The sequence below is a fragment of the Homo sapiens genome, chromosome 18, assembly GCF_000001405.40.
Source record: "Homo sapiens chromosome 18, GRCh38.p14 Primary Assembly".
NCBI lineage: Eukaryota > Metazoa > Chordata > Mammalia > Primates > Hominidae > Homo > Homo sapiens.
This window is the reverse complement of record NC_000018.10, coordinates 12,931,009-14,066,193: the sequence shown is the minus strand read 5'-3', so window position 1 is coordinate 14,066,193 and position 1,135,185 is coordinate 12,931,009. Positions and strand designations below refer to the sequence as shown.

Here is a 1,135,185-nt window from a genome sequence, read left to right as displayed (position 1 = left end):
GCGAACTTCCTCCTTTAGCTTGGAGAAGTTTGATCGTCTGAAGCCTTCTTCTCTCAACTCATGAAAGTCATTCTCCATCCAGCTTTGCTCCATTGCTGGTGAGGAGCTGTGTTCTTTTGGAGGAGGAGAGGTGCTCTGATTTTTAGAATTTTCAGTTTTGCTGCTCTGTTTTTTCCCCATCTTTGTGGTTTTTATCTACCTTTGGTCTTTGATGATGGTGGCATACAGATGGGGTTTTGGTGTGGATGTCCTTTCTGTTTGTTAGTTTTCCTTCTAACAGTCAGGACCCTCAGCTGCAGGTCTGTTGGAGTTTGCTGGAGGTCCACTCCAGATCCTGTTTGCCTGGGTATCAGCAGCAGAGGCTGCAGAACAGCGAATATTGCTGAACAGCAAATGTTGCTGTTTGATCGTTCCTCTGGAAGTTTTATCTCAGAGGGGTACGCGGCCGTGTGAGGTGTCAGTCTGCCCCTACTGGGGGATGCCTCCCAGTTAGGCTACTTGGGGTCAGGGACCCACTTGAGGAGGCAGTCTGTCCGTTCTCAGATCTCAAACTCCGTGCTGGGAGAACCACTATTCTCTTCAAAGCTGTTAGACAGGGACATTTAAGTCTGCAGAGTTTCTGCTGCCTTTTGTTTGGCTATGCCCTTCCCCCAGAGGTGGAGTCTACAGAGGCAGACACGGCTCCTTGAGCTGCGGTGGGCTCCACCCAGTTCGAGCTTCCCTGCTGCTTTGTTTACCTACTCAAGGCTCAGCAATGGCGGGCGCCCCTTCCCCAGCCTTGCTGCCACCTTGCAGTTTCGAACTCAAACTGCTGTGCTAGTAATGAGCAAGGCCCTGTGGGCATGGGACCCTCCGAGCCAGGTGCGGGATATAATCTCCTGGTGTGCTGTTTGCTAAGACCATTGGAAAAGCATAGTATTTGGGTGGGAGTGACCCGGTTTTCCAGGTTCCGTCTGTCACAGCTTTGCTTGGCTAGGAAAGGGAATTCCCTGACCCCTTGCACTTCCTGGGTGAGGCAATGCCTCGCCCTGCTTTGGCTCACGCTCAGTGCGCTGCACCCACTGTTCTGCACCCACTGTCTTGACAAGCCCCAGTGAGATGAACCCGGTACCTCAGTTGCAAATGCAGAAATCTCCCGTCTTCTACATCTCTCACACTGGGAGCTGTAGACTGGAGTTGTTCCTATTCGGCCATCTTGGAACCGCCCTATAATTCTTTATAGAGTCTATTTCCCTACGCACTTGGATATAGCTTCTGGCACTGAACTGTGTTGTATTTTGAGTTAACAATTATTTTTACCATCAGATATTATATCCAATCTCTGCTTAGTTCATAATTATATCCAATTTCTGTTTAGTCCATGATGAAAACACCCCATTTTTATTGTTTTGTTTCCAGCTTTTTTCTTTTCTATTAAAGTGTCCAACATGGATTCCAGCTTACAAATACTTTAAATTATTCAGTCTTTCTTATGTTTTGTTTTTTAAAGTTTTTTTATATGGAGTCACTTTAGCATCATTATAACTTTTGTCTTTTATCATTTCTTTGCATGTGGTGACTATTTTTCTAAAATTTGAGTTGAGTGTTGACCTACTTTTCCAAATACTCCCCTTTCTGTAAAAAATATGTATTTATTAGGCAAGTGTCCCTCTAGGGAAATTTTTTACTGGATTGTAGAATGTTTAAAATGTGGTAACATAGTGATTTCTTATATTTAAATGTCTTTGAGTTTCCAATGCCACTATCTTTTTGCTACAAGTTTTATTTGGTAATTAACTGGCTTTAAAGACAATTTTAATATAACTTCTTATTTTATTGAAACAAAGCTAGAAAACACAGCATTTATCATATTGCTCATTGTTTTCATTTGTGTGTGTGTGTGTGTATGTGTAGTCTTCCTTTATTGGTTACACATTTGCTATTTATAATTTAGTTTAAAATTTTATGAATTTTCAAATTGTTGTGTGCAGAGATCTCTATTTAAAGAAAGGTGACAGTTTGTCTTTATGGTGGAGGCTGCAGTGCAGTAAAACTTTGTAAGTTATGCATACTGTATAGCCAAAAGCACAGAAAGAAATTTTGTCTGAAAATCTGGAAGGATTTATATGTCTCCATGGGGTGGGGTGGGGGGAAACCTCTATCAAATACAAAGAAGTCCAAACTTCCACCCAGCAAATTACTGTTTCCTTCACTCTCTAAAAGTCCAAAAGTTTATGTCTCTAAATACTCTTTCCACAGAGAAGGCACACACACATTTTCCTCATGTCTGAGTAGACACAGAATCCAACCTCTCTCAAAATACTAAAACAATCATCAGACAAATGCAAGCAGATATGCACAGATACTTCCAGTTTGTCAGCTTAACTAATTTATCTGTGTAGTAGGAGCGGGTCTCATCTGTGCCTGGATGATTATTTAATAAGGCAGAGTAGAATTGCCAAATGTGTTTGGAAGCCATTGGGAGAACCATGAGTTTGTATTTAGATAAGGGTCAATATCTCAGTCCTGTGCTGTGACAGATGCAGCCATCGAAGAGTCAGGTATTTAGGGTCATTCATGATGGGGGTCTTGATTCATAAATCAACTGAAAGCTCAACAGGACTTGAGAATATTTCCCTTAGTAAGTATAAATTTAAAGTTGTAAGTGTGAATTAAACAAACCAGAAAAATTGAAAAAGGCATTGGCTGATGTTTGGGAAGTGAAGTCAATGTGCCAAAGGATCCTGTGGGGTAGGAGAACCTGGGCATGGGGAGGAATTGTGTGAGAAACTGGAAGGAGAGAAAGCACAGTGAAAAGGGGTACTAGTCAGGTAAAACCTGGCTCAGGTGCGTCCTCTCAAGATGAAAATGTTTGAGGATTTGAGTTTGTGAGATAGGCTGAGCTAAGTTTAAATTCAAACTTTTATGACAAATAAATTTGTCATATCGCTAAGCTTTTTGAAGCTCAGATCACAGCATTTGCTGAATGGGTAAAAAAACCATAAAGGGCAGGGTTACTGTTAGGATTAAATAAGTGAAAATATGTAACCATAAGCTCAGAGTCATGTTTAATACATCTTTATTTGACTCCTAATTGTAGACTTCAGGTTCCAAAGGGTGAGTTAATCTTACTTCTATTCTTAACATATTATTATATACCTGTCAATACATTTAATTATTAACCATGTTTTAGGTGGGGACTGTATAGATTAAAATCACTTCACATATATAAATCATGAAGTGTGTAATGTTGAGTAATACAGGGTAAAAATTTCCAGCTGCTGCTCCACTAAAATATCAGATGGACCAACTAGTTTTTCCCCAACCCCTTCACTGTATATTTTGTCTTTGGGCCTTAAGGGAACTGTGGGACATAACACAATTATGGGAATTGTGGGAGTCTATGAGTGTGTGTTGTCTGTGTTTTATGTGTTCAGTGGGTGTTTGTCTGTGTGGGGAATGTGTGTGAAACAAGTATTTTTTAGACTTTAGCATGAGCACCACCACTGTTGTCCTGTTACTAGTTCAATACTCAACACCTCTGAAGATATATTGAGTCCAGAAAGACACAGGCCCCACCCAGGTAAACAGAGCTCCACTCAGCTCTGTCCTTCCTATTATGTAAATATGAATGAGCATCCAAGGGCCACTTGATATTTGAGAACTTCCTCTAGTGTAACAGATGGAGAAGAAATGATTATAGAAGACAAAGCATCTATTAAGAATATATATGTATATATACACGTTTGTGCATACATGTTATGTGTGTGTATATATGTGAATATGAGTATATGCATGTGTATTAACTGTCAGTGATAAAGGTAGACACTAAAGTGGTAAGTACAGTTTTAATCAATAATATACTACTGTAATAGGGAAAAGGGCCTGTCATAAAGTGAATTCAACTTTGATTTGTGCAATGGTGCCTAGGTGTTTTAAAGGGAGAAAGTGACAGTAAGCAAGGGGATAAGTGGGGATTCGGTAGAGTCAGGGAAGTGAAAACTTACAAAGGGTTGGTAAGTGTAAGTGAGAGTAGGCGGCTGTGCCTGCTAGCTGGCCATTATGGAAGTTAGAATTCTGTTCTCCCACAGAGACTGAAAGACAGAGGCCTTTTGCTTCCTCATGATTTCATGTCAAAGGAATGATTTTCAGAGACTTGAGAAAGATACTCCTGATGTGTAGGAGACACATGTACATCTCAGAAAAGGGAATAAGAGGGTCTCACAATTGTTTATCTTTTTTCGATAAACCCTGTAAGAAAGGGAAGTCAGGGGCCTATAGTCAGTTGTTGCCAAGACAAAAAAAAAGAATGAATTCTTTGGGCAGCCTTGAGCTTTCTGAGACAAGCACTATAGAAACTACAAAGCAACTAGCTAATGACTTCACGATATGATCAAAACTTCACATATCAATATTAACCTGAATGCAAATGGTCTAAACACCACACTTAAAAGTCACAGAGTGGCAATTTGGATAAAAAAACAAGACCCATCTGTCTGTTGTCTTCAAAAGACCCATCTCATAGCAGCACTCATAAGCTCCAAGTAAGGGGTTGGAGAAAGATCTACCATGTAAATGGAAAAAAAAAGCAGAAGTCACTGTTCTTATGTCTGATCAAACATACATTAAACCAACAACAGTAAAAAAGAACAAAGAGGCCGGGCGCAGTGGCTCACACCTGTAATCCCAGCACTTTGGGAGGCTGAGGTGGGCAAATCATGAGGTCAGGATTTCGAGACTATCCTGGCTAATATGGTGAAACCCCGTCTCTATGAAAAATACAAAAATTAGCCGGGCATGGTGGCGGGTACCTATAATCCCAGCTACTCGGGAGGCTGAGGCAGGAGAATGGCATGAACCCAGGAGGCAGAGCTTGCAGTGAGCCGAGATCACGCCACTGCACTCCAGCCTGGGTGACAGAGTGAGACTACATCTCTTAAAAAAAAAAAAAAAAAAAAAAAAAAAAAAAGGGCATTATATAACAAAGTGTTCTATTCAACAAGAAGACATAACTATCCTAAATTTATTCACACCCAACATTGGAGCACCCAGATTCATAAAGCAAGCACTTCTAGGACCTATGAAAGGACACAGACAGCCACACAATAATAGTGGGGGCCTTAAAACCCCACTATCAGCATTAGACACAAATTCTGGACTAACACAAATTCTGGACTTAAACTCAATTCTAACAAATTCTGGACTTAAATTCTAACAAAATTCTCAATTCTAACAAATTCTGGACTTAAATTCTAACAAAACAAATTCTTCAATTCTAACCAATTCTGGACTTAAACTCAATTCTAAGAAAACTAACACAAATTCTTGACTTAAACTCAACAGTTGACCAATTGGACCTAACAGACATCTACAGAACACTCCATTCATCAACTCTAGATTATGCATTATTCTTATCTACATACAGAACATATGCCAATATTGATTACATGCTTGGCCATAAAGCAAGTCTCAATAAATTTTAAAAAATCAAAATCTTATTAACCATATTCTTGGACCACAGTGCAATAAAAATACAAATCAATACCAAAGATCCTCAAAAACCATTATGAACAGTTCATGCACACAAAGTAGAAAATCTATAGGAAATGGGTAAATTTCTGGAAACACAATCTCCCAAGATTGAATAAAGAAATTGAAACTCTGAACAGACCAGTGTCAAGTTCTGAAATTGAATCAGTAATTAAAAGTCTACCAACCCCGAAAAGCCCCAGACCAGATGGATTCACAGTCAAATTCCACAAGATGTAACAAGAAGAGCTGGTACCAATTATACTGAAACTCTCCCAAAGAATTAAGGAGGGACTCCTCCTGAGCTCATTCTGCAAAGCCGGCATCACCCTGATACCAAAACCTGGCAAAGACACAATGAAAAAAAGAACACAGGTGAATATCCCTGATGAATATAATGCAAAAGTCCTCAACAAAATACTAGCAAACCATATCCAACAGCATGTCAAAAAGTTAATTTATCATGATCAGGTAGGCTTCATTCGTGGGATGCCAGGTTGTTTCAATATATGCAAATCAACAGATGTGATTTAGCACATAAACAGACCTAAAAACACCACATGATAATCTCAATAGATGTGGAAAAAAAGCTTTTGATAAAATCCAACACTACTTCATGATATAAACCCTTAAGAAACTAGGCATTGAAGGAACATACCTCAAAATAATGAGAGCTATCGATGACAAACCCACAGCTAACATCATAGTGAATGGGCAAAAGCTGGAAACAGTCTTCATGAGAACTGGAACAAGACAAGGTTGTCTACTCTCACCACTCCTATTCAACATAGTACTGGGAATCCTAGCCAGAACAATCAGTCAAGAGAAAGAAATAAAAGGCATCCACATAGGAAAATAAGTCAGACTATCTCTCTTTGCGAATGTTACGATTATACAAAATGAAAGCCCTAAAAACTCTGCCTGGGACTGATAAAAGACTTCAATAAAGTATCAGGATATAAAATCGATGTAAAAAAATTAGTAATATTTCTATATGCAAATAACATTCAAGCTAAGATCCAAGTCAAGAATGCAATCCCATTTACAACAGCCACACAAAAATACCTAGCAAAATAAGCAGGGGGGTAAAGGATCTCTATGAGGAGAACTACAAACATTGCTGAAAGAAATCAGAGATGAAACAAACAAATGGAAAAACATTCCATGCCCCTGGATTTGAAGAATCGATATCGTAAAAATGGTCATACCGCCCAAAGCAATCTACAGATTCAATGTATTCCTTTCAGACTGCTAATGGTATTTTTCACAAAACTAGAAAAAACTTCTAAAATTCATATGCAGCCAAAAAAGAAGTCAATTGACCAAAGCAATCCTAAGCAAAAAGAACAAAGCCAAAGGCATCATGTTACCCTACAAACTGTACTACCAGGCTACAGTATCCAAAAACAGACACATGGTACTGATACAAAAACAGACACATAGACCACTGGAACAGAATAGAGAACCCAGAAACAAAGCTGCACACCTGTAGCTATCTGATCTTTGACAAAGTTGACAAAAGTAAGCAATGGGAAAAGGATTCCCTATTCAATAAATGACACTGACACAGCTGGCTAGCCATATGCAAAAGAAGGAAACTGGACCCCTTCCTTTCACCATATTCAAAAATTAAGATGGATTAAAGATTTAAATGTAAGATCTCAAACTATAAGAATCCTAGAAGAAAACCTAGGAAACACCCATTCTGGAAATTGGCCTTGGGAAAAATTTTATGACTAAGTCCCCAAAAGCAATTGCAACAAAAATAAAAATTGACAACTGGGGCCCAGTTAAACTAAAGAGCTCCTGCACAGCAAAAGAAACTATCAACAGAGCAATCAGACAACCTGAAGAATGGGAGAAAATATTCACTAACTATGCATCTGACAAAGGCCTAATACCCAGAATCTATAAGGAACCTAAACAAACGAGCAAGCAGAAAACAAATAACCCATTGCCATTAAAAAAATGGGTAAAAGACATGACAGACACTTTTCAAAAGAAGACATACAAGCAGCCAACAAACGTGAAAAAATGCTCCACATCACTAATCAGAGAAATGCAAATCAAGACCACAATGAAAGCCATCTCAAACCAGTCAGAATGGCTACTATCAAAAAGTCAAAAAAAAAAAAAAAAAAAGATCCTGGTAAGGCAGTGGAGAAAAGGGAATGTTTATACATTGTTGGTGGGAGTGTAAATTAGTTCATCTACTGTGAAAATCAGTTTGGAGATTTCTAAAAGAATCTGTAACAGAAGTATATTTTCACCGAACAATCCCATTACTGGGCTTGTATCCCAAAGAAAACAAATTGTTCTACCAAAAAGACACATGCACTTGCATGTTCATTGCAGCAGTATTCACAACAACAAAGAATAGAATCAACCTCAGTGCTCATCAGTGGTGGACTGGATAAAGAAAATGTGATACATAAGCACCATGCAATACTACACACCACAGAAGAGAACAAAATCATGTCCTCTGCAGCAGCACGGATGCAGCTGGTGGCCATTATCCTAAGTGAGTTAATGCAAGAACAGAAAACCAAATGCCACATTTTCTCATTTATAAGTGAGAGCTAAACATTGGGTACTCATGGAAATAAAGAAGGCAGCAGTAGAAACCAATGACAACTAGAGGTGGGAGGGAGGCAGCAAGGGTTGAAAAACTAACTATTGGGTACTGTGCTCAGTACCTGGATGATGAGATCATTCTTAAAAATATTTGTTATTATATTTGAATATAAATATTAATTAATTTAACTTTCTAAGCATACCCTTCCACTTTATCCCAAAATATATTTATTAACTTTTAAAATATGAATATATACTGAGGTCAAAAAATGATGCTCTAACTTGTGATTTATAACGGTTGGGAATATAATTTAAAAAATTGATAAAGTCTTGATTGAAAACTGCTTGTATTTTTAAAGTGTAACTATTTAGAGAATAAAATAGGAATTGTTCAATTATTAATTTATGAATATTTACAGAGCATTATACTGAGAAATGTAGTTGGATGATGCTTCAATTTGAATAAAAGATTAGGCTCTCAAGTACAGCATTTCTTTCACTGCTAATGAGAAAGAATCCAAACTCTCTGTGAAAGGAAAGAAAGTCACACATTTCTTGACATGTTGCAGGATCTCCTATATTCTTTATATTTGAAGGAGTTTACCGTGAAGAAGCTGACTGCTATGAACAGCATGTGAAGGTGGAGGAATTCCAGCCCAGTGAGGAGCTCCCCTGAACCAACTGGCCTCAGTGACCCTCAGAAGGAGTCAAGGTGGGTATACGCAGCCTGGCAGCCCATGAGGCCCAAGGGGAGGGGAGGGAGCAGCACGGATTTAAGACCCACGTCCACTCCTGAGAAGAGAGCAGCAGGATTTGGTGCTTCTCCTCCAAGCAGGTTTAGAAAAGCCCCTTGTGATGGGCTCTGCCCAGTAACCATGGGTCCAGCTGCCACAAACCCCAAGGGACACCCCAACATTCTGCCTGGAACCCTCCTAGTAGCTGGCATTCTGGATTGGTCAATTTTATGGTCACAGACAGGGGAAATTTGTGAATGAAATATACTTATCTCATGACCTCTTCTACAGACTCCACCATTTTTGGCATCTCCTCCTTTGCCTCTTATTGCTTGGAGAGTTTGGATCTCTCTTTCAATTCTCGAAACAGAGAATTGAATTCCTCCATCAGCATCAAGTTGGTGCTCCTCATTTTTTTTTTAAGTATCCTAAGTCTGGGTATATTTAAAGACTCTATCTACCCTGACATTCTCTAAAGATAATTCAATCTCTGCAAACTCCTTACTGGTAGCACTAAGCTTGTTAGTGAGTTGGCATTTCTTTTCAATCTGTGAATTTAGTGTTTCCACAGTTGTTTCCACGCTTTACACAAAGTTGACCCCTAACAGACTGAACAAGCCTCAATAAAACCATGAGACCCACCAATAACCCGATGAGAGGCAAACACACCAGTGTCTCCACCTGGAGTTTGTGGACAGTGAGTTGTGGACTGAGATCATGTGGCAGGAGCTCCACCACCACCTTGCCCAGCTTCTGAAGGGTCAGTCCAGGGCCCAGGTCCACAGAGGATCTCAGACTCTCCATGGCACTGCAGCCACCACAGAGCTCTGCCCAGTAACCGTGGGTCCAGCTGCCACAACAAACCCCAAGGTACACCCCAACATTCTGCCTCGAACCCTACTAGTAGCTAGCATTCTGGATTGGTCAATTTTATGGTCACTGGCAGGGGAAATTTGTGAATGAAATATACTTATCTCCATTACAATTTGATGATCATTCTCCTTTCCATCTTATTGTTTTATCTTAACACAAAATTAAACTATAGTGAAATGTGCAGATGTTATCTGTCAATGACTTTACAGATTTTTATAACTTTATATTCCTTACAGTATCCAACAGCCCTATTAATATATGGATCATATCAGCACAGAAAATCCCCTCTGACATTTCAGACAGGCCCACCCACTCTACCATACACAGCCCTGTTTTGATTTTTATTTTATACATCATTTTTGACAGTTCTTCAACTTCATAAAAATTACAAAAATCACATTGTACACCTTCATGTGCGCCTCTTTTACTTGAAAGTGACTATTCCACAGATTTTCAATCAGTGGGTGTTTGTACATGCTAGGCGGGCTGTGGAAGGAAGTCAAATGGTCTACAAATGAGTTATTTTGATAGTCTCAGGTTACACATCCAGGTCTTACAGTCCTCCAGCTCAGAAGATTGTTTTCTTTACAATGTAATGGAGAAACATTCTTCTTAGTATGTTTATTTTTTATTTGGTGACTTACAAAAATTGATTTTCTGTAAAACAAGAGAGGCTTAAATGACATTAGGTCCCCTACTCCATTCTCTTTATAAACTGATTTTCATTTACTTGCTGTATCAGTTCTCAAGATAGATATTATTATACTATCTAGTCATTTTAGACTAAAACTTTACTAATTTATATTCAAACTCCTGTATATTAGGGATGGGATAGATTTTAACTATAAATTTTTATTCAGCATGTTTAATTTTTTCTTTTACATTCTTAAAATACTGATACTTATTTGAAAAGTGCCTTCTAGTAGTATAGGTAATTAAAAATACATGTAAATACATAAATTAGTTTTAAATTTTTCAGTAAAACCTTGTTTTTTTAATGGAAAGAAAATATGTCTTAGAAATAAAGTTTAATCTTACATTCCTACAAAATATATAACAGTGTTTTCCAAAGTTCTCCTTGACAGAGAAAGAGAGAGAGAGAAAGCAACCAAAGAGTAAATTGGAATTCATCAAAATTAGAAAACTAAGCTTTGTGGAAGTCCCCTTTAAAGGGATAAAGTAACATACTACAGACGTAAGGAAGTATTGGCCAGCTGCATATCTGACAAAGGGTAGTATCCAGAACATGTGAAAAACACTCCGAATGCCACAGTGGGGAAAAACTCAATTACATTAGGTAACAGATGTGAAGTGACATTTCCCTGAGGAGGAGATGGAGATGGCAAGTATCCACATGAAAATATGTTAGCTATTTCTCGGAGATGCAAATTGAAATCATACTGCAATATTATGGCAAATTTACCAGAATGCTTTAAGCAAAATACGGAAAATGTACCAAATACTGGTGAGCATGTGGAGAAACTGGATCACTCATATTGCTGGTGGTAATTTATTTAAAATGATATAGCCACTATGGGAAAAAAGTGTGGCAGCTTTTTTTTTTTAATATGGCAGTGAATTTCCTGTAATCAAAAACAACCATGACAAATTCATTAAATATCAAAAGCTACATTTTACTAAAAACAATCTGTCTTTTTAAATGTTGAATCATACACTGTATATAATACATGCTTCTTTCCCTCTTGGACTTCACTATCCATTTGAGTCCTTCAGCTAGCGTCAAGCACTTAGCCTCTGCTGTCTCTGACTTGGAGTAATCCCAGGCTTTGAAATCTCAAAGGTATTCACAATCTCCTCCCAGTCAGGGTACCTCACAGCTAGAATTCCTCGATTCCTAACTTGGGTGTTTTGGTGAATTTCCTCACTTTCTTCATTAATATTAACAGGCTCTATTATTTGCAGTCGGTCTTGGTCAGGTTTTACTCTTGCAAAACCATCCTGTATAATGAAGGAAACATGAAAGATGTTTTCCACTGTTTGGGGGAAAGATTGTGGATCAACCACAAAGGCAAAGAAGGACGCTGGGTAGCATCTCGAATATACAACTGCAACAATCCCAAGATTCTTTCTACTTCTTTCTTTGTTGTTTCTTGATGAGATTCTTCCCTTCTTTTTAACTGGGCAGGCATTATCGTCTCCTTTTGTATCATAGGAAGTTTTCTTGGACTAATGATTTGGGACTTTGGCACAAGGAACTCTCCTTGTGTTGAATCCAACAGAGAGTGGAGTGTATGGGCTTGATTAAAGGTGTTTTCTGCTCTTTTGCCTGATATTTTCCAGGAGTCATAGACTATGAATTCAAATCAGAGCTATCTTCATCACGGATGAGTTCTTCAGCTTCTGGCAGATTTACACCCATACATGTCAGTAAAGTTTCAACACAACATGTCCAACAAGTTCAGATCTGAGCACAGCTGCTTTGCTTTCCCTTTGCCCAGATCCGAAGCCAAAACAAGAATCTGGGCATCTAGGACTGCTTGTCTTGCTCGGGACACTCTCTTAGACAGAGTGAGAGCCTCTTCAGCACCTCAGTGCTCACAACCTCCATGCAGCAGGTGTCCTGATGGGTTGATTGGACTCAATGCTGATGCCCCTGCCTCACTGTGAGCCTCTGCTCACACTCAGCTCTGCCTCCAGCGTTGTCCACATGCCTCAGCCCATTGTGGTCACACACACAGTTCACCAGGGAGTTACTTCTCCACCAAGGCCATGGGATTGATGAAAAAGTCTTTCACATTCCTTCTCGGCTAAACCATTACTAGTGGAGAATGAAATAAATTAGTTTAAATGTTGGGAAAGAGATTATTTGCTGATTCATTCCTGGCCTGCCACACATCTAACAGAGTGTGAACACACGTAACTGGCATGCCACCAACGTTCTGGCCCATAGTACAGCAGTCAGATACCAAAGTGAGGAAGAAATTATGGTCCTGTGTTGGGGGTGAACCCAGTAAATCCCTGTAGTTAAGAAACTACATGTTCAACTCAGAGAAGACAAACTTACAGAAAATATTTGACAAGCTCTCGGAATCTGTACCAAGGTTGATGGGTGAAGATTTTTTCCTGCTAAAGCAATCTGTAAATGCTGGGAGATGGGACTGCTTCTTCGAATATACAGATACCACCACAAACTACAACAAACATCAAGAATCAGGGGAAGATGACCCAATCAAAAAGAATGAAGTGAATCTTTAGTAACTGATTCTTTAAAAATGGAGTTAATGAATTACCTTACCAAAAGCAATTTTTAAAAATCTTAAAGAAGCTCGGTGAGTTACAAAGAACATAGATAAACAGCTAAAAATTTCAGAGAAATGATATTTTTTTTAAAAAAAATTATAAAATAGAAATAAACTAAAATTATAGAGCTAAAATATAATAACTGAAATAAAAAAATTCAAGAGAGGGGTTAAACAGCAGACATGATCAAGCAGATCCTCAAGCTTTTATTCTGGCTTTAAGCTAATAAATTTTCTGAACTGGAGAAGAAATTATTTAGCTTTTTGGAAGTTTTCTCATTTAATATTAATAAGTTTTTTTAAAATACACTCTTGTTTTCTAAAAAATAATTTATAATCAACTTATAGCTTCTTTTAAGTGAAAAGTTACCCTTTTGCTGTAATGGTGTTAACTTTCAGGCATACTCCAAAATGCAGCTTGACGCATTCAAGTGGAGCTCACATAGGAAAGCAGAACAGAGATGCTCAACTGAAGCCTGTGCAAACAGCAAAACCAAAACATTCTATAAATGCACAAAGATGAACATGGCATGTCAGAGACATTTAGGGAGCTTTGGGCTCCTTCATATAGAAATGGTTAGTCTGAAAAGAGCTAAGGAGAAACCAGTCTTAGAAATCACTATGTTAAAAACAAACATATGAAAGTAAAGTAGCCCATTCCTTTATTCTTTCTCTTAAATATTATATTGTGATTTTAAAGAATATAATGAGCCAACTGGACTTTCGTTAGCAGCTACCTTCTGTAGATCTATCATCCCACAATTTCCAACAAATAAGAGGACTGTGTAATATATTGAATAATTTTAAAGTAATAACAAAATAATATTTTGAGATGTTAACTGACTTTGCTTTGTTCAAGTTTCCTTGTGTTTGTTGCCTCCATACTCTCAACAGCTGGGCAGTAGTGATAGATTTCTGCATGTCTTACTCTAGCCAGGAATAAATAGCTACACCCTTCAACTTAGTTCTTGAAAACTTACTAAACAGATAATTTACTGAAAGCAAAAACACTTTTTATTTGTAACTGTAGTTATTGTAATAGAGAAAGTCATTTCGATTCTAAAATTCAGAGCTTACAGACCTGAAACATGTATTTTATTAAAAACAACAAAAACCAAAAAGCAGAATATGGGAGATACGAGGTGATGATATGAGAGTTGTTTTCCCACCATAGAGCCAGGCAAGAGACAGAAACATTTCCTGGACTTCAACAATGAGTTTGAAGAAGGTTGTAAAACAGGGCCAGAAATTAAGACATCGACTTGGATCTCTGTGCTTCTTTCATCTCCATGTCAGCCACCTGCCAACTGCATGGTTTAAACCTCCATTAGGGGTAGGAAGAAGAAAGCAGAAAATGCTGATGTCTAAATTCTCATCTGGCTCTTTTGAAATACACCCTCCCCAAATGAGGTGATTACAAATAGTGATTCATTTTCTGTGATAATAAAAAATAATCTGAAAAGTAGTCAGAAATGGAAAAAAATATTTAAGGATGCTATAAATTGTGATATATCTATACAAGAGTGCCAGGTCAAAAGAACATCTAGAATAGTGATGTAAGGAGCTCTGTGGATCCCCTTTCTAGTAAAACAATAACCGGTAATAATTATAAAAATAATATTTTAATATCTGGATGCCTAAGGTCATACAGCAAATGGAGAAATGTTTATTCAAGGAAATCTACTAAGTCATGGTAAGAACAGCAACAGTCAATAACATTCGAGCCATAATTTGCTCCCTATGACTTCCCCAGCTCAAATTGATGGACATTCTATTCCAGGCATATGTTGCCAAGAAGATGCAGCTCTCTTTTACCCCAGATCCCAATCTAAGGTTATGGTATTCCCCTAGGGGGAATAGGCCACCACTATTTCCCCCTTCCCCTTAGCTCCAAGTTGCAGGAGCCCCATTCAAGGCAAGACCAGTAGAGTTGCTGGGGGTTCCCTTTCTCCACCGAGCTCCCACTTAAAGAGAAGAAGTCCTATACCAGACATGATAGGCCAAGAATACTGGAGCCTAATCACACTTCCCCCACATTCTGTGTATGCCAGATGTTCCACTACAGGAGAAGAAAGACAATACCAGCAGCTACTACCATGACCTGTACCCTACACACAGAACAGGGGCCATTATATGAGAAGTACTCTGCTGTCCTTGCACCCACACTGTGAAGCAGTGACATCTGTTTTCTCCCCATGGTGGGGAGAGAAAGGTCATAGGAATAAAGAACTCCATAGTTCTCTCTAAGAGGACTCACGTTACATGAGACAGAGTATGGGAAAGTTCAGATCTAAGGGCATTGTCAAAAAAAAGGAAGAAAATTTAGTGATAAGCAACTAAAAGTGGTCTTGAAGCTCTGTAGTAACAATAACAGCAAAGATATGAGACAGTTATAAGTTTAACGGAAATAAGAAAGAAAAAAATAGCTTAGTGGAGTCCACCTGCAGATGGGAAGAAGCCTCAAAGTCTGGCCTCAAAGATTATCCCTGTGAACAAGCCCAGCTTTAATTCCATCAAACTACAGACTAATTTACATCCCATGATGTTGTCAAAAATAAAAAAGCAATTAGTAGATGCTAGAAATTAGTAGATGCTAACATCTGTGTCTGATTCCCGTACAGTACTGATACCAGTACAGCAGAGCAGCCAGTAGCTGAACAGGGAGTTCAGAGAAAGAAATAGTCAAATAGAGCCTGGACGAAAACACTGTCATGCCAGTGGGGTGGGGGAGTCAGAATGAGTGTGTGCATGCCCATGCTTGTACCCTCTGAAAAGCAGCATCAGAGGCTGCACACTTGGGGAAAATTGTCTTCACTAAAGTAGTTCAGCCAAGTCACTAAAAACCAAACAAACAAATTAGCAAACAATAATGACTACTTTGGGGGTGGGGTGATAATATCAGAGTTGCTAAAATATATTGTCATAATATCCAGTTTTCAACTGAAAATTATAAGTTAATAGACCAACAAAGAAGAAGATTTAAATATGTTCAGGGGTTTAAAAAGCTGGCAAGAAAAACTGCCTTTGAGAGAGCACAGATGTTGGACTTAGCAAACAAAGACTTCAAGCAGCTGTTGTGTAATTGCATATTCTGCTTTCTTTTGTTGAGTGAATTTAAAATAATTGTATAAAATTACATATCTGTATATATATTGTACTGTAAAATTACAGTACTGTAATTGTACTGTGGGGCCCATAACCTACAGAAATGAAATATATTTTGACAAAGGTGAATGGGAGCAAAGTTTATTGCCATATGAAAATGACACCATATGGTAACTTGAATCCACAGTAATAGACAAAGATAAGCAGAAACGCTAAATAAGAAGGTTAATATTACCAACTCAATAAACATGTATCTTTTTCCCCATTTTGTTCTATCAGATTCTTTAAAACAGTAGTCCCCAACCCGTAGGCCACAGACCAGTACCAGTCCATGGCTTGTTAGGAACCAGGCTGCACAGAAGTAGGTGAGTTGGGGGTAAGCGAACATTACTGCTTGAGCTCTGCCTCCTGTCACTTCAGCATCAGCATTAGATTCTTATAGAAGCATGAGCCCTATTGTGAACTGCACATTCAAGGGATCTAGTTTGCGTGCTCGTTATGAGTCTCCTTATGAACCTGATGATCTGAGGCGTGACAGTTTCATCCTGAAACCACACCCCTGACCCTCACCATCTGTGGAAAAATTTGTCTTCCATGAAACCAGTCCCTGGTGCCAAAATGGTTGGGGACCACTGCTTTAAAATACATAAACTTATATAAGATGATAATTAGAGCAATGTAGTGTGTGTGTGATATATATTGATGTAATATGTAGAGTAATAAGATTACAAAGCATGGGAGAAAGGGATAAGCTATAAAGCAGTAGAATTTCGATATCACACTCGAGTTAAGCTAGTCTAAATTTGAAGCATATCTGATAAGATGCATATAATATAAGCATAGAACAAACACTAAGAAAATAACTAAAACTATGATGGAACAATAATTTGATGAATTAAAATGTTATACTAGAAAATATTCACAATGCAAAAGACAATAGTAATGGTGGAAGAGAAGAACAAAAGAGATATCAGACATAGAAAGTAAAATACCTGTACATCAGATATTATCAATCATAACATTAAATGTGAACGAATTAAACAATCCAATACAAAGACAGAGGTTGTCAAGGTGAGTGAAAAATAAAACAAATGTTGTCTACAGGAGAAACCTTTTCAATTCAAAGATACAAATAGATTGAAATTAAAAGAATGAAAATACATATACTGCAAAAACAGCACTGTAACAAAGCTTGATTGGATATGCTAGTAGCAAGCAAACCACAAAATACAAAGTGTTACCAGAGATAGAGACATTTTATGATGATAAAAGATCAATTCATCATGAAGACATAGTAATTATACACATATATGCACCTAAGAGCAAAGCTTTAATATACATAGATCAAACACAAATAGACTTGGAAAGAGAAATAGAAGATTCAAAAATAATTGGTGAATCATCAATAGCAAAGACATGGAATCAACGTAAATGCCCATCAGTAACAGCTTGGTTAAAGAAAATCTGGTACATATACACCATGGAATACTATGCAGCCATAAAAAAGAATGGGATCACGTCTTTTGCAGGAACATAGATGGAGCTGGAGGATATTATCCTTACCAAACTAATGCAGGAATACAAAACCAAATGCTACATGTTCTCATAAGTGGGAGCTAAATGATAAAAGTTTATGAATGCAAAGATGGAAACAACAGACACTGGGGTCTACTTGAGAGGAGAGGGTGGGAGGAACAGAAAAGATAACTATTGGGCACTGGGGTTAATACCTAGGTGATAAAATAATATAAAAGAACCTAAAATGAAAGTTAAAAAAAGGAAAAAATAATTATCAAAAAATTGACAAATCAAATACCCCACTTTGAGAAATAGATAGGACAATTAGGCAGAATATCAATAAGGATTTTGAAGACTTTAAAAAACACTATAAGCCAGTTATAACTAACATATCTGTAGAACACCCCACCTGACATTAGCAGAATATACATTTTTCTCAAGCACATATGGAACATTGTCCAGGGTAGAAAATAAGTTAGACTCAAAAACAAGCCTCAATACAATTAAAAAGGTTAAAATATCACAAAATATATCATCTGACCACAATGTAATACAATTAGAAATTAAAAACAGGAAGAAATTTGGCAAGTTCACAAATTTGTGGAAATCAAACAACACACCCTCAATAAATAATTGTAGAAAGAAAAAATCACATAAGAAATTAGGAAATCGTTTGAGACAAAAAAAAAAGTAAAAAAACCAATATACCAAGAAGGACTGCTGAAAGAAATCAGAGACAGCAAAAGCAAATGAAAAAACATTCCGTGCTCATGGAAAGAATCAATATTGTTAAAATGCCCATACCACACAAAGCAATCTGCAGATTCAATGCTGTTTCTATTAAACTACCAATAGCTTCTTCATGGAACTAGAAAAAAACTATTCTTAAATTTATATGGAAAAAAACAGCCCAAATCACCAAGGCAATCCTATAAGAACAAAGCTGGAGGCATCACAATACCCAACTTCAAACTATATGACAAGCCTACAGCAATTAAAACAGTATGGTACTTAATATGGTTTGGCTGTGTCCCACCCAAATTTCATCTTGAAATTCCATGTGTTGTGGGAGGAACCTGGTGGGAGGCAATTGAGTCATGGGGGCAGGTCTTTCACATGCTGTTCTTGTGATAGTGAATATGTCTCATGAGATCTGATGGTTCTATAAGGCGGAGTTTCCCTGCACAAGCTCTCTTCTTTTTTCTGCCACCATATGAGATGTGCCTTAAGGCCACACCTATAATCACCTGATTTTGGACAAAATCAACAATAACAAAAAATAAGGAAAGGACTTCCTATTCAATAAATAGTGCTAGGATAACTGGCTAGTCATATGCAGAAGATTGAAACTGGACTCCTTCCTTTCACCATATACAAAAATTAACCAAGATGGATTAAAGACTTAAATGTAAGACCTAAAACAAGAAAAACCTTAGAAGAAAACCTAGGAAATACCATTCTGGATATTGGCTGTGGCAAAGAGTGTATGATTAAGTCTCCAAAAACAATTGCAACAAAAACAAAATTTAACAAGTGACACCTAATTAAACTAAAGAGCTTCTGCACAGAAAAAAAAAAAACATCAAAAGAGTAAACAGACAAACTACACAATGGGAGGAAATATTTGCAAACTATTCATCTGACAAAGGTCTAATATCGAGAATTTATAAGAACCTTAAACAAGTCAGCAAACAAAACAAATAGCCCCATTCAAAAATGGGCAAAGGACATGAACAGACACTTCTCAAAAGAAGACATACATGTAGCCAACAGATATATGAAAATATGCTCCACATAACTAATCATTAGATAAATGGACATCATAACCACAATGAGATGCCACATCACACCAGTCAGAATAGCTATTATTAAAAAGTCAAAAAGCAACAGGTGCTAGCAAGGTTTCAAGGAAAAGGGAAGACTTAGACACTGCTGGTGGAAATGTAAATTACCTCAGTCATTGTGGAAAGCAGTGTGGAAAGTTCTTAGAGCACTTAAAACATCACTACCATTCAACCCAGCCATCCCATCCCTTATTGGGTATACACCCAAAAGAAAGTAATCATTCTGCCAAAAAGACAATGCACTCATATGTTTATCTCAGCCCTATTCACAATAGCAAAGACATGGAATCAACCAAGATGCCCACAAATGGTGGATAAAGAAAATGTGGACAATATACACCATGGAATACTACGCAGCCATAAAAATGAATGAAATAATGTCCTTTGCAGCAGCACGGATGCTGCAGGAGGTCATTATCCTAAGTGAACCAATGAAGGAACAGAAAGCCAAGCACCACATGTTCTCACTTATAAGTGAGAGCTAAACATTGAATACACATGGACACAAATATGGGAACAGACACTGACAACTCCTTGGGTGGGGAAGCTGGGAGGGGAATATGCATTGGAAGGCTACCTGTCGGGCACTATGCTCACTACCTTGATGACAGAATTATTCATACACCAAGCCTCAGAAACATGCAATTTACCCATGTAACAAATCTGCACATGTATCCTTTGAACCTAAAATAAAAGTAGAAAAAAAGTTTAAAAAATTATGGCCTGCAACTAAAGCAGTGCTTAGAGGGTAATTTATAATTTTAAACATCAATATTAAAACAGAGGAACCACGTCAAATCAATAATCTAAACTTTTACATTAAGATGTTGTGAAACGAGAAGCAAACTAAACCAAAAGCAAGCAAGAGAGGAGAATAATAATAAATATTAACATGGAGACAAAATAGATAAAAGAAAAATATACCAAAAAATCAATAAACTAAAAGTTGGTTCTTTGAAAAGATCAACAAAATTGACAAAATTTAATCTAGATTGTCAAAAAAATAAAAACATGAAGACTGAAATTTCTGAAATCAGGAATGGAAGGGGAGATATCACTCAACCTTATGGAAATTAAACAAAGTAATAATATAAACGGTAGTATGCCAACTCATTTGATAATTTAGACTAAATAAGCAAATTAATTTCTAAGAAAGAAACCACCCAAGCTGTCAAAACCAACATCAGAAATAATATAACATCTGAATGGATAGATAAGAGAGTGTATTAGTAATCAGAAAACTTCCCCCACACACAAAAAGCCCAGGCCAAATTGGCTGTACTGATGAATTTTGCCAGACATTTAATAAAAAAAACTAATAACAATTCTTATAAACTCTTTTAATAAATAGAAGAGGATAACAAACTTTCCAACACACCTTATTAAGCCAATATTACCCAGATACCAAAACTGAGCAAATACAAGACAAAAAAATAAAAGTACAGATCAAGATCTCTGTTGAATAAGGTCACAAAAATCCTCAATGAAAAAGTCAAGTCATGCAACATATTAAAACATACACATAATGACCACATGCAATTTATCCCAGGAACCTGAGTTGTACCCAAAAGTGTGGAAAACTGAGCAATTTCACTGCTATTTTAGTGACATTCTGAGCCATATAAGTGACATACTCACAGGTGCTGAAGATTAGTGTGTGTACATCTTTGAAGGGCCATTATTCTGTCTACCACATTACTGTAGCTATTATTTGCTTTGTTTTTTGTTGGTTTAGTTCTAGATTGTTATTAAATTTTTATTTTTACCTCTTAACTATGACACTATATTAATTCCGTTGACCTTGATATTGCATCCAGAGTTACTCCTTGATATGTGTTTACTAGTTGGCTAAAATTAGCTGAGGTGTGCTTAAAAAATAGAATGGGAGGCCGGGCATGGTGGCTCACGCCTGTAATCCCAGCACTTTGGGAGGCTGAGGCAGATGGATAACGAGGTCAGGAGATCGAGACCATCCTGGCTAACACGGTGAAACCCCGTCTCTACTAAAAATACAAAAAATTAGCCAGACGTGGTGGCAGGTCCCAGCTACTTGGGAGGCTGAGGCAGGAGAATGGCATGAACCCGGGAGGTGGAACTTGCAGTGAGCCAAGAGTGTGCCACTGCACTCCAGCCTGGGTGACAGAGTGAGACTCCGTCTCAAAAAAAAAAAAAAAAATAGAATGGGACAGACTACTCAGTTTTACTCACTTTCTTTTGGTTGCTCTCCAGCTTCCTGTGATGCCAATACCTTGCAGTAAGTCAGTTAATTTAGTGGTAATTGGACTGAAATGCTCAGAAACATTTTAGATGACAAACAACTGCTAGATAGTCAGAAATCTAGAATTCCCTATTAGATAATAGCTAGAAAGTGAGACCCTTGTATCCACAGACACAACACTTGAAAACCACACATAGGTGACAACCTTTTGAGCAGAATTTTCACATAAATATATTTTGGATAACTGCAAGGAAGCAGTGGTGCATGAAGAGGCCATCTCACTTTTAGGCACAATACTTAGACTCAACCACAAGCTCTTTGGCTTTAGATCTATTTGATGATATCAGTGCTAAAATTTCATCATGTGATTTCAGATTACTCTTCTTTAGTGGTGCTAAAACCATACTATCCTATTCAATCAGCCCATTGGATTATGTTGTTTGAGAACAGATCACTGGGTGGCTCCATACAACTATTTTCTGACTATTCTTGCAAGAGCCTTAACCACAAACTGGATTGATATATGCCTTCAGGACAGTCCCTAATATCACCCATCCCATTTTGGCTCATAATTTTTTCTTTTTAGAAAAAGAGATTTTTAGGTGAATTTAATTTAAGAATGATAAATCTGAGCTTTCATTCGAATTCAAAAACTAACTATTTAACTTCTATTCCCAAGGCTTTTTATTTCCATTTCACATGAGGCACAAAAGTAGGGAGAATACTACATGCCATAATCCAGAAAATACCAGAAAAACTAGACAATTGTACTAAGACTGTAGAACTGCTTATTGAGAGGTTCTTGGAATTAGACAAGTGGTGGTTCAAAATAGACCCTCTTGAGGTTCCAAGATGGCCAAATAGGAACAGCTCCAGTCTACAGCTCCCAGCATAAGTGACACAGTAGATGGGTGATTTCTGCATTTCCAACTGAGGTACTGGGTTCATCTCACTGGGGCTTGTCGGACAGTGGGTGCAGCCCATGGAGTGTGAGCTGAAGCAGGGTGGGGCATCACCTCACCTGGGAAGTGCAAGGGGCCAGGGAATTCCTTTTCCTAGCCAAGGGAAGCCATGACAGAAAGTACCTGGAAAATCGGGACACTCCCACCCTAATACTGCACTTTTCCAATGATCTTAGCAAATGGCACACCAGGAGATTATATCCTGCGCCTGGCTTGGAGGGTCCCATGCCCAAGGAGCCTCGCTCACTGCTAGCACAGCAGTCTGAGATCAAACCGCAAGGCGGCAGTGAGGCTGGGGGAGGGGCATCCGCTATTGCTGAGGCTTGAGTAGGTAAAAAAAGCAGCAGGGAAGCTCCAACTGGGTGGAGCCCACCACAGCTGAAGGAGGCCTGCCTGCCTCTGTAGACTCCACCTCTGGGGGCAGGGCATAGCTGAACAAAAGGCAGCAGAAACTTCTGCAGACTTAAACATCCCTGTCTGACAGCTTTGAAGAGAGTAGTATTTCTCCCAGCACGGAGTTTGAGATCTGAGAACGGACAGACTGCCTCTTCAAGTGGGTCCCTGACCCCCAAGTAGCCTAACTGGGAGACACCCCCTAGTAGGGGCCGACTGACACCTCATACAGCTGGGTGCCCCTCTGAGACAAGGCTTCCAGAGGAAAGATCAGGCAGCAACATTTGCCATTCTGCAATATTTGCTGTTCTGCAGCTGGCAATACTGAGGCAAACAGGGTCTGGAGTGGACCTCCAGCAAACTCCAACAGACCGGCAGCTGAGGGCCCTGACTGTTAGAAAGAAAACTAACAAACAGAAAGGACATCCACATCAAAACCCCATCTGTACATCACCATCATCAAAAACCAAACGTAGATAAAACCAAAAAGATGGGGAGAAACCAGAGCAGAAAAGCTGAAAATTCTAAAAATCAGAGTGCCTCTTCTCCTCCAAAGGAATGCAGCTCCTCACCAGCAAAGGAACAAAGCTGGATGGAGAATGACTTTGACTAGTTGAGAGAAGAAGGCTTCAGATGATCAGTAATAAAAAAACTTCTCCAAGCTAAAGGAGGATGTTCGAACCCATTGCAGAGAAGCTAAAAACCTTGAAAAAAGAAGAGATGAATGGCTAACTAGAATAAACAGCATAGAGAAGACCTTAAATGACCTTATGGAGCTGAAAACCATGGCCCAAGAACTACCTGACGAATGCACAAGCTTCAGTAGCCGAATCGATCAAGTGAAAGAAAGCGTATCAGTGATTGAAGATCAAATGAGTGAAATGAAGTGAGAAGAGAAGTTTAGAGAAAAAAGAGTAAAAAGAAATGAACAAAGCCTCCAAGAAATATGGGACTATGTGAAAAGACCAAATCTACGTCTCATTGATGTACCTGAAAGTGACAGCGAGAATGGAGCCGAGTTGGAAAACACGCTGCAGGATATTATCCAGGAGAACTTCCCCAACCTAGCAAGGCAGGCCAACATTCAAATTCAGGAAATAACAGAGAACACCACAAAGATACTCTACAAGAAGAGCAACTCTGAGACACATAATTGTCAGATTCACCAAAGTTGAAATGAAGGAAAAAATGTTAAGGGCACCCAGAGAGAAAGGTCGGGTTACCCACAAAGGGAAGCTGATCAGACTAACAGCAGATCTATCAGCAGAAACTCTACAAGCCAGAAGAGAGTGGGGACCAATATTCAACATTCTTAAAGAAAAGAATTTTCAACCCAGAATTTCATTTCCAGCCAAACTAAGCTTCATAAGTGAAGAAGAAGTAAAATCCTTTACAGACAAGCAAATGCTGAGAGATTTTTGTCACCACCAGGCCTGCCTTACAAGAGCTCCTGAAGGAAGCACTAAACATGGAAAGGAACAACTGGTAACAGCCACTGCAAAAACATGCCAAATTGTAAAGACCATCAATGCTAGGAAGAAACTGCATTACCCAACGAGCAAAATAACCAGCTAACATCACAATGACAGGATCAAATTCACACATAACAATATTAACTTAAATGGAAATGGGCTAAATGCTCCAATTAAAAGACACAGACTGGCGAATTGGATAGAGTCTAGACCTATCAGTGTGCTGTATTCAGACACATCTCACGTGCAGAGACACACATAGGCTCAAAATAAGGGGATAGAGGAAGATCTACCAAGCAAATGGAAAACAACAAAAAACCAGGGGTTGCAATCCTAGTCTCTGATAAAACAGACTTTAAACCAACAATGATCAAAAGAGACAAAGAAGGCCATTACATAATGGTAAAGGGATCAATTCAACAGGAAGAGTTAACTATCCTAAATATATATGCACCCAATACAGGAGCACCCAGATTCATAAGGCAAGTCCTTAGAGACCTACAAAGAGACTTAGACTCCCACACAAGAATAATGGGAGACTTTAACAACCCACTGTCAACATTAGACAGATCAATGAGACAGAAAGTTAACAAGGATATCCAGGAATTGAACTCAGCTCTGCACCAAGCAGACCTAATAGACATCTACAGAACTCTCCGCCCCAAATCAACAGAATATACATTCTTCTCAGCACCACATCACACTTATTCCAAAATTGACCACATAGTTGGAAGTAAAGCACTCCTCAACAAATGTAAAAGAACAGAAATTATAACAAACTGTCTCTCAGAACACAGTGCAATCAAGCTAGGACTCAGGATTAAGAAACTCACTCAAAACCGCTTAAGTATATGGAAACTGAACAACCTGCTCCTGAATGACTACTGGGTACATAATGAAATGAAGGCAGAAATAAAGATGTTCTTTGAAACCAATGAAAACAAATACACAACATACCAGAATCTCTGGGACACATTTAAAGCAGTGTGTAGAGGGAAATTTATAGCACTAAATGCCCACAAGAGATAGCAGCAAAGATCTAAAATTGACACCCTAACATCACAATTAAAAGAACTAGAGAAGCAAGAGCAAACACATTCAAAAGCTAGCAGAGGCAAGAAATAACTAAGATCAGAGCAGAACTGAAGGAGATAGAGACACAAAAAACCCTTCAAAAAAATCAATAAATCCAGGAGCTGGTTTTTTGAAAAGATCAACAAAATTGATAGACCACTAGCAAGACTAGTAAGAAAAGAGAGAAGAATCAAATAGATGCAATAAAAAATGATAAAAGGGATATCATCACTGATCCCACAGAAATATAAAGTACCATCAGAAAATACTATAAACACCTCTACGCAAATAAGCTAGAAAATCTCGAAGAAATGGATAAATTCCTGGACAGATACACCTTCCCAAGACTAAACCAGGAAGAAGTTGAATCCCTGAATAGATCAATAACAGGCTTTGAAGTTGAGGCAATAATTAATAGCCTACCAACCAGAAAAAGTCCAGGACCAGATGGATTCACAGCCGAATTCTACCAGAGGTACAAGGAGGAGTTGGTACCATTCTTTCTGAAACTATTCCAATCAATAGAAAAAGAGGGAATCCTCCCTAACTCATTTTATGAGGCCAGCATCATCTTGATACCAAAGCCTGGCAGAGACACAACAAAAAAAGAGAATTTTAGACCAATATCCCTGATGAACATTGATGCAAAAATCCTCAATAAAATACTAGCAAACTGAATCCAGCAGCATATCAAAAAGCTTATCCACCACGATCAAGTTGCCTTCATACCTGGGATGCAAGGCTGGTTCAACATACACAGATCAATAAACGTAATCCATCATATAAACAGAACCAAAGACAAAAGCCACATGATTATCTCAGCAGATGCAGAAAAGGCCTTCAACAAAATTCAACAGCCCTTCATGCTAAAAAATCTTAATAAACTAGGTATTGATGGGACGTGTCTCAAAATAATAAGAGCTATTTATGACAAACCCACAGCCAATATCAGAGTGAATGGGCAAAAACTGGAAGCATTCCCTTTGAAAACTGGCACAAGACAGGGATGCCCTCTGTCACCACTCCTATTCAACATAGTGTTAGAAGTTCTGGCCAGGGCAATCAGGCAGGAGAAATAAATAAAGGGTATTCAATTAGGAAAAGAGGAAGTCAAATTGTCCCTGTTTGCAGATGACATGATTGTATATTTAGAAAACCCCATCGTCTCAGCCCAAAATCTCCTTAAGCTGATAAGCAACTTCAGCAAAGTCTCAGGATACAAAATCAATGTGCAAAAATCACAAGCATTCCTATACACCAATAACAGACAAACAGAGAGCCAAATCATGAGTGAACTCCCATTCACAATTGCTTCGAAGAGAATAAAATACCTAGGAATCCAACTTACAAGGGATGTGAGGGACCTCTTCAAGGAGAACTACAAACCACTGCTCAATGAAATAAAAGAGGATACAAACAAATGGAAGAACATTCCATGCTCATGGATAGGAAGAATCAATATCGTGAAAATGGCCATACTGCCCAAGGTAATTTATAGATTCAATGCCATCCCCATCAAGCTACAAATTACTTTCTTCACAGAATTGGGAAAAATTACTTTAAAGTTCACATGGAACCAAAAAAGAGCCCAAATTGCCAAGACAATCCTAAGCCAAAAGAACAAAGCTGGAGGCATCACGCTACCTGACTTCAAACTGTACTACAAGGCTACAGTAACCACAACAGCCTGATACTGGTACCAAAACAGAGATATAGACCAATGGAATGGAACAGAGCCCTCAGAAATAATACCACATATCTACAACCATCTGATCTTTGACAAACCTGACAGAAACAAGAAATGGGGAAAGGATTCCCTATTTAGTAAATGGTGCTGGAAAACTGGCTAGCCATACGTAGAAAGCTGAAACTGGATCCCTTCCTTACACCTTATGCAAAAATTAATTCAAGATGGATTAAAGACTTAAATGTTAGACCTAAAACCATAAAAACCCTAGAAGAAAACCTAGGCAATACCATTCAGGACATAGGCATGGGCAAGGACTTCATGACTAAAACACCAAAAGCAATGGCAACAAAAGCCAAAATTGACAAATGGGATCTAATTGAACTAAAGAGCTTCTGCACAGCAAAAGAAACTACCATCAGAGTGAACAGGCAACCTACAGAATGGGAGAAAGTTTTTGCAATCTCTCCATCTGACAAAGGGCTAATATCCAGAATCTACAAAGAACTTAAACAAATTTACAAGAAAAATCAACAACCCCATCAAAAAGTGGGCAAAGGATATGAACAGACACTTCTCAAGACATTTATGCAGCCAACAGACACATGAAAAAATGCTCGTCATCACTGGCCATCAGAGAAATGCAAATCAAAACCACAATGAGATACCATCTCACACCAGTTAGAAAGGCAATCATTAAAAAGTCAGGAAACAACAGGTGCTGGAGAGGATGTGGAGAAATAGGAACACTTTTACACTGTTGGCGGGACTGTAAACTATTTCAACCATTGTGGAAGACAGTGTGGCGATTCCTTAAGGATCTAGAACTAGAAATACCATTTGACCCAGCCATCCCATTACTGGATGTATACCCAAAGGATTATAAATCATGCTGCTATAAAGACACATGCACACGTATGTTTATTGCAGCACCATTCACAACAGCAAAGACTTGGAACCAACCCAAATGTCCATCAATGATAGACTGGATTAAGAAAATGTGGCACATATACACCACGGAATACTATGCAGCCATAAAAAAGGATGAGTTCATGTCCTTTGTGGGGACATGGATGAAGCTGGAAACCATCATTCTGAGCAAACTATCACAAGGATAGAAAACCAAACACCGCGTGTTCTCACTCATAAGTGGGAATTGAACAGTGAGAACACTTGGACACAGGACGGGGAACACACACACCAGGGCCTGCCGTGGGGTTGGGGGAGTGGGGAGGGATAGCATTAGGAGATATACCTAATGTAAATGACGTGTTAATGGGTGCAGCACACCAACATGGCACATGTAGACATATGTAACAAACCTGCACGTTGTGCACATGTACCCTAGAACTTAAAAGTATAATAAAAAAAAAAGACCTTCTTTATATAGTATACTGGTCTCTCAGGAGAATATATAGGGAAAGAATATTGTACTTAAATCTGACAGCTCTCTCTTACATCTCTAATATTACCAAAAAGATTTGAAAAAATATATGATTTGTGAACTTAGGCATTTTAGCTGATGTCCCCATATACAGTTTTGCTGGCCATTTGGATGGGGAATTTGATCTGTCCTCAGGTTTAATTTCAGTACTCATTTGCTTGATTAGAAGCGGACTATAGTTCTGGTAATAATAATTCAAATTAGTGTTTGTGTTGCAGAGCTTAAATGTGTAATCTCCAGAATCTCAAATGTTATTTCATAGCTGCAGTCCCATCAAACAAAATGATAAAAGAAATTCTCTTCCAACAAAAATAGAAGAAAATAGAAAACTTAAGCTTCAAGAAATTGAAATTATCAGAAACTTTACACATGACTGTAACATATCAAGCAGTTATTAAGTGATTATCTGGGTACATGATGGCTTTATCATGTACCCAGATAACAGGCTGTTTTTCAGATAAGGCTAATGAATAAGGAAAATAAAGGACTGAAAGCAGATACCAAAATAACTTTCTGTCCCTGTGTTAAATAACGCTGTGTCTGGGCATACATCTTGTGGCTATATTAAACAATACTGAGAATAAACATAATAAACGTAGGTACTCCAGGAAATCAGACTGTGAACAAATGAGGATAGCTCATGTACCAAAGACTGACAGCTGATTTGCCGTGCCTCACTTCAAGACCCTCACTTCTCTGCAGGCTCCAATCCAAAGTCAGTACATCATAAATTCTGACAAGTCCCAACCAGTTCGGCTCCTTGCAAGACCCACCTTAAAATTTCTCTTTTCAAATCCTAACATTATATGACTATCTTCCTCCTCCCTGAGTTACCCCTTACCTCTGTCAAGATTGCATTTTCGCTTACTGCAGTGTGTCTAATAAATTTAGCTTTGCTAAAGTAACTGGTTATTCTTGTCTTTTGGGGAGTTGACAGTTCCCACATCCCTTAAATTTTTATATCCTATTAGACAATAAGTTTCTGAGATAGCTGGCCACTGTGTTCTCATTTTATATATCAGAAAGTACCAAAAAAATTATTGCATTTGCATTCAGAAAAACCTGTTGAACTAAAATATGGCTTTATACTTTTGCCAATGGCTCTGTTGGAAGTAGAAAAGTATTTTCTCATGCTTAAGGGACTAGAAAATTAATATTTTATTTCATTGCTTTCAAACTAATGTGAAAATTATCTAACATGGAAAAATGAAACTCAGGAGATCATTTCAGTCCAGAGGAAAAAAAAAGTTCACTGGGGTTTAAGAAGATATATTTTTTAGATCCAATAAGGAAAAACAGAGGGAATATTAGGAGTTTGTACTAACTTAGTCATGATACGATGAGTAATCTCTTCTTAAAAGGGGACTAAAGATATCCAGGAAAGCATTTATTCATTCAGTAAATGTTTTTAATAACTACTACAGGGTGAGTATAATTTTGGAATTAGTGTATGATGGTGAATAAAACAACATGTTCCCTAACTGCATGGGAAGTGGTGAGAAGGCAATCTCTTAAAAAATGAACGTATACATCAGTATAAAATTACAACGTGTGGTAAGTACCTTGAAGTAAAAGAGTGTAGTGAAAGAGGTTCAAAACTGACTTGGATACCAGGAGACTAAGAAGCTTTCTAGAAGGCCAGGCACAAGATTAATGGGATGTAAGATTTTGTTTTGTTTTTTTCCTACCTTGACTTGAAAAAGTAGGCTAAGTTTTCAAGCAAGATGGGAATGTACAATTTTCCCAAGAATAGAGGAGAAGAATGGAAGCAAAAGTGAATGTTCAGTTATCTTAGATAATGGGAAATAATAGAAGTGTTTTCCCAATATTGACTGCAGTGATGCCGCAGATTTAGGGAGAAATGATTGAGACCAGGTAAAATCGTCACCTCTAGAAATTCTGTTTTCTTACAGTATTTCCAAAAGCTTTAGATAAAGTTATTCTGAAAGAAATTGGAATTAGAGCCTATTACAAAACCCTAAGAGAAACCAAAGTTATTAGTATAACAATCTACTTATCAATTTAACTACACAGTAAGTGCATTTTTCATTACCTACAATGCATAAGATAGAATCTGTTCTGCATTAACGAAGTTACACATCTTAACTCCATTTTAGCATGAACACACACGTATTTTCCCAATTACTTTAAAACAGTTTAAATATTTTTTAAATATAGATCTTATATGCATACTAAATTGGATGTGCTTTGTATGACTTTTAGTAAATCCCACAATTCCATTTACGGAAGAGGAAAGCTAAGCAATTGTGTAAATAAGTTTTGAAGTTAGGGTTTTTTGAATGCAGCATCTGTAATGATGTTTCTTGGCCACTTGTGTTCCCAGAGGGACTGTGAAGTTCATATTTCTCAATAACTACTAAGTATGGCAGAATGGGATATTAACAGAGGGGGTGCACTTCACACCAGTAGCCTTGGTAAGGGAGGGGATGCGAGGTCTGTCTGTGCATGCTGGCAAAACAGTGAGGGAGTGGCCCTGGATGAGTACATCCCAGCAAAGCGGCATGGGGGAGTCTACATTGTGGGGAGGGTGCCGGTGTGCTGGTTGCTTGCTCAGGTTGGGCTGTGCTGGAGATCTCTGACAATCGGGGGCAGTGTGCTGGTGAAGGAGCTATGTTGTAGCAACTGAGGCTGCACGGCCAATGGCCATGGCCAGGCTGGGGCCCTGGGAGAGGCCAGCAGATGACAGGCACTCAGATCAGACTGGCCTCATCTCATGGGCAAGACCACCCTGCTCTATTTTGGTCTGACAGTTCCTCTAAAGCTAAAATCTCCTAGGTGAGCATGGTGAGCCCTGGGGGATAGGGGTCCCTGGCTGTGCTCCACTGCAGAAGTTCTTGGACCAAGCTCTCTGGGCTCTGCACAAGCTAGAGTCCTGCCCCTACCACCTCTCTAAGCAGGTCTCCTTGCCAGCTCAAATGTCCATGAGGGTCATGGGGTCTCCTGCTGCCAGGATTCCAGAGATCTGTGGCAAGAGCTGATCACTCCTTACCTGTTCAACTCGCCCCTTCCCCAGGAGTTGTTGGAGGCCAGGAACAAATCCCAGTGTGTGGTAGCTCTTAGCAGGGTTCCCAGCTTCTTCCCCCTTCAGCCCAGCATCTGTGTCCTCCCTCCATACACTCTCAATGCCTTCCCTCCAAAGATCTGCTCGGACAGCACCAGTCTTCCTGATGCCTCAGTCCCTCAGTGGAAGATATTCCTCTTGGCTGCATCTAGTCGGCCATCTTGCTGCAACTCCAGTCGTACCTTTTTTTAATCAAGAGATTTTCCTCTAAATTCCACTTACCACATAAAATATGCTCATTTTAATGTTTAGTCCCAGTGTCCCAGACAATTCCAATTTATACTTTCATTATTTTAAGAAAATATAATTTATATCTGAACTACACTGTATTTTATGTAGCCAGCTAAACTTACATCAAGTCAAAATTCAAATATCTATGTTGCCTGGAAACACAGTTTAAAGAGTAATATGTGTATTTCATAAGATAGGAATAATTCTACAACAGAATAGTCATGGTAGAAGACAATGTTTTTAATAGTTTGTAGCTCAGAGAGGACATCATCATTTGTAAAACATTAATAACATCTCCAAATAATCTTTTATGTTTTTTAAGGAAAACACAGTATTCAGTCAATTTTATAAGATTTTATTGGAAACCTACTAGATCCAGCATTCAAAATATCCAAATATCTTCTCAAAGATATTCTCACATCTCTGAGAAGAAAGAGCGTTGAAACCTTAGACACAAGTTATGTTTTCAAACATTATTTCCGACTTTACCAGCTTGGGGTAAAAATGATATTTTAAATATATAACATGCAAATTTTAAAAACTTGATCCCCATTAAACATATGTCCAGAAAGTCTTTCCAGCCTTGCCCTGATCTCCCTCTCTAATAATGAGGACAAAACCCCAAGGTGCGCTCATCAAATCAAGGGGCCTGTCCTGCTCACCTGGGCCTTGAACCAAATTTGGGGAGGTGCCATGCTTCAGAGCTTCCCTCCTGCCGTCAGGATGCCTGGGGGCCGAGCAATTGTATGCCATTCCAGCTCTTGAGGGGATCAAGGACTCACCAAGGCCACTAGAGTAGCTGAAGTTCCTTCAGGGTAAACGTGAAGGAAAGCCCCCTTCTGCCAGCACAGGCCAGGCTCCAGGGCACAGCTGGCTCGACACACAGCTTGCAGTTCAGCAAGGCCTAGTTGGAATGCTATAGCCAAAAAGCTGCTGGAACTTTAAATCATCCTGAGCACCTAGAACAAACAATTCCTTCCCACAGAACTAAGATGGGGACATGATTGGACTCTAAATGCCAGAACTGTTTCAGAAGCAAGGGGTCTGTTGGCCCAGATGATCCAGGGTTATAATCTACCTCCACATACCTTCCCATAAATGGTCAAATTTGAAGCCCTCCAATCTGATCCTGCCAAGGCAACATTCCTAAATCCTTTCCCTTGCCCTCTGAGCCCACAAACTTGCCCCAGACCCAAAATCAGGAAGACAGATTTGAGCCTGCTACTGTCTCCTTGCTGGCAGGTTTGGCAAGAAAGCCTTTCTTTTCTCAAAAGCCAGTGCCACATAGCTTCAGCATCTGTGTGCATTGGGAAGTGAGCCCATTTGCTCAATAACGTAACTAATCAAATTGTGTGTTGTGTGCTCCCAGTCTTGTATGGAAAATGTAATGCTGCTGTAACTTCTCTGTCTCTGCCTATATATAAGTGAAACCTTTACTGTATAAGTGAAACCTTTACTACCTCACTATGGAAATATTGACCCCATTTCCAGGTGACCCCATATTGACCCCATTCCCAGGTGACCATCCTCAAGCTTTGTGCTCAAATAAACTTTACACTTACTTAGATTTTCTGAATCTCATTATTTATGGTTGGCATTCTGGTGACCATAAAGGGACCCAAAGTGCACCCCCAGTGATCCCCATTGCTTTGCCAATGGCTGGAACCCTGATAGTAGCATAAGACACTTTCATTTACCCATTGTCACAAGAGTTAATGGGGATTTTTGGTGAGGCCCCCTTCAGTCTGAGTCCTCCTAGGCTTGGTTGAGGATTTAGGCTTTATTCAAGCCACACACATTCGTAACTTCACAGGGTTGGGATTGAAGCTCTGCTGCAAGACAGGAGTTTCATTTGTTGTTTTCTAGTGACTGCTAATCACAAATTTGTGATTTTCACATTTCTTTGAGGTTAAGGTTTTATTTGGAATTATTTGTTAGAGTTTTCACAACCTTTTCTCTCATTCAAAATTTTGATCAGCAGAAAAACAATTTCTCTCTGAAAAGAGGCAGTGTGAATCTTTGTGGCTTAAGTGAAACATTTGTTATGTTTAAGCTGGCCAGATTATGAAGTTTGGTTCAATTAACAAATCTAAACTTTCTTTTTGAATGACTGAAATTATAAAAGGCTCCAGGAGGACAAGAAAAGCCCTGAAGATAAGAAATCCTGCTTCTCTTGGCTGAAAGGTGCCTCAGGTGACTACAGTCTTGCAGGAGTGTCAGAACTTAACATTCGTGGTGTAAAAAGGTCTCACAGGGAATTCCTTAAGAAGACCATGCAGGGAACCTTGCTTATCTCTGGACACGTGTAAGCATTAATCACCTAGTACGTGAAGTGTCCAGGGTCCTTGGGATCACCCAGACACATAGATGGAAGACAAGACTCAAGGGTGACACCTTGAGGAACAAGTTCCACAAAAAGCATACCCAATCCAAAATATTTCCCGCTAGGTTTCTGGTCATTCAGGAAGAAAAATATAAATTATGGGCAATCATACGTCTAAAATCAAGTCTTTCTTCTTAAGGAGATCCACTCTTAGAAACACTGGATTTATGTTTAATACTTACACTGCCTTTTCTCATAAATATTTAGAAAAATGGTTTCGCATAACTATTGATGACCCCCAAGTACAATGGCCAAAATGGGGTACCTTTGAAATACCTAAATGGGTTTATCTGTGCACTAAATTAGAAAAAGCCAGATCTAAAATAAAATAACTGGGAAAATTACCTAGAAGTTTCTAAATGATGTTCTGATAAATCATTTCTTTACAAAAGGTAAACAAAAGGTTGTCCAAAACACTTTCTGAATTGAAAAAGACGCCAAAAAATCGTTTATGGCTCGGAGGTCACAAGATTTGTAACTTCCCCAATCGCGTCCATAGATAACATTACAGTGTCAAAACCTAAGATTGGCCTTTGTGGTATTTTTCAGACTTTTGCATTCTGGTGACTGACTGACTCTGCCTAGTCTCATGACTCATGTCGCATACCAAGGAACTAATAATTCAACTGGTCCTGTGACCCCCACCCAGGAACTGACTCAATGCAAGAAGACAGCTTTTGACCCCCTGTGATTTCATCCCCGATCCAACCAATTAGCATTCCCCATTCCCTAGCCCCCTGCCCACCAAACTATCCTTGAAAAACCCTAACCTGTGAGCTTTCAAGGAGACATTTGAGAATTAGCTCTTGTCCTTTGGCTTGGCCGGCGCTGCAATTATGAAACTCTTTCTTTGCTGCAAAAGCCTGCTCTTCTCAGTGCATTGGCTTTTCTGGGCAGCAGGCAAGATGAACTCATTGGACGATTACAGTGCTTTTACTTACCTCACTTTTCACCTGTTTCAATTCTTAGACTATGGTGGCACAAAGCCAGAGACTTTGTATTTTGTTCCCTGATGTAGCCCCAATGCCTCTAAATCCTGCTTGATATCTAATAGGCACTCAATCAATATTTCTGAATCAATGACTGGAGAAACAGCATGTCGATCATCTCTACCCCAGCCTAAGGCTCAGCTTTGCCTCCTGCTTTGTGGCCTGTCTCTCCGGGCCCCAGCCTTTCCTGATCTATTTATTAAGCACCAGTTCTTGAACATGCCTAATCCCATTCCAGCATATGTTGTACTGCCTTTTGTTCAAACCCACCTGCCCCCAATAAAAACAGGCTGCCTGTTAGCTTCCCCTTCTCTTGTCTGCTTGCCCCTTCCCATGGAGAGTCCTCTACCTGCCCTTGATAATCACCACTGCCCCATGGGTGTTTCTAGGCATCAGCTCCTGAACACCTCAGCCCACCCCATTCCTAATCAACTTTCCCCAGAGGCAGGAACAGTAACACCGATAAAGTGACTCTGGAACAATTTCATACACTATCACTCACCCAAAAGAGCCTTATGTGCTGGAAAAAAAAAAATGTACTCTATTTTGAGCCCATAGTTTCAGGAAATATATATTTGGGGAAAAAATTTTTTTTCTATCTATGCTATCACCAATACTGCAATACTTCACCTCAGAGACCAGATGTCAATGGGAGTCAGGGAGATTCCCCACACAGACAACTTCTTCAATACCAGCTGGGTGTCCCACAATTCAGTATGGTTCTGACACTAGCAAGAGTTAGCCCAGAGAACTTACAGGTTGAGGGCTGAGTCCCACAAGACTGCCTCCCACCGTTGTTTATCTAGGAATGTCAATTTCTCCCTCACTTTTGAGGTACAGTTTTAGCAGATATAACAGGATTCTTCGTTTACAGTATATTTTTCTTTTAGCACCATTTAGGCCCACTGTCTTGTGGTCTCCAAAGTTTCTGATGAGAAATCTGCTAATAATCTTACTGAGAATCCCTGATATTTAATTAGTTGCTTCTCACTTGCTGCTTTCAAGACTCTCTGTCTTTGGCATTCAAAAGTTTAATTATAATATATCTTGGTGTGGGTTTCTTTGAGTTCATCTTACTTGGAGTTTGTTGAGCTTCTTGGATGTTCATATTTATGTCTTTCATCAAATTTGGCAGATTTCTACTCTTATTTCTTCAAATATTCTCTTTACTCCTTCCCTTCTCTCTTCCCCTTCTGAGACTCCCACAGTGCAGATTTGTTCCACTTGATGGCATCTCACAAGTCTCTTAGGTTCTGTTCCTTTTTCTTTTTAATGTTCTTCAGACTCAATAATTTCAGCAGTCCTATCTTCAAGTTTGCCAATTGTTTTTTCGGCCTGCTCAAACTCGCCTTTGAATCCCTCTAGGGAATGTTTTATTTCAGTAATTGTACTTTTCAGCTCCAGAATTTCCTTTTGGTTTCTCTGTAGGTTTGCTGTCTCTTTATTGATATTTCCATTTGTTCATATATCGTTTTCTTAATTTCTTCATATCATCCTTTCTCTAAGGAAATTCTTTTCAAGTATGTATTTAGTATATCTGCCACCAACTCTTTTTCAGGAATAGTTTCTGTTGATTCATTTTTTTCTTCTTTGATAGGGACATACATTCTTATTTATTTGTATCCTTGTGATTTTTTTTTTTTTTTTTTTGGTTAAAATTGGACATTTGAATCTAGTAATATGGTAACTCTGGAAATCAGATTTTTCCTCTCTCTCACAATTTGCTAGTGTTGTTATTGGTTTTTTTTGTTTTTGATTTTTTGATTATTATGAACTGGCCCTGTGCCAAGGATAATCCTGGGGTGTAAACTTAGGTCTTCTCAAGTCTTTTTTCAGCCTATGCCTTTCCCTGGACATGCACAGTCACTTTCTAATTTTCCCCATATTTGAAAGTGTTTTTGAATGTCCTAGTCTTTAATGCTTGTCTCTGAAAAGGAAAAAAAGTGGAAAAATTAAGGAGGACTGAGATAAAAAGGATGTCAACTCTTTAGATCCCCTGGAAATTACTTCAGCCAGAGAAAGGGGGACTTGCATCAATGAAGGAAAGTAGAACAACATGGCCACTACATCACTGTACCTTTGTGATCACATGTAGCAATCAGTGATCAGAGCACAGATCCCTTATATTTAGATGACAGCATTCTTTTTTCCCACCTTGGCTCCCTCAAGATGTATGTAAGCTGTTCCAGGAAAAAAATGCACAGCTGCCTGCCATGGGGCTGAGGGTGGGGTATGTATAGCTGTTACTGTGCTAAAGGATACAATTGACTGAAATCAGCTAGAGTTTGTGTTCCAAGCCTTCTCCCGCAAATTACAAGCCTTCAAGAAACTCAAGAGTTCCAAAATAGTTACATCAGACAGATTCTGCCAGTGTAATTGTTGTCTAAGTTGGGAGAGAGATTCCTGGAGCTTCCTATCCTGCCATTTTCCCAGAATCTTCTGATCTCTTTATTTTAGAAGAGAATTTTGACAAGAAAAATTTATATTTCTTGAATGAGTTAAAGAGTTGGGGATCATATTGAAAACTCTATTTTCTCAGGGCACTATTTGAAGAAAAAGCTTGGGGAAAGCAAGCCAAGGAGTTTCCTAATCCATGTAATTTGATTCTAAGTTATATGTAAATGTAACTTTGAAAGTAGCATGGCAGAGACCAGAAGTATATTTTTCTAATGTGCATAAGTGGTTCAAAGAGCAGCCAACCAAGATAATGTACCATTGTCACAGGTAAAGCAGAGGGATGCAAAAGAAAGTGGGCACAGACAAGTGGAAGACTTATCCTTAGAAATAAGAAGAGAAATTCATTCTCCATAAATTAGAGGAAGAAGGAAAATACCTTGATCTATTTTAGAATAAAAGTATACCCAACCCACAGATATTTATATGTGGGTGTATGTACATATATGAGTAAAATTCATAGAAAGGACTAAGAAGGTACACATCAAACTGTTGACAGTTTCCTTCTGAGAAGAGGACCAAAGGTGAAGTTCAAGATTGAATAAGGGAGAATAGGTGAAATGTCATTCAGATGCAAAAAATAATAACAATAATCAAAAACTGTAGCTTACATGACATAAAAATTTATTTTTTCTCTTACATAAAATTACAGATAGACTGTTTGAATCTGTTGTGGTAAACTCAATGGTAAGGGAACTCATAGTCTTTTAATCTTGTTGCTCAGCATGTGAAATCTCCATTCTCAATTTTACCTTGTGGTCCAGAATGACTACTTCAATTCCAGTCACCACATATACATGCTAGACAACAGAAAGGAGAAATAGGGAGGGAAAGACATCTCCCCTCCCATTCTGATAACTTCCTAGGGGTTGCACACACCACTTCCATTTAAATCCCCTGGCCAGAATTTAGTCACCAGCTATAAGGAAAGCTTGGGGAAAAAGTCTCTGAGTGGCTACATGACTAACATAAATTTGGGGATTCAATTACTGAGGAAGAAGGGGGAAAAGATATTCTCTCCCAGTGGGGGGAACATATTTTACTATGTTCTTACTTATTTTGTGAAATCTTTACAAATACGTATTCACATATTAGTTTTATAATAAAAGTAAATAAACATAGAAATTTGGGTGAAGGAAATGAGAATTGAAAGGAATCAAACCTGACCTTTATTTTCTCATTGATAAGGTGAGGTTGATAATGAAAGAATGTGTGTGAGTTGAGGAGTTTGGTGAGTAGGAGACAAGTATGGAGCAGCTTTATGGGGACTGTGCAGGAGAAGTTTTGATGCACTTGTAGGACATTAGTGTTCCATGAGATGCATCAAAGCTGCCTCTGCTAAAACTGAAAATGGGTGGTCTCTTCTCCATTTACAGAAAAACATCCAGTTGTTATTTATAACTTTTGCAACTCCAAGTTTCTCCAATAAGTGAAGCCATGGGTACCAGCTGCAACTTGCCCATTGGCAAGCATGGGAAGATAAGAAAACAATAGAAGAAGCAAAGCACAGACTCCTCCAAAATAACTAATTGTTCTTAGTTGATATCTTTCCTTTTTTATGGAACATCTGACTGTGGATGCTAAATTAGATTGCATTTGTTATAATATGTTGTTATAAACTTCAAGTAAAATTGCTTCCAAGTTATTTGATAGAATTAAATATTTCAAAGTTTCCTAATATCAGGCAAAGAGCATGGCATTTGAGGGAGAGTGTGATGGTGCTGGAGTGCTGAAGACTGTCAACTAGGCAGAACATGAATACTTCCAAAAGAGGATTGAGCTGACCATCTGAGGCTGGAAAGTGCAAACGTGTGAACAACTCAGTCAAGACTTAGATATTCCCAGAAAAACTCAGTGCAATCAAGGAAAGGAACAAGAGACATTGTGTCGTGAGTGAGAGAGACAAGCAGCTGTTGTTGAAGCCACTGCATTGAGCTGTTTGTTATGCAGTTGCTGAATAATACAGACCTCCTGCAGCCCAGCAGGACTCCCTCCCCACTTTCCCCTGGCATAAGTGTGCGATTGGATGAGTAAGACAAATGTGGCAGAAGATAAACAAGGGTGGAGGTGGTTATGAAATGTTCATTAAACTGTGGTGAAAATTGAACATGAGTTTCAGCCTGGAATGAGAAGCATGAGAAACCAGGAGGGGACCCGCAGTCTGGGAAATAGGGGCAGTATAGGAAATGCTAGGTCCCACGCACACACATTCAGAAATACCATGGCACTGGGTGCAATGTAGAAAACATGAGGCAGGGTGAGGGGGTACTATATGGTATTTGACAAGAAGACCAAGAAGTGCCCAATCCGTCTTGGCCCTGTCCTTTGCAGGAGGTTTCCCAGGGAGATCTAGGAATCAGGAGACAATGGAAAATGGGGAAATTAAGTGGCATTTTATTATTAACCAACCTTGTAACTGAAACCTCACTTCCGAGAACTCTGGTGGTTGGACTAAAGCACGGGGCTTAAACCCAAGCTTTAAGAGAATCTCCCTACCTCCACCTACAAACACACCTCTAGGTAAAAAGCCCTGAGAATATACAAATGCAAAGTGCAAAAGCCACAGGGAGCAGCTGGCTCTATACAGGCCCAAGAAAGAGAACAAAAGAGGAGAGCCCTGGGATGTCACCTGTGTGTCCTTGTAAGACCCTTACCATAGGACTATTATTGCCCTAGCACTGTGAGACCAGTGCTATCTAATGAGTATTCTGTCTCTTGGGGAGAAGAGTTTGAGAACATGCCTTCCCCTAAAGGCCCATTGTCCTCTTGAATTCTGTCAACCAGTGAACTTATTAGCCAAGCCTATGTTTACCTCCCTTGTGGGTGTTCCCTTTAGGGTAGGAAATGCTGATGTCCAGGGAAGGCCTGACCCTGCCTCCTAACTGCTGGTTCCTCATCCAGCCCAGCACTCTCTGGGAGCCAGCCAGGGCCAATGAGGCCAAGCACAGGTGTTGTTATTTAGGGTCATTCCAGGCCACTTCCTCCATGCCACTCCCCTTTGAAGTTATGCCCAGCTACATTTAACTAAATCACCACAAAGGCCCCTCCCATTATTCAGTTCTCCCAGAGTAATTAAATATTCACAGAGCCATTAAAATCCCAATAACAAAAATCCCTCCCACTGTTGCCACAGGAAAACAGAGTCTGCTAATTAAAATTCTTAAAAACAGAGATTGGTATCCAGAATATCTTAAAGTAAAATTAAGTTTTTAAATGCTAATTTTTATTATTAGTCTATATTAATCTCATTTTGTCATCATTTCATTCAAGCCTCTTTTTGGCATCTTCCCTGGAAGTATCTGCCTAAGATGCCTTTCACAGGAACAAGTGCCTTCATCCCAAAGTTAGATTAAGCCAGTCCTCAGTATAATCTGTTCACTACCCTCCCAAATTCTAAAGCGACATCAGCCTCATAGGCTTGAAATATAAGGACAGGAGCTTTCCAGATAGCACAGCAGTTTATAAAGGGGTTCCCCTCACCTCCTACTCTTGTCCTCCAATTTTTGTGCCCATAACTATCTTACCACAAGGTAACTGCCATCAACCTTAAATCAGTGTAGACTTAGAATTCATGAGAAAGAAGAAGAGTGAAAAGAAAACAGTTTTCTGTGCACCTGTATAAGAATGTCAGATGCCCAGAATCCCCAACTCTGGACGTCAATGCAATGGAGCTGTCTCCCTTCCTAAGGTGTATTGTTCCTGGAGCTGGCACCTGGAACCTTTCTAAGTTCCTGTAGAATTTAGCTATGTGCTCTGCTGGCGCTCCTGGAACTCATTTCTCCCTTTAGTGCCCACTGAATGTATTGAAGGCATATGTGTTTCACTCTGCCTCTAAGCCCTGTGTTGTCATTGCAGATGGACTGATGTGCAATGCAGATGCAGATGCAATGTCATTGCAGATGCAGACTGGGCTGATTGTGAACCTGTGTCTAGATCGGAGCTTCCATGCCTCTTGTAAGTAGGGCTGTCCACATTTACAAAATGCATCTCTCCAAGTAACTGTCCCTCTCTTGGTCTCTTCCCTTGACTTCTTTAATTGTTACAGGATACTTAAACATCTCAGCCTGAGCCAGTGGCTGCCCTGAAATGTTTGCAGCTCTGAACTGTGGCAGTCCCCTGACTCTGCCCTTCCTTGACTCACATCCCTTTTAGCTTATTATAAAGTTTCCCGATTCTGTGCCTTCAGAACACAGGGAGGATCCACCCTGTGCTCATTTGTACTCTTCACCAAACCCTCGCCATCTCCCTGCTTTTTCATTTTCCATGTCTCAAGCAACTTTCTGAACAGCAAGAAGCAATCTTCATTTCTGCCACCTCTTATTCTATAGCAAGGGGTTGTGCCCTCACTGGTCATTCTGAATCTTCACCTATGATTTGATCACATGGGAGTTGCTAAAAAAACAAAACAAAACAAAACAAAAACACTGATGCTCCAGCCATGCCCCAGATAAATGGAATCAGAATCTCTGCAGAAAGGGATCCAGTAGTCAAGGGTAGTTTTTTAAGTTCTTCTCCCGACTCCAGATTGAAGAAGTCAGAGAAATCTGGTATGAAAAGTGTATCTTTTGGTCAAACAGGCTTTGTCTACCTCACTTCTAAGAGTAGCAGCCTTTCACCCTGTGACTCTCCTGTAATGGTCTCTCTGGATTGCCCGGCAATTCACCTATTAGAACTCCTGTTTACTCAAGGAGTAACCTCCTCTTTGGAAAAAGTCAGTTTCCAGCTCAAATATAGAATCTAATTAGTAGGCACCAATGGGATGTGAGTGTATGTCTATGGGAGGCTTCTTGAAAACGTGTCCTTGTCCTAAAGAAAGAGATACTGAGAGGATAGCCCCTCCTCTGTCTCTGGACACAGCCATTGCAGGCAGCCCTGCTGGAAGTTTGGCAGCTGTCTTCGCCACCAGGAACCTGCTGTAGGTCAAGCAAACACATTGGCAGGATGGAAAGAATCGAGTCCATGAGGAGACTGTGGATCTAATGGACTAGGCAATTCTGGAACTATCCTGCCTCTAGACTGCTCAGGGAAACCTAGAGGCACTTTTGAAAGCAGGACAAAGAAAACAGGAGAAAGCGAAGCATCCCTCGGAAGATGCTTTTGCCAGGGGACATTAAGAACCAGCAGTGATCAGCTTTGTCAAGCTCCTTGCTCTCTAAGCCTCCAGTGGCAACCAGATGTGTAACAAATTAGATTTTCAATCACGTCCCCAGTCTATGCTATTTCAGATTATGTCTTTATCATTTTCTCACTCCCACCTTCAAAATCTATTGAAGGCAGCATGTGCAGCAGTGCCCTGGGTATAAAAGTCATCTTGTCCAGCCAGAAGGTTCTAAACTCTGAATAGGGCTACTGGCCATTCTCTTTAAATCAAAACTACCTTTACCCAGACCGGAAAAATAAAATCAAACACTACATTTTCATCAATTTAGAAATTAGTCCATTTCATTTGCTTTCCAGAATTCTCTTTGTGTTTAAATCATCTTCATCAAGCTTCTTGCTCTGTAAGCCTGAGTAGCACCCAGATGCATAACAATTTGGATTTTCAATCATCCTCATTTACTACCAGGGAAACAGGTTAAAAAATCAAGACATTCAATAGGGTAATTTTACAATGCTGCATTATTTTAGTTAAAATAATTATCATGGTTTTTAACAAACTAAAAATGAAGATTTCCACTTTATACATACATTTATTTGTAAAGCTATAAGGCTTGCCTTCTGGGACCGTGAAAATATATTAGGCATGTTCACATGTATATAATCAGCTTTGGAGACATTTCAAACTGTAAAGACACTGTTGAGAACTTCTTGATTATGCTTCTGTTAGAACTAGCAGTTTCCCCACAGCAAAGCATGACAGTTGCACAGACTGGAAAAGTTAGAAAATGCCTGATTATTATTTTTAAGTCATTCTTCCTGGTAAAGCATGATTTTAGAGACATTGCTTTTGATTTCTTCCTAGAAACAGAATTTTGGCATGCCACTCTGAAACACAAACATAAGTCAAAAATGAAGTATTTCATTATCACTCAATGTTTTGGGTCACAGTCATCAAATACGCCCTTATTAGCATTGGGAAATTACTAGTGTATGTTGTGAATTTGTTTAATGCAAACTTATGAATCCACATTAAAATACATTCATTTAGAAATATTTAGAGAAGAAAACCTCTCAAATGATTAGGGAAAATATTTAAAGAGGAAAATATTTGGAAAAACTCTGTTTTATGTTTGTTCCCCCCAGTTTTGGCAATTGTTATCTTGCTTTTGCTATTATTCTGGAGCTCAAGGGTTTAATATGTTTGTCAGAATGCTTTTATTCTATCTAGAGAGAGTTAAATGATTAATGTTTTGTTTCTTCTCACATAAAATAGTGATGGCTTTGCTTGCCTTCATTTCATTGTGACAATCATTTAATTATTTAAAAGAGAGGAGAATGCTATTTCTAAGTAGATACTATTAGAAGCTTGATTCAACAGTTCTTATTAACAGAGTCAAATGTAGGCACACAGTAATTCCTCTGGTTAACCAACTGCCACCTATGTGCCTGGTACACAGTGAGTGCTCAGTAAGTGTTAGTCTCTTTTTGGTGTGCATCCTTTCAGGTCTGAATCTAAAATAATTTAGATGTTGATGAACATAAAGACAGTCAATAAAGGTTTTATAACAAGTTTCTAAAATATTCATGAGTATCATTCACATCAGTACTATGTATACTAATCATGAGAGTCATGCAATACATGCTATTAAATAATATAATGAAACTATTATTCAACTTATTTTTGTAATAGCATAAATTACTTACGACAATACTCCAAGCTTTTGGGCCAGAATGAAAACCTCATGTTACTTGCTCCCCCAGAGCTCTTTGACAAACTGCTGAAATTTTTGTTTTGTGCAATCCAAAGAAAACTAAGGGAGTTCCTTTTTTAATGTTGTGAAATTGTTTTCAGTCAGTCCTTCATTTTCTTTACAAACTCAAAGGCACAATAGCACAGAAGTTTATTTTTCAACCAAATCACTGCCTGTAATACTGGTGGAAAACGAGAAACAAAGCATATGGGCAACAATAAGGGATTGGTTAATAAATGGTAAAACATGAGATGCTATGCAGCCATAGAATGATGGTGAACAATGGAAAAATGGGTCCAATATATAGATAGAGTTTCATATAAAAATAGAATAAATGGAGAGATAGCTTCAGTGTTTATCTCTGGTTGATAAATTTATGAGTTTTCTTTTTTGTTTGTTCGTTTATTTTCCTTCTCTAATTTTTGTATGACAGCCGTATTTTGTGTTAGAAAAGTGGCATTTTAACATATCTCTATGATTTTTATTATTGTAAATTTTTATTAATTATTTCTAAGAAAGTGCAAAATGTTATGCAAATTTTATCATGACATACAATTTAGGCAGGAAACAGTGAAAATGTAACTTGTTGCAAGGTGTACTTATCAGCATGCTTGCTGAGGAGTTCATATTCTGTTATTATTCTGAATACCCACTAAAGCTTCCTTTTCTCTGATATTAAGTCAGAACTCGGAAGGTGAGATGACCAGGCTGATGTAAGCGAAAGAAGCCAAGGACACGGAGCAGGCCACCCTGATCTGTAACCACATGATATTTGAGGCGCATTTATTCTCATGCTATCCTGTAAGAATTCAATAAAGATGAAACTGCAAGAAATACTTTTTTTCTGTTTTCAGCTTCTTAATACAATGCAAGATTTTTGGAATCATTAAGAGAGGAATGAGATGACCTTGTGAAAATGTCTGAAAGGATTAATTAAAACTAGGCTACGATTGCCATTTCCATATTGAGTAAATTTAAGTAATACGAACATTAACAAATATATTGAAGGACTTGTTTCATACCCCTCATGGCTTTTGAAAAGCATTTTTCACCCAGTCCTGCAGTAATTTATACCGTGAACCACTTTATCCTCAGCATCAAGCAGGTTCTTGGCACCCAGCAGGTACTCCAATGTTTTAGGAAGACAGGCAGGAAGGGAGAGAAATATCTCTAAAGATTAGGAAGTCTGTACTACACCCAGGGGATCGGTGGTTCCTACAGTTGAGGGGGCAGCATGGTTGCACACCCAAGTTTTCAGGGCTTCTTGGAAATGTTATAGGATGAGCCAGAGCTAGAAAGCCATATGCACGATAATAAAGAAAACCTTAGGGTTCCTTTGAGATTCTTTATAAAAGTGAAATAAATGGGAAACACAAATTCAAACACTTAGTAAGAAGGCAAGACAAACCGCACCCCCCCTCCCCACCATGGAAGCTCCTCTTCTGTACAAGGTCAGGCATCTATCACCGTCTTTAAAAGTCTAGAGATGCAAATGCCCCAACACCTGCCTTCTGTGTACTTGGACCCCAAGGATGACGGAGATAACTGAAGATGTATTTAAGTTACTAGGTTCAAGAAGATTTAAGTTTAAAATAATGAGGAATATAGTAAAATCCAAGATGGCTATTCCCAAAATACTTGACATTTCTTAGTATTTCCTTAAATTTCAGAAGAAAAAGTAGAAGACTAGAACTAAATAACCTATCCTTTTACTGTGACTGTTAGACAGAATGGTCTTTTTTCCTCCCGTCACTTAAACCCCCACTCTCCCCTCCCTGCCCTGTGCTCACCATCTTGGTTCCCCTCCTTCACTTCAACTTGCCGGATTTCAGCCAGGGACTTTCATGGGTGACCATATTAAAATCTTAACTTTGATTTAGGTAAAATCCTGAGGTTGGTCACTTTTCTCTTCTTACCCTTCCACTCAAGGAAGCCCTGTCCAATATCCTCCTCTCAGCAAGCTTTCTGGTTGGTGTAGACCACATAATGGACACCGTTACACGTGCTTACCACAGATTTGAGTAAAATTTAAAATATGTTGATCAGAAATTTTAAGTGACACAAAAAATTTTAAAAAGTACTCATTATGATTTCATCTCAGCAAAATGAGTGGTGTTATTGTAATGGTTCACTAAGGCATTTATATCCAGGTAAATGATCAGATTCCAAACCCAATTGATTCCTTTCTCATTCTTGATTTCTGCTAAATTATAAAGTCCTAATTCAAACTACAAATAATCAGAAATAGCATCAAGTACTCTCTGGTTGTGTCAGATTGTTGTAGACATTCCAATAAAACTTGGACCCAGAAATCTCAGATTTCTCACCGGAAGGCAATTTGTTTTTCAGATGATAACTCCATGACTATCTCATCCTCAAAGGCTCTACATTCCAAATATGAAGATAGAAGCTTCTGTATGTGCTTTTTAAATATACTGAGAGTGCAGAATTATTTTTTGCTAAGGCATGAGAAAAAATCATCTTGCTATGCACAGTCAAGACATGGAAAGGGTCCTTCTCTCTTCAGTTCAGCTTTCTTAAGAAATTGTGGCATCTAAACCTCACCAATAAATATGACTGTTTAGCTGTGAAATGCTGTTTGAGGTCCTATATAAACCTCTGAGATGTGTCATTCAAATCACAGCAGTGTCTTTACTGGCCTTATCAGGGTCTTCAAACAATACATCTCATCTCCCATTTCAAAAACACGTTTGAGCACATTTCCCCTGAGCAGCCGAAGCACTTCACGGAAGAAAGGTCAGGTCAGGTACTTGCTGCCCCTTTTCTCTCATGGCAGGCTGAGCAGTCATTCACTGAGTGGCTGCGGTTTGATCATAGTTGCTATTTTTATTATTCCCTCCCACATTTAGTCAAGAGCAGAAGGCATCGTGTCCTGTCAGCTCCTCTCTGTGGATAGGGTGGTGAGCTGACTGGCATTCTGGTGGGACCTCATATTCATCTTCCAACACCCTCCCTGCCCTGCACTTCACATGCCACTAATACAGGGGCAAAAGTAAGTTGTGACACACTGCTTATTGGGGAATAAGATAATAGGAACACCCCGAATCACAGTAACTATTCAAGGAAGATATTTGGGGGCAGGAAGGCCTTTGATGCCTCTCAAACTCTCCCACATAAACTCAGCCTCCATGACCCATGAAGTTGATCCTCTGCAACTTCCAAATAGAGGTGCTGAGAGCTGAGTCACTCCCACCTTGATGCACCTGGCTACCCATTGTGGAGACAATGCTGGGAACCTTTTGGTTATTTTTTTAAAAAAAATTCTTCTTATAAAATTGTTGTAGTTGAAAAGAATAGATAAAATACAAACTGTATGTATGAAAACTAAGTAACATATTTTTTTTTTTTTTGAGACGGAGTCTCGCTCTGTTGCCCAGGCTGAAGTGCAGTGGTGTGATCTCGGCTCACTGCAAGCTCCACCTCCCGGGTTCACGCCATTCTCCTGCCTCAGCCTCCCAAGTAGCTGGGACAACAGGCACCCGCCACCACGCCCGGCTAATTTTTTGCATTTTTAGTAGAGATGGGGTTTCACTGTGTTAACCAGGATGGTCTCGATATCCTGACCTCGTGATCCGCCCACCTCAGCCTCCCAAAGTGCTGGGATTACAGGCGTGAGCCACTGCGCCCAGCCAAAACTAAGTAACAATTTTATAAAAACAACATATATACATACACACAAGCATATGTTTGTTTCTTTAAAAAAGACTAAGAAAAGAATAACAAAATGTTAATAATGGCTGTCTCTGCAGATAATTTTTTAAAATTTTCTCCTTTATATATTTTTTGTAAGTTCCAAAGTATCTGCAATAAACTTGTATACCTTTGTCTAAGGTATAAGAAAAGAAATAAGAGACAAGTACACCGAAATGAAAACTAATAAGCCACAATGGGAAACACACCCGCGAGTGTGAGAGTCACTGGTGTGCAGTCAGGTAAAGCTGCCTGGTTGTGCCTAATCACATTTATGTTCAATGCTCATTATTCCATATAAAGTCTTTACGAGATTATGTCTTTTTTTTTTTTTTTTTTTTTTGAGACAGGACCTCACTCTGTCACCCAGGCTCAGAGGTACAATCACAGCTAACTGCAAACTCCTGGGCTCAGGTGATCCTCCCACCTCAGCCTCCCAAGTAGCTGGGACCACAGACACGTGCCACCATGCCTGGCTAATAAAAAAAAAAAATTTGTAGAGAGGGGGTCTCACCATGTTCCCCAGGATGGTCTTGAACTCCTAGGATCAAGTGATCCTCCCACCTCAGCTTCCCAAAGTGCTGACATTACAGGCATGAGCCAGTGTTCTCAGCACCCATTAATTAGTAGCAACAATTTAAGACATTTTATTTCCTTTCTCCAGAATAAATCATGATGATACTCTTTCCTAGATCATTAGAACTAAACTCTTCAGCATGCATATTAATTATACATAAAACTCTGCAGTTGAAAACAGAAGCAATTGTGAATTCATGGGAGAGCAATAGGAGTTGAGGGTGATTGGTGATGCCTGCACGTGCTTTAAATGCAGGCGTGGACATCAGTATTCTTAGGAATTTCCAAACAAGCCCCTGGCAGTAATCTCTGTGCACAGGGAAAGGGAATTCTGAATGCCAGTAGGGGACAGAAAGCAACACACACCACACAGCCTTCATCTGAAGGTAGTGCTGTGGTTTGATGTGCCCTCTCCAAAATTTAGGTGTTGCCAATGTGAGAGTATTGAGTGGCAGGGCCTTTAAGAGGTGATTAGGTATGAGGGCCGCTTCCCTCGTGAAGGGGTTTAATCTCTCATAATACAAGAGGCTTCACACAGTGTTTGGCTGCCTTGCCCTGCCACCTTCCACTGTGTGAGGATGCAGCAAGAAGGCCCTCACTAGATCAAATGCCGGCTTCTTGATTTTGGACTTCCCATCCTCAAGAGTGGTGAGGAACAAATTTTTGTTCTTTATAAATTAACTGGTCTCAGGTATTCTGTGATAGCATCATAAAGGGACTAAGGTAGAATCCATAGAAATTGTCTACGGTACTTGAATCAAGGTCTGGAACTGTATCTCCAGAATTCCATCTTTTTTATCTTCCCAAAGATTTAATTACAATACTAATGGTTAAAAGTTACTATGTTCTGTGCGCAATGGTAAACATCTTACTAACTACAGGAAGGGCCATATCCAAAGAAGTGATAAAAAGAAAAGCAGAAAAACAGAAGCCCACACAAGGGTTAATCTCCAAATATAGCCTTCTTACTTTGGTAGAATAGGATCAAACCCATTAAAAGTTTACAAAATATAGTTCTTTGTCAATCATGCAATTAGACAAATATCCTGGTAAATGTGGTAATTCAGAAATGAGTAATGAATAAAGCTTGTCCACTGTCAGGCAGGGGACTTTCTGGCTGTGATATTTGCCCCAGTTTTTATGTCCTAAATGTTGTAAAAGTAGGCACAATCAGCCTTTTATTTTTCATGAATGTATTATCTGAGGCAGTTCTGAAATTTCCCCCAATTACAAGGTTGTTTTCCAAAGGCCATCACTCCAGTTGTGTGTTTCAGGTTAGGAAAAAATACTCTCAACCAACAACCTATCAGGCATAGTAGAATGTGACCCCAAAAGACTTGTAGGGTGGTGTTCATTTACTTTTGGAATTGATCATGGGATTGATCGGTTTTACACACTTAAAACAACCTAATCTGGCAGCACACAAAAGTGGATCTATTTATTGGTAGAAGGCTGACATTAAATTAAGCCCATAAAACTGGTATATAAAACCTGTGACTGAGAGACATTAGGTATTTCCTGGAACAGATGGGATATACTTTTGTAGGGTAACATGTGCATCTTTTGAGCCTGGAGACTTCTTCCCACGTTGTAAAAGACCAGCATCCAATGGTTTCCTTTACAGTATAAACAGACATGACAGCCCATCACTATGGCAACAAACACTGAAATTATAGCATGTGCTGAAAAAGGAGCTCTGGTCACAAGATTTATTGTTTAAATATAGAAATAAACAGAATAATGATGGAAGTATGGTTTTATTTTTCAATTTTTGTTTGGTTTTAGTTTTGTGGCTTTAATTATTGAGAAAACTTTAGTAGAATTAATCTTTGTAAATTAGGCAGATTATCTTCTCATTACTTGATCGTTACGGCAAGAGCAAAGTGGAGATCTTGCACTACTCCGTGAAATAAATTTTATGGAACACTTAGTAGTCACTTCCTTACAGAAGAAGACACGTTCAACCAGTATGACCAAAAGTAGCAGCTATAGCCAGCAATGGCATTATTTGAGGCTCTCAAGGCCAGCAATAAGTAAAAGGAGCTTTCCATTCTGGTCCGGAATATGAGGATATGATTGCTTCTTCTAAACATCTGGCTGTTGTGCACGTGTGGAGCTAATCTAAGCATGCCTCTCCTTCTGTTGAATGGGCCAGAGATCACAAATTTCTGAGCTTTTATGGATGGAAGCAGGAACTGCTGTCTGAAGTGACAGAGATACATCAAATGTGGCTTCAAGATCAACCAGGAAAAGCTCTCAGCTCTCCTGGAAGATTATACTATACTGACTGGGGACTGTGCACTAAATTATAAGGTAACAAACTTTGGTTCAGTTACTTTATTTGCCATTGAGTCACCAAGTTTAAATCTTTGAATTCTGAAGGATAATTTCTGAAATGTGGTTAGGCACAATTCTGTAATGACTAAATGCTATTCCAGCTGCTGACTGACTTTCAGGTTTTCTATGAATAAAGGTTTAGCAAAGATCTTGAGAAGCAATGGAGTGTAAATGTTGGCTTCCTGGGGAACCACGGCAAGGCCACAGGCAGCAGATGGAGAAATCAGCACCAGCATGAGCTCTAAGCTTCCCTTTGGCAATGTGGCCAGCCCTCACCCATGGTTCATTCTGGGCAGGTGTTCCACTGGTGGGCAACTGAACATTCACACTGGCACAACTGGAACAGTACTCAACTTTGAGAGAGAGAACAACATCAGAGGCAGGAAAGAAGAAAGGCTAGGGGAACCAGCCAGAAAAAAGAATGAAAAACAAGATGGAGAAGAATAAAGACCAAGATAGACTTCTTATTGCCTGAGATTCATCCTAAGGAGGTGAAGAAAACCCATTTATGTGTCCAGTCATCGAGAAATCTTTCATGAAGGGAGGAGTCAATTGATGTGGCAAACTTCATTGTCTTTTTGTCAGAAATGCCACAGCCACCTCAGCCTTCAGCAACCACCACCCTGATCAATCAGTAGCCATCAACACTGAGGCAAGACCCTTCACCAGCAAAATAAACCAGACTCGATTAAGGCTCTGATGATCATTAGTATTTTTTTAGCAATAAAGTATGTTTAAATTAAGGTATATATATTTTTAGACATAATGCTGTAGCACCCTTAATAGGCTACAGTACAGTGCAAACATAACTTTTATATGGACTCGGAAACCAAAAAATTGTTGTGACCCACTGTATTGCAATATTTGCTTTATTGCAGTGGTCTGGAACTGAACTCACAGTGTCTCTGAGATATGCCTGTGTAAGACATTCCGAAAAAGGTGAAACTATCGAAAGAGTAACAAGATCAGTGGTTGCCAAGGGATAGATGGAAGGAAGGGATGACTAAGTGGAGCGCAAAGGATTTTTAGTGCAGTGAAACTACTCTGTATGCTGTTAAAATGGTAGACAACACTTTATACATTTGTCCAATCCACAGAATGTACAGCATCAAGAGTGAAGCTGAATGTGCACTAAGGTGACTCTGGGTGATAATGATGTGTCAACGTAGGCTTATCAATTGTAACAATGTACCTCTCTGGTAGGGGATGTTGATAGTGGGGGAGGCGTGCATATCTGGGGTTAGGGAGTATAAGGAAAATCTCTCTACATTCCACACAATTTTGTGCTGAACCTACAACTGCTCTAAAAACTAAAGTCTAATAAAAATGTTGTTTTCTTGAGTTCATTAAAGTTTTCCTACATTTTTTGCAAAGTCTAATAAAACCCCGGCCCATGCATACCCCTCATGGGAGACACGGTCACAGCCTACTGCCCTGCATTGTTAGGGTAACAGCTGGAGTTAATATTCCTGAAATGGTCACTCACAATGTATGTCAAGAATCAGAATCGAATAATCAAACCACAGAGAAGGGTTCAAACCCAAAGCCACGTCGCACAGAGGTGTTAATTCAGCTGAAAGAGGCGGTGCACATTCTGGCCCTGGTTTCTGCAACCTATTCATCTCTGACATATTCTATTTTCAGAGTGGCTAAAAGGAGCCATCTGGGAGCAAACTTTTCAAATACTGGATCTACTGCAGCATCTTCCCACCCCTTCATATGCCATCTCACATTTGGGGATATGGGAACTTAAAACTTCATATGTCGTGCTATGTAATAAATTCTAGCAGGCACTGCCTAGCTCATAATGTGAATCCAGCATAAGAAAAAGGACAAATAGAGGACTTCCTTTCCAAGATAAAAAAGGTAAGGGAAGCAGAAGTTGATTCCACTGATATAGTAATCCTCCAATGTGGATTGTACAGGGACCAAGAAATAGAGACCAGTGGAGCAGAGCAGAGGGGCCAGGAACAGACACAGTCTCCTATGGAAATGCAAGATAGTAATCCTGGGGAAAGAGCTGATTTCTCAACAAACAGTTACCTTTTAAACAATTGGATTTCAATATTTTCAAACATGAATATATCTTACCTCTCATAATGCATAAATATGAATGCCACATAAATTAAAGATTGAAGGTGAAGGACAAAAACTATGAAATCTTTAGAAGCATACATAGCAGAATGTTCTTATGATAACAAGGGAATACAAACATTAAAAAGTCATATAAAGTAAACATCATAAAGGAAAAGATTAATTAATATGATTACATTAAACTCAGTAACTCCTGTTCAAAAGCCATCTTAAAAAGAAGAAAAAGAAAAGCTACAAAGTGGGAGATGATACGTGCAACCAGCATAAAGAACTTTCACAAATTAAAATTTTTTAAAAAATAAAGATAGCAAAAAAAACCTAATAGGCATTTTATGAAGATGAAATATGCATGTCCAATGAACATTTAAAAAGATGTTCAACCTCATTAGTAATAAGTGAAACATAAATCAAAACAACAATGAAATACTATCTCACAATTCACAGTTTGGCAAACAATAATGACAATAAAATTTTGGCTCAGATGTGGGATAATGAAAATTGCCATTCCCCGTTAATGGGAATATCAACTGTTTCTCTCTCATACATAGTACAGCTAGATATGTACATACACTATGTTTCATTAATTCTTATCCAAGGCATAGAACAAATACATGTGAACTATTTCCATAAGAGTAAAGTGCCAGAAACAATTCCAATAACCATTAACAAGAGAACAGATAGATTTTGGTATATTTAAAGCCTGGACACAAAACCCTGCTGAAATAAATAGATGATTCAAACAAATGAAAAAGCTTTCCATGTGCATGGATTGGAAGGATCAATATTGTTAAAATGACCATACTGCCCAAAGCAATCTACAGATGAAATGCTCTTTCTATCAAACTACCAACATCATTTTCCACAGAATTAGAAAAAAAATTCTGCTGAGTTCTGTAAGAACCATAGGTCTTGCTCTCCCTCTCCCTCTCCTTCTCCCCATGGTCTCCCTCTCCCCATGGTCTCCCTCTCCCTCTCTTTCCACGGTCTCCCTCTCATGCCAAGCCGAAGCTGGACTATACTGCTGCCATCTCGGCTCACTGCAACCTCCCTGCCTGATTCTCCTGCCTCAGCCTGCTGAGTGCCTGCAATTGCAGGCACGCGCCGCCACGCCTGACTGGTTTTCGTATTTTTTTGGTGGAGACGGGGTTTCGCTGTGTTGGCCGGGCTGGTCTCCAGCTCCTAACCACGAGTGATCCGCCAGCCTCGGCCTCCCGAGGTGCCGGGATTGCAGACGGAGTCTGGTTCACTCAGTGCTCAATGGCGCCCAGGCTGGAGTGCAGTGGCGTGATCTCGGCTCGCTACAACCTCCACCTCCCAGCCGCCTGCCTTGGCCTCCCGAAGTGCCGAGATTGCAGCCTCTGCCCGGCCACCACCGCATCTGGGAAGTGAGGAGCGTCTCTGCCTGGCCGCCCATCGTCTGGGATGTGAGGAGCCCCTCTGCCTGGCTGCCCAGTCTGGAAAGTGAGGAGCGTCTCCGCCCGGCCGCCATCCCATCTGGGAAGTGAGGAGCGCCTCTTCCCAGCCGCCATCACATCTAGGAAGTGAGGAGCGTCTCTGCCTGGCCGCCCATCGTCTGGGATGTGGGGAGCGCCTCTGCCCCGCCGCCCTGTCTGGGATGTGAGGAGCGCCTCTGCCCGGCCGCCACCCCGTCTGGGAGGTGAGGAGCGTCTCTGCCCGGCTGCCCCGTCTGAGAAGTGAGGAGACCCTCAGCCCGGCAGCCGCCCCATCTGAGAAGTGAGGAGCCGCTCCGCCCGGCAGCCACCCCGTCTGGGAAGTGAGGAGAGTCTCCGCCCGGCAGCCACCCCGTCCGGGAGGGAGTTGGGGGGGGTCAGCCCCCCGCCAGGCCAGCTGCCCCGTCTGGGAGGGAGGTGGGGGCGTCAGCCCCCCACCCGGCCAGCCGCCCCGTCCAGGAGGTGAGGGGCGCCTCTGCCCGGCCGCCCCTACTGGGAAGTGAGGAGCCCCTCTGCCCGGCCAGTCGCCCCGTCCGGGAGGGAGGTTGGGGGGTCAGTCCCCCCCCCGGCCAGCCACCCCGTCCTGGAGGGAGGTGGGGGGGTCAGCCCCCCACCCAGCCAGCCGCCCCGTCCGGGAGGGAGGTGGGGGGGTCAGCCACCCACCCGGCCAGCTGCCCCATCCAGGAGGTGAGGGGCGCCTCTGTCCAGCCGCCCCTACTGGGAGGTGAGGAGCCCCTCTGCCCGGCCAGCCGCCCCGTCTGGGAGGGAGGTGGGGGGGTCAGCCCCCCGCCTGGCCAGCCGCCTCATCCGGGAGGTGAGGGGTGCCTCTGCCCGGCCGCCCCTACTGGGAAGTGAGGAGCCCCTCTGCCCGGCCACCACCCCGTCTGGGGGGTGTGCCCATCAGCTCATTGAGAACGGGCCAGGATGACAATGGCGGCTTTGTGGAATAGAAAGGGGGGAAAGGTGGGGAAAAGATTGAGAAATCGGATGGTTGCCGCGTCTGTGTAGAAAGAAGTAGACATGGGAGACTTTTCATTTTGTTCTGTACTAAGAAAAATTCTTCTGCCTTGGGATCCTGTTGATCTGTGACCTTACCCCCAACCCTGTGCTCTCTGAAACATGTGCTGTGTCCACTCAGAGTTAAATGGATTAAGGGCGGTGCAAGATGTGCTTTGTTAAACAGATGCTTGAAGGCAGCATGCTCCTTAAGAGTCATCACCACTCCCTAATCTCAAGTACCCAGGGACACAAACGCTGCGGAAGGCCGCAGGGTCCTCTGCCTAGGAAAACCAGAGACCTTTGTTCACTTGTTTATCTGCTGACCTTCCCTCCACTATTGTCCTATGACCCTGCCAAATCCCCCTCTATGAAAAACACCCAAGAATGATCAATAAAAAGAAAAAAAAAAAAAAAGAAAAAAAATTCTAAAATTCATATGGAACCAAAAAGGAGTGCAAATAGCCAAAGCAATCCTAAGCAAAAAGAACAAAGCTGGAGGCATCACATCACCCAACTTCAAAACATACTATAAGGCTATTGTAACCAAAACAGCATGGTACTTGTACAAAAACAGACACATAGACCAATGGAGCAGAATAAAGAACCCAAACAAAAAGCCACACACCCACAACCATCTGATCTTTGACAAACTTGACAAAAATAAGCAATGGGAAATGGACTTACTGTTCAATAAATGGTGCTGGGATAACCAGCTAGCCATATACAGAAGAAGAAACTGTACCCCTCCCTTTCACCATATACAAAAATTAACTCAACATGGCTTAAAGATTTAAATGTAAGACCTCAAAGTATAAAAATCATAGAAGAAAATCTAGGAAATACACTTCTTGATATCTGGCTTGGCAAAGAATTTATGACCAAATCCTCCAAAGCTGTTGCAACAGAAACAAAAATTGACAAGTAGGACCTAACTAAATTAAAGAGCTTCTGCACAGCTAAAGAAACTATCAACAGAGTAAACAGACAACCTACAGAAGGGGAGAAAATATTCACAAACTATGCATCTAACAAAGGTCTAACATCCAGAATCTATAAGGAACTTAAAACAATTCAACAAGCATAAAACAAATAATTCCATTAAAAAGTGGGCAAAAGGCTGGATGAAGTGGCTCATACCTATAATCCCAGCACTTTGGGAGGCAGAGGCAGGAGGATTGCTTGAGCGCAGGAGTTTGAGAGCAACCTGGGCATCATAGCAAGACCCTGTTTCTGCAATTTTTATTAATCCAATAGGCATCGTGGTGCATGCCTGTAGTCTCCACTATTTGGGAGGCTGTGGCAGGAGGATTTCTTGAGCCTTGGAGGTCGAGGCTGCAATGAGCCGTGATCACACCACTGCACTCCAGCCTGCATGACAGACTGAGACCCTATCTCAAAAAATAAATGAATAAATAAGTGGGCAAAGGACATGAGCAGACATTTTTTAAAAGACATAAAAGCAGCCAACAAACATGAAAAATGCTCAACATCACTAATCATTAGAGAAATGCAAATGAAAACCACAATGAGGTACTATCTCATACCAGTCAGAATGGCTATTATTAAAAAGTCTAAAAATAACAGATGCTGGCGAGGCTACAGAGAAAAGGGAAGGCATATACACTGCTGGTGGGAATGCAAACTAGTTTAGCTACTGTGGACATCAATGTGGAGATTTTTAAAAGAACTTAAAACAGAACTACCATTAGACCCAGCAATCCCATTACTGTGTATATGCCCAAAGAAAAATAAATTATTTCACCAAAAAGATGCATACACTCGTGTGTTCACTGCAGCACTATTCGCAATAGCAAAGATATGGAACTAACCAAGGTGCCCATCAATGGTGGATTGCATAAGGAAAATGTGGTACATATACACCATGGAATAAAAAGCCATATAAAAGAACAAAATCATGTCCTTTGCAGCAACATGGATGCAGCGGGAGACCATTATCCTAAGTGAAGCAACACAGGAACAGAAAACCAAACAACACATGTTCTCACTTAGAAGTGGGAGCCAAACTCTGGCTAAACATGGACACAAAGATGGGAACAATAGACACGGGGGACTATTGGGTGGGAAGAGAGGCAGGAGGGACAAGGGCTGAAAAACTGCCTATTGGGTAGGATGCTTACTACTTGGGTGATGAGAACTTTCATACCCCAAACCTCAGTGTCACAGAATATTCTCATGTGACAAACCTGCATATGTACCCTCTGAATCTAAAGTAAAAGTTGATATTATTTAATAAACAAATAAAACATGGACCACTAACTATCAATGAAAACAAACTACATGCATTAACATGGATGATCTAGGAAACCAATACTGAACACAAAATAAAACTCATCACAAAAACATAATAACTATATGATTCTAATAGAAAGGGACAAAAGGGGAAGAGCCAATATATTGCCTAGGAATTCATATGCATTTGAAAAACTCTAATAAAAATCAAGGGAATGTCATAGCATGAAGATATACAGATGAATTATTATGTTCTATTTCTGAGGCTGGCTGGTGAGAACGTGAGTGTTTGTTTTATTATTATTCTTTTAACAATATATTTATATTACCTGTGTACTTTTCTATGCATAAAAATCATGCCAAATATCAAAATAAATTTCAGATGAATTTTAACTTAAAATTTGATGCCATAAATTTCAAGAAGAAATAAAAAATACATAATATTTTGAATGAGGAAGACCTTTATAAGCTCATCCTAAGGGTCAAAATACATAGAAAAACCCTAATAGAGTTTACTACATAAAATTGTTTAACACTATGTGTCAAAAAATAAAAGGAGAACTATAAACTCAGAATGCCATTTGTAGCATACTTGACAGAAGTCTGATATTCTTAACAAATAGCTCCTACAAATCTGTAATAAAATGAACATTCCAGCCAAAAAAAAAAGGCAGGCTGCATAGCTGCAAATTTTCCTGTAAAGAAATACAAATTGTTACTAGAAAATAGAAAAAAGTCCACCTTTCTACAAATGAAGAGTGAGATATCATTTTCTCTCCCATTAAGAGACAAGGACCTCTTAGGATATATTGGATATTAATCCAACACATTTAACGCTGGCCGTAGCTTTCATCCACCCAAGCTGTATCCACTCTAAAATCCTTTCTACTGGCCCTTTGGCGACCCAGATCAAAAAGCGTCAAATGTGGATTTTGTTTGAACTAGTAATTTCAATTCTAATTTCTGGGAATTCATCACAAATATATAATTAGGAAGATACACCGATTTCTTTTTTGTAGAGACAGGGTCTTCATATGTTGCTAGGCTGGTCTTGAACTCCTGGACTCCAGCAATCCTCCTGTCTCGGCCTCCTGAGGTGCTGGTATTACAGGTATAAGCCACCATGCCTGGCCAGTTACAACACTTTAACTATAAGAATGTTTACTCTGGGTTCCAAGATGGCCGAACAGGAACAGCTCCAGTCTACAGCTCCCAGGGTGAGCGACACAGAAGATGGGTGATTTCTGCATTTCCAACTGAGTTAATGGGTTCATCTCACTGGGGCTAGTCGGACAGTGGGTGCAGGACAGTGGGTGCAGCACACCGAGTGTGAGCCAAAGAAGGGAGAGGCATCGCCTCACCCAGGAAGCGCAAGGGGTCAGGGAATTCCCTTTCCTAGCCAAGCAAAGCTGTTACAGATGGCACCTGGAAAATCGGGTCACTCCCACCCTAATACTGCACTTTTCCAATGGTCTTAGCAAACAGCACAACAGGAGATTATATCCCATGCTTGGCTTGGAGGGTACCACGCCCACAGAGCCTCACTCATTGCTAACACAGCAGTCTGAGATCGAACTGCAAGGTGGCAGTGAGGCTGGGGGAGGGGTGCCCACCATTGCTGAGGCTTGAGTAGGTAAACAAAGGGGCAGGGAAGCTCGAACTGGGTGGAGCCCACCGCAGCTCAAGGAGGCCTGCCTGCCTCTGTAGACTCCACCTCTGGGGGCAGGGAATAGCCCAACAAAAGGCAGCAGAAACCTCTGCAGACTTAAATGTCCCTGTCTGACAGCTTTGAAGAGAGTAGTGGTTCTCCCAGCATGCAGCTGGAGATCTGAGAATGGACAGACTGCCTCCTCAAGTGGGTCCCTGATCTCCGAGTAGCCTAACTGGGAGACACCCCCCATAGGGGCAGACTAACACATCACACGGCCGGGTACCCCTCTGAGATGAAACTTCCAGAGGAATGATCGGGCAGCAACATTTGCTGTTCAGCAATATTCGCTGTTCTGCAGCCTCCACAGCTGATACCCAGACAAACAGGGTCTGGAGTGGACCTCCAGCAAACTCCAACAGACCTGCAGCTGAGGGTCCTGACTGTTAGAAGGAAAACTAACAAACAGAAAGGACATCCACACCAAAACCCCATCTATATGTCACCATCATCAAAGACGAAAGGTAGATAAAACCACAAAGATGGGGAAAAAACAGAGCAGAAAAACTGAAAATTCTAAAAATCCGAGCACCTCTCCTCCTCCAAAGGAACGCAGCTCCTCACCAGCAATGGAACAAAGCTGGACGGAGAATGACTTTGAAGAGTTGAGAGAAGAAGGCTTCAGACAACCAAACTTCTCCGAGATAAAGGAGGAAATTCAAACCCATCGAAAAGAAGTTAAAAACCTTGAAAAAAGATTAGACAAATGGCTAACTAGAATAACCAATGTAGAGAAGTCCTTAAATGACCTGATGAAGCTGAAAACCATGGCACGAGAACTACGTGACGAATGCACAAGCTTCAGTAGCTGATTCGATCAACTGGAAGAAAGGGTATCAGTGATTGAAGATCAAATGAATGAAGCGAAGCAAGAAGAGAAGTTTAGAGAAAAAAGAATAAAAAGAAACGAACAAAGCCTCCAAGAAATATGGGACTGTGTGAAAAGACCAAATCTACGTCTGATTGGTGTACCTGAAAGTGACAGGGAGAATGGAACCAAGTTGGAAAATACTCTGCAGGATATTACCCAGGAGAGCTTCCCCAACCTAGCAAGGCAGGCCAACATTCAAATTCAGGAAATACAGAGAACACCACAAAGATACTCCTCGAGAAGAGCAACTCCAAGACACATAATTGTCAGATTCACCAAAGTTGAAATTAAGGAAAAAGTGTTAAGGGCAGCCAGAGAGAAAGGTCGGGTTACCCACAAAGGGAAGCCCATCGGACTAACAGCTGATCTCTCGGCAGAAACTCTACAAGCCAGGAGGAGTGGGGGCCAATATTCAATATTCTTAAAGAAAAGAATTTTCAACCCAGAATTTCATATCCAGCCAAACTAAGCTTCATAAGTGAAGGAGAAATAAAATACTTTACAGACAAGCAAATGCTGAGACATTTTGTCACCAGCAGGCCTGCCCTACAAGAGCTCCTGAAGGAAGCACTAAACATGGAAAGGAACAACCAGTACCAGCCACTGCAAAAAACATCCCAAATTGTAAAGACCATCGAGGCTAGGAAGAAACTGCATCAACTAATGGGCAAAATCACCAGCTAACATCATAATGACAGGATCAAATTCACACATAACAATATTAACCTCAAATGTAAATGGGCTAAATGCTCCAATTAAAAGACACAGACTGGCAAATTGGATAGAGTCAAGACCCATCAGTATTCAGGAAACCCATCTCACGTGCAAGAGACACACATAGGCTCAAAACAAAGGGATGGAGGAAGATCTACCAAGCAAATGGAAAACAAAAAAAGGCAGGGGTTGCAATCCTAGTCTCTGATAAAACAGACTTCAAACCAACAAAGATCAAAAGAGACAAAGAAGGCCATTACATGATGGTAAAGGGATCAATTCAATAAGAAGAGCTAACTATCCTAAATATATATGCACCCAATACAGGAGTAAGCAGATTCATAAACCAAGTCCTTAGAGACCTACAAAGAGACTTAGACTCCCACACAATAATAATGGGAGACTTTAACACCCCACTGTCAACATTAGACAGATCAATGAGACAGAAAGTTAACAAGGATATCCAGGAATTGAACTCAACTCAGCTTTGCACCAAGTGGACCTAATAGACATCTACAGAACTCTCCACCCCAAATCAACAGAATATACGTTCTTCTCAGCACCACATCACACTTATTCCAAAATTGACCACATAGTTGGAAGTAAAGCACTCCTCAGCAAATGTAAAAGAACAGAAAGTATAACAAACTGTCTCTCAGACCACAGTGCAATCAAACTAGAACTCAGGATTAAGAAACTCACTCAAAACCACTCAACTACATGGAAACTGAACAACCTGCTCCTGAATGACTACTGGGTACATAATGAAATGAAGGCAGAAATAAAGATGTTCTTTGAAACCAACGAGAACAAAGACACAACATACCAGAATCTGGGACACATTTAAAGCAGTGTGTAGAGGGAAATTTATAGCACTAAATGCCCACAAGAGAAAGCAGGAAAGATCTAAAATTGACACCCTAACATCACAATTAAAAGAACTAGAGAAGCAAGAGCAAACACATTCAAAAGCTAGCAGAAGGCAAGAAATAACTAAGATCAGAGCAGAACTGAAGGAGATAGAGACACAAAAAACCCTTCAAAAAATCAATGAATCCAGGAGCTGGTTGTTTGAAAAGATCAACAAAATTGATAGACCACTAGCAAGACTAATAAAGAAGAAAAGAGAAGAATCAAATAGACACAATAAAAAATGATAAAGGGGATATCACCACCAATCCCACAGAAATACAAACTACCATCAGAGAATATTACAAACACCTCTACGCAAATAAACTAGAAAATCTAGAAGAAATGGATAAATTCCTGGACACATACACCCTCCCAAGACTAAACCAGGAGGAAGTTGAAACTCTGAATAGACCAATAACAGGCTCTGAAATTGAGGCAAAAATTAATAGCTTACCAACCAAAAAAAGTCCAGGACCAGATGGATTCACAGCCGAATTCTACCAGAGGTACAAGGAGGAGCTGGTACCATTCTTTCTGAAACCATTCCAATCAATAGAAAAAGAGGGAATCCTCCCTAACTCATTTTATGAGGCCAGCATCATCCTAATACCAAAGCCTGGCAGAGACACAACAAAAAAAGAGAATTTTAGACCAATATCCCTGATGAACATCGATGCAGAAATCCTCAATAAAATACTGGCCAACTGAATCCAGCAGCACATCAAAAACTTATCCACCATGATCAAGTGGGCTTCATCCCTGGGATGCAAGGATGGTTCAACATATGCAAATCAATAAGCATAATCCAGCATAAAAACAGAACCAAAGACAAAAACCACATGATTATCTCAATAGATGCAGAAAAGGTCTCTGACAAAATTCAACAGCCCTTCATGCTAAAAACTCTTAATAAACTAGATATTGATGGGACGTGTCTCAAAATAATAAGAGCTATTTATGACAAACCCACAGCCAATATCATAGTGAATGGGCAAAAACTGGAAGCATTCCCTTTGAAAACTGGCACAAGACAAGGATGCCCTCTCTCACCACTCCTATTCAACATAGTGTTGGAAGTTCTGGCCAGGGCAATTAGGCAGGAGAAAGAAATAAAGGGTATTCAATTAGGAAAGAGGAAATCAAATTGTCCCTGTTTGCAGATGACATGATTGCATATCTAGAAAACCCCATCGTCTCAGCCCAAAATCTCCTTAACCTGATAAGCAACTTCAGCAAAGTCTCAGGATACGAAATCAATGTACAAAAATCACAAGCATTCTTATACACCAATAACAGACAAACAGCTAAAGCATGTAAATCATGAGTGAACTCCCATTCTCAATTGCTTCAAAGGGAATAAAATACCTAGGAATACAACTTACAAGGGACGTGAAGGACCTCTTCAGGGAAAACTACAAACCACTGCTCAACAAAATAAAAGAGGATACAAACAAATGGAGCGCCACTGCACTCCAGCCTAGGTGACAGAGTTAGACTCCGTCTCAAAAAAAACAAGAGAAACTTTCCAATTGCCTCATGGAGATTTATGGGAAATTGTTTTTTTAAATTTTACTAATAATTTTTTAATTTTATAATGAAAATTATTTTAAAAATGGAAAGTAAAATTATTTTTTAAAAAAGAATAGCAGTGGAAGAAGAAAAGGCATTTTCAGGACTTCGTAATCTTATCTATCTGGCATCTTCACATGAAATAAGTTATTTTATACTAAGAATTCTCCATGGTAAAGTTGATCTGTCAGTATTTTTCTGAACATTTTGAATTTTAAACACCATACACTTCCTTATAAGCCAATTTAACTTATAGGAGTACCCTTTATATCTCATGGAAAAAATTTTCTTTGGTTACTTGAACAGATCTGGATATTCTAATACTTTAAAAATGAGAAGCAGAGTAACCACCCAATTAGATATGAGCGCTGGAAAGCCATTTCTGAACATGGAATTTGTTGGTTATTCATTTGTATGTGGCCCTCATTATCTGAATGATACAAGACACTCCCATCACGTGCATGCCCTCTGTTGAGAGCTGCGCCACTATCACTGACCCCTCTCCTAAGCTAGTGGAGTTTGCAAACTGCCACCAGGTACAGATGGCCTAGCATGGGCTGTCAGAGCCCACAGAGCCAAGCAGGGTGACAAGGGTGTCTGTGCAGCCCAGTGTAAGCCAGAGCCATCAGAATTTGGTGTTGGCAGTGGCCCAGGGCTGGTGTCAGAGCCCTTCAAGGAGCAAAGAGAAGCCATGTGGAAGGTGCAGGCCTGGACTGGAATGCCAAAGCCAGGTGAGGTGAGGCAGAGGGCACGTGTCACAGCTCAGGTGTGGTGAGGAGACACCCACAAGGGAATAGGCACAATGACCACCCAGTACCAATGAGCACACCTAACATCCAGGCCTTGGTTTCTAAATCTCATTTTCAACTGAATAAACTGGGCTCCTTGGAGGAAACAGCTGATTCCAGAGCCTAGGAAGGGAGAATTCAAGGTGAGTCTGGGACACTGAGTGATGCAAGCAACTAAGTGTTTAAACTAATAATTATTACAATAATAATAATAGTGGGGACACATCAAAAGGATACAGACGTCAGCTTAAAATGACCCCTCACTTCTAGGGGGTTCTCTGGAAAATTCATGATCTAAATTTAATTTTTGAAAGCACTTCATACAACACCAGCCTATTTTGTAGGGTTATTTTGGATCCCTGTCTTAAAATCTTCAGAAGTGACAAGTTCATAATCGCTAAGGAAAGTCCTGTGAGGGCGGGGAACTCTGTCTCACTGTCAGAGCCTCAACCCAGAGGGAGTCACGCCCAGACTAAGCCTCTGTATTCCTTTGGGCATTTATGAATGGCGTGCAGTGGGAGAGGATCTTGTCTGATGAGGGCTCCTCCTCATCGGACCTGGTCTGGGAGCAAAAACCAACCAGAATATACTGACTCGCACAGCCAGGCTACCAACAGAACAGGGGTGGTTCTAGCTGACCCCAGGGTGCTGCACACCTCGTGTTGTGTCTTGTTGCTGCTTCTGTCTTCTGTCTGCCTTTTGCTTCATTTTCTTAGGTCAGTTGTACACATTCAGCTAAAGCCATAGTCACAGATAGCTGAAAGTATAGGTGTCAGTTTGGAGGGTGGACGGCTCTTTTTCACTAGTAAATTAGAGAAATCCCAGGAAAGATTGGGATTGGCTCAGCGGGGCCAATCTGAGTCAATCACTATGGTTGGGGCATAGGATAATCTGTTTGGTCCAAGTGGGTCCTGATCCAACTCCATGGCCAGGAGGCTTAGGTAGCATATTTGAAAGTACCCACTGGAAACTACATGATTTGTGGAACTATATGATTTATGGGAAAACTTCAGACCCCACAAAAAGCAATGCTAACCAAAACAGACAAAAGAATGAGTAGAAACTTTGTTCCCATTAACAGTCTTGCAACTTTGCCATATCATTAAAATACTGATTTTAGAGGATGTGTGTTTTCACAGAAGGATAGGAGCAGTCTTAAGAGTTTTCTAATAAAAAATCTAGGTATTTTTCCACTACAGTTAGTATTAAAGTATCTTTCAATAAAAATGATTTTTTTCAAATAAACATCAAATTCATTTATTGTTTGACACCAAAAAATTTGATTTAGTTCAAAGAATACCACAAGGCCAGGTACACAGTACTGTAAATCTTGAATGTTTAGTATGTCCCTGATTCTAGCCAGTTTTGAAAGGAATTATTAGGTGTATGTTTGGATAAATCAGAATTGCTCTTCAATAACTTACACTCTGTTCAATTTATTAATAATTAACTAGATCTTTCGGGGAAGTTCATTTTCTGATATATTCATGGAGGAGGAAATTAAGCCTTATTCCAATTAAAGGACCTTGAGAAATTATTTATTATTTCAGCTGGTCTCATATAAAACCAGTGGCATCTGCTCTTACATCAAAGACATCTTCAAAAAAAAGAGAAACTATTAGCCGAAGATTGCCTTTTATGAAGTGAAAAATCTTTGTTCACCTGCTACTTGGGATTTGGGTAAAGGGATTCAAAGAAAAATCTCCAAGGACACTGTTCCTCGGGATTTTAAAATGACTTTGGGTTTAATGAGAGGAAAGAGCAAGCATTGCCAGCTTCACTTTTTTTCAAGTGTCATTGATTCTTTGTACAGCTTTTTATTTTAAAAAATAAGTAACGATATCTATTTCTGCCTTATTGTCAATGGTGCAATTAGTTTATGAGCATGCAATTACTTTTCTCTTCACAGGCTTTGATTCTGCTGTAATAGTCTCCATGTTGAATCTTTCCCTGCATGAATTCATCCTGCATGTTTCTGCAGATCCTTCTCCTTGTCACACCATACTACAAATTATCCCTTGGCTCATAAAACCTGAGCAGTTCCCTAAATTCCTTAGCTAGACACATGATTGTCCACAGCAGAGCCCTTACTTGTCTCTCTCTATATCCCATTAGTCACCTGCCCTCTGCTCCATTCAAACGTATCAACCTAAAGTCCAGAAGGAGCGCCGTGTGACGGGAAGACACCAGCCTTGTGGCCAGTTGAATCTGGGCTTGACTTCCTGCATGGCATTTCCTAGCTTTATGTCCTTGAACTACCCTCAGCAACGCTCTTGGTATCAGTACCTTCTCTCTGGTCTGAGTTTCTGCCAATAATCTTATTACTCTGTTTCCAGATTTTGCCACAATCCCAAGCCCTCTGCTCAACATTCTTGCCCACTGCCCCTGAGCTATTCTCACATGCCCTGATCACCATCTTCACTGACACCTCCAAGGATTTTTCCTCTCCTTTTACAAGGCCAAGTCAACCCAGCCAAATCAGTTACGCTCACTGGATGGATCCTTCACGTTGTCCTCACAAAGACAGGTCTGAAGACTCCCAGACCCTGCGAATAGGCTTTCTCTAGTTCCTTCCCAGTGGCTGACTGAATCATGTCCCCGTCAGGGGTTAAAGCTCTGGATTGCATGGGTGTGGCCAGGAGAAACCATGGGATGCACACTAAAAATTCCCATCTTGGAGATACTCCTCCGCCCTGGGATCACAGCATACACAACAGAGCTCAGCTCCAGCCGAACCTGAGCTAGACAATCTGCCTTGACAGGCCCCACGCCCACTGCCGGGTGTGTGTCTCAGCCAACCTGGGAATTCCTGCACAGCCCAGGAGTCTCCTGTTTCATTGCCATCACACACACATACGGGTCTGGTTTAGGGCAAAGTCCAGTGTTGGGGTGAATGATCCCTCCAGCGTCTCCATTACCCCCGTGCCTCTCAAAGGCCTCTAAAGTACTTGATCTTACTTCATCCCGCTCCAATTTTTACTCATGCTCTCTAAGCCCTGGAGGGTCTGAGATACACAAATATGTGCACCTAACACATGGGATTTCTAACCGATGATAACTGTATTAGTCCGTTTTCATGCTGCCGATAAAGACATACCCGAGACTGGGAAGAAAGAGGTTTAATTGGACTTACAGTTCCACATGGCTGGGGAGGCCTCAGAATCATGGCGGGAGGCGAACGGTACTTCTTATGTGGCGGCGCAAGAGAGAATGAGGATGAAGCAAAAGCAGAAACCCCTGATAAACCCATTAGATCTCGTGAGACTTATTCACTATCACGAGAATAGCATGGGAAAGACATGATGTAGAGGAATTCGATGAGAAAGGAAAGGCAGAGAGTGAAGCATGAATGTGGCCCAGCATCTCAGGCCAGCTGAATTCCAGGCTACTGCAAACAAAAGACTGTGCTAGTCACCGGGCATATAGTGGTGAAAAAAAATAATGTCTCTGGTTTCATGAAGCTTATATTCTATTAGATGGAGACGACAAATAAATATATAAGTAAAAGATACAGTAAATAGGATGGGGCGCGTGTAATGTAGGGAATGAAACAGGGTGTGGGAGCTGGGCATGCGGCTGATATGTGTGCTGCCTTGTGTTGGATGGCCACGGAGGGCTTCCAGTGTCTTCCTGTTTCACATCAACTAAAAGCTATGGTTTTAAAATGCCTTAAACAACCTGATACGGTTGACCACCCCCTACCTCTCTAAGCTAATTTCCTACCACCCTGTTTTCAACTGTTCAGCTGCAGTTACCTCGCTGTCCTTCAGTCACACCCGCATTCTCCCTCCTTTGCACCTTTGTACTTTCCTTCCCACTATCTGGAAAGCTCCTTCCCCCATAGCCATGTGGCCCATCTCCTCACTTATTTTAGGTCTCTGAGCAGATGCCAGCTCACTTCCGAAGCCCTCCATGGCCATCCAACACAAGGCAGCATACACATCAGCCGCATGCCCAGCTTCCACACCCTGCTTCATTCTCTACATGACATGCACCCCATCCTATTTACTGTATCTTTTACTTATATATTTATTTGTCGTCTCCATCTAATAGAATATAAGCTTCATGAAACCAGAGACATTACTTTTTTTCACCACTATATCCCCGGTGACTAGCACAGTCTTTTGTTTGTAGTAGCCTGGAATTCAGCTGGCCTGAGATGCTGGGCCACATTCATGTTCCACTCTCTGCCTTTTCCTTTCTCATCGAATTCCTCCACATCACAGCCTTGATCTAGTGACGAGAAAATGCATAACCCACTCTGGGGGTCCTCAAATCAGAGAATGCCTTATTTTTGCATAATATATTTAATAATTATAAAGTCTAAATAAAACAGGCTGGGCACGGTGGCTCACACCTGTAATCCCAGCACTTTGGGAGGCCAAGGTGGGTGGATCACCTGAGGTCAGGAGTTTGAGACCAGCCTGGCCAACATGGTGAAATCCTGTCTCTACTAAAAATACAAAAAAATTAGCTGGGTGTGGTGGCCAGGTGCCTGTAATCCGAGCTACTTGAAAGGCTGAAGCCGGAGAATTGCTTGAACCTGGGAAGTGGAGGTTGCAGTGAGCCAAGATCGCACCATTGCACTTCAGCCTGGGCAACAGAGCAAGACTCCGTCTCAAAATAAATAAAATAAAATAAAATAAAATAAAATCAACTCTAGTCTGTTTCCAAGTATATTAGGTGCAATATGAATTCCCTTGAAGGCTGGAACTTTCTTCCTACCATTACTTGGGAGAGTCCTAGTGAAACAGACCAAAGGCTTGGCCTAGGAAAGAGTCCAGGCCAGGCATGGAAATGGCAAACGTGGCTGCTTGCTTGATTGCATTCCAAAGTGAAAGTTCTTTGTTTGTTTGTTTGTTTTTATTGCTTGGTGCTACTCAGATTGCTTCTCACTTCTATTATGGATAATATAAATGTAGCCATATGTAAAAACATGTAAGTTAACTATGTCATCTCTGCAACTTTGGTCATATACAACATTTTGGGTTGAATGTGTATAAAATAAAGATTTTCAATACTCTCGTTCAGTTTTCTATCGTGGGGAAATGAAATGAGAATGTTCATAAATTCAGCATTTACTGACTACAGGTTCTTACTGTCTATAAAAAATTGTACTACACAATGGCTCTAAACTTCATCTCTGCCTTGGTCCATCTTTAAGTCACTCCTCATCTCAGTCTCTCTTCTTATTCTTTCCCCAATCCATCTCATTTTTTCTTCTTGGTCTTGGATGGCAGATGAGAGTCTCTTATGCACTATCTGACCAGATTTCTGATATGAGGATCCTAAAGTTGGTCAGGTCAGTGTCAGGTTCGGAGGTGGGTTGTTGGGAGATCACTAAGCCACTTAACATAAAACTGAATGTGCTTGGAAGATCCTCTTCCTTGGCTCTGTCTTGAGGTTGCTGCAATAACAAGATATAGTTAAGAAACTTCAAAGAGAATAAATATGAAAATGGAAAGCTCCAGCTATCCCCTTCGCCTCTATGATCAGCTGATTTGTGACCATCGAAGAGACAGGTCTGTCTGCCCTGGCAATAGTTTGAACAATTACCCTCACTATACAACTCAGGTGAGACCACAACCATTATTACAATCTGTTCTGGCAATGATGGTCAAAGGTCAAAGGAAATACATGTCTCTGTGTGCCAGGAGCAGCTCAAACAGGTTCCAGGCTCTGCTGGCCCTGTTGAGCTAGGCAGGCTCAAAGCAAATGTAGAAATGTGTTTTGATTCCATAAGTTACCAGCACAGTTTACTTCTGTCTGGAGTCCTGTCCATCAAGGGGGTTTCCTTTGGAAAGTCTTGAATTTTGAAGAGAGTTGTGCCCAGACACATTTCTACACATTGTCCCTGCTCTCCCTCCAGATTCAGCTGAGGAAATCCCTCTTCCATTCTCTCCAAATCATGTTTCTGGAATTTTCTGCAAAGAAAATCAATCTATATTTGGAACAATGCAAACCACCAGAGACTGCTAGAGTGTCAAAATTAGTAGTGAGGTAGAAATGCTAGTAAGTGTTTCCACTGTAAGATCTGGCATATAATACACATTGTGAGTGCTCGGTGATTTTGTCATTGAGAGCAATGCATTTCTTCCTTTTTCTGAACAACCAAGGATGGATCACACTAGGAAGCAGGTGTTGGCACCTGTCTTCACTAGTACTTGCCACATACTCCATTTATCCTTAGCTTCCCAGGCTCTCAGCACTTCCTGAGCCTGGCTGAAAGTGATGGCTTACGACAGTTGGTGAGAAATATTTCGCTACTGGATATTTTGACAAGAGTCTTTGGGATGATGGCCACTATCAGAGCTGCGTGTCAAAACTTCCTTTCAAACACACCCAAAGGACCCAGTTTGCCATTTATTTGAGGCTCAAGGCTTTACATTTTTGAGCTTATGATAGGTGATATTGTGAAACCATAGAAAAGAAAAAAGAAAACACATGACAGTAAATTCTGAGTCCCGTGCATGATTTTTAAGTTGAAATCTTAAGTCTGATAATGGATCTCCTGTGTTCTAGCAATAGTGAACTAAAATAAACGATGAAATATTTCAACCTTTACTATGATTTTACTCCAAGAAAAAAAAGTACACATGAACATTGTGCAGATAGACTTCAGATCCTCTTCCCACAGCTTGACCATCAGTCAGACAGTCCTACTTGGACAGACTGGGATTTCTGACCTTGTGCATAAGGTCTCAGATCTGTTCATTTAAGCCTAGCAGAAGTTGCCTTGATTATCTGTTATCTGGCCTTCTATCCCAGAGTTTCATGAAATTATTTTCCGTACTGAATTTAAAAAGTCACGTTGATAATGATCTGGTGGAATTTACATCGTTAGTGACACTGTCGTTATTCTGTCCTTAGAGAAAGGGAAGGAAGCCTAAAAATATGAAGACTTAGTGTGATCACCTAAAACCTCCCAGACAATGGCCTATTTTCCATCTGATAGTGTAATATGTAATATGTTTGTAATAATAATATGTAATAAAAAGTTCATGATGTACACTGTTGAATACATATTCCATTGGGGAGTGATAGGCTTTGCCTTATTGAACATTTTTAAAGTACCTAAAAATAAACCATAGCTTTTAGCCGGTACATAATTGAATTTAAAATACTTCATTTCAATAGTATACATTCATGGGGATTATATTGTAACCATTATTTAAACAAGTTCTAAGACACCATATCTGGAAACATCTTATCATATTTGGCATCATTAATTACAGTCAAAAGTTAAAAATACTGAAGAGTTTAAAATATCCCTTGATTCAGTGTGTTTCATGGCTTTACCTTTGACTTTTTCAGGGTTCTCACAAAGTTGGGTCTGACCATTTCTGCTAGTTTTTCAATGTTTCTGTGGAGGGCACAGCAGGCCATCTACTGTGTCACTTTGCTGGTGTTCTTCTTCTTATCTTTCCTTCTGTTTTTAAGTTGACTTCCTTTGTTCAGCATTCAATTGGTTACTGTAACCAGCGATTGTTTTCCACCATTCAGACAAAGCTGGTTCTGCAGTTTCTTCTTTGGCAGTGTTTCTGTGGGAGAATGGGAGATTGACACTGCCTCCTCTGTGACTTTGTTGACGTCATTCTCTTGAAGCACAATTCTTAAGCAGATGACAGTGTCTCTCTGCCCAGTCCTCCCATGCCTGTGTGATCTTGCAGATGGCTACCCAACAGGCTCGTAAAAGCTCAACCTCCAAGCCTCGTGTCAGAGATCATACAGAGAGACTGAAAGAGTCTGGGAGGGCTGCTTCCCTGGAAGAGCCACAGTACCATCACCCAGTAGCTACTGCATGGGCTGACTGCCTGACCACACGCAACCCGTAACCCCAACACTGGCTGCCCACTTCCTATGGCTTATTGGGTCTTTAATTAATTCCTCTGTTGTGCTGTACTGTGACGTGTTTGGAAACTATGTTTTGTGTTACGATAAGCCACTACCACAAGCCAACATAAAGAATTTTTGAAAATCAGATAGCTGTGTAACCATAAATTTTTTAAAAATCAGATAGCTTTGTAACTAAATAAGATCTCAAGATCTTATTACAATGATTAATTCTCCAGCATATCCCACCCAAGGGGTATCACTCTAGGATTAAGAACATCATTCTATGAGAAAATACAGTCATCACTCAGTAACTGTAGTGGTTTGGTTCCAGGATCTCCAGCAGACAACAAAATCCACAGATGCTCCAGTCCCTCATACAAAATGGCATAGTATTTGCATATAACTTATGCATATCTTCCCATATGCCTTAAATTATCTCTAGATTATAATACTTTAATGCAAATGCTATGCAAGTAGTCGTATGCTATATTGTTTAGGGAATAATGACAAGGAAAAGACATATGTATGTACATGTACAGTACAGACACAACTCTGCTTTTTTATCTGAATCCATGCATGTGGAACCCATGTACACAGAGGGCCAACTGTAATGGTCTGGGAAAAGCATGCTTCACTTCAGGGATGGGTGGTAATGTTGCTGTTGTCTTATCAGTTGAAAGCAAATCTTCCCTCGTAGTTGTTGGGTAGAGGCCAGCTTGCCAACTGAAACAAACAGCAGAGAAGGCCGGGAGTGCTTCATGGCTCTGCATAAGGAATCACAAATTTGTGGGATGAACATATTGACAATGAGGGTTTTCTAAATATGGATTTTAATTGGTGTCATGTCTTGAATTTATAGAAGCACATATTCCAGTGAGCTCTAAGCACAACTCCAGTACTCTTTTCCTTCCTTCTCAAGGCACCTCTGTGAAGCAGGCCAAGGCCAAGCATGGTCGTGCTTTGACTGATGGATAGAGGCAGTGAGCGTGAGCAACCAGGCAGTGGGGAGCAGACGAAACCAGCATGGACGGCCCTTCCCTGCTCTGTGTAACTGGTGCTCTTCTGTCTCACCACAAGGTTTGGCAGGAGGTGGTTTTCTCAGGCAATGACCCAATGCCCCAGGAAATACACGAGGACCCAGCTCAGTAGTACCTTGAGGAAGCACATTTAAGTGTCTGGTATACCCAAAAGAAGATATACACACTCTTTATTAAGGGCATACTCTGTGCCAAACATTGTGTTAAGCAGCAGTTTATAGACACGAGTCGACTTAATCTTTTGGAAAACCTGAAGATGGGGATACTCTAATTATCTTCATGTTACGCATGAGGAAACTACCACTTGGATGGAACAAACAAATATTCAAGATCACATGGCTGGTAAGTGGTAAACTGGGATAACATAGACAGGCAGGCCATTTGATCCTGTCGTTCAAGTGAGCTGGGCAGCCTCTTACCAGGTGTCTATGAAGTCTCAGCAGCAGCAGGGCTGACATTTGAGCCTTTATGAGCAGGTGAAAACACTGGTACTCACAGGGAAGAGCTTAGATTGCCACACACTTGATGGAATAACCATGTTTAACTTAATGCAGCCCACGAAACTGTATATAAGAATTGCATGTGCCTTTGAGTCCATCACCAAGGATAGAACTTATATAGAATATACTTAGACCTCAAAAAGCATGTATTCAGCCATTGGTAGTTTTATGTAGCTCTATCAAATGTATGATTAATAGACAGATTAGGTGTTTCCTCTAAAAGTAAAATTAGTAATTTTTATAATAAAATACATTTATAAATAAGTGTAATCATTAATGGTTGTTTTATTTATTTTTTATTGACAAAAATTATATATATTTATGGTAAAACATGATGTTTTGAAATATTTATACATTGTGGAATGGTTAAAGAGAGCTAATTAACATATGCATTACCTCACATGTTTATCTCTCTTTTATTGTGATAAGGCACTTAAAAATCTAATCTCTTAGTAATTTTCAAGTATACAACACATTGTTATTAATTATGGTCCTCAAGTTGAATTTATTTCTCCTGTCTAACTGAACTTTGTACCCTTTGACCAGCCTCTCCCTTGTCCTCCTCACCCTCTACCCTCTGTTCCTGGTAAGCACTGTTCTGCTTTCTGCTGCTATGAAACTTTGTAGATTCCACATATAAGTGAGGCCATTACAGTACTTGTCTTTCTGTGCCTGGATTATTTTACTTAACGTAATGTCTTCCAGGTTAATTCATGTTGTCACAAATGAAAAGATTTCCTTTTTTAAGGCTGAGTAGTATTCCATTTTGTATATACAACACATTATTTTTATCCATTTATCAGTGGTGGACACTTCATAACCATTTATCAGCGATAGACTGATTTCATAACTTAGCTGTTATGAATAATGATGGGATGACCATGGGAATGCAGATATTTCTTTGACATACTGAAATATGTTTCAGTATGTTTCTTTTGTTCATTTGGATAAATACCCAGTATGGGATTGCTGGATCATATAATAGTTCTATTTTCAATATTTTGAGGACTCTCCATACTGTTTTCCATAATGTCTGTACTAATCATATTCCCAGCAAAAGTATACAAAGGTTCCCTTTTCTCCACACCTTCATCAACAGTAATGGGTGTGAGGTGATATTTTATTGTGGTTTTAATTTGCATTTCACTGATGATTAGTGGTGTTGAGCATTTTTTCATACACCTGTTGCCATTTGTATGTCTTCTTCTGAGAAATGTCTACTCAGGTCTGTATTAGTCCATTTCCGCATTGCAATGAAGAAATACCTGAAACTGGGTAATTTATAAAGAAAAGAGATTTAATTGGCTCATGGTTCCACAGGCTGTACAGGAAGCATGGTGCTGGCATCTGCTCCACTTCTGGGGAGGCCTCAGGAAACTTTCAATCACGGCAGGAGGCAAAGGGGGAGCAAGGCATCTTACATGGCAGGAGCAGGAGCAAGAGGGGAAGGGAGGTGCTACACACTTTTAAACAACCAGATCTCACAAGAACTCACTATCACAAGATCAGCACAAGTGGATGGTGCTAAGCCATTCTTGAGAAATCCACCTTCATGATCCAGTCGCCTCCCACCAGGCCCCACCTTCAACATTGAGGATTATAATTTGACATGAGATTTGGGCAGGGACACAGATCCAAACCACATCAAGGTCTTTTGTCCATTTTTAAATTTGATTGTTTTCATACTATGGACTTGTTTCAGTTCCTTATATATTTTGGATTTGGGCCCCTTATCAGATGTATGGCTTGCAAATATTATCTCCCATTCCATTGGTTGTCTCTTCACTCTTTTGGTTGTTTCCTCTGCTATGCAGATGCTTTTTACTTTCATGTAATCTCACTTCTCTATTTTTGCTTTTGTTGCCTGTGCGTTTGCAGTCATATCCAAAAATTATTTTCCAAATAAAAAGTGTCATGGGGCATTCCCCGTTTTCTTCTAGTATTCTTATATTTTCAGGTCTTCCATTTAAGATCATTTTGAGTTGATTTTTGTGTGTGGTATAAGATAAGGGTCCTTTTTTGTTTGTTTGTTTGTTTTTGCATGTACCTATCCAATTGTCTCAACACAATTTATTGAAGAGAATATACTTTACCCATTGTGTATTCCTAGCACCTTTGTCAAAGATTAGTTGACTATATATGCATGGGTTTATTTCTGGGATCTCTATTCTGTTCCATTTTGTCCATGTGTGTGTTTTTAGGTCAGTGCCATAGGTCAAAGCGATGGCTTTGTAATATAATTTCAAATCAGGAAGTGCGATGCCTTCAGCTTTGCTCTTCTTGCTCGACTACTTTATCTATTCAGGCTTTTTCTGGTTCCATACAAATTTTAGGACTTTTTTTTCTATTTCTGGGTAAAATGTCATCAAAATTTTGATAGGGAATGCATTAAATCTGTAGATCACTTTGGGTAGTATGAACATTTTAACAATATTAAATTTAACAATATTCTAATCTGTGAACTTGCTATATCTTTTCATTTATTTGTGTCTTCTTTAGCTTATTTTATCAATGACTTGTTCTCAAAGTCCTTCACCTCTTTTGTTTATTTCTAAGTATTTTATTATTTTTGGTGCTGTTGTAAATGAAGTTGTTTCCTTACTTTCCATTTTGGATAGTTCATGCTAGCATATAGAAATGCAATATTTAAAGAAGAATTCCTAGCAATCCTTCTCAAATGCTTCAAAAAAACTGAAAAAAACTTCCAAATTCATATAATGAGACCAGCATTACCCCCAATAGGATACCTGATTTGCATTTCTATGCCCCATTCACTGGGAGGAAGATATGCAACCCTGGGCTCAATGCCAGGGACTTTATGGAGCCAGGGCCCAGGCTATGAAAGTAGAAGGCTTAGTCATTGCTTTAAAAGAACAAGATTTTTCTGATTGAGTAGATATAAATTTCTTTCACCTTCTTTATATTTAATTTATAATATTTTACTATTCCTGAGATGACTTATAAATTGAAATACCCTTGAGACAAACGTGGTAGGGTGTCATAATTTTTCCTTAATTTCTAAATATATTGTAATTTCACATTTCTGTAATTTCTCATCCAACTTTCTGTTTTTTACTTCTGAATGTCTTGTGTCATATGTACATAATGAGGCTTGTAAACTGTACTCTTTAGGATGTGTGTAGATTTTGCTTTTAATTAATGAAAAATTATTTTTTAAATATTTTAGGGTCATTGAATGGGAATAGCTATTATTTTATATAAACATTTAAAAATAGCAAAACTGGATTTTAAGTTTGTCAATAGCCTAATTAACTCTTAATGTATTTTAATGTGAAATATGTGAGTTAATATCTTCTTTTCTATTTTGTGTGGAAATTCTGAAGTTCCTGATGACTGGATTTTGGCAAGACTAGATCTCAACTTTATATGCTGCAGGTGTTTCTCAAAGTTTATCTCCATAGGCAGCCTTCTCATTTTTCTGGAATACCAGTCTCTCCAATTTTTAAGGGCTAAATATAAATATAAAATGTTTGGGCTCAAACGGATTTAAAATTTGAAACATAAATTTATCTTAGGTAAGGCGGCAGAAACAACCTGGTGTTCACATAGAGGAGATGGGGAAGACAGACCTGCCCACTTCTCCCCAGGTCTCCATGGCTAAGTTCACTTCCCCTGAGCTCGGCTCAGCCTACTGTCACCTGCAGGGAACAGGGCACAGAGGAAGGAGCCGAGCTGTTCACCATTTGAAAGTCAAGAGGTCCTCATATTTGAATGCTTGTCTTCAGTCCTTCCCCTCCTTACACAGGTGTTAAGTGATATAGCTCTGCCTGTGTAAACCACCAACCTCCCATCACCTTCTCCATCAAAACTTCTTTCTGTCCACACTCTAGTGCTCTGAGATAAATTCGCTCAATAAAATAGTCTTTGTGCTCATCATTCCTGCCAAACAGACAAATGCAGCTGCCATTTGTCCCCCCAAAACACTTGAATCTACAGGCTTTTCACCACCAATCAACAACTGATGACCGTGTGATGAAGCCTGATGCTGCTGCATGCCACGGATCCCAGCGTCTCACTGATAAGGAGCTCAGCGCTGTGCTCAAGCCCAAGGTGTGAGCAGACGAATCCCCTAATCCTAACTTTGAGGATCTGTCTCCTAGAAACACTCTTGGTGCTGATTTATCAGCTAGAGTGAGTTAGAGGAGAGAAACCAAACCAGCTAGCTTTTTATAGAGAATTTAATATAAGGAATTATTAACTAGGTGTGAAGTTGTTAACTAGGGATTTAAAAGACAAAAATAAAACACTAATGTATCATGGAGGTAGCAACTGAAAGAAGCAGCTACCATTCCTAGGACCATTAGGACTGTTACAACTTAAAAGCTTGGTGAAGGGACTCCATGGAGCTGAAACCCAGACCTCCGAGAAGGTGGTCATGGTCAGTTTGTGCTGGTGTCTCTCAGGAAGCTGATTCTGTGAAGGTAGAAAAACTGCCACCTAGATTCAACTGATGTTGCATAGAAACAGGAAGGAGCAACAGGAAGGACAACAGACAGGAAGGAGCAAGTCTCCTATTTCTCCTCCATCCTCATGGTCTTTCTCTACATCCCTTTTGGTAAGGCCTCATAGAGGGCCAGCTGGTAGAGCAGAAATGTGATTTGAAGAGTCCAGGCCCAGCATCACAAATCAGAGTACAGTAGGTTTGAAAGTGGAAAGACATAGGTTAATTGTCACCTGCATCAGCTCAATCACACACCATAAGGTGTGGCTTTTCATGGTATGGACTCCATAGCTCCTATGTCTAAGCTCTACCCACAGCCTCACAAATGCTTCAAGCCCAAGTGTGCAAATACCAATCATGTGGTCTGGCCATACAAGGACAGACCTGCAGAGGAGGCCTGAGCAAACTGTAGAAGCTAATTGGGTCACTGGGTGGAGAATTCCAAGGTTTTGGGTACAGGGAATGAGGTCTAGATATAGGCATGGCCTCCAAGGGAACATCTTTTGTTCCCACAGACTTTTGACCCCATAAAGGAACAACTGGAAAAGGTGATCTTAGCAAGAGCAAGGGAAGAAAAGATAGATAATAGTGATGTTAATTCAAATAGCGATAAGGGGAGGAGAAATAGATTGGGGAACACTGATGAATTCTGTTTGGAACAGTTGAAAGGCAGCCTAGTGTACTATTTGAGAACACCAACTCTGCAGCCTGGGTACATAGCCAGCTTCTCCATTTGTTAGCTATGCATTTTTTTTAACTTTTATTTTAGGCTCAGGGGTAAATGTGCAGGGTTTTTATATTGGTCAATTGCATGTCACGGGAGTTGGTGTACAGATTATTTCACCATTCAGGTAATAAGCATAGTACCCAACAGGTATTTTTTTATCCTCTCTCTCCTCCCACCTTCAACCATTAAGTAGGCTCCAAAGTCTGTTGTTCCCTTCTTTGTGTCCACATGTACTCAATGTTTAGCTCACACTTGTAAATGAGAACATACTGTATTTGATTTTCTGTTCCTGTGTTAGGTCGCTTAGGATAATTGCCTTCGGCTCCATCCATGTTGCTGCAAAGGACATCACCTCGTTCTTTCTTATGGCTGCATAGCATTAAATGGTATATATGTAATACTATGCAGCCATAGTAAAGAAGTAGGTACAACATTTTCTTTACCCGGTCTATCATTGATGGGCATGTAGGTTGATTCCATGTCTTTGCTATTGTGAATAGTGCTACATTGAACATACACATGTATGTGTCTTTATGATAGAAAAATTTATATTCCTTTGGGTACATACCCAAAAATGGGATTGCTGGGTTGAATGGTAATTCTGCTTCAAGTTATTTAAGAAATCACCAAACTGCTTTCCACAATGGTTGAACTAATGTACATTCCCACCAGCAGTGTATATGCCTTCCTTTTTCTCTGCAACCTTGCCAGCATCTGTTATTTTTTGACTTTTTAGTAATAGCCATTCTGACTAATGCGAGATGGTATCTCACTGTGGTTTTGATTTGCATTTCTCTGATGATTAGTGATCTTGAGCATTTTTTTCATATGCGTGTTGACCATGTGTGTCTTCTTTTGAAAAGTGTCTGTTCATGTTGTTTGCCCACTTTTTAATGGGGTTATTTGTCTTTCATTTGTTGATTTGTTTAAGTCCCTTATAGATTCTGGATGTTAGGCCTTTATTGGATGAATAGCTTGCAAATATTTTCTCCCATTCGGTAGATTGTCTGTTTACCCTGTTGATAGTTTCTTTTGCTGTGCAAAAGCTCTTTTGTTTAATTAGGTCCCATTTCACAATTTTTGCTTTTGTTGCAATTGCATTTGGTGTTTTTGTCATGAAATCTTGGCCAGATCCTATGACCAGAATGGTATTGCCAGGTGTCTTCCAGGGTCTTTATAGTTTTGGGTTTTACGTGTTTACCTCTTTAATCTATCTTGAGTTGATTTTTGTATATGGTGTAAGGAAGGAGTCCAATTTCAGTCTTCTGCATGTGGCCAACCAGTTGTCCCAGCACCATTTATTGAATAGAGAGTCCTTTCTCCATTGCTTGTTTTTGTCAACTTTGTCAAAGATTAGATGATTTCAGGTGTGTGGCATTATTTCTGGGCTCTCTGTTCCATTCCATTGGTCTATGTGTCTGTTTTTGTACCAGTACCATGGTGTTTTGGTTACTGTAGCCCTGTAGTGTAGTTTTAAGACAGGTAGCATGATGCCTCCTGCTTTGTTCTTTTTGCTTAGGATTGTCTTGGTTACTTAGGCTCTTTTTTGGTTCCACATAAATTTTAGATGGTTTTGTGCTGATTCTGTGAAAAATGTTATTGGTAGCTTGATATGAATAGTATTGCATCTGTAAATTGCATTTAGCAGTATGGCCATTTTAATGATATTGATTCGTCCTATCCATGAATGTGGAATGCTTTTCCATTTGTTTGTGTCACCTCTGATTTCTCTCAGCAGTGTTTTTTAATTCTTGTTGAAGAAATCTTCCGCTTTCCAGGTTAGCAGTATTCCTAGGTATTGTATTCTTTTTGTGGCTATTGTGAATGAGATTGCATTCTTGGTTTGGCTCTCAGCTTGGATGTTGTTGGTGTATAGGAGTGCTACTGATTTTTGTATATTCAGTTTGTATTCTAAAACTTTGCTGAAGTTTTTATCAGATCAAGGAGTTTTGAGCACAGACTATGGGGTTTTCTATGTATAGAATCATACCGTCTGCAAACAGATTATATGATTGACTTCCTCTCTTCCTATTTGGATACCATTTATTTTTTTTCTTGAGCCATGTATTTTAAGGAAAATTATTTAACCTCTCTATGCTTCAGTTTCCTCATCCATAAAATAAAGATAGTAACAGAATCTACATCATAGGGTCATTATGGAGATTAAATAAGTTATAACATATAAAGTCATAGGACAATGCAATTATTCATAGTCTTTGAGGTGTCTGTAGAATATCCAGTAGGCAATAAGATGTGTGAGTCTAAATTTAAAGGAGAGGTCTGAGCTGGAGATGCAGACTTGAGAAATACATTGTTGATACCATGAGAGAGGAAGAGAGAACTCCCAAGAAGTCTTAGGAAGAAGACAAAAATGCCACTGATAGAGCTCTTAAAGGCTAAAATATCCAGGGTACCAGAGAAAGGGAAGTATATGAAGGGGGCAGCAAAATACCTGCTCCCACAACGCACACACTAACACACCTATCTCACATAGGGTGACATAGATGGACTGCACAGCCTCATCCTCCTGCTCAGACTCACAATAACCCATCAGAGAAAGACTTCTTAGGATCACACTTGCAAAATTCAATGCAAAGGTGCAATCTTCAGGCAGTGCCTCTGTAACACAACAGCCCATGAAACTGAAGTGGCAGCACAAATGGGACTGACTTGTCTATACTTGCCACTTCCACTTGCTCCCCAACCACATACTCTTCAAGCTCTCACAGTCTAGCTTCCACCCTCTGCACTCCCTTCAACCCCACTGGGCAAGTCACCAAGATCTTCTTGACACATAAAGCAGACATCTTGTCACAGTTGATGCTGTTGACTTCTCTCTGAAGTTCCAGTTCTTGGAACACTTGCTGCTCTGTGTCTTCTAAATTTGAGACACAACTCTTCTGATTCCCTTCCAAAGCCCATCTTAGCATCTGCACAGGCTCTATTTCCTTGGTATTTCAGCCAAGTTTCTCTTCCGTCAACACCAGTGATGTTATTAATGAGCACAATGGGTGTTAGAATGGTCTTTTGTTGTTGATATTAGTAATGCCCAAGACATGTGAATTGGATAGAAATATGGCACAGGCACCCACTGCCCCCTTATATGAACAGAGTATAACATTTAGTGATTTTTAATATCCTGTATACTTTGGAATCATGTCCTGGGCTCAGATTACATAGGTTCTGAGTCCCAGTCACTTGCCTGAGGAAGCTATTAACTAATTCTATCTAGAGTGTTAGCTGAAGCATGCCACTGAAATCCTGTAGCGTCAGCCTTAAATAAACCATCAGGGTTCAGCTGAGGACAGAGCTGAGATTTTATCAAACATACAGAACAGGTTGTGACGAGTTTTATGTCTGCTTGCTTGTGGGTCTACATATACCAGAATTTGCTCTGAAATTTACCTTCATTGTAACATAATGCCTGAGTGTGAGGTTAAAGGTATGTATACTAGACAAGCTAGGCTTGCCATATAATTTTCATCCAGACCAGGATGCTTTGGAGGGTGAAAGAAGTTTACTCCTGGTAAACTAGAGTCACATATTTCTAATACAAGACTGTGCCCATACATCAAAATAAATCATCAAAGGATTAACACTGGAAACACCTTCATGAAGATGGTACTTTTAAGGGAAAGTAAAACAGTCAGAAAACCACAAAATCATTAATGTAGTCCCTCAAAAAAAAAACAAACAAACAAACCCAAAATGCCATGTCAGACTAATACCTTTCTCATCACCACCCAAATCTCTGCTCTCACTCCCACTTCCCATGAGCTAAGTGGTGGGGAAACAGTGCCTATAGAATTCAAGGAATGCAGTGTCATGTGTGGGACAGCACAGCCACAAGGGACAATGGTGACATTGACCTGGAGAAAGTGTTGATCAATTCTGAGTGCCAAGGACCCGCATTGAGCCTCAGAAAGGCCACAGTTCTTGATGAATCAGAACAGAAAATAATCCATACTTTTCTTTAAACTCTTCATGTGGAGATAACAAAATGAGTACAGCTTCAATGATATCTAGAACTGGTCATCCAAAGAGCTCTCTGTTGCGCTTCTATCAATTTGACATTGATTCTTTACTATCACGGATCGACTATTAGTCAAGAAGATCAGATTTTATTTCTCCAATTATCTTTTGTTGTAATGGAGGACAAACTAACATGTCGTCTGCTTTTGCTTTTTTGCATTCCCCACAGTGCCTAAAATATAATAAGTACTCAAGAATATTTTTAAATTAACCAATTAATTGATAGATAATTCTCAGTCAGGAAGCATAAGGACTTTTGCCAGCCTCAAGCTATCCTGGCGTCAGAGGAAAAGTCCTCATGTGAGGAGGTCCTAACAGCTACTCCATGGTACACACCAGCCACTTGAGGATCTGTCAATTAAAGGGGAGAAGGTACTTTTCCTTTAACACTTCAGCCAAAGAGTTCACACAGCTCTTCCCTTGATTTTCATAGCATGGCAAGATAAGCTTGAGGCTTGGAAAAAGACTATCAAGACCCAAAAAGCCAATGGCAAACGGACAGTTGAAATCATTGGCAATTAAATACTTGGGTCGCCTTCTCGCAACTTCCTCTTTGAGGCTCTGACTGTGATGCTCACAGCGTTTCTCCAGTTTGGCTGCAGCCTGGCTGAAGCTGTTTGTAATTCCCACCACCAGAGGGTCTCAGGCTTGGCAAGGCTCCTAGAAGTTCAGAGCAGAGTGAGATTCAGAGATAGCAGTCCCCTCTCACATGGAAGCCTAAGGACCTGCCCCAGGTCTGTTGCTGAGCAGATCTTCCCCATTTAGAGGACTCCCCATCTCCTCCCTTCCAATAAGGCCACAGGCCTGCACTGTGCCTTCAACAGGACAATGAAATGTGGATACAACCTAATGTGCCCAAGATCTCTACAATGCCACACTGTGTGGCAGACAGTTCTCTTTATTGCCAGGAAACCTGGTTGTGCCCCCAAACTGCCAGCTTACTGTTTGATGGTGCTATTAAGAAACATAATGAGGTATGGTTATGTATAATATGATCTCACTACAGCCAACATTTCTTCCCTAAGGGAGATCATAAAAAAGGTCAAAAAAAAAAAAAAGAAAAAAGAAAGAAGGTGGAGGAGCCAAGATGGCCGAATAGGAACAGCTCCGGTCTACAGCTCCCAGCGTGAGCGACGCAGAAGACGGGTGATTTCTGCATTTCCATCTGAGGTACCGGGTTCATCTCACTAGGGAGTGCCAGACAGTGGGCGCAGGCCAGTGTGTGCGCGCACCGTGCGCGAGCCGAAGCAGGGCGAGGCATTGCCTCACCTGGGAAGCGCAAGGGGTCAGGGAGTTCCCTTTCCGAGTCAAAGAAAGGGGTGACGGACGCACCTGGAAAATCGGGTCACTCCCACCCGAATATTGCGCTTTTCAGACCGGCTTAAATAACGGCGCACCACGAGACTATATCCCACACCTGGCTCAGAGGGTCCTACGCCCACGGAATCTCGCTGATTGCTAGCACAGCAGTCTGAGATCAAACTGCAAGGCGGCAACGAGGCTGGGGGAGGGGCGCCCGCCATTGCCCAGGCTTGCTTAGGTAAACAAAGCAGCCGGGAAGCTCGGACTGGGTGGAGCCCACCACAACTCAAGGAGGCCTGCCTGCCTCTGTAGGCTCCACCTCTGGGGGCAGGGCACAGACAAACAAAAAGACAGCAGTAACCTCTGCAGACTTAAGTGTCCCTGTCTGACAGCTTTGAAGAGAGCAGTGGTTCTCCCAGCACGCAGCTGGAGATCTGAGAACGGGCAGACTGCCTCCTCAAGTGGGTCCCTGACCTCTGACCCCCGAGCAGCCTAACTGGGAGGCACCCCCCCAGCAGGGGCACACTGACACCTCACACGGCAGGGTATTCCAACAGACCTGCAGCTGAGGGTCCTGTCTGTTAGAAGGAAAACTAACAACCAGAAAGGACATCTACACCGAAAACCCATCTGTACATCACCATCATCAAAGACCAAAAGTAGATAAAACCACAAAGATGGGGAAAAAACAGAACAGAAAAACTGGAAACTCTAAAACGCAGAGCGCCTCTCCTCCTCCAAAGGAACGCAGTTCCTCACCAGCAACGGAACAAAGCTGGATGGAGAATGATTTTGACGAGCTGAGAGAAGAAGGCTTCAGACGATCAAATTACTCTGAGCTACGGGAGGACATTCAAACCAAAGGCAAAGAAGTTGAAAACTTTGAAAAAAATTTAGAAGAATGTATAACTAGAATAATCAATACAGAGAAGTGCTTAAAGGAGCTGATGGAGCTGAAAACCAAGGCTCGAGAACTACGTGAAGAATGCAGAAGCCTCAGGAGCCGATGCGATCAACTGGAAGAAAGGGTATCAGCAATGGAAGATGAAATGAATGAAATGAAGTGAGAAGGGAAGTTTAGAGAAAAAAGAATAAAAAGAAATGAGCAAAGCCTCCAAGAAATATGGGACTATGTGAAAAGACCAAATCTACGTCTAATTGGTGTACCTGAAAGTGATGCGGAGAATGGAACCAAGTTGGAAAACACTCTGCAGGATATTATCCAGGAGAACTTCCCCAATCTAGCAAGGCAGGCCAACGTTCAGATTCAGGAAATACAGAGAACGCCACAAAGATACTCCTCGAGAAGAGCAACTCCAAGACACATAATTGTCAGATTCACCAAAGTTGAAATGAAGGAAAAAATGTTAAGGGCAGCCAGAGAGAAAGGTCAGGTTACCCTCAAAGGAAAGCCCATCAGACTAACAGCGGATCTCTCGGCAGAAACCCTACAAGCCAGAAGAGAGTGGGGGCCAATATTCAACATTCTTAAAGAAAAGAATTTTCAACCCAGAATTTCATATCCAGCCAAACTAAGCTTCATAAGTGAAGGAGAAATAAAATACTTTATAGACAAGCAAATGCTGAGAGATTTTGTCACCACCAGGCCTGCCCTAAAAGAGCTCCTGAAGGAAGCGCTAAACATGGAAAGGAACAACCGGTACCAGCCGCTGCAAAATCATGCCAAAATGTAAAGACCATCGAGACTAGGAAGAAACTGCATCAACTAATGAGCAAAATCACCAGCTAACATCATAATGACAGGATCAAATTCACACATAACAATATTAACTTTAAATATAAATGGACTAAATTCTGCAATTAAAAGACACAGACTGGCAAGTTGGATAAAGAGTCAAGACCCATCAGTGTGCTGTATTCAGGAAACCCATCTCACGTGCAGAGACACACATAGGCTCAAAATAAAAGGATGGAGGAAGATCTACCAAGCCAATGGAAAACAAAAAAAGGCAGGGGTTGCAATCCTAGTCTCTGATAAAACAGACTTTAAACCAACAAAGATCAAAAGAGACAAAGAAGGCCATTACATAATGGTAAAGGGATCAATTCAACAAGAGGAGCTAACTATCCTAAATATTTATGCACCCAATACAGGAGCACCCAGATTCATAAAGCAAGTCCTGAGTGACCTACAAAGAGACTTAGACTCCCACACATTAATAATGGGAGACTTTAACACCCCACTGTCAACATTAGACAGATCAACGAGACAGAAAGTCAACAAGGATACCCAGGAATTGAACTCAGCTCTGCACCAAGCAGACCTAATAGACATCTACAGAACTCTCCACCCCAAATCAACAGAATATACATTTTTTTCAGCACCACACCACACCTATTCCAAAATTGAACACATAGTTGGAAGTAAAGCTCTCCTCAGCAAATGTAAAAGAAAAGAAATTATAACAAACTATCTCTCAGACCACAGTGCAATCAAACTAGAACTCAGGATTAAGAATCTCACTCAAAGCCACTCAACTACATGGAAACTGAACAACCTGCTCCTGAATGACTACTGGGTACATAACGAAATGAAGGCAGAAATAAAGATGTTCTTTGAAACCAACGAGAACAAAGACACCACATACCAGAATCTCTGGGATGCATTCAAAGCAGTGTGTAGAGGGAAATTTATAGCACTAAACGCCTACAAGAGAAAGCAGGAAAGATCCAAAATTGACACCCTAACATCACAATTAAAAGAACTAGAAAAGCAAGAGCAAACACATTCAAAAGCTGGCAGAAGGCAAGAAATAACTAAAATCAGAGCAGAACTGAAGGAAATAGAGACACAAAAAACCCTTCAAAAAATCAATGAATCCAGGAGCTGGTTTTTTGAAAGGATCAACAAAATTGATAGACCGCTAGCAAGACTAATAAAGAAAAAAAGAGAGAAGAATCAAATAGACACAATAAAAAATGATAAAGGGGATATCACCACCGATCCCACAGAAATACAAACTACCATCAGAGAATACTACAAACACCTCTACGCAAATAAACTACAAAATCTAGAAGAAATGGATACATTCCTCGACACATACACTCTCCCAAGACTAAACCAGGAAGAAGTTGAATCTGTGAATAAACCAATAACAGGCTCTGAAATTGTGGCAATAATCAATAGTTTACCAACCAAAAAGAGTCCAGGACCAGATGGATTCACAGCCGAATTCTACCAGAGGTACAAGGAGGAACTGGTACCATTCCTTCTGAAACTATTCCAATCAATAGAAAAAGAGGGAATCCTCCCTAACTCATTTTATGAGGCCAGCATCATTCTGATACCAAAGCCGGGCAGAGACACAACCAAAAAAGAGAATTTTAGACCAATATCCTTGATGAACATTGATGCAAAAATCCTCAATAAAATACTGGCAAACCGAATCCAGCAGCACATCAAAAAGCTTATCCACCATGATCAAGTGGGCTTCATCCCTGGGATGCAAGGCTGGTTCAATATACGCAAATCAATAAATGTAATCCAGCATATAAACAGAGCCAAAGACAAAAACCACATGATTATCTCAATAGATGCAGAAAAAGCCTTTGACAAAATTCAACAACCCTTCATGCTAAAAACTCTCAATAAATTAGGTATTGATGGGACGTATTTCAGAATAATAAGAGCTATCTATGACAAACCCACAGCCAATATCATACTGAATGGGCAAAAACTGGAAGCATTCCCTTTGAAAACTGGCACAAGACAGGGATGCCCTCTCTCACCGCTCCTATTCAACATAGTGTTGGAAGTTCTGGCCAGGGCAGTCAGGCAGGAGAAGGAAATAAAGGGTATTCAATTAGGAAAAGAGGAAGTCAAATTGTCCCTGTTTGCAGACGACATGATTGTTTATCTAGAAAACCCCATTGTCTCAGCCCAAAATCTCCTCAAGCTGATAAGCAACTTCAGCAAAGTCTCAGGATACAAAATCAATGTACAAAAATCACAAGCATTCTTATACACCAACAACAGACAAACAGAGAGCCAAATCATGAGTGAACTCCCATTCACAATTGCTTCAAAGAGAATAAAATACCTAGGAATCCAACTTACAAGGGATGTGAAGGACCTCTTCAAGGAGAACTACAAACCACTGCTCAAGGAAATAAAAGAGGACACAAACAAATGGAAGAACATTCCATGCTCATGGGTAGGAAGAATCAATATCGTGAAAATGGCCATACTGCCCAAGGTAATTTACAGATTCAATGCCATCCCCATCAAGCTACCAATGACTTTCTTCACAGAATTGGAAAAAACTACTTTAAAGTTCATATGGAACCAAAAAAGAGCCCGCATCGCCAAGTCAATCCTAAGCCAAAAGAACAAAGCTGGAGGCATCACACTACCTGACTTCAAACTATACTACAAGGCTACAGTAACCAAAACAGCATGGTACTGGTACCAAAACAGAGATATAGATCAATGGAACAGAACAGAGCCCTCAGAAATAATGCCGCATATCTACAACTATCTGATCTTTGACAAACCTGACAAAAACAAGCAATGGGGAAAGGATTCCCTATATAATAAATGGTGCTGGGAAAACTGGCTAGCCATATGTAGAAAGCTGAAACTGGATCCCTTCCTTACACCTTATACAAAAATCAATTCAAGATGGATTAAAGATTTAAACGTTAGACCTAAAACCATAAAAACCCTAGAAGAAAACCTAGGCATTACCATTCAGGACATAGGCGTGGGCAAGGACTTCATGTCCAAAACACCAAAAGCAATGGCAACAAAAGCCAAAATTGACAAATGGGATCTAATTAAACTAAAGAGCTTCTGCACAGCAAAAGAAACTACCATCAGAGTGAACAGGCAACCTACAACATGGGAGAAAATTTTCGCAACCTACTCATCTGACAAAGGGCTAATATCCAGAATCTACAATGAACACAAACAAATTTACAAGAAAAAAACAAACAACCCCATCAAAAAGTGGGCGAAGGACATGAAGAGACACTTCTCAAAAGAAGACATTTATGCAGCCAAAAAACACATGAAGAAATGCTCATCATCACTGGCCATCAGAGAAATGCAAATCAAAACCACTATGAGATATCATCTCACACCAGTTAGAATGGCAATCATTAAAAAGTCAGGAAACAACAGGTGCTGGAGAGGATGTGGAGAAATAGGAACACTTTTACACTGTTGGTGGGACTGTAAACTAGTTCAACCATTGTGGAAGTCAGTGTGGCGATTCCTCAGGGATCTAGAACTAGAAATACCATTTGACCCAGCCATCCCATTACTGGGTATATACCCAAAGGACTATAAATCATGCTGCTATAAAGACACATGCACACGTATGTTTATTGCGGCACTATTCACAATAGCAAAGACTTGGAACCAACCCAAATGTCCAACAATGATAGACTGGATTAAGAAAATGTGGCACATATACACCATGGAATACTATGCAGCCATAAAAAATGATGAGTTCATGTCCTTTGTAGGGACATGGATGAAATTGGAAACCATCATTCTCAGTAAACTATCACAAGAACAAAAAACCAAACACCGCATATTCTCACTCATAGGTGGGAATTGAACAATGAGATCACATGGACACAGGAAGGGGAATATCACACTCTGGGGACTGTGGTGGGGTCGGGGGAGGGGGGAGGGATAGCATTGGGAGATATACCTAATGCTAGATGACACGTTAGTGGGTGCAGCGCACCAGCATGGCACATGTATACATATGTAACTAACCTGCACAATGTGCACATGTACCCTAAAACTTAGAGTATAATAAAAAAAAAAACATTAAAAATAAAAAATAAAAAAAATAAAAAAAAGAAAGAAAACTTGTTAACAGAGACCCTGTTTCAGGTAAAAATTTCTGTATCCACTTCTCCAAAGTGGGAGGGGAGGTTGATTTCCTAGCAGAAATCTAAAAGAAGAAGGAGCCGGAGGATGATGACAAAGAAGACCAGAAGGAGGAGGAGGAGGAGGAGGAAATGTCAACATACATAGGGCCAGAACAATTGTGATGCCGTGGGAATGGTGTTACTTGTTGTTTTAGGCAGAGAATAAATGGGCATAAAACTATACATTGGCTGCTCCCCTAAATATCTTGATGTTCTGAAACCTCTAAAATGTTGGTTCTTGCATAATAAAGCCACTTGTGATCCTGCCAAGATTTTCTGTTACAATATTGAAGTGCCATAAGTGCAAAAATCCATCAAAGAGGTGGTAAGAAAATAACAGAGAATTTCAGAGAAAATATCAAGAAGTTGTGCAGCAGAGGAAAGGGATCTCCAATGGGAAGAATCCGATGGCTTCTTTCACCTAAGTCACCTGATACTTCATATAAGGTCAAATATTTTGTGACGTGGAGAAGTGGCTGGGGATTAGCCAACCTGACCAGCCATCATTGAGTCATTGCTGCTTTATGTCAATCATATTTGCTAATGTAAACTTTGATAAGGTTTTGTATTAGTCTTCTAGGGATGCCACAGCAAAATCCTACAGACTGGGCAGCTTAAACAATAGAATTAGTTCTCACAGTTCTGGAGTCTGGAAGCCCAAGACCAAGTTGATCACAGTGTTGGTTCCTCCTGAGGCCTCTCTCCTTGGTTTGCAGATGACCATCCTCTTGCTGTCTCCTCATGTGTCCATCCCCTGGCCTCTGTTTTTTGTCTCCTAATCTCTTCTTCTTATAAGGACATGAGTCATATTGGATCAGGGCACATCCATATGACCTCTCTTTAAAGGCCCTATCTCCAAATACAAACATATTCTGAGGTACCCAGGGTTAGGACTTCGACATATGAACTTCAGAGGGAGAGACACAACTCAACCCCTGGCAGGTTTCCTCCACCACATTTTAATGTTATAAGAAATAATGGTGGGGGCGGGGGAAAGTGAGGAAGAAAATGGGTAAAATATGCAGACCAGGTGGGATGCAAGATCCAGAGAAACCAGGGAAATTAATGTACAGAGTGAATGTGAATATCACAAACTAGATGAAATATTTATCCAGAGACAGTATACCATCTAAAAATGGAAGAGATTATTTCAAATTAGAAGACACTTAACAATGATGGTGGCCTCCAAGATGGCCCATAGGGCCCCCTCCTGGCTTCCACACCACACCCTGGGTCAGCTGCTCCCATAGTGTTGCAAGGCTGGTCAGGGTCCAGGGAATGTCACTTGGAGATTAGGTTATGAAGTCCTGTGGCTTCCGTCTTAGTTGCTCCCTGTTGACTCTCTTTCTCTCTCTCTCTCTGTCTCTTTCCCTCTTCTTCCCCTCTCATGTCTCTTGCTCTGGGCAAAGCATACTGCCCCTTTAGGAGCAGCCTGTGGAGAGGTTTGTGAGAGGAGGAGGTATGTGAAGAGCCTGGAGGTAGATGCTTCAGCCCCAGCTGAGCCTTCAGCTGACCACGGTCCCCACTGAGAGCTGACCATGACCTTTAAGGGACCCTGAGCCAGAACCCCTCAGCTGAGCAGCTCCTCCATTCCCAACCCTCAGAAATGTTGTCAATTGTAAGCAGCCAACTTTTGGAGTAATTTGTTATGCAGTGAGAGAAAACTAATACAACAATCTAAGCTCAACTTGTATTTTATGGATGAAAATATACTTTACTCAATGCACATGCATAATTATATATTCCTCTGTTTATTCATCCCCATTAAAGTATTTTCACTAGACACAGTCCTAAAAAAGCAAGAAAAATATGATTTTAATTTACAGCATAAAATATTTTTTAAAAGGTTTTATTTTTTAACAGTAAGGAAATGTTGAAACAGGAACAGAATTCTAGGAGGATTTTGGTGATTTGCCTGGGATGTTAACTAACGTTCTCCTTCCTGGCTTTACGAGTATTTGAAATTCTGTTATTTATATTTTGTCACAGCATCTCTGTGCTGCTAACTTTAGCTCATAAAATATTATATTTAATTCTCCAACTTCCTTCTTCATACCCTCTGGTTTGTATAAATATTTAACTGAACTCCAGTTTAGATAAGGCAAAATTTCATTACTAGTCTTCATATGAAACATTGTTATCAAATCCCTCACTGACATTTTCTTTTTAATTAAAAAGGTATTTTCAAGACTAAAGTCACATTGCCCAGTTTTGAGCTACAAACCCTCCAGGCATTCTCACAGTGGCTGTCAGCACCATTTTCTAACAAAATGCTGCAAGTTCTGAGACAGCAAGTGAAATAATTTAGCAACCATGAAGACTAAGAAATATCATCAACAAAATGTGTTTACTATGGAAGTGGAGATGTCACATGGTCTGGCCATCTGGAGCCTTTGTTCCCAAGTTTCTCATATCCCCGAGTCCCCAAGCCATACAGTCCTGTCAAGATGTCAGCAAGGCTGGCTCCTTCTGAGGGCTCTAGAGAGAATCCAGGTCGCTCTCCTGCCTCCCAGTGGCTGCCAACAATCCGTGAGTTCCCAGGCTTGAGGATGAACCACTCCACCTCTTTCTCCTGTCTTCACACATCTCTGTCTCCTGTGTCCTCCCTTCTGTCTGCCTCATCTCCCTCTGGATGGCTCTTGTAAGATTTAGGACCCACGCAGGTAACAGGATGATCTCATCTTGAGATCTTTAACTTAGTTACATCTGCAAAGACCCTTTTTTCAATTCATAGCTTCCAGGGATTTGGAGAACTTTAGGAGAAGGGGGCACAATGAAACCTACCACAGAATCTATTTTTCTTCTAAATCCTCAACCCAAATACAAGTGAGCAAGTGCTAGTAGCATTACCTAATTGCTTGCACAATTTTATTTTTCCAATAAGTCCATGGGATCTGTTAGAATTATTTATCTACATTTTACAGATTAAAATGCTGAAGACAAAGTTTACATGATGTATATGACCAAGATCTCACTACTTAAAAGAGAATGAGATATGAATCATTTGCAACAGAGTCCCTGACTTCTTAGCTGCCCAGTTGTAAAGAATTATCAGAATCCAGAGTTGCTTTTGTCGGTCACTGTGAGAGATGATGAAGGCTGCACTGTGCCAAGGAACAGTCTGGTCACCGTAGAAACTTCCTACAGGTCCCCCTTTAGTGCCTCCAATGCCACCCATCATGCAGTCCAGAAGATCATTTTTCAAAAATCTGAAGACAGCTATTATTTCTTTAATGTCTTCATGTCTTCACCTTACTCTCCAGGTTTTATGAACCTCTCCTGATGGCATCTGGTCCTATATTCGTTATGACAGTAGACATTCCTTTTGGGCTGTATCTGCCATGAGGGAGCCTGTAGGACTTGGTGAAGACACTGTCGACTTGGGAACCTTGAAAAGCCTCAGGACTGAACAGTACACACCAGCATCATGGAAGGAGGTGATTTATAGCCCATGATAATTCATGGGAATGTTATCAGGAGAGAAGGGGAGCAGGAATCTACAAATGTGAGCTCTGTCCTCTCTTAGAAGTGTTTGTTTTTGGGAAGTCCACAAAATGACTCGACTCTCCCCTTTGTAGGTCCTTGATATGCTAATATTAAAGATGAGGAAAAAGAAAACCCACCTTTGATGTCCAGAAGCTAATCTAATCTGATCACCACAATGCAGAAATAGAGAAACTCCAGAAGGACATGGCCTGATGGACGAGCTGCGGGCCATACATGTGTACATTGTCATGAAACCACGGCAGCATGAAGGATCACCACAACGCAGAAATACAGAAACTCCAGAAGGACACGGCCTGAGGGAGGAGCCATGGGCTGAATGGCAGGAGGGGAATGGGAAGTGGAAAGGAGCGGGGCACAAAGATAAAACCACTTTAGATACAAAGACGAAATGACAGGGATCCCAAGGAAGATAAAACTCGCTAGAGAGAAAAGTAAAATATCTAGAAAAATACAAAGGAGAAAAGTGAGACAATGAAAAAGAAATAAAGAAATACATTAACAAGATTAGAAAGAAAAACGTAGAAGACGAAGGAGATCCCACAACAATTCAAGAATATTTTTCTGAAATAAAGATTTGACTCTACATGTCAGAGTATTTATGCCAAGTGTGGCCTCTTGCTGTGAACTAGAACATTGAGCCAAATACATAAACTCTATACAGGTGTGTGAATTTTTCAACACTCGTGGAACTATGCACTTACAAATTGATGAAGTTCATTATGTGTAAACTACACATAAATAAGGTTTAACAAGCCCTGCAAGTGATTTATGTATGAGGGCAGGTAAGATGAACAGAGCCCTCACTCCACAAGCAGCTGGCATAGCCGCTTTCACAAGAGGCCTGGGCTCGGTCAAAGCTCCCGGCAGTGCTCACTAGCTTCCCAGAGATGGGCTGTGCGGGAGACAGTGCAGTTCATTCCAGACCCCCAGGATGCCAGTCGGCCAACGCCAACCATGAACTTGAATGTAGTTGGGGGGAATTAGGGGGTCAGTTTTAGCTTCCTGCACTCACTACAACTGGGCGGAGGCGGGATCCACCCAGGCACCACCCTGCTCTCCCAAAGAAGGGCCCTTGAAACAATGCTACCAGCTTGGAAATTTAGAAATTTGAAATGGGCTCCTACCTCAAGGGCGGTTTTTCCCCTTTGAGCATCCTCACAACCTCGTTTTCTATGCCCCTTAGGCCCACACGTCGGGCACCCAAGTGTGGTGGAGCTCGGGTCCGTCCTGTGCAGGTTCCTCGCCAGCCTCCCTGGTCAACAGCTGTTGGGAGAGCAGCACCGCTGCTCACAATGGACGTTTTTCAGGTTTTTGAAACCTGCTCCTTAGTCCTCATTCTCGTTTCAGTTGGGGAGCTCCTGGACAGGAGCTGCCCACGTTCCTGACACCCACATCCTAAGGACACAATTATCTCTGCTGTGCCTCCTCAGCTTTGGACTGTCCCAGGCCTTGGGCACCTGTTCCCGCACTGTGGGTTTTACTGCAGTCTTGAGGCTCTGCCTTTTGTTTGTTTGCTTATTTATTTATTTATTTTGAGACGGAGTCTCGCTCTGTCCCCCAGGCTGGAGTGCAGTGGCGCGATCTCGGCTCACTGCAAGCTCCGCCTCCCGGGTTCAGGCCATTCTCCTGCCTCAGCCTCCCGAGTAGCTGGGACTACAGGCGCCCGCCACCATGCCCAGCTAATTTTTTGTATTTTTAGTAGAAGTGGGGTTTCACCATGTTAGCCAGGATGGTCTCGATTTCTTGACCTTGTGATCCGCCCGCCTTGGCCTCCCAAAGTGCTGGGATTACAGGCGTGAGCCACCGCGCCAGGCCGAGGCTCTGCCTTTTCTTCCCTGCTGCTTTAACTCCACTCCTTCAAAAAAGTCTCACTCTGAGTTTCTCTTAGTTTTACACCTGCCTCAAGTTAGCCCACTTTCTACCGCAGGCAGCTGTTTCCTGCACCACGTGTTACTCTCCTTCTCCTTTGCTTTATCTTCCTGATGCAAATGTATATATATTTTTTAATGCATTCCTCAGGATTTTGTGTTGGGTGGGAGGGCAGATCTCCCCCTGTAAGAAATACGAAGTCAAGAGGTTCTAGGTCTTCCAAACGTATCCACTGTTGAAACAAATCTTGTCTCAATTTATTTTTGTATAAAAAGGTGCTCATGCCTTTTTATTTTTTAATACAATGAGCCACCCATCTATGGGTGAGTCCACAATTTAGTTATTTCTTTAAAGCACAAAGTTATCATCAGAGCTTTTATGATCAACAAATTTGGAGCCAAGTGAAGACAAGACAATAAAGTGGGGAATGGGGGGTCGCTCTGAAGCCCTTGTGGACAAGATACATGCTCGCAGGAGGTGAGTCTGGCGTTCACACATGAGTCCTACATGCAATTAGCAGAATGAGAGGCTGCTGCTTTAGCGTGGCCAGTCCTGTCAGAGTCTGCCACTGCTCTACCATAAAGGTAGAGCTAAACCCACAGATACCAGTGATTCCTGGGCAGTGTTGGGTGCAACTGCTTAGTACATATGAAGAATAAAAATGTAAAAACTTTCTGGAATTGATTTTGTACTAATTATCACTTTTTATAAAGCAGATTTATGCTCATGTACCATACGATTCACCCATTTAAAGTGCACAGATTAATGGGTTAATATATTTGTGAAACCATCACCATAGTCAGTTTTGGAACACTTTCATCACCTCACAAAGCCTTTTAGCCATCACCCTCCTCTGCTCTAAACTCTGCACCCCCCAACCTAGGCAGCCACTCATCTATCTCTCTTTCTATAGATTTCCCCTATCCTGGACTTTCATGTGAATGAAGTCACACAATATGTGGACTTTTGTGATTGGTTTCTTTCGCTTAGCATAAAGTTTACAAGGTTCATCCATTTTTTAGCATCTTCATTCCTTTGTTTGGCTGAATAATATTAATGGTGTAGAAACACCATATTTTGTTTATCCATCTGTTAATGAACATTTGGGTTGGTTCTACCTTTTGGGCTATTATGGATAATACTCCTATAAACATTCATGTACAAGTTCTTGTGTGGATAGATGTTTTCATTTCTTTTAGATTCCGTGTGTGTGTGTGTCCTGAAAGTTTATCTATCTCCCCCGACCTCTGCCCCAAATTCAGATATTGAAATCCTAATCCCAAAGATGATGATATTAGGAGCTGGGGCCTGTGGCAGGTGATTAGGTTGTGAGGGCAGAGCACTCATTAATGGGATTCATGTCCTTATAAAAGAGGTCCCAGAGAGGACTCTTGTCCCTTCCACCATGTGATGCCACAGTGAGGAAATGACTGTCTAGAGGGAAGTGGGCCCTCACTAGACACAGAATCGGGTGATGCCTTGATCTTGGACTTCCCAGCCTCCAGAACTGTGAGAAGTAAATTTTTGTTGTTTATAAGCCTCCCAGTCTGTGGTGTTTCATTATAGCAGTCTGAAGGGACTAAGGTATATGGTAATTCTATGTTTAATGATGTGAGGAACTGCTAGATGTTCTCCAAAGCAGCTGCACCCATTATATCCCTCCAGCAGGGTATGAGGATTCTGATTTCTCCCCATCCTCACCAACATTTGTTGTTATCTGACCTTTTTTTTCTAGTCACCATAGTTAATGTGAAGAAGTATTTCATGGAGGTTTTGATTTGTATTTCCCCTGATAATGATGTCAAACATTCTTTTATGTACTTATTGGCCACTCGTATATCTTCCTTGGAGAAATCTATTCAAATCCCTTGCCCATTTTTTAATTAGGTTGGTTATAATGGATTTGTAAGAGTTCTTTATATATCCTGAATATTAAATCTTTATCAGATATATGATTTGCAAATATTTTCTCTGTGTTTTATCCTTTGCTTTTTTAATTGTGTCCCTTGATGCACAAGAGTTTTTAATTTTGATTAAGTCCAATTTATCTACTTTTGCTTTTGTTTTTCATGCATAGCCTGTCATATTAAAGAAGTCTTTGTCAAAACCAAGGCCATGAAGATTTTCCACCTACGTTTTCCTCTAAAAGCTTTATAGTTTTAGTTCTTCATATTGATCTTTGGTCTATTTTTAGTAAATTTTGTATATGGTGTGAGGTATGGGTCCAACTTCATTTTTTGCATGTGCTTATCAAGTTGTCCTAGCACCACTTGTTGAAGAGACAATTCATTCCCCATTGAATGGTTTTGGCAGCCATTCAAAGGTTGTTAAATAGACACATAGGTTTATTTTTGGACTCTCAAATCTATTCATTGACCTATGTATCTATCCTTATGCCAGAACCACCTTGTCTTGATTACCATTGCCTTGCAGGAGGTTTTGAAATTGACAAGTGTGAGTCCTCCTACTTTGTACTGCTTTATCAGGATTGTTTCAGTTCCTCTGGGTCCCTTGCAATTGTATATTAACTTTAGAATCAGCTTGTCAATTTCTACAAGGAAGTCAGCTAGGATTCTGATAGGGAATTCATTGATTCTGTGGGTTAATTTGGAGAGTATTGTCATCTTAACAATGTTAAGTTATCAGATCTGTATATATTTTTTGTTTTGTTAAAACTTTTTAAATTTCTTTCAACAATGTTCCATAGCTTTTAGAGTATACATTTGCATTTCTTTTGTTACATTTATTCCTAAGTACTTTATTCTTTTTAATGATATTATGAATGGAATTGTTTTCTTAATTTTCTTTTTTTTTTTTTTTGAGATGGAGTCTCGCAACTTCCTCCAGGCTGGAGTGCAGTGGTGCGATCTTGGCTCACTGCAAGCTCCTCCTCCCAGGCTTACGCCATTCTCCTGCCTCAGCATCCCGAGTAGCTGGGACTACAGGCGCCTGCCACCATGCCTGGCTAATTTTTTTTTTGTATTTTTAGTAGAGACGGGGGGTTTCACCATGTTAGCCAGGATTGTCTCAATCTCCTGACCTCGTGATCGCCCGCCTCGGCTTCCCAAAGTTCTGGGATTACAGGCATGAGCCACGTGCCTGGCCTCTTAATTTTCTTTTTTCTTTTTTTTCTTTTTTTTTCTTTTGAGACGGAGTCTCGCTCTGTCACCCAGGCTGGAGTGCAATGGCACAATCTTGGCTCACTTCAACTTCCTCCTGCCGGGTTCAAGTGATTCTCCTGCCTCAGCCCCCCAAAGTGTCTGGGATTACAGGCGCCCACCACCAGGCCTGGCTAATTTTTGTATTTTTAGTAGAGGCAGTATTTCACCATGTTGGTCAGGCTGGTCTTGATCTCCCGACCTTGTGATCCACCTGCCTCAGTCTTCCAAAGTGCTTGGATTACAGGCGTGAGCCACCACACCTGGCCAATTTCATTTTTTCAATTGTCCATTGTAAATTTATGAAATACAACTGAGTTTTGTGCATTGATTTTGTATCCTACAACCTTGCTGAACTCATTTATTAGTTGTAATAATTCTTTGGTGAATTCATTAGAATTTCCTTAAAACAGTAATATGTCACCTGTGAATAGAGATAGTTTTACTTCTTCCTTTCCAATCTGGATATCTTTTATTTCCTTTTTCTTGCCTAATTGCTCTGGCTAGAACCTGCTGTAGAGTGTTGAATGAAAGTAGTGAGAGTATACATTTTTGTCTTGTTCTGATCTCAGTGAGAAGCACCCTCCTTTCACTATTAAGTAAGTATGATGTTAGCAGTGGGTTTGTTTGTAGATGCCATTTATCAGGTTGAGGAAGTTCTATTCTTAGTTTTTGAGTGTTTTTTATCATGCAAAATGGTTTGGTTTTGTCAAATGCTTTTTCTGCAACTATTGAGATAATCATACAAATGTTTTATTTTGTTATATGATGTATAATAAAATATATTGTAAAATAAAATATATAACTAATTGATTTGGGGATGTTAAACTAAACTAATGTTCCTGGGATAAATCCCACTTGGTCATGATGTATAGTTTTATTCCTATATTGCTGTATTAGTTTTTTGGTTTTGTTTTCATTTTTCTGGCTTTATTGAGGTATAATTGACAAATGAAAATTGCATATATTTAGGGTGTACAGTGAGATACTTTTATATATGTATACATTTTTAAATGATTACCACAACCAAACTAATTACTGTGTGTATCAGCTCATAGTTACTTGCGTGTGTGTATAACAACACTTGATATCTACTCTCTTAGCAGATTTCAAGTATACAATATGCTGTTAACTATAGTCACAGTGCTGTCCATTGATCTCCAGCACTTACTCATCTTATAGCTGATGGTTTGTACTGTTTGACCAATATCCCCTTTTCCCCATCCCCCAGCCCCTGGTAACCATCATTTTACTCTCCATTAACATGAGTTTGACTTTTTAAAAAATTTTACATGTAAGGGAGATCATGCATTATTTCTCTATCTGGCTTATTTCACTTAGCATAATGCCCTTAAGGTTCATCCATTTTGTTGTAAATGGCAGGATTTCCTTCTTTTTAAAGGCTGAATAATATTTCATTGTGTACATATACCATATTTTCTTTATCCATTTATCTATGGAAGGATATTTGGGTTGTTTCTGTATCTTGGCTACCGTGAATAACACTGCAATGAATGTGAGAGTACAGATATCTCTTTGAGATAGTGATTTTATATATTTTGGACATATACTCAGAAGTAAGGTTTCTGAATTACATATGATATGGTTAGGCTTCGTGTCCCCACTCAAATCTCATCTTGACTTTTAATCCCCATAATCCCCACTTGTCAAGGGAGAGACCATGTAGAGGTAATTGAATCATGGGGGCAGTTTCCCCCATGCTGTTCTAAGGATGGTGAGTGAGTTCTCAGGGGAACTGATGGTTTTATAAGGGGCTCTTCTCCCTTCACTTGGCCCTTCTCCTTCCTGTCACCTTGTGAAGAAGGTGCTTTGCTGCTCCTTCACCTTCCACCACGATTGTAAGTTTCCTGAGGCCTCCTCAGACATGCTGTACTGTGAATCAATTAAACCCCTTTCCTTTATAAATTACCCAGTCTCAGGCATTTTTTTCTAGCAGTATGAAAATGAACTAATATGATATTTCTATTTGTTATTTTTTGAAGAACTTCCATTCTCTTTTCCATAATGGCTGTACCAACTTACATGCCCACTGATAGTATACAACGGTTCCCTTTTCTCTACATCCTCATCAACACTTGTTATCTTTTGATATTTTATTATAGCCATCCTAATAGGTATGAGATAATATCTCATTGTGGTCTTGATTTGCATTTCTCTGATGATTAGTGATGCTGAACATCTATTCATATACCTGTTGGTCATTTGTATGTCTTCTTTGGAAAGAATGTCTATTTGGGTCTTTTGCCCATTTTTTAATTGGGTTACTTGTGTTTTTTTGTTATTGAGTTGTATAAGTTTCTTATAGAATTGGAGATTAAAACCTTATACATATGGGGTACATATTTTGGATATTAACTTTTTAGTTTAGAAATTTTTGACCCTTTTCTGTAGTTACCTTTTCATTTTGTTGTTTCCTTTGCTGTGCGGAAAACAAAATGTCCTCACTTTCATTTCTGATTCTACTAATTTGAGTGTTCTCTCTTCTTTCTTCATCAACCAGCTAAAAGTTTGTCAATTTTGTTTTGACAGGATTTTAGTTTGATTAGCTTTCTCTACTCTTTTCTAAATTCTGTTTTATTTATTTCTACTCCGATCTTTATTTCTTTTCTTGTTATTTGTTTAGGTTTGGTTTACTCTTCTTTTTCCAGTGTTTTCAGGTGGGAGATTAGCTTACGCCTTTGAGATTTTTCTTTTTTTCTTGATATAAGCATTCAGGGCTATAAATTTCCCTTTACATTCTTTTGTTGTTAGGTAGAATGTTCTATAGATGCCTTTTAGGTTTGGTTGGTTTGCAGTACTGTCTAACTGTTACATCTTTATTTAGTTGTTCAATCAGGTATCGAAAATTGAGTATTATGGGCTGAATTGTATTCCTCTAAAACTCATATTTTGAAGTTCTAACTCCAATGTAGCTATATTTAGAGACAGAATCCTTAAGGAGGTAACTAAGGGTACGTTACAATGGAGTAGTGGAGCCCTAATCCACTGTGACTGGTATCCTTAAGAGAAGAGAGGGAGATATCAGGGATGTGCACCTACAGACAAAGTGAGGTCCCACAGAGAAGGCAGCCATCTGCTAGCCAATGAGAAAAAGCCTCTGGAAAAACCAACCCTGTTAACACCTTGATCTTGGAATTCCAGCCTCCAGAACCATGAGAAAATAAAATTCTGTGGTTTAAGACACTCAGTGCAGTGTTTTATTATGGTAGCCCTAGCGATGTGATCCATGTGATATTGAAGGCACCAACTGTTATTGTTGAATTGTCTATTTCCCCTTCAATTCAATTAAAATGCAAATTCAAATGCAAAGTGATAGTGACTTGGCTTTGAATACATCCCATTAATATATAGATTTTGTTCTAGCAGTAGTTAGCTACATAAAATAGTACTTTCGATTTATTATCCTTGAAAGTAAAAATTAGAGATCATGTTTTAAGTAAATTAAAATAACTTAAAAATTTAAAAATAAACATTACATTTTCACAGTAAATAAAAAGGCATCATGCTACCTGACTTCAGTCTATACTACAAGTCTACAGTAAACAGCATGGTACTGGTACCAAAAAAGATATATAAACAAATGGAACAGAACAGAGGCCTCAGAAATAATGCCACACATTTACAACCATCTGATCTTTGACAAACCTGACAAAAACAAGCAATACGGAAAGGATTCCCTATTTAATAAATGGTGTTGGGAAACCTGGCTAGCCATATGCAGAAAACTGAAACTGGATCCCTTCCTTACACCTTATGCAAAAATTAACTCAAGATGGATTAAAAACTTAAATGTAAGACCTAAAACAATAAAAACCCTAGAAGAAAACCTAGGCAATACCTTTTAGAACATAGGCATGGGCAAAGACTTCATGACTAAAACACCAAAGTCAATGGCAACAAAAGCCAAAATTGACAAATGGGATCAAATTAAACTAAAGAGCTTCTGCACAGCAAAAGCAGCTATCATCAGAGTGAACAGGCAACCTACAGAATGGGAGAAAATTTTTGCAATCTATCCATCTGACACAGGGCTAATATCCAGTATCTAGACGGAACTTAAACAAATTTACACGAAAAAAAACAAACAACCCCATCAAAAAGTGGATGAAAGATATGAATGGACACTTCTCAAAAGAAAACATTTATGCAGCCAACAAAGATACGAAAAAAAGCTCGTCATCGCTGGTCATTACAGAAATGCAAATCAAAACCACAGTGAGATACCATCTCACGCCAGTTAGAATGGCGATCATTAAAAAGTCAGGAAACAACAGATGCTGGAGAGGATGTGGAGAAATAGAAAAGCTTTTACACTGTTGGTCGGAGCATAAATTAGTTCAATCAACCATTGTGGAAGACAATGTGGTGATTCCTCAAGGATCTAGAACCAGAAATACCATTTGACCCAACAATCCCATTACTGGGCATATACTCAAAGGATTATAAATCATTCTACTATAAAGGCACATGCACACATATGTTTATTGCAGCAATATTCACAATAGCAAAGACTTGGAACCAACTCAAATGCCCATCAGTGATAGACTGGATAAAGGAAATGTGGCACATATACACCATGGAATACTATGCAGCCATAAAAAAGGATGAGTTCAAGTCCTTTGCAGGGACATGGATAAAGCTAGAAACCATCATTCCCAGCAAACTAACACAGGAACAGAAAACCAAACACTGCATGTTCTCACTTATAAGCGGGAGTCAAACAATGAGAACACATGGACACAGGGAGGGGAACATCAGACACCAGGGCTTGTCAGGATGTGGGGGGCTAGAGGAGGGATAGCATTAGGACAAATACCTAATGTAGATGATGGGTTGATGGGTGCAGCAAACCACCATGGCACGTGTATACCTATGTAACAAACCTGCATGTTCTGCACATGTATCCCAAAACTTAAAGTATAATAATAAAACAAAAAGTAAGGATGCACCAGCTGTTAAGCCACCAGAGTTTTTGGATGATAAAATCAAGAAGAAAAAACCATAAGGAAAATTCTGGAATTCTGGCTAATCTGGCTTGTAAAGTTCCAGCAGATAAAAGTTGAGGAAAAAAAGACGTGACCATGTCTGTAAACTGATTGCGTGCATATGTTCAAAATGAATGCAGTTTTATGATACAAAGCTGAGGTTTTATAGAGCTACAGTTGGTGACCTCAAAGAGACAGCTGGGAAGATGAATAAGCATTATAATTACAAAATTATATGAGATAAATAATAATGTAATATCATCATATTCAATAACAAACCACTATGCAATCTAAACATGGCATAAACGAGCTTCTAAAAATGCCTCATATTGGAAACTACTAAAATAATTTTCTACAAAACAATCAAGAAGATAAAACTTCACAGACATACATATGCATGCACACAACATACATCATACACAAAAATACACACAGGAGCAAAGATTAATGAGCAACCACATATAGCCTTTTCACTGCTTACAAGAGACACTTTAAAAATTCCTTAATGTAGCCATATATAATTTTGAAAGCAGAGATATTTCTGTCAGTCCAGAGGTTTTGCACAACAAGAAGGCCTTTTGGTCAAAACTCAAATAAGCATCTTAATGGTTTTTACTATTTAAAAGCTGTTTAAAAAAAATTTTAGCCACAGGAATAAATATCACAATGTTTACCAGGTAGTTTCTGAAAGGTTATATTTGATTGTAGCTGTTATGTCAAAGTAATAACAGAAAATTTTAATGTGTAAAAAACTATTCCAAATGTCTAGGATAGTGCTGATTTAACTAATGCGTATTGATATAATATTCTTAAGGATTAAAAACCCAAAAACTATTATGAAGTCATCAGAATCATAAAAAACAAGTATTTTGTTAATTTAAGCAAATAGTTGACAGTTACTATGTAAATTTTAAAGTAATTTTTCAACCACATTCAGTTCAATATATGACTTTGATTCTTACATAAATATTTTATATAAAGATCCTTGCCTGTAAAAGTTCAATGTCTTAAAAAACTTTTGGTTTGTAAATAAAAATTCTACTGCCTCTAGAGAAAAATATATGTGTCTATGAAATGTCTTTGTGACTTTTGGACCTTTTCAACAACTATATCTTCAGTTTGTGGATGAGTTGATTCAACCAACATAGAAAATAAAGTCCTTTATTAAAGGCAACAAAAATGCTTTTTGACACTAATGTTGCTAATTGTTTCACCATCCCATTTTGCTTATAGAACCTAATGGTGTAAGTGTTAAGCTATAGGTTGTAACAATAAAAGATAGACACTTTAATGCCAATCTCAAAGCACTCTGCTAAGCAAAAGGTCAGGTCTTTAAATTTCCTAAGAAGCCACCAGTCCCATCCTTACAACAACAAAAAGCTGAACATAAGAATCAAAAGAATCACGCCTCTAATCCCAGCACTTTGAGAGACCGAGGCAGGCGGATCACGAGGTCAGGAGATTGAGACCATCCTGGCTAACACAGCCCCGTCTCTCCTAAAAATACAAAAAAAATTATCTGGGCGTGGTGGCGGGCGCCTGTAGTCCCAGCTACTGGGGAGGCTGAGGCAGGAGAATGGCGTGAACCCAGGAGGGAGAGCTTGCAGTGAGCCGAGATCGTGCCACTGCACCCCAGCCTGGGCGAAAGAGCGAGACTCCGTCTCAAACAAACAAACAAACAAACAAAAAAGAAAATACTAGAAATCAAAACACTGTAACAGAAATGAAGCCTGCCTTTGATAAGCTCATTAGTAGACTATTTGGCTGAGGAAAGAATCAGTACACATGAAGATAGACCAATAGAAACTTCCCAAACTTAAATGTAGAGAGAAAAAAATAATAAAAAACAAAGCTAGGACAGAATATCCAAGAACTGTAGGACAATCTCAAAACGTATAACAGGTGTAACTGGAATATTAGAAGAAGGGAACATAGCAGCAGAAATATTTTAATAATAGCTGTGAACTTTCTAAAATTATTGCAGAAAACCAGAGACAATGGGAAAATCTTGAAAGAAGCTGGAGAAAATACTTTACCTACAGAGGAACAAGCATAAGAATCACAGCACACTCCTCATCAGAAACCATGTAAGCAAGAAAAGAATGAAGTTAAATATTTAAAGTGTTGGAAAAAAATTTTCCACAAACTTGGAATTCTATATTCAGCAAAATTATTCAACACAAGTGAAGGATCCTAGGTATGTGCCCAAAAGAATTGAAAACAAGTACTCAATGAAATACCTATGCATTCATGTTCATAGCAGCACTGTCCAAGTAGCCAAAAGTGGGAAATAGCCTAAATGTCCATCAATGGATGAATGGATAAAAGAATTGTAGTGTATACATATGATAGAATTTTATTTAGCCATAAAAAGGAATAAACTCTTTTTTGTAGGATAGTTTTGTTGCATATAAAATTCTTGGTTGAAATGTTTTTTTCATTTACCAATTTGAATATGGTTTACCAATGTTTTGGGACTCTGTTATTCCTACTATACACTATTATACATGGTTGAATATGAATAAGCTGACAGAATTTATGCTAACTGAAAGCAACCAAACACAAAAGGTCACAAGTCTTGATTTCAGCCCTGGCTAGGGGATTTCTTCTTTGGATATTCTATCTCAACCTTAGAAGTAGTGGCTGCTCCTTATATTACTTTACTTCTTACTCATCAATACCCTGTTACTCCAATCCTTTGTGATAGTTAATAACTCTTAATATTAAACTTTCTCTTCTCAAATTACTGTATAGATTCTGTCTCATGATTTGACCCTAGGTGATACACCTATTAATATTATTTGTAATGAGAAGTCAACAATTTAATGTACCTTTTTCGCCTCTTAAGTGATATGTCATTTTTCTCTCAGTGCATTTAGTATCTCTTTTTTTTATCTGTTATCTTTATCTTTTTATCTTTCAGCAATTTGACTAAAGGTTGTAATTTTTCTTTTGTTCATTTAAAAAAATTCCTTAATATGGAAATGCTACATAAAGACCTTCATGCCTAAGAGAACAGGTCTGCTAAAAACAATTTATTTGTTTTTGGTTATCTGAAAATGCCTTTCTTTTGCCCCTCCTTTTTTTGTGGGATAGTTTTGTTGGATATAAAATTCTTAGTCAAAAGATTTTTTTTCATGTACTAATTTGAATATGACTTTCCAATGTTTTGGGACTCTATTAATATTATTTCTAATGAGAAGTCAGCAATTTAATGTATCTTTTTTGTCTCTTATGTGATGTGTCATGATTTTCTCAGTGCATTTAGTATCTCTTTTTATCTTTTATCTTTATCCTTTTTCAGCAATTTGACTAAAAGTTGTAATTTTTCTCTTGTTTATTTCACTTGAGATTTGTTGAACTTCTTGGAATTGTAACTCAAAATTTTTTGCCAAACTTAAGACATTTTTAGCCACTATTTCTCCACATATTTTTTATCCTATTTTCTCTGCCCCCTTCCTTTTGGATCATCAATTACATGGATGTTGGGATGACTGACATTGTCCCACAGGTCTCTGAGGCTCTATCCACTTTTCTCACTGTTCTTTAGATTGGGTAATTTCTATTAATATAGCTTCATGTTATGAGCTTTTTCTTCTGCCATACCAAATCTACTTTGAGGTCATTTTAGTAAATTTGTCATTTATTTTACTTTTTAGCTCTAGATTTTCTATTTAATTTCATGTCATAGTTCCTGTACCACTCTGGATGTTCCATATTTGTTCACTTACTATTAGTATATTTCCCTTTAATCCATTGAACATATTTCTCCTTAACTTTTTTGGATATTTATAATAGCTATGTTGAAAGCTTTATCTACTACCTCCAACTTTTGCACTCAATTAGGGTTGGTTATTAGTGGGTGCTTTTTTCACCTCTGTAATTGTTACACTTTTCTCATTCATTAAAAACCTAGTAATTCTAGTTGAAAATTGGATATTGTATATAATTTGTTGTAGAGGCTCTCAATTCTTAATAGTCTCTAATAAGTCCAGTTATATCAGCACTGTTTATTTATTTATTGAATAGGAAGTTCTTTCCCCATCACTCATTTTTGTCCACTTTGTTGAAGAGCAGATTATTATTGGCGTGTACCTTTCTTTCTGAGTCCTCTATTCTGTTCCATTGGTATATGTGTCTGTTTTTGTACCACTACCATGCTGTTTTGGTTACTGTAGCCTTGTAGAATAGTTTGATGTTAGGTAACATGATGCCTCGGGGGCTTTGTCCTTTTTGCTTAGGATTGCTTTGGCTACTTGGGCTCTTCTTTTGGTTCCATATAAATTTTAGAATTTTATTTTTAAATTTGTGAAAAGCATCATTGGTAGTTTGACAGGAATAGCATTGAATCTGTAAATTGCTTTAGGTAGTATGGCCATTTTAACTATATTGATTCTCCCTATCCGTGAGCATGGAATGTTTTTCCATTTGTCTGTGTTATCTCTGATTTCCTTCAACAGTGTTTTGTAATTCTTATTGTAGAGATCTTTCACCTCCCAGGTTAGCTGTATTCCTAGGTTTTTTTGTTCTTTTTGTGGCTATTGTGAATGGTATTGCATTCTTGATTTGGCTCTCAGCTTCGATGCTGTTAACGTACAGAAATGCTACTGAATTTTTGCATTGATTTTGTTTTGATTTTGTATCCTGAAACTTTAATTGTTTATCAGATCTGGGAGCTTTTGGGCAGAGATTATGAGGTTTTCTAGATATAGAATTACATCATCTGGAAACAGAGATAATTTGACTTCCTCTTTTCCTATTTGGATGCCTTTTTTTTTCTTTCTCTTGCCTGATTGCTCTGGCTAGGACTTCCAGAACTGTGATGAATAGAAGTGGTGAGAATGGGCATCTTTGTCTTGTTCCAGTTCTTAATGGGAACACTTCCAGCTTTACCCATTTAATATGATGTTGGCTGTGGGTTTGTCATAGATGGCTCTTATTATTTTGAGGTATGTTGTTTCAATGCTTAGTTTGTTGAGGGTTTTTAACAGGAAAGGATGTTGAATTTTATTGAAAGCCTTTCTTAGCATCTATTGAGATAATTATGTGGTTTTTAAATTTTAGTTATGCTTGTGTAATGAATCACATTTACTGATTTGTGTACATTGAACCAACTTTGCATCCCAGGGGTAAAGCCTACTTGACTGTGGTGGATTAGCTTTTTGATGTGCTGCTGAATTTTGTTTGCTAGTATTTTGTTGAGAACTTTTGCATCTATGTTCATCAAAGGTATTGGCCTGATGTTTTGTTTTGTTTTGTTTTGTTTTGTTTTGTTTTGTTTTGTTGTGTCTCTGCCAGGTTTTGCTATCAGAATGATGCTGGCCTCATTAATGAGTTAAGGAGGAGTGCCTCCTCCTCAATTTTTTGAAATAGTTTCAGTAGGAATGTTACCAGCTCTTCTTTATATATCTGGTAGAATTTGCCGTGAATCTATCTGGTCCAGTACTTTTTCTGGTTGGTAGGCTTTTTATTACTTAATTATAGAACTTGTTATTGGTCTGTTCAGGATTTCAATTTCTTCCTGGTTTAACCTTGGGAGGTTGTATACTTCCAGGAATTTATACATTTCTTGTAGGTTTCTAGTTCATGAGCATAGAGGTATTTATACCAATCTCTGAGGGTGCTTTGAATTTCTGTGGGGCCAGTGGCAATGTCACCCTTGTCATTTGTGATTATGTTTGGATCTTCTCTCTTTTTTTCTTTATTAATCCAGATAGTGGTCTATCAATATTATTTATTCTTAAAAAAAACTTTTGGTTTGTTGATCTTTTACATAGACTGTCACATCTTAATTTCTTTCAGTTCAGCTCTGATTTTAGTTATTTCTTGTCTTCTGCTAGCTTTGGGGTTGGTTTGCTGTTGTTTTTCTGGTTCCTGTAAGTCTAATGTTAGGTATTTAATTTTAGATGTTCCAACTTTTTGACGTGGAAATTTAGTTAATGCTATAAACTTTCCTTTTAATACTGCTTTGGCTGTGTCCCAGATATTGTGCTTTGTTGTATATTTGTTTTCATTAGTTTCAAAACATTTCTTGATTTCTGCCTTAATCTCATAGTCTACCCAAAAGTCATTCAGGAGCAGGAGGTTTAATTTCCATGTAATTGTATAGTTTTGTGCAATCTTCTTAGTATTGATTTATTTTATTTTATTGTGGTTGGTATAATTTTTTTTAATTTGCTGAAAATTGATTGCTGATTGTGTGGTGGATTTTAGAGTATGTGCCACGTGCAGATGAGAAGAATATATATTCTGTTGTCTTGGGTGGAGAGTTCTGTACATGTCTGTTAGGTCCATTTGGTCAAGTGTCAAGTTCAGGTCTTAAATATCTTTTTTCTGCCTCAATGTTCTACTTCTTTTCTGCCTCAATGATCTAGTACTGTTATCTGCTTCAATGATCTAATACTGTCAGTGGAATGTTGAAGTCTCCCATTATTGTGCAGTTATCTAAGTCTCTTTGTAAGTCTCTAAAAACTTGTTTTATGTATCTGGGTGCTCCTGTGTTACATGCACATATATTTAGGATAGTTAAGTCTACTTGTTGAATTGAATCCTTTATCATTATGTAATGCTCTTCTTTGTGTTTTTGGATTATTGTTGGTTTAAAGTTGTTTTGCTTTTTTATGTTTTCTGTTTGCTTGACAGATTTTCCTCCATCACTTTACTTTGAACCTATGGGTGTCATTTCATGTGAGCTGGGTCTCTTGAAGACAGCATACCACTGGGTCTTGCTTCTTTATCTAACTCGCCACTCTGTGCCTTTTAATGGGCATTTAGCCCATTTACATTTACAGTTAATATTGATATGTGTGGATTTGATCCTGTCATTGTGGTGTTAGCTGCTTATTATGCAAATTTGATTGTGTAGTTGCTTTATGGTGTCAATGGTCTATGCACTTATGTGTGTCTTTGTGGTGACTGATCTTTCATTTCCATATTTAGCACTTTGTTAAGGGTCTCTTGTAAGGCAGGTCTGGGGGGTAATGAATTCTCTTAGCATTTCCTTGCCTGAGAAAGATCTTATTTCTTCTTCAGTTACAAAGCTTAGCTTGACCAGGTGTGAAATTCTTGGTTGGAATTTCTTTTTTTTAAGAATGCTAAATATAGGCCTCTAATCTCATCTGGCGTGTAGGGTTTCTGCTAAAAAGTCTACAACCCTGGCTTTGCTCTCTGGCCTCTCAAGGTTAGTACCAGCTTCATTGGAGGGGCCAAGGTGTTCCCAGTCCACTGACAACAACACTCTGATAGGGGGGTGCCAGCCAAGCACTTCATCAGGGCATTGGCAGTGGGATCCATGCTCACTCATGCATGTCAGCAGCAGCACAATTGGCTGTCTATAGGTTTTTATCCTCTTCTATATAGGCTGTATAAAGGTTGAGAAAGACATCTAAAGTTGCTTACTTTACATGTCTTTAGCTTATGCTTCAGTCTGAAATCTCCCAGGTTTGATGAGCCAGGAGTTTTCTTCTCAGGGATCTACATAGCAGGAATATTATCACTGTGTAGTTTAAAAATGTGTAATTTAAAAATCAGCCAGGAGTTTCCTCTCAGGGATCTACAATGCAGGAATATTATCACTCCCACACTTCAAATAAAAAAAAAAATGAGAAAAATAACAAGTTTGTGGTGTTCCTTGAATCCATCATTCTGCTTCCTGGTTGAACTCTGACTCATAAAAAAAGATTCTCAAATTCAGGGACTGCAGGCTGTAGAGATATTATCCCTGTTTCTGCCTGGATAATTCTGCAGAAACAGTATAGAATCCCATGCTGAGAAAGGAAATTGTAGCTTTAAAGACTGTGACTGCCAGAGTACTCAAAGAGGCCAAATACAATGGCCTGGCAATAGCCACTGAGTACCCTCCAAAAAAAAAAAAAGAAAAAGAAAAAGAAGAAGATGAAGAAGCAGTAGCAGCTGTTAACCTACTACTAAGTTCTTGTTGAAAGTAATTTACTGACCTATAGTGGTCTTTGACTTTATCCTAATTTTCAAGGTTGCTACAACATAGGTTGTAGCTATTTCAAACTGATCAGCTGACTCTGCTCACAAAATTTTAGCCCTCTAAACTAAACTGTGTCACATTTTTGGATTTCAGGGTCATGTACACAGGCCAGTGGTATACCTTTGTCACAGAATCTACCCAACAATGTTCCAATAATCAAAGTATTTGATGGGCATTTTATCTTTCTTACTACGCTCAGGCTACTGGCATATATCATCAAGAGGTGAAATTGACTTTTAAAAAGTCATTGGCAAATTATTTCTGACTCTCCCACACCTTCTCTTAATACACTAAATTAAGGTAGTTTGATGAATACTGACATCAGTAGAATGAGTTCATCTCCTCTTGGCTACTTCCTGCATAATGATCACAACAAAAGTGGTGGGAATTTATATAGATAATACCGAAAACTTGAGATTCCATCCTGAATGTTTATAGACATGATTTTTTTTCTTTCTTCTAATAGCAACCCCATGCCAGTCTAGTTGGCAGCCCAGACAAGAGGTCTAGGGAATTCAAACATAATTTTGGTTCAGTTATGTAGATTCTATTGCTGGTTTGATAAAGCCTTGGTTCATGTGGATGACATCCAACTGGTTGGTTACATTGCTGAGTCCTCCTAAGGTGTTCCAGGTGGGCTGAGATGAGAGACATAATGAGTCTTTATGTATTTTGTAAAAAATATCCTTGTCTGTCTCATACTTGATCCTTTCAGGAAAATACTCTGGGTATAAGCAGGAGGTAATTAGGAAAAATGTGAAGTTGTTGCTACTGGGAAGGGCAAACCAATTTTGTGACAGTGGAAGAACAACAATCCTGGCATCCAAGAAGAAAACACTTAAGACCCTTGGAGAAGTGAAGATGGAGTTATAATTAATGATCTCTTAGTCCTCCAGATTCAGCACTAAAGCTTGGTGAAACAATTATGTGGCCTGCCTGAATCAAACAGTAGTTGCAGCTGGCAATCTGATTCACTGCTGTTTCTCTCATTCTAAGAACACACTATGAAAAGAGAAAAATTCATGGTGACGTGGTCAATCCTGAACTACTCTGGTGTGTCTGATGCCACCAATTCAGCTCCCAAATGTAGATACCCTCATACCTGTACAAACACATAGACCAGCACAACCGTGTTTCAGTATAACTGATACAAATTCATATGCTTATCCTGATGCTCAAGTGGTCTTGGTTATGCCATGTATAGTGGTCAAAGCTGCATTGCCCATGTGGCTTAATCAAACCATGTGTCATGATGACCCAAATCAAGTTTAACAACTTTATTGAACAGAGGCCAAAATGCTAAAGGCCCAAAGGGTAGATGGCAAACAGAGCCAGTCCTCTATTGGTCTCTTCTGCTCCTACATGTCTTACAAGGCCAAGAATGCCCGGGCTTGCTCACATTTCACCCAGGCCATATGTCAGGGCTGGGATTGCAGTCAGAAGCCTTGAGAAATAATATCATGTCTCCCTTTCAGACAAAGAGCAGACTTGCTTACTTCTAACGAAAAAAGAGATTTATTCCTCAGGCTCAGAGTTTCCCAGCTGTAGCACATTAGCACACACAATTGTGCGATCCCACAACACAAGACAGAAAAAATAGGGTGGAAGAAATATTAGGAAAAAATATTGGCTGAGCATTTTCTGAAGTTAATCAGAGACATTAAACGACAGTCACAGGAATCTCAGAAAATAGCAAACAACATAAATACCAGGAAAATACAGCCCAGTGATGGACAGCAGGCATATTCAAACTGCTGATAGCAAAAGTGAGAAAACATTTTGGAGGCAACCAAAGAAAGAAACACACTACATGCAGAAGAACAAAAATAAGAATGTAAGCAGATTTCTCTTCAGAAACCATCCAAGTTTAAAGGCAATGGAATAACATCTTTTAAGCACTGAAAAGGAAAAAAAAAACCTGTCAACCCAGAATTCTATGACCAGCAAAAATACCTTTCAAATATTAAGAAAAATAAGGACTTTCTCAAACAAACAATAATCTGGGGAATTTATCACGAGCATATATACTTCATAAGAAATGTTAAAGATAAGATATTTCAATATTAATGCATCTCAGAGAATACGGAGGCCCAAGGAGAGAGAGATGAGATAATGGCCAGCCAGTGGAGTAATCAGCACACATAATATTTGTTAGTTAAGTTCACCATCTTAGATGGGAGTGGGTCGTGGTACCCCCAATAGTAATATCAAAGGTCACTAATCACAGATCACCATAGCTGATACAATAGTCAAGAAAAGATTTGAAATATTGCAATAATTACCACAATGTGACACAGAAATACAAAGTGAGCACATGCTGTTGAAAAATGGAGTTGGTAGATTTGCTCAAAGCAGGGTTGCAACAACTTGCAATTCGTAAAAAATGCAATATTTATGAAGTGCAATAAAACAAAGTGCAATAAAATGAGGTATGCCTGTATTTAAAAAGATTAAAGGTCTCAAATCAGCAATCTATGCTTCCACCTTTAAGGTAGCAGAGAATAAAGAGAAATTAAATTTACAGCAAGCAGAAAAAAAATAGAAAAGATTAGAAATCAATGAAAGTGAAATTTATTTTTGGTTTTTTGAAAGAAAAAAATCAATAAAATCGATACACTCTAACCACAAAGAGAAAAATGAATGTCACAAATTAACCAATATCAGGAAGGAGAGAATGTCATCACTACGGCCCCCTTAGACAGAAAAAGGATTATAAATATATTCTAGAAAAAATTCTATACTCACAAATCTAGCCAATGCAATAGTACAAAAATGTCCATGATTCAGAACAACTATTTTGAAGACATAAGCAAAAACTCAGTTAAGGAAAAATAGATAAACTGAATAGTCCTAAATCTATTAAATACTTTAAATTCGTAGTTGAAAATCTTCCCCCAAAACTGTTGCTCATGAATTCTACAAAACATTTACAGAAGAAATAATACCAATTCTATTATACAGTCTAGAGGAGGGAACACTAACTTACTGTATGATGCCAACATTATATTAATACCAAAACCATACAACAATATTGCCATAGAAAAAAAATTACAAACTAATATCCTTCATAACAAAGACACAAAAATCCTCAACAAAGTATTTAGCAAACTGAATCCAGCAATACACATAAAAGATAATACATTGGCCAGGCGCGGTGGCTCATGCCTATAATCCCAGCACTTTGGGAGGCTGAGGCGGGCAGATCACGAGGTCAGGAGTTCGAGACCAGCCTGAACAACATGGCGAAACTCCATCTCTACTAAAAGTACAAAAATTAGCCAGGCGTGGTGGCATGCACCTGTAATCCCAGCTACTCAGGAAGCTGAGGCAGGAGAACCCGGAGGCAGATGTTGCAGTAAGCTGAGATCGCAGGCACTGCACTCCAGCCTGGGGGACTGAGCAAAACTGTCTCAAAAAAAAAAAAGGTTATACATCATAACCAACTGAGGTTTATTCTAGGAGGGCAAGGCAGTTTAAACTTTTGAAAAGCAATCAATGTAACTCACCATACTAACAGACAAAAAAGAAAAACATATGATCATCTCAACTGATACAGAAAACACATGTAACAAAATTCAACATCTATTTATGATAAAACCTCTCAGCAAACTAGGAAAAATGAAAGCATTCTTAACCTGAAAAAGGACATTTACATACCCCCTATAGCTATCATCATAAATTCTCTAAGATTCAATATTAACTGGAATTTCTAGTCAATGTAATAATGCAAAACACATATATATACATACACACATACATACATACATAAATGTCAGACAGATTGGAAATAAATAAATGAAACTGTTTTAAAGTTGATGTAATTATCGCTGTAAAAATTTCAAAGAATATACAAATTACTACCAAATTAGTGAGTTTAGTAAGTTCACAGAACACCAAATCAATATTAAAAAATCAAATAAATTTCTCTATACTGTCAATAAAGAATTGGAATTAAAATTCTAAAAGTAATACCATTTTAAATAGCACTCCCAAAATAAAATACTAAATATTTAAGTATAAATCTAACAAAACATATGCAGGATCTGTATCTGCAAACTATAAAACATTGGTGTAAAAAACCACAAAAGACTTAAGTAAATGGAGGGATGTGCTATGTTCATGGAATGGAAGACTCAATATTGTTAAGAGGTTAAATTTCACAGTTTGATTTATAAATTCTATGAAATCTCAGTCAAAATCCCAACAGTTTTGTAATATCTACAAGTTGATTTTAAAATGTATAAGGAAAGGCAAAAGACCTAAAATAGTCAAAACAATATTGAAATAAAACAAAAATAGGCTGAAGATGCACACTACTCAATTTTAAGGCTATATTATATTATATACTGTACTATAACACTACAACAATCAAGACAATATGCTTTTGGCAAAAGATTAGACACATAGTCCAATGGAACTAAAAAGAGAGCCAGAAGTTGATTCACACAGGTATGATCAACTGATTCTTTATAAAAGAGTGAGGGGAGCTCAGTAGAGTAAGGATAGTCTTTTTAACAAATAGTGCTGGAAAAATCATCATCCATATGCTATCAATAAATAAATTTCACACATACCTCACAACTTATACAAAAATTAGCTCAAAATGGATCATTGACCCAAATATAAAACATAAAACCATAAACTTTTGGAGGAAAACAGGAGAAAATATGATTCACATTGAGTTTGGCAAAGAAATTTAGAACACCAAAAACATAATCCATAAACGGAAAAACTGATGGCTTGTCAAGTGAAAAGACAAGTCATAGACTGGCAGAAAATATTTACAGATCACATGTGTAATTTGTATCTAAAATATATAAAGAAATCGCCAAACTCAACTCAAGAAAGGAAACAAGTTTTTTTTTTAATTGGCAAAAGATCTTAACATATACTTCATTACAGAAGATATACAGTTGTCAAAGAAGCATGTGGAAAGATACTCAACATTCTTAGTCACTACAAGATGCAAATTAAAACTGTGATGAGATACCACTACATTCCTAATATAAGGGCTGAAATAATAAAAACTGACAATACCAAGTGCTGATGAGGATTCCAGGCAACTGGGATGTTCACACTTTGCCGATAGGAATGCAAAATGGTACACCACTTGGAAATACTGTTGACTGTTTCCCATAGACTGAAACGTACACTTTCCATACCACTTAGCAATCCCACTGTTAGATATTTACACAACTGAAATGAAAAATTCTGTTCTCACAAAGACCTACATACACACATATACAAATGTTTATAGCAGTTTTATTAATAATTGTTAAAAACTGAAACTACTCGAATGCCTTTCAACAGTTAAATGAATAAGCAGTGTTCCATTTGTTTGATAGAGTACTGAGTAATAAAAAGGAATACGCTTTTGATGCACATAATGGAATGAGTGAAACTATATTGTGCAAAGTGAAGGAAGTCAGAACCACATGTATGATTCCTTTCACATGACATTCAGGAAATGGCAAAAGGACAGGACAGAACCCAGGTTCCTGACTGTCCAAGTTAGAGAAGAGGAAGGGGGCACTGCACAGGGGCAGCACGCGGCACTTCTGTGGGGTGACAGCACTGTTCTGTTGGGAGTATGTTGGTAGACATAAGAGTTTTCACATCAACCCCACATGAAAAGTGCGTGTCAAACCCCACTTTTCGTGAAAGTTGCGGATCAAACTAGTCCTAAAGGATGAACAGAACTTGAAGAACTGATGAAGAAGGAAAATATTTCAGGGGGGAAAAAAAGTACTGTGCAAATTCTAGGAGAAATGAACAGAATAAAATAGAGGATTTGTGTAGGGAAGTGATAGGATTGGAAATATTGGAACATAAAGATCTTAAAGCTCAATATAGATTCTAGATTTCACCCAGTGGAGAAACGTTTTAATAAACGTTTTATAGCAAAAGAAATGTATGCATGTATATGGATGATCTAAGATGGATTGGGTTAGTGTATGCATGTAGGACTCGACAGATATTAATAAATACATATTTTGATTAAAATTTAATCAATGAAGCTGGGCATGGTGGCTCACACCTGTAATCCCAGCACTTTGGGAGGCAAAGGTGTGCAGATCACTTGAGGTCAGAAGTTCGAGACCAGCCTGGCCAACATGATAAGACCCTGTCTCTACTAAAAATACAAAAATTAGCCAGCCGTGGTGGCTCACGCCTGTAATCCCAGTCACTTGGGAGGCTGAGGCAGAAGAATCGCTTGAACCTGGGAGGCAGAGATTGCAGTAAGACAAGATTGCACCACTGCACTCCAGACTGGGTGACAGAGCGAGACTTGGTCTCAAAAAAAAAAAAAAAAATTAATCAGTGAGCTTCATTCCCCACATACCAACCAGGAATATAGTTTTAAGTGCTCTCTCTCTCTCTCTCATAAAATTCCTTATTATAAGGAATTAGTTCCCTTTCACATTGATAGCAAACCCAATACATTTTTTCTTATCTTCTGCCCATCTATAACCAAAGTTAAATAGGCCAAGCTTTCTTTTCAACTCTTTTTATTTGGCCCTGTACTTTTGATTTAGTTTTGTTTTGTTTTATAAAAATTACACATAGAATAGTAGTTGCTCTGAAAATATAATGAAACAATTTCCAGAAAGGATGTGGTGAAATAATTCTGTTCATTCAGATCATCATGAACAAGGTTCACCTTTATTTTTTTTCTTCTGGTTGTTAAGATTGTAAGGTAATTTCTAAGAAGGTTCGCAAGGCCCTCGCCAAGAATTTAACGTTGGCTAAGATCTGGATCTGGCAGTTTTATGAAGAGTTGATGCCAGCACCATGCCAGAGCAGTGTGACTACTGGAAACAGGACCAGATCCACGAGATAAAATGATTATCATCTGCAAAGAAAGTGTGGCTGTTAACGACCAATTTATTAATCCATTCCTTCACCAAAATACATGTGATGAAGAAATAAAGCAGAGTAATGAGTGAGTTATTTGCAGGTGGGGATGGTTTGGGGTTGATTCTTTTAGGTAGGATGTCAGGGAAGCCATATCTGAGGTAACACTGAAGCCAAGATCTGAATGAAAAGGCATCGGACACTTGAAAATCAGAAGGAAGCATGTTCCAGGCAAGTGGAATCAGTGCCAAGTCTTGAGACAGGAATGAGCTGGACGAGTCAATGTATGGATGGAAGGACAATGAGAATAGAAAGGAGTGGCCAGGTGCAGTGGCTCACGCCTGTAATCCCAACACTTTGGGAGGCTGAGGCAGGTGGATCATGAGGTCAAGAGATCAAGAGCATCCTGGCCAACATGGTGAAACCCCATCTCTACTAAAAATACAAAAAATTAGCACGCTGGTGCACCCCTGTAGTCCCAGCTACTTGGGAGGCTGAGACAGGAGAATTGCTTGAATCTGGGAGGTGGAGGTTGCAGTGAGCCAAGATTGCACCACTGCACTCCAGCCTGGTAATGGAGTGAGGCTCTGTCGAAAGAAAGAAAGAAACGGAGGAAAGGGAAGAAAGAAAAGAAGAAAGAAAGAAAGAAAGAGAGAGAGAGAGAGGGAGGGAGGGAGGGAGGGAGAGGGAAAGAAAGATAGAGAGGAAAGAAAGAAAAAGAGAGAGAGAAGAAAGAAGAAAGAAAGAGAAAAAAGAAAGAAAGAAAAAGAAAGAAGAAAGAAAGAAGAAAGAGAAAGAAAGAAAGAAAGAAAGAAAGAAAGAAAGAAAGAAAGAAAGAAAGAAAGAACAAACAAACAGAGAGAAAGGCAACTGGAGATGAGGTCGGTGAGGAGACAGAGGCAGATTATGGGAACCTGATAAGCTGTGGCTAGGAATTTGGATTTTGTTCTATTTTCTTCAACAGAGGAATTTGATCACAGGAGTAAATTGAACTTGTTTACAAGAAATCAATAATATTTCTTACAGAAAATCAATAATATTAATTACTAAATTAAATGACTACTTAGCACCCAGGAAAGGAAGGCATAGAATAATAGAAAATTATCCATGCAGGAAAAAAACCACAGTGAATCAAAAGACCTGAAGGCTTACCTCAATTTCTTCACGTACTAGCTGTTAATTTCAGTGAGCTTTGGCAAATCGTGTGTTTTTGGTACCTCTGGTTCCTCATCTGTTAAGATTATTTCTAAAACCCAAGTCTTTAAATCTTTCTTAAAATGTATTTAGTTTTGGGTATTATATTCAAATGAATCAATAATAATAAATATTATGTATTAATAATATTTATTAATAACATTAATAATAAATATTAATAAATAATATTAATATTATTTGTATTATATTTTTATTAGAAATAGTAATGTTTTAATTCCATCTTGGCCTTATCCACCCAGTCCTCTCCCAATGTGACCAATTCTACCTTATATATACTGCCTTAGTTCATTTGAACTGCTATAAAAAAATACCTTAGACTGGGTAATTTACAAACAGCATAAATGTCTTGCTCACGGTTCTGGAGGCTGGGAAGTCCAAGATCAAGGCACCAGCATATCTGGTGTCTGGAGAGGGCTCTCTCTGCTTCATAGATAGCCCCTTCTAGCTGCATCCTAATATGGTGGAAGGGGTGAACAGACTTCCTTGGATCTCATTTATAAGGGCACTAATCCTATTAATAAGGGCTCTACCTTCATGGCCTAGCCACCTCCCAAGGCCCTACTTCTTTTTTTTTCTTTTTTTTTGAGACAGAGTCTCACTCTGTCACCCAGGCTGGGGTACAGTGGCGCGATCTCGGCTCACTGCAAGCTCTGCCTTCCGGGTTCACGCCATTCTCCTGCCTCAGCCTCCTGAGTAGCTGGGACTACAGGCAGGCTACAGCTGGGACTACCACGCCCGGCTAATTTTTTGTATTTTTAGTAGAGACAGGGTTTCACCATGTTAGCCAGGATGGTCTCGATCTCCTGACCTCGTGATCTGCCCTCCTCGGCCTCCCGAAGTGCTGGAATTACAGGCACGAGCCATCGTGCCCTGCCGGCCCCACTTCTTAATACCCTCACGTTGGGGATTAAGTTTCAACATATGACTTTTTCAGACACATAAATAGACCACAGCACATGTTTTCAGACTTTCTTATGCAAATGTAAGCTTTATAAAAAATAAATGACTATCCCCCTTTTATAGGCAGAAGATGGCATTTCTTACACACGCTTCCTCACTTTTATTTTCCTCGTGTGCAGATCTTTGTATTACATATCTTTCTGCATTAACTCTCACCCCTTCTCATGACTGGCTTGTCACCACTGCAGGGGTGCACCCTGATTTATTCAAGTAGCCTGTCAATGGGCACTTGTGTTGTTTCTAATCCTTTGCTGTTATGAACAATTCTGCAATGGATAACCTGAACCCACTCCATCTCATACGTGTGAAAGCGTATCTGAGAAAATCTCTAGAAGTGGAAGAACTAGTTCAATGAGCCCTACATTTGTTCAAAGCATACACACATGCCCCTACTGAAAGTTGCCAAGATTAGTTCTGTTCCTTGCAATCAAACCATCACTGGATGAAACAGTTTACTTAACCTAATGTAGCGCTAATTCTTGACTCTTATTCTGCACTTAGATAACTAAAACATCCAAGTCTTTTCACATGAACTGCTGTGAAACTGACTGTGGATAGACTTGTTTTTAAGTTTGGTTATTCACCCATTCATTCAACAGCATTGTGTTAAGCAACTATGATGTGTGAATGTACTTATGGTTTTAGTATTTATTTGCCTGTGAGCCGTTGCTTCTTGCTGCTGACAAGGACATTGTCTCTATTAATCTTCCTTTTCTATTTATGTACAGCAGTGGAATGAAAAACAAGCAGGTCACCAAATACCAAGTTCATAAGCAGTGATGGTAAAATTGAAGTGCGTAAGCTCTGAGCCTGGGCAACAGGGTTGATGCTGCCATCAAGTGCATAAGGTTCACCATTTCTATTTTGGGTGTGCCACATATGTTAGTTTTGGTAGTTATAACCAAATTTCCTTCAAGACAGTTGTACCAATTGAGTCTCACACCAGCCATTTATGAGGATGTCTCTTTCACCAGAGCATCGCAAAAAGAGGACGGATTACTGAACTTTTTGATTTTGTCAATCTCGAAGGCGCAAAATGCCTTCTCCATGTAGTTTTAATATTCCTTTCTCACATCATAAATAAAGTGCAACATTTTTATTTGTTTAAGAACCATTCATATTTCCTTTTCTGATACATGTTTCAATTATATGTTTATTTCTAGTTTCTCTGGCCCAACAGCAAACAACTGCAATTATTTCAAAATGCGTATTTCTAATTTTTTATTATTTTAATTTTTGGACTTTTGAATAAGTAACCTCTTGTTCAAAATTCAAAAGATGGAGAATGACACACAATGGTCTCCTTCACAGACTATCCTCCAACTACTCACTTACCTTCCCCAGAGGCAGTGTTACCTGGCTAATAATCCGAACGGTATGTTATAATTTATTATTTTTTATTCAATTGGCCTTTATCGAGAACCCAAGTGATCGCTACATGTACTTTTTAAAAATTGTGGTAAAATACACATAGCATAAAATTTCCCATCATAATCATTTTTAAGTCTGCAGTTGAGTAGCATTAAGCATATTGTATTGATACTATTGCAATCCATCTTCAGAACTTTATCTATTCACAAACTGAAACTCTGTCTTCATTAAACATCAACTCCCTATCACCCCCATCCCAAAACCCCAGCCCTGGCAACCACGAACCAGCTTCCTGTCTCTCTGAATTTGACCATTCTGGGCACCTCATATAAGTGGAATCATACAATATTTGTTCTTTTGTAACTAGCTTATTTCACTGAGCATAATGTCTTCAAGATTCATCCATGTGGCAGCATGTGTCCGAAGTTCCTTCCTTTTTAAGGCTGAATCATATTCCATTGTATGAATACACCATTGTTGAGAGAGGGGTGCTGAAATTTCAAATTATAATTATGGATTTGTCTATTGCTCCTTTTAAGTCCATGAGTTTTTGCTTTACATATTTTACATTTTTGTTGTTTGATGCATACACACTTAGAATTGTTATATCTTCTTGCTGGATTGATTCTTTTATCATTATATAATGCTCCTCTATGTCTCTGATAATTTTTTTCTCTGATGTCTACTTTATCTCTCTTCCCATCCCTTCCTTCTGGACTCACCCTCACTCCAGTGCCCCAGTGCTAGAAAAGAGGAGGTTATTTGCCTCATGAACATGAAGATGTGGATGCTGCATGATCAGAAGTCTGCCTTGTCCACTTGGGTATTCACTGAAAGACAACTTGGTTAACATAATGAACCTTTATGAGGAGAAATTTAAAGCAGAAAAGCAGAGAAGGGAAGAATATTCACAGCAAGTAGAGCAGATACTTTTAGAGGAAAGACCTTTTCTATTGCCCCATAATCACATTTCTTAAGATGTTTGATCTTAGTAAAATAAAGTCCATTTATTGGAAAATACACCTCAAATGCAGAGTAAACCATCAGGACACAGTCAAGAAGTGAGAACTACTTATGAAACAATAGTTTAGCATTATGCTTTAAGCTAATGTCTATAGATATAATCTGTTCCTCCATAAAATCTGTGTTAGTCTTAACAAATAATAGTGATAATGTTTTAAAAACCCTAACAAAGTTTCTCTGAGGTAGTTTACTTGAAGAGTATGGTAATAGAACTCATTGACCATCACTTACTCTGCTGTTCCAGTTTGTGCATAATCTCTGGTCTTTCTTTCAGATTCTTGGCCTTCCTTCCCAGTTGTCAATTTTGACAAATCACATTTGGTTCATTAAGCTAAGATCTTAAGACCACGTAAATACTAATATAATTAACTGATTTGGCCAGGCTCGGTGGCTCACGTCTGTAATCCCAGCACTTTGGGAGGCCGAGGCAGGTGGATCACCTGAGGTCAGGAGTTCGAGACCAGCCTGGCCAATATGGTGAAACCATGTCTCTACTAAAATTACAAAACAAAACAAAACAAAACAAAAATTAGCTGAGTGTGGCGGCAGGCACCTGGAGTCCCAGCTACTCGGGAGGCTAAGGCAGGGAATCACTTGAACCCAGCAGGCAGAAGTTGCAGTGAGCCGAGATCACATCACTTCATAGCAAGACTCCATCTCAAAATTTAAAAAAAATTAACTGATTTCTCCCCCTTGGTGCTCTTGCAGCAGATAACACAAAGTTTAATTTTGCTAAATAACTAAAGAAATAGTGTTCTTTATCCAAAGCTGGAGTCTGAGCTGGGAACCTTGCTGGAACACTCTGCAGACATTGAGCAACGCTCGTCCATGGGCCCTTTGGCTCTAGGATCGGCTGAGGGCACCATGCTGAACCCCTCTGGGAGAGTAGTGCCTTGTGTGTGTCAGTCGAGGCCTAGGCTGGGACTGACTTCTTTTCCACGCCTACATCACAATTGGCATTATGTAAAATGATTATGAGTTCTGTCTCCTCGTGAGCCTCAGGCCTGGCTGAGGCCAGAAGTGTGGAGCGCCAGCGTGACAGCTGCTCCCTCAAACCTGTCGTCCGCCTTTCACCTCTGTGCTTACTCATTACGAATTTCTTTTTATCTGAAAGTAATTCCGCATATATTTTTAAGTTTTAGAATAATTTAAAGCATGAAAAGAAAGTTGTAACAACCAACACTAAACCCCAAGATCACACACACACTCCTAATTTTTCTGGTTGGAATGTCCTGAAATAAATTCCTATAGTGAGTCGATTTACTGTCCTTAGCCAAGTTTATGCCAGTGCCTAGCCAGAAACCCAAGACCTCCCTGAGACAGCACAGCCCGTGAGAAGCCCTGGATGAGAAGCTGGGGGCTTCGGGAGATGCGTTCGACCCCGCGCAAGCTCAATGCACAATGTTAGGTGAGCAATTACCTCTCTCCACACCCACCATCCCTTCAGCAAAATGAGGGTGGGACTCAGGGGTGAGTAAAATCCATTCCTGCACTAAAAGTTTGTGACTCTAGAATAAAAATAAAATCTTGAATTAAAATTCCTTAAAAAGGCCGGGCGCGGTGGCTCATGCCTGTAATCCCAGCACTTTGGGAGGCCAAAGCAGGCGGATCACGAGGTCAGGAGATCAAGACCTTCCTGGCTAACACGGTGAAACCCTGTCTCTACTAAAAATACAAAAAAATTATCCAGGTGTGGTCGTGGGCGCCTGTAGTCCCAGCTACTCGGGAGGCTGAAGCAGGAGAATGGCGTGAACCCGGGAGGCAGAGCTTGCAGTGAGCCGAGATCGCGCCACTGCACTCCAGCCTGGGTGACAGAGCGAGACTCCGTCTCAAAAAAAATAAATAAATAAAAATAAAATAACATGAAATAAAACTCCTTAAAAAGTAAGATCAGAAAGTTCTCAAATCAACCATTGTATCAAATGTCTGTACCACAGGATGGCACCACAATGGTAGATCTCGTACAAACTATTTCTAAGGTGTCACATTTAAGCTGTTCCTCTTCCACCATCCAGCTGGACACATACAAACTCAGGGAAGGGAGTGCCGATGAAAGGCTCCTGCTCTGTTTATTGGCTGCTTCCCAGCTCTCGGACATTGCTGCTTTTCCTTTGTCTTTCTTCTTCCCGCGGGTCTCGGGCTCACTGCTGTTTGCATTCACGATGCTCAGCTGAACTATATAGAAATAAAGAAAACAACAGACAGAAAAGAATTAAGGCAAACGACGATGAAATCATGTACACTCAGCGGCCGGGTACCCACAGCAGGAAGGTACGGATTTTACCCACAATATCCACATCTATTCACAGTCACGCCAGGAAGGGACGCTGACACTAGGCATAGATATGTTTTGCAGCTGTGCGTTATCCCTGAACATGCCCTCTGCAGCCATCCCTCTCCTCAAGGCCAGGGACGCACCTAAAAATTAACTATTCAAATATAGTTAAATAATTCAGGCCTGGCACAATGGCTCAAGCCTGTAATCCCAGCACTTTGGGAGACCTAGGTGGGCAGACTGCCTGAGGTCAAGAGTTCAAGACCAGCCTGGCCAACAGGATGAAACCCTGTCTCTACTGAAAATACAGAAATTAGCCAGGCTTGGTGGCAGTCACCTGTAATTCCAGCTACTCGAGGCTGAGGCACGAGAATCGCTTGAACCCAGGAGGTGGAGTTTGCAGTGAGCCGCGATCGTGCCACTGCACTCCAGCCTGGGCGACAGAGTGAGAGTGTCTCAAAAATAATAATAATAACAATAATAATAATAATAATTCAGCAATCTACTATTCCATCTTAAATATTGGTTGTCTGTGGAGAATTTAGTTAAGTATTTTTCAAAATATACCTAAATAGTCACTGATTGTCAGTAAGACTAGAAATCACATGCTTAAAGAATTACAAGGCCGGGCACAGTGGCTCACACCTGTAATCCCAGCACTTTGGGAGGCCAAAGCGGGTGGATCACGAGGTCAGGAGATTGAGACCATCCTGGCTAACATGGTGAAACCCCATCTCTACTAAAAATACAAAAAATTAGCTGGGAGAGGTGGCAGGTGTCTGTAGTCCCAGCTACTCAGGAGGCTGAGGCAGAAGAATGGCTTGAACCTGGGGGGCGGAGCCTACAGTGAGCCGAGATCGTGCCACTGCACTCCAGCCTGGGCAGCAGAGTGAGACTCTGTCTCAAAAAGAATCACAAAATATTTTTTTCCTTCACAAAAGACAGACTGGATTCAAAACATTTGTGATGATAATCAGAGCCTTTGAAGTTTGTTGTTTGTTTGTTTGTTTGTTTTCAGGTAACCACAGCCTTTTTTCCTGATCCTGGCATGGCCAGGGAAACAATTTATTCTATTAAGAAATAGATTATTGCCAGGTATTTAAGAGACGAGCTTTACTTAAAGAAATTGATCCATACTCTTAACTCAGAATCTATGGCTTGTTTTGAGGTAACTAAAGATAAGATCATTAAGGATATTCAATGAGTGCCACACCTTATGTCACCTTCAAGATGTTATCATCTCTAAGCAATGACCTGTGCCACATGCAAGTCCTTGATAACTCATGAATACCAAGGTTTAAGGCAGTATTCATGGTTCAGCTTTTTTTTTCTCATACAGAAGTGATATAAAGAATAGAGAAGACTGTGCTCAGATTTAAAGGGGAAAATGTTTTTACAAGGAAGAACTGTATGATTGAAGCTCAAGGAAATTGAGCATCTCACTTGCTTGGCAGGCCCCTGTCAAGAGCTCACACCTTAGCTCTTTCCTTGCTTGTTTCCCAGGGTTGAAATGGAGCCCTTGCCAGCCTACCTGTGTGGTGAAAACAGTGTCAGCATTATATGGAAAGCGTCTGCTGCCCAGTGTGGCTCTGGGCCCTCAAGCTGGGCGGGAGCTGTGGAGGAGCACGGGGGCCCTAGTACGCACCTGCTGTTCTGATGGGAGTGGAAGAACTGCTCTCTCCATAAGCAAATGTGGCCCCATGCTGCATGAACAGCTGCAGGGCTGCAGTGAGGGCCTTCTCCATTCTTCCCTCAAGAACATAGGAAAACAAAATTAGAGTATCAATCCAGAATGCCCAATATCAATCTCACAGCAGTGTTTTAAAGACAGCGAAGAGGAAACCAAAAGGAGGAAGTTATCAGATAACTAATGTATTACATTTTTCCATTACAGGAAATGGGTCTCTGCCGTGAATGGATTCTTCAAGTGCACTGCACAATGCACTGGAAAAAAGAGAAATTCTCATAAAAGCCATGAGCATCAAAATGAGATCAGGCTTCTCAACAGCCATGGTGGGCAGGAGAGAAGAAGAGCAATACCTCCCATTTCAGATGGAAAATTACTTTTCACCTAGAATTTTCTATCCAACAAATATAAGTCAAATATGAGAATACAAGAAAGATATTTTCAGAAATGAAAAGTAAAAAAAAAAAAAATGTAGTCTTCACGCACACTTTCTCAGACAATTACTGAAAGTTCTGTTCCATCAAAGCAAGAGAGTATGTGAAGGGGAAAAAATGGGATCCAGGAATGAAGGGATCCAACTCCAGAGACCAAGAAAGGAGCTATGCAGACAGCAGGGAAAGGAAGTCCCAGGAGAGCAGCTGCCCTGCAGCCTGAAGACGACTGGAGGTGGTAGAGGAGAGGACAGGGCACCCACGACCAACTGCACTATGATGCATTTCACAGAACGCTTGAGGGTATGGGCCACTTAAACAGAACCCAAGAATCCAAGACAAATTCTAAAATGAGGAATTTATCAATTCCTAGAAAAAAATGGTAAAAAGAAAGGAAATGTAATAACAACACACAAAATGATTCAGCAGCCAATATTCAACCTACTTACAAGAATCAAAACACTGAATATGAATGTAACCGGAAGAGGCCAGCTACCTACACCAGGAGGGTGGAGGAGAGCAAGGACGGGTGGCAGACAAGGCTGCTCATCTGTCCTAAAAGGAAACTAGCAGGTAATCGCTAAAAAGAATGAACGAAGACAGAGGACTATGTGCCTACCATTTTGCTACGTAGAGGTAAATAACAAGAAACAGCTTAAAAAATGGTTACTGTTGAGGACTGATGCTTTTCTTAAGGAACTTATTAAACCTTGGGCACAGGCAATGTCAATAAACTAAAAATTCATTTAAAAAACCAACACATAACATATAGCTTAGAGACATGCAAGTCCATGGTTAAGCCTCGTTCTCAGCCTAAAACAGTAGCTCTCATCACTTGCTATGCATAGAATCACCCTAGAGCTCTCAGAAAGGATTGATTGCTGCTGCTTCTCATCTAGTAGGTAGTCCAGGCAGGGCCCAGGCATCTGGCGATTTCTAATGTGACTCCAAGGGCGAGAACCACTGCTTAGGTGGTTTACAGAAGAGGCCCAGTAGTTCTGTGGATTCCTGAAGTCTGTGTGCAAAATTGCAAATGTGAGTGTATTTTTCTGGAGCCTTGGAAGGTCCATGCTTTCATCACAATTTCAAAGGAGTTACGGCCTTTTCTCTCACCCATCCTGGGCACTAAAGAGTAAGACTCACCACCTAACACAGGTAGAGCTGCCTTAAGGGAAAAACGCAGCTTACATTTCATCAATTTAACTTCTCTTTGAAACATGCTTCAGGGACATGCAAGCTTATCAGATGGGGTAGCACTGGCTCCCATGGCTCTTGGGCCTCATTTCTGCCTGCAGAGTGATAATCTACCCTCAGAAAACAACTATGATTCTTTGTCCCCATGAGGCTGCTGGCGAGAGCTCCTGTCTGGCCTCTGTGCAGCAGCCCAGCAAGGGGCCGTGCCCCGTGGGATATGCCAGTGCATTCTCCAGCACAGGGCTACATACTCGCAAAGCCTAAATTTTCACTAGGAGTCATACAACAAAACCCTTCCAAAAGCCATCTGCGTGGTGGCCCTTCCCTGAGCTGCTGGGCAGAGGCCGGACAAGAGCCTTCACCACAGTGCCCTTGGAAGACCCAGCAGCCACAAGCAGCAGCTTGAATGGGACGCAGCCTTTTCCCCAGCCTATGGGTCATCATACAACCTCTCACTTTGTTTGAATTTGCAAAAAAGCGAAGTAAGCATTTAAGCTCTTTATTTGATGGATTCCGCCCCTCCTCCCAGTTGATTTTAATAATTTGAATTGGGGGAAAAATCATGGAAGGAATAAGAATGTATCAGGAACCCCTCCATTGACAGCATCATGCCATTGTCTCATTCTTCCAACCACGCTACAAGGTAGCAAGAAAAGCCATACTAGTGTTAAGGTTGGAAATCAAGGCCAAGAGAGCTACCTCTGGGTCACTAGCTTAGAGGAAGAGACAGAACCTGAACACTCTCCTTGGCATGGGGCAGAAGCTCTGTTACTTTCTCACACCTCCAGATCTTTGGCCTTATGTCCATCAGCGCCCCCAGCCAAAACCCACATGGATCTGAGAGATGGCTTTGCAGTTTGCTCTTCATATCAGAAAGAAGCATCCAGTTACACTATAATTTTGTTCCTTTCACAGTCATGTCGGAAATGTGTCTTTCATCACAGTTTTTCCTATTGTTCCCTGTGTTCTGGCTTTAAGACCAATGCTACAGACAGAAATGTTCAAAAGAGGCTTCATCAGGAAGCACCTGAGGACAGAATGTGAAATGACTTATTTTGTCCTCTCCTACCCAAGGAGACTGCTGAATTTAGGAGGAAAATCTCTTAGGAATTGTGTAATTAAAAATATATAGATGATTACTCTGTCAGACCATGAGAAGATAATTCACTGTTAATAAAGAATGCAGGGCCAGGTGTGGTGGCTCACCGCTGCACTCAAGCCTGGGTGACAGAGCAAGACCATGTCTCAAAAAAAAAAAAAAAAAGTAGAAGAAAATGGTATGCTGTTTCCTTGGGAGGAAAATGAAGTGGAGAGTTTTCTGACATTCAGTTAGTTCACAAACATTCATGGAGAATGTTCTGGGTCCAGGGTGCAGAGACGCATGGCCTAGCTCTGTCGTTGGGTCAGTCTCCAACCTTGGGGGAGGATGACATGCAAATCAACAACGTGACAAGTGGGTGCAGAGAAGCCACAGTACAGGGGAGGTGAGATAAAGGCACAGTCAGTCCTGCTGAGAAGGTCAAAGGAAGCTTCCCAGATGCTGTGATACTTGGGCTGGGCCTTGAAGGACACACAGGAATTTTCCAGTAGACAGATGTTTATAATCCAGTACAAAGAAGACAGTCAATTACTCAGGGAGTTAAGCAAATCCATACGCGTGCTCCCGGCCTCTTCTTCGTGCCATGCGTTGTAGCCAGCAGTGGCAAGACAGCAGTAAACATCTCTGACCTACAAAAATGGTAATGTCACATGGTTCAGTCTAACACATTCTACCAATGTGCAGCATCAAGCCTCTCAAACACTTCAGAAATATGTTCTGGATGATTAATAATTCTCTGGTGAATCTGTGATTTGTCTTAAGTCATAACTTATACTAAGGAGAGGAAAGGGAGAGGAAAGGAATAGTCAGCTCCTTCCTGCGCCCCTGCAGGGTGCTGAACTGGCGAAGCTGGTATTACTGCTGTTGCCATTTTACAGATGAAGGAATGGAGGGCCAGGAAGTGTAGGTGTCTTCCGTACAATCACATAGTCCTACTGGGTGTTTGTGAAGACAGAGTGATGCCTGGGATGGAGACTGCAATTTGGGTGGCTGGGAGTGGGGTAAAGATAAGCTGCCAACGGCTTCCCCAAATACTCAGTAGGCCCAAAGTGATAGCTAGTGTGCTGGTTATCTAGCGCTGTATAACAAATGACCCCAACATTGAGCAGATTAAAGCAAGCACTCGTTGTCTCCGGGGGTCTCAGGTCAGGAGTCTGGGTGCAGCTTAGCTGCATGACTCTGGCTCGGGTCCCTCGCAGGCTGCCATCAGGCCAGCCAAGGCTGTGGTTGTTTCAAGGTTCAGCTTGAGGGGATCTGGTTTCAGGCTGACTCACAAGGCTGTTGGCAGCACTCAAACCCTGTCACCCATGGGCTGAAGTTGTGTGTTCCTTGGGATGTGGCCTCTTCCCAGAGTGACTCAAAACATGGCAGCTGCTTCCTTCACACCAAGTGTGTGAGAGAGGACGGGGAAGGGGAGACCCCAGGATGGAGGCCACACTCTTCGTTACACCCTCATCTCAGAAGCAATATCCCACCAGTTTTGTCATATTCCATCTATCAGAAGTGAGTCACCATGTCCTGCCCACACTGCAGAGAAGAGGGTTACCCAGAGTATAATGGCAGCCTGCCGGGGTCCCATCTCAGAGGCTGCCGACCAGAAGAGGATGAAGTAGGGCTGGTTTTGTTCAGACACTTTGTTTTAAAACATATCCCCTATAGGATCTATTGCCCCAGGGCAGGAGTTGTAACAGGACCGCATGTGCATTCAGCTAAGCAAAAGTCACCTCTCCTCTGGGTAAAGAGCCCTGGGGAGGGGAGGGGCCCACTGACTAAAGTCCAAGGGTGTTTTGAGAGAAAAGGGATCAAGTCCAATCCCTGGCCTTGAGATCCTGAATTATGAAATAGACTGACCCAAGAGCCTACGGTGGTGACAAGGCAGTGTGGGCTGGTGGCCTGAGCTCACCCCCAGGAACTGAGGACAGGTAGGAACTGCCGGATTGGGCAGTGTGTGCCTGAGGGTGGGGGACCCTGGGGAACTCAACTAGCCTGGCATGGTGGCATCCTCAGAGGGACAATGGCTTAGCATGCAGCTGTGAATGAAAATAAGTAAAGCCTTAGGGAAGCAAGTGTGGGGCACCACAGAAGCCAGTGCAGGGTCTCATCTCAGAAGACCATCGGTGCTGATGGCAGCTCCCAGTGAGTGTGCAGGACCTACCTTCAACAGCAACCCCATATGGCAAGGAGAGCACAGCCATGGCACAAGAACCCATCTGTATTTCCAGTCCTCTCTGCACCTGCCATTTGGAGTGAGTAAGCACTGGGGATCTTAGACAATTGGAAACCAGAATGAACATAGCTAAGAAGAGCAGATAGAAGATAAATCTGTGTTTCTACCCCAAGTGCACTGGTTAATTTCACTTTCAGAGTTTTAGAAGGCTCAGCCAGGACTCAAATCCAAATCCACCTGTCTGTGTAGATATATTCACAGAATTTCCAAATAAGAAATCTAGGATTGTCCTGAACCACCAGTCCCAACCTACAAAGACCAGGAAAAGAGGCGGAAAAACCAGAACAGGTAAAAGATTCAGAGATAATTATATCCACCCAGCATGTGCTTCCTCTTGGATGAAGGTCTTCCATCTCACCACCATGGACATGAATCTCCAGGGAAGCATGAAACACACACAGAGAGACAGAGAGAGAGATTCCTAACCGGCACTCCCAGAGATTCTGGCTCAGTTGCTGCAGGGAGAGGAAGGAGTAGTTGGAATTTTTTTTTTTCTTTTTTGAGACGGAGTCTCGCTCTGTCGCCCAGGCTAGAGTGCAGTGGCACGATCTTGGCTCACTGCAACATCCACCTCCCGAGTTCAAGCAATTCTACCTCAGCCTCCTGTGTAGCTGGGATTACAGGTGCATGCCATCACACCCAGCTAATTTTTATATTTTTAGTAAAGACGGGGTTTCACCATATTGGTCAGGCTGGTCTCAAACTCCTGACCTTGTGATCTGCCCGCCTCGGCCTCCCAAAGTGTTGGGATTACAGGCGTGAGCCACCGCACCCAGCCTGGAAATTTTTAAATGATCCCTACTTTATTCGAATCAGAATCCAAGTCTGAGAGCTGCTGCTCTAGGGGACACCACCGGCAGTGACAGGCAGCTCCACGCACCTCCACTCCCGCCTGTGTCCTCAGTATCATAGAGAATGAAAGAATCGATTCCTGAAGTTCCTGTGTATGCACAGTGAGGGAAAGGGCTGGCAGGTGTGTGAAGAGTATTCAGCACAGTGCCTTCCACATCCTCAGCCCTCAAAGGGCGTCAGCCCAGTCCCTGCCTGCCAATGTTTCCCTGACAGTGTAGACACACACACAGGCCACAGGTATCCTACTGGTCACTGTGTTTTCAGGATGCTGTTGTCCAGAAAGCTTTTTGTATGGCTGTCTAGACTAATCAGATAAACCAAATACCTGTCAGCTCTGCTTTGCGACTGCTGTGTGGCTGCCCATTACTGTAGATGCCTTGAGTGTGTGTTCATGGAGTGGCCACGCATGCAAAGGGGGTCTTCCAGAGGAGTAGGCAGGACCTGACACACACACACACTACAAAGAGAATGTTCCGCTTCATTTACATGTCCAAGAAAGTGGGAGGGGGCACCCTACTGCCAATGCAAGCCTCATAACAATTACCCAAGATGACATCTACCACTCTCCCCTCACTCCTGAGCCTTTCCTCAGGCAATAAGCAAACATTCCTGTCTGCTCTCTGACACCCCCGACCCCCACCTCCCCAGGAGCTGCCTGTAGCTGTGGCTTGCAGTTCCCAAAGTGATGAGCACATAAGCCCAGCTTGCAGGCAGGGAGCGTCACAGCTGAAGAGTGCCAAGGGAGTCATCTGTATGGACTAGCGAACCCCTTTCCACTGGCCATGATGCCACTGTGGATTCTGCGTTGTGTGATGCCACGACTTTTTAGTGACTTACAGAATGTACAGGGAGAGTCACAGCATGCTGAGAGACCCCCTTTTATCCTCTGGGATATAACTCTGTTCCAAGCTGCCTAAACATTCTCAGCCTAAACATGGATTCTACTGACAACTAGCATCTGGAACGATGACAGTGGCTTATCTGTTTGGAGACAGCTTTTCATACTAGACAGCACAGGTGTTGTCTTGCTGATCTCATCACAGTCAAGATCTCAGCCCAGGGTGATGATGCCTGCCCTGGCCCCAGAGTGAGGGAAAGTGGGGAAGAGGGAGGAAAGGAAGACAGAAAATTCTTACAACCATGTACCCGTCCTGTAAGGAAGACCCAAATCCAGAGAAATCCCAATGAGGGACCGCCAGATGATGAGAAGGCAGCCTGACATGTGACTTACCAGAAGCTGCCTCTGATGTTTGAGCCCTGGAGGCCAGGCAGGACTGGCACAGACAGGTACACCCTCTCCAGGAAGGGGTTCACTTGGAGCAGATAAAACCATTGGCCACAGGTTTCTGTGGCACTGTCAGTCACATTACAAGCTCATTCAGTGTGGTCTCAAATCCCAGCCCCAGACCCAACGTTGCCCTACACTGACTCTGACTTCTGTTCATCAACCAAGACTTAGTCCACTTGGCCCCCAGGACCCCTGCTGGTGGCTATGGCAACCAGGCCTGCTACAACACCCATCTGGAAACCAACCTTTAACCTCCTGCTTAGAAACAATGCCCTTCTTTTCCAATCATAATGTACTTAAGCCCTGCTGGGGCCAGGTCCCACCCCACTTGAGCCCAGTGAGCAGTACTTTCTGCCCCAGTTTGTAAAGGCTCATCCTCACTGCCTGCAAGGCTGAGGCATGATACACTAGACCCTAAATTAGTTACAATTCCAGGTGGGGGTGAGGCATGCTGCCACCCGCTCCAGTTCATTTTAAAGCCAGTTACAATTGCTGTCTTTACAGAGAGCTTGTCATTACAGAAGGACTTCAGCCCTAAGACAAGGCACAGAAAAGCCCAGGGAAGCTGCAGCTGTCCTGGATTCTGGCCTCATGCCAAAATAGCCACCTGGACCTCACTAGAGGCCCAAAGGGGCCACGAACATCAGCCCAAGCTTTCACCAAGTGGTCTCTTCAAAGGAGAAACAATGAATAAGTAGAAAATTAGGTCAGATTAGAAGAGGGATGACATATTCTACCTAAGCATACCCATGATGCCACAACATCATGGATCCTTCCCATATGTTATACATATGGATATGGCTGGAAGTGAAAAACCAATATCCCCACATGATGTTACATCCATGCTATATATGGATAGATATCCCCATCCTTCCCAATAGTTCAACACTTAATTGATTCAGCCTGGCTTCAGAATCAACTGTGAATGTAACCAAAATGAATAGATTTTGATTGCTAAGATTCTGTTTTTCCACTAGATCACATGCAATTGAAATAAGAAAAGTGCTCTTTCAATGCTTAGGTGCAGAACTAGTTCTGGATCAACCCAACCAGCCTCTTCCACTGTCTGGGTTTGTGATTTATTCTCAAAAAGGACCTCATACTTTGCCCTTTTTTTCTTTCAAATGATTACACTTTTTCATAGTTTTCAAAGACTTTGCCTTTAAATAGATCTCAATTCTCAAATGAACCCAATTCAGATTTTATAATTATATATTCAACATTTAAGATCTCCAAAATAATTCCGTTCCAAAAACATACTCAAACTCCCTTTACCTGCCTCCATTCTCTAGTTGTTTTTAATCCATTTTTTCTTGCAATCCCCTTTTTGTTGTCAGCGTTTTCCATTTTAAATTCATCATTGAGACTTTCTAGCAGCAAGTTAAGTTCTCAGAGAAAAAAATTACTTCTGGTATAGATTATCAATTGCTGCATAACAAATCATCCCCAAATTTAGTGGATTGAAACAAAAAAAAGAGTCATTTCTTTGCTCACGATTTTGCAATGTGGGCAGGCGTGGTGGGGACTTGCCTGTGCTTTTTGGACTTCTGTTGTCAGAGTAGCTCAGCTGGGCCTGTGGTGGCACTTCCATGATAGCTCACTTATGTGGCCAGCAGGTGCTGCTGGCTGAGGGTGGGGAGCTCAGCGGGGCTGCTGACTAGGTGCCACACTTTTCCTTCATGTTGTCCCCTTCATGTAGCTGTTAGAGCTTCCTCCTAGCATGACAGCTTCCTCCAGAGGGAATAAGCTGCCACTGCAGGTATTCATTCAATATTAACTCAAAAGTTCCCACACCCACTTCTTTCATATTGGTATTAGCTGAAGTAGTCATAGACCCATCCCATAATCAAGCAGAAGAGACATGAGCTCCTGAGGAGAGAACCGTCATGAACATACAGAGCAGAATGGAATTTCTTGAGGTTATGTTTGAACACAGTCTCCCCTCTGGCCAGAACAATCCATGTTCTCCCCCTGCAAAAAATACACGAACCTCTCCAAAGACCCCAAAACTCTTTATCTCATGAAAGCATCAACTCAGATTCCAGGATATTGTCATCCAAATCACAAGATAACTCTCCTCCAGTGGGGTTCCTTGGGTGCAACTTCTTGGGTGGCTTATCTCAGTTTGAAGATCTGTGAATCATGGGCCTCACATACACCCAGCCTGGGACAAGCATCAGATCATTGCTGTAGTTCCTCCCATCTCAAAGCAGGGGGAGGGAGGAGGCATGTAGTCGTGGGCCCAGGGCACTTGTCAAATCCATGGACACGTCACCAGTTTCTTGATTAGTGGCTCCAGTTCCACTAGCTGGGAGTGGTTCCCAGTGATTTTTGACTCCATGCTCTGAATCACCCTTCTTTTCCCATAAGAAATGGCCCAAGTATATAGCGAAGAAATTTCTCAGCCTGCTTCCTTTCATAGGAACATAAGGGCCCACATTCTTTTTATTATCTTTGTCTTTGTCCCTTTCAATCAAAGATGACATGCTTCCTTTAAAACTTTTGTGAGTTTCTTATGTATCAAATTAGACAAAAGTCACAACCACACCCCATTAAACAAAAATGATAACCACATTTCTTTCCAGGATGGGTATTTCTACCTTAAGTCCCATGTGAGACTGATATGGGAGAATGCCCCTGAGATTCTTAGAAGCCTAATTGCCTAGCTGGCAGGTGTACACAGCACACCCTTAGTATTATTGGCATAATTTTTTTCTAGCTTAAAGGCACCACCTTAAGGCTACCTTACTCCAAGACCATGTTATGCTGAAGGTGCTCTTTTTCTTTTGCCTAAGGCCATATATTACTTTCAGAGTGTCATGCTATCTGGAGAGTCTGGTGTATTAGTCCGTCTTCCCACTGCTATGAAGACATACCTGAGACTGGGTAATCTGTAAAGAAAAGTGGTTTAATGGACTCACAGTTCGGCATTGCTGGGGAGGCAATTTTATTGGATTACAAACTATACCAATAAACTAAATTTTATTGGATTATGTACTAACGTGATTTTTAAAAAATATATTATGGATATGTGAAACGTATACTTTCTATCCTTGAGATACAAAGTTTATACATACATGTACATTTTTGCACAAGCGTACCATGTATACCCACATGAAAAGCACAGATACTCAAGTTTATTTTTCACATCACTCAATTCCTTGTGTTTTGCTTAGCGGAACTGTTCACAAGATGAGTATTAAATCTCCCACTATGTTTCCGTCATTTTTAAGTTTTCTTTGCGGTTCTAATAGATTTTCCATTATTTATTCAGCTAGTATTTTGTGTTGCCTATACATATTTTTGGATATTATATTATCTTCATCGTTCCTTCTGTAATGACGACATCCATCTTTTTCCTCTTAATACCATTCACACGTTTCATATTGACTGATATTGTCACGGCCATTTTTATGTGCATTTACATGGTATCTGTGTTTCAAGCACTTTATTTTCCACTTTTACTTAACATTCCTTCTTTATTTTATTTTTATTTTATTTTATTTTATTTTATTTTTAAGTTCCGGGGTCCATGTGCAGGATGTGCAAGTTTGTTACACAGGTAAACATGTGCCATGGTGGTTTGCTGCACCCATCAACCCGTCACCCAGGTATTAAGCCCGGCATGCACTAGCTCTTTTCCTAGTTCTCGCCCCCACTGCGCTCCCCCAACAGGCTCCAGTGTGTGTTGTTCTCCTCCCTGTGTCCATGTGTTCTCATTGTTCAGCTCCCACTTACAAGTGAGAACATAGCTTTCCTTTTAGATGAGGTTTGTTTGGTTTTGTTTTTTTTTTTTGGTTTTTGTTTTTGTTTTGAGACAGTCTTGCTCTTCGCCCAGGCTAAAGTGCAGTGGCCCACTCTCGGCTCACTGCAACTTCTGCCTCCCAGGTTCAAGCAATTCTCTGCCTCAACCTCCCGAGTAGCTGGGATTACAGGCGCCCACCACCATGCCCGGCTAATTTTTGTATTTTTAGTAGAGACAGGGTTTCACCATCTTGGCCAGCGTGGTCTTGAACTCCTGAACTCATGATCCACCTGCCTCAGCCTCCCAAAGTGGTGGGATTACAGGCATGAGCCACCCACCGCACCTGGCCAAGGTTTGTTTTTTAACCCAAATTGCTGTCCCTGCTTCTGCCAGAAGACTTCAGAGTGTCCCATGGAGTGTACTGACTATGGCACTTATTTGACTGCCTCCCTGTTTAGATGTACTATTCATTTAATTTATTGTTGCCTCTTTTTCTGTTTTCTTACATGTGTTAATTTGATCAAATTACTTGTCCTTTTCTTTCTTTTTTTTTTTGAGATGGAGTCTTCCTCTGTCACCCAGACTGGAGTGCAGTGGTGCAACATCGGCTCACTGCAACCTCTGCCTCCTGGGTTCAAGTGATTCTCCTGCCTCAGCCACCTGAGTAGCTGGGACTACAAGTGCCTACCACCATGTCTGGCTAATTTTTGTATTTTTAGTAGAGACGAGTTTTCACCATGTTGGCCAGGATGGTCTCAATCTCCTGACCTTGTGATCTACCTTCCATGGCCTCCCAAAGTGCTGGGATTACAGGTGTGAGCCACTGCACCTGGCCATCCTTCTCATTTTTAACCTTATCTTAATTTGGAAATTCTTCTGTAATTCTTAATTCTACTCATGGTTCCTTCTCTTTCTCAACATTTATTCTTCTACTATAAAGATCTCAATAGCTCCTCTTTGAAGATCCTCTGTTGCCCATGGTTTTCCCTTTCCTCAGTAAGAAGAGCATTTAAACGCCTTTATTACTTATCTTTTCCCCTAAACATTTGGGTTTGGCTGATATAGTTTCCTCTTTTTAATTCCAGACTATTATTAAGTTTTGCCATGCTGGTGACTACCATATTACACCCTGGCCTAACCACACACAACAATACAGCTCAGCCCATAGAAAGCTACTGAGGAAGCTACATATCCACAGATCTCACAGAGACTCCAATTGCACACCATGTGCGCATGCATATACACACATGTACATGCATCCATATACCACAGTCTGGTTCTCCACAACCTGATTTTGGATCTTGTTCAGGTGCATGATCCAAGTTCCCAAGGCAGGTTCTGTTGTAGTTTAATGTCCCCACACTGTAAAATCTACTTCAGAACTGCCAGCTGCCAGCTACCAGTGGTCCTCAGTTCAGATTCTTCTCTCTGCAGCCCCATAGAGTTTATTACCTGGGAACTTCCTATGAGCAACCTTATTACATAACCTAAAATCCAATTTTTTTAGGACACAAGTAATGATATCAAATCCCAAACATCCTGATGGGGCATGCCACCATATCTATTGTATCTTGGAAGGAACATGGCATTTATTTTAGATCTTAGGCACTATTATCCACGGTGACCTGAGGTTGTTCAATAATTGTGTACATATATTAAAAAACATGTACACAAGCAGGAAAGATGTGAGCATCAATGAACCAACCACAGAAGCAGCAGAAGTTGGAATTCAGTGACAACTGGGGTGCAGAGCCCCTAACAAATGGGGGGTATCCCACCAGCATCTTTTCTCACCTGAAGTCACTATGCAAGGCATTGAATCATAATTTTTTACTTGCTTGGTAAAGTCAAATAAAAATTCAGCCAACAGCTGTGTGTGGATTCCTCTGAGTTTCCATCCAAGAGTGGAACTCTGTCTGTGGGTGGCTGAGCAGCTCTGCATTTCTGTTGTAAGTCTCTGGAGTCCTCTTGGCTCCATTGGCACATGGGGGCCTCGCTGGCTGATCCAAGGAGCAGCATGTGCTCAGAGAGGGGAAGGGACAGTGCAGCTCAAGCCTGAGGTGAGTATTGTCCTAGAGGGGAAAATGTGCATACCAACTTTCTATGAGCATTCAGCAAAGTAGGCTATTTTGACAAATGTGCATTACATGCTTTGCACAGACACATAGCATAGTGACAATGTGACATACACTGATGTCTTAAGGAACAAGAAAAATGTTAAAGCTGCTACCCAAGGAGAAATGAAACCAGTTACCAGATAACTTAAACAAAAACACCTGCAAGGGAGAGAGGGCAAAATGAGGGAGGCCCAGGTGCCTGCCCCTGAGGAGCTCACGTGCTAGCAGAGAAAACGCTGCAGGAAGCCATCACACTACCATGAGGTGAGCACAAGGGGAGTCCCAGGAGAGAGCAGCAGAGCAATCCCCTCCCTCTGGAAGGGAGCCGGGTGGAGTCACGGGAGCTGATGGAGGCTGCGGATGGATGGGAGATGCCACACAGCTTGGAAGACAGTGTTTCAGGCCAGCCACAGGGCACAAACAGTGTTTACATTACGGAGTATAGCTTGGATGGGATAGACCAGCAGTCTTCAAACATTTGTGCTCAGGTCCCCGCCAAAAGGATGTAGGAAATCTCCCTCCTCAATGAGTACACTTCCCAGGTGACTTCCAGCACTTTTCATTATAGGCTTAAGTAACTGCAAAGGATGTCATTCTCAGCATACTGTAAATGTTTCTTTTAAGCTGTTACATCACTTATTACATTCAATGGAGTCTAAATACTATACAATTTGATATCTACACCATGATCCATTTTTAAAATACAATGTCTTCCAAAAGTCATAAATCTTAGATTATTTTTGTTTTTTCCTTGAACTTACTGGGAGTAACTTTCTTTTGTTTAGGAAAGCACTTTATTGGGCCTCTTGCTTAAGCAGAGATGCGCAGACCTAGAAGAGATGGAACATTGAGACAGGCAGTTTAATTGCTGTGCAACAGAGATTCTCAGACTCCCGGGCCTCGGAAGCCCCTGGAGGGCGGTCCCCCACCCACACCCCAGTTCTGACCGCCGGTCTGCTGCTGTCCTATGCATGTGCAGGCGATCCTCCAGCTGCTTGTCTGCTGACCACACTGTGAAAATCACTGCTCCAGAAAATCAAGTAAAGAGGTATTTTTCTTGGACAGGTGTCTTTGTTTAAAAGAATGTTCTGTTTTCCTCTGGCCCAATGAGAATAAAAGGGAGACACCAAGGATCCTAGCTGCAGAGGATATAACAGAAAAGACTCTGCTCTGGAGACCCAGGTTCCTCTCAAGGTGGGGTCAGGGAGGAGAAGGAAAGAGAAAGCACCTTGTGGATAAAAAGGACTGGTCCTAAAGTGGAAAGTCGTAGAGCAGTGACTGTTCTGTGAATTGTTAAATTGCCAGCACCCAAACTTTTAGCGGATGTTGAGTGAGCCTGCAGTGCAGTGTGGCCATGAGCCGGTCTCTGTGCCTGGAGACTGTCATTACCTCCCTGAGTCCTCTGTGCTAGGAGACTAAAGGGAAGGCTCACGTGCACGCCAGCAAAGAGGCATGGGAACAGCCTCCAGCCTCAGGGACCAGGCATGGTCCAGGGCAAAGACAAGATGCCAGGGGCAGCAGCTCCCACACTCCGAGGCTGGCAGCAGCCACCAGACACTGGTTATGAAATTGTAGCAGCACCTGGGGGAAGGAGCTAAACTCCCACAGCATCACAGAAAGCAAACTCGAGTTATTTCATTTCTATGTCAAAGGGAACACGAGGGAAATGCGGGACACGAACAAACCATGTCTGGTATGAGACAGCCTCCCAGGGTGACGCTGAGAGTGTCGTTTCACCTCCCGGGGGTCTCAGTTTCCTTCTCTGCACATCAAAGTGTTTAAACCCATGGACCTCTAGGTGCCTTCTAGTTCTAAGAGCCTGGGATTTGCTACAGGTTTTTGATTAAAAGAAATCACAATCGGTCCTGTGCATATGGACGGAAACAAAGCTAAATGCTTTCCTTCTCCTTTTCCAGGGAGGCTCTAAAACCAAAAGGAATTGGCGGAATGGTCAGTCCCAAACTGGAGAATTTACTCTCAGTTCTTTTTGTTTCTAAAGGTTTTGGAAACTTATTCTTTTTCCATTTAAATGATCACAAATAGCTGTACTATCTCCCCGATGGAGACAGGCAGTGCAAGGGAAGCATCTTAGACGACTTGGCCAAGTGTGAAAGGAGCATTCTGGGGTTCTGGGCTGTTGAAGTTTGAAAACCCTACTCTACACATATCTTCCAAGAGCACAAAGCACCCTCTCCCCAGCTATAAACTACCGCAGCGCTGCCATGAGGTTAAGCCTGGTGGATTGCACGGGCATTCCTGTCGCAGAGCCATTCTGTTCCTGCGTAACCACAGCCACTGCTCAGTGACACAGGGGCCCAGTCCCTGGGAAACCTGGGCCCTGCATAAGCACTAATCGGAGCCTGGGACCACAGCTGAGACCCCAAACATGGTGCTGGGGGGCCCAGGCTGATGGCACCTGCCAGGTGGCAAACACACTGCCATCTCTGCAAACTCCTCTCTGAGCCAGCTTTTATGGACTGTGTGCATCTGTGCTGTCAAAGAAAACATTTCAACAAATTGTGTTTAAAGACCTAATTGGCTTTTATTAATGATTCATGAGTTGGGTGGCACCCCATCTATGAAAGGGGCATTGATAGCTGGGCAGAGGAGGTAGGCTTTATAGGCAGAAGAGGCTGAAGAAGCAGAAAGAGGGAACAAAAAGCAGATGGGTTGTTTCAGAATTACTTTCCTTATAGAGTCACTGACTTAGGTTGACTGGGCCCCTTAGGACTGGTTGCTCTGAATCTCCCAGTTTTTTGGGGGAAACAGGCCCATTTCTAGGCTCACTTTGGTTATATGGCACCTGGCACAAGTGACTCCATTCTAGTTTCGTCTGATCTGTTGTGGCCAGGTGCAGAAGCTCAGTCCAAACAATGGCCTCCACACATTGTATTTAATAGTGCAGAAATCTACCATTTGCCTCTCCAGATCCCCTGTCCAGCCTCTCCCTCCAGCTCTGTGGCCCAAGAGGCTGAGCACAAGGGATATATCAGTAACTTCCTTGCCCCGGCTTCTGGTTGGATTAAACCCAAGAGTCAAACAGGAGAGAGGGGAGACAGGGTATTTTCCCAGCTCTCCCCTGCAGGTCACCACAGGCTGGATACATGCCTCAGACCCAGGGCAGCTGAGAGGCATGGCTGTGCCCAGATTCCGTGCTCTGCGGTATGGCTTGCTCTACTCTGCTTACATCTTTGTAAATGACCCTTTTATTAAACTTGTCTCAAATAATCCAGTCTGAGTGAACCATCCATTGCAGGACATTGACTGTCTCTGTGTCTAACCAAAGCTCCAATCTGGGAGGGATGTGGGAATACTAGAAAAGTTCGGGAAGAGAAAACAATAAGTGATTATTGGGATGAAAATATAGAAGTCAGAAGAACTAAGGGTTACTTGAAGCAGAGAAGGCAGAGAGAAAGTGCTTGCTGTTGTGCAGACAGCAGGCACAGGCAAGCAGAGGCAGCCTCAGCCTTTTATCCCCTCAGAGCAGCTGCTGGGCAGGAAGGCAAGTCAGCCTTTCTGGGGACAGTTTCTTCATTGGTGAGGCAAGGAGGGCTATACAGAGATAGAAGATTTCCAGTGTGGCTTTCAGCTCTCCCCAGGCTCTGACATTGACTCCGTGACCTGGTCTCACCCACTCTTTGTTTTATAGCTTCTCCAGCCCCAGTGGTGGTGATCTGCACACAGTGGGGCTAAGGCACAAACCCTATTTCATAAATAGCCACCACCTACCTCCCTAAATTAATAAACTAATAAACACAATTCTTAAAACAGCCTTCAGGTTTAGGTTGTGGCTGGTGTCACCACCTCTCCTTCGATGAGTAACTTGCACTCTCAAAGTCGCCCCCTGCTCTGCCCCTACCCAGCAGTCAGGGAACTCCTGCGATTACAAGACAACAATGAAACAACTAAAGCAGTCATCACCAAGCATTTATATGTGCTAGGCACTGCCTTTACTCTCTCTGTCCACATTGACAAAGCACTTACCTACTTTTAATATACTCCTCTAGTTAAAAATTCAGTTCTTTTATATGGTATACAAGATATTTTTATGATCCAAATTGTGCTGGCTTAACTCCTGCCATGTCCTCAGCACTCCCCACCCTCTATCCTTGTATTTAGTTTAACGGTCTCCTGTGTAGCACTCACTATATGCCAGGTGTTGTTCTAAATGCTTTACAAGTTAACTCATTTAAACAGCACTAACTAGTAATGTACTGGTTAGGATAGGGCAAACTAAGTTTGCAGTAACAAACTGATCCTAAAGTTATCAATAGCTTACCACACAAAGGTTTATTTTTCATGATGTGTGCAATGTGGATCCAAGAGGGCTCTGCTCCACGTTGTTGCTCAGGGACCCAGCCTGAGAGAAGCCCCCGTAGTTTTATCACATGAAACACATGGCCTCCAAGGTACCCACACAAGGAAAAACAAAAGTGACAGGTGAGTCACACAGGCACTTCACCAGCTCAGCTTGGAGTTGACACTCCACACACAGTCCATTAAGGCCAGAACTAGTCACATGATCATTCGTAACCCAACTATAAGAAAAACTGAGAAATGTGAACCAGGCGCGGTGGCTCACACCTGTAATCCCAGCACTTTGGGAGGCCGAGGAAGGCGGATCACGAGGTCAGGAGATTGAGACCATCCTGGCTAACACGGTGAAACCCCATCTCTACTAAAAACACAAAAAATTAGCCTGGCGTGGTGGTAGGCACCTGTAGTCCCAGCTACTCGGGAGGCTGAGGCAGGAGAATGGCGTGAACCCGGGAGGCAGAGCTTGCAGTGAGCCGAGATCAAGGCACTGCGCTCCAGCCTGGGCAACAGAGCAAGACTCCATCTCAAAGAAAAAAGAAAGAAAAACTGAGAAATTTGGAGGATCACATGTGATGTTTGGTGAGCACAGTGTCTCTGCCACAGCTAGGAGGTATTAATATTCTTTTAGTGAGAAGGAAACTAAAAAGCAAAGGCCTGGAAAGGTGAGGTAACTGGTTCAAAATCAGCTGCAGATCCAAAATCCACACCCGGGCAGTCTGGCTCCACAGTCCATACTGTGAACCACCAAGACTGGCATGTCCTTTCCCTCACCCTTCCCCGTTCACTCTCCACTCCTCCTAGATCCTGCCACACGCACTTTCATAATTGCTTTCCTGCACCTCCTGCGATCCTCTTCCCAACCATATCTGCTTAGCAAAATTCGATTTACCCCTCACAATGCAACTTAAACAACATAGGAAGACATCCTTACACTCACCTAAAGGAGGAATAGGTACTTTTACATCAGAGTTCCCCAAATATTTTAGATAGACTTTGGATCTAGCCCTTATCACTTGTGTGGCACACTTACACCTATGTGGTCCTTCTTCCCAACTAGATACTCAACTCTTCTAGGTCAGAGGCTGTGTCATACACACCTGCATCCCCAGCACCTGCATGGTGCCCGGCGCGTGGTACATACTCATCGAATGAGAGCTGAATAAGTGAGGAAATGAATGGATAAATCTTCATTATCCTTTATGCAATGCATGAGATTGGTGTGAGGATGAAGAGGCAAATGTATTTGGAAATTAACAGAGGGCTGACAGGAAGTCAGGAACAGGGGCCAAGTGCAGTGGCTCACACCTGTGATCTCAGCACTTTGAGAAGTCAAGGCGGCAGATCACTTGAGTTCAGGAGTTCAAGACCAGCCTGGGCAACATGGCAAAACCCTATCACTACAGAAAATACAGTAATTAGCTGGGCATGGTGGCACATCCATGTAGTCCCAGCTACTCGGGAGGCTGAGGCAGGAGGATTGGTGGAGCCTGAGAGGTCGACGCAGTAGTGAGCCAAGTTTGCACTGCTGCATTCCAGCCTGGGTGACACAGTGAGACTGTGTCTCAAAAAGCAAAAGAAGATACTTCCGTTTCCGGCACCTCTTCTTTCTTGCCGTGCCGATAGCGCTCACGCAAGCATGGTTAACGTCCCTAAAACCCACCAGACTTTCTGTAAGAAGTGTGGCAAGCACCAACCCCACAAAGTGACACAGTACAAGAAGGGCAAGGATTCTCTGTATGCCCAGGGAAAGTGGCGTTATAACAGGAAGCAGAGTGGCTATGGTGGGCAGACTAAGCCGATTTTCCAGAAAAAGGCTAAAACTACAAAGAATACTGTGCTAAGGCTTGAGTGCGTTGAGCCCAACTGCAGATCCAAGAGAATGCTGGCTATTAAAAGATGCAAGCATTTTGAACTGGGAGGAGATAAGAAGAGAAAGGGCCAAGTGATCCCGTTCTAAGTGTCATCTTTTATTATGAAGACAATAAAAATCTCAAGGAGAGTCTTACTGAGCACCAGCTCTGTGCCAATCGTTACTGTGGGGCTTTTTGTGCAAGTGGAGGTGTTCTACAAATGGATTTCAAAATATTTCCTTGAAGACTGAAAAGTGGGCCCAAATGGGAAATGTAGACTGGAAATGTGCTTCCTTTGGCTTTATGGGTGGGAGGTACATTTGAGTCCTTGGCTGGTCCTCTTTAGGCTGGGTGGCATGGCTTTAGTGAGCCCTGTCAGTCATGCTCATATGTCAAATACACTCTCCTAATTCACTGGGGTAGCTCAGATATTGGAGCAGTTACACAATTGTTTATATATCAGACTAAAATAAGATTGCCTCGTACTTCCGTGAGAAAATATGCAATCAAGAGGCAGGCCCTCATCTTCCCTCCACCAGGCTATGGCCTCCCTACAGCTGTGCCTGCTGTCTCGCCATTCTGGCCAAGGTCACCCTCTCCTCTAGTGCTCAGGATCCGCCCCCTGCCTGCTCAGGAATGTGTGTCCATCTCCGCTGCACTGTGACCTGTTGACCGAGCCCACGCTTTCTGCTGGATACTCTCATCCACAAACAAGTTACCTACCCACGAGGTCTTTTCCAAAAAGGCAGGCCCCACTCACTCCCTATCCACTCCCCCTCCACACCTTCTCACATCAAAATACTCCCTATGCACTCCCCCTCCACACCTTCTCACATCAAAACTTCTGAAAGCCCTCGCCATGTCTTCATCTCACTTCTATGTAGAATAATTAAAAAGTCGAATCCTTAGGAAGAGAGGAGAAGGGTGGCTGCCAGGGCCTGGGGTGGGGTCCTGGGGCAATGCTGGTCAAAGGCCATGAAGTTTCAGGGTTACAGGAGGAGTAAGTTCTGCAGGCCCGAGGTACAGCATGGTGACTGTAGCTAATCATGTGTTGTATGCTTGAAATGTGCAAAGAGAAGGGCAGGGGATGGTGGCTCACGCCTGTAATCCCAGCACTTTGGGAGGCCGAGGTGGGTGGATTGCCTAAGCTCAGGAGTTCGAGATCAGCCTGGGAAACACAGTGAAACCCCATCTCTACTAAAACATAAAAACTTAGCCGGGCATGGCGGCGTGCGCCTGTAGTCCCAGCTACTTGAGAGGCTGAGGCAGGAGAATTGCTTATACCTGGGAGGCAGAGGTTGCAGTGAGCCAAGATGGTGCCACTGCACTCCAGCCTGGGCAACAGAGGGAGAGCCCATCTCAAACACAAAACAAAACAAAACAAAAGAAAAAGAAAAAGAAAAGGAAATGTGCAAAGAGAGCAGATCTGAAGTGTTCTCACCACACACACAGAAAGGCAACTGCAGGCCGATGGGTATGTTCAGTAGATTGGCTGCAGTCAGCAGTCCACTGTGAGTATACACACAAAACATCATATACACCTTAAATATATACAATATTTATTTAAAATTTAAATGTAAATGTTTCATAAGAGCTTGTCCATGCTTGCTGTCTCCTCTCCTCACTTCCCATTTCCTCCTCAAGCAGCTCCCACCAGGCACCCACCTCTACCACTGTCCCGTCTCCCCTCTGGCCCCTACAACCCGTGGAGAGGATCCTTTAAAGCCTGAATCAGGTCATGTCATCCTAGTCCTGACTCCTCATCGTTCTTACAGGAAAGTCTTAAGTGCTATCATGGCCTCTGTAGAGCCACTGAACTTCTCAGATCCCCATCTATAAATGGGGTCTGTAAGGTGACTTCACACATGTGCTGAGAAGATTAAATGTCGAGATATGTACAGCACTGAGAACATTCATCATGGCTGGCACATAGGAAACCCACTGTGGATTCTTACCATTGCTTCCACTGCAGATTTCAGCAAAGACATTTGTGAGTTACCTTCCAACCCCAGCATTTTCTATGTCAGAATGGGGCAGTCCTGCAAACACAAAAGACAGATCCCCGGCCCTGTCTCTTCTTCCTGTCCCCTTCTGTTTCCCCATTGCATCTCCTTTCCCCTTGCTCTGCCTCCCAAGCCTCCCCCACCCTCTCACTCTTTCTCTCTCTCTGCCTCTTTAGCTTTTCCATGAGAGGGACAAGCACTGGGGAGGAAGTTGTATTTGTGAAAGTGACCGAGTTGTATACGATTGTGTGAGAAGAGAAGAAAGGGTGCATACAGAAGCCCTTTGAATGCTCCCTAAAATTCCCCTTTTCCATCGTATCTCTTGGGATGAGAGAGAGACTGGGCTGGTGACGGAATGGTGGCGCAGTTGTAACATGGTCATCAGAGTTCATCTACCAGCATCTCCACTTACAAGTTTGCTTTCCAATGATCACCAGCTGAATGGGTTTCCCTACAGCAAAGATATTTCTTTTAAAATACCACTATTTCAAGAGTGTTTGGACAGGGTTATAACAAAAACCATAGGTATTGGCATATGGTTTTAGATTTCCCTGAGCACTGTTACAAACCTAGTCTGAATTCTCACAACAGCCCGCTTTACACCAGGCAATGGAGTCCTAGAGGCCTGGCACTCAGAACTCTGACCGCGTGTCTTCTGGTTCTAAACTCTGTCATTTCTACTCTGCTCCTTCCAAGAGATTTTTGCCCCCTTTTCTCTAAAAATTGGAGAGAGATGAGCCCCCAAAATGGAAGAACTAAAATAGCAATAGCTACTCTCTTTGCAGGGCTTAGCCAAACCCCTAGGCAACCTTCCCCCTGCTGGAAGTCTCTCCCTGTCCCTCCCAATCAGAGTGGCCCAGGTCCCACCCAGGGGACTGGCCGAGGCTCGCCTCCTCCAGACAGTGTTCCCATTGTCTGCAGCCTGCCTGATGTCCCACTCCCCAGGGCTGGCCACCGGTTTTCCCAATCAGCTAATCAGATCCACAGATCTCTGACAAAGGGCCTCTGCTTCTGCAAGTACAAGGGCTAAGGACGAGTTGTCTCTACTTTTCCAGATAATACAGTAGCTTTCTGGAGGCAATGCCTTGCTTTTCTCTGTTATCTCAACTACATGACTGAAGAGGGAAAGAGGCCTGTGGAACGCCGGGTTTCAGCTGCAGGGCATGTTGCGGAGGCACACACCTACTCAGAAACAGTCGAAGTCTGGGATGATCCTGGGTCCATGAGTTCCTGGGGACAACACGCTTTGCCTCAGTGACAGGCCAGGAAAAGCCACTTTATAAAATTGTGTTTACCCGCCTGGCAAATTCAACTCAGGTCTCTCTCTTTGGTCTTTTCCAGACCACCCACGTGTGAACACTTTTTAGCTTGGGGCGGAAGCTCACATTTCAGAAACAGCCACTGGTTTGGCCCCAGCCCCAAAAACCCAGGACCATCTGGAAACTTGGCCCAATTCCACACTTCAACATTCCTGTTGCTGTGACTGACACCAACAGTAGCCCTTCCCTGCAGGCCCCGGCAGGCAGAAAACACACAGCATTGCACCCTAAAATGGAAGAATTTTGCTTTGAATGATGGCTCTTATCTATGGCGGTTTCTGTGAAGTTTTTGGACGGAGAAGCATTGGCAGAACACAGGGTTTTTTTCTTGTCTGGACCCATGCGTCATATGTGCACTTGAGCACACAGTTCCCTCACTCTCATTGTTTAGTCTTGTGAAATAGGGATAATGGGGCTATTCCCTTCTTCTTAATGAAACTAATGAGCCAAATATTTGCAAGATATATCAAGAAGTTTGCTAGAAGTTTTAAAACAAATTCTTCCAAAACCATTTTCTCAAAAACCTGATTTATTTAATTCCTTAGTTCTTTTTGGAAATAAATGCAACTCTAAAGTGGCATTTAAAAAGAGCAAGATGACAATTCCATAATCTGCTAGAAACATTGTCATAAACATTGGAAGTAACCTTGACTAGCTGAGCTCATGGAAATTATGTCTTCATCTGCCTGTGTCTTTCCATTTCTCTAACTTCACATTACCAGAAATGCACAGTTCATGTGGGATGACATTTATTCAAGGTAATGATAACAATCTAGCTGTATCTCCGGTGATGCATGTGTTCCGGCCCTTCCCGGCCCAAGGTCCACTTGCTTGCTTTTCTCTCCGAGCTCATTCCTTCTCATTCATTTTGCCCAGAAAGTTCCTGCTTCAGAGCTGAAGGTAAGTACATTTTCCACTAATTCCTCAGCTTGCTAAGTGCTTTTGGACCATGAATAGAGCAGCTAGGAACAAATCTGAGAAGAGGTACTATTCAGAATTCCTCCAAATAGCTCATCTTTTTAATTATGGGCTTTCATCCTTCCTAAGGGAGTTTATTATTTTTCTAATTAAACTACTACAATGAAGGCTATTACCTTTTTGTCTAGCTAAAACAATCTTCCCTATTAATGAATTTATTGGCTTCTCTAGTACTCTTCAAATTGTCATTGAGCTCTATTCAAGGACTACAGCCAGTTTTTTCCTAATAGAATTAGGGGTGAAACAAATCATGCTTCTATTATCACTTCTGGAGTTAGCCCCTTCACCTGATCAGCTTGTCTAGGTGTAAGAGTGCGGGGGTTTTAGCGCCACAAAGACGTGGGCATGCGGCAGCTTCCTGAACCTCAGGCATTGGTGTCTAAGCAACTCCACCATCCACACGTGTGACGTTACAGTTCTGGGAGATGCACGCACACTTTCTGTGCCTTTCTCAACCACTAGCTCAGTCAGCCTCCACCTTCCTAGGCAGCAACACGGGGTGCAGGATAAACAATAACTAAAAGCATACTGATTATCACATACTCCTGCAAAGTGTTTGCACCCAGAAAGCATGCAGTCACTGCCATCATGAGGGGCTCACACCTTCCTTTGGCTGGCTCTGTCGGGGGGCACATGTTACCTAGAAAAGAGGCCCAGGCATTCGATTAAACAGCTCTTCTTCATATTTCAGTTTGTCTAAGCTGCCTTCAGATAACTGTCCCCATTCTTCACTTACACACACACACTCATACACACACATATACACACATACACGTGCACACTTGTAAACATACATACATACATGCATGCAAAAAGTCCAAAAGGGATAGGAATGGGAAAGGGGTACAAAGGGGTCCAGAGAGTACAGCCTTGAGCAGATCAGAAGGAGGAGTGCTCCTCACATGCCCTCCCCACCCCATCCCCGGAGTGGGAGTGAAGCGGTGGTCACAGGCTCTGCTCACACATTCATGCCTAGATCAAGCTGTACCGAACCCTTATGTGCTGGGCCTTGTTGCAAGCCTAAGTCAGAGTGGAGCCTCCTGGAGCCCCGGCGCTGAGGACAGCGCACACTGAGACAACACTTCACACTAGCTCCCAGACAGGACACACACCCACAAAGAGCTGTGGGAGCAGGGAGACGGGAGCCCTCACCCTGCCTTTGGGACACCGCTTAGGCCGCGGCAGGGGTGGAGGAGGGCATGAACCAGGGTAATGGGGTAGATAAGCTCCAAAGCCATCCTGACTTCTCAGTGGATCCTGAATCTCTGGCAGAGGAGGTTTTTGCTCAGCAGCAAATTGCCCTCTCACTGCCTCAGAGCAACTTAAGACATCTTAAAAAAAAAAAAAAATCCTATTCTTTACCTTGTTAATGATCCCAGGTATGTTTCCTATGGAATCCTTAGTGTCTAATACATTTTAATGAGAGCTTTCTTGTCTGTGTAAGCCACATTCCTTGCCTTCATTAGGCAAATATAATTGCTGTGGGCCAGGTTGTCTGCAGGGCTCAGCCTCAGACATGGTCAGGGCAGGTCTTATCCTAAGGAACTCAGATCCATCTGCAGGGTTTTCATGTGAATAATGCCGTTGTAGAAATAAGAACAAACAGCTACAGGTGCATAGACGGGCAGCAATCCTGGGCTCCCTTGGGATGCGGGGGCAGTGGAAGAGAGTCTGTACTTGGGCAAGGACACAGTGCTGAGTGTGAGAAGTGAGGAAGGACGTGTCCAGGCCCAGGGAGAGAGAACGTGTGAACAGACAGGCAAGCGCTGGTGCAGACCCACCCAGTGGGCCTTAAAGTGTGGTGGAGTCCTAAAGTCTTAACTTCTCTGTTCTCTGACTATGAGCCGCCAGGGTACAAAATTTGGAAGATGGTTTTAAAGTAAGTTCTCAACTCAAAATATGCGTGTGCCAAGCGCTGTGCTAGCAGCATGGGTAACGCACAGAGCCTGACTTGGTGGGAGAACAACATGTGCAAACTACAGAGACTAATCAACCTAGTAGGTGTCCCAGCATCAAAACCTGGGGGCAGCAAGCGTTTGTGTGAGCAGCACAGCCGTGGCAGGGAAAGGTCCGAGTGGGTCACACTGGCAGGAAGGCACCGTGGAGGAAGCCTGCCATGAGCAGTGAAGCTCAGAGGACGGGAGATGTGAGCGGGTGGAAGGTGGTGGTCCAGGTGAGGCTGTGCAGGGAGCTGAGCATCACACTGATTTCCAACCAGAACACTCCAGCCTGGGCTTCATGCCTCCCTAGCTGTGAGCTCCTGCAAAAGCTTCCATTCTCGGGACTTTCCTTCGCTCGTCCTAAGATGTGATCACATTGTCATTCATGCCTAATTTCCAGTCTTGTGTATATTAAAAAAGAAATTATACTGTAAGCAGCAGTTCTCTGTGAAGTGTCGGAAAAGCTGTAAACCTGCCCAGCGGCCTGCAAGATGATCACACCGAGAGATGCTTCTGCCTGTGCCCGGCATGGGGAAAAAGAATAAAGCCACCCCCAAAATAAGGCTCCCTTGAAGGCCTCTCATAATTGAGCCTATGCGGAATTCAAAACAAGATGTGCGCTGGATTCAGATGAGCCATTGCCTACCATAGCGAGCTCTGCTGGCTGCAGCCAGTCTTCACAGTGATAAGCGTAACTTATAACTCTGTAAGATCAACATCAGTAAGTTCAAGGAAAACTGACTTCAGCTGGAGACAGTGACTGGGCCCTAGCAAAGCAGTTGGGATGGTCCGGGAGCAGAAAACAACGTAGAAATTCATCTGTCCTTGAATTTTTCCTATTTCAACAGAGTATTGATTAATTGATTAATAATAATCTACAAGTTTTATTATGGTGCTATGTTGTTATTTTGTTTTATTTAGCACCAAAACAGCCTCAGAGTCCTGAGCCCCTCAGTTCCCAGCTCCTCCCACAGCTCTTGGCCCAACCTGACCCGGTCCTCCTACCCATACCTGTTTCAGAGCTAGGCTTGTCCTGCTTCCAAACACTCAGCCTCTCAGGCTCTTTGGAATAACCAAGCGAGCACAGACCTTGGAATGAGGCAGATTCGCAGCTGGGTGACCTTAAGCAAGTAACCCAACCTCCCTGAGCCTCCGTTTTCTTATCTATAATATAGGCAGGGGAGCAGGAAATAGGAACACCTACCCTTTATGTGTAACTGGAGCATTAAGAGAGAATACCTTTCACTCTGCCCTGTCTCCAACCTTTAACATTGCAAGAGAAACCATGGCAAAATCAAATTGCCCTTAAAGTGCAGAATTGTAAGGATGTGCTGAGGTATCCTGGAATCTGCTGTTTTACCTGGTTGAGTATTAAGTAAAATTGCTGAACATGCATTGTGGGCCCAACACAGTACAGAATGAATTACCTAAAGCACTCGTAAGTGAAGCCAATTCTTTTCCATGCCATCCACACCATGGAGCAGTTCTGACCCCAATTTGCAAGTGACCAAAGGCTCACCTGTCCTCTTTCTCAGCTGTGCATGTCTTACCTCCTCAGCTAGATGTTCATAGGCAGTACGGTGTTTCCTGTATCTTTTGGATTTCCAATGACATATAACCTAAAATTGGATCCTAGAGGTGCTAAAAACTGCCAATTCTTTAAGTGATTACTTGGATTAAAGCCCCCAAAAGATCTTAAATCTTTCTTCCTCCTGCCCTCCTCATATGCCCCAATCTCCTTTTTCCCAGTTAACATCCCCCAGACCCTAGGATGGAGACCCTGTCATAGATGGCGCAAAGCCAGTGACTCCAGAGCAAGGTCCAGAAGCCAAAGCTACCCGCTGCACTCATGGTGGCCCTGGGGTCTGATTGGGCTGGACTCGGCCACTTTTTAAAGGTGGGGCGAATAGGAGCTAGGTAAGGCAGAGAAGTCTTCCAGGCACTCGTCCAAAGATACCCAGCAAATTTTAAAGCCTTCATCTGGGAGAAAAAGCAGATCTTTACTGACATCCTTTTATTTCATGGCATTTGTTTGGCTAACTAAACCAGTTATAAACTAGTTTATGCTTTTTCAAAAGAGGAAATTTTGAGCCATTTCAGAGATGAGAATGAAAATGGGACTGTGCAGGGAAGAATTTAGTACTAGTTTTTAAGGTAAAACAAGGACTTGATGGAGTTTCTTTATCTAATAAAAAGGGAGCTCCAGGAGAGGCTGCAGGCTGCCTGGGTTGCTCCCTGACACTCCGGCCCCTGCTCTCGGCTGCCCGGCCCTCAGCTCCTCTCCTGTCCCTGTGTCCTTTGGCCCCTAGTCCCTGCTACTGTTACTGGCCTCCTTGCTCTAGCAATCACCGCAGCTCTGGGGTTTTGCTGCTTCGCACTCTCACCTAAGGCAACTGCACCTGCCTGTGTTCCCTGCTGAGCCACGCTGACTGCTTTTTATAAATCATAAATCATGGGATTAAGTGAGCCAATGTCAACCTGGTCTCAGGTGTAAAAGATAAGAATTCAAAAAGGAAGCATTTTCTGGGGATGATGCTTTCACCCATGATGGGGTGGTGACTGGTGTTGGTTTTGTAGGAGAGACACTGGGACACAGGGGCATCTGCCAGCTCCCCCACTGTGGTTGGCATGATTTGGGGCAAACACTGTTGTGATGAGAAGTAGATGGATTGAGAGATTCCAAGCTGCCTCTCTATCCTCCAGATGCCTGGTGCCCTGAAGGGAGCCCTAGTGCTGAGTGTAACTGGAGCAGCCTCAGCCCAGCCAGGACTAGACCAGGGACCAGCAGCCCCTGGTCAGGGAACCTTCTGGCAGCAGCTGTCTCTCCTCCAGGCAGGCTGCAGGAAGCTGTACAAGCTCCCCCTCAGGCACTTTGTAGTATATGTTTTAAATACCAAAATCAGAAAACTTGCAAAACAGCAAGAAACACACTTTTTTAATCTTCTCCACTTGATCAACAGAGTCAACACAATCCCTGTCAAAAGTCCAGAAAGCTATTTTGAAGATGTCAATAAACTTATTCCAGAATTTCTGTGGAAAAGCAGATGAGCTTGAAGAGCCAACAAAACAGTGAAAAAGAACAACAAAGTCAGAGGACTGTCACTCCTTACTTCACAGTAAGTCTGAGTAACTCTCAGACTTACTCTAAAGCCAGTAATCAAGACAGTGTGTTCTTAGCAAAAGAACAGACAAATAGATCAATGAAACAGTAAGGACCACACAAATACAGGCCCACACAAATATAGCCAGGTGATTTCAACAAAGGCACAAAAGCAATTCAATGGGAAAAGGGTAGACTTTTCAACAAACAGTGCTGGAACAATTGGACGTTCATATGAGGAAAAAATTATTTTAAACATAGATCTTATTCCTTACAGAAAAAACTTAACGCCAAATGATCATAGACCTAAATGAAAATTACAAAACTTACAACTTCTAAAAGAAAACATAGAAGAAAATCTCCATGACACTGGATTTGGTGTTTTTAGATATAACATGAAAAGCATCATCCATGAAAGAAAAAATAAATAATAGACTTTATTAAAATTTAAATGGCACCCCAGTAGCAACAAGTACATTGAGCACTCTGATCTTGGTTTCTAATACCATTCTGCACTGGAAGAAATCAGGGATCCCTGGGGGAAGTGGCTTATTCTATGACTATGTCAGGAAATAACAAGTTGAGCCTGGAACATCTTGCAGTGCCAGAGAGTAAATAAGTGTTCCAGAAAGCCACAGCGATGCAGGTCTGGCACAGGACACAGGTGCCAACTGAGAGAGCTCCCAGTGGCCAAAGTTGGAACAATTTAAGCAATAAAACAAATCAAATAGCATTGGATTATAATCTAAAGTATAAAATAGTTGTCCATGCATTCATACTGATAGAAACATAGGATTGAATAAATAAATAAATAGGGAAGGATAGGCTAATCTCCCATGCAGAAGAACTCCAAATGGATTATGTAGACACTCCACCCTCAAGGAGGTGGGGCAGAACTCTCTGCTCTGTATGTGAGGGCTATGCATTCTGACTTCCTTCCAAAGAATCCATTATGGAAACAGTGTGCAGGAAACACTAACTGCAGTGGGGAAACCCGGCAAGCATGAACTCAGCCAGGTGACCATGGTTAGCACCAGTCATGAGTCACCTTGATAGCGTGTCCCTTGATGTGATGTAATGAGAATGATAGTTTACATCTTGTGGTCTTCCTCCCGCAAGGTCCATAACCCCAGTCTAATCATGAGAAAAATGTCACACAATTGTGGCAATTCTACAAAATGTTTGAGCAGTACTCCTTAAAAATTTCAAGGTCATCAAAAGCAAGGGAAGTCTGAGAAAATGTCACAACCAAGAGAAGCCTAAGGAGACATGATGGCTAAAGGTAATAATACCATGTCCTGGATGAGACCCAGAGACACAAAAGGACATTAGGTTAAAATTAAGGACATTTGAATAAAGCATGGACTTTAGTTAATAACAGTGTGTCAATATTGGTCCACTAGTTGCGATAAATGCACCATACTCAGGTAAGATGTTAACATGATGTAAGATGCTAAACTGGGTGTGAGGTTTGTGGGGACTCTACTATCTTTGCAACTTTTCCATAAATTTAAAACTGTTCTAAAATAAAACGTTTATTTAAAAAATAGCTCATAGCTCTACCACCCAGTGATAACCACCATTAAAATTTGATGTCATGGATTTTTCTATGCCTTTGCTTGAAATACACACACACACACACACACACACACACACACACACAAGAAGCTCCTGCACCGTTGAACTGCAATTTTATAAACTGGTATATGTATGTAGTTTTAATAGCTGTATGTAGTTTCAGGGTACATGTGATAATTTGATACATTCATATAATTTGTAAAGACCAAAACAGTGTACTTAGGATATCTATCACCCTAAAGTCTCTTCTTTATGCTAGAACCATTGAAATTCTTCTCTTCTAGCCATTTTGGAATGTACAATAGATTATTGTAAACTATAGTCACCCTACTGATTTATTAAACACTAGCTCTTATTTCTTCTATCAAACCATGTATTTGTACCCATTAGTCAATTTCTCTTCATCTCCCTCTCCCCTCTACCCTTCCTGGGCTCTTGTAACCACCACTATCTGTCTTCATGAGATTTACTTTTTTAGCTCCCACATGTGAGTGAGAACAAGGGACATTTGTCTTTCTGTGCTTGCTTTATTTCACTTAACATAATGGCCTCCAGTTCCACTCATGTTTCTGCAAATGACAAGATTTCATTCTTTATGGTTGAATAATATTTCATTATGTTTATATACCACATTTTATTCATTCATTCACTGATGGACACTTAGGTCGAGTCCATATTTTGGCTTTCGTGAATAATGCTGCAATAAACATGGTAGTACAGATATCTCTTTGATGTGCTGATCTCTTTTCTTTTCAATATATACCCAGTAGTGGGATTGCTGGATCATATGGCAGCTCTATTTTTAGTGTTTTGAGTCACCTCCAAACTGTTCTCCACAGTGGCTATAGTAGTTGACCTTCCCACCAACAGTGTACGGGGGTTCCTCTTTCTCCACATCCTCACCAGCATCCGATATCGCCCGTTTTTGGATATAAGCCATTTTAACTGGGGTGAGATTATATCTCATTGTAGCTTTGATTTTCATTTCTCTGATGATTAGTGATGCTTTGAAATTTTTCATATACCTGTTTGGCCATTTGTATGTCTTATTTTGAGCAAAGTCTGTGCAGATATTTTGCCCATTTTTAAATTGGATTATTTGTTGGTTTTCTTTTGCTGCTAAGTTGTTTGAGCTCCTTATGTAATCTGGTTATTAATCTCTTGCTGGATGGAGAGTTTGCAAATATTTTCTCCCATTCTGTGAGTTGTCTCTTCACTTTGTTGATTGTTTTCCTTGCTGTGCAGAAGCTTTCTATCTTGGTATGGTTCCACCTGCCTGATTTTGCTTTTGTTGCTTATGCTTTTGAGATCTTACTCCAAAAATCTTTGCAGAGACCAGTGTCTTGAAGCATTTCCACAATGTTTTCTTCAAGTAGTTTCATAGTTTCGGGTCTTAGATTTAAGTCTTTAATCCATCTTGATTTGATTTTTGTGTCTGGTGAGAGATAGAGGCCTAGTTTCATTCCTCTGCATATGGATATCCAGTTTTCCCAGCACCATTTACTGAAAAAACTGTCCTTTCCCCATTGTATGTTCTTGGCACCTTTGTCGAAGGTGAGTCGACTGCAAATGCATGGATTTATAGCTGGGTTATTTATTCTCTTCCATTTATCTGTGTAACTGTTTTTATGCTGATGCCGTGCTGATGTTGTTACTACGTGTTTGTAGTAAATTTGGAAGTCAGGTACTGTGATTCCTCCAACTTTGCTCTTTTTGCTCCAGACTGCTTTAGCTATTCAGGGTCTTTTGCAATTCCACATAAATTTTAGATTTTTTTCTATCTTTACAAAGAATGTCATTGGTATTTTGATTGGAATTGCATTGAATCTGTAAATTGCTTTGGGTAGTATGGAAATTTTAACAATATTAATTATTCCAACCCATGAGCATAGAATATTGTTCTGTTTTATGGTGTCCTCTTCAACTTCTTTCATCAGTGTTTTATAGTTTTCATAGAGATCTTTCACTTCTTTGGTTGATTTCAAAGTATTTAATTTTATTTGAGGCTATTGTAAATGGGATTACTTTTTCATTTCTTTTTTAGATTGTTCACTGTTGTTGTATATAAGTGTTACTAATTTTTGTATGTTGATTTTGTATTCTGCAACTTTACTGAATTTGTTTGTCAGCTCTCACAGTTTTCTGGTGGAGTCTAAGTTTTTCTAAGTATAACATCATGTCATCTGCAAACAAGGCTAATTTGACTTCTTCTTTTCTTTTTTTTTCTTTATTTCTTCTAAGAAACAAAAATGGGATACATGTGCAGAACGTGCAGGTTTGTTACATAGGTATACATGTACCATGGTGGCTTGCTGCACCTATTGACCCGTCCTCTAAGTTCCCTCCCCTCACCTCCCACCCCCCAACAGGCCCTGGTGTGTGTTGTTCACCTCTCTGTGCCCATGTGTTCTCATTGTTCAACTCCCACTTATGAGTGAGAACATGCAGTGTTTGGTTTTCTGTTCCTGTGTTAATTTGCTGAGGATGATGGCTTCCAGCTTTATCCATGTCCCTGCAAAGGACACGATCTGATTCCTTTTTATGGCTGCATAGTATTCCATGATGTATGTGTACCATATTTTCTTTATCCAGTCTATCATTGATGGACATTTGGGTTGGTACCATGTCTTTGCTATTGTAAATAGTGCTGCAATAAACATACGTGTGCATGTGTCTTTATAGTAGAATGATTTATATATTTTTTTCTTTTTTCTTTTTTGAGATGGGGTCTTACTCTGTCACCAGGGTGGAGTGCAATGGCACAATCTCAGCTCACTGCAACCTCCGCCTCTAAGATCTGGAACAAGACAAGGATTCAAGCAATTCTCCTGCCTCAGCTCTCTGAGTAGCTGGGACTACAGGTGTGCGTCATCATGCCCAGCTAATTTTTGTATTTTTAGTAGAGACGGGGTTTCACCATGTTGGCCAGGATGGTCTCGATCTCTTGGCATCGTGATCCACCCACCTCGGCCTTCCAAAGTGCTGGGATTACAGGCGTGAACCATCGCACCTGGCCAGAATAATTTATATTTCTTTGGGTATATACCCAGTAATGGGATTGCTGGGTCAAATGGTATTTCCAGTTCTAGATCCTTGAGGAATCACCATACTGTCTTTCACAATGGTTGAACTAATTTACACTCCCACCAACAGTGTAAAAGTGTTCCTATTTCTCCACAGCCTTGCCAGCATCTATTGTTTCCTGACTTTTTAATAATCGCCATTCTGACTGGCATGAGATGGTATCTCGTTGTGGTTTTGATTTGCATTTCTCTGATGATCAGTGATCTTGAGCTTTTTTTTTTTTTAGAGGGAGTCTCGCTCTGTTGCCAAGCTGGAGTGTAGTGGCACGATCACGGCTCAGTGCAACCTCTGCCTCCCGGATTCAAGCGATTCTTCTGCCTCAGCCACCTGAGTAGCTGGAACTACAGGCACACGCCACGAAGCCCAGCTAATTTTTGTATTTTTAGTAGAGACGGGGTTTCACCATGTTGGCCAGGATGGTAGCTTTTTTTCATTTGTTTGTTGGCCGCATAAATGTCTTCTTTTGAGAAGTGTCTGTTCATATACTTTGCCCACTTTTGGTGGGGTTGTTTTTTTCTTGTAAATGTGTTTAAGTTCCTTGTAAATTCTGGATATTAGATCTTTGTCAGATAGATAGATTGCAAAAAATTTATCCTATTCTGTAGGTTGCCTGTTCACACTGATGATAGTTTCTTTTGCTGTGCAGAAGCTCTTTAGTGTAATTAGATCCCATTTGTCAACTGTGGCTTTTGTTGCAATTGCTTTTGGCATTTTTGTCATGAAGTCATTGCCCATGCCTGTGTCCTGAATGGTATTGCCTAGGTTTTCTTCTAGTGTTTTTAAGGTTTTGGGTTTTACATTTAAGTATTTAATTCGTCTTGTATAAGGTATAAGGAAGGGGCCCGGTTTCAGTTTTTTTGCATATGGCTAGCCACTTTTCTCCCAGCACCATTTAATGGATAGGAGATCCTTTCCCCTTGCTTGTTTTTGTCGGGTTTGTCAAAGATCAGATGGTTGTAGATGTGTGGTGTTATTTCTGAGGTCTCTGTTCTGCTCCATTGGTCTATAAGTCTGTTTTGGTACCAGTACCATGGTACCGTTTTGGTTACTGTTTTGGTTACTGTACCTGTTTTGGTTACTGTAGCCTTGTAGTATAGTTTGAAATCAGGTAGCATGATACTTCCAGCTTTTTTCCTTTTTTTTCTCCTGTCTAATTGCTCTTGCCAGGACTTCCAGGATTATATTGAACGAAAGTGGTAAAAGTGGGCATCGTTGTCTTGTTCTAGATCTTAGAGGAAAGGCTTTCCATTTCTCCCCATTCAGTATGATGCTAGCTGTGAATTTGCCACATATGGCCTTTATTATGACTTTTTTTTTTTTTTTTTTTGAGACGGGGTCTTGCTCTGTCACCCAGGCTGGAGTGCAGTGGTGCTATCTCAGCTCACTGCAAACTCTGCCTCCCGGGTTCACGCCATTCTCCTGCCTCAGCCTCCGGAGTAGCTGGGACTAGAGGTGCCCACCACCTCGCCTGCCTAAGTTTTTTTTTTTTGTATTTTTAGTAGAGAAGGGATTTCACCATGTTAGCCAGGATGGTCTTGATCTCCTGACCTTGTGATCTGCCCATCTCTTCCTCCCAGACTGCTGGGATTACAGGCATGAGCCACCGTGCCTGGCCTATTATGATTTTTAAAACATTTTGAGTGGGTTTATTTCGTTGGAAGAAGAAACAGGGTGACTCAAAATACAAGCAGACATCTGTGGAAATGAAAAAAAAAATCTACAATTCTTAAAAACCTAAACTCTCTTTTAAGGATGTTATCATATAGAGATCTAAGAAACAGCACAGCTTTAAACATACCTCTAATAGAGATATTAAAACTGCATTTTCATCCTCCTGTTTTTTGTTGTTTTTTAAATTTTTCCTTTAAGGCTGCATTTTTTTATTTTAAAAAATGTACAATTAAGTTATTATTCACTATAGTCACCCTGTTGTACTATCAAATAGTAGATATTATTAATTATTTCTAACTATTTGTGTACCATTAACCATCCCCACCTCCCTCCAGAACCACCCCACACATACACTAACTTTCCAGCCTCTGGCAACCATCTTTCTACTCTCTATGCCCATGAGTTCAATTGTTTTGATTTTTAGATCCCATAAATAAGTGAGAACATGTGATGTTTGTCTTTCTGTTCCTGGCTTATTTCGCTTCCATCCATGTTGTTGCAAATGACAGGATCTCATTATTTTTATGGCTGTAAAGTACTCCATTTTGTATATGTACCATATTTTCTTTATCCATTCATCTGTTGATGAACACTTAGGTTGCTTCCAAATCTTAGCTATTGTAAACAGTGCTGCAACAACATAGGAGTGGAGATACCTCTTCAATATGCTGATTTCCTTCCCTTTGGGTATATATCCAACAGTAGGATTTCTGGATCATATGGTAACTCTATTTTTAATTTTTCAAGGAATCTCCAAACTGTTCTCCATAATGGTCATACTGATTTTCATTCTCACCAACAGTGTATGAGGGTTCCCTTTTCTCCACATCCTTACCAGCATTTGTTATTGCCTGTCTTTTGGATATAAACCATTTTAACTGGGGTAAGATGATATCTCATTGTAGTTTTGCATTGCATTACTCTAATGATCAATGATGTTGAGCACCTTTTCATATGCCTGTTTGCCATGTGTATGTCCTCTTTAGAGATACATCTATTCAAATCTTCTGCCCATTTTAAAAATCAGATTATTAGACTTTATCCTGTAGAGTTGTTTGAGCTCCTTATATATTCTGGTTATTAATCCCTTGTCAGATAGGTAGTTTGCAAATATTTTCTCTCATTCTATGGGCTGTCTCTTCACTTTGTGGGTTGTTTCCTTTGCTGTGCAGAAGATTTTTAACTTGATGTGGTCCCATTTGTCCATTTTTGTTTGGGTACCTGTGCTTGTCGGGTATTACTCAAGAAATTTTTGCCCAGACCAATGTCCTGGAGATTTCCCCCAATGTTTTATTGTATTAGTTTCATAGTTTGAGGTCTTATATTTAAGTCTTTAATCCATTTTTATTTGATTTTTGTGTATGGCATGAGATGGGGTCTAGTTTTGTTCTTCTGCATATGAATATCCAGTTTTACGAGCACCGTTTATTAAAGAGATTGTCTATCCCCCATTGCATGTTCTTGGCACCTTTGTCAAAAATGAGTTCACCATAGGTGTCCGGATCTGTTTCTGGGTTCTGTATTCTGTTTCATTGGTCTATGTGTCTGTTTTTATACCAGTACCATGCCTGTTTTGGTTACTACAGCTCTCTAGTATAATGTGAAGTCAGGTAATGTGATTCCTGCAGTTCTGTTATTTTTGCTTAGGGTAGCTTTGACTATTCTGAGTCTCTTGTGGTTCCATATAAATTTTAGGATTTTCTTTCTATTTTTGTGAAGATCATCCTTAATATTTTGATAGGGATTGCATGGCTGTGGGTATGTTGTGTATAGCTTTTATTATGTTGAGGTATGTTCCTTCTCTACCCAGTTTTTTTGATGGTTTTATTATAAAGAGATGTTGGATTTTACCAAACGCTTTTTCAGCATCATTGAAATTATCATATGGTTTTTGTCCTTCATTCCTTGATATGATATATCACATTGTATTTTGCATTGGTTGCATATGTTAAGCCATCCTTGCATCCTAGGGAAAAAATCCCACTTGGTCATGATGAATGATCTTTCCAATATATTGTTGAATTTGGTTTGCCAGTATTTGGCAGTGGGGCAGTCGGTGGGGGGGATGGATTTCTTCGTCAGAGATATTGGCCTATAGTTTTCTTTTTTTGATGTGTCTTTGTCTGTTTTTGGTGTCAGGGTAATACTGGTATTGTAGAATGAGTTTGGAAGTGTTCCTTCCTCCTCTATTTTTCAAAACAGTTTGAGTAGGATTGGTACTAGTTCTTCTTTAAATGTTCAGTAGAATTCAGCAGTGAAGCCATTAGGTCACAGGCTTTTCTTTACTGGGAGACTTTTTATTATGGCTTCAATCTTGCTATTTGTTATTGGTCTGTTCAGGTTTTGGATTTCTTCCTGGTTCAATCTTGTTAGGTTATATGTATCTGGGAATTTGTCAATTTCTTCTAGATGTTCCAATTTACAGGCATATAGTTACTCATAGTAGCCACTAATGATTTTTTGTGCATCAGTTGTAACGTCTCTTTTTTCATTTCCTATTTTATTTATTTATATCTTCTCTCTTTTTTTCTTAGTCTGGCTAAAGATTTGTCAGTTTTGTTTAACTTTTCAAAAAATCAACTATTTCTTTCTTTGATCCTTTGTATTGTTTTCTTCATTTCAATTTCATTTATTTCTGCTCTAATCTTTATTATTTCTTTTCTCTTACTACTTTTTGGTTTGGTTTGCTCTTGCTTTTCTAGTTTTTTTGAGATGCATCATTAAATTGTTTATTTGGAACATTCCCTCTTTTTTGATGTAGGCACTTATAGCTATAAATTTCCCTCTTAGTAGTGCTTTTGCTGTACCCCATAGGTTTGGGTATGTTGTATTTGCATTATCATTTGTTTCAATAAAATTTTTCAATTTATTTAATTTCTTCATTCACTGGTCATTCAGGAGCATATTGTTTAATTTCAATGTATTTGTATAGTTTCCATAATTCCTCCTGTTATTAACTTCTAGTTTTATTCCATTGTGGTCAGAGAAGATACTTGACATTATTTCAATTTTTTTGAATGTTTTAAGACTTGTTTTGTGACCTAACATATGGTCTGTCCTTGAGAATGATCCATGTGCTGAGAAAACGAATGTATATTCTGTAGCTATTGGATGAAATGTTTTGTAAATATCTATTAGGTTCATTTGGTATATACTGCAGGTTAAATCTGATGTTTCTTTGTTGATTTTCTGCCTTGAAGATCTGTCCAGTGCTGAAAGTGGTGTGTTGAAGTCTCCAGCTATTATTGTATTGGGGCCTGTCTCTCTCTTTAGTGCTAATAAATTTGCTTTATATAGCTAGGTGCTACAGTCTCAGGTGCATATATTTAAAATTGTTATATCCTCTTGCTAAATTGACACCTTTGTCATTATGTAGTGACCTTCTTTGTCTCTTACAGTTTTGTCTTGAAATTTATTTTGTCTGATGTAAGTATAGTTATTCCCGCTCTTTTTTGGTTTCCATTGGCATGGAATATCTTTTTCCCTCCCTTTATTTTCAGTCCATGTGTGTCTTTATAGGTGAAGTGTGTTTCTTGTAGGCAGCAGATCAATGGGTCATGTTTTTCATCCATTCAGCCATTCTGTGTCTTCTAATTGGAGAGTTTAGTCCATTTACATTCAATATTATTATTGATAAGTAAGGACTTACTCCTGCCATTTTGTTATTTGCTTTCTGGTGTTCTCTTCCTTCTTTTTTTCCTTCTTGTCTTCTTTTAGTAAAAGTGATGATTTTCTGCTGATATGATTTAGTTCCCTGCTTTTGGTTTTTTGTGTATCCATTGTATGTTTTTTGGTTTGAGGTTACCAAGAGGCTTGCAAATACTATCTTATAACCCATTATTTTAATCTGATAACAACTTAACATTGTTTGCATAAACAAACAAGCAAAACAAAAACTAACAAAAACTCGACACCTTAACTTCATCCCCCACTTTTTAACTTTCTGTTGTTTCTATACATATTTTTGTACTGTCCATATCTTGAAAATTTGTTGTAGTTATTATATTTTATTGATTGCTTAGTCTCTGTACTTAGGATAAGAGTAGTTCATACAGCACAGTTACAGTGTTATGATATTCTGTGCTTTTCTGTGTACTTAATGTTATTAGTGAGTTTTGTACCTTCAGGTGATTACTTATTGCTCATTAACATCCTTTTCTTTCTGATTGAAGTACTCCCTTTAGCATTTCTTGTAGAACAGTTCTAGTGTTGATGAACTCTCTTAGCTTTTGTTTGTCTGGGAAGGTTGTTATTTCTTCTTCATGTTTGAAGGGTATATTCACTGGATATACTATTCTCAGGTAAAAGTTTTTCCCTTCAGCACTTTAAATATACCATGCCACTCTCTCCTGGCCTGTAAAATTTCTGCTGAAAAGTTTGAGCCAGGTGTATTGAAACTCCACTGTTGTTTCTTTTCTCTTGCTGCTTTTAGGATCCTCTCTTTATCCTTGATCTATGAGAGTATGATTATTAAATGCCTTGAGGTAGTCTTATTTGGGTTAAATATGCTTGATGTTCTATAACCTTTTACTTCCATATTGGTATCTTTCTCTAGGTTTGGGGAGTTCTCTGTTATTATCCCTTCAAATAAATTTTCTACCCTTATCTCTTTCTCTATCTCCTCTTTAAGACCAATAACTCTTAGATTTGCTCTTTTGAGGCTATTTTCTACATCCTATAGGCATGCTTCATTTTTTTTATTCTTTTTTCTTTTGTCTCTTCTGACTGTGTATTTTCAAATAGGCTGTATTCATGCTCATTAATTCTTTCTTCTGCTTCATCAATTCTGCTATTAAAAGACTCTGACGCCTTCATCAGTATGCCACTTGCATTTTTTCAGCTCCAGAATTTCTGCGTGATTCTTTTTATTTCAATCTCTTTATTAAATTTATCTGATAGGATTCTGAATTCCTTCTCTGTTGTCTTGAATTTCTTTGAGTTTCTTCAATACAGGTGTTTTGAATTCTCTGTCTGAAAGGTCATATATCTCTTTTTCTCCAGAATTGGTGCCTTATTTAGTTATTTGGCAAGGTCATATTTTCCTGGATGATGGCAATGCTAGTTGATGTTCATCAGTGTCTAGTACTGAAGAGTCAGGTATTTACTGTAGTCTTCACTGGCTGGGCTTGTTTGTACCAGTCCTTGGGAAGGCTTTCCAGATATTTAAAAGAACTTGGGAGTTGTGATCTAAGCCTTACCTGCTTTAGGGGGCACTCCAAGCCCAGTAACACTGTGGTTCTTGCAGACTCATAGAGGTACCACCTTGATGGCCTTGGACAAGATCCAGGAGAATTATCTGGATTACCAAGTAGAGACTCTTGTTCTCGTCCCTTACTTTCTCCCAAACATACAGAGTCTCTCTCTCTCTTCTGAGCCACCTAAATCTGGGGGTGGAGTGACGCAAGCACCTCGTCACTACCACTGTGACTGGGCTGGGTCAGACCCAAAGCCAGCACAGCACTCAGTCTCACCCCAGGCCTGCTGTAACCACTCCCTGGCTACCGCCTGTGTTCACTCAAGGCCCTGGGGCTCTACAATCCGCAGGTGGAAAAGCCAGCCAGGCCTGTGTCTTTCCTTTCAGGGCAGGAAGTTCCCCCAGGTCCTGGTTAGGTTCAGAGGTGCTATCCAGGTGTCAGGGACTAGAGTGACAAACCTTAGAAGTCTACCTAGTGTTCTATTGTCTGTGGCTGAGCTGACACTCAAACCACAAGACACAGTCTTTCCCACTCACCCGTCTCTTTCCGAAAGGCAGAGGAGCCTTACCCTGTAACCAACATCACCAAAGGCCACAGGGAACACTGCCAGCCTACCACCGATGTTTCCTTGTTTGCAAGCGCTCTTCAGTCAGGTTGTGGTGAATGCTGCCTGCTCTGGGAATCACCCTTCAGGGCAGTGGGCTCACCTCTGGCCCAGGGCTGGTCCAGAAATGCTGTCCATTTGTCAATCCCTAGAATCGGGGACCCCAAGAGCCTGCTTGGTACTCTATTCCACAGTGGCTATGCTGGTACCTAAGGTGCAAGACAAAGTCCCCTGTACTTTTCCCTCAGCTTTTCTCAAGCAGAAGGAATCTCACCCCATAGCTACCACAGCTGGGAATGTGCTGGGTCTCACCTGAAGCCAGCAAGTCTCAGGCTCACCCAAGGCCTTCAGCGTAGTACCTGGGTATTGCTGGTTGTTGCTCAGGGCCTAAAGGCTCTTCAGGTAGCAGGTGATGAATGCTGCCAGAACTGGTTCCTTCCCTTCAAGGCAGCAAGTTCCCTTCTGGCCCAGGGTGTGTCTAGAAATGTTGTCCAGGATTTAGGGCCTGGAATGGAAGCCTCACAACTCTGACCAGTGCCCTATCTTGCTGTGGTTGAGCTGATATCCAAGATGCAAGACAAAGTCCTCCCTACTCTTCCTTCTCTTCTCCTCTCCTCAAGCAGAAGGAAGGGGTGTCTTTTGGAGCCATGAGCTGTGCAGCTTAGAGTTAGAGGAGAGGTGATGCCAGCACTCCCTTAGCCACCCCAGCTGGTATCTCAGTAGGTTGTGCGCCCCCCAAGTCCGCTGTCTCTGGGCCTAGTTCAGCGTTAGGACTCGCCTAAGAGTTACAGTCCTTGTGGTCTAGACTGCCTTTTCAAGTTTACTTAGAGACTGACAGCACTGTAGCTTTCTGTGGCAAGGTTTGCGGGAACTCAAGTTCCGACCATTGGGGTCAGCGATTCCCCCTGGCTAGGGCTGGTCTAAAGACTTGCTCCGTGGCTGGGTGTCAGCCGAGTGTAGTCTGGTTATCTTTTCTATTCTAATAAGACACCACTGAGTTCAATGTTTCACAATTGCTGTGCTCTCCCTCCCCCAGCATCCAGAGATGCTCTCCACACCACGCTACCACTGGGGGGTTTGGGGGGGTGGTGTCTGCAATTTGAGACTGTTTTCTCTACCACTTCAGTGCTTCTTTCAGCAATATGAAGTTAAAACCAGGTACCATGAGGGCTCGCCTGATTTTTGGCTCTTATGAAGGTGTTTTTCCTATGTAGATAGTTGTTGAATTGGTGTCCTTGCAGGGGGACAATCAGTGGAGCCTTCTATTCTGGCATTCTGTTCTGTCTCTGCCTTTATTATTTCAAGGTATGTTGAGCTGTGATTTTAATTGTCATGTAGCATTCTATTGTATGGACTTGCGGAGTATATTTAACTAATCTTTAATCACCAGTTTATTATGTTGTTTTTAGTTTTTCACTACTTGATATAACAGGTCAGTGAATATCATTGTATATGCATCTTTGTAAACATCATTGATTATTTGTTCAAGGCCACTGAGTCATAAATCAGTCATGTTTTTAGGTCTTAAAGGCAGAGAGTGTGTTCCTTGCTCCAGATATTTAGTGATAACACATTTCATAGCTACAAGGTCTAAAGTAATATTAGATACCTATATTTAATAAAAATTGCTACCTGGATTTTGAATAATTTATATTTATTTAAATGTAAATAAATCATAGATGCTTATTTTATTTCTAACTGTTTTTTATCTTCTTTTCTTCAATTTTCCTTTCTCTGAACTGTCATTGTTCACATTAGGTTCCAATCTTAAAAGAAAACTATTTGCTTAATCATTGTACTTCTATATTCTTTCTCCAACTTTTACCCAAAGCACAGAATAGTTACCTCTCACACTTTTCAGCCAATTCTCTTATATTTTTCCTGGTTGAGAAAGCTTTGTGCCAGGGTCAGGGAGGGAATGGCTGCTTCTAGGTGTCACATCACCTTTCTTAACTCCCTGTGCTACTTTTTTGATTTGCACCAAATGGAACCCCAGAAATCTGACATTAGTAAAAATTTTCATCCCTTTACATTGAGAATCTTGGCCTTATACTTTTTAATCATGATATATACTAACTCTTATTTATTAGAACAACATCGTGCTTTTTATCCTGTGTGCCTCATAGATTTCACATTTTGACATAGACCTTATGTAACCAATATGAGTTGCTCCACAAAGTAGTGGTAAAATAGTCATATCTCTTAATATTCGAATTAAATATTCAAATACCAATCTAATATGTGAGAAAAAAAGAGCCAGTATCTTCCTCTGGGCTGCCTCTGTCCCCCTGAATCTTCTAAAACCTAGAGACTTATGGAGTCCAAATCTGAGCAAGACCAGTCTGGTATCTGATCTACTACTGTCCTTGCTTCTCGCTGCCTCATGGTGTTGCTGTTGCGGATGGCTCCTCCACCTTCTCACAGAATTTGCTAGTGCCAGTGGTATTTCAGCTCCTAGTCCCCTGCACTTTCAGTCCCACATGCAGCCTTCCCAGGGTGCTAACCACCCCTGGAGCTCCGGGCCAAAACCAGGTCTGACGTCACCTCCCCACCCTTCCTGGAGGTAGACTGTATCCACTCCCCTTCCTGAGAGTAAATATTCTCAAAAGTTGAGCTTTTTTTTCTTTTTCGACATTCAGAAACTAAGAGGTCTGATTTCAGCTGCTTTCTACAGGCAGAGGGTCCTTGCCTGCCCCTTCCTGCTGAATAAAAACCTCTCCTGACTCTCTTGCACGAAGGTCCCATCATTTCCTGCCCTCACCACCTGGAGACTTCTGACCCTGCAAGTACTGCTCTTGTAAATAAAGCTGTTTTCAGGGACTCTGCAGAACTTGACACTTCCCCCTGTCTAGGAGGAGAGTGAAGGCTGTCCATTTTTCTGGTACTACTTTGAAAGAAGAGGAAGGCAACATTTTGATCTCTAGAAGAAACACTTATTTTCCCATAAAATTTTAACTCAAGTATTATCCACTGAAATGTAAGCTCTGATATATGATGAAATTAAACCACTAACTCTGTTTCTTGTATGCTTTATATCTCCCCCAAACATATTTGTTTAGAAGCACAGGCTGTGAATCATTCAGATTACCCTGGGTTGTTCAAGTTGCTGATTGTCACATCCCAAGGCATCCATAAATTATTACCGTGCACCTCAGTTACCCGGGAAGATACAAAGAAGAGGGTGTCAAATTTGCCAACCTTTCAGGGCACTGCCCGGCTGCTCAGGAGACAAGACATCTACACTTAAAGCAGACTTTTCCCAAGAGCAGAGAGTGTCGCCTGCCACACGCAAGCCAAGAACAAAACACGCTGTGGTGTTGTGATGGCACAGACAGGTCGCGTGGGTTGATATGGAGCCAGAGACCTTCAAAACATTTGATCTTGTTTGGGCTTAAACAAATATATGATTTAGACAGAGGAAAGATTCGAAAAGTTCAGAGGGAGAGCAGTACTAAAAAATGTGACAGGCAAAAATGAGCAAGGCATCTTAGAGACAATAAGAGGCCTGGGCCAGCTGGAATGCGTGTTCTACACAGGAGAATGCTAGAAAATACAGTGAGAAAACAGCATGGAAACAGATTGTACAGAGCTGTAAGTGCCAAGTTTTATTTTAATAGAATTTTATACTTTAGGCAATGAAAACTAATTGAAGAATAATTTCCTTTATTGAACCCACACTGTGTTCCAGGATCTGGGCTGGTAATTTACATACGTTATCGCATAGAATCCAGACCACAGCCTGTAAAATCTATGCACTGAGTGTTGTTATCTTCATTTATTTACATGTACGTGAAGACAACCATAGTTAGGGAGGTCTACCTCTTTGATGCTGCTTCTGGATTTCAATGATTACTTCTCTTAGACCAAAGCAAAAATTAACTTCCACGAAAAGCTCTCATATGTTTGGGATAAATTGGATATGAGACTCTCTAGTAATACCCAAAAGATCGCCTGTCTCACAGCTATGTTGTGGGAAGAAATAGAAAAGAAAATTAAAGAACAAAAGGTCACCTGTCACTAATCAAACTTTAGTTTGATATTGATACATCCTCTCTCTCTCTCACACACACATGCACGCACACACACACACACACACACACAAACACACATGCTTCTATTTCTCATTTCTCTTCCAAAACTATTGAAAAATTTCCAGGAAATATCAGAATCTTTTTAAGGAGAAAGATGAGTGAGCAGAGGTGAGACACAGAGATTTATTATCACTCAAATATAAACTTCCAGAAGCCAGTGCCTCCTCATGAAGAGGTGTTGGGATCCAATGTAATATTGCTTAGGCCATCCCTCTGGTGAACAACCTCAAATCTATTCTTAGAACAGATTCAGCTCCTTTCCATAACAGAGTATCACTCCTGTGCAATACAGTTAAATGCAATCACAGAGCTGAATATCTGCAGACTCAGCCTCTCCACGTCAGTGATTCATCTTCACCCTCTGCATTGTACTATATAATTTGAGAAAAATCCATATCCATTGAGTGCTGTCTACAACTTCAAAATCTTCTCTTTTGTTATTGATTTCAGTCGAGCTTCCCTCTAGCCAGCAAGCAACACAAACCCCAAAGTAACTAACAGTGACTGGGCAGGCACAGGCGACAGCTGGGCCGGCTGAGATCTCCATTACCTCAAGAGGGAAGTGAAAGCTTGGTGATTAATATAAAGACTTTTTTTCATGTGGAGGGTAAGACAAGCAAAAAATAAATCCCTTAGTGAAAGAATTCTTAGCAGCACAACCTGATGAGCTTGGGCACCTTCAAGACCCTTCTACTTCACAGCTTGTATGAATACTCATAAGCACTCAAAGCAAGCACATCAACCAGCTTCAAAGCAGAAGATCTGCACTTCAGATGAGTCTAAAAAACCAAAAGGCACAGTGGTAAAAAATTACTCTCTGACTTTCACTATCAATACTCATACTCTTCCATATTAGCCATCTCGCCACCCCACGCCACAGTGGATAACAAGACAAATGCTTGATTCAGGACTACTTGTGAATCATGCAGACATATAAACTTCCGGATGTCGTTCAGAATTCAACCAAATAAGAAATTGGGTGGAAGCCATCACAAAGAATTTCACAGCAATCAATCGTATGCATGTCTAAAAAGAGGATATTCAGTGGGGGCTCCTGAAGGAGAAAATAGTTCACTGCACATGAACTGAAGATTGAGATCTGTTATGAAAAGGCACCAAAACAAGCACAAGAATCTTTGCAAATTGTTCATTTGGGGCAAGGCATAGTGACTCACGCCTGTAATCCCAGCACACTGGGAAGCTGAGGCGAGACAATCACTTGAGCCCGGGAGGTTGAGGCTGCAGTGAGCCATGACCACACCACTGTATTCCAGCCTGGGCAACAGATGTGTGTGTGTGGTGTGTGTGTGTGTGTGTGTGTGTGTGTGTGTGTGTGTGTGTAACAGATTATGTCTATCTCCATCTCTATTTCTGTATCTCTCTTTCAAAATAAGGTTAATAGCTCTCTTTTTTTCTTTATTGTCATGGTTAATTTTATCTCAACTTGACTGAACCATGGGGTGTCAAGACATTTGGCCAAATATTATTCTGACCCTGTCTGAAGAAAAAAAAAAGTTCATTTATTGTCACTTTTATTACAAGTCCTTCAAATTGTTCTACGCTGTTCAAGCCAAGCATCTAGGAGTGAAGGGGTGCCCTGGCAGAAAAGGAAGGCACATGAGCCAAGGTGAGCTGGGCTCATCCGCCACCCATGCTCCAACCACCACCAGACCCTGCCCAGAGGCCTGTGCTGAACAGGGATGGGTGCCGGTGGGGAGGGACGGGTAGGCCCTCAAGGGAAAGGGGCAGCCAGTCCTACAGGCTTATTGAGGGCTCACATCTTCCCACCCGCCCCCCACCATACTTCATCCTCTGTTTTCTAAGTTTGAGTCAAAGCCAGTAATCTCTAGCAAAAGTCACAATAACTCTTCCCCTTTCAGAGGGTGGCTTTCAACATTCAGACCACCTTCATTCTGACTTGCCACCAGAGGAATATGCAACATCCTTAAAAGCTGCCACAGGGGCTCTGAACCATCAGCGAGAGGGAGTCATCCATTCCCTAGCCCCCAGCACGACCCTGCATGATGGTGAAGGGCCCCTGAATTGACCCCAGACTCTGGTCCTCTCAGGACACAGGCCACCACTGGCCCTTTTAAATTATGCAAAACCCTGCCTGGCCCTGTGTGTTTGTTTGTACTTGACTACTGCATCCTGTTTCCCATTTTTTATCTCTTCTTTATTAGATCATCTTTAGCTTATTTTGCTGCTTAGTTTTTCCAGTCTTTTTCTTCTCTGTTTGAATTCAGGACCAAGAAATAGAAGCACTAATCAGTAATAAAGACAGGTCATGCACAAAGAGAAAATGCCACTCCCTCCCTCTGTCAAATGTTGAGGTGGGATGGGTCAGATGTGTTCCTGGGCACTGAAACAAGTAAGAGGCCAAGACCCGAAGGGCCAAAATGCTGTGAGCCTGCAGGAATGGCAGTGTGATTGCCCCAACTGGAATGTCAAAGCCACCAAAAGGAGGGCTCACAGACTCCACAGCAAGAATATAGACCAAAGTAAGATGCTGAAACAGTCCCCAGATGTGTATTGGCAATAATCCAAAAGCCTGACAGCACTTTGCACTGAAGAGGCTAGGGAAGGGGCAGGCACTCAGGCATTGCTGGTGAGGATGTCAACCAGGATAGCCCCTATGGAAGGCAGCCTGACAACATCTATCACAACCACCCATGCATACACATTTGCCCTCAACAATTCCATTTTTGTAAAATTATCCTCCTCATGTAGGTTCACACAAAACTATATACGTAGATGATTATGCATTATAGCATTATTTACACAGCAAAATATTGGAAACCAAATAACTATCAATACAGAATAGATTAAATAACTTGGGATACATCCATACAATGGAATACCATGCAGTGGAAGAAGGAAAGAAAGAAGAGGGAGGAGGAAGTGATCCATCTACTTTTTGGAAAGCCTCCAAGATAAGAGCAAGGTACAGACATGATATACAATATACTCTCTTTGAATACACAGGAAGCGGAGGCATGCTGGCCGTGGACGTGAGCCACTCAGCTTTCCTGCCATTAGAAAAGAGTTGACAGCCCAGTTTTCCAAATCCCTCCCCCACCAATATTCATGGGCAGCTTTGGCTTGAAGCCTCCCCATGGCCAGATGAAATGTTCTCAGAACTGTGCTGCAGTCTGAGACCCGCCCTACTCAATCCTCTTCCTCCTTGTGTGCCCAGGAGTCATGCCTGCCTCCAGTCTGCAGGCTCCTCTTCATCCTTGACAGGCATTGCTAATCCCATCATCTCAGCAATTGCTTCCCAGAAACCCTAACGACTGAGAGAAGACATGGATATTCATGTTTGCTGGTGTATGCATAAAGAAATTCCAGAAGGAGACCGGACTTCTGAAGGTGGCGATGGGACCGTTGGATAAAGCATGGGGAGGGAGCCTTTGTACTATTCATACATATCCACACATACAGACACACAGACATAAGTGTATTGGGCCGTACAACTTATGCAACGAGTGACATAAAAATCTTAAATGCATCTAGTGAAAACAAAGAAAAAAGGCAGCACAGAAGCTGGGACGCGGAGAGGAGCTCCTGATTCACTCAGAGCTGGTCCCAGAACCTCACCCCGACACGTGCAGATCAGCCCCAGCCGCGTGACAGCTCCCACCACCAGAACCCAGAGCTCAGGAGCACAGTCCTACACTGGCTCTCTCTAAAGCCTGGATTACAGGACTGCCCTCTAGAAAAGCCTGAAAGCCCCTGGTAAACAGTACTCAGCCACTCAGTCCTCCTTCCCCAGCTCTTCTCCAGAAGAGCAATCCGAGAAAACACCCAGCAGCGCAGAGGAAAGCGGCACAGTGTTGCTAACTTATCTTCAGCAAGATCCACGGAACCCCAAAAACACAGCCCATGGGCCCCAGGACGCCTGCAGCCCTGCTGCTCAAAGGCTTTCTGTAGCATTAACTCCCTTCCTAAACCACAAGTGGTGTCTACAGGTCTTGCTGTTCTCTAAATTTCAGAGAGATTTTTCTCTAAATGAAATTTAGAGAACAGAAAGATTTAAAACCATCCTGATTTGGTCAGATACAGAGGTTTAAGATTGTTAAGTTATTTTGTGTTCATTTTTTTACTAAAGCCATTAAAACTTCCTTATCAAATGAATATTCATGGAAGCGCTAAGATTAATCATTTTTGGAGCCAAACAGATCTTGATTTAAATCCCAGCTGTGCAACACAAAGCCTGTGGGACTTTAGACCGGTCTCTTGGTCTCTGGGCCTCAACTCCTCAGGGGTGAGTCAGATCAGGGGTGAGTCAGAGAGAATAGGACTCCCTTGTATTGTCAACAAGAGGATTAAAATGAGACCCACCATGCACAGCACAGGACACAAGACCAGCTGGCACATAACAAGAATTTAACACATAATAGAGCCTTCTCCTTACCCTTGGAGCCTTTAAAAAATATAAAAACTATATATATTTTTTTTGGTCAAAGATGATGATCAATATAAAAATCTCACTTTAGGCCCATGCTCCCTGGACTTTCCAAAGAGCATCTAACAGAGTGAGCCACATTTGGGGCCACATTTGAGTTATCCGGGGCCATGTTCTTGTGCCCTGTGATGCTGTTAACTCGATGATTTGTGCGCCCCTCCCAGCCAAAAAACAAAAGTCGGTTTTGCTTTTCCTTGCAGTCCCTTGAACAGTTATAACTACCCCAATTGTCTGCTCTGCCTGCCAAGACCTACGCCTTCAGGCAAACGAATCAACCAAGTTTCTTTCTGGGTACAGATTATAAAGCTATGAAAAACTTGTCTCTTTTCTCCTTTCTCATCCACCACCCCATCTCTGCCTCCTGGGGAGCACTGCAGAGTTAGAGCCTTCTAAGACCTTGTTTACTGCAAGCTCAAGGTGATGGAGCTTGGTCTTCGGGCCAGGAGTTAACTCCAGAGGTTCCAATAACATAAGAAAGAATGAGATTTAAAGATCACTCTGCCAGGTGGGATGGTTCATATCTGTAATCCCCAGTGCCTTGGGAAGCTAAAGTGGGAGGATGCCTTGAGCCCAGGAGCTTGAGACAGGTTTCAATAGGGTATGGACAGAGGAAAGCAGCATGGAATTGAAGGGTGGACATTTATTGCCCAGCAAACCACAAACCCTGGAAGGAGGTGGAAGGGCTCTAGACCTGTGTTGTTTGCAGTGAAGAAATCAAGACACAAAAAAGCAAATGGGAGAGGACAGCAGACGGCTTTGAATGGATGAGAGCCAGACATATGGCAGGTGCAGACCCCTATCCAAGTTCTTTAAGCCAAAGACATTGTTGAAATATTTGGATCATTGACGCCACCTCACAGCAGGTCCTTGTGAAGTTTAAATGGAGTGAGTTTTGCTTCTTCTAATTGTCATTTAGTGTGTTCTACAGGCAATCTCTAAGCAGGAACAACAGGAGCATAGCAATGCAGCAGAATTTACAAATCCTACTTGGCACTGAGAAAGGCCAAGTCGAGAGGAAAGTGACTGCTGTCAATTTTATTGCAGTTTGTGTTGGAGTAGGGGGTGCTGTGTCTGGTCTCTTGCATCTGTTGTTATTACCCTTGCCACTTGTGAAAGGAGTGTGACATGGTGGTCACAAGGCGGGCTCTGCTGTATCCTCTCCAGACTGTGGCTTTGGGCGTTTGCCCAACCTTTCTGGGGTAGCTTCCTCTGGGGGTTGAGTGAGTGAATGCATCTGGAGAATTAGGTGGTGCCCATGGCATGCTGAGCACTCATAAAGGCCACCAATTCGTGTCACTGGCCCTTCAACCAAGAATGGGGCCACACACCACCTGCAGCCCCCACCACCAGCTTGGCAGCATCCACAAACGTGCAGTAGCAATGCTTGATTGGTGGCCTTTTGAAGGGACCCCATGGGCACACTGTGTATCTGTCCAAATTCAGGGCTCCCCATGGATTTATAGGATTGGCAGCTGCAGGTCAGCAATGCACAGCAACTGAAGCTGGGCTCCCAAACCACCTGTTTCTAAAAAAATATTACAACCACTTTCAACATGTCTTTTTTTTTTTATGAATTTTACCATCAAATGCATCTGAAATTGGAAATATATACTAATTCTGATTACATTTAATGGACTCATGAGATGGGAGTATCTGTCCCAGCAGAGTCTCCATACATGGCCCATGCTGGCCACAGGTGTTGGCCCCTGTATTAACCAGGATTCTGAAGAGGAAAATAAACAGCAGGAGATGGGTAGAGACATAAAAGATTTACTATAAGGAATTGGCACACACAGTTATGGGGCTGCGCAGTCCCAAGCTCTACACTCAGCAAGCTGGAGACCCAGGAGAGTAGATGATGTGTTCTGGTCTGAAAGCCAGCAGACGTGAGACCTAAGAGGAGCTCACACTTCTGTGCTAGTCCGAAGGCAGGAAGAGACCAGTGTCTCCATCAGGCAGTCAGGCAGGAGGAGCCCCCCAGGTCGTCGAGGAGCTGGTCTGTTATCCTCAGGCTTTCTGCTGATTGGACAAGGCCCTCCCCCATCCCAGAGGGCCTCTGTTTTACTCAGTAACCTGTTCAAATGTGCATCTCACCCAGAAACACCCTCAGACACACCTAGAACACTGTCTCACCACATACCTGGCACCCTGAAACTCAGTCAGGCTGAAACATGAACACCAACCACCACAGGCCCCCTCCCATCACCGATGCTTCCCCAGCAGGTGGGGCACAGCACACAGGACCCCTCCCATCCCTGAGGCTTCCCCAGCAGGTGGGACACAGCACACAGGCTTCCCCTGCCATCCCCGAGGCTTCCCCAGCAGGTGGGACACAGCACACAGGCTTCCCCTGCCATCCCTGAGGCTTTCCCAGCAGGTGGGACACAGCACACAGGCCCCCTCCCATCCCTGAGGCTTCCCCAGCAGGTGGGACACAGCACACAGGCTTCCCCTCCCATCCCCGAGGCTTCCCCAGCAGGTGGGACACAGCACACAGGCTTCCCCTCCCATCCCCGAGGCTTCCCCAGCAGGTGGGACACAGCACACAGGCTTCCCCGGGCCTGGGCAGGAGGCACGAAGGTGACTCATCCCTGTCTGCCCAGGACTGAGGTGGTTCCTGAGATGCAGAACTTCTGGCTTTTAAACCCTGTCCATGTTTCAGGCAAACAAGGTAAATTGGCCATTCCAGGCAGAACCCTCACAGCAGCTACGCCCTGTCAACCCCTTCCTTCCGCATCCACCGGACCCACAAACCTCCTTCTGAACACTTGACCTCTGACCCAATCCTTTCCAAGGTAATTAGTTCCTTTCCAGACAAGTCCCTAGAGTGAGGCCGTGATGGGCTCCCCGTGGACTTCAGATCATAGGCTGTGCTCCCAAATTTGTCCTCCCTAGGAAGTGTCTTCCTCGCCACGTGGTGCTGGCTTTCCCCACTGGTGCACTGCCGCAGTCCGCCTTCACCCCAGAGACACAGAAAATAAGAAGTCTCCAGAAATGCCAGTCCCAGGAGCTCCACCTTTGAAACAGAAGTGCTGACGCTCATTGTATAGTCATCTTTGGGAATGATACATCAGCACCTTTACCGTTATCCCACAGGCTGTGGGGTCAGGCAGTGACCCAGGGAGACGAGCAGTGAGAAGGAATGGACTAAACATCTCCCGAGTCCACCGAGCCCAGCCACCGCCTCCCAGTCAGAGAAGGCAGCTGTGGGCTCTCCTGCTCCCACATGGACCTTTCCTTGCTTTACCTCTTTTTTCATCAAGGGCACCGCTGCTGTTCATCTGTTCATCCCACACTCACGTGTGTTCACGAGAAGGATGGGAGGGAAAGTGGGGCGGCAAAGAATAATCTTTGCTATCATCTCTCGGCTCAAAATTCCACTAAAGCTTTTTCTCACAAAGTGCTTAAGATGAGGGCCCAGTATATTATTTTACCTAAATTACAACACTTTATATATATTTTTATAAATGTAAGGGGTACAAAAGTGCCATTTTGTTACATGGATATACCGTGTAGTGGTGAAGCCTGGGCTTTTAGTGTATCTGTCATCAGAATAACATACGTGTTACCCATAGGGTAATTTCTCATCACCCGCCCCCTCCCACCCTTCCGAGTCTCCAATGTCCATTCCACACTCTATATCCACGTGTATGCATTATTTAGCTCCCACATATAAGTGAGAACATGTAGTATTTGACTTCCTCTTTCTGAGTTATTTCACTTTGATAATGGCCTCCACTTCCATCCATGTTGCTGCAAAAGACATGACCTTATTCTTTTTGATAGCTGGGGAGTACTCCATTGTGTATATGTACCACATTTTCTTTATCCATTCACCCATTGATGAACACTTTAGTTGATTCCATATCTTTGCTATTGTCACTAGTGCTGCAATAAACATACATGTGCAGGCTCCTTCTAATATACTGATTTCTTTATATTTTATGGAGGGAATAGAGTTTCTTTAAGCGAGTGTGGCTGGTTTTTATTTTCTAGTGTACTTTGCAACTAATATTTCTGTATACTCCCTTTTAGGTGATTGGGAGATTTTAACTTAGATCTCCAGCAAGTGCTACAAGGAAGAAAAGATCCTGAAGAATCAATCAAGTTTTCCGTGAAGTCAAGTCCAAGTAACATCCCCGCCTTAACCACAAGCAGGAGAAATGAAGCACATTATCAACTCGTATGAAAACATCAACAACACAGCAAGAAATAATTCCGACTGTCCTCGTGTGGTTTTGCCGGAGGAGATATTTTTCACAATTTCCATTGTTGGAGTTTTGGAGAATCTGATCGTCCTGCTGGCTGTGTTCAAGAATAAGAATCTCCAGGCACCCATGTACTTTTTCATCTGTAGCTTGGCCATATCTGATATGCTGGGCAGCCTATATAAGATCTTGGAAAATATCCTGATCATATTGAGAAACATGGGCTATCTCAAGCCACGTGGCAGTTTTGAAACCACAGCCGATGACATCATCGACTCCCTGTTTGTCCTCTCCCTGCTTGGCTCCATCTTCAGCCTGTCTGTGATTGCTGCGGACCGCTACATCACCATCTTCCACGCACTGCGGTACCACAGCATCGTGACCATGCGCCGCACTGTGGTGGTGCTTACGGTCATCTGGACGTTCTGCACGGGGACTGGCATCACCATGGTGATCTTCTCCCATCATGTGCCCACAGTGATCACCTTCACGTCGCTGTTCCCGCTGATGCTGGTCTTCATCCTGTGCCTCTATGTGCACATGTTCCTGCTGGCTCGATCCCACACCAGGAAGATCTCCACCCTCCCCAGAGCCAACATGAAAGGGGCCATCACACTGACCATCCTGCTCGGGGTCTTCATCTTCTGCTGGGCCCCCTTTGTGCTTCATGTCCTCTTGATGACATTCTGCCCAAGTAACCCCTACTGCGCCTGCTACATGTCTCTCTTCCAGGTGAACGGCATGTTGATCATGTGCAATGCCGTCATTGACCCCTTCATATATGCCTTCCGGAGCCCAGAGCTCAGGGACGCATTCAAAAAGATGATCTTCTGCAGCAGGTACTGGTAGAATGGCTGATCCCTGGTTTTAGAATCCATGGGAATAACGTTGCCAAGTGCCAGAATAGTGTAACATTCCAACAAATGCCAGTGCTCCTCACTGGCCTTCCTTCCCTAATGGATGCAAGGATGATCCCACCAGCTAGTGTTTCTAATAGCTAGGTTCTATGTGAACAGTCTTATTGTAGGGGCAACCTCTTAACTTTGTGACTGGACAGATAAAACGATGTAGTAAAAGAAGGATAGAATACAAAGTATTAGGTAGGTACAAAAGTAATTAAGGTTTTTGCCATTACTTTCAATGACCAAAAATTGCAATTACTTTTGCACCAATCTAGTAAAACAGCAATAAAAATTCAAGGGCTTTGGGCTAAGGCAAAGACTTGCTTTCCTGTGGACATCTAACAAGCCAGTTCTGAGGTGGCCTTTCCAGGTGGAGGCCATTGCAGCCAATTTCCAGAAGTTAAGTACCTGGACATGCGACTCCAGGCAGAAGATGTAGGGTCTCTGTAAGCCAATAATAAATTGGAAGGAATGCATTGCTGCAGCTGAATTTGTCTGTCTCCCACAGCCATGTGGAATCTCCACCCTCCTCTTTCTCCCTGTTAGTCTGATGTATTGATGCCACCTCAGTTTCAGAAAGTAGGCTGAGTATAAACTATAAATGTCAAATAACGAGCTTCGAGTTTCCAATGATAAATGGACCTTCTCTGTTAGTCTTCTTTGCTCACTCAGTATCCCACTGGCCTTAAAACCCTTTCCTGTTACATTTCCTCATGCTTTATGAGCATACATTTCAAAGGAAGAAATGAAAATTTAATCCATTTAGTTCCCATGTGGGAATACATAAAGGCCAGATGAAAATTGTCACTATTTGAAGAAGCTGTAACCAAACTATGTGTGTTACAATGTAGAAGTACAAGAAAAGAGCCCCAACATGTATTTTAAGAAATAAAGAGAGAGAGACAGAGACAGACAGAGAGAGAGAGAGAGAGAGAGAGAGAGAGTGTGTGTGTGTGTGTGTGTGTGTGTGTGTGTGTGTGTGTGTGTGTGTGTGTATTTTCCCCATGCTTTTGGACTATGGGGAAAACCAAAACCAAAGCAAGACATCAAGCAATGGTGCTGTTATTATAGCCCCAAGTCAAAGACCTGAGGGAGGCAAACACCACCTCATTCTGCAGATGAATGTGAAAGCAGACCCAGTCACTGGGAAATGTCATCCTCCCATCAGCCAAGATGCCAGCAATGGAAGAGTGGCAACCCCAGTAGGAATAAAAGAAACATAATTTGCAAGTTCATTCATTTTTAATAGCTAAAAATCAGCTTAAAGGAGAAGCACATCCTGATTGTAAGTCCCCACTAAGTTGGAGGGTGACTTGAATGGGGTGAAAGGTGAAAGGGACAGAGGAGAGCAGTGGGGCTTCAGAGGCCACCAGGCTCAGGATCTGCAGGATGGATGGTATCTTCCAGAACAGGCAATGCTTTGCCCTCAGGAGAATTTCCCAGAGCTGCTGAGGGGAGAAGACAGCCACACACAGGACAGACCATTTGGTGATGGGTTTGATATTAGAAGTGGCAGGGACAGGAACTTCAGAAGCAAAGGAGGCAAGGCAGCTGGAGTCAAGTGAGGACAGTGGCAGGCGTGCTTTCACATGGCCTGTCCCACAGATGGAGGTGAAAGGTGCACCTTCTTGTCCTCTGTTCTGTAGAAATCCTTCCCTGTTTGATCCTTCCCCTGCCAAATGAACTATGTTACTCTAATACTAACCTGTATTAATTAATATATGAGATATATATAAGTTAATTTTTCATGAAATCTAAAGCACAACCCTAGAACTAATTTTTAAAAGTGTTATTTCTACCATTGAAAAAGTAATGTATAACATATTTTATGTGATTAAAGTGCGTATTCTCAATAAGAGGTAACCTTTTTTTGATGCTGCAATGCTCTGTGATACCACAGAGGTAAGCAATGCCACTTAACCTGTATCATAAATAGTCCCAAACTGCTCTTCCTATAAAATTCTGCCTTTGTCAACAGCTTTGCTGTCTCCTAATCACTCTCAAGCTCTCTGCTGTGCATGTGACTGTTGTCAGAAGGAAAATCACCAAGAAACTTCACCTCTCACTGCCTTTGATTTGTTGCAGTTAATCTAAGAAACAAAATGAAGATGGCTAGTCTAATGGTGGATGAAACAAAAATGAAGTCTGAGTGCTAATTCAGAGAACTTGCAATTCCAGACATTTTCAATTCTAGGTCTTCTGCTATATTCCAATCAGAACAGAAGCTTCAGGGCTCATAGTTACTGAGAAAACTCACGTTTTTCTACCTCTAACTTCATATAGAATTCCAAATGAAAGCACCACCAAACTGCACATATTTGTGTGAGGAAGATCAACAAGCTTCAGACTTTTCCCATGAGGACTTAATTCTTTTATCAAATTACCCAATTTTTAAACTGCTGTGTGGATACTGTGAGTGTTCAGCTTTATCGATGACCTAGCCTTGGACCAGATAGCTGAAAATGTTCAGGATGTGTACTCAAGCTGATAGTAATTCTGAGCCCTGTCTAATAAAAAAGGAAGGATGTTTCCTCTTCCTCTCCTCATTTTCCCACCAGGTCATGGACAGACAAGAGAAGTTCAGCAAACACCGCAGCTGCCCCTGCAGCCACACATGTGTTGAGCTATGGTGAGAAGAGCATGGGTTAGGAGTCCCTGAGAAGCACGAGCAAACCAGTCAGTGAATTCTGAAACGTGGTCAGAGTTGCTGATGTTTATGTGGCTGTAGCAAGATATCTAGTAATAATAATACAAATAATAACAGCAATAATAATAGTACCTATCTATTACGGAGCAGTTGCTACAAGCCAGGTATTGTTCAAAGAGCTCTACATGCATTAATCCTCACGACTACCCTAAGGGCAGGTGTATTATTGGCCTCATGTTTTTAGGTGAAAAAGCTGAAGTTCAGAGATAGTAACTTCTGCGGCAGGCAGACTCTAAGGTGGTGTTCAGAACCCCTCCCCCTGAAGTATGGATAGGACCGTGACTTGCTTCTAACCCATGGAATGTGGCAAATGTGATGTGAGGTTGCTCTCATGATTACAGTCCATTATCTAAAACCCTGTCTTGGCCAGGCATGGGAGCTCACATTTGTAATCTCAGTGCTTTGGGAGGCCAAGGTGGGAGGATTGCTTGAGCCTAGGAGTTCAAGACCAGACTGGGCAACATAGGGAGACCTCATCTCTACAAAAAATAAAAAATAAGTTAGCTGGTTATGGTGGCATGTGCTCTAGACTACTCAGAGACCCTGTTACTAAAAGAAAAAAAAACATAATCTTGCTAGCAGACATGTTAGAGAGCCTCTGCTTTCTGACTTGATGAAATAAGTGAATATGCTGGGTAACCCCACATGGCAAAGAACTGCTGGGGCCTGTAGGAACTGCTGGGGGTCTCTGGGAACTGCTGGGACCTCTATGAACTGCTGGGGGCCTCTAGGAACTGCTGGGGGCCTCTAGGAACTGCTGGGGCCTCTAGGGACTGCAGGAGACCTCTAGGTACTACAGAAGTGATGCAGGATTTTTCTCAACCACTTTGTCGAATTTGCAATGGGGGTTCCACATTTACTCGGCCCACAGCGCTCAACCCCCTGTGGAAGGGAGCACGTGATTAAGTGAGTGCAGGATCCAGCCAGCTGCTTTGGGTGCCAGCAGGAGCAAGCTCTATGCAGACCCTGCGGTAGTGCCCAGGTGGGGGTGCCTGTGATCCCCAAAGTCCCTGAGGGCATGTTATAATGCTCTCTTAGCTCCACTCTCCGTGGACAGCAGTGTGTTATCAGTTCAGTGGGCCCCTTGCCTCACTGTGTGGGGTGGCTGCCCTCTGCCAGTGAGGGCAAAGGACCAGTGTGACAGCCTTTCTTTGGGTACCCACACTTGGGGGGTCCCGATCTCTTGGCTGGCATCCAAGAAGAATGGGGTTGCCCAGACACTTGAAGGATGGTGAAGACAGAGAGTTTTATTAAGCGATGGAAATGGCTCTCAGTGGACAGGGAAGCTGGAGAAGGGATGGGACAGGCAGGTTATCTTCCCCTGAAGTCCAGCAGTCCCTCTGAAGTCAAGTCACCTCTCTCCAGTCAAGCTTCTCTCTCTCTACCTACTGAGTCTGCAGTGGCAAAGGGTGAGGGGCAAGGCAGGTAGTTTTGGAAAAGGCAACATTCAATTGGTAAAAAGACATTATTCAGAAAGAACCAATTGGGAAAGAGCAGCCAAATGGGGATACAAGTTCTCACTTTGGGTCCTGGGTTTCAGGCTTTTTGGCTCAAAGGTGGGATTTTGCCAGAGACCCACCCCTGTCTGCCTAGAATTTCTCTGCCTCCTGCCTCTATCAGAAGTGCCTCTAGGAACTGCAGGGGGACCTCTTGGAACTGCAGGGCAGTCGGGGGGCCTCTAGGGACTGCAGAGGGGCCTCTAGGAACTGCTGGGTCCTCCAGGAACTGCAGAGGGGCCCCTAGGGACTGCAGAGACCTCTAGGAACTGCAGAGGGGCCTCTAGGGACTGTAGGAGGCCTCTGGGGACTGCAGAGGGGTTCTAGGAATTGCAGAGGGGCCTCTAGGGACTGTAGGGGTCTCTATGAACTGCAGGGGCCTCTAGGACATGTGCAGGGCCCCTAAAAGCTGAGGGGGACCTCTGGGAGCTGCAAGGGGATCTCTATTTCCTGTGCAAGAATGCGAAGTTCTCAATCCTGCAGATCCTGGGCCTCAAATGAGAATGGAGTCCAGTCCACACCTCGATTTTAATCCTGAGATCCAGCAGAGGATCCAGCGAAGCCATGTCCAGTTTTATGACCCACTAAACTGAGATAATAAATGTGTGTTGTTTTAAGCAGCTAAGCTTTGGAACTGTGTTATGCAACAAGGAGACTAATAAACTTACCCAACTCAGGTTAGTGAGCGCCCGAGTCCGTAGTCCGCTCCAAGTCACTGTCTGGCCCAGAGCTCATGCCCTGGGATGCTGATGCCCTGGGATGCTGGGAAGCTCCACATGCAAACAAAGGGCCATGTCTGGGGTAGCGCCCATTTGCTCAGCTTTGTTCCAGGCCTGGGCAGGCAGCCCAAGAACACCTGAAGCCATTGTCCCTTCTCCGTCACTGCTTCTCCCTCCCTGCACACTCAGCTCTAAGATTGGATGGTAATCTAGAGATAATTCACCATTGTCCCTACTCAACAACCAGAGCCCTGGCTGGGAGATTTTGCCTGGAGGGAGAAGAAACCCATTAAACAAATATCTCCTAATTTTTGTCCCAAAGAAACTGATTGCATCTTCAACAGAGTGCAGAGAAATCCAAGTACTCTCAAGAACAGCGAAGTTTCGAAGTCACTGAAAAATGTTTTAAAATAATAAATATATTAAGAAGAAGAACAATGGAAGTTGTAGCAAAAGGTAACTGGGAGAATGACAACTTCCCGCAGCCCTGTAGGCTGAGAGAGCCCAGGGTAGAGGCAGGGCCAGCCTTCCTGAAGTTTGGAATTACTCTCAGTCATTGACCTTGGGAAAAATCCTTCAAAGGAGGAGAATGTGAGTAGATTCCCCTCTGGAGCAATTTATGCCCCAGGGCATTGTTGAGAACAATAGAGAAATCAGTCAGCAATTACTGGTGCTTAAGAGCTGAGTGTACTCAGGGACCGAGACATTCAGACAGCCCTGTCAAAACCACTGTCATCCCAGAGTGACAGTGGGCAAACCCAAGTCTGTACCCCCTGAGAACATTAGAGACAGAACACTCCTGGGTGGGATGGAGGAAGAGACTGCTCTAAAATAATCCAGACACAGTGCAGTGGTTTACATCTGTAATCCCAGCACTTTAGGAGGCAGAGATGGGAGAATCCCTTGAGGCCAGCAGTTCGAGACCAATATAGGCAGCATAGTGAGACCCGCCCCCCATCTTTACAAAAAAACTAAATTAGCTGGGTGTGGTGGCACGTGCCTGTAGTCCTAGCTACTCAGGAGGCTGAGGCAGGAGGATCACTTGGGCCTATGAATTTAAGGCTACGATGAACTGTGGTCAAGCCACTACACTCCAGCCTGGGTGACAGAGTAAGACCCTGTCTCAAAAAAAAAAAAAAAAAATTTCAGACAGACACTAAACAAATAAACAAATAGCAATAACAAGCTCCCGAAAGGGAGAGGCATAGGGCCAGTACTCAGAGTTGCTACAATTTATTATCTAAAATATCTAGTTCAAAAGCATGTATTATCTAAAGCACCTAGTTCCCAGCAAAACATTATAAGACATGCTAAAAAAACAGGAATGACCCACAGCATGGGGGTCAGGGAGCTGCAACACAGACTGCCTGTGAGAGCAACCAGATGTCAGATTTAACAGACAAAGATGTTAAAACAGCTATTGTAATGTAAAGAAGTCAAGTATAAAAACAATATCCCATCAAATAGAGAGTATCAATAAAGAGATAGAAATCATAGAAAAGTACCAAGTGTAATTTCCAGAAATTAAAGTACAGTCACTGGACAATTAAAAGAGAATGCAGGAGCAGTACCACAGAAACGGTGGCATGAAAAAGACAAATAACCACATTAAAAAATGGACCGAGCATCTGAAATGTCATGCTCCAAAAAAGATACACAAATGAGCACTTGAAAAGATGCTCAGCATCATCAGACTCAGGGAAATGGAACCAAAACCACAATGAGAGTCCACTTTGCCCTGACGAGGTTGGCCAGAACCAGAACATCAGACAATAGCAAATGCTGGGGAGAAGGTGGGAAAATCAGAACCCTCATACACGGCTGGTGGAAATGGAAAATGTTGAAGTCTCTTTGGAAAACTGACTGGTGGTTCCTGAGATGGTTACAGAGCCACTGTGTGACCCAACAATGCCTCTCCAGAATTGAAACATACGTCTACATAAAAATGTGTACATAAATGTTTACAGCAACATTATTTATAATGGCCAAAAGGTGGAAACAATCCAAATGTTACCAGATAGATAGTCTTGAGGGTGAGTTGTCCAGGTTCTTGTCGTGTTGAACAAAGAATTGAACAAAATGCACAAAGCAATGAAAGAATGAAACAACAAAAGCCCAGACTATTGAAGTGAAAGTGTTCTCCACAGGGTGGGAGCGGCTGGAGCAAGTGGCACAAGAGCCCCAATTGCGATGCTCTTTAGGGTTTTTATTAAGCTAAAAGAGTTTGGTAACAGAGGTCTCCAGTTGGTTACACCCTATGTAAATGAAGGATTTGCCCGAGGCCAGTTAGAAGCTGAAGCAAAGAGGCTGAAGTGAGTTGGCATCTTATGCAAATGAAGGATTAGCCCACAGCCAATCAGAGGTACTTCCCAATTGTGGCAGTGGAGGGGAAGGGTCTGTAGGAGGAATGGCCTATGGTCCCTTGTCTCTTGGGTATGAAGAGGTGGGATTTCCTTTTGAGCCAGTTCCAGGAAGTCAGCGTGAATTGGCCTTAGGTTCCCTATCTCCAGACCCTGTTCTCCTGCCTCACAAATGCCCATCACCTCACAAATGGAAAAGCACAATGTAGTATATCCATACAATGAAATAATATTCGGCTGTGGAAAGAAGTGCTGACACACTCTGCAACGTGGGTGAACTTTTGAAAACATTTTGCTAAGTCAAAGAATCCAGGCACAAAAGACCGTGTATTATGCAATTCCATTTACTTGAAATATCCAGAATCGGCAAATCTATAGAGACAGAAAGTAGATTAGTAGTTGCATAGGGGTAGGGTTTGGGGAATGGAGAAATAGGCAATGATAGCTAAAGGACAGAGGATATCTTTTTCAGGGGGTAAAAATGTTCTAAAATTCACTGTGGTAATGGATGCACATATCTGTAAATATACTAAAAACCATTGAATGTACACCTTAAATGGGTGAATTGTATGGTGTGTGAAAAAATAAAGCTGTTTTTTAAAGACCTTACAAAGAGACTACTTATGTTCAGTTTGTGATTCTTTTCTTTAAACAGGCCAGCATACAGTATGTGTGTGTGATCCCTAGTGGTGGAAGAAAGTTAATTTGCTCCTATGTTAAGACTCTTCTCCCAAACAAAGCTCGCATAGGTTTTTCTGTGAGGCCCAATTTCCAATGGTATCGGCTCCACTAAGCATGAGTTCTCTGCAGAGCATCTTGCCTTCCAAATACTAAAACATGGAAAAATGCCACTGAATCATTCTGTCTCTGGGATACAGAAGTAGCAAGAAAACTTTAATAAATGAAGTGCACTTTTTACAATTATCATGGAAGAGTCCTGAGCAAGTTCCATTAGGGTCACAGGATGAAGATGCAATATGGGGGTTGCTGGGGGGATCTTCCAAGTAGAGAAGTGGCAGAACCTGCAACAGCTCTCAAACCCTCATTGCCCAACAGCTCAGGCCTGACAAAGATGGTCTGCCCACACGTGGCCAGCATTCTGCTGGGAGAAGGGCTGGTCCTCACCATGCTCTACATAGTTACAGGATTGCAGGCAGAAAAATCTCTGTAGCAACGGAAGTTCCCTTGCACAGAGGCATCCTTGTGATCGGGGGCGTATTCTGAGCTCAGCGCTGTTGTCTGTCGGCTCCTGGGCTAAAGCAACAAGGTTCCCCACAGGGTTACCACGAGCAGGGAAGAAATGGCTAGATCTGTCTCCCATCACAGAGGAAACTCTGGGAACAAATATTCTTTCTTCAAGGTTCAAGTTAACCATCTCTCTTAGGAGAAGACATGGATGTTGCCTGGGCCTTTCTTTTCAAATTGTTGAACAGTTACTCTCTCAGTGCAGGTTAAAAAGGCAGCTCAAGAGCACAGTGTGGACAAGTGTCCAAGTGTTGACAGTTGATTAGTGCAGGGCCCTGGCATCAGCTTCCGCAGCCCCACCCCTGGGGTCTTGCTGGACCACGTGTGGGCTGAGAAGGTCTCTCCCGTTGGGGCTGTGGGCCCCCTGGCCAGTCAGCATGGAGTCTCTTTCCTCCTGGACTCCGTCCTGGTGGCCACCTGACCTTCTAAGAAGGGGAGAGGGAGTTGGGCATGAGAAATGCAGCTCCTCTTGTTTGGAGACAGGCCCAGCACGTCTTGTACTGCACTGCTTCTTAGGAGAAGAAAGAAGTACAGAGTAGGCTGTCAGGGTTTGGCTGCCAGCCGCCTGAGACCCTTGGGCGAAGGCTCAGCACCTCGGTTTCCTCACACATGAAATGGAGATAACCATAGAACCTTCCTCTTTTGTTTACTTTGAGGATTAATCCTTTTAGAGCCCTTGGCAAACATCGCACACTCAGTAAGTGTTGACATCCTCAAATAAGGGCCCAAATTGAACACACTGTATGGGTGAAAACATTTTTCATCCTGTTGGCAAACAATCTCAAAGCTTCACCTCCATCTCCGAGACCCAAGTGTCACTACCCACTCACCATCTGCAGAACCTCCTCCACAAGGAGGAATACAGCCAGGGGTCCTGGCTATCTTGCTTTTGCCGTCGAGTTTAAGAGTGTGACTCTCAGCATTCAGACTACTTTCAAGACAAATGTCATGTGCAGTTTGTTTGTTTTAATTTTATTTTTTAATAGTAACATATCACATGATATTTTAAAAAGCACTGTGGAGTCTTTCTCACTGCTGTTCCCATCACCAACTTGCCAACCTTCCCACCTCCCACGGGTAATGATATTTATTTGTTGCTTGTGTGTCCTTCCAGATTCTGTATGCATATATAAGAAAATGTAGATTATATATATATATTCTTGTCGTACCCTTTTTTACACAAATAACATTTTTTCACCTTGTTTTTTTCACTTCTCAACATATCTTGGAGACCTTTCTGCATTAGTATATAGAGAACTTTCTCATTCTTTTGTACAGCAGCATACTACCCTCTCGTGGAGATGTGCCATAAGTTATTTAACCTCAGAGAGGTGAACTGGGTCGGTAACACCAGAATTCCACCATAGTTATATCTATACATTATTTCTAATCTATATATGTGCAAATATTTATTCTGCATTTATAATTAATTACTCCTGCCTCTTGCCGTATTCTGTAAAGGAAGACTGCCAGACCTAATAGGGTACTTCCTACATGGCTGGCACTAGTCTAAGCCCTGTCATATAGAAATTCATTTGATCATTCTAACAACCCTAGACATGGTACTGTCTCCATTTAGAGATGAGGATATGAAGGCAGAGAGAAGTTAAGTAACTTGTCTAAGTCATTTAACTGCCAAGTGGCAGACCTAGGATTTGGAGCTAGGCAGTCTAGCTGCAAGTCTATGTTCTTTTTTTAATTTGTATTTTAAAAATTTTTTGTAGAGACAGGGTCTCACTATGTTGCCAAGGCTGGTCTTGAATTCCTGGCCTCAAGGGATCCTCCCACTTTGGTCTCCCAAAGTGCTGGGATTATGGGTGGAAGCTACTGTGCCAGACCAGAGTCCATGTTCTTAATTACTATGTATATATCTCACCTCTATATGTCAAAACTATTAACAGACTCAATAGAGTCCATCTTATTTTGATGGATTGTTTTCTTTTAACCTAATCTTCTTGATTTTACATAATCCTGAATCAGAAAATCCATTAATTCTCCGGTCCAGGTGGACCCAAAAAACATTTGCAGTCACACTTGCAAAAAAAAATTAATTGGAAGACCATTAGACTGAGGCAGACCCAGGGTTTTAGGTTCCTCTGTAAGCAAACCGAAGCCCAACATAAGGAGTAAAATGAAACTAGAGACTTTGGCAACTGGAAACCACCAACTGACCTCTAACTAGGGGCTGTCACTACCTAGTCAAAGCTGTGTTCCTTGTATTTCTTCCACAAACACCTCTCACCGTCTCTCTCTCCACCCTGCAGTGGAGTGATACCCACTTACCACCCAGTACTGTGTGATTCGTGAATCGATGTCTGCTCAGATAAACTATAAAATCCAATATGCCTAAGTGTATCTTTTAACACCATCACGATATCTAGATTGGCAGACAAGGCAAGTGCAAGCCTGGAAGGCAGCATGAGCAAGGTCTTTCCTACATAAGAGAGATGCTCTGCACACAGTCACTTATTACAATGTCTGCTTTCTTAAACGTTTAATGACAGAAAAATATTCATAATATCTTAAGTGACAAAAGAATCAATAATATAAATACATTTGTATGAAAAATATCTTCCTGTACTCAAACCTGTAAGCATCCATGCCCACACTGGCACCCACTTTCATTCCCATGCCTCTCCCCTTGCTCATCTCCAGACCTATGTCTATATCTGTTTATATCACAGAAACCAGCTAGGTGCTTGCCTAACCAGCTCCCTTTCCTTCCTGGGCACACTGTATTTTCCAGGCTCCCTTGTGGTTGGATGCAGCCATGTGTCCAGTATGGCCAGGAAAAGGTGGTCAGAATACCTATATACTTAGCTCTCTAAACCTCTATTCCCTTCTCAGCTGCCAATGCTGAGGAACCAGAGTGAAATTCCACACCCGGGGTGCGATGGAGCCACCCGAAGGCAGGAGGCTGGGTCCTGAATGGCTGCATGGAGGAGAGGCCCCTCCTCCCCTTTCCAGCCCTCCACACTGGACTGCAGCAGGGGACAGAAATCACGCTTTGTTATGTGACGTCCCCAGGACCTAGGGGCTGTTTGTTAATTAATTGGGCTGTCTTAACTAATAGGCCTAGAATAGGAACACAACAAAATGCTAGTAGCATATATCTGCATTGTGGGATTATGAAAGCTTTTATTTTATTTTGTATTTTAATGTTTCTTTCTAAATTTACCACAATAAATTAGTGTTCATTTTTGTAATAAAAGCACCTGTTAATGTTATTAAAACGGTTTTACTTTCTAATCAAAACTTACTTTCTTCATTTGATTGTGTTTGTTCTTAAAATTTCGTCTTAAAATTCAGAGGAAACTCAGTGTCTCATTCTTACATCTGTGTTCTCCCCAGTTGTCTGCCAGAGACTAACCCTTTACTGAAATGATGAGCGGGGAGGGAATGGGACCTGAGGCGGGCTGAGCAGGAAATCCCCGCTCCACAGGCCATGCTGCGCTGTGCAGTGGCGGTGCAGGGGGGCAGCTTCGGTCTGGGCATCACCGAGCCCACATGCAGCAGGCCCGGCACAAGCTGCACCAGATGCATCCGGGGTGCAGATCCGTGCTGCGCGCCTTCCCTCTGTCACCGTGGCCCTTTTTTCTTGGTTGGATTGCACATGGGTTCTAAAGTACACAGCTTGCTTCCTTAGTGAAAGATGAGTTTTGCAAATTGGCAGATATTCTTTCGGTTGTGACTCCCCACGGGAGGTAGGTTCCCGTCCCGTGTTCCCTGAGGATCCGGCACACCCACACCTCTCGCTGTCTGGAGGAGAGTGCTCCATGGAGCTCTGAGACGAAGTCCTGAGGATTCTCCTGGAAAGAAAAGTCACCCCAAGATGCTCCTTGGGCTTGAAGGATAGTGGAAGGAAGGAGAAGGGAGAAGTGAAGATGCTGTGACTATAGACAGGTGTCTGTCGCTTAGGTAGTCCCTGACACACCCTCTCCATAGCTGTGCCCTGGCCACAAGGCGAGGAGTGAAACAAAAGGGCAAACAAAAACCTTTCTTCCCTCTCACTCCCTCCTCTTCCTTTTCCTCTCCCTTTTCCTCTCCATGGAACACCGACCGATTCCTTTAGAGGAAAGCAGCGGGACCCAGGTGGCGCCTCCCTCAGGATTCCGCTCTGGGGAGAGGAGGTGACTGCAGGCTGTGCCCAGATGGTCATCAGCCGGCGTGGTGCCCAGACTTCGGTGGGGACCGGCAGCAGAACCACTCCCAGCAGCGCGGGCATGTCCTGCAGAGGAGCCTGAGGGAAACACAGATGCCAGCACCAGGCCCTGAGAGTCCAGCAGGCCCTGGGGCCACTCTGAGCAGCTGAGGGTACGAGCTAACTGTACCCAAAGAGCCCACAGCCAGCCAGGGAAGTTCTATTCTCTGGTTATTATGGTGATTTAAAGACTTCTGGATTGGCTTGATCTGGAAAACACAGTTTAAGTGTTTGAACATTCTCAGCCGCCAGTGGCCCACAGATGTTTAACCAGCTGTGAATTTCCTATTTTGGGGGCTGAATTAAGTTGCTAGTGGCAAGCTATTTCTGCAAGCTCTCTGCTTTTCTTCTGACTCCTTTTACGTTTTCTTATAATATAAGGCAAAAAGAGTTGAGAATAGAGAGACAGAAGTTCCATAATGCTGATTTATGTTAGGCAATTTGTTACTGGCTCAATCCTAGGCTTTGAAAATAAAAGAAATAGAAAACACTGATTAAAATGAAGGTTTCAAATCACCTGTGCCTTTCTTTCATTCATACTATCCCTGACATTTTTTAAGTGGTAGAAATGTTTCTTATATGTGGAAATTCAATAAATAAGTCAGATAAAGGAGGAGACTTCTGGCTGAAATGGCACAGGTCCTGGCTCCCGGGGCTGCCCTGGCTCTGGGAGCCCCCTTCCCTCACATTCCCAGGGCTGACTGGACACAGTTTTAAAACATAACATAGAAGGTTGGCGATTGAACATGCTCCCTTGAGTATACAGGAGGAAAAATAAAACAATAACAAAAACGTGATCAGGGGAAACCTGGTCTCCTTGGGGCCCAAAGGCTGCAATGAAGAGAGCATGGCTAGAAGGAAAGTCCTGAGTTCAAAACCCCATTCACTGCCTGCTGGGCCAGAGACCTCACACTTGCAGCAAAACACCTCGAGCTTCAGTTTGTCACCTGTAAAATAAATGCCGTTTTCTTATGCTGTAAAACAGTTGCTCATCTATGATTGTAGGGGTTAAATAAAATAAAATAAAATATGAAAGAACCCAACACATAGAAAATTCTCAACTAATAGAAATTTTGACAAGGATTTCAGATACAACTATTCATCAGCAAACCATTTGTTCAAATCCAGTCATTTCAGCCTTTGTATTTAGGATGCTGCTGGCATTAACAGATAAAAAGCCTGTGTTCCAGTGAAAGGCTGTAGGTAAACCCCTGGGATTCCATCTCGAGGATATGTGTCCCCATCAATCTGGTGTGCGGAGTAGGTGGGATGAGCCATCTCCCTTGGGAAGCAGAGCAGCCCAGGGCAGGGAATGGAGGGGCATGTTCTGGAGACATCTGCTGTGGGCCTCACACAGAGTCTAGGCATAAATGCAACATCTGTCCAGGAGAGTCACCGGAGTGGCAAAGCCTTCTAAACAAAAAAGTACTGAAAACAGCATGCCTCCCTGATAACCTCTGCTGAAAATGTCAACCAGAAACTTGTTTCAAATCAGCGATGGTGGTAATAACAACTTTTGGAAGGAATGCCAAGAGATTGCATCACCAGATGTGGCTTGCCCTTGTCTGGTAGCAACACTTATAGGTTTGAAAGGGAGGCCTTGAGACCCAGACAGAGGCTGACAGGAAGGGGGCTGCCACTTTCCAGCAGGCGAGGGGAGGCTTAGCCTGCATGTCCAGCAGCCTTGTGCCCACTGAGTGCAGGGAAACCTCAAGGGAAGCACATGTCCCTCTGCAGTCACTCTGTAGGGCCATGCCAGGAGACCACAGCTGATTCCCAGTGACAGGAGAATGAGCACTGCCAGTAACTGAGTAGGGGACAGACTCAGACACCAGCCTCCTCTGTGGCCCTGACCATCAAAGTCACAGGGACAAGGAGTGGCAGAGACAGAGGCAGCGACTACGACCATGACCAGGACACCCGTTGGTGCCAATTGACAGGTGTAGGCAGACACTCCTCTTCCCTGATCCCTTGATATCCCCTGGCATCTAGGTGCCACCTGGGAAGAAGTGGTGGTGAGGGGCAGGGCTCAGCCACTGGACCAAGTTTATAGCTGACATGACAGAGACATCGACAAATTGACAAAATCTTTCTGCAAAGAACCAGATTAAAATTTTACCTCGGACATAACAAGCATGCAATCCGAAATTAAGTTGTAGTTTTCAAAAAATTACAATTCTATACATCTGAGTAGCATGAAAGCCTGTAACTGAAATATTAGATCCGTGTAGCAGCCTGCAAATTATTGGGCTCAACACAGTGAACTGCCTAGAAAAGTCCAAAACAGAGTAATCGGGTGAGATAACTTGGAAGAGGATTTCTACATTAACTCTCCGCCCTCGGGAGACTGCACCGCAAAGAAGAAAAAGGCGGCGGGTGACAGGGGTGCTTGGTTGAGCAGTGACCACGATCAAACTCAGGGGCGTGGATTCCAGCGAGCTCCGTGTCATTGAACAAAATCGCCGCCGCCTCAGTCCTGTGTGGAGCTCCATGGTCTTACAGGTTTTGGCTTCTTAATTGAACAACGCTCAATGCCAATCCTGGGCCAGCAACATAACATTTCTCTCCCCAACCCTGTTTCTATGGAAGAGGAAGAGGCAGGCGCTAGAGCAGCCCTGCGTGGCGGGCGGGCGGGCGGATGGGCGGGAGGGGGGCGACTGGCCTCGGGGCTCTGGTCCTCTCATCCCCATCGTGGGACTTCGCAGCGTTCAGTTGCCGTCTGCTCTCCAGCTGAAAACTGATGCTAGTCATCCCGAACTCATGGGAGTGTTTGGAGGAAGTTCCCAGGGCCTGGCTGCCAGCACATAGGTGCAGGGCGGTTTTAAAATCCGCGTCTCAGCGAGGCCGGGGCAGTTCAGGTGAAGGAAGAGCTGATGGGCCGGGTGCCCTGCGCTCGCTCTCTCTGTTATGCGTCCTGCGGCGATGCCTGGTCAGAGCGCCGCATGGAGAAGTCCCTTTGGGAATATGAGAGTGTCCCAGTGTTCCGGGGTGGCGCGGGGCTGCCTGGCATGGCATGCCGCCGGCCCTGGCCGCCCTTCTGGTTCCCCCTCACACTCCACCGCTGCGCTCCTTACCCTGATGGGTTCGGTTGTCTTTTGGATGCATCTCCTTGCGCTTGTTTTCAAAGCTGCCCCTTTCTCCGCCCATCGGGCGGGTGACTGTGTCTCAGCTGCAGAGCGCAGAGCCCACACGGTCTCCGAGGTCCACGCTGAGCATCCTGGACTCCAGCTGATCGCACACAGACTCCGAGGCCCACGCTGAGCATCCTGGACTCCGCTCCGTGCTGCATTCTTGCTTGTGCGGTTGCCCGGGCCTCTGAGAGGGCCCATTGATTCACTGTGGTTTGATGGAAATGAAGAGTCTCCTTTCCTGTTAGGAAGGCAGGCAGGAGGAACGTGGCCAGCTCAGTCCTTCATCGCTGTCTGCGTCTCTGCTATGGCACCTGTCACTCCCCAGCGGGAGGTAGTAATTATCAAATAGAATAAAAATGTTGCCCGAGAAAATATTGCATTGCTTTGTACTTACGGTCTTGGTTTACAATCACCTTTGCATTTTGACCTAAACACCCCATTATTTACATGAACCAATAATCTATTTGCTCTACCAAGATTCTCATAGCTTCGAAAATTATAATTTACTATTTCGCTGCTACAAGAGGTAATCCAGCACAAACTTACTTGAAAGTACATTTTTAAAATGAAGTTTTTTGCTGGGTGCATAAAATTGATTTAGTTCACAGCCACACTTAAGACTGGTAGTGAAAATAAACTGACAGGAAATTAATTTCTGTCTCTACTGATCATGCTGCTTGACATTCAGTAATTAAATCCCACTGTTAACATAATCTCAAAGGACTGCTCCTTCCTCTCTTACCTAAACAGTCATGTTATTTCTGGTCCATCTGTTGCAGCAAAAAGTAAACAAAAAAACAGGTAGTGGAGAAGGTGGAAATGCCAGAATACAATATAGAAGATATAATTGCTTCTCTTTGTAAGAAGAACGCATTTTCTAAATTAAGCTGAAATGAATCATAGTCATGGGATCTCTGAATACGAAGTTTGAAGGGCTCTTCATTGGCCCCCTCCTCACTCTCATTGGATGTCTGATTCTTCAGCCTATTTCTGAATGTTTCTTAAAACATGCATGAGGAACTATCAGACTTAACATACGAAAGTGAGACAATGTCCTCAGTTTTTCATGACTGAAAATTCTGGTTTTCTTTACCAAATATCTGCTCAAAATTGGTCTCTGTCTCTCCTTTTTTTTATTTTTTTATTTTTTTTTTTTTTTTAAAGACAGAGTCTCACTCTGTCACCCAGGCTGGAGTACAGTGGTGCAATCATAGTTCCCTGCAGCCTCAGACTCCAGGGCTCAATCAATCCTCCCACATCGGCCTCCCAAAGCTCTGGTATTACAGGCTTGAGCCACTGTGCCCAGCTTAAATTTGGTCCTTTTGACCTTCAGTGACCATGACACTCTAGGTTTTCAACTAAAACACTTAGGTTTATAGAATCACAGGGATATTAGGGACCTTAGAGATTATTAACGAAAAATTCTTAATTTCTAAATAAGCAAGTCTGTTACGTAAACCACCAAAGATTCCATAATGTGTAACTTAAAGGCAGATAACTTCCTTGCCTCTATCCTGAGGCCTGGCTTTTCCTGAGGATGTCTCTCGCTAATTCAGGGAGGAAGAAACTCAAGTGAAGCAGGGGATGCCAAGTAGAGGGCTCTTGGTGTGTTCTGGTTGAGAGTTAGTGATGTCTTGGACCAGATGGTGGTGGTGGCGCACAGAGAAGTGGACATATTCAAAAGAAAGGGCAGAGTCAGTAGCAATTGGTGCCTGGTGGGTTATGTGGGGGTGGGGGGGAGTGGTGAGGAAGAGAGAAGAGTCCTGGATAATTAGAAAGATGGTGGGGCAGGGATTGTTTCACAGACAGAGGAACAGAGGAGGAAGAGCAAGCCTGGGAAGTCTATGGATTCATTGAAGCCGACTATATTTGTGGGACTTCAGGGAGAATGCCCATTCCACACCCGTATATTCAAGAATGAATCCAGTGGAAAAGCTTGGGTTGGAGATAAGTAGTTTGATGTCTTCAGATATAGGTAGAAATTAAATCAAAGACTTGATGAGATCATGCAAGGGGACTATATAGAGTGAAAAGACAGTCTGAGAACTTAGCCTCAGAAGGGACACAGCATTGCTTCTGCCATATTCTACAGGTTGGAATAGATACAAGCCAAGATGCAAAGGGAGGAACCATTCTTCAGTAAAAACATTAGGTGCAAAGTTTTAATTTCTTTCTCCAAATTAAAGAGAATTTTGCTAATTTCTCTATGCACAATTATTTAATGGTATATGATTTTGAGTACCCTTAAAAATATAAAATATGAATCCACCAGTCAGCTAGTGTTTCCCTGAATATGTACACAAACATGTCTAAGTTGAACACAGTTATGATTATAAATTCTGCAACTTACAACTTTTCTATAAGGCAACTTCAGAAAATATTCCTATATTTATGGTCAATTTTCAAGATTAGTTTATTTCTGCTCTTGAGTCACTAGATACTTGTTAGAAAATTGATTTTCCTTTTACCACTCCCCCACAGGAAATGAGTTCTCAAAAGGCATTTTTTTTTCTTTTTTGAGACGGAGTCTCGCTCTGTCGCCCAGGCTGGAGTGCAGTGGCACGATCTCAGCTCACTGCAAGCTCCACCTCCCGGGTTCACGCCTTTCTCCTGCCTCAGCCTCCTGAGTAGCTGGGACTACAGGCGCCCACCACCACACCTATCTAATTTTTTTTTGGTATTTTTAGTAGAGACGGAGTTTCACCTTGTCAGCCAGGATGGTCCTGATCTCCTGACCTCGTGATCCACCCTCCTTGGCCTCCCAATCAAAAGGCATTTTTTAAAATTATTCAGATTTGTTGGCCAGGCACGGTGGCTCACGCCTGTAATCCCAGCACTTTGGGAGGCCGAGGCGGGCGGATCACGCGGTCAGGAGATCGAGACCATCCTGGCTGACACGGTGAAACCCCGTCTCTACTAAAAATACAAAAAATTAGCCAGGCGAGGTGGCGGGCGCCTGTAGTCCCAGCTACGCGGGAGGCTGAAGCAGGAGAATGGCGTGACCCGGGGGGCGGAGCTTGTAGTGAGCCGAGATAGTGCCTCTGCACTCCAGCCTGGGCGACAGAGCGAGACTCCATCTCAAAAAAAAAAAAAAAAAAAAGAAATTATTCAGATTTGTTGATGATGAGTGGCTGGAGCTCCACTTAAGGGAAATTACCAAATCTCTGAGCCTTTAAGTCCTGTTTCTTTGCTGGTTGAAAGTGACTCTGGTGATGAAAATAAATAAAATGTATACCAAAGTTGAGCAAGAGCAAGTCCCCAGCCTTCTCCAAGAACCAAATACTGCCATGACTGCCAAAAGTGCTGGGATGGAGATTCATCCTGATGGCCCTCCATACTTGATCATCTCCGCGGGGCTCAGTAGCCTGGAGGCAGGCGTGTGAACAGCATGAAAGCTTGAAGTCAGAAAGAAGAATGGAAAGGCAGAAAAGAGGGCACATAGACTGACAAGGCTTTAGTGGTAACGCCAAGAAGCAGAAGGTCAGGCACGATGAGGTTGCCTGCATTTAGGAACAACTGTGCCATCTGTAGAGAAAGTGTGTGTTCTTGGCACCCAGTGCCCACACAGTAAAATCTTCAGTGTGTTTTTGCAGATGAGCACCATCATTCTCATGAGAGATCTTGGGAAAAAAATGCTGTATTTGTATAAAGTTGGCAAATCTACATAAGAGTCCCAGGCCCTCTTAGAAGTGTTGACCTCCCTAGGAAATAGGTGACTGTGTTCCCAGCTTGATCTCAGATGCATCATTCAAACCATACAGCATGAACATTTCTTCAGAAAATTCTTAAGTGAGAATGCTTTCCTTATATATTCTTACTTTTATTTTACCATGAGGAATTTAGCCTTTTTAAAAAGTTAGCAACTATGGTTAAATGTTTCCAAGAGATTTAATTCTTTCCTAAGTCTTGCTAAGATGTAAATATGATCAGTAGGGATATGGCTAGGTTAGAAGTTGGGATTGGTGACTGGTTTGAGAACCACTGGGAAATTCTGAGCAATAGCCGTTCAGATTCTAGCGGTCAGGGTTGAGAAAGTAAGTGTTACTTTGATTATAAAAATTCAGTAGAAGTAAACTTTTGCTTTCACAGTATCTTTTCACACAGGTTACTTGAAATGGAAAATTGGGAGGAGTCTATGCTTAAAAATGGTATTTATATTTTTAAAGCCAAGAAACTAAATAAACATTTTGGTTTTGCCATTACAATATTACATTAAGTTTCAACGAACTCTTTAGAAAATTATTTTCCAATAAGATTTATGTTCTTATAAATTCCAGTCTTAATTTCTCCAGCTTTGGGGCATCATCTTTCTTTGGGTATTTAATAAGACAGCACTAATCTCCCACCCCACATCCTGTGGGAAATCCAACACATTACAAACTTTCTAAGGGTTTTTGGAGAATTCCCATTCTTGTGGCCACTGCCGCCCTGAACCCTGGCTTTCCTGGATGCTCCACCTTCCTCCCCAGTACCCTTCCTGGACTTGCTTTTGTACCTGTGGTCACTGCCTCTTACTCCATTCACCAAAGCTGTGAGTGCAAGTCTGTTCCAGATTACTTGGGCCAAATGAGAAGTTTGACACCACAGTATAGAACAAGAAACTATTTAAAATTGAGTATTTGGGATCTCTATTTTCCTTGTCTATCTTTGTCATAAAAGGATATTTCTCATTGATCCACTTTCTTCTATGAATATAGTTTGCTACAATTTCCTAAATTCCACTCTCACCCTCCCAAGTCTGAAGCTTTCCCTTAACTGCCTTTGCCCTGGTCTAACCCCCACACCGCTCCACCCACCCCATGCCCCAGGTTGCCACTTGAAGCGTCAAAACAGTTGTGAATTTTATTGCGCAGATCATATCAGCAATCTTTTGCTCAACCTCTTTTTTTGACTAGCTCGAGTTCTGTTTTATTTTAAACGAAATCAAAAACAAAAAGAATAATATGGACAATGTAATGATCTTCTAAATAAACTTGCTTTCTATCCTGTATGGAAAAACTATTTCCCACACAAAGAACCAGCAGAGAGTATTTGAGGATTGCTGGCAAGATGGCCAAACAGCGCTGGTCTGCAGCTCCCAGTGAGATTGATGCAGAAGGTGGGTGGGTGATTTCTGCATTTCCAACTGAGGTACCTGGTTCAGCTCACTGGGACAAGTTGGACAATGGGTGCAGCACACCAACGGCGAGCCAACAGACGGGCATCACCTCACAAGGGGTCAGAGAATTTTCTCCCCTACTCAAGGGAAGCCTTGAGGCACTGAGCCTGAGGAACTCTGGCTCAGATACTGTGCTTGTCCCACGGTCTTCACAACCTGCAAACCAGGAGATTCCCTCTGGTGCCTACCCCATCAAGGCCCTGGGTTGCAAGCACAAAACTGGGTGGCCATTTGGAAAGACACTGAACTAGCTGCAGTTCTTTTTTTCCATACGCCAGTGGCGCCTGGAACCCCAGCGAGACAGAACCATTCACTCCCCTGGAAAGGGGTGCTGAAGCCAGGGAGCCAAGTGGTAGCTCAGTGGGTCCCACCCCCACAGAGCCCAGCAAACTAAGATCCACGGGCTTGAAATTCTCACTGCCAGCACAGCAGCAGTCTGAGATTGACCCCGGATGTTTGAGCTTGTTGGAGGGAGGGGTCTCTGCCATTGCTGAGGCTTGAGTAGGCGATTTTACGCTCACAGTGTAAACAAAGCCACTGGGAAGTTTGAACTGGGTGGAGCTCACTGCAGCTCAGCAAGGCTGCTGTGGACAGACTGCCAGATTTCTCTTCTATGGGCAGGGCATCTCTGAAAAAAAGGCAGCAGCCCCAGTCAGGAACTTATAGATAAAACCACCATCTCCCTGGGAAAGAGCACCTGGGGAAAGGGGTGGCTGTGGGTGCAGCTTCAGGAGACATAAGAGTCCCTGCCTGACAGCTCTGAAGAGAGCAGCAGATTTCCCAACACAGCATTCGAGCTCTGCTAAGGGTGAGACTGCCTCCTCAAGTGGGTCCCTGACCCCCGTGTATCCTGACTTGGAGACACCTCCCAGTAGGGGCCGACAGACACCTCATACAGGAGAGCTCTGGCTGGCATCTGGCAGGTGACCCTCTGGGACAAAGCTTCCAGAGGAAAGATCAGGCAGCAGTCTTTGCTGTTCTGCAGCCTCTGCTGGTGATACCCAGGCAAACAGAGTCGGGAGTGGACCTCCAGCAAACTCCAGAAGACCAGCAGACAGGGGCCTATCAGAAGGAAAACTAACGAGCAGAAAGGAATAGCACATCCGCTCAAAGATCCCATCTGAAGGTCACCAACATCAAAGACCAAAGGTAGATAAATCCACAAAGATGGGGAGAAACCAACGCAAAAAGACTAAAATTTCCAAAAACCAGAACGCCTCTTCTCCTACAAAGGATCACAACTCCTCGCCAGCAAGGGAACAAAACTGGACGGAGAATGAGTTTGACGAATTGACAGAACTAGACTTCAGAAGGTGGGTAATAACAAACTCCTCCAAGCTAAAAGAGCATATTCTAACCCAATGCAAGGAAGCTAAGAACCTTGAAAAAAGGTTAGACTAATTGCTAACTAGAAACCACGTAGAGAAGAACATAAATGACCTGATGGAGCTGAAAAAAACAGCACAAGAACTTCGTGAAGCATACACAAGTATCAATAATGGAATTGATCAATTGATCAAGTGATTGAAGATTAACTTAATGAAATAAAGAGAAGACAAGATTAGAGAAAAAAGAATAAAAAGGAACAAACAAACCTCCAAGAAATATGGGACTATGTGAAAAGACCAAATTTACATCTGATTGGTGTACCTGAAAGTGAAGGGGAGAATGGAATCAACTTGGAAAACACTCTTCAAGATATTATCCAGGAGAACATCCCCAACTTAGTAAGACAGGCCAACATTCAAATTCAGGAAATACAGAGAACATCACAAAGATACTCCTTGAGAAGAGCAATGCGAAGACATATAATCATCAGATTCACCAAGGTTGAAATGAAGGAAAAAATGTTAAGGGCAGCCTGAGAGAAAGGTCGGGTTACCCACAAAGGGAAACCCATCAGACTAACAGTGGATCTCTCTGCAGAAACACTACAATCCAGAAGAGAGTGGGGGCCAATATTCAACATTCTTAAAAAAAAGAATTTTCAACCCAGAATTTCATATCCAGCCAGACTAAGCTTCATAAGTGAAGGAGAAATAAAATTCTGTACAGACAAGCAAATGCTGAGAGATTTTGTTACCACCAGGCCAGCCTTACAAGAGCTCCTGAAGGAAGCACTAAACATGGAAAGGAACAACCATTACCAGCCACTGCAAAAACATACTGAATTGTAAAGAACATTGGCACTATGAAGAAATTGCATCAACTAATGGACAAAACAATGAGTTAGCATCGAAATGACAGGATCAAATGCACATGTAACAATATTAACCTTAAATGTAAGTGGGCTAAATGCCCCAATTAAAAGACACAGACTGGCAAATTGGATAAAGAGTCAACACCCATCAGTGTACTGTATTCAGGAGACCCATCTCACAAGCAAAGACACACATAGGCTCAAAATAAAGGGATGGAGGAATATTTACGAAGCAAATGGAAAGAAAAAAAAAAAAGCAGGTGTTGCAATCCTAATCTCTGATAAAACAGACTTTAAACCAACAAAGATCAAAAGAGACAGAGAAGGACATAATGGTAAAGGGATCAATGAAACAAGAAGAGCTAACTATTCTAAATATATAAGCACCCAATACAGGAGCACTCAGATTCATAAAGCAAATTCTTAGAGACCTTCAAAGAGACTTAGACTCCCACACAATAATAATGGAAGACTTTAACACCCCATTGTGAATATTAGACAGATCAACAAGACAGAAAATTAACAAAGATATTCAGGACTTGAACGCAGCTCTGGACCAAGCGGACGTAATAGACATCTACAGAACTCTCCACCCCAAATCAACAGAATATACATTCTTCTCAGCACCTCATTGCACTTATTCTAAAATTGACCACGTAATTGGAAGTAAAACACTCCTCAACAAATGCAAAAGAACGGAAATGATAACAAACAGTCTCTCAGACCACAGTGCAATCAAATTAGAACTCAGGACTAAGAAACTCACTCAAAACTGCACAACTACATGGAAACTGAACAACCTGCTCCGGAAAGACTACTGGGTAAATAACAAAATTAAGGCAGAAATAAAGATGTTCTTTGAAACCAATGAAAATGAAGACACTATGTACCAGAATCTCTGGGACACATTTAAAGCAGTGCGTAGAGGGAAATTTATAGCACTAAATGCCCACAAGAGAAAGCAGGAAAGATCTAAAATTGACACCCTAACATCAAAATAGAAAGAACTAGAGAAGCAACAGCAAACAAATTCAAAAGCTAGCAGAAGACAAGAAATAACTAAGATCAGAGCAGAAGTGAAGGAAATAGAGACACAAAAAACCTTCAAAAAAATCAATGAATCTAGGAGATGATTTTTTGAAAAGAAAACAAAATAGACCACAAGCCAGACTAATAAAGAAGAAAAGAGAGAAGAATCAAATAGATGCAATAAAAAATGATGTAGGGGATATCACCACTAATGCCACAGAAATACAAACTACCATCAGCGAATACTATAAACACATCTACGCAAATAAACTAGAAAATCTAGACGAAATGGATAAATTCCTGGACACATACACCCTCCCAAGTCTAAACCAGGAAGAAGTTGAATCTCTGAATAGACCAATAACAAGCTCTGAAATTGAGCCAGTAATTAATAGTCTACCAACCAAAAAAGTCCAGGGCCAGACGGATTCACAACCGAATTCTACCAGAGGTACAAAGAGGAGCTGGTACCATTCCTTCTGAAACTATTTCAAACAATAGAAAAAGAGGGAATCCTCCCTAACTCATTTTATGAGGGCAGCATCATCTTCATACCAAAACCTGGCAGAGACACAACAAAAAAAGAAATTTTCAGGCCAAAATCCCTGATGAACATTGATGCAAAAATTCTCAATAAAATACTGGCAAACCGAATCCAGCAGCACATCAAAAAGCTTATCCACCACGATCAAGTTGGCTTTATCCCTGGGATGCAAAGTTGGTTCAACATATGCAAATCAATAAACTTAATCCATCCATAAACATAACAAATGACAAAAACCACTTGGTTATCTCAACAGATGCAGAAAAGGCGTTTGGCAAAATTCAACAGCCCTTCATGCTAAAAACTCTCAATAAACTAGGTATCGAGGGAATGTATCTCAAACTATTAAGAGCTATTTATGACAAACCCACAGCCAATATCATACTGAATGGGCAAAAACTGGAAGCATTCCCTTTGAAAACCAGCAGAAAACAAGGATGCCCTCTCTCACCACTCCTATTCAACATAGTATTGGAAGTTTTGGCCAGGGCAATCAGGCAAGAGAAAGAAATAAAGGGTATTCAAATAGGAAGAGAGGACGTCAAATTGTCTCTGTTTGCAGATGACGTGATTGTATATTTAGAAAACCCCTTCATCTCAACCCCAAATCTCCTTAAGCTGATAAGCAACTTCAGCAAAGTCTCAGGATACAAAATCAATGTGCAAAAGTCACAGGCATTCCTATACACCAATAACAACAAACAGAGAGCCAAATCATGAGTGAACTCCCATTCACAATTAGCATAAAATAACCAGGAATACAACTTACAAGGGATGTGAAGGAACTCTTCAAAAAGAACTGCAAACCGCTGCTCAAAAAAATAAGAGAGGACACAAACAAATGGAAAAATATTCCATGCTCATGGATAGAAAGAATCAGTATCGTGAAAATGGCCATACTGCCCAAAGTAATTTAGAGATTCAATGCTATACCCATCAAGCTACCACTGACTTTCTTCACAGAATTGGAAAAAACTACTTTAAAGTTCATGTGGAACCAAAAAAGAAGCCATATAGCCAAGACAATCCTGGGCAAGAAGAACAAAGCTGGAGGCATCACACTACCTGACTTCAAACTATACTACAAAGCTACAGTAACCAAAGCAGCATGGTACTGGTACCAAAACAGATATATAGACCAATGGAACAGAATAGAGACCTCAGAAATAGCACCACACATCTACAACCATCTGATCTTTTACAAACCTGACACAAACAAGCAACGGGGAAAAGATTCCCTATTTAATAAATGATGTTGGGAAAACTGGCTATCCATAAGCAGAAAACCGAAACTGGACCCCTTCCTTACACCTGATAGAAAAATCAACTCAAGATGGATCAAAGACTTAAACATAAGACCCAGGACCATAAAAATCCTGGAAGAAAACCTGGCCAATACCATTCAGGACACAGGCATGGGCAAAGACTTAATGTCTAAAACACCAAAAGCAATGGCAACAAAAGCCAAAATTGACAAATCGGATCTAATTAAACTAAAGAGCGTCTGCACAGCAAAAGAAACTACCATCAGAGTGAACAGGCAACCTACAGAATGGGAGAAAAGTTTTGCAATCTATCCACTTGACAAAAGGCTAATATCCAGAATCGACAAAGAACTTAAACAAATTTACAAGAAAAAAACAGACAAACCCATCAAAAAGTGGGCAAAGTATATGAACAGACATTTCTCTTAAATAAATTTATGCAGCCAACAGACATATGAAAAAAATGCTTATCATCACTGGTCATTAGAGAAACGCAAATCAAAACCACAGTGAGATACCATCTCATGCCAGTTAGAATGGCAATCATTAAAATCTCAGGAAACAACACATGCTGGAGAGGATGTGGAGAAATAGGGTTGCTTCTACACTGTTGGTGGGAGTGTAAGTTAGTTAGTTCAACCATTGTGGAAGACAGTGTGGTGATTCCTCAAGGATCTAGAACTAGAAATACCATTTGACCCAGCAATTCCATTACTGGATATATACCCAAAAGATTATAAATCATTCTACTATAAAGACACATGCACATGTATGTTTACTGCAGCACTATTCACAATAGCAAAGACTTGGAACCAACCCAAATGTCCACCAATGATAGACTGGATAAAGAAAATGTGGCACATATACACCATGGAATACTATGCAGCCATAAAAAAGGATGAGTTCCTGTCCTTTGCAGAAACATGGATGAAGCTGGAAACCATCATCCTCAGCAAACTATCACAATAACAGAAAACCAAACACCACATATTCTCACTCATAAGTGGGAGCTGAACGATGAGAACACATGGACATAGGGAGGGGAACATCACACATCAGGGCCTGTTGGGGGGTGGGGGGCTAGGGGAGGGATAACATTAGGAGAAACACCTAATGTAGGTGATGGGTTGATGGGTGCCACAAACCACCATGGCACAAGTATAACTATGTAACAAAACTGCAGGTTCTGCACATGTGCCCCAGAACTTAAAGTATAATAATAAAAAATAAAAACAGGAACCAGCAGAAGCTTTAAAAACAGTTTTACTTTAACCTGTCCAGGTAGAGCTCCTTGGGAGGGCTCAGCTGCTAGGACTGGGATCTCTGTAGGTAGAAGGGAAAACAGAAAATGTATTTTCTGCCTATCCAGAGAAAACCTCAGGAATGTTTATTTTAATTTTTTCTTCATCCTTATACCTTTTTAAAATATGAAATGTGACAAAGGCAACCACATATAATCATATAATCAGATTCTCTCATATCTCTTTCGTCTTTAACAATCTATTATTGTATTCTTTGAATCGGATTCGATTTTTTAAAAGCTCTTTGTGTCAAATTTTTCATTATACTAGCATGATAGTGAAGGCCATATTTTTCTTGATTTTGCTTTGAAGTTAGCTAATACTACAACAATAATACTGAGAAAAATCAACACTATAATGGCAAAAAGAAGCCTGATCCGCAATGCTCAGGAGTTGTAGCCAAGGGCGTCTTACTGGTTTCACCTCTACTGAAAACTGTAAACACTACAGAGATTAGATGACTTTCAGAAGTACCACTGAATGAGTGTTCCACCCAATTCAATTACTGGCTTCATTTCCCGAGGGAAATGCAGATTTTTTTTTTTTCCACCAAAGTGAGATTTTACAGAAGTCCTCAGCTTTAATCCTATCAATTACTCAAGAGGAATGTTGATGTCTCCAAGTATAATTCTGCATGTTTGTTTTCTTTCTTAAAGTTTTTCTTATTTTTAATGATTATGGGTACATAATAGTTGTATATATCTATAGGGTGCATGTCATGTTTTGATCATTGTGTAATGATCAAATCAGGGTAATTAGGACATCCATCACCTCAAGCATTGATCATTTCTTTGTGTTAGGAGCATTCCATTTCCACTCTTTTAGTTATTTTTAAATATACAAGAAATTATTAACTATAGTTTCCCTACTGTGCTACTGAATACTAGATCTTGTTCTTTCTAACTGTATTTTTGTACCTATTAACCATCTCTACTTTATGCCCTCCAGTACCCTTCTCAGCCTCTGATAACCATCATCCTACTCTCTATCTCCATGAGTTCAATTTTTTTAAGCTGCCACAAATGAGTGAGAACATGCAATGTTTGTCTTTCTGTGCCAGTTCTATCCATGTTGCTGCAAATTACAGGATTTCATTCTTTTTCATGGCTGGATAATATTCCATTGTGCATATGTACCACATTTTATTCATCCATTCACCTACTGATGGATGGACGCTTAGGTTGATTCCATATCTTGGCTATTGTGAATAGTCCTGCAGTAAACATTAGACCGCAGATATCTCTTGGATATACTGATCTCCCTTCTTTTGGATCTATACCCAGCAGTGGGATTGCTGGATCATATGGTAGCACTATTTTTAGTTTTTTGAGGAACCTCCATATTGCTTTCCATAGTGCCCGTCCTAATTTACATACCCACCAACAATTAATTTTGCATTTTTCTATTTATCCGTCCAGTTCTGTCAGATTTTGCTTCTGGATTTTGAAAGTCTGTTGTTAGGTGTGTACACACTTAGAATTACTGTGTCTTCCTGATGACTTGACCCTTTCATCATTGTGTAATGTTCCTCTCTATCCTTTGTGTCTTCCTGACGACTTGACCCTTTCATCATTGTGTAATGTTCCTCTCTATCCTTGGTAATATTCCTTGTTTTGATGTCTACTTTTTAACATTAATATAGCCACTCCAATTACTGATTAGTGTTTCATAGAGTTTCTTTTTTATCATTTTAGTTTTAACTTATCTATGTCTTGATATTTAATCATATATTTGAGGCTTGCTTCTCTAATTTGACATTGGATTATTTAGATTATTCACATTTAAATATTTACGTAACAAGTAAATATTAATATGTTTGAATTAGAATCTACTATGTTGCTAGTTATTTTCTATTTGTTCCATCTGTTCTTTTCCCCTTCCCTTTCTGCTTCGTTTCAAATAAGTATCTTTATTTCATTTTTTGTAAATATTGCCATTAATTATACCTTTTAAATTCTTTCCTGTGTTTATCCTAAGGTTTGTAGTATGCATCTTAGCTTTCACAATATCTCTTCAAATACTTTACCACTTCATACAGAGTGTGGGTTCCTTCCCAGGCTTTGGGCTGTTTCTGTCATATATTCACTTGCACATGTAATAAGCCCCACACTGTTATGATCATCAATTATTAGTCATTGGTCATTTTATTAATATTTTAATTTTATGTAGTTACCTTTTTGTTTGACTTTTCATTATAATTTTTTATCTTGAAAGATAACAACACACAAGACAATGAAAAAAAGTGCAGAGGGGCCGGGCGCGGTGGCTCACACCTATAATCCTAGCACTTTGAGAGACCGAGGTGGGCGGATTGCCTCAGTTTAGGAGTTTGAGACCAGCCTGGGCAACATGGCAAAACCCTGTCTCTACTAAAAATACAAAAAATTAGTTGGGCGTGATGGTGGTGTGCACCTGTAGTCCCAGCTACTAAGAAGGCTGAGGCACAAGAATCACTTGAATCCAGGAGATGGAGGTTGCAGTGAGCTGAGATCGTGCCACAGCACTCCAGCCTGGGTGACAGAGCAAGACTCTGTCTCAAAAAAAAAAAAAAAAAAATGTAAAAAAAAATGTAAAAAAAGAAGTGCAGGGGGTGTCCATGCACCTTCACCCAGCTTACTCCAGTACTCCAGTGATAATACCTTATATAACCATAGTCTATGTGCAAAACCAGGAAATTGACATCAGCATGATACTGTTAACTCAGGCATGACCTTCTTCAGATTTCACTAGTTTTTATGTACTTGTAAAATTTTATCATTAAATTTTATCACAAGTATAGATTTGTATAATCATAAACACAATCAGAATCCAAAGCCATTCCCTCACTACAAACGAACTCCTTGTTTCACCCCTTAATACGCTCTCCCAAACCCTAAAATCTGGCAACCGCTAATCTGTTCTGTGCCACAGTGATTGTGTCATTTTAGGAATATACTGTATCAGTGAGTTATATGGTGTGTAATCCTTTGGGATTTCCTTTTCTCACTCTGCACAGTGCTCTTCAGATTCATTCAAATCGTTGCATGAATCAATCATTTACTCTTTTCATTGCTGCCTTGTATTCCAGTGTGTACATGTGTCACTTTTTTAAGTCTACCTACCCATCGAAGGACCCTTGTGTTGTTTCCAACATTTGTAGTAACAAATAAAGTTGCTATGAACATTCATGTCCTGGATTTTGTGTGAACTTACTTTTTGTTATATGGTAAGTATATACTTAATTTTATAAGGAATTGGAAAACTATTTCTGGCATTTTACACACCCACCAGAAAGGCAGAAGAGATTCGGCTGCTCTCCAACCTTGTTCTCAGTTGGCATTTTCAGTTTTTATGATTTTAGTTATTCTAATAGGTGTGTCCTGGTATCTCATTATAGCTCTAACTTGCATTTCACCAATGGCTAACATTGTTAACATCGTTCATGTCTCTATTTTCCACTCATCTCTTTAGTGAAATTGTTCAATCAACTGCCCATTTTCTAACTGGCAAATATATATTAAGGCAACTGAAGTCAAGAAAACATATATTTTATATTTGTCCTCAGTTTCACTATTTCCAGTCTTCATTTTCTTTTCATACACACAGCTTTCCATCTTGCATCTTACTCCTTCCTGAACATTTTTTTTTTTACCATTTCAGTTAGCATGTTAGGTGTCAATGGATTCTTGCAAGTTTTGTTTGCTGAAAATGTTTTTATTTTACCTTCAGTTTAGGGTGGTATTTTTCACTTGGTATGGAGCTCTTGGCTGACAGTGTTTTGGTTTTAGTAATTTAAAGCTGACACTCAATTGTCTTGTGGTGTATTTTCTGACCAAAAAAAAAAGAAAAGAAAAAATCTTGTATAATCCATTTATTTGTTCATAGCTATGTAGTGTTTATTTTTTTTCCTTTGGCTGCTTCAAATATATTATTTTTGTCTCTGGTTTTCTTTGATGTGTTACTTTGATGTATCTAAGTGTTTTCTTCATTTTTTTTTTTTTTTTGGTGCCTTTTAGCAATTTTGGATAATTCTTGGCCACTCCTCAACATATTTCTTATGCCTTCTTTTCCTTCTGGAACTCTTATTACACTTATGTTGGACTTTTTGTTTCTGTTTCACAGCTGTTGGATGCTCTGTTCTATTTTTTCTGCACATTTTTCTCTTAGGTTTTTAGTTTGGACAATTTCTATTTGATTTATATTCAAATTCAGTGAATTTTTCTTCAATTGTTTCCAGTCTGCTGGTAAACTTGCTGAAGGGATTCTTCACTTCTGATTGTATGTATTTTATTTCTAACATTTCCATTTGACTCAGGGTTTTCTCTATGCTAAATTTTCTCAAGTGTTTATCCATGTTGTCTCTGTTTAACATGTTTTGACATGTTTATCATGTTATTTTAAACTTCCAGTTCTATTGTTCCAACTTCTTGGTCATCTTTGTGTCTGGTTTTGTTGTTTGCTTTACCTCTTGACATGGGTTGCTTGATCTGTTTACCTTGTGGTGTATTTTATGAGTTTTGATTGAGTAATGGATAGCAGGTGTAGAACAGTGAAGACTGATGTAAATAGTACCTATATACAGAAATGGGTGTGCATCTACTTTCATGGGGCCTTTATTGTGGAAAATTGATTCAACCTATTGAGTAATTGGGCTAGATTTAGGTTTGTTCTTACTATTATCACCTTCGGTGTGACACCACACTGAAGGACTGAAGAACCACAGACGTCAGCATCCTGCAGCATTTCGTTCCTATTAGTTTGCGCTGAACATTGGCCCTGGAGTGCTGGAGGGCTTTGCTCAGTCTTCCTGTTCAATTCCCAAGTTTCTGCCATCCTGCATGCCTATGCCATGGAAGGTGTGTCTCTTCACTGTCTTACCTCCTCTACAGCAGAAGACCAGCACTCAGTGCCAGGCTTGAGGTGGGGGCTGCAGGGAGTGGTTCTCCTGGCCAAGGCTCAGCCTGTGAGTTTGAGCCTTAGAGGTGGGCTTTCTCTTCCCTCTCCTGCCTGTGGCAACCAAACTCTGCCTTGCATTTGTGACAGCTGTGGTGTGAGAGTGAGTCTCCTTCCCCTCCTTCAGGAGCAGCTGGCCTCTGATTTGTACTCCTGCAGGACCCTGGTCTGAAGAGGATTTCCTGCCGCCTCCCCGACTGAGGCAGGTGACTTTTGTTTCTATCCCCATGAGAATTAGTGGGCCTTTGCCTGGGGACTGTTGGTTGGGGAGTATCCTTCCGGTCTTTACCCCAGTGGCTTAAGAATTTTGCTTCTCCTAAGAGAAGAGTCCAGGGAAGTGGGCTGTGCCTCTCGCCTCACCCCAAGGGGGTTTGCTCCAGCCTTCCATCTGCCACCAGTGTTTCTCATGAGATCCTGGTAGAATCCAGGACAAAGCTTGGGAGTGAGTTATTCTAAATAGTTATACTGACCCATACTTCGCCTTTAAGATTTTGTTGAACTTCTACCTAGCTGCTTCTTTGTATTTTTTATTAACAGCTTTATACAAAAACTGCACATATTTAATGTATATAATTTGATGAGTTTGGACATACGCATACACCCATGAAATCATCACCACACTCAAGGTAATAAACATATTTATCACCTCCAAGTGTTTCTTTGTGCCCCTTTGTGGGGTTTGTTGTTGTTGTTGTTGTTGAGACCAGGTCTCACTGTGTCACCCAAGCTGGAGTGCAGTGGCACAATCTCGGTTCACTGTAGCCTCGACCTCCCACCTGAGCCTCCCTAGTAGTTGGGACCACAAACACACCCCACCATGCCTGGCTAATTTTTGTATTCTTTTGCACAGACAGGGTTTCACCATGTTTCTCAGGCTGGTCGCTAATGGGCTCAAGGGATCTGCCCATCTCAGCCTCCCAAAATGCTGGGATTACAGGCGTGAGCCATCGCGCTGGGCCTGTGATTTTTGTTGTTGTTTGTTTAATGTGTTTGCTTCTTACCACTCATATGGAAGCCACCTCTTCCTTTCCTGTGCTCTGCCAAAAGAAAGAGACTTCTTACCATTCTGTGTGAGTCAGTTCACTTGTTTGACTTGTGACTTCGGTTTTCTGATAGACTCAAACAAAAATGTATAATTGTCTATGTTATCTTTTTTTCTCTTGATATTAGAGTGATATTCTCTTTTGGTTTTCTATATCTAAAGTTAAAACTGAGCTCTTCAGTTTTTAATTGGATTGTTTGTCTTTTTATTTTTGGTTTGTAGGTATTTTTAAAATAATTTCAATCTTTAGATTTAGAGGATACATGCACAGGTTTGTTGCACAGGTAAATTGTGTGATGCTGAGGTTTGGAGTATGAATAATCCCATCACCTGAGCCTTGTACCCACTGGTTAGTTTTTCAGCCCACACTCTCTCTCTCTCTCCCCTCCCACCTCTAGTAACCCCAGTGTTTATTGTTACCATCTTTGTTTAGCTCCCACTTCTCAGTAAGAACATGAAGTATTTGGTTTTCTGTTCCTGTGTTTCACTTAGGATAATGGCCTCCAGCTGCATCCATGTTACCGCAAACGACATGATTTTGTTCTTTTCATGGCTGCATGGTATTCCATGGTGTATATTACCATGTCTCCTTTGTCCAGTCTACCATTGATGGGCATCTAGGTCCATTCCATGTCTTTGCTCTTATGAACGGTCATGCAATGAACATTCGAGCGCATATGTCTTTTTGATAGAATAATTTATTTTGCAAAATAGGCTTTTAAGAAAAAAGTTAAACTCATTTATATCATGCTAGTGTGAGGGATGTTGAGAACTGAAATTTTCAATTGACCTGAGCAAGACCTACGCCCTAACTACTTTTCCCCGCCCCTCTTGCTAAATCCAAATTGGCCAACCAATGGCCGCTCATCCACTGCCCTTGTCTTGTTGTTCCCACCTATGGTCTCTGGACTAAAACAACCTCAGTTTCCCCAAACTTTATAAGAACATAAACAGTAAACAATTCTCAGAACAAAACTGAACTCGGACTACCTTCAATCTAGCCCATAAAATCTTCAGGCTCCTTGGTCCTGGCAGCTGTTGTCAGGTTGTAGTATTTTAATAAAGGCTTAAGCCAACAGCTTTCAGCCTCTTCTTTGTTGCGTTTTCTCCTTCTGCACAATGAGGAGCACTGGATGCTGCTCCAGCCCAGGCATGGGAGCAGGAGCACTGGGCTTCCTAGAAGTCTTGTCCTGCTGTGCCCCAGAAGGGAAGGGGAGCAAACGCAGGATTGCTCAGCCTTTTATGAGTCACCGATCAAATTTCAGAATCTGAAGATACCTATCTACCCTTCCCCCAATATATGCACACACACACACACACACACACTTTTCATGCACTTCTTGAATATGAACCTCCTTCATGATTTCCCGTTGATAATCACCCTGATTTGGAGATGTAATTAACACACAGGGAAATAAAGATACAATAGACCCAAGAAGAAGGTGTTTTGTTTTGTTTGTTTTGTTTGAGACGGAGTCTTGCTCTGTCACCCAGGCTGGAATGTAGTGGTGCAATCTCGGCTCACTGCAATCTCTGCCTCTCACGTTCAAGCAGTTCTCCTGCCTCAGCCTCCAGAGTAGCCGGCATTACAGGTGCATGGCACCACGCCCAGCTAATTTTTGTATTTTTAGTAGGGATGGGGTTTCACTATGTTTGCCTGGCTGGTCTTGAACTCGTGACCTGAAGTGATCTGCCTACCTTGGCCTCCCAAAGTGCTGGGATTACAGGCCTGAGCCACTGTGCCCAGCCAGGAGAAGGTTTTTGAAGACCCATGAGTGTATCACATTAAGAGGCTAACAGTGATTACTTTTTGAGAATTAGCTCTTGACTGGCCTTCAGTCTGAGTAGTTACTGAAACTACTGCATAGTCCCAAGATTTCTGAAATTGGTTGAGTATCCTAGCAAATGTCCCTATTTGTTCTTCTTTGGATTTTGGCATTTCAAGTTGCTTTACAAATGTGTAATCTATATTACCTAAGAGGGATCACCCACTCAGCCCTTCCTCCGTTATTGTTTGGAATGGGTTTGATGGACAAATTCATGGGCAGATCACCTGGCAAGGCCCTGAGAAAGTCTGTGAGATGGGGCGAGTCTTTTTCTTGGGGAAAGTGATGGTTTAGGAAAGGTAATCAGCAAGCAGGAGGTGTAGAAAAGACAGAAATGGCAAGAAAGACCCTAGAAAAAAAAGAAATGGCAAGAAAGACCCTAGAAAAGACAGAAATGGCAAGGAAGACTAGGCAAAGACCCTAGCCACAGAGGGCGTGGAGAGGGCCGAAGGGAAAGCTGCAGATCGCCCCTGTCTTTCACGGCCCTGCACAGTCCCTACCTGACTTTCAGGAAATGAAATGCAACCAGCTGAGGTGTTCCTAGTTCTTGGGGTGATGAATAATTTGGATTGCAACCTGAATGTCTGGGTATTGGTTTATGTGACTTTGATCTTATTTAAACCTGGTTTACCTTGCGTTCTCTAATACTTCACTTTGGGAGAAGTGGAGAGATGCTGCCTCAGCACTGTTGGGTAACGGAAGAAGTCCTTGGTCCCCACCTGCCTTTACCGACCCTTGCACTGGGAAGGGTCTTTTCATTACTTCTTAGTGCAGGTAAGAATTTTGGCTCCTCCCTTGGCGTCTGCTGATGGTGCCCTGGCCAGCATGGGTGGGGGTGTCTTGTTGCTCCTCACATAGTCCCCACTGTCCTCACCATATAAGGCGGGGGTGCCTCATTACCTCTGCACTGTGGTGAACGTCCTGGCTGGAGTCTAGGCATCCTCTGACATCACTCAAGGGGAAAGAGGAGTGACCCCTTGCTGGTGCTGGGTGGGAGTGGTGGTCCAGGTTGCCTTTGTTGTCTCCACTGACACAATTGAGGGAGTGAGGAGGGAGGCTCTTTATCACCAGGTGGGGTGGAAATTTCTGGCTCCCTAGTGAGTCTGCTGGTGGTGGTGTGGGTGGAATCATGTTTTTTTTCTGTTGTGTTTTTGCTGAAATAAACAGGCTAACATCTAAAATTTTCCTTCTTGCTAGGCTGTCCCCTTTCCTGGTCCTTTGGTTAGGAAGAACAGGCTTTTGGATGGGAGGGTGGCTGTGTGACCATTGGAATTTTCTAGTTACTGGCTTCTTTAGCTCAAGTCTGGGAATTTTAAGGCAGGGAGCTCCTCTCTGTGGCCTGCCTTGGGTCCTGAGGTCTCTAGTTGGCTTTCTTTCTTTCCATCTTGCGCAGTCTTCACCTGCTTGAGTCATATGTAATCTCTAGGGGTTGTGGTTGTACTTAGCAGGAGGAATAAGAACAAGAACACGTCACGGTGGCTCGCGCCTGTAATCCCAGCACTTTGGGAGGCCAAGGTGGGCGGATCACCTGAGGTCAGGAGTGCAAGACCAGCCTGGCCAGCATGGTGAAACCTCGTCTCTACTAAAAAAAATACAAAAATCAGCCAGACGTGGTGGCCTGGGCCTGTAATTCCAGCTACCCGGGAGGCTGAGGCAGAAGAATCGCTGGAACCTGGGAAACGGAGGCTGCAGTGAGCTAAGATCGTGCCATTGCACTCCAGCCTGGGCGACAGAGCAAGACTCTGTCTCAAAAAAAAAAAAACAAAACAAAAACAAAAAACAAAAAACAATAAAGAAAGAAAAAGAACACTATTCTATCTTCCCAGGATGGGAAGTATATGACCTATTAATTTACATGACATCACACTTTTATCTTGTCATACACTTTTTCTTAGAGCTTATTTTTTCTAATAGCAGTTCAACTACTCCATCTTTCTTAGGCTCGCTGTTTACACGCTACATATTTTTCCATTAATTTTCTTTTTTTTTTTTTTTTTAGGGATGGAGCTTCATGCTTGTCACCCAGGCTAGAGTGCAATGGCGCAATCTCAGCTCGCTACAACCTCTGCCTCCCAGGTTCAAGTGATTCTCCTACCTCAGCCTCCTAAGTAGCTGGGATTACAGGCGCACGCCACCACGCCCAGCTAATTTTTGTATTTTTAGTAGAGACGGGGTTTCACCATGTTGGCCAGGCTGGTCTCAATCTCTTGACCTCATGATCCCCCTGCCTCAGCCTCCCAAAGTGCTGGGATTACAGGCGTGAGCCACTGCGTCCCACCCATTCATTTTCTTTTAACCTCCATGTGTCTATAAATTGAGATTCTCTTCTCAACTACGCATAGTTGTGTTTTACTTTTTTATCCATTCTGATCACTTCTGCCTTTTAATTGGTGTGGTTAGACCATTAATATTTAATATAATTATTGATATGCTTATATTCAATATTACCATTTTATTATTTTTCTATTTTATAATTCCTCTTCTTTCTTCCATGGGTCACCCTTTTGCACTTTCTTGTGGATTATTATTTTTTTAAGATGCTCTTTTACTTATAATTTTCCATTTTTAGCTCTCTTTGCATTATTTTTTCAGTGTTTGACTTAGGAGTTCAATATACATCCTTAGCTTCTCATAATCTACTTAGAATTAGTGTAGCAACATTTTACATAAAATGCAGCAGTCTTGCAACTGCAGGGGTCCATCTACCACCCCACTCTTTCATGCTAAGGTTATCCTATGTATTATATCCAAAAATATTATTAGTCTCACAAGAAAATGTTATATGGATTTTTCTCTAAACAGTTGTGTATTTTATTTTATTTTTATTTATTTATTTATTTATTTATTTATTTATTTTTCAGACAGAGTCTTGCTCTGTCGCCCAGGCTGGAGTGTGATGGCGTGATCTTGGCTCACTGCAAGCTCCACCTCCTGGGTTCACACCATTCTCCTGCCTCAGCCTCCCCAATAGCTGGGACCACAGGCGTCCGCCACCACGCTTGGCTAATTTTTTATATTTTTAGTAGAGATGGGGTTTCACCATGTCAGCCAGGATGGTCTTGATCTCCTGACCTCGTGATCCACCCGCCTCGGCCTCCCAAAGTGCTGGGATTACAGGCGTGAGCCACTGCGCCCTGCCAGCAGTTGTGTATTTTAAATAAATTAAGGGAGTACTGTTTTTTACATTTACGAATTCAAACACTCTTCCTTCATTCCTGAAGATCTGAATTTTCCTCTGATATAATTTCCCTTCAACTTGAGGAACATCTTCTAGTAGTTCTTATAGGTGCAGTTCTCCTGTGGAGAAATTCTCTTTATTTTCTTTTATTCGGTAATGAATTTGTTTTTCCTTCTTCTTTAACAGATATTTTCACTGGCTCTGGAACTCTGCCTTGACAGATTTTTCTTTCAGAAATTTCAAGATGTTGTTGAACTGTCAACAATAGAGAATTTTGACTCCTCCCTTGACCTCTGCTGTCCACTGGCCAGCATGGGTGGGGGTGTCTTGTTGCTCCTCACGTGGTCCCTACTGTCCTCACCATACAACTGAGGTCGCCTCGTTACCCCTGCACTGTGGTGAACGTCCTGGCTGGAGTCTAGGCATCCTCTGACATCCCTCAAGGGGAAAGGAGAGTGACCTCTTGCTGGTGCTGGGTAGGAGTGGTGGTCCAGGTTGCCTTTGTTGTCTTCACTGACACAACTTGGGGTGTGAGGAGGGGGGCTCTTTATCACCAGGCAGGGTGGAAATTTCTGGCTCTCCAGTCAGTCTATGCTGGTAGACTTTGCAGTTTTTCCATTGTTCCTGATGGCAAGTGTACAGTCATTTGAATCAGCGTTGCCCTTTGTGTAATGCATTCTTTTATTCTGTTTCCTTTCAAGATTTTTCTCTTGATATTTGCTTTCCAGCAGTCTGACTGTGAGGCACCTAGCCTCTTCATGTTTCTTGTTGGAGTGCACTTAGCTTCTTGAATCTGTAAATTGATAGCTTTTTCCAAATTTGCAAAGTTTTTGTCCAGTATTCATTTCTTTTGGTCTTCTTTACTCTATCTTTCCTCTTCTTCTGGGACTTGGATTACTGTGTTAGACCTTGGGGTGTCCTTTAACCGATTTCTGAAGTTTTATTCACTTTTTTCTAAGCATTTTTTTCTTTGTCGTCCCAGATTTCTAATGATTAGCTTCAAGTTTACTGACTTTTCCTCTGTCATCTCCATTCCCTATTGAGTCCATCTAGTGGATTTTTTATTTTGGATATTGAATTTTTCATTTCTGAAATTTGCATTTTTCATTTTTATAGTTTTGATTTCTCTAGTGATATTTTCTATCTTTTCATTCATTATGCACATATTTTCCCTCGTGTCATGGAGCTAATAGTTATTATAATGCCTTTCTTGATGGTTATAACATCTGAGTCATCTCAGGGTTGACCTCTGTTGATTGAATTTTCCCTTGAATGAGGATAATTTTTTTCTTTTTTGAGTAAACAGAGTCTTGCTCTGTCGCCCAAGCTGGAGTGCAATGGCACAATCTCAGCTCACTGCAACCTCCACTTCTCAGGCTCAAGAGATTCTCCTGCCTCAGCATCCCAAATAGCTAGGATTACATGCACATGCCACCACACCCAGCTAATTTTGTATTTTTAGTAAAAATGGGGTTTCACCATGTTGGCCAGGCTGGTCTTGAACTCCTGACCTCAGGTGATCCACCTGCCTCAGGGGATAAATTTTTCTCCTTCTTCGTATCTTGATTAACTAAAGATTTGGTCCTGGACAGAATGAACATTATATTGTAGACACTCTGAATTCTGTTATATGTCTCTAAAAAATTGTGATAATTTTGTTTAGCATGCAGCTAACATTCCTAGATTCAAACTGTAAGCTCTTTGCCACCTGTCGTGCTATCAGTGCAAATCTCCAGTTAGTTTTGTAAACCTTGTATGCAAGCTACATTGAATCTGCCTTCTACAGGCTTGGTTCAGCATTCAGCCAGAGACTTGGGCAGAGTTTGCTTAGAAAATCTGGGTCTCCTCTTTTCTGTTTCATTCCCTCTGTGACACTTACCTCATTTTTTGACAGATGTGGTCACCCTGGTTGCTCAAGCAAGAAAGACGGTGGCCTTTAGATGAGAATTTTAATCTCCCTGCATTGCACTGTCTCAGAGATGGCTTCTCGCTCTCATACCAAAGCCACAGAAACAGAGACTCACTGTGCCAGCCCCTTCCTCCAAGACACAATTCCTCTCCAAACTCTGCCTGCTTTTGTTCCCTTCTCAGAGATCTGGGTATTTTAAAAATTGTGTCCAGAGTTTATAATTATCTGGCGGAGGGCTGGTCTTTTAGAAGCAGACTAGAAATATAACTCGAGGGTTTGTTTCAAATATTTTTATGACCCTTTCAGAAGATCTTTTGTAATAAATTTGGTCACAACTTGAGATTAGGAATTGTTGGCTTAACCTCTCAGATCCCTGTTTAATTGTCTGAAATGTTATAAATAATAACAATATGTAACTATCCTGTCATCTGTTGATTATTTACTAGTCAACAGATGTGTTGGATTTTATGCCAAGTGCTTTAAATGCATTACCTTATCAAATCCTCACTATGTCACTTACTGAGGCATAGCTAACCTGTACATTGGTGGAATCACTAACCCACTGTGGTCCAGTGGCTCTGCTCACTTGTCATCTGCCACTGGAATAAGCTGTGGTCCTCCCAGATTCATATACTGAAATCATAAGTCCTAAGCTGATGGTATTAAGAGGTGGGGCCTTTGACAGCTGATTAGGTCATGAGGGTGGAGCCCTCATGAATGGGATTAGTGCTCTTAATAAAAGAGGCTCAAGAGGGACACCTCTCCCTTTCCACACTGTGAGGACACAGCAAGAAGTCACCGTCTATGAACCAGGAAGCAGTCCCCACCAGACACCAAACCTGGAAGCACCTGATCCTGGACTTCCCCGCCCCCAGAACTGTGAGAAATAAATTTCTGTTGTTTGTAAGCCACCCAATCAATGGCATTTTGTTACAGCAACCCAAACAAAGACTAATAATAATAATAATAATTGATACTGACATTTATTAAGCATTCTCCATGTTCCCAGCTTGGTGCTGAGAGTTATCTCATTTATCTCTCACAACAGCACTATGAGGGAGGTAATATAAGTAACCCTGGCTGGGTGCAGTGGTTCATGCCTGTAATCCCAACACTTTGGGAGACCGAGGTGGGCAAATCACGAGGTCAGGAGATCAAGACCATCCTGGCTAACATGGTGAACCCCGTCTCTACTAAAAATACAAAACATTAGCCAGGCATGGTGGCGGGCGCCTGTAGTCCCAGCTACTCGGGAGGCTGAAGCAGGAGAGTGGCGTGAACCCGGGAGGCGGAGCTTGAAATGAGCCGAGATCACGCCACTGCACTCTAGCTTGGGCGACAGAGCGAGACTCCGTCTCAAAAAATAAATAAATACAGTAAGTATTCCTGAGTAACTGGTGGGATTATGGGATCTTATCAAAGTTAAGTATTTTGTCCAAGGCCATAAAAATAGTAGGCATGGAGCTGGATTTGAACCCCGTGACTTCAATTCTGAGTCACTGCATCATCACCTCTCATAACAGTACTTTTCTGGGTTCTGTCCCTATCTCTAAAAGGAAGTTCTTGCTTCCTCCTAGACATATTCCATCAAGTTATTTGGTTAACATTTTAGATTTATTGGTATGAGGACAATTTTTCATGTGTCCCAACTCTCTCTGATTGAATATCATCAAAGAGGTAGACTGCTACAAGGAAACAAAGAGTTGTAGCACTCTTCAGCAGGGGCTGGGAGGGGCCACCACTAAAGTCTATATAACATCACATCCTTGTTCAAAAATTCCCACACTGCTGAAACCTCTAGAAAATTGACAGGGGTACATAAAATGAAGCATGTTAATAGCTTGTAAGCTCTTAGACTTTGTTACCTCAAAGTGTAGTATAATTTCTACCAATATAACACTTTCTTAATGAGTTAAATTAGGTAAATGTATTCATAATGCAAACAAAAAGTCCCCTGCTTTTCTAGAGGCAGTTCTTAGTTTTTTTTTGTTTTTTTTTTGTTTGAGACAGAGTCTCGCTCAGTCACCCAGGCTGGAGTGCAGTGGCGCAATCTCGACTCACTACAATCTTCACCTCCCAGATTCAAGCAATTCTCCTGCCTCAGCCTCCCCAGTAGCTGGGACTACAGGCACGTGCCACCACGCCCAGCTAATTTTTTATTTTTTGTATTTTTAGTAGAAACGGGGTTTCACCGTGTTAGCCAGGATGATCTCGATCTCCTGACGTCGTGATTCACCCGCCTCAGCCTCCCAAAGTGCTGGGATTGCAGGCGTGAGCCACCGCACCCGGCCAGTTCTTAATCTTTTGTGGTTGATCTTCCTGCTCCCTGATCTCCCTATCTTGGCAGAATTCTGCGGAACATGGTCAAAGTCTGACGTTGAGATACTAGGGAATGTGAAGAAAGATGAACTTTCATTGTACGAGGGTATATGCATACCTAGAGGCTCTTCAAGACTTGCTAACAAACTATCAAATTTTTCAATTATACTACAGACTATATGCATCAGTAAAGGAGTATCTATATGGGTTTGCAGACAGAAACAACTAGATCATTCTCTCTGCAATTCTGCATAAATAATATTTAGATCTTACATACTCAGCACATGCTGGCAAAGTATATAACAGCTGTGGTTGTTTGCTACTTCTTTAATGATGATAATGTCAAAAGGAGATCAGCACTCTTGAGCATAAGAGGCTCTAGCCGCAAACTGTGGCATGTGTAGCAAATACGGATCTGCACAAAGTATATGAAACCCCTCTCACTAAATACAGGTAAAGCAGTACCCATGTAAGTAGTACATGAAGACTTCTTTTTCCTCTATTTCAAAAGGTATATTTAGGGAAACCATATATCTTAAGTTTTAACTTTTTGGCTGCTGTTCCCATTTCTCTTGAAATTCATTAAAGGTCATTTATAAAATATATATTAGATTATATCAGTATTAATAATTTTAAATATATGAAAGTATAATTCAGAATAAGTATTTGGTCAAAAAACATAGCTTTATAACTCTGGCCATAAATAATACATATCAACCTTTATTTGTAGTTCGCAAAGACAGCTTAATATTTAAATATCTATTAATGTAATATATCACATTAACAAATTAAAGGAGAAAAATGATCAGCTGATAGATGCTGGAAAAGCATTAAATAAAATTTAATATTCATTTATAATTTATTTATATGCCATCAGGAGGCCACTCGTGGTGGTTCTCACCTGTAATCCCAGCACTTTGGGAGGCCAAGTCAGGCTGATTTCTTGAGCCCAGGAGTTTGAGACCAGCCTGGGCAGCATGGCAAAAACCCATTTCTACAAAAAGTACAAAAATTAGCCAGACATGGCGTCAAGCCTGTAGTCCCAGCTGTTTGAGAGGCTGAGCGGGGAGATTGCTTGAGCCTGGGAGGTGGAGGTTGCAGTGAGCCATAATCGCCTCACTGTACTCCAGCCTGGGTGACAAAGCAAAACTGTCTCAAAAACAAAAAATAAAAAATAAGTAGATATAGACAAATGTTACAATTTGATAAAGCTGTGTGGTATTTATATGAGTTTTGTTGACTCCAAACTGTGTAGAGTTGAAATGTTTAATTAATACAAGGATTTTTTAAAAAAGAAGCCAACACGAGATGGTCCCATCTCAGCCTCCCAAGTAGCTGGGACTACAGACGCGACACCATGTCCAGCTAATTTTTGTACTTTTCGTAGAAATGGGGTTTTGCTATGTTGCCCAGGCTGATCTCAATGCACAAAAAGGTAGAATTAAATCTTTCCATGGTCAGAAAGATTCAATTCTACCTTTTTTTTTTTCATTTCTGCCTAAAGAAAATATCATTTGCAGAATTTCAATTTATCCACACCCAGAGAGGGAAGCTAACTGAATCTGAATACATAGGGGAGAGAAGATGAAATGGTTTATTTGCTCAAGGGATGAAAGCTAGTTCACTATTAACCATGGCCCAAAACTAATTAGGCAGCAACTAGGATATTGTTGGAATAAAACAATATTCCAAAGTCAAATAGAGACATTTACTCTTTCGAATTATCCATGCCACCATACTTTCCCTTTGAGGTACTTGGTAAGAAACCACTAAACCACAAAATACTATTTGGTCATAGGTTTCAGAGATTCAAAGAAGGAGGGCGCTTGGTAGGAACACTGGGCAGAGTTTATTTGCTTCAAAAGGGAATGTATCATTAGCATCTTAGCGACAAAATTGTTATTTAGCAAAAAGATAGGAAATAACATGAGGAGTAGAATTAGAAATCTGTGCAGTTGAGGTAGAGGCCTCTGAATTTTAAAGACTATCCTTTGAACAGTTGCAAACAGAAAGAAGACACAATCTCTGTGCATAATGTGTCAGCTGTGATGCAGAGGAGTGCCCATTTGATGGGTCCCATGATGAGAAGTCTGGCTGGATGAGAACCATGGCACAGGAAGAAGGTGAGGTGGGACCAGAGCTATGGAATCCCAGACCCTCCTGGCCAAGATTCTCACCAACATGCTGACGCAGAGGGGCTGATGAGTAGCCACAAAATCTTATGAGACATGTATCTGAATATTATCTGTAATGTGTCATTTCTGTTATATTAATACTAAATATTAAAAGTATTGAAGGAATAAATGAAGAAGGCACAAGTGTCTGAACATGCTGGATTCATTAGAATGGATAAGATGGGTGTATTTTTACACAATGCTTGAACAGGTCCATTTTATCTGGAATATTCCACAATTTTTACACACTCATTCTTCTTTTAGGTATGTTTGCTTAGATCGATATGCATACAAACACTAAGTTACTGAATTAATACATAGGTCCTTCCAGAGCCCTCAAATTTAGCTTCACCACATCCAGAGTATTCTGTGAAGAGAGGAATAAGTGAGGCTTTTGTCAAATGAATTTAATTAGACTATATTAGTGGAACCCCTTTGAGGTTCAGTTCAGACCATTTTAATCAAAAGGAATAAAATAAAAATTACCTGCTTCTAAAATTGTGCCTTCCAGCTGTTCTTTTTTTTTTTTTAAAGGCCAGAACTGAACACATTCTCAATTAGTCACCTAGCTCACCCACCAGACCCCTGGGTGGTCTGTGGTTCTCAGTCTAGTTGGCTTGAGCCTGGTGCCAGGGACACAAAAGTGAGGTATTTTCTCCATGAGAGAAGACTTTTGCTTGGTTTTGGGGTGCTGCCCTAAAAATCCAGGCGACGTGTCCCCAGCATTCCTTTGGTTGGTGGGAGTGCATCCATCCTTTCTACTGTGAAGGGCGGCGTGTAAGGCAGACAAACCTGGACACCCACAGGAGCGGTGCCTCCTGTAAACTGCTTTTCCCCGGCAGCGTCCTTCACATCCTTGGCATGTACCGAAGCCTTGGCCATTCCTCTCACTGTGGGGGAAGGCTGGTGCCCCGCCAGCTATGCCATGGGTGCCACTGCACCTTTTGTTCTGCCACCTCGGGCACTGTTCCGTCCATGCACATGGTGTGGGAGAGGCTGTGTCATTCTTGCCTTGTAAACCTGAGTCTGGAGGCTAGAGCACCCTCAGGAAGAGCCTTTCTTGCCCTTTTTCTTATCATTTTGAAGAGCCTGTTGCCTTTCTATGTACACAGACTCTACAATGGAGCCAAATATAAGAGGTCTGTGATCCTGTAGCCTGAATCAGAAGACATAGCTGGCTTCTCATGTCGCCATCGATTTGTATTGGATCTCTCTCTTTCTCAGTGTCTCATATTAAGTATCATGGTAATTGTACCTAAGAATATTAGGAAAAGATCTATCATGGCCTTCAGGACTGGAGGAACCTCAACAATCTACAGACCAGCTGGCTCCTAGCTGCTCTCCGTGAAACTGACCATTCCGCAGAGAGAGTTGATGAGTCCAGGCTCCTCCTGCCCAGGTTCTTGGCACATCCCTGGCCCCTGGAGCTCCTAGGACTCCACCTGAAGTTTGAAAACCACCAGGCCTAGTCAAACTCTCCCCTTTACAGCAAGTGCAGCTGAAATGAGGGAATTTCCAAAACATATGCAGTTACTTCATATCACAAGAATTGCGGCCGGGCGCAGTGACTCACACCTGTAAACCCAGCACTTTGGGAGGCTGAGGTGAGCAGATCACCTGAGGTCAGGAGTTCAAGACCAGCCTGGCCAACATGGCAAAACCCCATTTCTACTAAAAATACAAGAATTAGCCAAGCATGGTGTCACATGCCTATAATCCCAGCTACTTGGGAGGCTGAGGCAGGAGAATTGCTTGAACCCGGGAGGCGGAGGTTGCAGTGAGCCAAGATCGTGCCACTGCACTCCAGGCTGGGCGACAAAGTGAGACTCTGTCTCAAAAAAAAAAAAAAAAAAAAATTGCAAGAACCCAGGTCTCCTGCTCCAGGGCTCAGTATGTGTTCTACTGCCCCACAGTTCTTCCTACAAAATGAGGAAAGGCTTATTTATCTAATTTGTGAGGGCAACTATATATTCTTTATTATGAAGGAATTCACTTTGACAACAATTATGAAGCCCAGACTGAGTTACTAGCACGAGTTCTAGGGGTAGCTACATCCCACTCTGAACTTTCCGGTTATAATCCTTGCCTTCTTTCTCGGCCTTCACAGAAAACCCAGACTCAAGCCCCGCCCTCCTTTTCCTGGAAAATGCCAAAGCCAACTGCGTAAGAGGTTTTTTTCTCCCAGGAAGAACCTTGTCTTCCTAGAAAACAATCTCCACCTCCCCACACTTTGCTGTATGAGGCAGAGAACAGCCCCAAACATGGACAGGCCTCGGTGGAAAGGGTGCGTTGTTGCTGTTGTGAATGGGATGACACGGCCTCCTGGCCTAGCGGCCCAGGTCCCTCGCGGCAGGGGCTGGATTTCCCACCCAGAGCGGAGCTCATGGCCTGCAGCACCGCAGAGACGGTTCCTGGGAGGAGCGGGGCCAGGGAGTTCCTGGGAACGTGCTGTTTTCATTACTGATATTCCCGAGGGCTTCTCTTTGGGGTTGAAGGAGTAGGAGGAACTGTGCCTTCTTAAGAATGTGAGAGGGCCGGGCGCGGTGGCTCACGCCTGTAATACCAGCACTTTGGGAGGCCGAGGCGGGCGGATCACGAGGTCAGGAGATCGAGACCATCCTGGCTAACACGGTGAAACCCCGTCTTTACTAAAAATACAACAACAAAAAATTAGCCGGGTGTGGTGGCGGGCGCCAACAGTCCCAGCTACTCGGGAGGCTGAGGCAGGAGAATGGTGTGAATCCGGGAGGCGGAGCTTGCCAGTGAGCCGAGATCGTGCCACTGCTCTCCAGCCTGGGTGACAGAGCGAGACTCCCTCTCAAAAAAAAAAAAAAAGAACGTGAGAGAAAGAGGACACTGAGGTGAGGGGAAGACGGGAAGACAAAGCGCGGCGTCTGCCCGTGTCCGGAGCCCTGCGCTGAGTTCTCACTGAGAGCAGGACTGGAGGGCGGATCCTAGGAGCACTGTTTCCATGGCTCCCTAGAAAGAGGCCAGGCACAAGAAGGGCAGGACAGAGCCCAGGGCGGGGAGTCTGCCCGCTTCCGTAGCAGCCCCAGGCACGCGGCTCTGGAAGCTTGTCCACAGATCTAGCTGTCGCTCCTCGCCCTGCAGTCGCTCCTCGTGCAGCCTTATCCTGTGACTGCGGGCACTGCCCGTGCTGTGCCCTTCTCTTGCGCAACTGCCTGTCTGATATCTACACAGAATTTCCCCATCTCCGGAGACGCCCTGCCTGCGGCTCTAGTCAGAAATCAGGCTGTCTTGATTTCTTTCTACCCCTTACTTTCCACATTCTACCCCCAGACTGGACACCTCCAGTCTCTGCCCCCTTCACAGCCACCCAGGCCAGCATCCCTCTTGCCCAAGGAACCGAAACACTATCTGGATGCCTCCTGACACCGGCTGAACTCTCACAGCCACCCCAGAGCCAGAGATGTTTCTTTTTTTTTTTTTTTTAATTATACTCTAAGTTTTAGGGTACATGTGCACAACATGCAGGTTAGTTACATATGTATACATGTGCCATGCTGGTGCGCTGCACCCACTAACGTGTCATCTAGCATTAGGTATATCTCCCAATGCTATCCCTCCCCCCTCCCCCGACCCCACCACAGTCCCCAGAGTGTGATATTCCCCTTCCTGTGTCCATGTGATCTCATTGTTCAATTCCCACCTATGAGTGAGAATATGCGGTGTTTGGTTTTTTGTTCTTGCCATAGTTTACTGAGAATGATGGTTTCCAATTTCATCCATGTCCCTACAAAGGACATGAACTCATCATTTTTTATGGCTGCATAGTATTCCATGGTGTATTATGTGCCACATTTTCTTAATCCAGTCTATCATTGTTGGACATTTGGGTTGGTTCCAAGTCTTTGCTATTGTGAATAGTGCCGCAATAAACATACGTGTGCATGTGTCTTTATAGCAGCATGATTTATATAAACTCTTGTCGTGTTATTCACTTCCTGGTGGAAAACCCCTTGATAAGCTCCTATTACCCTTAGGAGGAAATAGAACCTCTTTAAAATGGGGACTGTGCATCTACTACCCATCTGTCTCGGTTTCAGCCCCATGGACTCTCCTTTCGTCTCCGCATTCTTTCTTCTGGTGTCCAAACTCTTCCATCATGAATCTTTATCAGTAGATAATTTTCTGTGTATTTTTACCAGTCATATATTTTGAGTACGTATTTACCAATTATATACACATCTTATTGCTGATTTTATTTTTAAATCAGTAAAGCATAGCTATTTAGATAATATTTCCTTCTGTAACTCCAGGGATTCATCTTGCACAGCCGTGGGCCGGGTGCTCACTTTGTGGGGACTTCTGCTGTGGCCACGTGCAGTCCCTCCAGACCAGGAGTCCCCATCCCCCCAGCCACAGACCAGACCAATTAGGAACCAAGCCGCACAGCAGGAGGTGAGCAGAGGCAAGCAAGCATTACTGCGTGAGCCCTGCCTCCTGTCAGATCAGCCTCCTCAACATTAGATTCTCATAGGAGCGTGAACCCTACTGTGAACTGCACATGTGAGGGATCTAGGTTATGTGTTCCTTATGAGAATCAAATGCCTGATGATCCATCACCATCTCCCATCACCCCCAGATAGGACCATCTAGTTGCAGGAAAACAAGCTCAGGGCTCCCACTGATTCTACATTATGGTGAGTTGTATAATTATTTCATTACATATTACAATGTAATAATAATAGAAATAAAGTGCACAATGAACGTAATGCACTTGAATCATCCCAAAACCATCCCACCTCCCAACCCCAGTCCTGTCCATGGAAAAATTGTCTTTCACAAAACAGGTTCCCGGTTCCCAAAAGACTGGGGACTGCTGCTCTAGACCTCTGCACCCACTCTTTCTCCTGCCCGGGGTCTTTCCTCACCCTCACCTGGGTGACTCCTACTCACAGAGGAATTTGGATGTTTATTAAGCCGACAGGCAGTAAAAAGCCAGTACTTAGAGGAAACAAGCCAATATGGGCTCAGTAATTAGAGCTCTATTCGTGGTTTTCAGGCAGGTGTTAGATTTGCTAGTACCAAATGCCAAAACATACAGTTACAAATCTCTGACTGTGACTTCAGTCCTAATCTCGGAATCTGTGTTTTCTCGGAAGTATAGCAGCGTGAGAAATCAGTGAGACATCCGCTCATTTGCCATTTGTTAACCCAAGGCTAAATGAAGTAGAAGGAGCCTGTGTTCCCAAACCTTACTCAACATTCATAAGGCTTAATTAAACTGACATTCAGACAGGGGTCAGAAAACGCAGGATTAATATTTGGATTGCTTCCAGTCTTTTGCTGTTACAGTCTGTGCTGTATGAGCAACCATTTACATATGTAGTTTCACCTCTGTGCTACTACATTTGTAGGATGAATTCCCATAAGTGAAATGCTGGGTCCAACGGCATGTGCATTGATCAATTTTATGGCTACAGATGTTGCCATATTTTGCATTTTAGTAATTGTACCAACTTACACTTCTCCCAGCAACAGAGAAGTGGGCCAAGCTCCCTACAGCCTCATCAGCAGTGTGTTAACAAACCTTTGGATTGTTGACTTCTGATAGCTGAAAATGGTATCACAAAGTAATCTGGACTTGCATCTTTCTATAAGAAATGTCGTGGATCCGTGCTTGGTATAAAATTAAACTCACCAGAAACTTGAAACAAAAAAACAAAAACAAATGTCGTAAATCTTTTCATATGCTTGAGAATTATTTGCATCAAATGCCTATGGACTGTTTCTTCAAATCATTTATTTAAATAACAAATAACTCTTCCAGTTCCACTTCTTTGCTCCAGTTTAACGCAGGCATGGACCCTTTCAGGGAAGAAGCTGCATCTTACTTCCTGCTATGCTCCTAATATCAGTACTCAATAATTACTTGCTGAATAAATAAACGATTGTGGGCCCTGGAAGACAGTGTCATCCCAAAAAACTGGCATTAATGCAGAAACTTCAAAAAACTACTGAGAGGATATTTTGACGATGTTCTAGCCATCTGTAAGGAGTATTGCACCCAGGGCCATCAAGGAAAGACTTGGAAAGATGCCTCAGCCACAGTGCCTCCAGCTGCAGCCCCTGCATAGTGGGTTTTATGAAGGACCCTCCTCCTATCACTCATGTCTGGTGGGGAGGAGCTGGGGAGACAATCCCAGAAGAAGGGGTTGGAGTAAGCACAGCACCAGCCTCCCCCACATGCTGAGGAGGAACCACTATTTAGAGGCCATGCCATCTAATGTAGCAATCCTGAACAGCTAGCCATGAGGGAGCCACACTATCAGCTTCTGGAGGAAGCTGGATCTAGACCAGAATTTTTACAGCCACCCCTGGCATCTGCTCTTACCAGTCACTTTTATCTGGAACCTCAGCTGCCTGTCACCTCTCATCCCGTCTCTACCCTGCCCCTCCAACACACACGTGTGCACACAAACATGCACACGCACACACACACACACACGGCAGGGGATGGAAGGCTATGCAGTCAGAGTCCTGATGAAGGAATCAAACTGGGCCCATGCAGACAGCAGCAGGAACCCAAAGAGAGCATAGAAATCCATGGACTCAACAAAGAAATGGGGCAACTTCTGAAACCCCTAAATTTGAATTAAAAGACAACTACAAATTAGGAGTAGAAGCTTAGACAAGTTCTTTAATCTCTATAAGCATCAGTCTCCTTAGGGAGGCATTAGGCATAGTAATATTTATCAATTTTTGTTTTGGTTTTTTGTTTGTTTTTGTTTTGAGACAGTCTCGCTCTTGTTGCCCAGGCTGGAGTACAATGGCATGATCTCAGCTCACTGCAACCTCCATCTCCCGTGTTCAAGCATTTCTCCTGCCTCAGCCTCCCAGGTAGCTAGGACTATAGGCGCCCACCACCACGCCTGGCTAATTTTTTGTATTTTTAGTAGAGACGGTGTTTCACAATGTTGGCCAGACTGGTCTCAAACTCCTGACCACAGGTGATCCACCCGCCTCAGCCTCCCAAAGTGCTGGGATTACAGGCATGAGCCACTGCACCTGGCCATATTTATCTATTTTTAATATGGTTAGAGGATTAAATGAGATAATGCTTTCAAAACCTTGCAATTTGCACTCAAAAAATTTTTTGAATAGCTTTTTTTTTTTTTTCCCGGGACAGGGTCTTGTTCCATCACCAAAGCTGGAGCAGCCTCGACTTCTCAGGCTCAGGTGATCCTCCCACTTCAGCCTCCCAAGTACCTGAGATTACAGGCACACGCCTCCATGCCCAGTAATTATTTTATTTTTTGTAGAGGTGAGGGTCCCACTGTGTTGCCCAAGCTGGTCTCGAACTCCTGGCCTCAAGCGATCTGCCCGCCTCTGCCTCCCAGAGTGCCAAGTTTACAGGAGTGAGCCACCATGCCCGGACTTAAGCAGTTTTTAAGCACTGAGGCCTTGGAAAGAATTCTCACCTGGGGTTGTTTTAACTCATTAACTGGCTGGTCAGAGGGTTAGTGGAAGACACAAAAATTTTGAGGTAAGTTTACCACCACCTGCTGGCAAAAAAGAGTTTGACCATTAACTTTAAAGGGACCAGTCTGCGCCGAACAGATGAGTGGACGTCTCCTGACAGGGACTCTGAGATGTGGCGCTGCCTACCTGTGTTCTCTGTTCTGGGTTATGATCTCCATTTGAAGTCACCGATTGCTTTGCTCTCTCTAGTTATGTATGGTCCAGGACAAGAAGAAAGACTGATCAAGGAGCCAGGGTGAGGCACGACTCCTTCCCCTTGTTGACATTGGCAAAGGCTCCCGTCCCGGGCATGACTGTGCTTCTAAATAGAGCCAGCTTAGAGCTAGGCCTGGGTCCTGGGTGGTCTCCTGCTTTTCTGCTTTGCCTACAGGATGGATCTTGCTAGCCCCAACCATCTTCTAAAAATGTACTGAAAGGATTCCTCACTCCTCATTGCAGATTATACCTCTACCTCCACTCCTTTCTGAAAATCCACAGAAATGACAGTAAAAAGTTTATATAAAGGAAAACTAATTTATAAAAGTTCTGAGAACAGAAGAGGAGACAACAGAGGACTAAACTTGGGAAGAATTTTAGAAGCTGGAGTGCGGGTGGGGTGGATTGACAGAAAAACAGACTAAAGGAAGCCCCAGCCCAAGGCACACAAGAGAGAACCAGGGAGGGAGCCGTCAGGGTCAGCAGTTGAGAGCCAGGATGGAAGGATATGAAACAATTGAGGGGACCCACAGAAGGAGCACATGCAGAACTGTGGCATGGCCGTTCCACACCGATCTCCCCAGGGTGCCCTCAGAGTGAATGCAAAATCATACCCCCAAAGCACCCAGGAGGATGCCTAGGGGGAGCTGCATTCCCAGCATGAAGAACCGATCCCCATAGTAAATTCTCTCTCATTTTAGCTCAGACAGGCTAATAGAACAGGCTATTCTATTAGCAGACAGGGTGCAGCTAGACACCCTTCACGTAACCTCTGCCACCAGATGGGCTCCACACACCACCACAGAGCTGCACAACCAGCTGTTTTCATCCAGCAGAGCTGCACGGACCCATGCAAGTACTAAATCAATCAAGCCCACTCCTTCGTGGACAATCCAGGTTCACCCAGCAGCTGAGGGAAATGAGCCTTACCCATGAGAAGGAGCATGATAAACAGGACAATTGACTTTGGAGGAAACAAATGATTCAAGTCAGATGACAGAGTTTTAAAAAATCTAATGACAGTCTTCAGAAAAAATAGACAAGATATGGGTCTATGAATGCAGGAACAGCTTGCTATAAAAAGAAGGCAAGGAAAGGATAAATAGAAAGTCACAGAAATTAAAAATATAGTTACCAAATTAAAATTCAATAGAAGAGGTGGGGGAAAAGACAAAGTTGAAGAAGTCTTTCAGAACACATAAAAAAAAGACAAGAGAGGAAGCAGGTAGTACGAGAAAGATTCAGGGACATGGAAGATGGATGCCGATGGACCCATGTTTGACTAATACGAGTCATGAAAAGAGAAAAAGAGAAATGGAAAAAGAAAAAAAATTAATCAAAGAAATAAGAGGAGATGATTTCCCAGGATGATGAAGAACACCTGTGATGAAAAGCTGCCATTCCTGACTGCCTCTCCTGTTCTAACCTGTAATTCAGCTATTATGGCTGGAGCTCCAGCAGCCCTTTTGGGCCATGAATTGACCTTAAACAATGATAGAAGCCAGGCATGGTGGTACACATAGTCCCAGCTACTCAGGAGGCTGAGGCAAGAGGACCACTTGAGTTCAAGACTAGCCTGGGCAACACAGCAAGACCTCATCTCTTTTTTTAAAAAAAGATAGAAGTCTGGATTCTTTATTGTGCCTTTGAGCTCCATTCTAGCCTTGAAATCCTTACCTCCCAACTTCTTCTCTGTAAAAGAGAAATAAACTTTCATCTTGGCCACGTCACTGGATTTCTGCAGGTTTTCTGTTACGTGTAACAAACCAGCTTCTAACTCTGTGCTGTCCAATATGGTAGTCATTAGCCACATGCAGTTATTTAAATATAAATTAACTAAAATTAAATTAAATTAAAATTCAAGGACTGGGTGCGGTGGCTCATGCCTGTAATCCCAGCACTTTGGGAGGCCATGGTGGGCAGATCACGAGGTCAGGAGATCGAGACCATCCTGGCTAACACAGTGAAACCCCATCTCTATTAAAAATAGAAAAAAAAAATTAGCCAGGCATGGTGGCGGGCACCTGTAGTCCCGGCTACTTGGGAGGCTGAGGCAGGAGAATGGCGTGAACCCAGGAGGTGGAGCTTGCAGTGAGCCAAGATAGCACCACTGCACTCCAGCCTGGGCGACAGAGTGAGACTTTGTCTCAAAAAGAAAAAAAAAAAAATTCAGGTCCTCAGTCACACTGGCCACATTTTAAAAGCTCAACTGCCACATGTAGCTAGTGGCTACTATAGTGGACAAAGCAGAGACAAAACATTCCCATCATCGTGGAAGGTTCTGTTGGACAGCACTGCCCTGACACAAATCCCTTCTCACAAAGATGCTTGTGTTCTGGCAAAGGACATAAAAACAATCTACTCTCCGGAGTACCCAGCAGAATGTGTGCCATTGTGAGGTATAATTATGGAGGTCAAAAGGGCCTCCTAGAAGAAAGGCATCTGGGATGAACGTTAAGATTCATATGGGTATAGACGGTGTGCCCTGAAGATTGTGCAGCTTCAACACAATCTGGAAGCAGAAAAACACAAGACATGCTCAGAGTCATCTAATTTTATTGATGTGTAGGATCTGGAAATCTGTCATGTCTTGAAATAACTAATGTCCTATAAACTCACTGATGGCAGAGATTCTCTAATGGCCACTGCTTCTAGCCCCACTGTGAGCACATGCTAGGTGATATCCCTAAAATGCTTGCTCACTAAGACACAGACTTTTGCACAGTATATAAGGTCAAGTGTGCAATTTTATTTTATTTGTAGGTGTTATATCATTTTGGTCTGAGACATGGCCATCCTACAGGCAATAAATATTGTCAAGGAGACTTCACCACAAGTCACCAACGAATGTGCCTTCTCATTTTGCAGTAGCTGCTAACGAATTGGCAGAAAGACCAAAACCATTCTGGATATCAGAATGACCAGTTCAAACAGGTGGTCTGCTCCTTCCATTTTATTAACCATTTCCTTGAACACACGTTTTTACATCAAACAAATTTCCTACAGAAGCAGATATTTAACATACCATATCATACAATATTTGACAGTTATATATATTCTTTTTGGGGGAGACACTTTGTGTTGGGTGCTAAGGGTTGGCTCATTTATGTACAGATATTTACCAAGTCACTACACACATGTATTCCTTCCAAATGAAGACACATCTAAATACTAGGGTTATTTCTGCACTATTTATAAAGATTAAAAGGCATTTGAGCATTTCCATAAAGACCTTTTTATGAAAGGTCAGATCTTGTAGCAACTCATGAAGCACCAGAGCAGAAAATTAGCCTAAAGAGAATTGGGTTCCTAGACGGGGCCAGTGTCAACCACAGGGTTGAAGTTTCTGCCCATAGGATTGGAACTCATTTAGTACTCAGGTCTAGCAGGCAGAAGAGTCAATACACATTTGTTTTGCAACAATAACAAGCATTCCTGGTGCACCTGCTCCATGCCTGAAGCTGCTGTAGGACATGGGGCCACCGAGATGCGTGGGGCAGAAGAGAGGCCAGCTTTCACAGAAGCCAGGCTCCTGAGACACATCCCACGGGAACAATGCACTGTGGTTCCCCATGGTGGTTACACGGGACCACTTACTGCCCATTCGTGGATACACACATGAATTTTCAGCAAAAAGGAACAGGAAACATTTGAAAAGATAGCTGCCCCTTCAAAACTCAGTTGCCAACAGCCTGCTAATTTGCCAGTTTTCAAATGATTTGGATGTCTTATGCACACTCCTGTTCATGCCAGCACCGTTTCTTTCCTGGACTCTGCATTTCCAGGGGCAGGGGTCAAGTGCATAAGTTATTGATATGGCTACACCCAGGAAGCCCCTCTGTCCTGGCAGGCCTCAACAGGAAGGGTCCCTCTTCTGCACTAGCAGCTCACTGTTGTGTGACCCAATGGTCCTCTGCTTTATATACATTTTTTTCATTGGGTGCAGTCTAGATGTGAATGTCCAATACAAAGCAGAAAATAGGAATCATACCAAAAGTTATTACAAGAGTGGACTGTGAGAGCTGCAAGGACTCCAGCCCTTTGCTTCAGAGAAGGACCACACAAGCCTCCTGGTGTCCAGGCCACTGCTCTGACCATTGGCCCCCGTGTCCTTCCTTAGTATTTACCCCATCTAGTCATTTCTTTTTCTTTTTCTTTTTCTTTCTTTTTTTTTTTGAGACAGAGTCTTGAATGGTTGCCCAGGCTGGAGTGCAATGGTGCAATCTTGGCTCACTGCAACCTCTGGCTCACACCTCTAATCCGAGCATTTCTTTAAAATAAAAAGCAAACCCTATAGTGCTTTACAAATTTACAAGAAGCTCACACAATTTTGCAGTTCTCATGGCCATCGTGTACAGTCAGCACAGATGTGGAACCTGAAATAAGATGATTCACGCCACACAGCAGTGAAAGGCAGAATTAGCACCTGAACTCGGGTTTCTCTGCTCCAGTCTAGGTTGGGAGAAGATGGGGCTCCCTGGGCTATAGGTTGGGCCCTGACCTTTGTTGGCTGCTGAAATGAGATTGACATGCCTCCAAGTACACAGGCCAGAGTTCAGACTCCAACACAGATCCGGTGTGAGCCACTCAAAGCAAGCCTGGCTGTGGACGTGTGCTACTTGCAGCACTGGGCACCTTGAACTCCTTGAGCCCCTGTAATGCCCCCAGTCATCCTTTTGGAAACCCCAGATTGAGCCCAAATAAGACAGTAAGAAAGAGTCACAGAGTCTTCCACAGCACATGAGGCAGGGTTTCTAGCATAAGGTTTTATGTCTGGGTAAGCGCAACACCATGATTGACAGAAGTACAATTATTCAGACAATTATGAACAAAAGCCATGAATCAAAAGTTCAGGCAAGGGGAGCAAAGAAGACATTTCAGAACAAATGAACAGATTGCTTCTGATGGAAAGAATCTGGCCACTCTTTTCTTCCCTGAAAAGCATGCATAGCTCAGAGTGCAGCCAGCAGAGTGTGGACCTGCTTCTGGGGAGAAGAAGCAATCCCACCTGGCGTCGATATCACGGTTTTCTTCGCGTCACAATACGTGTTTCATCATGTCTGGCTTGCACTGAGGGTGCTGTGCATTCCCCGAGCACATGCCTGCTAGGTGGAGGGTGGATGGGGCCCCCAGAAATGGGTGGGAGCAGTAGAAACCATAGGACACAAAAGGACAGTAAGAAATTGTCATGACTGTCCCCAGAGTGGATAAGCAACCCTTGCATGTTGGACATAATCACCAGGAACTGAACAGAGAGAGCCTCTTAGGCCCATGTCTGAGCTGGTAAAGAGAAAAATGGGATGCTAGCACTCCCGCCTACCCCTTGGCTGTCGCTTTGTCATAGGTGAGCAAACAAAGGAGAACAGAGCCACAGAGAGGAGCACTTTGTGCTTAATCCCTTCTGGGAAAGCTGCAGGCGATCCTGAAACCACGGCAGCAAATAATCTCCTTAAAGGTCTTCCGCATCTCTTGGCTGCGGAAGGCATATATGAGAGGGTCCATCACGGAATTACACATGATGAGTATGAGGTACATATTGAAGTGAGACATGAAGCGAGAGCAGTAGAGGTTCTGAGGGCAAGAAAGCATTAAAGTGAGATGAAGGAAGAACGGGGCCCAGCACACGGTAAACACGCCCAGCAGCATGGTGACGGTGACCGCGCCCTGCATGCTGGTCCTCTGCCGCGCAGAGCTGGCCCCGGGCAGAGCCGCGATCCGCTTGACGTGAGTCCGCGCCAGGAGGAACATGTGTATGTACAGAGACACCAGGAGGAACAGCATAGCGAAGAACATGGAGATGAGGCACAGGATGACGTAGGTGGATTCTGAGTACAGGATGAAGACAATGCCGCAGCCCGTGCAGAAAGCCCAGATGCCGGCGATGATGGCCCCTGAGCGCCTCGCCGTCATGATGTGGTGGTAGCGCAGGGCGTAGAAGATGGTGACGTACCTATCCACTGCAATGGCCAGTAAGCTGCACATGGATGCCACCACGGAAATGCAGATCATGGAGTCAAACACATTGTCAATGTGGCGCACAAAGGCGTCTGCTATCACTAGGTGCTTGTTGTTGAGTAGGTAGATGGTGATGGTCTCCCAGGCACTGGACATGCTCACCAGCATGTCCGCCACTGCCAGGCTGCACACGAAGAAGTACATGGGGGAGTGCAGGTTTTTGTTCTTCACTATGGCCCCTATGACCAAGATGTTCTCCAAGAGGCTGATGACACCCAGAGTGAGAAACACCTCCACAGCAATGCCCATGTCTTCACATGGTGAAGACTTGTTTTTGACATTGGGTCCTGAAAGGTTGCCCTCTGTGGCATTCAGGTTGAGATCCAAGAAATGCAGGTGAAATGAGGAATTCATTGCTGGAGAAATACACCTCTTGTCTTGGCAGCAAATTTACTGTAAAACATGTTTTAAATTCACAATCCAAAGAGGTTAGCAGCCTACCAAAGAAAGACAGCAGCTAGCCTAGAACCAACACAGCCTAAGAAAGGGGATGAATGACACAGTGCATCAGAGGACTGGGCTCGGCTCACTCAGTCCTTTTTTTTTTTTTTTTTTAAGAGACAGGGTCTCCCTATGTTGCCCAGTCTGGTCTCAAACTCCTGGCCACAAGCGATCTTCTCTCTCAGCCTCCCAAAGTGCTGGTACTACAGGGGTGAGCCACGTGCCCGGCAGCTGGCTTGCACATTCTGACCTGCGTTCCTGAGACCTGGAAGAGTGCCCCTGGACACGCAGATTAGAATCTTCACCAGCCTCTTCTGCTCTCCTTGCTTTCAGCTCCCAGCCTTTCACATGCATCTTACTAGAGAGACACTCACCTCCAAGTGCCCAGGACAGTTTCACTTTTTATGGCTTCTCTCCTGGGCTCAAGTTCACTATCATAAGTGTCCCCAACTCATAACCTACAAAATCCCAGCCAGTCTCCCAATGTTCACATTCCTAAGGCTACTGCACGACATTCTCCTCAAGGGAGCTCCGATTTAAGACTGCCCAGACCCGTATTCCCTTAAGACAGACAGACAGGTGCATCCCTAACACTTGTCCTGACACTTCTTAGACCCATCAGGATTCAGCCTCCACAGCTGTAAGTAAGGCTATAACCAGAATGGTCTGTTACCCTGAGCAAAGTCACATGTTAAAAGCTACTGTCTTAAGTTTGTAAGTGTAGGCTGCACATACGTGTTAAAATTGAGGAAAACAGTGCTGCTTTTCCCTCAATACCTATTTTTCCCTCGCTTCTGCATTATGTGGAATTCCATGAGGTCTGCTTGATAGTTTATTAGGTCCGCGTGAGCACAGTATTTAAAAAAAAAAACAGCAATTTAAATGTACCACACTCCTTTGTTGCAAAATTTCTCTCTTATGATTCATTTTCAAAAATCCCTTTGCCCTCCAAACTCAGATCACATCTGGAGAGAATTTCTGTCATCACTGTCATCATTAATATTTGTAATCACTTTGGGAGGGAGGGAGGGGGTGAGGGACAACAAATTACTTAATAGGTACAATGTACACTATAGGGGTGATGGCTACACTAAAAGCCCAGTCTCCACCACTATGCAATACATCCATATAACAAAACAGCACCTGTACCCCCTAAATCTATAAAAATAAAAAAGGAAAAAATTGGTAATCTAAGCATTTATTGAACTACAATCATTTGTTACAGCTGAGTTCCAGCTCAGATATATCGGTAAATTATGCAATTATACTAAACATCATATCGAGCTGTGTTAAAAACTCACGGGGCAAGCTAGCTGCCGCCCCGCTCACTTCCACATGCAGCGGAAGCGCGATTTTGCATTTATTCTCAGGATCTCAAGGAGATAGAAAGTTGTGGCTATTTACCGGTGCTCCTCCTCGCGGGCCGCGGCGCTCAGCCCGGGCCCCCGGCGTCCCCGGGATCCGACGGCCGTGCGGCGCTCAGAGCCAGCCCCGGACGGGCCTCTCCCCCAGCTAGGCGGCTGCGGCTCTGCGGGGCTTTAAGCCTCCTGCCTGCCCGCGCCGGGCCCGCCTCCGCACCGCCGGCTGTCGCTCCGGGCGGCCTCCGCTGCCACCTAGTGGCCCAGCACGGCACAGCGGCCAGAGAACCGCGTCAGCCCCGAGCGAAAATCCCCCCGAACACACTCTTGAATGGTTGGATGGTTGCTTGGTTGGTTGGTTGGTCGGTCGGGTCGGTGGGTCGGTCGGTCGGTCGGTCGGTCGGTTGAATGGTTGGTTGGGTGAGTGGTTGCTTGGTTGGGTAGTTGGTTGGTTGAGTGGGTGGGTGGGTGGTTGCTTGTTTGGTGATTGGTTGGTTGGGTGAGCAGGTGGTTGCTTGCTTGGTTGGTTGGGTGGTTACGGGTTAGTTAGTTGGGTAGGTGGGTGGTTGCCTGATTGGTTGATTGGTTGATTGGTTAGGTGAGTGGATGGTTACTTGGTTGCTTGGCTGGTTGGGTGGGGGGTTCGTTGATTGGGTAGGTGGGTGGTTCCTTGGTTGGTTGATTGGTTGGTTGGGTAGGTGGGTGGTTGCTTGGTTGGTTGATTGGTTGGTTGGGTAGGTGGGTGGTTGCTTGGTTGAGTGAGTAGATGGTTACTTGGTTGCTTGCTCGCTTGCTCGCTTGCTTGGGTGGGTGGGGGGTAGTTGGTTGGGTAGGTGGGTGGTTGCTTGGTTCGTTGATTGGTTGCTTGGGTGGGTGGGTGGTTGGTTGGGTGAGTGGATGGTTGCTTGGTTGGTTGATTGGGTAAGTGGGGGTTGGTTGGGTAGGTGGGTGGTTGCTTGGTTGGTTGGTTGGGTCAGTGGGTGGGTGGGTGGTGGGTGGTTGCTTGGTTGGTTGGTTGGGTCAGTGGGTGGGTGGGTGGGTCGTTGGGTGGGTGGTTGCTTGGTTGGTTGGTTGGGTCAGTGGGTGGGTGGATGGGTGGTTGGGAGGGTGGTTGGTTGGTTGGTTGGTTGGCTGGGTCAGTGGGTGGATGGATGGGTGGTTGGGTGAGTGGTTGCTAGGTTGGTTGGGTCAGTGGGTGGGTGGATGGGTGGTTGGGTGGGTGGTTGCTTGGTTTGGTTGGTTGGGTCAGTGGGTTGGGTGGATGGGTGGTTGTGTGGGTGGTTGGTTGGTTGGTTGGTTGGGTCGGTGGGTGGATGGATAGGTGGTTGGGTGGGGGAGTGGTTGGTTGGGTCAGTGGGTGGGTGGATGGGTGGTTGGGTGGGTAGCTGCTTGGTTGTTTTTCTGGCTGGTTGCACTTTTTGTTTCTTTTCTCTTCCTCTTGAGCACTGATTAAAATGCTCCCGAGCTCAAAGAGGGCTTGTCACCCCGTTTCTCCTGGACAGTGGTCTCTGGGATGTCCTGATGATTGTTCTTTGGGAAGGAGGCCCAGTGCCTGGGAGCCCTCATCTGTGGCCCTACCACGCCCCTCTTTGCCCAAGGCTCTCACCCCTCCTCCAGGACTACACATGCCATGCCAGGCTTTATCAACCACACAGGCTTTCCTTACTCCAGCAAAAAAGAACAAAGGATGTCCTCTCACCAAATATCCTGGCCTTTCGCAATAGTTTCTGGACCCCACTCCTTCTCTGACACCTAAAACTGACCTTCAACCCCCAAAAGAATCATTATACTCACAATAAGCAGAAGTGCCACTGCCCTGCAAGCCAGGGCAGGATGCACGGGGCCATATCACTACCAGAGCTTTCCTTGGGCTTTGCAGATGATCACAACCTTCCAGTATTTCAAGTGTGGGGACCACAGTCTGGCTGGCCTCACGCCACTGGAGTCCCAAGCCGTGCTGGGAGCCACAGGGTGGAATTCTAGAAGGAGGTTCTGAATGTTGAGAATACATATTGGGAATGTGGTGTGAGGGAGGGAACCCATTTCCGTGTGTTGAAAACATCAGCAGGGTCAAGCACTCCCACATATAGTCCTCACATCCAAGATCAGATCAGAGAGGGCTCTGCAAAAGGTCCTGGTGTCCCAGGAAAGTGCTCAAAATGGAGGGCTCTGTGCAAGATGAGCAGCTGGACCACAGCAGGCGGCCTCCCACAGTGGTGAGGGCGGCTGGCCCAGGGGCCCTATGTGCAGGGGTGACCCTGAGTGCTGCACAGGAATTACCTTCCTCAACCTTTACGAAACCCTAGAAGTGGGTTTCTCCTCTCGCAATGGAAGGAGCCGGTGCTGGGAGAGGTGACTTAGCAAGCTCCAGCTTCCAGCGCTAGAGAGCTGAGCCCCGACTGACTCAGAGCCCAAGCACTTTCCCCGGCAGGACGCAGCCTCCCTGAGAGCCCTGGTGCCACCGGGCATTATTCTTTTAAAATGCTGCTGGATTTGATGTGCAGTGTTCCTGTCTTCATACTGTCTTTATCAGATTTTGGTATATAAGTTACCCTAACTTTGTTTAATAAACTGGGGAAATATTTTGATTATTTTTATATTCTGAAACACCTTAGGTGATGTAGGAATTCTCGGTTTCTTGCAGGAAAATAATTGAATTAAGGTTAATAGAGTTAAGAGAATAGAGACTAAGCTCTTCAACTGTTCCTGTCATTGGAAACTTTCTCCCAAACAGCAGCCTAATGACAATGCTGAACACACACGATGACATGAGCCACCCAGGAAGGAATGTTCCTTTCCCTGTCAAAGACCAGCATAACATGCAACAACCCAGGTGTTTTATTTCTTGAACAATGACAACAGAGAGGATTCTCAATTCGAGTGCACAGAGACAACCCGTGGAGTCATATCTGTGAAGGCTTGCAAGGGTCAAATCTAGCTGGACACTGGATGTCTCGGCCTGGGTTCTCTGAGTCACAGGCTCTGAAGAGTTCACCATGCAGGATGCTGTGGGGAAGCCTCCTGGGGGCAGGCCTGCGGAGGGAGGGATGGGAGGGGAGGGAGAGAAGAGAGCTGCCAGGCAGCTCCAACAACCTCAGCCCTCACGCCCCACCCAGCTCAGTCACCAGAAGCAAGCTGCTTCCGGGAAGGTGTGAGGCCAAACCGGAGGGGCTGACAGCTGGGGGAGGCAGCAGACCACCCCTACAGTTGGGCAGCAGGTCCTCCCCTGAGGTGTCTGGCACAGCTCTGTGTCTGTCGCTCTCATGGCGCCAGAAAACTCTTATCAAATGTCATCTCTGTGCTCAACACCACCAAGGGGCTGGACGAAGGCACTAAAAGACCTGCTGCAAGGCAAAGCTCACCCAAGTGAGTGCTGAGAAAGCAAGATAATCACAAGTGCTGGGTTATGACAATTTTTAAACTCCAAGGATTACAAAATACTTTCATATATTAACTTACGTAGTCCTTAAAGCAACCCTGGAAGGTATTAACATTATTACCATATTCATAGACACAGACTCTGAGGCTCATGGAGTTTCTGACACTATTTGGCTGGTCAGTGGTGCCACCAGCTGTTGATCCAAATCTTCTCAATCCCAAGCCCACATTTATGTAGATGCACTTGCCCATGTCACACATGAACATTGGGCAATGCGATCCTAGATATGCACGAGTTTCCCACCTTACTTAGAGAAAAGGAAAGGAACATTTGCTGGGAGCCTGCAGTGTCCAATACTGTGGTCTGCATGTCCGTATTCTCAGTGAATTCTCCCAGCAGCCCTATAAAGTCGACATTCTTCCCAGCATCTTACAGATGGGGAAGCTGAAGCTCTGAGTAGTCATGTGACTTCTCAGTTGGTGATGAAAGCAGGATCAGGATCTGAATCCAGACTTCCAGGTGGTATCTGTGCTTAATCACAGTCTAAGGACTCAAGTCCTGTGCCTCAGTCCCATTGCCACAGAGGAGGAAACTCAGGTGCCCTGGGATCCCAAAGGCAGGCAGAGAGGAACAGGGAGAGAGCATGAAGCGAAGGGAAGAGAGTTGGACATGCAGAGAGGCCCGTGATGGGTACAGAATGGGCCAAAGCAGGAGATGGAAGCTGAGGGCTGAAGGGTGAAATGCGGTCACCAGGTGGGAGGAGGCTGGGGAACATCCAGCTAGGGCGCTAAGGCGGGAGGGGTGGGTTTCTTTGAGGGAGAGAGAGAGTGCCAGTGACTGGAGAAAGAGCTTGTGAGGGCACCCAAGGCTTTGCAGGTTCTACGAAGGTACTGAGGCTAAGGCAAGGGGAAGCCTTGCCAGGGCTTAAGCAGCAGCACAACACTTTTAGATTTGTAGCGTTACAGCAGCCCAGCCACGGCGAGGAGATGGCACTGGAGGAGTTCAGGTGGGAAGAAGGTTGTGCATCAGTGGCAGAACCTCACGAGATGAACAGGCCCCTGGGCTGAATCCCTTTCTCCACCCCCTGCCTGGGGATGCTGCCAATTCATGCTCAGGCCCAGCTCTTGGCAGCTGCAGCAAAATTACCAAGTAATCCTGACTCTGAGGTGTCAAGGCCGAAAACAAAAACCGGCCCTGAACAAGCAGGCTACACACAGTGTTGGCACAGTGGGACCCTTCCACACCAACCCTCAATATTCCCTCTCAAGCCAGAAAACGAGGACTTGGGGTTTGGTGTGGGATTTGGGGGAATTTTCAAATTTCTATTTTGGTTTTTCATTTCTATTTAATGTTTGTTTTATTTTGACTGCTAGAAAGACGTAATCTCTGCAATGCCATGTAGGTCAAGATTCTGAAAGTCCCTGGGGAAGGTTATGTTTGAAACTGTACACACCTCTCATCTTTGAACAGGACCCAGTAAGCATCCTTTGCATTTAGTTTAAAGCTAAGGATGTTAGGGGCCGGGCACGGTGGCTCACGCCTGTAATCCCAGCACTTTGGGAGGCCGAGACGGGCAGATCACGAGGTCAGGAGATCGAGACCATCCTGGCTAACATGGTGAAACCCCGTCTCTACTAAAAATACAAAAATTAGCCGGGCATGGTGGCGGGCGCCTGTAGTCCCAGCTACGCGGGAGGCTGAGGCAGGATAATGGCGTGAACCCGGGAGGCGGAGCTTGCAGTGAGCCGAGATCATGCCACTGCACTCCAGCCTGGGCGACAGAGCGAGACTCCGTCTCAAAAAAAAAAAAAAAAAAAAAAAAGAGAAAAAGCTAAGGATGTTAGACTGAAGACCGAATAGACAGTCCTTTCCTTCCAGAAGCACATAGCTCCTGATAAGCAACGGAACTCACTGTGCTCCTGCTGAAGGGTGTGGAATCGTTCACTGGGGAGATACTCAGAGATGCCTTAGTCCAGCACCCAGGTAATCACTGGGAAGTTAGCCACAAGATCTGGAGAGGAAGTCTCTTTTCCGGTATTTCAATCTTGCAGTTCTTGTAGTTACTTAGCCAATTTTTGTTAAGAAGACTCTTCAATACTAATTGTTACTTCAGGCTTCTGAAAAACTTCTTGATGCTCCTTCTACCCAAAATTATTTCCATCTCTCCTCTCCTTTGCCCTCTAACCTCCCGTTCATCCTTTAGGCCCAGGCCCGTAGCTCCTGCTGGGACTCTTCTGTGGACACCCCTACACCTGCCTGAGTGGCAGCCCCCTTCACTTCCCCACCCCAGCTCCGATCTCATTGCAGGGTAATTATCTGCCTGTCTCAACTCCTGCCTCGGGGCACTGTGAATTCTGCTGGGCAGAGGACTCCCAGTGGTGGCCCCAGTGACCAACCAGCATTGGGCTGACCCCTCCCAGCCATGTGGACCCAGTGTGGCCTGCACAGTCCTTTAGCTACAAGGATTCATTTGAGGGTCAGCCCATGACCCAATCCAGGCAAACGAGATTAAACGAGATTAAAGCAGACTTCTAGGAACTTCTGAGAAGGAATGTTCTCCTTCTTCAGTGGCAGCTACCACAGAGGTGCACTGTCTCCCCGACTATGAGTGATTTAAAGCCTAACAGAGCCCTGGTTGTTGCTGACCACCTGCTTTCCACCCCGGGACAGCCAAGCCTTGGGTTGTGCCAGCGTCATGCAGGACCAGCCTCGAGGTGGGAGCAGAAGCAGGACCTGGTGCTGCTGACCCCACCGGTCCAGCCCTTCACAAGCCTGAGTTTTTCTGGACTCTTCAGTTCCCTGAGTTAATACATTCCCTTTATCATTTAAACAAGTTGGATTTGGTTTTCTTATTCTTGCCACCAAGAAAATCCTAGTCCTCAAATCCCACTGCACACTTACTTTTCTCTGGAGTATTCTATTGTATCACAGCCTAGCAGAGCATCAAATTCTTACACACAGTTGTCGCCATCTTAACAGTACAGTGTTCATCTTTCAAGTTGAACAGCTCTCGCCTCCTTCTCATTGTACAGTGTGACTGTGTATTAAGAATGCCCATTTGAGTTGGTTAAGAACATTCAGATCCACTTTTCTTTCTGTCATTACACAGTCCTTCCCTAGATTGATCAACACATTCTATTCAGGATATCAGTCTTCCTTGTTACAAAATTCCAGACTGCAAAAAATAACGTAAGAAGACACTGGGAAAAATACTTGTGATATGTATGACTGAGCACCATTCTCTCTTTCCAGACCACTTAGAAATCAGTCCTCAAGAAACAAGGAAGACACTGCAGCAGGGAAATGAGCAAGAGGTGTCTGCAGTCTCCTCTACTTATTCCCTAGCTTCTAGGGCCCCAAAGCAGCCACCCCAACCCCAGCCGGCATGACCTGCTGTCTGCAAGAACCACAACCAAACCATTGCTAGTGTAGGGGTCAGCTGTGGCCTCAGCAATGCTGAATAATAAACTACCCTAAAGTATAGGGGCTTAAAATGAAAATGACCTACTCTCATGCTCAATTCAACTGCAACTCAGCAAGGCTATGCCAGACCTTAAGCTCTAAGACCCAGACTGAAGGCGGTTTGAAGTCTGCTTAGGCTCTGGCCCAGTGGCTAGGAGGTGCAGTCCCTACCTCACTGGGGCTCAAAGATGAGGGGACAGTGGCGGCCTGGGGCATATTCTCCTGCCAGACCATGAGAGCTAGGCACCATACTTGAGGCCTATGATTGGGACCATTTCATCTACTAAAGCAGGTTGCATGGCCAAGCCCAACCTCCATGGGCGGTGAAGCACTCCACCCAGAGTGGGGAGGGAAACATGGAGTAAACACTTCCCAAGCAGTAATCCAGACCATCACAGCTAGTCTCTGTGTCCAAATGCTCAATAGCTCATCTGACTGGCCCAGCTCGTGAGTCACCGATCAGGCATAGGCCAATCACCTTGGCCAGGTCGGGTGTTCACGTAGTTCCACACTCAGTCCAGGGACCCACTTCTTCCTTCTTCCTCCAGGATAGAGGAGCATGCAGCACCCAGAAAGGGGGCAGGCATGAGGCCACCACCAGAAGGTTCCTTCCTCAGTTTTCATCACTGGCATCTGGACAAGAGAGAAGAGTTCTGACCTTTGAAAGCCACACACTGAAGTCCCAGTGCATGTGACAAGAGTAGATATGACTCTGGTATAACCCATTTATTTCAAGAAGACAATTAAGAGAACAATTAAAAAAATCATGTTTAAAAATGTGTTTTATTTCAAAGAAACGAGTGATTTGAGGAATAAATATAAAACAAATTAAATAGAATTACACATCCAGTTTTCTTTCTTCCCTGGATAGCTTCTTTAGGTATGGAGAGGAGGTAAATGAGAGAAAGAAATATCAGTCAATCAAGATATATTTTTCAAAAGTATCCACAGTGGGTAGTAAAAGTCTGCAATGTAATGACAATCACAATGAGCGTTCACTCACTGTCTGCTAATAGAAATGAGGTATATGTCAGTGATGGAGAATATATTTCTTCAGTCTCCACAGCAGATTGTTGATATTAAGGTTTTACTGTTGCAATTTGCTCTTATTTATTTTATATTTTTAGAAACTCTGTATTTATTAATTTGGAAAGCTTGAGCCATGAGCTCTTTCGTAGGACAGAATGCAACTGAGGGCAGTAGCCCAAGGCATTCCAGGTCCATTCTGTGGACCACACCTTCTGAGCTAATGTAGGTTAGCTTTTAGACTCCTGCCATCATGCACCGTTTACTAAATACTGTGCTGAATCTAAATTTGTTTAAGTAGAAACTAAGGAAGAATTTTCATGGTCCTGCCATTTACTTCTTGAATTTCCTCATTTCCACACATATCAAAGACACACATAAAACAGATACTGGTCTTGGCCAGGCGTGGTGGCTCATGCCTGTAATCCCAGCAATTTGGGAGGCCAAGGTGGGTGGATCACCTGAGGTCAGTATTTTGAGACCAGCCTGGCCAACATGGTGAACACCCGTCTCTACTAAAAATACAAAAATTAGCCGGGTGTGGCAGTGCACACCTGTAGTCTCAGCTACTTGGCAGGCTGAAGCAGGAGAATCACTTGAACCTGGGAGGCAGAGGTTGCAATGAGCCAAGATAGTGCCACTGCACTCCAGCCTGGGCGACAGAGTGCGACTCCATCTCCAAAAAAAAAAAAGATACTGGTCTTTCAAAACTCACATAGCCACTGAAATCCACAAATGTGAAGAGGCTCTGCCAGGTACGATGCTAATCATCATAGTTAATTGTTTTTTTGCAATGAACATCTTTAGGATGATAGCTTTATCTTTCATTTGGACTATTTCCTTAGATAAACTCTTAGCAGGGGGTAATAGGGTCTGCCTAAACTCTAGCAGTAATGTAAATATCAATTGCGTGCCTTAAAAACTAACATTGTTAGTTTTCCATGAATGCTTCTTCATCCTCTCAAGTTTCTAGTTGCGTGTGGATGAATTACAGGGAAAAAAGAAGCATTTACTCAAAAATACCTCTACACAAATCAAGCAGTGTCTCATTTAAAATCTGCTTAATTCTTGTCCAAATTATGCTACTATCAAAGTCAACATGTTTTCTATTAATAAGAGTGAAGTTCAATTTAAAAAATACTCAATAACAGGCTGGGCATGGTGCCTTATGCCTGTAATTCCAGCACTTTGGGAGGCTGAAACCAGAGGATCCCTTGAAGCCAGGAGTTCAAGACCAGCCTGGGCAACAAAGCAAGACCCCATCTCTACAAAAATAGAATAAAATAATTAGCCAGGTGAGGTGGCATGCACCTGTAGCCCCAGCTACTCAGGAGGCTGAGGCGGGAGGATTGCACGAGCCCAGGAGTTTGAGGCAGCAGTGAGCTACGGGCACACCACTGCATTCCAGCCTGAGTGACACAGATAGACCCTGCCTCTGAAAAAAAAAAAAAAAAGTTTTTTTTAAAGGTACTCAATAACAGACTGAATGTAAATCCACTCCCAGAAACTAAGGCAAGCAATTGATATTTACATTACTGCTACAGTTTAAGCAGACCCTATTACCCCCTGCTGAGACTTTATCTAAGGAAGTAGTCCAAATGAAGGATAAAGCTATCATGATGAAGACAGTCATCGCAGAATTATTCATAATTTCAAAAAAAGTAACAATAGGATAATGACAAATTAAATAATTATGTCTACTGAGAGGACTATTACCCAGTCATTAAAAATTATGAAACTCAAGGCCAGGCACAGTGGCTCACGCCTGTAATCCCAGCACTTTGGGAGGCTGAGGCAGGTGGATTACCTGAGGTCAGGAGTTCAGACCAGTGTGGGCAATGTGGTGAAACCCCATCTCTACTGAAAATACAAAAATTAGCCTGGCATGGTGGCGCGCACCTGTAATCCCAGCTACTTGGCAGGCTGAGGCACAAGAATCACTTGAACCCGGGAAGCAGAAGTTGCAGTGAGCCGAGATTGCACCATTGCACTCCAGCCTGGGTGACAGAGCAAGACTCCATCTCGGAAAAAAAAAAAGAAAATCATTAATCAGCTTTAAAATGTTTACAATATAATAAGATGCAAATGTACATTATGATTGTAATCATGTTAGAATATTTATGCATTTGGACAAAGGCCAGTGGGAAATAAAAATGAAAATGGATTAGGGCATTGTTTTTCCCTGTTTTCCCAAACTTTGAATTTATTAATTTTATGATGCCTGACCTGGAGCATAATGAAGTTTGACATCAGACAGTGCAAAGTTCCAAGGTGACCCTAGTCCCTTTAAGATTGGACAAGGCATACAGAATGCTTAGTGGTGCACCCATCTGATGGAAAATTGCACACATGGTTTTTAAAATTTTTACATATCAGCAGGGAATGATATTGGCGGCCTATGGCTAAATGTATGATCCCAATTTTGTTTATGTAGATAGATGATTGATGGAAAACAACAGATAGGACTTTTATAATCAAAGCAAACAGACCACAGATAACCAAAATTGTTACCTCTGGTTGGTACAATTATTGATGAATTTTATTTTCTTCTGCATACTTTTCTCTGGTTTCCGATCTTCTACAATAAATATATTTTATATTTGTAATGGTAAGCTATAAACATTATTTTTAAAAGAAAAAAGCTGCATCTCTCAGCAATGTGTCAGTATGGATAACCTTGCAAAACTCTTTGGCCCACCCCAATGGGCCTGACTCCTATCCTACTCAAATCTGCTAGCTTTTGCTTTGCTCACTGGGTTCTCCTCCAGAAATTCGAGCCCCTGCTGACACAGTCAATCCCTCTAGAATCTAGCGCCGTTTAACTCCAACTTTGTTGCAATCAACACGCATTTGCCTCTGCTTCAACTCTTACCACCTTCAATTTTAGCTGGTATCAACTCAAGCAGGGATTTTCTCCCTGGCTTCCTACATTGCCTTAATTGATTCCTGGGCAGACCCAGCCCAGAGAGTTGTGACTCATGTGGCTCTTTGCTGCCCTCTCCTGATCATAGATGGCACTACCTCAGCTGCCCCATGAAAGTCTATTGTACCAACATCCAATATTCAGAAGAAACATTACAACATTAGGCTCTGGTAATTAAGGAGGGCAGCTGTAGAATTCATATGCTGAAAACTTTTATTCTATCTTAACCAAGATAGAAATAACAGAACAAAAGCCTGCTGCATATCTGTCAATGTGTGGGTCTCATTAGCCATAACAAAATTATTATTCATCACAGCTTCAGACTGGTATATTTGGAACTTTTGGGATTACTGATGTTGCAATTTTCAGCAGCTCATGATTGTTCTTAGGCTTAAATTTCACAGATGGATCAGATACTGCAGTGTCTACCTTTGCACAGGAATGTGAGAATTTTGAAAGGCCAACCAACAAATTGCCAAAAACAAAGCTCATGTTGACACTTTCCAAATAAACCTCTTGGCTGAACCAAGTGTAGACATTCACAAAGACCCAGGGACACATCCTGATATGAGATGATGCTTTGCTACATGTCTCAGATATTAAAGGACAATGCCTGCTACAAACGATGCACACATCAGAGCAGGTGTTCTTGCATTCAGGGTCGGCAGAACAACATAAGTACACACGCCCCCAAAACAGATCAGCTCAGATCTAACAGTACCTGCTTCAACTCCACAGGCTGAACACTTGAAAGCTGTTTGTAAGGGTGTGAAGAACACATTCCACGCTAAGGGCAGCCATGGAGATCTTCCTTCTTCACAGGTTTCGTCTTGCCCAGCCTTTTCAGTGATGTTCATAAAAGGCTGTGAGAACGAGATGGAAATCAAGTGCACTGATGCTATTAGCTTTGGGATAGGAATCTTCCACAGCAAAGTCTCGGTCTGCTCTTATGGGGGGTTTTATGGGTTCCCTGTGTTTTCCTTCCAGCTTCTAGGTTGTGTTCAGGGATCCATTCCCCCTACCACCGCCCACCTCCGAGAAAGCCAACGCACCTCCGACCCCCACCAGCCCACCCACAAGGTTTTGCTGATTCTGATCAATACAAAAGGAGCCTGCTGAGGGGTTTCTGGGGATGGTTCCTTCCAGAGCTATATGATGACAGTCCTCTTCTTCCTTCGGGAGTCACCAAGTGTGCACGAACTCCAGGGACTACAAAGCCATCCTCTTCCAGCATGAAGATGGGCCATCATGGCGTGTAGCCGAGCAGAGGGCTGGAAGTAACCTAGGAATTTGATTCACCTCTGAACCAACCAGCTCTGAGGGCCTTTCTACCACTGGCCCCCTCGTGGCTTAGGGGAGAATTAATTCTTATTCTTACACTTGTCTCAGTCTGGTTCCTTGTGCTGCTGTGGGATTCATTCTAAGCAGTACAGTCCTCTCCCCAAGCTGCTGATGCCCCCATGTCCTTCAAAACGAATGTGATTTCAGTGTTGAGACAGTGCAAAATGTGCTATGAATGAGCAAAGTTCCCCACAAAGAGGCACCACTTGGAATCACAGCAGGGCTGTGGGGAAGCCCATGGGAAGAGCAGACCCACACCCCTGCAGGTCAGCACCCACAGCATAAAATAGAGGAAGCCAATCCTGCCCAGTGCTTTCAAGTGCCCACTCACCCACAAAGTTAGAACAGTATCCATTGCAGATATCTTGAGGCAGTGGTCATTAAGAATCCCAGAAATCTGCTCCAACATCTGGAATCTCCTGGAGTGGCTGAAATACAAGACCACTCTAGAGGAGGAGCTGTCTGAGTGCACTGCTCAGCATGGCTCATGGCACTCCCAGGTCCAATCCCATTAGGACAGTACCTGTGCTGGTCATTTTCAGCATAGATTGCTAGTTGCTGCAGCTTCTAACAACAGCTTTCCTTTTCCTTCATCCTGTTAAATAACTTGAAGAAAGGAACTTTTCTGAGCTAGCACCTTTGTAGCCCAATATTTTCAAGCAAAGGCTGAAAAGATAGTGCAGGCTGTTTTTTGTTTTGTTTTTTTTTTTTGAATATACACTGAATCAAAATTTTGAAACACAATGTTGAACAAGGTGCCATATCAAATTTTCCATCCCTGAATACCTCACTCAACCAGAGCCAGTTTACACGGCACTTTGGTGTGAGTTAGGGAAAGGGGTCCCCTCGGGGCAGACAGCCCCGCTGGCATGTGGTTTGGTGATGAGACCCTGACTCACCTCTTCCTGCAGGAGAACATCGCTCCCAAACCGCCCAGGCACACAGCTTGGGAGGCAGAGCATCGAGACTGGCTCCTGTTTACTCTCTCAACTGTGGCCCTGGCACAGCAAAATACATGCCATAGACGTTCTCTAAGAAACCTTTTGTTTACAAGGAATTGCCTGAAGTCATATCAAGTTACTGGATGTTTAGCATAAGGATTCAAATGCCTGGAACCAGGAAAAGCAAAACAATTGACCTTAGGTCCCTTTGGGGCTGCTGGCTGAAATGGATGGGAAACCTGTCGTCCAAATAACAGCTGATGAAGACGTGGCAATTTTCGTAGGTGGGGAACATGGTACCCAACACAGTTTCATAGAGTTATTTTTATCCAAGAGACTGGAGATGGTTCATTTCCTTTAGAAGAGCTCAGCTGGAATGGTCACCAAGCTTTGTCAATACAAATGGAAGCTACTTTTACTGATCATCCATCAGGCATTTTTGGAATGCCCAGATGTCTGAGACAATTATTAACAAATTCTAGACCCTGGACCAATGCCACCTGTCCTTGATCACTAATCATTAGTGGATATTACAGAGTTGAACCTAGATAGATTCCTGCTACTGCAGTTGAGGTCCGAAGGCCCGGGTGGTCCCAGACCTGGGTTACAGACAGCCTGTGTGTCAATGCCTTGCTCATCAAGGATGTCTTCGCACTGTGGATGCACATCCTCTAAAACTAGCAGACACATATTTACTTATCTATAGTCAACACCCCTTGAAAGGGACTCGCCAGAGCCATGAGAGCTTATGGGGCTCTCTTACCACTGCTGAACTGGGCCCCTAATATACCTACACCCATTCATGTATCTTCATGAAAGAGGGTTTTTCTGCTTAACAGAATGTCGTTAAGTAAGTGTGGAGGGTGTTCTGTATGCAAAAGGTTGCTGTGATTTGATGTGAGCGACTTCGCTTCTCTTCCGTTACTATAGCTGAGAACTAAAGCAAGTTTTTTCAGGTGCTAAAGGATGAGGAGGGATATGATACTTTAAAATGTTTTGTAAAATAGCTTTGTAATATAAACCAAAAATACAATTCTAAGCCCCCCAACTAACTGAATGGACTCCTGTCTCTGCCCAGGAACTTCCAAAGAAACCTGAAAAACTGGTTCAGGCCACGATGGGAAGGTGGGGCCGGACATGCTCATTATACCCTCCTGCCTGTGGAGTGCAGGCACCACTGACCAGCATTAACATTAAAACAGAGGTCTTAAGACTGACAGAACACACTCCTCATAGCAATAAGATACCAAATCCAACCTGACCCTAGTGCAGCATCACATGACAGATAGCAGGTCCTGAAGGGAATCAAAGTATTTTTCCCAAAAATCTATTTCTTTGATGTATTTTACAATGGCCCTGCACAGTTGTGACTTGTGGGGAAAATTTGCATTATTCAGAGAATCTCCTTCCCTTACTAGGTCTTTTCCAGAGAGCCTGGCACCTTTTAAAGGTCTGAAAGGAAACATTTGCCATCTATTATCTGTAGGGGCAGCCACCCATGAGACTTCATCTGCATAATAAGAACCTTGGTCTCACAACGCCTTATCTTAACCCAGACACTCCTCTCTATTGACTCCAGGTCTTTAGATAGTAACTTAATTCTTCTAACGAACTGCCAATCAGAAAATGTTTGAATCCAGCTAAGACCTGTAAGCCCCCACTTCGAGTTGTCCTGCCATCTGGGCCAAACCAATGTATACCCCACATGTATTAACTGATGTCTTATGTCTCCATAAAACATATGAAACCAAACTATAACTCAATCACCCTGGGCACATGTTCTCAGGATCTCCAGAGGCTGTGTCATAAGCCACAGTCCTCACATAGGGCTCAGAATAAATCTCTTCAAATACTTTACAGAGTTCAGTTTTTTTCATCGAGAGCAATCAAAGGATGTCTAAGTATAAAGAGTGTTTAAGTGTTTTACAGCTGCCCTGGGGAAGCTCTGCACTTCTCTCTGGGGAGACCTGGAAGTCTGCACTGATACCTGACCAAGATAAGGATAGGTGAGCTAATTGGTGATTTGTATGCTGTTTAAAGTTCATGATTTGCCTGGCAGCACCTGGGCCAGGTTACTAACCAGATGGCTTGCACATGGCATAACCGGTTAGCCAGACTGGCTTGGCTATGTGACAAAAGGGTGTGAACCCAAAAGTATCTGAGACAGGTCTTAATCAATTTAGAAAGTTTATTTTGCCAAGGTTAAGGACATGCTCATGACACAGCCTCAGGAGGTCCTGACGACATGTGCCCAAGGTGGTTGGGGCACAGCTTGGTTTTACATTTTAGAGAGACATGAGACATGAATCAATAAGTGTAAGATGTACATTGGTTTAGGGCAACTCAAAGCAAGGGCTTCCAGGTCTCAGGTGAGCAGAGGGATGACCTTGAGTTCTGTTCTTTGTCCTGCACCTGTGAAGATAAGCTACCAATTTACATTGCCAGGGTGAAATTCAATAGAACTGTTTTAGGGCAAAGATCGTGAGGCCCACAGTGAATTTCCTCGTGGGCCAATTGTGAGAGAGGCATGTAGCTTTATCTTTGTATCTATCTTATTTAGGAATAAAATGGGCGGCAGGCTTGCCTGACACGGTTCTCAGCTTGACTTTTCCTTTTGGCTTAGTGATTTTGGGGTCCTGAGATTTATTTTCCTTTCACAAGGGCGTGAAAGACTCTGCTGGAAACTTTTGGAATTCTCCTGAAACCAACATTCCTCCCACCACTGGTGGGGCTTCCCAGTCCAGAGAAGGCATGCGTTCTCCGTGAATAAGAAAGGGCCCTGGGAGCTCACCTGGAGGGCTCTGCCCAATTCTCATCACCCTTTTTCCCCTGCTGTGCCAGCTCCAGAGCCTTCAGAGCAAGCCACATGTGAGTGTACTCTGTGCAGTCTTATGAGTCCTCTCCTATATTTTTTAAGAGACTACTTTTTAAGCAGTTTGGGTTTACAAAAAAATTGTGCATCAAATCCAGAGTTTCCATAGGCCCCTTTCCTCCCAACATAGTTTCCTCTATTATTAATATTTTGCAGCATTACTATAGTTGAGAACTGCAGTAAGCGTTTTTGTTTTGTTTTGTTTTCAGACAGGGTCTCACTCTGTCACCCAGGCTGGAGTGCAGTGGCACAACCTCAGCTCACTGCAACCTCCGCCTCCCAGGTTCAAGTGATTCTCCTGCCTCAGTTTCCCGAGTAGCTGGGATTACAGGTGCCCACAACCACGCCCAGCTAATTTTTGTATTTTTAGTAGAGATGGTGTTTTGCCATGTTGGCCAGGCTGGTCTTGAACTCCTGGGCTCAAGTGATCTGCTCACCTTGGCCTACCAAAGTGCTGGGATTACAGGCATGAGCCACTGCACCCGGCCTGTAGTGAGCTTTTTTAGGTGATGAAGCTTTTTTAGGGAGTGATATAATAGCCAGAACATTTAGTGTAGACATTTGTTAGAATTAATGAACCAATATTGATATGTAATTTAGTGTGGCTGAAGTCCACAGTTTACATTAGGGTTCACTCTGTTGCACACTCTCTGGGCTCTGACAAATGTACAGTGACAGTGTACAGTGACAAATGTACAGTGACAAATGTATGTGCACCATCACAGCAGCACACAGAACGGTTTCACTGCCCTAAAAATGCTCTGTGCTCTGCTTTATCCATCCATCCCAAATCTCACTGATCCAACCAACACTGACTTGGGATCTAACAACCACTGACCTTTTTATGTTCTCTATAGTTTCGCCTCTTCCAGGATGTCAGAGAGTTGGAATCATACAGCATGAAGTTTCTTTCATGTCTTTCCATGTCTTGATAGCTCATTTCTTTTTATCACTGACTAATATTCCATTGTATAGATATGCTAGTAATTTTATCCTTTCACCTACTGAAAAATATCTTAGCTGCTTTTGGATTTTGCCAACTATGAAAAATGCTGCTATAAACATTCATGTCCAGATAATATCACTGGATATAGGATTTTAGGTTAGTGAGTTTTGGCTCTCAACACATTAAGACATATATTTCATTCCACCATTTTCTAGCGTTCATGGTTTCTGAAGATAATTCTGATGTAATTCTTATCCCTGCCCCTCTATAGGTAAGTGTTTTTCCCCTCTGGCTTCCTTCATGATTTTCTCAAGTTTGAATATAATATACTGAGGATTGGGCCGGGCACCCGGTGGCTCACGCCTGTAATCCCAGCATTTTGGGAGGCCAAGGTGGATGGATCACCTGAGATGGGGAGTTCGAGACCAGCCTGGCCAACATGGTGAGACCCCATCTTTACTAAATACAAAAATTAGCCAGGTGTGGTGGTGTGTGTCTGTAATCCCAGCTACTTGGGAGGCTGAAGAAGAATTTCTTGAACCCAGGAGGCGGAGGTTGCAGTGAGCTGAGACTATGCCATTGCACTCCAGCCTGGGCAACAAGAGTGAAACTCTGCCTCAAAAAAAAAAATAAATAAAATACAATTATACATATATATATATAATTTTATATATATATGTATATGACTAAGCTCTAATTTTTTTGTCTTACCCAAATTCCTTTCTAAGGGGTCTGTGGAGTCATGCCTTACAAACCATAAATTCTCACCAGATGGGTTTTATTTAACCCTGTATATCGTGACTTACTTTCCAATCTGACTCTGGCATAACAAGGAAGAAAATCAAAATGTTTTACCTCAAAATATATTTCCTTGCCATACCTTGAAATTGCCCTGCAAAGTCTCTTGTGGGGAAAATCCACATTCTATAGAGAATCCTGTTTCCCTTTTGTTTTCCTTCCTTCCCAGATCCAGGAGATAATCAACTAAGAGCCAGGCACCCTTTTAAGTCAGATAAGAAACAATTTACAACCTGCTCTCTCTAAAGTCTGCTGGCTAAGAGCTTCCTCAGCACAATAAAACTTGGTCTCCACAATCCTTCATCTTTCACCTGAACATTCCTTTCTATCGATCCCAGGTCTTCAGACAAATTCAACCAATCGTCAACCAGAAAATGTTTAAATTTACCCATAGCCTGGAAGTCCCTGCTTTGAGTTGTCCCACCTCTCTGAACCAAACCAATGTATTTCTTAAATGTATTTGATTGATGTCTTACGCCTTCCTAAAATATACAAAACCAAGCTGCGCCCTAACCACCTTGGACACATGTTCTCAGGACCTCCTGAGGGCTGTGTCACGGGCCATGGTCACTCATATTTGGCTCAGAATAAATCTCTTCAAATATTTTAGAGTTTCACTCTTTTTGTCAACAAAACCGAGGTGTGGATTTTTTTGTGATTGATCCTGCCTGGTGTTCTCTGAGCTTCATGGATCAGTGTTTTGGTGCCTGTCATTAATTTTGGAAAATTCTCAGCCATTATTACTTCAAATTTTTCTTCTGCTCATTTCTCTTTTTCTTTTCCTTTCAGTGTTTCTGTTGTCCATATGTTACACCTTTAATAATTGTCTCACAGTTCTTGGATATTCCATTCAATTTTTTTTAATTCTATGTTTTCTCTTTGCTTTGCAGTGTGGGAACTGTCTGTTGACATATCAAGTCACTGATTCTTTTCTTGGCCATGTCCAGTCTGACCACGAGCCCATCAAAGGCATTCTTCATTTCTGTCACAGTGTTTTTTTGACTTCTGCCATTTCCCTTTTTTTTAACTTTTATTTTAGATTCTGGGTGTACATGTGCAGGTTTGTTACATGGGTATATTGCACTCAGATAGTGAGTATAGTACTCACCAGGTGGTTTTCAACCCACGCCCTCTTGCTGCCTCCCCTTCTAGTGGTCTGCGGTGTCGAGTGTTCCATGTTTACGTCTGTGGGTGCTCAATGTTTAGCTCTCACTTATAAGTGAGAACATGCAGTTTTTGGTTTTCTGTTCCTGCATTAATTTGCTAAGGATTAAGCAGTTTAGAGATTTCTCAAAGAACTTAAAACAGAGCTACCATTTGACCCAGCAACCCCATTTCTAGGCATATACCCAAAGAAAAATAGATCATTATACCAAAAAGACACATACATGCAAATGTTCATCACCATGCTATTCACAATAACAAATACATGGAATCAACCTAGGTGCCTATCCACAGTGGATTGAATAAAGGGAATATGTTACATGTACACCATGGAATACTATGCAGCCATAAAAAAGAATGAAATCATACCTTTGCAGCAACATGGATGGAGCTTTTGATTGTTTTTGTAGTTTCCACCTCTCTAATTAAATTACTCAGCTGTCCTCCTGTCCCCCACTTTTTCCAGTAAAGCCCTTAGCATGTTAATCACAGTTATTTAAAATCTTCATCTCTCGATCCCATGACTTCACCCTATACTCTTTGACCAATCAATAATTCCTATACCTTGGCCCACTACTCTTCCAAACCCCTTAAAATCCCTAGCCTCAAACTCCTTGGGGAGCTAGATTTGAGGGTTCCTCCTACCTCCTCATTCAGTTTCCTTACAATGAAACCCATTCCTCTGCTGCAACCCAGTGTCTGGCATATTGACCGGCCATGCATCCGAGAACAAGACTGTTATGGTTACATTTCTTCCCATTTCTGGCTCCAGCTGCAGCTTCTGCTCAAGGCTAGCTGTGATTCTTGGTATCTGCCAGTCTCTCCAGTTTGCAGTGTGGCCATTTGCCCTGTAACTTCAATTCTCTGAAGGACCCAAGAAGAGTTGTTGATCTTGTTTGTTCAGCTTTTTTCTTGTGACAATGGGAGTGACAATGTGCATGCTTGTACTCACTGGACTGGAAACCGGATGCTAATCCTTTCAGTTTCCCATTCTGTGCAATCTCGACAAAAACAATGTCTCGCTGCAAGTCTATCAATGCTTGAATATCTTTCCTGCTTGCCAACACCTCCGAGAGAAGGGCCCAGACATTTTTCCAAACTTGATTTTTCCTCTCTTTCCATGCATGTGCTCAGATAGGAGACAAGCAGTTAGATGAAAGCTCAGCAACCAGGCCCTTCCCAGCCACAAGTCCTCACCGCTCCTGCTCAGCCAAACACAAGAAAAGAATTCTTAGAGCTGGGCACAGTGGTTCACACCCGCAGTCAGCACATTGGGGGCCAAAGTGGGAGGATCGCTTGAGCCCAGGAGTTCAAGACCATCCTGGACAACACAGCGAGACACCATCTCTATTAAAAAAATTAAAATATTAAAGAAAGCAAAAAAGAGAAAGAAATGAATTCATGAGATACTTAATAGTCGCTTCTGCCATCCTGTGAGTCCTTTCTCCAAAGTCCAGTGTTTGAGAAAATTAGGCATAAATAGGTCCTATTTCAGCTGCCAACTGAAAGAAGTTAAATTTTCCTCTTCTTTAGGATCTAAACCCTGGAGACACCACCTGGGCATTTCTTTTTTGACCCCTTCTAACCTCAGAGAAATCTGGTTTGGGATGCAGGAAGGGAAATGAAAAAAAAATTATATATGTATAAACAATCCTTAGAAATATGGACATGGTAGCTGGGCATGGTGGTACACACTGTGGTCCCAGCTATTTGGCAGGCTGTGGTGGGAAGAATGCTTAAGCCCAGAAGGTGGAGCCTGCAGTGAGCTATGATCATGCCTGTGAATAGCCACTGCACTCCATCTGGGACAACATAGTGAGACCTTGTGTTTAAAAATATGTATGATATACATGTACCTACATGTGGATGTGATGGAGAAAGTGGGCAGGGGACAACAACTAAGGGAGAAGGGGTAGAGGTCTGGAGAGTGAGCGTGAGCTGGTAGCAATGTGATGAGAGTGGACCTCCTAACCTTTCCTTCCCTGGAGGATGGGGTTCTACCCTTCTCTGCATCACTGCATCTGCGCTCTACCCCTCCACCTGATTCCTTGCCCTGCATTGGTGCTACCCCTCCACCTGATTCCTTGCTCAGGGTTTTACTCTAACAGTGGAGAGTGCGGACCTCGATCCAGTTTTTGAAGAACAATCTGATGTAAATGAGAAGAGGAGGAATCCCCACCTGGGGATTTTGAGACCAGCCTGACCAACATGGTGAAACCCCGTCTCTACTAAAAATACAAAAAATTAGCCTGGCGTAGTGGTGCACACCTGTTATCCCAGCTACTTGGGAGGCTGAGGCAGGAGAATTGCTGGAAACCGGGAGGCGGAGGTTCCAGTGAGCCGAGATTGCGCCACTGCACTCCAGCCTGGGCAACAAAGAGTGAAACTCCGTCTCAATAAATAAATAAAGGAGCAGATGCTCCTTCTCCTTCCAGGGGAGAGTAGCTCACGATGCAGGATGGCCAATGGGTTCTCTCTACAGGGCTTTTAATCTCTACTGAAGGCTACAAGGACTTGGAGGCCTAGGAGACCTAGGATCCAGTTTCCAACCATCTGTGTACAGCCAAGAGAGGAGTGGACATCAAGGCAGCTGGACTCTAAGTGGCTGGGAGAGTTTGAGCTCGAGTGTTGTAAGACCATGTTGCATACACACATCCTGAGCAGGCCATGGAGGTCCAGGACTCCTCGTGATGCATTTATCATCCCAAGAAGATGAGCTCTGCAGAAGCATCTCCTGAAGTGCAGTCTATACACCACCTGCATAAGAGTTACCTAAGGGGCTTGTGACAAATACATATGCCAGAGCACCCACAGGCTAGCCCAGAACCTCAGAAGGAAGAGGCCTAGGAATGTCAGCTTTTAATGATCTGTTCTTAGGTACACTACAGTGTGAGAATATATATTGAGTACCTGCTAGATGCCAGCTAAGTATCTTCTAATATATAAAAGGAAGGTATGATTATCCCCATTTTTAGATGGAGAAGCTGAGGTTTGGTGGGATTCAGTAATGCCCAAGGTCACATGGCTAGAAAGTGGTGGTCCCAGGATTCTACAAAACCCGCTCCAAAGCGGCATGTGAAAAAACAAGCAATTTTTAATAAAGAAAAATTCAAATGAGATGCACTGGGAATCTAAACTTTGGACCTAGCTTTTCTCCTTCAATTCTTTTCAGTTTCTGCTACTCTGAACAACCTATTTTTGTTTTATTTTATTTATTTATTTTTTTTATTTATTTATTTATTTATTTATTTATTTATTTATTTATTGAGACGGAGTTTCACTCTTTGTTGCCCAGGCTGGAGTGCAGTGGCGCAATCTCGGCTCACTGGAACCTCCGCCTCCCGGTTTCCAGCAATTCTCCTGCCTCAGCCTCCCAAGTAGCTGGGATAACAGGTGTGCACCACTACACCAGGCTAATTTTTTGTATTTTTAGTAGAGACGGGGTTTCACCATGTTGGTCAGGCTGGTCTCAAACTCCTGACCTCAGGTGATCTGCCCACCTTGGCCTCTCAAAAGGTTGGGATTACAGGCTTGAGCCACTGCGCTTGGCCTGAACAATCTCTTTTTAAATGGAATGTCACATATCTCGAAGAAGTTAAGGGCAGCAACCTCCATGTATATAAATAGTTCTTGTCTGGTGGATGGAAGTTAAAATGGCATGCCCTTCTCCAGTTGAACTTGTAAGTCTTCTGTGGAGTAAAAGACTATGGCTACATCAGTTCAATAATGTAGCATCTTGACATGAATTTCTATTTTCAGAAAATAGAGATTAAGGAGAGGCTATTTCCAGAGTGAATAAGAATGGAGTAATATTTAGAAAATGTTTCCTAATATTAAAACCTCCTCATCTTGGGAATAATTTCAGAATACCTGTTTCATAGACGTTCTACAAGAAGTCGCAGGTAGCCATGAGTTAAGACACTTTCTATAACTGCCTTTCTCCATGAATGTGTCGATTTCAGCGCTCACTGGGCTCCCGTGCACAGCTAGGGGCTGGGTTTCCCGAGGGGCGCAAACGTCAGGGAGACCTGCTTTGTCCTCAGGCCGTTTACAGCGAAACGAAGCAGAAAGAGAGAAGCCCAGAATGAAAATCACATAACCCAGAATGTAGCAAAAGAGAAGTAAGAATGACTACAGGATTCGGAGAGGGAAACCAGCCCACGTCTAACGTACTGGGCAAAATCTCAGCATAAGGCGGGGTTCTGCTCAAAAGGCGCAACTGAAGAGGCAGGGACTATCCAGAGCGGAGGCGGAGCGCGCTGAGGCCGCAGAAACCGGCCTCAGCGGGAAGCATTCCCGTCCCGACACCTGCGGGCCCGGGGGCGCTAGCGCTCCACCAGAACCAAGGCTGCACCAGCGCAGGGAGTGGCCACGGGCAGCACCCAGCCTCTCTCCGGCTGCCTCCGCATCGCCTGCCGGGGCCTCCAGCGGGGACCCAGCTGGAAGGGGCTCCAGGCGACGCCTCCCGGTATCTGAACTGGACAGAGCAGAGAGTACTGCATCTAGCCCAGCCGTGGCCCGCCCTGCATGGCCAGCGAAGGTGAAGGCTGCGCAAAAAACTGCACAAAACCAGGCAACACCAGAACCTGCCCCCAGAGAGGAGGTTTGCAGACTGAGTAGGAAATAGCTAGTTAAAGAAAATAGAAAGGTGACTCTCAGACTAAGTAAACAGCATGACTGAAGGCAGGGAAGTGCGAGGCTCCTGTTCCTAGATGGTGAGGAGTGACTTTAGGGAGGGAGAGCCCACCAATCCTTAGGAACCTGCAATCTGACCCACTGTGCACACAGGCAATCAGTACACAGGGCCAGGACTAGGGCCAGGCAAATGAGAAACTCACCCCAGGCACAAAATGTAAGAGAATGCCCAAAACCTCCATAATCGAGATAAATAATACTGTAATCCAATATTTTTTAAAAATCAAAATTAATGTAAAAAGTTCATGATGAACATAATATCAAAATTTGAAATGAAGACAGTATCAACATTACTGATTTTTCCTGTGTAATGTGCATGTTAGCATGGCAAAGTGACTGCAGTGCGGCGGGCCGACTGGGAGAGTTGCACCCAGAGTGGACACCAACTCTAAGCTGCTTTCATAGCGTACATCTGCACTGCCAGCAGAGTAGCTGGCAGCTGCATGTGGTCATTTAGCACCTGAAATGCAGCAATTGAGACGCTAAATTCTTAATTTTATTTCACCTTAATTAACTTAAATTTTAACATTGATACTCAATTCAGTGATTGGAAAACGTATGTATGGTTGGAACAACTTGAGTATGTGAATTCATTTTTTACAATTGTAGATGTTATGAAATCTAAATAAAGATCGAGCATTTTCTTTGAGAATTTAGCATTCAAATTGTATGTGCTGTAAAACACACACTGGATTTTAAAGCCTTGGAATGAATAAAAGAATGTGACATATCTCAATAATAATTCTTATATTGAATACATGTTAAAAGTATACTATTTTTGGATATATTGGGATAAATAAAATACATTCCTAAATTCACCTGACTCTTCTTATTTTTTTTTTAATTAAAAAAAAAAGAGATGAGGTCTCAGTATGTTGCCAGGCTGGTGTGAAACTCCTGAACTCAAGTGATCTTCCCACCTCAGCATCCGAAAGTGCTGGGATTACAGGCATGAGCCACCGCGCCTGGCCTCTTTTTACTTTTTAAAGGTGGCTGCTAGAAAATGTTCAATGGTGAATGTGGCTTGCGTTCTATTTCTATTTGCACCTCTGGGCTCGGTGAATGAGTGCGGCCTGGATGAGACAATGGTGGAGGGGATGCCAAGTGGGGCAGATGCAAAACAGTGAAGCAGCGTTGTGAGACCATGACGGCCTTAGGTCGGGGCTCCCTAGACGCAGAGCCTGGGATGGGGTTGCTCAGGTGAGTGCCTGAAGAGGGAGGTTCTCATCAGAACTCCCTGTGGGAGTGAGAGGAGCAGGCGAGCATGCAAGGCAGCTCAGCACCCCTGTGGTTTGGGAGAAGTCTAGCCTCCATCCGCTTCAGGGAAGACCTGGAGCAGGTCTGCTGCACCACAGAGGTTGTGCTGTGCGAGGCGAGCAGCCTGGGCTGCAGTGCCTTCCACATGGGTCAGTTATGGCTGCAGACCACTGCAGGGTGAGGGAAAATGCAGTCTCCTAGGCGTGGTCCCCGAAGGCAGCTCCCTGGGGGATGGGTGCAGTAGCCATTAAAGGCGGCACAGGGGTCTCCTACAGTGACCAGTTGGGTGTGGGCTCAGTGAAGGAATGATACTCTGTATTCTGCCCTGGCAACTGGGAAGATCCTGGCTCCACTCACCTGAAGAGGAATTGCAGGAAGAAGAGCAGGTTCAGCATAAAAGAGAAGGGCTGCGATTGACCATGTGAAGTTGAAGTTGCCTGAAAGCCAGAACGTGGGGATGTCTGGAAGGCCGTGGACATAGAGGTCTCAGCAGAGACGAAAGATGGAAAGAAAGAGTCATCAGCAGGGCAGTGTCCCCTGAAGCCAAAGGTATGAACAACGGGAACTCTGGAAGAGCCACCGAGAAACAGAGCAGAGGACCAGGCCAGCACCTCCAGGAGCCTGGCAGCCACTGTGTGTGAAGAAGGCAGGTGAGAGAACAGAGGAGGACGAGAAGGTGCCCCGCAGAAGCCAAGGGAGGAGGGAAGCTCCCACAGACAGATGCCCCTGAAAAGCTCAAGCAAGGCGCAGCAGAGAAGCCGCTTGCGGTTTGGAGGCGAGGAGCTTCTGCATCACTGCAGCGGCTGCCCTTCCTCTCTTCCTTTTTAATTTTAGTTTTTGTGGGTACATGGTAGGTGTATACATTTATAGGGTACATGAGATGTTTTGATACAGGCATGCAACATGAAATAAGCACAGTTTGTAGAATGGGGAATCCATCACCTCAAGCATTTATCTTTGAGCTACAAACAATACAATTACACTCTTTAAGGTTTTTTGCTTGTTTGTTTGTTTGTTTTGAGACGAAGTCTCGCTCTGTCTCCCAGGCTGGAGTGCAGTGGCATAATCTCAGCTCACTGCAACCTCCACCTCCCAGGTTCTGCCTCAGCCTCCCGAGTAGCTGGCATTACAGGCATGCGCCACCAGGCTTGGCTAATTTTTGTAATTTTAGTAGAGACAGGGTTTCACCACATTGGCCAGGCTGGTCTCGAACTCATGACCTCAGGTGATCCACTTGCCTCGACCTCCCAAAATGTTGGGATTACAGGTTTGAGCCACCATGCCCGGCCTCTTTATTTTAAAATGTACAGTTTTTATTGACTACAGTCACCCTATTGTGCTATCAATGGTAGGTCTTAATCATTCCCTTCCTCTCTTCTTCATTAGCAGAACTCCAGTTTTATTCATGCAGCACAGCTCTTTCCAAAAGTCTTAGTGATAAAGGAAAAGAGAGGATTGAATGAGGGTGAGAGGGCAGTGGTGGCCAAGGTCTGTGGCTGCAGGTGGGGAGGGTGAGAAGTTGTTGGTTTCGGGTTCATTGCTTTGATCAAGAAGGGTTCTGATAGCAGAAAAAGCCAGTAAGGGGGGAAAAATTAGAGGGGGGAGAAAGACTGACAACCTTACCTAGTAGAACCTATTTGGATAAGTTCAGGTGGGTTTTCTACCAAGCTGATGCAGACAGCTCTTTCCCTGAGAATGACACCCCACGCTGCCCACAAGTGAAGCCTCCTTTGTCGCCAAGAGCCCCCTTACAGATGCAATGTCCATAATGCTGAAGAATACCTCTTTTTTTTTTTCTTTTTTTTTACTCCTTACTGCTCCTGTCTAATTCCGGGGCTCCTTGGTGAATTCTCAATGAACTTGGAAGTCCTGGGCTCATGTTCAGATTCACTCTTCTCACAGCTTCATTTCCTGGATACTGAGACCCTGAGCAATTCAACCTGGGCCCAAGAGGATTTATGTCCTGTGACTGGAAAACAATAGGTCCCTGGCCTCTGGCCATTGTCTGGTTTTCTGACAAACCCCCTCTTTCCCTTGTGGGGAAATAGCTTCCCTGTACCACCCTGGCCCCTGACCCTTAGAAAAAAAATGCCATCTGCTCATCTTGGTAATATTAAAACATATTTACATAGCTTCAAGGAACTAGATCTTCAAAACACATAGAGCCTCTCTAGTTAACTGGACTGTGTCCAAGTAACTGATATAAGTATTCCCCCATTCCTCACCTGTTGGACAATGTAATGCTTTAAATATGTTGAGTATTTCCTGCCTCCAAAGATCCAATAAGCTGCACGTTGCCAGGAGAATTCCATTAAGATTCGCAAGAACTTGGGCGAGAGAGATACATGGGTAATTGGTATTTATTTTCATTTTGACTAGATGTATGAAATATTTCTCTCTCCTATGGTAGATAAAAATTCCCTAGAATCTTGAAAAATCATGTGTGCAAGGAAGCTTCTCTGTTCAAACATTCCAAAATCTTTTAAAATTCAAAACATAAATGGATTGACTTATGTAGCATAGAAAACTCCGTGGAAATGGCAGGAAGTTTGACTTAGAAAAACACTTTTTTCTCTCAGAATTCGCCATTTTCTGCCACCAGTCTCGGTTTGTGCAGTCAGCAGCCAAGGAGAAAACGAGTCAGGGAGGTGGTACTGTGCATGCAGTTGTCACCAACACAACACAAATTAAGAGGAAAACGTATACCACGGCGTCTTAGGGGAGCAGCTGAAGGGTGGTGGCCAGGCCCACAGACACTCTGCGGGAGCTTGCAGCAGCACCCTCTACCGGCCCTGGAGGACCCCGGGGGGTCTCAGCCCCGCAGGCACGTCAGAGTGCAGGGGCCTCCACTTGTCCTTGCAAGGTGCCTCACGGGGCTCCCACACCGCAGCCAGGCTTGCACAACCGTCTCTGTTGCACCCTACTTGTTTCTTTCACATGGCCCGGGGCCTTTCTGCCTTCCTTCCTGGGAATGGCTGCAACTCCCCACCTGGTTTTCACTGATCCCACTTCCATACCCTCATGGGGGCACCCTGAGCCCCTCCAGAAGCCAAGCAGAGCAAAACCAGTCACCCTCACTGTGGCAAGTAGCACACCAGTTTGGGGGATCAAGGGACAGAAGAGGTGATTCGAGAAAAAGCAGTGGCTCTCGACTTGGGGAGAAGGTCATACCCCGTTGAAGAATTTAAAGAAAACAAAAAAATCCATTCAATTAGGAAAAGAGGAAGTCAAATTGTCCTTGTTTCCAGATGGCATGATTGTATGTTTAGAAAACCCCATCATCTCAGTCCAAAATCTCCTTAAGCTGATAAGCAACTTCAGTAAAGTCTCAGGATACAAAATCAATGTGCAAAAATCACAAGCATTCCTATACACCAATATCAGACAAACAGAGAGCCAAATCATGAGTGAACTCCCATTCACAATTGCTTCAAAGAGAATAAAATACCTAGGAATCCAACTTACAAGGGATGTGAAGCACTTCTTCAAGGAGAACTACAAACCACTGCTTAACGAAATAAAAGAGGACACAAACAAATGGAAGAACATTCCATGCTCATGGATAGGAAAAATCAATATCGTGAAAATGGCCATACTGCCCAAGGTAATGTATAGATTCAATGCCATCCCCATCAAGCTACCAATGACTTTCTTCACAGAATTGGAAAAAACTACTTTAAAGTTCATATTGAACCAAAAAAGAGCCCGCATTGCCAAGACAATCCTAAGCCAAAAGAACAAAGCTGGAGGCATCATGCTACCTGACTTCAAACTATGCTGCAAGGCTACAGTAACCAAAACAGCATGGTACTGGTACTAAAACAAAGATATAGCCCAATGGAACAGAACAGAGCCCTCAGAAATAATACCACACATCTACAACTACCTGATCTTTGACAAACATGACAAAAACAAGAAATGGGGAAAGGATTCCCTATTTAATAAATGGTGCTGGGAAAACTGGGTAGCCATATGTAGAAAGCTGAAACTGGATCTCTTCTTTACACCTTATACAAAAATTAATTCAAGATGGATTAAAGACTTAAATGTTAGACCTAAAACCATAAAAACCCTAGAAGAAAACCTAGGCAATACCATTCAGGACATAGGCATGGGCAAGGACTTCATGTCTAAAACACCAAAAGCAATGGCAACAAAAGCCAAAATTGACAAATGGGATCTAATTAAACTAAAGAGCTTCTGCACAGCAAAAGAAACTACCATCAGAGTGAACAGGCAACCTACAGAATGGGAGAAAATTTCTGCAATCTACTCATCTGACAAAGGGCTAATATCCAGAATCTACAAAGAACTCAAACAAACTTATAAGAAAAAAAACAAACAACCCCATCAAAAAGTGGGCAAAGGATATGAACAGACACTTCTCAAAAGAAGACATTTATGCAGCCAACAGACAAATGAAAAAATGCTCACCATCACTGGTCATCAGAGAAAGGCAAATCAAAACCACAATGAGATACCATCTCACACCAGTTAGAATGGCGATCATTAAAAAGTCAGGAAACAACAGGTGCTGGAGAGGATGTGGAGAAATAGGAACACTTTTACACTGTTGGTGGGACTGGAAACTAGTTCAACCATTGTGGAAAACAGTGCAGCGATTCCTCAAGGATCTACAACTAGAAATACCGTTTGACCCAGCCATCCCATTACTGGGTATATATCCAAAGGATTATAAATCATGCTGCTATAAAGACACATGCACACGTATGTTTATTGCGGCACTATTCACAATAGCGAAGACTTGAAACCAACCCAAATGTCCATCTATGATAGACTGGATTAAGAAAATGTGGCACATATACACCACGGAATACTATGCAGCCATAAAAAAGGATGAATTCATGTCCTTTGTAGGGACATGGATGAAGCTGGAAACCATCATTCTCAGCAAACTATCACAAGGACAAAAACCCAAACACCGCATGTTCTCACTCAAAGGTGGGAATTGAACAATGAGAACACTTGGACACAGGAAGGGGAACATCACACACTGGGGCCTGTTGTGGGGTGGGGGGAGGGGGGAGGGATAGCATTAGGAGATATACCTAATGCAAATGACGAGTTAATGGGTGCAGCACACCAACATGGCACATGTATACATATGTAACAAACCTGCATGTTGTGCACATGTACCCTAGAACTTAAAGTACAATATATATATATAAAAAAAAAAGAAAGCCATAAAAAAAAAAGAAAGGAAAACAAAAAATCTGAACATTTCTCCCTGGGGAAAAATAGCACATGATGCACTAAGCAAGTGTGTGCTGGCCACCTGGGCAGGGTTCTAGGCAATCAGGATACAGCAGTAAAATAAACAAGGTCCCATTGTCACAAAATTCCCACTAGCAGGGAGACCATTAGCGATGCCACATGGATAAACCTCAGAAGAAGCAGAAACGGGAGCAAGAGGAGCAGGTGGACGGGGAGGTAAGGGGCTGTGAGGAAATCTTGATGAAGAGAGTGGGCCAGGGCCCTGCAGATGGCAGCCTATTCACAAGAAACTCTGCTTGCAATAGGATGAGGGTCCCTGCCCAGGGGAACTTTCTTTCCGGACCCACGGCTTACGGACCTCTCTTTTAGCAACGATCTCAAACATTTCCTTGTAGTTTATCTGTCCAGAGAGCTCTTATTCTTATTAATTTGTCAAGTATTTATTAAATGCCAAATAAAAATGCCAGGCACCGGACACACCCTAAATAAAGCACACCTCTCCCCAGCTCTGTCAAGGAACACAAATCTGATGAGAAAGACTACAAATAAACAAAAACAAAAACAACAAACTGCCGACAAAAAGAGTCAAACTCCATAAAATATTTGAAGAGATTTATTCTGAGCCAAATATGAGTGACCATGGGCCATGACACGGCCCTCAGGAGGTCCTGAGAACATGTGCCCAAGGTGGTCAAGGCGCAGCTCAGTCTTATACATTTTAGGGAGTCATGAGATATCAATCAAATACATTTGAGGTACACATTGGTTGGGTCCAGAAAGGCGGGACAACTCAATGTGGCGGGGGGACTTCCAGATTATAGGTAGAGTTAAAATTTTTCTAATTGGCAATTGGTTATCAATAGAAAGGAATGTCTGGGTTGCAATAAAGAGGTTTTGAAGAGCAAAGTTTTATCATGCAGATGAAACCTCCTGGTAGCAGGCTTCAGAAAAAATAGATTTTGTAAATGTTTCTTATCATACTTAAGGTCTGTGTTGATGTTCAATGCTGATCGCCTTTTCCTGAAATCCAAAAGGGAGGAGGGTAGCATGAGGCATGTCAGACCCCCACTTCCTGCCATGGCCTGCACCAGCCTTTCAGGTTAAATTTTAGTGTCCTGGTCAACGAGGGAGTACATTTAGATGGTTGCAGGGGGCCTTCAAATTTTATTTTTGGTCTACATTCAGTAGATCAAAAAATGCACTTGAAATTTAACATTCATCATGATGAAAACTTTTAGAAAACAAGAAATAGAAAATAACCTCCTTATTCTCATAAAGGATGTTTTACAAAAACCCTGAAGTGGCTGTCTCGTGTAATGGTGAAAGGCAGAATGCAACCTTATCAAATGCTTTCTTATCAACACTTCTACGCAGCATTGTACTGTGCACCCTACACAGAATAAGGTAATAAAAAGAAATAAAAATTAGAAAAAATAAAGATGGTACTATTCACACATCGTATGATTAGGTATGTGGAAAAGCCAACAAATCTACAGGTGAATTTTTAGAATTAATAAGTGAGTTTAGTAAGCTTGCTGGATGAAAGGTCAAAATACAAACAATAGATGTATTTCTATGTATCAGCAACAAGTAGAAAATAAAAGTTTTTAAAAGATAACTATTGACAATGATTCCACTACACACACACCAAAAGAGTTAAAATGAAAAAGACTGACAATGCCAAGTGTCGACAAAGAAGTAATGCAACAAGAACTTCTATACAGCTCCAGTGAGTGTGCAAATTTGTCCAGTCACCGAAGTGGAATATACAATACCCAACAGTCAGGCAGTTTCATTGCTAGGAGTGCACCAAACAGAATGCACTCCTGTGGGCTGGGCGGGGTGGTTCATGCCTATAATCTCAGCACTTTGGGAGGCCGAGGCGGGCAGATCGCCTGATGTCAGGAGTTCGACACCAGCCTGGCCAACATTGCAAAACCCCGTCTCTAATGAAAATAACAAAATTAGCCAGGTGTGGTGGTACACACCTGTGATCCCACCCACTCGGGAGGCTGAGGCAGGAGAATCACTTGAACCCGAGAGGCGGAGGTGGCAGTGAGCTGAGATCATGCCTCTGCACTCCGGCCTGGGTGACAGAGCAAGACTCCATCTCAAAAAAAAAAGAAAGAAAGAAAGAAAAAAGAATGCACGCTGTGCATATATACAGCAAATATATAAGAATGATCATGGCAGCATTACTTGTAATAACTGTAATAACTAAGAAAATGGAAATACAGTAGTCCCTTGGTATCCCTGGGGGATTAGTTCCAGGACCTCTGAGGATACCAAAATCTGCAGATGCTCAAGTCTCACATAAAATCACATAGTACTTGCATATAACCCATGCACATTTTCCCGTATACTTTAAATCATCTCTAGATTACTTATAATACCCAATAAAAAGTAAATGCCACGTACATAGTTGTTATAATGTATTTTTTAAATTTGTATTTTTGTATTGTTATTTTTCCAAATATTTTCCATCCTTGGTTGGTTGAATTTGCAGAACCTGTGGATATGGAGGGCCCACTGTAACCCAAATATCAATCAACAGTAGAATAGATAAAAATTGTGATATTCATTCAATGGCACGTTATATCACAGAAAATGAATAAAATGTAGGTACGCATAACAATATGGATGAATCTCACAACCATAATATTGGACAAAAGAAACCGGACTTAAAAGATTACACGCCATATGGTTCTATTTATCCGAAGTTAATAACCAGGGAAAACTAAGTTATGGCATTAGAAGTCAGAGTAGAGTAACTTTTGGCAGAAAGAGAATAGTGGTTGTGGGAGTGCATGAGGGAGGCTTCTGGTGTTCTGTTTCTTGACGAGGGTGATTACATGGGTGTGTTCTCTGCTTGGTGATTCACTGAGTTACACTTACAACACTTCAATGCATTCGATGGACTGTGACGCAATGGAATCTCACACCCGTTCATTTAGCTTTAAACATCCCTCCCCTCACAGTCATGGTATGGCGGCAGCAGCTTGAGGGCTGCTTGAAATGCTGTCAGAAACCAGCAACCTAGCATAAGCTTTTTGTTTGGCTGGGCGTGATGGCTCATGCTTGTAATCCTGGTGCTTTAGGAGGCTGAGGCAGGAGTATCACTTGAGCCCTGGCAGTCGAGGCGGCAGTGAGCTGGTTTGCTTTTTGGAGTTACACAAATGTTCTAAAATTGAACCTGGTGAAGATTCCACAAGTCTGTATGCGCAGATTAAACTAAAACCCATTGAATTTTATACTTTAAATGGGTGAATTATATGATATATGCATTATATTTCAATAAAGCTGTTATAAGGAAAAAGAGAATTGCAGTGGCTATACTTGTACCAGACAAAACAGACTTTAAGACAAATATTGTTACTAAAGACAAAGAAGACATCTTACAATAGTAAAGGTGTCAATCTATTGGAACGACATAACTATAAACACTTACACGCTAACTACAGAGCCCCCAAATACATGAAGCAAAACTCACAGAAATAAAGGGAGAAATACACAATTCAACAATAATCGTTCGAGGCACCAGGCGTGGTGGCTCATGCCTGTAATCCCAGCACTTTGGGAGGCCAAGGTGGGTGGATCACTTGAGCCCAGGAGTTCAAGACCAGCCCGGGCAATGTGGTGTAACCCCATTTCTTTTCTTTTCTTTTTTTTTTTTTTTTTTTTTTGAGATGGAATCTTGCTCTGTCGCCCAGGCTGGAGTGCAGTGGCACGGTCTTGGCTCACTGCAAGCTCCGCCTCCCGGGTTCACGCCATTCTCCTGCCTCAGCCTCCTGAGTAGCTGGGACTACAGGCACCCACCACAATGCCTGGCTAATATTTTTTGTATTTTTAGTAGAAACGGGGTGTAACCCCATTTCTACTAAAAATACAAAAAATTAACTGGGCTTGGTGGTGCACACCTGTAGTCCCAGCTACTCGGGAAGCTGAGGTGGGATGATCGCTTGAGCCCAGGAGGTTGAGGCTGCAGTGAGCCATGATCACACCACTGCACTCCAGCCTGAGGGACAGAGTGAGACCTTGTCTCAAAAAAAAAAAAAAAAAAAGTTGGAGGCTTCCATACCCCAATTTCAATAATGGATAGATCAACTAGGAAGAAAATTAACAGGGAAGTAGAAGACTTGAACACGATCAACTGACTAGACCTAACACACCTATTCAGAACACTTCACACAATAATAGCAGAATGCACAGCTTTTTAAGTGCACATGGAATATTTTCCAGAAAGATCATATGTTATGCCATAAAACAAGTCTTAATAAACTTAAAAGGATTTTAATCATGCCAAGTATATGGCCCAACTACAATGGAATAAAATTAGATATTGATCACAGAAGAAATTTTGGGAAATTTATAGATATGTGAAAATTAAACAATACACTCTTCAGTAGCCAATGGATAAAAGGATGAATCAAAATGGATATTAGAAAATACTTTTAGATGAATAAAAACAAAAACACTGCATACAAAAATTTATGGGATACAGTAAAAGCAGTAATTAGGATAAGAAAAGTTATAACTGAAAATGCCTATATTAGAAAAGAAAGATTTGGGAATCAAAAACCTAACTTTATACCTTAAGGAATTAGAGAAATAGCAAACAAAACCAAAATAAGCAGAAAGAAATAATGAAGTAATAATAAGGGCGAGAGTGCCAAGAAATGAACTAGAGACTAGACAAACAACAGAGAATATCAATGAAAGCAAAAGTTGGTTCTTTAAAAAGAGCAATGAAATTGGCAAACCTTTAGTTAGACTGACCAAGGGAAAAAAAACAAAACCTAACTTTATACCTTAAGGAATTAGAGAAACAGCAAACAAAACCAAAATAAGCAGAAGGAAATAATGAAGTAGTAATAAGGGCTAGAGTGACAAGAAATGAACTAGAGACTAGACAAACAGAGAAAATCAACGAAAGCAAAAGTTGGTTCTTTAAAAAGAGCAATGAAATTGGCAAACCTTTAGGTAGATTGACCAAGGGAAAAAGAAAAAAGACAAGTTACTAAAATTAGTATGAAAGGGAGGGACATCACTACCAACCTTGCAGAAATAAAAATGAAGCATAAGGGAATACTATGAACAACACATGACAAAATATTAGATAGCCTTGATGAAATGGACAAATTCCTGCAAAGACACAAATTACTGAGATTGACACAAGAAGAAATAGAAATAGGAAATCTGAATAACCTGTAATGAGTGAAGATATTTAAATAGTAATCAAAAAACTTCCCACCCCAGCTTAGATCATTTCATTGATAAATTATACCAAATGGCTTAAGAAGAATTAACATCTGTCCTTCACAAACTCTTCAAAAAAATAAGAAAGGAGGGAACACTTCCCACGTTATTCTATGAAGCTAATATTTCCCTGATAGTCAAAGACATCACAAGAAAAACATAAGAGATGGACCAATATCTCTTATGAATAAAGACATAAAAAGTCCTCAACATGATACCAGCAAACCAAGTCCAGCAGCATATTAAAAAAATTATACATCATGACTAAGTGGGATTTATCCCAGGAATGCAAGGGTGGTTCAAAATATGAAAACCAATCAATGCAATATTCCACATTAATAGAACAAGGAAAAAAATCAAATGATCATCTCAATCAATGCAGAAAACCTATTTGACAAAATCCAACACCCTTTCATGATCAAAAGCACTCAACAAACTAGAAAGACAAGTGAACATCCCCAGCCTCACTAATGACATCTATGAAAACAGCCACCATCATATTTAATGATGAGACTGAATGCTTTCCCCCAAAGCTCAGGAAAAAGACAAGCATGTTCACCCTTGCCATTTCTATTCAAAACTGCTCTGGAGGTTCCAGCCAGGACAATTAGACGAGTAAAAGAAATAAAAGGTATCCAGATAAGAAAAGAAGAGGTGAGACTATCTCTGTTTACACATAACATAATCTTGTATACAGAAAATCTTAAGAAATCCACTAAAAAGCTATTAGAACTAAAAAAATAAGTCCAGCAAAAGTGCAGGTACAAAATAATATACAAAAGTCAATTGTATTTCTGTATCCTAGCAATGAATAATTGAAAATTTAAGAAAACAATTACACTTACAATAGCAACAAAAAGAATAAAACACTTAGGAATAAATTTAACAAATAGTCTAACACTTGTACACTAATGACTACAAAATATTGTTGAAAGAAATTAAAGATCTAAATAAATGGAAAGATATCCCACATGCATGCATAAGAACACACAATATTACCAATGTGGCAATCCTCTCCAAATGGACCTACAGACTCAGCACAAGTCCAATAAAAATCTCCTCCAGTTACAGTGGCCACATAGTGTATGATCCCAATTATATAAAATGTCCAGAATAGGCAAATTCATAAAGACAGAAAGTACATTAATGGTGGCCGGGTGCTAGGAGAGGGGAAAAAAGGGACTTACTGCTTATGGGTGCAGGGTTCCTTTTTGGGGTGCTTAAAATGTTTTAAAATTAGTGGTTATGGTTGCACAACTCTGTGAATATACTAAGAAAACACTGTATTATAAACTTTAAAAGGGTGAATTTTTATTATGTGGAGTATATCTCAAATAACTGTTGTTAAAAAGAATCAAGATGTGAAAAGTTTTTGATTTTATATTAGCTACAACTATAAAAGGGAGAATGAAATAAACATTGAGAATCCACTATATGTTTTTAACTTGGCCTATACATAGAGATGATGATGATAGATAGATAGATAGATAGATAGATAGATAGATAGATAGATAGATAGACAGACAGATACATACATACATACATACATACACCCATATATGCATACACACATAATCATTTACTCCTTACACCAGTCCTATGAAGTAGGTATAACTGTGGGCTCTGGATCGGTTGGTTTGTATAAAAAAGGTGTGATTGCAGGGGAGTCATTTGCTTTTTAGGAACGAGCTAATCCTAGGAGGGGCAGTTTCTCCAGCATCAAGGCCTCAAATGCCAGATTATCATGAATGCAGAAGATAACAAAATATAGTTAATACAATGGGATAATAATTCTCTCTTGTTTAAGCTACTTGTAGTTGTTTTCCATTCCTTGTAGCTTGAAGCATAACAACCAATACGCTAATACAGTTGTCTCTGTGTATTCATGGGGAATTGGTTCCAGGACTCCCCACGGATACCAAAAGCCATGGATGCTCAAGTGCCTGATGTAAAATGGTACAGTATTTGCATATAACCTATGCACATCCTCCTGTATACTGTAAATCATCTCTAGATTTCTTATAATACCTAATACAATGTAAATGCTTTACAAATATTTGCTATATTCTATTATTTAGGGCATAATGACAAGAAAAAAAAGTCTGTACAAGTTCAGTATAGATGCAACCATCATTTTTCCCCAAATATTTTTGATCCACAATTGGTTGACTCTACAGATGCAGAACCTATGGATATGAAGGGCTGACTATATAGCTGTTTTCAGAGGCTAATTCATAGCCTTAAAGGAGGTAATATTTATACACAATATATTAAAATCACTGAATTGAGCATTCATTTCAAAAGGCTAGAAAAAAACTAAACAACTTTGAAAAAGTATGGGTAAGGAATTGATTCTAAAAAGCAAGTAAAGACATGGAATTAACCTAGGTGGCTGTCAATGGTGGATTGGATAAAGAAAATATGGTATATACCATTTGACCCAGCCATCCCATTACTGGGTATATACCCAAAGGATTATAAATCATGCTGCCATAAAGACACATGCACACGAATGTTTATTGTGGCACTATTCACAATAGCAAAGACTTGGAACCAAGCCAAATGTCCAACAATGATAGACTGGATTAAGAAAATGTGGCACATATACACCATGGAATACTATGGAACCATAAAAAATGATGAGTTCATGTCCTTTGTAGGGACATGGATGAAGCTGGAAACCATCATTCTCAGCAAACTATTGCAAGGACAAAAAACCAAACACCTCATGTTCTCACTCATAGGTGGGAATTGAACAATGAGAACACATGGACATAGGAAGGGGAACATCACACACTGGGGACTGTTGTGGGGTGGGGGGAGGGGGGAGGGATAGCATTAGGAGATACACCTAATGCTAAATGACGAGTTAATGGGTTCAGCACACCAACATGGCACATGTATACATATGTAACAAACCTGCACGTTGTGCACATGTACCCTAAAACTTAAAGTACAATAATTAAAAAAAAAGAAAATATGGTATATATACACTGTGGAATACTATGCAGCCATAAAAAATGAAATCTTGTCCTTTGCAACAACATGGATGCAACTGGGAGCCATTACCCTAAGAGAATTAATGCAGAAACAGAAAACCAAATATTGCATGTTCTCGCTTATAAGTGGGACCTAAACCTTGGGTACACACAGACATAAAGATGGGAACAGTAGAGACTGAGGATTCCAAAAGTAGGGAGGGAGGGAGGGCCAGGGCAAGGACTGAAAAACTACCTATTTGGTACAACGTTCACTATCCGGGTGAGTCCTATGATTGCCTCAGTTTTATTGCTTAGAGAGTTCCCAGGATATGGCACAGAGCTGGGAACACAGGCAGCCTCCTTGAGTTGAGGAGCAGAGTTGGAAGTTCAGGGAGGCAGGCTGCTAGTTGGGCTAGCCAGCTAGCCAGGAGTCAGGCAGAGCTGGGAGTCAGAGTGGCTGGAGCACTTCCAGGCACCCCACCAGAGAGGAGACTGCTGCACGGAGAGAGAACTGTGGGGGTTTTTTTGTTATTGTTTTTATTTGTGTATTGATTTTTATTATTGTAGGCTGTCTCTGTGCCAAGGATTAGCTTGAGGTGTAAACTTAAAGATTTCTTAGGTATTTTCTGAGTCTGTGCCTTTCCCTGGGCATGTGAGATTACTCCTGGTGCTTCCTACTCCATTGTCTTCACAGAATCCTCTCTGTTGCATATTCTTCTTTGACTTTTCTCCTCTTGCTCTTCTTTAATAGTAGTTTGCAACTCCTGTTATCTGCAAAATATTCCCCTTCACCTTTTTCAATTACTTGCAGTTGTCACCCTCCTCACCCCCACCCAGCTCCAGACAACCATTAATGTACTCTTTCCTCTATAGCAGGAGTCTGCAAACTACTGTCATGGGCCAAATCCAGTCTGTGGCCTGTTTTTATGAATATAATTGATGCTTGAACAATGTAGGGGTTAGGGACATCAACTCCATGCACAGTCAAAAATCCACATATAACTTGACTCCATAACTACTAATAACCTACTGTTGACTGGAAGCCTTACTAATAAAATAAATAGTTGATTAACATACACTTTGCACGTTATATGTATTATCTATTATATTCTTAAATAAAGTAAGCTAGAGAAAACATTATAAAGAAAATCATGAAGAAGAGAAAGTATATTTACTATTCATAATAGTATGGACTATCACAAATAAGTGGAAGTGGACTATCATAAAAGTCTTTATCCTTGTCATCTTCATATTGAGTAGGCTGAGGAGGAGGAAGTGGAGGGGTTGATCTTGCTGTCTCAGGAGTAGCAGAGGTGAAAGAAAATTCATGTATAAGTAGACCCACACAGCTCAAACTTGTGTTGTTCAAGGATCAACTGTAGTTTTACGGAGACACAGTTCTGCCCATTCATTTACATATATGTTGTGGCTGCTTTCTCCTGAAAAATGCAGAATTGAATAGTTGTAAGAGAGCTTTGTTTTATGGCCAACAGAACCTAAAATATTTACTGTATTGCCCTTTATGCCAAATGTTTGTTGATATCTGCTCTGTAGACTTGTCTTTCTGGACATTTCCTGTACATAGAATCATATAATATGTAATGTTTCAAATCCAACTTTTTTCATTTAGCATGTTTTTGAGGTTCACCCGTGGATAACAAGTTAGCTCCTTCTTATTATTTAATGATATTCCATTATAAGGATATATCATATTTTGTTTATCTATTCACCACGTGATGGACATGTGCATTTAGCTGTCGTGAATAATGCTTTTAGCTGTTATGATTCCTAAACAAGTCTTTGTGTGGACATATGTTCTCATTTTCTTTGGGTAGATATCCAGGAGTGGAATTGCTGGGTCATATGGTAAATTTATGTTTAACATTTTAAGAAAATGTTAAACTGCTTTCCAAAGTGGTGGCTGTGCCATTCTACATTCCCATCAGCAGTGTATGACAGCTCCTTTTTATTTTTCTTCTTCTTTTTTCTTTTTTGAGACGAAGTCTTGCCCTATCACCTGTCACCCGGGCTGGAGTGCAATGGTGCGATCTGGGATCACTGCAACCTCTGCCTCCGGGGTTCAAATGATTCTCCTGCCTCAGCCTCCCGAGTAGCTGGGATTACAGATGCCCGCCACCATGCTCAGCTATTTTTTGTATTTTTAGTAGAGACAGGATTTCACCATGTTGGCCAGGCTGGTCTCGACCTCCTGACCTCGTGGTCCTCCAGCCTCAGCCTCCCAAAGTGCAGGGATTACAGGCTTGACCACTGCACTCAGCCAAGAGCTCCTTTTTCTCTATATCTTCCCCAATACTTAGTACTGTCTATTTTGATTATGCCATTCTAACGGGTGAAAAGTGTTATTGTGTTGTGTTTTAATTTGAATCTCTGAATGATTAATGATGTTGACTATCTTTTCCTGTGCTTTTTGCCATTCATATCTTTTGTGAAATGTCTATTCAAATATTTTGGCTATTTGTAAACAAGACTGTTTGCCTTATTATTGAGTTGTAAAAGTTCTTTGTATATTCTGAATAGAAGACTTTTGTCATAAATATTATTTGCACATATTTTTTACCGTTATGTAGATTGTCTATTTATTTTCTTAATGACATTGTCTGATGCACAAAGTTTTAAATTTTGACAAAGTCCAATTTGTCAATTTTTTTGTAATGTATTCTTTTAGTGTCATATCCAAAATACCTTTGATTGACCCAAGGTCATGAAGATTTTTCTCTATGTTTTCTTCTAAAGATCCTATGGTTTCAGTTCCTAAACTAGGTTTTAAATCCATTTGGAATTAATTTTTGCATATAGTGTGAGGTAAGATTTAAAACTGTTTCATCATTATTTGTCAAAAAGACTATTCTTTCCCCATATGTGTTGGCACCTTTCTTGAAAATCAATGGACCTAAATATAAGGGTTTATTTTTGTACTCTACATTTCATTCTATTGATCTGGATGTCTATCTTTATTCCAATACCACACTCATTGTCTTATTTGGAATTATAGTAATTTTTTAAATCAAGAAGTATAAGTTCTTTCACTTTGTTCCTTTTATGAATTGTTTTGACTATGCTGGGTCATTTGCATTAATTTATAGAGTTTCAGATCTGGTTGTTAATTTCTGCAAAAAAAAAAAAAAAGCCTGCTGGAGTTTCTATGCGTATTATGTTGAATCCATAGATTAATTTGAGGAGAGCTGACATCTTAACAATACTGAGCATTCCAATCCACGAACATGAAATATCCCTCCACTTATTTAGATCTTTAATTCCCTCAGCAATACTTTTTATAGTTTCAGTGTACAAGCCTTACACTTTGTTACATTTATTCCTGCATTATTATTATTGTCGATTACATTTTTTCTCAGTTTCATCTTTAATTTGTTCATTGCTAAGACATAGAAATACAAATACTTTTGCATATTGATTTTGTATCATGTAACTTTGCTGAACTCACAGTTTTGTGAATTTCCAAGGATTATCTATACATATCTGATTTTCTTGCTTGATTACACTGGCTAAAACCTGCAGTACCATGTTAAATAGGAGTGATGAGATTGAGCATCCTTGCCTCGTTTCTTATTTTCTTTTATCTTTAGTTATAATGTTAGCTGTAGGTTTTTGTAGATGCTTTTATCAGATTAAAGAGGCTCCCTTCTATTCCAGTTTTACTGAGTGTCATCATGAAGGGATGTTGGATTTTGTAAAAATGCTTCATCTATTGAGATGATTATGTGGTTTTATCTTTCATTCTATTAGTACAGTGCAATATATTACTTTTCAGATATTAAGTCACCTTTGCACTATGGAATAAATTCCACTTGATCATGGTGTACAATTCTTTGTATATGCTGCCGCATTCTGCTTGTTAGTGATTTGTTGAGGATCTGTGCATCTACATTTGTAAGAAATATTTGTCCGTAGGTTTTTAAAAAATAATGCCCTTTTTTTGCCTCTGATATGCAAATACTATCTTCATAGAATGAGATGGGAATTGTTCCCTTCTCCTTTCTATTCTGGAAGAGTTTATAAAGGGTTAGTATTATTTCTCTAAATGTGAGAGAAATCACCAGTGAAACCATCTGGGCCTGGGCTTTTTTGGTGAGATTTTAAGGCACTGATTACCTTTTTTTACTAGTCAGATTTTCTCATTCTTCTTGAGTCATTTTTAGTATTTTGAGTGTATTTTTATCTTTGGAGAAATTAGTCTATTCCATCTAAGTTGTCCAATTTGTTGACCTAAATATGTTCATGTTATTCCACTATAGTCCCTTAATTTTTATAAATTTGATAGTGAAGTCCTCTCATTTCTCATTTTACTAATTTGTCTTTTTTTCTTGATCAGTCTAGCTAAAGATCTGTCAGTTTTGTTGAATTTTTTAAAAAACTAATTTTTAATTTCACCAACTTTCTCTATTGCTTCTCTGTTATCTATTTCATTGATTTTTCACTCTAATCTTTATTATTTGCTTCTTTCTTCTTGTCTTGAGTTTAGTTTTTTTTCCCAGTTACTGAGTGAAAGCTTAGTTTATTGATGTGACATCCGTATTTTCTAATATGTATTTGTAGCTATAAATTTCCCTCTAAGTACTGCTATCATTGCATCCCATGTGTCTTGATGTGTTTTTTCCATTCCACTTAATATATTTTGTGATTTCTCTCTTGGTCCATGAAAATAAAAGTGTATTAATTTCCAAATATTTGTGGATTTCCCAAATTTTCTTCTTTTATAAATTTCTGTTGTGGTAGAAAAATATTGTATATGATTTTAATACTTTAAAATTTATTGACATTTGAATTTCTTTGATAGTGATGTTGAGCATTTGTTCATATACCTGGTGGCCAGTTGTATGTCTTCTTTTGAGAAATGTCTATGCGTATCCTTTGCCCACTTTTTTTTTGAGATGGAGTCTTGCTCTGTTGCCAGGCTGGAGTTCAGTGACATGATCTGAGGTCACTGCAACCTCTGCCTCCTGGGTTCAAGCGATTCTCCTGCCTCAGCCTCCTGAGTAGCTGGGACTACAGGTGCCCGCCACCAAGCCCGGCTAATTTTTTGTATTTTTAGTACAGATGGGGCTTCACCATGTTAGCCAGAATGGTCTCGATCTCCTGACCTCGTGATCCACCCGCCTCAGCCTCCCAAAGTGCTGGGATTACAGGCATAAGCCACCGCACCCGGCCCCTCTGCCCACTTTTTAATGGAATTCCTGTTGAGTTTCTTGTATATTCTGGATATTAGTATTCTGTTGAATGAACAGTTTGCAAATATTTTCTCCCATTCAACAAATTGTCTCTTACTCTGTTATTTCTTTTTGTGTGCAGAAGCTTTTTAGTTTAATTAAGTCCCATTTGTCTATTTTTGTTTTTGTTGCCTGTGCTTTTGAGGTCTTAGTCATAAATTCTTTGCGTAGACCAATGTCCAAAAGAGTTTTTCCTAGGTTTTAGTATTTTTAAAGTTCCAGTTATTACATTTAAGTTTTTAATCCATCTTGAGCTGACTTTTGTATATGATGAGAGATAAGGGTCCAGCGCCATTCTTCTGCAACTGGCTCTCCAATTTTCTCAGCACCGTATTGAAGAGGGTGCCCTTTCCCCAATGTAAGTTCTTGTTGGCTTTGTTGAAGATGAGTTGGCTGTAAATATGTGGCTTTATTTCTCAGTTCTCCATTCTGATCCATTGGTCAATGTATCTATTTTTATACCAATATCCTGCTGCTTTGGTTACCAAAAACATAGAATGGATGATTACATTCATATCTCATAAACCCCTTGTGGCTTTCCATTGACTTCAGAAAAATATCCAGACTTTTTCCACCACCTACAGGGTCTTACATTACCTGGTCCCTGCCTATCTCTATGCATCCATTATATAACACTCATCACTTTACTCAATTAACTCAAATAACTTACTCTCATTTTCTGAAATTGCAGTCTTATTCTTGACTTAAGCTTTTGCATTTGCTATTCTCCTAGACTGGGGCATTCTTGCCTTATATGATTATTCGGGTCTGAGCTCAAATGCTACCTCTTGAGATCTTCTCCAACAATCAAACCTATTTTCTTTCTTTCTTCCCTCCCTCCCTCCCTCCCTTCCTTCCTTCCTTTCTCTCTTTCTTTCTTTCTTTTTTTCTTTTTCCCAAGATGGAGTCTTGCTCTGTTGCCCACAGCTGGAGTGCAGTGGTGCAATCTTGGCTCACTGCAACCTCCACCTCCCCAGTTCAAGCAATTCTCCTGCCTCAGACTCCTGAGTACCTGGGATTACAGATGCGCACCACCACGCCCAGCTAATTTTTGTATTTTTAGTAGAGACAGGGTTTCACCATGTTGGCCAGGCTGATCTCAAACTTCTGACCTCGTCATCCACCTGCCTGAGCCTCCCAAAGTGCTGGGATTACAGGCATGAGCCACCGCGCCCAGCTTCAAACCTGTTTTCTACTCCGCCTCCACTAAGTCTTTTTTATCAAATCATTCTGATGACTTTCTTTATGCATTGTCACTATCTAAATTTACCAGTGGTCATTCTGTACCCTGGCCCACCTGCTGGGCTTGCCAGATAATAGCTGTTTTCATGAGTCCACGGAAGAAATTTATTGTTTTCATCATTCGTCTACTCAGGGTGGCACTCTCAATTTCTGATGGTTATTTTATTACTGCCCTCTCTATTTTATGTACTGTCTCCTTCTGAAACTGCTCTGGTGTAGACTCTGGAGCTATTTCTATTTACGCCACCCCAACCTCCAACTACTTCAATGGAAACTGTAGTTTATATAGTATTCTGTCTCCTAGTTAAGCTGTATGTGTGAGCTATGGGTAATTTTTATTTACTCTTCTTGTTAGCCTATGTGGGGGATTTTTTTGTTTGTTTTTTGTTTTGTTCTTTTTTTTTTTTTTTTTTTTTTTTTTGAGACAGATTCTCACTCTGTCGCCCAGGCTGGAGTGCAATGGTGCAATCTTGGCTCACTGCAACCTCTGCCCCCCGGGTTCCAGCGATTCTCCTGCCTCAGCCTCCCAAGTAGCTGGGATTACAGGCACCCGCCACCATGCCTGGCTAATTTTTGTATTTTTAGTAGAGACAGGGTTTCACCATCTTGGCCAGGCTGGTCTTGAGCTCCTGACCTTGTGATCCACCAGCCTCAGCCTCCCAAAATGCTGGGATTACAGGAGTGACCCACTGCACCTGGCCACCTGTGTGTTTTTTAGAACATATGTGGACAGATTGAAATTGCCATTAATTCTACAGGTTATGCCATTAACTTTAAAAATATATGTTAAGTTAATGGCATAACCTGTAAAATATATTTTAAAAATTAAAAGTTAAATATATTTTAATATATATTTTGTACCCAAACCAAAAACTGTATCATTTCAAATGATATTTAACAAATTATACTAATATTTTCATGATTTAAAATAAAGGCATTTGACTTAGTAAATGAAAAAAACTAGAAAAAAATATCCTTCTATATATGAAAGACATTATAAACAACATTTATAGGACTTTAATATGTTGATCTAAATTAAACATACATAACTTAAAATTATATTCTATCATATAAGAAATTTGAAAGACTATATACAGTCATCCCTTAGTAAACATGGGAGATTGGTTCTAGGACTTCTCAAGTATACCAAAATCCCTGCATACTCAAGTCCCGGAGTTAACTCTGTAGAACCTGTGTACATGAAAAGTCAGCCCTTTGTATATGTGGGTTTCACATCTCGTGAATACTGTATTTTCAATCCATGTTTGGTTGAAAAAAATCTGCAGAAAAGTGGATCCTCACAGTTCAAACCTGTGTTGTTCAAAATATTTCTGTTTAAGTTTTCTAAAAAAGAAAAATCTGGAAAAGTTCTAATACCATTCAGCCAATACAGTGTAAAATTAATTATCTGTCATGTACAGTAAAATTCCAGAATGAAGACTTAATGTAAATAACAATAATTATTCTTGGAATGCCTCTTTGATAAATCATGAGTAGTTCACCAAGAGATCTCAATATCTGGTGCTAAATTTAAATCCATGTTCATCCATCTGATGCTTTAAGTGTTCACTTTCAAATGCTCCCTAGTAAAGGTGCAAGACTGTATAATTTCTAAAGGTTTCTTGGAGTTCAGATGACCATAAATACATAGTCAATACACACAATATAGTGAGGTTAGGAAATTTGGGTTTGTATTCTCACAAGTCTGGATGGAAGTTCAGCATCAACACTCATTCATTGAGTTTGGGCCATTTAGCTCCATTCAACTTTGTTTTCTTCATCAGCATCATTAAAAAAATAATAATAGGCTGGGCATGGTGGCTCACACCTGTAATCCCAGCACTTTGGGAGGCTGAGGCGGGTGGATCATGAAGTCAGGAGATCGAGACCATCCTGGCTAGCACGGTGAAACCCCATCTCTACTAAAAATACAAAAAAAGAAAAAAAAAATTAGCCAGGCGTGGTGGCGGGCACCTGTAGTCCCAGCTACTCAGGAGGCTGAGGCAGGAGAATGGCGTGAACCCGAGAGGCGGAGCTTGCAGTGAGCCAAGATCACGCCACTGCACTCTAGCCTGGGGGACAGAGCAAGACTCCGTCTCAAAAAGAAAAAGAAAAAATAATAATAATTATAATACAGCATTTATTTTGTATTAATGCTGGCAAGAGTTAAAAGATGATGTAATTAATGGTATCTGCTTTAAAATATTAGCTATCACTATTATCATCACATAATGGAAAAGGCCTGACACAGTGGCTTATGGTTGTAATCCCAGTGCTTTCAACTGCTGAGGTGGGAGCATAGCTTGAGGCCAGAAGTTTGCAACATGCCTGGACAACATAGCAAGACCCCTGTCTATACAAAAAATTTTTTGAATTAGCTAGGTGTGATGGCATGTGCCTGTAGTCCTAGCTATTTGGGAGGCTAAGGCAAGAGGATTGCTTGAGCTGAGAAATTCAAGACTGCAGTGATCTATGACCGTACCACTGTGCTCCAGCCTAGGCGACAGAGCAAGACCTTATCTCTTAAAAAAAAAAAAAATAGTGAAAACATTTACCATGTGATTAAAAGTGATATATTCGCTTTTGTGAGAAGAGCAATGTATTTGCATATAGTGGTAACTTCATTTTATTACCAGTTTAGGAGAAGTAATACATGCCAAAAAGAAAGAAAGAAAAAAATCTTGGGAAAAAACTCTTAAAAATTCTATTCAATTTACTGGTATGATTGGATTGCCATTGCTGGAAAAATTAATAGTTATAAATAATATGAAAAGTTGTCTGGAGAAAAGCTGCCAGGCATGGTGGCTCACACCTGTAATCCCAGCACTTTGGGAGGCTGAGGTGGGCAGATCACCTGAGGTCGGAAGTTCAATACCAGCCTGGCCATGGTGAATCCTCGTCTCTACTAAAAATACAAAAAATTAGCCAGGCGCGGTGGTGCGTGCCTGTAATTCCAGCTACTCAGGAGGCTGAGGCAGGAGAATCACTTGAACCTGGGAGGCAGAGGGTGCAGTGAGCTGAGATCATGTCATTGCACTCCAGCCTGGGCAACAAGAGTGAAACTCCGTCTTGAAGAAAAAAAAGAGTTACAAGCCAGGCTGTGACATTTCTGCCTTTACAATTCTTTCTGCAGGCTTATTACCTCCTGACATCTAACCTTTATGTAAGTGGCCAATTGCTCTTTGCTGACTACTCCCCGAGTGTTTGCTTTTACAAAGTAAATTGTATCCCACTGATAAGGGTGGTAGGAAATCTACCTTTAAATCTGAGAAGCCATGGTTGATAAGGGAAAGTGATATAGTTTGGATATTTGCCCTACCCAAATCTCATGTTGAATTGTAATCCCCAGTGTTGGAGATGGGGCCTGATGAGTGGTGACTGGATCATAAGAGCAGATCCCTCATGAATGGCTTGGGCCATCCCTTTGGTGATAAGTGAGCTCTCGTTTCTAAGTTCACATAAGATCTGGTAGTTTAAAAGTGTGGGGCACCTCCCCACCACTATCTCTCTCTTGCTCTTGCTTTTGCCATATGATGTGCCAACTCGCACTTTGCCTTCTGCCATGATTGAAAGCTCCCTGAGGTTTCCCCAGAAGCTGAGCAGATACCATTGCCATGATTTCTGTACAGTCTGCATAACTGTGAGCCAATTAAACCTCTTTTAAAATAAATTGCCCAGTCTCAGGTATTTATAGCAATTCAAGAAAGGCCTAACATAAAAAATTGGTACCAAGGAGTGGGGCATTGCTATAAGATACCTTAAAATGTGGAAGTGACTCTGGAACTAGGTACAGGGCAGAAGTTGGAAGAGTTTGGAGGGCTCAGGAAGGTGAGGGAAAGTTTTCAACTTCTTAGAGACTGGTAAAATGGTTGTGACCAAAATGCTGATAGTGATATGAACAGTGAACTCCAGGCTGACAAGGTCTCATATGGAAATGGGAAATTTACTGGGAACTGGAGAAAAGGTCGTGCATGTTAGGCCTTAGCGAAGAACCTGCCTGCACTGCATTCATGCCTTAAGGATCTGTGGAAGTTTGAACTTCAAAATGACGATTTAGGGTATCCATTGGAAGGAATTTCTCAGAGAGAGAGAGCAATTTCTGAGAGAGAGGAATTCAAGCAGATTGTGGAGCAACGACTTGCTAGAGAAATTTGCATTACTAAAAGGGAGTAAAGTGCTAATAGCCAAGAAAATAAGGAAAAGGCCTTAATGGCATTTCAGAGACCTTGGCAGCAGCACCCCCCATCACAAACCCTGAGGCCTAGGAGGGCTGAATGGTTTCATGGGCCAGAGCCAGGTCATTGCTGTACTGTGAAATCTCAGGACACTGCTACCTGCATCCAGGCGACTGCAGCTCCAGTAAGGGCTTAAAGGGGCCAGTTCAGGCTGCCACTTTGGAGAATGCAAGCCATAAGCCTTTATGGCTTTCATGTGGTGTTAAGCCTGCGGGTGCACAGAATGTGAGAGTGAATGAGGCTTGGCAGCCTCCACCTAGATTTCAGAGGATGTATCAAAAAGCCTAGGTGTCCGGGCAGAAGCCTGCTGCAAGGGCAGAACTATCACAGAGAACCTCTACTAGGGCAGTGACAAGGGAAAATGTGGGATTAGAGTCCCACACTGAGATTCCACTGGGTACTGCCTAATGGAGCTGTCAGAAGGGGGCCACCACCCTCCAGACCCAAGAATCATAGATGCACCAGCAATTTGCACTCTGTGCCTGGAAAAGTCACAGGCACTCAACTCCTGACTGTGAGAGCAGCTGGGAGAGTTGCACCCTGCAAAGCCACAGGGACAGAGCTGTCCAAGGCCTGTGGAACCGGTGTGGTTTGGTCTGTGTCCCCACCCAAACCTCGTCTTGAATTGTAATCCCAACATGTCAAGGGAGGGACCTGGTGGGAGGTGACTGGGTCATGGGGGTAGTTTCCCCCTTGCTGTTCTCATCATAGTAAGTGAGTTCTCACAAGATCTGATGGCTTAAAAGTGTTTGGCAGTTCCCCCTTACGCTGTCTCTCTTGCCACTAAGTAAGATATACCTTGCTTTCCCTTCACCTTCTGCCATGATTGTAAGTTTCCTGAGGTCTCTCCGGCCATGCAGAACTGTGAGTCAATTAAAGCTCTTTTGTTTATAAATCACCCAGTCTTAGGTAGTAGGTTTATAGCAGTGTAAGAAATGGACTAATACAGGAGCCCACCTCTTGCACCAGTGTGCCCTGGATGTAGGATATGGAGTCAAAGGAGATGACTTTGGAGCTTTGTGATTTAATGACTGCCCTGCTTGGTTTCAGACTTGTGTGGGGCTTGTAGCCCCATTTCTTTTGGCCAGATCTTCCCTTTTAGAACAGGAATGTTTATGCAATGCCTATACTCCCATTGTAAATAGCTTGTTTTTTATTTTACAGGCTCACTGTTGGAAGGAACTTGCTTTGTCCAAGATGAGACGTTGAACTTTGGAATTTTCAGTTAATGCTGCAGTAAGTTAAGACTTGGGGGGACTATTGGGAAGGCATAATTTTATTTTGCAATGTGAGAAGGACATGATGTTTGGGAGAGGTCAGGTGCAGAATGACAGTTTGGATATTTGTTCCTGCCCTAATCTCACGTTGAGTTGTAATCCCCAATGCTGGAGATGGAGCCTGGTGGGAGGTGTTTAGATTACGGAGGCTGATTCCTCATTACTAGTTTGGGTCATCCCCTTGGTGATAAGTGAGCTCTCCCTCTGATTTCACATGAGATGCAATTGTTTAAAAATGTGGGTCACTTCTCCCTTCACCAACTCTTTCTCATTTGCTCCTGCTGTCATTATGTGATGTGCCTGCTCCCACTTCACCCTCTACCATGATTTAAAGTTCCCTGAGGCTTCCTGAGAAGCCAAGAAGACACCATTGCCATGCTTACCATACAGCTTGAAGAACTGTGAGCCAATTAAAACTCTGTTCTTTATCAATTACCCAGTCTTGAGTATTTTTTTATAGCCATACAAGAATGGCCTTATAAAGAAAGTATGTCTAAATTTCCTAAGTACCTATGGATTTGTGCCTCAAGAGGCTGCTTCAGTCCTGCTTGTTCATGTGTTGTTAGGAAGCTTAGAATGCCTCATTTAAGTGGTTACATTTAAGGTGAAAAGAGGAATAAATTACTCTTAGTTGTCTGGTTAAAACTGCAGAGGCAGTTGAATGATGCGTTTGGTGGGTGGCAGCAAATGCATATCAAGATTGCCCTGTCTATAAGCTGATTCTAAAATCATGAAGGAAATGCAAAGAACCAAGAAACAGATATGGAGGCCTTACACAATATACTATCAAGATTGATTATAAAAACATAATAATTAAGACAGTATGCTACTGGTGTAAGAAGAAACAAGCTGATCAGTGAACATAATGGAGTCCAGAAATATACTCACACATATATGATCACCTTACACATGACAAAGGTAAAACTGGTATAGCAAGGAAGGGATGATTTTTCTCAACAAATGGTGCTGGTCTGTTCTGATGTTGCTTGGAGAAAAAAAATGATGCTGGGCCAACTGGAAATTCATAAGGAAAAACTTTTAGCTTAAACCCTACCTCACACTATCAACAAAAATCAATTCAGTAAGATTTCATATTTAAATATTTAAAACAAGAGTTTAGAAGAAAACATAGAGGGCTAGGCACGGTGGTCACGCCTGTAATCCCAGCATTTTGGGAGGCCGAGGTGGGCGGATCACAAAGTCAGGAGATCGAGACCATCCTGGCTAACACGGGGAAACCCCATCTCTACTAAAAATCCAAAAAATTACTGGGTGTGGTGGCATGCGCCTGTAGTCCCAGTTACTCGGGAGGCTGAGGCAGGAGAATCGCTTGAACCTGGGAAGTGGAGGTTGCAGTGAGCCAAGATCATGTCACTGCACTCCAGCGTGGGTGACAGAGCGAGACACTGTCTAAAAATAGTAATAATAAAAAAAATGAAAAAAAAGAAGAAAATACAGAACATTTCATGACCTTGGAGCAGACAAACATTTAAGCAAAATATGCTTACTATAAAGAACATCGGTAAATGTACTACCTTAAAATTAAGAGCTTTTTTCCTTAAACATATTCTCACAACACAATATATTCAACAAAGGAACTGTACACAGAACACAAAAATATATTTTAAAAAATTAACATGTCAGTATAAAAAAGACAAGCAACCCTCAGCCTCCTAAAGTGAGCAAGAGTTTGAACAGCTATTTCACACCAGGACAAAAACCAATAATCACCTGAAAAGTGCACAACCTCATTAATAATCAGTGAAATGAAAACTAATGCCATAAGGTACCACTACATGCCTACCAGAATAACATGAAAGACTGACACCACTAAGTTTGCTGAAGATGTTGGACAATTGGAACTTTGGAAAGTTGTTTGGCAGTATTCATTAAAAATGAACATGATGTATGTACTATGACCCTGCAATTCCATTCTTAATCTATCTAATGTTGCTATAAAAGAATATCTGAGGCTAGGTAATTTGTAAAGAAAAGAGGTTTATTTGGCTCATGGTTCTGCAGTCTGTACAAGATGCATGGTACCAACATTTGCTCATTTTTTTATTCCAACTTTTATTTTAGGTTCAGGGCATACATGTACAGGTTATATGGGTAAATTCCAGGTCATGGGGTTTGGTGTACAGATTATTTTGTGAACCAGGTAATAAGCATAGTACCTGATAGGTAGGTTTGTTTGTTTTTTGATTTAAGAGTGGAGGTTTAGTAGGTGAAAGAAAAAGAAAAGAGAACAGCTCTCTCTCTTGCAAGAGAGAGGGGAGCCGGAATGGGACTTCCCTGATAGATAGGTTTTTTGAGCCTCCTCCCACTCCCAACCTTAAAGTAGGCCTTGGTATGTACTGTTCCTTTCTTTGTATTCATGTGTATTCAATGTTTAACTCCTGCTTAGAAGTGAGAACATGTTTTCTGTTCCTGTGTTAATTTGCTTAAGATAATGGCCTCCACCTCTATTCATGTTGCTGCAAAGCACGTGATTTCATTCTTTGTTATAACGGCATAGTATTCCATCGTGTATATGTACTACATTTTTCTTATCCAGTCCACCATTGATGGGCATTTAGGTTATTCCAAGTCTTTGCTATTATGGATAGTGTTATGATAAACATGCGCATGCATGTGTTTTTATGGTGAAACAATTTATATTTCTTTGGGCATATATCCAGTAATGGGATTGCTAGGTCAAATGGTAGTTCTTTGAGAAATCTCAAAACTGGTTTCCACAGTGGCTGGACTGATTTACATTCCCACCAACAGTGTATAAGTGCCCCCTTTTATCTGCAGCTTCATAACATCTTTTTTCTTTTTTAACTTTTTAACAAAAGTCATTCTGACTAGTGTGAAAATGATATATCATTGTGGTTTTGATTTGCATTTCTCTGATAACTGGTAATGATGAGCATTTTTTTATGTTTGCTGGCTTCTTGTATGTCTTCTTTTAAGAAGTGTCTGTTCGTGTCTTTTGCCCATTTTTTAATGGGGTTGTTTGGTTTTTGCCTGTTAATTGGTGTAAGTTCCTTATAGGCTCTGGATAATAGACTTTTGTTGGGTGCATATTTTGCAAATATTTTCTCTCATTCTGTAGGTTGTCTGTTCACTCTGTTGATAGTTTCATTCACTGCGCAGAAAGTTTTTTGTGTAGTTACCATTTGTCTTTTTTTTTTTTTTGTAATTGCTTTTGGCATCTTCATCATGAAATCTTTGCCAGGGCCTATGTCCAAAATGGTATTTCCCAGGTTTTCTTCTAGGGTTTTTGTAGGTTTGGGTTTCACATTGAAGACTTTAATCCATCTTCAGTGGATTTTTGCATATGGTGTGAGGAAGTGGTCTAGTTTCAATCTCCTGCATATGGCTAGCCAGTTATCCCAGCACTATTTATTGAATAGGGAGTCCTGTCCACATTGCTTGTTTTTGTTAAATTTGTTGAAGATCAGGTAGTTGTAGATGTGCAACTTTGCTTCTGGGTCCTCTGTTTTGTTCTATTGCTCTACGTGTCTGTTTTTGTACCAGCACCATGGTGTTTTGGTCACTGTAGCCTTCTAGTATAAAGTTGGGTAATGTGATGCCTCTAGCTTTGTTCTCTTTATGATTGCCTTGGCTGTTCAGGCTTTTTTGGTTCCATATGAATTTTAGAATACTTTTTTTTCTAATTCTGTAAAAAATGTCATTGGTCATTTGATAGGAATAGCACTGAACCTGTAAATTGCTTTGGGCAGTATGGCCCTTTTAACAGTGTTGATTTTTCCTCTCCATGAGCAAGGAATGTTTCTCCATTTGTGTTTTCTCTGATTTCTTTCAGCAGTGGTTTGTACTTCTCATTGTAGCTACCTTTCACCTTCCTGGTTAGCTGTATTTCCTAGGTATTTTAATTTTTTGTAGCTATTGTGAATGGGGTTATGTTACTGATTTAGCTCTCAGTGTGGATGTTGTTGGTGCACAGAAATGCTACTGATTTTTGTACATTGACTTTGTAAACTAAAACTTTGCTGAAGTTGCTTATCAGATCAAGCAACTTTTGGGCAAAGACTATGGGCTTTTCTAGGTATAAAATCACATCATCTGAAAACAGAGATAGTTTGACTTCCTTTTATATTTGGATCCCTTTTATTGCTTTCTCTTGCCTTATTTCTCTGGCTAGGACTTCCAGTACTATGTTGAATAAGGGTGGTGAGAGTGGACATCCTTGTCTTGTTCTGGTTCACTAGGGGAATGCTTCCAGCTTCTCCCTGTTCAGTGTGATGTTGGCTGTGGGTTTGTCATAGATGGCTCTATTATTTTGAGGTATGCTCCTTCAGTGCCTAGTCTGTTGAGGGTTTTTAACATGAAGGTATGATGAATTTTATTGGAAGCCTCTTCTGCACCTATGGAGATGATCATAAGATTTTTGTTTTCATTTCTGTTTATGTGATAAATCACATTTATTGATTTGTGTTCATTGAACCAACTTTGCATCCCAGGGATAAAGCCTCCATTTTTGTGGTGGATTAGGATTAGCTTTTTGATGTGCTGCTGGATTTGGTTTGCTAGTATTTTGTTCGGTATTTTTGCATCTATAGTCATCAAGGATATTGGCCTAAAGTTTTTGTTGTTGTGTCTCTGCCAGGCTTTGGTACTGGAATGATGCTAGCCTCATAGAATGAATTAGGGAGGAGTCCCTCCTCCTCAATTTTTCTTGGAATAGCTTCAGTAGTAATGGTACCAGCCCTTCTTTTTTATTTTTATTTTTTTTTGAGACAGAGTCTCGCTCTGTCGCCCAGGCTGGAGTGCAGTGGCGTGATCTCAGCTCACTGTAAGCTCCGCCTCCCGGGTTCACGCCATTCTCCTGCCTCAGCCTCCTGAGTAGCTGGGACTACAGGCGCCCGCCACCATGCTGGCTAATTTTTTGTATGCACCTGCCACCACGCCCGGCTAATTTTTTTATTTTTAGTACAGACAGGGTTTCACCGTGTTAGTCAGGATGGTCTTGATCTCCTGGCCTCGTGATCTGCCCGCCTCAGACTCCCAAAGTGCTGGATTACAGGTGTGAGCCACCGCCCGCCACTCAGCCCTTCTTTATCTGTCTGGTTGAATTCATCTATGAATCCACCTGGCCCTGGACTTTCTGGTTGGCAGCCTTTTTATTACTGATTCAATTTTGTAACTTGTTATTGATCTGTTCAGGGTTTCAATTTCTTCCTGGTTCAATTTTGAAGGGTTGTGTGTTTCCAGGAATTTATCCATTTCTTGTAGGTTTTTTAGTTTTTGTACATAGAGGTGTTTGTAACAGTCTCTGAGGATTTTTTGTATTTCTGTGGGGTCAGCGGTAATGTCCTCTTTGTCATCTATGTGTTTATTTGGATCTTCTCTTTTTCTTTATTAGTCTAGCTGGCAGTCTATCAGTCTTATTTATTCTTTCAGGGAACCAACTTCTGGTTGCATTGATCTCTTGTATGGTTTTTCACATCTCAATTTCATTTGGTTCAGCTCTGACTTTGGTTATTTCTCGTCTTTTGCTAGCTTTGGGGTTGGTTTGGCCTTGTTTCTTTAGGTCCTCTAGGTATGATGTGAGGCTGTTCATTTGAGATCTTCCTAACTTTTTAATATGGGTGTTTAGCACTGTAAACTTTCCTCTTAACACTCTTTGCTGTGTCCCAGATTCTGCTACGTTGTATCTTTATCATTCATTTCAAATAATTTCTTGATTTCTGCCTTAATTTCATAGTTTCCCCAAAAGTCATTCAGGAACAGGTTAATTTCCATGTAATTGTATAGTTTTGGGTGATTTTCTTAATATTGATTTCTATTTATATTGCACTGTGGCCTCAGAGTGTAATTGATATGTTTTTGCTCTCATGTTTTTTTCTTTCTGAGAATTGTTTTATGGCCAATGTATAGTCAATTTCAGAGTATGTGCCATGTTCAAATGAGAAGAATGTATATTCTGTTGTTGTGTGGAGTGTTCTGTAGTTGTCTGTTAGGTCCATTTGCTCAAGTGTTGAGTTCAGGTCTTGGAATATCTTTGTTAGTTTTCAGCCTCAAAGATCTGTTTAATACTGTTAATGTGGTGTTGAAGTCTCCCACTTTTATTGTGTGGTTATCTAAGTCTCTTTGAAGGTCTCTAAGAACTTGTTTTATGAATCTGGTTGTTCCAGTGTTAGGTGCATATTTAAGATAGTTAACTCTTCTTGTTGATGTGAACCCTTAATCATTGTGTAATGCCCTGGTCTCTTCATGTTTGTTGGTTTAAAGTCTGTTTTGTCTGAAATTAGAATAGCAACCCCTGTTCTTTTTTAAATTGCTTCATACATTTTCCTCCATCCCTTTACTTTGAGCCTATGGGTGTCATTTGCATATGAGGTGGATCTCTTGAAGACAGCATACAATTGGGTCTTGCTTCTTTATCCAACTTGACACTCTGCGTCTTTTAAGTGGAGTGTTTAGCCCATTTATGTTCAAGGTTACTATTGATATGTGCAGATTTGATCCTGTCATCATGCTGGTAGCTGGTTGTTATGCAGACTTGTGTGGTTGCTTTATAGTGTCAATGGGCTATGTACTTCAGTGTGTTTATGTGGTGGCTGTTAACAATATTTTATTTCCATATTTAGTACTCTTTTAAGGACCTCTTGTAAGGCAGGTCTGGTGGTAATGAATTTTAACATTTGTTTGTCTGAAAATAATCTTCCTTCACTTATGAAGCTTAGTTTGGCTGGATATGAAATTCTTGGTTGGAATTTCTTGTCTTTGAGAATGCTAAATATAAGGCCCTAATCTCTTCTGACTTGTAGGGTTTCCGCTGAAAGGTCCATTGTTAGTCAGATGGAGTTTCTTTTGTAGGTGACCTGCCCCTTCTCTCTAGTTGCCTTTAATATTTTTTCATCTTGACATTGGAGAATCTGATGACTATGTGTCTTGGGGATGGTTGTCTTCTATAGTACCTTGCAGGGGTTCTCTGCATTTCCTGAATTTGAATGTTGACCTCACTAGTGAGGCTGGGGAAATTTCTGTAGATGAGATCCTCAAATATGCTTTCCAAGTTACTTGCTTACTCTCTTGTCTCTTTCAGGGATGCCAGTGAGCCATAGGTTTGAGTCATAGGTCTTTTAATATAATCCCATATTTCTCAGAGGTTTTGTTCATTCTTTTATATTCTTTGTTCTCTATTTTTGTTTAAGTTTCAAACAACTGGTCTTCAAGCTCTGAGATTCTTTCCTCAGTTTATCTATTCTGCTATTAATAAATCTGATCATTTTATGAAATTCTTGCAGTGAGTTTTTCAGCTCTAGCAAATCTGTTTGGTTCTTTCTTAAAATGGTTATTTTGTCTTTCAGGTCTCATATTGTTTTATTGGATTCCTTCAATTCCTTGGATTGGGTTTTGACTTTCTCTTGAATCCCAATGATTTTTGTTCCTATCTAAATTCTGAATTCTGTATCTGTCACTTCAGCCATTTGAGCCTGGTTAAGAAGCATTGCTGGGTTACTAGTGTGGTTGTTTGGAAGTAGGGAGACATTCTGGCTTTTTGAGTTGCCAGAATTCTTGTGCTGGTTCTTTCTCACCTGTGTGTGCTGGTGCTCCTTTAATCTTTTGAAGTTGCTGGTTTTTTTTGATAGGGTATTTTGCTTTTATCTTTTTTTCTTTTTTTTTTTTTTTTTTTTTTTGAGATGGAGTCTTGCTCTGTTGCCCAGGCTGGAGTGCAGTGGCGTGATCTCAGCTCACTGCAACCTCCACCTCCCAGGTTCAAGAGATTCTCCTGCCTCAGCCTCCTGAGTAGCTAGGATTACAGGCATGCGTCACCATGCCCAGCTAACTTTTGTGTTTTTAGTAGAGATGGGGTTTCACCATGTTGGTCAGGCTGGTCTCGAACTCCTGATCTTGTGATCCGCCCACCTTGGCCTCCCAAAGTGCTGGGATTATAGGTGTAAGCCACTGTGCCCAGCCTGCTTTTATCTTCTTTGATGCCCTTGAGGGTTTGACTGTGGTGTAACTGGCAGTGCAGTGGGGTGTGCGTGTGTCAGCAGAGGTCAGGTACTGGTGGGAGCAGGATAGTGAGACCACCCATGGATGCCGGCAAATGGTGCAGGGAGGTTGTGGTGGGAGGAGGCTGTGGGTGTGTGGGTGCCCACCGGTAGAGGCCAGTCTGCTGGAGCTCTCTAGCAGTTAGGTATGGTTGGCCTGTAAAGGAGCTTTGTTGGCCGCCACTGGGGAGCACCCTGATTGGGCATCTGTGGCTGCACTGCAAATGGGCATGGCCAGGAAGGGACCCCCAGAGAGGTCAGCAGATTAGAGGAGCAGGGGCACTCAGGTAGACTGGCCTTGTCCCAAGGGCAAGACCACCCTGCTCTGTCCAGGTCTGACAGTTGACAAAGCCAAAGTCACCCAGAGGAGTGTGGTGAGCCCTAGGGGATGGGTGTCCTTGGTTGCACTCTGCTGTAGCCATTCCCGTGCCAAACCCTCTGGGTTCTGCAAAGGCTGGAGTCCTTTCCCCGCCACTGCTCCGAACAACTCTCCGTCAGCTTAAATGTCCGTAGGGGTTGTGGGGTTTCCTGCAGTTAGGATTCTGGAGGTCCATGGTGAGAGTGGGTCACTCGCCTATTTAACTCACCCCTTACCCAGGAGCCACTGGGGACCAGGAACAAATCCTAGTGCTCACCTGCCCTGGGCAGGGTTCCCAGCTTCCTTCCCCTTGAGCCCAGTGTCTGTATTTTCCCTCTGTCCACTCTCAACACCTTCCTTCCAAAGGTCTGCTCAGAGTGTGCCAGTTTTCTTGATGGTCTGGTCTCTTGGTGAGAGATGCTCTTCCTGGCCCCATCTAGTCAGCCATCTTAGCTCCCTCCCCAACTCTCTTAGATTTCTCCAAGCATTATTGTACTGATCTTCAATGTTCTGGTATTCCTGTTTCCACTTCCTGGTTCTGGAGTGTACTGGTATCTTCCCTACACATCTCCCAACACTTGCAGGTAACAGGGTGACAGAGCAAAGGCAAAGGAGCAGTAGAGAGTAACCGAGCAGTGGACATGTAGGCATAGAAGACAAAGGCCCAGTGAGATCCTGCAACATTTGCTTCTGATGAGGGCCTCAGGCTGCCTCCACTCATGGTGGAAGGCAAAGGAGAGCTGGTTGTAGAGATCACATGGCGAGAGAAAGCAAAAAATGGGGGAAGTGCCAGGCTCTTTTAAACAACCAGGTGTCATTGTTGTTAATCGGCAACAACAATTAACTTGTCCTTGGGAACTAACTGAGCAAGAACTCACACTCCCACCACCGCAAGGCATTAATCTATCCATCAGGGACCCGCCCCCCGACCCAAACACCTCCCATTAGGCCCTACCTCCAACACTGGGGATCAAATTTCAACATAAGATCTAGAAGGACAAACATTCAAATTGTAGCACATTCCTAAGCAGAAGTATGTACCTATGTGCACCAAAATTCATGTACTAGAATATCTGGATCAGTACTAGTTTCCAAATGGTAAATGAACCAAACAGCTGTCAGATAAACAGTATGTGGTTTATTCACACAATGAAATATTATACAACCATGAGAATGAAAATCCATGTACAAATACATGCAACAAAAATCTCACAAACATAATATTGGTGAAAAGAAACCAGATACGAAGAATGCATAATTCCATTTATATATCTCCCCAAACCAGACAGAACTAATCTATGCGCTTAGAACTCAGGATAGTGGTTTCCCTTGGAGAGGTAGTTAACTGGAAGGGAATCTGACGGGGGGCTTCTGGGGTGCCGATTGTATGCACGTGCTCCACTTGTGAAAAATCATTGATGTGTTTCTATAGTTACACTTTAATAAAAAGTTAAACAAAATGATTTGCCTCTGTCTGGATACTCGACTCAAAACTGAAAAAAATGTCTCCTTTGCTCTCAGCCTCTCACTTTGGCTACACTCTCGTACTGGCATTCTCAGCTCCTGCCACTTGCAAATGGTGAGGGTGGGAAGAGAATCCCTCTCCCTGCCATGCAGGCTAAACTAGATTTGCTACAGGTTGGGCTGCTAAAGAAGGTGGTCTACCAAACTGAAATTCAAGTCTTATCTCTGCTTCCTGCCAGTGCACTCAAGTGCTGTCTTGCTCTCTCTAACCCCCTCTTTCAACAAAGCCCCTTACTCAGAAATAAACACTCCTCTCAGGGAACATCTAAGTAAGTATCAACGTTTTGAACCAAAAGAATGGAGCTCTAATAGTTAACATCTCAAGCTGCAGGTGGTGGATGGGTGAGGAGTCATCTGGGCTGACACCCGTGGAGGTATATAACAAGCACTTGGAGGGCAGGCCCAGCTTGAGGAGGGGGTGTGAAAATCCTGGCTCTCCTTTGGGCAAGTCTGTATCCTCTATGACTCAGTTTCCTCATCATTAAAATGGGAATAACGGTGCTGAGATGTTATAACAATCAAAATGAGTTACCACAGGTGAAGAATTTAGCAAAGTGACTGACTTAGGTAGGAGGCTAATAAACATTAGCTGTCAGCTCAGCTTTGTCCAAGGTATGTTGCCCCCAAAAAAGCACAACCCAGGAGAAGTCCAGGGAGCAGGGGACTTTAGGGCTTGCTCAAGTCTCCACAGCCAAACTGGAGAGTACCCTTGGATGTCCTGTGCTTCCTCAATATCGTGGTGAGGTGCAGGCACTAAGGAGTGGGGTGACTTTAGGCCTACATGGGAGCAGAGGACAAACTGAGCAGCACGAGAGGGAGGGAAGAACTGACAGTGCCCTGGGATCCAGTCCTGTATGCATCTGCTAAATATCATTACACAAGTGTAGTAGCCTTTGCACTGGTTGCCTTCAAAGAATTAGGAATGTTGTTCTGTCAGAGGGCGGGGAATGAAAACACTTGTCAAGTGTGCAGTGTTTGATATAGCAGCAACTAGGGAGGTTCTAACATCACACACTTGTACTTCCTATTTGACCAACAGGCCATCAAGTACCACAGGCATTTTGGTACAACTTCTATTATTAGGGCCTGGTCCCTGGATTTGGCCTCTATTTTGCAGACCCTAGAGACCCTCTGTGGTGACTGGCTTGAGATAACCCAAATGCACAAGGCCTGAGGTAGACAACAGAAAGTCAGTTTTTCAACAAAAAACAATGTTTGGTAGCTAGAATATTCACACTGGCATTTTCACCCTGCAGGCAGACCTATACAAGTAGCCAAACCTTCATTACAAAGATACTTGAAGAGTACTTGAATACAAATCAAAATGACATAATGGCACTAAGCTAAAAAACAGGCTGAAAAAGAAATTCCCAAAGAGAGTTAACAAAACTGGATACCTGGCCATCTCATGGCTGAGCAAGCTTTGTCTTCTTTTCTATGATCCTGACCAATATACTCCCAACTCTGCTCTGATCCTCTATTAACATGTGAAGTCAGAGAGCGGTCATGCTCCCTCAATTTCCAAGTGTGGATGGGGGAGCAGGCTGGGAAACTCACTGTGCTGGCAATCTACCTTTCAGTCATTTCAAGATTGCATTAACATAAGTGAGAGTCTCCACCCAATGTTTTCTCCAGCTGAAGGCCAATTTCTTTGGAGAGTCACCCTGGACCCAGAGAACCTGGCTGGGTACTGAAGGCACAGCAGGGCCAAGCCTGATGGTGCAGTGACTCTGCAGAGTCACTCTCACAGAATTGCAATACTTTCCACAGGTTAGAACACGGCTCCCACAGAAGTGGTTAAAAACTGCCAGCTCCTCTCCCTGAACACAAGCCACTAGTGCTTTCTCAAGTATATTCTAGGCCCAAAGAATTCAACATCAGCATTCTTGGTTAAATCACAATCCAGCCATGTTCCCAGATCAATCATCGCAATCCCCAGTTCCGTCATTCCCACCAATAGCTGGTTAGGTCTTCATTTCCAATTCCATTCTCAGAGGATAAACTGCATGGCAGGTCTGGGAGTGCCCCACTTCACTGAGCTTGCAGCAACAGGTGCTCTTCCTGGCCCGACGGTGGAAAGCCATGCCTCCCTCATAATAGTTACCGTAAGTCCTGAATAGAATACCGAACATTTAGACGACAAGGTGTGTCAAGGAAGAGTCCTACTAGCTCCCTTCCACCTTGGTGATCGGAGAGGATAGGCAGGGGAAGCCTTTTCTAGTCCTCTTCCTAACAGTTCTTAAGTCAATATCCAGAAACTTAATTGTAACAAGGAGACACAGGGGCTTGGGGCCGGGGGGAGGGGGGTGTAGGGTGGTGGAGGAAGAACTGATAAGGCAAGAGACAGGCAAAGCTCAAGGAGGAAGGTGGTGCCTGAACACAGCGCCTGCAGGTGTGGCTCCAGTAAGCCTCCCTGACACCAACAACAGTGGGCTCAGTCCCCAGAGCATCTTCTCAGATCTAATCTTGCTCTCTGCTCCTTTCTGTTCACTGAAGGCCTTAGTAACTCTACCTTTCTGTTCTCCCTGCTTTGTATTACCACTGGCTACTCCATCGTTTGGAGGATTCTTCTCTCCCCCAAGTTACCCATGGCGTGGAAGAGGTTTCAGGCTAAAAGTACATGTATTATTATTACCTGTTAATTAAGACCAGTAAATGTGAACAGAGGAAATAATGATGATGTTTTTCCTGTACCTACAAAGCTATCAATATACTTCCTGGCACTGCCCTAGAATGAAAACGAACCTGCATATGTGACAGGAAGACTTCCTTTCCCCACCTCACTGACACCATTTACAAACCTTTCCTAGCTAATACAGCCACCAGAGTCAGATGCAGTATTACTTATTTCCAAAATGACTTAAGGCAAAAAGACTTATTTTTGTAAACTGGTAACACTTTGTGGAGATTCACAGGCTGCAGAAGGAACTGAAATGAGGAAATCCATATTTTCTTGCTAAAAAGTTTGCAACTCTAACACCATGAACAGTTAATAGATGCACACTAATGAAGACACTATGTTTTTAAAACAAGTATTGTGAATTACAGAAAGTAATGTTTTTGTAAATCATGGCTTAATAATTTAAAAAAGAATACTCAATTGCTCTGCTTCATTCTTGAAGTTTTTCACTACATCTACATCTAAAAACTGGTAAGTTTTCCAAATGGTGGTGTAAAGCAAGGACAACAGTTCACATAAGTACCAGTTTTGGAAAAGCAGTCAGTTACACAAGTGACAACTTTAACAATGGCTCCTACGGTGCAAAGTGCTGAGGTTGTAACAGAGGAACAAGTATTGCTTATTTCTGAAGTGGGTACATGGCATCAGATGGTGAGAATATTCCTACTGCAGTTCCATGTATAAATTTGGAAAAAATGTGCAACATGTCTACATGGGAGGGATTTTCACTAAATTTTGAGAAAAATAACTATGGCACCATTTGTTCAATGAAGAAAGGTAAATGTGTCTAATCACAATCTTGATAACTGGAAACATTAATTACTATGGTAGCAATTTCTGAAAAGAAAGCCCCAAAATTCCAAAATTCTATGCTGCCACTTAAAATGTTCTAACCAGCTCCTGAATTGCAGCATGTTAATGATTATTTCAAAATGCAATAAATTGCTAAAATTTTAGCTAAGTAACTTTTATGAGCATCTGAAATTGAGTTTTAAACTTATAACTTCAGCAATACATATTGAACACTTACATTCAACTGTACAGACCATTAAATGTTGAAAAATGCTATATAACAAAACCATAGAAATGAGCACACTATGAAAATGCTCTCTGACCAATTCTATAACTGCAATAAATTGAATACTGTAAACACACACAGGACAAATCTGAACACTGTGGAAAGAGTTTAGTTGCTTTATCAAGTCATATTATATTTTTATGAGCTAAGATCATAGAGGCAAATGGAATTCTTAGAACATTACCTAAAAATAGATTTTTAAAGACAGAGGTCCCAACTCATTCTTATATACACATGCAAAAGTTCATCTGTCACAGACAGCAAATGTTGAATTTCTACATTGGAGTTTCTGGCAGCATCCTGCACATTTAGAATTAAAATCAACAGACAGAGAAATATCAAATATATCGAGATGAGTTGTTCAAATTTGTGCAGGACAGAACACGGCCCCTCTGGGACTACTGCCTATGTGCTCACTGCTGTTTCTCAAAGGCAAACACCAAGTAAATACCTAAAGAAGAAATAAATAAGAGTTCAGTTTCTCATATGATTACAATAAATAAAACAATCTGTCTTGTTCATAATTTGGTGAAAATTCTTAGGCTCTCAAGCAGCTTCTGAAGAGGAAAATCCCCATTAATTCTAAGAGTTCCTCTATTATTTGAATCATTTTTAGGCAGACATGGGATGGTACTTGCTTACTTTAAAACAATTATCTACTTACTATAATACTCAGTGATATTGCAGCCCATGGGAAAACCAGTTCAACAGCTCTAAAAATCAGTTTAAGGTAAGAAAAATAAAAGTATAACTAAATTAGAAGTATAACAAATTAAAATTATAATAAAATTAAATTTTAAATAAGTATAACAAAGAAAACTAGAATTAAAAATATTAAAGATATTTTAGAAAACTAGAATTAAAGGAACATACATAACATGACATGTTAACAATTCACCCAATTATCCAATTATTGTGTTGTAGGGCCTTGTGAAGAAAGTAAGCCAAAAGCTCTACGACAATCAATACTTCAGAGATATTATTTCTATTTCTACATGTATTAGCCCCAAGAGCTCTCTCCCTGAAATAAGGTTTCCTGCTTTGACTCAAAGACAGCTAAATGAATTTAGGATTCCTTGTTCTGAATCAAGTTGAAACCTATTAAAGGCATACCTAGCTTTATTTAGCTTTACAAATTGGTGTTTTTTACAAATTGTAGGTATGTGGCAATACCATATCAAGCAAGTCTACTGGCACCATTTTTCCAACAGCACATGCTCGCTTCGGGTTTTTATGTCACATTACGGTAATTCTTGCATTATTTCAAACTTTTCCATTATTATTTGTCATGATGATCTGTAATCAGTGATCTTTGCTGTTATTACTGTAATTGTTTTGAGGTGCCACAAACTTTATCGAGGTGCCTTTATAAGATGGAGAACTCATAAATGTCATGTGTGCTCTGACTGCTCCACTAATCAGCTGTTCCCTCATCTCTCTCCCTCCCTCTCCTTGGCCTCTCTGTTCCTGGAGATACAACAATATTGAAATAAGGCCAGTTAATAATCCTACAATGGTCTCCACATGTTCAAGTGAAAGGAAGACTTGCACATCTCTCACTTTAAATCAGAAGCTAGAAATGACTAAGCTTAGTGAACAAGGCATGTAAAAAGCTAAAATAGGCAAAAAGCTAGGCTTGAAATCAGCCGTTATGAATGCAAAGGAAAAGTTCTTAAAATAAAAGTCTACTCCAATGAACACACTGGAATAAGAAAGCAAACAGCCTTACTGCTGATTTTCAGAAAAAGTCTGAGTGGTCTGCAAAGATCAACCAGCCACAACATTCCCTTTATCCAAAGCCTAATTCAGAGGCCCTAACTCTCTCTCTTCAATTCTATGAAGGATGAGAGAGGTGAGGAAACTGCACAAGAAAAGTCTGAAACTAGAAGTTGGTTCAGGACGTTTAAGGAAAGCAGCCACCTTCATAATGTAAAAGTGCAAGATGATGCAGCAAGTGCTGATGTAGAAGCTGCATCAAGTTATGCAGAAGATCTAGCTAAGATCATTGATGAAGGTGGCTACACTAAATAAGATCTTCAATGAAGACGAGACAGTCTTCTATTAGAAGATGCCATCTAGGACTTTCATAGCTAGAGAGAAGTCAATACCTAGTTTCAAAGCTTCAAAAGACAGGGCGACTCTCCTGTTAGGGACTAATGCTGCTAGTGACTTTAAGGTGAAGCCAATGCTCATTTATCCTTCCAAAAATCCCGAGGCCCTTAAGAATTATGTAAAATCTGCTCTGCTCATGCTCTATAAATGGAACAAAGCCTGGATGACAGCATATCTGTTCACATCACGGTTTACTGAGTATTTTAGGCCCACTGTTGAGACCTACTGCTCAGAAAAATAAAATTCTTTTCAAAATATTACCGCTCATTGGCAATATACCTGGTCACCCAGGAGGTCTGATGAAGATGTACAAGGAGATCAATGTTATTTTCATGGCTGCTAATACAACATCCATTCTGCAGCCCATTGATCAAGGGGTACTTTTCATTTTTAAGTCTTATTATTTAAGAAATACATTTTGTAAGGCTATAGCTGCCATAGATAGTGATTCCTCTGATGGATCTGGATGAAGTAAATAAAAAACCTGATGGAAATGATTCCCCATTCTAGATATCATTAAGAATGTTCATGCTTCATGGGATGAGGTCAAAATATCAACATGAACGCAAGTTTAGAAGAACTGGATTCCAACCCTCATGCATGACTTCAAGGGGTTCAACACATCAGTGGAGGAAGTAGCTGCAGACGGGATGGCAACAACAAGAGAACCAGAATTAGAAGTGGAGCCTGCAGATGTGACTGAATTGCTGCAATCTCATGATCAAACTTGAACAAATGAAGAGCTGCTTCTTATGGATGAGCTTGAGATAGAATCTACTTCTGGTAAACACATTGGGAACATTGTTGAAATGACAAGGATTTCGAATATTAATATTACAAAAACTTAGTTGATAAAGACCAGTAGGGTTTCAGAGGAGTGACTCCAATTTAGAAATAAGTTCTACAGTGGGTAAAACGCTATCAAACAGCACTGCATGCTACAGAGAAATCTTCTGTGAAAGAATGGTCAATCAATGAGGCAAACTTCATTGTCTTAACTGCCACAGCCACACCAATCTTCGGCAACCACCATCCATCAAGAGTATTTCCGCCATGGAGGAAAGACCCTTCACCAAGCAGAAAAGATTCAGATTCACTGAAGGTTCAGATGATCATCAGCATTTTTTTACCAATGAAGTATTTTTAAATTAAGGTATGTACATGGTTTTCAGACACAACACTACTACACACTTAACAGACTACAGTAAACATAACTTTTATATGCACTGGGAAACCAAAAAATCTGAGTGACTTGCTTTATTGTGGTGGTCTAGAACTGAACTTGCAGTATCTCCAAGGTATGCCTGTATATCTTCTAATAAAATACCAATAGATTTTAGGGCAAGAAAATACCTGCAAAGGTGACAAATCCTGCAAACATCACAAGGATGTTTGGGGCATGTGCTAGGATACTCAACAGTGAGTCAAGATCAAGTCCATCTAAGCTGGAGGCCTCACTCCTTGAGATGACTTCTTTTGAAGGGAGGGTAGATGAACACAGCTAACTGCCTGATGGCCTCCCAAGACTCCAGCTTCTTGCTCTTCCAACCCAACTTGTACAGGAACACCATAGCAGTTTTTCCAAAATACTACTTTGGTCACCTTATTTACCGGTTTCCAATTTCTTTTAGTTGAAATGAAATGTGGCTAGTAGCACAGCGATAGGACAGAAAACAGGCAGGGTGTTCATCAATTCTGTGGTTCTTGCCAGAAGGTAAGGAGACAAAGCAGTCCCCAGCACTTGCAACACATCAGCGTGCACAGCATGTCAGCACTCACAGCTGGCCAGTATCACTCATGCTGTCCCCCACTCTGTGTGACCTTTGTGCAGCCCAGCCCTGCCAAATCCCACCCCCCACACACCCATAGCAATTGCAAACAACCCCTCAGTCCTGTCCTGTCCTCATTTAGGGTCATTTGAAACCACTAACATGCTAGAGTCTGATTTTCAATACATAATAGCAACTTTCTTTCTAACTTGAAACTCCTAAAAAGTCCCACTTATTGTATAAAATGCCTTCTATGCAGGCATTTCAATTGGGATTTAAAAAAATCAAATCGTGAACCACTTCCACTTCCAGAAATAAATCAATAGCAATTCTCTCCTTTCTCATTTAAAGCCATCTTCTAGAGGAGCAGCAGCTCTGGTGATAGCTTAATGATCAGACCAGTAGAAGTCTAAAATGTAGCCTGGGCCTTTTAGACTCGTGATGGCATGCAAAATACGCTCAACCCACGAAGCCCTCTAGCTTAGAACAGAGCAATTCATCAAACAGCCAAACAATCCTGGGGTGCTACACCCGAGGTGCAATTTGGCCACTGCTCTCTTCGCATGTCCAGCCCATCTCTTCCAATTGTCTGGGGCCATCTAATTTTTCATTTGTACATGATGACTAAAGTCCACACTTAATAATATAAAAATACAGTTCTAAGCCACAGCCAGTACCGCCATCATGATGACTCGTGATCAAAATTTACACTCTACTTTGGGACCAGCAGGATGTCTAAGACAGGCAACCAGTCTCCACTGCAGGGAAAAAGTAATAAAATCCATAGTTTATGCACATGCTCACCAGTGTGTCAAGCATGATCGTATGTGTATAACATCCTCCAGTCCGATTTCTAGTAATAGTACCAATGTTCAAAGACAAATAGCCTCAAAATACTGGTCTTGCTTGACTCCTTTCCTCTTCTTCTCTATCCAACTCAGGAAGTCTTACTAGATTTTCCTTTTGCCAGGCTTCCATGAAACCATAGTTAAAATGACAGATCACTTAGGTAAGCTAACCACAGGTTAGCTCTGTGATCTTAGCTAAGTTGTTAGTCTTCTCATCTGTGAAAGGAGATATAATACTCTACTCATAAAGTCATTGTGAGGATTAAATGAGTTACAACATGTGAGTTATTACAAGGATTAAAAACGTTACACGCACCTGCACATGTTCAACACTCAGTAATATCAATATTACTACATCCCAGATGTCATTAGTTTAGTTTTCATTAAGCTCTCTTTCACCTTTGTGCCCCACTACAGTATCATTAGCACTTAAAAATTTGCCTAGTAGTGTTTATTTGTGCCTGTTCCTTCCATTACAGTGTAGACTTCTAGAAGGTAGAGATTTAACATCTTTATTTTACTTTACCTTTCACAGAACTTCACGTAAATCAATAATGTTTATCAAATGGATTGTCCTTAATGACCACTTGTGCCTCAACATCACCAACAACCATGTAAGGGGATTCCTACAGTAACAATGAGGCTCTGCAACCTGACTTCCTCAACACCCACTGCTGAAGAACCACAGGCCTTCACAGATTTGCTGTGCTTCTGGCTTCTCTTCTGAACACAGGAACCTCACTTCAGAATATCTTTGCACCACATTTGTCCCCTATCATGCACACCTCTAACACATCCTGCTCATGGATGTTTCATTGAATGTTCTAGTATTATTATGCCTTCACTGTCACATCAGAGTGGCCAAATAAAAAAAAGACATGCAAGTATTCTATAAGCCAAAAATTCCAGTAGAAATCTGAGGTAAACACTTCAAATGGAGATGGCTACTTAGTAACAAATAGGCAATGAGAATGTTTACACATGCTCACTCAAGTTTATGCTGAGGAAGACCCTGTGTACAGTGTATCTTCTCTTGGCACTACACAGCTGTGCAAGAAAGGAGGATTAGACATATGTAGAGATATACGTATTTGTGTGTGTGTGTAAACACAAACACAACCTAAAATGTCAGAAAAACTCAAAGTTTTCAGATTTTTTTTTGAGAGTCTCGCTGTGTTGCCCAGACTGGAGTGCAGTGATGTAATCACAGCTCACTGCAGCCTTGACTTCTCAGGCTCAAGGAATCCTCCCACCTCAGCCTCCTGAGTAGCTGGACTACAGGCACATGCCACCATGACTGGCTAATTTTTTTGTATTTTTGGTAGAGACAAGCATTTGCCATGTTGCCCAGACCGGTCTCAACTCCTGGGCTCGAGGAATCTGTCTGTCTCGGCATCCCAAAATACTGAGAGTACTGGTGTGAGCCACAGTGCCCAGCCTTTTTTCAGGTTTTAATGATCACTTTGAAACAGGACTTTTGAAATTATCAGTTAATCTATGCTGATGATATACTCACTTGTAGCTTCCCATTCTGATTTACTTAAGGTTCCCTAAAATTACAAAAGAGAAAAAGAAAATTTTAGATTCAATATGGAAGTAAACATATGCTTATTTCTAAATAATGGGCAGAGATGGCCAAAAGACCCTAACTTCACTGTAAATACACATTCGATTCACTGTTAATCATATTGTGACCTGAGCATATAAAAGAAATCGGTGAGATTCACTTTGAAAGTCATCTTCTCAGACTTTTATCCTCCTGCCAAATTCTCAAATTCTCATCCAAAGGGTGAATGTGTGTGAAGAGGGCATTGTGTGTGTGTGTGTGTGTGTGTGTGTGTGTGTGTAACTGGAAAATGCATCTATCTTGTATTATTTTTTTTTTCTTTTTTTGAGACAGAGCCTTGCTCTGTCGCCCAGACTGGAGGGCAGTGGCGTGATCTTGGCTCACTGCAAGCTCTGCCTCCTGGGTTCATGCCATTCTCCTGCCTCAGCCTGCCGAGTAGCTGGGACTACAGGTGCCCGCCACCACGCCTAGCTAACTTTTTGCGTTTTTAGTAAAGACGAGGTTTCACCGTGTCAGCCAGGATGGTCTCAATCTCCTGACGTTGTGATCCGCCCGCCTCAGCCTCCCAAAGTGCTGGGATTACAGGCGTTGAGCCATTGCGCCCGGCCTATCTTGTATTCTTTCTTTTTTTTGAGACAGAGTCTGGCTCTGTCGCCCAGGCTGGAGTGCAGTGCTGCGATCTCGGCTCACTGCAAGCTCCGCCTCCCGGGTTCACCCCATTCTCCTGCCTCAGCCTCACAAGTAGCTGGGACTATAGGGGCCCGTCACCACGTCCAGCTAATTTTTGTATTTTTAGTAGAGGCAGGGTTTCACTGTTAGCCAGTATGGTCTCGATTTCCTGACCTCATGATCCACCTGCCTCGGCCTCCCAAAGTGCTGGGATTACAGGCGTGAGCCACTGTACCCGGCCCTATCTTGTATTCTTAATTTGGAAAATGAAAAAATAAAAAAGGCCTATCTTGAAATATCAAACAGCACTGGTGGAAAAAATACAATTTTTGTGTTTTTTCAAAGGAATAACAAAATAAAGTACATATCACACAAAGGAAATAAATTATATTTATGTAGCTATCAAAATATTAAAGATATGTGTTGCTTTGCACACACCATTAACTATAATAACAAGATCTAGTGGCAGTTCTAGTGATGTCATTTTTCCAGATGTGATAAATGAAAACAATATTCTAAGATATTAGCAAAAATGTGCTATGAAAATATCTGTAACTTCTACTGATGACAAAGTCACAGCAGCAGCTAATACCACTGTGGTACTATTGTAGTAATCATTCTTAAAATGTAAACTTTTACGCAGAAATTAGTATAGGTGAAGATGTAATTTTTTCCCATTTAAATTCCTGGACTGCTGCATTCTATGTATGAAATGCTGTGGTTCATTGGTGCCTACATTAGCAGGGAACTTGCACACCAACCCTGTAATTTTTTCACTGTCCTCATTGCCTTAGATATAGCACTCCATTCTCAGTCCATTGAAATAAATTTTATTCCATATTCTGTGGTTATAACAAGTCAACATCACTTAGTGGAAACAACTGATTTGTAAGTCAGTGAGCCTAAGTATTGTAAACAAGTGAAATCATTTCCTATGTCTCCATATAAGCATGTTCTTTTTTTCATTCTCTATAAAATACTTTCATAAATTAAAACTTACCAAAGGTAACCTTACTTGACTGTTCTTCATGTACTTTGCTGCATGTTCATAGTCATCCACCTTCTCAGAGACAAGTTTAGAACTCTCATTTGCAGGATATGGCTGGGGAAAGAAATGAAAGTCCTAGTTACAATAACGGAAATTTACAATTCAGAATTAAACATGCTAAATCACTGAAATAACATAATTAGGAGAATAATCCGTAAGTACTACTTCAGGAATACAAACTATACATACTTTTGAAATACAGAAAAAAATTAAAAAAAAGGAAGAATCCTCTCTTAAACCAATTTTTTTTAAATATTATACTAGGGTATATTATTCCAGGGTACATGTGCAAATCGTTCAGGTTTATTACATAGGTATACATGTGCCATGTTGGTTTGCTGCACCCATCAACTCATCATTTACATTAGGTATTTCTCCTAATGCTATACCTCCCCCAGGCCCCCACCCCATGACAGGCCCCCCGGTGTGTGATGTTCCCCTTCCTGTGTCCATGTGTTCTCATTGCTCAACTCCCACCTATGAGTGAGAACATGTGGTGGTTGGTTTTCTGTCCTTGTGTTAGTTTGCTTAGAATGATGGTTTTCAGCTTCATCCACGTCCCTACAAAGGACATGAACTCATCCTTTTATATGGCTGCATAGTATTCCATGGTGTATATGTGCCACATTTTCTTAATCTAGTCTATCATTGATGGACATCTGGGTTGGTTTCATGTCTCTGCTACTGTGAATCAGTGCTGCAATAAACATACGTGTGCATGTGTCTTTGTAGCAGCATGATTTATAATCCTTTGGGTATACACCCAGTAATGGGATTGCTGGGTCAAATGGTATTTCTAGTTCTAGATCCTTGAGGAATCGCCACATTGTCTTCCACAATGGTTGAACTAGTTTACAGTCCCACCAACAGTGTAAAAGCGTTCCTATTTCTCCACATCCTCTCCAGCATCTGTTGTTTCCTGAATTTTTAATGATCGCCATTCTAACTGGCGTGAGATGGTATCTCATTGTGGTTTTGATTTGCATTTCTCTGATGACCAGTGATGATGAGCATTTCCTCTGTGTCTGTTGGCTGCATAAATGTCGTGTTTTGAGAAGTGTCTGTTCATATCCTTTGCCCACTTTTTGATGGGGTTGTTTTTTTCTTGTAAACTTGTTTAAGTTCTTTGTAGATTATGGATATTAGCCCTCTATCAGATGGGTAGACGGCAAAAATTTTCTCCCATTCTGTAGGTTGCCTGTTCACTCTGATGATAGTTTCTTTTGCTGTGCATAAGTACATCTAATTTAGTTTAATTAGATCCCATTTGTCAGTTTTGGCTTTTGTTGCAATTGCTTTTGGTGTTTTAGTCATGAAGTCTTTGCCCATGCCTATGTCCTGAATGGTATTGCCTAGGTTTTCTTCTAGGGTTTTTATGGTTTTATGTCTTACATTTAAGTCTTTAATCCATCTTGAGTTAATTTTTATATAAAGTGTAAGGAAGGGATCCAGTTTCAGCTTTCTACATATGGCTAGCCAGTTTTCCCAGCACCATTTATTAAATAGGGAATCCTTTCTCCATTGCTTGTTTTTGTCAGGTTTGTCAAAGATCAGATGTAAACTAGCATCTTTTTTTTTTGAGACAGAGTCTTGCTCTGTCTCCCAGGCTGTATTGCAGTGGCAGGATCTCCATTCACTGCAACCTTGGCCTCCCGAGCTCAAGTGATCCTCCACCTCAACCTCCTGGGTAGCTGGGACTACACGCACAAGCCACTATGCTGGCTAATTTTTAAAAATTTTTTTGTAGGGACAAGGTTTCAGTATGTTGCCCAGGCTGGTCTTAAATTTCTGGTCTCAAAGAATTCTCCTACCTCAGCCTCCCAAAGCGCTGAGATCACAGGTGTGAACCACCACATCCAGCCTTATGGTCAACTTTTATCATAATCTTAGGATATTCACAGCTGAAAGAAGCTACATAATTTAATCACCACCAAGAACCATTTAGCAGCAAACACTTGCACCTTCTCTACTGTTAGCCAAAGGCTTTATATATAAATACAAAGCTTAAAGATGTCATAAAAAGAGCTAAATATTAAAATGATGGCAATTTAATAGCCATGAAAAGCATAAATAGCAATTACAAATAATACAAATGAAAAAGTCAAGACAACATAGAACGCTGTTTAATAATCCAGCCTCCAAAATACAGACATTTCCCATATTTACCTAAGACTCTGGAAAAGGGTCAGAAAAACATGCTGTGTTTTTAAGGGTATGCTGGCCAAATGTTTATCCAAGTTACTTCAAGTGCCATTTTTAATTCATTTTAAGTGATATCCCTTTATAGTATCTGCATTTTGCCTTTTAATACATGTAAATCAGGCCTGGCTCGGTAGCTCATGCTGTAACCCCAGCACTTTGGGAGACCGAGGAAGGCAGATCACTTGAGCTCAGGGGTTCGAGACTAGCCTGGGCAACATTTCAACATCCTGTCTCTACGTAAAATACAAAAAGTAGCCAGGTGTGGTGGCACGTGCCTGTAGTCCCAGCTACTCAGAAGGGGGAGGTGAAAGGATCACTTAGGCCGGGTTTAGGTGAGGCTGGGGGAGAAGGGTCGGGGGGAAGGGGTTGCAGTGTGCCAAGATGCCAAGATGGTGTCAGTGCACTCCAGCTTGGATGACAGAGCGAGACTCTGTCTCCCCAACTCTCTCACCAAAAAACAAACCAGATACATGCAAATCAAAACATAATAAATTACATAAAACATTTAATAGAACCATCTACTCTACAAAGTTTATGTTTTTAATAATTCATTTATAATTCTTTATAATTCTTTGTCTTATTGCAACAAACCAGCTAGAAAGGAGGCACTTTAAACGTACAACTCCCTAATAAACTTTTAAGAAAATGATCTATGAATATCTGCTTTGCAATCTTCTTTGTCTCTTTTCTTTATAAACATCCTGCAGCAAGTTTAGGCATTAGAAATTAACCTATTTATTTGCTGTTTTAGAAGTACTCAGCTATTTGAGACTGCTGTATCATTAGCATAAACCACTTTACTTTGTATCACATCCCAACAAAGGGCTCTAAGAAAGAACAGATTACCAATCAGTTTTTTTTGAACTTTAATTCCACATATTGTAGTTTTACCATATCACAAAGCTTCAGAACTTCGTTTTTGAATGCCTGTCAAACTATTTTGTTGTAAACTTGTTCTTCAACTTATCCTCCATGTGATTATCTGCTTATCACTGGACACCCAGTTTCTCTTCTCTACTGATCATTTTGAAAGACCAACCAATACATGATTATAAAGCTGTAAAACATCGTTATTTTTTAAAATTGATTTTATTTTTTGAGATGGAGTTTCAGTTTCGTCACCCAGGCTGGAGTGCAGTGGCGTGATCTTCGCTCACTGCAACCTCCACCTCCCGGGTTCAAGTGATTCTCCTGCCTCAGCCTCCTGAGTAGCTGGGATTACAAGTATGCACCACCACACCTGGCTAATTTTGTATTTTTAGTAGAGACGGGGTTTTACCATGTTGGCCAGGCTGCTCTACAACTCCTGACCTCAGGTTATCTGCCCGCCTTGGCCTCCCAAAGTGCTGGGGTTACAGGCATGAGCCACCATGCCGGGACCAAAACTTATTAAAACATATATATCTTAGTGTCTCCTCTAAAAGGAGTTACTTTTCCAGAACTGTCCCTAGAATATGTTTGCTGGTGAAAAAAAGAAAACAGGTGTCAGGACCTACAGTTCCATGGCCTACATCTTTTCATTCTTTCTTCTCTCTGTTCCAACGCTCCAGGAAAGCAGAAAAGTTGTACTGGTTCTAGTGCTGAACCCAGATAAAAGCTGGATGCTTCAGGAAAAGACTTTTTGGGACAAATATCAAGAAACAGATCCATTTAAACCTCTGACCTGGTCGAAAGCAGTGGCATCCGACTGCTCTTTCCACCTCTGGTCTGGTCTCAAAGTCCCTCCAAACCATCCCCCATTATGCCACCCAAGTAGTGTCCTAACTCTTATCTGGTCATGTCCTTTCCTGCTCCAAGTCCTTTACACGCCCACCAGAGTGACTTGGTCAAGAAGTAGGAAAACCAAAGGATTTTTCAAACTACATGCTATTACTGCTTCTGTCCCCAGACAGCCATGGTAACAGGTCATATCCCCAAGTGCAGTACTGGGAGAGAAGGAAGACTGCTGAAGAACTGTGAAGGCCATTAGCACTACTTCCTCAAACATCTCCTGTGCACTCTGGTTTCTCTGCCTGTCCTCTACCAATCTTCTTCCTTCCCAAAAGGCCCTTTATATACTCACTGCACTTGGAATGCTTCAATACTGCAGTTCCCATCATGGACTGCATTATTCACTGAAATAACATGCCATAAAATTCTTGTTATCCCATACCCTACCATACCTAAGTAGATTTTGACATACATTACACAAGTGAATTCACTACCCATATGCTAAGAGAAAGGCTAAATAATTGACCACTATCATGCAAAGCACCATCAAATAAAGGCAATATGCTAAAGATATGCTGTATATGTGGGACAGGGGGACTTATCCACACATAGTTTTGCTAGTTTTCTCCTCTTCCTTAAGACAAACAAAACAAGCATCCATTCCTAATATAAAGCCAATAAAAACATTCTTAGATCTAAAGTATAGGAAATATAACTAATGAGGAATATGAAATTTTACTGATTATGTCTCTTAAAAGACAATTTAGAATTTATAAAAAGTCCTCCCACTCAACATTGTGGGAGTGGCTGGGTGCAGGTGCAACTTCAACAGGAGACTTCTGTTTGAGTATCATCTACAAAAACTGAAGAAAATCTAAAGGTTAGTATGCCTTGAGCAAGTCATTATCCTCTGAGCCTCAGGCTGCCCACTAAAAAAATGTGAAAACTGGCCAGGTGCAGTGGCTCACACCTGTAATCCCAGTACTTTGGGAGGCCAAGGCGGGAGGATTGCTTGATGAGGCCAGGAGTTTGAGACCAGCCTGCGCAACACAGCAAAACTTCATCAGCACAAAAAGTTTAAAACTGAGACAGGTGTGGTGACACACGCTTGTAGTCAGTTACTCAGGAGGCTCAGGTGGGAGGATCACCTTCCAGAAGGTGAAGGCCTCAGTGAGCTGTGATCACATCACTGCACTCCAGCCTGGGCAACAGAGCGAGATCCTGTCATTAACAACAAAAAAAAAAAAATAGGAAAAAAATTAGTGAAAAGTTACCATTCTGCCTACTTCATGGAGGTAATTATAAGGATAAAGAAGTCAGAGTATGCTTAAAGTACTTAAACTGAATAAACTCTCTAAGGAAGTTTAATGTCCATTTGATGAATATGATTCTACTGATCAATAATAAAAATGCTCACTGAATATTTTAGGTCTGTCCAACCAAACATTGTCTGGTAAGGAGAAAAAGGAAAAACAATCAATGGCTGTGTAATTGAAGCTTATATAGATACCTTCACTGCTGCATTAGGACAGGAGAGGTCTCAGCAACAACACAGTCTAAAAGACTGGAACCCTGCTAAAGAATTACCATGCAATAAAATTATGTATGGTTTGAGCTTGTCTGGACACTGGCCAGGAAGGTTCTAAATTACTGTCGTAACCAAAAGGCACTGTTGTAAAGAACTGGTTCTCAACTTGGGGCAATTTTGTCCACCAGGGGACATTTGGCAATGTCTGGAGAGAGTTTTCTGGTTATCGTAACTGGGGACAAGAGTGTTACTGGAAGGCATCTAGTGCGTAGAAGCCAGGAATGCTACTGAATATCCTACAATGCACAGCATCCCACAGCAAGGCATTATCCAGAACAAAATGTCAACAGTCCTGAGGCTGAGAAATCCTATTTTAAAGCAGTACTATCCTAGAAAACAGAATTTGGTAACACCAGTACTCATTCTTTCATCAAGTATTTACTGAGCACTCACCATGCAGTTTCTGTATCAAGCTCCGTCCTAGGTGCTGAAGAGCGTAATACACATAACTATTTCATGTTCAGATGGCCTTGCAAGGATCTCAAGAACAGCCAAACAAGTTCACCATGACTGAAATTTGTACATCTTTTCTAAATACTCACCTCCAAGGCCTGCATTCGTTTTAAGAGCATTTTATTTTCATTGTTCTTAATCTTTTCTTCGTAGAATTCCAGAAATGTTTTTTTGTAGACTAGTTTCATATTGTACTTCTTTGCCATTCTGTCCAAAAAAGAATACTTAATGAAAAAGCTTCCACATGTTTGTAATTCCTCAACTTACTTTTGTACAGCAATGACATCTTCTGGACTTAACTAAAAAAGCTACCACTCCCTTGATAAATTCACAATACAGTAATACAAAATGAATCAAGAGTAACATATCACACCTAAAAGAAACATGCATTCTAAATCTCAGGGGTTTCAGAGGGCTCTATTAGTATAACATAAAGGTCAGGAAGTAAATGAGAGTCTCCGGAGCTGTGAGATGCGGAAAAAGTGTAGGAAACTCTTTTCTACTGATTCCATTTCACTTTACTTGATCTCTCACAGCTGCACTGCAAACAGCTGCCAACTTCCTTCTTAAAGATTCACTTTCATCTCGACTTCTCTGGCAAGATACACTATTAATTTTTCCCCTACATCATGAACTGCTTCTTTGCAGGTTTTTTTTTTTTCCTTTTCACTTACAGGTTTTTTTTTACCCAACTTCTAAACTTCAAGGTTCTGTAGAGTACAGTCCAGAGCCCTACTCACTTCCACCCCCCAGCTATCGGTAGTTCAGCTGTCTCTCATCACTCATGGATTCTACTGCTTATTAGAAATCTTCACCTGCATGTGTCACTGGCACTCTCTAACGTCCCACATCTAAGGCTGAACATCACTGCTCTTTTACTGCCAATCTTTGCCATTTCAGTAAATCCACCTAGTGATCCATGCCATCTCCCCTTCTCTTTTACCCACTGTGCTCAATACACATCACTAAGTCCTTTCTATTTTACCTAGAAAACATCAATTTCAAATAGGTCCACTTCTTACCTCCTGCATTTGGCACCATCCTGCTGCTTCAGTCACCATCACCACTCAGTGGCACCAGTCCATAAACTCACTTTGCTTGTCCCCTGCTTCCATTCTTACTCTCCCTCAATGAATTTTCCAATCGCAGCCAGATTAAGCTTTCAGAAATGCGGACCTGAGTCATGTCACTACCCCCTTAACACCCTCCACTGGGCTCCAGTGCACTTAGGATACAGAACATGGTCTCGAAGACATTCATCTGTAAAGGAATGCTGCCTCATTTTGGGACAGCCCCCGATATAAATCAGGATGGGCCTTCTTTCAACATCTTGGACTAGCCTAGCTTTCCCACTGCTGGGCCCTCACACACGCTGTCCTCTTGTCAGGAGCATTCTTCCCTCCAGTCCTCAGCTGCCCACCTACTTTTCCATCCTTTAGATCCTGACTCAAACATCGATTCTTTACAGGCACCTTCCTTAAATCTTAATTATATTAGGTCTCTCCGTTAGACTCTCAGGTAGTTTTTTTCCTCACTGCATTTGCCAAGTTTATAATCATGTATCTGTAGACAACAAGAGGGAGCCTGGAGATGACTTCAGGCAGCAGTTAAAGGAAGAGTGGAAGGAAGGGGAGAAACCCTGAAAATTAGGTGGGAAGGCTCGTGTACAGGGTGGCATTTGAGGGGATAGGGTAAGGGCAAACACTGGAGGGCCACTGAGGTTTCTATGTAAGAGGTATACGTAAGGCAGGATTCTGTTACTTCAATTAATCCTCCTTGGAAAGGCAACATGAGCAAAATTAAGTCTTTTATTCCAGGCAGTTCATTTTCTTTTGTAAATCTCTAAAATAAGCCTTTAGAAATGAAACCAAGTTTTTTATTCCAGGCAGTTCATTTTCTTTTGTAAATCTCTAAAATAAGCCTTTAGAAATGAAACCAAGTTTTTTATTCCAGGCAGTTCATTTTCGTTTGTAAATCTCTAAAATAACCCTTTAGAAATGAAACCAAGTTTTACACCTAAAAAAATCATGATTCAAAGAATTGAGGCCCAATTTGAATAAGTTTTGCCACACAAAAAGCTTATTTCTGTTAAATTTCTTAATGAAATGGCAAAAAGGCATCTCAAAACCCCCACACATTTTCAGATTCTATTTCATCCAATACTGTTTCAATAAATAATCTTTTAAAAAATTAGATATTAAACTGATGACTTAGGTTTACCATCATTAGGCAATTTAAGTCAAAAAAAAAAAAAAAAAAAAAAAAAAGAAGACCGCTAGGTCTTGTTTAGCATTTAAAACAAATCTTTTGTTTTATTATCTTTTTGATTATACTAAAATCACCAAACTGTTAACTAAAATCTCAAGCTAACATATTAAACATACTCAATAACATTCCACAATTAAGTTCTTTTTTAAATAAAGTTGAAGAGCAGTAACATTTCCCCAGTTTATTAGTTTTAAAAATTAAAAGGAAAATGTAATTGATATTTTTAAATTTTGTAAATGGTTTATATTTATAAAATTATGCACAGTATTTTCCTCATGTTCAGTCACAATGCTACTTGGCTTTCTTATATTATTGAATAAGCTATTATAGAACTCCTGAAAATACTGTAACCCTAATTTTACAGACTGACTGAGTTACAATTAAAATAAGCACCAAGCAGAAGTAAGCAGACAATATACCTCTTCTTTTTCTCAGTTAATATTCAAAACAAAAGATTTTTGTTTCTAAAAAGTAGAAAATCAAGTTCAATCAATCATGACATGGCCTACATTTAAGCTGACTTTTATACTCTCCCCACCGGGGAAACTCTGGAAACCAAGGTGTATCACAAGGCCTTGAAGCCTTACCTGGTAAGGCCCAGTTACCCCCAGCTTTTCCTGTGTCTACAGTTTGCCAGGACTCCTAGGAATTCAGGCACATGGGAGAATACATTCCTGAATCAGGATTTTATCATCAACATTGCCTGTGAGACATAGGCAATTTCAAAGTTATAGTGAAATGCAAACAACTTTTAATACTCATCTCTGTCAAAAGGAGGATCTTTGATTTATTTATTTATTTATTTATTTATTTATTTATTTATTTATTTTTTTTTTGAGACGGAGTTTCGCTCTGTCGCCCAGGCTGGAGCGCAGTGGCGCGATCTCGACTCACTGCAAGCTCCGCCTCCCGGGTTCATGCCATTCTCCTGCCTCAGCCTCCCGAGTAGCTGGGACTACAGGCGCGCGCCACCATGCCCAGCTAATTTTTGTATTTTTAGTAGAGACGGGGTTTCACCGTGTCAGCCAGGATGGTCTCGATCTCCTGACCTCATGATCCGCCCGTCTCGGCCTCCCAAAGTGCTGGGATTACAGGCGTGAGCCACCGCGCCCGGCCGGATCTTTGATTTATGAAGACTCATTGTTTATCATCAAAGTTACCAGTAGTCACTAAAAAAAAAAAAAAAACTTTTGCTATTTGCAGTGTCAGGCATTTTGTGCCACAAGCTGAAGGCAACTGGTTCCCTTTTTCACCCACAGGATTAAAAAATTCCAGGAATGAGAGAAAACTAAGTTAGGCTATTATGAGACCTATGGCAATAATCCCCTAGATGTGAAGCTAGTCTTGTTTTGTTTTTTTTTTTTAAAAACACAAAAACAAAAAAACAAGATTATACTTTTTCTTTAGCCCTCATTTAAAATAAAGAGTAAAATAAATATTGCTTTTCCCCGCTTTTCTTTCCCTTAAGACAAAAAGAAAAGAGTGAACAGATTAATGACTTCTTACTCATTTAGCAATGGAAAATAGACCAAGAATTCAGGAACATCCACAACACCTTCCAAGTTGAAGTCATATTTGCAGCCAAATAAAGGATAATCTCCTTTCTTCTGAAATTTCACAGTATATATTTCATTTCCAAATGATTCTGTTTCTGAAGCTTCAAGGCGTCTTCTATCAAGGTTATCCCCCAACCAAAATAAAAAGATTAAAATTGTGATTAGTGTAGACTTATTTTGATCAGATTATGCATGTGAAAAACTACATGATGCACACTTGATTAGCCTTTTAATTATATCTGGGCTACCTTTTTTTTTTTTTTTTAAAGTGACAAGGTCTTAATCTGTCATTCAGGCTGGAGTGTGGTGGTGTGATCATAGCTCACTACAGCCACCAACTCCTGGGCTCAAGTGATCCTCCTGCCTCAGCCTCCTGAGCAAGGACTACAGGGGCGTGCCACCATGCTGGCTAATTTGTAAATTTTTTGTAAAGACAAGGTCTCACTATGTTGTCCAGGCTGGTCTCAAACTCCTGGCCTCAAGCAATCCTCCTGCCTTGGCCTCCCAAAGTGCTAGGATTATAGGCATGAGCCACTGCACTCTCCTGATTTGAGCTACTTTTAAGAAGCAATATACTAAAAGATCACCAACAGTCACACCAATAAAATTAAGCTGGAAGTAGGTATCACTCTCATGACAGCTGGTTCATCTCTGTGCCTGTGTATCTGACCTGCAGTTTGTCTATCACTATAACTTCAGTCTCTAACTTACACACAAAGATGAACTGTTAAAAGTTCACCTGTAAATTTGTCTATTGAATTTAAATTTTGAATGTCTACTCAAATATCTTATGAAAGTGTTCAACACTTATAAGATTAAAATAGCGTATTTTAATAAAATCTACCTCTGATAAACATTTGCTACTTAATACTGAATATTTTATAAACCACAATATATTTAGAAGTACTTACATCAATTCAAAGCTATTGGGAGTAGTACCAATAAAATAGCCCCCAGGGCTAAGTCTCTCACACGCATTTCTCAGCATCATGTCAGCCTGCTCATAAGACTCAAATGAGTAATGACAGACAAACTGACAACTGCAGATGTCAAAACACATTTGTGGGTCACGAAATTTGTCAATCAGAAGTTCCTGAAACAAATTAAAATGAGTTAAGATTGTGAGGTAACTACAACAAAGATTAAAAACTTTTTAGTAAATTAACTTCTAGAATGTAAGGTTCTTCCTTTCCCTCACAATCTTTCCCTTGTACAATAAAGGACACACAGAAATCATGCATGTATTCTAGTTTAACAGAATAATTTGATTCCCACTTTCACAGTATTTAAAAACTGAGGAATTCTGAAATCATGTTTAAAATATATTAGTCAATTATGACATTTCAACTTGATCCTTTCATCACTTTACTTGACAGCTAAAATAAAATGACATTCAACAATAACTTGAGTTAAAAAACATCTGGCGTTTGGCATTTTTTAAAAAATGCAAAAATGTTTTAAAGGTATTACAACTTTCTGGCAGTATACTCCCACTTATCTTTTTCACTTTCAAATTTCAAACAAAATGTGTATGATTAAAGGTATCTATAACAGTTCAGTGAGTCAATAAGTCAATGAAGAACAAAAAGTTCATGGTGAGACTTTCACCCTTGAAGCAGTTCTTTTTAAGAAATTCAGAAACAGGTGGAAGGTAGGAAAAAACCAAACAGGCTCTGATATGTTGGGAAACTAATAAATTACAAGGTGAACAAAACATAGTATAAGTTCAGTTCTATTTCAAAATACTGGAAAATAAATGATGTCCATACCGAAAAGCAACAGCTAATTTCAATTCAAATTATTAAAAGCAAAAAATTACAAGTATTCAGTGAGTCATTCAAGGGAATTTATCATAATAGAATTTCCAGTCAAAAGTGAAAATGCATATTCCAAGATTTTTAAAGTTTCAAAACACATTTTAAAAAATGAGTAGCCGGGCACCATGGCTCATGCCTGTAATCCCAGCACTATGGGAGGCAGGCAGATCACCTGGGCTCAGGAGTTTGAGGCCAGCCTTGGCAACATGGCAAAACCCCATCTTTACAAAATATATAAAAATTAGCTGGGTGTGGTGGCATGTGCCTGTAGTCCCAGCTACTCAGGAGGCTGGGAGGCAGGAGAATCACTTGAGCCTGGGAGGCAGAGGTTGCAGTAAGCTGAGATCGTGCCACTGTGCTCCAGCCTAGGTGACAGAGTAAGACCCTGTCTCAAAAAATAAGAGTAAATTTTTTTAAAAAAGTAAAAATTGAGTTGATTTTTAAAACAAATTATTTACCCAAACTAAAAATGTAAAAAATAAATTGACCAAAGAAAGAAACTGTACCTTTGAGCTGTCAGCAGTTATAAATTCTGCACTGAAAATATATTCACTATCACGACGATTTTTCATGTCCTCATACCGCTGCTGACACTGTTTGACAGAAACATCGGCAATATCTGGAAGGATGGAAGGGTATTAGTAAGTATCAACACAGAATGCCAGAAATCTAGACATTGATCTCAACTGACAAACTCTGGCATAAAAGTCAGCCTTAGTACCAGTGAAAAGGTTTTATTTCCTTTAAAAGAAAAGAAAAGGGCTTTGTTCCGACGCAAATACCCTATCAGTTTTCAAGAGGAACTAAAAGCGTCTCAATAGGTACGGACGCTATAAAAGTTCTATCATGATTTTTAAATGCTTATTCAAAGTAAAAAGGAGAAAGTTTTATTCCAATCTGAATTATAAAACCTAACACTATCAATAAGCCCAGTTTTGGAAATACCAAGGGTATATTTTTATAATAAAATGTTATTAGCCCTTTTCTTTTTTTCTTTTTTGAGACAGAGTCTTGCTGTATTGCCCAGGCTGGAGTGCAGTGGTGCAATCTTCACTCACTGCAACCTCTGCCTCCAGGGTTCAAGTGATTCTCATACCTCAGCCTCCCGAGTAGCTAGGATTATAGGTTGTGTGCCACCATGCCCAGCTAATTTTTTGTATTTTTGGTAGAGGATGGGGTTTCACCACATTGGCCAGGCTGGTCTCTAACTTCTGGCCTCAAGTGATCCACCCTCCTTTGCTTCCCAAAGTGCTGGGGATTATAGGCATGAACCACTGTGCCCAGCCTGCCCTTTTCCCTGTTTAAAGATTCACACTGATAATGCAAAGGCAATGGGATCTTATCACAAATACAAAGTAGCAGCACTAAATGGTACTGGCAGTACTTCATGTATTCTTCACCACTATACAATATGCAGGGGGAGAAAAACAGTTTCATTTAAGAATACCCTTTATAAAATAGTGAAAATTAATTTTATTAAACCTGGGCTTTTGAATACACACTTTTTAAAATGTTGTGTGATGAAATGGGAAGTAACAAAACATTTCTGCTACCTAACAAAGTATGATGGTCATCTTCAAGAACAGTACTGATATGACTGTTCTGAGTTTTGAGCTGTACTGGCCACTTTTTTTCTGAGAAAATTATTTTGACTTGAATGACTGACAAACTACGGTTATGCAGACTTCAGTACCTGGCACATATTTTCTTGAAAATGAACAAAGTGAACCTGTCACTTAAAGTTCCCCAACCCTTGGGCGACAAACCAGTACAGGTCCACGGCCTGTTAGGAACCAGGCTGCACAGCAGGAGGTGAGTGGCAGGCAAGCTAGGTTGCATACTCCTTATGAGAATCTAACACCTGATGATCTGAGGTAGAATTCCATCCCCCCGCTTCTGTGGAAAAACAGTCTTCCATGAAACCGGCCCCTGGTGCCAAAAAGGTTAGGGATCGCTAATTTAAAGGGAGACAAGGGACAGTGTATTTGTTGCCAAAAATAAAATTGACTTTCAAATAAGAATTACAACCCTGAAAAACTCGTATTGATCACTGTGGGCTGGACTTCTTCCCAATACTTTTCTGATTGGCAGTGATATTAAACACGTGATTTTTTGATTCTCAACAATTAGATCTGCATAACTTTAGTGAACAGTATTTTCCAAGTACTATAAAATCATGCAGGAAGTGCAAGACAGATTAATGGATTTTAATGTTACACGGTATAAAAAGTTCATCACTAAGGTTTCAGATTCCATATTGTAACTACTCTTTAAGAAACTACCACTTACTGAGTTTTGATGTAGTAACAGAGGAATATCTACAATTATCAAAAAAGGCTATTAAAATACTTCTTTATTTTACAACTACTTATCAACCAAAATAAAATCACAACATATTGGATGCAGAAACAGGTGTGAGAATCCAGTTGTCTCCTGCAATTTCAAACTCTAAAGGGATTTACAAAAATGTAAAAGCCAGCCTTGTTACTTTTAATGAACTAAAAAATATTTTCAAAATTCTCAGCTTTAATTTCCAATATAGTAAATATCAGTAGCTACTTACCATAATTACATACAAAAAAGCTTTCTGGGGTCCTCAATAATTTTTAAGTATACAGGGCTCATAAAACCAAAAAATCTGAGAACTGCTAATTTGGGCAGTACTTCAGTAGTGGGGGTATGTATCTCTTTTAACTCACCACATCAGAAAGACGCTGACGTCTGCTTGTCCCACTTCAGTGTTAAGACTAACCACCGGGCTAAGGTGATTGATTGATTGATTCATTGCGTTACTATCGACTTTTCCCTTAATGGCTTCCGTAGCAAAAAAAAAAAATTATTGCCTAGATCTATTATTTCATAAAGAATGAAAAAAATTATGATTTTCTAATTCTATAATTCCTCTTTATCTGATTGAAAAAAAAAAGGAACTGCCCTTTTCAACCATCTGATTACAAATGTTTGATTTCCTCCCCTTAATTTATAAGTTTCAGAATAGTTTCTTAGCAACCTTCAAGGGTGAACAATGTGTTTTTCTGATTTGATGTGTCCAACTGCTATTTTTTTTTTAATGTTAAAATTGCCCTATTTTTGCCAATGGAAACCTTTTCAAGTCTGCCCTTTAGACATGACTCCGACCATCTTTGATAGCTTCCTTCCTTTTGGGAAGGAAACGTTATCCCAGGCTTATTAATCTTACTATGAAACTATCAGGAAAGTCTTGTAACTAATTTTTTTTTTTTCGAGACGGAGTCTTGCTCTGTCACTCAGGCTGGTGTGCAGTGGTGCGATCTTGTCTTACTATAACCTTCACCTCCCAGGTAAAAGTGATTCTCCTGCCTCAGCTTCCTGAGTAGCTGAGATTACAGGTGTGCACCACCATGCCCAGCTAATTTTCTGTATTTTTAGTAGAGACAGGGTTTCACAATGTTGGCCAGGCCGGTCTCAAACTCCTGACCTCAAGTGATCCACCCACCTCAGCCTTCCAAAATGTTGGATTACAGGCATGAGCCACCGCGTCAGGCCGTAATTAATTTAAAAAAAACCCATCTCATGCATAGTCCCAGATATCTTGCAATTTGAGACAATCCTTCTTATTTTCCATTTATCTGACTACAAATTATTCTTTCCCATATCATTATTTATCTTACCAGTACAAACTAGCTTGTTAATTCTTCCTTTTTTCCATTTCAGCAAATCTCCACCTTTACCACATCCCAGGTCCAAAACAGTGATATCACGTTTTTTCTTCTGTCGTACCTTTTCCAAAAATTCTCCTAAAAGAGAGAAATCAGTCACAATAAACTACCTCTTCTTCAATTTTACTGAAGTATAAACTGTTACCTCTAATAACCTACTATCTTTTGCCCAATATGTAACATAAACTATTACACATCCATTTATGTAATTTGTAACTTCTGATAAGTAACTAAAAATATGACTAAGAGTTGATTAATCTGATCCTCTATCATTAAAGAGTACGTGTCTGGTGTTTTGGAAAATAAAGGCAGCATTTTGAATGTTAACTTTCAAAAATGAATTTTAAATAGCAGATATTTAAAATTCTAATATAAGACAACACAACACTTGTTCAGGATGAGAGAAAAAGCTAAGTAAGGATTAGAAAAACTAATTATTCATATTTTTTTTTGTAGCTTTCTCTTTCCATAGCTAGGTGTTTAACAGTAGACACGTAAGTAAATCAAAGTTGTTATGGAATGATAAAAGAGCCTGATTATCAAAGATGTCAGGCTTACCACCAAGAGAAATATAAAAACTAGAAAAAAAAAAAGCACTATGTCTTTTAGTTTTAGCATCATCAGTATTTGGTAGACCCCAGTCTACTAAATGACATTAACAGCCAACAGATAAAATCAGTAGGCAACCAAACATCAATAGGCAAATTGTTCAAACGTCGATTAAAAGCATATTAATATTCTCAGGCAAGTTAAGTATTCAACAGTTCTAAAACTTGATACAATACTGAATCCTAGATACATTCTCCTTGTCTTTATCACTGAGCTGGACACTTTCAGGTGTGTATTATTTTGATGGCTAAAAATATCCTGTACAAGTACTTTCACCTTCTGCAGGAACTTAAAGTAACTTCAACAGAAGCACAAATGTTCCATAATATTTAACTTTCTGCCATGAATCTTAATAGCATAAAAATACTGAAAGAGCGAAAAACAATTATAAAATCTCTGCATTTATATACAGTAAGACTAACGAGAGAGGAAATCATCAAGAAACAATTTCAAAAAAGCCTTTATCACATTCAAGAACTATACTCAACTGTTTACTTACCAAGCTACAAGCACCAAGAAAAAAGAGAAAATGAGTGACAAAGAATGAGTGTTGAGAAAGGAAACAGCCAGAGAGAAAGCTTGGCACAGATCACACTGATTGTATTAGGATGTTAAACACAGGTGCAAAGCACACATCAAGAGAGCTGCTAGAACAGCTGAAAAAGGAAAGAATACCCTGTATATGCCAAGAGACAATTTTGCCAACTCTGACTTCAGTCCTTTAAAAAAAAATACCTCTTTTCTGATTATAGAAATAATACATGTAACAATGTGGAAAATATGGACTCGAAAAAGTTATTCAATAAAAAAATACATGAATAAATAAGTATTCATAAAAAATCCAATAAGTTATCTGCATCATTGAGGGTAATGAAGGAAGAGAAAGGCTGAAAAGAAATTAGGACTGGGGTAGAGAGAGAACCTTGTGAGTAGAGACTGAAAATGCCATTACGTTAATCTTAAAAAAAAAAAAAAAAAGTGAACACTCATTTAGCCTAAGCTGACACATGGCAGAGTCAAATAAATATTTTTGTAACAGAACATGAATGTTAAAAACAAGTGATATACAAAATGTTAAAATGTGTTCAAAGTAAGCCTAGTTAGTTCCTACTGCTAATACTTATCAGATTAGGTAATTTATCTTTGAAAATTAGTAAATTATCATCAAAACTAGTAGGAAGTACCCATAATTAGCACTTTATTCTTTCTAGCATAATTAAGAAAGCATTCTCACTTCTTCTTTGACTGGCTTTAAAAAAATCTTTATTATGAAAAATTTTAAAACAAACCACTTTTTAAAGTTCTCTAAATTTATCTAAGAGTCTACTTAATGCACTAAATATACAGAGCAATAATTATATTCTTTTTTTTACCCTATCTTACGGTGCCGACAAGAATTGTATTCTGAATCATATTTTCTCTGTTCACTTTCATTTTAATTTCAAAGGTGAGTTTCCATAGATAAAATGTTGGCTCAAAAAAGTTGAATGTTTTTATCTATCCTCAATGTAATACACATGATCTTTATCAACTAATTGAAGGCCTAAACAAATCAAGACACTGCCTATTTCTTGACTTAATGAAACCTGAATGTTTAACCAACAATATGCAGTTGCTCCAAAACTATTAGAGTAAAATAGAATCATTACTTAATAGTACTAGGTAACCTTAATTCTGTGCATTAAAAAAAATATTGCCTTCTGAAAACCTGATTAACATAATAATTAAACACTCATTAAAATCTTACACAGTCAACCAAAAGTAAATATTAGAAGAATTTGTCTTCAAGACCTAGTCTTGGCTCTAGCTTTATAAAGTCAAGGTTTGATAATTAAATGAATAGGAATTAAAGACTCAGTAGCTTGGTGTTGGATCATACCAATGAGAACACTTTTCATCCAATTATTAAAGTTTCTTAGGTAAAAAATACGACTTTGACTACGCTTCTCCAAACCAACTTCCTGAAGTTCATTGTAATGGGCAGCCACTGTTGAGCTGTGTCCTTCTTCCAGATTCTGAAAATAAAAGAGAATAGAAAAAAATCAAGGATCAGAACATGGTAAAAATAAGCCTCAGAACATTTGACCTGTGAATGGATAAAATGCTATTAGAATTGGTAAACTTCACTAAACAATGGCAATTAACCACAGAAGTCTCACTAATTATCATTAGACCTAAGATTTGTTTTCTGTGTCCCTGTGTATCAGTCCATTTTAATGTTGCTGCTAAAGACGTACCGGAGACTGGGTAATTTATAAACAAAAAGAGGTTCAATGGACTCACAGTTCCTCGTGGCGGGGGAGGCCTCACAATCATGGTGGAAGGTGAAAGGCAGGTCTTACATGGCGGCAGGCAAGAGACAATGAGAGCCAAGTAAAAGGGGAAACCCCTTATAAAACCATCAGATCTCGTGAGACTTATTCACTACCATGAGAAAAGTATGGGGAACTGCGCCCATGATTCAATTATCTCACATCAGGTCCCTCCCACACATGTGGGAATTATGAGAGCTATAATTCAAGATGAGATCTGGGTAGGGACACACCCAAACCATATCACCTTATTTTGAAAAACATCTCTAGGTTTAAAATTTTCATTGTGATATTTCATCTGCATTAATTTTAGTGTCAATGTCTTAATAAACCCAGTACTCTTCCAGAGTTCTGATTTATTCAGTTCAATAAATGACAGTCAATGTTTGGTGTTTCTACAAAGGAATAAATTAGGAATAAGCTATAATTACATTATTATTATAAAGCTGTTGTGAAAATTAAATAAGATAATGTATATAAAGAGATTAGGCCTGGGTGAGGTGGCTCATACCTATAATCCCAGCACTGTGGGAGGCCCAGGTGGGAGGATCACTTGAAGTCAGGAGTTTGAGACCAGCCTGGCCAACATGGTGAAACCCTATCTCTACTAAAAATACAAAAATTAGCTGGGCATGGTGGTGCACACCTGTAATTCCAGCTACTCAGGAGGCTGAGGCAGGAGAATCGCTTGAACCCAGGAGGTGGAGGTTGCAGTGAGCCGAGATCGGGCCACCGCACTCCAGCATGGGCAACAGAGCGAGACTCTCAAAAAAAAAGAGAGATTAGAATTCAGTAGGCTATGTGCAGCGTTAGTGATTTCTATTATAATAATGCTATTATATATGTTACATGTAACCCAACAGTTTTCAATTTGTGCTTCCTGAGGCCCTAGAAATCCTGTAAAAATGCCATGATAGGTAAAGGGCTTCGGATCCTCCTACCTCCCTTTTCAGCCAAAGTGCTGAATCTCACTGATGTGCTGAAAGGCCTTTCAAACAAATCCTTGACCTATTTTACGTAACAGGTTTAAGTGTAAGATTTTCAGTTGAAAAAGGGGTTCTGGGGCTAGTAAAAGTTTGAAAACTATGTTTAAAATACAAGCTCCCAGCCAGGCGCAGTGGCTCATGCCTGTAATCCCAGCACTTTGGGAGGCTGAGGTGGGCAGATCACAAGGTCAGGAATTCAAGACCAGCCTGGCCAATATGGTGAAATCCCATCTGTACTAAAAAACACAAAAATTAGCCAGGCATGGTGGTGGGCACCTGTAGTCCCAGCTACTCGGGAGGCTGAGGCAGGAGAATCGCTTGAACCCGGGAGGTGGAGGTCCCGGGAGGTGGAGGTTGCAGTGAGCCGAGTTTACACCACTGCACTCTAGCCTAGGAGACAGAGTGAGACTCTGTCTCCAAAAAAAAAAAAAAAAAAAAGGGGGGGCTCCCCTCTGTTACAAGAATTCACATTCCATTGATGACAAAAGCCTCACTATCAGTCACTTTCCTCATAAGGGCCAATGGCAGAATTTTATTTACTCATTAAAGTAATCTTTTCCTCTAACTCCAGATTCTGCCTCAAATTCCTTTCTAATGTGGTACTTCCAGATGAAAACAACTTGCCCTATAATATCTTTGCTAAATATTAGGCATTTGCATTCACTTAACTAAAACAGTATGTAAAATACATTAATAAGAAGCTGAAAACTGTTTAAGGAATTACATTAATAAAGGGATGTAAAGCTAGGTATAATTTTAAAAGTTATCCCTTTAAGTGATAACCTCTGACAAAAAAACTAGAGCTGAACACCTAATAAAAAAGAAAAATAGGTAAATCATTTGGATCTCATACTCTAGTCTTTTTAAAAACGCCGGAGGACTGCTTATGCCCAGGAGGTTGTGGCTGCAGTGAGCTTTGATTACACCATCACACTCCAGCCTGGGCGACAGTGCAAGACTCTGTCTCGGAAAAAAAAGTTTCTAGTTAAATATTCTAAAATAAGATAAACATTATCTCATTAGAAAATAAAAACAAACAAAAACTAAAAAATCTATCTCATTAGCAGGAGATGTTTCACCTTAACAGAAATCATAAGAGTTAAAAGCCTACTTTGTCTTAGGACCATATCTATTAAAAATAGAACATTCTTAAGCTATTATGTAAAAACCAGTATGAATCCACGGGTGTTCCACATTTCAAACTTACATATTCTATTATGAATAAATGAAAATACACTGAACATACTTTCTGCTTTTCAGGAACATCCTCAAGTGCTATTTTTCTCTTATTTTGAGTGCCATCTCCAGTAGAAGATTTATCTTTTGGAACATCCTCAGTTTCTCTTTTTCTTTTCTTTGAATTGCCTTCAGCATCACCACAATCTTTTTCCTCTGGGACAATTTCAGGATCAAGTTTTCTCTTCTTGGATGGAGTGTCTTTCCCACAACTAGAACTTTCCTTTACAAGATCATCTTCAAACTCTTTTCTCTTTCTTGCTATGTCTACTTGCCTACAGACAGAAGTCTTTTCAGAAAGCCCAGTCCCAGAAGCTGTTGTGTTTTCATTAATATTGAATGAAGACTCTGTTTCAGAATTCACTGACGCTTTTGCCTGTTCAAGAGACATCTTTTCATATTCTTCTGCTTTTGCAGAATTTGCCATTTATGATTACTTGAATTGATGGTAAAACTTCATGAACCAACACTAGAATAGGAAAAAAATTGGTATTACTTGTAAACACTAAGACTTTAAAACAATTTTTTTTTTTTTTGAGACGGAGTTTCACTCTTGTCGCCCAGGCTGGAGTGCAATGGCATGATCTCGGCTCACTGCAAGCTCCGCCTCTGGGGTTCAAGTGATTCTCCCGCCTCAGCCTCCCCAGTAGCTGGGATTACAGGCACCTGCCACCACGCCTGGCTAATTTTTTGTATGTTTAGCTGAGACGCGATTTCCCCACGTTGGGCAGGCTGGTCTCTAACTCCTGACCCCAGGTGATCCGCCTGCCTTGGCCTCCCAAAGTGCTGGGATTACAGGCGTAAGCCACTGCGCCTGGCCTAAAATAATTTTAACTAGAATTTGATCAACTAGGAGTTTAAAAAAATCTCATTGTAGAGAGCATATTAAAAAATGTTAACTGATACTATGTATGAATTTCTGAATATGGCAGTACTAATTATAATCCCCCCAAAATTCTATAATCTTATTCATAAAAGTCACTGTTGGCATTAAAGCTGACAAATGAAGTGGCGATACACATGCACTAGTTCCATTTTGGTTCTGATCCTTACTCTATAACCCTGGTTCCCAAACTGCATGGTTGGCACCATAACAAACAGGCACCACAGAACCTAATGTGGAAGATATCACAGAAACTACCAGCTTTAAGTACAGCACAGTTCCAGCTGAATAGATTACACTACATACCTTTCAATGACTTTGTGAAGCTGAGATTTTGGTATCACAGAAAATCAAGGTGAAACAGGAAATGAGGTTGGTGGTGCCTATCTGATTTCGAGGCTTGAAGTTGTACAGTACCCAATAGGTTCACACATCCTGTTAGTAAGGGATTGTGATTAATCAAGAATAAAACAGAAACATTACCTTTCCCCCCAATTTATGTGTGTTAATTTTTTAAACAGACATAAAGTTGTTAGACCATAAATACTTTTAAATTCTTTGGGGTAAACTACTTAATAAATGGAACTGTTATATTTCTTTTGGCCTATGGACACTAAGGGCATCAAGAACAGAAAAAGTTTGGGATTCTACAGCAAGAATTCTGAAATCGTATTTCATAATGGGTGTTCCAATTAGGTAGAAAGTGAAGAGAGTAGAAATGGCTTTAGACAAGTTTCAGGACTCAGCCTGCAGTTTGATGACCATTAAGTCTCTTTCAAATATGTTTTTAGACCTACATTAAGATGGGAAAGCGAGAGAAATAACTGAACTATCTATTGGGCAAGAATTATGGTGGTTCATTTATTAAGCCATTCAACAAATTTAGTGACCTCCTACTATGGAGAAGCTCAATGTAAATCATGTTTTCAAGATGTTTATAGCTTATATACCACTATTAAAATGTTAAGCTTTCGCTGGGCACAGTGGCTCACACCTGTAATCCCACCACTTTGGGGGAACGAGGTGGGCAGACTGCTTGAGCTCTGGAGTTCGAGACCAGGTTGGGCAACATGGCAAAATCCCGTCTCTACAAAAAATAGCTGGGCATGGTGGCACATGCCTTAGTCCCAGTTACTCAGCAGGCTGAAGTAGGAGGATCACCTGAGCCCAGGAGGTCCAGGCTGCAGTGAGCCATGATTGTGCCACTGTACTCCAGCCTAGACAACAAAGTGAGACCCCACTTAAAAAAAAAAAGCTTTTTCATGAAGGAAGTGTTTGTGCTTAAAAAAAAAAGTAAATAAATAAAAAGCCTTTTGGATAATGAAAAAGAATAAGAAATCAAGTTGCTTAAAGGAATGGGTAACAAGTCACTCACTATGAATGGGTAAGGGTTTCAATGGTTATTAGTTTTCATGACCCACCATTTGAGGTAACAAAATACCAAGAAGTACCAAATAGAACTGAATCAGAGAACAACAACAACAAATCAGAAAAGTGATTTTCAGAACAAATACTTAAAATGATTATCTAGAAAAACTGGATACCAACTTATCAAATTCCTATTTCTCCTCCTCTGCCATTGATTTCCTAATGGAAATTGGCTTTAAATTCAAATAAAGAAATGTGACTTATCTTTAGCTATATTTATTACCTAAAATTAATATTGAGATTTAAGCATGAATTTTACTTATGTCACTTTCATGATATCACAGATGTGACATAATAAAAACATAATTAGGTCAGAAGAAATGACACAGCATTCCAGATGACCACAAAAATAAGTAAGAACGTTTAAAACCAAGCATCATGTTTACAGCCAACTTGTTCTCAACAAAGGTGCCAAGAACGTACATAGTGAAAAGACAGTCTCTTCAAAAAACGGTGCTGGGAAATCTAGACCACTCTCTCTCACCATATGCAAAAATCAAATCAAAATGGACTGAAAAATTTAATACCCAAAAGTATGAAACTACTTGAAGAAAACATTGTGGAAATGCTTCAAGACACTGGTCTGGGCAAAGATTTTTGTGGTAAGACCTCAAAAGCACAGGCAACAAAAGCAAAAACAGACAAATGGGATTACATCAAGCTAAAAAACTTCTGCACAGCAAAGGAAACAAGAGTGAAGAGATAACCTAGAGAATGGGAGAAAATATCTGCAAAACCATTCATCTGACGGGATTCACAACCGGAATACAGAAGAAACTCAACTCAATAGCAAAAAAAAAGAAGCAATCCTACTACAAATGGGCAAAAGATCTGAATAGACATTTCTTAAAAGACACACAAATGGCCAACAGGTATATACGTAAAAAATGCTCAATATCAGTAATATCAGGGAAATGCAAGTCAAAACCACAATGAGATACCATCTCATCTCGGTTAAAACGGCTTTTATCAAAAAGATTTTTAAAAAATGGATGCTGAGGCCGTCACGGTGGCTCACACCTGTAATCCCAGCACTTTGGGAGGTGGAGGTGGGCAGATCACTTGAGGTCAGGAGTTCTAGACCAGCCTGGCCAACATAGTGAAACCCCGTCTCTACCAAAAACACAAAAATCAGCCGGGCATGGTGATGTGCGCCTGTAATCCCAGCTACTCGGGAGGCTGAGGCATGAGAATCGCTTGAACCCGGGAGGTGGAGGTTGCAGTGAGCTGAGATCAAGCCACTGCACTCCGGCCTGGGCGACAGAGCAAGGCTCCGTCACACACACACACACACACACACACAAAAAAAAAAAAAAAAAAAAAAAAAAAAAAAGATGCTGATGAGGATGCAGGATGCAGAAAAGGGGGAACACTTGTACACTGTTAGGGAGAACGTAAATTAGCACAGCCACTAATTTACATACTGGGAAAAGTATGATGGAGGTTCTTCAAAAAACAAAAAATAGAACTAGTGCTATTGAGATGAGTTTCTTCTATATTCTGGTTGTTAATCCCCTGTCCGATGAACAGTTTTGCAAATCTGGGTACAGATCCAAAAGAAGGGAAATCAGTATATCTAAGAAATATCTGCAGTCTCAAGTTTATTCACAATAGTCAAGATATGGAATCAACCTAAGCGTTCATCAACAGATGAATAAAGATAATGTAGCATATATACACAATGGAATATTAGTCATTAAAAAGAATGAAATCCTGTCATTTGCAACAACATGGATGAAACCGGATGTCATTATGTTAACTGAAATAAGCCAGGCACATGAAGACAATATCATGTTGTTACTCATGTGGGAGCTAAAAATGTGGACCTGATGGAGGTAAAGAGTGGATTGGTGGTTACCACAGACTGGGAAGGGTAGCAGGAAGAGGAGCGGGATGAAGAAGAGAAATTGGTTAATGGGTACAAAAAACCCCAGAAGAAATAAAATCTAGTGCCTGATAGTACAGTGGGGTGGACACAGTTAACAATAACTTATTGTGTAGTTCAAAATAGCTAAAAGAAAAATTGGAATGTTCCCAACATAAAGATAAATGTTTGAGATGACAAATATCCCAATTGCCCTGATTTAGTCGTTACACATTGTATGCATGTATCAAAGTATCACCTGCACCTGCAAATATGTGCAACTTCTATGTATCAATTTAACAAATTGGGGGAAAAAAAACCCAAACCAAACTCAAAGTGGAATAATGAAAACACTCCATAGGGAAGAGAGCTGTCCCTCAGAATCTTCAAGAAACCTTCGAAAGGTGGTCGACTGACATGGAGATGGACACGCGATAAATAACCACACGAACATTTCGACCCGGCTTTCCAGTCACACCTCCGAAGCAAGCTATGTCTCTGCGTCATTTCAGCTCCTCAGGGTACGAGCGAGCAGGCCGCCAGGGCCGCCGGGATAAAGCCCAAGCGGGATAAGCTCTAAGTCCCGACCCGCCCGCTTGACCCTCTACCACGGGGCCCGAGAGGACGCACAGAGGCGAGAAGGGACTTCTCCAGCCAAGTTCACCCCCTCCGTCATTAGCGCGGCCTGTTACTCAACCTCTGGTTCAGGTTTCCGAAGCGCCGCTGAAGACAAACCTGCGGACCCCACGCCCCTCCCCAGCACGGCCCTGGGGCGCGAGCTGGAGCAGCTCTTCGAGCTGCTTCTCCCACCCGGGCTCGCCCAGTCTGGAGGAGGAACAGCGCCCGCCCACCCCAAGGAGTTCCCATTTTCCTTGGGACTGAGGACACAAGGCAATAGACCCACGCGTTGGGTAGTGAAGCACAGGGCTAATGCGAAGTGAGCCCATGTCAGGGGTGGGAGTGCCAGTTCCACCCCTCCACGGCGGCCGAGGGACAAACACAAAGAAAGGAAGGGCCGGAGTTCCAGCCGTCACACTCACCAGCACAGCCAAACGCGATTCTGTTTGCGGAAACGGCGGCCCGCGCCACGCGTGTCTGCTTACGTCACTTCCGGAGGTGCGAGAGTCACGTGGAGACGGTCAGGCGAGAGTGCCGCGACGCACGTCCTCCGCGCCGGAACTACGAGTCCCGACGTGCCGCGCGCGGCATGCAGAAGCTTCACTGAGCGGGCACTGGAGGTCGCGAGCACGTTGCTAGTGGGCGCGGCTGGCGGGGCCGGGGGCGGCAGGGGGCTAGCGTCCGGCTGAGCCCGGCGGGTTCCTGCACGCGGACCCACGCTTTGTCGGGCTGCTCTGCTGAGTGACACCGCCGTGGCATCCGAGGAGCTGTGGTCCAGCCTGCGCGGCGGGAAGCGGCGGCGGCGGCTCCAGCGTCCTAAGAGGTAGCATGGGCCCAGGCCTCTGTGGGGCAGCGGGAGGGGTCTAGAGGGCACCTTCAACCCTGGGCGTGTGTCCGGGAGCTGACTCGCGGCGCGAACCCGGCAACTGCTCCGCGTGCGCCGCTCTTCGGGCTGTGGCAGTGTACGACTGCCAGACGGGTCGTCCACACTCGCCGACCCCACAGACCCCGGCGGCCGAGAGAGGTCCCCCCGCCCTTCCGGGTCGAGCCAGTGTCCTGGCAAATCTTGCTTTGGGACTGTTTTTCAGCCTCCTTTGCTGTAACCCTTCACCGTGTTCTCCCCCCTTCTTCCGAAGCCAGTTGAAGAGGGGCCCGGAAGCGCCCGCGTTCGGAATGGTTTTTAAAATTAGCAATTTCTTATTAGGGACTGGCAGACTGGTCCTTACCGCCGTGTTTGGGAAGCCACAAGAGGCCATTCTTACCTGTTAGATTCTGAGAAAAGGGACCGCCTATACCTCTTCTTGACAAATACCTAAGGATGCATTAGTCTGCGTTGGCTGAACTTGGCATGGTGTGGTTTGGGGGAGACAACACACTTTTTTTGGCCATCACCCCAGATTTCTACTGGGGAGTGAAAGCGCCTACTGTACTGAAACTCGAAAGCTCCATAGTTGAGGACTTTCAACCTGAGATCAGGGTCAAAACTACCTGTGGATAGATTATTGAAGCGTGTGCATATTAACGTCGTGCGTCAAGTCCCCACCTTCCAAGGTTGTAAAACTGATCAGATTTACAATCCGTCTTGAATTACTCTTTACCAAAATTGATCCATTTAAAACAGCTTTGAAAATGTGCTTTACCAGCCTTCCTTCTTGTCAGTAGGCACAGGTATATTAATGAATAGACCTGGCTTTGGGGAAGGCAGCATTTGCAGCGTTGTGCTTTCCAATCTAATCACTTCTAAATTGTGGGCATTAGCCCATTTGAGGTTACAAACTTTGAACCAAGAATGAGGCCTATTTTTCACAAATAAGGATGACCCATCAATTTCTGATGACTGCTTGTATTTGTTATTATATGAAATGAGGTAAGTTGAGAATTAATCTCATTACATGAATATTGACAACTGCAAAAGTGTAGGTCTTACAGATCGAATGCATTATAGGCATATACAAGCATTAGAACCAGGCAATTACATTCCCTGTTCCTGATGCTTAAGTTTCTTGAGATAATTGCTGTTGTAATTTTACAGAAAATGAGTGTAATTTTGACTTTTAAAAACATGTTTTAATGTTTTTAAACACCGGGTGCAGTGGCTCACTTCTGTAATCCCAGCCGTTGGGAGGCCGAGGCGGTTGGATCACGAGGTCAGGAGTTTGAGACCAGCCTGGCCAACATGGTGAAACCCCGTCTCTACTAAAAATACAAAAATTAGCCAGGCGTGGTGGCGCGTGCCTGTAATCCCAGCTACTCAGGAGGCTGAGGCAGGAGAATCGCTTAAACCCGGAAGGCGGAGGTTGCAGTGAGCCGAGATTGCGCCGTTGCACTCTAGCCTGGGCGACAGAGCGAGACTGTCTCAAAAAAAACTAAACAAAACAAAAAAAGTTATTAGATTAAAAGCCTCTTAACTATGTGTTTATGAAAACTCCACGATGATGGGATATATAGAGATTACATTTTTCAGTTTTTATAAAACTTAACTAGAAGTTGTGTAAATTCATTTGAGAATAGAGGGGAAGGATTCTTGAAAGCAGTTAATGTAAGTAAATGAGCCAGATAAAAATGATTTTAAAGTTACCATTGGTGTTATTTTTCCCTCATTATTGCCTGAGTAATCTCTGGTTTTCTGGACATTAAAATAATAATAGCTAATACTCGAGTACCTTTTAGGTGCCAAGGTTAGTGCTTTATTCATTTGCACTCGTTTAATTCTAACCGAACCCAGTGGTATAGTTATGAGTGTTTGTTTTACAGATGAGGGTTAAGTAACTTGGCCAAGATCATGCAGCTTGTTAAGTAGTGGGATCAAGATTTGGACCCAGGCAGTCTGGCTGATTGACCAGACTCTGCTAATAATGAAACAGTGCTGGCTAGAAGATCATACTCAGAACTGGACGTTGCCTAGCAAATAGTAGATTTTTCAGAAAGTGTTTTGATACTTCTTAATGCCTGGGTTATGATGTCCCGAGAGAAAATAGTTAGATAAGGATGTTATCTTGCTGGAATGTGAGCTCCACCAAGACAAGGAAAGGACCTGCAGGATTTATTTCAACCCATTTGTAAGAAAGTGAGAGTACTTCTCTCAGAGGTATAATTTTAAAGTGTGATTTCTGTTGTAGAGTTGAAGATCATATTTTTGAAACATAGAGATTGTTTTAAAAATGTAGAAACAATGTTATAGTTTCCTAAGATAGTGTTCTGTGAAGAGAGGTGGTTCATGGAAGCTTTGTTCCTCCAAATAGTTTTGGATGAAGGACTTTTCCTCTGTTCCACTCAGGAAAGTGTTCCTACTGAAATTTCATTGTCTTTCTGGAACAAATAAAATATTATTGTTTAAAAGGTTTTTCCTTCAGTTGAAAATAAGATTTTGTTGAGTAATACTGTGTGTGATGATTAGTTTTATTATGTCAGCTTAGCTAGGCTATAATACCTAGTTATTTAATCAGATACTAGTTTGGTTGATGCTATGATGGTATTCTGAAGACGTGGTTAACATCTATAATCAGTTGACCTAAACTAAAGGATATTACCCTAAATAATGTGGGTGGACCTCATTCAATCAATTGAAGGCTAAAAAAGCCAAAACTGAAGTGTCCTGAAGAAGACAGTATTTTCCTCAAGACTGCAGCATCAATTCCTGCCTAAGTTTCCTGTCTGTAGATCTACCCTACACATTTTGAAGTTGCTATCCCCTACAGTTGTGTGAGCCAGTTCCTTAAAATACCAATATCTCTGTATCTGTCTATATGTAGATGAAGATATTTATGTTTTTATCTACATCTATATATTTTTTCCTATCAGTTCTGTATCTCTGTAGAGCCCTGACTGATTCAAATTTGGGTGCTGAGAGTGCTTCTAGTGAGCAGAATCTTAAGGATGAGTTTTCTGAATTGATTATAGTGTTTCTGGAATTGGTTTTCCAAACTGATCAGATTCAAAGGCAGTAATGAGTATTCCCTGTAGAAAAGAGGGCACTGATAGTCCCTGGTGTGATATGGCAACAAAGATATGCAAAAGATCACTATTAGATACTCCCACTCATGCTTATAGACAAGATTCAGAATGATCAGGTATTTGATACCTTAGAACATTTTAATCGAATTAATGAGTACAATAAGATAGGCTGGTTGCTTTTAACTGTACTGGGTAAAGTGAGAAAAGAAAAGGATGATCCCAGCTACTCAGGAGGCTGAGGCAGGAGAATCGCTTGAACCCAGGAGGCGGAGGTTGCAGTGAGCCGAGATTGCACCACTGCACTCCAACCTGAGTGACAGAGTGAGACTGTCTCAAAAAAAAAAAAAAGAAAGGAAAGAAAAGGGGAGCTTAAGGCTTCAAATTCCCGATTGAAGCTCCACATAAGTGACCTGAAAAGTTTCTGTGTCTGCCCTAAAGAAACCCGTATCTCTTGTAGCTACAGAGCTGAGGTTGGTGAAAACCAAATCCAGAGTCTTATCCTGTAGGTGGCTGAATTACAGTGCTAACTGAATTCCCTTCTCACCTTGGTCTGCTATTAAAATGAGGGCATTGATTGGGAAGGAATGGGATCTGCACATTTGGAATAGGGCCATATGGGAACATCCTGATGAAGCTGGGGATGTTAAACTCCTAAATTTGACTCACTCTTTTTTGCCAGTAGAAGCAGTTCTTCCACCTCTGAGGAGGTTAACTCTGCTTTGCCTGAAGAACCTGTAATGACCTCCCTTGAGGTAGTTACCTTGCAAGACATTGCCGGTTTTCCTCAGGAATCCGTGAAGAGCTCTGGGGTTGCTTTTCTCTTCAGGTCAGAGATTGCAGTGGGAGCTGTTGCCACTGACTGGGGGTCCTTAGCTGCAGCAGGGATGGTTGGATCTAGGATGGCAGGGGCTATGTGATCACCAAAGAGTAAGTAGGTGTGTTGCCATCATGGGGGACAGCGGAGTCAAAGCAACAATCTGAACAGCCTGACTTGGGGGTCCTAATTGGGTAGGTGGTCATGGTGTCCCTAGAAGAGAACTCGTTGGGCAGTCTACTGAATTCTGACTTGATCTCTATAAGCAGAAGAGTTCTAGGTCAAGTGAATGGAAGCTTTACTTTAATTACCAAAGAAAGAGTCATGGTCCCTCAATCAGTTCCCAGATTTGAGTCATTTTACAGACTCAGAACCCCCTGACTGAGGGGAGGCTGGATCCTTTTGAGGAAGGACCCCATTGCGCTGCTAAGAATTTATACCGTTAATTTTTTTCTCAGGTTTCCCAAAGGGACCTATGGCTTATCAGGGTAAGTGTGCACTGGAGAAGAGGAAATAATTAGACTTCTCACAGATTACTGAACTCTTAAGTCTGAACTGACACTAATTCCAGGACACTCAAAGTGTCATTTTGGCCCGCCATTCAGAGTAGGGACTTGTTGAGGTTAGGTGGTCAATGGAAGTTTAACCCAGGTTCTCCTCACAGTGGGTCCCCATATTCATCCTATGGTTACTTTGCCAGTTCCAGGATGCATAACTGGTATAGACATACTCAGCAACTGGCAGAATCCCCACACTGGTTCCCCGACTTGTGGAGTGAGGGCGATCGTGGTAGGAAAGGCCAAGTAGAAGCCACTAGAGCTGCCTCTTCCTGGAATAATAGTAAGCCAAAAGCAATACCGCATTCCAGGAGGAATTGCAGAGATGAGTGCACTTAAGGATGCAGGGGTGATGATTCCTGACATATTCGCATTCAACCCTCCTGTTTGGCCTGTGCAGAAAACAGATTGATCTTGGAAAATGACAGTGGATTATCATAAACTTAACTGAGTAGTGACTAATTGCAGCTGCTGTTCCAGATGTCATTTCATTACTTGAGAACCTATCCCCTAGTAACTGGCATGCAGTTATTGATCTGCTGAGTGCTTTGTCTTAGTATCTGTTAGTAAAGATCACCAAAAGCAGTTTTCTTTCAACTAACAAAGCCAAAAATACACCTTCACTGTCCTACCTCGGGAATGTCAACTTTCCAACACTATGTCATAACAAGATCTCTGTGATCTTGTTATGAGTTGAATTGTGTCTTCTAAAAATTTATGTATTGGATTCCTAGCCCTTAGTACCTCAGGGTATGACCTTATTTGGGAATAGGGTAGTTAAAAATGTAATTAGATAAGATGAGGTCATACTGGAGTAGGCTGGGCCCCTAATCCAACACAACTGGTGTCCTTATAAACAGGAGGAATTTGAACACAGACATTCACACAGGGAGAATGCCATATGAAACTGAAGTAGAGGAACACCAAGAAATGTCACACATTTCCAGCAAACCATCAGGAGCAAGGGGGTAGGCATGAAACAGATTCTTCTTCACCCCCTTTGAAGGAACAAACCCTACTGACACCTTGATCTTGGACTTCTAACCCCAGAGCTGGAGACAGTACATTTCTGTTTTGTAAGCTCCTCAGTTTGTGGTTCTCTATTACAGCAGCTGTAGCAAACAAATAGAGACCCTGATTGTGCTTCCCTTCCACAAAACATCATACTGGCCCATCACATTGATGACATTATGCTGATTGGACCTGGTGGGCAAGAAGAAACAACTACTCTAGACTTACTGGTATGACATTTGCATGTCAGAGGGTGGGAAATCCAACAAATATTCAGGGGCCTTCCACCTGTGAAATTTCTAGGGGTCCACTGGAGTAGTGTAGGGCATGTTCCCACCTATAACAAAAAGAGAAGCAAGGTTTAGTGGGCCTCTTTGGATTTTGGAGATGACAAATTCCTCATTTGGGTGTGCTACTTCAGGTTGTTTACTGAGTGACCTAAAATACTGCTAGTTTTGAGTGGATCCCAGAACAAAAGGCGCCTCTACAACAGGTACAGGCTGCTGTGCAAACTGCTCTGCCACTCAGGCCATATGACCCAGCAGATCTTCTGGTGCTTGAAATGTCAGTGGCAGATTGAAATGCTGTTAGGAACCTTTTGCAGGCCCTATAGGAGATACAGTGTAGAACCTTAGGATTTTGGAGCAAAGCCTTTCCATCCTTTGCAGGTAACTGCTCTTTTAAGAAACAGCTTTTGGGCTTGCTACTGGGCTTAATAGAAACTCTACGCTTAACCGTGGGCCACCAAGTTATGCAACCTGACTAGAAAAATGACTAGAATATTTCAGCAGTTAAGAGCACAAGCAGATGGCATGTGTTCAAATCCTGGTTATGTTATATTTACTAAGCATGTCATCCTTGAGTAAGTGGCCAAACTTTGTGTTTTGATTTCCTCATGGAGCGATTTTATAGAATAAATGAGATGATACAGTGCTTAGCACAGAACCTGCTAATTTTTAGCTTCTCTTAACACAACTGAAACTGCTACTGCAATGTCTTGTGAAGTCATTAGTCCATGCCTTTAAATGTGATTGTAGAATTTTTTTGCCTTGGTACAGCAGAAAAAATAGAGTGATTTTTTTTTTTTTTAATTCATGTAAACCAGAGCAGAAGTTTGAAATAGTGAACAGTCTTGTAGGCATTATGTGCTTTCAGGTTCTGAGTTTATTACTTCTGAGAATTAACCATAGTAGCAGTGGTCTATGACCTCTGTGGGTGAAAGGGTGGCTGGGCTTTAAGCATGTGCAGCAGTGGGCAAAGAATGGAGGTGAGGGAAGAGGCATCAGACATTAGGAAGGGATCCTCCCGGAGAAGTGGAGGTGGGTGGTTAGATTTTGTGGGTGCCAATGGCAAGATGAGTCCTATTAGAAAGTCTCATTGATAAGAAAAAATTGTTTTCAAGGCAGACTTAAAAATTAGGGCTTCCCCATTTTTACTTACTTCTTCTACATTGCCTTTGTAACTTCTTGGACGTGATAAATTGAATTAAACGTGGTATTTTATTTGGATTTCTTGATTTTTAATGTAAGCATGAATTATAGTAACTCTTCCTTGCTATCTGAAATACTGCAATTCTTGTTCTAGTTAAGCTGCATTGTAATTTGACTCATTTCTTAAAATTAGAGGAATTAGATAAACAGTGATGGGTTTGCAATGTAGTGTTTGCCAAATGAATGTCATATATAATGTTAAGAAAAATTTTATTTGTGTGGCACACTTTATAAAATAAAGCAGACCTATGTCAAGTTCTAAATGCAAATTTTTATTTTACTTTTCTTGCCATCTTCATCACTGTAAATGCAAGTTTTTAAAAAGATATTTTAAAATTGGACCCAGAATACAAGAGCTCTTTATTGCAACAATGGCTTCTGGTACTCTGATGATCAAATGACATTTTCTGAAATATGCTTGATACAGTAAACACTGACAAAACTAGTTAACCCCACAGAGAAGGTTACTAGTATTTTTCACCAAAGCCAAGCTGAAACAGGTTCTATTGCGATTTACTTGGTGTAAAATATATGTATAATTTCTCATATGTCTTTTTTTGGTTTAACAAACATAGTCCTTATTCATCAAGTAAATTCCTATTGCTAAGCATGTTTTAGTTAACTAGTAACAATAAATTTATGTTAAAACTGATTTTCATGATAGAAGATAGAAATGAAATTTATATAGTTTGGCTCTCAATCCTTTATTTTCAGGGAAAAGACACAATTTATACATATGAGCAATTTGTGAAGATGTGGGAAATTCACTAGATTAGCAGTTCTTTTTTCTTTTTTTTTTGGCCTTTAATCAGCTATGTGATCAGGAACAAGTTATGAACTATTACATGTCCTTGCATTCTTTATCTGTAAACATAAAGGATGATACTAAGGGGCCTCTCAGTTTCCTTCCAACTCTTAACATTCTGTAGTTCTAATGCAGACAACTATGACTAAACCTAAGGTTGCTGCTTTTATACAGTTGTACTCAGGTTCTGTGTGGCCTTCCATTTTTGTAGTCCCTGTAACAAAGACTTTGAGAAGGTAAAAATAATCCTTACTCATGCAGTGGGAAGGTTTCTTAAGGAGAGTAGGCTTGTATTTTCTGTTGCTGTGTAACAAATTACCCCCACATTTAGCAACTTAAAACAACACAGGTTTATTGTCTCACAGTTTTTCTGGGTCAGGAGTATGGGCACATCTTAGCTGGTTTGCTGCTTAGCATCTCAAAGTGTCAAGCAGGCTGCATTCTCATCTGGAGGTTCAACTGTGGAAGAATCTGTTTGCAAACTCATTGAGGTTGTAGGCAGAGTTCATCTTTTGTGCCTATATGAGTGAGGGCGCTGTCTTCTTCCTGTTGACTGGTGGCTTCCCTCAGGGACTAGAGGCTGTTCCCCGTATGCGGCCCTGTCCGTAGGCAGTTCATCATACGGTACCTTGTTTCCTTGAGGCCAGCAGAAAACTCTGTCTCCAGTCTGCTAAGATGAAGTCCTTTCCATCTTTTCTACCATTTAGTCTACTATACCATAAGTCTTTTCTCGAGCCTGTTAGACTGCTTTTTAAACCTGACATTCTGGTGCATTGGGCCCTTGCAGTTTTCATGCAAGTTGATTAACCTTTATGTTACCAAATGACTCACTGGAGTATGCTTTTTGCTCTCTAATCCATAATTCAAAATGTATCTTCCTCTTATTCACTTCTCTGTACTTTATTTTTTTGGCAGACTTTTGATAGTAGATTTCTAAACATTCTGTATTTTTCCTTTCTTTTCACAGTCTGTCATGCAGCTGACCAACGTAAGTCCAAAGTGCTTTAGAATTCGAGTAATTCTGCAAACCCTGCTTTGTAGTTAGCGGTGCAGTGGTGAAGTTCAAAACTTAGACTTGGGCTGGGCACAGTGGGTCACACCTGTAATCCCAGCACTTTGGGAGGCTAGGGTGGGAAGATCACTTGAGCCCAGGAGTTCGAGACTAGCCTGGGCAACAGAGTGACACTCTGTCTCTAAAAAACAAACAAAGAACTTAGACTTGAATGTAGGTGACAGGTGGCACTAATCTCGGGCACTAATCTCTAGTTCAAAATGATCCTTTATCAGTTCAAGTATGAAAGACTTCATATAGTAAACATTGCTTGGGGGGATTAACATATAATGTAAGAAAGGGCAGATGGTATTTCCTGCATTCTGGAGAGCCTTAAGAGGATTGGATGCTCTCTATCCACCCCAGCCTTGCTTCATCAGTAAGCTGCTTTCAGCTGCAAGTAACAGAAACTGGATTCAAGTTGGCATTAACAATAAAGAGGGACATAGTAACAAGAAGTCCGCAAACAGAGCACACTCCAGTGCCTCAGTTCAGAGCTCCCGCTCTGCCTTGTCCATGTCAGCTTTGTCCTTAGGCGGGCTCCCTGTGTTAGTCCATTCTCACACTGCTGTAAAAATACTACCTGAGACTGGGTAATTTATAAACAAAAGAGGTTTAATTGACTCACAGTTCAGCATGGCTGGAGAGGCCTCAGGAAACTTCCAATCATAGTGGAAGGCAAAGGGGAAGCAGGCACCTTCTTCACAAGGCAGCAACAGGAGGCAGGGAGAGGGCACAGGGGAGAGTACCATTTTTAAAACCATCAGATCTCGTGAGAACTCCCTATCATGAGATCAGCAAGGGGGAAACTGCCCCCTGATCCAATTACTCCCACCAGGTCCATCGCTTAACACGTGGGGATTACAATTTGAGATGAGATTTGAGTGGGGACACAGAGCCAAACTATGTCCCTTTAAGGTTACAGAGTGGCTGCTGGAACCCCCAGAATCCATATGTTTCCTTGCTCACCCCCAGTTTAGGAGAGAGAATTAGGTCCCCAAACCATGGAATGTAAGTTCTCAAAATCCTTAGACTCCCCTAAGTCACATGCCCATCCCTGGACCAATAACAGTCAGCCAGCCACACAATGCTATGAGCCCTGTCCTTTTGATCGGGATCCATCATTGGAGCTGGGGGCTCTGGTAGACAGCTACCTGAGCAGAACAGGGCCTCTGAAGAGGGAAGAGGGGAGAGGATGCTTAGTAGGCAGCCAACACTTTCCATTACCTTATCTAACCAGTAATTTAGTTAACACTGTTTTATCTATTGTTCTTTTTTGTAACTAGACAATCTTAAAGTGGAAGTCTTTCTGTATACTATGAAGCCATGTTGTCTAATACAGTAGCCATCAGCCACTTGTTACTATTGTATTGTAACTTAAAGTAATTAAAATTAAAATAGAAAAATTAGTACTTAAGTCACACTAGTTACACTTCGGGTGTTGAGTAGGCAGCTGTGTGTAGTGGCTACCTTATTGAACAGCACAGATATAGAACATTTTCATCATTTCAGAAAAATCTGTTGAACAGAGCTGCTCTAAATTGTTTCAGGTAAAGTTTTTGTGTAAGCATTGAGCCACAGTAGAAACAAGGATAGCACCTACTTTACTAGGTTTTCATCTTATGTTGGGGATTATAGGATCTGAAATTTAGCCGAAATGGGAAATAGGAATTCATTCATGTTGAGGTGATTGAATATAATGTTTGATACTACTTAGGACTTAAAAATATCAGAGCTGTTTTTAAAAATATACTTTTTTCCATTAAGAAAGTACAAATTATTTTTTGTTGTGTAATAACTCTGTGCAAGTTTGGTGATATCTTGAAGTTCAGAATATGGAAAATGTTGTAATGTGAACAACTTTATGTGGTGGTAACATACCCATGATAATGAATCTCACAGTATAATGAAAGTGACTGCCCAGTTTGTCATTCTAGTAGAGTATGCTAAACTTTTCAGGGAATGTAGACGAATATGTATTAGTGCAATCACAGATGTGCTTGATATAATCCTGTCTCCACTATTCTGAGGCCGTATCTGTCAAACCAGAATTAGGGCTAAAGAATTATTATATTAAGTATCTTAAAAATAGTTATGTCCCCCTGTAGTCTCAGCTAGTGGGAAGGTGGGAGGATCACTTGAGCCCAGGAGTTCTGGGCTGTAGTGTGCAGTGCTGATCAGGCGTCTGCACTAAGTTCGGTATCAATATGGTGACCTCCCTGGAGCAGAGGACCACCAGAGTGCCTAAAGAGAGGTGAACTAGCCCAGTCTAGAAACTGAGCAGGTCAAAACTTTCATCTGATCAGTAGTGGGATCACACGTGTGAATAGCCACTGTACTCCCAGCTTGGGCAAAATAGCAAGACCCTGTCTCTGAAAAAATAAATAAATATTTATGTATAAGATTATATATATATGTACATTATATAACTAGGTTATTGGACATGTGCATATATATATATATCCAGTAACCAATATATCTTCACTAACCTAGTAATACTACTCCTAGGAATTTCTTGAAGAACTTAAAATATGGACAAAAATGTTATACATGAGGACGCTATTCATAGTGCATTAAAACTGGGGACAATCTAAGCTTCTAAGAGTAAGAGAATAACCAAATCAATTATGGGGTGTTAAATCCCCCAAGATAATGAATTATTTCTTATCCAGCTGTTCAGACTCATATTTTTGTAGCTCTTTAATGGTGTATGCATAAGGTGATGGTAAAGAATGCAAAATTACATGTAATACAGAAAGCAGTAATCCAGGATCTAAATTAAGTTCCTGTAGTTCTCAACTGGCTCCTGTGTACAAAATCCAAGGTCAAAGAAGACTGAATAGCCAGATAATTGTTTTGAGCAGATTTCTCTATAAAGTAAAATACAGTTTCAGAAGCAACTGAGTTCACTTTATGCATCTTGCTGTATATTAACCTGCTTTTATCATATCACTTTCTTGCTCAAAACTTCAGTTACTCCTTAGGAATTAAAAAATCCTCTAGAATTCCAGCCTCATTTCTCATTACCCTGAAAAGGCCCATCTTTACATATTGACACTCTGTGCCTTTCCAAGTACCATTTCCACTTTAACCTAGAATGACTTTCCATCTTCTTTTCCAATGCTCTGAAGTTTTTCTTTCGAAGGTATCCTGCAGCCTTCAACTGACCACTGTAGTTCAGTTAGCCTTTTCTTTATTCCCCTAATACATAGTATGTTTATAAACTTGTAACTCATGTCTGACATGTCTCCTATCTTGGAATATTTAATTACCCGTTTATAACTAGATTGTAAACTACTTAAAGACAGTGAAAACACATATTATACTAATTTGTTCTAGGTGCCAAAAGGGTTACAGTTCTGTGTAATGTCCACCCTTTGGTAGGGGGTCAGTGAAAAGCTCCACTGTTAAGTTCTTTTGTAACTGTTTTACGTTAGTAGATTTTAGGTACTCTGAAGATATAGAAGAAAATCCCCTGGTTCGTACCCCTGGAGGAGTTATAATTTAGTTGAGAAAACTAAGAGTTAAATTTCCGGGAGTAATGTTGGGCAACTGGGAGATGCTTAGTAAATATTTCAGGCCAGGAGCTGTGTGGTATGCTACCTGAGAGGCAGAGGCAGGAGGATCGCTTGAGTCAGGTGTCAGAGGTTTTGATGAGCTATGATTGTGCCACTGCACTACAGCCTAAGTGACAGAGCAAGACCCTGTCTCTAAACGTGTGTGTGTGTGTGTGTGTGTGTGTGTTTTATAGTGACATACTTCCCCGCTACTAATCACGGAAGCAGTGGAAGATGGAATGACTGTAGAGGAATCATTGTCCTTTCACTGTGATGATAGGAAAGAGGTGGAGCTGCTTCCTCTGTCCTCAGACATCGTTTGATGGTCTGTGCTCACTCACCAGGCATTACCTTCAGAAACTGCAAATATATTTTTGTTAATTCACATGTTTAAATGTATTCAGGATTATTTATGTATGTGTACACATGGGGTGATTTTAGTATTGGTGTGAATTTTACCTAGTTTAAGAAGTACTCTGAAGGTTGAGAGATTTTAAATCAGTAGTAAGGAAGAGGAGGACTAAGAATAGAAGAAATATATCATGCTAACTTGGACAAAAGGCCATAAAGGATGAGAGTGGCAGAACATAAAATCTTATCTCAGGTATGGAAATTGTAAGTTATGTTGTTAAGTTATGTTGAATTTGTGTATCAACATACAAACATACATTCTAGACTTAGGCAAGAACAGCAAAAGTTAATTTATGCTTTAAGGAGAAGGTAATGGTTTTAACATCAAAAAAGTTAAATTTTTTATTGGTAAAAAAAGTTGTGCTGTAAGGAAAGAGGCCTTCTTATAGATGTATAGTTCAAACTTGTAAGTAGAGATAAGAGTATCTCCAAGTCATCCCTTCAGGATCTGAGCATCTTAGCTGTTAACATCTCCGGGGTTTGTAACAACGAAAGATAGAGCTGGGCTGGAGGAAAGCCAGGGCGGCAAATGAGCTACTTCAGTAGGTGACCTGTCTGTTCCAAGTCCACAAGCACTATCTGTCCTTTTTCAGGTTAGCACACTGCTATCAGTCTTTGTATACTGCAGCTTTCATGTTTTGAAGTACTTAGTTTTGAGTCCTTCTATCGATGGAATTTCTCAGGAAGGATATGTGGTGTCTGAGTCCGTTCAGGCTGCTGTAGCAAAATACTGTAAACTGGGTGGCTCATAAACAGTGGAAATTTATTTTTCATGGTTCTGGAGGCAGGAAAGTCTAAGAGCAAGGTACTGGCAGATAAAGGTGTTTGGTGTGGGCCCACTTGCTGGCTCACAGACAGCCCTCTTTTCACTGTAACCTCGCATGATAGAGGGTCCATGAGCTCTCTTGAGTCTCTTTTTATAAGGTCGCTATTCTCATTCAGGAATGCTCTGCCCTCATGACCTAATCACCTCCCCGAAAGCCCTACCTCCTAATGTCATAATTTGGAGGTTAGGACTTCCTATGTGGAGGGACACAAATATTCAGATCATAGCATGTGTGCAGGATTTAGGAGCTTTTAAATATTTGAAAATGTCTTTAACATGACTGTCAAATTGAATTTTCTTACAATTTTTAGGTCACATGCTTTTCTCTTTAAGTTCTGCATTAATTGCTCTGTTGTTTTCTGGTTCGTAATAAAGCTGAAAAGTCTAAGGCCAGCATGATAGTTAGGTCTATGAAGACAAGCTGTTTTTCCCTGTGTCTTAATAGTATATTTTTCTTATAATTTAAACAAGTTCATGTAAGGAATTTAATTTGCCTTAAACATATTGAACCTGTTGATTTTGCAGTCTGGGGTCTTTTCACCATTATTTTTCTAATTGTAGTTTTAGAAACCTAAGATCTCTTTTGAATCTGTGTATTTGTGAACTTTTTTTTGTCATTTTCATCTTCTTGACCAATTTCTCTTTATTCTTACACAGCTTCTCTAGTTTGCACAGTACTCTCCACAGTACCGATTTTAGGAGACTTGATAAATTGCTGAGTACAAGGGAATAGGAAGATCCTTGGCTGAATTTGATACAGCTTTTTGTCTTGGACAACTTGGGCTCCAAAGGAGGCACATATTTGGGGAGTGGGAGGAAGAGGTAGTCATTGAGTACCATGTAGGATCTTTTGTGTCCCAGATACAAAAGATGTTGAGCAATCCAGGTGGATGCTGAGAGTCAGAAAAAAATCTGGACAGGAAACATAAATTGGGGTTCATCACCTAATGGATATAAAAGTTATTGCCCAGATAAAATGTATAGAGCCTGCATTCAGATTTAAGAGAAAAAGGAGTCTATTACCAAGACCAGGAAGGAAGCTCCATGATAAGAAAAGCAGAAGAAAGGAGCTGGAGTTATAGAAAGGAAAGTCTGAAAGACTTTGAACAAGTAGGATGCAAGTAGTGAGGGTAATTATGTGTAACAGAATGAAAGGCCCAAAAGGTATCAATAGAAGCTCCTTGCTGATTTTAATAGGAGCATTTTGGTATGGGAGGTAGTGAAAAAGAGAAGGCTGGTTTTTTTGTTTTGTTTATTTTGTTTTTTGATTGGGGGGGTTGTTTTTTGTTTGTTTTTGTTTTATTTTTGAGATTGAGCCTGTCTGTTCCCCAGGCCGGAGTGCAGTGGCACAATCCTGGCTCACTGCAACTTCTGCCTCCTGGGTTCAAGGGATTCTCCTGCCTCAGCCTCCCAAGAAGCTGGGATTACAGGCACCCACCACGATGCCCGGCTAATTTTTGTATTTTTAGTAGAGACAGGGTTTCATCATGTTGGTAGACTGGTCTCGAACTCCTGACCTCAGGTGATCTGCCTGCCTTGGCCTCCCAAAGTGTTGAGATTACAGGCGTGAGCCTCCGTGCCAGGCCAAGGCTGTTGTTTTAAGACACTTCGCTGGTAACAGGAAGAAGAAAAATTGGGCAAACATCACATAAAGACCTACTTTCTTGATGGCATATCTATACAACAATGAAGGAAAGAAGCCAGTAGTGTAATTGCCCAGTGGGTTCTTCCTGCCCACTGCATGGAAAACAGTTTCCTGAGACTGTGCTATTTGAGTACACAAAGAGTTTTATTAATGTCATGCTGGCCATACAGGAGATAGAGTTATTACTCAAATCATTCTCCCTGAAGGCTCAGAGGTTAGGGTTTTTCAAGGATAGTTTGGTGGGCAGAAGACTAGGGGATGGGTGCTGCTGATTGCTTTGAGGATGAAATCATAGGGTGTGGAAAACGGTCTTTGTGTGCCCAGCCTGTCTCTGGATGGGGGCAGTAGGACTGGTTGAGTCATGAGTCACAAGTCCAGGTGGAGTCAGTATAAAAAATATTTAGGAAGACCAATCTTAGGTTGTACAATAATGATGTTATCCATAGAAACCATTAGGGAAGTCACACATCTTGTGACCGCTGGCCCCGTGACTGCTGAACCCCATGACTCATGAAGTAAGGGATTATAGAAACTATGCCTACATTTAGGCCGGGCACGGTAGCTCATGCCTGTAATCCCGGCACTCTGAGAGGCTGAGGTGAGCAGATCACCTGAGCTCAGGAGTTCAAGACCAGCCTGGGCAACATGGTGAAACCCTGTCTCTACAAAAAATACAAAAATTAGCTGGGCACGATGGCACACATCTGTAGTCCCAGCTACTCGAGAGGCTGAGGCAGGAGAGTTGCTTGAACATGGGAGGTGGAGGTTGCAGTGAGCTGAGATCACACCATTGTACTCCAGCCTGGGCAACAGAGTGAGACCTTGTTTCAAAAAAAAAAGAAAAAAGAAACTATGCCAACATTTAATCAGAATTTAGGCCCTTCCCATAATTCTAATCTTGTGGCCTTTCATTAGTTTTACAAAGGCAATTTCAGTACCCAAACAAGGAGGACATCAGTTTTAGGGAGGGATATTATCTTGGCTTCAAAGTTAAACTGTCAACTAAATTCCTCCCCTGGTTAGCTTGCTCTACACCCAGGAACAAGTGAGGACAGCTAGCTAGTAAGGCTAGCAGCAAGATGGAGTCAGCCATGCTAGATTTCTCTCACTGACATAATCTTTGCACAGGCACTTTTGATGGAGTGAGCAGTTGAAGGGACAGGAAAGAGAATGGCAGTAGAAAAATACAAGGAAAATGGGGTCAATAACTTGGGTTCACTTTCAAAGGGAGGAGGGAATAGTTTCATCTAATTATTTATTCCCTCAACAAACATTTATTGAGTGCCTCCTGTGTGCCAGCAAGCCTTAGTTTTAGGCACCTGGGATGCAATGAAAAAAACAGTGAAAAAGCTCTACTCTTGGGGGACCATAAGTAGTAAACATAATAAATAAGTAAATTGTATAAGAAGTTAGAAGATAAGTGGTGTAGGAAAAATGAAACCAATAGAGCAAGGTAAGGAAGACTGGGATATTGGGGCCAGAAATGAGTGGTGCTATAGTTTTAAATAAGATGGTCAAGGTAGGCTTTACAGAGCAGGTGGCAATTGAACAAAGGCTTCCAGGAGGCGAAGCAGTTGGCCATGTAGGTATCTGGAGAATGACTTGTTCCAAGGAGAGGGAACTGCAAAAAGTCTTAAAGCAGGCACCTTTTCAGCCTATGGGCAGAGCTGCAAGCCCAGTGTGGCTGGAGCAGAGTGAGCAAGAACACTGAGAGAGATGCCGTCATGGGTAGGGGTGTGTGGAGGGGGTACAGATTACTTAGGACCTGGTCTTACAGTTTAAGGACTTCGGCTGTTACTCAAAGAAAAATGGGAAAGTTTTAAAAAGAGGAGAGTCATGATCTGACCTAGATGCCATATATATGGTCAGCTTATATATGAGGCTTGAAGAGATTTGGAAAGGTATGGAATAGTTTCTGAGCAGAATGTGAGAGGAATCTGATCAGAAATTGTCATGGACTGTCACGGAGCAGACAGAGCCAGTCTGAGATATGATGATGTACTATCATGTATGCTGGCATTATTTTACTCTGTTGTTTTGTTAGCAGTGATTAGTTATTGAGATGTGGCTGTGGAAGAAACAGATAATAGGACTGGATTTGCTGAAGGGCAAGGTGGTAATTCAAGTAATGTGCTGTAGAATCTAGGCTGGTTAAAGATTTCAGCGTGAAACCAGGAGAAACTGTTAGATTTGAACTAGGAAAAGGACAGGGTCAGGCAAGGCGCTAGTACTAGGCTCTGGAGAAAAGAAGGGAATGGAGGCTGGTAGCTAAAAGTGAGATAGTGTAGTTTTCAGAATTTCACTTGTGGAGCAGTATCAGATGATTTCAAGGCCAAGGGCATGACCAGTGAAATGAATTGCTGAAGAAGCTAGGTATAGTATAATATGAAATATATTTGGTCTTTTTCCCCCATGCTTGTCTCAGAGCTGCTAAAACCATTGGGAATTTCCTGAGTGATAGGAGTACGTTTTATTAATAACAATCCCCGTAACAGGTTATGCTAATAAGCTAACTTAGGGTAGGGCTTCTGTAGCTTCAGAATGGGGCGACTCACTAGAAATACAGAGGATTAGAGTGGTGGAACTTTGAGACTCACCCCACCATCCTCCAGGAAAGGCTAGGGCTGGAGATTAGTCTCTACAAAAACTCTTGAACAACAGACTTGATAAACTTCTATGTTGCTAAGCACATGGAGGTGCCGAAAGGGTGGCACACCCAGAGAGGGCATGGACATCCAGACACCCCCCTAATACCTTACCCTCTGCATCTCTTCCATCTGGCTGTTCATCTGTATCCTCTGCAATATTTTTTATAATAATCCAGTAAATCCTTCTTAGCAAATTAATCAAACCCAGCGTTAAAGGACTACCAGGTTCTATTGCCCATTGCAAGGCGACAAGCAATATGCAGAAACAATGGGAACCGCAGCAGAGAAAGAGTTCAATAACTGTAGGGCAGCAAAATGAGAAGATGAAACCTTGTTAAAAGAAAAACTTCAGCTGAATTAAATGTAAAGGAGTTTAACTGAGCAATGAACTATTCGCAAATTGGGCAGCCCCCAGAATCCCAGCAGATTCAGAGAGACTCCTGCGCAGCCATGTGGTGGAAGAAGATTTATAGACAAAAAAAAAAAGGGAAATGATGTACAGGAATCGGAAGTGAGATATAGAAACAGCTGGATTGGTTACAGGTCGGCGTTTGCCTTATTTGAACACTGAGCACTTAGCAGTCTATGAGTGGTTGAAGTATGGCCACTGGGATTGGCCAAGACTCAGCTGTTGTTACAGGCGCACACTCCTAAGTTAGGTTTTCAATCTTGTCTGCCTATTAAGTTAGGTTACAGTTCATCCACAAGGACTCAAATGTAGAAGTACAGAGTCTTTCTCAGGCCATGTTTAGTTTGCTTTAACAGTTCCCCTCTTTTGGTCATTCTTTCAATTTTGAGAGATTGACCAAAACTTTAGTCCTTGATGTCACTATTACCATCATAAATATACTTACTTGGTTTTGAAAACCACTGGGAAACAGTAGAACTGAGTTTTGCAAAGGCAGGAACAAGGACTGAGTAGAGGGTACCTCCTTATGCCAGAATGTCCTGTTTATAGGAGAAAAACAAAACCTGGTCTGTTCTGGTCTAGGATCTATGTGTTTCCTTAAAGTTTTAGTTTGATTATGTCAGATTTAACAGGAGTGGCTCCACTTTTGTTTGGTTTGGTCTGTTGGGGCCTAGTGCATGAGCTCAGTCCAAAACAATGGCCTCCTATAATTTAAAAAATTCCCCCTTCTGTTCTGGTTCTCACTTAGGTGAGAGTGTGACCAAAACTTAGGGCCTTAGTGCCACTCTCAGTTACCATTATTTTGGGTTTCGAGATTCAGCATGTCATTTATAGGTTATGGTGTCCTCATGGCTGCACATTTCTTTCAGCTCTTGTCATTCCAGTTGAAGAGAGACCATGTGACGTTTTAGAGATGGCTACATGAAAACATTTAAAACCTCTGAGAGAATACAGCACACCAGGGAGACTGTTATCATGACTGTCGGGAGGATAGTACCAAGAGTTTGGAGTATGCTTCTTACCCAGGGTCCCAGTAAATCAAACGACCTAAAATCAAATAGATCAAAGAATGAGCTAAATGAAGAGTCTACTGGCTTAACTAAGTGGTTTTTTCTGTTAATCCCCTACAACGGAATTTTTATAATCTACATTTGACGTATTTCTTCATAGGCCACAAGTGCCAGCAGCTGCACAGATACTTTTCTGTTTAGCCAATTCTGTTTTTTAGCATAACCTTCACAAGAGAATTTAAAGTCTGTTGTGCAACAATAGCCTTTACAGTAGAAACTGCTATAAAGCCTATCATGAAGGACACATTTTAAATCATTCCCTCTTTTATTCCAAACCGTGAAAAAAGGACCTAACAAACATTGCCCTTCTAGAAGAGTGAAGGCCTCCTGGCAATGTTCTCTTTAACCTATGTGGGTTAAGAGGAGTGAATCAATGTGCTGTTTCTGACTGATTATGAGGCAACATATGTACCATTAAAGTTTCTTACCTACATTGGGGCTTCGTGTTTTATCTATGAAGGTATAAGGTTATCCATATATAAGGCTGGCTGCAAAATCATTTTCAAATAAAAGTATACCCCATAAGTTCACACAACAGACGACCCCCCCCCATTTTCATTTCTGTTGTTCATAGAGGCATAAACAAGGGAAAAGTATTTAAAGATAAGAGTCTCATGGTAGTAGAACTCTTCATCTGTGATCTTGGGAAAAGCTGTTCACATCAAGGATGCCATCTTTTTCTGGGGAGAAATTTCCCTGGTTAGCTTTACCTTGAGGGTTCCAGTGGGTGTACAGTTCCAAGATTGTGGAGGGACCCTTCTCTATTGTGAGATTATGAAGCCAAAATACAAGGTCCTGAAGTTTTGCTGCAGTATGGATAGCAAGGACAATCTTTCTCTGATGTCCTCAGAATATTCAGTCTTTGGGTTCTAGATTGTGAAAGGGTTGATTTTCCTCAGTGAACCATAAAAATACACTGTGGCATAATAACTTAGTGTTATAACATCAGTCCTCTTGCATGGGAAAGCTTTTATACAACCAGAAAACATGCATTGAAAATGACAATTGAATGAAATCCCTCTACAAATGTTTAAATGACCCATCAGGTAGCCAAATATACCTGAAGCTTTCATGGTCTTCTCAGGCACGTGGGTTTGACAAACTAAACATTGGTTATGAAATTATTTTAGCAGGCTGGGCACAGTGTCTCATGCCTGTAATCCTGGCACTTCGAGAAGCTGAGGTGGGAGGATCACCTGAGGTCAGGAGTTCGAAACCATCCTGGCCAACATGGTGAAACCCTGTCTCTACTAAAAAGACAAAAATTAGCTGGGCATGGTGGCACACGCCTGTAGTCCCAGCCACTCGGGAGGCTGAGGCAGGAGAATTGCTTGAACCCGGAAGGCAGAGGTTGCAGTGGGCCGAGATCATGCCACTGCACTCCAGCCTGGGTGACAGAGTGAGACTCTGTCTTAAAAAGAAAAAAAAATTATTTTAGCAATGTATAAGGTACCACACCAATATATTTAATTTGAATTATTTTATATTTTCCGTGATGAGTCATGGAAAGCATAACTTTTAGTAACAAAAGCTGTAAGGACTCAGGAAGGACAAGGTGGCTATCCTGGTTCTCCATGTGTCCATGCTTAATTAACGTTAGACTTATGTCCTCTTGAATGCCAGTTGTTTTTCCAAATTAGGTACATAGCACTGATAACTGATGGGTTATCATAGGCAATTTGACTTAGACTATGGAGTTCATTTAAATTGTATATTTAAACAATTTCAGTACCAGCTGATTTAACGTGAAAATCTGGCAAAGTATTTTCTTGGTGTTCAATTAATTTCTGTCTACTTGGGTTAGCAGTTTTATGAACCAGTCAGTCTTTTTATTAAAGTTCCAGGAATTCTTACCCAGATTAAATGATATGATTCTAAGGTTATTAGAAACCTGTATTCAAGAGTGCTTTTTAGGGTCCTTTCCATCCTTTCATGAATCTCCTAAAAGACACCATATTCTAGGATTTTACATGCTTATGAAGTTTTTAGAAACCGCATTAAGCAATTAACTGGAAATGACTTTAAATAGTTATAGTTAAAGACACAGATGACAAGGAAATGTGGTTATTTCCATGGTCTATAACAACATAATAACTGTAATTATGGATAGCATATACACAGACATATTAATTTTAGAAATCCAATACAATTTTGGAATATATATTAACATTCACTAAAATATAACTTGAAAGAGTTAAACATAATTTTTTATTTTGACAATTCTTCACATGTAACTTAACATGTCAAATAATCCTGTGCTTACCTCTCTTTTGGATGCTTCAGGGGCCCTCTGTAGTATCCCAAAGTTAGAAGTTAGAAAAGACAATTTTGAAGCTGAAATTTGATTTTCGGAAGCCTATCAAATATGTTAAAGGTTTAAAACACTACATTATACTTAACCAGTTTGACCATGAGGTGAGATTTTTATAAACCTTATATAACCCTTTGCAATTTTTGTGAAAGAGTAGATCAGTTCTTTAAGAAAACCCTATTGTGCTTTTATTTCAAGGTTTAATTTATGGAATGCTGAATAACACCCCTTTAAGTTTAGTCAATATGTTCACAAACAGAATTTCTTTTTGCAAGATTAGTTTTTATAAACCTTATGCAACTTAAACCTTTAGTTTTATGTTATCTAATTAAAAAACCCCTTCACCCTCTAGGCAAAAACTTACACTCCCATGCCTTCTTATAATCTTTTATCAAAAACACATTTCACTTTCCTCACACGCCTTGCATGTAAAACTATTTTTTTTAGTAGTTTTAATTACATGTTATTATGATAACTCTTAGCAGCTTTTACTTTTGGTGCATAAATTTCTTTCACAACTTAGACCATCTATGGCATGCTTGGACTTTGACTTGTCCTAAACATGCCTCTTTTTAAACAACTAGTTATTTTACTTTGGGAAAAGAATTTACCATACAAGATTGTTTCTCCTATAAAATCTCTTTTTTAAAAGTCAAAGAAGTGGTTTATGACCTTAAAGCATTTAGGAAACCTAATATCTGACCTGCACAATTTAGACCAAATGTTTTTATTTTACCAATAACCTTCCAAGCTGTTTTTATTTCCCAAAGATCACTAAAGTTATGTGAACTAAAAGATACTACAGTTTTTATTTTTCTTTCAAAATGTTTAAGTGCTTGTTTTTCTTTAAGCCAATTAATTAGAGCTTTTTTACGTAAACGCTATACACACAACACATATATAACTACACAGACAGATGGAAAAAAATTAAGTAGTTGTAAGATTTTTTTATTTCCTAGTTTCTAAGTTTCTTAATTGGATTACTGGCTTTAGGGTGGAGTCTTTGGAAGAACTGGCTAGGGAAACATGCAGTTTCTAGTGCCTAACAAGCAGGCACAGCTGGAAGGCAAAAACAGATCCCCAAAATTAAGGGTCCCATTTTTATGGGTCCCCTGAAAGAGGGAGATACTATTGGAAAAGACAGTGCAATGCTTTTACTGTGCATTTAATTGTATGGCATCCCAAAACCAATCAGCCCATTTGTAATTAGCCCACCCCCTATAGGAGTCTTATCTTTCAGTGGGGTTGGGGACATCTCCATACTTCCTAGGTTTCCCAAAGCATGCTTCTCTGATCCAAATGTGCAGAGCTCAGTGTTTCCCCATAGCTGGCACTAGACATCCCTAAAAGTGTATTTCCTACCTAATTATTACATACCAAAGCTCTTTCATAATGTGAAGTAATTGCTGATACCCCCAAAAGTAAAAAATGTTAGATATTGCAATGCAAAACAGTACAGAGCCTTAGATGTTGAAAGAAATCTATCCACTTCCAATTCCTGGGATTTAATGAGGAAAACAGAAGTTTTTCCCAAAATGGGGTCTCTGGTGCCTCCTGTTTTTCCCAAGGGGTCCCATGCTGTTAGAGCTTGAATATCTGCTTGTAATTAAGCTGACTTTTAACCACAGTGGTCTTTTTTTTAAAAAAGTCCTTTTAAATTTCCTATTACCCAACGTTAGCCAGGCCAAATGGCTGATATTGTTGGCATTTAAACTTTATCAAAAGTAACCTCACAGGTGCTCTTAGAAAGGAGAATTCCGCAGTTCCTGGAGGGGAAGAGAATCAACAAATGGTAACAGTTATGAAGATATCAAACAGGAAAGAACTCATTCCCTAAGCCAGGTATTGGACCCGGATCACCACTATGAAAGAGAAAACATGAGCTACTGAGCTACAGCACTGGGCAGCCTCCATTGCCCTTTCCAGAAGGAGTCTAGAGTAGTTAATTTTGAGCTTGCAAAGGCTTTTAACTACTCAGGATGATTTTTAGAGCTACCCGTGACATGAACCTTAAAATTCCTGTTCCCTGGAAGGCAGAGACCAAGAGTAAGTGTAGCCATGTGGTCACAGGATCAAGCTCCGAAGGAAATAAAACACGATGGAGACCTCGTACAGTTTTTTTGTTTGTGTGAGGGACCTGCAGCAAAGTTCGTTACTGACCAGCTTGCTGGGCCGTCTTGAGCAGCGGGCTTATGGGGTTTCAAGCCCGTGTTCTGTTCTAAGTTAGCTGTCTTTATGACAGAAGGATACAGGAAGACATAGCAAGCATACCAAATTGGCTGCAGCTTAAGACTAGCCTCATAAATCCTTTTTCCCATTACTCAAAACTTTACAAGAGATAGTGATTTTTACCATTCATTCAACCAGTTTGCACAGGGAGAGAGAGGTAGAAGTCTGACTGGTAAGAAAGCCTTACCCTTTTGCTGGCATGCCAGGCTTCTGAGTTCCCTTCCTCTGAGTGGCCCTGTGACCTGGCTGGCTGCACCACAGCCTTGGGGGCCAAGCCGCCACACAAAGCAAAATCATCTTTTTCTGTTTTGTGGAACCACGGGTAAAAGTCTCTTAATTTTGCAAGTTGCTGCCCAACCAGCTGCATGGGGGCGCCAAATTATCGAACTGGCAAGGTTCAAATTTGCCCCTGATTGGGCCCTGTCATCTTTAACCCATTTTTTATCCAAGAGAGACTTTACTGACAGGAGGGCCTCTAACCCAGTTCCATCCTTTACTCAAGTAAAATGTACCCCATAACTTATCCAAAGTCAGCCAATTGGTACTGCAGTCTATTTCCTTTGGATCTGGATAATAACTAAGCTAAAAGGTTAGTAGATTTAATTTCTGAGAGACCTCATTTTTAAATGCACTTCAGTGCATTGTGGTTTATTCAGAACATTCTACTGTAAGTTAGCTTTAGTAAGATTTTGCCATTCTGTAAGACTTTGCTGCTTTCTCTGCCTAATGTATAAGCTGGAAGGAACTTAGATTTCCAGAAATTGAGGATCCTATTTTGCCTAAAATGTTGGCTATAGTCTCAGGTTCCCTTGATTAACTTAGCCAATGATTTTTTTTTGCCCCTACTTAAACACACAAGAAAAATGAAACAAAGGGGTAGAACACAAAAATCCTTGCAAATTTTTAAAAGCCAAATTTTACAACCCCTGCAATATTACCATTTACTATCAGTTTCTTTCTGACCCAGTCAGATGTAAGAGGCCTCTAACTGGATCCAAACCAGTTAATTACCAGATCTAATCTGATCCTGAACCCAGTTCGATTTCTGTTGCGATTTCCAAACCCAGTTTGGACCAGAAATTTGCTCAGAGAAACTCAAGAGCTCAAAACACAAATCTGTAGAGCTCCGAAATCTGAGAGAACTTACCATGATCCCCAGCTGCTCTGAGGGATCAAAGGACACAAGTGGGTCCAGCAGGTACCTTGCTTGTTCATTCGGAGCTCCTGGAGATCATTAGAAGCTCTATTTCAGATCCCACTTCTGACACCATCTGTTAAAAACTTAGGCTGGATTACATTTAAAGGAGTTTAATTGAGCAATGAATGATTTGCAAATCAGGCAGCCCCCAGGCTCAAAGCAGATTCAGAGAGACTCCCATGTAGCCACGTGGTGGGAGATTTATAGACAAAAAAAGGGAAATGATATACGGAAATCAGAAGCAACGTATAGAAACAGCTGGATTGGCTATAGGTTGGCATTTGCCTTATTCGAACACTTAGCAGTCTATGAGTGGTTGAAGTATGGCTGGCCACTGGAATTGGTCAAGACTCAGCTATTGTACAGGTGCATACTCCTAAGTTTGGTTTTCAGTCTTGTCTGCCTCTTAAGCTAGGTTACAGTTCACAAGGACTCAAATATAGAAGTATGGAGTCCTTCTTAGGCCATATTTAGTTTGCTTTAAGAACTTCAAATCTGCCTTCCCGAGAGGTTTGGAGATGAAGATTTTAAGGATTCTGGACAAGTGATGGGCTAAAGTGTGGGGATTGCTGATTAATCGAGAAGTGAGAGGTAAAGTCTGGTGACAGGGAGATGAAGAAACTACATTCCTTTGCTGAGTTAGTTCCTTGGTGGGGGTCTTCAGACAGTTTGGTGTCAGCTGTTTTGCTGGAATTCAGGATCTGGAAAACACCTTAACCAATTCTTAGGTTAAAAGGTCCGGTGTCAGAGATTCTGTCTATAGGAACAGCAGGGAGTAGGTGGTTCAGCATGCTATGTGACTCTCAGCAGCTATAGGGAAGTGGGCCAGAGTGCACCAGTGCATGCATCCTGGTCAGGTCCTAACTATAATTCTGCCTAAAATCTGGCTTGTAAATCTTATTAGTTTCTCCAATGGAAGGGTTATCAAATTAATTGAACCCAAGGTGGGAACTTGAATGTATAGCCTGTTGAGAAGTATGGGTAACAACTTACTACTTGTGATTTGCATCTGAAGTGGGGAGTAGGAGTAGTCTTGTGGGACTGAGCCCTTGATCTGTGGATTCTGACTCTTAACTCAAATAAGACAGTGTTAGAATTAAATTGAATTATAGGGTACCCAGTTGGTGTCCTCTAGAGTATTGCTTGATGTGTGGAGAAAACTCCTTCACATTTAGTTGTAGAAGTATTCTACATTGAGTGTGAGAGTAGAGAGAGAAAAAGAGTTTTTTTACCCATAGTGTAGGATTTTGCATGGTCACCCAAATTAAATAATGGCAAAAGTTTAGATGAAGGAAGAATATGAGCTTGGTTTGACCAGGTCATAGATGAGAAGATGAAGAAGGGAGCTAGAACTAATAATTATTGGTAAAGCATAGTAAGTGCTAGACACTTAACCAGCTCATTTATCTCATAAATACCACGCGATAAAAGGATAACTTAATTTTACTGATAAGGAGAAGGCTAAGAAAATGTTAGCACTCAGGTCTTTCTGATGGCAAAGCCTCCATTCTTCCTGCAACCTGTCAGAAGTGAAAAGGAAAGGATGCAAGGGAACTGTGGATTCTGGGTTTATGTCACCATTACAGATAATAACCATGGCTTAGATCCTCTGAAAAGATACAAAGATATAAATATTTTGTATAAATGAGTAGATTTATCTAGTGATTTTGGAAAAATCATTGATTTTTTTTTAAGTGGTACACTTGACATTTAAGACTGCTCTGGAAATTAATGAATTATTAATGAACTTCCATAGGAATTCACTAGGGGGGGCATAATTTAATCTTTTCTGAAAATTAAGAATTTGGCAGTGGCTTCATCCTTAATTCAGCTTGTTTATGTGGTTCAAATGTGGTATTAGAAAGCCCCCAAAGCAGAATAGGCTGAAGGAGATGGATTATATAGTAGAAATTAAATTGGAGCCATCAGTGCATTAGGGAGTAGGAAAGTAAGAACCCAGAAAGTACTGTCAACAGACTTTCACACCTTTTTACTTTCTCTAAGCAGCAAACTGAATTTGATTTAAAACAGCAGCCAAAGTATGATTAAGAAAGAGATTGAGGCCAGGCGGTGGCTCACGCCTGTAATCCCAGCACTTTGGGAGGCTGAAGTGGGATTGCGTGAGGTCAGGAGTTTGAGACCAGCCTGGGCAACATAGCGAGTCCCTGTTGTTAGGATTTGAAGGGAAGACGAGAGTTAAAGACACACACACAGAGAAAGAGGGCGGCTCTACAGCAACTGCAGGCATTTATGTCCAGCATAAACCTGAGAGGTTGGGGACCAGTTTAATGCCAGTGCTCACTGCCGCTTACAGGCTGGAGTACTTATAGGTATCGGGGGGAGGGGTCTGGGCGGTATGCCTTGCTGCCCCGGAGGATATCGATAAGATGTTTCTGTGGTCTGGCGGTTTGGCCAAGGATGTTCCTTGTGCCCTTTGCCCAGCAAGATATGATAGGGATGTTCCTTCAGTTGGGCCTTTACCTGACATGGTATGATAAAAATGTTCCTGTGCCTTTTGGTCAGGTGGCTAGGCAGGGTGTTTCTCATGGCCTGAACCCCTGCGGAATGTTTCACTCTGACCAAGGTCTGCAAAATGGCGGGGGGGCTTACAAAAGCAGTTTGGACTAACCTGTCTCTGCAGTAAATAAAAAGAGGTGGAAAGGAATGAATCTTAGGATATTTGGATATTCTTACTCTGAATTAATTCTTGATTTTAGGATCTTGATCTTAGGATCCTCGGATATTCTCAGGATCCTAGGATATTTAGATATTCTTAATCTGAATTAATTCTTATTTTTTTTTTTTTTTTTTTTTGAGATGGAGTCTCACTCTGTCACCCAGGCTGGAGTGCAGTGGTGTGATCTCGGCTCAGTGCAACCTCCGCCCCCTGGGTTCAAGCAATTCTTCCGCCTCAGCCTCCCGAGTAGCTAGGATTGCAGCACCCGCCACCATGCCCAGCTAATTTTTGTATTTTTAGTAAGGACAGGGTTTTACCATGTTGGGCAGGCTGGTCTCGAACTCCTGACCTCAGGTGAGCCACCTGCCTCAGCCTCCCAAAGTGCTGGGATTACAGGCGTGAGCCACCACGCCCGGCCAGTTCTTAATTCTTAAGCTGGAATTACAGATGTGAGCCACTGTACCTGACCAAAAACTGTTTTGGTGTTGTGTGAGAGTATAGAAAGTGTGTTTTCCCAGAATAACCTTTTTAAGCTGGCTTCTTTGACTTGGCAATATGCATTTAAGGTTCCTCTATGTGTTTTCATGGCTTAATAGCACATTACTGAATAATGTTCTGTTTGTATGAAGGTGCCACAATTTGTTTATCCATTCACTTATTGAAGGACATCTTGGTTGCTTCTAAGTTTTGGCAATTATGAATAAAGCTGCTTTAAACATCTATGTACAGTTTTTTGGGGGCATAAGTTTTCAGTTCAGGTGGGTGAATAGAACTTAACTGTTGGAATTTTTTTTTTTTTTTTTTTTTGAGACAGAGTCTCACTCTGTCTCCCAGGCTGCAACATCCACCTCCCAGGTTCAAGTGATTCTTGTGCCTCAGCCTCTCCAGTAGCTGGGATTACAGGTGTGTGCCAGCATGCCTGGCCAATTGTTGGATTGTATGGTAAGAGTATGTTTATCTTTTTAAGAACCTGTTAAACTCTCTTCCAAAGTGGCTGCACCATTTTGCATTCCCACCAACAATAAGTGAGAGTTCCTGTTGCTTCACATCCTCACCAGCATTTGGTGGTGTTAATGTTTTTGGATTTTAGGCATTGTAATAAGTTTGTAGTAGTGTCTTAGTGTTTTTAATTTGCAATTTTCTAATGATGCGGCATTGAACATCTTTTTCTGTGTTTTTTGCCATCTGTAGATCTTAATGAGGGCTCTGTTCAGATCTTTTTCCCATTTTGTAAATGGGTTGTTTTCTTATTGTTGAGTTTTAAGAGTTCTTTGTATACAGTCACACGTTGCTTAACAGAGATGTGGTCTGAGAAATGCATAGTTAGGCAATTTTGTCATTGTGAGAACATCATAGGGTATACTTACCCAAACCTAGATGGTACAGCCTATTGTTCCTAGGCCACAAACCTGTACAGCGCATTACTGTACTGAATACTGTAAGCAATTGTAACATGTAAATATTTTTCTGTCTAAACATACCTAAATGGGGAAAAGTTACAGTAAAAATGCAGTATAAAAAATGATACACCTATACCAGAGTACTTACCATGAATTGGAGCTTGCAGTACTGGAAGTTGCTCTGGGTGAGTCAGTGAGTGAATGTGAAGGCCTAGGACATAACTGTATACTACTGTGGACTTTGTAAATACTGTACACTTAGACTACACTGAGTTTATTTTTAAAAATTTATTTAGTAATAAATTGACTTTAGCTTACCTTTATTTTTATGCTTATAAGCTTTTGCCTATTAATATTTTCATTTTTATTTTATTTTTTAAACTTTTTGTTAAAAATGAAGGCACAAACACACATTAGCCTGGGCCTACCCAGGGGCAGGATCATCAGTATCACTGTCTTCTACCTCCACCATCATCACCACAAACACGTGAATATGATGTCATTAAGCAATAGGAATTTTTCTGCTCTTTTATCTTATGGCACCGTCTTTCATGCTGTCCATCACTGGCTGAAACTGAAGCTCTGTGATACATGACTGTATTGGATACAAGTCCTTTATCATATAAATGTTTTACAATATTTTCTGCTTAGTGACTTGTCTTTTCATTTTCCTAGCAGTATGTGTTGCAGAGTTGTAGATGTTTTTTTAGTGAAGTCCAACTTACCAATTTTTTCATTCATAGATCCTGCTTTTTGGTGAAGTCTAATAATGTGAGTCTGCTAATGAATGTCAATCCTTGTTCTTCTCCAGTATTTTGTTGGCTATTCTGGGTATTTTGGCTTTCCATATAAACTTCAGAATCAGGTTGTTGATACAAGAAACAGTTTGCTAGGATTTTGATTCGGATATTATTGTTGAATCTGTAGATCATACTGACAAAAACTGCTATCTTAACAATAATGAGTCTATCTATGAATGTAGACTATCTCTCCATTTATTTAGACCTTTGATTTCTTTCAGAGTTTTGAGGTTTTCCTTATATAGGTCTCATACATATGTTGTTTATACTACCTATTTTGGGAGAGTATATTATTATATAAATGGTATTTTTTAACTTCAAATTCTTATGTATCATTGCTAGTATCTATAAAGACAGTTAACTTTTATATATTTGATCTTATAAAATCACTGTACTTGCATATTAGTTCCAGGAGTCTTTTTATATATATATACTTTAAGTTCTAGGGTACATGTGCACAACGTGCCGGTTTGTTACATATGTATACATGTGCCATGTTGGTGTGCTGCACCCATTAACTCGTCATTTACATTAGGTATATCTCCTAATGCTATCCTTCCCCCTCCCCCCACCCACCGCAGGCCCTGGTGTGTGATGTTCCCTACCCTGTGTCCAAGTGTTCTCATTGTTCAGTTCCCACCTATGAGTGAGAACATGTGATGTTTGGTTTTCTGTCCTTGCAATAGTTTACTCAGAATGATGGTTTCCAGCTTCATCCATGTCCCTACAAAGGACGTTAACTCATCCTTTTTTATGGCTGCATAGTATTCCATGGTGTATATGTGCCACATTTTCTTAATCCAGTCTATCGTTGATGGACATTTGGGTTGGTCCCAAGTCTTTGCTATTGTGAATAGCGCCACAATAAACATACGTGTGCATGTGTCTTTATAGCAGCATGATTTATAATCCTTTGGGTATATGCCCAGTAATGGGATGGCTGGGTCAAATGGTATTTATAGTCCTAGATCCTTGAGGAATCGCCACACTGTCTTCCACAATGGTTGAACTAGTTTACAGTCCCACCAACAGTGTCAAAGTGTTCCTATTTCTCCACATCCTCTCCAGCATCTGTTGTTTCCTGACTTTTTAATGATCGCCATTCTAACTGGCGTGAGATGGTATCTCATTGTGGTTTTGATTTGCATTTCTCTGATGGCCAGTGATGATGAGCATTTTTTCATGTGTCTGTTGGCTGCATAAATGTCTTCTTTTTAGAAGTGTCTTTTCATATCCTTTGCCCACTTTTTGATGGGGTTGATTTTTTCTTGTAAGTTTGTTTAAGTTCTTTGTAGAATCTGGATATTAGCCCTTTGTCAGATGGGTAGATTATAAAAGTTTTCTCCCATTCTGTAGGTTGCCTGCTCACTCTGATGGTAGTTTCTTTTGCTGTGCAGAAGCTCTTTAGTTTAATTAGATCCCATTTATCAATTTTGGCTTTTGTTGCCATTGCTTTTGGTGTTTTAGTGATGAAGTCCTTGCCCATGCCTATGTCCTGAATGGCATTGCCTAGGTTTTCTTCTAGGGTTTTTATGGTTTTAGGTCTAACATTTAAGTCTGTAATCCATCTTGAATTAATTTTCATATAAGGTGTAAGGAAGGGATCCAGTTTCAGCTTTCTACATATGGCTAGCCAGTTTTCCCAGCACCATTTATTAAATAGGGAATCCTTTCCCCATTTCTAGTTTTTGTCAGGTTTGTCAAAGATCAGGTGGTTGTAGATATGTGGTATTATTTCCAAGGGCTCTATTCTGTTCCATTGGTCAATATCTCTGTTTTGGTACCAGTACCATGCTGTTTTGGTTACTGTAGCCTTGTAGTATAGTTTGAAGTCAGGTAGCATGATGCCTCTAGCTTTGTTCTTTTGGCTTAGGATTGTCTTAGCAATGCGGACTCTTTTTTGGTTCCATATGAACTTTAAAGTAGTTTTTTCCAATTCTGTGAAGAAAGTCATTGGTAGCTTGATGGCATTGAATCTATAAATTACCTTGGGCAGTATGGCCATTTTCACAACGATTCTTCCTATCCGTAAGCATGGAATGTTCCTCCATTTGTTTGTGTCCTCTTTTATTTCGTTAAGCAGTGGTTTGTAGTTCTCCTTGAAGAGGTCCTTCACATCCCTTGTAAGTTGGATTCCTAGGTATTTTATTCTCTTTGAAGCAATTGTGAATGGAAGTTCACTCATGATTTGGCATTCTGTTTGTCTGTTATTGGTGTATAGGAATGCTTGTGATTTTTGCACATTGATTTTGTATCCTGCAGAAGTTGCTTATCAGGTTTAAGGAGATTTTGGGCTGAGACGATGGGGTTTTCTAAATCTACAATCATGTCATCTGCAAACAGGGAGAATTTAACTTCCTCTTTTCCTAATTGAATACCCTTTATTTATTTCTCTTGCCTGACTGCCCTGGCCAGAACTTCCAACACTATGCTGAATAGGAGTGGTGAGAGAGGGCATCCCTGTCTTGCGCCACTTTTCAAAGGGAATGCTTCCAGTTTTTGCTCATTCAGTAGATATTGTCATAAATAGCTCTTATTATTTTGAGATACAGCCCATCAATACCTAGTTCATTGAGAGTTTTTAGCATGAAGGGCTGTTGAATTTTGTCAAAGGCCTTTTCTGCATCTATTGAGATAATCATGTGGTTTTTGTCTTTGGTTCTGTTTATATGATGGATTATGTTTATTGATTTGCGTATGTTGAACCAGCCTTGCATCCCAGGTATGAAGCCAACTTGATCCTGGTGGATGAGCTTTTTGATGTGCTGCTGGATTTGGTTTGCCAGTATTTTATTGAGGACTTTTCCATCGATGTTCATCAGGGATATTGGTCTAAAATTCTCTTTTTTGGTTGTGTCTGTGCCAGGCTTTGGTATCAGGATGATGTTGGCCTCATAAAATGAGTTAGGGAGGATTCCCTCTTTTTCTGTTGATTGGAATAGTTTCAGAAGGAATGGTACCAGCTCCTCTTTGTACCTCTGGTAGAATTTGGCTGTGAATCTGTCTGGTCCTGGACTTTTTTTGGTTGGTGGGCTATTATTGCCTCAATTTCAGAGCCTGTTATTGGTCTATTCAGGGATTCAGTGTCTTCCTGGTTTAGTCTTGGGAGGGTGTATGTGTCGAGGAATTTATCCATTTCTTCTAGATTTTCTAGTTTATTTGTGTAGAGGTGTTTATAGTATTCTCCGATGGTAGTTTGTATTTCTGTGGGATCAGTGGTGATATCCCCTTTATCATTTTTTATTGTGTCTATTTGATGCTTCTCTCTTTTCTTCTTTATTAGTCTTGCTAGCAGTCTATCAATTTTGCTGATCTTTCCAAAAAACCAGCTCCTGGATTCATTGATTTTTTTGAAGGGTTTTTTGTGTCTCTATCTCCTTCAGTTCTGCTCTGATCTTAGTTATTTCTTGCCTTCTGCTAGCTTTTGAATGTGTTTGCTCTTGCTTCTCTAGTTCTTTTAATTGTGATGTTAGGGTGTCAATTTTAGATCTTTCCTGCTTTCTCTTGTGGGCATTTAGTGTATAAATTTCCCTCTACACACTGATTTAACTGTGTCCCAGAGATTCTGGTATGTTGTGTCTTTGTTCTCATTGGTTTCAAAGAACATCTTTATTTCTGCCTTCATTTGGTTATGTATCCAGTAGTCATTCAGGAGCAAGTTGTCCGTGTAGTTGAGCAGTTTTGAGTGAGTTTCTTAATCCTGAGTTCTAGTTTGATTGCACTGTGGTCTGAGAGACAGTTTGTTATAATTTCTGTTCTTTTACATTTGCTGAGGAGTGCTTTACTTCCAACTATGTGGTCAGTTTTGGAATAAGTGTGATGTGGTGCTGAGAAGAATGTATATTCTGTTGATTTGGGGTGGAGAGTTCTGTAGATGTCTATTAGGTCCATTGGGTGGGTGCAGAGCTGAGTTCAAGTCCTGGATATCCTTGTTAACTTTCTGTCTCATTGATCTGTCTAATGTTGACAGTGGGGTGTTAAAATCTCCCATTATTATTGTGTAGGAGTCTAAGTCTCTTTGTAGGTCTCTAAGGACTTGCTTTATGAATCTGAGTGCTCCTGTATTGGGTGCATATATATTTAGGAGAGTTAGCTCTTCTTGTTGAATTGATCCCTTTACCATTATGTAATGCCCTTCTTTGTCTCTTTTGATCTTTGTTGGTTTAAAGTCAATCAGAGACTAGGATTGCAACCCCTGCCTTTTTTTTTGTTTTCCATTTGCTTAGTATATCTTCCTCCATCCCTTTATTTTGAGTCTGTGTGTGTCTCTGCATGTGAGATGGGTCTCCTGAATACAGCACACTGATGGGTCTTGACTCTTTATCCAATTTGCCAGTCTGTGTTTTTTAACTGGAGCATTTAGTTCATTTACATTTAAGGTTAATATTGTTATGTGTGAATTTGATCCTGTTATTATGATGTTAGCTGGTTATTTTGCTCATTAGTTGATGCAGTTTCTTCCTAGCCTCGATGGTCTTTATAATTTGGCATGTTTTTGCAGTGGCTGGTACTGGTTGTTCCTTTCCATGTTTAGTGCCTCCTTCAGGAGCTCTTGTAAGGCAGGCCTGGTGGTGACAAAATCTCTCAGCATTTGCTTGTCTGTAAAGTATTTTATTTCTCCTTCACTTATGAAGCTTAGTTTGGCTGGATATGAAATTCTGGGTTGAAAATTCTTTTAAGAATGTTGAATATTGACCCCCACTCTCTTCTGGCTTGTAGAGTTTCTGCTGAGAGATCAGCTGTTAGTCTGATGGGCTTCCCTTTGTGGGTAACCCAGTCTTTCTCTCTGGCTGCCCTTAACGTTTTTTCCTTCATTTCAACTTTGGCGAATCTGACAATTATGTGTCTCAGAGTTGCTCTTCTTGTGGAGTATCTTTGTGGCGTTCTCTGTATTTCCTGAATTTGAATGTTGGCTTGCCTTGCTAGGCTGGGGAAGTTCTCCTCGATAATATCCTGAAGAATGTTTTCCCACTTGGTTTCATTCTCCCCATCACTTTCAGGTACACCAATCAGACGTAGATTTGGTCTTTTCACATAGTTCCATATTTCTTGGAGGATTTCTTCATGTCTTTGTATTCTTTTTTCTCTAAACTTCTCTTCTTGCTTCATTTCATTCATTTGATCTTCAATCACTGATACCCTTTCTTCCACTTGATCAAATTGGTTACTGAAGCTTTTGCACACGTCACGTAGTTCTCGTGCTATGGTTTTCAGCTCCATCGGGTCATTTAAGGACTTCTCTTCACTGTTTATTCTAGTTAGCCATTTGTCTAATCTTTTTTCAAGGTTTTTAGCTTCTTTGCGATGGGTTCGAACATCTTCCTTTAGCTTGGAGAAGTTTGTTATTACCGATCGTCTGAAGCCTTCTTCTCAACTTGTCAAAGTCATTCTCCGTCCAGCTTTGTCCTGTTGCTGGTGAGGAGCTGTGTTCCCTTGGAGGAGAAGAGGTGCTCTGATGAGTATTTTCAGCTTTTCTGCTCTGGTTTCTCCCCTTCTTTGTTGTTTTATCTACCTTTGGTCTTGATGATGGTGATGTACAGATGGGGTTTTGGTGTGGATGTCCTTTCTGTTTGTTAGTTTTCCTTCTAACAGTCAGAACCCTTAGCTGCAGGTCTGTTGGAGTTTGCTGGAGGTCCACTCCAGACCCTATTTGCCTGGGTATCACCAGCAGAGGCTGCAGAACAGCAAATATTGCAGAATGGCAGATGTTGCTGCCTGATCCTGCCTCTGGAAGCTTTGTCTCAGAGGGGCAGCCGTCTGTATGAGGTGTCAGTCGGCCCCTACTGGGAGGTGTCTCCCAGTTAGGCTACTCGGGGGTCAGGGACCCACTTGAGAAGGCAGACTGTCCATTCTCAGATCTCAAACTCCGTGCTGGGAGAACCACTACTCTCTTCAAAGCTGTCAGATGGGGATGTTTCAGTCTGCAGAAGTTTCTGCTGCCTTTTGTTCGGCTATGCCTTGACCTCAGAGGTGGTGTCTACAGAGGCAGGCAGGCCTTCTTGAGCTGCAATGGACTCCACCCAGTTCGAGCTTCCCTGCTGCTTTCTTTTCCTACTCAAGCCTCAGCAATGGCGGATGCCCCTCCCCCAGCCTCACTGCCACCTTGCAGTTTGATCTCAGACTGCTGTGCTAGCAGTGAGCGAGGCTCCGTGGGGGTGCAACCCTCTGAGCCAGGCACGGGATATAATCTGGTGTGCTGTTTGCTAAGGCCGTTGGAAAAGCGCAGTATTAGGGTGGGAGAGTCCCGATTTTCCACGTACCGTCTGTCACGGCTTCCCTTTGCTAGGAAAGGGAATTCCCTGACCCATTGCACTTCCCAGGTGAGGTGATGCCCTGCCCTGTTCCGTGGGCTGCACCCACTGTCTGACAAGCCCCAGTGAGATGAACCCGGTACCTCAGTTGGAAATGCAGAAATCACCCGTCTTCTGCGTCACTCATGCTGGGAGCTGCAGACTGGAGCTGTTCCTATTTGGCCGTCTTGGAACCACAGCCAATTAATTACTTCTAGGAGTCTTTTAATAGATTCTTTTGGATATTCTACAAAAACAATCATATCATATGCAATAAAAAGTTTTACATCTTCCTTTCCAATCGGTATACTTTTTAAATTTTTTTTCTTGCCTTGTTGCACTAGCTGGGAATTGCAGTATGATGTTGAATCACGGTGGCAGTAGAGGTTGTCTGTCATCTTTGCCTTGTTCCCAGCCACGGGGGCGAGCGTCCAGCCTCCCACCATTAAGTATGGATGAGTTTAGCAATAGGTTTGTTGTACATGTTCTTTATCAGGTTGAAGAAGTTCCCCTCCAAGTTTGCTGAGAAATTTGTTTTTAATCATGAATAGGTGTTGGGAATAGGTGTTAGATTTTGTCAGGCTTTTGCTGCCCCACCAATTCATATGATCATATGATTTCTTTAGCCTGTTGATATGGTGGGTTACATTGATTGTGATAACCAAAATGAGTGACTGAGGTAGGTGTCACAGTCAGTGGAGGCTTATTGGGCCATCTCGAAGGCGTGCCCAGAAAAAACACAAGTTACAGACACATCTGTGGCTGATTTTTTGGTTCTCAGGAGGTTTAGTGACAGGAATACTTGCATATTTGTGAGGTTTTAGTTAGTGCCCAGTAGATGTACGTTTTACACAAGATAAGGTGAACCTCTGAAGGAAAAGGGGACAGAGGAAGCAGATGCCTCAGGGAGGGATGAAGGAAGTGATGCAGGATATTTTCTTGACCCCTTCACAGGACTCGCGACAGGGGTGCCCTGTTTACTTGGCCTGCCCCGCTCAACCCCTCACGGGAGGGAGCATGTGAGCAAATGAGCATGGGAACTGGCCAGCCACTTTGGTGCCAGCAGGAGCAAACTCTGCTCACTCAGGTCTGCTGTGCTCCACCCATCACAGGAGAAAGCACGCAGGCAAGTGAGTGCAGGAACCGGCTGCTTTAGCACCAGCTGGAGCGAACTCCGTGCAGGCCATGTGGTAGCATCTAGGTGGGGGTGCCTGCAACCCCAAGGCCCTAGAGGCCATGATACAGTGCTGCCTTAGCTCCGCCATCTACAGACAGCAGCGTTATCCGCTCAGTGGACCCTTTGGCTCGTCACGTGGGGTGGCTGCTCTCCGCCAGTGAGGGCAAAGAGCCAGAGTGACAACCTTTTTGGGCACCCACACTTGGCACCTCCTGAATTCTTGTCCAGTGCCCAAGAGGAATGAGGTCATGCAGACGATTGAAGGATAATGAATATGGAGAATTTTATTGAGTGATGAAAGCTGCTTTCAGTGGGGAGAGGAGCTGGAAAGGGGCTGAGAAGGGCAGCCTGAAATTAATTGCCTCTCTGCCTCATGCAGCCATCGTCTCTGAAGTCAAGGTGCCTCTCTTGATGTCCAGCTGTTTTTTCCTGACGTCCAGCCACTTCTCCCCTCTGTCAGCTGAGTCTGAGTCTTTGTAGGCACAGGATGGGGCCGAGCTGTAGGTAGTTTTGGAAAAGACAACATTCGATTGGTAAAAAGACATTCAGAAAGAACCAATTGGGAGAGAGCGGGCACACACGTTTGGAAGTTCTCACTTTGGGCTGTGGGTTTCAGGCTTCCTGCTCAAAGGTGGGGTTTTGCCAGGGACCTGTCCCTGTCTGCCTAGAATTTCTCTGCCTCCTGTCCCTATCATTGTATCAGAATAATTAATCTCATCTTGTCTTTGTTCTGTACATGGGAAGATAAGCTAGTAATCGACATTATCAGTGTGGAGTCTTTTGGAGAGCCGGTTTCTGTTTATCTCCTAGGGAAGAAAGCCTAATGGAGGTTAATGAGATGGGGTATATTGAAGGGTTTGTTACTGGTGGGAGGTATCCAAAAGTTACCAGTGGCCAATTCATGCGGGTCTGCAGCAATCTCATTTCTTGCCTCCTCAGAAGAAAGAATTTGACTGATGGGCGTAAGGAAGAAAAAGAGACCGAGGCAAGTTTCAGAGAAGTAGTGGAAGATTTTTCAAAAAAGCTGTAGAACAAGAAAGAAAGTATGCTTGGGAAAGACCCAAGCGGGCATGTGAAGGGTAAGTGCAGTGTTTAACCATGATCCTAGGACTTTATAGGCTGACCCACTTCCAGTGTCTTGCACACTTTTCCCATGATTCTCCTTAGGGTGGGCTACCTGCATGTACAGTGCCCTCCTTACACTTGGGAAGTGAGCACGAGCAGTGTGTTTAGGAAGTTGTATGCACGTCCATCTGAGGCTTTTTTCCCTTTTCTTGTGGAGTGCCCCTGGAAGGTCATACTCTGCCATTTTGTCTCTTAATGCATGTGCCCGGCTCACTCGTCCAATACCTGAGATTTTGTTGGAAGCCCTTTTTGCTTCTCCCTGGTGCCTTCATTCAATTAACACTTTAGTGTAACAGGTGTGGGCCATCAGGAAATGGCCTCTCTCTGGCCCCTGCTGCCAATTTATCACTTTTAGAAAGGTAGTGTGATAATTGCTGAACCATCACCTGACATCTCTAGTGGGTGGGAAAGAGCCCTCTCCTGCCCCCGCCATACCTGTCTAACTACTGGTAACAGGCGTGTGACCTGAACTCAGCTTCCAAGGTTTCACCAGGGTCCCCTTGGCCAAGAGAGGTCCATTCAGTCATTTGGGAGATTACAATTTCATTTTTATTCCCAGCTGATTCTTAAATATACCTTTAAGTTGATTCTTAGATATACCTTTGCATATCTGGATTAAATCCCACTGGGTCTGGGTGTATGATAGTTTTTAGACATTGCTGGATTTGACTTGCTAATATTTTGTTGAGGATTTTTACTTTCTATGTTGATAAGAAGTATTAGTCTGTAGTTTTCCTTTCTTGGATTATATGTAGCTGGTTTTGGTATTAGGGCCACTTTTGGCCTCATGGAATGAGTTAGTCTTCTCTGCCTCTGTTTTCTGAATTGTATTATTTTTTCCTTAAATGTTTGGTAGAATTCACTAATCAACCTCAGCCTGGGATCTTTTTTTGTTTGTTTGTTTTTGGAAAGGATATTAATTTTTGATTCCATTTCTTTAATGAATAATGAATATAGGGTTAGTAAAGTCTTTTATTTCTCCTTGTGTGGGTTTTGGCAGTTTGTCTTTTTGAGGACTTGGTCCATTTCATCTAAGTTTGATAATTTGTGGGTGTCAACCTGAAACAAGCTGAAGCAAAATTATTGTAAGTAAAGAGTTTATTTGGGCAAAGCCTAAGGATTGCAACCCAGGAGCATAGAGTCAAGTTGCCCTGAATATACACACTTACTAGCAGCAGTTATAAGTAAGTGGATTTTTAAAGGCAAAATTGTGGGGGACAGGGAATGAACTAATAAAGAGTTGTTTGTCAGGAATTCTCACTGGTTTACAGACGTAGCATTGAGTTATTGGCTATACGTTAAGCTATAGATTGTGAATTATAGCATTATTAGGTTAATTCATAGTTACTTATGGCAATAACAAGCAGTTTCAAGAGGTGAATACACAGCTCAGAGGAGGTGGGTTGGTGAGGGGAGGTGGGGCGTGATTTCGGTCTCATTTTAATGTCTCTTTGGGCCTGATGGTTAAAAAGACTTGAATTCCTCAGATAAGATCTTTTCTCACAGGCATAGAGTTAAAGTTATTCATAGTATTCCTTTATTGCTTTTTTAATATCCGTGGGATCAGTTGTTATGACTCCTCTTTTATTTCTAATATTGGTCATTTGTTTTCTCTCTTAGTTTATCTTGGCTAGAGATTTATGAATTTTATTCATTTTTTCCCCAAAGAACTAGGTTTTGGTTTTGTTGATATTTTTTGTTTTCTTTTCCTCATGTTCGTTGCTTTCTGCTCTGATTTTTATTGATTCTTTCTGCTTGCTCCTCTTTTCTAGTTTCTTAAGGAGGTAACTTAGCTTATTGAGTTTAGATCTTACTTCTTTTCTAATATGTGCATTCCTCCTGTAAACTGTTGATAAAAGAGTCAAACTCTGTGAAATGTTTAAGGAGGTTTATTTTGAACCAAATGAGTGACCAGGGTCTGAGGCAGTCTCAAGAAGTTCTGAGAACAAGTGCCTAAGGTAGTTGGGTTACAGCTTGGCTTTAAACGTTTTAGGGAGGCATAAGACATCAGTCAGTATATGTAGGGTATACACAGACATTGGTTCCACCTAGAAAAGCAGGACAATTCAAAGTGGGGGCATATGGGTCATAACTGGATTAAAAGATTTTCTGATTGGCAATTGGTTGGAAGAGTTATTATCTAAAGACCTGGAATCAATAGAAAAGAGTGTCTGAATTAAGATAAGGGGTTGTGGATACCAAGGTTCTTAATACATAGATGAAGTCTCAAAGGTGGCCGTCCTTAGAGACAATAGATGGCAAATGTTTCCTATTCGGACCTTTAAAAGGTGCTAGACTCTCAGTTAACCGCTTCAGGATTGAGAGGACCTGGAAGCAGGGATCTGATTATGTTAATAGAGTCTTTACAAATACAGTTTTTCTCCACCAAAAAAAAAAAAAAATGGCTTTGCAGGGTCATTTCAAAATATGGCAGAGAAACGTGTTTTGGGGTAAGATATTTTGATTTCCTTCTCTATCTGTCATGTGATGTTATGCCAGAGTCAAGTTGGAAAGTAGCCATTTATATAGGGTTAAATAAAACCCCTCTGATGGAATTTCATGGTTTGCAGGGTGTGACTCCCCAGACCCCTTAGATAGGAATTTGGACAAGAGGAAAAAGGTCAAAGTTTAGTCCTCAAAGCACTGCTTTGCTGCATCCCACAGATTTTGTTAAGTTGTATTTTTTTCAATTACTTCAAAATATTTTTAAATTTCTTTTTAGAAGTTTGAAGATTTTTTTTTAGAAGTATGTTGTTTAAATTCCACATAATTGGGAGTGGGGGGAGTTCCCGGCTATCTTTATGTTAATGGTTTCTAGTATCTCTTTTAGTTTGAGAACATAACTTTGCATGATTTTCATTTTTTAGAATTTGTTACAGTATATTTAATGGCCCAGCATGGGGTCTGCTTGTTGAATGTTCCATGTGAACTTGAGTGGAATGTGTATTCTGCTGTTGTTGAATGGAGTATTCTATAAATGTCAGTTAGATCAAATTGATTAACATTGTTGTTTAGTTTAACTCTATCCTTACAGACATTCTGCCTGCTGGGTTTATCAAGGTTGTTGACCGGAGTGTTGACGTCTCTAAGAGTGAATTTCTTTCCTCCTTTCTGTTCTGTAGTTTTCACCTCATTTATTTTGATCCTCTCGTTAGGTATATACGTGTTTAGGATTGTTATGTCTTCTTTTCATTCTTGTTATTATACAGTGCCCCTCTTTAACTCTTATAATCAAAGAATGTTTGCAGTCTGCTTTGTCTGAAATTAATCTCCAGTATCACTTTTTTTTTTCTTTTTTTGAGACGAGTCTCACTCTGTTGCCCAGGCTGGAGTGCAGTGGCGCGACCTCGGGTCACTGCAGCCTCCACCTCTGGGGTTCAAATGATTCTCCTGCCTCAGCCTCCCAAATAGCTGGGATTACAGGCGTGCACCACCATGCCCGGCTAATTTTTTTTTATATTTTTAGGAGAGATGGGGTTTCACCATGTTGGCCAGACTGGTCTCGAACTCCTCACCAGGTGATGTGCCTGCCTCGGCATCCCAAAGTACTGAGATTACAGGCGTGAGCCACCGCTCCCAGCCCAGTATCACTTTTTAAAAGACTTCTTGGGAGCCTATTTATTTTGCAAGATTTGCAGTTTCCCTTATCAACTCATTTGTACTGTTGTTGGATTATCTGTGAGAGTCTGTTAGGAGCTGATGTTAATTATTCATTTGGGAGGGATGAGTCAGGGGATTAATTTTTGTAGGTGGATAATTACTAATGAATGTTTTTATATGATGACAGTTTTTGTTTTGCCAGTCAACTTTGTACACCAGATAAAGAATATTCGTGTAAGATGGAGTATCTGTATTTATTGCAGTGCTCATTTATAGGGGTGCTAATTCAGATCTCACTGTCTGTTACTTAGGATATAGTTAAAGTGTCTGTTCTCAACATGTTAGTAGTAAGGTAGAGCTGGCATTGGGAGTGGGAAGGCATGTGTGGTACCACCTGATGTTGAAGGAAGGGGACTGATTGACTATATGGTAATGGCTACTATAATTACATTTACCACTGGGAGAACCTTTGTCTAGAGAGGCTAAGTAATTATCTGGAAGTCTCTATAATTCTTAAAAAAAAAAAAAAAAAAGGCTTGCAGTCTTGCTGTATTGTCCAGGCTGGAGTGGAGTAGCTGTTCACAAATGCATTACAGCCTCAAATACCTGGGCTCAAGTGTCCTCCCATCTCAGCCTCCCGAGTAGCTGGAACCACAAGCCGAAGCCACTGTGTCTCGCCATCTTGTAAATCTTTGTTCTATGCTGATGCCAGATCAAATAGTGAGACATCACTCTACACTTTTTTTCTCTCCACCATTGATATGGGGGTGGGGAAGAAAATAAATACCAGGCAATTCTTCTCGCCATTCAATAACGTAAGTGATTTATAACTTGATAACTTAGTCCGAAGGCATTATAGTGTAAATAATACTAATATCAACAATTCATCAGATTTTAACATTTGTAATCATAAATAACATTTATGATGCTCATTAGTTTACAAAAGTGTCTTTACATCAGAAATTTTATGTAATTCCTGGTGACAATCCTGTAAAGTCATCTTCATTTTAGTAGTGGACATGGGCTTGGTTCCTGAAAGGGAATTATGTGGAATTATATCCCCAAAGCATCAGAACCCAGATCTTATTTTTTCCCCCACTATACTACACTGCTTCTATAGAACAAGAGGCCTCAAAACATTATTCCCCATGGTGTCAGCTGGACTAGTTTACCATATCATATTTAAATGGTGTGTTTTATGAGATTTTTATTATTTTATTTTATTTTTGAAACGGAGTCTTGCTCTGTCCCCCAGGCTGGAGTACAGTGGCATGATCTCAACTCACTGCAATCTCCACCTCCTGGGTTCAAGCAATTCTCATGCCTCAGCCTCCCGAGTAGCTGGAATTACAGGCACACACCACCATTCCCGGCTAATTTTTGTATTTTTAGTAGAGACAGGGTTTTGCCATGTTGGCCAGGCTGGTCTCGAACTCCTGACCTCAAGCGATCCGCCTGCCTCAGACTCCCAAAATTCTGGGATTACAGGCGTGGGCCACCTCACCTGGCTTATTTTATTTTATTTTTCTGAGCTGGAGTCTTGCTGTGTCACCCAGGTTGGAGGGCAGTGGCCCGATCTCAGATCACTGCACCCTCCGCTTCCCGGGTTTAAGTGATTCTTCTGCCTCAGCCTCCTGAGTAGCTGGAATTACAGGTGCCCACCACCACACCTGGCTAATTTTTGTATTTTTAGTGGAGATGGGGTTTTGCCATGTTGGCCAGGCTGGTCTCGGAACTCCTGATCTCAGGTGATCCACCCGCCTTGGCCTCCCAAAGTGCTGGGGTTACAGGTATGAGTAACCACACCTGGCCTTTATGAGATTTTAAAATTACACTGTGCTTAAACTCTATACCCTAACATCAGTTTTTGTGGATTATGTAGCAGTGTCTGTCTTTTTACTTCCTAATGGTTAATGATTGATTTTCAAATGAATTGATTTAAAATGGAAACCTAAGTATTACCTAATTTTTTTGAAAAATTGTCTTTGTAGAAGCTGAAACCTATCAACACTCTTCAAAATGCAATGGAATGTACCACGGACTGTATCTCGACTGGCACGCAGGACATGCTTGGAACCACATAATGCTGGTCTCTTTGGACACTGTCAAAATGTAAAGGGACCTTTACTTTTATACAATGCTGAATCCAAAGTGGTTTTGGTACAAGGCCCTCAAAAACAATGGTTGCATTTATCTGCTGCCCAGTGTGTTGCAAAGGAAAGGAGGCCATTGGATGCTCATCCACCCCAACCAGGAGTCCTTCGCCATAAGCAAGGGAAGCAACATGTTTCATTCAGGAGGGTTTTTTCATCCAGTGCCACAGCTCAGGGAACTCCGGAAAAAAAGGAAGAGCCTGATCCTTTGCAAGACAAATCTATTAGTCTTTATCAACGATTCAAGAAGACATTTAGACAGTATGGAAAAGTTCTGATTCCAGTGCATCTAATAACTTCTGGTGTTTGGTTTGGAACATTTTATTATGCAGCCTTGAAGTAAGTTTTTGCTTAGTTGAATGTCTTTCCCTGTCTTACCAGAATATTAATCTTTTTAATTGTACTAATGATAGCTTTAGATTTTTAAATGCTTTAATGTTTTTCATCAATAGAGGATAACTGTTTTTTCACATTTTAATAATAATAGCTAACATTTGCTTACTGTTTGGAGCAAGCATCTGGTGCAGTTTTTAACTGTTTCATCTTATTTAATCCTCCCAGCAACCATATAAAGCAAGTTACACAGTTACACCCATTTTATGAATGAGAAAACAGATTAGGCAAGGAGAAGTAAAAATAGTTCAGCTTTTCCCAAAATAACTCAGTTGCTAAGAAGTGGTGCCTGGACTAAAAACCCAATTAGGTGCGTCTGATCTCAAAGCATACACTCTCCTATATGCAGATCTCATCCTGGCATTCAGGAAAGCACAGACATAAAATAATCAAATTTCAGAAATTTGGCAGCACCATGACTCCATAATTATATATTTCTTAGAATGTTCATAAATGTGAAAAGATGTCTATTTTGCCATATGTATGGTTTTGGTGGGAAATTTGCAAGATTTTGCCAAAGTCCGGCTAATTTGTTTGCATTGATATTACCCAAGTCCAGTAAGTGTCAAGGAAAGGTCTTTTGTTCTGATCAGAAATTAATCTAGTAGGTCTAGCCTCCCAGTGTTTTGAAACATACAATTTAAAGTGCATCTCTCTTGTTAATACTATGCCTTCCCCTTAAGGTAAGTTATTTGCTTCACACTGCTTTAGGCTTAGGAGGACCAGTGATTTCCCATTTCTGCCACTAGTCGGCCGAGTGCCCATTCCTCAGTGTCCGGGCCTGGTGTGCGTGAAGGACTTAGACACTTCAGTAAACTCTCCTAATTGGTTGAGAATTATTTTATACTTTCCAGAGTTGAGTGGTTTTCAGTGCTTGATTATATTTAATGGCTTGATATCAAGACATTAACAAAATATGGTTAGTGTTGTACGTAAAGCTCACTCTTTAGAAGCAGCCTATTGCAGACTAAGCTATAAGTAGCTCTTCCAGGATGATGGAATAGAAACTACCTATTTTTGGGAACACAGGACCACATAGATTTCTTGACAAAATTTCTAAAAGGATTTTTTTTCACCTTGTGTAATTGATGCTGTTCTGTTTCACTTTGTATCTTTACATTATGTTCCTCTTATTTAATTATATCCTTCTTCATTGCATATCCTTTTCTTTAAGAATTGTATCTTTCCTTGCAGAAGATTCTTTAGGTGTATATTTTATGGAATTGTTTCTTGGTTTATTAATGACATTTTTGGACATGATTAATATTTATAGAAGTCTTCAAAACTGCCCTTGGTTTTTTGACAGAAAATAAAGTTACCATTTTGATCAAAAGTTATTGTAGGCATTCAGTCCTGCTATGTAATGAATGGATTTCTACATATTAAATTTTCTTTTTTGAGTCATGGAGGATTTTTGTGATTCAGTCTGTGAAAGATGACATGAAAAATACATATGTGTTTCTTTTGCCCTCGTCAGGTTGCCCATGTATGATAAGGCAAGGCATTCGGCCTCCTGGCTGGCCTTAGAGGGAGAAATTCAAGCTTTTAATTAATTGAATATGAGATTCTCATTTAGGCTATTAAGAATAATATTTTTGTTCCTTTTACTTTTCCTTATTCTCTGGTAAAAGTTCTGTAACTGAAAAAGTAGACCCAGAATAATCTAGTGATCTTAATAATGCTTAAGATTTCTTCAGTGCTGTGGGCATCTGAAGCAGCTGTGGGTGATGCTCTGTCATCCCCTGTAAAATGCAACTTTCTTAGTTTTATTTTCCTCCCTCTTTTTTGCAGAATGCTTATATGTAAACATGGTGATACAACTGTCTACTTTAAAATAATACCCTTCCCCATTACACCTTGCTTTGGGGCTATTTGTTAGCATAGGAATCGGGTTGCTAGACCACCACTACTGCCCCGCCACGACCACTGGGTCAATTCTGTCATAGCATCACGTAGAGAATTTATAATGGGCAGGATGGGTTGCTTTCCAGAACAGTCCTCCTTGGGGTTTTTATTAGATCCTTCAAAATTTGAAAGTCAATTTATTCTATATGAAGATCTTAATCACAAGTAATGCTTAAAAAAATCAAATTCATGAATGAAAGAAAAAGGAATTCGAATATTTTCACTGTAGGATGATTGTATTTAAAAGTTGAAGTTGATTATACTAAATACAGATTGTCAATTCACCTGACAAGAGGCTAGTTATATTTTAGTGTTGTTCGTTTGTTTGTTTTAACTGGAAAAAGTTCTGTGTTATTTGCTTGTTGCCTACTTACTATTAAAAGAAAGGGAGAAAAATAGTTTGTAGCTGGAAAGATGGGCATTTGACATCATGCCTCATTACTGACCAGTGTTTGTCTTGGTTACCCTGATAGCTCGCATTACTGCCTTTCTAGGCATCGTAGAGCAAAATGTCATTCTATATTTAGAATGACAGAGTGATGAAGTTCTCAGGTTTTTGAAATACTTTATTTCAGGGAGTTCTAAATTGTGCATGCTAATAGATTTTATTTTAAACTGAGCTTTGTTGCCGCTCCTATCTGGCAAAGCCTTGCAGAGATCTGGTGTCTTATGTCCAGAAGTGCTTTAGTTTGATCAAGTGTGGCTCAGCAATGATGATGTGGTCCCTGCATTTAGATGCCTTGTGTTTGAGACCTCAAGTTCCTAAAGTTACAGATCCACTGTGAGGCAAAACCCTGATTGATTTCTACTGCACTTTATCCAGACAGTGAATGTGCTTTTGTCCTTGTGTGTTTCTTCATCTGTGGAAACAGTTGTAAAGCTGGCAGTTTGAGAAGCACAGATTCCTGGCTGGCTGTGGGCACTTCAGAGTAGAAAGTGACAAACAGTAGATGTTTCTGTTTGAATCAGACCCTCATTAATACTTCATGTTCAGTAATTCCAGAGGAAATGAAAGTTATTTTTAAGAAAAGTCATCAACAGTTTAGAAATAAGTGGGGCCGGGCACAGTGGCTCACGCCTGTAATCCCAGCACTTTGGGAGGCTGAGGCAGGCGGATCGTCTGAGGTCAGGAGTTCGAGACCAGCCTAACCAACATGGAGAAACCCCATCTCTACTAAAAATACAAAAATTAGCCAGGCATGGTGGTGCATTACACTACAGAATTGCAGAGCCTGTAATCCCAGCTACTTGGGAGGCTGAGGCAGGAGAATCGCTTGAACCCAGGAGGCAGAGGTTGCCATGAGCCGAGATCTCACCATTGCACTCCAGCCTGGAGCGAAACTCCATCTAAAAAAAAAAAAATATTGGAACTAGATGCTTGCTTCTTTATCTGACAAAGGATGCAGGCCAGTGACAATACAGCTTGTGCTTGGAGTCTCAGTCCATTGTTTGTATGATCTTTTATTTTTTAATTTTTTATAGAGACAAGTCTTGACACCACGCCTGGCCTAAACCTTATCTTAATGAGATTTAGTTGTTATCTAGAAAGAGATTTGAAAAAGAATTGAAACTGAAGATAGAAGATAGAAGAAATGAGATTGGACTCGTAGTTTATTTTTTAATTCATCTCTTTAAACTTCCCTTAAGTTGTTCTGGTTTCCTCTGACTTTTGATGATAAGTAATTTTAATAGTCCTTTCTTGAGGATGATCAGCCATATCTACCGAGGGTGCTCCCTGACTGCTTAGTATTATGGTGAAGTCACAGAGTAGGACATCTTTTCCCTAATTAATATTAAAAATTAAGAGTTTACCGCTACCGTTATCATAATAGATCTAGGCAATGCTCTTTCTTAATGACATAGGGAAAGCTGCTTTTACAGTGGAGGTCTACCGACCCTGCCTTCACCAAGAGGCAAACTCAGTAATACTAATAAGGGAGGAGACCACCCCTCGTATTGTCTTATGCCCAATTTCTGCCTCCAAAGAAAGAAGTAAAAACTAAAAGGCAGAAATGAAGTCCACAAGCAGACAGCCCGGCGCCACACCCTGGGCCTGGTAGTTAAAGATCGAACCTAATCTGTTATCTGTAAATTACAGACATTGTATGGAAAAGCACTGTGAAAATCCCTGTTCTGTTCTGTTGTGTTGTGTTCTGTTCTGTTCTGATTACTGGTGCATGCAGCCCCCAGTCACGTACCCCCTGCTTACTCAGTCGATCACGACCCTCTCACGCGGACCCCCTTAGAGTTGTAAGCCCTTAAGCGGGACAGGGGCCGGGCGTGATGGCTCACGCCTGTAATCCCAGCACTTTGGGAGGCCGAGGTGGGCGGATCACAAGGTCAGGAGATCCAGACCATCCTGGCTAACATGGTGAAACCCTGTCTCTACTAAAAACACAAAAAATTAGCCGGGCGTGGTGGCGGGCACCTGTAGTCCCAGCTACTCGGGAGGCTGAGGCAGGAGAATGGCGTGAACTCGGGAGGTGGAACTTGCAGTAAGCCGAGATTGCGCCACTGCACTCCAGCCTGGGCGACAGAGCGAGACTCTGTCTCAAAAAGAAAAAAAAAAAAAAAAATAGAGGGACAGGAATTGCTCACTCAGGGAGCTCAGTTTTTTGAGACATGAGTCTTGCCGATGCTCCCAGCCAAATAGAGCCCTTCCTTCTTTAACTCAGTGTCTGCGGGGTTTTGTCTGCAGCTCGTCCTGCTGCACTAAGGATGGACAGACTGGCTTTATGTGTCCCTTGTTGTGATGTGCTGAGGTGGACAGTGTCCATTCTGTCGTTTTCCTGTGCGAAAGTACTTAACGTGAATCTCCTCTTGAGGAAACAATCAGACAAACCCAAGTTGAGAGATGTCCTTCCAAGTAGCCAGCCTGCATGCTGCCCTCCTCCACCATAGAATGCTGAGAAGCACTTCTAGAGAAAAGCAGACTAGAGAGACAGGAAAAATAGCCATAAAGGACATACTGGGACAATTTAGGAAACTGTAATCTAGATTATATATTAACTGTAGACTATTGTGTATGTTATAAATGTGATGCTTATGTAGGTGAATGTCTTCGTTCTGATTTAGGGGCGAAGGGTCACAGTGTCCAAAGAGAGCAAGAGCCATCATGGCAAAATGTTAATAATCAGGAAACGAAATAAAGAAGCCAGGGCTCAGGAATGTTAATAATCAGGAAACTGGAAATAAAGAGGTCAGGGGCTCAGGACTGTTAATAATCAGGAAACTGGAAATAAAGAAGCCAGGGCTCAGGAGTGTTAATAATCAGGAAACTGGAAATAAAGAGGTCAGGGGCTCAGGAATGTTAATAATCAGGAAACTGGAAATAAAGAAGCCAGGGCTCAGGAATGTTAATAATCAGGAAACTGGAAATAAAGAAGCCAGGGCTCAGGAATGTTAATAATCAGGAAACTGGAAATAAAGAAGCCGGGGCTCAGGAATGTTAATAATCAGGAAACTGGAAATGAAGTCGGGGCTCAGGAATGTTAATAATCAGGAAACTGGAAATAAAGAGGTCAGGGGCTCAGGAATGTTAATAATCAGGAAACTGGAAATAAAGAAGTCACCACGGCTCAGGAATGTTAATAATCAGGAAACTGGAAATAAAGAGGTCAGCGGCTCAGGAATGTTAATAATCAGGAAACTGGAAATAAAGAAGTTACCACGGCTCAGGAATGTTAATAATCAGGAAACTGGAAATAAAGAGGTCGGGCTCAGGAATGTTAATAATCAGGAAACTGGAAATAAAGAAGCCAGGGCTCAGGAATGTTAATAATCAGGAAACTGGAAATAAAGAAGCCTGGGCTCAGGAATGTTAATAATCAGGAAACTGGAAATAATGAAGCCAGGGCTCAGGAATGTTAATAATCAGGAAACTGGAAATAAAGAAGCCAGGGCTCAGGAATGTTAATAATCAGGAAACTGGAAATGAAGTCGGGGCTCAGGAATGTTAATAATCAGGAAACTGGAAATAAAGAAGCCAGGGCTCAGGAATGTTAATAATCAGGAAACTGGAAATAAAGAGGCCAGGGCTCAGAAATGTTAATAATCAGGAAACTGGAAATGAAGTCGGGGCTCAGGAATGTTAATAATCAGGAAACTGGAAATAAAGAGGCCAGGGCTCAGGAATGTTAATAATCAGGAAGCTGGAAATGAAGTCGGGGCTCAGGAATGTTAATAATCAGGAAACTGGAAATAAAGAAGCCAGGGCTCAGGAATGTTAATAATCAGGAAACTGGAAATGAAGTCGGGGCTCAGGAATGTTAATAATCAGGAAACTGGAAATAAAGAAGCCAGGGCTCAGGAATGTTAATAATCAGGAAACTGGAAATGAAGTCGGGTCTCAGGAATGTTAATAATCAGGAAACTGGAAATAATGAAGTCGGGGCTCAGGAATGTTAATAATCAGGAAACAGGAAATAAAGAAGCCAGGGCTCAGGAATGTTAATAATCAGGAAACAGGAAATAAAGAAGCTGGGGCTCAGGAATGTTAATAATCAGGAAACTGGAAATAAAGAAGTCACGGCTCAGGAATGTTAATAATCAGGAAACTGGAAATAATGAAGTTGGGGCTCAGGAATGTTAATAATCAGGAAACAGGAAATAAAGAAGCCAGGGCTCAGGAATGTTAATAATCAGGAAACAGGAAATAAAGAAGCCAGGGCTCAGGAATGTTAATAATCAGGAAACTGGAAATAAGTCACGGCTCAGGAATGTTAATAATCAGGAAACTGGAAATAAAGAAGTCGGGGCTCAGGAATGTTAATAATCAGGAAACTGGAAATCAAGAAGCCAGGGCTCAGGAATGTTAATAATCAGGAAACTGGAAATGAAGTCGGGGCTCAGGAATGTTAATAATCAGAAAACTGGAAATAAAGTCGGGGCTCAGGAATGTTAATAATCAGGAAACTGGAAATCAAGAAGCTAGGGCTCAGGAATGTTAATAATCAGGAAACTGGAAATGAAGTCGGGGCTCAGGAATGTTAATAATCAGGAAACTGGAAATCAAGAAGCTAGGGCTCAGGAATGTTAATAATCAGGAAACTGGAAATAAAGTCGGGGCTCAGGAATGTTAATAATCAGGAAACAGGAAATAAAGAAGCCAGGGCTCAGGAATGTTAATAATCAGAAAACTGGAAATAAAGTCGGGGCTCAGGAATGTTAATAATCAGGAAACTGGAAATCAAGAAGCTAGGGCTCAGGAATGTTAATAATCAGGAAACTGGAAATAAAGTCGGGGCTCAGGAATGTTAATAATCAGGAAACTGGAAATCAAGAAGCTAGGGCTCAGGAATGTTAATAATCAGAAAACTGGAAATAAAGTCGGGGCTCAGGAATGTTAATAATCAGGAAACTGGAAATCAAGAAGCTAGGGCTCAGGAATGTTAATAATCAGGAAACTGGAAATAAAGTCGGGGCTCAGGAATGTTAATAATCAGGAAACAGGAAATAAAGAAGCCAGGGCTCAGGAATGTTAATAATCAGGAAACTGGAAATAAAGAAGCCTGGGCTCAGGAATGTTAATAATCAGGAAACTGGAAATAAAGAAGCCAGGGCTCAGGAATTATAATAATCAGGAAACTGGAAATAAAGAAGCCAGGGCTCAGGAATGTTAATAATCAGGAAACTGGAAATGAAGTCGGGGCTCAGGAATGTTAATAGTCAGGAAACTGGAAATAAAGAAGTCGGGGCTCAGGAATGTTAATAATCAGGAAACTGGAAATAAAGAAGCCAGGGCTCAGGAATGTTAATAATCAGAAACTGGAAATAAAGAAGCCAGGGCTCAGGAATGTTAATAATCAGGAAACCGGAAATAAAGAAGCCAGGGCTCAGGAATGTTAATAATCAGGAAACTGGAAATGAAGTCGGGGCTCAGGAATGTTAATAATCAGGGAACTGGAAATAAGTCGGGGCTCAGGAATGTTAATAATCAGGAAACTGGAAATAAGTCACGGCTCAGGAATGTTAATAATCAGGAAACTGGAAATAAAGAAGTCGGGTCTCAGGAATGTTAATAATCAGGAAACTGGAAATAAGTCACGGCTCAGGAATGTTAATAATCAGGAAACTGGAAATAAAGAAGTCGGGGCTCAGGAATGTTAATAATCAGGAAACTGGAAATCAAGAAGCCGGGGCTTAGGAATGTTAATAATCAGGAAATTGGAAATAAAGAAGTCGGGGTTCAGGAATGTTAATAATCAGGAAACTGGAAATGAAGTCGGGGCTCAGGAATGTTAATAATCAGGAAACTGGAAATGAAGTCGGGGCTCAGGAATGTTAATAATCAGGAAACTGGAAATGAAGTCGGGGTTCAGGAATGTTAATAATCAGGAAACTGGAAATAAAGAAGTCGGGGCTCAGGAATGTTAATAATCAGGAAACTGGAAATGAAGTCGGGGCTCAGGAATGTTAATAATCAGGAAACTGGAAATAAAGAAGTCGGGGCTCAGGAATGTTAATAATCAGGAAACTGGAAATAGGTCAGGGGCTCAGGAAGGTTAATAAGGAAACTGGAAATAAGTCATGGCTCAAGACTTAATAATCAGAAAATTGGAAATAAAGAAGTCGGGGCTCAGGAATGTAACTGGAAATAAGCCAGGGCTCAGGAATGTTAATAATCAGGAAACTGGAAATAAAAGAAGTCGGGTCTCAGGAATGTTAATAATCAGGAAGCTGGAAACGGAGAAGTTGCGGCTCAAGTTGGAGACTTTCTCTGCCTTCTCTCCTGTCTCCAGAAATTTGTCGCGGTATATGTTAATTGCTCCTTCACCTGCCTTAAGTCTTTTAATAGAATAGAAGCATCCTTTTAGAGTAATTGAAGTTTTCATCAAACCCATAGTGTCGTTTATTCTTTGCATAATAACAGACTAAAGTGATGTTAAAATATCTCTTGCTTTTACAGTGCAATTTTACACATAAAATTACATGTAATTGGCTGGGCACTGTGGCTCATGCCTGTAATTCCAGCACTTTGGAAGGCTGCGGCGGGCAGATCATGAGGTCAGGAGATGGACACCATCCTGGCCTACATGATGAAGCCCCATGTCTACTAAAAATACAAAAATTAGCTAGGCGTGGTGGTTGCGTGTCTGTAATCCCAGCTACTCAGGAGGCTGAGGCAGGAGAATCGCTTGAACCAGGGAGTCAGAGGTTGCAGTGAGCCAAGATTGCGCCACTGCACTCCAGCCTGGCAACAGAACAAGATTCTGTCTCAAAACAGAACAGAACAAACTAACAAACCATGTAATTTTAAAGGTAAAAATTTTAGGTCTTAAAATGTGAGTTGGAGCATTCTAAGGAAGTGGTATTTGGTTGAGGAAACTAAGACCAGGCAAATGATTCTGATCCTTTTCTCATAGTTTATTTAAAGCTGTTAATTTTATTCTAATAACTGCCTCTATTTTTCTAAACATACTAGGATGCCCACATGAAGCAAATAGAAGTTGTAGGCGATAAGATACCGTGTGATGTGATGTTTGTGTGCATGTTGCATATTGTACATCAAGTAAGATGTTCTCTTAGAGTGAAGGTAAAGTGCTTGATAATGTAGAATCAACTTTTAAGCAAAATTTAATAAAATTATAGTGTGGTTTTGGTATTTTCAGATAATTTTTGAAAATATCATTAAAAGTTTGTACATATGAAAATTACTTTTTTTTTTTTGTAGAGGAGTGAATGTCGTTCCTTTTCTAGAACTCATTGGGTTACCTGACAGTGTGGTAAGCATCCTGAAAAACTCCCAGAGTGGAAATGCCCTCACAGCATATGCCTTGTTTAAGGTGGGTACTGTAACAAACCCATTGCTCCTCAGAACTCACTGGTGGTGACCTGCTCACTTTCCCATGAGATTCCATGTTAGCTTCCAATTGTATTTCGTAACTTGAAACGCTGTATTTCATCTCTGATATGTCTGGTGAATAATGTAAGATAATTTTTTTTTTTTTTTTTTTGGAGATGGAGTTTCGCTCTTGTTTGCCAGGCTGGAGTGCAGTGATGCCATCTCGGCTCACTGCAACCTCCGCCTCCCAGGTTAAAGTGATTCTCCTACCTCAGCCTCCCGAGTAGCTGGGAGATAACAAGATAACAAAATAAAGTGGAAGTAAAAATGTGGTTTTAGGAAGAAATGCCTTAAAAATTGGTAGATCATTCATAACTTCCTGTGGTCAAATAATTGTTAGACTTATGTGATTTTCCATGGTAGTAGTCATCTGTTTGACATTGCTCCCGTTGATAAATGGAGATATAATTATTTTAAGTATAATTATATTTGTTTTTTCTTATTCAGTGATCTGCATGCCACCTGATTTGTTAGCAAAATTTAGCATTTATTTTACTGTTTTTTGTTTTGTTTTGTGTGTGGTTTTAAGGAGCAGAGAGTTTAATAGGCAAGAAGGGGCAAGAAGGAAGGGAGAAGGAAGAAGCTCCCCTGTACAGAGACAGAAGGGGGGGGCCTCCAAAGCCAAAAGAGGAGATCCCCCTATTTTACTGTTTTTAATAATTCATCTTTTCTTAGCAAGTAAAATAGGTTTAATCCAAATTGTCTTATATGATAAACCCTTTTCTGTTAGATTTTAACCTAACATATGTTTCATTTTAAAAGTTGATAATCTTTGTAACTATTCTCCGGATTCAGACAACTTTTTTGAGACGGAGTTTCACTCTTGTTTCCCAGGCTGGAGTACAATGGCGCGATCTCGGCTCACCGCAACCTCTGCCTCCCGGGTTCAAGCAATTCTCCTGCTTTAGCCTCCCAAGTAGCTGGGATTACAGGCATGTGCCACCATGCCTGGCTAATTTTGTATTTTTTTAGTAGAGACGGGGTTTCTCCATGTTGGTCAGGCTGGTCTCAAACTTCTGACCTCAGGTGATCTGCCCGCCCTCGGCCTCTCAAAGTGCTGGGATTACAGATGAGACCCACTGCAGCCGGCCTGACAGCATCATCTTGATAGCTTCTATGCCTATGGGTCTTTATTTTGGAAGGGAAGACTCACTGTAAATTGTGGAGTTTAGCCATATTAATCTCATTTTCTAAACTGACAAATATTTATGAGGGTCTGTGAAACTTCTACCTAAGGAAGTTGAAAACACAGAAACTAGATGTTTTATTTTACTTCTGTTGTATAAGAATATCTAAGAATTACAGTTTTACAGCATTACTCAAAAGTAGCATTGTTTCATTCTGTCATCCTCATTAGCATCCTCTGAAATCTTGGTAGATTTCCTCTTTTATTATAATTTTGATGAGAGGGCTAACATTTAATTTTTGAGTTTTTCTACATTAAAGTGTATTAAATTTAAAAATTATCAAGTTTCTAATTATGGTGGGTATAATTTTAACCCGAGTAAGTCAAACTATCATGCTGATGTAAACCTTCCCTAATTTAATTGCTCCTTATCCCACTCCCATAGCATGACAGTTGATAGCACAGTGTGTGCTAGGTGTTAAGTGTTTGTTTTATTTGATTAGGAGCTCCCAGGAACTCAGAATCATGTCTTCTTTCTTGTTTTTTTTCACTGCACCTGGTATTATGTTCTGTAGGTGAATAAAATGCTCAGCACGTGTTTGTGGAGTTGGGATTGAAAATGAGGCTGTAGGCGTCATGGTAGGGAGATGAGTGCCAGTGGTGTTTCTTCCCCCTCACTATTCCTCTGTGAAGTAGGAGATATGGAGGGGATTCTCCTTTGTATTATCTGTAACCCCCAGTTTCTCAAATAGAGCAACAGACACAGATTTATTGCTTCAACAAGACAAAGTCCCCAAATGAAGTATGGCATGTATGGTCTGGTGGCAGTTGGCTACGGGATATATTCACTGACTGCCTCATAATCTCTTTGAAATACACCCAGAGTTTTAGTCATCCTCTGCTGTGTGCTAGGTACCATTCTAGGTACTGGGAATAAACGAATCAAAGAAGACAGTGCAAAATACCTGCCTCATAGGGCTGATAGTGTAGTGAGTGGTAGTGGGTTGGGGAGACAAGGTAAAGTTAGAAATGCATGCACACACAAAGTGTGTGTACGTAGATGATGGTAACTGCTAAGAAAGGAAACCAGGGATGGGGGTATGGATTTGTTTTTCAATGGGAGATGGCACACCTTGCTGAGAAGGTGAGAGAGTTGCTCCTCCAAGAGGGAGGAGCATTCCAAACAGAGAAAATCCGAAAGACAAAGTTCTGAGGCTGCAGGATCCTGGGAGTATTTGAGGGATGCAGGGAAGCTAGTGTGACCGGAATCAGTGAACAGGGCAGAGAATGGCGTGTCATCAGATCAGGACAGCCTTGTTGGCCCTTAAAAGGACTTTGCTTTTTACCCTGAGGACATGGAAAGCCACTGGACAATTTTAAGCATCCTGCCTCTGTTCCATCAAAATCACTTTGGCTGCTCTAGTAACAGACCATGGCGGGATCAGGGGAGAAGCCAAGGGACCTGGTGTGAGGTGAGGTGATTACAGTATTTTAGTTGAGAGGCAATAGTGGCCAGAACCCAGGTGGTAGCAGGAAGTAGTTGGATTCTCGATACGTTTTAAAGACGTGGTTGCTGGGGTTTTCTGATGGTTTGGATATAAATTATGGAAAAGAAAGAGGGGTTGAAGCTTTCTTGTAAGTTTTTGGCCCGGACAACTGGAAGAATAGAATTGCCATTTTCTGAGATGAGTAAGACTTTGAGAGAAGCAGGTTTGAAGTAGGACAGTCGAAGATCCGAAGGTCAGTTTTGAACATGCAGTCATGTGCCACCCAACAGCATTTCGGTTAACCATGGACTACAGACAGTGATGGTCCCATAGGTCCCATGTTTTTATGAATGTCATATTTTTACTGTAACTTTTCTACATTTAGATAGTTTAGGTATACAAATACTTACTGTGGTCTTATAATTGCCTACTGTGTTCGGCACAGTAGTGTGCTGTACAGGTTTGTAGCCTAGGAGCAATAGGCTATACCTTGTGGCCTGAGTGTGCAGAGGGCTACACCATCTAGGTTTGTGTAAGTACACTCTGTGAAGTTTCACACAACAATAAAATCACCTAATGACACATTTCTCAGACCGTATCCCCATTAAGTGACTCACCTGCATTAAGTTTGAGATCTTATTAGATATGCAAATGGAGGTGGTTGTATATACTGGAATTCAGGGGAAAAGTTCAGTCTGGAGATTAAAGTTAAGAATCATCCATGTATAGTTGGCACTAAAGACCAGAGAGTGAGATAGGTAGAGAAAATAAGAGGTCCAGGGATCGAATGTTGTCACACCACGTTCAGAGGTGGGTGAAAGGGGAGGAATTGGCAAAAATGAGAAGCCGCCATGAACTAGAAGGAAGCCCAGCAAGTTGAGGGCCTGGAGCCAAGTGAAGGGAAGGTGAAAGCTGTGTGGGATGGTTCCAGTGGTTCAGGGGCTGGTTCCAAATTGACAACTGGATTTAGTTTTGTAGAGGTCACTGTGACTTTGAAAGCAGTTTTGGTGAAGAGGTATGGGTGAAAGCTTGCTTAACGTGAGTTTAGGAGAGAAATTAGAGATAGAGCAGACAGCTCTTTCAAAGTTTTGTTATACAACACACCTATGCATTTTGTTTTGTTTCGTTTGAGACAGGATCTTGCTGTTTCCCAGGCTGGAGTGCAGTCGTGCAATCACAGCTCCCTGCAGCCTCGAACTCCTAGACTCGAGCAGTCCTCCTGCATCAGCCTCCCAAGTAGCTGGGACTACAGGCACATGCCACTTACTCCCGGCTAAGTATTTTTCTTTTCTTTTTCTTCTTTCTTTTTCTTTGTGTTTTAAGAGATGGCAGGGTCTCATTATGTTGCCCAGACTAGTCTTGAACTTCTGAGCTCAAGCAGCCCTCCCGACTGAGCCTCCCAAAGTGCTGGGATTATAGGCGTGAGCCATTGTACCTGCCAACACCTATGTTTTTTGTTTTGTTTTGTTTTGAGAGGTAGCTTCACTCTTGTCGCCCAGGCTGGAGCGCAATGGTACAATCTCGGTTCGCTGCAACCTCTGCCACCGGGTTCAAGCGATTCTCCTGCCTCAGCTTCTCAAATATCTGGGATTACAGGTGCCTGCCACCACGCCCGGCTAATTTTTGTACTTTTATTAGAGACTGGGTTTCACCATGTTGGCCAGGCTGGTCTTGAACTCCTGAACTCAGGTGACCCACCCACCTAAGCCTCCCAAAGTGCTGGGATTACAGGCATGAGCCACTGCACCCAACCTGATTTTTGACTTAGAATATGATGCAGCCTTTTTACTTGTATGGTTCTCTTTGACCAGTCATCCATCTGCTATTTAGTATTGGTCCTAAAAGTTCCAATTAACGTTAAACCTGTGCATGTCTGCAGCAGGTGTGCCATTTTACTACTTTTGGCCTTGTGTAAATTAGTGGCTAGGATTTGAGACTCAGGGTAGATTGTGATGAGAAGGTAGCATAGGTTTAGAAAAGTCAAAGGAAAGGGATTTGGAAGTGAAGCTAACCTAAATCCCAACAGAGAGTGGTTTCATGCTCTGCCTCTCACCATTTGAAGACATTCAGTTCTAGTTTAGCTCCAGATAGAAAGCATTTGGCAGGATGGCAGGGCTTTTAAGGAATAGAAACATGTGTTCCTCTGTTATTTTTACTGGTACTGAGTCCTCTTTCTGATTTCCAGGTTGACCTGTCCCCCAAGTTTACTAGCATGCGATTAGGGACATCAGTGCTATGATTCTGTTATCTGGGTCAGGATTGTGTAGAGGACAAACATTCATAAAATGAGTTTACAGAAGAAATATCTCTTGTTAGGAGGGAAAACCATATAGGATATTACTACATTAGCTTTGTGAAACAATGAGGCAATTTATTCTGATGGGTTATTACCAAGAATTTTAATTTTAACTTGTTTTTGCTTAAGATGACAGTAATAACCAGGTTTTGATTTGCCTCTGTTTGCTTTTTGCTTAAGATTGCAACACCTGCTCGGTATACCGTGACTTTGGGAGGAACATCTGTCACTGTGAAGTATCTGCGCAGTCATGGCTACATGTCCACGCCGCCACCCGTCAAGGAGTATCTGCAGGACAGGATGGAAGAGACAAAGGAGCTTATCACAGAGAAAATGGAAGAAACAAAAGATAGACTCACTGAAAAGTTACAAGAAACCAAAGAAAAAGTTTCCTTTAAGAAAAAAGTGGAATAAGGTGCCTTATATAGCAGTATAGAAAATTCCTGCACTTTAACCCTTTGGAAACTATGGGCAAAGATACATGTGTCTGATTATTTTTTTGGTTAGTTGCCGAAATATACTAGTTCTCTGAGGGTTAAAGAAGTAAAATACCTTTTTAAAGTTAAATATCACTAGAAAAATCAGTGTTATTACAAGGGAAGAAATGAACCCAGTTTAAGAATTTGCCATCAGTAGCAGTATTAAGCAGTGGTTAATGTCTTAGAAGTCAGACTTCTTTTTCAAGGTCTTCAGAACCACACTTGATTTCTGTTTTGTTGCAGCTGTAATTGACACATACTAGGCAGCTGACTCCTTGAATATCCAGTGTGACCCATAAAATAGTCTGTTAATACCGGATCTTAATTTTTATGTTATTCATTAAGATTTTAACTATATTCAGTACGTAATTTGGAGACAAACTAGCATCATCAAAACTGCCTGTAAATAAGGTGTTTAGTCTTTCTATAAAAACAGAATAGAGCAGTTACCTACCAGTTAAAATATCTTATATGAAGAAAATAGAATAAAGATCCAGTCATATATGTAAATAAGATGTACTGATTGTACGTAAATGAAAAATGGACCCTTTAAAAATTATTTTTACCTGAAGCTTGTCATAATTTTTTTAAAGCAAATATATATATGGTGATGGTACTTTTCAAAGTGTGTATTAGTGGTGATCACCTCAAACATAAACCTCTGTTGTGAATCATTTGTGTCCTTTTCAACTGTCTTTCAGAGGAAAGGTAAAAAATCATTAAACCTTAAATTCATTGTTAAAATCAAATATTTGTCAGCAGTAACTCAAGCTCATGGTTCTCAAGCAGAAAAAGGTTTGGGAGACTAAAAATGGAGTCAGGTTTTCATGGAGACTGCTAACTCCTTGGGGTAGACATGGGCCTTGCCTCAGCAAACCAGTGCAATTTCCCAATGTCTTAGTTTCAGAATTCATGCTGATTTCATTATGGAGTAAAGTTTTAAATTGTGGCTGCTGCTTTTTGTCTTACATTGAAGGGAAATATCCTTGTTTGAGCATTCTACTTGATTTTTTTTTTTTTTTTTTTTTTTTTTGAGACGGAGCCTCCCTCTCTCTCTCCCAGACTGGAGTGCAATGGTACAATCTCGGCTCACTGCATCCTCTGCCTCCCAGGTTCAAGTGATCCTCCCGCCTCAGCTTTCCAAGTAGCTGGGAGTATAAGCGTGTGCCACCACACTCAGCTAATTTTTGTATTTTTAGTGGAGGTGGAGTTTCACCATGTTAGCCAGGCTAGTCTCCAACTCCTGACCTCAGCCTCCCGAGTAGCTGGGACTACAGGCGCCCACCACCACGCCCAGCTAATTTTTTTGTATTTTTAGTAGAGATGGGGTTTCACCATCTTAACAAAGCTATCATTAAATCATTTGCTTGTAATGAAATTCAGCCGTTGTCAGCTGTGAGCGTTGCGGGGCTGGTGGGGTGTGTTTGAGTATGTAAGTGTCTATTTCCTGTGCTCTAACAGTGACTATTTCAGTTCTAACCCTTCAATTGCTAATTGGATGAGGGAATGGCCTCTTAGATTGTCCTTGTTTTGACTTATCTGCTAAGGCGAGAGAATGTCTGGGTTTGCCACACAGTCCCGCAGGGACCCCTGCTCTTTGCCAGGATTTTTATATCAAGTACTTAGTTTGGCCAAATTTAGAGTATAGTTTAAAGGGGAAAAAAAGTTTGTATTTGATGAGTCTAATTACTATATTAGAATGCTTTTTAAATGAATATGCTGTGATTGGAATCTCTTCTTGGGGGCCGGGGAGAGTGCTGAGAGATGCAGCTGTGTCTCTGCTCTCTGCAGTCTTGGGCAGGCAGCACCGCTGTCTCCTGATACAGAGGGTTGAATGCACTGCTTCACATTGATGCCACATTTTCAAATCTAAACATGATTAACATGTTTTTTAAGTATTTATCAAATAATTCACATTTTTGCAGGTTTAAGTGCTGTTTTTTAAGATATTAAACATGTTCCTTGTTTCTTTTTTCTTTTTAACCACTGGAGACTATGTGAAAATCTTGTGTTATATGGAATTTTTCTAAAACAATTTCCTTTTACTTTTCATGTTGCATATTTTCCAGTGGGGATAAATTGGAGGTTCTTATTACTAATAATCCTGAAACTAAAATTTGCTTTTCCTGCATAGACATCTTTTGTTAGTCCATTTGAGTTTTGTTGCCATCCAGTTTCATGATCATGTTGTGTTAGTCTAATAGACAATGAGTTACTGCTTGAATGATATGAAATTCTCTAGTAAAAAATGCTCTGAAGATGTGAGAAGCTCTGTTGTATTACTTGGCACCAGGAATGTTACAAAAATGTTGTTGCTAGCATATTGCTAACCTAGTCCTTAAGTTTCAGGGATTCCTGTAATATGTTGAGTTTGGAGTATTAATAGCAGGCTAACAGAATACAGTACCAATATGCCAAGTTAAATAATTGAGAATATATACAGTATAGTTTGCTATGTATAATAGACCTCATTTCATTTACAGTACACCTCACACTTGGGATTAATTCACCTATAACCTCTGTGAACTGCGAGTGCTCGGCAGAAGCAGCCCTGTGTCTTACATGTCTACATTTATATTTATATTTATATTTATTTTTTTGAGACAGAGTCTCACTCTGTCACCCAGGCTAGAGTGCAGTGGCATGATCATAGCTCACTTGCGTCTTGAACTCCTGGCTCAAGTGATCCTCCCACCTCAGCCTGCTGAGTAGCTGGGACTACAGGTGCACACCACCATGCCTGGCTAAAGGCATGTCTGCATTTATGCGAGGTGTGTTGACCGGGTGGGGAGGGAGCTAGGACTGAGATTCGCCTGTGTAAAATGCACAAAAAGGGTTTGCTAAGCAAATTGATATTTGAAATGAAAGATGGATTAGGTGAGAGACTTAGTTTATTCAGGAATAAGAGCAAAACCAACCACATCAAAAAATGTATTTCACTGAGACAGCCTTTTGTACATACAGCAGGGTGCTGTTTACAGATTTCAAGAAAGGAGAAAAAGAATGCTTATACTGAGATTACCTACCTCCCAGTAGTGAAAATAATAAATTTATCCCTTGAAATATAATCGTGTGTTTATTTGTCACAGAATCTACACTTACTTACAAATGCTTTATGCTCAGGATGAAATGGAGATACTGGCTCTCTTGTTTCAGTGATCTTAGATGATAATTCCAGGAATTTTAAAGATATATATATATATATATATTTTTTTTTTTTTTTTTTTTTTTTTTTTTGAGACAGAGTCTCGCTCTGTCGCCCAGGCTGGAGTGCAGTGATAACGATCTCGGCTCACTGCAAGCTCCACCTCCCAGGTTCACGCCATTCTCCTGCCTCAGCCTCCCGAGTAGCTGGGACTACAGGCACCCGCGACCATGCCCGGCTAATTTTTTGTGTTTTTAGTAGAGACGGTTTCACCGTGTTAGCCAGGATGGTCTCGATCTCCTGACCTCGTGATCCGCCCGCCTCGGCCTCCCAAAGTGCTGGGATTACAGGCATGAGCCACCGCGCCTGGCCTTAAAGATCTTAATAGTATGCGCAGAAAGATGTTTGAAGAAAAGAAGGAAATTGTATATTTGACACACTGAGCTTCTTTCTGTGTTCTTAGTGTTGGGTTTGGGTCATTCAGGATTTCTTAACCAATTCAGACATGAATCAGGCTGCTGTAGAAGATAGTAATTACAATGGAATGGACAGAAGATGATTTTTAGCCAATGAGGCAAAAAAAGTCATCTTTCCTGCTTTTTCTGAAATGATATGTTGAGAAGATGTTTTTGTGAGATACACATTTCTGAATTAAAGGATTCCTTCTGAAAATATAACTTGTTAGGTAATGTGGACATATTTTTTCTGTTGGCCAAAGTTCATTTTTTGAAATGGGGGCCTTCATTTATTTTTTATTTTCAAAATTGAGTTTCTATAAGGCCTAAAATAAAATAGATTAAATGTCACCAAAGTTGTTTGTACCTGTTTAAATATCTTTTTTGCAAGCCACTTACATTTTTTGGTACTGAAAGCTCACTACTCAATTGTCCTTATGAGCATGGAGGTGTCTCAGTGTGTCTGATCATACTGGCCCAGATGCCTGAGTGGCACATGTGCACTCAGAGAAGTGGGAGCCTCTTTGCTGCCTGCCTTGGAATTCAACCACCTGAGCCAGAAATCTATAGAACCAGAGGTGGGGAATTTTACCTATTCATTTTGCAGATGTTAACATTGTTCTCTTTTGGATCATTTGTATGTTATGTAGTATTAAGTTAGTACTAAATGAGATTGCAGAACGTACTGCATCATGTTCCCTGAGGACAATGGGAGTCAAGACCTCATTCTTCCTTTCTGGACTTGAATGGTCTGGGGGACCACACCTCCTTCCCAGAATTCATCTGCAATCATGAATTTTGGCCTGACCTTCTGGTTCTTGAAACATCTTTCCCCTGCATTTGGCGCTTGTAACTTGTCTTTGAGAAATGCTGAGTCAGGCCAATTGATGATATTTTCCCTCTAGAATTTTTCCTTTGTGACTTTTGTGTCAAGTTTGTTCATTTTAAGTAGTCAAAACAAGCTTTTAATTGTCTTGCTTCTTCAGGGTTAGGCTTTGAAAATCAAGCTGTATTCTTCTTTATGCATCATTGACAGTCACCAACAATAATAATTACAGATCATAATTATCTTGTGGCAATTATGATAAGAATTATTTTCTTAGTAGAAAGAATGCATCCTGATTTCAGAAACCTCCAGGGCAGTGTATAACATGAAGCCTGTTCTTTGTTCCGGTGACTTGATTGGACAGTCATAGTGGAGAGATGCACAGGCCGCCAGAGGCATTCTCAGAGTATCAAGTCTCTACAGATGAAGGGCGCTTGTGGAGAAGCATGTTTCAGTGCGTTTTCTCTGGGACAACATGCCCCATAAGAAAAGTTGAATACAATTAAACACGTCCTGCCTGCAGCCAAAGCAGATTTTCACTGTCCTTGAAAGTGAGGATTGAACACAACCTCCCTTCCCTCTCCCTCCCTCTGTCCAGCTTCTTCTCTTTTGGATTTTGAACAATGTAAATGTTAGAAAAACTTTGAAGTGAGAAAGAAAAAGACAAATTTGCCCTGAGCATGTCAGGTACACGTTCTGCTTGACGCTTCTGTGTGGGCCTCCCTGTTGCAGTCTCTAGGGGAGGATAGGCACACTGTCTCCAGAAAGAGGACAGTGAACTTCCAGCTGCATTTGACTGATACTAGGCCATTTTTAGTTCTTAGAGAAACAACATTAAAACCTAAACTTCATCCTTTTTATTTTGATAAAACGAACTTCCCCTCATTTTTTAATCAAATACATGGCAAAGGTCAGCCTTATCCTCTATTTTGATAGTTCCGTAAAGGCTATTCTAAGCATGTGATAAGAAATGATGGCAATTCTGGATCTTCTGTTATACCAATTAGATGTTTAACTCTAAAACCTGTGATTTTTTTTTTTAATGAACACATGGCATTTTCTCATACACGTGTATTTCAGCCTTACCGTCTGTGCTCCTCTTTGTACAAGATTTGTGACTTTATAATGGCTGAAGCATATTTTGACTAGTGTGTATTTTATTCCATTTGAGTCAGTATTTTCTTTGGACACTTAATATGGTGACTTAATTAGTGCAGTTGCTTTGCTTCTCTAAGAATAGTGGCGACTCTGGTTCTCTTATGATAAGGGTGCCAAAAGTCCTCACGTGCTCAGCTGCAGCCTGGAGCTGGAATTACAGGGCTTTGTTGCCATAGTGTTGCATCAACATGCACTTCTTATCCTCTCATTATTCAAGAAGATGCAGGATACAGTGGGTCGCAGTTTGCATTCCTCACTTCTTTTGGTCCCGAAATAAAAGTCTCATATTCCAACAAAAAGTTGAGAATATTATTGAACAAATATGTCCACAAAACCTAATGCAATTTTTGTTGAGAAACATTCATTAATTGCATTTCAAACACATTTTAGATTAATAGTTTTTTGCAACATAAACCCTACGCCTATAGAACCAATGAATTTGACATTTCATGGGTCACATTAGAACCAATATTTTTAGTTGAAGAAAGAAATACAAAAGAATTGGATTTAAAATTGGGATCTCAACTTCCAGTTTAGTGCTTTCCTTTGGTGCCAATTATTCAGGTAAGAGGCCAGGCTTTGGGGCTTCTGAAATCCCTTGTATTTTTGGAGACAGAAGCTCAAGTCAATTTATTATAAATATTCCTTTCCTTCCTCCTCTGCTGGTGCTTTCATCTTCTTTGCCTTTCAGCTTCTTTTAGATCTCTTTTCATCTTTTTGTCCTTAAAGTGATAGGATGGGACGATAGTCACTTCTGTGACCTCAGTTTCTGACTGCAGGAAGGAAACGTGTATTTATTAAAATTTCTCATGCTCCAGCTTCATTTTCTCCTTCACCTGGGATGGACTATGAGATGGGAGACTTATGTGAGCCAGTTCAGTGATGTCTGTCACTTTCTGGGTGGGCTTGGTGTTGGCAAAGCCATTAGGTAGCTATTTCCATATATAAATTACATATATATATATATATATATATATATATATATATATATTTTTTTTTTTTTTTTTTTTTTGAGATGGAGTCTTGCTCTGTCGCCCAGGCTGGAGTGTAGTGGTGCGATCTCAGCTCACTGCAACCTCCGCCTCCCAGGTTCAAGCAGTTCTCTGCCTCAGCCTCCCAAGTAGCTGGGATTACAGGTGCCTGCCATCGTGCCTGGCTAATTTTTGTATTTTTAGTAAAGACGGGGTTTCACCATCTTGGTCAGGCTGGTCTTGAACTCCTGACCTCGTGATCCACCCGCCTCAGCCTCCCAAAGTGCTGGGATTACAGGTGTGAGCCACTGCACCCAGCCCCTTTCTTTTTTTTTTTAATTATTTATTTTTTTAGAGACAGGATCTGGCTCTCTTGCCCAGGCCGGAGCACAGTGGCAGGATCGTAACTCACTGCAACCTCAAATTCCTGGGCTCAAACAGTCCTCCCACCCCAGCCTCCCAAGTAGCTAGGATTACAGGTGCACACCACCAAGCACAGCTAATTTCAGTTTTGTTGTTTGTTTCTTTGCTCGCTTTTTGTAGAGCCGGGGGGGTCTCACTAGGTTGCCCAGGCTGGTCTTGAACTCCTGGCCTCAAGCAATCCTCCCACCTTGGCCTCCCTAAGATTACAGGTGTGAACCCCTGTGCTCGGCCACTATTTTGAAACATCCAAATCCGTACTAGAAGGCAAGTAATGGCAACAGTTATTAAATCTAGTTTCTTTGCGTCTAAGTTTAAATATTTCACACATCCAAGGAGGATTTGACCTCAGGAAATTCCCCATTGCCCCGTTGGTACAAACTGAGTTTGCTGTTTCCTGCTTTGCTGCTGTGAGGAGGGTCAGACAGTGGTCATAGCTTCTGATCCTGTACTTGTGGCATACTTGGAGCCAGCTCAGATTGGAATTTTCCATTTAATTGCTACCAATCACTGGAACATCTGAAGTGATCAGAAGCTGCCATTTGTGGAAAATTTTAGTGTTGAGTAGTTCAGATTAAGAACTGTTAGTTTTCACCAAAATATAGAGGTTGGCCTCTGAATTCCATGAAAATTACCAACCTTAAAACCTGTACTGTATTATATGCTTAAAAATGTGGTAAGAGGGTAGCTCTCATGTTAAGTATTTTTACCACAATAAAATGCAAATCAAACAAAAACCCTGGCCCCTCATACACTGTGTGGGCAGTTCTGCACTGCAGTGCCTGCTACACAGCCAGTCTGTGCCCTCCGCAGTGTCTGTGAGCGGTGTTTGGTGTCTCATGCACCTGATGGGCTTAGAATTGCTGTGTGGCATTTGCCTTTGTCACTCATGGTGGTTAAACAGCAAGTGTGGTGAGAACCCTGTAGAAGCGGTGGCCCCTCCATCAGGCTGCTGAGGACCCAGCAGGTTGAGGCACCCTGCCTCTCCCATCGCCGGTTCTCCTTGGCTGGAACCCTTGCAGAGGGAGACCAGCAGATGGTGAAAGAAGTATCAGAGCAAGAGACAGGAGGAAAGTGTTCTGGGGTTTACAGTGGCGTTGTCAGTAAGGCACAAGGCTAAGTGCTTGCACATATCATTCCTGAAGGAGGTGGGTCGGCCAGTGTCAGCAGAGGGAACGCAGAAGGAGAAGGCCCGTCAACAGGAGAGGCTGCCCGAGGACCCTGGGTGCATCCAGGGCTGCTTCAGGACTGAGCTAGGCAAGTGGAGAGAATGGTGAGTGACAGTGTCCAGATCCACGTGTGCTTTCCCTGAATCCTTCAGACAAGGAAAGCCAGAGGAAAGGAGGAAGGGCAGGAGAGGGTGTGGGGGAAGCAAGGCAAGAAGCCAAATGATTTTGAACCATTTATTCTCCCTAGGTCCTTCTGGGTTTTCACATTTTGTTACAAAGGCTATAATAAACACCGCCCCCACTGCAGAGTGCTTCATTAAAACAACTGTATAACTAAAGTAATGAAGTAGAAGAAACAGATGTAATTTATTTATTTTTAATTTTATTTTTTTGAGATGGAGGTTTTTTTTTTTTTTTTTTTTTTTTTTTTTTTGCAGTTGCAAGATTTAATAGAGTGAAAACAGAGCTCCCATACAAACAGAGGGGACCCAAAGCGGGTAGCCATTGCCGGCTTGAATGCCTGGGTTTATATCCTGATCATTGTCCCTCCCTCGTGCTCTCAGGCGATAGATGATTGGCTATTTCTTTACCTCCTGTTTTAGCCTAATTAGCATTTTAGTGAGCTGTCTTTACTCCCTGATTGGTCGGGTGTGAGCTAAGTTGCAAGCCCCGTGTTTAAAGGTGGATGCCGTCACCTTCCCAGCTAGGCTTAGGGATTTTCTTAGTCAGCCTAGGAAATCCAGCTAGTCCTGTCTCTCAGTCCCCACTCTCAACAGGAAAACCCAAGTGCTGTTGGGGAGGTTGGCCAATGACCACTCTAACTGCTTCCTGCTGAATTGGGGCATAGTAGGGGTCGTGCAGTTGAGAGTTCCTCAGGAGGGGTGCCTTTGATGTCATCAACATCGGAGCATGGGCTAGCAGGCCGGTCCAGGGGTCCACAGTGAATCTTAGTCATGGACTGCATCTGGGGCTCCATTTGAAGAACTATTTGTAGTTTTACAGCTTCGATTCTGGAAGAGACAAACTTAACAAGGAGGTTAAAGATACAGGGATTGAAATGTATAGCCTGCAGTGCAGGGGATTATGTTTTTGGCACACTTCACAGGCCCTGACTATCTGCTTGATATTTTTGAAAAAGCTTGGTCCAGTAAATAATAATTTGGCCATCTGATGGGTGTTATCAATGCCTAAGTGAAAGGTTTGGTGAAGGGTTTTAAGTAATTTCCATTGGTTAGCTGCAGGCAAAAGTATTTTTCCTTCGGTGGCTAGCCATCCTGAGGGGAGGAAACTATGTCCTCGTGAGGTTCCCCATTCTATTTCTCCTGCTGAGTACTGGGGCTTGGTTTCCCAGAGGGGATTACCCCATACTAGAGGTCCTTCTATAAGCATTTCTAATGGAGGGTCCTGCCTTGCGGCTCTTTTGGCTTCAATATCCGCTTGGTGGTTCCCTTCTATTTCTCTTTCCTTTCCCTTCTGATGACCCCAGCAGTGTAAGACTGCCACCTCTTTAGGTTTCTGTACAGCCAATAATAATCTCCTAATGGCTTTCTGATGATTGATAGGTGTTCCCTCAGAAGTTAGGAATGCCCTTTTTGAGATGGAGTTTCACTCTTGTTGCCCAGGCTGGAGTGCAATGGCACCATCTCGGCTCACTGCAAACTCTGCCTCCCGGGTTCAAGTGATGCTTCTGCCTCAGCCTCCCGAGTAGCTGGGCTTACAGGCGCCCGCCACCATGCCTGGCTAATTTTTGTATTTTTTGTAGAGACAGGGTTTCACCATGTTGGCCAGGCTGATCTCAAACTCATGGAAAGGAAGTTCTGGGCCCAGTGACTTGGTCTTTGCCTTGTCACTCGGTGCTCTAAGCCCCTGTGGTACTCATTGCTGGGCATAAAATCAGCACCTGTTTATTTCACTGGGATGTTTTTTTGTTTGTTGGTTGGTTGGTTTTGAGATGGAGTCTCCTCTGTTGCCCAGGCTGGAGTGCAATGGCATGATCTCGGCTCACTGCAACCTCCATTTCCCGGGTTCAAGCGATTCTCGTGCCTCAGCCTCCTGAGTAGTTGGGATTACAGGTACCTGCCATCATGCCCGGCTAAGTTTTATATTTTTGTAGAGATGGGGTTTCACCATGTTGGCCAGGGTGGTCTCAAACTCCTGACCTCAGGTGATCTGCCCCCCTCGGCCTCCCAGAGTGCTGTGATTATTTCATTGAGATTTTAAGCTGCAGCCATTTAGTGTGGAGGGCATTCCAAAGGCGAAGGGCATTTACAAATCTGTTGTATTCAGGCAAAAAATTTTTAAATTAAATCTCGAACATGAAAGTTGTTTGTTTTGTTTTGTTTTTTTGAAACGGAGTCTTGCTCTGTCACTGAGGCTGGAGTGCAGTGGCATGATCTCAGCTCACTGCAAGCTCCACCTCCCGGGTTCAAGTGATTCTCCTGCCTCAGCCTCCCAAGTAGCTGGGACTACAGGCGCGTGCCACCACATCCGGCTAACTTTTTGTATTTTTAGTAGAGACGGGGCTTCACCGTGTTAGCCAGGATGGTCTCGATCTCCTAACCTCGTGATCCGCCAGCCTTGGCCTCCCAAAGTGCTGGGATTACAGGCGTGAGCCGCCACGCCCAGCCTAGAACAAGAAAGTTTTAGCGATAACAGCCATGGTTCACGAGGAGCCCCACATGTCAGGCCCTACGGCGTGCACATTCCTTGGGTCTTCACAACTGTCCTGCCAGGTAAGTATCGCTGTTGCTGTTCTATAGATGAGACTTTAAAACCTGTCAGGGACATTAATTAATTTGAGATGAAGCTAATATTCGGACCACCCAGGTCTATTAAGATTCAAAGCCTGTGCTGCCCTTTAACTGTAAGCGGGAAATATTCAAGGAGCCAGATCACCTGGGAATCCCATGCCAAATACAGCGCCTCACCTACTGCCCTGAAGCCCTGGCCCCCGGGCCCGCGTGGAGTGGCCCCCGGGCCTGCGTGGAGTGGCTTGCTCTAGGTGCTGGTGTAGGTTGCCAGAACGTTTTGTGCTTATAGATGACTGGTAACAGTGGAGACAAATACAACTCTGTAAATGAAAATGGCTTCGTAAGCAGGGAAAGTGATATAAGAGCCGCTATATACAGCTGCAGTTTTTTTTTTAGAATAATAAAAAAAAATGTATGTGCTTACTAGTAAGTCCTTTAGAAAGTATTTTTAGTCACCACTCTGCTATGTTCAAAAACTGAGCTTTTGCACTTCTGATTTTTTTAGCATGAAAGGGTAAAGTTGGGTGAATGAGGTTTGCATTATTAAGGCAAAAGCTAGAGTCTTGACAGAAACATGACATTAAGACTTTTGGGAAGCTGTTTTAAAATGTGTGTTTGAATTAGAATCCATTCAAACAAAACATCAAGGCAGTGTAGTGAAGGAAATCTAATTAGAATGTTCTCAGCAACAGACTCATATGCTGTGCACATGTCATCATGGGAGAGCAGAATAGGGGCTTTATTCCATGGCCCACTCTGGGTGGGTCTCTGGAAGGTTCCAAGGGATTATTTCAAGCATGCCTTTCTGGCAGTCCCCCTGGCCGTGGGGAGAGGGCAACCAGGTGAGTGTGTGGCCAGGTGGATTCTGCTCAGCTGTTGACACTTCTGTTTGCAAAACAAATGACTAAAATAAGTGGGTGAAAGAAAGCCAGGAATTGCTTAGCTTCAGAAGTTGGAGGGGTTTGGGAACAGTCAGGTGGCACTGAAGTACAATGGAGAACCCAAATTCACGAGCTTTGGAGCATTAAGGAGGCCCAGGGCAGGGTGGTGTCGAGACCATCGTCAAGGAGGGGGTTCAGACAGAAGGCAGTGGTGTGGGCATTGGACATAGCGCTTGCCCTCTCTCCCTGCCATCATCCCCTCCAACCCCGCCCGTTCTGTCTGTCGCTTGGTTTGCACTGTCTCCGAGGCATCTGAGCCGAGTGCTTCTTGGCTCCCACGCTTCAGCTCCAGCCAGAGCGGGCGGTTCCTTTGTGCACCAGCAGTTTCCAAGCACTTCCAAGCCTTTGTTTTTCTGTCTCAGGTATTTTGCTGAAGCCTTCTGAGCTTGCTCAGTCCACAGCCAGGGTGGCTGGGAAGATGAACCTGTAAGGGCACTCCTCAGCAGTGGGCAGATGAGATGTCCCAGCCTCCTGTCCTTCAGAGGCACAGCCTGCATGGTTTCTCGAGTGTGGCTGAACCCCTTGGCCCGTAGTGGGAACCAGCTCAGCATACCTTTTGTATTTTCTCTCTCCTCTCTCATTTGCCTGTTTCCTCTGCTAACAGTTCCCACATCCTTGGCTCTGAGACAGCTTCTAAAGTGACAGCTGGTACAGCCTCCCAGGGACAGTGGGGGAGAGAGGAGCCCTGTGTCTCCGTTGTGAGAAGCCAGTCCCAGGTTTTACTGGATTTGCTGCTTATGGTCTGCATAAGCAGGGATCCCAAGCCTGGATTCCCCTCATTCCTTCTGTGCAGAGCTGTCTGCAGGAACAAAGTTTGCATAGTTGTTAGCGTTAGCAAATTTGGGGGGTATCTTTAATATTTCTCTAATGGTTTGCTAAATTCAGAGATTACAGAATTTATTCCAGAGTGTGGTGTGGTTAATTAGTGACTATTTGCTGTTTGACAGGAAAGAAACTTTCCTATTGCTCTATTCCTTCTTATAGCTCTCTTCAAATCCCCTTTCCAAAATAATCTTAAAGAAAGAATTTAATTCAGAATCGAAAATGGATGTACCATTAGAATTTAGGGCCCATACCAGAATTTGGGGCCCATACCATTTTGAATGGTATTTTCAAAATTTCAGTTTCCATTTGCTAATTATAAGTACATAGAAATGCAAAAATAAATTGCATATCCTGCAACCATGCTAAATCCACTTTAGTAGTTTGGTAGATCGTGTGGGGTTTTATGCACACACAGTCATCATCTGTGAACCCATATTCTTATTTAGAGCATAGAGATAATACTATTCTAGTCTCTCGGTGTAGGAAATTTAGAGCCTCTCTGTTGTTACATTATCACTGACTGGAGACCTCCAATGCCAAGGAGTTTAAAACACACACTGAGGGGGTCTGTTCCATTGTGGAATAGTTGTCATTGTTAGGAATCTTGTTCATATTTTGGGCTGAGCATTTCGGTTTTGTGTGACAGCCACCCAAAGACTTTTTGAGGCATCTAGAAAGTCCTCCCTGGGCGCCTCAGGTGGGGTGAGCAGTTTCTCTGGGGACTCCTTGCATGAGGGGACCTGATGACTGTCTGAATGACCTGTGTAGAACCCAGCATTGGGAAACGAATCATGATCTGACCAGAATTGCTTCTAGTAGAATATGAAGTAGTGATTTTTTTGAAAAGTCAGAGTGACTACAAGCTGAGTGGGAAGTTTAGCTAGGGAGCCACAGGAAGTATTTCTTTGAGACAGGTCTTAAAACACACAGCATTTTCCCCATGCATGTGCCTTGTTGCTGAAAGACAAAGAAAAACAAAACAAAAACCCAAGGGACAAATGTATGCCGCTGATTATTTTTAATGATTTTGTGCTATGGTTTGACCACAGCATTAAGAACAAGCAGAAAAATCTGATTTCATAACTAACAAACAGCACTTAGAGCAACATCTTTCTTTAAAAGTATTGCAATTACAGACCTTAGGTCTAAGAACTACACCATTGCTCAGGTAAAAGAGGCAGATACGTGACAGGTGGAAATCTTTTTCTGTATATAACTGGGAATTATGTTGAAAAGTAAGCACGAATGTTTGTTAAAAAAGACTTTAATGACTTTTGATTATCATAGCTCACAAACAACTATTGAAAAGTTCAAATACAGTTGTACTTTTTTAGTAGATTGCTTTATAATAAAAATTAAACGAACTAAATGCTGTGAATAGTATTGTACATATTTTAAAATAGCCTTAAACTAGACAAGTATACAATTAGCATGATTTTTGAAAGCTATGAAATGAAAAATAGCAACATACCAACAAGCACATTAAAATGAACCAGTATCATTAACAGTAAAGTTTAAGCCTCAATTCGTCCTGTAGAAAGGAAGCAATGATGTGGTAACAAATTTTAGTACCTCTGAGTCTAGAACATTCTCATGCTCAACAGTTCTCCCACAAGGTTGAACCTGGGGGGTGGGAGCTTTGTTTCTGACAACAGTGAGCCTCAGTTCTTAATGATGAATCCCAAGGGGTGCACCCTACAGTATACGATGGAAACAACACGTGGGTCTAGACACGCAGGATCCACAACAACAAAAGTGTCAACTTTTTACGGCCCTTTCAAACAGATACTAAAAGGGCTGACTTTTTTAATCCATTCAGCATTAAGGGTTGCATTGTAGAGTCAATTTCAGTTTAAAGATAATCTGTCATTTGTTTCCTGGATGTTAGGGGTATGATTATAGAATCTGACATTTTCAAAGTCAGAACATACACCATGGAGCAAATAAAAACTTTGGAATTTATTAGACTCTACTCTGGTGGCAGAATAAGCTGATAATATGGGTCAGATGGGCAAAATTCCACGAACTGCTCTTATGGACAACACTCGAAAGGATGCCCACACCCAAGATTCAACCGTGGTTTTAGTGAACATGGTGTTATAAACTTTTCTTGTTCTTTTGTTTTAAAATTAGGGTATTTGAAGATAAATGCAGAGGTCACAATCAGACACTAAAAACTAAGCCGGAAGAGAGATGTAACAATATACAATCCAAAACGTAATTTCTAACTGATGGCAAAACCGAGTTTGCTTTTTGGGTCCGTATTATGATGGGACATGAATGGGAATGGATGAGAGGTCCTTCACTTGGCTGGCTGACAGCCAAGTCTCTTCTAGTGCTAACCCATAACTAAACACATTTTCTAAGAACAGGGTCTTCTTGTAAGTGTATTTGTTTTTCCTGAGGTATTCTTTCCCTACAATCTCTACTGTTACTTCATTGGCTCCACAGCTTCAGTTTGTAAAAGAAAAAGGCACAGAGAGACTTGGACACAGACGGTCACAGATGCCTCTGGAGCTGAACAAAGTCTTCTGCTGCAGGCTGATTTACTTATTCCTCTGACACAGTTTCTGCAACAACAAAAATGTGCACTTTTCACTGTTGCCTGACACCTTCGTGATGCTACAGCAGGAGATAGATGCAGGAGATTATAAAGCAAGTTGAAAAACAACATTTTTCTGACTCAAATATAACTAACACTGGTCCAGCTGAGCATTACTAAAATGATTAAAATAAGAAGCGTCTAGTGGCAACCAAAAAGCTGTGGGATTTTTTAAAAAGTATTTTCTTTAAAGTGTTTTCACAGCAAAGATGCAACTTTCCATTGCTATATATACGCTGGTCATAAACTGTTGCTTGTTTGTTCACACTTCTTTCTCTTGTGTTATAATATTGATATTTAATAGGAAAATAAACTACATAGACTTTAATCTGTATGCATCCATTTGCAAATTTCCTTACAAAAGAGGACAAAGCACATAGGCATTCACAAATTCTATGCCATTTCTGTTAAAATTGGTATCATCTATACATTATATTACAGTATTAACAACTTTTTGTTCTACCCATTGGGTAGGATATGTGCATAATATATTCAACTTATATACAGCACCTTACAAATAAAAACATAAGAAAAGACAGACAACTGAAAAAAGCACCATTTTAAGTGAGGCACAACAAAGGTGGGAGCATCAAGTGCAGGAGGGGGCGGCTTGGTTCCTATATCTGCTGAACTCAGAACATGAGGCACCTTAGTTGCTGAAAAACTGACATGCAGATCTCTGACATGATAGGGGTATATCTACATATATATAATGTGCACGGATAGTGTATATATAATCTCTATAGCTCTAACCCTCTCCCGCATTACACAAAAACAAGGACACGCAGAGGGAAGAAAGAAAAGGATGAAGGAAGACATTGCTTTCTTAGCAAGACATTCCTACACTCAGACAGCAGCTTCCTAATGCATCCAGTTCGAGAAGCAGCAGCAGCAGCAGCAGCAGCAAATGACTGTCTGACCCTGGCAGTAACATAAACTTGAACTCTGCAAAGGACACAGCGTGCCGGGTAATAAAGAATGCTGAAATATTGGTTCCTAAAAAATGTAGACCACTGCAAGGCTAAGAGTGCTTTCCATTGTCTGTTCACATCTCTGTGATCTGTAGCGGTGCTGGCAGCTGGCGGTGGTGGAAATGGCGAACGGTAAGCCACGCAGCTGCTGAGAACTAGCATTTAGGATCTGGGCTGGAAGCAACATTTTTAAATTTGTGACTTTCCTCGCACCAAGAAGGGGAAGTTCTCCCTTTGCCCACCTGTCATTCAATTGTCCTTTCACCTCAGTAGGCCAAGCACGCGGCATTCTTGGTCAGTGTGAGCAGGAGAGCAAAGGGCAGGCTGTGGAGCATGTTCGTGGCATGAAGGCTTGGCTCCAAGCACTGGCTTTAATCACTTAAGCAAGCAACACAAAAGTTAACAGAAACCAAGTATCTTTCCCAGTTTTTTCTTTCATACACTGCCGAGCTTTGGAAAATTTTTAAAAAATGAATGGTACACAAAGTTAATGTTGCCATTCTAAGTAGCAAAATTCAATAAACAAGCAGTGCAGCAAGCCCCCGAGATGGGGGCGCATCCAGTCATGGCTGCATGGGGGGCCGGGCTCCCTGCGCCCACAGCAGAATGTCTCTGAGCCTGCCAGTGACCAACGCCATGAGCCGGTCCTTTGAGGGAGGGCTTCGGACTGGGTGCCGGGTGTCTCTCTACTAGCAATCAGTATCTGGCCTGAGGACATATTTGAAGTGCTCTGCACCAGAGCCTTCCTAAAAAGAAGAGCCGCTGGATGGAAGATAGAGGATGGCCCCTGTCAGAGAAGGGAACTGTTGGTTCAGAGAGGAAGGCAGGGATTTGGATGGATTCTTCTAGGTCAGAGAAGATTTCTAAAAGTGCTTCCTTTTGAGCCTTTCTCATTCTTATGAAGATGAAATAAAGGTGAAAGAGATCAAACGGAGATACGCAGAAGTTCAAGAAGTCCTCGCCTGGGTACAAAATTCCTCTGCTGGTGTCAGGAGGCCTCCCCCATTTACTGTTGGCCCCTATTTCCTGCCTCATAAGTTTGAGCCAAAATTAGTGAATGGAAATGCAGTCCTCACGATAAATCTTTTAAAAATTCGCTTCTGCTCTCTTGGGATTTCTTGTGGCTTGGGTGTGTGTCCATGTGTTTATGTGGTGGGGAGGGTGAGGACATGCTTGTCAAGCTTCTGTATTAGTAAATTTTGGACACTAAAAATAGAAGAACTATTGAAATACATAATTTGCTTCATGAAATCTCTTTTCCATTAAGGATTGCGTCAGTATTTAAAGAGAATGCTAGAGTTTCTGAAAAAGCAAACGTATGCTGGAAGATTGTGTTCTTATAGATGGGATTCAAGATGCCTTGGGTCTCCTACACCGGGAACAAGGGACAAAAGTCAGCGGTATGCCCAGGAGTGTTCATTCCCACCAAATGTTCTTCCTAACAATGCAATCCACACTTTGCTGGAATAATCTAAGATTATAAACCTATCATTGATTGCCTAAATCACTCGTTACTAAACTGGACCCATGGGTTCTATAAGCTAAAAAAAGGGTTCTTGAAAGAACAATAGGCCCCACTGTGTAAGTTGTATCTTCCCAGTCGCTACTCTTTCAACGCCACACTAGCCATGAGGCGACACGGTATGAACAGGTCAGCCACAACCTTCAAAAGAGCTACTGATCTAAATCACCTTTTCCTTCTGCTGAAGGGAAATTGACCATCAATTCATGTTATGACCTTGGCTTTTAAACTAATTCATTACAGAGCCCCAGCCTCGAAGACCTTTCAAAGTCATGGTTTGATATGTATGAGTCTTTAAATAACTATTTAACAAAGGCAGTTCTCTAGGGTGGTTGAATGGGAGGAGCCTCTTTCTTGAAAGATGATTAAAGGTATCTGAATTATGTAATTATCTCGCCAATACTGTGGACATGTGCAACACATTCATATACTCACAGTTACTAAGGAATTCACAAGTCTCTGCTCTGAGCCCCTTCTTGAGGCAGGTAGAGAAGTAAGGACTGTGAAGCCATTTGAGAGCTAGAGCTGTGGGGTGCATCTCCTGCTTCACCAAAACTGCAGGTGAGAACTGAAATGATGGAATCACTCACCTCGCCTCCGCATCTGTGGGCACACCTGACCAAGAATCCACTGCAAGTCCCTGCCAGCAGGGCCCGATGGGAACACGGGCTCCTCATCTTTGCCTGACAGAGGAAGAGAGGCTAATCTGGAGAGCCAGTGAACCTTCAGGGTGTCTCCAGGGTTGGGGAGGGTCCTTCTGGCCCCAAGCCAATCTCTGCCCTGAGAGCTGGTGTCTCTCCAGCAGAGGCCTTCCAACTGTCACTGGAACAAGACTGAATCCAGTCTCAGAACCTCCACTGTGACTCTCAACTGTATATACTTCCACACAGGTTGTAAGCATGAGCTGACAACTGGTGCCTGTGTTTTTCCTCTCTCCTTTTAAGAGTTGGACTAGTTCTGTGGATGTTACTGTGTGCAAAGGATGAATGTAATGGAAATTCCAATCCTCAAAACAAACAAACAAAAACCAGTGACCTATCTACAGAGGTAAGAAGCAGAAGGGAACAGACTAGGATCAGACAACTCTTGGGGTTTGGAACAGTCTCTCCAGTTACAGCACAGAGCCACCGCACCGACGGATCACCTTCGAGACCCACAGACAGACACAAACACACACACGCGGATTTGGCTTTAAGGCTGCATAGGTGGGAGTCATGGAATCATCATTCCAGCTCATCTTGTTATGTGAAGAGGCCACAGAGGCCCACCCTCCACATGGCAGAGTGTACTGCAGATAAGCCCTTCTCCACGCGCAGTGTCTGCTAAACGTGTTGGCTGCTGCTCTTATAAAAGCCAGTGCTTACATCTGCAGAAGAAAGTTATTTTTTTCATTGTATATAAGAATGAATATTTGTAAATATCAGGAATATTAAAACTAACAATATTTAAAATTAGTTTTCTAGTTGCATTTTAACTGCATGTTGTGCTTTTTACCCGGTGCTCTTCAGTCACTTGCCCCCTCCACTGTTCTCTGACTGTCCAGTTCTTGCCTTCAGTACAAAAGCTGGCCTGGGGAAGGGTTTGGTAGAATCCTGCGGGAATTTGGGTAGGTTTTGAGCACTGCATTCCTTTAAGAATGCTATGCTAATACTAGTGACATACAATAACCCACAATGGCTTATTACCACGATCAGCAACATGGCATTCTTCCGTCATTATTTCTAGGGGCTTCCAAAGCATAAGAAACCACCACCCACACCACTCCCACACGAAGTTCTGTGTAGGCTGGATGTGGGGTGGCTGCTGGGAGCCTCCTGTGAACTGAGCAGCCCTGCAGAACTGAACTAAGCTGTCGAGGAAAGGGGGAGAGGCAATGGGAATATACTGAGGAGTCACATATTTCAACAGTATGCAGAATAACCACCTTGCATTTTAAACAATTTATTGCATAAAATAAGGTATGTATTTGAATATATTTCATGCTATAGTGAAAAAAATCTAAATTACTGAAGAAATTGCACTGCTGGAGGATGAGGGCAGCACTGCATGATACTGGATCCATAAATGCATGTGTTCATTTTCTCATAAACTATGCAGCCTAAGAGTAGCAGAGTAACTCAAAATAACAAGTCAGAAATGCTGGAACTTAATCTTCCCTATCTTATCTTCCATCCAAAAGTCTCCAAAAGCTTCAGCGATGCACTGCTATTTGATGCAAACTCCTGCAACAATAATGACTTTTTTGATTTACGTAAGTTGGTAAAATGTTAGGCTACGTCCCCAAATATCTTTTCTTGGATGCTTCTGGGGACCACTCCAGGATATTCCTTGGGCCTGATTACAATCCACAGGTGAAAAGACAACATACAGAACTTCACGTAAAACAGTTCCCTTGTAAATATTTTCAACATTAAGATAGTGCAACTTTTAAAACACATCATCACAACACAAAGGAGCTCCTTGCACTCATCTAACTTCTCCACTTTATACCTTGGCACACAACACAGGAATTTTGATTCATATTTTTAAAACAAAATAAAAGTTCCACACCTTAGGAGAAAAAGCGAACTGGCTGGTTCTTCCCCACAATAATATATAATAATGCTTCCTTCTTTATTCAGTTAATTATAAAACATGCCATTCTGGCCTCATTTATCTGCAAAGTCTCCTTTCACAATTAAATACATCAAATACCTCTGTGGGTTTTATTTCATGGTATCTTCAAAGCATCCCGTTCTCTGTTTTCCCCTGCCCACACCCCCATCCCAACCCCTGTCCCCAAATAAACACTGTTTGCGGTCAGACCAGATGGAAGTTTGTATCATTTCAGTCTAGTTTGCATGCAATTCCCCTAAAAGGAATCAGAAACAAAGACCGTGTTTGCTCATTTGGTTTTACTTATTTGTACCATGTGAAACTGAACAACACTGTGCGCAGGAGGGGCCCAGCGGCCGCTTCCCTTCTTGGTTTCTTTCTCCAGCTGAAGTGCACGTTGGAAGGAATCAGACCAGGTTCCCAGGCTTCCTATCTTTGCCTTTGATGGGTACTATTGTGCTCTCTGCATTGTTCTGCTGAAACTGCAGTCTGCTGCCCCTGTGTGCGTTGCTGCGCTGGTGATGGAGGAAAGAGGCGCCTGGGTGGTGGCCCATCACCTCGCTGTATGTGGGGGGTGGCCCCTCCATCCTCCCGTTACTGCTGCAGGTGCTTGCACTGATGCCCGAGTTGCTGCTGGGTGGGCATGGACCCCCGCTATACATAGCAATGTCTATTAAATCACTGTCAAATATGGTTCGGTTGGGTGGGGCCCTCACGGACTCTCGGTTGAGTTCCATCTGCTGTTCAGGGTCCCGGAGCTGCAGGGTGCAGGGCCCCTGGTAAGGAGGTGGCTCTTCACCGTCGGACAGGGAGATGGTGGGAGGAAGATCAATCTCGTGCTGCACATAGGGGTAGGTGGGCTGGAAGCGGCTGAAGCGATCCCTCTGGATGAAGGACGGCGCTGTGAACCTGTCCCTGGACCGCGGGGCATGCATGATCTGGAAGGAAAAGAGGAGAGGCTTGAAGACAGTTTGAGCGCAATGATGACCATAAATGTGTCAGAATCAAGGAAAGTTACGCTTGGTGTGTGTTCCTACCAGTTTGAACACCATCTCCCAGGAAAAAAAAAAAGAAAACAGGAAAATCCAATTCCAGAAAAAAAAGTGTACTTTTCTGATTCCTTATGACAGACCACTCACCTTGCCAAATCCCAGCGCATCCAGGAGGGCTGAGCAATGGAGAGCTGTGGGTAATGGAAAGCTTGGGCTCCTGGGAGTTTCTGTGCGTGCTACGTGTGCATTTTCCCCTTGGAAACAGAACACACTAGGAACTCCAAGAGTCACAGGGCGAAGAGCACTGCGGCCTGCACTTGGATCTGGTCACCAGTGACATCGTCCAGTCCTCGGCTTCTCTATAACTTACGAGGACAGGACAGGGCTGCCTGCTTTCTCAGGTCCCTGCCAGCTCTAGAACTTAGAACCTATGGTTCAGAAAAGTAAGGAGGGGCTCCGAGTTTTTATTTTTATTTAATTTTTTATCTTAATTTTTTTTTTTTTTGAGACAGGGTCTGGCTCTGTCACCTAGGCTGGAGTGCAGTGGCGCCATCTTGGCTTATTGCAACCTTAACCTTCTGGGCTCAAGTGATTCTCCCACCTCAACCTCCTGAGTAGCTGAGACTACAGGTGCACACCACCATGCCTAGCTTTTTTTTTTTTTTTTTTTTTGAGATGGGGTTTTGTCATGTTGCATAGGCTTGTCTTGAACTCCTGAGCTTAAGTGACCCACCCACCTCAGCTTCCTAAAGTGCTAGGATTACAGTCATGAGCTACTGCGCCGGCCAGAACTCTGAGTAAGCAGAAGTTATAACTTCACACAGTGGTACGTGGAGCAGATACAAAGCATTGGGTCGATTTATTAATTACTTAGAGAAGATCATTGCCAATTACTTTTTAACAAATTCCCCCCAAAATGACTGTTTTTTCTTTGTGGCTCCTAGACTTTTCCAGTTATCTGGAATCTGAATAAAAGTTTCCTGTAGTTATTTTTAGTCACTGACATGAAAAATATTTTTTACTCAAATAAATATGATTATAATAATTTATTTTTTCAAAATGAATCCAGGTAGTACATTTCTTACAAAATCTTCTCATTTGTTCTACCATCCCAGTTTCTTCTAGGAGACGGCTCTTTTATATACGTACATACACACACACACGCATATATGCATAGATGTGTATGTGTGTATACATATATGTGTATATACATGCATTTAATATACACACATATCTACACACGTACATACAGATATTGATTTCTCTCACACCAATATTTTTAACTTAAAGGCAAAAACATGTTATTTTAAAATCCACATTATTACACTTGGAGATGTGGGAATGAATCATGCTATGATATTTATAAACCATGCCCACTTGCCAAGGCACATTAGTAGAAGCTTACGGGATCATGTAAAGATAAGTGATTCTCAAATTGTTTTTGATAAGGAGCTTTAGACTAGCAGGAATAATCCCTGGAAGATTCTAGGGGAAGTCCCCTCCCGCTTTTGACCAAAGTTCTAGGCAATGCCTTCCTCCAAAAGTGTCAGCCCACGTGGTGAGGCCCCTCCCCTTCCACCCCACGTGGCAGGGACACGCCCCCTTCATCCCCACCCACCCCCCCCGCCCCCCGCAGCCATCACCTCCTGGGGCCCCTTACCTCCGAGGCGCCCAGCCGCGGTGCGGCGCTGTCTGAAGGCCACAGGCACCCTTCCTGGCGGAGGGGAAGGGGAGGAGAGTGGGGGGAACAAGAAACAGAGGAAAATCATTAGCCCCGCCGCACCTAAAAACATGAAGCACAACTTCTGGAAACGGGGATCTGCATAAAACGTGGAGCGAGGCCGGGCGCCATGGCTCAAGCCTGTAATCCCAGCACTTTGGGAGGCAGAGGCGGATGGATCACGAGGTCAGGAGTTCGAGACCAGCCTGGCCAACATGGTGAAACCCCGTCTCTACTAAAAATACAAACATTAGTTGGGCGTGGTGGCGGGTGCCTGTAATCCCAGCTACTCGGGAGGGTGAGGCAGGAGAATCGCTTAAACCTGGGACGCGGAGGTTGCAGTGAGCCGAGATCTTGCCACTGCACTCCAGCCTGGGCGACAGAGTGAGACTCCGTATCAAAAAAACAGAAGAAAAAAAAAAAACAAAAAATAGATAAACAAACAAACAAACAAACAAAAAACGTGGAGCGAGAAAGAGCCCGTCCCTTTTCAGACCTCTTGTCTACATGGAGGGCTGTGAACAAAAGGAAACATGGAAAAGTTGAACTCCTGGCCAGATTAGATTTGAAGTGGAATATGGCTCACTCTCTACACCTGTGTGCTTGAAATACATTCAAGATGACTGTCCAACCGCATTCAGTGGCCGCCCGATGAGGGCAGGCTGGGTTGAGGAAGCCCTGGCAGAGGTGGCCCGGGGCCCGCCCGTGCCCTGCCCGGCCTCCAGCAGAGGCGCAAGTCCGCGCTCGCAGGTGGACGGCCCTTTCCGAGCCTGGGCTCAGGATCCTCCAGCGAGTGTCTTCTCCAGTCCACCTATTCACAGGGCAGATGCAACTTCACATCTGGTGAGTTAGCATCCTTTTTCAAAAACGTTTGGCCAGATTGACAAGGTGACAGGCCAGCCACAGGCCTCAGTAAAGGTTCTTTCCAAGGCCCCACGCGTGCTGGGAAAAAAAGTACGCGTGGTACCCTTTTCAGCCCAGAGTGTGGCTGTCAGCAGGGTCCGCGGGGCTGTCGGCCGTCACGGGAGAGCGCGAACTCAGCGTGTAGGGGCCCGCGTTTGGGGAATTCTCGGAAACGGGCGGGCTGGGCCATCACTGAGCCTCCGACGGCCCCGGCGCCAGCAGCGAGGGACGGCGCGGAAGAAACACCGAGCCCCGCGTTTGTCCAACACGGCCCTTTCCTAAGATACTCGGGGACATCCTGGAATCAGTGGCAAACGTATACGGCGGTCCAGCTGCTCGGAGACGAAGGGTGGGCTCAGGGACCGCCTGTGACGGGAGGGAAGGGCCCGGCCTGGCAGGCACAGACGAGGGCGGGGGTCCGGCGCCAGCGGGGCGGAAGCGGGAAGGGGGCGGAGGCCCTCCCACCGCCCAGGGCCCAGGCTGGGCCCGCAGGGGCGCTCCTCGCTCCGGGAGCCCAGTCAGCCGTAGCCAGGAACGCCGCCAGGTCCATCTGCGGGGCACTCAGAGGGGCTGAGCGGTTCCTGAAAACGTAGTGACTGTCCCCAGTGGCCTTATTTCCCGAAAAACCAGCAAACCCGGCCAAGTGCCCACAGGAGCCGCCGTCCAGTCCGGCTGCGCCCCCGAGGCCCGGCCCTCGGCTGACCCAGCGCCCCGCTCCCCTTGCCGCACCCCACGCCGACTGGCGGCCCCGCCAGCCCGGACAGGAAACCGCCAGAGGCGCGCCTGCTGCTCCTCTGGGCCGCCGCCTCTCTCCCTCACCCCAGTCCTCGGGCCCCGCATTTCCCTCGCCCGCCACAGGCCCCGGCCTCCCTCCTGTTCTGCAGCACTGAGTGTCTGGGCAGAGGCCGCTGCCCTAGGCGGCACCTGCTGTGGCTTGCCTGAATGCAAGGACTATCTTAACCTATCTAATCAATCGATGGATCCATCTATCTCTGTCTAATCTGTTTCTCTCTATTCATTCATCCATCTAATCTATCCATCTATCCTTCTAATCTATCTCTATCCATTTGTCTCTGCCTATCCAACTTATCCATTCATCAAGCAATCTAGGCTATCTATCTAAATATCTGTATCTCTCTCTCTCTCTATTTACCTATCCATCCATCTAATCCATCTATTGAGATGGGGATCTCGCTATGCTGCCCAAGCTGATCTTGAACTCCTGGGCTCAAGTGATCCTGCCTCAGCCTGCTAAAGTGCTGAAATCACCATGCCCAGCTAAAGGACTCTCCTCCTCTCTGGGAAATTCACAGCACCCACAACTAAGAATTGTTGCTGTTGACATCTCATCAGACTTGTCTCATCTTTTCCTCTATATGTGTACTTTAAAAAACTACACACGTAATACATGTATACATTCTCCCTTGTACCACACACAACCAAAGCCATTTTAGAGTCCCAAATCCACCCGTATGCTGGTGCTGCACCTCTGCACTGTGTGTTTTTAATAATGCATTTCCCAGACCTACATGCGTGACACACATTGTTTAATTTGTTAAATAAGTAACTAAATTCTTTCTTAAGGCCTGTGAACCCAGGTGCCCCTCTTCTCCGTTCCCTCTCTCATTGGCCTTATCCGGCCTGTCGGCAGGTCTTCTAACGCATCCCACAGAGAGTTCCTGAGGCCAGGAAAGGGGTGCAGAGGGTAACGCAGGGCATGCCTGCAGCCCTGGGGTCTCCTCCCCGCCACACCACCTTCCTCAGCCTTGCTGCCCGGGCCAAGCCAGCCCTGGACCTTTCCCAGGCCAGCCCACCAGTGTAGGTCCCATCTGCTCCTGTTGCTCAAAACAAGGGCACAATTGTTACCTATTCATTTTGCTTGCTGGGGTGGAAAAAGGTGTTCTGCCCTGAGGTTCTCAAAGCCTGAGAACCAAGCCTGGAGCAGGAGAGTTGGCCACTGGTAGAGAGGAGTTCAGGCCATTCCTGCCTTGGGACATCTGCCAGACGGGATGGCCTGGAGATGGGAACTTTTCCTGCCTGGCTTTTGTTTTTTGCAGGAATGTAACAGCAAAATTAAAAATCTAAAATGGGAGGAAATGCATCTACAGTCCCATCATCCTAATACTTGAACGGATTTCATTTTTTTTTTTTTTTTTTGAGATGGAATCTCGCTCTGTTGCCCAGGCTGGAGTGCAGGGGCGGGATCTCGGCTCACTGCAAGCTCCGCCTCCCGGGTTCACGCCATTCTCCCGCCTCAGCCTACCGAGTAGATGGGACTACAGGCGCCCGCCACCACACCCAGCTAATTTTGTTTTTTTTGTACTGTTAGTAGAGACGCGGTTTCACCATATTAGCCAGGATCCTCTCGATCTCCTGACCTTGTGATTCACCCGCCTCGGCCTCCCAAAGTGCTGGGATTACAGGCGTGAGCCACCGCACCTTGCCAGTTTCTTTCTTTAAGTGCTTTTCTAATGCTTGTTCATTTGCATATATTAAATTTATACAGTTGTAACCATAATGTGGCCAGAGTTGTGTATTCTCTTCTTCACAGAGTATAACATAAGCACTTTCCTCTATCACCACCAGTTTTTTCCAGCTTTATTGAGGTATAATAATATAACAAAAATTATGACTACATAATAATTTATTTAACTATTTACTGACAATTGCCCCCTGCCCCAATTTATTTACTTTTATAGGAAACTTTTTTTCCCAGGCCTTTCACCCACACAGTACATGGGGACATTATAACTACAACATGCTGTGGTGGAAGAGCTTGAGGCCAAAACCCGAGAAGGCTGGCATTCCAGCTCTGTGCCCCAGGCTGCTACCCAGAAAACCCAGATGGGAAGACTGACCGGAGTTCTAGAAAGGCTGAATCCCAACCACCCCGTACCATTAGCTGATGCTCGCTCCACAGCCTTCTCTGGTCATTCCACCAAGGCTGTCACACGCTGATTGTTGGCAAGGTCACCGTCCTTAGCCCTTAAACCTCTCATGCTGCTGATGAAGCCTGCTGGCTCCTGCTCCATCTCTGTCAAACGAGGGTGTGACTCTGTGACTGGTGTCCTCCAAGGGGCTTGTGCCAACTGAGAGAGTGCAGATAGCTGAGTACAAAGATGTGTCTCCCTTGTCTAGGTTGGGGGTCTCTTCACTCACCCCACATGCTATGGAGAACATTTTCAGGGAGAAGGGGGCTCACTACACAGCTGGCTGCCGCTCAGATGGCAGCATTCCCGCATACTCATTATGGGGCCAATTTTAATCAACAATGAAGGCACTGATGTTCTTGGCTAATGCTTACATTGTTGTATCACTCAAAATAAGCTGTGAAATAAGATAATACTTAAAGTAGTTCACAGAATTTTAAGCAATAGGAACAAAACTTTGTTAATAACTTCATACAGGCTGAAATGCATTCCCTGTCTTGTAGGCTATTTCCTTGTAATAACAACCAAAAGGGAGGCAGCCATTCACCCAGCTGTTCATTAATGACCTCACTATACATGTACGGAATACTTCCTTGCAGCGGGTCTCAGTCCTCTTCCATTGCAACATGTGAGCAGATGTGCACATGTCCAACAGATACTGGTGCTGCATGTCCCCAAGGGCTGGGAGACAGGGGCTCTGCACAGTTCCCAGGGCTCATGGAGTCACTCTAAACCCAAGAAACTCAAGAAAGCATCCTGGAATGCCAGTGGGTTAGAGGGACATTACTCTAGGGATCACTTTGAATGAATTCTAGTTTACTTTTTAAGTTACGTTACTCTCAAATCACTCATGTTTGACCATTATAAGGACCAGTTCCTTGAGACCCACATCGCACTGAGCAGGACTTATCAGGGGCTGTTATACCTGCCCCAGGATGCTTACGAGAGGGCACCTGCTCTGGGGGCACACAGGTCTGGCAGCAGCTTTCAGAGGCCTCTTGTATGTGCACTGCCTTGCAAGCATGTTTTTATTCTCTTATTTTCTCCCTGGAACAAAGGCAGTAACAAAAAAGGTAACAAGAATTATCTGATGACAATTTAATATTATACAGATGGAGGCTACCACTATCAGCATAGGTATACATCTGTAAGGGTAAGAAGTCTCTGAGGTAGGTAGCCATTGCATAGGCTAGAATTCTGGCCATGCTTTTCATTTTTAAATTTAAAACATTTTCATTTATTATTTTTTAAGAGACAAAGTCTATGTTGCCCAGGCTGGAGAGCAGCACATTTTCATAAATGTGCTCATAGCATTGAACTCCTGGCCTCAAACACATCCTCCCACCTCAGCCTCCCGGATAGCTGGGACTACAGGTGTGTGCCACCGAGCTCAGCTTCTGCCACTTTCCAAACTGTGATCTCAGGCAGCTCATTTAGTTTCTCCCAGCCTCAGTTCCCTTATTTGTAAAAAGAGGTTGTCATGAGGCTCAAATACCATTTATGAGAATTCCTTAGCATAGTGCCTTAAATAAGCTTCAGCAAACAGGTAGCTCTTCTCATCACAGGTAATGGTTACTTGCTGTTGTTATGCACAGTTAAAGGGGGATAAATTTCCATTACCTCTCTCTCTCTTTTTTTTTTTTTTTTTGTTGTTGAGACGGAGTCTTGCTCTGTTGCCCAGGCTGGAGTGCAGTGGCATGATCTTGGCTCACTGCAACCTCCGCCTCCCGGGTTCAAGCGATTCTCCTGCCTCAGCCTCCTGAGTAGCTGGGACTACAGGCATGTGCCACCATGCCTGGCTAATTTTTGTATTTTTAGTAGAGACGGGGTTTCACCATGTTGGCCAGGTTTGTCTCGAACTCCTGACCTCAAGTGATCCACCCGCCTCGGCCTCCCAAAGTGCTAGGATTACAGGCCTGAGCCACCACGCCCAGCCTAATTTCCATTATCTCTTTTAAGATATTCCTTTAAAGACAACAAGTTCATTGACATTTCCTTATTTTTTTAAACAGTATTCCAAAGGTGGTGTTTTGAATGGAAAGGCTGAGGAATGGGGGCAGCTTAAGCAATGTTGTGTTAATTCCAGATTTCTTCAGGAGCTTTCTCTTAAGGTTGGGCGCTGCATTAACCAAGAGTCTCCTTACAGGCAAGTTCTTCTCTGGCTCTGGCTACTTGGTTTCAGAAGAACCCCAGGTGCTACACAGACCAATGGCCCGCCACTGCATAAAGACTATCTGCGCTATTAAAACATTAGCCCAGCATGGCAGTCAGCTTCCCACCGAGGCAGTCACCATGACTACAAACCTCAGCAGAGATTATCTGCACCATGCACTGTTTTCTTGATGTCATGAGGTCACATAGGGAGGCAGTGGATGGGGTAAAAAACAACAACAACAACAAAAACAAAACAAAAAAAACTTTAGGCCAGGCACGGTGGCTCATGCCTGTAATCCCAGAACTTTGCAAGGCCAAGGTGAGTGGATCACCTGAGGTCAGGAGTTCAAGACCAGTCTGGCCAACATGGTGAAACTCTGACTCTATTGAAAATACAAAAATTAGTCGGGTGTAGTGGTGGGTGCCTGTAATCCCAGCTACTTGGGAGGCTGAGGCAGGAGAATCACTTAAACCCAGGAGGCAGGGGTTGCAGTGAGCCGAGGTCATGCCACTGTACTTCAGCCTGGGCGACAAGAGCGAGACTCCATCTCGAAAAAAAAAAAAATTGCTGGGTGCGGTGGTTTACGCTTGTGATCCCAGCATTTTGGCAGGCCAAGGCAGGCAAATCACCTGAGGTCAGGAGTTCAAGACCAGCCTGGCCAACATGGTGAAAAACCGTCTCTACTAAAAATACAAAAAAAATTTAGCTGGGCACGGTGGTGCACGCCTACAATCCCAGCTACTCAGGAGGCTGAGGCAGGAGAATTGTTTGAACCTGGGAGGCCGAGGTTGTAGTGAGCAGAGATCGCGCCGCTGCACTCCAGCCTGGGCGACAGAGCAAGATTCCATCTCAAAACAAAAACAAAAACAAAAACAAAAACAACTTTATAACATTCAACTTTGTGAAAAGTCTTTATTTTCCTTTGGGCTTTTTTTTTTTTTCTAAAATGAAATCTGTATTGTGAATGAATACAGTGGACCGTTGAACAACATGTGTTTAAACCTGGCTGTTCCACTAAAACGCAGATTTTTTTCAACCCAATGTGTATTCATGAGATGGAAAAGCCTCTCATACGGAGGGGCCGACCTTTTTTGTCCATGGGTTCAGCAGGACAGACTGCGGGACTTGAGCATGCTGGGACTGTGGTGTTATTTGGAGGTCCTAGAACCAATCCCCTGAGGGTACCAAGGGACAGCTGGGCCTTGCTGTTTGTCATTCTCCTGTGAGTGTAGTCACTGTCAGACAATCACTCCTGTTTGAACATCTCTGAGTAGGATGAGAACATTTTTCTTTGGGGTCTATAAGGCTGTGGGCAGGGTTTTGACAGCAGTAAACACGCCAAAGGCAGAGGCTTTCCTGAGACAGTCCCTAGCCGATATCCACAGAAGGCACAATCACACACACACACACACACACACACACACACACACACAGCATAGCTGTCTTCTCTGCTGCGTACACTTGGAACTCTAACGTTAGTCTAGAGCTCTGGCCTCTCTGGCTTGGCCCTGGAAGTTGCCCCCAAGGGCAGCTCCGGAGAGCATGGCTGCCCAGACCCAGGGACCACCCTGAGGGGCTGGCTGGTCAAATGACTCTACTGAATCCAGACTTATTATTCCTATATCTATGGAAAAGGGACGCAGAACGGTTCCAAATCTTGCAGGCTTGAGGACAGACATTTTCAGACTCCTTTACACTTGAGCAATCTGTTTCACATTTTCTTCCTTCTGAATGGTCAGTGAACAGCCACACTAACAGGAAAACTCCCCACAAATTCAATCTGCTTGACACCAAAACATTTGCATTAAAGAGAAAAAATATCACCGGATCTTCCAAATGATTGTCTTTATGGTGCTGAAAATCAAGATGTGCAATTTGCAGATCTGGAGCACAGTGACTGAATTTTTTTCCTTTTACATCAGACCATTTGGCACTTTTTTGGGGGGAGATGGGAAATACTCCAATGTTATGGTATTTGGAGGTGGAATCTTTGCTAGGTAATTAGGTAATGAGGGTGGAGTCCTCATGAATGGGACCAGTACCCTTATAAGAAGAGGCTGGAGGCTAGCAAGCTCTTTCCACAAGAGAAGGTGGCAGTTTGCCACCGGGAAGAGTGGCCTCATCCGAACCCAACCGTGCTGGCACTGTGGTCTCTCATGTCTGACCTCCAGAATGAGAAATCAGTGTTTGCTGTTTATAAGCCACCCGGTCTACGGTACTTTGTTCTAGCAGTCAAACTAAGGCTGAATTTCAAAGTTTTAGCTCTTATGTTTATATTTTTGTCCATTTGAGTTAATTTTTGAATATGTTATAAGGGTCCAATGTCACTCTTCTGCATGTGGCTATCCAGATCCCCCATCACCACTCTGAAAAGGCTGTCCTTTCCCCATTGAATGGCCTTGGCATCCTTTCTGAAAATTACTTGACCATATATTTGAGGGTTTATCTCTGGACTCTCTGTTCTATTCCACTGGTCTATATATTTGTCTATATCCCAGCACCACACTACAAAACTTACTACAGCTTTGTAGTAAGTCTTGAAATCAGGAATTGTGAGACCTTTAACTTTTCAAATCTTTTTTTTTTTTTTTGAGATTATTGTGGATATTTAGGGTCCCTTGAGATAATATATAAACGTTAGGATGGATTATTTTTCCTATTTCTGCAAAAAGCCTCATTGGGATTTCAAAAGCGATTACACTGAAGTCTGTACACTGCTTTTAGTAGTACTAACATCTTAAAAATAGTTAAGTCTTCCAATTCATGAATACAAGATATCTTTCCATTTATTTGTATTTTCTTCCATTTCTTTCAGCAATGCTTTCTATTGCTCAGTGCACAAGTCTTTCACCTCCTTGGGTAAGTATATTTCTAAGTATTCTCTTTTTTTGATGCTATTGAAAATGGAATTTTCTTAATTTCCTTACCGAATTGTTCATTGTACATGAAAATAAATGCAATTGATTTTTGCATGTTGATTCTGTATCCTGCTAACTTTGCCAAATTCATTAGTTCTGACACTTTTTGGGTTATTTTTAAAATAGAATCTTTAGAGTTTTTACACATAAGGTCATGTCATCTTCTAACAGATACTTTTACTTCTTCCTTTCCACTTGGAATGTCTTTTATTTCTTTTTCTTGCCTAATTGCTCTGGCTAGAATGTCTAATTAATACTATGTTGAACAGAAGTAGTGAAAGCAGGCATCCTTGTCTTGTTCCCGGTCTTACAGGAAAAGCTTTCAGTCTTTTACCATTAAGTATGATGTAAGCTGTGGGCTTTTCATAGATAGCCTTTATGATGTTGAAGTAGCTTCCTTCCATCCTACTTTGTTGAGGGTTTCTATCATGAAAGTATGTTGAATTTCATCAAACACTGATGGCAGTGGTGGCCCATCTGGAGCAGCTGCTGTGAAGATGCTGGCTGCAGCAGGGGAGGCATGGCCAGGGCTGTGTGCTCCACGGAGCCGGTGAGAGCCAGGAACAGGTGGGAGCCCTGCCCTCTTCTGAGTTGGTAGGGCAGGAGCCCTGCCCTCCTGGGTGCAGCTGCAGTCACAAAGCTGCAGCTGCGGACCCAGGGCATCCCTGTGCTCTCAGGGTCCTAGCGAAGTCCCCTGCCCCTGCAGGCTCAGAAGTGCCTGCTCCTGCTACCTGGCTTCTCCCCGCTCCTGCTGCCTGCTCCAATTTTGGAGCAAAGCTGAGGCTGAGCCTGGGCACTGTCACAATTTGGCCAGGTGTGTCACAATTTGGCCAGGTGTGTCACAATTTGGGGCAGCGCTGATATGCCAGCCCCCTGCCACCTCAGCCCCCTCCGGACTTTGGGTGCTGACGAGCATCAGTGGGAGGCTGAGGCAGGGGTGGGCTGAGGGTGGGTTGGTGTGGGCCTGCAGGTGCCCCTTGACACCAACAGCCTGGGCACCGTGTACATGACTGATGGCAGCAGGAGGCAGACAGGCTCCTGGGCAAAAAGGGGCAGGTCCCTGCTGAAGCCCCACCTTCAAGCCAGGAATGGCCTAAAGCATGGGGGCCAAGCTGTCAGTTCTGAGTGGAGTCCACAGACCAGAGTAAGAACTTAGGATGCTTTTTCTGGGCCTGCCTGTGGCCGTCCATGGACCAATCAGCATGCACTTCCTCCCTTTTGAGCTCATTAAAAATCCTGGATTCAGTTTGACTTGAACAGACATCGGATCAACCTGCCTGTGGATAGGAGCTACTCACTGCAGGTCTCCTCTCCACTGACGGCTAGACACTTATTGGCATGACCTGCCTGAGGAAAGGAGCTACCCATTGACAGACAGACATTGGGATGACCTGTCTGGGGAAAGGAGCTACCCTCTATGGGTCTCCTCTCTGCTCTGAGCTGGACAGACGTCAGGATGACCTGCCTACAGAAAGGAGCTACCCATTGACAGACAGACATTGGGATGACCTGTCTGGGGAAAGGAGCTACCCACTGTGGGTCTCCTCTCTGATCTGAGCTGGACAGACAGACATCAGGATGACCTGCCTACAGAAAGGAGCTATCCAGTCTGGGTCTCCTGAGAGCTGTTCTGTTGCTCAATGAAGCTTCTCTCCAACTTCTCACCCACCAGTTGTCCATGTACCTCATTCTTCTTGGATGTGGGACAAGAACTTGTGACTGGCCGAATGGTGGGACTAAAAGAGCTGTAACATAAACAGGGCTGAAACATGCCCCTCCACTCACCACACTGTGGGGGACAAGAAGGAAAGAAGAGCTGTGACCCTTAGGGCAGCCCAGACCTAGGGTTCTCCTGGCCAGGGCTGTGACACCATCTTTGGGACTCTGCAGTTCCTGGTGTCTCCAAGCTTCCGGGTACCATCACATTCCCCTCATCCAGACGCAAGTGCCTGCAGTGGATGCTGCATGCAGTGTATCTGGTCCAGCTGCAGCCTTGCACAGAGCAAGCACCTGTGCCAGTACCTGGAGCTGCCTGCCCTGCTGCAGCAACCAGCGCACCTGGCTGTGCACAGTGGCTGGACCTTGCACTCACTTGCTCACACACCCCTCACCATTCTGTGCCTGGCTTGCCCTTGGCAGGTGTGGGATCTGGGCCAGTAACGTGAGCTGAGCGCAGCCTGCCAGGGGAAGTGGGCAGGATGAGCCCAGTGGGCATGAGCAATACTCAGGCAGAAGGCACCACCAGCCACAAAGGTTTCTGACTGGCGAAGTGACACCCTAAGGATCCTGTGACAATACTATTTCTGCATCAACTGAGATGATTGTGGGACAAGAACTTGGGACCTGCTGAATGAAGTTTGGGACCCCCAACTTCATTCTGTTAATGTAGTGTATGACACTGACTGAATTTCATGTATGGAACCATCCTTGCCTTCTGGGAATAAATCCCCCACTTGTTGATGATGTATAATCCTTTTACTTTTTTAAATTTAATTTTTATTTAGTATTATTATTATTTTTGAGACAGAGTCTCGCTCTGTCTTCCAGGCTGGAGTACAGTGGCACGATCTCAGGTCACTGCAACCTCCGCCTCCCGGGGTCAAGTGATTCTCCTGCCTCAGCCTCCCGAGTAGTTGGGATTGCAGGTGCGTGCCCCCATGCCTGGTTAATTTTCGTATTTTTAGTAGTGACAGGTTTCACCATGTTGGCCAGGCTGGTCTCGAACTCCTGACCTCAAGTAATCTGCCTCCCTTAGCCTCCCAAAGTGCTGGGATTACAGGTGTGAGTCACTGTGCGCAGCCAGTATAACCCTTTTAATATACTGCTGAATTTAGTTTGCTAGTATTTTGTTGAGGACTTTTGCATCAATATTTATAAGAAATATTAGTCTATGGTTATCTTTTTCTGCTGTGTCTTTGTCTGGCTTTGGTATCAGGAATGCTGGCCTCATCTCATAATGAGTTAGGAAGTGTTCCCACCTCTTGAAATTTCTAGAAGTTTAAGAAGGATTGATGTCAATTCTTTAAATGTTTGGTAGAATTCACCACTGAAGCCATGTGGTCCAGGTTGGAGATTTTAGACCATTGGTTCAATCTCCTTACTAGCTATAGATCTATTAAGATTTTCTATTTCTTCATGATTCAGTCTTGGTAGGCTGTTTCTAATATCTTTTCATTTCATCTAGGTTATCCAATTGGTTTGCATACAATTGTTCGTAGCACTATTTTATAATCCTTTTCATTTCTGTATTTATTGGATCATTTTTCTTCCAACCAGTACATCTCATATTATTAAAGGACAGTCGTCTGCAGCCATGACTTACTGAGGGTTCCCTTGTGCTGCACCATGGGCTGTCGCCTGCTGCCATGCGTCCACGTGTGCAAGGCCACACCACGCCCGAACCCTGCTGGGCTTATGCTCTCAGCTACACTCTCCTTTCCACACACACACAGAGGACCCCAGGAATGATCAGATGTGGGGACTGGAAACAACCAGGGAGAGCACTGAACACAGTGTTTTCCACCATGTGCTTTGCAGCCTCTTAGAGAGCTGGAAAATCCATTTAAGTGGGTCACAGCCAGCATTCCAAAAACTGAAACAGAACAGAAATGATCTGAGCACACTGTAAGTATTGTTTTGTAAAACCTCTGCCTTAATTGCATTATAGGAGGCTTTTGTGTTGTGATATAAAATGTATTTCTTACTGTTCTTCATGGCAAGATACAGATTGAAGGCCTCCGAATGAAGCCAGTTATCCCTCATTTTAGATGGGGGGAAACTGAGGACAGAGGGCATATTCCTCTCTAGGCACCTCGGTCAGTCTGCGGTAAAGCAAGACTACTGCTGGGTATTCTGATTCTACCCAAGGGCTAACCTCCCAGTGAATGAATGTATTTTATGGCCTCAAATAGTTGGAAATCTATTTTTCCCCTGTTCCACAGTGAGAATTTCAAAGAAGAGGTGAAATTGATCTTTGGATATTCAGCAACACCTTTGCCTTCTGATAAAATCAATTTTCCCTGTTTTCTCCCTTTTTTCATGCAGCCTCTCCACCATCCTGATATTTTATCACTACCGTCCTTTCCACTCTAGATGGCAGTCACAGCCTGGATGTGAGGCCAGTACCCCTGGCTGTCAGAGACTGCACCTCCCCCTTTCTTCCTCCTGGGGAATCCATCATCAGACTTCTCAGATTCAAGATCCCCCAACTCTGCTCAATCTAGGGCACGTCCCTTAAGAGAAAAGACAAATCATCTAGGAAGGTCTGCTGGAAGAAAAGGAAGGGAATCCTTTCTATTTCTGGGACAATGCAATGGGCTAGCGGGGAAAAGCAATATGAGGTGCCTCTCCCAGCTTGGTGCTGGGGTTAGTGAGCAATCGGACTTCAAGAGGAATCAGCCTGGGAATGAGAAAGTTCCAGGCAGCAGGAAAATGTGGAACCACACAAGATCCAGGCAGGCATCATCCTGATTTCAGCACCAGTTGCCTCGTCTCACATGTGAGAAGAAGTCAGAGCTCAGAGGGGATTTTCTGTGACCTTCACCCAAGGTCACAGAGCTGCTGGGGCTTTGCCAAGAGCCAGACCCCAGCCTGGTGAGCCTCCCCAACAGGGGCCACCCAGAGTTATGATCATTAAGATAATTTTTAATCTTCTTCTCTTTTTTTTTTTCAGAACAAACCACACCAACTTTCAAGGACTAAGCAAAAAATAAACCAACAGATTTTACTATTAGATTATTAATGCTAATACCTTATATATTTAAAAGATTACTATAAATTTGTTGATAAAAATGTTCATACATTTTATTTAAAATTATTATTTTAGCCACCATAGAAACCATGTTCAAATGAATTACTCTGGGAGTCTATAGATGCCCAGAACATTACTGCCTTTAGCATCAGTTTACATGATCAGAGGATGTTTTGTAATTGCAAAGGTAATACATGAATACATTCTTACCATAAAAGTTTTACTGCACAGATCAGTGTTCCTTTGTCCTTACTTCCTTCCCAGGCACAGCTGTCAGTTTGCTGTGGGTCCTTCCTGACCTTTCTCTACAGATCAGTTTGTAACTCGGACGTCAGTCTCACTAATTGAGTCGTGCTTGCCTTTGCACCAAAATTGTATCATTTGGTTTGATCACCCATATAATGAACAAGACTTAACTCTAAATGGATTTTGGCTGGTACCAAAAATCAAATCTATCCCCAAGAGCAAAACTATTTGCTCTTTGCAAAGGAAGATTTGCCATTGTGGAGAAGCTTTTAAAAAATTTCCCTTGATTAAAAAAACAAACAAACAAATAAAAACAACCCAGTCAGGTGCAGTGGCTCAGGCCTGTAATCCTAGCACTTTGGGAGGCTGAAGTGGGAAGATCGTTTGAGGCAAGGAGTTCAAGACCAGCCTGGGCAACACAGTGAGATCTTGTCTCTACAAAAAATTTAAAAATTAGCCAGGCATGGTTGCGCGTGCCTATAGTCACAGCTACGCAGGAGGCTGAGGCAGGGGGATCAGTTGAGCCTAAATGTTCGAGGCTGCAGTGAGTTATGATCATGCCACTATACTCCAGCCTGCGCAACAAAGTGAGATCTTGTCACTTAAAAATAACCCCAAAACCTGAAGGTAATTCCCAAACATTCTGAGCAGTGCCAACATCAGTAGAAGGACTATTTGAGACACTGTCACTTTAAAGATAAGCATTGACTCTTCCAAAGCTCTGCCCACTGTGGTTCAGGTGGGAATCTGCGTGCAGCTGGGGTCCAGCATCCTTATGCAGTTTCTGCCGGGCCGCTTGGCCTCCTGTTTCCCTTAATTGAAGGGAGATGTTCTCATTTTGAGGTGATGTGAAATTGTCTATCCTCTAATGCTTCAATTAGACATAGCAAAGGGCAAAACCTTTCAAATGACCACCTGGGCAGCCTGATAATTGGAAGTCCTTGCTCACTCAGACAGACATGCTGCGGCCAACCCGCCGGACCCTAAGCTCTTGGAAATGCAGTTTCCGTGAAATGCAGTAACGGAGAGCTGTCACTGGACAACCGACAAACACACACATCTGGTCTGTGGTGCAGCAGGGTCTGCCTTGCCTGCAGGGAAACGGTCCCCTGCGGTTCATCCCCACAATGATGCCAGAGGAAGCCTGTGGCTCTTTTCTTTAGTCTGGAGTGTCAGAGGCAGACCGAGTACAACTGCATCAGTAAGCCCTTTAGTCCACTCCTTCAAGCCTTACTGAAAATCATTCCTTTCCATCGTTTTCCACATGCTTTTCTAAACGTATGAGGTGGGCAGGAGTGAGAGCAGCAGGGCACAGCGAGCCAGCGCTCCAGCCGCAGTGGGAATGAACAGTGTGGCGCTGAAACCCCTGCTCCCTGTGCCCTCCGAGGGATCCCAGGACACTGCCTGTGGGTTTCTCAAACACCCCTGAGCCTGGGGCCCACCTCAGAGCCTCTATCTGCAGGGGAGGGTAGAGGGACACTGCCCAGGTAGAGAAAGGCACTCGTCACATATGGCACACCCAGAGGTCCCCTCACTGTGAGTTCTGAGCCCCAGCACAGCGGGCTCCTGGCTGTCAGACACCTGCCCAGGACCGTCTGCCCTCTGGCCACCGCTGCTCCCAAGGCCAGCAGAGAGGCTGCTGGTGCAGGGCCGAGCCTCAGAGAGCGGGGAGCCCATGGCCACCTCTGTCCCTCTGGCTATAAGCTTTAGTCACAGAGGAGGGCCTTGCCTGGGGAGATGACTGGACAGCAGTGGCCACGAGTGACCATGTCAGGCTGGGCACAGGACACGCACAGCACTGTTGACCCAGACACGTGTCTCAACTCCTAACCAGGCAGGAACAGTATTTACTTCCACAAGGACCTTCTCACCCATTTTTCTGGGAACCAGTGGCCCTCTCAGTCTATCTTGGTCTTCAGCCTTGCAATAGAAGCCTGAGTGCAGAAGAAAATTTTCTCTGAAAAACAACCCCCACGTGCAAACCCACAGATGGCAATGCTGCTGCCCGGCACTGAAGGGTCCCCAGCGAGAGACAGGTGACAGCCCGGGCAGCACAGGCCCACTCCATGGCAGCCACCTCACAGCCCCAGCCTCAGGGTGTGGCCCCATAGGCTGCTTTTTCAAGAGAAGATGGAAACTCCAATTTTCATGTGAAATCTCACAATTTTTATTTTTTATTTTTTTATTTTTGAGATGGCGTCTCCCTCTGTCGGCCAGGCTGGAGTGCAATGGCGTGATCTCAGCTCACTGCAACCTCTGCCTCCAGATTCTCTTGCTTCAGCCTCCCAAGTAGCTGGGATTACAGGCACGTGCCACCACACCTGGCTAACTTTTGTATTTTTGAGTAGAGACAAGGTTTCACCATGTTGGCTGGGCTGGTCTCAAACTCCTGACCTCAAGTGATCTGCCCACCTCGGCCTCCCAAAGTGCTGAGATTATAGGCGTGAGCCACCGCACCCAGCCCCAATTTTTAAAAGCTAGATCAACTTAGGTTCGAACACCCTGTGGGGCAAACCAGGTACACAGCCATGCTCTAGGCTAACTCTGTGGCTTCTGCAGAGAGGGACTTGTGGGGAGAGCTCACCCCATGTCAGGGCACTGTGGATCTGAGGAGCATGAGTTTCTGCATCAAGAGGGCTGACAGCCACCAAGTGCTTGTCCTCCTCCGCAACAGCCAGGGCCCCTCCCAGTGTCAACCCCAGGGAGCTGGAGGAGCCCAGCTGTGCTGGGTGGGGCCTGGCTGCTCCTCCTGGCTATGAAGAATGGGCACCTGGATTTTCACAATCGATTTAATCCCTGTAGGAGTTGATAATGAAGAGATGTGTGATGTGATTCCTTTTGTTAATTTTTTAAATTGAAATTGCTGTTTCTATAGGTCAAAATGGCTGAATGTTAACAATTTCATATGCTTCAATCTGGGTAAAGGTCCCTGTCCCTCTCCTGCCTCTCCCTCCATCCGCTGATGGCCAGACCCTTCTGCCTGCATGCCATCCCCTACCCCTGGGCTGTCCACACAGGCCAGGCTGGACCCTCTGGGCCAGGCTGCTGGCAGTCAGAAAAGGTCACCTGGGCTCCCTCAGCTCCAGCAAGAAATGTTCCAGCAACTTGTTCAAATAGCTCTCCGGGCTGTGTCTAGAATATTCATGCCCCTTTACTGCTTTCCCATTACTGAATGGTCTAAGATAATGAAAAGAAATCTAGACAGTCTCAATGCTCAGAAGTCACACAAACCAGGCTCCAAAGAAACCAAGCTCAGGCTACCTCAGCAAGAATGCACAAGGATGCAGATCCGGACCCGCCGCTGCTATCTGCTATGATGTAAGCATTTGCTTTGTCTGTGATGTAATTCACACCTGAGTTGCTAGTTTTCATTTTCATCCAGAAATCACTACTTCCACCACATTCAGGCCCAGTAACATCCATTCCTTGGGCCCCCCTGGGACACACAGTGTCTACCGCATGGCGACAAAGGTTGACTGGCTTTGGGACACCCATCACGTTCATGCAGCATGCACTGTCCCAGGCCAAGGGACATGGGAGGAAGGTGCCAGTGTCAGGAGGATGCTGGTAGAGGGGAGGAGGTTGCTGGTGGAGGGAGGAGGGCTCTGGTGGGGGGAGGAGGGCTCTGGCGGGGGGAGGAGGGCGCCGGCTGAGGGGAGGAGGGTGCTGGCGGGGGGAGGAGGGTGGTGGCAGGGGGAGGAGGGCTCTGGTGGGGGGAGGAGGGTGCTGGCAGGGGGAGGAGGCCTCTGGCGGGGGGAGGAGGGCGCCGGCTGCGGCTCCTCACCTGCACCTGCACAGGAGCACACCCTATGGGACAGGGACCAGAACTGGCTGAGCTGGGCACTCCCTCAGGAAGGGGCCAGAGAAGGCAGCGGGGCAGTCACCACTTCTCAGAACGGGACTCTCCGCAAGAAGCAGAGAAGCCAGGGCCACAGTGATGCTGTCTGGTTAAGCTTGGTCTGGCCCTTCCTTGTGGTCAAAGTGGAAAACCTGTAGAGGAGGCGAGGGGCCGCTCATAGCAGGGCGGGAAGCTTCCTCAGCCAAGTAAGGCTGCTGGCCTGCTCATCCTCCTCCTCCAAACCAAAACTCACTCCCATCCTATTGCCCCAAGCTATGTTTCCACCTCCACTCTCCAGGCTTCCAGCAGAAAGACGTAACAGTAAGTTTAATCAGAGTGTGAAGCCTAATCACCTAGAAGTTGGTTAATTCAATGCCCAGCACTTCTCACACCAGGTTTAAATAGAACATCATTTTCTAATGTGCTCATGGAGCCCTGGGGTGGGTCTCTACAAACAGGCCCTCACAGGAGGCTCCCCAACAATGCACAGGCTCCTAATGAGGCTGCGCTCCACAGAGGGGACAGGAGGAGCATCCAACCCCAGCTGCTGACTGGAGGGTGCTGAGCCGCCGCCAGGGCCTGGACTCCCAGGGCCTCGGGTGCTGCAGGAGAAAGGCCTCGGACATTGGTGCTGAGAAAGGAAGAGGTGCTTAGGGGCTTGCAGGGGCCCTGATAACTGGAAAGAAGCCATGAGGATGGCAGCATCTGCCCAGACACACTCATCCTCCCCAGCCGCCTTGCCCTGGAGCACAGGCCTGCACAGCAGCACAGGGAGCCCAGGAGACAGAGGACTGCCAGGCTCTGCCAGGGGGCACAGGGCCCTCCCTGCCATGCTGACCAGCCAGCCGTGCCTTCCCAGCCCCTTCCAAGCCCCTTGGGAGGGGGCTTCCTGACACAGGTGGTCACCTAGGGATGGGGAAGGCGGGGAACTTGGAACTGCCCTCGCCAACTGCACATGGGCCAGGCCAGGCATGGGGACGGAGGAGACACAGGTCCTCATACCTGCCCCAAACACCTCCTACAGCTCCCACGCCTGACACTCCCCCATCCCAAAGGCACAATCGGCCAGCCAGACCCCTAGCCTCCCCTAGGAAGATGGAGAGAATGGCAGCGGGGTCTTGGCCTCCGCCAGGGGACTGCAGGTGCTGCTGGTGGCGGAGGCGGGGCATGGCCACTGTTTCCCCCTCCTACTCAGTGCCTGGCTCCTGCGGAGTGTCCACTGAATGGCTGGATGAGCAGAGGAGGCAGGAGTCACTGGGGAAACTGTTCCCAAGGCAGAGTCCCAGACCAGACCCCAAACTCGTACTGCTGGGAAGAGCTCTCCGCTCTGTGGATGCCTCAGAGCCAGCCTAGAGAGACCCCCTCATGGTAACAGGCAGCCTCTTTTACAGTGAAGTGCCCCTGGGTCCGGCAGTGCTCAGCACCTGGTGGGTCCGGCAGTGCTCAGCACCTGGTGGGGCCGGCTCCTCCGCCTCAGCACCGCTCACATCCACTCAGATGAGTCTTTGTTGCGGGACTGCCTGTGCACTGTAGGACGCACTGTACAGATGAGTCTTTGTTGCAGGGCCGCCCGCGTACTGTAGGACACATTGTAGGATTCCCCCTTATGATGCCAGACACTGCAAATGTCCCCTAGACATTTGGCAGAATCAGCCCTGATCGAGACTCCTGAGCTGAGTGTAAATGAATCAGATCGCTCCCCTAATACTGTATACGGGGAACAGGCATTTCTTAAAAGAAGTTAGAAGTAGGGAATTAGGAGGCAGGAAGCCTGGCTGCGTGGGGGCATTCCTGGGTGGAGAGGACCTGGGTTAGGGGACCCTCAGGGCAGAGAGAGGGAAATGGATAGCATGGCCACACCCATAGTATTAGCAAGGCCTGAGTCTGTGTCCAGGAGAGAATGGAGGTTTCTTCCTCATCAGCTGCCACTCTTTTCTCTTTTGGGGAACCATCAACTGGGCTAATACACCAGATCGGGAAGTGGAGCAAGGGCCTGGGCCGAGCTGCCTCTGGTCATCGTGCTGGAATGCATCTTGTGTTTTATGAAACATCACACAGAGTCCTTTGCTAAGCTACGCTGAAGCCGTAGGAGGAACAGCCACACCTCGAGGAGGGACAGCTCCCAGTTCCAGGTTACTCAGAAAAAAAGGAGAAATAGCTCGGTGCAGCCGGATCTCTGCAAGCCCCAGCTCAGCTCCAGAACGGAGCTCTCAGGGGGAACACTGTATGTGCACATTAACAAAACGAGGCCCAGACAGGGATGTGGACCACTGTGTGGACACAATTCACTGGCTGCCGAATGTCTTCACCTGCCACGCAGTGTGCAGCCCTGAAGGGACCTCTGAACATCGCTCTGTCACCTTCCTGATTTCAGGGAAGGGAGGCTCTGCAGGTGGGGCAGCCAGCGCTTCCCGGGAAAGGGCATCACACAAATCTGCCGCCACATGACACAGAAGACACTTTTTTGACACTTTTTGCTTTTCTGCTGGGCCTCTTGGTTGGTAAGGGTGTGGCCAGTGTGCTGGTGTTCAGGACACAAGGTGCTATGAACAGGGACAGCAAGCGGGGCTGGGTCTGCACCAGGAACAGAGCAAGGAGCTGCCTGACCCACACTAGGGAGAGAGAAGCCAACACCAGGGCAAGTCTGGGAGGAAGACTGGGGAGCGCCCAGGCAGGGGACAGAAAACTCCCTGTGTGCCTGCGCACAGAGACCCCAAGCGTTCTGGAGCTCCTGGAGAGAAGGCCAAGGAAGGCTGTGCTTGTTTCCACCAAGTCCAGGGGTGGCGTTCACAGCCCGTAATACATTAAGGCAAAGCAGCGATGTCTGAGCCTTCTGCGGTTCTGAAACTGCTGCTGTGATGAGATTTTCTCCCTGTCCTCTCTCAAAACACAGGTGAATCCCATACACTGTGTGTTTAGAACTTCAGAAGAATTAGTCCTCCCTCTGTCCAACAATCTACAGGCATCAGGATGCCAAAGTGTTCAGTGCGTCTGGATGGCGCAGCTCTGTGGACACCAGACAAAGGACCCCAGGATGCTGTGGAGGCTCGAGGAAAGTAACACAACAGGGCCAGAGGGGCTTGTGGACTGAACTGGGCATCCAGAGAGAGGACAGAAGGGGCAAGAGAGGATGCAGGGGGCAAGAGGAGGAAACGGCTGTCAAGGGTGCACGTCTTCCCCTGGCATCCCATCTCCTCCCCGAGGCTGCCCCGTCTAGCCCTCACCATGGTCTGAAGATAGCACTCGGTAGCACCCACCCCTTCCTTCTCCCCACTACCTGCAGGAGCTGCAGAGCAGACAGCAAACCTCAGCTCTGCCCATATGGATGGCTGCACCAATGATCCTAGTGAAGTGTGAGCCTGCACTCCTGAGAGGGGTCCCAGGGCCAGCGGCCACCCCAGGAAACCCACCTGGACAGCTGCACCCCATACCCTGGACAGGCTCTGTAAGTCAGGGTGGGAGCCGGAACTGCACAGCCCTGTTCCTGAAGAGGGATGCTCCGTAAGGACCGGCTCCTGTGCTCAGCATACCGCAGGGCTCCACACTGTGGAGACTCGGCCTCGCTGCCCATCACGGAAGCCAAGGATTTATACGCTCGCTGAACTCACCGCTCCTAACCCTCTGGCTGGAAGCCATCAAAACCACAGCCTGTAAAACAGGCTTGGGACAGCAGCCCCTGGTCTCTCAAGTTTGATCATAGTGCAGTTTGGCTTGAGGGTCCACCGCCGACAACCCCACCCTCCACAACCCCACCCTCCACAACCCACCGCCGACAACCCTACCGCCGACAAGCCCACCGCTGACAAGCCCACCGCCAACAACCCCACCGCCGATCCCCAGGAAGCTCCCGAGGCCTTAAGCTCCAGGCGTCCTCCAGCTCATGGCACCCATGTGCTGCCGGCACGTTTAGTGACGATGAGCGCGTGATTTGTCCCCGCAGCACCTCCAGGACCCAGCTCAGGACAGGATTTTACAACACAATGAATCTCACAAGTGCACTGCCAAGCCAGAGGAGCCAGGCACGAGGGACCACCCAGGGCCGGTCCCGTTCGTGCACAGCTCAGAAGCTGGCAAAGCCACGTCGGGCAGCAAAGATCCAGGGGAGACCTGGGAGGGGTCACGCAGGCTTCTGGGGGGACTGCTGTGTCTGTATGTTCACTGGGTGCTGGTCACACTGGTGTGTTCAGTTTGTGGGGACTCACTAAGTGGAACACTTACGAGGTGCGCTTCGCCCCGTTTGTTACATGTCAACTGAAAGCACTCCCGGCCTCTGAACCCTGATGGGCTCCTAAGCCTCTTGCAGCTGCCTGACTCTGGAGCCGGGGCGGCCAGGGTACTCACCTGCGGCAGCCCGTCCTCCCGCCTCCGGCTCTGGTTCGGGCGGTTGATGAAGGACCGCGTGGAGACTTTGTAGTGGTTCAGCAGGCAGACGATGACCACCACCATCACCGTGACCACCACGACGATGATGATGATTTGGGCGAACTCCAGCTCCGCTGCCATGGAAGAGGAGAGTGGTTAGCCACCTGGCCCCTCCAGTCCCCACCCATTCTCCAGGCACTGTCACCACCCCAGCCATCAGGCCCTGAAGGCCTCTCACACACGTCTGTTCCTCAGAGGCCAGCAGGACACAGAAACGACTGTCCCACTTTAGGGAAGGAGACACCACGGCACAGTCGGGAGGCTGTGCAAACCAGCTGCGGGGAGCGGGAAGCCTCTGCCATCCCCCACCACAGGGAGCTGAGAACGTCTCCACAAACTGAAGCTATTTCTCCAATGTCACCGCTCTAGAAAAGTTAAACCCGTCTTTATGGTTGAGTGGAGTTTCTCAAAGCAATTCCCCTAGGGACCCATACTTGAAAGGAAAAATCAACTTCAGCCCCTTGCCTCCAAGGCTGTGGCTCTGCAGGTGAGTTAGGAAACATCCACATTGTTTCCAGGCCTTCAGGCACAGCACTTTAGGAGTGGTCAGGTCTCCCCTGGGTTTCTGACACCACCACCCCAAAGATTCCTTAAATGCCATTGACACACACTTCACATGTGAGTCCAGCAACACAGAGTGACTTCCAGTCACAGCACATTGGGCCGGCAGCTGGAAGCAGGTGAGCCAGACCCCCGTTTTGGGAGAGGAAGCAGGTCGAGGGCTCACGGGCGGCCTGGAGCCACTTTCTGCTCCCCTCTTCCAGCCCATGGCTCTGCTGCCTGCTTCACTCCTTGTCCCCCGTGCTGGAAGGAAGTGACTGACCGTGCAGTGATGTAAATTCAGAGCAAGGGGCTCGGGGATGCTAAGAGGAAGACAGTGCAGGAATCTGGGGGAGGCAGGAGTAAGAAGAGAGAAGCCATCAACTGTGCTGCCCTGGGCTCACAGCACACATGCACACACATGCATGCACGTACATGTGCCGCAGCAGGGCTCAGGCCCCGGCCAGTGGGGAGGCATATCTGTCAAGTGTATCCGCTCATACGTGGGGCGATGCAGGCAGAGATCAGGTGGTGCCTCCCCAGTGGCTACGACTGTGTGCGTCTGCTGCCCACACCCTGGGAACCGAGGGTGAGGCTGGACGAGGGGTTCTCTGGATCCCCACATGTCCTACCCTTCAGCACGGCCCTCCACTTCCACCCTCAGACCCCCACACCCTAGGGACTGAGGGTGGGAGTGGAGGGCAGTGGGACACTGGGGCCTATAGGAGAGGCGCTGGTGTCTTGAGAATGAAGAGCAGACTGTGTAGGAGGCTGGTGGCTGAGCTGTGCAGAGAGCAGGTGGACCTGCCAAGGGCCCCCTGCCCCCGCAGGCAGGGAGAGGCCAGGCTGGTGGGAACATCACTGTTCCCTGTGGACACGGACAAAGCCATGCTCAGAGGCTCAGAGGCCATGCCCTGAGCAGCTCCCGAAGCTGGCAGTCAGTGAGGCCTGCCGGCCCCGCCCCAGCCAAGGGGGTGCTGTTGCTCTTGGGTTCCCCGTGGCCTGTCCGCTAAGTGGCAGGGACTCTAGGGGCCTGGTGCCCGGCCCAGCCTTGGGGTTTGAGTGTCTACTTCCTATGGGGAGGAAATGTCCATTGGAGCTGCCACACTTATATGTGCCACCCCCGCCCCCCCCCGGCCCCACCCCCCCACCCACACACACACAAAAACGCTCCCCAGGGCTTATCAACAATTTTCATGTTGGGGGCTTCCTGGAAAAGACTGAAATTGCTCTGAGTCTTCGAGCAGGGGCTTGGGCCCTTTGCAATTGGGTTCCAATAGAAAAGTGGCCTTATTTCTGCTCACAGGCCATGGGAAGTATGACACGCTTGTTTACCTAGGAACACAGTCTTCGACTCTGCCCCTGCACATAACCTTCCTGTGTCTGGGACACTCTGGCCTTGACCCTGTGTTTCTCAGGACCCTACCCCCACACACCATGTGACGTCTCCCAGGCTGAGTCCGGAGCCCCTACTTTGCCCCTCTTGACACGGGAGGCAGCTAAGTGGCTTAACTGGTACAAGGTGAATTGATGAGCGACTCAGCACCCCCAGGCTGAGAGAAGGGGCTGGGATGTGTGGCCCCGGTGGGCTCTGCCCAGCTGCATGGGTGTGTTCTCTGTGAGGACAGCCACTGCCAACAGGATAAGGCTGCACTGGCTGCAGAGTGCCCGAGTGCGCCTCCAGCAGCCCTGAGGGTCTGTGCAGGGGTCAGCCACCAGCCCAGGGATAAGCATGAAAGGAAGCAGAGAGACTCCGCTCAGGACAAAGGCAGTGAACACAGTGGTGAGGGCTGAACCCCGAAGTCGAAGACTGTGTTCCTAGGTAAACAAGCATGTCATACTTCCCATGGCCTGTGAGCAGAAATAAGGTCACATTTCTATTGTGACCTGAATAATGCCTTCTTTTACCAATGCTTGTTTTTATTTTGTGGTTAAATAGCGGAGTATTCACAAATTAAAGCATGCCCTAGGATTTCCAAATGTTTTCTTTACAAGAGAACTTCACTGCTTTATGGACATGGATATAGAGGAAAATCATGGTGACAGGGAAGGATCAGCACAAAGTCCTGCAATGAATCAACTCTTCCCTTGGAGGACACCTTTCTAGGTCATCTGTTCTTGACTATGGAAAGCTATGCAGACAAGCATTTGCAGCAAAGCAAATCAAATTATGTTTTCACAAGTCTCTGGGCATTTTTTACATATTTGTGTTTCATTTGAAAAGGATTTTTATTATAAAAATAATGAAAACTTCTTGAAAATTTAAATCATATAGAAGGAAACAGTGCAGTGTAAAGTCTCCCATCCCAACCCACAGCGCCCCTGACTCCACCAAGCCCCACTCCGTCCCGGGGGAAAGCCCAGGCCTCCGTTGCATGTGTGTGTGTTTGCTACAAAATAAAGCCTTTCCTTTTTTCAGTTATTGGAATCGATGTGCAAATATCTTGTTTGTGTCTTTTCACTTAATACATCACAGACCTCTTTAAACAAGAACACACGTGCACTGGCCTGTCTGTTACAGAGTACAAACATACTGGCATTTGCCTTCTCCAGCTGGTGGCTGTTCAGGTGGCTTGCTTTTTTTCTTTTTTCTCTTATGACCACAAAATTGCATGTGTATATGTGCAAGTGTGTGGCTGGCACACGTTTGTCAGTATACTTGTAGGAAAGACTCCTAAAAGTGACATTTCTGGACCCAGGGCATAATCACTTTTCATCCTCATGGCTACTGAGAACCTGCCTTTTGTAAAGGCTGCATTCGTTTAGGCTGTCCCAGGAAGAAGGCATGTTCCCCATGCCCTCATTCACCCTGGAGACTCGCCCTTTTAACTGGTGACAATCTGATGGCAAAAATATGTATCTCATTTTAATTTGTATTTCTCCAATTACTGGTAATTTCAGATCTTTCCCTATGGTTATGGTAATTTGTGTTTCTCTTTTTCATAATCATATTGGTGTATTTATAGTTTTCTCATTTATTTCTTATGTATTTATATGAAATCTTTACATATTATGGTTACACATCTTTGTCTGTTACATGTTGCAACTATTTCCCCTAGCCAGTCATTTCTTGAAACTTCACCATGAGTTTCTCTATAGATGCTATAAACTTTTATGCCATCAAATACTCTCTTTTTCCTTTATGGCCTCTAAACATCCTGTTTGATTGGGAAGGTCCTCTTTAATATTCTAAACATATTTTTTTCCTAAGATTTTTGGAGTTTGAATTTTATGTTAGATCTTTATTTGCTCTGGATTTTATTCCTCTTTTGGTCTGACACAGCACATGGAACATGTGATATTGACTGAAAGGTGTGCATCTTCTGAGCTAATATATCTGATTTTAAAATTCAGGCAAGGATAAGAAAGATCTCAGTTGTATGAAACAGTGCATGGAATTACTCTCTGTAAAACTAAACTCCAGGCCAGGCGTGCCTGGAATCTCAGCACTTTGGGAGACCAAGACGGGGGAATTGTTTAAGACCAGGAGTTCAAGATCAGCCTGGGCAATATAGCGAGACCCTGTCTCTTAAAAAAAAAAAAAAAGTAAAGGCCCCACCATCTTTCTTTTTAAGGGGACTGCTTTCTTATAAACCTGCCACACACAGGTACCGCCCTGCCCTGCTGGGACACCTGCACCATGCTGTTGCCCTGAGGCTCCAAATATGAGTCATGCCCAGCCGTGGCAGGTGCATCTACAGCACATGGATGAGCGTCGGCCCTGGGGGTTCACGGGCACCCTAGTGGCATGGTGCCTGGGGCAGGTCAAGTTCATGGGCATGCTCAGAGGCTGTGGGAGCAGGAACACTGTCCTCAGGAGCCTGCAAACCGAATCGAGTGGCCCCGTGGGGTGCCCTGGGGTGGCGGCAGCCTGATGAGGCCTGAGCCATGAAGGCACTCAGCCCTGGGCACAGGAGGCAGCTCTTCCTGCAGGCAACAAAGACCCAGGGATACCTGGGTCCCAGAGACCACCATCCTCACAGCCTGGTCATCTCACTGCAGCAGCTTGGTCCCTGGCTGCAGGTGACGGTGGCCGGTGGGTGCTCCCGAAGCCCTCCCCTGAGGGCGTCAGGGTCTGGTGCGGGGCCCACACACGCGGCAGAGCCTTGCTCTGGGGACTCTGGGCAAAACCCATCAGTGGAAACAGACCTCCTTCTCGTCTTTAAGTCACAGGAGCCAGAACACTAGCAACAGAAAAGATGAGCATTGTACTCTCTTCAGGGCCACAAAGCCTCCCCAGGCAGGGCCCAGGAGATCCTCAAAGTGAAAACTGCAGTCAACAGGTTCTTGGAAACGTGTGTGAGGATTCCCAGACCCTGAGCCCTGCATTGAGATGCCCTCTCCCTCCATGACCCCCTTTCAAGCTCACGAGGGGGTGTGTGGCAACCCCCCCCCCCCCACCTGTCCTCCCACACCCTCTCAGTCATTTTAAACAGGAGAATTCCACTAAACACCCACAGCCTGTTTTCACGTGGCAGGGCAGGGAGGTGGCTGTGGTGCGTGGAGCCCAGCATCCACAGAAAGGAAAGACACCTGGGGTTTGGGTTTCGTTTTTAGGGGTTGGGGAGGAGTGGGCTGGAAAGGGGAGGCTAAGAAGAAAATGAATTCTGGAAGAACTGTTAAAACAGAAAGTTTAGAAAAATAAAACCCGCAGGAATAGTAGCATTCTTAGAAAATTAATAGGATGCTTTGGGGCTTCCAAGATGCTACACGCCTAACACGGATTCTGAACACAGACCACTGGTTGAGTTTCCTTGTTCAACAGTAACAGATGTCCACAGAAGAGTGCTAGAAAGCAGGGCACGCAAGGAAAGAAGTTGAGGCCAAAGTCAAACGTTCACATCCCCCTTCTACGGCGCTGTAGTTCATGATGCTGTAACAGATGAGTCACTGCAATGGAAATACCGGATACTTTTTAATACATCTAGTCTAAAACTTACAGGAAGGCATCCTAGCACCTTCTTTTATTATTGTACAGCAGTGACAGTGACGACAGTGATGATGGCATCTCTCTATTTTTATGGAAACATCTCCAGGAAATCCCAAGCTGCACAGTGGAGAATTACAGGAACAGAAGAAGTGGTGTGAAGTCTGTCGGTCTCTTCCCTGGTTCAATGAGGAGCTGAACTGAATCATACTAGAGGCATGAGTGTCTGCGCTATTTTTAAAGAGCTCTGGGGAAGTGTGGTTGTCCCACCTTAGGCTCCTAATATAACACTCATTTCTATTTGTGGGATGGTTAACACCATCTTCCATTTGGTCTTTCCTCCACTAATATATTATCCTTCACTGAAGTCTTATTTCTACAGTTTAATTCTTTTTAAGCTCCAGATGTGTTATGTATGCCCTCAAAGACCCTATCATGGGTCAGGGGGCAAGGTCTGGGCCCCTCATGCGTTCCTCTCTTTCCCCAGGCCAAGTAAACACCTTGGCAGGAATCCAGAAAACGATCCACGCAGAACATTGCAATGTCACAGAAATGGCCGCCCACTGGCCACGAAGCCCTGGCCCCACCCTGCGAGGTCACTTCCTACCCTACCAACAGCAGCACCCCACCTCACTCCCCTACGTGCTGGCCTTTCCTGGAGCACCAAACCCAGGGCTGGCTGACCGCAGAGCCTTACCTCCAGGCAGCCCCTTCCCCTGCACGCCTCCTGCCCCACCGCTGGGACAGACACCCACCCTCCCACATGTTGGCTGGGCCTGCTTGGCTACTGCACAGTGAACTTGTCGCATTTCCTTCCTGTCTCTGTCCTCCTCAGCAGAGACGGGTGTGGTGATGAGATGACAGTCTTAGGGGTGTCTTACTCTTTATTTATGGCTCTGTGACACTTTTAAAGTGCTGAATGTTCCTAAAGGCTGGTAAATTCTTTCCAAGATCCTCCAGAGACCGGGCGGCGGTGGTGGCAGGAAGACGGGTGGGGGCAGGAGTTGGAATCTACTTAGACTATAATTGCCTCAAGTTTGTGAACTGTTAGTATAAAAATACTCTTGGAGATTTTAATGGTTGAATGAAGATTCACACTCATTAAACACCATGGTTGAGGGGGAAAATTCAGCCTGTGTTACAAGAATGACTTCACAGCTTGAAGTACAGAAGCAAAACAATAAGAGCTATCATCATACTGATTACATTATATATTTTGAATTTTATTTTCCTTGGAGGTGGGTTGGCTACTCTACTGTATAGTACAACAAGTAGAACGAAAGGGAAAAAAGCTACCCTACAGAAATACCCAGTTTTTGGCGTCACCTGCTGGCTTTATCTTCCTTTAAAAGCTCTTTCCTAAGCCCCGATGATGGGTTCACTACCTTTGGGGACTTCCTGTGCAGCTCTGAACCCTGTTGCAGCACTTATCACTGTCTTGGTGGTATCCATTCTCTGGTCTTCTTCCTCTACAGAGTGAGCCCTGGGTCAACGCCTTGTTCATCCACAGTGTCTCAGCAGGTAGTGTGTGCCTGGCACAAAGTTGGCATTCCCCATTTAGAAGCTGGTGGAGAAGCCCTAAGAACGAAGGGACCCCAACGGCCTGACCTGCTTCAACAGCATCCAGCACAGACACGTATTCTCCCAAACACTTCCTGATGACTTCAGTGGTGCTGGAGTTTTGCTAAAGGTTTTCATATTTTGCAACAATTATTCAAAAATTACTACTCTAAGAGGGTGTGATCTGTCACTGAGAAAAGAGCCTCCTGGTTACTCTGAGCTGCCTGTTTATAGCCATGTATTTATGTACAACATTTGCATGACAATAAAATGAGGAAACGGTCCCTATGATCTGTAGGTGGAGAGATGAACGTGGAGGGCAGGTGTGACCCAGGCGCGGCTACCTGATACCGGCCCAAGGCCAGGTGCCTTGGACGGCACGGGCAGGCGGGCAGCAGCCCGTGATGACTGGACGGACTAGGGAATCCCTCGAATGCAGACTCCACGAGCCCGTCCAGCTGGAGTGGCATCTCCTCACTTTATGAAAGCCCAAGCCTTCATCCACTACAATTACTTCTCACCACGCATTTTAGAATCTAGAGTTTCATGATCTCTTCAGAAAGAAATTTACCTAAATATGTTCTGATCAAAGATGACTGACAGGATTTTCTAAAAAATCAGCAGAGGAGTAAGAGCAATTATAAACCTTTTAAAAGTCTATCCCTCTGCCATGCTATAAATGGAAAAAAATACATACATAAGCCATAATTCCCCCTATAGGATTCATTTAAAATCCACCCTCACCTCCACCTCCACATTATTAATTTAGGAAAGTGCATCAGAAAAAAAACACAGCTGCACATGGAATGGAACCTTCATTTCCACAGGGGAGAGTGGTGGCTTCTGAGGCTCTCATCCCACAGCCAGTCTGTCTGTCTCTCACTTTCTTTGGCTCTCTATCTCTCAGAGTCACAGTTCTCCTTCCTAATAGCTCCTGTCACTACATGGATGACCTAAGAAAGTGTTCAATGAACCAGCCACATCCTGAGAAATACCTTTTCTTTAAAATGCAGTTTTCAGCTCATGAGGGTGAAGAAAAAGGAATTATTAACAAGTAGCAGAATTTCCAGGGGAGGTCTCAGCCTTATATACAGACATTTGAAAAAAACAAAACTCCAAAGCAACAAACTGTGTACTCATGCATAACACCTCCAACAGGAACAAACTAATTCCAGGCTTGAAAGAAGATGAAAAAGCCTGACATGCATCTTCCTAAAGGGAGTCCCACCCGGAAATGTTCTGAGTTGACAGACCCCTCTTAGGTAGAAAGAAACTTCTTGAGAAAGAGCTTCTCCTCTTCTCAGCTCTGTCCTCAGACCAAACTCCAAGAAGAACCACAGCAAACCCGAAAGAGCATGCATCATCCATAGCAGTTCTTGGGAAATGTACCTTTTTTTAAGAACAGGTCTTTGAACTGAGCCTCCTTCAGTGTGCTGTTGTTCAGGTGGTCACTGGACATAATCAGGTCCTCTGCAAGTGGGAGTCCAACTGTGACGCAGCCCCCCCACGTTCAAAGCATCCCTTCAGCTTCCGGCAATCTCCTCTCCAGGCAGCTCAGAGCTGCAGTTATAGCTGGCATGGGGTGTGGGAGAGTGTGTGAGCGTGGAGGGGGGGGGGGTGTGTTTCTGTCTGCCTCGTTCACTCTCTCTCTACTGTATCAGCAGGGCCCACCCCAGGTGCTAGACTCAAATGCTGTGGCTCCGACCGCAGACTGTGGCTACCAATTATCAACTGCCATCAACAGAAACCAGGAGCTCTGCGGCAGGAAGCCGGCCGTGTCACCGAGCAGAGAATAAGTCCGGGGTCTCCGATCCTGAGACCAGCTGTACACCCAGGGCACTACTGTTTACAGCAACGTCTATCAGTGAGCAGTCTGCACTTCTCAGGTTTGGCCTCACACCTGGACGTGTCACACACACAGGCAAGCAGAACGCAGCTAGACGGCTCATCTTGTCACACTGCGTTCAGTAATCTTTTCAACAGGCAAATATCAAACCAGTCCAGACAGAAAGGAGGAAATCTGCAAGTCTCACACAATACTCCTTCCCTTGATCTCTGCTGGAAGCTTTCAGTGTGGAAGGACCGGAGAGGGCGCTTACCAAGGCAGGACACGCGACAGGCGGGACGCTCACGTTAGGCTCGCGTGCTTCTCCCCTGCAGATCCGCTCCCAGAGCGTGCTCGCCCGGCTGGGAGCACCCACAGCGTCCCTCAGGCTGCGAGCCAGGCTGCGGGCTGTCCTCTTCTGGTGCTCCCTCTCCACATCCTCTAACTGATGGGAGCAGCTCCCAGCGGCTCTTGCCACCGAGCTCTGTACTGGCAAGGCGTGAGGTCCTAACCGCAGCAGGAAACACTGCGCGCTCCTTTCCCCCCGGCTCGCTCTTCCCTCTTGGCTCTCCCATTCATTCCCTCTCCCTCTGCCTCACATCATTATTCCCCATGTATGGTAGCACAAAAACACCACAGAGACTCCTTCAAAGTCAGGATGCTCAATGTTCCTAGGCAGTTTTAGTTTATAAGGATCAGAAATTAGAGAACAGAATCCCAGGCAATTCAAACATGAAAGCAGAGACATGTCTCAGGAGGGCGCTTTCTCCTGGTTCATTTTGTTCAAGCACAGTCTCTTTTCCCCGAGGTCTAAACAGTTTGTTTCATCTGAGTGTAAAACATCTCCCGTGCATTCGGATGCCCCCAGGCTGTGTGAAGAAAATTCAGGGCAGGCTGCGAGTCTGTCGCAGTTTTCAGAGAAAATCACGGGGTGGCCGTGGTGGAAAGGGCAGCCTGCCATGGTAACGCTGCAAATAACCCCCACCACAAGCACTGCCGGGAGCCCAGAATAGCCTTTGTTTTTCCTTATTTAGGGTAAATAGGAATGACATGTGGGCCATAACAATAGTTTTGGCTGTAGGAGGAGTTGTCAAAGCAAAACTAAACTCTGTTGGTTACTACCAGCGTTAGAAGCCAGGACAGTGACGTTAGCGGCCAGCCCTGCTGTCAGCCCAGCACGTCACCTGGGGCATGACAGCAGGGACTGGGCCCTGATGTCACCGCAGGGTCCTCCAGGTGGCTAGAAGACATCACTTTCTCATGTTCTCATTTTTGGGGGCAGGGGCAGAAAAGCAACAGAAGAACCACCCAGAAGAGTTTCCAGAAGCTTCACGTGGATAAAAGGAAACCAGAGAATTTCAGCAAGGAAAGTGACCATTTATTAATATACAGCCGCGAGGGAAATCCGGATGGTATGATTCTTCCTGAGCAATTTCCGAATTAAAAATGGAACTCCCCTCCCTGTGCCAGACTTTCCCTGACTTCTCAGAGTCACCCTGCTGGGTGAATGAAGAGGGAGTCACCCTCAGAAAGAGGCAGCTTCAGAAAGAATTAGAAGCTGCAGCCACTTCAAGCCGCCCCTCCCTGGCTACCAGCGCCCCTTGTCCCTGGAGCCCCGAGGCTCCTTGCCACCTGGGCCAGCACTTCCTGGTCAGGCTCAGTCACATGATAGGCTTGCCCTCAAGCCAGGGCCTTAGTGAGGAGCGCTGTAGGCCACTGTACCTGTCTGTTTCTTAAAATTAGGGCTTTGTGGGGCAGGCACGGTGGCTCAAGCCTGTAATCCTAGCACTTTCGGAGGCCGAGGTGGGCGGATCACCTGAGGTCAGGAGTTCAAGACCAGCCTGGTCAACATGGCGAAACCCGTCTCTACTAAAAATACAAAAATTAGCCAGGTGTGGTGGCACACGCCTGTGATCCCAGCTACTCAGGAGGCTGAGGCAGGAGAATTGCTTGCAACTGGGAGGTAGAAGTTGCCATGAGCCAAGATAGGGCCACTTCACTCCAGCCTGGGCGACAGAGTGAGACTCCGTCTCAAAAAAAAAAAAAAAAAAAAAAAAAAAAAAAAAAAAAAAATTAGGGCTTTGGTGAACTTCATGGAACTGGAAAAGTTCTTCTCTCCTTTGCTAATGAACATATTTGCATTTTGAAATGGTTATAAATAGCCCGCTCTGGGATTTAACATGGTGTAAAATGAATATTTCATATATAAAAAAAGAAAATCAACATTTTTTTCTTTCATTTAACGGCCATCAGCTATTCCCCAGTGTCTCAACACACTTACTGTGTTTGGCTAGCTTCCCTGTCACTGGGCATCTTGGCCATGGGAGCCAATCTTTTTCTTTTCTTTTTTCTTTTTTTGGATGCAGTCTTGCTGTGTCGCCCAGGCTAGAGTGCAGTGGCGAAATTTCTGATTACTGCAACCTCTGTCTCCCCGGTTCAAGTGATTCTCCCACCTCAGCTTCCCGAGTAGCTGGGATTACAGGCGTGCGCCAACATGCCGGGCTAATTTTTGTAATTTTTGTATTTTTAGTAGAGATGGGGTTTCACCATGTTGGCCAGGCTGTCCTGGAACTCCTGACTTCAAGCGACCCACCAGCTTCGGCTTCTCAGAGTTCTGGGATTACAGGTGTGAGCCACCACGCCCGGCCATGGAGCCGATCTTAATTAAGCTCCTTGCCCACTCAGTTTAATGTTCTCACAGTTCAACCTGTTTAAAAACCACTTTCAAAACTTTTGACTTTATGAATACAAGTTTACTTTGAAAACATTGCCCACACCTAACACACACACACACACACACACACACACGCACACACACACGCATAATGAGCGCTCCTGTGGGTGTCTGGGGACATGGTGTAGAGTCTGTCTTGGGATGTGTGGCTTAAACACAGGCACAGGGCCTCTCCCAGCGCCTCTGAGGGGCTGTCTGGGCGGATGTACTAGATAGTGCTCTTGAGTTTTGTTTTTATTCCTTTTAAGCACCACTTGAAGATGGTGCTTCAGAAAGGAAGTTCCGAGGTCAAGTCGTGACTCAGGGTTCATGCCCTGATACACAGCTCACCCTGGCTGCATGACAGCACGTCCATCACTGGGAATTTTAGCTGAGAGCTGCCAATATTTCTTTTCCCTTCATTCAGAGAAAATGGCAGCACACATAGCAGAAGGGCATGGGAGAGGGAAGTCTGTGGAACACACAAATATGAAAGTGTAAAAACATTTGCATTCGGCACTCTCTCCTCCCTCATCATCTTTACATCGCATCTTTCACGTAAGTACTCTGATGGCTATCACGTCTAATATGAGTTTTGTGCAGTCACCAACGCATCTCAGAGCTTAGGAGGCATCTGTGTGTGCAGCAGGGGCCTTGAAAATGGAGCAAGGCAGGGACACCAAAGACTTTCACAAGAGTTGTTGGTAGCAACAAGGACTTGAGATTCTAACGATATCTCTTCAAGGTTTCCTCTATAAAGGTCTTCAGTTCATTAATCCATCTGACAAATATTTACCTGAGCGTTTACAGTCCTTAGGAGGAAACGCACTGGACCTTCAGTGAAGTCCTACAGATAAGCGTTTCTGTGTGGCTGAGCTCGTCTCAGGTTCCATCTGCAGGTAGTTGCTTATTTAAGGAACCAAACGGGCTTTAAGGATCGGCTACCAGTTGAGACCTGCATAGGAGAAGCTAAGGTGGCTGGAACCTTGCTGTCCTGAATGGCCAAAAAGAGGCAGCCTAAGCCAGGGATTTGATTGGAGGTGATCAGCTGAGATTTCAGCTCTCATCCAGCCACTCCAAGTATGGTAAGTTAGTAGCTCAGCGGCTACTCAGAGCTCATTAGCTTCAGAAAAAAATTTCTGAGTGGTAAAGGGAGGCTCTGCTCGCCCAGAATCTGTAACTGTCATCTCTAAGCCCAGTTAGCATCTCACCCAGCCCAGGTCCCAGCCCCAGCTCTCACCCCCAGGGCTTCTCGGTATGCCCCGCTGCCTCCCCCTCCAGTTGCCTCCCCCTCCACAGCCTGCCCCACCGCGGGTGCTTCACTCACAACAGAAATTCTCGCAGATAAAGATCACTTGAAGAATTAGAAATAGTGATCGCCGTTCTAACTGGCGTGAGATGGTATCTCATTGTGGTTTTGATTTGCATTTCTCTAATGATGAGTGATGATGAGCTTTTTTTTTTTTTCATATGTTTGTTGGCTGCATAAATGTCTTCTTTTGAGAAGTGTCTGTTCATATTCTTCATCCACTTTTTGATGGGGTTGTTTTTTCTTTTACACTGTTGGTGGGAGTGTAAATTAGTTCAACCACTGTGGAAGACAGTGTGGCAATTCCTCAAGGATCTAGAACCAAAAATACCATTTGGCCCAGCAGTCCCATTACTGGGTATATACCCAAAGGATTATAAATCATTCTACTATAAAGACACATGCACACGTATGTTTATTGCAACATTATTTACAATAGCAAAGACTTGGAAAGAACCCGAACACCCATCAGTGATAGACCAGGTAAAGAAAATGTGGCACATATACACCATGGAATACTATGCAGCCATAAAAAAGAATGAGTTCATGTCCTTTGCACAGACATGGATGAAGCTGGAAACCATCATCCTCAGCAAACTAACACAGGAACAGAAAACCAAACACCACATGTTCTCACTCATAAGTGGGAGTTGAACAATGAGAACACATGGACACAAGGAGGGGAACATCACACAGTGGGGCCTGTTGGGGGCTGGGGGAGGCAAGGGGAGGAAGGGCAATAGGACAAATAACTAATGCATACAGGGCTTAAAACCTAGATAATGGGTTGAGAGGTGCAGCAAACCACTATGACACATGTATACCTATGTAACAAACCTGCACATACAGCACATGTATCCCAGAACTTAAAGTAAAATAAAATAATAAGAAAAAAAGAATTAGAAATACCTTTTCAATGGTTCTGCAGCATAAAGTTAGCATTTGTAAACATTCATAAAGGTTTACTGCTATATGCAAAGCACTTTCAAGCACTATATATCTCTTATATTCATGCCAACCCTGTGAGGCACATTTTTCTTGTTACCACTTTACAGATGGGGAAACTGAGGCTCAGAGAGGGTGAGTCTTTTGTCCAAGGGCAAACTGCTGGTGAGAGGCCAGCTAGGAGTTGGAGCCGGGATAGTCTGACTCTGACACTCCCATCCGGCCACCCACTCATTGTTTTGCTCAGTGGTAGCAAGCTCAGAATTAATTAGCCAACAGTCAACAAATGTAGCAACCACTGAAACTAACCAAAGGATGCCAGTGGACTGATGATGACTTACTTTGATTTTTTTAGCCTGATTACCCGATTTTTTGGGGCACTAAGAGGATGTGTTTACTTGCAAATCCATGTAAAAGATTCTACATCTCCACATGTTGCCATGAGGCTCTTGGAGCCATTTTATGTGTCTCGTCTGCCTGTTAATGCAGCTCTTGTTAAGAATCGATGGCTCTGCCCATTACAAATTCCCATTCTTTGAGGTTTACGACTATGCTATAAAATTTTGCTCTGAGATGAAATTTTCCACATAAAAATTAATCCCTGGAATTTGGCCTTTAGAAACAGTACATTTTAAGTCAGTTTGTTATGCTTAAAGTCATGAATGAGGATTTTAAAAGAACACAAACTTTATGTTCCCACAGACTCAAAACATGGAAATAGTTTGATATTTGTGGACATTAGTCTATAACATGGAATAATCTTCTAGCGTATCCTTGGAACTTAGAAAAACGCAGCACAGAGACAGCTTTATGTAGAAACGCAAATGCTCTGCGTGTGCTCCCACCAGCCCTGTCGTCTGGTAGGAATGTTAACAAATATAAAAGTGTGTGACCCCATGGAGCTAGCAAGCCAATAATGCGGATTACAAATGTATTAAATAAATTAGTTCAGATTAAACAGCTTTAAAATAGCTTCCTAATATGCAAAAAGACTCCCTGAATTAGCAGATTTGAGTTTATGTTACACATTATCTATGCTACTAAGCGGAAAAAAGGAATTACTTATGAGTCCACATTTATGGTGGTATAGATTTTCATAATGGCTAAGCTACCTCCTAAGTGGGTTTGTGCCTGAAATTGCAGCTACCCTTCCAAGCCCCAGAAGAAAATGGGAGGCAGTATAAAGTTTTTATAGAGGCCAGTTAGAACCAACGTTGGGTTCCAACCCTGCCACCTGTGTTAGGTTGAGCTGGGTGCGTTTCCTCATCTATAAAATGAGGCTGAGAATACTTACTTCACAGGGTGGTCAGGAGGATGAAATAACGCATCCAACCCTCGCTCCTCAGAGTGTGGTCCAGAGACCACCAGCAGCAGCATCCCCTGGGAGCTTATGAGAAATGCGATCTTGAGCCCCGCCCAGACCTGGGGAACTGGAGCCTGCATGTTAACCAGATGCCCAGGAGAGTGATGTGCATGTCACCATTTCAGAAGCCCTGCTCTACTCCAGACTCCTCACCTGGATGAAATGAGCAAGCCGGGGGCTTGGAGAAATCGTGGTGCCAGCATACCACCACGAGGACATGTGAGGGCTCTTGTTTTTGCTAATTGTCATTCAACAATGATTTTAAAGAACAGTACTCAACCTCAACACAAACAGAGTTTGTGTGCACATGTAGGTAGAGCAGTAACACTGTCCTCCTGGGCATGGCAGGTGCTTCCTGCTGTCCTCCGCTCTGTGCTGATGGGTCATGATTGATCTACCTGCACCTTTCAGGAGAACCAGCAGGGGTTAACAGTGTCGTTAAGGTCCCCAAGAATGGCAAAGCTAGCTGGCTTATGTTAACAGAGACCCTGGGCTGGACACAGTGGCTCACACCTGTAACCCCAACACTTTGGGAGGCCAAGATAGGAGGACTGCTTGAGGCCAGGAGTTTGAGACAAGCCTGGGCAACACAGTGAGACCACATCTTCAAAAAAAATTTAAAAATTAGCCAGGTGTGGTGGCATAGGCCTGTCATCCCAGTTACTCCGGAGGCTGAAGCAGGAGGATCACTTGAGCCCAGGAGGTCGAGAGTGCAGTGAGCTGTGATTGTGCCAATGCACCCCAGCTTGCACAACAGAATGAGACCCTGTCTCATTAAAACAGAGGCTCTAGTGTTGAGACACTATTTCTAGAATATTTGGCATCCTTCTTAAAAACTCAAGAAGTCTTTCAGGATTTCTGGACACCATATGTTAAGAGAACACTCTAATTCTGCGCTCTGGACAAACTCAAGTGCCAGGAGCAGACTTCTTGTAAAGACAGAATGATGAAGACGCCAAGCCTCCGTCCCTATGAGCCTGGCCCCGCTTTCTCTCTGTCCCCGCCTCGGCCTTCCTGTTCCTTGAGAGAGCCAGATGCCAGGAAGGGTCCTGGCCCTTGAGCATTCTGGAAGCAGCACCTACTCCTGCCACATGTGTCCTGCCTGCCTGGTGGCTGCTGGCACGCCCCCAAATGTTTCTTTATCAACAAGGCATACTGAGAGTGCCTTCAGAAAACTGCCAGTACATCTTCTGGGTGGGAGGGTGTTGAAGGGGGATAGAAATCTGCATATTATCAGGTGAAACATGTTTTTCCTATAGAAAAACACACTGGATATTTTACTGTTTAAAATGCTTGATGTAGTTACTCAGGAAAATATTTTATTTTGCTTTTTAAATATATCACAATTTTCACTTTCATCCCCAAAATGGAAGGCTGAATAACTTTCGTAATTCATCTTATTTCTGGGTACACCACAGAAAATGAGGCTCGAGATGTTTATTAACTCAGGAGTTAGATACTGCTATTCTAGTTCTCAGTTTTTAACCCCATAAAAATTGTAACTGCCCCTTGAGAGACTGAAACCCCAGTTTCATTAGCTCCTTAATCCAGGCAAATGTCACGCATTCTTGCACACACGCAGTATATGGCACACATAGGTGGTGCTCATGATGGTCCAGGTTGTTGCCAAGTGACCGCACCCCTGGGGCCGTTATTCCCATAGCTGTTAGGGCAGCAGGCCTGCACCCGTCCTAAGCGGCACATACTGTCATCTCTGTAGCTCCTCTCTGTCTTGCTTATAAACTGCAGGATGTGTCCAGGTGGCTCCAAGACCTTTAGCTTGGCCAAATCATTCATTTCTTCAAAAGTTGTGATAAAGTCAAGGCACATTCCAGGGTTTTAGTTTTATACTGGAGCATATACTAAGCCATATATCAGAGAAAGTATGGCCCAAAAATCCAAGCTAGTCCAAAGTCAACCTTGACATCAGACCTATATAACTATACTCCGTTTTCATCTTCAGCATTTAAGACTAGCCTGACACACAGATGCTGTGAAGACAAGAATTCATGGCTCTCCAGTGCTCGAGTGTTTTAGAAAATTCCAGCCTGAGGTTGAGTCTCTTTGATGTCAGCTCCAGGGCTGCAGGCAGCAAATGCTAAGCACTTACTATGTGCCGGCCACCACGATGCACTGCAGGAGACAAAGAGAGCCAGGAACCGCCCTTGTCCCTGCTGTCCCTGCTTCACATCTCTAGCAAGAGCTAGCGGGGTCGTGAGGCCTGTGAAACTTGGCGTGGCACCCAGCAGCGTGCTCAGCGTGGAGTGGGTGAAGGCACCAGTGACGGATGTGCTGCAGGAGCACACAGGAGGGGTGCCTAACCTAAATACTGACAACAACTAACACTGAGATGGCGCTTCCTGTGGGCCAGGCAGTGCTCCAGGGCACTCTAACTCATTCAAGTAGGCCATTTAATAATTACAACTATCATGAGATGAATTCTAGTTATTATCCCAATCTCACAGGTGAGAGAATAGAGGCACAGAAAGGTTAAGTAATTTGCCCAAAGTCACACAGCAGTAACTGGCAATGCCAGGACCTGAACTAGGAAGACTGACTCCAGAGCCTGTTCCTCACCACTGCATCAGTCCAACTCTAAATGTGGCCGATCCGAGGACCACCCTTCAGAAGGCTCCTGATCAACAAGTCCCATTTAAAAGGCTCGAGGAATGAATTTTACTTCTCTGAGACCAGGGAAGCTAGGAAGCTCTGGAAGTGCATAGAGACCATTTAAGTGGACCATCAGGAAAGAACTTCTTCACTCCTCAGGGAAGATGGTCCTAGAAACAAACTGTACCACCAGGCAATTTTCCTTTATGTTAAAGTAAACCTGTGTTCTGGAAATTTAAGGTTATTGTCTTTTATCCTTTTCCTTATCTTGGGCCCTAAAAAGACGAAGTTTCTGCTTCTGTAATAGAGTATAAAAAGGTACTTTAAAAACTTAAATATTTATAAAAATCAGAGTTTTCTAGAATAAAAGCTCCCTCAACACTTTTCTTTTTCACTGTTTTAAATTTGTTATGTCCATAGCCTTTCTTTTCTTTCTGACTGAAAACATATAGCGATGTCCTCCCATTAAATGTCCTCTCCAATAGGATTCCTTGGAACCTGTTCCAATGCTGAAAGCCATGATGTGCCTGGAGGGATTGCTTAGTTCAATATTTTACTTATTTGTGACTTGAAAAAGTACTGAAATGACAAATTTTTATTTGTTTTTTAATTTCTAGTTTTTCTTCTTTTTATTTTTTAAATAAAAAATTAGGCCGGGCACAGTGGCTCACACCTGTAATCTTAACACTTTGGGAGGCCAAGGTGGGCAGATCACTTAAGGTCAGAAGTTCGAGACCAGCCTGGCCAATATGTTGAAACCCAGACTCTACTAAAAATACAAAAATTAGTTAGAAATTCCTTGAACCCGGGAGGCGGAGGTTGCAATGAGCTGAGATTGTGCCACTCCACTCCAGCCTGGGTGACAGAGTGAGACTCCATCTCAAAAAAAAAAAAAAAAAAAAAAATTAAATGCCATGGTTTAAGAATGATGTCTGATAAAATTCCCCCCATCCCACCACCAATGATGATTCCCAAAGCAACCAATATACTGCTTTGGGAAGGATGTGGATTTGCAGTCAGATATCCTGGGTTGAAATTCTAACCCCTACTAAACTGTCTGATACGATCAAGTTCTTTTTTACTTTTAGTATCAGGTTCGGGGGTACATGTGCAGGTTTGATACAAGGTTATACTGCATGCTGCTGGGGCTTGTGCTTCTATTGATCTTGTCTCCAAGACAGTGAGCATAATACCCGATAGGAAGTTTTTCAGCCCTTTCCCACCTCTCTCCTTCCTTCCTTTTGGAGTCCCCAGTTTCTATTGTTCCCATTTCTATGTCCATGAGTATCCAGTGCTTAGCTTCCATGTATAAGTGAGAAAATACTTATATTTACTTTTTCTGTTTCTGCATTAATTCACTTAGAATAATGGCCTCCGGCTGCATCCATGTTTCTGCAAAGGACATGATTTCATTCTTTTTCACAGCTGTGTAGTACTTCATGGTGCATATGTACCACATTTTCTTCATCCACTACGGATGGACATCTAGGTTGATTCCATGTCTTTGCTATTGTGAACAAGTGCTACAATAAATATACAGGTGCAAGTGTCTTTTTGGTAGACTGATTTATTTTCCTTTGGGCATATATCCAGTAGTGGGATTGCTGGGTGGAATGGTAGTTCTATTTTCAGTTCTTTGAGAAATCTCCAAACTGCATTCTATAGTGGCTGAACTAACTTGCATTTCCACCAAGAGTGTGTAAGTGTTCCCTTTTCTTTTCCTTTTTTTTTCTTTTTTTTTTTTTCAGACAGAGTCTCACTCTGTCGCCCAGGCTGGAGTGCCGTGGCGCAATCTTGGCTCACTGCAAGCTCCGCCTCCCGGGTTCATGCCATTCTCCTGCCTCAGCCTCCCGAGTAGCTGGGACTACAGGCGCCCGCCACCATGCCCGGAAGTGTTCCCTTTTCTCTGCAGCCTCGTCAATATCTGTTATTTTTTGTCTTTTTAATAATAGCTGTTTTGACTGCTGTGAGGTGGTCACTGTGGTTTTGATTTGCATTTCTCTTATGGTTAGTGATGTTGAGCATTTTTTCCTATGTTTGTTGGTCACTTGTAAGTCTTCTTTTGAGAAGTGTTTGTTCATGTCCTTTGCCCAGTTTTTAGTGGGGTTATTTGTTTTATTCTCATTGATTTGTTTACATTCCTCATAGATTTTGGATAAATGATCATTGTTAAATGCATTATAACATCAGATTTCTGCGTTTAAAATATTTCTACAGGGCTGACAAATGGAAACATGACAAACTTAGCTGTGAATGTGAGGCCCCTGGTTAACCAGAGATAATGGAGATGGATCGACTGGACTTTATGATGACACCTTGCCACCATGAAATGGACAGAAGCCAAAGGGTTAGGAGAACAGGTGCCCATCCTCCCTAAAGGCCTGATAGTGCCTTTTATGCAGATAAGGAGAAACATGGTCTTGTTTTGATTAAAAATGACCTTAATTAAGTCTGTTATTCTCAACATAGTAAATACCCACAGCAGGAAAGCAAATACAGTAAAATAGAGTGTTAATAATAAAAATGTAGAGTCCTCATAGAAGGAATGCTACTCTGGCAGAAACCCATCTAATTTTGGTTATACAAATAAAAGTAATTTTAAAAAAATTTACAAGCTTAGAAATGGTAATACTGCAAATACCTTTACAATTTTGTTTCCTATAATATACCTTACAGAAAAATTTTCCAAACCAGTCTATCACCATTCATCCTCTGAGAGGCAGAAATCCTGGCAAAGGTTGGCTGCAGGGTGGCAATTTGGTCACACATGGTCTTCTTGGTGATTTTTAGCTCAAACAGACAAAACAGCAAATGGCGAACCTTGATCAGACTCCAGCTGAATGCCCTGGAAGTCTTAGGCTACAGATTCTGTCTGCTGTCATTATGCCTGGAACATTTTGGCTTTAGTGACTCTTGATGCAGTTGGATGCTGGTCAGGAGACCCAGGGTCTAGTGCCACCTGTCCTGCTAGCTGAAAGTGACATCTTGAGTCACACAGCTGTGCAGTCCTCACATGTCTCATTTCATTGCTAGGACCAAATCAATGTCTTGCACACTTCAGTCCAAGTCCTTCAAGTCCCACCCTAAGGATTCTTAAAATACCTGCACTCCACATGTTCTATTATTTATTTAATATTGATTTTAAACTGGACTTCAATTAATTCATTTTTTAAAAAATTTAACTTCTAAGTAACAATATCCAAAAAATCACAGGCCTGATATGCTAGATATTTTAAATAAAACATTTGAGGCAAGCATATTATTAAAAATTGTATAATAAAATTACAGGTATAGTGGTATGTGCCTATAGTTTCAGCTACCTGGGAGGCTAAGGCAAGAGGATTGCTTCATTTGCTCAGGAGTTTGAGACCAGACTGGTCAATATAGTGAGACCCTGTCTCTATTTTTAAAAGATATATAATAAAATCCAAAACAATCTTTAATGTTATTTATAGAATATAAAGATAATTTTCTTTCTTTTGCTCATTTAAAAGAAAGGTTTGCTGTATAATTTAGTTTCAATCAATTAGTAAGAAAAACATGACTTGTCCACATATATATTGTGTTTGAAACTTTAACACAGTTAAAATATAATATAGGAGACTCACGGCCGGGTGCGGTGGCTCATGCCTGTAATCCCAGCACTATGGGAGGCCAAGACAGGCGGATCACGAGGTCAGGAGATCGAGACCATCCTGGCTAACAGGGTGAAACCCCATCTCTACTAAAAATACAAAAAAATTAGCCGGGTGTGGTGGCGGGCGCCTGTAGTCCCAGCCACTCAGGAGGCTGAGGCAGGAAAATGGCGTGAACCCAGGAGGTGGAGCTTGCAGTGAGCCGTGATCACGCCACTACACTCCATCCTGGGTGACTGAGTGAGACTCTGTCTCAAAAAAAAAAAAAAAAAAAAAATTGGAGACTCAAAGAATAGTGAGCTGAGAAGTTCCACAGACTCACTTGCCAGGAAAACAACCATAATTGCTGAAATTATGTAAAAGAGTAACCATTTTGAGTCTCTGAAAATTGTCCAAGGGAATTTCAGCAGATTAATAAATATCTTGTTTCAAGAAAATCTATTAAAATCTCTTACTTCCATTGTAAGAACAGTGACAGTCTGTGGCACTTGAGCCACAACCCACTCCTTCCCTCTCCCTTCCCCAGTTCAGCACAGGGAAGATCTACACTGAGTGGGTGTGGCAAAAAAACAAGAGTTTCCTCTCTCCCCACTTCCCAACAAAGCCTATGGCATCTCCAGTGAAAGGCAAGCACAGCACGTCCCTGTTGCAGAGGTTAAATTACAGGTGAATGCAGTCAAGAGGCCATAGGCTTCCTATTACCACTTGGCCTTCCTTGTTCTACCCCTTCCTCACCCCCACTCTTAGGGCAGAAGATCTATCCGAGGAATGGCAGGCTAATGATAGCATGGTCCCAACTGCTTCTAGCCCAGTTCATTCACAGGGTGGAAATTCCATGTAAGGAGAGGCAAGCTAAAAAGACCAGCGGCTACTACCTCTACCCAGTGTCCTGCCCATCCTGCCCATAAAGTTGAGGAGGGCTCACTCAGAGAAGTGAGCTAATGTCCCCACTCCAGCTGTGGAGCATCAACTCAGAGATTTTGCCCAGAGTGTACAGGCAGGCCATAAGAACAAAGAGTTCCAAAGCTCTGCTACCGAAAACTTACTTTATTTAGAACAGTATGTGAGGAAGCTCAAGTGTAAGGGTGCTTTCAAAAACTGTAGAAATTTTGGTAGTAAGAAATTGAGAGGAGGCTAGTAGCTCTTTGAGAGTGACAAGCTTAACTCTAGGTCAGCAATTTTACAGAGAATCAGAGAAAGAGACAGTTAAGAAGAACCTTTCTGGGGTCAGAACAAACCTCAAAGGCTAGATCAAAAATGACCCCTGCAAAGGGGCCTGAATTTAGTTGGATCAGACTCTGTAGTGATTTATGCCCCAGGCATAGAGGAAAACAATAAAGCAATTAGCCAGCAATTAGTGGAAACTAACAGCTGGGTGTGATACCAACTAAGGCAGACAGCTTGACAGAAATATGAAGCAAAGAAACAAAGAGAGCTCTGCTAAAATCACTGCCATCCCAGGGTGACTGTGCCATATCCAAGGCTGTGCCCTCTGAGGAGTGACATCAGAGGCTTCACATTGCAAGGAAAACAGACTTTAATAAAATAGTCCAACGAAGCTACTAAATAAATGAGAAAACAACAAGAAGTTCTGGGGAGGAGGAGAAAATCCGTCTCTAGAGGAGTCAATACAATATATTATCAAAATGTCCAGTTTTCAGTAACAAAAAATGAGACAAGCAAAGGAAAGTGTGACACATAAACAGGAAATAAAGCAGGCAATAGAAACTACCTGTGGGAGGGCCCAGATATCCAGCTTAACAAAAACTTCACAATAGCCATTACAAGTATGTTCAAAGAAATCAAGGAAACAATGATTAAAGAAGCAAAGCAAGGTAAAATGGCATTGTTGCATCAAACAGAGAATATCAATAAAGAAATAGAATTATCTGTGAAAAAACCAAATGGAATGCCTGGTATTGAAAATACAATAACCAAAATAAAAAATTCACTAGAGCTTAACAGTAGATCAATAAAGAAATAGAATTATCTGTGAAAAAACCAAATGGAATGCCTGGTGTTGAAAATACAATAACCAAAATAAAAAATTCACTAGAGCTTAACAGTAGATCTAAACTGACATAAGAGAGATTTAGCAAACTTATAGATTGATAAAGACTGTGCACTCTGAGTAACAGAAAAATGATTGAAGAGAAACAAGTAGAGCCTTAGATAAAAAACACAAGACATCATTAATCACACCAACATACACATTAGGAGTACCACAGGAAAGGAGAGAGAGAGAGAGAGAGAGAGAAATGAGCAGAAACAAAAATCCAAAGAATAATGGCTGAAAATGTACTAAAGTTATTGAAAAAGTTAATCTATACACTCAGGAATTACAACAAACTCCAAATAGGATAAATTCAAAGAGACCAAAAAACAGGCACATCATGGTAAAAATGCTGACAGCCAAACCAAGGAAAATAGTAACAGACAAATGACTCATCATTTATAAGATAACCCTATTAAGATTAACAACTGACTTCTCATCAGAAACAATGAAAGCCAGAAGACAATGGGATGACATATTTGATATGCTGAAATTTATTTAAAAAGACTGTGAACCAAGAATTTTATATCCAGCAAAACTATCTCTCAGAAGTTAAGACTAAATAAAGACCTTCCTAGGTAAACAAAAACTGAAAGACTGTTGCTAGTAGACTCACTTAAGAAATACAAAAGGAATTTCTTTAGGTTGAAAGCAAGTAACCCCAGACAGTAATTTGAATCTGCATGAACAAAGAGCTCCAGGAAAGATAACTGCATAATGATAAAAGATAGTGTAAATGTACATTTCTTCTTCCTTCTTCTCTTAATTAACTTAAAAGGCAATTGTTTAAAACAAATATATGCATAAGTAATTGTGCCACTGGCCCAATAACATGTAGAAATGTAATTTATTTCATGATGACAACACAGAGGAGGTGAGTGGGAGCAAAGCTGTACTAGGCAAAGAGAATGGTACCAGATGGTAACTCAAATCCACAGGAACAAATGAAGAGAACTAGAAAAGGTAAATTAGAAGGCTAATACAAGACATGCTATAAATAGATGCTTGTTCTCATCTCTTCTTTCAAATTATTTAAAAGACATAAAATGACACAAAGTAACAATTATAACAATGTATTGTTAGGTTTGTAACATAGAGAGCTAATGTGTATAACAAGGAGAGCATAAAAAAAGAGAAAACAGCTATATTGGAGTAAAATTATGTATATATCTCACACTAGAATTTAGTGGAAATCTTAAGTAGATTCTGACAAGTTATGTGTGTTAAGCTTGAGAGCAACCATTAAGAAAATAACTTAAAGCAGTATAGGAGGAATAGAGGAAGAAAAAAAGATGAGACATATAGGAAACAAAAAGTAAGGTGGTAAATGCCAATCAAACTACATCAATAAGATTACATAAGAGTGAAATGAACAAAAGGCAGAGACTGTCAGAATGGATGAGAGAACAAGATTTAACTATATGCTATGTATAGAAAATAATTTAGAATCAAAGATAGCAATAGGTTGAAAGTAAAAAACATGGAAAAAGATATACAAACAACAGTCATAAGAAAACTGGTGCGACCATACTAATACCAGACAAAACAGACTTCAGAACAAAAAAAAGTTACAAGGGATAATAAAAAACATTTACTAATGACAAAGAGTTCATTCCATCAGAAAGAATGAACAGTTACACACATATATACATCCAACAATAAACTTCCAAAATACATGAAGCAAAAACTGACAGAATTGAAAGGAAAAACAGACAACTTAAGAATAATAGCTGGATACCATAATACTCCACATTCAATAATAGATAAAACAACAAGGCAGAGGATCGACAAGGAAATAGAAGACTTAAACACAGTAGAAGCCAAATAAACCTAACAGATGGACCTCTATAGAACACTCTAGTCTACAACAGTAGAACATGGCATTCTGAAGGATAGACCATATGCCAGGCCATGAAACAAAATAATTGAAATCACCCAATATATACCCTATGATTAAAATACAATAACACTAGAAATCATAACAGAAAGAAAATGGGGAATTCAAAAATTGACAAATATGTAAGCAATAAACAACATACACATTTAAAAAAAACATGGATTCGGCTGGGTGTGGTGGCTGACACCTGTAATCTCAGCACTTTAGGGGGCCAAGGTGGGAGGTTGGCTTAAGCCTAGGAGTTCAAGACCAGTCTGGGCAATATAGTGAGACCTCATCTCAAAAACAAAACAAAACACCCTCAAACAAAAAAAGAACAACCCATGGGTCAAAGATGGAATAACAAGGAAATTTCTCCCCCAAAAGGAAATCTAGAAAACACTCTGAGATGAAGGCAAATAAAAGCAAAACATACCAAAACTTATGGGATACAGCTACAGGAATACTCTGAAGGAAATTTATAGCTGTAAAAGCCTACATTAAGAAAGATATCAAATTAATAACCTAATCTTCTATAATAAGACACTGGACCAAAAGGAATAAATTAAAACAAAATCAAGAAAAAAAGAAGGAAATAACAAAGATTACAGTAACAAAACAGAGAATAGAAAAATAGAGAAAATCAACATAATTTGGTTCTTGAACAAGACAGAAAAAATTAAGAAATCTTTAGTAGACTGACATAGGAAAAAAAGAAAAGACTACTAAAATCAGGAATGAAAGGGGCAACATTATTATCAGCCTTACAATGATAAAAGTGACTATAATGTAATATTATGAGCAACTGTATGCCAACAGATTAGATAACTTGTACGAAATGAAAAAAAATTCTAGAAAGGCACAAATGACCAAAACTAAATCAAGAAGAAATAACAAATCTCAATAGACCTGAAACAAGTAAAGAGATTGAATTAGTAACTTTAAAACTTCCCAGGAAATAAAAGCCCAGACCAAGATGGCTTTACAGGTAAATTTTACCAGATATTTAAAGAAGAGTTAATACTAATTCTCCACCAATCCCTCCAGACAACTTCTTTTTGGAGAAGAGAACACTTCCCCACTCATTCTAGTATGACTATGATTATCATTTTCAAATGCTTCTTACTAGTATTTCTTCCTGTTTCTTTTTTTTTTTTTTTTTTTTTTTTGAGATGGAATCTTGCTCTGTCACCCAGGCTGGAGCATAGTGGCATGATCTCAGCTCACTGCAACCTCCACCTTCCGGGTTCAAGCGACTCTTGTGCCTCAGCCACCCAAGTAACTGGGACTACAGGCATGCACCTCCATGCCCTGCTAATTTTTATATTTTTAGTAGGGATGGCTTTCACCATGCTGGCCTTAAGTGATCCGTCCGCCTTGGCCTCCAAAGTGCTGGGATTTCAGGCAAGCGTTACCACACCCGACCCCTCACTAGTATTTCAGCATTAATGTTCCCTCTTTAACCAGTGCTTATTATGAGTATACACAAACAACATTGCCTGACATAAGAACAAGTTGAACCCACAGTGGAATCCCTACAGTGGCAGACAGTGGCAGCTGAGAGTGACAGACCAACGGAGGGAAAAGCCACAAGCCATCTCCTGTAAGCTCCACTGCCATCACCTGAGCTCATGGCACACACCTGCTCTACCTCTAAGCGAGGTGCTGCTCTTCACATCACCACTCTGGAGACACCAGCCCCACCAACCCCACCAGCACGCTGAGCTCTCCGGGACCCCAAGACACATGTGTATAAAATGCAGTTGCATGTGTGTGTGTGTGTATGAATATATGCAAATATTACATGAGGATAGTGAGGGAAAATCAGGATATAAGAAAGCTTTGGAGGAAAAGAAAATTTTAAAAATGCTGCTCAGCTGGGTGTGGTGATGTGCACTTGTACTCCCAGGTACTCTGGAGTCTGAGGTGGGAGGATTGCTTGAGCCCAGGAGGTCAAGGCTGTAGTGTGCTATGATCACACTTGTACATAGCTACTTCACTCCAGCCTGGAAAACACAGACAGACCCTGTCTCTAAAATAAGTCAACAAACAAATAAAGAGGGAGGAGGGTAGGAAGGAGAGCTGTTATAAAGGACGCTTATATGTAGTCCCAACTACTTAGGAGGCTGAGGCAGGATTGTGTAAGTTCAGGAGTTCAAGGCCAGCCTGCGCCATATAGCAAGCCCCTATCTCATAGCTAGCTAGCTAGATAGACAGATATATAAATAGGATGGATGGATGGATGGATGGACGGACGGACGGACGGACAGACAGATAGATAGATAAAGTAAATAAACAAAATAGAAAATAGGCTGCCCAATGTTCACATCCTGATAAGCCACAGGTCAAACACTCCTAGGTTCAGACTGAAGTTCTCTTCAGAGTCTCCTCTGTAACTAACACTGTGGAAAGCATCGCGAGGAAAGGACAGGAAGACAAATCCATGCCCAGGTCAGCTTGCAAAAAGCTAACAATCTTGCTGGAGAAACAAGACTGTTTTTGTTTTTTGTTTTTTGTTTTTTAAGACGCAGTCTCCCTCTGTTGCCGAGGCTAGAGTGTAATGGCACGATCTTGGCTCACTGCAGCCTCTGCCTTCTGGATTCAAGTAATTCTTCTGCCTCAGCCTCCTCGGTAGCTGGGATTACAGGCACACACCACCATGTCCGGCTAATTTATGTACTTTTAGTAGAGTCAGGGTTTTACCATGTTGGCCAGGCTGGTCTCGAATGCATGACCTCAAGTGATCTGCCTGCCTCGGCCTCCCAAAGTGCTTACAGGCGTGAGCCACTGTGCCCAGCCAAGACTGGATTTTTTAAAAAAGCAATTAAAAATATAAAACAATATTATTTTGCAAATAGTACTTTGTAAATTTAAGAATACACTTTCTAGAACCTCATTTGACACAATCAGGTTTCAAAAGTGAGAATCAGATACTAAATGCTTAAGAATTGCTTGAAACTGAATTGCTCCACAAAGTTTTGGTCTCTTTCCACTCCCTTTCCAACTGGGAACTACAATTTATAGAAGGAATTACAAATTCCTTCTAAAATATTTCTAGGTTATCTACAAATTATATTTTTTTATCTTGGGTTTCCAAGAGTTAAATGAAACATTAAAAACTTAAGGGAGCACAACATTGATTATCCCTCCTTGGATAAATCATACCTACAACTTTTATTGTGAAAGGTTTGTCCTTAAAAGGGTTAAAAGCCTGGTTGACCACATAGAACCAGGCTTATCAAATTTAAAATAATATTTCCTATACACTCTACCAATAATAATCATTCTTTGGCCTACACAGATCTTTTCATGTGGCTACATAAGACAAGTCATTCACTTTCCTAATCGTAATGCTACCTCCTTTTTCTGGCCTTCAGAGGGAAGACAGGAAGGAAGTTGGACAGTATTTTCTAAAGCATGGGTTGCAATCTATTAGGACAGTCGACTTAGCAGACTGCAACCAGTTTTAAAAGAAAGAACAGAATAGGAAATATCTGAGTGAGTACAGTAAAGATAGGTATTGTGAGACATTTTTGTTGTCATTACAATACGTGTGTATTTATATTGGGTTATGATGCAAGATGCATTTCTCACTGTGGGTCAGGGTTTAAAAAGTTTGAAAGCCACTGGTTGAAAAAGTAACCAGCTATTCAAATATATCATTCCTTCCTATTCAACAAGGTAAAACCACCTTCTTCCACAAAACTCAATTCTGTATTGGGAACAAACCAGCAATACACTAGTGAAGATCTTTCAAGGTCGAAGGTTATAATTCAGAAGGTGACACATGTGCACCTTTGGCTCTGTCTGAGGACCCAGGGTGATGTCCTTGTGGTTGAATGAGCTGAGCTGGAACCCGACACCCTGTCTGTAAATTACGTGACTGAATGTCACATAATCTTCCTTAGCCTCAGTTTCCTCATCTATAAAATGTTATAATTACCCCCAAATGCCCTAACGATGTTATAACAATCAAATCAAACAATCCATGTGCATGTGGCATACAATTAAAAAGTGTGCATTATTTTTTATTGGCCTCACGTACAAGTGACCGCTTAGTTCTACACTGGCTCCATGCCTCACAATCCTGGAATTCCACTGCATATATTGTTCAGAGCAGTGATTCTTAACTGGCTGCAGATTGCATCCAATCTGCGGTATTTTATTTTACCAATACCAATACCTAGGTTTCATTTCAGGCTAACTAAATCAGAAGGAGGTAGACCTAGTATCTGTTAACTTTAAAACTCCCCAGATGATTTTAGTAGGCAAGGTTAAGAATCACTATTTTAGACTGGGTTACTACTGATTGTTTTCTTTATTTTTAACATTCTGTCGCGGTCTTCCTCTCTCGAGAATAAACAGGCAGACACACACACACAGAGACACACACACACACACAGACACACACACACACATACACACACATCTCTTTGGAATACATCCCTTCATGTTGCAGCTGACTTCAGGAAGAAAGAAAAATCAAATGTAGACTTAATCTCTTCATTCCTATTCTAACTACCTGGTGATATTAAATATGAAACTCAAAAAATCTTTGAAAGCAAACCAGTTTCTACAATAACAGTCTTCAATTTAGACCAATCATTACTTTTGACATTCTTAAGGAATCCCCAAGAGTTTTTATTTATATGGCTTTATTTTAAGAGAGAGAAGACACAGAATTCTACAGCAAGCAAACTGAGCACAAGATTTGGGCTCTGTCTTTCTGCTTTCAGAGACTGTAATTGTTCAAGGACAATAAAACAGCCTCAAAACTCCCTGATCAAAAGCCACTAAAACCCACACATGATACTGGGTTAAGATCTCCTGCTCCTTTTAATTCATACTTCAAGAAAAATCTGAAGACAAAGAGTAGCAGGAACTCCAGGGAGAACACAAGCACCAGCCTCAAGGGCACCAACTCATGCCACTGCTTCCTCCATTCCATCTGATGATAATGAGACCTCTGAATTAGAAATAATAAATTGGTCTTTCAAATTACTTTTGCACATAAGATGCTTTACAAATGTAAAGCCCCAAACCAGACTCAATCTCCAGTGCAATTGATCAGTAAGCTTTCCTGAGCTTTTAATGCATTTCCAGGTCCAGCAGGTACAGAATGAATCAGTCAAGGGCAGGGAGCTCCTTGGGTCTCGAGGCTAATCACGCACAAGAAACAAGATGTAGCCTTGTCAGCCAGAACTTGGTTTTGGGTTAAATTGTTTGCAGAGATCAGAAATGCTGTAGATTTGAAGAGGAAAAGACACCAGTGAGGACTGTGTTGGACAGAGGAGGGGTTGCAGCAGAGCTGGCCTTCGGGAGCTGCAGGGCCGTGTACATTCTGAACAGTCACAGGCACACAAGAAGTGGCATGCTCACATGCGCCATGTTTCTGATTTGGGGCCATTTGATTTTCTGCTACGTATGAGTGGGCTCTCCGTGTGCAGGCGCACACACACAACACGTGCACATACACGCACACGCACACACACACACTTACCCCCCACATACACATACCAACACACGCACATACACCCCTATCTCCCCCACACTCCATATGCACACACATATATACACACCTATCCCCCTCACATGCACACACTTATACCCACACACCCTCCCATACACAAACCCTTACCCACATCTCCTTCCCCCGTACTCCATATACGCACATGCGTACCCACACCCACGCACACCCACACATGCACACCCACGCACATGCAGTCACACACATGCACACTCACACCCACACATGCACACCCACACACATGCAGTCACACACATGCACACTCACACACATGCACACCCATACACATGCACAGCCACACACGTGCACACCCCCACACACGCAGCCACACACATGCACACCCACTCGCACACCCAATGCCTGCCTTGTCTTTCCCCACTGGCTTTTGTGACTCAGATTGCAGGGCAGGCCCAGCACCCCCGGATCAGAGACCCCGTCTGCCTGTCACTCCTTGGGCCCCTCCATTCCCTCCCTGCATTCACCTCTCCTGGGCGTCATAACCTCTCAACACCTCTTTCCCTTTCCTCCCAAACCCTCTTCTCCCTTCTCTGAGCTGCTTCTCTCCTTTAGACTTTCCTTTCTTTCTGACTTCACCATCTGAAGAGTGTCAGGCCCTACCAAGCAAACTGGGCCATGCCTAAGGGGACACTGGGGGAAAGGGCCATGCCTGAGGGACCCAGCCTGGGGGAAAGGTGGGAGTCCAAGGCCACAGGGCTGCAGGTCTCATCCAGGGCTGACTCCTGTGTAAGAGGACACAGTGGCAGGCCACAGCCATCCCAGGAACACACCAGCAAGGCTCCCCAAAAAGCCACGGTGATGGGAGCGGAAACCCTGGTCAAGAAATAAGAAGCAACTCCTGCAGTCTCTCCCTGGGTCTCCACGGAGGATTTGCAAACGAAAATGAACAGCTGAAGCCTTCCTAGGTAAAACTCAGTGTGCCATGGGGCCCCATGTACACAGACCAAGAGCCCACACAGAAAAGGCAGCTTGCAGTGGCATCCAACCATCATTTCACCTGCCTTCTCCCATCACAGTTTGGGGACAGAAACCAACCACAGAAGAAAAAAGATGGCAAGCTGGGCATGCTGGCTCATTTCTGTAATTCCAGCACTTCAGGAGGCTGAGATGGGTGGATCACTTGAGGCCAGGAGTTCGAGACCAGCCTGGCCAACACAGCAAAACCTCATCCCTACTGAAAATAAACAAATAAAAATAGCTGGGCATGGTGGTGCAACCCTGCAGTCCCAGCTACTCGGGAGGCTGAGGCAGGAGAATCATTTGAGCCTGGGAGGCGGAGGTTACAATGAACCAAGATAGCGCCACTGCACTCCAGCCTGGGCGACAGAGCGAGACTCTGTCTCAAAAAAAAAAAAAGAAAAAAAGAAAAAAAAAAGAAAAGGAAAAAGATGGCAGAGTGCTAGATGATTCCGCAGAGCTTTCTGAGTGAGCACACAGCTGAACGGGTGCATCATGAAATGTAAATTTTGCTGGACTGTAGGATTAGGGAAGCCACTTTCTCTGAAACAAGGTCAAGATAGTTTCAAGAAACTAGCGGTGACATGAGTGGATTGTGTCGACAGCACAAGAACAATTCAATCCTAAGAACACAGAGGCCAAAAAGTGTTTTCAGAAATGGAAGCTGCGTACAAAAACACCCGGCGAGTAGCAGAGGGAGAAAAGGAACTTGCTGTCCCTTCGCTTGGTGAGGTAACAACCAGAGACCCTAAAAAAAATAACATGCTAAGGGCAAGGGAGGAAACTGAAATTTAAAAAATAATGAATCGTTTTGATCACATATTTTAAAATACATTCCTTAATGAAGCCCCATCTGTAAATTTATTTGTAATATTTCACTGAAAAAAGATAAAATTCCAAACATTTTCAGAAAATGAAGAAATCAATAGATTCATTTCCCAGCCTTCAAATTTGTTATGTTATGTATAAATCTCTGTGTAAAAAAGTATCACTCCCACTGGTCCATTCAGAATAGAGAGGTTCAAGATGAAATTATTGAAAAGGAGAAGGAGAAGAAAGCCCCTCCCAAGCAGGTGCTAGAGAAGCCACAGGCCCCTTACCCACGCACAGTGAGACCACTTAGAGCATACATGTCACCAGCTTTCAGCTTCAAGCCAAAATAATTCTGTCTTTTCACAGTATTTTCACAAAGCTTCTCAATGGGACAGGAGGACAAAGAAATTATTCTTCTGAGAATGGTTTTTTTTTCCCGATATGAATAATCTCAGCACCACATCCTCTACAGGAACCAAGAAAATGGTGCGACTCATACAAAAAGGCTTTCTGGATTCCAGATGCAGGGTGTTCCAGAAGTCTAAAATAAAGAAATTGTTGGCAATGTAGAGAAACAGCCATCCAATTTATATGAAAGAGATTCAAGATCAGCTACCGGCTATTACTACATAAACTTATTTGAGGACTAACTTTTCAAGATTGAAAGTGACCTCCCCCCTTTTTGTAGACATTCTAAAGCTAAGGAAATAAACAAAGGATTGGATACCAGTAAGCAGGATTATGAATGAGCAAAGGCTCAATCATAAACAACAGTCCTGAAGATTGGAGAAAAATAGCCCCACTGGGACAGTGGCCCAGAAGGGATCAGAGGACCCATAAGTCTATGCAAGGCCCAGCCATCCAAGAGAGAGGTTAGTCTGCAAAACCTACTATCATGTGTCTATTGGAGGTGGGAAAGAGGTCTGCCTTATAAGGAAAAGCAAGTAATTGAAATTGTCTAAGCCTGTATGTCTTGAAGATTCCACCCTATGAAACGAAGTGTGGACGTTGGAATAAGCAGGTCTTCCACTCAGCGGGCATGCAGGCTGAGGGTGACTGGGGTCCTTTCTGTGAGGGAATCTGACAGGTCGACTGTTCTCGGTAAAGACCAAGGCAGGGTGTTTCTGGGATTCCCTGCTTCTAGCACAGTACCTGGCATCTGGTAAGGGCTCAATATTTACAAACTAAATGAGAGTGAGACTGTCTAACATGGAGAGAGTTCTGGAATGCAATGCCTAGGGCAGGGGTTCTCAAAGTGTGGTTGCTAGAACAGCAGCATCAGCATCACCTGGGAACCTGTTAGAAATGCAAATTTTCAGGTCCACCCAGATCTACTGGGAGCTCTGGGCATGAGGCCAGCAGTCTGGGTTTTACAGAGCCATCTAGGAGATTCTGATGTATGTTAGAGTTTGAGAACCCTCTGACCCAAGGAAGCGGTGGTGTTTCAAGAGTGGAAACCTCCAAAAAGAAAATGAATAAACATATAATATTTTCATATTGCCAGCTTCCTAGGCAATCTGATTTCTCTGGGTCTCTGACTCCCATGACTTGGAACTCCCAACCCCTTTTTTCTTTGCAAGTAGATACAGTGTGATGTTACAGGGGTGCATACACATACTGATCCCCCCTATTTTTTTTTCCTTTTTTTTTTTTTTTTAGATTCAGAGTCTCACTCTGTCACCCAGGCTGGCTGCGACCTCTGCCTCCCAGGGTCAAGGGTTTCTCCCAACTCAGCCTCCTGATATGTGGGATTACAGGTGTGCGCCACCATGCCTGGCTAATTTTTGTATTTTTGTAGAGACGGGATTTTGCCATGTTGGCCAGGCTGGGGTCTCAAACTTCTGACCTTAAGTGATCTGCCTACCTTGGCCTCTCAACGATTCCCCCCTGATTTTTAAGGTATCCAGATTGTTTTGAGATTGACTTGCCTTAAAGTCAGAGATCCTTGTATATATGGATGTGTGTCTGTTTCAGGGCTCCTAGGCTCTTCTCACAATGGCACAGCGACTGTCATAATCTGACTTCACTTGGTTGGCAGGGGAAAGGTAAAATGGTAGCTGTGACTCAGAGCCCTCAGAGCCCTTCTCAGTTTCTATTCTTTTTTTTTTTTTTTGAGACAGAGTCTTGCTCTGTCACCCAGGCTGAAGTGCAGTGGCACGACCTCAACTCACTGCAACCTCCGCCTCCCGGGTTCAAGCAGTTCTCTCTCCTCAGCCTCCCAGTAGCTGGGATTACAGACGCCTGCCACCACGCCCGGCTAATTTTTGTATTTTTAGTAGAGACGGGGTTTTGCCATGTTGGCCAGGCTGGTCTAGAACTCCTGACCTCAAGTGAGCTGCCTGCCTTGTCCTCCCAAAATGCTGGGTTACAGGTGTGAGCCACCATGCCCCGCCCTCAGTTTCTATTCTTTACTAGGTATTTTTTCAACATCTAGGTTGCAGTAATTTTAGCCTCAAGGAGTCTGCCATATCTTCAACTTTCATTCACTCCAGTGCTTCAGCTGTGTGACATTAGCTAGCTTGTGCATCACGAAATATTTTTGATCTGTTTCTTTAAGGGAGAAAGTAGGGGAAATCTGAAGGTTTGATGGACAAGTTCATTTAAGAGGAAGTAAGTTTGCAGATATTAGCTAACTTTCAGTTCTCCTATTTAATTTGCTCCCCTGGCTTGGTTCAATATTGAAATATATATATTCTTTCCAACACAGAGCTTATTATTCTGTAATATATTACCAGGAATCAGCAATCTCCACACAACGCCAGTTTGTGTTCAGTAAGAGGTATTTTGGTTGATGTAGCAATTGTGCTTACATTTGGAGAAAATCTGGAAAAGCAGTTGTCTGTATCAGTAAAATTCATCACTAAAATTAAATGCTTTAATTTTCCTAATGGGCTTGAAAGGGGGAGTGGGAAACCAAATGTGCTTTGAAAAGATAATCTCCTGGAAGAGGAAGTCTGTATGAAGGCTTAATCAAATCTGGGGCAGAAGTTATGTTGCCAAAATTACTAATCATCAGAATGACCCTGCTTGCTCATTAGTGCATTAATAAGTGTGGCCACCCTTCACCTGAGCAGGCTGCTAATCTCCACGGTCAGGCATAATCCATTTCTTCTCCTCTCTCTTCACCTCAATATTAATGGCTTAGCAAAGACCCCTTTAAAAAAACAGAACCCAGAAGGCACTGTTATTTATCACCGAAGATAAATTCATGCAGCTTACAGTATTCATGCCAGAATAAAGAGAGCCAGTAACAGATTTGTTCCTGATGCATTAGAAATGAGCCCCAGTGACAAACTCCTGCTCTCTCCCCAGCAAAGCTGATGTATTGACTAGACAGGTAGATATGAGCTACTCAGGCTGTCTGGGTGCTATGGAAATCATGTCGAGTGCATTTGACCATCGGCAATGGGGCCAGACACGCATGAGGCTCATTCTTATTCCAGCCAGGGAAAAGGCCTCGTCTGCATTTGCCTTTTGCTGAAAGGCTGCCATATTTGTCAGCTCAGACGCGTGTAAGATAAGCTCTGTCCTCGTTATCTAATATTTCACCAGGCAGTGGAACCGAAGGATAAGGACACCCTAATTGCCTACGTGGGCAGCAAAGCTTGAGTGCTGTCAGGCCCAGCACGAAGCCTGGAGCCTGGACAAGAGGAAGTTTACCGCAGAAGTTAATCACTTCATTTGGAAGGAAAGCCCTGAAGGATTTGGACAATTATGGTTTATCCTGGTTCTACAGTGTATCAGGAGACAGATCCAAAGTTCTCACTGCAGAATAATCTTCAGACAACTTGCCTTTCTTCCCCACAGCACACTCTTAACTTAAATTTACCCTAGGATTAAGCACAATAAGAAGTGGTAATATGGAATTATTTGTGCACAGTTAACAAGAAATGAGTATGAGAAAAGACAGGTTTTGTAGCCATCCCTCCACCGAGCCATCCTATGATTCCTCCATTGGCTAAGTCTTCCTGGGCGCCAGGTGCAGTGCTAGTCACCGAGGGGAACAACACGGATGAGCTCCTGTTCTCAGACAAGCTGGAAGTGTCTGGGAAGGAAGAGGAGACAGATAGCAGATAGCTACAAACCAGCTGGGCAGGGCTATCACAGAATCATCACAGCTCAGCTCAGGAGAGGAGAGGAAGCGCCAAGCAGTGGGAAGAAGAGAGAGTGGAAGAAGGCTTCCTGTAGGAGGTGGCCACTCATCTGAGTCTTAAGGGATAAGTAATAATTAGTCAGATGACAGAAAGAGGGGACAAGATTCCAGGGGGAAAGACTGTCATGAAGCAGAGGTTAAGAGATGACAGAGCACAGTGTGTCTGGGACAACCCTAAGCAATTGGAGTCCAGGGCATTATGACGATGAAGAGACCAAGGCAGGCAGAGGCAGACGCCGGTCACAGGCTTTCCCCTGTGGCCCCAGAGCACTGAAGGGTGATGGGAGGCAACGTGGCTTCGGGTGGGCCGGGCTCACCTGCACTCTCAGCAAGATGGGTGTGGGAGATGGGCTAAGGGCGGTGGTGGTCCTCAAGGGAAGCCAGGCTGAGGCTGCGGAGATGGGAAGGGCACGGCAGGCCTGTAGGCAGCTGGGGGAGCAGGGCGAGGTGACCCCGCTCTGTGAGTGGCAGAAAGTGCTCGCAGGTTCCATTCTCTTCCCTCTGAGCCTGACATTCATTAAGCCCTGCCATGCCAGAACTGTGAAAGGCAAAGCGAGAGACACAACAATAAGACTCCGCCAGCAGTGGGGAGCCGCAGCGCCCTGGCTCGGTGACTCAAGCAGGCTTCGGCGCGGCCGGGCCCCCCAACACTACTTGTCAGTGAATGAAAGAGTGAAAACCACACCCTGGTCAAGCCACCGAGCCTCTTTTACTCTAACTTCATATCTTTTGGCAAATATCAATCTTTCTTAAAATTTAATTTATCAGTTGAACGTGGTGATATTATGTTCCTCTAAATATCTCAGCGGCCAAACTCGTTTCTTTCTTTTTGGAACTCTAATAACACTTATTTTTTACAACTCATTTAAAGTTCCCAATCCCATGCATTCTAGTACTACTAACTAGATCTTAGGCATCTCAAAGTTGGTGCCGTGACCACCACGTCCCTCCCCTAGGTCTCGGTAACAAAAGTCAGTCACCACACACGTGGCCATCAGGAGGCCGCCCCAGTCTGTCAGCCATCCTCTCTCCACCTCACCTTGTCATCTGCAGATTTAGACTACAAATATTGCCCTAACAATTTCACAGTGTTTTAGAAAAAAATGAGAGAATATAAAAGAAATACTAAAATATTAAATTACATGTATTTATATATAATTTTGTACTAATATTACAAAAGCTTCTAATTTTTTGGATAGCATCTAGTCCACTGTGGCTAGTAAATAAATTTTAAAATAAGAGCTATAATTCACAGTCTTATGGTGCGGGTGAAATAATCAAAAAGACCCAGAGACCAAAAAGAGCTCTTCAGCATGGAAACCTATTAAGGTTTGATTCAGATGAGTATACAAGCAAGACGCGGTGGCTCACCCCTATAATCCCAGCACACTGGGAAGCTGAGGTGGGAAGATCACTTGAGGCCAGAGTTGGAGACAAGCCTGGGCAACATAGCAAGACCCCATCTCTACAAAATGTAAAATTTAAAAATTAGCCAGCACAGCGGCATGCACCTATAGTCCTAGCTACTTGGGAGGCTGAGGCAGGAAGTTTGCTTGCGCCTGGGAGGTCGAGGCTGCAGTGAGCTATTCTCGTGCAACTGTACTCTAGCCTGGGTGACAGAGTGAGACCTCGTCTCTAGAAAAGTAAATTAAAAATAAATAAATAAGTGCAGAGATGAAGTGGAGCCACATGGGAGGCGAGCCACCCAGGAGCAGAGCTCGTGGCAAGGCTGAGGAGGGTGTGGGCCTCCTGCCATGCTGCATCTCTCCTGGGCCCAGTGGGGACAGGTATTGATGCCCATGTGTTGTCAAATGCCTCCTCCCATCGCTCAAAGGAACCCAAGTGGACAGAGCAGAGGAGCTGCAAACACTGCCCTCGGCTGGGGGCCTTAGCGGGCAAGCCTGGGAGGGAACTGCATCTGCCTGGAAAAGGCAGGCTGCTCTCAAAGCCAAATCCCACTCCAGGCGGTTTAGATGCAGTTCTTTGATTGATGGCGCAGCTACCATGCTGCGGCCTGGGATGCCCACTTATGGTCCAGCACAGTGCACACAGAACTGATATACACATTCATCTTTCTCCTTCACTCCCCAGTCACCTCTTGCCCTTTTAGGCCATTCAAAGGCAAAGAAAACTGGCCATTGCTGAGTGCTTCTGTGTCAGGCCCTGTGCCGACTGCTTTAGGTTTTTTTGTTTTTTCCCTCATTTTTGGCATAAATCACTATGCCCATTTTAGTAGAAAATATTGATGCTGGGTGGGGTAATGTCACTTGATTACAGATGCATGAGAGCTAGGGGCTGACTCCAATCTGGATTTATAATGCCCCCAAGGCCATGCTCCTTTCACAGCCCCTCAGTGTGGAATAAATCACAGAAAGATACATGCATGTTTGTAACGGATGGGCGGGGGTGGACCGTCAAATGCTGCAGTCCAGTCCCTGCCACCCCTTACCACACACATGCACACATGAACATACATGCACACACATACGTGTGTGCATAGCTCTGCACATGAGTGTACAGTGCACACACACACACAAGCTCATGCATCCATACGCACAAGGTGCTGGTAAGCATGGCTGCTCAGCTCAGGATTCTCAGATCCAGCAGTGCAGAAAGTCCTCAGCTTTGTCTGTATACATGCCCACCAAGACAGGCTTGCAATTTGTATTTTTAACCACTGGTAAGGGTCTAGGAGCCAATAGAAACCACAGAACTAAAATTACCAGGTTCAAATTGCTGGACAAACTTTAGACAAGGATGAATAGAAAATGAATGGTAGACAAAACAGAAGCTAATGCTAAGATGCAATTTTATAGCTGGATGATCTCTAGTTTCTTTTTATAACTGCATGAGTCCCTTTTTCATGTTCCCAGAAAGAAGGCTCCAAAGAACTTAGGAGATTCTACCCAGGGAAAACAGAATGCAGCAGCTCGGCTGTTTGAATATGCTAGACTGTCTCCAGACAGTTCAGTAGAGACAGAAAATGAGAGACAGGCCTGTACATAGACTGCAGGATAAGAAAAAAACAACTAGCAGAAATGTATTAGGGGTTGAGCATACCTAATCTGAAAATCTAACATCTGAGATGCTCTAAAGTCCCGAACTTTTTGAGAGCCGACATGACACAACAAGTGGAATAGTCCACCACTGACCTCCTGAGCCAGTCACATCAAAATGCAGCTCAAGCTTTGTTTCATGCACAAAATTATTACGCACTGCATAAAATTACCTTCAGGCCATGTGTATAACATATATATGAAACATAAATAAATTTTGTGTTCAGGCTTGGGCCCCATCCCCGAGATATCTCATTCTGTATATGCAAATATTCCAAAATCTGCAAAAGATGCAAAATCCAAAACACTTCTGGTCCCAAGCATTTTGGATACAGGACACTCAACCTGTATACAGAACACAAACCAGGTATCCACCAACCAGCAACCTGGCAATTATTCAATTGCAAAACCAGACGCTGAAGAGGTTATTTTTAAAAGGGCAAGCTTCTAATAGTTAAGCGATGCTGCTTTTCTCTTTGCCAGAGGCTTGATTAGAAAGGGAGCCGTAGTTCAAAGACAGCTTGACAGTTTCATAAGCCAGGAAAATGCAGATTCCTAGACCTGTGGCTATTAAGAAGTCTGGAGCCCTGCCTCTGGACAAGGGCACGGCCAAGTCACCTGGGAAAGGAAGTGACTGCTGGCCAGTCCCCCGAGAAGTCTGGGGACCAGGATGGCCACCCTGTGCCTCTGTCAGCAGTGGCCACCGTGCCATCGCCTGCACATTCCAGCAGAGTCCTGCAGATGGCTGAGGTGGGACGTTCTCATTGCCATTCAAACTGATCCCAAGAACATCCTCCCAGCAGCAGCCGACACTCATCAAGCATCAGGAGAACCAAGCAGCCTGATGCATCCCTGGCCCTCTGGGGCCCATCCTCTGGCTGCAGAGACAGTGCTGCCACCTGACAGGCACAGAGAGCCCAGGGAGTGATTCAGAAAAGCCAAAGGATTTGAGATGACGAAAAGGTCACAAGCCAAGAAAGCCAAGGTGGGGTCACAAGCCAAGGTGGGGTGACCACAGCTGTGCCTAGACCCAGGCAGCCTCTCCAGAGCAGCAGGGAAGGCCAGGAGCTGGTGCTTCATCCTGTCCTGTTCAGGGAAAAGCCACTGAAGGCTTTGAGCAGGGAGTGTGCACAGTATGCACGAGGCACAGAATAAAACACAGGAAGTGGGAGCAAGAAGAGCAGCCTGGAGCCCTGAAAGTCATCCTGAGGAGAAGTGTCAGTGGAAATGAGAAATTGATGAGCACAGACCATGAGAAAAGCATCACGTTAATAATGCAGACTCATTTATGGCTGACATGCAGTGAACTAGAGGAAGGAAGGAAGGCAGTGTGACTAGGGGCCCTAGAAGGGAGACTCAGGGGCCCTGGCTCTCACAGCATCGGACAGCAGCCCTGCTGAGAAGGGACACTGTAGAGGGGCAAGTCTATGGCCCCCAGACAACGCATGACAGACTGCGTTTCAAAAGTTCAGATAGAAGTCGGCTACTCAGAACTGGGCACTAGTTTTTCCACAGGAAAAAGAATACCGCAAATGGCAGGGTGGTGTCCAGGATAACTTGCAACAGTCTCTTTAATGCATACATTCTTGTGATAGGCAAAGGTGGCATTTCAATGCTATTTACATAGAATCTTTGGTGACTTTGCCTGGGAAGCTAAGTCCAGTGATATGTCTCCACCAGTTGAAACCTGAAATTCACTATGATCCCAGGAAGACTTTAACTACATTGGCCTTTCCCATCCATGCCAATCACCAGCCAAGATAATGCCCTTCAGCTACTACATGGGGATAAGGAATTCTCTCCCCTTACTGGTCATCCATGAAGAAAGAGATCCCCTGGCTAAGTGGAGACTGGAGAGCTTTGGCTCAGAAGGTAGGAGGAAGTCACTTCCTAGTAAAAAGGGACAGGCCCACTTACACATTTTCCATGTGTCACAGATGACTACATATAAAAATCAGAGACTGACAACTTGATCATTATTTGATAATAACTACATATAAACAAATGACTGTAATTCAATAATCACTTCTTTTGTAGATATTTTTAGATATTTCCCACATTCATAAATCAGCACTATCATTTTAAACAAATAGCATTATATTTTTTTTATTTTTATTTTTTGAGATGGAGTCTTGCTCTGCCACCCAGGCTGGAGTACAGTGGTGCGATCTCGGCTCACTGCAAGCTCCGCCTCCCAGCTTCAAGCAATTCTCCTGCCTCAGCCTCCAGAGTAGCTGGGACTACAGGCACGTGCCATCACGTCTGACTAATTTTTTGTATTTTTAGTAGAGACGGGGTTTCACCGTGTTAGTCAGGATGGTCTCGATCTCCTGACCTCGTGATCTGCCCACCTCAGCCTCTCAAAGTGCTGGGATTATAGGCGTGAGCCACTGCGCCCGGCCAAATAGCATTATATTATTAACTCAGCGATTTGTGGTCTACCATGATCTCTGACAAAAAAAAAAAAAAAAAAAAAAAAAAAAGACCCGGACAACTTTTAAATGGGTCACTGTACTTTCATGGTTTTTATTTTGATCTCTTGTATGTATCCTGAGTTTCAGGTTGTTTTTCATCCTAGCAAAAAACAAAAGTTGCTCCAAGCTAAATATATTATGGTTCGCTAAGAAGCCAGCACCAGCATCTTATTCAGCTGTGTGCACGATCTGCAGGGCATGCCACAGGCTCTATAAGATCGCCACTGTCACTTCTCCCAGGTGGGCACGCCTTCTTCCGCTGAAGGTTAATACTTCTATGTGTTTCTTCTTTCCTGTCCTCTAGCTTATTCTCTGGCACCTAGCACCATGCTTGGCAAACACTGCTTGGAGGAGGACAGTTACAAAGAAGGTGGTTCCGATGACAATGATGATGTGCTGGCCAGGGAGGGCACAGGTGGAAGTGGGAGACCATCCCCATCTCCTGAGACAAGGAGGGACCCAGATTAGTCAATCTAGTTTTAGGGAAAATTTCAAGGTGTTCCAGGGGAATATAAATAACAGTTAAAATTAGAAAATAAAGTAGTAAGGTGGTAATTCATCAGACAGATGATGCCACCAATTATTTAATGGGGAAAAAGCACTTACTGAGTTTGTAGCAGGTGCTTTTAGCTGAGACCCACGGATGAGCTTCAGGGGTCTGCAAACCCCGTAACTACACATGAGACTTGGTATATTTGCATTGCTTTGGGATGAAAGTCTTTGGCCTGCTTCAGATTCTCAAAGGTTAAGAACCACTGGTTTTTAGAGATGGATTCTCCCTCCCCTGCTTGCCCCACCAAAAAGAAGTAGGAGGCACTGACCTCCCTTCCTCACAGCCACTCTCAGCCTCATTTGGGTGTGGAAAGTAAGCACAGCCTCTTTTTAAACATAATAATCAGAGCTGAGTTTTAGATATAGCACGAGAAAAGCCCATTCATGATTCCAGAGTAAGGAAACATTACAGGACAAAGCTGTGTGGTGTTTCCAGTGCCTTTTTCACCTGGAAAGCAAGAGTCCATTTTCAGGCAACCTGATTTTGTTTTCTTAAGAGGTACGCCTCACATGGCCAAACTACATTAGAATTTGCCTACAGCAAATCAATTTGCAACCGATAATGTAGCCGGTACTTTTCCTTATTAAGGTTCCATTTATTCATTAAAGAGGACTGTGCAATGCTAGAGACGCCGCACACAGAGCTCCCCTCTCCCTTCGCTTTTGCGTTTCCCCTCACTATCACCAAGAATGACTTCCCGTTTTAGTTTTCTGAGAATAAGAACATCCCCATTTCTTAAGTTTTCTCTGAGGACTTTTCTCAGTGGTTGCTCTTTTTTCTAATTACAATAGACTGAGTCATAACTCACTCTGCCCACATTTCTAACATCACCACAGTAAAAAGCTGTCCTCGGCTGAGCAAAGGCATGTTCCCCAGCAGCCAGCAAACCCATCTCAACACAGCCGCGCTTGGAGACTCAGGACTGCCGCTGCAGGGTCCTCAATCCTCCATTCTCTCAGTTCTCAAAAGCTGCTGAACATGTCCTTTGTTGTCCATTACACAACCCCTGAAATATTAGCCTAATTTCCCAAAGTAATCAAATTTCTTTCCAGTCCATGTAGGCATGGAACAGCATGCCCAGGAGTTGACTTTCCCATTATGGACTCTGTTTGTGTGACTATGACATCTGCTTCAAATCACATGGACTGAAACTTGCAGAAATACAAAACTAGCCTCATGCAAATTCGGATACTTAAAAAAAAAATGCTAAACCGCAAATAAAAACAAAAATATCACCAGGAAATTAAACCCTGTGGACTTCACTTTTTAAGTGTTGGGTCAAGACACCTGATCATATTTTCAAAAACTTATGCTAAGGATTCCTTTCCACAGACAACGACATGTTGTTTTGCTTAATGTTGTAACTTCTTTCAAAGCCAGGTCCTCCCGTCTGCTCAGCTGGCAGTTTCTCTGAGCGGAGCTCATGGGCACCCCAGGCCCTCCTGAGATGGCCACACTGTCGCCATCTCTATCCTAACACTCTACCTTCCACAGCCTCCGGACATCCCCCTGCTACAGCTGGGAAGGATGACTGCACTTACCATGACTATCTGTGGTCCCACCCAACAAATCTGAAGGTTCTGAGCTCAGAGAGCCCAGCAGAGCCCATGAACAGAGAGACAATCCACATTCTGTGAAGTGCAAAGAGAACCAGGGGTTGACTGAACTGACCCCGGACAGCACCCACCCTCCAGCTCCTAAGCTTATTTAATTAAATGGTAAATCCCAATCAAAGTGTTGAAAGCCAGAAAAGTCACAATGTGAGCTGGCAAGAATTACATGGCTTTAAGCTAGGCAAGAAACTGGAAGAGGAATCCACTTTATTTCTTTCTTTCTTTCTTTCTTTTTTTTTTTTTTTTTTTGAGACAGAGTCTCGCTCTGTCCCCCAGGCTGGAGTGCAGTGGCACAATCTCGGCTCACTGCAAGCTCCACCTCCCAGGTTCACGCTATTCTCCTGCCTCAGCCTCCCAAGTAGCTGGGACTACAGGCGCCCGCCACCATGCCCAGCTAATTTTTTGTATTTTTAGTAGAGACAGGTTTCCCCGTGTTACCCAGGATGGTCTGGATCTCCTGACCTCGTGATCCACCCGTCTTGGCCTCCCAAAGTGCTGGGATTACAGGCGTGAGCCACTGCGCCCGGCTGGAATCCACTTTCTTGATGTTTGTAATAACTTTTATGAGACAAAATATCCTCCCCAAAGACTTGCTTCATAAAAACTTCTGCACAGCAAAAGGAACAGTCAGCAGAGTAAACAGACAACCCACAGAGTGGGAGAAAATCTTCACAATCTATACATCTGACAAAGGACTAATATCTATAATCTACAAGGAACTCAAACAAATTAGCAAGAAAAAATAACAAACAATCCCATCAAAAACTGGGCTGAGGACATGAGTAGACAATTCTCAGAAGAAGATATACAAATGGCCAACAAATATAGGAAAAAATGCTCAACATCACTAATGATCTGGGAAATGCAAATCAAAACTACAATGCAATACCACGTTACTCCGCAAGAATGGCCTTAATCCAAAAATCAAAAAATAACAGATGTTGGCGTGGATGCGGTGAAAAAGGAACACGTTTACACAGCTGGTGGGAATGTAAACTAGTACAACCACTATGGAAAACAATGTGGAGATTCTTTAAAGAACTAAAAGTAGAAAGAACTACCATTTGATCCAGTAATCCCACTACTGGGTATCTACCCAGAGGAAAATAAGTCATTATACGAAAAAGATACTTGCACACGCATGTTTATAGCAGCACAATTCACAGCTGCAAAGATATGGAACCAGCCCAAATGCCCATCAATCAATGAGTGGATAAAGAAATTGTGGTATATATACACCATGGAATACTACTCAGCCATAAAAAAGAACAAATTAATGGCATTTGCAGCAACCTGGATGGAGACTATTATTCTAAGTGAAGTAACTCAGGAATGGAAAACCAAACATCATATGTTCTCACTCACAAGTGGGAGCTAAGCTATGAGGATGCAAAGGCATAAGAATAACACAATGGACTTTGGGGACTCAGGGGAAAGGGTGGGAGGTAAGTGAGGGATAAAAGACTACATATTGGGTACAGTGAAGGCTGCTCGGGTGATGGGTGCACCAGAATCTCACAAATCACCACTAAATAACTTTCTCATGTAACTAAATACCATCTGTTCCCCAAAAACCTACAGAAATAAAAATTAAAATAAAAAACAAACAAACCCTTTTCCTTTGTATTTCTGGAAGGTTTTTTAGGTTTTTGTTTGTTCATTTGTTTTTAATCAGTGACTCAGCTAGGGATGGAAAAAAAGTTAGATGACATATCCTGTCCTCCTTCCCAAACAGCCTGTGCTGTAAGGAGGAGACGTATGGGGGCAAGAGACAAAAAGGGAGGGGTGTCCCAGATAGATATTCCCATCAGAAAGGCTAGTTTCAAGCTCTGATTTATTTTCCTTTTGGCTACAGCTTGGAACATGGTAGAACCAGGTTGAAAAGAAGCAGGAAGCTCTTTGTTTCCAACACTTCACAATAATTTGTAAGATGGTCCTGAAAATACCCTCCACAGTGGGGCACCACTCCTAAATTGAGGCATTTCGGAGGGCCAACTGAGAGAGGTAGAGTGTGAAGTGCTCACACTCAATGCCAGGGCTCCATGAGCGTCAAAGCCGGGGGCTCTCAGGCAGCGAGGAAAGTTAACCCTGAGACAGAGGTGCCAGGGAGACACATCGGCCATGGTCCTGCCGCACATCGAGGCTTCTGGAGTCCTTCTTAAATAGCAGGTGCTAGGGGTACAAAGACGAACAGGACATAGTTCCTGCTCCCAAGGAGCTGCTGCCATGGTGAGGAAGATGTCCAGGTGGATGAACTACCACATGACAGGGATCTAAATAGGGGTCTGGACGGCACACTGTGAACAGAGAGCGGTTGCTCTCCTAGGCCCAGGGACAGCATGGGAAGAGTGCTGCCATGGCCGGCTTCCTCAGGAGCTGTAGCCCAGCCACATTCTGCTTTTTCCCTAAAAGGCTTTCTAATACCCACACACAAAAGCAAACCATGGGTAATAATAGCAGACGGCAGAACATCCACTATTAAATTTGATAATAGTGAGATGGGCTTTTGCAAATCTGGTCATCCTACCACTTTCTCAACCATCAAAGAAGAGCAGTGAGCAAGTGGAACGACCAAGAGTTAGAGCCTTCCCCACAGTGGTCAATATATCCATACACCTCAGTGTCTTCACCAACAGCCAAGGCTTCTGTATCCATCGCTATGCATGAAGCCCACAAGCCTCACTCTGGTGAGAGATACCAGCCTGGAAAAAATGCAGCTGTCTTTCATGAGGTTCCTGACCAGGAAATGCGGAGATGGGAACAGGAGAAGGAGCGCGTCACCCACGGAATGTCTGGCTTCTAATCCCTCTCCAGGATCTGTGTCTGTGGTCTCGGCTTCACCACCTGAGAAGGGTCTACAGATCTGAACTTAACCTGACACCAGTCTCTTTACCCAGATTGTTCTCTGAGTTTGTTCCTTTGATTACAATTCTACCAAAAGACTGTCACTGCCCCCAAATCTGACAGCAAATGAATTCTAGTCCAATGCTTGTTGGCTTATGCAAGGTGTGTGTTTTGTCAGCCTATTCCTGTCACCTATAATGTGAGCCCAGCATGCTCCTAGATTTCTAAACAAATTTTAAGAAAAAACTGTACAGGAGAATCAAGGAGAACAAACCTTCTCTTTAAAGGAGAGCAGCCAGTGGCTCACACCTGTAATCCCAGCACTTTGGGAGGCCGAGGTGGGCAGATCACCTGAGGCCAGGAGTTCGAGACCAGCCTGGCCTACAAGGCAAAACTTCATCTCTACTAAAAATACAAAAATTAGTGGGGCGTGGTGATGGGTACCTGTAATCCCAGCACTTTGGGAGGCCGAGGTGGGCAGAACACCTGAGGCCAGGAGTTCGAGACCACCCTGGCCTACAAGGCAAAACTTCATCTCTACTAAAAATACAAAAATTAGTGGGGCGTGGTGGTGGGTACCTGTAATCCCAGCTACTTAAGAGGCTGAGGCAAAAGAATCGCTTCAACCCGGGAGGCGGAGGCTGCAGTGAGCCAAGATCATGCCACTGCACTTCAGCCTGGGCAACAGAGCGAGACTCCGTCTCAAAAAAATAAAATAAAATAAAAATAAAAATAAAATAAAATAAAGGAGAACAAACCTTTCAGAGCAGTAACTCCTTCCCAAATGAACACTGCAGCTTTCCAACATCTAATAACATCCACACAGCACAGGAGGGCACACCTCCAGCCCCACAGAGCAGGCATGCAGAGCCATCAAGCACATCCTGGCCTCACTGGCGTCTGTGGCAGTCTCGCCTGCGCCACTCTGTGCCCTCTGCGCTGCTGCTATCGGGAAGGGACAGGGCATGTGCTTTAGCCACAGCTCTTGCCACGGGTATGCACTGCTAACAAATTCCTACTCTGTGAGGAACCCCCGTAAAAATGATCACTTTTGGATGAAAGAGGGGTCAACAAGCTACCTCCAAAACACCTGCTGGTTGCTAGAATTCGGAAGCCCCAATTTAACTAAAAAATGGTGATCTCTGGGAATTGAGAATGTTACTCAGAAGCATGATGGGAATTGTAAGACAACTAGAAGCAAATCTCCTCTCCTCCCGCTGACTCTTCCCTTCCCTGCTTTCCTTCTGCGGTTTCTTACTCAATGTGCATTGAAGCCAAATAAAAGATTCAGGAACCCTCTTGACAAGGACTGAAGGATCCCTAAATCTTCTAAGGCAAACACAAAAATCAGTAAAAAGGCCAAGGGATTCTCTTTATCTGCTAAACCAGAGCCTCCTTCCACTCCCAGCCCAGGCTGTAAGCACATCACAGGCACTCCGATCACTGACCCTGGAGCAGGGAAGCTGAGGACATTCACATTCACAGTGATCACAGAAGGACAGCCGGCTGCAAAGGGGGCCAGGGGTGGCTCAGCAGCAGGCCTGTTTCTTTTGTTACTTGAAAACCATCAACGAAAGCACTATAAACTTAAACCCATTTCACTACCCCCAATGTAGTACATGCTCACTTAAGGCTGCCGATAGGTTCATGTAAACTGCAACTGTAAACGAAATGACATACAGCAAGTCCTCGGGTAACGCTGTTTCCTTCAACTTTGTTTTTGTGATTGATTTTGTCACATGTCATTTCATTTAAAATTACAGTTTCTAATCATATATTGACAATGTTAAGGGGGGGACTTACTGTACAGTTAAAATGCTGGCTGGTCCAAAGAATGAATCCTGAACACTCTTCACTTAGGTTAACAATGATTAATTAATAATAGTTTATAGGCCCGGTGCGGTAGCTCACGCCTGTAATCCTAGCACTTTGGGAGGCTGAGGCGGGTGGATCACGAGGTCAGGAGATCCAGACCATCCTGGTTAACACGGTGAAACCTCGTCTCTACTAAAAACACAAAAAATTAGCCAGGCATAGTGGCGGGCGCCTGTAGTCCCAGCTACTTGGGAGGCTGAGGCGGGAGAATGACGTGAACCCGGGAGGCGGAGCTTGCAGTGAGCTGAGATCATACCACTGCACTCCAGCCTGGGCAACAGAGCGAGAATCCATCTCAAAATAAATAAATAAATAAAAAGTTTATGAATAATTGCTCTATATCATTTTTCAGAATCCAAAGCAACACTGGCCTATGCATTGTATCAGGCAAACTACCCAACGCCATCATGCGTGAGCTTAAAGAACATGTTTTCTCTGACCCTGCTGGGGATGAGCCCAGGTCTTCCTCTTATGGGGTTACCAGAGGCAGTAGTGTGGCATGGAAGAGTGCTTGCTTCTTAGTAATATCCAGGGGCTGTGGACGGAGATGGCAGAAACAGGGTGACGGGCTGTGACCAACTTCACATGCTTTATATAAGGTTCTTGGAGGCACTGGAAGCTACAGGGGATTGGCAGCTGTGCTGAACTTAGTGGCTCCCAGCTTCTGACCACAGTGGCTGAGTCAGAGCTTCAGTGATCATAGACAGCGTACTTACACATTTGCAAATGGAAACATCTGCTTTTCTAATTTTTGATGAGAATCTGCCTGGCCAGGCATATGGGAGTGTGAGGAAAGTGGACACATTCACAAACTCCACACTTAGAAAGGGCATGCCAGGCGTGGTGGCTCATGCCTGTAATCCCAGCACTTCAGGAGGCTGAGGCGGGAGGATCGCTTGAGGCCAGGAGTTTGAGGCCAGCCTGGGCAACATAGCAAGACCCCATCTCCACAAAAACACTTAAAAATTAGCCAGGTATGGTGGTATGCGCCTGTAGTCCCAGCTACTCAAGAAGCTGAGGCAAGAAGATTATTTGAGCCTAGGAGTTTGAGGCTGCAGTGATCTGTGATCATGCCACTGCACTCCAGGCTGGGTGACAGAGTGAGACCTTGACTCTACAAAAAGAAAAGAAAATGAAATAAATGAAAGGGAAGGAAGGAAGGAAAAGAAAAAGACGAAAAAGAGAAAAGAAATGAAAAGGGCAGCCAGAGGGCTGCGCCTTCTGTCACCAAGGTGGAGCTCGCCCTGGCACAGGAGACTATGAGGCTCCAGAGTGAGGCTCTTGCTGGATCTCCCAATTAACTGGGACTCCTCATTTCCCTCTCCAGGTACAAAATCAAGAGCATGCCCTTTCCATGCAGCGGGAGCCGTGACTATCAGCGGCATCTCCCCATTGATTAGGTATCTCATTAAGGAGGTCCCCGGCTGAGACCATGCTGCTTCCAGCTGCCAGATTTCTGCTTTGTGTGGAATGGGCAGGAGGCGCCTGGAAGCCTCGGGTGCCATGGATGCCCCAGTGCTCGCTGGAGTCTCTGCCACTCCTCTGGCCCTGATAACTGCCTGTGTGGACCGGCGTCTGGGCTCCCGCCTGCTGGTTGTCTAGGCAACGAGCTGCAGGACAAGGTCACGGAGACCCGAGCCAGGTAGTGGCATCTTGAGAAAACCACTACCCACAGAAGGGCTGACCTGCGCACAGACCAGGCCCCCCACATGCTCCGGTGCAGACCGTCCCAGACGAGTCACGTCTGTCCTTCTTCCTTGCCTGACTCACAAGTGTTAGGGAGCAAGTGAAAACGTCACCTTCTATCACTACCTTTTATCTTTGCTTTGCTTAGATCAAAAATGTCCTTCAAAGGCCTAATGATTTTGTCAAAAAGAAGAAAAACCACCTGCAAAATAAAATACAACCCCTTCCCCCAAAACACTTTCTAAGCCCAGCAGCTTAATTTTGATGGGGATCAGCTGTCTTGCTTCCCCATGCATACTTTTAAAACAAAAAACTAAATATAAATAACTTCTTATTCTTCCAAGCGCAATTTATTTTTTATTTTTCATGTATTTATTTTTTGAGACAGAGTCTCACTTTGTCACCCAGGCTGCAGTGCGGTGGCACGATATTGGCTCACTGCAACCTCTGCCTTCCGGGTTCAAGCGATTCTCCTGCCTCAGCCTCCCAAGTAGCTGGGATTACCGGCACCTGCCACCAAGCCTGGCTAAATTTTGTGTTTTTAGTAGAGACAGGGGTTTCACCATGTTGGTCAGTCTGGTCTCGAACTCCTGACCTCAAGTGATCTGCCCAACTTGGCCTCCCAAAGTGCTGGGATTACAGGTTTGAGCCACTGTGCCCAGCCCCAAGGGAAATTTAAGTTGTTGGTACAATCATTCGTTTCTATCAAAAGGGAAATTAGCCCAAAGTAAGGCTAATCATTAGTGCTACAGATTTTTTGAGAATATTTTTTTCCTTGAAAGACACATAAAAGCAATTCATTTTAAAGTAAAGTGAAGATAAGCAACATCCGACTTATGAATCAGTTTGGTGCCCAAAATTCATTTCTAATTGGCTTATCCTGCAACTGAAAAAAAGTTTTTCTATAGAGACAAGAGTACAGAGAGTGTTTTATTCCCCAGATAGCGCAGGGCTAGTATGGAGCTAATAGTTCAGAGTCTGAGCCCCTGAGCCTGCAGGATGGGGCGGCCCTGGGAGGCCCAAGCGTGGGAAAGAAGTTTCTGAGGCCACGTGTGGGGAAGGCCCCAGGAGTGGGGAGGAGGGCAAAGGGCGCTTCTCTAGTGTCTGCTATGAAAGTATGACATCATCTAAAACAAGCATCTCAGTATTGGATTAGTGTCACAACTTCTCTTAGCTTCTTATAATCATTTTTTTTTTCAAATGATGTAGTTGCTCGTGTAATCCACTAATATCAACTCATTCATAAAATGTTTATTCATGGGGTGCCTACAAACATCACATTGGGTAGAGGGTGCAGGTGAGAGGAGCCAACATCCTTCATGACCAAGGGATTGGTGAAGGTGGGGTATGAGGGTCTTTCCCTGAGCCCTTCAAGATGACCATGCTGACTAGATGTGAACACACTTCCTGGATAGACGCACGCTTGGCTATGTTATAAATTTAAATAACTTGATAAGGTAAGAGACAGGAAGACCTGAAACCTACACTCAGCAGGCCTCTAACCACGGGGTCTGTCTACTGTGATACAGAGACCCTAAATTATAACGAAGGCCACAGGTCCTGATGTGGGGCGTGAAGTGCACTCGTTTTTATTCTGCCTTCCCTTTCTTCCTTAGCAAGACTGGAACCTTGTCCAGTTCCTCCTGCAGCTGGTGTGGCCTTACGGTGAGGTTCTGGCCAGGAGACAGTGGCAGAAGCGGTGTGTGGGACTTCTGGGAAGGGTCTTTAAAGGAAGGAGGCATGTATCATTTTGGACTTCAGTTCTTCTTCCATGGTCCAGACTGCAGTGTGAGTGTCCTGGCTGGAGTTCCAGCAGCCATTCTAGACCATGAAACAACCTCAGAGCTGGACACTAAGTGCTGGGAGAGTGGGGCCGAAAGAGATAACCTGGATCCTCGAGGACTTAGTGGGGCCCCTATACCAGCCCCATGCTGCCTTCTGCAAACTTGTTTTTTTCTTTTTTTTTTTTTTGTAAACGGAGTCTCACTCTGTCACCCAGGCTGGAGTGCAGTGGCATGATCTTGGCTCACTGCAACCTCCACCTCCCAGGTTCAAGTGATTCTCCTGCCTCAGCCTCCTGAGTAGCTGGGACTGCAGGCACACATCACCACACCTGTCTAATATTTGTGTTTTTAGTAGAGACAGGTTTCGCCATGTTGGCTAGGCTGGTCTCGAACTCCTGACCTCAGGTGATCCCCCCACCCCCCACCTCCTCGGCCTCCCAAAGTGCTGGGATTACAGGTGTGAGCCACAGTGCCCGGCCAAACTTGTTTCTAATGTGAGGCAATAACTGCTTGTGGGTTGAAGGCACGATGACCAGATGTCTGTGACTCACAATTCCTAACAGTGACACCCACTATAACAAAAAATCCACAGCGTTAATACTTTCATTATTTCCAATAAGCCAAGACATGTCCAAACTAGAGTTTATAGGGTAGAGTTTAAATGATGACACCATTATCACTGTGTCACTCTATTTTTAAAATAAGCAAATATTCTATTTTTTTTTTTTTAACAAAAAAAGTTCTCATAGCTCAATTTTCAAAAGGGAACTTTCTCTATTTTACCAACGTCACAATTATGACCTGTCAGATGAATGGAAACCAGCAGGGGAAGTTCATTTGCATTCAGGGGAAAGAGAAAAGCAGTTTAGAGAGAACTCTTGGTTTTGTGCTAATAGTCTCAGATCTTCAGAGAAGTTCAGTGCTGAGAAAATGTTTTTAAGAGCCTCAAACAGCTTGAGGGTGTTTAATTTTACTTAGGCAGCTGGGTCTTCTGCAAAAGCGTAACTCCTGGGGGGCTGCAGCGGCGGGGGGTGGTGACAGTGCGTTTGCAGGCAGGCCCTACGGCAGCAGGCCTCAGGAACTGAAGCCGAGCAGCATTAGCTATAAAGAGCTCCCAGGTCAACAAGCCCCTCATCTCTGCCTTCAGTCCAGCTACTCCAGGAATCTGAAGCAATCCAGACACTGTTAGATTAGGAAGACGCAAGGTACTTGTGTTTCTTCCCTACGTGTGTGTATTTGTCTTTCTTAGCAGCGCCCCTGGACTCTTAGGGTACCCACAAAAGCACATGCACGTCATAGTTAAACTAGTGAAGCTGGGAGGCAGGGGGAAATGATTAATATTGACCAAGGCAAACCAGAGCAACCCACGATGAGGATGAGGTCAGTGACACGGGAACAAGTCTGCGTGCACTGGCAGGGCTGCTTCCCCCCTGGGCCAGGCGCGGCTTGGTTCTAGGCTCTTTCACACACGCTGTGTGACTCCAGGCCAGGCTGCACCAGGCTGGGCTTCGCTTCCCCATCAGCTCAGCAGGACCCTCTCCTCACAGGGACACTGAGTCCATTGAATTTCTAGCACAGTATTCAGCACAAAGCAGAAGTTCAACAAGTCTAAATGATTTTCCACTTTCCATGCTACTCTAATACCCTTTGGGCAGATGTTTGTAAGTAAACCTATACATATTTAAATCCTCTCTTTTTGGGGGACTGTGGGGAGAACCCATGTGTCAAGGATAAAGACATAAAGCCATAGTATAGCACCACATCAATTATTTCCACTGGGCCAAGAGACACCTGCTGTCATTTAATATAAGGCATACTCTTGGCTGGGCGCAGCGTCTCGTGCCTGTAATCCCACCGCTTTGGGAGGCCAAGGCGGGTGGATCATGAGGTCAAGAGATCGAGACCATCTTGGCCAACATGGTGAAACCCCGTCTCTACTAAAAATACAAAGATCAGCCGGGCGTGGTGGCAGGCGCCTGTAGTCCCAGCTACTCGAGAGGCTGAGGCAGGAGAATCACTTGAACCCAGGAGGTGGAGGTTGCAATGAGCTAAGATTGCGCCACTGCACTCCAGCCTGGCAACAGAGCGAGACTCTGTCTCAAAAAAAAAAAAAAGTCTAAGGCATGCTCTTTATTGAAAATATAAGAAAACTCATGCCCGTTGTGCTGAACAGAGATGGGTGTTGGCTTCTCCTCCAGGACAGACTGACCTTCCAGAGACAGGAACAGGAGCCAAGGGATAGCTTACTGTCCTGGCTCAGTGCCCTTTCCCCTACTATCTCCCCAGCACTGACGGGGGTCTCATTGGCTGCCCGTTAGTCTTGTCATCAAGTCCCACCAAGCGGATGTAACTGTAACCATGTTAGACACCTGCCCTCTCTACCAGACACCACAGCCCCAGGAGCAGGGGCTGGGAGGGAGCATTTCTGTGTCCCCACTATGAGATGATGCGGGTCCCAGAGAAAATTCATGGCCCAGGCTTGTTGGACTGAACGAATGGACGAATGGCGTGCCTTGGAGCAGCAGCTCGGCTTGTGTTTAATGCCACATGGGACATCATCGTCACAGTCTTCAGAGCCACGTTTGATCAACGCTGATGGAATTCTTCCTTTGAATATCAACACAAACTCCTTAAGGCCCCGTCCAAAATGTGCGACCCCGCAAGCATGGAGGAGCTCTGTCCTAGAGGCTACAAAACACAAATCCCAATTCCCCTCCACACACAAAGTGAGGTGCAGGTACAGAGCTCTGCCACCATTGAGCACACCCATCTCCTTCCCATGGCAGAGAAAGGTTATGCTCACGGCATGAGCCACAATAGAACCCTTTTGTCTGTCTGCTTGTTGACAGGGGCACGAGAAAGGAGAAAAGAATGGGCATTTCAGTACAGCTGGGCTGGCTCGTTCCACAGCCCAAGACAAGCGCCAGGACGGTCCAGCTGTGAGGGCGGCTCATGCCAATGTCACAACCCTGCGATGACAAGGGGCTGTTATCCCCGCCACCCTGGCTGTGTGGCTGAGGACCGCAGCGCCCCTTTGTCCTGCTGCCTGGAGGTCTGCCCGGGCTGCTCGCAGGCCAGCACGGCCGGGCCCTGGCCCAGCTTGGCGCTGGCAACGGCTGTTCGCTTCTGTGGTTCAGGCCCTCACAGCACAAAGGCCCGTCACAGGGGCTGTCTGGGATCAGGGAAGATGGTCTCTTCAGCTGTGGCCTTCATCCCACTCCTGGACACCCCTGGCCAACCCTCTACTGTGGACAACTGGTCGACCTAAAAGCCAATGTATTATGATTTTACAAAACCCCTCTGAGGATACTTGATGTTTTATGGGGAGATATAATCCTAGAAAACCTAGTTGTTTGGTGTATGGCTTTGTTTTACATTGCTGTTTTGGGTTCAAATCATGACGGCATGAGATTTAATTACCTTTATTTTCCAGACAAGGGCATACAGGGTGAAATACATACTCCGTGTTCTAAAATTGTAAGGTAAGCATAATTGACATGCATGGGGCAACTCTGACTATAAATTCCTGCTGGCTGAGCCTCACTTTTAATGTCTGTTTTTTTCTTTTCTTTGGGGAGGCAGGAGGTATGGACAGAAAGCACTCGTTCTTCAGAGAAGGCAGGAGATTCCAATCTAAATCATGCCTAAAGAGCAAGGCACACCTGGACTTGAATGACCCCCGACCAGCCACAGGGAAATCATCACGGGAGGGCTGGAGCACTGCCAAGGCAATGAAGGGAAATGGTTTCCAGACTCACGGCCCCGCCAGGAGGAAGGGGGGCGGCAGCGCAGAGGCGGGGTCGTGGGTCTGCGCACCCTCACCTGCCGCACTCGCCACGACTCAGACCCCACAAAGGCTTGGGCTTTTTTGTGAGTTTTTTTTTTTTTTTTTTTTTTTTTTAGAAAATGGGAACACAAAAATGAACTTTTTCCATTCTCAAAAACAGAAAAACCAAGGAGAGCAGGTGAGGCGAGGAAAGGTTCTCAGAGCACTAAGTATGCAGGTCTTAGCAGAGGGGAAAGACAAGCAAGCCCCACCCTGAGGCCTGGCCACCTGGCAAAGGCGAGCGCTGGGGATGGCTTCAGTATACGCGCTGGCAAGGAAAATTGCCAGAGATGTGCAATTTACCTTTAGATACAACAACATAGGCTTGCTTCTGACAAGGACTACTTGAATAGCAGCCATCCTCCAAACCAGAATACTGCTCCATTTAGGAGGGAAAAAGGAAAGTAAAATTTCTATAATTATCAGCAAAAAGCATCAAAAGGGAGAGAATCTGGGAGTTTGAAAATGGCCTATGCCGGAGCCTGTCGACTCACGCCTATAATACCAACAATTTGGGAGGCCAGGAGTTCAAGACTAGCCTGGGCAACAAAGTGAGACCCCCATCTTTACAAAAAAACCACAATTATCCAGGTGTGGTGGTGCATACCTGTGGTCCCAGCTCTTTGGGAGGCTGGGTTGGGAGGACCACTTGAGCTCAGGAGGTTGAGGCTGCAGTGAGCTATAATTATACCATCACACTCCAGTTTAGGTGAGAGAGAGAGAGAGAGACTCTCTTAAAAAATGTAAATAATAGCAAAATAAAAATAATTTTTTAAAAAGAAAATGGCCCAGCTCTAACCTAGCTGTGGGGGTTTAAACCATAGCTCAAGAATCACTGAGGGGCCTTTAGAGGCCATCTGTTTAAAGATCCTTGAGAACAGGGGTCGGTCTTGTGGCTTCTACATCTCCCGTGGGGCCAGGCATTTGCCAGGCACTTAAGTGTTTATTGATGTATGAGAAGGACGGAGCCTCCCGTTTATCAGCACTCCTAGCTGCCATCCTCCAGTCCTGCTGACGCATTAATGTCGTGACCATTGAGGCATTCAGTAAGGAAGCTCTGTGCCCTGTATGTTTTCTGTTGTGCTGAAAGGAGTCACATGGCAAAGCTGCAGAACATGTCCATTCTGCTCCCTAGACTCACCCTCCGCAAATGAAGACTATCCCCCTTTCACTTCCTTCCTTGTGCTACTCTATCCGGAAAATCGCTGTTGTGTAAACAGATCTGGGGAGTCAGGACATGCAATATCCACCTTCTCAGTGGCCCAAGCTCCAACCTCCTTCCAAGGGGCATCCACAGGCATGGCTGGATGGATTTTCATCTGAAGTGTCTGGAATCCTACCATCCATCCACAATTAAACTGGGTCTAACTGTCAGCCTAAAAAACGCTCTATGGATTCTGGGTTAAAGATTAATTGGGGGTTGTGAACATGCTCATGTTCTCTACAGGCATAATTAGTTATCCCTAAAACAAAGATGCCTGTCATCTCCAAAGATAAAAATAAGTTTTACTAAAAAATATAGAGTGACAAGAAATAGTAAAGCTTCAGGTGTATCTTTGGTAAACCATCAGGTCTGTCCCTAAATCATCAGAAATGGGAAATGAGGGGTTAAGTTTCTTTCCTCTTCTAACAAAGAACTCTATTTGTTACACTAGACCAGGCGACAACCGTCTCTATATAGAGGGTGGCAGTTGGTTCAAGCTCTACCTTCCTTTCTCAGTTGGATCTATTTAAAGCCTGCAGCAGAGGAAACTTGGCAGCTGAATGTTTCCAAAAGTTAGTATACCACTTCCCTACTTCAGATCACACAGGAGGGCACAGCCCGGGAAGCAGAGATTCCTTGGGTGGGAGGGGTAGGCGCCAGCCCAGAGCTCACATAGCCCCCAGGTTCATCAATGTCCCATCGACAGCCTTCACTGGATATTTTTTTAAATCTCACATGTTGCATCTAAAAAAGTGGAACTCACGGAAGCAGAGGGTAGAATGGGGGTTTCCAGGGGCTGGGCCATTAGGGACGATGGGGAGATGTTAGTCAAAGGGTACGAACTTTCAGTTATAAGATGAACAAGTTCTGAGGCTCTGACGGACCGCGTGGGTGGTGAACATGTGAGCCTGACTGTCATCATCAGTCCACAATGTATATACATGTATCAAATAATCACATTGTATACACAGGATAGAGACAATCTTTGTCAATTAAATATATTAAAATTTAAAAAATGTAAACAAATTCATTGATAACAAATTTCAAAGTAATGGACCTAGTTAAGGGAGTGGAGAAACGAGGCAGGCTGAGGTCTCACTGATGTAGGTTGGCAGAGCTGGCTGAGAGTTTCAAAGCCTCAAGGTGGCCAGTCTGGGTCACCGGGATCAAGGATGGTGATTCCATGACAGTCCCTCTACCAAACACAGCTGCACTGTCATTTACCCTCACAGCAAGCCACATCTACCTATAAAAGCAGGTGTGATGATCACCTTTCACAGATGAGGAAATGGAAACTCAGAGACATCAAGCAACTTGTCCAAGGACACATTATCTTAAAAACACTGAGTCAGGACCACGATTTGGGCCTGGATCTATAGGACCAGGAAGTTCTCACTCTACCATGCCAGAGAGGAGAGGGATGCCTCCAACACCAGGTGGTCAAGTAAAATTAATTAGCTAATAATTGTTATTGGATATGCTAGACTTTGTACTTTTTCTTTTGTACTGTTGCTCATTGTTGAACATGTTTGGTTTTTCTTTTAGGTTTTCTCTAATATAAAGAAAACAGTGGTTATTTATAATCATTACTGGAGGGTTTGACAATCAGGAAAACATTAGGTTCAGCTTCTCCGAAATCGATTTGAGATTCACAGCAAGTCCTCATTACACTGCACCACTAGCATAAATTATTGTATATTTTAATGCTCCATATCCCACAACATCCAAGAGATGTTGGTATCAATCCTACACTGAGTCAAGACACGCTTCGGCATACATGTCATCACGTCCGTCTTTGCACAGGTGTCATCACGTCCGTCTTTGCCTTCTCCCAACATGTTTCTTGAACGATAATCAGGACACCACTCCCGATGATGAAGTACACTTCCAACAAATGACTGCTCATCAAGGTCTCAGCTGCAGTGTTTAATCACGCAGCAGAAACCATTTATTTTCTCATATACTTCTCTTTCTTGAAATATCTCTTAATTATCTCATTTACTCCTATATAAAAATGGTGCTCAAAAATTTAATTACAAGGGCAAGATCTTAAGGAGTTGCAAGGTGTGTGTCTATTTCTCGAAGAGACATTTTCAAAAGCCCCAAATTCTATGACTGAGGAAAAATAACTGGATGATGCCCCAGAAAAGAGTAAGGGGTGATAAGTTAACGGAAGCCCATTTCCAAAACTAATTACCTATATATTGTTTCCTAAAAATAAATTCACCCACTCATTTCATGTCACGCTCTTAACGCCTTTCAACCTTTCAAACGTGGAACCTGAAGAATAGCTCCAGTGTGGGCCCTGAATATCTGCAGGATGTTCCCTGAGACAGTAAGATCTGGTAACTGGGGAGCTTTACATACCTGTAAGGCCAAGTGACACATCATAAGCCAATTCACAGGGGAAGAAACAAACCCAGAGCTCTTGGGAGACCTTCCTAAGGTCACACAGATGTGTCTCCATAAAAATCAGAACGAGGCTCCTGGTTTTCCTTTATTTCACACAGGCTTGAAGTTGTTTTGTGCCAAGAGAGCCACAGTGTTAGGCACCTGCTAGCTCCCAGGTCACCTGCAAGCCCTTCCAAGAGTCATTTCAACCGCAGGTCTGCACTCTGTTCTCTACTTTCTTCTCAGCCACAGCAACAACTACAGCTTCATGGACACTTGATGTTGGAATTGAGATTGGAGTTTTCTTTAATTATTATTCTCAACTTAAAAAGCTGACGCTGAAAAGGGAAGCTTGAGCTCAGCAGATCCTTTCACAGAGAGGCTGAGAAGACAAACTCTCTGATTTCTGGTCTTCTCAGAAAAGATTAAAGTCAAAAATCATGGATGAGGAGACACAAATCTGTCTCCAAAATCTTGCCACTTTGGCGTTATGAAGGTCTTTAAGTCAGTCACTCAGAGCCCTACCAGGTCATCTGAAGGGCAAATCCATAGGAGCCCATGGGAAGAGACATCAGCCCCCGTCATCCCCACTGGCACAGAGCCTCAGGTACGATGCAGGTCCCTTCAAGGACCAACCAAGGACAGCAGCACAGTCTGCAGGGGAAAGACCCGAATCCCCTTGGGCTCTGAGATTGGGCCATTACCTACAGCTTCCAAACACCTGCTCAGAAGTCAGAGAAAAGGTGAGCAGCCGGACAGACTCCTTGTGACATGGGCTGTGCACATTCGTCCTTCAGCAGTCTCACCTGGGGTGTTTTGAGGATGGGGTTGGCTCAGGCCAACAGACCCAAAAGCAGGGGGACACCCTCTAGGGCTTCAATTCCCTGAAAATAATTCCATGGTTTCTATATTTGCTCTGAACAATGTAAATCAAAAAAAGAAAAAAATAAAAGCATGACAGGAACTAGAGTTCCACTTTTTCTGCTACCAATTAATCCAAAAGCTAAAAAGTACCCATATAATACTCAAAAGCTATCAGAGCAAAGGCCCTGGATTAGGGACTCCTTGTTGCTAGGTAGTAACGCCCAACCCTGTTGATTATGCAACGGCAGACCAACATCTTGGTTTGAAGATAGGCACTTCTTGGTCAGGGGCAGCAAAGTGCTGTCTGGATACAAGCAGAGGCTGTGTACCAGCTGTGCTGTCTTTGAACTGGAAGAGGCATCAGAGATCTCCCGCCAACTCCTCCATGGGCAACTGAGTCCAGGAGAGGGGCAGTGATTTAGCGAATGTCCTGGAAAAGTCATTTGCAGAGCTGCTGTCTGAACCCAGTTTTCTGACTCTCAGGGAGTGTGATGTTGGTCTCTAGACAGAAGAAATAACAAATAGCTTACATGTATATATATACATATATAAAATGTACATACATACATATGTACACAGATATACTTGCATTTCTATATGTATATATACATGTAAGCTATTTGTCATATATATGTGTACATGTGTATATGTACATACATACACATATATATGATACATACCCATATAAATTCACACACCTACTTAGAAATTTCAATTCTAGACAAATAGAGACTAATAATCCTGTTGCATTTTTTTAGCATATTGGGCCTTATATGTAACTAACAAATTATACAAATAACTTGGCTGAAGTGTCCAGACCTTTTCCATGAATGCCATTTCAAGGCAGGTTCCCTCTTCCAGGTCTCTGGGATTTATCTCATTTGTTTGTTTGTTGGTGAGGGGCTGAGTCACAGAAGCAGCTTCAGAAACCCCACAAGGAAGCAGCCATGCAGATGCTGTGCTGATCACCCACTAAAGTGTCCCTTTGTCACTAATCAGTCAAAAATTATTTATTGAGGAAAAATGAAAGTAGGGACTCCCTCTTTCCTTAAAGAGACAGTGACACCTTTACAGATACCAAAGATCAGTGGTGATCCATCGAGACTCCCTGCTTACTTTTATCTAATGCTGGTCTTGCAGCCAGTGGGGTACTACATTCTGGGGTGCTGCCGGTGGCACGTCTAGTGACAGTAACAGTACTTCAGTGCCTGCGAGTCGCATTAGCTGGGGAGCTGGTGTGCTTCCCACTTCTGTGATTGCCCTAGTGCACAGGGTGGCCCCCGATGACTTGCTCTTGTAGAGGGGCAGGGGGAGGGCTGGGTGGGAGAATTCAAGGTTATGTAATGCTTACTGTTGATCACCTATTAACAGAAAGCAATGGTGGCAGAGGTTCTCTTTGGGTGTTCATATTTTATATTTTTCTTACTGTTTTATATTTTTCATACTTTTTAAAATTTTTCTTAGTTACACTGGCTAATAGCAAAATTATTTTGCATTTCTGAGTAAACAGTAACTCCTATGGAAGATTACCCAGAAACACATGAAGTCCTCGTGGGACTCGTTCAGCTAGCTGATAAACATTTACGACTGAGCCATACATGTGCCGATCCTACTAGGAATAAAAATTTGCTACCCATATCCCAGCAAGTGCTGCCAATTCTTCGGGTTACAGCTACATAGATATAGCTCTTCCTCTATTACTGCTTTAATGCTTTATGAGTAAGCTGGGATGTCTGTAGCCAGGTGGGTCTAGAACAATGTTTTCCAGGAATGCTCTTCACCACGTGGCCTGGGCAACCTGCCCCTGCTGGCCAGAGAAGTCGGGTACGAATAGGGGAACTGAGGTAGGCAAGTGGTGCTTCTGCATGCCCCTGTGGCCTGGGCGGATCCCCAGGGATGTGTCTTCAGAACCCATCATGTCTTGTTTTCTTCTGCCAGAGTGACACCTACTGGGAACTATGGAGGAATGCAGCCCACTCCTCCGATACAGTCCCACTCAATATTCACCCTGGTCTATTTTTGCACAAGGGTAAGAATTTCAACCAGCTTGGATAAACACACAAGTTGTGTGACATGAAGATAAATTTGGCAATGGTTGCTTAGAAACTGACAACAGTGCAATCAATAGGCAGTTTCCCAGAGCGCCCTACTCCAACACCTTTTAAAGTGCCAATCAAAGTTTGCAAAACCATTCATTATATTTCAATATGTGGAATTTTTTTGTACCTTGAAAAAATGATTAGATTTTGTTCCTGTTTAACAACTTACTTCTAATTCAAATTCAAAGTGAAAATAATGAGATTGGGCATCAAGAATTTGGACATACTGGTGTCTGGTATCGAGGTTCTTCAGCTACTCAATGCACGTGATGATGGTGATGATCATGATGGTAACAACAGACAATAACACATATATTACAATGCCACATACTAAGTGTTTTACAATTCTTAGCTCACTTCTTAACAATTTCTCGTCTCCCTATAAAAAGCTTTGTCTAGGCCGGCTGTGGTGGCTCACGCCTGTAATCACAGTACTTTGGGAGGCCAAGGTAGGCAGATCATGAGGTCAGGAGATCGAGACCATTCTGGCTAACACGGTGAAACCCCATCTCTACTAAAAATATAAAAAATTAGCCGGGTGTGGTAGCGCATGCCTGTAGTCCCAGCTACTTGGGAGGCTGAGGCAGGAGAATGGCGTGAACCTGGGAGGCGGAGCTTGCAGTGAGCCAAGACCGCATCACTGCGCCCCAGCTTGGGCGAAAGAGCGAGACTCAATCTCAAAAAAAAAAGGCTTTGTCTAAAGAAACCATCCTTAGGCACTAGTGTTTGAGAAGGTCAAGTTTAGGTTAGGATCATGTTCAAAGTGAAGACAAAGTCTAGTTTTTTGCTTATTTTCTTTTGAGACAGGATCTCACTCTGTCACCCAGGCTGGAGCACAGTGTTGTGATCATAGCTCACTGTAAGCTTGAACTCCTGGGCTCAAGTGATCCTCCTGGCTCAGCCTCCTGGGCAGCTAGGACTATGGGCATGTGCCATGATGCCTGACTAATTTTTTTTTTTTAATTTTGTAAAGATAGGGTTTGCGGTGTTGGCTAGGCTGGTCTCAAACTCCTGGGCTCAAGTGATCCTCCTGCCTTGGCATCCCAAAGTGTTGGGATTACAGGTGTGTGCCACTGAGCCTGGCCGTGCTTATTATCTCCTTAAGCCAGATGAAAGTGCTGTAACGTCCAAGCTTGGTTTTCATCACCATGCATTGCTAATATCTATTAATCACCCTTTATAAAGCATTAATCACCCTTTAAAGGGTGGTTCTCTTTAGACGGGGGAAAAGAGCAACTTGACAGTGAGGAAACCTAATACACCTCAGTCAGGTGATCAAGGTCACCATCAGCAGTTATAAATCACGTTTAAACTACATACCCTTGATATGATGCACAAGGACAAGGACAACCAGTGACAACCACTCCCCATCATGGCCTTTTCCAAACATATTCCCGTGTATCCCATTAGCAAGTCTTTGTTTACCCATGGACACTCCCTTTCCCTCAAATACATCATCCTCAAAAGACCAGGCTTAAGTACTCCCTGTTCTGTGAAGCTTTCCTTGTTCTCTAAGGCAGAAGTTATTTCTCTCTCCTTGGTCTATGTGGTTATTTGATCTGGGCTCATGATTTTTCTTTATAAAAGCCTCTCTGGATTCGGGCATAGCCAAGCACCAAGCCTCACTCTCCCTGTGCACCCACCTTAAACCTCACCCATGAATTTCACACAATTAAAGAGACTTAGATATACTGCAGGTAATCATGTGTCTTCACTGGATGGTAAGGCTCTTGAAAGCAGAGTTTATAGCAATCCAATTTCTGTCAACTCAGAAGTACTTGTTCCAGCAAGGCCCTAGGGCCTCCTGATAACATGTAGAAATGACAATGACCAGTCACAAGAAGGTAAGCTCTGTTCACCAAAAAAAGTTCCCCACTCTCCTAGAAACAACAATGCAATAGACTCAGAAATTCCAAGTACTTAATACATAGCTTAACTGAAATCAAGTTTCCAGACACGATGAACTCTAGAAAATAACATACACTGAAGCTGTAGAAGATGAGTTTTATTTATCCAATTTATGAGTTCACAAATCATAAATCTCAGTGACTCCGAGTAGTTTGGGCAGGAATGCATTCCAAAACTACCATCTGGGTCATGCTAGATGGAGAATAAATCTAATGCTTACCACAGATTCACATTCTCTCTATAATAAGCTGCAAGGAAGACACCAATGAAGCTATTAAAAATAAGGTAAGAATAATTCACACAAACTGCTTTCCCGCCTTCTTAGAAAATAATACAACTCCCAAACAAGCTCTAAGTAATAATCCAAGAAGTCCCAATTATTCCTCATCTATACCTTAATTATTATATACTTTATAAACTTCTTTCCATCTGCAGTTCTGTGTCTTTGACTAATTACAGTGAGTTTCTCTGAGACACACCTGGCTTTACTTAATGAGATAGACCATGTAATTTTTCAACTCAAAAACCAACTGATCACATTGCTTTGCACCCTAGGGTAGCAACTGCTATATGCCTTATAGGGCTAAATAACAAATAATAGACACTTATAGTTTGCATTTTCTAGCCCATTTTACAATGAAAACAGTGATCTGAAAATCAACAATTTATCTAATATTGAATTCCATAGGTAAGAGAACATAAGCTCTTTAATCAAAAGTAAACCAGCTGAATCATTTCTACAAAGAGAAAAAGAAGAGTAAGAGATGAGGGGAAGGAGGGAGAAGGTAGGCTGTGACTCATTTTACTTCTGTGTTATTTGCAATCAGACTTAAAATGTATCCCCAACTACTGCAGAAAGATAGTGCTGAGGTTAAATGGTTCCACTGAATGACATTCTTTCCTCTTGCTGATTATCTTTTTAAAAAGTTAACTAAAGTCTATAGTTTATTTCTATTTTCTGCGTTTTCACCTAATGTCCCTTTTCCGTCCCAGGATCCCACCCAGGATGTCTCATCACCTTTAGTCACTGTGTCTCCTTAGGCTCCTCTTGGCTGTGACAGTGTCTTTGACTCTGTTTTTGATGATCTTGACAAGTTTGAGGAATAACAATCAGGTATTTTGCAGAATTCTCCTTGACTGGGATTTGTCTGCTGTTTTCGCTCATGATTAGACTAACTTTAAGGGTTTGGGAGAGGAGGGCCACAGGGTAGAGTGTCACTTCCGGCACATTATAGCACTGTAACGCCAACGTCAGTGTTGGCGTGATCACCTGGAGTGTTTGTCAGGTTTCTCTACCATACAGCTGCTCTTTCCTCCTTTCATGCTGTACATGTGGAAGGGCATCACAATGCACAGTCCGCATGTCAGGAGCCAGGGTTAGGCTCCCTCTTTGAGGGCAGAGTGTCTACATAAATTACAGATTACCATTTGAAAACGTGAGAGTGGAAATATCATTAAAATCTTATTTTTAATGGTCAAAGGTATTAAAATAATTTCTGCTATAATGTTCCTGAATATTAGTATTCCCTAAATAAAATATTATTAAAGGGCAATAGGTTATTGTAGCAAAAAATTGTGAAGATCTGTTTGAGAATGTCTTTGGACCCCGAGTCTTAGGTGTGTAGGTATTCATACGGAGAGCCAGGGGTAGATGCTGATGCCGTCTACACATGCAACACACAACCCTTACACATGAGACCTGACTACATAAAGGTGAAAAAAAATATTAACAGAAAAGGCTCCATTTAAAGCTACATTTTAAGGTAAATGCTTAAAATAGCACTACCAAAATATACAACTAGTTTGTTTCATTTGACTCCCTTGACACCTAGAAAAACACGTAAAAACAACTAGTCAGTTACCTTCTGAGTTTCATACATTGCTATGGGCTAACTTTGGACTTTGGCCATAACTTAAAATATTTTTATATTGAAAATTATATTTTTAGTTGAAACAACTGAACTTTAGCAAACAAGGTGAATATAAAAACATTTTTAATGCTTGTACTTCTTATGAAGTATTCCTTGATCTGTTGGCTCAATAACTATTTGCAGAGTGCCTACTGTGTATCAGGAACCAGGGAAGCAGAGAAAGTACGATCATTCCATTATCTATTCAAACACAAAGCAGACAAAAGTGGGATCATGTGATTAAATGCTATGTGACTAGAATAATTAGAAGAAATAAAACATACTGAGAGTTAAAAATGGGCTACACAGAGACACTCAGAGAGCCTTGGATGGGGAGGTCACTCACTAATTAACTGCACAGATGAGAATTTCAGGGAAATCGGTTCCACCTGACAAAAGGGGCAGTTGGTTGACATTACTCTCCTAGGTCATAGACACGCTCGCAAGGCCAATCCAGATTGCTTCATGTATGAACAGTAAAGGGGGGAACATGTAGAAAACACACAGCACAACATAGGGTGCCAGGGCAAGGCGAATGTTTCCATGCGAAGGACAGACGCGGTTATCAGCAGTAGAAATGGAGGTTAGCCAGGAAGCCCGCATCAGGAAAGAACTAGAAAATAAAGGTGTCAGAAAACTAAAGATTAATTAAGTTCCACAGCTATTAATGGGAATCACTCCCTGTTCTCGGCACAGCTCAGGGAACATCATGTTTCACCTTCTGATAAGGAAAAAGTGATTTCAAATCACGCAAATAATTATCTTAGAAGAAACACATCCTTTTAATTTAGGATTTTTCTAACTCTGTAATTTAATTTATTTCTGTGTTAAGAGGCGGTTTACAGACATATTTTAAGAACACCATTCTTCAAAATCTCGTCTCACATCTTCAGACGTTTTTCTGTCACTATAACCAGTGTCTAGACACCCAAATTAAGTACTGTAAACCCAGCCACAACCAAAATGATCCTTCTGCTGGAGATGATGTGTACACAAGGTCACAAACACGCAAGCATACAAATATTTTCAACATGTACCAAACAGGAGACCTTTATTTGTAGACAAAAATATTGATGTTGCTAAGTGATACTGAACAAATCACAAGCTATAAGTCTTTATTATTTATTTCCATCTATTTCCCACTCATAAACACTTTTAACTCTGTTCCATGTCTGTACATATTTAGTCTCAACTAGAATGTCACATTTACTAAAAATATAAAATAACAAAATACTAACCTCTTATCATTTTTCAGATCCTTCCTTAAAAATACGCAGAGGATGAGTAAAGTCTTAAATGAGCAACATCATAAAGGAAGTAAATGAACCAGATACAATGATTATTGGTTAATTTCAACCTAACCAATAATAACTCTAGGAACTTTTTTGGGCAGCAAACTCTGACTTTTTCTTAACAAGAGAGAAATAAAGCCAGGCAAAGGAGATCCCTAGGCAATCCCAAACTGAAGCTCGGTAAAGAACCGTGCACACCCACTTACTCAGGTGGCCCATGAAGAGGGAGACGGACAGATTCTAGGTTCTATCACTTTCCCTGTACTGTCTAGAACAGCATCATCTAAAGTCGGGATACAACACGGAAGAAAGAGTGAAGAGTCACAGTCCTCTAGGAACTACCTCAGCCGTCAGCCTCTCCCCGTCGTTAGGAAGTGGAGGGAGGAGGGTGAGCCCTGGCCATCTATCAAAGGCACAATCAAACTGCACCAGCAACCAGAGAGGAGGCCAGGGGGAAGGATCGTGACTGGCTGGGCAGAAGCTGAACCCTCAGGAGCTAAGGGAACCTTAAAGGCATTTTCAAAGATGCATAAGCCCAGGTCTAGAGATAGTGCACTGTCCTTCCAGGTCCAGCTAAGGCAGAGGAGATCGGGAGGCATAAAACGTAAGTGCCTTGAAAGAAGTGACATGCAGGCATGCCTTCCAGCAGCCCTGGGATTCGATGACATCAGTAGCAATCTGTCTGCACTGCCCCAGCAAGTAGGAAGCACGGTGTCGTGGAAAGGGCTGGTGGACAGTTTAAAGGATGCAGATGCTCAACCTGGCTGGCCGCTGGGAGCTGCAGGCCTAGGTGGTCACTGCACCCCACTGTGCCTCACATTGTTCACACTACTGATATGGTCTGGATGTCTGTCTCCTCCAAATCTCATGTGAAATGAGATCCTCTGTGTTGGAAGTGGGGCCTAGTGGGGGGTGTCTGGGTCATGCAGTGGGTCCCTCGTGGCTTGGTGCCCTCCCTGCAGTAATGAGCTCACAGGATATCTGGTTATTAAAGCTACTGGAACCTCCCTGTCACCCTCTTGCTCCCCATCCTGCCATGTGACACACTGGCTCCCCTTTGCCTTATGCCATGAGTGGAAGCTTCCTGAGGCCTCCCCAGAAACAGATGCTGGCACCATACTTCTTGTACAGCCTGCAGAACCATGAGCCCAATAAACCTCTTTTCTTTATAAATTACCCAACCTCAGGTATTCCTTTGTAGCAGTGCAAAAAGAACGAACACCTGCTCACTTGATAGGCCCATATTCATGGCAGGTCAGGGTCTTCTCAGCCCATGTCTGCAACTGGTTTCCCCCAAATTCCCTCTGTTTCTCTCCCTGGCAGAGGACCCTCCTCTGTCCCTGTTGGCCGCCCTCCTACCCCACCATGGCACACTCTGTGATGCCATCCTGTCTGCTCAGTAACTCCCCCCAGTTCTACGGAGTTTTGGCTACTCTTCATCTATCCTGTCTTTTCTCTCTTTCTGCAAACCAGAGCTCTCAGAGTACCTCCTTGCTCTCAGCTTTATCACACGTGCCCTGGGACAGCCGAGGCCTCGGCAGCCTGGCAGGATTCACTCTTTGCTCTGTGTCAACAAGCAGTTCTGGCCCACAAGCATGGGCCAAATGAGCCTGTGCACAGACTAAAAACAAAACAGATCCTCGGTAGGACACACAACAGGAGCACTTAATCAAGATGTCTCTACAAGGTGGCCCTGATAGGAAGGTCAGCACAGCTGTCCCAGGGTTGTGGGGGACCCTCGCTGCTGCTCTGTCGGAAAGGCCCCCACATTGCTGAGGGTGGGAAGAAAGAGGGTTGCTGTTGGCACCCGATGACACTATTTTGCTCGTGGCCGTTGGAGGTGAAGTCAAACAGTGGGTCCTGAGGCGAGTTAGGAAGTGGCACTGGCCGTAGGGGTGTAATTTAGAGATGCATAGAAAATTGCTGGGGAGGCACACGGAAGATAAGAAGGGCCCAGTGCTCTGCTATCCCCCAGAGGCAGAGGTCAAGCCCCTGGGCTGGGTGATGAGAATGAGCACAGAGGGGGCATGACTGGAGGGTGGTGTGGCCAGCCATCTCTGCCCACGGTGACAGCATCTGTACTCATAGGAGGGGGCCCAAGGGAGGCAAAGAATGGGACATCCCAAACAGAAGTCGGCCCTGCCTGCTCGCAGAGGAAGGGACTTGGAGCCAGGTTCTGGACACCACTCACAGCGGGACTCGGACTTGGAGTCTCGCTCTTCCCAGGCTCTCTCCACCGCCCCTAGATCTGGATGGCCGGAGGGCTGTCAGCCAGGCCCCTCTCATCTTCCTCGGCTTACGTTTTGGCAGGGGCCAGCTCCCAAGGCTGCCATTTCCTAAACCCACTGTGGAAGGCTGCTCGGCGGGACTCATCGTCTTGATGGCATCAACATCGCCAGCACTCATGCCTTGAGCCTTCCTCCTGGCCGTCCTCAGGGACGCCTTCTCATTCTCACAGCATGTGTTTATGATGTAAGCCGTCCAGACACCCTCTAGCCCCTCGAGCTTTGACTTATTCCGAGCCCTCTGCAGCTCCCAGTATTACGTCTCTCCACAGACCCATGACAGGTTCAAGAATTTTGTTTTCATCCATCATAATTTGCGTAACACCAACCAGTTGAAGGTTTTTTTCCTATGCTAGCTTTCCCTCCACAGAAATGAAACAATTCTGTGAATGAAACCATTTGCCTATTACATGTGAAGTGTGTGTCTGTCAGCTCAGGGCTCTGTGTTTTTATATTCCTCATGAAGCTGCCCCTTATTCTCCCTCCAAGACCACTATAACATTTTGGTGGAACCCTTTTCCATGATAGAACTTACATTGTCATGTTGTGGTAATCTGTTTTCAAGTCTTATGTTAAGTAGATAGTAAGCCCATTGCCCCCTTGTAGACAGCAACTGTGTCTGCTTTCTTCCTGTGTGGGCACGTGGCCAATGCTCCAAGAAAGAAAAACGTTGCTGGATTAAAATATGCTAGTCGGATGATGGCAGCAGTTCAGAAGAATCCACGAGGCAGAATTATCATCTCCATTATACAGAAGAAATGCAGCTCAGAGAAATGAAGACTCTTGCCCAAGTTTCCCTGGCTTCTAAAGCGGTGGTGCCTGAATTTGAACCTAGTTCTGTTTGATGGCAAAATTGCCTTCTTGACCTGTCTGCTGCTGGCTTCCCCAGAAAAAACAAGGAAGCAAGACAACCAAATGCCAGAAGCTTTAAAATTGGACAGACTAAAATAAGGCTGCCCCAGCTGCATAGGGTGCTGCTGGTCTACGGCACACATGGTCCAGCCAGGGCTAATTTTAACTCTTTGTCTGTTCTCTAAGTTTCCTCCCTCTTCCAGCAGAACCCACTGTCCTCTGCTCTTGGTAGCCACGGCCTTTCTATGTTTCACGCTCACAGCTCAGACACTCAGATTCAGTTCCCTTTTTCAGACAATGTTAAAACACAATTATAGATCTGTTCTCCCATTAAAATGCCTCCGTGAATAAAATAAACTGAACAGAACCGTCTGGTCTTCCTGGGCCCTTTCCCAGAAGCACCTGATGGACATCCCCAGTACCTTCCATGGGCAGCACCCCAGCTGGGGACCATGGCAGCTCCACTATCCAGCGTGATTCCTCATCCTTGCACAATCTCACTGTTTCTGAGAAATGAAGACAGCTGTTTTCATTATGGTTTTAGCCTAAACAAAACTCCAACTTCTTATTAAGAATGTTTAATAAAATCAACAGGGCATTTAAACTGCCAGCAGGGAGCTTGGCAAATTACATGCTGGCATGGTGCCTCCCTCTGTGTCTGGATGCAAATATTTCTCATCTTTACACAGCTTTTCTGAAACATCATAATGCCATCTCAACCAGCCCACCCCCACACCACATGCAACTATGACTTTGTGAGGCACACACCAGCATCCATTTGTGACAAAAGCGAAATGCAACTCCCTGTAGAATCAGCTAGGCTAAGTAGCTGTTTGCTTTTGGGGAGCTGAATATTCAAGAAGTTGCTTTAGGACTCATGAAATAATTAATAGATTCCCCATCTTGAGATGGTAAAATGAAAAAAGTATTCCTTGCATTATCCCATCTCATATTTATTAGGTACAAATGATGGCAGCAATGGCCTGTCTAGAATGGCCGCTGCCATGATGCTGGCTGCAGCAGGGGAGGCATGGGTGGGGCCGTGTGCTCCCTGGAGCAGGCAGGAGCCAGGAACAGGTGGGAGCCCTAACCCTTTCCAAGTTGGTGGGGCAGGAGCCCCACTCTCCCAGGCATAGCTGCAGCCCCCCAGCCACAGCTGTGGACATGGGCATCCCTGCACCCCTGGACTCTTGGAGGCCCAGAAACCACCCCGTGCCCCAGCAGGCTTGGAAGTGCCTGCTCCCACTGCCTGGCCTCTCCCCACTCCCAGCACCCACTCCAATTTTGAAGCAAACTTGTGGCTGAGCCCAGGCACTATTACGACCTGACCAGGTGTGCACATACTTGGAGTGGCACTGACATCCCAGCCCCTTGCCCTTGGCCCCTTCTGGACTTTGGGTGCCAACAAGCAGGGGAAGGAGGCCAAGGGGGTGCTGAAAGTGGCTCAGCCTGGGCTTGCAGGCACCCCTTGGCACCAACAGCCTGGGCGCCATGAATGCCATGAACAGCAGCAGGAGGCAGACAGGCTCCTGGGTGGAAAGGGGCAGGTCCCTGGTGACTAACCCCACCTTCTGGCCAGAGTGAGAACTTACGGTGCTTTTTCCAGGCCTGCCAATGGCTGCCTATGGACCAATCAGCATCTACTTCCTCCCTTCTGAAGCCCATAAAACCCCCCAGACTCAGCCAGACTCAGGCAGATGACAAGATGACCTGCCTGCAGAGAGGAGCCACCCACTCTGGGTCTCCTCTCTGCTGAGAGCTGCATTTGTCAGAATGACCTGCCTGTGGATAGGAGCTACCCACCTCGGGACTCATGAGAACTATACTGTCACTCAATAAAGCACCTCTTTGACTTGCTCACCCTCCAGTTGTCTGGGTACCTCGTTCTTCTGGATGCAGGACAAGAACTCAGGACCTACTGAATGGTGGGACTGAAAGAGCTGTAACACAAACAGGCCTGAAACACACCCTCCTGCTTGCCATGTTGTGGGTGACAAGAAGGAGAGAAGAGAGAATGAGAGAAAAGCTGCAGCCCTTTGGGGAGCCCAGACATAGGAGGAGCTCCCTGAGCCAGGGCTGTGACACCCTCTTTGGGGCTCTGCACTTCCTAGCATTTCCAAACTTCTGGGCACCACCATCTTCCCCGGTGTCCACAGTGGAAGCCGCTTGTGGTATGCCTGGTCCAGCCACAGCAAGGAGCTGCCCACCCCATTGCAGACAGCATGCCTGGCCATGTACAGTGGCCACACTCCACGCTCACTCACTCATGCACCCCTCGCCACTCTGCACCTGGCTCGCCCTTGACAGGTGTGGGATCTGGGCCAGGACTGAAAGCCAAGTGCAGCCTGCCAGGTCGAGTGGGCAGAACGAGCCCAGTGGGCCTGAGCAAAACTCAGTCAAAGGTGCCACCGGCTACAAGGTTTCCAGCGGGTGAAGCAACACCCTAAGGATCCTGTGACACTGATACAGCAGACGCACAAAGTTAGACACTGGTGGATCATCTAACAAGTTTAAGACATTGTTTTTACTCTCAAGTAGCTTGTGCAGAAAGTTAATTTTTCAAATAGTTTTAGCTTTCAAAGAAGCCCAGAATCTGTGACTGTAACTTTAAAATCACTGGACCCTAATGGATGCTACTCGAGTAAATGACGAAGTGGTACATTTTCTTCCTTCCTACCTCAAAGGATGACTTAATGGAAATAAAGTCAGTAACAGAAAGCAGGTTAACAAAGGAAGACAGATGCACAATTCTCACTGGCACAAGAGCTCTACTTGTCAACATCGGGGCCCACTGCAATCTTATCTAGCATCAATAAATTTCAAGATGGCAAAAATTACAACAGCTGCGCAGTGTCACCTCACCAGCCAAAATGTCAAATGTTCTCATCTCAAGTGTTGTAAATGAAAAAGAAGGGGACTCCTCTGTCAAGGGAGATCAGTGAAACCCCCTCTCCAAGCCAACTGGCTTTCTGTGTGGCTATTTCATAACCTAACAGAGACACTGCCTTTCTGTGCCGCTTCATCATCTGGCAAGCCCCTCACTGATGTCAGCGACAGAATCCTCAGAGATCACCGCTTTCTCTAAGCTGAGAAAGTGGGGATGGCGGATGGGGGAACCACGTGCCCGACAGCATCAGGCCTAATGAGCTTGCATGAAGTTCCCTGCACACACGGACTACTTTTGTGCCAGGGTACTGAGTAATTCCACCAGTGTTATTCAGTGACATCACATGGCAGTAGTGTGTGGTATTTAAAAAAAAAACCACCCAGGCTGGGTAACATAGCAAGACCCTGTCTCTACAAAAAATGCAAAAATTAGCCAGGCATGGTGGTGCACACCTGTAGTCCCAGGTACTCAGGAGGCTGAGGCAGGAGAATCGCTTGAGCCTGGGAATTTGAGGCTGCTATGAGCTATGATTGCACCACTGCACTCCAGCCTGGGCAACAGGGCAAGACTCTGTCAGGCAAGCAAGAGGGGAGGGGGGAGGGGAGGCCATCTTCAATCTTTTATTGTTGAGCCACTTCAGTTAGACAAATTACTCCCGAGCAGCAGTTAGTGGTGGAGTTGGCCTGCTGGTTCCCCGGCAGAGCTGCTTCACTGAACTCCCCTCCCTTACCCCTTGACCTTCCACTTGATGAGTGACAGCCATTGGGTCCAGGCTGAATGCACCCATCTCTCCATCTGTGAACATAAACCCAGTCCCCTGCCTCAACTGTTGTTGACTTTTACCACCCACTCCCCACCAAGCAGGGGCTAAACCATCTGCCCTAATCCCGAACAGCCTCAGGCTCTCACTTCACAGGTAGGGAACTTAGGTCCAGAGGGGGAAGGTAATGGGCCTGTGATCCCACAGTTATGAACACTGCATCCCGACCCTATCCTTCACTGCTGCTGCTAAGAAACTCCCTCTTGGCTTAGGATTGAGGACAGCTCTGTGACTATGACTTCCCAAATGAAGCCCACTGACTCTCACCTGTTGGGTCCTTCCCAGCCTCCATCCTGCCCCATTGGCTTTCCCTGACTTTTGAGCTGTGGTTACATGTTCCACCCCTGGAAGGCTCCACCCCACTGTGACCTGTGCACAGCAGGCACTGAGTATGCTTGGTGTCATAAATTAGCTTGCTTGGCTCCATAACATCTCCTGTCTCTTTCCTGCCCCGCCAGTTTCCCACCCTCCTCAGTTCCCGCAGCTTGTTTGCAGCTAAGAAACCGCACTGCTCATGGCCGGCTGCTAGAAGAAGGTGTGTGTGTGGAAGAGTAACCAGAGCTACTGCTGGCCTCAGCACAGGACTCCATAAAGGAGAAAGCCATTAGTGGATCCCAGCAGGACAAGACAAGATGACACAGGATGATTCTCTCGCTGGTCAATGGAGGGCCATTGAATTGGTCTTAATCTGCAAACTTCATATTTGATCATTTTCATGTTTTCCCACACTTTAACTAAGGGCTCACCATACATTTTGGTGTTGCCAAAAGGATTCGTTGATATATAACTTGGACATAAAGATCAGAGTCCCCGAGGAGTCCCCTTTGCTTCCCTAGAGTTCTCCAGTTCCAGGCGTCTGCCCTGAACGTGCGCAGCTCAATGATGTGGTCAAAGAGGCTGGGGCTCGGGGAGCAAGATCAAAAACACGCAGCCCTTCAGAGTCCTGGAGCCATCTTCCCAGGTACTCCATCAGCAGCATCCCAGAGATCCCCTGCAATCAGCTGGGCCATCAAGAGGAGGCCACTAACACCACCCCACTCTCTCAGCTGAGGACCTTCTGGGGAGCACCACTGGATAAGGCTAGATTGCGTGGCCGTTAAAACTTTGGGACTGACTTCACACAGTGGATGTTTACATTCTAAGAAAGTTTAATGTATGTTTTCTCTAATAATACTTTCAATTATAAAAGTAATACTTGTTCATTTTAGAAAATTTGGAAAATAAAAGGAGCACATTAAAAAAAAAAAAAAAAAAAAAAGACAAACCATCACCTGCCATGACGTCTAACCTTCTGATGTGCTCCAGGGAGTTGGACCCTTTTTCCTGGCGGCAGCTGAAACGGTTGGACCTAGCCTCTCCTTGGTCTGTGCAAAATCACTATTATAAAGATGGCTTCTGTCTGTCCTCTGAAAGGTGACGGGTGTGTTCGGACTTTAGCTTCACTGTCAACAGGTTGCAGTTAGGTCTACCTGTAAGTTGTCCTCCATTCTAGCCTACTTAAGAGAAAACAGCACAGCTTCGCGAGAGCTCTGTCTCCCACACGAACTCCGCTTTCCCATCCACCATGCAGGCTGCCATCCACAGCAGTCACTGTACCAGGAGCCACTCAAGGTGAGCCAGTCCTGGGCCGACTGATGGGTTGATTTCACAATTTTCTGTCTCCTGAAAACACATCTTTGTACCCATCTTTGTTTTCTTTCTGGGTCTGTAACTGTATTAAGCTCAGGGCTCAATTCCTTCCAGCTTCAAATATTTTCCCTGCCCAGGAGGTGGGGAGGAAAGCACAGCGTCTGCTATTTATGGTGTCAAAGAAGGTTTGTTTATCCTATTAACATAATCAACAGTTGTGCCTCCATGGCACCCTAGACAAGTCCCTGGCCCACTGCAGCACTCTGACGGGGAAATCACACTCCAGGAAAACAGCCCGGAGGCAGAGCAGTGCCTCAGGCAATCAACACGTTTTTCACTAAAGTTTCCCAATCTCATTTCTGAAGGTATTTCTGAAAAGCAGCGTGGCTTCATAGCAGGCCCAGCGATGGAAACCACAATGCCAAGGCTGAAAGCCCAGAAGTGCGGCCTCAGCTTCACGGTGCCTCACCCTGTGTGCACACTGTGTGCATGCATGTGCACGTCCACACGTATGCACGTATGTGGGCCTGCACGTTCGGGGCAGGCCTCGTCCTGGTATCCCCGGGTACATACTCCATGCCAGAGTCTGTGCTGGTTTCCCTCACAGACATCTCTTTGGCTAATCCTCCCAGCAGCCCTGTTGGAGGTAGGGCTCAACAGGTAGCCCCGTTGGCGGTCGTTTTTCCTTATTGGAGAAACTGTGGCTCAGAAAGTTTCACTGACTTTCCCAAGGGCACAGAGGAGATAAAGGGCAGAATCTGGATCAGAGCTAGAGTCTGGCTGACTCCACAGGCCAGCCAAACCCCAAGTCACCAACAAACTCCAGGTGACTCCACCAATCTACCTCTGAGACCTAATGTAAGGCAGACAAAGAAAGTGAAGGTACAAAGATAATCTACAAATGCTTTTAATAGATGAGATGTTAATTTTAACAATAATGCAATCATGTAAATTCTCTCCAGTTGAGAAAGGTATTATTCTTCAATTCAGCTTGTTAAACCTCCTTCAGGATTCTAAAACCTTTTAGACTCTTAAATTGCAGCCTTCCATGTCCCTTGTCCTGCCTCCAGCACACTCTTCAGTAAACAAAAGTCAACAGCACCAGGGCAAAACTAAAGGAAGTGCTGGATGGTCTCAGAATTCAGGATGACAGTACCCGGGAGGCTCGCATGTGTGGGTGCATGCCGTGGCAGGAGAAGGCTGCAGATATAGGATGAAGATGATTTTAGGAACAGGAGCTCAAGACCTCTAGTTCCAGCCCCTTTTAGATCCCGTGGTTGTCCCAGGCCCTAAAGGGCACAAAAAGCTGACTGCTCATTTGTGGGCTTGTTATCCACACCAGATGGCTTTCAGGGGTGGATTTAGATTTAATTGGCCGGACTGAATCAGAAGAACCATGTTAAAGAAATCCTTAGGAAACTTACATGGGTGATCCCTAAATTACCTTCCGAAGAGCCATGCATGCGTCCTCTGGCTGCTCCAGGTGTAAAAAATGCCTGTAAAAAGATGGGACTATGGGCCATATTTACCACGTTTATCCAGAGAGTTGATTCTCCTTAATACCAGGAAACTAGGCAACAGCTGGAAAGGAAAATATCAGAAGGACTTGGAGGGGACACAAGCAGGCAAGGTACCTCTGTCCCTCGGTGCTGCTCACACACGAGTGGCCCCTTCTCTTTGTAAATACAGACACCCAGCAGATCTGTGCTCGAAACAGCCCTCCATGGAAGGGGAGCAAACTACAGGAAAGGGTTTATTTAAAAACACCAAGGACCCAAAAGAAAAACCAGAATGAAGTAAGTGCAGAGGAAAGTGTTCTGAGTGTGTGGAGCACCCACCTCCGCCCGCCCCGCCTCCTTATCTTCTCCCTGGATTCCTGAGGGCTGCCTGGAAGAGGATGAATGTCCACACCTCCCTGGAGGAGCCCACGGTAGGGGACGGGAGGCTGACACATAGAGAGGGCGACACAGTGCACCCAGGACTGTGACAGAAATCCATGCAAAGTGCTGAGGAGAAGCCAGCAGGTTCTGCCTGGAAGGTCGGGGATGGCTTACCAGGGAGGGGACAATCATGAGTCCTAGGCAGGAAAGGTCCTCTGGAGAGAGGAAATGGCACACGCGCAAGCACGGAGGCATGAGGGGCCAGGGTCCTGGAGGACACTGGGCCGGGACAGATCAGACTCCAGGCAAGGAGGGAGATGGCGCCAGACTGTGATCATAAGCTTCACGATGATGCAACAGCCAAATATTTACTGTCTCACAGTGGAGATTAAACAGCCTCTCCATAAAACACACCGGCTTGTTCTCTGCATTGACAGAACTTTTTAAACCATGAACTGATTCCCCAACATAAACTACACAACAGCCAGCTTTATGAAGAGAGCTGCATTGCTGTTATATAAGTAGAACTTGAGTAGAGAGTGACCTTTTTCCTTTTTTAGAATCAGGGTCTTACTCTGTTGCCAGGGCTGGAGTGCGGTGGCATGATCACAGCTCACTGCAACCTTCAACTCCTGGGCTCAAGGGATCCTCCCACCCCAGCCTCCCCAGTAGCTGGGACCATAGACATGTACCACCACACCCCACTAATTTTTTTGGGCTATATTTGTAGAGACAACATCTCACTATGTTGTCCAGGCTGGTCTCGAACTTCTGGCCTTAAGCTATCCTCCTGGCTTTAAGCTATCCTCCTGGCTTGGTCTCCCAAAGTGCTGGGATCACAAGTGTGAGCCACCACGCCTGGCGGTCTTTTTCATATATTACTCTCAGTGTGCTAAACTCCTCACACCAGGGAAGGTCCAAAGGTCATCCACACCTTCCTGATTTAGAGAGCATTTCTGAACACTGTGATTCAGAAGGGTGTCCGGAGGCATCTCAGAGGCAGTAAGTATTTTAATTATTAGTAGAAACGTGCAGAGTGCAGAACACCAGAACCAACAGTCTTTCTATGAGAAAGACCAGTTCTAGTCTCCACATGCTCATGTCTCACAAAGGAAGCTGGGACTCCCACCACCTGAGGAGACCACTCTTCACACTGTTCTTCCAGTAATCTCGGTACACACACCCAAGTGTGCACACCCTTTTGCATATATGAGCAAATGCTTCTCACTGATTGTTTTCCACTGAACAGTATAGAGTGAATTTCCTTCTGTAATTTCTTTAACCAAGTCCCTATTGTTGGCACTGGTTAATGTCAGTCCAAGTTTTCAGTATTATAATAAGCAACTTAAAGTGGACCACGCATTTCACTGCTGCAATGAGTGTCCTTGAATAGTTATTGTTGTCATTGGTCTAAACTGCTGAGGAGATTGGTCTGCACATTTTACATTTTGTTGCGTTTTCCTCCAATGTCTTCCAAAATGGCAGCACCAATTTATACCCCGGTGAGAGTGCCTTGCGGGGTCGGGCTGGCTTTGGAGGTGTGTGTGGGCCTCTGAGGGTTGCCACAGCTCTGCAGACTCTGTCTTGGAAACTAGAATGCAGCAGCCCCCAGGGGCCTCAACACTCAAGGTTTCCACCTCCACCTCCACTCAGGGACCGCTGGCAGTGCCTGCAGGAAGGGGCAGGGCTGGCTCTGCTCAGTGCCCACATGAAGGTGCCCACAGGCTCCAAAGAACCCCAGCAAGCAGGCAAGTTGCCCAGCAAGCCCAGAAGTGAGACAGGAAGAAAAACACGGTCGAGACACCCAGAACCTTCCATCTTATAACTGTTATCAGCAGACACTGATTCTCTGGGCATTTCACACCAGATCTTGCTTCTGACACGCTGTAACTAACATGCGTGGAATTTCCCTCAAATTACCTTTCCTACTGCTCATTATAATCGGAAGCAATTTATAATGTTCCTGTGAATTGCCTTGGACAGATTATTTTCCAGCCAGCAGATGTTGAAGCAGACTAATAAATAACCACTGACGAACCCCCACGGAACTCTCTGAAAAGGCTGTAAATATATTTAACAACCCCCAGCATAAACACATCTCCAGCTCTCCACCAGGATTGAATACCTTTCAGAAACTATTATGGATGTACCTGAAGAAGAAGAAGAAAAAAAGGTTATATAGGATGCATTTGGAATGCCCATTTCTTCCAGAAAAAAAATATGAGTCCCAGCATTTCCTGTTTCCTTGGCTTGCCCTTAACAACTGCAGACATCTGCAAACATTAGTGCCCTTACAAATATTGAGTCCCTGTGTTTATTCAATGGCCATTTAATTTCAGATGCAAATGTACTCTGCCTTACAGACTAAACAAAGAATTACGGGGATCTCAATTTCTTGGCCCATATCTTTTGCTAGTTTTTTTAAAACTTGTATTTTTTAAAAAAGACAAACACAGATAAATTGGGAAGATTTGGCATGAAAACAAACCAAACAAAATATTCTGTTTTACTCAACCTCCCTGGCATCTGGCTGCGTAACTTCTGACTGTGGACTTTCCTCATTTCCCTGTTCTTGGGCCAGAAGGAGCTTTGGCATGCGGGTGACCCTGGCTCCATCGGCCCCAACCCTGGGGGTGTCAGGGCCTACAGGACTTTGCCTGTGGGCTGACAGTGGTCTTCAAGGACCCAGGTGGCCATAGCCAGCCCAAGGCATAGCAATGTGGCCCCATGTCAGGACATTTGTCTGCCAGCACCTGTTTCTCCCTTCCAGTGTTGACATTGGTTACACTTCTTTTTTATGCACTATGGGTTTCTTTTTTGAAAGAAGAATTATAATTAGACAGTGAATTCTTTACCTGTTGAATGTGCTTAACCCAGGATGCAATTGAGCAAATATGAAAATATCAATCCTTACATTAGTCCCATTAATTTCAGATGTCATGTCTTTCCTCCCACCAAGACACAGTGATCATGATACCTACTTCATTTGCTTCTCCCATTTGGGCAAATAAGAAAGCACAAATATCACAACAGTGATAAATACTAAATAGGTGCATGGAGTCAGATAGCCACCTTGAAAGAGGAGGAAAGGGGGTGGAAAATAATCTATGTTTATCCACAAAAACATAAAAGGGCTTTCTGTAGTGAAGGATACTAAGTCAAGAAGAGCTTGCATCTGTTTTTCCTATTGGCAAAAGAGAAATACTAGCTTTTTCGTGCTCTGGTTCCTCCCTTGAACAGCTCTTTTTCTATGCAAATATAACAAAAGGAAATTGAGCTACGTTTAGGGACTGAGCAATTACCTGAATAACCTCTTCCTTCAGCTAGCTGGTGTTCAAACAAGCACACAGTTGCTCCCTGACGTGGGTCCTTGCGCTCACACAGTCACATGCTCCCCACCCATTTCCTGGACCCCATGTCTCCCCAGAGGTCTCGAAATAAAGCATTGCAGGGAAGGCATAAAGATGATTTCCTAACAAGCTTTTATCACTCAAACAAGCCTATAAAAGCAATCACTCTACTCTGAGAAAAAGAGTACTTGGCAGAAACTACTTCTCTGTTTTTTCTTTGTAACGAGGGGAGGGGAATTAAAGCCAAAATCAAAAGTTACACCAAAGGAAACTGAATTTCTCATTAAGAGCCAAGGAGGTACAAAAACACTAACCCTAATTTCCCTCCTAGGGACAAATAAGAGAAAGATTACTCATCATTTCTTCAAAGACATCATTAAGCAGATAAACTCTAGAGCCATAAGCCCTAACCAGAGCCTGACTTCCCTGAGGAAGGCTTATTCCCAGTAAGAGTCATAAGGCCAGGCACAGTGGCTCATGCCTGTCATCCCAGCACTTTGGGAGGCCAAGGTGGGCAGATCACTTGAGGTCAGGAGTTCGAGACCAACTCAGTCAACGTGGTGAAACCCTGTCTGTACTCCAGAATACAAAAATTATCTTGGAATACTGGCATACACCTGTAGTCCCAGCTAATGGGGAGGCTGAGGTGGGAGAATCGCTTGAACCCAGGAGGCGGAAGTTGCAGTGAGCTGAGATTGTGCCACTGCACTCCAGCCTGGGCAAGACTGAGACCTTGTCTCAAAAAAAAAAAAAATCATAGACATCAAAATTTTAAATGAGACTCTTCACATCCAAGAAATATGTGAATGGAAAGCTGCATTTTTTTCTCTCATTTATACTCTACTATCCCATTCTTTAAAATGGGTGAAAAAAATATGGGGTAACCTGGAAAATATTTTGAATTGAATCACAGTAAAAATAAAACAATTAAAAATTTGTGAGATACAGCTAAATTGGTGCTTACAGGAATGTCTACACCTTCAAGTGCTTGTGTTATAAAAGAAGACATAAAATCAATTCTCTAAATTCTCACCTTAAGAAATCAGAAAAAGAAAAACAAACTCCAAAGTAAGTAAATGGAAAGAGATAATAAAGATAAGAACACAATTCAATAAAAAGTAGAAAAGTAATAGAGAAAAATGAATGAAGAGAAAAGCTGGGTATTTGACAAGATCAACAAATCTGATAAGTTCTCTAGCTAGACTGGCAAGAAGAAAACAGGGAAGACATAAATTACCAAGATCAAGAACAAAAGAGGAAATACCACTACAGATCCTACAAATATTAAAAGGCTAATAAACAATATTATAAATAATTTTGTGCCAATAGATTTAACAAGTTAGATGAAAATGGACAAATTTCTTGAAAGATATAAATTATGATAATGAATATAAGAAAGAACAGAAAAACTGAAGAGCCCCGTATCAGTTAAATAATCTAAATAATAATTAAATATCTCCCTTTTTCTCTTTCTTTCTCACACACACACATACACACACACACAAATTCCAGGCCCAGGTGGTTTCTCTGATGAATCCTATTAAATACAGTTATGTGCCTCATAACAATGTATTGGTCAATGATGGACCACATTTATAATGGTGGTTGGAGCAGCAGGCTATACTGTACGGCAGGGGTCCCCAACCTCTGGGCTGCAGACGAGTACCGGTTCATGGACTGTTAGGAACTGGGCCGCACAGCAGGAGGTGAGCGGTGGGTGAGGGAGCATTATCTCCTGAGCTCTGCCTCCTGTCAGATCAGCAGCAGCATTAGATTCTCACAGGTGTGTGAGCCCCATTATGAACTGTGCAGGTGAGGGATCTAGGTTGCATGCTCCTTATGAGAATCTAACTAATGCCTGATGACGATTATCTGAGGTAGAACAGTTTCATCCTGAAACTATCCTCCTGCACACCCTCAGTCCATGGAAAAACTTGTCTTCCATGAAACCGGTCCCTGGTGTCAAAAAGGTTGGGGACTGCTGCCATATACCCTAGGTGTGCAGTCAGCTATACCATCTAGGTTTATGTAAGTACACCTACCCCCTTCTGTAAGCAATGCATGACTGTATTTAAAAAGGAAATAATACCACCTTATGCAAATTATTTCAGAAAATAGAGGAAACAGGACAATTTCTCTATTCATTTTATGAACCAATACTACTCTGATACCAAACCAGATAAACATATCATAAGAAAGAGAAGACAACAGACCAATATCTCTAATGAAGCCAGATGCAAAAGTCCTTAGCAAAATTTTAGCAAACAGAATCTAACAATATATAAAAGGAATAATACATCATGGCCAAATGGGATTTATCCCAAACATGTAAGGTTGGTTTAATATCTGAAAACTTAATCAATACAATTTATTATAATTACAGAATATTTGAAAAAAACATATAATCATTTCAATAGATGCAGAAAAAGTATTTGACAAATTTCAACATTTACTTATTGTAAAAACTACCAGCAAAGTAGGAACAGAAGGAGACTTCCTCAATCTGATTAAAAGTACCTACAAAAAACATACAGCTCATATTACTACTCAGTCATAAAAAGCTCTTGCTTTTTATCTTACATGAGGAACAGAGTAAGCATGTCCTATTTTTTTAAATGCTTTTATTCAAGTTTGTACTGAAGGTTCTGAACAGTGCAGTAAAGTAAAAAAAAAAAGACATTAAAGGCATACAGGCTGGGAAAAAAAGATGTAAAACAGCGTCTCTGTTCAAAAGATATGACTTTATGCCAAGAAAAGTCTAGAGAATACACAAACGAGCTACTAGAACAAATAAAGGAGTTTAGCAAAGTCACAGAATACAGGGTTTATGTACACAAATCAACTGTATTTCTTTAAACCAGCAGTGACTTAAAATGAAAATTTTAAAATACTTTCATTTACAAGAGCATAAACAATTCTTAGGAATAAATTTAATGAAAGGTGTGTATGGCCTGTACACTGAAAATTATAAAAGGAAAATCAAAGACCTTAGTGTATGGAGAGATATACCATGTTAATGAATTGCGAGATTCACTATTATTAAGATGGAAATTCTTCCTAAATTAATCTTTCAATTCAGTGCAGCTGCAATTAAAATCCTAGCATACTTCTTCGAATAGGTGACAAACTAAATTGAAAATTTCTATGTAAAGGAAAAGACCTAAAGCCAAAATAGTCTTGAAAAGGGATAAGGTTGGAGAACTTAACCTGATTCAAGAGTTCCTATTAATCTACAGTAATCAAGAGACAATGATATTGGTATACAGATAGACCTACAGATCAATGGAACAGAATAGAGACTCCAAAAAGACACTCAATGTTATACGGTCCTTTATTGTTTAATGAAGGTACTAGGGTAATTCAATGGGGGAAAAGATGGCCTTTTCACCAAATGGAGCTGAAACAATTGTATCTTTATTTCAAAAAGTGAACTTGACTCTTAACTCATACCATATCCACAAATTAACTTGATAGGATCATAGAACTAAACATAAAAGCTGAAACTGTTAAACTTATAGAAGAAAACATGGGAGAAAATCTTTGTGACATTAGGTTGGGCAAAGATTTCTTAAACAGGACATGAAATCCACAATTTATATAAGAAAAATTATGAAATGGACCTCATACAAATAAAAAGCTCTTCATCTTTGAAAACAGCTAAGAAAAACAAAAAACAAACCACAGACTAGGAGAAAATATTTGCGGAAAATATATATCTAACAAAAAGTTTGTATTCAAAACATATATAGTTTTCTTACAAATCAATAGACAACCCAATAAAAAATGTGCAAAAGATTTAAAACAACATATCACAAAAGTAAAGACACAGATAAGCAAGAGGGACATAAAGAGATGCTCAACATCACTAGTCATGAGGGAAATGCATATTCAAACAACAGTAAGATGCACTACACAACCACCAGAATGACTAAAGGTAAAAGGACTGATAATATCAAGTGTTGATGAGAATGTGGCTCAATCAGAACCCCCATTCATTGCTGGCTGGAATACAAAATGTTAAAGCCACTTTGAAAACCAGTATAGCGTTACCCATTAAATTAAACACATATAACCCGGCCAGTCAACTCTCAGGTATTTAACAAAGAAAAATGAAAATATATGCCCACACAAAGACTTCTATGTGAATATTCACAGAAATATTATTTCTAATAGCCCCAAACTGGAAACAATGAACAGTTCCGTCAATGGATGAGTGGATGAACAGAGTAGGGTACATCCACACCATAGAACACTACTCAGCAGTACAACAGAATGAACCATGGAAACACACCATTATATGGATGAGTCTCAAAAACATAACCCTAAATGAAAGAAGCAAAACTGCAAGGATGACATAATGCATGTTTCTACTGTACTATATTCCAGAAGAGAAAAAAGTAGAGTGACAGCAGGTCCGAGGTGGCCTGGAGCCTGGGGTCGGGACTGGGGACTGGGTATCAAGGAACATGAGCCAACTTTTCAGGGAGATAAGACTGTTCTGTGACTGTGGTGTAGATTATGCAACTGTATGTCGTTACCAAAATTCATCGAACTCTTCACCAAAAGTGAGTAACTTTCACAGTATGTGAATTCTACCTCAGCAAAGCATACAAAAAGATGTCCCACAATAGATAGCAAATATCAAACATGAGTATAAGAAAGTACAGGGCACACCAGACAAATGCAGCCTCTCTCTCTTCTATGTGTTTATTTTGACTTTCTTTTTTTTTTTCTTTTTAGCAACAGGGTCTCTTCAAGAAAGATTATAAAGCCTTTTCGTCCTCTTTCTTAAAGCTTTCCTGTTGCAAGGTATGTTCCTTCAAACTGCAAAGGAATTTAAGAAAAACAACTCATTCAGTTAGGTTAAAAATGTAAATTAACATTCGTGTTTATGGGGGAAACACAGGGTGATTTAACAACAGGTCCCATTAAAAGTTTAGCCAGTTTTCTGAAAATAACATTTGACACATGCAGAGCATCTCCAAGAAGGCCAAATACCAAACGTACTCAGGCTGTGCAGTGAGCTCATTAGCCTTTAATTTAAAAAGTGTTGATATATTCATATGCAGGCCACATTAAAGAAAAAAAGTGAGAGTTACAGGGAAGTGCAGATAGGCACTGCCTTGAACCAATCGCCTATGAAACCTAAACAAGGTGGCAAAGTACAAAACCACCAGGAGTTTTTGTGGCAGAAGTGAGAAGGATATGGCTGGTTCCAACAATTCATAGGAAGCATCAGAAGGCAGGCAGCGTGGAGTGCCAGAAGACACACCTGGAGATTATTCCTGGGGGCTTAATGGGAAGGCAAGAGCTTCACGACCCTCTCAAGTTAAAATGCAATCTTAAAACTGCATTTTACATTGATGCATTTCATGGCATCATTCTATTTCACCTTTTGTCAAGTAGGAGAGCTGGGCAAGTCTCCCCGGTCCTTTACTGTTCAGTGAAAGGCACATCAGAGTCAAGAGAGAAACTTAAAAGTCCCTTTAATTCCCAGAGCAGAACCTTATTCACCTATTGAAGTAAGCCATTAAACTCAATTCAAAAATACCCATCTCATCCCTCCTTCTAACTATATACATAATGTGATATGTTTTAAAAGGCCTAAATGTAATTCAGATACATGGACTACTGCTTCATGGTAAGATTCAGTACATAATCACTTCCAAAACATCCATGGTAATGGGCAACTGGAGTACCGTTTGTAAGTACAATTTATATTTAAATCAAATCCACATGTTTAAACCAAATTCTTGCCAGGCACACTGAAAAATGTTACGGTTAATGCAAAGAATATGAAAAAAATTGGGATCATAAGCTAAGTGTAAATGCTTAATTCTATTTTGACTTTCTTCAAAATTAAGCCCTTTCTCCTTAAAATGCTCTAGTCCAAAGATCTGCTCATTGCAATGTTATTTTCTTTATCTTCCCTTTCTGGTTCTTCAAAGTGGTCATGAGGAGTTAAAAAGTAAATGTTTGACAGTAGTTGGGGACCAGAAATACATCAAAGTGACTGGGGTTTCAAGATGAAAAATCCATTGCAGCAACAAAAACATCTCTTTGTGGAGATACACAAGTTTATTCAGACAGAAGCCCTGTGACTTGAGCCCATCACTAGATGGTTGCTGTGAGGGGCAGGGACCTTGTCTATTGGTCGCTGGCTTATCCCTTAGCCCTGACACACAGTAGGTGCTCAGAAATTTGATGTATTAGTTAATGAAAAACAATGGGTAAATTAACTGGTATCTAACCCGAAGCAAGAAAACACTGGCACACTATTTCCAGCCAAACGAGGCTCATTTCCCGAGTGTTGTTTTGCTTCTCATTCAGAAAACCCGACATTGCTACTCCAAGCTCCTGACCAAGGGCTCCTTCCACGGCCCCTGCCCAGGACAGGGCCCCTGACCCTCAGCTTGGGAGCCTGGAGGACGGAAGGCGCAGGGCCAGGCATGCCATCACACCCCAGGAACACAAAGGAGCAAAGAAGGCTTCCACCCTGGGCACCAGGACTGCAAACTATTTCACAAGCGCCACTGCTATTAAACCTGATTACACAGATGAACATGCCTCTGTCCTGCCAAGTCCGATGAAGGTGGATTCATCTCCCTGTTTATAAAACCAGACAAGATGATGAGCATCAAAAGGCTGGGGCTGAGACGAGACTGGTTACTGAGGTCATCTAGCTGCCCAGTTGTTTAATTCCTTAGACAAATGTCAATGCCCTCAATCAAAAGCTATCCCACTCCTCCGCCTCCCTCCCACTTTAGGAAAATGTGGAAGACAGGGACCCACTGTTCCAGCATTGCTCTTCTCCCAACTACGCGGTCGCTTGTATCTGGGCCTGACCTGTTTGGAAATAAACTCAGATCACCAAATCCTAGTAACTAGCACATCTACTTTATAAGCATCAGTTTAATGCCACAGGTCATCCAGGCCGAATACTACCACCGAAGTTTCAGCCGCAATCTTGAATGTATAGTCACGTATTTCTCAGAGGGAGGAATAATACATACTCCAGAAGTCGGCTGCTTCGCTGCCCCTCCCAATCGCTCTTACCCTCTGAAGGCAATTGCAGGAGCCGTCCACCGCATGCACGGCGGGGTGCATCCCTCCGGGTGACTTTAACAGCCCGGCAGCTGCCTCTGCAGCTCTGAGGCTGCATCGGCTGTCCCCAGCCCTGCTCCCATCTCTCACTGCCCATCACCCTGCATGGACCAGGGTTCCTACTCTTTATCCTCCAAAGTAACATGACCACCAGGCAGGGGACCACACTCTGCCTACATTGGGGGTGGTGGGGGGTCAGTGTGAAAATCACACTCCACACAGCACAAACAGCCACTGGCATGGGAAGCTCTGTCTCCAGAGGGCCAGGCCGCCCCCCAGCAGGGCCACCAGCCACCCTGCATCCTCAGCGCAGCCTCCTGCATATGGCCGCTCCCGCCCTCAGAGGACCCTCACCCCCTCCACTGTCTCTGAGGCCAGCACAACCCCAGAGTTCTCTAAGGAGAAAGATGCAGCGCTTTCTCTCCATCTCCATTTCCTACTAAAGGAGGCCCATCAGGGTTCCAGCCCAAAGAGCAGATCTCTGAGCACCAGGAATTGTGCCTTCCTCCTACCTCAGACCAGAGCCAGACAACCTCTCCCCATGACATTGTTATCACAAAGTGTGATTTCTTTAAAAAAAAAAAAAAAAAAAAGATGGAGTCTTGCTCTGTCACCTAAGCTAGCGTGCAGTGGTGCGGTCATATCTCACTGGAGCCTTGAACTCCTGGCCTAAAGTGATCCTCTTGCCTTGGCCTCCTGAGTAGCTGGGAGGCTACCTATTTTTTTTTTTTTTTTTAGATATGGGGTCTCACTATGTTGCCCAGGCTGGTCTCAAACTCCTGGGGTCAAGCAGTCCTCCTGCATTTGCCTCCCAAAGTGCTGAGATTATAGATGTGATTCTATAATCACACAGTGCGCACGGCCAAAGTGTGATTATTAAGCCGTAAGACTGATTCCACAAGTAGGACAGTCACACATCTGTCTCCGTACTTAACAGACTTTGTATTAAAGGAACATCAAGCATGTGACTTAATCTTGAGTTGGAACTGGTGCCACCCAGTGCCCATGTGACCTTTGTGGACCCTTGGCTGCCTCCAGGACTGGGCTGGTCCTGAGCCCAAGGCAGGCCCCAGGGTTAAGGAATAGCAACTTCTAGTTTTGTAGAGTGCAGGAACAGCCAGCAAGCGGACCAGCCTGCAGGTGGCACAGTGTGGTCAGCAGATGAAACGAAGGAGAACCACTGTGTTAAGAGGCAGCTTAACTTTACTCTAAATCCAGACTTTTGGTTTGGAAGTGTTTAGAATATAGTCCTTCCAAATGAAGTTTCGCTGCCCAGGACCACCCCCCACCCCACCCCCAGCCCACACCACCATGACCCTGGGACATCTGCGGGGGCTGCTCACCAAATGCTATGGTTCTCATGCCCCCATCCCCTTCCTCCTGGCTCGAGGGCAGGCTTCCAGGCAGCAGGAGCCACAGCTCTCACTCTGGGGGTCCACCCTGGGCCCTGGCAGGGTCCCTGCATGTCACACACGTCACCAAGCTGTAACAAAGAACCCATGTTTTATCGTGCCAGGGCACGAGAGCACTCACTCAGTGGGCAGAGAGTCCAGGGTGCCTCGCTGAGCCAGCGGACCCCACCCTGCCGCCTCTCTCTGCTGGGAGACAGATTATCCTTGGGTCAATTTGCTTTCACTGCAGATATTGCTGGAAATCATTTCATTTTGGCCAGGATGTTTTTGGACTCCTACTAGAAGGACACGCTGCCCAAGAACACGCAGCACTGCTAGAATCATGCTGCTCCCTATCTAAAGCCTCGGAATGCTCCAGAAACAGACTGATGACCCCATCATCTCCTCTAAGACTGTCCATTAACAGCTGTGGCATTCAGTGGGAGCAAAAAGGAGGAGGCCATCTTTTAGAATCCAATGTTGTTTTTCTTCTGGGGGAGGAAGACGAACATGTGTTCCTTCCTCTTCTTACTTTTAAAAGTCTGCAGCTGTACACTACATTTCCACATCACTTTATTGAGGTTTATGGTTTTTACAGCAGCAGGTCGGTGACTCCACAAATCATCCATCAAGGAGTCTGGAGACACATGGCTGGAAGCACAGGTAGGGGGCAAATTTAATTCTTTTGACTCAAATGTGAATTTTATGATCGGGCAGTGTTTTTTTTCCTTTAACTTGGCCTCTAAGGACACATATTTGAGGATGAAACTCACCCTGAAATACCACCTAGTCACCTCAAATTATCTGAGATATTTCAAAAGAGAAAGCTTCCGACTACAGAGATAAACACATCATTTTTCATGAAAGCAAACATTATCTGAGGATGACAGTGCTTCAAAACGGAACCTCTTCCACCTCGGTGGGATGGTGCCATGGAAGTCTCTAAAGCAGTAACAGCGTAACAAGAGGACACACTCTGTGGACAGCCTATGTGGATGAAACACAAGTTTAAGGACATCAGAACGCTGTCTTCTGTGCACACATTATTTAAATGTCCTGCCAACATTCAGAGAAAGGATAGGATCGCTATTGATCCAAAAGTTATATTTTCTTTTCAGTGTTTTTCACACTGGAGGGGTTAGCAGCTCAACCTTTGTTTCTTGCCATGTCCACATGACTATGAAAACCACACTTCACAAAGTCACTTGATAGATCCCATCCTAAAGGCATGTATTATTTACTTGGGTCTAGTTCTGTGAGCTCTGTGGCATTCCAGCTTCCTACAGGGCTTTCTAAAAGTCTTGCACCGCGACAGCCTGCCTTTGAGGTTGCCAAGGTCTCCATATGCATTTTTTCATTTTCTACTTGTGGATGACCTCCTTTTAACAGGCATCAGTGTTCCAGGTAGCTTACAGTCATCACCACCATTTGTATCATCAAAGGCCATCTTCGGAGAATACCTTTCCCTTTGGAATGTGGGAGGAATACATCAAAGAGAGAACCTGAATCTCCCAAGTAGCTAGTTCTGAAAGGTCACCACTATGGTACATGGGCCTTTGGCCAGTGCCGGGCAACTGGGGGCCCAGGACTGCCAAATGAGGGGGTGGCTGGGGGCAAGCTCTGGTTTGCTCAGAGCCAGAATCAGACAGTGAGCTCCTTAACCAGGTTCTCCCTACACATCTTTAATCTCTGTACTTTCTAAGCAAGGGTTTCAAGTAGATGCTGCTATTTCGACTTCCCATCATTCTGACATCAGTTGGGCCAGTGTCTCTGGCCTCCTGTGATCCAAAGCATTGGGAAGCTAGAACCACGGCCGAGGATCTAAGCTCTCGCTACCCAAAGCGTGGGCCACAGACCAACAGCAGGGGCATCACTGGGAGCTTGTGAGAGAGGCAGATGCCCAGGCCTCACTCCCAACATCAGAATCAGAATCTGCATCTTCCTGGAACCCCCTGGGAGTCATGTATCCTACAGTTGGGGGAACGCTGCTATGCAGGAGCCAGTGGGGTGTGCAATGGGAACCACGGGTGTTACTGCAGAATCTAACTCTGCAACAAGCTAGTTGTAGAAGAGCAAACTATTCTTTTTGAAAGTGGCATAAATTTGCAAACTTACGTAAATTATACTAACCTTGTTGAGAGGTTGAAAACAGATGATAATAACAGCGCTCAACTCTGGGCTGGGCGTGGTGGCTCATGCCTGTAATCTCAGCACTTTGGAAGGTGAAGGTGGGTGGATCACCCGAGGTCAGGAGTTTGAGACCAGCCCGGCTAACATGGCAAAACCCCATCTCTATTACAGATACGAAAATTAGCCAGGCGTGGTGGTGCACATCTGTAATCCCAGCTACTCAGGAGGCTGAGGCAGAAGAATTGCTTGAACCTGTGAAGCGGAGGTTGCAGTGAGCCAAGATGGCACCACTGCACTACAGCCTGGGCGACAGAGCAAGACTCCATCTCAAAATAATAATAGTAATAATGGTGCTCAATTCTGCTGTGAGGACTAACAGGGTAACGCAGGTAAGGCGTCTCCAGCTCAGTGCTGGCAGAGGAAGACTACTGGCAGATGTGGGCTAGGAGTCACTGTGTTTTCCCCCATATACTTTTAGACTCAGGTGGGGAAGAGCCCCCACTCTCAGGGATCTGCTACCAGGCTGCTGTAGGAAAGCCCAGGTAGGTTGTCCAGGGCAGCATATCAGGCAGTGAAGTGTGAGGCCAGGTGCAGAAGCCACAACTTTGGGTAGAAAGGCAGACGACAGTCACTAGGAAGCCAGGAGGGAGTGTCCCAGCCTCCTACATGGAGGGCAGGAGCCGACAGAGAAATGGAGGCAGCTGGCCCAGGACGTCAAGCCAGGCTAAAGCAGGAGGCAAGCTTTGAGAATGGGTGTCCATGGCGAGGGAAGCAGGGGGTGCTGCAGGAGTGGCAGCCCGGGGTCTCCAGCCCCAGACCTGATGGGCTGCCTCTGTGAAGGCCATGGTGGCCTCCTGGGACTCAGGCAGGTCCCCAGGTCCTTCTCATTCCTTTCACCCACCAATTTAGACCATGTAGGACTGCTTGGGCCATTCTACTTCCCCTCCTTTGCTCTCACACTCTGCCTCGTTTCTCCCTCCAGCGGAGCTCTCTCTTCTGCCTCTTCCAAGTAGCCATGCATGTGGCCGAGTCCTAACAAATTTCCTAGAGGGGCCGGTGAGCAGAACAAGGTGAGAAGCCAGAAAGCCCGCGGGTGAGGGACTGCAGGCTGGGGAGAGGCTCACATTGGGTCAGCCTGGAGCTAGGTCTTTGGCGAGGATTGAGAAGAGGTGGGAAGAACAAGGTCTTCTGGAAAAGCTGTGTGTGCAACAGGCTCCCTCGGCCCAGGCCAGCACCATAAGGGCCCGGTCTCCAGAAGGCCAGCAAACCCAAGTGTCAGCCTGGAGGCCCGCCTCCTATACAAGGCACAGTTCATGCTTCATTCAAGGACAAGGGCATATGCCAAGCGACAACCCTGTCAGCAATATTAAGACATCTTCCCATGCACGACTCTCTAAGGCTGATCTGTGACGGTTGTCATGAAGTGTCTGTAGAACTGGTATTTTCTGAGCACCATTAAATTCACTTATTTGGCTTCTCTGCCTCACAGCCTTCTCCAATGAGCTGAGTAAAAGCACGAAACTTAATGGTGTCTTACAGGGAACCTGCACCAGGACATGAGGTTCCAGCCCAGTCAGCATCACTGCCCAACGTTCTCTGCCAAGGGCAGCTGCAAATGACAGGGGTGCTTTTCATCCTGCAGCACAAACATAACAGTCCCATGCATTCTATACACCCATCCAGATCATCTATATTCATGAGACAGACAGTAACCAGAAAAGGGGCCAGGACACCACTCAGGGAAGGAAGTGAGGGAAGGAGGAAGGGAGGAAGAGAAGGGGAAGAGAGGAGGAGAGGAGGGGAGGACTTTGGACCAGCACTCAGAAGCCTTAGTTCACACCGTGTCTGCTGTTTCTCAGCCTTACATCCCTAAGCAAATCTCCTGTCCTCTTTGAGGCCCAGCTCACCCACATATAAATGGAAAAACACCTTCGAGGATGCGATAAAGATGAAACGATGACACATGGCAAGTGCTTTCTACATTATAGAGTACATCATTGTAGAACTGACATTTTATTTTTGCTCTGACTAGGATCAAATCACACCAAAAATAACCTCACAAGAGTAACACAGAAATGGTAGTTAATGCTCAAGCAAGACAATGGAGAAAATGTTGCCCATTATTTAAAAAGTATGGCTCAATCACAAGTGATCTCATGATACAGAAAATGCAAAAATGTGAGAGACTTTTTAATTGCTTTTTTATACTTCTGGCTTTGTTTTTGGAGCTAACTTCATTTCCCCTCTTACAGACACATCTCTTTTTCTCTTCTCACACATTTAAAGCTGTTCAGAGTGCATTATATGTTTTCCAATATTATAAAAATCCCTTCCACACACTTTATGACATGCCCCAGCTTATCCGGGGATATTTTTCCCACCACATGCAGTGCAAGGAGTCACTCCAGGCTCATTGACAAGAGGAGGGCCTAGTAGGCTCCTGCGGAAATCCTGAAGGCTTGGGAGATGCTGTCCACCTAACTTGCGATGGGAAATGAAAATGCACAGAGGATATATCCCATATCCATCCTATGGGAGTGTTTGCTTATAACAGTGCCATAAAATTCCCACAGGAAATTAGCTCCCTTCCCCCCAAAATAAAATATAATAAAATTCCCAAATCGCGACTGAGTCCATGAGATTTCAAGCATGATTAATACCTAAAAAGTATTCTGAAATAGAAAAAGCTGCTCTAAATCTGCATGCAGAGAGAAACCTCACATAGACACACAGGAGGGCGCAAGATATCCTTTGGAGAAGAGTGATAAAGGGGGTGGTGAGGCCCCGCTGGGGTACATGGCCCAGAGTACAGGTGGGAGAAGAACCGTTCCTCCTGGTCATTCCGCCCCCTAGAGTGGGCACAGCACGTCTCATAGTCTGCTAAGTAAGGGCTTTAGTTTTCCACTTACAGGTGCCACTCTCCCTGGGACCCAGGCGCAGGCAAGCGGGAGTTCTGGTTCCCACCCAGCTCTGCTCTCCTGCTCATGTTCTGCTTCCAGGGCCTCCTCAAGCCCAGTGAGGCTGGGCCTTTTGTGGGTCACCCCGGCAGATGCCAAGACCTTCCCAGACACAACACAGATTTGAAACAGGATTTCAGCCCCCTGAAGCACGCCCATCAACTTCCAGTGACATTGGTCAGATTTCTGCAAAACGAATGACGTTTATGGGAATGCCCACGTTTTCCTGCAGATCCCGACTGGTAGTTCTCCAGGTGTCCAGGATGGCCAGGATCTGGAAGCAGCTCTGTGGTCTGAAAGGCAGAGGTTGACTTTAGCGTGTTTAAATGTGAGATTTGCAGAATGGACTCAGGGCGTGGGGATGATGCTCACTGTGTGCCAGGTGCTGGTCTATGCTCTTCGTTCTCCCAGAAAAACAGAGAGCTTAAGGTCAGTGTCTCTATTTTACAAATAGGGACACCCAAGCTCTTGGACATTAAGTCATTTGCTGAAGGTCAAAATAATCAGATGTGGGACAGTCAGGGCTCAACACACAGGTCTGCCAGCTCCCACGCCACTCCCACTTCATCACAAAGCACCGTATCCAGATGAATTTAGTCCTTGCACCTAGACCTGAGTACGCGTGTGTCTGTGCCTGCCCGCAAGCACGCACACATCCATGCAAAGGCGCACGCACACTCCCAAACCAATTGCAGGGATTGTAATTAAGCTCTTCTAACACTCAGGCACAGTGAAGATATAAGCAGCTTTAACTAGGGCAGCCTTAATTTAGAACTGGGGCGAGATGGAGAGTGACACACGCCAACTTAGTTGGCATTTTAATTCTTTTTAAGATCAAGAAGATCAAGTCACTCTTAAAGCTTCAGAAGCTCAGGATAAAATCGTAGGCTTAGTTCTGATGTGGAGAAAAACGCAAGGCTTCCATTCTGGGGACCCTGCATGAAGCCACATCTCCTTTGCAGGGAGCTGAAATACGCACAGTTCATTCCATATGATCTGGTTGTCTCGGCTTTTGCTGGAATGAGCAGGTTTTGGAGCAAAGATAGGTGAAAGTGATGTTTAGTGAGCTATTCATAATAAATGGTTATTGTTTGAAGCCACTGAGCTTGGAAGTGGTTTGTTACACGGCGTTACTGAGGCACTACCTGATACAGACAGTAACTTTCCTTCTTAGTAATAAGGTGACCAGGTAACTTAGGGCCTTCCTTCAAACTCTGTTCCCAGATAACAGACTAACCACTCTGCTTAAATTTTTTTTCAAAGCCCCAGGTGAAGATATTTGATCTACTCAACTAACTTCATTTTATTAAGCATAAAAAACCTGCATTTTTCTTTAGAAAAAATTAAACAGGTGTAACAGAATGTGTAATTTTAAGTTTCAAAGGAAGCATCAAGATACAGTCAATATAACACATCAAAGTGAGGGTGCTGATCACGTGTGTTTTTTCAAAGTAAAGTGTAAAATAAAAACCAACCCAAGACCCTTTGGTTCTTCTCTATCATGCAGCAGGGCCCGGTCCTGATTCAGAAGGGGCTTCCCTGGTGCTCTGAGGCTCCTCTCAGTTACAAGGGAAGTCGGGGGTCCCGACCTGGAAGACCGAGGTGCTGACAGCTAAAGATGCCTTTGTGAAGAGAAGCTCTTCTGAGGCATCTGTGCCGAGGATCACGCTAGGACCCCTCTCCAGGGACAGAGTGAATGGTCCCCCTCCTGTGTCCAGGCCAAGGCAGAGAGAGGTTCACCAGCCAAGAAGCTCCTAACAAGGCAGGGAGGCTCATGGACTGTGGCCTGATCCTCACCCAGGAATGCTAGAGACCCAGAGAGATGGGCTGTCTCCTGCTGCAAAGGGTGGGGCTGGGACCACCTTAACCTTAGAGTCAGCCACAGCAAAAGGTTCGTGTCACCAGGGAGAGCCCACTGGGGTCGGTCCAAATCCTTCCCAAATGGCCCACCTGGAAAGGCAAAGGGGTCCCCATAGAAAAGGTCTGTGGCAGACATCATCCAGATACCAGGGGGAGTGGCCAGGGAGGCAACTGCATGGTACACAGCAAGGAAATGGGGAGACGCTCTGGCCAGTGGCTCTGAAGAGCCCAGGAGACTACGTTCCACCACAGCCCAGCAGACTTCAACAATCCAGAAGCTCAGAACAATACTGAGCCGTCAGCCTGGGTCAGGCTCTCCTGAGGCTGGGATCAAGGCGGGCTGCACTCTCATCCCAGGCCTGGGGTCCTCTTCAGCATTCGCCTGTACCGTCAGCAGAATTCAGTCCCTTGCTATTGCAGGGCTGGGGTCACTGTTTCCTTGCCATGTGGCCCACTCCCCTCCCAACAGTGTGGCTCATTTCTTCATGGCCAGCAGGAGGGTGTCTGAGACTGCTGCATGTCCCCCCTAAAGACTCACCTGATTAGACCAGGCCCACCCAGGACAATCTCCATTCTCATGAATTGATCGGGGATGTCAATTACATCTACCAAATCCCTTCACCTAGGTCACTGAATTTGCCCTAATGTGAGGATACCCATCTGACCCCACCCAGGAAAGGAGACCACCCAGGGTGTGCACATCTTGGGGTGGGGGTCTTGGGGATGGTCTCAGAGTCTGCCTCGCACACAGTGGGGGCACCAAGAGGAGACTGCTGTGGACACTGGGACCTCCACGGGCACAGGCTATCTAGAATGTTGCCGGGGGCACAGCGTTCCTGCTCCTGGGCAGCTGGATCTGGGCTAAAGGACAGAGCCGGGAAGGTGGGGATGTGAGGCTGGAATGACAGGTGGGAGCATCCACTCTCAGCACCTCGTAAATGCATCAAACGCACCTTTACAAACTTCGTACATACATTTAAGATAACACTATCAAATATTTGCAAAAAGCTGACAATGAATTTCTGACTAAAATCCCCCCCCAAGCCCCAAAACACCCTAGGATTTACTGCTGGGTTTTTAAGTGTTAGGTTCATTTAAAAGAGTAGAAAACACATTCGGCTTAGATAAAAAAGACAGAGCTAAACATTCCAGATATGGCTTTTGTGTCTGATGCCATATCATTCTAGTCCTTTTTTTGTAGCATGTAAGCTTCTACCTGGATGACACAGGACAAAGACTGTTGAGGATTTCAAGCAGGTGCCATGTTCCAGGACATGAAGCCCAGCAAGTCAGTCACATCTCTGAAAACAGATCACATTTGCAGTTTAAACAAACAAACAACCCCTTAGGACCACTCAGTGCAGATACGAGATATGCAGACTAGCCCTTCCAAGGACCTGCAGGGGAAAGATATGTAAAAGGCATGCTCTTAAGCAACATTATACGATGAGGGTACAGTGCAATGCTACACAAATATTAAAAAAACAAAAAACAAAAAAAGGTCTGTTGTAGGAGATTTTCTAGAATCATGTATAATGTTCCACTTTCAAGGGTCTGCCTGGATAGCAGGAGGAGAGGTCCTTTGGTTCTAGAAAACAGCAAGGCTACAGGCTAATAGAGAATTATGCAGCTTGTCCAGAGAGCAAGAAGTCAGCCTGGCCAGCCACTGCTAAAAAGCAAGGCAATGGAATGCCACAGCATTTATCACCTTAAACAAAAGAAACAGATGGGAAATATTTTCCAGTTTTCAAAATACTGCTTTAGGGGAAAAAAATGATAAAAACAAACATGTTCAACAAGTAGCATTTGTTAACTAAGAGCTTCACGTGAATTACTTCACCATAACCCTGCAAAGTAAGCACTAGTGTCCTTAGCCCACCTGCAGACAGGAGACCAGGGCACTGCATGTTCAGCCACTTGCCATGGAGACAAAACCAAGTCTTGGAGCTGATTACTCACCAGCCTTAGAGAAAACAGAGACGGCTACTAGATTTCAAATTACAGTGCCAGTAATGTCTATTACTCTTTGTATAATTTCCTTATTTTTCCATATATCTCATTCTCATCTTACAAGAGTGCCCATATTTAAGATAATTTTTGTATGCCAAAACAGAGCAGGTCACCAACATGGCTGAGAGAAAGCTCAGATGACTCCTCGTCACGTGCTCATGGAACAGACCCCGTGACAACTTCAGTTTCCAAATCAAATGCAGCAACTGCTCCCTTCTTCCTCCTCACGCCACTCATATCACAAAAGAGAGCAATGACAGAGGATGACTGTCATCTTGTGGGTTTGTACCACCTCCCAAGTTATTCCACTGGCAATCCATCCAGCACAGGTACTCAGAGAGGACATTAATAAGGCAATCTGTCATACTTTCAACTCTCCTGGTTTGTTTTGCTCTATCCCATCTCTAATGAGAGCAAGTGCAAAAGCTCCTAATGACTCCAGATCTTCCACAACAGGCTGATTTTTACACCTGTAGCAAATCACAAAATAGTCTAATCATGTAAATATGCTTAACAAGAAGGTAATTAATCTTCTCAACCAAATTTTGCAAACAAATATTCATGGTTAAGACACAGAACAATTCCCAAGTGTTCAGGTCCTCATAGCTTGCAAAGCCAGGCTGCACGAGTGCCAGCGATCAAGAGTCGGTTGGGTCAGCCTCTCCCAAACTGCCCTTCATGGGACATATGTGTTCTGCAAGCTGCTAATGGGTCTTTTTCTAAAAACAAAAAGGACTCCAAGGCTACAACAGTAGGGAGACTGACTCATTAAGCAAAGTCTAACGGGCTTTCTGACTCTGCAAGGCATTCACTAGGCTACCTCCAATGGCGAGTCTTCAGGAAGACGAATTCCAGTGGCCTGTCCAAGAGGTGCCGAGGGTGGGGATGTATTCTCCAACAGCAACATCCCTTGCATTCTCTGACAAAGACTTTCCTGTCCTGTCTTCTTAATCTCAAGTGAATGTGAGGGCTTTTTTTTTTTCAGACAGTCTCGCTCTGATGCCCAGGCTGAAGTGCAGTGGCACAATCAGGGCTCACTGCAGCCCCTAACTCTCAGGCTCAGGTGATCCTCCTGCCTCAGCCTCCTGAGTAGGTAGGACCACAGACACCTGCCACCATGCCCAGCTAATTTTTTAATTTTTAGTAGAGACGAGGTCTCCCTATGTTGCCCAGGCTTGTCTTGAACTCCTGGGCTCAAGAGACCCTCCCATCTTGGCCTCCCAAAGTGCTGGAATGATAGGTGTGAGACACTGTTCCCAGCCTGCGGGTATTTTTAAGTTGTTCCCTCTGAGTCTCCCATCCTAAAGAACAGCTGCCCCGAGCACTTCCTATGTGGACATTCCAGGCAGCTGGGCCGTGTACACGATGTCCTCCCGCTCTGTCTGAATATGTCACTTCCTTTGTCAAGAGACATCTATTAATATCTCAGCAAACAGAGCACTAAAGATATGTAAAGTACAATTTAGGAAGAATCACCCTAGAGTCTAGGGTGATGGTTATTCTATACCCCACTGCTACTATTCAAGGTTCTCCCTCCTCTCGATCAGAGGATGCCAACAGGGCCAACTTTCAGGGGAAGCTGAAGACAGGCTTTAGCAGACTTGGGAAGCTGCCTCCAACTAAACGGTGAAAATTCGACTCATCCCCATGAATTCTTCTGAAGAATTACCAGCAACATTTCATTGCCCAATCCCCTAACAAGTGTGTGATAAAAAAGAACTGGCAAATTATAGGGTCTATAGAGGATTCTTATGGTTGAGAAAATTCCTTGTTCTCAAGGGCACACACAGGTCTACCCTCTTTTTCATGTGTATTCATTACCTAAATGCACCTGTAGCTAGTGCATATTTTACGTAGCAAATTCCAAGTATGTTTTAAACTTTAAGCTTTTGTACTTAACAGCATAGACTTGAGGCAACAGGACTTAGTTATAAAATATCCTCAGAAAATTTGAAGCTCATGAAAATGAAAAATCAATATGAGCTGGTAAACCAGCACTTTTTGGGTATTTACCTGAGATAACATGAGGTATGGTGGAAAATTTCATTTCCACTTTTTTGTTTTTTAGAGACACAGTCTCCTTCTGTCACCCAGGCTGGAAGTGCAGTGGTGTGACTTCGGCTCACTGCAACCTCCACCTCCTGGGTTTAAGCAATTCTCCTGCCTTGGCCTCCCGAGTAGCTGAGACTACAGGTGCATGCCACCACACCCTGATAATTTTTTTGCATTTTTTTAATAGGGCCGGGGTTTCACCATGTTGCCCAGGCTGGTCTCGAACTCCTGAGCTTAGGCAATCTGCCCGCCTCGGCCTTCCAAAATGCTAGGATTACAGGCATGAGTCACTGCGCCTGGCCCATTTCTGCTAACCTTTGGAAGTTGTCAAGTCTTTTTAGAAAAGGTAAGCATCCCCTTGAGGAAATCAATGAAAGAAGGGAAACCCAAGGCAGACAGGGAAAGAGCTGACCCCAGCTCCCCGGCTCCCTCCGGAACACCAGGGAGAGCCACGTAGGTTGATGCCACATGTTTCTGGAACTAGAAGGATGGTGAGTGAGTTTCATGTCTGGCAACAGTGAGTGAGATCCCCAGAGGAACCGTCTGCTGGAAACAACTAAAGTGCTGGATAAAGTAATCTTTAAAATGACAGTAAGAAAAAGTAAGCAATACTTGGAGCCCATGAGCTAAGGAAAGCAGGAACTTAGAGAGTTCATTCAGCACTCAAGGTTTCCACTTCGAAAGTATTTGCCAAAGCAATGAATTTGAGCTTCCATTTTAATGCACTCTTGCAGCTAGCAGACGGGAGACAAAGCCTAGGGCATTTCCACTGCGGGGCTCCCACAACGAACACTGCTGCTGAAGAAAGCTGAGTCTTCACAAAATTATATCCTCCGTAGAATGGTGAACTAGGAATAAATTCATCCCCGAGACCCTTCCTACCCTAGCGGCCTGCAAGGAAAATGACTAGTCTTGAAAGGATGGGAACAACTATCTCCACCCATGAGAATGTGTAACCATAAGTCTGCCCATAAGGAGGTTTATAAACTAAAATCATACTCTCTGGGTGAGTCAAAAACACCGAAGCCAGTAATAGAAAATAGTCAAAGCTGGGGATGTTTCCAAGACATCTGGTGGGTATAAATTCATGGACCCCCTGGAGAAACCCACCTTCAACCTAGGCCAAGAGTTTCCATAGATGTACTTCTAAGAATTATAAGCTCACTTTTAAAAAACGAAAATCACAAAACAAACAAGAAACAAAGCACCATGAGTGAGATCCAGCATAAACACGGGAAGTTTAATGAGACTTGCAAAGACTTCAGATGTGGGAAATACCAGATAGAGTGGGTAAAATTAAGTATGTTTAATAGCTTAAAAAGAAAAGAAGACATTGGGAACTTTGTATAAGGAGAAAGACGACTTTTTAAAATGACAATCCCATTTGAAAAGAACAGATACAGCTTCTGGAATGAAGAATATAATACAAGAAACACAAACCTACTGGATGGGTCTAGTAACACGAGACACAGCTGAGGAGTGAACTAATGACTGTAGGAAGTTACCCAGGATGTAAAAGCAGAAAGATGGGAAATACAGAAGAGAGAGAAGGAGTGCAGAGGACAGAGTGGGAAGCTCTAACCCACAACTCATCACAAGAGGAGGATAATGAGACCAAGACGGAGGCAATGTTTGAGGAGATCTTGAAAATCTGCGAGTTTTCCAGAACTGCTGAAAGACACCAATCCACAGACTAGGAATCTCACAAAATAACAAACAGGACAAAAAGAAAAGAAAAGAAAGTCATGGCCGGGCGCGGTGGCTCACGCCTATAATCCCAGCACTTTGGGAGGCCGAGGCGGGCAGATCACAAGGTCAGGAGATCGAGACCATCCTAACACAGCGAAACCCCATCTCTACCAAAAATATAAAAAATTAGCCAGGCGTGGTGGCGGGCGCCTGTAGTCCCAGCTACTAGGGAGGCTGAGGCAGGAGAATGGCATGAGCCCGGGAGGCAGAGCTTGCAGTGAGCTGAGATCGCACCACTGCACTCCAGCCTGGGCGACAGAGCGAGACTCCATCTCAAAAACAAACAAAAAAAAAGAAAGTCATGTCCAGACATATTATAAGAACAGTATGTCATATAAAGACCTAGAGGTAGCTAGAGCGAAATATTCTCCCACCTGTGGGGCTTCAACAACTGCAAACTGCACTCCTTCCAGGAACCCCACGTGTGCCTCCAGGACCACACTGCTTGTGTGGAAGCCAGGCATCCACGGGCCGCCCTCCCTGAACACAGTGACTGACTGCATCTTACAGATGGCCACCAGAGACATTCAGACATCTAAGGAAGCCTCACCAGCAGACTTCATAACCCATGGGCAACCAGGAAGCTCTTTCCAAAACGGAGCTACCTCTGGTTCCTCGGGACCTTGTGGAGGGAAAACCACATCATTACTCATGTGTATCGTGCAGGCAGTTGTCCCACATGGGGAGTCATCCAGTTAGAGAAAGAAGATGTGTCTGTGTAAGGGAAGTGGAAGATGACAGGAACATTCTTCTGCTGGAACTGGGTAGTGGGGACATAAGCATCCACTGGAATTGATGATTCTTAATACCTCACACATAGGTTATACATATTTGCTTATATCAACTCAATATTTAATAAGCCATTTTTAAAAGAGATGCCAGGCCAGGTGCAGTGGCTCACATCTGTAATCCTGGCACTTTGGGAGGCCAAGGCGGGAGGATCGCTTGAGTCCAGGAGTTCAAGGCCAACCTAGGCAACACAGCCAGACTCTGTCTCTGCAGAAAAATCAAACAATTAGCCGGGTGTGGCAGCATGTGCCTGTAGTCCCAGATATTCGAGAAGCTGAGGCGGAAAGATCACTTGAGGTTAGGAGTTCGAGGCTGCAGTGATCTAGGATTGTGCCACTGCACTCCAGCCTGGGGAACAGAGCAAGACCCTGTCTCAAAATAAATAAAGGAACAAAATGAAATGAAGGGATGCCAGCTGCCTAAGGAACACAGGCTGATATAAGGCCACTCTCCTTCAAAGAAGGTGCCGTCAGGAAGCATCGTGAAAGGCTTCTTCTCCAAATGAATCGCCATTATCCAGGGTAACAAACCTAAACACCTTTATATGACCTTATACAGAATTTATAAAACTTTTTAGGATTGAAATACACTGATGCTCTCAGACACTGATCCCTGAATCAAAAATAGTGTCCACTTGAAGTGCCGCTCTGTTGGTTTTTAGAAATAAACGAAATTTCAAATGCCACCCTAGCAATAAAGAGCCACACGATGTACACACATTTGTGAAGGAGGGCGCTACCAGAGTCCTCAGGTCTCTCCACAGCACACCCTCCCCGACGGCCTCAGAGGCACAGGTGTCCCCTGGATCTGTACTGTGCCACCAAGGTGACATCTGAACAAATACAGGTGTGTGTTGGCTGCACAGGGCTAGAACTTCCTGTAAGGCACGAGGGCTCCTCTAGGACACCCGGAAGAGATCGTTCATGGCTTCACTGCTGCTGTAAAGGTTCAACCTCATTCGAAGTTTGTTACTGTCACTTGTATTTGCAACACCCTCACTTTTTCTACATTCAATTTTGGGTGTAGGGAAGAGGGGGATATGTAAATAAAACCTTGATATGGTCCAAAGACCTACAGTTCTTTTTTCTTACACATGGACACTTTTAGGAACCAAAACATTTCAGCTTAGGCCGAGTGCAATGGCTCAGGCCTGTAATCCCAGTGCTTTGGGAGGCCAAGGTGGGTGGATCACTTGAGGCCAGGAGTTCAAGACCAGTCTGAGCAACATGGTAAGGTCCCGTCTCTACAAAAAAAAATTTTTAATTAGCCAAGCATGGTGGCATGTGCCTGTAGTCGCAGCTACTTGGGAAGCTGAGGTGGGAGGATCCCTTGAGCCCAGGAATTCAAAGCTGCAGTCAGCTATAATTGTGGCACTCCAGGTTGCACTCCAGCCTGGGCGACAAAGAAAGACACTGACTCAAAACAAAATGAAACGAAACAAAACAAAAAATTTCAGGTTGCTTAAGAAATTCCCCATAAAATGCAAATAAATACCTCAAGCAGTAGTGATCGTAATATAATTTAGAAATGTTTCAGCTCTCCAAATCTTGTGTCATTGTCTGACTTATTTATTAGGTCCTTAAAAAGGTAAAATAAAGAACCATTGTTAAATGATGAAACATAAACGTGAATTTGTAAGTCTACTGAGATTCCTTCAAGAGGCTGGCAAAACAGCAGGAACCTTTCACCAGTGCTATACATCTGATCAGTCACTTGCATTACATGACAATTTAGCATTTGCTCATCTGTGTTGGTGTCTATGTGCTGTAGTTTTAGTTTTTGTTTTTTAAGACAACTGTCCTATAACCATAAGCCATCTAGGACAACCTGGCTTCAAAGTTACATTCAAAGTGACATGCAAGAACCACCACCACTCCTTGTTTGTCTCCTGTTCTTTGCTCCACATTTGGAAGCTTTTCAAAAAGCAAAGTCAGAAATACTCATCCTTCCTTCCCTCATGCCTACAGGCAGCTCACCAAGGATTTTGGTTTCTTTAAAACCAATGTAATAACAGAGGCAGGCAGAAGAAAGAATGCACGCCAGTGTTGTGCACAAGGAAGGCCTATTCGGGAGACGAACAGAACCCAAGCCTATCGAGACCATATGCTCCACCGCTTACATTTGTCTTCTCTAAAGGCTGACCCTTTAACAGTTATGTAATTCAGTTACTTCACAACCATTTAAATATAGCAAAATGTCCACAAAGAAAAAAAGTTGCCCACCCACCTAAATACCTTCCATGCTTTGCCCACAGTGGTAATGTGGGGGTGGGGGTGGGCAAACATGCCTTTCAGTGAAAGCATGGAGAGATGTTACAGTCCAGGGCTTGAAAGAGCCTCTGTCAATGGCTTGCTCACCTACAAATAGTGTAGGGTGGGTTTGAGCAGAGACGTTGAACCTACAACTCTCACCTGTGCACCAGGATGTTTGCAGAGGCTGGGCAGCAACACCAGCCTGGGTTTCACCAGGGCTTCTGCATGAGCTTAGCTCATCAAGCTGCATTGCATTAAGCCTGTGATCCTGGGATTAGCTCAGAGACACAGCTGTCCAAGGTGGAAGTTACAAGACCAAGCGAACCCACGGCTTCTTTAAATAAATATACACATAGACACAAATATGGAATTTAAATAGTCTTAAGACAGTGTTAACAAGTAGTCCCCAGAGAGGGCTACCACGGCCTATGATGTCAGCCTTTCCCATTACCTCGTCTGTCTCTATTTGGCCCTAGAATCCTGGCTCACCTGTCAGCGAGGCCCACCTGACTCGGATATCCATGGTCAATTATACGAGAATGGGTTATTTAACTCTTAGCTTTATAAATGGAGGAAGGAAGCTTTATAAATGGAATCGATATCTGTTGTATATTTATTATATGCTAGACACTGTGCTAGGTGATTTATTTGTATTCATCTAATTCCCACAGTAATTATGTGAAATTGGTTTATTATCTCATTGTAGAGAGGAGGAAACTGAGGTTTAAAGAAACGGTTTACTCTTCCAAGGTCACAGTTCACAGAGAGAGTCAGGATACAACCCAGGACTTCAGCCCTCCACGAGTTATTATGGATTCTTTGAAAATGGGTGGGCCCCTATTATGGAATGAGACCTATATACAGTTTACTAGAAGTTAGTACAAGAGTTAACATATACGACAAAGTACACATGAAATACAACAACAATAATCTCCAATCTCTCCAACTTCCTGGCAAGAGGCAAAAGTCTGTTGGGACTGTATGGATCATGCTTTCTCCAGCACCCCAGTTCCCTGAATTGATCCACAATGGTGAGCTATGGCCCTTCTAGCTGAAAAAGCCTATATTACTTTCTGCTGAAAATTCTCAGGATGTCTATCTGAATTTCTCCAAGTTCTGACTTTGAATCAGAGTCTTCATCAACAAGATCTCTAAATACTTTTAAATGTTTCAAGCTTAAAAAGACAGGCTAAGTGTGCCAGGGTAGGACCCACCTTATACACTTTTACCTTGGCCTGACAGGTGTTCCATGAGTAACCTCTAACACGCTCTCATGAAATCAAAGCCCAACATAGGTCCAAGGCTTGGGGCCCTGGTGATTTGAACATAGCAAGAAAATTCAGCATAAGCTCTGAAAGCTCACAATAAACGGAGACTGATGAAGACGATGAAGGTGGAAGCCTGTGAGGACCTGTCCGCTCCTAAATATCTGAGGATCCAGCTCCCCACGGGATCCCCAAGAAGAAGATCTGAAGCTCCTGAAGTTTGCATTTTCCCTAACAAAAGAAGGGAAAAACACATGTAATTTAATAACTTCTTAACTATATAAGTATGGCCAAAAAATGTCCATGGAGACACAAAGTTGCCCACCCACAAAAACATCTTGTGTTTAGCCCACAGTGGTTAACACGGAAAATGTGACTTGCTTACTGATCTCTAAATGTGTTCTGAAGCAGCAGACAGCTCAGATTACAGAAACCGTTACTAGGCTGTCTGTAAGCCTGGAGACAGGAAGGGTGCAGAGTGTATTACAGTGAGGGCTGGCCAGGCTCTGTCACCTGTCAGGGCAGCTCTGTGACCCCGGGGCAAGTGCCACCCAGAACAAAGCAAACTGCAATGTAGGGCAGGCTGGATGACATGATCATCAGACTGTGCACACTTATGGAGCTTATGTAATGTGCAAGACCCTGTTCTGGTGCTGGCCCTCTGGGCAGTTTAGACCCTTATTCGTTTAAAGGAACTGCTGCTGAGCAACTAGCATCTGTGGCCAAACTTCATCCACTGCACTATCATTTGATAATTCAGAGACAATCTCCGAAGTCCAAAAGGCAGTGAGAGAAGACAGGATAGGGTAACGTATAAAATAAGCCAAAAAAATTTACTTTTCAGTGCAAGTGATCTCCACTGCCAAATTTATTTTCAAGCAAAATGTGAAATCCCAACATATTACAGCCAACTGGAATTTGACCAGTAATACCCAGGACAGTATCGGAACCTAGTTATCCCAAAAATATGGGTGTAAATTTTAAAGTTAAACATAAATGCAGTTAGAGTTAGAGGAGGGAGGAGGCAGAATACCTGGAAAAATCAATCTCTAATTTTCTCAAATTAAATGCAGTAGTCATTAGTTCTCTAAAGCTCAAGGAAGAATTGATCAAGTCCATTTAACCTAGGAACTGTGAACTACATAAAATTACTCAATGAATCTAAGGAAGTAAGAATCCAGAATGTGAACATCAAGAGCAGCAAAACTATTAGGAACATAATATATGTCCAAAAGCATTAAGGTTTGAAAAGAACTCAACACCCACATTGTAAGCACACAACCTTTTCCACTCCAGAAGCTCATGGCGAGCACCTCACAAAACCACAAGGGATGTTCCTGTTTTGAGATTATTTTCTTACAAAGTTGTCCCCAAAGGAAAGGAGGCCACAGATGACTGAGTGGCTATAGTTATGTAGGGTTTTAGGAAGATCATTCCTGTATCATGACTCTGGTGGAGGTTTATTTCAGTCAGGTACTTCATGCCACAGCAGATGTGTGGCTGAGGGGTTAAAATAATGGCATAGCTAAAATATGGCCACATTTTCTTACTCAGCCTATATCTACCCTGTAGGCCCAGCATGAGACACAACCATGAAAAGGAACAGGAAGGAAATTACATTTAAAAACAAAACACGATATTTTGCCTTCCAACCTGATTTAGATAAACGGAGCAACGCAAGCGCTCCTTGTTAGAAACTTAATTTCTATGCATAAAGAAATGTCGACTACATACATCAGCTGTCATGGTACATACATCCCAGATGTTGTACATCTTTCTGGTCCCCAGAACATGCCCCATGCCAGTGACGCTAAAAATACATTTCTTGTGTGTTTCCTCATACAGTCTGATTTGGGGGCATTAAGCTGAGCAAACAGAGAGGAGGCCAAGGTCTTCTCTTTGTTTTAGGTCTGGGGATTTTTATTCCTGAGAGCCAACGTTTCTTGGCCCAGCACGCCCGAGGGAGAACCAATGCTGGGGCTGTTCCGGCACCTGTACCCATGTCCCCGCCTTTCCTACTGAGGGGCCAGAAACAATCACTGTCTTTCTCATCCCCGTCCATTCAAGTCAGTCCTTGAGGGAAATTTCTACCTATCAGAAAACGATTACAGAATTCATGTCATATATTTCCTTTCTTTACCCATAATTTTCAAAGAATATGCCCATTTTCTATTAATAGTACACTGATAACCTGTGTGACTATTTATTTATTTTGAGACGGAGTCTCACTCTGTCACCCAGGCTGGAGTGCAGTGGCACGATCTCGGCTCACTACAACCTCCTCCTCCCGGCTTTGAGCAATTCTCCTGCCTCAGCCTCCTCAGTAGCTGGGATTACAGGTGTGCGAGACCATGCCCGGCTAATTTTTGTATTTTTAGTAGAGATGGCTGGTCTTGAACGCCTGACCTCATGATCCGCCCGCCTCAGCCTCCCAAAGTGCTGGGATTACAGGAGTGAGCCACTGTGCCCGGCCCTGTGTGATTTCTTTTTGAGCACATTTTGCCTTCCCTTTTCAGAAACAGGATCTAAAGCTCAGTGGACAGAGGCCTTCTGAGCAGGTCCAGTTTTCTCCTCTTCCTTCTGCAGGCTGCACTTGGGCCGCTCCTCACAGATCCTGTGTGTGAGGACATGAGTTCCATGACTTCTATGGGTGAACTAATCCAGGCTTGAAGAATGTTGCTCCCAGAAATCACTGCCGTTTTCCTAACTTACATGTATTAGCTTTTCTTTGGAAGATCTGAATTTAATTCCATTTTTTTCCAAGCAGATAAAAAGATCACTGGAGCACCATCTCCACTATCTTCCTGTTTTGTTTTGTGTTGAAGTTTCCCTCTCACTCCTCACCCCAGCCACATTAATCCTCTCCATGCTTTCAGCCGTATCTCCCTCTGCCCCAGGTAGTGCCTCTCTGCTTCCATACTCTGCCGTGGAGACAGACAGTCCATCACCAGCCCTGGCTGGGAAACTTAACAGGTGTTGACACTGTCATTCTGCACCAGAAAGGCCAACCCAACTGACTTTGCCTTTCCTCATATTTTTAAAGATGATTTTTTTATTTCAATACTTTTGGGGTATAAGTGGTTTTAATCACTTGGGTGGGTTCTATAGTCATGAATTCTGGATTTTAGTGCACCCATCACACAAGCAGTGTACACTGTACCCAATATGTAGTCTTTTACCCCTCGCCCCCTCCCAACATTCCCCCCAACTCTCCAAAGTCCATTATATCAAAGATGATTTCTAATAATTATTTATGCCTCTCTTTGGAACTCTCTCTAAAGGACTCCTGCATCATAGAACCAAATAGTTTTAGAGCTAGAAGAGACTTTGTGAAGGTTATTCAGCCTTGTACAGAAGAGAAACTGAGGCCCCAGGAGGCTGCATGACATGCAGAAAGTCTCCAAGCTGACTCCTGGGATTTAGCTAAAATCATAGGTCCCCATTCCCACAAAAACATATTACCTCTTCCATTCTAGATCTAACCACGGAGAGGCTATCCCCACTTTACGCAGTTCAGATACAAAAACATCTCAGTTCCCATGATTTAGTTAAATAACACCTGCCTCTGAACAATACGGTTCACATTTCAGTTACTACAACACAGACATACTCGGAGATGCTGCAGATTCAGTTCCAGGCCGCCAAAATAAAGTGAATATTGCAACAAAGTGAGTCACACAGATATTTCGGCTTCCCAGTGCATATAAAAGTTAGGTTTCCACCATACTGTAGTCTCTCTAGCGTGTGACAGCATTACGTCTAAAAAAGGTACATACCTTAAATCAAAGACACTTCATTGCTAAAAAGTGCTAATGATCACCTGAGCCTTCATTGTGTTGTAATCTTTTTGCTGGTGGAGGGTCTTGCCTCAATGTTGACGGCTGCTGAATGATCACAGTGGTGGTTGCTGAAGGCTGGGGTAGCTGTGGCAATTTCTTAAAATAAGAAAACAATGAAGAGTGCCTCATTGATTGACTCTTCCTTTGACAAAAGATTTCTCTGTACATGCAATGCTATTTGATAGCATTTGATCCACAGCAGAACTTCTTTCAAAATTGAAGTCAATCCTCTCAAGCTCTACCAATGCTTTAACAACTAAGTTTATGAAATATTCTAATCCTTTGTTGTCATTTCAACAATATTCACAGCATTTTCACCAGGAGTAGATTTTATCTCAGGAAACCACTTACTTTGCTTATCCATAAGAAGCAACTCCTTATCCACTCAAGTTTGATCATGAGGTTGCAGCAATTCAGTCACATCTTCAGGCTCCACTTCTAATTTTAGTTCTCTTGCTATTTCTACCTTATTTGCAGTTAGTTCCTCACTGAAGTCTTAAATCCCTCAGAGTCATCCAGGAGGGGTGGAACCCAATTCTTCCAAATACCTGTTGTGTTTTTGTTGCTGTCTTTGAGACAGGGTTTTGCTTTGTTGTCAAGGCTGGAGTGCAGTGGCATGATCATGGCTGACTCCAGTCTCGACCTCCTAGGCATAATTGATCTTCCCACTTCAGCCTCCTGAGCAGCTGGCACCATAGGTGCACACCATGATGCCTGGCTGTTTTTGTTTTTGTTTTAAATTTTGTGTACAGATGATGTCTCCCTGTGTTGCCAAAGGCTAGTCTTGAACTCCTGGGCTCAGGTGATCCTCCAGCCTCAGCTTCCTAAAGTGCTGGAATTACAGGCATGAGCCACTGTGCCTGGCCGATGCTGATATTTTGACCTTTTCTCATGAGTCATGAATGTTCTTAATGGCATCTAGAATGAGGAATCCTTTTCAGAAGGTTTTCAATTTACTTTGCCCAGATCCATCAGAAGGATCACTATTTATAGCAGCTATACCCTTAGGAAATTTATTTCTTAAAGAATAAGACTTAAAAGTAAAAATTGCTCCTCAATCCATGGGCTACAGAGTGGATGTTGTGTTAGCAGGCATGAAAATAACATTAACCTCTCTGTAGGTCTCTATCAGAGCTCTTGGTGACCAGGTGCATTATTAATGAGCAGTAATACTTTGAAAGGAATCTTTTTTTTTCCTGAGCAGTAGGTCTCAACAGTGGGCTAAAAATACATCTATGGATCTATTTTAGATCTGCTGTCATCCAGTTTTGTTGTTCTATTTCTAGAGCACAGGCAGCATAGATTTAGCATGATTCTTTAGGACCCTAGGATTTTTGGAATGGGAAATGAGCATTGGCTGCAATTTAAAGTCTCCAGCTGCATTAGCCCCTAGTGAGAAATTTAGCCTGTCCTTTGAAGCTTTGAGGCCAGGCATTGACCTCTCCAGCTATGAAAACCCTACATGGCATCTCCTTCCAATAGAGGGTTATTCCACCTACACTGAAAATCTGTTATTTAGTGCAGCCACCTTCATCAGTGATCTTAGCTAGAGCTTCTGGATAACCTGCTGCAGCTTCTACCCCAGCACTTGCTGCTTTACCCTGCACTTTGATGGTATGTAGATGTTTTCTTTCATTGAACCTCATGAACCTACCTCTGCTAGCTTCCAACTTTTCTCCTGCAGCTTCCTCACCTCTCTCAGCCTTCATAGAATTGAAGTGAGTTAGGATCTTGCTCTGGATTAGGCTTTGTCTTAAGGGAATGTTGTGGCTGGTTTGACCTTCTATCCAGACCACTTAAACTTTCTTCATGTCAACAATGAGGCTGTTTTGCTTTCTTATCATTTGTGTGTTCACTGGAGTAGCACTTTTAATTTCCTTCAAGAACTTTTCCTTTGCATTCATAACTTGGCTAACTGTTTGGCATGAGAGGCCTAGCTTTCAGACTACCAGGCTTTCAACCTGCCTTCCTCACTAAGTTTAATCATCTTGAACTTTTGACTTAAAGTGAGAGATGTGCAACTCTTCCTTCCACTTGAACACATAGAGGCCACGGTAGGGTTATTATTTGTCCTAATTTCAATATTCTTGTGTCTTGGAGAATTAGAGGGGCCCAAGGAAAGGAAGAGAAGTGACGGAACAGCTAGTGGAGCAGTCAGAACACACACAACACTAAGTTCACTGTCTTATATGGGTATGGTTTGTGGTGCCCCAAAACAACTACAATAGTAACATCAAAGATCACTGTATCACATATGCATGCATGTTTATAGCAGCACAATTCACAATTGCAAAGATATGGAGCCAACCTAAGTGCTCACTGACCAATGAGGGGATAAAGAAAATGTGGTAGATATACACACCATGGAATACTACTCAATCATACAAAGGAATGAAATAATGTCTTTTGCAGCAACTTGGATGGAGGCTATTGTTCCAAGTGGAGTATCTCAGGAATGAAAAACTAAGTATCATATGTTCTCACTTATAAGTGGGAGCTAAGCTATGAAGATGCAAAGGCATAAGAATGATATAATGGACTATGGGGACTTCGCGGGGAAGTTGGGAGGAGGGTAAGAGATAAAAGACTAAATATCGGGTACAGCATACACTGCTCGGGTGATGGGTGCACCCAAATTTCAGAAATCACCACTAAAGAACTTATCCATGTAACCAAAACCACCTGTTCCCCAAAAAACCTATTGAAATAAACATTTTAAAAATTAAAATTAAAAAGAATTTTAAAAAAGATCACTGTCACAGATCACCATAACATATAATAAGAAGTTGAAAATATCACAAGAATTGCCAAAATGTGGCACAGATACATGAAATGCACCCATGCTACTGAGAAGATGGCACTGAGAGACTTGCTCCATGTGAGGTTGCCATACACTTTCAACTTGTAAAAAACACGGTATCTGTGAAGCACAGTAAAGCGAGGTACTCCTGTATAGAGTCACTGTCAGCGCCGAAACTGCAGACTTCACAGCTAGCACTTCTGCCATGCAGATCACCATGCAAATGACAGATGAGTGCCATGGTCAGTGACCAAGCAGGTCACTTCTCTCAAAGTCTGTTGGCAACTGGTTACCATGCCAATTTAAAGTCACCAGCTGCATTAGCCCCTAATGAGAAATTTAGCCTGTCCTTTGAAGCTGTGAGGCCAGGCATTGACCTCTCCAGCTATGAAAATCCTACATGGCATCTTCTTCCAATAGAGGGCTATTCCATCTACAGTGAAAATCTGTTGTTTAGTGCAGCCACCTTCATCAGTGATCTTAGCTAGAGCTTCTGGATAACCTGCTGTTTTTCATGTACAGAATGCAAAGTATGTAGCTGTGTTGGTCCCTGTCACCCAGGGGTAAATGTATGTGATGTTTATAAAAACGGGTCATCAAAAGAGGAAAACCACCAACAAAGTTAAAAGTGCAGCAAAGAAATAAAAAGTCCTGCTGGAAGTGAAATTCAAGCCTACCGTAAACGGAGTTATAAAAGAAACAGCTGGGGTGGGGGGAGGGGGAGGGATGGCATTAGGAGATATACCTAATGTAAATGACGAGTTAATGGGTGCGGCACACCAACATGGCACATGTACACATATGTAACAAAACTGCACGTTATGCACATGTACCCTAGAACTTAAAGTATAATAATAAAAAAAAAAAAGAGGAAACAGCTGCTCGCAGGTTGGTGGCCAGGCTGCAGTGAGACTCCTGTCACGCCCAGGGGAAGGTGAGCTTAGGAGGAAAGTGGCTATAAGGAACGGGACAAAGACGGCCTGGAGGAAGCAATGCCAGGAAACAAGTTCACATTAAAGAAACTCTTGGAGATACTTTACAACGCTGAGAGCACACAGGAGAACAAGTGGGAAGTGGATCCACACTGAGGAGGGAGTGTGACAGCTCGTGCAGTGCAGGAAGGCTGCTCTGCTCACCCCACACTGCGGGTGACAGGATGAGAGGAGGTGGCACCGCTCAGACCACTAGGGATCAGTCTCACCAAGAAACAGCATGCTTCCATTCTCAAGGTTGCTAGTGTTTTGTTTTTGTTTTTGTTTTTGTTTTTTTGAGACAGAGTCTTGCTCTGTCGCCCAGACTGGAATGCAGTGGTGCGATCTCGGCTCACTGCAAGCTCCGCCTCCCAGGTTCATGCCATTCTCCTCCCTCAGCCTCCCGAGTAGCTGCGACTACAGGTGCCCACCACCACGCCCGGGTAATATTTTGTATTTTTAGTAGAGATGAGTTTCACCGTGCTAGCCAGGATGGTCTCAATCTCCTGACCTTGTGATCCGCCCGCCTCGGCCTCCCAAAGTGCTGGGATTACAGGCGTGAGCCACCGTGCCTGGCAAGGTCACTAGTGTTTTAAATTATTAGTATGCTAAGTAAATACCAGTTCTACTATCACTTGCCATTTCCCTATGCATTTACAATTGATGGTAGAAAAGTTTTTAATGCTGTGACCAAAAATATGCTTAAAGGTCAGGGCAGCAATTATAATTTTTCCTGCTATTAACATCACTTTGCATGGTTTCAATTCACAGGGCCATTTTTATGGTCCCACATTACTGTGCAAAGTGAGAGTCGTGAGCATTAGATACGCAGTATCATCTCCAGCATCCAAGTACAAAGTTCTTCTGCTTAGTTCTGTTCCTATTGGGACTAGCCTGAAGATCTCCTTTTCTCTGCTGGGAGAATCTAACTGAGGCTTCGCTTGTGGGTAACCAGCTCCTACTGCCTAGGGGAATTAAGAGACATTTTTATATTTCCTTATTCAGAAGGAATCACCATCTCTTAGAGCCCCCACAGCATGCCAGGGACAATGCTGGCACATCGTCTGGTGTGGGGACAATGGATGGCAACCCCTGAGATCCCCATCCCCGTCCCCATCCTCATGGCAGTGCTGGATTCCAGGTCTCCAGACTCAAGCCACCCTCTCCATCCACCCCTCGTCGGTGCATGTGTCCTCTAGTGGGAAGGTGAAGCTTCTTACTAAGGGTGGATATTCCCAAATCAGAATCCATCACAAACAGCAAGGACAATAGTGGGGCATGTCTGTGGGAATGGCGGCACAGGGTTATCAACCAACAGCTGGCAGTATAAGCCACACCCATGCCTCTCTCGGAAGAGAAAGTGTGTATTCTAAAAATACAGAATGGCCAAGTGGGGTGGTTCTTTCATGCCTGTAATCCCAGCACTTTGGGTAGCCGAAGCAGGCAGATCACCTGAGGTGAGGAGTTTGGGTCCAGCCTGGCCAACATAGTGAAACCCCATCTCTACTAAAAGTACAAAAATTAGCCAGGCGTGATAGCGCATGCCTGTAATCCCAGCTACTCGGGAGGCTGAGGCAGGAGAATCGCTTGAACCCCCGACGCAGAGGTTGCAGTGAGCTGAGATCGTGCCACTGCACTCCAGCCTGGGTGACAGAGTGAGACTCTGTCTCAAAAACACAAAATAAAATAAAAATAAAAATATAGAATGAATGCAATATTCTAGATGGCTTAGTTCTCTCTGAGTTTGCAACTGTTCATCTGCAGACCGTGGACACTTGTCTTAAAAGCCATGGTCTTCATCTGGAGAATGCCACTGTGAATGCCACACCTGTGAACCGGAGCAACCCATTAGTAATGCTTTAGGTTGATAAAAGCAGGGAACTGTCTTGTTTGAATTTGGATCTGGTGTCCAAGTCTCTGTTTTTGAGAGGGGGTGTAGCATGGGGGTCAGCGAACGGACTCTGGGGCCAGATTGCCCAGCTCAGTTCTTGGCTCCACTGCTTACCACTTGTGTGATTCAAGGCGAGATATGTGACCTGCGTGAGCCTCTCTCCCTCAGCTCTAGGGTGGAGACGGTAATTATGCTAACTTTATAGAGCTGTGAGGAGGACTACATGAGTTCATTTCTACAAAGCGCCTGGCATGTATTATGTACTATATGAGCCTTGCCTATCATTAGTAATGTTATTAAAAAAATAAATCTTTAAATATAGTATATCCATGTTACCTAAAATCTGGAAAATGAACAAATCATTTTACTCTATCATAACTAGTCTCATAATTATTTCTTTTGAGTCATTTTTAAATAATTATTTTTTACTTAGTTTTTTTTTTTAAAACAAGAGCCAGTCTTTCCTTTCTCATCTCCTGCCAGATGTACAGCCTATGAGGCCTGCCCAAAATAAAACCAAACTCACTTCAGAAAGGGGCTCCACATCCACGCACACATGCCTGGGCTGCCTGCTTCCCCTCTGGCACATCCCGCCCCTGTGATAATTTCATCTCACATGGGGCTGCTTTCCACTGGATCCACAGGTCTCCTGCACAGCAAGGAAGCCCCCTTCTGGTCCTCTCTCCTCTTTCCCCTTCAGATCTGTTTCCCCTACTTGATAATTAAAATAGAAAAATACAGAAGATTTTTTTCAAAGTCTCCATTCTCGTTTAGAGTCTTTAGGGTAATTTTACTTAGGAGAAGGGACCCTCATACACATGGCCGTTTGTTCAAGCACCTGGTGGCAGGGACCACGCTGCCGGCTGGGAACAATGGCAGGTTGCCTGCTATCTGTAGAAAAGGATTTTCAAAGGCTGCGCAGAATTGAGATGCTGCTGAAGCAGAAAGTGCTGCACTTTTCAATGCTGCCATTTCCAACAGTTAGTACCTAGGGCCATCCTCCATGTAACTGAGGAAAAAACCCTGGAGGAAAGCTTAAAACGTTAAATGCCCCTAGTATCCATCTCCACTTTCAGTTGTACATACTTTAAACGTTTTATCACACAACATCGGTTGATGGTGGCCATAGATAAACCACAAGAGACAGAATTCATGCAGTCGAAACTTGGAATTCCATGTAATACCATCAGCCTCTCAGGTTCATGTTAATACAAGCACATATACCTGACTGATGCCACAAAGTCTGCTCTCTCTTGCCCTTCCTTCTCAAGCCTTTCCTCCCCTAAATTCTTTCTGCTACAGCAGATAGCCGCTGTGTGCACTGACCTCCAACAACTGGGATCCCAGCCTGTGGCTGCCAGCCAGACTGCTTCAGGAGTGACCAGACGGGTGAAGTTCCCCACCAGCTGTGCTCTGAGGATGGCTCAGGAGAAGTCAAAATTCACCCCGAAGCACTGAGAAGACCTGTTTCATAGACAGATCACGTCCATGGGTGTGGCCCGTACAGTCCTCCCAGTGGGGTTCCTGTTTGGTGTCACTTCAGGCAGCCGTGGCCCAAGCTAGCTGAGAGTGGGTGAGAAGCAGAGCTACACGGCTTGTTCCTTTGCCACCGGCTGGATGCTCCTTTATCTTTTCCCCTACTTACTTTTTTCTTCGATAAAGAGTCGACAAATAATTAAGAATTTACTAGACAGTCATATTGTACACTTACGAGCTCAGCACACAATTAAAATGTTTTAAATGACTTAGTGCCTTGTACGAACTTCATACACAAAAGTTTGGTAGTATGCATACCAATATTTGGTATTCAGCTATGGGTGTGTGAAAGAATTAGTACATCTTAAACCCAAATAAAAGCATTTTAGAAAAGAGGCATCACAAAAGGCATCTGGACACAGTCCCAAGAGCTGGTGAATCGGTCAGGACCAGCACAGAGGCTAGTGGGACAGAATTTTAAAAGATGTGGCACCAGCTGATAAAACCTAAAGCACTAAGTAGTAAGAGTATCAAAACTGACAGGACACGTAACTTTAAGTCAGGAGCTAAAGAAAACACAGGAGAGCTGACAATCAGAGCAGCTGAAATGGTTTTCCGTACCTCATTGCAAAAACTTTCACAATGAGTATTTGCTACTCTGGTGACGGTTCAAAGCCTTCCGCGAATTTGCAGCGTTACACAAGATGTCACTTTCTCCCCTCAATTTGCCTACGGCACCTACCCGGACTTCTCAGCTGTGTAGGCACCAATTTCAAAGAGGTCTGAAGCCAGTGGAGTAAAAGCATTTTAAGTGTGATGTTTTCTTAGGTTGAACATATCAAACACACATTTCTAGTACAATTCCAAATGTTTCAAAATATTATTTTAGTTGTTAAGAATCTTGAAATGAAAGCTCTGTTATTACAGAATGCCCCTGTTTTTATCATGCATTAAACCAAACCAACCCCCACCCCATTCCCTGGCTCTCAGAGAGAGGGACATGCGTGTGTGAGCGAGTGTCAGGCGTCCTGTGCACACACAGGCACGTCATGTTTCTCCTCTCACTCCGGACCCCTTGGGTTTCTATGGATTATTAATAATACCCACCCACCTGGCTGGCAGACTTTTCACAACACACCCTACAAGATTCTGCAAAAAAAAAAAGCAACACAATTTGAAAATACACAATGCCAACCTCCGGAGGAGGGAAAGAGAAAGAAAGGAATTAAGGGTGAGACCCAGACAGACAGACAGACAGACAGGCTCAAGGAAACTGTGTTCCCTGGGGTCTGGGCCATGCAGCCGTCGGCAGGTACTCAGCTCTTCTCGGCGCAGACTTGCTTAGCATGGCAATCGGCTGTCTGCCCAGGAGGATGAGGTAATGTCTAGGTTTAATGCCAAAATCTCTCTCACTGGCAGGACACATCGGGTAAATATTTCTACTGCAGGAGACCACATTCATTTGATGCTACTGCCAGTTTTATTATTGTTATTATGCTCATTAATATTAATACTCAGCCACTGTACCTATTTAAGATTGAAGAGGAGAAAGGCAAGGTTTTGCTGAAATCATGATAGCAGGTGCAGGGGGAAGAAAGTAGCCCCTACTCCACCCCCCGGCCTCAATCTCCCGCTAACAACAGTTACAGCACCAGCCTTCTGCAATCCCTTCCATCATCCTCAGCTGCACAGAGACCCCCTGCAACTTCCTCTCCAGGTGGCTGTAAATCTGGGACCTAGCAGTGACAATGGGTTTGGGGCGGGTGGGCATGAGGGGCTTGAAGGCTCCTTGAAGCGACCTTCCTAGTTATAATATTTGAAAATGTAGAATAATTTATGGGTCAGATTGCCAATGGTTCCTTCTCCTTTCTAAAAACCAATTCTGAATTTGCTTCACCATATTTTTGATGATGTGTTTTATGGCCTCACAAACTCCCAGCTGGTTCCCTCGATGATCTCGTCTCTGTGGTTACTGTCAACAATCCACATTCGTGTTGTGGCATATCATCTTACAGAAGCATTTAAAGCAGCTCAGGGCTTCTTTCCTCTGATGTAGATTTTCTCCATTGTTACTCAACGAGGCTCTGACATCAGCCTCCTTTCAGTTCAAAAGACAGGACGTTTTTCTGGGAGTCAGGAACTGAATGCAGAACTTCCCGCGGGCTTCACAAAGGACCGCCGAAAGGGACAGTCACACACTGCCATGGATGTGGTCTCCTCTCTGAGGAGCTGGGAATAACGCTGCCCTCCCACAGGCGCTGCTCCCAGGAGGGGCGGGAAAGCATGATGCCAAAGGGCAGTTTCAAAACTGGGCCCCGGGGAGCAGCAGCGTTAGGTGTGGACAACATGAAAAAGCACCTAAGACCCAGTGCTGTCCTGCAATGAGACAGAGACGCGGCCACTGTCCCGCACAGCCCCACGGGCAGAGGAGGCGCTCCAGAGGAGGGACTTTGAGAGACGACGCAATGTGCCTGCTGTGGGAAGTCACAAGACAGCTGCTATTCCCGGGCCGTCAGGGCCAGGCCAGCCTGGCTAGCTGCTGAGAGGGTCTGCACAGTGACTCCATGAGGTTAGCAAAATATATATATTTTTAAAGCCTAGCAACCTTTCCTAAACATTTTTTTTTAATCACCAAAACATCACATTGTAAGGAGTTTCAGATTATTCCCAACATTTCCCAATGTCAAGTCTTGGACAACATGTCTGCACCAAACATGTGCTTCTAAATAGAAAACCGAAAGTCCCTGTCAATCAGGAAGGTAACACTCTGGAGAGGAGGAGGAAAGGAAGTGAGACAGTGCTGGTGTCTTTTGTCATTAGGACAGTGGAGATGCGGCTGCTTGACCCAAGCAGCATACTGGAAGGACAGCTGAGAGCAAAAACGGAAAGGGAGCGTGGAGGTTTTCACAGCAGGACGTGTGTGGGCAGAAGGATTCTCCAGTGTCCACAGCAGGATACGTGTGTGGAGATGGATTCTCCAGTGTCCACGGCTGGACGTGTGTGGCAAAAAGGATTCTCCAGTGTCCACGGCGGGACATGTGTGGAGATGGATTCTCCGGTGTCCATGGCAGGACGTGTGCGGCGAGAAGGATTCTCCAGTATCCACAGCGGGACGTGTGTGAGTAGAAGGATTCTCCAGTGTCCACGGCAGGATGTGTGTGGCGAGAAGGATTCTCCAGTGTCCACGGTGGGAAGTGTGTGGCGAGAAGGATTCTCCAGTGTCCACGGCGGGACGTGTGTGGCAAGAAGGATTCTCCAGTATCCACGGCGGGACGTGTGTGAGTAGAAGGATTCTCCAGTGTCCACGGCAGGACGTGTGTGGCGAGAAGGATTCTCCAGTGTCCATGGTGGGAAGTGTGTGGCGAGAAGGATTCTCCAGTGTCCACGGCAGGACGTGTGTGGCAAGGATTCTCCAGTATCCATGGCGGGACGTGTGTGAGTAGAAGGATTCTCCAGTGTCCACGAAAGGACGTGTGTGGCGAGAAGGATTCTCCAGTGTCCACGGTGGGAAGTGTGTGGCGAGAAGGATTCTCCAGTATCCACAGCGGGATGTGTGTGAGTAGAAGGATTCTCCAGTGTCCACGGCGCGACGTGTGTGTGAGTAGAAGGATTCTCCAGAGTCCACGGCGGGACGTGTGTGGTGAGAAGGATTCTCCAGTGTCCACGGCGGGATGTGTATGGCGAGAAGGATTCTCCGGTGTCCACGGCAGGACGTGTGTGGCAAGAAGGATTCTCCAGTGTCCACGGCGGGACGTGTGTGGAGATGGATTCTCCAGTGTCCACAGCAGGACATGTATGGCGAGAAGGATTCTCCGGTGTCCACGGTGGGACGTGTGTGGCGAGAAGGATTCTCCAGTGTCCACGGCGGGACGTGTGTGGCGAGAAGGATTCTCCAGTGTCTACGGCTGGGGACATGTGTGGGGAGGATTCTCCAGTGTCCACGGCGGGACGTGTGTGGGGAGAAGGATTCTCCAGTGTCCACGGCGGGATGTGTGTGGGCAGAAGGATTCTCCAGTGTCCACAGTGGGACACGTGTGGCAAGAAGGATTCTCCAGTGTCCACAGCAGGACGTGTGTGGGGAAAAGGATTCTCCAGTGTCCACAGTGGGACACGTGTGGCAAGAAGGATTCTCCAGTGTCCACAGCAGGACGTGTGTGGGGAGAAGGATTCTCCAGTGTCCACAGTGGGACGTGTGTGGCGAGAAGGATTCTCCAGTGTCCACAGTGGGACACGTGTGTCAAGAAGGATTCTCCAGTGTCCACGGCGGGACGTGTGTGTGGAAAAGGATTCTCCAGTGTCCACGGCGGGATGTGTGTGGCGAGAAGGATTCTCCAGTGTCTATGGCTGGGGACGTATGTGGGGAGGATTCTCCAGTGTCCACGGCGGGATGTGTGTGGGGAGAAGGATTCTCCAGTGTCCACGGCAGGACGTGTGTGGGCAGAAGGATTCTCCAGTGTCCACAGTGGGACGTGTGTGTGGAAAAGGATTCTCCAGTGTCCACGGCAGGACGTGTGTGTGGAGAAGGATTCTCCAGTGTCCACGGCAGGACGTGTGTGTGGAGAAGGATTCTCCAGTGTCCACAGAGGGACGTGTGTGGCGAGAAGGATTCTCCAGTGTCCATGGCAGGACTTGTGTGGGCAGAAGGATTCTCCAGTGTCCACAGCAGGACGTGTATGGCGAGAAGGATTCTCCAGTGTCCATGGCGGGACGTGTGTGGAGAAGGATTCTCCAGTGTCCACGGCAGGACTTGTGTGGGCAGAAGGATTCTCCAGTGTCCACAGCAGGACGTGTATGGCGAGAAGGATTCTCCAGTGTCCATGGCGGGACGTGTGTGGGCAGAAGGATTCTCCAGTGTCCACAGTGGGACACGTGTGGCAAGAGGGATTCTCCAGTGTCCACGGCGGGACGTGTGTGGGAAGAAGGATTCTCTGGTGTCGTTTTCGCTGGCTCCTCACTCCCAGCTAACAAAGTGTTTCTTCCCATTGTAGCTTTGGCTTTCAGAAGTCAGCCTTCTTTCCTCCCCAAAGGGAGGGCTTTCCTCACATAAAAGAAAATTAAGGCTCCCCCATATGTGTTTTGACCTGGTATTATGGCATGAAAGCCACTTGCACCTTCTTACAAAGTCTTAGTGAACTACTTCTGAAAAATGGTAATAATTAAAAAGGGTTAAAAATACACAGTAGTCAGCCTTTTAAAAACATTACAAGACTGACACAGCAGGCATGTGAAAAAAGAAGGAAAAAAAAAAAACACTACAAGAGCCACCCTTTTGCCAGGCCCAGTGGCTCAGGCCTATAATCCCAGCACTTTGGGAGGCCGAGGCAGGAGGATCACTTGAGGCCAGGAGTTCATGACCAGCCTGGGCAACATAGTGAGACCTTGTCTCTACAAAAAAAACAAACAAATTAGCTAGGCATGGTGGCATGTCCCGGTAGTCCCAGCTATTCCGGAGGCTGAGGCAGGAGGATTGCTTGAGCCCAGGAAGTCAAGACTGCAGGGAGCTGTGATCACTGCACTCCAGCCTGGGTGAGAGAGTGAGACCCCATCTCTAAAAAATAAAAAGAACCCTTCTTTAAGTTGAAATAAAAGGAAGCTAAATAAAATGCTCTGTAACTAAGCAGTCTCCACTTTATTTAGACTAGAGAATGCTCATTATGAGTCAGGCAGCAGGCTGGATGGAAATTACTAATTAATTGAACATTATGGCTTAAAACACAGTAATTCATCTTACTTACTGCTTTTCTTGAATACATGCGCATTTCTTAGGTTTTGTTAAGCTAATGAAAGGTCATGTTTAAAGGTTATTAATGGGGAAGTTCTCATTCTGAGGTTGCTTGGCTTCACCTGTCTTCAAGTCCACTGGGGTGCCCAGGTTCGGGCTGGCTGCCTTGAGATTTGCTGGACAAATAGACGTGTGGGCATGACATTTTATACTATGTGGTTTTAATTCTGGTTTGCATTAATGCAGTGGTTTTGTGGTAACTGCCACAAACCTTGAAATCACACCCTTTCCCTCCCACCTCCCAATCCCTTTATTAACCTCGAGTATGGGGGACTTTGACTCTGATACCAGAACCAAGAGTCAGATTTCTGTGGTGTCCTCCTCTCGGAAAACATCAAATGACGTGACCCAGTTCGGTGCTGATGCTTGAGTCTCCCTAATTCGAAACACTAAATTTAACTGGGTACTTTAAAGGCTGAATTTCGATCTCCTCCGTTCTTCCTCTCCACAGGGGACATGGCTCAACTTCCACACGAAAGATTTAGGTCAGATGAAAAGATGGTATTAAAAATCTTCAACAAAAGATTTGTTAAGCATTAGACTGTGCTATTGCCTGTAGAAACCTCATCCCCTGAAAATCTTTTAATAGAATCAAGAAGAGACTGGGGTCATCTAATCCACCCCCTGACTTCAGGCCAGACCCCACTAAAATTGTTCTGGGCAAGTAAGGCCGCCACATTTTTAAGGTGGATGTTTTGTGTTTCCAGAGGAACAGACTCCACCATCTTCCTGAACAACGCACACGATTTCCTGACAGTCTCCACGACTCAGGATTTATTTCCTTATGATTAACCTAATCTCCAAAGCCACCACAGCACTCACTTCCTCCTGTGCCCTCACTGGTACCCATGGCAAACAGCTGGTACCTGTCCCCTGCATACTCACCTTCCCTGTTCCTCTATACGCAGCCAAATCTCCTCGAGGCAGAGAAGGGAGGCCAGGCGGGTGGTGGGAGCGCCAGAAGAACCTGCAGTGTATTACAGGGTTTAGAAGGGGCCTGGGGAGCTGGGGAGGATGAAAAATCCGTGGGAAGAAACTCCACAAGGGCCCGGCAGCTGGAGGCCGAGGCGACCCGACTGAGCTAGAAGGTGATGGAGGTCTTCGCGCTCTCTGAACACTGCGCAGTGGCAGTGCTGGTGACGTTGCCGTATGATCCAGGCAGAGAAACAATCCTCCGAGTTTCAGTCGCCATCTCAGTACAAAATTAGTAACTCGACTTCCAAAAGACAGGGCTGGGCCCTACGACCTTTGAAGTCTTCTCTTGTTCTAGAATTTGTGAGTCTATTAATCTATTCCTGAGCCATCTTCACCACTCTAAAGGTTATTGACCCAATTCTTCAAGGCAGCTGAGGGAAGATTTCAGAATCCTCAGTGTATTTCTTCCCATTTTACTAAGCCACAGTATTAGTGACACCATCTTATACTTCAGGAATGGGGGAAATATGCCTTGGTATTTCCTCTAAAAGATAACTAAGTGGGATCCCGCAAGGGACAGCACCAAAGCTGCTTCTTAGGCTGGTGAATAGAAAACATTTGTTGACTGAAGGCAGGCTCAGAGAAACAGACGAGATACATTTACAATCTCAATTGTTTGTAGCATTTTAAGCCCTGAGATTCGTCAACTAAAGAAGGAAAGTGATTTGGGTTCTGTTCCTTTCTCAGAGCCCTCCCCGCACCGTATTCGCCTCGCTGGCCCTGGAACTGAAACCACCTCCCCACGCAGGGAGCGAGGCCATGAGACAAAATGATTCCTGATTGTAATTTATGATGAAACTGTAGATTTACTGGTGTACACTGGAATTTTAATAGTCTTTCCTCTGAATCCTGCTGCATAGCCCTTCTGAATAGTCCCATATATGTATATTCAGAGGTCATTTTCTCAGACAATGATTCACTCACTGTGAAAACTTGGCAGACTGGAAATCTCTCCTTGATGCCAAATGAGACCTTAAGGGCCACCCTAACTGCCAAGCTGGGAGGCGGGTCTCAGGGTTGAAGGCAAACGGGGTTCGCTTGTGCCTTAAGCTGAATATGAGCCCGTTCGGTTCCCTCTCACTAGTGTAACAACAGGAAAAAGCGGCCTTGAAGGACCACACATATAGGAAGAGAGGGTGAATTACAAATGACCATTGTTGAAGACTTCGTGAACAATCATTTAGTAATTCATTGATAAAGCCTTCATCCTGGGAGGCGCTAGGGGCACCCAAACTTCCTTAATTCCCACTGTGTCATTTATTCAATGTGTATGTGTATATATACACTGAATATACATATTTTTAATAATATATTATATTATTAAATATGTCTGTCTCCAGGCTGGAGTGCAGTGGTGCAATCATTTCTCACTGCAGCCTTAGTCTCCTGGGGCTCAAGGGATCCTCCCACCTCAGCTTTCCAAACTGCAGCAATTACAGGTGTGCACCACCATGCCCAGCCTCAATGTATATTTTCTATAAAACAGGCAAATGCGAAGATGTCTTATGAGGGCAGATATATCTGACTTGTTTTATGAAACTCAGAGGTAGGCTTGAGACAAGGGCTTTAGAGTTTCGGTGGCACATTGCAGTGTGAACTCATCAGGAAAAAGCCTCTAGACTCCAGTTCCTCAGTTCTCCACCTGAGACTGCTGGAAATGAATATGTTTCCTGAAGCTGTTTTATTTTTTGCTTAACTGATGTCCCTTGAAGCAGAAGTTGAATGAAGATTTTATTTCCTCTCTCGGTGAATATATGCTTTTGTGTCAGACAAGCTAGACAGCAGGTTGGGATACAGTGAATGTCAATATTTAATTGCACCTTCCTTTTCCACCTGTCAACCATGATGCCTCCTCTCAGCAGAGCCATCACCACCGCCCTGCTCCTTCTCCCCAAACTCATGTCGAGGTCATGTTGGCTGTCAGCTGTGCTCCGAGCCCAGGAAGGAGGAGGCACTGTGGGATGGCCAGGAAGGCGGCCTCCACACCATAAGGCAGGATTGCGGCACCGCGTCACCATGCCTGGACCACACGCCTCCATGCTGGGCCCTGCCAGGGATTCTCAGAAGCGGGGACCCCCTGGGTGGCCCCGCACACAGATGGGAGGAAGCAGAGGGCCCACGGGCTGAGTGAGGTCCTGGACAAGGACCACGGGGCTGGAGGCAGGGACGGCACGGCTGGGCTTTGACCGCCTCCCTCTGCTGTTCTGTGCCCCTCTTCCCAGCCACGGATGAAGTAAAGAGGCCATGTCCAACTCTGAGCCCCAGATGGGAGGAAAAAAATCATTTCATCTCCACCCCTCTTGGTTCCTTGCTTAAAGAAGAAAAGCTCTTATGTGACCAGTCAGGCACGGTGTCCTATGCCTTAATGAAACGATGCCATTCAAATATTGGAAAATATTTCCAAAGCATATAAAGCGATGACCAGCTAAGAACAGCATTCTTCTCAGAACCTTAGCAACACCAAAGCCGGAAGCCTCAGGGGTGCACAGTGCAAAAGAGGAAACATGATTTGTTTTTCCATAAAATATTTCTAGTGATCATTGCTTCCACAACCTACTTTTTTGAAGGTAAATTTTCTCTCAATTTTTCTAGCCCTAAAAGCTGACTCCATGATTTAACAAGTCCCTTCATGACCATGTTTTACATAGAACTGTCATGCAAAAAAATAGAAAAAGAAAGACAGACTCACTCGACTAAAAAGGAGAACCAGGGTGTCAGCCTGGCCTTGGGGTGAGGACATACACTTTCCCAGTATGAGCAGACTTGTGGAAATGGCATTTAAATGCTTGAAAACAATGTAACTTCTTGGCTGTAGGCAATATGTCAAGGTGTTTAGAAGATAAAGGATTGTGTTTTGATCCTCTCCTTTTTTTTTAAGACAAGATCTTTCTCTCACCCAAGCTGCAGTACAGTGGTGCAATCACAGCTCGCTGCAGCCTCAATCTCCTGGTTTCAAGTGATCCTCCTGCCTCAGCCTCCCAAACTGCTGGGATTACAGGCACACACAACCATGCCCAGCTACTGTTATTTTTATTTTTGTGAAGACAGGGTCTTGCTATGCTGCCCAGGCTGGTAGCACAGCGATCCTCCCACCTCAGCCTCCCAAAGTGCTAGGATTACAGGTGTGAGCCACTGCACCCAGCCCGTTCTCCTCTATTTGCCACACTCATTTTCAAGGGAAAGGCAGGAAGAGTGGAGCTGTGGGGATGGAGAAAATGAGGAAGGGGGGTATGGCATGACCTGGTGCTCCCAGGGCACCCCACTGCCCAGGTGACTCAGGAGTTTCCAGGAGAGCTCCATCTTCTGAGCAGCTACCATTTCTCTGGAGGGATCTAAGGCCCTGGGACACCTGCTGGAGGGCCGCCCCAGTCAGTGGAGATCCCACTCCTGAGTAGGGTCTGACAATGCCCATTGGCCATCCTGTGGCCTTTTTGATGAGGCCAGGCGTTCTACGGGGCTGGAGAAGAAGGTGTTTGCCAAGGAGCTGCTACTCCCCAGCTGGACTGCAGGAAGAGTGAACGCACAGGAGCAGGCAGATTCAGACCCGGGGGGGAAGGGAGGACCAACTCCATCTGTTAATACTGCAGCCACTCCACCGGATTACAGCAATGCTGGGCTGTGAAAGGACGTCCCTTCCGGCAGAGGCAACTCGGAACCAGAAGAAACTTTACAAAGATGAGATCCCATCAACAGCCCGGGAATAGGGGAGAAATCCAGGATTCACCTTTCCGTGCACTGGGGTGGATGAGTCCTGTGGCAGGCCACTCGCATCCTTCCTCTGTGCCCCTCAGGCCTGATGGTGTCCTGGCCATTCTGGGGACAAGAGCGTGGCCTGTTTCTAGCTAGACTTGCCCGAATCGGTCTTGTCTTGGTGTCTTGGGTCTTGGTGGCATGGATCTTAGAGAATGACAAGTTGCATTTTCAGTGGGGGGCAAAAACTCTATGAAGGTAGCATAAACCATGCTACTGTATTCATTATACCCAAGAAAAACAGGATTTCAGTGCTAGGAACAATAAAGTCAGCCTCATAGTCATCCATCAATTGAATGATGGAAGCGCCTCTACTTTTCCTCGCACCAATTCATGCAAGCCTCCCGGTGGTGTTCTGCAAATTTCATTATCAGACAGCACCAACGTGCAAAGCTTTGGCCTGACGTGGTGCAGACCCAAACACTGTCACCTGATGGGAAAAGTACCAGGGTGAGAAACAGAAGATCTGTTTTCCTGGCCTCTAGTTCTGGGTCTTGTTCTTTGTAAAATGGGTGTAAAAGTCCCTGCCGGGCCACTTGACATTAACTTTATGACTGCTCATATACAAACGTCCTTGCTCCACACAAATGCTTCTTTTTTTGCTATAAAATCAAACGTTAGCATCTTCAATATAGCTTACTAAATCCCAATCACCAACACTACATATAATCTTTAAAGGAAACAGACAGAAACTAGATTCACTGGCGCCAGCTATTAATTATTTCAAACATATAAAGTATCTCAAAAAGAAATAAGTCAAACTTATTCTCACTCAGTTTCAAGTATGTCTATCTTAGGGCGTCTTTCCAAAAATCTCTGTCGTTAAGCTGGACACACACACACAGGTGCCGGCCCATGGCCCGAGCATGACGGATGCACTCGGTGACAAGCCCATGACTGACAGCCGCCATCTGATAGTGGAGGAGCAGCCGGCTAGCTGTGGGTTCCAGAGGTGATCAGCCACAGATGGAAAAGGGAGGTCTTGGGATGCTTTCATCGTCCCAGCTACCCTGCAGGTGGACATTTAAAGTAAATCATTAACAAATCCCTGTGGCAGAAATACAGTGCACCTCAGCTCACCATCAGCTGCAAGGGACTCTGCCTGGTGTCCCACAGGCTGAGTAAGGGTCTGCGGCCTTTCCCATGAGGGTGGGTCTAGATGGTAGAGAGCAGCCCCCACTACCATGAAGAGGAGCAGAGACGACTTGGCCACCCACTGTGTCCAACTAAATCCCTATGGCAGCCCAGTGATTCACTCTGAGGTTAATTTCCAACATCTGAGAGGTTCAGGCTGGAGATACAGAATATCGTCCAGAGACAGAGGCCCAGATCTAAAGGGGACAGGGGGTGCAGAAGCTTTAGCTGGACTCTCCCTGCCATGCCAATGAGCCAAGGATGTGCAAAAATGCACATCCTGCCATCTCCCTGACAAGCCTGGCCCTCCTCCAGAATGGGCCATGCTGCATGCTTTTAATATTCCATTTACTCCTTTCTGGAACACATCATTTTAAAAAACTTCCCCTGGAAACGTCTATAAACCACAGATGAGGTAAGGTTGAAGAGAGTTTGGGGCTATCATTTTATTGAGGTAAAAAAATATATACATATAGAAAAGTAAACATAACTTACAGTTTTCATAAACTGAAACACCCACGTATATTTTTTGGCTTGGACTGTGATATTTTGAAATAAAAACCTCACAAAAGGATACATAAACTGAAAAAATGTTCCATTTCAATGTAATTTTCTTGCTACCACTTCATAATATAGGTTGGGTATCCCTTATCCAAAATGCCTGGAGTCAGAAGTGTTTCGAATTTTGAACTTTTTTGGATCTTGAAAACTTGCATTATACTTACCAGTTATTCTATTATACATCCACCTTCCTAATCCAAAAATCTGAATCTAAAATGCTCCAATGGACATTTCCTTTGAGCATCATATTGTCACTTAAAATGTTTCTGACTTTTGAGCATTTAAAATTTTAGGTTATTGTTATCCGATTGGGGTACTCACGCTGTGGCTGTTGACAGAGTTATAAACATAGCTGAAGGGAATATAATAAGCAGACCACAGTGGATCACAGGAAGCCATTTGGGTCCGAGAGCTTTCACGGCAGCAGGGCAGATGGAGTGCCCAAAACAGGAGCCTCCTAGTCTCTGAAGAGCAAGCCTGGTTTTCATGCTACCTTCACGGTGGTTTAGGAAAAGCACACACTCCGTTTGGCCATGTCTCTTCCAAGTGGGGAAAACCTAAATTTTATTCCCTTTTATCATGAGTTATTTACAGAAGAAAAAGAGATATATGCAACTTTCATTCATCTTTTAGCCATTTTCTTTCATCCCTGGCACAAATCTCCTCCCTCCTTCTTCTAACCCATGTCCCTTTAAGTCACTCGTGTTAAAAGCAGCAAACAGATGCTGGGGATAATTTAATGCAGCAAAGGTCTTCCTTCCACACCTAGGAATGTAACTGTGCCCCACACACTGGGAAAGGGCTGCTGCTGTGTCACGATTCTGTGACAGGAATAATACAGGTGGTCACAGAAGAATACACATTCCAGGCAACAGTTTCATATAACTGGAGGCTATAGGGTGACTAGGCCCTGACCCTGAAAAACAGGGTGTGGACCAAGCTGGCTAAGACTGACCGGACCCAGTGCAGAGCTGGATTTGAGCTAGGTCTCACCTCGGACCTCATTATCTGCTCACTGACGCACTCAATCACACACCACCAACACCATGACAGTTCCAGGACACCCTTATTTGGTGTAAGAATGGGTGACACTGGGCCAGGCACGGTGGCTCATGCCTGTTATCCCAGCACTTTGGGAGGCCGAGGTGGGAGGATCACCTGAGGTCAGGAGTTCGAGACCAGCCTGACCAACATGGAGAAACACTGTCTCTACTAAAATACAAAATCAGCCAGGTGTGGTGGTGTGTGCCTATAATCCCAGCTACTTGGGAGGCTGAGGCAGGAGAATTGCTTGAACCTGGGAGGCAGAGTTTGTGGTGAGCCAAGATCGAACCATTGCACTCCAGCCTGGGCAACAAGAGTGAAACTCCAACTCAAAAAAAAAAAAAAGAAAGAAAGAATGGGTAGCACCACAATTCCAATAAATCTCCACCTTTTTCCAGGAATTTTCATGAATATTCCACCCCTCGGTTAAAGAAACCCATAAAGATAGCAGCCCCAAACCCCATTCTGTGGCTCTCTTGAGTCTGCCCCCACACTTTCTTTTTGCAAGAGTGTACTCTTCACTCTGCAATAAATCTTTGTACTTTCACTGTTTTCTGACTCATCCTTGAAATCCTTCTCACAACAGTGTCAAGAGCCTGGATGCTGGCTAGGGTCAGGGTCCCACTAGTGTTTAGGGACCTCCCTGGCCCCTGTATCAATTCCACCCCAGTTTGTGCGAGGACACTTGGCCGCTCCCCGCGCTCTGGGGAGTCTGGTCTGGGGAGTCGATTTCTCCAACTGTGCACCTGCTGGCATGATGGGCACCTGGGTGTGTGTGCCCCACGTGAGCGTGCATGTGCAGGGTGCGTCTTGCAGAGCAGGAGGCTCAGGAACTAAGATCCAGACAGATCAACAGATTCTAGGTGATGGGAAACAAGAACTAGTCTGTTACAACTAAAAACGCCTGGAGGCAAACGACAAGTCAGTGTCTCCCAGGCCTGGCTTTCTTAGTGCACAGGGCTGCCTGGGGCACAGGCAGGGCTCCACAATGACTGTCGCTGGCTGGTTACAAGAAATAGGGGGTTTGCCACATCCCTGAAGTCAGTGTAGATCTCACAGCATTGATGCATTTCAGAAACGCACCTGGAAGGGTGCAGAAGTGTGAGATAGCTTGTATGCCGCCACCTCATCTCAGGACCTGTTTCTATCTTGCTCTCTCCTCTCCAAGGCAGTGGGATGCGAGGGCCCAGAGGGGCCCACAGAGGGGGTCTGCACTCTGTTCCCCTGACAGGCCCTGCCCTGGCCCTGTAACACTCATGACCAGAGCATGGCTCTAGGGAACAGGACCAGAGGGCAAACCCAACACAGAAGCGATGACAAGCGATGGGAGATGGCAAGGCAGAGCGGAAAGGGGGCCAAGGCTGTCCCTGGAAGTCCCTGCCAGTCTAGGGACAGGAAGGAGCTTGGAGAGGTGCTGAACTCAAGGGCCAGATGGCTGCTTTTCCATGAGGGAGCCAGGGTCACTCTCTAAGAGCCCAGGCAGCTCACTGAAAGCCTTGTCCTTCCCATCCCTCTCACCTGGACTGCAATTCAAATTCCTCGCCCAGGGCCCTGAGACCCTGACCAGGCCCCTGCCCTCTCCCATCTCCCCCTTGCTCTCAGTGCTCCTGCCCACCTCCTGCCTATGTGTCCATGAAATGCCCAGCAGCACTCCCCCCTCCCCAGATCCAGCACTCCACTCCAAGGCAGGTTCTCCAGGACGCCACCCTGGCCTTGGCACAGCCATGGCTCTCCAGGGCCCCCTTCATTTCTCTCCACAGCTCCAGACACCCAACATGACATTACAGTTTTCCTGTTTGTTTTCGATCTCTGTGAAGGCAAGGGTTTTACTTATTTAGTGTGGAATTGCCGATGCTGAAGATACTGCAGGAGTTTAGTCATACTTATTGGATGAATGAAAGAAGAAACAAGTTAGCTAGCTAATGCACACAGAAGGCCTGCGGCTGTAAGAACCCTGGCCATGAGGTGGAGCACAGAGAAGTTCTCGGCCTTGGTAGCCACAGAAAGAAATGACGCCGATGCCACAAACACGTCTTTCTGAAGGTGTCAGCATCTCCATCAGGGCAGAGAAGCCTTTGTTCTTCTTTGAGCAGCCCTTCCTGGTCTGGCCACATGGCCCTGCCGGGACAGATGCCCTTCATGCTCCTTTCTGACTGCATCCCCGACCCAACAGCAAGGGCCAGAGAGTCCTTCAGCCCAATGCCCACCTGTAAGTGTAGCACACCAGGGACAGGGGGCTAACCTGGCCCACTGCTCTTCCCCAGCACAGCAGGCAGGTGCCTTTTGCTACACTTCCTGGAGAGGCAGCAAGGTCCTTGATGTTTTCTGAACTGGATCATGGTTGGGGAATAAAAAAGAAATGATCACTCTCATCAAAGTTTCATGTAAGGAAAAAAGACCCCTATTTAAAACTATTATAAAACTTCAAATGCCTGAGAAGCATATGAAAAGGTGCTCAGGTTCATTAAACATCAAGGAAATGCAAAGTAAAGCCACAATATCATACTACCACCCACCCAGCAGAAATGAGAAGACAGCAAGCGTTGGGGTGCGTGTGGGACCGGCAGGGGTCTGCGGACGTGCCAGCGGGAGTGGAAATGGGAAACCGTTGACCCTGGTGATTCCACCCCGACACTTCCAACAAAATGCAGCTCAAGGGGGCTCTGCGGGGCTGCTTGAGTTCTGGGGCTTTTTTTGTTTGTTGAGGTGAAATTTGCATTAATACACAACCATTTTAAAGTGAATCCTTCAGTGGTATTTCACACAAGTGTTTCCAGTGTATAAAAAAATCAGTGAGCTTTTGATACATGCACTTTTCTGAATGTATATATCAAGTCAACAAAGATTTTAATAAACAGAGTGATGAAGTGATGAAATGTAAAATGCACTCTTTCCTCAAGCGCACTTCTTACAAGCAGCTTTGCTTTGTAAACAGAGAGGAGGTGTACGCACTGGCACTCCTTCCGCTGACTCTGCTGCTCCGCGTTCTCCCTGGTGGAGCAGGCCCTGGTGGCTTCTGCTACATATCACCAGATTCCCTTCTGATGATGATTTATGCACTATCTATACATGTGACAAAACTCATTGGTAACCTTTCCAGATGGCTTTAAATTGTAACTTGCTATTTGTTTGTATGCTTAGCCAAGCTGCTACATTCCCAACTCTTTGGAGAAAGGAAACTGTTTTACTTCAGTAAGGGGGAAAGTCACAAACCAAAAATAAATATGTAGTAAAATAATCTTGACACAAGAAAATCACCTCCAATGTGACATATCCCAGGGAACTACGTCTGCAGTAACGTCCTCATTATGTGGGTTCCGCAGCCCAACATGATTAATGTTTGAAGAGCAGAGAACGGGGTTAAAATCCAGTTTCTAGAATCCTCAGTTCTTGATATTTCCAGATGGTGGATGCACCCCACAACCATGAGCAATTATCAGTAACCCAGAGCTACTTCAGCAGAGGCAGCTTCTGAATAAAGCTAAACCAGAAGAGAAGGGAAAAGTCCCGCTTTAAAGCAGTTAATGAATAAAGCTTTACCCTTTTGCATTTTTAACCACAGCTGATGCTTCCTATTCCTATTTTTTGTAGTGATAATACTTATTTATCCTGGCATCTTTCTTAGGGACAAGGTCTTGCTCTGTCGCCCAGGCTGGAGTGTGGTGGCGTGATCATGGCTCACTGAAGCTTCAAACTCCTGGGCTCAAGCGATCCTCTTGCCTCAGCCTCTGAAGTCGCTGGGATTCCAGGCGTGAGCCACCGCTCCTAGGCCTGGGTTCTTGATACATAAATTCTATCACACAGATGGCACTATGTGACATATAGGGATAATTATTAAGTTACTAAAACTGAAGCACCCAGCAGAGAGAACACAGCAAGTGGGCAGGTGATCCCAGGCCACGCCCCGGGCCCAGCAGGGCACATCTCTGTTCTACAAGTGGGTTCAGAGCAGCAGGGGCAGCAGCCACAAGCAGCATGAGGATGGTCACTACTGTCATGCCGTACCATGGAACTGATGCCCTATACATGTCCCTGGCCTGCAGACATGGAGAGCAGACAGGGTCATCATGCCCAACAGGAAGCAGGCGGAGGCCCAGGAGCCACGAGGGCACGTGGCCAAGTTTCCCAGCCTGGTGGCTGAGGCCGAGCCCCTCACTCAGGCCTTCCTGGCTCCCAACTCCGTGTTTCTACCACCAACTACACTCCTACCAGAGGCTTTGTGGGGTCAGTGGAAAAGGGGCAGCTCCAAGCAGTAATAGTTATGCCAGCACTGTGCCAGCCAGACACCTGGAGAGCAAAGCACAGGCCCACAAAGCAGGTCCTCCCCACGAGGAGCTCAGGTCCACCGAGGGAAGGCAGGAGCTCCGACACTCTCCACTCACATCCCTGGATGCCCAATACTTAGCGAAGTCCTAGTAAACAACAGGTATTCAGCAAATATTGGTCAGTAAATACGCTGCAGAATATTTCTCCAAATAGGGAGACGGTGTCGTGATAGAGCTCATCCACTGGGTGACGTGCCTGTCTACAAGTCTCAGAAGAGCTGCAGAAATACAAATTATATTCTAATGTTTTAGAGTGATCGTCTACCATGTTAAATACATCTAATAATATGACTGCATCCAAGGGTGGGCTTAAGCAAGCTAGTATAACCACCAGGGATATTTAAATCTACCCCCAAATATCCAAATCGATTCACATTTACTGACACCCATTTGAAAAATCAAGGAAGATACTGGCACTGGGTCAGATATGTGCATTAGTGCCTGTCTCTCCAGGTGGGGGCAGGGGGAGTCAGATCTTTTTAATTCCTACAGAAGAAAATTTCTGTAAGAATACAGATAGTGAGATAGAAAGTGATTCGTTGGTCTTGTTTTTTGAGACAGGGTTTCACTGTCACCCAGGCTGGAGTGCAGTGGTGTGATCATGGCTCACTGCAGCCATGACCTCACTGCAGCCTCGATGCTCCAGCAACAGAGGCTCCCACTTCAGCCTCCCAAGTAGCTCGGAGTAGCTGGCACACCACCGAACCCAGCTAATTTTTTTATTTTTTTACTTTTTGTAGAGACAGGGTCTCCCCATATGTTACTCAGGATGGTCTCAAACTCCTGGGCTTAAGTGACCCGTCTGCCTCAGGCGCAAGCCACTGCACCCAGCCTAGAAAGTATTTTAACATTTTCTAAAGGCAACATAAAAAGCACAGCTTAGAACTTGTTCTCTAAAACTAATCCAAAAATACGTGCCTGGCCTGCTCTGTGTTTTCGTCTTCCTTGCCACTGGATCTCCTGCTCCTCTCAGCCTACAGACCCCAGCATCACCCAGCGAATGCAGAGGAAGGAGCCACACTTCTGAGGAGGGGAAGGAAAACGAAGGTGAGTCTTACCATCAACTCCCTGGGTGGGCTTCGGCCCCTGGGTTCACCTCATTGCTGTCACACAGGGATGGCAAGGGGCTTTTGCTCCTTCCCTGGATGGAGGGAAAGAGAACATAGACATCTCACGGGCCAAGTCAGAAAGGGACAGACCAGGGTTAAGCTAAGCAGGGGGCCCAGGGGTCTTGAGCTGTGAAGCAGATGGCAGGAGACAGAGCAAGTGAGCTGAATGTGGGGCCTGCTACTGAGAGGAGAGAGACCTTCATAGGACCAGGAAGGAGGGGCTCAGAACAGACGGAGCGCTAGTGAGTACTGCTGGGTAAGACCTGGGAAGACCTGCCCACAACACCTTCCTGTCTGAGCTGCTTGGGAAAGGGTCTCATTTCTCTGAGTCCCACTTTTCTGATCTGCAAAGTGGAGATAACGTCTACCCTCACAGAGATGGGGAAGATTAAATGATACAACACGCACAGTATCTGGCGTTTGGTAAGCATCCGGCAAACACATCCTAGCTTGCCGACTAGGGGCCAGAAGCCTGGAAGAGAGGCACAGCACCCACATGCCTCAGCCCCACTCAGGATAGATGTGACCAACCCCAGGGCTCCCACCCACCATGCTGGCTGAAGGCTCAGGGTTCTTAGCACAGCAGACAGGCAGCCACACTGCTGCGTGATGCCTGACATGACCCCCGGGTCCAGGGGTCTGTCCAGGCAGGGGCAGCACAAGTGTTTCACAAAGGTTTCCACAGCAAAGATCGAGGACTAGACTTGGAGATGGGAGCTTCAAGGAAGAGAACTCAGTTCTCAGCACACCAGTTAAAGCTGAGAGCCCAAGAACACAGTGAGAAACTCAGTAACTACAGAGCCGTGTTGTGGCAGGTCTGGCTAGATGCTGAGCCAAAAGGACTGGGGCTCAATATATTCTCTCTGTGGAGAGATGGGTTTGAGACCAGGGATAAAACCTGTCCTGAAAACATGCGCTCAGAAAACAACACCCCAAGATATGGTGCTCTGGCATGCTGACTGCTTTGAACAATGGAGATTGAAAGGCCTCAGAAATAAGCTCAGAACCAAGGCCTCTCTCCACCTTGCTTCCTTGCCCTCTTTCCCTTCTGAAGCATGGGGGTGGGCTCTCTCTGAAGGTCCCTCATCTGACCTAGGGAAGTTCCTCTGGAAGGAATGCATTTGTCTTAGACTCCCCTCCCTAGGATTTATATTAATCACAGAAAATTAACTCTTAACATAGGAGAGAAAACTCAAAGTCTCCATGCCCAGGACAGACTTCACCTATTCTTTCAACTAAAGGGCTGTTACCTGAGAGACTTAATCTGCATAATTAGACAACCTTTGTTCACAGTGCACTTCCACCCCTCACCTTCCCATAACTTGTCACTACCTCCCCCAGGGCCCATAGGAACTTAGTCCCAGTCCATTGTCTGCTCTTGAGTCCACTCATCTCCTCATTGAGGGGTCCCTCTCCACACAGACTGATGGGGCTCAGAGAGGCGGCCCCTGCAGTCCCCATGGGACAGCTCTGACCCGGCCCTCTCAGGCATGCTGTGCTCCTTCCCATGCAATTGGCCTCAATTTTCACTTTTGTTTCTGAGTGGTGATGGGGGGAACTGAAATACTCAAATGCTTGTAAATAAATCACCCTGTCTCATTGCTCAGCTGAGTGTTTTTTGCCAATACAGAGCTTCCGTGTGCTCACGCTCATGGGAGTCAGCTGTGGGGAAGGTGGGACGGTGGGGTTTGCACAGAATAAGCACATGGCGTGGTCTGCAGGGCCTCCTTTTTATGCAGCTGCCTGCGCTCCTGTCCTGTCCCTGGCAGAGGAAGTGTGTGCAGAAGGATCTGAAAGTCGGGGGTGAGGTGGGCAGCGGGTTCAGAGGCAACCGTCCCCAGGGGTGTGAGTTTGGCACTGGTTCTCCACCTGATATGCCCCCAGGCACTGCCCTTCTCTGCAGGCCCCCAGCCCTCACTACAGGCCAGGCTTCCCCACTGGGTCTCCTTCCTGGAAGGCAGCGTTGGCCTTCCTGTCCCTGCTTGCCTCCCCACTGTCCACCTCGGCCACAGAGACGCTCACTCTCCCTCCTCAGTCTGGAGAGCTCCTCACTGCCCCTGCAGGCCCTCCAGTCCTGTCACTTCAGTCACTCTGTCTCCCCCAGCCCCACTCCAGCCCTGCTCCGCCCTCTGCCCTCCTGCCCTGTGAGCCTTCTGCCTTCCCCCTCCTGCCCAGCAAACTCCACTCACCTCTCACGCTCTGTCATTTCCTCCAGGAGATCTTTTCTAAGTTGAAGCCTTCTGTCCAAGACACTCCCATAATGATGAATCTAACCATCCTCCCTTCCTAGAGGGGCTCATGGAGAACAGAACATGGCTGCCCTGCCTGGATCCCTTCAGAGCCTCAGGCCCAGCTCAGGACCCTGCCTAAGAGCAGGCACTTGATAAACGCCTGTTGAATGAATGAATACATGAGCCATGGTGTCCAGCGAGAGAACACTGCTGCCCCAGAAGAGGTGCGTGCGGTGGGGAGGGGGTGGAGACTGGGGGACAGGAACAGTGACAACAGGGGCCCAGTCTTGGGTGGTGGTCACAGCTCGAGGGCCACCAGAAGTCTTCCCAGCAGACGGGGCCATGCACAACCGTGTCACAGCACATGCCTCAGAAATCATGTTGCTGACAGCAGTCAGCGTCAAGCCACAGTCAGCGTCTACACGTGCCCCCGCTTCTCAGGCTTTGAACCTGAATCACCCCTTCTGTCCAGAGGAAGCCATCCACAAAGTTGGAGCATCAAGGTGAGAGCTGAGGCACAGGAGAGGGAAGTGTCTGCCTCAAGACTCTGTCCTCTTCCAGACACGTGTCCTGTCCCCGCTTCCCCAGCTAGGCAACCTCTCAAAGCAGGGTGTTCACTCTCAACAGGGCAGAAGAATTTGCCCATCTTCTGATAGGGCAGAAGATGACGGGAGGACAGCCACACATGTTCCAAACTGCTCTCAGCTTCCAGGTCAGGCTCAGCCATTGTGCAGCCCACACTGGCGTGTCTGTCTGTCTGGCATGCATGTCTGCCCCACCCCATGTCCGTCCCTAGGACATGTGCATCCACAGCTCCCACACCAGAGTTCCCAGGAAGACAACGATCAGGCCAGAATGCTGGACTTTTGCTTAGGTCAATGTTATATGTTTCTTAGATGCTGACACACTAGTCAAGGCTCTGGCTGACACGGCTGACAGCCAGGACGTGGGTTTTCACTGGGAGTCATGGGTGTCTGTGAGGCTGGATGACCTTCCACTTCCTACTCCAGGTCACTTATTTCTAACATTTGTCATCATGACCCAAATCTAACTTTAAAAGCATTCTTCCACTTAATGAAGCTCCAGTCAGAATTTATGACTTAATTTTTAGAGAAGTTTTAGGTTCACAGCAAAATTGGAGAGGAACATGCAGAGATTTCTCACGTGCTCTCTGCCTCCCACCCCCAACACACGCACAGCCTCCCACATGATCACATCCCACACAGAGTGGCGCATCATTACGCTTGATGGACGGACACCACCACTCCTTCATCACCCAGAGTCTGTGGCCTTCGTTAGGGTTCACTCTTGTACATTCTCACAGGTCTGGACAAATGTATTTTGCCATGGATCTACTGCTACAGTACCATACAGAATAGGCTCACGGCCCTAAAAATCCTTTGTGCTCCTCCTAATCGTCCCTCCCTCCCCGCTACCCTGGCAATGATCTTCTTACTATCTCTACAGTTTTGCCTATTCCAGAATGTCACACAGTTGGACTCACACTGTACGTAGCTTTCAGACTGGCTTCTTTCACTTAGTCACAGGTATTTAAGTTTCCTCCATGTCTTTTCATAGCTTGAAAAGAAAAAGCACATTTCTTTTTAGTGCTGAATATACTTCATTGTCTGGATGTACCACAGTTTAGTTATCCATTCTCCTACTGAAGGACATCTGGGTTGCTTCCAAGATTTAGCCATGATGAATAAAGCTGCTATAAACTTCCATGTGAAGGTTTCTGTGTGGACATAATGTTTCAATTCCTCTGTGTAAATACCGAGGAGCACAATTGTTGGATCATATGGTAAGATTATGCTGAGTTTTGAAAGACACCGTCAAACTGTTTCCAATGTGGCTGCCCCCCGCCATAGATGAGAGTTCCGGTGGCTCCACATCCTCCCCAGCACTTGGTGTTGTCAGTATTCTGGATTGGGGCCATTCTAAGAGGTATACAGTGGGATCTCATTATTTAATTTGCATTTCCCTGATAACATATGGTGTGGAGCATCTTTTCATATGCTTATTTTCCATCTGCATATTTTCTTTGGTGAGGTGTCTATTAAAATTTTTGGCCAATTTTTTAATCAGGTTTTTTTCTTTTTTCTTACTGTTGAGTTTTAAGAGTTCTTCGTATAGTTTGGTCCATTATCAGATTGTCTCTGTAAATATTTTCCTCTAGTCTGTGGCTTTTCTTTTCTTTTCTTTTCTTTCTTTTTTTAGATGGAGTCTCACTCTGTTGCCCAGGCTGGAGTGCCATGGTGCGATCTCAGCTTGCTGCAGCCTCCGCCTCCCGGGTTCAAGCGATTCTCCTGCCTCAGCCTCCCAAGTAGCTGGGATTACAGGCACCCACCACCATGTCCAGCTAATTTTTGTATTTTTAGTAGAGATGGGGTTATGCCATGTTGGCCAGGCTGGTCTCCAACCCCTGACAACAGGTGATTCGCCTGTCTTGGCCTCCCAAAGTGCTGGGATTACAGATGTCGGCCACTGCACCCAGCCCTCTTTTCAATGACTTAAAAGTGTCTTTCACAGGGCAGAAATGTTTAATTTTAATGAAGTGCAGCTTCTCAATTATTTTTTTCATGCCCCATGCCTTTTGTATTATATCTAAAACATCACCATCAAACCTGAGGTCATCTAGATTTTCTCCTATGTTATCTTCTAGGAGTTTTAAGTTTTATGTCTCATATTTAAGCCTGTGATCTATTTTGAATTAATTTTTGTGAAAAGTGTAAGGTCTATGTTTAGATTCAATTTTTTGTGTGTGCATGTGGAGAGCCAGCTGTTTCAGTACCATTTGTTGAAAAGATAATCTTGCCTCCACCGTATTACCTTTACTTCTTTGTCAAGATTCATAGGCCATATTTTTATGTGGATCTGCTTCTGGGCTGTCTGCTCTGTCAACTGATCCATCTGTCTGTTCTTTTGCCAACCTATCTTGATGCCTGTAGCTTTATGGTAAGTCTTTAAGGCAGGCAGCGTCATTTCTCCTCCTTTGCTCTTGCCCTTCAGTACTGTGTTGGCTACTCCAGGCAGTCTCCCTTTCCATATAAACTTTAGAATCAGTTTTTCCGTATCCAAAAAACAACTCACTGGGATTTTTATGAGGAGTGCATTGAATCCATTTATGAATTTGGGAAGAACCGGCATCTTGACTATATTAAGTCTTCCTATCCATGAACTTGGAATATTTCTCCATTGACTTCTTTGACTTCTTTAATCAGTTTTGTCGTTTTCCTCATATAAATCTCATGCATATTTTGTTAGATTTACCTAAGTATTTAATTTCTTGCATGCTATTATAAATGGTTTTGTGCTTTAAATTTCAAATTCCACTTGTTTATTGTTGATATATAGGAAAAAAGCAATGTGAAGCCAAGCAAGGATTTTAGGCAAAGAACAGACACAGCTGAATTTTGTTTTCAAACTAGAACCCAGTTGATGTTCAGAATGGATTAAAGGAGAATAGGTGCTTGGGACAACGGGAAAATACCAACTGTTAATCCTGACCTTCTAGGGCAGCACACCAACACTTGGATGTGTATATTCATCACCTGGCGATTCCGTTACAGTAGAAGATATGCTACAGCAGGCCTGGGTGGAATCCAAGAGTCAGCATGTCCAACAAGCCCCAGGTGATGCCAATGCTGCAGGCTCTCAGACAACCCCGAGTCAAGAGGGTCTGGGGGAAAGCAGATGGGGCTCTGAGCTCAGGCAGAGACCGTGAGGAGGGGAGGATGGACTATGTTCCAGAGAAAATACACTGTCTTGCCACTCTTGTCTTTCTCCCTCACTGTATCAGAAGTAGGTCCGAAGCAGGAAGGAGGGGGACGAAGGAGTCAGTGGGAGCAGATGAGTAAAAAGCACCTGCCTTTGGTATCCTTCGTTGATCTGAGATGCATTATCCGAGCCCGGGACCACGGAAAAGCCGCCAGTTTCCCCTAACCAGTGAGATGTGCCTGCTGGATTTTTCCTGCAGCTCTGGCCCTTGACTACATCGACTTGAGGGATGCCCTTGACTGCCTGTCAGCAGGGCCTGCATCAGACGCCTCTTCTGCACCCCCTTTCTCCTTCCAAAATGCGAACATGGCTCATCAAAAGGAGCGAGAGGTGCGGGGTCACTTAAGCACTTAGATATCCCCTGGGCTCACTTCTTTGCTCTCCAAACTGTAGTTTTCTCAGCTATGAAAAGAGGGGCTTGGTCTAGAAAACACCTCTAATTGCCTTTCCATAATCCCATGACCTGAGCTCTCCCCTCAGCCTTTGAAAGCCTCCTCTTTGTTTCCAAAGATCAACATCCAAGCCATGCTGCCTGCACAGAGTCAGGTTTTCTCCGCTTGGGCTTCTGCCAGTACTGAAGAGAAATGCATGACAAGTATCCCGCCTGATAGAGGCAGGTGGGAGGGCTCTTCTAGAAGCATTCTGCTACTGTTTCTCATGGGTCATGGAGGCAGCTGGGTGGCCACAGAGGACCTGCTGCTGGATGCTTTCTCGGGTGAGCGTGCATTTCCCACCTCATGGACCTCCTTCCTTGTTCTTCTGACCATGGTTCCATCAACAAACGCCCATGCCCAGGAAGGTCGGGGCCCCAGCTTTTTTTAGGCCAAGGAGCAGAAGTCTAACACCACAGCTGTCTTGCTAGAAGATAAAGTGAGGCCTAAAAGAAGGACCCCTCTGGGGAAAATTAGGGCCCAATCCTCCTGGTATTCCTTGTTTCATTCTTTACCACAGAAAAATTCCACCAAAATTACTAATATTCATTACCATGAGTTCAGTCTCCTACAAAGCCTAGTCCATTGTGAGGTCAAATTCAAACATGTTTGTATAAACGGATCTTAGTGAGTTTTCTTGAGACATCAAAAAGGATAAGAAAAATATAATTAGAGAACTTTTTCAGATAAAAGGCATAGTCCATTCCAATTTAAATATTATCCATGTCACTCCATTCCTTTGTCCAAAAATATAAGCTGAAGCAAATATCTGCTGGAGACCACATCTAGGGGCAGGAACAGTCCTCACCAGGCACCAAGCAGGTCCCACAGTGAGTGAAGTGGGCTGTGAGCAAACAACATCATGGGCCTCAAGATCCTGCAGAGGCTCTTGGCCTCTGTGTGGAGGAGACAGAGAGGGCCTAGGGACAGGGGACACGTGGCCCACCTGCTACTGCATCTTCCCATTTTTTGCAAGAAATATGACTGGATTTTTTTTTTTTTTGAGACAGGTTCTTGCTCTGTTGCCCAGGCTGGAGTACAGTGGTGTAATCATAGCTCACTGCCGCCTAGATCTCCTGGGCTCAAGGGATCCTCCCACCTCAGCCTCCTGAGCAGCTGGAACTACAGGTGCACACCACCATGCCAGGCTAATTCTTAACTTTTTTTAGAGGTGGGGTCTTGCTACATTGCCCAGGCTGGTCTCAAACTCCTGGACTCAAGCGATCCTCCTGCCTCAGCCTCCCAAAGTGCTGGGATTACAGATGTGGGCCACCGGCCCAGGCTGGGTTTTCAACATGAAGTCTCCTAATTCAGTCTTAATGTTGGCAATTTACTTCTAATTTTTAAACACTGAGGACTTCATTTTTAAAACAGTGAGGTGTACACACCAAGTTAAACATGCGTCTGGACCAGATGTGACCCCTGAACGTGACTTTGCCACCTCTCACCCACAAAGCAGAGCCCCTTCCATAAGGAAGCCACAGGCACTTAAGGCATCCATGTGCCAACATACCGAGTTTTAAATCTGTTACAGATTTACAGACCCTTCAGTCTGGTCCCCCCGGATTAATCCAAACTATATCTCAGATTCCCCTGACAAACACCCCATTCTAATGAGGCTGACCTCCCGTTCCCCTGACAAACACCCTGTTCCAATGAGGCCGATCTCCTGGGCACCTGTGATCAGACCATTTCCATTTCCTCCTCCATCCCTTTGCTCAAATTCTTTCGTTCCTCTGCAATGTCCTTTCTTCTTCCTTAGAGTCAGAAGCACAGTCATACCCCACCTTTCTACACCATTGTCCTTGACTCCTTTGATGACTGTGTCTTTTATTATTTGCACCACACAGTTTAGCATGGAGTCATGCACGGCTGCTTATTGTGAGCTAGCTGTTTCATATGTACTCCTGATGAGGCTGTGAATTCTGGAGGGAAGAGGCCAGGTCTTGTTGGCTGTTCACAAGATTTCTTGTGTTTTAGGGTAATGGGAGTCCGTGTGCACCATAAGCTACAAAGACACCCAGGACATTGGCCACAAAACACACTGCATTAATTGATACAAAACAGAACAGCCAGGCAGGGCCCAGTGGCTCATGCCGGTAATCCCAGCACTTTAGGAGGCTGAGGCAGGAGGACTGCTTAAGACCAGCCTGGCCAACACAGCAAGAACCTGTCTTTACAAAAAAAAAAAAAAAAAAATCAGCGGGGTGTGGTGGCGAGCACCAGAGTCCCAGCTACTCTGGAGGCTGAGCCACAAGGATTCCTGGAGCCTAGGAGATCAAAGCTGCAGTGAACCAGCCTTGAGCTCCTGGGCTCCAGGGATCCTGTTGTCTCCGGGCCACAGAGTGAGACATCTCTTAAAACAAAACAAAAAACAGAGCCACCACTGTGAATCTGGCATTCCTCATACTGGGAGAAAGAATTGTTTAACCTAAGTGAAAAAGATCTAGTGAGGAAAGTGCCAAGCACAGACTGAAAACAGCAAACTTAACGTTTGCACCCTTGAGGCTCCTGTCTGCTCCACTTCCCTCTGGAGTCACGTCAACACTGGATGTGACTAAGGCTTCTTTGGGTGCTTCCCAGCAATCAAGAGGAGCCACCCCAGACCCAGGGCAAGCACCCTCAGGCCCCAAACTGTGGCTCCTGGGAGCCCATGGCATTTGTCTATGACCCATAAACCATCTTAACCCCAGATAAGCAGGACTCAGCTCATGCTAAACCATGAGGAATCCTCCACCAACCCCAGCACCTGTAGCCCCTGGGCCGCACATTTCCTGGGTCAGCCTGAGTCCTCTCTAACTGCCACCCAAAAATCCCGAGTCAGACATAGCCATCCTAACCTCGGGAGACAAAGACCTTTTGTTGTTTGTTGTTGTTGTCTTTGAGACAAGGTGCCAGGTAGGTGTGGGGTAGAATCAACTCTACTTCTGGAGTCTCCAGACACTCTCATGATCTGCACCTGTGGCCCCTCTCCCTCTGGCCAGGCACTGGCTTCACTTCCATCCCAGTTCCTCTGCTCCCCTGCAGACCATCCTCTGGGTCCAGGAGGAAGGGAGCAAGACCCACCTGGCCCCGAAGTCCTCACTGGGGTATCAGGACTGCTGCACTGGCCACACCATCACTTTCTGTCCTGCATGGAGGGAGCAATGGCTTGGATCTGCACCCAGTGGGCTGGAAGCCGCTTCCCAATGTTGCTTCCATTTGAATCTGACACGTGTCTAACTCCTGAGGTTGGGATGGATATGTCTGACTCAGGGTTTTTGCAGGCTGACCTAGGAAATGTGCAGCCCAAGGGCTGCAGGGGCTGGGCTGGTTGAGGATTCCTCACGGCTTAGCGGCTGTATTAGTCTGTTCTTACACTGCTATCAAAAATACCTGAAACTGGGTAATTTATATTAAAAAAGAGGTTTAACTGGCTCACAGTTCTGCAGGGGCCTGTACAGGAAGCATAGTGGCTTCTGCCTCTGGGGAAGCCTCAGGAAGCTTCCAATCATGGCGAAGGCAAAGGGGGAGCAAGCACATCTTAATGGCTAATGCAGGAGAGAAAGAGCACGAGGCGGGTTCTGCACACTTTCAAACAACCGAACCTCATGAGAACTCACTACCACGACAACAGCACCAAACAGATGGTGCTAAGTCATTCACAAGAAACCACCCCCATGGTCCAACCACCTCCTACCAGACTCCACTTTCAATGCTGAGGATTACAATTCAGCAACAGATCTGGTGGGACACAGAGCCAAACCACATCAGCAAGAGCATGGGTCCTATTTGTCTGGGGTTAAGGTGGTTCCTGGATCAGAGACAAATGCCACAGGCTCTCAGGAACTTCACTTTGGGGCCTGAGGTTGCGTCTCTCAAAAAGAAAGTGTTTGAATTTGGATCTGGTGTATAAGCCCCGCCCCTGTATAATATGTATATTATAAATATATATAAAATGTAAACGTTATATATATATATATATATATATATATATATATATATATATATGAGATGGGATCTTACTGTGCTGCCCAGACTGGAGTGTAGTGACACGATCATAGCTCACTGCAGCCTCCAACTGGGCTCAAGCAAGCCTCCCACCTCAGCCTCCTGAGTAGCTGGGACTACTGCAGATGCATCACTACACCCAGCTAATTTTTACTTTTTGTAGAGACTCAAACTCCTGGCCTTAAGCTATCATCCTGCCTCAGCTTCCCAAAGTGCTGGGATTACAGGCATGAGCCACAGTGCCCAGCCCCCACTAGGTTTTTGAATCTGTCTGGCTGTGATATGATTTTCATGCAGAAACACCTAGACTATGGGATAAATGCCTACAATAAACAACTAGAGAAGCTGGAGATGGGATGAAGAATCCAGGCCACGTGCTCTTTCTTACCCTTGTGGGATTTTTGCCTGGGCAAGAAGAAGACACATTTTTAATGTCTCTGTTTTGAAATGAACATAACTCACCTGATGTATGATCTTTAGGTTATAATTAGGTTTGCTTTTTCTGTGAACTATATTCTGCCTTCAAATGCTTCAATCCATCTGATGTGCTGGCAGGCGGGGGCGGGGGGTTCTCAGTGTATTCCCATAAAGTATTTTCATTTCAGTTGAGAAGATTAATTAATGTTGACTTCTACAAACAAATGCTGTTCAGAGAATGATAATGACATACTGAGATGATGAGTAAAGAATTAACACTATCTTCTAACGTTTGCAAAAGACAGACATAAACACTACCACAAAATGTTCTCTACACATTACTCAAGAAAAAGAGGTACGTGTTTGCTCAGATGTGCTCGCTGTTAACTATGAAACCTGTCCCTTTCTACCCAGTGAAAACAAACAAGGAGTATGTTTGTGAAGCAAGATTATTCATGAGAATAGAACATTCTGCAGTGTATTAACCAGGGACCTCTGTGATGTGTAAATGAAATCATTTTATTGCACTTGACCTTAAACTGTCTCTCCGTAACCTTTCTGCCAACATTAAGGCCAAGTAGGTGCAAATTAAGGTAAGAAGACAGAGTGGATGGGAGTGGGTGGGTGAACAGGACAGAGGAGGCCGCCAGGTGGATTTCTCATTGGCGGAGAGGACGCCCAAACCCTCAGACCTGGCACCCAGCCTGGACAGGGTCGGGATCCTGCAGGCTCCACGGAGCAGCCCCTTTGTTTGTATTCTAATGTGTTTTGCAGCACAGAACAGAAGCTGCACTGTTATGCTGGAGCATTTCATGAACCTCAAGTCTTTTATCTGAAATCAAAGCTTAAATGACTTCTTTTATCTGCTGGCTCGTGGGCCAGCCCCGTCCAGTGGCTGAATGAAAAGGAGGAAGGCCAGTGCTGTCCCATTTGCAGGCTTCAATGAGCTCGACAGCCCTGGGATCTCAGAGAGCAGAGAGCTGATCTGGTTGCAGGGACTTCAAAGACAACAGGCGCAGGAGCCCACACTGCCTCAGACTGGCCATGGCCAAGCCCCGGCTGGATGGCACAATGCGAGGCCTTCCCTGACGGCCAGGCCCGTCCACCCTCGGTCTGGGGAGGGGGTTGGCTGGGAGGTGGGCAGCGTCTTCCAGTGGTGAAGATGAAGTCACCCAAACGAAACCCTTCTGCCTACAATTAAGAGTGCAGTTTCTCTGCACAGAAGGTGGAAATCGTGTTTTTATGACCAGAGCTTCCTTCTTCCCATGACTTCCCCTTATAAGATTGTGTCTTCTCTGGGAACAATTAGATATTAATTATGCGGTAAATGCTTTTTATAGTGCCAAAGATTCTATATATGCCTGAAAGAAAATAAAATAAAACAAACAACACTGTTCTTCAAGAAAAATGGAGTCTCACCGGTGAGCAATTCTTATGAAACAGGAGAATTTGGCTTGGCAGAAGCCACGGGGCCATCCCAGGTACCACTGTGAGCTGCTCCATCCTGCCTCCGGCACCTCCTCTTCACCCGGCACCTCCTTGTGCCATCCCGAGGCCGTCATCCCTCCACCCTCCCCAGCTCCACGGAGCCCTCCAGTGCTCCAGGCCACTGACTCTCCGAGTGGGTCCCTGAACCAGCAGCATCAGCATTACTCTCTGCAAACTTGTCAGAAATGCAAATTCTCAGAACACCCCAGACCTTCTGAATCTCAGGACAGTGACCGGATGTACAAGAGTTGGAGAACCAGTGCCTGGGCCTTTTCTTCCCCTCTTCTCTCCATTACGAAAGAAAAACAATGCTACATCCCTTCCAGTGGGGAGCCCATGCGCACTGTGACACGCTGTGCTGTGTGCATTCCACCGCCACTTCTGCTCAGTGTCCCGACACAGCAGACAGTGAGAGCAGCAGGACAGGGCAAAGGTACAGCCAGTGCTCACGCTGCTGTGATCTACACACAGCCTCAGCCAGACCCAGCGCATGGGTCTAACTCTCAGGTATCTATTCAGACATGGTCTCACGGAGGGCCAGGCAGCCTTGGGGCCCAATCACAAGCCAGTTAGAAAGGCCACGGAGTACAACAATCACTGGTTAATGATGTCATAACACTTTGAGTGCTGCCTACTAATTATGACATCATTAACAATCTCCAGCACTTTGCAAAGAGATCCCCAAGTTTGCTCTTTCACCCACAGTAAAGACACTCCCACACTTTGTCTACAAACGAGCTTCTTTTCACCAGGGCAGCCTGGGCGTGGAGAGGTGAATGCAGCTGCAGTGGCCGGTGGAGAGGGAGAGGGCGGTTACCAGGGCCACAAAGACCCCTGCTAGGCATTGCGTCCTAACAGGGGTCTTTGTGGGCACTCTGCTTGCCCAAGACACTGGGGAGAAGTGGAAGTTGAGAGCAGGGCAGCGCATGGGGAGTGAGGTCAGTGCTGTGTGTGGCTGAGGAGGGTGGCTGGGATCTGGGGAAGCAGAACTGACCCCAGCAGACACCCTTGCACCCTCATCCAGGCCCATACCAGAGCAGGAAGGCGGGAGTGCCATGACCAGAGGGTCAGCGATCCACTTCCCGCAACACATCCCAGCATGTGCCTCTGACTGACAGTGACTGACTCACTAACTCAATCAACAAACATGCCTAGAGCTCATACTAGATGCCAGACAGGGGCAGGGTGACTTCCTACACATCTCACAGGGCTCAGGGCTCCAGGACATTGGCTATTTTGCTGTGGCAGACATGAATTACGTGCCACAAGGATGGTGGCCAAGTGCTGGGTTGGTGAGGTGCCGGCGGAAGGATGAGAATCCACATCTCAACCTGACAGTATGATTTTCTAACCATCCTTATACACACTTCCAAAGTGCTGAAAACTTTATTTCCTCATGAAACACAACCATTCATGAGAGATTAAACTTGCAGGTGAGAAAATACGCAGGAAACACTTATTTCTCTATGAAAATATGAGTCTGAAGAAAGTCAAGAGACTCTACAAACATTTCTGCAGCCCTCTATTGGAGATTTGCAAAGGTCTGCATGTGCACCCCTTTGGATGTCAAGGGCTTACTGAATACCATTTCCACACGGTCTATCGCTATGTCAAAGGGCAACTGCTCCACCATCATTTCTGATCCACAGACCTGTTAGATGTTAGTCTGGAGAAGGAGAAATAAAACTCAATGTTGTTAATTGCACTCCAAATAGTCCCACGATTTTTTCTAACTTTTTATTGTAGTAAAATATATATAACAAATGTTGCCACTTTAATCATTATTAGATTTATTTTTAGAGATGGAGTCTCACTATGTTGCCCAGGCCAGCCTCCAAATCCCTGGCTCAAAGAATCCTCCCTCTTCAGCCTCCCAGTAACTGAGACACAATTCAGTGGTGTTACTAACATTTGCACTGTTGTGCAACTGTCACCACCATCCATTTCCAAATCTCTTCCCTGAACACAAAACTCTGTAACCATCAAGCAGTAAAGTCTCAATTCTTCCCTCCTCCAAGCTCCTGGTAACCTCTAATCCACTTCCTGTCTCTCTGACCTTGTGTATGCTAGATATTTCATATAAGCAGTATCATATATTTGTCATATCTTATATTTTAGTCACTGGCTTATTCCACTTAGCATAATGTTTTCCAAGGTTCATCCAAACTTCATTCCTTTTTATGGCTGAGTAATATTTCATCACGTGTATATACCACATTTTTTATCTCTTCATCAGTTGATAGACTTGTAAGTTATTTCCACTCTCTGGCCATTGTGAATAATGCTGTAATGAACAGTGGGTACAAATATCTGTTCCGGTCCTTGTTTTCAATTATTTTGGTTGTACACCTGGGAGTGGAATTGTTGCATCATATGGTAATTGTATGTTTAACTTGTAGAGAAACCATCAAACTGTTTTCCATAGTAGCTGCATCGTTGTAAACTCCTATCAGTAATAAAAAGGGGTTCCAATTTCTCCACATCTTTGCCAATGCTTGTTATTTTCTGATTTTTAAAATCATAACCCCTCTGGTAGGTGTGAAGTGGTATCTCATTGTGGTTTTGATTTTCCTTTCTCAAATAACTAAGAATACTTGGTATGTTTTCATTTGTTTATTGGTCATTGCATATCTTCTTTGGATAAATGTCTATTTAAGCCCTTTGCCCATTTTTGTGTTTGGTTATTTGTCCTTTTGTTGTTGAGTCTTTTAGTAGTTCTTTTTTTATTATTATTATACTTTAAGTTTTAGGGTACATGTGCACAATGTGCAGGTTAGTTACATATGTATACACGTGCCATGTTGGTGTGCTGCACCCATTAACTCGTCATTTAACATTAGGTATATCTCCTAATGCTATCCCTCCCCCCTCCCCCCACCCCACAACAGGCCCCGGTGTGTGATGTTCCCCTTCCTGTGTCCATGTCTTCTCATTATTCAATTCCCACCTATGAGTGAGAACATGCAGTGTTTGGTTTTTTGTCCTTGCAATAGTTTGCTGAGAATGATGGTTTCCAGCTTCATCCATGTCCCTACAAAGGACATGAACTCATCATTTTTTATGGCTGTATAGTATTCCATGGTGTATATGTGCCACATTTTCTTAATCCAGTCTATCGTTGTTGGACATTTGGGTTGGTTCTAAGTCTTTGCTATTGTGAATAGTGCCGCAATAAACATACATGTGCATGTGTCTTTATAGCAGCATGATTTATATTCCTTTGGGTATACACCCAGTAATGGGATTGCTGGGTCAAATGGTATTTCTAGTTCTAGATCCTTGAGGAATCGCCACACTGACTTCCACAATGGTTGAACTAGTTTACAGTCCCACCAACAGTGTAAAAGTGTTCCTATTTCTCCACATCCTCTCCAGCACCTGTTGTTTCCTGACTTTTTAATGATCGCCATTCTGACTGGTGTGGGATGGTATCTCATTGGGGTTTTGATTTGCAGTCCTTTATATATTCTGAATAATAAGCCTTCATCAGATAAATGACTTGCAAATATTTTCTCCCATTTTGTAGGATGTCTTTTTACTCTCTTAATAATGTCTTTGGATGCACACAAGTCTTTCATTTTGATAAAGTCAAATTTATCTGTTTTTTTTTCTTTTGTTGTTCATACTTTGGGTGTTATAGCTAAGAATCCACTGCCATATCCAACATCATGAAAACTTACCCCTATGTTTTCTCCTACGAATTTTATGCTCTTGGCTCTTAAATGTAAGTCGTTGATACATTTCAAGCTAATTTTTGTACCTGATATGAGATAGGGTCCAACTCCCTTCTTTTGATGCAGGAACCCAGTTGCCCCAGCATCATTTGTTGAAAAGACTATTCTTTCCCATTAAATGGACTTGGAGCCCTTATCAAAAATCATCCAATCATCCAGCCATAGCTGTGTGGATGTCCGGACTCTCAGTTCTCTTCATAGGTCTATGCATCTATCCTGAAGTCCACGCCACACCGTGTTGATTACAGTACTTTTGTAAATTTTGAAACTGGGAAGTGTGAGTCCTCTGACTTTGTTCTTTCTCAAGAGTGTGTTGGCTGTAAGGTGTGCCTTGAAATTCTATATGAATCTTAAGATCAGCTTTTGCAAAAGTGAAAGGCTGTTAGAATTTTGATAGGGATTGTATTGCATCTGTAGATGGCTTTAGGTAGTATTTATGTGTTAGCTATACTAAGTCTTCTTACCCATGAATATGGAACGTCTTTCCATTTAATTAGGTATTCTTTAATTTCTTTCAGCAATATTTTGTATTGTTTTCAGTGTACAAATCTTTCTTCCTGGGTTAAATTTACTTCTAGGTATTTTATTCTTTTAGAGCTAATTTAAATGAAATGACTTTGTTAATTTCCTTTTCAGATTGTTCATGGCACATGTATAGAAACACACTTGATTTTTGCATGTTGATGTTGTTCCCAGCAATTCTGCTGAATTCATCTATTTGTTCTAGTAGCTTTCTTGTGGCATCTCGGAGATACTCTATACATAAGATCATGTCATTTTTGAACAGGGATAGTTTTCATTCTTTTCTTTGCAATTGGATGCCTTTTATTTCTTTTTCTTGTCTAGTTGCTCTGGCTAGAACCTGGAGTACAATGTTGAACAGCATTGGTAAAAGTGGGTATCCTCTCTTGTTCCTTGTCTTAGGGTTTAAAGCTTTCACCACTGAGTATGGTATTAGTAGGTTTTTCATAAATACCCTGCTATAGACTGAATGTTTGTGCCCCACTACAACTCACATGTTGAAACCTAATTACCAATGTGAGGATATTAGGAAGTGGAGCCTTCAGGAGGTGATTAGGTCATGAGGGCGGAGCCCTCATAAATGGGATTAGTGTCCTTATAAAAGAGATCCCAGAGAGCTGGCTGGCCCCTTCCACCATGTGAAGATATAACAAGAATGTTCCATCTATGAACCAGGAAACAGGCCCCCACCAGACACAGAATCTGGTGGTGCCCCGATCTCAGACTTCCGACCTCCAGAACAATGAGAAATAAACCTCTGTTGTTTACAGGCCACCTCGTATATGGTATTTTGTTAGAGGCACCCAGCTGGACGAGGACATGCCTTTTATCTTGTTGAAGAAGTTCCTTCTATTTCTAGGTTTTTGTGTGTTTTTATAATCAAAGAAGGTTAAGAGTTTGTCAAATGCCTTTTCTGTGTCTATTGAGAAGATCTCATTTTTTTTCTTTCATTCTATAAATGTGGTATATTATATTGTTTGATTTTCCTTTTTTTTTTTTTTTTGGTGAAACAAGGTCTCACTCTGTGACCCAGGCTGGAGTGCACTGGCATGATCACAGCTCACTGCAGCCTCAACCTCTTAGGCTCAGGTGATCCTCCCACCTCAGCCTCCCAAGTAGCTGGGACCAAAGGGACCCGCCACCACCCCCAGCTAATTTTGTATTTTTTGTAGAAACAGGCTTTTGCCATGTTGCCCAGGTTAGTCTTGAACTCCTGGGTTCAAATGATCTGCCCACCTCAGCCTCCCAAAGTGCTGGGATTACAGGCCTGAGCCACCGTGCCCAGGCCTGATTTTCTTATGTTGAACAATTCCATTATCCCTGAAAGAGACAACTAATTGCAAACTATGTGTTACTATATGAAAATTATGCTCGGAGCACCATTTTAAAGATTACTTCATTATTTCATTCAAGATATATTTATTTTGCACCCAGGCATTATTTTGAGCACCGAAGGCACAGCCTGGACTAAACAGTTATCTCTGCCCTCCTGGAGTAACACTCTGAGAGGAGAGACAGATAGTAAGTGAGACAGGTAAAATATATAGTTAGTGATAAGGAAAATAATATGGCAAAAAAGGGGGAGAGAGTATGAAGAGGCTGAGATTCTAGACAAGAGAGGCCTAACTTACAGCATTACGGTTTATACACATGTCCACAACTCAGCATTGCTTTCAAAATAGGAACACTTTATTAGTAAAGAGGAAGAAATTGCCTAAACAGACTCAGTGTCTTTCCCATAACAATCATCTGCCAAGCCGCAGGCCTAACCAGGAAATCCCATTTCCTTTTGGCGTTGTGTCCTCCACCAACAGATACAACCCTGATGCCAAATGTTGTATGGTTTGTAGGTGTTGTGAGCCAATGAGGGCATGCCCAGGGCCAAAGGCTGCCCTTTGGAATGAGGGCAAGGTCGTAGACTCCATCAAACAACAAATGCATCCTCCTCCAAAATCAAATGCTCAACACATGCAGCCTTTCGTATGCCCATCTCCCCTTTACTCATTTTCATGGCTGAAAATCATCAGGATGGGCATTTGTCCATAACTCCTACAGGTTAATTTCCTGACATGATATGAGCCTTTAAGAAGTTATAAAGGGTTACATCATCTTTTCATTTCTGACACCAATATACTAACAGAACTTGAACACAGCCATCTGACCTTCAGAATCAATGAAACACGCAGCCTGAGAATAAAGAGAGGGCGTGCTGTTTGGTAACCTGACTTCAACACCTAAGCAACCACTAAGTGTGCCTGAGCCGATGCACAGAAATAAAAGGAAAATAAAGTCAGATTTTAAAAGCCAGATGTTATGCAGGTTAAACACAACCTCATTTAAATTCCGAAATCACAAGATACTTACTAACAGCGATGGAGCCGTGAACAGAGCACTCCCTGGAGAGGCCCCCATTTAGCTCTGCGGCCTCGCGCCATCGTTTCCGGTGGGCAGCACCCCTCTTGGCTCGCTCCCTTCCTCCCGGCTCCTGCCACAGCAGACAGGAAGCACTGTGTGAGCAACAGGAAACCTGCACTTCCTTGTCTTGTGCACCGGCCAACCAATTAGCATGTCACCATGAGGGGCAGATGCACATGAATATGGAGCACGGAGCCTCATTTTTCTGTTCAGTCTGTCAAGCCATGAATTCACTCATCCCATTTTGTCCTAAAACCTTGGGGTGGGGGTGGGGGTGGGGGCTGAAGGGAAGGAGGGTTTCAAAAGCCCCATCTACAGCGATGTGAAAAAAAAAAAAAAAAAAGTCAGGCTCTGTCAGCCCTAAAGGGCATTTCTAAGAGCAATGGCACCATCTTTCCACATTCAGGTGCACTTCCCTGTGGAAGGTTCTAGACACACGGTGGCCCCTCAAATTATTCCCTGTGGCAGACAGTGGTATTGTCACATCTGCTATCCACTTGTGTAAAGAAAAAGGAAGACCTGATCTAAGAGTTTTGAGGCTGAAAGATATAGCAGGTATAACCAGATATTTAATATGAAAAACCCAAGTATCTAAATGAGATTATTAGTTGACATAAGCTCCGATAAAGGTACAGAAATGAAAATATGCAATGCCTAATTCTACTGATCAGATTAGAGCAATTTCTATAGAAAATTACTATTCTTTGCTCACAACACAGTTTAAAGCAATGTAAACACATCCCTATTGCTACTGTGCCCAAATACTTCTCTGCTGAGCTATTAGCCATCGTTTCATTTTATAAAAACCATAATAGAAAATGTGGCCAAACAGATAGATGGAGTGTTCCCAGCAATATGGAGAAACAGTTGTGTTTATGCAGAGATTAGTCTTTCAAATTGAGAGATCTCCAAAGCTCCATTTGTACTTGAAAGGCTTGTCTTTTTGTTACCCAGTAAATAGCTCATTCATATTCTACAAAGAAAACCCTCTAAATTGGGAGAAATAGCCATATTTAACATTAGGTAGGGAAATGGGGCTGAAAGCGAGAAAAGAAGTCTATTTCCCCCAGTTTCTTGGACTAGATTAAAGCTTTCCTTTATAATTTAAAACAGCCTCTGTTTTCTCCACATATAAGAGGCAGAAATTTCATGAAAGGCTGAGAAGTACTATCCATTAATGCAGAAATTATGCCAAAGAACAAGTTAAGAAACACATTTTTAAAAAGCAATCTTGGGTCCTTTTCTCTTATTCTGCAGTACATGTTTCTTAGCTGCTGCAGCTCCCTAAAGGCGGGGGTGGCTGTCAAGCTGGCCTGAAGTGTGGGTGACACACAGGTCCTCATGCAGGGCTCTTTCTGTGAAGCCCCAAGGTGCTATACGCTGTTGGGTGACTGCCCTGTCACCTGCCGTTAGTTACTCAGAATTAGAAATAAGTATCAGAATCGTGTGAATGAGGTGAACACTAGATGATGTAAATTAAAGCCATCCAAAGGCGTGATGTATTCCTTGCCATCTCAAAAAAATGACAATTTGGGAGATGAGAATATGTGTTAACAACTGTTTTTAAGCCTGTTTGAGCACAAAAATAACAGAATGGAGCTATAGTGTTAACTTAGGGCAACGAAGGGAATGCAGAGAAGGCATCCTGTTCCCTTCGTCAGGCAGGTGCCCTGGGATGCCGGTGGGTTTGCTCTTCTGAACCCCAGGCTCAGGGGGCTGCACACCTCCAGGGAGGCGGGTGGGCAGGCAGCATGGCCTCCAAAAGAGGTACAGGAAGGGAATAGAGAAAAGGAGAACTGGGGGACAGGGAGGGAGCCTGGCAGCTGGTTGTCACCCATCCCATAAGGCCAACCTTTAGGAGTCCAGGGGGGACATGGCCACACCCAGGAAGAGCTCCCATTCCCTAGGTGCACACACACATCACGTGTGATTCTAGAAACCCGGTGTGGCATCTTCAGGGGTCACCAATTGTTTCGTGGAGATTCTTGGTCTCGGGCCCCCCAGCGGGACCACAGGTAGGAAAATGCTCTGCTTGCCCTGTAAGCCATCCCTGGCTGCTGCCCCTGGCAGTCGGGATCTGCCTTCAGCTTGCCCTAGAGAGCCCTGCAAAGGCCACCACAGCATGGCCACAGGTGTGTGAGGCTTCCAGGAACATCTCCGCGTGAGAGTATACTATCCTCACCGAGTCTAGGCCACGAGCTGCCCCCCACTGGAAAGGCTGAACCTCTCTGGCTACATTGTTGTAGAAAAGCTCCCAGGCGGGGCTCTGCTCAGGCTCTCTGCATTTCTGGGAGACATCCTTGCTGTCCCTGCTCCGCCCGTGACAGCCACCATGACTGAGCCCACACTGGCCTCCTGGACTCCCACCTTCCGCATTGATATACGCCTTTCTTGGGCGCTCTTCAAGGCTTGGCATAGAAGAATTTGTATCAGTTAAGGGAAGAAGATAAATGCTAATTCTGTAGCTCCCAGATTTCTTTTTTGGAATCATTAAAATCCAAAAAAATTAGTTCCAACTGCTTATTGAACAGTGCCTGTCTCACAGCCCTATGTAGAAGTCACCTCTCTTAGACCAAAGTTGGTATCTCATCCTGAAAACCAGCCCCCTACCTGGCTGTGTGGTCTGGAGAGTCACATTACCATGCACCCTGGCTTGACACCTGGATGCATCCCTGGCCCGTCCCCCTGTGGCCCCCAGTCTAGCGGTCAGCCTGCTCGTCTCAGCTCAGAGTAACTGCATGGACCCCTTGCTTCCCGGCCTTACTCCCACGGCCCTAGTCAGAACTGTTGCACACCTGGCCCCTGGTAACAGTGTTCTTTCTGTCCAGTGTAACCACAGTTGACAACACCACCTGCTTTTTTGAGGCCAGTGAAGAAGTCCACAAGTGCCTGCCTTGGTTCTGCTGTGCTTGCAGCTGTCACGGGATCTGAAGCCAGCCCACTGCTTTCACAGAATGAAGCTCCAGCTCATCCACCCAGGCAAGCAGTGACCCCATGAGGCAGGAGAATAGGATCTGGAGGAAGGGAACCTAAGGCCGATTCACACCGACTTCCTAGAACTAAATCAAAAGGAAAACCCCAACTTTCCATGCCCAAGTAACACAAGGACCAGAGGCTACTCCCTTGCAACCCTGCCCCCTCCCACTTTTTCTGTGTGGCAGATGAAAAATTGAAAGTACCTCTGACTGGACCCCTCCCACAACCAATCAGGCTGGTCAGGGGCCAAGTCTTGCATAGGAGTATAACTTTGTAACTTCACTTTAGCCTCTGATTGGTCACTTTCTGCAACCAATCAGACATTTGCATAGGGTGTAACTTTGTAACTTTGCTTCAGCCTCTGATTGGCCCCTTCCTGCAACCAATCAGACTGATCAAAGGCCACTAGTTAATTTACATAGGGTGTACACCAAGTAACCAATGGGAAACCGCTAGAGAGTCTTTAAAGCGGAGAAAATTCTGTAACCGGGCTCAGGAGCCGCTTGCTAGGGCATGCTACCACCCTGTGGAGTGTACTTTCGTTTTCAATAAATCTCTGCTTTTGTTGCTTTATTCTTTCCTTGCTTTGTTTGTGTGTTTTGTCTGATTATTTGTTCAAGATGCCAAGGACCAGGACACCCTCAACCAGTAACACACACTCTCCTTCTTCAATGACGTTTGTGTTCCTAGAATCCATTTTCCTCAGTCAGGTACGTGTCCCCATCCCCACGTCTTCCTCGCTCTTCTTGACCTTTGTTTACTATGTCCTCCTACTTCCCCCTGGTTCCCCCAGACTCTCAAAACCCATGCAGTCCCCAAGGCTATCGGTCCTCCTCAGGCCCTGGCCACGAAGACCCCTGCCTACCGATCTTCTGTACTAGCCCAGCACGCGTGGACACATTCATCTGCACGACAGACATCATGGGGCACCTTCTGTGAGCAGGCGCTGGGGAGACAAGGCCAGCCCGCCTCAGTTCCCACGGTACTCAAGAGACAGCAAGCCAGGCCACCCCAGCATGGTGAGGTGGGCACTGTGTTCACCAACAATAAAGGCGGACAAAGGTTGGTGCAGTGGGGGCTGCAGAAGGGCCCCGGCCATGCAGACGGCAGCATGGCAGGCTGTTCCAGGCACACAGAGGGCGGCATGGCAGGCAGTTCCAGGCAGAGCTGCCTACTACACCCCAGTGGGCTGATTCATTTGGTGTTGGAAGAAAAGGGGAGAACAATTTTATTTTTATTTTGCTCTTCAGCAAAATCTATAATTTTGTGTTTATCTTAGGAAGTTTATAATAGTATATGTATATAATATTAAAATAATTAAATACACATATAATAGGGATTATCCCCAAAATATTTTACCAAAGAGAGACACATGTTCCAAAAACTCAGGAGGTATGAACTGTCTGCCTTAAATACCCTCATCACTAATTGTCCTTTTTTGGTCTCTCTCAACAGCACTACCTTCTCATCAGATATGAAGAATTTTCTTTTTCTTTACTCAGCACCAAATCTCTTAGAAAATACAAAACAGACACATGGCTTCGTCAGATGACATGGGTCCACTCTAATGGACTGCTCTAAAACTATCAGTTAAGGACGGGTGCATGGCTCATGCCTGTAATCCCAGCACTTTGGGAGGCTGAGGCAGGAGGACTGCTTGTGCCCGGAGTTCCAGCTCAGCCTGGGCAAAACGGTGAGACCCCATCTCTACAAAAAACACAAAAATTAGCCAGGCATGGTGGCGTGTGCCTGTAGTTCCAGCTACTCAGGAGGCTGAGACAGAAGGATCCCTTGAGCCCAGAAGTTCAAAGATGCAGTGAATTGTGATAGCGCCACTGCACTCAAGCCTAGGCAAGAGAGTGAGGCCCTGTCTCTTAAAAAAAACAAAATAAAAGCTATGAATTTAGGAAAATAATGTTCATTAACTACTAGTTTCAAACATGTCCCTATTCTTATAATATACTGTATCCTTGCAAAGCACCTCTCCTTTGTGTTCCTCTTCAAAAGGAAGCTGGAGAAACTGCAGTGAAATGACAATGACCATGGCGTGACGACGTGGGGGCAGTGGCCCTGGCTCCAGCTCAGTCACTGGCTGTGGAACATTAACCATGTGACAGGGCTGGAGCCAGGGTATGACCTTGAGCGGAAACTTAGGGTATGCTTACCTTGAGTTTATGCACCTCTAACGATGAGACTAGGCTACGATTCATATACTTGCTGCTGATGTAAATATCCTGCACGTGCTCCTTAAAGCGCAAGCACTGCCTGAGAAAATGTAGACCTGGAAGGGTTTTCTTCTTTTTATTTAAGCAATATCTTTCTATAGACAAAGCCATATGTATCTCTTCCCTATTGCTGCTATAACAAGCTATACAAACTCAGTGGCTTAAAACACCGAATTTGACCGGGTGCGGTGGCTCACAGCTGTAATCCCAGCACTTTGGGAGGCTGAGGTGGGCAGATTACCTGAGGCCAGGAGTTTGAGACCAGCCTGGCCAACATGGTGAAACCCCATCTCTACAAAAAATACAAAAATGAGCCGGGCGTGGTTGCGGGCACCTATAATTCCAGCTACTTGGGAGACTGAGGCAAGAGAATGGCTTGAATCCAGGAGGTGGAGGTTGCAGTGAGCTGAGATCACACACTGCACTCCAGCCTGGGCGACAGAGTAAGACTCCATCTCAGGAAAACAAAAACAAAAAGAAAAAAAAAACACCAAATGTTATTTTTTAATTTTTCTTTCTTTTTCAGACTAAGTCTCAGTCTGTTACCAGGCTGGAGTGCAGTGGCACAATCATAGCTCACTGTAACCTCAAGCTCCTAGGCTCAAGTGATCCTCCTGCCTCAGCCTCCGGAGTAGCTGGCACCACAAGCATAACCTACCATGCCTGGCTTTTTTTTTTTTTTTTTTTTTTTTTTTTTTTTGGTGTAGAGATGGAGTCTCACTATGTTGCCCAAGCTGGTTTCGAACTCCTGGCCTCAAATGATTCTCCCACCTCGGCCTTCCAAAACCAAAGTGCTGAGATTACAGGCGTGAGCCACCACACCTGGCCTTAAAACACAAATTTGTTACTTTACAGTTCTACAGGTTGGGAATCCAAAACTAATTTCACTGGGTGAAAATCAAGGAGGTGGCAGAGCTGTGTTCCTTCCCAGAGCTCTAGGGGAGAATATTTGTTTGCCTTTTCCATCTTCTAGAAGCTGCCCACATTCCTTGGCTTGAGGCCCCTTCATCATCTGGAAAGCCAGCAATGGCAAGTCAAGTCCTTTTCACATGGCATGGCTCTGATCTCTCTTTGGTGGTCACCTCTGGTTCTGAGCACAGCTGGGAAAGAGTCTCTGTTTTTAGAGGACTCATGTCTCCAGGCCTGCCTGGATGGTCCAGGATAATTTCTGCAACTCAAGGTCCTTAGCCTTAGTCATATCTGTAAAGTCCCTTTTGCTAGTAAGGTAACATATTCACAGGTTCCAGGGATTAAGAAGTGGACACCTTTTGTTGGGGGGCATTATTCTGCCTACCACATCTTTCATGCAATTAGACAAAACAAACAAAACAAAGCAGTGAATGTTTCAAAATAGGCGCAGAGTTGCTCACATGAATAAATAATGCATAATTTTCACCTGGGCACATGCTTCAACCTGGCCCTGGCTCACAAGTCTGGTCAGGCAGGACACCCAGGATGGTGCTTGTGGAAAGATTTACGCACAGAAGACTCATTCCCCTTCCTCAGCCACAGAAGCAAAGTCAGGTGTGTACCACACCTGCTAACACATAGTGCTTCTAAAGCAGCGCGCCGCTCTACTTCTTAGTTGCTAAATTTGTTTTGCGTGAATGGCATTTTGAATCCTCATCACGCAGAGTCAGCAGAGTGGTGTAGACCCCTCCACGGCTCCTGCTCAGCATCAGCAGCAGGCTCCTCATCCGTGCTTCCCCATGCCCAGGCCCTGCGCGTTCTGCAGGCTGTAGTCTTGGTCCAGTTAGGAGACTTGCCTTTACCACACTTTTCAGCAAGAAATGAATTGGCCTACCGAACTCACCATTAGGAAAAGCAAAGAAGTCATGAGAACACGTATGAATGACCACCACCATGGTGCTGGGATACATCATTTTCCAAGACCATTCATGGACCTGTTCACTCCATAGGCAAACACTGATTAAGTATTTGCCACATCCCTGGGGCAGTGAAGGACAGGAAACTCCCTGAGCATGGTCCTGCCTTCATGGAGCTTACCACCACAAAGAGCAAGTCAGACCAGCACTGAAATAAGCACACTGCACAGGGGAGCGGGGGCCCAGGTAGCGAGGCAGGGGGAGCCGCCTTCACAGCAGAGGGCCCTGGGATGCTTGGGGAGGGCCTGTGAACCACGGGGAGAAGTGGTGGTGCCGTGATGTGGATCTATCTACAGGCTTTCCTCCACGGCACCTGGCTTGTGTACCCCACAGCCCTGTTACAGTCTTCTGTTAGAAGGTCGGGTGCGTCAGGCCTCAGGAAACAGAACTTCCCCAACCTTCTCCTGTCCTTTCTGTCCGCCTTTCAGCTGCCAGGCAAAACATCTCTCTCCTCCAGCCTTTCCTGTTGCTCATACGATCCTCCTCAGAGAAGGCCCCATCCCCACCAGCGGGGAAGAAAGCTGACATCAAGAAGCGCCCATAAAAATCCAAGAGGACAGGGTTCAGGGAGCTTCTGGATGGCGGAACATGCAGAGGCTCTTGGAGGGGGGTGCCCAGGGAGGGCACAGGACTCCACATCTTCCCCATGCCCTGCCCCACGCAGCCCTTCATCTGTGTCCTTTGCAATATCCTTGGAGCAAACTGGTAAATGTAAACATGTGTTTCCCTGAGTTCTGTGAGCACCCCCCAGCAAATTAATCAAACATAGCAAGGGGGTTGTGAGAACCCCAACCTGAAGCCAGTCGGTCAGAAATTCCTGAGGCCTGGACTTGCAACTGGAGTCTGAGGGGCAGCCTTGGGGACTGACCCCCCGGCCTGTGGAGCTGACACTACAGCAGGTGTCCACTGCTGGGCTGTGGGGAAGCCCCACACACTAGGCCACAGAAGTGTTCTTCTATGTGGATGACTGTTCTCTGCTCTCACACCAGAGGAAAAACACAGGGTGAGGGTTTTCCCCAGGCAGACAGAAATCCTGGGAGCTGAGAAAGGAGGTGAAGGAGGAGTGGAAGGAATTTTGGATAGCACTGTAAGCCACAGAATCTAGAAAAAACCACATATCCCAAGAAAAATGGGTGGCATTGTTCTGCTGACCTATGATTTACTGAGCCTGAAGCTGGGGCTCAAACCCGCACTGATAGCATACATTGGTTCATGTCTGCAAATATAATAGTTTCCCATTTCTATTTATATAAAATACCCTTTTAAAAAGCAAACTTATTATGAATACATGTGTATCTGATGGATTTGTGTGTATATGTGCATGCACATGGACCCTGCACTGGACATTCAGGGACCAAAAATAAACAAAACACAGACCCTCCCTTGGAGGGATTTACTCATAATCTAGTAAGAGAGAAGTCATTAAACACATAATTAAAATCCAACATGATGTGGGTTAGAGGAATCCAGGGGCAATACAGGAGCATCATAGAAAGAGAAAGAAAGGAAAGGCAACTGGCCACTGAGGCGTGGAGAGGGCCTGGATAGCGTGACGCACGCCCTTCACCAGAGCTGCCCAGGGAAACCCTGGCAAGGTGCACAGGGAGCAGGAGGGAAGGCGAGAGAGGGCACCCCGGTCAGGAAGGGGCACCCCCGTGTAGATGTGGCACGCTCAGGAAGGCAGGCAGACGGCGGGGGGACCATGCTAACACTCAGGCTCCCACTTTCAGGCAAAACGTGTACATGCTCCTCGTTCCCCACCACAGCCAGTCATTTTGGTAATTATTTATTCACACCTCAAACCACAGCACCTGACACCTGGAACTCTGCCCTGTTTCCTGCCTAGGAGTCCGTGACAAGATGTCCCTTAGTTCTTGGAAGATGTGTTCCTGCCACAGCAGTGACACATTCACTTCTCCTCCATATGCTGGGAGCCAAGCAAGGACACGTTTCCTAACAATGCAGACAGCGCGGGACATGGCGGGCGCTCCTGCCAGAAGTCCCGGCAGGACTTCTACATGGAATTCAGGGCAACCAGACTTCGGAAGCTGGGGCTCTGAGTAAAACAGACTAATAAACAGGCTTGTATTTTAAATGTTTGCTTTCTTCATAATCTTAAAAATATACAACTGCAATTTATCATCCATTTATCTTAGCACCACCAAGAGTTGCTCAATTGTATGTTAGATCACCAGAAATGGCACCCGGTGTGGGGCTGAATGCAGCTGAAGGGGAGGTTGCCAAGCCCCCGGATATCTTCCCTGGGGCTGTGTGGAAGGAGGAAGCCAGATGCACAGCTCTGCCCCAGCCACGGGGAGGACATGACTTGGCCCCCTCTCCACCTTCTGCCTGTATCTCAAGTGATCCGGCCCAGCTCATCAGAGGGAATGACGACCCACCCTCAGAGCCGTCCAGGCTGTGGGGGGATGCTGAGCTGCTCCTAGTGTCTCCTCTACCTGCTCAGCAGGAGCAGGTGCCCCTGCAGCCTCCAGCCTCTTCTCACCATGGCTACCCAAGGGCATCTCATGACCTTTACGGGCCTCATAGATGTCACATCAAACCCAGGAAAAAGCACCACATCCCACTTGAGACAATGAATTGCAGGTGACTATTTGACAAGCCATCACGTTTTGTCAACATTTAATTAAATGTGTGCATTTTAATTTGGCAGTTTTCGCTGCCTATCTTGGAAGCAGAATTTTTTTCAGGTCTGCAATATTTGCATAAGCCCCCAAAAAGCCTGGAAACCCCAGGCCTCCTGCCTAAGTGCCCACTGGGTAAAATGACCTGTCTGCCAGCCCAGCCTGAGGAACATCCCTGGTCCTGGTGCCAGGACACCTGGTGCCTCTCCCAGGCAGCACCTATGCCCCCTCCCCAGCCCCCAGCTCCTGCACATACAGGTGTCCAGCATCCACCAGCTTCGCCTCCCTTGGAGGGACACCCTTTGGACTGCCTAGCTCAGTGACATGTTTGCAGGGTTGTGATCATCCACTCAACAAACGCGGACTGAGCACCCACCAGGGCGCATGCCCTGCTCCCGCCGCAGGTGATCCAGCACTGTGCGCAGCCAAGTGGGATGCCTGATGAATGAACACATCAGGACCAAGGCTGCTGCTGAGGGCTTGGAGTGGTCTGATCTCCAAAGGCAACATGACATCCCACACATCCCCATTCATCAGGGACTGTCACAGCAACACAGTGCCTCTCTGCCCTCCAGCACCTTCTGGACCAGGCCAGCCCCTTTCCCAGCTCATCTGTGCCTGTGCCCAGACCTGTGGCTCAGGTGGATGGCCATCCCGGGCCAGGCATGTCCTGCTGCTACCCTCTCTGCAGAGACAGGCATCCTTCAGCGTGGACAAAGCCACCCACCTGTAAGCAGATAGCCTCTGGCTGCCTTGTCTACTCACTGAGTGTATGTTTCATCCGATGGATTTCCCCAAAGTAAGAGCACGAAAATAAGGAGTGAGGTGCCTGGCTAGTAATAAGGGCAAAGATGATGAAGAGAATGGAGTCATTTCCCAGGCCGACCCAGGAAGCAAATGGAAGACAGCACTGCAAGCCAGACACTCAAAATTCCATATTATTCACAACTTAATATAATGCACTTAAATCATCCCTTTAAATGTGGTATACTGGAATTCTTTCACAAATTTAGACAATGCATTTGGAACCCCTTTCTAGTGCTCAGAAACTCCAACTAGATAAACATTAACCACAAACAGGATAAAATCCAATTTATTTTCATCAAACGACTGCACCCTGTTATCATTGCTAACATTCCCTCCACGTGAACACTGAGTCTGCTTGCGCATCTAACAGTCAGACAAAAAGGGGTCTTATATCATCGCAGAGCCAGAAAGACAGCACACCTTATAAAGGAGGCAGGATGCCCCTTTTGGAGAACACCCCGGCAATAAACAAAACCACCATGAGAAGCTGGGTGTGCACGGCGCAGCCTCCGGCTCTGTCCCCGCAGTCGGCGGCAGCGCCGGAATGAACATCTGCAGTGTGAACACGGCGCCCATTAGCTCCCGCAGCCTGTTAGCATATTTTAATGCTGTGATCACAGCTTTCTATTTCCATCAAGGCGCCACGAGGTGCTAGACTCTGGATCACACATTGCGTCATTATTGTCCCCACTGAACAGATTACACAGCAGTACTGGGGACGGGGCTGGGAGGTAATGAGGGGCAACAGAGGGAAGGGCAGGTGGAGCACCGGGCGCCCTGCAGAGGATGGGTGGGCACTGCTCAGAGCTGGGGCTCTCATCTCAGCGGGGGCTCAAAGACATCGCATGCCCTGATCAACGTCTCTCTCAGACACCTGAAAATAATAACACTATTTACAAAGAAACACCTCTCTTGGCTAAATGTTCCATCTAATATTTATCTCATTAAAGTTAATAACAGAGGTCAAGTCACCATTTCAGAATGCTTTTTTTTTGCGTCACAAGTGACTCCAGGGATCAAACCTGCCTTCCTTGCCGGCAGCTGCGAAAAACCAGGCTTGAGGTGTTAATAAACCAAGGTCACTACGGAGTAGCGGAGCTGCTGACTCTTGATTTTAACTCATTCCTGTGATACAAAAAGTGCACAAATCCATTGTCATGTATGACACAAACAAGTTTCAGGGCTGGGCCTCCAAGAAAAACATCATGAAGGGTCCTGCTCCTTTCGAACCTCACACCCCAAGTTCACACACAGCAGGACACCAGTTCACGGGCCTCCTCATTTCCAAAACGCGAGCACGTGCACGCAACCACAGGCACACCAGGAGCAATGCAAAACAAAGTCCACCATCATCTGTTTTCAAAGGGCAAGATACCGGGGTCCTGCTTCTTTTAAAACGATGACTGTCCCTGTGATTCCTGCATTTCATTTGCACATGATGCAAATCCCGTGACCTCACGCTCGCTCATGTGCACCCCTGCGGTGCTCCCCATGCTGAGCAGAGCACAAGCCCATCTCTGTGCCCTTTCTCTCCCTGGTCATTTGCACTTGGAAAGCAGCATTCCATGTAGCATCCCCCGTGGTCCCCCTCACTTGCCCCAGGACGTTGCCTCTGGCCTTCCTGGAGGTTCTCGCTGGGGGTCACCCCTCAGGCTGAGGCTGGACTCATTGCCACTGACCTCCTTAATCCTAAGGAGGGGTCCGATGAGTTCTTATCACATATGGTTGTTCTAACAATTAAATGAGATGACTCAAGTAAAGCACTTAGCAATTAGTAAACACGCGACCTGGTGGAATTGTGGAGAGAAGTTCATACACGCAGAAAGCTCTTTTGAACACTGCAGAGCATGACCAAGATGCTGACTGTCAGGACTGCAGATCCCTCCTATGTCGGTATTTTTCCAACTCCCCAGCCCCAGGCTGACTCATAGCAGCAGCTCTGCCCAGGAGCAAGGACTCCCGCCTTCCTCCTTTCCAGCTTCAGAAGAGTCTCCTCCTGTGCACTGGAGTTCTTCCGTCCACATCTCCACTCTCTAGGCTCGATCCTACCCTCGCAGAGACTTGCTCACAGGGGTCCTCCTCTCTCTCTAGTGCACCCACCACCTTTGCTGAGCTATCCCTCTGCCAGGAGATAGCCCCAGACTCCTCCTCGCCCCCCTCCACGGCACCCAGTCTGCACCCGCTGCATCCTCCAAGCGCTGCAAGGAGGGTGGCCAGGAGCCGCCGCTGCCACCGTGAACCCCAAAACTGGGGACACCACACTGGGACCCTGCTGTGCCGGGCACACTCTGACTTCCCTCCCTATTCATCTCCTGCTGTGGCTTTCATGTGGATTCCTCCAAACCCTTTTTTACATAATCCCAAAGGCACAGCTACTGGGGACCTGCCCCTCTGACAGCCTTCCTAGCTAGGCCCAGTCCCTACTCTCAGGGGCACACGCCACGTTCACCATAGGCTGCCTACTCTGCAAGGGAGGGTCCTTCCGGGTGATTTCCTCCTGCCACCCTGACACTGCCTAACCTGACAAGTTGGTGTGAGGACAGGGTCTAGTGGAAGGAGAACTGTCCTAAGAAATGGGAAGCACTGCTAGGCTCTGAAAGTTTTTGTACTCTCTCCCCACCCCCAAAGTCATATGTTGAAATCCTAACCCCTGAGTGACAAGCTTAGGAGGTGAGACCTTTGGGAGGCATTCAGTCATGAAGGCAGAGCCCTCAGGATTGGGATTCATGCCCATGGGAAAGAGACCTCAGAGTGCTTCCTTCCCCTTCTGCCATGTAAGCACATAGCCAGAAGGCACGGTCTGTGAGCCTGGATGCAAGCCCTCGCCAGACACTGAGTCCGGCAGCACCTTGATCCTGGACTTCCCAGCCTCCAGACATGTAAGATGCACATTTTGATTGTTTATAAGCCATCCCATCTGTATTAGGCCATCTCTTGCATTGCTATAAAGGAATATCTGAGATTGGGTAATTTATAAAGAAAAGAGGCTTAATTGGCTCTGGGTTCTGCAGGCTACATAAGGAGGCATAGTGTTGACATCTGCTTCCAGGGAGCCTCAGGGAGCTTCCACTCATCATGCAAGGTAAAAGGGGACTGGTATCTCACACTGGGAAGCAGAAGCAAGGAGTGAGGGGGGAGGTGCCGTACACCTGAACAACCAGACCTTGTGAGAACTCACTCACTACCTCAAGGACAGCACCAAGCCACAAGGAATCCGTCCCCATGACCCAAACACCTCCCGCCTGGCCCCACCTCCAGCACTGGGGCTTACATCTCAACATGAGATTTGGAGGGGACAAATAGCCAAACCATATCACAGTCTATGGTATTTGGTAATAGTAGCCCAGACAGACTAGAAACATACATATTAGGACTTCTGCCAAAGACTATTTTTGTGACCTTGAAGTGGTCACGTAATCTCAGGCTTCAGTTTCCTTTCCTGAGTGCAGAACTAAACTAAGCCATCTCTAAGGACCTTCCGGCTATACAACAGCTTTGTGTCGTAGCCTCTCTTGCTCAAAAACCTTCAATGACTTCCTTCATGAAAGAGAATGAAAGCGATCTGGCCTGACATCCCTGGCTTTCTAGAATCTGACCCCACCTACCTTTCTAGTGGTGCTCCTCAAAGTCAGCCCTCCCCTCCCCGCAAGCTTCCATGACAAGCCTATGTGGCATCCCTGCCCAGGCGTCTCCCCACGACACTCCCCCTGAAGAGCAGGGGTTCTCCAGACCCTGCCAGCCCATGATGGTGGCCTCCCTGAGCACCCAGGCTTAGTAAGATGTTCCTTCTGTCCTGCATACTGGCACTGCAGATACGTGCCACAACTTTGTGGGCCTTCTCAAGGACACCACTTAGCACTGGACAGAACAAAGCTGGGAGGCAAAGCCTCCGTCTCACACACACTGCACCCTCCCATGTCACCTAGCCCCTGCAGCCCTGCACCTGCCCATAGAGCCCAGCCCATGCCTCTCACGCATTCAATACTCAGAAAAATACCTTCCATGAAGTATCCCAGAGATGGGATGTTTTGTATTACTCAGCATATAATTTTCCACAAGTGACTACCCCAAACATGTTTTCTCTATAACACCCTCCAGCCCCCTGTCCAGACATAATCTTTCAACAACTATTTCTCCTTCAACAACTTATGAAAACTAATCAGTCTTGGGATCTTGTGTGTTTTTTTGGGGGGGGGGGTGGGGGGAGAGAAGCTAACTGCACTGGCCCCAGGTCCTGTCATTTCCAGTTAACGTCTCCTAACATGAGAGCAGACACTGAACCAGAAGGGTGAGAGGAGGCAGCAGCCGCTGATCTAGAGGCCTCATGGGGCTTCAGTGGGAGGCACGGGTAGGCCTGGAAGGGCAGGGTCTCTGCCAGCCTTTTAAGGTCAGATTGGCATTTAAAATTCTGGGTTCATGCCAACCCCTCTCACCAAGGAAGAAACAATACTCAACACTTCTATCTCCAAAGCCTATGCAAATGGAAGAGCGAACTCTCTCGGTAATGTGTTCCTTTGGCTGTCCTTCCACAAAAAGTCACGTGAAGTCAAGACACGGGCTTACATCCCGTGATGGAAGGTCCATCATTTTGCTTGATTGGCTCAGCCACCACCCCGGCCCCATGACAGAGAGAGCGGTTGGGCCTGAACCCACCACCTGCCCAAACCCAGACAGGGAGAACAGCTGGCATGCAAGGGCCTGCGGCGGTACACCCTACCTGGAACCATAGCTGACCTTCCCCCAAGATCTAAGGGTAAAAGGCCTGAAGTGTAGCTCAAGTTCCTTTTTCTCTGAATTTTTAGAATAAAGCAAATAACAGATGCCCAACACCCTCCACTAACAATGAAGAGATAGATAAGGATGAAGGAGATAGCGCCATGGCAGAGCCATCCACAGCAGACAGCCTGGCTCAGGGGCCCTCTCCGGAACAGGTGCACGCCCGCAGGAAGACAGGGGCCTTTCTCAAGGAGGCAGGGCAATCTGAGATTCTCCTCTCCCAAGCACACGTATGAGCCTGGGGGTCACCCCACTGAGCCACCAGTCTCTGAAATGGGGAGATGCACTTTATGGTCCCAAGATTTTAAGTGTCACTTAGCACAAGGCTCCCCTTCCAGGCCTCATGGCTGGCAGGAGAAGTGCTGATGCCCACAGCCCAGCCCCCTGCCATGTGCCCCTTCCCTACAGGCCATCCCAGGGAATGAAAAGTTTCTGCCCTGAGTGGATGGTCCTGGTGTGAACAGCAAGCAAAGGGTCTAGGGCAAGAAGGTGCCCCTCTAAGGACAGCTGGACCTTCCGGAGGACCACGGCAATTTTTCTAGGAGCTGTCTGGAAAAAGGACAGACTCACTCGCTGCTCACTACTGCAAACTCCTGAAACAAGATTTCTTTCTTCCCTCTCCAGTGATTGTCTACTTTGAAAATATTTTTTATCTTTGATCTCTGTTTTCTTTCTGGGAAGGAAGCAAAAAATATCTTCTTTTCCCTCTGTTATTAGCTCTTGGGACAGAACAAGAATGGATGAAGGAGTGAAAAAATGATTACTGCAAAGTTTAGGTTGTTGGGGTTTCTTTCCCATGTTAAAGCTGCCATGACTGAAAGAGGCACCAGCCCAGAGGATGAATCCAGAAGTCCAGCCCTCGGAGGGTCACCCACCTCTGCAGTCCACGACGTATCTCATGGCAGCTTTAGACTTCAGCTTTATTTCTTCAGTTACTCAAAGATGGTCCCTTCCAAGTTTCACCGTAGTACCCTTTTGGATAATTTTTTTCAAGACCAAGACGTGATTAGCGGCCATCAAACCAAGCGACAAAGCACCTCCCAGCCGAACGGCAAGCTGCTGCGTCACCTCCCGCCTTATCGGTGGTCCCCCAGCCTCCGCCCCCCAATCTCATCTTTACCTCAATATCTCCTTCCCGACTCCCACCACACTTACACTGGGAGTCTTCATGAGCAGAAACTCACTTCTGACATCACATAAACTCCATCCCCGCCACTCAGAAAATAATTAGGAAGACAAGCATCACGACTACGCAGGCACCCAAGCGCAGCCAGGCAGGCGCTGGGGATTTTTTTACCCGCTTTCCTACAGCTCTGCCAGTTGTGGAGCTGCCCGGAAGAGACCCAGCATGAAGAAATTCGCAGAAATTCATAAAAAGAGAAAGCAAGCCTGGTAAGCCTCTAAAACCCTTGCAAATTAAGAGGCTAAATGAACAGTCAAGACCAACGGTTTCCACAAGAGCAGTGCTGAGTGTGTTAATATACACAATTAACGCAGGTCACCCCGCGGGCTGCATTCCCGTCTTAAGCACACACGACAACATCCTCCTTTTCACCCCAGCTCCTCTCCGGCCTTTGAAGCCTGGGTCTGAAATATATCATTCTGCATTCTGGGCAGTACGGCTTAAATCAATAGTGTTATCATCCTACAACTGTCCTTTCACGCTCTCCCTAATGCCTAATAATTGTCAAGTTTGCACTAAAATTGATCAGTAACAGCGGGCCTTTTCTCTTAGCACCCCCTCTCCCTACACCCTCCCGGCCACCCCTTGGCCTCCCCCAGGAAGCAGGATCACGTTGATTTCTATCTGGTTACAGGAGAGCTTGCCCTGACTTTCCCCAGTTACTTAAGCCGGCGTCTCATTGCGTGTCCTTAGAGACCAGGGCTTCGCTCAGGCAGAGAGCGTCTAGACAGTATTCATGACCCATCTGTCTGGCACGGCCCAGCGGATGGCAAACTCTATTAGAACTGAAACCATTTTTCCCTCCCCCTTCTCCCATCCCTCTTTCCCTTTGCGAAGCAGGAATCTGACACTGAAAATTACTATCATTGTTGCAATTCTCAAAATAGCACCGCCAGACTTTCATTAACATCCACGCTAGACTACTAAATATTTAAAGAAGTGGATAAATTTCATCTGAAGTGGGACAGCCCCGCACACATGAAAGCAGTAACAGAATCAAAATGTAAATCTAAGAGGTTGTTTTTATCCAAGTAAATTTAGTGTCACAGCAGGAGGAAATGATGCCTAAGGTTTATTAAAACTTACCCTCCCATTTGTTCTCCGCCTTTGTTTATTTGAAAAGGCAGAATTACCATTTAAGACCCTACACGATTTTAATTGATCAGAAAACCGTCTTGGAGAAACAAAGGCAGCCAACACAAGGGGCGGGACTGGGAGGGGAGGGTGTGAGGCTGCCAGCGCCTCCCTGGGGCTCATCCCACAGAACCGTTCAGGCAGAAGCGTGTTGCCAGTGACAGCCCCTGCAACTTGATCCCGTGGCGAACCCAGAGAGAGGCATATTGCCCTCCACATCTTGTTTTAAATACCACCTTGGGTCACTGTCACAGTCAGTAATTGCTTTGCCATAGATTCTTTAAGTCAAAAAAAAGGGGGGGCGGGCGGGGAGCCCTGTCCAAAGCACACAGGCTGCTCTGCACAACAGCCTGATTCATTGAACATGGCCTTGATGGAGGCCAGCCAGAATTAAGTCTGTGGAAACCCAGAGCCCCTCACCCCAGCCTCGCTCCAAGGTAACACCACAACCTGGAAGACCCCTGACCCACACCCCCTGCAGTCAGCAACGTCAACATGGGAAGTCCAATCTGCTGAATGCCAGAAGGCCCCCGAGGCAGGCCCCACCCCTCCCAGCACAGCTGGAGATGCTGAAGGAGCCAATGCGCTCAGACAAGAGTCAGAGGGAAACTGGGGATCAGAGGCTAAAAGCCCACATGTGGCTGAGGCGGGCTCTTGGCGCCCGCAGCAGGTGAAGCGGGGATGGTGATGGCAGAAACAGAGCCGCCCCCATGCTGAAGCCACGCTGCCTCTCGCCTCCCCAGGGCAGCTGTCATCATCTCCATCCTCCTGACAAGACAGTGAGTCAGAGAGGAGAGCTGGCTTCTGGGTCATACGAGTACTACCTGGACAGGACACAATCGAAGAAGGGATAGCTTATCAGTTTGTAGAGGAAATCCCAAGGAATCAACAGAATCAATGATCCCTGACACACAGGGGCTCTTAGGTTAATTTTTCATAATCTGTTTGAAAATCCAGCATGAAACCAAAAATCGTCAACTATGTATCAATTGAAAACAATCATCCTCTGTGGCCCTTCTGAACAGAAGACGGTTGGTTTGATCCCCACCACCCAAGCCCTTCAAGCCTTTTAAGAACTGATGAGTAAATCCCTATCTTACTGGAAAAATACCATGGGAGGGGAAAATAGCACCTCCAAAGACAAACAAAACCATGGCCTGAGTTCAACACCCCAGCAGCGGCACGCCTTGGCTGTGTGACTCTGAGTAAATCACCCCACCGCCCTGAGCGCTGCATTCTTATGACCTTTCTAGGGTGCTTTTGAGAGATGAATGAGATGATGCATGTAAACAGTGAGCACTCGGCAAACAGCAGCTCCCTTCCTACCTAATTCCAATCCCCAGGAAGCAGTGGACCCTCCAATAGATGATGCTTACTGAGCATGTACTGTGGGCCAGGTATTACTCTAATTGCCTGTCCTGCACTATTTCAGTAAATCCTCAGAACAACCCTTTGAAAGAGATACCAATATTATCCTCATTTTATAAATGAGAAAATCGAGGTACACAGAGGCTGAACAACTTGCCTAAAGCCACAGGCAGTGAGTGGTGGTGACTCCAGGTGACACACTCATGCACACATGCACCACACAGCCTCACCCTCACACACAGACACACACACTCATGCACATATGCACCAGAGACTCAACCTCACACACACACACACCCACACATGCACACACCCACACACATACATGCACCTACACATTCTCACACACACATGCATCACACACCCTCACCTACACACATACATGCACACACACGCAAACACACTCATGCACAAATGCATCAGACTCTCTCACACACACACGCACACACACTCATGAATACATGTACCATAGACCCTCACGCATACACACACACATGCACAAACACACACATAGACATGTACACAGATGCACTCTTATACACACACGTGCACATTCATGCACAAACGCACCACAGACTCACCCTCACACACATGGACATATTCATACACCTGCATACACACTCCACCCATGGCACACCCACGCATGCATGCACACACCACATGGAGTCACATGCATGCACACACCAGACTCACACACACTCTCTGACACCCACACACTTGTGCACACAACTACACATTCTCACACATACTTGTGCACAAATACCACACACAGTCCCACACACTCTGGCATACTCACATCTCATGCATACACACACAGACTCACACCTGCTCACACACTTACATGTCTTTAGGGCCGGCCAGAAGCACTCCACATTTCCTCTGTGCTTGGCAGGACTGGTCCTTCCTACACAGCAGATGGATATTTAGAGGCCAAAGGTCTGTCCCTCCAGGGCTGCAGCACTGGGAAGCCCTGACTGGTCACACGCACAGTAAAAGCCTATCACACTGCTGGTCCCAGAATAAATGCTTACCAGAGTAGGCTTCTACTTTGGTTGGTTTGGGTGTTTATGGCAGTCTAAACACACATGGGAAGGACAGGCAGTTTGTGGGCACCAGCCTTATGTAGTCTTTTCCTTTGTCTTCTCATGCAGGCTGCCAGCATCACGTGGATATTTTCAATCCCTGCTTCCACTTGCAAGGTACTAGGCCTTGCAAGCAAAAGCCTTTTTCATCCTCTGGTCAGGCTTGAGTTTTCTAAAATAATAATATTCATCCCTACACTCAGCAAATATTTACAGGGCCATGCCCCATATGCTACATGCGCCAGGCACCGTGGCAGGCACCAAGTCTACCACAGAGCCTCATGGGCACTGTTCACCTGGCAGCCATGCTCATAGGATGCTGGGAGGCAGCAGAGAAAGGATCAACAGTCTCCAGTCAACACTCTGAGTGTCCACTATGTGCAGCTGACCTTTGAACAATTTGGGGGTTGGGGCTGTGATCTCCGTGTGGTGGAAAATTTGTGTATAACTTTCAACTCCCCGAAAACTTAACTACTAATAGCCTACTGTTGACTGAAAGCCTTACCTATAACATAAGAAGTCGATTAACACACATTTTGTATGTCATATTTATGATATATTGCATTCTTACAATAAAGCAAGCTAGAGAAAAGAAAATGTTAAGAAAGATCATAAGGAAGAGAAGGGGAGAGGGCTTAGCCCCTGCACGCCTGGAGTTTAACCTGGAGTTAAACAGGTCATTGACAATCCCCAAATTCCAGATGCGACCTGGGAGTTGGCTATCCAAGTGTAGCAGAGGGGGTTCCTAAAAATGTTAAGTGTATACATCAAACATATTTCAATTCATCAGTTCATCATAACACACAGAGGAAATCTCAGTGGTCACCTGTGCAGAGTGACAGGGAACCCCCATCCTTAAGTTAATAAATCCTATATGATATACACTTCAGGGTAATCAAATCGTTGATGGGGAATTTCTCTTTATAGATGTATCCCCACTAATTACTTGAGAAAAAAGGACAGAATTTGGTTGACTGTTTTGCAACCCCAAATGCCTGACGGTATCACACAAGAAACCAGCAGACACAATGTGCTCCTGATGGAAGAGCTGTACCGAGGCGGTAGTTTCACACACACAGCGTTCACACCTGAGTCTCCCCAGACCTCTGCATTACCTACCACGTGGCAGGAATGGTGTGGGACAGAGAAGCACGTTCAGTGACTCCACAGGAAAGCAGCCAGCAAAATCCAGAGTACGGAAACTGCAGAACAAGCAAGCCAGACCCCTCCACCCAAAGTCACAAAAGGGAGAAGGGGGAGGAGGAGGAGGAGACGACGACGACGACGACAGGAAGAGGGAGGGAGGGGAAATAGATATGGAGGGATAACCTACAGAATCAGAGATCCTTCAAGAGCAAAGCGATCTACGATGCCTGGGGCTTCTTTGGATCCTGGTGCAAACAAATGATAAACAGAACAAACCGAAACACATGTTTATAACACAACTGGAGAAATATGAACTCGAAAAGGACATTTGGTGACTATTCTCTAATATAGAGAATTATGGTTAAGGTTTACTGCAATAATTATAGGGAAAAAATAGAAGCGTCTGGCATTTGCAAGCCCAGGTTATGCACAGGTTACCTATGTGGCTATGTGGTTATGAGCCTGATCCCCAAGTCCTCAATAAACAAAATGCTTGGGAGGTGGGAAGTTGCTGCCTTAAGGGAAGGAGGGCAGTCATAGCTTGGTGCCTACAGGTGACAAGTAGGATGCCAGTCTCTTTGGGAGAAAAAATGACGAAGGTGGGAAGAGCTGGTTTCGGAAGTAAAATAATCAGCTCAGATTTTAATAAGTTGGATTTTATTTTATTTGGTTGTTATTACCCTAAATGGCAATGGGAGGAAAAAGTTGCCTCCTGAAAAAGTCCTAAAGTCATAATCCTGGCATAACTGGGTGTACTTTATCAGCTCCAGTTCATTTAATTTGGGGTCAGTTTGATGAGGTCTCTATATAGAGAGAAGCAGCTTCCTCCCAACCCTCCAGTAGCAGGGGGAGCTGCTCCTCTCCCTGCTTTCCCCGAATCAGATTCTCTCAGTTAAGTGGAAATTCCACTGAAGCTCAAAGGGAAAGTTGTGGCTTCTTGTCGACGCTGACCTTACTCTTAAGGTCCAGTGGTGAGAATCCCTCAGCAGCGCTGGCTTCGGGGGTCTGTGCTCACCAAGGCTTTCGGAGGGCGTGGCACTTGCCAGGCTGCACAGACCACTCAATTATCGCTTCTGGACGGTCGAAGGAACGCTGCTGTCCCCCACTAAGATGTGGCCAAGGGGCTTTGGAAACACAGCACCACAGGACGTGCTTGGCTGGGCAGGAACAATGAGGTGGCAGGTCCACCAAGTGGGATGCCAGCCTCAGGCTCCCCGCAGCCGGCCGGCCAGCAGGTGGCCCGTCCTAGGACCAGGGCAGGAGGTGCAGCCTTATACATTGGCTTCTGTCTCTCTAGGCCCAACCCACTTTCTCAGCCGTGCCCCACGCGGGCCCCAGCCATGTCCTTCTGTCCCAAGACAGCGCCACCCTCATTGCCAACCTACGCTCATGCTCTTCTGGGCCCTGGCACTCTGTCCTCTCCTCTTGCCATCCAGCACACCTACTCCAGGAAGCCACTGTGACCACTAATCCAACCAGGATGAATCTCTCTATCCCCTGAACTACGAATGACTGGACCCGCTCGGCCCTCACTCCCTGGGCCCATTTTTAGTTATCTTTGTGCAGGTGTGAATTCGCCTCCCCACTCTCAGCACCTTGATAGCAGGGTCTATATTTTCCTTCATTCCTCGTTTCCACAAGGCCTAGTACAATGACCAGAGAAGGTACTTCATAAATAATTTTGTTTGTATAAGGAATAATTTGTATAATTATTTTATTTGTGTAAATAACAAATAATTGTGTTTGTGTAATTTGTATGTTTAGTGCTCGGGGTACAATATTTTGATAGAGCAGCCAGAGAAAAGATGTGACAAAACCTGGCAACTTAGGCTGACAGCATATTTCCTCTTCCACAGAAAGATGCAGCCAGGAAAACTCATTCCCCAGGAGATAATGGATGTCAGCCCAGACCTCCACGTCCATGCAAAACCCTTTGGTCTCTCAGCAGAATAAAGCAGCCTCGGTCCAACCATAACCTGACCATGGTGAGGAGAGGCAAAAGGCAGATGAAACCCACTATGCCTCAGCCTGGGCTCCAAACACATTTTTGTTTGAAGATAAAAGCTACTTAGAGCAACTTTCAGAGCTTCTGTGATTCTTAGTATTGCTGGCTTTACAAATAACAGTAACATTTTCTTGTTAACTTTAATTCATGCTGAAATTTAGCAAATATCAAATGGGAGATATGGCCAAGACATCTGAGCCATGGAGCATACTCAAAGCTAACGGCACGGCCAGGAAACTAAACTGATTCTAGCTCATCTGGAAATCCAGAAGGTCTCACCTCGCTTCAGCCTCAGTGCCCTCAGATCCGGAACACTGAGTATATCCCCCAGGTGGGAACAAGGTGACATAGATCACACAAGCCAATCCTGCTCCTAAGCAGGAAGAAGAATGAGGCATCGCCTTTCTGAAGCATGGCACTTCATAGACAAGAGTTCGTGGGATACTCTGATTCCGTCCAGGTGGAGAGGAAGGGGACCTTACCGTCAGAGCAGCACACCATGAAAGGCAGGCTGTCTGCCTGCTGTAGGAAACGGGCTGGTGAAGGATCCAATAAAAAGTGTCATCCACTAACACCCGAGGCTCTAAGGCTTGTTCACAGCTATTAACAGGAAGTGAAATATCCCTGTTCGCTGCCCAACAGAATACGGGGAAGAGAATATATAGCCATTCAATACGAGGCCACCCTCTGGCCTCCTCCCCTGGGAAGCCACACACCTGGCAGAGGTGAGCTGCAGCAGAAGACAGAGAAACCACCACCTGCCCCGGAGCTCCCAGCCACACAGAACAATCCAGAGGCAACCCGCGCCGTGAGCGTCTCCCCATGACCACTCGCCCAGCTCCCTCGGGCTCCTGCAGAGAACCTGAGGGGAACGTAGGGGGCAGCCACAGGCCAGGTGGCAGCCTTCCCCAGGGGACAGAATAGGGAGAATCATCCAGGATCACTGGGCAAGTGCACTTGTGGACACCCGTGAATTCCTGCTCCGTGTACACAATGGCTCTGACATTACAGATAAACCATACAAAGTCACAGCAGTGCACTCCCCAGGAAGGGCCACGTGGGGAGTGGAGATGGCAACTGCAACACGATGACATAGACTGTGTTTCCCATGGACGTTCTTTCCTTTAGATGCTTACACGGCAGGAAGTGTGCCTGTTCCACAGGGAGAGAAACCAAGCTGAAAGGAGCTGTCACTCCCCTAGGCCGAACCTTGAACCCAGATCAATCTGAAGCCACAGCCACAGTCCTGCCCTTTGTCATTCCGTCTCCTGGCTCTCCAGTCTTCTTAGAAGAGAGTATATTGTAAATAATATCCCATTTTAGCTATAAAGACAAAAGTTCTAGTCATATCTGAACAGTAGGGGGCCAAGAGTTTGCCAACAGGATCGTAAGACTCCTCTGTTAGGGCAAAGTTGAGCCACTGATGGATGTAACTGCTCCCTCGGCTTCTAGGCAGAATTAAAGTGCTCGCATTTTAAAAAATGAGTGGAAAAGCGATCTGGAGATAGGCCTCAAAAACCGGAAAGAATACTGACAAGAAAGGGAGCGAGGGAGGAGGGAAGGGTAGGAAGGAGGGTTGAAAACAAGGAAGCCCTCGGCAAAAGGGCCCTGAAGTAAAGGAGGAGCCCGCAGACCAGAAGAGGCCTGTGGAGCGCCCCAGAGCAGAGGCCGGGGCTCCAGAACTCTGAACCCAGTCAAGGCAGCACACAAGGTCCTGATATTCTCTACACAGCTTACCGTGGTGTGTCTGCTGTTAGTCAAGTCCAGAGAAAACAGAGTAAGATGCTGCTTGTACTCACCTCCTTCTAAGACCCCAAGCCTGGGTTGAGGTAATCTTGAGTGCTTAGCGCCTGGAATATGCTGCTCTAAGTGCTGGCTGTGGATTGTCCTGTGTGATACTCCAATAACCATTCTTATGTCCCCATTGTGGAGATGAGGGCACTGAGGCTCAGGAGATGAAAACATCATTGTTCCATCCATGTGGAAAGGCCAACAAGCAGGGTTCCTCAGGGCTCCCGACCCTCTGGCCTGCTGCCTGCTCATCCTCAGGGAGGTGCTCACCCAGCTCCCAGTCCCCCATCCTGACCTGCAGCCTTCCTCCCTCTTCCTGCACCCAGCCCTGGTTCCATGCACTAAGTAGCACACCCAGAGCAAGTGCCTCCGGGCCATCCTGGGCCTTGGGGGAGCAGGGGCCTGCAGGCCAGATGACTCCAGGTGAGAGGCAAGCTGTATTACACAGAGACTACCGCACAAAACACGGACCCAATGCCAGGCAAGCACGCGCCCAGCCTGAACCTCCAAGAACTGTCTTTGCAAAGTATAGAGATGGGACTCAAAGAGCGCTTGGTAGGAGAAAATGCAAATGGGAATACAATAGAAAAACTTGAGAAAAACTATTTGTACTATAAGACTCTTGAATTTAGCAAGCATAAATAGCAGGCTTAAAATTTGCTAGAGCACAGTCATTTTTATATTGGGGACATACGTAACTTGCCCCCCATATAAAAATACAGTAGGAATACAGAAAATAGTTTCTTTTTTTAAATCCCCTCCCATTTTCACATTTGCAGCACTGGTATTTATGTAGTCTAATTTCCATAACAAAAATTTTAAAATCTGTCTCAAATATAACTCCTCAAAATAATGTCAGTAAAACTGGGGAGAGAAGCTCAATGCATCATAAAATGATCTCAGTAAGAAGGCCGTGTGAGGAGGGTCGGCCCGGCCAACGCTCTTCCCAAGGTGTGCAACTGCAGAAAGATCCTCAGCCTCAACCCCCTTCACTTAGCCCAGAGAAACACAGAAAACAGTAAGCCACTTTTCCTAAGAGAAGTTCAGCGGGCTTTCAAAGCTGCCTTCTTTCTCTTTCCTTGTCACAAAAACCATGAGATCGAAAACCAACGAACTTCAAACTCTGACTCCACTTCTTCAAATTCAAGAAATGCTCAAAGCCTCAGCCTTGGGGATTCACACATGTCAAAACCTCACTCAAGCTGTTTCCATCCAGTATCTAATAGAAAAACACATGATCAGAACCTTCAAGGATCCCATGTAAATTTTTCTACTTTCATATTTCAGTTGCATGATTAATTATGTACCTTCCACATATCTTTCTTTGCTTATTTAAAATTACTTCTGAAGTAGTAATGTTGGTATGAAGAATACTAAATCAATACATGATTTCCTGGAATCCAGGCATTGCTCAGACAAACAGCAAAAGCCTATTTCAAAACAGCTCCGCTGACCACTTTAGAGAACAGAACAAATTTCTGACTTTTGAACATGCTGTCCCTCTATCCTAAAAGAAGAAAACATTTCCTTTGTGAAAATGCAAATCTCTTTCCTTAACCAGAAAACAACCTCCTTCCCATGTCCCAGTGACCCCACCTCCTAACCGTTTCAGAACCACATCAGACAGTGCCACCCAGGTGGGAGGAGAGACTTACAGTTGAAGATGCCCGGAGGCGGGTGCTCGGTCACCAGGAGACAGTTCTCTTCGTCACTGTTGTCCCCACAGTCGTTCTGTTGGTTACAGACCAGCGAACCAAGATACAAGCATTTACCACTGGTGCAGGTGAATTTGCACTCTGAAAAAGTACAATATAAAGCATGGAGCAGTCAATGCAAGCTTGGTGCTCTTGAGCTGTGACTGTCGTTGGTTTTTCTTTCCCCCATTTGCATGCCATGATTGTTTGGGAGCTCAGACTATCTGGAGAGCCCAGGACACTAAACTCAGAGAAGGGCCATCTGGGTAAGGACCTTCCTCGTCTGAAACACACAGGATGGTGCCCTCCTGCACTCCACAGGGGCACCGAGGCCCACCTTGCACGCCTCACTCTACGGCACTGCCCACACAGTAGCACAGGTGCTCTCTTTCTTTCCACAACCTGCTCTGCAAAAGTCATAGCTGTGGGGCTCTATTATTCGGTTTGAAAACATCCTTGGCAGTTCTCCACACTTCCGAGAATGGGGGAGCCCGTGCAGCCAGCCGTGGCAGGGGCCATCAGAACTCAGGAGCGCTGGCTTAACAAAAGAACACTCAGACATTTTATCTCCCACTTGCCACTGTCCTGTGGTGAGAATCTGGACAACATATTTCACCTCTCTGATGTTCATTCCTCTCATGCCTAAGAAAAATCAGGCATAATACCAGGCATGGGTAGCAGTGAATTTACAATGTAAAACATGGGAAAATCATGTGTGCTTTCTGCTAAAGGGCCATGCTGGTGAACTATAAAAATAGGGCAGGTCCCATACCCAAATCCTTATAGGCCACACTGAACACAGGCTCCCTAAAGTCTGTACGAATCAATATTTGAAAATGGAATTCAGTTTTGTAGGACTTTAAAATAAATTTGCACACTTAACACATTACTATCCATTTAAGCAATGAAGAATAAAGGAAGTTACACAATTATATACACTTGAGCACAGAAAGGTCCATTACATCTTACAGTGACTGTCATCCTGCATTCTGAGTGTGGGCTTGGCCCTAGGAAACCACAGAAGCTGGCAGGATTCACACAGCACGGCCCACTCAGTACACAGCGGGAAGACAGAGTCTCTGGAGGAGTCCCGGGTTCCTCACCGCCACTGACTGTCACAGCCTCTTCCTTTTTCCAGGCCTTGGTTCTGTCTGTCTGGAATAAGGGTGGCAGGCCTGGATCAAGTCCAAGGTCCTTTCAACTCAGATTTTCAATCATTCAAATAAAAGGCTGGGCATCGGCACACCAAGGCCTCTTCCAGCGATGCTAACCATGTGTGGGGCTACCCCATGAGAGCCCAGCCTGCCTCTCAGCGGCGAACTGTGGCCCGCAAGACAATAACCTTCACCTGTTGTAAAGAAACACAACTTAAGAGTCCTCAAAGTATTTTTGTGAACCTGTATAAAAAGCGTATTATAATCCTCCATTTGTTCACATTCTCCTAAAAGAGTATAGAAAAAGAAACCAGCCGAGCTGCTGACCTAGTTTAGAATAACATGTGAACACAGCCCAAATGCACACCCACAAGCGCCTCGCTAGCGGCGCCATCCAGGTTAGAAAATCTGTGTGCAGAGTGAGGCTGGGCCACGTGGTGGGGGTGCTGCTGGAGCCAAACGCTCTCTTTCCATAAGGTGGAAAGATTAAAACCCAGCTGTTTGAAATCACATTTACTAAGTAACATTTTTTTAACTTAATGGAAAAAAGGGATGTCAAGGGAAAAATTTATCTTCCTTTCCAAAAGAAATATTGGACTATGGATTTATACCAAACATGAAAAGCGCATTAACCGAAAACAGGTACTCCCTGTGTTGCTAAAACAGTGATTGGGAAAAAGGAATACTAATCTGAATTGAATCAAACTCTTAACTAAAAAGTTCACCATTGCTGTGGTTTGAAAGGATCCAAGGTTAGACTACCATATTCAAGTTGGTGTGGAACATTAAACTACCCAAGAAATGAAACCACATCCACACTTCACTAATTTTAACTTGTTGGGGGGAGACACGACATGCTTGCAAGGAAATGAATTCTGTGGCTCATTCATTCGTTCATATAACCAATATATTAGCCGCTTCTATGTTCTGTGCTAGGTACTGAGACATGGAAACTCGGAAGTGAATGAGCTAGCCCTCTTCAAAGAGCTTATGACATGAACTATTTTAAAAATATGAGCAGTGACTAATTTGCTGCTCCTTCCAAGGCCAAACATTTCCCTTCTTTATCTCCTTCATAATCTAGAGGGCCGCCCAGCCTGTGACAGGCACTCGGTGAATCACACATTTGTTGAATAAATGAATAATTTGATCTGAGCCTCATAAGAACCCTGTGAAATAATTAGAGCAGATATTATTCTTCCCATTTTATTCCATTTTGCCTCATCTCATAGCACTGCCTCAGTTTCCAAATCCACTTTAAGGAATGTGAGAGACTCACTTGTAATGGGCATGGCCCCATGCATAACAAAGTTCCCCAAATCACTTGTTGTCTTAAGTAGGCTCAACCTTACTCAGGAAACACTAACAAGGCTTGTGCTACTAATGTGCTTGGCTCTTACTTCTTAGATAACGGAAACAACATCAACCTATTAAATTTCAAATTCAGCTGGGTACAGTGACTCATACCTACACTCTCCACACTTGGGAGGCAGAGGCAGGAGGATCATTTGAGTCCAGGAGTTCTAGAGCAGCCTGGGCAACAAAGCGAGACCCTGTCTCTACAAAAAAGTTTAAAAATTAGCCAAGTGCAGTGGCACACTCCTGTACTCCCAGCTACTCAGGAAGCTAAGGCAAGAGGATCGTTTGTGCCCAGAAGTTCCAGGCTGCAGTGAGCTATGATCATGCTACTGCTCCCAAGCCCAGGTGACAGAGCAAGATCCAGTCTCTAAAAAATTAAAAATTAAAAAAAATCAAATTTATAAAATCTAAATCTCAGCAGTGAGTCATTAGCCCAATATCAGAGTAAGGTCTTTCCATCACATGGCCACTGGAATCAGAATGACCAGATTGAGAATTTTAATTTATTGGCTTCTTGATGTGATATAGAAAATACTAGAAAATTGCTGTAATGTGATTAAGTGCTAAGAATTAATGCTAAAGCTGGAATGAGAACTGCAGAGCACAGTAAATATCTGTCCAACTTAACAAAACTGGTGTTGACAGAGGCAGGCTTCCACCTCCATCCCAACTCCGGACAGGCTGTCCCCAGCACACTGTGCCACCCAAAAGCCCAGTGCATTCAGGTCCTCTAATCACGAGATTATTGTGATATTTCAAACAAACTGATAACCCTAGGAGAAAGGCCCTCCTCTTAGCTGCATATTGGGATCACCTGGACGTCTTTCAGCACTGCTGGGGTCAGAGTCCCAGACAGGTCCTATCTCACTGGCCTGAGGTGCAGTCAGACAGCGTGGGTTTTCTGGCACCCTCTGGCCTGGCTCCAATGGGCAGCGCAGATGGAGAACCACTGTCTACTGAGAAAGAGGTAGCTCACATACAGCAAGCCTCCTCTTTAGTTAATGGTATTTTATTGGAATGTTTATTTGGTATTTGCTAATTTACAAAGAAGAAAACTAAAATACAATCTCTTAAAATAAGCAGGTATTTGGATAATTGCTGACTACAGGGCCCAGTCGCTAGAGCTCTGTTCTGTCAATGGGCTATTTGGGAAACTTTGGAACCAATGTAGTTTTGACCCCTAAACTACACTTTGACAGACTAGAACCAGAGAGGGTCCTCCATGAAGTAAAACTCAAGTCAGAGAAAGACAATGGAAAATTTTTAAAAATATGTTGTCTATTCTTTGTGGAACTTGTTGAGTATTTCTGCCAAGCTAGAAGTTGAGGGAAATCATGGATTGTTAAACATTAGAAACATTTTGGTGACAAATTCATGGCAACCTCAGATGTATAATACTGGACTGGAATACAGAATGAGTTGCTCAGGAACCAGTGTCTCCTCCAGGAGCTATAGACGTATTATAACCTATAAGATTTAAATCACTCCTCTTCTTAAAAAAAAGTCATGCCCTTCTAAGTGAAGAAAGTGGCATTCCTCTTTGCCAAAATTTCCTATTTGATTTCTTATTAAAAAAAAAAAAAACTTAGGAGAAACAACTTCCAGAGTCAACAACAGACTTTAGAATCGCTGTAAACACTTCTGGTAATAACACAATCTTCTCCACATTTAGGGTATTCAGCTTCTCTGCATTTCTACATAAAGCTTCTGATGGGTTTTTCTGTGTTGTGGAGTTATCCCAGAGTCATCAAATCTTAATGCTGAGAGGGACCTAGACACACTGATCCACCCCTCACCTCCCAGGTGAGGAAGCAGGCCAGGGATAATGCCTGACTTACCCGAAGCTGGAGAACAAATTACCTGTAGTGGAACATAAAACCCGAGATTTCCATCGGATCGAGAGGAAACCCTTTTTTGTCCTGAAGGTCATTCTAGTTGTGTACAAACTAACATCAGCCAGTTGGGTTATACCATGTGCGAGAGGAGAAAGGAAAAGAATGATTCAGAGAAAGGGAATGTCCTAATATTTTATAACCTTTGAAAAAACAGGGAATTTTAGGAGCCCTAAAACTAGGGGGGAAATGGAATATCTTAAGGTTTTCTGTGAATTCCAAACTTATATACAAAAAGGCTATGTTAAAAAAAATTTTAAGGACCAGTAGCTTAACAAATTTGAATAATGTAAACCTAAACTCGGTCAGGATGCAATGATAAATGCTCAATCTTAAGCAGGACAAATCAAGCCTCACAGAGACTAAATTTAATCTGCTTGGTAGAGTCAACATTCTACTAGTTAACAGGCAACAAAAAGTTGTTTTCAATTTCCCCTACACTCCTTTAAAGCCTTAGTTTTCACAGATACGATCTCAGTCACAAAATAAGGACCTATATACAGCATTACATCTCAGCTGTAAAATCAGCCTTTTTTGTGAATTGGCAAAGTAGTCTACATTAGTTATTTCTGTTAAAATTCATATAGCAACACTGACTCATTTAGTTCACACTTCTATCATTCACAAACCTGAAAATGGAGAGTGATTCTGGCTCCATCATTTCTGACATTAAAGTCTAGAACCTGCTCTCTGTACGGGTGCCTTTTCCATGTACTTACATTGTAAATAGCAAAGAGGTCAAATCTAGCTGCCAGTGACGTGTAAGCCAAGAATTAATGGGTTCTAAGATTAGCATAAATTACCATAAACAATGTAAGTTTACATTTCCTAGTACAGAGGTGACAACAATGTTTTATTAATTTATATACTCACTGCCTGTTCCCCTGCAAGGTGTAAGATATCCTATAATAAAAGGAAAATTCAGGCTGGGCATAGTGGTTCACACCTGTAATCCCAGAACTTTGGGCAACCAAGACAGGAGGATAGCTTGAGGCCAGGAGTTCAAGACCAGCTTGGTCAACATGGTGAGACCCCATCTCTACAAAAAATTAAAAAATTAGCTGAGCTTGGTGGCATGTGCCTATAGTCTCAGCTACTTGGGAGGCTGAGGTGAGAGGATGGCTTGAGCCTAGGAGTTTGAGGCTGCAGTGAGCCGAGATCACGCCACTGCACTCCAGCCTGGGCAACAGAGCCAGACCCTGTCTCTTAAATAAATAAATAGAAGTAAAATTCAGTGAAGATGGAAAATAATGAGTAAAACACAAAACATAAATCAGGAAATGCAGAGGAAAGAGGAGAGGAAAACTGACTGCAAAGAACTCATCTCTAAACCGAATTCCAACCAAACAAGCCACCACAGCCAAGAGGAAACCAAAGGCATGGTCATGGGACCTCACTGGCCCTTGGGCAGGCATTCCAATCAACCAGAAACAGCCACTCTCCTGCTTCTAAAACTTAACAGGATCTGTCACTCTTTTTATTAAAGGGTGCTGTTCAGCAAGGAGGAGGCTATCCTAGACACCAATTTTATCAAAAAGGGAAAAGGACTCCCCATCTTGTAATTTCCTAAATCAGCCTTCAGGGAGGTTGAAATATTCGATTCCATAAAGTGGTTTCCACAAAGTTGCCAAAACACAGCATCCAGAAAGTAGTGCTTTAGCTAATTATGAAGATAAAGCTTTGAGAGTTTTCAGAAATGAAAAGTCGATCCTTAGGGCGATTCTTCTTAAACGTCAGCTTTTGACAGCATGGGAACTGACAGCATGGGAATGCCGTGGGGATGATGCACGCACTCACTCCCCTGGGGAAACCTGCAGTGCAAGGTGCACATGTTGAGTAGGCTGCGAGACTGCACCGGCGTGTTATCAACGTGAATCCCTCTGGGAACCTGAGGGAGGAGAATGCAGCAGTGCTCATGCCTCACCTGGTGTCACAGGCCAGCTCCACGCTCAGCCAACCTCGGCGTAAAGGCACCGGCCTCACTGGTGACGCTCTGACCTCACTCAAAGACGGGCTGACATTCCCGTTCATAAACTTGGAACAAAGTGGAATTTACTTTGAAGGTTTATATTCTGTGTTAATGAATTAAGTTAACCCCAAAGCATTTAATAAAAGTCCTATCTTAAGTGGTGCTGCTGAAACCATAGTTGTCCTTCAGAAAGATGAATATGACATGATAAAAGGAAATCTGCCCAAGTAATAAGATTACCAGAGAAGAGCCTCCCGTCAAAGAGAGTAATAAAAAATGTTTAAAAACTCAATCCATTTTATGATATGGTTTGTCGCTCCCATTATGGTGCTGAAAAGATGATTTTAATGGGTCTCAAATTCTATGAGAACCATAAGTGAAACATGCAACAACGTGCTCTTAAAAGTCCAAAGTACTCTCAGGCTTCGGACTTACAGACCTGCAATTACCCTTCAGAGCAGCTTGAACAAATCACCCAACTTTCCATCAAAACACCACCTGGCATTTTAAAGTCATAAAAGTCCTTCAGGGCTTGAAAGGGTGGATAACAGTGATTCCCGTCTATGTTTATAACCAATGAATGAATGAATTTGCTTTTGTGGTTTTCTGTCTGTAAGATGCGAGGAGGCATTCTTCCTCACTTCTTACATAGAACAGTACCGAAAGTAGGTAAGAACCCCCTTTCAAACTCTTGGAAGAACAGAAATATCAATAAGTGCAATGGACATGGGAGAAGAGTTTGAAACGACGTCACCCATATATCAACAGTGGCTTTCTCTGAGGATGCTGGGGTCACTTTAATAACTTTCAAGTTTCTTGTGGATTTTATATATGATTTTATAATCAGGCACAATAAAAATCCTATTTTAACAGGGAAAATCTCTGAAAACCAAATGTCTATAGAACTCTAAAGCCATTAAAATTCATAATTTTAAAGGCACTAATAAAGTACCTAATTCCCTATGGCATCATCTAAACAGAAATCCTGACACATGAGTCCTTCTTCATGAGGATCAATGGTACTTCAGACACATTTCCTTTCCTTTCGAGAAATGTGTACTGAGCTCCTCCATCAGCATGGAGTGGCAGGGGTCCTGCTCAGCAGGGACACATCCTGGAGGGCAGCGGAGAAGGTGACGTCAGCGAGGGGGCTGGGGGGCCTAGGGAGCCTGCAGGCCTCTGGACAACCTGTGGCTTTTACTTTGTGTGAGACCAGAGGCATTAAAGGATTTTGAATTCAAGGACAAATATACTTCATTTTTTCAAAAAATATTTGATTGAAATACAGCATATGTGTATGTATGCATGTGTGTGTGTATCAGAAAGTCCAGCTCAATGAGTCTATGCAGACCGAAAAACACCCAAGTAACCAGCACCCTGATCAAGACACAGAAAGGCACCTCTGGGGGCCCTAACTTGCTTGTTCCGGGATCTCACTGTGTACAACGTGGTAGGTAGACTTTGGGCGCCAAGGCATCCCATTGTGAAGAGCCTTGTATGCCTTGCTGAGGCCCATTCACAGCTCTCAATCTGCAGGGTTTAAATAAACTTAGTGAAAGTGATGGAAAGTCAACTGTGCCGAGCTTTTAATACACCCTCATCGGGACTAACCTCGCATAACCTTCTCGTGATTTTGCTCTGCAGAGAAAGCAGCATCAATCATGAAGCGCAACAGGAGCTCCACGTCGCCCACTGACAGATGTGCTTTCCATGTGTATTGGAGGTCTGTGGGTGATGAGGACCATATCCACCTGGCAGTATCAACAGAGGCAGATGCACAGGTGTTGACAGCAGAAACGTGGGCCCCAAAATGGGAAGCACAAGAGTGCCTGGCAGCATTTATCCTCAGGTGTGGTGAAGGCTGGGCCGGGAGGCTCTTTCCCTCTGGTCAGTCCCTCATTCATTCATGCATCCACCCACCAAGAGCCCGTCACTGCCTGGGCAAGGAGCACGGCCACAGGCAGCAAGGGAGAAGTGGACAGTCCACCGCCCCGAGACCCAGGACCCAGGATACCGGCCTCCTTCCAGCTCTTACACTCAATATTCTGTGTATCCTCAGGCAACTCTTTATCTCTAGATTCCTATGATAAAGTGAGGTGCCTGGACTACACCAGCAGCTTTTCATTTTTCCTCTGAACAACTTCAGTGCTCCCTGTGGGGCCTCGCGACCTGCGGCAGAAGCGGGAGCTGCGTCAGGAACCCTGAGCGCTGGCTCAGGTCTGCATGCAGGGGAGGCTTCCCTTGGAGGGTTCACTGAACAAGGGCATCCCCTGGCTGAAAGGCCTGAAAGCCTCTTTGCGTTCTCACACCTAAAAGTCTTATGTTCTAAAAGTCCTTCGATTCTTATGATCAGTGATTCTATAAATTTTTAAGACAGGGATTTTGAAAAATAAAATCCCACATTAGTTCTTTGGTACTTCCGTCGCCTGCTCTGAATTATTCCAATGAACATTCAAATGACAGGTAACTTTAAAAATGGATTCCTGAATTCTGGACATTTTGACACACACTGATTATATCAACAACAGCTCCACACGGCCATTCCCACGAGAAGGCCAACATGCTCTAACTTCTGGTCTTATAAAAAGATGCTCTGGGCCCCATGGCCCATTTCTCTGCTCCCACAGTTTAATGCTGCAAACAAGTTTTCTGTACTCACTGTGTCTAATTTCTGATTCTCCCCTAAACAAATCCGAATCAGGCTTTGGGGCCCATCACTGCACCAACACCGCCTGGCCAGGTCCCTGGAGACCCCCATGTGGTTAACTTGGCCTCATCTCACCAGACCCCAGTTGACACCTCTGCTCCCTCCCACAGGGAACCGCATCCTTCCCATGTCCCGACGCACATGGCACTGCACTCCTCTCCACACCTCTCAGCTCCTCCTCCACTCCCTGACCTCTTAACCTTGGAGTGCTCCAGCTCACCCTTGGCTCCATTCTCTTTTCTGCATACACCATTCCTTTGCCATCTCTAGCAGTCACTGTCTCACACTAACAATTCCCACATTTATCCCTGACCTTTCCACCTTGCCCTAGACCCCAGACTCCTCCAGTCACTTGTTCAACATATCCTTGTGGAATGTATAATAGACATCTCAGCTTACTATGTCCAAGGCCAAATACCTCATTTTCCCACCCAAAGTCACTCCCCCAGTAGCTTTCCCTATCTCAGAAACTGCACTGGGGATAGAGATGCCACTGCAGTCATCCATAACCCCTTCCTTTCCCTTACATCCCAACCCATCCACACACTCTGTTGGCTCCACCTCCAAAACCCACTGGAAATGGACCCCTTCCCACCACCTCACTACAGTCACCCTCCTCCAAGGTACAATCTCCCCTCCCCATGGTGATCTCCTAGCTCCTCCCCTGTCCTTCCACCACGGTTTACTCATAAGAGAGCAGTCAGGATGTTCCTGCTGAGATGGAAGTCAGATCAGGTCTCTCCAACAGCTTTCATTTTACTCAGAGTGAAAACCCAAGTCCTCATAATGAACTTGACATGACCCTCCCTGATGTGGCTCCCACCAGCTCTCCAGCCTCCCCTTGCCCTCCCGAGGTTGGCTCTGGATGCCTGGCCTCCTCGCTGCTCCCTGCACACAGGGCTCATCCATACCTGCTGCTCCTCTGCCCAGAGCTTTCCTGAGACCCCTGCTCAGCCAACTCCCTCACTTTCATCAGGCCTTCGTGCAAACATCACCATCGCCGTGGCCTCCCTCACTCCACTCCCCATCTCACCTCCCAGACTCCCGGCTCCTCCTACCTCCTTTCCTGCTTCACTCTTCTCTCCTACTCATATTTCCATCTAACATGATAGTCAAATATACACATCATATTTCTTGTCTTCTTTTCTCCATTAGAGCATAAACTACATGAGGGCAGGGATTTATGTCTGCCTGGTCTTACTAATGAGTCCCCAGAGTGTGGTACATGGCCAGCAATCAATCAGTATTATTACTGTAAGCAATCAATCAATATTATTAAAGAAATCAATGAATAGATGTAAAAGCCTGTGGAGAGGTTCTTATAGGAACCACAGTTAACTATGGGTGTCCCTTTGGGTGAAGAAAATTTTCTCTAGCTGAGTAAATATCCTCACTAGAAATAAATATATGGAAAATGAGGCAGGAAGGAGATAAAAGAAGGAAATAATATATTATTAGCAAATTGTGAAAGATTTTTAAAGGCAGAATTAGTTAAAGTTACTGGCCACATGGTTTTTTTAGTTACCTGTGGTCTTCAATTATGGAATCGTTCTCTCCTGTCCTCAAGGTCATAAATAGCTAGGCTTTTTCCATCTGTCCCTACCCAGTCATCTGGCTGTGCTCCTAAATCACAATGTTCTCTCTCAGCACAACACTGTGTGTTTTGGAGAGAAAATCCATTGTCTGGCTGAAGCCCTGGACTGTTGATTCAGGAAACAGCCAGCTCCTTCCCTTCCAGCCTCCGGCACCCTGAGAACTGGGTGTGAGTGCTGATTTCTCCACCTGTCTTATTTCTTAATATCTGCAACCAGCTCAGAGCCAGGGATAAGTCAAGACTCCACCAGCCCATGTATGGCTGCCCGGCTGCCCCCAGCCTTGCCCTCAGGTGGGTCACAGCTTGCTATTTTTTTCCCACTTGGGTAAAAACTGCCTGACTTTCTTGCCTTGAGCTTCTCATGGCATCTGCCTAGAATCCTTCCCAACTTTATGAAATTTGAAAACGTCTTCCTTCTGAGATCTTTTTTCTTTTCTTTTCTTTCCTTTTGTTTTATTTATTTATTTGTTTGTTTATTTATTTATTGAGAAGGAGTCTTGCTCTGTTGCCAGGCTGGAGTGCAGTGGCGCAATCTCGGCTCACTGCAATCTCCGCCTCCTGGGTTCAAGCGATTCCCCTGCCTCAGCCTCCCGAGTAGCTGGGACTACAGGTGTGCACCACCACGCCTGGCTCATTTTTTTTGTATTTTAGTAGAGACGGGGTTTCACCATGTTGGCCAGGATGGTCTCAATCTGCTAACTTCGTGATCCGCCCGCCTCAGCCTCCCAAAGTGCTGGGATTACAGGCGTGAGCCACTGCACCTGGCCTTCCTTCTGAGATCTCAAACCTCACTGACCTCATAGGGCGTGGGCTACATAAACACCCATGTTCCCTGTATTCTTCAACCAACCCACACCAGAATTTTGTGATGGCATCTTCATACCTCTTTTATGGATGGCAGGATGTTCTACTGCAGGAGAATGTCCCAGGCCCCAAACAAGGAAGGTCTGCTGGTGAACTAAACTGTCTCTTCCTTCCCAGATGGAGACTTGGTACTTAAAAGAATGGCTTTTGGCTCCTGTAACTGATAACACTCAAGGCTGGGATCAAAGTGGGTGGCAAGCTATTGCGTGCACTCCCCTGTACACCAAGCTGCAGTAGGAAGAGGCACGGGTGGGGCTGTTGGGTTCTCAGCAGGAGGCTGAGCTCCAGGCTGACCTAGAACCAGCCCCGCTACTGGGCAGAGAGATGGGAACCTCTCACCTGCCCTGAAAGTTACAGCTTTATTAGGAAAAACTACTTATTTCTGACAACCTATGCCAGGCCAGAATTCCAAGCTCTGCAAAGACAAAATATTTTTTGACTGAACATGCCCATTTCAGACCTTTCATAAAGAACTTCTTTATAGTACTAAGTGCCAGTTAAGGATTTCCTAAATTCCTTTGTCTATCTCCCCAGTAACCAAAAAGAGAATATTTCTAGTAGACTTGGGAGACTTCAAAATAACGTGGTCAACAAACAGGAGCAGGGGCTTAAAACCCATTATCCTCAATGGAACACTGGCTGATAAAATCCCCTACCTTCCAAAATTAACAACAAATCTGTCTTTCTGTTCAGTTCTTCCCCGAGGGCATGTCCTGTTGAGAGCCGGTTTCACCTGTGCAGTGTGGCCTGATGGCCCAGCACCCAGGAGCTCTGCGCACCCTGCCGCCATGGGCCATCCGTCCCCAGACCTCTTCCCACAGGGTCACTGTGGTCCACCGTCCTGCCCTCGGGGAATCTCAGCCTCCCTCTCACAGGTATGAATCACCCTCACCCCTCACCCCAGCCTCCCTTCTGTCCCCACCCCTTCTCCAAACAGACAAACCTCAAACACCACCCAGGCCCCGCCCACAGACTCATTCACTGATGCCATCGCTGGACCCAAGTCAGTCAGATGAAGAGCAGGATGGTGTCAGAGCCTCGACCTCGGGAAGCACAGGATGAGAACAATGCAGCTGCCTCCCCAGGCCGTCAACCCCAGCACGGAAAACTCACGCTGGTCCTCACTCCAGCCTGAACGCTCCTGCTGAGGCCAGCTCTGCTCTGTCCCATTCTGTCATCATTAAAGAGAGAAGGGATGGCCACATCTACCTGGAAAAACCACTTCCTCCTCTGAACACAGCTCTCATCTGGAGCCCCGACGTGTCATATTCCTCCACCTTCCTGGAGGGAGGAAGTGCCCCAGTAGGCTGACAGCTGAGCTTTAATTCTGCTCCACAGCCAATCCAGGTTTTCTCAATACTATCTCTGTGGAAAAGTGCATAAAACAGCAAGAATAATTGGCATAAATGAGACAAATGTAACCCAGAAGCTTAGTCCCAAAATGCACACTGAAAGTAAATTCATAAAAATATAAATGAAAGCAAGTTTTCTTTATATTTAAGTATAACAAAGCTACCTATTGATAAATGGGGCCTTCTCCACACCCAGGTCCAGGACTATGTTCCTTGCCTTATTTTTTCCTATAAGGCTTACCACCTTTAAATGAAGCAAAAACAAATGAATCAATAAATCATATAATTAACTTTTATTGTATTTACTGCCTTCAATCGCTAGAATGTAAGTTCTCCTGAATACAAGGAATGTTCACAGTATTGTTTATTTGTTATTTCCCTGGGTCCCAGAACAGTTTCTGGCATGTAATACAGTCTCAAAAATATTTGCTGAATGAATGAAAGTTTATTCTATTAAGCAAACTGTTATCTCTGGATGATAAATGTCATGTCACTCCTCGACCTCAAATCTTTCCATAGATTCCATCACTTCCAGGACATAGTCCGTATTAGCGAGGCATACGTGCCCTTCGCCATGTGGTCCCGAGCATCTTCCTGAGTCTTTCCTAAATCCTACACATCCCCCTGGAGGCCAAAATGCCTCTCAGGCATACCATGGCTTCCCATCACTGCACCTTCATGTACACGGTTCCTCCTGCCTAGAATGACTTGCTCCTCATTCCCTTGCGTGACAAATGCCTACTGACCTTTTAGCAAAAAACAAAAACAGAAAAACCCTTCGCCAAGACTGTGAAGCCTTCTCCAGTATTCCCATCCCCATCCAGGAACTGAGTACCACCGCTTCCATGTTCCCATGGCAACCCGCGCATCCCCCAACACAGTGCTAATCACCTTGCTGTCATTGCTTGTCTCTTTGCTCACCCACGTCATTATCTTTGCATCCCCAGGGGCCAGCACAGTAGGTGGCTAATAGTTGCTTCAACTTAAATGGACTCAAATGCGCTAAAGGGAGGGGAAAAGAGAAGTCAGTGCACTTTGGGGCTGAGTTTTGTTTCTTTCACTTGTACCTGATATCTGTGCTCCTGTCACAGACGTCCACACAGACACACAAGCTAAAGAAGAAGATGGACAAGAATCAGCACACACTTTGCTCCTCTGGTTTCACCTTGAACCAGAGGGCCCATTAGTCGTGTAAAGCCATTAAATATTACAGCTGTATAAATCACACAAACCAGCATTTCTGCCTCTCTCCACTAAGTGTCCAAATCAGTAGCCAATAAAACACTGGAAGTTTTTTTTTTTCTTTCTTTTTTTTCTTTGAGATGGAGTTTCACTCTCGTCGCCCAGGCTGGAGTGCAATGGTGCAATCTTGGCTCATTGCAACCTCTACCTCCCAGGTTCAAGTGATTCTCCTGTCTCAGCCTCCTGAGTAGCTAGGATTACAGGCACATGCCACCACGCCCGGCTGATTTTTGTATTTTTAGTAGAGACAGGGTTTCATCATATTGGTCAGGCTAGTCTCAAACTCCTGACCTCAGGAGATCCACCTGCCTTCGTCTCCCAAAGTGCTGGGATTACACGCATGAGCCATCGCACCAGGCCTAACACTGGAAGATGTTTTAAGTATATAAGTTTCTTGTACAGTGAAAATTATACACACGTGATACAAAGAAATCATAAAATTTCAATGAACACAGGTTGCCCATGACATAAAGGACATGTGTGAAAGAAACGTGAACAGGGCTTTCTATAACTCTTCAGGTGCACACATGGGGAGCAGCCAAGGATTTCTGCAGAAAAATTCACTCCAGAGGTCAGCAGCTAGAAGCACAAATGGAGAGTGAGTGAGCACGAGCGCCTCGTGGACTCAGCCCTCCCAGGTACGGTACTGGAAGATGCTCAAGACACAGCACAGTGAGAAATGTAGTAAATGGGGTTCTTCTTTAGTCTTTTTTTTTTTTTGAGACAGAGTCTCGCTCTGTCACCCAGGTTGGAGTGCAATGGCGCAATCTTGGTTTACTGCAACCTCTGCCTCCCGGGTTCAAGAGATTCTCTTGCCTCAGCTTCCTAAGTAGCTAGGATTACAGGAGCCCGCCACCATGCCTGGCTAATTTTTGTATTTTTAGTAGAGACAGAGTTTCTCCATGTTGGCCAGGCTGGTCTCAAACTCCCAAACTCAGGTGATCTGCCCTCCTCAGCCTCCCAAAGTGCTGGGATTACAGGCATGAGCCACCACGCCCTGCCAAGCCACCAAGCCCGGCCTTCTTTAGTCTTAAAATTAGAAACTTGTTCCCTTAAAGGCCAAAAATGTTCAGAGTTTTCTAGAAGTGGTGGCTCATCATGATTACATCAATATTAAGGAAATACAGTAAAGGCTTCTGGACACCAGTGGTGTGGCAGGCATTCATTCACCCAGGCTCAATGCAGGCTAAGTTGTGCCCAGCCTGAGAGGACTGCCAGGATTAACCCAGAGCCTGCTAGACTCCCCAGGGAGTTGCTACCAGCTCCAGTGCCACACTCCTTCCCAACACCAGCTTTCCGCCTCTGCTAGTTGGAGAGCATGTCACCAAGGTTGAGCGGCAAGCAGCTACAGCCCACAGCCTGGCACAGCACATGGCACTATGAAGGCTGGAGCAAGGCTTGCTGAGACAGAAGAGGAAAAAACAGATCTGTTGCTGGAGATATGCAGAGAGATAAACAGAAAGCAGAAAGTATAGTTTTAAATTTGGTGATGGTGTTGGTTTGGTTTTGTTTTTTGAGACAGAGTCTCACTCTGCCACCCAGGCTGGAGTGTAGTGATGTGATCGTGGCTCACTGCAGCCTCCAACACCTGGGCTCAAGCCATCCTCCCGCCTCAGCCTCCCGAGTAGCTGGGACTACAGGCACAGGCCATCACACTTGGCCTTTTTTTTTTTTTTTGGTAGAGATGGGGGTCTCAATATGTTACCTAGGCTGGTCTTGAACTCCTGGCCTCAAGTGATCCTCCCACCTTCACCTCCCAAAGTGCTAGGATTATAGGCATGAGCAACTGCACCTGGCCTTACTGGTTTTTAACAAGCATATATTTGCAGGAATATCTCTCTTTATTTGCAAGTGGCAATGACTAAGCCTTATTTAGGCTAGACAGAGTATTTCTCCGGATTTGGGGCTGAAGCTCACATCACCATCTCTCTCTGTCTAGTCTTCTAGTCTTCTCTCTGTCTAGTCTCCCCTGCAGCTCTGACCTCCCACAGTGTAAGCCCATGTGACATGTGCACTGAGCTTCTTGCTCCATAATCATGAATGTTCAGTGACCAAAGGAATGGCACAATAATGGAATGAATCCGAGAAACACATATTGGCCAAAAATTGCTATTAATTCAGTAATACTTAGATAAACGGTAACTGACCCCTCACAACAGAAATTAACGTATTTGAAACAGAGCTCCTCCCCGGGGGAGTTCCGTAACTGGTGTGTAATGAGCATCAGAAGCATGGGGTAGCCCTTCAGTAGGAGACTAGGCACAGGTCTAAGGAGTCAGTGACTGCAGCATAGGCACGGCAGGGGCCCCAAGGCTGCAGGTGCAGCGAGGACTCCTGCCCACCCCAGCCCCAGGCCCGTCCCCCAGGCTAGCTTTCTGGCACTCTGAAGGGCACGTTTTTTCCTGCAGGGGACCCAGTTTGTAGGAATACCTGTATTTCTGCCTCCTCTAAGTGTCCACGGTATCTTTTAATTCTACAAACGGCACTTAGGGAAACAACAGGGCGGTGGGTGGGGGGCAGGGGGAACTCAGGAGAAGAATGTCTACAAAACGCTGGGAGGCAGAAGTAAGGGGCAGCCACGGGTGCCTTCTGACGCGTGAAGGCCAGAAGCTTCTATTCTCGGCTACCAGATGCCTAGGGAGACTCAGGGAACCCTGAGGACTCCCAGGCAGGGCAGGGATGGGACTGGATGCAGCAGCCGCCAGGGCTCTTTGCCATGACCTTAGAGGAGGAAGTGGGGACTCAGAAACGGAAATGAGCACAGGTCACCTGGGGGAGGGCTGGGAGGCCACCCTGCATGCTCACCTCCTTGCCTGGCACACCCAGCTGCAGTGAGCGGGTGATGGCCTGATGGAGCTGCAGCCTCCACAGACCCAGGGAGAGGGGTGGAAGCCAGGTAGGCCTCCTAATTCCACACCCCTTGCCTACCACTGGCTCCCACACAGCCCAGGACACGAATGATCTGGAAATAAGAGTCAAACTATACAAAACTATTCCCACACAGGCCCAGAACCAAGCGCCCATGGACACCCCTACACGGGCAGCAAGGGCTGGAACCGGCAGCCTGGTGGACATCCGCCCTGCAGGGCTCTCCCTCGCAGAGACTGCAGAAGAGGGTGTGCAGTGCTCAGCGCGGAAGGATGTTCTCCCTGCTTTTAAGGAGCCGTGACTATTTTGCTCAGCGTCCCTGGCGTGCCTTTCTCTGTACAAAAAGGAGACTTAGAGGCTTCCCCATCCCATTACCACAGCTGGGCGGCTTCTTGCATGAGGGCACCTTGCTGAACTAAGTCACCCCAAGCTACCCTAGGCTCCCTGTGCACTGAGATGCTGAGTCCTGAGGTGCCTTCCAGCACCAGTGAATGGGACTAAAGTCTTCTGCAGTGTCGCGACCGTTCTGAAGTGAGTATTCTGTGGTCATTTGTTACCCTCTGTGAAGCCCAGGAAGCAGGGATTCAGGGCTGACCAGGGACCACTTTGTTCTCTGCCCATGCATGGAAGGTCTGCACTTGGGCCCCAAAGCCTGAGTAAAGTTTCACCGTGAACTTCTTCCAGCAGGATAAACAGTAGGGTTCAGTACTGAGGGTCTCCAGTTTAAACCCTGATTCCACTACAAAATAAATGCTAGACTGGGCCACATATTTAAGCTGTGTTTTCCTTATGCTTAAAATGGCAGTAAGATTCCTTCCAGAGGCCATGCAGGGAGATAATGCCCACAGAACGCTCAGAGTGGGGCTTGGCAGAGACAGGGCTAGACAGGGGCTGTTATTTAGTGCTGGCATCTTTTATTGGTGGCGATGTTATTTTATTTTCTATGATTATGTAATTTCCTCCTTATAATCTCACCCTTGTTGCTTATCTTAAGAGTGATGTTTCAGGAGCAACAGCATCAATGTAGTGTTTGATATTCTGGACAATCTAACACAAGCAATTTCTAATTCATAATCCACTATTTGTATTTGTTGATTATTTGTTTATAATAAAGAAAGCAATGCTTTGTCAGTTTTCCACAATCTGCCACCAACCTCAGATATGCTTTCATGAAGCTCATCTTCAATTAAGGCCCGTGTGCTTTATTTTTGTGAAAAATGGAGATGTGAAGACATTCTGTGCTCTGCTAGGCTGTGTCCTGAGAACCCCCCTTTTAAAAAGGTTCTCAGTATTGTAGGTGTCACTTTTTTCCATTATAAATCACAAAATGTAGTAGCCAGTTAACAAGACACAGGTGTTGCTCCCCTGAAAGTGCCTGCAGAATGGTGCCGAGGTCCTCTCCTCACCCATAGCTCTTGGCATGATTTATTCCTGCTGCACGCCTTCCGGGAGGTCCACCAGGCTCACGTCTGTGTCTGTGGAGGTGTGTGTGAACATGTGCACGTGAGGGTACATCCAGTCTTCTACCAGCTAATACGTCAGAGACCACATAATGTTAGGCTGGAAGAGACCCTAAAGGTTATATAAACCAATTCCCTTATTTTAGAGCTGAGAAATTTCAGGTGCAAAGAAGGGAGAGGCTATAACATGGTGGCACTAGAATAAGACTGCCGGGTTTGAATCCTGGTGCAACTACTTATTACCTGTGTGATCTTGGGAAAGTGACTTAACCTTTCTGGGTCACAGTTTGGATACCTATAAACGGCAGATATTAACAGTCTCTATTTGTGTGGATATTTTAACAATAAAATTAAATCATTCACGTAAAGAACTTAAAAGACTCTCAGATAGGTTGTGGTGAGCTATGATTGTACCACTGCACCCCAGCCTCCTGTAGCCTGGGCAAAGGAGCAAGATTGTCTCTAAAAAATAAAAAAAATAAAAATCTCCAAGATAGGTATCAGGTCTGCAAAAGTTTGGACCTAATCATGATCCAAAACTATGGCTTGATGACTTCCAAATTTATTGCTTCCTTTTTTGGATGATCATTTATATGGCACAATATGTTGTAAAATGACACAAAAATTAACATTAACGAGCATACCTCTGGGTTGTAGATGTCTACGTACAGATGTCCTTGTCCCAAAACCTATGTGGATCCCCAACTGCATAGATGCCATTATAGCAAATAATGTTCCCAATAAAATGCAGCAAAGTATAACTAAAAATTTAAGGAACTCCTTCAGACCCTTAATGATTCTATAAATATAGCCCTAAGGTCATTTGTAAAGCCAAGCAAATACATTCCAATTGAAGCACTCACCGCAAGTTTTCATCATTGGTGATAAAAGTACATGAAGTATTCTGTGTCCTAGAATCAAGCCACCACTAAATTCAATCATCTATGTATTCATTTATATAAAATCTCTATTTCCTGGTTTTCAGTCCCTAATGCACAAAGATTTTAAAGGAGGTGAGGCTGGGCTGAAAGCTTCCCAAGGGTGGGAACCAGGTGTGGCGGCTTAGCTTCTATTCTCTGGAGCAATGCTTGGATCTCCATAGGCACTTGCAAATATTTTGGAATGAATGTAGACTGAATAAATAAATGCTTCAGAAACCAAACTTGCAAGCAGTGCCAGCAAATCATAGCTCAAAATATTTGTTCATCAGCTGTTGTTCAAAACTTTGAACTTAGCACACCAAAAATGGTTTATGTGTCACAACATGCAATGTGCCAAAGTGCAGGTTGGTCGAAAGTTGAACACATAAAACCCAAGGGCTGTCTACAGCAACAGGGCCTGCAATGGAATAAAGACCCAGAAGCCAACAGCAGCGAGGCCGGAGACACAGAAAACACAACCAGAGTCTTCAGGGCAGCAACAGGAGATGCAGCTTTAAGGGTCCATCAGGCAGGAAGAACGACCCGGAAGAGGCTTGCCTCAGGCCAGACCCCATGGTATGAACTTGCAAGTCTCAGGGGCGAGGCAGATCAAAGGACTTTGGGTCCCTGGAACCATGAGAGGCTCCCTATAAGGATGGCGCCCAGCCAGGCCCTGAAGGCAGGTGACCAGAAGGGGTGGCAGTGTAGAGCCCTGCCCAGGTGGAGGGGGTACAGAGGAGTTCACTTCTGGCACAACCAGGGTTGAGTTGGGAGTTGGAAGAGAGCCTAATTGAGGAGGAAGCTACAGAGGGAGAAAGGAGCCAGCCTGGGAGGGCCTCAGAGGGCGGGTGGGGAGCGGGAGCTCCAGGGCTCAGTGCGGGTGCAGTGCTGCTGAGCACCTTAAACAGCCCAGCCTCCAGCACTGTCAGCACCTTAAACGAGATGTGAGCCATGTTGCTGGGGAAGCCTCCCACCTCCGGGTCCTCACTTCCTCCGTGGATAAGTGGTGTCTACCAATAGAAACCTGTGCCCAGTGGTTACCAGGGTTTTCATATGGCAAAATGTATATAGCAAAGAAGGTAGATAAAAAGAAACACACACACACAAACCACACACACACACAACACACACACACATTTACCTACAATAAACTGATTGAGCAAAAAGGAATACTGACATCTCCAGGCCACTGTAAGGGAGCATGATTATGTAGTTTGAAAAACAGCAAACTGGCTGGGCGTGGTGGCTCACGCCTGTAATCCCAGCACTTTGGGAGGCCGAGATGGGCGGATCACTAGGTCAGGAGATCGAGACCATCCTGGCTAACACGGTGAAACCCCGTCTCTACTAAAAAATACAAAAAAATTAGCCAGGTGTGGTGGCGGGCGCCTGTAGTCCCAGCTACTTGGAAGGCTGAGGCAGGAGAATGGCGTGAACCCGGGAGGCAGAGCTTGCAGTGAGCCGAGATCGCGCCACTGCACTCCAGCCTGGGTGACAGAGTGAGACTCTGTCTCAAAAAAAAAAAAAAAGAAAAACAGCAAACTAATAAAGCATTGTTCTACTGGCAAATAAATAGAGAGGTTTAGACCACCGCACCAAAGTGAAACAAATCACGTGGTTTTCCTTAAGACCTAACTTTCGCATTGAATTTTTGTATGAGCCTTATGAATTATGGCAGATAAACCTGAAAGAGAAGGAATCAACTTATGCAAACATACTTCTTAAAATAATTTTTCTAACTTTCAGACTTTGGCTGGGTGTATCCCTACTACAGTGAGATGTGAACTCTGGAACCTCTCAAGCTACAAGCCATTCCCCACAGGATTATCTGCCTTCACTTTTCTAATGTAACAACTGCTTTCCAAGGCAGTGTAGCACAGGTGATTAAGAGTGGATACTGCTGCAAGAGTGCCTGGATTTCGAAGCTGGCTCTACTACTTACTGGCTGTGCAATCTTGCGCAAGCCACTTAACCTGTCTGTGGTTCAGTTCCCTTAGCTATAAAAAGGAGACAGAAATAGTACCTACCTCACACGTTGCTATGAGGATTAATTGAAATAATATAAATAGAAAGCACCAAGAATAGTGTGGCACAGAGAGTATTATGTAAGTGTATGCTATAATTATTAATGATACCTTCTATTTTCATAAGTGTTTTTCCCTTTATTAAGAGTTTTGTAAAGGAATTAATCTTGTATAGTTCATACCTGTGTTCTTCCATTGCATAGAGCATAGCTTTTATTTGCTATAGCAAATAACATTTTTGCAAATAGCAAAGAAAATTTTGTTGAATAAATAAATGAGTGAATGAATTCCTATATTACTAGACACGGGCAAAAATGTTTTAAGGTGCCAGCATCATACCAAGAAACACAGATGTCAGAAGTAGACACAGAGCTTTCTTTAAGCCATCATATAATTCAAACGGTGGTTCTCTGCTGAAGCCTGTTTTCACCGTGTGTCTCTATAGCAGAGACGTGATCCCGAGCCCTGCTCACATGCCCAGAGAGATGACGAACCCATTAAGTGAAGGTGGAACCACCAACCACTAAACACAAAGTTCCTGTTATTGTTGGAAAAGGAAACTGGAAACAAAAGCCAGGGTTTCAAAAAGTGACAGTGCTTGGAGGATCTCATGCAAACCACTTAAAAGAAGGGCAAGAACTGGAAGAGGTCTGGGTACCCCACACTTGGCTGGAGAACACAGAATCGTGGGCATTCGCATTTAAAGCTGCACACTCAACCCTCAAAAGGTGCTCCTGGGCATCACTGGGCCCACTTCGCCAAAGGGAAACTGAGGATGATGACTCGCCATAGCTCAGAATAGCCCACGTGTGGCAGAGCTGGACTCAGCAGAGTGAGGACTCCAGTGTCCCCGCCAGCCCGATCTCTTCATGGAAGGTCTGGTCAGCCTGCCCTCAGCCCTGCGCCCTGCAGGGCACTGTGATGACTGGCCAGCACAGCCCACACCAAAGCTCTCCTACGACGCAAGTCACCGCAGAGATGAAGACAGAGCCATGCACGTTCCCCTCCTCTCAACCTCCATCCTGGAAGGCTCTCCCCTGGGACTGAGACACAGCTTCAAAGAAGGAGCCACGTGGGGTACAAGGGCATAGAGGGAGCACCCCTCCGGGCAGCCCAGGCTCCCCACCCACCCTGATGCCTGCTGGGCTGGGACACCGGGCAGCGTGGCCCTGGCTCCAGGCCCTGGCTTTTCCTTGGAGAACTGGAATCCAGTGGGAAAGATGGATATGGCGGACTGCAAGGGTTTGCAAGGGACCGTCCTGGGGGGGTGAGGTTTGCCTCTCTAGTAACCTGGAGGTGTCATCCACTTTGTGTATTAATCCTGGGGGCTCCCCTCAGTACACTACGTACCTGAAACTCTTGGAAACAAGAGCAGCTCCTCAGACAGCCCTAACCACCGGGGAGACAAGTCTGCCTATACAACCAGACTTCCTTTGGTGGGAAAGCACACCTCCCACCCCACACCCACCCTAGAGTAGCCGGGGCCTTGGCCTCAGGGCTGCCACCGCAGCTGTTCAGAAGAGCCACATCATCAGCTCAGGCGCACTATGTGCTATAGACACAGGCACGCAAGCCTCGTCTGTGGGGAAGGGTCGTTAACTGGAGAAAGGTCATACTTCCAGTCTATTACCCACCGTAATGAGCAAATGCAAATGAGAGACCTTTCTCAGGTCATAAGAGACTGTGTGTTTTGGAAACCTGAATAATCCCTTAACTGAGGAGGAAACTCAAGAGGAATAAGCCAGCATTTCTGGGGCTCAGGGCCCTGTGTTGTATTATTCCAGAGACCTCCAGGCAACAGATGCCCCCACAACCAGCCTCCCAGAGTAGCTGAGATTACAGGCATGGACCACACTGCCCAGCCCAGCTGTACTCTCACAGAAAGAAGATATAAAACTTCTTGGAAAAACTTACTAAAGAATGCAAATTACTACACAGCAATCTTTAGGTATCTGTAAGCACTGGACATCTCCAGTTTGAACCACAGACAAATGTCAATTATCCAAGGTCATGCATGAAAACAGTACCAAGAGTGGTTGCCCAAAAAACACTTCCATAGGCTTTGCAAAGAGTCTGTTTTAATACTTCGCTTGGCATACAGATGTGTCTGATAATCAGGGAGTTTACTGCCTGGCAAATAATGAAGCCACCCTAAGAAGGTCTACACAGTCCAAGGACAGAAGGGCGTGTGGGCTTCTCCTTCTCGAGCTCCCCACCCTTTCCTGCTGAGGACAGCAAGGGCAGGTGTCTGCAAGCCAGCCTCCTCCCTCACCATCCCTGTCCTGAGGAGATAATGAGTCCTTTTGGTTTAATGGACCTCCTGCTGGGCTGCAGCAAACACAGAAATGCAAAAGTAAGAAAGAAACTGTAATTTGTGACAATGGGGGACTTTAGCATATTCTCCAGTTAATCGTGTAATTAGTAAATGGAAACATGACTCCTCTTTGTAAAATTCAAATTCCACAGCCTGGCATCAAATGCACTCCAGTGTCTGGGTCCTGCCTGTCCTCTGGCCTCTAAGTGACAGTGACAATAGAGATGCCAACTGCATGAGGAAGGTACTGAACTGTACATTCACTGGCCCACTTAGTGCAATGAGGTGGGTATCAGTAACCCCATCCTACAAGGATGAAACGGGCTCCAAGAGGTCATGTGACTTGCCCAAAGCAACAAAGCCAAGCAATGGTGGGGATGGAGGCATCTCCCAAGGATGCCTGGCCCCAAGGCCCACCTGCTGTCCCTTCAACCAAGAGTCTTGCCTGCTAAGGCAGGCACCCCAAGATGTTCATCTCTGGATTTCATTTGTGCCTGGCACAAAACGAGGCATGAGGTAGACCTCCACTACAAATTTTGGAACAAAGCATGGTGGACTATAGTGCACCTCTGGTTTGAGAAAATATGTCCAGCACACCACCAGAGCAACACCATCCACTTATTTAATGATCACAAACAAGAAAACCTCGGGTATGGGTAGAAACGCAGGTACTCTCTTATAATTATTTCTTTTCCCAGTGATTTAAAAAAAAATTTTTTTTTTTTAATTTCTGGAGTTTCTCTATGTTGCATGGGCTGCACTCCTACTCCTGGGCTCAAGCACTCCTCTGCCTCAGCTTCCCACAGTCGCTGAGATTACAGGCGTGTGCCACCCCGCCCAGCCCAACCATACTCTCTCCTAGAAAGAAGATATAAAACTTCTTGGAAAAACTTACTAAAGAATGCAAATCACTACACAGCAATCGTTAGGTCACTGCAAACACTGGACATCCAGTAAATGTTGACAGTTGACTGAATGATTGAATAGAATTCCCAGACGTTTAAAGACATAATTTCCGTACTCAATTGAAGACATTATCCCTTTTCCCAAATCACATTCTACCAGGCTGTTTCTGTCAAATACAGTGTTCTTGAAAAATTACTGCAAGTGCCTGGTCAGAGACCTGAGGCCTCGATTGATCACACTATGAGATGAGGTTAAACGGAGCAATTCAATTTACAAAGATATTGATGCATGTTTAAAAATACTGTGATAGAAACTTCCGCAGAAGCTCACATTTACTTTGTCAGAATTCTCTATCAGCTTAAACACAAAATAGCCGGAATTTACGAACAGTTGACCAATTACATGTCAGTGAGTAGTGAACACGTACAGTGATATTTCTTGCCAAGCACTGAAACCTCCTTCCCTCCCCACTTGATAGGTCTGTGGGAAAGGGAGTGCCTTTGCAACAGAAAACGCAGATACAAGCACAGCACTGGATTCCAACCTTCCTTACAGCCAAGCACAGTCATGCGACCCAAGCTCCACTCAAAGCACCATCCTGGGCTTGACGTGGCACTGGAAACATGAGAAGACAGCAAGGCTCAAGAGGAGCCCTTCCTGCTGGTGGTGGCTGTTGCCTGCAAGAAGAATCCTGACTGATGCACAGCCTTGCTGTGATCCTGTCAGGTCACACACGCTGCCCTTACTACGTACCAGGAGAAGGAAGCAGCGCATCCAGGAAGCTCAGGACAGTCTTCAACTATGAACTTCTCAGCTCGGTTCATAGATCAATAAAAATTTGAGAAGCTGCTGGGAGCAAAGTGATCGTCCATAAGATCATGTACAAATTGGTACATTAAGTGCTCAGTTCATTCGTTCACTTACGGAGCGCCTACTGGCTGCCGGGTGCTATTCTAAGACACTGGGGCTTCAAAAACAAGGAAGACAAAAATCCATGCCCTCCAAGAGCTCATAATCTAGAAATGCTAACAGGTAAACAAATCCTTTTCTCACCACCGTAATTATATAGCTAGTTCAGTCCACCTGCCCTGCTGGAGTGGAGGCCCATAAAGTCGGGGACCCTGTCTGAACCTTCACTGCTGTCTCTCTAGTTCCTCATGTACCTAGTCCATAATAGGCACTTGATCAATATCATATGAATGGATGAGAGAGAAGTGAATGAATCTCATTCATTCAAATAGAAACACCATGGTAAATGTTATAATAGAGAAATATGGAACCTTATGATAATACTTCTTTATAAGGGAGATATTAGCTGACCTGAGTGCTGAAAATGAGCAGAAATTTTTCAGAGAGAAAAGAAAGATAAGGATACTTTAAGAGCTGGAAAGAACAGAGGCTGGGTGTAAAGGACATGTCATGCTCTAGGAATAGTAGGCAGTGTGATGGGGCCAGAGATTACATATGAGGAAGTAGCAGACAATGCAGTAACTGAGGCAAAGTCATGCCACTGATCTGACTACTGTCAAAGAGTTAGGGAATTGCCCTGAGCAAATACTAACTTCAGAACTCAGTGCAGGCCAGGCGTGATGGCTCATCCCTGTAATCTCAACACTTGGGAGGCTGAGGTGGGAGGATCACTTGAGTCCAGGAGTTTGAGACCAGCCTGGGCAACATAGTGAGACCCTATCTCTACCAAACAATTTTTTTAATTAGCTGGGCATTGGTGATGTGCACCTGTAATCAGCTACTCAAGAGGCTGGGGTGGGAGGACTGCTTGAGCCCAGGAGGTCAAGGCTACAGTGAGCCATGATTGCCCCACTGCACTCCAGCCTGGAAAACAGAGTAAGACTCTGTCTCAAAGAAACAAAAAAGAACTTGGGTGCAGACTACTGGGTTGGGTCTCATGATGGCAATTTCAACAAAAGTATCTGTATTATTCTGTTCTCACACTGCTAATAAAGACATAACAGGGACTGGATAATTTATAAAGGAAAGAGGTTTAATGGACTCACAGTTCCACATGGCTGGGGAGGCCTCACAATCATGGCTGAAGGCAAATGAGGAGCAAAGTCACGTCTTACCTGGTAGCAGGCAAGAGAGCGTGTGCAGGGGAACTGCCCTTTATAAAACCATCAGATCACATGAGACTTATTCACTATCATGAGAACAGCATAGGAAAGACTCATCCCTGTGATTCAATTACCTCCAACTGGGTCCCTCTCACGACAGGTGGGAATTATGGAAACTACAATTCAAGATGAGATTTGGGTAAGGACACAGCCAAACCATATCAGTATCCAAGTAAAATACTTGGAAGTAGTAACATATTAGTCTAATAGCAAATGCTTTGTTCAAGCATTTGTTAAGCACTTACGGCAAAACTATGAGATAAGCATACTAACAAAAGATGATTTTGCTCTTAGGACTCTATAGAGGCACTTTTTTTTCTTTCTTTTTTTTTTTTTTGAGACAGGGTCTGGTTCTGTCACCCAGGTTGAAGTGCAGTGGCACAATCTCAGCTCACTTCAAACTTCACCTCCCAGACTCAGGTGATCCTCCTACCTCAGCTTCCCAAGTAGCTGGGAATACAGGTGCATGCCACAACACCCAGCTAAATGTTTGTATTTTTAGTAGAGACGGGATTTTGCTATGTTGCCCAGGCTGGTCTTAAACTCCTGGATGCAAGCAATCCACCCGCCTCAGTCTCCCAAAGTGCTGGGATTATAGGCGTAAGCCACCGCACCTGGCCCGTATTGATACTTATAATAACTAACTGCCATCTTCTCTGGTGGCCATGAGAATGCACCCCATGGACCTTCAACTGGAGGGGCAGCCACTGTACCCTAAAAACCCATTCCTGCATTTTGCCCTGAATCTCCACTTCCCACTAACAAAAAGCCATCCACTGAAATCAAGCTAGCCTTTTACAAACAGAGCTTTCAGTTTCCCAAGAAATAATCAGTTTTATGAATTTCCTGCCAGCATCTAACCTGATTGGCCTTATCTCTTAGATTGTTAGCCTAATCACAAGGCAAATCTGAGGAAGGAGGAGAAATGTATACACAACATATTTCAAAGTCCAGTGTAGGCCATTATCTGTCATCCTGGACTCCTTATATGCTATGTTTCCATCCATTAATGCAGATTAAGCCTCACTGTGTAAACAATAGCAAAACTGAATGTCAATTAAAAGGGTATACATACCCATAAAGGTTTCTGTAAACTTCTTACTTTGAGATAATTTTAAATGTGAGGAAGAGTTGTAAAATCACTAGAGTTCCTGTCTACTCTCCTTAACCCACCTTCTCCAGTGTTTACATCTGACAGCTGCAGTGCAATCATCAAAACTAAGAAATTAAATTGGCATACTCCTATTATTATTTGAATTTCACCAGTTTTTCTGAATAATGTCCCTCTTCTATCCCAGGATCCCATCTAGGAGCCTGTGGTGTGTTTGTCCCGTCTCCTTAGCGCCCCCCATCAGGATCCCATCTAGGAGCCTGTGGTGTGTTTGTCCCGTCTCCTTAGCGCCCCCCATGCCATGTCAGGTCGGAAGTCCCTCCTTGCCTTTCAGAGCCTTGACACTTTTGAAAACTGCTGGTCCAGTGTTTTGCAGAACGTCCTTCGATTTGGGTCTGTGCGGTGTCTTATCACGATTAGAATAAGATTCTGCATTACTGGGAAGAACACCACAGAGGCAGTGTGCCCACTCAGTGCGTCGTGCCCTGGGGTACCACGTGTGGGTATGTTTATTGTTGCTGATGTTGACCTTGAGCACTCAGTGTTTGCCAGTTTCCTTCACTCTAAACCTACTATTTTCTTTTCATAATTAATAAACATTTATACTTGGAAAGACACTTTGAGACTATTCAAATATCTTGTTTCTCCTTTCTCATTGACTAATTTCAGCACCCAGTATCAGGTCTCACCTACAGCATCATTATTATGATGTTCTGATGGTGATTTTCTATTTTCCTCAATTCTTCTACATGTACTAACTGGAATTCATCTGAAACTCTTCTCCTCCAGCTTGCGAATGGCCCAAGCTGTCCCTAATCTAAGAATGAAACAGTCCATTAAGAATTAGTTTAGAGAATGTTCATGCTGTCAGATATAATACAAAATTGGCATATGTTCTAGAAACTAAATAAGATACAGGTTGAAGATAGAAATGTTTAAGAATGTAAATTGCACATAAGATACAATAGGTTAATAGTCTGACCTATCTATCAGTAGCTTAAAGTCTTCCTGTGTCTAATGGCAATAAATAAGAGACAAGGTTATTTAATAATCTATAGGCAGGGTAACCACAAACAATATGGTGAGGAATCATCTATAGTTAAGGACAGATCCCTAGAGGGCAATTAAGCATTTTACACAGGATCCCCAAGGGGGCCCCCACACATCTCCCCCTTCCCTGGGAGGGGAGGCAGCAGCCTACCCACCCCTTCCAGGCCCTCCTCAATCACTCACTCACTGCCATGAGGCCTGGTCTCATCTGTATTATGAAACTAGCCAGTTACTTCCCTAGTGAAAAAACAAACAAACAAACAAAAAACAATAAACAGTGTGATTATACCATGTCACGGAGGTAATGTGGAAAACAGGCAGAACCCAGCTCTTCATGGGCAGGCCTATTTGGGGGTCAGGGGTGGGCTGTGACACAAAGGCAGGATCACACAGCTCCTCTGAAGTCTCAGTAAGATGTTCTTAGAGACCTTCACCCTGTGCACACAAAGCCAAATGATGTAATCATCATCACTTCAGTAAACTTATTTCCATTGCTTAAAAAGTAACCCATATTCACTGTATGGGATTTACAAAACCCAACAAACTTTCTAAAAGCAAAAAAAGAAGGAAGAAAAAGACGAGAAAGAGAAAGAAAAAAAAGGAGCTACGGGAGAGAAGAAGAAAAGGCATCCTAACTTCCAAGCCAAAAGGAAGCTCGATTAATAAGCTGTGTGCCTGCCTGTAATCCCAGCACTTTGGGAGGCTGAGGTGGGTGGATCACGAGGTCAGGAGTTCAAGATCAGCCTGGCCAAGATGGTGAAACCCCATCTCTACTAAAATAACAAAAATTAGCCAGGTGTGGTGGCGGGTGCCTGTAATCCCAGCTACTCGGGAGGCTGAGGCAGGAGAATTGCTTGAACCCAGGAGGCAGAGGTTGCAGTGAGCCAATATCACGCCACTGCACTCTAGCCTGGGTGACAGAACAAAACTTCATCGCCAAAAAAATAAAAATAAAAAAAATTTAAAAAAAAAGCTGTGTGCCTTCTATTGACTGGTTTTCTACGGCTCACACCCTACTACTCTATCTCTCTCACCTTTTTTTTTTTTTTTTTTTGAGACAGGGTCTCACTCTGTCAGCCAGACTGGAGTGCAGTGGCATGATCATGGGTCACTGCAGCCTCAAACTTGAAGTCACAAGTGATCCTCCCACCTCAGCTTCCCAAGTAGCTGGGACTACAGGCCTGCACCACCACACCTGGCTAAATTGTGTATTTTTTGTAGAGACGGGGTTTCGCCATGTTGCCCAAGCTGGTCTCGAACTCCCAGCCTCAAGTGATCCTCTCATCTCGGCCTCCCAAAGTACTGAGATTACAGGCATGAGCCATTGTGCCTGGACTTCATATTTCATATATAATTGAATATAAGGTGACAGTAATTGTAACACACTATATTTTGTGTGCCAACAAGAAAGAAAAAGAAAATACAAACAATTGTAGTTGTAAGACCTGATCAATTATAAACCAAATTCCAGTTTTGAAGATGTGGAAATGGGCAGGGGGGTGCCGTTTGTCAAACTGACTAATTATGGTTTCTTAAACATGGAGTTCTTAGAACAATTAATACAAAGGGACCTAGGTCCTACCCTCAGGAACGTGGTGGGACAGACCCTAGTATAAGAAACACACAAATATGTCATTAAAAGCAATGGTGAGGGCTGTGAAGAAAATATCTCCAAGGCAGACAGGTGGTTCCACTGCCCTATCAGCTCCTGGCTCCCTTTCTCAGAAGCTGGCCAGGTCCACGCCCACCATTTGGCCAGGCAAAGATTCTCTGAGCTCCGAATGGCCATCTGCTCCCAAGGGGGTGAAACCCTGGACAAGATGCACTCATACAGCTCCTACCGGTGTTAGTACCCTCAGGTAACCTTGGTACAAATTAGAAGAGATCAGGTGTGTTCAGGGTGGTATGGTCATAGACCTTGGTACAAATTAGAAAAGTCAGTTAACATATGTAAGTGACTTGAGGCACAATGCATTGTCTTGTTCATCTTTGCCTCCAACTGCGGTGCTAACATAGCGCCTAAGCACTGTGGGCATTCTATAACACTGGGTAGATTTACTCGGGATAATCACATCACCGTCAATTAATCTAATGCTATGATGAAGAAAAAATTACATTTTCCTATCAGCTAAATTACTTTTATGTCTCTAATAATAAATGAGATGAGAGAAGCTCTGGAGCCACATTCAGAGCAGCCTCTATGAGGGGTGCACCAGAGTCGCGCAGGTGACATCCAGCAGTGTCGCACACTCATGCACAAGTTTACAGCAAGGGTAGGGAAAGCTGATATCCCGGGGCATCCTACACACAGTACACAGAGAACCCATCAAAAGAAAAGCTTAAAATGCATACCGCCACGCACTTTGTTTACTATTCCGTCCTGCAGCCCGCCACGCCGTGCTAAGTTTATCGCACATATGAAAGGGCAGAGGCCGACAGTCCTGGACTTAAATTGCCATTAATAAACAGTCACCTCATTTTATTGCTGAGTCAGTGTCTGCTCTACAAAGGTTATGGACTCAAGTCCACCTTCACCCGCCACACCACACCATCCTAAGCACCCTGACAGTTGCATTTCTACTCAGGGACAGGCAGCCCTGGAGGACAGGCTTCCTCCCGTGAGTGTGCAGAGGCCCCTCAGCAGGTGCATGAGGGGACCACTGTGCTAAAAACCCATGGCAAGTGAGAGCAAGTGCAACCAGGCCTAGTAGGAGTCGGCCCCAGCCTGCACCGTGGGAAACAGCCTCCCACCCTGTCCAGGTCCCAGGAGCCTGCCCACTCCCACTGTAGCTCCCGCTCAGAGATAGTCAGAATGATGAGGCTCCTCTGAGAATTCCAGAGCAGGCAGGCCCAGCACAAAGGGGAAGCCTCTTCCCCAGTAAACAAAATAATAATCATGCGCACCACGGCATCGACGGGGCAGAGAATGAGGTCCTCCTGACTATATCCTCGTGTTGGTGTTCTGCATGATGCCAGGTGTTCCAGCTTCTCTGGAACAAAGAAAATGCCCAGGGAGCACTGCACATGTCACTTCCTGACATATAGAGGTCCCAAGCTTCTTGCTTACAGGTCACTGTCATTTCTAGGACTTGCAAACAACTTGCAGAAACCAGCCCATGGCACCTTGGCACCATGTGTTCCCAACTGAGATCCGTGACTCTCTCAGCTAGAAGGCACCAAGGTCACTTGGGGGCTGCAATTTCACCATCCGTCATCAGCCGAGAGGACCAGTAGGCAGGAATCCAGGACAGTGCTCCCCAGGGGGCCCAGGCATAACACAAGAGCATGGGCGTGGGTCCCCTAGCACTGGGGCTGCCAGCATGGGTGCCCAGCACTGTTAGATGACAGAGTAAAATATGCTGCAAAAGTAGAGGCAACATTCTCGGCCATCAAGAAATGTGATATCGCTGTTTTCAAAGTTGCACAGGAAGAATCACCGTGGAACCTTTACTGAGTTTAAAGAAACGGACTTAGGAAGGAATTGTCTCTCACAGCAAGATAAGCTGCCTGCTCTAGAGGACAGAAAGTGAGCTGCGACAGGAGCGGGCCCAGGAGCCTGGGTGCTCACCCACACCTCTGTGGCACTCAGACACCCTCAGCTCAGAGCAGGACAGGGCCCTGCACGCCAGAGCTCAACAGTCCACAGTGAAGCGCTTCCAATTCCAATGGTGAAAACGCTCGCATAGGGGCTCGGCACGGTGGCTCATGCCTGCAGTAATCTCAGCACTTTAGGAGGCTGAGGCGGGTGGACTGCTTAAGGCTAGGAGTTCAAGAACAACTTGGGCAATACAGCGAGACTGTCTCTCCAAAAAAAAAAAAAAAAAATTTAATTAGCCAGGCATGGTGGCTTGTGCCTGTGGTCCCAGCAACTCGGGAGGCTGAAGCAGGAGGACAGGAGGATGGCCTGAGCTCAGAAGGTCAAGGCCGCAGTGAGCTATGATTGCATCACTGCTCTCCAAAATGGATGACAGAGTGAGACCCCGCCTCAAAACAAAACAAAATAAAAAAATGGTGGCAACGAACTTGTAGTTTACATTCTCCATTTTAAGATCACACATACTAGGTTAAGGGCCTGGGTTCAGTGTCAGATAACCTGGGTAGAAAGTCCAACTCTGCCACCAACAAGATGTATTGTCTCTCTAAGCCTCAGTCTTTTGGGTATAAAACAGGTTCAATACCTACTTCTTGAAGTCACTGTGGAGACTAAAGAGATGCTATATATGAAGTACTCAGCACAGCACCTGACCCATGGTATATAATTAAATGCTAACTAATAATATTAATATTATACATAATATTATAATAATAATTTTGTATTTGTTCATCATTACTACCTTCTGTTTATCAAAATAGCAAACGTGCAGCTTCCCTTAGGGGATCCGTGACCTTCCCAGGGGTTCCCACTGCTTCAGGGTTCACAGAGGTCACACCTACTTTTACGACCTCTTCATTGGGTTTCGCTCACACTGCTTTTTTCTTTCCTTCTTCATACGACCTACAGAGATTTGCGATTTCAATTCTTTTGCATGCATTTCTGAAACACCACCGACAGCTGAAACGCATATTAAAACAGGGCCTGAATTTGTACAGTTACTTTTTAAGCATCTTAATATAATTTTTTTTTTTTTTTGAGACGGAGTTTCGCTCAGTCGCCCAGGCTGGAGAGCAGTGGCACGATCTCGGCTCACTGCAAGCTCCGCCTCCCGGGTTCACGCCATTCTCCTGCCTCAGCCTCCCGAGTAGCTGGGACTACAGGCACTCACCACTACACCCGGCTAATTTTTTTGTATTTTTAGTAGAGACGGGGTTTCACCATGTAAGCCAGGATGGTCTCGATCTCCTGACCTCGTGATCCGCCCGTCTCGGCCTCCCAAGGTGCTGGGATTACAAGCATGAGCCACCATGCCCGGCCGCATCTTAATATAAATTTTTAACGACAATAAAAGTGCAGCGCCCAGCACAGGAGCAGCACCCAGTGAGTGGGCTGTGTCCACGTGGGACAGCGTCCCACAGCTCCTCTGATTGCAGCTGCGTCGTGAAGGCACAGCCAGGCTGCGGCCACACCGTCGCGGCACTCCACTCTGTTGAGCATCCGGCCTCCGAGTGTCCCGTGCACATCTCCACGCCTGTTCAGGGGCAGGGGAAACAGCGGGGATGCAGAGCAAGGGAACAGTGATGCCCCCCAGGGGAAGGGGCCTGTGCCACGGCACCCCCGACACACCTCAACAACGCTCAAGGAAGGGTTCCATCCTCCAGGGCGCCTCCCAGCTCTCTGAGACATTCGTCCAGAAGCGGCAGAATCTGAAAATACTGGCCTCTTATTAAATATGCCTGGAGGGAGAGATGGAAGTCATTTCCCGGGCCACACTAGCCTAGCCACTGGGGGACAGGGTGGGAATCAAGAGGCCCCGCCTCAGCCTCCCCCGGTTCAGGGTCCTTGCGCTCAGTGTAGATAGACATCACCTCCTTACAGGCTGGGTGCCTCCCCGGGACAGGGCGCATCCAGATGGCCTCCCTCTTCCACCCAAACATCGTCCCGCCAGTCCCAGCCACTCTCAATCATCACAGGCTTCACAGACAACAGAAAAAACCTGCTTTAAGGTCATGGCCTCCCCATGCCCTTTCTTTTAGAGGTAAAATATATTAGAACCAATCTGAATTCTGTTCATTTACACCCTGGCTCCTATAAAGACACGCAGTCCCACGAGGATTTTACAAGGCAGTAAAACATCCCCTGTTGAAAGAGAACTAAATAAGGTCATGATGCAGGGCCACAAAATCACCAAACCACACATTCACCATCAGAAGGGGGTCTCAGAGACCATGTTAATTCCTGATTTCACAGAGAAACTGAGGCCAAGAGAGGTGAAGTAACTCACCCAAGGTCACACAGCGTTGTGGGTTTCACAATGCAGGAACTGCCAACATACACTCACTGCCATTTATTCTGAAAGCAAAGAGAGTTTTGCTATCTGTTCTCAGATGGACTCTTTCCTGATAATAACGCCATGAAGTGATCATGGGTCCTAGTGTCAGTCTATGACACTGCACCAGGCCGATATATTTTTCACCACAGAAGAGAGACTCCAGTCCCCATGTTTTATTTTATTCACCACAAAAGAACAGTTATTATTAACTCATTTTTGATAAAACACTTCCATTCTTACTTTAAAAAAGAAACTTTATAAATGAACAAGGGTAAGAAAGTAAAAATTGCCTCATGCTCCTACTCAGGGGTGGTCCCTGTTAGCATTCTGGCATGCATCCGTCTATTAAGTCTTTATTCTTCATTTTAAAAAACAGAATCATCCTCTTCATGTTGTTTTAGGATGTACTTTTTTCCACTTAAAAATGTATCGTAAGCCTTTCTCCAGGACAGCAAATACTGTTTTTCAATATCATTTTAATAGCTACATACTATTTCAGCATAAGAATGTGCTATTATCATTTAACCACATATCATTTGGAGACTGGCTTAATGTTTTAATATTGTTGTTTCTAAGTTTTGATTGTGAAGGCCAGTGGGAGAGCAACCCCTTCCAATCTCCTGTCATTCGCAAATGTGATAAGCATGTTTTTCATCACCTTTACCCATGTTCCTGATAAAATCTCGAGACAAAACTGTTAGATTTCCTTCCTGGTTGACATTTATCCATTCAACTTTCTTTGGTTTTCGCAATTTGGAATTTGAATGATGGAAGAGTCCCCAAATCATCACAAATACCATTTCATTCATTCAACATATGTTTACTAATTGCTGTCTATAGAAGCAGCACTGACCTAGGAGCTACGGAAACAAATGCAACGTGTTAGAAAGACTTTAGAAATGAGAACTCTTAGGACTCTTGGTCACAAAACATACCCAGATTCAGCATCCCAAAAGATGTAATGTTTTTCACTTAAAAACGAAGAGATCTTTAATTTTTCGTAAGTCTCTTTTTAATTAAAAGAAGAGCCCTGCAGGTGCCAAAACATGTTTTGGTAATCTAGATTATAAAAATTGTTCAAGTTATTGGAGACAACAATCCTGTAATTCAAGATTGAGCTACTGGGGAACCATTAACGCTAGAAGTGAGTTTCTGAAAATGGGACGTTTATAAGAGAAGTGTGAGTTCGGGTCAGGGTAGCAGGGTCCTATAACCAAATAGCAGCTGTGGTTGTGAAGAAAGGGCAAGGGGCTGTGCTGACACCTGCACAGAAACCAGGACTCACCCAGGGGCACAAACAAAAAGGAACGGGGCCCACAGCCTGAAGGATCTGTTGGAAAAGAAGGGAAAAGCACGTTGTTGGTTCCTATCTTTTTAAAAGACGGTATTTAATGCTGAAATATCATGAAAAGTGCATCAGATGTTCTCATTTTAGGTGAGAAGAGACAAAGTATGGCAGATGAAAGAGCGATTTGGCAAAGCGCCACCACTGATTCTCTGCGCTGTTTCATCCTGCCATCGTCCCGGATAAGGAGGAACCACCGTTGGAAACTGTGAAGTCAGTCCACAAACCTCAGGGAAGCGTGAGAGTAACTTCCAGCAGGGAAGTCAGTCCACAAACCTCAGGGAAGCATGAGGATAACTTCCAGCAGGGCCTGGTGGCACTGGTCACCTGCCAGAGGGGGGCTGAAACCACACAGAAGGAAAAAGCCTCAGAGTCCCCAAGGCGGGTCCAGCTTAGAAGTGAACCCAGGCTGGGAGCAGACCCCATTCTCCACGTGTCTGACCCCAAATGGCTGCAGCCTGCATCTGGGGGACAAAGACCAAGCAAAACATCATCATTTGCTTCCTGCACCAGACTCTCCTGAAGACAGGCCCAGGCTGTCCAGACCTGAGCACGGGGCATCCTCTCCACTACGGGGTGGGTGACTTCCTTCCCAGGGCCTCGGGGACGCACAGGAGAGTCCGCCCAACCCCCAACCTGCTCCTCTCACGCTCACACCAACACATCTGAGCAATGCACTTACAAGGAGCCAGGAAATACATAAAGTGCAGTAACCCTAAATATAAAGCCCTTCTACTGTGGTGAAACTCAGTGTTGGAGAAAGGGACAGTTTTTTTTTTTTTTTTCAAAGCGATGATTTAGAAAAAGACAATATAAATGTATTAAATATATAGCAAACATTCCTAGCCAAAACTGACAGTCTTACCCAGCTTCTCCCTTCCTTTGGAAATGAATGAAATTACAGTGACTGCCCACCTGCCTGTCTGCTCCTGGGCATGTGGCCTCTGGACAACTGACACACTGTTCCCCAAACACCAACTCTGTTCCAGCCCGAGTCCTCTGCCCTGGCTGCTCTTTCCTGAGCCCACACTCCCTGCTCTCTATGTGCCCTTGCCCTCCCTTGTCCTTAGCGAGGCCTCACCTTGCCCTCCTATCAGCAACGGCCATTCCCCCCATCTCTTGCCCATCTCCTTCCCATACTTGATTTTCTACGGGACCTGAATGCTGTCTGAAATGGCAGGATACATTTGATTACTCTATTCTGTCTCCCCAGACATGTGTGAATTCCATGAACATGGGGTCTGCCTCCACCTTACTCAGCCCTGTGTCCCCAGTGCCTACTACAGTGTCTGGTATACAGCAAGTGCTCCAGGAACACATGTGAAGTCAATAAATCTAGGAGTGGGCCTCCGCGGCTCACCTCATGGCCCGTAAGTGAACCACGTCCTTTCCTCCGTCATCCCTACACCAACAGCAAGGCTTCTTCTGGTCAAAGCATTTTGAAAGAATGTGCGAGAGAAGGCTTTGCTCCCTCTTATGGGCTCACTTGTGATATGACAGATACGAGTGTGAACATAGCTGGGCTCATCACTGCCCCGGTTCCTCTCCAGTCCTGAGCTCCAATCATAAACACTCTTTTCACCGTCTCCTCCCCATCACCACGTTTCTAAGAGTCAGGGCTGCTCATGTGTGCACGGACTGCACAAAGAGAAGGCTCCGTCTGGAGCCCGCAGGTCTGGGCCCCACACCCAGCAGCCCAGTCCCAGTGCCATGACAGGTGGGCCTACCCTCACCCCTGGACTCTGACCCAAGCCCAAATTCCTGCCAGAAACAGAAATCCCTTTAGGCCTCCAGGATCTTAAAAAGACACAAGGAGGTGGATCAAAGACCCCGTGGCACTTTTTTATATGCAGAAATGAAATCGTCCCACCTTGCATGATTCCCTCTCTTTTACCCCACGCTAAAGAATAAACTAACTGTGCAAGTGTATGTGACATGGATGAGCTGCCCCAAAGAAGCCTGCCATCCAAGCAAATTATGTAGCATTTTATTCCACGAAATATTTTCCAGTTTTGTCATTTCCAAGCACCTAGCCCAGTGCCCAGCGTAAAATTCAATGAAAGTCAATAACCGCTAACGCCGACTGGCTCTCCAGGCCCAGAAATGTTTGCATCAGACAAACAACAGGGAAGAGTAACGATAAAGATATGGAGTCTAAACTGCTCAGCGACATGTTTGTTTAAATTCTATTTCCACTTTGTTATAAAATGCAGCAAAATAATTGCATCTAAATGACAAATAGGTAATAAAGGGTCTTCCTGTGGGGAAATCGATCTTCACGGAATACATTCAGAACAATTCATCATGCAGGGACATAAGATCAACTTACCAAGGCATCTTCAAGAATCCGAGGCTTGTTTTGTTGTTGTTTAAAAATGAACTATTAATAGAAGAGCATATGTTCACGTGAGTTTACAGCAGGAATTCCGATAATGCTGCCATCCCTGGAAACCCTTAGGAGCTGTTCTTCTAAGGATGTCCTCAGATGCCACTGGCAAATGGGACGCCCATGTGGCTCTGCAGATAGCGAGCTGGGGTCTCAGAGTTAGCAAATATTTGGGGGCCAAGTTTGGTCAATAAAGTGAGTCGATGGCTAACAACTGCCTGTTGCCATAAAGTCATGTTTGAGTAGCAGCAGTGTGCCTGAAATAACAATAACTATTTATTGCATGTTTACACATGTGTCTGGCTTCGTTGCAAGTGCTTTATCTGCATAAATGGATGTATTTTCCCCAACAAACCTCTAAAGTACCTATTGTTATTGTCATTTTCACATTATAGATAAGGAAGTTGAGGCACAGAGAGGTTAGGTTGCTCACCATATGCCACACAGGGTGGTGTGGTACAGCCAGGATTTGAGCCCAGGAACATGCACATGTGTATAAACACATCACTGTCCACTCTGTTTAGGGCAAAATACATACAGCGTCTTTTTTTTTCTTTTTTTTCTCTTTTTTTTGAGACAAGGTCTCACTCTGTCACCCAGGCTGGAGTGCAATGGTGTGACCACAGCTCACTGCAGCCTCAAACTCCAAGGCTCAAGCCTCCTGAGTAGCCAGGACTATAGGCACACACCACCACATCTGGTGGCATCTTGCTATGTTGCCCAGACTGGACAGGAACTCCTGGGCTCAAGCAATCCTCCTACCTCGGCCGCCCAAAGTGCTGGGGTTATAGGTGTGAGCCACTGCTCCCAGCCCCGATCATCATTACAAAGATGAAGATCTGGGTGGCTGCATCTCTGCGCACGAGCATACTCCATGAGAGTGGACACAATACTGGAACCAATGCCCCGTAGGGAAGTGAGTCCCAGGCAACAACACACGGTTGCTATAGTGCCCCCGGGGAGGGTGGGCTGGTCACTGGCAGGGCCTGGTTCTGCAGAGACGTATCCCCACGTCCAGGCTGGTGGTCAGAGGCTGTGAGGACACCAGCAGCCCACCAGCACACTGCCTATCCTCTCTGTGAGCGCCAAACCCACATCAACAGAGCATTGATCACTACATATCAAGTTGTTAGAGGGAGGGGCCGCCCATCTCCTTCGAAACCTGTCCTTAAGCCAAAACTGAGACCCTCGTTACCCACCCACAGTCATTCCCACTTTCCCACCCATCTTTCTGCTCTCCTACTTCCCATCAAGACCCACACTCAAATCTGAGCTCTTCTGATAAGCTCAATGGTATTTCAGCAATTTTCTTTTTTTTCAAAACTGTTTATGTTCACTGTGGTAAAATGTACGTAACATAAAATGCCCCATTTTTTCCCATTTTCAGGTTTGCACTCTCACACTGCTACGCAAGCATCACCACCGTGACGCTGTGCTGCTTTCACGCCTAAGCATTCCAAAAGCAGAATGACAAACGCCAGTGAGGTTATCTAAGGTACACATGGAAAAGTTTGTATTTTCCAACTTAGAACACAGACAACCCCATCAAATGCTTAGTATTTGCGTTGGGTTCGGCGCTTCAGCCTCCTGCCTCTCTCCCTCCGTCCCCTCCTGCCCCAACTCGGTTCTGAAGGAAACGCCACAGTGGGAGGATCTGAGACAGCCCCACTTTCAACCCTGACATGGTGGCCCCCACTGGCCACTGCGTCCTCAAGGAGGGTCTCTCGGGCCTGTGCAGATCCTGAGCCACAAACTCGGATCACGCCCACACCTCCTGGGGCTGTCTCAGGGAGCACACACGGCCACATATGCGAAAGCACCTGCCGTGGCAGACAATTAATCTTCACTCCTTATGTCAGCTCTGTGAAACAGCGTGCGCTGAGATCAAGATAGCATCCCTCCAAAAGGGCAGGGAAAACACCCTGAATTTTCTGCAATTTTATCACAAAAGAAAAAAATGAGTGTAGATGATAGACCAGCCTGGTTTTCTCCCCAACTCCCAGTACGAGGAGTGCTGCGCCGTGGTAGCACCGTGCTTTGTCGTCCTGGGGCAGGGCCTGCTGGGTCCCATGGCTTTTTCAGTGAGTGCCAAGGACATGGGTCCTGCTGCTCTAGGGCTCTACAGACAAGATAACAAGAGACAGGTGGTAGGATTCAGAAACACTGATCTCAGGATGATTTTCCTAAGAAGTCAGACAAACCCAGCAGGGAACAGTGGCTCATGCCTGCAATCCCAGTGCTTTGGGAGGCCACAGCAGGAGGATAACTTGAGGTCAGGAATACAAGATCAGCCTGGAAAACATAGTAAGACCCTATTGCTGCAAAAGGGCATTAAAGTTTTTAAAAATTAAAAACAAAAGTCAGTTTGGGAGGCCGAGGTGGGTGGATCACGAGGTCAGGAGATAGAGACCATCCTGGCTAACAGGGTGAAACTCTGTCTCTACTAAAAATACAAAAAATTAGGCAGGTGTGGTGGCGGGTGCCTGTAGTCCCAGCTACTTGGGAGGCTGAGGCAAGAGAATGGCATGAACCAGGCAGGCGGAGCTTGCAGTGAGCTGAGATCTCACCACTGCTCTCCAGCCTGGGCGACAGAGCGACAGAGAGAGACTCCGTCTAAAAAAAAACAAAAACAAAAAAATAAAAGTCAGGCAAACCCAACAGCAGCTGTGGCTGGTCTCTCCCTCAGGGTTGGCGGACCCAGCAAGCCTAGGACAGAACCCTCGTGTGAAATGGGCACACCCCCATCTCCTTAGGGAGTCTGGAGGCCTGTTGTCTACTTGGCAACTGGAATATAGCTTCTTTAAAGGAATTCTTTAAAATACAATATGGCATCTAGAAACATTTATTAATGTATTTTCTTCTGTACAATCTCTACAGCTGTACCGTCAGCCCTCTGTATCCACAGTTTCTACATTTGCAGATTCAACTAACTGCAGACTGAAAATATTGAGGCAAAAATACAAATAACAATAAAACAATAAAAAATAGGCCAGGCGCAGTGGCTCACACCTGTAATCCTAGCACTTTGGGAGGCCAAGGCAGGAGGATCGCTTGAGCCCAGGAGTTTGAGACCAACCTAGGCAACATGGCAAAACTCCGTCTCTACAAAAAATAAACAATTAGCCAGATGTGGTGGCATGTGCCTGTAGTCCAAGCTACTCAAGAGGCCAAGACGGGAGGATCACTTGAGCCCAGGAGGTTGAGACTGCAGTGAGCTACGATGGCGCCACTGCATTCCAGCCTGGGTGACACAGCAAGACCCTGTCTAAAAAATAAAAAACAATACAAATTTTTAAAATATAGTATAACAACTATTTACACAACATTTATATTGTATGTGGTATCATAAGTAATCTAGAGATGATGTAAAGTCTATGAGTGGATGTCTGTGTGTTCTAAGTATATGCACCATCATTTTATATCAGGGACTTGAGCATCCACAAAGGACAGCAAGGCTGATTGTGCTAACAGAGCACAGAATTACACGCCCAGCTAGGGCACCACGTTATTATTTTGTATTCTTTTTTTGCCCCTAGGAAATCTTGAACCAGGAGATGTCTTTCTCACACCACCCTGGAGTATTCTACAAATGCCAACATAAATTGAGAGGAAAAAGAGTCCATACTCCCATACGGACTATTATTGGTTAAAAAATTTTAACGGAACCATAAACCACTACCCAGACGTTACACTTGTTTATTTTTGCATCCCATTTCTGGGTTCCCCCATTTAAACATAGTATCCTGAAAAAACACAGAGACCCGGGACTTGACTTCTAGCCAAGTTTGAAGACCCTTGGCCTGTGACGACTCCATGAGACTCTGGAAGAGAGGCGATTATCAGCCCAGCACAGGCAGGTGGCAGGGCTGAAGTTCAGCTAAAAGCCCTATCAAACCGGATATAAGGAACCAGAGGGGATGTCTTGTGCTGGAGATTGATTCCCACGAGCAGAGGGCCCCGGGAGCTAAGCTAAAATCCTCAACCTCTGCAGCCCATGCCCCCACCCCCACGCCAGCTCCCCACCCCACGCCAACTTCCGCCCCCACGCCAGCTCCCGCCCCCACGCCAGCTCCCCACCCAACGCCAACTCCCGCCCCCACGCCAGCTCCTGCCCCCACGCCAGCTCCCCACCCAACGCCAACTCCCGCCCCCACGCCAACTCCCGCCCCCACGCCAACTCCCGCCCCCACGCCAGCTCCCGCTCCCACGCCAGCTCCTGCCCCCACAACAACTCCCGCCCCCCAACAGCTCCAACCCCAACAGCTCCCACCCCCACAACAGCTCCCACCCTGCCAGCCCCCACCCCCACGCCAGCCCCCACCTCCACACCTGCATGTGATGTCATCAGAGCTATGGCAGCTAACTGTGCAGATCGTGATGACACTCAGACTGTACACTCCTGGGACAGAAGTATGGCATGACAACTATTAAATATTTATTAAATGAACCCCTGATTTTTATGAGGCCTTTCTGTATAGTCAACTTCAAGAAGACTATGAAAGAAGACGGGGAAGAACATTTATCGAGCACCACTATAAGCCAGACTGTGTTTTGGTACTTTACAAATGTTATTTCACTTAATCTTTATACAGAACCTACTCACTGGCCATTATCTCTACCTCAGTGTGGTAAAGAGTGCACTTCAGAGAGGTCAGCTGATCTATCAGTGTCACAGAGCAGGAACTGGGGCGTGACCGGGGCAGGCTGCTCCTCCTGGAAGCAATGCCTTCCCCAGCCTCTGAGCTCATCTGCCAACAGAGAGCACAGGAGAATCCAGTATTAAGGACTCCAGAGACATCCATACACTAACAGAGGAAGAGGCTAGGACCCAAGAAACTACAAGAGGCCACGTATGGAAGCAGTCACCTGCTTTCTGCACATGTTTGATTTCTCCAGAGCTAAGTGGCTCCATTTCAGGGATAACTACAACATCCAAGTTTCAGATGTACAATGAACAAAAGCCCCCATTTTCCAAAGAACCTAATGAGACATGCAAGTTGCTTTGATCCTGGATACTCAGTGGCAGAGGATTCATCTCAAACAATGCTCATACTTACTGACAGTAGAGCCAGCATTCAAACTGGTCTTGGCTGTGCTATCAGCCCTAACACCCAGCAATGAGCAGTCACCATCACGAAGTCTCCCTGCAGGATGCTCTGAGCATAAATAAAAAGAGCTGGAAAATGAAAGCTTTCAGCAAACAAACTCATCTGTCACATTAAATATTAATTGGAATGTTTCTGACTTTATAATTTTTATATTTAATTGCTTTGGATATTTTAGCTATTTAACAGCTATAAAAAGATATTTATAACTATCTTTATGTTGTACACACTCAAGTAACCTTAAAATAAATATAATTTCAGGCAATACTGAAATTATTTCTCATCCTTATTTAAAAGGGTAAGTACACATCTCGACATGAGACTACCACGATGCCTCTAAAAAAAAGATAATCACATTTGATTATCTTGAAACAGTATAGAATGGTTTACCAGGAAGAAAATGGAGAAGAGTTTGGTGCTTATGGGAATAACAACATAAATTATATGTTATTTACACACAGAAACGTTATTAATTAAGGTTAGGTTTATAACTGAGGACTAGATTCGAGGCTAACAGCATGAAGGAAAAACCAAGTACACATACCACAGAATGTGCAAATGGCTCTCTCAGCAAACTTAACTTCCCTGCAGAAAAAGCATTTGATATTTTTACAAAAAGCCACTATCAATCATTTCTACACCTACTAAATTGCAAGTAGGCAGACTGTCTAGGCTTCTCCTGTACACATCACAAAAGATTACATGGACCTAAGACAGATCCTGAAGATGGAGAGGAAGGTGGTGGAAAGAGAGACTCTGCAGGAAATGAGAAAGCATCAGCAACAGCATCCCATTAAAAACTGCACAAATGATTGATGGGTGGGCTCACAGTCACTGTGTCAGGAACTTTGGTCACAACACAAGAATGAAGGAAGGCAACTCTGGGGGCCTTGAACTCCAGGAAGAGGTGCCTGGACTCCTGTTATGAAGCAAGAAGCAGCCCTGGAAAGTTTTGGGGCAAGGGAAACTTATCACTAAAACCTCACTCTAAAGAGCATCGGCAGAACTAGAGAGAGGAGAGAACGGAGGCAGGGAGACGGTCTCATGACACTGTTTCTCTGCAGCACTTGACATACACCTGGCAAGAGCTCCGTCAATATTTGCTCAACAGAAGCAGCCCGCCGGGGACCACTGCATTGGCGCAGGTGGGACAGGCACACGGGAGCTGCAGATGGCAGGAGGCGACCCCCAAAACATTTGTGGCTTCTCCAGAGTGCGTGCTATGAGAAGCTGTCCCTGCCTGCTGTTCTCTCTAAAATGCCTTCCAGGTCTTGTCATTTGGAAAACACTGCCCGCTGCCTGCCCACCTGGGACCTTCATACTGCACAGCCCCATATTAAAGACTGAAAAGTTCTGTAGTAAAGAAACTGATTTAAGTTTCTTCTTCCAAGCTTTGGCCATTAATTCACCCCCACTCCTTTTATGGAGGAACAGCTCTCAATATCTCCTAAAGCGAGCATTCTCTGGGCAGCTCTGGAAGGCGGGGGCTGAGGGCATCCGTGGGTCAGCCACAGGTGCAACCTTGCAGAGGAGAGGGATGAGGAATGCGCGGAAGGTCTGTGGGGTGGGAAGGGCACGCCGGGAGCTGCTCCTGAACACAGCAGCCCAGTCACACCCCCAGCAAGCCTACATCCTTCACTCGGAGCCCACAGGGGAAACAGCTCCAACTATTCCATTTAAGTGATTCTTTTTCAGTCTCATTAGTGGCTAAGAAAACCTGGTCACCAACATCCACAAAATAGCACTTTCAGACAAAGACTACTAACTGCCCTCCTCCTCCTTTATGAGCGAAATAACCTTAATTTATTTAACAATTAGATCTGATTCTCCTTTCACCAGAAAGACTCGCTATAAATTCTATAGGAATTTGATTCACTTACCTAGTTATTTGAGGTTAAATGTTTTTCTCTAACATTAAAATAATTTAAAAAGCCTAAGAAAATTAATTGTGCAAAACCTCTGCAGCATCCAAGGGTGGTACCATGGGCCGGGAAGAGGCAGAATCTCAAGCCAGCAACCTCTTTAGGATGTGTACGGTGACACCCAGAAAGGATGCATTCCAAGTCAGTCAAAACCACAAGAAACCTCAGGTGAAATCTCCACCACTATGACGGCACCTGGGACAGAGGCCGGCGGACCCAGCCCGGAAGGGTCCCTGCTTCCCTCTGCTCAGAGGAACTGGGGGTTTGTTTTTAGGACAGCCAGAGTCTTATCTTTCCCAAGTCCATTCACCTATATCATTGCTCAATGAATGACAGCCAGGCAGAAAGAGGGCCTGGAAGCACAAAAACAGTAAGTTTAGGACATCTGTGTTTTTACATGCTCAAGTGTAACATGAAGGTGCTCCACACAACACATGGCACTCAGGCGGCCTTTAGAGCCGCATGCTGCAAAGAGCTTCACAAATGCCCTGTGAGGCAGGTGGGGGCCGCTCCACGCACAGCTGAACCGTGGAGGACACACCCAATTCTGAGCGCAGTCACTGTGAACAGGCAACTGGCAACAGAAGGAAACCAGTTTCAGCACAGCCTCAAAAGTTAGGATCAATCAATCCTTCTGGAAATTTAATTATAAGCTGTAACAGAATTCACATCTTTGGACCCAATAATTTTGCCTCAGGGAGTTTATCCTAAGGAAATAATCAAATATACAGAAGAGCTTTTATGCACAAAGGTGTTCATCAAAGCGTTATTCATAAGGGTGAAAACCGTCAAAAAGTGGACTATCCAACAACAGGAACACAATTTTAAAATTCAAGTACATGTACATGAAAATATTATGCAGCAATTTAAAATCGTATTTATAAGAAAAATGCTCGTAATGTAATGTTAAAAGGGAATGATCAAGTTACCATATTAAATACTATTATGAACACAGTTCTGTAGGAAGAAATTTGCAAAAGACAAAACTGGAAGGATGTAAACTAAAATGTTGCCCGAAGAAAGAGTCACATGGCAAAGATGCGTGTAGGAAATTATTTTTCTTTTGACTCTTGCGCTTTCCGAGTTTGCTTACAATGAGCAGATGCTACTTGTAAAAGGAAAAAATTAATTTTTGATATAAAATACTATCTAAATGACTAAAATCATTTCTAAATTGCATATGCTGAGAAAACTAAAAATAATGTATCAATTCCTGTATGCAAGCATTCACCTAAGATCATAATTAAGAAGTTAAATACGCATCTATGTGAGTATACCCACACTCACCCAGGAGGCACGAGGTCAGAGTGAACTCCATCACACAGGATTGCCAACGTGGCATGGGGACAGGGGCCTTCCAAACTCCCACCCCCTTCATGGTACTTTCACACGCTCCAAACAAACGCAGCTTCATGGCAGGTCTCCCAGCCCTCCCCCACAGCCCGAGTGCTGCCCAAAACCCTCTTAAAGAGGAATTCTGAGCCTCTACCCTCCAAGAGAATTGGAACATAAAGTGACAAATTTTAGTGGACATATGGTTAACTGCCCAGTGATGTTTGCCTGGCCCTAAAACAAAATTTAAAGCCTAGGGAAGATGCCTCAATGTCTTATCTAAGGCAAGACTCCTTTCTATTAGCCCAGAGAATCAGCAAAATCCAAAATTTTAAGAACAGCAACCCAACTAAGGCAGTGGGCTGGGCACCGGACTCCTGAGCGCCTCCTTCTAAAGCTACACCTTCACCCAGCTGCCTGGGCAGGCAGAGTGTGTCAGCCCCTGCATCCTACATCACAGGGACTCTTGCAAACTATGTGGGCAGACAGATGGGAAGGGAGACCAAGAATAAAAATGATGAGCCAAGTCTCCAGGGACCCAGCTCCAGAGAAGGCCAGGCGCTCACATCTCCTTATTTCACTGCTGGTTACTTCCTAGAGAGAGATGGGGAAGCTAAAACTGCCACCCTGCAGGTGCTGGCGCACCCAACAGTGTGAACACTATTCAACACATGATGGTCTGAGAACAGGCAGACCCATTATTTTGATCCCCCCTGCTGAAGGAATGGCACAAGTCAGGTGATTTTTTTTTTTTGAGACATGACCCCCTCAAGCACCCTGGCCTCTCTCTGAACACTGCTCTGCTGGGTGCCAGCTCCCAGTGCTTCCCAGACTTTAAAGTGAGCCAAGCACCTAGGATCTTGTGAGGATGAGAGTCCTGATTTAGCAGGTCTAGGTGATGCCAAGACCAATTAAACCTCAGTCTCTGAGGGTGAGACCCAGGTGGTAGGGAAGCTCCCCAGGGAACCCGTGTGTACCCAAGGCCACACAGCGTGGGACAATCTGGAGAGGCCACTGGCACCAGCCAGTTCCTGCCTGCACTGAGTGTGCCCCGCGCGGCGCTGTGTTGGTGTGACACCTGGCAAAGGACACATAGCAGGAGCACGGCTCCCGGCACACTGTGGCTCCAAAACGGCGGCTGTGGCGAACACCCCACCACTGCCGCTGGCACACCTTGTTCCTCAGCCAGGCTGACACTGGGGGGAAGAGGCCAAAGTAAGGAAACAGATTCTTGGGAAACTCATAAATGTGAGCTGAAAGAGAGGAGCCAAAGTATTCTCAGCACAAAGAAATGATAAAATGTGCAGTGATGAGCAGAGCCCATTAGCCTGACCTGTTCACTCTACAACACATACATGTATCAAAACATCTCACTGGAACCTACCAATATAGAAAGCTTTTATTCATAAATTACAAATAAAAAAAAACGTGAGCTGGGGAGGAGCTACAAGTGGGTGACTGTGAGCAAGTGGGGAGGAAGGTGGGGTGACACAGGCCCCAGGGGTAGCAGCTGACATATACCTTGGCTTAATATGTGAGAGGTACTGTCCTATCTGCAAGAATCCTCCAGGCAGAACCACAGGATTCTGAGTATTCTAAACAGAGCCTCAGTTTGGCCTTTCCCTTTCCTTTGGGGCAGAGGTATCCCCAGCACCCCAGAGTGTGAGGATGGCGTGGGTGTCTCAGTGGGAGCCACGTGGACCACCATCAGGTGCAGCAGGGTGAGGAGACGGCCCCAGAACCCTGGCCTCTGTGGGCCACCCTGTGGCCTCCACCCTGCCGTCAGGTCCATGGTCAGGGCAGCTTCCTAAGAGTGTGCCACTTTTCCTCGGGCTCTTTTTGTCCCATGCTCACTTCCTTTTCTTTTCTTGTTCCCTCTTCCTCCCAGAACTACTCTGAAGAGCTTCTTTACATCAAATCCTAGGTGCCGCTCCTCCCCAGCTGCCTCCTGGGGTGTGGGGAGAAGGGACAAGGAGGCTGAGCACACACCCAGCCACTTCTCAGTTGCTTCTGCTGCCCACCCCCACCTGGAGGGGAGGGGTATCCACGAGGGAGCTGCCCACCCCTGACTGGAGGGGAGGAGTATCCACGAGGGAGCTGCCCATCCCTGCCTGGAGGGGAGGAGTATCCATGAGGGAGCTGCCCATCCCTGCCTGGAGGGGAGGAGTATCCACGAGGGAGCTGCTCCTGAGACGGAAACAGCTGAAGCACACACAGTAAGGATGAGGAAGGACAGGGTTTCTAGACAGCTGGGCTGCAGGTATGAAGATGGTTCAAGAGAGCTTAGCTTTGCACGTGCTCCCCCAACCCTTCGTCTACACAGCTGCAGAGTTCATCCACATGGGCCATGACCCGCACACCACAACCTGGGAGGAAGGTGTACACAGCTGCGGAGCTCATCCACATGGGCCAGAGAATAACCAGCCCCTCACAATCCAGAGGGAGACATCTACACAGCTGCCAAGCTAACCAGCACGGGCCCTGACCCACCTCCCACAACTCGGGGAAGGCACTGTCACTGAGACCCCATGTCACAGACTATGTGGTGCAAGCTGCCTCAGGAGGTCGCCTGCAGGTGCGCACGGAAGCGGCCGAGGTTGGGAAGACCCGTCCCCTCGTTCTTCCTTGGAGAGGCACCACAGCGGCGCTCCATCTCTTCACGCCGAAGCCACGGCGACTGCGGAGGAGTGCAAGGCTGTCTAGGAGCTGACATCTAATCCAAGGAGAAGGCCCATGCCAATCAAGCCTGAGCCCCTGCCCCTCTCTCCAGGCATCCCAACAGCCTGACCTGCTCCCTCCACAAAATCTGAAAAGCTGCAAACTTCTGGGACTCACGGAACCAGAGAATAGGGTCACTTCTTGTGACTATTTCTACCATCTTTCTCTTAAATGAAAGGCAACCTCCACAAAACCTCTTTTATGTAAACACATTCTCCCTGGATTCCATGAAGTTCCTCAATGTCACGGAGCCCAGTCTGTCTACGAGGAGCCAGAGGCCCAGAGGATTAAGTGGCTTCCTGGAATGTTACATGAATCAGACAAAAGAGCCAGGATCCAAATTCAAAATCTCCTGTGTCTTGGGCGAGGGCTCTGGGCACCAGCCAGACTGTGTGGTTCCCTACAAACTGCCAGCCAGGGCCAAATCACCAGCACACTGGGGTGTCCCACTTCTCCCCGCTCACTGCAAGACGAGTTCTGCCCAGTTGCCCCAAGCACACAAATAAATGTGAGAAATTAAAGATGGGGAGGCACCAAGCACACATCGGCAATTAATCTTTTCCCTCGGAGAATCTTCCCGGTTCTGTAAAGAAACCACACTTCCCCTACCCTCGCTCAGCAAGTGACATATTTCCTTAGAGAACAGAGACTTGGAAGACGCTGCGAATACTGCAGGATATTGTGTGTATCCTATCATTCAACAAAAACAGAAGCAAAAAGTGTCAAACACTTTTTCAAACTGCTATTGAGAGAGCGAAGGAAAACACATTATTATTTTGTCAGAATCAGTCACCACAGCAGCCTGAGCCCTTGACTGCGTTGGCCTTCAGCTCCTGACTGCAAAGGTAGGTTCACTGCATGCAGTGGTTTGGGAGTTTATTGCCTCCCAGGAGTGGAGGCAAAGCCTCGGATTACCTGGAGCATGCTCACCTGTGAAAGCATTTGTGGCCTGAAAACCAGCTTCCGGCATACTGCTCCCCGGACAAGCCTGTGCTCCAACTCTTGCGCTGTCCCGTCGAGGAAGCCGCCGGGCGAGGCTCAGGTCACTTCCATCTTAGCCTGTCCAAGTCCATCGCTCTGCTGGGCCGGCCTCTGGGAGCATCCGCGGCCCACCTGCCCGGCTCTCGCGCGGGCGGGCGGTACCTGGGTGTGGCACCTGGGCGGCGGCGGTCCCTGCTCCCGTCAGCCGTCCAGCCAGGGCGCGGAGGCCATGGCGCGGGTGGAGGGGCTGGCCCTCAGGCCCTCAGAACACGGGCGCCCCTGGCCACGCCGCTGCCAGCATCCTGCAGGGTCGCACCTGCACGCGGGTGCTCCTTGTCCCAGCCGCAGCTCTCTGTGCTCCGCCTCTGAAACTGAAAAGCAAGAGGTCACTTTCCTGATGACCAGCAGAAGCATTACAATTAACAGGCTTACACAGGACAGAAAGGAAAAGCCACGGAGCTGCCTCCACGACCCCACTGTGGGCATGGGGGCTCCCACAGGGGCTGCCAGGGTGGGAGGAGATCCACCTGCCCCCAAGGCCACAGCTATGCTCCTCTTAAGGTTCAAATGTCCCTCCTGGGCCATTCTGCCCTCACAGACACCTCGGGGAAGAAACTCATTTCTCAAGCTGGTTCCCAAGGCCTTAGACTGGGGTCTGTGGTGCATGGCCACTGGTCAGCACTCCAGGAAGAAAATGCAGGACTTGCATGGAGCAGTTTTTAAAAGTGATTCTATCTATCTATCTTATCTATCCATCCATCCATCTATCTATCTATCTATCTATCTATCTATCTATCTATCTATCTATCTATCTATCTATGAATGACAGGGTCTCACTAAGCCGCCCAGGCTGGTCTCCAAACTCCTGCCTCAAGCAATCCTCACAAAGGGCTTGGCCTCCCAAAGTGCTAGGATTATAGGCATGTGCCACCATGCCTGGCCTAAAAATGGATTCTTAAAAGGAAAACAAATGCCCACATTAACTTTTTAGTGAGAATAGGAAGGAAAAGCAAATTTAATCTATAAACTGCTCCATATGTTACATAACAATAGAAGCATTTTGCCTGTAATCCCAGCAATTTGGGAGGCCGAGGCGGGAGGATCACCTGAGGTCAGGAGTTCGAGATCAGCCTCATCAACATGGAGAAACCCTGTCTCTACTGAAAATACAAAAAAATTAGCCAAGTGTGGTGGTGTATGCCTGTAATCCCAGCTACTCGGGAGGCTGAGGCAGGAGAATCACTTGAACCCGGGAGGCGAGGTTGCAGTGAGCCAAGATCGCGCCATTGCAATCCAGCCTGGGCAACAAGAGCAAAACTCCATCTCAAAAAAAAAAAATAGAATAATAATAAAAGCATTTTACAAAATGTTTTTCAGATATTTTAATGTTCCATTAAACATAAAGCAATATTAACAAGAATGACAGAAGCCCAAAGGATCAGACTTTTAAAACAGAATCCTGAATATCAGTCTCCAATATTCAGGAAAAGAAACCTCTTTTATGTTATCACTTCATCCTAATCAATTTATAACCAACTTTTAGAAAATGTAATCTCATTCTTCTTTTTCATCATCAAACTAAAGAAAAAGAACTTAAGAGAACAGAGCACAGAACAGAAAGGAGCCCTCTGTTAATCACATGTTGCTATAAACAGAAGGTAGTGAAGTAACACATCACTGATACGTACTAATTACAAGGAGTATGTTATAAATTAATGAAGTACTTTAATGATACTAAGACATCCAATTCTATTACCTTCATGTATCTATAGTAACATTCTCAGTTAATAAGGTATGGCCCAGTAGGAGTCCTCAAGTTTAAAGAACAGGTAACATTTTAATTAAAAAATAAATTATTTGTGTAAATGGTAGCTTTGAAGTGCTTGAAAATGTGAGAAAACATTTTTTCTCTGAATTCTAACATTCCATCTAAAAATGGCCAACATGCAGGTCCTACAGGAACTTCGGAAGAAAACTAGTTGCACTAGCATCATGAACTTTGGGAAATGGAATTTATCCTGCCAGATAAAAACAGAAGCCCACCTGCCCTAAAGCTTTGATTTTTCTCTGCCCTTTTCGATGATGCTTTTGGTGTGCAAATATGCTAGACTTTATTTGTTCTCATTCTCTAAACTCAGAGAGAAAACCAAACTGCAGGGAGGTTTTTGCTGTTGTTTTATTGTGGGAATTTTGTCTATTTGTTTCATTGCAGAAGTTATGCTACCTCACTTTTTTTAAAAATCAGGTTATCATAAGGAAATAATCAACAGAATGAAGAGACAACCGATAGACTGGGAGAAAATATTTGCAAGCCATACTTCTGATCAGGGCCTAATATCCAAAGTATGTAAGGAACTCAAACAACTCAGTAGCAAGAAAACAACCCAATTTTTAAAACGGGCAATTACCTGAAAAGATGTTTCTCAAAAGAAGATATACAAATGGCTGACAGATATATTAAAAAATGCTCAACATCTCTAAGCATCTGGGATATGCAAATTAAAGCCACAATGAGCTATCACCTCACACCCATTAGAATGGTCATTATCAAAGACAAAAGATGAGAAGTATTGGCAAGGATGTGGAGAAAAGGGAACCCGTGTACACTGTTGGTGAGAATGGAGACTGGTACAGCCATTTCGGAAAACAGTATGGAGGTTCCTCAAAAGACTAAAAATAGAATCACCATATGATCCAGCAATCCCACTGCTGAGTACATATCCAAGGAACTGAAATAGGTATGTCAAAAATATATCTACACTCCCGTGTTCATTTCGGCACTATTCACAATAACCAAGATACGGAAGCAACCTAAGTGTCCTTCAGTGGATGAACACATAAAGACAACATGGTATGCATACACAATGGAGTACTATACAACCTTTAAAAAGAAGAAAATTCTGTCATTTGCAACAACATGGATGAAACGGGAGGACATTATGCCAAATGAAATAAGCCAGGAATTGAAAGACAAATACTACATGATCTCACTTATGAAACGGATGGACATTAAGCCAAATGAAATAAGCCAGGAATTGAAAGACAAGTACTACATGATCTCACTTATAGGTGGAATCTGAAAGAGTCAATCTCACAGAAGGAGGGTAGAAAGGAGATTACCAGAGGCAGGAGGAAGAACGATGAAGAAAAGGGAAATGTTGATCAAACATACAAAATTTTCAGATGGACTGGAGGAATACGTTTTAGTGACGTACTGCATTGCATGGTGACCACAGTTAATAAAAAAAGTATCACATATTTCAAAATTGCTAAAATAATAGATTTTTAACATTCTTACCACAAAAAATGATAAGTTGGTGAGGTGATGGATATATTAATTCATTTGAATTGAATATTTCTACCATGCATACATATACCAAAACATTACATTGTACCCCACATATATGCAGTTATTATTTGTCAAAATGTCAATTAGAAAAATGAAGTTATCATACATCCCACATGTCAAAAGGCTATGGGAAAGACTGAGGCCAATGTGGATCAAAATAGAAGAAACAACCAACTTCCCAGTTTTCTTATGCTGGCTTAATCACCCCCACCAATCCTTAACTTTACATCTTCTAAAAGAGAGGTTGGACACAGGTGTGTAATAGCTCCCATGAGGTCTAAGCGTGGTCATGGCCAGGATTTTTAGGACAGTGATGTGTGCGGTTCCCAACAAAAGCAGGGTGAACACAGCTGTGTTACCGCATCAATGGATAACGTGCCTATTCCTATATACACTCTGAGTCTCCCCCAATGCAATTTTCAAGGTAAAATGCAATTATAAATGCTGTAAAAAGTCTTCTTTCTCACTGCTAGCAACAAAGATTAGCTACCCTTTCTAGGAATACGCAGCAGAGGTGCAAGCTTCGTTCTGCTCAGTGAAAGACTGTGACCACCCAGAAGGGGCCAGAACCCAGCGGCACTCAGTAAGTGTGTCAGGTGACCAACAGGCAGCGCAGGGTGGGTGATCAGGACCCAGAGAAAACTCTGAGGGCCAGCACAGTCAGCAGAAGCCTGCAGGCCCTGTTCTGGACAAGACGTGTGCTTTTAGTTTAGAAACCAACCAGCAATCAGCACAGCCATGCTGGGCATCTGTGGAGCAAACACGTGGAAGGGTAAAAGTTGGAGGAGCTGAACAAACGCTGCTTGCCGGCCGTCCCTCCAATCTTCTGCTCTCGTGAGCCTCCTGCTCATGAGCTGCCACTCAGCTTTCCAGTCTCAGCCCAAACAACCCTCCCTGGAGATGCTTCTTTGATGGCCCCCAGTCTAAGTCCAGACCCTGCTACACAACCCGCAGCACCTGGTCGGCTTCCCAAAACATCTGCAGTTGCGACTCCACACGGGTGTCCTGATTGCACCATGCCTGCCCGTCTCCCCCACAAGTGCCATGAGAGCAAAGGCAGTGGCCAGCAGATCCTCCAGTTCCCCTTGGCACCCAGCAGGTGCCCAGTAAATACGTATTTCCTGAGCGAACACATGAGTGAAGGAAGACACTTACGTGAAGCTTCCCTGAGTACTATACACAGCGCAGAGAAGGCTCAGCAAACACCTACACAATTAACCCAGCCCTAGCTGCGCCTGGCAAGGGGCATTTCCCAGGTGGAGGTGCTGCTCCTCAGCCTGCTTGGCTGGGACCCTCCGGGCTGGTTTTCCCACCACCCCACTAGAAGAGTTGAGATGATGATTACAAGTGGTGAGCCTGCTGCACTTACACTTCCCACAAAGTCCTATCCAGCAAAGGCCTTCAGAGGTCATTGACTTAAATGCCCTCAGGCTACAGAGAGAGAGCAAGCGCTGCCCCATGGAGGCGCAAGAACTGCGCCCAACACTGGCAGCAGGAGAGCAGGACTGACCCTGGGCCTCTTGCCCTGAAGGCACTGCTTCCCATGCTACTCCTGAGGCCCAGGAAGCTCCCTAAACCCAAGTAGCTTAAATCAAGAGAGAAGGAGAGGGGGGAATACAGGAAGAGGCAACTTACCCAGGACGCAAGGTCACAGTCAAGATCCCCCCCAAGGCAGCAAGCACATGGTCATCATTCTACACACACACGCACACACATGCACACACGCACACACACGCACACACACACGCACACACACATGGAGGTTCTATTTATACTGGGAAGATGGGCAGGACTAACCAGGAAATAAATTAATTCAATATTGCACTTGAAAAATGTCATTAAGTCCCTCCCATAACAGAGCAACAGTTACTAAGGAAATAGAGCACGTCAAATGGAAAAACACCCCCACAGGAAGGGACATTTTAAAAACATGAACACTCACAAACCTAACCAAGTAAGTTACAGGGTATGTCTGCCTTACCAGTTATTCACAAAAACTTATATGAAACGCAGTCCTCCTCAGAGTCATTCAGGAATACAAACTGAACTGTGTCCGTATTATATCTTTCATTAAAAGACACTGTAAAAACAGATACATGGGGTTCAGGAAATGTGAGGGTCACACAGGGGCACGGAGGCCAAAATCCAATGGAGAAGTGAAACAGCCTTTTTTCCAAAATCAAAGTAGCACTCAAAAAACCGTAGTGCATAAAGAATTGACGCTGCAGTTTCATTTTTTATTTCCTCCTGCTGTGGACAGACTGTTTCGCTGGCGGAATGTCGGTTACCTAGGTGACAGCTCCACAGCCATGGCGACTGCTCCAGGCCCCACAGACGCTCAGGGCCGAGCCCCGGCCTGTGGATGCCGATCCCTGGCCACTCTACCCACCAGAGAAGTTCCAGGGAGAAAGGAACGCTGCCAACCAAAGAGGTCATTCTAAACCTCGGCAAACTGGGGCTCTGCTGCAAAATTTAAAAAAAATAAAAATGACCATGTTTGAGAGCTGCACGGCACAGCTCACCTATGCATCATCTCACCCTATGTTCATTTAGGATCAAAGAGGCAAAGGGCTTGTCATGAGACAGATGGGAGAAAAAGTGGGGAAAAGACCCTTGAGAAGCTATTTCCAACTTGAGCTGGGACCAGGTGTCCCACCAAGGGAGATGTCACACGTCTCCATGTGAGTGCCTCAGAGCTCATGGATAGTGCAGACCTTGGCAACGGCCAGTCAGTCTCAAGATCTCCTAACAGTAAAGAAAAGGAGGTGCTACAAATAAAACACCTCTGCCTCCAGGCAGCCAGCCGTAGGCAGAGAGCCCCAGGTAGGGGACCCACTCTGCTTCTGGTACCCGTGGTGACTCCCGGCCCTGGCTCCCATCTCCTCTTTTATACAATGAGGAGGTGAAACTGGAGGTCCCTCCCATTCCAAAAAGTCCCCTATGGCCATGTCTCTGGCCGAGAGAGAGGGCAAATGGGCATAAAAAAGGATACAGTGGGCGGGCACGGTGCCTCACGCCTGTAACCCCAGTGCTTTGGGAGGCTGTGGCAGGAGGATTGCTTGAGCCCAGGTGTTTGAAACCCACCTAGCCAACATAGAAAGTCCCCATATCTACTAAAAATATAAAAATTAGCTGGGCATGGCTGTGCACACCTATACTGGGGAGGCTGAGGCAGGAGGACTGCTTGAGCCCATGAGTTCAAAGCTGCTGTGAGCTGTGACTGCACCACTGCACTCCAGCCTGGGCAACATAGCAAGACCCTGTCTCTTCAAAAAAAAAAAAAAAACTAAAGAGAAACAAAAGAAAGGGACACAGTGCAGAAGCACAGAAAATCCACATGGAAATGCAAATCTGAGAGCAAGTCAGAGAAACAGGCTGCCTATAGCCAGGGAAGACTGAGTTGGAGTGTGATGAATTTTTCATGCTACTTTTCATCTCTGTGATGTGGGGGGGCAAAATAACATGTAGCTTTTGTAACACAACCTCCAAGCCATCCTCACCCTGGGTAGCTCAGTGGGATCTGGTTACTTGTTCAGCATAATGTAGTTCAGGGTAGCGTAGTGCCTTGCTGTAGGTCACCAATTCAGGAAGCAAGTACAAAACCCAAAACATCGATTCAAAGACACACACAGGCTGCAAACAGGAAAAGCAATAATTATATTAGAACATTCTTTAAAATGTCACCTTGACAAATCCAACACTTGATAAATCCTGAGGCTATATTCAAACCAAGTTGGAGAGAGTTCCCCCTAAAATAAACAGGATAACTGTCCTTAATGCATTAGTAAGTCTATAATTATCGACTCATATGATCTAGCAGCAGAGGAAGCCGCAAGGAGTCATATATCCGACCCCTGTGCTTTGTGGAGGAGGCGATCCAGAGGCTCAGGGAGAGGGGACAGGTTGAAGATGAGTGTGGGAGGAATGCAAGCCAGGGCTGGAACCAGGTGTCTGGATCCTGGCCCAAGCTTCCAGTTCCACTGTCTACACACAGCGGCCACAGGAGACACTGGCTCAGGAGGGAGAGCCTGCAATGCTAGGAAGACAGCCGTGCACACCTGCACCAGCCGCTCGCTGGGAATCAGGGAATACTGGGAAGATCTCTGCTTTCCAGGGCCCGAACCAGGCCATTCCCACAGCACCCACATGCACAAGGGAATGGGAAAGGGTCAGGGCTTGGCCCAGGGGCAGATGATCCCTGAGCAGACGTGCATTCTGGTCTGAGCCCGGTCTGAGCACATCACAGACACCTCCACTGTGGCCACCAGCCAAGCAGCGGCAATGCCCCTCCCAACCCAGCCCCACCCCCGTAGAGGTTCTGCTCCCACTGTGGCCTGGCGTGAGGGCTCGGGCTGACGGGCAGGGGGCTGGCGGGCAGGGGGCTGGCGGGCAGGGGCAGGCCTCTGCAATCCTCCACACCCAGGGATCTCCCCCACTCCAGCTTTCTTCAGATAAAATCAGCTTAAAATGGGCATGACAGGCAAACAAGAAGGGGGTCAGACCATAGGCTAACAAGTGTGGGCAGGAAGGGAGGGGGAGCTGTCTCATTCTTTGGTGGGAATAGAAAAGAATATGAACCGACAAGCTGTTTGTACGAAACAATTTTCATCTCCCTTGCCAAGCCACTCCTTGCTGTCAGCTCACAGCAGGCTTCCCTGGGACACCTGTGCCGGCCCACAGTCTTCCCTGCTCTCTGGCCTGCAGGACGCCACCAAAGCTGCATCTCTTCATTCAGTATTTCAACAGCTATTTGTGGGGTCATTACTCTGGCAGGCACTATTTTAGGAGCTGGGGAGACAGCAGTGAGCAAAACAAACCAAGCTCCTGTCACCATGGGGCCCAGATCCTTGTGTCTCGTCTGCCTCTGCAGGTGTTTCTGGACAACGCTTCCTGATTATCCTTGGCATTGACCATGGGGACTAGAATACAGCAGGTACCCAATAAATGCTGACTGTACTGCACAGAATTCTAGCTGAGCCTCAGCTAGGTCACCTCCTTTTCAATCTATGGCCTCTGTCCTGCATCTGGGCACCACACACAAGTGGCTGCTGGCCTGGGGGTGCCCCATGGGGGACATCGTGGCTGGGAGTTTACTGCACAGGCAGTGCCCAGCCCCACACTGTTTCAAACATGCTCAAACAAGAGCCTTATACAAAGGGGCCAGAGGACAAAAGTCTGGGCTCTGGCCACATTGGGTTCACCTCATTCTAGGCTGTGTGTGACTTAGGCAGTTACTTAAAGCCCCTGAGCCTCAGTTTCCTTGGCTGTAAAATGGAAGCAATGATGGCACTGGCCTGATGGAGCCATTGTGTATCTAATGAGAAAACACAAACAAAACCCTAGATCTAATGAGGGCTGGAGAAGTTACCACCCCTCCCAAATTACTACAACCTGCCTCAGCAGATGGCCGATGAAATCGCGTCTCTAACACGGCTCAGCCCACCCTCTTCCAGTTCTGATCTGACCCAACTGATACAACGTCAGATTCATCTCCTAGTTCCTCTGCTAATTTGTCTTGATTTTTTTAAAAAGTTCCCAATAGATAAAAATCAAAGCTCAAATCATTCCATGCCAGCTAAAATTAACAACAGAGAGAAACAGGAGAAAGGATACAAAATTAGAGAAAGTGTGTGGGTGAGGTTTTTGGTATGAAATGTGGTAGAATAGTAGAAGAGGAAAAAAATGTCAAGAAAGAAACTTGCCTTTAAAAGGAAAAAGATAGAGGCTCTTGATATTTGATTGGCTTTTTTTCATGTTTTCATACTGAAATATAACATTTAAAAAGCAGCAATAGAAAGAAAAATAATAAATTTGACCAAGTTTTTACATCTCCTTCTCGGAAAATCATCACGCAGGGTCCTGTCTGCTGTTCTTCCGTCTCTTTTCTTGTGTGGTTTGTTCCCTTGGTAAAGTGCTGACCTTTTAAGTTCTTCACATGCACCTCTCAAGCTTCCACACAGCCCTGAGAACGAAAGATGGCACAGAGAGGGCAACAAACCACCCTTCTGACAAGTAGGGTGCTCCCATGCCCCTCTGCCGGGCGAGGCAGCCTGTGAACCTGCAACTGTCCCCAGGAGCAGCTGTCACAGAGTGCAGGGAACTCAGGGGAAGGCTGCCTGGTCCCTAACTAACGGGGCCACACCAGGACACGCAGCAAAACACCCTACACCTTAAGGCTCAGACAAACTGATCAGCGATATAACAGCCAATGTTCCCTACAGAAATGAACGATCAGAGTCATTTCAGTCGCCTGCGTTCACAAAGCCTCCTAAGCATTCCTTGTTCACCAAGCTCCAAACCAGCTCCACAAGTGCCTCTTAAATCAAACACACAGGGAACAGCTGAGCTTTCATGAAGCACTTCTGTCTCATTTGCTCACATTCATTATCTGAGGAATATATATTCCTTTAGGACAAAGAAAAACTGTCCACTTTATATAATTTTTCACAACTCGGTATCCAATTCAAGGTGAGTGGGGGTGGACAGAAATGCTCCAGTAAGACTTTTCTTAGATATTTCCAGGGGAGACTCTGTGTTGTCTGGGATGGGCCTGCGAGGCTCTGCCTATTGCTCCATGCAACTTAATGTAGGCTCAATGGCGGGTCACGCTCGCGAAGCTCTTGGGACTGGCCAGCAGTTTGTGCTCTGGCGGAATGATGACTCCTCACTGCCTGAGTATGTCCATTATGACAAAAGGTAGGGGAAGTCCCACTTTCCTCTGGAGAGAGGAAGCGGTTTCTATTGCCTGAAGAGGAGAAACAGATACAGGCCCATCTGATATCCTCTTAGAACTTAAACTTCGGTTCAACCACTCTGCTATTTCTCCCACTTAAGGGAACCAGAAGAAGAAATTATTTGCAGTTAATCGCGTGCCACCCTAGGAAAGTCATGGGTTGTACAACCACCTGGGAGAAGGCACGGGCACTCATCTAAGAGCTAAAAAAAGATAACCTCTAGACCAGCCTTTCCAAGAATGACTTGCAATTCAAGCAGCAAAACCATCATTGAGGCAGACCAAGTTATGGAAACAGACGTGACGCAGCCTAGTCAGTTCATGTTGGTGAAATAACTTAATCTGGCCACAGAAATCCAAGGAGATGCATATTTCAGCCGATGTCTGAAGGACAGAATGCAAAACAGTGCTGTCAGAGGATGGCTCTGGCGTTGATGTTACCGGCAGTGAGCAGACCCAAGAGTGTGACAGAGGAGCTCTTGGGTGTGACACACATCAAATGCCACCTGCGGGGCCCGGCACACTAAGCCTTCTGACGGGTAGTCCCGACTCGATGCACCTTCAGGGAGCACTGAGAGAGCTTCCTGACTTCCTGCAAGGCCAGGCGAGGCAGGATGTGAAAGTGCATCTGTCCCCAGGAGCAGCTGTCACAGAGGGCAGAGAACCCAGGGGAAGGCTGCCTGGTCTCTAACTAATGGGGCCACAAACCCCACCGCTGTGTTCTGGAGGCCTCCGGCCAGGCAGAAAGAGTTCATTAGACCAATTTCCACTGCCTTGGTAACGAAGGCCCGTGCGTGTGCTCTCACACAGGAAAAGCAAGTGAGGGTTATTCATGGGGAAAGCACCACAGACAGGTACCATGTATCCCGCCAGGCAGCCCAGGCAGCGGTAAAGATACGTGCCCTCCTGGAAGACAGAACTGGCCCCTCTGGAACCGCGTGTGATAGAGCAGTCTTCCACAGCACCGGACGCCGAGGGTGTGCTGAGTTTGCTGGGCTTCAGAGGCACTGATCGGCAACTGCAGGAGCCGTCTCATCCTGAGCTGTGCCCTCACCCGCAGAAGAAGCCCCTGTGTATACCTGATGCTGAAAGGATCTGTCTGTCTTATATGTCCACCGTCAGATCCAGGCAGGAGAATTCCTGGGATCCACCAGAGAAAACCACAGGATGCCGCTGGCAAGAGGGAATATAACTGCCATGCTTGGCAGCTGACGCCGCTGTTCATGGGGATGCACAGGCTCTGAGAGGCCTTTCATGATCTAAGCGACCGTGGGCCGCGCCAGCCTGACCGCCAACTTCCTCTGCACGGAAAGTCATGTCTTCTTTAGATTTTTCTTTTTCCCTCTCAGAATCTGGCCCTTATTTATTCCCTTCCCCACTGGAGTTGACAAGTAGGAATCGATTTATTCCAACCCCTACTCTGCATGGAGACCTAAGCACATTTCTTCAGACAGAGGCCAGTGCCCGCACAGCCTGGGAGGACAGGCAGGGAGGGGCAGCTTTCCCGCAACAGACAGCAACCTCGTGCCTACCCTCCCTCCCAGAGTCTGATGAAGTGAACACAGTTCCCTCAAACGGCAAGAACGAGGACTTGATTTCACTCCTCCAAGGAAAGTAAGCTGCTGCCACTTTCACCAAGATAATCTGGGCCACTGCTCCCCAAATATCCCCAATACCCCAGGCAATCACCAAAACTACCCTCTATTTTTACTTAAAAACTAGATAATTAACAAATACACTTGAAATCGGGAAACACACATACGCCGGTGGACAAGACCAGTGTTGAAGAGCAAGGCGCTGGCGGGCGGGAGGAAACGAGGAGGAGAAGGCCTCCCACCAGGTGCAGGCTCCCTGGCAGGGAGGAAGAGGGTGCTGTTCCCTGACTGTACAGAGGGAAGGGAGGGAAAAGCAGAGCACCATGATTGCCCCAGTAAACTCCACTCCATAACTGAACACTCAGAGCATTCACTCAGGCCAGGGCCTGCTTAGATTAGAATTTAGCTTTTCATCTTCAAATACTTAAATAGGTCAGCATCACTTTACTTTGTCCTTACCACCAACCCAAGCCTCCCCATCTCACTCAGCTTCGGCCCTGCCCTGACCCAGCAGGCCCTCATTTCCAGCCCAACACACAGAGCCAGCTGTGACTCACTCGCACTGCCGAGCCACAGGGATTCCCCACGTCGGAGACATCACTCCTATCGAAATGACTCATCTCCTCACTTCCTTTGAATAAAAACATGTTATTATGTTCAATAAAACCATACAAGAAATAATAACTAAAGATGGCATTTAAATAACTTATACCAACACCTAAAAATGGCTTCCTGGAGGAAAAGGGAATGACTGGCATTTTCAAGGATATTTTCAGACCTCCTCCTTTTCTCCTCCTTTTCCACCGGCCTCTCCTCCAGATGAGTCCTGGCTGCATTCAGAGCTGCACGGACCCCTGGCCTAGAGGTAAACTTGGGCAAAGCAGGTTTTACAGTGAGCACAGAGGCTGCCATCAAAATCTAAAAGCAGTCTAGCTGCTCCACTACCGTCCCCTTCCCTTCTAGTTCCCATGGAAACAGACCTCAGATCGCCAAAAACCGGGTAAAGATAGCACCATGCCCAGTGTTCCCGCAATCTGTTTCCATGGGAACAGGAAGGGAAGGGAGTGGAGGCTGGGTGGCTAGACGCCTGCAAATCTCCATCCCCGTCATGGGGCTGCAGACGGCACCTACACACAGGTCCAGGGCCTGGGGTGCTCTTTAGGAATAAGATGTCCACTTGGGGATAGAGTCCTAAAGATGAGGCTCCCAGCAGCTGGGCTGTGTAATTGAAGCTGCTGCAGACTTCCAGACACACACCTAGCAGGTGCTGGCCTTCTCAATCGCCCCTCAGCCAACAGGGATGACCATTTCAGAGCACGGGTCCCACTCCTGGCTGGGTGGCAGAATCACCCCAGACCAATTGAATCACTATCTGTCGGGGCTGGGGCAGGACTCTGCAGTGTCTCATCAGCTCCAAAGGTGATTCTGATGCACGGCTGTTCTGGGAAAGCGAAGATCCAGACCAGAGCTTCCTGAGATTAAGGTGCCTGCAAATTCCGGGGATGTGGTGACTGCAGATTCGGTTCAGCAGGTCCGGGGCAGGGCCCAAGAGGCTGCATTTCCAACCAGCTCCCAGGGGATGCTGATGCTGCTGGGGACCACATCTAATTAGTGAGATTCTAGACTCCAGGTTCTTTGGCTCTAGAACCTTCTCCACAGACCAACAATGGACAGACAGCCACTCCTGCATGAGAGCTTGCTCCCATCGGCAGCCTGCAGTCCATGACCCAGCTCTGGCCTCCACAGGAGACTGTGTGGGGTCAGGGCTGAGAGGGCTCCGGCCTCCATAGGAGCCTGTGTGGGGTCAGGGCTGGGAGGGCTCTGGCCTCTGCAGCATCCTCTGCTACCTGTGCTATCCCAAGAGACGACCTATGTGGGTCAGAAGGTAACAAAACAGCCAACATTTACGTGTAATTATCAGGGACACATGACATCACCTCCAAGTGTGATTTCTCTAAAAGGTAAAAGCAAATTCCACGTGGTTGAGGATCAAACGTACACATTTTTTCTAAATATTTCACACATTTCCACACGTTTGCATGGTGGAAATATGTGAAATATTTAGAAAATATTTATAAATGTAGACATATTATCAAAGAAGAATGGAACTGTACACGTGTCATTTTAAAAGAAATGAGAGAATTTTGGAAAACTCTGGAATTTATTATAAAAAATAACTAAGGTAGCTTTAAAATCCAGTCTAAATGAAAATGTACAAGGTAAAAGTATACTCCACGTTTCAGCTAAAAGTGTGCTGTGTCACAAAAAAGTAGCATTTATTTCTACACTGAACTGCAAAATACCACATAAACTGCCAGGTACTATTCAAAAGCAAGTTACTGATTTTCTATCCATTTTGCTTAAATATAAAAGGGGAGCTATTTCAGTTTGTTTTACTAAATACACTGTCTCCTTCAAAATGCATATATTAATCTCTGAAAATGAAAATATGAGCAAAGATCTCAACCATCAATCATTGAATTATAGTATAAGCTTACTTGAAAAAATAATCTTCTGATTCTAAAAATGCAAAAGAGGAAAAATCAATTATTTCATTAGTCAGCACACAAGCAACAAAGATAGCTAAGCGTTTCTGCACAATCCTATAACTGTGAGCAGCTAAAGAAAACATTGAACATACAGTCTGTGACGCACATTTTCATTCCACTGAAGCAAAAATACACATATATTTATACATATGTGTATAATGTCATACACAAACTTAAAAAAAGGCCATGAGTTGGTGTTGAGACCCAGTTGCTTTTTAGGTTCTCAAAGCGTATAAAGCCAGAGCGCTACAACTGCTGCGATGAGAAAAGGAAATCAAAACAAGGGATTTCTGCCTTTGCTCAAAAGACACACACACACACACACACACATTAAACAGTTGTGGTAGAGGATGCCAAAGGAGTGTGAGCTGTTAAGAGTTCCATTAAAAATGATAAAAATAATTGGGAATAAATACAGAGATGTGCTTACACCCAGCTCCACTGAAATCTGTTAGTCTGCGAGACCCTAGCCAGAAAATCCGTTGTTGATATTTATTGTGTACATGTGTTTACTTTGAGTTTACATGAAGACGCAACTGGAGCCCAGACAGCAAGCTTCCCACAAAGGCCCAGATGGTGAACGGTTCTGCACAGGCCATGCCGCCTCGGCCCCTGCTCCTCTGCTCTGCCGAGAAGACAGGGACGCAGCCCCAACAGACAACACACAAACACATGGTGTGGCTACATGCCAATAAAACTTTATTAACACAGACAAGCCCTGCCCAGGACATGGAGCATGAACATGAAGTGCTGAGTACCGGACCATACCCTCCTCATCTTCAGTGCAATGTCTTATTCAACTTCCATTCCACAGCTTCAGGGAAGGGAGGGGAAAAACCCTGCAGAGCTGGCCTCATTTCAGTTTCTCAGTCACCCTGGAGGAACCTCCAGGACACCCAGACGGCCTAGCATTCCCAGCACGCCCATCCCAGCTCTGTACAGCTGCCACCAATTAACATAAATAATTGCTTGTTGTGTGCTGTTTTGTTCTCTGTATTTTTCTTGCATTCATCTTGTCTCTTTCATTTCTTCTAATAGTTCAAGGGCAAGGTGTTTTTATTTGCATTTTCCCTTAGAATTTAGCTTAGTGTTCAGCAAAAGATACTGCTGACGAGCAAATCCTCTCTTCCTCTCAAAAGGTAGGTAAAAGTAAGGCTAACCAGGAAAAAAACTACACCACCTTTACGTGTACCCCCAAGGCAACTGTGGTAGAGAGGAACAACCTCCAGGTCTGCCCTGCGAAGAACAGGTGCACAGGGGTGTGGCTGCCAGCACTTCCTGAGGGCAGGGACCGGCCTTTCTGATGGCATGCCTGGCAAGGGCACACGGCAGTGCTTGGTGAATTCGACAATAGATCAAGTGTGATGAAATATATGGTAAACTAACCTTTTACATTTGAGCAGAATTATGGCATTCAGGAATTAAAACTGCTCTTAAATATCATCAACTTTAACTCACCGTCCCATGTAAGTAGAAACCATGGCTTGAGTGTCTCTAGACACTCAAGGGCTGGGTCCAGAGCACAGTAAAAGCAGGGTAAACCTAATGCTGTTCTAAATGTGATACAGAAACTCTTGCTATTTAAGGAATCCTATAATGAAACTTCCTTCATAAATAAAGACATGAATTAGTAAAAAGATGTTTGTTGCTAAATTCAGCAGTTCCTTGACTGTGGGTTCTCTTTTTCTCTTTCTCTCTCTCTTTCTCTCTCTCTCTCTTTTGAGACAGAGTCTCACTCTGTTGCCCAGGCTGGAGTGTGGTGGTGTGATCTCGGCTCACTGCAACCTCCGCCTCTCGGGTTCAGGCGATTCTCCTGCCTCAGCCTCCCAAGTCACTGGGATTACAGGTGTACACCACCATGCCCGGCTAATTTTTTTGTATTTTTAAGGGAGATGGGGTTTCATCATGTTGGCCAGGCTGGTCTCCTGACCTCAAGTGATCCACCCGCTTCGGCCTCCCAAAGTGCTGGGATTACAGGTTTGAGCCACTGCGCCCGGCCAACTGTGGGTTCTGATGTACTCAGCCTCCCTAGTGGACAGTGCACCAGTGCACTCACAGGGTTTATGCTAGGGAGTACAACGGTTCACAGCAACGCGGCGGCAAGGGCTTAACATTTGTGAGGTGGGCTCCAGCAGCAGCAGGGCATGGAACACTGGGCTTCCTGGGGCAGCCCCCCATTCTTAGAGGTGATGGCAGCAGTCAGCCCACACCCACAGCATTTCCCAGCCCTGGCCCCCCCATCTCAGCCTCTGTGTGGCTGCTCCTCCTGGAGCCTGGGTGTGAGAGGAGCACAGCAGTCCCACAGCCACCTGTGCCAGAAAGGAGAGTCTTCCCTCAGCCTCCCACCGCATTGGTGGGCGCATTGCCCACCGGCACCCGGGTTCTCAGAACAGAGTCCGCCAGGAGCCACAGCTTAGTCTGAAAATTCTGGCAATGTTTTCCGGTGAGAAAAGGTAGGAATTGAGAAACATGAAGGGGGCCGGGTGTGGTGGCTCATGCCTATAAACCCAGCACTTTGGGAGGCCGAAGCAGGGAGATCATGAGGTCAGGAGTTTGAGATCAGTCTGGTCAATATGGTGAAACCCCGTTTCTACTAAAAATATAAAAATTAGCTGGGTGTGGTGGTGCGCGCCTGTAGTCCCAGTTACTCCAGAGGCTGAGGCAGGAGAATCGCTTGAACCCAGGAGGCGGAGGTTTCAGTGAGCCAAGATCCCACCACTGCACTCCAGTCTAAGAGACAAAGCAAGAATCCATCTCAAAAAAAAAAAAAAACAAAACAAAAAACCATGAAAGAGACACTGCCTACATCTAAAGGCAGCATAAGGCCCAATGTCACAGAAAATGGCAGTCTCCATGGAGCATTTCCCGCGGTTTCTCTGGGCCACTTCCGCACAGCAAGAAACGGAAAGGGTGCCATCTCCTTATTAAACTATATGGTGCCGCTGTAGAGTCCCTGACACAGAGCAGGTACCCACCAGAGTCACTAGGGGCATCAACACAGTCAGCTCAAATCAATAAAGGCAAACTGAAAATTAGATTTAAATAACGTCTTTAAGATGTGGTTCCACAGGTCCATCCTCAGCCTGTTCCCCTCGGTGTCCATCCAGCACAGCAACAGAGACCACAAGCCCCACCTCCGGACCCTGGACTCCATGTTCCTATAAGACAATGCTTTCCAAACTTCGGATTGCAACCCATTAGTGGTCTATGAAGCAAATGCAGGAGTAAGAACAAATACATCTCAGAAGGTGAGGGCAAGTTCTTCTCCAGAAACTTCTGTGCAGTGGTGTATGAATGTGTGCTGGCGCATGTATTTTGCACTGTGACTCACAGTCCTGATATGAAACCCACTTCTTCCTGGAAAATACTTTGCTATGGACACAGCTCCCTGTGTGGCAGGCCACCTGCAACCAGGAATTTAATTAGTGCGTTGGCTGAGGATTAAAAATGTCCATGCATTGACTATTCCATGCTAATGGAGACGCATTCTAGTGGCAAGAGCGCAAAACCTCCCAGAATCCCCCACAGTTCCAAGCCACGGCTCGCTCCTGGGTGGCAGGCGTGGTCAGGCTGCAGGGCGGGGCTGAATTACCCTTCCAGTTGCCTCTGATTTGAGAGGAAACAGAAGGCATGGGAGGAGGCATCTGTATCTGTGTGCGTAAGCCCACGTGGAGTTTATTACCAGACGCCTGGCATCAGAAGAAAAGACACCAAGGAAAGGATATTTATCTAAAGAGCATGAAGTTCACTCTCAATATTTACTCAGAGGGAATCAGAGCATTTATCCAAGGTGCTGCAGTGCAGGGGCGGCTCTCAAAACACACATCTGCTCAGATCACTTCTCTGCTTAGAACTCTTCAAAGGCTCCCCAGTGCACTTCAGATGCAGTGTACACTCCGGGGCACCTGTGTCTTCTCACGGTCCGAACACTGCCTCCCTTCCACTCTCATCTCCCTCCACCCCAACTGGAGACCCCGTGCCATGCTCTGGCCATCCTGAGTACACCAGCAGACGCCCACAGTGCCCCTGCCAGCAACTTTCTCACCAAGACCATGGCCGCCCACCCAACAGCCCACTGAGGCCAACAGGCCCCCAGGCTCCCCACACGCATGCCCTCTTACAGAGCGCCTGACACCTGCGCATATTTTTCCCTTTTCTGTCTCCACCAGGTTGGACAGCAACTAGAGGGCAGAAAATGCGTTTCATTCCTACACCTCCAGCACCAAATACAGGTGCTCTATAAACACTTACTAACTGAAAAATGACCAGATCACCCTAAGAAGGTGAGTAAGTGGTCGCTATGATCAGTTCCCACGTCCCCTGCCTGTGAGCCCGGCCTCAGCCTGGGGTAAAAGCACACGGTCCTCCCATAGCCAGTTCCCATAGTCAGCTTCCACATTCCTTCTATAGCCTGACGTCCAGCTCACCGCTGACACACACGGACAATGACTGAGCTGGCTCTGGCAAAAAAGATCATGGCTTGGCCTGGCACGGTGGCTCACACCTGTAATCCCAGCACTTTGGGAGACCAAGGCGGGAGAATAGCTTGAGGCCAGGACCGCTGAGTCCATGAAGGCCAGGGCTCCTGCCACCTTCCCCATGGCCCTGGGCCTCTCCACTCTCCAGTGTCCCCAGGTAACAAAGATGGGACTTGAAACCTATCAGAGTGCCAAAGTGTATGGAAGAAGGAATTCAGGAAGAGTGCAAATTAAGCTAGTCATCAAACAGCCTACACAAAGTTCAGGTGAGCCTTTGGCCATGAGCATCCTCCAAAACTGAAGATGCTCCCAAACAACCTGGTCCCCCAAACCCACATAAAAGTGACTGGAGAAATCTCAATGACGCAGGTGCAGGAGGCACTCTGTGAGTCCCTGGAAGGGCATCCGACACACAGCAGGCTCACCCCCAGGGGAGATGGACAGGTAGAGTAATGGATGGATAAAATCAGAGTTGCTTTCGGTGGGAAAGCTGCTTTATGCCTATGATTTTAGTATGTGTTCACTTTAAATATGAAGTTCTGGTGTAGGCAAGGCTGTGCATAACTGCAGCTCCCTACACAGAAAGCAGGCATCCCTGAGACAGGCCGGGGCAGTGCACACCTCACATGCCCACAGTGCTGAGCCCACGCCTGCTCTTCAGACACCCAGGCCCCCGTTCTCTGCAGGGCCCCCGACTCTTCTGTTCTTCCTCTCTTGTTCCTTCTTCCTCCTTAGCTCATCCCCCAAAGTCCCACACTCAGCTTCTTGTCGGCTCCCTCTAGAAACTTGGCTTCCACGCCAACCGTGCGCCAATGCCACCAAACCTGTCGCCTGGTGCAGGAAGCATCCCCTGGGCTCCACACCTTTATCTGCTAGCTGCCTCCTAGAAAGGCTCACTCGCACCACCCCCAGATATACCCAGGTCTAAGAAGCCAAAAACAGACCCTTCCTCCCACATCTGTTCCTTATTTTATTTTATGAGACAGGGTCTCAGGTCTCACTCTGTCACCTGGGCAGGACTGCAGTGGTGCCGTCATGGCTCACTGCAGCCTCGACTTCTCAGGCTCAAGCAAAACTCCTGCCTCAGCCTCCTGAGTAGCTGTGACCACAGGCACACGCCCCCATGCCCAGTCGTCCCCTCTCGATACACCCCTTGATAGCACACCCCCACACCCCACTGTCCCCTCTCTCTCAGTACATCCCCTGAAAGCACGTGCCCCCAGGCCCCGCTGTCCCCTCTCAGCAAACACCTTGACAGTGCATGCCCCCCGGGCTCGGCTGTCTCCTCTCGGTATATCCCTTGACAACGTGTGCCCCCGTGCCCGGCTGTCCCCTCTCGGCACACTCCTTGACAGCAGATGGGGCTACCTGGCCCTGCAGCTGCTTGCCCACCCTCTCAGCCACTGAGTGGCCTGCAGACCCTCTGTCCACTCGCTTGGCACTGCCACAGCCGCCTTGCTGCAGCACCCGGGCCCTGGCTCTCCGCCTGGACGGAAGCTGCCTGGTGTGCACTGAATCCTTCCTGAGCATACAGTGCACCTCCAAAACCTGCCAGGCTCTTTTCTGCCCCATGGAGTGCCCCACGCAGTTCAATGCCTGAGACCCCCTCGCCCCCTTTCCTGCCTGCCAGTCCCCGTGTGTTCTGCACAGCGGGACCTCATCTCCCAGGCCCCTCTGCCCCACCTGCCAATCACACCACCTGACAAAACTCCCTCACGCTGCCACAGCGGTTCTGACTCTGTGTGAACCAAAATCATCTGAGGAGTTTATTTCAAAGATTCCAAGTTCCACCTCCACTGGTTGTAACGGAGTGGGGCTGGAGGGGATTGCAAAACCTCCTTCCCACAGCCACAGGACTTCCCTGTGGACAGCAACAGGACTGTTCTGTGTGACACCCAGTTTGCATCTCGCTGTGGGCAAATGTCCTAAGAGTAAACTGACCTGATGCTGAAACGTACTTCCTGTAAAAAGCCCATTTGGTGGATGTGATTTCATTCAAAGCACTGCCTGTCCAGAAGTCACCAGGATTCCCTAGTTTTATGTATTTATTTATTTTGACCACAAGGATCAGAATGAGGACCAGCGAGCAAGAAATATGGGAAGACAGGCTTCAACGCACTGACAAGAAACACGCCAATGTGTCTTTGTTCTTTAATAATTAAGAACCACGCAAGACTGAAAGGGCAGCCTCATGAACCGTCAGCACCCATCACTGCGGTGCTGGAGAGAAGCCACTGGCCCGTGGTGGGTGCTGAAGAACCCAGCCATTGGATGTGACTGCAGCAGCTAACACCCTCCACCCCCGAATGACTTCACAGAAACAGTAACTGTTTTGAGAGGGATCAGACCAAAGACAGAATCCAGATGATAAAGATGAAACAACCTTCATATTTATTCAGAAGGATTTTTTTCTGCTGAAGTTTCAGTATCAAATCAATACATTCCAGACCCTGATCTCCAAGAGTATATCTCCCACAGTGGTCAATTCAGGGCAGAGAAATACTGATCTTCAAAAGATCCAGTATTTAAATTTAGCTGAGCATCTGGCAAGCCTGGTTCTTCCAGAGAGAAGAACCTGAGAGTCATCCTGTTAGTGGTCTTTGGGGAAACAATACCAGGAGGAAACCATGCCCGGGATTATCCTCTCTACCTGCTGAGAAGCAACCAGGGTCTCTTCCTGAATACTCATTCATTGTGAGATCAACACATAATTTCCTGTGAGCTCAGGATTTACAGACACAGACATTTACTTTGCATTTCAAATAATCGGACAAGGTGTGGTGGCTCACACTTGTAATCCCAGGGCTTTGGGAGGCCAAGGCAGCAGGATCATTTGAGCCCAGGAGGTCGAGTCTGCAATGAGGTATGATTGTGCCACTGCCCTCCAGCCTGGGCGAAAGAATGAGACCCTGTCTCTTTAAAAAAAATAAAATAAGGGCCGGGCGTGCTGGCTCACGCTGTAATCCCAGCACTTTGGGAGGCCGAGATGGGCGGATCATGAGGTCAGGAGTTGGAGACCAGCCTAGCCAACATGGTGAAACCCCTTCTCTACTAAAGATACAAAAAATTAGCCAGGTGTGATGACGGGCGCCTGTAATCCCAGCTACTCAGGAGGCTGAGGCAGGAGAATCACTTGAACCTGGGAGGCGGAGGTTGCAGTGAGCCAAGATCGTGCCATTGCACTCCAGCCTGGGCAACAGGGTGAGACTCTGTTTCAAATCAATCAATCAGTCAAATAATCAGTGTATCCTTGTGGTCAAAATAAATAATACATAAAACTCAGCTAGGGAATCCTGGTGACTTTGAGACAGGCAGTGCCTTGAGTGAAATCACATCCTTCGAATGGGCTTTTACAGGAAGTACATTTCAGCATCAGGTCAATTTAGCCTTAGGACATTTGCCCACAGCAAGATGCTGTGTGAGAACTGTGTGTTGGCAGAAAAGGACACCGTCATGGAGGGGATTCACATGCACAGGCTGTCTTCTAAGTGACACTATCCATTTTTCTTATGCACGAAAGGTGGAAAACGTTCTTTATAACGGATTTCACCACTCTCACAGCGCACTACAAATATTGACAATTATCACTTCCACAACAGCCTGACTTTGTGCTAGACTCAGCTGTCTTGGTTCATCCTCAGGTGGCATTAATGAATACACATGAGGGAAGCCAAGTTTTCCCAGCATCTCTGCGAGAAGACAGCACCCAGACTTAGTTAACGGAGCTTTCTATTTTAGAGACTCTCATGGAACCAGCTCTCAAGGTAAAAAGCAAAAGATTAATGCTGGAAGCACGGACGGTGTAGCCATACAGGAGCTCCTTCCAAGGACAGGCATCTGCTCCTTCTCTCCAGGGGAAAGAATAAACAAAGCAATGCAAACGCATTTCTGATGACTCCTAGCTACGTTCACCTTTCCCTGTCTCCCTCCATCACTCCCACTGTCTGCATCACGGCCTGAGCAGCTGCTTTAGTTACTTGTACTGCACAACTCAGCAGCACCTGCATCGCTCACTAGCTGCTTTCATGGTGTGTCTTGTCTCCCTAACTAGCCTGTAAGTTGCTTACAGACAAGGACACTATCCTGTGCTCTTTGCCCCCATCACACTTTGCACACTTCAAACACACGAGTGGAACTGCACTGAGCGCTGAGCTGAACCTTTCCTGCCTGCTTAGGCTGGCTGCTTCCTTTCCTCCATGAGGAACTACTGAAAGACTTCTGCACACATGAGTATAATACCACTCACAGCATCGCCAGCCTCAGGTATGCAGGAAATACAGAACAAAGTGCGTCCACTGAGGATTTTCAAATTTATTTGCTACTTGCATGACATGGCCCCTCCATACACAAAAAAATCAAATAATAGAGCTGGGTGTGGCAGCTCGCACCTGTAATCCCAGCTATTTAAGAGGCTGAAGTGGGAGGATCACTTGAGGACAGGAGTTCAAGACCAGCCTAGACAACACAGTGAGATCCTGTCTTCACAAAAAAATTTTTAAGAAATAAGCCAGGTGTGGTGGCACATGCTGTTAGTCCCAGCTACTCGGGAGGCTGAGGCAGGAGGATCGCTTGAGCCCAGGAGTTTGAGGATGCAGTGAGCTATGACCACACCACCGCACTTCAGCCTGGGTGACAGAGCAAGACCTTGTCTCTTTTAAAAAAAAATCAAATAATACATGTCATTATAGAACATTTTTCTTAAAAAGCAATAATGGCAATGATGTTCACTGTGGGAAAAAAATGGAAAATACAGATAAGTAAATTAAAACATTAATACTCGTAACCCCATGACCAAAGTTAACCAATGTTAGTAGCTTGGCATGTCTCCTTCAGAGCAGATGATTCTGCATATATATCTTTTGCCAAAAACGGTATCATGTTACAGATACTATGATATGATATTTTCACTTAATATATATTAAAACTTGTTTTATGCTAATTATATTTATTCTTTAGAACAGAACATTTCTATGGCCTCAGTATACTTCAGACCAAACTTTTAAAATTTATGTTTACTACTTTAAAGCCTGCTCACAAGATCAGGTCTAGCAGAGATGCCACAAGAAACAAGCATAGTACATGGCATTATTTAGAGACTTTTGAACCTGACAAGCACTGAAAAAGCCAAGCGTGGTGCTGCATTACAGTTCCACCAAAAGAGTACTCTAGTGCTGTTAATTTGCCAATTAAAATGTTTCACATCTTTAAAAATGAGACTGATTATAATTATAAAGACTCAAGCTATCTGTGAGACCACAACCAATATTTATTTTATTTTTATTTTTATTACATTACTCCTCCTGACACTACATATTTTATCATGGAAATGAGAACTAGCATCATCATTGTCAGCTGTCAAAACAGTCCCTGAAAGCCAAGGTCATAAGCCAACACCAATCCAAAGACAATGTGATAGTTAAAAATGCAAAACTGTCCTCAAAGCTGACTCCTAGGCTCCTCTGACACGATGCATAACAGGTTTGGCTTTGTTTAGACAAAGCTCTTTTTGGCACTGGAATAATTAAAACACACCCTTGCACACTTGAGAAATCTGTTTGAATTTCCACTCTCCCTTTCCCCGGCGCAGCCTGAAGACCTTCGTTAAGGGAAACAACATGAAGCCTGCCCACCTAACCACCTCCTTCTCCATTCTTTTTTTTTTTTTTTTTTTTTTTTGAGACGGAGTCTTGCTCTGTCGCCCAGGTTGGAGTGCAGTGGCGCGATCTCGGCTCACTGCAAGCTCCACTTCCCAGGTTCACGCCATTCTCCTGCCTCAGCCTCCCACGTAGCTGGGACTACAGGCACCCACCACCACGCCTGGCTAATTTTTTTTGTATTTTTAGCAGACACGGGGTTTCACCGTGGTAGCCAGGATGGTCTCAATCTGCTGACCTCGTGATCCGCCCGCCTCTGCTTCCCAAAGTGCTGGGATTACAGGCGTGAGCCACCACGCCTGGTCCCCCTTCTCCATTCTTAGTGTTCTCCAGCCTTTGCTGCCGGTTGGCATTTTTATGACTAACCTGATAACTAACGACAGAGCACAGAACTGGTTAGAAATATGTTCCATTTTTCCCCAAAGGTGAGTTGGGCTCTCATATCTCAAGCAAAGAAAAAAAAAAAAGTTTTCTAATTTAGCTCTTCTCTATAGGCATAAAAGTACCCAACAAGCTCATATCCAGCAATCCACTTCCCTCTTGGGTAATTTTCATAGAGTCAGAAGGATCCTTCCTGCCCACAACCCAAAGACTAACTCTTACTCAAGAATAACTTAACGTTTATCATCTTTGTCTTCCCCTTCTCATTTCTATTAAATTGGTTTCCATACCATTAATCTATCACACTGTTTTCTGCTACATTTACCTTTTAAATTTTCCACTTGTTTTATTCAATTTGCCTTCTAAGATGTGTTCATATTTCTATTAAGGTCCAGCTAGAAATGTCTAGATGCATAGCTAAAGCATGGAGACTGCAATCTGAAGGCCGCATGGCTGCCCTGCTGGCACGGAGGTTTTGGAATCCGACTGCCCCTAGTGGGCTCTGACTCCTAAATGGCTGCTGCACATCATACCTTGGTCTCCTCTGTGAGTTCCCTCCATCTATGGCGTGTAGAGACATATTCCAAAACTCCATTTACAAGGTCTATTTGGACTGCAAAAGACTGAATGATAAGGTCACTGGAACAGTCAGCTGGCACAATCATAGGAAAGCACGAATTTCACTCCCATGCTGATAAACTGAGAGAGGTTTCAGTCCACACTGACAGACTATCAGACTAGAATAGCCATCCAACGGTCCTACACAAACTCGTACAACCCACAACCAGCTTCAACAGAACAGTCAGTGTATGAGACAAAGGCACAATGACAAATCTAAAAGACGGCCTCTCTCCTCTCGCTCACGCCTCTGCTTGTGTTACCTTCCAAATGTGTGCCTTTGCCCACAGACCTCGATGGGTGACAATCACAAGTGTACGCTCCTATCAAACCTTCATACACTCAAAATTCGCCTCCTATGTCAAGTACGCTCCTATTAAACCTTCATACAGTCAAAACTCGCCTCCTATGTCAAGTACGCTCCTATTAAACCTTCATGCAGTCAAGACTTGCCTTCTGTGTCAAACCCCATTGCAAACAGATCCAAGCAGTCATGCGTCGCTCTACCATGAGCCTGCTCTGGCTGGCTGGGGGCAGACCCTACCAAGAATGCAGCTGACATCATGCTAGGATGGAGAGGCCCCTCATGGAAAACATGCAACTCATTATTTCTCATCCTACAAACTGTTGCAACTGTCCCTTCTCAGCTGTCAGCACGGCCTCACCTCCAGCCCTAACACCTGCATGGGTGTGGGCAGCAGTGATGTCATCCAGAACCCCTACAAGACAACACGCACTCCTGCCAATGAAAGAACTAGCATGAAGAGGCCCAGGAAGAGAACATCCTCATCTTCCAGCAGATGGGACAACAGAAATCTGGCTTAAGGCCATGGTGAAATTGGCTATCCCTTCTGGAGAACTGTACTGAGGGCCTGGAACCACCAAACAAAGCGAGGTGCAACAAGAAGTACTCAGAATGCTTATAGTATAAGGAAAGATATATACCCTTCTTCCAATCCAACATCCCTTACTAAAAATCACCACCAGAAATGTTGGTATATTATGTATGTTAAAATGACAGGAAACAAGGTGGGTGGATCACGAGGTCAGGAGATTGAGACCATCCTGGCTAACAAGGTGAAACCCCATCTCCACTAAAAATACAAAAACAAAAAATTAGCCGAGTGTGGGCGCCTGTAGTCCCAGCTACTCGGGAGGCTGAGGTGGGAGAATGGCGTGAACCCAGGAGGCGGAGCTTGTAGAAGTGTATTTTGAGTCAAAACGGGAGGGGACCCCTGCTGACGGTCTTCCTGATGAGTGATGGGCTCTGCACAGATGTCACGTGTGCTACTGACCCCATTCCCTCCCACAACAAGCTGACATCACAATGCACATGCAATACCCAAATATTTGGTGCAAACCTTAAAGACTATTCTGAATTCTGAATGCAAAGTGTGGTGGAGTTTTTATACTCAGTTCCCACTCATCTGCCTCCTCCTCTGGAGAAAAAAGAAATCAGTGGGGAGAAAAGGGACAGAAAAATACCAGAAATTCTCCCAGGGTCCAGGAATTTTCATCTTCATGTCACCTCTTACTTGCATAGCGTCAAAGTGGTACATACCATGCCTCTCCTTCACTCAGTTTCCACACCAGGGAGAAGCCTTGTTTAAGAGGGTGGCCAATTGCCCTGCATCTCAGTGGCCTTGCCTGCCTTTTGAAAAATGATACCAGAGATTTTCTCTTACATCAACTTATCTTTTCAAATAAATGTAAATGGCCAGTACGTTTGAAGGCAGAAATTGGAAAATCCAGATCATGTCTACTTATGCTCTTTTCAAGACTATCCATGGTTATTATTGATGACCTGGAAATTCCATTGACCTAAAAATCCAGGAATCTTTTGTCATACTTTTTTTAGTGTTGATATCTGCCACCAGGCAAAATGCACAACAGCACTGAGAGTGAAAACTAGCCAGGATCATGGCAGGTGAGCGCTGCTTTATCCTCGCTGGCTGCGCTGTAATACCACACATCTCCTCACTTGGATTCATCTCACTGCACTCCCAGTTTGACTACAACCTCCCTGAGGGCAAACAGCACTTTTCTGAGAAGGGAATCTCTACAGGATATTTTATTATTGGTCTGAAACTAAAATAAACCTGTTTCCAAAGTGGCTCCGAGATGTGATGTTTTTTCCCTCCAATGATGAGAGGAAATGACCTGCAGGAAGGTCAGAAGCCTGGGTCCCAAGCAAGGCCAGCTTGGTGGAGATTCCATGTGGCCAAGCCTGCCCCTCGCTCAGGAGACTCACTGTTCTCCAAGGTTTGCCACAGCTTGAAGTTTCTCATCTTTCCATTCTGTGGCCCACCTACAGCTCACAGTCTCTGTGCTCCATCTGAAGTTGAAAACACCTCAGTCACATTGATTTCAAAAGCCAAAGATTGCTAGAAACAAAGCTAATCAATGTCCAATTGTGCCTTAGCCATGCCTGTTGGCTGGAAGGGAATCTTTGAAACACATAAGCCAAGAACAGCGTCATCTGAGGGCAAAGCAGGTTGGAGGCATCAGAACCCTCTGCAATGCTGCGGTTGGCCTGTATCAAGAAGTGCTCAATCTAGATGTCACCAGAAAGCTGGATTCTTAGGGGCAATCTTTCTGATCACCACCAACGTTCAAATCATTCATCATCTCTGTGATGATAAGACCAAATCCAACTGGCAGTGCCTCCTAATTAGGCATCCATGAGAGACAACTCCCAGGAAATTAAGTTCCCTAAAATGAGCTCACAATCATGTCTTATCTGCAATTAAAAAATTAAATCCCTTCCTTACTAATATTACATAGCAAATGGAACAGCAGAGTATTGGAGTTAGCAGGTAAGAACATGGCTTTTTTTTTTCCAAGTTGTCTTAAACAATGGTAAAGGCACGGAAGTACATCATGTGACAAGCAGCCCATTCCATTGTTGGGCAAGTCCTGCTGTTAGAAACCACCTTCTGACCACGGCTTGAGGTTTCACTTCCCTGTACCTTGCACCCACAGGCCCCAGACTGATCATTTCAAGCTATGCTAAGACCCCACTCCCTTCCTCCACAGAAAGGCTACTCCATTTACTTGAAGGTCTCTTACAACCATGGAGTCCTCTCCATCCCTCAACTCCTCAGCTGCTTCTCCTGTGACACAATGTCCAGATTCTTGGCTCCCTGGAGTCCCTGCCTCAGAGCCACCTATAGTGTGTCAATGCCTGTCCTTGTGCACAAAGCCTGAGGCTGAGCACAGGTTGGAATGACAATTTTGGGATTCCATGGAGTAACCACGTGCACTGATGAAAACACCAAGCTCCTAGGAACACAGCCTGAAAAGCCAGGGGTGGGATTCTGTTGGTTTTCAGCCGCCTGATATTACTGGTGTACATCACAGTCTTGGGTTTTGTTGTGTTTTGGTTTACTACTATTCTTTTCTCCATCCATAGTTCTTTTCACTTTCCCATCCTAAAATTACATAATGGAGTTTCAGAATGAAAATTTTCACCTTTGTTAAATTTCATCATATTTGTGTTAACTGATTTTTCTAGCCACCCAGTATCTTTCTGAATTATGATTTTTAATAATATGGATGAATTATTTCCAGCTGGAAATATGGTAAGCCAACTTTCTAAGTATCAATTACAGAAAAACTTCAAAAAGAGCAGGGTTAGAATTGCTTTTCCTCTGCAACAAACTGTTTCCAGTCATCACAATTGGTGACGGTAGAATTAGTAGTTTTCGTCTAACTCTGTACATTTGATTTATCCCATTTGAGGGATAAATGGGATAAATTTGATTTATCACATTTGAGGGATAAATAGGATAAATTTTATTTATCACATTTTAGGGATAAATCAAATGAGTAATAATAAAATATTCTAACCATCATCCCCCATGTCCTTGAAAATTAGCATTCTCAGTGTAGATGGAAGGAGATAAATGTAATATAGAAAAACTCAATAATCTTCTGTTTGAACTGGATATATCAACAGGCATTCACAAAATCTTTTATCTTGTGAAAACATATAATCTCTCTCTATATATAAAATAATCTAGATATATATAATCTAGATATCTATATCGATAAACAGATAGATAGATAAATAGATGCATAGATATAAATACACACACACATACATCCCTGGCTCTGTCCACTAAAAAGTCCTAAAAACAATAACCTCGTGTCAGTGAATATCCCTAGTATACAGACCATGCTCTTGAAATGCAACTTATCATTATAAAAAACTAGAGCTTCTTGAAACAAATGGCTGATTCCAGGTCTGGTGCAAAAAATATACAAGATGAGTGTGGATTGGGTATGATCTTGTCATACCCAATAGCAAAGAAGCCATCAAAGAAGACTAGGGCCACGTCAAAAGGACTCAGGAAACAACCAGAAAAGGGTTTCACTGGTCAGGGATAGGATAGTTTGAACTTCAGTAATAATAATAATTGTGATGGATCGAAACATCAACTATGTTAAAATCCATGAGTTCATAATTATATGTAAAAAAGCAGTCATCTCTCAAGGATGACTGGGAAACTTGGTAACTAAAAGGAACATCAACCATTTATATGAGCCATATACCATGGGTAACCAAATGGTAGATGAAGGGAAGCATGTCCTTACAAAAATGTTCCAGCCAATAAGTAAAAACAAAATAACAGAACTGCAGGATGCCCATCTTCTAACCCCCCAATGAACTAATGCAACTAGGAAGACAATATTAAAAGAAATATGGACAGGCACACATATCTCCTGATGAAAAAATATACCACTTCTTCTACACTTGCCAAAGAAGACCAAATTCTGATCAAGCTTCCTAATACAGCTACCAAGATATAGGAAATACAGAGGATAAACAAACATGTTGAATTATACCACAAGTCTGCAGTCAGCAAAATCCAGGGTGAAGGAACCTCTAGAGCCAACAGGTCCAGTGTCTTTAACAAATAAACTTCCTTTTTTTTTTTTCCTGCATCCAACCATCCATTACAACAAATAAATTTCAAGCAAACTGGGTGTGGGGGCTCATGCCTGTAATACCAACACTCTAGGAGAATAAGGCAGAAGGATCACTTAAGCCCAGGAGTCCAGCCTGCACAACAGAGCAAGACCTCATCTCTAATTAATTAATTAATTAAACTTCAAGGAAAATAAGGAAGTAGAGAGCCTGCCTGTTAAAATGGAAACTTAAAAGATGTAACAAGTGTTTGTTGTTGTTGTTTTTGTTTTTTTGTTTGTTTTTTGTTTTGAGATGCAGTCTCGCTCTGTCAACCAGGCTGGAGTGCAGTGGCACAACCTCAGCTCACTGCAACCTCCACCTCCTGGGTTCACGCCATTCTCCTGCCTCAGCCTCCCAAGTAGCTGGGATTACAGGTGCGCACCACCACACCCGGCTAATTTTTGTATTTTTAGTAGAGACAAGATTTCACGATGTTGGCCAGGCTGGTCTTGACCTCCTGACCTCACGTGATCCCTCCACCTCGGCCTTCCAAAGTGCTGGGATTACAGGCGTGAGCCAATGCGCCTGACCTAAAAGACATTTCAAGTGTTCTAATTAGAGAAGATTAAACTATAGCTCAAATTTGGATGATAAAGCCATAAAGAAATGTTAGAAAGTCATTATTATAAATTTCAAGACAGGGGGTGCTCCTGGAGGGAGGAAGATGGTGTGACGGGAAAGGGGCAGCACACAGAGGTGATTCCTGGGGCGGCAAATTTCTACCTCCTGACTTGAGTGGTGGTTCCAGGGGAAACTGTCTAAAATAATTCACTAAACTATGTATTTGCTTCTTATCTTTTCTGTACCTGTATTTTATTCTACAATAAAAAGGTAAAACTTTTAATTAGATGGGAAAATCTTTTAAATTTCAAATAAAAGTTCTGTCCTACTTTTTCATCTTTCTACAGTGCTACATCTTCTAAATCTGACTTATGATGCAATAAAATAGATACTAAAAATAAGTAGTAAGAGTTGTTTTTCTCAAATAAGCTACACTAGCTTTAAGCAATGCATTTACCCGGGTCCTTTGCACACTTGGTGTGGTGGCAGTGCACCTGTCCCAAGAGCTGCGGGCGCCTGCTGCCAAAGGCTCACAGCCACCCTTCCAAGGAGATTCCCATTGGATGGATGGGAGCCTCCTCCCTACAGAGGTCATGCCCAGTGGCCTGCCCCAGATCCCAGCACTCTCAGGCAGCCAGGAGCCAACAGTGCCTAATACTGGGTATTTCTCAAAGTGGGACCAAATCAATAGAGCAATTCATGCTCTGAAGGTCTCATGGGATTGTGCTGAAGCACGACCCTGGCTGAGCCCGCTCACTTGCTTACGCTCCTCCCTCCACTGCCCAATCCCACACTCCTCAATCCCCTGCTCCTATATGGCCTCAATAACTCACTGCAACTGGATTGCGATCTCAGGCTCTGCTTCTAGAAAATCCAACTTAAGACTCTTGGAGGCCAAGCATAGAGGCTCATGCCTTAATCCTAGAACTTTGGGAGGCCAGGGTGGGAGGATCACTTGAGGCCAGGAGTTCAAGACCAGCCTGGACAACAAAGCAAGACTCTGTCTCTATAATTTTTTTTTAATTAGCCAGGCATGGTGGCACATGCATGTGGTCCCAGCTACTCTGGAGGCTAAGGTGGGAGGATCCCTTGAGCCCAGGAGCTTGAGGCTGCAGTGAGCTGTAATTGCACCACTGCACTTCAGCCTGGGCAACAGAGTGAGACTGCCTTTCAAAAAAAAACCAGACTCTTGGAAATGAAAAGTCACTTTTGTAGTGACCAAAGCGATTTCAGCATAACAGAAAAGAATTATTGACAGACAGCATAGGTCTTAGTAAGTCATAATAACTAGGCATTTGCCCTTCTGGAAACACTAAATGCTATCAGCATGTACCCAAATATTTCATTACTTTATGTGAATGAGCCACTGACTCCCTCATATGACAAATTCTACCACTGGCTTATGATAGAAACTCCTTAGAAGGGACAAAGAGCAAAGGGTCCTAATCCTCTTGGTAGTTCAACAGCATAGCAGGAATTGACCAAGTTATCCAGATGGAAAGCTAAAACTGGCCTCTTCCTACTTCCCCACATACATCAATTCCTCAAGTTTCCTAAGTTATAAGCACTGTCAGGGTGCCAAAGTTTCACTCCAAGCTTGGATTTAAAAAATTAGTAAGATCTGATTAAACATCACAAAAACAAAACAACATAGACTAAAGTGCAGGAGCACGCGCCTCATCTGAGAGGCCCTCTGCAATGCTGTACCAGGCATCTTTGCCACAGTGTAATAGTCCAACAACTTGAATCTGCCCATCGATCCTGTTTATGACCAACATGTCAAACAGGCATAGAAATGGGGTGGAAACAAGCACCTCTCTCCATTCATTTCCCTTCAGGCATCCAATTAAATCAAATTGGAACCTCTGTGTTGACAACAGGTTCCAGAGCAGAACCTCCTTGAAGATGAGTGTTGGTGACACTGGAGACAGCCCTGGGGCACAAGGTCCACCCTAAGCTGCCAGAGGACTCAATGAATGGTCACAGCACATCTATCTTCATCTAACAGCACAAGCCCTTGCCCTCAGTGCCGACCAAACTGCACATTGAGGAGAATGAGAATAAATCTCTGTAAAATGATTTTGGAATATATTTTAAAAGAAAGTTTAACTCCATTAATGGATCCTGGGTTCAGAACCCCAGCTAAATAATGTCTGAATCACACCACCAGAAGGCTCAGCTGATCACTGATTCATTCCCCATCCTCAAGAAGGATGGTGTCTAAGTCATCTCAGGCCCCTTTGGTTTCATGGAGCAGTAATTTAGTTCAGACTGCCTCTAGTTCTCTATATTTTTCCATCACACAAATGATGTAATTTCTAATCACAGTAGCCTATGTCAAAATTACAGAATGTGCAAGAGAATGCACCCAACAGCAATAAAAGAACATTTTCCATTATATCCATTTCATGCTGTTGGTCCCAAAATCTTACCATTTCAAAGAGTAAATTCCTTTTTCATAAATAAAAAGTTGTGCTGCAACCAAATCAACACCGTAAGAACTTCCATATGATAAATTTTAGCATAAAATTGACAATTCTTATTGCATTCTCCAAAGTACTTGAAAAAATTAAATGCTAAGCTTTTCTTATTTCTTTTTTTAGAGACTGGGTCTTGCTATATTGCCAAGGCTGGAGGGCAATGGCTACTCACAGGTGCAAACATGGCACACTACAGCCTCGAACTCTTGGGCTTAACTGATCATCCCAACTCAACTTCCCAAGCAGCTGGGACTACAGGTGTGCACCACCATGCCCATCTAAAACTCTAAACATTTTTAATCCTGTGAGTTAAATCACTGTTGTATTAACTAGGAAAAAAAAAGAATATTATCTGGAGCAGTGACATCAGCAAAATAGCAGACCAGGAGGCTCCAGGCCCTCATTCACCCAAAGAAACATTAAAGAAAAACAACTAGAGACTAGCTACATTAACTTTATAAAAGAGCTGGAAAACAAAGTTCTATAGTCATTAAGCAAATGCCTACTGAAGAAGCCACATTCAAAATGTCTGCCATTTCATTTCATTTTTATTCACTCTTTTTTCCCCTACTTCCCAGCCTGGTGTAGCCTTGGGCTGGAGGAGGCAGTGGCCAAAGCTTCCAATTCCCTCCCTCTGAAGGGAGTAGACCTGACCTAATTTGCAATATTTTAACCTGTCTGAGGACTGCCTGAGGACTGGTCTCTGCATTGCCTAACTCCAAGCTCAGAAGGCAAAAACCACCACAGCTTGCCTCTCAGGCTAGGAAAAGGCACAAGAAACAGGAAGCAGCAGTGACAGCTACTCTAAGAAAACAGACCCACAGACACCTAGGGCAACAGACTGCAGGCAGAGGAATACAATAGAATACATAAGGTCCAGCAGCCAAGGTGAGAGTATTGGGGAAATTAAGAAAATTAAAAGCCACCATCTATACTTGGGAATTGAAAAGCATACACACAGGCCCACATAAGACACATACCCAGAAAAGGGCCTAGCAAGGCCTTAAGCCTTCACAGTGAGCTATCCCAAAGCTCAGCTTGTTAATAAAGCTCAGCTGATCCCAAAGGTCCTCCCCAACACAAAGCCACTCTAGAAAGACAGGAGGAAGTGGTTATTTTTTTTTCAAATGCCTAATTTTCCATTTTAAAAAAGCACACGACATACAAAAGACAAAACAGGAAAACATGGCTTACAAAAATGAAGAAAATAAAGCAGTGGAAACTATCCCTGAAGAAACATAGGCACTGGATATACTAGACAAAGATTTTACCACATAAGTCTTAAATATGCTTAAAGAGCTAGAGGAAAAATGGACTAAGTACTAAAGAAAATCAGGAAAATGATTTAAAAACAAAATGAGAATAATAGCAAAGAGACAGAAATTATAAAATGGAACCAAACAGAAATTCTAGAGCTGAAAAACACAACTGAATGAAAAATGCTACTATATTTTCAAAAATATATTACAGGAGCTCAACAGCAAACTCAAACAGGTAAAAGAAAGAATAAGAAAATCTAAAGACAAGTCATTTAAAACTACTGAATCTGAGAGGTAGAAAGAAAAAAGAATGAAGAAAAGTGAACAGAGCCTAAGAGGCTTATGGGGCACAAGCAAGGGAACAAGTATACATGTTACGAGAATTCCAGAAGGAGAAGAGAGAAAGAGGAAGATATTATTTGAAGGAATAATAGCAGAAAATGTCTCAACTTTGAGAAAATACATAAATTGACAAATCCGAGAAATTTAACAACTCAAAGTAGGATAAAACTAAAGAGACCCACACCAAGACATATTCAAACTGTCAAAAGACCGAATCTTTTAAGTACTGAGAGAAGTGAACCATCATATACAAAAGATATCCAGTAAGATAATCAGCACATTGTTCAGCAGAAACCCAGCAGCCCAAAGGCAATGTGAGGATTTATTTAAACTGCTGAAAGGGAAAAATAAAACAAACAAAAACAACCTGTCAGCCAAGAATTCTGTATGTTCCAAAACTTGAACTAAAAATGAGACAATTTGACGTCCTCTATTCCTATTTGAATACTCTTTATTTCTTTCTCTTGCCTGATTGCCCTGGCCACAACTTCCAACACTATGTTGAATAGAAGTGGTGAGAAAGGGTATCCTTGTCTTGTGCTGGTTTTCAAAGGGAATGCTTCCAGCTTTTGCCCATTCAGTATGATTTTGGCTGTGGGTCTGTCATAAATAGTTCTTATTATTTTGAGATATGTTACATCAAGACATAGTTTATTGAGAGTTTTTAACACAAAGGGATGTTGAATTTTATCAAAGGCCTTTTCTGCATCTATTGAGATGATCATGTGGTTTTTGTCATTGGTTCTGTTTATGTGATGGATTATGTTTACTGATTTGCATATGTTGAACCACCCTTGCATCCTAGGGATGAAGCCAACTTGATCATGGTGGATAAGCTTTTTGATGTGCTGCTGGATTCGGTTTGCCAGTATCTTATTGAAAATGTTTGCATTGATGTTCATCAGGGATATTGACCTGAAGTTTTCTTTTTTTGTTGTGTCTCTGCCAAGTTTTGGTATCAGGATGATGCTGGCCTCATAAAATGAGTTAAGGAGGAGTCCCTTCTTTTCAATTGTTAGGAATAGTTTCAGAAGGAATGGTACCAGATACTCTCTGTATCTCTGGTAGAATTTGGCTGTGAATCTGTCTGGTCCTGGGCTTTTTTCGGTTGGTAGGCTATTAATTCCTCAATTTCAGAACTTGTTATTGGTCTATTCAGGGATTCAACCGAAGACAACATGATTCTATATTTAGAAAACCTCATCATCTCAGTCCAAAAACTTCTTAAGCTGATAAGCAACTGCAGCAAAGTCTCAGGATACAAAATCAATGTGCAAAAATCACAAACATTCCTATACACCAACAACAGACAAGCAGACAGACAAATCACAAATGAACTCCCATTCACAATTGCTACAAAGAGAATAAAATGCCTAGGAATACAGCTAACAAGGGATGTGAAGGACTTCTTCAAAGAGAACTACAAACCACTGCTCAAGGAAATAAGAGGACACAAACAAATGGAAAAACATTCCATCCTCATAGATAGAAAGAATCAATATCATGAAAATGGCCACACTGCCCAAAGTAATTTATATATTCAATATTATTCCCATCAAACTACCTTTGACATTCTTCACAGAATTAGAAAAAACTACTTTAAATTTCATATGGAACCAAAAAAGATCCTATATAGCCAAGACAATCCTAAGCAAAAAGAACAAAGCTGGAGGCATCATGCTACCTGATTTCAAACTATACTACAAGGCTACAGTAACCAAAACAGCATGGTACTGGTACTGAGATAGGCATACAGACCAATGGAACAGAATAGAGACCTCAGAAATAACACCACACATCTACGACTATCTGCTCTTCAACAAACTGTACAAAAACAAGCAATGGGGAAAGGATTCCCTATTTAATAAATGGAGCTGGGAAAACTGGCTAGCTATATTCAGAAAACTGAAACTGGACCCTTCCTTACACCTTATACAAAAATTAACTCAAGATGGATTAAAAACTTAAATGTAAAACCTCAAGCCATTAAAACCCTAGAAGAAAACCTAGGCAATACCATTCAGGACACAGGCATGGGCAAAGATTTCATGACAAAAATGCCAAAAGCAATTGCACCAAAAGCAAAAATTGACAAATGAGATCTAATTAAACTAAAGAGCTTCTGCACAGCAAAAGAAACTATCATCAGAGTGAACAGGCAACCTACAGAATAGGAGAAAATTTCTGCAATCTACCCATCTAATATCCAGAATCTACAAGGAACTTAAACAAATGTACAAGAAATGTACAAGAAAAACACAAATACCCCCATCAAAAAGTGGGCAAAGGATATGAACAGACACTTCTCAAAAGAAGACATTTATGTGGCCAACAAACAATGAAACAAAGCTCATCATCACTGGTCATTAGAGAAATGCAAATCAAAACCATAATGAGATACCATCTCACACAAGTCAGAATGGGAATTATTAAAAAGTCAAATAACAATAAGATACTGGTGAGCTGTGGAGAAATAGGAATGCTTTTGCACTGATGGTAGAAATGTAAATTAGTTGGACCATTGTGGAAGACAGTGTGGCGATTCCTCAAGGATCTAGAACCAGAAATACCATTTGACCCAGCAGTCCCATTACTAGGTATATACCCAAAGAAATATAAATCATCCTACTATAAAGACACATGTTGTATATTTATTGCAGCACTATTTACAATAGCAAAGACATGGAACCAACCCAAATGCCCATCAATGATAGACTGGATACAGAAAATGTGGTACATATACACCATGGAATACTATGCAGCCATAAAAAGGAATGAGATCGTGTCCTTTGCAGGGATATGGATGAAGCTTGAAGCCATCATCCACAGCAAACTAACACAGGAACAGAAAACCAAACACCACATGTTCTCACTCGTAAGTGGGAGTTGAATAGTGAGAACACACGGACACAGGGAGAGGATCAACACACACTGGGGCCAGTTGGGGGGTGGGGGGTGAGACGAAGGAGAGCATTAGAACAAATAGCTAATGCATGCGGGGCTTAAAACCTAGACGACAGGTTGATAGGTGCAGCAAACCGCTATGGCACATGTATACCTATGTAACAAACCTACACATTCTGCACTTGTATCCCAGAACTTAAAGTAAATTTAAAAAAATAAAAATGAGGGACAAATTAAGATATTCTCAGATCAACAAAAGCTGAGAGTTCATTACCACTAAACCTACCCTACAAGAAATGCTAAAGGGTATGAAATGAAAGGACACTAGACAGTAACTTGGAGCCTCGTGGAAATACAAAGTCCTCTGGTAAAGGTAAATACATGGACAAATATAAAAACCAGGGTTATTGTAATTTTGGTCTGTAACTCCACTTTTTATTCTTCTAAAGGACTTAAAAGACAAATGCATAAAAGAATCATAAGTGCATATTAATGGACACACAATATACAAAGACATAATCTATGACAACAATAATACATAGTAGGAGATGGAGCTGTAAAAGAGTAGTTTTTGTATGACATTGATATTAAATTGATATTAATTTAAAATCTATTGTTGGGGAGCCAAGATAGCCAAATAGGAACAGCTCCAGTCTACAGCTCCCAGCGTGAGCAACGCAGAAGACAAACGATTTCTGCATTTCAAACTGTGGTACCGGGTTCATCTCACTGGGGATTGTCGGACAGTGGGTGCAGGACAGTGGGGGCAGCGCACCGAGCGTGAGCCAAAGCAGGGCGAGGCATCGCCTCACCTGGGAAGTGCAAGGGGTCAGGGAATTCCCTTTCCTAGTCAAGGAAAGGGGTGACAGATGGCACCTGGAAAATCGGGTCACTCTCCCACCCTAATGCTGCGCTTTTCCAATGGTCTTAGCAAACATCACACCAGGAGATTATATCCCGTGCCTGGCTCGGAGGGTCCTACACCCATGGAGCCTCGTTTATTGCTAGCACAGCAGTCTGAGATAAAACTGCAAGGTGGCAGCGAGGCTAGGGGAGGGGCGCCCGCCATTGCTGAGGCTTGAGTAGGTAAACAAAGCGGCTGGGAAGCTCAAACTGGGTGGAGCCTACCGCAGCTCAAGGAGGCCTGCCTGCCTCTATAGACTCCACCTCTGGGGGCAGGGCATAGCCCAACAAAAGGCAGCAGAAACCTCTACAGACTTAAATGTCCCTGTCTGACAGCTTGGAAGACAGTAGTGGTTCTCCCAGCACGCCGCTTGAGATCTGAGAATGGACAGACTGCCTCCTCAAGTGGATCCCTGACCGCCAAGTAGCCTAACTGGGAGGCACCCCACAGTAGGGGCAGACTGACACCTCACACAGCCAGGTACTCCTCTGAGACAAAACTTCCAGAGGAATGATCGGGCAGCAACATTTGCTGTTCACCAATATTCACTGTTCTGCAGCCTCCACTGCTGATACCCAGACAAACAGAGTCTGGAGTGGACCTCCAGCAAACTCCAAAAGACCTGCAGCTGAGGGTCCTGACTATTAGAAGGAAAACTAACAAACAGAAAGGACATCCACACCAAAACCCCATTTGTATGTCACCATCATCAAAGACCAAAGGTAGGTAAAACCACAAAGATGGGGAAAAAACAGAGCAGAAAAACTGAAAATTCTAAAAATCAGAGCACCTCTCCTCCTTCAAAGGAACGCAGCTCCTCACCAGCATCGCAACAAAGCTGGACAGAGAATGACTTTGACGAGTTGAGAAAAGAAGGCTTCAGACGATCAAACTACTCTGAGCTAATGGAGGAATTTCGAACCCGTGGCAAAGAAGTTAAAAACCTTGAAAAAAGATTAGACGAATGGCTAACTAGAATAACCAATGCAGAGAAGTCCTTAAAGGACCTGATGAAGCTGAAAACCATGGCACGAGAACTATGTGACGAATGCGCAAGCCTCAGTAGCTGATTCGATCAACTGGAAGAAAGGGTATCAGTGACGGAAGATCAAATGAATGAAATGAAGCAAGAAGAGAAGTGTAGAGAAAAAAGAATAAAAAGAAATGAACAAAGCCTCCAAGAAATATGGGACTATGTGAAAAGACCAAATCTACGTCTGATTGGTGTACCTGAAAGTGACGGGGAGAATGGAACCAAATTGGAAAACACCCTGCAGGATATTATCCAGAAGAACTTCCCCAATCTAGCAAGGCAGGCCAACATTCAAATTCAGGAAATACAGAGAACGCCACAAAGATACTCCTCGAGAAGAGCAACTCCAAGACACATAACTGTCAGATTCACCAAAGTTGAAATGAAGGAAAAAATTTTAAGGGCAGTCAGAGAGAAAGGTTGGGTTACCCACAAAGGGAAGCCCATCAGACTAACAGCTGATCTCTCGGCAGAAACTCTACAAGCCAGAAGAGAGTGGGAGCCAATATTCAACATTCTTAAAGAAAAGAATTTTCAACCCAGAATTTCATATCCAGCCAAACTAAGCTTCATAAGTGAAAGAGAAATAAAATACTTTACAGACAAGCAAATGCTGAGAGATTTTGTCACCACCAGGCCTGCCCTACAAGAGCTCCTGAAGAAAGCACTAAACATGGAAAGGAACAACCAGTACCAGCCACTGCAAAAACATGCCAAATTATAAAGACCATCGAGGCTAGGAAGAAACTGCATCAACTAATGAGCAAAATAACCAGCTAACATCATAATAACAGGATCAAATTCACACATAACAATATTAACCTTAAATGTAAATGAACTAAATGCTCCAGTTAAAAAACACAGACTGGCAAATTGGATAAAAAGTCAAGACCCATCAGTGTGCTGTATTCAGGGAACCCATCTCACGTGTAGAGACACACATAGGCTCAAAATAAAGGGATGGAGGAAGATCTACCAAGCAAATGGAAAACAGACAGGAGTTGCAATCCTAGTCTCTGATAAGACAGACTTTAAACCAACAAAGATCAAGAGAGACAAAGAAGGCCATTACATAATGGTAAAGGGATCAATTCAACAAGAAGAGCTAACTATCCTAAATATATATGCACCCAATACAGGAGCACCCAGATTCATAAAGCAAGTCCTTAGAGACCTACAAAGAGACTTAGACTCCCACACAATAATAATGGGAGACTTTAACACCCCACTGTCAACATTAGACAGATCAATGAGACAGAAAGTCAACAAGGATGTCCAGGAATTGAACTCAGCTCTGTACCAAGCAGACCTAATAGACATCTACAGAACTCTCCACCCCAAATCAACAGAATATACATTCTTTTCAGCACCACACCACACCTATTCCAAAATTGACCACATAGTTGGAAATAAAGCACTCCTCAGCAAATGTAAAAGAACAGAAATTTTAACAAACTGTCTCTCAGACCACAGTGCAATCAAACTAGAACTCAGGATTAAGAAACTCACTCAAAACCACTCAACTACATGGAAACTGAACAACCTGCTCCTGAATGTACTGGGTACATAACAAAATGAAGGCAGAAATAAAGATGTTCTTTGAAACCAACGAGAACAAAGACACAACATACAAGAATCTCTGGGACACATTCAAAGCAGTGTGTAGAGGGAAACTTATAGCACTAAATGCCCACAAGAGAAAGCAGGAAGATCTAAAATTGACACCCAAACATCACAACTGAAAGAACTAGAGAAGCAAGAGCAAACACATTCAAAAGCTAGCATAAGGCAAGAAATAACTAAGATCAGGGCAGAACTGAAGGAAATAGAGACACAAAAAACCCTTCAAAAAATCAATGAATCCAGGAGCTGGTTTTTTGAAAAGATCAACAACATTGATAGACCGCTAGCAAGACTAATAAAGAAGAAAAGAGAGAAGAATCAAATAGATGGCAATAAAAAATGATGAAGGGGATATCACCATTGAACCCCCAGAAATACAAACTACCATCAGAGAATACTATAAACACCTCTATGCAAATAAACTAGAAAATCTAGAAGAAATGGATACATTCCTGGACACATACACCCTCCCAAGACTAAACCAGGAAGAAGTTGAATCTCTGAATAGACCAATAACAGGCTCTGAAATTGAGGCAATAATAGCTTACCAACCAAAAAAAGTCCAGGACCAGATGGATTCACAGCCGAATTCTACCAGAGGTACAAGGAGGAGCTGGCACCATTCCTTCTGAAACTATTCCAATCAATAAAAAAAGAGGGAATCCTCCCTAACTCATTTTATGAGGCCAGCATCATCCTGATACCAAAGCCTGGCACAGACACAACAAAAAAAGAGAATTTTAGACCAATATCCCTGATGAACATCAATGCAAAAATCCTCAATAAAAAACTGGCAAACCGAATCCAGCAGCACATCAAAAAGTTTATCCACCATGATCAAGTGGGCTTCATCCCTGGGATGCAAGGCTGGTTCAACATACACAAATCAATAAACGTAATCCAGCATATAAACAGAACCAATGACAAAAACCACATGATTATCTCAATAGATGCAGAAAAGGCCTTTGACAAAATCCAACAATGCTTCATGCTAAAAACTCTCAATAAATTAGGTATTCATGGGATGTATCTCAAAATAATAAGAGCTATCTATGACAAACCCACAGCCAATATCATACTGAATGGTCAAACACTGGAAGCATTCCCTTCGAAAACTGGCACAAGAGAGGGATACCCTCTCTCACCACTCCTATTCAACATAGTGTTGGAAGTTCTGGCCAGGGCAATCAGGCAGGAGAAAGAAATAAAGGGTATTCAATTAGGAATAGAGGAAGTCAAATTGTCCCTGTTTGCAGATGACATGACTGTATATCTAGAAAACCCCATTGTCTCAGAACAAAATCTCCTTAAGCTGATAAGCAACTGCAGCAAAGTCTCAGGATACAAAATCAATGTGCAAAAATCACAAGCATTCTGATACACCAACAGCAGACAAACAGAGAGCCAAATCATGAGTGAACTCCCATTTACAATTGCTTCAAAGAGAATAAAATACCTAGGAATCCAACTTAAAAGGGATGTGAAGGACCTCTTCAAGGAGAACTACAAACACTGCTCAATGAAATAAAAGAGGATACAAACAAATGGAAGAACATTCCATGCTCATGGGTAAGAAGAATCAATATCGTGAAAATGGCCATACTGCCCAAGGTAATTTAGAGATTCAATGCCATCCCCATCAAGCTACCAATGACTTTCTTCACAGATTGGAAAAAACTACTTTAAAGTTCACATGGAACTAAAAAAGAGCCCACATTGCCAAGACAATCCTAAGCCAAAAGAACAAAGCTGGAGGCATCATGCTACCTGACTTCAAACTATACTACAAAGCTACAGTAACCAAAACAGCATGGTACTGGTACCAAAACAAAGATATAGACCAATGGAACAGAACAGAGCCCTCAGAAATAATGCCACGCATCTACAACTATCTGATCTCTGACAAAGCTGACAAAAACAAGAAATGGGGAAAGGATTCCCTATTTAATAAATGGTGCTGGGAAAACTGGCTAGCCATATGTAGAAAGCTGAAACTGGATCTCTTCCTTACACCTTATACAAAAATTAATTCAAGATGGAATAAACACTTAAATGTTAGACCTAAAACCATAAAAACCCTAGAAGAAGACCTAGGCAATACCATTCAGGACGTAGGCATGGGCAAGGACTTCATGTTTAAAACACCAAAAGCAATGGCATCAAAAGCCAAAATTGACAAATGGGATCTAATTAAACTAAAGAGCTTCTGCACAGCAAAAGAAACCACCATCAGAGTGAACAGGCAACCTACAGAATGGGAGAATATTTTTGCAATCTACTCATCTGACAAAGGTCTAATATCCAGAATCTACAATGAACTCAAGCAAATTTACAAGAAAAAAACAAATAACCCCATCAAAAAGTGGGTGAAGGATATGAACAGACACTTCTCAAAAGAAGACATTTATGCAGCCAAAAGGCACAGAAAAAATGCTCATCATCACTGGCCATCAGAGAAATGCAAATCAAAACCACAATGAGATACCATCTCACACCAGTTAGAATGATGATCATTAAAAAGTCAGGAAACAACAGGTGCTGGAGAGGATGTAGAGAAACAGGAACACTTTTACACTGTTGGTGGGATTGTAAACTAGTTCAACCATTGTGGAAGTCAGTGTGGCGATTCCTCAGGGATCTAGAACTAGAAATACCATTTGACCCAGCAATCCCATTACTGGGTATATACCCAAAGGATTATAAATCATGCTGCTATAAAGACACACGCACACGTATGTTTATTGTGGCACTATTCACAATAGCAAAGACTTAGAACCAACCCAAATGTCCAACAACAATAGACTGGATTAAGAAAATGTGGCACATATACACCATGGAATACTATGCAGCCATAAAAAATGATGAATTCATGTCCTTTGTAGGGACATGGATGAAGCTGGAAACCATCATTCTCAGCAAACTATTGCAAGGCCAAAAAACCAAACACCACATGTTCTCACTCATAGGTGGGAACTGAACAATGAGAACACATGGACACAGGAAGGGGAACATCACACACTGGGGCCTGTTGTGGGGTGGGGGGAGGGGGGAGGGATAGCATTAGGAGATATATTAATGTTAAATAACGAGTTAATGAGTGCAGCACACCAACATGGCACATGTATACATATGTAACTAACCTGCACGTTGTGCACATGTACCCTAAAATTTAAAGTATAATAAAAAAGTCTATTGTTTTAGGAAACAATAGATTTAGGAAATTATGTGTAATGCTCAAGGTAACCACAAAAAAAAATCTACAGACTATACACAAAAGTACATGAGAAGGGAATCAAAACATGTCATTACAGAAAAATCCACTTAACACTGAGAAAGTAATGGATGATATGGGAAACAAAAAAGCTATAAGAAAAACAGAAACAACTAACTTGATGACCACAATAAATCCTTCCCTGTCCGTAATTATATTAAATATAAACAGATTAAACTCCCTAATCAAAAGCTGTAGGTTGGTAGAATGGAATAAAAAATTAAAAAAAAAGAATCCAACTATATTTTGTCTAAAAGAGACTAACTTTGGATCTAAGGACACATACAGGTTGAAAGTGAAAGTATGGAAAATACTATTTGTAATATTCCATGCAAATAGTAATGAAAAGAGAGCAGTGGTGGCTATACTAATATCAGGCAAAATGGACATTAAGTTAAAAAACTATTATAAGGGACAAAAAAGAATATTATATAATTCCTTTTATAATAGTGTCAGAAATAATAAAATATTTAGGAATAAACCATGAAGGAAAAGTCCATCTCAAAAAAAAAAAAAAAAAAAAAAAAAGACAGGAAGGCCCAGGAACCACAGACTGAATCATGAAGAAACAGAACATCCAAATAAACCTTAACTAGTAAAGGGACTGAATCAGTAATCAAAGCCTCCTATGAAAGAAAAACCAAGGACTAGATGTCTCCACTGGTGACTTCTTCCAAACATTTAAGAAGGATTAACATAATTCTTCTCAAACTCTTCTGAAAAACTGAAGAGGAAGGAACGTTTTCTAACTTATTGTATGAGACCAGCGTTACCCTGATACCGAAACTATACCAAGACATTATAAGAAAAGAAAACTACAAACCAATATTTCTTATGAATATTAATATAAAAATCCCCAACTAAATACTAGCAAACCAAACTCAGAAGCATATTAAAAGGATTATACAATACGATCAAGGGAAATTTATTCTTGGAATGCAAGGAGTTCAACATGTGAAAATCAATGAACGTAATATATTACATTAACAGAATGAAGAACAAACACCATATGATCATCTCAATTGATGCAGAAAATCATTTGACAAAATTCAACACCATTCATGATTTTTTAAAAAACACTCAATAAACTAGGACTAAAAGAAAATTACCTCAACATTATGAAGGCCATGTATGAAAAATCCACAACTAACATTAAACTCAAAAGTGAAAGACTAAAAACATTTTCTCTAAGATAAGGAATAAGACAAGAAAGTCCACTTTTGCCATTTCTATTCAACACAGTACACGTCCTAGCCATAGCAATCAGGCAAGAAAAAGAAATAAAAGACATCCAAATCAGAAAGAACAAAGTAAAGTTATCTCTGTTCACAGATGTCATGATCTTATATGTAGAAAGCCCTAAAGATTCCCTTTTTTAAAAAAAGTGTTAGAATTAATGAACATAAAACATAAACAAGGCTGCCACAAGCAAAATCAGCATGCAAGTATCAGCTGCATTATCATACACTAACAATGAAAAATCCTAAAAGGAAATTTAAAAATAATTCCTTTTATAATAGTGTCAGAAATAATAAAATATTTAGGAATAAGCTTAACCAAGGAAGGAAAAGACTTGTGCACTAAAAACTATAAATGTTGATGAAAGAATTAAAGAAAACACCAATTAATAAAAAGACATTCCATGTTCATGGATTAGAAAATAATATTTTTAAGATATCAGTACTACCTGAAGTGATCTACAGATTCAATGTAATTCCTATCAAAATTCCAACAATGGTTTTTGCAAAATAGAAAAATCCATTCAAAAATTCATATGAAATATCAAAGGACCCTAAATAGCCAAAACAATTTTAGGGGGAAAAAAAAAACAAAGCTGGAGGACTCACGATTCCTGATTTCAAAACTTGCTAGAATAAAGCTGCAATAATCAAGACAGTGTGATACTGGCATAAAGACAGACATATACACCAACTGAATAGAATAGAGATGCCAGAAATGCAACTTCACAGATACAATACAACAATTTTTGAAGGGTGCCAGGGCCATTCAACGGGAAAGAACAATATTCAACAAATGGGTTGGGAAAACTGAATATCCACATGCAAAAGAATGAAGCTGGACCCTTGTCCTACACCATACATAAAAATTAACTCAAAATGGATCAAAAACCTAGAAACGAAAGCTAAAATTATAAAACTCTTAGGAAAAAACAAAGGGGAAAAGCTTTATGACATTGGATATGGCAACAATTTCTTTGATATGACACTGAAAGCACAGGCAAAAAAAGAAAAAATAGAGAAACTGAACTTCATCAAAATTAAGTAATTTTGAGCATCCAAAGACATATCAAGAAAGTGAAAAGACATCCTGTAGAATGGGAGAAAGTATCTTCAAATCACATATCTGATTATGGTTTAATATTCAGAATTTATAAAGAACTACTAAAGCTCAACAGCAGCAAGACCCAAATAAAATACCAGCAAAGGACTTGAATAGACATTTCTCCAAAGAAGATACACAAATGACCAATAAGCACATGAAAAGGTGCTCAACATCACAAATCACTAGGGAAATGCAAATCAAAAACATATTAACGTGGCTACTTAAAAAAAATAGAAAGTTAGCAAGAATGTGGAAAAACTGAAACCCCGTGCATTGCTAGTAGGAATGTAAAATGGTGCAGCCCCTGTGGAAGACAGTATGGAAGTTCCTCAAAATGTTAAATATAGAATTACGATATGTCCCAGCAAGTCCACTTCTGGAGCTATCCTCAAAAGAACTGAAAGCAAGGACTCGAACTCACATGGGTACATCAATGTTCATAGCAGCATTATTCACAGTAGCCCAAAGGTGAAAACAACCCAAGTGTTCATCAATGGATGAAGGGATAAACAAAATGTGGCATATACATACAGTGAGTTTTCATTCAGCCTTAAAAAGGAAGGAAATTCTGATGCATGCTACATCATAAATGAACATTATGCTCAGTGAAATAAGCCAGTCACAAAAGGACAAATAATTTCACTTACAAGGCTCCTAGAGTAATCAAATTCATAGAGAAAGTAGAATGGCAGTTGCCAGGGCTGAGGAGGGGGCAAAATCAGGGCTTAGTGTTTAATGGATATGAAGTTTCAGTTTAAAAAAAAGAAAAAGTTCTGAAGATAGATGGTGGTAATGGTTGCACAATAATGTGAGTGTACGTAATGTCATGACACTGTACACTTAAAAATTATTAAAACTGTCAATTTTAATGTTATATATATTTTACTACAATAAGAAGAAAACATTAACAATGGTTACCTCTAGGTTGATCTAGACTGATCAATTCTTATCTCCTTTTAAAAATTATTCTCTCTTTTCAAACTGTTCTCCATAATATTTTATTACCATTTCTATAATAAAAAAAAGTTTTATTTTATTACTTAAAGCAAAAACATCAGCATTACACTGTACCTTTTCTGGCTATATAAAGTTCTTGTTTACGTTTTTATGCTAACTTTTTGTCTTTACATATGAAAAGGACACAAAGCTTAAGTAGTGATATGGCTGGGTGCAGTGGCTCATGCCTGTAATGCCAGCACTTTGGGAGGCCAAGGCGGGCAGATCACAAGGTCAAGAGATTGAGACCATCCTGGCCAACATGGTGAAACCCTGTCTCTACTAAAAATACAAAAAATAGCTGGGCACATGCCTGTAGTCCCAGCTACTCGGGAGGCTGAGGCAGGAGACTCACTTGAATCCAGTAGGCAGAGGTTGCAGTGAGCCAAGATCCCACCACGTCCCTCCAGCCTGGGCAACAGAGCAAGACTCAGTCTTAAAAAAAAAAAAAAAAGTAGTGATACTACAGAAGGATAACAGATTTAAAGAGATTATGTGCTCACTATATAACACATTAACTTTTGAAAAGCCATTATTTTAATCAGTGAAAGCCTCAAGCTGCAATGGAAAGTAGTCCCTAAAATGTGGAAAATAAAACTATCAGATGCCTCCTTTTTCCCTACAAAAATATGTGGCCACTTTGCTCAAATTCCATGTCACAGATATAAATTAAGCATAAACAAAAATACATAACATTTTATAAATTTTTAAAAAGAAGTTGTCTTTTCCCTCCTTCCAACCCTAAGCAAAAAAATAACAGCTCCCCTGGACTCACCGTTGTCTTCTTTAGAGGAAACAACCAGTGGAAAGCATCATTTTAAAACAGCATCATCTTCTCCCTCTCTTCTGCACCCTGAGTCTCTCACAAATCTACCCAGCTAAACACAAACAAAAAAACACACGAGCCAGAATGTGTAAACAGGACTCATATGTTCAAACAATTAAGTATGATCCTCCAATGACCTTAAGTGTCAAGAAGTAAGCCTTATTTTTTCATACAGAGGGCCACCACCAGTGATTTTTAGAAACTGAACTGTGTTCTTCACAGAAATGCAAAGACAGAGGATGGGGCACAGTTCAATTCTATTTTCACCAGAACCTTATCTTTACAGAGTAAACATATGTGTGATAGTAACCTTTACACTCTCAGAAACATTCACAAACAAATCCACCAACGCTACACTGAAGAAGGGCACAGCAGTGGTCAGAGCTGAGGATCCTCTGTCAAGAGTCAACAACAGCAGGAACTGTTTTCGGATCTCTCTGTTTCAGGAAGCTCAGCCACTAGCAACTTGGGAACCTGGATAGAAAAGATACCTGATTTTACCCACTCATCCCTGACCTCCAGAGAACAGTGCTACTGGAGGACCCCTTAAACAAAACAGGGGAGAACATATAGCAATGGGTGCAATTCTGAAAAAGAAAAATCAAGGGAGAATAGAAAGGAAACATGGTGGATGATATGAAGCACGAGTTGCATTCAGAGAAGTTGTGAGCAAGGCAGCAGATGAGAATAGAGAGCGTGTCTACCTATATACATTTCTCCCTTCGGGGTCACAGCAGTAAGGAGAAGGGAAAGAGAAGGGAAAAGGGGTAACTTGAAGCTGTAGGTGACCATAAAGTTCTTAACTGAAGGCACAAAAATTTTCTGTAACCATAACTTGCTACTCAAATACATCTACCTCTATAACAAATACCCAGTAAGACTAAAGTTGCTTTGACTCCATAACTGCTTTCCACTGTGACTGTATCTCCAACACTGAAGAAACCATGGTATAGTGAAAGAGCATGAGCTTTTCTTTTTTTTAGAGATGGCCTCGTGCTGTCACCCAGACTGGAGAGCAGTGGCACAATCGTAGCTAACTGCAGCCTCAAACTCTTGCCTCAGGTCCACCACACTTGGCTAACTCTTTTTTTTTTTTTTTTACTTTTTGTAAAGACAAGGTTTTGCTATGTTGACCAGGCTGGTCTTGAACTCCTTGGCTTCAAGCGACCGTACCACCTTGGCCTCCCAAGTTGCTGATATTACAGGTGTGAGCCACTGCCCCCCGCCGACTTTTAAACTGAATGTTGAAAATCATTCTGCTCTTTGCTGGGTAACACTGATCAAGTTGCTTAACCTTTGTGAAACCACTTTCCTTATCTGTAACAAAATGGACAAACAGAACTTTTTCCTTTCCTCTCGATATCAAACAAAAGCAAAAAGACAATGAAAAAAGTTTCGTGGAATTTTTGAACTCCATTTTCCATGGAACTAGGAGACAGGTATAATCTCCAGAATTCCAAGTACCTGTAAGGTCTGCCAGAGGCAGCTGAGATTGGGCAGAAACTGCAAAGAGCACAGAGAAATGAAAGATCCCAAGCACCATCAGCAAAAGCATGCTTGAAGGTGAAGAACACACCCTGAAAGACACGGCTGTAGTCCATGATTGCAAGTATGAGTGCGCGAATGGGACTGAAGCCCTCCAGGACTTATATCATTTCGAAGAATCAGAGGCAAGACCATTTAAAAAATCTCAGAGATGGATTACATTTGTAGGAAAACAGCCCTCTCTCTAGTGCATCAGAGATGGAGAGAGGCTCTGGGTTGTAAAGCCTGGAAAGCCATCCTGGAAGCTTCTCCATATCACAGTATCTCTTGAATAAAGCTGGTCTTGGAAAACCCAGCTCACTCAATGATGAGTAATAAAAAGGGAATTGGAAAAGCAATAAAAAGTTATTCTATAAAAAAAGTGAAAGAAAGCCATAAAACTTACTAATAGACGAATACTCCCTAGAATGTTGCTAGTGAGTAGATGAAAGCTGTGACCAAAATTTTGTCATTGTTTAAAACTTAATGAGGCAATCGCCTTGAAAGAGAGAGAGGGGGAGGAAGACAGAAGAGAGGGAGGGATGCACCACAGAGCACAAATATAAGAACTCAAGGAAAAAATAGTGAGAAAAAAAGAAAAGGTAGAATATGAACTAGAAGAGATCAGAAAAGAAATACTTAGGGGAAAAAAGTCACAGAAATGAAGATGAATTTCAAATGAGCATAAGACAGAATAGGTATTGCAGAATCCAAAGAAAGGGGTAGAGGAATGGATTAGAAAAGCCTAGAAATTGAAACTTAGGTAAAAGAAAAGGAAAAAGGATGGGGGAAAATGATAGGTTTGGATGAATGACAAATGAGAGTCAACAGATGCATAAAAAGAATTCCTACAAAATAAAAACAAGCAATAGAATGAAACAAATATTTAAAGGTATTATTCAAGAAAAATGTCCTAAATACAAGGAGATTTAAATCTACATCCTGAAAAGGCACCCAGGCCATTCCAAAATGGACCCAGAACAGTCAACAACCAGGAATATTCTAGTAAAATTGGACTTAATAAATCTGACTTTAAAGATAAAGAACAACTCTCTGGGCTATGTTTATGGTTTGGATATTTAACCCCTCCGAGCCTCATGCTGACATTTGATTCGGGTTGGAATCTCATGAATAGATTAATGCCCTCCCTAGTGAGTGAGTTCTCACTCTGTTAGCTGCCTGGGAGCCGGCTGTTAAAAGAGTCAGGCACCTCCCTGCACTCTCTTGCTTCCTCTCTCACCGTGTGATCTCCGCACACGCCAGCTCCACTATGCTTTTCAGCCATGAGTGGAAGCTTTCTGGGGCCCTCACCAGAAGCAGATGCTGACACCATGCTTCTTGTACAGCCTGTAGAACTGTAAGCCAAATAAACCTCTTTGTAAATTACCCAGCCTCAGGTAGTACTTTATAGTAACACTACACAGACTAAGTAATTAGGCAAAAAGAAAAAGAAATCAAGTCATCTATAAGAAGGAAATGCATTAAACTAGCCACGTATTTCTTCACAGTAATACTCTATGCCACAAATCCATATGTTACTGCTTCAAGATACTTAAAATACTTAAGCAAATAAAGTATAAGCCAAGAATTTATACCCAGCCAGGCATTCCTTCAAGCAAAAAGACCACTGACTAACAGTTTTGAACACACAGGCATTCCGGAATTCCTGACCCAATGAATCCAAGAGACAATCAGGAAAATAAAAGCAAAAGAACTGGCAATTGAATTCATTTAACTATAGAACTAAGATTAAAACAAATGTGATGATTAAAGTGGTCAACCAAATCTAAATGTAATAACTAGTGACAATGTAAAAATCATACAACCAGCAAAAATTGTAGTGTTGGGGGAGAGTAGTAAAAGATGGTGGGAGACAGGGTAATGTCACTGACTGCCTTATCCCTAGTGGCTGAGAATCAACAGGTATCATTCAAATGTGATGAAAAAAGTAATATACATATGAAGATATCTAACAGTATGACAGTAAATACTAATAAACTGACTAATAACAAGTAAGGGCGTGTAGTGAGGGGATAGGAAGGAAGAGAACATGTGCTCGACACCAATGCTCATGGTAGAAGCTTCCCTCTAACGAACCAGAGGAGTGAAGACATTCCCTAAAGTTATAATCAAAAAGGTTACTATTAGGAAAAATACAAATATCAAAAACATCAACTTACCAACTTAAAATAGGCCCAATAAGAAACCACTTTAAAAACTATAAAAACAGAAAACATGACAGAACTCAGACAAAACATGAAAGCATAATAAGTCACATAATGAAAAAGACTTGAAAACTATAAGACAGAAAATATAAAATGTGACATAACTTAGATAAAACATAATTGTCATATCAATAATGTAAATGAGCTAAGTTTATCAATTAAAAACTTTTCAGATAAAGCTATGACATAAAATTCAACCCATTCTCAGAAAAGAAATCGTTGAGGGGAACTTCCTCAACTTGATAAACAACATCTACAAAAAACCAGCTAATATCATACTTAATGATGAGAAACTAGAAACTTTCCTGCTAAGATCAGAAACAAGGCAAGGACATCCTTCTCACCACTAGTTTTCAAGATTGTACTATAAGCCCTAGCAAGTGCAATAAGACAAGAAAAGGAAAGGAAATAAAAGGCACACTGATTGGGAAAGAAGAAATAAAACTGTCTTTGTGTACAGATACCAAGAAAATCCAGAAGAATCAATAAAATTCTGAAACTAATAAGCAACTATAGCAAGATTCTAGGATACAAAGTTAATATATAAAGGTTAATTGAGGCCGGGTGCAGTGGCTCATGCCTGTAATCCTAGCATTTTGGGAGGCCAAGGCAGGCAGATCATGAGGTCAGATCAAGCTCATCCTGGCTAACACAGTGAAACCCTGTCTCTACTAAAAATACAAAAAATTAGCCAGGCGTGCTGGCACATGCCTGTAGTCCCAGCTACTCGGGAGGCTAAGGCAGGAAAATCTCTTGAACCCAGGAGGTGGAGGTTGTGGTGAGCCAAGATTGCACCATTGCACTCCAGCCTGGGCAACAAGTGTGAAATTTCATCTCAAAAAAAAAAGAAATAAAAAAGGTAATTGCTTTCCTATAGACCAGCGAAGAACAAATGAAATATGAAATTTAAAATATAATACCATTCAAATTATCACTCCCAAAAGAAAATACTTAAACATAAATCTAACAAAATATATACAACATCTATATGGAGAAAACTATAAAACTCTGATGAAAGAAATAAAAGAGGAACTACATAAATGGACAGATGGTCCATGTCCATGGATAGGAATACTCAATATTGTCAACATGTCAGTTCTTCCCAGCTTCATCAATAGATTCAATGCAATTGCAATCAAAATCCCAGCAAGTTATTTTGTGGGAATCAACAAACTGATTCTAAAATTTACAAGGAGGGGCAAAACACTCACAGTAGCCAACACAATATTGAAGAAGAACAAATTCAATGTGCTAGCACTACCTGACTTTAAGACTTATTATAAATCTACAGTAATGGAGACAGTGTGGTATTGATGAAAAATAGACAAATAGAACAAGAGAACATAATAGAAATTCCAGAAAGAGACTGATATAAAAATAGTCAATTGATCTTTGACAAAGGAGCAAAGGCAATAAAATGGAGCAGACAGTATTTTCAACAAATCGTGCTGGAACTACTAGGTATGCTCATGCAAAAATAAATAAACCTAGACACATACCTTACACCCTTCACAAAAATTAACTCTAAACAGATCATAGAACTCAATGTAAAACACAAACTATAAAACTCCCAGAAAATAACATAGGAGATGATCTGCGGAATGGCAACAATTTCTTAGATTCAACACTAAAGGCATGATCCATAAAAGAAATAATTGATAACCTAGACTTCATTAAAATTAAAGACTTCTGCTATGTGAAAGACAATGCCAAGAGAATGAGAACACAAGCCACATACTGGGAAAAAATATTTTCAAAAGACACATCTGTTAAAAGACTGTTATCCAAAACATACAAAGAATTCTTAAAACTCAAAAATAAGAAAACAAACAACCCAATTTAAAAATAGGACAAAGACTTTAACAGATAGTCTCTCAAAGATATAGAGATGGCCAATAAGCATATGAAAAGATGCTTCACATTACAGGTCATCAGGAAAATGAAAATTAAAAACACAATGAAATACCACTACGCACCTATTAGAATGGCCGAAATCCAGAACACTGACAATACCAAAAGCTGGCAAGGATGTAGGGCAACAGAACTCTCATTTATTGATGGTGGGAATGCAACATGGTACCATCACTTCAGAAGACAGTTTGACAGATTCTTAAAAAAACTAAACATACTCTTAGCATATGATCCAGCAATTGCGCTCGTTGGTATTTACTAAAAAAAAGTTAAAAACTTACAACCATGCAAAAACCTACTTACGGACACTTATAGCAGCTTTATTCATATTTGCCAAAACCTGGAAGTAACTACCATGTCTTTCAGTAGAAGAGTGGATAAACAAACCATGGTACATCCAGATAATGAAATGTTATTCACCACCAAAAAAAAAAAACAAAAAAAATGAGCTATCAAGCCACAAAAAGGCATAGGAGAACATGAAACGCATATTACTAAATGAAGAAGCTACTCTGAAAGGCTACGTACTCTATGATTCCAACCATATGACATTCTGGAAAAGGCAAAACTATGGAGACAGTGAGAATCAGTGGTTGCCACAGGTTGAGGGGAGGGAGAGATGAACAGGTGAGGCACAGAGGATTTTTAGGGCAGTAAGCTACTGTATATGATACTCTGATGGTGAACACATCATTAAACATTTGTCCAAACTCACAGAATGTACAACACCAAGAGTGAACTCCACCATAAACTATGAACTTTCAGTGATGATGTTTCAGTATGGGCTCATTAATTGTAACAAATGTACCACTGTGGTGTGGGATGTTGATGGCGGAGGAGGCTGGTTATGCAAAGGTGAGAGGTATATGAGAAAATTTTTGTAGTGTCTGCTCAGTTTGGCTGTGAACTTAAAACTGCTCTAAAAAATACTTTTAAAAAATTCAACCCAAAAAAGAATGTTTTGTGTTTTGCTCACCTTGCTACAAATAAATTTTAAATTCTGAATAAAATGAAGTTTCTAAGAACGTATAATTTACCAAAACTTGTTGTACCAAGCTATTTGAACTCAATTCCACAGGAAGAAATAGAGAAGATTATCAAAGGCTACCCACCCCCTGCAAAGAGCGCTAAGACAGTTTCTCTGGAGAAGTCAACTACCACTTACAATTCTAAAGCCATCTGGCAGGTGCCATGGCACACACCTGAAGTCCCAGCTACTTGGGAGGCTGAGGCAGGAAGATCACTTGAGCCCAGGAGTTCAAGACCAGTCTGGGCAAGAGAGCAAGATCTTGGCTCTAAATAAAAATTATTTTAATAAAAGAAAATTCCGAAGATACTTATACTTCTCTAGAAAAGAGAAACAGAGAAACCTCCAAGTTGTTACAAGAAGTACAAATGACACTGATATTAAAGCCTAACAGAGCAAACAAAAAGTATACTGTTCATGGTTATAGTCAGTAGAAAAATCATAAAGCATTGCAAGATTAATCCAACATTAAGGGCAAAACATAATCAAGTGCAGTTTATTTAGGAAATGAAAACATAGTTCAACATTAGAAATTTATTATCAAAATTAGTTACACTGATCATGTTTAATAAACACCAGATGCAAAACTCGGAAGAAAACATGAATACTTCCATCACCACCGTATTTTAACGCTGCACTGGAGGTACTAATTAATGTGGTCAGATAACAGTTACAGAAAGAAACTGGAGGGCTTATTTTCTCTTTTTTCTTTTTCTTTCTTTTTCTTTTAACATCATGGTGTGGAAAAATACTCAAACTTTTCCTCTGCTCTCACAACACAACAATCAACACAGAAGTCTTCTGAGAGCAAATGTGGGGAGGGGGCTTCCCCACACACCAACCAAGCAAGTAGTTCTGCATGGACACCCCCTGGGTGAACTGTCCTCCAATTCAACTCAGTTCTGACACTCCCTACCTGGAGACAGCATCAGATCACACAGGTTGTTGGCTCAGTCCCCAAGACTACCCTCAACTTGTGACCTGTCCTTCTGGCTGACAAGCTATAAATCGGGATTCCCACATCCCCCTTCTTGGGTTTAACTAGCTAGAGCAGCTTACAGAACTCAAGGAAACACTTATTTACCTTTACTGCTTTATTATACAGCATTTATTAGGAAGGATACAGATGAAGAGATGCATAGGTATGGGGGAAGAAACATGGAGCTTCCATGCCCTCCCCAGGGGTGCAGCCCTCCAGGAACCTCCATGTGTTTAGCTATCCAGAAGCTCTTGGACCCCAGTCCTTTGGGTTTTTATGGAAACTTCATTATATGGTCATAATTGATTACATCATTGGCCACTGGTGATCAACTTAACCTTCACCTGTTCTCCCCTCCCTGGAGGGTGGGGGTGGGCTGAAGGTTCCAATCTTCTAGTAATGCCTTGGTCTTTCTGGTGACCAGCCCCATCTTGGAGCTATCTACGGGCTGCCACCCATCAGTCGGTCATTAAAATACAAAAGACATCACTGTGGAGATTCTAAGGATTTTTAGAGTTGTATGTCAGGAAAAGGGGTCGAAGACCAAACACATATTTTATAATATCACAGATAGCTATTTGCAAATAATTGCTGTAGGCTACAAATAATCAGATCCTATTTACGGTAGCAATAAAAAAGATTAGGTTTCCAGGAATAACCACCAATAAGATTAATAAAGTTTTCTGAAGACAACTACAGAAACAACAGACACAAAAGAAGACTTGAAGAAACAGAAGATACACGAGGATTAGGACAGGAAGACTCAACACCCTGAAGATGCCAACTCTCTGAAATGTATAATGTATTATGATCACAATAAAAAATACCACATTTTTGAAAACTAGACAAGCTTGATTATAAAGCTAAAGTGGAAAAATTAACAAAAAAGTAGTACTAAAAAAACTGGAGGGGAGGCCAGGCACAGTGGCTCACACCTGTAATCCCAGCAGCACTTTGGGAGGCCAAGGCAGGTGGATCACGAGGTCAGGAGCTCGAGATCATCCTGGCTAACATGGTGAAACCCCATCTCTACTAAAAAATATTTTTAAAAATTAGCCGGGCGTGGTGGCAGGCGCCTGTAGTCCCAGCTACTCAGGAGGCTGAGGCAGGAGAATGGCGTGAACCCGAGAGGCAGAGTTTGCAGTGAGCGGAGATCGCGCCACTGCACTCCAGCCTGGGCAACAGAGTGAGACTGTCTCAAAAAAAAAAAAAATTGGAGGGAGTGGAAGTTACATCAGATAAGGATACATGTAGAAAGCCTCAAAAATTAATAGACTAATTAAAAGAATAATGGTTAAAATAACAAGAAGTCAGGCCAATTAATCAGAATAATGAATCTAAAACTAGACCCAAATGCAAACAGAAATTCAGTGTATGGTAAAGGCAGCATTTCAAATCAGTGAGTAAAAGACAGATTAGGCAATAAATGATATTGGAATTGGTAACATTTAGGGGAGAAAATTGGATCCGTAACTCATACCACAGCAGGATAAATTTCAAAGATAAACGATTTGGGTATTTTGTCTTGTTTGAAAAAAATGACTTTCTAAAAGTAATAGAATACCTGGAAGAATTCCTTTATAATTTTGAAAGATGCTCCCTAACTGTAACTGTAAATGCAGAAGTCACAAAAGGAAAGACTGATAGATTTGACCACATCATCTACAAGATGACCAATGATCTGGCCAGAAAAGAGGAAAGGAATAAGACCAGACAGTAAAAGAAAATGAAATACAAACAGCTCATAAACCTGTGGAAAGACAACCTCACTCATAATAAAAATAAATGCAAATTAAAATAACTCTATTACTTTTTTTCCTAGTAGGCTGACAGAAACCTTTAAAAAACTGATAACATGCTCTGTTGGCAAAGATGCAGAGAAACAGGCCTCTAGTATGTTGCTGATGATTGTGTGAACTGGTGCAAGCCTAAAGATGGGCCTCAGTAATAATCACTCAAAACTGCAAATAAATATACCCTTAACCCAGCAACTTCACTTCTGGGAATGTATCCTACAAATGCATTTTCACATGCGGGAAAATATGTGTACATAATATATAATGACTGCAAACTACTCAAACATCTATCTATACAACACAGGGTTAAAAAATCTGGTGTATCCATTCAATCCAGTCAAAACTATGCAACTGTAAAACAGAATGAGGCTGCTCTCTGTGAACTGATATGTGAGGATTTCCAAGGTAAACTTTAAGTGAAACAAAGCAAGGTGTAAAACAGTGTATATAGACTCCACAACTTATACATAAAAGATAAATAATATTTTTATGTTTATTTTATATGCTTAAAATTTTGGAATGTGTCCACAAGAAAATAATAAAAACAACTAAATATTGGGAAGTGGGAGAACTGGATGGATGGAGAATAGGCATAGGAGGGAAACTTTTCAATAAACATCTTTTTATATGTTTTTTGAGCTGCTTGACTAAAAACGCAAATTTTAAAAATTAAAGGTATAAATGAACACATTAATATATTCTAAAATTATTGTGACAATCATATAAGATAGCCCAGAGCCTTATACAAAGTTGACGCTCAATAAACACTAAGATCCTTCCTTCTACATGGGATAAGGACATATCAGCTGAAGAATGATGAAGTTCATGCATTTGGAAAGGAGGGCATTATTTCTCAGAAAGGGCTGCAGCCTGCAGGTGGCTCTTCTGACAGGCTGGGAAGTGTAGCCTCCGGCCAGAAGCCAGAAACAGGCACTTCAAGGGTGGGAAGAATAAGACAGGGATTTATGCTGAATGGGGCTGCCAAATATGCATATTCAATGAGCTCTAGGAGGAGTCATGAATATTTATGAAAGGAGAAACAGGCACATGCACACTGAGCTTCATGCCTCTCTGTCTGTGGGACCCATGTTTAAAAAATGGTGGCATGAGCATGATCCAAGGATGGAGTTTTTAGCCATGTGACATCAAAAGGTGAAGCAGAGGACACAAGAACCCTCACTGAGCCTCCTCTGTAGACTCACCAGAACCACTCCAAGGTCAGCGGCTTTGTATCAGGAAGAGAATGCTGGTTAGTTGTTTGGTCAAAACCACAAAAGGGAGGGACAGCATCAGGCCGTTGCTGAAATGAGTATGGAGCTTCTAGCCCGCAGGGAGGAGAGCCTGATGGTGGTCAGCGAGGTGGGGGTCTCATGAGGCGTGTTTCCCCTCCTGTCACAGCCAGGACTCAGTTCTAAGGTTTCTTTGGGTGCCCCTTGGCCAAGAGGGGGTCCATTCATTTGGCTGGGAGCTTAGGATTTAATTTCATTTCTCAGAGAACACCACAAAACAGATTGATGACAGCCCAGAAGCAAAGCAGGAGGCCAGGGGATATGGCTCGTGACAGCACCAGCAAGGCCCTGAGCAGGAAGACCTGCTGCTCTCAAAGAGCCTGCTCTGTGGGTCTCTGGGCCCACCATCTCCGGCTTCTCAACCTCTCATAACTCAATGGCCACCTACTTTCTTTCTCTTTAAAAGTGAGCCCATGTCCCTCTATCTTTAGAAACAAACTTTGTTTCATCCTGCTAGGCCATCAAGTACCACTTCCATTTAACACCAAAATCCTTAATTAAAAAAAAAAATACACGCACCATATGGAAATCTCTCCACTTCCTCTCCATCTGCTCCTTCCGACTTCCTTGAAATCTGGCTTTGATTTCAAAGACTTGCCTGAAGCTGTGCTCTTCAACAATGACCCCCTCTTGCTATTCTGATGGCATTTTCTCAGCCAGTCCTTATCCAACTTTTCACCTTTCCACGTGGTGGTGCTGCTGCTTGTCCACTACTTCCAGCTCCTTCCTTAATTTCGAGGCCCCATGTCCCTTGGGGCCACATACACTCATCATCAATTAAAGTCCAGATGCTGTGCCCTGGAGGTAATAATATTGCACAGCTGTGGGAAGGATTCACAAGTTCATACTTAACAAAACGCTAACCAAAGTGGCTCCATCACTAACATCATCATTTCTTCAGAAGACAATGGATAACCATGCAGAAGCCCTGCAGATAGGACTCTGCCGCAGAGTCCACGGCCCACAGAGGGAGTCAAGCAGAAAAGCAACAGCCCAGGACAAGACACTGACTTCTAGGAAAGCACAAGAGGAGGGTTCCCAAAGCAAAGGGAGACCCAGATGCCAAGGAAGTAGCGTATTGATGATGGTAACAGTGACAATGAGAAGAAAAAGATGTCTGCCTTTCCTGTCAGCACCTGCTATTTTACACTTCAGTAAGCACTTGGTCTCATTTAACCATGTAAAGGAAACTACTCAGGAGGCTGAGGCAGGAGAATGGTGTGAACTTGGGAGGCGGAGCTTGCAGTGAGCCAAGATCGTGCCATTGCACTCCAGCCTGGGTGACAGAGCGAGACTCCATCTCACAAAAAAAAAAAGCTCGGGACCCCCAAATTCCTTACGCAAAAGGGAAAGTTAAGCCAAGAGGGTGAGCCAGGCAATGCCCTCTTCCCCAGGAACAGCTGTTAGGAGCATCAGGCATCAGCCAAACCCCGCAGAAAAGTGAAAGCCTCAGGGGTCTGGAAGGGTTGCCCCATAGATCATTCCTAAGTAAATTCTTTGCTGGCATCCCATAAACAAGAACATCTCATTGTAACTTCACGTCTACAATCTGATTCTAGGTTAAAACTGAAGTCTGTTCCATTCCACATTGATCATGTCTATTACAAGCTTCGCTTCCCAGGTGCAGAAAAAAGACAAGATGAGATCAGTCATTCCTCCACCTGCCCAGAGACATCTGCATAATTGATTCTTCCTTTACGCCCTTTTTTCTCTTCAAACATTCATTCACCTTATCTTATGTAAAATGCAGATTTACTGGCACTAACTAGAGTCTCACAAGAATGTAATCATTCGCCTTACAGCCCACCTGCCCCTCTTCCGAGCCTTCCCCCCTTTAAGGAAACATACAAATACTAAGCCTCCTGAAAACCTCTTTAGAAAAATAGATACAGATGTGTCTGTGGCTGGTATTTTTCCAGATGCACCCTAAAGCTGGCTTAATAAACGTCAACAATTGAGACCTCTGCCTCAGTCACTCATCTCAGCTATCAGCCACATGTCACCATATAAAATTTATATTGCCAGCCGGGCGTGGTGGCTCACTCCTGTAATCCCAGCACTTTGGGAGGCCGAGGCAAGCGGATCATGAGGTCAGGAGATCAAGAACATCCTGGCTAATACAGTGAAACCCCGTCTCTACTAAAAAAACAAAAAAAAATTAGCTCCGCGTGGTGGCAGGCACGGTGGCGGGCACCTGTAGTCCCGGCTACTCGGGAGGCTGAGGCAGGAGAATGGCGTGAACCCGGGAGGGGGAGCTTGCAATGAGCCGAGATTGCGCCACTGCACTCCAGCCTGGGCGACAGAGCAAGACTCCGTCTCAAAAAAAAAAAAAGGAAAAAAGTTTATATTGCCATCCCCACATTACAGATGAGGAAACTGGGGTTGGCTCCAGAGTACTCAGCAGTTCCGAGACGGGCGGGTGCGCAGCGAAGCTGAGTGCCGGGATCGGCCTGGAAAGGGCCTTCAGCGTTGCCCACGCGGAGAGGGAGAGTAGAGGAGGCACTGAGCAGCTGAGGAGTCCACAGGAAGCAAGGAGAGGGAGTGGCCCCAAAACTCCCTTTAAAGGGGGTGGGCGGACTGCAAGTCATGGAGTCAGGCCGGGCAGCGAGGGGAGGTGTGTGTGGTGCCAGGTGGGTCTGGGAGCTGGTTTTCCACCAAGGGAGTGGACTGGGCAGAACTCTGGTTGGAGCCGTCTCAAAGGCTTAGTGCACTCTGCATCTCCACCTCTTGAAATCCTACTCTGCGTCTTCCTTGAGGGATCAAAGCTCTGCTGTTGGCCTCCCTGAGAAGTCCATAGCCACGACTGCAAGTGTCACTTCAAAATGTGAAAGGAAAATAAAATCCTGGGACCCCGAACTCACTATGCCAAAGGGAAAAGTTAAGCTGGATGCAAAAAGCTGACTTTCCTTTTATTCCTATACAGATTGCTGCAAGATAGAAGGCCACGTGTCTCCCCAGGAGGCCTCCTTCACCCTAACAATGTAAGTTAACAGCTCATCTTGGCAGGCATGGCACAAAGACAAGACCAGAAATCATCCCTCTGCCGCCCTGAGACAAATGTGTACATGACTTCTTCCTCTACTCTATGTTTACTTTATCCCGTGTAAAATGCAGATTTACTGAACAAGAGACGCATGCGTAATTGACGTCCCTCTACCCCTCCTTTCACATGTCACATGTATTCAGTGAGCGAAAATCAAAGCCTCACAAGAATGCGACCACTCACCTCACCACCTACCTCTGCTGTTTTCTTTCCACCTTCCCCTCCTGTCTGCTCTTTCCTCTTTAAATAATGAAGTTGTCGAAACCCTTTTTGGGTCCTACTGTGACGTGTGTGTCTTTTTCCCTCAACCCTGGCAAAATGAGCCTCTAAATTGATTGAGACCTGTCTCAGACACTTTTTTGTTTACAGCAGACAGGGACTGGAGGTTCCAGATCATCAGCAGCAGCCCACGCCAGCCCCTCCCCTGCTGCCCGGATGCCTGGCCTCAGAGTCAACGTGCTCCTGCGAGAAGCCACCAGCTAATAAACCCACAGGCCGCTTCTCCCTCTTCCCCGTTCTGCCACTGTTCTCTGCGCATAGAAGGTCCTCGGGACATACTCAGAGAGTTCGTAATTTCAGAACCTTGTCAAAAAATAGACACTTGAGGCCAGGCGCGGTGGCTCATGCCTGTAATCCCAGCACTTTGGGAGGCCAAGGCAGGCGGATCACAAAGTCAGGAGATGGAGACCATACTGGCTAACATGGTAAAACCCCATCTCTACTAAAAAAAAAATACGAAAAATTAGCCAGGTGTGGTGGCAGGCACCTGTAGTCCCAGCTACTGGGGAGGCTGAGGCAGGAGAATGGTGTGAACCCGGGAGGCGGAGCTTGCAGTGAGCCGAGATCGTGCCACTGCACTTCAGCCTGGGCGACAGAGCGAGACTCCGTCTCAAAAAAAAAAAAAATAGACACTTGAACTCAAGATGGTTAATGGAGCCACGCACGTGTAATTCATCGTCAAGATTTGGTATGCTAATCCTGATGACTTTCTTTTCTCACTCTTGCCCAGGATGGAGTGCAGCGGCACGATCTTGGCTCACTGCAACCTCTGCCTCCCAGGTTCAAGCGATTCTCCTGCCTCAGCCTCCCAAGTAGCTGGGACTAGAGGCAGTGACACCACACCCGGCTAATTTTTATACTTTTAGTAGAGACGGAGTTTCACCATGTTGCCCAGGCTGCTCTCAAACTCCTGACCTCAGATGATAACTCTGATGACTTTTTGAAGATTATATCCTTCTCTGAACTTATTTCCTTCTTTATTACAAATGTTCACCAAGGAAAAATACCAATATGAATAGATTAACCAAACATTTCAGAGTATTCACTGGAAATCCTTATACCTTATATATATTGAACAATAGTCACAGTCCCATATGCTGAATACTTTGTTCATCACGCACATCTGTCATAATTTCCATACTTTTAATATTACATTAAAGTATTATTTAACTCAGTTACTGAGGGGTGTTTTGTTTTGTTTGGAGTTTGGCGCCTCCTTAAACGTGGCACCTCACTTGAGTCACGGCCCTGTCAAATAAGGACCTGACTTGGAAGCAAGAAAAGAGCAAAGAATGTGAACACATTTGCTATTTCCAGCTCAGGACGCAAAAACTATCCTCATTCCTTTTCCCACATCCAGCCCTCTCCTAATTACCAGTCCTGCCATTTTCACAGCACGAGAGCTCACTTTCAGGAACTGAGGATAAAAAGGGGCATCCCTGGTGAAAGCAAATGCGTGACATGCTGCAGCCAGGCGCAGTGGCGGCGCCCATAGCTCCAGCTACTTGGGAGGCCAAGGCACAAAGCAAGATCCTGTGTCTACAAAAAGAAATGTATGCAGAAAAGTGAAATGGATAAAGACCTATCTTTTAAAAGGCAAATTTCTAAAAAACAAAAGCTTTTTCTGTGGAGTGAGAAGGACGTGGTTTTCTTTCTACTACTCCTCTTCCCACCTGCTTCTCCCTGAGCAAGCTTCATAAAAGTAGAAATCCAGAGAGATGCTGCTACCAATTTTGTAACTATTTGTGAAGAAAAAGAAAATTGAGTCAAAGCGTTTGTGTGACACAAATTTACATTATCCATCTGTAAGGGGTACAGCCGAGTACAAAAAAGTGAGAAATATGGCCTGGTGCAGTGGCTCACGCCTGTAATGCCAGCAATTTGGGAGGCCGAGACAGGTGGATCACCTGAGGACAGGAGTTAGAGACCAGCCTGGCCAACATGGTAAAATCCCGTCTCCATCAAAAAAAAAAAAAAAAAAAATTAGCCATGTATGGTGGTGTATACCTGTAGTCCCAGCTACTGGGGAGGCTGAGGTGGGAGAATTTTTTGAACTCGGGAGGCAGAGGTTGCAGTGAGCTGAGATCGCGCCACTGCACTCCAGCCTGGGTGACAGAGCGATACTCCGTCTCAAAAAAATAAGAAAAAGAAAAGAAACATGGATGACAGGCGAGGTGTAGTGGCTCACGCCACTTTGGGAGGCACTTTGGGAGGCTGAGGCAGGTGGATCACCTGAGGTCAGGAGTTTTAGACCAGCCTGGCCAATATGGCAAAATCCCATCTCTACTAAAAATACAAAAATTAGCTGGGCGTCGTGGTACACTCCTGTAGTCTCATCTACTGGGGAGGCTGAGTTGGGAGAATCACTTGAACCCGGGAGGTGGAGGTTGCAGTGAGCCAAGATTGCGCCACTGCGCTCCAGCCTGGGAGACAGAGCAAGACTCTGTCTCAAAACCAAAAAAAAAAAAAAAAAAAAAGTGAGAAAAGTGACTGGCTTAAATAAATAATAGAAATAAAGAAGTGAGAGCCATTTTAAAAATCAGCTGTGAAGTAAAAGTCCTTACATAAAAAAATTAAGAAGGGATAATGTAGACAATTTTTCACAAAGAAGTAATTTTCAAATTATGTTAAGTGTGTCGCAATACAACATAGACTCTGATGAGATCACCACTAGATTTTTTTTCTTAGGATAAAGTTTTCTATGCTGTGAATTAATATTTTCTGTGTTTCAATAAAAAGAACAAGCATTGCTAGTTTTTTGTAAAAAAAAAATTCTAAATATAATTATTCTGGCTTTCAATTGCTTTCTGCACAAATAAAGATTTTTAAGTCTGTGTGTTTATTCTTTTTATTCTTTTTCTTTTCTTTTTTTTTTTTTTTTTTTTTTTTTTTTTTTTTTTTTTTTTGAGACGGAGTCTCGCTGTTGTTGCCTGGGCTGGAGTGCAATGGCGCGATCTCGGCTCACTGCAACCTCTGCCTCCCTGGTTCCAGCAATTGTCCTGCCTCAGCCTCCCGAGCAGCTGAAATTACAGGCACACATCACCACACAACGGCTAATTTTTGCATTTTTAGTAGAGATGGGGTTTCACCATGTTGGCCAGGTCAAACTCCTGATCTCAGGTGATCCACCCGCCTCGACCTCCCAAAGTGCTGGGATTACAGGCGTGAGTCACCACGCCCAGCCTTGTGTGTTTATTCTTAATACCTTATTTTTGGAAGAAGAATCTCCATTCTAATTATCCAAACCTGATAGCTGTAAAATTGAATGGGAAAGACTAGAAACAAGAGGACACAAAGAAAATAATTCAGAGCTGTAAACAACCACTTAAAATTTGAGGGAGATGAATGAGTCCCGAAGAGAATTAAATAGCCACAAAAAGCCAAATAAACTATGGTTTTAAAACATCACACGGCGATAGGCCCAGAGATAGGCTTTGGAAACGTTTGCAGCTACATCTGAAATCACAGACTCATAATGTTCAGGAGGAACCTGGCCGGGCAGCCAAACCGCGCATAGGCCTCTGGGGGAGATGCAGGGCTGAGTGTGCAGACGGCGGGTAGGGGCAGGAGACCGGCCTGTCTGCAGCAGGCAGCCTGTCTGCTGGGCCAGAGAAGACCCAGGGAGCCAGTCTCTCGGAGTCCTGCAGCATGCTCGGGCCGAAGTTAACCACCTCTGCTTGCTGCCTTCATCAACACAAGAGGGCGGGGGAGCTGCAAAACCAAGTATCTCCAACTACGCTCTCCACACTGAACTCACTAGGGCTCACTGAAACAGTGCATTCATGCCTGGCCTCCAATTTACTTTTCCCCACCTGCAGACACAGGCGTGGCTTGTTATGTCCAGTCACGGAGAGGAGCCACCTTCTGGAGGGTCCCACTGGGAGGGAATGACAACAATCCTGTTAGGCTTTGAACTCCTGAATTAAACTTGAACACGGTCTACCAGATGCCATGGGCATTTGTGACACTCAGGGAACAATGAGGTCAACACGTCACACGTTACTCAAACGTAGAGTTGCCCCATTGCTCCCCGGCTCCACCCTGCCATTGCACCTGGCAGCGGGATTCCCACAGCCTGTGCTGAGCCTCACTGTTGGGGACTGCAGTGACCTTCCTCACCGTCACAGGACAGAAGATGCTTCTAAAACTACAAGTGTCCAGAAAGCAACTTGGGCCACCTTCTTACAGGCTGAGCTCTCTGTTACTGGAAGAATTCAAACAAAGTCAGGATTACCCTCTATCAGAGGGGATTCACTCTTCCATAAGGAATTATGCCAAGCAGTTTGAGAGCACTGGTCACTGCAGTCCCAGGGGGAGAGCAGCAGGCTCAGACAGGGTTAAAAGTAGTCTCTTCCCTCAATTAAAGGATGACTTTTCAATGTGTTCATTCATAAGGCTCCTTCCTAGATGAGAGGCAGCGGAAACGTAAAAATAAAGAAAAGGCAACAGATTACGTCAACACAGGACTTCACAGTGTCAGTCACCTAATACGACTAATGCAATCTTGAAAGCAGGATTCGCCAAGTCAGAGATGCAGCTAAAAGACTTGCGAATGATTCTTTTCCCTCAGAGGCGCAGCATTCTCTCTTGTAAACAGAAACGATGTATAAAACTACAGAAGATCTTATGATCAGATATGCAATAAAATATGTTATCTCATCCTAAAGTTGAAATCTCAGGATGGAGTCAACTATGATTCCTGCAACAATGCAGACAACACTGTTTTCAACTCAAAACATAATTTTTTATACTCTGTGAATAGGCCACACATAGTTTTTTGGTTTTGGTTTTTCATCCTTTCTTCCCTTGGGTATATCAGTCAAGGAATCATTTATTATAAAAATTATAATAGAAATGAGACATAGTGGCCTCAAGTAATGTCTCATGACCTGAGCTTTAAATCGTAAGTCTCAGAGCTATGAGGCAACTGTTCCCGGAAATATTGACCTCAAAGGTCATCTCATGCGGGGTTTCCAAAATTCAGCCCCTGGAATGCCCTTTTCATGGTTTTTGCCATAAATATAGACGATCTGTACTGTTTATTTCCTTATCATTTTTTGATAGACCTAATCACTCTTTTGGCTGAAAATAAGTTTATTTAAAAGGAGAACTGCTATTACTACCATAAATAGAAAGCCAGTATCCCTGGTCGTAAGTTACAGGCAAATCTAAAACACGCACACACAAAAATGAGAGAGTCATCTAGTGATAACTTTTAGAGAGAGACAAACTGAACTTAACAAGTGTTCCAAATGCTTAATGAATTTGTCTTTGCTGCAGGGAGAGGGTACAAGTCCTGCCTCCACCCACCTCTAGAACTCCAACTTTTCTGATGTATCCAAGACCAAGGATTGGTGTGGTGTCTGTAAACAAAATGCTGTCAAACAAAAGGAAACTCAGGAGCGAGCTGGCTCACGCACAGCAGCTGCACGACCTGGGCCAGCTGCCCCGCCACTGCGCACCTCTGTTACTCGCCCGTGAACTGGGACGAATCATACCCGCCGTGGCCACTTCAGAGGGGTGTTGTTCATTACGACAATCGATTCGTGTTTCTGCACCATAAAGTCCACATGAGCAAAAGGTGCCATGACAGAGAGGAGCAGCAGCTAAGTTAATCAATACTATGAAGTATTTAATAGGTATAAAGGGCTTCATGAGAAATAAGAGCTGCAGCAGCATTTAAAAACAGTGAATGACCTCACCCACTAAATGGCTTGATGTGTTCCAGACGTAGCAGGCCCTGAGTTCACCAACAGTTACTGTGAGTGCTGAGCTCCCCATCCATTCTTAAGCTCTCCTCATTTAAAGCCAGAAAGCTGCGCAACAAAGGAAGGGGACAGCGAGTCACTAGGGAAGGGGACTGCGGTCCGTGGTGGAGAGGGAGCATGACTCAGTGTAAAGTAAGAGGGCTTTTCTAACGTGGACAGGAACAGCACTGCCCACACACACCCACCAGACAGGAGCTCCATCACCCAGGGTCCTGCCTAGGTCTGTGGCCCAGGCAGCACCACAGTGACACAGACAGACACCAGACAGACACTGGCAGAGGCCACCTCCCGTCCACTGGCTTTGAAATCCCCGGAATGCCTAGCGGCACATTAAGAGCAGCATCAAGCTTTCCATTTGTCATCCAGTGCCATTTTAAACTCAGAAGGAGAAAAACACAAGAAATTTTAGTCTTATGGATGGGCATTTATTCTATTTTATGAGGTCACACTTAAGATTCACTATGAATCCCAGCATTTTGGGAGGCTAAGGCAGGTAAATCTCCTGAGGTCAGGAATTCGAGACCAGCCTGACCAGTATGGTAAAACCCCGTCTCTACTAAAAATACAAAAATTAGCCGGGTGTGGTGGCATGCACCTGTAGTCCCAGCTACTCAGGAGGCTGAGGCACGAGAATCGCTTGAACTCGGGAGGCGGAGGTTGCAGTGAACTGAGATCATGCCACCGCACTCCAGCCTGGGCGACAGAGGGAGACTCTGTCTCAAAAAAAAAAAAGATTTCACTATGAATTAAAGCTCCATCCCCAGAAATCAGCGATGGCCACAGGCAGCAGGGGAAGGAGGCAGTGGTGCGCAGGGAAAGCCGGAAGCTCCAGGTGAGCGGTCCTGCCTTGAAGGGACCCCTGCGCTGAACCCTCCCAGTGCTGACAACACTCAGGGAACAGTGACTTCACAAGGACAGGAAGCGAGGGACCGGACGAGTGGCAGATGTATACTCAACCACACGGTAATGCAGAAAATTCTATTCCAGATGACACAGAGAGACAAATATTTAACATAATGTGAAATTCAACTGTGTACACTGATAAAGATTAAAAGAAGACATAGATTCCTCTAGTAGAAACAGTTGGTGTCATATGATAAAAAATTTTTTCTTAAATGGCTTTTATTTTTATTATAGGAGTAACAAACGTTCATTGGAGAAAATACAAAAATAGAAATAAACAGAGAAGATAAAATCACCCATAATCCCACCACTCAGACAGAAACATTACTTATATTTTGGGTTATTCTTCCAGACTTTTCTCTATATGAATATAAACATACACATTTTTAACTGAAGTGGGATCACAGTGCACATACTGTCTTGTGACGTGCTTTCTTTAACTCAGCCTGCCTTGAATGTTGCCAGGTTCAACAGATACACTTCAACAATACTGTAAGGTCTTCCCAGTGGCACCCACGGAAAATAGACAGGTGTACCATTGTTCTACCAATCCTAATTGTTCAATTTATTAAAAAGATAAAGGATAACCAATTTCAAATATTAATTTTTTAAGTGATGAATGCCTTCTAGTGAAGAAATCTTATCTGTAAGTCCATCAAAATGAATTGAGACAAAAATGAAATACTCTTTCAGTAAAAAAATCATCTGAATAGCTGAGCAGGTCAGGATCTTCCATCCAAATTGCTTTGGGGATGTGTACCTTAGGCTTCGGGCTAAAGAAACTGGGAGTCTCTACAGGTTGAAGCTATCCCTGAGAGCTTAGGATACGTGTAGGGGCAATTTAAGAAATATCTTTTTTGTGGCTATAGACCCTGCCTTTACAGTAAACTATCATCCTTGGGAATTCACCTGTTACCACTGTGAGAAGCTGCTATCTTTGGCAATGCCCGATGCTTTGATGTCTGCTTCACCTGACATTGGTGCACCAGCTTCCTTATGGCTAGTGTGTGCACCGGGCATCCTTCTCCCTCCTTTCACTATCGTGCCTTCTGGATTCCTTCATCTAAGCACGTCTATCGTAAGCAGCAATTTTTTAAATATTCAGTTTGACAATCTCGGTATTAACTGGCATATTTAGTTCAGTTGCATTTTATGTAATTATGAAGTGTTTGAGTGAAAACTGACCATGTTGCTATCTGTTTTCTATTTATCCCATCTGTTTGGTTTGTACATCTCTCCCTTCTTACTTTCTTTTGGATTCACTGAGTACTTCTTATCGGTTCAGTTTTCCCTCCTCTGTCACCACATGCATCATGCATTATTAGTATTTTAGTGGTTACTTTGGAGATTGTAACATGTGTCCTAACTCACTAGTTCCCAAGAGAAATTAGTTCTCCAACAGCTTCCCTAACAACAGCAGCACCCACCCTCCACGTCCACCCTCAAGGCTGTTACCATCATGTGTTTTAATTCTGCCTGCACATCACACCCCACAAGGCACTGCTGTGACTTGCTGGTGACAGGTAGTCGCTGTCCACTCAGAACCACCCGTGGCTTTGCTGTTTACGTGGCTCTGCATTCCCTCCTACATTCCCATGCTTCCATCAGGACCCTTTATCCTTCCGCCTGAAGAATTTCCCTAATAATTTCTTCTACTATAGTTCTTCTGGTGACAAGTTCTGTCTGATTCCGTTTGTCTGAAAATGCCCTTTGGTGGCCTTCATTTTTGAATAGAATTCTAGGAAAAGAGTTACTTTCTCCACTTTAAAGACTGTCATTTCATCGTCATCTGATTTCTATGATCTCTGTGGAAAAGTCAGCTGTCAGCCGTAGAGCTGTCCTTTCACTCAGATGCACCTCCAGCTCCATCTACATTTCCACATTGCCTTGTGTTCTAGTTTTGCAGTGACATGTCAGGTGTGGTTCTCTGTGTATTTGCCATGTTTGGAGTTTGTAAAGTTTCTTGAATTTATGGCTTCATGTCTGACAGAGTTTGGGATACTTCTCAGCCAGTATCACTTCAAATCCTGCTGGCACCCCCATCTCTCTCCTCTCACCGTCCCTCACCTTTGCACGCTGGGCCTTTTCTCCACATCTCCGTGGCTCTCATGCTCTTTCCTCTATTTTTTCATTCTTTTCTTCTCTATGCCTCACTCTGGATATTTTCTGTCAATCTACAGTGCAGAGTTCACTCTCCTATGTGCAATCTGCTATCCAATTTATATTTAATTCTTCATTTCATTTATTGTATTTTTCATTCCCAGAATTTCCATTTAAGTCCAGTTTTATACATTCTTTTTTTTTTTTTTTTTTAGACGGAGTTTCACTCTTGTTGCCCAGGCTGGAGTGCAATGGCATGATCTCAGCTCACCACAACCTCCAACTCCCAGGTTCAAGCCATTCTCCTGCCTCAGCCTCCCAAGTAGCTGGGATTACAGACGTGTGCCACCACACCTGGCTAATTTTGTATTTTTAGTAGAGATGGAGTTTCTCCATGTTGGTCAGGCTGGTCTTGAACTCCCGACCTCAGGTGATCCTCCCGCCTCGGCCTCCCAAAGTGCTGGTGTGAGCCACCACGCCTGGCCTATACATTCCATTTTATTTGTGCAATTCTCCATCTTGTCCTCTACTTTCTTGAATATATTAATGATGATGCTTTTAAAATCTGTATCTCATTAGTCCAAAAACTACATCACCTGTTGCTGTTTCCATTGTTGGCTTTTACTCTTTCTCCTTCATCTTTTAATCATTTGGACCTTAATTTTTTATTGAAAACCAAACACTGTGTATTACAAACTAACAGGAGAACTGGAGGCCCTGGCCAATGTTATCATCCTTCAGAGAGCGCTGACTCTGGTTTCTGGCAGGCAGAGCAGGGCAGGGTGCCATAATCCTCTCTGAACTGAGTGGGTTCAAGGCTGAGTCCCGGTCTTTTGTGAAGGCTAAACTATTTCAGGTTTACTCTTATTCCTAGGTTGGGGTCAGGACCTAACAGGAAGTCTAGGTGCTTTCCAGGGCTCCTCCTCCTTGGCATGCCCTGAACTCCAAGTTTTGGTTCCCCTAGTCTTTAAGAATAGCCTTCTGGCTGGGTGTGGTAATTCTCATCTGTTATCCCAGCATTCTGGAAGGCCAAGGCAGGAGGATCCCTTGAGGCCAGCCTGGGCAACGTACGAGAACATCTCTACAACAACAACAACAATAATAATAATAGCTTTCCCTTCTCATAGCCTCTGAGCTAACACATCAGCAAATGCCTTGAGGAGAACACAAGTGCAGATTACTAGGCTCACCTTAATATTTTCCCTTCTCCCCAGGATCTCGGTCTCTTACACTCACACAGCCTTTGTAGCTAAAACTCTACGTTTTGTCTCCCAGCCCTACAAGACTGCCACAAGCTCCATGCATGGTCCTAGTTTTCTGGACACCACTTTCTGTTTTGTTCTTCACCTATCCAGCTCCATGCCCCTTATGAGCCAGCAAACATCTCAAGAGGAAAAGCATCACAGAACACTGCGTTCAGCCCATGAGCTTCCCTCCTCTTCAGGACCTGGTCCCTCCAGTGTTGGCCACCTTTCTTTTGTACTCTGTCCAGCTTTTCAAGATCACTGCGTGGGAATGTCGGTCTACAGGGTATTCCACAACATCTCCAAGGTGTGCCTGTACATGCAGCCACATCACAGAAAAATGTTAACATTAAGAAATCGCTTTTTCAATAAATTATTTGACACAAGTTAACAATCTAAAAACATAAGTCACAATTTTTCCAGAAAATAACTCACAGAACTTTGTTACTTCTTATTTGTAAAATATTCCACTAAATCAGAACAAAATTGCCTCTTTTAAAGTCTCCTTTCTGATTTACCACTTTGTAACTGAGAAATCCAGAGCCATTAGGAAACATGCCAAAATCACCATAAATCGTACTAAGTTATCTCCCCTCGGGCCCCACTGATTGCCAAACTCATTACCAAAATTACTTGAAGGTGTTGCTTCTTCACCTGATACCAACCATTTAGAAACCGATATTTAAACACTGGCTGCACTAAATCTCTTCACGCAGTATCAGTAAGGCATGTGCTGAGATCAGGGAAAAATGTGTTGCGGTCACATCTAATTGCAATAAAATAATAATGCTTTCTTCTACTTCCCTCTCTTTCTGACATCACAACACATAAACTGCAAAAAATAAAAATAAAAATAAAAACCAAACAAACTACTCTCCTTAATCCAAACGCTAAAATATGTCATCAAGGAGATGCGTGGGCACCCCCCCGCACACGGCTGTTGGCTGGATTTTCACAAGGCACAGGTACATGTTTTGCAGGTGTAGGGAACAAAGGCAGAAACCGTCACTGTCCTCAAAGTCCCTATGATTTCACAGAGAAAAAGATCTAAGAAAACAGCTAAGTACAATTAAACGCAGTACATCAATAGGTGCAAAACGTTCTTGTTCAAATGACATCCACACGTAAGGGCCAAGAAGCCTAACTTGAGTTCCCCGTGCGGGGGACGGTGGCGGGGGAAGGCAGTTCTGAAGCTCTGGGTTGTGGGCTAGTGCTTAAAACAACTGTTTACCACGGGAAACCGGGTTCACCAGAGATAAAAACGACTCAAGCTTGCACGCTCTTGCAACAGGAAGAAGTGTTCAAGGGCACGTCTGAATGGTTCTTGAAGCCCTTGTCTACACAGCCAAGGTATGGGAAAACTTAGTGTGCTCTGTGTGAGTGGGCTGTGGGGAAGGAATTGGTTTCTTGCAGTCAGAGCTAGGGAATAACACCTCAGCCTCTGCCATGGGGCTAACCTAGGCTGGCGTCCTAATCCAAGCAGGTCAGGCATAGGTCACGTGCACAACGCCAACTCAAATAGGACTCTGCAAATAAGGACACAAAAAGTTTGCAAGCCTGCCCTTCTTTCCAAAGACTAGAGATAACAGAACACGTACAAATAACAGATCCTTCTAGCCGCCCAAAATTCTATGAAGTGTGGGACCCTCTTTAGCATGTGACCTGCAAAAATCCTTACAAACATCAAGCCACACAGCACGCACAGCAGCCCATCCTCCCCTTAACGAAGTCAGTGACCAGGCAAAAGGTAAAGAAGAAAAATGGAAAGCACGCACAAACAGAGCCGTGTTATTTTTACAATATTTTACCATCTTTTCAAAGTCCAGGTGGGTCAGAAAACATCACAGAGAACATATAATGCAACTGAAGCTTAGGAAGAGTTTTCCCAAGTGGTTTCGCTATGATTATTTAAGGTATCTCATTCATATACTTTCAAGAGGAAAAATGCGTAGTATTATATTTAACCTTGAACTCAGTTTTGTGTGTATTTTTGTTTCTTTCCTTTTTTTTATAGACAGGATCTCACTCTGTTGCCCAGGCTGGAGTGCGGTGGTGCGATCACAGCTCACTACAGTCTGGAACTTCTAGACTCAAGCAATCCTTCTGCCTCAGCCTCCTCAGTAGCTAGGACTACAGACACATGTCATCATACCAGGCTAATTTCTGTACATTTTGTAGGGATGGGGTCTCTTTATGTTACCCAGGCTGATCTCAAACTCCTGGCCTCAAGTGGTACTCCCGCCTTAGCATCCTGAAGTTTTGATGTGTGAGCCACTGCGCCTGGCCCTCAACTTGTTTTGTTAATGATGCCTTCCTGTGGTCCTTTAAGTATATACAGGTTGAATATCATTATTTGAAATGCTTGGGACAAGAAGCATTTTGAATTTTGGATTTTTTCAGATTTTGGAATATCTGCATGTACATAATGAGATATCTTCAGGATGAGGCAGAAGCCTAAACAGAAAATTCATTTATGTTTCACATACACCTTACACATATAATTTTATACAATATTATTAATGATTGTGTGCATGAAATGAAGTTTAAACTGCCACCCGGCACCATGGTCAGCTGTGGAATTCTCCACTTGCAGTCAGCACTCAAAAAGTTTCAGATTTGGCCGGGCACGGTGGCTCATGCCTGTAATCCTAGCACTTTGGGAGGCCGAGGCGGGCGGATCTTGAGGTCAGGAGATCAAAACCATCCTGGCTAACACGGTGAAACCCCGTCTCTACTAAAAATACAAAAGAAAAAATAGCCGGGTGTGGTGGTGGGCGCCTGTAGTCCCAGCTACTCGGGAGGCTGAGGCAGGAGAATGGCGTGAACCCGGGAGGGGAGGCTTGCAGTGAGCCAAGATCGCACCACTGCACTCCAGCCTGGGCAACAGAGCAAGACTCCGTCTCAAAAAAAAAAAAAAAAGTTTCAGATTTGAGGGTGTTTGGGATTTCAGATTCTCAGCTTAGTGATGCTCAGCCTGTAACTATTCCTACAGGTTTTTATTTTCCAGGTGAGCCACAGGCGGCATGGAAATGCAGAACTCCTTTCCGGACTCAGGCCTTTGGGCATACCCTCCACATCCAGGCCCGCCTTCCCTCAAGAGCACAGTGCCAGCAGCATCGCCAGCTGTCACAATGCCCAATGCTTTAGCATTTAAAGACCTCTACGAAATATCCCCTGAGAACATGGCGACAACCAGCTGGAAACATTGCCCAGTGTGGCCGGCGTTCTGAGGATGACACTCATCCTCAGAGGACACTCTGAGAGGTGTCCAGCAGTGTCACCCACGGCTGGAAAGCGACTCCTTAGCAGTCCCTGGGAGTGTGGCAGAAGCCAAGCCCGGAGGGCCATCAGAGCTTCCTGCCACCCGCAACACCGCCACCAGGATGCACAAAGACTCTTTCACATGAGGGTGGATCGGTAGGCAGGTGCCAGGAGGCCTGAGTGGGCTCTGTTGCACCCACCATCCACCCCTGACAAAGACTGAAGTCAGTCCCTGTCTGGCTTTTTGAGGGTGGGATGGGGTCTTATTTGTGTTTGTGTCCCACCCATTACATGTCCTGGTACTCAGAAGCACCCAGTAAGCTCTCATGGACTCAACAGCTGAATGGACAGATGAATGAATGGATCTGAAATATAAGATAGGAAAGGCCATATCCATCCTCTGTCTTCCCCAACAATAGAGTTTTTATTTGCCCTTATCCTTTATCTGCCCTTTGAGGGAGGTATCACTTTCTGCATTTTACAGAGGAGGGAGCTGAGACTCTGTGAGTTATGTAATATACCTAAGGCTACAGAAATGCTAGCGGATGTAACAGGGATTGAACTTACGTCTCTCTGGATCCAGAATCTGCATCTTTCCAACATGTCAAATCATCTCCTTAGCAAAAGTCTGACTCTGCAAAATTTCTCAAGTAAAATATAAGAATAAGGAAAAATAAATACATTAATTTATGGATTTAATCTCAGATGATCTACAGTAAATGAGATAAGCCAAAACATGACAAAGCACACAACCAAACTGATGCTCAAAACCCACCTGGAAGCTGTTATTCCAGATGCAAACAGTGAGTGACTCAGAACCCTCAGGTTCCTGGGAAGGAGCTAAGGTCAAGACTGAGGGAGGAAGAGGAGGTGAAGGGGCGGGTAGGGGTCCAGGCAGCTGTCACTGCCTGCTCCATACCCCCAGCAGCATCCACAAAGCCCTGCTCTGGCTTTCCTGGTTCTTCCACACCCATGCTGCTGGCCTCTCTGATTAGATTATACCGCAAAACCTCTAGGGCAAGGACTGTCTTTTTTCCTTTTCAACCACAACGTCTATCACCATGCTACACATGGTCCTAATTCTATCCAACTGCATGTCCTTGCAGGCCCACCAATATCTCCCTTTTTTTTTTTTAAGAGACAGAGTCTCACTCTGTCACCCAGGCTGGAGGAGGGCAGTGGTGCCATGATCATAGCTCACTTCAGCATCGACCTCCTGCCTCAAGTGATCCTCCCACCTCAGCCTCCTAAGTGTCTAGGACAACAGGTGTACACCACCACACCCGGCTAATTTTTTTTTTTTTTTTTGGTAGAGACAGGGGTCTCACTATGTTGCGCAGGCTGACCTCAAGCTCCTAGCCTCAAGCAATCCGATCCCCCAACCTCAGCCTCCCAACATGCTGGGATTCCTGGCGTGAGACACCATGCCGAGGTTCAATGTCTCCTCTGAAAGGAAAGAAGTGGACAAAGCCATTCTGCAGATTCCCAACACTGTCACCGAGGCTGCCCGCACAGCTCTATTATCTGTCCTGAAGCATTGTTAAGAGACTGCGCTATCGTTCCATTGACAGTTTGAAGTTCAGTGACAGAATTATCTGGAGAGGGCAGACCCTGTGGGATGAAGGCCACACAGCTTCAGTCACAAAAGAAGGGCTATGTGCACCCATCACCAAGACACCCAGTGTCTGTGAGTCTTTGGTACAGTCACTGAAGGCCCTCTCTCCCACCTTTCCTTCACCCCTCACTGTCCCTCAGACCCCACTCTCATGCACACCTCCCGAGCCACAGGAAATACTCCACAAAGACACATCACATCTAAGATCTTATTTTAAGTGATCAAGGTCTAGGCAAACAGTTTTATGACTGACTCTAACTTGTTTTTAAGAGAAGGTTATTTCCTTTATGGCCTTCAACATGTTTAATACTGATTATTAAGAGTGCTAGAGTGCCCACAGGAGAAGGGGGGCTCCCCTCCTCACATACCAACCCCTAAGTCCTCAGTAAACTCACACAGACAAAAACAATTCTGTAAGTAATAAACGTAACAGGCTTGGCACATCTAATAATTACTTGGAAGAGAAATTGGGACTGGAATGCACAGAAAACAACCTATTTGGGATTTGCTTTTCACCGGCGAAGTCATCATCATCCGGCTCATGAATTCCCAAGGCCACTTGATGGGCGTTCATTACCAGTACGCGAAGCCACTCTAGAATGGCACTCTAAGAACCGTACCCCAGCTCCCAGCAAAGCCAGAGGTCTTCCCTGTGACTGCCCACAATCCACGCCATGGTGTGCAGGGCAAGTGGGGCCGGGTCGCTCACAGGCCTCTGCACCAAGGACAAGCCTCTAACTTAAAGTCTAATCTGCCTCTGCTGAGAACATGCCTTAGTTTTTCATCTTTGGTGATAATTACAATCTCCTTCCAGCTATGGGCAATGGAAAAATGTAGTAAGAATATCTTACTATTTTAAATAAAGTCAAGAAGACAGGACCAAAGCAAAGTATATGAAACCAAAAGCAAACATAACTTTTGGCTACAGTGGTTCTATAGCCACTGTGTCTCAAAATCCAGAAGCCACAAAAGAAAATATTCACACCTATGACCACATAAACATCAAAACTCCAGCCTGGCAAAAATCAAAGTGAAAAGACAAATGCAAAAACAAATTTAAAAGACAAATAACAAAAACTTGGAAACAGTATCTGCATGCGTTATCACGCATTAGGGAAGTCTGCTTCCCTAATACATAAAGCACTCCTAGCAATCCAAGAGAGAAAGTTCAACAACCACAAACACACATGGCTCTGATGTGAAACACGCGCAGCCTCCCTTCCAGTAAAAGAAATGCAAATTCAAACTATGTTTAGATACCATTTCTCACCTTTCCAAAACTGTGGTGACCCAGTCTACCAGTGAGGATGTGGTCGAACAGGCACCTTCGCCCACCTTTCACACAATCGCGCCTCAGAGTACACCAGCACAGGCCCCAGGAAGGGCGACTTGGTGATGTCAACCAAAGCCACAAATGCACACGCTCTGGCCTTGGCACATCCAATTGCAGAAATTCATCCTAAAGGTACACGTGCATGTTTGAGAATTGAAATTAAGAGAAATAAAATATATTATTCATTGTACTTTGTCTATAATAGCAAAATTTGGAATTAAGTCAAAGGTTCATCAATAGAGGACTGGTTATGTAAACTGGCATGTCTATTAAATGGGACACCAGATGGCTGTAAACAAAGGCAGAGGAGAGGTGTGGGGCGGCGGGTGGGACAAGAAAAAAGGGAAGCTTTCTGTGTGCGGACGTGGAAGGATCTGTAAGGCACATTGAGTGTCGAAAGCATGGTACAGGAAAATGGGCTTGATGAAGGGTGGAGGTGGCTAATTTGTTTTTAAAGTTGTTTATAAATGCATACAGAAATTCTAGAAGGATATATAAGAAACACGACTGCAGAGACAAGGCAGGGACAGAGTGGACAGCAGCAGGCATGAATGAATGCCTTTGATAATTGATTTTATTTCTGAACCATCTGATAGTTGCCCTTAAATAGAGGTTAGGGATGCCAGCCCGCTCCACGGTCAAAAATCCAAGTATAGCTTTTGACTCCCAAAAATGTAACTACTAATGGCCTATTGTTGACCATTACGGATAATATAAACTGCCAATTAACACACATTTTCAATGTTATATGTATTATGCATATACTTACAGTATTCTTATAATACAGTATACTACAGAAAAGAAAATGTTATTTAAAAAATTAGGGGCCAGGCATGGCAGCTCATGCCTGTAATCCCAACACTTTGGGAGGCTGAAGGGGGAGGATCACTTGAGGCCAGGAGTTTGAGACCAGCTTGGGCAACATAGTGAGACCCCCTTCTCCTCAAAATAAATGTAAAAATTAGTCAGGAGTGGTGACATGCCCTGTGGTCCCAGCTACCTGGGAGGTTGAGGTGGGAGGATCACTTGAACCTGACAGGTCAAGGCTGCAGGGTGCCAAGATGGCACCACTGCACTCAGCCTGGGCAACACTGCAAGACCCTGTCTCTTAAAAAATTTTTTTTTAATTAAAAAAAGAAAATCATAAGAAAGAGAAAATATATTTAGTATTCAGTAAGTGGAAGTGAACCATCATAAAGTTCTTCATTCTCGTTATCTTCACATTGAGTACGCTGAGGGGAGGAGGGAGAGTCAGGGTTGGCCATGCTGTCTCAGGCGGGGCAGAGACAGAAGCGATGAAGGAGGTGGGAACCGGGACAGGAAAGGCACGCACACTTGGTGTAACTTCACAAAACACACTGCAATTTCCATCTGCCTTTTTTGCTTTTTCATTTATCTAAGTGTTTCTAAACAGCACCAATTCTTCTTCCCCTGTTTGTTTAGTTTCAGTGCCCACTTCATAGACGGATTCATGTCATAAAAGAAGTCAAAAGCAGTCTGAATAACTGGAACCCTTCTGCCAGACTGTCTAATGTCAATTTATTTTCTGGCACTGCTTCTTCTATGTTTTTTTCCCATCACCTGGCCCTGGTTTGGAAGTACTTATCTCCATTAAGTCGTCCTGTGTTAATTCCTCTGGTGTGGTGTCTACTAGCTCTTGAATTTCTCCAAGATCCATATCTTGAAATCCTTCCTTCCCCCTCTCCCCTGGCGCACCTTTTTATTTTTTTTGCCATAGCCACAGTCTCTTTCATGATTTCCTTGGTTGGCTCTGTTGCAAATCCCATGAAGTCATGCACAACATCTGGACAGAGTTTTCTGCAGCAGGAATTTATTGTTTCGGGTTTGATAGCTCTCACAGTTTTTTCTGTTACAACAGTGGCACCTTCAATGGTGAAATCCTTTCAGATTTTCCTGACCTTCTCTCTATCAGGGTTCTCCTTCACAGCGTTATTATCCTTTCCATAGAACGCCGTGTGTAATGAGCCTTAAAGGTCCTTTTGAGACCCTGATCTAGAGGCTGATATGAGATGTCTTATTTGAGGGCAAATAGACCATTTCAGTCTTCAGCCTTCAGTGTTGAACTCATGGGGTTCTGGGTGGCCAGGGGCACTGTCCAGTATTGAAAGAAGTTTAAAAGGCAGTCTCTTACTGGCAACGTACTTCCTGACTTCAGGGACAAAACACTGATGGAACTAATCCAGGAAAAGAGTTCTCACTGTCCAGGCCTTCTTGTTCTACAATCAAAAGACTGGCAGCTGGTGTTCACCTTTTTCCTTCAAGGCTCAGGGGCCGTCCTGTTCATAAACCCAACTGCATTTGCACAAAATGATAAGAGTTAGCCTATCCATGCTGCTTCTCTTCCTTACTAATAAATGTCCTTTGTAGCTTTTTTTTCCAGAATAGACCACTTTCATCTGCATTTATAAACCTATAGAGGCAGATATTCTTTCTCCTCAATGATTTTCTTAATGGTATCTGGGAACTCAACTGCTGCTTCTCCTATTATCTTGACTTTTTTTTAAGCCAAATCTCTTTCTAAAATTATCAAACCATCCCTTGCTGGCACTGAATTCTCCATCTTTAGATCCTTTGCATTTCTTTTGCTTTGTCATATAACGACTTTGCTTTTTCTCAAATCTTATTAGAGTCTATAGGTGAGCTTTCTAATAGCCATCCTTCTACCATATAAAAGCTGCATTTTCAATACAAGATACAAAGGTATTTTGCAAAAAGTGCAAAGTTTTTGTGCCTGTTGGCATATAGCTGCAGTGACGGCTTCACAAATTTCCTTTTCTTTTTTCCAGTGGTTCTTATGCTGGTTTCATTTATCTTGAAATGGCAAAAGGTAACCACAGCTGCCAACCTCAATCTACAGCACAAATCGAGCAATTCAACTTCTTCTTGCAATGTCATGACTTTTCTCTGCTTCTTGGGAGCACTTCCAGCATCACTAGGGGTACTTCCTATGGGTTTGGGTCCCATGTTGCTCTTCGAGGCTTATGGTATTGCAGGAAATACAGTGAAAATATGCAAGAACCTCAAGAGATTCCTTTTCACTGTGACATGAAATTTACTGTTGAGAAGAACTGCTCATGCGGAGATGATAAGGATCACATAGTGTCTTAAGTGGATACTGAAAAAACTTGAGCTGACCACAATAGCAACCAGATGTGGCTACAAAATTATTACAGTAGTATAGCAATGGACTACAGTTAATTTTATGCAGTTATGATTTAATACTACATCTTTGTGTTTGCGTTACATTTCTCGACTGCAAATGGTACCATGTATATATGTAAGTGTGTGCATAAGTTTTGATAAGATTTAACTTTTTATAACAGGTACGCATATATTTTACAGTAATAAAAATGACAAAATAGACTAGTATCTACATATATTTTATGCATTCATGACATGCCTAACTTTGTCTTAATTTTTTTCAATATTTCTAGGCTACGAGATTCATATGCAAGTTTATTCAAATATTTGAAAATCTCCAAAAATTTCCAATATATTTATTGAAAAAAATCTGTATACAAGTAGGCCCACACAGTTTCAACCCATGTTGTACAAGAGTCAACTAAGTTTTTCAGTTTTTCAACTGTGAAATGATAAACACGCCCTCCGTCAGCAGGCTGACGCATGCAGGCTGAGTCTGCCTTCCTCACACTCCTTCCGTCTGCTGTGTCATCTTCCCTGTCCCCATCCCTAGGGATCCCTCCTACACCCCCACAGCAGGACCAGGTTTAGCAGTCTCCCATCTTCAGGTCTGTGTCCATGACAAGGAGTTTCATAAAATGGAAATTATTCTTGAATATCATAATTTGAAACCAAAACAAATGGGGCCCATTGCCCAAACCTGCAGCAGGTTAAACTCAAAAGGGCTGATGTTGCCATGACAAGGATTGAAGCGTGTGTCGGTGTATACAGGGCAGTGGCTGCCTGGCCTCATTCCTCAGGGGAGTCTGAAAGAACCACCTTCCCAGCCCTCCCCAGCAGCTTCCAGGTGGCCTGCCCCACAGCCTGTGCTGCGACAGCATGCTGGGGACTCCCTGAAGTCATCCCTGCTGCACGAGACCATTCTGACCAAGCCAGGCCCAACACAGAGATACAGACCTGACACTAGCACCAAGAGGGCCATCTCCCATCTCTGCACTCTTCAACATGTGAGTACCAACCAACTGTGAGCTCAGGAAATCTTCTTTGAAAAACTAACTCCTCCTCCTCCCCTTCCCCACGCTGCCCACACCATACAGTCACAACATTCTACAGAGGAACCACCTTTCAGCCAGAGATGCTGAGAGGTGGAGACCTCTAGGAATATCTAAGGTCCAACTCCTGTGCAACATCCACCAAGATGAGCCCTGAGTGTGGAAGCCGGGAAGCCGCCCAGGTCCTGGCCTGGGAGCCTGTGCACTGGAGTCCAGGACTGCAGCAGCAGGGCTGCCTCCCGGGGGGACCAGACCCCAGGACCCTGGATCCACCCCTGGCGGTGCAGGACTCTACTCAAATCCTTCCAGGTGCTTGCTTTGCCTGAAAAATTCCAGAAATGACTTCCTGGTGACAACTGCACTGTCTACCAACACTTCAGGCCATAGTTTGCAGATGACTCGTGGGCCTTTGTACAACTGAAGCTCATTCCTTCTTTTCATCACATCTTATGGAGCAGCTAGGATCTCCTTAGCCCTCTTACTAGGAGAACCTGGTGCTTATCTAGCTAATGCCTTCAACAAGAGGTCCCCAGAAAGATGCATGGGCTTCCCATTCCTAAGAGGGTTCTGTTCTATTTTGGGGGTTTTTCATCTTCCTTTCTCTTTTTCTTGGGGAGTGAGGAGGAGGGGGATTCATTTAAAAGATTTAGCTCATGTAGAAAATAACTCCCTTTTTCTTTCATCAAAAGGAAAGTCTCGGACAGGAGCAGTAGCTCGCACCTGTAATCCTAGGGCTTTGGGAGGCCAAGGCAAAAGGACTGCTTGAGCCCAGGAGTTTGAGACCAGCCCAGGCAACATAACGAGAGCCCCTCTCTACAAGAAAGGAAAGAAGGAAGGAGAAAAGGAGAGAAGGAGGGCAGGGAAGGAAACGGGGAGAGAGAGAGAAAGAGCGAGAGAAAGGAAGAAAGACAAAAAAAACTAGCTGGCATGGTGGCATGCACCTGTAGTCCTAGCTACTCAGGAGGCTGAGGAGGAAAGATTGCTGGAACCCAGGAGCTGAGGCTGCAGTGAGCTATGATCGTACCACTGCACTTCAGCCTGGGCATCAGAGTGAGACCCTGCCTCTAGGGAAAAAAAATTGTCTTCAGAAGACAAAGTTAACCTATTTCCCCCTCAACGGATCTGACGAGACATCTGGGCCGGGGTCTAGGCACCACATGGCTGCTGTCCAGCATGTGCCCTGCAGGGGTGCACTCCTGCCCTCCGGTGCCTTCCCTGTGGGCAGCTCTGAGGTCAGCTGAGTGCCCAGGGCAGACAGCCCCAGGCCACTGGAGAAGTCTAAAGAATCTGTCTATTCATTAAAGCCTACCCCCAATAAATCTTTCTAAAAAGCAGGAACCAAAAGCTTTCCTCTTGGACCATGGCCAAGTTCTCATTTTACAGTCAGCAGCAGGTCGGGCTCCAAATCTGCATATAACAGTAACTGCATGTAACATAACTGCACTGCATGTAACATAACTGCACGTAACATAACTCCATATAACAAAACTGCATAAACATGACTGCATGTAACACAACTGCATGTAACATAACAGCATGTAACAGTAACTGCATGTACCATAACTGCATAAACATAACAACTGCATGTACCATAACTGCGTGTAACAGCAGTGCATGTTTTCCTCCTTTCCCTCTGTAGTTGCAGAGCTAGCAAGGCGTTCTGGCCTCCAGGAACCTTCTCACCAGGGCATACATTCCCCTTCCACTTGGGGCAGAATAAATTTCATGCAGGACACTCATCTGCATTTGGCCTCCATGCACATCAGTAAGTATTTAACTGAAAATGTAAAAGGTCTCTGAGGCTGAAACAGCAAAGCCCTGTGAGTTTCCTTTAACCTATCCCCAAATCTGTCCCCCTCAAGTATCCCATTCCCCAGGTAGTGCCAGTGCTTCTTGAAGCAGTTGCTTTTAACAGTTTTCTCTGAAGTGAAATACCATCGCAGCAAGCTGTTACTCCCCTGCACAGAGCTGCTGAAAACTAATCATCGAGCTTCAAACGCCAGGTTTGGCAAACTCTGGCTACAGAAAACCACTAATCTTGTGATGGCATTTTAGAGGTCTCCACTGAATCACATTTCCAAATGAAATAAACCCAGTCTCCCAAACTGGGCTGCGTTGGAAACAAGGAAACAAACAGCCGGCGACAGCAGTGAATTACAAGTGGCATGCTAATTACCAGTCCACATCCAGAAATAGCTGAAGACTGCAGGGTCTGTGTTGTTGTTGTTGTTAAAATAACTACAGCCTTTATCCCAGGGTTGGGCAAAGCATCTGATTTATTCAAATGCTTCAGCTTCTAAACATCATCACATTTATATGTACGTATCTGGGAGGGGGAGAGAGTGGAGGGAAACTGAGGGTTGGGGCAGGGTAAGACAGCACTTGGTAGGCGGTCAGGAGAGGGCTGCCCAGCGGGGCTGGTCCCTCCCCTGCCATCAAACCCATAAAACCTCCCAGGAGCTCTCCTGCCTGTCTGCCCAATGACGCCCACCTCAGACCCTGCAGAGAAAGGAAGGGGACAGAGGACGCCTGGTCCCTATGGTTTCTTTAGGCCATCCATCACTTACTCCACAGGAGGTGCACGATGGGCAATGGGGCCTAGTGAGGGTCACAAAATTCACACAGAAAGAATCTTGCTTCAAGAAACTTACAATCCATTAAGGAGAGGGACAGGAAAGAGTGCATGAGCATGACAGAAACGTGGTCGTTTTGTGCCACCACCCTTGGCTCCTGGGGACAAGGTGAGCTTCCGTCTCTGCACGTGCAAGTTCAGCTGAAGAGATGAGGCCACCCCTACGGTTCCTGCTGGCACTGTGGGTGCAGACGTGACCCACAGGACTTAATTTTAGAATGCAGAGCCAGAGCTCTGTTAAGAGAATCTTCCCCACCCCCCTCGCCCCAAGCCCCAGCCTTCTGTCACCCTATCACCCTCTAAATATGCAACAGCACCCTCTACTCCACTCTCAAGTTCGAGAATGGTCCAGCGGGAAGTCTCCTTCAAGCTCATCTGGTCCAGCACAGGTTACTCTGCGCTGACTGGAGTTGTGGGGAAAGAGTGTTCTGGGTTCGCATACATTTAGGACATTCTGGGTTAAATAACACTGAGGTTTTCTGTACAGAAGGACCACTGGCGTCTCCAGCACGCTAAAGGTACACTGAGGCTCTCCAAGATAGGACCGAGTAGGCAGCATCCCTAAACTCACTGGCTGGAAATGCTTCCCACTCCCAACACCTGTACCCCCCCAACCACGGACACCCCGGCCAGTTCGGCCTCCTTCCCCTTCAGCTGCAGGGCACACACGAGCCCCACTCCAGCGGCCGCTGAGGGCATAGTGCGGAGACACACATGCTCCTCAGGGCGCTCACAGCGGGGACTCGGGCACTGGAAGATCAGCCCTCACAGCCAAGCAGCCAGGTGCCACGGGTTCAGCGCTGGGACGCGCTGCCGGCTCCCAGTTCACCACCCTTCCTTCCTTCCCACACCCCATCTCTGATCATGAGAGGTGTCTGTTCAGCCTCAGAAATGCAAGACCAGATGGAGGCCTCCAGAGAGAAATCCTCAGCAGCCTAGACCCCTCACTGAAATACAACCCAATGCATTCCCTCTGCCCACTCTGACACTTCTTAGTGTGAACGCCACCAAGAAATTCTTGGGTGCAGGGGCTGATCATATAAAGATGAACTAAAGATGCCAAATTCCTTCATCCTGCTGTCACTCATCTCACAGCCAATTCTCACACACCCACCCCGAAATAAGCCAGGAGAAGGAGAGGGTTCCGGGTATCTCTACCGGGACAGGCCCAGGAGGAAGAGTGAGGACAATGGGGCTCCATGCTGGCACCGGGTGCCTTATTGCAGGCCTCCCTTGGGGCAGCAGTCATGGCTGACCCCGCGAATGTCATGTCCTTGGGAAAAAAGGCCATCAGAACAGAACCTGCCCTCTAGTTCCCAGGCCCTGCAGAGGGCTCCAGCCCTCACCACTGCCATCTGTTCTGCCTGGTGAGGTGGCCTTGTGGCTGAGGCAGAGCACAGGCGCGGGGTGGGCAGGAGAGTGGGAAGAGGCTGCCGGCCCCCTCTGCGGGCCTGGCTCTCTGCTGTGCCTGGACAGACTCCAACTGTAAGGAGGCACCTGCTGGCCCTGGAACCACGGCTCTCCAGAGACAAGCAGGAACCGGAAGCCAGGCTGGGGCATGGAATTTGCAGGAACCAAGATGTGTGAAGCATGGGGCAGAGCCACATGGGCTGTGACCAGCTGTTCCCAAATCAAACACATTGTCTCTGTGTTCACACAAAGCCAGCAACTGAGCCATGAGAGGCTGATGTGTGCAGGCACCAGGGGAACACAGGTGGGCTGCCTTCAGTGTGGGGAAAAATATCCTCCAGACATGAGGACCCTAAAACACCCACCACCACCAATGCAGACGTCACCACCAGCAGCCATGTAGAAGTCACAAATCTGCTTCCTGAAATTTACCTTTTTTTTTTAAGAGACAGGGTCTTGCTCTATCGCCCAGGCTGGAGGGTAAGTGGCATGATCATAGCTCACTGCAGCCTCAACCTCCCAGGCTCAAGTGGTCCTCCTGCTTCAGCCTCCTGAGTAGCTTGGATTACAGCTGTGCACCACTATACCTGACTAAATTTCTATTTTTTTATAGATGGGGTCTTGCTGTGTTGTCCAGGCTGGTCTCAAACTCCTGAGCTCAAGTGATCCTCCTGCCTCGACCTCCCAAAATGCTAGAATTACAGGTGTGAGTTGCCACACCCAGTCCTGAAATTCACTTTTAAGTGTCACACCAGCCTGGTCTTCCCACTAAAAATAAAAGGCTGTGTCACAGAGGGCTTTAGTCTCAAACTCAGGGCTCACGAGTGCTCTTGTCCCAGTTCCATAGGTGTCTGGCCCCTGCAGCCAGCTGCTCAGGCTTTTCTTCCTCTAAGGTGGGGAGGTGTAAGGCAGAGGATAGATGCTACCCACCTTGTGATGAGACCAGGAAAGGGCACATGTTCAAAACCAAACCGCTAAACAAAGATTTTTAAATGCTTTTGCTTTAAGATATCAAACAGGCACACTATATGCTTGAGAAACTCCACTACGTTTGCTAAAATGTGTCTATTTCAGAAAGAGGGTCTCGCCAGCATTGAGCTACAGTCACCCCGTCCACCATCCAGCACAGTGTAAGCAAGCCCCTGGCAGGGAAGGGTGCTCCGATCTCACACTAACTGGGCAGGAATTTATAGAAATGATAGTCACTTTTCCAAGGACATCAACACCTCTTCCTTTTTTTGTTATAATACAAATGTCCCTTAAATGCCTACATACTACGTAAAATCATGACTCTAAGTTAAGCACTCCCTTTTAGAATGTCAGAGGCAGTGATGAAGGCAGCCTGTGGATGCTCCCCCAGAATTTCAAGAATGGAGTAATTTTGGACAAGCCCACATGGTCAGACTACGCATGACGTATGGATGCCTGCTTTCCCAGAGTGTGGCAAGGCCCACGGATGTCTCAGAGCAATCCCAAGTTCAGGCAGGATGGACTTCAACCAGACTGCCACAGGCCAGTGGCCCCGCAGCACGTCCTGTCCGCATCAAGTGACCCCCAAGGAGCTGTGCCCAGAGCAGCTCCATCACCATGCCCAAAGCGGCAACATCACCATGCCCACAGCAGCTCCATCACCATGCACAATGCAGCTCCATCACCATGCCCAGAGCAGCTCCATCACCATGCCCAAAGCAGCAACATCACCATGCCCAGAGCAGCTCCATCACCGTGCCCAGAGCAGCTCCATCACCATGCCCAGAGCAGCTCCCATCACCGTGCCCAGAGCAGCTCCATCACCGTGCCCGGAGCAGCTCCATCACCGTGCCCAGAGCAGCAAAATTGCCGTGCCCGGAGCAGCTCCATCACCATACCTGGAGCAGCTCCATCACCATGCCCACAGCAGCTCCATCACTGTGCCCAGAGCAGCTCCACCACTGTGCCTAGAGCAGGTCCATCACCGTGCCCGGAGCAGCAACATCACCGTGCCCAGAGCAGCTCCAACATTGTGCATTTCCATTTAAGCTCCAGGCAGGCCTCCAGCCCCAGGATTCCTACCAGGACCATAATGCTGGCTTCCTAGTGATAGATGCCAGGAATCTCCAAGGTCTCTAAACACTGATCCCCACCCCCAGCTTGTGCACCATTGCACCCTGGAACCAGAGCCCTGCCCCTCAACAGCAGCAGGGAGGCTGCCTCTCAGTAATCATCTGGCTTACCCATCACTGTGGCAGGCCTGTCCCCCTAGGGTGTCCCCATGTCAGGCCATGTCCATGTCTTACCCAGGCTCTGCCTGCTGCATGCCCCATGCATCTTCCTGGTTAGCGCCTATAACTAAGAGAGGGCCCAGCCTCCACTTTCAGCTTCAGTCCAAATCCTGGCCCCAGCCACATGCCTTAGCACCTGAACCATCAAAGCAAGGCCTGTCCAGCATCTTAGATACCACCGATGGGCCTGGTAGGGACTTCAACACTGGACTTATTATTTTTTGTTTTAGAGACGGTCTCACTCTGTCACCCTAGCTGGAGTGCAGTGGTGGGATTATAGTTCACTGCAGCCTCAACCTCCTGGGCTGAAGTGATCCTCCTGTCTCGGCCTCCCAAGTAGCTGGGAGTACAGGTGCATGCCACCATGCCCAGCTAATTTCTTTAAAAACTTTTTTGTAGAGACAGGGTCTCATTATGTTACCCAAGCTGGTCTTGGACACCTGGCTTCAAGCCATCCTCCCACCTCAGCCCCCCAAAGTGCTGGGATTACAGGCATGAGCCACTGCACTGGGCCCAACATTAAACTTTAAATTTGGGCACCAACATCATGACTTTGGATTCAGGAGACAGTGTTTTGATGACTGGAACAGGCGCTCCCCTTCCAGAAAGTGCCTGTGCTGGCCAGCAGCTCTGGTAGGTAATGAGGGTTAAGTGGTCCCAGCACCCACAGGTGCACCACAGAGCAACAGAGAAAGGGCCATGTGACTCTACTGGCCAGAAAACACCAAACGGTGCTATGATCCCCACCTCGGGCCTCAGTGGCAAAGTCCCTTCCAAAATGCAGAGGCCCCTTAGTACCCAGAGTGGCTTAGCTCTGATCCCTGCTCAGCGAACATCCTCGGGGACAGAGGCCTTCTCTTATCAAAGAGGGCAGTGATTTCCTTTCAGAACACGAAGCAAAATAAAAAACAAGTACCCAGGTGAGAAGAGGAAGTCGTGAACTGTGCACCATGAAAGGCCAGGCGCTCTCATGAACACCATCTCCCGCAAACCCACGAGAACCCGCTGGCGGGGAAGGAATCCCCTCGCTACACAGACAAAGAACCTGGGTGCAGACAGGTGAACTGACTGCCCAGGGCACATAACGAGTCCATGGTGGCTCCAGAAACCCACCCTGGTCAGCCTGCCCTCAAAGCTCACGGCCTCCTCACACAGCTGTGTGGTCATGACCTTGTGGAAAGCAGGTCTTAAAACAATTTTTAAAGGCTGAAAAGAAATGCACACAAAGGAAAATGTGGTTGTGTGAAAATAGTGGCAGAATGGATGGCTTCTGCTCTTTTCTTTGTTGCTAAATTTTCTTGTTTTTATTATTTTAAAATGCTTTAAATTAAATAATAAAAGGCTGTTTATGGCCAGGTTCTGTGGCTCACGCCTGTAATCCCAGCACTTTGAAAGGCTGAGGCAGGAGGATTGCTTGAGCCTAAGAGTTCTTTAAAAAAAAAAAAAAAAGGTTAAGAGAAGTCCTAGGGTGGGTCCCTAATCTGACGGGGCTGGTGTCCTTACTGGAAAAGGAAAAGACCCCTCATGTGTGCCCAGAGAAGAGGCCACATGAGGACCCAGGGACATGGTGGCAGTCTCTGAGCCCGGAAGACAGGCCTGACCAGAAGCCAACCCTGACAGCACCTTGATCTTGGATTTAGAGCCTCCAGACCTGACAGAAAATACATTTCTGTCATTTAAGTCACCCGGTCTGTGGTACTTTGTTAGGACAGCCCTAGCAGATTCATATACCTCAGCCTATCCTGACAGAGGACCCTAAAACATCTCACAAGCTTATACAGAAGAATCACAGCCCGGTCTGATTTGGCGGTCGCCTCTTGCGAAGCAGAAGTCATCTACGGCACTCTGTTCCTGCTCTAACATGACAGGTCATGCCTCCTGGCTTCTGGGCACAGCACTCGTGAAACCGCGCTGGAGGGATGCACGAGAGATGCCCGCCAGGCGCAGGAGCCCTTGACGGAAGAGGCAAGAGCGCTGGTTCTGCTCCTGCCTCCACCCTGGGCTGCCGGTGGGGTCCTGGGCAAGGCACCCCGCCTCGCAGCCTCAGGTCTTCTCTTTGCACAGTATGAGAGGGGAGCCAGTGATCTTCCAGGGTACTTGGGAGTCCCAAAGCTCCAACTTTACAAATTCTGCCTTCCTCAGCACACAGTCCTCAGTCTCACACACAAAACCCCAAATACAATTCTTTTTGTACAAACATTAAAAGCACACATATCAAAATATATACATGATGGTTTATTTCTACTAGAGAAGGCTTATAGCCTCATAGGAGCATGTATATTTAAGCCACAGCAGCTATGCTATTTCTTGCAGGTATTCAAGAATATGTATTCCCTGAAAAACCACACAAAGTTACTTTTCCCCCTTGGGAGTCACCAGACTACCACCATCATAGCTCAGTCAGTATACAATGCTTAACATTTCAAGGTGCCAGTTGATTCTTTAAAACACATTCTGCTTCTTCTACAGATTTAACTTTGTGTACAAGCCACTGGATAGGGAAGATATGTTTGATGTTATTAGTAAGTCCAGGTGACATGCACGATGCAGCTGACTTTGCAGGGAGATGGTGAAGAAGCCCTGCACCCACGCCAGGCTTCCACACACAGGAGCCACTGGTATTCCCTGGGCTCGGGCACAGTATGACCCCACACATGCAGCTGATCAGCGGATGCTTCTACAGAAGAAACCCTACAACATAATCAACTTTGAGGCCATCCCAGCCACAAGGTCCAGCTCAGCTTTCCAGGATGTGAGCATGTCATGCAAGAATATGCATGTTGGTGTGTGGAGGGTAAGCCCTGTGTGAGGGGAAATTCCAAGCAAGACAGAAAGTATCTTGAGTTTCTACAATGTCCAGATGCCAAAATGGGGTCTCCCTACTGCTGCCATATTTGCTGAAGCAACTTCCCCCTTAGGAATGCTGTTGGTCCAATTCCTCAGCCTGAAACAGAGATTCCACAATTTGCTTCTTTCAGGGCAAGAAGGGTTTACCTATGAATCCAACGCATGACCTTTATTGCGCTTGATACTACAAAGTCCTTGTGCATATGCCTAAAATCAGACCAGCCGGTCCCCAGTACACTCCCTTTTCCTAAGCATTTTCTAAAGACAGAATTCATGTTCCTGTCCAGCAAGAATACAGTCTCTCAGCTACTCCACATAAAAAACAAGCTAAAAAGACAACTTTTTTTTTTTTTTTTTACTATTTTACATATCAGGCTGTGACACTCAAACAAGTAGGTAGGCTGTCCTAATATCAAGTGTGATGTAAAAAGTCTGCAACCGGAATTTTCCTAGTGACCATTAAGACTCTCATTTTCAGTGGGCTCCACAACATCCTCCTCATCCGCCTGTGTCCCCGAGCGCAGGCCACCCCAGATGGGCCAGGCAGCAGTGAAGAGCCCTCTCTACAGCTCCACCGCCTAGGAAGGCTGGGACCTCAGGAGGTCGCGTGACCTCTCACATCTACTTCCTCACTTGTCATTGAGGGGTTTTAGTTCTATGAGATAGCTTTGGTCTCTTTCTGTTCTAAAGAAAAGACGTAACTCACTCTTCTATAATAACAGCTACATTTTAAGCCACCACAGACCTCATCCTTTTGATGACAAAAATGCCTTGCCATGCATTCAGGTCGAGTGATTAAGCCTTGTGGAGAAGGGGCCGTTATCTTGGTCAACGCTTCCGCACACCGGCTGGGCCGTCTGTCTGACGTGCCCCCAGCCCTCAGGTGCTGCCAAGAGCAGCCACCTGGACCACCTTCAGCCCTTTCATCGCGGACAGAAACTGCACTTCCCATGCACACTTCTCAGCTTACTTTACAGAGTTAAACTTAAATCACCGGAGGTTAATTAACCCATTTATGCGCAGTGTTCCATTATTGGAACGCTAAGCATGTGGGAGTTATTTATATCCTACTGCTCAAGGTCATTGCCAAGGTCTGATTTTTCACACGTCTGCAATTCAAAAAATTGCAACCTCCGGCATAAAAGGGTTTAAAAGGAGAACCACTGAGACAAATCTGCCATTCCAACTTCAGAAACAACTGAGTGACTGCTGACCTGGTATTAAAGTGCTCCTCTGGCCCCAGAAGCCTGTGAGCCTGACTCCTATGTGATCCCTAAGGTTGGACAGTGCCAGGAACAAAGCGTTTTCTGGAACCTAAAGCAAGGGGGGAAAGCCGCATTTTTAGAAAGTTTAAAAGTAAAGTTTACATGTAGCTTCAAAGGGGTGATCAGTGGAAGTGACAATGACTAATGAGATAAAACTGCCACCTGAAAATTAACATGCAATGCGGAAACACGGAGAGGGAAAGGGACATTTATCCAAGATGTCTTACTTAGAGAGACAGTCAGACTTTGTAAAAGAGAAAAGTATTCTAAAGTTATGATTTAATCCAGAAATGCACCAGAGATAACCCTTCTCCTTGTTGCTCTCCTTCTGTGACAGCAATGACAGGCTGGTGTGCACAATATTTCCGATATTTTTGCCCAACTAGACACTGGCCTGGCCAGCTCATTTGTATGGGGTTTGCATAGGTTTGCATAACTTCTACATGAGGAGGTGTTTGCTCCATGCATCTATCCTTAATTCAATAATTTCGGTATCTGTTCAGAGGTGGTAGAGGGGAAACAGAAGCCATAAAATAATCACAGTCAAATACTGCTGATTTAGAGAAAGCACACAAACACACACACTCACACAGGAGATTGGCTACAGGTCGTCTATGTGGCAAAACGTCACAGCAGCAACCTGGAATATTGTCTCCTCTCCTTTTACCCCACCCAGGACTAAATGAATATGTCTAGAAAAGGGTGAGTTTTCCAAAAATTGACCACAGGCCATAGGAAAGACATAAAACCAAATTACACATTTCAGTGCTTCAAAGACTGTCAAAAACTGTAATGTAGCCAAGAGCTCAACCAGTGATTTCAAGTTTGTGTTTTCAGCATGCATCCACCTTTTAAGTTAAGATGTCAGCAGTGAAGGTTCACAGCATTCCTGGGACGTGGTGCTCGAGCCCCAGAACCAAAGCTCGCCTGCCTCCAGGGCATTCTCTCCAAGACCTCGCTGAACTCGTGGAATCCGCATGGCCTCCGTCATCGTCTCATTTCCGGGCATCCCCGGGGTTGGAAAACTCCTAGATCTCTCTCCAGTGGCCTTTGTGCCCTGGAATTATTGAGGCAATTCAGTAACGGGATCGCCAATGAAAAACTTGTATCAGGAGTGTTGATCTCCCACAAAGTAGAAGGCCACCTACTGCTGCCTCATTAATTGCAAAATAAATCCTCCATGCAATAACCAGAAAACACTGTGCTGCTAAGTGAAGAAAGCAGAAACCAAGAAAGATCTTTCCACGCCTCATGGTATTCAGTCCCTCCTAGGGCTCCCTTATGCTTCAATTTCTGCACCTAGAGGCATGATTTGTAAAGGTTTTCAACATTTCCATGACAGAACTGGGCCTGAGAAAGCCCACCCCAATGGCATCCTCTCTCCTTTCTCAAAACGTACTGGAGATGTTTCATTTCATGGGATATTGTAAGGGCTAACCCACAGCCTACGGATGGGAGAATGTCTAGAATGTTTCTAAATGCCAAAAATATTTTATAACTCTAATGTTCCTGACCTGCCATCATCTCAAGCCACATAACCATCTGAATTAGTGGGAGAAAGTGACAGGAACAGAGCGCAGATCACAGGGCCACAAATATGCCCAGGGCACGCCCAGGCATTGTGCCAGCAGCCCACCCACAGACAGTCTATGAGCACAGCAAGGTGCACCCAGTGCTGCTGTTTGCCACGTGCCACTGAAGCACCCAAGCCAGTGAATGAGGAGAGTAATCTGGCCTGCAGACATGCTCTACCATTATCTCCATCCACCCCACAGCCAGACAGCCGGCAAGCTCCTAGAGGCCAGGGAACTTCTGAATCCCACAGTGCTTCACTGACCCCAGCTGCACCTCTGAAGGGCACACAGCAAATGCATGTGGACAGACTACACTAAAAACACCCAACTTCTGTTTGGTAGCCTAGAAGGGAAAATTTCGTTTCACTGGGATATCTTCCAAAATTTCATCAAATTGGCTCAAAAAGTAACCAAGCAGTCAGCCCAACAGATTTCAGGGCCATATTTTCCTGGTAAATGAAAAACGCCCCATGCTGGGACCTCTGCTTGGTATACCCAGTCAATCTTAAGCATAAAAAAGCACAATCTTCAAGAAAAATTGTACGCTCAAGAATGCAAGAGAAAATTACATTGGTCATGAAATGGCACATTCTAATTCCTCAGAAACATTGCTTCGTTAAAATTCAGGAGTTTTTAAAGATCGATCACACTTATACTGATGAGACCCTCATTGTTCCTGAGAGTCTTCAGATCTAGTTGTGGCTTTGGGGTAACTCAGCTGGGATTCAGACGGGCCAGCCTGCAGAGCCTACTGTGGGCGAAGGAAGAGCTGTGCCTGTGAGGAGGTGAGAGGTGCTCCAGACACCCAGGGACCCGGCCAGGTCCCCGCAGCTCAAGCTACACGTTCTGCAACCACAGCCCGATCATCACAGCCATCTGCGCCTCACCCTCTGCAACTGTACAATTTGATTTGTCCAAGGCTTTTGCCAGCGCCAACATTTTATAGTTTCCTTCAGCAAATACTCAATAACTATGTATTGAATAAATAAGTGAATGAGTGAATGAGCTTCCAAACTAACAATTGCTTTTGCCTTCCAACACCTCTGTTGGTGGCAGAGGGCTTTGTGGCTGATTATGTCATTTGTCATTTTGTTTTCTGGAGCACAACAGATTGAGCCTCAGTTGGAGAGGTGTAAAGACGTCAGCAAACAGACCGGCTGGGGAAGGAGAGGCGGCGTGGATGTGTGTGCCACTCTTCAGACACGCTCCTGAGCAGATACTGTGCTGTGACTCAGAGGCCCAAACTCCATCCAGACTTGGTAAACAGCCTGTTTTAGGTTTATTTAGTTTTGCTATTGATCATAAACTGAGAAAATACTTCAGAGTTTAGTTAGCCCCAGGAAATTAAAATCCCCATGTGTCACAAAAGAAGGGCTGACTGGGCCCCTGGGCAGAGCTGCCTTTCTCTCAGGAAGCCACGGTGCAGAGCAGGGCCTGCGGGTCTGTTCACTGGGGTTGAAAGTGTGGTCCTTATGTAGACTGCACCCTCAGATATTCTTATAGGCCAATGATCTTAGAGGCAAAGTCTGGTATAAATGAACTGTGATTTAAATTAATGGATAAAAGGTGTTTCTGTTCTTCTGGTATAATCTAACTTCTGAGAATGCACCAGCACCTGACTTCTACTTTAGTTTTATATCTCACTAAATCCACAAATCAGGAGTAGCTCACACATCTGAAGGTAAACAACAAAACTCTTTTAAGATACCCTAATTTTTTACATGTGCAAGAAGCAGGTGCCAAAAAATGCCTAAAACAAACGCAGATCTTTTTTTTTTTTAAAGAATACCTGTCTGAAGAATAAAGAAAGAAAAACAAGCAAATGAAGAAAGCAAATTAGTGGAAACTTTCAATAGCTATCAATTCTTCCAGCCAAGCAAAAAGTGCATAATTTAGGGTTCTATGGTTCAGGATCATTTTACCCAGAATAAGTTAAGATATATTGAGATAGTTGGAGAATGCTTAAGATATAAACAACGATTAATGGACAGGAGGCTGCTACAAACTCTGAAACTATCTGCAAGCCAAACATTTTAGGTATGTAAAAGGTTAACTGATACTTTTCTATGGAAAACCAGGGACAGGAAGGAATCCCCAGCCCCTCTTCCTCTTCAAGGATCAAGGCACTGAGGACCCTGAGAATTATGGGGAAACAGAATCATCTAGTTTGACAATAACCAGGGGGAAGAATGGGTGCCCCATCAGCAAAGGGGAGGCACCAACTACCCAGGCCCTGCCGGCTCCTCCAGCTGTGCTCAGATGGGAGGACTGAGGTCTCCCCACAGGGTACAGCCCCACACAGTTACTGAGCCCACCACGTCTGCCCACACAGTAAAACTCCCCAACAGGGTATGGGAAGGGCAGGAATCTGCTGTCCTGACCGGAACATCCAGAATGTTCCCATGGTTCTCCTAGAGGCTGCTGAACCTCTTCCAGGAGCCCCCAATATCACAAGGAAGGCTGAGATATGATGGGATTATTCTTCATGTAGGAGGAAGCCTATTCTTGAAGACAAGTCTTCACCTCTAGAAGCTCGAGCACCCAACTTCAGCAAGAAGGAATTTACATCTGGCATTCTGCAACCCAGCTGTTCTCTCCACCTCCCATCTCTCCACGGCAGTCCCAATGGCTCAGGACTGGACACAGCTGGGTCTGTGGCTGAGCATAGAGACAGACGGCCCCATAATTTTAGCAATGACTCATCTCTCTTTTACTTTGCAAAGTATGACAGTGGCCAGCTAGCAAACTTCATCACAGTCTTATTTATGCTTTCTTCACTGAAGCTCCCAAAAGATGGAGTCGGTGTTTTTGTTCAACTGTAAATTAAAGACAGATGACACTCCTGAAGATTTCGTGTTAAGTGATTAGTCAAGTAACTGGCCATATAGTACTAAATTCTACTTATATTTACACACTTATGAATCCTTGAACAGTTCAATGTTCTGCAATCTACAAAATGCTTTTACTCCCTTTAACACTGTTAGTCACCACAAATAGTCTAGGCCTCAAATAATCTCTCATTTCCTCAGTTTATACACCTATGCAATGAGACAAATGAGAAAGTGAATATGATGTGATTTAAGTCCCTAGGAACTAAACCATTATGCGTGCTGGAACTGAACAATTTTACTTTTAGAACTCAGAAGACTGACACAAGAGCATATTCAAAACAACTGCTAAACAGCTCCAGTGCTGGGACCTTTACAGCCATGTGGAAAATACCAAGCAGTGGAGCCTTCTGAATTGTTGCAAAGAGGAACAGAGTCCCAGCTCCTTATGAGGCCTGACTGGTGTTTCTAAAAGTCCCCAGATGTCAAAATGCCTGAAGGCTTGGGGCTTGGATGAGGCTGTTTCCACAGTGCCTAAGTTCTCCTGCCAAAGCTCTGTGCTTGTTCATTTCTTTCCTAGGTGGTGTTTTAAGTGCTTCTAAGTAGGACAGTCATATCAGGAGGTCCTCATGCTTTGCGGGTGTCATCACAGTGCAGAAGGTGCGGTCAATTGCCATGGTCTGTGGGGCTGCTACCGTGGCCCCGTGACTCACCTTGCAGAGTGACCACGGTCTGCAGGGCTGCTACCGTGGCCCGTGACTCACCTTGCAGAGTGACCACGGTCTGTGGGGCTGCTACCGTGGCCCCGTGACTCACCTTGCAGAGTGACCACGGTCTGTGGGGCTGCTACCGTGGCCCCGTGACTCACCTTGCAGAGTGACCACGGTCTGCGGGGCTGCTACTGTGGCCCCATGACTCACCTTGCAGAGTGACTTCTGCATGGCTTTTCTTTCATAGTCACTATATTGCGCTAACACCTTTACAGATTATTTTTAGATTGTTGAAATAGAATTTTTCAGCAATATTTTAACTTGAAATAGCCAAAGTTGTGTATCTGGTCCTATTAGCAACTAAATTTTTCTTTACTATAAATTGGACACAATTTTAATATAAACAACTCTAATATGGATAGCTAAACTAATCTTTCAGTTTCAATACACGTGTCCTTTAAACAGATAGGGAAGAGACCTTTATCAGTGTAATTTTGGCTAAGCTAATGGAAGGTGGCTAAAAGGATATCATTTTCCTTTATTCACCTGAAGTTGAGGTTGGGACATTTGCCTATTTCATTCTGCATTACATTCAACTCACATTTATCTAGAGGATTATAAAACTGCCAGACATTTTACTGATTAAAACCACCACCCAAATATTACAATTAGGATTACTACAGAAGTAAATCCTCAGTTCAAAATGTGAAAGGAATACAAATTAGTAATTGTTCCCATTCCACCTTCTTCACGGAATAGAGTGATCACTTTGGAGAGGATAATAGTAGCATCTGGTCATTTATCTGACGGCTTCTACGTTTATATGAGATTTTCTAAAAATACCTAAACACCCAAATTACTAAATTAAAACTAGTTATGCAGGTACATTTTGCCTTAATGTCTTTGCCTCTTGTGAGATAAGGTTTTTAACGTTTTTCTCTGTATTGAACCAATGTCAGTATTTTCTAGTCATTCTTCCACTAATTATTCTAAATTGTAGGAAGCTTATATTAATTACTTGCATTTTCTCTGAAATAAATATTTGATTACCAGGTTTCAATTGGGACTAAATCCAATCCTCATAATAAGTGTTTCTCTCTCCATCCATCCACACTAAGTTCAATGTGAAATCAGAAGAGTGTAGGAATAAGAATTTGGGCACCTCCCGCCCCACCCCATAACCTGAGGGCAGACAGTGGAGAAGGTTACAGAAGCCCACACCATAGGGTGGCGCCGTCGTAGTCACCAGCCAATTACTTATCCAGAGGATGTCCCCACCCTGCACCCACTCTCCAGAGGGAAGCACCGGGTAGTTTCTCTTTATCAGATACAACTCAAGAGATACAGAAGGCAAACTCATTTCAACCTTACTGTTTAAACTCATGGCCTTCAGTGATCCTCCTACCTGGGCTAAACGTTAAAAAGTGTTAACAACTGTTTTTTGAAAAATCATGAAAAACAAACAAAAACTTGATAACAGAACAGATCATCCTGATTATACTATAATAAATGTCATTACAGCACCAAGATCAAGACATCTGAGTGTATCTTTCTGTACTTTATGGGACAGTATTTCATAGAAAGATATACTAAGATATTTGCAGACTTCTCCTGCTCTCCAGAGGGCTGCTTTCTTATTTCCTCTACGTCCTGGTGGGGATTGTGCTGTTGCGGGTGACACCAAGTCTCTGTGTGTGGTGACTTCTCCCAGCCTGACTGCTTTCTAGCCAATCTCCAGTCATTTCCCCACATTTGCCCTCCAGACGCATCCAGCCACACGGGCTGGTCCAGGCTCTCCACTCGGAGTGAGCGCCACCTCCTAGGCTGCTGTCTCCGCTCAGACCACCTTCTCTTTACCCAAGACTGAAGCCCAAAAGTCACTCTGCAATCCACCTTCTGCCCCACCTGCCCTGCACATTCCAGCTACCAACACAATCGGCGCACGGATCCCTCCACCCCAGGCCTCTTCTCCACAGCTGTTGCTTCAGCTCAGGCCCTGTCCCCCAGGCCAGGGACAGCTCCTCACTGTCCTTCCTGGCTGGCCCTCTCAGCTTCCGTCTCCTTCTCCACTGACTCCCACCCTCAGCCACCAGACTCAGCTTCCTAAACACGCATCTAATGACACTGTCTCCTCTGAAAAGTGCAGTGGTTCCCACATCGTATGGGATAATCTATGCAGAGCATTCAAAACCTCATGGCGCCAGGAGGTCGAGGCCAGCCCGGGCAACATAGTGAGACCTCATCTCTACAAAACATTTTAAAAGTTAGCTGGGCATGGTGACACACACCTGTATTCCCAACTACTCAGGAGGCTGAGGCAGGAAGATTGCTTGAACCAGTAAGTTGAGGCTGCAGTGAGCTATGATTGTGCCACTGCACTCCAGCCTGGGTGGCAAAGCAAGACCCTGTCTCTAAAAATAAATAAATAACAAAACTCTATAGTTTGACCCTAACTTTCTTTTCCAACTGTATCTCTAGCTCTCGTCTTCCTGTTCCAAGGACAACATAATATGAGTCAGCTTTAAAATGGAAGGAGATTCTGAGATAGGCTCCAATGTGTGTGAACCCTGAAGACTTTATGCTAAGTGAAATACACTAGACACAAAAGGACAAATACTGCATGATTCCACTTATGAGGTATGTAGAGCAGTCAAAATCATAGAGACAGAAAGTAGAACCATGGGTGTCAGCGGCTGGAGGGAGAGGGAATGCAGAGTTAATGTTTAATGGGTACACAGTTTTGGTTTGGGAAAATGGAGAGAGTTCTGGAAATGGATGGTGGTGATGGTTGCACAACGTGAATGTACTTAATGCCACAGAACCGTACGCTTAAAAATGGTTAAAATATACTGTTTCCATAGCAACTGAACCATTTTACATTTTTTCCAGCAACACAGAAGGGTTCCAACTTCTCCACATTATGTATATCTTACCACAGTTTTTTTTAAAGGGACAAAAAGTTTGAGAAACAAAGTTAACAGTGTGCTGTGAAAGCTGAGTTGAAGGACTGGCTTGAGTTTCCCCCACCATTCTCTAACAAGGGTGCAGCCTTGACTTCCCTACCACAACCCCCGAGTTTCAAGAAAGACATGGAAAAATGTGGACAGCCCCAGCAAACCAGATCCCAGGACAAAAAGAGGGAAACTGTTAAAGCGTCAGGCTAAGCAGACAGACCCCAGACCCCTTGTGCACAGCGGAACCCTCTCCCAAGCACTGAGCTCACTAAGCTAACCCAGCATCGCCACGAAGCCTCCTGCAGGAAGCACGCCAACTTTAAAATATTATATGAATTTCAAGAAGAAAGCCTACAAAGGAAAAGCCCAGCAGACACCTCCAATGGCCCCCATGTTAAGTTACACAATTGACAACAGAATCCTGTCCCCTGACTGTCCTCGGCAAGCCTGTCCATGTCACCCTCTGCCCACTCATGACACCTCCAATCTGACCATCACTGAAGTGACTGCCCCAAGCCAAATGAACCACACACCTTGTGCTCCACTGCAAGTGCTCTTAACCCTTTCTGGAGGTCAAAACCCTCCTGAGAATCCTATCAAAGCCCTGGCATTCTCCCCAGGAACTGGCAACATTTCAAGGAATTCACAGATGCCCCTGGGCCCCTGGGGCTTACAAACACTGTCCCAGTGCCTGTCTCCTTCACATTTCGCTTCTGTACTGCACTTGAGAGGGACGCTGCAACCTCCCTCCATTTGTAAGAACTATATAACAAATTTCAAGAATCCCTCAGGACTCTCTTTGAAAGGGCAGCCCACGCCCCCAACCAATGTCAGGACGTCAAGGGGAGGTCGTCTCACATCGGCTTGAGAGGCACAGCCCGTCCGACATGCCACATCCCCAAAGGACGCCCCTCCCTGCGACTGCCCTCACAGATGCACTGATGTGACTTATGGGGACTGCTGCGATGCAGTCTGTTAACACTGGCACCAGCTGCCACGGGCGAGTCATCTCAGGAACCTGACCTTGGCAAAGCGTGTTTCACACTCGAGCACAGCTCATCCGGGTGGCCTCGAGCAGGGGCAGGAAGGCGGAAAACGGACAGGGAGGTGCTGGGGTGCACTGCCCCCCAAACCGCACCAGAGGACTCACCTCACCCACACAGGGAGACCAAATCCTCAAAGCCAAATTTTCAAGCTGCTGCTGAGAATCCCATAAAAAGCAATGCTATTTCTAACCTCCCGCACCACGGAAAAATACACACACCACCAAGCAACCCAGAATCTGAGGGTTTATTTTTACATCTTTTCCCCACATCCCCCACCCTGGCCTCCCCCACAAAATTTTAGGTGGAAAATTTGCTGGCTTTTTAGCAGTTTGACAATGCTGTGCTAGGCATGAACTGACGGAGCTGCTAGCGCATTTGAGTTTAAAGCAAAGCGTCAAAGTATTTATCCCATATGACTCCACAGGTCTGCTTGATGAGAAACTAATAAACTCTAATCACAGAAGACAGAATCCAACAAGCAGGCGGAGACGAGGCCCAGGTCTCAGGCCATGGGCAGAAGTGGCAGAGGTGGTAAGTTTCTCTTTCCCACCTCTGAAAGTGGTGTTCCCACCACGGGACTTTCTTCCTGCGGGCTGGCATTCTCTAATCCAAACTATGAACAAGGGCATTCGGCATCCCTGATGCCCTTGCTGCATTTCTGATTTTCTCAATGCCACTCTTAACCCTTGATTTGGTTTGGCTGTGTTGCCACCCAAATCTCAACTTGAATTGTATCTCCCAGAATTCCCACATATCGTGGGAGGGACCCAGCGGAAGGTAATTGAATTATGAGGGCCTTTCCTGTGCCATTCTCGTGATAGTGAATTAGTCTCACGAGATCTGATAGGTTTGTTTCTGCTTTTGCTTCTTCCTCATTCTCCCTTGCTGCCGCCCTGTAAGAAGTGCCTTTTGCCCTCAGCCACGATTCTGAGGCCTCCCCAGCCATGTGGAACTGTAAGTCCAATTAAACCTATTTTCTTCCCAGTCTCGGGTATGTCTTTATCAGCAGGGTGAATATGGTCTAACACAGTAAATTGGTATCAGTAGAGTGGAGCACTGCTGAAAAGATACTCGAAAATGTGAAAGTGATTTTGGAACTGGGTAACAGGCAGAAATCAGATCAGTTTGAAGGGCTCAGAAGAAGACAGGAAAATGTGGGAAAGTTTGAAACTTCCTAGAGACTTGTTAAATGGCTTTGCCCAAAATGCTGATAGCAATAAGGACAATAAAATCCAGGCTGAGGTGGTCTCAGACAGAGATGAGGAACTTGTTGGGAACTGGAGCAAAACTGACTCTTGCTATGTTTTAGCAAAGAGACTGGCAACATTTTGCCCCTGCCCTAAAGATTTGTGGAACTTTGAACTTGAAAGAGATGATTTAGGGTATCTGGTGGAAGAAATTTCTAAGCAGCAAAGCATCCAAAGGTGACTTGGGTGCTGTTAAAGGCATTCAGTTGTATAAGGGAAGCAGAGCATAAAAGTTTGGAAAATTTGCAGGCTGACTATGCAATAGAAAAGAAAAACCCATTTTCTGAGGAGAAATTCAAGCTGGCTGCAGAAATGTGCATAAATAGCAAGAAGCCTAATGTTAATCTCCAAGACCATGGGGAAAATGTCTCCAGGCCTTGTCAGAGACCTTCACAGCAGCCCCTCCCATCACAGGCCCAGAGGCACAGAAAGAAAAAGTGGTTTTGTGGGCTGGGCCCAGGGTCCCCGTGCTGTATGCAACCTAGGGACTTGGTGCCCTGTGTCCCAGCCACACCAGAAGTGGCTGAAAGGGGCCAACATACAGTTCAGGCTGTGACTTCAGAGGGTGGAAGCCCCAAGCCTTGGCAGCTTCCACATGGTGTTGAGCCTGCGGGTACACAGAAGTCAAGAATTGAGGTTTGGGAACCTCCGCCTAGATTTCAGAAGATGTATGGAAATGCCTAGATGCCCAGGCAAAAGTTTGCTGCAGGGGCGGGGCCCTCATGGAGAACCTCTGCTAGGGAGCCCCCACACAGAGTCCCTACTGGGGCATGGCCTAGTGGAGCTGGGAGAAGAGGGCCACCATCCTCCAGACCACAGAATGGTAGATCCACAGACAGCCTGTACCGTGTGCCTGGAAAAGACACAGACACTCAATGCCAGCATGTGCAAGCAGCCAGGAGGAAGGCTGTACCCTGCAAAGCCACAGGAGTGGAGCTGCCCAAGGCCACAGGAAGCCACCTCTTACATCAGTGTGACGCGGATGTGAGACCTGGGATCAAAGGAGATCATTTTGAAGCTTTAAAATCTGACTGCCTCGCTGGATTTTGGACTTGCATAGGCCCTGTAGCCCCTTTGTTTTGGCCAATTTCTCCCATTTGTAACAGCTGTATTTACCCAATACCTGTACCCTTATTGTAACTAGGAAGTAACTAGCTTGCTTTTGATTTTACAGGCTCACAGGCAGAAGGGACTTGCCTTACCTAAAATGAGACTTTGGACTGTGGACTTCTGGGTTAATGCTGAAATGAGTTAAGACTTTGGGGGACTATTGGGAAGGCAAGATTGGTTTTGAAATGTGGGGATGTGAGATTTGGAGGGGTCAGGGGCAGGATGATAGAGTTTGGCTGTGTTCCCACAAGTCAACTTGACTTGTATCTCCCAGAATTCCCACGTGTTATGGGAGGGACCCAGGGGAAGGTAGTTGAATCATGGGGGCCAGTCTTTCCCATACTATTCTCATGATAGTGAATAAGTCTCATGAGATATGATGGGTTTATCAAGGGTTTCCGCTTTTGCTTCTTCCTCATTCTCTCTTGCTGCCGCCATGTAAGAAGTGCCTTTCGCCTCCCGTCATGATTCTGAGGCCTCCCCAGCCATGCAAAACTGTTAGGTCCAATTAAACCTCCTTTTCTTCCCAGTCTCGGATATATCTTTATCAGCAGCATGAATCCGGACTAATACAACCCTGAAGTTGAAGAATCGGGGACAATGGTGAGATGGAGCTTCAGAATCCAGTCCCCTGATGCTGGGTAGACAGAGGTCCGGGAGGAGACAGGAGGTAAGAGGAGACATGGGAGACACAGAGAGGGGTCCCAAATAAGGCTGAAGAACTCAGAAACTCTTTCAGAAGCCAAGGGAGACCCCTGAATAGAACCCCCAAACCTGGGATCCCTCCCAGGATCCCAGCACTGGCCACCTTGGTGTCACTTCCCTGATAGCAACCTGAAAGGCCAGCAGAAGCTCTGACCCACAGCTTCCCCACTGCCCATGCAGGTGGGAAACCTCGGGGCACCCCCTGCAGGAACCACCTTCAAGGCTGAGTTTCAGTCCTCCTCAAGTTAGAAGCCCCCAGCATTAGATGGTCATTCACATGACAACTCCAATTGTCTTTTGTGGGTATTTTTTGTTTTTGTTTTTGTTTTGAGGGGGGTGGAGGGCGAGATTGGAGACAGGATCTCGCTGTACTGCCCAGGCTAGAGTGCAGTGGCATGATCATAGCTCACTGCAGCCTCAAACTCCCAGGCTCAAGTGATCCTCCCGCCTCAGCCTCCTGAGTAGCTGGGACCACAGGCATGAGCTACCAGGCCCAGATAATTTTTTTGATTTTTTAGTAGAGCTGAGGTCTCATTATGTTGCCCAGGCTGGTTTCAAATTTCTGTGCTCAAGCGATACTCCTGCCTTAGCCTCTCAAAGTGCTGGGATTCCAATTCTTTTTGTTTGATAACATTTTCACGAGTTAATCTGTTTTATTGCACGGTGCCGAAGATCACTTTATACACACATCTGGTGAAAATAAGCAGGACTCTATTTACCAGTGTAGACAGCAGGGACCTATATTCAAAGGTAATGATTGCTTCTCCCAGTACTATTGGTCCTCTTTGATTTTACCTTAAAAAGTTTAAATTGAGCAAAGATAGAAGTTCAGGTCGGGATGCATTGCCTGGGTCTAAGGTTATTTTTTCATTGTTCCAGTGTGTCTCCCCACAGGGACCACTGGTCTCACACTGGAAGACATCCGCATGGTCCCTGGTCTGCACCGGTGCCTTCAGATCCCTTAAGGACCAAGAAGAAAACCAAAAGAGAGGTGGAGTTTTCTCCAGCTGCACCTTTCCAGTCTGTGCTGACAGCCAGCCAGATCTCAGTCTGAGGTTGCATTGTCTTATGCGGAGGTCAGGGAATGGTGCAGGGAGCCTGAATTAACGATTTCTTTGCCCACACCCCAGTGCCTTTGTGCTTAATCACGTCAGCAGCACTCCCCCACACGCTCCAGCAGGATGCCGTGTGAAATTCCTTAGCAAACTTCCGTAGTCCTGAAAGAGGACAGAGAGAGCAGGACCTCTGCTATTTTCCTCCAATCCCCCCAGCACACAGATCACAGCAGAAAGCCAGCATTAGGGTGGAAAATAACAGCCAACATGTTGTTGAGTGACGACTGTGCATGGAATGCTGAATTAGGCATCTTCAAAGTAATTCCATGAGATAAATATTATCCCATTTAAAGATGAGAAAAGCTGAGACTCATAGAGGGTTAGGACTTGCCAAGGTAACAAAGTGAATGAAAGTTACCACGCCAGAACTCAACCCAAGGTCTGTGGCTTCTGAGTTCCCCACACAAACGCCATATGGCAAGGGCATATGTTTTCAGATTCATCGAGGAGGGAAAAACTCAAAAGTGCATTTAATAACAACCTAAACACGGGGACCAGGCTGCATTTTAAAACCAAGTCCAAATAAATCCACTGTACAAGGAGACAGGCACATCCTGCAGTTAACGCAAAGCTCTAGGCCTCCTTGGGCCCTCCCAGGCAAGCAGACAGAAAGCAGAAGAAGGCAATACCACCTGTCCATTTTATCAGCTCTTAGGAATGTCTCACAGTCCAGCTGTGAGCTGCTTAAGGGACAAAATTTTGCAAGTAACAGAGCAAATATAAATTCCAGGACAGTCAGCTGTAAGAACCTATTTTAGAGGTGTGAAAGTTCTTACGACGCCTCGCAATCTAAGTCTGTGCTTGAAAATTGCCCATGACGATGAAGCGCCACGCAGTTCTGCAGAGATAGTGATTTCTTCTTTAGCTGCTCTGATTATCAGGAGAAGCAACGTAGCTCTGTATTTAATTTAAAATCCACATATACCAGTACAGTCAAGACAAAGTTTTCCATTACCAATTTTGAAAGTTGCTTAAACTAATTGATGAGTGAGGTAACCCCACATAAGGGGGAAAATCAGATACTTATGTCATTTGCAAGAATTATTTTTACTTTTGCTGAAATGTTGTAACTCAAGTTTCAGTCTTCGGGGGCATAGTCCAGTGGTGTGTTCCGCTACCTAGTAAAATTCTACTTGAAGACAGTGCTAGTTTTTGGTGGGTCAATTCAATGGCAACTGTATTTGAGACAATAAAAGAGAAATGAAACTGCACCCACGCTTTTGTCAGCCCTGGTAGAGAGGCGCTGCCGCCGCCCACTTCAAACTGGCGGTGGGTGTGCCAAACGATGGAAGAAAAACAGCTCCTCCACACCCACCAAGCCAGCGAAGAGCAGGGATTTTCAAACACCGTGCTGTTCTGTCAGGTTAATAAAGGGATCGTGTGAATAACAAGCATTTAGTCAGTCACTGAACATCCACAAGGCGTGCGGTCTGGGTGTTCCCCGTGAGCTCTTTCCACCCCAGCTTCCCGAGAGCCAATCGATTGGGCATGAAATTCACTCAGGAGAGAGGAGAGAAACACACGAGCTCAGCAGTGGAGGAGCTGCCCCCACACAGAACCCAGGCGTGGTTTGCTCTGCCATGCATACTGCTTTGCACCCAACTGTAAAAAGTCCATTTACATTCCAGGGTCTGTGTGCCTCAGCAAGGAAGCACCACAAATCCTCCTGGATTCTCCAGGTGCCTCCTCTGCTGCCAACAGCAACCAGAAAGGAAAAGGCTGGGTTATGCTCCAAGAGCTTCAGGGGGGATTCCTCATCAAGTTGTTTCATTTGCCAAAAGTTTTATCGAGCTCCTGACACTGCAGGCACTGTTCTAGACCCTGAAGAAAAAATAAATGGAAGGAAGGAAGACAAGCGGGAGAGAGGGAGGTCCTTGCCCTCATAAGGCTTACATTCTAGAAAGGGATTTCCCATAAGCAATGAGTCCCACCACCAGGCACATTAAAAATATAGGGAAAAAAATGGACCTTATATTTTATAGAATGTCTTACCTTCCTGAAAATTCTCATGTATTTCTTCACTTCATGTTCTTTGACATCAAGTGAAGCCTGACAATGAGACAGAATAAGCATCACTAAAATCACAGATGAACTGAGAAAACATGGCGTCTCGAGCGGAGCAGGGCATCCTGAGGCCAGAGGCTGAAGCTGGCATGCCAGGTAGGGGGCTCTGGGCATCTCCCAGCTCTGCCACTGACTGTCCCCCACCAGGGCTGGCTCTGAAAACACACAGGTGTCACCCAAGCTTCTACTGTGAATAGATACCCAAGCCCCAGCCATTAACATCCAGCCCCAAAGAAGAAACACACAAATGAGGCACACCCTTGTCAAAACAAACGCAGCCAGACAGGTCCACCACTGCAGAGCAGCTCCTGCCGCGACAAGCTCTGCTTCCCAGACATCATCACAAAGAACAGTCACAAGTAATTCCACTTACCTTTTACACTATACAGAAACTGATGGGAGTTCTCGGAAATGGCCCAACAGGAGGTTTGATGTCACGAACGTAGAGCTTGAACCGCTAGAAAGAAAGATGAAGAACTTCTGTGAGCCATGTTTCTTTTTGTGTGTCCCCCTCTCAAGTTTCAAAAACAGTTAAATATTTGAGGGCTGTCACGAGAAGAGGCATAAATATCAAAATGAATACAATAAAAATGCAATAATAGGCATCAAGTAATAAAGGGAAGGAAGAGAGAAGAATTACAGCACAGAATTACCAAACTGGGACAAAATCCCCCTCTGCCTCCACTCAGTCACAGGGGCACCGAGTCCTCATCTGTTAAAGGACACACGCTTGTTCCTGCAGAGGCACGGGCCTCCTCTTTGATGAGAGGCCAAATAACAGATAGTATCCCTGTTGGACTGGTCTTCTTAAAATTCATACACACTCTAAAAGCTGTGAAAAGACCATCTTCTTTCACGACAATCCAGTCTCAAGACAACATGGGCCCACCTAAGACGGGCAGGCCCCAGTGATTCCTCTGCTGAAATACATGTCTGATTTCATGGAAGAGGCAAGCCCTCTAGCAGTGACACTGCTGGGATGGTAACGTTCGTGACTCTGCCTGCAAGGCTGCCTTTACCTGCCCACCATCCTGTTAGGAGAGTGTCCTCCCAGCTGGTGCTTCAGATTTTGTCCATTCCATACAACCTGTCACTGGCATCCCCATCCCAACTGAGTGAGCATGCTCTGTGGGCATCGCACCGTCCCAGGTGGAGCGCCGGGTATCCTCGGGTGACCGCCTCGAGCTCCAAAGCAGTTTCAGGTGAACTCAGCAAAGCTCGGCCTCAGACACCACAAGCGCCTCTCAGCACCCCGCCCTCCAGTGTGCAGGACACACTCTTGTCCAAGGGGGACTAAGCCACCATCTGTCTGGCTTGTGTGCTGCAGTTCATTCTCCAGGAGGCTCGTACCCCAAAGCGTGCTCCTGCCATATGCCACTCCTGAGTGATCAGCCCATGTAAAGACAGCCGGATAAAACACGGCTGCACCTAGCTAGAGGAGCCTGGGAGATTCCTGCGGAGCTCTACCCCAGCCAAACACCTCCTTCCCATCAGTGTTGGGAGCCTACAGACATTCCTTTCTCCTCCTGTTTCCTGCCTGCTGAGAGATGAAAACAACCCACTGCTGATTTTCCAGATCTTAGTTTTTATTCCTCCACTGGGGCTGCTCTCACCAGTCTTCCTAGGACGCAAACGCTCAGATTTCTTGGGAACGGAAGTCCATGAAATAACCAGAAAGGTACTGTGGTGGGCAGAATTCTAAGGTGACTCCCCAAATTGCTTACACCCTGTACAACTCCCTCCCCTTGAGTGTAGGTGGAAGCTGTGATTGGCTTCTACCCAACCGAATACCACAAAGAATGCTTCTCCCCACACCAGGCGACCTACATAGGAGTCCGCAACGAGGGAGTGACAGACTCCCTTGCTGGCTTGGAGAAGCGAGCTGCCACCTCATGATGGGGCCTGTGAGGGGCCACTTGGCAAAGCACTACAAGGGCTCCCCAGGACCTGAGAGCAGCCCCTAGCTGACAAGCAGCAAGGGAACAGGGACATCAGTCCTGCAGTTACAAGTCAATGAATTCTGCCAGCAACATGAATGAGCCTGGAGGTGGATTCTTCCATACTCAAACCTGCAGATGGGAACACAGCCTGGCCAACACCTTGACTACAGCCTGACCAGAGAACCAACTAAGCCATGCCTGACTGTGGAGCCTTGGAAACTGTGAGATAACAAATGAGTACTGTTTTCAGCTCCTAAGTTTATAATAATTTGTTACACAGCAACAGAAAACTGATAAATGTAACTTAGTAATTAGGCCAGGTACGGTGGCTCATGTCTGTAATTCCTGTACTTTGTGAGGCCGAGGCGGGTGGATCAGGATGCCAGGAATTCAAGACCAGCCTGGCCAACACAGTGAAACCCCATCTTTACCAAGAAATACAAAAATTAGCTGAGCGTGGTGGTGCACACCTGTAGTTCCAGCTACTCGGGAGGCTGAGGCATGAGAACCACTTGAACCCAAGAGGCTGAGGTTGCAGTGAGCCAAGATCGACCCACTGCACTCCAGCATGGGCGACAGAATAAGACCCTATCTCAAAATAAATAAATAAATAAAATAACTTAGTAATTAAATATGGGTTACATAATATAAAGCATATATGCATATACTAAACGCATACACATCTGTACATTAGAGCAGGCCTCTGCCCTGCCTCATCTACCAAAAGTGGAAATTCATTCTCCTACTCAACTTTTAGCTCCTTGTGGGCAAAAACCACATCCCCGTCATCCTGGCATCCCTAACACTTTGCAGAGTATGTGGCACATGGGAGGCCTTTAACATTTTTTTTATTCTTAATTTTTGTGTGCACATAGTAGGTATATGTATTTACAGGGTACATGAGATGTTTTGATACAGGCATATAATATGAAATAAGTAAATCATGCAGAATGGGGTATCCATCCTGTTAAGCATTTATCCTTTGAGTTACAAACAATCAATTACACTCTTCAATTTTAAAATATATAATTAAGTTATTATTGACTACAGTCAGCTTGTTGTGCTATTAACATTTTTTTAAGTGAGCCAAAGTAATAGAACTATGATTTGCCAATGTCTAGTCACAAAAAGGCCACAGCAACCGAACTTATTCAAGCCTTCAGAGTAGAGCCCATAGCTCTGAATTTCAAAATAGGTTGAAGATATTTGGCTTCATGTTCTACCCCAAAAGAATGAACACACAACTTCTCCAGCACTGATTTCATTTTACCAGTGAACCTGAGTCAGTGCTTAAAATGTCACTCAGTAGTTATTACTTTTGTCAAATATCCTTGCCACTTCTCTGGCATCTACTTATCTACAGTTCAAGGTTAAAAACAAAAAAGCTCCCTAAGAGAATTTCCAAAGTAAGAATTTGTGACTCATTTTTAATTTTCCATTAGTATCAATAAATCTTTCCTTCCCAACTAAAGTGACAAAACCTGTATGGGTCAAAAGACCAGGCTCTAATTCTAAAACAAAATGCCAATCCAATTTCCTGGCAACCTGTTTCAAAATTTCTTCTGGATTTTTTTTTTTTTTTGAAACAGGGTCTTGCTATGGTATCCAGACTACAGTGCAGAGGCTGCTCACAGGCACAATCATAGCTCACTGCAGCCTCAAACTCCTGGACTCAAATGATCCTCCTGCCTCAGCCTCCCCAGTAGCTAGGACTACATGTGCACACCACCATGCCCAGCTCTTTAAGATACTCCATTTTTAAACTGATGATTTTTAACTATTTTAATCAAGACTTTAAGCTCTGTTGAAAATAATAATTCAACACATACACAGTTCCTGCTACCCAACATTGTGTCTATTTTACATTCCAAAGGGACTACTTTTAATAACAGTGATATTTGAAAATATTTAAATCAATACAATTACTTAAAAGAGTACAAAAGAAAAACTTTATTCATTACAGAAACCTGTCACACTCCCCTGAAATCTACATTCAGGACTGTATGATATATTCCCACTTCTTCATCAATCACTCAGCAAACGTGATCATCGTCTCCACGCTTTCTCCCTCATGCTTAGCCTCGCAGGCAGCAGGATTCTCACACCCAAGCCAAGAAAAACTAAAAACAGCAGTTCCATGACACGAGGCAGAGAACTGCAACAAATTCACCTCTTCCTTTCAGCATAACTTTAACTCTCTAGCTGTGAAAATAGACACTGACCTGCTGCTTAGCATCCCCTGTGTAGGGGCCAGCAGGGAACTGGAGGGGTCACTGGCCGACCCCTCCCCAGGTCCAGCCAAGAGATCAACGGCTCCAGGTTACAGCACAAAGACAGACCTGATGCCCCATCCAGGCCTCCTCCCTCTGTTTTAGTAAACACAGGCTTTTTCCATAACCTCACCAAACACAACTCAACATCAAGCCCAGGCCTCCAAGAAAGAAGGCTGAGCAGAAACACTAAGCCTCCCGGAAGGAAATCAAGCCTTCAGAAGAAAGGTTCATTCAAGAGGAAGCCACCGAGGAGAGCCAGCAAGCACAGCCGCTCGCTGAGGAGAGAAGAGAAGGCACTGGCTGAGCTCCTCACACGCCATACCCTATGGCACCAGGCATCGGGGCATCCACACGTGGGTTTCCAACAGCAGGGTCCTGTGGGGCTGCCGATCTCACTAACCCTAAACCACCTCCTGAATGACACGTCCCAGACACAGCTGTGAGCCATGGGCCCCTAAGAAGCAGAGCAAGAAGAGGCAGAGTGGGTGGAACTCCTGAAAAGGGACAGGCACCACCTCCCTTGCACCAGGACAGGACTGCATGAGGGGCTGGAGGATGGAAAACCCTGAAGGGAAGCAGGCGCGCTTATTCTTCATCTTTACGGTGTTCTCACTCTCTAAGGTAAAGGAAGATGGGAAATTTGTTTGGGCAAAAGTTGAAGAGAAGCCTGGCCGCAGGCTTCTGGCCTTTCTGGGGAGCAGGACTCACTCCAGCTGGTGGCTGGGTCCTGGGAAGCAGAGCCATTTAAAACACAAGGGGCTGGGTCCGGCAGCTCACACCTGGAATTCCAGCACTTTGAGAGGCCAAGGTGGGAGGATAGCTTAAGTTCAAGACAAGCCTGAGCAATATAGCAAGATCCTGTCTCTATAAAAAAGAAAATATTAGCCGGATGTGGTGGTGCGCACCTATAGTCCTATCTGCTCAGGAAGCTGAGGCGGGAGGATCTCTTGAGCCCAGGAGTTTGAGGCTGCAGTGAGCTATGATCACACCACTGCACTCCAGCCTGGGCAACAAAGTGAGACCCTGTCTCAAAAACAAATAAATTAAACACAAGGAGGCCCAGAGACAGAGTGAAGAGCCATCTCAGGAAAATCATAATGGGACAGAAAACACACGGAGCAGCTGGTGACATATGAAATAGAAAAGAAAGGCACCCTTCCCAAAACCAACCTTGCTTTATGATGTTTTTTTCAGAAACATTGCAGATGGACCCACCCCATCACCACAGATGCAGTAACCCACCTGATTTTTGCATCAGGGACAGTGTCACATCATAAAATGCACGTGTGCATTCATTCATGCATTCAACCTGTAAATGCCACATCGTTTTTGTTTTGACAATTTTCTAACATCTTTACTAGCTGATGCACCACAGCTCCCTAGCTTCTCTCTCTCTCACAGGACTACATTATTCTGAGTAAATTGAAGCCAAGACAGACTGACCATAGGTGCGTCTTTCCTAGGGCCTCATCGGCCAGCACCAGGAATCTGCACTCACTGGGTCTGGCCTCAGTGAAGAGCTAGCGGTCATGGTAACCCCAGTCAAGAGCAACAGGAGGTCTCCAGCTGTCCCTGAAGTGTCCCAGCTGGGTCTACAAGGCTGCCATGCAGAGTGACCATGCACTGGCCATGGCTCCTACAGGCTGCATAATGCCTCTGTCCCCGCAGCAGCCTAAAGCATGACCGCCTGTGTCCTAACAAAGCTGCAGCAAGCATTTCATCAGCGCCTTTCAGATTCGAGGAACACATACGGAGCACGCGGCATGGGGTGATACCCAGGGACACTAACGCGGCCAGGAGGAGCGAGACAGAGGCGAAAGCCAGGCACCGTCTGGCAGCTGTCTCGCTGTGTTTGAGTGTTCTTCTCCCCAAATAGAAATGAAAGTCTCTTCAAACCAGATGCAACAGTAAAGTGGTCCAATTTTGCTTGCCGGGAACGAACAAGGAATGGCGATGGCCACCCGGCAAGTCCCCTCTTCTGGAGCACAGAGCACCAACTCCGGCCATTGCTGGGGCACAGTTCAAGTGTCCAGTCTCTTCAAAGACCTGAGTCCCACGACAACCCTCTAGGGGATTTCTACCTGGACCAAGGCAACCCAGACCCCGAGCAGCTGCCACACACAGGTCAGGAGCATCCCTCAAAGTCAGCACTGAGGGCCAGGTGTGGTGGCTCACGCCTGTAATCCCAGCACTTTGGGAGGCTGAGGCGGGTGGATCACGAGGTCAAGAGATCGAGACCATCCTGGCTAACACGGTGAAACCCCATCTCTACTAAAAATACAAAAATTAGCTAGGCATGGTGGCATGCACCTGTAGTCCCAGCTCCTCGGGAGGCTGAGGCAGGAGAATCACTTGAACTTGGGAGGCGGAGGTTGAAGTGAGCCGAGATTGTGCCACTGCACTCCAGCCTGGCAAAGCAAGACTCCGTCTTAAAAAAAAAAAAAAAAAAAAAAAAGCACTGAACAGGAGGGTGGGGTGGAAACTGACTTGCTGGGAGCAGTCCCTGTACCAGGGCTGGTTCAGCTTTTCCCACCCTCTCCCTTCAACCAAGATCTGTCAGTCAAAGCAAAAGCAGTCTATGTGCCTAATGTCAACTAACACTCTCTTGGCTCAAGTGCTCAGGCAGCAAAGTTCAGAGGCCCCACCTCCTGCGCGTCAAAAATTCCAGAGCCATCTACAGGAAGACAGGACAAGGCCAACCTCAGGGAACGCTATCGGCATTCAAGGACTTCACGCAACAGGGGCTTATCAGATAGTGAACATGCCAGGCCCTGTGTCAGATGCTGAGGACATCACAAGGGGAAGAACACTGAGAAGAGGCCTTCGACCCGGACTCTTTGGTCTTCATTGGTAGCTAAGATCTCCTTCGGCAGACTCAAAAAGACCTCGTGAACTAAGTACCCAGAAAGTGCGCTGGAAGCCCCCCAGTGGGAATTGGGAAATGGGCCTTCTACAGGCTCAGAGGGTCCCTCTCCACCCTTCGCTTTCACACAGGCACTGAACGCCTAACGTCACGATGCCAAAGAAATGGACGATCCTACAGTCGTCTACATCAGCAGCAAGAAATCATTTTGGTTACAGTCACTTGAGTCTTAGCTAACCCTCATTAGAGTCTCATTATTTAAGTGTCAATGGTATAATAGGACAGTTCTATATTAACTAGAATGGTTTAAAAATCATGACACCCTATTTCCCAGCATTTCTGAATGGCAAAATGTTTACTGCTCACTGGTGTATGTGTTTAGTTGTTGTTTAGGTAAACTGAGCCAATAATAAACATATATTATTGGTCGTTCTCCTCCATTAAACTATGTTTGATCTTTCCTCTGTAAATCCCCCATAGTAGTAGTCACTGTGTACTTTCACACATTTCAAATGCAATATGTACACATGTATGCATATATACACAGATAATATCCAAATACATATGTACACAAACACACTCTGGGTTGTGGTATTTAAATACACACACACATACATATCACATGTATAACTTTTTAATTTCTAAAAACAATACTTAGTCTCATTATTTGAAATACATTTTCTCTTCCCTTCTGTCAGAGATCACTTCTTTAGTGCTGGCTGTGGTCTCCGCTCCTGCAGAGTTCTAGCCTCCCAGTGGAACCTGCCGACGCCCTGAGGAAGGATCCCTCGCAGCACAACCATGCAGGGTCCAGAAAGCAGAAAGCAGCTAACTGCATTCCGCTCTAGCCAAACAGAACTCACCCCATCTGTATCATCTACGCATAAACTTTGCAAATAAAGTCCTGGATCCAGTACTCTGAAATAACTTAATGAAAACACATTCTACTGCTAAAGTACCTTTGCCTTGGCTTCCAGTGCTGTGATACACTTGTACGCGGTAATGCAAATAGGCCTGGAACGAGCATACTTTGCCCTCTCGACCCGGCCAATTCAGACTCTACACATCTGTAGTGAGCCCCAAGGTTCTACATTTCCTTTTCTTTTTTTCCTTTTCTTTTTTTTTTTTTAAGAGACAGAGTCACCCAGGCTAGATTACAGTGAAGCCATCACAGCTCATAGCAGGCTCTGCTTCCTGGGTGCAAGTGATCCTCCCACCTCAGCCTCCCATGCAGCTGTGATCACAGGTAGGCACGCCACCAGGCCCAGCTAATTTTTAAAATTTTTGTACAATCAGGATCTTGCTGTGTTGCCCAGCCTGGTCTCAAACTCCTGGGATCAAGAGATCATCCCACCTTGGCCTCTCAAAGTGCTAAGATGTCAGATGTGAGCCACCATGCCCAGCCTCCACATTTCTAGCAAGCCCCCAGGAGACACCAGCACAGCGGTCCAGTGACACGGCTCTAGACAGCCCTGGTGTGTTTGCAGATCAAGGTAGCCTGCCTTGACTCCTCTACAAATACTTGTTCAAATCCACAGCAGCAAGAGCCTGCTGTGAAGGCAGCTATTCGAGTGATACCCATAAGCATGTTAACATGGATGTCAGGTGACGGACAGGGCCACATGGGAGGATGGAGGACAGAACATCCAAGGGGATACCAGGAGGAAGGGGTCGAAGAAGGCTGTGAGGACACTGAGTTTGAGAATGAGACCATGCCTGCTGCAGAAACCTATGAACCATTCAAGATGAAAAGAACACATCTCTCTGGAAGGAACTCCCACACTGCCGACTCAGACTGACTCCAAGTGTGAGCACATGACGTCGGACAGCTCGCTAGGGCCCCAGCAGGCTGGGAAACAGGCACGGATGCTACCAGCAGAAGCCACCACGCAAATGGGCTTCCCCTCAGGAAAAAAAAAAAAAGATCATCTACCCCGGTTCATTTGAAAAGACACAGATGCTCCAAATATTCCCACATTAACGGATCATTTTAATTGAAAATAGAGACATGCTTCTACTACCTCATCAGAGCACTAGTTCAGAGCACAATATCTGATTGTAAAGATTGTCACTGTGTGTAAGCCAGCTGCTTACATTTCATTGAGCCAGTGTTTTAAAAAATTACCAAGTTCCTCTTCATTTTACACCATTCTTAGAATATTTCCCAGTATTTTCTCTATGAGACCACTGAAAAATAACCATTGGCATTGAAATCTTGCTCAGCTTGGGAGCCACTATTAACTAGTTAAAGTTTGGACATGCTGCTCTACAAGCTACTAAATTAATAAGGGTAAAAATAAACTTCCAGAAAAGGCAAACCCTACATTAGTTCAGCCCTCTCGCATTCAAAGACATGCAGCCTTTCCTCATTCTTGTGGGTTTCATAAACTAAGAAGCACAGAACACTGTAAACTGATTTACTGGTTTCCATACATGCTGCCAAATTTCCACTTCTGCAAAACCAATTTCAATCAAACAAAAACCCTAAAGTTAATCTTCTAGTTCCTCACATGGTCCAATTTATTCAGAATGCAGGGTAAAAAGTTGGAAGACAAGAAATCAATTGTTGGCGAATAATGTCAATGTTAATTTACTGTCTTCATTTTTTAAATCACTACTTTGTCTCAGGATCATTTCCTCCTCCAAGTTCTGGAAAGTCTTTAAAAAGTGGACACTGCCAAACAATGGCCTTGTTATAAGCCAAAGTTTAGTTATTTTAAGGCATTTACTTTACTGCCTTTTAGCTGAAGTTCTCATGAAAATCTTTCCAAGCCACTAACTTTGTTAAGAATTTTTACAGGTTTACAATATAATACTGCATAGCTTCTAAACATTTCAGGGTTTTACTCTGCCCATTACTTTAGCCTTTAAGAAAGCAGCGAAGTCTGGAGTTAACAACTTAGGTAAGAGAAAGGGACGCCAAGAGGGGAAACGCTGGCAGTGACTTAACAAGGCTGCATTCCAAGGGAACAGCTAAAGGGCAGCCTGCGGTGTGAGGCTCCTTGTAAGAGGTAGCAGAGGCAGTCTGAAGGCACAGCATTTTGCATGTGCTGACTCCCTAAGAGATCTCCCTTCCTCTGCCTTCAGTAGCATGCTCAGATGTGCATATAAAGACCAAGAAGCCCCATATTTTCAGATGCTCAGATGAAACCATCTCCCACTAGGCCAGAATCCCAACAGGGGAGGGAAGCAGGGAGAAGAGTCAAGCCGAGGGGGGAGGAGGGTAAAGGAGGAACTGAGACTAAGGAAAACGGATAGAGAGTCCAGGACAGACTGGCAGGGGAGGCGGAGTGGGCACCATCTGCAGTCCATCGACAGGAACAAAATATTCTGCCCTGGGACAGGAAAACAAAGGAAATCAGTAGAAAACTATAGTCTTAAACTTAAGAGGAAAATATCTCTCCAGGCACATCTTGGAAAGTACAAGAGTTTCAAAAGACTAAAAAGAATGTGTCAAGCCAGGTGCACTGGGGGTAGTAGTTGTCGTCCCAGCTACTACAGAGGGGAGGTGGGAGGATCGCTTGAAGTGAGGAGTTCAAGTCTAGCCTGGGCAACATAGTGAAGCCTCATCTCTAAAAAATTGTTTTAAAAGAAAAAGAAACAATGCATTGGTCTGCCCATGTTACCTTAAGTCAAAGCTCAGGAAGGACAGTGGGTGACTCACAGTCTGTGCCAGTTCTCATGGCATGCAAGCTGTCACCAGGGGCCCCAGGAAAGCTGCTGGACAATCCTTACATGTGCGTGATTTCCAATCAGCCAGCCAGAATGCGGGGCCCCAGCCTCTGGCTGAAACCTTCCAGAAAAGCAAAAGATGAGAATGAACAAATGAAGTAGCTGGGTTACACACGACGTCTGAAGTGAGGCTTGCTCATCTCAGTTAGACAGCAGCAGGAGCTGGATCTGAGCGAAAACTGACGGCTGATCTCATACATGCAAACACCAAACACTGCAGAGGTTGTTTACAGAAAGTGAATTAGCATTCACAGGCTATGCCCCTGGGCAGCTTCACTATCCTGATCAAACTGTCCCCGTTCTTCTCAAATTCCACCACCACATGTGACAGGTGGAACGGGTGATGCTGGTTTTAAAATAAATGAGATAGACCACTCTTCCAGTAACTGCTAAGGCTGCAGGCCTGTGTGCACACACTAAAAACAATACAACACAGACACACACACGCGTGAAACTGACCAGTGATCAGAAGTAGAGTTTCCAGACGTTCCAAACATTACTTTGATAATTTTTAAGTGCACAGCAAAAAAAAAGTGTATCACTCTACATCTACATAATTACATACCAAAAAATGTTTCTATTAGAATTATTTGGCCCTTACAAGTGAAAGTACATTTTGCAAAGATAGGTGTCACTGAACTGCTAAAGCAATGTTAGCAGTCGCATTCATAATTCACAAGTGCAGTCTGAGAATATTTTCACAAACCTCTCCCTTGCCACCATTACCCTGTTGATTCTAACCAAGACCTAGGCGTGAACTCAGAAAATGCTGTTCTTTCACAAAGAGATTCCACATGAAAGGAGATCTAGCCTTCAGTCGACGTAAAAGATTTTCTACCTCACTGGAACATAAAATTGTAACTCTTAGTATTACTCTTACTCAGAATTCTGTTCATTTCAACTCTCTTCCTAGTCAGTGACTTGCCACCTCTGAGGCTGTGACTGAAACTGTAACTTACACTCGGAAGGCAGCTCCAAGGGTAGTGTGGGGACAGGACTCCAGGGATCTGCCCACGGGTCTGGCCAGGACTGCGGTGCTGGGCTTGCTTCAGAGCAGTTCCCTCTCCTCCACGGAGAAGCCATCGCCAGGCAGCGCCTGAGCGTGGAGGCCCTGCGGCAGCCTGCCTTCTGCCTAAGACGGTCACTATGCCAATTCAAAACAAAACAAAACATAACTGATTCCCAGCTGTGCCCAGTCCAAGCCCAAATCTGGAGAAGGCAGCCACCAGAGACCCTCGGAATCCTCCCGCCTCTGGACACCTGAGCCCCATGCCAGAAAGGAAAGGAAAGCCAAGCCCAGGGTTGGGTGCCTTCCTCAGCGGGCTGTGTCTGTTGTCCCCGAGACTGCTCCTGCCCACATCTGGCCACGGACCCAGTGCGAGGTACCAGGAGTTGTGCAGGAGGAATGAAGCCACGCCCTGCCCTCGAGGAGCTCCCAGGCTAGCTGTGAATGCAGGGCTGGAGGGCAGAGGGCTTATGCGGACTCTGTAGCAAAATGATCTTCTGTGTTCCTGGGTCCACAGGAAGAAGTCGGGGGAGCCCTAAAAACAAGCCCCGAAAAAGCCTTTGTTTTTAAGGTCTGGGCGAGTGCTACTCACTGTCCAAACTACAGAACAACCGTGTCAAGGAGCCCGCCATTCTTGCTAAAACACACGTTCACTGCCAGGCATCATCTAAGCTTCTGAGTCAGAATCTCTTGGGGTGGAGTCCAGGAATCCGTATTTTTAACAAGCTCCCCAGATAATGCTTAAACATATCGATGCTTAAAACCAGAGCTCTAAACCTAGATCGAGCAGATCCACGTGGGGGTGAGGAGGAGGCTGAGTGCTCAGGGGTGGGAGGAGAAGAGGGACCCACCCAGGGGAGGGCAAAGACCTCAGGAGTAGTGAGGAGGGGGCTGAGGAAGACCCCTGGAGGCCTGAGCTGTGTGCAGCAGAGTGGAGTCCCAGGGCCACCCCAACAGGAGATGACTTCAGCAGACCTTGAAGAAGATCTCAGCACCAGGCAAGCAGGACCCATGGCCAACGAAGCCCTGGGGAGTGGGGCCAGGTGTGACTGAGTGACAAGTCCTCGGAAACGTGCCTGGGGAGGACAGTCCCCAGATGACTGATATCAGCCACCCCATCTTTCTCAGTGAGTCAGGGATCAAAGGAGATTTATTTCTCAAGAAAAATGAAGAGATGTGGCACGCCTTGCTCCTGGGTGCATGGAGCTATTCATCCCTGTCACACGTTTTGACAAATTGCGATGAGCCCAGAAAAGGGCTCACCTGGGCAGCTGACATTTGTGCTGCAGGACAGAGAAAGCCATGCTCCAGGCAGCACAGTGGGAAGGGGGAGGGCTTCGAGTGTCCCCGGAGGAACTGAGTGAAATGGGGGCTGGAGACAGAGACCCCGTCCAGGCCACACAGGTAAGTTTGGCGTTGACCTTCAAAGCTACGCAGTGACAGGTCAGCCCTGCCACTAGGTGGTAAGGCGGTTCTCAGAACGAGGTCCTAGACCAGGAGTTTGGAAGGCGCAGGGAAGGATATGAGGAGGGGAGAGACGGCAGAGGCTGGAGGCAGGGCAGTCTGTTCAGAGGCTGTTGCAAAAGTCCAGGCAAGAAATGTTGAGAATTGAAGGCAGTGACCACAGCGGGAGGAAAGGAGCCATGTGGAAAACACTTAGAAGGTAGAATCACAGGCCTTGGCGACACAGTGGATGGATCAGGGAGCCAGGAGGGGGTCAGAACAGCACCAGGTTCTGGCTTGGGCAACTCAGCTTTAACTCAGGTAAAAGAAAAGAGAGAGCTCTTATATAATTTTACAGATCAATTTGCCAACGTCTTCCTCAACCTTGAAATACTGGAGTCTGTTTATAGGCCAGTTGCGAATCCTCCAGGTTCGGGAAGACTGTACTTGAAACGCTTTTATGAAACAGCACAGTTGTGAAATGCACCCATATGCTTTCTCCAGACACATTCTTCAACTACTCTTTTCAGCAATGCATCTCAGAAAGCTTCATCAACAAAATCAATCCAGATTCAGAATCCTGGAAGAAGGGAGAGGCTACGCAGAATCACCTCACACAGTCCAAAGAACAGCCATTTGCAGAGAAAAGCACAAAACCGTCTTCAACCTGCATGGCAGTCCCACATGGGAAGGAAGCACAGGACAACATCTACTCCGAAAAACAGGCTAGCGGCTTCCCTGCCAAGAATGCCATCACCTAAGCAATCGGGCTCAGAATATCTACACAGAGAAGTCAACTCCCCATTAGCTAAACTCATAAAGGGACACTGTGGAATTGAATGATGGTGAATACTTCAGAAACCATTCGTTCCTGGCTTTCTAAGCATTTTCCTGCACACTGTTGAACATTGGCCAAGCAACTGTCTAACGGTCTGCAGACACCCTTTGGAAAGAGCAGCAAGGCCTGCTCTGAGGATAACTCGGGGGCGGGGCTGGGAAGCCCTCCAGGTCTGCAGCCCCAGCTTCACTGGCCGTTGACGTAAAGCAGCCGCCTGGCAGGGCCACCTCCTCAAAGGACCCATCCTAGCCACTCAGGTCCATCCCGCAACCAGCCCCCACTCGCTCTTTCAAACGGTACCCACCCACCCACTCAACCAACTGCTCAACTCTGGGCCTGGAAAGGGACAGGTGGGGCCCAATCCACCAGAGGGGACAGGGCCGGGTCGTGTCCTGCCCTGCTCCATCATAGCCCCTCCCATGCCCCCAACAGACTTGCCCACCCCAGGGTTATATTAGTTTCATCCAAAATTCTTTTTTTTTTCTTTAATTAAATGGTACTTGAGGAACATAGAAAGTTTCCTCCAATATTCTAAAGTCATGTTGACTGTATGATTGTACTTTATGAAATGAAATAAGATTATGAATCCAGGAGAAGCTGAAGTTCAGTTACCACCCAATCATGACCTTTAGAGGGACAGCAATGCAGTCAGGTGGTCCACAGTCCAAGCTCGACTCCCTCACTTTAACCATAACATACACTTAAAATCAGCCAGCTGTGTCTCAAGCTCGGAACATGATTGATTCTTATTCTTTCCATCTTTATAAGAACCCATGAGGTGGGTAATACGATTACCAACATCTTCCTTTTATCGATGGAGAAATTCGGGCACAGGAGGGTTGAGTGAAGCATCCAAGGTCACATGGCTGCCAATGGGCAGAGCTGGGACTCGAACCCAGGCCAGCTGGCCCAGATAAGGTGCCAGGTGCCCCTCGACTCCCCTGCCTCTCTCCCAAGCAAGCTCCTGCCTGCCTCACTGCACAGCTCTGTGTGTTAGCTGCAATCCCGTGCCCTCACTGTCCTCACCAGGCTGCCCTGAGGATCCCTGAGATGGCAATGGGAAGACTGGCACACAGGACTCAGCCCCACACATAGAGTCGCACAGGATGCAGTCTCCACACACAGAGCCACAGGGGACTCAGTTTCCACACACAGAGCCGCATGGGACTCAGCCTCAGCCCCCACACACAGAGCCGCATGGGATTCGGTTTCCACGCAGAGCCGCACGGGACTCAGCCCCCACGCACAGAGCCACACGGGACTCAGTTTCCACGCACGGAGCCACAAGGGACTCAGCCCCCACGCACACAGAGCCACACGGGACTCAGCCCCCACGCACAGAGCCGCACAGGACTCAGTTTCCACGCAAACAGAGCAGCGTGGGACTCGGCCCCCACGCACACAGAGCCGCACGGGACTCGGCCCCCACGCACACAGAGCCGCACGGGACTCAGCCCCCACGCACGGAGCCGCACGGGACTCAACCCCCACAAACAGAGCCGCACGGGACTCAGCCCCCACGCACAGGGCCGCACGGGACTCAGCCCCCACGCACAGGGCCGCACGGGACTCAGCCCCCACGCACAGGGCCGCACGGGACTCAGCCCCAACGCACGGAGCCGCACGGGACTCAGCCCCAACGCACGGAGCCGCACGGGACTCAGTTTCCACGCACAGAGCCGCACGGGACTCAGCCCCCACGCACAGGGCCGCACGGGACTCAGCCCCAACGCACGGAGCCGCACGGGACTCAGTTTCCACACACAGGGCCGCACGGGACTCAGTTTCCACGCACAGGGCCGCACGGGACTCAGCCCCAACGCACGGAGCCGCACGGGACTCAGTTTCCACGCACAGGGCCGCACGGGACTCAGCCCCAACGCACGGAGCCGCACGGGACTCAGTTTCCACGCACAGAGCCGCACGGGACTCAGTTTCCACGCACAGGGCCGCACGGGACTCAGTTTCCACGCACAGGGCCGCACGGGACTCAGCCCCCACGCACAGAGCCGCACGGGACTCAGTTTCCACGCACAGGGCCACACGGGACTCAGCCCCCACGCACAGAGCCACACGGGACTCAGTTTCCACGCACAGGGCCGCACGGGACTCAGCCCCCACGCACAGAGCCGCACGGGACTCAGTTTCCACACACACAGAGCCACACGGGACTCAGTTTCCACGCACAGGGCCACACGGGACTCAGTTTCCACACACACAGAGCCACACAGGACTCATCCCCCAGGCACACAGAGCCACACGGGACTCAGTTTCCATGCACAGGGCCACACGGGACTCAGCCCCCACGCACAGAGCCGCACGGGACTCAGTTTCCACGCACAGAGCTGCACGGGACTCAGTTTCCACACACAGAGCCACACGGGACTCAGTTTCCACGCACAGAGCCGCACGGGACTCAGTTTCCATGCACAGAGCCACACGGGACTCAGCCCCCACGCACAGAGCCCCACGGGACTCAGTTTCCACACACAGAGCCACACGGGACTCATTTTCTACACACAGAGCCGCACATGTGCCCTGCTCTGCACAGCTCCACCCCCATCTCCTCTGTTCCTCTTTGCTCTCTCAAGCTCTGGTGGCACTCGCAGTCCTGCCTCTCCCCCGCCCCCACCACCAAGTCGCCCTTCCTCCTTAGACACAGCACAGGTACTGCATACAGGTGGCATGCTGCCTGCAGCCGGGTAAGCCATAACTCTTGGGCAGTCTTCAATATAGATGAAGTCTTTACAAATCCTGAAGCTCCTCCCTGAAATTCAAAAGTAGGATAGAAAGACTGCACTTTCTAATGACAACCTCTACGTTTCTAACCGCACGGTTGATGGAACGAGTGCGCTTATCACTCACTCTGCTGACCTGGCCTCTAGGGTACGGCTGAGGTTAGGGATACAACCCCCAAAGGTTCTGAAGGCCTGAGGCTGGAAACCTAAAACCAACAGCAAGGATTCTCAGCTCACAACTTGAACTAAACTGGGATTTCTGTAAACATTTGCTGAAATCGCTCTGTCCCAGGCAGGCACTGTGCTGGGCATTTTCTCAAAGTTCCCTTTCTACAAATGAAGAGGCTCAGAGTGCTCTGAAAACTGTTCACCAGGAACCAGAAATCAAGTCCTTGGCTAAGAAACCACATTCTTTCTTGTAAACAAGATGAAGAAAATCTATCATCTAGCAAGTAGAACAGCAAGAACCCGCTGGTCTATTTTTCCACCAGTAAATGGAATGTTAGGGGCAGAGTTCTGCTATTCCCTGGAGCCAGGACTAATGTGCCCCAGCACCTCACCGTTCCCAATGCCCTCATCAGTTCCTCACGCCTGTTGTGCTAAGACACAGTCCATCGTAGCTGAGCTCTGAAAGCCCACAGCACCATCACCTAGGAGAGGAATGAGGGGGCTGTGAACGCATTAGAGGAGGGATGGGGAAAGCAAGCTGGGCTGCCTGACCTGGAAAAGAGGGAACCAGGTGGGGCACCGGCAGTGTCTTCAGACACATTAGTCCCAACAAATGGAAGAAAAGTGAGCCCTGCTCTGAATCCCAGCCCAGGGAGGCCATAGGGAGGCACATTCAACTGCATCCAGTTGGTTTCTAGGTGCCATGGCATCCACAAAATGGGCTGCATTCAGCAGAGATGAGCTCCCTGCCCTTAGAGCTGCCACACCATGGTAGTCACCGGAAGGAACAGTGGGTATTCAAGGATGGACCTGCCATAGATGTCTATGCGAGAGAAGATAAAAAAATACAAGGACAGTCCTGGAAAGACAGACATCTGTAAGGAGGGAGGGAGAGGGTGGCAGAAAGAATAGCAACAATAAATAATAAAGCAACAGGAAAAAGGAAATAGTCGGCTGAGTCAGAGAAATGCTACACTCAAGAATCCTGCCACCTCCCACTAATTGTCACATGCCCCAGTCACCCTGAACGGGAGCAAATTTTGCCAAGTTCACATAAAACCAATACTACTCAGCTATTTGTCAAAACGGATTAGAGAAAGATTTGCAAAGCACCCTAATACATTTAAGGCATTTATGACAGTACACAAAGGAAAATCTTCCGCAGCCAGATTTCTGAGACAAAGCCAGATTTCCAGACCCTGACAGGGCCGCCAAAAGGCCAGGGAAGGCTGTTCCACAGACACCAGCCAGCAGTGAGTGGAAGGGAACAGGCTCTATGCAGGGTCCCAAGAAGGCTCACAGCAGAACAGGGCGCATTGCTCACACCTTGGCAAGTGGGCACTCAGCTGCCCCTGGGCATAAGGAGGTCAAGGCAATGACCTCCAATAGAAGTTACAGTGTGCTCTCAGGAGATTATCCAAATGTCACTTAGAGTCTTCTCTATTTAAGGGGAAGTAACTGACCTGAACTTAGCACCTACTATCCTACAAAATCTACCTGCTATATTCCACCCAATGCCTCCCAAGAAATCCGAGAGGTCCTGTTACATGCATCTTAAAGACAGGGAACCGAGGCTGGACAGACCACACAGCCCAAGGTCAGTTACAGGAGCAGTGGTGCAAGAAGCGGCTTCTCCAAACCACACGTTCCCCTCCTGGGGCCTCCATTGGGCCAAGAGACACGAAGGCTGGTCTTGCCCTGCGCACCCAGTGGGGCTCAGTCATTACAGGTACAGCCAAGCAAAGGAAAACAGGTGATGGGAACACTTCCTTTCTCAAAGCAGCCGTGGGTGGCTGTAAAGGCAAATTATCCCATGTAAGTGATGCCCCTTGAGTTTGTGAGCAGCACAAATGGAGGGAGGGAGGGAGGGAGGGATGGATTATAGGGGAGAATCAGAAAACAGGAGAAAGAAACAAGTGGAAGAAAATGAACCAAAACCACATACCAATGTATGCTTTACATACATATATATGAGCATTTGAAGGCATGTGGTTTCTTTCACTAAGTACTTCTCTAAGAGCTACCGACGTGGGATGTTTTAGCACTAAAACTCATCTTACTCAAAAATCAATCAGAAATTAGGAGGGCTGGGTTCAGCAGCTCACGCCTATAATCCCAGCACTTTCAGAGGCTGAGGCAAGAGAATCATTTCAGCCCAGGAGTTTGAGACCAGCCTGGACAACACAGTGAGACCCTGTCTTTACCAAAAAATAAAAAAATTAGCCAGGCATGGTGGTGTGTGTCTGTAGTCCCAGTGACTCAGGAGACTAAGGCGGGAGGATACACTTGTGGAGTATGAGGCTGCAGTGAGCTATGATCACGCTACTGCACTCCAGCCTGGGCAATAGAGCAGGAAGGAGGGAGAGGAGGAGAGGGGAGGGGAGAGGAGGACGAAGGAAGGAAGGAATCCACAAACTATGCAAATTCCCCTTTCACTTAGGAAGTCTTATGAACTTGCACAAGTGCTCTGCGGGAATGGCAGCAGCCAGAAATAGCATTTGTTTCAGGAATACTCAGTCATCCCGAATGGAGCACAACAAGATCATTGACCTAAATACTCAATGAACCCACCTAGAGACCTGCTGTCCAGCATCATGCTGGTCGGAAGTTGTACACAGCAGCAGCACTTGGCCATTCTGGATTAAAATCATGACCTGCTTTTAGATGGTGCTTCTGGGAGGCACCTTTTCACAGAGGTAAAAGGCTAGTTTTTCTGGTGTAATCCTTCCCCTGCCCCATTTGAACATTATTGGTAATCTAGCTAAAGAAAGAGGAAATATGTATCATGAAAGGCTAAACTTCATACTAAGCCAGGAAGAAACATCATTGACCTAAATACTGAATTAATGAACAAGAAATTTATCAATTGGCAAATATCAATAAGGTACAATCAGATCATAAAACCTTTTATGGGACCCAGTAAAAAGGAAGGAAGGACAATTCTGAAAAAGAATGTAATCTTTGGTTCACACTCAATAGATTATTCCATCCCTGAGTTTCCCTCTTGTCATCTCTAAACATTTGCTCAAAGAAATCTGAATTTTGAAATCATAAAAGCAAAAATAAAATAAATAGCCAATTCCATGACCATAAAATATTCAAATAGAGGCATCTCATTTCAAGTGTTTTCACCATCGTCCCTAGTGGCCATTCATTAGCAGATTCCATGTTAATGCTAACAAAAGAAAAAAAAAAAGGATTTCGTAGAATTAACTCATTAAGACAAACTAGGAGCTTCAAAAAGAAAACCCTAACATTCTCTGTTAAGCAAAATACTACGGAAGCATGGAAGAAAAGTAAGCGTACCTACTGAAGGTGTCTGATTATTTAGAATTTAGGAATTTTCAACTGTCTTGGTTGGGAAAAAATGGATTTTGGACAGTGAAATTTCTTTTCTGAATACTAAGTAAATAAATGAAAAACAAAAAGAAATGGAACCAGATATTGGAGATCTAACATGTTTTCAACCACTATCTGGCCATTGTATGCTTTTTTCTTTCTTTCTTTCTTTTAAGATAGGGTTTTGCTCTGTTGCCCAGGCTGAAGTGCAGTGGTATGATCACAGCCTCCAATTCCTCGGCTCAAGCGATCCTTCTGCCTCAGCCTGGCATTACAGGCCTAAGCCACTGCACCCAGCCCCATTGTATCCTTTTCTCATCTTTACCATTATCCATCTATCCAAACTACCACTACTGTTAAAGCAGGTTTCTCAACCTGGGCACGACAGACACATTGGGTTGGACAAACCCTTGTGATGAGGCTGTCCCGTGGACTGTGGGCAGTCTAACAGCATCCCTGGTCTCTCCCCACTAGATGCTAGGAGCACCTCCCACCTCCCACTTGTGACAACCAAAAATGTCTCCAGACATTGTCAAATGGCCTCTGGGGAACAAAGTCACCCCCAGGTGAGAGCCACTGCTATAAAGCATCCAGACCTATAAAATCATCCCCTATATGATCACTCAGTGTCTCACATCCAGGCTGCAGGCCGGACTCTGAAGCCCAGGCTGCCACCCCACACACGCCTGCCCATGAGCACAGCATGGATGGGGCAGGGCAGTGGGTCAGGGAAACCCATCCCTGCTCATGGAAAAGCAACCGCATGTCCACGTCCTACCAGGGATGAGCCAAAAGTGTCATCCCCAAGTCTCACAAACATCATCATTACAGAACGAAAGGACTGGCACTGAATTCTGCTCTGTCCCAGCCATCAAAAGAATGGCGAAATCTCACACTCAGGCCTTGACACTGGGCTTCTGAAGATCATTAAAAGGAAGAACATTTTCAAAGCAGAGGTTTCCACAGAAACCAGGTCATTTTTATTCTCCACGATTCAATTCACCAGCTTAAAAACCAGACCCACGGCACATGGGTTCAGGCCTTTCTGAGCCAGGGCCGCGAGGCTGTGCACGTCTGTCCCGCCGGACCCTCCAGCGCGGCATGACTCCATGGCAGAAACGTTTTAACTGGAAATGATTTGTGACAGCTCATAAACAGCTCTGAATACAAACCATTGTCAAAGGAAGTATTAACAAATTTGCACTTCTCAAGTTCCCACATAGGCAATTTTCTCATCACTCTGACAAGAGAAATGTTTAAGGAAAAGAAAACAGACAGTTCTGAGTTCTTTGGGCAATATTTTCCAAGTAAGTGCACCAAATTCCGCCAAATGGCAACTTCGTTCCAACAACACAGGTTTCCTTCCCCGGCACACACACCTGCCACACTGGGCACTGACGTGCCTGGGCTCCCTCCATTCACCTAACCCCTGCTTTTGACGCCTTCCTTAGGAAAGAGAGGCTCTCTCTTCCATGCCAGCACACACACCAGCTTACCAGGGCTCTCGTTTTCAAAGGGCTCTCTATGGAAACATCCATGGGGTGCCAGATTGCTGGATGCTAGTGGGGTCGATCTGTAACCTGACCCAAGTACTCAGCACTGTTCACACCAGTCCTACACACCTGCTGGCATTCCTGGGATTTAAACCCAGCTGCCCTAATACAATACTGATCTCGAAGCAAGAAGTCCTCAGAATGTTTTAAAACTGTCCTAACTCAGTATTTCCCAAACTTTAAGGTGCACAAGAATCCCCTTGGATCTTGTTAAAAGGCAGATTTTGATGGGGGGATGGGGTCCAAGGCTGAGGCTGAGACCACATTCCTAACCTGTGCCCATGCAGCTGATCTGTGACCCCAGGAGGGTGACTCAGAGACAGAGCCAAGAAAGGGACCCTATTTTAAAAGAAGAGCCATTTCTACTCCCAACATGGAGAGGACTCACCTCAAATGGCAGGAGGATGCTTTTAGATTCACCCAAGCCTCCCCCTACATCCAGGGCAGTTTGTGATCTGAGTCCTGCCAACATATATAATCACTGTCTCATTTTCCCTAGAATAATCAGGCAGCAAAACCTTGTGCACACACAGCACCTGTTCTCCCAGGGAATCAAAGTGCTTTACATCACGTCTTTCTTGGAAAGAAACTTAGTTTGATTTCTGGACAACAATTAACACATAATATCCTAAATAAGTGATACATCATTTTCTAAGAGGGTAGCAAGCACGAAAGTTAGGCAGAAACAAGATCATGATGAACAAGAGTGATAAAAGTCAGGCCAAAATAACACCAATGCTGATGACAAATTGTCTCCTCACAATAAAAGCAATGATCAAAGCCATCCCTTCCCCAGCCATCCTCATCCTGATAAAATGGAATTCCAGTGCTCAGCAGAAATTCAGACGCACCACATCTCCCTCGGCCAGCTCTCCACCTCAGTGCATCCTCTGGTTCCTCCTCCACTCCAAGCACCCCACAGCCCTGGCCTGGGGAGCCGTCCCTAGGGCCTCAACGCTGCAACAGCCCCTATGGCACCCTGCCTCTCCCTTGGGCCTCCACCGTGATCTATTCCCCAGAGACCCTGACCCTCTGGAAACCTACACCCAGACACTGCTCTGCTCCAAACCTGGAAGGGCTCCCATCCCACCTGGACCCTGGGCCCTATGGGAAATCACACATACCCACACATATGTTCACACATGCCTGTATGTGCACATGCATGCACATGTGCCCTCTGCACCCCCTGCTCCTCTCCAGCCATGTGGCCTTGACCACTCCAGGCAACCGCTCACCCACAGCCTTTGCACAGAGTTGCCTCAGCCTAGAATCTTCCCCAGTACCCATATGGTCACTCCCTGCTCTAATGCTACCTTCTCGGACCCCAGTACATCAAACCCCACTCTTTGTTGAGAGTGGAGCCTTTCCATTGTCTGCCTCTGCCTCTCCCAGCACAGACCCTAGGCCAGGAGGAGCTCCCACTGTGTATCCAACAGCACCTGCTGGGTGTGGAGCATCCCGGGGCTGGGGGGGGCGGGCATCTGTCTGCAGCCCCTGTGCCCAGCACACAGCAGGGCTCTGGAAGTATCTGCTGAACCCAGACACCCTGGCTGTGTCTCTGCCCCTTAGTCTCGAGCCCTCACGGGTTCAATCATTTGTTCATATTTCATATTTTCTACTATCATTTCATCTGATGATTACTGTTTTAGTCTTGCTGCCCTATTAAACAAGAAGAATTGGGTTTTTCTTTTATTTAACTTTTTTTGAGACAGGGTCCCGTTCTGTTGCCCAGGCTGGGGTGTAGTGGAACCATCTCAGCTCACTGCCACCTCTGCCTCCTGGGCTCAAGCGATTCTCATGCCTCACGCTCCTAAGTTGCTGGGACCACAGGCAAGTGCCACTACGCCCAGCTAATTTTGGGGGCTTTTGTAAAGACAACAGTTTCCCTACGTTTCCCAGTCTAGTCTCAAACTCTTGGGCTCAAATGATCCTCCTGCCTCAGCCTCCCAAAGCTCTGGGATGACAGGTGTGGGCCACCACGCCCAGTATGTTCTTTTACATGTTTAATTTGTTGAACACAGGTGGACATTTTTGTTTCTTGAGGCTCACTGTAGGTCAGAGTAAGGACTCGGCCAATTCCGTAACCACCATGAATGGAAAGATGCCGCTGGACTTCCTGGCAGAAGCATGGAGGGTCGCTGGCACTCTAGGTCCAGCTATGCCCATGGTCAGCTGAGCGACCTTGAAGAGGCGGGATTCTCTCTGTCCGCGCCAGCCCTGCTCAGCTGGGCCAGGGAAACTCCTCCAACCCCCAAACTGCCCAGTCTCCAGACCGTGGCCCAGTGCAAACAGACCCTGTCACTGCTGCTGAAAACACTCCAATGGCTCCCCAAGGCCTATAAGATCCCACTCAGCCTCAGAAAAGAAAACCCTGAGTCCACCTGGGGCCCCTCACTCCTCACCCCATCAGCTCTGGACCCGAAAAGCTCCCTGCCTCCCCTGGGCCTCGGGCTGTGCCCTCCACCCAGACAGGCTCTTCTGCCTTCACGGCGCGACACCGCCCGTCCGTGTTCAGCCCTCAGCTCCATCACCTGCCTCCAGAAATCCCTGGGCTTCCCCTCAGTGGAATCTCGCCGGGGCTTATGCTTCTCTGCCAGCACTCTCCTCCCCTCCAGCACTATCTCCCAGCAGCAGGTCTGCATTGACTCATCTGAGTCCTGGATTCCTGGGATGCCCCGTATCGCAGCAAGCCCCCAAGCACAGGGCCTTCTGCGGCCTCGGCTCTAGGGCTGGGCACACACTGGGCACTCAGTGAGTACCAGCCTGGAGGGCAGGTGAGCAGGCGAGGGAGGCGCCACCATCCTGCCATGAGATTTGTTATCAAAAACTCACCCGGCAGCTTCCTGTTCAGTGACATCTGAGGGCCAAAGGGTGAATACAACCTGTGCCAGAGATGCTCCGATACCCAGAACCTAAGCTTAATTCTAATGAAAAGAAATAAAACATGGCAGGTTCTGATCATTGTGCCTTTAAGAGAATATCAAAAAAAATTATTCCGAATTCCACTCTCTTTTCTTTGAATGCATTCCTTCCTCCCCCCACTTCATTTGCAGAACTCGAAGGGTAACACATACTGTACCTCCCACTAGAAATCAACCCCATTAGCACCATGTGTCATAATCAATCCGAAAAGGGGCCCTGCCCACAAGTACTAAATCAGCCTGAGAGCTCTTGGCCATCCTAACACTGCTCATTTACCCTGCAGGCTTTGGAGTTCCTTCAAGCGGAGGTGTGGAAAAGGGAAAAAGACTTTTAAAATATTACTCTTCCTAGATGTATATCATGCTTCTTAAAAAAGAGTGAGCAACACCCTTCAGTCAACAGCCTGAGCACATTCATGCTGAGAGCAGTGGCGCCCAGCTTCCCCACCACAGCCGATCACAGCAAGGCTCCGGGCGAGGGTCCTGGTCTCCAGCCTCACACCCCCCACCCCACGTCTGACACTCCTCCTCACCTCCCACCTTCTCCTGTCACCTTCTCGGGTCCTGACAGCACACCCAGGCTGAAAATGCCCACCACCACCACCACCAGGCTCCTCGGAGACTGGGGCCCAGGCAATGTGATCACACATTTGTATCTGCAGAATATCACTGGCACTTGGGAGCAGGAGCAGTTACAGGGTGCCCAGAGTGAAGCAGGCCTGCACCCTGGACCCCCAGTGCCCCGGTTTCCATGCAAGCACTCACCTGTCTCATGCCATCTGCTCACAGAAGCCTCGTGGTACAGCTAGTGGTCTGGAAAACCAGCAAAACAACAAGACACAAAGAGAAGCAAAGCCTAACGAGACTACAAGGACACTATTCTAGGAACAGCGCAACACTGCTCCGCAGAAGGGCTCAGAGCCAGACATCCCTGCGCAGAAACAGCTGTGGATGTGGAGGGCCGACGGCAAGTGAGGCTGGTTCTGCATGTCACATGAAATGAGGCCTTGACCTCACAGAAGCAAAGAGCATCTTCATTCCTCTCACTGGCAGGAACCCTTGTCATCCATCACATCTGCGGCAGTCCCACCGTGCCCAGTATGGTGGGGGGCACCACCGAGTTCCCAGGGTGCAGCTGCAGCACCAACCTCGTCATCAGTCTGTAATTGTAATAACATTAAGCAATTGGAAGTTCATCATTTGTGCATCAAAGGCTGCCTGAGGTCAGTCATCTGGTCAGACATGGGGCTGTGGCCCACCCTGGGTCCCCGCACCTAGCGGTACACCTGGCCAAGTGTGCACAGTGAATAACTGTGGAAGGCCGGGCACAGTTGCTCACGCCTGTAATCCCAGCACTTTGGGAGGACGAGGTGGGTGGATCACCTGAGCTCAGGAGTTCGAGACCAGCCTGACCAACATGATGAAACCCCATCTCTACTAAAAATACAAAAATTAGCTGGGTGTGGTGATGGGCGCCTGTAATCCCAGCTACTCCATCCAGAGGCTGAGGCAGGAGAATTGCTTGAACCCAGGAGGTGGAGGTTGCAGTGAGCCGAGATTGCACCATTGCACTCCAGCCTGGGCAACAAGAGCAAAACTCCATCTCAAAAAAACAAACAAACAAACAAAAACCAATGAAGCTGGCAAGAGATATATTCTAATACAAGGAGACATTCCAATGCAGACTGTTTCTCCTGGGAGGACCCAAGTCCCCTCCAAACAATCATATATCTACAGAACCATATAAATGACATTCTTTTCAGTTTGCTTCTTTTAGTCATGAGGGTTGAGTTTCCATATCCATGACTAACTTGTTTTGAAGACCAAGGAGAAAAGCACCATAGCCTCCTCAATAATGGGCCACAAGTCAGGAACTCTGCATTTGGGATAAACAATTTTTCTTCAAGAATATCATCTCCTTAAAATGCAAACAGAGGCTTCATTGAAGCTGTAGATTTCTTTGGGCAGTATGGTCATCTGAACCATACAGTACTTCTTCCAAGTACTTTCCATTTGTTTGTCAGTCCTCTTCAATTTCTTTTCATCGATGCTTTGTAGTTTTCCTTGTAGAGGTCTTTGGCCTCCTTGGTAAAGTTTATCCCTAGGTATTTTAAATTTTTTGTAGCTACTGCAAATGGAATTGTCATCTTGATTTCTTTTTCACCTAGTTGTTTGTCTATAGAAACAATATTGATTTTTGTATGGTGATTTTGTATCCTGCAACTTTACTGAATTCATTTACCAGTTCTAAGAGCTTTTTGGTAGAGTCTTCAGGTTTTTCTCTATATAAGATCATGTCATTTGCAAACAGGGATAATCTGACTTCCTCCTTTCAAATTTGGATGTCCTTTCTTTCTCTTGCCTGACTGCTCTGGCTATGACTTCCAGTACGTGTTGAATAGGAGTGGTGAGAATGGGCATTCTTTTCTTGTTCCAGTTCTTAAAGGAAAAGTATTCAGCTTTTCCCCATTTAGTACGATGTCAGCTGTGGTTTTGTCATTTATGGCCCTTATTGTGTTGAGGTACATTCCTTCTATACCTAGTTTATTGGGAGTTTTTATCATGAATGGGTGCTAAAGGTTATCAAATGCTTTTTCTGCATCTATTGAGATGTTCATGTGGTTTTTGTCCTTCATTCTGCTGATGTGATTTAATCACATTTCTTGATTTATGTATACTGAACCATCTTTGCATCCCTGGGATGAATCCCATTCAATCATCATGTACTAGCTTTTTGATGTGTTGCTGGATTTGGTTTGCTATTATTTTGTGTAGGATTTTTGCATCTATATTCATCAAGAATATTGACCTGTGGTTTTATTTGCTGTGTTCTTATTTGCTTTTTGTGTCAGGGTTATGCTGGCCTTGTAGAATAAGTCAGGAAGAATTATCTCTGATACAATTTATTTGGAATAGTTTGAGAAGAACTAGTATGAATTCTTCTTTAAAGGTTTGGTAGAATTCAGCAATGAAGCCATCCAGTCCTAGGCCTTTCTGCTGTGACAGACTTTTATTACTGATTCAACTTCATTTCTTGTTAGTCTGCCCAGGTTTTCTTTTTCTTCTTGGCTCAATCTTGGTAGGCTGCATGTGTCCAGGAATTCAGCCATTTCCTCTAGGTTTTTTACTTTAGTGGCATGTAGTTATTCATAATATTCTCTAATGATCCTTTATATTTCTCTGGTATCCATTGTGATGTTTCACTTTTTCACTTCTGATTTTATTTATTTGGGTATTTTTCTCTTTTTTTCTTAGTCTAGTTAATGGTTTGTTAATACTGTTATTTCTTCCAAAATCCAACTTTTTGTTTCATTGATCTTTGTTTTTTGTCTCAATTTTGTGTATTTCTGCTCTTATCTTTACTTATTTCCTTCTATTAAGCACCAAAATACCAATGACATTCTTCACAGAAATAGGAAAAAAAAAGCCAAAGTTTCATATGGAATTATAAAATAGCCAAAGCAATCCTGAGCAAAAAGAACAAAATTGGAGGTATCACACTACCAGACCTCAAAATATACTATAAAGCTATAATAACCAAAACAGCATGATACTGGCATAAAAACAGACACATAGATCAATGGAACAGAATAGAGAGAACAGACATTAATCCACATATACACAAGCCAACTGATTTCTGACAAAGAGGCCAAGAACACTCATTAAGGACATTCTCTTCGATAAATAGTGCTAGGCACGTTTACCTATGTAACAAACCAGCACTTCCTGCACATGTACCCCTGAACGTAAAATAAATAAATAATGCTGGGAAAACTATATGCATATGCAGAAAAATAAAACTAGACCCCTACCTGTCACCGTATACAAAAATCAACTCAAAATGCATCAAAGACCTAAATGTAAGACACTAAACTCTAAAACCATTAGAAGAAAACACAGGGAAATGCTTCAAGACATTGGTCCAGGGAAAAAATTTATAAGTAAGACTCCAAAAGCATGGGCAACAAAAGCAAAAATAATCAAATGGGATTATATCGACCTAAAAGCTTCTGCACAGCAAGGGAAGCAATCAACAGAGTAAAAACATGACCTACAGAATCAGAGGACATACCTGCAGACAATGCATCTGATGAAGGATTAATATACAAAATATACAAGGAACTCAAACATTTCAACAGCAAAAAAAAAAAAGATCTAATTTTAAAATGAGAAAATTTGAGTGCGGACATTTCTCAAAAGGAAACATACAAATGATTAACAAATATTAATATATGAAAAATGTGCAACATCACTAATTATCAGGGAAATACAAATCAAAACCACAATGAGGTACCATCTCACCCCAGTTAGCATGGCCACTATCAAAAAGACAAGAAATAAATGTTGGTGTGGATGCAGAGAAAGGGAACTGTTACACACTGTTGGTGGGAATGTAAGCTGGTACAGTCACTACAGAACAGTATAGAAGTTCCTCTGAAAACTACAACTAGAACTCCCATATGATCCAGCAGTCCTGCTACTCGGCATTTACCCAAAGGAAAGGAAATCAGGATATGGAAGAGACACCTGCACCTCCACATTTACTGCAGCACTATTCACAATAACCAAGATACAGAATCAACCTAGGTGATCCACAACAGAGGAGCAGAGAGACAAAATGTGGAACATATACACCATGGCGTACCAATCAGCCATACAAAATGAAAAGCCATCATTTGCAGCAACATAGAGGGAACTAGAGGGCATTATGTTAGGTGAAATAAGCCAGGAACAGAAAGTTAAACACCACAGGTTCTCACTCATGTGTGGATGCTGTAAAAAGTTGACCTCATAGAAGTAAAAAGTAGAAAAGGGAATACTAGAAGTTGGGAAGGGTTGTAGGGAAAGGGGGATAGGGAGAGAGTTGTTAAGGTATGCAAAATTACAGCTAGATAGGAGTTCTAGTGTTCTATACCACTGTATGATGATTATAAGTAACAGTAACATAATATACAATTTCAATTAGCTAGGAGGATACTGAATGTTCCCAGCACAAAGAAATGACAAATGTTTGAGATGATGGAGATGCTAATTACCCTGATCTGATCACGACACATATGTATCAAAACATCACTATGTACCCCATAAATATGTAATTATTATGTGTCCATTTTTAAAATAAAATACTTCAAAAATGTAAATAACCACAAGCAGTTAACACTTAAAAACACTAAGAGCTATTAACATCTTGGTGTAAAGTAGCTTAGCAGTTAAACTTACAAACCTACTAGCAGGCCAGTGGTTCATTCCACAATTGCTACATCACATCTTATGGGGTGGTCGCTGTGCCCACACCAGCCAATAACCTGCACAGGCACAGAAACAGAAAGCTCTGCCAGGGCAAAGGAGGACACTGGGCATCCAGAGGTGACACTGGACCCTGGGCACCGAGGGGAAGTATGATGTGGAAATAAGGTAGTTTTTCTTCTGTCAGACATTTTGTTTTAGTCCAGCTCTTACAATCACAGCTCAAAAAAGTGGGGCTATGGCCGGGCGCGGTGGCTCGCGCCTGTAGTCCCAGCACTTTGGGAGGCCGAGGCAGGCGGATCACGAGGTCAGGAGTTTGAGAACAGCCTGACCAACATGGAGAAACAGTGTATGTACTAAAAAAATACCAAAATTAGCCAGGCATGGTGGCACACGCCTGTAATCCCAGCTACTCAGGAGGCTGAGGCAGTAGAATCGCTTGATCCTGGGAGGTGGAGGTTGCAGTGAGCCAAGATCGTGCCATTGTACTCCAGCCTGGGCAAGAGAGGGAGACTCTGTCTTTAAAAAAAAAAAAAAAAAGGCGGGGGGCGGCGCTGTGTGCAGTTGGACAGGTTTTCTGAACCACTGGGTCACACTGAACAATAAATCTCAACTGGACATCATGACTAAAGGCTCCAGAGTGAGCGGGTTCTCCAGCAAATCCCGTGGCCTATGAAAACTGTGGCAGAAATCGGGGAAAGCTCAGATCCAGTTCTTAAGCACAGGCGCTTACAGTAGCAACCCTGGAGCGCCATCAGCAAGAACACGGTGACTAGAGATGCAAGACAAGCACACCGCCAGGCACAAACTTTGCAGACCCTGTGCGTGCGTGGAGGGTGCTGCCAGGGCTGGGCCCCTCACTAAGACCACCTTCATTCACACGACAAGCGGAACATGGCTGAAAATGGGCGGCCGTCAACTGGACCTACTAGCATGCTCTCTACTACAGAGTTTGAAATTTTTACCGTAATAAAAAGTTAAAAATAAAATTATTTAAAGAACAAAGAATAAAAAGCAGTGGTTAGATGCAACATGGCATCCTGGACTGCACCTGGGAACAGAAGAAGGACATTAGTTGGTAGAACAACTAGTGAAATTCAAGTCAAGTCTATGGTTTTCGTTAGCAGTTTTCTACCAACGTTAATTTCTTAGTTGTGATACGCGTGCCATGATTACATATGATGTTAATGCCTTTACAGGAAGCAGGGCATATAGGAACTCTGCACAATCTTCGTAAGTCTTCTGAAAATCTACAATTATTTCAAAACAAAGCTTTTTGTAAAAAAGTGGTGGCTTAGTGACAGAAAGGGGAGGCATACAGAGTTTAAAATCCTGCCGTTGCCCTAAAAACAGAACCTGTAATTCTTACTACCTCCTGGCACCTAAAGCAAGCCTGGTTGGAATTTAAAAGATTATCTGGTGAGAACGGATATGTTTCTAATCATGACAGGTAGAGGTCTAGAGTTTACCCAAGGTCTTTTTTGTCCTTAGCCCACCATCACTGTGTCTGTGTGCAGTGAATACTCATGTTCTATTAGGAAATTTAAAAAAAAAAAAAAACCCTTGTAGATAAAAAAACATTGCAGATTTTCAGGAACAAAATTAACCTAGTTTACAAAGATCTCCTGTTATTGATCATGATCTACCTGCAGGGCTGTTTGTCTAACCCTGAGGTTATGAAGCACAAATGTTCTCCTTTCTAGTGTGACTAATGGAAAATCAGGTGTGCAGACCTGGTCTGCTAAATGTCGCAACAGGAGAAGACAGCCTCTGACATGGCGCACTCCACAGTTGATCTCTGGAGGCCAATTTTCCAAGACACTGACAAAACAGGGGATTCTAAGCCCATGGATCACATTTCCTTACAGACTCCTGCCCACTCCAATACCGACTGCAGCCATGACAGCTGGCCAGCCACCCCTTAGGGGCTGTGGTATCTGCATTTTATATGGCACTGACCTCGGTGTGTGTACACCCATCAATAGCTGGAGGGCCAGCATGCCATAAATCACTCCCCATCTCCTCATCACCAATCAAGCACTTTATAGAAACCTGACCACAGATTTCTGTGAGTGATTTAGACAAGTGGCACGTGGTAACACGACGGTGTTACTGTCTATCCCAAACTCAGGACTGCAGAAATGCACCAGAATGCACATCACCAGGCGCCAGGGCAGCGAGATCCCCAGGGCTGCACAGGGACCCCAAGGGCACAGTGCAGTCTCAGCATGGGCAAAAGCAGGCAGAGCCTGAAGTCAGTGATGGCCGCAGACCACCCAAACCTCTGGAGGCTGCAATTAGCTCTTCAGTGAATGCTTTGTGGTGACTTCAAGCAATACGGGTTATCTGAATTTATCGTTGTTCGCACACTTTAATTAGCCTCTAAAAATACAGGGACCCAACCTTCATGCCAATCTTTGTTCACACATTGAATCCATTTTTAACAATGCATTTTTAATTTGCTCTTGAGCATCTACTTATACATCTGTCAGTGCCTGCCTTGTAATTCCAGGCAGATACTGGCTTTTTAGAAAGGAGTAATAATAGCTGCAGTGCTCTGAGCCCCGAGTGATGCTCTGTGCAAGACACGGGCTCAGCACTTTGCACACTGTTCCCCTTAGTCTCCACCAGGCCAAAAGCAAAAGTCAACAACCCGAGACAAGAAAATCAAGAGGAAGAGAGGCTGGAGAACAGCCAGCATGCACACCAGGTGGCAGAGCTGCAAGGGCCCTGCCCCTCACCTGCAGGCCACCAGCTGCCATTCTGAGCTGGGTGATGTGAGAAACTCCAATTGCCTCTGCCCCCTTGAAGCAGAAATGATCATGCTGTCTGCTCTGGTTCCCTCCACTGGAGAAACCCTGCTTTCCACATGTCTTAGGGATACATGGGCCATAGTGAGACGGACAGAGAGCCAGGATCAAAGATGTGGCCCTGAGAGCCAGCCCTGAGCCTTCTGACTTGGGCTGACCTGGGCACAGCACTTAATCTACCCGATCCTCGGTTTCACATATGAAAAGTGATGATGCTAATAATGCCAATGCCCCATATCATAGCAATTGGCAAAGTCCTGTATGAAGATTAATTAGGTGTGGTAGTATTTCCTGCTGGAATAAACTCAGCAAAAACTTCAGGCAGGCCTCCAAAATTGATATCACCTGAATCCAACACAAGACTACACACGGCTGCCCTCACGTGCCTGTCTCACCTCGTCTCCCCATTATTTCTGATACTGAATAAGCTCTCAAGAATAGAGGGGCTGGGATGAAGTCACACATGCATCCGTACAGCCCAGGTACACATGGGTCCTGCAGACTCAGGATGACTCCTGCCCACGAGCTCCACATGGAATGGTTGCCCCTGAGGTTTCTCCACATTTTCCCTCATGACGCTGACTCAGGCACAGCTCCCACTTAGGGGAACCCATGCCCCCCACCAAACAGAGGGTGCAGTCGACCATAATAAGGCAGATGACATGCTCCCCAGGAACCTCATGTGCAGAGGAAGCAGTGCCTCACGGAATTGCAGGGGCCACAGACGGACCAGATGATTCTGCGCTCTTGCTTGTTTGTTTCTCCCAGAGTACCTAACAAAATTGCTAATGAGGCATATGATGCATGCTTTCTAAATATTTATTAAATTTAACTTTAAAATGAACACTCCCACCTGTCCATGAAGACAGCAAATCTCAACCATGAGGTCAATCCACAAGCTCTGCCAAAAGCTCAAATTCCACACAGAACATTCAGAAGTAAGACCTGCTGTGTGTGTGGATATGGATGTGCTGTGACAGGGTGTGTCTTGGGGGAAGAGGGAAGGAGAGGCCTAAGCTTTTGATGGCAACACTTGCAGGTGTAAACGTAAATGACTACAATATTAACCACAATACAACCCACATGGGTCAATAAAGATGTTTAAAGATTTCAAGGATTCATTCGTAATTATAATAACAAAAAGAGAGACGTAGGTAGGTAACAGAGAAAACTTGGGGCCTTTACCCTAACATTTTATATTTATGTTTGGCAATTAACTTTAATAACTGACAGATCAATAGGAAGGTTGATGGTGGAGGATGGGCAGGATGAATGGATGTGCAGATGAATGAGTAGATCAGTGGGTGGATGTTAGGACAGATGGGTGGATGAATGGATGGGTGGGTAGGTGGATTCGTGGGTTGGATGGGTGGATGAATGGGTGCATGAATGGATGAATAGATGGATGGGTGGGTAGATGGATGGATAGAAGAATGAGTGGGTGAGTGGACAGGAGGTAGATGGATTAATGGATGGGTAGGTGGATGGATGGATGAATGGATGGTGGATTGGTGAGTGGATGAATGGATGGATAGAGGAAAGAATGGGTGGGTGGGTGGGTGGGTGAGTTCATGGTGGATAGATGAATGGATGGATGGGTAGATGGTGGTTGGGGAGATGATGGATGGATGGAGGAATGGGTGGATGGGTATATGGATGGATGGGTAAATGGATAGATGGATGTGTGGGTGCATGAGTGGGTGGGTGGGTGGGTGGATGGATGGATGAATGGATGGATGGGTGGGTGGGTGGATGGATAGAGAAATGGGTGCATAGGTGCATGGATGGATGGAGAGATGAATGAGTGGGTGGGCGGGTGGATGTGTGGGTGGGTGAGTGAGTACATGGTGGATAGATGGATGGGTGGATGGGTAGGTGGTAGCTGGGGAGATGATAGATGGATGGGTAGACGGATGGATGGGTAAATTGATGGATGGATGTGCGGGTGCATGGGTGGGTCGCTGGGTGGGTGGATGGGTGGATGGGTAGGTGGTGGCTGGGGAGATGATAGATGGATGGGTAGACGGATGGATGGGTAAATCGATGGATGAATGTGCGGGTGCGTGGGTGGCTGGATGGTGGATGGATGGGTGGGTGGATGGATAGAGGAATGGGTGGGTAGGTGCATGGATGGATGGACAGATGAATGAGTGGATGGATGGATGATGGATGGGTGGGTGAATGGATAGAGGAACGGGTGGGTAGGTGCACGGATGGAAGGACAGATGAACGAGTGGGTGGCTGGGTGGGTGTACAGGTGGCTAGATGGATGGATAGGTGGGTGGGTGGATGGGTGGATGCTGATATAAAGTTTCAAATGCTGTTCCCACATTTTGTCTCATTAATCCTCCTCATAGGTTGAGAGATATTCCAGTGTCCACTCTACAGAAGTTAGTGACGTGCCCAAGGCTAAGAGCTGGAAGTGGAAGAGGCCGGGGACAACTCAGCTCCTTGGCTCTCACCTCCAAGGGGCCCTGCCTCCCACACCATGCTGCCCATGGAAAGGTGGCCTACTCCCTTGGAAAGTCCAGCTGTAAAACACTCCCAAAGAAAACATGGCCTGACTGGAAAACTAAGATCAGCTGGAGTCAGACATAAAGCCTTTAAGTGCTTCCAGCATACAAAACAGCCCCAAGACACTCAGCTGCTGCAGAACTGAGATGTGGAAATGAAGGCACAGGGGCAGAGCAGGCGCCAGGCGCAGAGCAGGCCGGCAGGGAGAAGAGCACCCAGCCCGGGAAAGCTCCTGCCAGCACAGATGGATGGGTGGATGGGTAGGTGGATAAGCCCACTGTGTAACAGCTGAAACCCAAGTCGAACAGCTGGGGTCAGAGCTGCCTGAAAGGCCAAAGCTGTTGGATAAGATTTAAATAAACTACTTCAAAATTACCTTTATTAGAGTTAAGTAAAACAGTACATCTAATGGGTACAATGTACCCTATTGACGTGATGGTTACACTAAAAGCCAAGACTTCACCACAAGGCAATATATCCATATAACAAAACTGCACTTGTACCCCATAAATCTATTTTTTTAATTTTTTAATTAAAAAATAACAATGCAGAGTGGCTTGCAAAAAAAATACCACATTTGCATTTAGTTCTTATTTCTTTTTCTATATACTATACAGACTACATGGGATTTTAAAGGGTAAAATATTACCAACCTCTTTACTATTGTTCTAAAAATCTATCATTAGTAAGTGTGTGAAAGTGGTTTTTCCATATCAAAGTGAAGTCCACGAAGGTCTTGCCTGCCTTACCTTAGTTGGATTCCACTAATCACCCGATCACCCCGGCCACAGCTCCAGGCCTGAAACCAAAGTACCAGCAGGAATTAAACAACCTCTTCAAAGAGCTTCCTAAAATCTTAACCTTTAATTGGAAAATGCAGATGATCAAATCAAGCACTGACGTGACCGGGTAAAACTTGAAATACTGGAATCCTAGACAAAATTGTTTTGATGAATTTCCTGCAGACGTGAAAACAAGCGATTCCAGTAGGTCAACAAGTCAGAAGCACGTTCTTGGTTTAATGAAGCTCTGTTAAACTATTTTCTCTTTTTCCTAGAACCCCGATCTTTTGTTATTGTTTTCAGATGATGTGTGTGTTTGTTTGTGGCTGGCTTCACATCACCCTGGAGGGTTCATAAAGATAGGCCACGAAGCCCCGTGCTTGTAGACACACACCCCGACGGACACTGGCCTCGCGTGATGACGCGTGTGAGAAACCCGCCCCAGTTTGACCTCTGCAGTACATAAGGGTCTGTGGGACGTGAACCCCACGACATTTATTTTTAATCACAGTAAAAGATGTAAGATGCACGAGACAACATGACAGTCATCTTTGCAATCCCGGTCTCCAGCAGGAGTAATTACGGCGCAGGACCCATTTCACGCATGTCCCTGTGAAAGCAGGATCCAGGCTGTTCAGCGGGGAGGGGACCGCGGGGACAGAGGAGGATTCTCTACTGACGGCAGAGCGCCCTGCAGCAGGAGGCTGGGACAGTCACCCCTACATTGCCAGCGGTCAGTCAGGAGGAGGAGCTGGAAGGCTGACCCTGGAGTCTCAGCAATACCGGCTTTCAGCAGGAGGCCCAGCCTTCACCTGCTGCTCTCTCTGCCCCTGCATCCGTCCCTCAGGCACGCCCTCAGTCCTACCACACTGACTCCCACATAGCCTGGGTTTTGCTGTCTACCTTGAGGCAGGATCACTGCTCCATTTCAATCCTCAGCGTATCAAGACATTGTGTACAGAGTAGTGATGAGCGGGAGACCCGCTGCAGCACCCGGGAGGCTACCCTGGAAGCCTCCGGAATGAACTTCCGCATGTATACACACAGCGAAAGCACACAGCAGACGCCGGGGCCAGCATGGAACTCGACACTGGTTTGGGTCTTTATAAACCAGCGCCCTGTGAGGTGCCATGTGAGGTGTCCAACAGACACAAATAAAGCCCGCCTTGGCCTGGCGCAGTGGCTCATGCCTGTAATCCCAGCATTTCGGGAGGCCGAGGCAGGTGGATCACTTGAGGTCAGGAGTTCCAGACCAGCCTGACCAACATGGAGAAGCCCCGTCTCTACTAAAAATACAAAATTGGCCGGGTAGTGGCACATGCCTGTAATCCCAGCTAATCAGGAGGCCGAGGCAGGAGAATCGCTTGAACCCGGGAGGCAGACGTTGCAGTGAGCTGAGATTGCACCATTGCACTCCAGCGTGGGCAACAAGAGTGAAACTCCATCTCAAAAAAAAAAGAAAAGAAAAGAAAAGAAAAAAAAAGCCCGCCTCGAGTAGGGCCAATTCTCTCTCAGGCAAAAATCGTGAGATTAGACCACAATCTGTTGTCATCCCTCCAAAGCTGCCGTCTCATTTAAATATCCTCTCATCTGGCAGTCACTGAAGACCTACTATGTGCTAGGCGCTCTGGAGGGCAGCTGGAATATCAAAGTAAACAGGGGAGTCCCTGATCACTGAGTTCCTGGTCCATGAGGAGAACAGATGCCTGCACAGTCCATTAGAAAATAACGGTGCGCACGCATACATGCGCATGCACACATGCACACAAGCACACACATGCACACATATACACAAGCACACACATGCACACACACGCACATGCATGCACACATGCACACTACAGTCAAACTCTGAGGATGCACAGGGCAGCACGGACCTCTAGCCCAGGTGCTGACGCTGTCTTGGAGCACCTCAAGGCCGAGGGAGGCTGAAGCAGCACCTCCCAGGCCAAAGAACCCACAGGATGGCCATGTGAGAGGCAAGAAAGGGCCCAGGGGAGGCTGTGAGCATATGTGGGGGAGGCGGTGTGAAAGCCTTTTTCCGCTTCCCTGCCACCAGCTCACGGGGACATCGGGGCTCTGGGCCTGCGGCCTCAGAGCTCCTTTGGGGCCAAGGGCTGAGCTTTCAGCAAGTTGACCCTGCAAGACTAGGGAAGCCTCAGGCTGCTCTGTTGGAAGGTGAATGTGTGACTCTTTCAAAGCACCCTGACCCTGCATGTGCCCATCTCCATCACCGAAGTAGGTCTGGAGTCGGGTCTTTCAGAATGCTGGCCTAGTTATTTAACTAATGTGCAATGAGTTTCTATGTCCAAGGCCATCCAAAACATGGCAAAGCTAAATAAATATGTATACACTTAGGAAATCCCTTCCTTGGCCAAACAGGAACAGGGACCCTACAACTGGCATGAGGAGAGTTGCACGGGCCAGCATGCTGCCAGGAGGTCCCCAGAAGTACCCATGGCAAACCAAACAAACAGCAGTCAGGAACTGGGTAAAGGTTGGCTGCAGCACAAACAGCTACAGTCGCAGCCTTTGGCTCCATGGCATCTCATGGCTGGTACAGCCTGCGTGGCCCAGGCCACCATGGAGCAAACCCCACGGGCCACAGCTGGAGGTTTGCCAGCCGGCAACTTGGGGCTCCACTCTTTCCAGGCCCGCCAAGGACAGCCAGGGCATCTGCGTCTGGTCCCCAGTCCACACTGTGACTGGTGCAGGCATTACAAGAAAGTGGAACAGTGAGTGAATGAGCGCAGCTGTTCTGAGCCTACTGAAGGTCTCTCCAGCCGGATGGCTGGCCCAAGCCCCCTCTGGACAACTGCTACTTTCATTTGCTCTAAGACTGTATGATCATTAATACCTGTAATTCATTCTGACTAATCAAAATTCATCCTGGTTAATTCACTAGCTAATTAGAATTTAAAAGAGTGCCACAGCCATTCAGGCAAGCTCATTTAGGAGCTATTGAAATCCTCACACAAGACGTAGGTGAAAAGGGAGAGGGAGTCTGTTTAAACTTCTAAGTGGCCCCTGCACTCCCCTTTGTTCCCTCAAATCCCTGAGCTCAGCAGGCTAATCTCACTGGATTAGCTGCATTAACATTTCCAGTGTCCTCTCCCTAACGCCAGGCCCCTCCAACCGCAGGCTTCATGGGTCACAAATGTTCTCTCGAGCCCGCAGTTACAAGCAGCAATTTTTTTTTTTTTTTTTTGAGACAGAGTCTTGCTCTGTGGCCCAGGCTGGAGTACAGTGGTGTGATCTCAGCTCACTGCAACCTCTGCCTCCCAGATTCAAGCAATTATCCTGCCTCAGCCCCCTGAGTAGCTGGGATTACAGGTGTGCGCCACCACGCCCAGCTAATTTTTCTTATTTTTAGTAGAGACAGGGTTTCACCATGTTGGCCAGGCTGGTCTCGAACTCCTGACCTCAGGTGATCCGCCCACCTCAGCCTCCCAAGTGCTGGGATTGCAGACATGAGCCACCCGCCTGGCCTTACAAGCAGCAATCTTAATGTCCCCTCTCCCACCAGAACCTCGGCAGGAACAGGGGCTAGGGCTGTTGAGTAGGAGCAGGAGGCATCTCAGTGAGCTCCCTGGGAACGTGACATTATAAAATCACATTTCCACACAGAAACACAGGCGTAGTCACCACCCGGGAGAGGCTGCCTATGTGTAGGCCCCTCCCAGGTATTGAGTCTCTCCAGGATCCTAAAAGTAACCCAGATTTGGTGCAAACCTCACAGAGATGTGAACCCAGGCTGGCAGGACTCTGCAGTCCACGCCCTCTGGCCTGCACCACACCACCCCTCAGTTCTGTGGGTGCTGAGTCCCACATCTGCACGTTCTCCCACCTGCTCTCCAAAATAACCCAGCTTATTACAGAAAGAGCACAGAGTAGATGTAAAAAGTCTTCCTTTTGTGTGAACACTGACAGCCCAAATAAAGAAGGCATCAGGTGCATCCAACAGTGCTTCAAGACACTGATCAATCATAAAATATTGCGTGGCACAGGCACCTCTAATATCCTTCCAGTTGAGCAAAAAATCTATCAACAAGAGGCAATGCATGAAGGGGACCAGCCCAACAGCAGAATGTTTTTAAGAGGGGGCTCCTTCTCGTTTTACAATAAACCACGACCAGTCATCGAGCAATCTGTCTCCAGTTCCAATACTGGAAAATAAGGAAGAGAAATCCTGGGTTCATGCTTAGATGGCTCTGTGATCTCATGCCCTCCAGACTTGGGAAAGGCAGATATTCTGGCACCTGCTGTTAGTTTACAGTTCCCAATAGTTCCTGGGGTTTTAGGTGGATTTTCAGAGCAAGCTTGTGGGTAAGGATGGCTAGGAACAGCCTCACTCCACTGTCCATTTCCTTCACAATCAGCCCAAGCACCGTGACTTCGCAAGGAGGCAGACACATTGACCTTAAGAACCAGGGTGGGCATCCAGGAGGCCACCAGACTCTACCCCAGCCTCCCATTTTAGAGACGAGATCTTAACAGCATGTGACCTCAGACAAGGTGCTAAATTCCCTAGACCTCAGTTTCCTCATCTGTAAAATGGGACTGATCACTACACTTCCCAACCTCATAAATGAATTACATGGGTCAAATGAAAGAACACATGCAAACTGCTGGACAGCAATGCCTCCATGAAGGGGGTTCTCCATGGGGAAACTGAGGCCAGAGGTCTTGAGTGATCACAGTGACTGGTGCAGGGCTGTCACACAATTGTATGCACTGAGGGAATGGATCTTTGGTTGCTCGGGGGACAATGCTACTTGGAGACCGAGCTAGGAACAAGAATCCACGTTCCCTGAATGTCTTCGAACTAACTGCTTTTTCCACTGAACAGATCACCCCAGTTCCACTTGGCCGTGGGACCAGGAGTGAAATTATCACCTCTGTCTCCAATGCAAGAACAAATCAGCCACCCGGCAGTCACTGTCCACAAGCCCATGAACCACAGAACCTTCCTTGGTACTAAGTATATGAACTAGAAGCTCTGGGAACTAAGAGACCATCTACGGTGGCCTCAGAGAGCCACATCCTATCAGATCACAGGAGGAAGCAGCCAGGACACCAGTGACTCTGCCAGTGCCCAGGACGTGGGGTGATGCACTTAGTCCCCTGCATTTCCCAGCGGGCACCTGCGCCATCTCATCTGACAGTCAGAGTAACCCTGCAAGCAGGCAGATGTCATGATCCCATTTTCAAGATGAGGGAGCAGGACTCGGACTGGCCAAAGGCCACAGCCCAGAACAAGAGCAAGCTGGCCTCCAGAGCCCAAGCCAGCATGCCTAGCAAGCGTTCTATGAGTGGAGCCTCCAGGGATAACCCAAGATCACAAAGACAGAGACACCTGCTGCTTCTTAAGTCACTGTGTTTCATTCTCCATTAAATATAAAACAGAACTCTACCTGCACACATTATGCCCCCAAGCACAGTCCCTTATGGAATGTTACAATCCTCATCTCTAAACTGAGATGGAACCACGCTGGTTCCAAGCAAGACTAGGGAGGGAGGGAGTCCACAGTTCCAGGGACAAAGCAAAGGGGAATTAAAACGTAACCTCAGAGGAAGATGTCAACACATCTGCAAAAGAAAATTAATTCCAACTGTGATCTGAAAGTCCGACATGGAACACCAGGTGCAGGAGACACCCCCACTCCAACAGCAGCTCAGAAACCCTCCAGACTGAGAAACACGGACCGAGCCCCACACAGGCAACGCCAGCACCCAGAGGAAGCAGAGGGTACAGAAAGGAGTTTAACATGTTTTTCTAGGCCAGACGTGGTGGCTCACGCCTGTAATCCTAGCACTTTGGGAGGCCAAGGAGGGCGGATCACCTGAGGGCGGATCACCTGAGTTTGAGACTAGCCTGACCAACATGGAGAAACCCTAACTCTGCTAAAAATAGAAACTTAGCCTGGGGTGGTGGTGCATGCCTGTAATCCCAGCTACTCAGGAGGCTGAGGCAGGAGAATCGCTTGAACCCGGGAGGCAGACGTTGCAGTGTGCCGAGATCGCACTACTGCACTCCAGCCTGGGCAACAAGAGCAAAACTCTGTCTCAAAAAAAAAAAAAAAAAAAGTTTTTCTATTGTTAGATCAAAGCAAAATGATGGTTCCAGGGGGAAAAGATGGAACAGTGCTTCTCTGTGTAACTGTTTCCACATCTAACGAGAAACTGCTCTGCACAGAACTGCCCAGCCCAGCTCGGGAGCGACGGGTGCCAGATGGAACCACTCTCTGTAGAGAGTAAACCTTGCTATCCCCATAGCAACTCCACCGCGCTTCCAAAATGCTTAAAAAGACACACATCAAATTGTTTTCCACAATTTTTCAGAAAGTGACTTTTTATTCCACACCCTTAGCAAATCTAGTTAACTGGGAATTTTCTCATTATAAAAACAGGAACACATGATCATTGTAGAAAATATGGAAAAGATGAAAAGACAGAATTTTTTAAACCATCCTTAGCACTATATGCCAAGACCTCTATTTTTAATGTCCTGGTGTATTTCCTTCCAGTCTGTTCTCCGGGTGGAGGTTCAAACAGATTCCTAACGGAGGCAAGGATCAGCACCCAGCCTGCAAGAAAAGCAACCCACCCCAGGGCTGGATGTGCACTTCCCCCAGGGGCAGGACTGCAGATGTGTCCTCAGACTGGGAGGGAAATAAAGTCGACTCATCCAACCAAAGCCGATCGCATATGCAACATGGCTAGTGGTCTATTACACAGGCTAAAAGCCATCAATAGGAATGAATTTGCTAGGAGTCCTCACCACTATTTAGAATGTGGGGGGTTTTTCAGTTTTTTCTCCTTCTTCCGCACTTGGTTTTCACAATCCTTGTGGATTTTAAATCCAAGGCAACAAAACTAATACCAGAATAAAAGCACAGTCAGATGCCTGGAGGGTGAGTCAGACTTCCAGGTAGCTGTCGAACATTTAGTCTTCTTTGAAAAGATGGAAAAAAGATTCACAGACCATAATTTTCTCTACTTTGAACTTTTCCTGATCCCAAGAACAGAGGAAAACAGCTTAGGAGAATCAAGGTTATGATAGAGACATCTCGTCTAAAGAGAAAGCATCTACATATGATGAATTTAATAAACTTTAATAATCTGATGATTTTTTTTTTTTTTGAGATGGAGTTTTGCTCTTGTTGCCCAGGCTGGAGTGCAATGGCGCAATCTCAGCTCACTGCAACCTCTACCTCCCGGGTTTAAACAATTCTCCTGCCTCAGCCTCCCAAGTAGCTGGGAATACAGGCACACGCCACCACGCCTGGCTAATTTTTTGTATTTTTAGTAGAGACAGGGTTTCTCCATGTTGGTCAGGCTGGTCTCGAACTCCCAACCTCAGGTGATCCACTCACCTTGGCCTCCCAAAGTGCTAGGATTACAGGCATAAGCCACCGTGCCAACCTAATCTGATGATTTTTTTACAGCTTGATAAATTGGTTTCTAAGCAAATAAATAACTAATTTATCCAAAATGTATTTAGCCAGCAAGTTAAATTTGGGAGGAGAGAATGGAAGGGCAAAAGTTGGTCTGAAAAACAATTGCTTCTCCTGGTTTCTGGTAGGTAGTTTACTTAGAGGAAAACAGTAAAATAAGAATGTAATGTAGGTGAGCAGCAGTCCATGGGGTGGGGCGGGGCTCATGGAAGGTGCTCAGCCTCCCCGGCTCATCTCTCTCACTGCTGCTCATACTTCAGCCTTTCTGCAGGACTTTCTGTTTGCACTGAGGCCTGTCCCAACCCACGGAGGCTCAGGTGAGATGGCCTCACACCCACACCTGGTGCCCACCCAGAAGTTGGCAGAAGGGAGGAGTCCAGAGCCCCATCCAGGCCTACGAGTCTGTGGACCTGCCCACCATCCTCCCCTGGCCTGCTCACAGGTGCCTGCTCACAGTCCATCTGTTTATTCAACAAACAGTCCTGGCAGCCCGATGCTGGGCCAGGACAGGGACAAGAAGACGATTGTCTGCCCTCCTGGAGCTCACAATGACCAGGCCCCGTGCAGGAGACACATGGGCCAGGGAAGGCCTCCTAGGGCAAAGCCAGGCGACTAATGTGCGCACCCAGGGAGAGTTCTGGGTAGGGCAACCACAGAGGCCTGTGCGGCGAGGGGGTACGTGGGTGAGGAGCCTCAGCAGGAGGGAGGCCCGAGGGGCACAGGGCATGCCATCAGGGATTACAAGGGTCACTGGCTGCTGCATCCAGACCAGACCATCGCGGGTGGGGAGGACAGCACCCGGTCAGAGGCCCCGCAGAAACCCAGGGAGAGAGGACACACGAGCACTGCTGGTGGTGACAGTGAAAAGTGATCATATTGGGACGAACGCTGGAGGCAGAACAAATAGGTTTCAAACATGCACTGGGCCATGGGAAAAGGTGACGAAAGAAGTGTCTGAGATGTGTGGCCTGAACCACGGGCAGACAAGGATGCTGGTGACTGGAATGGGACAGTGAGGGAGTGACAGGGCTGGGGGGCTGAGGGGCAGGGAGGAGCAGCTGGGGGAGTAAGAGTTCAGTTTTAGACATGCTGGCTTGGAGGTGCCTATGAGTAGAGATGCCCGGTAGGCAGGTAGGTGTAGGAGCCTAGGGTTTGGAGTTCTGGGCCGAGGTCCTCTATGGAAATACATAATCAGTCTCAACAGTTGCGACAAAACTCTGCCTCTAAGCTCTCCAGCTGTGAGTATAAGGTTCTAGGCTCAGAAACCTCTCTCCACTGACAGCTAAGGGAGAGACCCCGTTCCTCTGGGCTCTGAAGCTGGCCACACCTTACCAGCAGGCTGCATCACCCAGGGAGGGAAGGGGAACAAATACTCAAAGACATCTTTGCTTAGAGAAGGTTTCCATAAAACAGCACCAGAGACAGTGACAAACAGGTCACAGGAGCACCAGAGACAGCGACAAACAGGTCACAGGATGGAGAATATTTCCAATAAGAGGGTGCCGGCTTCCTTGGCCCACTTCCAAACACAGCTGTCCCGCCTCTTACTGGGCTCTGAGCAGTGGGCCCCTCTGCCAACCTTGCCAACCCAAGAGCAAGCCAGAGGGTCCCTTGATGTCTTGCCACCTCTTAACAGTCAACAAGCCAATGCATTTGCTACATCACAGCAGCACTACATCATCCAGTAGCAGAGAACGTATCTGAACGGCATGGCATTTGCCTTCTTAGCGGCCAGTGACCCGTGTCCAAGCAGACCCAAGAGCACTTCGCCCGCTCACGTCCTTCAGGACAGGCGCCTGCAAAGAGGTGGCGCCACTGGTGGCAAGCTCCATCCCTAACGCACTGTGTGTGGCGACAAGCAGATCCTCTGCCATCGTCTAGAGTCCTCATTGATCACACAACTCATGACCAGGGGAGATCAGAAAGCGCCTCACCTGCCACCTAATCATTTTAACAATGAGCTGAAGCCTTGGTCATGAGGACGCTGGCTCCTGTTCCCTTCAGGGAACCAGGAGGACCACACCAGGGAGAGCCAGCAGACGTGGCAGCCTTCTCTCCCTGCTGCCAGCTTCGGGTCCGGAGCTGAGTTCGGACGAGCATCACAGCTGGCACGCGCCTCTCCCACACGCAGCTTCCAGGGAGCATGGCTGGAGGTGGCGCTTCCTGGGCTGCGGAGGAGAGAGCAGGAAGCTGCGAAGCCAGTGTGAACGGCGCACACGGCTTCCACTTGGAACGCAAGCAGGGGATCAGGGGACTTGGCAGCCACAGCGGAAGAGTCAGAGCTGCAGACAACAGTGAATAGCTGAGCTGGGGAAGGGATGCGGCAGCACGAGGTGACATAGAGGCTTGTGGAGCACAGCACGGGGCAGCAGCAGCCCCCGGACAAGGCCACGCAGGGAAGGAAGGCGATTTACACGGAGGCTTGTGGAGCACAGCACGGGGCAGCAGCAGCCCCCGGACAAGGCCACGCGGGGAAGGAAGGTGATTTTGTTGAAAGGGGAGAAACAGAACTGAAGTCAACTTGCATCCACAGCCGAACAAACTGTACCAGGACAGAAGCTCAAACCATGCCAGGCAAAAAGGGGCACAGGCCACAGACAGAGGCGGGAGGCGAGTGGGACAGGAGAGGGGCCACACTGGCAGATCCACCTCACTGCTGGCACCAGGCCAAGTCTCTGCACTGCTCAGGACCTGGGACATACTCCTAAGTCCCACAAGAGCGCCCAGAAGACGCTCCTCTAACAGGGAGGAGATGAGAGCAGGCCCCTGCGGTGGCCCCAGCCTGCACCGTACTCGCGCCACACTCCATCCTGCATGGCCCACCAGGAGAGAGCTTCACGGGGTGCCCCCTCAGTCCCCTTGATGTAACTATGTGTATCTTCGAATTCAGTTTTTAGTGCTATACCCTTGACCTCCCAAAATGACATCGACTAGGTGGGTGCCTGCCCAGCCACCAAGCTGCCATCCCTGGGACCAATGACCTTCAGAAAACAGCCTGCCATGTGGTTTGGACAACCATTGGGCATCACATTCCAATTAGGTTTCACACATTAAAATAACATAAACTCTGGCCTGAATTCCTCATTCAGCTAATAGCCACATTAGAGAAGAAGAAACAAATCCATTAATTATACTTCTATGTACATTTCATTGATTATTTGTTCCTTAAAGCCAAGGAACATGAAATTAGATGTTGTCTGTGAAAAGCTTTAAATAGTTACACGTTTTGCAAATAGAAGGCATTATTATTCCCATGCGAAAGTGATAAACCTGGCTTCCTGTCGTGAACTGAATGCAGTATGAAATGTAAGCGTTTTGTGAAATGTAAACAAATATCAACTATTAAAGCACTGTGGTCGAGACAGAGCTCCCCACTGCAAACAATTCGATATGAAATCAAGGTAGGTGTTCTAATGGGCTTGTTTTTCTTTACCATTCGTGGCTGGTTGATTTGGTTTTCGACAAAGATGGGAGGAAACGCTCCACACCAGAACCAGACTCACGCGATCTCGGGCAGGCCGCAATCAGGAGGAATGGTGACCCAAAGGGCAAGGGCCACCCGACATGCTCACCAAGAGCAGCGCCCCGTGCCCAGGTTCACTCCCGCTCCCAAAAGCCTCTGGCCTGTCTGCGTGCACCCACCTTTCACACGAGCCATGTGTCCACTGCCATTTCTTCTCAAGCAAAACCGGTCCAGACCCCTCTTGCCCTTCTCCCTCCCGCTTCCTCCCATACCACCTGCCTTTTGCCTCACCCATAGACATCTATACGCCTCTGAACTCGAAGACGATGCTGCCCGTGGCGCGCATTCCATGCAGGCAGGGAAAGAACCTTCACTCATCCCTGCAGCCCCGCAGCACCCTGGACATCAGGAATGAGCTTCACCAGATTACAAGTCTCCATTCTTATAAATGCATGTGGGCCCTAAAAGGGTCCCCCTGCGCCGAGCATGAATAAATAATCTCACCCTCCTAAGGAAGATTTCTCCACACAAATAAAGCAGTCCTATCAACATTTCTGATCACCAAACTGGTGTATTCAATCCCTCCCCGACCTGTGTCAGGATTCGCCCTGGAGGGTTCAGATAGCATGGACCAGAAAGAGGAGCCTAGGAGAGTCAGGGCGGCAAAGGAGCAAGATATGGTCTGTGGATTTTGAGTTCACAACAACTGAAAGCTACAAAAGTAATTTAGAGTTTGAGTTTGAAATTTCAGGCACTGTAAGCAGTAGCATCTACCCATGACACTCGCAGACACCCTCCCACCTCTTCCCCCACCTGCAGCCATGCATGGCCCGCCCTGCCCTCCCCCTGTCTTAACATATGTTCCCACTGCCCGCCTGTGGGCCCCCAATTTTCTGAAGCATATACTCCTACAAGCAAAAATGTCTAAGCACACAGGTCATGTATATTTATTTATAAATTATAAATTATATACATATACTATGGTAATAGTACATTGTACACATAATATACAAAGTTTGAAAAATGGAGTAAAAATAAGTATATGCGTTCTAATATTTTCTCGCTGCAACCCACTAGATTACTCTTTCCCTGTTTGTTCACCTTAAAAAAAAATCTGTTCTTTTGCTAAGTCTCAGCCCGAGGTCTATGTCTCAGTCCAGCCGTGCTGCTGTAACGAAATACCTTCAATGGGGTCATTTAGAAACAGCAAAAATGTGTTGCTCCTAGTTCTGGTGGATGGGACGTCCAAGATCAAGGTGCCGGCAGATCTGGTGTGTGGTGAGGGCCCATTCTTCATAGATGGCACCTTCTGTGAGTCCTCGAGTGGTGGAAGGGGTGAACAAGCTCCTCCGGCCTCTGTTATAAAGGCACTAATCCCACACATGAGGGAGAAGCCTCGTGACCTAATCCCCTCCTAGAAGCCCCATCGCTCAATACTATCAATACTATCACAGTGGAGTTATGTTTCAATTGAGGAGTTTCTGGGACACACAAACATTCACACAACAGCATTTGGCCTCCTCCATGAAGTCTCCCTTGATTGACCAAAGTACATTGAGCCCTCAGGAAGCCAGGAGACAGCAGGTCTACTCACATCTTCCTCTGTCTCCCTGGTATGGTTGTTAGCCCTGTGTGGCAACCGTGGGCACACCTGTCTTCCACCAGTTTGGCGACAAAGCCATGTCTTTATCTATGCCTAGTGCGTGGACGTCCTGAGTGCTCCATAAAAATGCACACAGGAGGAAAGAGTAGAAGGAGAGGGAAGGGAGGGAGCGAAGGAAGCGTCAGAGCCACCACCTCTGGGCCTGGGGGCCTCACTCTCCTCCACATCTAAAGCCTTTCTTGAAAAACTGCTTAGTTCAAGACGTGATTGTAAAACCACTCTCACTTGCTAATTGCTTCCACCACACATATTCTATCTTCTCCTTGGTCTCTATGTCTCCAAAAGGCGGGAACTGGGTCTCTGACTGTGCCAGTGCAGGGCAGATGTCTCACGAGTACACACTTGGCTCACGAGCTGCCTTTTACTGAGCACTCGCTGTGGTAGCTGGCCTGTCCCACCTGATCTGCATACATATGATCTTATCTAATCCTCTCAAAAACCTACAAGGTGGGCAAACAGCTATTTCAGAGGTGAACTGAGACCTAGAGAGTCAGTGACCTTCCCCAGGTTGCACAGCCTTCAAGGGGCCCGGCAGCACAGGGGCCCAGGAGGGACAGCTAGAAGGATAACTGAGCAACTGCCCATGGCAAGCCCTCAGGAGGCCTTTACCCGAATCGTCCCAAGGACACCACGGATGATGCAGTCACCCCGTGGCAGCTGACACACAGGCTGGCGCTGCAGCCTGGACGCTGCCTCCTCGGTGGGTCCAATGGGGACAGCTTCCTCCATGCAGATGGCAGAACAGAAGCCATTCCCTCAGACACATAAATGTGCCCCAGCTATAAAACTCCAACATACAATGTTACAGCAACCAAAGGATGAGGATTCACATTAGAGGGTAATGCACCAAGAGTCCATCAGATAACAACTGCTCCGCTTCATTCCAAGTTCAACTTTATCAGAAAACAAATGTCATGATTTTTCTGGACTAAATTTACTACATATAGCTAGTTGTAACTGTACATACACAACATTTATTATTTTTACATTACTCTTCAGATGAAAAAATGCAAAATCCCAGGACGTCTAGTTTAGAAGTAAACAATTTTGAATGTCATATTCAAACCCAATAGAAGGAAAGCTAAGTGTTTTAGGGGCACAATTTTTTAACATTTTTTTTGTAGAGATAGGGTCTTACTATGCTGCCCAGGCTGGTCTCAAACTCCAGCCTTGTGCCTGGCCTAGGGGTCAAGATTTATCTTCATAGCCAAAGTAGCAGAAAAACAAATGTTCAACCGAGCCAACCAACTGCCGACATTTCCTCAAGTCCTGCACACATTGTATCCAGAAGGCCTCCCGTCCCCACTAGGAAAGCAGGGACTGTGTTGCAGGAGCAAGCCAAACAGCAAGGTCAAATCAGACAGAAATCGGTCAGCTCTGCACACCTCAGCCAGTAACAAACACAAGGTGGATTTGTCAGGCACCCAAAGCCCTCTGGGTCAATGGCAAGCACCCTCACAGTGACATCAGAGCCACCACCTCACTGAGGAAAATGGAGAACCGCCAAGGACTGTGGCAGAGGCGTACTCCCCAAAAGACACTGAGGGACCCCACCGGCCAGACCACTGGAGGACTGCCACCCCATTAGCAGCCTTCAGCACACTCCATCTCCACTCCGCAGGCCTCATACCATCTCCAGCCTTTTGGAATCCATCTCCAAGGCCTCAGCACTGCCACAGGTGAGGGCAGGTGTGCACCTGGGACAGAGTGTGGTGCTGATGGCAGGCCAAGCAGAGCTGAGAAGGACCCAGTCTGCAGTCTCAACCCAGGGAGATGGGGCACAGCATCACCAGCTGAGCTTCTGCCGTCTGCACCTGCAGTACCTGGGCTCACGCACCTAGGCACCTCCTTGAAAGCTTTGGTACAAAACACAGAACTGTGCTGATACGTTCAGGCTCTGTGTCCCCACTCAAATCTCACCTTGAATTGTAATCCAAATTGTAATCCCCATGTGTTGGGGGAGGGACCTCATGGGAAGGGAATAGATCATGAGAGTGGTTCCCCCGTGCTGTTCTCATGATAGTGAGTTCTCACGAGATCTGATGGTTTTATAAAGGGCTTTTCCTTCCTTCACTCTGCACTTCACTCTCTTGCTGCCAAGTGAAGTAGGACATGTTTGCTTCCACTTCCGCCATGACTGTAAGTGTCCCAAGGCCTCCTCAGCCACGTGGAACTGTGAGTCAATTAAACCTCTTTCCTTTATAAATTACCCAGTCTCGGGTATTTCTTCATAGCAGCATGAGAACGGACTAATACATGGGCCCACCAGGTCCTGTGGGACCCACTCACTGTCCACCAGGCAATGCCAGGTGGAAGTGCACCCCCAGCATACACCAAAGAGCAGGTGAGCACCTTGCACAGTACATGAGGGTCTCCCCACCTGATGTGCTCAGGTGCCTGTGAACAAAACCACACCGATCATGACCAGCCCTAGAGAAAGTGGTGCCATCTTGCTCCCTCCAGCACGGTAAGCACCCTCCATTCCAGCTGCTTCCAACCCCTCAATGAAAGACTGTCTTTAATTAGTTCATCACCACCTAGTAAAGTGATTTTTTCATCTCTCTCAAGCTTTAGGAGCAACAGCTTAAGAGGTCAGGCACTGTTCATAGTTGTTGCAACTCTGGAAGGGCTGATGCCTTGGAGGAAAGCAGAAAACTTTAGCACATTTGCAGAGGATGTGGAGGTCCTCCACAGACGACACAAGAATGGAGTATGGAGGATCATGAATTTTCTGTCTGCCCATCATGAATTTTCTGTCTGCATCCTTAGGGGCAAGACTAGCAAAGAGTGTGAGGTCCAATAGGGATCATTTGAAATGAAGAGAAGCGACTGAACAAGGTATGGTGGGGCTATCCAGACAGCCAGGTGCTGACTCCACCCCCTCCTGGCCCTCATTCTCCATTGCAAGTTCAAGGCTACCCCTAAAGAGGGAGGATGAGGAGGCTGGGGGAAGACCAAGAGCAGTCTATGCCCATCGTATCCTATAATTTGTTTAAAAGACATGTTATTAGAATGTTTATTGCCCTGAACCTACCTGAGTAGAATTTAATTCTATTTTATTTTATTTTATTTTATTTTATTTTATTTTATTTTATTTTATTCAAATTTTAAAAAGCACAAAGGTCTTACCCCACCTACTGAGATCATCCACTGACATTATGATGTTTGGCCTTAACAAAATTCTAGCAAACAGCAAAACTCTTTTCATCGATAAGCCAGATGACACAAAGTCAGATTTTCAAAATAAAAAGATAGGAAAGAAAATTTAAACGTCATGTGCCCATATCATTTACTGCCAAATTTGCAAAGGTTTTTTAAATAATATTCGGCATTGACAAGGGTGCAGTCACCCTCTTCTCTGTGGGAATCTAAGTTGCCTCTCCCATTCTGAAAGCCCCATCTGGCAATATTTTTGGAGGACCCTTAAAAGTCTTATAGCCCCCAATTTCCCTTTTAAGAATCTACCCAAACAATGTTTTAAAAAATGTTCAGGCCAAGCACAGGGGCTCACGCCTGTAATCCTAGCACCCTGGGAGGCCAAGGCGGGAAGATTGCTTCAGCCCGGGAATTTGAGACCAGCCTGGGCAACATGGCGAAACCCGGTCTCTACAAAAAAAAAAAAAAAAAAAAAGCAAGGCATGGCAGCATCTGTAGTCCCAGATACTTAGGAGGCTGAGGGCAGAGGATGCCACAAGCCTGAGAAATGGCGGTTGCAATGAGCCGAGATCACACCACTGCACTCCAGCCTGGACAACAGAGCAAGACCCCATCTCCATTTTTTTAAATTATCAAGTTATGTAATAAATTTCTAAAAAAAAAGTTTAAAGACGTTCAATGCAATCATATTTATAACAGAGAAAACCGGTAACAGCCTCAATGTCCTAAAACTGGTTTTAAAAAAATAACAATATAACCATAGAATAGAATATTATACAATCTAGAAGTAGGATTTTTGGAGAATATTTAAATCACATGAAAAATATTCATGAAAGAATGCTAAGCTTCCTAAAAAGTACATAAATGACTTTATAATTAATTAATAAACCTGGAATCTACTAACCTACTAATCATCTCTAGCAGTGAGATCATAGATAATTTCAGTGATTTTTATTTTCTTCCTTCTTTCCCTATTTCCTAATTCTCTTCAGTACACATGTATCAGGAAAAGAAAACGTTATTTGTCCCACAGATGCTGCTAGGAGCAGCTACCCCAAGACAGGCCTTGCACCTTGGGTCATGACAATGCGTGGCTACTGAGAGCTGTTGACAGAGTGGACAGGGCCCAGACCAGGACAGTCTCTCTAGAGGTCTTCACCTCCTCAACCGTAACTTAATCAGCCCCATGCCGGGCTAGCCCCATGCCACAAAGGCTCAGAAATGCCCTGCAACATGTGGGACACCTGGTAGTATCTACATAGGGGTCAGCATCCATCCCAGCTGCTGGGGGTGGCTCAAGAGCTGTGAGGGACACCCTTTCCTGCCTGATACCGTGGACCAGTTTGCAAAGAGCTGACTGTCCTGCTAGGCCCATGATATGTGCATCTCTTGGGTACTCCCTTTAGGTCCCACAATCTCAAAGATTTAGCTTGTCCAAGGTGGACAACATTTCATAGGACGTACACGTCAATATGCATGATTCATTTACCTATACCTCATGGAGCAAAACAGAGACTCTTGGCCTGGCGCAGTGGCTCACACCTGTAATCCCAGCACTTTGGGAGGCTGAGGCGGGCGGATCACTTGAGGTGAGGAGTGAGAAACCAGCCTGGCCAACATGACGAAACCCCGTCTCTACTAAAAATACATAAAATAGCTAGGTGTAGTGGTGCATGCCTGTAATCCCAGCTACTCAATTTAGGAGGTTGAGGTACAAGAATCGCTTGAACCTGGGACGGAGGTTGCAGTGAGCTGAGATGGATCACGCCACTGCACTCCAGCCTGGGTAATAAAGGGAGACTCTATCTAAGAAAAAAAAAAAAAAGAGAGACTCTTAAAGATGGGATAACTTTTTTTCATTTTTAAAGAAACTGTAGGCCAGATGCAGTGGCTCATGCCTGTAATCTCAGCACTTTGGGAGGCCAAGACGGGCGGATCATGAGGTCAGGAGATCAAGACCATCCTGGCTAACACGCTGAAACCCCGTCTCTACTAAAAATATGAAAAAATTAGCCGGGCGTGGTGGCACGTGCCTGTAATCCCAGCTACTCGGGAAGCTGAGGCAGGAGAATGGCATGAACCCTGGAGGCAGAGCTTACAGTGGGCCGAGATTGCGCCACTGAACTCCAGCCTGGGCGACAGAGCGAGACTCCGTCTCAAAAAAAAAAAAAAAAAAAAAAAGAAAGAAAGAAAGAAACTATAGTGCTCTTTGTCCTGGGATGAACTGGATCCCTCCGAGTGAAGAGACAGCTGGTGGGGGCATTCCCAGCACACACCCCCAGACCCAGGCAGTTAGCTGCTCCCAGGAACCGGGCAGTCACACTCCACCAGGCTACACCCAGAGGTGCCATGGGGAGGCTGATGGAAGTGGTTTTAAGGACCAGTGCAGAAGAAATATCTGGCAATACCAGCACTCCTGCTGACTGTTGCTTTGTCTTTCTCTCAAGGAACTCAAGGGATAAGGTGGACAGAGACAAAGCTGCCATGGTCCAGTGCTCATAACTGAGGCTCTTGCCACAGGTAAAACAGGCAGAGAGCAGAGATTAGGATTAAAAACAGGGGAGGGAGTTGGGGAGGGAGGGCTACAGCACGGAGGCAAGAAGGACAAAACCCTGAACTTGCTGGCTGGATAGAGTCCCAGTGGGACCTGTATGGGGACAAGAAGAGAATGGCACCCTGCCAGTAAGTGGTCCCAGATGAAGAATCCCTGACCCAGGTCCCACCTCATTTAGCTCCAGAGGCAGATCCCAGAACCTGGAGCGATACTGCCCAGGCTGCTCCACCCTTTATTCACAAGTTGGTGACTCTGGGCAATGTCTTGACATCTCTGTAACATGCAGATGGCAGGAGGACCCATGTCACAGGGCCGCTGTGAGGATTAGATTAGTGAATCAGTGTATGGCAGCCCTCAGAACAGAGCCTGGCACACAGGAGAGGCTACAGAAGCACTTGGAGCTGCTGTTATTATTATCTGCCCACGTGCCCTGGTTAGAGGTCAGGGAGCCCTTCGGAAAGCAGCCTGGCCTCCTACAGCCTCTCCAGCGGCTGCCTTCGGAAGCAGAGAGACTTTCCAATGGAAATTCCCTTGCAGCTCTGTGCACAGGTTGCTGGCCCCTGGGGCCACGGACTCCGAGAACAATGCCTGGCTGTGCATTGCCGGCCCAGCCCTCTTCTGAAGAATCCCAGCAGCCAGGCCAGCAGTGTACCAGGAAGCCACACAGTGTGGCAAAAAGCCTGCCTGCCATTCTGCAAACCCCAGAGGCAGGAAGTCGAAGCACATCTGCAGAGGGTCCTCGCGACACCTGGCATGGAGGATGGCTAGCCAGTGTGAGTGGGAAGAATTTCTTTCTCTCAAGGCCTACTTTCAGGAGACTCTCTAGGTCCTTTTAGGAACAGAGCAGATGAGGGCAAACACACATCACTCACACCCACCCCCTTCCCTACCTTAACGCCACTCAGTCGTCCAGTCCCCAAGTCCCATCCACAAAGAGAAGAGCAAATCATTTGGCAGGGGCCCCTGGTATGAGGTGGCTTTGTAACATGAGCTGTGTGTCCGCAAACAACTAGGGCAAGACCATTAAGTTCATTACACCTGTCACTCTGCCAGCTGAGCTTCCAAATTGCCCAGATGAAAGTACATTATGCCCAAGGAGTGCCACCCAGGCCCTCCCAGGCCAGTACAGCCTTATCTATCGTAGACAATTTGTTCTCAGTGTCTGCACCTGCAGAAAGAACACAACTGTAAACAGCTTGAAACTTGGCTTTGAGATACTTTAGGCCCTGGGCAGCTAAGAACAAAGTTGAGGTCTCCTGGGAAGAAGCTAGGTGCCTGATTTCCCTGCTCAGAGGAAGAACGGGAGTGTGGACCAGAGGTGGGGCCAGGGCAGGGGAGGAGGCGGAGCAGCCTAGCAAAATAAAGGACACAGAGTTGCTCCTTGGATTCTACTGCCCTGCAGTAGAGCCAAAAATAAAAGCAAGGCACACCCTTTTCATTTCCGAACCGAGGCACAGAATTCTAGGCGGCAGGCAGAGGCCCTCTGCGCAGCTGCATGCACACCAGGCCCATGAGCGGCGCCCAGCCGGCCGCCGGCTGCAGAGTGCGTTTGCAGTGCAAGCGTGTTGCAGACAGCGGTAATTTATTTATCCCTGTCATGTAACATTAACAATCTGTCTGGAGCTTGGCAAGCACCAACTTGCACTGTCACATAAACTGTCTGACAAACTTAAAGTTTCGTAAATGCTTCTCTTTTTCCAGCAGACAATAAAGCATCCTTAAAAAAAAATAGTTGTCATCTTTTCTGTTCCTTTTCTCTCTTCCTCTTCCAAAAAAAAAAGGAAGAAAAAGAAAAAAAAACCAACAACAAAAGAACCCATGCAAACAGAAATGATCCCTCAGCAGGATCCTTAACCCTGAACAGCTCGACATTTTTCCGATGCCAAGTAAATGAGTAAATAAATGGATGGGGGGAGTGACGTTGTAGGAGACGGTTGAGAAGGGGGTACAGAGGAAAATCTGCAAAACAAAAGTACAGTCATTAAAAATTAATAAAGGGTGTGGACATCCAGACCCCACCCCCGTCTGCTCATGGGGATTGAGCCAGACATTCTGTGTCCTCGTTAAGTGGAGTCTGGCAGGCTGCCGGAGTGTTAGTGGGTTCTGGGAATGCCAATATATTAACCAGAGGACTTTTTGCATACCCTTTAGAGTTTTTATTCTAGAAAAGTCAACCATTTGGCACAGTGCAGCATTATTTTTGTCCGGGAAAGCTCGCAGCTGCCAATCAAGGGAGAAATTATATCTATGTTCTTTGTAATCTCCAAGACCTATCTGGAAAACAAGCTTGGTGGAAAGAAAAGTCTTCACAAAAACAGCTTAAAAGGCCAAAGTACCATTTTTAGTGAGAACTCAAAAGAAAAGCAATCCATTCTTAAATCACATGGATATGTGACAATACAGACATCATTTTCAATTCCTCCTGTGATGGAAAAAAATGACATTAACTGAAAATTCAAACCCAATATTTTCAGCATAATTAATAGTACAGGTACTAGCTTCAGTCCTTTCTCTGCCTAACAATGAAGCAAACAATGCCCCCCAAAAAATGTCCCTAAAAAGTGGCAGGTCTTGTGGCCTAAATTTTCAAATAGTAGACAGAACCTTTGCATTCCTATTTTGAAACTTAAGACTCATCTTCCATGTACACCCGTAATATAGGTCAAGATGTAATTCTAAACTAACACAGTTCATATAGGCAGAAAGTCTCTTTGACATCAGAAAATAATGGCTTCCAGGAGATTTTTTTCTGAGACCTAAAAAAAGGAAGGAACAGAGGGAGAGAGGGAAGGAGACAGAGAGGAAGGAAGAAAGAAAAGAATAATTTTGGACTACATAGCAATTTTGCCGCTATTCATATTTAATATCCATGTGCCGCTATACATTCTGTTAACTATTTCCAAAAATTTTTCCAGGTTAATATGGTGCGCTCTTCTTTTACAATGTTTTATCACTTCTTGAGGGATAACATTTTTCCTTCTCTACTAACTCTTACACAGGAAGAAGGACACATCATAGAGACTGGATAAGCCCAGATTCCAAAGAAAGATGAGAAGAAACATGGCAAGGACTACCAGAAAGATCAGAGCAGTCTACAATTTCAAGAATTCCTGCCCAGGGCCCTGAGGTGGCTTTGGTTTTACGTGATGACGTAGAGCAGTCACCTCCCACCCACCACAAGGAGACTTTATGCTGGCTACATGCAGAGACGTCAGGAGCTCAGGGATCTCTGCTGGACTGCCTGCCAGAAACCATGCACAAGGAGCAAAAGTCACTCTCCTCTGACTGTGCTTCCCTATCAGTCAGGGAGGTTACCCCTGCAGCAGCCCAGAGCAAAAACAGAGAGCGTCCCAGGAGCTATGAGGCTGGTCTGCCAGGCTGCTAAGTCAACCAAGACTACAGCACAGTCCCAAACTGTAAACACCTCTGCAGACGGGCCCTTGCTCTCCGCGTGCCAGGCAAGAAAACTATTCTTAGAACACTGTCAGCAGTTGGGGGAAAATAAATATTTGTCTATGTATGTATATACTCCAGTGGGAGTAGGGTGGGGTGCAGGAGTCTCAAATAATGTGCCAACAAATTGGCACAAAATCCCTTAATAAGCAGCTGGCACTGGCTGCGTTCCACTGCAGGATTGTGGTCTTGCAAACCAAGCCCATGAGAGGATTCAAGAGACAGCCCTAAAAACCTGCCGGGAAGAGTCTTCTCCAATGTAAATACAAACCTACACGAACCAGGACCATGGCCAACAATGGCAAGCCCTTCCAAGGGTAACAGCAGAATGTTAAGAAATTAGAGAGGTCATTTAAAACAAGGGAGGAAGGTAGCTACAATTCCATTACAGCAAATCCCTTACTGGCATTTACATTCCCAGCCCTAATTCCTAACACTGTGTTCAATGTCAATAGCAAAATGAAGCTCTTAAAAAGAATTAAGCTTTCAAAGATCATAAGGAAGTTAGCCCCCTGTTTTAAAAAGCACTGCTTAGAAAGGTCCATCAAATAACATTTCAAGGGTTGATGGGAAACCAAATATAATTCAATAAATATACATGGGTAATACTCAGACATCCTCATTTGTCTATGTAATGACTCAGATTTGACACTCTGATCCTTGACTGAACACAAAGACTATATTCCAGAAGAATTGTGCAGAGTACAAAGGGAGAGTTACAGATGACAACACACTCGAGTTAAAGACTAGAAAAGACAATACCATATACAGAATGCAGACATGACTTGATGCAATGGCAGTCTCCCTGTGCAGACTTTGCAGAACCTTCTCTGTCATTCAATACTCAGTCCTGAAGCTCCAGGGAAGATACAGAGAGGAGGATGCCATTCTTGGCTAGCCAAACCGGCAGAAAGGGCCGTTTTTAAAAGGAAGCTTCCCAGCACTAGCCCTTCGAGAAGGCACCAACCTCCTTACCAGCCATAGGACCCTATTTTTGAGAGTCAATGCTGCTCACCATCTCTATCCACCTCTACTGCAAATAACTTACTAATACTAGCGCTCAGAACCCACATTCTGTGCAGCTACTCTTACCTCACATCCTACAATGCCTAACACATAGTAGGCCCTCAATAAATATGTATTGCAATGGTAATTAACATTTAGAAAGCAGCGCTGGTCCGGGGATGAGAAGATGCCAAAATAATTAGAAAAGAGAAAAAGAGAAGGGAATAGACCAAGACACAGAGGAAAAGAAAAGAAGCAAATCAAAATTATCTAATTCTAGCTAATTAAAAAATTTTGGGGGAAAAACAAAAATCATGCTAGTTCATGCGGCTATGGGCACACAGCAACCATTCCTGTGCCTGGGCAGAGCTAAGGAGTCCTGCTTGCTTTAAAGAGCTTCTAGCTGCCCTGACTGGCGACGAGGTGTCCCTCCAGGTAGGTGACCCAAGAACGCTGTACTCTCGGATGCGCCTTCCCCCAGTGCCGCCCACCCACCATGCGTCCCTGTCGTCCTGAAAACCTCTGCCTCATCGGGAAACCTTCTCCTTTTCCAATTAAAAAAAAAAAAAAAAAAGTTTAAACAAGCAAATGCCCTCTCCGCCACGATAGCGATTTAACCTAAACCGAACCCACTGTCTTCCACCGGTGTACTCACAGGGCGCGCCCCCAGGCCCACCCGGGGCGGCGCACCGGGAAGGGGTCCCGAGGAAGCTTCCTAAAGGCTGTGCAGGGCAGACCCCTTCACAAAGGCAAGTGCCGGGCCGGGCTGGGTGCTTGTCGCTTCCTGTTTATTCCAAGGTGAGGGGCAGAGAGAAATTCAACACACGCCTGCTTCCTCCGGGGCTCGGAGACCCAGCCTAAGTGCAACAGCAGCAGCCCCAGACAATCGACTTCCCAGCCAATGCCGGGAGCTCCGGGCGGTCCCGCGACCGACGTCAACGCGCGCGGGGGGACCCGGGGGGACGCCGGGTGAAGCGGGCCCGAGGGGCCGGGGCCGGGGAGCGCGCGGTGCAGGATGCGGGACTGAGGGGCTGCGGGGCTTGGCCCGCCCCCTCCTTCCCGCAAACTCCCCGGTCAGGTCCTGCAGGATCTTCCCGCTTCCCGCTGACCTCCAGTCCCTGCCCGCCACGGCTCGCCGAGGCCTAGGGGCGCGGAGACAGTTGGGGCTGCCATCCGCGCGCCCATCCTGGCCTCCGGGCGGTGCAGAATTCAGTCTTGCAACCGCGGGACACCCTGCGCCCCAGGGCACCAGGAAACAGAAAACGGGGTGGGGGTCGGCGAAGTCCCTCCACCGGCGTAACCCCGCCCGCGGGCCAGCCCCGGATCCCCGCCGTGCCCACCGGCAAGCCCACCCGGACCAAGCCTCACAGACCTCGCGCGCTCGGCGCCCAGCTTCTCCCTCCGGCCCCAGCCGACGGCGCAGGCTCGCGGACGTCCAGTTCCCAAAGCGTCCGGTTCCCGAGTCCCCCGCCACCCCTCCCTCCGGAGCGCAGCGGTGAACTTGGGCCAGAAGCCCCGACCACTGCGGCCACCTCGGGTCCGCACTCACCTGGGCCGCCCCCCCGGAGCGGAGGCGGGGACTGCCCGCAGTGCGGCTCCGCGGCCACCGGCCCTGCTGGCCAGGGGGAGGGGCGCTGTGCGGGGCGCGGCAGGGGGCGCGCGGCGGGCCGGCGGGGAGCGCGGCGCGCCGGGGTTCTTTAAGAGCTGAGGACCTCACCCCCGGGCCTCCCCCGCGCTCCCCGCCCTGCTTCCACTTTCCCAGGCACCCGCAGCCTGTCTGGCTGCAGCGGCGGCAGCGGCTCAGTGGCTTGCAGGGGATCCCCGGCCGGCCGCGGCGGCGCGCGGAGCGGGCAGGGCCAACGCACTCGCCTGCTAATCCCGCCGGGCCCGGTCCGCAGCCTCAGCGCGGGGAGAGAGGGGACGCGGCGCTGCGGCCGCCGGGGAGGTGTCCCGCCTCCAGTCGCCGGAGGGGGGAGTGTCCCGCCTCCCGCCGCCGTCGCCGCCGTCTGTCTCCAGCCGTGACTGCGCGCCGCGGCTGTGTCTGTCTCCAACTCCTCCAGTCTCTCCTCCTCCTTCCCACTCCGCGGTGGGGACCCGGCGCGCGGCCAGGCCGCGGGTACCGGGGCCGCCGTGGCGGGGGCTCAGGGGTCCCCGGCTCACAGGCTGCGCCGACCCCTGCGGGGGGCGGGCCCGGAGGCCGGGGGTGGGCAGTGGGGGAGGCGCGCGGGCGCCGAGGCCGCGGGACCCGGGGCCGCACTCCCGCCCAGGGCTCGGGCCCGCGTGGCGCGCGCCCACCGCCGGCCGCACGGGGAACTCCAAGCCGAGCGCAGAGTACGCTGCAGGGGCGCCCGGAGGAGCCGGCTCGCTGCCCGCAGGCCGGGGGCGGTTTCGGGAGGCTGGGGGCGCGTTCCAGCACAGAGTACCTCGCGGGCTGCGTGTGCACCACGGGCCGCGGGACCTCGGGCAGCCGCCTAGAGACGTGCAGTCGGGCGGCAGGACACTTAGTAGGACGGAGCAGTGCTCGGCGAGCCTTGAGGAGCTTGAGGCGCCCCCGGACCCCACCTGGTCGCCCCCTTAGTATCCTGCCCTCTTTAAAGGAAATGGCTCCTGCCTAGAAGGTCAGATGGATTCTTCGCGCTGTGACCCTTTCTCCTTGAAGGACCTACACCTCCTGTGAAGACCATTTCGGACTTGACCTCCACCTGAGTGCAGACTTTGTTCAGAAGTACACGCATTGCCTCCAGCCACCCCTACCATGTTTGATGGGGGATTGGTTACTGCCAGAGCATATGAGCATTTTAACCCAATTTTATTGCAGTCACCAAAATTAGTTCGCCTCTGCCAAAATTAACCCCCCTGCAGACATATCAAAATACTACACTAAGCAGGGGTTTCAGGCTGGGTTTAAGATAGATGCAGCTGATTAAAGGAGTGAACATTTTCAACTGTCCCCACACACCCCCCAAAAAGTTGTCCAGTTCATATTTCCGTAATGTCAGAGAAATGAATCTTTTGAAACCTACGTTTTGTCTAATTTGTCAGTGACTTTTTAGTTAGTGAAATGTTGGCTGAATTCAGTTTCCCTTAAGCCCTCAGCTCTCAGCTATGGTGGTAATTGCCGCTAGCCTTTGATCAGTGCTCATATGTGATGTAATAATAACTACCATTCATGGAGCGCTTCTGTGCTAAGCGCTTTACATGGATTGTCTGATTGAGTCCTCACAATAACTGGGAGCTATTACTTCTCCATTTTACACATGACGAAGTTGAGGCTAGAAGGATTTAGTAATTTGTCCTCAGACCACAAAGAGATGGTTTTACATCCCTAACTAGCTGCATAGAAAGCTGGGAGCTGAACCAGCATGCCATACTGCCACCTACCTACAGCAGCGCTGACAGTTCTTCAGCTCAGCCCGCAAACCAGCCAGCATCTGCCCTGTGCCCGGCAATGAGCCCGCTCCAGCTGGGAATGCCCAGGTCCTGGTCTAACTGAGAAGCTTGTAGCAGGGGAACTTTGAACCTGGCTGCCTGGGTAAACTTTTTTAAATGAGCAATAAGCTGATAAGTGCTTCACACAGGTTATCCTAATCTGACAAGCATATACTTAGTTTATATTTAATGTCCACAAATGCAAAACTCACATGCTTTGGGGTTGGAGAAACTGTGCTCTTGCCCTCTTTAGGTAGAAAAAGAAATGACTTTTTCCATCTAAACGCCCCATGGACAATGAAGAAGAAAAGTTTTTCCAAAACCACAAAGCAATGCCTTCTATTTCACTTGCACATAATTTCTCTGTGTCTAACTTAACCGCCTTAAATTGAGGGCTGAATTTTAAAATCATAATCTCAATTTCTACCATTTGTGATGAATCTCAATCTCGTGTTGCCCTTTCTTATCTTATTTATAACTAGAAACTGCTGCGGCTCTGTATTTCTATCTCTAGAAAATATGGGAGGAACCTGTCCCTGTGTTTTCTTTTTTTTGTTTTGTTTTGTTTTGTTTTTTGAGGCGGAGTCTCGCTCTGTCGCCCAAGCTGGAGTGCAATGGCGTGATCTCGGCTCACTGCAAACCCCGCCTCCCAGGTTCATGCCATTCTCCTGCCTCAGCCTCCCGAGTAGCTGGGACTACAGGTGCCCGCCACCACGCCCAACTAATTTTTTGTATTTTTAATAGAGACGGGGTTTCACCGTGTCAGCCAGGATGGTCTCGATCTCCTGACCTCGTGATCCGCCCGCCTTGGCCTCCCAAAGTGCTGGGATTACAGGCGTGAGCCACCGTGCCCGGCCTGTCCCTGTGTTTCCTACTCAGTCCTCCCTGTATTTGTTTTCCACTTCAGCTATTCCCTCCCACACCCTTCCAGACACACACACTCTCCCTATAGCAATGCTAAGAGTTCGAGGTACTTAGATGTAAGTTTGCTCTCTGTAAAATGCAACATGATTCTACATCGGCTTCATCCTGACCATTCGCTCATTCCAAGGGCCCAGACTGAAGCGCAGCAGAGCGGAGACTTTGTTTTGCTCCGTTGGTGGAGAACTTGGACCCCAGTACACAGAATAGTGCCTGACACAAGGGGCTCAAAGGGTTTTTTGGAATGAATGGTACCTTAGTATTGGGATAGATGAGTAAACAATATTGAGATAAATATTACTAAAATTGGGTGGAAATCAACTGAAATTGGTTTCAAAGAGTGAGAGGTGAAAAAGATTATTTTTCACTGTCAATCCTTGCAGCCTGTCTCATGTCAATTATACCCTGGCCATACTTAGTCCATAGAAGTTTGCTAGTCAGTCATCTAAGGAGACATAAATAGAAAAGGGAAACATGAACGAATGTTGAGAAAAAGGGAATTTGAGGGCCAAGTGACCTCAAGTTGAATGTGAATTTGAGAACACAATTTTGTTTCTTGGATCTCATGCATAACATTTAAATGAAATTTATCCAATATGATTCATCCTATGCCTTGTACTCTTTAATTTAAATGAGAAATAGAAGGAAATGAGAAAGAGAAGCTTCATGTGGGTAATTCTGGTCCTGGAGAAGTGGGAGCCCCGCTCTAGATTCTCAGGACCAGAATCTACGATGAGCAGCCCCGGAGCAAGGGCTCTGTCCCTGAGCCTGGACGACTTCTCCTGCGCGTTTCGCCCCAACACGCAGCATCGCCACACCTCAGCGTCTATCTGTACACTGGAAGTAATAGTTACTACTTCATGGGGTCTTCTGTGACACTGGCCAAGTCCCCATCTGCATACCCATCCCCTCCCTGGGATCCTGTGGACCCCGCTGCTCCAGGACCCACCAACCTCATTCACTTCCTTTGGGATCAGGTTGAAAATCACACAGGATGGAAAGAGAAGTGTTCTGCAGGCAACTTCTGCTCTCAGCCTGGCTGCAGAGCTCTCTCCTTGGGCAAAAGCCACAGCACCTGCTCTCTCCTTAGGGGCCAGGGAGTGAAGACAAAGGGAAAACACAGCAAGAAAGAAAGAAATGTGTGACCTCAAAGACAATCCATCCAGACATATTTGTGTGTGGTATCTACACATTACATCGCTGAAAAATGATGAAGCGTTTCCTGAGCTGTGATACATGTACTGTCAGATCTCTTACAAATATTACAGTACCTAAAGTTTCCCCAGCCCTGCGCACACCTCCCGCATCTCAGTCTGTACAGCCACAGCTCTATCTGTCCTGTTGCCAAGGTGGCCCCCAAGTCCCCTGCACCCCACAGAGCATCCCAGGGTAGCTGAGTCTTCCCTGAGCTCTGGGTCTCTGAGGCTGCAGTGATGGCTGCTGGTTTGAGGTGGCCTCTGAGGCCTCCCTTCTGAATTCTCCATTTCTCTCTGACACATGGTTCAGTCAGCTGTCTACTGGGGTATAAATTGCCAGCAAGTTAAGTGTTGAGCAAGGTACCCGGCCCAAAAGGTAAATAAATAAATGTTTATTTACTTTTCAATAAATATTAGCTTCCTTCAGTCCTTTTCACTGCCTTACAAGCAAGGACAAGCTCTGGTGAGTTTATACTGTGTCAGCTGAGCCGTGCGGGTCCCATGCTTCCCAGAATTCCTTCCCTGCAAGGTTCCAGGTCCAGTTGGCCGCAGAGAAAGTTGTGTGAGATTTGGAAGGAGGAAGGCAAGTCGCCGTTTGCAGCGTCTTGTGGGGTTCCAGGTGCTGTGAAGCCCTCACACCTCCTTTACCTGAGGTCCCCTTGTCCCCACTGGGCCTCCCCCCGAAGCATCCCCAGTCCCGGGTGAGGAATGTGAGAAGGGCACCTGTGGAGAAGGGCACCCTCCTCGTCCTCAGGTCACCAGTATCCCTGAGGTTGAAGGAGTGTGAGACGGCCCAGGCTGCCCTGTCCTCAAGGGCTCCAGGTGTCCCCGTGAGTGTGGTTTGTCCTCACTCTGCCTGCGGGCCTGCCAGTCCCAGAGCCATGGCCTCCCACGGCTTCTCACCAGCCACAGCGGCCCATCATAAATCCCTGGTCCCAGGCTGCTTTCAGAGGCTCTGCTTTTTCATCAAACACTGACGGAGGCAGGATTGTGTGCCTCTGCATCTCCCTGTCCCGCTGGTGAGGGGTCGTTTGTAGAGAACATAGCAATGTGGCTTTCCTTACCGGAACGTGCTCCATAAGAAAAGGGCGAATTCCTTGAAAAGGTCCCTTACGGAAGAAGATACTTAAGTAGCCAACAAGCATGGGAAGAGGTACTCGCTCGGTTTGCACTGAACTCACGAAATAGCACACCCACTAGAATGGCTGAGGTTGGAAACAGTGACAATTGTAAACATTCACCAGGGTAAGGAGTCAGTAGAACCTGCATCCCAGCAATTCTCCTCCTGCGAGGGCACAAGAGGACTGAGGGCAGATGTCCAACAAATGGCACCCACGAGGAGCTTCATGCTGGCTTGCTCAAACGCAAGAGAAAAAAACTGGAAATAACCCGAATGTCCATCAGGGAAAAAAGATAAATAAATTTTGGTACACCCGTGTAATGGAAGATTACAGAGTAGTTTAAAAACCGTGAAACTAATGAGCAGTGATATTGAGCTTTTTAAAATATGTTTGTTGGCCACATGTGTTTTCTTTTGAGAAGTGTCTGCTCGTGTCCTTTGCCCACTTTTTAATTGGATTATTTATTTTTTTCTTGTAAATTTGCCACTATCCTCAGCAAACTAACACGGGAACAGAAAACCAAACACCTCATGTTCTCACTTATACGTGGGAGCTGAACAATGAGAACACATGGACACAGGGAGGGGAACAACACACACACTGGGGCCTGTCAGGGGAGAGCGGGTGGCGGTGGTGGGAAGAGCATCAGGTTAAATAGCTAATGCATGCCGGGCTTAATACCTAGGTGATGGGTTGATGGGTGGAGCAAACCATCATGGCACACATTTACCTATGTAACAAACCTGCACGTCCTGCACATGGACCCCGGAAATTAAAATAAAATAAAATTTTTTTAAACCCATGAAACTGCTGGCACACACAACATGGATAAATGCCACAAAAACTTATTTGAATGACAGAATTCAGGCTCAAAAGAATAGTAACATATGGTTTTATTTGTGTGATGTTCCAAAACAGGAGAAGCTAACCGATGATGATAGAAGTTAGATCCATGGTCACTCAGGATGGTAGTGGGTGGGAAGGGGCAAGAGAGCCCTTGGGGGAGAGGGAAATGATCTGTCTTCATCTAGTGTGGTTGCAGGGGTATATGCATATGTAAAAATTCATTAGCTTTATGCTAGTGAATTCATTAGCTGTGTGTAAACGTCATACACATTTATATTATAACACCACATTTTTAAGGTTTTGCAAAAAGGGAACTCTTGGATGTGGGAGGACTTTGTAAGGCGGGGTCACTCAGCAGCAGAGCCAGCTCTCTCAGGCGGGGAAAAGCAGAGAGGCAGTCTGCCCACTGGATTAGACTCCCCAGACACCTCGCAGGCCTCCTCCCTCCACAGGAAAGGGCTCAGCTCACTCCCCTGGGCTGAATGAAGTGCCGCTGAGGAGTGCCTGAAGCTCATTGCCTGCAGACACTCACGCTGCACTGAGGCTTTAAACAGCTCATTTCCACTCCATTCCTTGACACGCCTTTGGAAGCTGCCTTTGGCATTCTTTTTTTTTTTTTTTAATTATACTTTAAGTTCTAGGGTACATGTGCACAAAACGCAGGTTTGTTACATATGTATACATGTGCCACGTTGGTGTGCTGCACCAGTTAACTCATTATTTACATTAGGTATATCTCCTTATGCTATCCCTCCCCACTCCTCCTCCCCCACGACAGGCCCCGGTGTGTGATGTTCCCCACCCTGTGTCCAAGTGTTCTCATTGTTCAGTTCCCACCTATGAGTGAGAACATGCAGTGTTTGGTTTTCTGTCCTTGCGATAGTTTGCTCAGAATGATGCTTTCCAGTTTCATTCATGTCCCTACAAAGGACATGAACTCATCATTTTTTATGGCTGCATAGTATTCCATGGTGTATATGTGCCACATTTTCTTCATCCAGTCTATCATTGATGGACATTTGGGTTTGTTCCAAGTCTTTGCTATTGTGAATAGTGCCGCTATAAATATACATGTGCATGTGTCTTTATAGCAGCATGATTTATAATCCTTTGGGTATATGCCCAGTAATGGGATTGCTGAGTCAAATGGTATTTCTAGTTCTAGATCCTTGAGGAATTGCCACACTGTCTTCCACAATGGTAGTTCAACCATTTACACTCCCACCAACAGTGTAAAAGCATTCCTATTTCTCCACATCCTCTCCAGCACCTGTTGTTTCCCGACTTTTTAATGATCGCCATTCTAACTGGTGTGAGATGGTATCTCATTGTGGTTTTGATTTGCATTTCTCTGATGGCCAGTGATGATGAGCATTTTTTTCATGTGTCTGTTGGCTGCATAAGTGTCTTCTTTTGAGAAGTGTCTGTTCATATCCTTTGCCCACTTGTTGATGGGGTTGTTTGTTTCTTTCTTGTAAATTTGTTTAAGTTCTTTGTAGATTCTACATATTAGCCCTTTGTCAGATGGGTAGATTGTAAAAATTTTCTCCCATTCTGTAGGTTGCCTGTTCACTCTGATGGTAGTTTCTTTTGCTGTGCTGAAGCTCTTTAGTTAATTAGATCCCATTTGTCAATTTTGCCTTTTGTTGCCATTGCTTTTGGTGTTTTAGTTATGAAGTCCTTGCCCATGCCTATGTCCTGAATGGTATTGCCTAGGTTTTCTTCTAGGGTTTTTATGGTTTTAGGTCTAACATTTAAGTATTTAATCCATCTTGAATTAATTTTTGTATAAGATGTAAGGAAGGGATCCAGTTTCAGCCTTCTACATATGGCTAGCCAGTTTTCCTAGCACCATTTATTAAATAGGAAATCCTTTCCCCATTTCTTGTTTTTGTCAGGTTTGTCAAAGGCTCTATTCTGTTCCATTGGTCTATATCTCTGTTTTGGTACCATTACCATGCTGTTTTGGTTACTATAGCCTTGTAGTATAATTTGAAGCCGGGTAGCATGATGCTTCCAGCTTTGCTCTTTTGGCTTAGGATTGTCTTGGCAATGTGGGCTCTTTTTTGGTTCCATATGAACTTTAAAGTAGTTTTTTCCAATTCTGTGAAGAAAGTCATTGGTAGCTTGATGGGGATGGCATTGAATCTCTAAATTACCTTGGGCATTATGGCCATTTTCACAGTATTGATTCTTCCTATCCATGAGCATGGAATGTTCTTCCATTTGTTTGTGTCCTCTTTTATTTCATTGAGCAGTGGTTTGTAGTTCTCCTTGAAGAGGTCCTTCACATCCCTTGGTAAGTTGGATTCCTAGGTAATAATACCATACATCTACAACCATCTGATCTTTGGCATTCTTTAACCTCATTCCACCTGGAAAGGTGGGGACGCATAGTGAGACTTTAGGCCTGGGTCACAGATTCTGCCTCAGGAATTTCTCTGCTCTGTCCAGTTCAGCCTGCAAGACTTAAGAACCTCATGTTTCGTTTAAAGTTTGAATTATTTGTTGGGCAGTCCGTTAGATGGCAATGATTAAATTAAATGCTTGAAGTAAAAAGGGTAAAGTGCTGTTGGTAGGAGTGTACGTTAGTTCAGCCATCGTGGAAGACAGTGTGGCGATTCCTCAAAGACCTAAAGACAGAAATACCATTCAACCCAGCAATCCCATTACTGGACATATACACAAAGGAGTATAAATCATTCTATTATAAAGGCACATACATATGTATGTTCATTGCAGCACCATTCATAATAGCAAAGACATGGAGTCAACCTAAATACCCATCAATAGTAGGCTGGACAAAGAAAATGTGGTACATATACACCACAGAATACTGTGCAGCTGTAAAAAATGAGATCATGTCCTTTGCAGGATGTGGATGGAGCTGGAGGCTATCATTCTTAACAAACTAACACAGAAACAGAAAACCAAATACTGAATGTTCTCACTTATAAGTCGAAGCTAAATGATGAGAACATATGGACACAGTGGGGAACAGCACACATGAGGGCCTTTCGGAGAGTGGAGGCTGGGAGGAGGGAGAGGATCAGGAAAAACAACGAATGCATGCTGGGCTTAGTATCTGCATCATGAAATAAACTGTACAAGAAACCCCTATGACACAAGTTTACCTATGTACCAAACATGTACTCGTACCACTAAACCAAAAATAAAAGTTTTTTAAAAGTATGAAGTGCCTACGTAAGTAAATGTGTGGATATGTTACATTTCTTATCAGTGCTGCTGATGTGTGTGTGCTGATTCTGTCAGTCCATTCCTGCTGCTATGACAAAATCCCTTAGACTAGGTAATTTATAAACAACAGAAATGTACTTCTTACAGTTCTGGAGGTGGGGAAATCCTAGAAAAGGAGAGACATAGACCAGGTGATCTCAGAGGCCCTTTAAGACCTTCTGCTCGTTCATTCAGCAAATACTTATGGAGGTCTTACTGTGCACCGGGCCTGTGCAATGTGTTGGGATGCAGCTGTGAACCAAAGCCCCTGCTTCACTGGGCTTACATTTTACATGGGATGTGAACTTCTGGTAGCCAACACAGAAAAAAAGAAGTTTCAGCAAAGAATGTTCCATTTAGAAGTCAGTAGGTGTTCCAGACTGCCTCAGTCCCTACCAGCTTCATCCTGCCTTTTCTAGGTAAAATCTCAAATCAGGGCCCATGTCTCCAGGACCACAAAGTCTTCACCCACGAAAGACAGAGGAAAGCCCAAACAGCCAAGTGGGATTTGGAGAAACAAGTCCTGGAGGAAAGGGTAGGAATCACACGGCTCGTACTATCTCAGCTTTTTGGGCAGAAGCCTCCCTTCAATTCACTTGGCCACTGAAGGTGTGATAAAAACATTTAGAAGCAAGGCCAACCCTCAATCAGGCCAAAATTGTGAAGCAGGCAACTTATTCTGAGTTAGCTGCCAGCTAATCTCAATTAAAGCACAAGCCAATAGCTTGACATTCTTATACATTTTAGACTCTCAAGGGACGTGCCCTCAAGGTGAAGCCATCTCAGAAATGTCTCTAGTACCTCCTTGCCAAGCAGATTTCCAACTCTCCCGGAGCTCATGCTTGCCCAGGCAGCCCACACTAAATGGGGACCATGCTGAGTTACAGGAGTTTATTCCCGCACTGAGCTGAGACCTGGGTTCAGCAGGTGGCCTCCTGCAGCCCAGGTTCAGCTGTCCTGTGCATGCAGAGCTGCCAGCGTCCTCTGCAGAAGATCACTATTTGAAGCAGCTCTCTCCCACGCTTTCCTTCTCCAAGCAGACAGCCGTGGTACTTCCAACCATTTTTCATGTGCTGTATTCTTGAGTCCTCTGTCATTCCTCTGGACACTTCCAGTTGACCCTGGAGGGTGGTGGCCAACAGTAAGTACAATGCCACATGTGGTTTTTTTCTAGTTAGACCAGGTTGGTCACCTCCCTGCCAGGGCAGATGGGGCAGTACAAACTAATATTGCAAGAGTTCATTTTAGCCACCTATCGCAAATTGCCTACAACTTCATATCTAAAACCCCGAAGTTCTGTTTCAACAAGATTCTTTGAAATGCAAGTGGTGAGACACAACTCAGATCGACACTGGAAAGGGAGTATCTTGGCTCACTTTATCTGTGAAGTTCAAGGGGTGGATGTGGCTTTAGGCAGGTCTGAAGCCCGTTTCGAATGAAGGTTTTTGTGGCTTTGTCTGTCTCTCTCTCCATTCCCGCTCTGCTGCCTCAGTTGAGTCTGATTCTCAGCTAGGGCCTCTCCATAGGGCAGCAGTGGCCCCAGGTGCTCCAGTCTCCCATCCTGTCTAGTGGCCCCAATGAAAAAGTGTGTCTTTCCCAAGAAGGCTGGCAGAAAGGTCCTGGGAGAACACTGGTCTGGGTCAATCCCACATTCCCCTGAGATCCCAACACCAAAGCAAAAACACAAGTGGGCTAATGGATTAGGGCCAAGTCTGGGTCTTCTGCATGTGTCTTTGGCCTCACCTTGCACAGTCTCCTGGGTTCAGTAGACTGCTTTACTCAAGGGACAGGGAAGCTTTAAGAAGCTGAAGCCAGTGTGCCTTCTGGCAACTGGCTGGCCCTGAAATACAGCTGTGTCCTTTAATAAAAGAAAGGTCTTTTTTTTTAAATCTGGGGGCAGGACTTCTCTGATGCAAACCATTTCAAAACCGTCCTATGTCCACTACACTTTGATAGTAGGGGTAGCATGATGCTATTTGGAAAATTATATAAAAGCAAGGAGAAAAAGGCCCTGTAGGTGTCCGGGGTATTGATGTCCAGCTGCCCAGGAATTCCAGGAGCTTCTAGAAAGATGTTTCCTGAGGATTTGTTGTAGTCAATGTATAAAGACATTAAAAATCAGAGTAAATCATTGGTTCACAGGCATGAGTAGACACATGACCTACATAAAAATTAAACAAACATATAAAACATCACAGGTATGGACGACACATCAGTCCCCGCATGCCATGAAGCCAGGGTTTTCCAGCAACTGGGGACTTGCCTACAGCAGAAAATCCCCGAGAGAGTCCTCCTCAATTAGGAGGGCGGAGGAGGAGAGAGGCTAAGAAAAGCGTCACAGGCCCAGAGATTAAATCCTTCCCATAGACCACAAAAGAGAGGCCAATTACAGGAAAATTTCATCTTAATGGCCGCTCTGATTGAATATTATCACTGCTGACTGTGAGTAACTCAGTATGTGTGAGTTAAGCCCTCTGCTTCACAGAAGAGAATACCCTCTGCCAATGAGCTGTGGCTTCAGGCTGTGTGATCTGTGCAAATGTATTGTAATTAATTGAGCTTTAAAAATTGACTTTGAAGGTCTCAAGGTCTTGGAAATGGCTGTTGGCTTGGAAAAAGGCATCTTCTGAGAAGGTGATCGAAGGTACTTAACTGACACGAAGCATCTCTAAATTTATTTATTTGGAGGGGGTAATTTTATTTAAAAAAAAATCTTTGTGTTCAAAATGGATAAAATTTACAATTTTAAAACATATTTTAGTATTAGAACAAAATAAAGAGCGGCTTAGTAAAGTTGGAGTTGAATGAGAACATCGGTGTGAGTTCACACACTTTAAAAGGGTTTCCGATTCTGTCACCGGAGCATGGACAGCCCCTGCTTCCCTCATTACATGTGTGTAGCCTGGACTCAGAGGGAAGCCCAAGGCCTTCAGAGAGAGAGCCCTGGATTTCAGCCTCTAATGCTCCTCTCCACAAACAGTGGCCAGAAATCCTTGGAAAGTCGCTGCTTCCATGGTGAAAACGGCGAAAATCAAGATGGGCGCAGCACATCTTGTGGTTGCCAGAGAATGTTTTTCAAAATATGTGAGATCTTGCTAAATAAAACAAAGAACCCCCACTAGCCAAAGTGATGTTTTGCATATCAAAAATAAAGTGCCCATCACAGTCCAGTGGAGCACATGAAGCCTTGAAGAGGTCCCAGTAACCCTACGAGAAAGGAGTCAGTCTCAGCTAAACCCAAGGGAACAATCTCAAATGATATGCAGAAACAAAGATATCACTAGAGTAAGCTGAAAAAATCAGTGTTCATGTCCTTTGTTCATTTTAAGACAAAATGTATTTTTTAAGACATTGGCAATGTAGAGATGAAGCGATCCAAACACTAGGGGAAGCATAAGTGTAGAAAATATTAGCTAAGTGAACCCTCATGAACAATTGCTCTTACCATGTGACCCAGCACTCATGCTCCATGGCGTTTGCCCGGAGCATGTGGATGCTTATAGCAGCTTTTTTCATAATTGCAGAAACTTGGAAGCAACCCAGATGTCTTCAGTAGGTGAATGGATAAATAAACTGTGGTGCATCCCAATATTGGAATATGATTCAGCACTAAAAAGAAATGAGCTATCAAGCCATGAAAAGATATGGAGGAAATTTAAATGCACATTATTTAAGTTAAGGAAGACAATCTGAAAAGGCTACACCCTGTATGAGTCCAACTCTATGACACCCTGGAAAAGGCAAAACTACGGAGACAATAAAAAGATCAGGGGTTGCCAAGGGTTGGATGTTGGGGAGGGATGAATAGATAGAACATAGAGGATTCTTCAGACAGTGAAACTACTCTGTCTGATACTATAATGGTGGATACACAGTATTATACAATCATCCAAACCCGTAGAATGTACAACACCAAGACTGAACCTCCAACTCCTGGGCTCAAGTGATCCTCTGCCTCAGCCTCCCGAGTAGCTGAAACTATTGGTGCACACGACCACATCTGGCCAATTTTTAAAAAATTACTATAGAGGCAGGATCTCACTATGTTGCCCAGGATAGTCTCAAACTCCTGGCCTCAAGCCATCCTCCTGCCTCAACCTTCAAAAGTGCTGGGATTGCCACCACCCAGGCTCGCCCCTGGTCCTTAGTTGGCAATAAAGTATCACTCTTGGCTCATCAGTTGCAACATCAGCATATCACAGTAATGCAAGAGGTTTACAGTGCAGGACATAGGGACTTGGTGAGGGGACATGAGAATCCTCTGCACATTCTGTTCAATTTGTCTCAAAATAAAATATATTCATTAAAATAAAACTACTAATTTCTTATCAACTCATCTCATAAAATGGACTGATGGGAGACTAAGTCAGTATCCTATTAGCAGACACAACCAGAAATTAAGAGTGGTCCCATGTCAAAGAGGTTTGCCCAAGCATTGCAGATACAGGACTGAACAGACTGCCATCCTGGCCGTCTCGAATGTCAATGTTAGTAATAGTTATTTTATTATGATGTTGAACTCATCATTTATAATGCCATATTTGTTGCTTCAGTTATCACATTTAACCTGTCACAAGCTTAAAAATACATATTCTTTAAAAAGATAGTTTGTGGATCAAGAACTCCCAGTTAAGCCTACTAGATGAGCTGTGTGTGTTTGTTGCTCTCCCTTCAAAAAAACTGCTAAAATAATAATTGAAAAGATACAAACCCACTTGTCGAAGGGAGAAGAGACCAACGGCAGACATAAGATTCCAGACGATTTTTGGAGAGTGGAAAGAGCACGCAGTTGACTTAGAAAAGCATCCCGGGCCGGGCATGGTGGCTCACGCCAGTAATCCCAGCACTTTGGGAGGCCAAGGCAGGAGGACTGCTTGAGGTCAGGAGTTCGAAACCAGCCTGGCCAACATGGCAAAACCCCATCTCTACTAAAAATACAAAAAAAAAAAAAAAATTAGCTGGGCATGGTGGCAGGTGGCAGGTGCCTATAATCCCAGCTACTCGGGAGGCTGAGGCAGGAGAATTGCTTGAGCCTGGGAGGTGGACGTTGCAGTGAGCCGAGGTCGTGCCACTGCACTCCAGCCTGGGTGACAGAGTGCGACTCCATCTCTAAAAAAGAAAAAGAAAAGAAAAGCACCATGGAGGTGGATAATATTTAGATCATGGTGTGAGTTGACCCTCCCTGCAAACCCCTGAGAGGCAGCTGGAATGAGGAGATGTGAGATGGGGCAGGAGCTACTCAGAGAGTGATGTGGCCACTGGGCCCCTTCCCCGTGAGCAGCCAAGAGACCTCCCCCCCACCACGTTCTCTCTCTCTCTCTGGAGACCAAGGGTCATCTTCCAGAGATGCAGCTTCCCAGAGGCTCTAGATCAGGGCACCAAATGAAGCAGTACTAAGGTGGGAAGACAAAGCACCTGACCGTGGGGCCTTCTGCCCTGCTCTCAATCAGCTCTTCAGCAAATATGTATCGAGTGCAACTTTGTACCAGGTACTCTTTCAGGGGATTTGATGGTGAACCAAACAGGCAGAGTCTCTGATCTCATGGAGCCTGCATCCCAGTAAGGCAGACAGGTAATATTAAAAGTGCTGGTATCCCTGGAAGAAATGAAAGTAGACGCTGGGACAGAGAGTGCAGGGCCATCTACTGTAGGTAGGAAGTCAGGGAGGCATCTTGGAGGAGGTGAATTGGAAGCAGAGACTTGCATGGGGAGGAGGAGAACTTCCAAGATATGGGGACAAGAATTCTGGCCATCAAAGGCCACGAGACAGGTGCACGCTGGGCTTGCTCAAGTAGCAGGGAGGAGGCTCGCTGGTGCCAGGCACGCAGTGATCCAGAGGAAAGTAGGAAATGAGCAAGGAGAGGCTGATGGGCCCCGGGTCCTGCAGGGTTTGAAGATGATGATGAGAACTTGAGACTGGATTCCAAAGGAGATGGGAAGTCACTGGGCGTGTGAACACTCAACGTCCTTTCTAAAAGCATCATTTTGGGAGGAGGGGGATGGTGTGGAAGCAGCCAGACTGGTCAGGAGGCTGCCGCAGAGCACCAGCCTCACCACTGGCAGAGCATTGCGCGTCACCACCCATGCCCGGCAGGAGGGAGGCGCAGTCTCCTTGGGCACTGATGAGTGGCCTTGGGGAAAGGAGCTCCACCCACCTGGCATCAGTTGAAAGGTGACAGAGCCCTGATCACTGCACAGTGCAGCCACCAGTATGCTGGACAGCAAAGACCAACACAAAAAACTTCCAAGTTTAAGCTTCTTCTTGAATTTTTAATGTTCAATTATGAAGCAGTTCAAACGTGCAAGTAAAAGAATACTATGACATCTATATCCTCAGCAAGATAAATCAGAAACTGATATTTCACTTTATTTGCTTCACATCTTTTTGTTTAAAAAAAAAGGAATGAGGGAACTAATAAGGAAAAGTACAGCTGTAGCTTAAGTCCTTCTTTCTCTCCCTTTCCTCCCAGGTCAACATTACTGTGAAATTTGTGTGCATTATACCCATTTTGTGCTTTTATTACATATTATTACATCTATAAACAATCTACATGATTGCTTTGTGTCCTCAAAATTACTTAAATGATATTATACAGTGTGTATCTTTCGCATCTTGCTTTATTCACTCAATATAATATATTTGAGGCCGGGCGCAGTGGCTCATGCCTGTAATCCCAGTACTTTGGGAGGCTGAGGTGAGCAGATCACCTGAGGTCAGGAGTTTGAGACCAGCCTAGCCAACATGGTGAAACCCTGTCTCTACTAAAAATACAAAAATTAGCTAGGTGTGGTGGTATGCTCCTGTAATCCCAGCTAATCGGGAGGCTGAGACAGGAGAATCACTTGAACCTGGGAGGCAGAGGTTGCAGTGAGCTGAGGTTGCACCTCTGCATTCCAGCCTGGGTGACAAGAGCAAAACTCCATCTCATAAAATGAAATAAACTCTATATATATATCTCATATGAGGGATGACTTATTTTAGCTGTTGAAGAGAGTGGCATTAAATGAACCAATCTCACTTTTTAGACATTCTCCTACTGTAATAACAGCAACATCAAACACTCATATAGCATTTGCAGTATGCCAGGTACTATCTAAGCACTTTATCTGCATTAAGTAAAGTCCACAAAATGAGCCTGTGATATATGATCTATTATGATAACCCTTTTAGAGATGAGAAAACCAGCTACAGAGAAGTTAAATACCTTGCTTCAGGTCACACAGCTGGTAAATGGCTGAGCTGGAATTTGAATCAAAAAAGTTTGGCTTCAGAATTGCTTTTTTAATCACGTACTGTGCTGTAAAAGAAGTTATTTCCAATATTTCACCATTATACAGAGTGCTGTAGTAAACATCCTTGTGCACATCTTCTTGTGTAAATACGGCAGTCTCTCTAAGGCAGACAGCCCAAAGTGGAACTGCTGGGTTATAGGATATGTGCATGCTTGGTGTGGTTGGCTGAGTAATGGCCCCCAAAGATGTCCATGTGGTAATCCCTGCAACTTGCTAATATGCTATTTTAGATGGGGAAAGGGACCCTGCAGGTGCGATTAAATTAAGGATTTGGGGGTGAGGGGGTTATGCTGGATTATTTGGGTGGGCACAATGTAATCACAAGAGTCCTTATAGGAGGGAAGCAAGAGGGTCAGAGTCACAGGAGATGTGATGTTGGAAAGAGAGGCAAAATGGGGAGAGGGAAAGACAGAGAGGAATTTGAAGATGCTGCATTGCTGGCTTTGAAAATGGAGGAAGGGGCTATGAGCCAAGGAATACAGGAAGCTTTTAGCAGCTGGAAAAGGAAAGAAGGTAGATTCTCCCCTATAACAACCGGAAGGAACTCAGCCGTGCTCACTTATCTTGGACTTTTGACCTCCAAAATGTAAGACAATAAATGTGTGTTGTTTTAAGCCATCAAGTTTGTGGTAGCTTGTTACAGCAATAATAGCATACTGATACCTCCGAAGTATGCAACAAGTAGCTGGGCAGTGGGGTGGACGTGCAGGATGTATGGAGGTGATTCATCCTCATGCAATGCCTGATGAGATGAATTTAAAGAAGCAGTAGGTGTCATCTCCACTAAAAATACAAAAATTAGCCAGGCATGGTGGCTTTTGCCTGTGGTCCCAGCTACTTCAGAGGCTGAGGCAGGAGAATCACTTGAACCTGGGAGGAAGAGGCTGCAGTGAGCCAAGATTGCACTACTGCACTCCAGCCTGGGCGATAGAGTGAGATTCTGTAAAAAAAAAAAAAAAAAAAGAATTACTCTGGATGCTAAGTAAAGAACAGACTTGAGGGCAGGACATAAAAGATGAAGAAGAGTGTCCAAGTACACCCAAACCTGTGCCTCCTGAGAAGCAATGTGAGAGGTTTGACACTTTTTGGAGAAATTGACATCACTGAAGTAATGAAGTAATCCAGCTACTCACTAAAAAAAAAAACCAGCAAATAACAACAACAAGCCCCAGAGAGAGATGACCAGTATCCAGAGTTGCTGCAGTATTTTATCTAAAATGTACAATTTTAACAAAACTCTAAAACATCCAATTTTAACAAAAAGTTAGGAAGCATGCAAGGAAAAGGAAAGCATGACTCAGAGACCAAAAAAAAAGCAGGCAACAGAAATTGTCTTTTAAAAAACTAAAAGAAGCCTGGCACAATGGCTCACACTTGTAATCTCAACATGTTGGGTGGCTGAGGTGGGAGGAGGTCAGGAATTGAAGATCATCCTGGACAACATAGTGTGATCCTGTCCCTACAAAAATGAAAATATCAGCTGGGCACAGTGGTGCACACCTATAGTCCCAGCTAATCTGGAATCTGAGGTGGGAGTATCACTTGAGTATCACAGGAGTTCAAGGCTGCAATGAGCTATGATCATAACACCGCACTCCATCTGGAAGACAGAGAGAGACTCTATCTCAATAAAGAAAAAAAAAGCAAAAAACTAACAGAACCCATGCTGAAATAAGTAAAGTATGATGCCATTTTTATATCAAATAGAGAATATCAATAAAGAGATAGAAAATTTTTTGTAAAAAAAAGGAACCAAATGGAAATTCTGGAGTCAAAAAGCACAATAACTGAAATTAAAAATTCACTGGAGAGGCTAACCTGGAAGAAGAAAGAATTAGCAGACTTGAAGATAGATTGATAGAGCTTATATACTCTCAAAAACAAAGAGAAAAAATAATTAATAATGAGTAATTATTAAAAATAACACTTCAGAGAAACATGGGAGACCATTAAGCATAACCACAAATGTATAATGGGGTATCAGAAGAAGAGGAAAGAAAGAAGCAGAAATCATATTTAAAGAAGTATTAGCTGAAAACTCCTAAATTAGCTGAAAAACACTAACCCAGACATTGAGGAAGATCAGCAAACTCCAAGTTAGACAAGCTCAAAGAGATCCACAAACAGACATTTTGTAGTAGAAATGCTGAAAATCAAAGACAAGAAGAAAATCTTGAACGCAGCATGAGGAAAGCAACTCAACACTTACAAGGGAGCCCCAATAAGATTAATGGATGACTTATCACAGAAACGATGGAAGCCAGAAGACAATGGAAAACATATTCAAAGTGCTCAGGATGCAAGTGGGGGCGGGGGGGGGGACTGTCAGCCTAAAATCCCATATCCAGCAAAACTATCTTTCAAAACTGAAGGTAAATAAATAAATAAATAAAAATAAAAATGTTGAAAACCTGAAGGTAAACTAAAGACATTGTCAGAGAAATAAAATCTGAAATAATCATTGCTAGCCAACCCACTTTACAAGAAATAATAAAGGAAGTTTTGCAGGCTAAAATCAAGTAACTCTCAGCACTAATTTAAATCCACAATGTGGTTGAACCTTGGAAACATTATAGTACGTGAAAAAAGCCTGTCACAAAAGGTCACATGTTGTATAATGCCATTTGCATGAGACATCCAGAGCATGTAAATCCACAGAGGCAGAAAGCACCTGATGGTTGCCAGGCCCTGGGGGAGAGGGAGAGATGGAGAGTAATGGCTTAGCAGGCACAGGGCTTTCTTCTGGAATGAGGAAAATGTTATGGAACTAGATAAAAGTGGTGGTTGCACAACATTGTGAGTGCACTAAAAGCCACTAAATTGTTCACTTTAAAATTGTTCGTTATGTGAATTTCACCTCAGTAAAAAAAATCAAATCAAATTTATTTTTAAAAATGTAGAGGCCGGGTGGGGTGGCTCATGCCTGTAATCCCAGCACTTTGGGAGGCCAAGGCAGGCCGATCACTTGAGGTCAGGAGTTCAAGACCAGCCTGGCCAACATGGTGAAACCCTGTCTCTAAAAATACAAAAATTAGTCAGATGTGGTGGCGCATGCTTGTAATCCCAGCTATTCAGGAGGCTGAGGCAGGAGAATCTCTTGAACCCAGGAGGCGGAGGTTGCAGTGAGCCAAGATCGCACTATTACACTTCAGCCTGGGCAACAGAATGAGACTCTATCTCAGAAAAAAAAAAATAGAGAGAACAACAGAGATGAACATGATGAAAAATAACATGGAGGGGAAGAAAAGGAGATCTACCTAGAGAGTATAGGTTTTCTAAGAATAATCAAGAAGGAATAAAACACGAGATCCAATAAGAAAAAAATGTTCTAACTACAACTTTCCGAAGCTGAAACAGGAGCTGGTTCACAGGTGACAAGCACCTACCACATTCCGGGTAAAATTAATGGGAAAGACCCACATTTAGACTGTTTCTGACACCATTTTTACCTTTAAGAATAAAGAGAAAAATTCTACAAGGATGCAGTAAAAAAAACACAGGTTACCTACAATGGAGTAAGAATCAAGGTGGCTTCAGACTTCTTCATAGCATTGTTTCAGGAGAAGTGTCACAGGTAAGTACAGGGATTTGAAAGGCACAATTCTTTATCCAGCTTAGTAGTCATTCATATATAGCACAAGGGCTCAGGAAATATATTTCTCAAATATCCTTCTTGAATTATTTGAATATATAGCATGTACATTGTATATATGAATCATGAATTTGTACTATAACTGAAAGTCAAAAACTCAAGAATGTGAAGTTTACAGTAGTGGGTATTGTTAATAAAACTCAAAAGCAATTTAAAATGTAGAGTCTGAAAGAGTAGTTTGCACCTCAAGGTTTAACAATCTCTTTGGGGTGCAAAGAAAAGCTCAGATTAGTAATGTTTACTGATTTTTGAGGGGCAATCCCTCCCACTATGTATGGTTTCCACTTACCAATGTGATTTGACAAAAAAAAAAAAGGTAAATTAATTCTCATCTCAAACCATATAACAAAAATTAATTATATAAATTAACATATCAAATGTAAGAAACATCAAAACCTACTACAAAGCTATAGTAATCCAAATAGTGTGGGACTGGCATAAAGACAGACAAATAGACCTATGGAATAGAATAGAGATCCCTGAAATAAACTGTCACATATATTGTCAAGTGATTTCAACAAGAGTGCCAAGACCATTCCATGCAGAAAGGACAGTTCTTTTCAACAAATGTTGTTGGTAAAACCAGAAATTCACATACAAAACAATGAAGTGTGACCCTTACCTAACACCAAATACAATAATTGACTCACAATGGATCAAAGATCTAAATGTAAGAGCTAAAGCTATAAAACTCTTAGAAGAAAATGAGAAAACTTCATGAGATTGGATTTGGCAATGGTTTCTTAGCTATAACATCAAAAGCACAGGCAACGAAAGAAAAAAATAGACAAATTAGACTACATCAAAAATAAAAATTTCTGTGCATGAAAGGACACAAACAACAGAGTGGAAAGGCAACCAATGGAATCAGGGAAAATATGTACAAATTATCTATTTGATAAGGGATTGGTATTCAGAACATATAAAGAATTCCTACAACTGAACAACAACAACAAAACGACAATTACAACAACCCAATTAAACAATAGATAAAGGACTTGAATAGACATTTCTCCAAAGAAGTTATACTAATGACCAACAAGCACATGAAAAGATGCTCAAAGTCACTAATCATTAGGAAAATGCAAATCAAAACAACGAGATACCACTTCCCGCTTATTAGTATGGCTACTATTTAAAAAAAGAAAATAACAAGTGTTACTGAGGATGTGGAGAATTTGGAACCCTTGTGCATTGTTGGAAATTTAAAATCATATAGGCCCTGTAGAAAACAGTATGATTTTCCTCAAAATGTTAAACATAAAATCACCATGTGATCCAGCAATTCCATGTCTGGGTATATACTCAGAACTGAAAGCAGAGTCTTGAAGAGCTTTTGCACACTCATGTTCATAGCAGCACTATTCACAATAGCCAAGAGGCGGAAGCAGCCCAAGTGTCCATCAGTGGATTGATGGATAAATGAAATATTGTATGAATATACCAGAGAATATGATTCAGCCTTAAAAAGGAAGTGATTCTGCTGCAATATGGATGAAATGTGAAGATATTCTGCTAAGTCTAATAAGCCAATCACAAAAAGACAAATATTGTATGATCCTACTTATATGATGTTATCTATAAAAGTAGTCAAATTCACAGAGACAAAAAGTGGAATGGTGATTGCCAGGGGCTGGGTGAGGATAAAAGGGAGTATTTGTGTTTAACGGATACAGAGTTTCAGTTTTGCAGGATGGAAAGAGTTCTGGGGATGAAGGGCTGTGATGTGAATGTGTAATACTTAATGCCACCAACCACACACTTAAAAATAGCTAAAGAGGTAAATTTTATGTTACATGTATTTACCACAATTAAAAATTAGTTTAAATGTAAGAAAAAACACAAAAATAAAAAGCATTAATATTAATCCTTAAAAAAAGAGCACCCCCACTCAAACCCTGAAGAACTCAAGCTTCAGAGGAGGACCCGGCAAAAAGGCCAAGGAAGGTTCGGGGGAAGGGTAGGAAAGGCGGGCAGCGTGGAGCCCCAAAGACCAACGGAGGTGAAGTAAACAAACAGCCTGATTCTCTGTACACGTAGGAGCCGTGTGTCTCCCATGTCTGCTTATCTTTTTCCTCTTATCTCTTTTTAAAAATGTCTATGTACTTCTTGGCCGGGTGCGGTGGCTCGCGCCTGTAATCCCAGCACTTTGGGAGGCCGAGGCGGGCAGATCACGAGGTCAGGAGATAGAGACCATCCTGGCTAACACGGTGAAACCCCGTCTCTACTAAAAATACAAACAAATTAGCCGGGCGTGGTGGCGGGCGCCTGTAGTCCCAGCTACTTGGGAGGCTGAGGCAGGAGAATGGCGTGAACCCGGGAGGCGGAGCTTGCAGTGAGCCGAGATCTCGCCACTGCACTCCAGCCTGGGCGACAGAGCGAGACACCAGAAAAAAAAAAAAAAAACAACTGTGTACTTCTCTTTCCCTTTCTCTGTCAGTTTCCTTCTTCCTCTCCTCATTTTTCAGTTTCCTTTACTAATTACTTCCCATGATGCCTTTCTCCTTTCATTAGACATCATAAACAACTGAAGATGTTCCTTTACCTGCTATTGTGAGGTATTTATGTTCATCTTATTGATTAAAAGCAAATAAATGAATAGATTTTTTTCTTTAATATTGAAGAGATGTGGATAAATACACCCAAATAAGTGTATTTTTGGCTCTGGTTTCAGTTTTTTTCTGTTAATAAATGGCTTGCAGTTAGAGAAAAACAGATTTCCCACCTCACTGCAGGGATACAGTCACTGTCCAACAAAAATGACGTATTCCTTTATCCAAGATGTTTCCCTTTTTAAAACATATACCTTCAGTTTTTATTTAAATTGTTTTAGACATAGCAAGAAAAAAAAAGAAAGAAAAAACCCACTGAGGATAAGACGATAAACACCTCTACATACTAGCACGTTGCCATATTTGTTTCAGAGCGTTTTCTTTTTGTGTGCGTGTGTGACAGGGTCTCACCCTGTCACCCAGGCTGGAGTGCAGTGGCATGGTCTTGGCTCACGGCAGCCTCAGCCTCCCTGGTTTGAGCAATCCTCCCACCTCAGCCTCCCGAGGAGCTGGGACTACAGGTACACACCACCATGCCTGGCTAAATTTTTTGTATTTTTTGTAGAGACAGGGTTTCACCATGTTAGCCAGGCTGGTCTCAATTTCCTGTGCTCAGATGATCCACCCACCTCAGCCTCCCAAGGTGTTGGGATAATAGGCATGAGCCACCGCACCCGGCCAGGGCTTTTTCTTAAGAAATTAAACTCTGCAGCCCTCCTTTGACCCCTCCCTTATTCTACTCCCCTTCCTTCCTAGAGATCATTCTTACCCTGAAGGTAGCTTTGAGAGCCATGAATATTCTAAAATTTTACAAATAAATTCGTAATAATTTAGCCTATTAGTTAATTTTTGAAACTAATAAATTAGCCCATTACTGTTTCTTAGATGCTGGCAGAAGACATGAGACTCCTGGGTCAGAAACAAAGGAAAATTTGTTCCATAGCAACAGCAGCATCAGCATTTTTGCACCAATAACCTGAGCCCCAGTTCCCACAGGGCAATGCAAAGAGAGTCAGATGACACCTACACACACAGTGGGTTATAAGAAAGGAGCCCTGAGTTCTGGGACCTGAGCCTTTTATCCTTGGCAGTGGCCATGTCTGACCCTTGCCCCATTAGGAATCACTGTCTCCATCTTCCAGGGTTATACGAACATCCTTCAAGGGATGGTTCAGAACCAAGGACACTGGTAACTGACTGGCAGGACATGCTGACAAGGGAAAGCTGTCTTCCAACATTAGTTGTTCCTTTCTACCCATGTTTTTATACTTACGCTGCATATGACATATTCCTAAACCATATGTATTGTTTTGTGGGTTTTTAAACTTTATATAAACGTCATCATAGTGTATGTATGACTTTTTCACTCATTACATTATCCAAATTCATTCAAGTTGACACATGTGGCTTAAGTTCATTGATTTAAACTGGCAATAGTATTTTACCATGTGAATATTTCACAATGCATTTACCATTTATCCTGTTGATGACATTTAGGTGTTACAATTTTTGGTCTTTTACGTTACTGCAATGAACATCCTTGTACCTGTCTCTTTGTACACAGGTGTGAGAGTTTTTCTTAGTGTCTGCATTAGAATGGGATTTCTGTGTCTTAGGGTATTTTCATCTTGAATTTTTGTTGCATTTTTAAAGCATAACTTTGATGAAATTAAATTTGTAGTGGCCATTTGTGTGCAGTATGCAAACCTTTCCTACCAGCCACCCCATCTCCATGTTGGACCATCTTCCCTTGTGCTTCCTGCTAGAGATCTTTTCCTCCTACCCCATTCAACAGGGGACAACTTGTAAGTAGGCTGGGCCACTGAGATGTTCTGCAGGGCTTAAGAGAGTGGTTTAAAGAAGTGGGAATTACCGGAAGTCAAATTCACCCAAAGGGATGCCCAAGCTGGAGTCGGTATGCTATGTGCCCTCCCTCCAGAGAACACATAGCGCCTGCTTGGGTTCCAGCCCTTGTTCTTACCCTGCCATTGAGCACATGTGCCTACAAGCACCCTTCCTTCCTGGGAGACCTGGAGTCAGATCCTGTTGTTCATGCAGAAGTACTCTGATGGATTGTGGGGAAAAGCAGAAGAGGGCAGGAAGAAAGCAGAATGAGGGAGGGGTAAGGATACAGAGGAGAGGAAAGAGAGAAAAGGATGACAGAGCTTTCACTCTTTTGTTTATTTTTTAATTCAGAGAGCAAACTTCCCCAAGTAAGCAGAAAAAGTGTCTCTTCAGCAATACTAGTAAGGCTTTGCTGGGAAAATTTTAAGACATGTAAAAGAATAATAAAAAACACATAACAATTACAGTGTACTACTTACTAAAATAACGGGCAATGTAGCTTATTTGGAAAAAAAAAAGTTTGTTGTCTCTGGTTATAGGTGTTTTTCCCAAACAAATACCAATATTATAATACCTTTTACGTAAAACTTAATGCTTTTTCTTTTACCTCCTATTTTAATTTGCTTTTTTGATCCTGTAAGTGAAAGGAGAAAGATCTCTGGTTTAAACAAAAAAAAAAAAGACAGGCCAGGCACAGTGGCTCATGCCTGTAATCCCGGCACTTTGGGAGGCTGAGGCGGGTGGATCACCTGAGGTCAGGAGTTCAAGACCAGCCTGGCCAACATGGTGGAATCCCATCTCTACTAAAAATTAGCTTGGCATGGTGGCGGGCACCTGTAATCTCAGCTACTCAGGAGGCTGAGGCAAGAGAATCTCTTGAACCGGGGAGGCAGACATTGCAGCAAGCTGAGATCGCACCGCTGCCAGGCATGGTGGTGAGCACCTGTAATCTCAGCAACTCAGGAGGCTGAGGCAGGAGAATCACTTGAACTGGGGAGGCAGAGGTTGCAGTGAGTTCAGATCGCACCACTGCACTCCAGCCTGGGTGCCAAGAAAAAGGAGTCCGTCTCAAAAAAAAAAAAAAAAGACAAAATATGTTAACATGTAATATAAAAAACAAATTATGTAAAGAAATGTAGAGGAGACTTTTTTCCTTATAGAAACCAGGCGGTTGTTATGTGCTTTGCTGCATAAAAAATTGCCCTATAACTAGGTTAATCAACTTATTAATTTTATTAATAAAATGAGATTTTATTATTTTTTTAAAAACCACTTTATTTGTGCACATTTTTGTGGGTCAAGAATTTGGGAAGTCTGAGCGGGGCAGTTGGTCTCGATGCACATGGCACCAGCGAGGGTGAGGGTGCCAGGATCTATTTGTGAGATGGTTTCTTCCCTCACTTTTCGGCACCCTGGGCTCCTCAGCCTGCCTCCCTTCAAGGCAGCTTATCCTCTGCGGCTTCCCCACAGGCCTTGGGCTTCTCGCTGCAGAGCCTTCTCAGGATATTTGCACTCCTTTCTCCTGGCACCGGGCTTCAGGCCAGTGAAGGGCCCCGCCTGGCACTGGCCCAGCATCACCCTGGAATGTGACCCCCTGCCACATTCTAGGGGGTGGAGAGATAGACTCCACCTCTCCATGAGAAAGCAGCAAGTTCACATTGCAAATGAGCACGGGAGACACAGATATCATTCCAGCAGACTTTAGAAATACACACAGACACATTGTGAAATAATGTTTGCTTTTTATTACTTGGAATCGTCTTGGGGTAAAGAGATCCTCAACTAGAAAAACTAAAGGTTTTTTTATTTAATAATGTTTACCTTTTTTACATAACTTTCCTTTGAAATTAGGAAAATCAAGCATGCTCATGTTAACAAGTGAGACTACCCAAAGATATACATTTTTAAAGTTAACGCAATATCCCCAGCCCTCATTCAATTCCCCTTCCCTGATGTACCCAATGTGTCCCTCCACACACGTTCATATATGTGTCCCTCCACACACGTTCATACAAATTGAAACGCTTGTACATGCAGATGTTTGTTGGCTGTTGTTTTCAGTGGGATAATTGTATGCATCTCACTCTGCCACTTGCTAATCACTTACTAGACCACGAGCAATCTTCCCAGCATGAGTCTAACTCATTTTGTTAGGAATACATAATATTCCATAGTTAGATAGAACTACAATTTATCCAACCATTCCCTTTGTAGCAGAGATTTTTCACAGTTCATCAATATCCTGTTACCCTTCCGAGCATGCATGCCTTGAAGTCTAGCATAACCAGGGCTTCATTCTCATCACTTTGCAGTGCAAGCCTTAGGGCCTGCTTCCTCCAGCTGTGGCAAGAGTGAACATGCATCCCGGGAGAGACCCTCCGCCTGGCCTCCCAAGGGCAATTTGTGCAGCTCTTCTGCAGTCTTGCAAGGAAAACTGTTTTAGGCCATTTATTTTTTTGAGCTATTTGGCTTATTTCCTTTGGATAAAGTAGTATATCCTAACTTGTACAGCCCTATTGGTGGACATTAGGTCATTTGGGTTTTTTTTGCCACTGCAACAATGCTGCAATAAACTTTCATACACACACACACACACACACACACCCGCACACACGCACACACACACACACGCCACTGATTCTCTCATTTTTATAGGATAGACTCTTAAAGGTTGATTGCTGGGTCAAATGATTTTAATTTTGTGTTTTGGTTTGTTTGTGGTTTTTTTTTGAGATAGGGTCTTGCTGTGTTGCCCAGGCTGGAATGCAGTGGTGCCATCACAGCTCACTGCAGCCTCAACCTGCTGAGCTCCAACAACCCTCCCACCTCAGCCTCCCAAGTAGCCAGGATTACAGGTGTGAGCCACCAAGCCTGGCTGGATTTCAAGTTTTAACAGATATTTTTAGATTACATTCTCCAAAAGTTTTAGCAGCTCACATTCCTACAAATAATGCAAGGATGTTTCACTCATTTTAATTTTTGTTGGTTTTATAAGAAAAATGATATCACATTATTGCTTTAATTTTATTCCCAACATCAATTTTCAGCAATTTATTCATACTTACCAGTAATATAAGGATGAAGACTCATTTTAATTTTTTTCAGTTTGATGGGTTAAAATGGTATTTTCTTATTGCTTTAATTTGCATTTCATCAACCAATTTTCAGATATCTATTAGCCATCTAGATTTCTGTGTACATGAAATGCCTATTCATGCTATTTTATCCATTTTTCTTTTGGAATGTCTTTTACCAAATAATAGGAGAGCTTCGTGTGCCAGAAATATCAAATGTTGCTAAAGTTTTTACTCAACATAGTATCTCCTGCCTTTCCTTATGACATCTTTTGCTGTGCAGTATGCAAACATTGTGTGCTGAGAATACGGAAATGTTACAGGGGTGGCCAGTGGTGATGGTTGCACAGCTGTGTGATGGTACTTACCGCCACTGAACTGTACACTTAAACATGCTTAGAAATCGCAAATTTTGTGTTGTGCATATTTTACCAAATAAAAAAATGCCTGTCTTTTCCTTGATAGCTTCTTGATTTCCTTTCCTGCTTAGGCGCCTCTCTCCCACCCAAAGTGACAGAAATACTCCCCTAAAATTTCTTCTAATATTATAGTTTTATTTTTTACACTAAAATTTTCAATCCGTCTGGAATTTACTTTTAAATTGTGAGGTAACGGCTTTCTAGCTGTTTATCAACTCTAACATCTTGATATTTCTTTTTCATTTTCATTACTATAATGTCTACTTTCTGGTTTTATCTAATAATTAGACATTGTTGGGCTGGGTGCAGTGGCTCACACCTGTAATCCCAGCACTTTGGGAGGCTGAAGTGGGTGGATCACGAGCTCAAGAGATCAAGACCATCCTGGCCAACATGGTGAAATCCCGTCTCTACTAAAAATAAAAAAATTAGCTAGGTGTGGTGGCAGGTGCCTGTAGTCCCAGCTACTCAGGAGGCTGAGGCAGGAGAACCACTTGAACCCAGGAGGCGGAGGTTGCAGTGAGCCGAGATTGTGCCACTGCACTCCAGCCTGGCAACAGAGCAAGGCTCCATCTCAAAAAAAGAAAAGAAGAAAAAGAAGAAGAAACTGCTGCAGCATATTTTCTACTGAAGTCAATAAATTACTTTCTCTGAGCAGACTATGAAATTTCTAGAGTCAGCAAGATTTCTAATCATTCTTTCTAGGAAAATAACATGTGTACATGCTTACATACATATATTAAATCATGCCCAGTGAAGAGATTATTTAAATAATTAACTTGCACTCTTCTATAGATGCAATACAGAGTATTGTGGTAAAAGTCTCCACCCATGCAACAAAAACAACGTTGAAATTTGATAATTAATTAAATTAATCATTATGAAAAATAAAACACAATGTATGTTGAGGATTGAATTATTCATATTGACTAATCTACAATAATTACAGATATTCAGCTCAATTTGTATATTATAGACATGACATCATAACTTGAATATAAGCTTCTGGTTTTTATTTTGTTAATTACATTGTTTAATATAACAAGATTAACATTGAAATAATTCCCCAAATCATAGATACACAGCAGTTATATCTACACTTGTACATATATCTATTTTTTTCTAGGGAGGCCATTGTCAATGAGTTACATTTCCTTGCAGACATTTTTAGTAGACAGAGCTGGAAACATGAATTTTTCAAAATCATGAGTGAAGCTAATACTTCTGATTTAAATTTAACTTCAAAACGACTTTACCTAATACTTGGATTTCACCTTTGCATCATAATATTTTATCTTCTAAAAATCTTATTTGATAAGAACTGTAACCTAATTTATTTGCTTTATCAAGATATATATGTAAAAATTGTGAATACATTTAATACACATATAAAATACACACGTACCCATGCATTTATATTATATGTTTTATATCTAAAATGGTTTATCTATTATATATGCAATGGTTTAGCAGTTAGCAATCCCATGTTCCTACGAATGACAAGACTACTGAATGAGGTTAAAGTTCCATCTCCTTACAGGTCTGCTGCTGTCTAGAAGATTTCCATTAAGGATGGGTAGTGTAAATACTGTGTTCTAAAGTCTCTTAAAATAACCATTTTCTCTGGGTGCATATGTCAACAACCACACAGGTTCATTCATTTCAGTTTCTTTTTAATTTTTAGGAGTTGTTCTTGCTTTTTGTATTTTAAAAATATATATGGTACTTACCTGACCCCAAAGTCATAATCCTATTGCACGCTCTATTGAAAGAAGCCTCCATCTCACATCCTTGTCCTCTTCACTCTGTCCCTTCCCTCCCGGGCAGATTTTGGTTTATCCTCCAGTGTTTCTTTTTATGAATACAAGCAAGTTGCTAGAACATACTCATGTTTCTCTTCCTTTCTTAGCAAAAGTGAGCATCGAATACACACACTTCTGCATCTTGATTTCCCACTTAACCACGTTCTGAGCTCTCCCTTTTCATCCTTGCATAGCAGTCCCTGGCCCACCTCGGGGTCTCGGCCCCACTGTGGGCAGACTGTGGTTCACCCAGCCAGACCCCTGCTCATAAAGAGCTTTTGCGTTTACAAATGAAGCCACGATGAGTGCTTCATGTGCCTGAGTTACTTGGTATTTGTACCTGTGTAGCTTTAGAATCGAGTCCTAAAACATTGTTAACATGAAATTTAAGTGAAATGTCTGATAGTTAAAAGAATCTCAAAACTTAATTTTGAAACTAAAATGAGCCTAAAACATTTTCCTAGCTCTTTTCCCTCCAAGCCTGGTCTATGGCATGCACAGCTTCTCAGACTCCTGCGGGGCTCTGGCCCCAGGGCCCTTGCACAAAGGGACCACAGTGGCCCGGTGATCTGGCTGGGCAGGACACAGTCTCCTCTGGGGAGCGAGAAGGGCAGTTCATTTCTAGAGGACGCCTCAGTGGCAAAACACAGAAACATTTCTCCTAAATACAAGAAGTAAGCTGAAAAAAATTAGGAATCAGGTTACAACTTTTATGTCATTCACATCCTTTAGTGAGGTAATAATTATTGCAGAACTATAAATACAAAGAAGAAAACACATACTATACAATTCACAAAATGTAATACATGCATATGGAGGAATATCTCATTTTCATCATGGTATTTATATTTGGCATGTCATCCTTATACCTGCATGCTATGAAGAGTTACGTTATAGAAAACAGAATTTTCTTAGCTAACAGCATGACTTGGAAAATAGTATTGCTTCTTTATTCCATGAAATCTCTTTCTTCCCTTTCTCCCCTTTCTCTGATGGCCTTTGTTTAAAAGTCACAGGTAAGAACTATTAACTCCAGTTCCTTCCACAGTAATTCCACAGTCAGCCTCCAGGAGCCAGGCCTCCCTGCGCGGTGCCTCCCACGCCAATCAGTAAATATGCAATGGGTTTTTACAGTGGCATCATTTAAACCCACAGGCATACATGAGAGTTGTGATCAACAAATAAGGGCACCAAAGTTCAGAAGGATTTATTTTCTCCCTGCCAGAGTGTACCTGGCTCACAGTTTTCCCCTGGGAGCAAGGTGAGCCTTTCAGGCATTTGAAAAGCTCCATCAGGTTTTCGGGGCATGCGGGGCACTGTGTCGTAGCTGGGGGTGTGCTGGGGAGGAGAGAGGGGTGTGGCTTCCAGGTGCTGCTTGCCTCTGACCCATGGTCCAGCAGCTCTGGGCCCTTGGCCTGCAGTGGAGGTGAGAATGACTGATCTGGCAGCATCCCCTGGGTGCTGAATGTGGGAGAGTTTATGCGAGGGCAGTCTTTGGGATGAAGGCCCTGTGGAAACCTAAGGTGTTTTCACCTCGCACCTTGCTGCGAGTCTGGGGCTTCCTGAGGCTTCCTGAGGCTTCCTGAGTCTTTGCATCCTGAGCCCGACCGTGGCCCTGGGCAGAGCCTGAAGCACACTTGCTGAGCTGTCGGGCCCCAGAGCTGTCGGGAGGGTCTCAGCGAGGTGCGATCATCCTGGGCCAGCACTGCCCAAGGCACTGGTGGACAGCCAGGTGGACTTATTAACCCCTACCTGTGCCAGGCCTTGTGGATACAAAAATAAAGGTGACCCAGCTCTAAAGGAGCCACCAGGGCAAAGGGAGACAAATCAGGGAATAGCAGCTTCCAAGGAGGGGAAGATGCCAGGCACAGATGGGATAGGGTGGGCCCAGGACCCCTAGGTATAAGGGGAGAGCCTCCACCTCCCAGAGGGGCTCCTTCAGCCTTGTTTTTGGGAATGTGTGGCTTAGAACTGACCTCAGAGAGGCTACTCCTGTGCACAGGGGGACCATCCTGGCTGCTTGCTGTAGGGGCTGCTAGCCACCTGTCCATGCCTTACTCTCCCTGGGCCTGGGCTGGGTGACAGAAGCCTGTCTCCTCCACTGACCTGGACTCCGCCTGGCCAGGCTGTCCCCTGAGACACAGCCGAGTGCACATTCGGCCATGGGCCAGCGGCTGCTCCACAGCCAGAGGATGCCTGCATGTGGCTGCTGTAGAGTGGCTGTGGCCGCCCCCAGAGCCCACAGCAAGGGCAGGGCTCCTTGCCAGCTGACCCACCCAGGAGGCCTTACCACTGCTTGTGTCGTTTGGATGCAGGGCAGTGCTGGCTGACAGCAGTGGAGGCTCTGCTGATTCTCACTGCCACCTTCTGAAACCCCTGACCTTGGCAGCCCTCAGTGCCAGAGGAAGGGAGGGGAGGTACCCAGGTGGGAGCCATGTGTTTTGGAGCAGGATTGCTGATCATGACAAAAACAGAGTTTGTCAATTCCAGCTGAACTTTACACAAATGGGTTCACCTACCCGCAGCCATTGTAACAGCAGCAAACACGCACCAAACATCCTAGGGGCTAATGCTCTGCTTCCATGATCTTGCTCATCTCTGAGCCCAACATCTCTGCAGGTAACACCATTCTTCTCCACCCTGGTTTCACTGATGAGGAAACTGAGGCCTATGAGGAGATCAGAAGTGCCCTGTGGCCACTCCAGGCTTCAACATGGGACCGTGGCGCCAAAGCTCAGCCCAGCCACGCACAGGGCTTCTCTGCTGTAGCGAAGCCTTTGGATTCTCCAGTGAGAAGGTAAGGGATCCACGTTTGCCTCTCCGTTTGAGTCTCGAAGGCCCTCTTGGCTCTCCACTGTGGCAGTGTGGGCTCGCCAGTCGGTAGAAGTGTCTTCTCTTTCCCTGGATGCCTGACACCCTGCCCTTGAAGACTCTGGAAAGCAACAGGGAAGCCGACTAGGCCCAGTTCCTGCTGCTCAGAATCCAGCTCCAGCACAAACTACATTCCCAATGCCAAGGATCTCACCAGCATGGCACAGAGTCCGGGTGCCTAACCTGCAGGGAGAGGTGGCAGCTCCAGGAAGCGCAGGCCTGGGTGCACCTTCCGGCTGCACAGAGAAGCCTCAGGGCAGAAGTCTTACCCCCCAGTGAGGGCAGCGCAGCCTCGTGTCCCACTCCTAGCAGGCCCTCTCATCAATCCTTACTCCACCAGCCAGGCCTCCTTGGGCCACATGGCTCCTTGCCGCAAGTCCTTCATGGTTCTGCCTCCACCTCCTCACCTCGTGTACTGACAAGGAAATGTCCTCCCATGCTCCCAGCCTCCCTGGCATCACCAAAGGCTTAGATCCCTAAACCCCATGGCCAATTGCTCCTAGGTCCTCATGCTCCTCACTGCCAGGCCCTTCTGCCTTCACCCCTCCTGGAGACCCCGTAGCAGTCAGCCACATTCCCATGTGAAAGATGTTCAGTGCACACCAGGCTTGCCCTCAGGAGACAGGGCCTCACACCCCCATCACCCCTCCTTCCAGGCACAGCCCCCATCCAGCCATCTGTCATCTTGGCAGTGTGAGGGTCGGGCCCCCTCACCATGGCCAGGACAATTCCAAAGGCCATCCACACCACAGCACTCTGCAGGGATGGGCGGAGGCCACCATGGAGATGGCAGGTGGCCCAGCGTCCCCGGCCCACACTGCTCGTCCCCTTGCTGAGCACCAGCCTCAGTTCCAGAGCCGCTTCCCAAAAAACCCACCTGGGCAGTATCAGCTCTTGCAGGACCTTCTTAACTCCCAGAAGAGTAGAGACTGTCGCCCCGTCTTGCATCCTCTTCTCACCTGACTTGACTTGGCCACCTGAATCCTCGAGGTTCACACTGTCCCGTCCTCAAGAATAACCCTCCAGCCACAGCCTTTCTCCCCAGCTCCACGCGATGCACCCAACCTCTCTTCTCTGTAGGCCCAACTCAACCCCAAGTTAAATATTCCATTCACTCCCACCCGATGGCTAGCCAGGTTCTCCACTTTCATGCCCAGTCAACGAATGCATATTAAGCATCTTCTACCTGTGGGTGATAGCAAAGTAGCCATTTATCCGCACGTCCTCAGGGCCGCATGCATTCTGAGCTCTGTGTGTGTGTTTCGGGCAGCCCTCCCCACCCTCCACGAGCTAGGCGCTGTTACTCCTTCGTTCTTACAGAGGAGAAATGGAGGCTCAGAGGTCAAGCGCCTTGCCCACAGTTACACAGGCAGTGAGGAGAGAGGCAAGATTTCAGCCTGGACAGTTTGGCTCCTAGCCACTAACCTATGCCAGGAACTGCAAGAGGCAGCCACCCAGGGGTCAAGGACAAACTCAGCTGTCTTGTCCAACATGACACTTTCCCCAGCCTCTCAAGTGGAGGTTAATGCTGTCTGCATCCTATTACTCTGTTATTCACTTCACACATTCCACTTTGCATAGGATTGTCTGAATTCTGAGGTATCCCTCCAGTAGACAGAAAGTCCTCATGGCAGGAACTGTCTGTGTCCCCTTTTTCTTTCTATCTCCCTGAACAGGTTCTGTAGGCTCCTAGAAAAAGCACGGGAGACCATGGGCAGTCATAGTTCACATCTGTCATCTGGGAAAAATTATAATTCTGTTCTCTTACACTCTCAAAATCATCACGGTTTGATGTGAAACTGGTAAGCTCTGAGCGGGGTTGGGAGTGCATCAATGCGTTATCTGGCTGTGGTAGCAGATGAGTTATGCAAAATATTTCCGCTGGGGAAAGTGGGTGAGGGCATATGGAATTCTGTTTGTGTTAATTCTTGCAACAGTGTGCAAATCTACAATTATCTCAAAATTAAAAGTTTTTAAAAAATTATCCTGGTTAAAAAAATATATTACATGGTCACCCTAATTTCAACAGCATCCTGTCTGACTCCTCTAATTTTCATCTGTCTTTCCTATTCCTTTTACACAGCAACTAATGTCATGTGCGCCTACCTCTATTCATTTTTATTTTTTACCATCTGCTTCCCCAATAAAGGATGACAACAGAAGTTGTATTTGTCTCTCTTTTTTTGAGACCGAGTCTCTCACTCTGTCGCCCAGGCTGGAGTGAAGTGGCACAATCTCAGCTCACTGCAACCTCCGCCTCCCAGGTTCAAGCCATTCTCCTGCCTCAGGCTCCCGAGTAGCTGGGATTACAGGCACCCACCACCACGTGTGGCTAATTTTTGTATTTTTAGTAGAGATGGGGTTTCGCCATGTTGACCAGGCTGGTCTCGAACTCCTGATCTCAGGTAATCCACTCGCCTCGGCCTCCCAAAGTGCTGGGATTACAGGCCTGAGCCACTGTGCCCGGCCGTATTTGTCTCTTTATTTCAAGCACCTACACGCATGTGGTCTCTGTTCTATGATCACAACAAGGGCAGAGAGGCAATCTCCTCGTCCCCAGCTCACTCCCTGCCCCAGAAGCTGCCAGTGGTTTCCTGTGTCCCCCTCTAGGCTCAGATGGGAAATCAAGGAGCTCCCATCTGTGGAACACCTTTAAAGATCAAATATATTATAGGTGGAAATATAAAGTCCTAATCGTAAGCATACATTAATGGAAAATAACAAATTATTCTACTAAAAGTGAACTCCTAATTTCAACTCCATTTCATTTGCAGCTGGCTCATTTGTTTTATTACTTTCTGGTAGACAGTGACAGACAAGCAACAGCTCCCACCAAAGCCGTAAGAAAGACACCTGAGAAAGGGGGATCATCCCCTTCGAGGGTGGGGCCTCGGCTGTTTGCTTCTAGTGGAGGCGGGTCCAGGGGAGCAGCCGCAGGAGCTGCGGGGTCAGCACACCAGTGGCATATCAGCCCCACCACACACGTGACCGTAGCCCTCGTGGTCTTTGCTTTTGGGCAGCTGAACTCCAAATGCTCGCTGTGTTCTCACCCCCGGCTGTGGGGGCTACAACAAGGAATAGCCACTCTGGAAGCCAGCCTGGCTATTTCTTAAGAAGTTCTGATAGACTCACCTTATGACCCCGCCACTCCACCCCCAGGTATTTACCCAGGAGAAAGGAAACATACAGCAGCCACACCTTATCTCTGTTTCTGCACTTTCAGTTACCCACAGTCACCTGTGGTCTGAAAATGTTACATGGAAAATTCCAGAAATAAACAATTCATGTCTTAAATTCCATGTCATTCTGAGTACCGTCGCTCAGCTTGCCCTGTCCCGCTCGGTCCCAGGTGGGGTGTGAATCCTTCCTTTCTCCAGCATGTCCGTACCGTCATCGCCACCTAGGAGCCGTCTCGGGATGAGATCGACTTGTGTCACGGTACCACAGTGCTTGTGCTCAAGTCACCCTTGTCTTACTTCAGAATGGCCCCAGAGTGCAAGAGTAGTAGTGCTGGCAATTCGGATACGCCAAAGAGAAGCCATCAGTTGCTTCCTTCAAATGAAAAGGTGAACGTTTTTGACTTAATAAGGAAAGAAAAAAATCACACACTGAGCTCTACAGTAAGAACAAAGCGTCTGTGTGTGAAATTGTGAAGAAGAAAAAAGAAATTCATGCTAGTTTTGCTATTGCTCCTCAAACTGCAAAAGTTACAGCCACAGTGTATAGTGCGTGCTTGGCTAAGATGGAAAAAGCATTAAGTTTGTGGATGGAAGTCCTCAGTGGAGACATGTCCCAATGGCCGGCAGTCAGCTTTAGTACTACTGGAGGTTTCAGCCACCCACTGTGGGGGGCATCTTGGAAGGCATCCCCCATGGATAAGAGGGGACGACTGCTTATCCATTTAGACTTGTACACAATTGTTCATAGCAGCTATATTTGTAAGAGTCCCAAACTGTAGACAACCAAATCAATAGATGAATAGAGAAATTGTGGTATAATCAATACAGTGGAATACTACTTGGTCATCAGAAAGAACGATTTATTGACATGCATATTGTGTATGGCCCAGAAGAATTTCAAAACAACACCACGGAATTTTAAAAGCCAGACAAAAAAGAAATATGCCGTATGTTTTCATTTATATAAAAATGCCAACTAATCTCTAATGAGAGAAAACAGACCACCAGTTGTTTGGGGACAGGGTGGGGGGCAGGGAGATGCTGGAGATTAGGACTGGGCAGGAGGGAACTCTGGGGGATGGATGTTGTAAATGAAAAAGTATCTGAAACAGGTCTCAATCAATTTACAAGTTTATTTTGCCAAGGTTAAGGACCTGCCTGGCAGAAGAAAAGACAGAATCCCAGAAGCAGTCCGTGGTCTGTGCCTTTTTCCAAAGACGATTTTGAGGCTTTAATATTTAAAGGGGAAAAGTGGGCTGGAGGGGAAAGAGGAGGGGTATGGTAATCCATATGTTGCAAGAGAAAAGGAGCAGGTAGGGCAATAGTCAAGTATGTACTGGTCTCCTGCTAAGTAAACCAGCACTTTACATAAAAGAAGGTGAACATAGAGTAGCTCCCTGCAGAGACGTTTAACCTGTTATCTGTAGCTATCTGCTTAGGAATAAAAGGAAAGGCAGCTTCTTCAATGACTCAGCTTTCAGCTTGGTATTTTTCCTTTTGGCAGAGTGAATTGGGGGCCCTTTTGCAACATGTTGATTGTCTTGATTATGGTGATGGTTTCACAGGGTTACACCTGTGCCCAAGCTTAGGCAGTTGTACTCTTTAAATTGGGGCAGTTTGGCCGGGCGCGGTGGCTCACGCTTGTAATCCCAGCACTTTGGGAGGCTGAGGCGGGTGGATCATGAGGTCAGGAGTTCGAGACCAGCCTGGCCAACACAGTGAAACCCCATCTGTACTAAAAATATAAAAATTAGCTGGGCGTGGTGGCAGGTGTCTGTAATCCCAGCTACTTGGGAGGCTGAGGCAGGAGAATCACTTGAACCCAGGAGAAAGAGGTGGCAGTGAACTGAGATCATGCCACTGCACTCCAGCCTGGGTGACGGAGCTAGACTCCATCTCAAAAAAAAAAAAAAATTGGTGCAGTTTATTATATGTCAATTACACCATAAGAAAGCTAGGGTTTTTTCGGTTTGTTTTTTTAATCACCAGATCTGCCCCTTACTGGCTAAATGGGAAGATGTTGGACAAGCTCCTGAACCTCACTAAGCTTTCTCACACAGAAATGGCAGCATCTATCACTAGGGCCACTAAATGGGTTGGGGCACAGAGGGCTTCGCAGAGCAGCCATGGAGACTCATTGGTGTGATCGGTCATTAGCACCTCTTTTGTAAAGAACAGCTTTAACGAGCTATAATTCACATGCCACACAATTCACGCATTTAAAGCATGTAATTTGATTGTTTTTACTGTGTCACAGAGCTGTGCAACCAGCACCACACTCAGTTTCAGAATATGTCATCTCACCCCAAAAAGAAATCCTGTGCCCTTTACCTACCTCCCCTACTCACCACCCTCCCCAACCCCCACCCTAGGCAACCTCGAATTTACTCTCTCTGGATTCGTCTATTGCAGACATTTCACAGAAGTGGGGTCATATAACATGCGGACTTTGGCTTATTGACTCAAGCACAAGGCTCTCAAGGTCCGTCTGTGTGGCAGCACGTGGCAGCCCTTCATTCCTGCCTGTGGCTGAATATGCCACAATATGGATGCACTGCATTTTGTTTATCCATTCATCAGCTGATGGACATTTGGGTTGTTCTACTTTTTGGCTATCATGGATAATGCTGCTGTGAACATTCGAGTATGAGTTTTTATGTGGACATATGTTTTCAGTTCTCCAGGAAAGAAATTGCTGGGTCATATGGTAACTCCACCTTTAACTTTCGGAGGAGCTGCTAGACTGTTTTCCAAATCAGCTGCACCATTTTACATTCCCATCAGCAGTGTACGAGGGTTCTAATTTCTCCACATCCTCACCAACACTGGTTATTATCTGGCTTTTTTTTTTATTATTACAGCCATCCTGGTGGATATGAATTAGAAACTCACTGTGACTTGGCTTTAATCAGTCTTTCCTCTGTATTCCTGCAAGAGTGATCTGGTAGTAATGGCCATGAGTAATTGTGGTTTGTGTTCGTTATCTTGATTGTGGTGATGGTTTCACTGGTGTATACAAATGTCAGAACTCATCAAATTGCATACCTTACATGTGTGCAGTTAATTGTACACTTGGCCCTTGAACAATGTAGGGGGTAGGGACGCCAACCTCCCACGTGGTCGAAAATCTGAGTATAACTTTTGAGTCCTCCAGAATGTAACTACTCATAGCTGACTGTTACCAAGGAGACTTACCTGTAACATAAACAGTCAATGAACATTCTGTATGTCATATAGATTATATAGTGTATTATCACAATAAAGTGAGCTAGAGAAAAGATGTTATTCAAAAATCATAAGGAAGAGAAAATATATTTACTATTCACTAAATGAAAGTGGACCATCATAAAGGTCTTCATCCTCTTCATCTTCACATTGAGTGGGCTGAGGAGGAGAAGGAGGAAGAGGAGGGGGTTGGTCTTGCTGTCTCAGAGGTGGCAGAGGCCAATGAAAATCCACATGTCAGTTGGACCTGGCAGTTCAAACCTGTGTTGTGCAAAGGTTGACTGTATATCAATTACATCTTAATGAAGCTGTCAAACAAACAGATAACTACTCCCCCCTGCTGCAGAAAAGCAATAATGACCACATGCCAGGGGGCTGGAATAATTACATTTCTTTTTTCCAAAAAGTCTCTGGACTATTTTTGTCTGAGAGCCCTTTTTCCTATATGTCTTAATACTGTAAAGTGTCTCAGAACATTTTTTGGAAATAGGCCTGATAAGAGAACCGAATGGAAGATGTGCCTCTGAGGGGGTGAGGGCCTGCTGGGACCCCAGAGGGTGCGAGGTGCCGGGCAGGGCACGCAGGCTCTCCGTAGCCCTCTCACCGTGGGCCACCCACCCTGAGCCCCTGGAACAGGCCTCAGGCTAAGTTCTTTCTGTTCAATCAACCCTATGGTTGCCGGGACAGACAACAGATAATCTCAACCTGGAAACAAACTTCTGCCCATAACATTCACAAACCATTGGAAGCTTTAGTCATATTTATATGTCCTATATGGCTTGATCAATAGTCTCATATACTGAAGGCACTGACAAATGCAATTAACAATGAAAGCTGAAGAATTACAATGTGATAATAATGTCAGTATTATTTATGTATTCCATCAGGGAGATAATTATGAAACTCTAAACAAAGGAGAACATAGAAAATAGCTCATGTAGACTCAATTCTCTTTGTCCCACTTCAAATTAAATTCATTTAGGAAGAAACTTTTTAAAATATGATAAAATTGAACATATCATCTGGGTGCAGTGGCTCATGCCTATAATCCCAGCACTTTGGAAGGCTCAATCACTTGAGCCCAGGAGTTTGAGACCAGCCTGGGCAATATAGGGAGACCCCGTCTCTACAAAATATAAAAGAATTAGCCAGGCATGGAGTGGCATGCCTGTGGTCCTACCTATTCTAGAGGCTGAGGTGGGAGGATTGCTTGAGCCTGGGAGGTGGAGGCTGCAGTGAACAGAGATTGTGCCACTGCACTCCAGCCTAGGCGACAGAGCTAGACTGTCAAAATATAATAATAATAACATTTTAAACATCATATTCTTTACAAGAAATTTAGAACTACATGAGAACATGCAACCACAAAAACAAAATGGCCTGCTCTTTAATGGTGGTACAGATTGAGTTTGTCCGTCAACACAAAAGGTGAAAGCTGCATGCATGACAGACAACCTATGCAGCAATGAAGACGCGAGCCCCGCAGATCTGCTAGAAATAGCAACATATGGATGTCTGCTGTTGAGAAAATATAACCACACAGTAAATACTAAACACATGTATTAAATATGTATGTGACGCCTTTACATTAATTAAAGGTATAAGACGTGTACATGATTTTTTAAAGCCACTATAAATATGGCCTAGTCGAAAAAAAATCTATACATTTTGCTAAGTGATCCATTCCCTAGTGTGGAGACTGCTGCTGAGCTCACAGCATAGAGAAACGCATGTCCCAGGCACTGCCCGTAGGTGAGAATCTGTGAAGCATGCCTGTGCCCACCTCACACAGCCTAGCAGTCGCTGGCCCCTTCCTCATGCTCCTCGTGGAATCCTGAAATGGTTTCTCAGGCTGGTCATTTGTTTTCCAAGTCCTGCCTCATGTATCGCTGAACTATAGTAACACTTTCAGTTTCACAATTACACCTTTAAATCCACTCGCAGTGTTCAGGCGTCACACACACAATAGGCTCCGTGTTCGCCGGAGTGAGGATTGTGCCTTCGTGGGTCACACCACCAACACCGAGCAGAGACATGCTCCCACCTTAGCATAGAGATGCGTGCCACCCAAACATGCCTGCTAAAGCCCAAACCATTGACTAATTTTCTCGGAGCCCTTGTATTTTGATGAAATATAGTTTACACATCTAATATAGATGTAGAAACTGTCTTTCAACATCTGTGCTTAGGACAAAATGCCATCTCCTGGGGCCTAGGAGCCCTGTCAGGGCCTTAGTCCAAATCCTAGCATCTTCACCCAGCAACCCCAGCAGGTCACTCAGACTCCTGTGGCCTCTGTTTCCTCACAGTCGAATGCACAGAGTTAGAGAATAACAGGGTGGTTCCCAGGGCCGGGGAGGAAATGGGAGATGTACACCAAGGGAGACAAAGCAGATAAGGAGGAGGCCAGTCCAGAGAGCTAATGAGCAGCATTAGCTGGAGAAATAAGACCACACCATATTGGGAATTTTTGCTGAAAGAGTAGATTTTAGGTGTTCTTGCCATACAAAAAATGGGTAACTACGTAAGGTGACGGATATGTTAATTTGTTTGACTATAGTAACCATTTCACTATGTGTATATATACTCAATTTCTGCAAATAACCAGTTTCTCCCAGCATAGTTAATTTCAGAATAAATAACATCACCACATCATGATATGCTGCTAGGCCATGTTGATATTGTCAAAAAGTTTACAAAAAAGGATTTTCTTTAAAAAAAGAAAGACTTCATTCTAGTGAGCAGTTCGCAAACTGGAGAAACACAGCCTTTGGTACAAAACATCGGTGTGCTCCAAGAAAACAAAGAGAAGCATTGTCTTGTAGAGACGGTTTCCACCCAGGTTCCCACTCTGGTCTGCTTATGCAAATGAGGGATGCACACTTGCTTAGTTTTGATTGGCCAATGCTTGTTTAGTCATGATTAGTCAACATAGGTACTGTCTGTGGGTTAAGGTCCAGGAGGTGACATGGGATTTCCTGGCAGCTGTTGATTCAGGTGGCGTGAACAGGAGCAGAGAGCTATGAAAGTCCCAAAGTTACACAAGCATGTGGGTTTTCCAGCAAATGGCTCCATGGATCTATTTTGAATTTAGGACCAGTTAGCCACTCAGGATCTGTCTTGAAGGATTGACTCAGGCTCACAATGTGATTTTTAAAACTCGTGAGGCATGGCAGTAGGGAGGCTGACCGACCAATTTTGCTCAACTTTGCTTTCAGCCCGGCTGGGGCCTCCTACATAAGTCAAGCCTAGGATTAAAATGGTAACCAGTATAAGGGCTGTGCTGATTATTAGTGCCAGGAGATTTAGGTGACCACGGAAGGTAGGACTCCCCTTCTCTGGCTTTCTCCTTTTCCTGGATTTTTGAGCTGCCCAAATTCTGTTCTTTGGCTCTTCGAGGCAATAAGCTGTGGCTTTTTGTCCAGATGTCCAGATTCTTGCTCCCTCTGCTTGGCTTGGACTGAGGCCACCCTCTAGGGAAAAGCAACAGAAAGCAGGCGGCTGGCCTCTGCCGCCCCTTCCTCCAGGCGTGGGCTCCGTCCAGGGTCAGCCTCCTCAGGGCTCTCTCTGGCGCTGCACACAGTTGTTTTTTATTTTTTTGTCCCAAGTTTGTGACTGCTGCCTGTGGGAGTGTGGGTGGCTGAGAGGCCACCTCTCCAGGGCTCAAAGTGCCCATGGACACCGGCTGAGGCTGAGGCCCAGGTGGCCCTTAGAGAGTGACACTGTTCATCTGAAACAAGTCCCCTTCTCCCTACAGCAGGAGGAACGCCTCAGCTAAAGCCTCTAAGGATAAAATTACTTCATGTATAAATAAATTTATTTTTCTCTATGTATCCACATGCTGGATTTTTATGTTAGTACAGTGACGTTTTCCCATTTTCCAGTTGCTTGGGTCTACCTGCCCCCTCTCTCCCAGCTCCATGGACCTCAGCCTTAGGTTTTGAGAGCACTTCCCATCTTACAAATACTTAGACTTAGAGGATCTTTATTGGGTTCTTAACATTTGTCTGTGAAAAAGCAGGGCAGGCTTCACGCTTCACTGTGGCTCTTTTCCACTGACAGAGGCTGACTGTATGTGCTTCTGTTGGATGATGGCCTCATATCCCTGAAAATGGGAAATACCACGGACAACGCAGTCTTTGCATCCTCTTCCAAATGGACCCTCAGAATCCACGCGGGCTTCAGAGAGCAGGATCCAAAGCCACCTGGTTCCTCCACGTGCTGTTCCTACAGGGGCAGCCATGAGGGACGGTGGAACCCTTTCACTTCTAACTGAGGTCAGGTGCACGGAGAGGCCGTGACTGAGTCCAAACTTGCTCTGCCGGCCGCACGGCAGCCAATAAGTCAAGAGACACAGAGCTGGGGCAAGGAAGGCGACTTTATCTCAGAGAGTCAGCAAACTGAGAAGACGTGGAAACTAACGTCCCAGAGATCCATCTCAGAATCATGCGGGCTTTGCCTCGTCTTCTCTGTGAGAGGGAAAGGAGGGGGCTGACAACCGCAATTGTCTGGGCGCCAACAAGGGTCTGGGGGAAGTTTGTAAAACTTCTTTGTCCATGAGTAATGGTCTCTCATGTGACAGTAGCTAAACCTCCCTGTTTCTATAAATCCTTAACAAAACATAGTTAGCTGTTTACATACTTCCCTTTTAATCCCAGAGTTAGTTTCAAAAACTACATGATTACTGTTTTTGTGTTTTATCTCAGTGCTCTAAAATTATCCTAGCCTACGTGCAGGAGTGGGTAGAGGCCCCTTCAACAAAAATGGAGCTAGTTGTGTCTGTTCTTTCGCTGTTTCATTGTCACAGGCCCATGTGGAGAACGTGGTCAAGGAGTTCTGGAATGTTCTGCCACCTTGTAGGAATGGTCAGTGTGACTTCTTGTGTAAACTCTCAAATGCAGCTCAGCCCACCAGAAAGATATTTCAGACGAGGAACATGGGCACGAGCTGCAGCCTCCTTCTGGCTCTTCGCTAACGAGCTCACTAAATCTAGGACACGTGTTCACTCTATATTTGTAGAAAGTTATGTTTTCATCTTTTTGCAAATTCGTTTGAAGGTTTTGGGGGTCCCGCCAAGATGCCTCTGCAACTCACCCAGCAAAGCCACAGAACTCCACCTGCCAACGAGCCTCGAGGCTGCTGAACCTGCTGCAGACACACTCAGTCTCGGCCCACGGCGGGCCCCACATGGCACAAGCCCTTTCCCGCACTGACTCCCCATGCTGCTTTATTCCTGACCATGTGTTGCTGTGTTCCTTCCTGGTTTGGGGCCTGCTTCGGTTCTGGTTCTGGTTTGGCCCTATCCAATGTGCAAGTCCTCTCAGCAATGACTGACAGCCAGGTTTGCAGGTCTGCCCTGGCAGGATGTGTCCCTATTGGGGCAGGAGGGGTCCATTCTCCACTAAGAGAGGACAGAAAATCTGGCTTATTCTTTCCTTCCTGCCCTCCTGTGAGCTCAACTCCATCAGAAGGATGTGCTGCGCCCCCTGGAAAAGAGAACAGGTTTTAGGATCTGGACCCATGAGTGGTGCTTCTGGGTTGGCTGTGGCCTGTGGCTGAGGATGCATGGCAGAAGCTACATGCACTCAGTGGGTCTGTGAGCCTCCAACCGAGAAAAGCCTTTACCTCTCCTCGTGTCTGAAATCTTTTCTTATATCAACAATGTATTAATAAATTAGATTACAAAGTTTCTTACAATAAAGGAACTTTGTCCTGAATGGCTGATAAGTGCTTATATGAATTTAATATCCTCAAAATCCCCAGAAAATATAGAAACTGAACTTCTAATATTTTATTTTTTATTTTTATTTTTTTTTAGACATGGGATCTTGCTATGTTGCCCAGTCTGGTCTTGAGCTCCTGGCCTCAAGTGATGCTCCCACCTCAGTCTCCTAAAGAGCTGGGATTACAGGTATGAGCCACCATACCTGGCCTTCTAATATTTTAAATGTGTTAGCTTTCCAAGAAAAAATATTTCTCCTCAAAATTACTATCCCTCATAGCATTTTTTTCTATAAGAAACTAAGTTCATATAATCAAAGTGATGAAACAAATCAGACCAGTTTGATAAATTTGATTTAAAGACAGCAAATACGCCTTTTCCTTCATTTTTTTCTATGCTGCATATAATGCAGGCATACATTTTATTTTTGATAAGATGTAAATTTGTTTGTGTTTTTAGGTTTAAATTCCCCAGTTCTTTTCTCTGTCTTTTTTTGTTTTATTTTCAAAGCTATACACAATTTCACACATACCATTATGATCTAGATATATTTACCAAGACATTTAAACATGTATATTTCCGGTTTTCAAATCCCTATTAGCAGCCAGGCACTGTGGCTCGTGCCTATAATCCCAGCACTTTGGGAGGTTGAGGCTGGTGGATTGCTTGAGGTCAGGAGTTCGAGACCAGCCTGGCCAACGTGGTGAAACCCCATCTCTACAAAAAAATATGAAAATTAGCTGGGCGTGGTGGTGTATACCTGCAATCCCAGCTACTCGGGAGTCTGAGGCAGGAGAATTGCTATAACCCAGGAGGCGGAGGTTGCAGTGAGCTGAGATTGCACCACCGCACTCCAGCCTAAGCAACGAGAGAAACCCTGTCTCAAAATAAATAAATAAATAAATAAATCCCATTAGCTTCCTAAATAAAATATCCAAGTATCATTATTAGTAATATTTATTTGTTTTATAAATTTATTTGTATTTTTATTTTGTATTTCCCTAGGTTTTTGGGAAACAGGTGGTTTTGGTTACATGAGTAAGTTCTTTAGTGGTGATTTCTGAGATTTGGTGCACCATCACCCAAGCAGTGTACATGGCACCCGATTTATAGTCTTTTATCCCTCACCCCCTCCCCCCCATCCCGATTCTCCCGTGTCCATTGTATCCTTCTAATGCCTTTGTTTCCTCATAGCTTAGTTCCCACCTATAAGAACATACGGTGTTGGGTTTTTCCATTCCTGAGTTACTTCACTTAGAATAATGCTCTCCAGTTCCATCCAGGTTGCTGCAGATGCCATTATTTCATTAATTTTTATGGCTAAGTAGTATTCCGTGGTGTATATATAACACAATGTCTTTATCCACTCGTTGATTGATGGGCATCTGGGCTGGTACCATATTTTTGCAATTGCAAATTGTGCTGCTATAAACATGTGTGTGCAAGTATCTTTTTCTTATAATGACTTCCGTTCCTCTGGGTAGATACCCAGTAGTGGGATTGCTGGATCAGATGGTTTCAGTTCTTTAAGGAATCTCCACACTGTTTTCCACAGTGGCTGTACTAGTCTACATTCCCACCAACCATGTAAAAGTGTTCCCTTTTCACCGCATCCCCACCAACATCTTTTTTTTTATTATTTCTTTTGTATTATGGCCATTCTTGCAGGAGTAAGGCAGTATCGCATTCTGGTTGTGTTCTTTTTGTTTGTTTGTTTGAGACAGAGTCTCAATCCGACACCCTGGCTGGAGTGCCGTGGCACGATCTCAGCTCACTGCAGCCTCCACTTCCCAGGTTTAAGCATTTTTCGTGCCTCAGCCTCCCGAGTAGCTGGCATTACAGGCGCCCACCACCATGCCCAGCTAATTTTTGTATTTTTAGTGAAGACAGGGTTTCACGACGTTGGCCAGGCTGGTTTTGAACTACTGACCTCAAGTGATCCTCCCGCCTTGGCCCCCCAAAGTAGCATTGTAGTTTTGATTTGCATTTCCCTGATAATTAGTGATGCTGAGCATGTTTTCATATGTTTGTTGGCCATTTGTGTATCTTCTTTTGAGAATTGTCTATTCATGTCCTTAGCTCACTTTTTGATGGGACTGTTGATACTTTTCTTGCTAACTTGTTTGAGCTCCTTGTAGATTCTGGATATTAGTCCTTTGTCAGATGCATAGATTGTGAAGATTTTCTCCCACTCTGTGGGTTGTCTGTTTACTCTGCTGATTGTTTCTTTTGCTATGCAGAAGCTTTTTAGTTTAATTAAGTCCCATCTATTTGTCTTTGTTTTTGTTGCATTTGCTTTTGGGTTCTTGGTCATGAAGTCTTTGCCTAAGCTAATGTCTAGAAGGGTTTTTCCAAGGTTATCATCTATAATTTTTATGGTTTCAGGTCTTAGATTTAAATCTTGATCCATCTTGAGTTGATTTTTGTATAATGCAAAAGGTGAGGATCCAGGTTCATTCTTCCACATGTGGCTTGCCAATTATCCTAGCACGATTTGTTAAATAGGGTGTTCTTTCCCCACTCCATGTTTTTGTTTTCTTTGTCAAAGATCAGTTGGCTGCAGGTATTTGGGTTTATTTCTGGGTTCTCTATTCTGTTCCATTGGTCTATTTGCCTATTTTTATACCAGTACCATGCTATTTTGGTGACTATGGCCTTGTAGGATAGTTTGAAGCAGATAATGTGATACCTCCAGATTTGTTCTTTTTGCTTAGTCTTGCTTTGGCTATGCAAGCTCTTTTTTGGTTCCATATGAATTTTAGGATTGCTTTTTCTAGTTCTGTGAAGAATGATGGTAGTATTTTGATGGAAACTGCATTGAATTTGTAGATTGCTTTTGGCAGTATGATCATTTTCACAATATTGGTTCCACCCATCTATGAGCATGGGATGTGTTTCCATTTGTTTGTGTCATCTATGATTTCTTTCAGCAGTGTTTTGTAGTTTTCCTTCTAGAAGTCTTTCACCTCCTTAGTTAGGTATATTCCTAAGTATTTTATTTTTTATTTTTATTTTTTGCAGCTATTGTAAAAGGGATTGAATTGTTGATTTAATGCTCAGCTTGGTTGCTGTTGGTGTATAGCAGAGCTACTGACTTGGGTGCATTAATTTTGTATTCTGAAACTTTGCTGAATTCCATCAGTTCTAGGAGCTTTTGGGGGGAGTCTTTAGGGTTTTCTAGGTATATGATCATATCATCAGCAAACAGTGACAGTTTGACTTCTTCTTTACCAATTTGGATGCCTTTATTTCTTTCTCTTGTCTGACTGCTCTGGCTAGGACTTCCAGCACTATGTTGAATAGAAGTAGTGAGGGTGGGCATCCTTGTCTTGTTCTATTCTCGGGGGAGATGCTTTCAACTTTTCCCCATTTAGTATTATGTTGGCTGTGGGTTTGTCATTGATGGCTTTTATTACATTCAGGTATGTCTCTTCTATGCCTATTTTGCTGAGGGATTTAATCATAAAGGGATGCTGGGTTTTGTCCAGTGCTTTTTCTGCATCTATTGAGATGCTCATGTGATTTTTGTTTTTATTCTGTTTATGTGGTGTATCACATTTATTTACTTGCATGTGTTAAACCTAAACCATCCCTGCATCCCTGGTGTGAACCCACTTGATCATAGTGGAGTATCTTTTTTACATGCTGTTGGATTCAGTTAGCTAGTATTTTGTTAAGGATTTTTGCATCTATATTCATCAGGGATATTGGCCTGTAGTTTTATTTTTTTGTTATGTCCTTTCCTGGTGTTGGCATTAGGGTATTACTGGCTTCATAGAATGATGTAGGGAGGATTCCCTCTTTCTTTGTATTTTGGAATAGTGTCAATAGGATTGGTATCAATTTTTCTTTGAATGTCTGATAGAATTCAGTTGTGAATCCGTCTGATCCAGGGCTTTTCTTTGTTGTTGACAATTTTTTCATTACCATTTCAATCTAGCTGCTTGTTCTTGGTTTGTTCAGAGTTCCTATTTCTTCCTGGTTTAATCTAGGAGGGATGTATATTTCCAGAAATGTATCTATGTCCTCTAGGTTTTCTAGTTTATGCACATAAAGGTGTTCATAGTAGCCTTGAATAATCTTTTGCATTTCTGTGGTATTGGTTGTAATATCTCCCATTTAGTTTCTAATTGAGCTTATTTGGATCTTTTCTTTTCTTGGTTAATCTCACTAATTTAGTCTATCAATTTTATTTTCCAAAGAACTTTTCAGCTTTTTGTTTCATTTATCTTTTGTGTTGTTTTTGTGTTTCAATTTCATGTAGTTCTGCTCTGATCTGTGTTATTCCTTTTCTTGTGCTGGGTTTGGGTTTGGTTTGTTCTTGTTTCTCTACTTCCTTGAGGTGTGACCTTCGATTGTCTGTGCTCTTTCAGACTTTCTGATGTTGGCATTTTTTAAGGCTATGAACTTTCCTCTTATTCTGCCTTTGCCATATCCCAGAGGTTTTTTTGTTTGGTTGGTGTTTTTGTTTGTTTGTTTGTTTGTTTGTTTGAGACAGAGTCTGCTCTGTCGCCCAGGCTGGAGATCAGTGGTGAGATCTCGACTCACTGCAACCTCTGCCTCCCAGGTTCAAGCAATTATCTGCCTCAGCCTCCCCAGTAACTGGGATTACAGGTGCCCACCACCATGCCCAGCTAATTTTTTTGTATTTTTAGTAGAGACAGGGTTTCACCATTTTGGCCAGGCTGGTCTTAAACTACTGACCTCGTGATCCACCTGCCTCGGCCTCCCTAAGTGCTGGGATTACAGGCGTGAGTCCCAGAGGTTTTGATAGGTGGTGTCACTATTATCGTTCAGTTCAAATAATTTTTTAATTTCCATCTTGATTTTATTGTTGACCCAGTGATCATTCGGGAGCAGGTTATTTAATTTCCATGTATTTGCATGGTTCTGAGGATTCATTTTGGAATTGACTTCCAATTTTATTCCACTGTGGTCTAAGAGAGTACTTGATATGATTTCAATTTTCTTAAATTTATTGAGACTTGTTTTGTGGCTTATCATGGTCTATCTTGGAGAATTTTCCATGTGCTCATGAATAGAATGTATATTCTGCAGTTGTTGGGTAGAATGTTCTGTAAATATCTGTTAAGTCCATTTGTTTTAGGATATAAATGACTTTCTGTCTTGATGATCTGTCTAGTGCTGTCAGTGGATGTTGAAGTCCCCCACTATTATTGTGTTGCTGTCAATCTCATTTCTTAGGTCTAGTAGTAATTGTTTTATAAATTTGGGAACTCCAGTGTTAGGTGCATATATATTTAGGATTGTGATATTTTCCTGCTGGACAAGTCCTTTTATCATTATATAATGTCCCTCTTTGTCTTTTTTAACAGCTGTTGCTTTAGAGTTTGTTTTGTCTGATACGAGAATAGCTACTCCTGCTCACTTTTGGTGTCCATTTGCATGGAATATCTTTTTCCATCCCTTTACCTTAAATTTTTGTGAGTCCTTATGTGTTAGGTGAGTCTCTTGAGGACAGCAGATAACTGGTTGGAGAATTCTTATCCATTCTGCCATTCTGTATCTTTTAAGTGGAGCATTTAGGCCATTTACATTCAATGTTAATATTGAGATGTGAGGTATTATTCCATTCATCGTGCTATTAGTTGCCTGAATACCTTGTTTTGTTTTGGTTTTTTACTGTGTTTTTGTTTTATAGGTCCTGTGAGATTTATGCTTTAAGGAGGTGTTATTTTGGTGTATTTTGAGGATTTAAGATTTAGAGCTCCTTTTAGCAGTTCTTGTAGTGCTGGCTTGGTAGTGGCAAATTCTCTCAGCATTTGTTTGTCTGAGAAAGACTGTATCTTTCTTTCATTTATGAAGCTTAGTTTCACTGAATACAACATTCTTGGGTGATAATTCTTTTGTTTAAGGAGGCTAAAGATAGGGCCCCAATGCCTTCTAGCTTGTAGTGTTTCTGCTGACAAATCTGCTGTTAATCTGGTAAGTTTTCCTTTTTAGGTTACCTGGTGCTTCTGCCTCACAGTCCTTAAGATTCTTTCCTTCATCTTGACTTTAGATAACCTGATGACAATGTGCCCAGGCAATGATTTGTTTGCGGTAAATTTCCCAGGTGTTATCTGGGCTTCTTGTATTTGGATGTCTAGATCTCTAGCAAAGCTGGGAAAGTTTTTCTTGTTTATTCCCTCAAATATGTTTTCCAAACTTTTAGATTTCTCTTCTTTCTTGGGAACACCAATTATTCTTAGGTATAATTGTTGTTTAACATAAGCCAAAACTTCCTTGAGGCTTTGTTCATTTTTTATAATTCTTTTTCCTTTGTCTTTGTTGGATTGGGTTAATTCAAAAACCTTGTCTTTGAGCTCAGAAGTTCTTTCTTCTGCTTGTTCGATTCTATTGCTGAGACTTTCCAGTGCATTTTGTATTTCTCTAAGTGCGTCCTTTATTTCCAGAAGTTGTGATTGATTTTTATTTATGCTTTCTATTTCACTGAAGATTTTTTCCTTCATATCTTGTATCTTTTCTTTATTTCATTAAATTGGACTTCACCTTTCTCTGGTGCCTCCTGGATAGCTTAATAATGGATCTTCTGAATTCTTTTTCTGGCAATTCAGGGATTTCTTCTTGGTTTGGATCCATTGCTGATGAGCTAGTGTGATCTTTTGAGGGTGTTAAAGAACCTTGTTTTGTCATATTACCAGAATTGTTTTTCTGGCTCCTTCTCATTTGGGTAGAGTATGTAAGAGGGAAGATCTGGGGCTCAAGGGCTGCTATTCAGATTCTTTTGTCCCATAGGGTTCTCCCTTGATGTAGTGCTCTCCACCTTCCCCTAGGGATGTGGCTTTCTGAGAGCTGAATTGCAGTGGTTGTTATTTCTCTTCTGGATCTAGCCTCCCAGTGGAGCTACCGGGCTCTAGGCTGGTACTGGGGGTGTCTGCACAGAGTCCTATGATGTGAACCATCTTCAGGTCTCTCAACCATGGATAGCAGCACCTGCTGTGGTGGAGGTGGCAGGGGAGTGAAATGGACTCTGTGAGGATCCTTAGTTGTAGTCTGTTTACTGCACTAGTTTTGTGCTGGTTGGCCTCCTGCCAGGAGGTGGCATTTTTCAAGAGCCCATCTGCTGTGGTAGTATAGGGAGGATCAGGTGGCGGGCAGGGCCCTAGAGCTCCCAAGACATTATGTCCTTTGTCTTCAGCTACCAGGGCAGATAGAGAAAGACCATCAGGTGGGGGCAGGATTAGGTGTGTCTGAACTCAGACTCTCCTTAGGCGGGGTTTGCTGCGGCTGCTGTGAGGGATGGGGGATGGTTCTCAGGACCATGGCCTTCTGTTCCCATGAGGATTATGGATGCCTCCGCTGTGTCACACAGGTCACCAGGGAAGTGAGGGGAAGCTGGCAGTTACAGGCCTCACTCAGCTCCTACACAGCCCAAAAGGCCAGTCTCACTCCCACTGTGGCGCCCCCATCCCCCACAGGACAGCACCGAGTTTGTTTCCAGGCAGCTGATGAACAGGACTGAGAACCTGCCCCAGGCTACCAGCCTCCCAGCTGAGAAAGCAAGCAGGGCTTTCAGGTTTCAAGCTTCCCCGCCTGCCGCGGCTTCTGTGCTGTGTCTGCGCTCCGATTCACCCGTCGCCCGAGTTCTGTCCGGGAAACTTCGCGTTTGGTTAAAATTGTTACAAAGTTCAGCTGGAAGTTTCCTTCTCCTTTGGTCTTTCCCCAGTTCCTCTGGCAGCCCTCCCTAAGGACCTCTGGAAGATGAAGTCAGAAATGGCTTCCCTGGGGACCGAGGGAGCCCACAGGGCTCTACCTACGGCTTCCTCAACCCCTGTATTTTGCACGGCTCTCTAAATTATCTCAGTTCCAGGTAAGGTCGATTCCTTCTCCTGTAATCTGGACCTTCAGTCTCCCCAGTGAGGGTGTGTGTTCAGGGGTGGATGATCCCCCTTTCACACTTTGGGTACCCACAGTTTGGGGGCTGTCTCCTGGGGCCTGCAGGAGCAATCCACTTCTTTCAAAGGGTCTGTGGATTCTCTCGCTTTCCTGGTAGGTTCCTGCGGTAGTTCTTGGAGCAAAAGTTCACCGGTGTGAGTCTCCACACGCTGCGCTGTCTGTCCGGGTGGGAGCTGCAATTTACTCCTGCCTCCTATCGGCCATTTTATTTGACCAGATGTAAACTTGTTTTGTCTTGCATAGTCCAGATAACTTGATCTTTCTAAACTTCCTATATTGATGTTTCTGTTCAAATAAACTAATAGTACCTCCATATAAATTTTTAGATTTAGAGAAGTGTAAATAAAATGTGTTCAACTAAATTGAATTAAAATTCTAACAAACTTTGTTATACCAATAGTAATTATGTTCTGTGGTATGTTATTTCACACATAATTTCCAAAGTCCTTAATAACCTTAAGACCTTGGATTTATGTTGACTGAATTAACAATCTCTAAATACTCATTTCTTCTTATTTTTATATGCTGTAGTGTAGCTACACCTTTGGGCCGTGTTAACAGATGTTCAGCTTTGCCACTTTGCTGTACGTGTTGCAAGGGGTCTTCTTCTATGTGTTTGTGAACTTCTCTGGCTGTGGTGGACACGGAGGTGCCGGGCCAGGTGCCCCTTTGAGGAAGGACTTGCTGCCGGCGCCCTCATCAGCAGCACGGAGCCGCCTCACCTGAGACCCACATGGCCTGGGCCACACCTGCGACCGAGCCCCACCAGCCAGCCAGCCAGGACCTCTCACTGTCAGCTCTGGCCTGGGTGTCCCCCGCTGGGCCGGCCAAGGCTTTCTCTGGGCTGAATTGTGCCTTGACTTCTCCCTTTGCCCAAGTTTTGTGCCTTAAAAACCGTCTGCACCCCTAGCTCCATCTCAGCAATTGCTTCCAGAGGCCCCCACCTTCGGGGAGACGCTGTCTGCTAAAATGGCTTGTGTGACAACAGATGGGTCTCTATCCCCACCTCCCAGCTCTACCTGCAAATGGAAGTTATTGGCTTGGGTTAACATTTATAACTAACATTAGTGACTGAGACTACACTAGGAGCAATAGTGGCAAAGAAATATGATCGTGCATTCAATGGGATGTGCTTTTGTTCACCAAGGATAAAGAGATTCGTTTTGTCTGAAGTGTTTGTTTGCTCCAGAATGGGAAAGAGAGTAGTGAAAGATACAACTTGAATGAAAATAGAAAATTATGGAAGTTTTAAAGAAAGTAAACCTTATTTTCCTTGATTCCAAATATCTGCAAATAATGAGTCTGAAAAAAAAAAACAATGAAATGTGTTACAATTTGGGCAAAATTTGTTCATACTTAATGGGTTTGTTCGTAAGAAAAAATAAAAGCATATGAATCGTTTGCTGCCAAATATTACATTAATGCCAGACTAGAATTGGGTCTTGTCTCTGTTAAAATGACAGAAGTGGTCTTGTAGTATTTAGTGTGATATTCAAGAAGTGATAATAGGCCGGGTTTGAGAGCCTTTGGAAGTGGGATTGAGTGGATGCATGAAGGAAATCTGAGCTTCGCCACTGTTATTTTTTGTGTTTTCTTTGTGATCAGTATATGATGAAGCCTTTCTCCTTCTTCTGGATCTGTCTTTAACCTTTAGCTTAATAGACTATGCTTTTGCAAGCTGAAACAAAACATTCTTTAATATCTTACTCATCTCTTAGGATTTGTAAGTATTTTTCTTGAGGTTCTTTGCTTTAATTGGCATTAATTGCAAAGATTCAATAAGAATCTGTCCTTTTTTTATCAGGATATAATTGGACAAATTGTGTGACCAAATTGTTTGGATTTTTATAGCGTTATATTTGAGAAAAACTTGTGTGTGATCAGGCGTGATAATTGCCTCATGGAGGACCAAAGGTGGAACTTCGGACGGGTGTCCACGCCCCTAAGGCCCTCCCTCTGCCCAGAGCAGGCTGAGGGCCCACATGTGCATGGGAAACAGCGGGGACAGGGGCAATGTTTAGCCCTGGGAGGGGAGGCGTGGGGCGGGCTCAGCAAATGTCTTCAAAGAGGTAAGGCTGGAGGAACCCTTCCTGGCATTCTCTGTCGTTGCACATGGGCCACACCCTGAGGGGGCTCCTTGCCCTTCAGTGTTCCCCACCGGACACATCTGGGCGATCCAATTTTCTGCTCCTTTGAATTGGGCTCCTCTCCTGCAGACCCTCTGTCTGCCGTTTGTGCTGGGACTCCCAGAGTGCCGGCTTCCCCACGGGGCAAATCGGATCAGCCACTTGCCTCAGAAAAACCCTTTCTCATACTCGGGAGGCTGAGGCAGGAGGATCGCTTGGGCCCAGGAGTTCCAGGCTGCAGTGAGCTGTGATCACACTGCTGCACTCCAGTCTGGGCAACAGAGCCAGCTTGACGTGGCCTCCCGGCCTTTCCTCTCTCCTGCTGGACTCTGACGCTTCCGTTCCCACAAGGCATGGGGCTTCACACACTTTTAGGCCTCAGGGCTTGTAGTGCCCACCTCCCACCCGGTGTGCCCCTTCCTTGGCACAGACATTTCCAACTCCCTCACCAGGCTGCTGCTGTGGAAGGGGCTTTGTGACCCCACGGCCTCCGTGGCTGTGCTTTTACCCCATCCAACTTATAACCATGGTGTGTGGCTCAGTCCCCTGCCTCGATTGTCTTCTTATTTTGGTATCCAGCAAAGAGCACAACCTATGGAAAATGCTCACAACTGTGCTAAAAAACAAACAAATCAAATCTGGTCTAAGTCTGTCATTTTGCAACCGGAAAAAAGAAGTTGTTAAGAAGTACTGTGACTTGCCTGAGATCCTACAACCAGTTAGTGGCAAAGCTGGGACGAAATCCTAACTCTCTCTGGGCTTCTCTTAACACCTGCAATTCCTGGTGGCTGTGGGGACCAAGCTGGAACTGATGACCTCGGTTCCAGGCAGGTGCATGGGGTCTGCGTGTGGGAGAAAGCTGCTTAAATAGCAGTGATGCCAGGGCACAAAGCCCGACAGGTGGGGGACCCAGGTCCCACCCTCAGCCCTCCCCACTGCCTCCACCTCCTGGGATGTGTGATTTAGGCAGAGCCTTCAGCGCTGCAAGGCACGGGGTGGTGCTGGCTGTCTGGGGGGTGGGAGGAAGAGGTGGAGGCGGAGAAGAGGATGGTGATGATAGATAATAGCTATCACCCAACATAAAAAATGCTTGCCTTCCAAAAGTGGGTCTCTCACTCCTGGGACTATTTGGCCAAAGGCCAAGACCCCCGTGGGAGGCAGGGAGGGGATTATTTCCCTAGGGAGAGATCTGGGCCACGTGGACTCTGCACCCCCTTCAAAGCCAGGGTTCCCACTATGACTGGACAGACAGACCTGAGTACACTGCCATGGGGAGGCTGCTTGGAGCTGAGAGGGTCAGGCTCCAAGGAAAGGCTGACTTCACGTCCCGCTGCATGGTTCCACAAAGGGGTCCCAAGGAGCCCGTGCTCACAAGGCTTCGAGGTCATCTCAGCTCTTACAGAACAGCCACGCATCCCCCGGACACCCAAGATCTATTCTTGAGACCTTTTTATGACTCAGGGTATTTGAGCCAGCAGGCAGCTCACTCTCTCTGTGATTCCCCATGCACCATGTGCCAACGGTGACATGCTGACTCCAGGGCTCCAGGTTGCCTCTGGCAACCAGCACCATGCAGAGGGTGTCACTATGAATGACAACACTGAAGGGACAGTGCCTCCCAACAAACGGAACGCACACAAACATGAAATTCAAACCCCTCGTCTCGACATGCTAAGCCCTGTCCTCATTGGTGTCTAGAATGGGGTGGTGATACCCTGAGGACAGAATGCGTGGCTCCCGTAGCTTGGAGTCCAAACACTGCTGTTCCCTGCCGCTAACCTCTGGCACCCTGCATTCTCCTCGGAAGGTACTTTTGTACACAGACCAAGAAACAGTCGGTCTAGGGGGCAGGCCAGCCATCAAGGGGGAGAGAAAAGAGGCCTAGAGGAAGGATGTAGAGACCTGGGCTCTGGTACTGGATATGCCCCCACCTCCTGTGCAACTGGAGCAGGTCACTTAATCAGACCTTCAGCTTCCTTATCTGGGAAGTGGGGATCTCATCTCACTTTGCAAGATTATTCAAGTCAAATTATCATCTCCTTAGCCAATACTGTAAGCAATGCACACTTGTTTAAGGATTTACTGCCTGGTAAGCAGCCCTTTTACTTTTTTCTCTGAGAGGATTTTAGTCCTTTAGCCATTGAAAGAGCCAACCCTGGATTACCCTTGCCAAAATAAACCACTTCCTACTCAAAAACACATCTCACTTCACACCACTGAACTGGACACTTAAAAATGGTTAGAATGGGCTGGGCGCAGTGGCTCACACCTATAATCCCAGCACTTTGGGAGGCCGAGACGGGCAGATCACGAGGTCAGGAGATCGAGACCATCCTGGCTAACATGGTGAAACCCCGTCTCTACTAAAAATACAAAAATTAGCCAGGCGCGGTGGCAGGCGCCTGTAGTCCCAGCTACTCGGGAGGCTGAGGCAGGAGAATGGCATGAACCCGGGAGGCGGAGTTTGCAGTGAGCCGAGATGTTGCCACTGCACTCCAGCCTGGGCAACAGAGCGAGACTCCGTCTCAAAAAAAGACAAAAAAACAAATGGTTAGAATGGTAAATGTATGAGGTGTATATTTTACCACCCCTGCCACACACACACATCACTTCCTATTCTCGCATCCCGCCCTGGAATATTCCTCCCATTCCTGCACTGTTGGAGTCCCCCAGCAGCTGGCTCAAGCCCTGCCCTCCGATGGTGCCTCCCCTGCCTGCATCAGGCCACAGGCCCTTCCTTCATCCCCACATTGGGACACCTCTCACCCAGTGACTGCAACAACTGGGGACCCTTTGCATCCCCAACAAGAGTGCCACCGCCAGAACGCATAGACTGGGACCCCTAGAACACTGGTCAGCAGCACTTTATGCAAGAGAGACACTCAGTGTATGTTTGGCAATTGGCCGATTTCTCTGTTCACAGTGAAGGAAGGGGATGAGGCTCAGGCCTGCGAAGGACATGACTCCTTAGAAGCAGTGGTCCTCTAGCTCTTCACCATGTGAATTTTATTCACTGCTTCCCTGTGACGCTCATATTTGTTTTCTATTGCTGTCATATAAGTCACCACAAGGAAGTGGCATCACCAACATGGTGGAATAAGACGCCTCAAGTGTCATTCCTCCCAAGACACTGACTTAACAATATATGGTCCAAAAAGTCTGCATGAGAACTCCAGAAACCATTTAAGAAGTGGCAGCACCCCAGGCAAACTCAAAGCCAGAACAGCCACTTTGAAAAAGGTAACAAAAGCCATTTTATTTCAACCCCAAAAGCCATTCCTCAAAGCAGCACAATCAGCAGAAAGCACCCCGTTCACAGCTTCTCCGTCAAGGGAAAAAGAGAAGACTGGAGCATGTGTCCAACAGTCTAATTTTCAGGGGCTGCCTGAGGCAACGGTTTTTGTCTCACTTGAATTGGATCACTGATGGAGCTGATATACTTTGGATATCCTGGGAGCCACAGAGAACAAAAGAGCTCAGTGGCTTCTTGCAGCTCCAAAGAACCTGCAATACTTCGTACAGACACCAGAGGGAGTAAGAGATTACAAGCTCCAGAAAAAGAAACCAGAAAACCCCTCTAACTGGGAAATGACATGCACACGCCCAGAGAGAACACATCCCAAAGGTTTGAGAGGCTTCTGGAATCTCCAACCCAGATGATTGGTGAAAGTTTTCCCTTTATCAAGTTAGTCCTAAAAGACTGCCATAGGTGGCTGGTTTTCCAAATGCACAAATCACGGCATAAAATAGTAAGACCCATGGAGAAGCAAGAAAACATGGTTGAATCAAAGGAACAAAATAAATCTCCAGAAACTGACTCTAAATGAATAGAGGTCTATGAATTACCTCAAAAATAATTTCAAATATTTCTCTTAAAGAAACTCAATGTACAACAAGAGAACACAGATTAACAACTAAATTAAATCAGGAAAACAATGCATGAACAAAATGAGGTTATCGACAAAGAGATAAAAACAGCAAAAAAAAAAAAAAAAAAAAAAAAAAGAGAGAGAGAGAACTAAACATAAATTCTGGAGCTGATGAATCCAATAAGTGAATTGAAAAATTCACTACAGGGGCTGGGCACAGTGCCTCAAACATATAATCCCAGCACTTTGGGAGGCCAAAGCAGGCAGATCACTTGAGGTCAGGAGTTCAAGACCAGCCTGGGCAACATGGTGAAGCCCCATCTCTACCAAAAACATACAAAAATTAGCTGGGCATGGTGACATGTGCCTGGAGTCCCAGCTACTTGGGAAGCTGAGGTGGGAGGATTGTTTGAGCCCAGGAGGTGGAGGCTGCAATGAGCTGAGATCATGCCACTGCAGTCCATCCTGAGTGATAGAGCCAGACACTGTCTCCAAAAAAAAAAAAGAAAGAAAGAAAGAAAAAGAAAAGTTCACTACAGGGATTCAACAGCAGACTTGATCAAGCAAACAAACAACAAAAGAATAAGCAAACTTGAAGACAGGTTTTTTGAAATTATTAAAGTAGAGAAATGAAAGGAAAAAGAACGATGAAAAGTAAAGAAAGCCTAAGGGAATGATACAACACCACCAAGCCAACCAATACATGTCATATGAAAGTCCCAGGCAGAGATAAGAGAGAGAAAGGGGCAGAGAGCTTATTTGGAAAAACAATGGCTGAAAACTTTCCAAATCTGAGGAAGGAAACAGATATTCAAATTCAAGAAGTTCACAGGACTCCAACTTGGATGAACATAAACAGGTCCAAACAGGTCAGAAGTCAAAAACAAAGACAATTTTGAAAGCATCAAGAAAAAGTGATTTGTCATATACAAGGGAGCTTCCTTGAGACTATCAGTAATTTCTAAGGAGAAACATTATAGGCCAGAAAGTAGTAGAATGATCTATTTAGAGTGCTAAAAGAAAAAAACTGCCAACCAAGAATACTACAGCCAGTAAAATTGTCTTCAGACTTGAAGGCAAGAACTTCCTGTTTCAAAATGGCAGTGTAGAAGCAAGCTGGTTTCACTCCCCTCAACCCCCTGCCCCAGAAAACTGAAAAATATATCTATACAGCACTGAGAGTCTCATCAGCAATATCTCAGAACTCAAAAATGAAGATGAGATAGTTCCCAGGGCCACAGATAAATAAAGATACTCTGAGCAGACAGAAAGAGAACTGGACTTCCACATCTGTGATGCCCGTCCCCTCATTCGGCCTATCACCAAGCACGTGGAAATATTTTCCCCCAACTCACAGTTTCTACACTGGAAAAACTGCGATCAAGGTGGACAACCAGGTCCCCCACCATCTTGGATTCTCTGGCACATTTGACCCTGCCTTAGCCCATGGAAAGCATTATGAGTGCCAGAAGGGAGAAATATCCTTGGGGACAGGCAGAGACAAAATGGGCAGGCAGGACAACCATCCTCAGCCCTGGAAACTCTGCTCTGTAACTTGGCTAAAGAAGACACCAAATCAGAGAGGCTGTTCAGCAGCACCACATGTAAAAGATTGATTTCACAGGTCTCCTGGGCATAAACCCTTTGCCAGCCTTCCGATACTGCTGGAATATCCTCTTTGGGGCCTCCCCCATTCAAGAAGGGCAGCATTCATATCATTTATTACAGCTTGGTGAACCTGGATTTAAGGCACCACCTACAGCTGTAAAGGAGCCAGGCAACCTAGTGGTAAAGAAGCTCTACAGAAACATACCCAATACAAGCCAGACAAAGAAGACTTAAATAACTAATCCCTCAATGCAAAGATGTAGACTACATCCACAAGAAACAACTGTGAACAGGGAACCATGACCTCCCCAAATAGAAAAAGCAAGGAACCAGTGACTGATCCTAATAAGATGGCAATATGTGAGCTCTCTAAGAATCCAAAACTGCAGGGGTTTTTTGTTTGTTTGTTTTTAGAGACAAAGCCTAGGCTTGGATGCAGTGTCATGATCTTAGTTCACTGCAACCTCAAACTCTTGGACTCAAACAATCCTCTCAAGTAGCTAGGACTACAGGTATATGCCACCATACCTGGCTGATTTCTTTTTTAATTATGTTTTTTGTAAAAATGGGGTCTCACTATGTTGGCCAGCCTGGTCTCAAACTCCTGGCCTCAAGTAGGTCTCCTATCTCAGCTCCTCAAAGCACTGGGATTATAGGTGTGAGCCATCATGCTCAGCCCAAAACTGCGGTTTTAAGGAAACTCAATGATCTTCATGATAACACAGAAAAGCAATTGAGAAATTTAATAAAAAGATTGAAATAATTAAAAAGATCACACATAACTCTTAGAACTGAGAAATACATGTGCTGAACTGAAAAAGTTATTAGAGGCTCTCAACAGCAGAATGGATGAAGCACAGGAAAGAATCGATGAGGTTGAAGACAGCCTATTTGAAAATACATAGTATGAGGAGAAAAGAGAAAAAAAGAGTGAAAAGGAACAAAGATTACCTATAAGATATAGAAAATTACTTCAAAAAAACAAACTTAAGAATTATTGGTGTTCAAGAGGGAGTTGAACAAGAGTAAGGGGGGGTAGAAAGCATATTCAAAAAGAAAAATAGAAAACTTTCCAAAACCTGAGAAAGATATAAATAACCAGGTACAAGAAGGTAAGAGATCACCAGATTCGACCCAAATAAGACAAACTCTGAAAGGTCAAGAACAAAGAGAAGGTCCTAAAATCAGCAAGAGAAAAGAAGCAAATCACACATAAAGGAGCTACAATTTGTCCAACAACAGACTTCTCAATGGAAACCATACAAGCCAACAGAGAGTGAGACCACATTTTCAAAGTGATGAAAGAAAAAAAACCCCTGCCATTCAACAATACTGTACCCAGCAAAGTTATCCTTCAAATATGAAGAAGAGATAGTCTTTTTCAGACAAACAAAACTGAGAGTTCACCATGACACCTGTCTTACAAGAAATGCTAAAGATAGATCTTTAATCTGAAAAAAAAAATACTAAAATGCTAAAAGGAAAAAATAAAAAATGAAAAACATTTGAAGGTATAAAGCCTACAGGTAAAATTAAGTATTCAGCTCAGACAAACCCAGTATACCCTAATATTTGAATTGTTCTGTGCAATCCACTCATAGCTCTAGCATGAAGTCCAAAAGACAAATATATCAAAAACAATAATAGTTATAGCAGCCTGTTAAGAAATAGGTAATGTAAAAATATGTAAATTGAGACAAATAAAAGTTGAAATGTGGGGGTGTGGAGTTAAAGTGCAGAATTATTTTGTTTTTTTCTTTGTGATCTAAGATAAGTTGTCATCTCTTTAAAATAACTTATAAGATGCTTTTTGTAAGCTTCATGGTAGCCATAATCCACAACCTGTATAGATTTCCTAAAAATAAGAAGGAACAAATTAAAACATGCTACAAGACAAAATAAGTTAACAACAAAAGAAGGCAGTAAGAAAGGAAGAAAAGGAGAAAGGATGTACAAGACAACCAGAAAACAAGGAACAAAATGACAGTAGTAAGTCCTCACTTATGATGAATCACACTGAACATAAATGGACTCAGTCCTCTTAGATAAAAGGCATAAAATGGCTGAATGAATAAAGAAACAAGACCCAAATATATGCTGCCTACAAGAAACCACCTTCACCTATAAAGACACATAGATTGACGGTGAGGGGGTAGAAAAAGATATTTCATGGGACTGGAAACTAAAAAAGAGCAGGTGTAGTTATATTTATCTCAGACTACAAATCAAAGCCTGTAAAAAGATACAAAGAAGGTCACTATTTAATGACAGAGTAAATTCAGCAAGAGAATATAACAATTACAAATACGTATGCACCCAATACCAGAGCACCCAAGTATATAAAGCAAACATTGACAGATCTAAATGGAGAGATAGACTGAAATATAATAGTAGGGGACTTTAATACCCTACTCGTTAATGGACAGATCATCCAGACAGAAAGCCAAAAAAAAAAAAAAAAGTTAAACTATACCCAAGACTTACTAAGCCTAACTGACATTTACAGAACATTTCACCCAATTATTGCAGAATACACATTCTTTTCATCAGCACATGGGAATAATCTCCAAAATAAACCATATCTTAGGCCACAAAACAAGTCTAAACAAATTCAAAAATGCAGAAATCATATCAAGTATGTGTTTCTGACCATGATGGACTAACATTAGATATCAATAATAAGAGGAACCTCAGAAACTTCACAAGCACATGGAAATTAAACAGTGTGCTCCTGAATGATCAATGGGTTAATGAAGAAATTTAAAAGGAAATTTAAAAATTTCTTGAAACAAATGAAAATGGAAATACTACATACCAAAATCTATGGGATGTGGCAGAAGCAGTAGTAACAGGGAAGTTTATAGCAATAAATGGCTATATCAAAAATGTAGAAAGGGACTTCAAATAAATAACCTAAAATACACCTCAAGGAATTAGAAAAGCAAGAACAAACCAAACCCAAAATTAGTAGAAGAAAAGAAATAATAAAGATCAGAGCAAAAATAAATAAAATTGAGACTTAAAAAAATACAGAAATCAACAAAATGAAAAGTTGGTTTTTTTGAAAAGATAAACAAAATTGACAAACCTTTAGCTAGACTAAGAGAAAATGAAAGAAGACCCAAATAGATAAAATTAGAAACAAAAAAGGAAACATAACAACTAGGCCACAGAAATACAAAGAATCATTGGAGACTATTGTGAATAACTATATGCCAACAAATTGGAAAGCATAGAAGAAATGTATACATTCCTGGACACATTCACCCCATCAAGATTGAACCATGAAGAAATAGAAAACTTCAACAAACCAATAATGAGTAACAAAATTGAAGCCATAATAAAAAGGTTTCTGTTAAAAAAAGAAAGAAAGTGGCCGGGTGTGGTGGCTTACGCCTGTAATCCCAGCACTTTGGGAGGCCAAGGTGCATGGATCATGAGGTCAGGAGATCAAGACCATCCTGGCTAACACAGTGAAACCCCGTCTCTACTGAAAAAAAATACAAAAAAAAAAAAAAAATTAGCTGGGCGTGGTGGTGGGCACCTGTAGTCCCAGCTACTCAGGAGGCTGAGGCAAGACAATGGCGTGAACGCAGGAGGCGGAGTTTGCAGTGAGCCGAGATCGCGCCACTGCACTCCAGCCTGGGTGACACAGCAAGACTCTGTCTCAAAAAAAGAAAGAAAGAAAGAAAGCCCAGGATGTAATGCCTTCACTGTTGAATTCTACCAGACGTTTTACAAAGAACTAGAACCAATTCTACTCAAACCCCTAAAAAAAAATTGAAGTACAGGGAATACTTCCAAACTTGTTCTATGAAGCCAGCATTATTACCCTGATACCAAAACCAGACAAAGACACAACAAAAAAAGAAAATGGTAGGTCAGTATCACTGATTGAACATAGAGGCAAAAAAAATCTTCAACAAAATACTAGCAAACTGAATTTAACAACACATTAAAATGATTATTCACCATAGTCAAATGGGATCTATCCCAGAGATGCAAGGATGGTTTAACATATACAAATCAATAAATATGATACATCACATTAACAGAACCAAGAATAAAAACTATATGATCATCTCAACACATCCAGAAAAAGCATTCAATAAAACCCAGCAACCCTTTATGATAAAACCCATCATCAAACTGAGTATAAAAGGAACACACCTCAAAATAATATAGGCTATATATAACAATTCCACAGTTTATATGGTACTGAATAGGGAAAAATTGAAGGCCCTTCCTCTAACATATGGAACAAGTCAAAAAACACCTACTTTCAACTCTTTCTTTTTTTGAAGCAGAGTCTCGGTCTGTCACCCAGGCTGGAGTGTAGTGGTATGATCTTAGCTCACTGCAACCTCCACCTCCTGGGTTCAAGTGATTCTCATGCCTCAGCCTCCCAAGTAGCTGGGATTACAGGCATGCATCACTGTATCTGACTAATTTTTATATTTTTAGTAGAGATGGGGTTTCACCATGTTGCCCAGGCTGGTCTTGAACTCCTGGCCTCAAGCAATCTGTCCACCTCGGCCTCCCAGGGTGCTGGGATTACAGGAGTGAGCCTCTGCACCTGGCTACTTACACCATCTTTATTCAACATAATACTGTAAGTCCTGGCCAGAGCAATTAGGCAAGGGAAATAAAGGACATCAAAATTGGAAAGAAATAAGTCAAATTAGCATTTTTCACAGATGACATGATCTCACACTTAGAAAAATCTAAAGACTCCACCAAAAAACTGTTAGAACTGATAAACAAATTCAGTAAAGTTGCAGGATACAAAATCAACATACGAAAATCAGTAGCAGTTACATATGCCAAAAGTAAACAATCTGAAAAAGAAATCAAGAAAGAAATCTGGGAGCCTGCATTTTCTCCAGTACTCATTGGGGGCCACCTGCTGAGGTATTTGGCTGTTATAAATAAAGTTGTGATGAACACATGTACAAATGTTTGTGTGGACATAAGTTGTTATTTCTCTTGAGTAAATACCTAAAAGTGGGATTGCTGGAGTTTTACTACCCTTGGATGCTACTGTTGATATGGAAAAGACTGAGGAACAGTTTACTAATCTGCACATTGTTAAATGTTCCTCAGGAACCAGAGAGTACACTTACCTTCTTGGCATAGATATATCGAAGACTGTGCAAGCAGGAAAAGAAAACTTGGTTGCTGTTTTATATTCTAATGGATCAATCAGAATATATGATAGAGAAAGATTAAATGTACTCTGAGAATTTAGTGGATATTCCGGACTTCTTAATGTCCAGCTCTTCAAAGATTACCCTTCCAATATTTTTATCCATTTTGATATTAACTGTAATGATCATATTATTTGTGCTGGTACAGAAAAGTTGATGATGATGCATGGTTGGTGTTTTGGGATGCAAGGATGAATTCTCAGGATTTATCTTCAACTAAAGACCCGATTGGTGCATATTCAGAGACACATAGCAATGATGTCACTCAAGTACGTTTCCATCCCAGCAATCCCAACATGATAATCTCAGGTTCACTTGATGGCCTGGTAAATGTATTTGATATTAATGTTGATAATGAAGAGGGCGCACTGGTTACAACCTGTAACTCAATTTCATCAGTCAGCTGTATCAGTTGGTCTGGGATAGGTTACAAACAGATTTACTGCATGACACATGAAAGATTTTACTGGTGGGATCTTAATCATCTGGATGCTGATGAACCAATTACATGTTAGAACATCCAGGATGTCGGAGAAATGGTTAATGTGAAAGAAGATATTTTAGACTATTTGATTGGTGGCCTATATCATGAAAAGATGGAAACATTGCTTGTTATCCTTCCTTTGGATAACAAAGGAAGGATTCAGTTGATGAACATTAGGATTGGCCCATGTGACTAGCCTTCAGGGAGGGCATGCTGTACAGTTCGTTCTTTCTGTTGGAATGTGCAGGATGATTCTTTGTTGACTGGAGGAGAAGATGCACAGTTATACTTCGGAAACCTGGAGCTATAGAGAAGGCCTTTATAAAGAAAGAGAGCATGAAAATGGCATCCTCTGCGCACCAACAAGTACGAGTTAATAGTAATGATTCTTATAAAAGAAAGAAAAAGCAGTGTTAATACACTGGCACTTTGGTAGGTTTCATAGTTTCAAGTGATCATTCTTGTTTACCACCAATGGTAGACATGTTTAAAACTGTATGTAAAAACAAGCCAGTTAGCAAACAATCCTTGAAAAATGTCGAGAATGGTTTCATGCAGGTCTTCACATATTCTAAAAAATTTTAAAGCTACTAATTAAGTATAAAATCAGTACATTGAAAGTAAAATTTCTAATTTTAAAAATACATCTGTTAAGTTACTAAATGTTGGGTTTAAAGAAATGGCACTGATAAGGACTTTTTAGAAGTAGATACCTGGTAAAATTTAATAAAACAGGTGGTTGGCTGCATTTTTAAGCCCAATTTTTTATATTTTAAATTATCTTCATTGTGTATGAAACCAAATCAGACAATATTCTTCATTCGAGGAGCATCTATATGCTTAATACATCTAATGTATTATGTTTGAGTATTTAAGTGTAAGTATTTTAATGACTCTAAATAGAATTAAACCTTTTTAGAAATAAAATGATAGGCATCTATCTAAAATGAGAAAAATATATTTAGTAAATATTTGCACCCTTAATATTGTTAGTAAGCAGTAAACAGGTGTTTTGCTGATGAAAAGGAAGTTATCTTGCTAAATTGAGACTCAAAGTGAAATATAAAAATGAATATATTTATAATAGGACTTGACTTGGAGAAATCCCTATTCTCCCTGTTGTCCAAAGCATGACTCTGAGGATAACCTGGACTACTCTCTTCCCTCTTTTCCTAACCAGTTACTCACCACGTCCTACGCCATTTCACCTCCTAACATCTGTCAGCTACCCTTTTGCTTTTACCTCACCACTATTACCTTAGAGAAGACTTTCATTATTTCCCACCTAGATTACAGACTCCATCTCTAATCTGCTTCAGTTTATCCTTGCTACTTCTAGGCTAACCATAAAAAATAGACCTGGTGGAGGTGGGGAAGTGGGGGGGAAGAAACAAAACCATCCGATGATGCCTCATCCTGCTCAAATTCTTCGTACATTGATGTTTTGATGGAGCACTATGTAAACATTAAAAAATTATGCTTTTCAGAATCTTTAAAATATAAGTCAGTGCTATGTAGTAAATGGAAAAACTAGTTTGAAAGATTTCCTTGAGGAATTACATTCATAAAACAATTACATTCACAAAACATAAAACAGTATCAAAACGATAGGGCTTTTTTAAATTAAAAATATCGAAAATTCAAAAGTAATTAATAGTGTTGGAAGATGTGGGTGACAGAAAGTGAGAGAAAAGATGAAAGCCACAGAATATAAATAGATGGACCTAAAACCAGACTAACAGTTTTAGAAAGTGGAAAAAAAAAAAAGAAAAAAGAAATGGGAGCAGTGGGTTATTAGAAATAACATAAGTGGCTGATATGGTTTGTCTGTGTCTCCACCCAAATCTCATCTTTAATTGGAATCCCCATAATCCCCACCTGTCTATGGAGAGACCAGCTGGGAGGTGATTGGATCATGGGGGCACTTCCCCCATGCTGTTCTCATGATAGTGAGTGAGTTCTCACGAGATCTGATGGCTTTATAAAGGGCTCTCCCACTTTGCCCCTCACTCTTTCTACTTCCTGCCACCTGGTAAAGAAGGTGCCTTGCTTCCCCTTTGCTTTCCCCCATCATTGTAAGTTTTGTGAGGCCTTCTCAGCCATGTTGAACTGTGATAATTAAACAATTAAACCTCTTTCCTTTATACATTAAAAAAAGAAAGAAATCTCATTTACAATAGCTACAAAGAATATAAAATACCTAGAAATCAATTTAACCAAAGAAGTAAAAGATCTATACATGGAAAACTATTAAAAAACTGATGAGAGATTGAAGAGGACTCAAAAAATTGAAAAATATTCCATGTTCATGAATTGGAAGAACATTACTAAAATGCCAATACTATCCAAAGCCATTTACAGATTCAGTGTGAACCCTATCAGTGATATTCTTCACAGAAATAGAAAAAAAATTCCAAAATGTATATGGAACCAAAAAAGGCCCTGAATCTCCAAAGCAATCCTGATCAAAAAGAGCAAAGCAGGAGGCATCACACTACCTGACTTCAGAGTAAATAGACAACCTATAGAATAGGACAAAATATTTGCGATCTATGCATCTGACAAGGGTCTAATATCCAGCATCTACAAATAGCTTAAACAAATTTACAAGAAAAAAAAACATTAAAAAGTGGGCAAAGTACATGAACAGACACTTTTCAAAAGAAGACATACATGCAGCCGACAAGTATATGAAAAAAGTTCAATATCATTGATCATTAGAGAAATGCAAATCAAAACCACAATGAGATACCATCTTACACCAGTCAGAATGGCTATTATTAAAAAGCCAAAAAATTACAGATGCTGGTGAGGATGTGGAAAAAGGGAATGCTTATACACTGTTGGTGGGAGTGTAAATCAGGGCAACCATTGTGGAAAGCAGTATGGTGATGTCTCAAAGAGCTGAAAACAGAACTACCATTCAACCCAGCAATCTCACTACTGGGTGTATACCCAAAAGAATACAAATTGTTCTGTCATAAAGTCACGTGCATGGGTATGTTCACTGCAGCACTATTCAAAGTAGCTAAGACATGGAATCAACTTAAATGCCCATCAATGCTAGACTAGATAAAGAAAATGTGGTATATATACACCATGGAATACTATGTAGCCATAACAAGGAATGAGATCATGTTCTTTGCAGGACCATGAATGGAGCTGGAGGACATTATCCTTAGCAAACTAATGCAGGAACAGAAAACCAAATACCGTATGTTCTCACTTATAAGTGGGAGCTAAGTGATGAGAACACTTGGACACAAAGAGGGGAACGACAGACACTGGGGTCTACCTGAAGGTGGATGGTGGGAGAAGAGAGAGGAGTAAAATAAGCAGCTATTGGATAGTAGGCTTAGTACTGGGGTCATTAAATAATCTGTACAACAAACCCCCATGACATGAGTTTATGCATATAACAAACCTGTGCATGTACTGCTGAACCTAAAATAAAAGTTTACAATAGAACATGGACAAAAGATCTGAATAGACATTTCTCAAAAGAAGACATATGAATGGCAAACGGGTATATGAAAAAATGCTCTACGTCACGAATTATCAGAGAAATGCAAATCAAAACTACAGATCTCACCCCAGTTAAAATGGCTTTTATCAAACAGACAGGCAATAACAGATGTTGGTATGTGGAGAAAGGGCAACCTTTGTACACTATTGGTGGGAAAGTAAATTAGTATAGCCACTATTGAGAATGGTATAGAGGTTCCTCCAAAACTACAAATAGAACTACTATATGCTCCAGCAATTCCACTACTGGGTATATGTCCAAAAGAAAGAAAATAAGATATTGAAAAGATATCTGCACTCTCATGTTAATTGCAGCATTAGTCACAATAGCCAAAATATGGAATCAACCTAAAGGCTCATCACTAAATGAATTAATAAAGAAAATGCGTTATATAGTTTATTATATTTTATATAGTATTTATATTGTATTTTTATAATATAAAAAGAATAAAATATTGTCATTTGCAGCAACATGGATAGAACCGGAGGTCATTATATTAAGTGAAAAAGAAAGAAAGAACTTTAATAACACCGTAGACCAACTAAGCCTAACAGACGCATATAAAACACTCCACCCAACAACAGCAGAATACACATTCTTCTCAAATGTACACAGATGTACACAGATCACAGGTTATGCCACAAAAGAAATTCTTAACAAATTTAAGAAGATCGAAGTCATACAAAGCATCTTTCTAAACCACAATGGCATGAAACTAGAAACCAATAGTAGTAGGACAAGGAGAAAATTCCCAAATATGTGGAAATTAAACAACACACTCTGAACAACCAATGGGTCAAAGAAGAAACACAAAGGAAATTACAAAATATCTTGAGAAAAATGACAATAAAAACACAACATAACAAAAGTTATGAGAGTAACAAAAGCAGTACTAAGGAAGAAGTTTATAGCACAGAACATGTACATTAAGAAATAACAAAGATCTCAAATCAACAACCTAACTTTACACTTCAAGAAATTAGAAAAACAAAAGCAAACTAAAAACAAACTTAGCAGGGGGAAGAATATCATAAGCAGAAAGTGAAGAACAGCCAGCATGTGCAGAGATCACACGGAGAGAGAGGAAGCAAGAAGGCAAAGGGGGGTGGCGCCAGGCTCTAGTTAACAACCAGCTCCCACAGGAACTAATAGAGCAAGAACTCATTATTGCAAAAATGACACCAAGCCATTCGTGACGGATCTGCCCCCATCACCCAAACACTTTTCACTAGGCCCCGCCTCTCAACACTGCCACATTGAGGGTTAAATTTCAACATATTTGACGGGAACAAACAAACCATATCCAAACCATAGCAGTGCAGCTGCTATGGAAAACAGTATGGAGATTCCTCAAACAATTAAAAATGGAATTAACATACAATCCTTGAAACTTGAGGATAGTACACTAAGTGAAACAAGCCAGTCACAAAAAGAAAAATGCTAAATGTTAGTTTCATTTCTTTTGTCTTTATTTTTGTGGATTGTTTTTAAATTTTTTATATAATATTGATTTATAATTATTATGGAAAATGTTTACATGGTTCTAAAATCAAATCTAAAACAAAGGAATCTAAATCAACAACAAAGGAAGGTACATTCCGATTAGTCTAACTTCCATCTGTTGTTTCCAATACCCTGTTCCCTCCCTCATCCTAGAAATAACAATTTATATATAGATATATATATAATATGGGATGATTATTACTATTTTAGAAAGAGTATACTCCACAATAATTAAGACCATAGGCTTTATAGTTATGAATTCCTTCATTTAGCAAGTATTTAGTTCACACCTATTATGTGCCAGACTTGTGTTAGACCCTGGAGATATAGTAATGGTCTATGTCATCATAAAACTTCTTTTTTAAAAATTGTGGACAAAAACATATAAATTTTACCGTCTTAACCATTTCTAGGCACACAGTTCAGTAGTGCTCACTGTAAGTACCTTGTGTGCATCAGAGTTTTAGAAATTTTCATCTGGTAAAACTAAAACTCTAGACCCACTGAAGAAAAACTCTCCTTTCTCCCTTTTCCCAGACCCTGGCAACCATTACTTTACTTTGTTTTTAAAAGTTTGACTACTTTCAATACCTCATATAAAAGGAATCCTGTAGCATTTTTCTTTTTGTGACTAGCTTATTTCACTTAGTGAACTGTCCTCAAGGTTCGTCCATGACCGGATTTTCCTCTTTTTGAAGGTGGAATAATATTCTGTTGTACCTATGCACCACGTTTTGTTTATCCATCCATCCAACCATCCATTGGTGGACATTTAGGCGGCTTCTACCTCTTGACTTTTGTGAACAGTGCCGCTATGAATGTGAGTGTGCAGTTAGCTCTTCAAGGTCTGTGTTCCGTTCTTTTGGATATATACCCAGAATTAAGATTGCAGGATTGTATGTTAATTCCATTTTTAATTGTTTGAGGAATCTCCATACTGTTTGCCATAGCAGCTGCACTGCTATGGTTTGGATATAGTTTGTTTGTTCCTATCAAATATCATGTTGAAATTTAACCCTCAATGTGGCAGTGTTGAGAGGTGGGTCCTAGTGAAAAGTGTTTGGGTGATGGGGGCAGATCCTTCATGAATGGCTTGGTGTCATTTTTGCGATAATGAGTTCTTGCTCTGTTAGTTCCTGTGGGAGCTAGTTGTTAACTAGAACCTGCACCACGCCCCCCTTGCCCTCTTGCTTCCTCTCTCACCATGTGATCTCTGCACATGCTGACTGCTCTTCACCTTCTGCTATGAGTAGATGCAGCCTGAGGCCCTCACCAGATGCAGATGCCCAGCTTTGCACTTTCCAGCCATCCAGAATTGTGAATCGAATAAACCTTTTCTCTTTATAAATTACCCAACCTCAACCTCAGGTATTCCTTCATAGCCACAAAAAATGGACTAAAACATTCACCATTTTTATTCCCAGCAGCAATGCAGGTTTCCAATTTCTCCATATCCTCAGCAAAACTTTTTTTTTTTTTAGTTTTTTTTTTTATTTTTATTTTGTATAGTGATCATCCTAATGGGCATGAGATGATATCCCACTGTGGTTTTGATTTGCATTTCCCTGGTGATTAATGATGATGTTGCACATCTTTTCATACGTTTGTGGGCAATTTGTGTATCTTATTTGGAGAAATGTCTATTAAAGTCTTTTATCTAGTTTTTAATCAGCATGTTTGTTTTTTTGTTGTTGTTGAGTTGTAGGAGTTCTTTATAAATTCTGGATATTAACGTGTTATCAGATAAATGACTGGCAAATGTGTTCTTTCATTCTGTGGGTTGCCTTTTCACCATGTTGACTGTTTCCTTTGTCACACAGAAGTTTTTAAGTTTGACATAGTCCCATTTGTCTATTTTCTGTTTTGGTGTGACAGTCAAGAAATCAACGCCAATTCCAATGCCATAAAGCTTTTTCCCCTTTCCTTTCAGGGTTTTACAGTTTGGGATCTTACATTTAGGATTTTGTCCATTTTGAGGTAACTTTTGTATATGGTATAAGGTAAGAGCCCAAATTCATTCTTTTGCATGTGGATATCCTGTTTCCCCAACAACATTTGTTGAGGAGATTATCTTTCCTCACTGTGTAGCCTTGTCAAAGATTATTTGACAATATATGTGAGGGTTTATTTCTGGACTCTATTCTGTCTTTATGCCAGTATCATACTGTTTTGATCACTATAGCTTTGCAATATGTTTTGAAATCAGAATGTGTAAGGCCTCCAGTTTTTTTTTTCCCTACAAGATTGCTTTGGCTATTTGGGGTCCTTTGAGATTTTGAGGATGGACCTGTAAGTAGAATCAGATGTCACTCCTTTGATCATGTCACATTTTATAGCAAAAGAGGGATCATCAAGGGTGGGTCTGACCTATTCAGATGAGCCCTTTGAAGCCTGGAGTTTGATGCACTCTGCTGGTCTGGAAGAAAGCAAGCCCAGTCAGCTCTTCATATCCACGGTTCCACATGCATGGATTAAACCAACTACTTACCAAAAATACAGTATTTGTGGAATGCAGAACCCGCAGATCTGGAGAGTGGATGCTGCCTCTTCCTACCCACGGGTTCTGCAGGGCCGACTGCAGGTCAGGAGAACCTGCTGATTTTGCTATCTGCACAGGTCCCAGGAACCCAGGACCAATCCCCCACAGATACCAACCAGGAAAGGACGCATCTATGTTGTGATCTGCTGAAGAAGCTGGGAAACCTCTAGGAGGAGACAGGGACTCCTGGCTGATGGCCAAGAAGAAATTGAATGCTGCCAAATACTGAATGAGTTTGGAAGAGGATTCCAAGCTGCAGATGAGAATGTAGCTGACTGACACCTCGATTTCAGCCTCCTGAGACCATGAGCAGAGAATCCGCCAGGCAGTGCTGGCTTCTGACCTACAGAACTGTGAGAAAAAGGCAGGCATTATTTTCAGCCACTGAGTTTGTGGTAGTTTTGAAACCTGACCAATTGTCCCATAAAACTGATGTTTATCATTTCTTTTGAATAAACATAGAAATTGACCCTCTCAGTCTTAAAACTTGAGAAAGTTACATTTGTCTTATCTGAGTTCCTTTCTCAGGAAACCGACCATCAGGACTCCCAGGTAGTATCAAGGAGCTGAAACTTACAAGCTCACAGCCTCTGGAGGATGAGTGGCCAGGCCCTCAACCCTCATGATTGCCTGAGCACCACCTGCTGCCTGTTGACCAACTCCTCTTCCTCATTCTTCCCTAATTACTGTTTTCCTGCATGTAGTTACATTTCTTCCCTTCTATATAAACTCCCAATTTTAGATAGTCAGAGAGACGGACTTGAGACTGAATTCCCATCTCTTCAGCTGCAGCACCCGATTAAAGCTTTCTTCCCTGCCAATACTGGTTGTCTTGATGACTGGCTTTCTGTGCTGTGAGCAGCAGGACCTAGACCAAACCCCTGGTGTTTGGGTAATCATTTGTTATGCAACAATAGAAAACTAATATAGGGGATGCAAACACAATATGCATTTGTTTATCTGTATACACTCCTCTGTCCTCTGCTAGATTTTTTTTTTTTTTTTTGGCAGGATCTTGCTGTCACCCAGACTGGATGGAGTTCAGTGGTGTGATCCTGGTTCATTGCAGCCTCCACATCCTGTATTCAATTGATACTCCTATCCCAGCCTCCCAAGTAGCTGGGACTACAGGCATGCACCACTGGGCCAGGCTAATTTTTGTATTTTTTGTAGAGATGGAGTTTTGCCGTGTTGCCCAGGTTGATCTCAAACTCCTGGCCTCAAGCAATCCACCCGCCTTGGCCTCCTGATGTGCTAGGATTACAGGCGTGAGCCACCATGCTCAGCCTCCATTTCTAATAAGAGTAAATCTGCTTTGCATACTGGTGGGCAATTTGGCTTTTCACTCAATAATATAGCTTACATTTTTATATCACAACACAAAGCTACTCATTCTATTTTACATGTGTGCGGTGTTGAGTTGCATGAACCAAGATGCGTGTCATCTGTCCTCCAAAAGCAGCACTGAGGTCACTTCTGTTGTGTTATCTGTGCATGCCATGCTGCAGTGAAGCTCCTGGAAGTCATGCCTGTATGCCCTGTGTGTTTACACAGGAGGGACTCTAAAAAGGGAGCTCTGACTGTGTTTGTCTGTTGGAAGCTGAACTTCCAGGTTCCACTCCGTTCCTGGCATCCAGGTTCTTACAGGCTGCTCTGATGCTACTCACTGCTCTGTGTCTTGTGGCTCAGTGAAGAAGAAAGGGGACTCTTGAGCCAACAAGAAGAGTTAGGGCTGGTTGGGTAGACAGCGGGTGTGGGTCTTGGGTCCTTCCTCCTTCCAGAGGGAGGTGGCTGCTGTAGAGACAGCCTCAGCCCCTTTCCCTGAGCAGGGTGACTAAGTTGGTAAAGGCCTCTACAATGTTTCTAGCATGTCTTGGTGTTGAACTGCTCCACTGAGAACATTACATGGGCTCAAGGCTTCAATTTCCTCCATCCAGAAAAGATGGACGTCTCTAATACCAATTAAGTATGCCTAGGATGAGCGGGGCCTCTCTTAGGACCAGGGGGCATCTGCCCAAGTGCATTGTGAAATTGAAGCATTAATACCCAGTGAGGGCCAAGTCAGGACAGTCACAGTAGAGCCAACAATGGTGACCTCTCCTTCCCAAACCTCTAGGGAGTCCGCTGGGTTTACGCAGGCCTGCAAATCTGCACCGTCCTTGGCGATGGCCCTGGAGGCAGCCTGTGTGTCAGGGAAATGTCAGAAGCATGGCGGCCACCTGCTGTAAGAATAGAAGGCCCTGGGAACCTAGGCGGCCGGTGCATCTGACAGAAGCCTGGAACCCGAGACCTGGCAGAGACTCACCAGGGACCTCCCACCGTTAAACACTGTGCTAGGTTGGCCAGGCACGGTGGCTCACGCCTGTAATCCCAGCACTTTGGGAGGCCGAGGCAGGCAGATCACGAGGTCAGGAGATCGAGACCATCCTGGCTAACACAGTGGAACCCCGTCTCTACTAAAAATACAAAAAATTAGCCAGGCGTGGTGGCGGGTGCCTGTAGTCCCAGCTGCTCGGGAGGCTGAGGCAGGAGAATGGCGTGAATCCGGGAGGCAGAGCTTGCAGTGAGCTGAAATCGCGCCACTGCACTCCAGCCTGGGTGACAGAGTGAGACTCTGCCTCAGAAAAAAAAAAAAAAAAAAAAAAAAAAAAAACAAACCGCTGTGCTAGGTTTTGCCTGTTTGGTTGTTTAGCAGGAAAAAAAAGAAAAACAAACAGAAATACATACATACATACATACATACATACATACATACATACATACATACATAATGTCCAAGGATATCCGTTGGTGAGCAGGACAAAACCCTGCCCCTACAGTTTCATTCTGTGACACACAGGACCTCAGTGGGTGAAAGGTACTTTGGTGTCAAACTAGAGGGGAGAGGGATTGGGAGGATGAGAAGTGGGAGTTTTATTCAGAGAAGTTAAGGAAGACCTCACGAAAAAGCCACGCGAGGAACACACAAGGAAGGAGGTGAGAGTCAGATGCAGGGGTCTTGGGTGAGAACATTCCAGGCCAAGGGAGCAGCAGGTGCCAGGCCCCGAGGCGGGGCAGGCCTGGAGCACTGGGCAACCCACATGCCACATGGAGGAAGTGGCTCTCACCACCATCCTGGCCTCTGGAGTCCTTCACATGAGTCACAGAAGAAAAACTTGTTATATCTGAGTATTATTTTTGTGATCTTACTCTTTGACTTAAAACATTTTTTATTGCAGACATTTTATTTATTTATTTATTTATTTATTTTTTATTTATCGAGATGGAGTCTCGCTCTGTCGTCCAGGCTGGAGTACAGTGGCGCAATCTCGGCTCACTGCAACCTCTGCCCCCTGGGTTCAAGCAATTGTCCTGTCTCAGCCTCCCTAGTAGCTGGGATTACAGGTGTGCACTATCACGCCTGGCTAATTTTTGTATTTTTATTAGAGTCGGGGTTTCGCCATGTTGGCCAGGCTGGTCTCGAACTCCTGACCTCAAGTCATCTGCCCACCTTGGCCTCCCAAAGTGCTGGGATTACAGGCATGAGTCACCGCGCCCAGCCAACATTTTACACAAAAGTGGCTGGATGTGGTGGCTCATCCCTCTAATCCCAGCATGTATTGTTCAAGCTCAGTAGTTCACCACCAGCCTGGGCAATGTGGCAAATCCCTGTCTCTACAAAAAAAAAAAAAAAAAAAAAAAAGAAAGAAAAAAAATAGCCGGGGGTGGTGGCATGCACCTGTGGTCCCAGCGACTTAAGAGGGTGAGGTTGGAGGATCACTTGAGCTTGGGAGGCAGAGGTTGCAGTGAGCCAAGATTGAGCCACTGGACTCCAGCCTGGGTGACAGAGCAAGACGACCCTGTCTCAAATAAAATAAAATAAATAGTAAAGTAAACATACACAAAAGTAGAGGAGAGATAATATAAAGCCCTACACATCCACCCCCTGCCATCAGTAATTACCAGCATTGGGGCTGCACCATCTTCCACCACACGTGGCTTCAGAACAATGCCCAAATCCAAGCATGACAAGGAAGTCCCTAACCAAAACTGCCAAGAAAGGCCTGGAATTGAAACAACACCTGATAGAAGAGCTTCGGAAACGTGTGGACACTGATAAGTACCTTTCCATCTCTCTGTGGCCAACACGTGGAACAGCAAGCTGAAGGACATCCGGAATGCCTGGAAGCACAGCCGGATGTTCTTTGGCAAAAACAAGGTGATGATGGTGGCCTTGGGTCGGAGCCCATTGGGTGAGTGCAAAGACAACCTGCACCAGGTCAGCAAAAGGTTGAGGGGTGAAGCGGATCTCCTGTTCACCAACCACTGGAAGGAGGAGGTGAATGAGTGGTTCACAGAATACACGGAAATGGACTTCAGCTGAGCTGTAACAAAGCAGCTTTCACCGTGAGCCTGGACCCAGGGCCCCTGGAGCAGTTCCCCACCCCATGAAGCCACAGCTGAGGCAGCCGGGCCTGCCCACCACCTTTGAGAGAGGTGTGGTGACCCTGCTGTCCGACAATGAGGTGTGCAAGGAGGGCCACCTGCTGGCCCCGGAGCAGGCTGGTGTTCTGATGCTTTCTGGGTATGAGATGGCTGAATTTAAGGTGACCATCAAATACATGTGGGATGTACAGTCAGGAAGGGTCCAGCAGATGGGAGACGACCTGCCAGAGAGCTCATCCAACTCAGCAGAAGAATCAAGACTCAGACGATGATGACTGAAAGGGACTCAGGACTGAAGGTCTCCTGGAACCTTCTGGATCTCACTGGACCACACAGGACTACTGCCACTCCTCTAGAGAGAGCAGCTTATTTGGCTTTTGACAGGGAGTGATGGGCACTGACTGTTCCTGTAAAGAATAAAGCTTTGCAGGATGTCAAATAAAATTTTTTTAAAAAATTACCAGCGTTGTTCAGTTTTGCTTCATGTATTGTTCCCCTCCCAGCTTTTGTCTATTGCTTTGCTAGAGTATTTAAAGGAAATCCCAGAAGACAACACATCATTTTATCCGTATTTGATTCTTTGTATTCCACCAACATAAGGACATTTTATTTATTCATTCATTTATTTATTTATTTTGTTGAGACGGGGTCTCACTGTGACCCAGGCTGGAGTGCAATGGCCATCATGGCTCACTGCAGCCTCCTGAGTAGCTGGGACTACGGGCAGCACCACCATGCCTGGCTAGGTTTTAAAATTTTCTGTAGAGCTGAGGTCATGCTATGTTGCCCAGGCTGGTCTCAAACGCCCGGGCTCACATGATTCTCCCGCCTCAGCCTCCCAAAGTGCTGGGATTACAGGCATGAGCCACCACACTCAGCCAATAAATTTTTAAAAAATTATCATTATCACGCCCAACAAAATTAACAGTACTCCCTTAATAACTAACCCCTTGTCAGTTTTTCAATTTCTCTTGTCTCAAAATGTCTTTTGCCAGGTGGCTTGTTCGAGTCAGGATTCAGACTTTGCGGTTGCTTCTGCTGTGTCTCCAAGTCCCTTTTGACCTGGACTCCCTCTTTGGTGACTTCCTGTCTGGTGCTGCAGTTCCTGCGTGCTGAGCACCTCTCCTTGCCCACTCAATCAGCGCCTGAGACAACACTCTGAAAACTGCATACACATACAGAGTCTAGGGGTTGGGGGGTGACCACGTCTTCTTTCTGCCTTGAAGATTAGACACCTGTGTGCTGGAGCAACCAGGATGACCACAAAGCAAGACACACAGGCACCCACACCAGGGCAGGTGACGGCGGCTCAATGCATGGATTCACAGCCGGGCTGCACCCCAGTGCTTGGGCCCGCGGCTCTCCAGGGGCGCCACTTTCTGCCCCTGCCCCGCCAACTCCCACCAAACAACCAAAGGAGCACAACCAAAACAGAACACGGCACTTCCAAACAGCAGATCCTAATCCAGGGCAGCCTAGCCTTGCCTCCCGAGGTACAAGAGCAGGGATTCATGAGACCCCGATGATGTGGCGGCCAGCGATGGCCATCCTTTCTAGGACTCACGGGTCTGAGGCAGGAGAATAGGGTATGGAGGCAGATCACCTAAGGCCGTTTCACGCGGACTTCCTAGAACTATATTGAAAGGAAAACTCTTAACTTTCCACGCCTAAGTAACAAAAGGACCAGAGGTTACTCTTTGCAAACCCCCCACCTTTTCTGTGGGGCCGAAGGGAAACTGGCTGTCCACAACCAATCAGACTGATTGCCACCAGTCTTCCTTTGCATAGAAGTCCAACTTTGTAACTTTCACTTTAGCCTCTTAACGTTAGCTTTTTGCAACCAATCAGATGTTTGCGCAGGAGTGTGACCTTTGTAACTTCACTTCAGCCTCTGGTTGGCTGCTTTCCGCAACCAATCAGACCGATTATGGGCCACCACTTTATTTACATGAAGGGAGCACATGAGTGGCCAATGGGAAACCTCTAGCGGGTATTTGGACCGAGAAGATTGTATAACGCAGCCCTTGAGCCTGCTCAGGCCGCTCCCACACTGTGGAGACTACTTTCGTTTTCAATAAATCCCTGCTTTAGTTGCTTCCTTTTTTCCTTGCTTTGCAGCACGTTTTGTCCAATTCTTTGTTCAAAACGCCAACCTGGACAACTTGCAGTTAGGACCCTCTACCGGTAACACGACCCCTTCCCTTGTATGAGTTCATTTGATGTTCACCACCTACAAGGCCCCAGGGCTAATATGAGCTCTACTTTTCAGATGAGGAAACTGAGGCACAGAGCGGTAAAGTACCATGAGTCTGGTGGACAGACCCTTAAACTCAGGCCGCCCTGCGGCGGTGCCCTTTCTTTACGCCAGAGCGGGGGTGCCGGGACATATATGAGCACCCTGGGGAAGCCCCCAGGAGAAACAGGAAGGACTGGCTTTAGGAGGAGAGGGACGGCAGAGGGTAGGGGGTAGAGGCAAAAAGCCAGGGGCGCAGCGGCGGAGCTCTGGCGCTGGAGCCAAGGTATAGGGGCAGCGGGGCTGCGGCGGGGACCAGCCTCCCCAGCCGGGCCTCCTCCCCACCTGCGCTTCTGTGCATCGGAAGTGGGCTCGCTCCGTTGCCCCCTTCCGCCTCCAACCCCTGAAAAGCAAGACGAGGCTGAGCTCGGAGCACCGAACTGCCCCCAGAGCGCCCGGCCGCCCCCACAGCTCGCGCCGAGCGCGGACTCCCCAAGCCAGACGTTTCCTCCTGAGGTCCCCCCGCAGAGGGGTCGCCATTCCTGCTTTTGCCTGCGCCGCGAAAGCGGGCTGTTTTCGCCTCCGTCCGCCCCGCGTGGACTCGCCAGCAGCGCCGCCTCCCACCGCGACCGCAGCCTCGGCCCAGCCGCCACAGCAGTTGTCTCGATCCGGATTTCTCCTAGGCCGGCGCCTCTTGGTGCTGCCTGGGAACCCCGCAGACGCGCGCCTCAGGACCCCTGAAACACGCGCCGGCGGGGACCCCCAGTTCTGCACCCGCAGTCACGAGGCCCCGCCAGGGTGGCGACGGTTCGCTTCTGCCCGGGCCTCCCCTGTGGCTCCGAGCGCGGAGGGGAAGGTGCGGGCACCCCACTCCCTGGGGGGACTGGACTCCGTACACACGCGCCGGGCCTCGCGCCCCGAAAGGAGGCTCTGGGGCCGCCCCGCTCCTCTGGGCATTTTCTGGCACCGAAAGTGCGGAGCGAGCCCCCCAGCCGAGCACGGCTGACTAGGTTTCCCTGGCACAGGCTGCAGGCTGCTTGCCCGGCGCTGACTCCTTTCCCAGCGACTCCCGAGGGGCGGCTGTCCTCTTGCTCGGAGCCGGCGTCCCCAGCAGCGCGCCCAGGCCCTCCGTGTGGCCCGCTCATTCCCGCGGCCCGCCGGGCCGACTCCGCCGACGGCCCATGCAGACGGCCTCAGGCCCGGCGATCTGGTATTCACAGCGCAAAATGGCATTTGAATATTCATTGTGCGCATGCAGCATTTTCCAGAGAACACACAAAGATCTCTCACCACAATTATCTTGCTCCAGCTTTAAAATATTAGCTGTCACTTCTTTCACGAATCTTGTGAGAAAGTAAAGTCTTTTTTTCTTAAATTCTTTTTCCCTTGAACGCAATTACCACCTCATTCATGGCTCTTTGTGGCCACCTAATCTTGGGATTATGCCAGTGACATGACCACAAAGCAGCATGACTGACGTACCTGACAGCTCTGGCTGGTGACACGGCGGCCACAGTGAGAGGCAGCCTTTGTGGAATGAGTTCCACTGCCGCCCGCCTCGCAGGGAAGCCGGGCAGGAAGGTGTAGCCGAGAGCCGCCAGGGGACCATCCCCACCCGCGGGGACGCTTGCTTTTAACTCGAGGGCCCTGCGCACTGAGGAGCAAGGATGCCGGGGCACACCCACCTGATTCCCCCATTGTTGCCCAACATAAAACGTCTGCACCCCCATTTGGTTTGTGACTATACAGTAAAGCAACCAGGTCTGGGGACTTGGGTCCCACGGTGGAGGCCCTAGTCAGCCTTCCCCAGGCCCTCCCCACGACCGCCCTAGCCCGGTACCAATGCAAGCCCTGTGCAGCCACGCCAAGTGCAGGCACAACACAACACGTGCTGGCAGCAGATCCACTCAATTGTGCATGCACCCGGCCCCATGAAGACCCCACACTTTTGATTCCAGCTTAGCACATGGGAACTTACCTGGGATCAGCCATTCACAGGGCTTCACTAGCTTCTGGTGTGTTGGGTTGGTTATATTCTCTGACTTTCGTTCTCTCCTCCACCTTCTCTTTTCAGACCACAGAAATAATACATATTATTCAAAAATCAAACGTGATAGACATAACGTGAACAATAAACATCCTGCCATCCGCCTTCCCAAAGGCACCCTGCTTTCTCTGCCTGCAGATGTTCCCTGAAGTGTTCTTGGTGCACCTGCATCCAACATGAGTAATTTTCCTTACAGAAAAGGATCACACTATACATACTGTTTACACCTTTTTAATTTTATTCTCTTGGTCATCTTTGCATGATTAACATATTTTAGTAACTGATCTTTAATCAGTTTTAGGGGTAGCCTCAGGCTTAGGCTCTGGAAGGGAACTGGCACATCACCCTCCTTAGCACCCAAGAAAACAATGGCCTTCTTCATGGTCTAAATAACTGGAAACATTTAAAACCAATTAGGTGGCTTAAGATTGCTATTAAACTAACAGAAAGAGGGAAAAACATTTGTCGTGCAATACAGTAACCAGCAGCCACACCACCGAAAGTATCCAAGCAAGAGCGGGTGCTGGACAGCAGCCCTGAGCTAAAACCTGAGAGATGACAGGGTGCTGGCAGCCCTCGCTCACTCTTGGCGCCTCCTCGGCCTCAGCGTCCACTCTGGCTGCGCTTGAGGAGCCCTTCAGCCCGCCGCTGCACTGTTGGAGCCCCTCTCTGGGCTGGCCGAGGCCGGAGCCGGCTCCCTGTGCTTGTGTGGAGGTGTGGAGGGAGACGCGTGGGCGATACTGGGGCTGTGCGCTGCGCTCGTGGGCCAGCACGCGTTCCGGGTGGGCGTGGGCTTGGCGGCCCTGCACTCGGAGCGGCCGGCCTCGGGCAGTGAGGGGCTTAGCACCCAGGCCAGCAGCTGCAGAGGGTGCACCGGGTCCCCCAGCAGTGCTGGCCCGCCGGTGCTGCACTCGAATTCTCACGGGGCCTTAGCTGCCTCCTCGCAGGGCAGGACTCGGGACCTGCAGCCCCCCATGCTCGAGCCTCCCCCCTGCCGTGGGCTCCTGCGCAGCCGAGCCTCCCGGACGAGCGCCGCTCCCTGCTCCGTGGCGCCCTATCCCATCAACCGCCCAAGGGCTGAGGAGTGCGGGGCGCAGGGCGCGGGACTGGCGGGCAGTTCCACCTGCGCCCCACTGTGGGATCCACTAGGTGAAGCCAGCTGGGCTCCTGAGTCTAGTGGGGACTTGGAGAACCTTTATGTCTAGCTAAGGGATTGTAAATACACCAGTCAGCACTCTGTGTCTAGCTTAAAGTTTGTAAACACACCAATCAGCACCCTGTGTCTAGCTCAAGGTTTGTAAATGCACCAATCAGTGCTCTGTGGGGACTTGGAGAACTTTTGTGTCTAGCTCAGGGATTGTAAACACACCAATCAGCACCCTGTCAAAACGGACCAATCAGCTTTCTGTAAAACAGACCAATCAGCTCTCTGTAAAATGGACCAATCAGCAGGATGTGGGTGGGGCCAGATAAGGGAATAAAAGCAGGCTGCCCGAGTCAGTAGTGGCAGCCCACTGAGGTCCCCTTCCAGGGTGTGGAAGCTTTGTTCTTTTGCTGTTTGTAATAAATCTTGGCTGCTGCTCACTGTTTGGGTCTGCACTGCTTTTATGAGCTGTAACACTCACCGTGAAGGTCTGCAGCTTCACTCCTGAGCCAGCGAGACCACAAACCCACCAGAAGAAAAAAACTCCGAACACATCCGAACAAACCCCGGACACACTGCCTTTAAGAACTGTAACACTCACCACGGGAGTCCACGGCTTCATTCTTGAAGTCAGTGAGACCAAGAGCCCACCAATTCCGGACACAAAACGACCACAGAAATCTGTCCAGGTCTTTTTCTCACAGAGGACCTCCAAGGTGACCAGCCCAGAAGATAACTACATTGTTTTGCTTGCTCAGCTTCCGTTTTCTCACGGTGTACACCAAATTAGAACACACTTCGTGTGCAAAGCTGACATTCCTGTGTGAAGCTACCTGGCTATTCTGACAACTCATATGCTGTGCTGGTGAGAGAAAATTTCAGTTTTGTTTCTAATTGGAAATGAGTAACTGAAATTGTTCTCCCATATTTTTTTCTGGGACTCTGTTTTATTTCTACATGTGATTCACCTGGAAGATATTTTGGGCTAACCCATCTCTTTCTCACTGAAGTGTTGCCACTTACCATCTAAATTTCTGTGTGTATTTGGGTCTTTCTGGATTCCATTCTGTTTCACTGATCTTTTCATAAGCCAGTCTCACCCAGGCTGCTTTAATTACTGTTAGGACTGCATGTGGCTCCACGAGTTTCCACTGAGAGAAGACCTGGGATTCCAGCAGGCAGAGGCTGACATACAAGCTTAGTTGTTGCCATGTTTCTTCGTAATAGCTTCCCTCCTGAATTAAACCCAACCACAAAACGTGGCAGAAATGGACCACCAGCAGAAGATGACACATGTGAATCCTGAGGACTGGTCTCTTCCAGAGAGAAAGCCTAGGACGAGGTGGAGGCTCCCACCATTTCTTCGAGGGAGCACACATTTCCTCACCTTGATGTCAGCACCAGGAGGCTGACAGTGACATCCTGTGTGGTGGGCCCGGGAGAACCAGATGCCATCACTCTCCCTCTGCAGCACATCCTGGCTGTCCTGTTGGCACCACCATGCCAACCTAAGAACCAGTTTTCTACTTGAATCAACACCTTGTAGCTATCATTATTGGAATGGCATTAAATGTAGAAATTGGTTTAGGGAGAATTGACAGCTTTAGTTATTGTTATCTTCTACTTTAACACAAAATATGCGTTCCTCATAAGCTTCACAGTCCCAAGGTAAAATCGGGCTAATGGGTAAAGGAGAGTTTGGGGCTCACTACTCAAAATCTATGCAACTTTGTAACTAACACCAAGAAGAATTGGGCCAAAGCGGTAGCTCATGCTTGTAATCCCAGCACTTTGGGAGGCCAAGTTGGAAGGATTCATTGAGCCCAGGAGTTTGAGACCAGCCTGGGCAACATAGCAAGACCCCTTCTCTACAAAAAATACAAAAATCAGCCAGGTGTGGTAGTGCACCCCTGTAGTCCCAGCTACTAGAGAGGCTGAGGAGGATGGATCACTTCAGCCCAGGAGTTCAAGGTCACAGTGAGCTATGATCGTGCTACTGCACTCCGGCCTGGGTCACAGAGTGAGATCCTGTCTCTCAAAAAAAAAAAAAATAAGGAAAAATTGCCATACCAACCCTCATAAAATTCTGGCACAGTTAAAAAGACATGTAAAATCTTAATATAGATATATGCTAAATGCAGGGTGTTTTTGTTTTTGTTTTGTTTTGTTTTTTAAGATGGAGTCTCACTCTGTCTCCCAGGCTGGAGTGCAGTGGCACGATGTTGGCTCACTGCAAGCTCCACCTCCCAGGTTCACGCCATTCTCCCACCTGAGCCTCCCAAGTAGCTGGGGACTATAGGCGCCCAGCACCACACCCGGCTAATTTTGTTTTTGTATTTTTAGTAGAGACGGCATTTCACCGTGCTAGCCAGGATGGTCTCAATCTCCTGACCTCGTGATCCAACCCCCTCGGCCTTCCAAAGTTCTGGGATTACAGGTGTGAGTCCGGCCAGCTAAATGTAGGATTTAAACAAAGGACAGGCCACGCTCAGACCCAGTGACGGCAGGGATGGGCAGCTGGGCCACTATCCGTGTCTGGGAGAGTTCCTAACAAGCTACTGAAACAGCGTGGGAGGCTGGGCACCTGCAGAGCTCCCCCTCCACTGGGGGAAATGCTGCCTGGACTGGTGCGGCCCCAGCCCCATCCCCACTCATGGGTGCTGTTCATGCTACGGAAGAAGGCCCCCAGTGCAGTCCGGTAAGTTACTCCTACTCAAGTCTCCGATGTGCTCCAGAGGAACCTGACAGTTTCCTTTGTATACACTTCACACATTTCTAAACTTATTTCTGCTGTTTTGTCTTCCGCTGTTTTCTGGTCGTTCATTATTTCCTTATGTATAGGAAGACTATTGATTTGTATGTATCAATTAGGCACCGTCGCATTCCTAGGTACACATCTCTTACTGCTTATCATTTCCAGGAGGAATTCTCTTGGAATTCCCTATCAACAATGAAGTCAGCTGTGAATGACATGTTGGCTTCCCTCTTTCAGATCTTTCGCAGCTCATCTCTTCCCGTCCTCCAGGGCCAGGTGGCCATCAGAGGCCCCTCCTGCCATGTGGTATGCAGCTGTGGTGAACAGTCCTGGCCTGCTCCCGACTTCAGTTTTAAGCGTCTCTTCACTCACATGGTGTGTGTTTGGCTTGAAATATAAATGCACTGCTATGTTAAACTAGTGTCCACATCCTCTTGACATTTCCATTGCCTAAAGACACAGAGGCCTCCCTGGACATTGCATCCATTTTCTCACAAGGTCTGAGCCCCACCACACGCTGGTTCTGCTCTGGGCACCAAGGCTTTGGGGGTGACCACAGCCCTGGTCCCTACTTCACGGTACTTCTGGTTTAATCAGCAGAACAGACGCTCAACAGAGAATCGTCCAGCAGTTCCTCACTAGTGGGTGGGCCATCTTCCCTGAGGACCTGGCAGGCAGGAAGGAGACATCCTCCTGCTGGGGAAGGTGTCCTGGTAGAAGACAGGAGGTGATGGGGCCCAAGTTGGGAAGAAGCTGCCCCACTCCAGGGGTATGAGGGCGGATGTGACATGAGGAGCAAGTGAGGGGAAACGAGGCTGCAGAGACACAGGACGAGGGCGAGCAGGCTCCACCAGCAGAGCACATGGAGCTCTCTAGACACTTCCATAAAGACAGGGCCAGGGTGGCTGCTGAAGACCAACTTCCAAGACTGAAAAAGTACACGTCGCACAGACAGAGGTGGCCTCTGCAAAACTGTGATATGGCAAGGCCTGGCCTCTGCACCCTCCCCAGATCTCCCAGCAGCCTTTCTGTCCACGTGGGACACATCCTGAGGACGCCCCTGGGAGTCTGCTCAGATGATGTGCGTTCCTTCCCTGCCCTGCCTCAGCGTCTCGTGCACGGCAAGGCATAAATGACCGCCTCTCCTCACACTGATTCGACAGAAGGGCGATTTCATGGGGCAACCAAAACGTAAGCAGAATCTGGCTGCACCCAGTGGGGATGGGGCTGGGGGAGTCCTTCCCCCTCTTAAGTCATACTGGGAAGAGGGCTGCCTGGCCTGGCTCTCCATGCCAACATGCTCACAGAACCTACCCGCCAGTGACATGTGCTCCTGTGCATCTTCTGGGTGGGTACAGGACACAGCAGGATGAGAACTGTCATGAACACACCAGGGAGGATTCTGGCTCCAACCGCGGCTTCACTTGCTCAACTCTACCTTCACTCAGTGCCACTCTCCAAAGCCCAAGGCCTTGGCTGTCAGCCTCCAGAGTCGGGTTCTCTTTTGAGGGGTGTTAGCATCCTCACTGCACCCCTCTCCCACCTTGACAAGCGAATCTCTTAAAGACCAGATGGGTCACGTTTACTTTCATTTCCATAATCTCCCTTACTGTTCCCCAAGTTCCGAATCCTTCTACTCCTTTACATTGGCATGTATTTAACTTACAGGATCTTTTACCAGTGCGCCTACGTTTACACCGAGGCATAAAATTAAAAATGTGGCCAGGCGCGATGGCTCACGCCTGTAATCCTAGTAATCCTAGCACGTTGGGCAGCTGAGGTGGGCGGATCATGAGGTCAGAATCCAGCCTGGCCAACATGGTGGAACCCTGTCTGTACTAAAAATACAAAAATTAGCTGGGCGTGGTGGTGGGTGCCTGTAATCCCAGCTACTCGGGAGGCTGAGGCAGGAGAATCACTTGAAACCAGAAGGCAGAGATTGCAGTGAGCTGAGATCGCACCATTGCACTCCAGCCTGGGCAACAAAAGCAAAACTCTGTCTCAAAAAAAAAAAAAAATAGTGAAAGTGAAACAAAAGATGGGAGTGTGTGTTTTATTAAAGGTTAAAAGAGTTTTTAATCACAAAACATCAACAGTTGTTGGCTTGTCTCAATCTTTTATAAGCAACTATTTACCACCAAGGTGGCTGATTTCAAAGAGCTGGTTGTATCTGCAGTGATGTTTCTCTTTAATTAAACACCCACTGTGTTAGTTATCTGATGCTATGGAACGAATTTACACAGGCGCCAAGGCTTCAAACAACAAGCATGGATTTTCCAGCATCTGGGATTGGGAATCTGGGCACAGCTTAGCTGGGTCCTCTGTTGTGGGCTCTCAGGCTGCAGGTGTGGTGTCACCCGAAACGGGGTCTCATCTGAGGCCCGACTGAGGCAGGACCTACTTCCAAGTGCCTTCACTTGGTGCCAGCAGGATCCACTTCCTTCTGGCCTGCTGGGCTGGGAGCCTCAGTTCGCAGCTAGCTGCCAGTCAATTCCAGCCTCACTTGATTCCTTGCCATGTGGCCCTCCCTGGGATGGCAGCTTGCTTTATTGAGGGTCTGGTAGCCAGGTAAGAGTTGGAATCTTTTGTGATGGGATCAGGCAGGTGAAATTTCCCTCAATGTGGAGGCCTTCTGTTGGCTGGAAACAAGGGGCTGGAGGGAAGGACTGCACAAGGCCACGTGGGGACCATGGTGGGCCCCCTTAGAAGCTGCCTAGGCATCTGCCTATTTCTTACTCTAATAATCCTATTTACAAAGGAACTATTTTTAGAATGGCATTGCTCTGAACATTTTTATAGTTATCTGTTCATTCTCCTATCCATGCTCAGGTAATACAGGAAATAGTGTAAAAACACAAAACAAGTCAACAAACTAATCCTTATTTAAAGAAAAATAAATTCGTATCAAACAATTTCCCCAAAAGTGGTCCTGTGGGATTTTTGGACCTAGAAGGAGGTGTGGAGCAAGGAGTCCTAAGTGTGTATGGCAGTGACACCAGACAGGTGAACCGACAAGAAGCTGGGCCTGTGTTTGTGGGGTTCGCAAAGTGGCATTTTGAAATTCAATAAAAGCCAACTAGCAAACCCAAAAACTTGCATAAAAGTTAAAGAGTGAGTAAAATTTATCAGATGCCAAGTGAATCTGCTCTGAGAGTTTAGGAAGCATCAATATGAAACCCATACATCCTAACCGAGTTGGGTAGCAAAAACGTGCAGTGGCCTGGAAATGCACCTTTAAGAGAACTGACAAGTGGGTTTTCATTAATGAAAAAGACATATTAAAAAATGATCTAATTCAGGAAAAGGCTGGGAAAATAGTTTTTCTCTTTAGAGCAAGGCTTTCGTCAACCTTCTATAAAATAATCTATCATGTTAAGTATCAAAATTTAAAAAATTAATACTGAATTGAAAAGGGGGAATGTTAGTTAAGAAAGAGAACAAGTTCACAGTTGTGAACTTGTGTAATTCTGCCCAGTGTAATTCTGCCCAGAAATCTGTCCCCCATAAAATCTATGTATTGCATATATAAAATCATCCCAACCTTTACTGAAAACTAAAAACAGATGCCCTCTTACACGGTCTTGTTTCTGGACTCATTAAATCAGTAATGATGCACACTCATCATCACTGAGCTCTACAGAACTTTAAGTTTTGCCTGCAGAATGTCTTACCTGCTTGACAAGAGAAGCATCCTCACTCTTGTGGACTCCAGTAATCTCAGCTGGCAGGACACATTGATTTACAATCTTAGGGCTGCTTTACAACCAAACACAAACTTTTAAAAGCAGCCATATACTAATATTACATTTTCTGTACGCTAAGAACAGTTTCTGCCATCTGTAACTGGGTACCTAAGTCAGAAAAAAACAAGGTTTGAATCCCAGCTCAAACTTTTTAACTGTGTGACTTTTGGTTAATTACTTAACCCCTCTGAGCCTTACTTTCTTTACGTAATACAAGTATCAACTCCATGGGCCATACCAGCCCCAGCCCCAGCCCCCTATAAATCCGTCTGTCTGTCCACAGATGCCACTGTGGACGGACCACCATAGGAGGAAGGGCTCTGTCCCTCCTCTCCACTCTCAGGTCCCTCCGTCATAAAAAGCCCAATCTCTATAAAGCTGTTGAGAATTAAGTACCACAGCAGACACAGAGCACTTAGGACACCGCTTGGCACATGGGAGGTACCAGTAAACATTTAGCTGTTACTACTAGGAAGTATGTCCTGGAGACGCATAAGAAACCGGTAAGAAATCTTGGGGCAAGAGTGGAGGCTCTCCTAAGACAGTGTTTACTGGGAGTGGGGAGAAACAGCTGGGCATCTGCAGCAGGGCGGTGAGCAGACAGCCTTCCAAAACAGGAGAGTGTGGCAAACGCACCGGAGCCACTGGGCGGTCAGTCACACTCCTGCAGGCCACGCGAGGCTGTCCGGGTGCTGGGGATGCGGGTGAGCAGGGCCAGCCAGGTGTCCTGTCATGCAGAGCTCACATTCCACGGGAGGGAGAGCAAACAAGCAGGAACACATGCGGCAGACATGAGGGCCATATCACAATGGACAGTGTGATGTGCGGAGGAGGAGTTTGCCTTGGATGGGGCAGGAGAGCCTCTCTAAGAAGCAGAGCTGGCCACACCAAAGCCTGGGGAAGAACCTGAGACATGAGCACCGAGCTGGCTGGAAGAGCAGGGAGGCCACTCAGCTGGAGCTCAGGGAGGACGGCAGTGGCCGGGGTTGAGGACCTCTAGACCACAGGGAGGAATCTGGGCTTTATGCCACGTGCAAGCGACTGTCCTCACATATGAGCAGTTACCTCTTTCAAAAGGTAACTCTGTCTTCTGTGGAGAGAAAGCTCTGGAGCTAAGAGCAAGCAGGTGGTCTGGTGAGGAGACGACTGCAGTGGCCTTAGAGATGACTGAGCTCAGGCTGCTGTGGCCACCGCTGAGACGGACGGATGAGGATTTGTTAGAGGCACAATTTAGAGGGAACAACATGAGGGCTTGAGGGTGAGGAAATGGGTTGGTAGAATGAGGAAAGCAAGGCGAAGCCCGTGAGGCAGGGAGGGAAATCAGAAGTTTGAGCCGCCTACATGATAATCAAATGGAAACATCTGGCTGGACCCAAGAGTCAGGAGCTCAGAAGAGAGGTGGAGACTCAATACATCAATGTGGGAAGGGATGGGAAAGAACAGAGACAGATTTCCGATAGAAGCCTTGCTAAAGCCAAGCTTCTGCTGCAACCTTCCCTGGGCACTGCTCTTTCACGTTGGCAGCTGTCTTGAAGGCAGCGTAGTCTGCATTTGCTTTAGGAGTGGCGACCGGTTGCACAAATCATTTGTTCATATCCACGTGCTCTTAAAATGCCAAGCATCATGTTTCCAAATCATGGAGGCACAGGACAAACTGCAGATCCCTAAAAGTCACTTTTAAAGAAGAGTCACCTTTGGCCAGGCATGGTGGCTCATGCCTGTAATCCCAGCACTTTGTGAGGCAAAGGCGGGCAGATCACCTGAGGTCAGGAGTTGAAGGCCAGCCTGGCCAACATGGCGAAATCCCGTCTCTACTAAAAACACAAAAATTAGCTGGCATAGCAGTGGGCGCCTGTAATCCCAGCTACTCGGGAGGCTCAGACAGGAGAATCATTTGAATCCCAGGTGGAGGTCATAGTGAGCCGAGATTGTGCCACTGCACTCCAGCCTGGGTGACAGAGGTAGACTCTGTCTCAAAATAAATAAATAAATAAGAGTCACCTTTACAGTTTTATCATTTAACCCTGTTTTTTGACCTTCTGAGTATAAACTGAAAGGCAAAGTAACAGTTGCACAGAATTGAAACTATTATGACTGCTAGAAACTGACCTTGGCAAACACTTAAGACCATGGCAAACAGTCTTAAAAAGCAATAGCATGGTTTTAAAATGTTTAAGGCTGACTGTTGAAAAATAAGTACAAATTCAAGCATGAGGTCATCTCATATTTGATGCACAAAATCTAGAACAGAAGTCAAGCAGTATCAGTAAAAGTACCACCTGTTTAACTTGTGAAAAAAATGTTTTTACAAATTTGATTTCTAAGCAAAAATTACTTGGCAAAAGTAAAGTGAAGTGGAAGAAGAAAAAAGGGATCTGTTTTTCTATCAAGCTCACAATCATTGCTCTTAAACTGTAATTAGTTTAAGTCCTCCGGCCAGCTTTCTACAAGCCCTGAGGTCTTTCCACTCCACATAATATCCAATTGTGATCATCCCTGAGCTACTACACAATCTGGGATTTTGTTGCTTCAAAGTCAAAGGCAATGAGCTGGGGGTCACAAAGCTTCATCAGGAGACTCTCTAATAATGGAGAGAAGGGCAATAAATAACTACGTTCCTCCCGGGTAAAACTGTGTCACCACCTTGACCTCAAGCCTACCACAGACTGCTCTCGGGGCCTGCTGTTTCCCTCCCTGTATCCTGCTGGAACCTACCCCATCTGTACCAGCTTCTGCAGCAGTTGTTCTGTCTAGCTTTACATAGAGTATGTGAGCTCAGAGGAGAGGTAAAGACTCAAGATAACAACGTGGGAACCTCCTTCACTGTGTTTGCACAGACTATGAAGACTTCCCCTCAGTAAAATAACCAGCTGCTTGAAAAGTAAGTTGTCCTTTCTACTCTGGGCAACTGGCTAAACGACAGAGGAACAGAGAAGGAATTTCTGAGGAGAAAGGAAACTGTGTGATGGAGGATAAAAATCACAGAACAGACCCAGAAGCTGGAAAATACTTAACAGAATAAAGTGATATTCTAATTTCTGTATGACAGCATAGAAAAAGACAAGCTCACTGAAAAATTTCTGGATATACCACATTAAAATATATTCCATATTTATTCAGAATATCATAATCAATGCAAACACAGAACTCTCTTCTCACCTGTAAAAGTTAAGTACAATACTATGGGCTAGATACATAATATTTCAGTCGAGTCTTCAGTATTAGCTTGTAAAAACAAAATCTACAATTATAGATATCCATCATACAAAATATATATACAAAAGCATAATTGTAGTGTAGAAAGATAAAGTTAACAAAATACAACTTATGTAATTTACTTTACACAAAAATGTATTCTAGTTAATTTTTTCCAAGAGCTTCACCAATTAGTCGAATAGCAATACTCTTGCCTTCATCTGTTTGAATGACAAGCAAAGCTTCAAATTTGCCTGCGGACTTCGGTTTGAACTGCACGGGCATGTTGATGTAATGCTGGGCTCTGGAAAGAGAGAGGCACATGACAGCAGCATGTCATGACAGCACCCGTGACCCTGTCCCAGGCAGCACAGTGCCTGGCTCAGGTGTTGAGGAAAGAGCTCGGTCAAGCCACATTCAGCTTAAATGTATTTATGATTTCTTGGATGCTATTATTTAATGAGAAAATAACACAAAGGAGAGAAAAACGTAAAATTGGATTAAAACAGTATTGCATACGTATGTATTCCTGGCTATCCAGTAACTATTAATATATAAAAAGGAAAATAAGAGGTCTAAACTATCATACATACAGCTTTGTATACTGCCTGCAAAAACTATCTACCTAAGAAAGGGTTCGGGAACACCCTAAATGCCCGTTTTACTCAGTCCAGACAGCATATTGCACTGGAAAGATTAAAACAACTTGTCCCAACCCTATCATTAATGGGCTGTGCAGTTTTTGCTCTAAAATTCATATGATCCTTTTTTTTTTGAGACGGAGTTTCACTCTTGTAGCCCAGGCTGGGGTGTAATGGCATGATCTTGACTCACTGCAACTTCTACCTCCCAGATTCAAGCAATTCTCCTGCCTCAGCCTCCTGAGTAGCTGGGATTACAGGCGCCCATCACCGCACCCAGCTAATTTTTGTATTTTTAGTAGAGGCGGGGTTTCACCATGTCGGCCAGGCTAATCTCAAACTCCTGGCCTAAAGTGATCCACCCGCCTTGGCTTCCCAAAGTGCTAGGATTACAGGCATGAGCCACCATGCCCGGCCGGAAACTTTCATCAAAAATATTCTAGAAACTTTACTTTCAGATTACAGTATATAGAGGCAGGTAACAAGTGCCCTATGGTTAAAAACAGTATTCTAGGGGGTTTGTTTTTGTCCCTAAAACTATGTCCTAAGAGCTTCAAAATACACCTCAAAATATGCAATTTAACAAGTTATTCACAGTGTGAATGAGGCTACAAACACATTACACACAGCCCATGTGATGTCATCAACGTCTAGGCTTAGGCGTTTTTAAGTGAAAGTTCTGAGCTCACAGGGAAGGTACTTCACCCCTTAGTCTCGTCTCAGAGCTGTGTGTTTTAAAGACTGGCAACCAGAAGTGATGTACGTTTCGGTTTCCAGCATCTGTCCTGAAAATCCCAGCAGTGTCGCTCTTGGGTGCACAAGAGTACACCGGGCATGAGGTTTAGAAAACAGCTTCAGTATTTCAAAGCCCTTTTCCTGGATATAACTGATAACACAAATAGTGTATGTTCTTAAATATATCTATATAGAGCAAAGGTGTGTATGTGTATCTCTATATGTTTTTATTTAAAGTCTGGGTTATTTTCCCCAAATGCATTACATTTGTTTTACCATGTCAAAGATAATGTACTTTTTAAAAAAAATCTAACCTGGCCCATGGCATTAGCTACAATTTTCTCTTGCATGTTGGTGGTCAATACTTGGATAAATATAGTACCATTTGCCTATTTAAGAGGCTTTATAACTTATGAATTAGTAAAAATAATAAAATAGCCCCAAAAAAATCTCTGGAAGAACTCATTATTAATAAATTTCATCACAGAATATAGAATTGTTCTATATTAACCTGAAAATTTAAGTATATTGTGATTAAAAATATATCATCTGCTTTAGATTTACAGATACACTGAATAAAATGGAATGCAATTTAGAAAGAACCACAACATTTAATACAGCTATAGAACACTCCCAGCAAGATGGATATATTTTAAAAAGTACTTTGTAATACTATTATTGAGAACTAATTTAATCTCTACACACACACACACACACACACACACACGGGAAAAGGTAGCAGGAAAGTCCTCTGAACCCAGTGGGGAGGTCTAGTTCAGATCCTCTCTCTAGCTAATGATAGATGTAATTGCAAAGGCACGCAGAGCAGAAATGCATCTAGGGAGCAGAGAGGCCATCAGGCTGTGCACACTCAGCCCCCAACTCCCTGCAGGCCCCATCTACATGGAAAGGGCTTAGTGGAACCTACAAATTCTAGCAACCACACTTCCTTCCTTCCTTTCAAAACATTTTTTTTTTTCAGACGGATTCTCGCTCTGTCGCCCAAGCTGGAGTGCAGTGGCACGATCTCAGCTCACTGCAACCTCTGTTTCCCTGGTTCAAGCCATTCTCCTGCCTCAACCTCCTGAGTAGCTGGGACTACAGGCATATGCCACCAGGCCCGGCTACTTTGTTTTTTTGAGACGGTGTCTCGCTCTTTTGCCAGGCTGGAGTGCAGTGGCACGATCTCGGCTCACTGCAACCTGTGCCTCCCAAGTTCAAGCGATTCTTCTGCCTCAGCCTCCTGAGTAGCTAGGATTACAGACATGCGCCACCTTGCCCAGCTAATTTTTGTATTTTTAGTAGAGACGGGGTTTCACCATGTTGGCCAGGATGGTCTTGATCTCTTGACCTCGTGATTCACCCGCCTCCGCCTCCCAAAGTGCTGGGATTACAGGCATGAGCCACCGCGCCTGGCCTGCTTTTTGCATTTTTAGTAGAGACAGGGTTTCACATGTTGGCCAGGCTGATCTTGAACTCCTGACCTCAGATGACCCGCCCGTCTTGGCCTCCCAAAATGTTGGGATCACAGGCATGGGCCACCATGCCCGGCCCAAAACATTTTTTTAAAGGAACAGTTTCCACAGAAAAAAAGCCAGTACACTAGCACATACAAGGTACCACCATTATCAAAGAAACTGAAAAAGGTAATAAAATTTGTTCCCACACATGGGTGAGAAGTCACTGCAGCTCAATGATAACTCTATTCCTTGGCTTGTCACTTTTCTAGGAACTGTCCTTCTCTCCCAAATGACATGCAGGGTCTGCCAGGATTGTGCACCTTGCACTGTGCAAGGACATGAGGGCACAGTTGAGGTGGAACCTATTAGCTACAACACCTCAGCTGGGGTTAGATGGTCATAAAATAATAGGTTAAGAGAAAGATGCTTTTGGGGACTAAGTAGAAACATAAATTCTTTTAAAAAAGATATAAGAAAGAGATGATCTCTCAGAACCCTCAAAAAAGAACCTTTACAAGAAAACCTGTTAGTAATGTTTCCTTTTCCCTATAACCTTACTTATAATCTATCATACATTCGTGTTCACCCACCTCTGCACTGAGCAAAACCCCTGTACCTTCTTGGGGGAACTCTTCTGCCTCCTTAAGCTAGAATCAGCTTACAGCCTGTAAGGAGCAGCCACTTTCCTGTGCTAGTGCTGGAGCTTTCGGAGAGCAGCCCCACCAGGCCTTCCGGTGGCCTTGGAAAAAGTGCATATTTGTAAGTAATCATCTCCTGTACCCTACAGATGACTACAATCCTATTATTGCTTTGGAAATGTGTAGTTAATGGTGTCATAGAGCACACAGTGATCTAACAAATGAAAAATGTGATTAACTAAAGGCTGGGAATTGCTTCTCAGGGCTTTAAGAACACAGATTTTGTTGCACTGCCAAGGCAAGCTAACTGCTGCTCTCATCTGGCAATTATGTATTGTGAACCTTTGTCTAAAGTCACAGTGTCTCGTGTCTGGGACAAATACAATAGCACACAATGCCGTAAGTCCCCATGACTTCAGTTCTGTGGTAAGAACTGTCACTGGGGTTCCTGTGGTATCTGCCTCTACTGTCCTGCTGCTTCTCCAAGGTCAACACAGGTCATTCTCTGTTACAAAGGAGCCAGTGTTTCCACCTTTCTTTGCGTAAAATAAAGTTTCCTATAACCCAGAGTTTAGTTCATTTAGTTAAACAGATCACAGAATTAGTGCTTTATACACATGATTTTCTTACTCATACTTTACCAAATTTACAATGAACTGCTGCTATTAAAGCTATTGCTGAAATCAGTACTATTATGCATTTACCCTGTAGTCCTATAGTGATAGTTAATATCGATGCAGACTTTCTGGAAACTCACCATAATCAGAATAACTTAAGTGTCCGCCACTAATAGAGTATAAAATTATTTCATTCAAATTTATCTTCAAAGCATTAAAGTTTTAAAAGATTTAAATATGTTCAGAGTATAAACTATGCACCTTGCAATACTATTTTAAATGCTAACTTAATTGAACTGTCCAAATTTTGCTTAATTTAAAAATATTTTCTCACGTTTCTAAGTTCCTTCAGATGCCATTAATGTGACACAGGCTGCACAGGAATGCAGGGCTGTAATTTATGACTCTTAATTTCAAGCACTGGAGCGGCAAGTCTACAAGTTAACGTCCACAAAAATGTCTACTTTTACATGACCAGCAAGGAACACATTTCATATCTCAAAAGTGGTTTATAGAACACAAGTTGAAGCTAAGCAAAATGTCATCTCATTTATAAAATTTGAGTTTCTCATTAAAAATGTTTTAGGCATCTTTCAAAAATCCCCTTATCTGATTTCCACTCAGTTGGTCTTGTCCCTACACTCCATATCAGAAATAGACTCTGCCATCTGTAGCACTATTGTGATGAAATAGGTTTAGGTTCTTTCTCTGGAAAGAGTCAAATCTGAATTGGCCCACAAATTTTGGCAGAAATGCAATTCTTTAAAAAAAATCTGTGAAGGCAAATTAAGCAAAGAATATAACATCAAAAAAGAATTTGAAATGACAACGTATTCAATAATGAAAGTTGGAAAATGACTGTTTAACTGCAGGAAAGTTTTGACTGCCTCATACCTAGCCATAAAATGGAGAACAGTGACATAAAGCCATAATTTGACACGTTTATTTTAAATAATGATGCTTTATCAAAACTACAGATGAGGATGAGGTATAGGTAAATATTGTTTTTTTAAAGTTGGTACTAGACTCTTCAAGATAATTTTTTTAAATGAAACTTTGTTTAGAAGCTTTTAAAAATATTTTATTTATTTACTTATTTATTTTTGAGACAGAATTTCACTCTTGTTGCCCAGGCTGGAGTACAGTGGTGTGATCTCAGCTCACTACAACTGCCTCCCAGGTTCAAGGGATTCTCCTGCCTCAGTCTCCCAAGTAGCTGGGATTACAGGCGCCTGCCACCATGCGTGGCTAATTTTTGCAGTTTTAGTGGAGATGGGGTTTCATAATGTTGGCCAGGCTGGTCCAAACTCCTGACCTCACATGATCCGCCCACCTCGGCCTCCCAAAGTGCTGGGATTACAGGTGTGAGCCACCACACCCAGCCTAAAAAATATATTTTTTAAGGTAAGAAGAGCTCCTTGAAATAAAAATCTAAAGTCCCTCCAATTTGTGACAGATGTATGCCAGTTTGAACAGAAGTATTCCATTGATCCACTGCATGTTTAAAAATATACCCTGCAAAAAGCTGGTGAAGATGTGGGATGTGAACCAATCTGAGGAAGCAGAATGAATAATGCAGTTATGATAAAATTTGAGTTTAGATAATAACAGTGTTCAGGATAATTTATTCAGTATCTATTTGTACTCAGTTACTAAAAACAGTTACAACAATTAGAAATTTAAATGATCTTTTTCTGAATAAACTAATTGCCTCTGCAGTTGTGCTACCATGTATTTTAGTAGTTCCAACCTATTATTACGCACACTAGAGCATCACTAGTCTCAAATCAATTGGGGCAGCCTACAATAACTGGAGATCCACAGACTACTATGAGAGGAGAACTTGGAGAACAGAAGTTGGAAAACTTGGATTTGGCTGATTTTTAAACTTGGGCCTTTCTCTTCTATGTAGTTGTCATAGGGATTAAATGAAGACACACTGATAATAAAATGAGGTTCTATCAAAATCTGTAGAGTGAGTGTTGATGCATCCTGCCAGCCAAGGTCACCTACAGGGGAGATTTAATGATGATGATGATGATGATGTTAACACCTGACGCTTGCTATGTCTGGGCATTATTACCACGTCTCTTACATTCCTCACAATTCTATGCTGTCAGTAGCTAGCACTGGCATCTCCATTTTACAAATAAGGAAATTGAGGCCAAAGAGTTTATCAAGTTTATGATAATTTTTAGATGTATTCATTGTTGAATTTTCAGAACTAAAATCTATAGTTTGTGCCTTTAGGTCAGTCTCCTGGGAGGGAAAGGAAGGGTTTAGCCCTCAAGCATATTAAAACATTTTATAGTCCATAGGAGAAGGAAGAGGTGGTGTGAGAGATAAACGAATAAAAAGAAAGAGTAAGGTGGAAGGAACAGTCCTCAATCGAGCCATCTTTCCAGTATCCAGGGCTGTGAGCTTCAACTGTACAGCACCGCTGGTCTTAGTAAGTGCATAAATGGCAGGCCTAGAATGTTTGCAGAGTGGTCCAAATTTTCATAGAATAGAACACGTTTCTGGAATAGTCTCCTAATGCTAAAATGAGAGACTTTACAATAATTAAATGACTTAAAGATTCAAAGATGAAATTAAAATTATTCTTCAGCATTAAGCCCAACAGAACCCTAACTATTAAGTTCTAAATAACAGTGACAACCCAGTTCGAGGTTCAACCTAAATGTGCATCATATAGAAAAGAAAATTAGCAAGAGCGACAAGAAAATGAGGCCCTGATTAAGAACAGTAAGGAGTGTCTAAAGAATGGCAACTGGAAAACACCACAATAAAAGTTTTCCCAATTAACTCGGAAAGGTTTTTGTCCCAGTTAATGAAAATCTAAGTCCTTGACTCTCAGCATACCAGTGCAAATAACATTTGAAAGAGGAACTACTCTAAAAGTCAATCTTAAGATAATTACAGCTCTAAGATTTATGTGGCTGCAAATCCTGGGTGGGAGGAGTCACACCAGCCCAAATGCTGTGCACTGTGGCACCGCTGAGTGCACCACGGACGGTCAGGAGCTGTCCCCCTGCAGGCTCCTTTTCTCTGCTTCTACTTGCGGAGACTCTGCCTAATGCTGTTTGGTGCTGGTGAGGAATATGGAGGACCTGCAGCAGAGGAGACCTCACAAGCCCCAACTCCCAAGAGACGAAAGTCCTGCATCGCTGATGAGAACACTGTGATCTGCGATAAACTTACCTCAAAGAGTACTTGGAATGTTTGACATAGAATGGCTCTCTGGGACTCAAAAACTTCAGCTGGAATTTAATAGAAGACACTTTATAAAGTTATGAAAATTAGATCTTTTAGCATATATAAGCATACCAAGCATTTATTTATTACAGATACATTTTGTAAATTTAGGTATTGCCACAAAATTAGGTAGTACAATAAATGCTAATGTAATGAAAACATATTTAAGAAAATTTTAACATGAATTTAATCTAGTTTTAACTAAAGTAAAGGTTGTCCAGAAATATGTGTGTATAATAGTACAGAAGAAAAAGAAAAAGTTAAAAATTAAAATATAAAACAAATTTTTGATTTTCAAGTAAAGGGTTATAAACTTCCAGTGAGTTTATGTTCAAATAAAATACTAAGGAATTTCTGGGCGGATGGGGGCAGGGTCTTGCTCTGTCACCCTGGCTGAAGTGCAGTGGCACAATCATGGCTCACTGCAGCCTCAACCTCCCAGCCTAAAGCGATCCTCTCAGCTCAGCCCCCACAAGTAGCTGGAACTACAGGTACCTGCCACCATGCCCGGTTAATTTTTTTTTTTTTTTGGTAGAGATGGAGTCTCACTATATTGCCCAGGTTGGTCTCAAACTCCTGGGCTCAAACAATCCTCCTGCCTTGGCCTCCCAAAGTCCTGAATTACAGGTGTGAGTCACTGCACCTGGCCTTATATTGCATTTTTAAAAATTACTTCATTATGGCCGGGCGTGGTGGCACACGCCTGTAATCCCAGCACTTTGGGAGGCCGAGGCAGGCAGATCATGAGGTCAGGAAATCAAGACTATCCTGGCTAACACGGTGAAACCCCGTCTCTACTAAAAATACAAAAAATTAGCCAGGCGTGGTGGCGGGCACCTGTAGTCCCAGCTACTCAGGAGGCTGAGGCAGGAGAATGGCATGAACCCGGGAGGTGGAGCTTGCAGTGAGCCGAGATCGCACCACTGCACTTCAGCCTGGGCGACAGCGAGACTCCATCTCCAAAAAAAGAAAAATTACCTCATTCTTACAACTTAAATATAGTCTACAGAATCATCAGGAAAATGTTTGTTATCAGAGTTGAATGCATGTATTTTTCCAAAACCCATAGTAATATTTCCAACTTACTGAGTGTGTAATAAAAGAATTATTTCGCAGATTGACTTTAAGTGTCCGTGATTCCCCCACACTAGTCGGCCGGAACCTGTACACATCCTCTGGGGCATAAACTCCACGAGCAGTCACATCAAGCTGCCTGCTTTGGGAATAGGTGTAAAAGTTAAGAATCTGAAATCCACAGTAACTTAAACTGTTTTTATATATTAAAATTATGTAGTATTGCATTAATTTATGTTTTCCTGGTGATTTATTTTCAAATATAAGTTTTGTAATGACGACTTATCTAATTTATGTGAAGAGGATGACAGCAGGAATCCTCTCATAAAGGGTGCTGGATAGGCCTCACTCTCCTCACAGCCTGGGTCTCTACCTGCCAGAAGCCCAGTTTGTATGAAGGTGGCCCTTTACCTCAGTTCATTTCGCTTGGCCCCGTCACGCTGCAGTACCGACTGTACTTCACTATCACAGGGACACAGGCTGCTCCAAGTGCCTGATGCAGGTGTGGCCTCCAGGCAATGTTTGCTGGTGGTGGCACTGGCTCTTGCCTGGGCTTCCCAAACCCTGCACAGCTGCCTCCCCTTTCTCCGGCCACTCCCGGGTCTCTGCAGGCTCCCCTCCACCCCCAACTCTCTGCACATCTGACCTTCCCCTCACACCTAGCTCGGCACCCCCCAGCAGCCCTATCTATTCAGTCACTACACAATGGTCCCTCAGGATAGCTCAAACACCTTCAGTCTCCACAAATACAAAAATGAACTTGTGATTTTTGTCCTCAAACCTGATCCTCCACTTGTGTTTGCTGAATGGTATCTGGGAGCCGACCCTCTCACAGCCATCCCCTTTATCCAGTCCATTGCAGAGGCCCTCCTATCTCCAGTCTGCCTGTTCTCTTCCTATTCCTTGACACTATTTTACTCCTGGACTCCTTTAAAATAGCCCCTCCTCACCTCCTTCTTATCAGTCATACCACAGCTAGGGGATTGTCCTACACACGCATACCTGATCATGTCACTCCCTGGCTTCCCAGCTCTCCAGAAAAGCAAACACCTCCTAGGCCCAGCTCTGGCCTTGCCCCCCACCACTCCCCTTTCACACTGAACTTCTCCTGGGAACTTCTCCGACCCTCCTCACCTAGGCCGTTTCCACTCATCCTCCTCAACTTAAATGTCCCCTTTCAGGGAACTCCTTCCCAGGTTTCACAGACCAAGCTGCCTCTGTCACTTCTCCCAGTTTCTCGTTTGTTTCCCCGCAGCCCGTGTGGGCTCTGGGTTGGCGAGGCTGTGTCTCCAGAAGGGAGCTGTGGAGGCGCGGGGCTCAGAGAGCAAGAGAGAAGCAAGGGATAACAGCCTGGAGGGAGTGTGCCAAGAACATGCATTCATTAAAGGGCTCTAATTTCTTCCAAATGCATTATTGGCTCCCATTAAAAAATAAATGACTAAATTTATATTAAATTCAGCAGATATTTAACATATATTGTCCTTCCAGGCATCCTCCTCAAGAACTTAATTAGACCTAATTACTAGTTAATTAAGGATTATAAGAAATATTTTCATAAGGTAGAATACTAAATAATATTCTCATTAAAGCTATATATGCGGCTGGTATAAGTTTTACATTTTAAAGCTTTTTAAGAATCTACTTTCATATGCTGCTTATGGGAACATAAAATGGTACAACTATTTAGGGAAAACTATTTGGCAGTTTATTTTAAAGTTCAACACATGGTTATCATGTGACCTCGCAATTGTGGGTAAAAGTAGGTATTTTTACTAAAAAGTAACGAAAATGTATGTCATCTTTAGAAATGCACATACAGTAATATTCATAGCACCTTAATTAATAATCATTCCAAATTATAAGACATCCAAAAGTCAACAGGAAAATGAATAAACTGTGATACGTTCATTTAATGGAATACTAAACAATAAAAAGGAATGAACTATAGGTACATTCAATAACATGAATGGATTTTTAAAAATAGTATGTTGAGAAAAAGAAGCCAGACACAAAGAATATATACATACATATGTATATATATGAAGTTCAAGCAAAATGAATCTATGATGACAGAAATCAGAACAGGACAAATCTTGACTGCAAAGGGACACGTAAGAACTTTCTGGGCGAGAGGAATATTCTGTATCTTGGTTGGAGTGCTGGTAACACATGTGAACTCAGGTAAAGTCATCGAGCATTTTACTGACTCTATTCCTCAATAAAGTACTGGGAAAAAACTCATAAGAATGACAAAAACAACATACTCAGGTATGCGAGCAGAAGCCTCTGACACAGCTTGTCTTCGGGGCTTAACTAAATGATCTATTTTAATGAGGGAATCCGTGGAAAGGCATGCGTTTTCAGGCTCATTTTCTGCTTCGATGCTCTATACAGAAAAATCACAGGGTAACGGAGAAGAAATAAAAACTAAGAAAATATATGGACATTTACTTATTTGAATTCTATCATTTCCTTTAAAAATTTTTAAAAGGCAATTTAAGATTTTTAAATCCCCTAAATTGCAAGCTCTGTACTCTGTCCTGCCTGGTTCCTCTCTCTCATGTGCCCATGTGCATACATGATGCACACGCACAGAGTTTCTTATATAACTAAGTCAAACATGGGTTTCATGGGCTGTATGAACAATACAGCCAAATCCAGTCCTCAAACATGCCAATTAATAAAGACAAACAAGAAAATTAAGATTATGGGGCTATATTCTGCATTTTCAGGCCAACTTTTCTTATTAATTTCCCTTTCTGTTTTTAAAATACATACAATAATTTACTTAAATTCAGTGTACTACTCACTTGTCCAGAGAGTTGGAATCTCAACGTGTGTTTCATGTGAGGCTCCTTAAGAGGGTGACATTCAACATCCCAAAACTGGGCATAATCCCCCCTACCTCTGGGCAAAAATGTGATGGAGACCTACGAAATACATACAGAAGAGAAATTTAGACACTGATCATTAAACACAGTGTTAGCTAGATCACCAGTTCAAAGATTTGGTATGAAAAAAATTAAAGGAACAAATGCTTTTGCACTGGCTAGTTTTGCCATTAATTGAAAGAATTTGGACAATTTCATTTCTAGCGGGTTACTATACCAGATCCAAAACACATTTTTGCTTAAGGCTTTATATAACATATTTCTTAAAATGTACAATAAATGCTTTACTGTGGGGGGAAATGTTATCAGAAAGCACTAAAGCTGTGAAGCACAACACCTACACGAGGAAGGTCCAACCACAGACCCGCAATTGTCTTCCCTTGTGTGCTTATGGAACCCTCTGCTGGCCAAGCAGTACCAGGACAAGGGCCTCACAGCGGCCAGGAGCTGTAGAGGACTGACAACAGTGAGGGGGGCGGCGGCTACAGGAGGCAGAACAAGACAAGCGCCAGACGCTCCACAGTGGCAGCTCGCATTATGATTAGCTTCCAAATGTCAGTCAGCCAGTGACCCTGGGCACATAGCTCAGTGATAAACACCCTGCATGTGTACAACCTGTAAAAAGCTCAATCATGAGAAAACTGTAATGTTTAAAAACAGCATTTTATAACAATTACCAATATTAAGAGCCTTAGCTTTATCAAATAATTTAGTGTTGATAATACTGATCACTTAACAATGAATCAGTTAACAATGAATCAGGTTAACAACAAATCAGTATTCCTGAGTCTGGACTTAAACATTAAAACACATAGGTGGCCTAATTTCTGCCCACGCAGAACCTTAAACATAATAACCCAGCCAGCCTGAGCTCAAGGCTTTTGAGAGCCTGGAGGCAAAAGCAGGACTGGTCAGGGAGAGGAGAGCATCTGACTAGAGAATTACACCACCAGGGGCTTGGACACTAAGAAGATGAAGGAAGGAAAGGGTGAAAAACAAAGGAATGGGTAAAAACCACCACTGGGGACTACGGGACTATAAAATCCTAACTATACCCCTTCAAATACCAAAAACACAACATAACACAGGAGGGGAAAACTAGTATTACTGCATGTTACACCCTAGGCACATACTGGGAACTTTAACATTCAGTATCTCAGCTAATCCCCTGGAAAGCAGGCTCTACTTTCTCTCTATAGATCTGCCTGTCCTAGACATTTCACATAGATAGAATCACACATCTGTGGGCTTCTGTGACTGGCTTCTTTCACTTAGCATAATGTTTTCAAGGTTCACCCATCTGGATATAGCATGTAGCAGTAACTCCATTCCTTTTCACTGCCAAATAATATTTCATTTTACAGATATACCAGATTTTGTTTATCGACCCATCAGACATTTGGGTGATTCCCACTTTTTTGTCTATTGTGAATAACACTGCTGTGAACACTTGTGAACAAGTTTTTGTTTGAAAATCTGCTTCAACTTTTCTAGTGTATATCCAGAAGTGGAACTGCTGGGTCATGCAGTAATTCTATGTTTGGCTTATTGAGAAACTGCCAAATTATTTTCCATAGCGGCTGTACCATTTCACATACCCTCCAGCAATGCATCAGGGTTCCAATTTCCCCACATCCTCACCAACACCTGTTATTTTCTGTTTTTTTAAAACTCACAGCCATCTTAGTGGGTATTAAGTGATACTTCATTTCTCGTTTTGATTGCATTTTGCTAATGACTAGGAATTCTAAGCATCTTCTCACATGTTTATTGACCACTTGTATGTTTTCTTTGGGAAAATGTCTATTCAAATCCTCTGCTCACTTAAAAAATTGGGCCATTTCTTTTTACTGGGTTGTAAGAGTTCTTTACGTATTCTGGATACAAGTCCTTTGTCAAATACATCATTTGCAAATTTTTGTCCCTATTCTCTGTCTTTCATTGTCTTGATGGTGTTGTTTGAAGCACAGATCTTTTTGATTTTGATAATTCACCTATTTTCTCTTTTGTGGCTTGTGCTTTACTGGTGTCAAATCTAAGAAACCAATGCTTAACCTAAGGTCATGAAGATTTATTCCTATGTTGTCTTTTAGAGGTTTTATAGCTTTAGGTCTAATGTTTATGGTCTATGGTTGATTTTCGGTGAATCTCTGTATATGGTACTAGGTAAGTGTGATGGTTAATATTAGGTGTCAACTCAGGCCGGGCACGGTGGCTCACGCCTGCAATCCCAGCACTTTGGGAGGCCAAGGCAGGTGGATCACAAGGTCAGGAGATCGAGACCATCCTGGCTAACATGGTGAAACCCCCATCTCTACTAAAAATACAAAAAATTAGCCAGGCGTGGTGGTGGGCACCTGTAGTCCCAGCTACTCGGGAGGCTGAGACAGGAGAATCACTTGAACCCAGGAGGCAGAGGTTGCAGTGAGACGAGATTGAACCACTGCACTCCAGCCTGGGCAACAGAGTAAGACTCCATCTCAAAACAACAACAAAACCCCACAAATATTAGGTGTCAACTCAATTGGATCAAAGGAGGCCTAGATGGCTGCTCAGTATTGTTTCTGGGTGTGTCTATGAGGGTGTTGCCAGAGGAGACTGACATTTGAGTCTGTGAACTGGGAGAGGAAGGCCCACCCTAATGTGGGTGAGCACATCCAATCAGCTGCCAGCAGGCTAGAAGAGGCAGGTGGAAGAAGGTGGGATAACCTTGCTTGCTGAGTCTCTTGGCTTTCATTTTTATCCCGTGCTGGATGCTTCCTTCCGTTCCTCCTGCCCTTGGAAATCAGACTCCAAGTTCTTCAGCCTTTGCACTCTGGGATTTACATAAGTGTTTGGCCAGGGGCCCTCTGATAGTCAGTTTGGCCACAGACTGAAGGCTGCACTGTTGGCTTCCTTCTTTTGAGGCTTTTAGACTCAGACTCAGCTGCTACTGGCTTCTTTCTTCCCCAGCCTGCAGATGGCCTATCGTGTGACTTTGCCTTGTTAATAATGTGAGTCAATTCTCCCTAATAACCTCCCTTTCATATATACATATATCCTATTAGTTCTGTCCCTCTGGAGAACCCTAATACAGTAAGGGTCTACCCTAATTCTTTTGCATGTGGCTATCCAGTTCTCCCAGGCACTATTTGTTGAAAAATATTCTTTCCCCATTGAACTGTCTTGGTGCCCTTATTAAAAAAAAAAAAAATCAATTGATTATAAATATTAGGGTTTATTTTGGGACTCTCAATCCTATTCCATAGTTCTGTGGAACTGTCAATACCACACTGTTTTGTGTAATGTGGCTTTGTAGTAGGCTTTGAAAGCAGGGAGTGTGAATCCTCCAATTTTGTTCTATTTCAAGATCGTTTGATTATTCTAGGTCTCTTGTATATCTATATAAATTTCAGAATCAGCCTTTCAATTTTAAAACAAAACCCAGCTGGATTTATTTCTAAATTAGTTTTTCTGTTTTATTTAACGAAATTTAGATTTTAATTACAACTGTGCACTAAATCTTAGAATGAACAAAGAATAAAGTGGGCTTAGATTTTGGTGCAATTTTTTTGCAGGGCAGGGGACAAAGTTATACAATGGTATAAGGTGTATAAATTCTCAGGACAACCCATAAAGACCATTTTGGAAAACATATTCGAGGGGTTCATGAAAGAGGCATTTTAGAAGTCTTTGATACTTAAGTCATTCTTTTTGCAACACATTTATTTACCTTTAATTCTTTTAAAGTTTTTTTGAATTTTTAACTAATCTCATTCTGCTAGATTCTCACTTGACAAATGCTTTTCGTGTAAAATTGTCTCTTTCCTGCCTTGGTCAATTTTGCCAAAGGTTTGTCTATTATTATTATTTTTTCCAAAAAAGCAGCTTTGGAGATGTTAATCTTCTCTCATTTCTTTAATTTTACTATGTTTTGCTTTAGAACTTTTTTTTCTTCTTTCTTTGGATTTATTATTTTCACCATTCTTCAAATGACTGCTTAGCTCATTAATTTCAATTTTTTTTCTTTTTAAAATAGATGTATGACACCTGTATCTTTACCACTATGGAAAATGGGCTTATTGTTGTTCCGTTTTCCTTTTTCAACTTTTATTTTAGATTCAGGGGGTACATGCGCAGGTTTGTTACCTGGGTATACTGCACGATGCTCAGGTTTGAGGTATGAATGATCCCATCACCCAGGTACTGAGCATAGTACCCAATAGTTAATTTTTCAGCCCTTTTCCCACTTCCAGTAGTCCCCAGTTTCTATTGCTGTCATCTTTATATCCATGAGTACCCAATATTTAGCTCCAACTTATAAGTGAGAAAATGTGGTATTTGGTTTTCTATTCCCATGTTAATTCATTTAGGATAATCGCCTTCAGCTGTATCCATGTTGCTACAAAGGTCATGATTTGATTCTACGGCTGCACAGTATTCCATGATATACATGTACCAATCCACCATTTCTTCATCCAATCCACCGGTGATCAACGGTGGATTGATCCATGTCTCTGATACTGTGAATAGTGCTGTGATGAATGTGCAAGTGCATGTATCTTTTTAGTAGAACAATCTGCTGTCTTTTGGGTATATATCCAGTAGTGGGACTGCTGGGTTGAATAGTAGCTCTAAGTTCTTTGAGAAATCTCCAAACTGGTCTCCATGGTGGCTGAACTAATTTACATTCACACTAAGTGTATAAGCATTTTTTCTCTGCAGCCTTGCTAGCATCTATTGTTTTTTGACTTTTTGTTTTATTTTTTTGGAGACAGTGTCTCACCCTGTCACACAGGCTGGAGTGCAGTGGCACAATCTCAGCTCACTACAACTTCTGCCTCCTGGGTTCACGTGATCCTTCCACCTCAGCCTCCCAAGTAGGTAGAACTACAGGTGCGTGCCACCATGCCCAGCTAATTTCTGTATTTTTTGTCACCATGCCCAGCTAATTTCTGTATTTTTTGTAGAGACAGAGTTTCGCCATGTTGCCCAGGCTGCTGACTTTTTAATAACAGCCATTCTGACTGCTGTGAGATGGTATCTCATTGCGGTTTTGATTTGCATTTCTTGATGATTAATGATGTGGAGCATTTTTTCAGGTTTGTTGGCTGCTTGTATGTCTTCTTCTGAGAAGTGTCTGTTCATGTCTTTTGCTCATTTTTAATGGGGTGGTTTGTTTTGGGCTTGTTCAATTGTTTTAAGTTCCTTATAGATCCTGGGTATTAGACTTTTGTCAGATGAATAGTTTGTGAATGTTTTCTCCTCTTTTGTAGGTTGTCTGTTTACTCTGTTGATAGTTTCCTTTGCTGTGCAGAAGCTCTTTAGTTTAATTAGGTCCCATTTGTCAATTTTTGTGTTTTTTTATTACAATTGCTTTGGAGAATTTAGTCATACATTCTTTCCCAAGAATAATGTCCAAAATGGTGTTTCCTAAGTTTCCCTCTAGGATTCTTATAGTTTGAGGTCTTATGTTCAAATATTTAATCCACCTTGAGTTAATTTTTATACATGGTGAAAGGCAGGGGTCCAGTTTCATTCCTCTCCATATGGTTAGCCAGCTATTCCAGTACTACTTATTGAATAAGGAGTCCTTTCCCCATTGCTTATTTTTGTTGACTTTGTTGAAGATCAGATGGCTGTAGGTTTGTGGCTTTATTTCTGGGTTCTCTATTCTGTTCCATTGGTTTATATGTCTGTTTTTGTTTTGCTACCATGCTGTTATGGTTACTGTAGCCTTATAGTATTTTTTTTTTTTTTTTGGAGATACTATCTTTATTTCTAATCGCTTTAACTCATTATGAGTTGAAATTAATTTGGAAACAATTATTTTTTAATAAACAAAGTCAGTATCACAGTGCTGTTTGCTCCATTTGAAAACAAACGTCTCTGGATCTCCATAGGAAAAATAAAAACAATTCAATTGGAGGTTACCTAAAACTAGTCCTTGTCATTCAGAATAGCTTCAGGCTGCTCACATCATACATACCTTGGGCATATGCTGAAGAGAAAACAAAAAATCCTGGAGAGATTAATTTAGGTACTTATTCTGATAATTCCTAGCAAAGGATAGCCACTTTTGTCTTCCATGTCCTCTAAGCCTTTTTAGGAACTGATAGTTTGGAGCTAATGAAAACCAAGCTTTCAGATTTCTGAGTCTCATTTAGACAGTCAGTAGACTGTCAGCCCAGAGAGGGACATCAAGTGCTTTCCAAAAACATTCTTTAGTATGAGGTTGTGGATTTGACTATGTTAGAGAGATTGTGAAAACTGAATACAGGAATTTGCTTATTTATTTTATTAAAAAAATTTTTTTGAGACAAGGTCTCACTGTATTGCTCAGCCTGGCTCAAACTCCTGACCTTAAGTGTTCCTCCTGACTCAGCCTCTTGAGTAGCTAAGACTAGAGTCATGCGCCACAGCACCCAACTCTGGAATTAATTTTAAATCCAACTTTGCTACCTGATTGTATGACCTTTGGCAAAATGCTCGCTTAGTTTAAGCCTTACTACCTGTAAAATGGGAATGTGTACCTTTATGAAGATTAAATCTATATATGTACACACACACACACATAACATCTGTTACATGGCAGACACTGCATTAATAATACAGTAGGTAATATTACTGTTAATCGGAGTAGTATTACAGTTTCTTGTGTCTTGCTGGTGTATTTTTCTCAGTGACAGACAGAAAAGATCCAAAGAAAAGGAAACCCAGATAATTTTGGCTACAGTGGATGTTTTATAATAAGCTGTTTTTAAACTACATCTTGTCATATTTAAGCAACGTAGTCAATCATACAATATGATCCCTAAAATTTGTGGGGTGTGGTTGTAGTTGAGGGTTGTGTGGGAGATGATGATGGTAGTTGTCAGTGGTGGTGGTGGTGGTGGTAGCTGTGTGGGGTGTGGTTGTAATTGAACATTGTGCAGAAGATGACCGTAGTTGTAAGTGGGAGTGGTGGCGGTGGTGGTGGTACCTGTGTGGGGTATGGTTGTAGTTGAGGGTTGTGTGGGAAATGGTGACAGCAGTGGTGAGTGGTAGTGGTGGTGGTGGTAGCTGTGTGGGGTGTGGTTGTTATTGAGGGTTGTGTGGGAGATGGGGGAGGTGGTGGTGGTGGTGGTGGTGGTGGTAGGAAATGGTGATGGCAGTGGTGAGTAGTGGTAGTGGTGGTGGTAGTTCTGTGGGGTGTGGTTGTAATTGAGGGTTGTGTGGGAAATGGTGATGGCAGTGGTGAGTGGTAGTAGTGGTGGTGATGGTGGTGGTAGCTGTGTGGGGTGTGGCTGTCACTGAACATTGTGCAGAAGATGATGGTAGTTGTGAGTGGGAGTGGTAGTGGTGGTGGTAGTTGTGTGGGGTGTTGTAGTTGAAGGTTGTGTGGGAGACGGTGATGGTAGTGATGAGTGGTAGTAGTAATGGGGGATCATAGTTGTATATATTTGGTTGAGGTGTGGGAAAAATATGAGCAGAGGTAATTATTCTATAGTATAAAGTCAGGTAGCATGATGCCTCCAGATTTGTTCTTTTTGCTTAGGATTGCTTTTGTTATTCAGGCTGTTTTTTAGCTTCATATGAATTTTAGCATAGTTGTTTCCAGTTTTGTGAAAAATGACGTTGGCAGTTTGATAGGAACAGCATTAACTGTAGACTGCTTTGGGCCCAGCTGGGGTTTTGATTGGGACTGTGCTGAATATGTAGATCAATTTAGGGACTTAACAAGGTTAAGTCTTCTGATCAATTGACATGGGATGTCTTTCTTGTTGGGCTTCTTTTTGCAATACCGCCTCATACACTGAACTTTATTTGAGCAATGTGCTTATCCCCTGTTCTTCTGCTTTGCTTCTGTTGTGGTTTGGGGAATGAACTAAACTACACTTGTAGAACTGTGTGTCTTTCCAAAAAAAGTGAGAAACCCTCTGAAAGCCTGTTATACAGACCCAGTAAAGTGCACAGTTTGCAACAACTGCTACAGCTATTTCAAGATTCTTTTACGGTCAGTTCTGAGTTCACAGCTACATTCTATAACTTACTTTAAGTCTGAATGTCTAATAAATGAGCCAGTAAGTTTCGGCAATTAGAATGAAAAAGTATATTGCTGAGGCCAAGTGAGTGATTAGTGTTATTAGGAGACATTTGAAGGGAATATGTCAGGTATAGAAATGAATTAACATTTAAGAGGGTCATAGTAGCTGGAGGGATCTGTCACCCATGAAGATATACTGTTGACTATGCCACAAATACCGAGCTGTTTTTGAGTAATGGCAGGTTTTTCTGGCTACAGCTGATAGACAAAACTCTCGTCTCCATCAGTGCAGTATGACTGTAAGCACTGGCAGTCTGTGGTCTTTACTGCTAAGTGTGCTGTTTTGTTTAGCTGACCACTTTTTCACACTAAGACTATCTGCTACAGCGCATTGTAAGTGAGGCAGACTCTTCTCTCGTGTGCAGACTGGCTCTGTGAGTAGCACTGCTCCAGGTGAAACAAGCTAAATGGGTGGAATCCAATGAGGCACTCCTGGACAATTTACATGATGTTCCTATGGAAAAAAATATCAAAACCTACTTTTTGGATCCCATGGCTTTCCAGCAGACCAGAAATAGGAGAACATCTGAATGCTGCATAGGTAGCTCTAAAAACATCTCCACTTTCATCAACTCCCTGCAAAGCAATCATTTAAACAAATTAAAAACCATAAAGCCAATGGATAAATCCCACAGAGACACTATTACCTCTATGGCTGCGGAGAACACACCAACACACTTAGCAGTGGACAAAAAGAACACAAGGTATTCCCAAAATGGGAGTGCTACCTGACTGAGCTCTGCAGAAGGCCATCATGCTGACTCACATCACCAAAGGAGAGGTCACACAAGGTGATTTTTATCACTTCCCTGGCTATAGTGATCTTTATAGTGAGGCTCATAATGTCAAACAACTATCTTTTCCTCAAAGACTCTGAAGACCCTGTTGAATGTGCATTTTAATAACTTATGCAATACCAGTTTTTAATTTTTATCTATTTATTTTTTTAAGACAGGGTCTGACTCTGTTGCCTAGGCTGGTGTGCAGTGGCGTAATCATAGCTCACTGCAGCCTCGACCTCCTGGGCTCAAGCGATCCTCCCACCTCAGCCTCCCAAGTAGTTTTTAATTTTTTCACAGTAGGTCCAGAAACTCTTTTTTGTACACATTTTGGTAGTATTATGGCTCAAAACTGTTACTATCACACAAAATACATGGCAGAGAGACCACAGTGTTCTAAACACCACCAATGACACACCCACTGAATTCAGGTGGTACCCTGGTGGAGACTACTGCCATAGATAGTAGGCTAGACTCACTGGCAAAGAGCGCTCAGCTCCGTTTCCTGCACCGCTGGCTGGGAACATATGACAGCACTCAGAACATGAGGGGAAAAGCCATGCATGTGCACATACAATGCTCAGAAATACAATTTTTACATATTTCTCAAAATAAAGTTATTTCAGATAAAATCAGGGCTAGGAGACAGCATTAAATGGAGCAAACATGTATTTCCACACATATTCTCTAATTTGATTCTCAAAACCACCTTGTGAAAAAGACTAGGCATATATCATCCTCATCTAAAGAGAAAACCAACTAAATGAATTGGTGGAACAAATAACCAGCAAGGCCAGGTGCAGCAGCTCACACCTGTAATCCCAGCACTTTGGGAGGCTGAGGTGGGAAGATTGCTTGAGGTCAGGAGATCGAGACCAGCCTGGGCAGTGTGGTGAGGCTCCATCTCTACAAAAAAACAAAAAGTTAGCTGGACATGGTGGTGCACACCTGTGGTCCCAGCCACATGGGAGGCTAAGGCAGGGGATTGCTTGAGCCTGGGAGGTTGAGGCTGCAGTGAGCAGTGTTCATACCACTGCACTCCAGCCTGGGCGACAGAGCAAGACTTTTTTGTCTCAGAAAACAAACAAGCAAATAACCAGTAATATCAACCTATGCTCATAGTCAGTTTTTAGAACATCCTGGATAAAGTCTAAACATTAAAACGATTATATCTGAGGCAGTCATGACTGACCTTGACATAAGGTGGCGCTAAAGATGACAGATGCCATTTCACGTCTGTGGTGCCATGATTCTCGAGTTCTAGACAGCTCTCTAAAAGGAACACATATATCATAACTCAAACTCGGAGAGACTGGAGAACAAGCAGATGACTGTGACAGGCCTAACTACCTCATACTGGGGTTAAAAAACCCCAATCATTAGATCCCTAAAGGAGTTCAACAAGAACCACAGTATTTTCTTTAAAAATCAGGTATGTCAGATATTCTCTTTTAGGTTTTATTACAAGTATAATGCAAAAATACCGAAGGGCTTATGCAGAGGAGCAATAAGATGATTTACATTTTTAAAGCGTTACAGACTGCTCTGTAAAAAAGAGACTGCAAGGCATTGAAGGGGACGAGGAAGCCCAGGTAAGTCAGGGCTGCAGCAGTTTGGCTATGAGATGATGCACAGGGTGACTGCCTCCAGCTTGGACAGTGGCAAAGGGGAGAAAAAGACATGCGCATGTGTGGCCTCTACTTTGAAGACAGGCTTCAAAGGACTTGCTGATGGACAGAGTGGCAGGAGGGAGGAAGAAGATAAATCAGAAATAACAACCAATGAACAGATAGTGGTGCCACTTACTGACATGAGGCTGAGCCTGGAGGAGGCGTAGGGCCTCTCTTGGGCATATCACATCTGATGTGCCCATGAGATGCCCACATGTGGAAGCCAAGCAGGCGCCAGGGTGTGATGCCTGGGCCCGAGCACACGGGAAGTCATGAGAGTCACAGGCTACAGGCCATCATCGCGCAGGAGAACACAGAGAGAAGGAAAGGCACAGGCAGGCTGGGCCGGGACCCTGCCAGTCTTTAGAAACCAGGGAGAGGAGTCAGCAAGGGATCCGAGCAGGAGCAGGTGAGGCAGGAAAACTTGAGCCCTGGCGCATAGCAGCTGCACGGAGAAGTCCTCCAAAGTGGAAGAGCAGTCGACAGTGCTGGGAGATCAAGTCAACCAAGACACAAAACGGACCCTGGATTTGGCACATGGAGCTCTTAAGTGACCTTCACAGGACGGGGTTCCGGGCATGAGGTGACAGCAGCCATGGCCTAAGGAAGTGAGGGCAGGGGGCTGCTGAGACAGGGGTAGCCACAAGGAAAGGGTGTGGGGGCCGAGGAAGATGCTTCTTAACCTGGTGATGGTGGAGTGTACTGGGTGCTGGTGGAGACGAATCAACAAGGAGGGAGAAGCTGATGGCTCTGGAGCGAGAGGGGACCACAGGAAGCCCCCCGAGAGGCGAGAATGGACAGGCCTGGTTCCAGGCAGAGGGTTCATCTGTGATGGAAACAGAAGCCTTTCACTGAGTCTCAGGGCCTGTCTATTTTTCACGTGTAAGGCAAAGTCAAGAGTTAGGAAGAGTGACAGCAGGAGCAGGGGAGGTGGCAGGAGCTCCCAGAGGAAAGAAGGGCCCCCAGCTGTGGGGGGTGGCAGGAGCTGCAGGACACACACAGAGGAGCAGAGGCAGCAAAGCCTCATGTGGAGGGGCACCAGGAACCCCCAGAAGGGTGGAGTAGCTCCTTCCAGTGTGGTTTCACTGCAAGGGTGGAGGCAGGAGGAGCTAGGCTCCTGGGACAAGCCAGGGTTGGGATCTTGCCAGGCAGGAACAGAGAGGGAGAGGAACACCCGGCAGTCATGGAAGCCTGTGAAACAGCAACTATAAGGACAGACTCAGGAGTCCAGAAGTGACAAGAGGAGAGGGGCATGGGCGGGCTGGGAGAGAGCACAAAACAGGCAGTGCCAGCAGGCAGGGGGTCTCAGGGAGGCCAGAGAACTGCTGTGAGCCCTCAGTGGGTGAGCTGAAGAGATGGGCGACAGTCAGCAAGTGCCAGGCTCAGAGCGGGGAGCTTCAGGGCTGAACAACAAGGTCCAGGAGGGAGACCATGGAAGCAGGAGGCTGAGGCTGGGGATAGACAAAATCAATGGAGAGGCAAGGAGCTAGAGGGCAGGTGAGAGATGCACCCATATCCTCTCTAACAGGTCCCCCGACAACACTGCTCATTTAGCCTGAGCCAGCAGTGAGGGAGACAGACAGGGACAAAAATAAATGATCGCAGGACTCTCGAGGAATGTGAGCAATACAGAGTGCCTAATAGACAACAAACACCATGCTAACTGCTGTACATATATCACCATTACTGAACACGAATGCTCCTCACGTCCCAGTAAACCCATCCTAAGTTGAAATTACCCTAAGTGGAAAATGCATTTAATCCACCTAACCTACCCTAAGCCGAGCCTGCCTTAAAAGTGCTGAGAACACCTACCTGAGCCCACAGTTGAGCAAATCCTCTAACACAAAGTTCATTTTATAACAAGGGGTTGAATATCTCATGTCATTTACTGAAGACAGTGCACTGCAGAATACAGTATCAGCTGTTCACCCTTGTGATTGCGGCTGACTAGAAGCTGTGGCTCAGGGCTGCCGCCGCCCAGAATCACAAGAGGGTGCAGCACCCTGTGTCGCTCGCTACCCAGGGCAAGGTCAAAAATCAAAATACGATTTTCACTGAATGCACGTGGCTTTCACACCATCACCAGGTCAAAAAATGGTAAGTCAAGCCACCGTAAGTCAGGGTCTGCCCATACAGGAATTACTAAATTTATCCTTGAAGCCCTCTGTGGAAGAAGTTCATTCCAAAGGCCATTTTACAAATGGGGAAACTGAGCAAGTCTATTGGACCTGTCTGGAGCCTCAATGTCACGTGAGTAAGTGATGAAGCCAGGCTCCACCCACTGTCCTGTCTTCTTCATCTGCTAACTTATTAACAATTCTGGTCAAGATCTGGTGACAGTTGCACAGGAAAGGTTCTGACCATCAAATAAAACCTAGGATTCCCGGAATACACAGAGTTAGTAAATGCCAAGATTTCACATTTTAAGATTGTTCAGATCCCAAATCCAGCCCATCATTGAAATGACTGCTAATGACCACTTTTCTCCTGAAGTAGGAGGAAATTTATATTTATCACCAACTTATGGCTAAGAATAAAGCATTAGACTCAATATATCAGCAGACATTTGAATTACATAATTTTGTGATACAATACCTGAAGTTTCACCAGGTTCTGTTGTAGGAAAAGTAATACTCTTGTTTCTTATTTCAACTTTTGTGGAAGGCGGTTTTGTCATTGGTTTGACCAAATGACTAACTGAAGGCTCAGATACTGGGGAAAGAATTCCAAATGGTTTGGAGGTCAAACGAGTTAAAAGTTCCACTTGAGTTAAATCTTCTCGAATTTGAACTTTCACAATTTTCTGAAATGAGCCAAATAAAGGGATAAGCTACAAACGTATCTATCACTTTAAACGAAACAATTCCATTTTTAAACCATGGTAGAGAAAAGAAATGCCAAACAAACAAAACATCAATAAATTTAGGAATTAAAGTTTATTTAGATCTCAAGGTAAATCTGTGACTCTATCTCCTCTCTCCCATTACCTTTGTTTTTAAAGCAAATTTCGAAAATCAGTAATCACTTCTAGGCTCCACTCTCCACACCCATTCCCCAAGAGAATTGTTCTGATCACTATGGAAAAATTCTATACCAATGCTCTAACTAGTTGGCCTCAGAATACAGATAATCATGCCTCGGTATCCATGGGGGAGATTAGTTCCAGGATCCCCTAAGGATGCTAAAATCCTCAATGCTCAAGTCCTGTATATAAAGTGACACAGTATTTGCACATATCTACATACATCCTCCCATACACTTTAGATCATCTCTAAGGTACTTATAATAGCTAATGCAGTGTAAATGCTATGCAAACATTTGTTATACTGTATTTATTTGTATTACTTTTTCCCCAAATAATTTCAATCTGTGGTTGGTTGAATCCCTGGAAGTGGAACCCACAAATATGAAGGGTCAAGTACGCTTTCATTTGATTTCTGAAATTAAGTGCTAATAAGGATTATAAAACTGAAGCTACAAACAGAATTGTCACTCAAAAAAAAAACCAAACCACTTTTAAAAGTACCTTCTGTCCATCGTCACAGTGTATATAGATCAAACCACTCCACGGGAACATTGACTGTTTTGTGGATAAGGAGGAATTAGGACTCACAAGAATTTGTAGTTTACTCCTTTAAAAAAAATTAATAAGAAAATTAAAAAGAGCCTGCATTTTAACAGCAGTAATCACAGGAGTTATAAATACTGTCTACCAGCCAATGGCCATTTCCTCACTGCTCAGGAAGAGCAGAGAACAGAGCTCACTCCCATGCGGCTCCCACATGGCTCCCACAAGTTCATCCCGCCTCCACCCGACTCAACGGGTTACAAGGAACTCACCAGCATGAACCCATGACGCAAGGGCAAAACTCATGCGAAAACAAACCATGCCGCCCTCTCCCTCTCCCTCTCCCCCTCCCCCTCCCCCTCCCTCTCCCCATGGTCTCCCTCTGATGCCGAGCCGAAGCTGGACTGTACTGCTGCCATCTCGGCTCACTGCAACCTCCCTGCCTGATTCTCCTGCCTCAGCCTGCCGAGTGCCTGCGATTGCAGGCGCGCGCTGCCACGCCTGACTGGTTTTCGTATTTTTTTGGTGGAGACGGGGTTTCGCTGTGTTGGCCAGGCTGGTCTCCAGCTCCTAAACACAAGTGATCTGCCAGCCTCAGCCTCCCGAGGTGCCGGGATTGTAGACGGAGTCTCGTTCACTCAGTGCTCAATGGTGCCCAGGCTGGAGTGCAGTGGCGTGATTTCGGCTCGCTACAACCTCCACCTCCCAGCCGCCTGCCTTGGCCTCTCAAAGTGCCGAGACTGCAGCCTCTGCCCGGCCGCCACCCCGTCTGGGAAGTGAGGAGCGTCTCTGCCTGGCCGCCCATCATCTGGGATGTGAGGGGCCCCTCTGCCTGGCTGCCCAGTCTGGAAAGTGAGGAGCGTCTCTGCCTGGCCGCCATTCCATCTAGGAAGGGAGGAGCGCCTCTTCCCGGCCGCCATCCCATCTAGGAAGTGAGGAGCATCTCTGCCCGGCCGCCCATCGTCTGAGATGTGGGGAGCGCCTCTGCCCCGCCGCCCAGTCTGGGATGTGAGGAGCGCCTCTGCCCGGCCGCGACCCCATCTGGGAGGTGAGGAGCGTCTCTGCCCAGCCGCCCCGTCTGAGAAGTGAGGAGACCCTCCGCCCGGCAGCCGCCCCGTCTGAGAAGTGAGGAGCCCCTCCGCCCGGCAGCCGCCCCGTCTGGGAAGTGAGGAGTGTCTCCGCCTGGCAGCCACCCTGTCCGGGAGGGAGGTGGGGGTCAGCCCCCGCCAGGCCAGCCGCCCCATCCAGGAGGGAGGTGGGGGGTCAGCCCCCGCCTGGCCAGCCGTCCCGTCCGGGAGGTGAGGGGTGCCTCTGCCCGGCCGCCCCTACTGGGAAGTGAGGAGCCCGTCTGCCTGGCCACCACCCCGTCTGGGAGGTGTACCCAACAGCTCATCGAGAACGGGCTATGATGACAATGGCGGTTTTGTGGAATAGAAAAGGGGGAAAGGTGGGGAAAAGATTGAGAAATCGGATGGTTGCTGTGTCTGTGTAGAAAGAAGTAGACATGGGAGACTTTTCATTTTGTTCTGTACTAAGAAAAATTCTTCTGCCTTGGGATCCTGTTGATCTATGACCTTACCCCCAACCCTGTGTTCTCTGAAACATGTGCTGTGTCCACTCAGGGTTGAATGGATTAAGGGTGGTGCAAGATGTGCTTTGCTAAACAGATGCTTGAAGGCAGCATGTTCGTTAAGAGTCATCGCCACTCCCTAATCTCAAGTACCCAGGGACACAAACACTGCGGAAGGCCTCAGGGTCCTCTGCCTAGGAAAACCAGAGACCTTTGTTCACTTGTTTATCTGCTGACCTTCCCTCCACTATTGTCCTATGACCCTGCCAAATCCCCCTCTGCGAGAAACACCCAAGAATGATCAATAAAAAAAAAAAAAATAATAGTTAAAAAAAAAAAAAAGAAAAGAAAACAAACCATGCCTTAGGAATACCATTTTAAAAGCAACTCACGGTAAAAACTTCTAGAGCAAAAGACCAAGACTACAAAAGCTCTGAGCCACGTGAGAATAAAGAAGAATGCAAGTACAGCACGGGGAGAATGAAGCAGTTGCAGAGGAAACTGGAAAAAAAAGGGTCGGGGAGATGGAGAAGAAATGAAGAAAAAAACGTGTTTCCGTATGACCCGGCTGCTTATATTTTCTGGGCTCAATATTCTCTTCAAGAACCAGGGGATGCCAGAGAAGAGTTTATAAGTGGACAATGGGATCAGATTTGATTTTAAAGAAATCACCAGACTGAAAAGCTGTTTCAGTACACATGTCAAAAATGAAAGGGCAAGATTGTCTTCCCCTGCTAAACCCATGGGGCTACAGAAAAAGCGGGCTGTGAGGAACCTGTTCTACCATTAGCTGAAAGGGTGTGTGGCACATGAGAAACACTTGCTGCATGCCAAACTGACTGCTCTGGTCCCAGCAACGCTCTCTGGAGTGTCCCTGACCATGCCTCAGCTAAAAGTCTCAGTCAAGTAAACTCTCCTAAAATTTTAGCATATCATTTTGCAAAAACTAAATAAACTTCATGTTGTCTTTCTGCAAAGTTGCTAATCCCAGATATAAAGGAACGTGCAGATGTGGGAGTCATGTGCTGGCCAGATGAAGTCCTGAAAAGCTGCAGAACTGTGGCTTTCCCACCTATCAACAACCAGGCTGTGGACAGAGGGCAGGCAGCTGTGTATAAATGGCCGGCCCCAAAAGACTTCCTTCTGTCCTAGAATATTCTACATAGAAAACAGTAAGCAAGGTTATGGCTCATACATACTAAAATTGAGGAAGCTTTGTCTGAAAAACATCATTCAGAAAAAGCCAGCAGAACACACAACCCAAACCAAGGTAAGAAATGGCAGAAGTGTTTGGGCTCGGGACACATCGCGACCCCTCATCCCATGTCCAGTTGCATTCCTTGCTTTGTGATTTCATGGGCAGTCCTAAGAAGGAAACGCTCTGAAGTCTTCCATACCAGGGACTCTGTTCCACCTCAAATGTGTGTGTCCCTTTACCCTCCTGGGTGACAGCATAACCAGCTGTGTGCAGATCTCTGCTCCACTAGACCGCCTACCACTTGAACTCACAGCTGACCTGCAGAACCATGCACATGCTTTGTGCAGAGTCAGCACGGTGCAAAATTCAACTGGATAAACTACAATGACATATTATTTGATCTTTAGAAAGTCACCAAGCCAGCACCTAAGTAACACGCAGAGCAACACAGAAGTCAGACTTACTCTGGCGCGACACATCCATGCTGCGGCGTGACTGTGAGGCAATGCGCTGGCCAGCACAGCTCAAATCTCAGTAACCTCACAGAGTTATTCACAATCTGGAAACGTCCAGTTTTTGCCATGTCACCTATTTTGTCAGATACATAAAATGTGACTTACATTTAACAACAGTGAAAAAGACAAATATTAACAACTAATAAACCAGAACCCTAAATAGATATACAAGTATGCTACTGCTTTCTCAACTGCTCAATTACAGAAATTTCCAATCCTTGGTAGTAAACAAAGAGGAAAAAGGAATCCTGGAAATCGTCACTGCTTGGTCTTAACTTAAGCACACACCCACGTAGCAGATTCACTCTACTCTGAACCAATGCTGTATCTCTGTGGGCAGAGGTGTGGCTCTGCCATTGGAGAACTGGGAGCCTCATTGAGGAGTGTGGCCCTGGGACAAGGACTCTGCTCTAGGCAAGTCTGAGTGGGGTCTCCAACAGTGGAAGCAGGGCCTGGGCAAGTCACAGCTCAATGTGCAGGAGCCCATGTGTGTCTTGGATAGGCCATGGGCACAATGGGAGTGCAGGCCCGGACGCCGGAACACACCTCTGAGGTGTCACAGTTGACATACTCACAAGGAGAAGGAGCTACCAGAATCAAGTGCTCGGGTAGGACAGTCCACGGCTCTTCGGAGGCCAGCTGATCCAGAGGCGGGCGAGCCGCCCGTGAGAGAAGAGGAGAACCCTGAGGACCTTTGACTGGTAAAACATCCAAAGAGACGTTGCCACCATGTTTCCCAGAAGCTCCCAAGTCGCTAAAAAATTATTTAAAAATGAAAAAGTTAGACATGAAGAAAGAGACTGAGAAGTTAAAAATGATAAAAGGCCAGATTGTATCACATATTTTTATATTCTTCATAAATCTAAAAACATTAAGACAAAGTTAAAAGTGAGTTATCAGGTATTTTTTAGTGAATAAAAGTTATTCATATTGTGTATAGTTTACAATGTGTACAGGCTGGGTGTGGTGGATCATGCCTATAATCCCAGCACTTTGGGAGGCCGAGGCGGGAGGATTGCTTAAGGCTAGGAGTTTGAGAACAGCCTGGGCAACATAGCAAGACACCACCTCTACAAAAAGAAAAAAGAAAAATTAGCTGGGAGTGGTGGCAGGTGTCTGTAGTCCCAGCTACCAGGAAGGCCGAGGCAGGAGAATTACTTGAGGCCAGGAGTCCAACCTGGGCTACACAATGAAACCCTGTCTTTTAAAAAAATACGTAAAGTATAGGGGTGACAGGGGTGGGTGGTGGCACTGGGACTTGCAGGGAACACTCAGCCAGTCTGCGTCAGCAGCACTGGGCTCAGGGAGACAGCCGTGCAATGGGAAGATTAGTTAAAAAATAGGGGGATTAAGTAAAAATGTAAATATATTGAAGATAATGGGGCTAGGGATCGAGTACTGGAGAAAAGGGTATAAATGTGGAAAGGCACTGTGGTGTTAGATTAGAATTGGAGGCTTCACAGTAAGCTCATTTAACATATTTATAAACAGAAGTAAATACAGAAGTGTGTGGATTTGTACATTAGTCCACGTTTCCTGGGTTTGTCCACAGGGAGGGCCTAGAAGCAAGGATACCTCAACAGCATGAGCACACCTAGTGCCTGCACCCTGGTTTCTAACACCATTCTCTACTCTCAGCTTCGGAGAGAAATGGTTATTCCAGGGTGGGGCAGGGAAAGTATACGATGAGCCTAAACATCCTGCTGTGCCAATGGGTAAGAAAGTGCGCAAAGAAGGACGGGGGACCTATCAAAAGGATCAGAAGCCAGAATGCAATGCAGGACCAAATAACGACAGTGAAGGATCAACACTGCACCCAGAGTCCACTCCAATATCAGTGAATAATTACATGAAAGGGCCAAAAGCAAACCTCTTCCTCATAGTAAAGAGCCAATTAATAAATGCAGAAAGATGGAATTAGAAATCACCCTTTGGTAACCATGATGAAAATAATTCAGGCAACAAGCATCAATGGATGCTCACAGTTTGATGAGGAACAAGATAATCATGATCTTTAAAGAACTCCCTCTTAAGATATTCATTAGTTTTACAGTGGAGAAATCTGGCAGGCACCATTTTTAACTAAGTGATGAAAATAGTATTAGTGATAGGACAAATCAGCACTGTACACTGCCTGAGAAGATGCACCAAGAAAACAAACAGCATCATTCCTACCAAAAGTGTGAAAATTGAATCTGCAAACTGAAATTGCGGGATATTTTACAAAGTAACTGGCCTGGACTCCATAAAAACATCAAGGTCATTGGTAAGAAAGAGTTAGCAATTGGCCTGCAATCTATTTTCTCCTTTTTACCAGGGAATGCTCAAGAAAAAAGAAAGGTGATTTGGTGAAATCTCCCGGTGATCTTGCTAATGACAGATCTCCTAGCACACACACTAATGTCCTTATCTATGGAATGCTTTTTGCAAGATGTATCTGCTCTGTCTAGAATTATTTGCGGTAAAGAAACCTGAAGCTTCCGATTTTATGGGATGCAGTTATTTGAAAAATTACCACATAAGTTATGTAATTACCAAAGTACAAAACAGAACTTTCATGCTCAATATAGCTCTTCATTTCGGGTAAGCCATGTAGCACATGAACAATTTAGAGACCTTGTGTCAAATCTGAACAAGAGCTCAAGTATTAATGCTGCCAAAAGGACCTAGGAAGCACCACTGCCAGTCCCAGACTTCTCCAGGCTTCACCTAAAATTACTAGTAAGCTTAATTCTGGATGAAGTCTTTGATTCTGTGGATCTGATACAATAATTGAACCTTCTGTATCATCTCAGTCAGGAAAGATAAGGAAAGGCTAAGGAACTCTATTCTGAAAGAGAGTAAGCAGATAGGATAACCAAATGCATCATGTGATGTTAGATTACACTCCGGACCAGAGAGGAAGCAGCAAAGAGGAAGGTTATTTTTGTTGTTGTTTTGTCATTTAACTATAACATAAAGGACATTATTGGAACAAACAATAACATGTGGATGGAACCTGTGGACTAAATGATTGTAGTGTATTGCTATTAAATGTCCTAATTTGGATGAGTTTTCCATGGCTATGCAGGAGAGTGTTTTTTTGTTTTGTTTTGTTTTTGAGACAGAGTCTTGCTATTGCCCAGGCTGGAATGCAATGTCCCCATCTTGGCTCACTGCAAGCTCTGCCTCCTGGGTTCACACCATTCTCCTACCTCAGCCTCCCCAGTAGCTGGGACTACAGGTGCCCACCACCACGCCTGGCTAACTTTTTTTTTTGTATTTTTAGTAGAGACGGGGTTTCACTGTGTTAGCCAGGATGATCTCGATCTCCTGACCTCGTGATCCGCCTGCCTTGGCCTCCCAAAGTGCTGGGATTACATGCAAGAGCCACCATACCTGGCCGTAGGAGAGTGTTTTTAGGAAATTTAGGGCTAATTGGTTATCATGCCTGAAACTTACTCTTACGTGGTCCAGAAAAACCTTCCATACAAATAGAGGATGATAAGGTAAAGGTGGTAAACTGTTAACAACGGTGAGTCTGAGTGCAGAGTATATGGGAGTTCTCTGCACTATTTCTAAACTTTCCTGAAAGTTTGAAATTATTTCAACTTAAATTTTAAAATAAAGGTGAAATAAAAATTTTGAGACAAAATAATAATAATAGTGAAGTACAGGAAAAAAGATCAGCTTTGCTATGAATCGAATCATCCTGAAATCTGGTGAAAGATTTCTGTTCATTTATTTTACCTTGTAGATTCCAAGCTAGCTTTGGAAGAAGGCTGAAGGAATTCTCTGCTAGAAATGCAATCTCTGAATTCTCCAATTACTGAAAGTATAATTTTACACATGCTTCCATAAAAGAGCTGAACATCATTAGGTCGTTGGGGAAGATCATATACTGAAATAGAAAATAATGTTTGAAATACATGAATGTTCACACAAGCATACCACAAAGTAACAGATACATTTGTATATTTATAGCTATAGAATATTAGTTTCCTGGGTTGGGGGAGGTGACATTTGGATTAGCAGTATACCACCTGGCACAAAATTACAGTCAATTCAGCACCAGTGGCTGACAGCTCAGACTTGGAACCTGAATTTGAACTACCTTTGCCACTCATTTACTTTGTGACTTTTGGCAAGTTACTTAACCTCCCTGAACTTAGTTTCCCCAACTATAATATAGAGTAACGATCTGTATCAGGGGTTGTGAGCATTAAAATAAGAATGCCTTTGTAGATATATTCGGCAACAAACATTTATATGAAGCTTAATGTGGACATTGTTCTAATCCCTTTATATATATTAATTTAGTTAATTTTCAAAACAATTCTTTGAGATAGGTACTATTACCTCTACTGCAAAGAGGAAAAATCTGAAGCACAGAAATTAAGGGTCCATGATTTTTAAGTGGCAGTCTCATAGACATTCAATTTAAAGTAAATCTAGAAACTAGAACTATTCATTTAATTAAATATTTATAGATTAATGAAAGAGTGTTCAAGATAAACATCTCTAGATTAGGACACCCAAATTTGTATAAACAAGAAATGTTAAATTAGATAGTCTTTGAGTCATATATTTTGACATGGAAATTTTAAAAGAACACAGTAACTATAAATTTAAATTTATAACTTAAGCAAGACTCCTGACTGAAAAAGTTTAAATCAACTACAAAAATACATGCCACAAATTACACATTTTGTAAAAGCAAGATTGTTACAAATCCTTGGAATAGTAACATGCTCAAGCAAATGTTACTGAAATTCATCACATAAAAGCTTCAACTGCATTATACTCCAGGTGATCTATGGTACCAACCAACATGAAAAAGTGAAACTGTTTCCTCCATTCCTCTGGGCAATAAACTTATAATCACAAGGAATATAGTATTCCTTGAGGTGAAATTCTGGTGTCCCAAAGACCTGGCCTGAGTCCTAGCTCAACCCCACCTTAGATGGGCAATCTTGACAGGCTACTTGAGCTCTTGGTTGGCTGTGTCAACACAACTCTTAATACAATATGTGTACTTAATTTTTGGACATGCAGCTGTACCTGGAGCATTCTTCCTCATTCTGGTCTCATCTTCACCTTGCCAACTCCTCCTCTTTCTTCAAGTATACCTCAAGAATCATCTCATTCTAAGTGAGGTGCCCTCCCAGATTTGTAAACACAGCTCTGTCTGTAACAGCACTTTTCACATCACACCTAAGTCATCTGTCTTCCCCTGAGTCTGTAAGCCCCTCATGGACAAGGACTGCATCCAGTACCTCTGCATCCAGTGTCCATAGACCTACTGGCATCTTGTCCTCTCAGGATGCATCCACCATCCAACGAGAGGACTGTTGCTATATGGTGGGGCAATGCCAGCTTCTGAACCACTGCAAACTCTGGTTCCCTACAATCTTCACCACAGTTGCACCATGTTACTAAGTGTTAGTGTTCCATCTCCATAGCACAGTTCAGCTTATCTCGTATTTGGATCCTTCCTATGAGGAAGAGGTGGGGCTGTAGTGGGACAGATGGGTCTTCAGTTTCAACTCCAAGTCCAAGGTTTTTTTCCTTTGCTCTGGTCCCTTAGCACACTCCTGACAAGTCCATTTGAAGTCTTTTTGTCATTTTTAACCAACTCATCCTTGCCTTCCCTTTGAGCAGATGATCTAGACCCCCACTTAATGAAAAGTTCACAGACTATTCAACATCACCCCTACACCAAGGCATAAATATCCTTTCATCACTTCATATTTCAGAAGCAAAATACATTCCATCACTAAAAAACTAGAAAATAAAAACAGGGAAAAGCTACCACGTGAAATTTACCACCAAAACTAGCCACTTATTATTTTGGTGTGTATATGCCTGTAATTTTACTTATGTAAATATATATGTAATAATTTTTAGCAAAATGAGATCTTACTATACAAACTTCAAAAAGGTTTTGTGATAAATGAAGAGCTTTCCATGTCATTCAGTACAGATTCATATTATTGTTCTAATGGCTTCAAATATTCTACCACATAATTAAATAACTCCCTATTCTTGGGCATTAAGGTTACTTCTAGCTTCTTGCTATTATAAACAACACTATGGTGAAAATCTGTATATACATTTTAACACAGTCTGTATGTCTCAATATATTTATATTTTGTATGAATAATAAATATTGTTAAATATTTGAAATGTTTAGTGTAAACAGGGCTAACCATCTAGGTTAGTGTCACCTTATTACTATCTATTTTGAAGTTTTTTTGCCACCACTACATCTTCCATAAATCTTACAATAGGCACGATAGCACAGTAACCTCAAAATGAGTGCAAGTTTGCAATCAAATCTAAGTAGCAATTAATTTGATTTAATAATGACCATTTTCCTCTTCCTGTTTACAAGGGTGCCTAGAGAATAAGTGCAGAAAGTAACATGTAACATTTATACAGCAGCAAAGCTCTTTCATCGAATACTTATAACAACTCTGTATGGATGAAAAGCTAGATGAGCTAGATGTCGCTCTTCTTTCCATTTACAAGATAAGGAAACTGACATTCAATGATGTAATTTGTTCAAACTCATACAGCAGGGCTGTGGCTCAAACTCTGCCTGACACTGCATCTAAACTAACACTTCCTTCTTATATCACATCATTGGACATAGATAATACTATAAATGACCCAAAAGATTTAATACATCAAGACACGCCGGAATTCTTACCTTCAGTTACTAATAGCTCATCTTGAAATGCTTCAACAAAATTAATGTTTTGAAGCACACTATGTTCTGGAAGTATCTGTTTTATCATCTCTGGTTTATGTAACAGGGCCCTGCCAGGAGAGATTTTTTTTTATTATTTAAAAGTGACGTTATATATAAAATAACTTTAATTAGATTTTCACTAATGCATTTGGCAAATCCCACTAATACTGATATATTAGTACACAGACCTTACACCTAAAAGAAAAACCTGTTTTGGAAGTTCTTTGAAAAATTACACATGGTAGTAAAATTATCAGTTTCAGTTAAATATTAACATCAAACAAGAATTCCCTAAAAGAAGAGTAAAATTAGATTCTTTTCAGGTCCTACATTTTCATTATTTGTGATAATTTGGTTACAGCTAGAAATTTGTCTCAGAACACAAAAGAACATGCTAAAAATGGAAACATTTGAAGGGGAATACCTAAATTACCATATAACTATGTTTATCTGGCTCCTTCCAGAGAATCTGAGGTGAGAAAACTGAAATGTAGATTTCTCTATAATACTCAGATGTCCACAAAAAAAATCTCACTACTGTTAATTTTATGGCAAAGAGTTTGAAAACAATACGCTGATTTCTATATCCCAATTGAGAGAAAAAAAAACATCAGAATACCTCATAATGTGATTTCTCCAAATGTCAGTTTCTATTTCCAAAATAATTAAGAAACAAAACCAGGTTCAAAGGCAAGCTTTGTATTTGGTCTGTTCTAACATCATGTAGCAAGTCGCCATTAAATTCCCTCTTGTAAAACATTCCAATGACCCTCAACAAATTAAAAACAAAACAATTTCCCAAATTCTGTATTAGAATAAAAAACAGTCAAGCACAAAGGGTCAGAAGGAAACAGGCGTATTCCTCCACACCCCCTTTCTAATTATTTTTTATTAGCAGATGACACACCATGAGCTGCACTCATCCTATGTTTAGGTCCTTTAATCTAGGAAGCTACACTTTACAATAAGAGAATTCATATCTTTAAATCACGCCTAAACTTAAATCAACATCCTAAATTTTCCAACAGTTCAGCATATCAAACTATGTTTAAATTATTTATGTATGTATGTATTTATTTATTTATGAGAGAGGTCTGGCTCTGTCACCAAGGCTGGAGTGCAATCATAGCTCACTGCAGCCTTGAACTCCTGGGATTGTGATCTTCCCACCTCAGCCTCCAAAGTAGTGAGGACTACAGGTGCACACCATCACACCCAACTAAATTTTCTATTTCTTTTCTAGAGACAAGGTCTCATTATGTTGCCCAGGCTGGTCTTGAACTCCTGGCCTCAAGCAATCCTCCCACCTCAGCCTCCCAAAGTGCTGGGCATGAGCCACACAGCCCGCCCTATATTTAAATTAGATATATCAGATTTTATAGTAGTTCATACTTTTTAAGTATCTACAAGTTAAACATCTTACACATTTCGAAAATTCAACTTGATCCTTTCAAATAATTCACAGCATTCCCAGAAATATTACTAACTAGTCATCTGTGTTTATACAATATAATCATTCAGTAGTTCTTAAATCTTTTATAAAACTGACACTGTCACTTAACATGTCATCAAGAGTACATTACGGAAATGGTCCTATTATGAAGTATGATGCACCTACTGAGTAAGGGAAGAGTGGCACAATACATTCACCTAGAAAAGAAGGCACATTCTAAGGAAATACAGGAGATGAATTTCCTACGGGTATTTCTTCCTCACATTGTGGTAGCTCATCATCCACATAAATTCTACCAAGATTTTTCATCTACCAGTTCACTAATAAATAGTGAAATACTCTAAAAATTCCAAATCCCAAGCCACAGAAGCCTTCATTATTTCTGCTGAATGGTTCCCAACATTGTGTAAGATAAGTAATCTACCTGCGATACTGCTGTCTTGAAATTTCATCTCCACCAAATAAGTATACAGTTGATAGTTCTGTTGCAGTTTTATTATTGATTCCTCTGTCTGATGGATTATATATTAAAGTAACATTCTGATGCCAAGAAAAAAAAATCAGGAGTAAATATTAAATATTTTTAAGTAATTTCAATCTGATTCAACAATCTTACGAGCCTAAAAATTCGACACAGACACAAGTGCATACGCATGGCATTTCCAAGATCACATAAGTACTTCTATTCCTACATTATTTTCAAGTATTATTTTAGCTTTTGGCTTTAAAATACATAATTATTAACAATTTTAAAATGAGTTGATGTTTTTAGCACAGAAACTTTTGTACTTACTTCTTGTGTTCTTTCCTTGAGTACAAATTTATCTGGAAAAATCCTCAATACTTTAGGATCCAGCAAAACTTTTTTCTGAGAATCCTTAAAACCTACTGCTTTAACAAAAGCTGCTCGGGAGCCAGTGTTGCGGACAGAAAAAACAATTTTACTTTCTTTGCCAGGTACTAAGCCATTCACTGTTACCATGTAACTGTCAGATAATTTTTTAACGCCTTCCAAAATAAGATTGCTTGTTCCTCCATATCCAGACAAAGGTATCTAAAAAAGATATACATATCCAAAATTATTTTAATGTTAAGCAGAAAGCGAAACACTGAATTACAGTGAGAAGAAAATTCAGAAAGATTTAATACAATTAAAAATTTAAATGTTTGTGTACTTTGGGTAGTAGTTCCCCATTTCCAGTCCAGCAGTATATTCAAGACTTTGTCTTAAGGAAAAAACAAACCAAAGAGCTGCAAAAGTATCTGGCTTCTGATAGGCTAAGAATTAACTATTTCAAAAGCCAAGCTTTGATGACACAGGAATAATATAAAGATTAGTACAGATATGCTTGATTAAGAAGTTTATAGAGTAAAATATTCACATATTTTTAATTTACTTTGAAATGCACTAAAAAGATGAACTGGTGGCTGGCAAGGTGGCCAAATAGGAACAGATCCTGTCTGCAGCTCCTAGCGAGATCAATACTGAAGGCGGGTGATTTCTGCATTTCCAACTGAGGTACCCAGCTCATCTCACTGGGACTGGTTAGAGAGTGGATGCAGCCCATGGAGGGTGAGCCGAAGCAGGGTGGGGCGTCGCCTTACCTGGGAAGTGCAAGGGGTTGGATGCCCTCTCTCACCACTCCTATTCAACACAGTATTGGAAGTTTTGGCCAAGGCAATCAGGCAAGACAAAGAAATAAAGCGTCTTCAAATAGGAAGAGAGGAAGTCAAATTGTCTCTCTTTGCAGGTGACATGATTGTATATTTAGAAAACCCCATCGTCTCAGTCCAAAATCTCCTTAATCTGATAAGCAACTGCAGCTGTCTCAGGACACAAAGTCAATGTGTGAAAATCACAAGCATTCCTATACACCAATAATAGACAAACAGGGCCAAATCATGAGTAAACTCCCATTCACAATTGCTACAAAGAGAATAAAGAACCTAGGAATACAACTTACAAGGGAAGTCAATGACCTCTTCAAGGAGAACTACAAACCACTGCTCAAAGAAGTAAGAGAAGACACAAAGAAATGGAAAAACATTCCATGGACTCAATATCGAGAAAATGGCCATACTGCCCAAAGTAATTTATAGATTCAATGCTGTTCCCATCAAGCTACCATTGACTTTCTTCACAGAATTAGAAAAAAAAAACTACTTTAAAGTTCATATGGAACCAAAAAAGAGCCCGTATAGCCAAGACAATCCTAGGCAAAATGAACAAAGCTGGAGGCATCACGCCACCTGACTTCAAACTATACTACAAGGTTACAGTAACCAAAACAGCATGGTCCTGATACCAAAACAGAAAGACAGACAAATGGAACAGAATAGAGGCCTCAAAAATAACACCACACATCTACAACCATCTGATCTTTGACAAACTTGACAAAACAAGAAATGGGGAAAGGATTCCCTATTTAATAAATGGTGTTAGGAAAACTGGCTAGCCATATGCAGAAAACTGAAACTGGAGCCCTTCCTTACAACTTATACAAAAATTAACTCAAGATGGATTAAAGACTTAAACGTAAGACATAAAACCATTAAAACTCTGGAAGAAAACCTAGGCAATACCATTCAGGACACAGACATGGGCAAAGACTTCATGACTAAACACCAAAAGCGATGGCAACAAAAGCCAAAATTCACAAATGGGATCTAATTAAACTAAAGAGCTTCTGCACAGCAAAAGAAACTATCAGAGTGAATAGGTAACCTATAGAATGGGAGAACATTTTTGCTATCTATCCATCTGACAGAGGGCTGAGGGCTGATATCCAGAATCTACAAAGAACTTGAACAAATTTACAAGAAAAAAAAATCCCATCAAAAAGTGGGCAAAGGATATGAACAGATACTTCTCAAAAGAAGACATTTATGCAGCCAACAAACGTGAAAAAAAGCTCATCATTACTGGTTATTAGAGAAATGCAAATCGACCAGGCACGGTGGCTCACACCTGTAATCCCAGCACTTTGGGAGGCAAAGGTGGGCAGATCACGAGATCAGGAGATCAAGACCATCCTGGCTAACATGGTGAAACCCCTTTTCTACTTAAAAAAAAAAAAAACCCAAAAAATTAGCTGGGTGTGGTGGCATGCGCTTGTAGTCTCAGCTACTTGGGAGGCTCAGAGGCAGGAGAATCGCTTGAACCCGGGAGGCGGAGGTTGCAGTGAGCCGAGATTGTACCACTGCACTCCAGCCTGGGCAACAGAGGAAGACTCTGTCTCAAAAAAAAAAAGGAAATCAAAACCACAATGAGATACCATCTCATGCGTGAGAATGGCGATCATTAGAGACTCCGTTTCAAGATGGCTGAATAAGAACAGCTCCGGTCTGCAGCTCCCAGCGTGATTGACACAGAAGATGGTGATTTCTGGATTTGCAACTGAGGTACCTGGTTCATCTCACTGGGACTGGTTGGACAGTGGGTGCAGCCCACGGAGGGTGAGCTGAAGCAGGGCGGGGCATTGCCTCACCCGGGAAGCACAAGGGGTCGGGGGATTTCCCTTTCCTAGCCAAGGGAAGCTGTGACAGACTGTACCTGGAAAATCGGGACAATCCCGCCCAAATACTGTGCTTTTCCAACACTCTTAGCAAACGGCACACCAGGAGATTTTATCCCGCGCTTGGCTTGGCAGGTCCCACGCCCACAGAGCCTTGCTCACTGCTAACACAGCAGTCTGAGATCCACCTGTAAGGCAGTAGCCTGACGGGGGGAGGGGCATCCACCATTGCTGAGGCTTGAGTAGGTAAACAAAGCAGCCAGGGAAGCTCGAACTGGGTGGAGCCCACCGTAGCTCTGCAATGCCTACAACCTCTATAGAGCCCACCTCTAGGGGCAGGGCATAGCTGAAAAAAAGGCAGCAGAAACTTCTCCAGACTTAAACGTCCCTGTCTGACAGCTCTGAAGAGAGCAGTGGTTCTCCCAGCATGACGTTTGAGCTCTGAGAACAGACAGACTGCCTCCTCAAGTGGGTCCCTGACCCCCGTGTAGCCTAGCTGGGAGACACCTCCCAGCAGGGGCCGAATGACACCTCATACAGGCTGGTGCCCCTCTGGGACGAAGCTGCCAGAGGAAGGATCAGGCAGCAATATTTGCCGTTCTGCAGCCTCCACTGATGATACCCAGGCAAACAGGATCTGGAGTGTACCTCCAGCAAACTCCAACAGACCTGTAGCTGAGGGACCTGACTCTTAGAAGGAAAACTAACAAACAGAAAGGAACACCATCAACATCAACAAAAAGGACATCCACACCAAAACCCCATCTGTAGGTCACCAGCATCAAAGACCAAAGGTAGATAAAACCACAAAGATGGGGAGAAACCAGAGCAGAAAAGCTGAAAATTCTAAAAACCAGAGCACCTCTTCTCCTCCAAAAGATCGCAGCTCCTCACCAGCAACAGAACAAAGCTGCATGGACAATGACTTTGATGAGCTGACAGCAGTAGGCTTCAGAAGGTCGGTAATAACAAACTTCTCCGAGCTAAAGGAGAATGTTCGAACCCATCGCAAGGAAGCTAAAAACTTTGAAAAAAGATTAGACGAATGGCTAACTAGAATAAACATCACAGAGAAGACCACAAATGACCTGATGGAGCTGAAAAACATGGCACAAGAACTACGTGATGCATGCACAAGCTTCAATAGCCAACTCGATCAAGTGGGCGAAAGGATATCAGTGATTGAAGATCAAATGAATGAAATAAAGTGAGAAGAGAAGTTTAGGACAAAAAGTAAAAAGAAACAAAGCCTCCAAGAAATATGGGACTATGTGAAAACATCAAATCTACATCTGATTGGTGTACCTGAAAGTGACAGGAAGAATGGAACCAAGTTGGAAAACACACTGCAGGATATTATCCAGGAGAACTTCCCCACCTAGCAAGGCAGGCCAACATTCAAATTCAGGAAATACAGAGAACACCACAAAGATACTCCTCGAGAAGAGCAACCCCAAGGCACATAATTGTCAGATTCACCAAGGTTGGAATGAAGGAAAAAATGTTAAGGGCAGCCAGAGACAAAGGTCGGGTTACCCACAAAGGGAAGCACATCAGACTAACAGCTGATCTCTCAGCAGAAACTCTACAAGCCAGAACAGAGTGGGGGCCAATATTCAACATATTAAAGGAAAGAATTTTCAACCCAGAATTTCATATCCAGCCAAACGAAGCTTCATAAGTGAAGGAGAAATAAAATCCTTTACAGACAAGCAAACGCTGAGAGATTTTGTCACCACCAGGCCTGCCTTACAAGAGCTCCTGAAGGAAGCACTAAACATGGAAAGGAACAACTGGTACTAGCCACTGCAAAAACATGCCAAATTGTAAAGACCATCGAGGCTAGGAAGAAACTACATCAACTACCAGGCAAAATAACCAGCTAACATCATAATGACAGGATCAAATTCACACATAACAATATTAACCTTAAATGTAAATGGACTAAATGCCCCAATTAAAAGACACAGACTGGCAAATTGGATAAAGAGTCAAGAACCATCAGTGTGCTCTATTCAGGAGACCCATCTCACGTGCAGAGACACACATAGGCTCAAAATAAAGGGATGAAGGAAGATCTACCAAGCAAAAGGAAAGCAAAAAAAAAAAAAAAAAAAAAAAAAGCAGGGGTTGCAATCCTAGTCTCTGATAAAACAGACTTTAAACGAACAAAGATCAAAAGAGACCAAGAAAGCCATCATATAATCATAAGAGATCAATTCAACGAGAAGAGCTAACTATCCTAAATATATATGCACCTAATACAGGAGCACCCAGATTCGTAAAGCAAGTCCTCAGAGACCTACAAAGAGACTTAGACTCCCAGACAATAATAATTGGAGACTTTAACACCCCACTGTCAATATTAGACACATCAACAAGGCAGAAGGTTAACAAGGATATCCAGGACTTGAACTCAGCTCTGCACCAAGAGGACCTAATAGACATCTACAGAACTCTCCACCCCAAATCAACAGAATATACATTCTTCTCAGCACCACATCACACTTATTCCAAAACTGACCACATAGTTGGAAGTAAAACACTCCTCAGCAAATGTAAAAGAACAGAAATCACAACAAACTGTCTCTCACACCACAGTGCAATCAAGTTAGAACTCGGGATTAAGAAACTCACTCAAAACCGCACAACTACATGGAAACTGAACAACCTGCTCCTGAATGACTACTGGGTAAATAACAAAATGAAGGCAGAAATAAAGATGTTCTTTGAAACCAATGAGAACAAAGACACAACGTACCAGAATCTCTGGGACACATTTAAATCAGTGTGTAGAGGGAAATTTATACCACTAAATGCCCACCCTAACATCACAATTAAAAGAACTAGAGGAGCAAGAGCAAACACATTCAAAAGCTAGCAGAAGGCAAGAAATACTGAAGATCAGAGCAGAACTGAAGGAGATAGAGACACAAAAAAACCTTCAAAAAAATCAATGAATCCAGGAGCTGGTTTTTTGAAAAGATCAACAAAATTGATAGACTGCTAGCAAGACTAACAAAGAAGAAAAGGGAGAAGAATCAAATAGATGCAATAAACAATGGTAAAGGGGATATCACCACCGATCCCACAGAAATACAAACTACCATCAGAGAATAATATAAACACCTCTACACAAATAAACTAGAAAATCTAGAAGAAATGGTAAATTCCTGGACACATACATCCTCCCAAGACTAAACCAGGAAGAAGTTGAATCTCTAAATAGACCAATAACAGGCTCTAAAATTAAGGCAATAATAGCCTACCAACCAAAAAAATTCCAGGACCAGACGGATTCACAGCTGAATTCTACCAGAGGTACAAAGAGGAGCTGGTACCATTTCTTCTGAAACTATTCCAATCAATAGAAAAAAAGAGAATCCTCCCTAACTCATTTTTTATGAGGCCAGCATCATCCTGATACCAAAGCCTGGCAAAGACACAACAAAAAAAGAGAATTTTAATCCAATATCTCTGATGAACATCGATGGGAAAATCTTCAATAAAATACTGGCAAACCAAATCCAGCAGCACATCAAAAAGCTTATCCACCATGATCAAGTTGGCTTCATCCCTGGAATGCAAGGCTGGTTCAACATATGCAAATCAATAAATGTAATCCATCACATAAACAGAACCAACGACAAAAATCACATAATTATATCAATAGATGCAGAAAAGGCCTTTGACAAAATTCAACAGCCCTTCATGCTAAAAACTCTCAATAAACTAGGTATTGATGGAATATATCTCAAAATAATAAGAGCTATTTATGACAAACCCACAGCCAATATCATAGTGAATGGGCAAAAACTGGAAGCATTCCCTTTGAAAACTGGCACAAGACAGGGATGCCCTCTCTCACCATTTCTATTCAACATAGTGGTGGAAGTTCTGGCCAGGGCAATCAGGCAAGAGAAAGAAATAAAGGGTATTCAATTAGGAAAAGAGGAAGTCAAATTGTCCCTGTTTGCAGATGACATGATTGTATATCTAGAAAACCCCATCGTCTCAGCCCAAAATCTCCTTAAGCTGATAAGCAACTTCAGCAAAGTCTCAGGATACAAAATCAGTGTGCAAAAATCACAAGCATTCCTATACACCAATAACAGACAAACAGAGAGCCAAATCATGAGTGAACTCCCATTCACAATTGCTACAAAGAGAATGAAATATCTAGGAATCCAACTTACAAGGGATGTGAAGGAACTCTTCAAGGAGAACTACAAACCACTGCTCAACGAAATAAAAGAGGACACAAACAAATGGAAGAACATTCCATGCTCATGGATAGGAAGAATCAATATCGTGAAAATGGCCACACTGCCCAAGGTAATTTAGAGATTCAATGCCATCCCCATCAAGCTACCAGTGACTTTCTTCACAGAATTGGAAAAAACTACTTTAAAGTTCATATGGAACCAAAAAAAGAGACTGCACTGCCAAGACAATCCTAAGCCAAAAGAACAAAGCTGGAGGCATCATGCTACCTGACTTCAAACTATACTACAAGCCTACAGTAACCAAAACAGCATGGTACTGGTACCAAAACAGATATACAGACCAGTGGAACAGAACAGAGGCCTCAGAAATAACACCACACATCTACAACCATCTGATCTCTGACAAACCTGACAAAAAAAGAAATGGGGAAAGGATTCCCTATTTAATAAATGGTGCTGGGAAAACTGGCTAGCCATATGTAGAAAGCTGAAACTGGATCCCTTCCTTAAACCTGATTCAAAAATTAATTCAAGATGGATTAAATACTTAAATGTTAGACTTAAAACCATAAAAACCCTAGAAGAAAACCTAGGCAATACCATTTAGGACATAGGTATGGGCAAGGACTTCATGACTGAAACACCAAAAGCAATGGCAACAAAAGCCAAAATAGACAAATGGGATCTAATTAAACTAAAGAGCTTCTGCACAGCGAAAGAAGTTACCATCAGAGTGAACAGGCAACCTACAGAATGGGAGAAAATTTTTTAATCTACCCATCTGTCAAAGGGCTAATATCCAGAATCTACAAAGAACTTGAACAAATTTACAAGAAAAAAACAAACAACCCCATCAAAAAGTGGGCAAAGGATATGAACAGACACTTCTCAAAAGAAGACATTTATGCAGCCAACAGACACATGAAAAAAATGCTCATCATCACTGGTCATCAGAGAAATGCAAATCAAAACCACAATGAGATATCATCTCACACCAGTCAGAATGGTGATCATTAAAAAGTCAGGAAACAACAGGTGCTGGAGAGGATGTGGAGAAATAGGAAAACTTTTACACTGTTGGTGGGAGTGTAAACTAGTTCAATCATTGTGGAAGAGAGTGTGGCAATTCCTCAAGGATCTAGAATTAGAAATACATTTGACGCAGCAATCCCATTACTGGGTATATACCCAAAGGATTATAATTCATGCTACTATAAAGACACATGCACACATATGTTTATTGCGGCACTATTCACAATAGCAAAGACTTGGAACCAACCCAAATGTCCGTCAGTGATAGACTGGATTAAGAAAATGTGGCATATATACACCATGGAATACTATGCAGCCATAATAAAGGATGAGTTCACGTCCTTTGCAGGAAGATGGATGAAGCTGGAAACCATCATTCTCAGCAAACTATCACAAGGTCAGAAAACCAAACACCGCATGTTCTCACTCATAGGTGGGAATTGAACAATGAGAACACTTGGACACTGGGTGGGAAACATCACACACATGGGGGCCTGTTGTGGGATGGGGGGCAGGGGAAGGGATAGCATTAGGAGATATACCTAACGTAAATGACGAGTTAATGGGTGCAGTAAACCAACAAGGCACATGTATACATATGTAACAAACCTGCACGTTGTGAACATGTACCCTAGAACTTAAAGTATAACAACAACAACAACAACAACAAAAGAATGGCGATCATTAAAAAGTCAGGAAACAACAGATGCTGGAGAGGATATGGAGAAATAGGAACGCTTTTACACTGTTGGTGGGAGTGTAAATTAGTTCAACCATTGTGGAAGACAGTGTGGCGATTCCTCAAGGATCTGGAACTAGAAATATCATTTGACCCAGCAATCCCATTACTTGGTATATACCCAAAGGATTATAAATCATGCTGCTATAAAGACACATGCACACATATGTTTATTGCAGCACTGTTCACAATAGCAAAGACTTGGAACCAATCCAAATGCCCATCAATGATAGACTGGATAAAGAAAATGTGGCACATATACACCATAGAATACTATACAGCCATAAAAAAGGATAAGTTCATGTCCTTTGCAGGGACATGGATGAAGCTAGAAACCATTCTCAGCAAACTAACACAGGAACAGAAAACCAGACACCACATGTTCTCACTCATAAATGGGAGTTGAACAACAAGAACACATGGACACAGGGAAGGGAACATAACACACTGGGGCCTGTCAGGGGGTGAGGGACTAGGGGAGGAATAGCATTAGGAGAAATACCTAATGTAGATGACGGGTAGATGTGTGCAGCAAACCACCATGGCACGTGTATACCTGTGTAACAAACCTGTACATTCTGCACACGTATCCCAGAACTTAAAAGTATAATAAAAATTAATTAATTAATTTTAAAAAGATGAGCTGATGGATGGATATGTGGGAGAAGAAATATAGCAAAATGTTAACTATAGAATCTAAGTGATAGTGTATGTGACTGTTTACTGTATAATCCTTTCAACTTCTCAGTAATTCTGAACCTTTTCATAATAAAATGTTTTTGGGGAAAACTGTATTTATAATCCTCTTAGTGTGCAGTCTAGCCAGTGTCAGAGAAAAGCATGCAAAAGGGACTAAGCTAAAGATAAGAACTCAAACAACTTTTCAAGGACAGACACATTGTCAACGGAGGAAGCAGCACACTAGAGTCAGGCTTGGGGATCCATCTGCTGCTGCTTCCACAGGGCTCAACCCTTGCAGGAAGCAAGCCTTCACAGAATACATCCCATAAATTCGAATGTAAGGAAAATATTCACCCTGCTGGAAACTTTCCATACTCTTTGAAATGCACACCTTTAAAAATTATCTTTCATTCCTAATTACATGTTGAGTATCCCTTATTCAAAGTGCTTGGGACCAGAGGTGTTCTAGATTTGGGAATATCTGCATTATACTGGCTGAACATCCCTAATTCAAAAATCCAAAATCCAAAATGCTCCAAAGAGCATTTCCTTTGAGCATCATGTTGGCACTCAAAAAGTTTCTGATTCTGGAGCATTGTGGAGTTTGAATTTTCAGATTAGGGATACTCAATCTGTACTAAAATAGGTTGCAAATACTTCCTTGCAAACTTGAAACCATCATAACTTATTCCGAGTTGTTATGTACTTAACTAAAATAACATTTTGAAAAAGTAGTTTCAGGCACCTCATCAGTTTGTACTATCTTGACTTTTAGTACAAGTAAACAGCATTTCAGGCTTGGCACAGTGGCTCACGCCCGTAATCTCAGCACTTTTGGAGGCCAAGGCAGGCGGATTACTTGAGGTCAGGAGTTTGAGACAAGCTTGGCCAACTGGCACAACCCCATCTCTACTAAAAATACAAAAATTAGCCGGGTGTGGTGACGGGTGCCTGTAATCCCAGCTACTCGAGACGCTGAGGCAGGAGAATCGCTTGAACCTGGGAGGTGGAAGTTGCAGTGAGCCGAGATCACGCCACTGCACTCCAGGCTGGGCGACAGAGTGAGATGATGTCTCAAAATAAATAAATAAATAAACAGCATTTAAAAGGGTTTCAGATTGGAAGCTCCTACAAATCCTCCCTCACTCAAAGTGACCTCTGGTAGTTTCAACAGCAAAAATGTTTCTAATTTTTCTTTTTCCATAGAAACGTACGAGTAAATTTTATCAACGAAACTAAATAGCAAAAAACAAGGGAAAAGGTACCTTTGAAAACACTCATTATAAGTATTCTGCCTATATTTTCAAAGCCTAAGAAATCACAAATTACTACAGAGTAACAAGGTTAAGAAAAAAGAATGATTGGCCGGGTGCGTGGCTCACGCCTGTAATCCCAGCACTTTGGGAGGCTGAGGCTGGTGGATCACGAGGTCAAGAGATCAAGACCATCCTGACCAACAATCCCATCTCTACTAAAAACACAAAAATCAGCTGGGTGTGGTGGCACGCGCCTGTAGTCCCAGCTACTCGGGAGGCTGAGGCAAGAGAACTGCTTGAACCTGGGGGGCAGAGGTTGCAGTGAGCCGAGATGCCACTGCACTCCCGCCTGGCGATGGAGCAAGACTCCATCTCAAAAAAAAGAAAAGAAAAAAGAATGATTAAATGAAACAAATCTAACACCGTAAATCCACAGATTAAACAGGAAAAACTATTGCTCCTAACCTCAGTGCTACTGAAATGTTGAGCTGTATGATTCTTTGTGGTGGGAACTGTCTTGGGCTTTCTCGGATGTTCAGCAGCCTCCCTGGCTTCTACCCAGTTGGTGCCAGTAGCACTCTTGTCCTGCCCCCAGTTATGACAAACGAAAAGTAACTCCAGACTCTGCCAATGTCCCCTGGGGGTAACACAAGCTCTGGTTGAGAACCACTGCTCCAGATGACAATACACAGAGCTGTTATTAGCACCCTAGAGACTGCACAATACATAAACGTGGGCTCTGCATTCACCCAGACTGAATTTGAACCTTGTGTCTACCACTGACCAGCAAGTAAGATGCACGATCACGGCCACGTATCTCTCTCAGCCTCAGTTTACACATGTGCAAAATGGCAAGAGTAGTAGTATCTCGAATGGTTGTTTTGAAGATAAAAATGTGACAATCCACCATCTTAGTCTGTTTGTGTTGCTATAACAGTAACTATAGACTGGGTAATTCATAAAGAACAGAAATTTATTCTTCACAGTTCTGGAGGCTGGAAGTCCAAGATCAAGGTGCCGGTTTCTGGTGAGGGCTGCTCTCTGCTTCTTTTTGTTTGAGATGGAGTCTCGCTCTGTCACCAGGCTGGAGTGCAGTGGCGCAATCTCGGCTCACTGCAACCTCCGCCTCCCGGGTTCAAGCGATTCTCCTGCCTCAGCCTCCCGAGTAGCTGGGACTACAGGTGTGTGCCACCATGCCCAGCTAATTTTTGTATGTTTAGTAGAGATGGGGTTTCACCATGTTGGTCAGGATTGTCTTGATCTCTTGACCTCGTGATCCACCTGCCTCAGCCTCCCAAACTGCTGGGATTACAGGCATAGAGCCACCGCACCCGGCCGGGCTGCTCTCTGCTTCTAAGATCTCACCTTGAATCCTGCATGTTCCAGAGGGAAGAAATGCTGTGTCCTCGCATGGCAGAAGGCAGAAGGGCAAAAAGGCCAAACTCCCTCCCTCAGGCCTTTTTATAACAGCATTAATCCATTCCCGAGGGCAGAGCCTCATGACCTAAACACCTCCCAAAGGGATCCATCTCCCAACACTGTTGTACTGCAGAGTAAGTTTCCAATACAGAAATTTGGGAGACACATTCAGATTACAGCATCCACTTAGTGATTGAGGGTAGTGCCCAGAATACAATCAACATGGAATAATCAATACATTTTTATTGCAGTCCTATCATGCTTTATGGTATTCAAAACACAGATCATTTCATTTGTTCCTCACAACCAAATTGGTAAGTTGGGACAGCAAGTAGCTTCTGATGAGATGAGAGAGGTAAGTAACAGAGACAGGGCTGGCTCCCTGGGTTCTCCTGTCATGTTAACAGCTCTTCCGCCACTCTGCAGGCTACTTTATCTTTACAAAGGCACAGCAATGTTAATACTCTGAGTCTTCTTGTGAAATAATAGCCATATTTATCCATAGCCCACAGGCAAACCCCATCCAGCCCACCTCTGTGAGAGGACAGGGCAGCCATCTATATGGGTAGGAATCCCACCAGGATCCGATTTGTCTTCAAAGGATGTCAAACCCCTGCTTGGTTGATTATTAAATCAAAGGTTCTGCCCTAAATCACCAGAGACTTACTAGAGATTCTTCCTTGAGAACAACCTCAAAATCATGGCTAGTAAACCTAAACAAATCAGAATATATTCAAGAAGTCTGAAAAATACAGCCCATTTAGTCCTCTCCACAAACCAAGCATTATCCTCACACAAAATCAGATCGTCAGAGAGCTTAAAGGCTCTGGCAGTATCCCCTGGGTGCACATGGAAGGACGCCAGTTTTTAAAATGACCACTAACATCTTTAAACAGCTTTGCCCACCCCATCTCATGGGGCCAATCAAGTGACCCCACAGGACACAGAGCTCAAGCTCCAGCGTCAAAGCTGTATTTGTCATACATACCTAATTCTAAAAACTTTTAGATATTGTTAATCTTGTAATTTATCACATCCCCTCTTTAACACTAGGATATAGAACAAAAATTTGAGCCCCAGCCCCACTGCCAAACACCTGTGCAGTTATAAAGCATGCACAACCATGTAGCTGGAGTTTCTTCTGACTGCCTTGCCGTTGCTTCCTTTCCTCTATGATTTATCACTTTTATCTCTAATTGCTTTGAATGTGTCTGTACAAATGGCTTCAAATCCTTTTTACATATTATGCTGGCAATTAAAAAGCATAAAAACTCTTGTCTTGGAGCTGGCAAATTCAGTCAATGGGTATTTGGTATGGTCTAAACGGTGATGTCCCCCCGCAAATTCACATGTTGAAACCTAGTCCCCAATGTGACAGTACTAAGAGGTGGGGCCTTTGGGGAAGTGATTAAGCCATGAGGGCTCCAGCCCCATGCACGGGCTTGGTGCCCTTATAAAAGAGACTGGAGGCAGCACTCTCGTCCTTCTCACGATGAGTGGGGACAAAAAGGCAGAGGGCAACCCTCACCAGATGCCGCATCTGCTGGTGCTCTAATCTTGGGCTTCCCAACCTCCAGAACTGTGAGCAATAAATTTCTGTTGTTTATTATAAATTACTCAGTGGTATTTAGTTATAGCCGACTGAACAGACAGAGACAGTATTTTTGCTGATAATTGAGAAAATAAAATTTAATGGGAAAGTTAATATCTTAAACAGCTCCACATGGATTTACCCAAAGATGTGTTCCTAAAAAGCTGGGTACATTTTAAAATCTCCAAATTAAAATGAAACTTAAAAGCATTAGAAAGACTAATACTTATAGGAATACTACGCTGGCTGCTATTATAACTTGCCAATTCTACAAAGCATATAAATTACTCCCTAACTTGTTTGTAAGTCTAGATAATTACATAGTTTCACTTATAAAAGGCAGACTGTATAATTTACAACATTAAACCAATAGTTATAAAATGGCATAAACTCCAGGGGAAGGGAAAGGCAATAAAATGATCTTACTGTGAACTTAATGCCTGGTTGTGATCGATTTCCAAGTTGTTTGATTTCTAGTCTAGCCAACATGCAAGATAATCGAGTAGGTGCAAATAATACAGAGATGAAAATGTCTTCCTTTGGGTGAATTCTGATCTCACAGTTACTGGTCAATCGCTGTTCTGAACCAAAAGTGTTCTGAAGCTACAATTTAAAAACAGTTAAATGCATAAAACAAAGCAGTAGCACAAATAAAACATACCATTAACACAGATTCTTAAAAGCTAAATAACACAAAAAGGTCTGCATATGCAAGTGTTCCAGACCCAGACAGAAGACATAACAAGAATCCACGTACTCTACGAACCTGAAAGCAGTCCTGATCTTGTCCTCTAATAAGCAGTCGTAAATGTTGAGTTGTAGATGCAGAATTATTTCTTAAAGCTAGTTTCTGAAGCCTAAAAACAATTAGACATTTTAAATATGGTTTTTCTCCATGGATATTGCTACCATTATAAGAATAAAGCCAATTAAAACCAACCACAATGTCTAGAGATGGACTAACTATACAAGCCATTTCAGTAGCCTGGAATTGTCTCCCCACAGTCCTAGGCTCTACGTTTCTGAAATTGTAGGCTCAAGACTCACCTTATAGAGGCTTTTTGGTTTAATCTCTCTCCAGTTATAGCTCTGCAGCTGACCTTATTATTAATACTATGTGTATAGGTATTATCTGTCATATAAAACATCAATCAATGAAAATCCAGGTGAAGAAATTCATCGAGTCATTAAGTCAATATCACACCTACCTGGAATACCTGGCTCAACCAAGCGAGCTTTCAGGGAAACAAGGGGTCCTAGGCTAAGAGGCTCATTTGCACAAAGTAGTCTTTTACACAGTATATTGAATTAACTCTACTTTTAAAGAAGCTACAATGCAAAAGAATGGACATAAAATAGCACCTGACTGATAAAAACACTTCAATTGTGGAAACTATGTGAATGCTGTCTTCATTGGAGAACAGAGAATACATGAGTAAATCTCTGTTTTACTCAAATTTGGGGAAGATCAGCAGCTAATAAATCAGCAGCTGAGGTCTACGTCTCATCCACCTTGTGTTAAGAGAAACGCAGACAACTTTGGCTATTGACATCTCCAGGAAAAGCCTTCCACAGGTACAATGACTGGGGAAGAATTACGTGAAAGAAACATTATTTTGTAAAGTTTTCATTCTCATGTATTTATTTAATAATTTGTAAAGCACTGTGGTTATCATTTTCAAGTATAGAGTTAGTTATCAGGTGGGATGGGAGAGGCTAGGTTTCCATAGAGTCATATCATCAGTTAAATGTACTCAAAAGTCAAGAACAAGCCAGTTATTGCTTGAGTGAAGTGTAACTGTTTCTGCCATAGGCTTCTGAGAGATGTTTCTTCCAGAGATACTTTTAAAGATAAACCTGTACAATACAGGGAGTCTCAAAAAAAAACAACAACAAACAATTTTACAGTAAATACTACCTCCCATTTCCTAAGGTACCCCTCTCCCTTCGGTGCTCCATTCGGTGTGGTCGGGAAGTATGACACCCAAGTCTGGTGCATTAAAAACACTTTCATGGGTTTTGCTAAAACTATGTGGTTGTTGACTGAGAAATTTAGATCATTTAGAAGAATGGATGTACTGCATATTCTCTATGCAGCTCTCCATAAATCTCTCTCTCAGCTGGCTTTTGAAAAATACAGAGTGGCAGTGAATTTAAGGGGATACTCCCTCCTCAGCAGTAACTGTATTGTTGGTCATGCGTCAGGTGCTCTTTGCAGGACTGGAATATATGTTAAAGAAAAGCTGAATCAGGACACGTGCCCATCTAGGTTTTTCCAGTTCTGCACAATTGAGCCTGAAGAGTGTCTATTATGACAAAATTTTCCTGCAAACATTAATTTGTAGTCTGCTCCAAAATATGTATAAATAGTGGACGATTTGTCAGTCTTTGACACTTACTGTGTTCTACCTAGAGGGACTCCTCCCCAAGCCAGAAATTGTTTGTTGGACAAAATCGATGGAATATCTAAGCAAGGTCCAGGTGACAGAGGTTTACTTCCTGAAGAAATGACTTCGCCTTTTAACACTACCTCATACTGAGGTCCAAATGGCTGCACAAATATTTTCAAGATCCTAAGAAAGAAAGAATTCTAAGTTGAAGGTCCTGTATTCAATTCTTTTCGCAACTATTTCCTATATGTTTCCATTGTCCAAAAGACTGAACTGGGTGCTGGGGATACAATGATATTCCCACCCTTAGAGCTTGTGCTGCAGAGAATACAGACAAGAAGAGAGATGATCACAATGGCATCTGCACAGGGGGGTGTGAGAAGCCATCGTGCTTTGGGAATGCTATTTATGAGACATTTGGGAGGAGTGGAGGAAAGTCTCCCAGAAGGCGCCAGCCCAGGGAGGTTGAGGGCTAGCATTCCAGGCAGAGGCATTCACACTGGTGCAGGCCTGACTCTCCTCTTCTGTAAGGTCACAAGAACAGACTGAGCACACGATAAAGTGTTCTATAACCCAGGCAGGGGGATAAGCCATGTGTGTCTCAGAGGAGAGTGTACTTTAAGCTAGGGTTACGCAAGCAAGCTCAGTACTCACGACAGTGGGGCTCTGACTCTAAGTTGATATTCACTTATGATTTGGGTGCCAAGAAGTCATGGGCTTGGAGAAGAAATGGAGAAAGATATCTTAATAGCTGACAAGGTCAACTAATAGTTTCAGGAGAAAAAGTGAGAAACATCAAATTGATCTTTTATTATTTACTTTTGTCAGAATATACTTGAAAATAGTAATTTATTCATTTCGATTCAGCTGGTTTAAAAGAAGATTTTTAGTCAAAAAAAGAGAAGACAATCTGAACCTAAATGAAAGGAGATTAAACAGAGTCACACCATGTATTAGGTAAGAAATATACGGACTTTGTCATTCAGGCTGTGGAATTTTGAAGCACATGTGAGTGGCTGTTTTGAGAGACAAGTAAAACTTTGTCATTAAAACTTTTTTTTTTTTGAGACGGACTCTCTGTCGCCCAGCCTGGAGTGCAGAGGTGTGATCTTGGCTCACTGCAACCTCCGCCTCCTGGGTTCAAGCGACTCTCCTGCCTCAGCCTCCTGAGTAGCTGAAACTACAGGTGCACACCACCAAGCCCTGCTAATTTTTGTATTTTTAGTAGAGACAGGATTTCGCCATGTTGCCCAAGCTGGTCTCGAACTCCTGACCTCAGGTAATCCACCCACCTCGGCCTCCCAAAGTGCTGGGATTACAGGCATGAGCCACTGTGCCCGGTCCATTATAACATTTTTATATTACCTTTCCTCGCAGGCTTCAGGATCCTTTGGAGTAAATGAAACAATAACCTCATGTTCTTCTCCAGGTTTAAGGAGTAGATTCTTTGGATCCACTGAAAAGTGACTTCCTTGTTCTGGGACCTAAATATAGTTACATAATCATAATTGAATGCCGACTTACAAAAACGCAGTTTTCGCTCAGTGGCTCCTGCCTTACGTGCGTTTCTCATTTACCAGGACAGGTTGTTTGTCCCCTTCTTGTCTGTCACGGTCTCAACTTGTCCTATTCTCTTGGAAAGGATATTTCTTTCTCTTCTACAACAAACCTTATCTTCCACCTCACCCACAATTTTGGATCACTAACCCCCTCTCATTCACCCTCAGGTCTCAGAAATGATGTCAACGTGTGCGGATCATTCTTCACCAACTCTAACCAAAGGGTGACATGCATGTTTTTCAGGAACTAATCTAAGAACTTGGTTCTCATATTCAAGACACTGAACTTTAAACTTAAAAAGCACCACAGCATATATTTTATGCTATATAACACCCAGTTTTTAAAAACTCTCAGCGATTCTTTCATCTGAGGTTCAGGGCACTCTGTTGGGCCAGGAAGAGCACAACAGCCTGCAGAAAGCAAGGAGCTCTCACAGTCTGAGGAAAGACTATCTTATGGCACTCTCATGGAAGTGCATACCTTGATATCCAAATAAACTTCAATGTTCCCAGCATTTTTCAAAGGTAAGTGCTGCTTTCTTGAGGAAGCCACTTTGGCCAAGAAATGCATCGTCTGGAGGATGGGGCAAGACAGACATTTCAACGAACTGTCACAAAGTGAAATCAGCATGAATGAAAGCAGTAACGGCAGAAAGGAGGACTGAGGCTACCTGCAAGTCCCTGGGAGCATGGATCCTAGCTATTCCTGCTCTTGCTCGGAGACTCACACTTCTAAGAACGGGCGTAGGGTTTGGGCTGTCAACTTCGATATCAACTTTTGCCGAGAATTCTTCTGCTGAGTCCAGAATATCTAAAAAAAAGTTCATTCTTTTAGCTTGGAGACCAGAGAGTTATTTAATTCTAAATGCCATCAGCAGTCCCACACAGTGCCCTTAGGGGCAATAAGAAAATTTAGGCAAGCAGATTTTTTAAAGAGTTAAAAGAATAGAAATGAGTGAAGAGAAAGGTGATAAAAGAAAGAAAACATCCAACTGGTAAATGTGATAAGATCAATTAACAGAAAATATTCTAAAAGGTTTTCAGTGCTATCTGCAGGAGTTACCCACACTTACACAGGATTGACCCAAAACAGCATGCCATCTGCCTCAATTTCAAAAAAACATAAAATAGTTGACAGATTTCGAAGTACTGACATTTATTGACAAAGGAAATACATCTCAAATTTGTAGTTTATCTAGCTACAGATTAAAGCAATTCCCACACAGTGTAAACATGATACCTGAAGAGCTGATCTGTTTCTTTGGACTATGGAAAAGAACCCAAATCATCAGAAATTCTGGATCCTATAAAATTAAAAGAAAAATTTGTCTTAATGTAAACTGGTATTAATATTACTATCTTAATGAAAGAAAAGAGGTTTAGAAGCTTAATTTCCTCTTTAATTCTAAGCCAGTTCTCTCCCACCTGTCCATCATAACTAGCAGGCATCATGTGGTTGACCACAGAAGGGCCTGCTAGCCGAGTGACCACATCAGCGCAAGGAGCAACTTCCACAGGAGCTCGGACGGATTCCTTGGAAAACGTGAAACAGCGCCAGGCTACAGCGTTCTGTTTAGAAATACAAGAATCAGTTCAGTAAAGCCAACAGTGTAATGCTAAGTTTGCTAACAAAATCCTTAAAAAAATGTACTTTCATAAGATCAGTGCATTCTGTAAATGGTTTCTTACTGTATGTTCATACTTACAGCATTAATAATCAGTCTAATTGGCACAGTGGCATGCGTTCGGTTTATCAATTTTAGTGGGAGGGCTTTCCAGCCTCCATAAGTCAAGTCACCAAAATCAAGAACGTCTTTCTTTTCTGTTTCTACCTAATTATCAAAAAAAGGGAATGATTTATGAAAAGCAATATATTAATAGCACAACATGTATGTTCATATCACTGCCATTTCTAGCCACAAATTATGAGTCAGCAGTAAGTAAAACTTACCTACATTTTCCCAGGCTATTTAACAATTGCTTATTTTCTACAAAAATAAATGTTAAATTCTTCTTTTGAGGTAGTCTATGTACCCAAATATACTACAGAATTCAGCTGCTGTTACTTTGAAAAGACTGTATCTTAAGATGAACTGATAATTTTATAAAATTATAGACCCCTTTTCAATGGGTTCTATTATTAGAATAACAACTTCTCAATTCCTTTTAAAAAGATCATGAATATCTTGGCATTTTCAGATTTAATCTGCAAATGTTAAAATGGTATCAAAACAGACATATCAAAAGTTTAAAACAAGTGCCTATGATCATGACAGACTCACTTCCCTAAATGCGGGAAACCAACCAAACTCAGACCCCTCACACACCCACATGTGGAAATGTTTGACAGTACAGGAACCCCCACCGGATATCAAAACTCGTGGATGTCCCCGATAGGAAATGTCATAGTATTTGCATATAGCCTAGGCACATCCTCCTGTATACTTCAAACACCTAACATAATGTACCTAATATAATGTAAATGCTATGTAAATAGCCATTATACTTTATTGTTAGAGAATAATGACAAGAAAAAAATGTCTGTACATGTTCAATACAGATGCAACTACCCCTTTTATTATTCTGAATATTTCTGATCCAAGGTTAGTAAAACACAAGAATGCAGAATCCACAGATACAGAAGACAGACTGTATTATACAGGCACACACACACACACACACACACACACACACACACAGACGTGCTCACATTTTGTTTTGCTCTAGCCAAACACAAAATAAGTAGAGATCAAAGGCAGACCAGTAAGTAGGAGCTGATTTCCATGGTGGCCCAGAAAGGTCTGGGTTCCAGACTTGCGCTCAAGGTGGTAGAGCTTTAATATGTTCCAGAGAACAGAAGATGTGACTTCAAGCTTGTTGTGAGCAGGGTGAGGCTCGAATGGAATTTGAAATCTGCATATAAAGCCCAGAAACTCAAAGGAATGAACTGAAAAAACTGTCCACATGTCTATGGAGTCAACAAGGAACCTGTCCAGAGAGGGGTGGCATAGAAGATTATTTGCAAGAACATGAAAGCCTACGCCTAGGCCACATGGGACATGGGAGCCCCAAGCTGAAAAAAATCACAAAGGCTTTTAACACCTCAAACATTTCTGCAAAAGTACTCTCAAGGGACGCTTCCAAAGACTAGGACACATCATTGGATTCCTAAAGCAAAAAGCAGCCTCAATGAATGTGAGCTCACATTAAAAATTTTTAAATATCAAAAAATCAGAAGCCACTAGAAGAAAATCAGGAAGACTCAGCAAAAGTAACTAGTAGAAGCGTTAGTAACCCAAGAACTAGAAACATGAAATAAACTTTGAAGTAAATTCACTTTAAATGTAGATAACAGAGTCCGTAACAAAGGGAAAAGCAAGAGATTCATGAAGCAATGGTTAGCAAAAAGATGTATAAATAGCTTGATAAATCTGTTAACAATGTTAATGTTGGGACTGTAAAAACTGTTTAGAACTAAAACATTAGTCAAAGGTAATATGGAAGGAAAAGATGAGCATTTAAATGAGATGCTGTCTTTATCTAGTTGAAGGAGTTTGCTTTAGTTAGACATCTCATTATTGAAGTTACATATTAATGTTGAAAGTAAACTATTTGAGTTCAGACGGTAACATGGCATTTTGAATATTGACTTCCTTTCTTGCAGGCTTGATTTGCCTGGTGACCGAATTACTAGTGACTAGTTTACTAACTAGGCCATTCAAGGACGTCGAGTTAACATAAAAGAAACATGTCACCTAAATGCACTTGATGGTGTTGAAATGTCCATCTTAAACTGTGTGATGAGATTAGTTCTAGAGAAGACACCAGGCCAACCCTGTAGTACCCCCAGTTTGTTGCAGAATCTCATGTTTTGGATGTTATATAAGAGTCCTATTTGCCCCAGTTAATTTAACTTTTTTCTGCCTGTCTTGTGGACTGGCTGGCTCTTTTAGAACTCTGTCCAAAGAGTGCATGGAATATAACTTGTAAAGCCTCCCACAACTGCCAGTATGTATGTGTGTGTGCTTAAACCAAATCTCAAAAGCTTACAATAGAGCTGCATAGGAATAGTATTGATTAAAGAATCACAATTGTACACATGAGCATAACTTATGGATTCTAGTTTAGTTCTTTTGTAACTGCAGACTATATTTTTGCTGTTGTTATATTAGAATAAGTTTTAAATGTCATCATGAAATAGAAATATGTATTTTAAGCACTCATGGAAAAAATGAACAATTTTTAAATGTGTGTTATTTTCTCCCTAAGAACTGTAAACATTAAACTAAACAAATTACCTATAATGGAAGCGATTAATGACCTCTGAGCAAGTTGGTTTGGCTGGAGAACATACACAAACTTTTATATACCACAGAATGCTATTACACTTGGGAAATTATCTTGTCTAACCTGAATTTACATCCCATGGTGATAACATGGTATATGTATTGTTATTAAAGTAAGTGACCATGTTTAAAAAAAAAAAACAACTATTAGAACTGATTAAAAAACTTTCAGTAAAATTACAGAATACAAAATTAACATATAAAAGTCAGTAGCATTTCTATATGCCAGCACTGAACTATGTGAAAAAGAAATTTAAAAAGTAATCCCATTTACAATACCACACATAGAATTAAATACCCAGGAATTAACTTAATCAAAGAAGTAAAAGACCTCTATAATGAAAAGTATAAAACACTGATGAAGAAAATTGAAGAGGACACAAAAAAATAGAAAAACATTCCATGTTTACAGACTGGAACAATCAACATTGTTAAAACGTCCATACTACCTCACAGAAATAGAAAAACAAAATCTTAAAATTTACATGGAACCACAAAAGACCTAGAATAGACAAGCTATCCCAAGCAAAAAGAATAAAACTGGAGGAATCACATTACCTAACTTCAAATTATACTACAGAGCCACAGTAACCAAAACAGCATGGTACTGGCATAAAACCAGATACACAGACCAAAGGAACAGAATAGAGGACCCAAACACAAATCCACACACCTACAGTCAACTCTTTTTTTTTTTTTTTTTTTGAGATGGAGTCTCACTCTGTCGCCCAGGCTGGAGTGCAGTGGCACAATCTCGGCTCACTGCAAGCTCCGCCTCCCGGGTTCACGTCATTCTCCTGCCTCAGCCTCCCAAGTAGCTGGGACTACAGGTGCCCGCCACCACGCCTGGCTAATTTTTTGTATTTTTAGTAGAGACGGGGTTCAACTGTGTTAGCCAGGATGGTCTCAATCTCCTGACCTCGTGATCCACCTGCCTTGGCCTCTCAAAGTGCTGGGATTACAGGCATGAGCCACCGTGCCCGGCCTACAGTGAACTCATTTTTGACAAAGGTGCCAAGAACATACACTTGGGAAAAGACTGTCCCTTGAATAAATGGCGCTGGGAAAACTGGATATCCATATGCAGAAGAGTGAAACTAGACTCCTGTCTCTTGCCATATATAAAAATCAAATCAAAATGGATTAAAAACTTAAACCTAACAGCTCAAACTATGAAACTACTACAAGAAAACACTGGGGCCAGGCACAGTGGCTCACGCCTGTAATCCCAGCACTTTGGGAGGCTGAGGTGGAGGGATCACAAGGTCAGGAGATCAAGACCAGCCTGGCCAATATGGTGAAACCCCATCTCTATTAAAAATACAAAAATTAGCCAGGCGTGGTGGTGCATGCCTGTAATCCCAGCTACTCGGGAGGCTGAGGCAGGAGAACAGCTTGAACCCGGGAGGCAGAGGTTGCAGTGAGCCGAGATCACGCCACTGCAATCTAGCCTGGGTGACAGAGCGAGACTCCATTTCAAAAAAAAAAAAAAAAAATTGGGGAAAATCTCCAGGACATTGATCTGGGCAAAGACTTCTTGAGCAATACCCCACAAACGAAGGCAACCAAAACAAACATGGACAAATGGGATCACATCAAGCTAAAAAGCTTCTACCCAGCAAAGGATGCAATCAACAAAGTGAAAAGACAACCCACAGAATGAGAGAAAATATTTGCAAACTACCCATCTGACAAGGGATTCATAACCAGAATATATAAGGGGCTCAAACAACTCTATGGGAAAAAATCTAATAATCCAATCAAAAACTGGGCAAAATATTTGAATAGACATTTCTCAAAGGAAGACATACAAATATCAAATGGGCATATGAAAAGGTGCTCGACATCACTGATCATCAGAGAAATGCAAATCAAAACTACAATGAAATATCATCTTACCCCAGTTAAAATGGCTTATATCCAAAAGACGGGCAATAACAAATGCTGGTGAGGATGTGGAGAAAAGGGAACCCTCGTACACTGTTGATGAGAATGTGAATTAGTACAACCACTATGGAGAACAGTTTGGAGGTTCCTCAAAAAACTAATAATTGAGCTACCATGTGATCCAGCTATTCCACTGCTGGGTAGATACCCAAAAGAAAGGAAATCAGTATATTAAAGAGATATGTTTATTGCAGCACTGTTTACAACAGCTAAGATTTGGAAGCAACCTAAGTGTTCATCAAGAGATGAATGGATAAAGAAAACGTGGTACATATACACAATGGAGTACGATTCAGCCATAGGAAGAATGAGATCCAGTCATTTGCAACAACATGGATGGAACTGGAGATCATTATGTTAAGTGAAATAAGCCAGGCACAGAAAGACAAACATCACGTTCTCACTTATTTCTGGTTTCTAAAAATCAAATCAATTGAACTTACAGACATAGAGAATAGAAAGATGGTTATGAAAGGCTCAGAAGGGTAGGGGTTGGGGGTGAGGTGGGGATGGTTAATGGGTACTAAACAAATAGAAAGAATGAATTAAGACCTACTATTTGACAGCACAATAGGATGACTATAGCCAATAATAATTGTGCATTTTAAAATAACTTAAAGTATGTAACTGGATTATTTGTAACTCAAAGGATAAATGCTTGAGGGGATAAGCTATTCTCCATGATGTGCTTATTTCACACTGCATGTCTGAAACAAAACATCTCATGTACCCCATAAATATATACACCTATTTAGGTACCCACAAAAAATTTTTTAAATAAAAGAAAAATTTTAAATTAAAAAAAATTCCATACCACTCCAGAATGATTAAAAAAAAAAAAAATCTAACAGTACCAAATGTTAGCAATAACAGGAACCTGCACACATTTCTTCTAGGAATGTAAGTTAGAGAGCAAATTGGCAATATCTAGCCAAAATAAAGGTGCATATACTTTAAACTGTAACATTTGTATTATGTACCTGGGAGACGCTTTATCACGTTGAGAAAGTAATCTAACAGTTTCTATGCATGTGGCCTCTATATAAAATTCCTGAATGCTCTCTCACAGGGAATGTTGTTCTCTAGTCAAATCCTACTGAACCATCAGGGCCTAATTCCTCTAGTTCCACTCCTCCAAGAAGGCAGCTTTTAACTGGCTTAACACTGAACTATTCCCTACACCAGTGGTTCCCAAACTTGTCTGTTTGTTGGACTCAAAGCTCAGACACAGACATCAGTAGTTTTTGAAGTTCATCAGGTGATTCCAATGAGCACACCAGTAGGGAACCACTGCCTTCTACTACCAAACACCACTGATATATGTGAGCCGCTCGGGACACAGCAATGCCAAATATTGCATAAATGTGATTTATCATGTCTGCTACAGAAAGGTAAACTGCTTAAAGGTAGGCTCAACAGTCTGATATAGTGAAATGTATTTAAATGCAGGAGGTTAATAACACCAGTTCTCAGTGGTTCCTACCAGGGATGGCTTGACCATGTTTGGAGACGTTACTGGTTATCACAGTGGGGAAAAGGGTATTACTGACACCCAGTGGGTAGAGGCCAGGGCCGCTGCTAAACATCCTACACTGCACAAGACAGCCTTTCCCACCCTCAAAAAATCTTCTAGCCCAAAATGGCAGTAGTGTTAATGCTAAAAATCCTTGACCTAAAGAAAAGCAAGCAGAGCAGAGCTGACTGAGAAGTATATAAAATGGCACTTAGCCAAAAAGAAAAAGATCACTAAAAGTTTATAATATGTGCAAATATCAACATAAGAACACAGGAACACAAAAACATGGAAAAAAAACTTTATAAAGAACATTTCCAATCAAATTCCTCCTCCATGCCCTAGAAAATAAAGTCGTTGAGCTAGGTTACTAAGCATTCCCCTAGAGAACGTGTACTGTGGGGAAAACACTGGTGATTCTCACCTGTCTCCCAGAGTGGCTGCCCTGTGTCTCATCCCCAACACCTACCTCTAAACTGCAAGTCACAGTTACAGCTTTGTGGAATGAAAAAACTAATTAACTTTATTTTTTTTCAGGCAGAGACTTGCTCTGTTGTCCAGGCTGGAGTGCAATAGCGTGACTTCAGCTCACTGTAACCTCCGCCTCTCAGGTTCAAGCAATTCTCCTGCATCAGCCACCTGAGTAGCTGGGATTACAGGCGCCCGCCACCACACCTGGCTAATTTTTATATTTTTACTAGAGACAGGGTTTTGCCATGTTGGCCAGGCTGGTTGCTAACTCCTGACCTCAGGTGATCTGCCCGCCTCGGCCTCCTAAAGTGCTGGGATTACAGGCATGAGACACCACATCTGGCCTGAAACAACTAATTAACTTTAGGAGGAAATCAGTAACATCTGTTAAGTGTGGTTAGCTAAATATGTTAAGTTCAATTCACATATTAGGAAATTAGTTCATTTTTTTTTTTTCCTTTTAAGACTGGGTCTCGCTCTGTTGCCCAGGCTGGAGTGTAGTGATGTGATCATAGTTCACTATAGCCTCAAACTCCTGAGCTCTAGTGATCCTCTCACCTTAGCTTCTTGAGTAGTTGGGATCACAAGCATGCACCACCACACCCAGCTGATTTTTAAAATTTTGTGTAGAGACATGGTCTCACTATGTTGTCCAGGCTGGTCTCGAACTCCTGGGCTCAAGCAATCCACCCACCTTGACCTCTCAAAGTGCTGGGATTACAGGTGTGTGCCAGTGCCCAGGTGAAATCAACTAATTTTTAATTAAAGTCACATGCTACATAATGATGTTTTGGTCAATGATGGACTGTATACAGGACAGTGATCCCATAAGATTATAATGGAGATGGAAAATTCCTAACACCTTGTGATATAGCCATCATAACATCATAGTATAATTTCTTTTATGAATTTGGTGTAGCCTAAATGTACAGTGTTTATAATGTCTCCAAGTGTGTACAGTAATGTCCTAGGCCTTTACCACTGACTCACAGAGAGCAACTTCGAGTCCTCTGGTAAGTGCCCTATAAAATGTACCATTTTTTAAATCTTTTATAATGTATTTTTTCTGTACCTTTTCTATGTTTAGCTATAGAAACACTTATCATGGTGTTACAACTGCCCTACAGTATTAAGTACAGTAACAAGCTGTATGGGAACAATGGTACATAGCCTAGGAACAATGGACTATCCCATAAGGTCTAGGCGTGCAGAAGGCTGTGCCATCTAGGTTTGTGTAAGTACACTCCGTGATATTCACACAATGACAAAATTGCCTAAGGACACATTTCTCAGGGCATATCCCTATTGTTAAGCGACTCAGGACTGTATCAAGACCTGTTCTGCTTTTCCTCTATTCTGCACCCTCCCATCTCTCCCTCTCACATTCCTTAATTTTTTTCAATGTTAGTTCTGATTTCACTATCAACTAAGAGGAGATAGCTCTTGTAAAGCAGTGGTTGTTAACTAAGGCTATGATTTGTAATCATCTGGGAAGATTTGAAAATTACCGAGAGGCAGCCACACCCTCCCTCGCTCTGATTTAGTCAGTCTAAGTGGGACTCAGGTATTGGGGTACATTTAGAAGCCCCCAGTGTTATTCCAATGTGCAGCCATGGTTGAGAGTCATCATCCTAAATGAGCATATAATCCAATGACCACTTATTATCCCAACTTGGCCAGACCTAATTTCTTTGGCTTCCAGAAAATAGGTGACTAGAGAAGGGAAACTTTTCTAGCTGACAAATAATCTCCAGGTACAGAAATATAAAAAGAATATGAACCACTGGCATGTTGCTAAGTGCACATCTAATAATACAATGGAAATCAGTGGAAAATAGTGTTTAACCTTATACTCTGCTTTATAGATATCTAAGCAAGTATACTTGTGTTACTGTAAAACTAAAAATAATTTTAAATTTTGAAATAAAAAGATATTAAGAACCAAAGTTCAGCTTGAAACTAATTTTGTGGCACCTTCGTCCACAAATTTCTTTTTCCCAAATTTTACTTCTAAGGTTAAACAGTCTTCTTTAAAATGCCAGGTATGACAAAGATTCATTTTCAAACAGGTACCTCAATAACAGGACTCTCGGCAATGGCAGTGAGAGTGACGGTGCTGGCCAAAGCTTCTGCCTGTACGATGGTCTCAGCATCTGTCGAACATGGCCAAGAAGCAACACTGAATGTGCATCTGAAAACCCCAGGACTGGATGGTATAAAAAGCACTTTTATCTCTTCTGTGGCATGAGGTCTTATGATGGCTTTATTCTTGAAAACTAAACAACGATATGTTGAAAGATCCACCTTCAAAAAAGAGCCATAAAGTTCGTTATTAATGGCTTCACACTGAAAATCAAGTAGAATCACCTAGTTTAAGATTCCTTTTCCCAATCACTCAAACTGCCAAATTAAAACATTTATTATCTCTTCAAAAATGTCAAAACCTTGTCATTTATGGTCTCTGAAGTACAACGAGTCAAATGCTTCCTGAGTTGAATGTTCTTGCTGCACCAAGGCTGTCTCCCCAGTCCACCTCCAAGCAAGCACATTGACCCTTACACTCACTTGTCTTAAAAAGGACACTGACAAAGGTCACTCTTTCACAGCCCTGTAAGTCTCTCTAGCACACACAACACAGCAGTGGGTGGGGGCTGGGGGGAAGAAGAGTCAGGCTAACCGCTGAGGTCCCACAGCCCTGACTCCGCCTCGACTGCAGTGACAACTCCAGCCACCCTCCCTCCTCACTGTCAATGGGGATCTTCTTTTCTACTCCCCACTTCCATAGACAACACTGCTTCATTCACAGACTCCAGGATGCCCCCAAAAAGTCTTCACAGCCCACCTTCCACCCTCAATCCTCTCCTTCAATCACCTACTTTTCATCTAACCTAAGGACTGGAAGTAGAGGGGAAAAGCCAAGACGGCGTAGGGGGAGGCGATCTTATTTTACCAGGCAGACGATGGCCACTAAGAGGCACGAGGGAAGCATCCACCAATACTGATTCACAAGTAACAGTCGTAAAACTGGGACATTTCAAAACAGCTGCTGACCATATATCCCCCCTCTCCACTCACCAATGTTCAAATGGTCACTGTAACCAGGAGAGAAGATTTAGAGTCTAGAATTATAGCAACTGTAATTGATCATGTAAGAGACATCTGTCTTAAAAGTTCATATTAAAACTGCATTTCCAGGTATTTCAAAAGCTCATGTAAGAAAATCATCAGATAAACTAGTTAAAAAGACTTCCCTTGCCAAATGAAGGCATAAGCTCCAAGAGTAACTGCTTTCTTTTTTTTTTTTTACAAGTCATGGTTACTTATATTCAATCACCTTTAACAAAACTGACAAGTAGAAACAAGAAACTCAGAACTTTTGATGATTTAAATAATAGCACTAAAAGCAAATTTATAGGAATTTACCAATAAATAACAATAAAATATAAATAATAAATGATGGAAAATGCAAAACTGTTTCACTTTACACTCTACAAGCACTACAACAAAAGGGGTCTGAGAGAAAGATACCATGGCAATGACTGTGTGCATTAATAAAGGCGTGAAGGGAGAACCTAGCACTAGAGATGGGGGAAATCAAGCACCTAATCACAATGCAACTGTTAGGTTAAATGAGAAAGACATAGAAAGCTACCTTTTCACCATTAACACTAATGCTGAGGACCCCAATGCTGACTTGCAGCCAGCGGTCAGTTGGATTAAGCACACTGAGGAGGGTCTGGGAAGCGATCCCGACACAGCAAGCATGAGGAAGCTTCAACTCCTCGGGCACTCGGACACTCCCTGGGTGAGAATAAGGCACAGTCAAAAATGCAAGTTACAGCAAACCCCTGATTATAAGCCAAATCTGTTAAATGGCAATGAGTTTATAAGATGGCCTGTTTACACAGAGCTAGAGTCAAAGTGCTCCAGATGAAGGAGTCCTTGATGTTGCATGAGCCTCAGAGGCCTGCCAACAATTTTTTCCTGCTTCCATCCAGCGCAGGAAAAGAAAAATTAAAATTGGATCAAACTCACAATTACGGCTAATCAATTCTTTGAGGTTACTGCCTGTAAGTAATCTCCTTTTCTCTCATAAATTGTAAGTCATTCTTATCCTAAAAAAAAAAACAAACAAAAAAAACCTCCAGAGGCTTTAACTTTCCAGATGTGGACACGTATCAGATTTTAATACCACCACCTATGTTCCAACATCCTCATGCAGTTGCTCCGGAGGGCAGAGAAGACAGCACCCCAGTGGCCGTGTGCACCATGTCAGTAAAAGCACAGCTCCCAGAGAGAAGCTGCCCCACAAATGCACCCGAGAGTGCTGCCTCTCCACCACAGCAGCCACCCAGAGACTCACAAGGTGGAGGCACTCACTCATTCTGGGATTCAATTCTAAACTGGACATTTCCTAGGGGAAATAATCACAAAACTGGAATGGCAGAGCAAAAGAGAGATAAGGAAGACAGAGCCATAGGCAGCCTGTCACCTGCATAAGTGTAGCGTTTTTCTAAGCCAACTTTAGGGACGCTTGCACAGAAATACACGGTGTTCTCAGTTTAGGAAGAAGCACAAAACTTACAAGGAATTAATGCTAACCAGTAACTCCTTGAAACAAACTAGCTTTGTGGTGTCATTTGAGAAAATAATAGCAAGTAATAATAATAGAGAAAAAGCATCTTACCCAATCCTGATGTCACTCCTGAATCCCATGGTTCAATTCCACAGTTTGTACCAACAGACGGCACAGGAAAAGGTTTTGTTGTGCTTAGCAGGTTCTGATTTAAGGTATTAGAATATGGGTTACAGAGGGAAGAGGTACCCATCCATCCAGAGCCGATATTTGATCCTAGACAAATTCCCACAGCCACAGAGTTCTGCACAGGCTCTCCTGCAACAGCTGGATAGGGAAGGCCTCCTGAGAAGCCACAGACTGTGGCATTGCCAGCATGGCACTGAGGCAAGGTGGTGCTTCCAGTTGAAGGGAGTGTTCCCAAATACCGCTGAGCAAAAGGAGCAGCGCTGAGAGAGGGTTGTGTCAAGAGTGCGTGCACAGCAGCAGGCATGTTCTGCATGTCAGCCACAGAGCTGTGAACTGTGCTGCTGGGAATAGGAGTACACTGGTTTTCAGAGGTGGTCTGATGAGAAACCTGGCCACTGAACTCACGGCCAGCAGTTGACTTATCTTTAGGACTTATTCTTTGATCTTCATCTATAGGCTCCTGGCAGGACACAGGGTGTGATGTGGCTGACCCCACCTGACAGCTCAGACCTGACTTGCCCAGGAGAGCCAGCCTGATCGGGTCCAATTCCTCAGGGTTTGATGTCCAACCTACCTCACTGGTTTCCAACAGATTTCCACTTTTGGAGGAAGGATCTTTACTCCATCTAAAGTCAGGTTTTACATATTCAGGCTTGCTACTCAGAGAAGTAGTTTCAGTTGCTTTTCTTGTATCAGAGTTATTCTGGATAATAGATGATAATGTTCCTTTTCCTCTATTCTGAAATGGAACTTTTTCTCTCAATTTTTCCATAGCCCGTTCCTCCAATGCGGCTGGACTGCCTTGAATAATTGTGGTACTCAACTCGCTGGTGATATCACTCTGAGTGCAACAAAATTTGTTTTTAATAATCCACAGATAAACTTAATATAACAAATTGAAACATGCTGGCAAAAGCTCAAGTAACAAAGAGATGTGCATGAGGTGTCTCTTTGAAAAAAAATTGGTTTACACAAAAATAGTAGTCTTGCAGTTGTGAAATGCAGACTTAAATTAGAAAATTTGTGCTTGTTGTTTTGTAAAAAGAATTATACCATGAGGAAAATAAATAGGAGGTATACACTAAGAATATCTGAAAATTTTGCACAGATAAACGACCAGAGTCTAGTAACTTTTTGAAGATTTAAGGGATTTCTGTAAACTTTACAAAAAAATCCAAATAAATTAGTAACGAAGGAGTGGGGGCTGAGCAAGCTTGAAACGGTAACAACTTTGAGGTCAGGCGGCGGCTCAGCAGGCTGGCAGGGCCCCACCCCACCATCTGTCCATGCTACTGCCTGGGCTTGAAGATTCAAAGACGTTAACTTTTTTTTTTTTTTTTTGAGACAGAGTCTCGCTCTTGTTGCCCAGGTTGGAGTGCAATGGCGCAATCTCGGCTCACTGCAACCTTCGCCTCCCTGGTTCAAGCCATTTTCCTGCCTCAGCCTCCCAAGTAGCTGGGATTACAGGCACCCGCTATCATGCCCAGCTAATTTTTTGTATTTTTAGTAGAGACAGGGTTTCACCATGTTGGCCAGGCTGGTCTTAAACTCCTGACCTCAGGTGATCCGCCTGCCTCAGCCTCCCAAAGTGCTGGGATTACAGGTATGAGCCACCACACCCGGCCAAAGATGTTAACTTTTATGTGTTCTAAGCCCTCTCCCATTTCTAAACTTGTGTGGCTCTATGAAGCATGAAGTTAACAGTCCTGGTAAATGTCCACACTCATTTGTTTGTACATAATGCATAATCTGAGGAGTGACATCTGCAGCTCTGCAGGATGGACCAGCTGAAATTTACAGACTAGATAGACGTAACCTTCACTGATTGCTTTGGTACTTGGTTTATAAATTTCTCCTGGCCAAAGCTTCAGAAATAAAGACACTAAGAAACAAAGACTATATTATTTGCCAATTAATAATAACAAATAATATGTATCCAGTGGTGACTTACTAGGTGACAAGCACTGCCCTCACATACTATTCCTCCTTACAGATGAAGAAACAGGTTGAGGGAGGTTTAGTAATCTGTCTGAGGAGGCAGCAGAAGATAAGTTATCTGACACCATAACCCAGCTCTCAACCACTATGCTAAGAACATGCAGACTCAGTATCTAACAACAACATGAAAAAGACAGCTTTCAAAGAAAGGGGTGTAATGCTCTCACACTACGCTGTGTATTCAGTAACTCTTCAGTGGCTTGGTGGAGGAAGACTATGCAGCATCCCCACAGCAGTCACAGTTAGCTCATCAAAAAACTGCACACTGTCACATCCACAACGTCCACACACGAAAATAGCTAATACTAGCTTCTCCCACATAAATCTCTCTGATCTTCTATTCTATTCCCACTGCTACTGTCTTGGCCCAAGCGTGCACTGTCTCTTGCCTGAACCACTACAGTGGCCTCATGTCAAATCTCCTATTTTAATTTTGCTCCTACTGTTCCCTCCTTCCTCATTGCTGTTGGAGTGAGCTTTTAAAACATCAAACCAGCCTGGGCTTGGTGGCTCATGCCTGTAATCCCACCACTTTGGGAGGCCAAGGCAGGAAGATCGCTTGAGGCCAGGAGTTCAAGACCAGCTCTGGCAACATAGCAAGACCCCATCTCTAAAAAAATTTGTTTTAATTAGCCAGATGTGGTGGTAGGCACCTGTAGTCCCAGCTACTTGAGAGGCCGAGGCAGAAGGAACACCTGAGCCCAGGAGTACAAGACCAGCCTGAGCAACATGGCAAGAAGCTGTTTCTACAAAAAAAAATGAAAAATTAGCCAGGTGTGGTAGTGCACACCTGTAGTCCCAGCTACTTGGGAGGCTGAGGCAGGAGGATCCCTTGAGACCAGCGGTCCCAGGCTGTAGTGAGCTGTGATCGTGCCACCATACTCCAGCCTGGGTGACAGAGCGAGATCGTCTCTAAAAAATACAAAAACAAAACAAAATCAAAACAGATCATGACAGTGACCTGCTAAAAAGCCTTCAAACTCCCGTATTTTAAACCCAGCACCCTTCCCGGTTTGGTCCCCCCTCTTCTAGCCTCATACACTTCTCCCTATTGACATGATTCACTGTGGCCGTTCTAAACTTCCTGGAGTGCCCAGATGCAGTTTGTATCTTACAACTCTCCACCTCCCCATGTGTTAACTCTGCTTCCCCGCTGCCTAACTCCTAGCAGTCCTGCACGGTGTGGCTTCAGTGTATTTATCCCTGCAGAAACCTTTGCTGAAGCAAAGGCAGTCAGACTTCCAACCACCACCTTCTGAGTCCCCATAGTATGCGCGCAGCATGATGCACTTCATTACACAGCGTGCCTCACCAGACAGAGCTCTTCAAGGGCAGATCCTAAAATGTTTGTACCTCTGTGTCTACCAGCATGAGTAGGTATTTAATATGTGCACACAAATACAAAAATCATTTTAAAGATAAAAGAGCAACACTGAAGTTATATAGGCTTGAACTGTAGTCTGAATCAAACATCTGTTAACACTTTTAAGAGTTGAAAGCCTTAGTAATAAATAATCCAAGTGGCTGCCCACCTTGCGGTCCTCCAGGGCATCATCTGTGGCTGTGGTAGGATAGGAGCTCTCTGGTTCAGACACATACGTCAGCCTGCTCACCCCAGCAGGCGAGCACACCAAGGGAGACAACTCCTGCTCACAGGGAGGCTGCTGCTGCTGAGCTGCTGAACCAAAGGACTCTAACGCACACCTGAAAGAGAAGAGTAGCTCACACCTGGAGTTCTCCAGTCCTTCAACTATCTACATTAGCAAAAAACCATTCCTATGGGCCTACAATCTTGCAAATGACTCAACCACAAATTCAATGTTTACACTTAATTATCTAAAATTGTAAAGAATATTCCCATTGAATGAAGCATCTGTTAAACTAGTGTAAAATGTATTGTGGCATTTTCATTAATAAATACCATATAAAGACACACAGCAATTCATTATTAGCAATTAGCTATTCATGCTATAAAAATCTGCTAAGTATCTGATATAGAGAAATGAACAGAAGATTCCAACCCTCAACGAGCAAAGAGGAAAAAAAATCATGCAGATAAGTGCAAAGAAATGGGAACAGTCACACACCACTGTGGGACTATCAAGTGGTACAACTTTTGGTTGAGCAATTAAGCAGTACATATCAAAGGCCTCTTGACTCAGATATTCTACATTTAGGAATTTATCCTGAGAAAAAAAATTAATGATAAATATAAAGACTTCACAAAAAGGACATGTCCACATCACTGTGGACAAAAAGTAGGAAAGCTTAAATCAGACAGGAGGAACTGAGCTACAGAAATTAGAGCACAAACATGCAATACAACACTATGCAGCCATTCAAAAGCATGCTGTTCTAGCCTTGGTTCAGAAAGATGTCCCTGCTACACAACGTAAAATGAAAAGATCAGGAAGTGACAAATAGTGAGTCTCACATCTATCTGCACAAACACCAGGGTTACTTCCTCATTATTCTGTTCATTAAGCACCTTTCACAGGGCTGCCAGCCGAGATGCAAGGAGCAGGAAACGGACTGCACCTCTTGAGGGGAAGCGGCAAAGTCACAGTGCAAAAGAGCACAGGGGATAGGAAATAAGTGTCAAGCCACATTTGGAAACAGTCTCCACACCTATGCTCTGCCAGTTAGCTTGAATTCAGCCCTTCACTTGGATGGATTCCACCATCTTTCTTTTTTGTACAAAGTTCAGAATACTCAGCTAGGCAATGGACGTACACAGAAAATTCAAATTTGAATTCTGAACTTTTAAAAAGTCCCAAATTGGCTGGGTGCGTTGGCTCACGCCTGTAATCCCAGCACTTTGGGAGGCCGAGGAGGGTGGATCAAGAGGTCAGGAGATCAAGACCATCCCGTTTAACACGGTGAAATCCCGTCTCTACTAAAAATACAAAAAATTAGTTGGGCATGGTGGCGGGCACCTGTAGTCCCAGCTACTCGGGAGGATGAGGCAGGAGAATGGCGTGAACCTGGGAGGCGGCGCTTGCAGTGAGCCGAGATTGCACCACTGCACTCCAGCCTGGGCGAGAGAGAGACTCTGTCTCAAAAAAAATAAAAAATAAATAAAAAGTCCCAAATCAAGACGGTATTGTCAAAATACCAGTTAGTAAGTTTCTAACCAACAGCAACAAAGTATTACTAACCAAATTGCTTCAGGCCTTCTTTAGCTCCCGCATGACATGAACCTACATGGGTTTCTGTATCCACATGCACTCCCGCACACACGCACACACACACACACAAACACATACACACAGTATGATACAGCACGGAAAATGTTCTGAGTCACTGGATGATGTGTTGTATTAGTTTGACTCCTTTGGTTAACAAGAACAAATGCTTTTAGGTGAAATTATCTCAAATAATGAAAACTGAACTGCAAGAACACAGGCAAAATAAAAGGGAAGACATACCGAAAGGGTATACTGTATGACAGAGCAAAGTAACAATGAAGAATCAAACAGAGATATACCCTAATGCAATTATTAGACTAGAAAAATAAAGAATTTTGGCAAAAACATCAAGTCAATTCAAAGGCAAAAAGAATCAGGCTAGTCTCAGATATCCCTCTAGTCTTCCATAGGGACAGTAAAGCAATACCTATAAGAAACATAAGGGAAAAAACGTGTAAGCCAAAGACTGTAAACATACTACACCATGTCACAGCCAGATGATCTTCAAATTTGCTTTGGGCTGGATGACTGGTAATACATCTGTTAAAATATGCAGGCCAAGCACAGTGGCTCATGCCTGTAATCCCAGCACGTTGGGAGGCCGAGGCAGGTGGATTACCTGAGGTCAGGAGTTCAAAACCAGCCTGGCCAACATGGTGAAACCCCATCTCTACTAAAAATACAAAAATTAGCCAGGCATGGTGGCACGTGCCTGTGGTTCCAGCTACTCGGGAGACCGAGGCAGGAGAATCGCTGGAACCCAGGAGGCAGAGGTTGTAGTGAGCCAAGATCACACCACTGCACTCCAGCCTGGCCCACAGAGCGAGACTCTGTCGGAAAAAAAAAGAAAAAAAAAAAAGCAATTAACTATTAAATAAGAAGTGACTGTGTATATGTATATGAAAGTGTTTCAAACTGAGGCATCCATAAGGAGTCATAGAAGGAACTAAGCTCTCCATTGACATTGAGCACTAGCTGAACCGTACCATGTTGCTTCAGATGAACATGAAAAACTTTAATGGCAGCTTGGTAAATAGTTAATAGGTATCTTTGAAATCCAATATTTTGAAACAAATCAAAACTACATTTAACATTTTTGATAATTTTGCTGGTTAGGCAAGTTTTTCCATTTATTAGACTCTTTCAATAAACATATTAAAGATCTTTTATAAAGCCACAAAAGACATTCATAAAATTAAAATTTTATGAACAAAGTTATTCATCCCAATATCATTTATATAGCAAAACAGTTAAGATACAAAGTCTTCACCAGAAGTATCAAGTGAACCATGACAGATCCATTATGCAGTCTGTAACATTACTAGTTTTCTTTTAAATTCAGAGAATGATTGTTATAAAGAGTAAAAAAAAAAGCAATATACAAAAGTTTGCACAGAAAAATAGCTGGAAAGAAATTCACAGCTTACAAGAGTTACCTTTGAGAGACGAATGCACAGATAATTTTTCTTCTTTACACATTTTTTTCCCAGTTCCTATACTGAACGCATATTTTTATTTTTTAAAAAAGAAGGTACACACTTACCCTGATGAACTCGTTCCAGAAATTTCACTAGGAGAAGAATGACTCAGTGGTGACGTGGAAGGTCTGAAGCTCTCCTGCTCATCCTCTGAGCCACGTCCACCATGCTCAGGAGAGGTATTTTTCAAATCTATCAGAAAGGGGTATTTTCCAGTAAGAAGAGAAAATAAACTTTGTAATTTTATGAATGTGACCAACGACTCAGACACTTACCACTATTTTTAGGTGAGACTATGCGATGGTTTTCAAAAGTCACATGCTTCTCACTGTTGCTTATTTCACTGACACACTCATTTTGCCTCTGATTTTCTCTGTTATCTCGTATTTCTTCACAGTCTTTTAACAGACAAAGGGATGTTATTCTGGGGTTCCTCACTGATGAATAACTATCAGATGGAGTGGAAATTGAGGTAGCTTTTTCATCGTTACCAACATCTTGTAATTTGTTGTCAATGGAACATGTCTTCACATCAACTACTGCACTGTTATTCTCTCTATTTGTAACTGAATTTGAGGAGTTTATGGTTCTAAATGACTCTTGATTCTCACTCTCTCCATTTTCAACATAAACAATAGCTGCTGTGTTTTCTTCTGGTGCCCTCACACTTACACTAGTAGCACTTAAGTCCACCGGATGAATGTCTTGAGTAGTTTGTTCTTTGGGCAAAGATAAATCCCAAGTATCAGACATACTAGCCCTTGAAAAGTTTTCCAATGCACTTTCATATCTACTAACTTCTGTTTTTTTAAGGTATTTCTCCATATCAAGTGCATTGGATCCATTACTTTTTTCTAAATCATTAGGTAAGAAATGACGCACATGAGAATAGTCCTTTTGTTTCTCATCTTCCTGAAAAGTCTTGTCTCTGGTTTTATTTGAAAGTGCCTTGATCATTGCAGCAAGTTGGGAAGGATCAGTATTAACTGATGCCTCTGCAATGGCTGAAGCAATGGTGCTGATCCTAAGCATAGAATCACCACTATCTGGTAGCTTGTCTTTGTATCTTTGGGGTTTGTTGCTCATGAAGAAAGTGTCCTAGAAGTGAGAAAATTAAACATCAGATAAATTTACCCCAGTTTCATGAACATTCATTAGTCCCCCATTATCATTGGGAGATGCGTTTCAAAACCTCCAAGTGGATACCTGAAACCTCAGATAGTACCAAATCCGACTGCCATAAATCAGAGCATGTTTCTGTTCCTATCTTCCCCACCCACAAATGTAGTGCCTTTTCCATCTTAACTAAGCACTTATCACTCACTGTGGCTGGAACGTTTGAAGTTTGGAGTGCAAAGCATGAATTTCTCTGTCCTTCTTTGTAATTACACATAAAAAAGATCATTCTTACCACAGACCTCAGAAACTTCAGCATTATTTTTTCTTTCCTTATTAAGTCGAGAACCTTCCTCTTTTCACTTGAAGGAAGCACTTGATAGCTCCTCTCTGGTGTATCCAAATTGCAGGCAACACTACTCTTGCACTTTGGGGCCATTACGAAATAAGAGTGACTTTAACACAAGCACTGCAACATCCCTAGAGTCGATCTGATCACCAAACACTACTAAGTGACTAACGGGCAACAAGTGAAGACGGGTGGAGAAGCTGGACAAAAGAAAGACTCACATCCTACCAGGATGGAGCAAATTGGTGGGAAGATTTCATCACGCTACTAAGAAAGACATATAATTTAAAACTTATGAACTATTTCTGGAATTTTCCACTGAATATTTTTGCACCTCAGTTGACCATGGGTAACTAAAACTGAAGGAGGCAAAACTGTGGAAAAGAGCAGGCTACTGTATTAGTTTGATCTTTATAAGCATGATGTAGGATCTAATGGCAACAAAAAAATTAAGGGCATACCAGTTAAATATCCTAATGAAAAAGACAGCTGCTATCAACTTTAATTATATAGTACCAGGTTATTTACAAAATTGATTATCATTTGTTTTTTAAAAATCATCAGGAATGAAAGACATGGTAAAATTGAATCAGATAATAATTTAAAACCAAAAACTTAAGATATTGAGATTGAAAAGCCACTGAGTCATTGTGATTGCAAGTATAATTCTTGGTAATTTCATTCAACTGTTAGAATTACTTATAAGAAAGACATAAATAGGAACCATGAGTAAAAAACTGAAATAGGCCCAACAGTTAAGAAACATAAACTATTTAACAACAACAACAACAAAAAATACATGTTAAGACTTCTGCCTCCAGTAACAGCAGACTAGGTAAAGCAAACCAACCTCTCGCTAAGAACAATTAGAACTGAATAGCATACTCAAAAACTTATCTTTGAAAGCACCAGCAAGCTTAAAAAGCAGTGTAAATTTATGGGGCCAAAATCTAAGAGAAGAAAGTAACCCAGAGAGGTAAGCCCAACACTGGGGATGCTGTTCCCTAAGCATATCTGCTGCTTCAAGAAAAGGCTAAGCAAAGTTGTTCTTGTGGGAGTGCAGGTATAAAAACTGAATCTGCCAATGAATGACTGGCATTGGGGGGTTAGGAGGTGTGTGTGTGTGTGTGTATGTTTGAGGGAGAGAAAGATACCACAGTAAAACATCCATGCTTTGGGATGAGACCACAAAGGGATACACCCCAGCAGTAAAGGTAAACCAGCATCCAACTGGTTCTCATAAGGATGAGGCTCAGCTCCAATCAGCTCAATTCCAATAAACGAATGAAAGTGATCTGCAATTGCCAGTGTTCCTTGCTCCCTGTCAGAAGCAGACATAAATCCAGTCTGGAAGATATCATCTCCCTTAGCCTCAAATTATTTCAACGATTTTTCCTCTAAACTGTAGGGTAAAACAAAAGCTACCCAACCACATCACAGTAAGATGGATAAAAACCAAAGAGAAAAATAACAAAAGACTGACAGCCAACTTTTAAAATGAAATGACATGAAAAAATACATTCAAAGTGCTAAAAGTTGCTGCTAACAATTCTATAGCAAGCAAAAATACATATCAAGAGTAACAGGGAGATAAAGACATTGTAGAGAGACAACAAACAAAATTCATTATCAGCAGTCCCTTACAAAAAAAAAAAAAAAAAAGTAAGGATATTCTTTAAGAAGAAAACTAATCTCAGATGAAAGATCAGAAATACTGGTTATTTATAAATCATCATCATGTCTTATTGGGTTAAATATAGAAATAAAACATAAAACAAGAAAAGCTTTTTAAGTATGGAGTAAATTGAGTATTTTGTGATCCTTGGAATGCCAAATAAGACATTTAAAAGAAAACAAAGAATTTTTACTAAACATCAGTAAGCCAAGAGACAGGTTATAATTATTTGGGTAATCATTAAAATAATATAAATATATATAATTACCAAATCAACAGAGGAGAAAATTGGAATCATATAAAACTCTTAAACGATCTCTAAGAATGCCAAAAGAAAAAGAACAAAGTCTAGGTGAAACAAATAAAAAGCAAATAAAGTGGGCAGATTCAAACCCCCATGCTGGAAATTCCATTAAGTGTAAGTAGAAAGACTGTGATATAGTTGGATGCCCCTCCAAATCTTATGTTGAGATGTAATCCCCAGTGTTGGAGGTGAGGCCAGGTGGGAGGTGTTTGGGTCATAGCGGTGAACCCCTCATGGCTTGGTGTTATCTTGCGGTAGTGAGTGAGCTCTCCTAAGACCTGGTTGTTTGAAGTGTGTGGCACCTTCCCCATCCCTGCTTTGGCCATGTGACATGCCTGCTCCCGCTTCGCCTTCTGCCATGATTGCAAGCTTCCTGAGGCCCCCCCAGAAGCCAAGCAGATGCCCACACCACACTTCCTATACAGCCTGCAGAACTATGGGCCCGTTAAACCTCTTTTCTTTATAAATTACCCAGTCTCAGGTATTTCTTGATAGCAATGCAAGAAACAGGCTAATACAGACTGTCAGACTGGTTGAAAAGCAAAATCCAACAGTATGTCCCTATAACATCTGAAATATAAAGATACAGAAAGATTAAAAGTAAAATAATGGCAAAAAATATAACATGCTAACACTAACCAAAGAAAGCTGGTATTGACATTGTTAATCTCAGACTAGATTTAGGAAAAAAGCATTACTACACACTGAGGAGAGACATGCTCAATAAAGGATTTGATTTGTTAGCAAGAACAATTTTTATGCACCAAAACAATTTTATGAAGAATTTAATGCAACAAATTTTATGCACAATTTGTATGCACCTAAAAATATAGCTTCAAATGTTTAAAGCAAATGTTGATATACCTATAATGATTAACAAACCCACAATCATGGTGGGAGATTTTAAAACAGCACAATAATTTTAAGAATGCAGGCAGCTTGAGCATTCCGATTTAAATCTCACCTAAGTGAAGCAGACATTAAGTCACATAACAGACATTCCCTACAAGCGTACAGAAAATATTTTCAAAAATTGAACAAATGCTGAGCTATGTATCATATTTAAACAAATTTCAAAGGCCTAAAACTAAAAATTCTCTGACTACAGTACATTTGGCCTAAATCAATTATTTCAAAAACCAGAAAATCTCCTACACGTATCCCATGCACTTACACCGCTGAAAAAGCAGGAAGGCAGAAAAATAAGCACACTAAGCATCCATCTCAAAAAGTTAGAAAAACAACACATTAAATCCATAGAAAGTAGAAGGAAAGAAATGAAGACCAGAAAATAGGAAATAGAAAGACAAACAGAATTGAGAATAAATAAAATTGTCAAATTAACAAAATTGAAAGTATCTGGTGAGATTAAGAAAAAGAGAGGGAAAACAGTCAATTATAGAATGAACAAAAGAGACATAGCTTAACAACCTAAGATATTAATCACAAGAGGATATTATGGTCAGCATGATAGTAAAATAAATTTTCAAGTGTAGAGGAAGATTACAATCTAAATTACAATGTACTAAAACTGACATAAAAAATTAAAACATCAGAATAGTACTACAACTATTAAAGAAATTGAATCTGCAAGTAAAGGCATTAGATAAAGAATATACCAGACTCAGGTGATTTCACCAATGTATTCTACCAAAATCTTTAAAAAAGCACCAATCTTACAAAAACTCTTCCTGAAAACAGAAAAAATGAGACCAGTAAAACCTTGATACCAAAACCAGACAAGAACATTATAAGAAAGAGCATTCATCTCACTCACAAAAATGCAAAATTCTAAGCAAACTATTAGCACACGCCAAATCCAATGATATATCAAAAGATAACACATTACAACCCTAGTGAGGTTTATTTCAAGTATAAAAGAATAGTTTAATATTCAAAAATCATTTGACAAAATTCATCACATCAACAAAACAGAGCAAGCTCATGTTCTTAACAGATCTAGAGAAGCACTCGGCAAGATTCAATCCTCTTACAAGGTGAAAACCAAATCCAAAACAGAACAAAAAACTAGTGAACAAAGATTAGAAGACCACGTTGTTGATCCAGTAATTTAAAACAAAACAAAACAAAAACCTTACACCATGCATCAAATTGAAAGATGAAATACCAAAAAGAGTTCCCAATGAATGAGGGAAACCCAACATCATGACATCAATACTCTTTTGAGGTCCATCCAGTCAAGGAAGGCAAGACAAAGAAACAAAGGTATAAAAATTAAAAATGAAGAAATAAAACTTTTATTCTCAGATGACAAAACTATGTATGCAGGAAATCCAAAGAGTTGATAGATAATTAGAGTTAATAAGTAAATTTGCTGGATATAAGGTGAGTATATTTAAAAAACAAATACAATTGTGTATTTGTTTAGCCAAAACAAACAGAAAATAAAGTTAAGAAACATAATATTAATGTTTCATTTGATAGCACAACAGGGTCAAAATAATTTAATTGTACATTTACAAATAACTAAGAGTATATAATTGGATTGTTCATAACACAGAGGATAAATGCTTGAGGGGATGGATACCCCACTTCCCATGATGTGATTATTACACATTGCATGCCTGTACCAAAACATCTCATGTACCCCATAAATATATACAACTACTATGTACCCACAAAAATTAAAAATAAAAGTTTCAACAACTTAGGAAGAAATCTAACAAGATGATGTGAAAAATCTGCACAAAACTCATAAAATACAAAGGGAAATTAAAACATATAAATGAAGTGATATGTTAGTTTCACGGATTAGAAGACTCAATATTATAAAGATGTCAATTTTACTGCTCCATAAATTAAATTTAATCCCCAAAAAAGTCCAACAGGGTTGTTGGTGGTTAGTGGTTGGTGTGTAGAAGCTGACCATGTGACTGTAAAGCACACATGGAAATATAAAGGGCCAAGAATAGCCAAGATACTTTTAAAGAAAAATACAAGAGGATTTACTCTTCCAGATATCAAGACTTATTATAATAAAGTTACAATATTCAAGTGTCATCTTGACACAAGATAGATAAACAGACCGAAGAAGCACAAGAGAGACTCTAGAAATATACCCACGATGTCATGGTATTTGATTTATGACAAAGTTAGCACATTAGAGAAATAATGAAAGCATGGCCTAATCAACAAATAAAAATACCATTAAAAAAGTGAAAAGGCAAGCCACAGACTGGGAGAAGACACATGGAACACTCATAACTGACAAAAGGCTCCTATCCAATGTAAACAACACCTACAAATCAAATAAAACGAACTGTCCATTGGAAAAATGAGCAACAGACTTGGACAGCACTTCATAAAATAAGCCTCCTAATGACCAGCAAACATGAGCAAGAACCAGCTTTATTAGTAATCAGGGAAATGTACATGAAGACAAGAAGACCCCACTGTACACCCACCAGAATAACGAGTAATGCCAGGTGCTGGCGAGGACATGCGGTGACAGGAAGCACACACTCTTGAACAAATCTACATGGTACAACCACTCTGGAAAACTGTCAAAACCACTGAAATGAAAGTATGCAAACCCTACGACATACACACCTCATATGAACGTTTGCACACTTCCCAGGTACTAGGCTGTTCATGGAGCATTGTTTTATAATTGTCCAGCAGTGGAAATATCCCAAATTTCATCAACAATACAAATGGATATAAAAGCAATAGAATATTCATATAACAGAATACCATACAGTAATAAAAATAAGTTTATATTATACTCATCTAACAAATGTAAGGTGAGGTGAAAAAAGCCAAAGAAAAGGAATACATGCCACATGGTTTCTTTTAAGTGAAGTTTAGAATCAGATAAAATTAATACAGGGTTAAAGGTCAGGTAACTGGAGGCGGCAAAAAAACTTGTTTCTGAGCTGTTGGCAATGTTCTCTTTCTTGATCTGAGGTATACACAAGTGTATGACTTGTGATAATTCATTCATTGACTACAAATCTGTTTTATAAACTCATCTGTGTGTATATTATATCGCCACAAAAACTTAAAAAGAAAAATTTAAAGGACACTTGCAAGAAATCTGAAGCCAGGAAAGAAAAGATGTTAAACGGCATAAATTTTTCACAGGTGATCTCGTCTTGATCCTAGATAAGAACTACAACAAGATAATCTTAGATTTCCTTACGAAAGGCTGAAGCTACCTCTGTTTTGCCTTTATCAGCCGTTAACGTCACATCATTTTCATCCACTTGTGAAGTACTCTCTACTGCTTCAACCTGAAGTGTAATTGATCCTTCACTTAGCTGTGCCTGGGACTGTTCATTTAAATCTCCTGCAGGAAATATATAATATTCAACTTATAAGTATACACTATTTGACAAACACAGTCTGTGGAATAAGGACCAGGCAAAATGACTAATTTACCAAGGAAGATGTCTTTGTACCCCAAATGTCAGTTGCCTTCACTATAATGGTTTAAACGTATAGTCACTTGGACAGAGAACAACAACATAGTTAATTTGGCTCAATGCTGCAGAGTCCAAACTTTGAAGGAGGATTGTGGATTTTAATCTTTCCCTTGCAAATACACACATAAACTCATTCAATATTTTTCAGCTTGAAACATTTCACAAACATACAATAAGTTGAATTTAAAACTGAGTACTTCTTGGTCGGGTGCGGTGGCTCATGCCTGTGATCCCAGCACTTTGGGAGTCTGAGGTGGGCGGATCACTTGAGGTCAGGAGTTTGAGACCAGCCTGGCCAACATGGGGAAACCTTATCTCTACCAAAAATACAAAAAATTAGCTGAGCATGGTGGCGTGAGCCCGTGATTCCAGCTACTCGGGAGGCTGAGGTGGGAGAATCGCTTGACCCAGGAGGTGGAGATTGCAGTGAGCCGAGATCACGCCACTGTGTGACAGAGAGAGACTCTGTCTCAAAAAAAAAAAAAAGAGACTGTCTCAAAAAAAAAGAGAAGAAAAGAAAGAAATAAGTGGGTGCATCTTTAGAGAAATGGAAAATGAGCTGACTCTGTATACATGGACCCTTTGTCCCAACTCCCCTACTAGAATACAGGCTCTTTAAGGAATGCAGCATATCTTATACAACTTTATATGATATGTAGCACAAGACATTGTACTAACAAAAAGTAGCTGCATGATAATTCCAAGCTGACCAAGAATATTTGATTAAAAATATTATATTTATCATAAAAATTATCATAGATTATCATAGTCTAAATCTCAAAACATCTCTTTAAAAGTCATCCTAAATAATAAATTATATCTACGATTAATTAACTCAATAATTCAATAGCCAACATTAACTAGCCCATCTGAAATTATTTCATTTACTGTGGTTTTTACAAATTTAGGTAGATTTTGGCTGACTTGTTTCCACTTTAGATTGAAAAGGATATATGGGGTTACATATGAATCAAATCTATAACCAACACTGAGAAACTACAAAGTGTTATATACATTTTCACTCATAAAGAACACGGTCACCCATTTAACCCCTAAGTTACGCATTTAAGAAAAAAAAGATTCCTAAAAGCCCCTTCATTGAATCCATTACCTGAATATAGATCATGGTTAAGATGAGCCATTTCTTTTTCCAAATTACCTCTTGATACATCAGATTTTCTTATTAAGGCAATAGGTTCTCTCTTCTCTGGTGATCTAATAAAATAGCCAAATGATGGCTACAAAATAATTAAAGGTAAATTATTTCTTTGATTTTCAACTGCTTTGAGAAATTCTAGACTGTTTTATCTAATAGTGGTAAAACAGCTAAATGACATCAAAAAACTGTTCTTCCCACTTAACCTCAAATTACTAGAGATGACCTTCAAAGGTCCAGGTAGAACCTTTCATTTCCTTAATACTAGCTACCTTTTAACCATTAGAACTCACATTGTCAAATAAATTGCCCTTACTAAGAAATTCAAATTAAAACAACAGAAATGAGGCCAAGCGCAGTGGCTCACACCTGCAGCAGATAAAAACTCCTGCTTCCTGGAAATTACAATATAAAGGTACTTTATTTTATAGAATAAACACATCCTTGAAAAATGTGTATTAAGATTAGGGACGCTCCTACCAATTTGCATGAAAGTTTCTGGAAGGTCTGCATTCAAGGAGCTTGCTAAAGGGTAGGCAGTTTCCACTTGTCTTTCTTATACAGCAGTCACATGACAGAACTAAAATGTGAACTCATTAAATACACTCAATTTTTTATTGGTCTTCACTTTCCCAAGTGATTAATTTATTAATTGTGATTAATATCTTAATTTCTTCCCTTGATTCAGTAACTTGAATGCAAATAAAACGTCATCACTTATACCACAACAAAAATTCCAAATAATAGATCCATTTTTTTCATGATCCAGTGCTTTGCCCACCTTATCTTTCCTTACTATAATTCCATTAATAAGGAATTCAGTTACTCTTCAACTTCTATGAATCAGCTGTGACTTCTAACACTACATCTGTTATTTCAAAATCATACTCTTAATGAAATCCAGTTTTGCTAAACAATCCCTCCAATAACCCTAATACCCTCTGTGGAATTTATCAACAAATTCTTTGACTCTATAGAATAAATCTTGAATTCTTGCCCTTTTCTCTGCTTCTACTAGGTCATCCTTGTCCCCAGCCTTCATCACATCTCTCCCATTTCCTAAGTGTTTGCCTGCTTCTTTCCCTCTTCTGTCTTTTGCTGACTTTCACTACCTGGGCACCTGACATATGGCGGCAGGCTGCTGCACCTGGAGATGGGCTGGCACCACAACAAAGTTGCCCTGTGCCTCTAAGCACTTCCTCCCAGTTCATCTGAGATAAAACCCCCCTCCTACCAGGAGCCCTCATGATTTGGCCCCTGGAATCATCTGCCATTCTCCCTTCATACCTGCCTACCCTGCTCCTCAGAGCAGCTCTGCCTGCCTGCTTTCCATTCCTCCAATATGCCACCCTGGTTCCTACCTCCAGGCCTGCACACAGACAAGGGCCAGGTCACTAATGGAGGGAAAAGTCTTATTTCTTCTCACAAGAAAAAAATCACTTTTTTTTTTTTTTTTGAGATGGAGTCTCGCTCTGTTGCCCAGGCTGGAGTGCAGTGGCGTGATCTCGGCTCACTGCAACTCTCCACCTCCTGGGTTCGAGCAATTCTCCTACTTCAGCCTCCCAAGTAGCTGGGATTACAGCCACGCACCACCATATCTGGCTAATTTTTTATAGTTTTGGTAGAGACAGGGCTTCACCATGTTGGCCGGTTGGTCTCGAACTCCTGACCTCAAGTGATCCGCCCACCTCAGCCTCCCAAAGTGCTGGGATTACAGGTGTGAGCCACTGCGCTGGCCCTGCTGCCTCCTTTTCATCACTGAGATGCCAACTCAATGTCTTCCACCAAATGTCAGCCTGACCAGCATAGCTAAAGTAGCTCCTTCTCCTCACTCATGCTTTACAGGACTTATCACTATCTGAATAACTTGTCTTTTTAATTGTACATGCATTACATTTAATTAAATCAAAACACTTCTATATTTCAAAACATCTCTTTAGACAATAGTTTTTAAAAAGCAATTTTAGAATTCTTCACACCAACCAACAATAACAACAGCAATGAACAACTATTAAATACTTATTACATGTTGGTTTAGTGCTAAATGCTTTACATGAACCGTCACATTTAAATCTTACAAAGCCCTATAAAACTGTGCTGTTAAGAAACGGGAAATTCAGGCACAGAGGAGTTAAATTGCTCAATGTCCCAGAATTAGCTAAAAGACAGAGCTAGAACTGCAGTAAAGGTCTGACTGATGATGAAACCTAAGTTTTTTACCACTCTTCTGTCCCATCCTATTCTATCTCCATTTTAAAGTCACTGTGCCATCATAATACTCAAAATCTAAAATCTGGTGACTGTGAGCACTTCCAACAGATTCCATACTTACTCTTTTCACATTGTTACCACCACCAAGGCAACCAAGAGCTTCAGATCTTTGAGCAAAGAACTCTCCTAAAGACAGACGTAAATAACTGGCATCATCTTTATCCAAATCTGATGTGCTACGTGATTTCCTCAACAGACTGTAATTAATTGTAGCTCCCCAGGACGTATCGCCCAGTGCAACCGAAGTATTATGAGCATCTATGTTTTCTTCCTAGGGAGAAAGTTATTGTTTCGTTTCTTTCCCCCAGCAAGTCACTTTTCTGTTGTTCTAATATACAAAAACTAAAAAAGTCTTACCAAGAAAATTTAAAAAGTAATTTTGAAAAACTAGACAAAAAAAAAATTGGACAAACTGAAGCATCATCAGCTACCACAGCTAATGAAGTCCAGAAAAGGAAAATGAGTATTTTTGAACACTTGAGTTATAATACACACGATCATGAGTTGCTCATGACAGCGCTTTCCTGTAATCCCAGCTACCTGGGAGGCCAAGATGGGAGACTCATGTGAGCCCAGGAGTTCAAGACCAGCCTGAGCAACATGGCGAGACCCCATCTGAAAAATAATAAGAAGAATGTTATCTTCATCTATTGCTTCATTAAACACTATCATAAATTTTGAATCTTCAAAATAAGATTGAAATAAGATTGTCATAAATAAGAATCTTCATAAAAAAACAAACAGGATTACCTCACTTTAAAACATATTTTAAAACTATAGAAATACAGCCCAGTACACTGGCTCACACCTGTAATCCCAGCACTTTGGGAGGCCAAGATGGAAGGATTGCTTGAACCCAGGAGTTCCAGACAAGTCTAGGCAACGTAACAAGCCTCCATCACTACAAAAAATAAAAAAATAGCTAGGCATGGTAGCACATGCCTGCAATCCCAGCTACACAGGAGGCTGAGACAGGAGGATCACTTGAGCCCAAAAGCTTGAGGCTGCAGTGAACTATGATCACCACTGCACTCCAGCCTGGGTGACACAGCAAGTCCTGTCTCAAAAAATAAAAATAAACTATGGAAATATCCATTAATGCCATTAAAGCAATTCTAAGTGAATTAAAGATATATTTCAGTATGTCAATGATCTTCAATTAATAATTTAGAGTATTTTATTTAGAGTATGAGGGAAAAAGCAGAAGTTGTCTAGCCATAAGAAAAATATGAAATAATTCTATACTAACCATATATTCAGAAAGAAATGAACACTGTGCCTACACTTACACTAATACAGGAAAAATTTTAAATTTTGGATAAAACAAATAATTACAAACCTGTATAAATTGATGCTCTTTATTAAATTCTTCTTCATCTTGTGCAATCAAATCAAATGCTTCAGCTTAAAAAAGAATGTTTATATAAATACATTACACTAATGCCTAAACAAACACTAGCACACAGATACAAGTTAGGAAAATGAAATACTAAGGAAATAAAGTTGTAACAAGTATGTAAAAGCTTGCACTCATGACTCATGCATCTGTATTAAATGCTTAAGTCTGTGGTTGTCAAACTTTTGCTAAAGAACACCTTGCTGTAGTTATTTTGTCACTAACGTACCCCAATTTACTCAGGGGCTTTACAATGAAAGCTTTTTCTCTCTAAAATTAATGTTTGCTTTGGAGAGTTTGGCACTCTTGCATTGAGGCACTCATCCATGAATGCTGGTGGAATTTCATCAGGAGTCATCAGACTGATAAGCCCTCTATAAGCTTGTCATGAAGATGGCTACAAGCGTGCCCCAGGACCGCTTGCCCCCCATCCCAGGAAACCCCGGTCCGGACAAAGACTGGGAGTCCCCTAATGTCTGCCCTCAAGGCTGCTGCCGAGCACCTCAGCCCTCCCTGGGAAAGGAACGCCAGCCTAAGCACACTCAACCTCAGGCCAAAGGCCATCACTAAAATGCCTCAGAGGGATGGGGCAAATGGGCAAAGAGGGCCAGGGCCAGAAACACAACTGGGAGTGGTGGATTTGTGGCAAACTAGGAGGCCCAAGACCCTGCTTGAGGCATCAGAATCGCCAAGAACTTTAAATGTGTTGGTGAAATGTATGCCAGCCAGATGCTAGACTGCCTGGCTGTAGCACTCTAGGCCTCTGCCTGGCACTGCAGGGTTGGAGCAGAAAGGAGAAAAGTGAATGGTGAGCCAGAGGGAACAGTCCACTCATGGCCCAAACATGACGGAGGCTCCCCACTATCATGTGTCCATGAGGGACCAATCAGATCCACACTGCTCCTTTGCGACCCTAGACTGTGTCCCACATTCACAACCTAAGACAAAAGAAAAGCAGACACAGGATATTTCTGTTCAGGAAAAGCAGAGCACCAAAGCCCACTGAGGCTTCCTACCTGTCAGAACAGTGCTAGTTCTTTACCTTGTTAAGTGACCATTTCTTATTAAAAAAAACAAACAAAACACTTTTTTTTTTTTTGAGACAAGGTCTGGCTCTGTTGCACAGGCTGGGGTGCAGTGGTACAATCTTGGCTCACTGCAACCTCTACCTCCTGGGCTCAAGCGATTCTCCTGCCTCAGCTTCCCCAAAAGCTGGGCCTACAAGCGTGTGCCACCACCCTCAGCTAATTTTTGTATTTTTTGCTAGAGATGGGGTTTTGCCATGTTGCCCATCCTGGTCTCAAACTCCTGGGCTCAAGCAATTCACTCACCTTGGCTTCCCAAACGGCTAGGATTACAGGCATAAGCCAAAATGCCCAGCCTAAGAAAAAACACATTCTTAACCTACAGCACAGAACCTAGGAATGAGCATCAGGAGAACCATGAAGCCCTCAAAATTACATGCAAAATCATACATTCCATATATTTCTATGAAGATTCATTGTGGAATCTATGACTCAAGCTAAGTTAAAAACCACTGCCCTAAAAGATGAAAGGAGCAACCAACCAAATCTGACAGCCAAGAGAAGGGAAGTAGGAAACTCGGCCCAAAAGAGGGTAATATGGTTTGGCTGTGTCTCCACCCAAATCTCAACTTGAATTGTTATCTCCCAGAATTCTCAAATGTTGTGGGAGGGACCCAGGGGGAGATAACTGAAACATGGAGGCCGGTCTTTCCCATGCTATTCTCATGATAGTGAATAAGTCTCACGAGATCTGATGGGTTTATCAGAGGTTTCCACTTTTGCTTCTTCCTCATTTTTTCTCTTGCTGCCGCCATGTAAGAGGTGCCTTTTGCCTCCCACCATGATTCTGAGGCTTCCCTAGCCACGTGGAACTGTAAGTCCAAGCAAACCTCTTTTTGTTCCCAGTTTCGGGTATGTCTTTATCAGCAGCATAAAAACAAACTAATACAGAAGGTAACCCAAAAGAAACTTAATTTACTTTGAGGAGTTAAATATCACCTGGTTTTTAAATAATTGACCGAACAGCTCAAAATAGGATTTATTATATTCCTAAATGCTTTTTCTCTGAACTATAAGGGATTCATCAAAGAAACATCTATATTAACACTGTTATCTTGTCTACTCATCAGAAATCAATCACAGCCAATAAGAAAGCAGAACTTCACTTTTTATGAGAATCTATGCCAATTCTTTGGCATACCTAAAACAACAATCCTCTTGTACTGAATGCTTCCGAGGCCAAACGTGGAAGCAGCCCATTTGTGTTTCCCCCACTGTCGAACTCTCAGGTCATAAGCGGCAGCAATGCAGCACCTTGAATAGATGGAGCTGAGCTGTCGGCAAGGAGGAAGGCAGGCATGGGGAAGAAGAGGAGGCAGGCTTTTTTTTTTTTTTTTTTATGAGACAGAGTTTTGCTCTGTCGCCTAGTCTGGAGGGCAGTGGTGCAATCTCGGCTCACTGCAAGCTCTGCCTTCTGGGTTCACGCCATTCTCCTGCCTCAGCCCCCTCCTGAGTAGCTGGGACTACAGGTGCCCACCACCACACCCAGCTAATTTTTTGTATTTTTTTTTTTTTTAGTAGAGACAGGGTTTCACCATGTTAGCCAGGATGGTCTCGATCTCCTGACCTGGTGATCCACCCACCTTGGCCTCCCAAAGTGCTGGGATTACAGGCGTAAGCCACTGCGCCCGGCCGAGGCAGGCTCTCTTAAGGAACTGTTCTGAATAAAGTTTATAAGTAGGCAAATTTTCATTTAAAATGACTTGGACGTTACAAGATTACACCCTTTTTTCCAACCTTCCTTTTCTGAATATCTCCTTTTATTACATTTTTAAAGTTCCTTTCTCCTTTTCAGTAAAAAGGCTCCCATTTCATTAATGCTACCTCCACCCCTATTTCCCTGGATCTAGTCCATCCTTCCCAGCACCCATCAGGTTTTCTGTCCACCAACCTTTTTAATAGCTTTCCATCTCCCCGTTTCCCTTTCCTCCCCACCCATGCTAGTCATCCTTTCCAACCAGACTAGTATTCATTCCCTAAGCACAAGGATGGTTTCATTCAATCTTTCCGTTATCATTTTTTATTTTTTAATAGTAATACATCTAATAATTCAAATTTAAAAGGTGTATTTATGACACCACAATAAAGAGCTTTTCAAAGTTAACCAAAGACTTACAAGGGTATATACTGAAAACTATCTCCCCATCCCTGACCCTAGTTTCCCACACCCCCAGAAGCAACCAACAGCTAAAATATTTCTGAAATGTCTATCTGAATTTTTGATTTCTGAGTTCAAGTAACTAGACATTCCTGTAGTCAGTATCTTGTTTTATCTTTCCATTGTATGTATTTACAAATATCTGTATGTACATCCTCCCCTCTCCTACCTTTCTACACAAATGTTAGAATACTTTATGTGCTTTGAGGTGGACTTTATCTTTAATTTATTCCAGTGATCATTCCATTTGAGTAACTAAAGAGCTCCTTTACCATTCTGTATAGCCACAGGGTACCTCCTTGTATGGATGCACCTTAATTTATACCCTATTTTGTCCATCTACATTGCTTCTAACGTTGTTATCACAGACAATGCTGCAAGTAATGAGCCTGCACATACACCATGTATCATTTATGCAAGTGTATCTGAAGAATAAATTCCCAGAAGCAGAACTGCTCGGTTACAGGATAGTACATGCGTAACTTTGCTAGATGCTGCAATGTCATTATAGGTAGACGCGGTGCCAAGAATGGACTAGCATACCTGTGTCCCTCACATCTTTGCTAAGACAGTTTTATCACCAAACTTTTGGATCACTACCAAGGAAATAACTGAAAAATACTATGACTGGGTGGATTTACACTGCATTTCTTTCCATGATTAAAAATGAACATTTTTTGTTGTACATTTAACGATCGTTTTTATTTCTTTTTCTATAAATTGTTTCCAATTTTGGGGTAGTTGGTCTTTTTCTTATTGTTTATTGGAACTGTTTATATATTAGGGGAATGGGCTTTAAACCTGTAATATGAATTGCAAATCTTTTATTCTCAGTTTGCTAATTTTTAAAAACTTTTTACGATAGAGAGGTGAAGTGTACAGCTCAAGGAATTTTCACAATCTGAACACATCTGCATAGCCAACAGCACAGATTAAGAAGCATAATACTGCCAGTACCCAAACCACCCGAGCCTGCTTCCCATGCTACCTGCCCATCCACATGTAGCCACTGCCCTGTGGCTGGCTCTGCAGGAGTGCATTGCCCAGCTGTATACAAATAGAACTATAGAGTGTGTGTTCTTAGTCAGCTTTACGTCATTCCACATGTTCCTGAGATTCATCCATGTTGTTGCATGTAACTTCACATCACTCATTCTCATTGCAACCTAATATTCCAGGGTATGAATAAACATAATCCATTCTATGGCTGAGGGAGGGGAGGGTGATTCTGCAGTGACTTGGAAACTTCCACTGCTAATGGGAATTTGAGAATTTGGGGCTGATACAACTAGTGCTGCTATAAACATTTTAGTATGTCTTTTGGTGAATACATACGCCCTATTCTGCTGCATATGTACTCAGGTGTACAATTATTAGGTCATTAAGTATGAAGTTCATAAAGTTCACCCTTACAAGACACTGCCAAACAGGTTTCCAAAATGGCTGTACCAATTTACACTCCCACCAGCAACACATGAGAATTCCATGATCTTTTAAGTGATAAATATCCACCATTCGGTCTGCATCATCATTTTTAGATCAAGATATCATTGAGCAAGTCCTAACCGCAACTCAGCTTCACACTTCTGACCCCTATTTCCACTAATGACTACTTCTGCCTCAAACCACAATCACCCAAAATCTACACTTTCTTCTGACTCCCCGCCTCAGGTAATGGTATCGCCATTGCCCCAAGTAACTCAGACCACAGACCCTCCTCTCTTCCTGCCTCTCTACTATCCCCTGAAATCCAGCCATCAAATCCTAACCATTTTACTTCTACGTCTTTCACTAGCTACTCTCTTCATTTTCACTGGGACATCTAGATTTCTACAACATCCTAAGAACTATCCCAAACAACCCTAACTACCAGGAGAAGATTCACCAAGCAAGTTCCACAAGCAACGAGTCCTGACGCTTTCCAGACAAGCCTCAATCTTGGGCATGGTGGTCAAAACTCAATCCACTCCCTGGCCCTAATGACCTCTCCAGCTTCACCTCCTAGCCTCCGGCCACTCTCCCTTTATCCTGCCATAAAGGCTGGCCACACTGGACCATGCACCTTCTCAAACATGCCCACACTTCACCATCTCATTCCTTTCCAACTGGGCTTTCTCTCCATTTGAAATTTCTCATGCCCCCAAAGGATTACCTGTGAAAACTCTACCTCAAAAGTGGCTTCCTATGTGAAATTCTTTTGCTACCTACTCGTGCAACATTTGTTTCTTCTCTAAATTCCAGTGCTTTTGGTTTGAGTTTCTCATGATGCCGATGACTGTGTACTGCATTCTTGTCTCATCATTCTGGGCTGATAAACAGTTTCTTAAGGACTGGCATACTACCTAATTTATTGCTGTAATTCCACATTACAAGACTTTCTTAAAGAAGCTTAGCACAAGCAGTAGATGGGATAACTTCTTCCTCTGGCGCAAGCCTATTAACAATAAGGCCAGGTGGCCGGGCGCGGTGGCTCACGCCTGTAATCCCAGCACTTTGGGAGGCCGAGGCGGGCAGATCACGAGGTCAGGAGATCGAGACCATCCCGGCTAAAACGGTGAAACCCCGTCTCTACTAAAAATACAAAAAATTAGCCGGGCGTAGTGGCAGGTGCCTGTAGTCCCAGCTACTTGGGAGGCTGAGGCAGGAGAATGGCGTGAACCCGGGAGGCGGAGCTTGCAGTGAGCCGAGATCCCGCCACTGCACTCCAGCCTGGGCGACAGAGCGAGACTCTGTCTCAAAAAAAAAAAAAAAAAAAAAACAACAATAAGGCCAGGCTTGACAGGCCCCTGAGCAGCGTGGCTCCTTCCAGTTACAGAAGAGCTCAGCCCTGAGGGTTGCAGCATAGCATCTTCACAGTCTCCAGCTCAAAATCTCGTGACCTGGCATTGTGTAGACCTAAACCAGTTTCTATATTCACTGTCGGGGATGATGCTAATCAACAACCTGTTTCTTTTCACGCTTTTATCCCTTGAGATTTCACTGTATTTTTGGTTACTTTTCTTCCATCATTTCTACCACACTTTCTACCTTTCATGGACTGGTTTTTGTAACTGCTGATTTATCAGGACATTTCCTTTGCTCAGGTCACAAATTTTAAAGGGACAAGCAAAACCTAAAGTCCCTTCCAGCCCTGCAATACTATGGGGTCTACACGGTAGTATACAAATGCTATTCTCACTCATTGGCTTTGCTTAAGGAAATGGCTTGGCTCATTCTACAATGATTAAGACTGGCTAACTAAAACCTTGGGTCCTATAAAAACAAGTGAAGTGCTTCCAGAATACAGTGATAGTCCAGAAGGGATCTGATGTGGCTGACCAACATATACACAGTAATCTTAGAAAGATCAGAAACAGTGAAAATGTTATAATAAATGTTTATCCATATACTTACAACCAGATCTGAAGTCTTCATTCATCTCATCACTTAGAGACACATTTAAATTTTGTTTGCTATTAAAAGATGTGTAATAGGCAAGGTCTGTGACCCACCTACCCTCTTCATTTTGATAGACCACACTCTGTGGGAGATCTGTTTCTAAAAAATAAAATTCCCAAAATATCAAATGACACATGTAACAACTAAAATGACAAAACATTCTCAATTTTTTTTAAATTCAGATGACTACCTTAGTTATCAACAGTACTGAAGTTTGCCAAAGCTAGTTAGAAAAAGGAAAACCCATTTCCCCAAAAGAAAAGTATCTCTTTGATAGAAAGCAAGCCAGCCTTACTCACAAAAAAGTCTATAATGGAGAATGAGGAATAAAGAAAGAATGCTAAGAGTTAGCTAGAAAGGTACATTTTCACTAGATCTGTGAGAAAAGATACCATTTCTGAGCAATCCTCCCTGTACAAGTAGATTTAAAATTTTGTTTAAACTATAAAACACTAAAATATTTCAACAGGAAAGACTGGCACATTTCACATGAAAATATGTCCTATTCAAAATGTATGAACATCTATTTCTTTCACTCTATTTTTTAAAAAGTCCACTTACTGTCTTTATTCTTTTCGATGGACTCGTGACATTCACATGTTCGCCTTTCACAAGTTGGTGACCAAATGGCATCAGTGAAATTAATTCCACTGTCACTAATGGGCTTCAAAGAGGCTACATCCACATTTTCTTGAATGGACACCGTAGGAGTCTCAGTGTCTAAACATCCATCCATGTGCAAAACTGTCTTATTTTGGTGAGGACACTCTGCCCCCTGTTTTACAGGGTCAGTCAGATCAAAACCACCTCTATTGGCATTTGCATCATGAAAATTATCAGAGTTAAGTTTCACATCAATAGCCCTGAGGGTCTTCACCAGAACATCTTTACTTGCACATTCCTTTAAAACAAAAAATCAGATTTTTTAACAGAGCAACAGTAAGTCTTGTTTTTTATAACTTATTTTAAAATTTATGGGAAAAATTATATAGTTGATATAAAATGTTTATTATATGAAAGAAGAGAACACACAGTATTCGCTGTATTCTAGACTATATGTGAATATATGAACCAATGATAAGCAACTTACCAAAACCAGACTTTGTGATGTGGTCATAGGAAACACATCAAGAGATTTACATACCAAAAGTGAGCTCTGTGTGTGCATTACATTACAGGATGATAGAAATGTTGTCAGCCCAACTTTTATCATTACCAATAAAAGTCTCCACAAACATGGTAAGCCTATTAGTGTGACTAGCCTCATAAAATTAATATGGATAAACAGCCCTAGATATTAATATCTTTTAATAGGAGTAAGGCAGTTTATACTACAAATGGCCCTGGCCAGTCCAGTAAAATTTGTATCAGACACAGCAAATTAATCCAGTGCCTTCAAACTATGCTCTCCAAAACATTTTTCCAAGTGGCACTTCTTATTCCTTCCTAAAATAACAACTGCTGAAAAGGGGCTCAAGTGTCTTCAGTACTGTTAGTGGACATTTGGCTGCCACCATGGTATCACATGCCAATGAAACTTATTAACAGCAGTCCTTTCTGCTATAGTAAGACAAGCAATAAGAACAACCTGGTAAGGCACAGTTTCTGAAAGTTACAACACTAAAAGGAGGTCGTTCTAAATAAATGATAACTTTCGAATAAGAAAGACATAGGTTCAAATCCTAGTGCCACCATTTATTAACTGGGTGCTTTGCCAACATTATTATATAAAAATAAACATCAAGGCCAGGCGCAGTAGCTCACACCTGTAATCCCAGCACTTTGGGAGGCCGAGGCGGACGGATCACCTGAGGTCAGGGGTTCGAGACCACCCTGGCCAACATGGTGAAACCCCATCTCTACTAAAAATACAAAAATTAGCCGGGCGTGGTGGCGGGCACCTGTAATCCCAGCTACTCGGGAGGCTGAGGCAAGAGAATCACTTGAACCTGGGAGGCGGAGGTTGCAGTGAGCCAAGAACCCGCCATTGCACTCCAGCCTGGGGGACAAGAGTGAGACTTCGTCTCAAAAATAAATAAATAAAATAAATAAACAAACATCAAAATAAATTCCAGATGACTTAAAGATTTAGATATAAGAGTACTAGGAAAAAATACAGATGATTGTCTTATATTCTTCAGTGGATAACATCTTCTAAGTGTAACACTCTGATGTCTTGAATTGTTTCCCCTCAAAAAGATATATCCAAGTCCTAAGCCTGGTAACTATAAATTGCGATATTATTCTGAAACAAGGTCTTTACGGATGTAATTAACTTAAGGATCTTGAGATAAGACCATCCTGGATTTAGGGACCCTAATCACAATGACCAATGTCTGTATCACAGACAAGAGAAGAAAATTTTAGACAAAGACACAGAGGACAAGGCCACGTGAACACACAGAGAGAGATGTGAGTGCTGCTGCTACAAGCCAAGGAACACCAGGAGCCAGCAGAAGCCGGGAGAACCAGGAAGGATTCTCCTCTAAGAGCCTTAGGAGGGAGAATCACCCTGCTAACACCTTGATTTCAGACTTTTGGCCTCCATAACTGTGAGGAAATAAATTTCTGTTGTTTTAGGCATGCCTGTGGTAATTTGCTCTGGCAACCTAGGAAGCTCATACACACATTAAAGCCTAAAACATATAAAGATCAATATATTTCCATAACATAAAAACCTTACAAAATTAAGTTAAAATACAAATACCCCAATAGAAAAAAAAAAGTCAAATAAAACAAGATAACTGCTTTTCATATACAACACTTGCAAAGATTAAAAAGAAACATAATGTGGAAAACTGGCTGTCTCATCCATAAAGCAACTTAATCTTGAACAAAGAAGGCAGTTACAACTTCGAGCTTCCAGTTCTGAGTATAAAGGGCTTGGAAGTCGCCACTCCATCCCGACAACAAGTAAAAAGATGAACAAACTGACAAATCAACAACTCTTCTTAGATCCCTAAGAGAAGGTAACAGGATAAACTGGGGCCTCTAAAACTGGAGAGACAGGCAAATACAGAGCATCCTAACATACCAGGGGATATACTCCCAAGCAGAAACCTCCACAGTAACCAGCAGAGAAGGAATACCTGACATGTAACTGGTGAATTGCTGCAGGCTCAGTGTGGAAAAGTCTGAGAGTTAAAAACTCCAGAGGATCCAGTCATAGGTGGGCCCCATGCTTTTGTGAGTTTTACTTGCAGCACAACCAAGTTCTCACAGCAAATAATGGAGAAAAATCCCCTTGGGCTTCCAGTATGGGGAGGAGAAAGGGGTAATTTTGAAATATAACAGGGCACTTTGTTCTTAGAAAAAACAAGAACAAACCTCAAGAAAACCTAACCTGCTGGGGTTTTATCTGAGCCTAAGTAGCCTGGGGAAAGTTAAATACCCAACTCCAGCTCCCTCTAGCCACCCTGTCCATCCTAAGGGGAGGAAAAAACTGAGAAACACTTGTGGAGTGCACAGTCTAAAGACACAGGCTCACTTAAAGACTGAGACTGAATCACAGCATTATGGAATGCTTTCCCTCCCCAACACCTTACCACAACATAATGAAAGGCCTATTTACAGTAGTTCTTTTACTTGGTACATCACGTCCAGCTAACAAGAAAAAATTAAAAGGCATACTAAAAGGCAAAAAAAACAGTTTGAAGAGACAAGGCAAGCATCAGAACCAGCAGAACCAGATATGGCAGGGATGTTGGTATACTCAGGCCAGAAATCAAAAACAATTATGATGAATATTCTAAGGGCTCTAATGGATACAGCAGACAACATGAAAGAACAGAGTGGCAATGTAAACAGAGAAATGGAACTTATGAGAAAGAATCAGAAAGAAATGCCAGAGGTCAAAAACTGTAACACGTGAGGAATGTCTACGCTGGGCTCATTGGTAGACTGGACACAGCACAGGAAAGATACTCTGAGCTCCAGGATATGCCAATGGACTTCTAAAACTGAATGCAAAGACAACAATGAATGAAAAAAACAATCTCAAAAAACTGCAGGACAACTACAAAATGTATAACATATGCATAACAGAGATATCAAAAAGAGAAGACAAACAGAAAGCAACAGAATATTTGCAACAATAATGACTGAGAATTTCCCCAAACTAATTCAGACAATAAGCCACATACCGGGAAGCTCACAGAACTCCAAATAAGATAAAGGCATACTGCAATAGGGCTGTACTTGGAAAAAAATAAATAAAAACCAAAACCAATACTTCACCTAAGCATATCATTTCAAACTACAGAAAATCAAAGATAAAGAAAAAATCCTAAAGAAACCAGAGAGGAAAAAAATCACCTTGCTCACAGAGAACAAAGAGCGACATTTGGCTTCTCCTCAGAAACCATGCCAAGCAAGAAGGCAGTGAAGTAAACTACTTTAAAGAGTTGAAAGAAAGAAACCATCAATTTCTAATTCTGTACCCTAAGAAATTATCCTTCAAACATGAAAGGGAAATACCTTCTCAGACAAGCAAAAATTGAAGGCATTTGTTGCCAGCAGACCTGCCTTGCAAGAAATTTTTTAAAAAGTTATTTTGAGAGAAGATAAATATATAGGTCAGAATCTTAAATCTACAAAGAAAGGAAGAGCATCAAAGACAGAATAAGTAAAGGTAAAACAAACATTTTATTTTTCTAATTTTTAACTGGTCTAATAACATTGTTCAGAAAAATAATGGCAACAATGTATTCAATTATGTATGCTTACGTGTATGTATACATAGGTGAGGGTGTGTGTCTATATACAGACACACATATATGCTTATATTTACTTATATGTAAGTGAAATGAATGATAGCAATGATACAAGGAATGGGAGGGAAGAATTAGGAATATTTTGTTATTATCATTACTCAAACTACCTGTTAAGCAGTGTAATGTTATCTGAAAGTGAATATGGATTAATTTTAAATATATACTGCAAACTCTAGAGCAACCACTAAAAAAAGTGGGACAAAAAAGAATTATATCTGATATGCTAACAAAGAGAAAATGGAATCATATAAAATGCTGAATTAAGACCACAAAGAGACCAGGCACAGTGGCTGGCCCCTGTAATCCCAGCACTTCAGGAGGCCAAGGTGGGAGAATCACTTGAGGCCAGGAGCTCAAGACCAGACTGGGCAACATAGCAAGACCCTAGCTCTACAAAGAATTTAAAAGTTAGCCAGGTGTAGTGACATGTGCCTGTTGTCCCAACTGCTCAGAAGGCTGAGGCAGGAGGATCGCTTGAGCTTAGCAGTTCGAGGCTGTAGTGAGCTATAATCCTGCCACTGCACTCCATTCTGGGCAACATAGAGACCCTGTCTCAAAATAGTAATAATAATAATAATAATATTCTTAAAATAAAACCACAAAGAGAAGAATAAGACTGAAAGAAAAAAATAGGGGAAAAAAACAAGAACAACATGGCAGACATTAATCCAACTATATCAATTAATCACTTTCAAAGTCAATGGTCTAAATACACCAACTGGCTGGGTGCAGTGGGTCACGCCTGTAATTCCAGCACTTTGGGAGGCCAAGGCGGGTGGATCACTTGAGGTCAGGAGTTCGAGACCAGCCTGGCCAACGTGGTGAAACTCCATCTCTACTAAAAATACAAAAAAATTAGCCAGGTGGGGTGGCGCACAATTGTAATCCCAGCTACTTGGGAGGCTGAGGCAGGAGAATTGCTTGAACTCAGGAGGTGGAGGTCGCAGATAGCTGAGATCGCACCACTGCACTAGAGCCTGGGCAACAGAGCGAGACTCGGTCTCAAAAAAATAAATGAATAAAAATAAATAGGCCAGGCACGGTGGCTCATGCCTGTAATCCCAGCACTTTGGGAGGCCAAGGCGGGTGGATCATGAGGTCAGGAGATCAAGACCATCCTGGCCAACATGGTGAAACCCCGTCTCCACTAAAAATACAAAAATTAGCTGGGCATGGTGGTGCATGCCTGTAATTCTAGCTACTCGGGAGGCTGAGGCAGGAGAATCAATTGAACCAGGGAGTCAGAGGTTGCAGTGAGCCGAGATTGCACCACTGCATTCCAGCCTGGCAACAGAGCAAGACTCCACCTCAAAAAATAAATAAATAAATAAACAAACAAACACACCAACTGAAAGAGATTTTCAGAGGAGAATCAAAAAACAAGACCTAAGTATATGACGTCTACAAGAAACCAACATGTAGATTAAAAGTAAATGGATGGAGAAAGATATACCATTAAAACACTAGTCAAAAGAAAGCAGGAATAGCTATATTACTTTCAGACAGAGCAGACTTCAAAGTAGGGAAAGTTATCAGAGATAAGGCAGGGTACTACATAATGATATAGAGGAATCAATTCTCTAGGAAGACATAACCATCCTTAACGTGTATACACCTTACAAGACAGCATCAAAATACAGGTAGTAAAAACTAATAGAACTACAAAGAGAAATAGATGAACCAACTATCATAACTGGTGACCTCAACACTCCTCTATCAGAAACAGATCCAGCGAGAAGAAATTCAATAACAACACAGTTGAACTCAACACTAACAATCAACTAGATATAATGGACATCTATGGAATACTTCACCCAAAAACTGCAGAATACACATTCTTCTTATCAGAAAAAAACTCACGAAATAGATACAATTTGAGTAGGCCCCTATCTGATAAAGAAATTAAGGCAATAATGAATAACCTTCCAAAATAGAATGCACCATGCCCAGATAGGTTCAACAGTGAATTCCACCAAACAAGGAAAACATTATACTAATTCTCTACAACCTTTTTCAGAAAATAGCAGAGGGAATACTTACTAACAGATTCTATGAAGTCAGCATCAACCTAATACCCAAACTAAAGACATCACAAAAAAATAAAACTACTGACCAATTTCTCCCATAAACACAGATTCAAAGCTCCTCTACAGAATATTAGAAAATCAAATCAAATATTATATAAAAAGAATTATACATCATAACCAAGGAGATCCCAGGTATGCAAGCCTGGTTCAACAATCAAAAATCAATTTACAGACTACAAAAAAAACAAAATCATGCGATCATATCAATAGCTGCAAAAAAAAAAAAAATTGACAAAAATCTAACACCCATTCATGATAAAAATTCCCAGTAAACTAGAGAGAGAAACATTCTCAACTTGATAAAAATAAAATAAGTTAAAAAACCTATAGCTAGCATCATACTTAATAGTAAGAAGCTAGAAGCCTTTCCACTAAGATCAGAAATAAGGCAAAGATGTCTCCTCTCACCACTACTTTTCAACATCATACTATAAGTCCTAGCTAATGCAATTAAGACACGAAAAGGAAATAAAGTGTATATAGATTGGGAGGAAATAAAAACTGTCTTTAAGTCCTATCTAATGCAATAAGACAAGAAAAGGAAATAAAATGTATATAGATTGGGAAGAAATAAAAACTGTCTTTGTTTGTAGATGACATGATTATCTATGCAGAAAATCCAAAAGAACTGACAAAAAAATTCCTGGAACTAATAAAAGATGACAGCATACATGTTTATTATATAAAAGTTAACTGCTTTCCTATACACTAGCAATGAACAAGTAGAATTTGAACTTTAAAACAATACTATCTACATTAACACCCCCACATATGAAATAAGTTAGGTATAAATCTAACAAAATATATATAACATCTATGTGCTAGAAAACTACAAAACTCTGAGAAAGAAATAAAAGAAAACCAAATAAATAGAGAGATATTCAATGTTCATGGATAGGAAGACTCAACACTGTCAAAATGTCAGTTCTTCCCAACTTCACCTATACATTCAATTTAATACCAATCAAAATCCCAGCCAAGTTCTGAATTTGGATACTGACAAACTGATTCTAAAGATTACACAGGCTGGGCATGGTGGCTCATGCCTGTAATCCCAGCACTTTGGGAGGCAGAGGCGGGTGGATCGTTTGAAATCAGAAGTTTGAGACCAGTCTGGCCAACATGGTGAAACCTCATCTCTACTAAAAATACAAAAATTAGCTGGGCATGGTGGCGTACACTTGTAATCCCAGCTACCTGGCAGGCTGAGGAGAGAGGATCGCTTGAACCCAGAAGGTGGAGGTTGCAGTGAGCCAAAATCATGTTACTGCACTCCAGCCTGGGTGACAGAGAGAGACTCCGTCTCAAACAATAAAAAGAAAAATTAAAAAAAAAAATAAAGTTTACACAAAGAGGCAAAAGACCCAGAATAACCAACTCAATCTTGAAAAATAAGAATAAAGTGAGAAGACACTGTCCAATTTCATTACTTAATAAAGCTGCAGTAATCAAGACAGTGATGTAATGGTGAAAGAACAAACAGATCAGCAGAATAGAGATTCTAAAAACTGACCCACATAAATATAGTCAAACTAATCTTTGACAAAGGAACAATGGCAACACGATGAAGCAAAGATAGTCTTTTCACAAATGGTGCTGGAACAATTGGATATTTATATGCAAAAAAATGAATCTCAAAAAAGACATTACACCTTTCACAAAAATTAACTGAAAATGGATGACAGACCTAAATGTAAAATGCAAAACTATAAAACTCCTAGAAGATAACAATGGAGAAAAATCTAGAAGGTACAAGATCAGCACACAAAAATCAGATGTTTCTAAACACCAGCAATAAACAATCCAAAATGTAAATTAAGAAAGCAATTCCATTTACAATAGCATCTAAAAGACGAAAGTACTTGGGAATAAATCTAATCAAGGAAGTGAAAGACATACTGAAAGCTACAAAACACTGTTTAAAGAAAGAAGACCTAAAGACCTAAACGGACACACATCCTGTGTCTTCATGAATATGAAGACTTAACACTGCAAAGGTATCAATACTACCCAAAGTGACCTGTAGATTCAACAAAATCCCTCTCAAAATTTCAACAGCCTTTTCTAAAGAAACGGAAAAGCTGATCTTCAAATTCATATGGAATTGCAAAGGGCCTCAGCCAAAAAAATCTTGAAAAAGAAGAATTAAGTTGAAGGATGAAGGACTAACACTTCCCAATGTCCTACAAAGATATAGTGATTAAAGCAGTGTGGTACTGTCAAAAAGACAGACAAATAGACCAATGGGCTAGAGAAGCCAGAAATAAACCCTCACATACATGATAAATTGATTTCTGACAAAAGTGCCAAGACCATTCAATGGAGAAAGAACAGCCTTTTTAATAAATGGTGCTGAGAAAATTTAATATCCACATGCAAAAGAATGATGTTAGTTAGACCCTTACCTAACACTATATATAAAAATAAACTCGAAACAAATCAACAATCGTTTTCTTTTTCCCTTTTTTCTTTTTCTTTCACAAAGTCACAGATTAACAATCTAAATGTAAGAGCTAACTCTATAAAACTCTTAGAATAAAACAGGAAAATCTTCATGACATTGAATTTGACAACAATTTCATAGCTATAACAACAAAAGCACAGGTAGCAATATAAAAATAGATCACACTACATCATAATTTAAAATTTTTGCACGTGAAAGGACAATATCAAGAAAGTAAAAGACAACCTACAGAATGGGAGGAAAATTTGCAATTCATACATTTGGTAAGGACTTAATATCCAGATGACATAAAGAACTCTACAATTCAACAACAACAAAAAAACTCAATTAAAAAGTGGGCAAAGGCCTTAAATGAACAATTCCCCAAGGAAGACATACATGAAAAGAAGCACATAAAAAGATGTTCAATATCACTGTCATCAGGGAAATGCAAATCAAAACCACAATGAGATACTACTTCATACTCATTAGGATAACTATAATTTAAAAAGGGAAAAAAGTAAAGAGTGTTAAATAGGATGTGGAAAAATTGGAATCCTAGTGTTTTGTTGGTGGATGTAAACTGGTGCAGCTGCTGTGAAAAACACTATGGCAGTTCCTCAAAACATTAAACACAGAATTACCATATGACCCAACAATTTCACTCCTACATATATATCCAAACAAACTGAAAGCTAGGACTCGAACAGGTATTTGTATACTGATGTTCACGGCAGCATTACACTCAAAAGCCAAAAGACAGAAACACCCAAGTGTCCACAGAAGGATGAGGGGATAAATAAAATGTGGTATATATAATAGAACATTATTCGGCCATAAGAAAAAATGAAATGTTGATATATGCTACGACATGAACAGACCTTGAAAACATCACGCTTAATAAAATAAGCCAGACACAGAAGGCCAAATATTGTATGATTTCACTTATATGAGGTTACCCAGAGTGGGCAAATTCATAGAGACAGAAAGTAGAATGGTAGCTGCCATGAGTTGGAAGGCAGGAGGGAACTGAGGTTTGTTGTTTAATGGGTAGAGTTTGTTTTACAAGATGAAGAGTCCTGAAGATTGGCTGCACAATGTAAATGTACTTAACATTATTGAACTGTACACTTAAAAATGATTAAGATAGTAGCTGGGTGTGGTGGCTCACTCCTGTAATCCCAGCAATTTGGGAAGTCAAGGTGGGCAGATCACTTGAGGCCAGGAGTTTGAGACCTGCCTGACAAACATGGTGAAACTCCATCTCTACTAAAAATACAAAAATTAACCAGGTGGTGATGTGCGCCTGTAATCCCAGCTACTTGGGAGGCTGAGACAGGAGAATTGCTTGAACCTGGGAGGCAGAAGTTGCAGTGAGCTGAGATCACGCCACTGCACTGGGTGACAGAGTGAGACTGTCTCAAAAAGAAAAAAAAAAAAGATTAAGATAGTAAATTTTATATGTATTTTACAAGTTAAAATTTAAATTAAAAATATATTTAACATGTACAAAATAGAGATGCACAGAATAAAGCAAAAAAGCAAGCATTATTTTAATCAGTACTGGACAAGTGGGTCTAAGTGAGAAAAAATTAACCTACATGCAAAATTCAAATCACAGTTTATAAAACTATAATAACACTATTTAAAAAGGGCATAATGAATAGGTATGAGTCAGAAATGACTACCAAGCTTCAGGCACAGGAGAAACGGGGTACTATTAACAAACAGAAAAAACTGAAACAATGAAAAACAAACATGTTTGAGCAAGGTAAAAGATCCGTTTGCTTTTTCATGTAATGACTGGACACTGGGCTAAAGAACTTTCCAAATGACTAATCTAAATGCAAGTCAATAAATATTTAAATGCAAGAAAATGTATATAATTGTATGATACTTATAAACATATCGAAAAATTATCAGTAGTGAGTACTTTTTCTGTATTTTTCAGAAGTCAACAGTTACTGTTTCTTTGAAAAAAACTGATATCATATAAACACAAAAGACCCCTTATTCCTTTTTTTATAGGAAATCTAAGAAAAATGCATAACTTACACTGTTAAGATCTGGAACAATACCCTTCAAATTTTCTATTTCTTTCTCAGTTCCCCAAGTACCAGAGGAAAATGGTAACATACCATCTGTGTACCTTCTACTATCTCCAGTACCTATAGAATTACCTGAAAAAATAAAGAAAAATGTTAAAGGAGCCACATCAAATCTGAGTAATCTAACATAATAACTGATTCTTGCCAGTCAAATTATTTTATGTAACCCTAATACTTAGCACTCCTATGACAAATTTAGCCATTTTCGTAGAGAGAAAATAAGCAACAGTAAGAGGCAATAATAAACATGATAAACTGCTACCATACCCAAAGAATTCATATTTAATTATCAATGTCTGGATAGAATACAATTATTTGTAATATTCAATCCAAGAAATATATACTACGGTATTTCTAGTAACACTAATTTACTCAGCTATTATTAAAAGCTCTTTTGAAAAGTTTTAGACTGTCTAAAGACCTGAGGGACTAGAAGAGTTAATATATGCTAAATCATACCAGAGAAATATTTTTTTTTTAAAAAAAGTAAAGTCAAAACTAGAACTTAAGAACAAAAGAATCATATTTCTATACTTACTAGTCCCAGGTAGACAAATAACTTGGCTTTCCTCAGACTCTTTGTGAGTTGTTTCAGAAGAGTGTGAGTCGAGGGAAATCAGAGAGCTGTTATTTTCTGATTGAAACTTGCAGTTTAAGCTACCGTTTTCATTTGCCTGTTGAAAGAATATCTTAGCTGTATTAATCTTTTAAATTAAAATGAAATATTTTGAGGGAGAAAATGTGGCTTTACTGAAGGATGCCAGAAAATAAGTGTAGAAGGAATTAGAAAAATCGCCATTGTCACCACGAGAGTAATCAATATTTCCAAGAGTCAGCAAGGACACTGAAACCAGCTAGTGAAGAGTTGCCGGGGAATAAGATGATCAAAGGGCTGATATCTCATCCCACAGATGACTTATTAATAACGAAGGGGAAAAGCTACCTTCACAAGGAGACATCCAGCTGACATCACCTTAGCCAAAATTATCAAAAACAGTATCACCAATTGTGGGAGAGATAAACGTCTCCCGGTGTAGGGCAATGAGAAGTACACAACACTGCTTGGTTTACTATGAATCCATTCATGAGAAACTGTTTAATCTGTATTCTTGCCAAAACGTTTAATCTAATCTAGTCAGGAGAGAAAACAGATTATGGTTATTTTTCCCTCCTGACTAGATTACAGTTCACTCTACAAAACAAAGGGCCTAGATTTTGCAAAATAGATCACGTCATGAAAGAACTACTCCAAATTAAAAGAGAATAAAGAGACAGGACAACCAAAGGCAAGGTTAATCTTTGATTAAATTGTAGATAAAAAATAGTAAGAATAAAGGATATTCTGGGGATTATTGGGTAAATGTGAACATGGACTGTACAGTAATTTAAATTATTATATCAAAGTTAGGTAACAGAATTGTGGTTATGCAGGAAAATGTCCTTATCTACAAAAGATAAATGCTGAAGTATTCGAGTGAAATGTCATACTCTCTGTGACTTACTTTCAAATGATTCAGAGAAGAAAGTATTTATGGAGAGAGAAAGAAAATGCAAAGGTGGCAAACTTTAGCAATTGGTTAACTGGAGGAAGAGGGTGTAGATGTCCATTGTGTTACTCCTTTAATTTTCTGTAGGTGAGGGAAAGGTACCAAGAAGGAAGAAAGGGTAGGCATTTCTTATCAATTCATACCTCGGAAACACAGAGTCCAAAGAAAAGTCCAAAGTCCAAAGGCTTACATTTCATGTGAACATCCAAGGAGACCAATAGTAATTTTCTAATGTCAAATTTCTGAAAAATCATAAAGACTGGAACACACCTGTCTAAGACCATTTGTAGGTAACTTAAAACCTTTTTCTGGAGGTTCTGGTCCTTCTAGGTCTTCATATATCATTCCTGGAATTGCCAGTTGTTCAAAATAAGCCTCCAAATGATCATCATAAAACATTTCATCATCAATATCATCATCTATTGATAAAATCGAGAAAAAACAGGACATGCTTTAAAGTAGTGACTAAGCAATAATTTGTAATTAAAAAGGCCGATAAGACATAAATGAGTCAATGGACTAAGATTTTGGTGTCTTTTTTGTTTGACATGAGAAAACTATTGTAACTTCAGTCAATTATAAACCATTATGAACATTTTAATACAAGATAAATATTTAACCTCTTTGAGAAGACAGGACAGAAACAGACCCTGGCATGTTATCAAAAGTCAGGATACAATAAATGTGGCATCACAAATCAATGAGAAGAAAGCAGACTTTCCAGAAAATGGTGTGGCAAATGGTTACCTCTTTCAAAAAAGTATAGATGAGCCTATCACAGGAGAAGTAAAAGAAAGAAAGGGAGGAAGGAGGGAGGAGGGAGGGAAGGAGAAAGGCCACTGTAGGAGTTTTCAACACTGTAACACCCAGCTCAGCAAGCACAAAATAAAACATGACCCCTCAGTCAGTCATGGTCTTCTAAGTTGGCAATGTCACTTTAGAGGTCAATTTTGCAATCAACATTAAGAGTCTCAACAACACTCATCACCTATGTCTTAGCAATTCTGTCTACAAGAATCCAGCATACTAAAGCAATCAAAGATTGGATACATTCAGGTCAATGATTATTTATCCACTATTCCAAAATCCAAAAAAGTCTGAAAACTCCTTTGATAGCAAAACCTGCTCTCCATGGATGTGATGCTCACTCCGCTCATCAGCCTGGCTTTCAAAGTCATGCATAATGTGGCCCCAGTCTACTTTTCTGGGCTTATTTACCAGTGTGGCCTCCTATAGGTGCTGTAAACTTGCCACACAAAACCCCTGGCTGTTTCCCAAAACACAACCCACGTGCTTACAGCAGGGCCTTTGCTGATGCTGTTCCTGCTTCCTGACATGTCCTCCTCCTCCTCCCATATCTAAGGCCTGGCACAGGCTCCATCCTTTTTCTAGAAAGCTTCAGTACCTGCCTCAATCAGAGTTAATTTCTCACCCCCTATAATTCCCAGGCACATTTGGGGCCTGTTGGGTTTATGAAAACCAATCTGACAATTGGCTCTGCATCTCTTCTCTGCACCTGACTAAGGTGTCCGAGAGCAGAGGCCAAATATTTCATGGTTCTGGCCAGGCGCGATGGCTCACGCCTGTAATCCCAACACTTTGGGAGGCCGAGGTGGGCAGATCACTTTAAGTCAGGAGTTCCAGACCAGCCTGGCCAACATGGTGAAACCCTGTCTCTACTAAAAATCCAAAAATTAGCCAGACATGGTGGTGGGCACCTGTAATCCCAGCTACTCAGGAGGTTGAGGCAGGTGAATCACTTGAACCCAGGAGGTGGAGGTTGTGGTGAGCCGAGATCACACCACTGCACTCCAGCCCAGGTGACAAAGCGAGATTCCATCTCAAAAAAAAAAAAAAAATTTCATGGTTCCCCTAATTTCTAAACACAATGCTATATACTGAAGGGCACCTCCAGGTGACTACTTTGTACCCTAACTATGTTAAACTGAGGATGAGTATAATCATATCAGGATAGATATATAGAAATAAATTCTTCAATTCCATCACTTAATAGAAGTGGCCATTTGAGTGCTGGCAGGTAGGAAGAAAAGGTAAGGACAAAAAACCCAAAAAGTTGGCATCATAACTACTGCAACAAAGAAGAATAAAGTGGAGTGGCAAGGTGAAGACCAGGGAAACACAGGTTACTCTGCAGTACCAGAAGAATCTTCCAAGCTTGTCGGTAAGATAAGTTTCTCATTTTCTAATAAGCTAGTGTGGCTTAGGTCACTCTTTAGAGTCTTGTCTTCAAAATGTTTTCCAGCATCAAGCACAACAATCTATAAGAAACAAAATGGCAAGTAAGAGAAGCACATTCAGGGCTCTGAAGAGCATAGTACAAGGCTACAAAAAGGACCAAATATGTTCTCAACCTCCACTGTGTTCAGTATCTGTAAATCACAGCTTAGGCAATAAAGGGCTAGCAATTGTACATGTATTAATAACTTCCCTTTCCCCCACGCCACCTCCCTCACCTGACCTGCCCAATAGAACATCCTTAAAACTTAAGGCTTCCCTCAAACTGTGCACATGCTCAGAGAGGCTCGTAATATAGTAAGTACACAAATACATAACTGAACTTGAGCAACACAAGGCTTACGAGAAAGTGAAGATAACAGCAAAGCTAGACCAGGCAGCCTGTATCTAAGGAACTGTTTGCACCATTACATTGGAAAAATCAATTTCTCTGCTCCTCAACCAGGGAACATGTAACCCTAAAGGGCACGCAGCCATTTAATGATACTCAAGGCCCAGAATGAAAATGTAACATTTCCCTCTAAGTGTGATTATATTTCATATATATTACATATATATGTAAATAACACCAGCATAGGAATTATATTGGAAAATGCGCACTGATTTTTAAGACAGAAACATGGAATCTTAATCCAATTTTACATTTAGAGAGGACAGTGCTGAGCTATTCTCACAAATATCTAAGCACCAGGGGCATCAAGGACTACTATAATCTACTGTTATTTAAAATAGATGATCACTTAAAATATGGCAAATGTTAACAGCTGTGCAATATAAGCTCTGAGCTTTGAAAGTTTTCATAATATAAAAATTGGGAAAAAATCTGTATGGGAAAGCACAATATGTAAAACATCCCTGTCTTTTTGGTCATGTTGGCTACTGAGAACACTGTGTACTCTGCCATGCTTGGTCCCTGGAAAATGTCTCCATTCTGATAAAGTGGCATAGCTCCACAGATGAGATGAGACCTACACGCAGTAGCAGCTCCCTTCAGTCTGTTTTCTAACACGTTTATTTTCCCCTATTCTCATTTCTTCCTCTTTTTAATCAAGCATCTCATGTTTCTATACTTTTGTTGCTTTCCAGTTTTAAGGTCCCTTATATTATTAATTTCAAAAATTAATTAATTTCAACTTCACTACACCTAACTTCCTCTACAAAGCATCTCTCGCACTTGAAACTTACTAGGGGTCACATACAGGGTGAGTGCATAGGGCAGGGTCAACAAACATTTTGTGTAAGGGCCAGATAATAAATACTTCAGGCTTTATGAGCAGTACAATCTCTGTCACAACTTCTCAATTCTGCTGTTGTAGCACAAATAACAGCCATAAACAAAACATACACAAATGGGCACAACCGTATTCCAATAAAACTTTACAAAAACAGCCAGCAGACTGGATGCAGGCCATAAGCTATGGTTTGCCAATCGCTGGCACAGGGAAATAACTTTTACTTTAGACCCTTTTGCATTCATTCTATAAAAATAAACTTTACAACTCTTACAAAAGGTGTACCTCCTTTTTATAAGTTTTAACAGTGTTTAGTTTATATTTTGTAAGTAAGTCTCATAAATTCATGACTGCATGCCTGAAATCCAGGTTTGGTGGTAATGTTGGGCATAAACTGTTTATCTTCTCAGCATCTCTCCTTTAAAGAGCTCATCCTTTATACTTCAGGTGGTCCAGTGGGGTTGTCACTTGCATTCCTCTATCTGCGCATGTATACACACTCACGCACAAGCACACACACAGAAGTGGACATTAGATCCAGGCTCATCCCAACCCACCCCTTGGCACAGTGATTTGCAGAGGGGAGGACATAAGAGCCAAGGGAGCTCATTAGACCTGTCTTTTTTCTCTTTTCTGATCACAAGTGTTAAGAGTATAGGCTTGTGTTGCCAACAAATGAGACAGCTTCTCTATCATTTAACAAATTATTAAGTGACAACTAAGGGCCGAGAACCATTCCAGACACTCAGGCACTCAGGATACAATGAAACACATACACACACACACAAAGAAATGCTTGCCCTCATGGAGCTAACATTCTAGATGAAGCCTGTACAGAGTGAAGCAGAGCAAACAGATGGACTCAGCTCTGACATCACCAAGCCCAAGAATACAGTCCCAGGCACCAGCACTACCCCTGAACCTTCTCATTACTTGAGAGAAACTCCCATTTTTACTGAAGCTGGATAAGTTAGAGCTCTACTAGAAAAAAGTAGATGACATCTAACTAATATTAACAGTTATATATGCGAAATATGAAATTTTACTGCCCTATAGTACTCCAGAAAATGATACCAAATATATAAAAGGTTACCTTGGGTTCCTTATTATTCATCCATGACTGTAAATGAAAATCAATAGGTGAGTCTGTGTAAGAAAACAAAAACAAACTGAGAGACCAGGTTATTTTATCAACCAAATACCCAACGATACCTAAAAATAGCAAGAAATATTTTTCTCTTGAAATAGAATAAAAGCACTTTTAAATGATGTATATGAATCCATCATAGGTCAGTTACATGTTTTTAAATGTTAGGGCAGGGAATTCATAAAAAAAATTGTACCAAAGAACTTGAATATGTATCTAATCAAGACTTTACAGCTAACTTTTGCTTTGAAGGAGATGTGGAGAGAGAAACAAGAGAAATGACACCTTGAGTAAGCAAAGGGACAAACCCAAATAGTGGGACAAACTACAGTGTGACTGACCTAGAGTATTTCAACAAGGCACTGACACACGAGACGCAACAAAGGTGCTGCAGCATAACAAAACCTCTCTCAGACCCCCATTCACACAAATCAATATGAACAACTGTATCAGATAATAAAAAAAGAATCACTAAGCTCGTTAGCTGTGTTAATAGCACCGTGGTTATGTAAGAAAATGTCCACACTTTTGGAGATGCATACTGAAATATGCACAAATGGCATCTAAAAATTTTAAAATATCAGAAAAAAGTAGTGAAAAGGAGAGATGATGCAAGTATGACAAAATCTTATACCAATGGGTAGGTACATGGGAAGTTTTTTTAATTGATACATACAATTAATATATCATTAATTCACTCTTTTAAGGTATACAGTTCAGTGGCTTTTAGTATGTTCACTAGGTTGTGCAGCCATCACCACTATTTTCATTATTCCAAAATGAAACACTATACCCATTAGCAATCACTCCCCATTCCCGCTACCTTCCAGCCTCTGACAACCAATAATTTACTTTCCGTTATTTGCCATTCTGTATCTATAGATTTCCCTATGGATAAACAGAACCATACATTTTGTGGCCTTCTGTGTCTTTCTTCTCTCACTTGGCATGTTTTCAAGGCTCACCTGTATTAAAGCACGTATCAGTACTTTGCTCCTTTTTGTGGATGAGTAATACTCCACTCATGTGGCCATACTACATTTTCTTTGTCCATTCATCAGTTGATTAACATCTGAATTGCTTCCACTTTTTGGCTGTTGTGAGTAATGCTGCTATGAACATTCATGTACAAGGTTTTCTGTGAGGTCGGACACAGTGGCTCATGCCTGTAATCCCAGCACTCTGGGAGGCCGAGGCAGGTGGATGGATTACTTGAGATCAGGAGTTCGAGACCAGCCTAGCCAATATTTGTATATTTAGTAGCCCGTCTCTACTAAATATACAAAAATTAGCTGGGTGTAGTGGTGCATGCCTGTAATCCCAGCTACTTGCGAGGCTGAGGCAGGAGAATCACTGGATCTCAAGAGGCAGAGGCTGCACTGAGCCAAGATCACACCACGCACTAGGTGTGACAGAGCAAGACTCTGTCTCAAAAAAAAACAAAACAAAACAAAACAAAGTTTCTGTGTGGACATATGGTTTCCTTTCTCTTGGGTATATACCTAGGAGTGCAAATGCGGAGTCACATGGTAACACAATATTTAACATTTTGAGGAACTGTCAAACTGCTTTCCAAAGTGGCTATGCCACTTTACATTTCTACCAATAATGTATGAGGATTTCAATTTCTCCATATCCTCACAAAGACGTTATTTTCCTTTTTTTTTATTATTATAGTTATCCTAGTGAGTGTGAAGCAGCATCTCATTGTGGTTCTGTTTTTATTGTTTCTTTTTTTTTTTTTTGAGACAGAGTCTCTCTCTGTCACCCAGGCTGGAATGCAGTGGCACAATCTCGGCTCACTGCAACCTCCACCTCCCAGGTTCAAGTGATTCTCCCGCCTCAGCCCCCCAAGTAGCTGGGACTACAGGCGCCCGCCACCACGCCCAGCTAATTTTTGTAGTTTTAGTAGAGGCAGGGGTTCACCATGTTGGCCAGGCTGGTCTCGAACTCCTGACCTCAAATGATCCGCTCACCTCGGCCTCCCAAAGTGCTGGGATTACAGGCATGAACCATTGTGCCCAGCCTCATTGTGGTTTTGAATTGCATTTCCTGGATGTCTAATGATACTGGGTATATTTTCATGTGTTTACTGGCCATTTGTACAACTTTTTTTTTTCTTTTTGAGATGGAGTTTCGCTCTTATTACCCAGGCTGGAGTGCAATGGCGCGATCTCGGCTCACCGCAACCTCCACCTACCAGGTTCAAGCGATTCTCCTGCCTCAGCCTCCCACGTAGCTGGGATTAAAGGCATGTGCCACCATGCCCGGCTAATTTTGTATTTTTAGTAGAGACGGGGTTTCTCCATGTTGGTCAGGCTGGTCTTGAACTCCCAGACTCAGGTGATCCGCCCGCCTTGGCCACCCAAAGTGCTGAGATTACCGGTGTGAGCCACCGTGCCCGGCCCCGTCTTTTTCCTTTCTTGATAGTGTCTTTTGAAGCATAAAAGTTTTTAATTCTGAAATCCAATTCATCTATTTTTTTCTTTTATTGCTTATTTGAGTGATAATACCACTCTTTTCTTTCATATATATAACATTTTTCATCAAGAGAAATACAAACCTCCCTTAAAATTTTTCTAACATATAATGTGTACTCATTCATCAATCTTACAACATATAATCAGGCAAGTCCTTTTGAGTACTGAACTAGTTTGGAGTTACAGAATACCACACTATATAAGTGCATAGAATGTACTTTTCAATTTCCAGCTTTGATTTCTTTGATAAAAGAAAGTGAATGTGGAGTACTTAAGAGGAATCAGACAGCAGAAGCCTATGATTTTTTTAAACAACTTTCCCTATATTTTTATTTATTTATTTATTTTTGAGATAGGGTCTGGGTCTGTCTCCCAGGCTGGAGTGCAATGGCATGATCACCTTGACCGCCTGGGCTTAAGCAATCCCACCTCAGCCTCCCAAGTAGCTGGGACTAAAGGCGCACAGCACTATACCCTGCTAATTTTTGTATTTTTTGTACAGACAGAGTTTCACCTTGTTGCCCAGGCTGATATTGAACTCCTGGGCTCAAGCCATTCACCCACCTCAGCAGGAATTACAGGCATAAGCCACAGTGCCTGACCCCCCATATTTTTGTAGTTTCTTCTCCACATCTAATTTGAGAGCAATTTTTCTTTTTGAGACGAAGGCTTACACTGTCACCCAGGCTGGAGTACAGTGGCACGATCTCGGCTTGCTGCAATCTCCGCCTCCCGGGTTCAAGCGATTCTCCTGCCTCAGCCTCCCGGGTAGCTGGGATTACAGGTAGCCACCATGATGTCTGGCTAATTTTTGTATTTTTAGGAGAGACAGGGTTTCGCCATGTTGGCCAGGCTAGTCTTGAACTTCTGACCTCAGGTGATCTGCCCACCTCAGCCTCCCAAAGTGTTGAGATTACAGGCGTAAGCCACCATGCCTGGCCCGAGGGCAATTTATCAAATGACTTATCCTTGAGTATTTCCAATGCATTCAACCTAGTTTTCTTAGAAACAGTAATTTCTTTTAGAACTTATAATTCATCAGTTTTATAAAAAAAATAGGCTTAGAAACAAAATTGACTCTCGATAAGAATATAAATTAATTAGTGGGAGAAAAGTGGAAGATGCACTAAAAATAGGCTTGTCTTGAATATAAAGTATGCTGTGGCCATCCGACAGCATGGTTTCCAAAGCAAAGAGAATTTCAGCTTAAATGAGTCAACAAGGTTAAGAGGAGACCTTTCCTATAAAAGTACTGTAAATATGATATTAATAGGTACAATGCAAACCAAAGCATTTTCAGTTCATGGTATGATAGTACAAGATGAATACATCGAAGCCAGGAGTGACGATGCATGCATCCAGTCCCAGCTACTCGAGAAGCTGAGGAGGGTGAATTGCTTGAGCCCAGGAGTTCATGACCAGCCTGGGCAACACAGCTAGAACCCATCTCAAAATTAAGCAAAAAAAAAAAAAAAAACAAAAAGGCCAGGCACAGTGGCTTAGGCCCATAATCCCAGCATTCTGGCAGGCCAAGGCACAGCAGATCATTTGAGTCCAGGCGTTCGAGCCCAGCCTGGGCAACATGGCGAAACCCTGTCTCTATTAAAAACACAAAAAGTTAGCCTAGCATGGTGGTGTGTGCCTGTAGACCCAGCTACTAAGGAGGCTGAGATGGGAAGATAGGTTGAGCAGCCCAGGAAGTTGAGGCTGCAGTGAGCTGTGATCACGCCACTGCACTCCAGCCTGGGCGACAGGAGTGCGACCCTGCCTCAAAAAAAAAAAAAAAAAATCCAAAGATAAGGAAATGAAAAAGGAAATTAAAACATATGCATTAAGAAATAATTTCAAATAGTTCAGTACCTTGTGCTTGTTCCAGTGGTGAAGCCCTGTTGAAGAGATCTTGGCCCTGCAAGGATTCTGTAGCTCCGGCTGGCTCCTCTTCTGGTCCTGCTGTCTCCATTTGTAAAGCTGACTGTTTGCTGAGAGCATTTGACAAACGTTGACTTTCCACATAGCTCTTTTTCCTAGAGATAGAACTTTTTTATTAGGAAACAGAAGAATGATAAAATGTTAGTTACCTTGGGTAAATCTACAAAATATTTATTAATCAGTTATGTATTTTACCTCTTAAAAAGAAAAAATGGAAGCAATAAAAAGAAACATTTGAGTCTAGCCAGAAAACTACAACTGCTAACACTGCACTGTATTCTGGGGACTGAACCAACATTTTGGGTCCAGTGATACAGTCTACCAAAATCAAAGAACGTCATACTGCTACTCTTTCAAGCAGCAAAAAGTGGTTTTTTTACTTCCAAAATAAGTATCCTTGAAACTACCAATCTACATAATTCAGCTTTCTAAAATCTGCAGACTTAAAGGATATTGGCATATTTGCCAAAATAGCCAAATCTCTGAATTAATAAAGGTTTCAATCGTTTTTACTTTTATCCCTAGTCCTAGTTCTTGTCCTTATCTTTCTTTCTACCTCTGCTGTTTTCTGTGTGGATGAAAGTATTTTTCTTACAGGCAATGTTCCTCCCACCCTACTCCAAAAGCTCTTGGGTCTAGAGCAGCTCACCACAGAAAGAGAGGGGTGGGAACGGAACTTCAGGAAAAAGCCTCTAAATGCAACAAATTCATTACATGACAAACTGATACCTAGAGCCAGACTCAAATTTGGCCAGGATGGATTTTTTTTTAAAAGTCCTTCCATATTTCTCAAATCCCAACCTTTCATGCCTGAGGCAACTCTCCAACCCTAACTACAATTTACTTCCCAGTTTCTCCATCTCTTTACTGGGGCTGTAGTACATAAAAAGTCACTAGCTTAAGCCAAAGGTGCACTCATGGGTAGGTACAGGAAAATTTCATTGAGTACAGGAAAGGAAAGGCATAGGTGGAAAGACTATACATAGTTACAAAGTCAAGAGGTAGCAAGGACAGAAAGGAAAAGAGGTGGGGGAGCAAGATGGTGACAGGAAATAAATAAACAAGTCAGGACAGTTAGGTCAATTTCCATGTTTAAAGCCCTCCCTGAGAAAAGCATGTAGTATGACCACCAGAACTTTAGAGTGACAGGGACAGTTGAGAGCAGGGCACTCGACATTCACCACCATCTCTCTAAAAATGCTACTTCCTCAAAACGACAGCTATCCCATATTTTTATTAGCTCAAAAAAAATTTTCAAACTAAGTCATAAGTTTCAAGTTAAAGAGGCAAGAGCAACTTCCAAGTGTCCAATAAAATGACAGTAAGGAAATCTATAAAAGTGAAGCAATCTGGGTAAGAACTACCAGTCCTAACCCACGCTTACCCCAGATTCTGGAATCTGAAAAGCAGATGGGGTGTGCAGGGGGAGAGAAAGCCACAATCCAAGAACAGAAGGGCCCGGAAGCAGAAAAGGAAACAAATCTGCCAGGGAGAAACACAAAAATGTTCCTTGACTACAGTCAGAAAGAGGGCAGAAGGGAGTCGGGGAGGGCAGGAGAGTGGGGACGGAAAGCCCGGCATGAAGCATGGCAGGAGCACCCACCCTTCTTTCCCACTCCAGAGACAACAGCCATGCACACACGACAGTGAACACCTGACAACGGGGAGGGAAGGGCTTGCCTGCAATCAAGGCACAGAAAATGCCTGTGGAGAACGAAGCGATGGCAGTTACAGCGGCCCAGAAGAAAGCATTAAACATCTGGCATAAAATTGAAGACTCCAACCTGCACACTCTACAGTAAATGGCCAGGAACAACGTCCCTCTTGTGTGGAAGCCAATGAGAAATAAGAGCTACATACACAACAGATAAGGATGCCCACACTAGGCAGCCTAGAAGACAGCCACAAATCAGACAAGAAAAAAAGGAGCAGTTCAAGAGACAAAAATAAAAATGAACAAACTATGCAAGCAGCCCCGGAGAAAAGGAACAGTTTACAGAACTTTCAAAATTTCTAATCAGAATCTTCAGAAGTATCCATGTAGCTGTTACAGTCAACCCTCAGTATACATGGGGGACTGGTTCCGGGACCCCTGCATGTACCAAAATATGCAATATTCAAGTCCTACAGTTAGCACTGACTACACTCGGGTTTCACATCCATGAATACTGTATTTTCCATCCACGTTTGGTTGAAAGAAATCTGCTTATAAGTGGAACCACACAGTCCAAACTCGGGTTGTTCAAGGGTCAAGTGTACATCCACAAAAAGGGCCCATTAAAAAAAAAGGTCAAAAAAAGAGCTCTCATGATTAAAATTATGATTGCCAAATGATTTAATGAGCATGAGAAAAAAAGAAACTTACCTAGAACGATGTCTTTTTGCACTAAAACAGAAAAAAAGGAAAAAAAAAGTAGATATAGAACAACCCAGGCAATCCAAAACAGTAGTTCTGGAAAAAGAAAAGGAAAAACTAGAAGAAAAACCATAATTATCCAGAACTGATCTCCAAACCAATGCCAATTAGAATTCAGTGAATGGGGGAAAATAGCCCCACCCACAAGGGACTCAGACGGGATTCTAAAATTTCCAGAGAGAAAACATAGTTCAGATAAAAAACCAACTATCAAGATTATACCAGACTTCATGTACAATGTAGCAATATCTTCAAAATTGTGTGAAAATTTATTTTCATCCTAAAATTCTGTACTCAGCTAAAGTATTAATTTATTCCAAGATTAGAATAAAGACATTTTGAAACACAAATTCCCTCCTCCCCAAGAAGGGGTCAAAGAAGCCATCCCTCACCAGGAGACTGAGGCCATGCCTCTCCAGGCTGCTGACCCTCCAGTATAGTGTCCAAGGAAGCCCTATACTCAGACCAGCAACTCAGGGCTTCAGACTATTCAAGAGTCAAGAGCTAGCTCTAAGCACTTACCTCTCCCCAGGCACTGAGTCTAAGACTCCACCTCCCCAGGCCTCCTGTCTTCCATCAACAAGGACCAACAAGACCAGTTTCCAGAGCTCCTGGCCTCCAGCAAGAGTCAAGAGGATACCCTCAAGATGCCCTCCCATCCCTGACATTTGCAGTTTCCTCACAGCAACAGGTGAGTCGGACTAACTTCACAATGCCCTTTACTGATTTTCAGCTCCTAAAAGCAGCCCAGGATGCCTCACTGCTGGCACTCCAAGCCCCTTAAGACTGCACAGCCCTTCTACTCCCCAACAAACAAAACCCTTCTACTGTGCCTTCTATAATTTACAGAGCTGGGTTGACAAGATCTGCCATTCCTGAATCTCTTCTCTGAACATTCCTTTCACCTTACTACTTTAATGAAAGCCTGAATAGCCTGTGAGGACATTGCTACCCCCAAGCTCTGACAAGTGGGGACCCTCATCTCTCCCACAGCCGTGGCATCATCACCTGGTGTGGAGATGGAATATATACGCCCTTCTTGCCCTCAGTGCCACTTCCAGGTCGCTCTCCCTAGAGCCTCACAGCTTTGAATCACCTACTACCCCTCTTGCCTCTAGTACCACAACTATATGATGCTAACCCCACCTGCACCTCCAACCCATCTGTACCACCACATCACTCTCCCTGCCCCTGTCCATACCCTCTCCTCCTCCTTAACCTAAAGCCAATCTTACATGGCCAATCTTACATCCTCAGCAACCTTGTCCCTCACTCCCTTTATAAACTACAACCCTGGTTAAATCCAATTCTCTGCCTCCTCTTCACCTGCACTCCTACAGCTCAATGTGGCTGGGGAAACATCACAATCACCCTCAACAGTCACGCCCACGGCCCTCAAGTTGGGCCCTTGATGTTGTCCAGGAATCCTAACATTTCAACTCTGTCCATTCATTTTCCTGTGGTCCCATGTGATAATTTTACATCCTTTTTTTAAACCACCAACTCCTCCTCCTCCACCCTCACGCTGACTTGATGACTATGCTTCCTACTTCACTAACCCTACTTTCAGCCTGAAGCACTGAAAAGGTAACTTCCACAGATTCTTACCACTACATGCACCCACCCAGGCCGTCCTCCCACCTGTTCCCGCAGGGGAACTGTCCGCAGTCCTACCCAGCTAAAGCCACTCCCCGCACTGCACATTGTGGCCTACCCTCTCTTACTGACACAGACGTTGCTGCAGCAATTCTCTTCCCTTTCTACATCAGCAAGTTTTACCCTTTCCAGGAGATTATTCCTATTATCACGCAAACATGCAGCAACTTCTCCCACCACAAAAAAAAAAAGTGAAACTTCTCTTCACCCACTACAACCATCCAGCTGTCATAACCTCGTTTCTCTGCTCCCTTTCACAGCAAAACTCCACAAGCTGTCTACTGCCTCAAACAGTAACTCCTGTTCTCTCTGAAACTCATTCTGAGTAGGCCATGGTGCCTGTCCCTACTTACACCAAACTACTTATTGGGGTTACCAATGACCTAATCTATGCTAATTCCAAGGGTCAATTCTTTGCCCTCATTTTATTTGACATAGTTAGGTAACTCTTCTTTTATACATGCTCTTGACATGGCTTCCAGGATGCTTGTTTTCTCCTTCCTCTGATCACTAACTCTTAATCTCGCTGTTGATTCCTCCTGTCCCCAGCTTCTCACTGTGAAGCATCCTGAGGACCACGCCTGTTCGCTCTCTTCCATCTGCCTCACTCCCAGACAATGTGCCCATGCTGCTCCCACTCTCGCCTCCTACAGTCTCTTTTCCACATAACCGCGAGAGTGGGCCTTTTTTTGAGATAGGGTCTCACTCTGTCACCCAGACTAGAGTGCAGTGGTGCAATTACGGCACACTGCAGCCTGGATCTCCTGGGCTCAAGTGATTCTCAGGGTGGGACTTTTAAAACACAATTCAGATGGAGCCCTCTAGTGGCTTCCCGTATCTCTGAGTCAGAGTCAAGGTCCTGCTCACCACCTCCCCAGCCTCCCTGGTGCTCTGTGAACCACATGGGCTACTCTCCTGCCTTAGTTCCTTCAGGCTGGCCGCACCTTTGGCCTGAAGTCTGCTTCCCCCTGGCGTCCACATAGTTAACTCCCTCCCTCAAGTCTTGGCTCATATCTTCTTTTTTTTTTTTTTTTTTTTTCTTGAGACAGAGTCTCACTCTGTTGCCCAGGCTGGAGTGCAGTGGCGTGATCTCGGCTCATTGCAACCTCCACCTCCCAGGTTCAAGCAATTCTCCTGCTGCAGCCTCCCAAGTAGCTAGGATTACAGCCACATGCCATTATGCTTGGCTAATTTTTGTGTTTTTGGTAGAGATGGGATTTCACCATGTTGGCCAGGCTGGTCTCGAACTCCTGACCTCAGGCGATCTACCTGCCTTAGGCTTCCAAAGTGTTGGGATTACAGGCAAGAGCCATCATGCCCTTGGCTCATATCTTATGTCCATAATGAGACCCATACTGACCACTGCCTTCAGCCTACCTAATAACCCTCCTTATTATATTCTATTTTTTTCTAGCACTTTTCCCTTTCAATATACTATAAAATTAGCCTATTTTAGTGTCTTGTTTAACATCTGTTTTAGTCACTGGTATTTCCTAACCACCTGGAAAAGTGTGTGGCACACAGTAGGCACTCAGTCAAAATTACACACTGAAGGAATGAATACACAAGGGTTAACATCTTTAATATAAAGAAAGCACTTATATATAAAGGCTATCAAGAGGCAATTCACAACATAAATATAAGTAATGAATAGACATTAAAGTAGGTTCAATCCCATAAATACGCAAATACAAATTTAAACACAGAAAACAAGATTGTCTATAATACCACCATTCCCATTTTGGTTTTTTAGACTTCCAGACTTTCTTTCATGCATATATACATATGTATTATATAAATTATTTTTACCTGTAAAAATCAAAGATTAAAAATAGCACCATCAAATGCTGGGCAGGGCTGGGAGAAGTCGGCATTCAGAATAAACTGGTACAAGTTTTCTAAAGAGCAATGTGTTAATTTGTAATGGTCTTTAAAATAAACTATTTTTACCTCAGCAATTTAAACCCTAGAAATCTTAATAATATCCTAGGTGCGAAAAATGTATATATAAATGTACATGTAGGGAAGTTCATTACCTTTATAATAGCAAAACTGCAATAATCTAAATGACCAACACAGACCTGAGTATAGTCATTAACATTATGACACAGATTCATATTAATTGTAATTGAAAACTGAACATAATACTGCATCTAATTTTTTGTGTAATAGAATAAGAGCTTAATCTTATTTTGTAAAAAAAAAAATTTATTTTCATTTTTCTTTTTCTATAGCCTCATATTAGAAGTAAAAAGAAGATTTAAAGGCATAAATGCACATACAAAATAGTATGGAAGACTACAAATAAAAATGTACTCAATGGCTGTTCTCTAGTTAGTGGGATTACAGGCCTTTACTGTCTTCCAAATAATTTTCTATATTCTCTATTTTTTCAAAAGCACGTTACTTTTAGAATCTAAAAAAAAATGTTTTGAAAGACTAAACGTGATTAAAATGCATAAAGAAAACTCTTGGCCGGGCGCGGTGGCTCACGCCTACAATTCTAATCCCAGCACTTTGGGAGGCCAACGCGGGTGGGGCGGTTCACTTGAGGTCAGGAGTTTGAGACCAGCCTGGCCAATGTGGTGAAACCCCATCTCTACTAAAAATACAAAAACAATTAGCTGGGCTTGGTGGCACCTGCCTGTAATCCCAGCTACTCAGGAGGCTGAGGCAGGAGAATCACTTGAACCAGGGAGGCAGAGGTTGCAGTGAGCTGAGATCACACCATTGCACTATAGCCTGGGCAATGGAGTGAGTGAAACTCCGCCTCAAAATAAAAGAAAACTCTTCAAGATTCTTAGAATTAATCAGAATTAATTACATACACAATCACATTGTCATTTTCCACAAGACTGCGTAAGACCCACTTTTAACACAGTACAAGCAAATGAAGGTATGAACTTACTCATCATCCTGGAAGCTAAGCTGTAACCTCTCTCTTGGTTCAGCATCACTCTGGCTTCCGGGAGATGACCCGGATGGAACTGAAAATCTCCCTTCTACTAAGTAAGATGCCTGGATATCAGGATACCTATACAAAAAAAATTTGTTTTAATTGTTAAGAATTAAATTACACATATTTAAATGTCATCATGACATAGGGCTGCGTGACAGTAAAACCAACCACCGGGGTAAAAACAAATAGGGCCCCTGTATTTCAAACCATCATCCTCTGTGCAAAGCACGGAAACCTGTGGCTTGGCAATAGGGAGTTTATCTGTATTCAACAATACAGTCACAAAAATCTTAAAGCTAAAAGAGCTGAGAGTGTTAATACAACCCCTTCAGCCCAAAGGTCAAGATGGTGCTCCTCACTAAATGTTTAGGTTGAGAAAAGACAAGAAAGTGGCCAGTTTAAGCATAGGCAAACTTTATATATTATGCAAGACCCTACATGTAATGGATGTGTAAACTATACACAATCCAGTTGAAGATACAAAACAAGGTGTATTTAACCAAACATCAATCTGGTAATAAAACAGAAATTTTAAAAGTAAAGAAAATAAAAGCTGGTTGAGTTTTGGGGGTTTTTCTTGAGACAGAGTCTCCCTCTGTCGTCCAGGCTGGAGTGCAGTGGCCCAATCTCAGGTCACTGCAATCTCTGCCTTCCGGGTTCAAGCGATTCTCCTGTCTCAGCCTCCCGAGTAGCTGGGATTAGAGGCGTGCGCCATCACGCCTGGCTAATGTTTGTATTTTTAGTAAACAGGGTTTTGCCATGTTGGCCAGGCTGGTCTCGAACTCCTGAACTCAGGTGATCTGCCCGCCTTGGCCTCCCAAAGTGCTGGGATTACAGGCATGAGCCACCACGCCCAGCCTGGTTGAGTTTCTAAGAAAGAGAAACTTGACTTCAGGAGCTGAAAGTTACTAGAATGACAAGAGCCAAGTTACCTCAGAAACCTAGGACAGATTGAAAGCTGGAAGAGAAAGAGAAAGACAGCCATACAAGTCCAGTAAAGAGTAAACCTGGCTGAAATGAATTAAAAAGTGAGGCTCTGTCATACCTCTAAATAGATCCAATGACCCAAAACTCTAGTCACAGGTGACTGTATTTGGAACAGACACCTAACCTAAGATGGACCAGAAACTCATGAGATATCAAGAGACAGTTCAGTAGTCTCCTTGTGTAGCTAGAAATGTAATTCATAGATGTCTTTTGAGAATCTGTGTTGCCATATTCTGTAAAATGAACAGAAAAGCAAATAAAACCAGTGTATTAAAAAAGAGCAGAGGCCAGGTATGGTAGCTCACACCTGTGTAATACCAACACTTTGGGAAGTTGAGGCAGGAGGATCACTTGAGCCCAAGAGTTCAAGAATAGCCTAGCTAACACAGCAAGACCCTATCTCTATAAAATATTTTTTTAATTAGCAAAAAAAAAAAAAAAAAAAAAAAAAAAGAGAGAAGACAATGAGTTATACAGAGAGAAATAGAGTGGGATGACAAAAACCCAAGTCCTGATGGCTTCCTAAATCTCAATTCCTGTCCCTTCTTGCAGCAAAGCTCTGCACTCCTCCCCTTGATGTCAAGAGGTACTCCTATAACCTTATGATTAATTTGCCTTTGAACTTCGCTAACACAACTTGTTTTACATTACTAGCCATTAGTGTGACTGAACTAATACAAATCCAAAACACTATAGACAAAAAAAAAAAAAAAAAATAGACCGAAATAGGTAACTGGTGCTCAAATCCCAAACCCACCCAAACCTACCCACTGAAAAGGCAAAGCAATGGGGAAAAAGACAGTAAATTCTGTCTTTTCTATATTCATTTCACATATTTGGCCATCCCCCTCATAGATAAAACAAAAAGCTCAAGCTTGACTGAGAAACAGAACATAAATATCAGCATGCTATAGGCTTTATGGACCTGGAAAAAAATCTGCTCAAACAAATCTTACCTGTTATCAGTGCTGGATCTATCCCTAGCAAGTGTAGAAACAGCAACAGGCAAGCCAAGATTTGAAGAAAGAGTGACATTTTCCAAAATCCCACTGTTACCAAATAATGAATTGGTGAGAAAGCTTGGAAATGATTCTTCTGCTATACCTCGAAAATCTTCCATCTCACTGCAATAACAAAAGTATTTCTATAGGTCACATATTACTATAAAATGTTTTTAAATGATTAAAAGCATTGTCTTAGAAAACTAATAAATCTTAGGAAAAAAATCCTTTTTTTAGCATTAGTAAGGGGGAAATAGGCAAATAGTCTGAGGTAAAATAAATCTCAGAATACTTTGCTACTTTATAGATGAGAATAGAAACCTTAAACATTAAACTTACCTTCTTATAATTAACATAATAATGCAATACAACACATTTTAATTTGCCCTTTGCTTGGTGTAGCTAGGAAAATGAATTACTACAAACTTATCTAGTAAAGAAAGCAAAGATGGCATAACACTGATGGTATATACAAATGATTTTAGGACATATTTAAAAGTTTGGTAGTTACATACTCATTCTAATACGGAACAGAAAAAGTACAACCAGCAAAAATCTAGCCCGGATCTCAGTGTTGTTAAGACTGAATTAAAAAGTGAACCCATTCAAAGAACAATTTTCAGTTAAAGTATAGTTGGCACATGGACAAGGTAAAAGTGGTAAAAGGGGTACCCAAATGACTAAATCTGGAAAACACCAGCACAAAACCTATGCTATTACTAGAGAACCTGACCACGGTGCTCTGAAGATGTTAGCTAGTCTCAACAATTTTTCAGAGTACGTATCATATACACACTGCATGGAAATCAGTAAAGGAAATAATGGCAGAAGGATAAAAAGATAAATAATCAGGAAAAGCTAAAAAAAATGAGAGGATATTGGCAATGCGCCTTGAAGACTGAGAAGAACTTTTATAGGCAGAGTATGGGATGAGAGAGTTTATTTAGGATGATAAACATGAGCCAAGAAGGAAAAGAATTAAATTTTATTGCATATCTACTAACTTAGCTCACTGAATCCACAGAAAATCTTACAATGTAGGTATTATCCCATTTTACAGGTGAAGAAACAAACTGAGAGACTAAATTAGCTCAATTTTCCCAAGGTTGCAATTAGTAAGATTCAAACCCAGGTCTGACTCGAAAATCCACTCTAAGTGCTAGGTCTATGCTGGCAGTAGCAAATACTCCAATGCATTTTGGCAGCAGGTGAACAAAATAACACAGTAAACGAAGCTAGAATAACAGAATGGAGCCAGATTCTAAAAGTCTGAAACGGTGTGTTGGAAAGTTTGAACTGTACTCTGCAACCAACAAAGAACTGACACAATCAACCTATTATACAGGAAGGGAGAGGACTTAAAAACCTGGAAGACTATTCAAAGAGCTACTTCAGTAATAAAGGAGTATACTAGGATCAATGACAAATTGGATTAAAGCATAGATTTTAGACAGTATGGACTAATTATAAAATATAAAAAGAAAAAGAAGAAGTTTTATGACCACTAAAGAGATTATGAGGCCAGGTGCGATGGCTCATGTCTGTAATCCCAGCATTTTGGGAGGCTGAGGCAGGCGAATCACTTGAGTTCAGGAGTTCAAGACCAGCCTGGCCAACGTGGTAAAACCTCGTCTCTACTAAAAATACAAAAACTAGCTGGGCGTCATGGCGGGCACCTGTAATCCCAGCTATTTGGGAGGCTAAGGCAGGAGAATCACCTAAATCTGCGAGGTGGAGGTTGCAGTGAGCCGAGATTGCGCCCCTGTACTTCAGCCTGGGTGATGGAGCGAGACTCTATCCCCCCCAAAAATAAGAAGAACTTACTTGTTTTGGAATAGGAGTTAAAAGAAATTAAAGAATGTGTAAGCAGAAACTCAGTTCTATGTAAGAAAACCCAATTCCCCCTGAGAAAGAGAAAGAGCTGGAGCCCTTTAAAAATTATCTGCCTGTTTTTCTGTGGCTAGTAAGCCTTATCTCTCCTCCTTTCCCAGGCATTGTGAAGACCCTGTTTCTCTAGCTGTGCAGCTGCAAGGTCACTAGACAGATAAACTCAAGCCATAAAACACATTTTTTCCTTGGAAAGTAAGAAATGATATAATGCATGTCTCAATTAATTGAATAATTGTCTTTGTTTCTTGCTTCTGTAATATGCTTCCTCCTGCACAGATTCCCCCCTGCCGCCCCACGAAATCCTTAAAAGGTAACTTAACTCTTTGTTCAGGGCTCAGACTTGTTCAGGGCTCAGACTTTTTGGATGTTAATCCGACTGGGCCGGTGCACCTAAATAATATATCCTCCTCAACCCCTCGGTCTGATTCCTAAATTATCCCACAACAGTTTATGAAGTGTCCATGCCCCTGTCTGAAGCCCACCTCTTCACTTTGCACTCGATCCCAACCCCTCACTGCACTGACAACCACTCTACCAATCGGCCCCCTTCCATAACATGATCGAGTCTTCTGTCTGTGCAAGCCCTCCCACGCTGGGCATGCTGTTATTTCTCCCACCTTTTAAAAAAAGCCTTCCTCTACCTCACACCCCCATTATCCCCCTGAACTGCCACCACACCTATCCATGCTCCCTTTATCACAGGCTTCCAGAGGAATCATGACTGGCATCCAGTTCCACTCCCATCCTCTCCTGAACGCACCCCACTCTGGCCTTCATCCCACCACACCACCAAAAAAATGCTTGTCAGCATCAGCCCTGATCTCCCTGTTGCCAAGCCGTAGCATACTATAATCTACCTCCGGTCCTTCTTCTGTAGCCTAACATTCAGGTGATTACTCCTTCCTTGGGGAAATACTTTCTTGGCTTCATTTCTCAGACACAGCTGTCTGGTTCTCCTCCAACTCCACCAAGCTGCTGCTTTCCCTTCTCCTTGGCCAGTTCCTCCTTATCTCCTAGACCTCCACAGAGTGGAAGCCTCCAGGGCTTGATCTTCAACTTCTTCCATCAACTCACCCTCTCTGGGTGATTGCCTTCAATTTCAAAGCTTAAAATATCACGTAAAATGTACACCTCCATCTTGGGCCTTTCCCCGAACCTCAGGTATTCAACCGCCTCCACAACACTTCCACTTAGATGTCTAACAAGCACCTACATTTGAATCTTGATTCCAATTAATTCCCATCCCCTCAAGAAATGCCTGCCCTTCAGCCTTCCCCACCAGCGAAAATGACAACTCCAACACCTAGCTGCTTAGGCCAAAAACCGTAGTCATCTCTGAGATCCCTCTCACACCCCATCACGTGCAATCCCTATGCAAATCTCTAGAGTTATACATTAACAACCTGCCCAGGACCTTGCTGCATCCCCCCAACCTACCCCCCAACCCTGCTATGACCTTGGTCAGGCCACCACCACTTCCTGCCTGGACACTCACTGCAATAGCCTTTGGTCTCCAGGCCTCCTCTCTGCCTCCCCTAGTCTACTCTCCACACACGAAAGTCACCCTATAACATTACTGAAACGTCCTCACTCCTTAGCTCAAACCCTCCCTCCACTGGTTCCCCATCTTATTCAGAGTAAAAGGCAGTCTTTAAGATGGCCAACCAGGGCCCAGATAATCTGTGACTTCGTCTCCTCTACTCTTCTCCCTTGCTCACTCCATTCCAGTCATCCTAACCTCCCTGCTGTTCCTGAAACATGCTAAGCCAGCTCCGCTCCAGGACCTCCACCCTAGCTCTGACCTCTGCCCAGCCCCTGATGCTCCAGCTATTCACACATTTTGTACCTTCACTTCTTTCAGTTCTTTGTGCAAATGTTCACTTAGCTGTCAGGCCTTGCCTCCTCAACCTACAGATTTGAACAGGGCACTTCCCAACCTCCTTTCCCTGCTTTCTCTGTTCTATAGTACTGACCACCACCTGCATGCTATGTAACTCACTTGTTATCTCTTTTTCTCCCCACATTAGAATGTAAGCTCTATGAGGGCAGGAACTTTGCCCATTTGGTTTGCCACTGCATTCCCAGCTAGAACAGTGCTGGCACGAGACGCTCAATAAACTTGAGTGAATGAATGAATAAAAATTTTCAAATTATGTCAATATACAGCAAATTCATCACCATCATATAAGCACTCTGCTCTCAGATCATGCCCCAGCATTTTCTTCTCTTTGATATTTCCAACTATTCTCTCTTCTTGATTTCCATAAACATGTTCAAAATCCTCCCATGAGGCCGGGCGTGGTGGCTCACGCCTGTAATCCCAGCACTTTGGGAGGCCGAGGCGGGCGGATCACGAGGTCAGGAGATCAAGACCATCCTGGCTAACACGGTGAAACCCCGTCTCTACTAAAATACAAAAAAAAAATTAGCCGGGCGAGGTGGCGGGCGCCTGTAGTCCCAGCTACTCAGGAGGCTGAGGCAGGAGAATGGCGTGAATCCGGGAGGCAGAGCTTGCAGGGAGCCGAGATCGCGCCACTGTACTCCAGCCTGGGCGACAGAGCGAGACTCCGTCTCAAAAAAAAAAAAAAAAAAAAAAAAAATTCCTCCCATGTTAGGATGGAGGAGGCAGGAAACAACCTGCCCTGATTTTTCATTTGCATGTCCTGCCACCACCTTCTCACCTTCCCTTCATGGCCAGGCATCTCAGAAGAATACTCCATAATCCATACTTTCACAACTCATCTGACATCCTCTTCCTTTATTTGCTCCTCATATGTTAGGGTTACCCAGGATTCTGACCTCAGACTTTGCATCATGCAATTTACTTCTTACACACTAGGGATCTCAACTCAAATGTCTTCAGGAACAACTATTGTTAGAAAACAGAATTATAAGGACTGAGGTCAGCTGGAAATTACAGGCTTTACCTAAAACTAGTTAAATTCAATACACTGTTGTCAAACAAAACACATCTACTGGTGTAGTCCATTCCTGAGGGCAAAACATGTCTATGTTCCAAACACACCCTGAAATAGTCTATATCTTCCTATCTCCATTACTACCACCTTACCCTACTGAAAAGCCTCCTCACCCTTTTCCATGTTTTTATTCTTGCCACCCTACAATTAATTATCCAAGAAGCAAGCAAAAAGACCATTAACTATGAATCAAGTGCCATGCCTCTCCTGAAAACTCTATGAGGCCTGTCACTCTCTCCCACCCTCTCAGGCTCATTCACCACATACTAGATTTTCTATTCTTGTAATACCCCCAAAGCCCACCCCTACCACAGGTCTAGAATATTCTTCTCCCAGATCTTTGCCTAGCTAGCTCCTTCCTGACGTTCACCTCAATTTATATGTTACCTTCTAAGAGAAGTTTATCTCTTATTATTAAGTCAAACAGCGCCACAGTCAATCACATCCATTTAAATTTCTTCAGCATTTATCACTATTTATTCTTGTATTTATCTGTCTTCTTCCAATGAAATAATTTCTCCCTAAGAGCAGGGGCCTTGCCTATCTGTCCATCACTATTTCCTTAACACTTAGAACAATGCCTAGCACACAGCAGGTACTCAGTAAGTATCTGTGAAACGAATGAATGACAACATTCTCAGTCAGTGGGTAAACTCTACTTTAACTTTAACCCCTATAAATTTAGAAGAGCAGCTTCTTGGGGAAATGTCTATCTTGTTCATCCACATATTCCCAATACCTGACAGAGAACTGGAAATACAAATTGAAAAAACGAGTTTTAAGAAAGAATCTATAACCCCTAGTTTGCTGATACTGTGTCTATTATTAGGTAATGTGCTAATTATTTCACATACATTTTTCTAATCCCCATGTCAAATTTGTAAGGTAGCCATCATCCCTATTATTGAGGAAACTGAGGCTGAAAGAGAGAATTAAGAGACGTTTCCAGTCCACATAGCACAAATGAGGCCAGAGGATTCCCACCTAGGCAAGTCTGGCCCCAGGGTATTCTTTCCTCTGCACTAATTCCACCTCCTGGTGGTGCATGCCTTGGAGTCCCAGCTACTCAGGAGGCCACGGTGGAAGGACAGCATGAGCCCAAAAGTTTGAGGCTGCAGTGAGCTATGACCATGCATGTGAATAGCCACTGCAATCCAGCCTAGGCAACAAAGTGAGACCCTGTCTTAAATAAATATACAGGAGCATATGCATCAGTTATATGTAAATACTACACCAATCTATGTAAGGAACTTGAGCATCCAGAGGATTCTGGCATCCTGGGGCAAGGGCAGGTCCTGGAACCAATCCCATGGATAACCTGAGGGAACGACCATACTTCCAAATGGCTCTCTGACATCTACCTTACCCCCGAATGCAATACAAAATACAAAACCAAACTTGTTACCTTTCCTCCATTCATTCCCGCCGTTATCTTTAGTCTTCACCCAAATCCATCCCTATTAACTGGCAATACAAGCCTGACACCTAGGACCATCCTGATCCCTCCTGCTCTCTCACCAAATTCTAATGCTTCTAACGTCAAATACACTTCTGGAGCTGAGACCCACTTCTATATTCCTAATGCCCGTTGCCCATCACTTTTTATTCTGAACTATCACACGAGTCTCCCAACTAGCCTCCCCAAGTCTAGCCTTGTAATTACTAAGTTATTCATTCATATACAGACATGTAAACTATTAAAATTTATAGAAAACTCTTCAACAGTTGTCCCTATTTAGAAGGGCCTAATCCAAAGAAAACTCAGAAATTATGCAAAGGTCATTCATGCAACATTCATTATCAAACACAAACCATGAAGAACCCTCTACTTGGCACCAAGAATGCAAAGATAAATAAGGCAGCTCCCCTCAGGGAGCTGACAATCCCTGTCAACTACGATAGTGTTAAGTGCTTCAACAGAGCTTTGCTAAGGGTGCAAAGGTAACAAAACCCACGGGAAGATTCCTCAAGATGTAACCTAATACCTAGTCTCTTCTCCAGAAAAGATTACACTTGTAAACCATTCATGGACATAACACATTCCTAAAGGAAATTTCCTTTAATTTCTCACATTATTGCATTACCCACCCCTCCTCCATCATCTCAAGTGAAGACAATATTTTTCTTCTATCCTATTTGAACTGAGTGGCTATATTTGCAATTTCTCTTGCTATTTCCTTAAAGTAGTGACCTCAAATTTCACATCTGGACTCACTAATTACATTCCTAGGTACATAAAAGATTACTGACTATAGTCATTAATCGTAGGTCTATGTATACAATTAAACACATTTAAAAGCACACGCCGTGGAACCCAAAGCCGAGTCAAACTTCCCCAAAACTCATCATTTACTCTTGGCACTTTAAGATATACTTTAAAACTAGGTAGGCATTTGGTATATTATTGTTCAAGGCTTGCCGTTTTTGCCTAGAAAACTGAAATTTGGAGAAAAAGTTGATTTTGGAGCAGTAAAAACGCCAGTCGAATGACCTCAAAATAGTAAGAGCAAATGGAAATATGGTCATATAAACAGCTGTTCTCCAAACGACTGACTTGAAGAGGTCCTCATGTTTTACTAAACAAACTCTGAAAGTAACAGCAAAGTAAAAGTAGAGTGTATTAACATTCGTCTCATTTCACGTTCTGTTGATAATGAAATCATAGGCAAGGAATGTAGGTAAACTATTAGGAATAAATGAACGCAACCTAGCAGAAACCAAATCAAGTGAGTAAACGGAAGACAAGGGCATTAAGTTAAGTTAACAAGGTTACTTCCTGGGTCAGAATTTTAAACAAAAAGGAGGAACAGAACCGCCCATCACAGGGCACATAAAGGAAACATCACCGGTCACTTCACAAGCACACTGCAAGAAACTCCAGAGGGTAGCACGGAGAGGGCCTGTCCCTCAAGAGGTGGAAGTCCCCAGACAAGAGGGGAGGAAAGAAGGACGTGATCCCCTAACAGTCTGTCTCATCACGCCCGGCCAAAGCCCGATGACACAGAGGCGTGCAATTAATCCCAACCAGGCGGAGCTCAGCTCAGAGGCTGCGCCAGGCGCAGAGGCGCGGGAAGCGCGGCAGTCCCCTTGCTCGCGCCCTGAGGCCGCCCCACAGCCTGCGCCCCCACCCGGCCCAACCGTCACTGTCCCGTCGGTCCGGCAGCCGAAACGTAGGCCAAAGGTGCATGCGTCTGCCTCCCGCCTAGGCGCAGGCCGAGGCACCAGCGTCCCCCCTCACCGAGCCCGCGTCCCCGACTTCGGAGGGCAGTGTGCAGCGGGAAAGTCCACGGACTGAAGAGGTGTCCCAGGGCACTGCAAGTGCGCGTGCGCGTGGCCCCCGCACCGGCTGGAGCCCGGAACGGCCGTACCGCGCCCGCCTCTGGTTTACGTCTGTTCGCGGCACCAGGCAAGGGGAGGAGACTGAGCTGGCTTTTGATTGGACAGCGGGAAGACATGGGGCGGGAAGAAGCCCGGTGATTGGTGGGGACAGCGCGTTCCTGGATTTGAAGCGAGGAAGCCGCGCGCCCTGCGAGTCCGGAGGAGGAAATGGAGCTCTGCGCTGCGTGGGACCCGGGGGACGGCTCCCGTTGGCGCCGCCTTCAAGGTCTTGGCGAATTTGAAAATAATGCTTACTTTATTCAGTTTGGGTCTCCAGGGCACCGCCAGTCACTCTATGCGCAAAGAAGTATCCCCCGCCAACAAATCCCCCCCGATAGGTTTCGTCCTTCCGTGGGCAGATGCAGACCTTTCCTGTTGGTAGGCGCTGAAAGGCGTCAGGTTTCACCTTCAATCAGCTAATTCCTCGGGATCCAAGTTTCATGACATTTCGCCACATCTAGTCGCCTCTTTGTGACAGAGTAGGCTTTGTCTCGATTGCTTCCTACTTTTCTCCATCCTTCTTAGGCCACAAAACCCATCACCGCCATCTGCTCGGCACAGGCCCTTAACTACTTCACTGAGACCATGCCTTTCACTCAAAATGTATCTCAGTCTTTTTCAGTAAGGTCCCTTATCTCAAAATTTATTCCATATAGTCACAGAGGGAAAAGAGTCCCTCTTTTCCAAAGCTAACTCCTTAACTTCGTTCAAGTTACTGAAAGATGTCCGGCGCACCTTGGAGGAAAGAAGAGGGAAAACGCAAAGTTTAGAAGTCCCTAGACCTGAGGTTACTTGGTGGGGAAAGACGTCTGTTTACTTGACCACTTTCTACCTCCTGCAAACATGGCTCACCTGTCATTCTTGGATATCCTCTCCACTGGTTTCCTTCTCTCTGCCTACAAAAATGCAGCACCTCTCTACCCAAACACACACACCACACACCCATACACCACACACACCACTCACACCACAAACCACACACACCCACATATGCACCACACACACGTGTGTGACACGTATACACACATCCATACACAACACACACCCACATACACATCACCCACACACCACACACACCCTCCACACACAAACACCACTCAAACCACACACCCACACACACCCCTTCCTTGATTCTGTTTCATCACCTAATGACCATTCTTGTTTCCTTCCCTTAATGGTCTCCACTTTTTTTTCCATAGAGGAAGCCAGGCTTCCACTTTTTACACCTTATTTTGACGCATTTCATGGTGTCTAGCTGGGTCCTTAAAACTTTATCAGGAATAGACTCCTAATTGTCAAACTCAGTGATATCTCCACAGTTCGACACCTCTTCTTGGAACCCTGCAGCCTTGGTATTTGCAAAGAGTAATTACCTTTATTCTACCTTTGTCCACACTCAGTGAGCAAAGATAAATGCAGAAAATCTCAAGATTTTCTGAATCCCAAAAAAGTAAGCCAAATGCTCAGCCCTAGAGCTGACCTCTCTTAACCTCTTTTTCTACAAAGCGGTCACACATTGGAGGTGAACTGCTTAAATGTGTCTACAGGTTCCGGACTGTCACTCACACCAGATCCTTGTTAATAAATGTCCTTCCTCCATAAATATCCTCAAGTCACCACAGCACTCCCCACAACACTCAGTAACCTGATAGGACTCTATTAACAGAGATCTCTGATTCAGAGTCTCGGCAGCAGGAGAGCCTGGACTCTGACGCCAGGCTGCCTGGATCTGAATCCTGGCTCTACCTCCCTCTTCCAAACTGTGTAGCCTTGGGCAAGTAGCTTTAACCAGCCGGTTTCCTTGTCTGTAAAGTGGGGATAATTAAAGCGCTTGCCTCAGAGGCTTACTGTGAGGATTTAAAGCTACTTCTGTAAGGTATCTAGAAAAATAATGGCCCATGGAAATACTCAACAAACATTAGCTATTATCTTATACCTCAGTATCTCACCTCACTTGCCAACTGGAAAGGAGGAACAGAACTCCCACTGTGATTTCCAAATCTCTTTAGACACTGAGTAGAGCCTGCAGAGGCCCCATGACCAGGGTGCCTCCCAGGGAATTAGAAGTGAGGCCTATCCAGTTTTAAGTTCAGACATCTCTCAGCTCCCCTTTTACCAACTGCTTAAAGTGGTATGCCTCAGCCAATACTCAAAACCTTCTACAATGTAACCACAAGGTATGATTTCAGGTTAATGTCCCAGTAGTTCCCTAAATGAACCCTACTCTTTCATCAGACTGTTACTTATATCCTATTCCGTAAACACACCCCGGCCCTCTTTTACCTATTGAAATCAGACATCCCTTCCAAATTCTGCCAGCTCAAATAACTTGTCTCTTTTATGCCTACTATACAATTTCTACCATTATTACAAAGCTGAACCCATTACCTTTTGTAAATTCTAAAAATGCCTTCTCCCACGAGTGTAAGTTTGTGTGCAGACTACCTATTTTTCTACATACCCCAGTGTTTGGCACAGTATCTTGCACATGGTAGATGCTCAGGATTCACTAAATTAAACTGGAGAATGGTCTCAATTTCATTATTCCATTCTTACCCAAGGTACCTCTATGTCTGAAAGCTCAAAGACATGGCTTCTTAATTCTGGGTTAGATTCAGCATTAAGACTTCTTGTTTGATCCTCCATAAGGCTACAAGCCTAGCAAGTCATTTAACCAGAGGAAGACCTTTGAGAATTATTTGAAAAAGATATTTACATTGAAATGCTAACTTTAGAGACAAAACACTTTGATTATTAGACAATAAAACTCAAATGTTCCTTAAACTAAAATGAATAGGCTAGGTGAGGTGACTCATGCCTGTAATCCCAGCACTTTGGGAGGCCAAGGTGGGATGATGGATTGAGCCTAGGAGTTTGAGACCAGCCTGGGCAAAAAGTGAGACCCCTCACTAAAAAAAAATTTTAAAAAAATAGCCAGGGCATGGTGGCGTGCACCAGCAGTCCCAGCTACTCAAGAGACTGAGGTGGGGGGATCGCTTGAGCCCGGAAGTTCAAGGCTGCAGTGAGCCATGATCATGCCACTACACTCTAGCCTGGGCAACAGGGTGAGACACTGTCTTAAAAAATAAAAAATAAAATAAAATGAACAGAATCTTTCTATCAGCTCTTAATCCTTTGCATATTAAGAAGTACTAGAGCTATGACACTATTCAAGGAAAGGCGTCTTTGAAAATTAGAATAGTTATAATAACTATGTCACCTATGTGATTACCTGATATTTCATGTAATCTGTTACATGAAATACTGTTCAAAACACCTCTCTCTCTAGCCCTGATAAGAGGTTAAACCCTTGACAATTCCTGACAAAACTGAACCAACAAGCATATTACTAGTTTTAATCATTTTACCACAATTATAATCAAGTACATTCTCATTTTAAAATATTCTAGAAAATATTCTAATGTTGACTAATTAGACTGAAAGTCAACATCTGTCCATTCTAAATGTTAGTAGTCTACATACTGACTTTCTACCTTTTAAATAAATGTAATATTTGCTCACATCTCCTAATTTTTGTTTGGGTTTTTTGTGAGATAGTGAAAGAAGAGTAAGCCTTGGCAATTATCTTAAATAAAATACATTCTGTTTTTATAAGGCAAGAGATTCGTATATTTTTAAATATATTTTATTACATAACCTACTTGGATAATAATTACAAAAGCTTTAAACAGTAATTCCAAGTAGTGAAAGGCAATTTCCTTTAAAAAAAAAAAAAAAAAAAAAAGACCAAAAAGTCCACATTAGGTTTTGCTGCTTTATACACAGGAATGATTTATTTTACATACTAGTCAGTTACAACATTAGCCTGTAAAATGAAATCCATTTTTTAAGGTCTCATAAGGCAGAATAAACTTCATAATATTATGCTTTCACATTAGCCAGTCTGATAAAGCATAAACAACTTAAGACTATGGTAACAGTTTAAAATAAAATTTACAGAACAGGCACTTTGAAGTCAGCTACTGTGTGTAACTTCACAGTTAACGTTACTTGGACATATCTCATTTCATCAAAGGTTATCACCCAGTGAAGCAAATGTTCCTTTGATGCAGACGCACAAACAGATTTAGGTTCCAAACACTGTATTCTGGTTGTAATACATGCAAGACAGACCCTAAGTTAGAAAAATCTTCTGAAAGAAAATGAAAAACAAAAAGCAGCCAGAAATGAAAGCATTTACAAGCACTTGAATAAGGCCTTTCAATGTTAAATCAGTGTTTTAAATCCCTTCATTCTCAGGTAAGGGATTAAGAGGCCGAGAGAGATATCGTCTGCGAGGGTGAGGATACTGGAGGTTGGCAGTGTCAGCATCGCAAGAGTGCTCTACCAGAGGAGGAGGAGGAGGAGGAAGGAGCTGGGCATAACTGGACCATCTCGATCCAGCCCGTGGGGAATCCAGAGGGGTAAAGAAATACCTGAAACAATGAAGACAGGAACAAAACACCAAACAAAACAAAAACAGGAAAAAAAAAACACAAGAAAAAGAGAAAAGTAGTAAATACAAAGAGAACCAAAGAGGAGAAAACACATGCTAGAAAAAAAAAAAAAAGCTTTAGTATATTCATGCCAAAACTAACAGAACATAATAGCACAAATCAAGACCCTTACTCAAATCAAGATTGCTTAAGCAAGTATAGAAACTTGAAAGGAATACAATCTGTTAAACTTAAAATGTTAAAAAATATATATAAATGTTACAAAGAAAAACATTAATTTTATAAATTCAAAACATTTTCTAATCTCTCAGAAACATCTGATGCTATTCTGTACATTTACAGATCTAGTTAAGTTTTTTATCTTAAGCAATGGTTCACTCACAGCAGCAGCAAGCACACATTTTTTTTAGTGCGTACATGATACTGGGAATACACATAGTATGGCTGGCTACTGCAACATGCTTTTGAAGAACTACAAACATTGAACACTTATTTTTCTGCAAAAGCCTTAGAATAGCTACCAAATTTTGATAAGTAAAAGGATTCACAGAATGACTGTGCCCTACTGTTATTCTTCTTCCATCTTGTAACTTACCGATAATACTTACGCATATTAGCAAACTTAAATATTTATAGCTTTGTTATCAAGGTCAGAACTTTACAGGACATGAATTAATTTAAACAGCGAACTAAATTAAGAAAATCTTGAGACATGGAATGCTGACAATTAATTTACATGCACAATTTTAGTAAAATTTTAATGGCTTCTCTTAATAGTGTGTGTCCAAATTTTGATTTGAAGGAAGCTAAGCCATGGAATAAATAACACCATAAAAATACACAAATGTATATAAGAAACATTTATCTCTTTAGTGACTATGAATTAAAAACTTATAAAAAAAGTGTTTCCATCTTAGTCCCAAATTGTAAATGAAACAATACCAAATGCTTAACCTGGCTACAAACTGTACAGTCAAGTTCCTTTCATTTTACTATTACTACTTTATTAATTCACTCCTTTACTAATATTTTTTAAATATTACAAAGAAATGACAGAGTTGTACTGAATATCATGGATAAAGCAAATCTACAAAAAGTAAACAAATCAGCACTCAAAACAATCTTTATAAAAAATATTTATTCAATCTTCAAATTAAAATTATAAAAGTTCATCATTTTAAGCTGTTTTAAGAAAGCAAAAGAAATATGTCTATATTTTCCAAATGAACTAAAGTGGTATTCCCCTCCTCCCAACTACTCAGATAAGAATGGTAACAACCCTTTTAATCTTTAAACCCAAATTAGTTTCAGGAACATTTCAAAAAATTGTTTTGGTGACAATGTCTCAACAGAAAGCCTCTCCGTTTATATTTCAAAAGTTTCAAATAGTGTCAATAAACTGACTAGTACAAAAAATATACACTGTATTTTTAAAGGCCTTTTGGATTGCGTTTAGTAGTAAGCAGGCTGCTGGTGTATCTTGGGAGAGGTCAAACGGCGCTGGGGAAGGGGAAAAGGAGCTCGCTTTCCATTCCTGTGTGCATGCAACAAGCAGCAAAACAGCAAAGTTACTCCAGTTAGCTTGTACTCAGCTGTGCTTTCTGTTAAAGGACATAATACAAATGGAAAAGGGAAAATGCATCACAGATCTAACACAGATGGTTATTGGCACAATAAGAATACAGATCAAAAAATAGAAGCTATTTACAAAAGAAAATATGCAGTACAGGCAGTGACCAAAAACCAGACTTTAAAAAATCAACTCTAATATTATTTGTTTCATGAAATAATCTTTATAATCTGGTATCTTCCACGGTAACCTGAAATTGTTTTGATGCATGTACTTAAAACCTCAAAATCAAAAGCAGAACTTCTTTATGAAAACATAACAATATAAAAATAGTTGAAATTTTAAATACAATTTTCTTCTTTTATATAGGATAACAAGAGGATATAACCACAGGACAATTCATTAGGCTGTGTTTTGACGTTTCCTGAATTCTATTCCAAATTATTCACAAAGGCATATTAAAATAATTTTATCTTACAAATTCACATATTTAAAATTTGAACATGGAAACAGACTCTAGATGACATCAAATATTCCTTATTATGATATACAAGAATGTAACATATGCTAAATATTCTAAAAATCAATCTCGTGTTTTATTATTTCCTCTTATTTCTATTAAAGTTTTAAACACAAAAGCCAAATAACTTAATGTACCCTCTTCTAGAAAGCCTTAAGAAATGTATTTTATTTAAAATTTCAGTTTGACCTAATGCAAAGACCACACTACAAGCACTAAAAAACACTAATGTTCATTTGGACTAAAACTCTCACCATTAAACCAGATAACCTTCCTCTCACTGTTGCGGAAGCAAAGTTGAATCTTAAACCTGTAAACATTTCTACCAATAGACCACTAAAGCTTCAGAATATAATGTAATGACTTCATAACCTACCTGCAAATATTATGACCAAGTAAGCCAAATACATAGCTAACAAAATGAATTCTTAAATGCTAATACAAGCACATGTGAACATTTCCACTCCATCTTATAATCCATGAAATAATCCACCTTAAGTATGGCTACCAGAATGATTTAAAACAAAGATGATTTCCAGTTTTCCCATGAAGCAGCCTACCTGCCAGCAGAAGATCCATTTAATGAATTCTGAAGACTTGGAATAGTTGAACCTAGGGAAGGATTTGAGGTTCCCTGCTGAGAACTCCCATTGACTGGGCTCCCATTACCTTTCAAAATACCAGTACACTTCCAATTGTCCATATAATTAGCTGAAAGGAAAATAATCAAATACATTAACATGATTAATACCAATGCCTAAGGGCACAAATCTGTACCCATGTCCTTAAACTACAATTAAAGAAACGAGACAGAGGCTATGAGCTACATTTCTTTCAGGATAAACATTAAAGACACTTTTTAAATGAAAGACATATTATCTCAGTTTTAACAACTTTTTAGAAGTTTTCAAAGTATCACTAATTTTAAAAATATAAAGCTTTCACCACCCATCTTACAGATACTAGCAAAGACAATTCTCTGAGCTACCACATTATGAAGTTAATATTAAAATCTTCATTATAATATTAAAGTCTTCATTATAATGAATTTCACTTACATATGTATGTAAGGTAATGAAGTTGTCTTCTTAATTATGCAAGTATAAGTTATAAGGGTACCTATCATGTCTTCTGAAATGGATGTAGGTAACAAAACCTTTGGAGCTTCAGTGGCTTATCCAAAATGGCCTTATTAGTTTGAATGAAAAATTGGTCTCTGAAGACAATGAGCCCAAGAAAATCAAGTTAGGCACCCTGCTGGGGAGCATGGCAAGGTGGTCCTGAATAAAGCCTAAAGGCAGAAAAGGACAGCAAAGCCCCTAAAATCAAATTACACTGAGGAAAGGAAGGTCTGGGCTGGTTTTACCAAAGCCCAAAATTGAACATGGGAGGCCCTCAAGCTTACCCAAACTGCACTTTGGGAAACAATAACTGCTAAATGGCAAATAAACAAAGATAGCTATAATTCTGAATGCTAAGTATGGGACACCATTCTATGGTGGTGCACAAATCACAGACATCTCTGCCTAATGGATAATCATCCAAGGAGAAGTGCAGAACCAAGCTACAGAGACCACAGTCAGTGTCAACTGACCAGACCTTCTCACTCAGCCTGGCACTTAGAAGAAACTTACAATCAGGGCCCCCAAGGCTCTTAACTTATGGGAGCTGCAGAGAAGAAGCAGGGAAGATACTGGATTTTCTCCTATTAAGGATGGATTGTCTAAAGCAATTTATTTGATAAAAAAGGAGCCACTACAGTCCTAGCCTGAGTTTGTAGAGCAGTCATGTAAGGTACATATATGACAACTGGTATCTTTTTATTGGAGATATTGCATATTCTGTTGTAATTACTTTAGTTTTGAAAACTGCTCTGTTCCACATAACTTAAAAAACAATTCAGTCATTAACTTCTATGAACTAGGTAAACTGATGTTCAAAATAACATAAATTAATATGACATTAAAAGTAACTGTAAAAGACCATTTTCAAAAAATATTTCAGAGTTTACATTTTAAGTAAAAATTGCAGAGCAGAAATATAAACCAACAATTACCCCTTCACTGAACTCTTACCTTTCCACAATCTTACACACCCATCATCTCCTGAAGATGCTAGCACCGTTCCTGTTATATTCCAACTCACTCGCCAGACCTGAGAATTATGATTATCGAACTGAGCCACTATATGGATTTCAAACTTTGTTGGCCCACCAGAGGAAGTCAGTTCTTTCCTGTTAATAAAAAACATTTTCTGAGGCATTCCAAACAAAGTTTTAAAACATATATATATACACACACATATATATATACACACGTAAAATTCTAAATTAATACAAGTGGTCTCGCCACCACATCACTTTATAATAATGTGCACATCTGCCCAAACCCCACACCTTGGCCCTTGAGCTGGGCCAATGTCATTTTCATTTAACTCGCCAAGACCTGGAGTGATCCCAGCACATAAATGATACTCAGTGACTGTTTCATGGAAGAAAGAAACAACAAAACAGGATGATTTTATTCTCCCACACAAGGCAGAAGAATAAAATAGATGACAATAATTAATTTAAAAAGGCAGGGCAAGGCCAGGTGCAGTTGCTCACACCTGTAATCGCAGCACTTTGGGAGGCCAAGGTGGACAGATCACTTGAGGCCAGGAGTTCAAGACCAGCCTGGCCAACATGGCGAAACCCCATCCCTACTAAAAATACAAAATAAAAAATTAGCCAGGCATGGTGGCGGGCGCCTGTAGTCCCAGCTACTCAGGAGGCTGAGGCATGAGAATTGCTTGAACCTGGGAGGTGGAGGTTGCAGTGAGCCAAGATCAAGCCACTGCCCTCCAGCCTGGGCAACGGAGTGAGACCTTGCCTCAAAAAAAAAAAAAAAAAAAAAAAAAAATGGGCAGGGCAGCAAGTAGGAAAGAATGAAAGAATGGAAAGAAAAGAACTGAAATTCACAATTCAAAATTAAAGTTAAATATGTTATTCACAAGACTGTCTCAATACTAATTTAGTTTTCCCTAAATAGACTGCCACTTGTCATTAAATATTTATAGATTATCAGTTATATTTGGAGAATTGTTAGTTTCAGCCTAAATAAAGCACAGTTAAGAGAATATAAATCTGCTCTTGACTCAATTCCCCTTTCCAAAAAGACATATATTTATATATAAAATGTTCATTAAATAATCCATTCTTCAAAAATGACATTAATTTAAAAGTAACTGTAGGTGTTGGCCGGGCTGGTCTCCAGCTCCTAACCGCGAGTGATCCGCCAGCCTCGGCCTCCCGAGGTGCCGGGATGGCAGACGGAGTTGCATTCACTCAGTGCTCAATGGTGCCCAGGCTGGAGTGCAGTGGCGTGATCTCGGCTCGCTACAACCTCCACCTCCCAGCTGCCTGCCTTGGCCCCCCAAAGTGCCGAGATTGCAGCCTCTGCCCGGCCGCCACCCCGTCTGGGAAGTGAGGAGCGTCTCTGCCTGGCCACCCATCGTCTGGGATGTGAGGAGCCTCTCTGCCTGGCTGCCCAGTCTGGAAAGTGAGGAGCGTCTCTGCCCGGCCGCCATCCCATCTAGGAAGTGAGGAGCGTCTCTGCCCGGCCGCCCATCATCTGAGATGTGGGGAGCATCTCTGCCCGGCCGCCCTGTCTGAGAAGTGAGGAGACCCTCTGCCTGGCAACCGCCCCGTCTGAGAAGTGAGAAGCCCCTCCGCCCGGCAGCCACACCGTCTGAGAAGTGAGGAGCCCCTCCGCCCGGCAGCCACCCCGTCTGGGAAGTGAGGAGCATCTCCGCCCGGCAGCCACCCCGTCCGGGAGGGAGGTGGGGGTCAGCCCCCCGCCCGGCCAGCCGCCCCGTCCGGAAGGGAGGTGGGGGGGGTCAGCCCCCCGCCCGGCCAGCCGCCCCGTCCGGAAGGGAAGTGGGGGGGTCAGCCCCCCGCCCGGCCAGCCGCCCCGTCCGGGAGGTGAGGGGCGCCTCTGCCCGGCCGCCCCTACTGGGAAGTGAGGAGCCCCTCTGCCCGGCCAGCCGCCCCGTCCGGGAGGGAAGTGGGGGGTGTCAGCCCCCCGCCCTGCCAGCCACCCTGTCTGGGAGGTGAGGGGCGCCTCTGCCCGGCCGCCCCTACTGGGAAGAGAGGAGCCCCTCTGCCCGGCCAGCTGCCCCGTCCGGGAGGGAGGTGGGGGGGTCAGCCCCCCGCCCGGCCAGCCGCCCCGTCCGGGAGGGAGGTGGGGGGGTCAGCCCCCCGCCCGGCCAGCCGCCCCGTCCGGGAGGGAGGTTGGGGGATCAGCCCCCCGCCCGGCCAGCCGCCCCGTCCGGGAGGGAGGTTGGGGGGTCAGCCCCCCGCCCGGCCAGCCGCCCCGTCCGGGAGGGAGGTGGGGGGGTCAGCCCCCCGCCCTGCCAGCCGCCCTGTCCGGGAGGTGAGGGGCGCCTCTGCCCGGCCGCCCCTACTGGGAAGTGAGGAGCCCCTCTGCCCGGCCAGCCGCCCCGACCGGGAGGGAGGTGGGGGGGCCAGCCGCCCCGTCCGGGAGGGAGGTGGGGGGGTCAGCCCCCCGCCCGGCCAGCCGCCCCATCCGGGAGGTGAGGGGTGCCTCTGCCCGGCCGCCCCTACTGGGAAGTGAGGAGCCCCTCTGCCCGGACAGCCGCCCTGTCCGGGAGGGAGGTGGGGGGGGGTCAGCCCCCCGCCCGGCCAGCCGCCCCGTCCAGGAGGGAGGTGGGGGGGTCAGCCGCCCGTCCGGGAGGGAGGTGGGGGGGTCAGCCCCGCGCCCGGCCAGCCGCCCCGTCCGGGAGGTGAGGGGCACCTCTGCCCGGCCGCCCCTACTGGGAAGTGAGGAGCCCCTCTGCCCGGCCAGCCGCCCCGTCCGCGAAGGAGGTGGGGGGGTCAGCCCCCCGCCCGGCCAGCCGCCCCATTCGGGAGGTGAGGGGTGCCTCTGCCCGGCCGCCCCTACTGGGAAGTGAGGAGCCCCTCTGCCCGGACAGCCGCCCCGTCCGGGAGGGAGGTGGGGGGGTCAGCCCCCCGCCCGGCCAGCCGCCCCGTCCGGGAGGGAGGTGGGGGGGTCAGCCCCCCGCCCAGCCAGCCACCCCGTCCGGGAGGTGAGGGGCGCCTCTGCCCGGCCGCCCCTACTGGGAAGTGAGGAGCCCCTCTGCCCAGCCACCACCCCGTCTGGGAGGTGTACTCAACAGCTCATTGAGAACAGGCCATGATGACAATGGTGGTTTTGTGGAATAGAAAGCGGGGAAAGGTGGGGAAAAGATTGAGAAATCGGATGGTTGCCGTGTCTGTGTAGAAAGAAGTAGACATGGGAGACTTTTCATTTTGTTCTATACTAAGAAAAATTCTTCTGCCTTGGGATCCTGTTGATCTGTGACCTTACCCCCAACCCTGTGCTCTCTGAAACATGTGCTGTGTCCACTCAGGGTTGAATGGATTAAGGGTGGTGCAAGATGTGCTTTGTTAAACAGATGCTTGAAGGCAGCATGCTCGTTAAGAGTCATCGCCACTCCCTAATCTCAAGTACCCAGGGACACAAACACTGCAGAAGGCCGCAGGGTCCTCTGCCTAGGAAAACCAGAGACCTTTGTTCACTTGTTTATCTGCTGACCTTCCCTCCACTATTGTCCTATGACCCTGCCAAATCCCCCTCTGGGAGAAACACCCAAGAATGATCAATAAAAAAAAAAAGAAAGAAAAAAAAGTAACTGTAAAAGACCATTTTTAAAAAACATTTCAAAGTTTACATTTTTAAGTAAAACTTCCAGAGCAGAAATATAAACCAAATCATAGTTACCTCTACTCTCTCCTCCACAAACAAAGGTAATCAGAAGGCAAGAGTATTTTCAAATTCATAAATGCTTCTAAAACTCACCTCACAGGCTTTAATGTAAAAATTCTCACATCTTTGGTCGCTATTGCTAGAATATGGAAAGATCTTCCCAAATTTGGAGCGAATGCAATATCATGAACAGGATCAGTGACTGTCATAAGAGTTTCAGCTTTTGCATATTTCCTAATGGAAAAACAATTGACATTAACATTTTAGAAATAAAATGTGCAAAAATCCACACATCACTGCATCTCACCTTTTTTTCACACTGCTCACAATCATGTAGTGCTCACCTCTGTAGTGGGCTCAACAGCAGCCCCCAAAAGAATATGTCCAAGTCCTGACCCCCAGACCCTGTGAATGTGACCTTATTCAAAAATAGCGTCTTTGAAAATGTAATTAAGGACCTCAGAATGACATCCGAGATTTAGGGTGGGTCCTAAATCCAACGTGCAGTAAGTATTCTTTAAAAAGAAGAGAAGAAACGCAGAGACAGAGAGGAGGCAGCCATGTGAACACAGAGGCAGAGATTGGAGTTATGCTGCCACAAGCCAAAGAACTCCCGGAGCCAGCAGGAGCTGGACTAGACCAGGAAGGATTCTAGAGGAAGCACAGCCCCAACACCTTGATTTCAGACTTCCGACCTCCAGAACTGTGAGTGAATACATTTCTGTGTTAAGCCACCTGATTTGTGGTAATTTGTTATGGCAGCCCTAGGAAATTAATACAACCTCCCACGTTTCCTCCTTTAATAATGTACATTTAGCTCGAAACGCTTTAATAAAAATTTAATTACAATAAGGTCTTGGCTGGCCACAGTGGCTCACACCTGTAATCCCAGCATTTTGAGAGGCTGAGGTGGGAGAATTGCTTGAACCCAGTAGTTCAAGACCAGCCTGCGCAACACAGCAAGACCCCATCTTTACAAAAAATACAGAAATAGCTGGGCATGGTGGTGCACACCCATTGTCCCAGCTACTCAGGAGGCTGAGGTGGGAGGATGGCTTGAGCCCAGGAGGCGGAGGTTGCAGTGAGCTGAGATTACGCCACTGCACTCCAGCCTGGGCAACACAGTAAGACTCAACTGCAAAAATAAAAAATAAAAAAGGGCTTGATTTATTAGCCACTAACATCTTTCTTAGGAAAAGAGTAACACATTGCCTAAGTATTTGAATGTAAATAAAAAAGTAAAGCTGGTAACAGGAATTGAGGTTTTTTTGAGACAGTTTCACTCTTGTGCTGGAGTGCAATGGCGCAATCTTGGCTCACTGAAACCTCCGCCTCCTGAGTTCAAGTGATTCTCGTGCTTCAGCCTCCTGAGTAGCTGGGATTACAAGCGTGCACCACTACGCCTGGCTAATTTTGTATTTTTAGTAGAGACAGGGTTTCACCATGTTGGTCAGGCTGGTCTTGAACTCCTGACCTCAGGTGATCCACCCGCCTCTGCCTCCCAAAGTGCTAGGATTACAGGTGTGAGCCACTGCGCCCAGCAGGAATTGAGTTAAGTGATAATAAAAGGAAACTATGCAAAGGCTATTTCATCCTTGCAATTCTATTTCTTTATCTATAAATACAGAATAAGAGGATAATGAAGGCAGTGGTAGATCAGAGTTTTCTACTAGGTTCTTCTAAGATTGAATATCCTGGACAGAACGGCAGCACCTAACCCCCTGCATGTAGGAGACTGGGTGGAGACATCTCCCCATCCCACCTTTCTACAGCATTCTTCACTTGACCTTCTTTTCATCCCAACATTCTTCCTAAAATCTCTACCAAGCTGGTACACACCTCAAGGTTCTCTCCTTGATCTTTCTCACCCATCCAATCACCCTAAGCAATCTCATCCACATCCTTGCTTCTACTGTGTGGTCTGCAGCAGCCTGGGAGCTTCTGGGAAATCCAGAATCTCAGCCCCCTCCTGGGGCCTACACAATCAGAATATGCTTTTTTTTTTTTTTTGAGACAGAGTCTGGCTCTGTCGCCCAGGCTGGAGTGCAGTGGTGTGATCTCGGCTCACTGCAAGCTCCGCCTCCCAGGTTCATGCCATTCTCCTGCCTCAGCCTCCGGAGTAGCTGGGACTACAGGGGCCTGCCACCACGCCCGGCCAATGTTTTTTGTTTTTTTTGTATTTTTTAGTAGAGACAGGGTTTCACCATGTTAGCCAGGATGGTCTCGATCTTCTGACCTCGTGATCTGCCCACCTCGGCCTCCCAAAGTGCTGGGATTCAGGCGTGAGCCACTGCGCCCGGCCAGAATATGCATGGTTTCTACACCCATGGTTTCAGTACCTATAAACCAATAATTCCTAAATCTATCCCCTGCAATTCAGGGGATAGATTCTGGCCTTCTACCAAAGGCCAGAAATAGGACAGGTGGAGCTAAGAGCACACATGCTGCAGCCAGAACGTGTTTGAATCCAGGCTGTAACGACCTTCAGCAAGTTCTCCGTAAAGTGGGAGGAACACCCGTACTGTGGCAGAGAGATTCTAAGTGCCCCCATGACCCGCACCTCCTGGTGGTCCCGCCCTTGTGGAGGCTCCTCCCCATGAGTGTGAGTGGGGCCCGTGGCTTGTTTTCTACCCAGGGGACGGAACATGGCAAGGTGGTGGGACAACACCCGTGTGACTACAACACACAAGCCTGTGACGCCTGCCTCATGAGAAGACTCTCCTGCTTTCAGGCCTTGCAGAAGCAGCTGCCATGCTGTGAGGACACAAGGGAGGGTCTCGTGGCAGGAACACGAGTGCTGCCAACAACCAGGTGAGCTCCGAAGTGGAGTCTTTCCCAGTCTGGCCTGACTCTTGACCCACAGACATTGAAATACCGAATCTGTACTGTTTCAGCCACTGAGTGATAATGCTGTCATGCAGCAATAGACAACTAATCTCAGCTATTCTATCCATCTGCCTTTACACATCCCCACCTGGATGTTCCAAACGCACCTCAAACATATGTCTGAAATAAATTGTGCTTACCACATTCACTCCTCTTTGCTCAGTCCCCATCTCAACAAGTGGCACTACCATCAGCTAGGTCAGAAACCAAGACTCACGTGACCTACAGCTGGTGCCTCCTAGACAAGTCTCCCCGGTCCCTCTTCATCCCACGCCACAGTGCATGTCCTCATTCCACATCATAGTGGGCTACTGCATTCATCCCTGAGTTCCTGCTCCCAGTCCACACAGCTGCCAAAGTCATCTCCCTAAAAGGTAAATACAACCTTGTGACTCTACTGGACCCTGCAAAAGTCCAAATGCTGCCAGGATAGAGATCAGACTTGGCAAGCACCACTCTCCAAAATCTGCCTGGCCTGTTGGCCTGCCCCTCCCCTGTCTCTCTCCTGCATTAGCCTCCCCACCCACCGCCTCGACCCCACGCCCTTGTCTTTGCTCCTGCCTCCTCTCTGCTTGCAGAACACCCTCTGTCTTTCAAGATTCATGCTCAAACATCATCAGCTGAAACTTCTCACCCTACCAGGCAGGTATGTGCTGCCATCTCTAGCAGGTGACCATCCTCATCCATATCCTAGGCGCTGTAAGCTCCTTCAGCTCTTAGTACAGTCCATGCTGCTTATGAAATGTTGAAAAAGTGAGATTTTTTTTTTCTTACCTGAGGCAAGCTATATATTGTAATTAATTAAGGTGGCTGGGCACGGTGGCTCACGCCTGTAATCCCAACACTTTGGGAGGCCGAAGCAGGCAGATCACCTGAGGTCGACAGTTCGAGACCAGCCTGACCAACATGGAGAAACCCCATCTCTACTAAAACTACAAAATTAGCTGGGTGTGGTGGCACATGCCTGTGATCCCAGCTACTTGGGAGGCTGAGGCAGGAGAACTTCTTGAACCCAGGGGGCGGAGGTTACGGTGAGCCGAGATCACACCATTGCACTCCAACCTGGGCAACAAGAGTGAAACTTCATCTCAAAAAAAAAAATAAAATAAAAATAAAAATAATTAAGGTTATCTAAAGCTTCTCCTATCAGAAGGAGCCAAATAAGATCCTCAATGAGAGTGTAAATAAAGAGAATGAACAAAAAAGACTTTGTTTCTGGTCCTGACTCTGGACCTTAGACTAGTCATTCACTCTGTTGGTCTCAGTTTTCTCATTTGTAAAACAGTGTTAATAAAAGCTGTCTCCTCTACTTACAAGGTGGTTGGTAGGATTCAAACTTCATAACACACATAAAAATGCCCGGTAACCTATATAAACACATGGCACTTCTATTATCACTATCAATCCTAGATCTGTTTTAGTATTTTCACTCACAAATAAAAACAAATATATCCAACACTGGTTAATTTGGCAAATGTCTCCTGTCTACTAAATGGTGATACTACTTAGAAAAAGATAAACAGGCCGGGCGTGGTGGCTCACACCTGTAATCCCAGCACTTTGGAAGGCTGAGGTGGGCGGATCACAAGATCAAGAGATGGAGACCATCCTGGCCAAAATGGTGAAACCCCATCTCTACTAAAAATACAAAAGTTAGCTGGGCATGGTGGCGGGTGCCTGTAGTCCCAGCTACCGGGGAGGCTGAGGCAGGAGAATCGCTTGAACCCGGGAGGCAAAGGTTGAAGCGAGCCAAGGTTGCGCCACTGCACTCTAGCCTGGAAACAGAGTGAGACTCCATCTCAAAGAAAAAAAAAGAGAGAAAAAGATAAACAGGTATTAATAACGATACTACATAGTCCACTATCACATCTCCTCCACGTTCAATCTAAATAAGAACCTTCAAACAATGCTTACCTCAAAGAACCAGCAACAGAACTCCAAAAAGTGCTGAACTTAATAGGTTTGATTACTTCCCAAGTCAATAGCACACACCCCCACCTGCAGACACTCTTTCCCCAACACCACTTCCCCTCGTTTTTGATGCTGAAAATGCCAGACACTTGCTGTCTCACTCTCTTGCAGCTAAGGCATGGCTGGATGACCAAACTCCAGCCGCCAGCACCTGATAAGAAGCCTGCTAAGATACTTCTAGGAAAGGTGTTTTTTTCTAGAATACCCTTCTTTGTATTAGCATGTAAAACCTGACATTGTGCAGCTCTTTTGTGATCATAAGAGGGAGCTATCACCAGTGTACTAAGCATGACAGCAAGAAAAAAGTGGAAAATATTTAGGTAGGTCCTTGATGTCATCATTGAGCAACTGAGTCACTACCTAACCCCAGAACTGCTCCACCCTCAGGCTCCTTGTCACATGACATAATACAGGGAATCCCCCAGTCTAGATTTATTCTGTTAGCTAAGAGACTAGACTCAAATGCAATCTCAGATTATTTTTAACATTGGATTATTTAGGTAATTTAGAAATACTTAGGTAATTTCTAGGCCGGCCGTGGTGGCTCACACCTGTAATCCCAGCACTTTGGGAGGCCGAGGTGGGTGGATCACCTGAGGTCAGGAGTTCAAGACAAGCCTGGCCAACATGGTGAAACCCCGTCTCTACTAAAAATACAAAAATTAGCCAGGCGTGGTGGCACGCACTTGTAATCCCAGCTATTCAGGAGGCTAAGGCAGGAGAATCACTTGAACTCGGGAGGTAGAGGTTGCAGTGAGCTGAGATTGCATCACTGCACTCCAGCTTGGGTGACAGAGTGAGACTCTCAAAAAAAAAAAAAATAGGTAATTTCTATTTGCCTGTATTTTCTTTCAGAACTAACTGCAAGTTATTTATCTTTTTACTCAAATCTTACTTATGAAATATTTTCTTTTCCTATGTTTTAGAAAAAAATCTTTTTTTGACACTGCTGGAGTGAAGTGGTGCAATTTTGATTTACCGCAGCCTCGACCTCCCAGGCTCAGGTGATCATCCCACCTCAGTCTCCCAAGTAGCTGGAACTACAGGCATGCGCCATCATCCCCACAGCTAATTTTTGTACTTTTTGTAGCGAAAGGGTTTCACCATGTTGTCCAGGCTGGTCTTGAATTCCTAGACTCAAGTGATCCACCCACCTCAGCCTCCCAAAGTGCTGAGATGGCAGGCATAAGTCACCTCGCGTGGCCAATGATACACCTTTTACGTTTTTGGGCTTATGTCTACATATTCATTCTGCTCAGCTCAGGTTGAAATTTACTTTAACAAGCCCAACACTTCATGAAGCCTCTATAAAATGTGCTATTAATAGGGCTCATAGTTTTTACAGCTTAAAACTCCATGAAAATCTCTAAGACCATTTCCCATCACTGCAGCACATTCTACTGGACAGCACTGTTGAAGACTGAGCCTCTCTGCAGACACCAACAATCTAGGAAGGTAGAAGGTGTAAGATCCCCTTGGTAACCCAGATGGTAACATTTGGAATTGCAGAGCCCACGGGAGTAACACTAGTTCCTTCTCTACTGCTGGCCCTGCCTAAGATCTGACTATTAGACTCAAGAATTTTGTCTAGTACCTGCGAAGCCCATCTGATCACCTGACAAGTGCTCTCTTCTCCTGTAAGACTGAGTAGTGTGCCTCTGAGACACTGCTTTTGGCTCTCAGAAGCTTTGCAGACACTTGTATCTCGGCATGACCAAAATTAACTTACCTTCACATGCTGCCACACTCTACCCAAATCTGCCTTGTTCCCAGAGTTCCTTATCTCAAGAAATTACACACATTGAAATTACACACTGAACTCTTAAGCCAGAACCTTGGAAATCATCTTAACACCTTCCCCCTTCTTCCTCAGTTCAGTTCTCAAATCCAATCAATCACCAGATCCTATTGATACCACTTCTCAATTATTCTCAAGTTGTCCACTTATCTCCATGCCACTGCTACTACTATCCCAAAGCCACGTACTCTCCCACCTGGACTGTCTTCATAGCATCCTAGCCGTGAATCCACCATGTTTCCCTCCAAAACACTTGTCACACCTATAGAAGATCCATCTGATCCCATTATTCCCTATTCACATCACCTGTAAGATAAAACTGAAACAATGGACATTACTTCTTATAGATACAAGTCTTGCCTATTTCTCTCCACACTCATTTTTGCCCAGCATGTTCCAACAACAGTATAAATATACTCCCTCTCTCTTGCTCACGGCCTTACCACATGCAGTTTTCTCCACCAGGAGTGCTTCTGCCCTCTTTGTCTGGCTAACTTCTACTCACCCTATAGGTCATCTTCTAGGTGAACCTTCCTAGCCCCTAAACCAGATTAGGTTCCCCAGGTATAAGCTCTTTAGCACCCTAATTCTTCCACTTCATAAGATTCATCACCCTTTTTTACTATTATTTTTTGTTTCACTGCAAGATGGTACATCATACTGGGAGATCAATTACCTTCTCCTCTTTTTTTTTTTGAGGCAGGGTTTCGCTCTTGTTGCCCAGCCTGGAGTGCAATAGCGCAATCTCAGCTCACTGCAACCTCCGCCTCCTGGGTTCAAGCGATTCTCCTGCCTCAGCCTCCCGAGTAGCTGGGATTACAGGCACCTGCCACCACACCCAGCTAATTTTTTGTACTTTTAGTAGAGACGGGGTTTCACCATATTGGCCAGGCTGGTCTACTTTCTCCTCTTTATCACTCATGCCTGTGCTATCACAGCCTAGCACAGAACTTGGTATATTATAGTAAATCAGCAAACATATGATGAATGACACATAATTCTGTAAATGAATAAAGAAATAACATTTTAAAAAATTAAATGCAATTCTGAACAATTATTAAAACCAAAGCAGGACTGACCTGGTGTTTTCATTATATTCAAAAATCTGAACCTTGGCCATTGCGTTGGGGCTACTGTCATCACTTCCTACGGCGATCATGGGGGAATGAGCACGAGAGCTAGAAACGGGGAGAAAGAACATTTTAGATAACAAAAGAAATACACATTTCATTCACAGAATGAACACACTGGAGGCAAGCAGACAACCAGCTTACAGTTAGCCTGTCACACTACTAGTGAATCTAGGTCTCTGCCACATAGCTGACATGGCCACACTGCAAGTATGCACCTGAGAATGTCACACATGGGAACTGAAGATTCCATCCTTATGAACTGTTTTTAGCATATTCTTATGGCTCAGATAGAAAGGAGCTCTTTGCCTGAAAAAAGCTTTCAAGCATTCAACATATTTTTAAAAGATACTTAAGAGGTCTTAGTAATTTTTCCTCCTGAAATTTTTGGTCATTAACTATGAAACAAAAAGTAACCCTACTGTGACTAACTTCATGACAAAAAGATCTTAAGTGCTTTGACAAAAAGAAGAAACACTGCGGCAGGGTGGCTCATGCCTGTAATCCCAGCATTTTGAGAGACTCAGGAGAGAGGATCATTTGAGGCCAGGAGTTCAAGAAGAACCTGGGCCACATAATAAGACTCTATCTCTACAAAAAAAAAATTTGTTTAATTAGCCTGGTGTGGTGGCATGTGCCGTTTGTCTCAGCTACTCAGGAGCTGAGGCAGGAGGATCACTTGCGCCCAGGAGTTGGAGGCTGCAGTGAGCTATGATCGTGCCACTGCACTCTAGCCTGGGCAACAGAGTGAGAGTCTCTTTCAGAAAAAAAGAAAAGAAGAAGAAAAAACAGATGGACAGGGGAAAAGTGGAAAAGACTACCCCTGCAGAAGTCACGATCCCCACGTCATTCCCCTCCCTAGACTCATCTGTGGTCAACCTCATTTTGAAAAAGGCAAAAGATGAGCAATGAAAGAATGGCTCTCCTGAACTATAAGCTGAATGACTTTTTAATTTCTATGCCTAATTAACATAATTTCCTTTGCCTCCCTCATCCAGATTAATTAATATCTCTGTAAACCTGGCACCCTTGCTTAACCTTTAGCCTCAGTATTGTGCACTACTAACCTCTTAAAGCTAAAAACAAAATGTGGTAACTGACAAAAAAAATTAGTTCTTTATTACTAAAGCTTCAGGTAATTAGATCAAATTATCTAATTAAGAAAAGTACCAGGCAAACTACAAAATGCTACAGTAATAAAATAAAATTATAAGTTATTTATAATAATTTTTGGCCATTCAAATAGATGTAAATTCCACAGCAATTTCTGTGTCTCACAAACTTCCTTTTGCGTTTTTTTCCTGTTTTTTTGAGACAGAGCCTTGCTCTGTCACCCAGGCTGGAGTGCAGTGGCGATCTCTGATCACTGCAACCTCCACCTCCTGGGTTCAAGTGATTCTCCTGTCTCAGTCTCCTGAGTAGCTGGGATTACAGGCGTGAACCACCACACCTGGCCACAAACTTCCTTTTTCAGTGTTCTACAAATACTTGGTTTTGATTTTTTTTTTTTTTTTGAGATGGAGTCTCACTCTGTCGCCAGGCTGGAGTGCAGTGGCATGATCTTGGTTTACTGCAACCTCCATCTCCTGGATTCAAGCGATTCTCGTGCCTCGGCCTCCCAAGTGGCTGGGATTACAGGCACGCGCCACCACGCCCAGCTAATTTTTGTATCTTTAGTAAAGATGAGGTTTCACCATGTTGGCCAGGATGGTCTTGATCTCCTGACCTCATGATCCGCCCACCTCGGCCTCCCAAAGTGCTGGGATTACAGGCGTAAACAACCATGCCTGGCCAAGATTTTTTTTTTTAATTGAGACTGGAGTCTCACTATGTTGCCCAGGCTGGACTTGAACTTCTGGGCTCAAGCAATCCTCCTCCCAAGTAGCTGGGATTCCAGGTGTGCACCACCACACCCAGCTAAAAAAATGTGAGATTTTAAAAATTCTTTGTTGTTTTTTCTTTTTGGTGAGGTGGGGGGGGGGGGGGGGGCGGGTACAGAGTTTTGCTCTTGATGCCCAGGGTGGAGTGCAATGGCGTGATTTCAGCTCACCGCAACCTCTACCTCCCAGGTTCAATGATTCTCCTGCCTCAGCCTCCTGAGTAGCTAGCATTACAGGCATGTGCCACCAAACCCAGCTAATTTTGTATTTTTAGTAGAGAAGGGTTTTCTCCATGTTGGTCAGACTGGTCTCGAACTCCCGACCTTAGGTGATCTGCCCGCCTCAGCCTTTCAAAGTGCTGGAATTACGTGAGCCACCCCACCTGGCCTTAAAAATATTTTTAAATCCAGTCATGAAATGTCCAGACAGCAACCTGAATTGAGGATTACCTCAATTGTACAACCAGAACTAAGATATTCACATTTAAACCACTTTCTAAGTATGAGTCACAGCTAAACAGTGAGAAAAACCATCCAGCTTTCTGACTGAATAGTGTAGACAGATCACCTGGATCTCCGCCTCCCTCCAAAAGCCCACTGAAATGATGAAAGAATATTATCGTACAGGGCTAGAAATCTAGAAAGAGTGCCATTAGAAATCAAGAAATTTGGAGGGTTTCCAGGAAGTCAGGAAGCAGATCAGACTGAGAAAGAAAATACAAAGGAAAAAAGAGTCCGTATCACCATCAGTAAGTAGAAAATTCCAGAAGGTCCAACCTCCAATTAATAAATGCAAAGAATATAAATGAGTCACGGACAATCATGGAGTGATTTGGTCAAAAAACATTGTCTTAGTGAGACAATTAGAACTTGAAAAAGAAAAGGTAAGAGCTGGAAATAAAGGAGCACTCCAAAACCAACAGGGAAAGGGGCAGGGAGGAAGGAACTGCGCCCCAATGGTTCATCGTGCTCAACGGAAAATCTTTCTTGCTTTGTCAGTTGGAGGGTGCCCCAGCCTGCTCTTGGCTCACACATCCTTAGGAAACCCTGTCAACCCACTCCACCCATTCCACAAAATTCAGTCAGCCTCCCTAGTTGAGAGAGTAAGTTGTTAACACAACAGAGCACCCAGCAGGAGAAAAATGCCAATACCAGTTTGCTCTAATAGCAGTAACAGTCACTCACTCATAAATATAAATAAGCAAAGATCAGCAGACACCCAAGAAAAACAAGTGGCGCAGAAGATAAAGACCAAGGCACACGAAAAGAACTGATATTTGAGAAAACACATATAGCCAATCCTCACTATTTAGAGATTCTGCACTTGTAAACTGGCCTAAAATTTATTTGTAACCATAAAACCCAATTCTCTCAGGCTTTCTTTTTTTTTTTCTTTTTTTTCTCTTTTTTGAGACAGTCTCGCTCTGTTGCCCAGGCTGGAGTGCAGTGGCATCATCTTGGCTCACTGCAACCTTCATCTCCGAAGTTCAAGCGATTCTCCTGCCTCAGCCTCCTGAGTAGCTGGGAGTACAGGCGCACACCACCACGCCCATCTAATTTTTGTATTTTTAGTAGAAACAGTGTTTCGCTGTGTTGGCCAGGCTAGTCTCAAACTCCTGACTTCAAGTGATCCGCCCGCCTCAGCCTCCCAAAGTGCTGGGATAACAGGCGTGAGCCACTGTGCCCGGCCCAGGCTTTCATGGTCATTCATCGGCAGGTGCAGAGCAGCTCTGCAAAAAAATCCAGTTGCCTGATGCAGTTTCCCAGCAGAAGTGCCTTCTTCCTTTGGCTGTCATTGGTAAACGAATGTCCTTTACACAGTTTAGTCAGTTCGCCTCACGTTTTTCACATTTTTGTGTTTTTTAAAAGTGATTTCATAGTTTAAAACCCTGTGGATGCTGCTGAAGTGCTGTCTGGTGTTCCTAAACATAGGAAGGCTGGGATGTGCCTTATGGAGAAAATAGGTGTATTCAAAATGCTTTATTCAGGTCTGAGTAGTTTGTGTTGTTGGCTATGAGTTCAATGTTAGTCAATCAACAACATATAAGTTGTCTTTAAAAAGAAAGACACACAAAAAGGTTATACACTGATCAGTTGACAAAAATGTAGTGAGAGACTTGTGGAAACCCTGTATTTCCCCAAGGAGCAATTCGGTATTCAGTATTAGCTAATTCAGTGTTCATGGCAACTTTATAGAACATTGCCAGTGCAAATGATAATTGACTGTAATTCAGCAAACAAATGCAAATTTTAAAAAATCTTCACTAGAAACCACAGGGAAATAGTGTAATACATGTAACAAAAACTGGTATAAAAAAGAAGTAATCAGAGAAAAAGAAACTCTGAACAATTAAAAATGATTGCCATTCATACAAAAATTCAATGATGGGAAAAAATGTATACCTGGAGAACAAAGTGGAGATCTGGGAGATGGAGTACTAAATCTCCAAACAATTTTGTTTTAAATGGAGAGTAAATCCTGGAATAATCAAATAGGAGTGCCAGAAAGACAGAACAGAGACAAGAGAATAAAAAGAAATTATCAAAGGATCATAAGATATCCCCAATTTGAGACAATAACATTTATTTTTAAAGGGACCACTGAGTGTCAAGCAGGATTGGCCAAGTGCAGTGGCTCATGCCTGTAATCTCAGCACTTTGGGAGGCCAAGCCAAGAAAACTACTTGAGTCCAGGAGTTCAACACCATTCTGGGCAACAAGGCGAAACCCCATATCCACAAAAAATAACAAAAAATTAGCAAGGCATGGTGGTGAATGCCTGTAGTCCCAGTTACTTGGGAGGCTGTGTGTGGTGGGAGGATCACCTGAGCCCAGGGAGGTCCAGGGAGTGCCACTGCACTCCAGCCTGGGTGACATAGTGACACGTGTCTCGAAAACAAATACATAAAAAATAATAAATAATAAATGGTGGCTGGGTGCGGTGGCTCACGCCTGTAATCCCAACACTTTGGGAGGCCGAGGCCGGCAAATCACCTGAGCTCAGGAGTTCGAGACCAGCCTGACCAATATGGAGAAACCCCATCTCTACTAAAAATATAAAATTAGACGGGCATGGTGGCACATGCCTGTAATCTCAGCTACTCAGGAGGCTGAGGCAGGAGAATCTCTTAAACCCAGGAGGCGGAGCTTGCAGTGAGCCAAGATCACACCACTGCACTCCAGCCTGGGTGACAGAGCAAGACTCTGTCTCCAAAAAAAAAAAAAAACCATAAAAATAAAAATAAAAAACAAATGGTAAGTGATAAGTAAGATTAATCAACAAAGGCCAACACATAATAATCCAGGTTGGGGTTTTTCCTGGAGAAGGGGAATGAGGAAAGTACAGCAGCAGCTTTGGGTTACTGTAGCTGGGAGATGAGTATGGAAGGGTCTGTCTACTGTACTTCTGTTACTTCTGGTGTATCTGAAATTTTCTCTAATGAATACACTAGACAACCCCAAGGTGGAAAAAACTGCTCAAATAAAACACAAAAAGCACTCCAACAATAAAGCCTGACAAATGTGATTACATTAAAACTCATTTCCATTGGCTATCAAAATCCATCATAAAAAATGTCAAAATATATGTGCAAGAGAGCTCAGAATAATAACGCAAAATCCTAAAACCTTCCAAAAAGAAAAAGCTACCTACAAAAGAACCAGCATCAGACTGACGACAGCTCGTTAATAAAACCTAGTTAAAAATATGCAAGAACTGTATCTTTTGAAATTCTTACATTCGGAACTCTAAAACTAGCCAAACTATCAATTAAGCATGGAGTCAAATTAAGACATTTTCAGGTATTTGAAGAGTTTGCCATCCATTCCATCTCCATATTGGCATCTCAAATGAATACTTACATAATCTAGATTGTAAAGCTGGCTGCCACTTAATTTTTAGAATCAATTTGTAGTCAAAAGACAAAATACTTACACATGTGTTAAATGTTTACAGAATGTAAATATTATAAATCTTGCCAGTATACAAGCAATATAAGAATTAGGAAATGGACTGGGCGAGGTGGCTCATGCCTGTAATCCCAGCAGTTTGGGAGGCCGAGGTGGGCGGATCACAAGGTCAGGAGATCGAGACCATCCTGGCTAATACGGTGAAACCCCGTCTCTACTAAAAATACAAAAAATTAGCCAGGCGTGGTGGCAGGCACCTGTAGTCCCAGCTACTCAGGTGGCTGAGGCAGGGGAATCGCTTGAACCAGGAGGCGGAGCTTGCAGTGAGCCTAGATTGCGCCACTGCACTCCAGCCTGGGTGACAGAGCGAGACTCCACCTCAAAAAAAAAAAAAAAAAAAAAAGAATGAGGAAATGGAAGGGGCAATGTGAGGGGGAAGCAATAAACTAATTCCCTCTTTTTTAAGAGAGGGGAAGCCAGGCACAGTGGCTCACACCTGTAATCCTAGAACTTTGGGAGGCCAAGGCGGGCAGATCACCTGAGGTCAGGAGTTCAAGACCAGCCTGGCTAACATGGACAAACCCCGTCTCTACTAAAAATACAAAAAAAACTAGCCAGATGTGGTGGCGGGCACCTGTGATTCCAGCTACTTGGGAGGCTGACACAGGAGAATCGTTTGAACCCAGGAGGCGGAGCTTGCAGTGAGCCGAGATCATGCCACCACACTCCAGCCTGGGCAATAGGGCAAGACTCCATCTCAAAAAAAAAAAAAAAAAAAAGAGACGGGAGTAAATATATAGTCTAAAAATTGATAAATATGTGTAGAGATATATATATTATTTGAAATTATAATAATTACCAGTATAACTCCAACAACTATCAACATCACCACAAATAAGATATCTATCTAGTCATACCTTGGGATGTGGAAGTTGTATAAATGTGCTCTATTCATCTTTTCTATCAGTTTGGATATTCTTTAATGATAACATAGCAAGAACATGTGGAAAAATAGCAGAATAAAAATTTTTAAAAAAAAGATAACATAGCAAGAACCAAAGGTATAAGTAAATCCTTTAAAAATATACTAGTGACTACCAGAATTAAAGTCTGAAAACAGAACTATTGACAGCATTTGTTTTTAGGGGGTAAAGGAACTTTACCTTTCTTTTTGTATTCTTATGGATTATTTCAATTTTTTTCTTCACCAAGTGATTCTTATAATTGTTTAAAAACAGTTTAATAAAAAGCAACTATGGTAATATTCATATAGTCATGCTCTATGCAGCAGTTAAAAAGAAATGAGGTAAGACTAGATATATTAATATATGGAAAAATGCCCACAATGTATCTTTAAGTGAAAAAAGCTAATTGCAAGGAAGGAAAATGTAAGGGTTTCTGGCTGGGTGCAGCAGCTCACGCCTGTCATCCCAGCACTCTTGGAGGCCGAGGCAGGCAGATCACCTGAGGTTAGAAGTTCAAGACCAGTCTGGCCAACATGGTAAAACCCCATGTCTACTAAAAATGCAAAAATTAGGCAGACGTGGTGGCGCATGCCTGTAATTCTAGCTACTTGGGAGGCTGAGGCAGGAGAATTGCTTGAACTCAGGAGGTGGAGGCTACTGTGAGCCAAGATGGTGCCACTGCACTCCAGCCTGGGCAAATGAGCAATACTCTGTCTCAATCAACCAATCAATCAATCAATCAAATGTATGGGTTTCAATATCTGGTGTTCTGTGTCTACTTGTGCTAGTGAATATCTGGGCGTGTTTGCATATATGTGTTTATGACAACATTAAATAGTTATTTGCATATGCATAGAAAACATCCAAAAGGTTCACATGAAAATATTTACAATGCCGGCTTCCTCTGTTGAGTGAAAACAGGGACAAATGACATGCCTGGGTGAAAAATGGAGAACATATACTCTATATATCTTGAGAAGAAGCACCTTTGAGAGAATAAATTATCAAATTGTTAGCTTAAAAGTTACTAGTTTATTTTACTAGGATGTTATCAGAGGTTTAATATGTAAACTTACCTTGAAGGGTTCCAAGAAATACAACTACAGCTTAGCTTACATGAGATCTCATGCTGCAAAGACCACTGGCTGAGATTCATAACATCTGGTGCCTCATAGATTCTTACTATACCATCTGCGGAACAGGTTGCTAACATAAGACCCATGTGCTTGGGAGCAAACTTCACATCAGTAACAGATGTTCTGCTATCCACCAGAGTTGTCCTTTTAACCTAAAAAAAAAATAATAACAATTTAAATTATATACAAAAAGAAAGCATGGTAGAGTGGAAAAGACACACAGACTCTGGAATCACACAGAAACTCCTCTATCATTCACTAGGTATATAAGCTTGGATACATCTCTGGGCCACAAGTTCCTACAAGTACATGGCAAAATACCACATATATAGCTGGGAATCACTAACAAATTAGTGAGCTATAATTAATTACTCCCTTTAATGAAAAAAAAGTCTACCTCCAAAAGCCTACCTTTGTTATATAAGTAATCTCTCTTAAGCAAACTGATCACAAAAAAAAAAGAAAATGTTAGAATTTTCAGACAAGAAGTTTTGTCACACAAAGCATGCTGCAAGCATTAGACCCTTTAACTGTAAATGAGTTGGGCGTGATGGCTTACACCTGTAATCCCAAAACTTTGGGAAGCCGAGGCAGGCAGACTGCTTGAGCTCAGGAGTTCAAGACCAGCCTGGGCTACATGGCAAGACACCGTCTCTACTAAAAACTAAAAAAAAAAAAAAGCCAGGTGTGGTGGTGCACGCCTGTGGCCCCAGCTATTCCGGAGGCTGAGGCGGGTGGATCGCTTGAGCCAGTGGGGCAGAAGGTACAGTGAGCAAAGATCGCACCACTGCACTCCAGCCTGGGTGACAGAGTAAGACCCTCTCTCAAAAAAAAAAAAAAAAAAAAAAAAAAGAAAGGCATGCAATTTCTTCTCTCAAGAATAATTTTCTGTTAATCCCATTTGGACCACTATTATTATTATTTTTTTTTTTTTCTTAGGGACAGGGTCTTGCTCTGTCACCCAGGCTGGAGTACAGTACCATGATCATGGCTCAAGTGATCCTTTTGCCTCAGCCTTCCCAGTAGCTGGGATGACAGGCACCTGCCACCATGCCCAGCTAATTTTTCTTATTTTTATAGAGATGGGGGGGTCTCACTATGTTGCCCAGATGGGTCTCAAACTCCTGGCCTCAACTGATCTTCCCACCTCAGCCTCCCGAGTTGCTAGGATTACAGGTGTGAGCCACTGCACCCAGCTACCATGCACTTTTAAGTGAAGGCTTTTAACAGGGACCAAAAGAATGGTAGAAAGCAAGCTTTATGATCACTGTAAAATTCCAACATCACATTTAAAAGTTATCTTCTGGCACACAGATAAGATGAAACTTTACTAAAAACATCAATAAGCTCAGGTGCAGTAGCTCACGCCTGTAATCCCAGCACTTTGGGAGACTGAGGCGGGTGATCACTTGAGGTCAGGAGTTCAAGACCAGCCTGTCCAACATGGTGAAACCCCATCTCTACTAAAAATATTCAAATTAGCCAGACATTGTGGCGGGCGCCTGCAATCCCAGCTACTAGAGAGGCTAAGGCAGGAGAATCGCTTGAGTGTGGTCGGCGGAGGCTGCACTGAGCCGAGATCATGCCACTGCACACCAGGCTGGGTGGCAGTGCAAGACTTTGTCTCAAAAAAAAACTAAGTCAATAAAGTTTAGCAATCAACAGATTACTGTCTATGGTTACCAAAATCCTTCTTAAAGAGTCTCAACATTAAAAGGATAATATTACATAAACTTCAAAGATAACATCTTAGCAAACTTTTGTCTACAGACACCACTGAATAATTAATACAAACACAAATGTTGAGAAAATAAATGCATTTGTTACAGTAGGTAGTCAGACATGAGCAGGGCAGCAGAGGACCCCACCCCACCAGGAATGTCAAGCAACCATCAGGTGATGATCAGGCAGTTGTTAAACTTTCTCTCTAAACTAATCATTGGTTGCAGCCAGTGCCAGGGAAAGGTAGTCTCCCAACAGATAGAAACACCTGAAACTGGTGATCAGCAGCTTCCTGATAAGATCTGAGGAGTTGGATGACTGGGCTCAAGCATGTGCACTAAGAGGAAAAATGGTGGAGCTTAACTGATCTATGACCTTCTAGGAACATTCTGTTAAGGGAAAAACGCCTCAAGTGAGCATCTGCGCAACTCCAGTAAACACACTGCACACGCAGCCCCTCCCAGGCACTAGTGGGCCACTGCACATGCGGACTGCCCACCCCAAGGGAAGAATCAGAGAAGAGACGCAACCCCTGGGAAGCATGCCAACGTGTAACAACCCAAGTCCAAGATCAAACCATGCATTTGACTCTCTCAAGTCACCCACTTGGCCCTCTTCCAAATGTATTTTACTTCATTTCTGCTGTAAAATTTTTTAACAAATTTCCACTCTGGCTCTAAAACTTATCTTAGTCTCTTACTCTGCCTTATGCCCCTAGGTGGAATTCTTTCTTTTGAAGAGGCAAGAAATGAGGCTGCTGCAGACCCATATGGATTTGCCACTGCTAATATATTAATGAAAGATGACTAAACTAAATACAAATAAGTATCTTGAAATTCAAAGAAAAGTCCTTCTTATGCCACCACTCCCAAATCCAATCTATAGTATACTGAACTGACACACCTCAGACTTAACGCCAAAAAAACTTTTATAATTCTATAAATTTCTATTCCTTCCTCCCCATAAGCAGCTGTTTGGCTTAGGGAAGCCCTAGTGCAAAGGCAATCAGACATACTCCTCCCCTGAGAAGAGCTGTAAAACAGTCTGAATAGCCACTCAAGCTACAAAGCTACCGGAATTAAAACAGTGTGCTATTAGGACAAGGAGACATACAGATAAATGTCCACAAGAGAGCCCAGAATGCAATCCTCCATATATATAGCCATTATTTTCAACAAAGGTGTCAAGACCATTCAACAGGGGAAAGAATGGTCTTTTCAAGAAATGGTGCTGGGAAAACTAGATTTCAGCACCCTAACATTTTTTAATGACTGAAATAAATAATTTGTATCAGGCCCTTGCTTGCTTGCGCATGTTAACCACTCACTTTTTGCTGAATATCCCTTGTTGCCACAATATAATGATAAACTGTTGATGTACTGCTTCTTTGTCAATCAAGAGAAGATAACTTCAGCGTCATGTAAAGAAAAATGTTGCCAGAAGAAATGAATGGCTTTAAGGACACTGTGACCAGCTGCTAACAACCAGACATCTGGTTGCTCAAGGCGTTACCTGAGACCAAAGAAACACAGACTTTTCCACTGGATTCTGTGAAACTCCCCCTCCCTTACTAGATCTAGTCACATAAAATCTACCCAATGCTTCCTTTTGTTTAGATGGATTCGAGAGATCTTGCCCTCCCATCTTCTTGCTTTAGCCAAATCGAATAAACCTTTCTCTATCTCCAAGTACCGGTGACTCAGTGTTTGCTCTCAGCTCCACATTGGGGATACAAGCCTGAATTGAGGATTCTATAACAATCTTAGAAGAAAACATTGGGGAAAGTCTTCATGACACTGGATTTGGCAATGCTTTCCTGGATATAACACCAAAAGCATGGGAAACAAAAGAAAAAAATTTAGATAAACTAGACTTCAAAATTTTAAAATTTCGTGCATCAAAGGAAACCATCAAGAGTGAAAAAGGCAACCCACAGAACGGGAGAAAATATTTGCAAATCATTTACAGGTTGTGCATATCAAATCCAAAAATCTGAAATCTGAAATGCTCCAAACTCCAAAACTTTTTGAGCACTGGCATGATGCTCAAAGAAAATGCTTATTGAAGCATACCGAATTTCAAGTTTTTGGATTTAGAATGCTTAACTGGGGCTGGCCACGGTGGCTCACACCTGTAATCCCAGCACTCTGGGGGGCCAAGGTGGAGGATCGCTTGAACCCAGGAGTTCAAGACCAGCCTGGGCAACTCTATTAAGTAAATAAATAAGTAGGCGAATGCTTAACTGGTAAGTATAAATGCAAATATTGCAAAATCCAAAATCCAAAATCCAAAACATTTCTGGATCCTAGCATTATGGATAAGGAATACTCAACCTATAACAGATAAGGGATTAATATCCAGAATATATAAAGAACTCCTATAACAACAAAAAACCCAATTTAAAAAAATGGGCAAAGGATATGAATAGTATTTTCCCCAGGAAGACATACAATTGACCAATAAGCACATGAAAATAAGGTCAACATCAGTAATTATTAGAGAAATGCAAATCAGAACCACAATGGAGATGCCACTTCACAACACAGTCACTAGGATGGCTACAATAAATAGCACCACAACAAGTGCTGATGAAGATTTGGAAAAACTGGAACCCTTGAGCATTGCTGGTAGGAATGTAAAATGGTGTAGCTGCTATGGAAAAGTCTGACAGTTCCTAAAAACGTGAAACATAGAACTACCATATGAGCCAGCAATTCTACTCCTAGGTATATTTCCAAAAGAATCGAAAGCACGGTCTCAAACATTTATCTGTACAACAATGCTCATAGTAGCAGTATTCACAATAGCCACGAAGTAGAAACAACCCAAGGGTCCATCTACAAATGAATGGATAAACAAAATGTGGTATACACACACAATGGAATATTACTCAGCCATAAAAAGGAATAAAGTTAATATATGCTACAAAATGGACAGACCATGAAAACATTTTACTTAGTGAAATAAGCCAGTTGCAAATGGACAAATACTGTGATTCCACTTACATGCAGTACCTAGTCAAATTTATAGACAGACAGTTGAATAGGGGGTAGAGGGAGGAGGAAGGGGGAGGCATTCTTTAAAAATATGGAGTTTATGTTGGCAGTGATGAACAGTTTTGAGTACAGATAACAGTGATGGGTACACAGCACTGTGAACGTAATTAATTCTACTGAATTATACCATTTACAAATAGTTAAAATGGGCCAGGCATGGTGGCTCACGCCTGTAATCCCAGCACTTCAGGAGGCCAAGGCAGGAGAATCATTTGAGATCAGGAGTTCGTGACCAGCCTGACCAACATGGTGAAACCCTGTCTCTTCTAAAAACACAAAAAAATTAGCCAGGCATGGTGGCACATGCCTGTAGTCCCAGCTACTCAGGAGACTGAGGCAGGAAAATCGCTTGAACCCCGGAGGCGGAGAATGCAGTAAGCCGAGATCCCACCACTGCACTCCAGCCTGGGTGACAGAACAAGACTCTGTCTCAAAAAAAAAAAAAAAAAAAAAAAAAAAAAAAAAAAAAGTTAAAATGAGGAATATTATGTTATACATATTTTACCACAATAAAAAATTGCATCATGGCCCTCGTAGTGGCTCACGCCTATAATCACAGCACTTTGGGAGGCCGAGGTGAGAGGATTGCTTCAGTCCAGGAGTTCAAGACCAGCCTGGGCAACATGGTGAAACCCCATCTCTACAAAATAAAAAAATCAGCCTGTGGTGCATGCCTGTGATCCCAGCTACTTGTGGGGCTAAGGTGGGAGGATCACTTGAGCCCAGGAGGTTGAGACTGCAATGAGCTGTGACTGGCTCTAACGTAGTATCATGCCATTAGGGAGGGCAGGTGAGGGGTAATAGCAGGACACTCCCACTACACACTTCCTTTTGTTTCTTTTGAATTTTACACCATGTGCATGATTATCTATTACAAAAAACAAATCATAAAGGGGGAAAAAAAGCATGCAGATGATAATACCTTCATATGAAAATGCTGGAAAGAGTCTTAAATATAATCTAGTTCAATGTTTTCACTTTATAGATGAGGAACTTCAACAGCACACAGATTATATTATGTTCTTGCCCAAATTCAAACATCCAATAAGGCAAAGACAGCGATAAAAGCAGATGTAGATAAAGGAGAGTGTATTTTTTTTTTTTTGAGACGAAGTCTCGCTCTTGTTCCCCAGGCTGGAGTGCAATGGCACGATCTCTGCTCATCACAACCTCCGCCTCCCGGGTTCAAGCGATTCTCCTGCCTCAGCCTCCTGAGTAGCTGGGATTACAGGCATGTGCCACCATGCTCAGCTAATTTTTGTATTTTTAGTAGAGGGGGAGTTTCTCCATGTTGGTCAGGCTGGTCTCAAACTCCTGACCTCAGGTGATCTGTCCATTTTGGCCTCCTAAAGTGCTGGGATTATAGGCGTGAGCCACCGCACCCGGCCGAGGACAGTATATTTCCTAAGAAAACAAAAGTAACCACAAAACAAAAGAAACAATTTTTATAGAATTTTTTTTTTTTTTGAGACAAGTCTCGCTCCGTCGCCCAGGCTGGAGTGCAGTGGCGTGATCTCGGCTCACTGCAAGCTCCGCCTCCCGGGTTCACACCATTCTCCTGCCTCAGCCTCCAGAGTAGCTGGGACTTACAGGCACCCACCACCATGCCGGGCTAATTTTTTGTATTTTTAGTAGAGACAGGGTTTCACCATGTTAGCCATGTTATTTATTTTATTAGGTGGGTATTTTCTGTAGAAAGAATTTGCAAGTAAAATGGTGGACTTACAGAATCTTTGTTTCAAAGGTTGGTTACGCTAAACTCTGAAGCAACTCTCCAACTATCAGCACTGGAAGTAGTCAAGTTTATCTGGCTAGATTTTTCTTTTATTAGTAAAATGTCAGAAGAACTGGACTTCAGAAGCATTACAATCCTAAATATAGAATGTCTTCTAAAGGTTAAAACATTCTGGAATTTAACTTTTTATTTACATGTTATGTTGATCAGTTTTCTTCTCTCATAGAAGTAAAACTATATTCTGTTTCCTGATGTAAAACCAGTGTTTATGAAATATGAATAAGTATTTAGGAAAAAAGAAGCCCTGGGATAATGAGTATCTGTTCTTTTCTTTTTTTTTTTTTGATTCCCCAGACACACAGTGGATCTGTATGGCGTGTGACATGGGCCCATCCTGAATTTGGCCCATTAAATTTATTTAAATTTAAATAAAATTTAAAGAATTTTATTAACCCTTGGCCAGGCGTGGTGGCTCACGCCTGTAATCCCAGCACTTTGGGAGGCCGACAGGCAGATCACGAGGTCAGGAGATCGAGACCATCCTGGCTAGCACAGTGAAACCCCGTCTCTACTAAAAATGCAAAAAATTAGATGGGCGTGGTGGCGGGCGCCTGTAGTCCCAGCTACTCAGGAGGCTGAGGTAGGAGAATGGCGTGAACCCGGGAGGCGGAGCTTGCAGTGAGCCAAGATTGTGCCACTGCACTCCAGCCTGGGTGACACAGTGAGACTCCGTCTAAAAAAAAAAAAAAGAATTTTATTAACCCTTAAGAGTTTAAAGTTAAAAAAAAAAAAGAATTTTAGAGTTAGGCACAGTGGCTCATGCCTATAATCTCAGCAACTCAGGAGGCTGAGGTGGGGCCAGGAGTTTGAGACTGCAGTGAGCCAGAATACTTTAAAATCATATATTACTATCATAAAATATACTAATAGGTAAAATCAAATACAATGCAAATATTCTGGATTCATCATAAAAGTTATAAACAATGCAGTGATGCTCCTAAGTATTGCTTCAGACCCAAGTTAAAATGAAATAAAAAAGGAAGAAAAAAACATGGAAGAAAGAACTTTAGAACTGGTAAAACTAGAGGGGAGTGGTGATATTTTACCAATTATCTGAGGTAGCCTTCGGATGAATGCTCCTTGGCTGCTCATGTCTTCCCGGTCCCCAGAATACTAATAAATGTCTCACCCAGTGGCTCTGTCCTCGCAGTTTATCATTTGATTCTCCTACTATTTCTTCCCATACAGCAGCTGTTCGGTCAAAAGAACAGGAAGCCAAAACCTGCCCAAATTCAGGATGGGCCCATGTCACACGCCATACAGATCCACTATGTGTCTGGGGAATCAAAAAAAAAAAAGAAAAGAACAGATACTCATTATCCCAGGGCTTCTTTTTTCCTAAATACTTATTCATATTTCATAAACACTGGTTTTACATCAGGAAACAGAATATAGTTTTACTTCTATGAGAGAAGAAAACTGATCAACATAACATGTAAATAAAAAGTTAAATTCCAGAATGTTTTAACCTTTAGAAGACATTCTATATTTAGGATTGTAATGCTTCTGAAGTCCAGTTCTTCTGACATTTTACTAATAAAAGAAAAATCTAGCCAGATAAACTTGACTACTTCCAGTGCTGATAGTTGGAGAGTTGCTTCAGAGTTTAGCGTAACCAACCTTTGAAACAAAGATTCTGTAAGTCCACCATTTTACTTGCAAATTCTTTCTACAGAAAATACCCACCTAATAAAATAAATAACATTAGATTTATTTGCTCCAAAATCCATACAGACAGAAAGTAGATTAGTGGTTACCAGCGGCTGGGAGCAGAGTAAACAAGAAGTGACTGCTAAATGAGCACAGGGTTTCCTTTAGAGGTGGTAAACAATGTTCTGAAATTAGAAGTGGTGGTGGTTGCCAATTAAATGAATATACTTAAAATCACTAAATTGTACACTTTAAATGGGTGCACATTATGATATGTAAATTATAGCTCAATCAAAAAAATACTTTTTTTTCATTTGATTCAACCAGGCATAGTGGCTCACGCCTGTCTTCTCAGCCCTTTAGGGGGCTGAGGTGGGCAGACTGCTTGAGCCCAGGGGTTCAAGACCAGTCTGGGCAATATGGCAAAATGCCATCACTACAAAAAATACAAAAAATTAGTCAGGTGTGGTGGTATGCACTTACGGTCCCAGCTGCTTGGGAGGCTGAGGTGGGAGGATCACTTCAGCCTGGAAGGTTGAGGCTGCAGTAAGCCAAGATTGTGCCACTGCACTCCAGCCTGGGTGACAGAGCAAGAACTTGTCTCCAAAAAAAAATTATTTGCTTCAAAAGTCTAACAATATATAGAGATTATAGCCATAGAATGCTTAAATGATTTTAACTGACAATACAGTCTATCGATAACAGACTATTGTAGGAAGAGCAAATATGGGGAAGCCCAAATCCTTACACCCCTCCTGTTGGCCAAGGGGTGGGAGGGGAGGTGGCTGGAGAAGGGATACAAAGGTCTTAAAGAATTTCACCATCAAAAGAATTTGCTAGGTGCTTCTCAGGGAAAATACTGTATAATAACAAATAACATTCAGAAAATGTGTTTCACACTGTATAGCTAACATTTTTTACATTCAACAACATAAAAATAGTTTAACCAATAACTTCTACATGGTAACAATGTCACCAACTAAAGGTACATTTTGCACCCTTTTTTTTTAACCTTGTTTTGTCCAGTCTTTTCTGTATCATCTTTAATTCTTACTTATACAGGGCTATAAAATTAAAAATGCACACTAAGGCAGATAAGTTTTATTAGATTTACAGTAAAATGCAATCTAAAGAATAAGGTTTGCACAAAGATGCTCATCACAATAAAATGGAAACTGAAATATCCACTAGTTAAGCAAAATGGTATATTTATTGGCTGTTAATAAAAAGCCTTTAAAGATATAGAAAAGTACATATGAAATATATTAGGCTTAAAAGCAAGAGATGGGGTTTCCTTTTGGAATAATAAAAATGTTTTAGAACTAGAAAAAGGTGGTAGTTACACAACACTGTAAATGAAGTAAATGCCAATTAATTGTTTACTCTGAAATTATTAATTTTATAAGTTAACCTCACCTTAAAAGGGGGGGGGACCTTGGATAGACCTTTCACAAAAGAAGATACATGAATGGTAAATAAGCATATGAAAAAATAATCAACATGAGGTATTAAGGAAATACAAATCAAAATCCAATGATTTTTGTGGTCACTTCTCAACTACTAAAATGGCTATAATAAAAAAGACAGATATTATCGAGTGTAGGTGAGGATGTAGAGAAACTGGAACCTCACACATGGCTGGTGGGCACAGCCACTTTGGAAGAGTTTCGCAGTTTCTTAGAAAGCTAAGTGCATATAGCCCATCAATTCCACTCCTACGCATCTATCCAAAAGAAATGAAAATATATGTCTACACAGACTTACATGGCACGTTCTTAACATTACTCATAACAGCCAAAAACAACAACTCAAATGTCCGTCAACTGGTGAACAGACAAACAAAACGTGGCAATATACATACAACGGACTACTCAGTATCAAAGGAACAAATTGACACATGACACAATATGGATGAACCTCAAAACATGCAAAGGGAAAGTGGCCAGACACAAAGGACTATGTATTTCAAAATTCCATTTCTATGAAATTTCTAGAAAGGATAAACCAGGCCAGGCATGGTGGCTCAAGCCTGTAATCCCAGCACTTTGGAAGGCCAAGGCGGGCGGATCACTTGAGGTCAGGAGTTCGAGACCAGCCTGGTCAACATAGTGAAACCCTGTCTCTACCAAAACTACAAAAATTAGCCGGGTGTGGTGGCATGCGCCTGTAATCCCAGCTACTCAGGAGGCTGAGGCAGGAGAATCGCTTGAACCCAGGAGGCAGAGGTTGCAACGAGCCAACATCGCACCACTGCACTCCAGCCTGGGCGACAGAGCAAGACGCCAGCTCAAAAAAAAAAAAAAAGAAAAGAAGAGAAGAGAGGGTGGGAGGGGAGGGGAGAGGGAGGGCAGAGGAGAGAAGAAACCTATGGAGACAGAAAATGGATCAGTGGTTGCCTGGGGCTTGGAGTGGGAATAGGATACAAAGGAATTTCTGAGTTTGAGAGAAAAGTTCTAAAACTGGATTACAGTGATGACTACACAACTATGTAAGTTTACTAAAACTCACTGAACTGTACATTTAAAATGGATGACTTTTAAGGTATGAAAATTTCTACTTGGCCGGGCACAGTGGCTCATGCCTATAAACCCAGCACTTTGGGAGGCCGAGGGAGGATCACCTGAGGTCAGGAGTTTGAGACCAGCCTGGCCAACATGGCGAAACCCCATCTCTGCTAAAAACACAAAAATTAGCCGGGCATCGTGGTGCACGCCTACAGTCCCAGCTACTTGGGAGGCTGAGGCAGAAGAATCACTTGAACCCAACAGGCGGAGGTTGCAGTGAGCCAAGATCACGCCACTGCACTCCCACCTGGGCAAGAGAGCAAGACTCTCCGTCTCAAAAAAAAAAAAAAAAGAAAATTTCTACTTGAGTAAAGGTTTTGTTTTTTTTTTTTAAGAGAAAACTATGTATGAAACATCACAACAATTAAAATATGTAAAGGCAAAAGGAATATTCTGAATTACTAAGATAATTATGTTAGAATGCTACAGAATTACAGATTTTCTTACTCTCAAATTCTGAGAAACACAGTTGTTACTTTAATAGCGAAAAACAGTAAAATGTCTTCCCAGGAAAAGAACTACTGTATAAATGTTATTTTCTCAAAACAATTCATAGATAACTATAAAATAAACAGTAAATATTTCTGTATTTTTAATAAATGTAAAAATAAATACTAACCTTCCAGCTAGCAGTACAATGCCAATCACCACTTTCACTTTTATCCCAGACCTATAAGAAAATAAAAGGCAGATATTTTATACAAAAATTCCTACAAATTGATACAAAAACTATAAGACTGAATCAGTGTACAAGGAAAGCGGTGAACATATAGTTAACAAAAGAACACAATCAGCAAGTAAACATTCATTCATTCAATTAAGTATTTATTGAGAGGCTGGGTGCGATGGCTCATGCCTGTAATCCCAGCACTTTGGGAGGCCAAGGCAAACGGATCACCTGAGGTCAGGAGTTCGAGACCAGCCTAGACAACGTGGTGAAACCCCGTCTCTACTAAAAATACAAAAATTAGCCAGGCATGGTGCCGCATGCCTATAGTCCCAGCTACTAGGGAGGCTGAGGCAAGACAATCGTTTGAACCCCAGAGGCGGAGGTCGCAGTGAGCTGACATCACGCCACTGCACTCCAGCCTGGGAGACAAAGCAAGACTCCGTCTCAAAAAATTTACATTGAGAACCTTGAATGTGTCAAGCACTGGGCCAAGCACCAAGGGATTCAGGAAGCTGAGCTCTATTAGGTAACAGAGACAATTAGTTACAGTCACTACGCTTGGAGGCCATTTTAAACAGCAAAATCACCAACAGAAAGAACAAATAATCATTGCACTAAATAAATCATGAAAAACACCTGCTTACAGTATGAGCCAAAATAGAGTATCGCCTGGTTTCACCTCAATGGGAAACGTCTGTCCTGAGACTCAAACTTTTTCACCACTCCTCACACATGCACAAATGACTGCAAAACCAGTGTGACTTTTGGGGTACAAGTAAATTTCAGAGTAGACAAATTCAAAAAATACAGAATCTACAAACAACAGGCTCAACTGTACATGTAACAAATGGTAAAGCAAAAATATTGAAACCAGGCATGGTGGTGCACACCTGTAGTCCCAGCTACTCAAGAGGCTGAGGCAGGAGGGATTACTTGAGCCCAGGAGTTTAAGGCTATGATCACGCCCGTGAATAGCCACTGCACTCCAGCCTGGGCAACATGGCAAGACTCCATCTCAAAACAAAAAAATTAAACCTTATTACCCAGAAAAAATATAGATTACAATAAGAAGGTGCCAATTTCACCTGTTAAAAATGTAACGAGGGCAATAACACTATCAAATCAATACTATCACTGGCGGTATAAAACGGTACGACCTGCAAAATAGCAATTTGTCAATTCTCTTCAATAGTGTTTAAAATATCCACTAATTTATCTTCTAGAATTAGCCTAAGAAAATCATTCAAAATACATAAAATGCTAAACTAATGAAAAATTTCAGTACAACACTATTTCTGACAAGACATATACGTATATACACACACTCTACCATGACAACTTAAAACGTTAAAGGAAAAACAGAGGAAATCAATAAATATTAACACATTAGCAATAAGTCTATAATTTTTTCACTTTCTAAAAAGAAAAATATATTACTTGCTCAATTAAAAATATATACAAATAAATACATGGCTCCTCCTTTAAAAAAAAAGTACTCTGGAATAAATGGACCTAAGAGGGCTGGGCAAGGTGACTCACACCTGTAATCCCAGCACTCTGGGAGGCTGAGGTGAGAGGATCACTTGAGCTCAGGAGTTCGAGACTAGCCTGGGCAACGCAGCAAGACCCTGCCTCTACAAAAAAAATGTTTTAATTGGCCAGGCGTGGTGGCGTGCACTCGTAGTCCCAGCTACTGGAGAGGCTAAGGTGGGAGGATGGCTTGAACCTGGGATGTTGAGGCTGCAACAAGCCAAGATCGCACCACTGCACTCCAGCCTGGGTGACAGAGCCAGACTCTGCCTCAAAAAAAAAGGAAAAAGAAAAAAGAAAAAAAAAATTATACTAAGTGAAATAAACCAAATATAAAAGGGCGAATATTCTATGATTCTATTTATCTGAGGTACCTAGAATATGCAAATTAATAGAAAGCAGTAGAATAGAGGTTACCAGAGGATGGGGTGGCGGAACAGGGTGCTCTTGGGTACAGAGTTTCAGTTTAGGATGATGAAAAGGTTCTGGAGATGGGCAGGGGCGACGCTGCACAAAAATGTGAATGCTGTGCTCTATGCCACTGAATTCTACACTTTAAAACGGTTAACGTGGGCCGGGCGCGGTGGCTCACGCCCGTAATCCTAGCACTTTGGGAGGCCGAGGTGGGCGGATCACGAGGTCAGGAGATAGAGACCATCCTGGCTAACATGGTGAAACCCTGTCTCTACTAAAAAATACAAAAAATTAGCCGGGCGTGGTGGCGGGCGCCTGTAGTCCCAGCTACTTGGGAGGCTGAGGCAGGAGAATGGCGTGAACCCGGGAGGCGGAGCTTGCAGTGAGCCAAGATTGCGCCACCCCACTCCAGCCTGGGTGACAGAGCAAGACTCCGTCTCAAAAAAAAAAAAAAAAAAAAAAAAAAAACGGTTAACGTAGTTTATTACAACAAAAATAAACTTGTTTTAAAAAAGAAACTACATCTTTTAAAAATTGCAACACTATTTATAAAAAGTTTATCTTTGAGAGATCACTGGTATCAAACTCGAATGTGAAAAAGGATAAACTATCCTTCAGATTTCCAGTTACTCTGGAGTTGTCGAGAACCAAATAATCCGCACTCCAGCTTTCATTCATCCTGCAACACATCTGGGAGGTTCCTAAATCTCATGTAGCATCCCCACATTAGAAATTCTGCTTGTAGGCCGGGCGCGGTGGCTCACGCCTGTAATCCCAGCACTTTGGGAGGCCGAGGCGCCGAGGCGGGTGGATCACGAGGTCAGGAGTTCGAGACCAGCCTGGCCCACATGGTGAAACTCTGTCTCTACTAAAAAATACAAAAAAAAAAAAAGATTAGCCGGGGGTGGTGGCGTGCACCTGTAATCCCTGCTACTTGGGAGGCTGGGGCAGGATAATCGCCTGAAAGCGGGAGGCGGACGTTGCAGTGAGCCGAGATCGTGCCATTGCACTCCAGCCTGGGTGACAGAGTGAGACTCGGTCTCAAAAAAAAAAAAAAAAAAAGAAAAGAAATTCTGCTTGTCGGAAGTGTCTACAGACGTTTACGGGAACTTCAAGAAACAAACCCTCCGATTCCTGGGCAGCAAGCAGGGAAATCATTGGATGTAAATGGTTTGTATTTTTCTTCCTCGGCGTAACAAAGTGAGCTTCTGCTCTGAACCCACGGAGAAAACCATGTGCCCTGGTGAGAGAACACCGGCGGGGCACAGAACTCGACGCAGCGCCAGCCAGGCAAAGTCTCCCACCAGGTCCCACTGCAGGTCGTCGGGTGAACAGCGCGGGCAAGACCCACGACGCCGAGGCTGACGGTGGGATGCCCCTGGGTTCCCGCCCGCAGCCCCGGCAGCGCGGCCTGGGAGAGGGCCCGGCGTACCCTGCGGGCGGGAGCGCGCACGTGGCACCAGCTGCGCAGGCGCACGGGAGGGCGGCCCGCGAGGCCGCCGTGACCCCACAATACGCGGGCGGGGAGGGCTTCCGCTCAGTCCAGCCAGGGCTCGCCCGCCACCCCACAGCTTCCAGCGGCGTCACTGAACCAAGACACAGCCCCGTTCCCCGCGCCGCCCACCCACTCCCCTTCCTTCCTTCCGGGGTCGGCCCCGCCCGCAAGCGCCGCGCGCACCTTAACGCTCTGATCGCTGGAGCAGGTTGCCATCCGCCGCCCGTGGAAGTCGAAAGAGACATCGTGGATGAGATCCTTGTGGTCCGCCGCGATGCTGCGAGCCACAAACATGGTTTCCGTCGGGCCCGCGCCTCCGAAGAGGACAGTGGCGGCGGCAGCGGCGGCGGCGCGTGGCCCGTAGCCTAGCCAGACCTCGCAGCCCGGGAGCGCACGGCTTGTGCTGCCCACGCCCCCGCACCGCCCCTGCCTATCAAGCCCCGCCCACACACCCTCCGGTCCTTCAAGCCCCGCCCCACCCACCGGCCCGTCAGGCCCCACACAGTCCCCTGGCCCCTCAAGCCCTGCCCACGCCCCGGCCCGTCATGACTCGCCCCACCTTCCGGTCCCTCAAGCCCCGCCCCGCCCCCAGGCCCGTCAAGCCCCGCCTACCCTCCCACCAGAGCCGTCATGCCTCGCCCCACCCTCCCGCCCCCTCAAGCCCCGCCCTGTTCCCGGCTCGTCAATCCTCGTCCCGCCCCCGGCCCGTCATGCCCTACGATCCTGGTGCGGGTTCCTCCAGGCTCTGACCGTTCGGCGGCGGAGGGTGCTCTGCAAAAGGCGAGTTACCTGTGCTGAGAAGTAGTAAGAGCTTATTGGTATACTGTGCAAATGAAGAAAGATGAAAAAGTGAAGACTGCCTCTCACGGTCCTCGGCCCTGAATCATTTAAGTCGACGTTTGGATGTGTTTCCCCCCAGACACATGCGAGGCGCGCGGAGCAGGTGGAGAAGACGAACCGTGGGTTTGGTCAGGAGCCGCGCTCCGTCGGGACGGCTGAAGAGCAGGGAGGGCCGGGGAGACGCCTGAGGGGATGACAAGCAGTCCAGGCTCGGCAGCCTAAGAGCGAAGGCTGGACGGGGAGGAAAGGATCAGAAGTAGTAGTTTAAATGTGTCAAGATTTTACAGGTAGAACAGGCCTGGGGGTGCTAGGAGCCACCACGGGGGTAGGGAAATAGTATGAATTAGAAGAGTCCGCCTGTAGAAACGTGTCATCCCGGGGGAAGGAAGCGGCCGGGGAAGTGGGCTGCTTGCTACCCGGGAGCCAGAGTCCTCCGGGGAAAAGGAAGTGAAGAGGGCCAGAGCCCCTGGGAAGAGGCCTGGCTCAGATCAAGGATTCTGCCAAAACCGGAAAGTGGAGGAGCCAACGACTCGGGGGGTTTTGCTTATCAGGAAAAGGCATTCTAGAGGGCGTAGTGGTAAAGTTAGGATGGGAGACAGTGGAAGCTTGCGTCAGGGGAGCGAAAGTACAGAAAAAAAAAAAATGAGGCTGCAGAAGGGACTTGCCCTTTGGATTTTGGCCAGGAATGACAAAAATGTGAGGTATGGTAAAATTAGCAGGCTGGAAAGTTTTTTAAATGATTAGTCCCAGCTGTCCCCTGATGGATTGCACAGAAACCTGCAAAGAGAAGTGGCGCAATGACCTGACCTTTTTCAACCATAAATAAGATTTTATTGCTACTTTAAGAGGTGGGCCCCACCTCTTATGATAACTGATAACAACTATAACTTTTTTGAAGGTCAAAGACACTCATTTCCAAAGAAAGTGCTCACTATAAAAGTCCAATCAAAATATATTGATTATTATAAAAATATCAAAACAGTTTAAAAATTGTTTTAATTAAATTTAAATACAGACAGTAAACAGATCATTGGTTGCCAGAGATTATCAGAGTGGGAGTGAAGTGTTGAATTAGGTGAAACAGTGGATTTTTTAAAATAGACTTTAGTTTTTAGAACACTTTCAGGTTCACAGCAAAATTGAGCAGAAAATAGAGTTCCCGTATGTACCCCTACTGTCACACATGCACAGCATCCTCCACTGTCAACATCCCATACCAAAGTGGTACCTTTGTTATGATCAGTGAACCTACATTGACACATCATTATCACCCAAAATTCAGAGTTTGCATTAGGGTTCACTCTTGGTGTTTTATTCTGTGGGTTTTGGCAAATATATAATGACATGGATCCACCATTATAGTATCACGCGGAATAGTTTGACTGCCCTGAAAATCCTTAGTGCTCCTGTTCATCCCTTTCTTCCGACAACACCTGGCAACCGCTGATCTTTCCACTGACTGCATGGTTTTGACTTTTCCAGAATGGCATATAATGGGAATCTTGGAGTGGCTAGCCTTTTCAGATTGGCTTCTTTCCTTATAGTAATATGCATTTAAGCTTTCTCCATGTCTTGTCTTGAGAGTTCATTTCTTTTTAGTGCTGAATAATATTCCATTGTCAGGCTGTAACAGTGTTTATTCATTCCCCAACTAAAGGGCATTCTGGTTGTTTCTGTGTTTGGGCAATTATCAATAAAGCTCCTACAAACATCTGTGTACAGGTTTTTGTGTGGACATGTTCGCAACTCCTTTGGGTAGATACCAAGAAGCATGATTGCTGGATCATATTGTAAGAGTAAGTTTAGTTTTGTTTTTTGGGGTTTTGTTTTGTTTTTTGAGACAGGGTCTCACTCTGTCATGGCAGACAATCGTGGCTCACTGCAGCTTTAAATTCCCTGGGTTCAGATGATCCTCCCACCTCAGCCTCCCGAGCAGCTGGGACTACAGGCACAGTGCCACCACACCCAGCTAATTTTTCTGTTTTTTGCAGAGATGGGGTTTCACCATGTTGAGCAGGCTGGTCTCAAACTCTTGGGCTCAAGCGATCCTCTTGCCTTGGCCTCCCAAAGTGCTTGGATTACAGGCATGAGCCACTGTGCCTGGCCTGGTTTTATAAGAAACTTACAAACTGTCTTCCAAAGTGGTCGTGTCAGCCAGGCCTGGTGGCTAAATTACCCTGTAATCCAGCACTTTGGGAGGCCGAGACGGGCAGATTATCTGAGCTCAGGAGTTCAAGACCAGCCTGGGCAACGTGGCGAGACCCGCTTCTCTACTAAAAATACAAAATAAAAATACAAAAAAATGCCCCAGGAGTGGTGGTGGAACCGAGATTGTGCCACAGGACTCCATCCTGGGCAACGCAGGGAGACACTATCTCAAAAAAAAAAAAAAAAGAGAGAGAGAATTTAACACAGGAAACTGGTTACATATATATCCAAGGGGTTAATTAAGAGCAAAAAGGGAACATGTGAGATTACCCAGAGACTAGTAACTACGGGAAACTCTGGGCTGGGAGCGTGAAAGGGAAAATAGTTTTACCCAGTGCTACCATCATTGACTCTGAGGCTGCTGACATTGGCACCTTTACCACCAGCAGGCAGAAAGCCAGGAGCCAATACTCCAGCTTACACTGCAGGCGTCCAACAGAGTAACAGCCATGGGAGCCCACAAGCTCTGAACAGCTGAGGTTCCTGGAGCCTCTGCTAGTACTGCTGGAGCTAGGGCTGAGTGCTGCTGCTACTGCTGCTGTTCACATCACCCCCGAGCAGGAAGCCAGGCTCACCCATTGCCACCACCACCACTACTCAGCTATGTGAGCTGCCTCCACAAATTGGAGAAAAGGTCTTCTTCCTCCTGCATCTGAATCCCCTACTGTCTCTCAATTCAGAACCTAACTAGAAATAGAGAGCTAATAAGAGTCTGGAAAAACAAGCTTGGAGGTTTCCAGTTCATATTCTGGAAAGAATACGACCTACAGTGAAGGCTGGGCGTGGCAGCTCACACCTGTAATCCCAACATTTTGGGAGGCTGAGGCGGGCAGATCACTTGAGGTCAGGAGTTCAAGACCAGCCTGGCCAACATGGTGAAACCCCGTTTCTACTAAAAATACAAAAATTAGCTGGGCGTGTTGGTGAGCGCCTGTAATCTCAGCTACTCAGGAGGCTGAGGCAGGAGAATCGCTCTAACCCTGGAGGCAGAGGTTGCAGTAAGCTGAGATTGCACCGCTGCACTCCAGCCTGGGCAACAGAGCGAGACTCCATCTCAAAAATATAAATAAATAAATAACCTACAATGAGTTAAGAAGCTTTCACATTTTTTTTCCTGCTCTGCGCCAGTTTAAATAGCATAGGAACTGAAAGATTCCTATGAAGATTTTGTAGAAGATTCCGTGAAGATTTTGTAGATGACGTTCACAAAATTTTATCAGCCTCATGCCTTGGGTGATGATAGGTATAGTTAATTTTAACTACCTTTTAAAATTATTTTATTCATGGCCTCTTCAGATTTTTTACCTTTTGTCAAGACAATTTTGATCATTTATATCTTCCTTTAAAAAATCAGCCATTTTGTGCTGGGCATGGTGGCTCATGCCTGTAATCTCAGCACTTTGTGAGGCCGAAGTAGAAGCATTGCTTGAGCTCAGGAGTTCAAGACCAGCCTGGGCAACATAGTGAGCCCTCGTCTCTACAGAAAACAAATTAGCCAGGTGTGGTGGTGCACGCCTGTATTTCAGCTACTCAAGAGGCTGAGGCAGGAAGAGGATCACTTGAGCCCAGGAGGCAGAGGTTGCAGTGAGCTGAAATCGTGCCACTGCACTCCAGCCTGGGCGACAGAGTGAGACACTGTCTCAAATAAATAAATAATCAGCCATTTCACTGAAATATTTAAACTTATTAATATAGAGTTATATATGTTAATGTCTTGCAATTTCTAAAGTCTCCATATCTGATGTAAGGCTTTTTTTCTTATTTCCATTGCTTTTTGTCTTACTGCCTTTGTCCTTAACATTTTGCTTTTTAATGAAGTATAATATAGATTCCAAAATGTACACGTATCACAAGTGTACACAGCTCACTGGATTTTCACAAACTGAACACATCTGTGCAGCCATCATCACCTCGAAAAAGGGAGCATGACTCACACCCTTAAAGCTCTCCTGTGGTCCCTTCTGGTCTTTACACCCCTCCCCAAGCAGTAACTACCGACCTCCTTCCTAACAGCATAGGTTGGTGTGATGATTAATTTTATGTGTCACCATGGTTAGGCTATGAAGCCCAGTTCTTTGCTCAAACACTAGTCTAGATGTTGCTATAAAGGTATCTTGTAGATGGGATTAACATCTGCAATCAGTTGTGTTCCGTGAAAGGGTCGTATTAATATATACAAAGCGACCCCCAACTGCCGAAGGAGCTGAGAAACCAAAGAAAGAGGCAGACAAATCCAGTTGGTCAGTTTTGGATGATTTATTAGGGGATTATATTTTGGGGGATTTATTAGGGGATTATATTTATTGACTTATTAGGGGAACTTACAGACAGAAGTCTTGGGTCTTGCGGTCTTGAGTGGCTGCAAGACAGGTAGATCTCCACTCCACAACCCCCCAGACACACAGCTTGGGAAAAATGCATACGTGCTCTGGAAGGAATGTATAGGTGGCTGTGGGTATCACAGCCTGTGATTTCTGCAACAACAAAGGTGGTTTTGGAGGCAACTTACAATAAATAGCTCTTCCTACATAAAGAGTAATACATCAACTAGACATTTTGGAGGCATTCTCAAACTCAGGGTTAGTGGGAACTTACATGGTAGATTGGCGTTTTAAATTGGCCAGGGGCGGTGGCTCACGCCTGTAATCCCAACACTTTGGGAGGCCGAGGCAGGCAGATCACGTGAGGTCAGGAGTTAAAGACCAGCCTGGCCAACATGGTGGAACCCCGTCTCTAATAAAAATACAAAAATTAGCCGGGTGCGATGGCGGGCACCTGTAATCTCACCTACTCAGGAGGCTTGAGGCACAGGAATCACTTGAACCAGGTAGGCTGACGTTGCAGTGAGCTGGGATCACACCACTGCACTCCAGCCTGGGCGACAGAGCAAGACTCCATCTCAAAAAAAATAAAAAATAAAAATAAAAAGTCACTCTTGTCCCTACAAGTTGCCTTTAAGTAAAGGAGATTAACCTTGATAAGGTAGCTGGGCCTCATCCATCCAGTTGAAGGCCTTAAGATAAAAGACTCAGGTTTCCCAAAGAAAAAAATTCTGCCTCAAGTCTGTGTAACACAGAAATCCTTCCTGAGTTCCTAACCTACCCTACATATGAGAGACTCAGACTGCAACATCCTTTCCTACCCCATATCCAGCCCACCAGTTTGTCCCAAGGATTTTAGACTTAACAGCCTGCACAATCACATGAGCCAATTGCTTTAAAAAAAAAACCCTTTTGTATTCTTAGAAATAAAAAAGAAAGATGTAAATATTGTCTTGTTTCTCTGGAGAATCCTGACTGATACAGATTTTACAGATTTTATACAAAGATTGGTTCTAGAAGAACAGAGTCTTTTTTTTTTTTTTTTTGAGACAGAGTCTTGCTGTCTCCCACCAGGCTGGAGTACAGCAGCGAGATCTCGGCTCACTGCAATCTCCGCCTCCCGGGTTCACGCTGTTCTCCTGCCTCAGCCTCCCAAGTAGCTGGGACTACAGGCGCCCGCCACCACACCCGGCTAATTCTTTTTTATTTTTAGTAGAGACGGGGTTTAACCGTGTTAGCCAGGATGGTTCTCCATCTCCTGACCTTGTGATCCGCCTGCCTTGGCCTCCCAAAGTGCTGGGATTACAGGCGTGAGCCACCACGCCCAGCCTAGAAGAACAGAATCTTAAGGATGAGTTTTTGGAATTGGTTCTGTGGTTTCTGGAATTGGTTCTCTAATCTGGTTGGATTTTAATGCACTAATGACTCTACTTTCAGTGGTAAACAGAGCACCTATAGTGTGATATGGCAGTAGAGATACCCAAAATACCGCCATTGGACACTCCTACTCAAATATTCATGAGAGGCAAGGTTCTGGGTGACCATATATTTGCCACCTTAGAACATTTTTATCAAATTAATGAGTATAACGAAATTGGCTGTTGCTGTTAATTGTGCTTGACAAGATAGGGAAAGAAAGGATGAACTCAGGGTTTCAAACTCCCAGCTCAACCATTACATAACTGAATGGAAAGTTTCTGTGTCTGCCCTGAAAAAAAAAGAAAGAAAAGAAAAGAAAAGAAAAACACATCTCCTGTAGCCACAGAGCTGACGTTTCTGGAAGCCAAATCCAGAGTCTCATCCTGCAAGTCGTTGAATTATGACACAAATTGAGTTCCCAACCTCACGGGAACGTCTGCTGTTAAAGTAAGGGCAGGAATTGGGAAGGAACAGGGTCCTGAATTTTTTCTGTCTCTCCTAGTGCCTTCATATGAGAAGTACACCTAAAAATTTGAATGGGGACCTGTGGGAAGATCCTGGTGAAACTGGCGACATTGAGCTCCTAAATTCTGTGGATTCTTCTCTGCCAGTAGAAGCAAGCCTTCCACCCCATCTGAGGATATTGACTCTGTTATCAAGCAGGAGCCTGTGGTGGCCTCTTCTGAGGTAGTTGCCTCAGAAGACAGTGCTGATTCCTCAGGATCTACCCTAGGAACCCCTTTTTGCTTCTAGAACTATGACAAGACTCAAGTCCCTACAGGCCCCAAAACGTGAGATACAAAGTGTGACTCAGGAGGTTCACTGAGATCCAAAAGAACTGCATGGTGGTTCCAATTTGTACAGACAAAATCTTGGGAATGAGTATTAATGTGTGGGATAATGATGCAAGGAACATGAAGTTGGATTGGGGGTAACTTATTGAGATGGGCCCATTAGTCAGATCTGGATTCAGTGCTGTACCTCCAGGGCTTAGAAAAGGGCTCTGACAGTTTGGTTTAGCTGAAGTATGGACCAAAAGGTGGCCCACACTAAATAAAGCTGAAATGGCAGAGCTGACTTTGTGCACCGTAGAGGAAGGTATAGGGAGGTTGGAATATTAGATTTAACACGTGACCCCTGCTCACCCACCCTAGGAGCATCCAGAGGACACACCTTTCACCATGACTGATAAATACATTTGTGAGGGGAGCCCCTGCATCCTTGAGGAGCTCCTGTGGTTGCTTTTCCTTGTAGGTCAGATATTGCAGTGGGATCTACTGTCACAGAACTTGGAATCCTTAGGTGCAGTGCAGATCATTGGTTTCTGGGACAGAAGGGGACAAGTGGCAACATGTAATTGCCAAAAGCAAGGAGAGCATGGTCACCATAATGGGCAGTAGAGTCAAAACGGCAATAATAGTCTGACTGGCAGAGACCTATGGCATTGGCTGTTGATCGTGGTGTCCGTAGAAGAGAGTAGACGGACAGCCTATTAAATTCTTACTTGATCTGTATAATTAGAAGAGTTCTAGGTCAAGTGAACAAACACCTAACTTGAATCATAAAAACAAAGAGTCGCAGCTCTTCACTCAATTCCCAGACTTGAACCAGTTTACAGACCCAGAATCCCTTGAATGAAGGGAAATCAAGGTCGCCTTGAGGAAGGACCCTGATACACTGTCAAAAATGTATACTATTAATCTTCCTCTCAGGTGTCCCCAACGGGACCAACGGTTTTTTTACCATGGTGATTGTACATTGTGAAAAATAAAATAATCAGACTTTTGTGGGATTACTGAACTGGCTCTGAACTCACACTAATTCCAGGAGGCCATTCAGAGTAGGGGCTTATGGAAGTAAAATGGTCGATGGAGCCCCGGTCCATCTCACTCTGGGCCAGCAGGTCCCTAAACCCATCCAGTGGTTACTTTCGTAGTTCCAGGATGCATAACTGGTATAGACCAGTTACTCAGCATCTGGCAGAATCCTCACACTGGTTCCTGTGGAGTGAGGGCTATTGTGGTAGGAAAAGCCAAGTGGAAGCCACTAGAACTGCCTCTTCCTAGGCAAAATAGTAAACCAAAAACAATCCCAAATTGCCGGAGGGATTTCAGAGATTAGCGTCATCATCAAGGACTTGAACAAAGCAGGGATGGTGACTTCTACCACATCCCCCTCAATTAGCTTATTTGGCCTGTGCAGAAAAAAAGATGGCTCTTGGAGAATGACACCTGTGTACTTAACCAGGTGGCCACCCCAATTGCAACTGCTGTTTCAGATGTGGTTTCACTGCTTGAGTAAATTAACACATGCCTTGGTGCCCTGGTACTTGGTGTGCAGCTATTGATTGGCAAATGCTTTTTCCTCAGTATCTGTTAATAAAGATTACCAGAAGCAATTTGCTTCCAGCTAGCAAGGCCAGCAATACATCTTTACTGTTTTATTAGTCTGCTCAGACTGCCATAACAAAATACCACAGACTGGGTGTTTAAACAACAGAAATTTACTTTTTTTGTTTTTGTTTTTGAGACAGAGTCTCACTCTGTCACCCAGGCTGGAGTCCAGGGGCATGGTCTTGGCTCACTGCAACCTCCACCTCCATTCAAGCGATTCTCCTCCCTCAGCCTCCCGAGTAGCTGGAATTACAGGCGCACACCACCACGCCTGGCAAATTTTTGTATTTTTGGTAGAGACAGGGTTTCACCAAGTTGGCCAGGCTGGTCTCAAACTCCTGATCTCAGATGATCCACCCACCTCAGCCTCCCAAAGGGCTAGGATTACAGGCATGAGCCACTGCACCAGGCCCAGAAATTTACTTTTTCACCATTCCAGAGGCTAAAAGTCCCAGATGGAGGTGCTGGCAGATTTGATTTCTATTGAAGACTCTGTTCTTGGCTTGTAGACAGCCACCTTTTCACTGCGTCCTCACACAGCCTTTGTTCTATGCTTATGTGTAGAGAGAAATCTCTGTTGTCTCCTCCTTTTCTTATAAGGTCACCAGTTCTATTAGATAAGGGCCCCACTCTTATGATCTTATTTAATTTTAATTACCTCCCTACAGGCCCTCTCTCCAAACATAGTCAGATTAGGGGTTAGGACGTCAACATAAGAATTTGGAAGAATACATTTCAGTCCATAACAATTGTCTTATGTCAGGAGTAGATTAAACTCTCCGTTCCTATCACAGTATAGTCTTCAGGGATTTTGATCACCTTTCTTTTCCACAAGATATCACACCAGTTTAGTACATTTATGACATTATGCAGATTGGACCTGATGAGCAAGATGCAGCAACTGCTCTAGACTTATTAGTAAGAAATGTGCATGTCAGAGAATGGTAAATAAATCCAACTAAAATTCAGGGACCTTCTCCCTCAGTGAAATTTCTAGGGATCCAGTGGTGTAGGGCATGTCAAGATATTCCTTACAAAATGAAAGACAAGTTGTTGCATTTGGCTCCGCCTATAACCAAAAAAGAGGTACAATGCCCTTTTGGATTTTGGAGGCAAGACATTCTTCATTTGGGTGTGCCACTCCAGCTCATCAACCAAGTGACCCAAAAAGCTGCTAGCTCTGAGTGGGGCCCTTGGCTTCTAGTCCTGATACACAATCTTATCAGTTCACGCCCCTATCTATGGCCTCATACAGAGTTTCCTACAATCAGTTGACTGAGGAAGACGAGACGAGATATACCAGGCACATAGGTGGTTCTGCATGATATGCAGGCACCCCAATATGGACAACTACAGCATAATAGTCCCTTTCTGGGACATCCCCAAGAAACAGTGGTGAAGGGAATTCCTCCCAGTGGGAGCAATCCCCAACTTTGGGCAATGAATCCAGTGGTTTTTGTTTGGAAGGAGACATGGCAAGAGGTATAATTGTATATTCACTTATGAGATTTTGCTTGATGGTCAGGGACTTAGAAGGAACATTATTGGAAATTGGTGACAAGGAAATTTGATGTCTCTCTCTCTCTGAATGAGCAAAAAATGGAAGATATTTGTGTTCCATATGAATGCCCACCAAACGGTGACATCTACAGAGGAGAATTTTAATAATAGAATAGAATGACCTGTTCTGTGGATGCGAGGCGGTTTCTTTCCGTAGCCACCCCTGTCATGCCCAGTGAGTTCACGAACAAAGCAGCCATGGTGTCAGGATGGAGGTTACACATGGGTTCAGCAATATGGACTTCCACCCACTAAGGCCAACCTGGCTACACCCACCACCGAGTGCCCAATCTGTCAGTGGTAGAGACCAACACTGAGGCTCCAATATGGCACCATTCCCCGGGATGATCAGCCAGCTACAGGTGGCATGTTGGTTACATTGGACTCCTTCCATCATGGTAGGTCGGTATTTTGTCCTTCCTGGGGTGGACACTTAGTCTGAATATGGATTTGCTTTCCCTGTACACAATGCCTCTGCCAAAATTTATCCATGGAGCCACAGAATGCCATATTCACCACTGTGGTAGGTTCCACAAAGCATTGCTTCTATCCTATTCAGCCCGTTCTATTCTATTCACTGTTCTAATCTGCCTACTGCTTCAGGATGGTGGGGAACATGGTGAGACCAGTGACTTCCAAGAGCCTGTGCCCATTGCTGCACTTTTTTTTGCTGTGAAGTGAGTGCCTTGATCAGAACAGTGAAACGGCGTTTTGAAGACTCAGATACAGTGTCAGGTAGGTGGTAATGCCTTGCAGGGCTGGGGCAATATTCTCCAGGAGGTTGTGTATGCTCTGAATTAGCACCCAAGGGGCTGGGGGTGGTGGCTCATGCCTGTAATCCCAGTACTTTGGGAGGCTGAGGTTGGGGGATCGCTTGAGCTCAGGAGTTTGAAACCAGCCTGAGACACATAGCAAGACCCTGTCTCTATTTAAAAAAAAAAAAAAAAAAGTTTAAAAATTAGCTGGGCGTGGTGGCATGCAGCTGTACTCCCAGCTACTCAGGAAGCTGAGATGGGAGGGTCACTTGGGCCCGGAAGGCCAAGTCTGCAGTGAGCCTTGATCATGCCACTGTACTCCAGCTTGGGTGACAGAACAAGACCCTGTCTCAAAATAAATAAATATAAGTTAGCATCCAATATAGGGTGCTGCTTCGCCAATAGCCATGATACATAAGTCCAGGAATCAAGGGATGGAAATGGAGTTGGCACCATTCACTATTACCCCTATACTGACCCACTAGCAAAATGTTTTCTTCCTGTTCTGTAACCTAATGCTCTGCTGATCTAAAAGTCTTAGTTCCAAAGGGAAGAGTGCTTCCACCAGGAAACACAACAGTGATTCCACCAAACTCTCAGTTAACGTGCCACCCAGCCACTTGGGGCTCCTCATGCTTCTGAGTCAACAGGCTAAGAAGGGAGCTGCTGTGTTTTCTGGGGTGATTGGTCCTGGCTACCAAGGGAAAATTGGGCTGCTACTCCCCGACGGAGGTAAGTAAGAGTGCATCTGGAGTACAGGAGATCTCAATGTTACTCTGCACTGTGATTCAGATCAATGGAAAACTATAACAACCTAATTCAGGCCATACTACTAAATGGTCCAAACTCTTCAGGAAGGAAGGTTTGGGTCACCCCACCAGGTGACAAACCATGACCAGCTGAGGTGCTTGCTGAGGGCAAAGGGAATCTGGAATGGGTAGTGGAAGCAGATGGTTATAAATACCAGCTAAACCACATGGCCAGTTACAAAAATGGGGACTGTAATTGTTACGAGTATTTCTTCCTTATTTGGTTACAAATGTGTTGTGTGTGTGTGTGTTTAGAAAATATATTTGTCTTCTTCTCTCTCTTATTCCCTTATATTACATAAGACATATCTTAATATTTCAGTTACAGGATACCAAAGAGAAGAGTAAACATGACCCAAGAACCCTACGTCCTCTTCTGGGGAAGGTTTAGTGTGTCTCTGGTTTTACCCAAGATAGTTGAATCAGGTGAGGTGCAAGTATGATTTTGCTGTTATCTGGAGATTAAGTATAGTTTAAGGAGATATGTAGAGGTGCCACGTTGACAAACAGTTGACTGCAGTAGTTAATTTTATTTATTTATTTATTTATTTGAGACAGGGTCTTACTCTGTTGTCAGGCTGGAGTGCAGAGGTGTGATCTCGGCTCACTGCAACCTCAGCCTCCCAGGCTCAAGTGATTCTCCTGCCTCAGCCTCCTAAGTAGCTGAGACTAAAGTGCGCGCCACCACACCCAGCTAATTTTTGTATTTTTAGTAGAGACAGGGTTTCACCATGTTGGCCAGGATAGTCTTGATCTCTTGACCTCGTGATCCACCCACCTCGGCCTCCCAAAGTGCTGGGATTACAGGCGTGAGCCACCGCGCCCAGCCTGCAGTAGTTAATTTTATGTGTCACTGTGGTTAAGCTATGGTGCCCAGTTGTTTGCTCAAACACTAGGTCTAGAAGTTGCTGTGAAGATATTTTGTAGGTATGATTAATATCTACAATCCATTGACTTTAAGGAGATTACCCTCAATAATGAGAGTGAGCCTCACCCATTCAGTTGAAGGACTTGAGAGCAAAGACTCTCAAGAGAGCAGGGAAAAAGAAGGAATTCTGCCTCAAGTCTGTAACACAGAAATCCTACCAGACTTTTTCTGGTTTGCTGACCTGCCCTACAGATTATAGACCAGCCAGGCCCCACAATCACATGAGCCAATTCCCTTAAATAAATTCCTTTAAAATATATCCATAGATCTCCCATTAGTTCTCTGCGAAACCTTGACTGGTACAGTTAGTTTCACTTGTTTTGTGAAGTTTCACTTGTTTTGTGCTTCCTGTACATGAAATTACACAATCTATACTTTTCCTACCCAGCTCCTTTTGTTCTACATGACATTTGTGAGCTTCATTCCTACTTTCCTCAGGTTCATCCGTGAACTGTGTGTGAGCTGCGGGGTCAGACCCACCGTCTGCATGTGTAGCATTCCTGTGAGACAGGAGCCAGCAGGCGGCACTATGACATCGCATATGGAACTTGGAAACGTCCTGTAACTGCAAATTCCTAGGTGTCAGCCACAGCTGAATTTTTCAGTGGTCTGTCACAGGGCAGGCAGCTTATCGTCAAACTGGAAATAAAATCTTTACATTTCTAAATTTGATGTTAATTGAGTTGATAAAATTTGGCCGGGCGCGGTGGCTCATGCCTTTACCAGCAGTTTGGGAGGCTGAGGCAGGCAGATGACTTAAGGTCAGGAGTTCGCGACTAGCCTGGCCAACACGGCGAGACCCCGTCTCTACTAAAAATACAAAAATTAGCTGGGTGTGGTGGTGATCACCTGTAATCCCAGCTACTCGGGAGGCTGAGGCAGGAGAATTGCTTGAGCCCTGGAAGCGGTGGGTGCAGTGAGCCAAGATCACGCCACTGCACTCCAGCCTGGGCGACAGAGTGAGACTCTGTCTCAGAAATAATAATAATAATAAAATAAAATAAAATTGAAGTGCTCAGGACACGAGAGGCCTTCACAGAAGTAAGCTGTGGCAGGGGGAGAGGAGAGGGGCTGATGTGCCCTCAGCCCAGCACTAGGGAGTGTCAACGCCCTGGAGGGGTCTGGTACTTTACTTGCCAGCTAATGCGTTGCGCCGTCACAGACTAGTGGATATGGATACTGGCAGGAGCTGTGTTATGTATTTTTTTTTTTTATAGACAGGGTCTCACTCTGTTGCCCAGGCTGGAGTGCAGTGATGCAATCATCGCTCACTGCAGCCTCAAATTCCTGGGCTCAAGCGATCCTCCTGCCTCAGCACCCCCAAAGTTCTGGGACTACAGGCATGAACCACTGTGCCTAGCTAGAAGCCGTGTTATTATTTACAACAATCACTATAGCCATAGTACCCACATTTCCTTGCCCTAAGTCCTAGCATGTGGGGCCGGATGACACCTGCACAAGCAGTGGCTTGCAATTCATGACAATCTCTGAGCTTGGGGACCCTGAATGTTTGACAATGGGCAGTAAGCCTGCCTACCCATTTGCTCTGGAAAGAGCTGCTCTTTCTATCTTCCAAGCAACTGCCCTTTGTTGTAAGCAGTGTAAGCAAACTGCCCATTGCTTTGGAGAAAGACACTATTGTTTGTCTTCCAAGGCTGTTCATTTCACCAACATTGTTGAAAAGGTAACCCAGAACAAAGGGAAGGCAGACATGCAAAGACTGCAAGGCATGCAAAAATGTGAAACACCCAGGGAGACTCATCTGGCAACAGGAGTATAGAGGATGAGGAGGGTCCTCTTCCTCTGGGAGGTGTGGTGGGGAGAAAAATGTGCTGCTAGAATGGAGAAGGTGGCTGCAGAATGGCACCTCTAGGCTTTCTGAGGATTCACATCAGTCCTCTGCACCAGGAGGCTGCCATCTGCATAGTAACGGGCTGCCTGGGGCCCATGGCCTTGAGTGGCATTCCCCTCTGGAACTTTTGGGCAGTGGTGTTCTTCTTGTCTCCCCGTAGCAAGCACTGGAGAAAATGTCATGCAGACATCCTTTGCTCCTCACTCCTGTGCTCTGGAGGGGAGAGCCTATCTAAACCAAAAGAAGCCCCGAGTGCATGTTTTCCTTTCTGACTGAGGTCGAAGGCGAGAGAAGGCTCTTGCAGAGGCAGTAGCAGTGCTGAGAAGGGCAGAGCCAGGTGGCAGGAACCCAGGAGAGCCACCTTTCTACCTTAGGTCAACAGTCCTGCTGTTGAGGGAAACCCTTGCTATTCTAGCCTCTCTCTTAGTGTCCAAGCAGCAACAGTTGGGGCAGGGATGAAGGGCTCAATCTCTTTCCTGTGAAGGGGTCAGAGAGCATTTTGGATTGCCTTGCCAAGAAGAGTATATGTTGCAGGCCAGGGATGCCTGCAGTGGCTTGGAATAAGGGAAGGGAGGGTCTTCCTCGCTGACTTCCCTGGGATCTTTTCTTCCCACCATAATTTGTATTATGTATTGAAAGGACACAATTGGAGTAAAATTACAGAATTACAGACTTTCACTGGAGGAAAGGACCTCAGAGATGGCCTAGTCCAGTAGTTTCTTAGCTGAGATCCTGGGACTACTCAGGCCTTCACGGATGGGTTTCAGGGATCCAACCTTCTCCTAGTGCGATGCATTTGAGTTTCCAGAAGTTTGTCAGGTGACTGGGATCAAACCATTCCTAGGTGACGGGTAAGTAACAGAACAGATGGGTCTCTGGAGTTTGGGCAAGAAGAAGTCGTTGTAGCCAGGCAGAGTCAGACACGGCTGGGCATCAGGAAGCAGCCCTTGGGCCAGAGAAGTTCTCAGGCCGTTGTGCATCGTGGTGGCAATGGCAGCAACCTTGGGGTCCAGCAGCTTCAGCGTCCTCCACTATAACCTGCAGGAAGGAAACTTTATGATGCCTTATGTCAAGAATTTAGTATTTAAGCAACACAATAAAAAATGGCTAGGTGTTCCTATTTAGATGGACTTTGCTGGGGTGTGAGAGTCATTTTGTGAGTCCTGGGGGAGAACACTGCACAGACAAGACGGGACCCCAGGTGCCAGACTGGAGGCCCTGAACTTCATCCTGTAAGCAGAGGAGAGCAATTGGCAGTCCATAAGCAAGGAAACTGGCAACCACTGCAAGAACTGCAGGAATTGCCTCTGGAAGACACTGGAAGAATGAGAGAGTAGGGAAGGAAGCACAGGGTCTTCCCAAGCATTATTTGCCTGGTACACAGTAAGTTCTTATAAATATTTGGAGAGAGAAAGAGAAGAAGAGAGAATGCTTCACGATCAGTCCTACCAACATACTTGTAAGAATCAGCTGGGATCCACTTCAATCTTTCTGTAAAGGGAGAAATAGGAATGCATGCCGCCACCAGTACTCCTCACTGCTATTGTAACTAACGTTTGCATGTCCTCTTCCCCTTGTCACAAAGGGCAGTTACTGTTCCCAAGTTCTTATGTTGTAATGGGGCTTGTTGTCCTGGGACCTGGGAAAGAAAATAGTTTTCGGTTAATGCGACCACTACCCCAGGGCCCGTTTATTTGGGACAGCTGATGTGTAATGCTATAGTCTAGGGAGACATGGAAATTTTTTTGTAGGTCACTCTTAAGAAATAGTTTGAGATGGCGCTGGAAACTTCCTGAGCCCTTTGGGTTCCAATATTCTAGGTGGAGATTTAGTCCTCGCTCTGACATCTCAACCAAGTTCATTTTGAGCATCACAGTATGGTGGCTGAATAATGGCCCCTCAAGTATGTCCATGTCCCAATCCCCAGGACCTGTGAATAGGTTACTTTACATGGTAAAGGACCTCTGCAAATGTGAGCAAGTTAAGAGCCTTGAGATGGGGAGATGGTCGTGGCTTATTTGGGTGGGCTCAGTGTGACGGAACAGTCCTTGTAAGGGGGTTGCAGGAGGGTCAGTGTCAGAGGAGGTGATGTGATTGGAGTGATGCGGCCATGTCTTGCAGTGGGACACTGGCTTCCCTTTGTTCTGGGTTACCTTTTCAAGAATGTTGGTGAAATGAACAGCCTTGGAAGACAAACAATAGTGTCTTTCTCCAAAGCAAAGGGCAGTTTGCTTACACTGCTTACAACAAAGGGCAGTTGCTTGGAAGATAGAGTCGCTCTTTCCAGAGCAAATAGACAGCCCTGGAAGCTGGAAGGGGCAG

The 1,135,185-nt window shown here is 43.6% G+C and overlaps 7 protein-coding genes, 6 long non-coding RNA genes, 2 other non-coding genes and 5 pseudogenes across 116 annotated transcripts, besides 103 other annotated features; 11 read left to right on the top strand and 9 right to left on the bottom strand.

Annotated features, from left to right (window-relative positions):
• LOC100128776 (NSE4A component of SMC5/6 complex pseudogene) lies at positions 11,249-12,288 on the bottom strand (annotated as a pseudogene).
• Positions 40,106-40,929: an enhancer, noted in NCBI's record as "OCT4-NANOG hESC enhancer chr18:14025264-14026087 (GRCh37/hg19 assembly coordinates)". NCBI's record gives its function as "activates a minimal SCP1, AML or CMV promoter by ChIP-STARR-seq in naive H9 embryonic stem cells {active_cell/tissue: H9 hESC(naive)}" and the evidence as "EXISTENCE:reporter gene assay evidence [ECO:0000049][PMID:30033119]".
• Positions 41,670-45,490, top strand: LOC124904257 (uncharacterized). Its single transcript, XR_007066302.1, has 2 exons — positions 41,670-41,759; positions 45,337-45,490. It is a non-coding gene; the product is annotated as an uncharacterized LOC124904257 (long non-coding RNA).
• RPL36AP49 (ribosomal protein L36a pseudogene 49) lies at positions 146,238-146,621 on the top strand (annotated as a pseudogene).
• On the top strand, positions 150,487-184,150 carry MC2R (melanocortin 2 receptor). Of its 4 annotated transcripts, XM_047437537.1 has the most exons (4): positions 150,658-150,706; positions 171,016-171,547; positions 172,498-172,654; positions 180,548-184,150. In XM_047437537.1, exon 4 carries the CDS (start codon positions 180,676-180,678, stop codon positions 181,567-181,569), a length of 894 nt encoding a protein of 297 aa, XP_047293493.1. In that variant the 5' UTR covers positions 150,658-150,706; positions 171,016-171,547; positions 172,498-172,654; positions 180,548-180,675; the 3' UTR covers positions 181,570-184,150. The 4 variants fall into 4 exon arrangements, with proteins under 4 accessions (NP_001278840.1, XP_047293493.1, XP_016881270.1 ...); XM_017025781.2 differs by lacking the exon at positions 172,498-172,654; NM_001291911.1 differs by lacking the exons at positions 150,658-150,706; positions 171,016-171,547; positions 172,498-172,654 and adding an exon at positions 150,487-150,564.
• Positions 172,328-172,447: an enhancer, noted in NCBI's record as "active region_13129". NCBI's record gives its function as "activates an Ori minimal core promoter by ATAC-STARR-seq in GM12878 lymphoblastoid cells {active_cell/tissue: GM12878}" and the evidence as "EXISTENCE:reporter gene assay evidence [ECO:0000049][PMID:35858748]".
• Positions 173,816-173,965: a silencer, noted in NCBI's record as "silent region_9338". NCBI's record gives its function as "represses an Ori minimal core promoter by ATAC-STARR-seq in GM12878 lymphoblastoid cells {active_cell/tissue: GM12878}" and the evidence as "EXISTENCE:reporter gene assay evidence [ECO:0000049][PMID:35858748]".
• Positions 173,996-174,045: a silencer, noted in NCBI's record as "silent region_9337". NCBI's record gives its function as "represses an Ori minimal core promoter by ATAC-STARR-seq in GM12878 lymphoblastoid cells {active_cell/tissue: GM12878}" and the evidence as "EXISTENCE:reporter gene assay evidence [ECO:0000049][PMID:35858748]".
• Positions 178,346-178,858: an enhancer, noted in NCBI's record as "H3K4me1 hESC enhancer chr18:13887335-13887847 (GRCh37/hg19 assembly coordinates)". NCBI's record gives its function as "activates a minimal SCP1, AML or CMV promoter by ChIP-STARR-seq in naive H9 embryonic stem cells {active_cell/tissue: H9 hESC(naive)}" and the evidence as "EXISTENCE:reporter gene assay evidence [ECO:0000049][PMID:30033119]".
• Positions 186,856-187,588: an enhancer, noted in NCBI's record as "OCT4-NANOG-H3K4me1 hESC enhancer chr18:13878605-13879337 (GRCh37/hg19 assembly coordinates)". NCBI's record gives its function as "activates a minimal SCP1, AML or CMV promoter by ChIP-STARR-seq in naive and primed H9 embryonic stem cells {active_cell/tissue: H9 hESC(naive and primed)}" and the evidence as "EXISTENCE:reporter gene assay evidence [ECO:0000049][PMID:30033119]".
• Positions 188,789-189,759: an enhancer, noted in NCBI's record as "NANOG-H3K27ac hESC enhancer chr18:13876434-13877404 (GRCh37/hg19 assembly coordinates)". NCBI's record gives its function as "activates a minimal SCP1, AML or CMV promoter by ChIP-STARR-seq in primed H9 embryonic stem cells {active_cell/tissue: H9 hESC(primed)}" and the evidence as "EXISTENCE:reporter gene assay evidence [ECO:0000049][PMID:30033119]".
• Positions 193,187-194,025: an enhancer, noted in NCBI's record as "H3K4me1 hESC enhancer chr18:13872168-13873006 (GRCh37/hg19 assembly coordinates)". NCBI's record gives its function as "activates a minimal SCP1, AML or CMV promoter by ChIP-STARR-seq in naive and primed H9 embryonic stem cells {active_cell/tissue: H9 hESC(naive and primed)}" and the evidence as "EXISTENCE:reporter gene assay evidence [ECO:0000049][PMID:30033119]".
• Positions 230,741-231,241: an enhancer, noted in NCBI's record as "H3K4me1 hESC enhancer chr18:13834952-13835452 (GRCh37/hg19 assembly coordinates)". NCBI's record gives its function as "activates a minimal SCP1, AML or CMV promoter by ChIP-STARR-seq in primed H9 embryonic stem cells {active_cell/tissue: H9 hESC(primed)}" and the evidence as "EXISTENCE:reporter gene assay evidence [ECO:0000049][PMID:30033119]".
• MC5R (melanocortin 5 receptor) lies at positions 238,871-242,045 on the bottom strand. The gene is made up of 2 exons (NM_005913.3): positions 241,920-242,045; positions 238,871-240,467 (listed from the first exon to the last, which is right to left on the bottom strand). Exon 2 carries the CDS (start codon positions 240,426-240,428, stop codon positions 239,451-239,453), a length of 978 nt encoding a protein of 325 aa, NP_005904.1. The 5' UTR covers positions 240,429-240,467; positions 241,920-242,045; the 3' UTR covers positions 238,871-239,450.
• Positions 241,841-241,930: a silencer, noted in NCBI's record as "silent region_9336". NCBI's record gives its function as "represses an Ori minimal core promoter by ATAC-STARR-seq in GM12878 lymphoblastoid cells {active_cell/tissue: GM12878}" and the evidence as "EXISTENCE:reporter gene assay evidence [ECO:0000049][PMID:35858748]".
• Positions 241,941-242,230: a silencer, noted in NCBI's record as "silent region_9335". NCBI's record gives its function as "represses an Ori minimal core promoter by ATAC-STARR-seq in GM12878 lymphoblastoid cells {active_cell/tissue: GM12878}" and the evidence as "EXISTENCE:reporter gene assay evidence [ECO:0000049][PMID:35858748]".
• Positions 242,196-242,376: a silencer, noted in NCBI's record as "fragment chr18:13823817-13823997 (GRCh37/hg19 assembly coordinates)". NCBI's record gives its function as "represses an EF-1alpha promoter that drives an FKBP-Casp9 reporter gene in an ReSE screen in both phorbol 12-myristate 13-acetate-treated (for megakaryocytic differentiation) and untreated K562 erythroleukemia cells {active_cell/tissue: K562 | K562(+PMA)}" and the evidence as "EXISTENCE:reporter gene assay evidence [ECO:0000049][PMID:32094911]".
• Positions 290,647-291,146: an enhancer, noted in NCBI's record as "H3K27ac hESC enhancer chr18:13775047-13775546 (GRCh37/hg19 assembly coordinates)". NCBI's record gives its function as "activates a minimal SCP1, AML or CMV promoter by ChIP-STARR-seq in naive H9 embryonic stem cells {active_cell/tissue: H9 hESC(naive)}" and the evidence as "EXISTENCE:reporter gene assay evidence [ECO:0000049][PMID:30033119]".
• RNMT (RNA guanine-7 methyltransferase) lies at positions 301,638-339,521 on the bottom strand. Of its 12 annotated transcripts, NR_165427.1 has the most exons (13): positions 339,465-339,521; positions 335,439-335,567; positions 334,260-334,718; positions 331,595-331,730; positions 329,059-329,184; positions 325,915-326,027; positions 324,503-324,684; positions 323,542-323,706; positions 319,857-319,974; positions 313,767-313,868; positions 312,047-312,080; positions 305,986-306,252; positions 301,638-304,155 (listed from the first exon to the last, which is right to left on the bottom strand). NR_165427.1 is itself a non-coding variant. In XM_047437908.1 (12 exons), the coding sequence occupies exons 3-12, from the start codon at positions 334,674-334,676 to the stop codon at positions 306,215-306,217; spliced, it is 1,431 nt and encodes a 476-aa protein (XP_047293864.1). In that variant the 5' UTR covers positions 334,677-334,718; positions 335,439-335,567; positions 339,329-339,521; the 3' UTR covers positions 301,638-306,214. The 12 variants fall into 12 exon arrangements, 11 of the variants coding, with proteins under 11 accessions (XP_047293864.1, XP_047293863.1, XP_011524051.1 ...); XM_047437908.1 differs by having other exon boundaries at positions 301,638-306,252; positions 339,329-339,521; XM_047437907.1 differs by lacking the exon at positions 305,986-306,252 and having other exon boundaries at positions 339,329-339,521.
• Positions 339,533-340,458: an enhancer, noted in NCBI's record as "H3K27ac hESC enhancer chr18:13725735-13726660 (GRCh37/hg19 assembly coordinates)". NCBI's record gives its function as "activates a minimal SCP1, AML or CMV promoter by ChIP-STARR-seq in primed H9 embryonic stem cells {active_cell/tissue: H9 hESC(primed)}" and the evidence as "EXISTENCE:reporter gene assay evidence [ECO:0000049][PMID:30033119]".
• FAM210A (family with sequence similarity 210 member A) lies at positions 339,636-402,847 on the top strand. Of its 3 annotated transcripts, NM_001098801.2 has the most exons (5): positions 339,636-339,865; positions 378,312-378,451; positions 384,089-384,589; positions 394,221-394,332; positions 399,481-402,847. In NM_001098801.2, exons 3-5 carry the CDS (start codon positions 384,117-384,119, stop codon positions 399,712-399,714), a joined length of 819 nt encoding a protein of 272 aa, NP_001092271.1. In that variant the 5' UTR covers positions 339,636-339,865; positions 378,312-378,451; positions 384,089-384,116; the 3' UTR covers positions 399,715-402,847. The 3 variants fall into 3 exon arrangements, with proteins under 3 accessions (NP_001092271.1, NP_689565.2, XP_024306851.1); NM_152352.4 differs by lacking the exon at positions 378,312-378,451; XM_024451083.2 differs by lacking the exon at positions 378,312-378,451 and having other exon boundaries at positions 339,636-340,909.
• Positions 350,826-351,092, top strand: RN7SL362P (RNA, 7SL, cytoplasmic 362, pseudogene; annotated as a pseudogene).
• Positions 377,401-377,946: an enhancer, noted in NCBI's record as "H3K27ac-H3K4me1 hESC enhancer chr18:13688247-13688792 (GRCh37/hg19 assembly coordinates)". NCBI's record gives its function as "activates a minimal SCP1, AML or CMV promoter by ChIP-STARR-seq in naive H9 embryonic stem cells {active_cell/tissue: H9 hESC(naive)}" and the evidence as "EXISTENCE:reporter gene assay evidence [ECO:0000049][PMID:30033119]".
• Positions 389,627-390,826: an enhancer, noted in NCBI's record as "P300/CBP strongly-dependent group 1 enhancer chr18:13675367-13676566 (GRCh37/hg19 assembly coordinates)". NCBI's record gives its function as "activates an origin of replication core promoter dependent on BRD2, BRD4, P300/CBP, MED14 and CDK7 cofactors, with strong dependence on P300/CBP, by STARR-seq in HCT116 cells {active_cell/tissue: HCT116}" and the evidence as "EXISTENCE:reporter gene assay evidence [ECO:0000049][PMID:35650434]".
• Positions 392,045-393,244: an enhancer, noted in NCBI's record as "P300/CBP strongly-dependent group 1 enhancer chr18:13672949-13674148 (GRCh37/hg19 assembly coordinates)". NCBI's record gives its function as "activates an origin of replication core promoter dependent on BRD2, BRD4, P300/CBP, MED14 and CDK7 cofactors, with strong dependence on P300/CBP, by STARR-seq in HCT116 cells {active_cell/tissue: HCT116}" and the evidence as "EXISTENCE:reporter gene assay evidence [ECO:0000049][PMID:35650434]".
• A 10,592-nt stretch (positions 402,848-413,439) lies between the features above and the next one.
• LDLRAD4 (low density lipoprotein receptor class A domain containing 4) lies at positions 413,440-848,512 on the bottom strand. Of its 52 annotated transcripts, XM_047437786.1 has the most exons (11): positions 847,206-847,434; positions 788,006-788,089; positions 787,561-787,617; positions 678,432-678,853; positions 657,056-657,201; positions 656,406-656,533; positions 653,227-653,319; positions 627,810-627,950; positions 444,923-445,077; positions 422,782-422,835; positions 413,440-421,067 (listed from the first exon to the last, which is right to left on the bottom strand). In XM_047437786.1, exons 9-11 carry the CDS (start codon positions 445,025-445,027, stop codon positions 420,537-420,539), a joined length of 690 nt encoding a protein of 229 aa, XP_047293742.1. In that variant the 5' UTR covers positions 445,028-445,077; positions 627,810-627,950; positions 653,227-653,319; positions 656,406-656,533; positions 657,056-657,201; positions 678,432-678,853; positions 787,561-787,617; positions 788,006-788,089; positions 847,206-847,434; the 3' UTR covers positions 413,440-420,536. The 52 variants fall into 52 exon arrangements, 51 of the variants coding, with proteins under 51 accessions (XP_047293742.1, XP_047293743.1, XP_047293744.1 ...); XM_047437787.1 differs by lacking the exon at positions 656,406-656,533 and having other exon boundaries at positions 653,227-653,322; XM_047437788.1 differs by lacking the exon at positions 656,406-656,533.
• Positions 416,135-416,634: an enhancer, noted in NCBI's record as "H3K4me1 hESC enhancer chr18:13649559-13650058 (GRCh37/hg19 assembly coordinates)". NCBI's record gives its function as "activates a minimal SCP1, AML or CMV promoter by ChIP-STARR-seq in naive H9 embryonic stem cells {active_cell/tissue: H9 hESC(naive)}" and the evidence as "EXISTENCE:reporter gene assay evidence [ECO:0000049][PMID:30033119]".
• Positions 416,635-417,136: an enhancer, noted in NCBI's record as "H3K4me1 hESC enhancer chr18:13649057-13649558 (GRCh37/hg19 assembly coordinates)". NCBI's record gives its function as "activates a minimal SCP1, AML or CMV promoter by ChIP-STARR-seq in naive H9 embryonic stem cells {active_cell/tissue: H9 hESC(naive)}" and the evidence as "EXISTENCE:reporter gene assay evidence [ECO:0000049][PMID:30033119]".
• Positions 439,579-440,079: an enhancer, noted in NCBI's record as "H3K4me1 hESC enhancer chr18:13626114-13626614 (GRCh37/hg19 assembly coordinates)". NCBI's record gives its function as "activates a minimal SCP1, AML or CMV promoter by ChIP-STARR-seq in primed H9 embryonic stem cells {active_cell/tissue: H9 hESC(primed)}" and the evidence as "EXISTENCE:reporter gene assay evidence [ECO:0000049][PMID:30033119]".
• Positions 442,485-442,984: an enhancer, noted in NCBI's record as "H3K4me1 hESC enhancer chr18:13623209-13623708 (GRCh37/hg19 assembly coordinates)". NCBI's record gives its function as "activates a minimal SCP1, AML or CMV promoter by ChIP-STARR-seq in primed H9 embryonic stem cells {active_cell/tissue: H9 hESC(primed)}" and the evidence as "EXISTENCE:reporter gene assay evidence [ECO:0000049][PMID:30033119]".
• Positions 449,355-449,856: an enhancer, noted in NCBI's record as "H3K4me1 hESC enhancer chr18:13616337-13616838 (GRCh37/hg19 assembly coordinates)". NCBI's record gives its function as "activates a minimal SCP1, AML or CMV promoter by ChIP-STARR-seq in naive H9 embryonic stem cells {active_cell/tissue: H9 hESC(naive)}" and the evidence as "EXISTENCE:reporter gene assay evidence [ECO:0000049][PMID:30033119]".
• Positions 449,684-449,733: an enhancer, noted in NCBI's record as "active region_13128". NCBI's record gives its function as "activates an Ori minimal core promoter by ATAC-STARR-seq in GM12878 lymphoblastoid cells {active_cell/tissue: GM12878}" and the evidence as "EXISTENCE:reporter gene assay evidence [ECO:0000049][PMID:35858748]".
• Positions 450,794-450,863: an enhancer, noted in NCBI's record as "active region_13127". NCBI's record gives its function as "activates an Ori minimal core promoter by ATAC-STARR-seq in GM12878 lymphoblastoid cells {active_cell/tissue: GM12878}" and the evidence as "EXISTENCE:reporter gene assay evidence [ECO:0000049][PMID:35858748]".
• Positions 450,894-450,943: an enhancer, noted in NCBI's record as "active region_13126". NCBI's record gives its function as "activates an Ori minimal core promoter by ATAC-STARR-seq in GM12878 lymphoblastoid cells {active_cell/tissue: GM12878}" and the evidence as "EXISTENCE:reporter gene assay evidence [ECO:0000049][PMID:35858748]".
• Positions 451,883-452,400: an enhancer, noted in NCBI's record as "H3K4me1 hESC enhancer chr18:13613793-13614310 (GRCh37/hg19 assembly coordinates)". NCBI's record gives its function as "activates a minimal SCP1, AML or CMV promoter by ChIP-STARR-seq in primed H9 embryonic stem cells {active_cell/tissue: H9 hESC(primed)}" and the evidence as "EXISTENCE:reporter gene assay evidence [ECO:0000049][PMID:30033119]".
• Positions 452,401-452,920: an enhancer, noted in NCBI's record as "H3K4me1 hESC enhancer chr18:13613273-13613792 (GRCh37/hg19 assembly coordinates)". NCBI's record gives its function as "activates a minimal SCP1, AML or CMV promoter by ChIP-STARR-seq in primed H9 embryonic stem cells {active_cell/tissue: H9 hESC(primed)}" and the evidence as "EXISTENCE:reporter gene assay evidence [ECO:0000049][PMID:30033119]".
• Positions 453,341-453,570: an enhancer, noted in NCBI's record as "active region_13125". NCBI's record gives its function as "activates an Ori minimal core promoter by ATAC-STARR-seq in GM12878 lymphoblastoid cells {active_cell/tissue: GM12878}" and the evidence as "EXISTENCE:reporter gene assay evidence [ECO:0000049][PMID:35858748]".
• MIR4526 (microRNA 4526) lies at positions 454,994-455,080 on the bottom strand. The gene has a single exon (NR_039752.1). It is a non-coding gene; the product is annotated as a microRNA 4526 (primary transcript).
• Positions 458,849-458,918: an enhancer, noted in NCBI's record as "active region_13124". NCBI's record gives its function as "activates an Ori minimal core promoter by ATAC-STARR-seq in GM12878 lymphoblastoid cells {active_cell/tissue: GM12878}" and the evidence as "EXISTENCE:reporter gene assay evidence [ECO:0000049][PMID:35858748]".
• Positions 494,816-494,865: an enhancer, noted in NCBI's record as "active region_13123". NCBI's record gives its function as "activates an Ori minimal core promoter by ATAC-STARR-seq in GM12878 lymphoblastoid cells {active_cell/tissue: GM12878}" and the evidence as "EXISTENCE:reporter gene assay evidence [ECO:0000049][PMID:35858748]".
• Positions 494,956-495,005: an enhancer, noted in NCBI's record as "active region_13122". NCBI's record gives its function as "activates an Ori minimal core promoter by ATAC-STARR-seq in GM12878 lymphoblastoid cells {active_cell/tissue: GM12878}" and the evidence as "EXISTENCE:reporter gene assay evidence [ECO:0000049][PMID:35858748]".
• Positions 497,068-497,217: an enhancer, noted in NCBI's record as "active region_13121". NCBI's record gives its function as "activates an Ori minimal core promoter by ATAC-STARR-seq in GM12878 lymphoblastoid cells {active_cell/tissue: GM12878}" and the evidence as "EXISTENCE:reporter gene assay evidence [ECO:0000049][PMID:35858748]".
• Positions 498,899-499,526: an enhancer, noted in NCBI's record as "H3K4me1 hESC enhancer chr18:13566667-13567294 (GRCh37/hg19 assembly coordinates)". NCBI's record gives its function as "activates a minimal SCP1, AML or CMV promoter by ChIP-STARR-seq in primed H9 embryonic stem cells {active_cell/tissue: H9 hESC(primed)}" and the evidence as "EXISTENCE:reporter gene assay evidence [ECO:0000049][PMID:30033119]".
• Positions 499,238-499,317: an enhancer, noted in NCBI's record as "active region_13120". NCBI's record gives its function as "activates an Ori minimal core promoter by ATAC-STARR-seq in GM12878 lymphoblastoid cells {active_cell/tissue: GM12878}" and the evidence as "EXISTENCE:reporter gene assay evidence [ECO:0000049][PMID:35858748]".
• Positions 503,205-503,624: an enhancer, noted in NCBI's record as "active region_13119". NCBI's record gives its function as "activates an Ori minimal core promoter by ATAC-STARR-seq in GM12878 lymphoblastoid cells {active_cell/tissue: GM12878}" and the evidence as "EXISTENCE:reporter gene assay evidence [ECO:0000049][PMID:35858748]".
• Positions 503,675-503,724: an enhancer, noted in NCBI's record as "active region_13118". NCBI's record gives its function as "activates an Ori minimal core promoter by ATAC-STARR-seq in GM12878 lymphoblastoid cells {active_cell/tissue: GM12878}" and the evidence as "EXISTENCE:reporter gene assay evidence [ECO:0000049][PMID:35858748]".
• Positions 507,673-507,772: an enhancer, noted in NCBI's record as "active region_13117". NCBI's record gives its function as "activates an Ori minimal core promoter by ATAC-STARR-seq in GM12878 lymphoblastoid cells {active_cell/tissue: GM12878}" and the evidence as "EXISTENCE:reporter gene assay evidence [ECO:0000049][PMID:35858748]".
• Positions 515,435-515,936: an enhancer, noted in NCBI's record as "H3K4me1 hESC enhancer chr18:13550257-13550758 (GRCh37/hg19 assembly coordinates)". NCBI's record gives its function as "activates a minimal SCP1, AML or CMV promoter by ChIP-STARR-seq in primed H9 embryonic stem cells {active_cell/tissue: H9 hESC(primed)}" and the evidence as "EXISTENCE:reporter gene assay evidence [ECO:0000049][PMID:30033119]".
• Positions 517,200-518,149: an enhancer, noted in NCBI's record as "H3K4me1 hESC enhancer chr18:13548044-13548993 (GRCh37/hg19 assembly coordinates)". NCBI's record gives its function as "activates a minimal SCP1, AML or CMV promoter by ChIP-STARR-seq in naive H9 embryonic stem cells {active_cell/tissue: H9 hESC(naive)}" and the evidence as "EXISTENCE:reporter gene assay evidence [ECO:0000049][PMID:30033119]".
• Positions 523,261-523,782: an enhancer, noted in NCBI's record as "H3K4me1 hESC enhancer chr18:13542411-13542932 (GRCh37/hg19 assembly coordinates)". NCBI's record gives its function as "activates a minimal SCP1, AML or CMV promoter by ChIP-STARR-seq in primed H9 embryonic stem cells {active_cell/tissue: H9 hESC(primed)}" and the evidence as "EXISTENCE:reporter gene assay evidence [ECO:0000049][PMID:30033119]".
• Positions 523,783-524,306: an enhancer, noted in NCBI's record as "H3K4me1 hESC enhancer chr18:13541887-13542410 (GRCh37/hg19 assembly coordinates)". NCBI's record gives its function as "activates a minimal SCP1, AML or CMV promoter by ChIP-STARR-seq in primed H9 embryonic stem cells {active_cell/tissue: H9 hESC(primed)}" and the evidence as "EXISTENCE:reporter gene assay evidence [ECO:0000049][PMID:30033119]".
• Positions 552,891-553,000: a silencer, noted in NCBI's record as "silent region_9334". NCBI's record gives its function as "represses an Ori minimal core promoter by ATAC-STARR-seq in GM12878 lymphoblastoid cells {active_cell/tissue: GM12878}" and the evidence as "EXISTENCE:reporter gene assay evidence [ECO:0000049][PMID:35858748]".
• Positions 565,297-565,954: an enhancer, noted in NCBI's record as "OCT4-NANOG-H3K27ac-H3K4me1 hESC enhancer chr18:13500239-13500896 (GRCh37/hg19 assembly coordinates)". NCBI's record gives its function as "activates a minimal SCP1, AML or CMV promoter by ChIP-STARR-seq in naive H9 embryonic stem cells {active_cell/tissue: H9 hESC(naive)}" and the evidence as "EXISTENCE:reporter gene assay evidence [ECO:0000049][PMID:30033119]".
• Positions 571,729-572,256: an enhancer, noted in NCBI's record as "H3K27ac-H3K4me1 hESC enhancer chr18:13493937-13494464 (GRCh37/hg19 assembly coordinates)". NCBI's record gives its function as "activates a minimal SCP1, AML or CMV promoter by ChIP-STARR-seq in primed H9 embryonic stem cells {active_cell/tissue: H9 hESC(primed)}" and the evidence as "EXISTENCE:reporter gene assay evidence [ECO:0000049][PMID:30033119]".
• Positions 572,257-572,786: an enhancer, noted in NCBI's record as "H3K27ac-H3K4me1 hESC enhancer chr18:13493407-13493936 (GRCh37/hg19 assembly coordinates)". NCBI's record gives its function as "activates a minimal SCP1, AML or CMV promoter by ChIP-STARR-seq in primed H9 embryonic stem cells {active_cell/tissue: H9 hESC(primed)}" and the evidence as "EXISTENCE:reporter gene assay evidence [ECO:0000049][PMID:30033119]".
• Positions 591,169-591,668: an enhancer, noted in NCBI's record as "H3K4me1 hESC enhancer chr18:13474525-13475024 (GRCh37/hg19 assembly coordinates)". NCBI's record gives its function as "activates a minimal SCP1, AML or CMV promoter by ChIP-STARR-seq in naive H9 embryonic stem cells {active_cell/tissue: H9 hESC(naive)}" and the evidence as "EXISTENCE:reporter gene assay evidence [ECO:0000049][PMID:30033119]".
• Positions 591,669-592,170: an enhancer, noted in NCBI's record as "H3K4me1 hESC enhancer chr18:13474023-13474524 (GRCh37/hg19 assembly coordinates)". NCBI's record gives its function as "activates a minimal SCP1, AML or CMV promoter by ChIP-STARR-seq in naive H9 embryonic stem cells {active_cell/tissue: H9 hESC(naive)}" and the evidence as "EXISTENCE:reporter gene assay evidence [ECO:0000049][PMID:30033119]".
• On the top strand, positions 595,176-596,167 carry LDLRAD4-AS3 (LDLRAD4 antisense RNA 3). Its single transcript, XR_007066301.1, has 2 exons — positions 595,176-595,400; positions 595,896-596,167. It is a non-coding gene; the product is annotated as an LDLRAD4 antisense RNA 3 (long non-coding RNA).
• Positions 604,290-604,584: an enhancer, noted in NCBI's record as "tiled region #5399; K562 Activating DNase matched - State 10:DNaseD". NCBI's record gives its function as "activates a minimal TATA promoter and a strong SV40 promoter by Sharpr-MPRA in K562 cells {active_cell/tissue: K562}" and the evidence as "EXISTENCE:reporter gene assay evidence [ECO:0000049][PMID:27701403]".
• Positions 606,168-606,247, bottom strand: MIR5190 (microRNA 5190). The gene has a single exon (NR_049822.1). It is a non-coding gene; the product is annotated as a microRNA 5190 (primary transcript).
• Positions 609,953-610,598: an enhancer, noted in NCBI's record as "H3K4me1 hESC enhancer chr18:13455595-13456240 (GRCh37/hg19 assembly coordinates)". NCBI's record gives its function as "activates a minimal SCP1, AML or CMV promoter by ChIP-STARR-seq in naive H9 embryonic stem cells {active_cell/tissue: H9 hESC(naive)}" and the evidence as "EXISTENCE:reporter gene assay evidence [ECO:0000049][PMID:30033119]".
• Positions 610,599-611,242: an enhancer, noted in NCBI's record as "H3K4me1 hESC enhancer chr18:13454951-13455594 (GRCh37/hg19 assembly coordinates)". NCBI's record gives its function as "activates a minimal SCP1, AML or CMV promoter by ChIP-STARR-seq in naive H9 embryonic stem cells {active_cell/tissue: H9 hESC(naive)}" and the evidence as "EXISTENCE:reporter gene assay evidence [ECO:0000049][PMID:30033119]".
• Positions 618,463-619,166: an enhancer, noted in NCBI's record as "H3K27ac-H3K4me1 hESC enhancer chr18:13447027-13447730 (GRCh37/hg19 assembly coordinates)". NCBI's record gives its function as "activates a minimal SCP1, AML or CMV promoter by ChIP-STARR-seq in naive H9 embryonic stem cells {active_cell/tissue: H9 hESC(naive)}" and the evidence as "EXISTENCE:reporter gene assay evidence [ECO:0000049][PMID:30033119]".
• Positions 619,167-619,870: an enhancer, noted in NCBI's record as "H3K27ac-H3K4me1 hESC enhancer chr18:13446323-13447026 (GRCh37/hg19 assembly coordinates)". NCBI's record gives its function as "activates a minimal SCP1, AML or CMV promoter by ChIP-STARR-seq in naive H9 embryonic stem cells {active_cell/tissue: H9 hESC(naive)}" and the evidence as "EXISTENCE:reporter gene assay evidence [ECO:0000049][PMID:30033119]".
• Positions 638,660-646,695, top strand: LDLRAD4-AS1 (LDLRAD4 antisense RNA 1). Its single transcript, NR_040031.1, has 4 exons — positions 638,660-638,814; positions 640,081-640,262; positions 642,501-642,619; positions 644,986-646,695. It is a non-coding gene; the product is annotated as an LDLRAD4 antisense RNA 1 (long non-coding RNA).
• Positions 639,670-640,232: an enhancer, noted in NCBI's record as "H3K4me1 hESC enhancer chr18:13425961-13426523 (GRCh37/hg19 assembly coordinates)". NCBI's record gives its function as "activates a minimal SCP1, AML or CMV promoter by ChIP-STARR-seq in primed H9 embryonic stem cells {active_cell/tissue: H9 hESC(primed)}" and the evidence as "EXISTENCE:reporter gene assay evidence [ECO:0000049][PMID:30033119]".
• Positions 644,816-644,865: an enhancer, noted in NCBI's record as "active region_13116". NCBI's record gives its function as "activates an Ori minimal core promoter by ATAC-STARR-seq in GM12878 lymphoblastoid cells {active_cell/tissue: GM12878}" and the evidence as "EXISTENCE:reporter gene assay evidence [ECO:0000049][PMID:35858748]".
• Positions 684,061-684,685: an enhancer, noted in NCBI's record as "H3K4me1 hESC enhancer chr18:13381508-13382132 (GRCh37/hg19 assembly coordinates)". NCBI's record gives its function as "activates a minimal SCP1, AML or CMV promoter by ChIP-STARR-seq in primed H9 embryonic stem cells {active_cell/tissue: H9 hESC(primed)}" and the evidence as "EXISTENCE:reporter gene assay evidence [ECO:0000049][PMID:30033119]".
• Positions 685,377-685,876: an enhancer, noted in NCBI's record as "H3K4me1 hESC enhancer chr18:13380317-13380816 (GRCh37/hg19 assembly coordinates)". NCBI's record gives its function as "activates a minimal SCP1, AML or CMV promoter by ChIP-STARR-seq in primed H9 embryonic stem cells {active_cell/tissue: H9 hESC(primed)}" and the evidence as "EXISTENCE:reporter gene assay evidence [ECO:0000049][PMID:30033119]".
• Positions 685,877-686,378: an enhancer, noted in NCBI's record as "H3K4me1 hESC enhancer chr18:13379815-13380316 (GRCh37/hg19 assembly coordinates)". NCBI's record gives its function as "activates a minimal SCP1, AML or CMV promoter by ChIP-STARR-seq in primed H9 embryonic stem cells {active_cell/tissue: H9 hESC(primed)}" and the evidence as "EXISTENCE:reporter gene assay evidence [ECO:0000049][PMID:30033119]".
• Positions 688,350-688,644: a silencer, noted in NCBI's record as "tiled region #1453; K562 Repressive non-DNase unmatched - State 21:Repr". NCBI's record gives its function as "represses a minimal TATA promoter and a strong SV40 promoter by Sharpr-MPRA in K562 cells {active_cell/tissue: K562}" and the evidence as "EXISTENCE:reporter gene assay evidence [ECO:0000049][PMID:27701403]".
• Positions 689,877-691,076: an enhancer, noted in NCBI's record as "P300/CBP strongly-dependent group 1 enhancer chr18:13375117-13376316 (GRCh37/hg19 assembly coordinates)". NCBI's record gives its function as "activates an origin of replication core promoter dependent on BRD2, BRD4, P300/CBP, MED14 and CDK7 cofactors, with strong dependence on P300/CBP, by STARR-seq in HCT116 cells {active_cell/tissue: HCT116}" and the evidence as "EXISTENCE:reporter gene assay evidence [ECO:0000049][PMID:35650434]".
• Positions 690,747-690,876: an enhancer, noted in NCBI's record as "active region_13115". NCBI's record gives its function as "activates an Ori minimal core promoter by ATAC-STARR-seq in GM12878 lymphoblastoid cells {active_cell/tissue: GM12878}" and the evidence as "EXISTENCE:reporter gene assay evidence [ECO:0000049][PMID:35858748]".
• Positions 699,351-699,998: an enhancer, noted in NCBI's record as "NANOG-H3K4me1 hESC enhancer chr18:13366195-13366842 (GRCh37/hg19 assembly coordinates)". NCBI's record gives its function as "activates a minimal SCP1, AML or CMV promoter by ChIP-STARR-seq in naive H9 embryonic stem cells {active_cell/tissue: H9 hESC(naive)}" and the evidence as "EXISTENCE:reporter gene assay evidence [ECO:0000049][PMID:30033119]".
• Positions 744,915-745,414: an enhancer, noted in NCBI's record as "H3K27ac hESC enhancer chr18:13320779-13321278 (GRCh37/hg19 assembly coordinates)". NCBI's record gives its function as "activates a minimal SCP1, AML or CMV promoter by ChIP-STARR-seq in naive H9 embryonic stem cells {active_cell/tissue: H9 hESC(naive)}" and the evidence as "EXISTENCE:reporter gene assay evidence [ECO:0000049][PMID:30033119]".
• Positions 746,881-747,382: an enhancer, noted in NCBI's record as "H3K4me1 hESC enhancer chr18:13318811-13319312 (GRCh37/hg19 assembly coordinates)". NCBI's record gives its function as "activates a minimal SCP1, AML or CMV promoter by ChIP-STARR-seq in primed H9 embryonic stem cells {active_cell/tissue: H9 hESC(primed)}" and the evidence as "EXISTENCE:reporter gene assay evidence [ECO:0000049][PMID:30033119]".
• Positions 761,585-762,084: an enhancer, noted in NCBI's record as "H3K4me1 hESC enhancer chr18:13304109-13304608 (GRCh37/hg19 assembly coordinates)". NCBI's record gives its function as "activates a minimal SCP1, AML or CMV promoter by ChIP-STARR-seq in naive H9 embryonic stem cells {active_cell/tissue: H9 hESC(naive)}" and the evidence as "EXISTENCE:reporter gene assay evidence [ECO:0000049][PMID:30033119]".
• Positions 762,085-762,586: an enhancer, noted in NCBI's record as "H3K4me1 hESC enhancer chr18:13303607-13304108 (GRCh37/hg19 assembly coordinates)". NCBI's record gives its function as "activates a minimal SCP1, AML or CMV promoter by ChIP-STARR-seq in naive H9 embryonic stem cells {active_cell/tissue: H9 hESC(naive)}" and the evidence as "EXISTENCE:reporter gene assay evidence [ECO:0000049][PMID:30033119]".
• Positions 763,699-763,884: a silencer, noted in NCBI's record as "fragment chr18:13302309-13302494 (GRCh37/hg19 assembly coordinates)". NCBI's record gives its function as "represses an EF-1alpha promoter that drives an FKBP-Casp9 reporter gene in an ReSE screen in phorbol 12-myristate 13-acetate-treated (for megakaryocytic differentiation) K562 erythroleukemia cells {active_cell/tissue: K562(+PMA)}" and the evidence as "EXISTENCE:reporter gene assay evidence [ECO:0000049][PMID:32094911]".
• Positions 773,925-774,435: an enhancer, noted in NCBI's record as "H3K4me1 hESC enhancer chr18:13291758-13292268 (GRCh37/hg19 assembly coordinates)". NCBI's record gives its function as "activates a minimal SCP1, AML or CMV promoter by ChIP-STARR-seq in naive H9 embryonic stem cells {active_cell/tissue: H9 hESC(naive)}" and the evidence as "EXISTENCE:reporter gene assay evidence [ECO:0000049][PMID:30033119]".
• Positions 779,325-779,878: an enhancer, noted in NCBI's record as "H3K27ac-H3K4me1 hESC enhancer chr18:13286315-13286868 (GRCh37/hg19 assembly coordinates)". NCBI's record gives its function as "activates a minimal SCP1, AML or CMV promoter by ChIP-STARR-seq in primed H9 embryonic stem cells {active_cell/tissue: H9 hESC(primed)}" and the evidence as "EXISTENCE:reporter gene assay evidence [ECO:0000049][PMID:30033119]".
• Positions 784,982-785,482: an enhancer, noted in NCBI's record as "H3K27ac hESC enhancer chr18:13280711-13281211 (GRCh37/hg19 assembly coordinates)". NCBI's record gives its function as "activates a minimal SCP1, AML or CMV promoter by ChIP-STARR-seq in primed H9 embryonic stem cells {active_cell/tissue: H9 hESC(primed)}" and the evidence as "EXISTENCE:reporter gene assay evidence [ECO:0000049][PMID:30033119]".
• Positions 785,483-785,983: an enhancer, noted in NCBI's record as "H3K27ac hESC enhancer chr18:13280210-13280710 (GRCh37/hg19 assembly coordinates)". NCBI's record gives its function as "activates a minimal SCP1, AML or CMV promoter by ChIP-STARR-seq in primed H9 embryonic stem cells {active_cell/tissue: H9 hESC(primed)}" and the evidence as "EXISTENCE:reporter gene assay evidence [ECO:0000049][PMID:30033119]".
• Positions 786,688-786,797: an enhancer, noted in NCBI's record as "active region_13114". NCBI's record gives its function as "activates an Ori minimal core promoter by ATAC-STARR-seq in GM12878 lymphoblastoid cells {active_cell/tissue: GM12878}" and the evidence as "EXISTENCE:reporter gene assay evidence [ECO:0000049][PMID:35858748]".
• Positions 793,105-793,604: an enhancer, noted in NCBI's record as "H3K4me1 hESC enhancer chr18:13272589-13273088 (GRCh37/hg19 assembly coordinates)". NCBI's record gives its function as "activates a minimal SCP1, AML or CMV promoter by ChIP-STARR-seq in primed H9 embryonic stem cells {active_cell/tissue: H9 hESC(primed)}" and the evidence as "EXISTENCE:reporter gene assay evidence [ECO:0000049][PMID:30033119]".
• Positions 797,530-797,824: a silencer, noted in NCBI's record as "tiled region #6698; K562 Repressive non-DNase unmatched - State 22:ReprW". NCBI's record gives its function as "represses a minimal TATA promoter and a strong SV40 promoter by Sharpr-MPRA in K562 cells {active_cell/tissue: K562}" and the evidence as "EXISTENCE:reporter gene assay evidence [ECO:0000049][PMID:27701403]".
• Positions 799,721-800,283: an enhancer, noted in NCBI's record as "H3K4me1 hESC enhancer chr18:13265910-13266472 (GRCh37/hg19 assembly coordinates)". NCBI's record gives its function as "activates a minimal SCP1, AML or CMV promoter by ChIP-STARR-seq in primed H9 embryonic stem cells {active_cell/tissue: H9 hESC(primed)}" and the evidence as "EXISTENCE:reporter gene assay evidence [ECO:0000049][PMID:30033119]".
• Positions 802,574-803,512: an enhancer, noted in NCBI's record as "H3K27ac-H3K4me1 hESC enhancer chr18:13262681-13263619 (GRCh37/hg19 assembly coordinates)". NCBI's record gives its function as "activates a minimal SCP1, AML or CMV promoter by ChIP-STARR-seq in naive H9 embryonic stem cells {active_cell/tissue: H9 hESC(naive)}" and the evidence as "EXISTENCE:reporter gene assay evidence [ECO:0000049][PMID:30033119]".
• C18orf15 (chromosome 18 putative open reading frame 15) lies at positions 824,118-826,651 on the bottom strand. Its single transcript, NR_146617.1, has one exon. It is a non-coding gene; the product is annotated as a chromosome 18 putative open reading frame 15 (long non-coding RNA).
• Positions 825,872-826,506: an enhancer, noted in NCBI's record as "H3K4me1 hESC enhancer chr18:13239687-13240321 (GRCh37/hg19 assembly coordinates)". NCBI's record gives its function as "activates a minimal SCP1, AML or CMV promoter by ChIP-STARR-seq in primed H9 embryonic stem cells {active_cell/tissue: H9 hESC(primed)}" and the evidence as "EXISTENCE:reporter gene assay evidence [ECO:0000049][PMID:30033119]".
• Positions 848,274-848,643: a silencer, noted in NCBI's record as "silent region_9333". NCBI's record gives its function as "represses an Ori minimal core promoter by ATAC-STARR-seq in GM12878 lymphoblastoid cells {active_cell/tissue: GM12878}" and the evidence as "EXISTENCE:reporter gene assay evidence [ECO:0000049][PMID:35858748]".
• Positions 848,764-848,813: a silencer, noted in NCBI's record as "silent region_9332". NCBI's record gives its function as "represses an Ori minimal core promoter by ATAC-STARR-seq in GM12878 lymphoblastoid cells {active_cell/tissue: GM12878}" and the evidence as "EXISTENCE:reporter gene assay evidence [ECO:0000049][PMID:35858748]".
• Positions 848,894-848,943: a silencer, noted in NCBI's record as "silent region_9331". NCBI's record gives its function as "represses an Ori minimal core promoter by ATAC-STARR-seq in GM12878 lymphoblastoid cells {active_cell/tissue: GM12878}" and the evidence as "EXISTENCE:reporter gene assay evidence [ECO:0000049][PMID:35858748]".
• Positions 848,922-862,423, top strand: LOC124904255 (uncharacterized). Its single transcript, XR_007066300.1, has 2 exons — positions 848,922-850,082; positions 860,825-862,423. It is a non-coding gene; the product is annotated as an uncharacterized LOC124904255 (long non-coding RNA).
• Positions 885,100-885,734: an enhancer, noted in NCBI's record as "OCT4-NANOG hESC enhancer chr18:13180459-13181093 (GRCh37/hg19 assembly coordinates)". NCBI's record gives its function as "activates a minimal SCP1, AML or CMV promoter by ChIP-STARR-seq in naive and primed H9 embryonic stem cells {active_cell/tissue: H9 hESC(naive and primed)}" and the evidence as "EXISTENCE:reporter gene assay evidence [ECO:0000049][PMID:30033119]".
• Positions 899,819-900,390: an enhancer, noted in NCBI's record as "H3K27ac-H3K4me1 hESC enhancer chr18:13165803-13166374 (GRCh37/hg19 assembly coordinates)". NCBI's record gives its function as "activates a minimal SCP1, AML or CMV promoter by ChIP-STARR-seq in naive H9 embryonic stem cells {active_cell/tissue: H9 hESC(naive)}" and the evidence as "EXISTENCE:reporter gene assay evidence [ECO:0000049][PMID:30033119]".
• Positions 899,846-900,031: a silencer, noted in NCBI's record as "fragment chr18:13166162-13166347 (GRCh37/hg19 assembly coordinates)". NCBI's record gives its function as "represses an EF-1alpha promoter that drives an FKBP-Casp9 reporter gene in an ReSE screen in K562 erythroleukemia cells {active_cell/tissue: K562}" and the evidence as "EXISTENCE:reporter gene assay evidence [ECO:0000049][PMID:32094911]".
• Positions 900,391-900,964: an enhancer, noted in NCBI's record as "H3K27ac-H3K4me1 hESC enhancer chr18:13165229-13165802 (GRCh37/hg19 assembly coordinates)". NCBI's record gives its function as "activates a minimal SCP1, AML or CMV promoter by ChIP-STARR-seq in naive H9 embryonic stem cells {active_cell/tissue: H9 hESC(naive)}" and the evidence as "EXISTENCE:reporter gene assay evidence [ECO:0000049][PMID:30033119]".
• LOC124904254 (uncharacterized) lies at positions 900,473-902,255 on the top strand. Its single transcript, XR_007066299.1, has 2 exons — positions 900,473-900,768; positions 901,386-902,255. It is a non-coding gene; the product is annotated as an uncharacterized LOC124904254 (long non-coding RNA).
• Positions 913,326-914,759, top strand: LOC100130487 (WD repeat domain 89 pseudogene; annotated as a pseudogene).
• LOC646203 (MRT4 homolog, ribosome maturation factor pseudogene) lies at positions 925,674-926,568 on the top strand (annotated as a pseudogene).
• Positions 927,890-928,184: an enhancer, noted in NCBI's record as "tiled region #6122; HepG2 Activating DNase unmatched - State 1:Tss, and K562 Activating non-DNase unmatched - State 10:DNaseD". NCBI's record gives its function as "activates a minimal TATA promoter and a strong SV40 promoter by Sharpr-MPRA in HepG2 and K562 cells {active_cell/tissue: HepG2 | K562}" and the evidence as "EXISTENCE:reporter gene assay evidence [ECO:0000049][PMID:27701403]".
• Positions 928,193-928,242: an enhancer, noted in NCBI's record as "active region_13113". NCBI's record gives its function as "activates an Ori minimal core promoter by ATAC-STARR-seq in GM12878 lymphoblastoid cells {active_cell/tissue: GM12878}" and the evidence as "EXISTENCE:reporter gene assay evidence [ECO:0000049][PMID:35858748]".
• Positions 929,273-929,392: a silencer, noted in NCBI's record as "silent region_9330". NCBI's record gives its function as "represses an Ori minimal core promoter by ATAC-STARR-seq in GM12878 lymphoblastoid cells {active_cell/tissue: GM12878}" and the evidence as "EXISTENCE:reporter gene assay evidence [ECO:0000049][PMID:35858748]".
• Positions 929,273-929,935: a biological region, named in NCBI's record as "H3K4me1 hESC enhancer GRCh37_chr18:13136258-13136836".
• Positions 929,357-929,935: an enhancer, noted in NCBI's record as "H3K4me1 hESC enhancer chr18:13136258-13136836 (GRCh37/hg19 assembly coordinates)". NCBI's record gives its function as "activates a minimal SCP1, AML or CMV promoter by ChIP-STARR-seq in primed H9 embryonic stem cells {active_cell/tissue: H9 hESC(primed)}" and the evidence as "EXISTENCE:reporter gene assay evidence [ECO:0000049][PMID:30033119]".
• Positions 929,463-929,512: a silencer, noted in NCBI's record as "silent region_9329". NCBI's record gives its function as "represses an Ori minimal core promoter by ATAC-STARR-seq in GM12878 lymphoblastoid cells {active_cell/tissue: GM12878}" and the evidence as "EXISTENCE:reporter gene assay evidence [ECO:0000049][PMID:35858748]".
• Positions 929,936-930,515: an enhancer, noted in NCBI's record as "H3K4me1 hESC enhancer chr18:13135678-13136257 (GRCh37/hg19 assembly coordinates)". NCBI's record gives its function as "activates a minimal SCP1, AML or CMV promoter by ChIP-STARR-seq in primed H9 embryonic stem cells {active_cell/tissue: H9 hESC(primed)}" and the evidence as "EXISTENCE:reporter gene assay evidence [ECO:0000049][PMID:30033119]".
• CEP192 (centrosomal protein 192) lies at positions 941,158-1,074,832 on the bottom strand. Of its 27 annotated transcripts, none has more exons than XM_006722326.4 (45): positions 1,074,757-1,074,832; positions 1,066,606-1,066,773; positions 1,064,612-1,064,737; positions 1,057,563-1,057,738; positions 1,053,169-1,053,221; positions 1,050,746-1,050,866; positions 1,048,858-1,049,006; positions 1,047,579-1,047,714; positions 1,046,988-1,047,112; positions 1,036,192-1,036,531; positions 1,035,586-1,035,729; positions 1,028,893-1,028,957; positions 1,027,615-1,027,824; positions 1,025,238-1,025,364; positions 1,023,860-1,023,990; positions 1,016,513-1,017,335; positions 1,016,303-1,016,429; positions 1,013,104-1,013,275; positions 1,009,496-1,010,414; positions 1,008,461-1,008,609; positions 1,006,882-1,007,112; positions 998,238-998,363; positions 997,957-998,100; positions 997,772-997,835; positions 997,203-997,342; positions 997,013-997,105; positions 996,338-996,456; positions 994,982-995,155; positions 993,349-993,439; positions 993,009-993,185; positions 978,917-979,177; positions 978,548-978,663; positions 976,629-976,738; positions 973,667-973,817; positions 970,513-970,691; positions 969,887-970,010; positions 966,613-966,718; positions 965,682-965,889; positions 962,606-962,685; positions 961,115-961,210; positions 952,489-952,608; positions 951,943-952,064; positions 949,691-949,820; positions 948,551-948,609; positions 941,158-941,707 (listed from the first exon to the last, which is right to left on the bottom strand). In XM_006722326.4, exons 2-45 carry the CDS (start codon positions 1,066,767-1,066,769, stop codon positions 941,665-941,667), a joined length of 7,521 nt encoding a protein of 2,506 aa, XP_006722389.1. In that variant the 5' UTR covers positions 1,066,770-1,066,773; positions 1,074,757-1,074,832; the 3' UTR covers positions 941,158-941,664. The 27 variants fall into 27 exon arrangements, with proteins under 27 accessions (XP_006722389.1, XP_005258164.1, XP_047293518.1 ...); XM_005258107.4 differs by having other exon boundaries at positions 941,158-941,562; XM_047437562.1 differs by having other exon boundaries at positions 949,691-949,817.
• Positions 996,451-997,650: an enhancer, noted in NCBI's record as "BRD4-independent group 4 enhancer chr18:13068543-13069742 (GRCh37/hg19 assembly coordinates)". NCBI's record gives its function as "activates an origin of replication core promoter dependent on BRD2, P300/CBP, MED14 and CDK7 cofactors, and independent of BRD4, by STARR-seq in HCT116 cells {active_cell/tissue: HCT116}" and the evidence as "EXISTENCE:reporter gene assay evidence [ECO:0000049][PMID:35650434]".
• Positions 1,004,037-1,004,248: a silencer, noted in NCBI's record as "fragment chr18:13061945-13062156 (GRCh37/hg19 assembly coordinates)". NCBI's record gives its function as "represses an EF-1alpha promoter that drives an FKBP-Casp9 reporter gene in an ReSE screen in K562 erythroleukemia cells {active_cell/tissue: K562}" and the evidence as "EXISTENCE:reporter gene assay evidence [ECO:0000049][PMID:32094911]".
• Positions 1,014,118-1,014,187: a silencer, noted in NCBI's record as "silent region_9328". NCBI's record gives its function as "represses an Ori minimal core promoter by ATAC-STARR-seq in GM12878 lymphoblastoid cells {active_cell/tissue: GM12878}" and the evidence as "EXISTENCE:reporter gene assay evidence [ECO:0000049][PMID:35858748]".
• Positions 1,065,571-1,065,650: a silencer, noted in NCBI's record as "silent region_9327". NCBI's record gives its function as "represses an Ori minimal core promoter by ATAC-STARR-seq in GM12878 lymphoblastoid cells {active_cell/tissue: GM12878}" and the evidence as "EXISTENCE:reporter gene assay evidence [ECO:0000049][PMID:35858748]".
• Positions 1,074,571-1,074,650: a silencer, noted in NCBI's record as "silent region_9326". NCBI's record gives its function as "represses an Ori minimal core promoter by ATAC-STARR-seq in GM12878 lymphoblastoid cells {active_cell/tissue: GM12878}" and the evidence as "EXISTENCE:reporter gene assay evidence [ECO:0000049][PMID:35858748]".
• Positions 1,075,131-1,075,510: an enhancer, noted in NCBI's record as "active region_13112". NCBI's record gives its function as "activates an Ori minimal core promoter by ATAC-STARR-seq in GM12878 lymphoblastoid cells {active_cell/tissue: GM12878}" and the evidence as "EXISTENCE:reporter gene assay evidence [ECO:0000049][PMID:35858748]".
• Positions 1,075,901-1,076,513: an enhancer, noted in NCBI's record as "H3K27ac-H3K4me1 hESC enhancer chr18:12989680-12990292 (GRCh37/hg19 assembly coordinates)". NCBI's record gives its function as "activates a minimal SCP1, AML or CMV promoter by ChIP-STARR-seq in primed H9 embryonic stem cells {active_cell/tissue: H9 hESC(primed)}" and the evidence as "EXISTENCE:reporter gene assay evidence [ECO:0000049][PMID:30033119]".
• On the bottom strand, positions 1,078,658-1,118,183 carry SEH1L (SEH1 like nucleoporin). 9 transcript variants are annotated; one of them, XM_011525744.2, is made up of 10 exons: positions 1,117,962-1,118,183; positions 1,114,289-1,114,339; positions 1,110,585-1,110,731; positions 1,102,823-1,103,034; positions 1,101,699-1,101,758; positions 1,094,943-1,095,041; positions 1,087,302-1,087,442; positions 1,083,519-1,083,676; positions 1,082,004-1,082,154; positions 1,078,658-1,080,954 (listed from the first exon to the last, which is right to left on the bottom strand). In XM_011525744.2, the coding sequence occupies exons 1-10, from the start codon at positions 1,118,070-1,118,072 to the stop codon at positions 1,080,942-1,080,944; spliced, it is 1,143 nt and encodes a 380-aa protein (XP_011524046.1). In that variant the 5' UTR covers positions 1,118,073-1,118,183; the 3' UTR covers positions 1,078,658-1,080,941. The 9 variants fall into 9 exon arrangements, 7 of the variants coding, with proteins under 7 accessions (XP_011524046.1, NP_112493.2, XP_016881514.1 ...); XM_011525742.4 differs by having other exon boundaries at positions 1,078,663-1,079,332; NM_031216.4 differs by lacking the exon at positions 1,101,699-1,101,758.
• Positions 1,117,003-1,117,604: an enhancer, noted in NCBI's record as "H3K27ac hESC enhancer chr18:12948589-12949190 (GRCh37/hg19 assembly coordinates)". NCBI's record gives its function as "activates a minimal SCP1, AML or CMV promoter by ChIP-STARR-seq in naive H9 embryonic stem cells {active_cell/tissue: H9 hESC(naive)}" and the evidence as "EXISTENCE:reporter gene assay evidence [ECO:0000049][PMID:30033119]".
• Positions 1,117,003-1,117,635: a biological region, named in NCBI's record as "H3K27ac hESC enhancer GRCh37_chr18:12948589-12949190".
• Positions 1,117,536-1,117,635: a silencer, noted in NCBI's record as "silent region_9325". NCBI's record gives its function as "represses an Ori minimal core promoter by ATAC-STARR-seq in GM12878 lymphoblastoid cells {active_cell/tissue: GM12878}" and the evidence as "EXISTENCE:reporter gene assay evidence [ECO:0000049][PMID:35858748]".
• Positions 1,117,646-1,117,995: a silencer, noted in NCBI's record as "silent region_9324". NCBI's record gives its function as "represses an Ori minimal core promoter by ATAC-STARR-seq in GM12878 lymphoblastoid cells {active_cell/tissue: GM12878}" and the evidence as "EXISTENCE:reporter gene assay evidence [ECO:0000049][PMID:35858748]".
• Positions 1,118,036-1,118,485: a silencer, noted in NCBI's record as "silent region_9323". NCBI's record gives its function as "represses an Ori minimal core promoter by ATAC-STARR-seq in GM12878 lymphoblastoid cells {active_cell/tissue: GM12878}" and the evidence as "EXISTENCE:reporter gene assay evidence [ECO:0000049][PMID:35858748]".
• Positions 1,132,630-1,132,924: a silencer, noted in NCBI's record as "tiled region #933; HepG2 Repressive non-DNase unmatched - State 7:EnhWF". NCBI's record gives its function as "represses a minimal TATA promoter and a strong SV40 promoter by Sharpr-MPRA in HepG2 cells {active_cell/tissue: HepG2}" and the evidence as "EXISTENCE:reporter gene assay evidence [ECO:0000049][PMID:27701403]".

Excerpts from the sequence above, each read along its gene's own strand:
- MC2R (NM_001291911.1), top strand. The coding sequence starts at position 180,676 with ATGAAGCACATTATCAACTCGTATGAAAACATCAACAACACAGCAAGA.
- MC5R (NM_005913.3), bottom strand. The coding sequence starts at position 240,428 with ATGAATTCCTCATTTCACCTGCATTTCTTGGATCTCAACCTGAATGCC.
- RNMT (XM_011525749.3), bottom strand. The coding sequence starts at position 334,676 with ATGGCAAATTCTGCAAAAGCAGAAGAATATGAAAAGATGTCTCTTGAA. Across the intron at positions 331,731-334,259 it reads ATGTTCCTGAAAAGCAGAAA|AATCTGGAAGAAGGACACAG; the intron begins GTATGTTCAGTG and ends TTTTATTTTCAG. Across the intron at positions 313,869-319,856 it reads AACGAATGCAGGCCTTGGAG|CCATATCCTGCAAATGAGAG; the intron begins GTGAGTATTTAG and ends TTCTTTCCCCAG.
- FAM210A (NM_152352.4), top strand. The coding sequence starts at position 384,117 with ATGCAATGGAATGTACCACGGACTGTATCTCGACTGGCACGCAGGACA. Across the intron at positions 384,590-394,220 it reads TTTTATTATGCAGCCTTGAA|AGGAGTGAATGTCGTTCCTT; the intron begins GTAAGTTTTTGC and ends TTTTTTTTGTAG. Across the intron at positions 394,333-399,480 it reads CAGCATATGCCTTGTTTAAG|ATTGCAACACCTGCTCGGTA; the intron begins GTGGGTACTGTA and ends TTTTTGCTTAAG.
- LDLRAD4 (XM_047437773.1), bottom strand. The coding sequence starts at position 678,471 with ATGCCGGAAGCTGGTTTTCAGGCCACAAATGCTTTCACAG. Across the intron at positions 445,078-627,809 it reads GCCTCCGGGCATCTTCAACT|CGGAGCTGGAGTTCGCCCAA; the intron begins GTAAGTCTCTCC and ends CTTCCATGGCAG. Across the intron at positions 421,068-422,781 it reads CGCGGCTGGGCGCCTCGGAG|ATCATGCATGCCCCGCGGTC; the intron begins GTAAGGGGCCCC and ends TTTTCCTTCCAG.
- CEP192 (XM_005258107.4), bottom strand. The coding sequence starts at position 1,066,769 with ATGGAAGATTTTCGAGGTATAGCAGAAGAATCATTTCCAAGCTTTCTC. Across the intron at positions 970,011-970,512 it reads TCTGGTAGCTCCTTCTCCTT|GTGACATGGCAAAAACTGGA; the intron begins GTGAGTATGTCA and ends CTGACAAAATAG. Across the intron at positions 962,686-965,681 it reads AGAACCTGGTGAAACTTCAG|AGAGCTGTCTAGAACTCGAG; the intron begins GTATTGTATCAC and ends TGTTCCTTTTAG.
- SEH1L (XM_011525742.4), bottom strand. The coding sequence starts at position 1,118,072 with ATGTTTGTGGCTCGCAGCATCGCGGCGGACCACAAGGATCTCATCCAC. Across the intron at positions 1,103,035-1,110,584 it reads TGCGAGGACAGAGCCACTGG|GTTAAAAGGACAACTCTGGT; the intron begins GTGAGACATTTA and ends TTTTTTTTTTAG. Across the intron at positions 1,083,677-1,087,301 it reads TTTACATTAAAGCCTGTGAG|GAAAGAACTGACTTCCTCTG; the intron begins GTGAGTTTTAGA and ends TTTTATTAACAG.